Below are 1,134,413 nucleotides of genomic sequence, written 5' to 3'. Positions count from 1 at the left end.
ATGCAATGGTCAATTTGATGTACAATACTGACAACAGACATATATTCTTGCTTTTAAGTTGTGTTGTTAATTAAAATCCAACATCTTCATGCCGGCATCTTGATGTAGGAATAACCACTGGTGGAGGAAGTATTAAGTACTAATACCACTCTGTAAAAATACTCTGTTACACATAAAAGTTGTTGAAGAACATTGAAGATCTTACTTAAGTAAAAGTAAATATAATAAAAAATATATATACTTAAAGCACTAAAAGCAAAAGAACCCAATCCAGAAAAAAACACACCCAAAATAATTTAAAGTTATTCAAAATAAATCTGGAGAAGGCTTAAATGTTTATCAAAAGTAGCTGCCATTAATTTTCTGTCAGTTTCAGCTAATTGATTTATAGTTTTATGCAAAAATCTTAACTTGAAAAGTAACCAGTAACTAAAGTTTTCAGATAAATGTAAAATAAAAAGTACAATATTTCTGTGTGGAATGTAGTGTAGTAGAAATGTAGGGTGGCATAAAAGAAAAGACTTAAAGAAAGTACCTTAAACTTAAGTACAGTACTTGAGTAAATGTACTGTAACATTCCACCACTGGGAGTACAGACATTAGATGTGAGGTATGGAGACCGAACCCAGTGTCCGCAAATTACATAATGTTATTGTCTGCACAAAGAGAAATTTGAACATCATTAGACATTTAAAATATCATCAACCTGATTTTCAGTCCAACCAAAAGTTAACATCTGTCCAATGTGAACAGTCCGAATGTCTTCCTGACATCACACTCACATTCAAAGCAAGCTGCGTCTTTGCCATTTTTTCATATTTTTGGCATTTTATAAACCAAACTATTGGTTAGTTGATCAAGAAAATAATGAGCAGATTAATCAATAATAAAAACAATGATTATTTGCAGCCCTCCTGCAGTTATGTACGGTTCACATGATGAATTTTCTTCTTCTCTGTTTCCACATCAAAACTCAGGCACTCATAGGAAATGCACACAGCCCCAAAACTCAGTAAAAATATGATTTCATTCACATTATATACAAAATACAAATACAATTTATGTACTAAAATGTACACACTCAAAATTCATTAGGCCTTGCCAGTGTTTACATTCAGTAAAAACGAAATTCACACTGATAAATCATCCATTTTGGAGAAAGGAGGGAAAAATGTACTCGCTCACAGAAATGTAAACATACACAAGTGATCCATATTTACAAAAGAGCCAAACAAGCTCCGGAGAGAACGAGAAGGAAACGCAGGCTGCTCCAAAGTCGTCTCACAAACGTTTGCCAGTGTTTATCAGTGTGAGCAGAAACATACCAGTGATTTCAAGACGAGAAATAGCTTATTTGACAGGAAGTAAAAGAGGGAAAAAAGCATGTCGATGCATAAAATATACAGTCAAATGCTTAAGTACCAGTGATCACAAAAATAAGCGTTTTTACTGAATATGAGCTATTTTGGTTCGCAGTTTGTACTCTGAGTCACTGTCTTTGGGATGTATTGAAATTAAAAACCACTTCTTTTAGTGAGCAAATACTCGATTTAACAACTCGAGAAGTAACAAAAGATTATTTCAGATATTATACAATAGTCTGGACTGTAATAGAGAAAGCTATTCATTTAGTGAATACTGTTAAGCTGAGCGGAGTTATACAAACAGTAATGTCTCCCTTACAAAAATACACAAATATCTTGATCGCAAATATCCTTCTTCAAAAATAGCAATAATTTCATATCTGTTATTACACTTACAAGCTTTTACTTTTAAGACTTCTATAGTAAAGTGTGAGCAAAAATAACTTTTCTGTTCCAATAAAAACATTCAATAGGATAGAAATAAATTATTAGCAACAAAAGTGTGATTCAGGGTGTTTGTGAGTGTCTGGAGAAACGTCTTCTTGTAAGCGTGAGGTTTCTGCTGGAAGTGAACTTCTCAGGTGACTTTGTGTCGCTTTGAATCAGTTGTGGGTCGGCGGCTCTCTGCAGGCTCCAGAGGAAAAACCCTGCTGAGCTCGACAGAACGGATTAACAGGCGAACAGTTTTCCTCTAAGTCAGAAACATGAGCGACACAGACGGCAGCGAGAGGGAAAAATCTGATCTTTTCTCAGACAGGGTGAGACGTGTTTGCATCTCTGAAGTCCGTTAAGAGTCTTTTTGCCTCAGATGAACTTAGATGAGTCTCTTTTGCTGATGAGGACTTCCAGCAGCCGCAGTTTGGCTTTAACATGCTTGTATTCGTTGTACTCGACTGACAGCGGGGAGCGGTCCTCCTTCTGCACATTCCTATGGCAACAAAACAACAAACAGTGAGAAACGGAGGTCCAGCTGTGGAAAAGCAATTATGTGTATGTCTGGTCATGATGCCCTCGCTCCCTCTCTCTCTGTCTCTGTCTCTGTCTCTTGCAATCTTGTCTTTTACCTTCCGTTCTGTCTGAAGAACTGTTCCTCAAACTCTTTTAGGTTTTTGCGGAGTCTCTTCTTCTCCTCCCGGGTCTCTTGGAGTTGCTCCACGAGTTCCTGCCTGTGAGAAAAGATTAGAATAGAAATATTTAGGTATCTTACATTATACTATTTAAATGTGTCAAAGGTTTAATTATGCAGGGGTGGAAGTTGTTCTCTGATATTTCGTCACCTAAGAATTATAATATTGCACTTCAAAGTTTTGCATTGCAAATAACATAAATCATATGAATCTTTTTTTGTTTTCTCAATAAAAAGACACAGAAAAAGAATATATGAATTACTCAATTTTGACATAATGATTCTGCTCAAATAAAAATCCAGATACAAAAATGCGAAAATTACATTACATTACAGATAATAATATTCAATTAATAATCTTACTTTAAAGGAGTATTTTCAGCTAATTATGCGTAACCCTTTTGAGGCCATATGCCCATTTTTGTCCTTTTTAGAGGGGACAGGGGATCTTTAGGGGGAGATAGCAGGTAACAGTAAAAGCCTGGGAAAGCTGAGAACCTAATTTGAGATGCAGCAAAACGGGGTGTGTTGAGTTAGATTGACATAAATCTCTGATAAACATTGTGCTTCAGTCAGGTGCCTCTTCAAACTTTGAGTGTGTAAGAGCTTAGATAGAACAATAAGATGGACGTATATAAGGGCCATTCCCAGGCTCAATTATGTCTCATCAGCTGTTGCGGCACCGTTTGGCTCGATGCCATTTGTTACTCAGTTTTGGTGCTAAATTTAAGTGTTTTTGACCACTCGATTGACAAAAATGCTTCAAAATACCACTTTACGACCCCAAAACCTTGAGGAACACCATACCAAAAAATCCATGCTGTCATTTGGAATCAAAAACCTTCAACATTTGGAGATCAGTTATTGAATGGCGAGCACTTCTGTTCTGGAAATTGTTAAGAAATTGTCAATATACCGATGAAAGCCAAACGTCCTCTAAATGCTCAAGGTTTGTGGATGTAGAGTTTCATGTGGCATTGATTAACCTAGAGGTGTCAATAAGTAATTTTATAAAGTGAAGTTTGCAAAGCTACAATGGGGGTGACAAACATCTCACATTAATAGAATCGGTCTCATTATATTCACAAGAGTCTCAGATTTTGAGTCATATTGGATTTATGCAATTCCAAAACTGTTTAGGGACCTCGGTATGCAGAAAAATTCAAATACAACAGGCAAAAAAAACCATCTTTCTACTGCATGCACCTCCTAACTGCAAGGGAGTGGGCATGTCTGTAGAGGAGAGACTCGTGGGTACAAACAAATTCATTTTTTCTGTATATATTTAGGTCAGATGTCAAAGGACCCCTTTAAAAATGGCCATTCTCTCCTCACCAAAATTTTTCCTAATTTTGTAACATCTTTTTATCCCCTGAAATAGCCTGAAAGGCTAGCATGTCATGATCGGTACCACTGGATTCCTTAAATGTACCACTGCTGTCATTTTGAGTCTTGTGTCTTTTCAGTAACTTACGTGGTGGCGGAGTGCAGGTTTGACAGCCTCATGTCTGTAACGTTCTTAGAGGGTGAAAGTTCGTCCACAGGCGAAATGAAACCGTCTGCTTCCTCCTCCATGTGGTCCAGGAAGCTGATCACGCTCAGGTCGGGTCGTACAGTGACTGTGAACTGTGTCTTTGAGTCCCCGTCATCCTCTGAGCCGTCCTCTTCCTCCTGCAGAAAACCATAAAGAGGTCAAACGGTGGCAAAGGGTTGAAAAGTGAGGCGGTCGACTTCCAGGCTCAAACACCGCGGTGCATGATGGCCGTGCAGTGTTAGTCACCAATGCTTATAAATCATCATGGTACAGCAGCACAATGCACTTCATGAACCTCGTCTGTAATTCATGTCTGTGCTCATTAGTGAATAAAGACACCGAAAACCAACTTTATGTAATCTGTAAGTCCTGAAACAACTACAGCCAGCAAAATACACAAAGCATAATGATTACGTTTTTGATTAAAGTTTACCCTAAAAACACACCTAAATGGATTAATTGTGCTTTATTACAACTTGAGTCTAATTCTTATAGCTTTGACCAACTTTTCTTTTGCTTATTTTATTACTGTACTCATCAAAGTCATTATTGAAATCAGCAAACAGGACAACATACGCAGTTACATGATCCTACAGGTTGTAAAAGAGCTTGAATATTCATCTGGAATATCTCAACGAGTCGCTCCTAAATCTTTGTTTATTTATCTCTGAAGCTTCATAGATACCGGCTATAATGTTCAAGATCTGATCATTAAAACTTATTTCAAACTGGATGTTATTTAACCAGGTGTTGCTGCAGGTGTCATCCTATCGTTTAGATAGCTTTCTGGCTATTGTGACAATAAAAAAGCACAGAGGCTGCACAGTTCTAAAATAGTTAATTGCAGATGCCAGACCAATAAAACATAGCAATAAAAAAACATAAAGAAAGGTCTGCAAACAGTAGCTCCCTCCTACGGTACTCCTACTCGTTGCTGTATATTTTCCTTACAAACTCAAATATGTATACATATTTTTAAACAAATTACTATTTTTCAAAAATTAGTCAAACAATATTCCCATACACCATGAGACCGAGTACTCCTGATGGGGAATCCGTAATCTGTTTTGTTAGCGGGTATTTTGGGCAATACATTCGAGTTTTCTCTTCATATTATGTTGGACTGACCTGTAGGTTTGTTAAATTCTGTCTGATTCACTGAATGCTTGTGTATTGCACTTTTTTTTAAGCCAATGTGTGTTACTAGATCTCAGCAATGAACTTGGTGAGTACAACAATATTATCACTGTTAGAAATGATGGCCAAAGCTGTAAAAACATGTTCTGCTCAAAAATCACACAGCGGTTCAAACATCAAGTCCAGGCAGCTACTGATTCAACGTCTCTACAGGCACTGGTGGCAGGAAACAGGCAACTGCCAATCAACAGGCAGCAATCACGTTAACTGGAGGGTTGAATGGGAGGTAAATGAAGGTGGAGGTGGGGTTGGAGGGAGGTGGGGGCGGGGCCGGGCAAATGGCGACTGATTATCAAGCAGCAGCTCTTCACCTTGATATCATCGAAGAAAAGTGCGGTTTCGCCCTCGATAATAGGCTGAAGGAGGGGACCTCTGCGCTTGCTGGAGGGAGAGCCCTGTGGTGACGGTTAAGAATGAGGCGTTAACCACGCTGAGACGCTCACGGCAAGGCCACGAGGAAACGCCACCCTACCTTTATGTTTTGCACCAAAATCTAAACAGGTGTTTCACTTATTTTCTCACGCTTGTTCTTTTATTCAACTTAAAGGAATACTTCACGGAGGAGTAGCAAAAGTATTTTGAATGGTGATGTTTTAGCAAAAAATGCATGTTTGGGAAGTGAGGATACGACTGGATAAATGATAAATGATGATTATACTCCACAAGTTGTGTGAGTTTGTAAACAGATGCTTTGATATAGTTTTGCTGTTGTTAAACGCAGCTCCCTATGACTTAAATTCATCTAGAGTTTTCTCAATCTTTGGATTCCTTGTTCACCGTGGACACGTGCAAAAAACAAAGTCTTCATAAATTCAGCATAACATTAGGTGAGTAACTGATGTACAAATGGCCATTTCGGGGGTGAAGTATTCCTTTAACACCACCTGATTTCCCACAGGAAGTCCAAATTAAAATTATTTAAAATCCTAATTCAGTTCTAGCTAAACTTTACAAACAGCACTCTGTATAGGCCAAAGCTTAAGTTAATTAACCTATTTATAGCTTCAAACTGTAAAGTACTTTAAAATCCAAACATCACATCTGCTGTACCACAGGGCAATACAGAATAAAAACAAAACAATAAATCTAAAAAGGGCAAGAAAAAGAATATTTCCACCATGTGTGTACCTCTGTATATTTGGTTTAGAGAACAAATTTTGACTTTTTGTGTATTTTCATTATGAAAAAGAGGCAAACATGAGGTGTTGTTACAGGGTAAAAGCTGCATCATAACTCAATGGCAGTGGTCCCAATTTGCATGATGGGGATTAACAGTAGCACATTATATAATGGATATATACAAGAGATCATATCTTACATAATAGAAATGGTTATTAAAGAGATGAGTACACAAATAATATGGAAAAGGAAGTATATGCACTCATTTAAATTTATGTATATGTTCAGCACTGTTTCTCATCTACAATTCAGATTAAACAAGTCAAGAGAAGATGAATATTTCTACAGTTTATGACCCTTTCCTGCACTCAGCTGTTCATGATGTCACGTCCTGTGAACTCAATCCACCACCTACGAGCTGCTTTGCGACCCGAGGACTCACTGAGCTGCTAAAGCTGGACTTAGAGAGGTGGATAACACGTCTGTGGCATGACTGCCACCAGTTCCCACAGTAGGCACTAAAGCCAACATGAGCCGGGATTAAGTGTCTGCAGACGCTTCGACAATGTGGTGATCTCTGACACTCGCAGGACAAAATGGGCAGCTGTGGAGGAAAATGGAAAAAAAAGAAGGGAGGGCTGAGACTTACGATGACGGGGATGGAGGAGGCTCTGCACAGGATCTGCTTCACCAGGCGATATCTGTCATACAGCGGCTTCATGATTTGCCTCTCACTCTTGGTGACCTGAGGCAGAAAGGAGGGACACACCTTGTTAGCACAGCATTAGCTTGTTTCTGTCCTCCTCTGCCTCCCTACAGAACAACAAGCCACAGCGCTAACATAACACAAAATGACAGCTAACCCACACCGGCCCTTAACAGGCTTGTTCTTCAGAGCGTGAAGGTCGTTAACCACAAACCACGGAGGAACACAGCGTGAGGAGGTGACACAAAGGTCAGCTGCACTTCCTTATATATGACAATACTAGTGAGGGATTAGACAGCAAAATTACTGGAATTGGATTGGTGTCCAACATAAAAAAGAGTGTTTTTAACTCATTTACTGCTCCAAATTCAGCAGACTTATCCTCTAAAAGCTGTGGTGACAAATGACCTGTATTGTAAAAGCATAAACTGACACAAATAAAGATATAAAGAAACAAAAAGCACATCCATGTTTACATTTCACACACACACACACACACACACACACACACACACACACACACACTGTAAAAGCTTAACCACAAGAACACACTCTGGTTCAACACATTATTCACCCTTGACCTGCAATCTGGGTCATAATGAAGTGCTGGACAGCATGTTCTCATGATTGGGCTGACATGGCTGGCAGGAGATCTGATGTGCACTTGGCCTTTTTAGGAGGCTGTGTGTGTCTTTTTGTACGTGTTTGTTTGTTTGACAGAAGACTTACTGGTCGACCGTGTATGCTCTCATAGTAGAGCAGAGCTTTCTGCAGGGCGACTTTCTCCGCTCCGATCTGCTCCCGTGTCATATCCTGTCAGGAAGTGAAATATCAAAACATTTCAGAAGTTAGTTCCGCCTGCTTTAAAATGTATGCTGATTATCTTACACCAAACATCCATTTGCTGGATATGCTGGCTGATATTTTATTTATTTGTCATTGTGAGTGTGTAACGCAGTCGTACCTTGATGTCCTCGGGGCGGTTCACTTCCTCCCTCTTCTCCTGCAGCTTCTTCAGGATTGTCTCCAGGCTGCTCTCCACCGGAGGCTTCGGCACTTTCTCTTGCTGTGGTTTCTTCTCCAGCTGAGAGCCAAAGCTTTTGGGCAGCGTGTTGCTGCGCTGGCGGGTCAGAGGTGGCAGGTCTTCTTCAGACTTCATCAGCTTGTTTTCTGAAGAGGAGGAGGAAGAACAGGAAAAATATGTATGAGCATTGTTGACCGTAGTTTTACATCATAATAGACAGTTGTGTTAGGGATTTCTTACCTTTTAGCTCTTTACGAAGCTTTGCCAGTTCATTAACCCATCTTAGCACCTCTGGGTTTCCAGCTTTATCACTGTGGGAGGGCTGGATGAACAGAAAGAGAAATAGGACAGATGAGACCATATGAACCAGCAAATAATTCACGCTCACGTGAAGGTAATTTGACCATAATTCTTAAGCAGAGCTCTGTGTGGTCTTTTTATGAGGAACCTGGCCATAAAAAACAGTCGCAGACCTCTAATTCTGTATTTACAATTAGATTTATTAAGTCATGGGTGTCTCTTTAGACAGTCAATGTCTTCTTTTGTGGTTTGTAAAAATGTCTTTTGAGTCAGATTTTGTTATTTTCAAGGTGATAAATTTAGTGCTCGTTACAATTGTACTTACCCTGTATTTCCGCTCCTCTTCAAACCTCTCCTCAAACCTGTGGATCTTCTTTCTCAGTACGTGGATCCTCTTTGTGATCTGAGCGGACGTCAGTTCCTCTTTCTCATCATCGCAGGAGCCAAGAGACGAACTTCGCCTGCGACTGGAGAGGTAATAATACTCATAAAATACTTTTACCCTCCAGTGAAAACCAAGTTTTTATTATTCTTTATAAAGCCACATAATGTTTTTTATATGCTCCAAGACATATCATGAGCCAACGCCATGGCAGTTTCTGCCATGGAACTGCATTGAGTCTCACAAACACAGATTCAGACAGGCACTGTTTGGTACGTCAAAGAACTAAGGAACCAATCCTGTCAACAAGCAAGGGGTATCAGAGGAGAAGTAGGTGTTGCAACGAATCAGTATTTTGCAAGTTAAGTTTTATTTTCTCCTCAACTTGTCACAGCTGTGGATCAGGAACAAGGTTTCTCTAACATTCGTCACACATTATGAGTTGTTTGAAAACGTATTTGCATCTCCATAAATAAACAAGTTTACCTAACAAAAGAGTGTGCGTTTGGTGGTGAGGGAGGCACTTCAGTGTCGTCAAGGTACTGCTGGCACTGTCCATAGGCGTAGAAGCGTGGGGACAACATTGGGTCACTGTCCTCTTCCAGCAGCTGGCGGATCAGACGTCCCCCGGCGTGAGGGGACAGTCGAGCTTCCTCTCGGTCCATGCTCTCCCTCTGTAGTGGTGAGAACGCTGGGACTGGTTCTGAGAAACACAAACAACAAACAGGCTTTGTGTAAAAACGTGACACTTGTTCTGCTGTCAGAGAAGAGAGGACATTTGTCACAATGCAAAGGAAAGACAGGTTAGTCCAGAGTTCTTGGAAATGTGGTGAACACCAGCCAGTACACAAAAAGCTTGCCTTAGTACAACAACAGCAGATTCACCATATTGTCAACAAGAGGACTGTAGCTACAAAATTACATAAGAAAACACAGCTTACTCTGCAGCTGAGTTCAGCAGCATTTTCTGGACTATAAATTCAGTATCATATCTGCAAATTGAATCTGAATCCTTTCATGTCTTGTATCAAATCTATTTAAGTTGTTTTTTTAACCAGATACAATTAACTCAAAAATTGAGCTACAACTAAAATTTCGGCATATAGGTAACTTATATGTTGTTTTTAAATGACTTAATCAATGGAAGGTGTCTGTTTTTTATTTTTTTTTGCTTTTCAATTTTTTTTCATTATTAATTACAGATCACAGATTATTTTCTCAATAAATCTATTAATTGTTTGCTCTATAAAATGTCAAAAAATAGTGAAAAAATACTGAGGTGTGCACACTCATGCACAAGTAAATTAGCGTGTTAATGTGAGTGTGTGTTAAATAAAAGTTTTTGTTTTTTTTTAAATCATGTATCAAAATGTTCTGAAAAAGTCCAACAATATGTTCAGTTTCTAAGGATCAGCACATATTCTCTTCCAAGACACTAAAGTAATTTATCTCCCTGCTAAAGTCGTTTTGGATGCTCTATGTCGATGTAAAACTCTCTGGACGTGGCAAAGCTCTTCAAAACCGTCATGGGACAAAAAGCCTTCCTGTGGGGCTCGACGGTCACAGATGATGTTCCGAAAATGTGGGTGAGACACGCCCACTCTCCCTCTCTCTGTTCATTTCCTGGTTACAGTCTCCACTCTGGTAATAATTATGTCTGTTGAAAATAGCCAAGCAGATACCCCCTGACAATTTTCAGGCTATTAATAATGCCTGACTCTCTGTGGGATAATGTCAGGGCATGACCCCTGTTGAGAGGTACGGTGATGAGTTTGTGTTTAAGTTTCCACTCTGCATGGTGAGAGATAAACATGGTCTGTATCTGTCCAAGCACATGTGCATAAGAGAAAGACCAGACAGAGAAATATCAGGTTGTTGATGACAGTCGAGAGTGTTATAATAAGACAGGAAAATTCTATAGAAACTCTGCGAAAACATGAAACTCAGCAGGAACAATAAAGTAGATTTCATGGAAAAGGCGAGACCTATTACATCAGGTGTCAGGAGACTTTAGAAATATACAGAGGAGTTGTAACACATGGAGAGATGGAGGGAGATAAAAAACAAGCTCTGAGGGAAACCAACCGTCAGTGCAAACATTCAAGGTGTCAGAAAGCACACGTGTAAATATGCACGCCCAGTTTAAAACTTCACATGCATATTTTTCTTAGCTGGGCCAAACGAGAAGCAACTTAGATCAAATTACAGCTGTGGTCCCACGAGTCCTCCTGTACTTTTACATACGTGCAGTTTAACACGCAGCAACTCTCTGGCATGTTAGTGCTCGCTCACAGCGGCAGGTGAGACTCTCAATCACGTCGAATGTCCTCCTTTGAGGTCTATTATCTTGCTCAGAGTGCAGAGAAAGGAAGCTGGCCACAGAGGCTCAATGGCATTTGAAATTAATCCTTTAAATCAACCTCTTGCTGATGGTTCAGGATTAACTAGACTAATGAAACAAAAAAAAAAACATGCCAGTTTGCCATTTTGCTAAAGGTTGCTGAGAGTGTGAGACGCTCGGCCACAATGTTCAAGATCATTCAAGCATGTTGCCATGCAGCGGAAAAGGTCATTCAGACAGCCTTTTCTTTCTTTCTCTCTGACGAGTTGTTTGCGGCAAAGCCAGTCAGCACCGATGGTAACACAACACTTACCATCACAACAACTTGTGTGGAAAATTCTTTTGAAATCAAGGAAAGGGGTGTTAAAGAATGGTGAATCTTGAAAAGAACAAGAGAAGGAAAAGACAAGATGAAGGACTGAAAACAAAGAAACAGAAGGAAGAAACATGCCTCCTTCTTTTTGCAATCAATATGTGAAATCAAAATAACAACCATTCCCATAAATCTAGTTAATGAGACATATGAGCTAAAGACTCTTGATGAAATGCGCATTAATGTCTTTCTACCATCGCTGGCAAGGACAGAGCAACAGCAAATATCAGGTCAGCATGACAGGCGCTGGCACAGAGTGTACTGGGACAAAGGCCTCACACCACTGCCTAATGCCCTCACCAACCCACATGTCCATTTGTACAGTATTACACCTTCTGCACAGTGTGCACTCACAGTACTTACTACCATTATACCACGTTATTAACTACTTATTCAGCTTTTCCTGATTTGCCAGAACACAAATCCCTCTTTGGCTTTCCTACATTTACACAATTGCAGTTTGTCCAGTAGCAAGCCCAGCTCACACTCATGCTTCTAGGGACCTGATATATTCGTACACCTAAAGGAGATACTGTATTGTGTGTGAACGGCCTGTCACAGCCAATCATGTAGGCTCCCTGTGGTGTCCTCGTTGCCATGAACTCAGTTATGTATCGAGGACAGAATGTACGGGAAAGAGAATAGCCAAGAAAGAAACACACAAGGCAAGTGATCCAACAAAAAAATATTCTCATAATATCAGAAACAGCCATCTGGACTGTAAATTTCCTCGCACTGTACAGGAGTGCCCTCTGCTACCTCCTACCTCAAGCAAATTTCATTTTAATTACAAGCACATGCTGTGTACGGACTGAGACAGCTAATCCAACACCACACCTTTATAAAGACTACAGAAACAGTTTGTTGTCTCGTGCTGCAAATACTGCACGCAGCAACAACAACAACAGCCTCTCACTGTTGTTTTTCCAGGTCTCACATTTGACCACTAGAGAGCTCCATAAAACATGCAATGGTGTGTTAATGCTACACACGAGACTGCTGAACTTGAAAGATTTATTGCATGGAACATTTTGCTCTGAATGCCACATCAAACAGGAAACAGTGTTGGTGGTAGTGGTGGGTGTGAGGATCAAGGCTTGCAGCGGAAAAAACATGCCGCGACATGCCCTTTGACTGTATGTAAGTGTGAAATGAACCTGTTGGATATCATTCCAGCGTACAGTTCAACAAAATGCATGGCTTTCACTTCTCAACACGGATACCTCCACCCACCTCCGCTGTGTCGCAATGTCCTAACACAACAATCACAGTACTCAGTGCACAGCGATTGTGCATGGTTTCCTTTCTCCACAAACACCAACACTGCTGCATAAACAAACACACGAAATAACAAACTCAAAAGAGGCCTGAAAGCAATACGGAGGAGAAATAATTCAGCGCTCGTGACTGTTTCTGCAAACTCTGCATTAGAAATGATGGAAATATCCTGACATACTTCATTAGATGCATTTAAATCTGATATTGTGCAAAGCTATTGATTGCAAAATCACCATCACTAATCATTCAACAAACATTTAGCAACATCAATTTTAAACAGCCTTTTACATGGAGTCTGAACATTTAAACCAGGATCAATACCTCTCTGAATGCAAGCCAAGTTTCTATAGCCAGCTGACTGGTACACTGTTATCACCAGTCCTATTAATGATTGATTTCTGACTGGGAATTACAGCTGCAGCTCAGTCTGGAAACAATTCAGTGCCAAAAAATGCCAAGTAACTGATAGAGTCTGGTTAAAAAAAAACATCAACACTGCTCTTTAAATAAAACCACAGGAGGAGCTCTAAACTTAACTACACCTTCATATTTTCTCCTGAGAGACAAATACAAGATTCAAGGTTCCCATGTGGTCTAATTCAACAGCAGCAACAAAACAACAAACTGCGGTGCTGCTTTAAACTGCCAGCCGAGCAAACAAGCAGGGCTCTAGTGTGTGTTTTTCGTCCAGATATAGGTGGCTAGAGAACTTAAGAGGATCTTTTACAATTAAATCCAGCAGGAGAGGCAGAAGGAGCTGCATCAGGAGGAGGAGGAGGAGGAGAGGCAGCAGAAGGTGTGCAGCTGCTACCCAGACACCCATGTGCAGAGCTGGGCTGAGGGCAGCGAGTGGTCTGATTGTGTGAAAAGGTGTGTATTCCAGATATTTTGGACCTATTTAGAAATAAAGTACTGCATGTGCGAGAAAAATCAAAGCATAAAAACAACAGTTGGATGGCCTGTAGCTTTACCTCCCCAGTTGTTTTCCTCAGTAAGTGCTGTCAGGTCCAGCCGGGGCACATCCTCACAGCTCTCTCGGTCGGGGTCCGAGCCTCGCACCTCTCCGCCACCAACCCTCCTCGTCTCACAAGTGACAGGTGACTCCTGGATCTTCATCCTTGACGTCTGTACAACCATCAGAGAAAAGAAAAGAGCGCTCAACGACGATGACCAGCCTGCGAACACACTCTTTAAGTTGAGCCACTCACTCCCACAGACTAGCCCTGCCCTAGCGGAGGGGGCTGGTCCCTGCTGGGGATTGGCTGGCTCTGCGGCCAAAACATCCGCCCATCTGTCTCAGGCTGTGTGTGAGAGAGCAGGAGTGGATTGGCTCCGCCTCGTTTTTCACCCCCCTGGAATCCCTCACCCCTCCCTTCCTCTCTCCCTCTCTTATTTTCTCTCCCTACAGTAGTCCTCCTTGCTTTCTTTCTTGCCTGACATGCATATATTCCCCACCCTGGTGCTGCTCTGGACTTGTTTGTTTCACAGCAGCAAGGGCAGTGAAGAGGGAGGGGTCGATGGGGTGTTAGAAAGAAAGAGAGGGAGGGAGGAGGTGAGGACAAAAAAAGAAAACAGATTGTGAGCCAGCACACGTAGGCTGACAGGGTGATTTTTTTTTCTCTCACTATCTGTCTCTCCCTGCAGACAAACATCCAGCTTAAAGCAGAGATATTACATGCAAGCCTTCTTCTCCAGCACCTCATTACTTCTCCCACTGTTTACCCTTCACCCACCAGCTTCTCCTCTCTCTCCTCCTATCTCAAACTCCACTTTACTGATCCTCAATCAAAGCTGTGTAATCAAATTCTAGTGTAATGTAAATAATTTGGAGGAAACAACATACTCAGCGGGTCATGTATTTAGAATGTGTCCATGGATCACTTAGCACTAAGCCCATGGGGTCCTATTTCCTCTGTCTGGGCGTGGGACCAAGCTATTTTTAGGAAAAACAGATCAAGACACACTGCTACTAGACCTCATAAATGCCACAGACGGCTTACAGGAAGGGGTGCACTTGAATCTGGTTACAACAGCCCTTGTTTTGTTTTTTTGTTCATGATACTAAGTTGTTGTTGTTGTTGGCAGGTTCATAAGAGATTACGGTGCAGCTGCATAATTAGTTTCAGGTGTGTGTGTTTGTGTGTGTTTTTGGGCGGCTGAAAACAGGAAGTTATCACATCTCCTCAGCTGTTTCAGAAGAAATAACTTGAAAGTGACAGGAATCACGTAGGACACAGAGTGGCATTAGTGGCCAGGGAAAGTGCATACTGTGATCGCAGAAATTTCCCCCTGAGTAACTCTTACCGTCACTGTTTGCAATTTAAGTGCACCTCCCCCCCCGCTTTCCAAGCACCTCCATAAATAAGTACATCCTGCACCAGCTCACTTAAACACCATTCAAGATCCCGTTATCACAGATCACACATATTCCTTTAAATAACAGAGCACTAATGCTCTTTTGCATCAGCTTCTAGACTCAGTGTACACACAAACACATCACCAGTCAAACGAATAAACAAACAAACAGTCAAACTACTCTTTTCAAAATCAATAAATAACTCAACTTTTCTGTGCTGCATCGGACCAATATATGCTCGTGCTGGTGGGTGACGTGATGTAAGCTTGGCTGTTTAACACAATGGCGAACAGCTGGCAACAGACCATCTCATTTTACACTTAAACAGGGCACTGAAATATGTCTAGGTGAGAAACGGGCAAATCAGTAACAGAATTTTGGTTTAAATTTGATCAGCAATGTTTAGTTTTACTGTTTGATTTGAGTTATTTAGCCTTTTTACATACAGGAAACAGTATGGCTCTCCTAGGTGTTATGTTCTTGTTTAACTGGTAAACACTGGACTTAAATATGTTTCTGAAGAGTTTTAGGGCCAGAAATAGGCATGCAGTAACCGAATCTTGGTTTGTTGTTGATCAGCACCGGCTTGTTGGGGTTGTGTTTGTGGTGGCAGCATACAAAAAAGTGCAAGTACAGCCCTAGAGTCAGCAAAAATTGCTACATTTCATGTCAACCGGCAGATTTGAGCTGAGCATTGAAATCTGGGTGCTGTTAAGCTGGAGGTAAGTTTACCACATTCTGATGTTATGATACAAAGCTGGCTGAAAATCTGCAAAGTTATCTCTTTAAGGTATTGGTTTTGTTCAAATTGGAACCTCTTTTGGAATTAATAAAAAAACATTCATAATGAAAATGTTGCCGATTTACAAACATTTAAAGATTTATCATTACATCCTCGTTCATTAACATAACGGCAGCCTGTTCTCAGGTATCCATTATTAATCAGAACATTTTTGATCACAGGAAAACTTGTTAATTATCACCTTGTGTCTGCTTTGTTCTAAACTGATGCTTGTTAACTACTGCACTTTAAGTGCCATCTTGTTAAGTGCTACCATCATGCAATCAAAAATATGGAGTCATTAAGACTTTGAAACAGAAGAGTCTACTGGGTGAATGTTATGTTGAGTTATGGTCTCAGAGGTAAGAGATGTCCAGACCGAAAAACATCTTGTCACATGACAGATCTACAATTATATCATCTGCTTGTCAGACTCAAGGGGCCAAAGTTTATTCAGCAAGCTGCACTGTAGTTGTCAAATACTTTTATATGCAAATGATTCATTATCACATTTTGACAAAAAGACCTGCATGTTTGAAGAAACGATAACTTTATCTTTAACTAAATCAGCGACATCAGGCAGAGTAGAGTGAACAATGTAAAACCGCTTCAAGATATTCTGACGAGTAATGCAGAGGATAAACAGGAGCACAGATGTTGCAAGCTCAGTGTGATCCTGCTGTGTTCAACTATAACACACACACACACACACACACACACACACACACACACACACACACACACACACACACACACACACACACACACACACACACACACACACACACACACACACACACACACACCACTCTGTGTGGTGGAACATCAGCTACTGTGTTAGCTGAACCACACTCGAGTCCCGATTACATCATCATGAGAGGTCCAGCTGGTGCAAGGGAGGGGTGAGATAGACAGAGCTACTGGGTGTGTGCATGGGGAGGGGCGGGGGGGCATTAGACAATGATTAAGCTGTGTTTGGGGGGCTTACACACACAGTGTACAAACACAGTGGAATTTAAATTTAAGGGGGCCTTTTGCTGAGATGGCACACACCCGAGCATGTAACCTTGGATACACACACACAAATACACACACACACACACAAATTGTGGAGGATTTGGCCTGACATAAACATCCTGTCTGATTGCTTTGTTTTCTTTTTGCCCTCTTACAACATCATTTATGTGCCTGCACACTCACTTTCTGTGCAGCTCACCAAGTAAAAGTTTCATCTGCTACAAAATAAAATCTATTCTAATGTTTATGTCACCATATTATTTACATGCCAATGTTGCAGTTATGTTTTAAGACAGACAACCTAGCCTGCACATTTGAGCTGCTTAAAAATCTGCAGCTGTCACTTCCGGCTTTCAGTTTTCTATAGTTGTGGGTACAACATGTTCACTCTGTGTTTAGCCTGGCACACTGGTCAAAAACACTTTCTTGCTCCATAAACTGATTAACTTTTACTGGCTATGACGTAAATAAAATCCATTTCAACACTATTAAGTCGCTAAATACACAAACATATTTTAAGACACTAACATACTTCAATACAAAGTCACCAACACACTAAGATTAAGGGTTTGTATATTTCATAAATATAAAAGATGCGAAACAGGTGTAAAGCAGAGGTTCTTTTTATAACTCGTCATCATTCATAAATAATCATAAATCGGTCGACTAGTTTGAAAATTGATTATTTGATCAACCATTTAGGTTATATATTGTCAGAAAATTGTCACAAATGTGTCTGATGAGTCCAAGGAGATGCTTTATTTTGTGTGACCAACGTAGAGCTGCAACAGATAATTAAGTTATTGTCAACCAAATAATGTGATAATCAATTAACCAGTTTGATTAAAGAGTTGAAATTCTGCTTCTTAGATGTGAATGTTTTCTGGTTTCTTCACTTGTCTATGAGAGTAAATCAAATATCTTTCTGAAAAAAAACCAAGACATTCAAGGACATAATCTTGGATTTTGGTTAACACTGACTGACACTAATCAATGAATAGAGAAAATAATCAACACATTAATCGACAGATTAATTGACAAATTAATCGACAATGATCGAATAATCGAATGATCTAATAATGAATAATCCTAATTTCTGCCAGATCACAAAATTACTGTATACATAAGTCAAATAGTCTAACAGTGCCAAGAAATAATGTATATATCAGATGGGTATATGAAAAATCTGCAGCAGGTGAAGAGGTCACCATGCACACAGAATCAGCACATTACTAATCTAAATAACTGCAGCTCAGAGGAGGACAGGGATGGCCTGATGCTAACAATCATGTCTGTGTGATGACCCGGACTTTAATAACCAGCTGACAGGCTGTTGGACCTGCCTACTCTCAGATCGGCGCCATGCCGGTGCCAGATGGCCGCTCAGTAGCACAGTGTTGTGGTGGTGGCAGAGCTGCAGCCTCAGAATCCATCTGGCCTGCTTAAAAAAGATTCAGCATATTGGTGCAGCACTGCAGGATTCTGTTCAGTGTCGAGGTCCAGATTAAACCAGGAGACGAGCAGATGGAAAAGGTGACTTGTTTTATTCTGCTTGTACTGACAGCAACACAAAACTTCAAATCAAAAGTACGGGCCTTTCCACAATGTTCTGAACAGCTGGGTGAGGAACTACTGTTTGTTTAAGATCAGTGGGAAAATCCCTTTATGCACAAATGCTAAAATCTTTCCTTGTCAAAAATGAAATTTTATCTTTCTGTGGAACTGCAGAAGAATTTCTGTCAAAACAGTTGCGGAAGTGAAACAAAACACTGCTGAGTAACATGGAGTTATGAAGTTCAGTACCACAGAACCTATTAAGTGCTTTTCTTTTCTGTTTGCCACTGCTTCATGTTAAGTCCCGGGGTATTCTCATCTCACACAGCAACTGCACTGCATTTTTTTATTCCTCTGTTTTATTTTAATTTAGGTTATTTTATTTTACTATTTTGTTTTGTTCATGTGAAATCAAATGGTGTCTTTTTATTCTACCTTGTGATAATTTTATATCTTGTCTTAATGTCTTTTTGACTTATTTTACAGGGTATCATTTGGATTATTTTTTTTATAGAAGATATCAAAGCAATCGTTTGTCTATACTTTTTTGAAGGACAATCAACATTTTTCTTTATAAAGCAAGTGAAACATTTTGAATAAATGTTATTTAAACAAAAACTCAACTTTGCTTAAATGGCAAAGTCTAAGACTTGTGAAATTATTCAAAATCAGGAAAGTTTTTGTAAAGAAAAGTACAAGTCTGTGCAAGCATTTGATGTGTTTGGAACTTGGCAGTTTTTGAAACTTGGTGCCGCTGACACATTTCAGTCAGAAATAAAAAAGCATTGAAATTCAACACCCAGCCCTTCCCTTTCTTCAAAAGCCGTCTCCCTACAATAGGATACTCTATTTTTCTCCAGCAGATGCACAGCAGAGCAGATCCACTATGTGAAGAGTGACAGGAAGAGGGCTGAAACAAACAATGCGACCTAAGAGACAGAGAGACTCAAAGGAAAAGGAAATATCAACTTGAACCTACCTGTGTAGGAGAAGGAAGGCCATCTTTTCTTGAAATGTTATTCCTAAAAAATGCGACAGAGAAAACAAATTAGCAAAAGAAGCAATGACTGATCACACAAAGCAGTCAGAGACCTTATGAAACCCCTCACAGTTTACACATGCACATATTTTAGCTGCCTGTCTTGATCAGATAAAGTGCACATCATAAATATGACAGTATTCCACACAGATCTCTGAAGATAACACCAAGAGCTGCAGACAGTAGCTTATCAATGTAAAAACAGCATTTAGCTAAAAGGTGCAACACCTGCTTTGAAGGAAAACTGAAAATGGTGAGCAATTCACCAAATGTAATGATGTGTTTAATAGTCTTTTTACCTGACCAAAGGGATCAAGCTAAGATTTTGAAGAGCTTACCCTTTCTGAAATGTGTCCATGTGGCTCGCTCCAGGTCTCTCACCAACACACTCTTTGAACTGCAAAAAGACGAGCACATTTTAAACATTAATTATCTACAAAGCTGATTTTATGACCAGTATTTCCATCAAAATGTGTAAAACGTGTAAAACACATGTAAAATGTTTAAAACAAAAATGTTTAAGATACACTATGCAGAGTTTTCCTAAATAAGAATGCATCGACTCATTCAAAAGTAATCCTCTAATCATCATGTATGGCCCAGTAGAAGTGTGTGTTGTATTTATCTACAGAGACTCCTCAGCCCTCTGCCTTTATTTTTAATTTTCTTCATATTTAGCTGTGTTTGGGATGTACATGCACACAGCACTCACTTAAGTTCAGGACCTTCTAAAAAGGAAAGGATCAGGTGCAAGACTGTAAGCAGTACACTTCAAAGGGGAAGCTACGTAAATCGCAGACACAGTGCAGAAAAAATGCAAATATAGTAAGGTGAAACACCAACACAAGTGAATCTAGGGTTGATTTCACAGTTTTCGCTGGCAGATGTGTTTACAAACAAAAAAAAAAAATCTTGCACAGTATACCTATGACAAGCTGGCATACACATGGGAAGATCCCTTTTAGTTCTTGGTCATGTGAATTAAACAAGGAACTTTATTAACCTTTCTGGATGCTAAACCGTAAACACTGAAAACCTGGAAATACATTTTCTCTTCACGTTGCCTCAGATTTCATGGTAATTATTCCATCAAATAGATTGAACTCAAAACCATAAATTTGAGCCACATAACAGTGCTAGAGGAAAACCCAGTGGATCACCAAATCTATACGGATTAATCATCTGGGACCCATGAATGTCAGTCCGTTTTGTAGTTGTTGAGATATTTTAGTCTAGACCAAAGTTCGGCACCTCCCGTCGACATCCACAGAGCAGCTAGCATGACTACAAACATCCAGTCAAAGACACAGAGGCTAGAGACTAGTGTGGGAGTTTAAGCATTAAATGTATTAACTTTGACATAACTATAAAAACATGTAAAACAAATAACGCTGTTTATATTGTATCATGCTGTGTCGCTCTACAACGAAAGGCATCAGACATGAACGACCAAGATGCTTTCAGAGCTCCCAGTTACCCTCAGTGGCTAGCAACATAACAAGCGCACATTTACAGAGATGGCTGTTCACACCGACGGAGATGTGAGACCCTCACTAAAATCAAACCTCTGCCGTCAGCCACTTAGCACCACACTTGCCCGGCTAATCATGATTATGCATATAGAGTGGACCATTAGTGTGTCAAGGCATCGAGTGTCACCCGGACTGTTACATAAAGGACTGCAGTGAGGATTCAGTTTCTTGAGTATGTAAACTGATTTCCATCAGTTGGTCCACTGAACCTAACATTGGGACACATGATTCATGAGCCAAGAGTGAATAATGTGACCCGCTTTAATGTAGCTGTGGTGTAAGAAGAGTCTGCAGAGAATGGATTATGTTACTGAAGCTACATGGTTCACACCACATCAACCTTGTGACTTTGAGTGCTTTCACACACTCCTCGTATAGACTCTACTACACCACTGCTGGGTATGACTCACTGTATGTTTGGTTGGCAGGCGAGAGATAGCTGGCAGAGTATTTTATCATCTGATCATACTCCTAACTCTTCACCTGGGTGCTGAGATACAGTAGCAGATTGGTCAATGTTTACATACAGTTTCATTTAGGTTTTCTTAGTCAAAGAAAACAAATTAGTTAGGCCTGCAATTTCTTCATTTCCTCAATGACTCCACATTATTGCAGTTTTCCACATGAGTTTGACATCACTCTGATGAATCAGACAATCGGAACTGGTGCCCACATTAAAGCGGTTCCTGATTCCCATCCTAGTGTCAGGGCTACAATTAAGGATGATACTTGATTAATTTACTGATTAGTCAATTGATAATGGATGATTATTCTATTGTTCAGTGAAATGTCAGAGAAGTGGTGTCTTCAAATTGCTCTTTTTGTAAGACCAACAATTCGACACTGAGATATTTAATTTAAACTGATATAGTCAAATCACCACATTTGAGAAGCAAGAATCAGTGTTTTTAATTTGTATCTTTTTGTTTGAAAACTGACCTTAATAATTAATCTGTTATCAAACCTGCCACCAATTAACTATCTGCCTGATGACTGATTAATCAAACTAATCATTTGCCCTCTGGCATGTATTGATACAACATCTAAGTCCAACAACAAACGAGGAATATAAATGTTTTCTATAAATACCAAAACTTTTTTAAAGAAAAGAAGGCAAACAAAAAATGGTAAACGTTTTCTAAAAAGCCAAAACTTAGCCTAAATAATATGCAGTGTTTGATTTAAATCTTTAACTTTATGGATAATGACAAAGCAAATATGAGTACAAATTTAAGTGATCATTTAATGTTAGTTTTCAGTGCTGGACAGCATTTGACATTTGGTGCTATGGAAACATTTCAGAAGGGACCAGGAAGTCCTTGTAATTTTATATCACAATATTAACATATATGATAATACATTTTGTAAATATTTAACTAAAAAGTGTTTAAAGACAAAATAACCAGAAAGGGATGATCTGGTTTTTGCCAAATCCTTTGTCTGAAATACCTGAAAAATCAAGATGCTTCATCAAAGTGATGCACAAATCCTGGAAACTTAATAAAACCTTCTATAGGCTTCAGAGAACAAAATAAACTCTCAAAAATGACATTAAAGAAGTACAATAATTTCCCTTTATATGATACAAACACAAAGCACTCAACGCTGTGGTCTCAAGTACCCGCATGACAACTGTTGCTCTTTTGTGCATCATCTTCATCTTCGCTGGATAAAATATGCAGTTAATTGCATTAGCATAAGTGGCCCTTACATTTGCTTCTGGAGAAAGTGTTTCAAAATTAGTGTGGCATGCTGCATATTACAAGTCACGGTACAATGAGGGGAACCATTGGGCAGCTGCATTTGCTTCCTGTCATCTTCAACTCACCACTGTGTGCATTTAGTGATCTTGTTAACTAACAATTATTTGCAGTGAGTCAGAAAAAAGGATGACAGGGAGGCAGAACTGAATGCTTTAACGACCAATGTGCATCACAGGTTCATGAGAGGAGAAGATCCGATGCTGTTTGTAATGACTGAAAACTGTTGATAATATTTAGTTTCTGGTGAGAAAAATTGGCAGAGATTTCACAATGCAGTCTGTTGAAAGCAGCCTTGATATCGCTACAAAAACTGAAAGAACCTCGCTTTCTTCAGGTTATCAACCGACCTACTTTATCTACAGTTATCTACTGAACAGAGAGGAGTGGGAGAGAAGCTGCCAAGATGGAGACTCATCAAACTGAAAGAGATGAGCAGAAACGGCGTGATGACTCACTGTGTGGGCGTCCTGGTTGTCGGTGAGCTGCACCAGCGTCGGGCTGTGTTTCGACTTTCTGTGTTTGGGGGTGTGTTCGGCGTGACCACTCTGGGCTCCCTGTGAGTCTACGCTGCTGCCCGTGTCCTCCCCCACACTGGCTGAACTGCTCCCACTGCTCGACGGGATGTTTTCCTTGTTGGTGTCTTCTCGGACCGATGCAGCTCTGCTCTCAGATGGAAAAGAAAACAGTGAGGAAATGAGACATTTGCCTTCCATTTCATTCTCTCTGTTGCACACTTTGGTCTGTCTTTATCATCTTGACACTGGGTGAAATACTTCAGGAAACTAAATGCCAAAGTCATCCCAGATAACTCATTTACTTATACCTTCTTCAGCAGCTAATGTGCTGTTTAGCTTTCGCGCTAATTCTATTTACTGTGTATTTACTGTCCACAGTCTTACTGAAATTTTCTGCCGTCTTTGGAGTAATGCACTCCTCTAATCCATGTCTCTCTGATCTCTCAGGCTCCAGCTCACCTCCATCAACAAAGATTAGCTTCTTACTGAGATGACTTTAGTTGTTATGACTGTACTATGTCTCAGTGGACGAGCTTACCGCACAGGATGAAACCTTACAAATGTTTACCATAACCAAAAACACCAAATGAAAGTGGTGGCATCACAGAAAGTCCCTGAGGTCAGACTTTATAATGTCTGGCATCTTACTGTGCTTTGTGGAAATCCCAGTGGAAAAAAAAATATTCATCTTAGTCATCTCTGTTTAAAGAAGAAAAGATTTGACAATGCAACGACAAATTTCAACCTGTTTTCCATTGAAGTATCAAGAATTTCAGGTCTTTTATTGCCAGTAGGATTTAACTTCTTTTCTACATTTAGAATAAATACACTTTTAGACATAGTTAAGAAAAAAGAGATAAATGCGATAGTACTCTATGATCGTCTGGGTTCAGACCTTTGGATCCCCCCCACTCCACTGAGTTTGACTTGACATATTTGTCTGGCACTACATGAAGTAGTGGTTTCTCAGTTAACCCTTTAAAATTTAAGCAAATTTGCTAAATTTCTTCAAAAAAACATGGGAAGAAGGCAATAAACAACAAAGAAATGACCCAAAAATTAGCATAAAATTTAAATACAAAGTACCAAGAAAATAACCTGAAAACTAGAAAAAAAAACTTGCAGAAATAATGGACAGTCTCTCTCCCCCTTTCACGCTAAGTCTTTCCTATACTTTAAAGGCATTTAAAAAACTGATCTTAATAAAAAAAAAAACAAAACAAGGAAAGGACCTGAAAAAAAGTCCTTAACAATTTAATAGCTAATTTTAAATATTCATGAAAATTATGATAGTTTAATGGATATTTTTTATCTAGCTTTTAAAAGTAAATTTATGAATCTATTGATTTCTTGCAATTTGCAGGACATTTCTTACCAGGTTGCTCATTGCTTTTTTGTCCCATCTTTTTGAAAGAATTTAAACCAATTTACTCAGGGTTCAAAGGGTTAAATACTTGTGAAATGCATCTAAATGCAGTTCAAGAAAACGAATGTCAGTCCAGGTTTCAAAAGATAAAATAAAAGTTTGATTCAATGAGCACGTGTCCACAGGAGCAGTTTAGGATGCGAGGGGTCGCACCGCCTCCAAGCACTGGACACTTGTTGGGTGTGCCCTCTAAGTTTGCGGGCTGTCTGCTCCCTGATTTTTAACGTCCAGTTAAAAATGGCCGCTTATTTGGAAACTTTTTCTCATGTTACAAGGATAGGTCGTCAAAATGTGCATCTGATAACATTTAAGGCAAAAAGTAAGCCAGTCGCTCTTTTTTTCGATCAACAATGGTTTGAAACAGTTTCCAGTGGCAGCAAGCCCATTTATCTGAATGTATTTATTTATCCTGTGATGTGTAGGTTGCTTAGTCACATGCTGGTGGGTGGGCGATGGGGAGGCAATAGTTCAATAGTAGATGGGTAATTTAAAAAAAAAATTGAATTGAAATAAGAAATAAAAATCTGCACAAGAATAAAGACAAATGAAACTTTGATTTACATCAGAAAAAAGTAAAATTGTTCTCACTGTAGTTATAATAAAATAAGAATTTAAGAACACAATAACAGACATGAAGTGATAAGGTTTTTGCAGTGCATTTCAGTGTTGCTACAAAAGACAAACCACCACTCATGTCACGCTGGTATCTACCAACATCCTGACTCATTGTACCTGTTTCTTTCCTTGTGTCTCAGCCCCTCCTCCTGTTGCTCTCTCTGGTGTCGACGTCTTTGTCGGGCAGTTGGTGTCACCCTCGGAGATGGCTGATGTGGGGTTAACTCACAGTCTTTTAAACTTTGATCCCCAACAGGGTTTCCATCAAAGAGGTGCTGCTCTACTGCTGATCGAATCGTCCTGTCCAGAAAACTGAAGAAAAAGAAGAGAAATGACTGACGTCATGGACCAACAACAGTTTCTTGAAAAGTCGAATTTAAGAAGTTACCACTAAATCACTAAATCTGTGGCAACAGTAAAAAAGTACACCTACTTTACCACATCTGGTGTGCAGTGGACAGGAGAGAGGTGGTTACTGAAAGAAAAACAATACAGGAAGGTGAGAAAAGAGCTGCAGAAACAGGTGGTCACAACAGGTCACTGAGCAACACTGAAAATCCCCAAGGCTCTGGTTCTGGCCCTAGGTGATCAAGGCATCTAGTGTGCATGAGTGAGTGTTAACTTCAGCTGTGTTCAGAGCATAAGTAGGTCCTCCGGGAGCAAAGTGGCCTGCCTCTATGACTACCGATAAGTCCCACAGCAGAGTATGTGGTCCATCCTCTCCATACTAGTCTCTGGCTTCATCTGCATTTTTCTTTTTTTTTTTTCTTTTCTCTGAAAAGGAAACTACTGGAAAAAAGTGATGACTAAATGACAGGTAATTAAATTATGCTTGCAGGGGTGTATTTCTATCTGATTCAATATTTCTGGATACAGAGGTGTGGATCTTAGTCACATGACTTGGACTCAGACTCCATTTAACACCAAATGCTACTTCCACATGTATAGGGGTGACCTGAACAAATCTTCCATAAACAGTGGTGTTGACAGTAATAGCACAGCTTTCAGAGTACGGTGCACTGATAAAGGGAGAGATAACAATGGAGTGATGGTAGACTGTGAAGGTGACTTTGATAAACCTGAGTAAGAAGGCTCGAACATGAATTGACATAATCAAAGCTGTAAGCAGGGATTAGCACTCAGATGAAAAGGAGTCACGGCTCAACCGTGTGATAACCAGATGAACTTTTGACGAGCTGTACAAATTCAAATCATAATCATGGTGCTGTAAAGGTTATTCAGACAGTTTGATTGTAAAGAGGGAGACGGAGGAGTGAAAGTCAGGTCAGCTAAGTTGCTCCAGAAGCAAGCAGCCTAAACCGCTCGATTGTCTCTGGGGCCAACAGGAAAAATATTAGCCCACCACCTAATAATAGACTTGGCAGTGAAACACAACAGGTTAAAACAACAGAAAATGGTTAAATGGCTTACTAATGTTGACTTAACATTAGAGCATAAAGCCTGCAGATGTCAGAGGCATGACTTCATCAAGTGCAGTGGACACATTAAGGCCTGAAATATTGTATGACAGAGCTTTTTCAAGATCTGCCCAAAACTTCTGAGGACCGTCTTCCATGCAGGACTTTGCTCTTTATATAAAAGTGATGAGAGGGTTAATTATATAACTGGAATACATGCCAGAAGAAGATGGCTATCAGACCTCAAGAAATGTACCATGCCCTATGATGCAATTAAAGCACTGACAATGTGACAGTTTAAGGCAGTGGTTCCTGTCCTTTTTGGTTTGTGAGCCCATAAAATGAAGCACTGTCTACACGACTCCTCTTCCCTGGTTATAGCCTTTGTGTGAACGGTAACTAGCAACGGAAGAATTTTTTTTGTGATCACTAATGGGGTATATTCCAAATCTGTATTCTTCCTATGATCACTGTCTTTACAATCAGGTAGGCCTGTTTTATCCCCGTCTACCATTTTGTTGCCTTCTGAATCTTCCTGACTAGCTCTATCTTATATAAGACAGAAAACTAAGGAACAACAACGATTTTCAAAAATATTAGGTTTACTTTTATGCCATAATTGTTTCTGAAAATGCAGACAATATCATGATGTGCACCCTATGTAACTGTAATAAAAAATAAGTAAAAACATTTTTTACCCATTTGGACCAAGTGTCTACTTTCAATATGGTCTGACGAAAGTATACAAGTGAAACTTTGCAATCAATTTCACAATTGAGCCATGTATGAAGAAATGGTGGAGAATGACTACAACTGCTTAGTTGTTAGAGCTGGACAGTGATGGTATATTCAAGTGGACACTGAAGACACCAGGCGTGAATGACATCAGGTCAATCATACCTAGATAGAATCTGGATAAGAGACACAATTTAATGCAAGCTGTTAAGGTTTTTTGACTTTGTTAAAATGTCAAAAGTAGACTGATTCTTTGCATCATTTATATGTTTGGGTCATGTCTTCTACCTTAAAAATACTTAACAATAAGTAGATTTGTAGGTGAAAGTTCTCGGTAATGAACGAGTGGAAACTATGGTGAACTGGGCATATTCATGATATCCTTAAATGCAAAACACAGTAAAAATTACAAATCTACAGTCCATTTTGGTTCGTAATGTGAAAACAGCTTTTTTATATATCTGCTTGTGCTGCATTTAGGATGTTAATGAAATAGACAGCTGAGCGTGACTGCCTGTAAGTGTCAAATGTGAAACATTTAGTAATTAAATATCTCGTGGCAGCTATCATCGTCCCAAATAGTCTGCGGGTTGGCACAGTGTGGACGAAGCGTGACAGTTTGGTAAATCACCAAAGGAAGTCATATTACTGGCTGGATAAAAAAACTAAACATGCAGCAGTGTGAAACCACTCAGGTATGAGACCGTGTTGTCGCCGGGTGTCCAATAATAACAGTCTGACTCATTAACTACTGGAAAAAGAGACCATAAGGCCAGAGGGATGAGTCATTGCATCAAAAACATAATGACAATATCACCACCACAACATCAGTGAGCCATCCCCATCAATCCTTTTCTAAACACATATATTCAAAATAGTATAAAATCATACCACCAACTTCAGTCAAATGATTGATCAGGAACTGATCAGCTAGCAATTTTTACAACACAGCTATTGTGTAATTTAATTCCTCAACTTTAAACTTTATGAGAGCTATAAAATCCTACCTCTAGACTCACTCCCTGCCTTTTGATTGTCAACCATAGCATGAGTGATCTCAAAACAAACTTGCAACTGTTTATTCATGTTATATAGATGACAATGATCCAACTTTACCTCTGAAAAGGGATATAACAACAAGAGGTTGTATAAGAATAACAGTTGTTCGCACAAAATCACAGTCAGTTGTGAAAGAGCAAACATAAACTTGGATTGAGGCCAATGTACTAAAGACCAGATTTACACAACAGAAATCACATACAGTACAAAGGCAAGACAAGGTTTGTTTGTCCATCACCTTTCAACAACAAGGTAACTCAAAGTATTTTACATCAGACAGAGAGGCATTAAGAAACCATAAAAAGAAACACAAGGCCATATAAAAAGACATGGGAGCACTAGTGAAACATACAACTGTTAAACAGAAGAGGCCCGAAAATGGAGCCCTGGGGAACTCCTTATTTCATTTTTATACGCTCAGATGTGTAATTACAATACAGACAAGTGTCCTTCAAATAGGATTCAAACCAGTTTAACAGTGTGCCAGAAACTGGTACCCAGTTTTCCAGTATTTCTAGTAATATGTTGTGGCTGACTGTATTGAATGCAGCATTGAGATCTAATAATACCAAGACTAAAACTTGTCCACTGTCCTTCAGTGGATGTCATTCAAGACCCTCAAGAGCAGTCTTGGTGGAGCTGAAATGCCAAAACAATTGTTTACAGCCAAGTAGGCTTTAGGTTTTGAAAAACAGGGTTAGTATGGGTCTGTAATAGTTCATTAGTGAGCTGTTTTTAGGAATGGCTTTATAACCGCAGTTTTCAGGGCCTGTGGCAAACAGCCCAAGAGAAGAGAAGTGTTGACTATTTGCATACAATCTGATTCCACGCAGTTAAAAACTTCTTTAAACCTGTAGGGAGGACATTTGGACAGCAGGAGGCGGATTTCTGTGTTATTTTTTTACCCGCATGGTATTTCTCCTTGGCACTTTTTTCTTACCAAAGATGACCTTCACCTTAGTGGAGGAAATGGTATCAGTGCCATTTATATAATTTAATAATTATTTATAAGATCAGGACAACAGGAATAGGAACGAAAGGTCTAGAATAAAGAGGCTACTTCTGGGCCTTGTCGAAGACTACTGTATAACATAGTCTGTCCACGCAACAAGGGAGAAAAAAGAGGCATACTGGGGGTAATAGAAATGGGGCAGGAACCCTGTCTGTCCATGCATCGTATTTCCTGCATGTGCTGATGCCAGGCACATTTGCTTGCCGTTGATCTAAATAGCGGTGATTTGAGATGCAGCAGTGCTGCTTAGTGGCGTCTGTTAGCATCTTATCCAGTTAGTCTGTGATCTGGTCTGATAGAAGGGAGGTGTGAGGACCCTGATGAGAAAAACTTTTGGTGACCTGGCTGGCTATATCAGTCTTGTGAGCCCGGGCAGGAGAAATGTGTTCACGTTTTGTCATCTTCGCCATCAGCAAGGAATGTGTAACACAACATGCTTGGCTGGAATGTTGGAAGCGGACGTGGCAGTACCAGGGGATGAATTAAATGCCAGCATTAACCAGCGCTTCCATTTTGATCAGTGAAGCCCAGAAGGGGTGACGCAGGGGAGAGTAAAAGGAGGAGGTGGTGACATTGAGGCTGTGATGTTTTGTCTAGTTGGGGCTGAGGCTGCTGTGTGTTCACTGGCTGAAGGGTGTCGCAGACTGAATCAAAAATGGTCCACCAGGGCTTGAACTCCATATCTGACTCCAAACAATTAAACAGTTATATGAAATTCTGGTTTAGTCCCACTGGCTTCAAACATCGTTGTCTCCTACAGGTAAAATAATTTGACTAATTCTGGGGTGTTTATCAGCATGCAATTTTATTTAATGTCACAGACCATGGTAGCAATTGTGATTATCTTATGGTTCTGATAGTGGTGTCTCCAGTGTCCAACATTAACTTTTTAACTTGGCGACCAAGGTAGATGATCTTCTCTTCTAACTCTCAGTAAGAACCCAAACAATTTAAAAAATAACGCCAAACATTTTCCAAACTGTTTAACTATTCTTTCATGAAATAGAATATCTATCATCACAATTTTTTAGAGAGGCTTAAGTGAAATCAGGCATTTTAGAAAACAGACCCTGAAATCCTGGAGAGACTGATGGATGCAATATTTCTTTGACACTCAATACAAAATACAATTCTTGGCCATTTACAAGTCAGCAGCTCTTTTTTTGTTTTCAGTTTGATGGAACTGTTTAGTCAGGTCTGTAATTGAATGATAGGTCTGGCAGTTTAATTGTGCTATTTTTGTTTTACCGAGGGAGCTTTAAAAAGCAAGCAGTGCAAGTCTCTGTTTAACAAGAGCTCAAAGTTTGATTCATATAATTGCTCCATTCAGGACCTTCTAATCAGGAAAAATGCTCTGCAAATAATAGTGAGAACTAAATAATATGTTGCAGTAGTTTGTGTCTCTGTTGGGGTTTTAAAGTCAAGTGTTCTCTAAGGCATAAAGAGCAAGGAGGAAACAACTCCAAAGCCTCTAAATCAGTAGCTTATACCATTTAAATCCCCCGCACTGTGTACCCAGGGGCGTCCATTCAGGTAATCCAGTATTACACCACAGTCAGATATTAGCCAGGGCCTTTAGAGTCTTTGGTCAACACACACACAAAAGAAAATTATGCTGCTCTACGATCCATTTTGACTGGGCTGAGGTTAAGCCCCCATGTGGCAGCCTGAGAGTCTTTGTGTGTGAAGGAATGCAAGTACACCTCAGCAGAGAGAGAGAAGTCTGTATGGTATGTGTGTGCGTATGTGACAAAGTACAAGTAGGCCACGGAGTTAGTCATTGATGAACGTGAGAGAGCGCAGTGAATGGAAGACAGAGAGGAAGTTCCAACAGACAACAGTCTTAGTCATCCAGAGATGTCAGAGTTAGACAGATTATAGGGCTGTAACTTAAGATTTCATTATCAATCGATCTGAAAATATTTTTTTTCACTTAATTTATGGACCTTTTAGTGTTGATAGAGCCAAAGACAATATCCTCAATGAGCTTATTTTCCCCAACCAGAGGCTCACAGATATTAAGTTTACAATGATATAAAAAAGAGATGTGGCAAATTCTCACATTTGAGAAGCTGAAAAAAGCGCTAATATTTAGCCACGTTGCCTCTTTGGTCCAATCTCAAATATCCTAACATCTACTAGATTTTGTACAGACATTTATGGTAACTAGTGGGACTGACCCAAACACTCTGAAGCCATGAAGCTTCAATCAATGCCATGGTGACTGATGTCCAAATCAGTATTTGAATGATCCATCTCTCTATACCATTACCCCTAAAACCCCCAAAAACCCATAAATTAAGAAACAGTAACACAACACAATACGTGTATTACTTGTTCTTATGGTATTTAATCTGAAATCCAGAATCAGAAAATTAAAATACAATTTGTTATTTAATTATTTATTCATGAATTGGATACCAAAAAACAAATAATGTTTTGTTTTTTATACTTTGGATTTTATGCTCAGATCAAAAATTTTGGGGAAAAAACAACCAAACAGGAAACTGGCTGAACTTGATTTTGATATTTAATTTGCCTGATGTACTGTGACTCTGAAGTTGCTCCTACAAGCTAGCTGCTACCCCACAGTTCCTCGATGCCTCACCCCTGGCTTATATGAGAATACTACAGCCTAACCTGGGGAGATGAGGTTTGTGCCTGTAATCGAGCTGCTACTGCTGCTGACTAAAGGAACGTCTCCACGGCTGTTGACTGCTTTCCTCCCAGCTGAGTAGTCTCACAGCGAGGCAGAGGGAGCACGAGCTGCAGTATAGGAGACGTTCAGAGCAAAACCTAGGTCAGTGTGGCTTGTATGGAGTCTGGTGATTGGGCTGTGGGACAGAGCCAAGCATTGGAGCATGCTGGAGAACCAGAGAGAGTTTTGGGGGTTTGAGGCATCCATGCCCACCGTGACTGTCCTCCACTGTCCACACACCCCTTTGTGGAGCCTGTGTGTTAAAGTGTTTCCCCATCAATATGTGTTACATCTACCTAAACATGGCCCAAACCCTGCAAGGGACTGTATCTTATTTATCAGAGGATGGGGTGGCTGGGATGAGACTTTGTTTTATCATCTTTCATCAAAAAATGTTATTTATAATGGAGGGAGGGTGAGTGATTACTCTTTAGAGCTGTCTTTTTAATTTTTTTTTAAAATAATTTCTCTCACATTTAATATGGATGATGGGAGAGAATGTTTAGAGACATAATAAATGACACATTAAGTCACATCCAACACAAAAATCTCAATGTTCTATTGACATACCAAATTCACCCACAGAGTTCAAAATGAAAGTATTTTCAGTCAAGAGCAAAGGTTTTATATACTGTTCATTCATACATACATGCACAGGAGGCATGTGTACACATACATGTTTACTGCAAAATACACATGCATGCATACCTGTGTGCCTGTGTTTGCCAATTAATGAGTTACAGAAACCTGTGAATGAACGAAATTAAGATGGGGCTTTGTGTAATAACATGTGAGCAGTGTTGTAAAATGTCATCTCCGGTTTACTGAGGAAAGTATGCTGAGTACAGAGATTAATGGATACAAAGAGATTATACTATATATCCCTCACCATGGTAAAACAGGTTATAGTTATGTATTACATACTGTACATACTGTACGTAGTTGACTGAGGATTGGATTAGTGTACCAGTTGGGACCTTTGACCTGCTGTCATGGATAAAAAGGAATTGTGTTTTATTAATTATAACTAAGAGACAAGATGTTCCAGTCAAAGTCAATGCAAAGGTTTTTTTTGTTATATTCAGGTTTACTGCTGCTACAAAACAATCAAAACAAAGCTACAAATGTCTTATTATCTATATTTAAGATATTAAATTACATGTTGTTTCCTGCAACAGGATGAAATCAGACTGTGAAAATCTTAAAAGAAGTTTTAATGTTCAAACTTAAATGTCTAACTGATATAAAATATTAATCATAAGGTGTATTTTAATTTGTAAAGCATTTTTTTGTCTGCTCTCAGTGCATTATTCTAGTTACTTTGACAATCACTCTGTTAAGGCTTTTTTTGTGAGAAAAAATGCTTGATCACACAAACAGCTGCCCTATGGCCATATCAGCTCTAAAGTCATATCAGCAAAAAACACAAAATGTGCCAACTTCAGATGACTAACTGAGGAAGCAGCCATTAACACAGGCTGGATGAGCTGCTGAGTTTTTGAGGCTTTAGGTCAACATATACTGGGGGCTAAATGTAAAACGATTACTGTAGGGTCACTGATGATTAACAGCTGACTATCATGAACTGAGGTCAGGCTGTGCTGAATCATTATCAAATGCACGAGCAAAAGATGAGATTTACTTTATGCTGTATATGTATATGATAGTTTCATGCACTGTGTTTCACTTAAGCACTAAGAACAAGAAATTACAGTAAATTTATTGATATAAGTTGATGAGGTCTGATATTTTTAGGGCTACAAGTAACAGTAATTTTCAGACATTGATTAGTCTACCAATTATTTTAATTTATGGCAAAAAATACTGACACACTGACCCTGCTCAATGATTTTAAACATCACATCATTCAGTGTCTTCGCCCAGTAGTGTCTTTTGTATAGGTGGTGAGTCTGTAACGTGCTGTGGCTGCCTCCACCACAATAACCAAAACAGTGGTGAGCAAACTGTTGCATGTGCACGCCGCTCTGCTTTCCCGTCTAACTGATGGTTCCATTGTTTCCGATGATAATGAACTAAGGCAGGCACTTCCCCCACTCCTCTGGCCCAAAACAACATACTCTCAAACAGTTCTGCTTGCTTTCTAACACAAATAGAGAGGGCCTACCTCATGTAGAAAGGAGAAATCGGCCTATCCTCTTCTTGGGAGCTGAAAAATGAAAACAAACATAATTAATTAGCTTTCCGGATGTGGTTATGAAGTGCTAGGGCATAAAAAACATAAAGCTCCCCCTCCCTCATCACTACATGTCACTAGGACTGAAAATAGGAGCATAAGGCTGGCTTTTGTCTGCAGAATAATAGCCATGCAGTGCAACAGATCAGTGCCTTTGTGGAACTTGTCTCTGGTAATTATTATGAACCAAAAGAGAAATGGGTGCTGCTCTAGAATATAGGCTGGCTGCTGCCACTGGATGTATGCCAGCGACACATGATGAAATTATGCAACGATAAGAGGAACTCGGTGTTGGCAATGAATGTAGAGGTTGCTCAACATTTTCATATCCTGGCACTTTAGAGCTGAAAATTTCATAATCAACCTGTGTTGTTTACCTAAGCACAGCTGAATGTTGCATTATCTTTTCTAGAGTCAAAGCAGGAAGAAAAACACTGCAACCAAACCTGAACTGTTTGACCTAATATCACATAAATAAGGATTAAAGGCTCTTTATTAACTTTTTTTATTTAATTTGATATATTTATGTTTAATTCAGTATTTACCATTAAATTCATTAATGTTTTGCTATAATTACATTACATAACAACTTAACTTTATATTAAAGGGTGACTTCAGTATTTTTCAACCTGGACCCTATTTGCCCATGTTTTTGTGTCTAAGTGACTAATCTGAACCACTAAAGAGTGAGAATGCTGCAGTCAGTAGTGACCAAACAAGCTGCAACACTTGGGTCTGGTGTTTCCTGTCAATTAACATCCATTTAAAGTGCTTGTTTTTGCCGCTGACAGGCTAAGATTGTTATCATGAATGTCTTACAACATTAGGGAAATGACCTAACAGAGAAATGAAAACTTTTTCTGTACATTTCACCTGTTCTGATCTTTTTTTTTTGACCAGTTCAAAAGGTCACTTTGAAAAAAAAAAAGTCGACAAACCAGCATGCCCAGCTGCTCAATTGAGTATTTATCATATGATGTGCAAGACAGAATGACAGTGAATGACAAAGTGTAAAGATCATTTTAAGGATTTTTCTCTTTTTTTATTAAATTGCAAACTGAATATTGTTGGTGTTTGCACTGTTGGCTGAAAAAACAAGCAATGTCATCAAATTGGGCATTAGAGAGTCATAATGGGCATGTCACAGCTTTTAAAGAACAAACAAATGAAAAAATAGAGATAGGAAAAAAAATCTCATTAATTAAATGCTGAAAGATTCCTATCTTCTAAATATTGACATAAGGGCTAATAGTCATACATATTTCAAGCAACATTTGTTTTGTTTTATTGCACACTGTAATCTAAGTTTTCTATTTGTTATACAGCCCAGCAAAAGCTAAAAGGAGCAGACACATATGTTGCTGATGTTCAATAGAGCAGCGAGAATAATTTGTTTTGCTAGTTTTGTGTGTCTATTTTCTATCCCTCTAAGACATCAAACACAAAACTGAAACAATATCCGATATGAGATAACTGTGCCGACTGTGCCTAACGACAATCAGCCTGACTGTAGGCTGTAAACATGTTGAATCTCAGATGTTCTAAAACACAGGAGAAAAAAAGTGTTATTGAGTTATTCAGTAAATGTTTGTGCTCTGGTACGTGATGTGCCTTCATGTGGCTTACAGTAAATGGGGGCAGGCGTGTTGAGGGGAGGGGAAACCACTCTGGCCATTCTGGCAGCACCTCAACAAGTTCAAAACAAAGGATTTAGGTTTCAAGTCAGACAGGGATCAAAATGGGCCAAAGTTCGCTGAACTTCAAAAGTCTTCTGAAATGTTAAGGAAATATGCGTGTGTGTGTGCATGTGTTCCTCCGGTCTTCTTTTAGGGGCAGGTTGTTCACCACAAACACCTCCATATTCTTTTAGAGTCTTAAGAGTTAAATGTTTATTCACTCCACACCCATGTTCTTAACTGGTGTTACACAGTCTGGCAAGCATATTAAAATAATATGTGCCGTCACTGCCGCCGTGAATTGCTAAAGCGGAAATCCTGCTTACCCACTACCTTACTGAGGGGATAACAAAAAGCTTTGTAGGAGCACTCAGAGAAGGCCTGATCCCTCTGGGGCGAACGGAAAACTACCAACGACAAGTTGGTCATTCTGGTCATTTTTAAAAAGTGTAGACAAAGGTAGTCTTGCCTAGCGGATGCTGGTTACTTGAATAATCCTCCAGTAAATCTGGCAGGGCATCTCTCCTTCCCTACTGCAATGCAGTACCTTTTCCAAAATCCTTCTTCAGCACGCAACAACACTTGCTTAAGTCTAATTAAAGTTCTCAATGATCATAGCACTACTTTGGGGGTGTGGTTACTGCATCTTTGTCACAATGCTGCCTATTGCAGCGGAGAAAAGATGTTTGATAATCAATTTTTAAACTTGGCTCAAAAATAGGTCATGTGAAGCTATTCTTTCAGCTAGTTCTGCAGAGCAGAAAGTGAGCAATAGTCTGACTAGAACAGATTACAACAATGGCAGATACAAAATATATAAAATATAGAGAAGTTACTTTTTTTGTATTTGACTGTATTGATTGGTAAAGAGCCATGGAGCGGTCCCCTTGTGTGTTCAGCTGCTCTGTTCAGCCTCCAATACATTCAGGACCCTTTATCCATCGGCTTTTCGATGGGTCCTAGACATTCATAGCATAACTCAGAGCACAAACTGTGCACTGGTCAAGGCCTAAAGTATGTGTTGGATACGCCTAGCTAAGCTGTGCTTGGTATATGTTCATTCTATCACAGAAATTGGCATTAAAACAACACAGAGACACCGTGCTTTAGTTTTTAAACGGAGGCATAGCTGGACCTACAGACAAGTGTAACCATGTACGGATGAAATATGATTTGTTCTCACATGCATTTTTCTTTTGTGACAAATCTCTACCACAACATTACCTTTGCTGCACCTTACTGATGTAAAAGCCAAATGGCACATAGAAAAGCACCAAGTTGGATTCTTAGGAGTATCAGTGAGTGGAGTTTACAGACATGATATGGATCTGTAAATCTAATACAGCAGTGTGTGACCTAATATGTTAACTTGCCTAGGGTGGTGTTGCATTATCCACATGAAAGTGGTGGCAAAAAGAACTCCACATATTTCCTGAAAGTTGGATTGCACTGTTCTTTTGTTGTTTGTTGTTGTTGATCAATTTGTCGGAAAATACTGAAATGTGCCCATCTGAAAAGCTAGAATCAGTACATTTTTGGCATTTATGCTTGACAGGTTAGTTAAATAATTATTAAAAACTGTTGCCAATTAATTTTCTGATATCAAATAAACAGTTTTTTAAGCTTTTTTTTTTTTTTTTTTTTTTTTACAAAAAATACATAAGTGTTTTTTACTACAGACTTGAGATCACCTGCTGCCATTCTTTCCCCTCACTGTCAGAGCAGGTATGTGACTTTCTGTCTGGTCCATCACTGAACTTGAACATCAAATTATCTAGAATGTCATCTTTGAGGCAAATTTCCCACTTATCAAAGAGCCTTCAGCTCTCCCTACTGGTGGGGAGAGTCAGACATGTGAATATCTTCAAGAATAAAACAGCTAATCTGTTTAGCTTTTACTCTGTACTGCTAGATATCCCGTTACCTGGCTGACTGAGACTCTTCATAGACATAAAATCTTGGTACGATTGGGGGTCAATGTTTTGTCCATTTGGAAAATAATGTGCTAACATCAAAAGTGCAGGTAAACCAGTTTGATCCAGCCAGCAGGTTCCTTCTGTAAATATGTGTTGTCAAGCCTTCTGGCTGACGGATGACACTTCCTGACAGACGGCCAACAATGCTATTATACCCACAGGGAACCTGCACTAACACCACACTGCAACGTTCCACACTCCCACCTTTTTCCAATGGGCTTCTAAGAAAACTTATGGTTACATCACAAGATTTAGTGAACCATGGCAACTCCACACAAAAGCCAGCATGCATCCCCTATATGCAACTACGCAATGCTGAGAACAGAATAAGTTCACATGATGCTGCTATGTTGGCTGTGACCTGTGTGGTGAACGAGTCTGGTTTCAGATTTCAGGTGCAGATGAGAGAACTGTGGCACACAGAATTACTGCATTTAATAAAGAGGAAGCAAAGTGTTAACAAGTTCAATGTGATCAGATTTAAAACTCCTGCTCTGGAACAGTAAAGGGGTCAAACTGTGGGCACACGAGAGGATCTAAAAGTGGAGCTACAAATAAAAATCTCTGAGAATGCTGATTTGATTTCCAGCGGGTGCTGAATGTGACCTGACCAAGCAGTGTGCCTAGTGACAGAAGTAGTTCCTGGAAGGACCGGTGCATGTGTCATCTCTAAAACACATCATCAGACACATTACTTCTTTACCTTTACACTACTTACAATTACTTCTTTACCACCAACAAGGTGTGAACAAAATTCCTTAATATCACATTTTAAATTCGCAAATTTCAAATTTGCAAAAATCATGAATTGAAGGTGTAAATGTATAAACCCCCCAAATTTTGTCATTCTGGAAAAATTAACTTTGGTTGTGGCCTGTGCTGCACTATGCTGACAATGACTTAACTAACACATATATATGGAAACTGAGAGCAAGCTGACAAATAAGCACAGCCCAAGCTTAAAAAAAACACACACAGATGAATCCACTTTAAAAAAAAAAATCAAATATTTGCTATGGCTTTATGTGTATAACACAGCTACTTACAAATGAAACAGTTTTTAAACAAACTAATTTACATCACATAAATTTCACCCCATTCACATACATGTTTTGTCTTTAAAGCACGAGTGAGTACCAAAAGCCTGCTGGCAATAAAGATAGGAAAATCATTTTAGTCTTTTTGCACACTACAGGTGTCTATTTGTAAATATCAGAGAGCTGACGCACTTTACTGGGGTCTTCCGTCACGCTGTCAGTACATCAGTCACCCAATGCGACCTGACAAGGATTCCAGGGTGTTGGGGGGGAAACCACAAGCAGATTTATTGGTATCTTGACATGGCGAGGAAAGCTGTTGCCACCTTGGAGGTATTATATTTACCACTTCATGTAGACACAAACATCTGCTAAATTAAGAGGCCATGGTTTGTCTAGTTGATTTAGCAAATTTCTGGTCACACTGTGATACTCTTAATTATTTTGGGAATAAAGAGCAAAGGACTTAATGAGGTTGACTTTCTCATATACAGATCTTTAAAGGTATTTCATTTTTGATGAGTTATTGTAAACCGGTAACTGTCAATAAAACCAGAAAAAAGCTCTGTATATTCTAATCTTTAGTATTATTATTTCTTTAATAAAATAATAATAATAATCATAATAATAAAAAATATAGGCTTAAAATGGGTGCAGTGAGATTTGTAATGCAGTACGCAGGTATGTGTGGAAACACACCACTATGTGTGTATGTCATACTAAACTTTTATGTAATGTGTTAATGGATCTGTTGCTGACATGGTTTTAAACTCTGATTAATGATATACTAAAGGTCAGTGGTTTGTCCGCCAAGCCGTACCAGAGGCCAAAACGGCATCATCATTTCTCACCTTCAAAATCACACAAATGTGACATTTAATCCTTTGCTCAACATCATATTTTAGTTTTTCCACTGAGACAGATTCTACGTATGCTTATCTCAAAGTTGGCAATATAATGACACTCAATGTCATTATATTGCCAACTGGGGAAGCAAAATCAGTCAACTGAAAGCATACGCAGTGGATAAACTTTGGTATCGGAGTGTGTGAGAAGAGGTTTAAGTATAGTATTAAGATTTTCAGCCAAACAGTGCAGGTGTGATCACAGCCCAGGCTAAAGCCAGCCTAAACTCCCAGCCAAAGCAGCAAGAGCCCCAACAACAGACACAGCTGTAGTCTTGCTATTCCAGGACTGAGGACACTCAACACCAAGTGGTTCCAGTTTCAGTTTCTTATAATAGGCTTTTTTGCATGCCAAAGGCACATTGCCTCGGTGCTTGGGCTTTAGATCCCTGATCGCTGTCAAGATTCTTCAACCTCACCCTCGACTGATAGAACATCACTTATGCAAACAGTAGTCATAACCTATTTACCACCACTACAATCGCCCCTGTAGTATTCCACATGAACTGGACATCACAGAACGAAAATAGAAATCATTTCATAGTTTAATGTTATGTATGTAGCTGTGACCTTTTACGTTGTGTTATATGACCTTGAGTTTTATTTTACAGTGGTCATAAAGGATAACGCTTACAGATAAAACTGTGATCTTAATGAACTGCTGGAGAACTGGCTGTATTTCACAGAGTAGGTAAATTCTGTTTTTGGTGCATGAATAATACTTAAAGTGCACATAAGGCATCTATAAATATTAATCTCTGATGATACTCTGCATAGTATTTAATTTCCAGTTATGCAATCTGCAATATGCTGTCCTAAAACGTCAGTTTGTCTCAGTATGCTTATAAATGTCTCCCATTAATACAGCTCTAAGCTTAATTTTTAAAACAAAATGGATCATAAAATCACTTCTAATTCTGCAACTTGCCAAAAATATGACACAGACACAGGTGTACACTCTTTGACTGTACTCACTGACCTGCTGATAGCCTCCATGCTGCCAGAGGGGCTAACATCACGCTGACTGGGTGGCGAGGCAGTGTCTGGGGTGTCTTGGCGACCTGTCTCCATCGACTCTGGACTGGAGCTCCTCAGCTCTGAGGTCAGGGGCAAAACAATTGGTATGGAGAGGGACCTTGCATGGGGCAGCCCAGCAGAGTTGTGAGGCTGAGGGATGACTTGAGTCATGCCGTCACTCTTTCCTTTCTTTACCTATTTTACAGAGAGAAAGAGAGAGCGATGCCAACAACAGGTGAGTCTCGAGACAGGAAATATGAGCATGAGAGGTAAGTGATACATTTGTGCACTACCAAGCTCTCACACTCACACACTCACACACTCTCACACACACACACACACACACACTGCAACACTGAAGCATTCAACCTTTTCTCAGGTCACTATAAAACATTTGAGGATCTCCTGAATTGAAGCAGGGAGCAATAAAGGAACCACAAAAGAGGCGAGAGGGGAGAAAAAGGTTAGCTTGTAAAACTGTAAGGTTAGACTGATGTTTATCTTACCGTGCGGACCTTGAGTGGGTATAAACAGCGTGAACCGCTGACTGTAGTGTAGGAGAAGAACCTTAATCTAATTACAGCCACATTCTGAGCACTGTTCTGCATTTTTTCCTGACTTTCAACCAAGGAAGCCTGGGAGAAGTGTTAAAGAATGTGACACAGAGCTTTCTCTTTGTATATATGGAGAGGACTCGAATGCCTGCTAATGAACACTGGGGCCAAATAGCCTGCTCACTGTGGTAGAGTAGGAAATAGGTCTGATGCCAGAGGCCTAATATCGATAATGGTCAAAAACACCCATCGCTAAAATAGGCTCGGCTCTAGATAAACGTCAGTTGAATTAAAAGGCCTACTTTTTTTTCTTACACCAATTATCAGGAGAACATTTCCATTTAGGGTTTGTACTTAATGGGTTACTCTAAAATCCATGCATGCTGCCTCCATTTAGTCATTGGTGCAGTTAATGAGTGAATCATTATAATTAGCTCCACAAGCTTCTTTGGCTAGACCTGGTATAGATTTTGCCCCTCAGGGCTTTGAAATTGATTTAGCTAAATTTGTCATTCACAGGAAACCACAGAAAAAGCAAAAATAGAGAAAAAGGGGGAAATTAATGCTGGTAGTAGCTTTTTCAATTTCATCCTAAAATCTTGGTGGAAATATATGCTCTAATATATAATATGTATGCAATAAATGATATAATATTTAATACTATACACTAAACTGTGCAATATCTATTCTTCATATGTGCTGCTATAATGTGAATTCATTTCAGCCTATTTATAATATTTAGCTTTTTCTACTGTTTACATATTAAATTGCTTTGTATTTACTACGAATGCTTCTTGTTTTGCACTATACCCTTTGCTGCTGTAACAAGGCCAATTTCCCCAATGTGGGACTCAAAGGACTGTCTTATCTGATCTTAAAAAGGGTGTTGTGATAATGAACTTTATTGACAGTTCTGGCGAGATGGTGCGGTTATCTTGATTGGTGGGTGTCCTAATTATGGGTTTTGTCCACTGAGCTTTAGTTTTTGTATTATTATTTTTCTGCAAATTAAAAATCGATTACATCTCAAACAAATCCGATCAGTGACACATCACCACAATTATCAAATTTGTTTTTTACCGCAATTATCGTCTCCGATAAAAATTTTTTTACACTAGTTCAAAAAATTAAAAGTAGTGACACTCATTCAGGTATAATTTACATTATGTCTGTGCAAGTTAGTGTAAGTTATGGTGATAATTCGAGTCAATTATATATATGGTATAGAATTTCTCATTAGTCCAGGGGTGTAAAACATACTGCCCACTGGCCAGAATCGGTCTGCTTCCTAAAGACTTACATTTTAGTTTCGTGTGTGGATATATGCATTACTACACAGGAGTTGAAATGTACAGAGCTATCCACATGTAATGGCAGTGAGTAGCAGACTGCGGATAAAGTGAGACATATTGTTGAAATTGCACTTAATTTTCTTAAGATATTTCTGTCTGTTTATCATCTATTTTGTGTGATGAAGGTTTTTAGAATGTACTAAACACCAAAAGAAAGGAGAAAATTAGAGGAGCTATTGTTATTTATATTTTTATGCAGTGATTTTACTGGTTTGGCCCGCTTAACATCAAATTGTACTCATGAACTACAATGAACTCAATGCACTACAAAACGACACAAATAACATAGTAAGGTAGATGATATACTGACGGTATACTGAACAAACATGGTCATGGAAATCTCAAACAGACATAGCTAAAAATCAAACTGCACGTCAGTTAGTGTTAACCACTGACCCGTCATGCTGTCTCCATTCCTGCTTCTCAGTTTCTGCCTATGCATAAAAACGAGCTCAAACAGGGCAACAAGTGGGAGCTAAATAGGCCAGATGGCAAAGAAGTCTGACAGACCAAAATGAGGATATGACCTGGTTTCTAAATCATGGATTAACTAATAATTTGAAGGTTTGTGACTAAAATCTCAAAAGACTGCAAAAAAAAGCCAAATAAAATATTAAGAACATTCTCTTCTGTAATCTGCTACAATGAAAGTGCAGTTGTAGCTGGCCTTACAACATGAACCTCTGTAAACTGATCTCTATTCACTGACTAGTGACAGCTCATTTTCTTTGAAACATGATCCATACCTGTTCTTGCTTGCACAACTACTTTCCCTATAGTTTTCAAAATAGTGGTTGTTTTCATAGGCCATTTTGTTCAAAGATAGTAAAGCTGACATACTGAAAAAGTGGTCAAATATTTTTGTGAAGTTGGCTTCAGTTTTACAACAGGGGGCTTTCTTGTAATGCTTTATTTATTCAACAAAAAGGAATTAGTAATAATCTGCCAGTAATAACTGTGCACATTTTGGAGTCCAAAGCTCATATATGATCATAAACATCTCTATGTGTTCAACAAAACACAAGTACCCATTGTAAAACAAACAGTTACTACAGGTATGCTTAGGGCTTTCTAATTTGAGTGTGTGTGGGTGTGTTTGTTGGCCTGAGGCTGATAAATACTGTACAACTTGTTGACTTATTTCACCTTTGCCCTGCAGCACCACAGTTCTAAACACAGTGTAGCTCTGATAGTGTGTGAGTGGCGATCAGTCCAAAAAACAAACTTTTGACTGAATCTTTAGCAGTAGCAATTACCAAATCCAAAGACCAAATCTCTGTTACATCTGGCCTTGAGAGTGATTATTTTTTTTTATAGAGTAGGGTTTGGCAATGCAGCCATTTTTTTTTTATAGATTTATAGTGATGACAAATCATTTGATAAATAATTAAGAAGGTCAAGCCTTTTTCAGTAAATGCTATTTTTATTTTCATATGAAGCAAGGAGTCTCTTGGTGTTGACTTAAGCTATGTGAATCAATCGGATGTTAACTAGATGGTGTTTCAAAAGCTCCAAAACAACAGACCCTTAGTATTGTTCTATTTGTTTACTGCTGATTACTATATCACTGACTCACTAAGCCCCTTCCGACCCTGAGCGCAGCCCGAGATCCTCCAGCAGAGGTCTGTTAGTGATTCCTCGGTCAAGGCTAGAAATAAGAGACAAAGCCTTTAGAGTCACAGACCCACCAGTCTGGAACAACCTGTCGAGGAGGAGGCAGGCAGGCTTGCTCTGATAATTCTTTCAAATCTCTTTAAAAACACACCTTTTCAGAAATGCTTTCTCATGGATTGGTTATTCTTCTGGTTTAGTTGTTTTTCCTGTTTTAGTAATCAATTATCACTGGATCAATGCTACTTTTATTTTTTATATTGTAATTTCTCTTGTCTGTGTAAAGCACTTTATAACTTCTTTTTGAAAAGTGGTATATAAATAAAGAACTATTGTAACATTTTCTAGTCCCTACTTATGGGGGCATTATTTATAGGCACTCTTTCTATTACAGCTGCTTTATGATTGTTATAATGATCAGCATACAGTTCAATCTCCCATCAAATGTCATCTGACAATGATAAAGCCTCTGCAGGCAAGGGCTGATATTTAGGGCTGATACAGTGGAGCTAGCAAATATCCAGGCACAAAACTTCCTCTTCTGCACGCCAGTCATTTCGCTAATCTCTAAATAAATATAAACAGATATCTGCATGTTAACGTAGATGTCTGTTTATAGAGACTGCATTTCAGCCCATGTGTTCTGTACAATGCACCTCTCACAGACTGTCACACCTTTGACTCAGGTGAAGGTAGTGTGCCACCACAACACTGGATTAAGACTTAAAAAAACAAATGAAAAAGATTGGCTTATGTTCATATTTGGAATATGCTATTTACATGAGCATAGAGAAATCGGGTTATTCACATTCTGCGTATACATCCCAGTTTCTTCCAGAGTACTCCAGCTAGCATATTTGGGTTTTTTTCATAACAGAATATGGTGTTTACATACTCAGACACATACATGGGATACTCAAAAACCCCAATCATAAATGGGTTTTTAATGTCCACATAAACGCACTCAATGAAAACACACCAGAACACTTCAAATACCAAAATCTTCTACAGATTCTTCATACATATGCAGAATCTGTTGAGCGAGATTACTTATTGCTAACAAAGCTTGCCACCACAAAAGCTCTCTGAAGCTAATGTGTTGCGACTGTATCATTCTAGGGTAACTACTGGGCTTACGCTTAAATATACATTCTTTTCCCATTGCATTTAAGTACTCTGTATGCTTACTATATTAAATAAAGTGTTGTGCTTCCGGTGAGAATTTAATGTTTATCTTTAGCACAATGTTAATATCTTGACAGCAATCTATACTTTTGTAAATCCAGCTTATTATTGCACTAACTCATTTTTACAAAATATTTAGTCAAAGTATTGTTCATTGAGTCACACACATTTCTGATTTGTAATTTTTTGTCCAGTACTGTTGACACACTTGCCTCAAGTAGAAACCTCAAAGGAAATACTCTGTCATCAACCTTTATTGGAAGTGTGTTTAGCTCGCTGCAAAGCTGTGCATCTACACACACAGTGAAAGCTTTGCTAAGCTTACCTTTTTGGTTTAAAGGTTGAAGTAACTTCAGGCATTTAAATACATGCTTAAGCTTTAGTTACATACCTGCTCTGCTACTCTGCTAAAAGCAAAGATTTTTCATTTAGCACTGAGGGGAGCAAACATCCATCATCAGCAGATGTTTCTACCCGCCTGAGCTTATCTTGCTGTCAGTCAGCATTTCTTTTATCTCTGCAGTGACACCAGTCTTAATATGTTCACTGCACTTATGATATTGGATCTTTGTTTACAACTGCATATGAAACAACCACAGCAAGATAGAATCTGTTACTGTTGTCAAACTGAAGCCAGCCTCACAGAAATTATCCATTATTTTATAATATAAAACATATGACTGTGTACAGACATTAGTATTACTTTCAATGTAGCTCTCATATTGACCTTGTTAAAAAGAATAATAAAGCCACAGGTTAATTACTACATGTTCACAAACAGGAAATTTCTGAGCCTTAATTATAATCAAATTCATGACCCAATGCAGCTTTTCTGGCAGAGTTAATCTGTAATAAGACCATAACAGAGATAAAATGTCATACTATAGCCTCTGTTTGTCTCTTGTTTTAAATAAGTGTGTTATTGTTTCCTGCAGCAGATTTCCTTTATCAAATCACACCATGTGACTGGGCAGCAAGGCCACATGCAACAGAGGCTGTCTGCAAGATGACCTTAAGCTAATCAGCAGCACCGAGGCAATGCAGCAGATAAGAAAGCAGGAAGAGTGTATTGAAAAGACTGAGAAATAAAGACTGTAGTAAACCATTAGGCCAAACCCTTTAAACAGGAAAATGTAATCACTTAATGACAATAATAAACTGTCTCATTTTCTGTACCTTCTTTTTCCTCGGCCTCCCCTTTGGGGTGTTAGTAGAGGATCTGTTCAGAAGTTCTGCATTTTGCTGTGTTTTTTTTTGTCCAGCCTTGGAAAATGCATGAAGAGAAATGCAAAATAAAGAGGTTAAGATTTGAAGGACACAGAAATATTATTCATGCATGGAGTATATGAAATAATGTCCAACTTGAACACAATGTAATAATTATCGTGAATTAATATTAAAATATACAAGAGTAAAAGTAATACATTACTTATTACATATATAATAAATATTATTATATGCATGATTAATATTTTCTTAATATAGCCTGAAGCAATTACTTTATTGCATTTTGTAAGATGTTATTTTGTGAAACGTGTTTCGCTGGATATAATTTGTGAAAAGTTATATTTTGTGAAACGTTGTGTTTTGTGAAATCTTATGTTTTTTGAAATGCTGTGTTTTTTGAAATGTCAGTGTTTTGACCTAGACCAAAAATACAAATACTTCTGTACTGCATGATATTTTCTCATCAATTCTATGACAGACAATCCTCTTTCATTATAACAGCAAATGTGAGAAAATGTAAAAATAAAAAGTGCTAATTCTAAAGATTGCTGTCCTGAGATGATAAAATAAATTATCAGTAGTGGCAGCTGCATATTATTGAAAAGGTCATCATCTATTCACACAGTACTGAGTGACCTGATTACCATTGTGGGCAGTATGCACAAGTCAGCTGACACTGATAACATCTTTAAAGCTCACAGAAACCTACACAGACGTACACAGAAATAGTTTTGGTGTTGGAAAACAGCTTTTCCAAAACATGCCCATGATGTGTTAATCACGTCACACAGATCACATGATTGGTGTTAGAAAGGACTATGTGAGGGAATTTAAAGGGTTCATGCAAGTTTGACCTGGCAATGTGATGCATAAACAACAACACTGCATTTCACAGTAGACATATGCAAACCACAACTTCCACAGCAAGTACACTGAGGAGAATTGACAAATAAAAAAAACACACACACACACACATGCAGCTGTAGCTTTTTAGAGCTGCATGTGTGTGTGGGGGATCACACACCTTCACTCCAGGAACCGGTGTCGGTGTGTTTAAATTGAGGGGGCTCCATCTGTCTGCATCCGTCACATGCGCCTCCTGGGTCTAGAAAAAAGACAAAAGAAGATGGTCACATTTTTAATGTGACTGTCTTTCATACTGTACTGTAACAAAAGGAGCAACAGATAATGCTTAACAGAGAACAGGAAGTTTTGCTCTCCAGTTCTTATTGTTGTAACAGTAGCCTCATTTAAACGGTAGCTATGAAACATCAGAGTCATTTAAGAAGAACTCCTGGGTATGTGTGCTCTACTTTTGCTTTTCTTCTTTGAGCCACAACAACAGTATTCAGAATAGATGTTAACAGGTTGACAGTCTGCATCTTCAAACGCATACAAAAACATAAACACTTTCATGCACTCCTCCTGCTCATCAGCATTATGTGACCAAAGGAAAAGGCAACACCAGTGATCATATGTGCTGCGTTCAAAGGCGTTAACAGGAAGGCCAGGAGGCAAGGGACAAGGGGCCTCAGCAGGCCATGTGTGCCTGTGTATGTGTGCATGTTTGTGTGTAAGACAATCTCATTCTGACTGAGGGTTTTCCCATAGGTCAGCGGGGTCTCATGTGCCTGTGCCCTTACAGGTATTCACAACACAGCACAGACATTTGGAAATGTATCCACAAAAAATGACACTATATCTGTACTATATTGATTTTATATTATCGCTATGAGAAATCTGGACATTTGGATGTCATGAGCTTAGATTTTATGAGATGATCATTTAATTTCTTAAATATTAACATCTTCAGTATTTGTATTTTGCATAGTTAGCATAGTGTTACATGGGAACAAGACACTATGTTTGATGACGTTAAAAGGAACTTTGAAAGAAGAGATGAGAGGTCAAAGACACAAGGAGCTAAATCCCAACGGCATCAGATGGCTGTGTCACTTTTCATGCCAACAACACAGTCATCAATCAACAATCATCACGTGAGGAATGTCTTTCCAAAAGTGCCAAAGTTTTGCAGTTCTGGGCTGAAAAAAGATAATCATACAGCTATTACAGAAGTAAATATTGCTTTCATTTCACCTCTTTGACTGAACTGGAACAAACTTAAATTTAGTTTGATTTAATGTTTTACTTCCTAACTACATTTTTGAGCAACATTATGCAGTCTTTTCCTAAAAAAAAAACCAAAAAAAAACACAAGGTAAACACTCATACAGAAGCAATCCCTGTCAGTCATCACTTATGACCCACTAGAAGTGTGTGGTGGTGTATTTTTCTGCAGAGACTCTGCCCTCTGCCTGTATTGTCTTATTTTCTGTACTTGGGACTTTTATGGCTGTGTACCCCCAAAACACTCAGGTGAGGTCGGGTCTATATAAAAATGTAGCAACCAATTGCCAGACCATAAGCAGCGGGCATTACAGCCAAAAACAAACAAACAAACAAAAAATGCAAACATGGCAAGGTGAAATGCTAAATGAGAGGGAATCTGAGGTTGACCTATTCTTTCATTTTTGCTGGCAAGTGTGATTACAAACAGTAACTGTCAATACTACATAGCAAGGATATCAAATATGTCAAGGTAACTATGGTGGTTAGTTTGTCTCTGTTTGCACTAACACAGATTAAAGCTCTGCCCTTTCTGTTATGTTAACATGAGGTCCCTCTGAATGAAAATACTCAAAAGTTTGATGTTTTTACAGGGCTGTAATTTCGTAGACACTCACATCATGTGGATATTTTTATTCCAAAATTTAAGGATAAAGTGCTCCTACTTTTGATGCTTAATAAACTATTCATAACTATCAACTTTAGAACCAAAAAATCTAATATAAAATAATTGTTAAAAAATATAAATATTTAAAAAGATTTTTTTTTGGGGGGGGGTCTCCTCAACTTTCCTGACTGCACCTATGCATTTTTATACATTAGTAACTTATAAAACAAGAGAAACAGTATTGAAAATATATAATAACAAAGATCTACTGACACAACTTCATAGATTTTAAGAAATATAACATTCTTCTACTTCAAACTTAAATGACTTTAAAATAGAGAGTGTGCAGCACTGTGCTTGGTTTGTTTCTTACAGGCGCATTTTCCTCAGGCAGCTACAGATGCAGCAGCAAGACCCTGCTGGGAAAGCCAGCAGACCAGATAAACCAGCTAATCAATAAAGACATCAGCCATCAAAGCAGCAAATATAAATCACCATCCATAGACTCTAAACAGCCACCTGTGGAGGAGTTGTTCCTGAAAGCTGTGATATAAGATCAATAGTGACATCAATTTTAGATTGAAATTATATAAGCCTATATTTATAAACTATTGCTCCTCCAATGCATGGGTAGAGGGTGAGGTTGCAGGGAGGACCTCATACTGTTTAAAGTGCATGGGCATAACATGTGACTCACAGTTAGCTGTCTTACCAGCTGCACTACATTGTGCTGACCACCAAGATGGATCTATTTCATATAAACATTAGCATCTGGTGTTCTTATGAGTATGCAATACCTTGACAATAATAAGGGTTGACAGTTCTTCAACGCAGCCTTCTCCGTTTGTGGCGGTCTCAAATATATTGCTGTAGTTCTGGATGAGCTTGACCATGATCTTGTTACAGATATTTTGGTCCTTCATTGCTTCAAAACCAGGAGCCACACTGGAAAAAAGGGGGACAAAAAACAAAACAAAATTCAAGCAAACAGTTTGGATTTCATAAATTTGTTTTTAACATAGCAACAGAAGTAAAAGTAAAGTTTAGAATTTGTTAATTAATTGCTTCCTTTAATTTGCAGCATTAAAATTATTCAAGTGATTTTGATGCTGAAATGAAAAGTTAGCCATCAAATTGATTCACAAAGAAGAATTCAGCTGCCCTACTGTGCCCTTGTCTCTTCCTTGTGCTTCCCTGTTTTCCCAAACTCCTCTTTTCTTCCATGTCCCCAGTTTGTCTCTACATGTGTGTGTGTCTCGTTTTCATTCTGGACAACCTTGACCCAACACACCTTCATGCAATAATTTCATCACTTCTACTGTTCGTCAGCACACAGAGCTTTTCTATTCTGGCTGCCCTCCTAGCTCATTGCAAGATCATTGTTTAAGTCTCTGGTAGCCACGCTCAGGCCAAGCTCTTATATCTTTAAGAATAGTTTTCCTTATGTTAAATATTAATACGTGATTTTTCCTTTTTGTTCCAGGATTCCCTTTCGCCTGTCCACCTGCTTTCCTGTCTGCAATGCTTCTCTCCACACCACTTGTTCACTCACCTGTCTTCACTCATCTCTTTAACTTCTCTCCTTACAATTTCATAAACCTGTTGCACTTCCCCTGCATTTTTTTCTTAAGTACTCTCACAAACCAATCTGACACACTGAGTAAGATGTTTGTAGGCCTATCACGATAATAACTTTTGGTAGATGACATATTGTCCCAGAAATGATTGCAATGAACAATATTGTTGTCATTTTAAGCCACTGGTCATTTTATGGGACTAACATCATATTATAATAGCATAATAATGCATGTACCTCCCTTCACCAGCAATCAACTTTTAATTCTTCAGAAAATTCTGATTTAGGAAACGGAATGTTAAAAATAAATATTAAAATACCCTAAATAATTAAACGTGTGTGCGAGCTGCCTGAGCCCCACAGTGAAACTCTGACACAGAGAGTAGATGAGAGGAAATGACAAAAAAGACAGAAATTGGGGGGGGGGCTGCTGTGCATTCTGTCACCATGTTGGCTAAATAGTTGGTGACATACTTATGAAAACAAACATGCATGAAAACACAGGGGCTATGTCTCTCTCTCTCTCTCTCTCTCTCTCACACACACACACACACACACACACACACACACACACACACACACACAGATATGACCTCAATCATTAAATCATTTTTGCGGACCCCTGATGTCAAAAATACCATACAGTTATTACCGTGACAGGCCTAAATGTCTGATGTTACTGAACAGCTGTGTGAGATGTGCACTGTAGGCCTAATTATATAACTGCAGTGTACACACACACACACACACACACGTACAGCCTCTGATGAAGAGAACAGCTTGTACAGTATGAGAGTATCTATTCAGTTTCATCTTCTCTATTCCCTCTAGGAAGACCTGATCTCTTTATCACACAGGGTTTCCCAGCCTCAACACTCCAGTTTATTAGTGGGGGATACCCATTACCAGTCACTAGTGTGGAGAACAGTAGCTGTAGGCTGAAATGTACAAGTATGATTTGAAACTCAATGATAAGTACGACCATCATAAATAATTGCAATCTTCGGGAGGGCATGTGGCAACTAATTGCTTTTCAATTATTTTTTATTAGACCTACCTAATAGACTTAACTGTTAAGTTTGCAGGTATGTAACGCCTAAGTATGTCCATGAAAAAAATATTTTAATCTGTTTATATCTTGTTTATAGCGACACTGATCTGACAAGGCATGTTTATGTTTATATGTGTAGTATTTATTTGTTGTGGAAAATCCTCCAGACGGAAGTGCATCACTGTTATACCACTGTTTAACACCCTCTCGTATAGTATTGCTTAAATGAGACCTTAAAATAAAGAGTAGAAACCTGTTTGGGTTGATCTGCATACCACTTTATGCTTTGGTTCTTGCAAACCTTATATCTCACAGGTCCTCCTAAATGAATACCTCTGGCTCAATGCTACTGTCTCAAACACTGCATTAGGCTACCAAATATTATCATTAGCGTTTCAGGATTGGGGGGGTATAAAACCCAATGCCCCCATAGACGGTGCCTATGAATGTGTGTATCACTGGCACACTGGCAGAGTTTTACTCTGTCATGATTTTATATTCACTAAATGGGCTACAGCACCACCTGTTGGACAAATATGTTGTCAGCGACAGAGACCAAATTAGAGAGAATTAACAGCAGTCATGTGCCTAATATGTAATCTAACTTTTATGTTAATACTTTTAGATTTATTTTTGTTTTTGTGTACATTTGTCTGGTTTTTTTTTCTTGATTAAACTACACGAATGTTCCCCAAGTACAGGCTGCACTGCAAAGTAAAAGCTTTTCTCCCATTGGGAAATACGAGCCATGACATCTGTACTGCTTCAAATAAAACAATAATAATAAAAAATGCTTGGAATTATTGACAAAAATCAGCTGCAATGTCTATTGGTTAAACTTGGCTTGCAGTTCATCATCTTACTCAATATGTACCGTGTGTTGTAATAGTGGAATCATTCCATCCTTCCTTCTAATCTGACATGTGAAACCAATGTTTAATATCTGACTTACTAAAGAGAAATAGGGGAAAGGTGACTGAATGGACACTGAATGTCAGTAATGTTCTTCAAGGATATGAACACAACTAAAGCAGGCCTGTCAACAGGACTCCACACTTTGATGAACAAACTAAGTCCTTCATGTGCCCTTCAGTATGAATTGTTAAAATAAATGAGAGTCTGAGACATTAAGTTAACTTTAACCCAGTAAATGGAAATAGTATTTTAAGTCTAAGAATGATAAAAACATGAGTCACTTACACTTTGACAGATACACCTTCAGCATTTTGAAATTAAATGGTACTCAACCCAATAAATTACATTTCTTTCTCTGTTTACTTAAATTGTTCTCTCTTACAGCTCATTGTTTTGGTTTTTCAGACCACATCTTTTCTGCTTTTTATCACTCCCATGAACCTTATTTCCAGCAGCAAGAGGCAGCGGCTTTCAGCAAAAAACAAACAAACTAGCGTTGATTTATCGACTGGACGCTACCTGCCCAGCATGAAATGGCAGACAGACAAAGCTACTAAAGAGCTGGCGAATGTAGTGGATTATTTAGCCCAAGAGCCAATTATTTCCCCAATGAGTTTGTCTTGACCAGAGCTAAAACAAGAACAATTAACGCTGCAAGCACCGAAAATTGGGCCCTCACAGCTCCCTGGCGGCACTCCGACTGACGTGATCGTTTATTTCTGTATTTCTGTGAAAGTTAGATCGTGTATGCAGAGAGTTTGGACCCTGGAGTGAGATATTTTACATGTTGCACCACTATCAGTGGCCACTAGGTGGTGCTGGAGGAATCACAAATTCCACACCATCTTCTACATCATTTGTTTACCAAACCATGAAAATTTCATGTAAATCAAAGGATAATTGCTTTACAAGGCTTACTTCCTGTTGCTATATACATATATACATATGTGTGTGTGTGTGTGTGTGTGTGTGTGTGTGTGCACGCGCAAATAGACAGTAAATGCAAACAGACATGGTTGTAAATTCAAATTTACAACAGTCAGTGCAAATAACAAAAAAAAGAGTGGCGTTAAAATGAATTTGTGTTATGCGTTATTAACGCATAAACTTTTGAAGAAATCAAGACAATTTGTTTCAACCTTAAACTGGTACTTTTACTTAGCTACCATAATGTCATACAATTGTATTAATACTGTATGTTTTTAATTTATTTATTATTATTTATTTATACTTTTGTGATTGATGTGGTATATTAATGACTAGAATGTCCTGTGCTGCACCAGATAATTGATAATTTGTCAATCTTGTGTTTACAAATTTAAGCCAAGAGCAAAGAGATTATGCTGGAGTGATGGTGAGATTCGTTCATGGTTGTTTATGTTGACAGCTCGATTACATCGACCATACGTTTTTTTTTTTTTTGTAAAAAAAAAGGTTCAACCCGGGGCGCCTTGTGGCTCAGTTGATAGAGCGCCACCCCATATACAGAGGTTATATCCTCGCTGCAACGGCCACAGGTTTGATTCTGGCCTTGACGCTTTTCTGCATGTCGCCCCCTATCTTTCTCCCCTTTCACACTTCAACTGTCCTGTCCATTAAAGACAATAAAAGCCTAAAAAAAACCTTAAGAAAAAAAAACAAAAAAAACATTCAACTCACTGGAAGACACTGGGTCCAAACACAGTGGCGAGGTTGAGGGCAGTCATACGGTTTTCCTTGTGGTTGCACTCCACAAGCGTGAGGAAGTGGCAGAGGTAGCGGAGGAGACTGTAGTGGATGTTTGGAAGCTGCTGGAGCAGGTCTCTCATTTCTGACCAAGAGACATCATCACCACACTCTGCAAGACACAACGAGATATCAGAACAGGCCACAGGCTGCAGTTATACTTATTTCATTTCTTTCAGTCACTGGTATCTCCCACTCAGAAAAACTTTAATAAATATTCCACTTAAAATAAAACTAGACTGTCTCTAAAGTAGAAGAAAGCGAATACTTTTGAAATTGGTGCTGCATGATCAGAAAAAAAAAAAAAAAAACAGAGAAAAAGGACTGCGGCATTTGCTTTTGGTCAATAGGTAGAAAACCTACAGCTACCACAAGGTTTAGCACCATACCAGACCAATAAACGCTCCTGCTGGTAGGTGATGTAATGTGGACTGGCCTGACTGGCAATCTTGTATTAGTTAAATGGTAAGCTAAAACATGTTCCTGAAAACATTTGAGGCAATCAATTTGCAAGTCAGCAACAGAATCTTGGATTATAGTTGATCAGCTCAATTTCGCTGTATCGTCTCTGTTTTTTAGTCTCCGTGTTTACTGTGCAGGAAACAGTATGGTGCCCACCTCCTGTTCACAAACTCTCGCTATTACAGCTATACAGGGCATTAAGATGCATTTCTACTTACATTTGGGGCTACAAATAAGTAGTGCAGTAACATTGTCTTGATTTGCATACAATCAGCATTGCCTAGTTTTATCGTTTGATTGGATTTCTGTCTGAGTTTGAGACAGGGAGACGGGGGAGCAGGTAAGTCTCTTGATATGCTTGATATGCTGCCACAATTCATCAACAAATACTACCCACATTCTTATGATACATTAAAAAATCTTTAGTGAAACATAATCAAATTCTAATAGTTTTCCAGCTGGTCTCCAGCAGGCAGTGATAGCTCCATCCACTTGCTCTCTGTAATATCTAATGTTGAGTTGTGGTAACTATGTGAGTATTAGAGCAAAGAGCCTTAAAGTATGTTGATGCTATTACTCTGGATACATAATTGGGTCAGAGTTGGATAAACAGCTTCTGATCCTGAATGAATGAGTGACGCAAACGTGCGTGCTTTTACGTGAGTGTGTGCGTGTTTATGAACGTGGGAATGTGTGTGTACGTCTAATAATGGCTTACAGTGATCACAACTGCTCTTGTTGCCACTGAGTAAAGTTCAGATTGTGTGTGTGAGTGTGCACAAATTTGTTAAGTACATGGTCACTTGTGTTTTTGTGTGGAGGCTTGCAGATTTTAATCATTAGAGGTTGATCAAGTTTTTACAGGTCAGTGCATTAGACAAACTCACATTGAGGGATGGGAAAAAAAGACACATTTCATGCAATTTCACACATGTAGAGGCCACGTTAACAAAGAAGGTGCCATCAAAAGACACCAACATGAAGCCAAATATTCACAGGACCAAATCAGTGAAGAAAATTGCATGCACTGTTCATAAAGACTGAGACAAAGAGAGAGCAGAATTTATCGACTTTAAGGAGAGAAACTGAACACCGTACATATTTTTTGTTTTTGGGGTTTTTTTGCCAAAGAGATTACACTGACAATAAAGGAAGAACCAATGTCATTTATTTGATTTTTCTACAACAATATATAGATATTTAAAGTAAAAAGAAATACATAAGAAACCATGATGGCATTAAAAAACAATTTTGTTCGGCATTAACCAGAATTTACACACACACACACACACACACACACACACACACATATATAAATAAACAAACTAAGAGGTAACTTTTGGGGTTTGTATGACAAAGATGGATAAAGTTGTTGTACTGTATTGTACTATCTCAAAACAAATCAGTAAACTGAGCATATTCATGTTTTATTTTATGTTATATATGTACTTCTCAACTTGTACTACACAACAGGTGGAGAACCTTTGACTAACTAAAAATAATGTATGATGAGGCTTCTTTTAACTTTAATATAGAGATAAAATTACAAAATGGTATTTAAATAAATGCACTGTCTCATGTTAATAAATGTAATTGTATGAGTCAAGCAGTGTGTTACTGTCATGTCTTTGTATATGCATAGCTGACAGGTAGGATACACAGCTGCAAAAGTAAAGCATTCTTAATATTTGCTGCAGCCTAACAGAAATATATGGACTATATGTTGTGTCCTATACAGATATCAAAAGTTAACTGGCTAAGGGCACTGTAAGCTGTTATAACTACAATATGTGAACGAGAAAACCACTCGTGAGATATTATGTGATGACACTGAGAATCTGGACCTTGGAAAGCATGAACTGCCCATGTGAGAAAATTGTTTTGCCTTGACAGCTAAATTTTACTCAAAATAGGACAGCTTTTAATGGCTTTATTAGAAGCCGTGGGCCACTCTGCTACCAATTAGCAAGAAGAAATTGCTATTTTTATTATCAGTTATTTCTGAACTAACCAGTTCATCATTTGGGACATATAATGAAAATGAATGACAAATATTCATCACTGCTTCCCAGAGCTTAATGACATGTCTATAACCGGCCAATTTTTACCCTAAAGGGTATTCATTCAATTTAAAAAATAAACTGACAAACACAAAAATCCTCACATTCAAGACACTGTAATCATCAAATGTTTGAGATTTTTACTGGATAAATTAATAAACTGATTATATTTTTCAGTTGATCAAATAATCAAAAAAATACAATATGATACACTTCAAAAGTAAACATACTTTTAAACCCTATTGGTATTTTGGTTTACTTATTTACTTCAGGTCGCACTCTCACATAAGTCATACTATCCTTACTTCCATTGTTAACCTGATAAATGGATGACAATTTGCGCAAATATATTAGTCAATTTATGTGCATGTTTTGTTTTCTGAACTGTCAGTCATACTGCTAATCAGTCTGCAACCTTTGATGTTTTTAAATTTTTCAAATACTGGAAAAGTACACAAGAATCATTTTACTCTGTAGTTATGGACTTGCACCAAAGAGCAATTATCTAATGCAGTGTTTGGCCACAGGCCCTGAAAAATAGGCAGATATTCATGGGATCTATGCGGGAAAACCAAATACTGCTGCCAAAATGTGCACTCCCCTCCCATTAAACAGATTAAACCAGTGATAGAAGAGAGCGCGCGCGCGCGCACACACACACACACACACACACACACACTTTTCACCTGCCAAATCACTCCCTTTAACTTTTATGCCCTTCAAGATTATTAGCAAAAAACATGAGGTACATCACTCCTCTAGTAAAATAGACTCCCTCTCTTTCTCACACTCACACACACACACTTTGCAGTGCCTTCATATGATCTGCCTGGTGCAGATGACTGCAGTGCTAACAGTGCATTTCAGCGCACAAAGATAGCTTTGCCTCTCGTCCAATCAGAGTCATGACCCAAATATTCACAAAACTTGTGAGGGTATAAATATCACATGGTGGATTTGAGAAGTCATTTAGAAAAGATAGCACATGGTGGTGTAAAACTGTAAAAATGTACCTGCTTCTTGAGGACACAGAAACACACAACTGTTAAAAATAAGCACATGAGAAAGGATTGCAACAACAGAAATGGCTTTCTCTCACCTTGGTGGTACTGTATCAGTGCCTGTTGGACTGTTGAGTTCACCAGACCCACAGGCAGGTCCCTGAGGTACCGTTTGAGCAAGCTGGCCACTGTACACAAATCAGATTCAGAGAGAAGGTCCACATCCTCTCCACTCTCCAGCCGCTGTTTCAGGGTCTCCACAGCACGCACGCTACCATTCACCCTGAACAGACCTTCCTGATGCAAGGCTGGAAGGAAATCAGAGAAATACTGTAATTAACTAGTTTCAATATGAGCCAGTCTATCCATCAACTATTCAATTAGACTGCTAACGAGGGGTGAAATTTAATAACCTAGCCCCCTAAAAGTGGTCTTATTATCATATTTTCCATAAGTGCTTTAACAGTTTTACAACCAGCCTTTGGCTGGTTCCTTTTTTTTCAAATATTCATTTTAGGATTGTAATGTTGCTCTGAGCAACCTCAACAACTATCATGACTACTAACAGGCAACATCTTGTAATTTTATTCTGTTGATCTGTGCTACACACACAACATCTATTACATATCTGTCTGTCCTCGGAGAGTGATCCCTCCTCAATTGCCCTTCCGACTATTTCCCTGTTAAATTGTTTTCCAGGGGGGTAATTTTTCCTTATACCATATAAGGAGGCAGTCCAAGGACTGAGGAACATCATATGCTGTAAAGCCCTCTGAGGCAAACTGTTATTTGTAATATTGGGCTTTACAAATAAAACTGAATTGAAAATTGACCATCACTATAAAATGTGATAATGAATATTTTTTGTCTTCAGAGGATGATTTGCATCTCATGATCTGACCCCTTAATCTTTCATGTCGCACATGTTTTCTATCTCTAGCACCATCATCAGGCCAAAGTTTCAACTGGTAGCTTCATAATACAAAACTAACATTCAGATATACGACCTCTAGATAAGTTGGACATTTTATTCCTACTATGATGTAACAAACAGCGTATTTCTTCTACGCTTTTGTATTGTGGAGTGTAATAAACAATGGTGGAATGTAACTAAGTACATTTACTAAAGTACTGTACTTAAGTACAAATTTCAGGTAGGTAGACAGGTACTTAAGTCTTTTCTTTTATAACACTTTTTACTTTTACTCCACTACAATTCAGAAGGAAATATGTACTTTTTCCTTTATCAATTTGACAGCTTTAATTACTGGTTTACAAATTAAGATTTTTGCATTAAAAAAATACAAAAAGAGTATATATGATATGATGTTTTGTTATAAATTAAACTTCCCAACAGTTTATTGAAGTAAGTGAATACAAGTTAACTAACTTTTAACATTTTTGGGGTTTTTTTGAGTATTTTTTATTTTTCTGAATTGGGTACTTAAGCAACTATTTTAATAATATAAAAGTCTTATCCTTTCTTTGAAAAGTTATGAGTTTATTTAGTTTTATTTTTTCTTAAATGAGTACTTTAACAATTATTTTAATAAAGATATGTATTTTTTTCTAATTTGTTCTATATTTTTTAGTTTTTTGGGGGGGATTGTTTTTTTAATTTTGGACACTATTATTTCAATAAACATCTAAGTCATTTTCTTTATTTGGTTAGTTTTTATATGTATTCATTTATTTGATCTTTTTGAATTGGGTACTTTAACATTTCATACTTTAAGACAATTTTCCTGATTATAATCACTTTTACTTAAGCAAATTTCCAATGCAGGACTTTTATTTTTTAAGAGTTTCAGTGTGGTATTAGTGCTTCTAATTAAGTAGCCTAAAGTAACATTAACTGAACACTTTCTCCACCGCTGGTAAAAACACTGTACTTTTTTAACCTTGGACGTTAACGTGTGAACGTTTGAGGGGTTTCAAGCCCCAATTACTTTCTCAATAATAATACTGAAGTTATGCCAAATTATGCCTGCTTTTGGGTAAGTATTAAACGATGTAGCTAACGTCAGCCACAAACATCTTTTTACTTGCTAACACTAGCTTCTTGCTCGTGTGAACAATGCTAAAGAATAGCTATCTAACGAGAGATTTTGCTAACATTAACCTACTAACTAGTAGCCGTTATTACCGTAACTGGCAACGTCTTTCTTTAACGGAGAAATGGAAACGGTGGAAATAGTTGGAAATGGGAAAATGTACTAAATGAAGATAAATATCCTTACCTCTACAATGCCGCGGCTTCACGTCTGTAACTCAAATTTTATTTAAGGTTAGTCATTTTTAGCTAGCTATTGCCTTCAGCTGTGGACACCGGTGTTGCTGTAGTCTTCACGGCTACTACTAGATGTTAATAGAGAGTCGTGTTTTACTGATAGTACCTTTTTTTAAAACAAAAAAGGGTCGGTTGGTCCATATACAACGATAACACTAACTTGATATCAACTAATTTAAATGTTTTGATTTGGGTTTATTCGGTCTTTAATATAAAATGTCACTCGTTTAAAAAATTAACGGTTGAAAAATTCCTCACAGTTTGTGCGCAGTCATCTGGAACTACTTTGTGGACAAAGAAAATAGTTCCTATGAAGACAGTTGACACTGTGCTCTGTGAATTATCAAGCGCTAAATGGACATAGTTTCTAAATAGAGAGGTTTCATTTTATTATTTATTTATTCGTTAAATTATGTTTTCAGTACTCTAAGCACCTCGAAAAAATTGTATTGACTTCCACTGTATTATGGCGGAGGCAGAAACCTCAGGGATAGTTCTAAAAAGAAAGTGCAAACTCCGACCATACCAAGGGACTGTTCTTTATTTATGAGGAGGGAGGCATGTCAAATAACTGTGAAATGGTCCTCAAATTACAAGAAATTTGTGGATTAAGAAAATGATTTTTAAACACTAGGGAAAAGTGTTTCGGGAAAAAAACAAACAAAAAAAGCTAGGCAAAAGCTGTATTTAAAATGATCATAATTAAATATTTAATGTTATGTTAGGGAATTATAAATTTTAAGTACTTTCCGGGTCATTTGTTTGTTTGTTTGTTTGAATACTAATTTTCAGGTTTTCTTGTATTTTTTTCCACTAATTTCTTTCTAAATTTGGGATCATTTCTTTATTGCTCATTGCCTTCTTTTCATGTTTGAAAAAAAAAATAAAGCCAATTTGCTTCAGTTAAAAAGGGGTTAAATGGCTGTATTTGGTCTTTATTTTACAACATGACTCCACATACAGTCCGAACCCACCAGTTGGTTTGGACTTCATTTATTACAGCCAGAAACTGTAAAAACAGAAATAATCGTTGGATTTTTAAATGACAAATGACAATGGTATATCATGGGGGAAAAACCTCTTCTAAGTAAACAAACCTTCTTCTGTCACAAAAAAACTTAACCAAATCTAATCTTAAAATAGTGCTGTTTCATTCAAATCACTTTATTCTACATGTCTTGTTTAAAATTTGGCAGAAAATAAACCATTTGCACTAACCAACCAGCATGGATGAACAGTTTTTTTTTAACTCAAGGGCCAAGTTGTTTAAAAAACTTAATCTGGATCAAAATGACCCAGCTTTGCTATCCAGGATCAGCTAGTTCATCTTCTTTCGTAGTAGTTTTTCAAAGCAACATTGGATCAGATCACCCTAATCCAAATACAAGCTTTTCAAGACTACCAAATTCAGATTACCAGTGCTCTGAATGGGACTACACATCAACATGCAGACTACTGGCTCTGTAAAGAGCAGAAAGAATAGTCAGTGTGGTGTCATTTTAAGTGTTTTATTGGAAGAGACTGAAAAATCATGGGGGGTGCAACTGTTCGAAACTACTTTAATATTAAGTGAAAAATAAGCACTAGTAAGTAATTACAGTATCTCAAAGCATTTCATTTAAACTGATGTCTGTTAAGTCACTATCTGAGGTCAAACATAGGGGCCTGTAATTTAAGTGGCCGTGATGAAGGAGCTCTACTCCCTTGTACTGACATCTAGTGGTCCAACAAAAGAATTACAGGATATCATAATGTAGGTCAACACCAAGGTTAAGTTTAAACTTTTTAAGAACAAATTATATATACCTTGCATTTCGGGTGAGACACTTTGAAATGTTTGGATAGGTTTTTGCCACCATTCCAGTCATAATTGTAATCCTTCTTACTGAGCATGTAGTCTGCATGGATCAAGGTTAAAGTCATTGTCATTGGAACTGTGCTTCATTTATCAGAGTGGCTGAGGTATTACTAAGTTTTTTTTGTTGTTGTTGTTGTTTTTATATATGAGCCTCCCCGCATACAAATATATTTCCTAGAGCCACCCTGAGTGACTGCGGGAGAATGCATGTCCTTCTTTTCACCATAAGTAATGATATTTCACAGTTTCTGGCTATGATAAATACTGTTAATTTAGAGATTTGAAAAATAAATGCCTTTTAAACCCACGTTTTTGGGTTCTATGTGTATTTAATAAATACAAATACAACAATTTAAAGTTGAATGTTCCTCTCTTAAGCTGAATTTGACAGGGAAAAATACTATGGAAAAATTATGGAAAATTCATTGATAAAAATGTGTGGGGACTATGGTACTTGTAAGTATTGCGTTGTGGTTTTGTGCATGAGTAGTACATCGGGTTTCTTTTCTTTGGTATCGCACTTTATTTTTTCATTTTTTTTCTTTAAAATTGCCTTATGTTTCTCCTCCTTTATCATTCTATGAAAAACACTTTGTTTTTTGATTTACTTCTCCTTTTTCGTTGTCTGTGTTTGGGTAGGATTGGTGACTTCTCTTGTTACTGAATAAATGAGACGGTTTATTTACTTAGACGATATCACACAATTGGTGAAGTGGTTATAGTATATGAGTTGTATATATATCAGGCTACTTGTGAGATCTGAGGTTTAAAAATGTTAGATTTGCAATATATTGTATCATTTGGCCAAATCTGTGATGCCACTCGTTCTCAAAACCTCTCAAACTGGTATTATTTCTTTACCTCAAAAAATGACACCAGGGGAATTCAGAATGAGGCACTCAATTTTCCCTCTCATCATAATCAAAAAGCAGATTTGGAACTTGATAAAGCATTACAGTACTTTTTTGCCCTGTTCCTTTTCTGTTGTGTTTTTCCTCACCATGCTTGCGGAGATGCTCCACCATCCTCCGCAACACCAGAGGCACACCGTCCTCCACCAGTCCCTTCTCCTGTAGCTCAAACAGGGACACTCCAAACAGCTTGGTGTGTTTGGCTGTCTCTGTCCTTGGTCGCAGTATGGGGATCTGGACCATCTTCTTCATGTCTTCTTTAACCTGCACAGCTGTCTTGTTGTGCTGCAGGGAGAAGAGCAGAGAGCAGCAGTAAGCCACTGACACTACGGGCTCAAAGGGCAGCGCTGCAGGCGGCATCAGGTTAGACACCACAGAGGAAACACCTGTCCTGCAGGAAGGAGGCCCACTCTGCTCCGTGTACTAAAAGGTGTGTGGTGTCTATGTGGAGTCCATACATACACTATCATCCCGTCAAGCATTCAGAGGACAGAGTGTGCTTAGAGCTGGGAGGAAATGAGAGGGCTGGCCGTGCATGTGTTGCTACGACAAATATCAGGTTACCACGCAACACCTTTGGTTAAAGGCACTGTCAGAGTGACACACACACCTGCACAAACAGGTACTATGTACACACGTAAATGAATATGCCCAGGTGAGGTGCTGGCCAGATGACTTAAATTATGAATTTTAACTTGAATGGATAGTGTGCTGAGGCTGTTAAGAGCTGGACGCATTATTAGTCCAAATTCCAACATTTGGACCTGAAAGATGGCAGATAAAAAGGATTTACAGCAAAGATTTCTGAGGAACCACTGAGGGCCTTTCAGGAGTCTGTAAAGACTGTATGTGCACAGAGAGGGAGGCATGCAAGACTTGGCTCTTTGAACAGAAATGTCTTATAATCTCCTGGTGCAATGTGTGTGTGTGAGAGAGAGAGAGAGAGAGAGAGAGAGAGACTGAGTTTGTCTGTGCTCCATTGGTAGTAGAGGTACTTGGATCCTTTACTTAGGTAGAATTATAGTGTAGTATTAACAGCATACTATACTTACAAGTAAAAAGTTATCATCGTGCAAATTCTAATAATCTCTATTTACATAATATCGTGTAGATTGAAATACCTATTCTTTACTTTGGTATTTCTATTTTATGCTATTTTATACTTTTTTTACTCCACAAACCTAATTTGGCAATGGTCACTTGGCAATTTCAGATTATTAATACAAAAAATCATAAATTAACAAATAACTTCTGATGATGCTCCCCAGCAGTATATTAAGAGCCCGAAATCAGTCTTAACCTAATTAAATGCAACCTTAATGTCATGAACGCATTGATCCAACTATAATCAATAGATATCATATACCTGTATATGATTCTAAAAGGAGCTGTTCTGCGTAATGAGTACTTTTACTGTTGGTACTTTTACTATATTAGTATGCTATTACTTGTGTACTATGTTTTTGATACTGTGGTATTGCTACTTGTACTTAAGTGAAAGATCTGAGCAGCTGCTTGAGGTCCAGCTAATTTTAACACTTTATGTACTGTTGAGAAGATTAGTACTGAAGCATGTTGCTGCCATGTCAGAAAAAAATGGATCAGTATAATAGCACAGTGTAAAAAGTTTATTGTTCTACAAGATGTTTTAAACATTAGTACCACATACAAACTTATTACATTGAAACAAGAAACGTTTCTTATTGTAACAAACTATTTGTTTTGTTATAACATGAAAAATTTCACATACATCGTGATAACTTATATTCTTATGACAAGGAAAGGGTTATAAGTAGGGCTGCAAATTGTAAGCACTTTCCTTAAATCAATGATTGGTAAAATTAATGATAGATAAATCGAGTAATAGTTATTTTTTAAAACAACTTTGTATACACAAAATAATGCCAAATTTATTTTTATTCTCAATCAAAGCTCACAGCAACATACTGCATATACTTTAATAGCATTGCATAGCCTATCAATTGATAAATTTCATACGTTAAATTGAGTTCTTAATAACAATTAATCAATCTTTGATCATTTGTTATCATCCCTAGTCATAAAATGATAGCTTATTTAGTTGAAACAGGAAGCTTTTTGTGGTATAACATGATAGCCATCTAGAAAGATGTTCTAACACAATCAATAGTATTTTGTTACAGTTTAAATGACATAATGTGGAAATATCTTGTTTTAATGTGAAAACATCTTGTTAAAACAATAACATTTTCACGTTGTAACATGATACTGATCGCTTTTTATTTTTCTGCCATGGCAGCAACATATTGCCGTAGGTTAATACGAATCATACATGACATTTTCTAAACTTACTCTGTGTTGTTGTATGCAAAAACATTTGCAACTCTTAACTGTAGCCATCACATTACATATAATGGAGGAATAAGTTCAATATTTCCGTCTTAAATTTAGTGGAGTACTGAAATACTGAAGTAAAGTACAGGTATCTCAAAATTGTACAAAGGCATTTGAATATATATGTTCTTGGTTACTTTTCACAGCTGCTGTGCTCTCATTGCTGGTCTGTGCCCGTCCTCCTCAGTGGACAAACCTCATAAAGTCTGAGCGTCTATTTATTGTGTTAACCCACCAGCTGTTGAATATGTCCCATATGATAAGGCAAACAGGGCCACGTGTTGCCTCTGTCTCTGTGTACAGATGCACAGACTGTACAACACACACTCTTATTGTTTTTGTCTGACAGTAAACACTGAACACTAATTCATTTGACACATTTACAGTACAGAATATTGCACTTCTGCATGTGTTCAGTCAGTGTACCTATAAGAGCAAGAGAGTTAAGACGCACAGACCAGGCGCAGGAATCGGACACTGGGTGAGGAGGAAAAGACTTCCTGCACACGATCAGAGCAACATGGTTTTGGTCTGTATCCATAGCTACGACTACACCGTGTGACATCATTGTCGTTCCACAGTTCACTGCTTCAAATGGGTGAACTGACCCACACAGTGACATGAGAGGCCCCGGCTATGACTCTGTCAGACGTCCACAGTGACACAGTGGGTTAACCATGTATGAAAGGTAGCAGTGGGGGGTAAAAAGGAAGCACCACTGAGTTCATTCTCTCTGTGGCCAATTGTTTAGGCAGAATGGGTACGAGCATGTGCCACACTCAGATCAGCTGATTAAGAACCCAACTCACAGATGGAGCTAAGATGGCTAAGGACAGCAGATCTTTACCATGGCAGATGCTCTGGCAGTGCTAATACGACATGCATCTGACGGGCTTGTGCAGACAGTGTGTTAATGGTGAACTATCATGCTTTCTGACAGGTGCATAAAAATATGTCAGATGCACCTTCCTGATGAATGTGAAATGGTTATTAAGTACGCTTGAATTCTGATGCTTCATGCTCAGATGCTTCATGCTTCATGCAGCCTGAAAAGTAGCATCAACGAAATAAATCTAATGAATCTACCTTCTACCTTCTACTTACTGGGCTAAACTGCACCGACATTTTGTATTTTACTACTACTACTAATTATAATAATATACTGGGTGGGCCCTCGGTGTGAGAAGATGTTAGCAGACAGTAAATGATACACATTAAAAAAAGCTTTGGTTGTACTTAGAGCTAGATCATTAGTTTCAATCATTTTTAAGCAAAAATGTCACACATTTGCTGGTCCCAGCTGCATAAATGCAAGATATTGGAGCTTTTCTTCTTCATTTATGATAGTAAATGAAGAGTCTTTGGGTTTTCAACTGTCACTATATAAAAGAAGCATACTGACAATGGCACTCTGGGTATTGGGAAGAAGAAGAAGACGATTGATAACACAACTTAAATCATGATTGGGCTGGGCGATATGAAGAAAATTAAATATCCCGATATTTTTGACAAAATACCTTAATATCATTATTGCGATGCTACTGATATATGATATTGTAGGGTTGGATATTGGTGCTTTGACAAAATATCAATTATAATCATCAGTAATGCAGATATAATGACTTATTAATAACAATAATAGAACAGCTCAACAGTCCAGTAAGTTCACTTTGTTGTAATGTAGCTTTAAAACCAGGAAAGACAACACTGAAAGAATGTCATATCCAAAATCTATGACATTTATTTTCATATCAGGATAGAAAATCAGTGTATTGCACCCCTTTTAAAGTTGGGTGCACTTTATTTAATCATTATATAACTTTAGATAAAAAGCAATGGGTGAACATTTCAGGGCTGCAAACTTGCTCCAAACGATATTACTACTACTAATGCAGGTGTTCAAGAGTTAAGCCTGTCTGAGCTTTATCTGACAGTGATAGGCCTTAATGAACAGATGTCCCCTAAATCTGTCTTTACTATCATGCACACACACCCTCTCTTCTTGGTATTGAGCTATGCACAAAGACAGAAGAGGGACCAAGTCTAAGTACATCCAGGCAAAAATATTTAGGTGCAAGACAAAAAATACATCACTGCAAGGCACAGAGGAGGTCTGCACTCTGCAGGCTTCAAATATTTAGCTAATTTCTCTCTTTTTTCTTCTTTTAAAGGCAATATTTTAATATACAAGATCTTCCTCACACACAAAATCTGTCAAGTATTTTAGGTCTAACTTAACATTGGTTTTATCACTTTGCGTACACAGAGTCACCATCAACACACATGGGCCTACTATTCAAACAAACAAAATGCAAGTATTGTGACAGTGATCCAGTAAACCTGGTTGCACTTTTCACATGTAAGGCCCATTCTGACAAATTACCAATGACTTATCAAAAACAATTTATATATAATTTACTATGATGTAAGAAACCCCAAACAAGACCAAAATGAGAAAAACAGCCTCAACAATAGATATCTGAGAACAAAAAAGGCAGTTCATAAGTGATTAATACTGCAACCTGCAGTAACTGCAAGCAACCCTAGATTACCCTTAACTTACCCTAGGTTGTTATTATTCATGTAAATGACTTTGTTTTCAATGCATTCCTTTGGTGAATGAAGAATCCAGGCACGAAGAAGGTTCTTGATGAATAAAGTAATAGGGTGCCTTCTTTAACAACAGCAAAACTATATCAAAATGTCTGTTTAGGGGTGCCCTGTAGTTTATCCGGTGGAGCGGGCACCCCATGCACAAAGGCTATGTCGTTTACTTGGCCCAGCAGCCGCGGGCTCTCTGTCCCATTCAAGCTATAGTTGTCCCTTGAAAAAAGGGAAAAAGCCTGAAAAATAGTCTTAAAAAAACAAAAACCATCTGTTAAAAAACTCTCACACAACTTGTGCAGTATAATCCAAGTCTCATTTATCCAGTCGTCCACACACTTTTTCCCAAACAAACAGCTGTTTCTGATTAACTTTAAGTTGAATTTATTGGTGCGCTCTTCAGTGCCAGACTCCATTGACAAAAACATAAACGTAATTTTACCTCACTGAACACTGAAGCGGCTGATATATCACTGCCTTGACAGGTGGATTTTTTATAGTATTTTGTGACTTTGGTGTTTTAAAGAATTAGTTTGGATCAGCAAAGTCACACAATAACATGCATGCACGTGCACACACACACACACACACACACACACACACACACACACACACACACAAAGAAAACAACTGATCAAGTCTGTGTTAGATCAGCAGCTAATGTCAGCCACATAAAATTGTTTTTATCAACAGTCTGGCTTTGACGAGAGCGAACATCAGTTTCTTCTGTTTGAGAAGTACTGAGCATATGACTTGTTAAATGAGACTTGATTAGACTGCAAACGTTGGGTGAGAGCTTGTAAACTGATGTTTTAATACATGTTGCTGTTTTTAAACATGGACTCCTATAATTCTTCAAGAACTTTCTCCTTTTTGCGATTCATCGTTTACTGGAGTACTATTCACAAATTCAGTGTAACAGAGTGAGTAACTGATACACAAATACTCATTTGGGGGGTTGGGTATTCCTTTTAAAGTCCTTACAGTCAATTTCAAGGTTTTTGTTAAGTTGTGTCTTGGCAACACAAACAGCTAGAGAGCCAGTGTGAACCAAAAACAGCCAAGACTGAAGGGAAGCACTTCCTCTTGGTACCCATTTGCCTCTTTTGTTTCCCAGGACAGTCTGCTGTGATTAGCCCAATAATCCTCATCCCCTTACCCCCTCCCCCATCCTCAAAATATTTTCACACTACAACTTCCGATAGTGAGAAAGCAACCTATTGTCAAGGGACTATAAAGAAACTTTGGAAACTAAATGACTTTTGAAAGTCTGCTTCCCCCCTTAAGGAGTATTTCAAACTTTTCAAGTATCTGGTCAAGATACTTCTCTGAAACATTTTGTGCAGTTTAAATGAGTATACGAGTCTTTCTAAAGACTAATAAACTGCAAACAAGGCCATCTTACTTCGTCTTTAACTTGCCCATGTAGAGAACAGCAAGCCCAAGCATGTGCCCTCCTTCCCCCCCGCCCTCCCCCTTGTCTCTGCCTCTCTCCCTATGTGGGTGGCCATTGAAGCAACTGGTAGCACCAAAGACAACAGCTGCTCAACTCAAACTACTGACACATGCAGTTTAAAAAGTACACAAGTGGGTTAGTTCTTGTAAAGACACTTTTTCCATTAAGTGAGTTTTGTGAAAAGTGACCTCACTGAGGCACTGCTTGGAAAAAATTACAGGCAAGGGCAGGAAACATGACGCTTACTGTGCTTTTTAAACCATATTTAGTCCTTGTACTATTATACTGTTGCACAAGGATGGCAGACTTGTAAAAGTAGTGCTGGCAAGCAAGGAATCTGCTTTCTCTGTTAAGACCGCAAGTAAAAGTATTCATCTTGATCCCAGCAGTCATGTATTTAGTAAGAAAAGTGTAATTCAGGGAGGGACAGCTTGTTTTAGTGCTGGGAAGAGATATTTGTTCTTGACATTTTTTTTTTTTAAAGTCACTTGTGTCTACCAGAACATTAAACACCATCACAAAAGAGTGAGCAGACAGACACTGAACCACACCGTCCCGTTATGCATTCTTCAGCCCTTAATCACAGGTTGAATGGGAAGCGTTTGGAGCCAATTTAGGCTTTTACTCACACAGATGGTCAGAGCTCCTGCCCCCATTCTTCCACAGAAGAAACGCCTGCAGAGGCAAAGATGAAGGGAAAAACTGCTGCAATCTTCCCTCCTCCTCTCCTCACTCTGCTCCAGGACACACTCTTGGACTTTCCCCAGTGGTGGGAATCCCGTTCACCTTAAAATGTGCCATCCGAGTACTCCAAAAACACAGCACAGGAGGAGACAGAAGTGAAGAAGCGCTGTCAAAACCGGCAGACTGTCTGCCGTCCAATCCATGGACACAGATTAGTGCTTGTCTCTGTGTCTTCCTCCCTCTTCATTCCCCTCTCTCCTCTTAGGCTGAAATCTGAGCCGAGCTCTCCCATTGGCCGAGTGGTCCGGTCATGTGATTAAGAGGTTAAAACCCAAAACTTTAAATCTGTGCCTGCAGGATTCATTTGCCTGCAAACAAGGGAAGAAAAGGGGAGGGAGCCTGGAGTGCTTAGAACTGACAGGACAACCTCAAAAGGAACAAAAATCATGCTGTTGTCAAAACTTTTAAAATGTAAAACAGTTAAGTAAATAAAATTAAGTTTTATTTTATTTTGAAAAACGGAACATGGCTGCAGTGCTTACCATGGTCATCACAATGACATTTTTTTTTATGTTGTATTCCATATAATTTGCCATTTTTCTTTATGATTTTTATTGTAAATGAACACTTAAAAACAATTTGTACCTGCACAACAATAACTAAAATGTACATTTAAAGAGGAAAATTATATTGCTGCATTTGGCAAATGGAGCAATAAGTTTTACATGTAACTGAAACTATTTACTTGGTTTTTGTGTGTGTGTGTGTGTGTGTGTGTGTGTGTGAGTTGCCAAGTGTAGGAGATATCTGGTGTAGAGATGTCTGCCTTCTCTCCAATAAAATGAAACAAGATGGGACTCAGTTTGTGGTGCTTAAAGTGCCAAAAAAATAAATTTGAAAAACTCAACAGCAATGTCTCTTTCCAGAAAGTATGATTATTTCAGATAATCCACAGATCTTGTAAGCAATCTCATTTTGGAACTTTTTTCTTTCTGTCAAACTACACCTGCCAACCATATCATCAAGCAGAGGAAGATGTGCATCTCCTCAGAAGCTCATGCTCATGACAGCATTTGATGTAAACATTAAAGTTTCCTCTTTTGCTGAGCTGTAGTGGTAGTTAGCTCAGTGGTGCTCGGTGAGCTAGCAGTGGATGCAGGCTTCCTTCTGTGGGATGAGACAGTTGGTGGATGTAGTTCGGTAGGAGGAAAATAGTTCCTATATGAAACTGCTCACAACAAGGTCGGTGGTTATCTTGAGACATTGGGTCATGATTTCTGGAACTAGACATAACAGTTTTTCAAATGTATTTTTTATTTGGTGTTTTGAGCACCACAAGCTGAGTGCCATCTGGGTCTATTATATTTCGGAGAAGGCAGACATCTCTACGGTCGATATCTTCAACACTCAGAAACTCTCCCCAAAAGAAAAAAAAGAAGTACTTAGTTTCAGTTACATGTAAAACATATAGTTCCATTTGCCAAATGTGGTACTCTGGTTGCATTTTGGGGGGTAAATTTCCTCTTTTAATGTACATTCAAGTTATTGTTTTGCAGGTATAAATTGTTTTTCAAGTGTCTAATTACAGTATAAATTATATAGAATAATGACTAATGTGCAAATTACATCTTTACGGCCAGGTAAAAGGAAAAATATGTATTTTTGTTTTTTGGGTGAATTGTCTCTTTAAACATCAGAATTATAGGAACTGCATAGAAAAAGTTTGTAGTTTCACTTAAACATAAAATGTATTGCACCATGTGCCAACAGCAGCTCTCTAACATAAGAGAAAAATAGTAGATTGTCTGTTTTTATTTCCTTGAAATGTTCTGTGTTCAGAGAAGTTGCTCTGATATAATTTTTCTCACTGCCAGAGAAGATGCCTTGAAGCTTCATGTTATCAGCAGAGAACAATACTGACTGGGGACCCCTGGGTAAAAAGCTACAATAAATACAAATCAGCACTAAACACTGTCAAAATTTTTATTTCAAGACAGGCGCTTCAGTTAGTTTTACCATTTTCATATATAAACTTCTTGATGTTGTGGTCTATCCAATCACTGAAGGCAGAGACGCGGGTGAACACTGAAGGTTTCTTGTCTTTGATGCAGCCCTGCGGTCCAAAGCTGACAATACCGTGCACTTCCCAGGTCGTGTTTGTTCCAGCGGCCGCGCAGGCGAAAGGACCTCCAGAGTCACCCTGCAGGGAGGAAAGATTTATTACCGATAAGAAGATGCATAGGTGAACATTTGATTTTGACAGCTCAATATAAATCATCTGTGTGCCCTGAGATTTGTAAAGGTCGATCTTTATCACAAATGTGACTTTTCTTCAGGAAGGCAAATGTCAGCGCTGTGTTTTATTAAGTTCTTCAGTACTGTTTTGAAGTTGTTTTAAAAAAAAAAAATCTAATCTTCACATGCCACTGCTTGTGTGCTCACACATTATGGCAAACAAATAATGCCCTTTTATCCCCAGTTACCGCTGAAAACAAGACAACCATTTGCGATCACAGCTGACTGATCACAAACAAAACAGTTTACAGGGTGTTACATAACGAACGATCCAATCACGAGAGGCCAGGACAATTATACAATGTGTGAGAAAGTTTGACAAGAATTTCACCAACAAAGTACCATTTCCACCTACAAAAAATCCCAGTGAAACCAATTAAACAGTTTTTCTGCAAGTGTCCACTCACCTGGCAGGCTGACTTGAGCTCATCTGGGGACTCGTAGCCAGCACAAATCATGGAGGGTCTGAGGGTGTCCCACCAGTAAGCAGGCTTACTGCAGGTCTGGAAGTCTACAACGGGGAGGGCTGCCTGGTTTAACTTCTCAGCCACTTTGGGAAACAGGTTACCTGAGATAGAAGTAAGAGTTTAAATTTCTGAAGGAGGAGTGGATACAGAGATGCAAACATTTACACTGATATAAACTTACAACTCTCCCTTTCTTTAGTAATCAGGCCAAGGCCTCAGCAAGTACATGGGCAAATTATGAGACAATGGCCCCCATGTCACAGATGTGCAAAAGGCTCCATCATCTCTCCCACACAGGAGCAAGATACACAGACTTTGTGGTGTCCCTTTCTTGGTTGGTATTATGTGTCTCTTTGTAGTCATTACATGTCTCTTTGTTTTTGTTTTGTGTCTGTCGATGGTTGTTTTGCTTGTTTTTGTAGTCGTTTCGTCTGTCTGTGGTTGTTTTGTGTCTCTCAGTGTTTTTTTTTTATGTATCTGTGGTTATCTTTGCTTATTTTTGTGGTATTTTTTGTCTCTTTGTGGCTGTTTTGTGCCCCTGTGTTTTGTGCCTGTTCAGTAATCCATCCATGAGCAAGTATCATGTACATGTCAGATAATTTTGATAAAACTCAGATTTTAGTGGAGCCAGTGAACTTATTGTACCAGCAAACATAAGACCATCACTTCTGCTGGATGCAGAAATCAGGCCTATTGTTTTTGATTTCTTCTCTTCAAGTAACAACACTTATCATGAAAAAGCACCTTGCACATGAAAAACAGTGCAAATTTTGAGTGAAAATCAGTCAAAGTACCAAACAAAAGATATGTTATGACAACTACAGTTAACCCTATTTCCTGGATTAGTGTCATAAATGCAGTTCTTTTACAGGACACTAAAATGCATGATCACATCTACCTTTCTCATCTCCCCAGCCTGTGACAAAGCAGGGCGTCCCAGCAGGCATCACAGCTCCAGGTTTGGGCAGACAGATGGGGCTGATCTCCCTTGTCATGTTCACAGGCTTGGCCAAATGCACCAGGGCTATATCATTGGTGATGTCAGTGCGATCCTGCTCGTACACAAAGCCCTCATGGCGGATGATGGCATCCACTTTATAGCACTCCTCTGCTGAGGGAACGTCCATGGAAGAGTTCATGTGGTGCTTCCCCAAACACATGCGCCAGTAGGAGGGTCTATTCAGTGGGCTGGGAACAAGGTGGGAGATTGAAAGTGAAAATTAGAACTTGTTTGACTTTTTATTTTGGATATTGTGCAAGAAAAATGTGAAAAAAGTGTATCTGAGAGCTGCTTTGAAGCTCACAATAACTGATTTTTATTTTGTTGTGAACATATACTAGCATATTTTCACATTTTGAATTGTTCACAAATACTTGCTTTTTTTATACATCCATACAACATTAGGCTATCATTCATTTGGAGTTGTGTCTGTGGCCACCAGGCGTCCACTCTCTGTTTTTGGTCTCCACCAGCTCCAGAGGGAAAACTCTGGCTCTTTAGCTGCAATGCTCCACCATGTTAACCAGCTAGTCACGAACTGTGTCTGTTTAACATTTATTTGGTGCTGACCAGGTTTTCATGGTTCAAAGCTCTATAAGCACATGTAACTTTTACCCTAAAAATGGTTGCTTGCAGTTAAAAGAAAAAGTCAACCAAAACAGTAGAGCTTATCAATAGCTTAACTAATGCATTGCCTCAAACGCACAGCAAGTTTGTTTGTGGAATTACCACATGATGCCAAAACCATTTGTATGTTTCATGAAAGTCAGTCACTTCGACATCAAAAGCAACACCCAGACATGAACTACTTTAGACCTATTTAAATCCTAATTTATAACACGGTTACTGTACTTACACTATAATTAATCACTTTGCCAGGTAAATGATGAGCTGAAACCTGCTACAAATCTATGTTAAGTATAAGAATATTGATTATGGGTGTTTTAAAGAACTGTTAGCTTTTAAAATGGCATGTAATATATTTTCAACAGTAAACGCAAATTCAACTAATCCCTGTTAATTCTGCACAACCTTGCAAATTTATCCAATTATCACAACTTTTCCACGTTTGACCAAAAACTTTTCTACTACAAAACACACCCAGAAAATGGCTGAAACACATGGATAACAGAAAAGATAAGTCACAGTGACAGAGGCTGTTGTATTCGGGTAAGTTGCACGCGCTGAAAGAATCAAGGTGAGTTACATTAAATATTTAATGGTAATGTCAATGTATTATTTATATAAAAACTAATCTTTACTGCAAAATTAAGGGTGAAAACATTGCAACATGCATTATAATTTCATAGAAAAGCTGCCATGAAATCAGACATTTTAGACCGCAACAATCTCCTCTAAAAACTGAAAAATCCCAAAGGAAGCATCTGTAAGTGTTTCTGTAGTTGCATCTTACACCATGAAACAGTGAGCAGCAGTCAGGATCCAGTCTTCATGAATCAAAGATCCTCCACAACCGTGCATGTAAGGTATAGGAAGCATCGGTGTAGCCTGGGCAAGAAAAATACATTTGTACAAATTAAAATCTCTCCTCTGTGACTGTTGACCAGGAACACAGAGAAACGGAAATTAAAATTACCTGCATTGAGACTTGCCAGGGCCAGGAGTGGGGGGTGGCCTCCACCCCATTAACGACCCTCTGGGTGGCTGTGCTGGGTTTCACTTCTGGGTTTCCACAATCTACTGGCCAGTCTGAGGGAAAAAAAATAAGTTAAATTATCTGTAGATGAGCTATCATCTTTTATAATAAATGTAGATATTATTATTCACGTAGAGTCAATGGAAGACCCAACTAACCAATCCCAGGTCCTGCCCCTCTTAGTTACTGTTGCTATGTCCAACAGCTTGACAAAAGAAACATGGCAATGCTGGTTTCACTTAGCCAGGTGCTGCAGTGTTTTTTAGATAGTTTCTTAGCATGAGGCACTATAGCTGCAAGACGTTGACAATAAGGACAACAGTGTGCCACTGAAGGATATGTCATGATGTTAACTGTTATGAAAGAGGTAAAACAGCATGAATCTCAACAAAAAAGAGAGAAGCAGAGATACATGACAAGACTATAAGTCAACATTGCTCCTGCACTGCTGGGTAGGCGTCCCTTTTTCCCCCTCTGAAGATCTTTAAAGTACCCTCTGTATTCATTAGTGGCTACAGACCACGGTGCTGACTTTCTTTAATGTAGAAAATTACATTAGTTACTTTGTGGTGGAATGTAGCCTTACAGAGATAATGGAAACAAAGGGATGTTAGCCATGATTTTGCTGACGATAATTCATCTCATCTAAAAATTTGTAGACAACAAACCAAAAGTATCTGTCCAGATCTTACCACAGAAATAAAGAGGAAACATTTCTGGCTGAAGCTGATGATCTAACTCATTTTGCTAATATTAGCCAACTACAGATGTGGCCAAATACAATGTATCTTCAAAATCTGGTTTTCTTTTTAACATTGTCAACTAGCACATAGCATATTGAAGAAAATTTTAAAGTTAATCGAGGTTCTGCTATGTTTCATGCTCGCTCAACTGTTATTGGAGCACAAAGCAAAAAAGGCAGGACGAAGGGCTTTACAATCAGTCATCAGGTGATCCAGTTTCACATACTATTGCTACAATTGCTCCATCTGAGGGGAGCAAAACCTTTTGAAACTGGGAACCTCCACAGGAGATCTCCACACATACACACACACACGCATACATCAGAGACAGGGCCGCTATGAGCCTACACTCACCAATAGTGATGTTGTCCCATGGGTTAGGAGGTGGGGGAGGTAAAGTTGGGATTACACTGGCATCAGTGGTCCAGTAACCACGGAAACCTTTCTGTTGATCAGCTCCGTTACTAAGGAAGCGAATGACAACTGTGCTGCTGTGGATGGTCATCTTGGATGGAAGGGTGAAGCCGCAGAATTTACCTTTCAGAACAGATAAGAAATGAAGAGTTTTTTCATTGTTCAGGCATTGATATTGACAACACCAACCTGTACGGGAAAGACAGAGAAAATAAGACAAAAAAAAAAAGAACAGCCAACCTAGTGATGTCATGCTTTCTCCATTAAAGATCTCCACATAGTCGACACATCTTCCCAACACGTTTTCAGCTTGCAGCTCAAAGTGAGTGAAGGCCACATGGACACTTTTTGCTGAGGGAATGGTGATACGCCACGTGCACACAGACTGGGCTTGGTAATCACTGGGCCAGTTAGGAGAGATGATTTCACCCTGATTCCTGCTGAAGCTCCCTCCACAAGGAACTGTGCATGTGTGCATGTGTGTATGGACAGAAGGGAAGAGAGAGAAAGAAAACAGATGAGATGAGTTAGTTTTGTCTAGAATCTATTCCCTCACTGTGTTGTCAGATACACCTCTCTCCTGTCTTACCTTCTGAAGGGTCCACTGCCATCCAGGAGGCAGTGAAGCCCGTGTCCACCACCTTGTCATTGGAGGAGAAGCTGATGTGAAGCGTGTCTCCGTCACTCACCAGGTCTTTAGGGGGAACATGGCTGCAGTGTGTGCCTGAGAAAAAAAGGAACACTATCTGACTGATTTTTATAAGGAACCCCCGTCTCAAGAGAGTGTGCATGATGTTATAAGTATATTAACAACGTTATTGCTTACCATGTCCTATTTTTATATTATACAAGCATGACATATATACATTTATACAGGGTTTTATATGGTACTTTAACCCTTAACTTTAACCCAGTTTTCTTGTGCAGTGTTCAGACACCCTTAACAAGCATTTAAACTGTGGGAACTTGAGCAAATTGGTTTGATTTCTTTTGGAAACACAGAAAAAGATATCAATTATCTTGAAGTGAAATGACCCACAAATTGTAAGAAACTGGCAAAACATGACAGGTAAAATTAGCTAAAAAAGAGACTGCAAGAAAATTATAACAAAATTGAAAAAAAAAAATAATAATAAAATGTTTTTAAAAATTATAAAGAGAACTGTATGTATAGTTATTATAATTAAATATTTAGAATTATATTATAGAAATATTTGTATTTATTTTAGCATTTTCTTCAGGTAATTTCCTTGTTTTTCTGGAGTTTTTTTTTTTTTGTTTATTTTTTAAAACTTTTTTGCTAATTTTCAGGCAATTTTCATGTAACTTTATTAAATGTGTTGCTATTTTTTTTCCCCCTGTAAAGTTGTACTCCCCTCACTATGTTGTCGCGGCTAGTAATGAAACTGCAGTATCTGCAGTGTAGCATATACCAAAGTAATTACTTTAATGAATGACTCAGCAAATTCATTATTAGCTGGAGGGGAAAAAGAGGCAGATATTCACATACCTAAACTTCCTGCTCTGTCTCTGAGGCTGACTTTGTCATTTAAGCACATCTGACTCTCCTCCAGGGAGAAACTGTGGAAATGGAGGTGGACCAGTTTGCCAGGGGGCACCCGGATGTTCCACTGGCAGCGAGCTTTGTTGTTGTAGCTGCCAGGGTAACCCATGGAGGACAGGATGCCTGCTGAACCAGTCATGTCCTTTGGCCCACCACAGCCAGATGCTACACAGAAAAAAATGAAGGTGAAATCCAGCAATATATTCTGCCTTTGTTCCTTATTTGGGTCAGAGTGGACCAGCTGGATTCATACTGTGCTTGTTGTACATGTCTCTGCGGATGACATTTTGGATCCAGGGGATGTAGGCAGAGGAGCGGGTGAACACAGAGGGCTTCTTATTCATAATACATCCAATAGGGCCGAAGCTGGTTATACCATGAACTTCCCAAGGACCAGTGGGGGTGTCCTGGCACACCAGCGGACCACCTGAATCTCCCTGTCAAAGTAATCAAAAACACCATCAGCATGTTGTTAGATACCATCGGAGCATTGATGGATTACTGAATGGACCGACTGGGCAAGAGGCCCAAAGGTTTAGACACTCTCCCTGGTCGAAGGAAAGGGGGAGCGTCAAAATAACCACAAAGAAACAAAAAACAAATATAAAGAGATACAAAGTGACTACAAAGCTATGCAAAACAGCTCAAAAGACAATCACAATGACAACAAAAAAGTAGCATAAAAACCACAGTAACACAAAATGACAACTAAGACATAAAATGACAACAAAAAGACACAAAATGGCTACAAAGAGACACAAAGCAAGCAAAAAAAAAGGGCTGCAACTATAAATGTCAGGCCCCTGTGTATGCCTTCTGCATGTCTGTGCCTAGGAGCCCTCTGTCTCATAATCTGCCCATGCATCTGACTTAAGTTAGATATGTGAAAATTGACTTCTTTTACCTGACAGACGGACTTGAGCTCATCAGGCAGGGTGTAACCACAGCAGATCATGGAGGTCTTGACCTGAAACCACCAGTAATCCATCCTCTTGCAGGTGTCATGCGGCACAACAGGCAGGGCGACCTGGTTTAGCTTCTCTGCAACTTTAGCATTTAGTGAATCACCTGATAATCAAAGAAAACATTTTAGACACACTGTGGAGCATGAACAGAGGGTGTTTGCACATAAAGTCCAGCAGAGGGCGTGCAAACTATGCAACTATAAATATGTAGCATATGAGGGGTGTTTCCTGAGGTGGTGTAGTATTGTATTGCGTAAATGAATAAAATTGTGTGTAGGCATGAAACAGCACCGGTCTCGTCTCCCCAGCCGGTGGCGTAGCACTTCTTTCCCCCAGGCAGGACTTCCTCCTCAGAGGGAAGGCAGGCGTATGAGATCTCATCACTGGGTATCACCTCCCCGTCCAACCTGACCAGAGCAATGTCAAACTCCACTGTGGGCACTGTGGGATACTTGAAGCCCTCATGGCGATAGATACCAGTCACATTGAAGCAGTGCTCACTCGGCTCTGTGTAAGTCAGGTTGTGTTTGCCGAGGCACATGCGCCAGCGCTGCAGCTCATCAGCATAGCTGGAGGGGAAATCAGCAGATTAATTAATAGTAATACATCGCAGTTTACAGTAAACACACAGTAAGCAGGCCACCTTGAGATACATACACAGTCACTGCACCATATGAGCTGACTCTAGATTTACAAAAGGAAATACATTTGTACTGCAGACAGCATATTCTGACTTCTCTGTGGCACATAACCTTGTATACATCCTTGCTCGCAGCACAAAACTGTATATGAAGTGCACAGGCTCCTCTGTGCACCAGCATCTCTCACTACTGTAGACCATTAGCTGAGGCGTTGAGGCATCCCTAACAAGGCACTGCTTTTGCACTATAATAAGCCTGAGGTAAAAGCTCAGACACCAACAACTGCCTTTGGAGATTACACAAATAGGCTTCCAGGAAGTTGGAGAAAACTTAGCGGAAAAAGTGGCAATAAAAACAGGAATTACTGTACAAAGCTCTTTTTATGTTTTGCTATTTTTTTTTAATTTATTTTGTCAGCATCTCTGCATTTTTGGGGGGATAATGATAGTTTGGAGAGAGAGATGAAAAGCAGGGGGGAGAGGATGATAACCCTCTCTTTTAAATAAAGGAGTTTAGTAGTGTCAACTTGAGCATTTCCTTTTTTTTAAAAAAAAAAAAAAGAAAAAAGGTAATGTATGTGAGAATGACAAAACAGATCATTTACTTTATGAAGCAGTGGGCTGCTGTAAGTACCCAGTTCTTGTGAATTAGAGTACCACCACAGGTGTGGAAGAATGTGGGCTCTGGACGACTGGCTGGCCAGACCTGTTTGACACATACATACAAACACACACACACACACACACGCACATGTAGTGACAAGCAGAGAATAATTCATTAAAGATATTGAAGTCAGTTTTTGAAAGTGTATATCGATGCATCAGTCAATCATCAATATGACATATAAAAGGGACAGAATATAATACAAATTACTTCTTGATATGCCCTGCACTTGATTTAAGAGTCAGTTATAAACTTCAGTGCAAAATAGTGCCATAAGATATTTTCTGGGTTGCTAATATACACCAATATCAGCTACAGTGGAAGTCATGGGAAGAGAAACATGTGAGGCCCATTGGAAGATCTGTATAGCTCAGTTATGAAATCAGTTCATTTGGAATAGAAAAATGATTGATTCTTTTTCTAAAGATATATGCACATTGATATGCAAACCAAGGTTTAGTGAAGTTTTTTTTTAAAAAAAAAAGAATATGTCAATATTGGCTTGTTTAAAGAATCAGGACGAAGGACAATGACTTGACAATGTATGGACTAAAGCAGTGGTTCTCAGGGATCTGGGACCCTGGGGACCCTTCAAATAGTTTCAGGATGTCCCCAGGAAAATAGGTATGAAGTATGATGTTGCACATAATTTGTTTAACGAGAAAATATTTATATGTACTTATGTATTCAGCTGAGATCTGTTTTTTGTCTTTGACTGTTGGAACTGGTTGGCATGTTAATGTAGAAAAACAACAGATCTGTTTAATGTACTGTGCAAACAATATAAAAATAAGTTTCATTTTGTTTTTTTCACAGTGAATTGCACAATTCTTTGTTTAGTAAGATAAAAATAGAAATGGATTTTGTTAACATGAAAGATTCACAAAGATTGAGATATCTGCTCACATAAAAAACATGCAAATTAGCCAGGTATCCAGAGAAAGCCTGAGAGACAAGAAAGACGGCTCATGTTCGAGATTATCTGCAAAGGTCTGGTAATTTCTCATGAGAGCAGTTAATTTGGGATGGTGGTTTGTTTTATTTTGAATTTTGTTTTTGCCTTCGGTTGATGCCTTCGGGCTTTTGGGAAGGCTGAACTGAGTATCTGTAAAAGACTCTTAAGTCACTTTGTTTTCAATCTGTCACTTTATTATTATTAAGAGACTGTGTTTTCCTGTTTTTTGAGATTTCTGTTTCTGCCTTCTTCCCCGCTATGCTGCCTTCCCCTCGGATGTCCATCTACACAGCTGTCCTGCATCAGCCTCGTTAGTCCTTCCCTGCTCCTCATTTTTCCCCCAAACAATCAGCCTCCTTTCTGTTCTTCTATTCACCTTATTCCCCTTACCTGAGCTTCATCCTCTCATCAGACTAGTTTGTATTTAAGTCCTGGTTATCTGTTCAGTCTTTGTTGGATCTTTAATGTGGTCACGAGATCTTTAGTTTGCTATTTCCCTGCTCCAGCTCAGAGTAATTTCATTGAGTCCCTGTTGCATTCTTCTGAGTTGGGTCCACCTGCTCAACACCTTATAACAATATGTATACATTATGTTATATATTGTAGCATAATGCATTTTTTCTTGGAGTTCTTATTCGATTTTCTCATCCTTTCTCTATGTATATATAATATAAGAGCAATTGTAACATCTCCCAGTATCCCAGCAGGGATTGATACAGTATTTGGAATCTAAGTCTGAATATTGGTTTCTTGTAATCCCATTTGGGCCAAAAAAGGCACCTAAAAGATACATGGATAAGAAAAAATGAATAAATTATATGACATTATGAATCAACAAGAACTCTCCTGTATCTGAATCTGTCCTTTTGTAATCACTGATCATCTGTGCGGTGAATTCTTGTATAAGCGGTCGTCTCTCACCTGCATGGACACCTGCCAGGGCCAGGAGTGTGGCCTGGCCTCCTCTCCGTTCACAATGCGTGACACAACAACAGGATGGATGGCTGGTTTCCCACAGTCATTGGGCCAGTCTGGGAAACAGACAAAAACATTGTAATCTATCCTGTGTTTGGTTACATGTATTCATTTGTTTGTTTGTGTATCAACAAAGCCTGAATATACAATACATATCTGCAGCTTACAGATAAGCCCTTGTGTGTTGTTGGGAAGTGGCCTTCAATAACTGGTACTTACACACTTATTCATATTTTTAAAAATAATTTCGCAATCATGCCAGGTTGTCACTGTTGTACCTGTTTTTTTGGGTTTCACTAATCTCTGCTGTAATGTTTTTATTCAGTTTAAATGCAAACATAATATCATGCTCCTGCTGTTAACAATGGGTCCATGGGGAAAAAAATCCCATTTTCACGCCAGAATCCTTGAAAATATCTATATGCATAATAAATTTCTTTTTGTCGTCCAAGGAGTTGACTAAAATCTTCTCAGTCACTCTTATCTCACATTTTCTCCCCTCATCTCTCACTCAGTCTTTGTCTCTTTCACCCAGCTCACAGGGCACCTCTGGTCAGAGGCTGGGTAGAAAAAAAACCCCAGAGGCAGCAGAGTCCATCTATAAAACTCTATTTCAGCAATTGGCTTGGCAGGCGCCTGGGCCACCTGGGGCTCATCGCTGGGTGAAGAATGAGGATCGGGTGACAGCCAGCTCGGAAGGAAAGTGAAGCACTGGGCTACTTCACATGGTGTTCTCAGCGCATCATATCACCTTGTTTTACTGCACATCTGGGCGCAGCAAGGGGTAGACGTGAGAAGAGGAGGGTGTGAAGACAGGGAGGGGAGGAGAGGAAGCATGAATATAAGGTAGGCCTCTGTGCAGCTGTTTGAAACTTAATGACGGTCATCGTGACGTGATAAATACAGCTCTGCTAACCTGTGGTTGTGTGACATAGCGGGGGAGATCAGGAAACTCAAAATCTCAAATGTAAGGCTGAATCATACAAAAACAATATAATATCTCACATTGGAGCTTAGTTTTTGGCTCGACTGTTTCCAACATGGCATCTGGGTCACAAACTTTCTCATTTTACAGCTAAACAGTACACTAAAATATGTTTCTGAAAACATTTTGAAGTGTGAAATAGGCACTGCAGTAGCAGAATCTTGATTTCTATTTAATTAATGCTCCCATTCAGACTCCTCGGCTTGGATTGGTTGTTTTTATTTGATTGCTTTGAATTTCTGCATGTGTCATTAGAAGCACTACAGGGAGGAGGAGGTACATTATTTTTTTAACAGATTATCTGTATCATGAACTGCTGTCAGAATATAGTGACAGTTTTATCAAATATAATAGAAATTTATTCATATGAAAGTTTCCAACTGTAGTTTTAATGTTAAAGCTGCATTAATACATTTTAGGCCACTTGGAGGAAATATAAAAAGCTGAAAATGCAACATGTCTTTTAAGTCACTGCCATATAAAGTTATTGTATATATATGTAAGCAAACAATTTTACACATCAGTTGGTATGACCAATATTAGCTTTCATTTGTAATTGTGTGTTTGTTTATTTGACAGAACTAAGTTCAATATTCACCTTCCTTTTAGCTTGTTATCCAAGCAAAAATACCTGCAGATAAATGTTCACAAGGTCATCGCTAACTTTTTCTGTCTGCTGTTTGGTGCCGAGCAGGTAGTTTATCATGAGTTTATCAACGTTTAGAGCTCAAAACAGCTGTTGTGTTTGGAAATGAGGTTGATGACAGATGAGTTGAGGGACAGAAAATGCACCTAAAGAGGCCAGATGCTCAGAGGAGCTGAGAAAAACTGCAGTCAGGGGAGTTCATCACTACGAGCGACCCCTTTTACATTACACATCATCAAGTAATCCAATGTTGATATAAGAAATTCAGATCAGAGCAACTTTTAACATTGTAGAGTAAAGCAGATGTTAACAAATGTATCAGGCTCATACGGATACTCCACCTATGGTGATGTTATCCCAGGGGTTGGGTGGAGCAGGCGGCTCAGTGGGAGCAGGCAAACTGGGGTCTGTTGTCCAGTAGGCCCGGAAGCCTTTAGCCTCAGTAAACAGGTCTGAATGGAAACGGATCACCAGTCTGTTGCCTTTTGTCTTGATGGTAGGAGGCAGCTTAGTCCCACAAAATGGACCTAAAATGAAATAATTAATTGTCCATTATAAGTAAACTGACAGAAAGGTTATACAGTTCACGCTATGTGATTAGTAACCATGTAAATATAGTAACAGTTTGATTAATTGGGATTAAAAAGGTGTGAAATAATTAATATCTGCATTTTGCTGCTGATTTTAATGTGATGGACTATCGTGAAAAATATAAATGGTTTTGGGATCAATTCCACAAACATACTTACCGTGCTTTTGAAGCAGTGCATTAGTCAAACCATTGATGTCATACACTATTATGTTATCATAGCATTTGGACGTCAGGAAATCTTTGGCTTCTAGGTCAAAGTGGGTGAACTTCAGCGTGATTTTTTTCCCCAAAGGCACAGCGATGTTCCACATGCACTCGCTGTTAGCTCTGTAGTTCATGGGCCAGTTCTGGGACTTAATAACTCCTGTTTCCTCTTTGGAGGAAATGCCACAGCCCTGGATTTCTGAAAGAGGAAGAGGGAGTGATTGATGTGTGCTCGTAATTAGATAGTGTAGCTGACCTCAAGTATCTGCCTGTGAAAAGAGAGATTCTTGTGTAAATCTCATCATGACAAAATGTAAACAGAAGATCATGATGTAGTAAAGGCTTTTAATCATCAGCTACAATATTACTTTTGTAACTGGTGGTGAAATATATTTACATGATGTTTTGCAGAGTATAAAAAGTAATGACACACAGAAGCATTTCTGATTATTAACATGGGCCATGGTGGAAAAGTAACTGATTACATTTACTCGTGTAAAATTAGAATTAGAATGGTTTACAGGTATATGTATCAGAAATGTGGTCAATAATAGGTTTTCTTTATTTGATTTCAGAGGGAAATAGTAAACTTTGCACCGTTCTAAAATATTTTCTGTTCAATATTTTCCATACAAAATCCTCAGCTAATGAAATATAACTGATATTGTTATAGATTAGACAGAGAATCTCAGTATGTTTGCCTGGGAGCCACTTTTGCAAAATGGCAGGATGTCAGGGTCAGCTCACCAGATATAAGTAAAATTTCTAATAAAATCAGATAAAATGAATAAACACGGCAAATCCCGTCACAGCAGCCCACACAGGTCAGGATAACATAGTTTCTAAAATTTGAGAACGTTCAGACCCCAGATTTTCCCTTAGACATTTTTTTTATACATAAACAAGCTCTAATATTATATGTTTCATGCACTCTGGCACCTTATTTACTTTTAAAAAGTACCAAAAAAATCCCCAGTGTAAATTGTATCTACAATTAATGTATTAATTTTATTTATTTATTTATTTATTCCAATGTAAATTAGAAAATGGCCAACTGGCCAACCTGCACCCTATTGCAGGCCAGATTTAGGCCACGTGGGCCATAAGTTGAGTATCACTGCATCAGTGCAGGTAAAATGGGTTGAAATGGGTTTGTTTTCTGTTTTTCTGTCTGTGCACTTATACTTTTGATACACAAATGCATTTTGCATTTAATCATTATGCATTTTTATTTAAGTAAGAAGCAGGGCCTTTTGCAAAGGAGCAATTCTACACTGTTGTATTGCTATTTTATAAATCTTTTTATTTACTAGATAAAGTTCTTCTATTAAAGTTCAGAGTTGAGCAAAGATTCCTCTCTGTGTTACATGGCCATCATCGCACCATAAGAGTTTGGTAGCACAGACAGTCACACACACACTCACACACACACACATGCACACACACATAAAAGACTGCAGCACATAGCCAATAAATCCTTAATCAGTTCCATTATTATATCACAAACACACAATCAAGCGAGCAAAATACATAAATTAAAACTTTGACCCCTCTCACCCTGCCCACCACATCTTCCAGCTGATGCCCTTTAGGAGGCGCTGTAAGTCCCTGCCCACCCTATCATCCAATTTCAAACACAGCTTTTCCCCACTGCGACAAGGACTCCCAAAACCTCTTACTAACCCTGAAAGTTCCAGCAACATCAACTGTGTGGTCCTTAATAGATGATTGATAAACTGATTTTACCTTCTGCATTTGAGGTCTTAACTGATTTTCATGCTGGATCATCATAATAAAGAAAAAGATAGAGGAGATTTTATCTTGCTTTTTATGCTTCATACTGTACTCTGACCTGTGCTTTCACAGAGTTCACACTGTTTACGCAATGACTAAGCTGTTGTACATATCTGACAGACGAGTGAGAAGTTTTATGGTTCGTCTTAATGAGGTTTTGAGCTGCTTGAGCAACATGTGCCTCAGGTGTGAATGTGTTTCTGTGTATGTGTGTCTTGGATGTACCTGCAATATCCTCAGGATACACAGCTTCCCACCTGGCAGAGAATCCTCGGTCTGTGAGGCGACTGTCTGACTGGAAGCTGACAGATATCGTGTCACTGGCACTGACCACCAGCGGGGGGAGAATGTAGCCACAGTGTGTGCCTGAGCGAGGAAGAGGAAGAGGAAGGATGGAGGTAAAAGATGAAGTTCATGGATAGAAAAGGCGCAGAATAGATGTATGGTTTGTATAAGATGGATAAGAGCAGAGTGGTAAATACTGTAAGCAATACTGGCTGTAAGTAAGTGTGATGCTGAGTGTGTCGGGTGTGGTTAGTGGTTGATGGATGGGGTGGCTGAGACACTAACAAATGAAGGTGACTCTACTGTCTGAGTGTGACCTCATCAACACAATATCACGTGAAAAACACTGTTTCTAGCAGGAGCTTGTGAGCACAACAAACAGCATAAACTGGTAATGTTTCTTGCAGGACGACAAGCAAATTAACAAGCAATGTCCCAAAAAACAGCAAGAAATTATTAGAAAGTTACAAGAAAATGACCTGAAAATGAGCCAAAAAAGCAAAACCCCCCCCCCCCAAAAAAACCAACAACAATTAAAAAACAAGAAAATGACCTCAAGAAAGAGCTCAAAATGTATTATTATTATCTTTTTACTTTAACATAATTTTAAATATATAATTAGAAGAATTATAAATATACCCCCCCTTTTTAAAATCTTTTTTTGTAATACCTAAAAAAAAATCCCCTGTGCTAATTTTTATATCATTTCCATGTTACATTTTAGTAACAATTACCTTTCAAGTTTTTGCAGTTTCCAGGACATTTCTTGCCAAGTTGCTCATTTTTTTCTCATGTTTTTGAATGACATCAAACAAATTTTCTCAGGTGTCAGAGTTTTAAATGCTAGTGAATAGCCTCTGAATGCTGCCAAAAATCTAGGCGTTAAAAGGTTAATGCCATTAAAATGAATGATGCTGTTGATTTGTGCAGCTAAGTGATGCTGTAGCAGCAAACCCTGAGTGGACAGATATGAGTTACGATATGGTTAATTAAAAACAAGTTTTCATTCAGATAAGTAATACTGTGTTTTTTCTTCTTTTATAAGTTACGTAGTCTTGCTTTAAGGGATCTTTAAGGCTGGTGGGTTTTCAGTCTCAAACCAGACCTTTAGCTATTTTTCATCTTGTGTTTTGCATATAATGACACACCCTCCAAAAATAACAGTAGGGTTTGAATGCACCAAACTCATCACCTATGTGTACTTGTACCTCAGCGCTTTAGTCCTTGAGAGCTCAGCAATAGATAACGCTGTATCAGCCTCGCTGCAGCCACTGAAGTGAATAATGAGGGGAGGTAATTTATAGTTTGCTGGGCTCTTTGCTAAGAAGATCCTAATCAACAGTTTTACAGCAGGGGACAGATATTGAGCTCTACTGTAGCGCTAGAGCTGTTAGTAAGGTGCAAAAAAGTCAAAGTCCTCATATCTAACAACATGTTCTGAACAGAGGTGTATTAACTGCAGTTTGTTATGTTGCTTGTTTGCTGTGCTTGTCTTGGTTTCTGAAGTTTCAGAGGAGGGGGAGTTTATAACCTCTAATCCATAGAGGATGCTATTTAGGGATTAAAAAAAGATACAGATGTTGCTGAAAAAGTGAACATTTTCTAAGAAGATCTGAGATGCATTCAGGTGTTAAAACAGTAACAGTAAAAGTATGCAGATATGCAGAATGTGAAACTTGAAAACTGTAATTAGAGGCTCTGTATGCAGCATTCAGAGCACTTATGCAACAGCATTTTTGCTATGTAAAGATATAGCGGAGTAATAGTGTTCTGAGCTGGGAATGAACTCACTTTTCCTGCGTTTACCCTACGTTGAGCTTCAGTGTTTTTGGTAATATTTTCTTAAATATAGGAATAACAAAAACAAAAAACTGTAAATAATGTCAAAGATTAAATTATGGCTCACCTAATGTGTTGTAATTATCTGAGATGATCAATTTGTCCTCCTTGCACTGTCCAGTCTCTCCTGTGATGGCTATATCAGTGATCTGCAGTTTAACCAGGAATCCTCTGGGCACAGATATCTTCCAGGAGCTTCTCAGATGAGCAGGATATGGATTTGGGAAACCCAGTGACTGGATCACTCCTTTACGCCCCTGAAGGATTACTGGACCACCTCCTCCTGCCCATGAACAGATAACAAAAGCTGTGTTTTCTGCATGTCGGAGCTCCACTTAATACACCATTTTGTCTTTTCTTTCTGTTTTCCAAATGATGAGAACAAGCTTGCTTTGAAACAAAACTGCCCCCATGAACAGGTTCATCATGTAGTACCTTAATTGGCCACTGGAGAGAACTGGTCTGTCTGCCAATTGCTTTAGTATACTGATAAATAGATAAACCTCTGGGGGTATCCCCCCACTCCTACGCACGGAGCTACTTGCATTCATCCTTATTTGGCAGCTCGATTAGAGCTGCAGGGAAAACTGCATGAGGAGGCATAGAAGTTATGTAATGTGTATCAACAAGCTTTCATTGGCCAGGAAACAACCCTCATAGATCATCTGAGCAAATAGATAATGACATTATAGTTGAGTGTGCATCAAGAGAAAACTGATTTGATCTGTCTGATAAATAGCTCTGAAGGTGAAGGCTGTGATGGACGATTTTCTTGGAAAGCTCGTTCAGCAACATTCATATTGATGCTGTTAGCTGGTTGTGAGGCAGCCAAACATATCTGACAGAGGTGGAGCAAAAGTCATTATTTTGCAGGTCACATGTAAACAAATCATCAAATGTAATATCATTTTAATAACAGATTTATACTATTAAGATATTCAATTTGCAACTATCATTAATTATTATTATCATTAATCATTTTAAATTTTTTTTTTTAGAAAAACCAGATTTTGCTGCAGAGAGAGCGCTCTTGACTTTCACACTACTCTTCGGTACAAACAGCTGCGGACATGCGGGAAGCAGTACAGAGGAGGAGAGAGGAGAGACCTTCTGCTTAGAGGTGATAAATTTACAGCCAACAGCAACTTAATACCATGCAGTCTCTGGCTTTTGTTTGATATCAAACATCAAAACAAATGATGCACATTTATGACCTATCAATATCAATGTTAGCTTGTTTACTGTATTACATTAATGCCGCTGTCACACTGAACATCCAGCTGAGCCAATTCAAACTCAAAAACTTTGAATGGAAAACAAAACAAACCATCAAATATTTGTATGTTTGTAGCCAAATCTGATTTGACTAACATAATTGTGCACAGAGATGAGTTGTGCACAGCCCTAATTTTTTCTGACTTCAGTAATGGTTCGCTCATGCAACTTGATTAGATGCTGTCTTGAAGACTGGTTCAAACAAAGTGTACCTGGGGAATTAAATGTTATCTTGCTGTCACACTCTGCTGTCCCTCTCACCTGCTGCTGTGGGTCTTTTCCACTCACCCCACCTCCGCCTCTCTCTCTACCCAGCCACTCCTCCTCATCAGCCTCATCACTTCCACCTTCATCTCCAATCAAGCCAGTATTTAAGCAGCCTCACTCCACTCACTCTTTCCTGATAGTCTTCGCTTCCATGTCTGACCTTTAAGCACTCACTCTCGGACTGTTTTCCTGGTTTCGTCTCGGCTCGCCTTTGACCCCCTCTCTCTTCGTCTCTGCCCCAATAAACCTAAAAGCCTTCTGTCCCCGACGAAGAGCTTTGTCTGTGCACTTCCTGGTTCTCGTCTGCCTGTAGCTGAGCGGTGTTCAACTGCTTCGTCGAGAGAGATTGCCATTCTTCCAGCCATCTTCAGAGCCTCCCACCGAGCGAAACATCTCCTCTGTGTCAGTGCCTCTGGTGTTTATTGTTTTGATCGTACTCCGCTTCGCTTCCTGCCTGCCTGACACCAACTCTGCTTCCTCCTCAACCACGAGCCCTGCCTGCCCCTCCTCATAGTTCCCGCTTTTCCCACAAGTTCCCTGCTGTTAGTGTTCCTGCAGCTTACCTGATACATTCACCTGCCAGTCCGCTCCACGTTCACCGTTTCCCCACCCGCACTCTGAACTACCACCTGTGAAGGTGAGCTCACCCCAGTCCCTCTATGAACTCTGCTCCACCCCAGAACTGATAACTGTCCTGCCTTACCTGCAGCCTGATTATAATACCGTTTGCTCCATTAAACCTGCTAAAAGATTAAATAAAGGTCATTACCAACAACTCACCTGCTCTGTTGTGCTGCAACTGGGTCCTACCACACCCTGTTACACTTGCTGGGAATTAATACTGTTAACTTTAACATTTTAAATGACATACTTTTAATCTTTTGACTTGGTGGAAGTCATCAATTATCTTCAAATCAAAAGGCTCAAGTCCAAGTGAGGAAACAAGTCATTGAAGAACGAAAGTCCAAGTCAAGTTGCAAGTCTTTTTATAATTTTGTCGAGTCTTAACTCATTAAACTTGTACTTTGAGTCCAAGTCATGTATAGAGTCTATCCTGTAACATCAGATGTGTATTTCTACTGTACCAAGACAGAGAGGGGTGAGTTGGTTGAAAAGGTCAGTTGAGTAAATGTGTTTTCTCGCTCACACTTATTTATTTATTTTTTTAAAGTGAACAAGAGATTAAAAAAAGCATATACATTTGGATCGAATGCTTACCAGAAGTTGTTGGAGGTGGAGAGGTTTGTGTGGTGGCTGTTTGTGTGGAGGGTCTGGGCGTGGTGGGTTGGGGTGTGACAGGTGGAAGGCTGGACTTGGTGAAAGTCGCGCTGAACCCTTTAGAAGTCAAGGTGTTATCTGACTTGAAGCGGACCACCATTGTGTTTCTCTTGGACTCCACTGTTTTTGGCATCATGTTCCCACAGAATTTACCTTCAATGGATTATATGGGTGTTAAAAAGTGAAAAAGTGCTAAACAATCACAGAAGCCTGCGCAATAGCAAAATCAGACAATTTACAATTACCCAATGCTGCTTTAACAATAAAGTCTATGCAGACATTCAATAAGTTTAAAATAGACTCCAGAACCTGTCTATTGTACAACTCCCCAAACTTTTAATTGATCTCATCTTTTATTCATGCACCTATATAGTTGACATTGCTAATGTAGAACAAAGGCCACAGTCTGAAATTCTTTGCATTATTATTGCTCACCCATCTTTGACATAATCTGTGCTCACATGTGAACATATTGTTGTATATTTTAAAATCCCTGTTAATCTCACACATGCAAAGCACATTTATTTTTCTCAGAAGCTTGTAGTCCTGTAATCCTCACTGCATAATGGAAATGTGTAATGTCATGCTTACTGATTGAAGAAGAGCCAGCCTCGTGTCCATCGTAGACCTGAACAAAGTCTCCACAAGCCTCAGGGACCAGGTCAAAGGAGGTAAACGTCAGTTGAACCTTCTCACCTTCAGGCACTGTGATTCTCCACTGATCCAACATAGAAATAAAGCACACACCTATTATTTGTGCCTGGATAAACAGATTTCCCCAAATAATTTCCCCCTTTTAAACCTCATGGTTGCAACATGAGTTGCATTTTGACACACTCTGACTAATAACTAATTTTTATCACTGACTCTGCTCTTGTTTGGACAGGTGGCGACCTGTCAAGCTAAAGCAAAGAAAGATGAAATCATGATGACAGCCAAATGAGACCATATGACTCCCTGTCCAAACCCAGCGTGCAAACCCTGACATCAAAATTGACTCTGATTTAATTAGATGCATTCATCATCGATCAAGACCACAAATGCTGTCAAGATGATGACGCTGAGATCCATAACTAATGGATTTACTTTGAAATGCTAATCTGAAATCTTTAGGTTTGTTTAGTACCACATGCTGATCCATACTAAAACACAGGGTGTACAACGCTGCGGTAAATGTGATATGGTATGGTTCAATATTTAGGACATCCTTTTATCATTGAGTTGCCGAGGTAAATTCAATAGATTTATAAATTACATGATTTTAAACCTGAATTCACCTCATCAAGACACAATCCAAATGTTAGAAAATATCAACCCCTTTCACATGTTGTCATGTGATTAATAAAGTCATGTATAAACATTGGGGCTGTCAAAGGATCTTTTTTATTTGTGATTAATGGCACAATTTTAATAGTTAATCGCAGTTAATGGCATTATTAATCACATGTTTTCAATTCCATTATTTTGCATAACAAAACTGTTATGAAGTCCATATTGACAGGGTGAAGCCATTCTTAGCAGATCATCTCGCTGAAGAATCAAATGACAGCAAAATACTGCGGGCATGTCTATAAAGGGGAGCCTCATGGGTACCCACAGAACCAATTTCCGTTCAGATATCTTGAGGTCAGAGGTCAAGGGACTCTGGAGCGTTATTTAGTCCCCTTTCTGAAAAGCTAGTGGTACATAGTTGGCTCCTAAGGTTTTCTATTTTCACATGATACCAGTATCATCATTGTAGCTTTAAAACTCAGCCCGAGACAACCTCTTAAACACAGGAATATTGGCAGATGTTTAACACGATTTAAATTGTTATTGTAGGGACCTTAACTGCATTGTCAGTAATGCCTTAATGCTGACAGCCCTAATAAATACACATTTTAATAGCTTTGGGGGAAATATTGGTCACTTATTAAAGAGAATATGTTCCTGGTAATGTAAATTCTGCGATTAATATTTATTTCCAGTCTGTGCACACGGTGCAGTATGATGTACTTCATCATCCTCAGATAAAGGTCAGCTGCGCATCCTCAGAATTAAAAAAATAAATGGCATCATGTAGCTGTCATATTTGCTTTTATTGCATCTATTTGCTGTGGACTTGGTGTATATGTGTACCTGATATAGTGCTCCGTTTGGGTAGTTTTGCTCTGGGAAGCCAGGGGTCATCAGATCCCCCTGGTCACCTTGGACAAAGCCACCAGCTCCGGCTATTTCTGTCAGCAGGGATGGAAGGCACTTCAGCTCCACAAACACCTCAAGGATACCAGTAATATACCTCTCCACCACCACCTATCCATCCCCTTTCTCATTTCCCTTCTCCTACTCCTCTTTTCATCCAGCATCCATTTCTACAACATTTACTTTCTAGGTCAATCATACACTCATAAGACAGACATCCAACATTATGTCAGAGCCAAGGCAATTTTCTTGCTGAAATGGATTTCCACTCATCTTCTTACCTGGTGCGAGCTCTGGAGCCACGGCTTTATAATGAGCCTTGAATCCTTGGTCTGTTTTTTGGTCATTGGTGTCGAAGTACACTGTCAGGTGGTTTGTGAGCGACACCACCGGCTTTGGCTTGGTGTAGCCGCAGTATTTACCTACAAATACCACAGAAGTTATGTAGAAGGTGACAGTTCGATTTCACACAGCTTATTTCTGAATGCAATCAAAAGTAGGGTTAATCTTCTCCACAGAATATCACCGAAAGATCATGAAGCTGTTAATGTCAGTGTTGCGGCCAGACCCCCTGGTTGTCCCTGCTAGAATAAAAAGGTAGTTGCCTTGTTGGTATCCGAAAACAAACAAAATGACTACAAGATACAAAAGGATACAAAAGATACAAAATGACCAAAAAGCAACAAAATGACTGAAAAAAACAAACACAAACTGACACAAAATTACTAGAGGGAGAAAAAACTACCCTACAAGATATAACATGACTGTAAAGTGACAAAAGACAACTACAAAGAATCACAAAACAACCACAAAGACACACAATTTCCACACAAGAGACACAAAATGACCATGAGACACAAAACAACAATGTAACAATAAATGACAACAGGGCAAAAAAAAAAACCCACAAGTTACACAACATGACCACAAAGTGACAGAAAATGACAACAAAGACACACAAAAGGACCACAAACTGACCACAAAGATACACAGAGCTATTTTCCATTTTTTTCTAATGTGCTCCCCTTATTTAAGTCTCCGCTCGAGTCTGGATAACTAAGAGAGAACACAAAAAACACAGGATATGTGATGAAACTTGACATCAAAGATGTCTGTGAACCCAGTACACTGCTTTAAACTCTGCAGTCTGGGTGGAGAACCAGCCGAGTGTTATTATAAGTAGAGCAGTGTGCAGTGGACCAGCAGGACTGTGTGGCTCACTAGCTGAGTCTGCCCATGGATGGATGGGCTGATTTGGGCATGACATCAAAGCTGCCACTGCAAGCTGAAAGAGCTGCTGCGTCTATGTTCATATCTGTCTGTCTGTCTGTCTATCTGTCTGTCTGTCTGTCTGTCTGTCTGTCTCTGTCTTCTCCCCCTAAGCTTTGACTTGGTGCAGAATGTTTTACCAATGGTTCCCAGAGAGTCTCGTAGTGTGATGAAGTCTGCCGTGCAGAGCTGGGTTTCCTCCAAAGCAAACTCTTCAAACCACAGTTGGATCACCTGCAACAGAAACACACAGAGGTGTTTCACTCGTGTTTTTTTAATCTGAGAAGTCAGACTGCTGACAGGGAAGGCAAGAGAAGCTCAGTGTGAAATCTAAGGGTGTGCATGTGCAAGCTGTGGGTGTGCCTCTAAGTGTGTCTCTCTTTATGTTTATGTGTGTTTAATGAAAGCAAAAAGGAAGAGGGAGAAATAAAGAGACAAAAGCAGCCAGCAAATCAGGTGGACAGGGAGGCAGCCATGCAAACAGAGAAAGATCAAGGATTTAGTTTGCTCCTGTGGGTGTGGGGAGGAGAGCTGAGGAGAATGAAGGAGACAAGGCAGCCATCTGTCTGTGATGCTGCCACTGCATTCATCCCAGCTGTCCTGCACTGCTTGGCCTCACATAAGACAGTTTCCCCAACAGTGACAAACTCTACTGATTAGACACACAGCCACAAACACCATAAAAGACCCTGTCTGTCTGAAATAGAGACGTGAGTGAATTGTTTTGATCAGCATTGCAGTGTAAAGAAGATGAATGTGTCCAAGAGGGAAATTATTTTGGGGCATTACAGAATAATCCCCTTACAGTAAATGAAATCCATCAGTCAGCAGGTCATTGTGCATTATTTTTATCTTACGTGAAGACTTTAGGATCATTTTAAGGGGACTGTGACTCTACTGTATATAGGTCACTGATTAAGGGGGGAAACAACACTGATGCTGATCCCAGCCTATTCTCATTTCGAAGTCGTCAAATGTTTTCTCTTTGACAACGATTTAGGTGTATGATCCTGATGCCAAAAGCCACCTTTCACATCAGCATGATGCTCTCCTGGATGGCATAAACTGAGAATGTGGCTGGAAAGAATTGGTCGTAGTATTATTATACGTTGACAGCATCTGCCAGCTGGCAGCCTAATACGTGCACGGGCAGCGTCACTCCCATACGGAACCTGTTGCATTCACATAATACAAGATGGAACGACATGCGGTTGATGGTAATATAAGGAGCATGAGGGCATCAAAAGGGCGGGGGAGGGGCAGTGGATGGATCCAACATGCCATAGTCCGTTGTTTGCTTTCAGTTTGAATGTGATCTTTGTTTTCTGCACCCAACCATGTTCCTCCATTCCCCATCCCTCGCCTCCACCCTTATTGCCTAATCCTAACCATCGATGGCAGCATGTGCATTTGTTGGCATCCTGACGTTGGTTGCCATGCGCTTCTGTTGTCTAAACACAACCATGTGCAGTGTAATCCCACTATGTACTTGTGCTAATATCACAGTAATGACATCCCAGAATAGCAGACGCAGAAGGATACCTCAAACCAAATATGTAGACACGCAAGTCCACTGCAAAGTGGCAATATGTGACGACATGGGATGAGAATGTGTTGCTGATCCATGTCACCTTGTCAGGGTCCACAGTGATGTGCCAGGTGCAGCTCTTTCCATTGTCGTAGCTACTGGGGTAGTTAAAGCTGGTAAAAGTGCCCGACTCTTCAGACAGCTGCTGAGGACCACCACACCCTGAGTCCGGCCCTGGAAATTAATTAATTTTATGGCAAAGGAGGAAGCTTGTTACTTTCATAAAGTATAGCAACTAAAATCACATTATGTAGAAAAAAACAGCTTCTATCCTTTTTGATTTCCTATGAAAAAAAATGCTGATGAAACTCAAGATTTTTCTATACTCTAATTTTTGCTTATTCAGTACCACCAGCTTAGGTGAAAGATTCTACAATTTCAATTTATTTATTAATTTATTTTTATCATTTAGTACATGGAACACTAGCACTCAAATGGCAAATTTACTTAATTAGTATTTTTGCTTCAAAGCCATCATCAGTGTGTCAATAGCCGCTGGCTGTTGTTGTTGTTGTTTCTAGTTGTTGCAAAAACTCATACTGTATGTCAGTCAATTTCTGGGCAGTTAACTTTTTTCACACATGGACCCTATAATGCAATTATGTATTCTCTGTCTGTTGTTTGAACTTCACCTTTCACACAATATGCCATTGCTGCTTGTTTTATCACACTGATGATGGATTTGTAGGTGAAATGCATCCTTTTCTGTTCCTTTTGCCCACATAAAATAAGCAAATTTGTTTGTACGAGATTCATGTATCATTTTTTATCATACAACTCTAAAGCCATGCCTCTCTGTGAGGCTGTAGCCTTCTTGCAAGCTAAATGCTAATGTCAGCATACTAACATGCCCATAATGTCAATGCTACCATGCTGATGTTTAGCTGGTATGTTTACCATGTTCACCTTCTTAGTTTAGCATGTTAGCATGCTAACATTTAATTTAAATGTATAGTCTACAATGTAGCATCCTCCCTAAAACAGGATGAATAGATATATAGAAGTAATCCCTCTAAATCATCGTTTATGACCCACTAGAAGTTTATTTTTCTGCAAAGGCTCTGCCCTCTGCCTGTGCTTTCTTATCTTCTTCTTATTTTCTATGTTCAGGACATTTATGGGCGTGTAACCCCACACTGCTCAGGGCCTTTTAAAAAAGAAAGTGACAAGGTGCTAGACCACATGCAGCAGGCATATAAGAGACATGGTGCTGGAAAGACACAAAAAAAGTGAGGCAAGATGCCAAATGGTCGTGAATCTGGGGTTGGCATTAATTTTAAGTTATGCTGGCGAGCGTGTGTGGAAACAGTAACCAACAATCCTCCATATGTGACGATCCCTCTGCTGGGTTCCTCTCTTTCTGTTGTTTCTTTCTCATTCCAAGACAGCAGAGTTAAGTGCAATCAGTATCATGGGACAAACCTGTGCCCAGTGTGCTTCATGCACATAAGATGCACCAGCATTTGGTCTGCGCTGGCACACCTCCTCATTATAGCTTTGCTTTGCATCTTTTCTTTCTGTTGTCTTTGTTTTTTGCATGGCATCCCTACATAGCAGTTTCACTCATCCACTACCTAAACTACTGACCTATTTGTATGACCTATTTGCTTTATTTCTTTTAGTTAACAAGTCACTTAATTAATTGTCTTGTGTGTCTTTTGTCCAGCCTAAGAGCAGGGTTGTGACAATAGTATGCCTTTAAGTAAATGGCTGGAGGACTTTCTGAACCTAATAAGCTGAAAGACTCTGCATAATGCCTGTCATATCTGGATAGGGGAGGGAGGAAATAACGAAATAACTAACACATAATATTCACTGCTGGTCTCAACCATCCTGACTGTTATTCAAAAGTAGATTTTATTTTATTTTATTTTATGTTTTGGGGGAAATCACGTATTGATGTAGGATCATATGCATGCACATGCATGTATTAAATAAAAACACATGTATAAAATAAGTCTTATATATTTGTCTCAAATGGAAAATCAGTTAAATTCTGAACAGGGAAGCATGCTAACATTTGCTTATTAGCACTACACACAAAGCAGGCCTACATCTGAGGCATATGGGAATATCATAAGTTTAGACAAAATTTAAATTTGTACGTCTAAAACTATTATTTTCATTTATTATTATAAAAACGAAAACACTGCAGCTTAAAAAAATCCAATAACTAAAAATAACACCTTCTGGTATCAGCAGTGAAAAATTCAAATCAATTGAGATGCCTTGGTAACAGCATTGATTATACAGTATGTCATCATCCAGAGCAGCAGCACGCTCTCCCTTGTGGCTGGAGCCGCTTCTGTTTGGGAGTCTGGAGCTCAGCTGTTTTTAAAACAATGAAACAACTGGAATATATTTTGTCATTTAGGCAGAACATAACTGTCAACATAATCACATTGTTGTTCTGTTATGTAAAACAAGCCATCTTGTTTGGGGGGGGGCAATGATCCTGTTAATGCATTTTATGAAGATAAACTAGTATAGTGAATGAATAACACAGACAGAGTTACCTCGTTCCTCATTGTATATTCTGTCTACTAATATGATTTTTATTCAGGCATGCAGAAGACTTTGAGGACTTGCAACTCCAAAAGCAAATTAGTTCAGCTGATATTAATTTCACCACTTTACTTCTGTCATGCAGCACAAACAATTCTCCGGCTTTGGTTTCCAACGACAAAACAAGGCAGCAGAAATGTGTCTGCTATTTAACACTGAAGGAGCCTTTTTTTCCAGCATAACAGCAAAATGAATACTGGCTTTCTTATATGAAAAACTAGAGAGGGATGAAGGAGAAGTGGAGGAGGAGGTGATGTATTATTCTACAGAAACACTATTGACGTAGTGATGACACAGATTATTGCTATTAAATTACAGGGACAGCACAGGGGTCAGACAGAAAAAAATAATAGTAACAACATAATCTTGCATGTTGTCCATGCGTCCCTCTTCTAATCTGTATTTAAATTTTCTTGGGATCAAAAAGAGAATGGGCTGAAAAAAATATAAAACTCACTGAGAAAATGTCAAGTGCATTTATTCTTTCAAATCTTGTTATGGTTATATATTTTTTGCATCATGTTGGAACAATCCTAAATCACATATTTTATATCACAGCAAATTGCTTCTAACTTTTGTGCTTAATTCTAAGTCAGCGTGCTAACAATGATAATGCTAAAATGCTGACGTTAAACAGGTATAATGTTTTTACCATGTTCACTTTCTTACTTAAGCGTGTTAGAATGCTAACATTTGTTAATAAGCAATAAACTGAAAATGTGACTGAGATTGATAGGAATGTCATTAGTAGCTGGTATTTGGTTTCAAACCAAAGTATTGCACAACAGGTAATCTCGACCTGATGGGAGTACTAGAGGAGAAGTTTGAGCATCAGCCATAGGCTGTGCAAAATAATGACTGTAGCCACTGTGACATCTGTGTGTCTGGACACAAATACGTGAATAATTACTGAAACCTCTAACAATATTAGCAGGCCTTTCTATTTTCTTATAACCATCACAACATTGTCATAGTTATCTTAGGGATTATTGCTTCTTTCTTGATTCTTATCTGAGAAAGACTATGAGAAATTGTAGAGTATTTTTTTCGAGGGATGTGTTGGTATTTAAATAGAATACACTTCATTTTCTAAGATACACACTCACCTTCTGTATGAGTAGAAGAGTCATCTTTCCCAACAAAGAAGACAACAATAAAGCCGATGCAGACGCAGGTCATGGCCACAAAGAGACCTATCAGAGTCTTTTCCAGGGTGCTCAAACCCCTGGACCGACGACGACCCTTCTCCATGTCTATTTTGCTCACAGCAGTGGAGATGCACCAAACTGTGCCTCATCCAACAATTCACCAGCTTATTACTGACACTATCTGAACTCTGATGGCACAGATGAACCTTGAGCTCCTTCAGATGTGGTATTGAACGTGAAGAGCCATAAATCACACAGTATCATAACGACAAGTTAATGAGTATCGATGGAAGTGGCGTCCCAATCAAGAGGTCATCAAGATATGTTTCAAGGTAAATGATTGAGATGGAAGGTAAAAGGCACACCTGTCAACTGTAGACCAGAAAAGCTGGTTTTAGATGTTTGATGTGATCATACTCACACATTCTCTGAAATATGTCACAAGATGTAATTATTGACATGACAGTTCCTTCAAATATCAAGAAATAGACAGAGAAGTGTGTCCTCATATTTAAAGATGGCAATCCAGGGTGCTGAAGAAATAAGGGTGTAGGTTCAGTTGGAAAAAGACAGTTGCACAGTAAAATCACACAACGATACACTATTTTAAGGTATTTTCTATTAGGTTTTTTAAATTTTTTTTATTGCACACTGCAGTGCTGTGTCTTTTATTCTTGGTGCTCACCACAGTTGAGCAGCGTTTTCTCAGCTGAAGCAGCAAATTCATTATCTTAAAAACTGATGACTGAATGTTTTATTTATAGCTCTTTCATTACATCAACACTCAGCACGAAATGTATTGACAGTCAACAAATGTAAATCAGCAAAAGGCAGTGACCAGACATTCTGAGTCCATTATAGTTACACTGAGTTTTGTGCATGCAGTTTTTCTGTCTTTCTCTCCCTCTCACTGTTTTGTTTTTATTTTACATTTGTTGCTTTAAGATACCTGCCATTGCTTCCATGATAAAGTTTCGTCATTTCTTCCGGCAGGACTTTAACCATTAAACCTTCATGCAAATTCAAATTGCTTCACAGGTTGCTGGCAACAGGCAGGTGCACAGATAGACCCCAGGTGGTGCCTGAGCACCTCCCTTTTTTTTGCCTCTGGCAAGATAAGTGCTCTTTTTTGCAAGTTTTTTTTCTATTTCTTTTGTTAATGTTATATGTTACTTTGTTTTTTATTTTCCTCCATGGCATCAGTTCTCAGTCAAAAGTGTCTTGTAATGCCTGATAACTGCATTCGATTTCCAATTCTCTGTTTAGTTTAACAGCCCTTGTCACTCCTTGCTGGCAAACATTATAGTTAAACATTGTCATCTGGTTAAAATTAGCATGTGATGTCAGGTGATCAAAATTCAATGTCAAGGGCTAATTCAATTGCACTGTTTTGCTACAGTTTCCAGGTTGAACGACATGTTTAACGGTGTGCAACAGGTTTTGAGGTGTGTTTTCTCTCGTTTGGTGGGTGCACCAGAGGTGTTACGCATCATTCTGGTAGATCTACTCACCCAAGTCATGGTAATTCTAAGTGCTTTATTGTAACAGACTTGATTGAGTTTCTTTACCTACCTACAATTTTTATACCTGTTACATACATTATGTCTTTTCAAAATACACTTCTGTTTTCACAAGAAATGTAGAGTTTCTGCTTGTTAGATGCATACAGTCATTTTTTAATTAAACGTAAAATGTCAGTAAAATACCTCGTATTTACCTTTATTCCCTTGTCTATTAAAAGCACATGGTTAGGTTTAGGCAGCAAAAGTAATTTCTAGGTTTAGAATTAAAAAAGATATCCTGGTTTGGCTCAACATGTATATGAGAAGCAAACAGTGTGGCTGAAAGTCCGGGGTTTGTTCTATCCATCTTCCTCCCATCCCATCACCCTATAGCGACTTTCCAGCTCTTCTATTACATACTTACTAGCAGTCTTTCATACTGACACCATCTAGTAGTGTCATACGCTGCAAAAGGTGCCTTTTTGCATCAGCATCTGACAGTAAAATCACAGACCAAGAGGCTGTATTTAATGAGTTGATTGAGAAAGGGTTGTTGCACCCATTTAAAAAAATGGGAAATTATTTGAAATTGTAGTGTAGTGGTATCCCAAATGATTCTTTAACAGACCTAAAAAAGTCAATTTTTCTGTGCAGGATTAGTGTTGTAACAAAGCACCGAGGTCAGAGGTAATGAGTTTCACAAGAAGGATCTTCGTCTCAGGATTCTCCATACAAAGGCGCTTCATTGGGTTTTATCAGACTCACTTTGGATATATTAGAATCTGAAGCAGCAAATCTGTCGGTCTTTCTCCCCTAACACTTCATTTTCCTCTAAAGATAAAGACTTTCCTTCTATTTCCTCTCAGTGAAGAAAGGCAGCGATGTTCCAAAAGCTGCTCATCTCTCCATGGGGACGCCAATGATAACAGAGAAAAAAGTCGTTCTTTAGGCAGTATGATGGCTGAGACCTCTTTTCAAAGACATTGTCAATACCTCCATTATATTGATATACGCATGTATTCTTAGTGCTCTTTTCCTTTCTCTCCCTTTCTTTCTCGCTGTGTTTCACCTTTATCAGTGCTCAGTTTGTTTTGGATCTTCTCGCTCCACCAGGGGACCTATGATTTATGGGCACATCTGTCAGCCGTAATAAAGCAGTCTCTAATGAAGCCAGGGAAGGTGACCTTTGTGTACATACAGTATGTGTGTGTATGCGTGCTTTTCTTTTTAAACGTGCATCTTGTGCACATGCATGCTCTGGTAAAAAGGTTACGAGGGCATGTGCATGTGCATGTGAGCTGAATGGTAAGCAATCAATGAGGAGCTCTAAAATGCTGAATACATGTACAGTATGTTTGAGAGAGGGAGAGGAAAGACACACAGGCAAATGGATAGAAGGACAAAACAGTAAATGTTTGAGGAAACAAAAGGGGTACGTTGCAGAAAACTGGAATTGTTTGACAAAGGAACACACTCACGGAGCCAAACGCTGCACTACAAACAAATGTAGGCCACATATTCCACTGGGATCTGAGCGGCCATCAGGAGGACGAGCCTCACTTCCAGCTATCTGGCTGGTACAATACGAGGAAAAATAAGGGGAGCAGGAGAAGATCATTTCATGGGAAATATTCTGCGGAGTGAAGGCCAGCAGAGGCTTTAATCACCTCACAGTTACCGGCTTTATTATGATATCATCGTCAAAGAGAGAAAGGAGCGTCTAGGACACAGAGAAATAGAGGCTTAGCGAGAAAAGGGGTGTGGGGAGTTGAAAGGGGGAAGCAGAGTGTGAGAAAGAGAACACAGAGGATGGAAATTGATGGTGAGAAACAGCACAAAAATGTCTGAAACATTCAAAGCTGCCAACAGTCAGCTGTTAAACCTCCAGAGCAGTTCTGAAGTCTTGGTTACACAGAATTAAATGGCAAGACTGTGATCTCCAGCCACCCCTAATTACCCACTCTACAATCTCAAAATATGATCTGTAAATAGTAATTAACATTCATTCCCATGATAAAAGTGAATATAACATTGCAGCAAATCATCCTTGAGTGGGTAGATTTTATCTTGGTGATGGTCTGGATAACTGTAATGGCTTCTGTCCAAGTGTTGTAGCATCTGCAGGGTTTCTATTAGGGTTTCTATATGAGCTGAAGAAGCTAATGTGTTTGTGGAGCTAACTGGGTCACTGCAAGCAGATCTCAAATCCCAATACCAGGACAGCAACTTATCCATGGGACTTCAATTATAGCTCAGAAATGTTACTGCTGCCCTGAATTCCCCCCAGATTGTGAGGATGCTAATACTGAGTTACACACATGGTGAGTGTTTACACTGTGAAATGTTGCAGTGACATCCAAATAGACTGAGTCAGGGCAAGATAGTGTCTAAAGTCAGTACCCACTCAAGAATCCTAATGTGATTTTTCAGTGTACTCTGAAATGTTCATTAGATTATTATTAATCATCCAACTGTAGGTAAACATAGCCTCTTGTGAATTTAGGAATCAATAAAGATCTTCTGGTCAAATACTTAACCTTATACACAGGTGAATTATTATATGATAACGTACACTTTTATCTTTTAAAGGAACAGTGTGTAAGATTTAGGTGGATTTAGTGGATTCTTGTATATAGAATAGCAGATTTCAACAACTTGAAACTTCTCCTGGTTAGAATTCCTTTAGTGTTTGTTGTTCAGCAGGATTTTTATCGGTGGCCAAATTATCCTCAGAGGTCTCTTCCTCGACAAAACAAATGGACCAGGTGATCTAAGAGGTCGTTGTCACTCCCAAGTCAGTAACCTTTTGGGTAGGAGAGTGAGGCCAAAAGCCACCTCCCACATCAACATGCAACGTGCCCAACCATTGTGCCTCATCATCCCACCACACCTGCATTTATTGACATCGGGCTGCATCATCCCACCATGATGTCATCCCACCGCATGCATTTCTTGACACCACCATAGCGGCATTTTGGAGGATAAACAGCTGACGCACAAGGATACTTTAAACATCATTAGGTGACGCGGAAGGTCACTGACCAGGCGTCACCATGTGAGGAGTTTGGAGTGAGAATGTGTTTGATTGTACCAGAGGGGCTGCTAACTAGAGTGGTCAATGCAAAAAAGCAAAAAAGAAGAAAAACAGTTGTAGTATTGTGGAGTGTATGCATCTGTATTTTTTCAAAAAGCTTTTTTTCTATTTTTTTTCCTGTCTCTGCAATGCTCTTTGCTGATGGTAGGAGTCTATAGAAATGTGTGCATGCATGATTCAAATAATTCTTTGCATGTGGCATCTTTTAATTTGAAAGTTTTATAAACTTCAATTAAAGATCCTATGTCGAGGATTTACGCGCATCTAGCAATGAAGTTGCAAGTTGCAGCCAAATAAAAACATTGTTTACCAAACTTGAAGGAGAACTACGATAGCTGATACAAAAACGGGGGAAATGCCCTATCCAGAGCCAGTGTTTAATTTGTCCATTCAGGGCTACTGTAGAAACATGACAGTGCAACATGATGGACTCTGTAGACAAGGACCTGCTGCCTATGTAGATAGAAACGGCTCATTATAAGGTAACAAAAAACAAATCAACTCTTAAATTTTAAGGTGTTTATAAACTAAAGAAAACAGTAATTATGTTGTATTCCCTTTCTGCCAATATATCCCCCTAAATCCTACATACCGTACCCTTCAATGTGGCAGTGTTCGACCTTGTAAAAGCATAGAGGAAAAACAATGTGAATGCATGATTTCTCTTTTAATAAATAACAAATTCCAGTAAATATTTCATACCACCCTGAAATACATGTTTTCTGGCACCACAGTTTCCCTGCAGCCTGTGCTTGCCCAGAGCACTAGTATCATTAGTTTTAACATCTCAGCGTGAGTCTGTGGAGGCCCTTGGGCTGTAACAGGGGGCTCCTGCTGCCTCTCGCAGGCTATCAGTCTTTAATTTTATCTTCTGACACAGCCTGGTAGTTTCCTTGTTAAGTGGTAACACTTGAGAGATTATTATTTCGCTCTCAAGCTGGGTATTGGTGCTGAGCTGTCACTGCTGTCGTGTCTCAAAGATATTTAATTTAATCACCAACATTTCTAACAACACATTGTTTTGGGTTATAAGTTATGCTCTTCAATACAAAAAAATATGAATTAGCAAATACAAATGAAGAAAAGAAGTTGTGACAGATACGTTGTGCAAATGTTCATTATGGCATCCCTAATATTTGCATATAAGAGAGACAAAATGCAGAGCATTAATGGTGAGGTGGAGCTGAGGAATAATCACTTATTTTATGATCAATTAGGCCAAATGAAAGTAAGAATTATTACTTTGGCAATAAAACAGTTTGTATAAAAAATATTCTCTATGACTGTGAGGTGCAAATGTACAATACTGTAGTTTTTATGACAGTTTAATTTTATTTTATTTTTTGCCTTTAAGGTCTCGAGGATACAGCTGGTAATATTCTTTATTTTTTCAGTTGTTTATAAATCCCATGAAAATGCTGAAATTAATTGATCCTGATAACCATAGCTGAAGCCTGATGTATCTTATTCCCTGGGCAACAGACCTTCATTGTTGTCCAAAAACAATTAAGAAGGATAATTACGATGAACATGTAGTCTCTTCTGAATCAATCCCACATACACCGCCATGCTGCAGTAAATACTTACTAGTGCATTAAATGTGTATCAATACATGGCTGGGAAAGTCCCAAATGAAACATCTCTGGTGCAGCAGTATTGTACGCGGATGGACGGCGTCAGTTGATAATAGGGCAGGATGGAGCTGTTGCGACCGTATGATGTGCCGACTAAAGTTCAGGTTGAAATACTGCATATAACAATGTATTCTCAGGAGCACAAAGGTCCCTGAGGCTGAGGGGTGATGGATGGGTCAAAAAAAACCTGGACTGGTATAAATGTAAAGGCAAACCATGATGTTTATTTATTTTTTTTCTAAACCAAAACATGTGCTTTTGTTGACGTCCCGGCATTGGTTGTGTCATCCTGAAAAGTCAACAGCAGATGCAGGAGGATACCCAGAGTGTAATAATTTGTAGTCCGCAAAAAAAACGGCGATATGTGTAACTTGGATGAGAATGTAATGAGATAAAATCTTGAGATCTGCCCTCCACTGGCTTCCTGTAAAATTCAGAATAAACTATAAGATCTTGCTGATAAAATACAAGGCACTGCACAACCTTACATTTTCTGATCTCCTTGTTCTTTGTTCTACTTCTTGACCACTCTGATGAAAACATATGTTGATCATGCATTTGCTGTTTTAGCCCCTATCCTCTAGAACAGTCATTCCCTGTCCATCAGATTTGCCGAGTCCTTGGACAGTTGTAAGCATCTACTAAAAATCCAACTTCGTTGGCAAGCTTTTCTATAAAGCAACTTAATGTGTAATAGTTTTATTTGTTTGTTTCAGTTTTGTCTGTCTGTAATTGTGTTGTGTTCTATATTGTAATTTATTGGAATCTGATTAATTAATTAATTCACTCATTTATTTTAAGTATATATATTTATGTGTGTGTGTGTGTGTGTGTGTGTAAAGCGCTTTGTAACTGTGTTTTAAAAAGTGCTATATAGATTAAGCTTTACTTACTTATGTTGTTCAATCTAATTTTCTGCAAGAAAGCAAATAAGCGTACTTTAAAAAATGTATTCCTTGGTAAGAAACATCTTTGGTTTTGGTCTTTTCAGTGAAATTGTCGACAATTAAAAAATTACACAATAACACCAGCTTTATACTTAATTTTTTGACAGTTAACAGATCAGATTCAAACCCAGTGTGTATCTATAACTCACAGTGTGTGCTTTAGATGATTGAGTCCACAGTACGCTCCACTGCTGGATATCTTTTCCCATATATGAGTGCAGTTATGTGCCCAAGGTATGTGTTAATTAAAATACTCATGGAGGGTATGGCTCACACAGCCAGTGAGGTGAATATTGAAAGAAAGCTGAATGCCGTCCCCTGGTTAATGGCAAGGGTGGTACATGTCCATGTGTCTTTGAAATCTCTCTCCATGTTCCATGTCACTGGAATAAATCTCTCTCTGTGCTAACCCACCGCCTGTGGCCGAATCTAATCTGCACTTCCAAATGGGGACCAGGCATAACGGCACAATGAGTAGGGGGTTATTAAAAATTGAAACAGAAGCTAATTAAAGACAGGGTGAAAGAATCTGAATTAAGGCTGGTGACCGGGCACACTGAAATGGACAGAGTCAACGTGTAAAGGCGAAACTGACCTCGACTGGAATGGGAGGAGGAGAGTGAGACATTAATCTACCTGAGGCTGAATTTATTTAACATGACTCATATTAGTAATGTCATTTTGGCACCATCAGCTGGCTCTTTAAAATGAGGCTCGTATTAAATAAGAGGATGTAAAGAGGTCATGGAGGTCACTGCTGCTTCCAGAAACATCCTCAGTCTCTTGCTCTTACACAAATCATAGCAGGTAGGATGAGTTGGATATAAGTACAACTAGTGGGTCAAAAAAAGGCTTAAAGATTAGGTGCTTCAGTCTGACTTTACAGGCTGTGACAGAGACTACGAGTATAGAGGACATTTTTTTTCTCTGCTATCACATCCTGATGTTAACAGGAAGTGACATGCTTGTTAAGACAATAACAGCAGTCGCCTGAAATCAGCGTTTCACCAGTCAGGACAGTAAATTCACACTGAAAGGAACTTTTCACCATGAAAGAACGGCTTTCTGGAAGTATTTTAGTCGGAGCAAAGCCTTTTAAGACACACTGTTATTGCATTAAAATGTTGTATTCAAGATATTACACTAAACATAGCAGGATGGAAATCACAGAAACAGAACTCAAATTAACCTGGAAACCTTGATTAATGTAGATAAGCAGATGATCTCATGCTGAGATTCTGGTCAATTACATTTGACAGCATCTAAGACTGAAACCCACAATTATTTTCATTATTGATTAACCCTTTAAAACCTGAAATGACAAAAGTTTTCTTGTGCTGCGTTCAGACGCTTTTCAAATGCATCTAAACCTTTTAACGCTCAGCACATTGGTTTGTTTCTGTCAGAAACATGGGTAAAAAAGCAGAAACTTGGCATGAAATGTCCTAATATTTAATAAATGACCTGAAAATTAGCTCTATAAAAACAGAGAGAATCTTATCAAGAAATTATCAAGAAAACTATATTTATTTTAATTGAATATTTAAAACTAGGTTAATAAAGAATTATTATTACTGTTGTTGTTGGCTTTTTTTAATTGTATCACTTTTTTTCATGTCATTTCCTCATTTTGTTCTTTTGCTTTTCATTTTTTGTGCTAATTTTAGTTAATTTTCTTGCAGATTTTTTCAAGTCTCTTGCTAATTTTTGGCTAATGTTTTTGCTCAGGTTTGGCATATTTCTTTGAACAAAAAACAAAGAACTTGACATAAACTACTTGGCTATGGTCAGGGAAATATCATAATTTGACTTAAAATAATTGCCTTTGGTGGCACAATATCCACTGGGAAAAATAGTCACAGGCTGCTAAAAAATACCTACTTGTGTGGCCTAAAATTCCACAGGAAAAACAGTGGTTCCCAAAAAAAACACCCACATTTGGGAACTGAAATGCTGCTGGAAAAACAGCAATGGATTGCTAAAAAAAACACTCATGTTTGGGGGCCTTAAAATTCCCGGAAAAGGAAAGGGTCCCTAAAGAACACCTACATTCGGGGTCTAAAATCTGCTGGAAAAACAGTGACAGGTCCCTAAAAGACACCCACATTTGGGGGCAAACATGCTGGAAAAACAGCGATGGGTCTCTAAAGAACACCCATGCTTAGTGCCTAAGAAACACAGAAATGATTCACTACGTCTAAGCCAGTTTTGCTGTTTGTTGGTCTGATGCTGCACAGGCATCTGTATCACTTTGGTGACGTCATCTACCATCCCCTCTACCTACAGATGACAAAGTCAGCTTATATATTATGTCAATTTAGAAACGTTGATATGATGCGCGCGAAAAGTGCAAATGTCACATATATCTTATTTGCAGAAACAAAAAATCCCAACATTTTCTTCTAGCAGCTGGGCTAATTTAAACATTGCTCCAAATCTGAATATGTTTTTATATGAGCTGCTTTCTGTTTAAGTGTCCCTCAGCACTCAGGCCTCCGTTACTGTCAACACAATACACAATAAGCAATAGACAATATCTTCTGTTCAATGCAGATAAAACCAAAGCAGCCTATTTTTCAGCCTACTCTCCTCTTAGGGTGCACTTGTTCAGTGAATCTTATCTTTTATTCAGCTTACACCACAACAAGGCAATGCCTAAAACGGTACATCTTGTTCTTAGAAATATCCTCAAGATTGTGCCTGTGCTGTCCTTCACTGACCTATAAAACTGTTTCACAGAAATGCACTGGGTGTTTTCTCTGGCTGACTGAACTTGTAGATCTTCTGCACACACAAAACTAAGCAGTGCAAACTGGTCGATTCATGTAAAGCTTGTGTTGATGTAAAATATTTAATTCTAGGCCCAAATGTTAATTTCTCTATTATTTAAAAGGAAAGAGTTGAGAGCTAAATAGCCCCTGAACAAACTTCATGTCCTTGTTACAGATCAGAAACTATCTCATTACGCTTGACACTGATTTATTTAGCGCAGTCTATAACCTACTGTATCTTTACTCTCAGCTGCAGTCCGTCACTCTCTCACATCTCCTGTGGACTGCGGTGATGTTTCCTGCTGCTTTCACATCCCCCCGACATGTGCACTTGGCTTAGACACACACATACACACACAGACACTATCTCATCATGAGTTATTGATGTGATTTATTTCTCAGGTTTTTATTTCTTTTTATGACCATCCCTGTAAAGCCCTACTGTGTTAAACCTCTTTGTTGCAGTCACAAAGCTGTTGCTCCAGCACTGAGGATAAACTCTGTGTTATATTTGGTGTTCCAGTAGCCCCTATGTGCCTCCTACTCGTCTTTTCTACGGTCATATTTGTAATATCAGATACAAGAGGCTCTTCAGCCTATTGACTTTTGCAGCCACAAAGAATATTTTGGTCTTTGAAATCAAGGACGTTGTCCAACAAAAATCACAATGGCACATTTTTATAATGGAGTTGCTATTTGTTTATATATTCATTTGATGTTCTCTCTGTGTTGTAGTTTGTAGTAAGGTTGGAGGACAGATAATATGTCCACTATTTTTATTTCTTATTTTCTTATACTCATTTTGTTTGTCTTGTCATCGTCAAGCTGTTCGGTTGTGTGCTGTGTATGAAACATGTAATGAATCATTGCATTCTCATCCCAACTCATCAAATGCTGCCGCTTTGTCAGTGGACCTAAATGTCAAAATATGACATGCTAGGTACCCTCCTGCATCAGTTTTGGGCGTTCTGGGACGACATGTCAATTTTAGCTTGTTAATGTGCATTGTGTCTTTTAAAAAAAAACCTTCATAAAGTCTTTTGCTACTAACATCATGTTATGCTGTGTGACATACATCAAGTGACTGTATGTCACTACAGGGGCATGCTACACATACTAGCACACTAAGTTGCCAATACATGTCATAAAGGTGCCTTTTTGCATCTGTGTCTGATGCGGATGTCCACTGAGAAAGAGGTGGCGTTTGACAAGTTCAGTTGTTGCCCCTTGCATCAACAACTGCTGCCGCCTAGTGCATATCGTATCGCCTCAGTGCATCGGTCTCTGACACTAAGATCACTGTCCAGCCCGTTCTTATTCTGAAGTTGTTAAATACATAAATCCCGACAATGATTGCAGCATTTAAGAACTTCAACAGCAGATGCAGGAGGATACCTAGAACATAACATGTAGACGCAGATGTCCACTTACAATGTGGTGATACTTAATGACTTGGGATGAGACTGTGTTACACTGTCAAAGCAGCAGTATTTGACAAGTTGGAAATGAGAAAAAGCTGAAAACATTTTTTTTAAACATTTTTGTCAAAACAAAAAACTAAAACACAGATTAAATATTGTCAGCACAGGGATGTTATGTCTGCCTAAATGTTCTTGCCAATAGGTTGTAAATGAAGAATATGTAAAGCTCAACTTAGTTTTTTGTTGTTTTAATAGAAAACCAAAGAAGAACAGAGATTGAACAGCGCATGTATGCATACAGTCCTTTTTTACACAACATAATCACTCACTAAAAATAAATGTGCATGAAAAGAAAATACTGCAATTTTATAAATATAGCCCCCCCAAAAAACACCTCAAAAACATATACCAAATGCACCAAATGCAATGAGATGTTGGTTTAATATATTTGCACAAATATTCTGACAGTAAGTAATATGTTGACCACATGATCAGTCCCTTTTACTGTGGAGAAGGTCTGGACTTCATTTTAGGTCACATAACTGCCATTGTAACTAATATACATGCATTTCACTATTATTGCCTCTGGTATTTAAAAACTGTTAGAAGTCTTATCTCTTTTTATAGTATCTATTTCTAGAAAATAATTCTTGGGTTGTTCATTTTATATTTCTATTTCCTACCTTCTTTGATCACAAACACCACAAATAGTTTGACTCTTTATGCTACAACATTCCAGTATACTTACAGGGATCGTCTTCCCATAAATGCTCTCACTCTGCATTGCAATGACGAGCGGAGGACAAACACTTTGACCTCTTGGAAAAGGGAGGAGTTTGACATTGGCTACCTCTGTGCTGTGCTACTCGAGGACGGAGGAGGGAGGGGGACGCACGCAGCAGTTGGGCCGTCTGACATTTTGCAGCATTGACCTGAAAATGTTCTGCTGCCTCCTTTTGTTCTTCCTGCCGTGTCCCGGCGAGTCAACTGACTTGCGGAAGGAGGTCTGGACCATCAGTTTCCTCTCTTGCTCCTTGATTTTGCACTGCAGGTGGCTCTGGATGGCAAAACCAAGGGATTCTGGGTCGACAGAAGCCCCGTAGACCTCCCAAGTCATCCCCTGTTCATCCCAGACGACATCATGGATGCTCTTTCCTTTCTGCTCCTCATCCTCGTCTTCCTTTCTCTCCGGTTCTAGCTTCTGTTTGCCAGACTTTGTCTCCTTTTTCGGGGCTTTACTTCCAGCTTTAGCCTTTTGTTTGGGACTTTCAGCTTTGTTTTTAGTTAGATCTGACGTGGCATTTGTTGTTGTTGTTGTTGTTGTTGGCGGGGCAGCCTGAGACGATGCAGCATTGTTACTGTCAGCAGATCTGGACTTTGTAGCACCAGCTGTCTCTGGGGGCGTTCCTGATGTGAGAGAGGTTGCTTCAGTAGTGGCTGTTTTTGCTGCAGATTTCTGGACCCCTGTTTTATTTTGGGAGTTACCTGTGTCTCCTTGGTCCTTGTGTTCAATATTGATTTGATAAACTGGCTGGGTGTTGCAGAGAGCTGGCCCGGGGTCTTTAGGTTTAGCTCCAAGCCTTATGTCTTGCTGCTGGGTGGAAGTTTCCAAGTGGAAAACGCCAGCAGTTTGGTTTGGACACATTTCCGCTTCAACAGTGAGTCTCTCTGACCTCAGATCGGTACCAAGAGAACTCATGTTCATTTGACGTATTCCCACACCCCCGTCGACCTGGTAAACTACGGCCAGGCTCTGTGCCACCTCTCTAGGGACCGCACCCCCGCTTGGCCTGCGAGTCACAGTGAAAGGCAGCAGGCTCGGGCTTGTAGCCACGGCCTTACTGCACGTATTCGCCACCGCCTGAACCTCCATATCGTGACGCTGTTTGACTGGGGTGGACGAAGGGGTTAATGTCATCGTTGAAGCCTCCCTGTACAGCTTGCTGTGCTGCTGCCCTTCAAAGACAGCTGTGTCAGTCTGGCTGGCTTCCTCAAACACCTGCCCATCTGCCGGCGTGGTTTGTGTAGCCTGGGGCAGAATGGTGGAGTCCGTTTGTGATGACGCTGGCTGATGTTTATCTGAGGAGACTTGTGGTTTCTTTACTGGTGGCAAATCCTTTTCGAGATGTTTTGAACTTGAATTCTCATTTGTAAACTCTGCATCTTTGCTCTTTGAGGGAGCTATAATGGAGCTAAGCGGCGCCGTGGTAGTTTCTGTGTTTTGTTTAGGTTTGGGAGTCTCTTGCAGACTGACAGAGCAGCTATGTATGTGATCAGGCTCTTGAGATTTCTGTGATACAGCTGCGCCCTTGTTTTTGGGAGCTAAAATACTCCCTTTATTATCGTGTTGTGGTTCAGATGCTGTATGCCTTAATTCACAGGCATTATTTATATTTTTATTATTTGGAGAAACATGTATATTACTGTCCTCTTGTGCTTTGGCTGAGGATGTCAGCATCGCACACTTCTCCTCTGCTGCACTTGGTCCTTTTATTCTGCAGTCATTCGTCTGCATGTCGACCTTTGATGCTGAAAGAGCAGGCGACACCCCGGCCTTACCGATGTCCTTCTCATCGGCCAGTCTAAACATTTTCATATTAGCGTTAGAATCCCTTTGGTCACCTCCTGCCTCACCCACACTTTGGTCATTTAGAGACAGGTCTTGCATCTGTTGGTCTCCACCTGTGACACGCTCTGACTTTTCCTGGTTTCCATTAGCTGGTTTGTCTGACACAGTGCTGCTAACTGGTGCACCTCCCTTGGAAGCAGTTTTTTGGGTATGTGGGATGATGTTAGCGGGAGAAGCAGTCAAAGATGAGTCATCTTGTTTGTGGTCAGGAGATGTGAGGGTGGGTTTTGGACAAACCTGAGAGAGTTTGAGGTTGGGCTCTTTGGCCCAGTTGGCATTCGTCTCCTTATTGCCCAGTGTGTCCACCACAGCCAGCTGAGGCACCATCTGGACTGTCACTGTCCTTTTTGGGTTAGTTCCCATGCTGGCTTCACTGTTTCAGTCCTTAAATATTGTCGTAATCCAAAGATGGAAACAGATGCGCAATATCTGTCACTTTGCGTGATTCCCTAAAAGAGGAAAATAGAAATATAGTTTGTTTTTAATGATTGAGCTTCACTTAAATCTTGATTTAGACAAAAAATAATGATACTAGACTCACACAGTAGTCCAGGCCTAGAGAGGCATTATGTAAATTACATTCCAGTTAGTTTCTTTGAGCAATCCCATTATCATGCATTTAAATAATCAGTGTTAGAATAAAGGGAAAGCACTGGAACAACAAATGACCCGTATTTGCCTAATCTAACCACTGCTTTGAAATAGATCTAACACATGTGAATCCAATCCTAATGATCCAATTAATCATAACATTTAATTATTACAATACTCTGTGTCCAATCACAGTGGAGTGTATGCAACCATGTCAAGCTACGCTTCTTTTCTGTCTCTGCAATGCTCTTTGAAATGTTAGTCTTAAGAATTAAATAAACTTACAATTATGCAGGACTCAAATAATTCTAGACTAGCGTTGTCAAAAATATTGATTTATCAAAACATATCAATTCTGAATATTTGAAACAGATTCAATACTCATTTTCCACAGTATTGATACATCAGTACCTGCTGCGCTTTCTTGATGTTTACTACAGTCATTCTGCTGCTCTCTGCTACTAACCAAAAAAGTCATCACTGTCATGTCTTAGCCTTGTTATATTTATCTTTTAAAGGTCCAGTGTGTAGGAGTTAGTGTTGAAGTTGCAGATGACAGATTGTATAAATAATGGTTGTAGCTACCGTTATGTCACCCAGTGGTTTATGGACTGCCGTTTTGAAGCCTCAAGTTCAGCATTTCGGCCACGCCACTTTGGTTTGTTGGAGCAAGAAGTGACCATATTTGGACAAGAGGCTGGAGCTATGCAATTGGTAAAAGGTGGATCTGACTCACACTGCACTAACTCGCCGACAATCTGTCCACTCAAGCAGCTTGCCCTTACATATGCGTAACTTTGGGCCTTAATAAAATCTTTTTATGTACCAGGCAGTAAATAAAGTAAAGTTTAACATGGGGTCTGTGGGGATTGACTCTGGTTTGGAACTCAATTGGACAGTCAATGAACTACAGTTTTTGGCACTAATGCATTGGCTTAATTTTTCAGCCTCAGAGGTAGTCGCTTGATTATAATCAACTGGAGTCGCTCCCATGTGTCAAGCATGTAGGACAACTACAGCTGCCCTCTCCAGAGCCACCGTTTGCTTCGTCTGCTCTGTTCTACTGTAAAAACAACGTGGCAGACTCTCATGACAGCTCATTCTAGGTTATAAAAACATAACGATTACTTTTTTCAGGTGATTATACACAAATAGAAAACATACTTATTATTTCATACACAGTTTCTGTCAACAGATAGCTCTAAATCCTACACACTGGACCTTTAATAGAAATTTTAAATTGTATGCCCTCCATGTCAATTTCCCTTGTGGTATAGAAAAAGAGACTAAATCTCAATATATTTCAAGGTGTACTAAAGTCAGAAATTCCAGTATTGTGACGATATTTTGAACATTTTAACTTTTTAAAAACTTGAGATTCAAATTGTTTGTTCCAACTGTATAAATAACACAAAAATAAGTATAACTAGAGGCTTATCCTTAAAAAGCTTGCTGTGTCAGACTGAAATAAAGCAAAGTTTACTATATTAGAAGCAAAGTAAGCAAAGAGCAGAAAATAAGACTTTGACATATGTAGGCTGAAAGCGCTTACAGATAAGGATGTTTTTGATTAAAAATGGTCTCTGTTCCACATTCAGGGCAGTTTCATTTGGTCCAGCAGTCTCTCCTCATGTATATGTCTTGAGCTGAGGTCAGCCCCTGTATTGTTGCTCCAAAAGAGGACTGATCTCTGTGTGTTGTTACATCAGTTGAAGTATTCACTACTGTGTTCTGTTATAAATTGCACATTTTAGAGCACTTTTACATAATAAATTTAAAAAAATTAACAATTCTTTGAAATGGTATGAGTGAATTATATGAGAATTTAACCTGAACTTTTCAGCTGAAGTTACATTTCTAAAAACAACCCTGCAAAATGCAATTCAACTGTTGAGTGAAAAACAATCACACATCTTGAATTTTAACTCCCTTTTCTGCCATTTAGTGAAAGGTTTGTGTCATTACATTATTTTAATCTCCTAATCAATCTAGTACAACTTCAAAGCATTTAACCTTCACTTTCTCAATTCCTCTCATCACCAGACCTGATGAATGACTCCATCTTCGTCTGTCTCCTGAAAGTGTAAAAGCATCTGAGCCAATTCTGCGAGTAATGTGCCTGCACTCTGCAGAAGTCTGAAGTATCTGATCCTTTTGGAGTCAGACAAATAATTTGCACTGTGAGCAAGACTTTAATCATACAAAGCAGCCTATAGGCTTCATGCAAAGAGGAGGGAAGATCCAACAATTGATAATTCAGTGGTCCACAGGGAGCAAGTTGGCCATTTCCATTTTTACTGATGATAATCAATTCTGCATAATGTGCAGCTCATCTCCGTGAAACTAACATCAAACCCAGCCACGTCTTTTCAGTCATTCTCACGACAACAAGCATCCTCACAAGTCCCCCATCACAACAACAAACACAGATTTTATACTGAACAGGTCATGTTTATGTCTAGATTTACTCAAGAATAATTGATCTCTTGTTGTGCTTGGTAGCCCGAAAGAATCATCTCTAAGTGTGACTTGAATAAAACAGAATAGTAGGCTTTTGTTTAGGGTCATGGGCAGGTGTAGCAGCCCATTTGTGTGTGCTCTCTCCTACTGCATCTGCTTGTCTGTTGTCAAAGTGCAAATATTTATGGACAGCATATCCTGTCTGTAATTAGATATTCAACAATAAAAACGCCAGGGTGTGTTTTTTTTCTCCTGCAGTAGTTAAAAAAATAACAGAATGTGTGTGCAGATTGTGAATTCATGCATCCACATACACATTAAAGTGTTGCACACGACCTATTCGGGCCAATTAAGATCTATGCCATGTACTGTAGCCTACATTTGCAGCCCTGTCCCACCCCAATATCACAGAGGCCACTGATATTTGCTTATTTCATATGACCTTGCGGATAAATTCAACATCTAACACGAGGCACAGTCTAGTGAGAAGATGAGCTTACCTTGAGAGACGCTTTATGTCCCGGTCCTTTGGGGGTGCCGTTTGCGCGTCCGTGTCAGTGAGATGAGGCTAAACCCTAGAAATGAATATGGAAAATCAGCCCTGTGTCGGTGATACCAAGCCACGCCTTCCACCAGAATAGAGGTATTGATCCTCCACAGCGAAGCGCAAAATTCAAGACCTCTGACGGACTGACCGTGCGCAATGAGTCACCGCGGTACGACCGATGGATGCTCCCTCTCAGCTCTTTATTAGCGCTGCCTCACGCTTTAGAAAAAAAAGTGCACCTTTCTCAAAATGGACCTCTCGTGGTGTGTGTGTGCGTGTGTATGTCTGTGTGTGTCTGTGTGTACCATCACAGACCGAAGTGGCCCAGCGCAGGCAACGTGGTGCAGCAGAGTAAACCAGATGAATGGATGAATGGGGGGAGAGCGTGAGGGTGAGGGTGGAGGCAGTGCTGTATCAGCCGCAGGCATCCATAGGAGCGTCACTTGCACTTGAAATTGATTACTTATAGATCCCAGCAGCATAATTTCGCTGCTAATATATCGTGTCATATTCCAGTAGGATAAAATCGTTTATTTTGCTTTTTTAATGAGATTTATGAGAATACATTTCCCTGTGAGTTGAGTGCAGTGTGCGTGCGTGTGTGTGTGTGTGTGTGTGTGTGTTTAAAAGGGGAAATAAGGGAGTCTCAGGATATGTGTCTTGAGTACAGTCAGGTGCCTTTACATCACAAAATGCACTTTGAAAATGAAGACATTTTACTGCGTGGTTTAAAGAGGTTTGCGATATAAATCACTTTTATAATCAGGACATTTATAGCAGGCGAGGCTTAGTGTCATGAAGTATCCTGCTCGCTTAAAGATGCAGCTATTCACGTTTAGCTGACTTTCATGTACTGTCTGATCCAAATATTTGAAATCTTCCATTTTGCACGACAGAACAGCTGCCATAAAAAAGTGTTATGTGGATTAAAAGGTTGCAATTATGTATTAAAATTGTGTTTTAAAAAAGATAAAATTATAAGATAATCATAACTGATTTCATGCCTGTAAAATATAACTTTAAGTAAATACTTACCATCAAAACTAAGTAATTACTGGATATTGTAAAAAAGTTTCAGTGGACAGGTATCCGATGCCTGCACAGCTGAAGAAAATGTAAATTTTCTTTCTGTGTCCTTGTTCATGTTTAACCCTTTGAAACGTGTATCAAGATTACTTTTCTTGTGCTTAATTCAGATGCCTTTTATGAGTATTTAAAAGTTTAAACCCTGAGCAAATTGGTTTGATGGTGGCTGGCATGTCACCTGGAAGAGGTGCCTGTCAAGCTGCAGGTCACTATTAGAGATCAAAAAACAACAAAACCAGTTGTTATTTACAGAGACATTACTGCGTTCTTGCTGGGAGAGTGGCATAAAGTGCTGTTGCTTTTTTACTAAGATATTGCTGCTATTCCAGCAAGGATTGAGGCCCCCAAACTGTGTTTTTTTAAACATGATCTTTTCCTAACCATACCCAAGTGGTTTTATACCAAAATCTAACCCTAACCACAGAAAAGCTTCAGTATATTTGCTTTATAATAACGTGTAAATGTAACATATCTGTGTATGCAGAAACGTACTGGGCTGGAAGGAGCCTGGCCGACATTCATTTTAGGGCATGGGTCGCTGTATTACACAAGATGGTCTCTAGTTAAATTTATCTTTAAATGCGCAGTGACATGAAAAAGAACAACAGTGGTAGTTTCTTTAAATGCTGACCGACTGACAACAGGGTTTTCTTTGAATCAACCATCTTGTTAACATCATTAAGGTCATTTTTCAAACTGTTGAAAGCTTCCTCCAGAGCCACAGGGGACAAACAGTTTTTGCAGACTAAGTGTAGGTCATCATGCTGACTAAACTGAACTTTATGTATAAAATTGGTTCCCTGTCACATTCCGCCTCCCCGTCCCTCCCTTCAGCCACATTCCCGCTTCCCCAAACCCTCCTTACTGCCTTTCTCCACCTGACCACCAGATGCCCTCAGACTTTTCCCTCAGCTCCAGTCACCTGACTCCCTCAACAACCTGCTCACATGTTTCCACTTCCCTTCATTAGCCCTGCAGTATGCACCATACCCACTCATTCCCTGTCAAATTTCCAAAGTTGCTTTGTTTCTTGCCCTTTTTTGACAAGCTGTTGATATGCTGTAAGTGTTACCTGCCTGATTCATGGGTGGTTATTCTCTGTCACTGCTGAATAAATCTGCCTGTTTAGACTGGTTCCCTTTTGACCCCTGCATGCTGCATGATTCAGGTTTGTGTGCCTCAATTTTTGTGTTTAAATCGCTAAAATGTTCCAATCTGCTCAGTCATCTACATTTGGATCCCATAAGTATCATGATGTCGAACCAAAAAACAGTGGGAAACATTTTTGTATAAGATGTGTACATTCGTGTTGGTCTGGTCAGCAATATTTAGTGTTGGCAAGTAACTAGTTACATGTAATTAGTTACAGTAATTAAATTACAAAATAAATGTCGCTGTTATCAGTTACAGTTACTGAGAAACAAAATTGTAATTAAATAACAGTCACTAATCAAAATTTTGGTTATGTATGAAAATATGTTTTCCATACAAGGTTAATATAATAATAATTATATATTTTATTTATATGTTGCATAAAACACTTATTCTGTTGCTTTACATCTTTTCACTGTTCAGGAACACCTTCTTTTGGCAAGGCGAGTCAGCAAAGCCGTTGAGAGAAATTTGAGTGCAACATTTATGCACTTATGTTTGTATATTTTAAAGCTTTATTGCTCTTTTTAAAACATTTGGTAGAAAAGTACTCAAAAAGTAATCATATGCAATAAGTTACATTACTTTGAGGTACTTGAAATAGTTGTGTTACTTATTACATTTTTAACAGGGCAACTAGTAATCTGTAACTTATTACATTCCTAAAGTAACAACACTGGCACTATTTCACGTACTTGTGCCAAAGGACATGTGCTTTGGTTTTCTCTTTATAAAACTGTAGTGTTTTGGTTGTCCTGTCAAAGAGAGAGACAACAACAAAACAGTCAATTCTCTATTAAATATGCAATTATTTCTCACCTAATCTGTGGTGCTTTAAAAAAGATTTTGTGTCATGCCCGTCAGTGCTGTTATAACTAATTTAATATCAGCATTAAAGGCTACTATGTTGACTCATGCCAGACTCTTATTGTGGCCTAAGTGGTTACTCTGGGGATTCAGTTTTCAAATATAGCCTGGGTCTGGGATAGGAGCTCCTGTTGAAATGCTATAATTGTACGGGATAGACCTCCTGTCTTTAAAAGCCCAGAGGGACTGATTAGGTGAGAAGGCAGACCACAACTTAATTACAGTCGAGTGCACCATCGTGAGCTACTCAGGAGAGATTGTATGCATCGCTGATATCCCAGACTTGTGCTTCAGGATGAGTGCGAAAGTGCAGCCTGTTTGGAAAAAGGGACACAGCTGGTGAGAAGAAATGCCATCTAATGATAAGGATGTGTGGTCTGTTGCAACCATTTGAAACAGTGGAAAGATATAACTGAAAGTGTAAAACTCTAAATTGAGGGACTGTACTTGATTTATCAGAGGAGGGGGGGGGCTCGTGAGTGACCTCATTTTTTTTCTTTTATGTTGACTCTCCTCGAAGCCACAAATATTTTTTCTCGAGTCTGAAACTATACAAAGCAGTGGAAATATCAGTAATTCAAATTGTTGAATTTGAAATACTTTTGATATTTATAAGTTGAAAACTTGGTTTTTAGCTATTGTCATTCATGCAAGAGTGCAGAATGTAATGTTTTTAGCAGAATCAGGTTGGTGAAAATTGTTTATTTTTGGCAAAAATTTTAAATGAGACAAGTAGAAATTTAATTAAATTAAATTTTAAATAGAAGCTCATCATGCATGATATGTTCAAGGACTGTCAAAATGTAAAAATAAATCTGACAATTATTTATTTTTTTTTTTTTACATTTTCTGGGTTTGAGAGATATTTTTTTATTTACTCATCTCCACCACCAGAATTTGGGGTTCAGTGGGTATTTAAATATTTAAAAAAATACAAATTTTTAAAGTTGTATGTTCCTCCCCTAGGTAAAAAAAAGAGTCCCATTTCCCAGTGCTTTAAAAAACTTTGACATGCCTCCCCCATTTCGGACCACCCCCTCCATCTTAAAAATAACAAACAGTCCCTAATGTGGAATGATAGGGATTTAAGGCCAAATGATTGGTCAAATCTTAAAACGTCAACTCAATCTGCATATTGTGGATCTAGCATCATCTTGTGGTTAAATTGGGAAAGGCAAATTATTGTCTAAACCAGATTCTATGAGCTGGAACCAACTTTATCTGCAGGCAATAATTTCAACAAAGTACAGTTTCCGTTTGTCTGTAATGAGGAGTTTGAGTCATGATGAGTTTGTGCTTAAACACCTCACATGTCTAGATGTACTGTCTAGCTAATGCTTAACCCTTTAAAACCTGAGCAAATTGGTTTTATTTCTTTCGTAAATGAAATGAAAGGATTTTAGATTTTTTAGAAAATTATTATATTTGAATAATGTTATAGAAAACATACATATGTTTTTCCAAATTTTCAGCATTTTTTTCCTGACCATTTTCTCATTTGTTTTTTGTTTTTGTGTTTTTAAAACTTTTTTAAAAGGTAATTTTCTAGCCATGCATTAAGTTACTAATTGTCTTCTCCCTATATTTTTGAAAGAAATCATACCAATTTGCCCAGGTTTGAAAGGGTTAGAATACATATCTGTAGATAGATAGATAGATAGATAGATAGATAGATAGATAGATAGATATATTATTAATCCTTCATATGAAATGACATTCGGTGCAGCAGTTCATTCACAGCTAACCACACATAATATAAAATCATATCTGTTATTATGCACAGGAAAAAAAATCTTAAAAATGCACTCTAAAAAATAAATGCTAAAAAAAACATCCTTGGTCAGCAGATGGCGCTGCAGCAGCGCTCAGACGTCACTGACAAGCATGCGTGGCGTCTGCTATGTTTAAAGACATCCGGTAAACTAACAGTTGCAGTAAATTCAAACCTATTTTTTCAGATTATGCACACTATCTGGGCAGAAATTTCAAACCATCGCTCTTTAAAAAAACATGTGTAAGAATTTAAATGTAATTATCAAATGTAACTATGCATTTTATCCATAAATCTTCACATTCTTAGCTGCGTGTTATTACTTCCTTTTGTATGTTTGTGTGTCTGGCTAGAGCCTGAACGCACCAGAGCCAGACTGTTGTCAAGAGAAACGTTGCTAACCCGATCTGAACACACGGCTGGCTTCTCGCTCTCCACTGAATTTAAGTTTGGGTATATCTTCCTCTCTACGACAGTGGGGTAAATATAACCTCATCTCCATCTTCGTTTTAAACAGTAATAAGTACAGCAATGTTGCAACGCAACCCAATCGACGTAAACATATCATTAGCAAGCTAACAGTTGGCGAATGCAACCTGTTGTCTGAACCGGTTAACTGTCATCTGTGAGTTTTGAAGCTAGCGAGCTTGTTTAGTTGATCAAACTCTGTGTAACTAGCTAGCAGTTTGCTTAGACATGTATACAAAGCTTGCTAAAGCGCTGCTAAACTCGTTTTTATCTTTGTAGCTTAGCATAAATTGAATGGTCACGTTTTGTCTCAAGTTAGCATTAGCGATAATGCTAGCTTCCACAATGCTATTGTTTTAGCTGTTGGCTAGCCTTCTCTCGTTAGCTGTTCCTGTCACACTAACATGATTCCCTGCTTATTGTAGGTCATATATCTGTATTATAATGGTGGAGTACTATCAGCTGGTCCTCTCGTGTATTGAATTTGAGTTATTGTCTCGTTTTATACGCAAAATATTGTCTAAACTAACGTTACTCCTAACAGTGGTCATCGTCATCATGACACACAGACACTGGTGTTTCAGTCCTGGTCACAATGGGGCTGTGCTGGGCATCATCAGGCAGTGGACATGGGTGGAGGAAGTATTCAGTTCTGTTACTTAAAAATACTAATACCACATTGCACAAATATACTGTTGCAAGTAATTATCCTTCTTGAAAATGTTACTTGAGTAAACCTACGTAGTAACTTTACTATCCGGAAAAATATTAAATTAAAAAAACAGTGCAACAAACATATTAAGAAATTTAATAAATAAAAATATTTCATATTAACAACAGCAAGTCCTTATATCTGAGAAGCTGGAGCCATGAAATACTTTTGGAAGAAAAATATCTTAAACAATTATCAGTCAATTTTACAATCAGCTGACTTGTTGTCCAAGTTGCACGTGTATATTTCCATATGGTTTGCAAAAATCTTAATTTTAATCTTAATTTGCAAAGCAACAAGTGACTAAAAAAAACCTAAAATAATTGTAATAATTGTAGTATAAAGTACAATATTTCCTTTTGAAGTGCAGTAGAGTAGAGATAGCATGAGATTAAAATAATCAAAGTAATAGTATCTCAAATTTGTACTCAAGTACAGTACTTGAGTAAATGTACTTGGTTAAATTCAACTGCTGGCTGTGGAAAGTAAGGTGATACATTTACTTAAACACTGCACTTAAATTAAGTTTAGAGTTAGATGTACTTTACTCAAGTATTTACATTTATGCTACTTTGTTAAGTTACTTTAAAAATTATGTATTCATTCAAAATATATGATCAGCTCGTTAAATGTTGTGCCTTTTTATAGGTCAAAGTGCCTATTTTGTATAAAAATTAGATCACATTTAGAGGTTTAACAATAGGTCAGTTAATTGATTAGTGGAGTTACAGTTAACTGGTAATGAGTTATAATGGAAATCAGTTATTTCTTTGGGTAATTTTTTCAAGCAAACATTTTCTGGCTCTGTCTTTTCATATGTGATTTTATTTATTTTCCCTTTTCTTGTCTTGTATTATTGTAAATGTAATGTTTTGGGTGATTTTACTGTAGTTTGGACAAAACTTGACAACTGATGACTTCAACCAAGGCTCTTGGAAATTGTTATGGGGGTTGTATTGTTGTTTTACTGTTTTCTGGCATGTTGTATATGAAATTATTAATTGATTAGTCAAAAAAATCAATAATGGAATAATTTATTAGTTGCTACCCTATAAAATCAGCTCTATCTTGATTTGCTACAACATAAAAATGCTGTCATCATGTTAATCCATTTATAATATATAACAATGAGAAATTTTCCTTGAATACCTTAAGTATTGTATACTGAAAATGGCAGTACTGTGTCTGAATATAGTTGGTCTTATAAAGTCTTATAAAGTCAGTCTTACTTGAATTTTGAAATGCGGGCATAAAATTTGATGGCAGGACCTAGTGTTAGTGCTACTTTTAACAAGTTCTTCCTCCACCACTGTCAGTAGGTATCTTTAATGGTCACTTCGCATGAATGTATACTTGCTTTGATCACGTTATCTTACACTTTAACTACTAAATATTTTGTTGATCCAGAGTTTACAAGGACATTCCTTGCACCCTAGAATAAAAAGTTAGGGTGTGGCAGATCAGTTAACCCTGGTGCAGGACCGTCCATCACTGAAGTCAAATTTGTCTGCTTGTGTGAGTCAGACTTTTCTACCTGAATTCCTCAAGCAGCTGTCGTCGTTTCTCTGTCCATGTTGTAGAAGATGCTGGGGTACATCTGGCAGTATGTCTACACGTCCTTCCTGAGATACTGGCTGAAGTGGTTCATCAGACAGGCAACAGGGAAATGTGAGCTGCAGAGAATATGCTCTGGATACAAGCCTGGGGCAACAAGGACATTAAACGCAGGTGAATTAAACCTTCCTGATTCTGGTTTGCTTTTCCTGTTTAGTAGACATTATTTTCCACTAAATCAATTTGCCTCCTTTGTCCTGTTGCAGAATATTCTCTCCACTCGTCAAAGAACAAGGTAAGAGAATGTGAACTGATAGTATTTTAGTACATAATGGGTTATAGGGATGATTCTGATACCAAGAACTGTTCCAGGATCAGCTTCAGTATTTTAGGTTTATGAATGGCTTTCAACATGGCTATTTCTATTAATTTATGTTCAAGTTAAAATTTCTTTTATAGTTGAAAGACAAAACAATAATAGCTGTAGCACAAACTTGCTAAACAACAGCAAAATGGCTTATGACCTTTTCAGTAATCTTTTGGTCACTTGCCAGTAAAAATTGTTTCAGGTTTCAGCTCCTGAAAATTGAGGGTTTGCTTAAGTTTCATTGCAACTAAAACATCTCTTCAGTTTTTTTTTTTTATAAAGGTATCAGTGTAGGCTCTGAAAATGTGAGATTTTTTTGTTGTTTGCATTTTATTAAATGATGAATCCTGTGGCCTTATTAAAAATAACTTGAAAGGTTAAATTATGATGTAAATAATTAGTAGTTGCAGATGTACAAAAGTGATTTGCTCTCACAAAATGCCAGAAAAACAAGCACACATAGATGAAAGGAATAATATATAATTGTAGGCCTTTCACATACTACACAGACACAAAGTCAAACATAACCATAAATCTTGAAACAGGCCACAGATAACATACACTGTATATAATATGCAGTATAAATATTTTATGGGCCATAAGAGCAGGTCCCTTAGTCAAAATGTAGACTTGAGTTCTTTAAAGACAACCAGAAGCTGTTTTTCTGTTATCACTGAGACTGTTTCATAGTCTCTATTGCCATGAATACAAATCTTTGTTCCCAGACTGTTTGAGTCTGGACTGTGAGTTGGCAAGCTGTCTTTTCTGGGTAGACTTGAGGCTCTTTCAAAAATATGATATGAGAAACCATCTTTCAGCTTTCAACACAAGGAGGCCAGTATTAAGACGCCAGGATTGGGGTAATGTGATCCCTTACTGTAGATTTGGACAGGAATCTCTCTGCAGATATGAGTGTGAATAATTGATGTTTAAACTATGAGAACACTCGGAAAAATGCAGAGGAAATGCCTCTTGCTTAATTACTACTGACCTTGTTCATTATCTGTTAGGCTTTTGTATGTATGAACTCATAAAATCATATCATGCAAGTGTAATCAGCTCTTATCTTTCATCACTTGCCAGTCTTAGATGAATTGACTCTACTTGTCGTTTATAGCAAAGGAAGCATTTTCCGATCAGCAGTCCAGTCTGTGTAGAAACAGAGGTGCTTGGTCATCTTTTTCATTGTTTCAGAGGTTAACTTTGAAAGATTTGTTTTGTCACTCTGCCTGGCAGCACAGATTATAAAACAGTCACTGTGCCAATTTTCTGTGTGGTTGCTCACTGTATTATTACTTTTCTCCGGCTGCCTTTCCTGTGCTTTCCTCCTTTGTAGGTTTTAAGAGGAGCTTTGAAAACCAACAAGGATCATTTAGAGCAATGTGTGGATCAAATTATGAAAGAGAAGAATATCAAACCCCAGAAAGATCCACTGTAAGGTCATTTCTTATCTGTTGTTTTTGAGGTTGCTTCTCACCAGCAGTACTTTTAATTCCAAATCATATAAAGTGTGGTATTAGTGTGATTTTTGAATTAGTGTGTTCATTATTTGTTTAATCCTCCTACCTGTCTAGGTTCAAGGAAAGCCTACACATCTGTCTGTTACAGATTACAGGACACAACAGCCTGTATATATCTGTGGAAGACTTGAGAAAGGAAGTCTTTGACTCGGAGAACCAAAACCATGAGGCCATGCTGCTGAAGGTGTGTGTTCCTGCTTCTGCATCCCATAGTTTTTAGATGTATGGTCACTCTTCCACAGACCAAACAGTATTAGTCAAAGTATACGTGTGTCTCTTATGATACAGCTCTGAACATGGTGATCCACCACAATGTTTTTGCAACTCAGTGGCATTTTTGATCAGTCCTTGTGAATTTTGTTACCTGCAACACTGAGTGAAGTTACAGTTGATTTGATTGACATTATTTTAACAGGCAAGCCTCTGTGAGGCTCAAAATTGAGCACTGACAATTTATGTCCACTTAAAATGCTTGTTTTTGCCACTGTCTGGCTCAGATTGTTATTTTAAGTGTCTGACTACAAACACACCAGATTCCATGTAAATAAACAGTAATTTTAGTGTGTATAGAGACAGCATTTTTTTCACATCTAGCTGGGTGAATTAAGGGTATATATTACTTTTTTTTTCTGCTAACTTTAAGTGAATTGTGTTTTACGATGATCAAATGGCTGTTTATGGAGTTTAGTGGGTTTGATGATGGTGATTTCAGAGCTGTTTTTGGTTAAAAAAAAGTCTTTCTCTGTAGGGATACTTTCCATAATGTTTTAAGAGACTTAGAAAAACAATCTGAGCCCGTCAGCCAAAAACAAGCACTTTGTGAAATTAAATTGACGATTAAATTGCAGACTGTATTGCTGCAGCCCTAACGCTCAAATACTGGACCAATTTGATCTAATGATCCGGTGTGTCATATAGATGCATCATAAGTTGAGGCTTTACAAAGAGAAACCACAGTGAAGAGATTTGAGTTAAATGGCACAACAGAATGACATGATTTAGATTACAGTATTAAAAGCAGGATTTCAAAAAGTCATGCACAGAATCATTGTACCTGTAACTCAGTACAGTGGCAATACAAATCTGTAACCTTACAATTATTTGTGCTTTCAGCTGTGGGACCTGTTGATGCCAACAATCAAACTGGAGTCGAGGATAACCAAACAGTGGGGAGACATCGGATTCCAAGGAGATGACCCCAAGACTGACTTCAGAGGAATGGGCCTGCTGGGCCTAATCAACCTTGTGTGAGTCCTCAGTGAATATCAATGAGACATTTTTGAGCTAAATTATAAACAAGAAAATATCAGCACAAACCATTAAGACCATTACCAATTACTGTCCTCTCTTTGACGGTTTACTTTTTTGGTGGGAATATCCTCTTGACTTAGTTTAATTCACATTAACACAATCAACATGAACATTGTTATAAATCTTTTATAAGCTTAGGCTTCGTCCGGGCAGTCTTATCTGAGATTTCTTGTTGCAAAGCAGCTGGGTGAAAATTGGCTTAAAAAACATAAATAAAACCTAACATTTGTAAACGGGGAAACACAACACAGATACAAAAAACTGACAAAGCAAACTAAACTTATTTTACAGCTGTGTGTCAAAAGGAGCCTAAAAAATTAAGTCAGTGGGATTTCATACTTGTGTCCAAAACCAAGCAAAACTGCAGCAAAGCACAATCTTATCACTATAATGGACACTGAAATTTGACAAAGTAGAAATATGCTTTTATATGCATGTTCAAATGATCATCCGTCTTTGTTTTGATGATTTGCACACATTGTTATCATGATGTTTAGATTCACACACTTAGAAAAGTTAGTATTTGCAAACTAAACACTCAAGTGGCTACAAATAGTGAGGCTGCACAGATCTAGTTAATGATTTATCTGTGTGGAGTCATGCATGTGTGTTTACGCGTCGCTGTCTAGTCGTCTATGTTGTAACATACTGTGACGAAACAAATGACAGTTTTGGCAGAATATTAAGACAAAGAAATATCATCCTCCTCTTGAGTCTTCTCAAAGAAAAAGAGACTGTGGAGTTATAGCTGCGACTGTATCAAAACACCAAAGAGGTCATAGGCTTTAAGCCGTGAACAGCATTATTGGATTAAGCCAAAAGCAATATGAAGCCAAAAGCAATATGTGCTGACAGCTTGACAGTCAAAGCACCCTGCCCTTAGATATGAGTAACTTTGGGCCTATCTAAAATATAAACATTGGAGTTATGTAAAAGTTTACCCCCTGTTCAGTTGTCATGAATGTTAAAATTAGCTATAGAGACCAAAACCATTTTTTGTCCCAGGCTGTAAACATTTATTTCTTCTGCAAAGGTCATTTTAATATGGTGGTCTTGGGGACTGAATCACTTTTGGAGCCAGTCTGAACTGAGGTGAACTGCAGCTTTCTGGCTCGTCATTGTTACTACATTTTCAGCCCCAGAGGTTGTCACTTGAACCCAGTTGATGTTGCAGACTTGTTATCAAAGGCTTTATACAACCCTTTTTTTGGCGTCTGCAGTTGTTCTCCTTAAGCATAAATAGACAGTGAAGGTATTTTCACTTTAAGATTAACCCAGCGAGTGTAAGGGAAATATAGGACTGTTTTAAGGTAAACAAAATTTCTATTGAAATGTTTTTCTTACAGTTTCTTTAGTGAAAACTACACAGAGGAAGCTCGTCAAGTGTTGTCTCATGCAAACCATCCTAAACTTGGGTAAGAGACATTCTTACATGTACAGTATTGGGGCAAATGTTTGATTTCCCTAAAATCTTTCACCTTCTATGTGCATGGGCATTTTTGGCATGCACTTAATGCTAATTTAGTCTTCCTCATATTTCAGGTATTCATATGCCATCGTTGGGATCAACTTGACAGAGATGGCCTACAGCCTCTTGAAAAGTGGTGCTTTGAAGCCGCATTTCTACAACACCGTTATGGGCACACCTGAGCTCTGGCACTTTCATCAGCTATACTGTGAGTAAATAGATATTTTTCAACATCTCTGACTCTTCTTCAGAAAAACACCTAACTAAATCTTCTAAAAGTGAAATGTTGTTGTCTGTTTTTACAAAGAATTCTCTTAAACCTGTGTTTCTTCTCTACTAGGTTACTTGGCCTATGAATTTGATAAATTTTGGGTGGCAGAAGAACCAGAAAGCATCATGCAGTTCAATCAATACAGAGAAAAATTCCACAACATTGTTAAGCTGCATTTACAAGACCCCAATGTGGCTTTCACATTAACTGTGCGTTCTAAAAACTAACGTTATTCACCTCTCCACCAGACCCTCACCCTGACGATGTTTGAGGAAGACAAAAGTGTGAGTAATGCTTTAGATAATAAAAATCTGACTGAAGCTGGCTGGTCACAAAAAAATCTAAAATGAATCCTCATACATTTAGTTTTATGGTTCATTCGTTTGGCTCTGTTCATCTTGTTAAAGTAAGAGTTTTAAATGGAGCATAAAGCTAACACCCTATACCTCAAAAAATGACCATTCCAGTGTTTAATCAGGGCCCTTGTGGAGTGAATTATTATTACTTTTTGCACAAATGAATCTTATTTTTTTGGGGTCTCAACATGCCCAGAAACTCATGAAACTTGGTATACACGTCCGGCCTAGTCGTAATAGCGCCACCTACTGGCAACAGGAAGTAAGCCTTGAGGGACATTTATCATTACACCTTTGTACTGTACAGGGTAAATGAGACCTGCTGCAGAGGTTTAAGCACTTTCAGTGAGCAAGCAGCCAAATTGTTGTAGTTAAAAGACAGTTATTAAAAAATGGTAATTGAACTACCATATTTATAGCTGTTCTGTTTGTATTTATGTAAACAAGTTCTTAGTTGTCCCGCTCAGGAATTAGATTTTTATGTCCAGAGACCATGGCTAAATATGTGCATGTTTTGTCCCTGTTGATGGCATCTGTATTGTGTAATATAGCTGATGTGGAACTCAGAATGTTTTTTTGCCTACGATTTCCTAAATTTGTATGTCTGAAGACTGCATTTTTATTACCTGTTGTTATGCCGTGGTTTGCTTTTGAGGAAGGTTTGTAATTAACACATTTGACTTGGTGTTAATAAATACACATTTTAATGTTTTGAAATGTGTTTTATGTGGATGTACTGATAGAAGTTAATAAGCAATTACAAGTATATTTTTATTAGTAGCACCAGCATTATTTAAAGGTACACTGCTGTAAGTTGCCCAAAATATACAGAATGTCCCAAACTTGACAGTGTAAATATTCTAAATGGGTCCCTTTTTATTTCCTGTTGGATTGTTTTGTAGTGTATGTCAATGATATGATACCTGACAGGAAGTAAACATGGACCCAATCTGTTGCCACAATATGGTCCATAATTAGCAGATCTGCAGATTTTAAAGTGCAAACTCAACTTCCCAAAGAAGGGTTATCACAACCTGGTGTGGGCACCATTATGAAAAATGATAAATAAAAAGATAGAACATCTTTTTTACATCAGTTCAACAAAGTCAAATACACAGTACACTTAACCCTAATATCCCTTTTTCAACAAAGGATTTTCTTCTTTGTCACCACAGGACAAAAAGAATAAAGTGTGAATTGATGTTTCTTTATCGATGTTCCAACCCGCTTTCGGTTTAGATTTTTCAGTCCAGCTTTAAAACGGGAAACTCAATTTCTCTCCTCGATTCTCTTCTTTGTGACCATCATAGCTCTCTTGATTTGTTCGAATGAGACAAACATCACAACGTTCCACGATCCCAGACGCAGGAATGAGGGTACAAATCTACAGGAGACATACGTAGATAAATAGATAGATGGATAGATAGATACTTTATTAATCCCAAAGGAAATTCTGGCAGTCAACTGCCTTAATTCAATTCAAACAATAAAAACACAATAAAAGCATAATAAAAAAACATAATATATACAGTTCCAGTTAAAAAGTGTGGTTGTGCCAAGTGCAAAGGGGGGAATTCGACACCCATCAGAGAGATGGGGGACTGGGTGTTTGAAAGAAAAAAAAGAAATAAAATTAGGGTTCCCATGATCATGGAAAACATGAGAACGTCATGGAATTTAACAAACATATTTTCAAGGCCTGGAAAAGTCATGGGTTTTTTTTTGTGTGTAATGACATTGGTGCTTTAATTTCTTGTGGATAACATAATGTAACATGATGGCTAATTTATTTTCTATTCTGTCAACGTATTGTAACTGTTATGCATTGTGTGCCAGTGTTTACCATCATGTATTTTTCTTTATTTTCACCCCAGTCTGTCTCCTCCTTCATGTATGCCAGTTAATAACTGTTGCATTTAATTCTGATGTTTAAGAAGTGCCATGCAAATCCTTGAAAAGTCAGAAAAGTTTTGAAATTGTATTTGTGAAAATGTGTTGGAACCCTGTAAAACAGGTCCACTAATGCAGCATTGCTTAAAACATTTTTTGTCAAATGATTGCAAAGCAAGGGCTGGTTTTGTTTCAACACTGGGATATGATAGAGAGGTTTGAGAGTCCTCTGCCAGGAAATTTTGAGTGTCAAATCACTCAATATCCATTCTGGTAATTATTTATTTACCAATGTTTTGCATTTTCTGCATTCATATATAGTGTAGATGTCTTTTATTTTGTCAAAACAAAAGTCCCCTGCTACTTTATTGTTTTTACTGGGAAGGACAAATACTCATTTTACATACTGAGGAGGATGTGTCGACTTCAACAGCTCCTGAAATCTGCACCTTTGACCTCAAATACAAATATTTCCTAAACAAACAAACGTGCTGTGGTCAGAGAGGAGGCTCACCCTTTGTAGAAAGCCGTTGGCCCCTCTTTTGTCATCATGGTCCAGGCACAGTTGATAGCGCTCTTGTACTGGCCCGGTGGTGAGTTCATGTATCTAGTTTTCACCACATCTACCGGGGAGGCGATCACTGTGGTGACAAAGCCGGCACCAAATGCAGATACAAAGTGGCAAGGCAGATTATCTGTGGACAGAAAGATTGTGAACAAAGTAACTAAAGAGAATAAATAAGGGCAAACAGAAGGCCTTTTTTTGCGGGCTGAGCAATATAGAAACTCAAGTCAGCAGATTATGTAACCTTCTGAATGAGGCAATATAAATGATTGAGATAAATGTTATATTAACAACTGTATTTACAGCACTGTGAGGGGAAAATACAACACGTTCTGTACCAGCCTGTGTGCTGTTATCAGCTGTGGCAGAGTTGAAGGGGTGAGAGGGTGTGTGGATCTCTAACCCAATCAGCTGTCTCTCTGCCATGGCAGCGTGTGTGTATGTGTGTGTGTGTGTGTGTGAGTGTGTGTGAGTAACTTGTAACTCCGACATGCATGATCTTTGTCACTCACCTGACATCAGCTTGTGTCTAAGAATGGCCTCCTTGATCAAGTCATATGTAACCAGCTCTGTGCAGTTGACCAGTGCATTTCTTGTGATGTTGGGTAGTGTGCCTAAAGATGCCAGAAAAGATAAACTTTTTGATCGCTAGTCAGTTATAAATCATGTCCGGGTCATATTTTCATGGCAGATGAGGTACAAAAGAGTAACTTATTCTGCTAAAAGGCACCTTTCCAGAGTCCACGTATGCCTTCATTCTGGAAGATGTGTTTGTAGGCCTGCATTGTGCCACTGTAACGACGAGCCACACCGTCCAGGTTCATCTGGGCCTGGAATCGAACCTTGACCACATCAGTGGGTTGTGCAAAAGACACTGCCATGGCGCCCGTGGTGCAGCCAGCCAGGATACGGATCAGTACATTAGGGTCTGGTGAGGGAGAGACGGGAACAACCATTGATGGAATGGACTGTCGTGTATCTCTGAGGTACTTGTACTTTATATTATATACATATTGCATGTGTATGTGTGTAAGGGGGGGGGTGCGTATCCACTGTGAAGGATTTAGTGGCATCCAGCATTGAGGTTGCAGAATGCAAACTTCTCTTGTGTGCCAAGCGTGTAGAAGTTGAGAAGTTTGTTCTGGGCTTCTGTAGAGCAACATGGAAGGGGATCCAGTGCATATGTATTTTCTTATTGTTTAGGTGATTTAAAAACAATAAAACACAGTTATGAATAGATAGATACCCCTAAATCCTACACACTGGACCTTTAACTCTCAATGAATACATCAATCAATGTCGCTGCACTCAGATCTTCCTCACTTTACCCTGAGTCAGCAACACTCAGCTTTCTTTGCCACGGGGGCCACTTTTACAAAATTACATAATTAATGATTAATTTAGAAATATGATGTAGACTGCATCCAGGGCGATCCTCCCCTGGCACTTTTGATGAATTCTTTAATGAGCTAGAAACACTGAAATATTGAAGAAAAAAAAGTCCCAATGTGAGTCAATGTACTGGTTGGCCACCCTGCACCCCATAGCACAAGGGCTATAAGTTGAGTATCACTTCCCTAAACTCTTATTACATCTAGTATTTTCTTAATAGTACATGTTGTGTACTTTATTAACTTGGTATTGGGACTGTATGCCAATGACAACAATCTGCTACTGTTCTTCTGCCTTTATTGTACATAGAGAAGCTGTTGCACATCTGTCAGTGATGGATAAGAGATCTCTCCACTGCTCCAGAGGACGTGATATGTTGTACAGATTGTAAAGCCTTCTGAGACAAGTAAGTGATTTTGAGCTTGTTAAAATTAACTGCATTTGATATTCCTCTTTCATGTAAAAAAATCTGTAACAGTGGGACATAGAGGAAATGTCTGATTTGTGAAAACTTAATTTGTTTAGAAATATGTCATTAAAAGAAACCCTACATGCTCATAAAAGTAACCACTCACTGTCTTTGCCACCAGTGTAGAAGCTCTTGACATTGTCGTAGAGGCCGATCCTGATGGAGGCGAAGCACACTTGTCTCTGCAGCCCCGCCACCAGCCCGTTGTACAGAGACCTGGGCCCCTCTGTTCGGATCATGGTGCTGATTGTCCCAAACACCCCTCTATAGCGGATGCCTTCCACTCCCTTCTTCTCTCCCTGGATCTGGGGTCACACATTGTACTCAAGGTAAACCAGCTTTACAGAACAAATGTAGGAAACCTTTAGACTTAATGTTGCAGTGTGTTGCTACAGAAGTGCAACTGATTTGATTTTAGGGTTAATGAAGTAAACAAAGTTGCAAGTCAAGCTCAGTCAATAGTAGCCAACATCACACTGTGTTACAAAATTTCTTTAGACTAACAGACGATTATTCTAACAAAAGGACATGCTTGCAGTAAATGTGAAGATGTTTTAATATACTGGAGATAAACATATTTTTTTCTTTCTTTGTCAGTATCACCGAAGAGATACCTGTAGTCTGACTTTGGCTGTGTCCAGAGGAAATGTGACAAGATCAGCTACACAGGCTGCGGCCCCAGCACTTGCCATCTTCACACCGAGTGGAGGGGGAACGTCTGAGGGTTTAAGTCCTACCATGTTTCCTTATTCTGAGGATTACAGGTATGCACAAACACACAGAGACATAATCAGAAGCAGGAGAAAACCAGCATATAAACATTAACCTCCCACACCAATCATGCATCTTTTCAGCTGTTAAGTTGGTGAATCTTTTATGAGTTGGCAATCAAAGTGTAAATTGATGATGAAAACATACTCACATTGTTTGGCTAAAATTTAATGCTCCTTTTGATCCTCAGTAGTTTGTTGCCAGGCAGGATTTGATTGGCCAGATTATAATCCATAAAGGGTGCCACTCCACAGAAAGGAAAGATGCATCTTCAGCTCTGTATTTATATATTTGCTGGCTGAGCTTTTTACGACATCCACAGAGAGGCGTTACTGTGTACTCCGGTACGCACGGGTCAAATCAAAGTCCACCGACTGTCAAAAAGTCAATGTTCAATTTACCCCTCAGTGCAGGCACATTTCAGAAAAACAACTATTTTACTTCCCCTATTCTTTAACTCCAAAACCAGTATCTTTTCATCCAAGATTTATCGTATAGTTCCAAATGTGTCTGAAAACTATAATTAATATTTCTAAATGTTATGTTCTTTTGTTATAATGTAATGTAATCAGCAATATAGCCATTCACATTTAGTACAGTAAGTACATTTACATTCAGACCTGAATCTGTCATTTAATATTAATAGTTTACTTTTTTAGCCCAAGTGTTGGTGCGCTTAACAACAGTCATAATAAAGCACTATCAGACAACAGCCAATGACAGAGCAGGTGTGTGAACAGCAAAGAGAACGTCAGGAGCTAATAGGCTAAAAGTTTTCATAGCCCTTTCATTTTTGCAGTGGCATTAGTGTATCATACAATGTTTCTTATTTTGTTTGTTATGAAACATACTTTATTTATGATTTCCTGACAACGTACTTTTCATATTTTTGTGCAAGAGGTGCATCGACTTTTTATAAAAGCATTTGAGGGGGGTAGTAATGACGTGAACTAGCGACTGAAGTTCAGAATGGATCAGATAAGAACTTTGCGTCACGGCCTATTTGGCCTCTCAGCAGTTTGGCAGTGATGGTGCCTCTTTCATAATACTTTTCCCTAAAGCCAGTCTATGTAGCTTCGCATGCTGTATGGAAATTATGTCAAAAATCTGTTTTTGGTGGGTTTTTTTGTGTGGGTATGAAACATTATAACCTTAACGATGGTATGATTTATTGCAGGCCTGTTGTAGACTACATTCATTTAAGCAATGTTTTCCTAATAAGCTGGCAACAGGCTTCGGTTTTCGTTGCTATCGTAGCTGGACTGGCAATTTGTGCGTTTGTGCATGTCTATCCCTGTGTCTGTATCCCACTGGCTATTTGATCGCTGTTGCTCTGCACTATGCTCATATGGTGGTTAACACTGACAGTGCCTTTCCGACCCACTGTGATGTGTCCTCATGGAAGCAGAGCGCCCTGTTGCTGTTGTTAGCACTCTTCGTGCTGTTAGCACTTTTTTTGCTGTTAGCTGCTAGTCACTGGCTTATTCACCTCCAGGATTAAAGCTGTGTGCAAAATTCTAATTCATAGATATAGTCTGAAGGTCGCATACATCTACTTTAAAAAACATAAAAGTGCTAAATAATGGAAAAAATATTGATTTCTTGATTGAGATATAGATATAGTAGAGTACAAAATTGAAGAAAAGACTGAAGCTTTTTTATCACATTAATTTTCTTTATGTCATCATGTCTTTCTCCCTATTAATATATTCAGTAAGCATTATGATTTTTTTTTGTATTTGTTTGCTATGATTAAACTTTGTAAGAGACTTTTTGTTTTGGGGAGTTTATCATTTCTGGAAACCAGAGAGATGACCCCAGAAGAGATAGAGCCTATTTCATCTATCCTGTCCCAACAAACATACTGTATCCTCTGGTAGATAAATCATTTATAGCTTTGTCGTGTGTCTGACAGGGGAAGCCTCTTCTTAATGAGATAAAAGTCCTGTTTTAAGTGAGCTTACAGTCCTGTGATTGGTTAACTTGAGCCACAACCCCAGTGTGTTTAGTCTACAAAGAGAGAGGGAGACAGACAGACAGACAGAGAGGCCTTGTTATCAACTGAGGTTTAGTAAAGCTGTACTCAAGGAGCATGTTTTCCCCTTTCCCTTTGAATTGTAGCGAAGCAGAATTATAAAGTGACATGAAAGCAAAATATGCAAGTAAAGTAGTTCAAATTCATACTTAAGAGCAGAACTTAGCAAAATATCGCAAGTAAAAGTACTCATTATGCAACAGTATTCCCCTTGTGAGAAGTCTATGATTGAATTTTAGCCACTAATATGTAAAGATGTTGGCAACATTCTAAAGTTGTAGCTGGTTTGAAATATAGGTAGTGGTAGAAAGTAACTTATTACACTTACTCAAGTACTGTCATTAGTACTTGACTTAAGTATTTTCATTTTATGCTACTTTAAACTTCTAATACATTATATCTCAGAGACAAATATTGTACTTTTTACTGCACTTTTATTTGATAACTTAAGTTACTTTGCAGATTCAGACTAATAAATAAAGTCAAATATAATTTACAAATAAATAATGACGTGGTATTAGAGGTCAAGATAAGGTTCAACTTTCGTGGTTCCCTGGTGGGAATTCACAAGCTACCCAGCAGTTTATAAAGTCATGAACAAAGTTGACACACTGTTGGAATGGAAACACGGTGTTATGATCAAGATGTTGCGAAGGTGTGTGATGCCTTTTTCTTTCCATTTAGTCCCAGTTAGAGGTGATTTGTTTGCAACTAAGTCCGGATTGTGACATATGGGTGTTAGTTTGGTGGGTGAGAATGTGGTATTTTTTGTTTTTTTGACTTTCCACCAAGCTGAAAGAGTTATGGATATTGCAATGGTTTTGAAGCAGTTGTGTTTTTTGATTGTGTCACTGATAAAAAGTACGTCTGAAATTGCTATGTCTTGGCATGCAGTTTGTGTGATATCAAGCCATGGGTGGTGGTGATGGGTTGTGTTGATCCATTTGATAAGGTATTGTAACTGATTTGCTGAGTAGTAAAATTGGAAATTTGAGGCTTCTATCCCTCCCTTCGAGGTTTTTTATTTTTCTAATAAAATGGTTTTTTTTGACTTAATCGTGTTAAAGCATTTTACTGTGGGTTGGATTGGGATCATTTTGAATAAGTAGTTGATTCTTGGTAATACAATCATCTTTATTGTAGCTATGCATCTTATAATGGAAACTGGTAATGTCATCCATCAGTTTAAGTTATCATCTTTTGTTTTAAGCAATGGTGATGTTTAAGCGGAATAACAACTTAGAGGAGAATTTTATGCCTAAATATGTGATGTTGCCTGTAGTGGGTGGTTAATGGGGGATTCGTGATGTAGTATGAAAGCTATCAACATTTCTTGGTAAAATGGTGGATTTATTCCAGTTTAATGTGTAATCAAAGATTTTGGAGTACATATTGATGGTTTTGATAAGTTCTTTGATTGATCTGTCTGGGTTTTGTAGAAATAGAATTATATCGTCTGCATATAAGCTCATTTTATGTATATTTTATTACTGCAGATACCTGTGATATTGTTATTTTGTAGTATTGCTGCTGCTAATGTTTTAATAAAAAGTGCAAATAGTGAAGGTGAAAGTGGACATTCTTGTCTAATGGCTCTGTAGAGTGTGAAGCATTTTGTGAAATTAGGTTGTTAGTAATGATTGTTGCCCTTGGTTTATTTTAGAATGTTTCAATACAATGTATTAATGACTGTCCAAAACCAATTTTTTTTAACTCTTTTAATGAGAAATGTCCGGTTTACCTTGTTAAATGCTTTTTCAACATCTTGTGAGAGGATGGTAGCTTTAGAGTTGTTTTGGTGGGTTATTTTTATCAGACTGAAAAGATGGCGTGTGTTATTTGATGAGTGTCTGTCTTTGATAAGTCCTGTTTGATCTGGGTGACTTAGTGTTGAGAATACTGATTCAGTTCACATTGCAAGAGCTGTCCTGATGATTTTGATAACGGTGTTTATTAGGGACACAGGTCTGTAACTTGTGCAGTGAGTTGGATCCTTTTTTTAAGTGGTACTGAGATAAATGAAGTGTTCATATGATAAGGGATGGATTTATTCTTTTTAATCTCGTCTGCCATTCTTGTGAATAGTGGTGATAGTGTTTGCCAAAAGTGTTTATAAAATTCAGTGGGGAAATCTGTCTAGTCTGGGGGCTTTATTATTTGACATTGTTTTGAGTGCTTTTTCATATTCGGTGGATGTTAATGGGGAGTCTAGGAAGTCTTCATCACAAGGGGTTAAGATTGGAACCACCAGATTTGAAGTCGATTGGATTAATCCTGTAGCCGAAGTTTGCAAAAGTACAAGGGGTGGAAATCGCCAAAAATTAGCACAAAATAAATTAAAAAAAAAATTCAAATCCAAAATTCCAATAGCCCACTTCCTGTTGGGCTTGAGGGGTAGGTCCAAGAGACTTTTTTTTGCATGTCTGGACATGAGAGACACATCTGTCAGATTTCAGACATGTAGGTAAAGTGTCTAGAGGTTTAGCTCAGTGGGTAAATCAGATGGTCAGTGTGCCTGAGGTTGCTGGTTCAAGTCCTGCCTGTGGCTGGTGGTTTTTACTTTAATGACATAAATAAAATATCGTTTGATTTGTCTGTCTGATCTGCTGATATAAGTCATCGAGGATGTACCTTGCAAGGAACATTTAAAACAGTCAAAAAACACACAATTGTCCCCTGAATTGTCATATACAGAATACTGAATTTTTCCCTGCCAAGAACTTAGTTGATTATCAGCCTGACTCATATATCAATTGAATTTTAAACAGACGTCACTGCTGATACTGAGCTAAAGCGAACGTCAAAAACTTGCAAAGTGTCTGGAGGTTTGGCTCAGTGGGTAAATCAGGTGGTTAGTGTGCTTGAGGTTGCTGGTTCAAGTCCTACCTGTGACTGATGGTTTTTACTTTAATGACATAAATAAAATATAGGTTGATTTGTCTGTCTGATCTGCTGATATAAGTCACTGATGATATACCTTGCAAGGAACATTTAAAACAGTCAAAAAACACACAATTGTTTCCTGAATTTTCATATACAGAATACTGAATTTTTCCCTGCCAAGAACTTAGTTGATTATCAGCCTGACTCATAAATCAGTTGAGTTTTCAACAGATGTGACTGCTGATACTGAGCTAAAGGGAACGTCAAAAACTTGCAAAGTGTCTAGAGGTTTGGCTCAGTGGGTAAATCAGGAGGCTAATGTGCCAGAGGTTGCTGGTTCAAGTCTTACACAGAACAGGTGACATTTCACTTACATGACAAAATATCAGCTGATATATTTGTCTGCTCTGCTGATATAAGTCATTGATAATGTACCTTGCAATGAACATTTAAAACTGGTAAAAAACACATAACTGTCTCCTGAATTTTCATTTACAGAATACTGAATTTTCCCTAACTTTAACCCCTAACCTAAAATCATGGAATATCCGCCTGACTCATATATCAGTCGAGTTTTCGACAGACGTCACTGCCGATACTGAATTTTCACTGCCACGAACTTAGTTGATTATCAGCCTTACTCATATATCAGTCAAGTTTTCGACAGACATCACTTCCAATACTGAATTTTGCATTTCAACACCATATGACCCTTATATCAGCAGAGCAGACAGAAATATCAGCTGATTTTTTTTTAATTTATGCCATAAAATTTCATTTGGCTGTAGATTCATACAGTTTAGACACTGATTGTGATATCGCAGAGCAAATTAAGGCATGTGAAGTTGAGCGATATATAGTTTTGGCCAATAAATCAGGTGAAGTGGTCCAGAAACAGGTAAAACCAGTATTGGCAGATGCGTCTGTCAAAATCAAGGAATATCAGCCTGACTCATATATCAGTCGAGTTTTCAACAGACGTCACTGCCGTTACTGAATTTTGCATTTCTTCATCATATGACCCTTATATCAGCGGAGCAGACAGATATATCAGCTGATATTTTTTTTATTTATGCCATAAAAATATAATTTGGCTGTAGATTCATACAGTTTAGACACTGATTGTGATATCGCAGAGCAAATTAAGGCACGTGAAGTTGAGCGATATATAGTTTTGGCCAATAAATCAGGTGAAGTGGTCCAGAAACAGGTAAAACCAGTATCGGCAGATGCGTCTGTCAAAATCAAGGAATATCAGCCTGACTCATATATCAGTCGAGTTTTTGACAGACGTCACTGCTGTTACTGAATTTTGCATTTCATCATCATATGACCCTTATATCAGAAGAGCAGACAGATATATCAGCTGATATTTTATTTTATTTATGCCATAAAATATCATTTGGCTGTAGATTTATCAGTTGAGACACTAATTGTGATATTGCAGAGCAAATTAAGGCACGCAAAGTTGAGTTATATATAGTTTTGGCTGATAAATCTGGTGAAGTGGTCCCGAAACAGATAAAATCAGTTTGGCCAGATGCGTCTGTCAAAATCAAAGAATATCAGCCTGACTCATATCAGCCAAAGGTCATCTAAGGAATCTCCAAAAGAAATTTCAGTTTTGGGTAGGCATTTGAATATTTTCTTATCAGTTGTCCTCATCATCCACTACATAGTGAAGTACAGGTATAAAGTAATATGAAAATTAGTCTAGTTCAAGTGAAAATGTTCTTAGTCTTAGTACCTGAGTCACACTAGTCACTGGCATTCATTTAAATAATGTAAAATATTTGAGTCACTGTAAAGCATAATTTTAAGGTTTTGTGAATAAAAAACTAGCTCAAAAAGGAGAAATGATAATTCAATGTCTCCATCATTATATTTTACAGCTAAAAATCAGGTCTGAAATAAATGAATAATTGGTGGCATAAATAATCAAACACCAGATGGCAGCAACACTCAGTTTCTTTAGTGATAGTATAATCATATGGTGGCACTCAGTCTGATGAAGTCAATAAAGGAGGCTTGAGGCGTTGAACTGTGCAGTTTTAAATCAATCATACTGAAACTTTAATTTGATGGAGTTATTCAGAATGCATGAGGATCCAGAGTAATACTACCTGGACATTAAAAAATAAAAAAATACATAATAAAAATAACATACACTTAAAAAAATGGCAACACAACAATGTACAGAGCAAAAGGTTTAAAACATGTTAAGAAAAAAGGCCATTGTATATTAGTGGATCACATTATGTAAACATAAAGAAAGTGCAGGTTCTTCATTCAACAGCATTTTTTAGTGAAATCATCATTTCTTAGGACACATGAATTTCTTAACCATCAGGTGTTTTTTTTTTTTCTTTTAGTCATAAAAAAGTTACTTGTGTTTACCAATAAATAACCAGGAGGACAGCAGTTATTGGGAACAGTACTTTGGGGGAGTGTATGTCTAGGAAGTCATAGGTGTGTGCTTGGTTGTTGACTGAAACTATTCTCTCTTTGGAAGTGACAATATTTACATGAAAATTCACTTTATCATTGAATTTTCACAGCTTTGTTTTGCATGTTCATATTGTCATTCAATGAGAAATTGAAAACATTTCGTGATTAAGAGCAAATTGAATCATAAAGTTAGGAAGCGATAGTTTGACTGTTTATAATGTTAGGTGATCATACGTAGACTATCAATATCCCAGTTTAGAACTGTTCTGTATCTGTGGACATTTACATCTACATATCCTAAGAGTACTAGAGATTACAATATTAACACCTATGCATAATATCTTTTATAAAGTACAGCTACTACAGTACATGTACACACTGATTTCATCTGAGCAAACCTTAATATTAATGTCCTGCTCCCTCTTAGCTGGACAGGATCTGGTGATTGTTATAATAAAAGTCTTTCACATCTGGTAAAATACATCACTAAGAGCAGTTTTTGGTCACATTCAATCACCTACCATACACATAAACTGACCTTCATTGTCCTCTAAAATTCAGCGAGACATTTATACCCTGACTGATGATCCCTTTTCAAAGTCTGTGTGTGAAGTCTCAGCCAGATAGCGAGATCTCATAGTCACTTGTTGACAGAAGGGGGCGCCCGACTTTACGCACATTCTTTGCGTTTGTTATACGAGCCGCCACTTCCACTGGCTTCTCAAAATAATGCACCAGGGCCTGCTCAGTGAGCACAGATGCCAGGAACTGCTCAAACGTGATGGCCCAGTCTTTGTCAATGCTCGTGCTGTGAGGCAGCCCTCTGTCGTGGGGTCCACCCCCATGAGGCTGGTTACCTCTTTCCCCGCTGGGGCCGCTGTCGCTTCGCACCAGCACTGTGTCGTCTGCAATGTCCTCGCACTGCAGCTTCTCATCCAGCTCATGGGAGCCTGCGCTGAGCACCGAGTAAGATGACATTGAAGTGTCATCTTTGGTTTCATCATCCGAGATAAGCATGGCGGATGATGTACCTATGTCTTTGGGAGAAGAGTCCTCCAGCTTGATGTCTTGCATAGGTGGCAGCTGCTCGCTCCCCTCGTCTCCTATCCCCTCCTCACAGGGGCTCGGCTTGTTCTCCAGATCTGCAGGGACAAAGCCGCCACTCTGGCCCTGCTGCTGGAACACGCCATCGAGCACGGCCTCTCTGGAGGTTTTGGGATCTGTGGCGTCTCTTGTGCACATGCTCGGTTCTGATTTACCCTCCATGCTGTGGTCCTTTCTGCCGGTAGAGGAGAAGAGCTTTCCCACTTCTCCCATCTCCAGCAGCAGACTGGTGACTGTCGCTGTGGCGTGATAGAGCTCCTGCTCTGCAACATCCTCACTGAACATGCTGTAGAGAGTCTTGCAAAGTTCAATGAACTGGCTCTGAAGGACGAAACACAAGACATCAGTTATGCCCTGCTGTAGTTTCTTATGCATATACTGTATATCATAGTAGTATTTATCCTGAAGCAATCCACAACCTAAATGCTTTGTACAATATTTAGTAAAGAGTGAGAGGGAGACAACTCTTCTGCCTAGAGGTGGTGAGATTACAGCTCACAGAAATTAATATGCTGCTGTCTTTGGCTTTTGTTTGATATCTGCTGTTGGCAAAAATTGTTGTTGCATATTTGCGATCCATTGTTAGTGCTGTTAGCTTGTTTACCGTATTACATGACTGCTGCTGTCACACTGAACGTCCCGCTGAGCCTCATTCAGACTATAAAACTAAATTCAATTATCAATAATCACAATTTGTCCCAGAAAGCTTTAGAGCATACAACATCCCTCTGTCTTTGGACCCTTACAGTGGATAAGGAAAAACTCCCCCAAAAAACCTTTAACGGGGGAAAACAATAAATGTAATAATTAATATGGAAAACAAAATGAATTGCTGAATATTTGTATGGAGCTGCCAAATTTCTGAGTCGGTTACAGCCCTCACGGAAACAAGCACATGCGCTTTAAAGTCCAGATGAAACAGCATTTCGAGAGTATCTAGCTTCAGTATTATGACGTGTTTTCCAAGTGAAATAGTGTAAGCAGGCTGTATATGATGTTGAGGGGAATTTGATTTAATTGCTGAAAAACGGTTATGTAATGACTGTAAGGCCCTGACGGTATTACACCGATGTGATGGTATTTGTCAGGGAGACAGACGAATCCCACCCTGTGCTTCATACAACATTAGTTGCTGAAGCAGTCCAGTGTAAGATTAGTTAATAGCTAATGAAAGCACACGTCATATTTTGTTTAGGAAGAAAACATGAAAACATTGGATTTTGATATAAGAATACAAAGAAAACATTTCTTGCATTTTTTTTTTGTTTTTGCATGTTGTTAAATAGCTGCATACTGAAGCGCGTTACCCACACCAGAAAAAAACAAAAACTGATCAGTGTCAGGTAATAATGTTTAAATTTTTTTTTAACATTTTAGTAAAGATATCTCTATGTTGTCACAACATAATTTCATCTTATTAAATCATACAAATGTGTCACGTTAACTAGAAACGTTTCTTTTTGTAACGTGAAACTTTTCATGTGCCCCTTTTGGCAGATCATTGTTAAATCCCTCTTGGCATTGGTCTACTGTACGAAAACTTTGCAATATCATCCACCACACTCAATAACAACAAAATCTCACTATGTGCCAACCTCAGCACGACATAGAACTTACAGTGTAACTGAACCACAATCCTCAATCTATTCTTCTCTGCACACCATTTCCTCATTTAAACATGAGTAAACACTTAGCACTTAAACTTATAGCATGAAACATTTTGTTTTAAAAAGAAACAAGTGTGTATGATGTAGTAATGTGAAATTAACGTATGACATGAAAGAATCTGAAAAATATTTTGCTATAACATGACACTTTTCCTGTTATTTATTACCTGACACTGAAGTGATCTAACAGTGTTAAAAAGGCATTTTCATTTCATCTGGGCTTAAAATTGTCACTATTAGGTCATGATCCACATGGCTGTGTTATTGTATTTAATTGTGGCCACGTGTTTTAGTGGACCGCCTCGGGTGTGTACCACACCGTGTTTTGTTGTTGTGTGTAATTTGTTAAGTCAATTTTGAATGACATGGCAATCAATCATTGAATCTTGATGAAAAACCAAATACAGAGGGTTTAGTCTTACCTGATTCAGCTTGGGGAGGTCTTTTGTGTTTTCTAGTTTAGGTTTTGTCTCCTGGTTCCACAGTTTCAGGTAATGGCGATATTCAGGAGTGTTCAGCTTCTTTACTGTAAAATGTACACAACGTGGTATTAACATTAAGGAATATTTCAAGCACAAACTCATATTTTTTTAGTAGACTTTATGTTACAAGTGCAGAACCTGAAGATATAGTTTTTCGTGGTACAGTAAAAAAGAAATCTTAGATGTCAGTATTTTGCTGAATAATTGCAGTCTCTTGTTGCTCACATTATGAATATATTCTGTTTCTATATAGTTTGTCTATATATTTTCTTTTTCAATGACTGACTTTGCTACTTACCTTTTTCAGTCTTAAATGTAACTCTGACAAAGCCATCATCCCGTTCATTTCTGCACTTTGAGTCATGACCTGAGGATAGAGGAAATACATTAACATTTGTGTAATTAAAATATTTACATTATCCATTATTCAAGCTACTAACAAATACTACAACAATTTATCGTTTGGAAAAAATATATTTACCAACTATTTTAATAATCGATACTCAACATTTGCCGATCCCAGCTTCTTAAAAGTCAAAATTTGCTGCTTTAATTGTCACCCAGTGAGTGTAAATGTAGAGTTTTTGGGTTTTGAAGCAATTAAGATGTCATTTTGGGCTCTGGAAAATGGTGATGAGCATTTTTCAGAAATGTCCTTGTTATTTTATAGACTAAAATAATTGTGAAAATAATCCAAAGATGAATCACTGGTAAAAAATAATCATCTGTCAATGGTTGCAGCCAAAATTCTAAAAGCTTGACTGAATGTTCAGTGCCCATCTTTTAGCAGCATCCTGTGTTTTGAGGACTTGCATATTCTTACATTATATCAAACATATTTTCTTACTTACAAATTATCTACTGCAGGTTCCTAATAGAGTTTACTCAGACACCTGCTCTACTTCTGTATACCCAGGACACAGAGTAGTTCAACAGTAAATCATCAGTGTCTGCTAAAAGTTTTAATTGCCCAAACTACAGCTCTCAGATTAACAAAGGTGTTTGAGGCAGTTTCTCTCTCTAGTGTATATTCAGCACAGGAAACTTCTGAAGGCTTGTATTCACATTTATTTTGGTGCCTTTCATTACCGCCAGTGTGCACAATGCAGGCTGCACACTGTGTCTGTGGTTTCAATAATGTAACCACCCTTTCTTCTGTGAATCAAATGACATGCCCATAACTGCAAATTTCACTTGTGCAAATATCAGCATGGCAATCTCAATTTCTTTATGAATGGCAACATTATTAGTAATAACAGAACAGGAAATTACGCTGGAAATCTGTACTGTGATATTTATGTGCCTTTTTGGACAAGATATTATTCTGTGACATTTTTATGCAATTTTAATGACATACTATGACATTGAAAAACATACTATACTATGACTATTTTGGGACATTTTGGATGACATACTACAGTATGACATTTTTGTGCTATTTTTGATGACATACGATACCATGACTTTTTTGGGTTACTTTGGACAGCATGCTATAGTATGACTGTTTTAAGCTATTTTGGACCACATACTATACTATGACATTTTTGTACTATTTCAGGCGACATTCTATGGCACAACATTTTTGTACTATTTTGGATGAAATATTCTACTCTGACTGTGCGATTTGAACAACATACTACAGTCTGACTTTTTTATGCTATTTTAGACAACATACAACAGTCTGACTTTTTTTAAGCCATTTTGGACAACATACTATGATATGACTTTTTTATGCTATTTTGGACGACATACCATAGTATGACTTTTTTTGTGATATTTTGACAACATACTACAATGTGACTTTTTTACGCCATTTTGGATGACATACAATGATATAATTTTTTATTGCTATTTTGGATACAATACTATGACTTTTTTGTGCCATTTGGACGACATACTGTACTATCACTTTTTCGTGAGATTTTGGACGACATACAATAGTATTGCTTTTTTTATGCTATTTTAGATGACATATTATATGGTGACATTTTGAGGCTATTTTGGATGAAATACTATACTATCACTTTTTTGGTGAAATTTTGGATGACATACTATTTACTATAATATTTTTAGGCTATTTTGGATGACATACTTTACTATCACTTTTTTAGTGAAATTTTGGACGACATACTATACTATGAATTTTTTTTGCTATTTTGGACAACATACTATAGTATAACATTTTTATGCTATTTTAGATGACATACCATAGTATGACTTTTTTATACTACTTTGGACTACATGCTATACTTTGACTTTTTTGTGATATTTTATACGACATACTAAACTATGACTTTGATGCCATTTTGCACAACATACTATAGTATGACTTTTTTAATGATATTTTGTACGACATACTATAATATGACTTTTAGATGATACTATGGACAACATACTATACAATGACATTTTTGGGAGATTTTGGAGGATGAACTATAGTATGATGTTTTTTGGAGAATTTGGAAGACATACTATAGTATGACTTTTTATGCTTTTGGATGACATATAATACTATGACATTTTCAGGCTATTTTGGATGACATACAATGATATGACTTTTCAATGCTATTTGAATGACATACAACACTATGACTTTTGCAACATTTTGGACGTAGTATGACTTTTATATGATATTTTGTACAACATACTATAGTATGACTTTTTGATGCTACTTTGAACAACATACTTTACTATGACATTTTTGGGAGATTTTGGACAACATATGATAGTATGATGTTTTTTATGCTATTTTGGACGACATAATACTATGACTTTTTGATGGTGTTTCGGATGACATACAATACTATGACTTTATATGATATTTTGGATGAGATACTATAGTATGACTTTTTAATGCTATTTTGGATGACATACTACAACATTACTTTTCTATGCTATTTTGGATGACATAGTTTACTATTACTTATTTGTGCAATTTTGGACAACGTAGTATAGTATACATTTTTGATGCCAATACTGATCAATACTGTGCCTTTTTTTCTGAGTTTGGACAACATGATTATATTTTGACTTTTTTGTGTGATTTTGAACAACATGATTTTTTTTGTGCTATTTTGGAGGACATATTGGAATATGACTTTTTCATACTGTTTTCAACGACATACTAAAGTATGACTTTTTTATGCTATTATCAAAGACACACTATTCTATGACTTTTGGAACGACATACTATAGTAGTTTTTTATACCATTTTGGATGAAATGCTATATTCTATTACACACCATAGTATAAGTATCGGGAAATATTGGGCACCCCGTAACACTGTGGGGACAACCAGTGTTTCTGCTGATATGGTTATAGCTGGGCTTATGTGCTTATGGAAAGGATGTTATTAAAGAAGAACAAATTCGACAACAAAATAAAGTTATCTTACCGATTGACGTTTCTGGGGTGATGTCTTCAAAGAAGTACTGAGTGGCCTCAAAGGCAGAGTCAGGCTCTTCCTGTTCATGAGTGGCTTCTGAGAGAAAGGAATTCAGCTTGTGAAAACGTTCTGTCAGCCTTTAATTTTAATTATTTTTTTCATTTTTCACAAACTTTCAAAGTAAAGGGACAGTTCACCACCAAATCAAAAATACATACTTTTTCTCTTACTTGTAGTGCTATATATTCATCAGTATTGTTATATAGAAGCTAACATTAATGGCATCTTACTTGGCTGAGCTGTAAAATGACCTAGGTTAGTGATGCTATGTAAGGTAGAAGTAGATGCATGTTTGAATGTTAGAAAGAAAATACTTAATGCACGAGACTGCTCACAACAGGGTCTGTGAATTATTTAGTAGCAGGTATATAATTTCTAAAAAACACTGCTGTTGAGTTTTTAAAATGCATTTGTTTGGCTCTTGGAGCAACACAAGCTGAGTGCCATCTAGTTCCAATATATTGGAGAGAAGGCTGACATTTCTAGGGCTGGTGTCTCCAACAGTTGGCAACTCACAACAAAACAATCTGGAATGATACATAGCATGACAGGTAAAAGGGAAAAACTTAATTAATTTTGATATTGGGGTGAAATGTCCCTTTAAGACCATAAAGTTACTAATGATTACCCTTTTGGGCTCAATCACACCACATCATTAATACTAACTGGTGAAAGTATGTAACAAGCTTATCACTTTGCCCATGTGTTATTAAAAGTCAGACTTGAGTATTCATAAGGTTGAGGACTGAAAAGTTTTGTCAGTTTTGTCACATAAATCATGGAATGATAAAATGCACGTACAAAGCTAATCCTGAAGAAGTGATTTGCTCAGTGAAGTGAAACGAAGAGCTCAGCTTTTTCCATTGAGCCACCTCTTTCCTGTGCAGCCAATAATCCTGTTCCTCTGACAAAATTACTTTCTGTAGATTCCAAGAGACATCTTTCTGAGATCACTGAGCTGCATAGGTGCACACTTACCAGGTATGACATGCATCTTGTAGAGGAGCTTCAGCTTCTCGGTGAGGTCCCCGTGATACAGGACACCTAAAACACACCAACAAGCTTTAGAAAGGGCACATTTCAACTGCTTCTAAATGTATTACATCATACTGGATACAGTAGTATGTTAAATAGTAGTGTCATGGTCATTAAGCTTTTTCTGACATGACTTGAAACAAAATTTGTTGACAGATTAGCTATGTAAAACAACATTACTTCTAAAGAGTATTTACAAGCACACATCTTACTTTACATACCTAGGCCATTAATAAACTCCCGAAAATTGATGAGGGCATCTCCGTTTTGATCCAGGAGACGAAAGAAGCGTAAAGCCAGAGGGTCCGAGTGGGATCCATTGGCCCAGGGGAACAGCAGGTTGAATAGGCCTTTGAATTGCTCCACATCGATGCGGTACTGCTCCAGGTAGGGCAGACTGGGGTCATGACGCTCTGTGGGGTTGCTGCTACCACCCCAGTAACAGCTGGTCAGGTGCTCTGCCTGAGAGAGAAATAGAGGAGCAAGGACTATAAAATATATCCAAATAAATTGTATTTAGATATAAACTGTAGAAGAACAGGCACATTAACTTTTAGAAGAGTAACAGAAAAAGAAAAGTAACATTATGGATCCATCTGACTCTGTTTTGTGTGGACTGCAAACTTTTGGATTGTAAACTGGATAAAATAGTCTATGGCACAGATTCACATATTGTGTCTTTTCAAGCTGCTATATTTATAATTCTTTTATCTCAATCAGGTATTTATTTATTTTTTGTTTTCTTTTCACTATGGAATATCTTCAAAACGTTAGTTGTGGGAGGTCAATGTCTTTTTCTTGGTTAATGTTTGTGTTTATGTTTGTGCTATTGGATGATGGCGGGTAAACATACCACAGTGTTTGGTTTGTTTTTGGTCAGTGTTTCCAAATAATTCCATATTTATTCATTCATTCAATTAATTAAAAATCAAAGCTAAGTTGCATTTTTGTCATGTTTGTGAAACACACTTTGACAATATTTTATTTTCAAATAATCTGGATCATTTTAATTGCTGTGCCAACAATTAAGTGGCAAATTAATCATTACCATGTGTTTTTATAGCTTGTTTTTTTTACAGACCTGCTGCAAGGTCTTTAGCATGGCAGAAGTGTGGGAGCTGAATGTGCACAAGTCCCACAACATGAAAATATAAGCTGTAACTCACCTTGAAGAGAACATAGAGCTCCTCCAACTCATCAATACTGAAGGCAGTCTCTGTAACAATAGTCCTGACCTGAAACACAATATAAAACAATCAGAACATAAAAGTGTAAAAGACAGCATCTAATAATGACTACAAAGCAGAACTAAGACCTTTAAAGTTGGCAAATTGCCTGATTAGTGTTCTGCTGACTGCATGAAATGTTGTGCAAGAACATTGTAGTAATTACATTTTAAAAAATCTGCCTGCACTTTTACAATCATCTGCATAATTTCCGGATTTATCAGAGTAAGTTAGTGGGTCCTTACCACGTTGCGTTTAGTTGTATCTTCAATGGTTTGTATGACCCTCAGTCTCTGTTTGAAACGCATCTGTTCAATAACATCTGCACGGATTGAACCAAATTTCTGACACAAAAAAAGAGAAGGACAAACAGAGAGAAATGTAGGTCACTCCAGCTGTGATATTACACAAAATATGTTATCACAGTAGAAACAGCAAGGACTGATAGAGACAGTTGCATGATTGTGAGGAGACAGCTGGGCTTTTCAGTTAGATACATAAAAAAGGTAAATTAAATTTAAAATAAAATCATATAAAGTGAAAAGATGCTGTCTTTAATTTAAAAGCTGCAGCATTCCAGCTTCCTTGAGAAATGAGATAATGGCGAAATTTGATTTGAAAGCACTAAATAAATGGCAGATCTGTACTTTTTCATTGCATGTCTAAAGACCAAACAAAGAGGAGGACACAGCTTTACACACACACATTAAGTTCAGTACCTCGTAGGAGCTGCGGACCAGTTTAAAGATGTCGACCTCTGGATGTGGTTCCCCATTGTCCGTCAATAAGGAGTGTAGGTGGGGGATGGGAGGGAGGGTGCTGTCCTTGTTGGTCACACTGTCCAAGTATCTAAAATACACAAATGATTGACGAAATTTAGCAGGACTTCTATTGAGCTCGTAGGACAGAAATATCTAATAATGGGGAGATTAATTTCAGTGTTCACACAGTGACGTAAGAGTAATAAAAGGAGACACCAAGACACCCTAAATGTCCAGACATGAAACATTTTGTCTGTCTTACCGGCCAAGTACGGTCATGGCCTCGCCATCATCCTTGCAGCCCAGCAACTGGTGGATATTGGCGTGGAGTACAGAGAGCGCCAGCTGAAAGATGACCTTGATGCCATCGTAGAAAAAGCAGTCCACCACCACCACGGCACTCTCGAACGGCATGACAGACAGGAAGAGGGTGAGGAACCAGGACAGCGAGATAGTGGAGATGACACCGAGGTCCTGCATGCAGTCGTAAAGCTGAGGAACGTATTCACGGGCAAGCTCCTCAAACACCCCCTGATCAACGAGGGCTCCTGAAGACATTTTAAAAAAAAGAAGAAAAAAAAAGAGGATGTTAAAGGCTACGCTGCAAACATGCACTGATTATGTATTACAGTGTACAGCAGACCTGTCATAGTGTGTTACATATGGAAATAATGCCCAAAAATGTCAGAATATAGCATGTCGAAAAAATAGCCGAACACAACAAAGTATAGTATGTCGAAAAATGTCAAAACTTGACGTCATGGGCTGAAAACAACAAAGAATAGCATGTCTAGACACGTCATAGCATAGCATGTTAAAAAAGCAGCCAAAATCATCATAATAAAACATGTCGAAAACATGGCTGAAAACATCATAGTATAGTATGTCGAAAGATGTCTTTTTGGGTCGTTTTTTCTATATTATGATGTTTTTGGCTTTGTTTTCATTATTTTGACATGCTATACATAACAGGTCCTGACATGCTATTCTGTGTTGTTTTCAGCCGTTTAATTTGACATGTCATATTTTGACATTTTTCGACATATTATACTATGTTGCTGTGGGTCGTTTTTTCGACATGCTATATTATAACGTTTTGGGGGATTATTTCGACGCGCTATACTATGACAGGTCTAAACGCGCTATTCTATGTTGTTTTTGGCTGTTTTGTTGACATGCTATATTATGGATTTTTTGACCATTATTTTGACATACCCAGGAGGCAAAGGGGTTTATACAGACATGGAGTGTTGGAAAAGGTTCTGCACCAGAAATGGCATCTAGGACATGCGAGGATCTCAACCTGGGTGGACAACTTGTTCAAAAAGCTACTGGAAAGCGACAGGCAGCGATAATTGCAACTGACCGCCACGATTTCTGCACCACCCTTTAATTGAAGGTATTCCGTGTTTTAGGTCAATCCAAACTTTAGTTCAACTTATCTGAGAGTTCAAATGTTATGGTGATAATGCCATATAAATACCCTGCTATTAATTGTGCAATTCAATGTTTCAATTCTTTGTTTTATGTTGATAATGACAGAAATTTCCTGGAAACACAATGTTTATTTCACTTTAATACTTTCTTCTTGGGAATTACCTACAGATTGATATTGCCCATCAGCAGATATGACTCATCATGTCAAAATTTGACTTTTTTCGAAATACTACTATTGCATTTTTGGCCAGTTTCCTGACAGGGTAAATTATAAGATTGTCTAACTTTTTTGGCCTATATTTCCACATTGTATACAATGGCATGTGTCTGCTAACTATTTTATGTTGTTTTTAGCCATTTTTAAGAGCGGCCAAAATTTGACTTTTTTCGACATACTATACTATGGCTGTTTAGGCCATTTTTTTGACATGATAAATTATGAGGATTTATGCCTTTTTTAGCCATTATTCCTACTTAATATATGATGACGTGTCTCTACAAGCTATTATATGTTTTTTGAGCCATTTTTAGGAGCAGTCGTTTTTGGCCATTCTTTTGACATGCTAAGTTATTGTTTGTTATAGTTTTTTGGCCTTTTCTGGCCTTTATTCCCACTTTGTGCACTATGACACATCTCTACAAGTTATTCTATGTGGTTTTCAGCCATTTGAAGGAGGGGTCCTAATTTGACTCTTCGCCATACTGTAGTATTTCCTTTTGGGCCATTTTTTGGACATGCTCAATCATGAGGTTTTTGGCCTTTTTTGTTCTTTGTTCCCACTTTATATGGTATTACACGTCTCCACAAGTTATTCTAATGGTTTTCAGACAATTTTAGGAGGGGTCAAAATTTGACGTTTTCGTCATACTATACTATTGCCTTTTGGGCCATTTTTCAAACATGCTAAATTGTAATGTTTTTGCCTTTATTGGCCTTAATTCCTACTGTGTATGCTATGACGCATCACCACAAGCTATTCTAAGTGATTTTCAACCATTTTTAGGAGTTTAACTTTTTTCGCCATACTATACTATTTCCGTTTTTACCATTTTTTGGACATGCTAAATTATGTGTTTTTTTTGGTCTTTTTTTGCGTTTATTCCCATTTTGTACACTATTATGCATCTCTATAAGCTATTCTTAGTGATTTTCAGCCATTTTTAGGAGGGGTCAAAATTTGACTTTTTTCGCCATACTATACTATTGCCTTTCTTGGCCATTTTTTGGACATGCTAATTTATGAGGTTTTTGGCCTTTTTTGTTCTTTATTCCCACTTTGTACACTATTATGCATCTGTATAAGTTATTCTAAGTGATTTTCAGCCATTTTTAGGAGGGGTCAAAATTTGACTTTTTTCGCCATACTATACTATTGCCTTTCTTGGCCATTTTTTGGACATGCTAATTTATGAGGTTCTTGGTCTTTTTGTTCTTTATTCGCACTTTGTACATTATTATACAGCTACATAAGTTATTCTATGTGGTTTTCAGCCATTTTTAGGAGGGGTCAAAGTTTGACTTTTTTCGCCATACTATACTATTGCCTTTTCGGCCATTTTTTGGACATGCTAAATTATGAGATTTTTGGCCTTTTTTGTTCCTTTATTCCCACTTTGTACACTATTATGCATCTCTATAAGTTATTCTAAGTGATTTTCAGCCATTTTTAGGAGGGGTCAGAATTTGAATTTTTCGCCATACTATACTATTGCCTTTTCTGCCATTTTTTGGACATGCTAATTTATGAAGTTTTTGGCCTTTTTTGTTCTTTATTCCCACTTTCTATGCAATGATGCGTCTTCACAAGTTATTCTATGTGGTTTTCAGCCATTTTTAGGAGGGGTCAAAGTTTGACTTTTTCGCCATATACTATACTATTGCCTTTCTTGGCCATTTTTTGGACATGCTAATTTATGAGGTTTTTGGCTATTTTTGTTCTTTATTCCCACTTTGTACATTATTATACAGCTATATAAGCTATTCTTAGTGATTTTCAGCCATTTTTAGGAGGGGTCAAAATTTGACTTTTTTTCGCCATACTATACTATTGCCTTTCTTGGCCATTTTTTGGACATGCTAATTTATGAGGTTTTTGGCTATTTTTGTTCTTTAATCCCACTTTGTACATTATTATTCATCTATTTAAGTTATTCTATGTGATTTTCAGCCATTTTTAGGAGGGGACAAAATTTGACTTTTTTCGCCATACTATACTATTGCCTTTTCAGCCATTTTTTGGACATGCTAAATTATGAGATTTTTGGCCTTTTTTGTTCCTTTATTCCCACTTTGTACACTATTATGCATCTCTATAAGTTATTCTAAGTGATTTTCAGCCATTTTTAGGAGGGGTCAGAATTTGAATTTTTCGCCATACTATACTATTGCCTTTTCTGCCATTTTTTGGACATGCTAATTTATGAAGTTTTTGGCCTTTTTTGTTCTTTATTCCCACTTTCTATGCAATGATGCGTCTTCACAAGTTATTCTATGTGGTTTTCAGCCATTTTTAGGAGGGGTCAAAGTTTGACTTTTTTCGCCATACTATACTATTGCCTTTCTTGGCCATTTTTTGGAAATGCTAATTTATGAGGTTTTTGGCTATTTTTGTTCTTTAATTTATGAGGTTTTTGGCTATTTTTGTTCTTTATTCCCACTTTGTACATTATTATACAGCTATATAAGCTATTCTTAGTGATTTTCAGCCATTTTTAGGAGGGGTCAAAGTTTGACTTTTTTCGCCATACTATACTATTGCCTTTCTTGGCCATTTTTTGGACATGCTAATTTATGAGGTTTTTGGCCTTTTTTGTTCTTTATTCCCACTTTGTACACTATTATGCATCTATATAAATTATTCTAAGTGATTTTCAGCCATTTTTAGGAGGGGTCAAAGTTTGACTTTTTTCGCCATACTATACTATTGCCTTTTCTGCCATTTTTTGGACATGCTAATTTATGAAGTTTTTGGCCTTTTTTGTTCTTTATTCCCACTTTGTATGCAATGATGCGTCTTCACAAGTTATTCTATGTGGTTTTCAGCCATTTTTAGGAGGGGTCAAAATTTGACTTTTTTCGCCATACTATACTATTGCCTTTTCTGCCATTTTTTGGACATGCTAATTTATGAGGTTTTTGGCCTTTTTTGTTCTTTATTCCCACTTTGTATGCAATGATGCGTCTTCACAAGTTATTCTATGTGGTTTTCAGCCATTTTTAGGAGGGGTCAAAGTTTGACTTTTTTCGCCATACTATACTATTGCCTTTCTTGGCCATTTTTTGGACATGCTAATTTATGAGGTTTTTGGCTATTTTTGTTCTTTATTCCCACTTTGTACATTATTATACAGCTATATAAGCTATTCTTAGTGATTTTCAGCCATTTTTAGGAGGGGTCAAAGTTTGACTTTTTTCGCCATACTATACTATTGCCTTTCTTGGCCATTTTTTGGACATGCTAATTTATGAGGTTCTTGGCCTTTTTTGTTCTTTATTCGCACTTTGTACATTATTATACAGCTACATAAGTTATTCTATGTGGTTTTCAGCCATTTTTAGGAGGGGTCAAAGTTTGACTTTTTCGCCATACTATACTATTGCCTTTCTTGGCCATTTTTTGGACATGCTAATTTATGAGGTTTTTGGCCTTTTTTGTTCTTTATTCCCACTTTGTACACTATTATGCATCTCTATAAGTTATTCTAAGTGATTTTCAGCCATTTTTAGGAGGGGACAAAATTTGACTTTTTTCGCCATACTATACTATTGCCTTTCTTGGCCATTTTTTGGACATGCTAATTTATGAGGTTTTTGGCCTTTTTTGTTCTTTATTCCCACTTTGTACACTATTATGCATCTCTATAAGTTATTCTAAGTGATTTTCAGCCATTTTTAGGAGGGGTCAAAGTTTGACTTTTTTCGCCATACTATACTATTGCCTTTCTTGGCCATTTTTTGGACATGCTAATTTATGAGGTTTTTGGCCTTTTTTGTTCTTTATTCCCACTGTGTACACTATTATTCATCTATATAAGTTATTCTATGTGATTTTCAGCCATTTTTAGGAGGGGTCAAAATTTGACTTTTTTCGCCATACTATACTATTGCCTTTCTTGGCCATTTTTTGGACATGCTAATTTATGAGGTTCTAGGCCCTTTTTGTTCTTTATTCGCACTTTGTACATTATTATACAGCTATATAAGTTATTCTAAGTGATTTTCAGCCATTTTAGGAGGGTCAAATTTGACTTTTTTTCGCCATACTATACTATTGCCTTTCTTGGCCATTTTTGGACATGCTAATTTATGAGTTTTTGGCCTTTTTGTTCTTTATTCCCACTTTGTACATTATTATGCATCTCTATAAGTTATTCTAAGTGATTTTCAGCCATTTTTCGGAGGGGTCAGAATTTTACTTTTTTCGCCATACTATACTATTGCCTTTCTTGGCCATTTTTTGGACATGCTAATTTATGAGGTTTTTGGCCTTTTTTGTTCTTTATTCCCACTTTGTACATTATTATGCAGCTATATAAGTTATTCTAAGTGATTTTCAGCCATTTTAGGAGGGGACAAAATTTGACTTTTTTCACATACTATACTATTGCCTTTCTTGGCCATTTTTGGACATGCTAATTTATGAGGTTTTTGGCTATTTTTGTTCTTTATTCCCACTTTGTACATTATTATGCATCTGTATAAGTTATTCTAAGTGATTTTCAGCCATTTTAGGAGGGGTCAAAGTTTGACTTTTTCGCCATACTATACTATTGCCTTTCTTGGCCATTTTTTGGACATGCTAATTTATGAGGTTTTTGGCTATTTTTGTTCTTTATTCCCACTTTGTACATTATTATACAGCTATATAAGCTATTCTTAGTGATTTTCAGCCATTTTTAGGAGGGGTCAAAGTTTGACTTTTTTCGCCATACTATACTATTGCCTTTCTTGGCCATTTTTTGGACATGCTAATTTATGAGGTTTTTGGCTATTTTTGTTCTTTTATTCCCACTTTGTACATTATTATGCATCTGTATAAGTTATTCTAAGTGATTTTTAGCCATTTTTAGGAGGGGTCAAAATTTGACTTTTTCGCCATACTATACTATTGCCTTTCTTGGCCATTTTTTGGACATGCTAATTTATGAGATTTTTGGCCTTTTTTGTTCTTTATTCCCACTTTGTACATTATTATTCATCTATATAAGTTATTCTAAGTGATTTTCAGCCATTTTTAGGAGGGGTCAAAATTTGATTTTTTCGCCATACTATACTATTGCCTTTCTCAGCCATTTTTGGACATGCTAATTTATGAGATTTTTGGCCTTTTTTGTTCTTTTATTCCCACTTTGTACACTATTATGCATCTCTATAAGTTATTCTAAGTGATTTTCAGCCATTTTTAGGAGGGGTCAAAGTTTGACTTTTTTCGCCATACTATACTATTGCCTTTTCTGCCATTTTTTGGACATGCTAATTTATGAGATTTTTGGCCTTTTTTGTTCCTTTATTCCCACTTTGTACACTATTATGCATCTCTATAAGTTATTCTAAGTGATTTTCAGCCATTTTTAGGAGGGGTCAGAATTTGAATTTTTCGCCATACTATACTATTGCCTTTTCTGCCATTTTTTGGACATGCTAATTTATGAAGTTTTTGGCCTTTTTTGTTCTTTATTCCCACTTTGTATGCAATGATGCGTCTCTACAAGTTATTCTATGTGGTTTTCAGCCATTTTTAGGAGGGGTCAAAGTTTGACTTTTTTCGCCATACTATACTATTGCCTTTCTTGGCCATTTTTTGGACATGCTAATTTATGAGGTTTTTGGCCTTTTTTGTTCTTTATTCCCACTTTGTACATTATTATCCAGCTATATAAGCTATTCTTAGTGATTTTCAGCCATTTTTAGGAGGGGTCAAAGTTTGACTTTTTTCGCCATACTATACTATTGCCTTTCTTGGCCATTTTTTGGACATGCTAATTTATGAGGTTTTTGGCCTTTTTTGTTCTTTATTCCCACTTTGTACACTATTATGCATCTATATAAATTATTCTAAGTGATTTTCAGCCATTTTTAGGAGGGGTCAAAGTTTGACTTTTTTCGCCATACTATACTATTGCCTTTTCTGCCATTTTTGGACATGCTAATTTATGAAGTTTTTGGCCTTTTTTGTTCTTTATTCCCACTTTGTATGCAATGATACAGCTATATAAGTTATTCTATGTGGTTTTCAGCCATTTTTAGGAGGGTCAAAATTTGACTTTTTTCGCCATACTATACTATTGCCTTTTCTGCCATTTTTTGGACATGCTAATTTATGAGGTTTTTGGCCTTTTTTGTTCTTTATTCCCACTTTGTATGCAATGATGCGTCTTCACAAGTTATTCTATGTGGTTTTCAGCCATTTTTAGGAGGGGTCAAAGTTTGACTTTTTTCGCCATACTATACTATTGCCTTTCTTGGCCATTTTTTGGACATGCTAATTTATGAGGTTTTTGGCTTTTTTTGTTCTTTTTTCCCACTTTTTACATTATTATGCATCTATATAAGCTATTCTTAGTGATTTTCAGCCACTTTTTAGGAGGGGTCAAAGTTTGACTTTTTTCGCCATACTATACTATTGCCTTTCTTGGCCTTTTTTTGGACATGCTAATTTATGAGGTTTTTGGCCTTTTTTGTTCTTTATTCCCACTTTGTACATTATTATACAGCTATATAAGTTATTCTATGTGATTTTCAGCCATTTTTAGGAGGGGTCAAAATTTGATTTTTTCGCCATATACTATACTATTGCCTTTCTTGGCCATTTTTGGACATGCTAATTTATGAGGTTTTTGGCCTTTTTGTTCTTTTTTTATTCCCACTTTGTACACTATTATGCATCTCTATAAGTTATTCTAAGTGATTTTCAGCCATTTTTAGGAGGGGTCAAAGTTTGACTTTTTTTCGCCATACTATACTATTGCCTTTTCGGCCATTTTTTGGACATGCTAATTTATAAGGTTTTTGGCCTTTTTGTTCTTTTATTCCCACTTTTAATGCAATGATACAGCTATATAAGTTATTCTAAGTGATTTTCAGCCATTTTTAGGAGGGGTCACAATTTGACTTTTTCGCCATACTATACTATTGCCTTTCTTGGCCATTTTTTGGAGATGCTAATTTATGAGTTTTTGGCCTTTTTTGTTTTTTATTCCCACTTTGTACATTATTATGCATCTCTATAAGTTATTCTATGTGATTTTCAGCCATTTTTAGGAGGGGTCAAAGTTTCACTTTTTTCGCCATACTATACTATTGCCTTTCTTGGCCATTTTTGGACATGCTAATTTATGAGGTTTTGGCCTTTTTGTTCTTTATTCCCACTTTGTACACGATTATTCATCTATATAAGTTATTCTATGTGATTTTCAGCCATTTTTAGGAGGGGACAAAATTTGACTTTTTTCGCCATACTATACTATTGCCTTTCTTGGCCATTTTTTGGACATGCTAATTTATGAGGTTTTTGGCTATTTTTGTTCTTTATTCCCACTTTGTACACTATTATGCATCTGTATAAGTTATTCTAAGTGATTTTCGGCCACTTTTAGGAGGGGTCAAAATTTGACTTTTTCGCCATACTATACTATTGCCTTTCTTGGCCATTTTTTGAAGATGCTAATTTATGAGATTTTTGGCCTTTTTTGTTCTTTATTCCCACTTTGTACATTATTATACAGTTATATAAGTTATTCTAAGTGATTTTCAGCCATTTTTAGGAGGGGTCAGAATTTGACTTTTTTCGCCATACTATACTATTGCCTTTCTTGGCCATTTTTTGGACATGCTAATTTATGAGGTTCTAGGCCCTTTTTGTTCTTTATTCGCACTTTGTACATTATTATACAGCTATATAAGTTATTCTAAGTGATTTTCAGCCATTTTTAGGAGGGGTCACAATTTGACTTTTTCGCCATACTATACTATTGCCTTTCTTGGCCATTTTTTGGACATGCTAATTTATGAGATTTTTGGCCTTTTTTGTTCCTTTATTCCCACTTTGTACACTATTATGCATCTCTATAAGTTATTCTAAGTGATTTTCAGCCACTTTTAGGAGGGGTCAAAATTTGACTTTTTCGCCATACTATACTATTGCCTTTCTTGGCCATTTTTTGGAGATGCTAATTTATGAGTTTTTGGCCTTTTTTGTTTTTTATTCCCACTTTGTACATTATTATGCATCTCTATAAGTTATTCTATGTGATTTTCAGCCATTTTTAGGAGGGGTCAAAGTTTCACTTTTTTCGCCATACTATACTATTGCCTTTCTTGGCCATTTTTTGGACATGCTAATTTATGAGGTTTTTGGCTATTTTTGTTCTTTATTCCCACTTTGTACACTATTATGCATCTGTATAAGTTATTCTAAGTGATTTTCGGCCACTTTTAGGAGGGGTCAAAATTTGACTTTTTCGCCATACTATACTATTGCCTTTCTTGGCCATTTTTTGAAGATGCTAATTTATGAGGTTTTTGGCCTTTTTTGTTCTTTATTCCCACTTTGTACATTATTATACAGTTATATAAGTTATTCTAAGTGATTTTCAGCCATTTTTAGGAGGGGTCAAAATTTGACTTTTTTCGCCATACTATACTATTGCCTTTCTTGGCCATTTTTTGGACATGCTAATTTATGAGGTTTTTGGCTATTTTTGTTCTTTATTCCCACTTTGTACACTATTATGCATCTCTATAAGTTATTCTATGTGATTTTCAGCCATTTTTAGGAGGGGACAAAGTTTCACTTTTTTCGCCATACTATACTATTGCCTTTCTTGGCCTTTTTTTGGACATGCTAATTTATGAGGTTTTTGGCCTTTTTTGTTCTTTATTCCCACTTTGTACATTATTATGCATCTCTATAAGTTATTCTATGTGATTTTCAGCCATTTTTAAGAGGGGTCAAAGTTTCACTTTTTTCGCCATACTATACTATTGCCTTTCTTGGCCATTTTTTGGACATGCTAATTTATTAGGTTTTTGGCCTTTTTTGTTCTTTATTCCCACTTTGTACACGATTATTCATCTATATAAGTTATTCTATGTGATTTTCAGCCATTTTTAGGAGGGGACAAAATTTGACTTTTTTCGCCATACTATACTATTGCCTTTCTTGGCCATTTTTTGGACATGCTAATTTATGAGGTTTTTGGCTATTTTTGTTCTTTATTCCCACTTTGTACATTATTATACAGCTATATAAGTTATTCTAAGTGATTTTCAGCCATTTTTAGGAGGGGTCAAAATTTGACTTTTTCGCCATACTATACTATTGCCTTTCTTGGCCATTTTTTGGACATGCTAATTTATGAGGTTCTAGGTCTTTTTTGTTCTTTATTCCCACTTTGTACATTATTATACAGCTATATAAGTTATTCTAAGTGATTTTCAGCCATTTTTAGGAGGGGTCAAAATTTGACTTTTTTCGCCATACTATACTATTGCCTTTCTTGGCCATTTTTTGGACATGCTAATTTATGAGGTTTTTGGCTATTTTTGTTCTTTATTCCCACTTTGTACACTATTATGCATCTGTATAAGTTATTCTAAGTGATTTTCGGCCACTTTTAGGAGGGGTCAAAATTTGACTTTTTCGCCATACTATACTATTGCCTTTCTTGGCCATTTTTTGAAGATGCTAATTTATGAGGTTCTAGCCCTTTTTTGTTCTTTATTCCCACTTTGTACATTATTATACAGCTATATAAGTTATTCTAAGTGATTTTCAGCCATTTTTAGGAGGGGTCAAAATTTGACTTTTTCGCCATACTATACTATTGCCTTTCTTGGCCATTTTTTGGACATGCTAATTTATGAGGTTCTAGGTCTTTTTTGTTCTTTGTTCCCACTTTGTACATTATTATACAGTTATATAAGTTATTCTAAGTGATTTTCAGCCATTTTTAGGAGGGGTCAAAATTTGACTTTTTTCGCCATACTATACTATTGCCTTTCTTGGCCATTTTTTGGACATGCTAATTTATGAGGTTTTTGGCTATTTTTGTTCTTTATTCCCACTTTGTACACTATTATGCATCTGTATAAGTTATTCTAAGTGATTTTCGGCCACTTTTAGGAGGGGTCAAAATTTGACTTTTTCGCCATACTATACTATTGCCTTTCTTGGCCATTTTTTGAAGATGCTAATTTATGAGGTTTTTGGCCTTTTTTGTTCTTTATTCCCACTTTGTACATTATCATACAGTTATATAAGTTATTCTAAGTGATTTTCAGCCATTTTTAGGAGGGGTCAGAATTTGACTTTTTTCGCCATACTATACTATTGCCTTTCTTGGCCATTTTTTGGACATGCTAATTTATGAGGTTTTTGGCCTTTTTTGTTCTTTATTCCCACTTTGTACACTATTATTCATCTATATAAGTTATTCTATGTGATTTTCAGCCATTTTTAGGAGGGGACAAAATTTGACTTTTTTCGCCATACTATACTATTGCCTTTCTTGGCCATTTTTTGGACATGCTAATTTATGAGGTTTTGGCTATTTTTGTTCTTTATTCCACTTTGTACACTATTATGCATCTGTATAAGTTATTCTAAGTGATTTTCGGCCACTTTTAGGAGGGGTCAAAATTTGACTTTTTCGCCATACTATACTATTGCCTTTCTTGGCCATTTTTTGAAGATGCTAATTTATGAGATTTTTGGCCTTTTTTGTTCTTTATTCCCACTTTGTACATTATTATACAGTTATATAAGTTATTCTAAGTGATTTTCAGCCATTTTTAGGAGGGGTCAGAATTTGACTTTTTTCGCCATACTATACTATTGCCTTTCTTGGCCATTTTTTGGACATGCTAATTTATGAGGTTTTTGGCCTTTTTTGTTCTTTATTCCCACTTTGTACACTATTATTCATCTATATAAGTTATTCTATGTGATTTTCAGCCATTTTTAGGAGGGGACAAAATTTGACTTTTTTCGCCATACTATACTATTGCCTTTCTTGGCCATTTTTTGGACATGCTAATTTATGAGGTTTTTGGCTATTTTTGTTCTTTAATCCCACTTTGTACATTATTATTCATCTATTTAAGTTATTCTATGTGATTTTCAGCCATTTTTAGGAGGGGACAAAATTTGACTTTTTTCGCCATACTATACTATTGCCTTGTCACCCATTTTTTGAACGTGCTAATTTATGAGGTTTTTGGCTATTTTTGTTCTTTATTCCCACTTTGTACACTATTATGCATCTGTATAAGTTATTCTAAGTGATTTTTAGCCATTTTTAGGAGGGGTCAAAATTTGACTTTTTCGCCATACTATGCTATTGCCTTTCTTGGGCATTTTTTGGACATGCTAATTTATGAGGTTTTTGGCCTTTTTGTTCTTTATTCCCACTTTGTACATTATTATGCATCTATATAAGTTATTCTAAGTGATTTTCAGCCATTTTAGGAGGGGTCAAAATTTGACTTTTTCGCCATACTATGCTATTGCCTTTCTTGGCCATTTTTTGGACATGCTAATTTATGAAGTTTTTGGCCTTTTTTGTTCTTTATTCGCACTTTGTACATTATTATACAGCTATATAAGTTATTCTATGTGGTTTTCAGCCATTTTTAGGAGGGGTCAAAATTTGACTTTTTTCGCCATACTATACTATTGCCTTTCTTGGCCATTTTTTGGACATGCTAATTTATGAGGTTTTTGGCTATTTTTGTTCTTTATTTCCACTTTGTACATTATTATACAGCTATATAAGTTATTCTTAGTGATTTTCAGCCATTTTTAGGAGGGGTCAAAATTTGACTTTTTTCGCCATACTATACTATTGCCTTTCTTGGCCATTTTTTGGACATGCTAATTTATGAGGTTTTTGGCCTTTTTTGTTCTTTATTCCCACTTTGTACACTATTATTCATCTCTATAAGTTATTGTAAGTGATTTTCAGCCATTTTTAGGAGGGGACAAAATTGGACTTTTTCGCCATACTATACAATTGCCTTTCTTGGCCATTTTTTGGACATGCTAATTTATGAGGTTTTTGGCCTTTTTCTGTTCTTTATTCCCACTTCGTACAATAATATGCATCTCTATAAGTTATTTTAAGTGATTTTCAGCCATTTTTAGGAGGGGTCAAAATTTGACTTTTTTGCCATACTATACTATTGCCTTTCTGCCATTTTTTGGACATGCTCAATCATGAGGTTTTTGGGCCTTTTTAGACCTTTGTTACACGTGATGCTGCTGTTTGTGCTTGTTTTGTGTACGATGCTTGTGGCAGTCTAATTTTTCAGGCAGCGTGACTGATGACTTCATCGGAGGTTCGCCACGTCATCAGGGATTCCTTCCTTCCGTACACTGGGGTGTTCCACTGCCTGTGGCTCGTTTCTCCTGCTCCTGCACGCATTCCTGCCAACCAATCTGGTGGTGCCAGTGGCCCTGTCTTCCTCTCTTCCAGTGAGAACTTGTTCCAATCATTTGTTTTTGTGGTCTATTTATGTCCGCCGACCTTTGTCAGGGGGCGGCTGTGCTTACCCATAAGCAGCTCGCCTTAGTATTGTGCTAGCGTGACTGATGTTAACTCGTGATTGTTAACTCTGTACTTCATGTTAACTCGTGTAAGAGGGACCTGGGCTCTAGATTAGCTTTTGTTGTATTTCATATTTAACACATGTTGTCATCACACCAAACCTCAGGTAGATTTTTTGTCTAACTCACTAAGGGGTGGTTGTGCTATTTGTGTTTTGGGGACAGTCAAAGTTGCAGTGAGCTGTGGGGTCGGTTTGGTAGGCATGAGGTATTTTATTTGGTTTACTGATTTGCTGCCACCCGCCACCCTCTCCCTTTGTTCCTTTGTTTGTGTGTGTGCTGCTCTCTTGATGCTTGGCCAGTTCATCTATTTATACCTGTGTTGAACGATAAACAGCTTTCCTGCCAATTAAACACCACAGTGCTGTGTTGCTTCCCTTTGTCCAAAGTCTTAACATCTGTGGGTTGAAACAGCCATTATTGCCACGTTGTATATTATGACACGTCTCAAGGAGCTATAATAAGTGCTTTTCAGGCATTTTTAGGAGGGGTAAAATTGGACTGTTTTCGCCATACTATACGATTGCTATTTTGACCATTTTTTCTAAGTGGTTTTCAGCCACTTTTAGCAGAGATCAAGGTTTGACTTTTTTCACCTATTGCCTTTTTAGCCATTTTTTGGACATGCTAAATTATGAGGTTTGAAAACATAATATAGCATGTTGAAAAAATGACACGATAGGCTATAGTATGGCAAAAATGTCAAAAAATGACATGTCATAAAAGCAGCTAAAAACACTTCAAAACAGCATAATATAGCGTGCTGAGAAAAACCATGGCGATTAAGTGTGCCAAAATTGCCAAATGCACAATAATATAGCATATTGAAAAAATGACCAAAAAAGCAAGGCTATAGTAAGGCAAAAATGTCCAAAAATGACATGTCATAAAAACAGCTGAATACACCTCAAAACAGTATAAAATAGCGTGCTGACAAACACCATAGCAATAAAATGTGCCAAAACAACCAAAAACATCATAATATAGCATGTTGAAAAAATGATCAAAAAAGCAAGGCTATAGTATGGCAAAAATGTCCAAAAATGACATGTCATAAAAACAGCTGAAAACCGTTCAAAACAGCATAAAATAGCGTGCTGAGAAACACCATAGCAATAAAATGTGCAAAAACAACCAAAAACATCATAATAATACATGTTGAAAAAATGACCAAAAAAGCAAGGCTATAGTATGGCAAAAATGTCTAAAAATGACATGTCATAAAAACAGCTTAAAATGTTTTGAAACAGCATAAAATAGCGTGCTGACAAACACCATAGCAATAAAATCTGCAAAAACTGACTGAAAACATCACAATATAGCATGTTGAAAAAATGACCAAAAAGGCAAGGCTATAGTATGGCAAAAATGTCAAAAAATGACATTCTCCAAAAATAGCTTTAAACACCTCAAAACAGTATAAAAGAGTGTGCTGAGAAACACCATAGCAATATATTGTGCAAAAACGACCAAAAACATCATAATATAGCATGTTGAAAAAAATGACCAAAAAGCAAGGCTATAGTAAGGCAAAATGTCAAAAAATGACATGTCATAAAAATAGCTTAAACACCTAAAACAGTATAACATAGTGTGCTGAGAAACACCATAGCAATAAAATGTGCAAAACAACCAAAAACATCATAATATAGCATGTTGAAAAATGACCAAAAAAGCAAGGCTATAGTATGGCAAAAATGTCAAAAATGACATGTCACAAAAGAGCTGAAAACCCTTCAAAACAGCATAAAATAGCATGCTGAGAAACACCATAGCAATAAAATCTGCAAAAACTGACTGAAAACATCACAATATAGCATGTTGAAAAAATGACCAAAAAGGCAAGGCTATAGTATGGCAAAAATGTCAAAAAATGACATTCTCCAAAAACAGCTTTAAACACCTCAAAACAGCATAAAATAGCGTGCTGACAAACACCATAGCAATAAAACGTGCAAAAACTGACTGAAAACATCACAATATAGCATGTTGAAAAAATGACCAAAAAGGCAAGGCTATAGTATGGCAAAAATGTCAAAAAATGACATGTCATAAAAACAGCTTAAAATGTTTTAAAACAGCATAACATAGCGTGCTGAGAAACACCATAGCAATAAAATGTGCAAAAACAACCAAAAACATCATAATAATACATGTCGAAAAAATGACCAAAAAAGCAAGGCTATAGTAAGGCAAAAATGTCAAAAAATGACATTCTCAAAAAATAGCTTTAAACACCTAAAAACAGTATAAAAGAGTGTGCTGAGAAACACCATAGCAATAAAATGTGCAAAACTGACTGAAAACATCATAATATAGCATGTTGAAAAATGACCAAAAGGCAAGGCTATAGTATGGCAAAAATGTCAAAAAATGACATTCTCCAAAAATAGCTTTAAACACCTCAAAACAGCATAAAATAGCGTGCTGACAAACACCATAGCAATAAAATCTGCAAAAACAACCAAAAACATCATAATATAGCATGTTGAAAAAATGACGAAAAAAGCAAGGCTATAGTATGGCAAAAATGTCAAAAAATGACATGTCACAAAAAGAGCTGAAAACCCTTCAAAACAGCATAAAATAGCATGCTGAGAAACACCATAGTAATAAAATCTGCAAAAACAACCAAAAACATCATAATATAGCATGTTGAAAAAATGACCAAAAAAGCAAGGCTATAGTATGGCAAAAATGTCCAAAAATGACATGTCATAAAAACAGCTTAAAATGTTTTAAAACAGCATAACATAGCGTGCTGAGAAACACCATAGCGATAAAATGTGCAAAAACGACCAAAAACATCATAATATAGCATGTTGAAAAAATGACCAAGAAAGCAAGGCTATAGTATGGCAAAAATGTTCAAAAATGACATGCTCCAAAAATAGCTTTAAACACCTCAAAACAGCATAAAATAGCGTGCTGAGAAACACCATAGCAATAAAATCTGCAAAAACTGACTGAAAACATCACAATATAGCATGTTGAAAAAATGACCAAAAAGGCAAGGCTATAGTATGGCAAAAATGTCAAAAAATGACATTCTCCAAAAATAGCTTTAAACACCTCAAAACAGCATAAAATAGCGTGCTGAGAAACACCATAGCAATAAAATCTGCAAAAACAACCAAAAACATCATAATATAGCATGTTGAAAAAATGACGAAAAAAGCAAGGCTATAGTATGGCAAAAATGTCAAAAAATGACATGTCACAAAAAGAGCTGAAAACCCTTCAAAACAGCATAAAATAGCATGCTGAGAAACACCATAGTAATAAAATCTGCAAAAACAACCAAAAACATCATAATATAGCATGTTGAAAAAATGACCAAAAAAGCAAGGCTATAGTATGGCAAAAATGTCAAAAAATGACATGTCATAAAAACAGCTTAAAATGTTTTAAAACAGCATAACATAGCGTGCTGAGAAACACCATAGCGATAAAATGTGCAAAAACGACCAAAAACATCATAATATAGCATGTTGAAAAAAATGACCAAAAAAGCAAGGCTATAGTATGGCAAAAATGTCAAAAAATGACATGCTCCAAAAATAGCTTTAAACACCTCAAAGCAGCATAAAATAGCGTGCTGAGAAACACCATAGCAATAAAATCTGCAAAAACTGACTGAAAACATAACAATATAGCATGTTGAAAAAATGACCAAACAGGCAAGGCTATAGTATGGCAAAAATGTCAAAAAATGACATTCTCCAAAAATAGCTTTAAACACCTCAAAACAGTATAAAAGAGTGTGCTGAGAAACACCATAGCAATATATTGTGCAAAAACGACCAAAAACATCATAATATAGCATGTTGAAAAAAATGACCAAAAAAGCAAGGCTATAGTATGGCAAAAATGTCAAAAAATGACATGTCATAAAAACAGCTTAAAATGTTTTAAAACAGCATAACATAGCGTGCTGAGAAACACCATAGCAATAAAATGTGCAGAAACAACCAAAAACATCATAATATAGCATGTTGAAAAAATGACCAAAAAAGCAAGGCTATAGTATGGCAAAAATGTCAAAAAATGACATGTCACAAAAAGAGCTGAAAACCCTTCAAAACAGCATAAAATAGCATGCTGAGAAACACCATAGCAATAAAATCTGCAAAAACTGACTGAAAACATCACAATATAGCATGTTGAAAAAATGACCAAAAAGGCAAGGCTATAGTATGGCAAAAATGTCAAAAAATGACATTCTCCAAAAATAGCTTTAAACACCTCAAAACAGCATAACATAGCGTGCTGAGAAACACCATAGCGATAAAATGTGCAAAAACGACCAAAAACATCATAATATAGCATGTTGAAAAAAATGACCAAAAAAGCAAGGCTATAGTATGGCAAAAATGTCAAAAAATGACATGCTCCAAAAATAGCTTTAAACACCTCAAAACAGCATAAAATAGCGTGCTGAGAAACACCATAGCAATAAAATCTGCAAAAACTGACTGAAAACATCACAATATAGCATGTTGAAAAAATGACCAAAAAGGCAAGGCTATAGTATGGCAAAAATGTCAAAAAATGACATTCTCCAAAAATAGCTTTAAACACCTCAAAACAGCATAAAATAGCGTGCTGAGAAACACCATAGCAATAAAATCTGCAAAAACAACCAAAAACATCATAATATAGCATGTTGAAAAAAATGACGAAAAAAGCAAGGCTATAGTAAGGCAAAAATGTCAAAAAATGACATGTCACAAAAAGAGCTGAAAACCCTTCAAAACAGCATAAAATAGCATGCTGAGAAACACCATAGTAATAAAATCTGCAAAAACAACCAAAAACATCATAATATAGCATGTTGAAAAAATGACCAAAAAAGCAAGGCTATAGTATGGCAAAAATGTCAAAAAATGACATGTCATAAAAACAGCTTAAAATGTTTTAAAACAGCATAACATAGCGTGCTGAGAAACACCATAGCAATAAAATGTGCAAAAACGACCAAAAACATCATAATATAGCATGTTGAAAAAATGACCAAAAAAGCAAGGCTATAGTATGGCAAAAATGTCAAAAAATGACATGCTCCAAAAATAGCTTTAAACACCTCAAAGCAGCATAAAATAGCGTGCTGAGAAACACCATAGCAATAAAATCTGCAAAAACTGACTGAAAACATAACAATATAGCATGTTGAAAAAATGACCAAACATGCAAGGCTATAGTAAGGCAAAAATGTCAAAAAATGACATTCTCCAAAAATAGCTTTAAACACCTAAAAACAGCATAAAATAACGTGCTGAGAAACACCATAGCAATAAAATGTGCCAAAACGACCGAAAACATCATAATATAGCATGTTGAAAAAAATGACGAAAAAAGCAAGGCTATAGTAAGGCAAAAATGTCAAAAAATGACATGTCACAAAAAGAGCTGAAAACCCTTCAAAACAGCATAAAATAGCGTGCTGACAAACACCATAGCAATAAAATCTGCAAAAACAACCAAAAACATCATAATATAGCATGTTGAAAAAATGACCAAAAAGGCAAGGCTATAGTATGGCAAAAATGTCAAAAAATGACATTCTCCAAAAATAGCTTTAAACACCTAAAAACAGTATAAAAGAGTGTGCTGAGAAACACCATAGCAATAAAATGTGCAAAAACGACCAAAAACATCATAATATAGCATGTTGAAAAAATGACCAAAAAAGCAAGGCTATAGTATGGCAAAAATGTCAAAAAATGACATGTCATAAAAACAGCTTAAAATGTTTTAAAACAGCATAACATAGCGTGCTGAGAAACACTATAGCGATAAAATGTGCAAAAACGACCAAAAACATCATAATATAGCATGTTGAAAAAATGACCAAAAAGGCAAGGCTATAGTATGGCAAAAATGTCAAAAAATGACATTCTCCAAAAATAGCTTTAAACACCTAAAAACAGTATAAAAGAGTGTGCTGAGAAACACCATAGCAATAAAATGTGCAAAACAACCAAAAACATCATAATATAGCATGTTGAAAAAATGATCAAAAAGCAAGGCTATAGTAAGGCAAAATGTCAAAAATGACATGTCACAAAAAGAGCTGAAAACCCTTCAAAACAGCATAAAATAACACCATAGCAATAAATGTGCCAAAGCGACCGAAAACATCATAATATAGCAGAAAAATGACCAAAACAAGGCTATAGTATGGCAAAATGTCCAAAATGACATCATAAAACAGCTGAAACACCTCAAACAGCATAAAATAGCATGCTGAGAAACACCATAGCAATAAAATCTGCAAAACGACCAAAAACATCATAATATAGCATGTTGAAAAATGACCAAAAAAGCAAGGCTATAGTAAGGCAAAAATGTCCAAAAATGACATGTCATAAAAAGAGCTGAAAACCGTTCAAAACAGTATAAAAGAGTGTGCTGAGAAACACCATAGCAATAAAATGTGCCAAAACGACCGAAAACATCATAATATACCATGTTGAAAAAATGACCAAAAAGCAAAGGCTATAGTAAGGCAAAATGTCAAAAATGACATTCTCCAAAAATAGCTTTAAACACCTAAAAACAGTATAAAAGAGTGTGCTGAGAAACACCATAGCAATAAAATGTGCAAAAACAACCAAAAACATCATAATAATACATGTCGAAAAAATGACCAAAAAAGCAAGGCTATAGTAAGGCAAAAATGTCAAAAAATGACATTCTCCAAAAATAGCTTTAAACACCTAAAAACAGTATAAAAGAGTGTGCTGAGAAACACCATAGCAATAAAATGTGCAAAAACGACCAAAAACATCATAATATAGCATGTTGAAAAAATGATCAAAAAAGCAAGGCTATAGTAAGGCAAAAATGTCAAAAAATGACATTCATAAAAAAATAGCTAAACACCTAAAACAGCATAAAATAGCTGAGAAACACCATAGCAATAAAATGTGCAAAACGACCAAAACATCATAATATAGCATGCTGAAAAAATGACCAAAAAGCAAGGCTATAGTAAGGCAAAAATGTCAAAATGACATTCTAAAATAGCTTTAAACACCTAAAAACAGTATAAAAGAGTGTGCTGAGAAACACCATAGCAAAAAATGTGCAAAACGACCAAAACATCACAATATAGCATGTTGAAAAATGACCAAAAAGCAAGGCTATAGTATGGCAAAAATGTCAAAAAATGACATTCTCCAAAAATAGCTTTAAACACCTAAAAACAGTATAAAAGAGTGTGCTGAGAAACACCATAGCAATAAAATGTGCAAAAACGACCAAAAACATCATAATATAGCATGTTGAAAAAATGATCAAAAAAGCAAGGCTATAGTATGGCAAAAATGTCCAAAAATGACATGTCATAAAAACAGCTGAATACACCTCAAAACAGCATAAAATAGCATGCTGAGAAACACCATAGCAATAAAATCTGCAAAAACAACCAAAAATATCATAATATAGCATGTTGAAAAAATGACCAAAAAAGCAAGGCTATAGCAAGGCAAAAATGTCCAAAAATGACATTCTCCAAAAATAGCTTTAAACACCTAAAAACAGTATAAAAGAGTGTGCTGAGAAACACCATAGCAAAAAATGTGCAAAACAACCAAAACATCATAATATAGCATGTTGAAAAATGATCAAAAAGCAAGGCTATAGTATGGCAAAAATGTCAAAATGACATGTCAAAAACAGCTTGAAACACCTAAAAACAGTATAAAAGAGTGTGCTGAGAAACACCATAGCAATAAAATGTGCAAAAACGACCAAAAACATCATAATATAGCATGTTGAAAAAATGATCAAAAAAGCAAGGCTATAGTATGGCAAAAATGTCCAAAAATGACATGTCATAAAAACAGCTGAATACACCTCAAAACAGTATAAAATAGCGTGCTGGCAAACACCATAGCAATAAAATGTGCAAAAACAACCAAAAACATCATAATAATACATGTCGAAAAAATGACCAAAAAAGCAAGGCTATAGTAAGGCAAAAATGTCAAAAAATGACATTCTCCAAAAATAGCTTTAAACACCTAAAAACAGTATAAAAGAGTGTGCTGAGAAACACCATAGCAATAAAATGTGCAAAAACGACCGAAAACATCACAATATAGCATGTTGAAAAAATGACCAAAAAAGCAAGGCTATAGTATGGCAAAAATGTCAAAAAATGACATGTCATAAAAACAGCTTAAAATGTTTTAAAACAGCATAACATAGCGTGCTGAGAAACACCATAGCAATAAAATGTGCAGAAACAACCAAAAACATCATAATATAGCATGTTGAAAAAATGACCAAAAAAGCAAGGCTATAGTATGGCAAAAATGTCAAAAAATGACATGTCACAAAAAGAGCTGAAAACCCTTCAAAACAGCATAAAATAGCATGCTGAGAAACACCATAGCAATAAAATCTGCAAAAACAACCAAAAACATCATAATATAGCATGTTGAAAAAATGACCAAAAAAGCAAGGCTATAGTAAGGCAAAAATGTCAAAAAATGACATTCTCCAAAAATAGCTTTAAACACCTAAAAACAGTATAAAAGAGTGTGCTGAGAAACACCATAGCAATAAAATGTGCAAAAACGACCAAAAACATCATAATATAGCATGTTGAAAAAATGATCAAAAAAGCAAGGCTATAGTAAGGCAAAAATGTCAAAAAATGACATGTCACAAAAAGAGCTGAAAACCCTTCAAAACAGCATAAAATAGCGTGCTGACAAACACCATAGCAATAAAACGTGCAAAAACTGACCAAAAACATCATAATATAGCATGTTGAAAAAAATGACGAAAAAAGCAAGGCTATAGTATGGCAAAAATGTCAAAAAATGACATGCTCCAAAAATAGCTTTAAACACCTCAAAACAGCATAAAATAGCGTGCTGACAAACACCATAGCAATAAAATCTGCAAAAACAACCAAAAACATCATAATATAGCATGTTGAAAAAATTACCAAAAAGGCAAGGCTATAGTATGGCAAAAATGTCAAAAAATGACATTCTCCAAAAATAGCTTTAAACACCTCAAAACAGTATAAAAGAGTGTGCTGAGAAACACCATAGCAATATATTGTGCAAAAACGACCAAAAACATCATAATATAGCATGTTGAAAAAATGACCAAAAAAGCAAGGCTATAGTAAGGCAAAAATGTCAAAAAATGACATGTCATAAAAAGAGCTGAAAACCGTTCAAAACAGCATAAAATAGCGCGCTGAGAAACACCATAGCAATAAAATCTGCAAAAACAACCAAAAACATCAATATATAGCATGTTGAAAAAAATGATGAAAAAAGCAAGGCTATAGTAAGGCAAAAATGTCAAAAAATGACATGCTCCAAAAATAGCTTTAAACAACTCAAAACAGCATAAAATAGCGTGCTGACAAACACCATAGCAATAAAATCTGCAAAAACAACCAAAAACATCATAATATAGCATGTTGAAAAAATGACCAAAAAGGCAAGGCTATAGTATGGCAAAAATGTCAAAAAATGACATGTCATAAAAACAGCTTAAAATGTTTTAAAACAGCATAACATAGCGTGCTGAGAAACACCATAGCAATAAAATGTGCAGAAACAACCAAAAACATCATAATATAGCATGTTGAAAAAATGACCAAAAAAGCAAGGCTATAGTATGGCAAAAATGTCAAAAAATGACATGTCACAAAAAGAGCTGAAAACCCTTCAAAACAGCATAAAATAGCATGCTGAGAAACACCATAGCTATAAAATCTGCAAAAACTGACTGAAAACATCACAATATAGCATGTTGAAAAAATGACCAAAAAAGCAAGGCTATAGTATGGCAAAATGTCAAAAATGACATGTCATAAAACAGCTGAAAACCCTTCAAAACAGCATAAAATAGCATGCTGAGAAACACCATAGCAATAAAATCTGCAAAAACAACCAAAAACATCATAATATAGCATGTTGAAAAAAATGACGAAAAAAGCAAGGCTATAGTAAGGCAAAAATGTCAAAAAATGACATGCTCCAAAAATAGCTTTAAACAACTCAAAACAGCATAAAATAGCGTGCTGACAAACACCATAGCAATAAAACGTGCAAAAACTGACCAAAAACATCATAATATAGCATGTTGAAAAAAATGACCAAAAAAGCAAGGCTATAGTATGGCAAAAATGTCAAAAAATGACATGCTCCAAAAATAGCTTTAAACACCTCAAAACAGCATAAAATAGCATGCTGAGAAACACCATAGCTATAAAATCTGCAAAAACTGACTGAAAACATCACAATATAGCATGTTGAAAAAATGACCAAAAAAGCAAGGCTATAGTATGGCAAAAATGTCAAAAAATGACATGTCACAAAAAGAGCTGAAAACCCTTCAAAACAGCATAAAATAGCGTGCTGAGAAACACCATAGCAATAAAATCTGCAAAAACAACCAAAAACATCATAATACAGCATGTTGAAAAAATTACCAAAAAGGCAAGGCTATAGTATGGCAAAAATGTCAAAAAATGACATTCTCCAAAAATAGCTTTAAACACCTCAAAACAGTATAAAAGAGTGTGCTGAGAAACACCATAGCAATATATTGTGCAAAAACGACCAAAAACATCATAATATAGCATGTTGAAAAAAAATGACCAAAAAAGCAAGGCTATAGTATGGCAAAAATGTCAAAAAATGACATGTCATAAAAACAGCTTAAAATGTTTTAAAACAGCATAACATAGCGTGCTGACAAACACCATAGCAATAAAATCTGCAAAAACTGACTGAAAACATCACAATATAGCATGTTGAAAAAAAATGACCAAAAAAGTAAGGCAAAAATGTCAAAAAATGACATGTCACAAAAAGAGCTGAAAACCCTTCAAAACAGCATAAAATAGCGTGCTGAGAAACACCATAGCAATAAAATCTGCAAAAACAACCAAAAACATCATAATATAGCATGTTGAAAAAAATGACGAAAAAAGCAAGGCTATAGTAAGGCAAAAATGTCAAAAAATGACATGCTCCAAAAATAGCTTTAAACACCTCAAAACAGCATAAAATAGCGTGCTGACAAACACCATAGCAATAAAACGTGCAAAAACTGACCAAAAACATCATAATATAGCATGTTGAAAAAAATGACCAAAAAAGCAAGGCTATAGTATGGCAAAAATGTCCAAAAATAACATGTCATAAAAACAGCTTAAAATGTTTTAAAACAGCATAACATAGCGTGCTGAGAAACACCATAGCAATAAAATGTGCAAAAACAACCAAAAACATCATAATATAGCATGTTGAAAAAATGACCAAAAAAGCAAGGCTATAGTATGGCAAAAATGTCCAAAAATAACATGTCATAAAAACAGCTGAATATACCTCAAAACAGCATAAAATAGCGTGCTGACAAACACCATAGCAATAAAATCTGCAAAAACTGACTGAAAACATCACAATATAGCATGTTGAAAAAATGACCAAAAAGGCAAGGCTATAGTATGGCAAAAATGTCAAAAAATGACATTCTCCAAAAATAGCTTTAAACACCTAAAAACAGTATAAAAGAGTGTGCTGAGAAACACCATAGCAATAAAATGTGCAAAAACGACCAAAAACATCATAATAATACATGTCAAAAAAATGAGCGAAAAAGCAAGGCTATAGTATGGCAAAAATGTCAAAAAATGACATGTCATAAAAACAGCTTAAAATGTTTTAAAACAGCATAACATAGCGTGCTGAGAAACACCATAGCGATAAAATGTGCAAAAACAACCAAAAACATCATAATATAGCATGTTGAAAAAAATGACCAAAAAAAGCAAGGCTATAGTATGGCAAAAATGTTAAAAAATGACTGGTCCCAAAAATAGGTGAAAACCCTTCAAAACAGCATAAAATAGCGTGCTCAGAAACACCATAGCAATAACATCTGCAAAAACAACCAAAAACATCATAATATAGCATGTTGAAAAAATGACCAAAAAAGCAAGGCTATAGTATGGCAAAAGTGTCAAAAAATGACATGTCATAAAAAGAGCTGAAAACCCTTCAAAACAGCATAAAATAGCATGCTGAGAAACACCATAGCAATAAAATCTGCAAAAACAACCAAAAACATCATAATATAGCATGTTGAAAAAATGACCAAAAAAGCAAGGCTATAGTATGGCAAAAATGTCAAAAAATGACATTCTCCAAAAATAGCTTTAAACACCTAAAAACAGTATAAAAGAGTGTGCTGAGAAACACCATAGCAATAAAATGTGCAAAAACAACCAAAAACATCATAATATAGCATGTTGAAAAAATTACCAAAAAGGCAAGGCTATAGTATGGCAAAAATGTCAAAAAATGACATTCTCCAAAAATAGCTTTAAACACCTCAAAACAGTATAAAAGAGTGTGCTGAGAAACACCATAGCAATATATTGTGCAAAACGACCAAAAACATCATAATATAGCATGTTGAAAAAATGACCAAAAAGCAAGGCTATAGTATGGCAAAATGTCAAAAATGACATGTCATAAAAACAGCTTAAAATTTTTTAAAACAGCATAACATAGCGTGCTGAGAAACACCATAGCAATAAAACATGCAAAAACGACCAAAAACATCATAATATAGCATGTTGAAAAAATGACCAAAAAAGCAAGGCTATAGTAAGGCAAAAATGTCCAAAAATGACATGTCATAAAAACAGCTGAAAACCGTTCAAAACAGCATAAAATAGCGTGCTGAGAAACACCATAGCAATAAAATGTGCCAAAACGACCGAAAACATCATAATATAGCATGCTGAAAAAATGACCAAAAAAGCAAGGCTATAGTATGGCAAAAATGTCAAAAAATGACATTCTCCAAAATAGCTTTAAACACCTAAAAACAGTATAAAAGAGTGTGCTGAGAAACACCATAGCAATAAAATGTGCAAAAACGACCAAAAACATCATAATATAGCATGTTGAAAAAATGATCAAAAAAGCAAGGCTATAGTAAGGCAAAAATGTCAAAAAATGACATTCTCCAAAAATAGCTTTAAACACCTAAAAACAGTATAAAAACGTGTGCTGAGAAACACCATAGCAATAAAATGTGCCAAAACAACCAAAAACATCATAATATAGCATGTTGAAAAAATGACGAAAAAAGCAAGGCTATAGTATGGCAAAAATGTCCAAAAATGACATGTCATAAAAACAGCTTAAAACGTATTAAAACAGCATAACATAGCGTGCTGAGAAACACCATAGCGATAAAATGTGCAAAAACGACCAAAAACATCATAATATAGCATGTTGAAAAAATGACCAAGAAAGCAAGGCTATAGTATGGCAAAAATGTCAAAAAATGGCATGTCATAAAAACAGCTGAATATACCTCAAAACAGCATAAAATAGCGTGCTGAGAAACACCATAGCAATAAAATGTGCCAAAACGACCGAAAACATCATAATATAGCATGCTGAAAAAATGACCAAAAAAGCAAGGCTATAGTAAGGCAAAAATGTCAAAAAATGACATTCTCCAAAAATAGCTTTAAACACCTAAAAACAGTATGAAAGAGTGTGCTGAGAAACACCATGGCAATAAAATGTGCAAAAACGACCAAAAACATCATAATAATACATGTCGAAAAAATGACCAAAAAAGCAAGGCTATAGTATGGCAAAAATGTCAAAAAATGACATGTCATAAAAACAGCTTAAAATGTATTAAAACAGCATAACATAGCGTGCTGAGAAACACCATGGCAATTAAATGTGCCTAAATTGCCAAATGCACAATAATATAGCATGTTGAAAAAATGACCAAAAAAGCAAGGCTATAGTATGGCAAAAATGTCAAAAAATGACATGTCATAAAAACAGCTGAATACACCTCAAAACAGCGTAAAATAGCGTGCTGAGAAACACCATAGCAATAAAATGTGCAAAAACGACCAAAAACATCATAATATAGCATGTTGAAAAAATGACCAAAAAAGCAAGGCTATAGTATGGCAAAAATGTCAAAAAATTACATGTCATAAAAGTAGCTAAAAACACTTCAAAACAGCATAAAATAGCGTGCTGACAAACACCATAGCAAAAAAATGTGCAAAAACGACCAAAAACCTCATAATAATACATGTCGAAAAAATGACCAAAAAAGCAAGGCTATAGTATGGCAAAAATGTCCAAAAATGACATGTCATAAAAACAGCTTAAAACGTATTAAAACAGCATAGCATAGCGTGCTGAGAAACACCATAGCGATAAAATGTGCAAAAACGACCAAAAACATCATAATATAGCACGTTGAAAAAATGACCAAAAAAGCAAGGCTATAGTATGGCAAAAATGTCCAAAAATGACATGTCATAAAAGTAGCTAAAAACACTTCAAAACAGCATAAAATAGCGTGCTGACAAACACCATAGCAATAAAATGTGCCAAAACAACCAAAAGCATCACAATATAGCATGTTGAAAAAATGACCAAAAAAGCAAGGCTATAGTAAGGCAAAAATGTCAAAAAACGACATTCTCCAAAAATAGCTTGAAACACCTAAAAACAGTATAAAAGAGTGTGCTGAGAAACACCATAGCAATAAAATGTGCAAAAACAACCAAAAACATCATAATAATACATGTCGAAAAAATGACCAAAAAAGCAAGGCTATAGTAAGGCAAAAATGTCAAAAAATGACATTCTCCAAAAATAGCTTGAAACACCTCAAAACAGCATAAAATAGCGTGCTGAGAAACACCATTGCAATAAAATCTGCAAAAATTGCCAAATGCACAATAATATAGCATGTTGAAAAAATGACCAAAAAAGCAAGGCTATAGTAAGGCAAAAATGTCAAAAAATGGCATGTCATGAAAAGAGCTGAATATACCTCAAAACAGCATAAAATAGCGTGTAGGACAAAAACCATAGCAATAAAATGTGCCAAAACAACCAAAAACATCAAAATATAGCATGTTGAAAAAATGACCAAAAAAGCAAGGCTATAGTATGGCAAAAATGTCAAAAAATGGCATGTCATAAAAACAGCTGAATATACCTCAAAACAGCATAAAATAGCGTGCTGAGAAACACCATAGCAATAAATTGTGCAAAAACAACCAAAAACATCATAATATAGCATGTTGAAAAAATGACCAAAAAAGCAAGGCTATAGTAAGGCAAAAAATGTCCAAAAATGACATGTCATAAAAACAGCTGAATACACCTCAAAACAGTATAAAATAGCGTGCTGAGAAACACCATAGCAATAAAATCTGCAAAAATGGCCAGAAACACAACAATATAGCATGTAGGAAAAATAATGAAAAAAGCAAGGCTATAGTATGGCAAAAATGTCAAAAAATGACATTCTCCAAAAATAGCTTTAAACACCTAAAAACAGTATAAAAGAGTGTGCTGAGAAACACCATAGCAATAAAATGTGCAAAAACGACCAAAAACATCATAATATAGCATGTTGAAAAAATGATCAAAAAAGCAAGGCTATAGTATGGCAAAAATGTCAAAAAATGACATGTCATAAAAACAGCTTAAAATGTTTTAAAACACCCTAACATAGCGTGCTGAGAAACACTATAGCGATAAAATCTGCAAAAATGGCCCAAAACACCATACTGCGCATCTCTATAAGTTATTCTAAGTAGGTTTCAGCCATTTTTAGGAGGGGTCAGAATTTGACTTTTTTCGCCATACTACACTATTGCTATTTTTAGCCATGTTTTGGACACTTTAAATTATAAGGTTTTTGACCTTTTTTGGCAGTTATTTCCACTTTGAATGGTATGACATGTAACAACAAGTTATTCTAAGTGGTTTTCAGCCATTTTTAGGGGGGGTCCAAATTTGACGTTTTTCGCCATACTATACTATTGCCTTTATGGCCATTTTTTGGACATGCTAAATGATGTGTTTTTCTGGAATTTTTTGGCCTTAATTGCCACTTTGTATAGTACTGCGCATCTCTGAAAGTTATTCTAAGTGGGTTTCAGCCATTTTTAGGAGGGGTCCAAATTTGACTTTTTTCGCCATACTATACTATTGCCATTTTGGGCAATTTTGACATGCTAAATTTTGTGTTTTTTTTGGCATATTTTGGCCTTTATTGCCACTTTGTTTGGTATTGTACATCGCTGCAAGTTGTTCTTAGTAGGTTTCAACCATTTTTAGGAGGGGTCCGAGTTTCACTTTTTTCGCCATACTATACTATTGCCTTTTTGGCCATTTTTTGGACATGCTAAATTATGAGGTTTTTGGCCGTGTTTGACCTTTGTCAACCCCTCTCTCTCTCTCCCCCTTTCACACTAGAGCTTTCCTATCCTATAAAAATTATAATTATAAAAGTCATAGTATACTTTGTCATACATGTATATTATAGTGTGTCGTTAAAAGTAGCATAAAAAGGTCATAATATAGTATATGTTCAATGGTTTGCCCTGAAAAAGTATCTAATTGAAGTTGACTGTATAATAGCTTTTGTGAAGAGAAAAAACAAAAAAACAAAAAATATACAGTACAATTTCCTAAATCACATGAAAATTTCATATTAAAGTATGTCATCCAAAGAGGAGAGTACACTATGTTGTCCTAAAAATCTTGGCATAGTATGATTTTTTTTAAAAAGACATATTGTAGCATGTCAAAAAAATAAGTGGCTTAAATATGTTTTGTTGCCGCCCCCCTTTACACAGCTGTGAATTGCTTAACTTCCATGTCAGACTGCAGTCTGCTTCTCTAACGGAGCGTGCCGACAGACATCCACCATATGTAACACAGCGTCTATGGACAAGTCCCTCATACAACCCCCCTTTAAAAAGGTCCTAATTATCCCTTTAACTAAACAGAAAGTTGGCACAGATGCACATACTGACCTACAACCCTGGTGTTGTAGTAGTCAGGCAGCATCCTCTCACAGAGCGCCACGAGCAGCCAAAAAGCCTCCTCTTCCTTGGCGTAGAGCAGCAACACAGATGTCACAATATTCATAGCCTTTGGTGTTGAGGGAGAGAATAGTAAAAATGCAAGTTCTGTCAAGGACGGCAAGATTTCTGTCAGCTCATGTCAAAATCAAAACAAGACTATGTGTACCTGACAGTATCCAATGTTGGGGTTTCTGAAAGCGTAGGCTGTGAGGACCCTGCGGAGGGCAGCGATGCCCATCTCATTCTGAAAGGCTGGGTGCTCAGGGAGGGAGCGGTGCAGGTCCCTCTCTATCTCCTCTGTTGCCAAGTTGTATTTCCCCATCGACTTCTCCACCAAGTCTTCGTAGTATCCAGGGTGCGTGGCCATTTCATTAATTGCACCTGTGACAAACAGAAGAGATTAAAGCTCCTCTGTCAGATCTCCTCTAAGATAACTACAAGAGCTAAAAGTCTTTGTGATGGTGTCGATTATATGCAAAGTTCTCAATAAATGTTTAAATCCTATAAGATAAGACTGACTTCACTGATCTTAGGAAGGGGCAATTTAAGTGTCACAGCACCTGAAGTGCACAAAGATAAGTAACTTAAAAGAATAGGTAATAAAGTACATTATGGACCCTTCCCTAACTACTCATTTACTAACCGTGAAACTGAGAAAAATGGCTTTTAAGTGTTTTTTGATAGGGCTCCATGATATGCAAACAAAATCATATAGTGATTATATTGATGGATAATGCAATTATGTTACGAGTTGTGATTTAATGGGAATGGCAATTTTTGCATTTCATTTTCACTGAGGAAAATGATCATGATGATGTGACTGTTCGTGGGATCTGTATAAAAAGCGTGCTCCTCAGCGTCTGGAATATGATTAGTAGGCAGGAGCATCTTTGTAGCACAACATGGCTACTTTCACAATATTATTTTGTGACACATTTACCGTTTTTTTTTGTTGCAATGTGGATATTGCAGATGGATATATCCCGATTTAGATAATATTTTGATTAGTTGTGCAGCCTTTTAGGGAGACAGCTGGTGATGCACTTATTGAATATGTGTTCATATGATAGCTTAAATTTTTAAAAAGGTACTTATTGCATACTGCGTTTGTGCTACCTTGAACAGCTATATAGGCAATGCAAATGCAAAGTGCATGAACTATAATTTTAATGTTTTATCTCGCTCAGTATGAATAAAAGTGTTTAATGTCTAACTAGATTAAATTTGATTTCTTCCCTCCATAGATGTCTGTTGTAAGACGGCGCCACTCATAGTTGTCACGGCTTTATGGTGTTTTTGCCCATTCTGCACAAAACTGTGCAGCTTGTTCTGACACAGATATATCGTGCATTTTGTTATGTTCTTTTATTTTTGTGAGATGTTTATTGTAGTTTTTTCTGTTCTATATTTAAGTTCTTGAGTTATGCAGTATTCCTCTTAATGTGTATAAGTTTGTATGCACCAAAAAATCAAAATCAAATTCCTTGCAAGTGGAAACCTACTTTAAAAATTTAGATTTCTGATTAAGTTTTGAATGTAATTAGAGTGCAAATTTGCAGCAACCCTCAAGTATTACTTTGTTCTTTAATTCACTTCAGATTTGACCTGAATTAAAATTACTTGCTATGGTCATTGTCACGTTATTATTGTGTAGCTGACATCACTCTCATTCTTACATTCACAATTAGCTGTAATGCGATTACTGTGATTTTCTTTGGCTCTATAGCATTTCAGATCTCCATGAACCCAAGGCAGCACACAGTAACTACATTTACTGCGTTTTCTTTCTTTGGGTCTTAGTTGGATTTTGTATTTACTGCAACTTTGACACCTACAAAAGTAGGAGCTCTCTGCTTTTACAGTTTGGTAAACCACATTACCCATTAAGGTAAACACCAAACCTTTCAGTCATGTTGCATCATTTCATTATGTATTCCAGTTACTTATCAATGTGCACATCACACTTTTACACTCTGTCAGCAGCCTGATGGCTACAAGGAGAATTAGTTAACCCAATTAGCTCCCTCAAAAGTTGCTTTACAGTCCTTATTGTCACATTAAGGTTGTCTCGATTTGGCATATTTGTATTAAAGTATCTTCTGATTTCAATAAAAAAAAAATTACTGAAGCCATAATTTTTAAATAGTAAAATGCTGTAAAATAATTTTTAATATGGCGAAATGTTAGTAAACAAGCACTGTAACACTAATGGTACTGAAATTAAAGACTTGTTTGCTGGTTAATGTACTTTTCTTTAGTTATGTGATTAACTTGGCAATAAAACCTGGAGGATACATTTTCACATTAGTCCATGATCATGGTTTTCCTCTGCACTGTTATCTGCATTGTAAACATGCTTTCTAAGGCTCACAAAACCAGTTTTTACACCCTCTGTTCTAAAACAAGACACCAATTAGGTCATCACCTTAATGTTTAAAATAAACACGGCCAGTAATTCTGTTGTAGGAGATTAGCAGAGTGAAAATTCATTTCAAAAGTGCAGGCAAAGGTTACAAAGATGAAAACAGTACAGCTGTGACGACAGCCTCCTGAGCCATAAGTGGGTCACTGGGGAGAGAGGGAGGAGCTATTTGTAACCTGCTCTGCTCAGGTGAGGATGAGTATTAGCTGCTGCATGACTGTGCCTGTTCACAGGAAAATCTGGAGCTGGTGCATACCTGACTATGCAGCATGTTTTTAAAGAATGACAGTCACAAGATACAGTTCCCCTGAGAGATTACAGGTAATAGAAAGTTTCCACGCAGTAATGTTTGGTGGATAGGTTTAAAATGTTGTGTTCAAGCACTCATGGAAAATAATATAAACAAATGTATGCTTTTGTACGAGCTGTGTTACACAAATTCAAGTGAGATAATGTTTCCTGCTTCAAGTAAATCTCCACACCACATTTACTCCAGATATAAAAAATAACTTCTATCATATCAGCAGGACTGTCACTGAATTCTCTGTTCATGACCAGGTACACATTTTTACACCATAAAAAATACTGATTTAAGTCACAAACTCATCAGTTTCAGGGTAAGGGCAATGAGTCTTTCTTTGGGTCATTTTCTGATACAGAAAGAATAATGACCTAAATATTAGTTTTTATAGCTGCCTTGTTGACCCCATACACAAGTGGCTTGTTTGTTTAAAAACTGGGCTCAGTATTTGGGTTTGATCGGTGACCAAATTGTTTTTTAATATTTATGAGTGCTGGTTAAATTTAGCCTAGTATTGAGTTTATATTGGATTAATACTAGATTAAACCAGTGCCTGGTATCATGATTAATCCAGTAATTTTAATATATAGCCCTATTTGTTTTCTAAAGTAACTTTGTGAATATACACTAAATGCTGTATATCATAATATACTTGAAGTTCAGTATAGAAAGGTATCACTGCAAATATACTGCTGTATGTTTGGTTGCATCTTTGGGGTACTGTTTATTTCTCCCAGAAAATAAGATTTTTTTGGGATCCTCGACCTGGGGTTATTGTCCTCCCAAAGGAGTCCCTAAAACTACCTAAGTGTTTCCCACACAATCAAAGTTATTTCTGTAATACAACATTTTTTTCTCATTTTTTTTGCTTTTTCTTGTGAAATATACTAAACTGTAAATCCTTCAAAAGAAAGAATCTGAGGTCACTTTTCAGTTGAGTGGCTGACAAGTGAAAAAGCATTCATCATTTAAACAAATGTTTTGCTTATTTTCAGATTTTGCCTAAGGCACTATCGAGGCTAGAGCCAGCATTACATGTTAAAACAATTTCAGTCTTGAATAATCTGAATGGTTTTCAACACTGTGTCACAAAGAAAGTAAGGTATTAACTATAGGCTGCAACACAGAAATAAGAATTTGCTGTAGACGTAAACTTGTGTCTCACATTGGCTATTAAATTTTCATCTTGTTCTCACATTTTTAATTTGTCAACAGGGTGTCTATGGATAGATTCAACTTGCATAAAGTATGCATCATGTGATGTTATGATTAAGTGTGAGCACGTAGTATGCAGGGTGTGGTGTCATCAGGTGTATGACTGAATTATTCACAGTCCTGTGTGTGTGTGTGTTGTGTTTACAATATTTCAGGCCTCGCTGAACATTCACTCACCAGAGAAAAGCAGCCAGAGGTCTCCTCTCATACTCTCAGGAATCCCCTTGAGGACCAGCTCCTTCGTTTTCTCGGTGCGGTACATACACACTCCCTGTCCGTACTCTGCAAAGTGGTTTTTCCATGCCTGCTCCTTTAGGAACTCCTTCGCCTTGAAGAGGTAAAACAATGAGATGCAGTAGCTCAAGTACAAATACTGTGACCCATTTTCTGTCAGAATTAGACTGATTTCTTGCACAACTAACATAGCAATAATATATTGTAATATTCTTTAATTCAAGGTCATAGTACCATTGCACTGACATTAAGAGCAGTTCTGGCCTTATTTGTAAAGTCTTGCAGGAAGAATAATCCTGCCATTATGCTGCTAGCAGCAATCCTTCATGCAGCTTAATATCCGTGCAGTGTAATGAGGTGAAAATGGCAATTATGAAAAGGCAAGAAAAAAATGTACAGTTTAAATACATTAGTCAGGACTACAAAGAGCTTTACCAGAAGCAGAACAAGTTATTATTAAACAAGGTGTTACTACATGCTGTGCCATGCTTGACAAGATGAAATGCCCATAATTGTACTGGACAAAAGTGCATTTCACCCACCAGCTTGGGATTAAACTCCTCAGGTGAGCGGCGGCGGTACATAGTCATCAGGGCTTGTGTGGCTGTGGGCACGCTGCTGTCGTTCAGGTTGAATGTACGCTCGCTCTCTGAGCCCAAACTGTGCTGCGGGCTGCTAGAGAGCAGGGATCCATGCTGGGAGTAAACCTGGAGGGGACACAGAACATGTTCAAGCTTTATGCTTTTACATGTTCAGTGTCACCAGCACTGTTCAAAATTACTGAACCATAGATTTTGTCTTTACTTAAAGTAAACTATGTTTTTAAGAAACTTTTTTTTTACCTCATCGTCTGAGCTGTTCAGGCTGCCGGTAAGCTCCCTCTCTAGGTAAATCTTGGAGGTGGTCTGCTGCAGGAAGTCAGAAATTCTCTGGACCAGGAAGTCTCGGTCCTTCAGGTTAGCAAACAGGAAAGTCATACGATTCTTGGTACTGATGGAGAGCGGGCTGGGCAACACATTGGAGCTGTCAGCCTTCTCCACGATGGTCACCTGGAAAAAACAACAGAATATTTCAGAAATAAGAGTTCTTATTAAAGGACACTCTAACCAGCTTTGACTTTCATGAAAAATACAATGAAATACATAACTATTCTATTCCAAAAGAATAAAGTTCAAACATAGCCCACTTATATAAGAAGTTAAGTGTTAACTGACCTACGTAGAGATTTACCAATCACTAAACTACAACAAGCTGCAGCCTAAGTTAGTTTAAAGTTGAATACTTAAAGGACATTTACTCCAAACCCAGCGGTCTTTTTACAGAACAACTCACCTCTCTTAGCGGGATGATGAGGCTGCAGAGCGTCTCCTCCTTGCTGGTGAAGCAGATGTAGTTGGTGGATACAAACATCTGTCCTAGGATGTGCATCTTGTTAAAGGGGGTCCACAGGGTGCAGTCTGTGTGTCCATCCAGCTTTTCATCTTTGGGCAGACGGAAGAGCGCACGGTAGCGCTCACTCTTAGCTCTTGCATCCAAATCCCTGAAGGACACAAAATGCAGAGGCAGGTTAGATTACAAGGTTTTTAAAAAATATTTATTGTATGTTAACTGCTTGGTATGATATAATCTACTGATTATAAGTCAAAAATATGGCATACCAAAAAAGTGTACAATATTTTTAGAATATACTGTACAGGTATGTCAATATTTTGCATAGGACTTGCCCTGTTAAATTGACAATAATAGTCATGGACGGTTTATTTCCTGTTGTTATATAATCTGGACTCAAACAATGAAGTATTTGTGTAGAAACAGTAAAGTGTGATGCAATCATCATACAATCTGCAGTGAACCCAAATCATGCTTACAATAAATGTGTTGATGAAGCGAAAATTGGGATCTTAAGGCCATTCTTAAGGGCTTGCAGAGACCAACTAAAATTCAAAGGCATAATACTCCTTTTGTTTCCAAACACAAGTGAGTCATGCTTTAGCATTTGTAAAACCTAAACTTGTAACATTATTTCAGACTTTCATCTTATGTTCTTATGTTAAGCGTCTGGATAACCAACTGCTCTATCAACCACAACACATTAATGATCAGTCAGCTCCTAACACCTAAAGTCTAAAGCCTAAACAGCATTTATTATTGATGTGCATTAAGCGTTCCCACATTCAGTTCTTTCTCACCGCTTCAGTGCTGACACCTTCTTGGGTGACTTCTTCTTGAGTTTGGGCAGCGAGCGATCCTGCTCGAAGCCTTTGTTGTCCAGGAGCTGACGCATAGCGATGTTGGCCAGCTGCTCTGCCAGTTTAAACGTCTCGTTGATGTTGAGGAAGACGGAGAAGACGTGCTCGTTGATGCGGGTGCTCACCTTGATAGCGTCGGGCAGCAGGAGGGTGGCGCTCTTCTCCAGCTGGGTGATATCTGCCCAGCGCACCACCAGTTTGGCTAACAATTACAGAAAGACATTAAAAGGAGAGACATAAGTATATATCAGAAATATAAGACAAAGCCTCCCGGATATGGTTTAAAATTTGCAAAAGGTTTCACTTTGTGAAGATTGCGAGAATACTTAAATGATGCATAGTTTGATTTGTGGTAACTGCTTACTGCACAAAAACTCTTAATAGTTGAGAGTCTAAAATAAATACAACCTTGAAAAAAAATTTTTTTTTTCCAGATATCACCAGATCAGAGATCCCTCCAGTAATTAAATAAATCATTTGGAGGATACTTACAAAAGAAAACAAACTTTGAAATGATTCAACAGCTCATAACACAAAATATGGAGGAGACAATCAGGCAAGGAGACAGCTCAGGAAGATTAGAATAATATTTGGATTAGTCAGATGAAAACTGCCAAAGTTGAAGCCAATTATACTAAGAGATCTCAGGGACAAAACCAATGCATTGCAATAATAAAAATCATATTGGCAAGGTTGCTAAAAGATTATTTATGCCTCTGCAAAATCCCAGAGTGGTATGTAAAATGCTGTAAAGAATTATTCATATAGTGTATATTGTGCCTCTAAAGTAGCCAAATTGATGTGTCTTAAAATGATCCTGACGCTGTACAGTTATTGTCTAGCACATGTCGATCCACCCATTCTGCTTGAAGACATTGACAAAAGTGCAATATGTGTGATCTATAAAAACAGGGCAATAGTAATAAATGGTGAGACTGTGAGTCTGTATCCGACCTTCTTTTCCGAGTAAGTAGGAGTAGAAGCAGAGGTGGTTGATGCTGAGGTAGAGCCATCCCTGTCGTGGCACCTTGCCCTTCCAGTAGCTGCAGGAGTAATAGTTGACCAGCTTCTCTTCTTCTGGCATCCCAAACAGTTTACGAAACTTGGCACTGGCCTCCTTGAACTTGTCTGTGTCATCATCCTCTTTGACATCGTGGTTCTTGTTATACTCGGCAATGATGCCCTGAGGCAAGATGGAAAGAGACAGAAAGAGGTAATGAGCTGGGATTAATGTTCTAAATTTTATAGTCATCAAGCATGGACTACTAAAGTTTTGAGTACTTCACAGGCTTTTGTTTTTCCAGAAGTAAACTAGCAAAGCTTTTTTAAGTAGTAGGTGATAATTTTATGGCCTGCTCAAGACTGCTTTCTCTGTTTGTCCTCAAAAAATGTGTTGCTTTGTTGAAATTTCCTTTGTTGAATCAAATGTATTGCTGTCTTTTTTTTGTACCTTTTAATGATCTACACTCTGAATGTCTGTGACCAACAAATAAAACATTCTCTAACAACATCCATTGTTTACATCTATAACAACCAAAACTCCACTATTTCACATACGACATTTTTGAATTTGAAGCCCAAAATACAGTCAACAATTCTGATGTAACAGAGTGAACAGTTACCTGGACTTTTCCTTTGACAAAGGTAGTAATGTCATTTTCATTCTCAAAGATGGAGAGAGTCTGCAGCAGGTTATGTTCCAGCCACTCCCAGTGCTCTGTGATCTCTTTGCGGGAGGTTCCTGCAGCGGAGTGAGGAGGGAAAGTCAGAGTACTCAGCCACTGTGTTCATAGGAGGAGTGTTATGGTGTTAAGTTTCAGAAATAACTTGCAGTACAATCGTTATGAAGTACTGGGACACACGTGAATGTTTTATTCTTAAGCAGCGAGGTGGGAAATCCTCTTTAACTGGAGGATGGATAATGCCGACAAACACATCGGTGCACATCAGATAAAATGCATATCTTCCAAGTCTAAACAGCAACACTATAATGACCATTTTTGTTAATGTTATCAGTGATTAGTGGGGTCAAAACTGATTTTTTTTTGGCTGCAGGAGAAACCGACTGCAGTAATGGCTGCCACCATGGACCATTATCCCTCAGCACTGCTGCAAACAGCCCCTCAGTGAGTGCACATTCACTGAATTAGCAACGTCTGCCAGACTGCTCCACTCTCCAATCTCTGCACTGACGAATTAAGGGCTGGGAGGGGTGAAGAGGGAGAGGAGGTGGGGAGCCATTGCCATCTCAAAGCCAGGCTAGTCCTCTGTAGACCTCCATTTCAGATAGATAGGTCACACAAATAGTACTGATTTCTACACTCAGGGGAACAGTTGAATTAACTGCACAGATTCACTAAAAAAAGTCATCTCTTCCAGTGTCTAAAGAGTGTCCTATCTTCATTGGATTTGAAACTACAGATAATTGCAGCAGTTTGATCCTCAAATCATAATTTTATCAAGCATCATCCTGATTTGTGTCTATGCATTCCCAAAACGTGTGGGTTGCATCTCTGAACTCCCACATATATGCAAATAAAGCACAATGAAAACTACAGCATTTTGCTTGTCATTATTTGCTGGTTTTCTGTGTCTTTTCTGATGTTTTCTGAGTGAACTAATACCTTAAAGATTTTGGACTGATGATCAGACATGCAGTTTGAGTGTGTTAACCTGGGCTACAGGCACTGTTCTTACATTTGTAGACTAAACAATTAATTGAATGATGAAAAAAATAATCAGCAAAGTAACTGATGATGAAATTAACAGTTGCAGCCCTGGTTTATGTTGGATGTGTCAGAGTTTTTCCTAACATAAAGCTCAGATGATTTCACATTCAATGACACAATAAAAATGATTTAATAAAAGATTGCTGCCTCTACTCAGTCTGGAGTGCGGCTGCTACTTTGCATGATTCACTGCCACCGACAGTCTCTCACTGGAAATAACAAGTAAAGCTTTGCATAGAATATGCAGATTACTTTATTGTGAGACACCAGCTGATGAAGTGAAATCCAGATGAAACGCCATCAAGTGATCAGCCAAAAAACACAACATCCACTCATATTTAAGCATCGATTGCTGCACCCCATCCTGTAATCCTGCCCTTTAAAACCACCGAGGCATGATGTAATGCTTGGCATTCGACAGCTAACATGGGAAAGGCAGGATGTTGAATCAAGTGCTGTGTGCTTGCTGGGGGAGGGAGGTGCAGGGGGTTAAAACACACAGGGGTCTACACTGCCTTAACACACACCTGTATACCGCACACCTGTTAAAATGTGCAGGAAAAAGCAGCTGAAGTGATGCAAGTCAACAGACTGAATTCTCAACGTAGATTTCAGGTTAAATGAATGTGTTAACTCATAGCTAAAGAGTTACAGTGCACATACCATGAGCAATGATCCAGTAAACTAAAGAGTCAGGGGTCTGGTAAAGGATCCTATATGGGGCCATCCGAGCGCTGGAGTCCAAGACGACATCCAGGGTCCCGACAAGCAAACCTGTAAGAGCCAAAAAATACTGTTATTAAAGACTGAAAAACAAATAGTACGAAACACTTAATACATGACAAACTAACTCTACAATTAATTGATGATGCAGATTACACTATAAATGTGTCCAACTGTGAAACAAAAGCCCTTACAGTCATGTAAAAACCATAAACAATCATTTGAGATGCCAAACAAGTACACTCATACTTTTAGATTATTTTGTGATGCTGAAGTAAAGGGGAAATCTGTGAGATGTTGTGGTTTAGGATCTGAGTGTATGAAAAACATCCTGTAGCCTAAATGTCTATGCCCTACATTTAATGCATTTGTTGACTTGTTAGACCTGTTAAACCTGTTAGATCTGTGATCTGTTTTACTCTGGGACATGAAATCAAAAAGTGTTTTTGTTATCTGAAGTCAGGTGATAAATGAAGGCAGATAACTAATCAAAAGACAGAGAAGGTGATAAAAGATAAAAGCTGCCTGAACGAATGATCAACAAAATGAAATAATGAAGAGCTATGATGCATTTTTCTCTGTACTGAAAATTACTGCCAGCAGGGCAACAAAAATTGTGCACTGCATCCATAGTACATACTAATCTGAAGTGGGTTTTTAGTATGTTCACACTGGAAAAGTAACAAAATGAAGCACACTCAAACCAAACAGCCTGCATACTACATACGCTTGATTTTTGAGTTGACTGCTGATTTCACGCTGCAATGCACAAAGGGACTAGAGGAAGTGCTCACAGCTGTAAAACTGTAATAATAAATTGTGGGTGGTGGAAAATCTGCTCCAGAATGATCCTGAAAACAAAAAGTGCCAAGTCTTTGAAAATATCATTTTGCTTTTGTTAATTTTAAGTGACATTCAACATCGTAGCTTGATAAACATCTAACGTTACACATATTTTATAATTCTCTCTTAATTTAAAATGCTTAAAGGGATACTTTGATGATTTTCAACCATCTTTGTATTATAAAAGTGTAGTAGCAGTATGTGTAAATGAACCATGGTGCCTGTCACCAATAACAAAAAGAGTAGAGAAGTAGAGAAGAGTAGAGAACATATATATATATATATATATATATATATATATAAAGAGAGAGAGAGAGAGACGCTCCTCCCTCTCTTAAACACAAACCAAATTGATGAAAATGTAAAACTAAGCAATGCTGCTGATTAAATGTAAACCAAGACTCTGTTACTGTATTACATATTTCTCATCTAAAACATTTTTAGAAACAAATTGCAGTACCCAGTTTTGAGAGTTTGTAAACAGGAAGTGACACCATACTTTTCCCTGCATTGTAAAAACTGAGGCAAAAAAAAAAAGACCTAACAGTAAAACTATGCAGCGCTGATCAAATGTGAAACAAGATTCTGTCACTGTGTTGTCTACTTCTTGCCTTAAAATAATTCAAAAACATATTTTTCCCACATTGCATTACCCACCAGCGGGACTGTTCAGTGCTGCGCAATGCATTCTGGTAGTTGTAGGTTTTCAACCTCTTGAGCAAAAGCAAATGCCACAGCCCTTTTCTCTGTTTTCTCTGGTCATGTAGCACCAAATGAAATACTTCCTTAAGTATTTCAATGTACTGCTAAACATTGTACTATTAGTATACAGACGATTGGTATTTCTGGTACGAATTTGAAACACAGCAATGAATGTAAATGACACAGGTTTCAAAGTATTTTAAAAATGTCCTTTTTAAATGTTCTACGTTAAAGGAAATACATTTGACTTACTAAAAGGATTCACACAATGCTTCTTTTGGTGAAAGGCACTGTAAGAAAGAAAACTTTACAAGATACCTTTAACTCATTAACAGTTGACCCATAGACTTGATGTACTACTTGTAGATAATTTACCAGCTTTTGCTGCAGGCTTTTAATGAGATGAGAACCCTTTGACTCTTCATCAAGGACATTATTAACTCCAAAGCCATAAAAAGACTTTCAAACCCCCGAAACCCAAAAAGCTGTTCTTTATAATTGCATATAACTGATCGGAGAGCTGTTGCAACTTTTTATACAAGTTCCTAATTAGAAAGTGATCCCACAATCATTTGCAATGTAAAAAAACGGCAGTTAGCTGTAATTTGCCAATGTGATACCATTTTCCGAGCTGTTAGTTCAGATTAGGTATACATTCAACTGCCATGAGAGAGAGACTATTTTTGTTCAGCAGCTCATCGGGGCAACACACAGTATGAGTCACACAGAGAGAGGATGAGGGGGAGGAAGGGGAGAGAGAGGAGACAAGCAAGCAAAGCTGAGATGTTTTCTTATTTTCAGAGGAAATAAAATCTTAAGGAAAGACAGACAAAAAAAAAGCACATCTGTGTGGTTTAGACTCACTGACCCTCCATCATTTAAAGACCTTGGACTACACTTAAAATCCTTTGCTCTCATTGTCCATCCACCTCATGTCCGTTCTTCCGAGCCTACCTCCACATATCTGTCTTTATAAGTCCTTAAAGGGTCCTTGCACCGTTTTGTGCCATTGAACACCAAAAAGCGACAATAAAGCTTGGGCCTCAACAAATTGCTAATAGACCATTAGGTCTCTTAAATGGACATACCATTAGAAGGTGACTGATGTCATGTGTTGTATTTGTAACCACTTAACCATTTCCACAGGGCTAAGAAAAGTCAATCAGCTTTAGTGGAGTCTTACTTACACTGAAACTAATGAGATAGACCGACCTGACACCAGTCCCTTTGTGAGAAACAAACAACTGTTCTGAGTGTTAAGACAGCTTCCTTCTTGACAAATTAAATCACAAGGCTTAAACAGTCAAAACCAATGTTCAAAAGTTGCGCATGTTGATGTTAGAGACAGCTTTTAATGTGGCACCCAGTTAACTTTTCCTCTCAAAATAGTTTTAGGTGAAAGTGACACAGCAGCTTTCATGTGGTAAAAAAAATGTGAAAAGCAGCTTATTTGGGCTTAAGTTGTACAGCATGTAATGAAGACTTGAAGACATGAAGAAGCCTGTGACATGTGAGTTGAGGTTTAGCACAGGAAACTTGGGGGTAACGCACAAGAAAGTAGACCACTGTAGGTGTAAGACCACTCAACAGCCACCGTGTCCCGTGTAGGACTGATTGACTGTAAGTGAAACCCCAAACAGACAGAGAGGCAGCTGTTTGTTTGCCATTGTGAAATTAGATGTTGTTTATTTACAACTGGTAACCCCCGAACTGCTCAATCACATGCCTCTGCAGAAGTGACTGATCACACCAAGGCCCATGTGACGGCTTGTTCTAACTCACACCTCTGCGTCTACATGCTGAATGAGTGGGTGCACAACATAAAAAACAAAGACAGCACACAGCTGTAATGGTAACATGTTCTGCTTATCTTTACAGGATAGAAAAACAACTTTCCTCATGAAAAGAACAAGCTTTAAAATCATGTGATGCCTCTCTTCTCAGAAACAAGGACACAATCAGAGCTGCCTATTGTTAGAGCAAAACAAATCACCTTCTCTGAAAAATGTTTCACTCAGGAAACTAAACCAACATGGGAAAACAAGCTACTTATTCTCTTTAGTTTACGGGTGACTGCTGTTGGTGTGGGATGTTAACAATGAGCACTCAAAAGAACACAATCTCCGTCAGACTTAAAAAACAATATTGTTTCGGAAACCTGAGGCAAGTCTGAATCATCATCATCATCACATGCAAGTCTCCTTGCCCTCTCGTAGGTATTTTACAGCCTCTCCACTATTTCTCAACATTTCTGCAACAATAAAAACAAGTCAACTCCTGTGTGGCCTGCAAAGGTCGGGTTTTCTGTCTGACATGACACACTTCCAGCTAAACATACAGTGGTTACCAGCTGGATTGTGAAACATCGTGTTATACAGTGACTCAAATTATTGTGTAATTTTATGCTGTGAGTGTCAGGCTGCATATTAACTGACACGATGACCTGAGGTTATTTGCAGTCTGATGTATGCAGGTTTAGGTTATTTTTGCTTCCTCTAAAAGCAAACTGACTAATAATGACCATGGCCACATATAGACAACAAAGGACGATTGGATGCGACACGTTTCTCTTAAAGTTCTTCCGCATCTGCACTGTGCTACAAAAAAACAGTGCATGCAAACTCACTTATTAGATAAGACAGTAAGTGACTGTTGAAAGCTGGGAGCTTATCAGGTTTAACGTGTCATGCAAATTACATTTAACATGAAACTGAGCAGGTACATCCCATACTGTGGACCTACTTGCAGCTTTGTCAGATCAAATTGTTTTTTAATGCGTCTTTTAAACGTTCCCTGTGGAGTTTTCTTGTAATCAAACTTAGTTACAGTGCAGTCATATTCTTTTGTGCATGCTGGTCTAACAAATGTTTTGAATGCACTTCCTTTTTTATAAAACATTTGCAATGATGATGAGTTTGCTTTAGTGTTTGAAACCTGCATCGTTTCCGTTTATGTTTGCTAGCTAGAAATTTGGAGAGGTGATTTTTAGAAGGTCCTCTGTTTCACTTCTCAGAGTCAGATTATTTTGGGGAATTACGATGGACATCCAGGGGCGCATTCAAACAAATTCTTCTGTGAAAAAGAAGTAAGTCATCTAGTTTGACTAGCAAAATGGCACTGACCAAAGATGTAACCATTCAATGAAGGAATTGCAAATTAAAATAAATTCATAACTCATTTATTGAATAAATAAGTATATATCTCATATAAAACACTGGACATACTTTTTTACCTTAAACAATCCCTGTAAGAAAATGAGTCAGATATTTGGAACAACAAATGTCTAAGGAAACAAAGCTAGAATGGTTGAATACCTTGTAAACAAAATTCTGCCAGCAAAATATTTACTCAAATGTAGATTTTTAAGATTTTCTGTTTTTAGCCTTTTAAAAACAAATTGTCCATCTTTCTTAAATCCTGAATACATTTATTATAACAATGTATTTATTATTTTACCACTAATTTATTTGCTTTCATCAGTATTTGCAGCAGTACTGTCTGAAAAGCTCATTGCATGCAGCGCGCACCTTGTTACAAAATTAAGAGGTGCATGACCAAGTGCAGCTACAACTTGTGAAACTTTTATGCTTTATGCAAAATATGTGTTCCCTCACCCGTGACTCTACAGTAAGCTTAAACCTCACTTTACCCCAGTAAATTATTTTTCAGCTTTTCTGTATTCATTCTGCAACTGTACTGATGTTTCAAAATGTTACATAAATGATCTCTGAAAATCAGAGAGGATCTGTTTGGTGAAGTAAATAGGCTTTCATATTTGCCTATTTTCACCAAATCTGGTTGCACTCTGCTGGCTCCTACATCAGAGCTTCAGCCCGGTTACGTTGAACATGCAGATTTGAGCCTGGCTCTGTAAAATGCTCCGTCCTGGTGCAGCTGATTGGTTGCCCCTCTCCCTGGAGGAAGAGCTTGTGGGCAGTGCCAGTATCACTGGGTGCTGAGTGCCAACTGGCACACAGTACAAGTCAGCAAGCTCAGCATTTACATAACAATGACATCATCCCCTAGCACCACTTAGCACACTTTGTGTTGCCAAAGCAAGAACTCACCAGGGATGGAGAAAAGCAGGCTGCAGGTCTCATTCTGTATTAATAATATCAAAGGGGGTCAATTCACAAATATTATATTCTAAATGTGCAATAAATGTGACCACATGTCAAGTCTGACACACATTCAGACACATCCAGAGCTTGAATATGGCAGCAATCCTCTATTTGCTGTGTAAAGACACAGTGGAGTAATGTCGTCCTGAGCAGAGAATGAAGTCACGCTACCTTTGTGTGTTATAATCCGAGCTTCTTTGTTTGCCGTTGCAGTGGCCGGTCTGGCTTTGCATGCACATTAGTGCATGTGTTTGTACCTACTGGCTAGCTCATCACCACTACGCTCATACACTGGTTACCGCTGATAACAGTACTCCGATCCATGTTGCTAAATCAGGTTGTTAAGGAAGCGCCCACCCTCTGGCCCTCCCCTGACTTTAAAACCGTTAACTCTGTCAGCACTGTTGCCGTTGTTAGCGCTGTTCACGTGTCACTTGTTGAGACAATCCCAGCTCAGATTCTGAATCATAGACATGGATTGAATGTGACACACAGCTCCTTTAAGCTTTTATTAGAAAGACTGACTTTTTTAAGGCGAGTACTGTTACATCGCTTTAATACGTCTAGGTGTATTTGGCCTCCACTGCTTTACTTATACCAGATTTTTGCGTCAATATGATGAAATATCTTCATGTGTAATGTGTTTAATAAACTGGATTAACTAAAAAACAATATTCCTACCCGGATATCTTATTCATAAAGGGTTCTGTGGTTCCTACCTCGGGGTCAGGACCTCCACACAGAGTCATAAAGTCAAATTAAGCCATCACAATATAAATACAGGGGTGAAAAAATAATTAATTAATTAATTTTAATGAATCATTCTCAGTTTTGTGTGCTATGGGGTCACAGGCTAAAAAGTCTACAATCCACAGTAGTATATGACAATATATTAGCATCATTACATAAAAGTTATTTAATTACTGTTTTTCCACACATCGCCCACTTCTGAGTCAGACTGGTCCTAGCAGAGATTTTACTCTGATCACATTTACTGGTGTTAGAGCTCAATGAACTGTGACACTGACTGACACAGAGTGAGAAATTCTCAGCAGGGAACAAAAACTGAGCTTATCAACACCGATCAATCATAAAGGCTTCATTTTCACTTCAGTTTTGAATCAAAAGCATAATATGCATTGAAATATTCCTAATTTAAATTGCTATAATCATGAATGGCTGCACCTTAAACCCATGTTAACACTTGGCTTTTTTATAATTTCATTAATTGTAAATTTGTTTTGGAAATATGCAGTATCAATGAACATGATCTTGAGGCCCAAAAATACAGCATTTAAAAATGTCACTATATAAAGGTCCAGTGTGTAAAATTGAGGGGGATTTAGTGGTATTTAGCTGCGAGGATTGTACATTGCAACCAGATGAAACTTCTCCAAGATAAAAGTCCTCCGGTGTTCATACTTCAGGACGTTTTAATGGGAGCCAAATTATCCTCAGAGGTCTCTTCCTCTCCAAAATGAATGGACACGTGGGTTTTAAATGGATAAAATCACTGAATAAAGCAGTTTCACATTACAAATCACTGTTTCTATCGCTGTTTGGCATGTCAGAGAAAGGACACTAACCCAGCACCTGCTAATATGTGCTCACCTTTTTCTCTCTAATAAGATAAGATCCAGACATTCAGGAGTTTTTTATCGAGCACTGAAATTATCTACAGAGGTCACTTCCTCTCCAAAACAAATTAACCCACTGATTTCAACTGGTAAAAACACTGAATAAAGCAGTCTCACGTTAAAAAAATCTGTATTTTTCCGATACTGCTCACAGTTGTGGTGCTGATAACTACACAGCACAATGTGAAAACATGAATAAACCAAGAGCCAATGTTTCATTTTTCTATTTTAGGCTACTGGCGGTGCAACATGGCGATCTCTGTAGACAAGGACCCGCTCCCTGTGTGGATATACGCAACTCAATCTAAGGCAACGCAAAATTGCATACAGCAATAATTGTATTCAGGTGATTATACAGCAAAGAAAACATACTTAATACATTATATTCAGCCAATATATTCCCTTAAAGCCTACACACTGGACCTTTATACTGATACCAGTCTTATATAAATCATATTCTTCAATTAATTTGTGTTCAAACAAAAACATGAAAAATACACATAAACGGAGCAATGGGGAAAGAATCACAACCATTTCACTGCTTTACAGTGTCGGTTTCATTTATATTTGTAGCTGGGACAGAGAAAGTAATTTCTTATTTTATTGGTGACATCACTGTTACTTGTAGTGTTTAACAGTCAAAGTGCTCCATGCACAAAGAAGTCTGATTGATTTCTATGGTTGTTTTAAGAAAAGGTGTTAAAAATAGCACCAAAGAGTACCTACAATATGTATAATAAAACACCATCGCATGTGTTAAATTTGAGGAAGTGCCACACTTTGTTCTCAGCTACACTCAGCTGAATTCAGGTCAAGGAATGAACCAAATTTCAAAATCCAGAGCAGGACATCAGGCTGTTAAAGTGTGAACCCTGTCCCTCATCCTCCTCCTCCTCCTCCTCATCCTCATGCTCCTCATGCTCCTGCTGCTGCTTGACCCATTTTGGATAGAAAAAGCAAGAGAGAGGAGGAGGAGTGAGAGAAGGAAGAAGGGGAATGATTCAGCATGAACAAGCAAACACGCTCAAATAGATGCACTGCTGTCCGGAGTCCACTGCCGTTAGCGGGACGACCAATACTACTGTTTGCATTGTTGTAATGGATGAAATCTAATTCCTCTTTCAGGCAGGAACAGTCTCTTTTTTTTTTTTTTTTTACAAGATACTGTAAGATAATGTGGCCTAATTTCTGCAGTAATTATACAATTAGACAGTAGATGTGCTGGACTTTGTCCTTTATTGCTCCTACCTGCCTGTTTGTGCTATTGTTTCTTTATATTGTACATTTCTTAGATTTTAATGTTGTATATTTTTATGTGTTTGTATGTACTTTGCTGAGTCTGAGCAATGCCAAAAACAAATTTCCACTGAGGTGGACAATAAAGTCTCTCTATCTATCTCTATCTTGGTCACAGGTTTATCTGTCATTAAAGCAGGCTGACATGCCAGAGAATAAATCAATTCGTGAAGGAGACGCTTAACTCTCGACATCCAGGTGAAAGGCCACCTGTGACAGCTGACAGGTCATGTGACCTTCCTCACATTAGACTGTCATGTCTGTCCTTATGTCCAACATCAACACAAACACTCCACATGACATCTTATAATGTCAATCGCCCGTCCGTAACCTCTGAGTTTAAATAAAGCATTTGTTTTTGATATTGATCCATGACAATAATAGGACTCACCCGCCAGACCTCCGCCTCCATCCCCGTGGCCCTTCCGCTTCTGGAGGATGAAATATGGATTTGCTCTCTCGGTGATCCATAATGCGCCCGCCAGTAACACATCTTCGGGACTGACCCACATAGTTCTCCTGGTTTTTAAGGGAACATTGAACAAAGAGGGCTGCTGACTGCTCCGATGTGTGATTGCAGCGATTACTGAATAATTAAACACCGATGCAGGCCTGATATTCTCCTCATCGACCCTTCAAATGTCCACTGTTAGATGTCCGAGCCAAAGTAAGACGCTCGTGCAAGTGTTGCTATAATTAAACCCGCCAGGCACGGACCGGATCGGATCGGCCTGCAATGTTGAGCTCCAAATTTCGCGCACACAGACCTTCTCTTGCAGCACCAGCCTCTTGTTCGCGGCACAGGCTCTTAGATAAATGAATTTCTCGGAGGTTTCTTAGGTTGCCTGGCTCGGTTTGCTGCCGCACACACAGCGCAGTGCTGGATCAGTCTTTGTTGTCCATGCTGCAAGGCAGGTGCGATCCCGTCACTGCCGATGTTTGCGTGACAGTTTGCGGTGAAAACCTCGTTGTAGCCGATCGAAATTGACAGTAAACAGTCTGTATGCTCTCCCAGCTGCGATGTCCGTCCGTGTACTGAAGCAGAGAGACGACACTTCAACAGCAAACCCGACGGCACAGCAGCAGTCCTCTCCTCCTCCTCCTCCTCTCCGCTGTAGCGCAGCCGCTGCCGCACGCACACTGAAGCCAGCGCGTCACTGACAGGCCACCGCGCGACGTCAACGTGCAGGAGGAGGAAGCACATGATGAAATAATGAATATATTAATGAGTTTTCTTTTTGTTGTTGTTTTTTTAAATCACTATACAAAATACCATGCTAGCCTTCTTTTCGCTGACTATGGTTAAAACATGAATAAACTCAGGTTGTCTAGAGTGAATTAAGGGTGATTAAGACAGCTCTTGAATTTCCTCCCACTTTGAGCTTTCTTGCCATAATTTTTTTTAAAAAAGAGATACATTTCTGTGATACAAGGGATGTTAGCTATCCATGTAAGGAGAAAGCAGGTTATATCATATTCCAAGGAGTTGTAGCCCAAACCTTTTTTTTGTAACACATTTTATCACTGATTCAGGCTCATGTACGAATATTTATTGCACAATTTATTTGATACTTTGATATAGTTTCACATGCACATTTTGCTTTTCTAGTTGAATGTTCCAATGCAGTTCTGAGTATGTGGTTTCACAGTTATGGCTTTGCAAAAAAAAAAGACGATAAAATACACCCTGTATAGTTATACTGTCTCATCTGAGCTTATATCGGTTATCCTTAATTCAAACTACATTTTCATTCTAACAATAATCTTGACTTTTGTGCGAGGTTAGGCTGCAACATCCCTAAAAATTACCTTTTTTTGTTAATAAAGATGACTAGATTGTTTACTTTTTGATGAACAGTGATCAAAGGTCCGGCCACTCTTTCCACTGATAACGCAATTCACCTTAAGGAGCTGTGGACTACTGTAAGTCTGTAAACATGTTGGAAACTCTTCAGATGTGAAACATGCAAGTTTTCCTCTGTTTTGTTTCCAGTAAGTCCTTTGAATAACCCCAGGGCCAGATAAACCTGGCTAACCTGCTCCTCCACCCCCAGTGCACACATATTTGTTCAACAAATTTTGCCCAGTCACAGAAAACGGTCAGAGAAAGGGTCTGCCCAGAGATACTGTAGGTGCCACCAGTTGAGGATTCTGTGCCTTGCTCAGGGGCACCTTGGCAGCAGGAGCATGAACTTGAACATCTCTCCATCTACCAGTTCACACTTTGTTTTTGGTCTGTATGGGTACTCAAACCGACGACCCTCTGGTTCCCAGGCCAAGGCCCCACAGCTACTGCTGCATCTTTTTGTAGTCATTTGTGTCACTTTGATAAAAGTTTGTATTTTTTGGTCGTTGTTTTGTCTCTTTTCACAGTTCTCATCTGTCTCTTTGCAGTTCCTTTTTTTGAGTCAATTCCTCAGTGTTTCATGGTAATTTTAAGTGACATTTTGCTAGTGAAAGCCAGTGGGGGCTCCCGACACTTTGGGCCCCTGGGCCTGTGCCCTGCAGGCAGTCCAAACTCTGTTTAGTAATCCATCCGTAGTAATCTGTGTGTCTACCTACTTGTACACCAACATTTTAACTACCACTGCACTGCTGTACTTGGTTTGAAATTCTAGACCTAAAGTTTCCAAAAGTACCGCAACATAAGACCCAAACAATAAGGTAAAAATGCTGGAGCCTCTTTAGGGATTTCAGTCAGAAACTGTACTTTAATGGTAAATATTACCATACTAACATAATACATCAAATTACTGCAAAGTTATTGCCACATAGACAGACCCTGGGGCACTTTTGTCCACTTCAAACAAACAAAAAATCATTTATTCCAACAACTATAACATTATCAGAATAGAATTTTGTAAAGATGTTGAAAATGTTCTAAGAAGGCCTATACCTGTGTATGTCTTTACGTGTTGGGTTTCCTGCACTTTGTAGCCTTTCAAAAACAGGATGCAGGAAGAAGGGGAGCTGCATTTTATAGGTTGACTCATCTCAACCGAAATGTGGCTTCAGGTTGTTGTTTATAAACTTTCACCCACGGTAAACCGCACTGGGTCATCAGGCAGCGGCACACTTGCAAAGCTGTCTCCTCCACACGTGTTTGTTATTGTAGATGCGGGGACAGAAACGAGTGGTGAGCCTTTACAGTACCTGCACTCGCTCCAGTATGGTTTCCTCTCTGGGTTTGTGCATGACAAGATTGTACTGTCAGTTGGTGGGGGGTTGATGTGACTAATATCAACACTTCATACGCTTTTAATATTAAAGTGGTATCATAATGTCAACCTGTACTATTAGTCACCACAAACACTGAAGCATGAGATGAAAAACACCTTGGTCGGTCTCTCTGGCCTATCTTTCATGAAAACAACTGTTAGAAACATACAAACAAAAGCTGTGGTGTCTAAGGGAACACATTAAGATCATACAATTAAAATTTACACAGTCATTCTTATAAATCCCCCTTTTTAAAGGAAATTAAGCTGTGTTTTCCTCTGGGATCTGGGAAAAAAGTTCTATAGATTCCTTCTCTAGCCAATGAAATGCAATTTAAATTGTAACGAATAACATGTTTGTGCATAAAAAGGTCGACACCATTCCCTCCCAGCATCCCTGCTCTCTTTAAAACAGTTACCAGCAAACGTGTTTTCAGACAAGCTGTTCCACTTCTTGGTTCCTGAATCACATCCCCATTCTTTACATGCATTACTTCACCTCTTCCTTTATAATAAGGGAAGAAGAACTTGGCATGTTTAAGTTTTGGTCTTTTTTATAGACTTGGTTTGAATTACAGAGAAAACAAACAAAGGCAGCTTGTTTTAAAACCAAGACATGTTGGTTTATTTTTGTTGCCCTTTGAAAAATAAACAGGCTTAATATCAGTGTTAACCGAAACAGAGACGCAGACATGATGTAATACATATAAAGGCTAAGGTTTAACTGAGCTGGTACACTTTCTAAAGAGCAGAGTAACAACATGCACAAACAGAATGGATACCAACATCGTCAACAACATCAACGTGTTGAGGAAAACATTTTAAAACAAACATCTGTATTTACATCCAAATCAAACATTTAGAACGACCAGTTTTCAGTTTCACAGGATTTCTGGGAAACTGCATATTAAAAAAAGGATCTGGATATGAAATATTGTGATATTTGACTTTCTCCATGTCGCCCAGCCCTAGATAAATTCTTCAAATAAAAATTTCCACAGCTTATTTATAATAATATATAACACACTGCCCCATTTCTATCAACTGCATCAGACTTGAGCTGAAGGAGTTCAAATTACTGCCTGTACGCAGTTGCTTATGAACATATCTATAATCACATTTAGTTAAATCTAATGTAATTTCCCCAATCATTTCCAAACAACAGTTTAAAGTCCCCTTTTCAATCGGGACTTCTGCACTGTTACGTTTCATCCACCGTTCCGCAGAAATGACCTCTGCGGTGTTATAGGAAAGATTTTAGATTTCATCAGATATTCCCCAACCAAAAGGGATTCTTTGCAAGAATTTCCATCGTCTTCTCGTCATGCTGGGTATGACTGTGTGCTGTATGTTCTCACAAAGTCACCACGCACATACTGTACATACATTATAACGAGTACTGTAGCGCCCTCCTTTGGCCAAAAACAGAACTTCAGATTTTCACAGTAAAAAATGGAACAGTAATATTCACATCTGTCCAACAGAGGGTGACAACACCATCACTGTCCCTGACAGGACAAGAGTATGTGGAAACTCAAATGTGACACCCATGTGATTGTTGGACACATCAATCCAAAACCGAAGGCATTAACACGCTGCCACAGCGGCCTTTACTCTTCTGGGAAAACTCTCCAGAAAATTTTGGATCCTGCCTGGCAGCAGGGATTCACACAGAGTTATTTCAAGCTGCTCTGTTAGTTTATTTGATTTCACTGTCGCTCATGGTTTGGGCTTTGCACACTCCCTTGCCAACAACTTCAAAGGCAGCTCCCTTGTAGGTTGCAACACACTGGCTGTCTGTGCGAAGGTCTGGCTGAATCTGCTCCCACACCTTCTTTTTGGGGTTCAGCTCTTTGTCTGGTTCACCTGCAATCAAGAGATAAGCTTGATGCATTAGAGGACCCTCATTTGTTTTATAATCATCCATCACAAACACATGACGAGTCCAGGGCTGACATTACACATGTCTGACTCAGAGGAGCAAAACTACAAGAAGTAAAAATGTTGCCGCCAGTGTCTCGGGAAGATTTTCCACAAGAATATTTTAACTAGCTGCAGGAATTTGCTCCCGTCCAGCCACAAGAGATCAGAGAGGTTTGGTTTTAAAGCCTGGCTCGCAGTCAGCGCTCCAAATCCTCCCAAAGGTGTTAAAGAGAGTTTTTATGGACTGTGCTTTGTGCACGTTCAAACAGGAAAGGGCATTTTTCAAACTGATGGCAGAGAGTTGGAAGCACTTGACTGTGTATAATATTCCTATCTTTGTTTCTTTGCTTAAAGAAGGTTCAATAACATTCATTTTTTTTAAAGACGAAGACAATTTGCGGATTTTGTTTTAGTGGAGCCAAACAGTGACAATCATTCAAACACTTAATATTATTATTATGATTACATTCCTAGAGTTGGTTGGAAATAGTTTTATGTTAATAATGAAGCAAATTTTGAGCAAATAGTAGTTGGATATTAGGCATAGACGGTATACATAATGAAGGTAACTACCGAGACATCATCCACTGGTTTGTGGACTGCCGTTTTGAAGCTTTGAGTTTGCTATTTTGGCCGTCGACATCTTGGTTTTCCCTACAGTTATAATGAATGTTGAAATTAGCTTAAGAGACCAAAACCTTTTATTTTTATTTTTTAAATTTTATTTCTGCTGTAAAGTCAGGCATTTATAATGGGAATCTACAGGGATTTACTCGCTTTGGAGCCAGCCTCAAGTGGCCATCTGAAGAACTGCTGTTTTTAGCACTTTTCGCATTGGCTGCATTTTTCAGCCTCGAAGGCTGCAGCTTGGTTGGCGACATCCACAGTTATGCTTTTTTGTTTTAAAACACATAACTACTGCTATAGTTACACCTAGTGTCCACAATACTTCAGTGTTTTCAAACACTGCAAACGCTGCTGACCCCATTTTAGTTTCAAAAAGTTTCAGGGTTGCAGTTTAGTCTGGACGGAGGGAAATGGAGACGTTTGAAAACGACGACGCAGACACCAATGTTCACTTTTCAATGAATTCTTATCAGTCAAAGTCTGTCAAGAGAAGAAAATAATAGCTATATGTTTTTTACCTGTTTTTCATCATCTTGACCGCCTTATACACGTGTTACTTTTCATCAAAAGTTCCACCATATCCCAGAAAAAAAAATCTCTGGTCTTACTTTTCACCATCTTCATAAAACTTTCTGTAACTAGGCAACCAACTAGAGATTAGCCAATATGCCAGTCTGCTTCTTATTTACATCAGCATGTGCATGCCAGTGTACATTAACAGTTGTGTGATATGCATTTCCAGGTGTTAAAATGGATTGAGATCATTTCTGAAATGGTGCTAAAACTGTGTGTACAAAGATGGTTTTAGTTTAAAGTGCCACTTTAAAACAAAAAAGCATAAGTAAGGACATGGCCTCAGTACCTGGGAAGCCCTGAAAAGTAATTTTGTCCCCTGGTGCTGCTCCACTTGGAGGTTCAAGGATTTCAACCTTGTGTGGTGAGCTGGCACACATGATCATCGCCTGGGACAGCACTGAACTTGTTTTGGCTGGCTTTAGGTTACACAGCAGCACTGCCATGTGGTTCTGCATCTGCATGACGGACAGACGATTAAAAACATTTATGCAACCCATATGCCTTACACAACACAAAACAAACAAACAGAAAAGGAGGCAGCTAATACCAAAAGCTAAGAAAAAGAGAAATCCAACATTTCATGTCATGATGCATGATTTTTGAAAATAATACTAGCCTATGGTGGCTGTCCATTGAGTTACTGGCGCTGCAGTGCTGAGAAAGTAAAATGATGTGTGTTGTTGATATCAGCTAAAATACACAAACCAAAGTGTCCTCAGGTGTTTTTTGTGGCAATTTAATTTATTACTTACAACTACTTAAAACAACTTTTGCATCAATCCCAGTTTAGTTGCCTGACCATATAACCCTTTAAAACCTGGGCAAATTGGCTTGATATGATTTAAAGAGATGGGTAGAATGCAAAAGAAATATAATAAAAAATGACCTAAAAATGAGCACAACATTAGTAAAAACAAAACAAAACAAGCAAACAACAAATATTTAAAAAAAACAAAACAAAAAACAAACAAACAGGAGAGTAAAAAAATACCACAAAAAAACTGCAAAAAGTGATAATAATTCTGTAATAATTTCAAATATATAATTATGATAATTACAAATACAGCTCTATGGACTTTTTTTCAGTCATTTTTCTTAATCTACTCATTCCTTGCAATTTGTGGGACATTTCTTTCCAAGTTTCTAATTACCTTTTCCCCCATGTTTTTATATTAAAAAAATCATAACAATTTGCTCAGGGTTCAAAGGTTTCAATACTTGTGAAAGGCATCTGAATGCATCAAAGAAAAGTGATGTCCCATGTTTTAATTAGCCCTGCTGTATAAATGCAGTCCCATAAGTCACTGCCATCCAATGTACAGAAAGTGTATTACACAAAAAATCAAAAACAAGGGCAAACAAATGGACAAATGGCTCTTACAATAATAATAGAAGTCATTGAGGTACATCCTTTTAGTATTTACTATATGAATCTAGAATCACTCATGTTGGTCTGATGAATTTTTTTGTTTTGTTTTCATCTAATGCCAGGGATAGTATAAATGATATGAAACAGTATTCACACAACATACTGTGTGTTTAGTTTCTCTAATATTGAAGTATAACAGAAAGTCAAAGAGTACTTACATCAAACCCAAAATGCATTTCTTTAAGTATTTCTCCCTGGTTTGTTTGACTGAATACTAAAAACAAAACAGTTCACAAGCCAGTCACATTAGATTTTGATGTTAGATTTAGTGGTTCAGTCAGCGTTTTGCACAAGCCAGTTGTACTTTTACTGACCTTGCTTTGTGCAGGGGTGTGCTGTCATGTTGAAACAGGAAAAGAGCTTCCACAGACTGTTGCTGCACAGTTGGAAAAACACTACTGTCTAAAATTTAGTCTGTAGCGATAAAAAAAAATGTGTACACTGTAAAACAAAGAATCAGAATCCTGTTTTATTGCCAAGTACATTTACATTTAAATAGTATAAGACATAAGAAAAAATATAGAAGCAATTTAAAAATATAAAATGAAAAAACAGAATATAAAGAACACAAAATGTATGTGCAAAAGGTGCAACGGAGGGATTGTACAGTTGTGCAGAAGTTGGAGTTACAGTGCAAATATCTACAGTCTAAGTAGATAAATTAACCTACAGTGTGCAGCGTAAAGAAATTCAGTCCAGTGTGTGTTTATGTAATGCATAAAAACTGATTTAGTCTAACATTAATGTAATGTTTTCAGACTCTGGGGCTGGATTAGAGTGTGTGTTGTGGGGGTGGGGGAGGGGGCTGGAGTATGGTTCATGATGTCGACAGCAGAGGGGAAGAAACTGTTGTTGAGTTGTGAGGTTTTGGTCCTGATGGACTGCAGCCTCTTACCAGAGGGGAGGGTTTGGAAAAGTCCGTGTCCGGGGTTGAGAGGGGTCGGTCACAATTCTACCTGCATGCCTCAGGGCAGGTGGCAGCCAGTATCCCTCTCTGCAGTGCGGATGATTCGCTGCAGCTGGTTCTTGTCTCTCGCCGTGGCTGCAGCGTACCGCACTGTGATGGAGGAGGTGAGGATGGACTTGATGATGGCGGTGTAGAAGTGCACCATCACTGTCTTTGGCAGGTTGAATTTCTTCAGCTGCCGCAGGAAGTACATCCTGTGCTTTCTTGATGACGGAGCTAATGTTCAGCTTCCACTTGAGGTCCTGGGTGATGATGGTCCCCAGGAGGCGGAAAGACGCCCCAGTGGAAACTGGGGAATCACAGAGGGTGATGGGGGTGAGGCGATCCTTCTTAAGTCCACTACCATCTCCACTGTCTTCAGAGCATTAAGTCCTGGCTGCACCAGGTCACCAGATGGTCAACCTCCCACCTGTAGGAGGACTCATGCCCACCAGAGATGAGTCCAAAGAGGGTGGTGTCTTCTGCGAACTTGAGGAGCTTGACGAACTTTTGATTTGAGGTGCAGCTGTTTGTGTACAAAGGGGCCCAAACCAAATAAAACAGCTCCAGATCAAAAGTATGTGAACTACTAAACCAGTCAAAAGGCAGCAGTAGCCAGCTGCAGTCAGAAATCTCCTCATAAAGCCGCTCTATAAACAGCCATCACTGCAGCACCATCAGCAGTTTCAAGAAGCGAATCCAACATTTTATGTCTGTGCATCGAAAGGTTTCTTCTTTCAGATATTTATCTGAGGTTTTACATATTTTGGTAAAGTCAGACAGTGTTTAAGAGACATGACCTCAGCAGACATATGTTTCGATTTAAACAACTCTATATGACAATGTGTTCACATTCTTTTGGTTTGGGCTGTTTTTTTTTTATGTCTTAGGGAAATATTGCTGCTACTGCTAAAATGATATTTTAGACAAGAGTGTAGCTTTGAGGCAATAGTTTAGTGAAGGACATTTCCTGCTTCAACATGACAATTTCCTGGAGAGCCGCCTGCACAGAGCCGAGACCTCAGCGCTGTCTGACCCCTTTGTGATGTGGAATGGTGACTGTGAGCCAAATGTACTCTACTTTCATTTTGGGAGATTATTTTAAGTAAAATGAAGAGTCTTGGACTGTCACAAAATTAAGTAATCACTTTGGGCTCTTGAAAATGGTGATGAACATTTTTCTTTTTTTTTCTTTTTTTTTTTTTTACATTTTTTTAACTAAACAATTGATCATTTAATTGTAGAAAAAGGTCAGCAGATTAGTCGATAATAAAAATAATCTCTAGTTGCAACTTGAGTCTGTAGACATTACACTGAAAATTCATTTGCCGCTCTTTTGATAATCCATCTATTGTCCCTTTCTCTGCTTTAGTCTGTTTTATATGTTTATACATTTAAAATCTTTGGATACAAAATGAGAAATCTAAATGCTGCATGTTGGTTTTGGGGACATTGTTGTGAACATTTCTATTTATTCTCTACTATTCTAAAAACCTACAGACAAAACTATTTATCAAGAAAAGAATTAGTAGGTTTATTGTTCAGATAAAATAATCTCCAGTTGAAACCCCTTGATTATATATACACATTTTTTTAATCACATGGTATTCAATAAATGTATTTATCCCACTGCACAAGTTATTACATAGGAGTTATACTGTACCTGGTCCAGAGGTATGTGCTTAGCGAGCTCGCTGACCACCGTCCTGGGAGAAGTCTCTCCAACGTCGACCTGCTCCACATACAGGCTGTCCATCTCTGGAAGCTGCAGAGCTGTGATTATACGTCCAACGCGCAGGTCCAGGCGAGACACGTCTACCTGAGCTTCTTCTGGGCTCGGGGCCGCCTGCTTCTTCTCTGCTTTCTCCCCTCCTGGCAAAGAAAGACGAGCACTATTATAATAATCTTGCACACAAACTCAGCATGGATTTAGCCTTGAAATCATGTGTCACTGAAATGTTTCCTTGCAATTAATTTGCTCTGTGAGCAGAAAACTGATGTAATGATGCACTTTTGTGTTTTGGAGCATTTTCAGCAGAGAACGTCTGACAGTAAATATTCATCAAGTTAAGGAAAGATTGGCTGAAGAGAGACATCTGTTAAGATTTTTATTCCAATAAACTAACTGAGCGAGATATTATGAAAAAAGAAAGTGGTTTTGCCAAGTTATTGGGAAACAATATTAAAAGGTCATAGTGGAAACTATCTTGGACAGCTGTAAAATGCAGCATGCAATAAATATTGTGGGTAATGACACGCTTCCAAATTTGTGTCAACAGTTTGGGGAAGACCCTTTCCTGTTTCAACACGCCAAGACCCCGGCCCCTGGCCCCCCAGCCCCGGCACAAAGACAGGTCTACAGAGAAGAACTTAACTGAACTGTGCAGAGCTCTGACCTCAACACTGGCTGACACATTTGGGATGAAGCGGAATGCAGACTGGGAGCCAGACTTTACCGTCCAAAATGAGTGCCTGACCTCACTAATGCTCTTTTGGCTGAATGGAAGAAAATCCTGTGAAAGCCTTTGAGGAGAACCGAGGCAGCGTGTTAATGCCAGTGGTTTTGGAGGGACACGTCTCTGAAGTACACATAATGGAAAATAAAGGCTGGAAGAGGTCTGTCTTTTTCCTCGTTTTCCTACTTTTCTCCTGTTACAGCTCAGATTCACCTGCAGACAGTTTGCTGCTGGTGTGAGTACACAGCTGTAACTGCTCACATGTTGCCAGCTAATAGGGCTCAGTGTTTCTGCTGGAATCGAAGCAGAAAAACAAACCCTAAAATGGTTATGTGGAGAAAAAAAAAAGGTTAACAAAAGCCAGCCAGTTCAGGTCTTGTGTTCAAGTCCATCCATCATTCAGATAGTGTCTGTTGCCCTCTGTGGCTCGTTTCAGACCTGGGTGTCACGGAGACGATGGTTGGAAGCACACTGACACAACACCAGCTCTTAATGTTTACAAGAGCCAAGCAACAAGGCCGGATTTCAAACCAGGTGAAGTGGGCAACTGCCCCAAAAGTTCATTGCATGTCAGTAGGTTTTGGCCATTTAAATTGCACATTTGTTAAGGGATTACCAGCACTAAGGCCAGTACAGACCCTGGATAGACTCTGCATTATTTGCTAATGTTGTGGCCCTGCAAGGAAACATAGTTTCATATAGAGCTGCAACTGACAAAAAAGTGCAAGCACAAATTTTGCAGAGACTAAAGTGATGTATTCATACTGCTTATGTTGATTTGATTTGATTAGATAAGATAAGATAAGACAGACCTTTATTTATCGTGAGGAAAATTGCTGTGGACCAGTTGCTATACAAAGTTAGAGGAGTACAGATACCAAGAGCGCAATACACGGGGACTAAAATAAGAGCGGAAAATTCAAATGTAGAGCAAATATAAAATAAAAATATATACCAAATATCAAAACTAGATGACACTATGTTGCAAAACATAAAACTTGCTAACAGTAAGGTGCATTCCAGTGTATACGATGCCAAAACAGTTCATCAGTATGGATGCCAAAAATAGAAGGGCTGCTAAAAAGTATGTTAAAAACATAAAACTGTACGAAACCCAAAGAATATATTTAGCATATATCATAGAAGACAAAGAGAAGAAGCAAATCCTCACATTTGAGAAGCAAGAATCAGCAAATGATAGGAATGTGTACTTGAAAAATTTATATCAAAAGCGCTGCAGAATTTCTGCTGATTAATGAATCAACTAATTTTCCATAAAGCTGTGCCCTTTTCTCTAATTAGCAAAAACTACTGCAAACTGACACAGAGAAAGTTTGGAGCCAGGTATTGGGGGGCAACAGGCAAGGTATCTTTAAAATGGCAGCTATCATAACACAAAGGTAATTAAAAGAAAAACATTAGAATGACATTTATAAAATAAACAATAAAAACAGGATAAAATAAATTAAGACACAGGTCCCTAATATGCATATTTTTTTGCATTCGTGCATGCATAAATAAATAATGAATAATAATTAAACATGCATATTATTAAAAAAAAAAAAAACACAAACAAACATATGAAAAAAGTAACACCCCAGCCAACCCCTTCACTGATAAATAAAGTACAGTCCCCAGTGATCTTGGGAGCAAATGTCTGCAGCCATGTCTCCACATTACTGTGAGGAACCTTTAACAGGAGCAGCAGGAGGAGTGTCAGTATGAATATTCAATCACAGGGAGGTGTACTGTTGCCAAAAGTATGTGGACACTAAAATCTCACGTGTGTCATGTTGACTCACCTTTAGGCTTGTTGTAGGTGGACACTCGGCCACGGAAGCCCATCTCGTGCAGCTCCCGGCGGACCGTCCTGGGGCTCACGGTGGCCCCGGAGGCGCTCTGAAACTCGGCGGTGAGAGCCTCCACGGAGGGCAGACAGTTTTCCAGCGCTACTTTCTCCAGCACTTGCCGGTCCTCCTCTTTCAGCTTGTGCGGCCGGCCGCTGCGGGGCAGAGCCGTCGTTATTCCTCCACGTTTCCACTTGAGGATGACGGCGCTGACGGTGGAGCGGGGCAGGTTCAACAGGGCGGAGATCTCGCGGACAGACTTTTTACACAGGTGACATCCGACCACCGTCCCCCGCTGGAAGTCACTGAGCTCCTCACTGCGACCCATCCTGCCGCAGAGGGTCGCAGACTGCATCTTGCACTGATTTCTCGCTTCCTCCTGCTATTTTCTATTTCCTTCTTCTGTGGTTTTCAATGCTGCTGGGCACATTACTGCCCTCCACAGGATGAAAAACACATTACATCAATCACGATACATACAACAGGTAAGGACAGAAAGTACAGGCAAATAAAGAAAGTAAAAATAAACGATTAAAGGCATATCCGTCAAAATAATAATGCATATAAATTAAGGCATCACACAAGAAAAATCAGATTCAAAGTCACATGGCAAAAGTCACATTGTGATGTGATTAGAAGCTGCAAAGTCAGCAAGGTAGAGTATCCTACATGCAAACAGCATACACCAGACTGTTAAATAATATGAATAAGTAGCTGGGCTGGGCAATACATTCATATTATATTGACTTTGTGTTATCAGATTGGATATCCTCTTGGATTTTGGATTTCTTTTCTTGGTTTTAGTGATGTAATTTAGCTTATTCATATTTACCTACTTAGCCATTATATCTACAATACTGATGATTATTTACCAATTATCATATGTGTAAATATTTTATAAAAGCACCAACAGTCAAGCCAACAATACAGTAGCAATATCAATATCTGTGTAATACAGTTCAACATCACTACAAACTTCAGAGTTCCATTATATTTTTTGGGTGGTACAATTTTTTTAACCAAAAAAATGCAGCATATATGTTTGTCTTTGGAAAGTGTGGGAAAGTGTGGGTGTACCCATAGACTGTATATAAAGATATCTTTACATACAGTCTATGGTTTCACCCTTTAACTCAGATAAAGGGTGGGTGGCGCCACCTTGAGGTAGCGCACTGACATTATCAAAACGTATTTGTGATCTGTCTTTGGGCTTACCAAAGCACACACAAGTCTAAAGAAATGTTCAAAACTGGTCAAACTGTTTGGATAAAAAGTGTTTTTTCTTGATAATCTATATTTAGTCATGGGGTACATGGGACTACTGTTTGTCCATACTTTAAGAGAAAAACAAATATATCTTAAGAAAATGTCTGTTACTCAGAAACTCCAAGGAGCAAAATCTGGTAACTGGTATCTATGAACTCAGAACAGGTTGAACATGAAATATGCCATTAAAAAAACCCTTTAAGTTATATAAATAACATTCAGAGACTTTCTTACACCTGCATCATGGTAAAAGAAAAAGACAGAGACACAGCTGATCATACATACAATTTTTTTATATTACAAAATAGCAACGCTGTTATTTCTGCTGGGTATAGTGTACAATATATTGATCCTCGCCCCACATACACACAATAGTACAGATTAAAGTTCACAACATTACAGAATAAGTATCAGCTGACTCGTGTGCTATGTTCAATACTGTAGCCCTCTACATTTAAAAAAAAAGACTTTCTCAAGTCATTCAGTAAAGTCTCTCCTCATTCACTGGAGGGTTAGAGTGCAATATAAGAGAGTTTACACAAACAGAAGAGAACATATGACGAGAAATAAAATGCATGATAGCTTTGATTAACTACCAATAATTAAACTATGCTGGGTCAAGCTTTGTGATGTGAGAATAATTAAGTACTTACCTGAAAGGCCACAAATTATTACTAATTATGTGGAAAATAATGAGTGTTCAGGTAGTACATTTATTTAATTAATTACTTACAATTAATTGCTAGTGTTACATTGAGAGACTTTTAGTCATAGCACAGCAGATTAATTGATGAAAAAATATTTTAAAAAAGGTTGGCAACTGCTTGTACTAGTGTCTTTTTTTCTTTTTCTTTAATACAGATTTAATTAACTCGTATTTCAACTGTGAAATTAATTAGTGGATATGTGTTGTACTGTTTTGTGCATATTTAGTAAGTTGTGTATAAGAATTTTAGAAAATATGTTGTCTTATTCCATTTTTATGGAGCCCTTTTCCACATCTGGCTTATTTTTTTTCTTTCCTTTTGATCAATAACCACGGTTGCTCTCAGATAAAGAAATAAATAAACTGAAAATTCAGTTCACACATTTGTTGTCTTCTCTCTGCGTTGTGTTTTATGTAGGCCTATCTCTTCATTTTTCTTTGATTATTGTTGGTTAGTTTTTCTGCTCTGCCTTGTTGTCATTTATTTTTTTGTTGTTTTCTTAATTATGCTAGTTTTGATATTTTTATTTTTTACTTACTGTTAGTATTTTTTTGTCTATAAGTTAAGGGAATGTCTGTTTGTGTCTCTTAAACCTTTCCTAAGTTTTTCCACTATCTGGATTTTTTGCGGTTTTATATGTGTGCAAAAAAAAATCTTTGGAAACTTTTCTTTTAAGGACATTCCCCACATTAGCACCAAATACACACATACTGCAGTTCTTTCCATGAAACTTGTTGGAAATTATGAGGAACACAGCCTAAAATTACGTGTTACACAAAGTTGCAAATACAATTAGGGACGAAAATCTTGAGTTTCTTCATAAGTACACTGAATGCTGTTTCTGTACATGAAGTGCACCAAAGTCTTTTGTGTCTGATAATCCCTTTAAGTTCTATTTATTCCAACATAAAGGTTGTTACAAACAGACAAAACTGAGAAATTACATTTTAGCTTAATCACATTGAGTTCTCTGTAAAAATACGTTTAAATCCAGCTTTACTAAACTCGTTTTATTAGGCAGTAGAGCCAGAATCAAGTGATCTGGCACTAAAAACAGATGTGCTTTGCTTTGTCTTGTTGCTATTTCGACCAAACAGTCAGACGGAGATGATGTTTGTTGTTTTTGTGTGTCAGGTGGAGACAAGATGACAGGAGAAAGACCTGTAAATTTAAAGCATGTAAAGAAAGATGAGGATATCAAACAGATATTGATGTTGTTGGGTGTTTCTGTGTTATCTTGTGTATTGTGCTGTCTCATTATCCCTGTGAGCTGATGTGACGTTCAGAGGCTTAAAGGTCCAGATTAGGCTGGCAGTAAACATCTGTGTCTATAATGTGCTGGCAAGAATCACAATCATCCTCCAGCTTCATATCTACAACAAAGAACATGTATAGTAGAGGTAAACAAGGCTTTTTAACTAAACGACTATTTCCATTGCATTGTCTAATTTATAGTGTATGTAAATCTACATTCATGAAAGCTTATATAATGCTACCACACGTTTAGTAGACTCTCTGTGTGATGCAACACACATAAAACGTAGAGTCTGTAAGTATCAAGCAGCTACAGCCAAGAACAGTCTCGAAAAACACTTTAAGTAAGTCCCTCCAAAAACCAACACATTCATGAAACATTTGCCCATATATTCAATAATCCTTCAATGATTGACCCAAACAGGGGAGTGTGCACATGTGTGTGTTATATAAGAGTCCCAGGTGGCTGCAGGACATAATGGAAACAATGACTGGAAGTGAAAAACTCCCAGTTAAATTCCACTGGCTCCAATGACTCAGTCAGGGGAGTGTGTGCTTCTTCAGTGTGCAAGTTTTACAGGAATGTGACTGGAAACAGATTCGATCGAGTATTAGATCCTATACTGATCTAGTTCAACAGGACTTTACTGAAAAGGTTATAAAGGGTGAGTGACGGGATGAAAACAGAACAACAAAAGGAAAAGCAGAAGAATTAATTCAACTACATGCTGCTAAAGATAGTGAATGTGAATAACAGTCCGCAGCATCAGCACGGGAGTCTAAGAGTACGTCCACACTAAGCCCGCTACATTTAAAAAAGCACCTTCTTTTCCTTTGTTTTGGTGTTTTTCTGCAGATTCAAGTGATGATTCTCTGTAAGCGTGTCACTACCAGCAACTCATTTTAAATGTTGATACTGAAGATCCCACAGATGTTCATCAACTTCAATTTATGTTTTTAAATCTCACACTGATGGTGATCAAAGGGATTAGTATAGGACTAAACAGAGGTTCAGCCAACTGACACTGAAGGCCAGCAATCAAATAATGACCACGGGCACAATAACAATAAAGGCCCGCCCCAAATACAGGGGAAAAATAACAGGGTAAATAATGGTGATGGGGAAAAATTTCTTTTTGAGTGACTCTTTTTAGTGTCTGGTATGTACCAGGTCAGCCTGTTGTCTGAGTGCTCATGGATTTGTGACATGTTGTAACTTAGTGCTGCAGCAGCACTGACTACATGAGCGGGGACTCGAGTTGAAACATCTACCTGCCAAGACCAGTGGTGCATTCACGTGCTCCTCAGATGGTCGTTCCGACTGCAGCGTGCTAATGTGCTTCTGTAATATTTGTAACAAAAATGTGTTGTATTTTACGAAGAGCAAAGGACATTAATTAATATAAGCCTGCTTTGAATAAAGGCCCAATACCCTGTGCAGCTGAGGTGTAGCCCCGTCCACTATTTGAAAAGTTAGAGTAAGCAAAGTACGCGTCTGTGTAACTCATTCCTCAGCACATGTTGGCTATGATGCAATTTTGTTTGCTGATCAAAGACGAAGAATAACAAATATCTCTGTTTTCCTGCAGCTCCAGAAAACAACAGGCTGAATGCATGTTGTTTTCCAGAATTTGCCAGCTTGGTGTGGATGTAGTCTACACGAAACTTTTCAATTATTTCACAACTGTAAACATTTTCATGCTGTAAGCTCTTCATGCCCTAAAAATCCCATGCTTGGAGCATCAAATTCCTAAAATGAACTCTGACCATGCCTGGCAATGCATAGCTCCCTCCTTTTCCACAAAACAGTCCCTCTATAAACTGACATACGCCATCCAACTCCACGTCCTCATGTTTCGGTGTCATATAACAAACAGATCCATTGCCTGTTTAACAGGCAGGGGGATCAATGTGCATGAAAAATAACTACAGTTTCTGAAACACTACTGACAATCTTGGCACAAACACTTGTATTCATCTTGGCTGGCTTGACAAGTGTAGGAAGTTTGTCTAGAATATGAGCACACTGCCAGATTTTGGTAGTGACAACTGCTACTGCCAGCTGTGTTTAGCAGCAGCGTGAACCCAGATATGAACACATCCCTGCAGACAGACAGCAGCGAGTGATCACCGGCGCCATGTGTTGTGATAACTTGTAAATCAGCAGCAGTTTCAGTAGGGCAGTGGGTGACATCACTTCAAACTGCTTGTGACAAGCTATGATTGTCAAATATGAGGACAGAAACATCTACCATGTGTTTGTTTTTTTCCTCTGGACAACAGGAAGGTTCAGTTAAAGGTACAAATGAAGGTCTCACAAAAAAAACAACAGAAAGTCTTACAATTAGAAATTCAAAAATTACAGCATAATGTGTGCATACATATTTAGACTCATTAAATGACAAAATTAATTGAAAGACCTACGCTTCAAGTTTTCGACGGATATTAACGTGTGCCCAAGTCTGAAGTTGAAAAACTGCTGGTTGGAATTCACACCAGCTGTGAGAGACTCTGTACGTGCTATGTATCCATTATATCAGTTAAACTCCTGGAATATGTTGGCAGTGATCTCGTACCAAGAAACAATCTGCACATATTTTAACATTAATTAAAGCTGCAATCTGGCGGTGCGGAGGTCCTGCTGCTCTTGTGCTCATATTGTGTCCAGCAGCAGGTTTAGGGTGCCAGAGTGAAGAGAAACCAACTCCATCATCTCAGCAGTTACTGTATGTGTGCTTCAGTTGCTAGCTTTAAGGATGTGAAACATGTGACAAAAACTGGGCCACCACAGTGTGAGAGCTGTGATTGGCTGTCTGGTCGTCATGACAGTCGAACCAACAAAATGGTGAGGTGTGACGACTAGAAAACGAGCAAGCAACACATCCACAGATGCAGGGACGACTCGGCCAGTAAAGACAGATTTGGGTGTATTTTTGTGCTGCGATGTTGTATTGCTCATTTGTCCATCCTCTAAGAAGTCACCTCCTCCAGGAGCCAAAGATGTGGCGAATCTCTGGGGGCCCCCCTGGTCAATTTGTCCTGCTTTTGTCCTCCTTTTCCTGGTGATTTATTACTTTTTTTTCAGCTTTTAGCTCAAGATTTGGCCCGATCACGCTCCTGCTCTGTGGATAGCTCTACTTCAGACATGCCTACCTCCACGCCATTGATGATTGAAGTGTCTGAATCACTGCTGAGCGGCGGCTGGTGCTCACCTGAAGGCAAAAAGAGAGATGTAATTCATGACTCACGATGCAGTTATACCAGTATCTCTGAACAGGGACATCATTTTATAGCCCTTTAAAGAAGTTTGAATTCTTTAGGTTAATGCCTTTCATTGACACTTAAATAGATTTTCCCTCATCCCAGCCATAAATCAGGTCTGTCTCTGGGACCCTGATTGCAGCACACAGCGAGTTAGTGGCTGACTCGGGAAAGAATGATAGCTGCAATACCATTAACGACAGCGTTCATTATTCAGGCTGAAGACACAACACAATCGACCCTCCATCACTGCCAGCTCTCAGCAGCAGAAATCCTGACAGATCGGCTTGTTCATCTCATGCTAACTGCCTGTCGTTGACATCGTCTGCCTCGGCTCAATAGAGCTGTGACATACGACAAATCACATCTAATTTACATACTAATTAGTCTCGAGGTGAAAACCTGCTTGTGGGGAACTGATCTACAGCTTGTCAAGCTCACAAAAGTAAACATTACTCTTTTTGCTAGCAGCTTCTGAGTGCCTTGAAGAATAATCTCTAAAAGGCAAATTGGAAAGTACTTTATCACAATGATGTACTTTTTTAATGTTCAGTATTTAGCTGAATTAATATCAGACTCATATTTTTGCTCTAAGCAGTGCTAACATGTAAAATATGATGCAGTTCAGAGCACATTATTCACATGGTGTTAAAGCTAAAACTTAATAACAGGCTGCAACTAAAGATCATTATCTTAATGTATTGACTAACTGTAAAGTAAAAAAAATGTCATAAAGCATCCCTAACATTTCCCACATCCCAAAGAGATGTCTTCAAAACAATGTTCTGACCAGCTGAAGGGGCTCTGTGTGATATTCAAAGCATATAAGTCTGCACAACTTCTTAACAAGGAGATGGCTGAGTCAACAGCCAGTAGCTAACGGTGCTAACTCTATAAACAGCACTAAACAATGCCAACAGTGCCAACAGAGCCAACGGAGTTAACGAGGGGGGCAACTGAAGGGTGGACACCACGCTTCTGTAACAATGCCGCCCTGATATCAGCAGTAGGCAACATATGAGTGCAGTGCAAAGGAGCGGCCAGTAGCTTCATTCTCCACTCAGGACACCATTACTCCACTATATTTTCACCAGAAAACAGTATCTTGTCGCATACAGAACCTTTACAGACAGAGCCAACAACCTAAATCCAAAAATATATTTAGTTCACTGTCAGAAAAGACAAAGCAAAACCAAAAGAACTTCAGATTTGAAAAGCTGGAGCCAGTAAATGTTTGTTAAAAAAATGACTGAAAAAACAAATTGGTTATCAAATAGTTTCATCGTTCCCCACCAATGGCAGGTCAATACAAGGTCAATACAAAATAGCAAATTCAATAATCTTTCAAAACACAGTATGATGAATACTTAAATACTTATGTTCTTAACACTTATGAATAACACCATCTAACAGTATAATAACTGTAGTTGACCTCAAAAAGTCCTTAAAATAAGTCTCTCTTTAAAAAAAAAATCCAACTATTTGAGAACGAACCCACTAAAACCATCTAAACACAGTGTTCTAAATATTGCAGTGGGGACATTATGTTGGATCGAAGTAGTGTTTCCTTTAATGTGCATTTTAAACTGACATTAAGAAGAATTGCAGTAAAGAAATACATAAGCAGGGAGTGAAAAGCAAAATGTACATTTGGCTCACTATTGGTTGTCAGGAGTGAGTCTCTTATTCAGTCACTGTGTGTGTGTGTGTGTGTGTGTGTGGACTCTGTTTGTGCCTGGAAGCAGAAAGTGTACAAGTGTTGGAGCCAGTCTGACGTGCTGAGCTGCAGGACTTTGGCACCCGTTTTTCAGACGCTTCATCTTCTCTTTCAAACACTGTATAAAGGTTTAAGTATAAACCCTTCGCTGACAGTAACCAGACCTCTGAGTGGTCAAAAAAACAGCAGGAACAACAATTAAACCACTGGGAGCTGTAATTACATCAAGCTGGACTGACCAGGGGCAATTTGTAAAACTTCCAGGACAGAGTGGTATTATTATCCATAAATAGCTGAATTTCTTGTTGCATGTATCAACTGATTTGGCACAAAAATGAAACCTTTATCTTCTAGGGATAAATGTTTTTGTCCTTTTTTTGTTCTTTATGTATAAATAAAACTAATAAAAAAAACATAAAAACCACTCCTCTGTTTATTCCTTCATCCAGCCGTAGAAAAGGTGTTATGAAAACATGTGACTTTAACCTTTTAAAACTCTGGCTACATGTCAGTTCTGGGAAACTGTTTTGGCTCCAGCTGCTAAATGGAGAACACGTGAGCGTACACATGTACTCACACTATAAAGCTCTGATAGCTAGCAGATGTTTAACAGTGGTTAGTTAAAGTAACAGCCCTTAGGCGTTTGCATAAGGTGCTAAAATGTACAATGTTCTCTAACATAACAAATATTTGAGTGTATGTGGGTTAGGCTGCAGCTTTCTTGAAAGGGAGCACTATGATTACCATCCTGTCCTACTCAGGAGGATCTGAATTGGGGAACACTGACCAGGTGGCTGCTGGCCTGATTTAGGTCTCAGAATAAACAACGCAGCCCTACAAAGGGGAATAAAAACAGAACCAGCACACTGTTAAAAGCTGGTTTCCTCTGGTGGATGAGGGACAAAAAAGCTTATTTCATCTGTTTCTTTTTGCAGAGTTTTACTCTCAAAATATTTCCTAGCACAGCGGAAATCAGCCAACAGTCAAAGGTTGTAGCCTCACTGTGTTAAATAATAGAGAGAAAGAAACAGGCATACTGAAGAGCGGGTGGTGATAACTGTCTGGATTAAAATTGAATGTCCCAACTTCTCAGCTGGGAAGTTATGCGTCAAATTTTTTTTTGCTGACTGTCAGGTCATTACCTCTACATTAAATGTGTGTCTGTACTTACTGCTGGCAATGATGTGGCTGTCCCCTGCCTGAAGTTCTGTCTCTTCATCAGGATGGAGCTGCTGCAGGCCTATTGCTCTTCCGGCTGGATCCAGAACCACCGAGCTCTCATTAACTGTGATGTCACTCGCCCCGCTGATGGGGTTGGTGGGTGGACCCCCGACAGACGCTTCATAGTCTGGAGGAACTTCATCTGAACAGTCTGCGTTGAGCTGGAAGGTGCCAAACATTTTGTCTTTAGAGACAGTCTCATGCATGCTATGAGTTGTCATTTCTTTTATATATTGCACTTTAGATTTAGATTAGTCTTGTCTAGTCAATATGCATGAGGCAAATGTTACCAAAATAAATCAAAAGATCCTTACTGGGATTCCCAAAGCTTTGAGGATGTTCATTTTGCACATGGGACACGTCCGGTGGTCTTGTAGCCACGGGTCTACACAGTGCTTATGGAAAATATGCCTGACCGAGCAAGAAGGCAGCGCACAAAGTAAAACATTTGAAAACAAATGACTGCTTGAATGCAATGCACAGGGAAATGTGTAAATATTGGCAGCTATGGTGTGTGTATGCATGCCTTCACAAAATAGAGACATCTATTTTTAAGTTGCAGTATGTATGACAAAGATCCAGCACACAAAGCTCACCTGCACGGTAATATCCTCACGACATCGTTCGGCTTATAACCTTCAATGCAAACGGCACAGTTATCAAAGTCTGACTCAGTCTCCTAAAACACAGAACACACAGAAATACACAAAAAGACCAATTAATTGTTAAATACACACCAAATAAAATCCAAGTCATGTCCTCCAAGTTATGTCTGTCTTGATAACTGTTTTTGATGGACGATGTGTTGTCACAGAAATAGTTGCAATTAACAATATTATTGTCATTTGTTTTATGCCACTGATATAATGATAATATAATAGCATAATAATGCAAGTGCATCCTTTCAAAGAGCAAAAAGAAAAATACTTGAAACATTAATAAAATGAGAATTACTGCCTAGTGGTTGCGTGCCTCCGCAAACTACTCTAGTTGGACTTACAGTTCACATCATTATTATTCGCATTATTATGAAGATGACCTTTAAAATACTGGATATATAATGTCATCTCTTCCTCATAATATTAGACATTTGTGTGAAATTTTGTCAAATTTATCGTATGAATTCATGAGTTGTGGCCAAAAACATTGTTAGGTTTGATTTGTTAGGTCACAGTGACCTTGATCTTTGACAACCTAAATCTAATCAGTTTATTATTGAGTCCATGTGGGTGTTTGTGCCAAATTTGAAGGAAATTTCCTCATGGTATCTTTGGGATACTGTGTTTATGAGAATGGGATGGAGAGACAACCTGAAAACATAAAAGCCTTCAGCCACAGCTATCTGCAATGCATCATGTTGGCTAGAATGTTGGTGACATTTTTATCCAAACAAACATGCATGTAAAAAATCGTACAATTTATGTACACAACACATGATAATTTTTCCCTCACCTCGATTCGTCATTAACATAATTATCATGACAGGCCTACTCCAATTGGATTTACAAATTTTTGTAAATGTATGAATACTTTTAAACTCACTGTATTGCCAAACATGCTTTGAAGTTTATTTGAGATGTTTCTGTTTGCAGAGTGGGGAACATCATTTACCTTGTCTCCTTTCTTAATGGTGCGTACTTGCAGCTTACTGATGGCCTTTTTGGCAGCATCTCCCAAACGTCTCTGCAGATATAAAAAAAATGTATTACTGACACGGCCATTGGGTTTTTAATAGTGGAAATTACAGCCTTTGACTCAGCAGGATGCAGTATCTCACTGGTCTGTTAATGTACTGTAAATTCTGCTGATTTCTGCTGATCTACATCAGCTCAAAACAATCTTGGAATAAATGTTTTACTTTGCAAGCCTACCTTTATGTGAATGTGAGCCAACATATAATTTCACAAGATCAAGCATCATTTGCAGGTTGGAGACTCGATTTCACATTTTCACATTTGTGTGAAAATAGTAAAGGAGAGCCAATATCACCTACTGTGCACAAACACCACTACTGAACCACAGTTACAAAATACGTGAACTGGAAAATTGATTTTTTATATTAAGAGGAAAACTTCCACAACAATTTGCCAGATGCTTTGTATGACTCAAGTGGATATCTCCAATATCTCTTTCACACACCCTGTCAATAAAAGAAGTCCTTACTTTGTCAAACTGGAAAGGTTTGGGTGTGTTATTGGGCTTCCTGAGGAAATTTTGCAAGATGAGGAACCTTTTTTTCAGGTATATACCTGAGCTGGACTTCCCAGATACGCCTGAATTATTGATAAGCTATTAAAGCAACATATAAATTGTGATGTAACGAGCAGCAGAATGACAAACAACTTAATATTTTAGTGTTATATGTTGTTATAAATTCTTTTACATATATTTTTAAAATTTCATTTCATTATATATTCATTTTATGTCCTTAGTCTTGGTCTGGGTATGTTTTTCTACTTTGCTTACTACTTGCACTACTTTCTTTCATCGCTTTTGTATGATATAATGTTATTGTGTTTTCTATCTGTTCTATTTGGAAAATATCAATAAATAGAACTTAAGAAAAAAAACAACCTGTGAACCACAATGACTAGAAATCTTGAAACAGATCAAGGGAACAAACTGTACACCACTAGTTACCTGTAATACAATGTGACTTTAAACATATGAAATCATGTCATTCACAAAAGTATCGGCGACAGGTTCAGAGAGCTGACAGGAGAGAGGAATCACGACCTTACTAGGCCGCCTTGGAAATGAAATGAGAGCAGATTTATTCAATATGGCTGAACATAAATCAACATAATTCAAAGTGAAAATGCAAACAATGGTTGTCACGGCACCGGCTCCTATCATAACAAGCACAATGATGAATGGCCATTGCAGACGTCACAAGAGCGTCAGGGGCGGCCATTCATAATAAAGAGAGGGCAACAGTGAGTATTTGCAAAGTCGGCTCAGAGGGCCGAAGAGCTGAGTTGCTTGATGGTTCACTGGTTCGCCATGTCTCTGTTCGGCCAGCTGTCAGGCTAATTCTGGCCTCTCCTTACAGCTTTTCAGAGCCGACACCAGATGGAAAAATGCACGGGCCAATGTCAAGACTAAGACAACAGAACTGTCTATAACCATTTCAGGTGGAAACACATCAGGTCATGGAGTCCTACTCTGATTAAATAAAGTGCACACACTCATACCTGGTTGCGGTCTCGTGCATTAGCGTAGCGGAACCTCTGGATGTAGTAGAAGACGAGCCAGGCGAGGGAGATGATCATGAGGACGATGAAGGAGATGGAGACAAACACTACTGACGTTCTGCTCACATACTTCTGCAGGTTGCGGGTTCCTATGGTGATGTACAACGTGACCATGATTTTCTGCTCCAGCAGGGCCACAATCTCACGACCTTTAGGCTCTGGGATCATGATGGCCACAATGTCGCCTGTACCTGCACACACAAACAACACACCTAAGCCTTTACAAGATCAATCAAGTCCATAGCTGCAACACAAGACACTAAAGTCTCGTCCTCAGTATTGTATCTGGGAATTCTACTAACCTCTACTATGACACACTAACAACACATGGTGGATATTTTAGATATCTTTAAACATGTTTTTAGACAAAAAAAAAACACTCACTTTCATTAAATTATCATAAAGAGTGTATTTTTTCTCCCCTAAGAATTATATCTTGAGTGTAGAAAGCTTGGAAAAAGTACTTACCAAGATTTACGATTTTTTAGAAAATATCATTTAAAAGTTAACTAATAAGTTGTTTTGAGGTGCAAATAAGTCTGTAATATAATTTTTACGGCATGTTTACGGCTGCAACAATTAGTTGATTAATCGATTAGTCAATTGGTAAATAATTATCTGCATTGTTTGTCTTTTTTTCGTTTTACCCAAAATACCAAACATTTGCTGGTTCTAGCTTTTCATATGTGAGAGTTTGATATTTTTTCTTTTGTTAAACATGAAATTAAACTGAATATATTTGGGTTTTAGTTGGACAAAACAAACATTTAAAGACATCATCTTGGGCTGGGAAATTTTAATCATTTTCTGACAGTCAATAGGAAAAACAACTAATCAGTTAATTAAAAATAATCCTTTGATCAATGCATGATTAAAACTGTAGTTGTGTGCAGTCCTGATAATGTTAAAATTTACAATAAATGAAAACTGAAAAGACAAAAAGAAAATATCTAATTTAAGCAATCTGAAATGTGGTTATTGTTTGGAATTGGGCAAAACAGGAACAAAAAGGCAATAACTAAAAAAAAAAAAAACTTAGAAAAATGTAGCTGTAGGCTTAGGCTAAATCTCTTTACTCTAACTCTTTTTACAATATGAAATATACCTGGCATCATACTAAACCAACAATTACAATAACTATACTATACTAATGCTTAATGATATTATAGCATAGAGCCTTAGTTCCTTAAAAAATAAAGGAAAATACAAATACTGACGAGAAATCTAATATAATTTTTACACAGTACGTAGCAAGATATCCAACATCCAACCCTGGCAAATAAAGAGTTGTGCCTTAAAGCAGAGCAGGTGTTCAAACTCAGTTTGCCAGGAGCTTAGATGTGAAAGAACAACTAAAGCTTTACTGTTTGTCAAAAGCTTCCTGCAAGCAACCGTCTGTTGCTCTGCTAGTCGTACATGATGAAGGCTTTTGCATTACATAGTCATGGAGCTTCTTTTAACTTCTGCACCTGAAAGATGTCCAGGAGGTGTTTACAGAGCAGGATTTGCATGATAGAAAAAACTCCCATCGGGGGGTCCCAGTATTAAGACGGTGCTTCCCAGCTAATGCTTCTCAACAGTTCAGTTCCCTAACGTGACAGATAAGCTTTGCCTCCTGCCTCTAACAGACAACCAGCTGCAGAAATGTTAATGGCTGTGCCATATCAAGAGTTTATAAAATATTAGGAACTTTTTATACAGTTATAAAAGGTTCATTAAAGATGATTTTTTACCTAAATGTGTATCAAAACTTCCCAGAGCCAAAATACTCCCCTTTAATGTTTTGTTTCATCTTATAAAACTTTAAAACTCTTAAAATATTCAGATTCCAATGATACAAAAGAGAGAAAATAAGCAAATACTCACATCTGAAAGGCTGTGAAAAGTGAATCATTTTTGCTGGACAAGTTAGACTTAAACAGCATATAGATTATTGAAGTAATTGAGTTTTTTTGTTGATAAGTCAATTAGTTAATTAGCTAATTATTTCAGCTCTCACATGCACAAACATAAAATATTTGCCAATAAAACAGAGCCAAAGAAGGTATAAATGCCCATTATTGTTTGTCTCTATGGCTAATATTTGAGAGTTTGCAGTGAAGAAAACAGGAAATGTAGGGGGGTTGCATTTTTAACCGTATGACAAAAATTGGCCGGGATGTTGATTTCTAACTCTTCAATATCAAATATCTGTCTCTAAAAATCCAGCATTGTTCAGGCTCCATTCTGTAAAGTCCATTTGACTGTAATGAAAGAATGATACATGGGTAATAATGTTTAAAGGGGCAGTTCACCGCAAAATATATAAAAAATAAATAAAAGTCATCATTTATAAATCTTGATTGTGTTGGTGTGAGGTGCAGAGTGCTGGAGATATCAGCACTATGATATAGTTCTTACATGAAACTGCTCAAAAAATGTCTGTGGATTATCTTGAATAACTGCATCATGATTTCTAGAAAGAGACTTTGCTGTTGAGTTTTTAAAATTCTATTTTTGATGTTTTGATCACCCCAAACCCAGTGTCATCTTGTACCGATATGTTGGAAAGAAGGCAAACAATCTCAAACAGTCCCCAAAACAATCTCGACTGATAAATAGCACTGTAAGAGGAGAGTTGTTATTTTTAAATGTACTTTGTGGTGAACTGTCCTTCTAAACAACTCTGCAGTTTCTAGACACAATAAGGGAATAACAAGCCTCTGCTCTCTCAGCCGTACAGCAGCAGGTTGATGATTCCAGGAACTGCATCAACAGTCTGAGTACTGTTACATCATATTCTGCCTGTTTATGACTGCAGCTCAGTGTCACAGTGGCTGCAGTGCTCCGGTCCCTCTATCAGTTATAAACAGTGGCTTTTTTCAACCTGCCCTCACCAACAGCTCCTTCCGTGCAGCCTGCCAGATACAAATCCTCAATGCACCTTAACAGAGATCTGCAGAGTTATATTAAAATCATATTCTGGGGTAATTCTGCCACAGAGGTACTGAGACTGACAGAGAATATGCTGCTTTGTGCTTTTCAGAGGAGTTAAAGCCTTTGAATTGAACAGATACGCTTCATTTCCAGGATGTAGCTGCAATATATTTTTGCTGTCATGCTCATAAATCCCTTTATGTAACAGGTTTGTTGTCAAATCTGCACAGCTGCTGCATTTTATACGGCCAGAGTTGAGAAGTCATACTAAAATCACGTCTATTTAAACTAGTTTATGTTCACATACATGCAAGAATCAGCATATGAACAATATTAAAGTTTAAATTCCTGAAGAAATTTAACTGAATAATTTGGTTGTGATTTTTTTTTTCAGAACACAATACAGTAAATATATTAGGGCAAAAGCCACATTCTTAATAAGTACACAAATGCTTAATTTCACAGCTTATAACCAGTATGGTAGAAAAATGAGAACAAAGCACTTCATGTGTACCAAAAACAGCCAGATCCACAACCACACAGTAATCCAGCTGGCAGTATCTCCACTGTTAACACAAAGGTTTATCCTTGTATTACGGTGGCTGCTCCCTCAAAATGAGTTTCTGTATGTTAGAGCTTCTAAAGCAAACCCTGCTACAAACAATGACGGAGAAAACACAAGCTTGTGTTTGGATAGCAAACAGACGGTAATACCCTGCTGAACACCACTGTTGATTTAGACCGTCAGTCCGCTAAAGTTTCTACTTATATTTTTCTCACTGACTTGAAATTTAAATAAGGTAAGCAGAGTCTATGAAATTAATGTGTTAGAATAGGTGGATCATATTTCCCATTTTCCCCAATCATACAAGCTAACTCTCAAGATTCCCTGAGAGTGCATTTTTATAAATGCTAACTGTTTTGTAAACCTCTTTTTTCATCCTTGTAACCTTGGATCACATGCTTCTGACCTGCAGATTTATGGTTTTATTCAGCATGACCATATGGTGCACAGGGCAAATCACTGTGATGTAACAATTGCATCTGTAAACACAAGATAAACCACATTATCTCATGTCAACAGGCAAATGATATCAAGAAGACTCTGTGGACTTTAAAAAATGTCTGTGTATGGCCATCTTCAGCTTCACAGCCAGCAGAAATGAGGAAAGGCATAACAAGGCATGTAAGATTTCCCTAAGCCTTGACTCTTATCTCCTTCTTCTCTTCACTGTGACGCAGAGTGGACAAAAATAGCTGCTTCTAAAAGAGGAGGTCTGAGACTGAGGCTGAACTTGTGAAAAAGATCTGCACTGTTTTCAGAGCCACTTGTGCCCAAGATGTAGAAGCAAAAGAGGGATTAATACTGAATGGGTTAATTCAGTGGACACAGCCCTATTCAGTGCTGGGAATTTAATTTCTTTAACAGGCTTCTGGTCTGCAGCAGAGAGGATAACACTGAGGCAGAGATTACCACAGAATTAACTGGTAAACACTTTATTAACCACCATGTGCTAATCTGAACCTGACAGTTACACAAAGTAGACTACACACTGTGGCTTAATCATGCAAGTTCATCAGAAAAAGCTTCAGAGTCACTGACGGAAAAGGTTGACAGTTTTGGTTAATACGCCTTCTTGCTGCAAGTTAAGATTCGTACCTGTAGCCTTCTGTAATCATGACGCTGAAGAGCAGCAGCTCTAAAAGGTAATCAACGCAAAAATTGAAGTGTGAAAATGAAACGCACCTAAATTATTAATTGGTGCTGAGCAGTTGCCAGGAAACCAGCGGAAATTCCAGGAAGTTTGTGCTCTGAGGCAAATAAATAGTCTGAAATGTAACCCCCACAAAATGGCAAAAAGTCATTTTTACACTTGTTTTTTTTTTTATTACACTTTATTTGAAGGGATATGCATTAGCCCTGCAACTAACAATTATTTTCATTGTCGATTATATGCTGGATTAATCGATTAAACCTTGAGGTGACATTGCTTTGTCTTTTGTTTTGTGCATGAGAAAACCAAAGGCACCTTTTTACATAGTGGACAATAAAATTCTCAACAAAGTGTCTAAATCATATATGGGAATGAATGTTTTAACAACTAGTGTCATCAACCAGTCAGCTGAATTAGTGCCAGCTGTAGGGTTGCAACTAACAGTTATTGTCAATTAATCTGCCAGTTATTCTCTCAATTTATAGATTAGTGGGTTCACTTATAAAACGTCAAATATTAAATTAAATAAATTATTCTTTCATTAAAAAACATTAAACTGTGATATATGTGTGCTTTTGACATTAGCTGTCACAAGACAAATATAACTGTGTCATTAATAATTCTCTTGATGTCACCTACATTGGTACAATCTGGACGTGTCATAAAGATGTCATTTAGTGTTACTACACTGGCAAATCATTTTCTCTAAGTACAAAATGTACTCGCTAAGATTATGCCAGAACCTTCTGTTTGAGGAAGAACAGGTAATCCAAGCAGGCAACAGGTTTTTTTCCAAAGTACAAAATTCATTACTGTGCAAATACAATAAAAGAAAAACGCCTGTAACTTTTGCTAGAGTATTTAAAAACATTTGACAGCATAATATAATTCAATGACATTTCTATGACGTCCAAATTGTACCACTGTATTTGATGTCAATGGAATTTTTCATGACACAATTACGATGGTCTCAGTACAGCTAATGTCGAAACCAATCAAATATGACTTTCTAATGTAATGTTTACACATGGAGATAAATAGTTTTTTTAAGCTTGATGAATAACTTGCTATGTCATGTTAATGACAAGTATGTTGTCTTATTTAATGTCAACATGTCATACAAAGACATCTCATAAAATGTCCACTTTGCATTAAAATGTTGTAATTGACTGAATGACACTTTTTGACAACAGTCATAAACATTGAGCCCAGCTGCCGGAAGAAAACCATCAATATGTTAAATTTGTACATTTCATACATATTACGCTTATGGAGGAAATACTGGTTGTGTGTTACCTACTTGAAATGCTTACCGAGCTACAGACCAACAAACAACAAAACCAGTTGTGTTAAAGCAAGTCATAGCTTTTTAGACACCAAACATGGGTGTGTTTTAGCGACATAACACTGTGTTTCCACAGGGATAATATACCACGTAAGCCGCTGCTTTTGCCAGAGCCATCACTGCATTTAGTGCCAGGATAGTGCCAGTGAAAGTGGCTGTTTTTAGCAGAGACATCATCTTCTCAAGCCATGACTGTGTCACCAAAACGGTGTTTTTAAAGCCCAAACATGATATTTCCTAACAATAACCAAGGGTTTTTTTGTGCCTAAACTTAACCACATTTAAATCAGAAATGTTATAACATACAGAAACATAAAGTTTCAATATATCTGCTACATAATTACTTACTTTTTTCTGGTGATTAGGTTAAAACATTCATAGAGACTCCTCAATGTTAATGACAGGTGTCAAGTTATGGTTATGATAATATCCTGCCACTCTAATGCTCTAATGCACGGCTCTTTATATAAATTAAAATAACGGACTAGGTGCAGGTAGGTAATGATGTTTATACCAGTGGACAGAGCCAGGCTAGCTGTTTCCCCTTGTTTCCAGTCTTTATGCTAAGCTAAACAATAAAGTGATGTGAAAAAAAAACCTGGCAGTATATTGACTCTGATGCCACTCAGTCTTGGGATGAAAGGGTTAAATGAAGCCAGGCCTTGAAAGCTCTGGAAACTGTGGATTTTACAGCCCAGCTGTGTTGGCTCTGGATAGGAAAGTGCTCCAGTCTCTCTTTGTCAGCTTCACATTCAGTTCATACACATTAAGACTTGTTCCTTTGTCACTGCACTTTGTTACCTTCCTCTCCGCTAAAAGCTTTGTCACGACACCTCTCCTGGCTGACGTCTCTGTCTCGTAAAGTGTCTCAGTTTATATTCATGTCATGGCTTGAAGTCAGGCAAGCCATGTTGTCAGTGTCATGAGAAATTGTGTATGTGGTCACCTGGTTCATGCAAGTCCACGATTCAGTTTGTTTTTTAAAATTTGGTTCCCACTGACTCCTACGACCAGTCACTGAGTTTGAGTAAAAACTTTAGAGGTTTTGCATGATATTTAAATGATCTGCTCATCACGACAGGTGCCTGTGACACCTCCGTACGAACGGAGCTTTTGGTTAAAAACATCTTAGAATCAACGCGACCATTATGTCATCAGGTGTTAGGTGCCTTTTTATTTTGAACATCTGTTTCTGCACAGATCCTTTTGTCCAATAGCCTGCAGGCATTGTGTTGTTGTCTGACACAGGCGTTGAGGTCTGGTCAGCCACACCTTTATGAAAACTAGCATCAAGCTGAGAGCCCATTTCCAGTGGAAATACAAGTCAAGTGTTTCCACAGATAATCAGTTTGTGGTGACATCAAGAGTTAAACTTTGAAACAAAAACCTTCTTAGCAAGCTTAAAGAAAAGATTTATTCCAACTCTAGGACAGCTGTAGAGCTATTACTAAACAAGATGAAACTGTGAAGGTACAAAATCTACGAATGATAGCCTGCTCTGTTTGGAGAAACTAGACATATTAAAGAACTACAGGAGAGCAGAGACACCAGAGAAGAGCCGGCATTCAAGCTTCCTGTGTCAGCAGATGCATGTTGACGAAGAGCAAATAGCATTCAAAAACAGATGGTGACTAAGTTTGACAAAATTTGCAGTTGAAAGAAGTAAATAAATTGCAATATATGTTATCGCAGTTCTATCGTATTGTGGGGCTCCTTCTGAATCCCACCCAAAGATCTTACAGGGGCGCCACAGGCAAGCACACAATTATGGTTTCAGAGGTGGGGGTACTTTATAGAGGACTGATACTTTATTATAGATAATGTTGTATGTTGTATTTGCATTTTTACTAAAAAGAGCTCTTTGCTTTACCATCTCATCTTTGATGTTCTACAGACTTTTAAAGACAATATTAACGTTACATAAAAACATTAACCAATGTCAAAGGTCTTCAGCCCTGAATATTGTTTGCAGGTATTCATCTCAACTGGGACTTTTCCAGTAAATCAACACTGGCCACTCCACTAGCTGCTGGCTGTCAAACTCACTACTTTGAGTTAAAGTAGTAACTGTAATAACTGAAGGAGATCTTGGCTCATTTGGATTATGGTGACAGGAAAGTTTGGGGTGTAAGAATATATCAGTACACTTGTGTATTGTGATATATCTTGTGATAGTGTTTCTAAAACACATGGGTTTTCATTAATTATTTACATGCAGAGATTGCAGCAGTGGTTCATTTTGTGTTGTGTTTATCCCTGACCACTACATACCACTTCTGTAATCTATCTTCAGCCATCTGACCCTTCTGCTCCAAGGCAACAACATATCGCTAGTGTAAACACAAAGAATGAAATAGTTAGATAAATTTCATTCACACACACATTCACACACTGGTGGCTGAAGCTACCATACAAAGTGGCAAAGCGCTCAGTAACCATTCTCACACACGTACACACTGATCGAACAGCCATCGGGAGCAATTTGGGGTTCAATATCTTGCACAAGGATACATGTCGACTGGAGAAGCCCAGAATGGAACCTCCAAACTTCCGATTAATGAACGACCTGCTCCTCCTCCTCATATACCGCACTGTAACTGATAATAACAATAATAATTCTGCAACACTGTGACACCGGGATACTTTCTTAGACGGTTATTGCACTGTGAATGTCTCATACCGTTGACACCCTAACTCAGAGCACACGGGCATGTCCACTGTGCATCCTTTTACTTCAACATATTCAGCACATAAAAACAAAACCACATTTTTGTTTATGACCTACATATCTTATTTAATGGCAAACAAATGACTGTGCTTGGTGCTATCTAAACAGCCAAGTGTTTGTCCAATTATCTATGCATCAGCATGCACTGCCTCCAGCAAACAAGCAAGGAAATGTGACTCTCCTTAGAAGAACCTGATCTGAGGTCTGTGTTTTCAGGACATTTTTGCATGGATTATGTCAAAAGGTGTGTTGTTTAAACATGGTTTATTCCTCTATTAGCGGGGCTCAAATGTTTGCTTTGGCGGTGTACTGACTGTTCCTAAAGACAAAAGATGGGTTTTTGATGCTCTCCTGCTTTGTCTTGAGGAGTCAGTGACCTGTGAGTCTGCAGTCTGTGCTTGTCTGCAACATTTTAAATAGTACGTTCGATTATAATGGTTCCCTTTTTACTTTTGTTTTGTAAAATTCCTGTTTTTAAGAAAACTTGGGACTCCTTAGTTTCACACAGACTGTGCTCAACAAATGGCCGGAGTAACATGTTTTCCGTCTCTGGGCTTCTTGGCATATATTGTGACAAGCATCTCTGTTTGTTGTGAACATGTTGTTATTGTTTACTGCTAAGAAATAAATCCAGAACACTAATGAAAAAAATGTCCTTTAGGCAACTATCCCTGCACAGTTAGAGTGCAGCAGGTAAACTCCCTCGGTGACATGACAAATATTTGATATTCTTATTTAAGTGTCATTGTGCTCAACTGTCTGTGCATGCATTATCATTGTTTTAAAAAGACTGACTAATTTCTAGTTATTCTGTGCTACTCTGTGCTTCACCTTTGTTGTTTTTCTTCTTCTCCACAAGATTGTGATTCTTTTTCTTCTGATTGAGAATACATACAATTTATTTCAGTCTGTTAAAATAAATCTCTTATGTAACAGTATCATCACATAGCCTTTAATGTTTAATTCCGCATTGGAGAAGAAACTTCGGCAAGATCGAAGACAGAAAATCCAGCAGATCTATGACATGATGGCATGTGATAATCAGTGTGCATGGACATCTAGCTCACATTTCTACTTCAACATGAAACTAATTGATTAATGGACCGATTCCACAGATGCAAAAGCTGCTGTGGGACCATTAATCTTGGTCAAGTGTGCAGTATTCAGTTCCTTTACTTCAGTGAAAGTGCAGATACCACACTATATTATCATATTACTATACTATAAATAATCAGTTAAAAGTAAAAGCCCTGCATTGAAAATGTCACTTAAGTAAGATTAAGTAAGAATTATCATAAATAAAATGTATTATTATTATTATCATCAGAATGCACTTATATTTGAGAGAGAGAGAGAAAAAAAAACAGAAAGATGCTTTGCATTGCTTGTGTTTTATTGTATGCTGTTATTGTTTTTATTAAGCTGCTATTTTATTCTCAGTTTTTATTTGTGTTACAAATTATATGTTTGAAGGGCTGAGAGAGAGCCAGGGCACAATGCATTTCATTGCACTGAATGTACACCGCACTTTTTAATGTATATGACAAATTAACTTGAATTACACTTGAACTACTACTAAATGCAGTTAAGTAAAAGTATAATATTCCCCTATGAAATTTAGTAGAGTAAAGGTATAAAGTGGCATTAAAAGTAAGTACAAGTACCTCAAATTTGTACTTAAGTTGAGTATATGTACTTAGATACATTCCACCACTGTGTGCCCATGACACGGCTGAGCAGGAATCGTGATGTAAAACAGAGGCTGACAGGTGGTCTCTTACCTGGATGGGGCATTGTTATGGTGTCGTTGGCACTGCTGGAGCCCACATTGTAGATGACAACTGCAGAGGCGTTGTGGTTTGCAGCGTTCCGGATCTTTTCTCGGTATGTGCAGTTCCCCGCAGCCACCAGCGCCACCCAGGCGATGTTGTGCGGGACAGGAGGGAACCTGACGTTTGGGTCGCACGCCTGTCTGTCATGCAGGGTGGACGGCACCAGCACCAGACCTCTGGCTTCCTTCTTGGGTGACTGCTCGCCATATCGACCGCACTCGGTTTTCTCCGTCTTGACCTCCGAAGTGACGGGGTCCAGATAGGTGATGTTGACAAAAGCGGTGTACCACTCTTCCTTCTCTGCCACCGTGAAGTCCAGACACAGCAAGTGCACGAAACAGAACGACAATAACCACGTCGAGAGAGCCAGACTGCGGCAAGCTCGGATGAGAGACGGTGCCATTGTGCGGCTGGTTTGGGCTGGACGGTCCGGGTCTCCTTCTCACTACAAAGCTCGCACCACGTCCCTGTTTTTACCGGAGCTGCCAGAAAACATTAACCTCGCAAAAGAGCCAGAGGCAGACTGCAGCCCTCATTGAAGAGCTGTCCTCAGAGTTTGTGAGCTGCGTGCAGGACTCTACTACACACCACCACCTGCAGGAGAAGGCGGCGCTGTGTGTGTGTGTGCGTGTGCGTGTGTGTGTGTTGTTCACGGTCAGCTGTTTCCCGTTCTCGCTCAGGATTGGCTCACCGCTCATCTGCACGTGACTTGGGCGTGGACAAGGTGCCCGTGACGCTCGGTGGCATGTGGAGAAACTAAAACAGTCATAAATCATGTAATCCACTGCTACATATCAACCTGACAGTTTCAGCTATGAACTGTTTGGCATTATTGATGCATTTTGATACATATTATGCATTTGATATGTTGACAAAATTTTCGGAGACGCTGGATTAAAAAAAAAAATAGTGCGTCAAAAGCAAAGAAATACTTATTATTATTATCATTATTATTATTAATATTATCATTATTATTGATTTTGATTTTGAATATTATATTATTAACTGATGCATCAAATTAAAACATATTAATTAAATGATAATTAATCTAGCCAATCAATTATATCTTTGTGTTATTATGTTTTTAAATGATGAATTGGTAGTTGCATGTAAAAATCAAATTGCAAAATTAATTTTAAAAGATTTAAAGGAATTTAAACTAGGTGTTATACCATTTACTTATGTGTTTTTTCATTTTATCTGACATTTCATTTTTGATTCCATGTGTTTTGCCTTAATTCAGAAAAAAAGCCCACTGGCAAATTTTAATGCAATATCTTCTAAAATTTAAACACTTAACCAACAATCTAAGACATTCATATAATAAAGTGAAATTGTTTTCAACAGCTCTAAAATAACTATGTAATAACTATGTTATCACAGGACTTACTTGCCTCACTGTGTTGGTTTTCCAAGTAGGTCTGCTGTAAGAATAACTCTACTATAAGATGTTAAATTATTAAATAACAAAAGTGAATAGTCTAGAAAGTTCAATCTGCATGTACAATAAATGTGTTTATTAATCGATTTAATTGTAAAGTAGCCAAAAGTAACAAAAAAAGAATAGTCAGATAGAGCTTGTGATTATAAATATGACAGCACAAGAGGTGTTTTATTAAGGTTTTATTACTTACCTAAAAATTACTTAATTATACATTTTCATTCATATCATAGCATACCTCCAGCTGCTTATTCTGTAGATGATGTATACTATTTTCAATACTTGTAGCACAATATATTTTCTACTTATTATATCTTAGCGTATCCATACCACCCTTTACTATTTATTCTATTTATCCCATTTATTACCCTATTTATATTTTGTCCACTACTCTGCATTTTACTGATTTTTACACTTCTGTGTAGATGCTTCACTGCATTTTGCTGTCTCATAACTTAAACAATGTGCAATCACATTAAAGTTGACTTCTAATCTATTTTTTTTTTTTTTTTACTATTAACCAGGTCCTTTGTGGGACTCTTTTTGAGTAGCCCAAATTTGTAATCTAGACACCATCATCTAAAAATGCAGATTTCTTTATTTTATTTTTTATTCTGGGGTGACCCAGATGTGCACAAGTCTATATGAGATCATTGTTGCATTTAGTGAACACGAGATAAAAGTAGGAACAAAAGCACGGCGGTTTATTTTTTAGCACGGACAGACTTTCTGCCCGGACCAGCAAGAAGTCGGGAGTGCCTATCATTTCGGTAAGAAAATGTGTAAATTACACTCTGACATTTCAAATGACACTTTGATTTAACATGCGAGACCGCAAATGTAACTAAATGACATCCTGAATATAATACAGAAACGTTTAAAAATAGTTAATTTCATTTATTTAACATGCTATGATTCTACGTGTAAGTTTAATAACCGTCTACAACAGCTAACCAGTAACAAAAATGTTATAAACTAAGTACTCAGTCTGATCGTTTGGTATCCTCGTGCGTCTCATCCAGATTAATCGGTGTGAGATTATTGACAAATTGAAGTCAAATCAAACACTTACAGAAAAGTTATCCGCAGTTAGCTCAGCTGCTCACATATAAACTAGCTATTACTCCGCAACAGCTCTCAGATGACTAATGACCGTGTTTACAGGTAACCAGCCGGCACATCAGCCGCTAAAACAGCCCTTAAATCAGCCGTTATCTCCGTGGAAACCAGCCTGTTGATCCCAAGATGCCCAAAAAGAAAACCGGTGCCCGGAAAAAGGCAGAGAGCCGTAAAGAGCGAGAGAAACAGAGCCGAGCCAACCGGGATGTCGTCGATGTGGCCAAACACCCCTGCAACGCCAACATGGTGTGTATATATACTGCATATATACTGTGTATATATACTGCATCTGACACACGCACAGTATCACATCTAAGTACTGTCTCTTATTTTGACACTTTATTGTCCTCTAATTTTGTAGGAATGTGACAAATGTCAGAGGTAAGCCACAGTGTTGTATATCATGATGTAACATGATTCAGGTAAACTACTCCTGGTCATCTTGTTATCAATAAACGTGTTTTTCTGCTGGTAGGAAACAGAGGAACAGAGCTTTCTGCTACTTCTGTAACTCAACGCAGAAGCTGCCTGTCTGCGCTCAGTGTGGTGAGTAAGCGCTACGTTTTGTTTTTGTGTCCTGTCCTTGTATTTGTTTTTCTGTTTCATGTAAGCATCTTTCAGTATTCTGAATTCTCTGTTTTGTATTTTTTTTGCAATTAATGTAAAGCACTATATAAGTCCTCTCTATTATTATTATTATTATCATTATTATTATCAAACTGCACAAGAATGTGTCATTTTTACATGTATATGCCATAAGATGTAGTTGTAATATTACTTTGGTAACACTTTATTATGACAGTCCACCTACAGATAGTTTATAAAGAATTTGTAACATTAAACAGCTTATTAGTTGAGATTCAACAATTTAACTGAATATTAAATAATTAGGAATATTTATAGAATTGTCACACGTCGGGTATGTGGGTGTATGCATACATGTTTAGTTAATTAGAGTATAAGTTCAATTAATAAGGAAGCTGGTGAACTTAAATTCAATAGCCTCTGGAGAAGGGGTGGGATTAAATAAACTGTACTTCTTGTCACTTCTTTTCAAATATGTAAACCAATTCTTCATGTGTTTGACCATTTCTTTTGCTTTATGTTCTTTATTGTTTGTAAATATTACTTTGAATGTCTGCTTGTTTCAATTCAAGCACACTGAATGTAGATATGTTGAAAATACTATTTTGGCTACCCTGAGTGGTGGTTTCCAAAAAAGTGCATTTTTGCAGACAGCAGTGCTTTGCATTTATGTACTGCAAAAACTGTCATCAGTGATCTAAACAAGGGGCGCCCAGTAGCTCAGTTGGTAAAGCGGACGCCCCATGTAAAGAGGCTACATCCTCGCTGCAGCGGATGCGGGCTTATGTCATCCCCTCTCTCTCCCCCTTTTACACTTAAGCTTTCCTATCTACAGTAAAGGCAAAAGCCAAAAAAAAACTTTAAAATAAAAATCAGAAATCTAAACAATGCTGTGCAAATCCGAATTCTCCCCTCAGTGGCATTAAAATAGGCTGTGACACCTTAATAATCTATGAAATTCTTTATGCTTGTGTTGTTAGGCAAAACTAAGTGCATGAAGTCATCAGATTGCGTCGTCAAACATCCCGGGATCCACAGCACCGGGATGGCCATGGTGGTAAGTTAGCAACATTTCTCTTCCTTCAATGCCTTGATCCTTAAGCACCTATCAGTCCTTATGGGGACAATTGGGTGTTGAAGCAATGTAAGAGTTAGTACAATACAGTTATTTGTATATTATTTGGTTGTATTCTAAAAAAACTGTTTGATTAATATGGTTCAAGTGTGCTTTTATTTATCTCTTAAGACATTTATGTGTTTTATGCAGCAGTTTCTTTGATCTGAAACAACTTTCTTTCTTTTTCTCTATTGTCTAGGAGAAAAGTGAAAGGGACAATGAGTCAGCAAACTATTTGTCCTACAGTATCATACAGATTTGGTAGCTTGGTTGTACAGTGACATAAGATACTATGAGCAAACACTGAAAAATGGGATTGTCCAAGTTATATGTGCAAAGAGAGAACGTGCCCATTTTCACTCTGCCACCGTCACGATTGTGCTGTATTGTGCAAGTACATGAGGTGTTAAATTATTATGGCCATAATAATGACTATCAGTGATGTGGAAAGAGCACACTGACAAGGAGATAACGCCAATGATGGTGAAACAGAATAATGACATGAACATGCTTCAGTGTGCAAGTAATAAATGACTAACGCTTATTGATCAGTGAAAACAACTTACTACATTACAAAGCATGTAGCAGGGTTTATAATAGCCCGCAATGCAGTGTTGTCGTAATACTCAAACTTCTAACTTGAATACGATATCTCAATACTTATTGATATTTGATACTGTTTCAATGTCATATGATAAAAAGGGCATTTTTTTCACACAAAATAGATACAATAAGGCTATACCATGATGACAGTGACTTCTATTTCTTGGTTTGTAGCAAAGAGGAGACGAATGACTGTAAACAACATTAACAATAAAAGAGAGCAAGAAAGCGCAGCTGATACCAGTGTATTGATACTGTGGAAAATGGGTACTGAAGCTGACTCAAGTATTCATTATTGATTTCCATTTATAGATTGATATTTTTGACAACACTTTTGTTATATACACCGATCAGCATTAAACATTAAAAACACCGGTGAGTGAAGTGAATAACATTGATCATTTTGTTACAAAGCAATGTTCTGATGGGAACCTTTTGGTCCCGGTATTCACGTGGATGCCACCTGACGCGCTTCACAGACCCAAACATTGTTACAGACCAAGTACCCCCGCCATGGCAAAGGCATTCCTCAGTGGCAGTGGCCCCCCCAGCAGGACAATGCACTATGCCACACCTTGCCTCTAAATTCCCCTGACTGCAGTCTCAAGCACCAGTTGGATGTGCTGCTACCACGTCACAACCCACAGGACTCAAAGAATCTGCTGCCAACGCCCTGATACCAGACACTGCAGGACACCCTCCAGAGGTACTGCGTCCATATCTCAAAAGGTCAGAGTCAAATCGGATCAAAGGAGTCCCCAACCTGGATCGGGGTCTGACACATCGACACATCTCAAGGATGTTTGATCGGACTTGTATTGCAGGTTGCGATCTGGGTGAGGGGCTGTCATTGTGAGTGCCATTGCTATTAGGGGGATACTTGGTCGACATGAATGCAAGGACCCAAAGTGTCCCATCAGAACATTGCATTGTAACAAGATGATCAACGCTATTCACGTCACCAGTCAGTGGTTTTAACCCTTCAGCTAACGGGTGTATGTTTCTACAGCAGTTTCAGAATTACTAATTATGTCAAACTTTTCTTCTTGTCCACAAGGGGGCAGTATGTGACTTCTGTGAAGCTTGGGTGTGCCACGGCAGGAAATGTCTGAGCACTCATGCATGTGTGTGTCCTCTGACTGACGCAGACTGCATTGAGTGTGAACGCAGTGTGTGGGATCATGGTGAGACCCCCCAGCCCGTTTGTTTGAAATTCACATGGTCAAATCAGTGTCACACCAAAGACCAACTCTAGCTTTTTGAACTTCCTAAATAGGAGGGCGAATCTTCCGCTGTTCCTTTTGTCAAAACTTCTTGTGTGAGGATGATCAGTTTGAGCACCAGGCAAGCTGCCAAGTCCTCCAGGCAGAAACATACAAATGTGAGTCATTTGCTTTTCTTTTCACAATGTGATTTATTGGCTTTTTGTGATTAATTGTAACTCATCCGTTGCGGAGAATAATATCTAGAGGGTACGTGTGCACAGCAGGGAATGTGATAGCTTACATTTTGTTTTGCCTTTTCTCATGTTCCATTTTAGGTGTTTCCTGTAATAGACTGGGACAGCACTCCTGCCTGCGCTGTAAGGTGAGGGAAACATCTATCCAAACTTCCAAAAGCACAGTGGAGGGACCCTAATTGTATCCAAAGTGTATCTGCTCCTTACGTTGCACAAAGCATTTTGATCACCCATCTTAACAGCTCACATCACAAAGTGTTTCCTCAACAAAAACCAGCCACATCTGCTGACTGATGAGACAGTCAGATTAAATTTAATTTCCTTTCATTTTAGTTTGTAGGAAATCCCTGGAATGCAGGGAAAGTGTAACCAAAACATAAGAATAAAACAGAAAACTTTTTACTAAACAGCAGCGAGAGAGCACTCAAATCAGATAAAACTGGAGTCTCCAAATGAGGTTCAAGCTGCTGCCAGAAGAGAATTTTTTCCCTCATTAAAGCAGGGTGCTCTTTATTGATGTCAAACTACACGATCTTTAAACTGTTGTAACAATTTAGTTATGTCACTGGCATTAAAGGGTTACCAATATGCAAAGTGGCGTCACAGCTTTATCTACAAAATGCACGAGTGGCTCGGCATCACATGACTGTATGTGAAAAAAGTCCTACTGATAAAGCACGTTCCTTTAGAGGTAAACTCAACATGCATAACAAATTTCCACCCTGGTGGACAAGAGATATTCTATTCTGTCAAATGCTTACAAGTAACATGTAGAGAGGAATACAATTAACATAAAATACAAGAAAGTGCAGCAGTAAAAAAACAACAACAGAGTGCAACAAAGTACAACAACAAAAACGACCAACCTTTCAAAAGAAACTGGCAAACCCTGCGCCCTCAGACAAAAACACACAGACACACTGTAACCAGGTCTGGATCCGTGAATAGAATACATTTCACACCTTAGAATAAGGAGATGTAGACTATAAGAAACCATTCATTTACATAAAATCCAACATAGCAAGACATACACAGCTGATTTCATTTTTGTCTAAGTCTGTCTTTAAACAATACTCCAATACCAACATGTTGGTTTTAAAAAAAAATGATGCTGGCTGTCATCATTCCTCCGGTTCACACTGGTGGAGAGGAATCCCTTCTAAAGGGAAACTTCTGTGTATGTCAATCTCACCCCATTGTCTCGTGTTTTTGTGTCAAAGTGACTCAAGGGGACAATAATTTTTTAAACGGGTCCAATATTGAGGGAGAGGCCTGCAGCTGTAGCAGAGAAAAAGCCTGCAATGCATTCCCCAAAGGCAATGGTGCACCATTAATTTATGTCCACTAAAACTGCTTTTTTTAACAAAAGGCTCATATTGTTACTATAGGTGTCTGACGACATAATAGAAAGCACTCCTCAGAGAAACGAAAAATTCATCCTTACCTTTCGCTGACTTTGTCTTGCGTCAGGAGACGTCACGTTTTGAGAGAGGCGACTCACTGCCGGAAAAACAAAGTTGAAAGAGTTAGTCCGAAAGAGTTGTGGAGGAGAGGAAGAGTTAGTTGTGTTGAAGTACAGAAAGCCTAGCTTAGTTTTAGCTAAAAGATTTTCAAATGTTTTGATCATATTTGGGATACAGTGTTGAAATGCTTCAACACTGCAACTGGATACTTGAGACACCTGTCCCTAAATGTGTTACTCATAGAAGGAATGTTGTTTTGAAAAGACAATCACACTGTTGATGGATCAAATTGGATTCATGTGAACGTAAGCATGCTTTTTTGCACAGAATGAGGAAAGTGGATTTTGTCGTTTGTCTTTCACTTTGGACTCGTGTTAGGAGGGGATTTTCTGCAGCCATTAAGGACGGGAAGAATGACTACAGTGTGCATAATGAAACTTTTCCTTTTCCACTTACATACAACAGTAAATTAAACTGTCATTCAGGCTTCATCTGTTTTGTTGTCACTTTTGTCTTACAAATAGACATAAAATGGAAATAGGAATGCTCAGTCAAGCCAGTAGAAGCTCTTTAGTGGAGTCCAGGGAGAGGAAGGCACTGATAAGTTTCTTTAAATAGATAAGGGGGAAATGACCTGACTTGTCTAAATGAGCCTGAATGGTTGTAAGATTTCATTCTTTCATTTTAAACCAGCACTGACACTAAATGTGAAGATAATGTGTGTGCCGTTAACATTTCCACTGTGTCCTCTCAGGCCTGTTACTGTGATGACCATGCCAAGAGTAAAGTCTTCAAACAGGAGAAAGGCAAAGCTCCGCCCTGCCCCAAGTGTGGTCACGAGACTCAGGAAACCAAAGACCTCAGCATGTCTAGTGAGTCGCAAGTTGTTTTGTCTAGGAAAGGAAGTTACTGCAGCCTTCACTTCCTGCTGAGTGGTTTAAAAAATGAAACAGAAAGAGTGAGAAAACAGGGACATTTTCAAGAAGTAATCTGTTATTTCCCGTAAAATTTCAAAATAATTCCCTGATGCATTATATTTCATCAGACCTGATCTGTTGTGACTAACTATTATCGCATCACAGACATTAATCCATTAGTTATTTGGTCTATAAAACATCAGAAATAGTGAAAAACGTTGATTAGTATATTCAGATTTAAGAAGCTGGAATCAGAGAATTTTGACTATTTTTCGTGAATGTGGAGACTCATGCAAAACCTTCAGTAGTTGGTCGACAGGTGCATAGGATGAAAATTTTTATAAGCAAGAGAAGTCTAACAAACGGTTATATTACTTGCAATAATCTTTACTTAAAGTTTCATTTATTCTAAATGAAATTTATTAAAAGTAACAGCCTACCTATGGACTTTTTTCTTAAAAAAATACCTGCAATTAATTACTGGACAACTAATTGATGTTACTTTCTATTAGCATATGTTTTAATACAAAATGACATATTTTTATGAACCATCATCAATCATATTTATGAAACCAGAGTTAATGTCACATCTGTGTGTTCTGCAGCTCGCACTTTGAAATTCGGCCGACAAGCTGGTGGCGACGACGACGAATACTACGACGGAGCATCAGGGTATGACGCCTACTGGAAGAACATGGCGTCTGGAGGCGGCCAACAGGACGACTACGGAGAAGATGACGATTACGAGGAAGATGAGGACGATGAGGAGGAAGAGGATGATGAGGAGGAAGATGAAGATGATGAAGAGGAGGAAGAAGAGGGTGAAGAGGAAAAGGCTGCTGTTTCTGTGGCTGGTCTCAAACTGGACGGAGCTGTGTGAGCGGAGACAGACTGGAAAGCTCAGTCCCACAGATCCAAATGAGCCTCAGCATATGTTCGCTTGTTACGATGCAGGAATGAATACAGACATCAAGAATTAAAGAACACAGTCAGCAAAACTAAAATTGGGTATCAATACCCGTCCAGATACCCACACTGATGTACTTACTCTGAGGAATATAAATGCTTTTCTACAAAACCCACTAAAGCAGCAGCACAAGGGCTACGATAACAATATAAATGTGAAAAATATGTAAAATCTGACTCAGACATTCACACACTCTGTTAAATTGAGGTTTTGCAACCCATCCCCCGGGTGACTTGGTTTCTGCTTTGTTATTACATTCAGAAAATGATTAATGCACTAGAAGATACCGGGGCCAGAATTAGCTGTAAACCTCTTTAATTCTCTTTAATACGCACCAGTCGTTACAGGCCTCCTCCATATAACAGGAGATAACGCAGCAGTTAAGTAGCTGTCCCACCAGTAGTATGTTGTAATCATCAGGAACAATTTGTCAGCTTTGTCTCAGAGATGAATGATTTCTGTCAGTTTGGTATGACAAATGGCTATGAATGCTACAAACTGAGAAGAAGCCTGTAATACCTTTCTCCATCAACATGGAACAGGTTCCATTAAGAGCATTTCGACCAAGCAGCAACCTCCGAGGCTCAAAAATGAAGCCAATGTGGAAGTGCCAAAAAATGCAGTTCATCGATTTACCACTTAAGTCTGGCTCCAAAACAGAGGCAATCCTCATAGACCCCTCATCTCTCACTTCTGGCTCCAAAAAACCAAGATGGCAACAGCTGAAATGTCAAACTCTTGGCTTTAAAACCAGGCCCCCAGGAAGAACGCAGGACTTTGAGGCCAATTTTCCTTGTGGCAAAACATTGTTGCATCATCACGTGATGCCCTGTGGCCCAAAAATCACTGGGTATGTTTTTTTTAGCATCACAACCCCTGTGAAATTTACAGGACTTGCTGCGATCAGTGTGATGACATTTAGAAAGTGCAGAAGAGCTGCAGAATTTAATATTTTTATCCCCATTTCATGTTAGTGGATAGCTAATCTGGAAGTTGTCCAATCAGCCAGCAAAAGGTAGCCGCTCAGCTGTACATGGCCGCATTGCAGGTTTTAAATAGTAATGATAATAATAATAACTCTTGGGATCCTCATGATTAAGTTTATATTGTTCCTTTAGTGCTTCACATTCCCAAACAAATTAGCTGTTATTGAAACCACACACACCCACAAAGCCCATGTGTGTGTTTGGTAATGCAGCACTGAATACAGTCTGAAATAAAAAGTTGTAATCATGATGTCTTTACGGTGTAATAACTGTTTTTCTGCTGAGGAATTCATCTGCATCTTATTGTGGTAACTGACTGGGTTTAACCTGCTTCAGTGCAACACAAAGGTTGTCCAAACAACTTGACACATTTGCCGTGATCCTTGTAATCAGCTGCATTTGTGGAGATATGTTTGTGTTAAATATGCCATTAAATAATAAAAAATACATTATGTGTGATTATTTTCAAATGACAGTAATAGCTTTGATCGTTGTTGCCTTACATTTTAATCTCTGCAATTAGAAACAAATCCGTCATCAGCTGCTCTGACACACTGAGTAACAAAGTGACGATTCAGAGGAGGAGTGAACTTAACATGACGCGAGCGCGCAGGGCGTGTGAGTTGGCTCGACATCTGGACCGCACTCAAACTCAACTTAAGTGTCAATAACACTGGACGCGGACCAATGAGACGAAATAACTTTACAAGAACAAGTGAAATGCAAAAATGTGATCTTTGCTTGTTGCTCCGCTGGGTAGGAGAGAGATCGCTGCCGCTGCGCAGATCATAGACTTCATGACGGCGCTCCCGGTGATCCTCGTCCAGCCCTCATGTCCCGGAGACCGGAGAGCGGTGAGACGACTTTCTGTGTGTGTGTGTGTGTGTGTGTGTGTGTGAGTGAGTGACAGAAGCGCAAGCAACCTGTAGCACAACTAAACGCCATGTTTACACTTGTAACGTTAGCAGAAGTACACGTTTTCATTGAGAAGGACTGAAAAGTGGCAAAGTTCAACCGGCAGCAAACTGGCGCGTGATGATCGGAGGTGTGTCGACTTTGGTGATCCACGTGCGTCAACGGGAGATATTTCAGCTGCTGTTGGTGAACCGTGCGTCTTTATGGTTATTTGGTTGAAACCAAACCAGACACCAGTATAGTCACTGGTTTAGTTTCACTTTCATTTAGGGAAGAGAACATGATATGGTTCAATAAGCTCCTCCTTCAGTTTGGAAGAGCAAACAAGCTCAAAATGACATGAAACCCCAAATGAAATGTTTTGTTGTCAATATTTGCTTTTTACATTTGTGTAAACTAGGTCAATTTGCCCTAATTTCCAAAACGAAGATAAGAATGTGTGGTAATGGGTTGGACTGCAGTAAGACTAAAGGTGTAACACAGAACTGATTGACAATGTATACAATATGCTTTAAATTCAATTCAATTCAAAAAAACTTTATTTGTCCCCAGGGGGCAATTCAAGGCAATAACAGTTAAATAACAGTTAAAACAGGACGAGGTCAGGATGACCCCAGAGGACAAAAGGTTATTAGAAGGGTTTAACCCTTTGAAAGGGTTACCCCCCAACATTTGAACCCTAAATTGCAAATTGGTTCCATTTTTTTCTTCTTTTTTTTAGAAACATTGTGAAAAAGGCAATGAGCAGCTTGGTAAGATCTAGATTTTTTTTTTTTTTTAGCTAAGGAAAATAGTAGTGGGAAAAAATAAAACAGCTAGGGAAAACTGTATTTATAGGTTTATAGGTTAAAAAATAGGTTACAGAATTATTATGTTTTAAGCATTTTTTTCCTCAGGTCATATTCTTTTTTATCTTTATTTCTTGTTCAGGTTTCTTTTTGCTAATTTACTGCTGTTTGGGTCATTTCTTCTTTCGTTGCTCATTGCCAATGCACTTTTAAAAGAAATCAGCCATTTCATTCTGCTTTCAAAAGGTTAAGGAAAAGTAGTAATAAGCTACCACCCATACAAAAATCTAATATATGGCCATAACACTGGGACATATAACTTTATATATATGGACATATTTGACATTAATATATTTGTTTCACATATATATCTAAATTTATACATGGGGATACTAAGCATGATTTTTGTACACACACTATAAACCATTTCAAGTGGTTGTTTAAATATGTTTATGATGAAATTATTATTTTTCTGTCTATTCATGTTTTAATAGTGTATCTTACTAACATAATTGGAGAGCAGTTTTTGTGTTGTTTGTGTGTGAGTGTGTGAACCACCCTTCCTCCAATCCACATTTATGTAAAACTATTCCCTCCTTCACATAAATATTATCAACAAAATAACATCTCTCTCTCTCTCACTAACACACACACACACACACACACACACACACACACACATACTGTATCATAGAAGTAATTTAAAATGTAACTAAAGTAAAACTACAAACATATTTTCAGCTAAATCTACTGTAAAGTATCAAAAGTAGAACACCTTACAGAGTGTAATTATTCATAATCCATTATATTATCGGATATTATCACTTAAACACTGCATTTGTCAATTTAGGTACTTCACACAGGACTAGCTGGTTTAATAATTAAACTCATGTTTTATCGTCGTGCATCATGTTTTATCGACTCTTCGTGTTTTCTGTTTGAAATCTTAATCTATAAATCAAAACAAACAAAACAAAAAAAAACCCCAAACAGCGCAAAAAATACAACAGCTCTCTAAATTGCGAAAGTATAATGTAGCATTAAATGAAAATATTCAAGCAAAATACAAGCACCTCAAAATTGTACTTTAGAAGGGCCATGTGTATGATTTCGATGGATATATATTTGGTCCAATAAGTGTAATTAACAATTTTACATTGATTCAACCCATGTCTGACACAGACAGATGAGGTATGCACACTACACGGGAGGTTTCAAGTTTTACCATCACACTTAGTTGCATAATAATCACGAGTGCCCCTCAAATTAGTTTTGATGACACAATTCATGCTTGCACATCTAAACTGAGATTTAAGGTGAGAAACTTTCCTCTTTCAGCAAATGAGTGTGAAAACAGCTTTCTACTGTCAAATCTGCATATAGAACATTCTGCACAATTAGTTTGAAACATCCAAGTGAAGTGACAACAATCAAGACATAATTTTACGCAGAGGGGGGCTTTAATATTTTATTTTAAGGTATTTAGATTAAATATCAGAGTTGCTCTCCTCTCACCAACTTGTAAGCAGCCTGATGTATTTCGGACATACATTACATCTGAACGTGGTCGTTTGTGTGTCTAGATTAAGGACTAGAGACGATTGTGTCTTTGCTGTCAGGGCGCCCTCTGAAGTGACCTGTCTGCTGCCAAATCACAACTTTACTTAAAATTACAATTTAAAGCTTATTTTGATGGTCAAAGTCTTATTACATTTTTTAACTAATATGTCTTTTTCTGCATTATTTTCATCCAGTGTCTTTTTTTTATTGCTTGCTTTGCATAAAGCACTCGTAACCATAGCCAAGATGTAACATGAAGCCACAGCCATATAAATAATCTTACTTTTTACCTTAATTATTTTTCAAAATCTTTAGCAAAAGTATACGCGTTAAAGGAATACGTAGAACCAATATGTATCTATAAGTGAATGTTTTTATAACACTTGTTTGTTTTATGTTTAACATTTTCATCTGCAAACAGTGATAACAGATATCATATAAATGTAGTACAGTAAAAATTAACATTTTTCCTTCTAAAATTTTCCTAATTATAAGTATAAAGTAGCATAAAATGGAAGCAAAGTATTGGTAATAGAAAGTTCCTCCACTGTCTATGGGGTTCCATATCAGAGGGAAATATTGCCATTTTTACTTCACTACATTAATTGTTATGTGTTTATTCTAACTTCACTTGGATGTTTGAGCTTCACTGTGCATAATGATGAAGAGTTTGGCACTACAAGTGTCTTCTGAAATGAACAATATTTGGATACTCGTAGACTATGGTGTTTTTTCAGTGATTGAGAGGTACGAGTTGAAATATTTTTTTTTGGAAAATCAACACATTATTATTCTCAGCAGAGTATTTTTATGAATGAATGTGATCTTTAAAAATCATCACTACATGTTCAAACATACACATGAGGCATGTGTAATACAGTTTTTTTTCTTCACTGGTTGGAACTTTAAATATATTCAAGTGATTTTGATGATTCCTGATTATTTCAACTGTTTCCTTTTCATACATCTATCACATAGAAAGTGTGCTAAATCTGCAGATGGTGTCGTACAACACTTGACTGATTTTAAACAATAGGAAAATACTTTAACAGTTGCTGAAAACATTTTGTTTGCACAAAAGAAAAGTGATGTGTTGGTCATAACATCAGAGACAATGACTTCTCTTTGCTTTTCACAGAACTACTTTCAAAGTTGTTTTTTAAGCATTACATCAGGGTCATACAGGCAGCCTAAACATTTAAACAATGCCACTGTCCCAGATTTACCACTTTGTGTTAAACAAAGCTTTGCTCTGCTACAGCCAGTACACACTGAGCGCTGCTTTTTATTAGTGCTGTCAGTTAGCAGAAACAACAATTCTGATAACAAATTCATCATTTAAACTTCTTAAATGTTGTCTTCTCATATATATAATTGGAAAATATCTTTTGATTTTGGAGCATTGGTGAAAAAAAACAAGCAGTTTGAAAATGTCAGCTCTGGAAAGTTTCTGGTATGTATTTAACTATTTTCTTATATTCTACAAGCTAAAAAAATACTTTATTATTACAAATAATCTACATATCAATCAATAATGAAAATTGATTAGCTGCTTAGTTGCTACTGTAAAGCTTTCTGTCAATATAATATTGAACAACCGTAATCCAACATTGCTCAACAGAATGCATTCTGTATTGCGCAAGTGTTATCTAACCAAACACGAAGATACACCCTGTTCTTTTTACCACCGGCCTGGCGCACCTATCCTTTGTCTTCAGTAAGACAAAAGTAGAATTTCATTCAGATTTTTCTAAAGTGAGACAGTTAAATTCTGCCAACCACAGTGCAACTAACAGGACAGGTTATGAACAACACGTCACCTGAACAGAAACACAGTTATGACAAGGAACACTGATCTGTTCGGTACACACCTCAAACTTGTAGCCATTAATTAAACTAAAAGCTATTTAAAAACAGTGTTCAATCTGCATCACACCCTCCTGATTGCTCATCCATGCTTAGAGTTACTAACAGCCTCTGCAGTGATGACACACTGTAGTGAATCAGCATCTCAGAACAATATTTAGATGTTTTTTACTTGACGACATGCTAAGTAGAGGCGGGGCCAGCAGTGGTCAGGGATAGTACGTGCACCCCTGGAAATCTGATTGGCACCCCTGTTGTACCTCCTCTCAGATTCAGAAGGTAATGAAGTACTCGACTTGTCAGTGTCATGGATTGAGGACAGAATTGGGATACTGCGTACAGGACCAGGGGTCCTGGACCAGAGGCTAGCTTTCTCATTGCAATGATGCATCAACACAAAGTGACAGAAACCGACCAAAAAGACTCACAAAGCAACCATCAAGAAATGCAAAATGACAACAAAGAGATGCAAAATGACCACGAACTGATGCAAAGCACCACAGAGAGATGCAAGATGCCAAAGATCATTAAGAGATGCAAAATGACCACAAACAGACTGAAACTATCATAAAGAAATGCAAAATGGATCAGTGTTATTGGACACTCAAACAATGTGACAGTTTGTGTTGCGATTACTCGTTACCAAGTGCTTACACAGGTTAACACTGTTGTTTTGGCGTGCACCCATTCACACACACCTTTTTGATGTCCTCCTGCTAGTAGATGCTTGGTGTGAGGGCTGAGGAGAGGCGTTCGTACATGTCTGGCTTGGTTGCCCGCTCCTTCAGGGTCTGCACTCAGTGAAGAGCTTCTGTTTGGCCTCTTCATCCGAACTCTGCAGGTGCTTCTTGTCTGTCTTATGCAAGTGGATGGCGTTGATGTGGATCTTGTACATTGACTTCACATTGCTCTGATAAGGGTTCATGCACATGGGGAATGCTCTGCAGACACCTGCAGGGACATTTGAGAAGGTGTTAGGATGTCTGACTGACTGAACAAGAAATATGGAGATTTTAGCTTGGGATTAGTTAACGTGGGGATGCCAAAAAAAAAATAAAAAAATGTTATCTTATTTGCAGACAGTCAACATGACAAATATAGCCAATACCGATGTGCGGCCAATAAATCTGTGGTTCCCCAATTATTTTATCACATTTTATACACCACATTGGAGCTTAAATGACAGGTCTACAGACAAAGAGTTAATATGCAGATATTCTAATTATACAGTCAAAATTGTTTTAAGTCTTTTTATTAATTTTAAAATTTTAATTAATTAATAAGCCCAAAATTGAGTTTTGGGCATTTGGTTGGACATATAAAGCAATATGAAGACAATAACATTAGTTTTGGAAAATCAATTCTTACTATATTGTGGAATTTCACAGCTCAGACAGTAATGGAAAAATAACAGACAGACGTATCAACAATGAAAATACTCATTTGCAGCCCTAGTGCTAGAGATTTAGGTAATCTTACCAGTGATGTTTACGCGGTCACCAGGCTGCACTTTATCCACCAGGTCATTATGAGCGCAGACGACAGTTGTGTGAGGTGTCGGCATGTCTTCAGGAGACCTTGATCTGTTGAAAGAGAACAAAGATCAATGAATGAACAGATGTCACGACCTCAACAGCAACATGTCACCAACTACCACTCAACTTATTCTGAGATTAGGCAAACCATAAGAAATGTAACACACTAACATTTCCTTGTATTCTTTCTAGAAAGGCGCCCAGTTCCAGTTGACCTGTAACCTGTGCCGAGAGAGCCACAAAACTCAGGTCTGGCTTTGTTTCTTAGTTCTGAGGTAGGCATACAGTGTGTGATTTGTTTATCCAAACTTAAATATTGGTTATCATACTTATAAATGAGGGAATGTTTCTATAGTCATTAAGGTAGCTGTAACTACAAATTTCATTCAGATATTGTGCTCACAAGAATGCAACACATGGGGTCTAAGTGACCATGACGTTTGACCACCAAATTTTAATCAGTTCATCCGTCACTCAAAGTCGATGTTTGTGCTTAATTTAACGGAGTCCCTCAAGGTGTTCCTCAGATAACACAAAAACGCCAACGAGCGATGGAAGGTCACAGTGACCTTGACCACCAAAATCTACACAGTTATTTGGTGAGTCCAAATGAACCTCTGTGCCAAATTTGAAGAAATTCACTCAAGGCGTTCCTGAGACATCGCTCTCATGAGAATGGGACAGGCAACCTGAAAACCTAATGCCTCCAGCCAAGGCTGTCCCCTGCGCAGAGGCATAAAAACACTAACAAAAGTTAGGCAAGCAGAGTCAGATTTTCTACATTATTCATTAAGAAAACTGTTCTTAAGAACTGACTTTCATCCAAAAACCCCATCACATATAACTTGATAAAACTTACCCATACAAGCATAAATGGTTTGTTAATACTGGGAAATTATTTTGTATGTACATATCGCTTCCTTACATTGAAGGACTGGCTTTCATAAATGCACAAACGTGCCTACAATCGAACAGACAGTTCAGTATTGAGTTTGTAAGATGCAACATGTAGCTCAGTAGCAGCATGATGTGATAGTCGGTCAGTTAATGTAAGGTAGTTTTTAAACATCTGTCTACTTTGACAACCCCTTTTGCAAGGACCTAAAACATCAGAAATTATTATAATAAGTTTTTTTTTGTAATCACTATCTCATGATTCTCTTAAAGCTTCTTGGGTATATCTGCGTGTGCTGCCTGCGTGCCTGATACAGCACACGTACAAACGTGCTTGGAGAGTCTGAAACCTGCCATTGAGGTGAGAGAAGGTATCAAATAAAATACTTTTTTGGTTATGTTTATCTTTTACCACTTATTATAAAAGCATTTGTTTTACACCATATGCAGAAACAATCATGTTTTTATGCTTTCTTACTTTGTTGTCCCTTTCCACTGTCCTTTCTCATTTTAACACATGTAACAAATGGGTTCTTCTTGTTTTGTATTTAAGAAACACATCTAATGTTACTCTTTTTAATGTTTCTTCTTGTTTTCAGAGATCTGACGCTATGCTGTATGCTCCATCAGCTGATGACATTAAAGTAAGTTGTAAAAGTAACTGTTAATACTGGGTTTGATTTTAGATAGGAGACAGTTGAAAAGATCATAGGACATACACGCACCTTTTTCACTGCCTGTTCAAGGTGGGAATATTGCACCGTTAGGCTGTCCTGCCATTCTGTATCAAAGGTACGATCACGGAGTGAGGAGACAGAGTGGTCTGGCCTTTAAGCCACCACAGGAGGTAGTCACAATGATATCTGTATAAAGGGGACAGCCGGCAGAGGGGACCAGGTGTGACATTTTGACAACCTGTTATGTGTGCAACCCACCGTGGGAGATTTAAAAAGCAAGCTAGTAGCTGCTAGGGCTTTAAATCACTGGTTTCATCATGATAGGATATATAGAGATACTTTGGACATCAATGCGATATTTGCAGACAAAAAAAGTCAGCTTCCATACAATTTCAATTTGATTCAAGCCGATATTATCTGCTCATTTAACACAGTCATTAACAGAAGCTGCAAACATGCCTTTTGTTTGCTTTGGACCAAAAAAGGGTAAAAACAATATAAATAATTGTTTAAAAAAAAATAAAGTGAATATATATATATTTTTATTTATTTATTTATTTATTTATTTTTTTAATGGTTCATTCTGTTTGAAAATAAAAAATATTTACATTTTAACTCAAACCATGATCTTTTTCCTCAAACTTCAGGGCTGTCTGACTTGAGACAAACTTCTCCCAACATCCTCAAAAATGGATTAACAAGATCTTTTATCAAACAACTGTCAAGTACCATAGACAAAACAAAACTGTTTTTTGTAGGTCACATTTCCCCCACATATACAACACATTAACGCATTAACGTAAGTCTATGACATTTTTCATCCCATACATTAGCTTAGCGGCTAGCGGACTTTTACTCAACTTATAACTGCAGATATTTACATGTTTTATTTGTGCTTTAACGTCCTTACCGTCGCTTGAAGTCACTGCATCTCCCGACAAAACAGCGCGGATGAATTTCAGTCTGCATGCACGTTTTCTCCAGTCTAACGTTGTTAAAATAGAGTACCTAATGTTGCTGTCGCGAGAAGTCAGTGAAGTGGGATGTCCGGCATGCACGTGACGTTTCCGCAGTATGGCTTTTGTTTACATGTGACACGCGCTCTGTTTGTTCACCCCGAGTTTCCCCGACAGCAAAACATTTTCACACTGACGATTTATTCCCGAATAAATAGCGTTATCAGTGTCTCTCGTTCGTCTGTCATGCAGAAACATGTCGATATCTGCCTGACGCTGCGTGACGGTGACACAGAATTTAGAAATAGGCGCATCTGAAAGAGGACGACATGGATGGATGTTTTCACTTTGCATAGATGATAGGGGCTCATTGCTCATTTAATATATATATCGATGCATTTGGATGGATTGTTAGACCCCTAGTAGCTGCCAGTAACTTATTTGGGTTAGTGGCTGACTCACGGTCCAACAAGTCCACCACCACTAGGAAATAAATAAAATAACATTTTTAAAAATAAATAAATATATATATATATATATATATATATATATATATATATATATATATATATATATATATATATATATATATATATATATATATATATATATATATATATATATATATGCATAGAGCCAATATAACAAGTAGCTCCAGCTGTTCTGCTTTTCTAGCCTATATTTTGATGTATATTTAGCTCTGTTTTCTGATGATGTGCATGAAGGCCTGACACAGCTGTAATAATATGAACTCTTGTTCTTGCCCCTAGGAGAACTGTAAAATGATGTCCCTCAGATGTTACATGTTGGAGTTGATGATGGTTCTCAATGAAGAAGAAGTTATGAATGAAGCAAACTGCATATTTGACTTCAATGAAAGACTGCCTGATGAAGACAAACCTGTAAGTCCTGTGAACAAAATCCTCATTAGATTGTCTGTACTTTTTAACTCCCTGTCATTCTCACATATCCACTGATGAACCTGGTATTAACATCAGTCATCTGTGTTTATGTGTAAAACTATATGCATCTTGTTTTAGTAAAATAGGCTTTTCATTGCTGACAATTTATTTCCCACCTGTGCAACATGTGACACCAGACAAAGTGTCTGTACCATATTAGCTTTAGGCCGTGTCTACACATATACAGATATTTTTGAAGAATTTTCCTTCATGTTTTTTCATTTGTTCCTCACACAAACTGAGTGTTGGGTCATTAAAACAGATTTTTTTTAAAGAGGCCTTGTGTAACCGGTGCAGGTTACTTTGTATCCGTGTGGACGTCCAATTCTCTCTTCACGTACAAACATAGATACAAATTCAAAATGTTGCAAACATTACTGCCCTCATACTTCCATGTGTTGTTTATGTCTGTCTCCATACATACAGCCAAGAGATGGCACTAGAGGGTGGAGTCAAAAGTTTCACACAACAATAAACAAGGCAATAGTGGAGGAGGAGGTGGTAATAATGAACCCTGTAATGGAACTGTGCTTACACTGCCTCCATAATCTCTGCTGGTACCGCTCCGTTTTGTCAGTTTCTTTATTCTTTCAGAAAACGCGTACAAATGGGGATAAAATGAACACAAAGTATGGGTAGAAGGCTCCGTCTGTGCATGTATATGCATCTGACATTGAGAATAAATTAGCCCTACAGCTGAGTGTTTGGGAAACGATGACGTTGGCTCCTCAAATTTGCATATGTCAGTTGCCGCTTTGTGTAATGAGCATGCAACAGAAACAACAATAACAATGGCGGACTACTGGCTTGTTTATGTTTTGAAAAATATCTTTAAATGTGTAGACAGGGCCTTAATTTATATTTGTCCTTTTTAAATGTGTTTTATTGTGTCTTTTTTTAATTTTAGGTTGGCTGTCCCCCATGTGAAGCATACTCACTTAAAAATAGTACAGTATTCCTGGAAAGACTAAATAACCTTTTGGCGGAAATTACTACACTATATATATCCAAACAATGCAAATAACATGTAAATACTGTAAGCTAATAATGTCTATTTGTATATATTTTTAAAGAATTGTGGCTGTTTTTATTTTGTGAAAAAAATAACACTGTAACTATGTCAATTTGTGACAAACCATGCCGTCCTGTATTTGATAATATAGCAGTGTAAATGTATAGTGCAGGTCATGGAGATGACTGTTTTTATCTGTACAGAGAAAGTTCCTGTCACTGTATGTCACAATCTGCCTTCCAGCTGTGCAGCTTTGAGAGAAATATGAGGAGGAAGTATCAGGAGGAAGCATACAGTAGCAACATGTACTGCATATACAGAATGTATTATATTATCAAGCTCACTACTGAATGTAATACCAAGTATACAGTATATGCCTAATAAACTCCAATATCTTCTGAATAGTTGCTCAGTTCAGTAAATAACATCACATTTTTGTCCTTTCATTGCATTTTTTTTTTAAATATACATATGTATCAAGCGTTTGTTAAAGCTGCCTTTAAGCAGTCATGTTTACACTCAGTGTTAGTGGGCATTCATGAAAAAAACAGCCCTGCATTCAAAAAACGCACGCAGCTGTGGCTGTCTGGGTGTGTTGTATCAGATAGCAGTGAGACATGGAATGTGATTCAGAGAGGCCGATATAACTAATAGATTAGAGAGTTTAGGATAGGCTTTAATAAGCAGTCTGCTTCTGCCTATGCCTTTTCAGTCAATATTCAACACATGATTCTTGAGTTAATGATTTTGTGATTTTGTGTGAAATGTCAATACTGTGTACAATATTTGGTGTTGTCATGACTGAATAAAACTAAACTAAACTAAAACTTATCAGGCACCAAACCACACAGGATTTTACAACTCTGAACAGTAATCATGGTGGCAATAATCGGAACTTTCATCTGACAAGCATGAGGTAAGCTGTAAAAATGTAAGGTTCATGTTACAAAATAATTTACAAGAAATGAGTACGTGGATGATATTATTGGCCAACGCAGCATCGAGTCTGTAATGCAGCATTGGGTGACCGTGATTTATTTCAATCCAACTTCCAGAATACATTTTGGCATTGTCCTTTCTGCAAACCACAGTAATGTTACATTTGCACATTATTATGTAGTGGATACATTAAACCTTCACATTTTAACAATGCTGTGATTGAATTTTGGCTGAAAATACCCACTTTTGGTTGCACAATCACTGCTAAAAAGGCAGCAATGTTGCTGTAAAGAAACAATCGCTCTCAGCTGCAAAATCCCAGCAGGAAATGCAACAATATTTTTTTGGAATTGTTTGGCTCCTCAGACCAGTCAATTTGCCTTTGCATTTACATTATGATGTCACAGGGAAGCTGATCTTTGACATTTTGGATATAAAGTGTCATCACTTCATCATTATATCCTATTAGACATCAGTATGAAATTTTGACATAATACTGTATGAATTCATGAGTTACGTTTTTCTCTTTAAGTCACAGTGGCCTTGACTTTCAACTTTTGACCACCAAATTCAAATCAGTTCTTGCAGTCCAAATGGATGTTTGGCCACCAAAATATAATCAAATGTGACGGACTGACTTTCAGACTTACAGACCTACAGACAACCAGAAAACGTTATGCCTCCAGCCACAGCTACTGACAGCATGGCAGCATAAACATATATTTTAAAATAAGATTATTACCAAATATAAAACCAGGTTATATACACTATTGTGTCAATTAATGTTTATTTGTTTTGTACACATATATTTAGTTTTACTTGTTTCTTTGATTTTAATTTTATAAATCTAAAGGGAACAGTTCAAATCTAATAATGTAAAAACTTGCTTTGATTTCTCACTGCTTCTAAAATAATGACTTATTATTATGTAAATGACCAAATTAAACTGCAGATAAACTCTCTTACCGTACATCCTGCCCATCAGATCGACAGTATGCTGACTGTAATGTGATCTGATCATCTTAAAGGCAAAGATCAAATCTGAACAACTCCTGCAGCAAAATCCATCTGTGTTTTCTAGGATTGTTTTCAGTACTTACCAGCCATTCCCTTTTTTCCTGCAGCACTGCTTAATACACTTTCTCAGGAGTTTCAGTAACTCGTAGCTCTGCCAGAAGAGAGGGTGATTCATAGGTTAAGGGAGGAATGTATCAACATACTGAGTAAACAGATGGAAGTCAGCAGAATAAATGATGCTTCAGGAGTGTTTTTTTAGTTTTTTTTAAACATATTTTCTCCATGATTCTGGGTCCTGTTGAGGGAGCACACAACAAACTTTTCGGGATGTAAGTATTCAAATCTCATATGAATTTAAGGTGGAGTATTCATTTATTAAGTATGGTGTTTGAGATGTAAGATGTTTAATTCAATATATATAAAAAAAATCATTTTATCTGTACACACACTGAAAATCTTTCCATCTCTTTGGTGCTTTACTTGAATATATCTTGCAAATTGGTAATGTTTTGAGGCAACACATGGATTATATATGTTATATTATATTATAGTTATTTACTTCTTAAATTAGGCGAGTGCCTGTGAAATTGAATGCAAAAGTACGCAAAACATTACACAGTCACCACCATACAATCACAAATAGCCACATCAATTCAATATTTTATTTAATTTCAAATAGACAATTTAAATGCCCAATGTACATTATAACACAACAAATACATTTCAAACATGCATTTTAATTCAAAAGCATCAAACCCTGGAATATAAAAGTGTTTTAAAATACAAAAATAAATAATTGAATATGATATATAGTATTCAGAAATGATGGTCCAATATCCTCATCCTGTTCTAACTTCCCCTCTGTACTTTATGTGGTTTCACTGGGCTGTACCTTGAGATATTAAAAAATTATCGAAAAAACCCAAATGCAACTGTTAAGACAGTGGGATGAGCTAGATAACAGGATTCAACATATGCTTTGAAATACTGGCATATTATTACATATTAATGAAAATACATCTGCAATAGTCAAAAAGACCACAGGACAAATTTGGACGTGAACATAGATGCCATCAAATTTACAGATCAAATACTGGTAAGAACTGTAGGAAAACCTCCTGAACGGATGAACTTCTGTAGAGTATGACAGTTTCACCTCTGAACGTTGCACATTTGTCATTTAAAACTCAGTACATTCAAACATGGAATAAACAGTTTGTTTCCAAGTCATGGTAGAGAGCAGTATTTATACCACAATAATCACTGAAGCATGGAAGTTTTCTCTTGACCTTGGGAACAGTATATTCAAAGGAATACTTCACCACCTGAATGACCATTTGTATATGAATTAGTCAGGTCGTTGTGTTACCTTCAATTTCTGAAGAAAACTTTGTTTTTCTGGCATGCATTAAGGAACAAATTGTTTTATTGAACAATAGCCAGACCCCAATAAAGTTTTTTTTGTTGTTTTTGTGTGTAAAAATGCATGTGCTTGGAAAGTATGGAGCATACGACTGGATAAATGAGACCTGAACCCCTTTCAAACTGCACTAACACTCACTTACATCTGGCCTTGATACGTAATGGGAAAAGTTACAAACAGCATTCACACCTAGATCAAATGACTCAAATGGCGTGCAGGAGTCACGGGTATTTGTTGGCTCTGGCTCTGATCTGCAGTGATTAAAATACATAACCCCAATGAACGCGCTAATTTTAGTCCCTCTACCAGTGAGATGCACTGAAAAATACCACCCGTCTCAGAATTTTTAAAAAATGTGTACATGTTAATTCTATGGTCTGAGAAAGTCCAAAAATAAAAGTAAAAATGAACAACTTACTCAAATTATACTCTTCTGCTGCAAAGTTCAATGGGCATGGCAAATGAGTGTGTAGCTTATTTTTAGTGGTATTTCTTTTTCAAATTTTTATTTGTATTTTTTTTTTAGTATACAAAACCTGAAAACAGATGCTTATTTTGGTGAAAAGGGGTTTCTGGATTATACTGCAAGGTGTGTGAGAGTGTGTAAACGGATGTTTTGATATAGTTTTATTGTTGTTAAATGTGGTCCCTAATTAATCAATAAATCGATATGTTAGCAATTTTTTGTAAAGGCACGCCAGAATTCAAGTTAAAATGGCACTTATTGATACCCAATCGATTATTATGTGGGTGGAGTGTTCCTTTAACAAAAAATAGTCTCAACCAAAGGTCCAAAAACAAGCCCTTTTCTAAAGGTTTTAACTGAATCAATCAGTGAATTAAGCTAATTTCTATTTTCACCTTTAAAATACCTCATACAAAGCTGGTAAGAGGACCTTTGAATTAATACTATATTCTCTCTAATTTTCTCTCTCTCTCTCTCTCTCTCACACACACACACACACACACTTAATTCTTCAAACAAATGCACTGCTTGAAGTCTTAAAAAAGATCAACACACTGTACAGCCACACGCACAGAGACAATCTCAAACTGGTTTTCCCAGACAGTGACACGGTTCATCTCTGCTTAGGCTACGAAAAATAAACAAGGCAATAATGAAAAGTGCATCAATTTAAAAAAAAACTTGTTTAGCAAATCCAGCCTGGCAGCTGATGAATACATAATCCCTCACACACACAACACTAACAGAGTGACCAAAAACTGAACAACTATCACTAAAATATAAAATCCAGCATATTTTTATTTATTGCGGAGAATAAAACATTTTTAAATTTTAAAGATTATTTGCAAGCTTTTATAGTTACTGCTTGGGTAGCACACATCGACTGGTTTTACAGTACATGGGTTTCGTCCTCAGGAGTCAACTTTGCCGTAAGTCCCCTCCGGTGGTCGGTAGCACTTGGGAAAGGCCATCAGCTGCAACATGTTGAAGGCATATTTCCTGGACCTAATATTTTTTTGAACATTCTCAATCCGACATCCTTCTCTGGTGATCAAATAAAGAGAGTGAAGAAGAATGAGGGGAGAAAATAAAGGGGGAAAAACAAATCATGAATGAGTTTTTAAATTATGTTTGTAATGAGAGACACAAAATACAAAAACACAAGATGACTTCATAAAATGTTAATCTGTTTTTTTATTGTATTAAGTATGTGGTTGTTTAGTAAGCTGAAATACAAACAAAAAGATAATAATAATAATAAAAAAAAATAATAATGGAAAATAAATGCATGACACATTTGAATAGAAAGGTTAATAACAATCACACACTTCATGTGACATTTCATGGCTATCTCGCTGGTGTGGTATAAATGAGACATATTACTGCAGCTTTTGCAGTAACTATCTTGTTCACAATTTGTGGTTCAAATGTCAATTCCACTTTTTTACTGATTATATTTAAGTTTTATTTGTTGCTGAATGGGCCTTGAGGTGAGATTGTTTTTTTTTCCAATATTTGGTACGATTTATGGCACAGATGCTAATTCCTAACAATCTAGCTGTGTCTGATTTGCTGGAGAGTCCTTTAAAACATATTTGTAGGCAACTCGGTGTTATTTTTAAAATGTGCAACATTAAAGGATTATACCCAACACGCTGATTATTCCATGACTGTAACGGGTGACCAATAATTAATTTTAAGTTGACTGAATTTGAGAAATCAGTTTTGCAATGATTCAACCTGTCTTCTCTAATTCAGTCATCTTAGATATCTATCTATCTATCTATCTATCTATCTATCTATCTATCTAACTATCTATCTAACTATCTATCTATCTATCTATCTATCTATCTATCTATCTATCTATCTATCTATCTATCTATCTATCTATCTATCTATCTATCTAACTATCTATCTATCTATCTATCTATCTATCTGTTTACAGTGCATTACAATGATAAACTTGAAGGATATTGTCCTGCTTCTACAGTGCCTTGGAAACTCACCAACAAAATGCCATTGTAGAAAAATTAAAAAAAATAATGGTCCTTACTAATACATACAACCAATTACAATCACACTTTTCTGTTTTAATCATCATGAAACATAGTTAGCTAGCTAACACACAAGGCTGCTCGGCTGCTTCGTATTGCCTCTGGTACAATGAGGCGTTAAGTTAAGTAGGCGGGTAATGCCTTTGCTATCCTAGGAAATCCATACAGGAGTTTTAAAGTCCTGACAAGTTTTGAAACCAGGAGAGAAATAAACACTCAAACTGTGACCTCACTAAACCCACAAGAGCGGAGAGATCTGCTACACAATATCGTGAAAACTGTCTTTCCAGCAGAGATCATGTTTCGCTCTCACTCTCCCTCTTACACACGGACAAATTATGAAACTACTTTACTGTCTTCACACCTTTTCATTCTCTGTTCAGTTTTAGCCGTTTTTCCTTCCTTCCTTTTTTGTTAGTTGATTTGGACGTCCAGATTCAGACATTTGAAATGAAACTTGCGTGATTCTTCTGAGGTTGTTCGGTCTGTCAGTGAACAGATTTCTGTCAACGCAAGAACATCACAACTGTGCAAATTCAGTCAGGTAACTTTACAGGCATGTAGTTAAGATCAGATTTCTCATGGTCTCTCGATTAGAACTGAAACCTATGTCATAATTGTTTTCGTTAAACTTTCCAGCGAAACAGAATCCAGAGTTTTCAGGGGCCATGGTGCAAAATATTTAATACTTAATTTGTTTTAAGCACCCGTCAATGCCAAAGCTAAAGACTGACTTCTTCTCTAATCCTATTTTCACTAACAATATGTTTTTCCCTATAAAAAAATCTTTAGTTAGCCAACATAAACTGTAATATTTTAACATGTTCAAGTAAAACCTTTTAATGCTTCAGAGAACTGTGAGAGAAAAAGCATCACATCATTTTACATTTTAAAATGTTCTCCTTTGGGAAAATAAACCCAAAAAACTCGTGTCTGCTAATGCTTCACACATAAATCAAAGATTATGTTTCTGTTTGAAAGCATAATTTGGTGTGGAGCAAGAGCCAGATGGTTACTTTCCCAGAAACGGGAAACAGAAAGTTGACCTCCAGGATGTAGTGAAACTGATGTGCTCTTAAATAAGGAAGTGAACCTTTGTCCTTCTGTTTGAAAAACTGCTGTCCCAATACTTACAAAATCTCCATCACAGCTATGACATATGGACACTTCAGTTCATGTGTGACATGTCCTTAACAAATAATTAACATCACAAGCTTTACAGGTGTGGTTTTTGCGGTGGGGCCACGCTGGTGTTTGATGTATTACACTGCTGTGTTAAAGCATTACAACAGCTTGTAAAAGAGCACAGTGTTAAACATTGAAAAGCGGCGGCATCTGAATCTGGGATACCATTCAATTTCAATGGCCTGTGATGTTTTTGCCAATTTGGAACTTGATCAAAACAAAACAGACCTTCTGTGTGCCTCGAAGAGCTCCTTAAAGGATCAGTTCACTCAAATCATTAGGTGCTACTGTGCAGTAGCCTTTTCTTAACTGGCACTGTTTCTGGAGAGACATGCTGCTATCCACTTAATAAATGTTATTTCTTTATATATCGCCACTCTGAGTCCTTTATTTCTTCTGCTATTAGGCTGCTAAATGTTGACAGCAGTCATTTTAAATGACTGTTTTATTTTGTAACCACATAGTAGGTTTATTATTTTGTCTGTTCTTTTTCACATGGCTCGCAAGCCCATAAATTTAATGAATGTAGTCAAGTAATGTGCAGTGCATTAGAATGTTTTATTTATATTTACTATCATCATTATGTGATTTTTTTCTTCTTTGCCTGTTACTCGTGTGAGTCAGTATGAAAGGGACCACACGAGGTGCCAGTGTGCATCTTTTGCTCATGTTTTGATCTCTCTGACATACGACTGCTGATTGCTGCTTATTTCTGTCTATGAGTTTGTGTATGGTCTGTGTAGACTGTGAAACTGAATTGCGATTCTGGGATAAATTGAGCTGGCTACATCAGAATCTGAATGTAAAGCTGTAAAACAAATGTCAAAGATGCACTTTTTTCAAATATATATATATATATATATTTTAATATTGCTTATATTTTTTACTGATATTGGTGAGATTTCATCGTTGAATATTCCTTAACTCCTACATTCCTACCTTATTCTATATGAAAATATGTGTAAAGTCCTTCTTGTATGCACTGTTTGAGGATAACACATTTCCAATTTCGTTATGCTTGCATATTGACAATAAAACTTCCTGAATTCTTGATTTCACCCTCAAAAACATTTGGTGGATGAAGTGAAAGTCTCAGTGCTCATAACTTCTGAGTGAAACTGAAACTATCTGCACTGCCAGATATTCCAACAGATGAGTGAGAACATGTATTTGTTGTCTGATTAGTGTGTGAAAAAAGAAAGACCTAACCAAAGTAGAAGCAGTACAATATTTCTTTCCTCTAGTCAAGGTCAGTGAGCCAAGAATCTTCTCTCTCAGGGTCAGAGCATGAGCTGCACAGTGTTTAGCTGCACTATGCATGACTTTTACGGTCCATGTGCTGACACAAAAGCAAATTAATCAAAACAGGATTCTCAACATGTAGCTGCAGGTGTTAGAGGAAATGTTCACAGTGGCAGAGAGAAAGAGCTCAATGCTCTGCAGCTTAAAGATACAGTGAGTAACTTTTATAAAGGTAGCTTCTTTTCATTACTGCTGAAACTGTTACTACATCCACACAGATGTACATGAGACAGTTTGACAAAAAACAGTCAATCAGAGCAGAAGGGTCTCTTACACAGTTGTCAGTCGTGTCAGTCACTGCTTGTAAACTGTGGTCAGACTGTCACTATCAAGATTACTGATCAAATGTATTAAGATTCTGTTACTGCAGTTTCTATTTCTAATTTTACAGGGGAACAGTACACTAAAACGTGTTTCTAACAATATTTGAGTGAGAAACAGGCAATGCAGTAACAGAATATTGATTCATATCTGATCAGCCTTATCCTTTGACAGTTTGACCATGGTTCACGAGCAGTGATTGACATGATTGACATCTCGGCTCTGATTGGTTGTTTTTGTTGACTTGCAGTAAGGCCATTAGAGGCACTATACTGAATGTGAGCATTATGGTTTATTTTGAATAAATTCCACATTACTGTACATAATCCTGCTGCCGTGAATACCTCACCAGCGGGTCAAATGAGTATTAATCCACAGCTGAAAATTATCTCCAACAAGTGCACTATTTATTCTTCTTTGAGAAATATTTGCAAAGACTGCAGTGCCCAGCAGTTTTAGGAAATTACTGAAGTAGGAAAAAATGTGTTTGTGGCAGGGAGACACAGGAAAGTGTGACAATATCGAACAATGTTGTTGTTGTAGCTGACAAATAGAAAGCCATAGTTTAATGCCTGGCTTATCCATTTAACTTGAGCCTGGGAGTTATACAATAAGGATAATGGTCTTGACGTTTTCCTCAACTGAGATATAATAAATGTTTGATAAATCCTACATAAAGTTACCCCCATGCCCACAGAGAGGGTGTTAAATGCCACTTGTCATGCGCCATTACCCAAAAGAAGAGGGAGAAGAAGTAGTAGTAGTAGAAGATGAGAGTGGCCACTAAAGATGTACGGTAATGTTATATGAGTTTTGCAAAAAATAGTCTATCGTTAGTTGGTCTACAGACAGTACTCAAGCAGTCAGAAAAAAAGTGTCAACATTAGTCTTAGGAAAGTTTGTTTTTGTTAGATAAGATATTAAATCTGGAAAGAGAAAACGTTTAATTGCTGCTTATTTTACTTAATACCATCTGACTAAAATCAATTTTCCCCAATCCTCCACTGCTGCTGAGGGATTAACACCCCACAGTTTGCAATCGATATTACACCACAAGTGCTAATTACTCTTAAAAAAGCTGATCAAACCACACGACCAACACTCATAAAAGAATAACCAGCAAACCCAGAAAAAAAGGAGTGAGTAGAGATGGCATTGTAAGCAATTTATTGATATTTTGCAAGCAGAAAAACAAGACTTAAAATGAGCCACACGACCAGTAAGTGCGAGCTAACGAGCAGCAGGGCAATGGGGTAAAAGTGTCGTGACGCTGGTTTGTTCTCTGTCACGGCACCAGCCTCAGGGTCCTCCCACTGCCCAATGTCTCCCTGGGTCAGCCGACTGAAGGGGCGCCCATCAGAGTGAAACAGAACGAACAGAGACAGATCAAAACACCAAGGTGTTAATAAAGTCTAGATGCTGTCTAAATGGGACTTGTAGCGCAGAGTAATCACTTGAGAGGCCATTCAGGCTGGCACCAGAAGGCCCACTTAGACAAAGAGACTTAGTGCAGACTACAGGCCACAGACAAGCAGGCGGTGATGGACGGAGCAGAGGTGTGACAAAGAAGCTCATGAAAAGCTGCATGTAAAGCCACAAAATGAAATGAGTGGTTGGCAGAGGATGGAGAGAGGAGGCATGCAGTTTGAGACACATTTTATAGTGAAAGTTTTATTTGTTTTCATTATTTCTGATCTTGCTGATACGCATTCACGTCAGTCTCAAGCGGAAGAATCGTGTTTACAGGTTGTTAAAAAGGTTTTTTTTTGCGAAACATAACAGTTGATTTCCTTTTGAATTGCATTTCACTTCATTGTGCAGAGGGCATGTAAGAAACTCGTTATACTTTGTCAGATCTTTGTGAATAATCAAACTAGGAAAAGACAGACAAGCACATGCCTTAAGGTTTTTAGTTGTTCATAGACTGGAGTGATAGAAACAGCATTTATAAAAGCATATACTGTCGACCCAAATACCTGATGACTAGACTGACAATAGGAGCAGACAGACTAGAAGTTTCTGCATGCAATAAATATGTATTTGTTGTACAGTAATGTCACGTGCAGTAAAACAAAGCTGTTAAAATGCTGTTGTTTGTATCACAGTTGGGTGAACAAACGTAGCTGCAGTATACCAATCGAGTCAACTGGTTCAGCCTGTCTTATCAGCAATATAAAAGATGCCCTTATTTTCACTCAAAACAAAAAGCAAATTAGCTTCCTTCTTTTGTCACGTTTGTGCAGTTGCTTTTTTTTTTAACCTCACCTCACTGTCATTCTTTTGCAGTATAAACATCACTCACTCACCAGCTAAGGGGAAAGCAAACATTAGAAAGCGCTAGCACTGTCAACCAGACAGTGTGACACGATGGACCCGATAGACGACTCATGACAAAATCACTGACTGTGTTTTTGGCTGCTCAGATAGCTGTTGAAATGTTTTACAAATCTAAAGCATTATGCTTTAAATCAGCACCTATTAAATCCATGATAATTTCAGTAAAAGGGTCACCTACACTACATAGGTGTGGATTTCAGGGGGGACGCAGGGACATGTCCCTCTCGGTATTTAGAATGTGCATGTGTACCACCCAATAAAATATGAAATAGGAGAGGACTTTTATTTTGACAAAATTATGACATTTACACCATAACTTCATGCAGAAAAGGCCCAAATTAGTTCAGAAAAATAAGGAAATTAAATGTTTGATGCTTAAATTTTTCTGGCAGAGGACCAGCAAAAGCAAACTCCATGTTTCATTTGTGCCCTGCCAATGTAGAAATTAAACCTTCAGCTTGCACTTAACTTCCTCTGATTATCTTCTCCAACCTCATCTCAGATCAACACTAAATTAATGTTAAATTCTTCTTCTCTTCTTATAAAATCTAATCAATATAAGCATGGAGGTTTAATTAGACCCACAGGCTTAGTCGATTTAGAACAAAATAGACTTGTGTACAGTGTTTTAAAATAGTCACAGTTTTCAATGAGTGTGCTGGTGTCAGAGGAGAAAGACAACGCACAAAGTCAAAGGAGATCACTTCATTGTGCCTTGAGGACACCACTGCAAATTATTGGACTGCACTGATGCGACTTTTATCGTATTACTCTGTCTTCATCACTGATCCCTCACCGTCATGCATTTATCACTATACTCCATTGGGGAAACCCGAAGCACACTTTTTTCAGAACAAACATGAAGCTATACTGTGGTCTTAGAAGTATAACTGTAGGTGCTGTTTTCAAACACTGAGCTCCTGCTTGAATGCAACTCCTGCAGTAAGACAGTGATCTACTGTTGCACTGTTGTTTCAACTCCCTGCGTGAGCTGTTTGGAATGTGTTCAAATTCTTCAGACATCACAAAGTGATAAAAACAGTCTGTCACACACAAATTAATAGCAACATTTTTATGTAAGATTATCCCTATTATATTCTACTTAGCGTGCAAATAAGTGCCCAGGGTTATTTACATGCATGCCAGTTGTGCGTGTTTTGTTTTGGCAAATAATACAAAAATAGTTCAGTGAAAGTCATGGATGCAGAAACCATGAAAAATGTGTTAAGATCACTACTGTTGGACACAATAACTGCCTGGGGTCCTCTGTTTTGAAGGTTAGATCAATGCATGAGTGGATCTACAATATTCTACAAATTGATTGTGCACATTTCTGTATATGAGAAGATCTGATTAACTTGGCACATGTTAGTGTGTGTAGTAGTGTGTGATCTTTTTTTAAAAAGCAAACTTTCTGTAAAGATGTTTATAAATCAGTGATTTAAATGGTTTTTTTCTATCACAAGTAGTTACTCTGGTATCAATCATTTGGTTTTGGTGAATACTCATTTATTGAGTTGAATGTTTCTAGTCCGTCTAGTCCCTATTAAACCCAACACCCTGGAGATATGTCAGTGTTAAAGTCTGCCTCTAGATACATTTTAAAGTATGTAAAAAATATCTGCTATGATTAATATTTTGTTTGACGTGGCTTTCCCAAATAAAAAGTAAAAAAGGGGCCAAAAGCACATTTTCTCTTTGTCTTTTCCCTCCTCATTGAGGAATATTAGAGGAATATGAAAACGTTGCACAGACACATGTCAGTATAGACAGGATCAGACATTTTAAGGGACACAAACATAAGGAAAACACAATTTTGAGTGGAGACATGTCTATTGATACATTCAGTATACCATATACGTGTAACTTAAATAAAGGTTCAACATGGTGTTTATGCCCCACAGGCATGACAGTAGGTGGTAAAAGGATACATTTTTTTCTGGGATTTGGATTATTTTATTTCTTGGCTTTGTGTTTGAAGAAGCTGGCCTACAGTGAATTTTGTTTGTTTGTGTATAGAGTGACTGGATGTTGTACTTGTTTGTGTACTTGATGTCTTACATCACTCAGCAAATGTCCATGACATCGGTTGGATCTATATATTGTATAAACTTGTTACCTTACTTTATAAAAAACATTATTATATAACTGATTTAAGATTATCGTAACCGTATTCTATTACCTCACCTATTTTAGACCAATTTATGACCCTCGTTAGTTGTAGGGTATGTTGAGTTGTGGTCGGTTGTTTTATGCGCCTTTGGTTATGTAATGTCACGTCCTCTTATTCATCTAACACAGCTGCCACCAGCCTGTACAGGTCATTACCACAGGCATTTCAGATGTGCACTTCCCTTAAAAAAAAGTTCTTAAGTCAGAACTTATCAGATTTAGACAGATGCAGATGTAGATGTTTACCCTGCTGGCACACACAAACATTAAAGGCAGCAGTGTCCCTGCAGCACTGATGGGAACATGCATGGCTGCCTTTGAATGTGTGAGGGGAAGGTGGTGATGGTGGAGGGAATGTATGATGATGTTCATACTGGCACATCGAGCGATGATAGCATGGCAGGAGAAAGTGTGGACAAAATGTCCTTCATGTGTGCAATGGATGCCACTTTTGATGAAATCAAACATTTATTGTGGATGCAGGTTATTACTTTAAGCAGACGTTTGTAATAACATCTGTTTAAGGATTACAAAATACAACTGCTAAATCTTTAGAAATACTGGCTAAAGGGTTGGATCACTCATATTTGTAGCATTTGCCTCCTGTAGTATGTAGCCATGCAGATAGTTTTAGTTTTACAAAATAAGATTTTGAAAGATCCTCGCTGAAAACTCCACTGACAACTCAGTAGAGTGGAAGTAAATGGTATTTTATCTGTGCTCATTAAAAATGGTCTGAAAAACCCAACATCGTGTCTTTCCATAAACAATATCCTGGTTTCTCTGGTAATCCACAGATCTCATAAGGCACTTTTAGGCAGGAAGAAGTTTTTCATAGTTCTAAGAACCCCTCCCCCACCTTTTTATTGTGATCATACTGCAAGAACTAGGAACCATTGTACTTCTTAGAACACCAATTTGAAGGAATTTTTTAAGCTCCCATTTCATAGTCGGTTCTCTCCCAGCACAATAGGAGCCATGAGTGACAAAAGTGTATGATGATTGGTTAAACAAAGCTACTGCAGCTCCGGCACCAACCATGTTTAAAAACATAAACGACAGCTTGTTACAAAAAATGGATGACAAGACGAACAGATGGACCAGCAGTGATGTCAAGGCTTTGGTCGCTTTAAGTATGTCACAGCATTTTTATTGGTGGTGCATTTGCAAACAGAAATAAATCCCTTGCAGTTTTGTAATTCTTAGGGGACCTCCCAAGAAGTGTTTGGTCACAAAATACCTTTTGTCAAATTCTTTCATTGGAAATATTTATTTTGTAGAAAGTAATTGAAATTAAAAAGGCTGGGGTGGATTTCCCAGAGTAACCAGACCACAGTCTCTGGAAATATGAGTTGCGAAACTATTTTTTTTTAAATTATTTGGAGAACCCACTGCTATTGTTGCTGAAATATTTTTTTCTGAGGAAATAAAACCCAAATATCTGCACAGCTTCATAATACTAAATCAAAGAACTTTCTTTGCGTTATGTTGGATAACCGACTTTCTAAATACAGCATGTTTGGGGTTAGTTGGTAAATTAACCTGCACCCAATAGTTTTATACTTTCTTTAATCAGTGTCTTACCTTCGCATACAGTCCAGTGCACGGATGAAGAAATCCTTGCTGAGCTGGTGTTCATCACGTAGGAGGGCACACTGCTCTAATGTGACAGACATGGATGTCCGGTCTTTGGCACTTTTACAGCTGGTAAACCTGATGCCATTTAACCTTCGGCAGATCTGGAGGGAGGTGGAGAAAAAACATGCAATGTTTACATGCACCATTAATTCATCATCATCAAACCATTCATCATCAAACTGCTCCTTTTTTGTCAGTAAAAGTGACTCATCTTATAAGAGGACTTTGCCTTGTTTTACATGTATAAACCTTTATTTAATCAGGAAGGTCCCATTGAGATCGAGATCTCATTTTCAAGGGAGACCTGATTACACATAAAAAAGATAAAACAAACAATTTAAATACACAATATCAGTAAATAAAATCATATAAAAGGTGTCTGCTACGAACGGCCTGGAGTCGTATGCCTTTAACATGAAGTCAGCTGTTGAGAATGAAAAGCTTGCTGGCAAGATCAGTGAGGACGACAAGCAAGATTTATTGTCAAGGCAGTGATATCTCAGTATATGTAGTATATGTCCATTTTGTTCCAATAACATTCATTGACATATTTTAATACAACATGAAGTTTAGTTTACTTGCACACCATTTAAAAACTGCATAAAATCCAGACAAACAAAAACAAGAAAAATGTCAGGAGAGGTCAAGGCTCGTACAAACAGAATGTTTGAACGTAAAATGTGAACATAGCAGAGATCAGAGCAGAGCTGCATTAAGGGAGGTAGTGTGTGCATTTATGCACAAGAAGCAGCGTAACTTCACTGATTATTTCATATTCTAAAAGTTTAGTTCTGTTTCCACTGACAAGCTCATAACTACAGGTTTTAGATTTGCTGCTAAAATGTCCTAAAATATTTGCTGCAGTGACATTACTGCTCTTACCCCATTACTCCAAACAGAAAACCACTTGCTTCTCAAATTTGTGCACTAGGTGCAGGCTTTTCTAGGAAATGGAAGATGGCACTCTGATAGGTTGTATTTATGTTACACCCAAAACACACTTCTGATTAATTCAAGGACTAAAAACAACCATTTTGCCCCTTACATTGTGCCCAGACTATGTACCATTTAACTAACAAAAGTTGAGATGGACACGCCTTAAATGCACTTTATACCATGAGCTATAGATCGTTTAAAATGGGCCCTTAGTCTTGTTTTAATAAATTCTTCCAGTGACTTCTGTGAATCATAAGCACCATAAAAACATGTGCAACAATTCACTGACAGATGCTGAATATCTGGTAAAAGGTCAGCGTCTATACCGTATCCTCTTCCGAACTCAATCCATCATGCTCAGGCAGTTACTTTTGCTCGGCTCAAAGCTCCCATTAAAGTCCATGAAATATCAATATGTCAAAAACTTAATACTAGACTGCATCTCAGTGTTTACAGATCACAGTTACCTTGGTTAGGCAAGATGGAAAGTTTATTCACATGGTTCAGAGAAAACTGTCTTCCTTGACAAGGACAGAAAGTCACAATGGAAAAACCACTCACCGTTCCAGCAATCCATAGTATCTCCACATTCTTTCTCTTCTTTGTAACTACATTCTGGCCCAGGGTTTCAAGTAATTCCTTTATGTCAGTCTGTGTCTGAAAACACGGTAGACCTGTTTGTGGAAAACACAAAACACAGTGCCAGTGAGTGGTTCTGTTTCCTGCTTTGTTCCGGTAAAGTTTGAGGAGAGGCTGTGTTAGACAAAAAGAAACAATTCACTTCACACACATCTCATATTTTATTTTAGACGATTAATTCACTTTTTAACTGATAAAGTATCAATGTGTAAATTATATATATTGCTGTGATGTGATAAACTCATAAGATACTCATTGCACATTATAACAGCTGCTGTGTTCCCCATTTCTTTGTAACTGCATGAAAGAATTGCTTTCTGCAGCAAGGGGACCTTGAACACAATTTCCACTATTTATCAGATGTTTCCAAAGATAAAGGCTATTTGTTGATCGTAAAAGAAATGGAAAAATGTGTGTACTTACATTCTAGTGGCACCTTTTCACTTAATGATTTGTAATATGCTTCTAACATCTCAAAGTTCCTCTGGTTTATTCTTTCTTGAAGAGAGATATCTCCAAACCTGAGCAGACAACAGAGAGAATTAGGGCAATTATAGTGGCGTATCACCAAGACCCTCAAGAAAACAGAATTTTTAACTGTTAATCATCAAAAAAAATATTGCTAAGCAGTGAATGCAGCACTCTGTTAAAAAGGATTAAACATGAAAATAGTTGCAATTGGCTTTTAGAGAAAACAGTTTCAACCATTTAACATTAGTAAATGCAACATAGTTACATGTTAAACAGTTCTTGCCATTTTAGCCATTTTGTCAGTTTTGAATGCCTCCTGCGCAGATGCATTGTTTTAATTAAAATTCCTGGATGTTGATGCACTTGGAGAAAAAAGAATAAGCTGTGCACGACTCCAGTTGTTAATGTGATTTTGATTCGTGTGGGACCGCACTGGTCTTGATTAACAAACACAAAGAGTGTGTGTCCTTAACTGCAACAGAGTGAACAAAGACTGTTTGCAGTACCTCTCTGCTATAGTTTGCTGCTCATTGATGCCCACGTTAAACAGCACCGGAAATACTCGTAGAGGCTTGCCTTCCTTGATCTCTTCTGGCAAGGTCTGGAAAACCAGTCGAGGTAATGGCACTTCTACAGTGAAGTGGTCTCTGAAAGCAGGAGAGAGGAAAAAAAAACAATGGAGGGTAAAAGAGAGACATGATGAAAGAGAAATTCAATATGTTTTGCAATGGTGTAGAATTTGATAAGTTTGGGAAGATGTACAATTTGACACTAAAGACAGGCCTGAGCAAGCTGTACAAAGAGAGACTGATTGTGTGTATGCATGAGAGAGAGAGAGAGAGAGACAGAGAGAGAGAGAGAGAGAGAGAGCACAAATGTGCAAGACAGACTGCCTTACTGATTGACGTGGAGGGGGGGTGGGGTAGGAGGAGAGTAATGTCTTATTATACTTGGCATTATGTGCACAGTGACCAGCTCAAATAAACTGGCTTGACCCTCATGTGGCAAATGTCCTTCGAGTGAACTATTGCTTTTATGCAGAAGCGGTAGGGTAATTCAAACAGCCAAATGCCAAACTGCTGTGGCACGACAGCAAAGAGCAAACTGTTTAATTCACATTTGGACCAAAGTTAAACAAGATTCAAACTTCAGAGTGACTTCCTCATTACTGGCCGTACAGTACAGCTTTGCCTGGTGTGTGATCACACAGTTTTCTTGTAGGTCACTTAAGGCTTTGTTTGGCTTATACAGCTCATACCTTAACTCCCCCTAGCACCAGTATTTGCTATGATTTTTATGCACCTACTGTTGTAGGAATTTGCCCAAGAAGTGCCAGATGATATATATATATATATATATATATATATATAGTGTGTGTGTGTATATCTATATATTGTTCACATACTAACTTGTGTATTTAAGTCTATTAGAGTACTTTTGAAGTTCATCTTAACACCTCTGCAGTCTCATAGTGTGGTTAATATTTGAACAGAAACTCTTGTGAAAACACTCCTCTGTAGAAATAATGCAAGAGGTTTCTGTTGTATTGTTGTTCAAAGTCCAGACATGGAAAAGGAGGTTTCAGAGGTCGGCACAATGAAGAGATACTTGTCCAAGAGGAAATGGCTTATTGCAATTAGCTTATGTTAGAGTGAAATCCTTGTACATTAAAGCTAGTGCACAGTGAGAGATTGTGCAGAGAACTTTCTTCTCTGAGACTGTGATGTTAGTTAGTGTTGCACGCTCCTCGACACAGGTTTTTTGTAAAGAACTATGGAATTTTGTATTACAGCAATGTTATGACACCTGACACATACTGAGGATCATGTAAACCAGCAGGTTACAGTTACTACAAAGATTTCAGAAAGAGCTACTGATTGGTGCGTTACGTTAATAACTTTGACTGAGGAAAACAAAGAAATTGCACATCGAACTCCCTTCATATATTTCACAGTAAGAAAGAACCATGTAGCCTTGTAGTTGTATGCCTCTGCAAACAAATCAATTTGCTGTTTACATCCCTGTCTGTCGTCTCTCATATTGTATATATAGTGAAGATTTTGAAGGAATTTAATAGAGGATTTTGAGTGTATTTTGTGTCGAAATGTGGACACTTTACACACATCTTCTACCCGGCAGCACACAAGATCTATAATTAGCACAGTTTAAAGTTGGAAACCCAAGATAAGTGTCAGCACTTCAGTATTTGACCACATGTCTCCCATTCTGTTCCTGAGTTATGCCATTCATAGCCGGTAAATATTATGTCATATTGAAGTTAACTTTTGATATAAAATGTCACAATTAACATATGAATTCATCAGTTTTGGCAGAAAAAAAGTGACCTTCAAACACTAAAATCTAATCAATTCATTGTTGAGTCCAAGTGGACGTTTGTGCCAAATTTGAGGACTCCAGGCGTTCCTGAGATATCATATTCACAAGAATAAAAAGTATATACGTATGGACAGACAACTTGAAAATACAATCCCTTGGCCATGGCTGTCACCCGTGCAGAAGCATAAAAACTTATTGGACCAGCAGTAAAATAAAGTGTTACTCTCAAATCCTAAAATGATGCTTGTAATTTTAATGTTCGTCAAGAGACTTATAACTGAGAATTATCTACACTGGTTCTTCACAGTGGTCTAAACTGCTGGTGTGCGAGCATTACAACAGGTTTTACTCAACAGCTTTGTCTTGAAGATATGCCATTATCTGCTAAAAGAGACTAATTGAGCATGCGCAAAGAAAAGCAAACAGAGAAGGAGATGATGTCTCACCGTCGGCCACACACTAAAGGCTGGAGGTCACTGAGGTCATCTGTCTTGGCCTCTGTAATCTGGAAAACGACTCTCTGCAGGTCTGAGATTCCAACCTCCATGTCCTCCAGCATCCCGATCTCCTCACCTTAAACGGCGGGACACAACAAGATTAGTACTGATTTGCTTGACAAATGCCTTCTAAGTTAATGAAAGTGAGGGAGGATTTTAAAACGTCAGAGGGTTAAAAACCGGATGATGAATGTAATTAAAACCTGCCCACATTTTATGTTGCAGAGGCATTATATTTGTCTTTCAGCTGTTCATTTTGCTGACCAATCCATTTTACTTCCTTGAGAGCTGCACCATGAGCTTTGGCAAATCAGGATGAATGAGAACTTTGATCAGAGTGGTGCAGGTAGCTGGAATAAATGTACTCATATCTTACTAGGAACTCTCTTAACTCAGTCTCACTTTATTATCAGATAAGAATTCATTTATAGACAACCTTCACTGAGAAGCCTGTAATTAAGACAATATGCCAAAAAAAACTGCCGTGACACATTAACTTACTACATATTATGATCTGTCACATCAAGTTACCCAAGCTCATCTAAACCACACTACTCTTTTAGGTTTTTCCTTTCTAGAAAGCAAATAAAAGTGAACACCTGTGTTCAGTGGAGGTTTTGAGGTTGCCGGTTCCAATTTTACTCTTAAAAATGTACTCACTGTAGGTGCTGAGCAGACTCTCAAACTGGGCCACCAGGCCAACCAGGTGGAGCTGCCTTAGGAAGCCTTGGTCCTGCATTCCTGCATACAGCCTCATAACAAACCCGCAGGCTAAGGCTGCCAGCTGTTTAAAAAAAACAAACAAAACAAACACACACACACCCACACACCCACACACACACACACACACACACACACACACACACACACACACACACACACTTAATCTCCTGGAAGTTGTCCCTGGCCCAAACAGGTAGGCAAAAATGTGGTAAATGGTTAAGAGACTTGTACAGCACCTTTCAAGACTTCCAATTACTTTTGTTCTGTATTTGTTTTTGTATGCTGTTAAGTTTTGTCTACTCTATAATGTAAAGTGTCCTTAGGTCCTGTGAAAGGTGCTACATAACTCCAAGTTATTTATATTACTATCATCATCATTATCATCACCTTTTTTCTTTTATTTAAACACTTTGAATCTTTTGTCACATTCACCCATTCACAAACACATTCATACACGGGCAGCCAAAGCTACCATACAAGGTGCCACCTGCTACTCAGTGAAACATTCACACACACACACACACCGATGGGTCAGGAGCAACAATTCCACAAGTAGACTAGAGGAGTTGGGGATCGAACCACCATCTCTGGATTAGTTGACAACAAAAGCTGCAGATGCAACCCTACAGCTGGATTTATATAACAAAGTCTGAGTTGTAATTATCTAATGGTAAACAACGTTGTCACTTCTTTGGTGATTGTTTGTTTTAAACTTGGAAAAATATAAAGTTTATAGCACAGCATTTCCAGAGATATTCTAACTTGACAGCTTAAATCTAAATGTATGTAACCACTTCATTATGAGTAGTAAAATGTTTTTGTTGCTTGAACAAGCTTGGCATGAGTTTGGACCAAAAGGACTGACAGTTAGATAATAAACTGTTTTATAGCTCAACTGGCAAAACTAAAAAATGTCCAAGCATTTCAGACTGTTTGTGATTGCTTTTGTGAACATAGGGGGAAAAGAATCAAACATTTACCATAATAAGGGTGTTCTGCAGAGAAAAACCTCCATATCAGATGAACTAAGACAGGGAAGTTACTGAGGAATTGTTTATTTTCTGAGTGTGGCTACCTACTGCCTGACTGAAGACCACGTCTCGCCTCTGTTGGAGGAGAAAACCCTGTGGAATGCTGCAGGCTGCCTCCTGCAGGAGCACAAAGGTCATGGCTCTCTTTGCCTTCTCCACCACCTCCATCACGCACTCATTTAACCTGGTCACCAGAGGATGCAGCTGCTCCCTCCAGTCGCCTGCAGAGAAAGACGGAAAAAAGGGGGGGCGGAGGTGGAGACATACATGGAATGACAGTTATGATATGGTCAAAGATAACAATATGACTTAAGGCTTGTGTTATCAGTCAGAAACAACACAGAGTTCAGCCTTTCTTGTTTTCTTTAAAATTGAGAGAGGGTTTAGCAGAAAGGATAACACACACACACACACACACACACACACACACACACACACACACACATTTAAAGCTTTTTTTAAGAAAGCATAGGTTGTCTGCTAACTTAAGAAACACACGTACTAAAACATGGTCATAAAGTTATGAGCACACGCACATGGCCTCAGTATCTTACTTTATTTAGCCAATTTTAAACCATATTTGTATCACAACAATGTGGGTAGTATGTGTAGATGAACTTTGGTAACCTCCCTTCCATCTAAGCAGTACCTTGATCTCCTTCCTCCCTCCACATCAAAACTCCGCCAGGTGTTGGAAATTGATGCACAACACCTCATCAGGTGGAGTTTTGCTGTCTCTCAGGCTGCTGCTTGAACTACATGCTGTACTTCCACATTTTTGTATTACCAGCCACGCATGCCGCCATCCCAGTAACAACAAGTATACAACTCGATACAGACCCGCCCGTCTCTTTCTTTCAAACTCAGATTGAAATCATCACACAGTACAACTGTTGCAGTGCTGTTCGATTATATATCACGATAATGTCACTGTACTGCCTTTTTTTTTGCCTAAAACATTTTTAGAAACACATTTTAATAAAGTGTTTAGCTGTAATAGTTTGTGAACAGGGAGTGGGCACTATAGTGCTTCCATCACAATGAAGCCAAAAAAACGGAGATTAAACAGTAAAACCAAGCAGCGCTGATCAAATATAATACAAGATTCTGTTGCCTACTGCTTTCTCGAATATTTTCAAAAACACATTTAAACTTATGGTTTAACTGTTATACAAGATCATTTTTTACGGGCCATTGTTTCACACATGCAAGTTTGCATTACATCATGCATCGGTGGGAGCATTTATTGGTTCAAAGCAGCACAGTGCATTCTGATAGTTGTAGGTTTTCTACCTCTTGAGCAAAATGTCCTTTTTCTCTCTGTTTTCTCTGGTCCTGTAGCACCAATTTCAAAAGTATTTGCATTTTCCTTCTGCAAAGGCAGGCTAGACTTATTAAGAGGCCAGCTTCCCAATGAAATACTTCCTTAAGTGCTATTATTTTCTTAAGGGCACGGCCACAGAGCCACAGAGTGGAGGTCATGGCTGTATTGGTGTCTTCAAGCATGCTTGCTTTTTTGGTTTATGTATACGGTATGTGCAGCAGAAGTAAGTGTACAGGGGCTGATTGAATCAGAAATATGGATCGTAGAATGTGGCGATAATCACAGTATAAATATTAAGAATAAAACACTTTCAGACAGTCTCATCACTAGTCTCAAAGCTCTGCAACAGATGTGCCAATCAGTGAAGTATGACAACAATAACTCTTCGCTCCTCCAGGAAATTACATTGTTGTCTAGATAGTGGCACGATGTGAACACACAGCACCACAAATCTGCAGGCAAAGGCAGATGGTGTGGGGTTTCTTAACAGTTAATTAGTACGCAGATGAAAGAAATAAATCATTTGAAAAAAAGTTTGTTAAAGCCATTTTCATGTTCGCATCAATATGACGCTATTTCAGTCATAATACTACACCACACATCCTAAATGACCGCATCATGTTGTAATTGATGTGTCACATCAGCATTTGCACCATTTTACATTTCAAGAATAAAACATTACACACCATGTTTGTTTAAAAAAATGGGAAAGGAAGCAATGATGAAGATAATTAATGACCATAATCAAAGTAATCTAATGTCTCCCGCATAAACACACAAAATAAATAGATAAAATCAACCTCTCTGATGTGTGTACAGGTGTGTGTATGGTATTTTTTAACAGCCTGGTGTTGTTTGCATGTAATTTAATCAAGATAAACACAATGAACAGCCGTGTGTAATGGCACCACGCTGCTGCGGTGTGGCACTTCTCAAATCAGAGGCTGCAGATTTATCAACATATCTGTCCTGCTGCCTTCAGACAGCTGCAGGGATTTAATGAACTGAAAAACAAGGGTTTGATACAGTATTATGCAGCCGTTTCCAACAGATACTGTAAGTATGACCGCTTCATTTATAGATCAATGCAGACTGTTTTAATAATGTCCCCACTCTTACCACACTGAAGCTTACACTGGATTAAAAGCAATATTTTTAGCCTCGTGCAAGCTCGCAAACTTTTCCAATTTCCCTCAATTAACAGACGATGACAGCCTGTGAAGAAGGGGTTCACCTAGGCATAAATTGTCAGAAATCTCAGCAATTTACAGAGCTGCTCACTGACGAAAAAGGGGTACAAAAAAGGTTTATCGAAATGTATCCTGTTGTTGAATTTGAACAGTTTGACATTTTAGGCATTACCTGGTTATCGCTGCACATTTACCCCGAGTATTCAGGTTGCTTCTTTTGAAAAAGTCCCAACATAAGCTACAGAATAACTCTTCACCAAAAAGAGAAAAAATAAAAAAAAAAGTTAATTGTCAGCATGTCTAAAAGCCAATGCCATCCATAATACAGTCAACTCATTTTCCACTGCCTCATCTGAATAAGTCTTCCACCTGTGCACTGTACACACTGCACTGGGCATCAAAATAGCACATAGACTGGCAAAGCAAATTACAAAGTCAGGAAGACACCAACTGAGCACTGCTAGGTCATTCTGCCACCACAAAAATAGGGCCTGTAACATTAACTACCTTAATGCCTAATAGCCACCTCACACTGTGGTTCATTAAAAACACAATTAAATTGTTTGTTTACTTCCTTAATGTGGTGTCATTCCTGTAGAAACAAGATGTTGAATAAGAAGTCAACACATAGAAAGATTGCTCTAAAGTGACAGTATGTCAGCTCTGGCAATGCTGGAGAAGCAGTTCTCTCTTTACTTTTAGCAAACAGTTGTTAGCTGTTTGAGCTTTGCTTATCACTTGCTAACTTGCTTTCACAAACTCACAGGATAAAAGCAAAGTGAAGACCTGAACACAAGCAAACCTGAGGAAAACCCAAGTGATATTCACAAGCAATAATCTGTGTGAAATCACAAACTTCCTGCAGTTATCGTGTTCACTATTTGGGGTATTTGTACAATTTATCAGTTGTTTTATATTTCTATTGCTATGTACTAAATAAGAAATATCTATGAAATATGTCAGTCAGGTGTTTTTAGTTTGCTTAAGGATAGATAAAGGATTCCTTAAGAGAAACTGGCTATGGATCACTGTCCCAAAGTACAACAACCCCTGGTTGGAAATCCCAGACGTAAACTGTGTACTACATACAAATTGTCATAATACATTAGTGTGATATTTATTTGAGATGTATTAACTTAATTTCCTTTACGTCTTCAATTCAGAGGCAATACAGTTTATCAACTGCGCGCTCAAAGGTGAAATGGATTCAGTATGCAAACAAACTTATTTGAGTATACTTAATTTTGTCACACTGCATATTCAAAACCTATTTAGAAACAGCAGGAGTTGGGATACAGCTATAGTGTGATTTCATGGGGACTTGTACAAATTTCCTCCATCCAAAACGAGTTTCTGATAATCTCCTCTCCAGCCAACAGGGGGCAGTGTTGCTTTACCAATGTGCAAAACTAGTTTTCCCACCAAGCAGGTTAAACTTCAACATATTGAAAAGTTCTTGGGGGTAAGTGGGGATCAGTGTGGACATGCACGCACACCCACACAGATACACACAAGCACAAACACACACAAGCAGATTTGGAAATCACCAATAATGTACAGCACATCAGCCTTGCCCTTGCCTTGTCAGAAAAATCATGGCTTATCTCATTCTGCAAATACCGCCTCGGCACAGAGGAGGAAACAGAACTCCAGCTGTCATCTCTCCGCCAGCCCACCTGTCCAAACATCAAAACCCCCACAGCGCCTTGTCATCAAAAGCCTCGCCTTCACCGGTCTCCGCTATACGAGATAAAGCGTCTCTCATTATTCTGTCCATGTTTGTATTTAGACAAGCAGATGACCACTTGCTCTGAGCCTGTTCAGCGTCTTAATAAAGGTGCTCGGGGGGTAGAGCTTCCCTTTCTGAGTGAACAGCGGGCAGGTAGCCTTGTTCCTACCTGCCAGCTCACGACAAACACACACACACACACACACACACACACACACACACACACACACACACACACAGGCACAAAATGATACAAATGCACTAACACTTAAACACACACACACACACACACACACACACACACACACACACACACACACACACACAAAGCCTCTCCTTGTCGCCTGGTCAGACTAATGCTGCCGCTCTGCGTGCCAGTTGGCAGTCGTAACAGGCTGGGCACTTGTCTGGACACAAGCTTGAGGCAGGATTTCATTGGACGTAAGGGAAGACTGGGCAGCTTGCGGTCAACAGTGAATGGCTCTGCATATCAAATATTGCTTTCATCCACTTCTCTGGCAATGGTTTAAGTTTCTCTTTTCCTAATGCTTAAACAACAGGGAGCCTCGAAGTTGGACCAGAGTCTGGTCTCACTCAGGCTGTAGATATACTGAAAAGCATTCACTGTTCAGTCTTATCTCCCTCACACTGGAAATACATTTGATTTTGTTTACAAATATATTGTTTTATCCAAAAAGATCTTTTTAGGCAACAATTAGCTGCTGTATTGTGACGGGTACAGGAGTGGCAAATCGCTGGCAAGTCACAACACAATATGATCAGCATATGTTGGAAATTAGTATGATGTACAAGTTATAAGCAATTCTGAATTATATGTCATTTATGATGCATCACAGCACCAAAACAACTTCTAAATTGGGTAGGCACACTTTCAATAAACAAGATTCAATAAAAAACTATATTCACTTTATCAAGTTCTTTAACTTTTGCATTTTTGTTTTTTTCACTTTTACAGACAATTAAGATGAAACAGTTGATGTCTGAATCACAGCGTGAGTCTTTTTTCACCCAGCAGGTCTTCTACAGATATCAACAAGCTTCATTTATTAGCTTTAATTAACACACACAAAGGCATTTAATGCAAATTAGGGGACTAGTGATGCAAAAACTCTGGATTTTGGTGAGTAGACTTTGATATGGTGCTAGCTATGGTCGCTTTGCAACTTCAGACACAACCTGCCTTAGCTCTAACAGTTGGCACAAGAGTAAAACCCTGCATCTAACCGTGCTTTTTCCAGGTAGTTAAAGACCGTTGACTGAAAAATAATGGATGTAGCTACCACAACGCCACCCATTAAATTGTAGACACCAATTTTTGACCTCAATTTCGACATTTCAGTCATCGCCATCTTTGGGCGAGAGGGTCGGTGGATCTGTCTGAGAAGCTGCGGACACTAAAGGCGGACGGCCTGTCACTCAAAGCTGCCCTCGCTTAACAATGCCTAACTTTAGACTTTACTGGAATGTAAACAGGTGTGTTATATCAAAATCCCTCTTATATAATTGTCATGAAGGGGGACATTATCTTTAGAGACGAAAAATTGTTTTCTTGTACCAGGCTGTAAACACGTTTATTCCTGCTGTAAAGTCACATGTCTTAACATGGGTGTCTGTGGGGATTTACTTCATTTTGGAGCCAGCCTCAGGTGACCATTGGTTCATTCATTGGCTTCATTTTTTTGCCGATTGTAAAGTTCCTAGTCTATTAATAATAACACTGTATTGCTGCTTAACAGAATACAGGGAAAGTCATTTAGCAAGTGGAGGGATGGATGGACATCCTTTACAATAAAAAACAATCTTTATGTTCTTAGGCTACAATCAAGATAGGTGACTAATGCTTTTCAGTACTGACCAGCTAACATCAGATAACAAGACTTAATAACAGAACAGGGTTCCCAGTAATAGCCCATTATGTGCCAATGTGCAAAATTACACCCATTCATAACATAAACATGCCCATGTTCAATAGACGTTTCACTGATTGATGACTGCGCTTCACAAACATTTAATTACCGGGGTTGTGTGAGGTGATGACATCAGCGAGCTGCTGCTCAGGGGCTGGCTCCTGCTTCTTGCTGTTGTCTTCCTCCTGGAGTTTATCCACCATGGCGATTACACAGTTGAGACATTTGGCAACACTGGCCCACACCCTGTCCTAAAAGAGCCCAACACACAATCAGCAGTCAGATCAGCCCTACTGATTAGGTCTCTCTTCCTCTGTTTGTGATAATGAAATTTGGGAAACCACAAAGTGTTGCAAATATTTAAATATAAACTGTTAAAGCAGCTAAAACGGTGAAAAAATGAATTCTGTGTGTCTAAATAAAGGTGTTTCCCTTTATAGTCTAAACTGGCTTTGTGTCCAAAAGGTCAAAAGGAAATAGCTGTCTGGCTATTCTGAGATTACTCTCAAAGCATTTCAATTGTTTCCAGCATTCTCTTGCTTTTCCTGAGCTCCAACTGTTAATGGACGAAAACATGCTTTCACTTTGGGTGTATGTGTGTGCAAATATGACAATCCAAGTGTGTGTGTGTGTGTGTGTGTGTGTGTGTGTATTGTAAGTGACGGTGTGTATTTTGGTCTCTTGTGCGTCAAAAATGTGGTTTGAACATCATGTAACGGTGAGGAATATTTTGAGCGATAATTAGGCATTGGTGTGCAGAAATCATGACAAACTCCTGCTGTCGGTGAGGCAGATGCTGTCCTCACGCGCAAACAAACCATACACACTTCAATGAAAAGCAGCAGCATGACTTAAGATTCAGAGACAAGGATACCACAAAATAATCGTGCAGCCAGTTTGTCATATTGAAATGTTAAAACTCCTTTGAGAACACTCTCATTAAAAAGAGTAATATTTGGTGTGCAATCAAATTGAGCAAGTGATTAAAATTATTTGCTAAGAAAATTCTTCACCTGTAATATAGTAATAGTTTATCTCCCTGTGTGTGCTCCATCGTGAGGGCCAGCAGTAAAATGGAGGCTTGTCACACTGTACTTTAAAATAAAACTCTAAAAAGTCACAGCTTGGAAAGACTGTTAATGACTTAGAAAAGTAGTCACACTCACCCATTCCTCCTCATCATACTCTTTATGGTGCGGTATGGAGTCTTGGTGCTTCAGCTGCCCACCTTCTCCTTTAGTCGTGGTTTGTGATCCTTCCACGTTATTACACACAGGTGTGCTGTCAGTGATGGACGTGGTTGGACTGTGGCCTGGAAGTCCCTGAACCGGGCTCTGATTTTGCTCATGGTGGATGTGGCCTTGATGTTGGCCTCCCTGCACTGGGGTTTGCTTCTGGTTCTTGGAAACGTACCCAGGCCGTGCTGCATGCAGTGCCAGTAGTGCACTCTTGACCAATTCATCCTTAAGTGTGTGAACAAATTGTTCTGTCTGTTGCAAAGAGAGATTGAAAAAAGACACATATTGAAAGTTATTGTGGGAAGGCACAGCAAATTAAAATTTAAGTGCTGAAAAAGTAAAAGAGACAAAGTGGGTGAGAGGGATAGAGAGAAATTGTCACACTGGCGAGGTGAGTGGTTGGAGGAAAATACAGGTGGAAGTGAGCTTGGAAGCGAGTAGCTATTTACAGAGGAAGTGAAGAGAGACAAAGAAAATGAACACTCTCCTTCACCATATAGTAGCTGCTCTCCATTACTGCAGCACAGCCAGTGAGCAACAAAAACAGCAACAAACAACAAACAATTCAATTACTCCTCCTCCAGCCTGCTTCTCCGAGGAGCACACCTCCTTTGATCTCAAATTCACCAGCTACTGTAAGTTGATGATGATCCTGGTACCAGGGCGCCTCGCGCTCACTGTCGCTACTGCGTAAAAAATGATAAGGGCTCTCAAGAGTAATTGAGTTAGCCCTGCAATAAGCAATTTTATTACCACAGCAAAATGCAGCTGAACAAAACATGAGCCAGGCCGTCCATGAAAAGCTAGATCATTATATACATACAGTATATGTGCCACACACACATCCTTTTCCTGCACCCTGCCTTCCTGATGGGGCCTCAACAGTGAGCTTGTTGAGATTGCGAGAAGTTGAGTAGACGGCTTAGTCAGCAAAGAAGTTGATGACTGTGGAAAAGAACCTCAGGCCAGAGCAGCCTGTGCCGTACCAGAGACGTTTTGTGAGGACGTCATAAGGAAGTGATTCTGAATTTTTTTGGCTGGTGACTCCTTGAAATGAAATGTCGACTTGTGAGCTCGTTCAACAGGCTGCACAAGGACATGACCTGTCAGCAGTTTTACAAATGAGCGTTTTTCACTTCTCTGATTGTGTCATTTACCTAATCTATCTATTATGCCTCCAACTATCTATTGTAATGTAAGAAAAAAGTAAAACAGGTTGGAATAAGAAACATTTTATTCTCATATAATCATATATTGTAGCCATTTGGTGAGTTGAGCCCCTCTTGATGGGAATAACTATCAAAAGGTTTTGTGCCACTTAAGGTCTTCAGCGCAATCTCTTGAAGTTTGATAGAAATCAAAAAAAATATTTTCTCTCATGTTTAGCATTTATTCATTTGCTGTTTCTTGGTGCTCTAATCCTCTCTGCCTCTTATATTAAAAAGACCTGACTACATTTGACCGATGGTTTTTCTGCTTGTGTTTATCGAGCCAGTCAGGGGCATCAAGATGTTCTGGGATATTCAACCGAGAGGTGCCATCACATGGAGATGGAAAATATGATTCACTTTGATCAAACTGTTTAGTTCAGTTCAATTCATAGACTTGAAACTGATATGTGGGGTATACGCTGTACAATTTGAGCATGTTCCTGTCCTTTTTGAACCGCATGACTCATCTTAGAGTCAGACCGCATTTCAGCTTTGTCAGGCGTTGTCGAGGGGGCACCTAGGACTGACCGTGGCCTTATTATCTGCTACCTTGGATGTTGGATGAAGTTTTGACATTTCTGAAATTTCGTTGGCCATCGTCAGGCTGTCACAAAGTAGAGGCAGAGCCACAAGCCAATTCTCCAAGGTCAATGCCTTTTTTCTCACTCAATTAATAGTATAACTAGTTTGTTGGTGCTGATAACTTGCAAATTTGTGTGTGCGCTTAAGTGTTTCAAACTTGGACTGACTCGTTTTTGCAGAAATTGATTCTTAAGCTCTTTTTGGGACATTACTGTGAACCATGTGGCCGTTATGGTACTGCCTGCAGCACCAGATTTTAATCAGTGTATACTCAGCTTAAGCCATCACATCAGACAGTGCAGATTCTGGCTGCCCTCATTCAGTAGTAGGTTCAGATTGTTGCTGGTTCAAACTTTCATGCTCAGTCTGGTACAAAACTAGGTCTTCAAAAGAGAGTGCAAATTCAGAAGGTTAATAGCTCTGTAGCCAACTATTTGCTGCAGAGGTATCACATCATAAATGTTTCTATTGGGCCCATAAAGCTAACACACGAGAGATCAGCCAAATGGCTAACTGTCGGATGAACAACTAACTTCTGATTTAGTGCTCCACTAACTTGATTGGGGATAACATGATTTAATCGTGAGGTGCCTCTAGACTGAATGGATCAAACCCTGACACTGAAATTAGTCATTTTGTGTGGGTCGAGATGCTGAAAAAATTTATCCACTAATTAAGAGTTGTGTCTTTCACAGCGCAAGTCTATAGGAAAAAACCTTTTTTGGCCCAATGACATCATGTGATAAACTAGGAAGTTGTAAATCCACAGTTTGGCCACTGTGACAAATTGGCCTCAAAGCCTGGCGCCACCATTGGGGGCTGAGCCAATATGTTGAAATAATGTCTTTTGTCATACACTTCCAGTTGATCTCTCCCTTACTAGACTGGGATTCCCAACACTGACTTATTGCCTCCGTTAATTTGACAACTTTTCAGAAATTGGACTCATGAAAGCTTTAACTAAGAAGAAACATATTGACATTGTATCTTCACACTGTTGCTCTTATGATGCAGCAACAATCTGCCTCAGTTATTTAAAAAATGACACATTACTGGCCCAGCTGAGTCTGGTTTAGCTGTTCTGCTCTTGTTTTAAAAAATATAAAGGCTGTTATCCACATAGAGTGGGCCATTTGATGAATGTTTGAGCAGAGAAAGCAAATGATGACTACACTTAAAACACCATTGTATTTAATTCATATCCATTTTAATTGCCTTGCATGGATCCAAATGAGTGCCATTACTGTAAGTCAATGATGTGAGAGCTGAAATCTATGGATAAGACCGCTTGTGTAATTGCCTGAGAACAAGCACTTCTGCTTCAATAGTGTTTTGTGACACAGTTGTACACAGGGAAGTATCATTTTACAGATAAAATGCCCAAATGAAGTAAAAAAAAATAAAAAATCAGCCACGCTTGATTCAGTAACCAAAACACTTAACAGGAACTGGGAATTCAAAATGTAAATTCATATTCAAATTGAACTCTGCTCATCTGACCTCAGAGTTAAGTTGCAATCTATGACACCATGTATTATTCATTATCTTGCCTGAGATGAGTGAACAAAGCCACACACTGTATTTAAAACAATCTGGACCATATTTGCACTTCTTAACCACGGGTCACAGCAGTCATGTGTTTGACTAACTTATTTTTCTTATTAATGCAATCCAGGCATTTGTGTTGTGGATGAAAGGAAAGTGATTAGACTGCAACCAAGGAATCATTCAATCACTTTCCTTAATATTCACCCAGCACCGAGGCTCGAATCCACAGCATAGTACAGAAAACATTTTAATGATACACTGTACTGCAGGATCCATATAGATACTGTGTTCAAAGTGAAATATCAGAGGTGCACTCCTTTGGGCAAAGGAGGAAAGCATTGCAGCGTCATTCTCTTACCAAGGCTAAACCAAAGCAACTTTGCTCCTCCACGCGCAGAAGCTAGCTCTTCCACACCTACCTGTTTTAGAGATCTGAAATGCCAAAATCCCTTGGGAGGAATTCTGTTGCTAGTCTTTCTTCAATATATCTGCTGATATGATCTTGACTGAGCAGAAGTGCAAGTCAGAAAATGCCTCTGTGGACTCCTACTGTGAAAAAGTAAGTTACGTTTGATCTAAAAAAGAAGAAAACTGTAGGAATCTATTCACCCCGAATGGTTTCGAATGGTTTTACCCTGAAGGATGAGGCTGAGTTAAAAATAGAGCTTTTTCACTCAGTGTAACTTCACTTGAGAAGCGAAGGCAGGCTGAATGGATAGAGCTGGTCAGATTCCAACTGCACTTGGCTGTGAGGACACTTACTCACAATTGCAAATACGACCTCCATACACCATATAATCTAACATAATCATGCACAGACGATCAAACCACAGCCTTATCCAGGTAACTGTTACGGCGGAGACATATAGTTTGTCCTAGGACACAGCTGGAGGGAGGGGAGATGTGTTGCAATTGCCTTTTCACTATGATTATCATCAGAGGGAAATTATTATTATCATCATCTATAGAATCATCATCATATATAGAGGAGCAACAGCGCATCCGCTGTGCTGTGGCCAATGTTAATCACAATGTGCCCAGGAAAAGTATTCTGGAGTGAAATATCGCATTAGGCCCCGAGTCAGGTGGTCTGAACCAAGAAGGAAAAAGTCAGAGGCAGCCAGTACTTGATAAAAGAGGTTCTTACATCACCCTGATTTTCTCTGGAGGTGTCTCATCTTTCCCAGATTCTCTGAAAGTCTGACTCACTGTCTTCATTGAAGAAACTTCACACACACCGCAGTGACGCATTCTAAAATGCATCCACCTTTACTTTCATGTCTGTCAGAAGGATTGTCAAATATCTGTCTGAGTGTGATTTGGGAGGTTTTATTGGGAAGTCGATTATTTTGATTGATTCATCTGTCAGTTATTTTGCCAATTAATCATTCCATCTATAAAATTCCACATAATTATGAAGTTTTAACACATTAGAGAACCAAGGACCAGGGAATATCTGACTTTTTTGTTTGAAAAATGAACAAAATGATGAACCAGTTATACAAATTGTTACAGGGGAATTTTCCATCAACCAATTAATAGATTAATTGATTAATCAGTGCAGCTCATGTGTGCTGCACTTAAAGAAATAGTTTGATATTTTGGGAAAAAAGTATTTCTGTGCCGTCTTGCCAAGAGTTAGATGTGAAGGTTGATCAAGCTTTAGAGGTGTTGGTACATGGATTTTTTTTTCCTTTTGGACAGAGTTAACATGAAGGGGACGCCAAAGAGTCGCAAGAACCTGAAGAGGTCTTGTTTCTCTTGTTTTGTAGAAAAGGAGTAAAGTGGTGGTTAAGTTGTGGGGTGAATAAATGTTAATTGGCGTATATCTGAACCATGAACCCACACTTATTTAAGTGAGAAATCTTAATGTTTGAAATTGTTTCTATTTTTCATGGTCTCCTCCAGCTAAAATAATGAAACTAACCACTGGAGGCTAGCAGAGATTTGAAGACAAAATTCAAAATGTAAAGTTTGTTCTCAAATTCATTTTATCTTCATAGATTACACTGATGTTGTATTGACAAGAAAACTGTTGAAATATGACACCTGTTATCTTGTGTTTTTAGAGCTATGTGTTTTTGCACACATGAAAGAAATTGTTAATTATGTCATTTCTTAGAGGGAGTTTGGCGTAATATTTTCTACCAGGAGCAGGATGGGAAATAATCTCAAAAGGAATCTGGTTGCAGTCTTGCAAAGAGTGAACCTGCAACATTCCCAGTCTGCAAAATCTTATTGTGCGATTTAAAACTCACACTGTCTTTAGATGTGAGAGAGTGTCAGACTTAAATCTTTTAAAAGTCTTTTTGGAGTCTTCAAGTGGAAGTCTTCAAGTGGATGGTAGGCAAGACAGCAAATAAGCATATTTCCCAAATTGTCACACTATTCCTTTAAGTATTTTGTAGCAAGTTTGTGATTTTAGGCTATATATGTGTGCACATGAGTTTAAATTAATAAACAAGTGAGCATGAGTCTGTGTGTCTGCAAACACAATTTATTTGTGTGTGTGTGTAAAAAAAAAAGAAGCCGATTTACTTGATAGATGACCAGATGTGGAGGAGGAAATACTGATAGAAAATGTGTGATGTTCATGATTGCAGTCTTTGGGGCTTGAAGAGAGAGCGATGTCACTTGAACATCAGGTTTTGAACACAGAGAAAGATACACTTTCACATCTCCAGTGCTGTCAAGCGTGTGCGCGCGCGTGCACACGCACGTACGCACCACACGCACGTACACACCACACGCACGCATGCACACGCACACACACGCACACACACGCACGCACACGCACACACACGCACACACACACACACACACACACACACACACACACACACACACACACACACACACACACACACACACACACACACAAACACAGCTTGAGATTTTAATCAGAGAGCAGCCCTGCTTGTGCTGACCAGGCCAGGGGTTTACTTGGCCGATGTGAGCGTGTCTAATCAAGGATGAGAGGAAGTGGTGACAGAGCGAATGTACCAATTAAGCAGGCTGATTGGGCTCTATTCCACTGTGGCAAAAACAATCTCTCCCACAACAGATTGCAATCTGACAGCACCAGATGTAATTCATTAATTATACTGATAAAAACGCCTCAACTCCATAAACCTCCATGCTGCTATTCACTTTTGTTAGTTTGGCATTTTTATGATGAGTTATGGATTTTTCCTGAGGTTGTCTGTTTAGTGTGTGCATGTGTATGAAGCAACTGCTGGATTTAAAGTTTTAAAGTTATCTTGAGAATATACACATTTAGTTTTCAGTGCAACTAGCAGACTAATATTACCAGTGTCTCTCTTGTAGAATAACTCCTCTGAGATTTTAACATTTTGAGTGTCGCAGTCGATTTAGGCCCATACATCCACCTGAAGAGGCCTCCAATTGAAACTCTACCAGGAAAGCTATTGGTTAGAAGCTTAGAGGCAGAACCCCTGAGCAAATAATGAAGTTGTTTTTGGATGAGTGTTGGTTTAAATGCACTTATCACCACAGCTGAAGATTAATCTAAAAGGCTTTCCACACTGATGTATTACCTGACAATGTTTGGTGATGTGTCCAAAAATAAAAGGGTTGGTTGCAACAGCTTGAGGCCAAGAGGTAGTTTAGAGGGTGTGTGGAGGGTTTGGGGACTGTCTCACCTTGTCAGAAAGGTTCTTGAGTGCATCCCTCAGTCCAGGGGAAGAGTGCTCCTGGGCAGCCTGGAGGAGTTGGTCCGCTAAGCTTGTGATGAGGGGCTGGAGGAGGCTCATGGTGCTGAGTACCTCCTGAGCTTTGGCTGTGTGCTCTGGGGAGTAGTAGATACACTGGTAGGCAGTGCTGAAGCTGTGGTGGAGATAAAAGATGTAGATAAATAAATGTAGATTTGACAGTCGCTGCAGTTGCACAGTCATAGTCATGGATATATGAAATACATATAAAAGTGGGACAAATCTGAAAGAAAAAAGAATTGGGACGCACTTTCTTGTAATGAGATTGTAGACACATAGTACTGGACAGAAGCTCATTCTGCGTTTGTTTAGATACGTGCTGCTGATTTTTTATAGTGTCCATTTGCCACCAGCGTTTGCCAAAACTAGCAGAGTAGGGGGGGACAGTATTTGATATCAAACAAGCTACAAGCTACCCTGCAGCATTCACTGGTTGACCTGCTTTGTCTGGCCGCAAGATCAACATTGAAACAAAAAATCAAACACACACACAGAATTGATCAAGAATAGGCTTCTCTCAATCCTCACTTATGGCCCACTAGAAGTGTGTGGTGATGTCTTTCCCCGCAGAGACTGTGCTTTCTGCCTGTATTTTCTTTTCGTCTTATTTTCTGTTTTGAGGATGTTTTTGGATGTGTACCCCCAAAGCACTCAGGTGAGGTCGGCTTTACAAAAAGATAGTTACCAGGTGCCAGACTGCAAACAGACAAAATCCAAGACACATAGAACTAAAAAAGCACAAATATAGTGAGACGAAACCCCAAACCAGAGTGAATCAGTGACTGGGTTTTACTTTTGCTGGCAAGCATGCTAACACACGGTAACCGACATTCCTGCATATTATAACTTTTATTAAATGTCTACAATTGTGCCAACATGCTTTGTGATTCAACTATACATAGCATCTCTAAAAAGTTTGTTACTGTGAAATAGCATTTTAAACACAAGGCGTGTTAGATTTGGTGGCATCTGAGCTGCAGTTTGCAACCAGGTACATCTTCGCCCAGCTAGAATTCCTTCAGTAATCACTGTTCAGGAGGTTTTTAGTGGGAGCCGAATTATCCACAGAGATCGCTTCCTCTTCAAAACAAACGGACCAGGTGATGAAAACGACTAAAAACACTGAATGAAGCAAATTCATGTTACAGATCAGTATCTCTGATGCTGTTCGGCATGTCAATGCAGACTGCCTGTCAAGCACCTGATAATGTGCGCTCACCTTTTTTTCTCTGTTAACTTTAATTTTAAACAATAGCTTAATTATTTACGGAGGTCTCTTCCTGTTCAAAGCAGTGGATTGGGTAATTTTAACCAGTAAAAAAACACTGAATAAAGCAGTTTCACATGAAAGAATTCAGTGATTCTATGAAACTGCTCATCGCTGAGGGGCTGCTAACTACACTGGCCGAAGAAAAAACGCGAAATGGCCCTATATAGTTTGGTATGCCCACTCTGGGCTAAACATCACAGTGCAACATGGCAGACTCCATAAACAAGGTCAAACTCCCTGTTTAGATGGCTCACTCTGAGGTTACAAAATTGCAACAGTTTTTATTTTCAGTTGATTATACACTAAAGGAAACATACTAATCTTATCCATTTCTACCAATATATTCCCCTAAACCCTACACTGCAGATTTAAAATGATAGCGTTGCTGTCATTGAAGGCATCAAATATAGTTTATTGTCAGGTAATGATTTATTTGGATGCCTTTAGTTGTTGTGGGTAATGTGTTGCTTTGGTGCACTTGGCTGTAGCAGCTCTAAACTCCTCTGACCTGCACCTACGTTAAGCCTGAACGCTCTGCAGTGAATAACAAGCACAACCTTTCCCTAACAGCTAGCAATTGCATCTAAATGTATTTTCCCTGCATCACAGGTATAAATCAGTCACTGACTATGAAAATAAAATTAAACACACTTTGGCTCTGAAGCTTCAGGAAGCACAACTATTACTGTAACCTGAAACACTCGAAAAGCTTCACTCATCTGATAAAAAAGAGTGGCTGATCGTCACATTACAATGTCAAATGTTTGTTCTTTGTGTTGAGGTCAAGTAATGACAAACAGACAAACAGTGGGGTTCTACTGGCTGTAAACATTTTGTAATGACACACTAATTTCCTGAGCTCATTTCATTACGTGTCTACTTCTGTGGCACAGCAGCAACGCTTTCCAGGTACTCGGCCTGAACTGTCAAATTGGACCTGCAGTCCAATGTCAACCCATTTTCGCTTTATGAATAATTAATCCCTTCCTCATTTCTAGGGAGCTATTTAATCTAGACAAAAACACCTTTTGTCAGTTCCTGGATTCAGGGCAAATCACTCCAATCAAACATTCTCCTCGGGTAAAGTTCCAGTGACTTTCAATGAGTTTCCGCCGACTTCCTGCCATCAGATATAACGTGGAGCGAGGCAGTCATTTGCAACCCTCCCAGCTAGTTTAGAGTCAGCTCTGCAAGCCTCTATGTAGGCCAGACCCCAGAGCCAGATCCTAAGGCATAATTGACATAAGAGAGTGAGAGAGATAGAGAGAGAGAGAGGAAGGGAGGGGCACATACAAAGGGCTGCTATAATACAGTATTCTCCGCAGCACTCCTAATATTTTCAGCGAGGCAAAGAGTGCTTCTTTAGAAGTCACCCTGTGTGGAACAGCATTACCTGATTTATCAATAAGCGCGAAAAAACCGAAGGCCTTAAGAAATTAGGCGTAGTAGGTACTACCAACTAACTATGTCTTTGACTGGCTAACTTTAAAAACTTGGCCTTGTCATTACGGCTAATGAGCTCCCTGGAGGATTACCACCCAGAAGCTCAAGGCTAATCAAAGGAATCACTAAGTGAGAGAGAGACACGGGGCAAACAGTGTGAAATACTCAACCACAGAGAACACCAACGTGCTGTTATCCCCACTTCCATAACCATACCTTCAAATGCTAAGGTTTCAGCCACAGAGAAGAGCATAATTGAATAATGTACTGCAACAAAGTAAAGTCTGCAAAACCCTTTCATCCCCTGTGCGCTTACAGTCGTCTTATTACATTATGCAGAACTAAAGAGGAAAAAAAAATCCCGAAGGACTGCAACAATACAGATACTCCAGGAAGGAGGCAAAGGAGAAAGTTGTTGGAAGAGGACAATTGCCTCAGCCACGAAGATTCAATAACAGCCCTGTTGACTCATAAGTACAAATCCAATCCCATTAGGGAGCCTATGCAGGCAATAATGAATGTTGGAACCTGCCACCTGATGCTAGACGACAGAATTGATCCTCTCTAAGGCTGGATAAGGCAAGGAACTTTAATTGCCTCATCAGCATTGCCGTCAGTCCAAATGGGCCTACCAAGACGGCAAACCATGAAAAGGTAAAACAAGCATAAATCTGTGTGAATGCAAACTTGATGAGAGGCCAAAGGGGATGTTGCACACGAGAATCTGATTGTTTTTTTCAAGCCTTAGGTGTGTTTCCATCCCTGATTTAATTTCGGGAGTGCTGTGTGCCAAGTTTTTTTTAAAATGGGGTGCTAATAAAACAGAAGGTGGACATAAAAATGCACAATATCATCCAATACAACAGCCCTGCAAAAATATACTACCTTTGTGGATCTTATAATAGTTATCCTTTGTAATGTAATGTCTGAGGCCATACTTTGTGGTGTCATTAGATTGCAAGATATCCTCATACTTAGTGTAGTGCTTATATTGGTGAGCATAGCCTCGAGCTGACTCACAGCACACCTAAACTCATAAAAGGCCTCATTCTTCACAAATCCTTTACTTTTGTTTAAAGGAGCTCCCGGAAGAACTTGTTATTTACCAGTTGTTTGATGGTAGACCTATTTCATGTCGAAATCTGGATGCAGTTCTTTTAAGTTAAACAAATGGCAGTTGCCATTTGATCGAACCATTAGAAGCGTTTGATATCAATAGTGTTTCTTTGCCTTGTAGAACTATATTATCTTCAATGATCACAAAGAAAGTGGAAAATCCTTTGAAAATAAAATAAAAGGTTTTTTTGTACTTTGAGTACAAGTTTGCAGATCCCTATAACAGCAACAGCATAGCATGTATGAATGTTCATTGATATTCATAATGTCAATGTGAGCCATTTGTCCAACAACTATGTAAACTTAAAAGTCTGCATGGTATTCATGAATATTTATGTGAGTGCCTACAGACCTAAGAGACTCGTTAAACTTCCATACATGCTGTATAGAGCATTTCCAACATAGTGGGTTTCTTGTTTTGCCCCCTAAAGGTCCAAACTAAGGTCTAACACTTCAGTCTCGAGGGTTGGCGTATGAGTGTTTTAAACATTATGTTCAATTTTACTGTGCCACAATGTGAAATGAAGATCAGTGAAACTCTTCCATGTTAGACAATCTCTACAGTATGTGTATGCAGACTTGCAGCATTATGAGCAGCGCTTTCAGATAGTATTTCAGTTAGATGATCTCAAATTGGAGCTATAATAGATGAAAGAAGCTTATTTGTGCAGAGTGTGCAAAACTGCATTACACAGTACACATAAATTATATATTAGGACTCATTATCCTAAGAGTGACCAGCATAAATCCACACAGCGACCTGCCTGCTCGTAGTCGACAGTGCACTGCACATAATGAACCTGTGTCTTTGATACACGCAAACCTCATTTCATTTACGTGTTACTGATGTACAGACTCATCTAATTGCAATAGTCATTCTCCAATTAGGGCACTGATCCCAGAAGTAAAAAAAAAATGTTAGATTTTAATCAGTATCTCTGAACCAAAACAGCTTGCATTTATAAAGGCCCTTGCTTTCAGTTGATTAACTCCCTATGAAGGTGGCAGGTTTGTTTTCATCTGAAGTCCTTAAATTGTGTGATATACTTTGTCAAATTTCAATTAGATGTGCCACATCTACAAAGCTTCCCAGTGCAGTACACAGTGGAGACATGTGCAGTAACGGCTGACTGTAGAGCCCAATTATGTCTTGGCATATAACTCTGCTGGTTAAATTTGAAAGTTGTGTTACTGAAAAAAAGAGTTTGTTATAAAACTCAATTATAACTGTATATGTGGTTTAAATCCAGTTTCATTACAGTTTACAGATACATTGAAAAGCTCACGTAGAAAATAGTTTTGTTGCCTGTTGTGACATTATCAGTGTGTGTGAGCTGATTGAATGTAACGGTTTCTGACTCCCGATTAAATAGTGAAATTTCACAGAGAAAATGGAGAATGCAACTCATCTGGCCTTTGAGGCAATTTTGTGCTGGACTATAAGAGTAACTGTCCACATCCTATGAAAGAATATTAGCCTCCTCTTAGATGAAGCTCCTCCAGACTCCTATTACATGACATCTGCATGTCATTGTGGGGAGAGCAATGCTTTTGGAGAGAACTGCTACCAGACCCTGACACACTCACTCATAATGTATGATAATGGATTTTTCTTAATCCTGCTTCATTTCCATGTGCACCCTTGGCGTGCCAAACGCCTCCAGCCATGAAAATACTGAAGGTGAGCTGCCACTCCCTCTGCACAATGCACAGTGCACTTGACTGAACATTGCACCTGCAATTTGATTCACGAAATTATCGTCCTTGGTCTTTTTATGATTCGAAAAACAGCACTGGATCTCCAGGAAACGGCACTTATCCTTATGTTCACACATCAGCAGTGCAACACTCCATCAGGTTAAGTCAATTCTAAGAGGAGACTCTACAAACACATTACCAAAACTAGCAGTGTGTCCAGGATGAACTTCTTCCTTAGTTTTCCTAAATGATCAATGGGAATTGGTTATACCAGTAATGAGAGGGAGAAAACCGCTGGGCCCAGCGGCCTAATTAAGCCAGCATCTCCAGCGCATGGCTAATTAATAGTGGAGAGGAAATTAATGAAGAGCTTGTGGCCTGCTGCTGACAGCCAGCAGGAGTAAAATGCAGCTACGTCAGCAGAGAGCCCTGCAGCACTCCAGGTGACTGCCAAAGCCTCCTTCGTCATTTAGACAGCACGCTGTAATCACGGTTCCTACACCAAGCCGCCACCACAAAGCCACAGAAAAATATACAGTCTGCTATAAATACATGCGGAAAGATCTGATCTAAAACCTACTTCTTTTAAATGCCAAACTTCCATCTGTTGTTGAAGCCTCCACTGGGCACTGATCTCACATCAGTTCTCAGAGTAACAGCCAAAGCTTTCCTCAGTTCAGACGCAAACTAGAAACCCTGATCTGAGACCAGATAAGCCTCAAAGCTACTGCCAGCCCCATCACCCACAGAACCTGGAGCAGGCTAACTCCAGAGCAGGCAAAGAACTGACAAGCTGCTGTCCATCAGCATGGAGTCCCAGCCACTGCCAATGTCCCGGCTCTGAAACACACACACAGGAATCCTGGGAGGAAGTTATTTTGTTGGACAACATGCTGCTAGTCACATTAAATCTGAACATTAGCCCCAAGAGACGGTGCAATGTAGTTTCAACCACTCGCTGTGTCCCAGAAATGTGTCATTCGACAGTTCTGCTCGACCAGGAGGCCTGGCGAAGTGACAGTACTTCCTTCCTCTCTGCTACAGTGAACAGAATTCAAAGACACATGTAGAGAGGAGCTCCACTGCACAAACTAAGTTCAGCTGACCTTACAAAAAGGGGTCTGACAGATATTATACTTCCATACATAAGCAACAAAACACACACACACAAACACACACACGCAAACACCATCAATACAGGTGAGAAAAAAACTGACGGGTTCCATAAAACATGTCTTCAAAAAAGTGTGTTGCATCATTATGCAGATTAGCTGAATAATTCAAAAGAGGCTGTTAATGAAAGATTAGACCACCTCAGCAAATCCACAGCTATGTCTATGGGGTTCAATTAAAAAGGGATAAAAATCCAGTGACTTTTAAAACAGCCATTTAAGTGGGACTGCATGCATTAATGAAAGATAAATGCTCTTGCCCTGTGTGTTCATGTGCAAGTTTTCTAGAGGAATACTAAGTGTAGTTATTGATTAAACTCTTTCCTGGCCCATCCTGAGAGATAAACTACATTGCATACTCTGGTCATTGCCAAGTTTGGCCAATGCAGGTTTTTAATGGATCTGGAAAGAACACCCCTTCCTCTCTTCTAGTGTCCAGGGAACAAAGACAAATAGCTCTTTTATTGCCCTCCTGGTAACACCTCTGTGCTCAGGTTTTCCTTTTTTTCCCCTCCCTCAATCCTTTTCCGTCTTCTCTTTGATGAATTAATATCACATTGAATAGCCAAGTCTCACATCTTACCGATTGTTCCCTTTTTAATCAAATGTGATTACAAAAGGCTGCTTCTGAAAGGCGAGGAGCCACACTGGGAGAAGTATAATGGCAGTCTGCATGTGCACACACACATGTATCGTTGCTGCTCAGATAGGCTGACTTTCCATGCAATTAAGTTACTTTTAACTGGATCTGCGCACACAACTACAGTACTTCACATTCACACACAACTGAAAAAAAACTCTCATGATGTCTTTCGAGGCTAAATATTTGGTCAGATGTTTAGTGCATGCATAATAAAAGCAAATTAAACCATGAAATAATGACTCTTCCTCACTTAAAGGAAACACGCACCTTAATTACAATGGCTATTACGAACACTCTGTGAAATCACAGAGAAACTGAGTTTATTCCTATTTCTGACGATGACTGACAAATGACTGCATTCCAGGTCAAACATGGATAAGGCTCAGCGCAGGCCGTAGTCAGTTAGCCAGGCGGAAAATTGGAAAATTTAAGCTACAGTGAGTCATTAGCTAAGTCAAATATGAAACAAAAAGCTCTGTCTCCCTGGAGAATTCTTTCTGAAGTCTAATCTCTCGTTCAAAGAAAATGATTTCACTTCAGTGGATTTTCAAAAAATATGCTAACCTTATCATAGTTCATGCTAGCAGATAAAACTGACCATCTTCAGCAAATTCACTTGTGCACTTCAGCGTAAAGAAGTCCTTTCTTTAGTTTTTATTATCAGCACAGCCCCCAACTATTTTCCCATCAACTTATCCATTTCATACCCACACCTCAGCCCTCTCCATCTTGCCTCTCTTCCTCTCTTTCTTGAGCTGCAAACTCTGTAACTAATTGGATCTGGCATGGTCTGTAATGACTTTGCGCTCTATGGGGAGCTTTGGGAAAAATCACCCTTCATTTCTTCTGGCATCACTCAAGTGACCACATACTGAACTCCAGTGACATATACCTCCATCCTGCACCTAAAGGGCAAGGACAGCAAAAATTTACAGGATACTGCTGATCTCAGGTTTGAGGAAGTCGTGGATATGTTCCCCTGGAGTACACTGTCAGTCAGTGTACGTGCCTATACATTTATATTTGTTACTCTGTATGGATATCACAATCATAGTAGCGTGGTTTCATTTTATTCTGTCAACCTTGAGTGTTTGTGGAGCCAGCGGTTTCAGTCACTAAAGGAAATACACAAGACATATTTTCCCAAACAAGCAATCAAGTAGAAAGCTGGTACACAGCCACAGACTGAACGCAATCTAACACAGACTGAATCTCAGAGATTCTACGTGTATGAGTGAAAACAACCAACAAAAAAATCTCTAGTTTGAGCAAAGCTAATATATCACTCAGACTTCTTGGTATATTACTTATAAGAATCGATAGTCTTTCGGGTTAAGGACTCACTCTTTGTGAAATATTTAGCAGTAATAAAGACTGACTATTGCATTGCTTATTGTAGACTCATATGGCAGTAATTGAGTACGCTTCAAGGTATTCTCATACAACAGTTTGAATGACATCTTAAAAAATTGCACATACAACAGCTCATATGGTACAAATAAGTGGCATCACGATGTAAAATACTTTAACATGAAGTTACATAAGTAGGTTTAGGAAAAGAAACACAGTGACAGCGTACCTTAAAATAGTTCAAAGCTCACTTGAAAAATCCTGCTATGTTTACATGTAGACTTATTTTGCACCATTTTTGTAAATATGACTAGACTCTGATTTTGAAATGCATCATGTAAACAGCATATTCTGTTTGTACATTTGGAATTGGGCCTTATTCTGAATGTGGCATTTTTTGATTAAGACCTGTGGGGTATGCTGATATTCTTCAGGTTCAACATTTTTTGGACATGTATTCAGCACATTCAGAAAATGCATTTTTATTGTGAACAAACCAACTAACACACAGTTTGTAAGGCTGAAGCAGAGATGCATGCACAAAAAAAACCCCACATGTCTGAGTGAAATGAAAAACACCCAATTTTAAACATTATGAAAGACTTGGATATCAACAGGTTCAACAGCGCAAATATGAAGTATTTATAAGTACATATGTAATTGGGGCATTTTCTGTTAGAATGTGCACAGCTGCATGTTAAAGAATGCAGCCACTAGTAAGAATATGAGATTTATTTTCATCAGCCACTTTTTTAAAATAAGGGCAAAAAAAAAAGAATATTATTTTGGGCATGTAAAATGTAGTCATTAATTCTGGATTGTTTTTCAATTGCACTCATACTTTTTGTAAAACAAAATTACAAAACAAAATTAGTGCCTCATTAGCTCAGATGACAAATCTTATTTGTTACAAAAAAACTCTGATCATTTTGTTTTTGAATTCAAGTGCATTTTAAGAGGTCCAGCTGGCAGCTGGGAAGTTGTAGCAAAATGTGTGGCTCTTCAGTTACAAGTTAACTAACATACAACTTCAGGAAAAGAGCCAGCGCAGAGGAACTTCTGAGTCAACAAACCTTTTTCCATCATGTCTGTTGCCTCCAGTCAAATTGAGCTGTCGGAGCCAGTGGAGTTCCAGTCTAAATTCAGCATGTCCTGGCTGTAAGTGACTGTATGAGGCCTGGAAAATCAAGTCCATGGGCCAGGGACAAATTTGTCTGCCACTATCAATTATGCCCAAGTTAAATTCTGTTGTCAATAATAGCCTGTTTCCACCTCAGCGTGTGTCCTGTATTAAATCACCCATGCTCCTTCTAAACAGCATGCTGTACAGGTTGGAAAAGTGCTTTTTTCCTACCTTTTTTTCTCTGCTTCATATCTGCTGAGGAGACGCTGCAGACCTCCACACTTGAAGCCCTGGAAATGGGCTGCAGGGGCACCGACAGTGACAATGTCATAGAATGCATCTGTGAAGAAAGAAAATAGAGTCATTGGGATTAAAGAGAGATAATAAAAGAGAGATAATACATCACATTAGAAACACTGGCTGTAATGCACCTTGAGGTAAGAAAAAATAAGATAAATTATCCCAGTGAAAGTGTAAAATACATTTAAACTTGACTCAGAATTTGCTAAATATCTTCTACAGTAATACCTCCAATGTATAGTGTGATATCAATAGAAATAGATACCCCATCAGGATTGTTTGCATTTATGAATAAAGCACATAGCTTTTGCATGAAGGACTTTAGTTTGCATTACAGTGTCAGAGTTTCACAGTGGACCTCCTGCAAGGTGTTCCCTTTTGTAGCCTGCAGACATGCTTAACCCCACAGATTCATAATATTTTTACAAAAATAAGAGGCATGACATTATTCTGCACTCTGACAGTATTGTTTCTTTTACGCGTGAATATTTCATGTTGATTTATTATATTGTGCTCATATTGGCTCTATTACTAGTCACTTCTCTTCGGCCATCTCTTGGTCTTAATGTAGCGTTGGTCCCAAGTTGAACCAGAAGGACGACCAATGTCACAGCGCTTCATTCCAATTTACACACTGCCATCACAAGTAAATAAACACTTCACAGACAGCTAGGCGGGCAAAGAGGTGCTTACAACAGGCCTTGTTTTGAATGAGTAATGGATGAGGCCAACAATTAAATCTGAAAAAAGGGAGGCAGGAAGGGGGTGGACAGGGTTTTATGGAGGTGAATATTTTGGTGTGGTTTAGTGCCAGGTCAGTTAATGAACACCTCTGGGAAAGCAACACATGCACAACTACGACTGTAGGAAAACATTGCTTGAAAAAACGTTGAAAATAGAAATTAATGACACAACATAGCTCCGAGTGTTGCTACAGACGTGTGAATGACTACGGCCTCCCGTCCCCTAACAACACCACAATAGACCAATAGTGGTTTGATGCAGGGGCTTCACGACTACCCACAGCTTCTTCCATTAATTATCCCTGTGCCTGGCCACGAGGCTCCCCGTCCACCACACTTTTGGCCTCTGGAGTTTTCGGATGTCCAAGTTCCCTTAATTGGTTTTCCCGCAGTCGAAGAACACAGAAATACAACAGTGGGTTTCAGAACATCAGGCACAATGACCAATTTGTGCTTGATTTGCCTGCTTCTTCTCTCACACCGTCCTTTTTTTCAATATATCAACAGCAAAACGAGCCGTTTAAGTACTGAGAGGACACTTGCTCTGTAAAAGAGGAAATTGATTGTGGTGGTCAGGATGAGTGGTTATAATTCATACTTAACCCATTCCACAATCCTGTTTAACAATGACAAAACATCCTTTTTGACCCAAATGACTGCTGAACAATACTCTGACTGAAGCTTTGCCAAGCTGAGCTTTTTAGGCTGGAAATATTTTTGCAGTTGTCATTTTGGAGACAGAATACAGCCGTTCTCAGCAAAACAAATGAATAGTGTTTTGAGCTTGAAGTGTTTTTTCTTCTCCCCGATTTCCTTTTCTTGCTGGATGATCAATAGACAAAATGAAAATGAATGGTTCACGGCCGTTGAGTGGATTGCATAGCCAAACTCAAGGAAATGCATCACTTCAGTAAATCAAATGGAACAATAGAGCAATTGACTACAGTTGGAAACTGAGATTCAGCTCCATTATGGAGCCGTTTCCATTATTTCCTGTGCCTAACTGATTGCAACAACTTATTGCACATCTTTTTTCTTTTTAAATCAAACAAAATTTGCAATTTAGTAGCAGTTCACTATCAAACAAGGTTGTTAAAGAAAATTAAAACTAGAAGCCAGCCTAATATTTAGACTGAATGGCCATTTTATTACAGCCTTCTTGTTGGCGTTTTCTGTGCAGGGAGACTTTAAAGTCAGGCAGACACTGTGTAACGATTGTGGTTTAAACCCAGATGCAGCTCCACTGACAAAAAGGACAGTTTGTTATAGCCTTTAATACACCTCTTAGCCTAACACAGGATGAGCAGGTAAGTGAAACAACAGGAAAGTCAAAATCCCTGGCTTGGTGTCTCGGGAGACACAGGACTGATCCAAAAGCGCAGGAGGAAGGTGAGTCACTGGCATCAACAGAATGTCCAAATTGTGTGCTGTGGTACTGTGAAGGAGGAGGCAGAAACTTTGTCAGGCAGGCAGAGGCTCCAACACCAGTTAAGCACAAAGGTGGGGCAAACCACACAAGTGGGGGGGGGCAACCAGAAGGTAGGTTTGACCCGGTGAGGAGTCCAGGAACCAGTGATGACGGTGAGCAACCAAAGACAGTGTCTGAATCACTCCACAGCGCAGGTTAGCAAGGGCAGATGAACAGGCAAACTCATGTTGTAGAGCTGTCAGGGAAAAACTGCACTGAGGGACACAGGCAAACACACCCCAGGAACACAGAGGCAGAGCTCGTGATCTGGGGAGGGCTGAGGAGTTTAGTGGAAGGCAAGCGAATCAGGTGAGTTGGAGACAGGCAGTACTGGCACTGGATTGGAGAAGAACATCCTGGCAGTGTGTCTGTGAGGCTGGTGTATACAGACTGGCGATGTGTAATCAGGAAAAGGTGAACCGAGTCGCCTTGATGAGGTAGGTGTCACTGATGCTGTGGAGTGGGAAATCAGGGTGAATGGAAAATGATTGAAGATGGATGAGATGGGTCACAGGGCAGGCAAAGGTGAGCAGGTCACCAACAATGCAGAACTGTGACACACTGAGGCGCCTGGTGGTTCATTGGTTAGAGTGGGCGCCCCATGTATGACAGCTGTGTCCTCACTGCAGTGGCATGGGTTTGATTTCAGCCTCAGCTCTTTGCCCCCCCACCCCCACCCCTTCACTCTTGTGCTGTCCTATCAATTAAAGGCAAAATAGCCCTAAAAACTGACACGCTGAAGTCAAGTTCATTGGCTTCTGAAGCTGCGTTCACACGTGTAGACTAGATTACTAGATTAATGAGAGAGAGAAAAAGGGGTTAATGACAAGCAACAAACATCAAATGAACATGTCACACTTATATGCAATGCCTCTTAAAAATTATGCTACCTAGATGGCCCATATGTTCCTATTTTATTATAATGAAAAATGTAGTTTTAAAAATACCAGTGAGTGAAAATACTATGCAGCGTTGTCGGTTGCTGTTTGTAAACATGTTTGCCAGCCAGCAAAGTTGAAAGTAAAAGCCATCCCAGATTCACTCTCATTCGGAGTTTCATCTTGCTATATTTGCGTTTTTTCACGAAGGGAAAGACTACTCACTTAACTACATGGCACTCCCCCGACATCTTTTTCGAACCTTAGCCCAATGTCTCTGCAGCTGCACCAAGACCTACTTTTTTTCAGCGCTGTGTCTCTTAGATGCCTGCTGCTTATGGTCACTACGTTTTTATAAGCCCCAAACTCACCTGAGCACTGAAAACATCGGCAGCACAGAAAAAAAAGAAAATACAGACAGAGGGCAGAGTCTCTGCAGCAAAATGCACCACCCCACATTTCTAATGGCTCATAAGTCATGATTGAGAGGGATTACTTCTGTATGAGTCCGTACATTGTACAGTACAATCCTGTAGAGTATACCACACTTTGTCACAGCACTGCTTTTAAATACCTTGTACCATTAATTTAGATGTATTTAAAATCATGGTACACTAACAGTGATAGACTTAAACTTATTATAATAAACCTACTTTATATTTTATCTGAAAGTTAGCAACAACATTAAGTTTTATACCCAAAGACAAGTTTCTTTTTACCGTGATAGCTATATGCTGCCACAAAATGTTGTGGAGACAGTTGTGTTATTACAATATCTACATTACATATAATAGCATTTGCATGTTAATGTAATTTTGTTTTCTTGTTGCTACAAATATACTGATCAAGAGTTAACATGCAGTATCATTGATAAAAATGTGGGTATGTATATCTCATCATTTAAAGGAAAACTCCTTCAGTTTGAGAAGTGACAGTTGCACAGGGTACAAGACAAATTTACATTTGAATGATTTTCTGCACACTGCATGTCAAGTGACATCTCTTTTCATGAACCCAAAGACTTTTAGTGTAACTGATTTGTATGTAAATGAAACATTTATGGAATGAGGTTGGTATATTTTTTTTATAGATTTTTTTGATTTGTGTGGGACATTTTTGCTTTTTTTAAATCAAGGTTTGGTGACTTGTGGCTATAAATATGCTATTTTATATCATTGCTTTTACCCAGATTTCTTTATTAACATCATGAAGTAGATGGGAGCGGTGTGTATCCTGCAGGTACTCCAGATCCGACTGCAGTGTACATAGTGGATTTTACACACACAGACACATCAGCACCACTGCCTGGAAAGGAGTCAAGGTGTGAATTGGCCCCACAGAGGGTAATTATCAGAGTGTCTATCAATCAATTGACAAACTCCTCTAAGGTTTGTTTTATCTTGATTTTCCCCCTCTTCGGCCTTGACAGCACGAGACAGTTTCAGGGTTGTATGATGACTTGATTTTACTTATTTTATCTGTCATCCCTGATGTCTTCACTGAAAGAAGCACAGTTTATGTCAAGGTTTTGTCTGTCTTCAACTCCCCATCAATCATCGGGTGTATAGTTGAAATGGAGCCCACTCACAGGTAGTGAGGCAGCAGTTAGTCACCTTAATACACTGAGACAGTTCCAGGGCTCTGCCAGCCAGAGAGCAGCGGTGGAGACAGCCCAGTCTTTCTCTCAGGAAAAACTCAAAGGGCTTAATTAGTGTTTTGTCTATCTTTCTGAGGCCAAGTTGATTGTCACCTTTCGGGCCAGTTGATGACCTACAGCCACCCTGTCTGAGCCATCTGAGTTTCCCTGACAGATGGAGAGGTCACAAAGACAGCAGAGAGTGACATCCACAGCAGCTTATAGAAATGCATGTCCTATGAAACCACCTTTCAACAACACCTGCTTTTTATGTTTGAAATGGGGATGTCAGTTTCAGTTAATATTGCCAGTAACCAGTAACTAACCGCTTGAAATAAAAGGCAAATACAAAACATTACAATTTCAACCTCTCTTGATGGATAGTACTTTCAAATGCAGGGCTAAACCTGACTGAGTCAATGGTGCACTTATTTCCTTTTTTTAAATAAATTAAATTAACTAATTTTTTAATTACTAAATTATTTTCTGTTAACTTTCTGACAGACAGATGACTAGCCATGTTAAAATGCAGAAACAAAGTGCCTGGAGCATACCATCTGGTCTCCAATGGTTAGCTAGAGTCAGCCGCTCTACACTACGGACTTTGCAGGTTGGGTGGGAGCTCAGTCACGATAGCCATGCATGACCGCCGTGCGGAAACATGGTGGCCACCCTCCCGTCTACCTCCAAGTAGCTCCGGTGAGTAAGCAGCTTCATTTCAAACAGCAAAAGTTCTTTAGCATTTTAACTATGTGAGCACAGCTAGCTGTGGTGATGGTGTTAATGGTGCTAACAGAGTTAACAGTGATAATTAGCAATGCTAAAAGGGGTTTGTTGCCCAAAAATGAGCTGCTTAGTCTCTGGGATGACCTTGAGGGAAACTAGAGGATGGCCGCAATGTTTCAATAGCAATACTGTTGAGTTAGGATGGCATTATTGGCAGTAATTGCTGAATGAGCAGACCACTACCTAGCTCCCACTAGACCCAAGTGGTGTGCAGTGCACTTCACTGAAAAGAAGGAAAAATTAACTTTGACCAACATGCGTAACTGGTCAAAATATATTCTCTAACCGTTGACATCCCTTGTTTGAACATTTCAGGTTAAACAGCTACTAAGCTCAAATTGTTTAAAAAAAAGACTAAAATAAACCATTAAAGTATTGAAAGAAGCCTTAATCTGTATTTGATAATTACAACGTCTGACATGACAGTGGGAAACAATATCAAAAGTGACACATGTAGTGATAAACCTACAGAGAATCATTACCCGAATCTGCAGCTCCTCTCTACATTTTCATCTTTTTTTTACAGTGACTTTTAGCTCATTGTGAAGCGGTTAGGTCCACATCTTTACTGCTTTGGTTCACTCTTAACATTCTTACAGCTTCATCTTAGGCTGCAGCAGGCAGATGTTTCCAGTGAAAAAGTTCCAAAAACCCAGTGCACACTACCTGCTCAGCACCAGACAGCAGACAGTTAGCGACCAGCTGGTGAACCTAGTGGAGCATTTAGCAGCTAAAGAGCCAGATATTTCCCTCAGAAGTTGGTAGACACCAAAAACAGAACTAAAATGGAGCAAGCAGTATTTGGTGTAATAATAGATCAAACAGAAGTCTAAAGCAGAAGTGTAATACCTGTTTTTCTGGGGCATGTCACCCTCATCCTCTGGGTGTGCAAGTTTATTGGGATGAACTCCAGAGATTTCTGGGCTTTGCAGCAGCTTGGCTTGAATGAACGACCTAAAAGAACAGAGACACAATTATATGTCATATTGTCGTAAAATATAAGAGACTTGGTGGATGTTTCAAAGATAAAAACATCCCTATAAAGCTTGTGTTATTGAAAGCCCTTACCGTCTGCTACAGCTATACTGCAATCTTTCCAACATGACTGCTTTATATGGCTTTTGTCTTTATTACCTTGTTTATGTGCTTCTGAAGTGAGGCACGTGGACACAGACACAGATTAGCAAACATTAGATAACAAATTGGATTGATGTTCAAATGCTCTCTTTTATTTTCTAATGGAAAGAAAACCCTTGTGTAATCGACTGACTTGAAATATATTTAATGAACAACTGAGTGACAAAAGGGAATACATAGCACCAAATTAAAATTCATTTAAATAAGAGTTGTAAAAGTAGCTGCAGTGCAGATTCAATTACACATTGTAAGGGCATGAAGGTTTTTTTTACAACTTAATTGCCACAATACTCAGAGTAAAATGGCTGCAAAGAAAGTATGAAATGACCATTTTTATTTGTCTCCAGTGTGTGGTCCATTAATAAGTTTGCTTTCAGATTACCCGAAAAACAAAGAACAGCACAACCAAAGTTTAAATTAGTAAAGCCCAGTTTACCAAGACATTTTCCCAAAAAAGAGTGTAACATAAAATGTCAAAGTTATATAAACATTATTTAATAAATGTAAACTACAAGTTATTCATTGTTTGACATCAAACTGATAAAAATGTAACCCTCCAAACCATTTCACTTATAAATGCCAATGCAAGTTTGTTTTTTTTTAATACACAAATCTATGTATATCTCTATGGAGAAAGAATCAATTACAGATCAACAAGCAACTCAAACATGGCTCATTTTTATTAACTGCCTATTAAAATCTTCTAATGAACAGTGTAATTCTTCCAGCACAGGATTTAACGCCCTTTGCAGCCACAACTTTGCTCAAAGCGTCCAATTAAAAAAATTCCTGACAAATGATACCCTTTGTTTGTGGCATATAATTAAGCTCAGAATCACAGTCTGACGCTTCACGTTGGCTGCTCAAATCTCAAATATGTAAATAAGGTTGATGAGCCTCTTTGAGATGAGGCGAGGCTTTCAAAAACATTCAAGGAATAGAGGCAATTTAGCAGCGTTGTGATGTTTGCCAGCAGAGGTAAGTCACTTTAAGTGATGTAATTCGAAACGGGTACAGAGGACCACAAAATTCTCACATTACGAAGTTTCATAATCTAGTTTGGTATCAGAACTCTTAATTAAATCCTCTTTTAAAACAAATGACTTTGAATTTGAGTTCCCATCAAAGGAACGGAGCATGACTTACAAGAAAGAAAAAGAAATGTAAAAAGTCTGCAGTATTTTAATCTTTTTATAACATCAGAGTGGTAATCTACTAGTTTTCTTTCCTGTGTTTTTGACATTATCATGTGTGATAGTATGTAGTGGGCTGTACTGTGATCACATAGGTCATTTGACATGTACGTGTTGCCAATGGTGACTTTTGATACCTGAATTGACTGCTGATAAAGTTTAAATTTCGTTGTTGGCACTGATCCTCTACCATCTGTCTGCCCGCCCACAAAGATCGTGGCTTATCATGATATCAAGAAAGTTTTTCCTCTTAATTTATCAGCCACCTGCTGTTTCTGATTTGAGAAATGCATCATAACATACATCCCTTTGAACCAGAGGAAGTGATTATTTCCCCCCCAGCAGGGAAGATCTACCAAGACAGACTAAAAACCTTTATGCTTATATCAATAAGCAGTGGGGCAGAAAAACACACACACACACACAGACAAACACACATACGCACACGCGCACACACACACGCTTATGCACAGATATACATTCATACATATACATATATAATATACAAAGGTAAAGCAGAGTGTTCCTTGTACTGAAGCTCATCTGCTTTATTAATTGCAGCATGATGAACAAAAAGACAAAGTATCCACACTTTGCTCTTTTAGATGACATTTACCTGAACTGTACTAACTGTTACGAAGAACTAAACTAAGCAATGCACACTAATTTTCATCCTATTTATTAATTACTCTCGAGGCATCCGACCTCTACGCACCAACCAGCGCTTCAGTGCTACAGAAGGCTTATGTTTACACAGAATTTAGATGAGAAAATCTGTTACCTGCCACAGACTTTTAACATCATTCGGCAGGTCGGCCAAACATGAAAACAAATCCACTACACCGCCATTACTGTATATGAAGCTGAAACTGCTGACCCACTCAAGCTGAAATGTGTTACCTCAGAAATGGATAACACTTATGACTCAGCTGGAGCTGACAGTGATGCGACTTATTACTTTCAAGGACTGAAAATCAATCATGTCTTCTTCCTAAGGTGATAACAGATTTGCTGCTACTTATCAAAGTGAAAATGTAAACAGATGCCATTTCTAACCACTGAATAAACAATCTGTCAGCTAAATATATGGAAGACCAAAACATAAACTTTGCATGTAGAAATATGCAGGCCAGAACACTATGAGAAAAATTTTATTTTAGGCTTTAAGGTTTGGTTTTTTTTTTTAGATGTGATGTGACGCACTCACATGCCTGCTGTATTTATCAAGCAGACGCACCAAATTTAAGTCACAATTTGCATGTTGTTCATGTTTGTGTTTGCAGCTTTGCCTTGCAGCTCTATGAGGCTCTATTAACAAAGTGATCATATTCCTACTTGTTTCCACTTGGGAAGAGGTGATGGTTGTTACTAAAGTGATGCATGGCCTATTGTTAGCTGGCCTGCAGCTCGCTAGGCATCTCGCCTGACATGCCATACACCATCCCCTCCATCATCAGATTACAAAGTCAGCTCATGTACTATGTCACTTTAGAAACATTGATATGATACATTTGAAACATGCGAATGTAGCTTATTTAGGGTTTGCAGACATGCAGAAAGCCAACATTTTCCTCTGCCAAATGTCTCGAGGTGTAAAAATCAGGGGGTCGCATGAGTCAGTAGGCTTTATCCACTAGGGACCATGACTGTTGTGAATGCTGTTAATTTACAAACAAAGTAAAATCCATTTGACAGTTGTTGAGTTATTTTAGTCAACAGACTGCCATCCATAGCAGTCAGTGTTGCTCATACAAACTCTTGACCTTTGTAGTGTTTGTGCAAATGTCTTCACCCAGATGAATCTAACTGGTCTTCTCAGTGTGCATCCACACATCTCTGTGTGAGGAGGAGCCATTTCCAAAGGCTAATATTCAAGTCAATGGCTAAGCTGTCATCCCTGCTCAGTGGGCTCTCAGTGTCTGCTGCAGAGCTCTGGGGACCAGGCTAATCGAGCTAGTGACCGTTGTAGGTTAGATGAATTAGCCATATCAGATTCCCATCTGTTTGCCCAGGTGGGCTGGCTATGGGACAGAAGGACTGGTGCCAGAAATACTGACCAACATCTGGCTACTATCTCTTCTTTAAATCGTTCCTGTAGTTTCTCTGCTATTAGACATTTTTTTGTATGGCTCTGAATCCCTCGGAAGACGAGCAACCTATATCCTATGCTTTTAGAAATGTCTGCCTGGGTGCCTGGAGGGCAAGCTGAGAAGAAAAAAAATCCAAATTACAAATGACAGCAGTGGCGTCTTGTAAGTGAGGTCTGTCAGATCAATGTAGGTCTGTAGCATGTTAAGGGTTTCATCTTCATGGTCCTGTGGTGCTCACAGCACAGCAGGCATTTTTAATTAATCCACAGTTAGATATGTTGTAGACATAGAGGGGGAATGGACACATGCTGTGTGAGCAGTGGAATCACCCTGAGATAAGTGTGAATTGGACAAGTGAGACATGTTTGAGGGTACATTTTCTTTTTGCTGTGATCCAATTCATGCCTTTTGAAATTTGTCACAATTCTTAAGGGCTTTTTCATTATTACTATTTTCCATGCTGTCTGTAGTAACCTGCAAAACAGAAAATGTCTGTGCACTCCACAGCTGAACATCTTTACCTGGAGGCAATAGACTGCAAAAACTACTGTTCTAGTGCAGATATTAAAGAGAGAAAGTAAGGTATGAGCCTTAATCTACAATACGTAGCTCTGGGCCTTAAACTGAAGTCATCCCATAAGAGTGACTGACAGTTTTGTGCAGAGAAGTGCCGGCGGTATTGGTTGTTCAACAAACACCACGCTAAAGGGATTACGTCTGTGCCTTTAATTTGCCGGCTGGTAAACAATGAAAGTAGGGATGATTAATTTATGAATGGGATACAGTTATTAGAGTATCTGAAGTGTTTGCTGAGGTCAGCTCATCATTAAAAATTGATAAAATGGAATCAGTAAGCATGCTGAACCTGAAAATGGTGGCTGTGCCTCAACCTCCCAGCGGACTGTCTCTCTTCTTCCACTTGCAGTTTCTCCAACTTTCCTTTTATTTTGTTGTCAGTGCAAAATAAATAACACAGAAACCTACATCTGACCTATGAAATGTGCACTGACCTCCAAGTCTTCTTTTACTCATGAAAATTCCTCTGACTTAGGATTCACCTTAAATTATATGTGCATTCGAGTTAGCTTCTAATGTGACTGCTAATTATTTATTTAAGGACAGCAACCTTCACAGCCATGTGCAAACCTGCAAACCAAAACCATTTTGAAAACATAATTAAAAATGTAGAAACTCCATACTGGGGGAGCATTCTTTATTTGGCATCCTCCCATTAATTCTGTATTGTTTTAAAGACCAAAACATGGCAGTAGAATATGATAGAAGGTTGTGTGTACAAGCTTGAAAGACGTGCTAGTGCCAGGCAGATAATGGCAAGCAGCCAAGAAAAAGACAAAAAGGATATTTACCCCCCCTCTCAAGAATATATCAACAAAGTGAAAATGTTTTTTTGTATTTTGGAGAAAAGAGGTCAAAAGACAAAGCAAATGCCACATGCTAACAATGTTATGAAATATCTTACTCAGGAAACACAGTGAACATGGTCGGGCATCTCACTCTGCAACTTGTTGCTTTCACTACAATATCAACAATATTAGGCAGGCAGAAATTTAACCGCGCTAATATGCCGGGACATGCAGTGATTTCATACGGAGGTGAGTAAGAAGAACTATAAATAAAGCTTTTTTTTGGTGATAAGCAAAAATAAATAAATAAACCTGTTCTGTCTAGGAACCTAGAATGTTATTATTGAGCCGAAATACTTTTGTTAAATGTTCTTGTTGTTAAGTCATGTTTTATGAGTTTTTGTTTGGAGTCAATTTTAAGTAAACTTCACTGCACTTAACCAGTTACAATTATTTATGTTGCTTTCATCTTTTATGGCCAAGAGCAAAAAAGAAATGGGTGGCAGCTTCTTCTGTTAATAACTGTCTTAAAGGGGCATATGATATGTTCTTACATCAGTCCCCTTAATTGAATCAAATCGAAATTGTATTGTGGGAGACTTTGATAAGACAGCAAATATTGTATTGTCATCCAAAGAATTGATATAATATTGTATCACGATCAAACTAGTGATTTACACCACTGTGAACATTCAATTAAAGAGAAGAATGATGCTCACTTTAAGCTCTTTTTTGTGATGGACGTCACTTTAATTCTTTTATTTGTCACCATTGTTTATTTTGAGTAACGACCTTTTCATTCCTCTTCTCCCTTGTCTCTGCTCACCAACTGATCTTCACATTCAAACCACCTCCACGCTCTGTCTCTTTGTGCCTCTACTCTCTGCCTTTTTTAATGATATTACTTATCAATAATTAATCTGCAGCAGCTTGCCCACCCAACTTGTTTAGTAACGTCTGTCATCCTGTTAAGTTAATGCAGGGCTGGATTAGAGTGGTGAGTTGGGCAGAAACTCCTTCGTGCACTGCAGCATCTGCGCCACACAAGACACTTGTCAGAAACTATAATGACCAATGCCACATTATCTATTCCCCTCGCCCTCAACTTCCTCCCTCAGAGTTAAGGCAGGCAGCGCAGAGGCTTAGCTACCATCATCTCTTATCAGCTGGGCAAAGCAAAAGCAGTGGAGACAAATATCTCATTATTGGGGATGAGAGTAAATTAATCAGGAGCCATAATGTCCTTATGCCCATAGGAAACTAAAATATGCATAGGAAGAGATTATGGCGAGGGAAAGCAACAAATCCAGAGTGACTGATCAGTCTATGAGCTTTGTAATGTCTGTGTTTTTATTCTCGTTGAGATTTTCATTGAAAATAATTGAAAGAGTTTAGTTAAGGACAAAGACAGAATACATAAGAACATCTGTTGTTTTGTACAATGAAATTAGTGTGTGAGCGCTTGTGCATGTATAAGGACAATAATAACTCTATATATACAACAGTGTGTATGATCAAAGTATGCAAAGTAGAATGTGTTTTCAACCTGCATTTGAGTAATAACACTAAACAAATGAATCACCCGCTGCCATTCTGGGGCACAGTCACATGTCCAGTGTTTCCTAGTTTGGTGTCAGATGCAAATGAGAAAACAGCCTAATTACTTTCTGTTCTCACATTAGGAACTAACTGCGTGGATTAATATTATTATGTAAAACATTTGCAAAAAAATGTGCAAAAATTATTTGCATACTAAGTGGAACACAAAGTATTTGTAAATGAGATGCAAGACTTGTGTTTTTGTTTGCACGCGGCAGAGATTTACATCAGTTTTTTTTTTACGTGCACTGCAAACATTTACTTTAACAAACACGCAGAAGGGCATAGGGGTACACACATTTCAATTGCCCATGATGAAACCTGTGTTGCTATGGAAACTCTTTGACAGCAAGCAGATAAAATGAAACAACCTCTCACTAAGCTTTCTACTGACACAAAGAATTAATCTTTCAACTCAAATTTGTCCTCTCTTTTTGGACTTAGCCTAACAGGTTAGGGGCCGCTGCAGTGTTTTGATCTATGGTCGGGTTATGACAGTCAACACAGGAAGGTTGGGCCAGACTACAGTCATTTTAGACTTCACATCTTTAATTACTACCTTGGCGTCTCTGTATTTAGAGACCACATATTACAGTAAGAGACTTCTGCGTTCCATATTACTCCAAACATTTTAAGCATTTTTAAGGTGTGTTTGTGTGTTTTTGAATAAAACAACTTTGTGCTTGTGTGAATGCATGCATGCTTGTACACAAATATGAATATTGAGTTTGGCAGAAGGCACAGTCCTACCAGTAATCTTGTCCAGTTCAGCCAAAGTCTCCTGGTAGGAGCTGATGATTCCACCATATCTTGTCATCACCTCTTTTCTTAAGTTGTCCCAGTGAGGAGAAAGCTCGCCCAGCTCCCTCAGGTCCTGCACCCTGCAGATAAACACAGATCTATGACGACCTTTTGGGTTTTAAGCTGGAGTTGGTAACTTTTGCTGAAAATGTCAATATATTTATTCACACAGAACTAAATAAAGCAGATAGTCATGTTCCCCAGCCTACTCTATAGCCCTTGATGTTGGAATTAGAATCTTGATTTGATCAGCGCTACCTAGTTTGGCAGTTTGACTGCAGTCCATGAGTGGTGTTTGACATGATCGCCAGCTGCATTAGAGTATTGGGTATATTAGGTATAGTCTAAAAAATATCACTTGATGCAGAAGGAAGATGAGAAGGGACATGATTTTTTCCACAGATTACCTGTCTCATATTCTTTAAAAATATAGTAACAGTTTCAGCAAAATGACAAAAAGTTATTTTCATAAAAATTCCCAACTGTAGCTTTAATAGATATAAAAAGAATAATCAATGAACATTAACTGCTTACATTCGTTGTTTAAAACATAGACATGGGTCATATCCATGTTGGGTCATATCCTAAAATTTCAATAAATGAGCATATCATTTATTGAAATTTTTGGTGAGGGTATAAAAAACATTAACAATCCTGGTAAAACACACAAACAGGCTCGCAATTATTGAACCAGACGCACAGGTACACACACAGAGTAACGTCCCGCAGCGCCCTGTGTGGAGCCAGACAAACATATTTCTGAACCTCAGGCTAGAAGCCGGTGCCCACTTATCCACTCTGCCCTATCAAATTCCTCCCTTAGTCCCACCATATTTTTACCATTACATGTAAAATTACCCGTCCACTCTTTACTGGTGCCACTGGAGTGACCCATGCCTGTCTTCCTTAGTTGTGCCTAAAGAGTAAGGCCAAAATCATCTGTACTCCTTCTCCCGGAAAAACAGTGGCGATGTGTGAGTTTTGTGCATGTTTGTCCTGGTTTTATGTGAGTGTGGGTGGGGGATTGATTTCCTACTAGGATGTACAGCCTCTTTCATTGGGTCATTATTTGCATGTGAAAAGCAACATCAGATGGACAGATATCATTCAGAAACAAGCCTCTCAGCCTCCTTTGAAAGTAAATTGCAGTGATAATATAAAAAATAGAGACTGAAGGAGGTGCAAAATAGTATTCAGGATTACAAATACACAGTCATATGAATTGCTTTAATGATAACAAGCCCAGTTTTCCGTGATTACAGCTCATACATTTTGTATACTGTATGTCCTAAAATGAAGGGCTGCATGTATAAATGCTTGTTGGTTCGACTTATTGTTGAGACCAGGCATAATTGCTTGAATGCATAATGTAGTAGTTATTTCTTTGTTGTAGTTCAACTACTACAACAAAGCGTTAGACTATTCCTTGGTTTCCTCCAGGTAAGTAAGTTATTTTTAGATTACTTTGAAGTACTTCAATGCACAGCAGAGCGCGATAGAAATGATGCCAGAGAAAGAGATAGAGAGAGAGTGAGTCAAGGTCATCATTATCATCTTTATGATCAAATCCACAATATTTTAAGAGGATGGGTTTCAGCCAAATTACAAAACAAACAAACAAAAAACATACTGTATTTTTTCCACACATCTCTAGTGGTATCTCGACATGCCGTCAGCACTTTACAAAAGGACTGTTTGTTTCCATAAGAACTGATGATTGTGATGAAGTGTGCAAATTATCCTGACACATTGTTTCTGAAGACATATTGTGGTGGATTTCTTATGCCCTTAAAACTGAGCAAATTAGTTTGATTTCTTTTTAAAACAGGGGAAGTAAATAAATAATAAATTAATAGAATATAGGAAAAAATGTGTATTCATTTAATACTTTTTCTCAGTAACATAATTTTAAATATAAAACTACTATAATTACAAATATAGTTTTTGGGACAAATAATTTTCTTGTCACCTTACACTCATTTTTTGCCAAGTTGGTCATTGCCTTTTTTCCCGTGTTTGCTCAAGTTTCAAAGGGTCAAATAGCTTGAGAAAGGCATCTGAAGGCAGCACAAGAAAACTGGTGTCGATCCAAGTTTTAAGGGGTTAAATTTTATTTTTAAGGAACTAATAGCACTAAAGCCAGGCTAAGGCCGAGCCTAATAAAGCTTAATAAAGCAGCACTAGCAAGCAACTTCAGGTCGCTACACTTCCATTGCATAGCCCTCTTACATCACACAGTTCTTTACAAGTGCATACAATGTCCAGCCAGGCACCAGGGACTGTGGAGTGGAGAAAGCCCCAGGGGTGTAACTTCAAAATGGGTAATATGAAGCCATCATATCCCTCTTTACATACTGTATTTGGCAATTTAATGTGGGTGCTTTTTTCCTTGAAATTTACATAGATGTTACTAAATTATAGACTACACATTGCACGGGTAACTCAGAGCGTGTTTCCAAATGGTTCAAGGCGATTTTCCTGCATGATTTGTGCTATTTGTTCATCAAAAGCATCCATGGTTAGAACACCGGTTTTGTTAATCAAACGCTTATCAAACTTTGGAGTGCTAAACCTGATTTTATTCAGAAAAACTTTCCAGGTAATACAATTTCACAAAAGAAAGGGACATCTGAGAGAAAAAGAAACAAACTCACTAAGCTTCTAAAATGCTTTGTTTATGGCAAATGTTTGTTTACTTTATAAGACACTGCATGGTTCAGCTCCTCCACCTCTAGAACAATTTATTTAAAGATTAAACAAGACAAAAAGGATCCAGATTGTTACAGAAAACATTGCTCAACAAAATTTGCTTAAACAGCATTTTTTAATTCCGGCAACAACACAATGAATTCTCTCCCTACATGTTAGGAAGTGTATTCGTTTTTCCCAGTTAAAAATGACTGTAAAAATGGTTGAAAGACAGACTGTCATGTTGTCATTAAAGAATAGTTATGCCTCTGCTAAAGTTAATGCACTGCTATGTCCTAGAGGTGTATGTATTTTTTTAATGTTGTATGGTATTTTAATTTTTATATTGTTATTTGTATTTTTTAATGTCATGTCAAATTGTCTTTCTTTTGTATTTAGTATTTTCAAGCCCAAGGACAACGGATGAAAATTAGCTCTGTGCTATATCTGGTGCAATACATATATTGCACACTGTGCCTGTTATAAACATATAAAAAATTGAAAATGAATGAATGAATGAACACAAACAATGACCAATGTGATATTTAACAGAATCCAAATTATATCCTCCTTTGCAAATGGGACTGATAATTAAACCAGGTAAAAACACTGTAAGTTTTTCTTCAACACTCTGATGTCAAGATGGGCTGCTAGCTGAGCTGCAGAGGGTCATTTTAGTATCTGTAGAAACACTGAATGACGTAGTTTCGGGTTAAAAATGTGTGCCCCTCTGTCGCTCTTCGTCATGGGGAGAGTGCAAGCCAAGCTACCGCTAAGGTAAACTCAGCTTGTTTCTCTGATAACTTTAAGGTCCAGACGCCTGATGGCTTAAGTCCTTCATCAAGTTAATATATATAGTTTGAAGTAAACAAGACCTAAATAGTGACAGTGGGTCTGACTGGAAACACTAAGAAGTAGTTTACTAGGAATGGTTTAATGTCCAGCCATGGAAATACATCAAATAACCCTTTTAATCGTGATGCTGTACTTGAGCCGTCAGTGCTCTGCTCACACTCACATGCCTGACTGCCACACTGCTCACCTGAAAGCTAGGCTGCCACTTGCTGCTACTGCTGCTGTTGTTAGCATTTCAAAAGGCCCACCTTCAACCCAGCATCCACCTGTGTGCTCCCAGTCTATGTTCCCCTACAGGGGGCCGTTATTTTCTTTGCTCTCCGCTCCCTGCTGCTCTGAGCTTGATGTTTCCTTGTGGGGGGCATTGTAGGTAATAAGAAATTACAGAGCAGATTTGCAAAATAGGTTTAAGGTAATTTAGGAACAGTGTCTCTATTACATAGTTGGCTCCCAGAGAGCATTGACAGGTTGATTTATCGCTTGTAAACTGTCCTGCTGAGTATGTATCGCTATCACAAATAAAGAAAAAACAAAAAACCTTTTTATTGGATTTTAAGATCCTGCAGTCCAGTATCAGTCGGGCTATCATGAGCACCACGAAGAAATTTCATTCCCCTCCACTGTATTAGGGTAAAGGCAGAAATCACAGGGGGAGATAGTATATAAAAATCTGGCAAATTAATCTTAATTTATCTGCATGGGTTGATACCGCTAGAGGTAATATTCTTGAGAAAATATCCTTTTGTTTATTATAATTTGGGTGACTCTTCAGATACACACTGCAGCAAAGCATGCCATCAGCTCACTAAGCATACACACAACAAACATTTGCAAATGACATTCTAGCCTGGCTAAAAACAACCGTACCCGCTTTAAAACAAATAGTGGATCACATCTGAGACATTTTCCTCATTCCTCGCCTTTGTCTCGTTCTAAACAAACCTGCAGCTGGAAACAACCTCTAGGCAGAGAGGAGCTACATGCTGGGCGACTCTGCCAACACGCTCTGCAGGTGGTTGTAAGTAAGTTATGCTTATGGCATAGGAAGATAGACAGGAGGCTTCCTCACAAAGGAAGTACATTCCAGATTACCATAAGCAAAGGAGGCTTACGGTACCATGGGCAGCAGCACAGGCAGCAGCACAGGCAGCAGCACAGGCATGCATGTGATTTTAGGTTATTTGAAGGAAGCATAATATTAACTTTTGGCAGATAGTGCTTGAAACCATTCTTAATTATGAAGGGATTTAAAGAAAAACCAATGATGAATATACATGTTTATTCAAAAGCTGTTGTGCGCTTAAGTCTCAGAAATGAGATTAGCTTCTTTGTAAAAGAGAAAGACTCAAAATTCCTTTTTTAAATGAAATTAAATCTAACATCAGTTCTTAAAAAGGGTAAAACAAACTCCTACGATAACAGAAAAAAATCACTGCTCTTTTACTCATGCATGGTGCCAGCACTGAGGTAGATTTCCCAGCATGTGTGGAAGATATCGTTTCCAGCATGCTTACTTGGTTCCAAGTGACCCCTCATACCATTTATGAACAATGTTAGCCAATCAAGGGTCAATGTTCTCTATTTTTCTGTTTTATATTGTGAGTGTTAAATGGTACTATATGGTGCTGTTTAAGAGATTGCGACCATTCAGAATTATCTATAACCTCTAACTATACCTCTCATTGCTCTTGTGAATCACAGTGTCAAAGTGGACCATTGTCTCCTGAGAGGTCTGTTATTTTGTGCTGGAAAGTGGGGAGTGGAGGTCAGGATGTATGATACTGGTCTAAACAATGGATAACGGATAAAATAATAGAGAAACATATCTTCTTGCTAAATGAGTGTGATAAGGCAGAGGGGTGGTGGGTAGAGGGATACAATATCACCTTTTTAATCAGAGGGATATTGTCTGGAAAGAGTAAAGGTGTGATTGGGGGGAAAAGCATGATAAGAGCAAGTGTAGGCTGATTAACCATATGCATGTAAAAACGGGGCACAGCGTCAATCAGGTCTTTGACATCCAACAGCACACATTTAAAAAAAGTGCTCCAATGGATAGAAATTATATCGAAGAATTTTAGTTTGTGGTTTAAATGTTAAAAAATGCACTGTAAATGTATTAAATATTATTCAGCAGAACCTACCTGAAAGTTAAAAATACAAACATTTATATCAATACCCCCCGTCCCAGGCAAAGGTCTCTCCGCTGGTGGTACTGGAGTGGGTGTGACGAGGGGTCTGATTAGGATAATGTTGTTCCCCTTTCATTAATTTGTAATGACTAGCTTTTGCAGATGTGTGTGTATGGGCGGGAAGTGTTATCAATCTTTATGTACAGTCTACAGTGAATGAGTACAGCCTAAGTTAGGTGTCGTAAATGTAGGAGCTGATTTTTGCTACATCTTCTGAAGGCTAAGAAATAGTTTTTCCAACTAACTAAACTACTGCTCTTATAGGCTTTTATGTAAATTTTGTTATTCTTGGTCATGTTTCCCTCGTAAAAGGGAACTTTGATCTCAATGTGATAATACTTTTTGAACAATCATCAGATGTACTCTGCTTGTTCCACTTAAATATACACTGCAGGATGTCGGTTATTATTTATAAACCCGCTGGCCAGTGAAAGTAAAAGTACTATTGTTTGGCATTTAGTCTCACTATATTTGCATTATTTTTGGACTGTGTCTCTTGTACCGCTTTTCCACTGAAATTAGCAGGTACATATGGGTTTTTTTCAAACAGGAGTAAACCCACTAAGTTAGGCTATTGACACTTTTCCCATTGCCAGTAGAGCAGAGCTGTGGATGGCTCTGCAGCAGACAAGTATGTCTGTGTGTGTGTGTAGAGGTAGTTTTGGTGTGTCTGCGTGAGGTCACAGACAGACCAGATGACAGACGAAACAGCAGGGACAGAGGTCTGTGAAAACTTTAGTGCGGTTACTTCTCTTTATATACAGTATCTCTTACTGATTCGGTCCCTTTTTCAAACTTAGAGCAGACTTATTTGGATCGATGTTTTAGCGCTGCTCAGGAGGTGCTTAGGTGGTAGCGGTCATTGCATCTCAATGGTTAAGGAGCTAAAATTAGCTTGGTTACCCAGGTGTTGTTTTTCCATCAATGCCGATCAGAGCCAGAGGCGATAAATACTCATAACTAGTGTTGGCCCCAGATGTAAATGCTGGTTGTACACTTTCTCATCGCATTAAATAGCCCCAGGTTTTTTGTGCAGTAGAAATGAGGCTTTGGATGCCTGCTGCTTACAGTCTGGTACTTGGTTGCTATGTTTTTCTGATGCCCTGAACTCACCTGAGTAAGTTCTGTGAGGGTACACGTCTAAAAAATTCCCAAAATAGAAAGAAAATAGGCAGAGGGCGGCGTCTCTGCAGAGTAATACGGCTCCAAACACTTCTAGTGGGTCATACATGATGATGTGAGGGATTACTTCTATTTGAGTCTGTACTTTTTTTTTTTAAGGAAAATCCTGCAGAGTATATCTTTAAGTAGATTATGAGATAATATAAAAGTAGATAAAAATGGATAAAGAAAACAAATATGATAAGAAAAGATGGAAAGAAAACAGTATCCTACAAAAGATAAAAGGAGATAAGGGAGGGAGAGATATCTTTACTACCAGATTTTATATAAAGTCATACAGTTGCTGACACAATTTATTCAATTATTTAATTTGGCAGATATTAAAACAATTAGATTATAGACATAAATCAAGAAGAACAATGTGATCAAATTGTCTTGGACAGAGACTGATATAACAGAATACAATTCCCAAGGAGGAAAGACCTGTCATGTGGGCACCTTTATTTCACGGTGCGTTATAGTGCCTGTTCACTTTAATCACAGAGGGCTTTGTGTGTAGGGTCAATAAACACTGCGTGAGAGGACTGAAAAGTAAAACTCTCTTTTAAACAACACCGCAGTTTGTTCTGATCTATCCAACAAGCACAGCCATTAATACTGATCCTGAACGTAGAGAACAATTGGTGAACGGTGAGGCCAGGTGTCAAAATGTCACCTGTATGATCCTGATACACAATCACAGCAGTTATTTATTAACAGGAAAAGAAGAGGGACATGATTATTTTCCATTAATGAGGAACTAGACAGCTCTTAATGAATGGGGTTTAATCAACGCCCACACACTGACACTTTACTACACATGCATTAATTATCTTCACACGCACACACACACACACTTACATACACGAAATCACAGCATCTTCACTGGAGGAAAGAAGAAAATCCGCCACCTCTGTGTTCGCAGAGTTAGATTAAAACATGACTGTAGACATCAAAGCGAACAAACCGAAGGAAGAAACACCCAAGATTATCACAGAGTGTTGAAGCAAACTAAGCAACCCACCATCCGCCGCTGCACTCACAACTTTGCAGCACTAACCGAATCATTAAAAACACTGAGCTAGCACCAGTGTGAGGCTGGCTGACAGAGTCTGCTAAATGGAGAGGCACCGTGGAGAAAGACAACATTTAAAGAGGATTATAGAAGAGGTGCTTAAGCGACCAAGCTGGAGATACGATACACATGCCTGTTAATAAACAAACACTGTATATGGTAGTCATGGTTTGGAGCCTGCTGTGTGCTCATGAGCTGTATTATACAGATAAGACATTTAATAAATATGCTATAATTGTCTTCTAAATTTAGTTGTGATTTAAATCATCAGTTTGCAGAGCAGATCATCTTGTATTTAAACAGAAAGTAGGGTTAGAGATGCTGAGAAAGGGAACCATTGCGTGGGAATGTGAACAGATTGTCTGCTAAGACAGGTAAACTGATAACAGCGCTTGTCTAGTCATTCTGTCAATAATGGCTGTCTGATTGTTTCTGTAAGTGTGTGGTGGAGGTGCTTGTGTGTATGTTTTTTTGCATGTGAATGTGTCCTTGAACTCCTGTAGGTGCACACCGTGATTACCAATCAAATTCTCCTCCCACGACCACGTTCATCAGAGTCTCTGATTGCATCTTTTTGTGCCTATTCTTCATATTAAAGTAAGCATAAAGAAATCATCTGAAGCTGTGAGTGTGTGTATAGGTGCCTGTGTGTGTTATGTATGAGGAGAGGTTGCCAGGGACAACAGGCCAGTTGAGGAATGATCTGCCTTGACAAACACTGGTCGAGCCTGAGGGAAGGGACCACGGGATCTAATTACGGGTCCACACTTAGAGACTGGTGAAACATCACCTCCCTCTGTCCTTGTCTCAACCTGTCCCCATTCTCACACAGTATTAACTGGACTGGACTTTAATTGCAGTTATGTTCTTGGCTCCTGTGTTTGCATGTTGTTTTTATGCATGTTCATTCATTTAGTCAGAGAATTTTTAATTAATTAATAATTTTGGCATTTCATGTTTTATGTGGATCAGTTTTAACTACTGGAGGGAATAATGTCACAAAGATGAGATACCACAGTGAGCTGTTAGATGCAGGCTCATCAAAAAGTTCATCAACTTTACTGTGACCTGCCATTGTGTGGAGAACTACTTGCACTGTGCACAGCATGAAGTCAGACCATGATTGCTCACGGCGTGATGGAAAAAAGGCCAATTACTAACTGGCTTCATGAGTTTGTGTTTCTGTGCTGTTAACAGATACACCAGTTGCTTCCCTGTTGACATTTCTAACAAAACTGCTACTCAGGGAGTGTTTGCAGCCCCAAGAATAAAGGGATCTGTAGTATCAACCCACACCCACGTCACTGAATTAACCAGGACTGAAGTCTTAAGGGGACAGTTCAGATCTTTTGAAGTGGGGTTGTTTGAGGTATTTATTCATAATCAGTGTATTACCTACAGTGGATGGCTGTTGGCAGGTCTCCAGTTTGGAGAAGCTGGCTGGAGAAGTGCCACAGAAGCTAAATGAAGTACTGTAGTGGAGAGGGGCAGCAACAAAACACACAATAGCCAAAAACATTAATATCAGTATATGTGTACGCCATACTTAGAATATTTTGCATCTTTTCACCTTGTCATTAGACAGCCCTTTCCGATAGGGAACTGACGCCATCATCTATGCTCTCTTCTAAGCCACCAGGCTCCTTCGACAAAAACTGTAATTTTACATTGCATAACATGAAAGTGTTGCTGGTCTCCAACTGCCTTGATTGGTTAGTTTTAGAAGTCTTGCGATATACCTGTATTGATAACTGTGGTATTTAAAAAGTAAAATATTACATCATGCTAATAATACACATACACTTAAATTAACTTTGTTTCGTTACATTCCTGCATCGTCTCCCTGTCCATATCCCTACGCTCATATTGTGAATTTGTGTATTTCATTTACTAAAAAGAGATGAAACACACCATAAAGAAAACTGAACATGAATATGACTGATAGCATTATCACTCTAACTTTTCTGTAGATATTGCAATGACATTGTTATTGTTATTTCTTCATAATGATCGCATAGTGAAAATTACATGCCAGCACTAGTAAGTACAGTTATTCCCACATATTGCCAGTGTATGCATGAAGGTAGCAGATGACGACCGGGTGGGACTGACTGAAATACTGAGACCCTGTCGTCTTAATCTTTGCCTTACTTTGTCCTCCATTTCCAGAGTGTGGTCTCACTGTAATGGCAGTCTGTGGTCTCACTCTAATATCCAATGTTTTTTGCGCAGCAGGCAGAGTTCTTTGTATCTCCTTTGCAGCTGAATGCTACTCATGGGGTGGATAATTAATCTGTTGACATGTTCACAGCTGATCAGATCGATGGATGAGAGAAGATATTTGCAGATTTTTGTAAGTGAAAGAGAGTTTTAGGCCCAGCAGAATGAATGGTTTAGTTTGACTTTTAATGCGCCTGATGTTCTGCTGCTCCTCTCTGCCGCTACTGTGCTATAACTAACCCAACAGTTCTTTAATACCGCTCCTAATTAACAGTCCAGCTCCATTGAGACTATGGCGGGACAAATTAGACTATGGCGGCCCGCCATAGTCTTGGTTATTAATGGGAAACACTGAAGTGAATGCTTGTGTTATTGAGAGACTTTAGTGTTTAATGTGTTAGTTCAGGTTCAGCAAAGCACAACTATCCCTTTAAGGATTATAACTTTAGTTTTTGTCTGATTCAGCACTGGTGGAAGGATGTTCCAGGAGCCGTATTGCAATGAGAGGACTGGGAGGTGTGCAAGAGTGTGTGTCTCAAAGAGACATTGCTTGTCGTTTACTGGATGCACAGGCATTGGAGCTTCTTTTGAAGTGTTAAGCAGACCTGAATAATTCACTCCTCTCCAAATATAGGCCAAACTTTTAAACAATCATTTACATCAGTGAACTGGGTCGGGACAGTGGTCTAGAAACACACCTACTGTACACATAATGAGGTAACACCTGATATGAGTTTTACTTTGAACTTTCGCTTGTTCTCCATTGGCTGGTTAGTCAGAGGAAATTAGCGAGCTGATGCAATGAGAAAGCTGGCAGTGACATCCACAGGATCAACGATAGGATTTCAGAGTGTCTTACCTGCTCATGTCCTCCTGAATATACAGTGAGAGCAGCTGTTTGGGGATGCTAAAGGACAATGTGCACTCCTCCATTTGTTCCCGCACGAGCATCCACTTGCTGTCCACTGTTTGAAATCTGTACACCTTGCATATCGGGTTCTTGAACACTGAGAGAGGGAGACAAAGAGAGCGAAGAAAGGTATATTGAACTATCTGACACAGCAGAAAATACTTTCTCATCAAAGATAATTCTAACTTTTAAATTTTCACAAAGGGAAAACAGAAGATCTAAACCAACTTTGACAGCTGGCCCCCTCAAGGACGCTACAGACAAACTCTTCAAAAGTCACATGAGGTATGAAGCACAAATTAAATTCTATAATCAATAACTGTGTCTGCCATAGATAAGCTCTTTCTCATCTTCCAAGGCCTTCTCTTTCTCTCTTTCTACTTCAGTGGCAGCACAGAAGACTAGAATACTGACTGAAATATTGAGACCTTGTCCTCTTAATCTTTGCCTTATTATTTCCTCCATTTCCATTTTAATTGCTTGTTTATTGTACAACAGTCGAGCAGAGAGAGTTGACTCACTCTGAAACTTTGCCTGCTTACCCCACCACCCAGCTCTCCCATTAAAACCTATTCAGATTCAGCCCCATCTTCTTCATTTTTGCAGAGAGCGGCTAATAGCAGCAATCGAAGGCTGGAAACGAAAAACAGCTCTAATGCTCTTATCTGCATGCTGGCAGCAGAGGGCAAGAAAGCTGTGTGCCTTGAACAGTGTTTACCACTCCTTTTCGTTTCCAGAGCTGCAGTCATAAAGGAAGTCACTCAATAAGTCGGAGCTGAAGCACCCGGGGTGAAGCGTTGACAATCTCGCTCTAGGCAGTCAAACATGCATGGCACCAGTAAAACGTTTTTGCTTGGATTCGAAAGCAGCAGCCACACTTCTGCTCCTGCTGACAGCACAGAGAGCACTCCCCCTTCCAAACCCTTCATACTGCACTGTACCCTGATCTGGCCTCAGATTGTCCTTTTCCCAAAGTCATCTGTCTAAGTGCCCAAGCCATTAATCCTGGTGGTGCTACGTCATTTGTCCTCGAGTCTTTAAGTTCAGTGATGCCCTTCAATGCAGATGGGTTCAAGAATGTGCACTACAGTGAGAGTTCTTATGTTATAAGGGGATTTTAATGTAAGATGCAATGTCATCATGAAGTGTGCTGGCTGGTTTCCATGTGAATTTTGGCCATCTATTTCAAAGCAAAACAAAAAACTGTCTTGTAGAGAGTAAAAAAAAACATGCCAACAACACAAATGTGAAGTGTCTTTCATTGGTTTTCAATGTATTAACAATTTCTTATCATAACAAGCCATCGTGCTCTCAGCTATGTCTCTCCAGGTGCCGCCCTCCTTCGCCTTGCAGCTGCAGTAGTTGATTGTATGCGGCTGATGTCAATCATTTATCAGGGCCTGGAGGTTTAAAAGACTAGCAGAGATGAGCAGACGGGGCCACTGGGCCAGTCTGCAGCAGTCAGGCTGTGGGTGTTTGTTGTAGATCTGCCTACTTATATTTCAGTTGCTTGACAGAGTTAGTGTTTTAATCCCTGTATGCTTTAATAGTTAATTTGTGGATTTTACTGTGTAACTAGTGCCACTGCCTTCTTTTGGTAAGGAAGTTGTTTTCAGTTGGTGTCCTTAAGCCTTTTGTAATCATCTTATTTTCTCATTGTTTATTGCTCAGTGCTTATATTTCAGTTTCCCTTGATTCTTTTTTATTGATACTCCTCTCATCCCCTGGGCTTCTCTGGGAAAGTCGCATTCTAGTATCAGCTAAGATTTTTGCATGCTGGCAGTGTATTTTTCTCTTTGCTTTCTTTCACTGAATCCATCTAAAATAAAAGCAATGACTGTACAAACAAAAACTGTCCGTGTAACCAAAGCTTGATATACAGTAGCCTATCTCTCTGTGCAATAGACCTCCATTACTGTCCAAAAAAACACATCAGTGGGTGACATATTTCTCAATTAAAAGTTCAGAGTGTAGGATTTAGTGGCATCTAGCTGTGTATTGCTGTGTGTGTTGCAAAACTGAAACGTCTCCTGTGTGCCTAGCTTGTCGGAGAACTATTCTGGTCAATGCAAAAATGTGACTGAAAAGGTAAACTGCTCTAACTACAGCCAGTGTTGGATTGTCTATTCTAGATTACTGCAAAAACAACATGGCGTACTCTGTAGTCGAGGTCCAGCTCCGTGTATGTAGATATAAACAGCTCATTTTAAGGTAATGAAAACACAACAAATATAAGTTTCAGGTGATTACAAGCTAATGAAAACACAGATATGAATATCATTTTCTATTTCTGCTAATAGATAACCACTAAATCTGACATACTTTTATGATACACGCAGGCACTGCAGTTAATTGAGTCAATCTTACACAAAAAACGTTTTGATGCCTTAAAGATTCGCTAGCAGAGTAAATCCACAGCTGGAAATAGTCCCAAGATAACATTATTTACTCCTGATTCAGTGACTTTTGCTTAAAACTACAGCATCCAGCTATTTTAGAAAAGCCTTTTTTAAAAACATGAAACTCTATTTTTAATATTCACATCTTCAGTAGGAATGACTGGGCTTGTGGCCACAGATGTGGTTGAAGAAATGGAAAAGTACCGAAAGACTAATAATTTGTTTATTTGTTCATTTTGGTGGGTTCATTCACTGTATGAAAAATATAGTATGCCAAAGTTTTCTTTCAAAGGTGAACTTTGCAAAATTAGAGTAGAAAAACTAATAGCTATATACAGTAACCATGACGAGCCCCTTAGAAACAAGGCACCATCTGTTATGACATGGCTGATATTGAGAGACAGTGAGCCAAATTTCTTGAACATCCAAAGACACTTTTGACCTTCTGTGCAAAACGTGTTTCTTTCATGTTTGTTAACTACAAATACATGTTCCCCATCAAAACAAGAATATTTTGAAGAGATTTGGTAAAAGGGCTAATTTTATCTCAACTTGTTTTTGTCTGTTACATCGTAATATGCAAGAATAATGTGTGAATACACGGTAAACCCAGGTACAAGCAGACATTTAGAACTCTACTGAAGGATAATAACTGTAAGCCAAACAGACTGTAGAGAGGCTTATTATTATTTTTCTGTGCTGCTAAAGTTGATGTTGAAATTAATGATGATTAAGGTTAAGCCTGGCCCTGGAATCACCCCAGAAAGGATTCATAATTGCAACTAAATGAAATAGGATTTTCAGACAATGTTGGCATGGGGATTAGAGGAAGTGAAATGGATGACAAAAAATAAATGGGGAGAAAGGGACACATGGAGGGAAGAGGGTGAAGGCACAACCCTTAATCGAAAGAACGACAGTTGCTGACTTCCACCTCCATCAGAGAAGCAGATTAACCCCTGAACTCCCCCCTGCCACCACACTAATCTGACCACCAATCAGGCGCCTCTGTTTCCCTTCCCAACACCTCTTAAGAAAATGACTTCCCGAGCCGTGCTGTGCGTGGGCTCCACTCTCTCCCTGCTCTCTGCATGCTCATTTTGAAAGGTAATAAAAGTGGAAGACTAAATTGCATTACTCAATCTGGCGGGGTCTGCAGGGAGGGTATTGTTTTGACGGGCTGCAGATGTGCACCTGCAAACATGGCTGCAGTTCACAAGCTAATCACAGTAGAAACAGTAAGCGACAATGACAACATGAAAACAGGCGTGGTGCTGCTGGGGAGCTCAGGGAGGTGGTGGGAATCTGGATAAAAGAGAAAATGGATGTGCGGAACAAATGAATGCATAAGATGAAAAAAGGAAACTAGTTTCCCAAGTGTCCTCTGAGCAAGGGCTATGAAGTTTCAGCACAGCAGGAACTGTGACCTCTTCAAGTCTATTCTGCAGTCTCGTTCTGTGGATGATAATCGGGGTTCAGACTTCACCAGTGAACAAGGAAATACAGCAGGTGCTGCTGGATGGAGCAGTGAGTGACAACAACCCTGTCCACATGTTAGAGTACTGTCTGCAGTGGAAGCGCTCCCTAGATTTAAGGTCTAGGTACATCTTGGTAGGTGGTACTTTTGGTTCCAAACATATTATATTGATGCGGTTTGAGTGTACTAATGGAAGTATCTGTTTTGAGACACAGCACAAGACTTCTATTTAATAAAAGCAGGAAGATGATAAATTCTTTAACCAAACAGGATACCGCAGAGATCTTGTTAATGAAAAAGGTTAGCTCATGGTTAATTTCATATCAGTATTAAGGGACTTCAGAGTAACTAGCACAATGCTGCATTCCAATATCATTTAGGTGAATTATTTCAAACCTTCCTTTAAGGCCATTATTGGATGAGTTTCTGCAATTTTTCCTCCTCTGAAGAAGACTTTTTTTTTAAAATCCCAAATTAGAAAAAAAATATATATATATACTGGTAGGACAAAACATAAACTAGATTTCTTTTTTTTGCGTCTTAATTCAGCAATGTATGGTGAAATTACCAGTGTTCAGTGTATGAATCATACCTGGCCCTGTGAGAGGGTTATTTTCTCTGTCGATGCAGGCATGGGACGCAGACTCGCAAACCAAGGGATACTGGAGAGAAAAAGAACAGAAGGAGAAAAACACAATGAGAATACTAATATAATGATATGCTTTGATCATGACTATTATTTATGATGTACAATGGAGATGACCACACCCATATGCAAGTGTAGCCTGTGACCAATAATTAATCTCGCAGCTTAGTGACAGTTTAGGCATGAAAATCCATGGTTAGCTTTGTCACTCAGAAGCAATTTAACATTAGTGTCAAGCCTGCAGTCAGCAATGTTAATTTGGTTCGATCAAAGCTGGCTGGACAACAACCAAATTCAGTGGCTGACAGATTTTTTTAAATTGAAATGAAACATAAAACTCTAACTGTGCACACATTGTAGCTGTAAAAACAACTACTAATATAATGCATGAATGATTTAATGTGTGAAGTAATATATTTGTTTGTTTACTGCAATATTGCCATTTCGTTTCTTCTTCTGTATGCACGTCACAAACACTACATTTAAAGACTAGACCCATATGGAACCACACAGAGCAAACAGCTGCTGCTGCACTGCTGTCTTTTAGTTCACATTTTCAAGCACATTGCACATCTGCCTCCACTGCAATCAGTGATGTCCCAGCAGGTGACAGCTGAAGGAAAACACACTGCTGGGACTTCACTGACTGGATTGTGGGTTGGGGATTTATTACCTCCACTGCCATTTCAGTCTTTATCAACTCAACAAATTGTACTTTCATCCTCCGATAGTTCATTTCAAATGTGCATTGACATAATGTACAGAATACAACACATTCATCAAAGCAACACTCACAGCACAGTGTGCTGCTCGTACAGAAAAACCCCAGGTTACCAAAACAAATGGGATAATAACAAAACAATAGTTTCCTGTGCTCTGCATGTGCCCTGGATTTACCTCACTTTACCTAATACAGACGGGGTCACACAGCTTTAATCTTGCAATTACAATGCGTTACTTGGCAACAGACCCATTATCGTTAATGTGGTACTTTCAGTGAACCTACCAGGGAGGGGAAACTGTATGATATATAACAAATCTGTCCTTATACTACTGTATATATACTTTAATGGTGTAAGACTTTCCAAACTCAAGCCGTGTTTACAATATTTTCATGAATTAATGAACCACTATTTACCGTTTGCAAAACCCCACCCCCTTAGTTACCGTTACCATTTCACCCCCTTAGCTACCGTTTGATGCTTTCTCCCAGATGGCACTTATGAAGTTTACAATGTTGACAGATTTACTACCTTTGAAACAATGGGTTGTTGATTTCAGACAGAGGTAAATAAAAGCAGCATGTCATTTCTGGCTCCCAACTATTGATTTGAGTTGAAATAATAAGTGTTGCTGGCACATTTTATCAGCTAATTTTAGTTGCAAGAGTTTGAATAGTTTGAGTGATACCTTCATTTGGTGAAACTTTTGCAGTGGAGAGGGGAAAAATTTAAAAAAAAAAAAAAAAAAGGCAATTTTTAGAGTGTAAGTTGTTTCTCACAGTGCAAAATTATATATATATATATATTTAAATTTAACCTTTATTTAACCAGATAAGAAGCCCAGTGCAGTGTGATCAAGATCTCTTTTACAAGGGTGACCCGGCCAAGAGGTCAGCAGCACATGGTATGATGAACAAACAGGAAAAGGGTGGGGGGAATACTAGTTGAAATAGCAGGCCAATGACAGGCTCATACCCACGGTCTACAGCCGGTACCTGAAGGAACACTTCACACACAAAATGACCATTTGCAGAATAGTTACACCATGTTTTGTTGAAGCAAAACTATATCTAAACATTCTTTCACAAACTCTCACACAACTTGTGCATTTATCCAGTGCTATGCTCAGTACTTCTCAAACATGTATTTTAGCTAAAAACATAAAACTGAACTAAGAGACTCCAGTAAAAAACTTTTTTTTCCCAAAAAACATCTTTTGGAAGTACAGACCATTTGACTGGGTAAATGAGACTTGGATTATACTGCATGAGCTGTGTGAGTTTGTTAGTGTATGTTTTGATAAAGTTTTGTTGTTGTTTAACCCACATCCAAATCAATCAATACGTTTGCTGTTTTTCTCGGAGGCATGTGAGAAAAGCAAAGATTTGTTCTTTCTTCTCCATTCAAGGTAACATGGCATAACTAATTGCCACACAAATTGTCAATTTGCAGGTGAATTTTTCTTTAACCTGTAACTCCACAAACAATTGTAGTTAGTAAATTATGTTTTCCTGGGCTGTGAAAGTGGGGCTTGGTTACAGCTGTAGGTGGTAAGCTAGTAAACAAGACATCCAAACAATTTAAGCTTATGTTATTTATGTCCATCATTTCCACTTGTGACCCAGTGTGTTTTGTGAAGGCTAAAAAAGTAACAATTTTTGTGGCTTTACTATCTTATTGTGATGTCTGTTTTTAATGCTGCATAATTTGGTGCTATTAATTCTAAAACTGTCAAGTTAATTTAATAAATAGTGTACCCTGTACCCATGTGCACACTCTGCTTTTCATAAAGCTGAAATATGTCCATGTGTCTCTGCTAGGCCTTTGATGCTGAAAACCGTCAATGCCTCCTGATGCATTAAGTCTGGGGCTTCTCATCAAAGCAATACTGACAACTAACAATTTTTTTTTTGCTTGCTGTATGTCAGCTCTGCCCTGTCTGATGAACCACTTAACACAGCCAGACAGCCAAACCTGTCCCCAGAAAAAGGACTTTAATGACTGCTAGGAACAATCCATCACGTCCTCTAGCTTAGAAACTGATCCTGACTAAAATAGACACCAAGCCCAACACCCGTGCCCACACACACAGACTCCAAAATAAAATGATCCGCTGAGCAAAACAGACAGAAACAATCTGGAATTTTCAGTAAGCATGCGAGTAAGGTGTCTGATAATGAAAAGTATTAACACAGAGCCAGGGGCCACAGCTGTGAAAGGAGTCCCATTGTGATTGTGGGCAGCAGACAGCATGTGTTCAATGGCTCTTTGATGACTAAAATATGTAAAGAGATCAGATCAAAGGTGACTGGAGTCTCTTTCTTGTTTCGGCTGACTGTTTTTGAGGGGTCAGGGATATTCATGAGCAGCAGCCACTCAAGCAATGATGGAGAATGATCAAACAAGTGCCTCCAACACCCCTGACAGACACACACACATACACACACAGTACATTTAGGCAGCAAGGCACACACACTGCTAAGGTAAATTGAACAAGAACTTCCCCACAAGTGAGTCTTGAGTCTCAAGTGAGCCCTCCCTAATGTTTGTCATATCCCTTCCCTCTTTCCTCCCCTCATCTTCTACAACAGATACAACACACAAGGGGAAATGCGCTGTGACAACACACACCCACACCCACCCACCCACGCACACACAGGGCAACACATTCATCAAGGCGACATGGGCAGATTGTCAGTGACACTCTGGAGCCTAGCAGGGAACCTCCCTGCACCAGCAACAGGGGTGGGCAGAACCGAAAGTCAGTCAGCCATGTAGAAGCCCTTGGTCAATTATACAAGACAGTGATTCATACACACACACTCACACACACATATATACACAAATAAACACACACATATCCAGAGCAGCAAATCAAAGGCAGGCAGGGACTGCAAGTCTCTGTGCCGCCTTGCAGAGCTGTGCTGTGGTGAAAGAAAGTCTGAATGTTTCCCTTTACAGATCAGAAACATCATTAAAGCTCCCTCTTTGCTTTTTAATACCCGACTCTGGCTCTACAGCACACACTCGACAAATGTTTAACAAATATGGATCCATTAGGAAAGCACAGAGAATTAATTAATTAATCAGAGTACATACAACTTCATTTCTGGTGTGGTGGCATCCCATTCGGAAGACACAATCTCCGGTTTACTGTCAAACTCTGAAGGAGAATAGTCTTTCTTCCTCTTTCTCTCCCCTGATTCTGAGAGTCACTTCAGAGCCGAGTTAAGCGGTATGTATTGTATGAGATTAGAGTGGAGACGGGGGTTGCGGCGGCAAGAAAGCCACGTTCGAGAAGCATCTGCCACTTGGTCAGATGACTGCAGGACTCACTACACAATCCCACACAAACAGGGTCAAGTGTATGAATGTTGGGATGCCAATTTGTGTCTCTTTAATCTTTTCTATATATGACAGAGAGACAACGCAAATGTACACACAGACATTGCACACACGCACTCTCTAAATCCCCATTAGGGTTTACTGAAGTTTATTTAATCTCATTGGAGGACTTGAGCAGTGCCAGTCTAATCCTAGCATTAGCGCTAGGCATCTGGAGCATGGAGACTCCCACTTTGTGTCTTCATCCTGCTATTTTACCTTGTGTGACGGTATGTCGGTGGTGATGTGGTCTATGTCAACCTCCTCCATCTCCCCCATCTTAATACGGTTCACCACCACTGTTCCTGCTGTGCACACACCATCAGATGACCTGGAGGGAGACAGGAAGAGAGTTACAAAGCGTTAGCCACTTCATTTAATCTGTTAAATAAAAAGTCTGTTCTGCTAAATTATATTTTCCTCTAGCTACTACCCCTCCACGGGCCTGAAAAATATTCATCTCCAAGTTGGGCCCCCGTACTCTCCAAACCTAATGAGCTTATTTCCGAGCCTCGAACAGGTTGTGAAGTTATAAAACTGGAATCATAGATGCTTGCAATGCGGCGATTTCTTTTCCTGACAGATTTTGCTGAAGAGCATGCATGCAGAATAAAGCAGAGCCTGCCTCAGCGGGATGTTGATGGGGGTGAAGGAAGGAACATTTCATAGAAATGTTCAAATAGCCGTCTAATAAGCCAGGCTATGTGTCCTGACAGACACAAAATGGATACTAGAGTTTTCATATCAGGGAGCCTGACCAATTATGTTCCCAATCATGGAGCCATGATTAAGGAGCTGATAGAAAATCTATAGTATTGGCAGCAAGACAGATGCTCTCAAATGAAGAAAAATGGTCCCTGGGCATCGTGCAAGCAAGTCTGATCACCTAAGCAGACCCATCCCTAATGTGCTCAGTTCCACTCCAGCTGGAGAAAATATTGGATGTTGTGTGCCAGCCAGTGGTCTGGGGAGACAAGGGGGGAAGGATGACACACCCCTGACTGAGGGGGAGAGAACACAAGGAGGATGATGGAAGCAGAAAGGATGCTTTCAAGGCCGATCCATCTTGGTCACACACGAGGGAGAAAAATCTAATTGTGCACGAGGGAAAAGATGAAACACTGACGAGAGGTAGGGAGGAATGCAAGGGAACACAGAGGAGAAGGGCTGGGATTCCAACGAGGGAGATGGAGGGACAAGCTCTCAGCAGTGGGGCACTGGGAGCTTCAGTTAGCGCTTAATGTCTTGCAGCAGTCCCCGAGCAGAGAAAATAACATTGCTTGGTTTATAAATCTAATCATTGTCCCTTGCCAGACACCTGTCTCAGTGTTTACTCCTCTGCTCATCTTTCTGTTTCCCTCCATTCCTCATCATCTCTCTCTCCCGCCGTCTCTCCGTGCAACAAAGGACTGTAGCACGGTGAAAGAAAGTCACCCTGACTTTGAACAAACAGCATGTACTGACAGAGGCCCACACATAATCGAGGAAATGGAGATTAACATGCAACGCATTCGGTGATAGCCGTCCCTACCCAAACCTTTGGGGTTACAGTGGCCCTCCACTCTTTAGATTGCTCTGCCTCAATCCACTAATGAAACTCTCCATTTAAACAGACAGAGGAGGCTTTGTTAGAAGAAGATAATTGATTTATGCCTTTGAGAAATGGATTGTGATTCTTTGATTTGCGGCCAAACATAAACTCAGCACCTGTTCAAATACGATATTTATACATTATTGTCTGCGAGGAAAAGAACTCTTCAGCAGCTCATTTTAGAGATTTGATTTAGCTCCATCACCACATTGCTGGTTTACTGCACAAATTCTGCTAAAAATCCAGCATGGAAAAGGGCAGAGATGTTAACTTCCTGACAGAATGTCTGGTCTGCAGTGACACAAACTTTTCTTCTTTTGCATCCTTTTAGCATGCACATCAACTGACCCCGAATTAACTTTGAAGGTTCTGAGCAGAGCTGTGGATGAAAAAGAAGCCCGTCTACCATCACCATCACCCTCCCACATCCCTTCCTCCTCCACCCATCTCTTTCCGTCTGTTAGAGTTGGCAAGGAAACAAATCTGCAGACAGTACTTTGCCTGCGAGCCCATCTTCTTTATTTAAAAAAAAATCTAATTGGCCCAGGATCTCTTTTATGACAACACTTAATCAGATGGCTTTGTTAAAGTGACAAAAATAATGTACTTAAAATGGCTGCTAAAATTTTGGCACAGTTCAAAAAATAATTAGTTATCAGGGAAGTGCCTTACATTTAACACTTATTTTCTTTTGAAAGCCTCTCTTGCAATTTACAAACACATTTACCAATGTAGGAGCATGCAGTGTGATTCGTTTTAAATAGCTGATCTGTACTCTGCCAGTCTGATAGGCTTCTAATGTATGAGGCATAAGCGTTCAATGCCTATACACGGTTCTATACAGCAACTGTTCAAATGAGAGTCTATAAGTCGTCTGTATGAAATAAAAGTCTCCTACTGTATGTCAAATCATACATTCACTCCTTGTCAGGAAAAACAACATTCTTTGTTTATGGACAATTTCATAGAAGATATTATATTACATTATATTATCCACTAAGGATCCCAAAATAAAATTAAATGGTTCAGCTGGAACATTTCCTGCTAAAGTTCAATAAGTTATGAAGCTATGTCTAACCAATTTTATCCTTGAGATAAAAATATACAAGCTAGAAAACTTAATTTGCCCAAATAAACATCCACTGCACTGTCTCCTCAAAGCACAACGGGCAAATTATGAAGTGAAGTGACAGGCAGCGCCTTGTGAGAGTTTGTCTCTGAATTTAACTGTCTTTATTAACTGTCTGTCACACTGCAGTTTGTGGTCCAAAGACATCTGAAACTCTCACAATGAGGACAAATTTATTCTATTAAATGAGAAACAGATACCCACCAAGGTAAGACCCTTTAGAAAAATGTCTAACTTTGGCTTAAAATTCAAAATAGAAGCCAGTATGGTGAATTTTGGATTTGTAAGACAAACTAGTCAGAAATAAAACCACCATGCTTAGCAACCAAGGAAGAGAATTATTTCCCAGTTTGAGTAAACAGCCTTGCAGATGTGTTGCCATGTAGCAGAAACCTGAGCACCTTTGCATGCTTTCCATTATATCACAATTACTATTATTAACATATCTCCAATGACTATAAATACTATTATGACTACTGTTTGGCTATTAATAGGCAGACAGGATTGAAGGTTATTATTTGTGATTTTCTTGCTTGCTGAATTGAGCAGTGAAAATGTCTGGTGTTTAAACCCTGCATGGCAATATGGTTGCGTGTACAAAATTCAGAGATGTGACAGGGAATATATAGGAGCTGTTTTGTCTTCATCTGTAAATACAACCTGATTTTTGTTTTTCTGAAGAGAGTGGAATGGGTAAAGCTCTGTACATGATTACGATGATGAATATGTGCAGACCTTGAGAACAGTCAAATGGACAAAGACAGACAACTAGCACTGTCAAAGCGGCCGAGCAAGTGCTTTCTTTCTGCAGTCTTGTGAACTTGAAGAAGGGAGGATTCACAGAGAGATGCCAAAGGAAGGACAATTATACTACATTTTCAATGGTCTGAGTGAACAGCCAGTGGGTTGGGAAAGTTCATCAAAAAACTTCAAAGCAGGACTACTTCTGTGGCCGTCTTCTGTGGCTGTCCTCTGTGGCGATTTCCCCTGTGGGAAGCCTCACAGAGTAAAACACCTGACAGCCACAGAAACTAACCAAAACACCACTGGCTTTTCCCCTCACATGGGCTTTTTCTTCAACTGTAGGAAATTAAAAATACACAACAGGACCTGGAAACACTGTGTTACTTTTTGCTCTGGATTTTGCCCACAGAGGATTTGGTTTAGGAGTCCTTCAGGACACCTTAAAACTGTACGTTGCCTGTAGAATCGGAGTGGTCAGAGAAAATTAATAGGATTTGTCACAGGCAACAAGAATGCTCCAGCCTTGAAGTGCAGCGGTGGAAGTGTAGATGGGATTCTTGACCTATATAAAGCTGGATGGGTGGGCTAAATATAGCACTGGCTAGTTTTCACTGAGGACAGATGTTAGGACACAGGACTGCAATAATGGGGAATGCCAGCTTTAGAAAGTGATACTGAGGGTCCTGATTTTCTTTGGGGATGAATGGCATTATGCTGTGACTCAGCAGTAGTTGCACATTTTGCAACTGGAGGACTGACTCAATCAATGAAACTACACTGGAAGCATTGTTCATAGAGCTGACCAGAATCACCAGGGGACCCTAAACTGAGCACACACTCTCTGGCTTGTCTAGACCAATTGAAGTATACTCCCCAAGAAAAAACTGCCCTGGTTTCCTCCTGATGAAAGAGTCTTCCACAAAAATATACATATATTCAGTCTGAATATAAAATCAGTGCAAAACAAGCTGTGTATCTTGTATTAAGGTTTCATAGAAAAAAAATCTGGTGCTTAAATTAAGTAAATCTTAGCAGCAAAGGCATCCTCAGGATTTTTTTTTTTTTATGTTTTTATGTTTAGGTTGAGCACGCATCACATTTTCAATCAAACAGATGCTGTTTTATCGAGAACACACCAGTGTGTTCAATCAGTGTGTTGCAACATGCAAATTTATACAATGTGAGAAATCGGTGTGTCTGCTGCAATACATCTGTAATAAGCAGAGTGTGAGCTATGCTGGGGCAAGATGCATACTTGCACAAGATTTGTGAGTTTTAACGCATCCTATTTGTTCCAGTCCCATCACACACACTTCTGTATTCTTGCGTGACGAGAAGTGTCTTCACACTACATTTACTTTTATGTTACTGCTTAACCAGTGTCAGAAACAGTCTGGGATAAGCTGTTTTCACAGAAGAAGCAAGGTGGAAAAAACTATCAAGAAAGGATGCTATTTCTTTAACCAATCACATCAAGCCAGGCAGGGGCTCAGGTGGTTGATGACTACTGTGTGCGCTGTTTATATGTTTCATAGAATTTCAAGACAGTCACAGACCGGGGAGACGATGAGAAAGCTATTGATGTCGGAAGAGAACACCGAAAACTCAATGAGAAAATCCCTTTTGCTACATTAATATACAGGCTGCTGTGGCAAAGAGAAGCTAATACTTCTGGATAGTAAATTTGGAGAAAAATGTATGAATATTCCACCATAAACATGAAAAAATAGCGTATGTTTCCATTCCTTTTAAACATTTTAAAGCTATAATGAACCCTGGTCCTGATAACATTTGTAGTCGTATGCTGCTCCGCTGTGCTGCCCTAATTTTAATACATCAATCTGTCAGCATGTCAGCAAAGGATCCTTTATCTTTGGGAACATGAATCTATAATAGCTCCCACAGCTACCTGAGTGACTACAGGCCTGTAGGCTTGACCTCACTCATGATGAAGTCACTTGAAAACTTGACTAAAAAGGAACTTCTGGATAGGACGGTGCGTCATCTCCACCTGTAAAGATTTGCATATCAAACCACCAAGGGGATTCAGGATGCAGCTATCACTCTGCTCAACCTCATTTACAAGCACATGGAGCAGTAACAACCATGCCAGACTGTTCGTAGACTTCTCATCAGCTTTTGCAACCCAAATGCCAGAAAAAATGTTGGCACTGTATGTACTGTATGTTTCAAAAACACTGTGGCTAACGCTGTGTGGGTAGTTAGAAAAGTTAGTAAGTAATCAATTTTGTTTTGCTAAAGGTCTTTTTATGGGTATGTTAAGTCCTAAAAATACAATAAATCCCAGATGCAATTAAAATATACAATACCGCCCCCACCCATGTCCCTGCTTCAACAGAGCACCATCCCCACTCTACTGATCAGCAATCAAACAAAATTAACCACACACAATTTAAAAGTACATATAAACAAATTCAATGTGACAAAAATCAAAGGTCAAACAAAACAAAATAAAATAAAAAGTGCAAAAAAAATCATTACAAACAATACAATTAGAAAAGTAAGCTATACATAATATGGTGTCAGTATTACAAGACTGCGATATAAATAGTGTCTGTTGGACATAAATAGTGTCTGTCTGGTGCACACCGTCCTGTACCATTAGATGAAGACAATAAAAGCATATGATTATGGTTAAGAGGCACAAAACCTAGCAGGAAATGCAGCGATGTCTAGGTAAAAAACAACTGATTTTTGTGGCACTAGTTCTGTCAATGGGATGTTACAAAACACTCATGTTTAGAGACTGAAAAGCCAATGGAAAACAGCCAAACTTACTAAAACCCACTGGTTTTGTTTTGTTGGTAACAAACAGCAGTGGTTTGCAACGTGGCAGGTTTCCCCTCCACCTTCCGACAAAAAAGTCAGCTTATATGTTACGTCACTTTAGAAATACGGATATGACACATTTAAATGTAATGTATTTGTGTTTGGAGAAACTTACAATGCCAACATTTTTTCTGGCAACTGAGCTGGCTTTTAACACAGCTTCACCTGCTGGTGCAGAGGCTGACTGAGCATTTTGGATTAGACACTAATATTGTTGGCTGGATCGTGGATTTTCTCACCAACTGATCTCAGGGAGTGAGAATGAATGGACATTTCTCTGGACTAACTTCAACATTTATTGGCTCTCCCGGCGGCTGTGTCCTCTCTCCTCTCCTATACATCCTGTACGGTAACAACTGCCACAGTGAGTTTGAAAACCACTACATTTTGACGTTTGCAGTTGATATGGTCATAGTGAGCCTGCTGAAGGAGGATATGTTACACAGTCCTGTCACAAATAATTTTTCTGACAGTGTCAAGGAGCCTTTTTGGAATTAAATGTTACCAAGGATATGTGTATTGATTTTAAACATTATCACTCCAATGTCAGCACTACACTGAATGGCCAAGAAATAGAAACTGTTGAATTGTACAAGTAATTGGGAATTATGATCAATCATAAGCTGAGCTTTGATTCAAACTTTAAAATGCTGAGTATAAAAAGCCAGCAGCGCCTTTTTTGTTAGAGGAAGCTGGTTAAGTTTGATGTTTGCAGGCCCCTGGTAACTTTATTATAAACACCTCAATAAAGGAAACGTTTATTTTTTCCTTTATCTGTTATGGTTCTTTCAAGGCAAGACAGAAAAATGCACATGGTAAACACAATGTGGGCAAGGTGTGTAGCAGTCTTACAGTTAATCAAAGGAAGAATTTGAATGTTTCGTATAACACAGTTGTTAAAGGAAGCAGGATCTATCCAGTGTGTCAGCACAGAGTTTCAAACCTTGCCTTCTGGTTCCCGCTTTAAATAGCAAGATACAGATACAAACTCTTTCATAAATGCTGCCACTTCACTGCTCAACTCCAACAGATAAAGGTAATAATAGCTTGACCACCCAACTATGCTTTTAATATGGTAAATGGACAACATTTATGCAGCACTTTTCTAGTCTTGGTGACTCTTCAAAGTGCTTTACAACAAAGCACCATTCATCCATTCACGAACACATTCACACAGTGGTGGCTGAGGCTCATCACACTAACATTCAGTTGCACTCAAAGGAGTTCAGTATCTTACCCGAGGACACCTCAACATGTAGACTGCATGGACCAGGGATCAAACCAACAACCATTTGATTAGCAGAGGACCGCTCTACCGCTCTACCTTTTTACTTCTTATCACGTGTTGTGTTTAATTGCTTTGTTTGTGTTTTTACTGTTTTCACTGCTGCAACCAGTTGCCCCTCTGGGGACAAGTAACGTTCTACTTGGCTTGACTTGATTACATTGCAGCTGTGAGCAGAAGGTACTGCATGTTAAATCTTAAAATCTTAATGTTCAAACGGGAATAAAACATATCAACAAGATGCTGTTTATTGTAGCTCATTATTGTCATCGGCCATGAGGAAAAGGAGAGCTAAAAAGAAATTGTCTCAACTGAATCCAACACCACAGAACACGTCTGGGGTCAGGATGTGGTTTAGGTAAGAATATGGCTAACCATGATACCACCAGTCATCGTGTTTACACGTGACAATATGAACTGTCTGACAAAGCTTGAAAGGTGAAGCTCTTTCAAAATACTGATATATTACTGCATTATCGTAAATTTCAGTAGAGTTTACACAGTTTTATTGTAACACTTCATGTTCCCTATTTGGATCCTATCTGTGAAATCTTCTTAAAACAAATCAGTACACTTGGATTCTTGTATATGAGCTCTAAATTTGATGAAACATTTGAAAATATTCATGTCATTTTATCCACATTCGTCCTTGTTATATAGTAACATGGGTTCTTTAGAGACAAATTAACAGCGTATATATTACATATTTCTTTTATATCACCCAAGTTATCAGTGTAATATTATAGGAACTCCCTGTCAGTTGTCTATCCCAGGTTCAGAAGGAATAAATGAAAATCTGATTTCGTGTCTGGTCACCCACATAACCTGTCCCTTAAAGGATTATTCAGACACAGAAACAACAAAGCAGACATACTGGCATGTTAACCCACCAACATCCGACAGTTTTATATTTTAAACAAGGCTCCACGGGACATTCAGTGTGACAGCAGCACCCACGTCATATAGTAAACATGCTAGCGGTGGTAACAACAGATCACAAATGCGCAACAACATTTTTGCCAACAGTAAATATCAAACAAAAGACTGTATCGCATTAACTTGCTTTGAGCTGTAAATTCACCACTTCTGCACCTTACAGTATGCTCTCTCTCTCCCTCTGTGCAGCTCTTGCACCAGCTGGATGCCTTCTCACGAGACTGAAGGAGCGAGGTGCGGCTTGTCATTAGTTTGCTGCACGTAAGTCTGGACATATATATATGTGTGTGTGTAAATTTGCAGGCATATTCATGCATGAGAGAGTTGCTGTGTATGTTTTTTTTTTAATGAAAATGAGTTATGACCTTAAATACACGGTAAATAAATTATTTATTTAGTGAATTGTTGTTGTGTGTTGTAAGATAATTTGCTATGCTCATAATGCACTGTACATAGTGCCACCATTTTCCATTCAATTTTCAATTAAAAAATGATTTGGTTGTTGAAAAATGTGATTAAGAATTTAAAATGGCTTTTATAATATATGCAATATTTTTTCAGTGTGTTTTACCTTTGAAATAAATTGTGCTCAGTTTTGACATTTGTGGGTGTTTTTTTTTACTGAGAGACAAGTTGAGAATTCTAAGTTCTGTTTAAGCATAAGGGAAATCTGTCGTTAGAGATATTCCTTGTAATATGTGGGAGATGGATAGTAAAAGGGTCAGTATTGCAAAATCTACCTAGACAGGGTTTAGCAGGAATGCAAAGCGTGTCCTCCATTTCCATGCTTTAGAGAGATATTCAGAAAATGAAAAAAACATCATCGAAAAGGTGTTCCCTTTCAAATCAAAATCCGAAACCAGTGTTACTGCACTTGTCAAAATATTTACACACAAACTGGGATTGACACAGCCAGCTCGATGGTATGTGTCGGTGAGAAAAATTGAGAAGACACACTGCTGTGGTTTTATTGGCTGTTACCGCCACGAAGAGCCCTTTAAATTAATGTACATGACAGTTGTTATGTGCCAAATGATTTAAGTTCAATTTAAGGCCAGATATGCTGTATGAATTGGATAAGGGAGATAATTACAGTGTTTAATTCCTCACCTCACCCAACCAACACACACACACACACACACACACACACACACACACACACACACACACACACACACACACACACACACACACATTATCTTTTGTCTGCTTCCAATAACCTCAGCTACATATAATGGTTCTTATTATTACTGTAGCACAATCCATTGTAAAGCTGTTTTGGTTTTTGGAGATCAAAAGGTGCAAACTTGTTCTCAACTCTTTGCATGCGGTTGTGTGCATACGTCTCTGACGTTGAAGACTGCTGGCATTCATTCAGTGTGAAGTCATTGAAAAGCTAAGTGCAGATCAATGACAATTGAATGAGTGTGGGCAGAGTCGACGTTTGAGAGAGAGAGAGAGAGAGCAGGTGGTGCAGTGACACAGAGCGCTCTGTATGCTCCAACAATGATGGACCCAGACCTTCATCATCACTTACTCATTGAATATTACATTGTCGACACTTAAGCGGTAGAGGGTCAATCTAAGCTAGCAAACTGCGTTGCAAAACACAAAAAAAACATAAAAACCATTTTCACACATTCATGCCATTCCTAAAAACTGAAGAGAAAATCAGCCTGTTTCAAGAGTAATGACTCAATAACAGAGAGAGAGAGCGGGTAGATGCTCCCATAGAAAGCCACCAAAGCAGAATAATTATTTTTCAACAAACTGCAATAGAGCAGACAAAACAGAGTCTCCTTTCATCTCTGTCAAACTGATGGTTTTGTTCTGTAATTGCTGGTGAATAAGAAGCCAACCAACAGTATCTAGACCGCCACTGATTCAGACAAGCATGCACTTACTGGAGAATGGGAAAAAAGTGTTAGTGACTGTATCAATTATGTGCACTTTTTTCCTTTCTAGGTTTAAGGTAAAAACCCTTGGCTTTATAAGAAAATGTTATGAAAATTAACAACATTTTGGGAAGTACTTATTTGCTTTCTTGGTGAGACTTAGATGGGGAGTTTGACACCACTCTCATGGTGATTACACAAAGAATGGAAATTGGGGGAACAGCTAACCTAGCTCTGTCCAAAGGCAACAAAATTCGCTTATCAGCACCTTTAAGCACCTCCGGCTGCTGGCATCGATAGAGCTCCATAAAAACATGAGACACACAGATGTGGCATGTAATTGTTAGGTGACTGTTACCTGGAAAGCAGCAACAGGGTTGTGTCAGGATGATCTATGTCATGGTCCCGCAAACAATAAGGAATTCCTCAGGGGAGGAAGCACTAACAAGCCTTTGTCAGTGTTCCCATACAGCTTTCATCGGGAGACTGAAGGGAAAACTGCATGCAAACAACTCTATGTGTATGTATTTGTGTGTTAGAGAGGAAGCAGATGGAAGGTGAGAGCTACTGTTACTGGCAGTGTTGTTGCTGCAGTGTGGTGCCTCACACTCTTAAAAAAAGGATTGTTGGCTGTATAAAGGCTGATGATGATTGTTCTAAAACAATTCATTCATTTGTTCATGTTTCAAAACCGCTTCATTGATTCAGGGTCGCAGGGAGGTTGGAGCCTATCCCAGCTGACATTGTGCGAGACCCGGGGTACACCCTGGAAAGGTCACTAGACTGTCACAGGGCAAGCTCATGTGGACAGTAAACCATTCACACTCACATTCACATCTACACCAATTAAAAGTGACTAAATAATACCTGCATGTTTTTGGACTTTAGGAGAAAGCTGGATATTCCACAGAAACCCTAACCTGACACAGAGAAAACATGCAAACTCCACATAAAAGGGTCCCATAGAAGGGCCCCTGCCAGCAGGCGGGTTTAAACACAGAACCCCCCTGCTTCAGTAAAACCCTTATCCAAAATTTCAGAACATCCAATCAGTCCAAATTTTTACCAAGCATCCTAAAATGAAAAAGAAATAATAATACTTCATCTATGGAAAAATAAATTTAAAAAATAAGGCCCACTTGCTCATTTATTGTTTTTGTTTTTATTTTACTTTCCACCATATAATAGGATTTTTATCATCAATCTTAAAGATATGGTTTGCCATTTTGTTAACCAGCTTTGTATCAAAATGTGGGTAGTACATGTGATGAACTATGTGAAACTGAACTGTGGAAGGACTTAACTTACTCTAGGGCTGTTGCTCAAACTGCAGATTGTACTGCAATACTACACAAATGGTAATGAAGCAGATCGAGAGAGAGACTTGCCCGTCTCTTTCTCAAACTCAGATCAAACTTAGATGAAACGGTCAAACTAAGCAGTGCTGATAAAAAAAACCCCAAGATTATGTGACTGAATTGCCTATTTCTGACCTAAAATGTTTTTAGAGACAAATTTTAAATTCATTTTAACACAAGATCATTTGTTACAAGCCGAATTGTTTTTGGCAAGAAACTTGCATTATGTCACCCACCAGGAGGAATATTTATTGGTCTAGTGTTGCACAGTGCATTCTGATAGTTGTGGATTTTTTTACCTCTTGAGCAGAAGCAAATGCCAAAGTCATTTTCCACTGTTTTTTCTGGTCATGTAGCACCAATTTCAAAAGTATTTGCATCTTTCTACTGCATAGACAACCCAGTTTTATCAAAAGTCCACCTTTCTAGCAGTGAAATACTTCTTTAATAATTTACGCACTAAAAAACTATTTCCAAGGTTACAAATGAGTTTTCATGCTTAACTTTCAAGCAAACAGGGATGAGAATTCGAAAAACGCCATGGATGAAATCATTAACGCCAAGAAACTCCATTTGCTGCAGACTGTGTGACACAACTGAAAGCACTGGAGGAAGCTGATGAGTGAACCTTGACTTCTATTGTTCTTTCATTTCCCAGTTCAAGAATGAACTTTCATTCTTAATAATATTTTTCCTTTGTCTTTTTCTGGTGGCAAGCAAACAGAAAAATTATATAGTGTGTCCTGAGTGAGAGTATTATTTTTTTCCAGGTTTTAGTAAAGAGAAAAAGCACAGCTGATGCTCCCCTTGTTCTCCCTCATCTCTATCTCTGCAGAGTTACGGTCCTTGTTTGCCCATGGCCGTTTAATTCAGCGTTGACTTTTTTTCAGTTTCCTCGCCTTTCTTGTGCAAACTGCAGCATAAATGAACAACTAAATTGTTATCAGTATATGTCCATTTTTTTTGGTACATTAGGCACGTATGTTAATTCATGCTCTCACAGGTTTCATGGAGTTGCTTAGCGACAACACTAATTGCGGTCTACCTCTTCCTCTGTGTATCGTTATGTGATGGGTGCTCCTTTAAGACCTTCAAGAATAATTAAGTCTGTATGTTGATAGAAATTAGTCCACGTGTTTCAGTTTTTCTATGCAATAGTCTTTTTGTGTGTTCTCTACTTAAATGACTTATTTACATATGAATACTCTAATGTGATCTTTCCACAGAAACAATGCATAGAAAGAAAAGAAAGAGACTGCAGGACTGAAATTCAATGAAGAATCTCTGTCTTCAAAAGTAATATATAAAATGGAAGTCTTCAGTAAATGTGTCAAGGACATGTTGATACCTGCTAATTTCCAAACAATTAATCAGCTCCTTATTAGAATATGTCTGTTTGTGTGTGTGCAACTGCATGATGTTTTTGTTTGTGCAATTCACACAAAACACCGATCGACAGGTATGGATTACCACTGAAATCTGAAATAAACATCAATAGCTGGGTGTACAGTAAGAGTGTAACAGTCCACAAATGAATCATGGCTCAGTTCATAGGATGTGTTTCTTTTCATTTATTTTGACCGGACATTGATGCAAATGTCAAAAACAGACAAACTCCTCCTACTGGGGACTAAGGGAGCTGTTTGCCCACTGACAACTAAACTTTTTTCATCATAAAAAGAAGAACAAACAAACACTTCTGTATATCATTGTACTGAAACTGAACAAAAACATTCCCAAAAGGCAACAGGACACAACAGGCAATAAAACTTAAAAGCATCTCTTATGCTATTAAACTGAAAATACTAAAACAATTACAAATAAAAGATAAACCTTGTGCATTAGGAGGAGTGTTTTGATTAGTTTCATCTTGGCTCTAATTAAACATTTAAAGCACAAAAACATTTATCATCATGCTGGTCAGCACATCTGGGTGATACTGTTGAATGAGCATTAGCATGTCCAAACTGTCTCCATTTACAGACTCTACAACGGCAAAGCAACACTGACACAATGTCCACGTCCTACACATAACTTTGCTGTTGTAGATGACCCGCAGGCCAGTCTTCCAGTCGCAGCTTATGTTGCTAACAAAGTACGGCTTTAAGTTTCTAAATGGTCTCTCACTTGTGAACTTTATTTCACATTATGTGCATGAATCTAAGTACAAAGCCACACGTATTCTGCGTACATCTGTGTGTACAGGACCTTGGCAGTTCGGTACATACAAAACCAACACAGTCCTTGTCACTAGCTGGCAGAAAACTCTGGCTCTGGCTATGTAATTACATTTATTAAAACAGACTATCCTGTATGGTGGCCACTTTAGGACATTGCACACTCAGCTTGCCAGGCTCAGCCAAATTCTCATCGTTTTAAGCAGTACGTTGTCCCATATATGTAGTTCTGCTCAACCATGGAAGCTGATATGAGCTGAATGCCAACATAGTGAAGCTGCTGAACAACCTGTTGGTGGTACTAGATAAAACTGCAGGAAATCACCAACATGATCAGGATTTAAATTACCAAATGTTGACATTTTTCACTCTCACTTTGACTGGGCCTGTGTGTCATGCCTAAACTGTCATTTAAAGTCATTTAAATGGGGTATTTTTTCTCTTTTATATCAAATTGCTAAATGGTCACAGGCATTTCTCAGTTTCAAGCTCATGAAACTCGTGCGTTAGTGCTTTAAAGTGCTTTAAAAGCCAATTTTACAGTCACACAAACATGACAGATTGTAAACTGAAACAAAATATATGCTGTGTGCAGATTGACTTCATAACAACCAGGTGAGTCTGAGGCTGAGTCTCCCTGAGGGAGTCAAAGTCACTTTAAAAAACACAAAAGGAAAGGTCAACCATAATTCTGCCATGAAAACTAGCCTTTCAAAATCAGGTTATGGCAGGCAGCACAGAGCTCCTTTCTCCCTCTCAGTGAATGACAGAGATTTAAGAACTGTGTTGATTCAGGTCATTGGTATAGACAAGGCAAGTAGTTAGCATTCTGCTCTGTCTCATGGTTTTAAAAAGACAGAGATGGGGCTTTGCAAAGTTATGTCTTCCTGCATAATATAACTTCAGACTTATGTGGAGCAGTTTAGGAATGTGGACTTCATGCAAAAAGTGGAGTCTATGTACACTGCAATAATAATCGATCCTCTGTGCTTCCTCCTTTCCTGGACACAAAAAGTGTGCCAAGAGGCCAAAAACTTTAGGCAGGAAATATTTTTTTCATTACTATTGAGTAGTTTTTTGCTGTCCATGTTTCCCTCTTTCTTGAAAGTAACAGCCTAGATACATAAATAAGACATAATGCCACGGTGCAGTGTACTATTACTGGTCTAAGGCATCAAGATAAATATCGGACCTCGACCTATAATGAAGAATAAATGTTTCAGTTTGGACTTTGCACAGACAAAGTCAACCTTCATTACAAAAACATGAAGGCTATTTAATGGAGGATTTGGCCACACATCTCTCCCGAGCCCCCGAGGTGTGTGTGTTTTCTCTGTGTGTAAGCAGGGGTGTCTACAAATGCCAATGTCTGAAATGAAAAATTCTGCACACACACAAACTTCTTTTGCTCATGTACACAATGACCAAAAGTGGCCATTTATGTAAATACCGGTGAACAAAATAATAGGAATGCACCCAGGCAGCATATCCTGCAGTGCAACCTAACTCATAGTTTGCTCCAAACAGTGTTAACATTATGAGTCAACATGAGCTTCTTGTTATGCTAATGGAGGATACATGTCACAGTGGATATGCAGCATGCATGATTGGACAAACACAAGTCCAATATGTGAGTTATTCTTGTTTGTTTTGATGCTCGAAACAGCGATGAGCTCACGACTCCTGAGATTCCCCAAGGTTAGTGGAATGAGACACCAAAACAAATACAGCAACGAAATGAGAATCAGCGTTCATTCAGAAAATATTAAATGAAATTGAGGTCCTTTCAAGTACTTTTTCAAGCACTATTTTTTGTTTCATTTTCAAGGACTTCACTCAAAGCAAATAAATCATTTAAAAAAAATCACTATTTTATTAACCAAATGAATGATGCAATTTATGTTTCTCTTTTCAGTGAAAGGTTACTTATCACACTCTTTTTAGACATTGCTATAAAATCCTCAACAAAACATTTGAACACCATCAGAGCTATGGTGCTTATTCTACTATAATGCACCACTTTCTTTTCTTTGAGAAGGTCCAGATCCGATCCAGAGAAAGTTTCAGAGTGAGTGTCAACATAACTGTAGAAGCTGAACTAAATACAAATGAACTCCGATTCCGCGAGCAGCACTGCACACAGCACAAAAGGAAAGGGAGAGACCCCACTACGCTAGCTGGAACCAAAGTTTCACTTTCAGTTTTCGGGGGAACTATTACATTGGTGCACAGCTGAAGAGAGATAAAAACAAATCAGTGTGAGAAGACATGTTAAGTTTAGCCATGGCACCATAGGCCTACTGCTTTTGCCATGCTTTCAAGGGTGTAGCAAAGTCAAAATAAACTATGGTGTCAGGCAGGACATCATCAAGGCCAGGACAAAAGTAGAGGGAGAGCGTGCCACAGGACTTTGATGCATCAGAATTTTATAAAGGAAAAAAGGCGAGCAATTTCTGATTCCAAGCAGTTTAGTTATATGTGACTTGATGAAGAAAGCTTTGGTCAAAATATAACACAGTATTATGTGATTAATTTGAATTTCAAGGACTTTTTAGGTAAATTGTTTTTTTTTTTTTTTAAGAGGGCTAAAAAGAAGCTCTGCAATCCATATGACAACAGGTGACTAATTAGTACAGTATTACTGAAATAGTATGCAGTCACAGCTATGTGTGTATAGAGTATTTTACAACAGCTTCAAATGTAGCTCAGCTAATGATAAGTCAAGGACTGGAACTCTCTGTTTGATAATTAAAACCTAACTTATTTTATTATAACCCCAAAAGATCCTTGCAATAGCATAGTACACCCACACAGGTAATGTTTCTTATTTTGCCAGATCAGACCTCCTGTCAGGACTCTCTGGAACTCTGCAACCTGACTTTGACTTCCATTACTCCCTCTTTTTCCTGTTGGGTTTATCACACTGTTGATGTGGAAAATATTACACTTTGACCTGTAAGTAAAAATCATGCAATAACCAGCATAGCTCTATTTACCTCAAACTTGGCCAGAAGTGTAATCATCCAGAATAACTGACAACACATGCGGGTGCAGAGCCTTTAAAATGTAACTATAGAACAACCTGAGAGTGGTTCCCATTGCGGTTGCTTAAAATAAGGCAACCTGGGCCACAAAGCTGGCTTTTAAAGCTCACGACTACAGGTATATCATACATGCACATTTGAAGAAGAACACAATAAAAACACTCGTGCACATATATACACGCCCTTTTGGTAAACATGGCTGCTACCTAATGTTCATATTTGCTACCTCATGTTTCTTTTAACTTTTCATATCATTGGTAGGCTGCAATATCAAATCCATCCCCAAAATGAGGGAAAACATAAAAAATGAAAGGATGTGCATATCTAAACTTCACAGAGAAGAGATAAATCGAAAGCTTTCAGATGAATGTATCATGCAACATCTCTAGAGGAGAGCTTGTGTGTATGTACAAGCATGCTGTGCACACAGTAGTATGTCAGAGTGATAGTATTCTGATTTTCTGATTTTTTACTGATGAAATGTGTGCAACTTTGATTTCATATTAAAATAAACCGAGAGTGTTCTGTTCACCCCCTAATTACTTTAGGTTCAGAAGGATATATAGCAGCAGCAGCACATTACTGTGCAACACTGCCTGCAAGTAATGCAAACATCTGAATATTTAAAGCTATTTTATGCCTACAAATGGACACTGGATTGCATTATTGAGGACGAGATTAAACAGCAAGACAGACAGGATATTATGCATGACCTCACCTTCTCTAGTGCACATATTGGAGTAGGAGCAAAAGGAAAGATTGCATTGCTTTCTGTAACATTGTCCCAGCAGGGTGCTTGAACGATGGCACACAACAATTTAATCTCAGAGCAAAAATAGAGGATGGCATAAAAAACAAACAGAAACCTGTGAGACATGATTTTATACACCTTCTCTCCTTCCCCTCCCTCTATTTTGTGCTCATTATCATCCTCTTATCACTTAGACAAGGACTTGGCATGAGCTATGCCCCTAGCATGCCTAAGCACCACGTCGGGCCAGATTTATTAAATCTCTCTCCCCCATCTTTGGCTCCAAACAGATCTCATTTTCCCAACCTGTCGACCTGTGTGTGTTATGTTGCAAAGAGATGAGCTATAGGAAGAACCTGATGAATGATTGACCCATACTAATAGATCTTACCTTGCTTAATATGGACGTTAGGTTAACAGCTCTATACTCTGCTTGGGGTTTATTGGAATTGTAATTAGTCATGGCAGGTAATTAAGGCAGCCTGTCAATGGAATATCCCCCACATTTTCTTCTCAGAGTTGCATTTTGATTCAGTGGTGCAGCATTGGCCGAGTTAGTTATTTTCATATTCTGCCCATGAGCCCTGATGCCTGGGGGATCTCACAGATTATGCAGAGGAACTGCGCGGAAAAGAAGCATTTTTAGTATTGAAGGAGGAAAAATGAGGAGGCCATATGTGCATTTATTTCATCTCATCTGAGCCCCCCCAGCCCCCCCCCCCTTTTTTTTTTACATGCATATGTGGCGTGTTTGGTTGTATGTGTTAATATTTCCATATATAGTGCATGGAAAGCAGCTCAGTGTGTGTGCATGCGTGTTTGTAATGTGTATGTGTGTGCACGGTTATCCTTGTGTGTCTGCATGTATGCGTGCAAGGTGATGTAAGTGTAAACCTCATTCCACCTGCATTAAATGCATTTTATTCGATGATCCCTCACACACAAACACACACAGACACACAAACTTGCCTTCAACAGTTGCCTCAATGTGCAAACTACAGATAAAAAATTCCCCACCAGCTATGCACAAGAATGCCGTGGCCTTAAGTGTCCTTTAGTCTACCCTAAGTGCTTTAGTACATATGTTCCACTCTTCTAAATGGTTAAAACAAAGACACCATTAATAAAGACATTTACATGTTTCATAATAATCCTCCTTATTTCGTTTGATTTTTTCATGACTAAATATTCCTTGGTTTTAAATTGAGCAGCTAATGACTACACAGTGAAAAATGGCGACATATGTGTAAGTGTATGTGACTGTCACAAGGGAGGGAAAAAGAATCACTCCACAGAGTAGTGTAATTAGCGAGGCTGTTTTGGCACCCACGCAGACATATACACACAAAAGTTGCTATTTAATTACTGTCTGACATTTTTTTTTGTCAAGCCGTTTACAATATGGAGATCATTAACTTAGAATTTCCTTAGAGGACTCCATTACCAAATGCACAAAACTCTCTTTTTGTAATGTAGGAGTAGTGATGTAATGATAAACCAATGTGGAGTGGTACGCCGATTCAATGATCAATGATCAAATGGCATCAATGAAAAGTGAAAACATGAATATGTTGTCATCTTTAAGATACACCTGTATTTTAAAATTCCCATCCAAGCACACCACCTTCCTAAACTTTCAAACTGTGCTGGCAGCCTAACACAAGGCAGACAATGGCAAGAGTCAAGTAAAATATGATGAGGATAGTTACTAATATTGATCACAGATCACTGAATTGAGTAAAATTGAAATTGTATCATGGCAGACTGTGTGATATCTGCAGATCCTTGTCCAAAAAAATGATACAATATTATTTTGTAATGAAACTTGTGATTTACATCCCTACTAAGGAGGACTGTAACCAAAACCACTAAATGTCCAACCCCAACCTTTAACCTAACCTCAACAAGGACGACCAGGTGTCCTGCTCTATGTGGAACTGCACAGCACTTTTGTCCAATCATTTCTTCCATATATATAGACCATGTCCAGCATTTATATTGGGTCAGGTTTTCAAAAGTCAAATTGCTGCAGGACAGAGGCATTTCAAAACTCTGGCTTTCATCCAATGGCTGCAACGAAAGCAGGAAAGGCTGTCATCACGGGGCTGTGTTGATGTCAATCAAACTGCACACACAAGGGTCAAGTGCAGGTTAACTCACTGTCATACACCCAACAGAGAAAATTGTGGGTCACCATGAAGTCACAAGCAATGCAGATATAGGTGAAATATGATAAAAACTACCATAAAGAAAATGAAATGCAGCTACAAAAAGAAGACTAGGAAACTGCTTACAAATGGGTGAAGCTATTCTAAGAGTTTTTTTGCAAATGTTTTCTTGTAATTACAATTAGTAATTAGATGTTTTTTGTAGATCACTTGCAGGGGAGGGGGGAGAGATGTTTAAGTGCAGACTAGAAATGTATGTTTTTATTTCTTAAGTTAAACTGACATAATATTAAAAAAACCCATAAGACTACCTCTCAGTCTTGATTTGCATGTTCCTCATTGTCCCACACAACAAACATACTCTATGTCCTACATTTGTTTTGTTGGGATCAAGCGGCAACCTGAAAATGAAGCCAACAAATGTACACACGTTTACAGTCTGGTACAAAAAATTGTTTTGATCTCAATAACTAATTTTTCTCATTCATGACAACTATAATGGACTGAATTATTATATAACTCACCCCTTTACATTTTATTAAGGCTTAAAGTTATGCATCATCAAGGGCGGGCCGCTCTGAGTGACAGGGTGTCTGCCAATTGTGTCCCGTTTCTCACTTAAATCTACCTGTTGCTCCTCCACAGTGCCAACCTCTCACCCAAATATGATCTTCAAAACAGCAGTCCACAAACTTGTGACATTATGGTGACTACTTCTGTTATTTTAACAGTCTGTGGTTGGGATCTGATCACCCTAACCTGAACCAAAAACCAAGTTGTACCATGTGGATTCTTTGTCCACAAATAGGAGGGGTGTCCCCATAATGTGGCTGTGTGAAAAGAATAATGTCCCCACAACATGACTAATACAAATACACACAAACTCATACACCCACACACACATAGCATTTTTCTTCAGTATAACTGTATCAGATAGTTGATCTTTAGGCTTTTAGGTCAGGCTCAGATAAAATCAGTCACAGGGGATACAGTGTAAGGGAGAGTTGGCTTTCTCTGGATAAGTGTGAGAATTGGGACAGGGCGATAGTGAGGGCTCTGGGTGGTAAAATGGTTTTATCATTGATAGCGGGCTAAACTGTTTCTAGTGGGACAGCAAAGAGAGGCTCTATCCAATGGGAATGGATGAATAAGCCATGAACCAGACAGCAGAGGCACTGGTCTGAGATAATGTAGCCTCACCATGGTAAATCTCTGATGCACACACGTGCACGCACGCACACTAACACAAGCATACAAATTCATATCAAAATCAAATCTCAAACTGTGCTGTAGAACTGGGTCATAGAGTGCCTCTCCTACTGAGTGTATAAAGTTTTTAGAGATAACAAGAGGAGCAAAAGGGAGCTACAGCGTGAGAGACTGAAAGGGCAAGAGAATGAACGTGATGCTTTCAGCAGGGCTGAAATAGCAACATGAAAACTGGAGAGTGTGTCACTAATTTGGCAAATACATGCTGATACTGTATATTCTTTATGTGTACCTGTGTAGACTTCAATATAAAATATAAGCACAATTCCACATTATGCATTGTCCCATTTGGACAACACTATTTTCTTCTGTGGTGGGGTAAAGGAGGCTTGCCTCCCTATTTGGAGATAATAATCTTTCCTCCCATGTGTATACATAACATGCATTATTGAGAGACCTCTGCAGTGCTGACATCCTTCCAGCTCCTGTAGCACAGTGGTTGTATTGCTCGTCCTGGGTCCACATTTAAACCATGCTAGATTTAGAAATGTGCGTGCCAGCAAAGCAAGCCAAACTCCATACAGGAGATAGGAGCAGGTACAAACCTTCTCGAGTTATTCAGTAAAAAATAAAAATGTCTACAGAGCTTGCAGGATAAAAACTTGCAAATGTATGCAAATGCATTTCTCGCTTGAGTTTGACATAAAATGCAACAAAATCATGAACAAATGACAATTCATGAATAAACCAAAGATAAACAGCACACAATTCAAATCACTTGATACATTGCTATCAATGATAAAAACCCTAGAACCATTAGTCAGCTCGACACTACAGTAAGTACTACAGATTATGTACCATTTGCATTTATGTTCACAACCAACAGACAATTAAAAACCCAGTTATGATTAGTTATTGCACTGTAAATAAACATTTCTGACTTAGTACAGCTATGTGATGCATCACTCAGCCAAGATATGGGAGCATTTCTGAGGTACAGTACCTCCTTCATTCCGTGTGAGTAATGGCCACAAGGGAATCAGGCAAGAAGTCCAAGTCCATATAACACAACCAGAAAGAAATTTACTACAAGCTCTGTGCAGGTACCAGCCAAAGGCAGCATGCTGCATTATGTGATGCCGTATTTGGTGTAGAGGAGGGTTTATTGTGATTACAGATTTAAAAAAAAAACCAGTGAATTGCATTATCAAAACCATACTTGCATCATCCACTATTTGGATTTTATCTGCTCATATTTTAAAACTGTGTTGTATATTCTTAACATGTACATTTTTAACTATATTGTCTCTATTTTTATCTTAATGTTGTTTGTCTTTAACCATTGTACATGCTGTATCTTCATATTGTATTTTTTTGTTATTATTTTAGGATGCCTATTAAGATCAGGCAAGGGACTACGGATTAAAAATAGCTCCCAAGCCAACTAGGTTGCATTTAAATTTGTTTAATTGTGAATTGATGTACATTGTCCCTCTTTAAATAAATAAATTACAAATTACAATACAGGAGTTAGGTTGAAGGTGCATTAATCATTTTTTTCAAATTAATTCTAATTCAGATGATTATGTTTTTTGTTTATTTATTTATTTTTAACCAAATTTTATTCAATTATGTTATTAGCATTCTATATTAAATTATGATTATGTTTTATGTAAATAGGGTTGGGTACTGTTCAAATTTAAACCAATACAGATACCTGGAATTTGGTACCAGTACCCAACAGTAAAACATTTTTTGGAACTTACTCTCTGTTATAACAAAAAATTTGAATTGTGCTGCAAAACAATAAGTCTGAACATCTAGCTGCTGGACAAATGTTAAGGGAAAGTCTGTGGGATTACAAACTGGAGCAAAGCGTGCTGCTTTTTAGCTCCGTCCAGAGACAGAGATACAACCTCTTTTTTTTATTGTACTTTCTTGTCTCGTTGCAACTGGAATGTAATGTACTCTTCAGTATGGAAAGTTGGCACAGAAAGATTTGAGGTGGATTTGTTCTTTGTGGTACCAATTTAGGTATGTGAAAAGGGGTTACTAGTGTCAGTTCCTCTCAGCTTTTTTGAGCTTTTTAGCATCTTTCTCATTGTTTTGGTTTTGTAACTTTCCTGTTAATGTTTATTATCATCGCTTTCACCAAACTTAAATCAAAAACTTGTTTGTAGTTGAACTGTGCAGCTGTCTTTAGCTTAAAGGTTCTCACCTCCCTGTCCAGCATCAGACAGCAGACAGACGCAGTTAGAGACTGGCTGGTACACAAAGTGGATGGTGGACAGATGTTGACTGATGGAGCCCAAAACCAAGCAACAAGGAGAGTAAGCACTGAACATAAACACAACTCCAACTAAATGCTGAATGTTGCACCGTCTGTATATGTAAATCAGCTGATGGCACCCTTAAGTGGCCAAAACAGTCAATACTGCTAATTACTGTCCAGTGTACAGATACTACAAAACAATACATGAGCATGCACAGAGGCAGACACATTATAATACACTGAGCATGATGTTGCAATCATGTTTCAACCACAATATAACAAGCATGCTGTAGTGAGGCAATTTTCATCTATAGTCACATCCACAGTAATGCATTTTAATTTTAAATGGCATTTGTCGACTGTGCAGTTGGTTGCTTAGATTTAGAATATACTAAGGAGATGGTGAACAGTAAGACCAGAGATTTCTTTGCTTGAACCAACAACAAGGCATAATAGTCAAGGCAGATAGAGAGCTATTGCAAAGCAAATATGGAGACCTATTAGAGCAGTATTGGGGGCATTATAAAGCCATGGCAATGGGAAAGGAGTGCTTACACAAGAACGATAAAATCACAAATATGTAGACAGACTATAACGTTTGTTATAGTTGTGACTGATAGGACCTTGTCGGAAAGTGATTGTGGGTGTCTGCATTATTGTTTTTTTCAGAACATCTCTATTACCAAACCTCCAGACAGAGTTTTCAGACTGAAACGGGGTCAGCAGAACTTTCAAAGGTCTTAACTGTTGGGTTCAAAAAAGATCTGGATGCTAGGCAACAGTTATGTGTTTGAATAGGAAAATTTGTTGGTGTGGATGTAGCCCCATTTTCAGCAGCAAAACCAAAGGTAGGAGAACAACGAGGACGCTCTACTGTAATTCAGGTATATAATCAAAACACAAATGCACACACGGAGCCATGCAGCCGTAAACATAGACACACCTGTACACTGTTACACATTTTCATATAACATGGCATCTATTTGAAGCCGGACTTCAGATAACACGTGACTTTGCTGTCAAATTATTTTATTTAGATGACTTCAGTGTGGAGTATTTATCATATGTTGAGACTTTTAACTTCAAGCATGCAGCTTCCAACTTTCATTTTGGTCAAAATTCGTTTCCATCTTTACTAACAAATTCAAAGAGTCTACAGCCTTTAAATAAGACATTAAACATCTCGTTTTTGTGATTTTACAGGTGGACTTCAGAATAATCATCAGGAAAACTTGACCTGACTTTGCGTGCTGACCAAAAAAATCATCAATAATTCCCTTTAAATCTGTTTTCTGCTCTTTGATTAATAAAAGGTCCGGACTTCAAAGAAACAACTCAAATCTCTAGGTAGCCTACTTTGCTGTTGTTTTTGTCCATGTTGTATATAAGTGTGTCTGTGCTGCTTCTATTTGTTTACTGGTGAGTTGTTTTCAGTCATGTGGGAGCTACAGCAAGGTAAGATATTCCCATCATCGCTTCAATGTCATATGGTAACTACAAAAGAGACTGATCTTCACTTGGGGCTACATCCATGCGTCCACCACTACCACTCATTCAACGTGACCCTGTCAGGAACCTTCACATAAAAGTGACTCAAATCAAACCAATTGCGCCTTACAGGAAACAAAAACAATCCATGACTAACATCCCGACCAGCCGCACATGAAAGCAAGCGTGAGTCCTGAGAGACGAGCTCGAAGAATTCGTGGGAATATGAAATGAGCTCTGAGGTGGACAGCCCTGTAGCAGTCTGGACTTTACTGAAGGGGCCAGAGTAAAAGCAAAAAAAGTCACACACACTCTGGTGCTGGTCAAATAGCAATTTCCTTTCTACATATGCTCAGCACCAATGTAAATCTAGAGCTTAGAGGAGAAGTTGGTCAAAGTCATATTGGTTTTGAGATTCGGTGAAGGGAGTCAATCATTGCCTCGTGGCGATAACGTAGTATGGCTTTGCTTCTGCTAAGCAAAAGTAAACTCAAATTAAGCGACTTTCTGCCACAACTAACTGGGTGGGGATTAGAGCACTGTATTAAAATGAAGCATCTGTTCCTTAACAGGCAGAGTGAATTGCATTCCTGTCCATGTCAGAGCTGCAGCATCCGAGCTGCCTGCCTGGCCAGCAGAACTAATTTGAACTGTGAATCATAGGCTCGTCCACAGGTCAAAGAGCCCAGAATGAATCATACGTGCTCATGGAAAGCTGCTCATCTCTGAAATGTTTTCTCACAGGATGAACCAACAAGCAAACAGCATATCGAATCAGCGACAGTTTCCTCTGTGTGTCTGTATGTGTTATGCATGCATTGCCAACTGTGGAGTGTAACACATTTGAGCTCTAACACCCGCAGCAGCAGCTGTTCAGGCCATAATAACTGAGTGTGTCTGCTTGTGTACAGAAGATTTTAAAAATTGTACCAGTCATTATTTAGCACAGTACAGGTTTTAAACGATCATGCTTGAATAATCCTTTGGTGCTTAGCAGCATCAGATCATTGTACTACAAAGTAATGCAATATGCTTTTATTATGTACTTGTTTTACTAAAAATGACTTTGTTTACACAGTGAGTGGTTTCCTAATTTTATGTAATGATTTTTAATAACCCCTTTAGCAGGCACCCTCGAGCTTTTTGGATTATGACCCCTCAAAATGAAGGAATGCCTTCTGCAACCACTTGTTACTTGTTGCCTGAAAATGTTTTTCCCTTGTTTTAGTTGAATAATACAAGGGCCTGAAGAGGTAAAATGAACCATGTATAAACAAGATAAAAAAAAAATTAAATATTAAAAATTAAAAATTAAAAATTAAAAATTAAAAATTAAAAATTAAAGCAAAAACTGAAAAGAATCAATATGATTTGTGGGGCAGAATTTTTCATGATTTTCCTACCATTATTTACCTTTCTGATTCTCTTGAGAATCCTTTGGGGAGTCCCGACCTACACTTTGGGAATCACTGAGAGAGTGCAGCTGAACATGTAGCCTTTAGTGTAAGTAAGGAGAAAGAGCTACAGTAACAGTAAACCTCTAAATGCTGAAGCAATCTTTTGACATTTCTTTTCCTTCCTGTTATTAAAAAGCATTGTGGCAGCATTGTAAGTATCATGGGAGGACTTTATGTTATCCTCAGGAATAAATTCTTCACTTCCAAAAAAAAAAAAAACCAAAACCCAAAATGAGCCAGAAACACAACAGTGAGGGGTTGGGGGGCTGTAATTTCTATTCTCACTGTAGCTCATACAGTCAAATGTGCAAGATGTAATTATACCTAATGACATGGGATCACCTACAGGAAATGAAAAGCATACAAGAGAGAAGGAAAAGATAGAAAAAGGACAGAGGATTGCCAATGGGGAATATTTTCAGACACAACTATGAGAGTAAAGAAAAAAGGATATTCAGTTTGATAATATAAACAGAACAGTTTATCCCTGCACTCTGTGTATGACAACATACTAGATGACAATGTATGTCAAATGCAGTGCTGTTGAGTAACACATTATTAGGAAATACTGAATGTATCAGCTTAGCAGCAGGTCAGTGAACAGCAGCAGTAATTCTATTATAATGCAGTATACAGTCTCTTTGACGTACAGTCTACGTTCTGTTTTTAGGGGAAATTATTTAAGTATACTTAAGGTTATACTAGAGTATGCAGTAATTGTCAGTACTGTTTGGAAACAAAATCGCCAGCGAAAGCAGGAGCCAACACCAGCTTTGTCCACTTGGTGTTTCACCTCGCTATATTTTGTGGGGTCTTTTTCAGCACGGTGACTACAATTTCTGTAGCTTCCTCTTGTCCCTGTTAATGCAAGATATTAACATGCATCTTGGGTGATCTGATCACAAGTAGACAGCACTAAATACAAGTGTAAATGACCACCAAGATGCATTGTGATCTGATCAATCAAACCACTTGCAAAGGTGGTCTGGGACACATATGACCACATATCTTTTGAAGTTTAAATGCAAATGCATCCTGATGCTTCCCAGAAAAGGATAATGCAGGATGTTGTTGTTATTGTTTTGATGACAGGGTGCTAATGCTCTACAACTTGCCGATTTCACGATGAATTGGATGAAGTGTTGTGTGACTGTCCACCCTTAAAACCTACGTTCTTTTAGCAACACACTGTCAATGCGACTAATGAGCATTCTACTAAGCCACTAGTGAGAATGTGGACATAATAACTGTGTACGGGGCCATTTGACCTTCTAGTGTAAGTGAAGTGGTCAGTAAAAAAATCTGAACACTATTAATAAGCTGAAGACACATTATATACACAGGTGTGAATGGCCATGTGACTTGGATGTACGCTTGTGTTCGAATCACAGAAATGCATGTTAATTCCAGGTGTAATGGGTGGTTGATGCCTTGTCATGTATTTGTAACATAATCTGTGTGTGCCCAGGAGCATCCCGAACACAGCAAAATAAAAATAAAATTCAAAAGTACAGGCAGAGGGCAGAGTCTCTGCCACGCACTTCCAGTGGGACATAAGTGACAATTGAGATGGATTACTTCTGTATGAGTCTACACATTATTTTTCAGAAAAATCCTGCATAGTGTGTCTTTAAAGAGTGACCAGAGGCAAAGCAGTCTTTCACTACCCTCAATCACCTATGACCACACCAGACATTAATGATGGGTGAGGACAAAAGTGTGACATGTTGCACATCCAACAGTGATGTCACAGGATCCTGGCGTACAGATGCACGTCACTGCAGCAAGTTGAAATGTTAAAGCTCAGTTAAAACAAGATTTTTAGTGGGTATTAAGTTAGTCTTTGGTTGACGGTGTGGGGTATAATCAATGCAGTGGTAGTCACTGGTTAGCAAAATCTGTGGCACAAATTACTTCACGTTTCTGCCTATTAGCACCAAAAGCTCAATTTGCAGTCAAATACACACAAAGAACAAAGCCAATTCACACACAACAGGCCAGAGCCGTTTCCTCTTCCAAGGCGGCACAAATTATTGAAACAATTATCAAAAACCTAATTTCAACCTATGCACATTTTTTTGCACATTTTTTTGACAGTCAATCTTCTCAGCAACAACTTCTGTGTGAAAACTCACCAGCAACATACCATTTCATGCTTGTCAAGCCTTGGTAGCCATTTATCTATAGACCTGAATCCTACTTCTTACCAATCATGTCAAGCACTTCATAAGAAGGACACACCATCCGTCATGTTCAGAAGCACAACTTATCTGATGCATGTGACATGTCAAGTTGTCCTCCAAAACGGCAAACAGTCAATCTTTTATGTGGCAAAAATACTGATGATAGTTCCATCTTTACAGAGGGTCAGTGCTCATAGATACAAATCAGCTTTCTAAAAATAAAGCTCCAGTTCTCCTTTTTAACGTTTTGCCTGTTGGTTGCTTGATTTTTTTCATACACAGGTTGAATGACCAAAAGCCGAGGGCACATTGAAGCTCTTAAACTTCATAACGTATGCCCACATGCAAACTGAACATTTTAAATCTTTTTTTCCTGATTTATTGTTCTATAATCCATGACCAAACATATTAAAATGTCCTTGAAAAATAAAATGTTTTGGCTCACCTTTTGAACAAGACACATGCATTCTTTTTTATTCCAATCATTTTACTACATAGCAAAATTGCATTTATCCCCAACCCCATTTGCCATGGCAAAAAAACAAAAAACAAAAAAAGGCACAAAAAGCAGATCAGAGTGTTGTATTCCCACAAGCTAACACAACACCTCGGATACAAACAACCCTGGCAGCTACTGCAACATTCCTGAAGCTGCTGTTGCAACATCTGTGGGCAGGTTTCTTTTCCCAACTCATCTCAGTTTGATGTTTAAGTTGGTCTGTCAGTTCTTGTGTGAACAAGCATAATCTTTTGACTCAAAAGTCTGATTTTTATTTAGCCTGGAGGAACACAGAGAGCGATGAACAGAGTATGACAGAAACACGCACGTACCTGAGACTCAAGGTCAGTCGTTCATCTTTCGCCCTCAGCAGATCGCCAACTGAAAATGTGGCACTGCCCAGGAAGCTGCTCTGTAGAACCAGACAGAGAAGAAGAAAAAAAGGCTGTTAACAAGAGGCGAAGTATTTCAGCAGCAGTTAAAACAGCAAAAAAAGACTACTGAATAACTCTTTTCTTATTTTGATCCTATCATAGAAGTGTCAGACACAGATAAGTACAGAAAATAGTGTGTCAGAGCGCTGTGATCTCAAAAATCAAAAAAGTGAGATATTTTTGACATTAGGCATGGGGACATACGATCTACTCTCCTTCTCTGTCTCCCTTTCACCCCCTTTCTCACTGCTCTGACAACATGTGTTTGCTGCGGGCATGATATGAACAAGGGGTGTCAGCACACGAGAACTGGGTCACGGAGAGAGAGGTAGGGGACGAGCCCATCAATAACGAAGAGAGATGATCTACATTCGTAGAACACACACACACACACACACACACACACACACACACACACACACACACACACACACACACACACACACACACACACCCTCACAAGCATGCACATCCCCACACACATGCAGAAAAGTCCTGCACCTGCATGTAAAACCACTAACATGCTAGCTAGAGCTGCAGGGGACCCTGCAAAGGTCACAGGCTGCTCTGAACAAAGCTAAAACAAAGCGAAGGTAATTAACAACAGGTACAAAGGTGACTTCATCATACTGGGGAAAAAAATATCTTAATTAAGGTGTTCACAGCCTGCTCACACTCTTCTCTGAGATACTGGGATGCTGCAGTACCATTTACAGCCCTTTCATTCACTGAATGTATGCTTTTTTATTTATAAGCTTTTACAACAGTGTCAGTGATGGCTCTACAAACACTGACTCAACAACAGAAAACAAGACAATTTGTGTCTTGCCCCTGTCTGTGGCTTTAGATAGCTGTCAAAGGCTGTACATTGCCTCTGAAGATGAAAACAGGATTGTGTCTGTTGTTGAAATGAATGCAAATGAGTTTTTTAGGTGTTGTAAGCAAACACCAGAAAGCTTCTGCACACATTCGACAGATTTTTACTCTACACCTTATAGAGAGCAGAGAGAGCAAACAAAATTAGCCTGTGGAAATGGGATGCACTGATCCCATATGTCAGATAAGTATCAGCCCCATTACTACAGTTGCAAGTAGTTTATTTTTTATATTGATTCATCTGCATTTTCCCAAATAATTAATGCAAACCTTTGTCTATAACATGTCTGAAAATAAAGAATGGGGCCATTATAACCTACTAGAGCTCAACATGGTGTCTTCAAATTACAAAGAAGAAGCTGTAAATCTCCTTATTTAAGAAGCTCAAGTCTGAGCAAGTTTGGCACTTTTGCATAAAGTCCTCCATATACTAGAAGACTTTGAAATGACTTTTAAAAGACTAAAGTCTGACACCCTCTCTCATTTAAACACAATGTAAAATCTTTGCAATGTGTGACTAAAAAATTAAAAAGACTGGGCAACTTGCAGGGTCACTATTAGCAAACAAACAAACAAATATACTAAAATAAGTGCTTGGTAGTGAAAAAGATTCACACACCGAATATAACACACACTCTAATTCACTTTGCAGCTCCACCAGTTTCTCCTCCTTTTCCACAGTCAAAGAGAACCGAGACCTGTTGATGCTTTAAGGCCTCCCTGGCGTCCCCTCTGCGTTTTGCATTTACCCAATTTGCTGCTTCTTGTTTGGTGCTGGAGATAGCACACCTATTGGTTGCTGAAAATGCTTACATCATTAAACTTCACTATTTGCATGAGCCAAGACTAAAAACTTACATTGAGAACAAGGCAAGAAGAAGACTGACTAAAAACACCTTGGACTGAGTCTAATAACTACCTTACATCAAACTATTGAGATATTGGGAGTGTGCCTCAACTCTAGAAAAACTCATGATTTTATTTCAACATTAGAAATTTGTCTACAACATTGAAATAGTCTGACAAGTCATTTGGTATACGGCTGGCATCAGTTGCCAATATTTGGTGATCGATTTGCCATTTCAGCTCTGCCCATGACATGACTAATCCAAATGGAATAATTTCTTTGTCAGTATTGTTATACAATTCAGTGGCTGTCACATTCATTCAGTCACAGAAGGCCACCAACTCAGTTTCTAGCATCACAGCAGTCCCTGACCTAATGGCACCTTACATAAAAATGACTCTAATGAGGTATTCAAAGAGCGCTTCTATTTGATGTGGATGAGTTTCATCATCAGATACAGTGAGTGGAGGTATCAGAAGAAAAGAAGTTGGATATGTGCATTTCTACAGGGAAATACTGTAAAAAAGTATCACTTTAAAGGACATGTAACAGTGCCATAGAGCCTGGGTCAAATGGTGGCAAAAAAAGCATGGCTGATGAAAGTCAACTCATGTCATATGACTGTTGCATCACTTACCATAAAGTCATCACAGAAGTGACTCACTGAATTTTATATTTATGAGATTAGACATTGTTCCTGGGTGAAATATGCATGGCTGTTTTGAATAAGTTATAAGTTACATTGTCTTTTCTTCTATTGTTTGGCTACAAATTTTTACCTCTGATCTTGGTTCCTCCCTCTTCCTACCAATGCACTGCTTGTTCTCTCCTTTTTTTAGTCTCTCTGCAGTCTCCTGTATCAGATAAAAAAGGGCATCCTGTCTATTGACCTTTTCTTTCAATCATTTCCTCCCTGAGCATTTTCCTGCTACACCGTACAAATCCCCCATATGCTTTAAGCAAAACACTGCCCCAAACACATTCTCCTGCCCCGGCCCACTCACAAGTAGGCAAACACAGACTCACACGCATGCGTAAACACACAGAAAGAGGAAGAGACCAAAACACAAGGTCAGTCAACAGTGCTATGAAAGAAACCCTTCAACAATACATAATATTGAAACACAGTGTAAGGTTTAAAAAGCAGCTCAAATTTACCAAGAGAAGACACACAGCCCCAAGCCTCATATTCGGTTACAGTTTTATGCAGCATATTGCCATGTCCTTATTGAATTAAACAGAGATAGGATCCCCAGTAGGCACCGCTTGATATGCACAACGTCATATTCTTCAGCAATGACGTATCATAGCCAATCCTGGTTTGCCCTGATAACCCAGAGCACAGAAGGCCATTACACACCGTAGAGGAACATTATATCCCTGTGTAGCCATTACTCGCAAGCCAGTACAGAGCGTCTGGTAAATGGTCTTAGAAATCCATTCCTTAGCATCTTTTTATGGCCCCTCACGATGAAGGCTTTAAAAGTAATGAAGCTCCTGAGACCATCCTCTTACGCAAGATCAAAGTGGCTGTACCACAGAAAATGAGAGAAAGATGGGGGCAAGAGGAGGAGTAGAGTGAGAAGAGAAGACAAATGATGCTCTTCCAGGATCATGGAGGATTGATTATGATGGTCTTGCTCTGTTCCCTTCTCACATGCTCTGGCTCTCTCTTTTTTCTATCCGTCTTTTTTCGCCTGCTCTTGCTCATTCCCTTGACTGGTTCTATTGGCCATGCCGGTTGCGAACTACAAGAGAAACTTTTGATCTATGATCTCCCGCACTTGCTTTCAAAGAGAAGGAGATGTTGAGACATTTTGCATGAGCTCAGAGATAAATACAACCTAACCGACACAAAATTGCCCTTGATAACACATGCGCACACTTAAAAGATCAATCATAGAGCAAAAATGAAAGACACTTCTTGTGCAGGGGCATGTAAAGCTGACATGTTGCATGTCTACAGGCTGCCTGCAGACCTGTGAAGGCCACAGTGTCTGTCCATCACTTGGCAGAGGTAAACGGTCCAACTCAAGCTGTAGATCTATTGATTTTCCTCACGCCCTAGGTGACAGAGTGACACATACACATACAGACACACACTTACTCTCTCTCAATCATTCCCCCTCTCCTTAGCTGTCTCTCTCTCTCACACACACACAGAGACTGCAAAGAATACCTGGAGGAGAGGATATTCATTCACATGCTACGCCAACAAATGACATTTTATATAAATGGCAACGGTGACAGTTTTGGCACCAGCTGAATAAAACACATCTGGCAAACGTTTATGAATATGAACAGAATTATACCACGGAGGTCAGTAGTGTCTACATGAATACACTGCTCTTCCTTCACTACAAATACAGCTTTACAAATTGGCCTAATTAAGTCATTAGAGATGTCATGACATGCCATTTATACTTGCATGCAAATGTGTGCACTGGGGCACAAATTATGACCACACTAACTTAAAATTGACACGGAGTGGGATCACACACACTCATAAAGCACATACAGTATACAGCAACACACACGCACACACACACACACACACACACACACACACACACACACACACACACACACACACACACACACACACACACACAAGGAAGTCCACTTACAGTTCTGTTGCACACAATCCAAGCTGCAGAAAGACAGTAAGATAGGAGCTACAGAAATGAGGAGAGGTCGACAGAAAGACAGAGAGACTGAAATAAAGAACCGTTAGAGAAGAAATGGATGTTATGTCTTCTTTCTTCCTCTTAATGAGCTCCACTACGGTTCTTCCTACATTTCCTCCTCCAGTCGTCAGTCAGAGTAACTCCATGTGTTGTATTCACTCTTTAAAGAGCAGCAGGCACCCTGGCTGATACATACATTGTAAGCATGCAAACACATGAAATACACACTCACATGTAGAAACACACACACACACACACTGTAGCCTCCGCTGGTACTGAGAAACTGGCTAGAGTGAGCTACTGGCGTTACCGCTGTTGCTGCTGTGGCTGGCTTGACAGTAAGCGAGACCAGCTAGAGAGAGAGAGCGAAAGACGAGGAGGAGGAGAGAGCCACAAGAGGGGAGGGAGTCGACAAATACAAGCAGTCGAGGTGGAGAGGGGGAAGACGGAGGAGGAGGGTAAAACAACACAAAAAGAGGAAGAGACAGAAGGGAAGGAAGAGAGACAATTAATGGGTAGAGATGCAAGATAACAACACAGAAATGGGAGAGAGATATAAAATAATATAGCAAAGGGGAGACAGAGTGAGAGGGACAGACAAAGAGAGACAGAGAGAGACAGAGGGGTGGGGAGGGGGGACGGAGACAGAGTTATGTGTCACACCTCGGTTGCAGCCTGTGACTCATATGGCCAACAGGAAAAGAAAACACTTGTTATGGCTCCTTGAATTAACATTAATTCCATCCACAAGGTGCAAGGTATATGTGTAGGAGTGTGTGTTTGCGTACAACACAGATAACACTTCAAAACGCACATTGACATACTTGAGGATCACACAAGAGGTTTGTAGAAACACCCTCTACACATTTAAAGCTGCCACTGAGAGAAGAAAAAAAATCAATCCATCCATTTCGAGACATCGAGACAATGATGAGCTAACCCACACAGCAACACCAGTGACACCAAGCTCAGGTTTTAACTACCTGGGCTCGAACCTCGGATTAAGCAGGGTTTAATTTACCCATGCTGACACGGGGGGGTGAGTAATTCTGGCAGAACAAAGGACGCGCTTCACCACCGGCCCTTATCACCCCGAGCAGGTACACAAGCAAACACAAAGAGACACGCTTGCAAACACTTAAGCACACGTGCAACAGCACACCCACCCAGTCTCCTAACATTTGTAAACACACACAAACTGTAATGTAGAAAAACACTGAGCACTGGAGGTCATGGTGTTGAGTTGTCAACCCTCTTAATATGGTAGGTGGGGTGTGGAATTAGGGAGTGTGGGTGGGTGACCTATGTGACAACTGGAAGATGGTGCATAAACTCCTGCAGGTTACCCAAAATGCTTCTTAGTTTAATAAACTGCTTACAGCAAAACAGTTTTTATGCGCATCCCTGCTTCTGCCAAATCCATTTGTACCTTTTTAGTTGGTTACTGCTTGTTCTTTTTTGTCAGTGATCACTGATGTTTTTTGTGGCCTTTTTAGTGTGCACTCCCACTCTTAAAATCTGCGTACAATAGGAATTTGTTTGAATCTTACAGAACCAGAAATGAATGCTGAATAACAACACAGAAAATCCTTGATCAAAGCTTGTTCAAAATATGAATCAAGCACACTGAAAACAGGCATTTTTAATGCCCTACTTTGAAGTTCAAAATGTTTGACATATTTTATAGCATTCAAACTGCCAGTTCTTAAAAAGCACACTTAGACTGGCAGGGATTGGTCTTACATTCAACATGGGAAGCACAAGCTACCTACAGCAGGGAAATGTGTGAGGCTCCTGGCTTTAAAAGGAAAGCCTAAGCATTTCTTAATTCCCACTTTTTAGCTCTTTTAACCAGTACTCTTAGCTGGTGCAACACTATCAAAACTGCACAAGCACACACTCATTTTTCATGGACCTTATGGAGGCAGTGTAGGCAGTGGATGTGTTAGTCCATGTAAAGATCATAAAACAAATGCCACTGGCAGCTGGTTTTCGCACAGACAGCAACAAGAGATCTCAGGCAACCAGTCACCCCCAAACCCAGACAAGCTCAGACAAAAGCAGGCGGCTGTGTTTTCCCCGGGTGAGCTGATGTTCTCATTCTTAGCTGTCTCCCCTCGACATTGTCCTCCAATTCTTCCCTGACTTATTCGTTTCATGGTTCTCTACCTTGACCTCATTCCCCTGCTCTTGATCTGTTAGAGAAAAAAGAGAAAAGTCTGCAGACAGACAGAGATGCAGTCAGACCTGAGCTCACCCCCGTTTTGCCCTTCCCCATCTATTTCTTTAATTCATTTCCACCAACTTACATGAGACGTACATTCACACTGCACTAATATGGTCTCTCACACAGAAGTTTCCTGTATTGTCTTGAATACAAGAGGGAGTATTTTTCTGGAAATTTTGTTTGAAAAAATGGATATGGTATTATTTAAGTGTTGCAGTATGATTTGTTTGTAGGCTTATGTAGCTAGGCTTGCAATTTTCCTTAAATCTGTTTATAATGTGTCTTTAAGGTTTTTAGTAAGCTCTGCCGTTTTAATAACATTATCTCCCAGTCAGGGTTGTCTTTTATTCAGGCCAATACGACAGGTTTTGATGTTATCGATGTAACTGTCTGCTGGATATTATCATAAACAGCGTGAGAATAATGAATGTAGCCAATGTTATGTCAAACACTGATTTGTGGACTCCTATGTTTCAGCCTTGAACTTTGCATTTTGATAATCGCCGTTTTGTTTTTTTGGAGCCACTTTGACCAAGCCCCCAGGAACAGCACCAGGCTTTAAGACAATTTGACACTGTGGCCTATCGTGGAATTACAGCTTGTTTCACGATAAGGATTCAACCCATTTGGCCCAAAGACATTTTGTAAGCGTAGAAGAGCCACATGATTGAAGATGTACACATGTTTATTTCTGCTATAAAGTTGGGCACTTTAACATGGAGGTATATGTGAACTGACTCGCATCTAGAGCCAGCCTCAGGTGGCCATTTGAGGAATTGCCATTTTTGGCACTTCCTGTGGCTTAATTCTTCCACCCCAGAGGTTATTGCCTGGATATAATCAGTTGAAAAGAGATTTTTAATAGTTTTACTCTGATCTGTGTGGGGAAATCATCGGCTCCCAGTGCTGTGTAGTTCTTGTTATGTTACACACATTGGTCCTCAGGCGGTGAACATGCACTCCAAATAATGTGAAGCAGACTTATCTGAGTGTAATAATACTGATTTGAACTTAGATACAAAATACTTTGATGTGTTCTTCTAGTGTTTCCCTGCCATTACATGCCTGATTAATCGTTTGTACTATTTTTGTCTGCTTTATGAATAACTTTTGAAATGTATCAAGGACACCAAACACCTACTGAAAGACAAAATGTATGGCTTGTTGTGCAAACATGAAAGTGAAACAAGAGATTAATGCCTTCTGGGTCTGGATATGATCAAAATAAAAGCTGAACTTTTATCTTTTTTTTAACTCTAGAAAGATTATTCAGTGTAAAATCATGGAAGTGGGCTCTTAATTGGCATAGCTTTCCATGACTTAACTTCTGTGCTCACATAATTCAGTGATAATTCTTATCTCACTTTGGAGTCAGACAAGTGTAAATTACCACGAGAACACGTGGAGGGCTTAAGAAAAATCCATATCTAAACTAAATTATGAAATGGACTGTGAGGAACAACAAGAGATACATTACTGTGCATTATGATGAAGAACTGAATCAATATTTTAATATCTGAGTGATGTTAAAATCTGAGCTACAATGGTGCAGTTTTGTCAATACTTAATGCACTTGGTCGTTTAATTAGCCAGCTGTTTGAGGAATACAGCTCGCTGTGCTGAAATATGGGCTCGAATGACAAACAAACTCAATCATTATCCCAGCCTATTATGCCGTCTTTCAAAGTGTTGCACTGAATATCAAGTCTCCATATTTTCAGGGGTGCTGGAGATTTTCCATTGAATGCATTTACCAGTCTCTCTAGTGTGCTATTTTTACCATTGTATATCTGCAGTATGCCAGGGCAGGATATTTTCTGGGACTGTGAATGTTGCTTTTTAATCAGATAATGCCACAATGCATGTGCACAGACAATTCAACAAAACCACACATTATCCAAACACTGTGAAATGAAGAAGGTAAAATAAGTATAGATTCAGCTTTCTGTCAGTGCTGCTGTGGCTGTCATTGGTAACTGAATATGACAATACATGTTCCTGTACTGTGATAACACTTTTTCTACACTAAAACTATAGGAACCAAAGAGATATGTCTGCACTCAAGTCAGACTTCATAAGCACTCAACGGAGACTGGACTGAGAAGTAAATACTCACTGAAAGCTGACTGCTGAGAGACAGGGAAAACTCCTTTTAGGACTTCTTTTCCTGCAGTTACTGTGCGTACAAAGAGATCTATAGAGCCATGTAAAGTTGCAGAGCGGCGGACAAGATAATATCCCTCTTTCTCACTAAACAGTTTATGGTTCCTGAGTATCTGTAATTCACAATCCCAAAAGGAGGACTAGAGGCGAGGAAAAAAGTGTTGCTACCTGCTCCCACATACATTCTTCAGCTTGTCAATGCTTGCCCCGAAACAAAAAGCCCTTTCTACCACTCTATTAGTTTTCTCCTTTCCTCTTTCCCTGCTCCTGCTGATTTAATCACGTTTGGGCTGCGTCCTTTTGGTGCCTGGCCAACTATCAGATAACCAAGGTTTTCTGACAGAAGTACTACACAGAGTACCAAGAATGAGAAGAATGCAACTGAGTAACATTAAATGGAAAATCAGATTCCCATGTCCGTGTTTATCTATCTCACAGAAAAAGCTGCATGTTGGAGAAAAAAAGAAACTTGTGGCAAATGCAGCCTGCCCTGCAGCCTGCCCTTGGTACACTGGAAGCACACTGCCGAAGCCTTCCCCCACACTCTCGGCTTTGGTCCATAAACTTTAACGGCTAACCCCACTGCAGACTCGGTGATAAAAATCAAGGCTCCTCCACTCGCAGTCTGTAAACATGACTTGGTAGCAGGTCTAAAGCCTGTACAGCCTCAATCAAATCCCCTCTATTGACATGATTACTATATCTAAATTGCAGCACAGCAAACTAGAAGCTGTTTTGATAGTTGCATTTTAATAGACAATTTTGTCTCTGGCTGCAGCACATGAGACCAATCCATATGATCATACAATATGCAAGTGTTTGATATCAGCTACTTATTGTGAGCTGCTATCAGCTAGGCCTGAAGGAAGCTGTGGTTAGCAGCTTCCCTCTTTCTGACTCTGTGGTCCGACGTAAGGCCCACAAATGCAGCAAACGGAAAGAAGTTGCACACAGCATGGAGAAAGGATGCACCATATCATTTTATCACCCACAAAACATGCTACTTTGCTCAACATCCTGTTTGTCACATCTTCTTTGTTATCTTGGCTGTGGTATTAGTATGAAGCCTCTGGTGTCTATCATCAGGACATTTCTCAGGCAACCATAGCAGAATAAAGCCTGTAATTTTGTCACAACAGACAACATAGGGGTTCTGTGTAGTGTTTCCCCTTACACACCCACGGATAAATAACAGGGAATGCGCAGGTTGCAATTCCCTACCCTTATGTAACAGCAAAAAGCTGCTAGCTCACCCCCAGGCCTGTAAGGCTACAGGCTATGCTGGGTCTCTCTCTCTGAACCTTGCTTTCTTCCCCTCTCTCTCTCTCTCTCTCTCTCTCTCTCACACACACACACACACACACACACACAAACACAAACATGCACAGTAATAGTACTATAATATGCTAGCTCATGCCTGAAGTGGTTGATAGCTCTCTTCTTCAGAGCGCAGGGCTATAGGGGCTGTGAAAGTAAACAGCTCGGATCAAACCAACTCTCAGCTCCCTTTGAAGAGTGGGAGACAATTACGGAGATCAATGGTGCAGCCCAGAGGTGGTTAACAGCCTAGACAGGCAGACAGACAGGGATTGATGCCCCGTAATATCTAGAGAGTCTGCTCCTCAATGACTTCTCTGTACAGCTAAATCCAAGGTGCACTGCATCCTCGCTGAACATACATGCCGAAACACACAGCGTTTTGCCCTGAGGATACATGCACTGTTCTTGAGAGCATTAATCCCTCAGTGTGCGAGATTCAAACGCTGTAGTGTGGATTTTGCTGTGATACATATCAAGTTTGAACAGATGGGGGTCAAAGCTCTGTGTGGGTGGACAGCTTTTTTTTCCCTGCAGTATTTCTCCAATAGACGTGTTTTAATCGCTATCTTCACTTTACTGCACAGCATAAACTTTTATTAGAAAATAATGAGAATACTATGTGTTCTTCTGTGTGACTGTGTGCATGTTTTTCCTGTGTATTATGCGGAAGCCACATGCTTCTTTGAGCTATCTTTGACAACATTTGCGCCAAGATAAAGATGACAAAAATAGGCTTAACCACACTACCCAGCATCAATCGTGTGTGTGTGTGTGTGTCACTCATGGTGTGAAAGGTGAGCCTCAAACTGTAGTTTAAAAGCTTTGGCAGCTGACTCGTGCTTACTGTGTAGGAGTTACTGAACAAGCTCTCCTGCCCCACCTGCTCCCCTGGGATAACGTAAAGCAAAGGCTGCTTAGAAGCTGCGATTTTAGACGTCTCACGCCACCTTGACTTCATAAACATCAAGATGCAGGAAGCAGTTGGAGAAGTGCAACAGCCGCTAGCTATTTTTGTTTCTCAGCACACCACAGCCATATTAGTTGCCTAAATGACATATTTGCCAGCTGATGTGGAACAACATCAACAAAAGAGCCTTTTGAACTAAATATACTGCTAATGTGAAAGTAGAATTTGTCCTTGGTGGCTATGATAGCAGATGAATAGATTCAGTGTTTTGTTGGGAGGATACACTCATGAATAGCGTATAAGATTCTTAAAAAAAAAAAAGGGAGATAAGATCAAAACAAATATATTTGTATTTCCTGGGGAGTAAAAAAAATGCCTCTTTGAGATGTTTAAAGGCTTCCCACCCTCTTTGGGTGTGCAGAGGGGGAAACAATGTTGGCTGATTCTTGATTATCATATAATTCCATCTGCACAAACAGAAAGGAACAACAAAGCAGGGACAAAAACCCTCCTGCCCCACACTCGTTCACTTCAGTCCTCTTGGGTGAGGGGAGGAGAAGAAAAGCAATGTGTCGTTATCTCCATCAACAAAGTCAGACGATAGACTGCTGTACAAGCGGTGATACACTTGAATGTTTGCACACAGCGATGCTCGGATAGATACTGTCATAAAAAGCTGTATTACATCTTTTTTTCAGCTGACCAACTGCAGGGTTTTAATTGCACCTCAGCATGACTATATAGTTTGTTGGCACCCGCACACACAAACATGAATGCTGTTTGCCTACAGGCTTACACGTGCATGTGCAGACACACAAGAACACACACTGTGGAAGACCCTGGCCTGGATGGCAAGCTCATCAGTGGTTCAGTTAGCCATGGAAAATAGCTGCCTTTACACACACACACATGCACACACACACACACGCACACACATACACACGCAGCGAACAAGCATCAGCACTTTCCACCAGTGCCTCTCAAAGGAAACCATTACACTGCAGAAACCCGCGGGAAGCCAGGCAGAAAGGAGATTTTCTCAAGCACTTTTTTCTCTTCCTCTCTCCTCTCTCAAAAAAGAAAAACTAACTTACACTAAGCTACTTTTGCCAGAGAAAAAAAAAAGATTACAGTCCGCCGAGCGTCTAATTCACCTGTGACCCAGTAATTCATTTGGCTGATACTCTGCTATTCCAGGTGACACTAACAATCACCGATATGATGGGTAGAGAGGCGAGAGAGGGTTAGGAGAGGTATGGGCTGGGCTGATTGGTGGAGGAGATATTTGATTAAATCCTCAAATGAATAATGCATTATGAAATTGATCCAGACAAATCCCACCTTGAGGAGATTGGAGTAGGATTATACAGGGAAGGGTTTGGGAGAGGTTATGACAAAGAGGAGGTTTCCTGGGAAGGTGCACTTCAGCATCAAGTGGTTACCTGGTGCTTGATAAGGCAATTTGCAATTCTCAATTTGTATGCATGTCAGCTGCAGGAGGATAAGACATACTGAGAGTTACAAGCACAGATTATTTGAGATTTAGCCCCAATAGTACATTGCACATGTTCATATCCTTTTCTATCCGATGGCCTTGAGAAAAAACAAGAGCAAGCAATTTCTGTTTCCTCCTCATTTTTTCATTCTTTGAATGTTTTTACAATTAACTGCATCCTGATGTAGTGCTGACTTTAAGGTGATGTCAGTTTTATCCCACTGAAAGTAAATACCAAGTTTAAAGACACAAGAATATCATCCCGAAAGGAATAGTTCAATGTTTTGAGGGAATACACTTTTTTTCAAGAGTTACATGGCAAGAATAATATTACTCATGTCTGTATGGTAAATTTCAAGCTGAAGCCAGCAGCCTGTTAGCTTATTTTAATATAAGAAAAACACAACGTGTTGTTTTTACTCTTTTTATTTTTGTGCTACTAAACAAATGAGATATAAAATGTTGATTTGTGAGCTAGTGGTGCATTCAGAAACCTTTGGGTGGAGCAAGGCTGGTCATTTCCTCCAGTCTTTATGCTAAGATAAGCAGCTGCTGGTTTCAGCTTCATATTAAACAAACAATCATTAGTGGAATCGATCTTCACATCTAACTCTCTGCTAGATAGTGATTAAATATATATATCCAAAACTGTCAAATTATCTTAATTTTGTTATCATTTGTTGTATATATCTCCGTATTTTCCGCGTGCTTGTATATTACTTTTTAACAAATAAGCTCTATAACAAACAAATGATGCATTACAACCTGTGCCAATGCTATGAAATGGTATACTTTTCTGGCCTCTGAAGTTAACACAGTCGCCTCTCCCTCGCATTCCCCCACCTTGTTGGAAAGTGTTGATTTTTGTGTAGATGGATAAAAGCAGATTTAAAACAATACAACACAGTAGAAGTTTAATTGTTGCTCTTTATTTCGCCAAAGTTGATATTCTCCCTATTTGTCAATGTGAAAAATGCTATTTTGGTGTCACAATATTCAAAAGATATGTGGCCCCTGAAAAATGGGTGCAATATTTACTTTGGTGACTATGGGGGAAAATGGGGGGAAATTACGCTAATGTGTGCCTTCTTTTGACTAAACCGTCTCTGAATATATGTATATTGACAGAACCTTTTTTATTGTGCATTTACATACAGTATGTGCACAAGCATACATTAATATTTGTTTGTTTTTTTTCTCCTCTCTGTTTTCCAAACAAATGTATATGTGATTGTAACAAGTAACACAGAGTATGTACAATAATAACACATGGATGCTTAATACCCATGCTCCAGTTTTCTAAATTACTTGTGTTTTTCTCACAATTACAAAATGCACCTCTCTGAATACTAATGAAAATACACTTAATTCATTAGCACTGAAACCAATGTCTCCAGACAGGCCTTCACGTAATACTCATGTAAAAATAGACCGTTTACTGGTGTACTTCACTTGTGCTAACTTGTGGCTTTGCCCTGGAAAGAAAGGGCGTCTCCTCATGGCAACAGCACCAGACATCTGCTCAGCAGTTTTTATAAGTAATTAGCTTCTCTGCTTAGATTTAGTTGGTTGCTTTTAATGAGCGTGCACTATTCCAACAACTATTTTAACGAATGACTGCTTACACCCTCACAACAAAACCTAGAGTGCACTTAATTTCCAACAATTGTAAATATTCATTGGCGCAATGAGTCACTTTATTGAAGTGCATGTCAACACAGTGGGGGGAGCAATGTGGGAAAACAAAGTAATTATCTTGTGCCTTCCTAAATACAGTAAACAGGAGTTTGAAGTATTGTCAGCCAATGAAAATGATATCATTACTGTGAGAAAGCACTTCAGAAGCTCAGGCTTTGGAAGGAGCCTGAAATGTTTTCCAACACATCGCTCCAGCGGGACATGTTATTCTGCTAGCAGTCTGTCCATGGGGCTTTTCAGATGCCATGCGAGACATACGTATGTAGCGTAAACCTGACATGGCAGAGTGAGTGCTCAGTTGTCAATAAAAATGCTTCAGAGTGTTTAAACTTTCTTTTCTCTGGGGTCAGGGACCATTTATTCCCCCTCAATTGTCATCCGTCTGGCTCCAACACTTTTACAAGTGTGCTAAAGTTAACAGGATTTTCTTTTTTAATAAGAAACGGCAGACAGAGCAGTGCTTTCAAAGCTTTGAGGGCAATCTTTCCCTATCTGCACAGTACTTTATGTTGAAGAAGCACTTTAATTCATTACTATGTCAAATGTATCTGTCTCATGAAAGGCAAATCCTATTCAGGTCCTGGAGGCTTGCCATAAAGTATATATTCTGAATCCATAATATTAAAATCTGCCATGGTGTCTCTAATGATGAGCTTGATTTGCAGGCAGTGTTCACAAACAAGACAGACTCTACCCCTCCAATAATGGCTTATCATCCATACATTTTCCATGCAACTGGCCTCTTCTAACCCATGAACAGTATTTTTCAAGGTTCTTTAATTAGGCAAGATTACTTCGAGAGGCTATGTTTCATTACTGGCACGACAGAGATATGGCAGTCGTGCCAATAATGATGGAAAAGCTCAACCTTGAGTATAATACTGAGATTATACAACAATTACCGGCATACTTTGGGGAAATTTGGGAGAAATTTGCTCAAATAGTTTTTGCAAGTATATCTCCATTTCCATGGAAATACATGACGTCAGCCTAGAAACTGGGAGACAATCAGTCAAATCAGTAGACTCCTGTGTAATGAAACCTAGTTTACTACTCGAGCAAGTAGTCCAACCCTTTGCAACAATCGAGAAGTAGAGACAATTCCCAATCCATGCTGAGTCAGCCAGCCAACTTGAGCTAACGTTAATGCTTTGTAGAGATCATGGGATATCCAAAATTGAATAAATAACACACACACACACACACACACACACACACACACACACACACACACACAAAAACTTAAAATTGCCTTTCAAGCTCTATGTGGTTGTAGTTAAAGTATCCACTAAGAAAAAAAAATATATATATATGTAGGCTAGTTTTAAGATAGTGCTGTCTCACTGACTCACTAGCACAGCTAATATTATCTAAACATTTTCAAAAACAACTCCACAGAGCTGTTCAGTCCAAAAGTCAAAATTGATCAAAAAAGACCGATGTAATCATTTCTGATATTCACAACTTGTTTTAATTGCACAGCATGCTCTTCTTCAATCCATATCTGTTGGTGTTTAAATGTTAAAAAACACCATTTCATTTTGGTCACACAACTGTTGGCTCACCGGTTTGCTGCACAGAGTGGTAAATAGAATAAAACCTGCACTTATATAGCATGTTTCTTCCACTCAAAGCACTTTAACACTATATATGCCATTCACCCATTCAGACATACATTCACACGCTGGTGGCAGAGGCTACTGTACAATGTGCCACCTGCTGCTCAGCTTAAATGCACTCACACACCAATAGAACAGCCATCGTAAGCAATTTGGAGTTTCAACATGCGAATTGGAGTAGCTGGTGATTAAACTACAGAGCCAGTGTTTGGTTTGTCTGATCTAGGCTACTGTAGAAACAACATGGAAGAGGACCAGCTCTGTATATAGATCAGGTAACAAAAACACAATGATTCAGATGATTTCAGGTGATTACAAACTAATGAAAACGTACATATTATATTCCATACATGCCAATACATCGGCCTAAATTCTGCACACTGGACCTTCAAAGCAAAATTCTCATTCAGAACTTACTTCTTCCAAAGTGCAAGCTTCCCCAATTATCACACAAGGTTGCTCTCTCCTTTCTTGCCTATTGCTTTATCCTCTCACTTTTGCATGTAATGGGGCATGAAATGCTGAGGCCATTGGCGATTGTAATAGGAGCAGTGTTAAAAACAAAATTAGAGTCTTTGTAATCAAGTGAAGAATTAGCAAGGCTGTCAAAACACAGACATATCCTAGACTTGAACATTTAGAAAAAGAAATCAAGGAGAATTTATGAAGAACAATTTCCAAAAATACTGTGTGATGCCTTATGAGTATAGGACAGATATAAGGAAGGCACTTCCTGGCTGTGAAGAGGCAACTAGAGGTTCACATAAGAGTAATTGTGCAATCTATCAAGTGCACTCTTTGTTGCCTGTCTGTGTGGAATGTGAAATTAAAGGCACATAAATGAGCATAATTTATGGCCAGTTGGAATGTGAGCAGCAAAAGTGGAACTTCTGTGGACAGTATATCATATCATGATCACTGGGATTGCAGCACTTTTCCCTGATGAAGCTGAGGGTGTTCCCACACATAATACTGTAGCTGTACACTGAAAGCCTCTCACACACGCCCACAAGCAATGCCCATAAGCCACCCCTCAAGTTCCCACTGTTATGATTTGTCTCCATCCGTGTGGCTCACTTGCCATTGTGATGATTGACAAACGTCAGACCTGTCACCATCCATGGAGCTCACTCATCAGTGCTGTGATTGGCAGGAGTCACACCTCTTCTAACTTTTCAAAAATGATTGCATAATGTCAGACAGTGTTGGTAGAATCTGTTAGCATGTACAATTAACATCTTTCACCTGGATCTAAATTTGACTCACTTATTTCTAAGATGTAGCTATTTCTCAGAATAGCCTCTCCATGTCTCAGCCTGGCATGCCATATATTGTTTTCCCCATCGTGTTAGCCTAGGGGAAGTTGTCGATTTAATCCCTGAACCTAGCATGCTGAATCTGCAGGAAAGGTTAAAGAGCAGTGAATCTCCCCTCCCCCGTTTTCACCACTTAGGTGCTCTTGGGTAAAACCCTTCACTGCACTGATGGAGCTTCTTATTGTCCAACACATCAGACAATCAGACTCATGCAGCAGGCAGCTGTGGCCATGGAGGTCAAACAGGTCATCCATACTCGCAGGGTTGATGGTTTGATCCCTTTCGGCAAGACAGTGAATCCTAAGTTAATTGTGATGGTTAGGACTGGTGAATGAAAGGCAATATTTAAAAGCATTTTGACTGTTAAAGTAGTAAAGCACAATGTAAGTGTGGTCCTTCAACCAGTTGCTGTAGTAGTACTGGGCTGGTTATAGGTGTGAGGTGTGTAACAGTGTTGTAGTAAGCAAGGAGTTTCTCAAAGCTCTACTTTCACTAGGGGTGGGTACTATCAAGAACCTCACAATTCAATTCAATTTCGATTCTTTTCGTCATGATTCGATTCGATATTGATCCAGTTGCTTCGATATCGATTTAGTTATGTGTTGATGTCAGAAATACCCAGATAATTCATCAAAATACCTTCTGATATGTGTTCAATAAAGCGTGCATTATCTGTATTGATTTAGAACAAACTGTCACTAAAACTTACTTCACCATTATATTATTCTTTATTTAATAAAAATTAAAACTAAACTAAATTTTAATTACAGAAAAGTGCACATTTTTGCCTGAGTCGAACTTAACAAAAGTAATAAACATTTATGCAGGATTTGTCACCCTGCATTTGTTTGTGAGCCACAGCTTTAGCGTTAGCAACAGGCTGCAAAACATCTGCATGGTGTCAGCTCAAATGGTTATGTTGGTTCTTCTTATTGTTGCAGTGTTTTAACACAGACTCACGAGGCTCACACACGACTTAACTACTATTGACTTCATGTATCCAGACGTCAGCTTTTAATGTTGTCGGTGCCGATTTTAACACACTGCTACCTCGCACCATTGTCGCCATTTTAATTAATAAACAACAGACGTTGTTTGGGGGTCAGGTGGGGCCTCTGAACAACGTCAATCTCACACTGCCCCCACAGGAGCGGGGCCTCATTACAACGGAAATAATCAATATCAGGATTTTATGAATGGATACTGAACTGGCAAAAAACTTATTGCAATGCATTGATGAATCGATTTTTTTTACCCAGCCCTAACTTTCACTGTACACCCCAAATATATATATATATATATATATATATATATATATATATATATATATATATATACCTGGTCAGAAGCCTTAAGAGATTTGCTTGACTAACAAGAAGTGAAGAAAATGTTGCATAACCTGCGGCACACATACATCCACAACAAGAGAGACGAACGGGGTGCACAGTATCAATTCATGCCTCAAATAGCTCACTTTCAACAGTTAGGATGATCATATTCAGGTGAATGATGATAATGATGATAATGATGATGATGAAGATGATGATGATGTAATAGAGGATGGAGACTGCACACAGACAAAGACAGAATTCAAGACGCAGGCAGAGTAAGGCAAAAGCCAGAGAGGTACCTTCAGTGGAGAGAAACAAGGGAGTAAATTTGTCCTATCATTTTGTATCGTACTGAAAATTTCAAATACAACAATATAACACATCCAACTCACAGTGCAAGGTTACTATTTTCATCGGATGGCGGATTTTAAAAACACATACAAGAAGGCCTCTAGGTGTTAATCATTATTGTTATGAAAATCAACACTGCATAGATATAAGTGTGTGCGGAAATCTTTTTTACGAGTGTGGACTTACTAATGTTTCTAGCACCTTGCCAAGACTAAGGTGGGTGGAGCGGGGGAAGGAGGGGGGTTATCCCGCATTATCTACAAAGATTAATAGAATATTGCTGTGAGATTACAAAGACATTATCTTAGAGGAGGCTCAGAGTTTATAGGGAAGAAAACAAGAACTAATTTATTATGGCAGGACACACTTATGAATTGATTGTCTTTGGGACATCTTAATATACCATGTTGACAGAACACTAATTGGACAAGAAAGTATGCATCCATTAGCATGGCATGCATCCATTACAAGAGTAGACCTAACACTAAAAAAAGAGGGAAATGGTTTTATGTTGCTCATAAACAAAGTAAAAGTACCATTAAACTATCTGACATTTTCTGCCTGGCAAGACTCCCAGTGAGCAAGAGAAAGAGAGGTCACTAGTTTTACTAATTTTAGCATTGCTGACTTGAACAGCAGTACTTTTCAGCACTTGTGACATTGGCTGACATTGCCACGGTGACGGTGAGGGAAGCAAAGTGGCCATCAGACAAGAGACAGTCCTTATCTGAGGACTGTTACTCTCGTAGGTTATCACTGCTCAGCTGTCCACCCAATCACTACCAAGACCTTTCTTGGATATCTCTGAGATTGGTTCTTGTAAAAGTGTGTTCCTGTGTTTCTGTGTGTGTGTCTGTGTGTGTGTGTGTGTGTGTGTGTGTGTGTGCGCGCGCGTGCGCGTTCATGCATGCGTGTGTGTGTTCCCTCTAGCGCTCTCTCACTGTCTGCTGTGTTTCCCTGTCTGCTTCCATTTCTCCCCCTCTCTCTTTCTGGCAGTAAACTCGTGCACTTACAGAAAATTCCCACCACACTGACACTCATCCAGCTAAAAGCAAGTGGCTATGCCAAAAATATGTCAAGTCTCAGCCTTTTACACATCATGATTATTGACAGGGCAGGATTAACTGAGGCTGGGATTCTCCATACTTCAGCAGTTCATAATTGGAGCGACAATTCACCATGGAACAGTGGCTGCTCAAACTGCCTCCTGAGATGTAGCTTATATCTGCCAGTCAAATAGTTCTTGAATCAGGTAGGCGCCAGCAGAATAAGAGAATCTGAATCGATCGCAACAATGCAACATTATATACGGTATGGAGTGACTTAGTGCAAACACAATGTAAATCTGTTTATATCTTTAAAAAAGAACTTTTAATTTTGGCATTTCAACTGATGTGGGATTTTAAATTCAAAACAGTCAATGGAAAAAATTCAATTCAAAGCAAATCCATCTAACTGACAGAGATTATAGTAAATCATTAATTTGCACAGACAACATCTTTTCAAGCAAAAACACCCACACACTTGTAAGACCACAGTGGTGATGCAGAAATTTTGCCAAAGTATTATCTGCCAGAGTACACATCCGTGTTTTAGTGCCAGTAAATATATTACTTAAGTAAATAAAGACTGAGCTAGCCAAGTAGCTTCTTGTAAAGTATACCAAATCCAGAAGTGTGAGACTGAGCAATGTCTATATTTAAGAAAGAAATTTAGCTGCAGCAGCCAATGTTTGCTATTATCATTTAGTAACAAGTTTTAGCTGGTAAAGCATTTCTTGTTTGTCAGATTCTCCTGTACAAGTAAGAAAAGCTACTTTGTGTTGCTAATTTCTGAGTATTGATAAACTTTCAACTAGTTTCACACCCCAATAAAATGGAGGCTTCCCCAGAAAAAAATAAATTCTTCTTTGCTACTTTAAAACTGTAGCCTGCACAGCAAGTTGTGTTGTGCAGCCACTGGTAACTGTTGTTTTAGAGCAGCAAAAATTGATTGATTTCCTGTAAATGGTGGCCATGGGCAAAATGTCAAACTAGATAATAAAAGAAAATGCTTTGGCGGTCATTCTCATTATTTTTCATGTTTTAAAAAATGGTTTAACCAGAGCCATGAAATACAACATGACAGTAATGGCTTCACATCTTTACAGGGTTAGTAATACAGCTGCAGGGTTTCAAACACATTCACTTATGGTGGCCCGCCATGATTAAAATATCTCCTGCTACATGATTATTTTACATTTTTGCAGCTGGACCATTCATCAGCTGTGCTATTGGAACATACAAACCGTTCGGTACCAGACTGCAACACACTCTCGGAGCACAGAGCGTGCTTTAGGCACAAATTGAGCAGCAGAATGCCAGGCACACTGAGAGTGAAACTCAGCCGGTCACTGTGCTGTGTCTCAAAGTTCACTTCTGCAGCAGCTGTTCCTCTAATCAACCGATCTGATCAGCTCTGACCGGATTGATAGATCAAGATCAAGAGTTGACACTGCATGATTAAAAAAAAAGGAAAGGGGGTTTAAAGGAACTAAAAAAAAAAACATCCACTCTTAGACACTGCTGGAAAAACAGTGATAGGTTGCTAAAAACTTCTATTTTGGGGGTAAATAGATACTGGAAAAACAGCAATGACTCGCTATATCACAACCAGTTTTGTTGTTAGTCTAGAAAAGCAGCCTGCAGCTTGGCAGGCGTGTTGCCACAGCGAGACACCATCCACCATCCCTTCAACCTCTCAATGACCAAGTCAACTCATATATCACTGTACTTTAGAAACGTTGATATAACCAAAGGTTATATCAACATGGTGCACATTAATCATTCCTCTGACTTCAACATTTTAATACCGTGGTATTATATGAAAAGATACATTGTAGAATAATACAAAACTTTGTGTAAGGCTTAAGACATGGCAATTCTACATAGTGTGCTTGTATCTTTATTTGATTTTACACCTTTGCCAAGGATAATTTTAGAATGCATTAACTCATAATTTGCAATGCAGTTGTCAACATAAATGCATATTTTCACATATATTTCATATTTAATATATTTTTAAAATAGATCATAAACTCTGTGTGACTCTCTGATCAAATAAATGCAGTAAATGTAAAAGAAAAATACAATAAAAAGCAATATTTTTATTATTACATCGAGAACGCATTGTAGTCATGCTTAATATGTGCTGAAAGTCAACTGAGAATGGTCTTTCTAATTTTAACAAACACAATGAAAAGTGTTTTCTGTGTGTTCTATGTTTTCCACCACGGAAATATTTCAGAAATCATATTTGAACTGGTACAAAAAAGTTCAAGAAAGAAATTCAACAATATCTCATCATACCCATGCTTTGGAGCTCCTCTCATGCAACCTCTATCCAATTTTCTCAGTGCGTTTGTGTGTGTTTGAGAGAAAGAGTGTGTATGTGTGAGTGGCAAAAGGGCCAGCAGTTTGAGATGAAACTTTGATCAGCTCTTTCTCTTTTGCCCTCTGAATCAAAGACCTCTTGCTCTATCCCTTTAGTGCAGATGGTGTGTGTGTGTGTGTGTGTGCTTGTCTGTGTGCTTGTGTGTTTATCAGACTGCTTGTGTCGGCCAGAGGAGGAAATGGCCATTATAGTAATACGGTAAAATCCCCTCTGCTTGTGTTTTATTTGATTGAATACATTTTATGGCGGCTTTATGGTAATGACCGGACATGCGCCATTTTCCTGTTTCACTCAGATGAGGTCTTTTGTTTGTCACACTACGGTGCGCATCACAAAAAACAATCAAAATTCCTCACCATGGCCCGTAATAGGAATGCAAACTGAAAACTACATTACGCGTTCATTCCAGATTGCAGAGAGCAAGGGTGGGATAAATGAGGCTGTGATTAGAGAGAAGAGCTCTTCCAGAGGCAGCTGTCCTACCCCTTTATACCACAAGAACACTCAGTAATAGGTTTGTTCTGACAAGAAACCACAGGTCTGTCATTAGCAAGGTGTTTTCGAGGCCTCTTCACAAAGGTAAGTGAGCACAAACCTGATGAACCAAACACACACAAATAATCTTATTTGCCTCTTTCATGAGCTTTTAACCCAAGACTTTCCATGTATGTTACCTCTCTCAGATGAGGTTTACTCCAATTGCTGATTAACTTTGAACACAATGAATGGCTACTGAGATTTCATCCAGGAGCCATAATGCTTCGTCTGACCACATCTTCCACTTCAGTCTCCAGTGCAGGTAAAAGCTGTTTTACACTTGAAAACTTACTGGGAAAAAAATTCAGTGTGTTTTTTCTCTAGTCTGTACTCAAAATGTAATTATAATTTTGTGCTTTCTACCATGACAGACAGAGATGGTTTTCTCTCATTGCTCATTTAAATCAATTTTTGAGACAAGATGCAGCAAATTAGTTAGACTTTGAATCATCTTTGTTTAAGTCATTATGCTCAGAGATTTGGCTGAGGTTATGATAAAATTGACAGAACTCCCTGAAGTATACCTCTTTTCAGCCAGAGTGAATATTTCTTGATTCAGTGATCAGAATGCGAGCTGAAAGGGAATTTATTGCCCCTGGGAGCTATTCAAAGTGCAGTCGCAGGTAAGACATCAGTGACAAAGTAAGGCTAGCCTGTCATCCTTTGACAACTAGGGCTTGAGGGGGGTATCACTTACACCTGAGAGATATCTAACCCCGTCGTACTCCTTCTCACACCTCCACTCCCTCACTTATCGTTCTCTCAGCCCTGCGCATGTCCTCAAATATTCATGACCATGCAGCCAGTGTCATCTTAGAATATCTAAATGGGAAGCCCAAGGCAGAAGGAAATCATCCTACTATGAAATTCTCTGGTCCTCGACGAATGTTAAAGCAGTCATCTATAAACCTCGCTGCATCAGATCCCTCCCCCTCACCAGTACAATTTCCTCCCCTCTTAGCCCCACTCAAAAACTGTTGCGGTGAGTAGACATCACACAAAATGGCAAATTCGCATTTTTTTTAAATGTTATTTTTATGATAATTATTCTGTTTTTGCCATATGTGCTATCTGCTTTCCATTGCAGTAAATCAGCTCGTAGCACAACATGTGCTACCGGAGCTGAGTGATATGTAAGACTTTTGACAGCTGATTTGTAAAACGCATATACACACACGCCAACACAGCAAATTGCCCCCATGCTTACTCTCTCTCTCTCTATCTTATAAAAAAAGGAACATTAAATGACTGAGCCTTGGCTGAGTGATTCCCGATCTGCCACTTAAGCGGCTGGGGGCTGGCGCATTGTGCCAGCTCATGTTCAGGGTCATGCCTGTGTCACTTAAAGACTCTCTAATGAGACCCAGACAAGCACACAGTGCCCAGCCGAGCGGAGCCGAAAATCTGAAAGCCAACCACAGCACGAGAGCGCGGGTGTCTGAGAAAAAATAAGGAAGAGTGGATTTTGTGCAATTTTTTAAAAATTGCTACAAAAAGTCTCCATCCAACTCATTTTTTTTTTCTGAAATGGTCACAGAAAAAGTTGTGGTGTGGCTCATCGTTCAAAACTGTGGAGACAAGTGAAGAGTCTGAAAGGCTCAACAGGACCTGTCCTGTAAGGCTTTGGTTCAGCTTTAAGCTCTTGAAGCCAAGCTTGAGTGAAATGCTGTGCTGTGTATCAGTGATATTCTTGACAGACTGACAGGAGCTACTGAGAAATATCACTCACAGAGACAGAGTGAGGGACAGCATGAAAGACAGAGAGACATTGAAAATCCCAAATTCTAAAGCAGTTAATGAAATATTTTATTCAGTATAGCACCCTTGGATTGCACCTAGCTAGGAAAACAGCCTCTTATTTTAATAAAACTGTACTTACAAACTTGAATTTAAATGGTAAATATTTTACTAGGCATCATTAAAATATTTTTGTATCCAGGCATTAATTTGCCAGCCAAGTTGTGTTTGGTAAAACCTCTTGTGGTAACACACTGCTCAACACAAGAAACACCCCTAAGAAAGAGGTGGGGAATGAATGGAGAGTTTATACAGTGTTGAGCTCACATGGGTGTTGTTCAACATGAATATTCAATACACACCTTAGAATAAACCATTGTGTTCTCATTTCAAGCAGATTCCTTCTGGGATTTTCTTTCAAGGCTGAATTCAAAGAGGTAAATGACTACACAAAGTAAATGATGTGCTACTCCATGATGGAATTCAAATAAATATAATTACAAGTAAGAAAAAGATTTGGGCTACACTTTCCATTTTATGTTGTTCTCTTTTTAAACACAACATTTTAAACTACAAATGTATGTGTTTTATCAATCAAATTTAATAATCTGTGAATCATTGAAACACTTGGTCCTTAAAGTTATTGTAACTGGGTGCGAGCACAGCAGCAAACTACAGAAACATGCTCAGAATCAATTTTGCACACTTGGCAAACAAGAGTATCCTGGCACCGCACGGCACAGCCTGGAAAAGAAGCTGCAGCAAGATGAATACATTACTAGTTGGATGAATATATTACCAGCAGGTGGAGTTTGTATTAGCCTCAAATCAGCTCCTCTCTTTCTTTATATCACCAAGAGAAAGAGACATCCAGACCCACTTCTTTGAGGAGAACACTGTCTGCAGGAGGTGCAGAATCACATGGCTCAAATATACATTGTCCCAAATACTAAAATACGGCACAGCTAATATGGATGCAAGAGCAGATGATGTCCCTGTTTCAGGTGGAATTACATCTCAGGAGTCAGAAATTGCATGCTTAGTTATTCTAGCAGACAGAACCTGTGCAGGTGAACAACAACATAAGCTAACAACATAACCTACAGAACAATAAGATGTCTTTACATTTATTATGGTCTACTGTTTATATGTTTTTGTAATTAAAAGCTACTATTGAGTGAGTCGCATCGGCATGTTCAGAACGAAAATCAACAGTCTGGCTGTTTATGTGACTGCAAGGACTGACAGCTCCCTCACAATAATCCCACTGACACAAATGAAAATATTATTTCAAATATGGTGTTTGGAGTTGCTTCAAGAAAAACTGTTTGAAGGAGCTCAGGACGCATCTTGAAGATGCTTCCTGTATTCCAAATGATTCCCCTTTATAAACAAGGAATATGTGCACAGTCTATGTGGCACAGTCTATACCGGTCTGGTGTTTATGAAAACACAGAAGCCTGGCTTCTTATTTTAGTAACGCTCAGCATGATATCTGACGATTTAAGCAATGAATGAAGATTCAGAGTGTTTGACCTGTGCATAACAACCACCTCGTCACTGGGCTTGCGAAAAGACACCGTCTCAGCAGGTAGAAAAACAACACAGTTTCAGGCCATAACAAACAACTAATTGCACACACACACACACACACACACACACACACACACACACACACACACACACACACACACACACACACACACACACACACACTTTAATGCAATGAGATTAGTTTCAAGCTCCAAACAACTTAGCAGTCACACTGTAAGTGCATAAAGACAGACTTATGCCAAACACAAATGGCCTTTGCTTCTGCCACTGCTGGCTTTGGCTTTAGGACCTTTATTCACTGTGGGTCTGATAACTATTCATACTGGCAGCGTTACAAATTTATGAGAGTTCCAGCACTTGTTCAATAAAAGGTTTGAATGAATTCGTGGCAACTTTTTCATCAGAAAACAGTTTGAGATCCTCCTGGGGATGCTAGCACTAAATCTAAGGAGGCAGAGAACCAACTACTGGGTTCTTTTTGACCCAAAGCAGCACCTGGCAGTCTGTCTGAGGTAAGCTGTTTTGTGGCCGAACCTATTTGAAGCTACTTCATTGACTGAATCACTGTGACATAGCATTAACAACAACCATCTCTTTTGAGTGGACACCTGGCAACTGATTTCAGTTGTGAAGATAGATGAAATCTGCAAAGTTGTTTATCTCTGTTGTCATGTTCAGCTATAACTGTTACATTTGAAGATATATAGTTGAACACGGTGATCTGACCTTTCTGACGTTTCTGCTGTTAAATCTACCAGCACGGAAGCTAAGCAACGTACTGCTTTGGACAAAATAATTATCTGTTCAATGTACACTATATTTGGAATATATTCTTTACTTTACCTCACACAGTAACTGGTCAAGGCCACAGTAGACTGGCAACTCCAGTGTTCTGCAAAGTGAAATTACTGTTATTGTCAGTGGAGTCTGGCTTTGAGATAACAGCTTCAGTTAGCCGTTGGAAAGGGCTATCTGATGACAATTTAAAGCAGGTAAATATTACTATTTAAAAGATACTCATTTTCTTTAGAGGGGCCTATTGTTAGGTGCCTACAAACAGTGTTTACTCTGCCCTCTTTCATTTTATGTAGGTGACGCTGGGGTTTTCTGCTCTGATTTAAGTTCCTTCTACTACGGAAAATTCATGTTGTTGCTCTGCACATTGTGATTGGTCAATGATCCTATTTGAATGCAAAGACTCAGAAAAATGAACCTATGTTCCATGAAAAAAAAAACGTTGATTTTTTTCTGCATGATATTTTCATTCTGTTTGAATGTACTTGCAAAAAATACAAGCTCAAAAGAATTCATTGACATACGAATTAGTCGCAAGAAAAAACGCCCCCGGTGTGCAAAGGCCTTTAATGTGATACACTTGCAAATACTAACTGCTGTAATGACGGAGTCCCAACTCATCATAAAGCTCATGAATGTTTCATAGTCAGTTATGCCAAATTAAGATCTTGGCACCCAGGGTTGAGTGGGGTGCTTGATTGGGATCATGCATACACCCACACTGGAGAGCCTGTTATAAAGTCTGTATAAAATGTCTAATTCAGAGGGCCCGGCCCCTTTAGGATTCTAAGTCTGGCTCTCTTTCCCATTCCCACTGATGTGCCGACTGGTTTTCCCACGGGATTGACGCCAAAGGCCCGGCTGCCATGCTCAGATGCTGATCGCAGGCTGCACACCCCTTTCCTTCAAAACTCAAGGCTAAGGTCTTGGGTCTGAGACTGCCTCAAATGAATGATTATTGAGACAGCACTATAATTCACTGCCTGCTATAAATCAGCACACAACTTGCCGCACCTCAGAATCTGTAGGACAAATATAAACATAATGAGATTCTGCTGCAGATTTCTCACAGCTTTTCATGTTCATCCTCTGTAAAGTTTAAAGCTACATGCTGCAGAGCCAACACACGAGGAGTGACAGCTGTTTTTGAACGCAATCTCATTATCACCTCTTTCTCACACACACATAAACTAAATTTTCAACATGCAAGCATGCAACAAACACACAGAAACACTGTGACTGTTTACTCACTGATTCCTGGGCCTTGTCCTTTGCATCATACACAGTTAGCTTGACTAGTGTCTCCGGGCTAGCAGGACACTCTGAAGGGAAGGTCACCCCCGTCAGAAACAGCGGGTCTTTGTTCGCCTGTCAGAGAGGGGGACAACACAGAAACAGGGTGAGACATTATATGTGTTTGTGTGTGTGTGCATGTGTGATGGTGTGTAAGCTTCTATGCACATTTGTGCTGCAACACACGGGTTCAGGAAAAAAAAAAAGGCAGGAAGCCGAAGGGATAAAAGGAGGGAGGGAGACTTGGGTGGGTAAATGAGCCAACAGCTGGGCTCAGTCTGTCCTCCTCCTCCTTCTCCTCCCGGCGTTTCCCCTCGCCTCCCCCGCTGCCTCTCCTGGGCACAAAATAGGAGAAGATAGAGCTCCCCTGGTGGGTCTACCTGGAGCTGTGGCATAACTACAGCCTCCCAACGGAGACTGCAGGCCAGGAGCTACTAATGTTGACAGGTAAGCTGGCACAGCAGCAGCGTGGCAAAGGGATGAAGCCTGTGTCCACAGCAGCCAGTGTTGGGTCTTCTTCAAACATCCTGCATGGCATCAACTAATATCCACTCACAACCTTCCTGTAATCACAATAGCCAGTTGTCACCTTTAACTTCCATGCTTTTTGAACTGCAGGGCTTGTTTTGCCATGGCCTGCAGAGACCTTGCTTTTATTACACTGTAAAAATGTCTTAACGAGGCTGTAACTGGTATTTGCTTTAGATTTCAAACTCTATCTAAGACCACCACAGTGCCAGCAGAGTGAGGACCTGTATGTCACTTGTTTCACCTGTTGGGAGGAAACTGTCTGCAAACAAGAGAAAGCAGCAAATAATAAGGCAGGATTCTCAGCCGGTATCTAGATAATGACCAGTTTAAAGAAAATTCTGAAAAAAAACCCAAAAACTTTTCTGAGAAAAGGTACATTTCCATTCACATCTTTTTGTGTACATTTTCAATTTGTGCATTAAACAAACCTGATTGGAAAAGCCAAAAAAAACCCAACAAATATTACAAAGAGAAGGTTTTTATGTTTGGAGATGGAAAAGTTGATGTATAAATAAAAGGTATATGTGAGTAACTCTAATGAAAACCAATTGAGAGAATAAATGGTTTTGTACAGTAATAATGTACCATCATTGCATAGACCGCTGCACTCCACTCTGTTGTGTGTGGATGGCTTTTAACAAGCTTATGGATACACACAGGCCTGTTAGCAGAACTCCAAGAGCACATTGCTGTAATATTAGTTGTTGAAAGCTCTTCATTCCCATTGCCCTGTGTTCCCTGCAGTATTATACATCCACTGTTTTCCTTCGTTTTAAGTTTGACTGACACTCTTCTAATGATGTTATTCAAGGCTATTCAAAGGAGTCTGGGACATGCTATACAGAGCTATGGGGTATGCAAATGCATATTGTACCTGGGGCTGCAATGTCGGAGGGTTACAGCAGATGGTGGTAGGAATAATGGGACGGTCTCCACTCAGATGGTCTTTGAGTGCACTATTTTTACTCTGTTGTGGAGCTAGCCTCAAGTGGCCAGTCAATAAAACTGTTGGAGTTTTTGGATCTTCCGCACTGGCTTCATTTTTCATGGCAGTTGCTGCTGGGCTCAGCCAGACAGAAGCTTTTGGGTAAACTTGAATGGATGGCGGCCAATTGTTTTTATATGGCATGCATTTGTTTTTGGTCTTTTATCAAGAATCTTTCCAATACTTCTATTATTGTAATTCTCACACGTCTTTCTAAATATTATCCGACTCGAGGCCGACTGTGGACGTCACAGTGAAGCGAATCGATGGGCCCCTTAATGTCATCTTGCTGAGCCTTCATCATCTGCAGTGGCACTTGAATAGAATTTGCACCATCTGCTGCTCATCTTGATATATAGATTCCCAGTACTGGCATAAAAGCACGGGTGGAAAAGCGCAGAAATTAAAGTTTGTACTACGTATGGATGAAAAGCAACTAGCGTTAAGAAAATATGCCTTCCTTCAACAATGTTCATGAGAAGAGTAAGAAACTGGTTTGAAGAAAATTTAAATGGTCAAGTTTATTTGCAAAACAGCAGAGTGAGTTTTAGTGTTTGAGATTCAGCTGGCAGGCTGCATAACTTAGCTCAATTATGGCCTTGAAACAGTTCTAGCTGAAAAACATTTTCAGGTCATCTTGGTCACATTCACTCTTTTCTTTGAATGTTCGTAGAAAATGAAATTTTAGAATTTGCAATCACTTTTAATATGAGTGGTCTGTGTTGAAGCTGGAGCTTTCCTCAGAGGACTCAAGGATTGTTTAGCCATTTAGTGTTGTCTACTTGAAGCAATTCAAAGCACTTTGTGTTTACACTGGGGGCTTCCTCTTCCTCTGCTCCGCTCTGATGGGCGTCTCTACAACACAACCCTCTGGGACCATGTGGGGACAGGCTGGGGGTGGTAATAAGACTGACACAGACAGACTGGCATGTATGAATGTAAAGGCACACCCAGAGTAAAAAAAACATCAGAAGAGAATATAAGGGTGGTCTGCAGGGTTCAAATAAATTATAAATATCATGGTTAACGTTTTTCCAATATTGATTTACTGTATGACCGGTGTGAGAAAATTCACAAGTGAAATATTATAACTAGTGTTCTGAGTGAAAACTGTTTTACTGCATTTTTGTTAGATAAAACAAAACTTGCATCAACTAACTTTCTTAGTTGCTTGTTAGTTCTTCGATCAATTTTCTCTGAATCACTTATTTGGAAAATAAACTAATGAGATGTATTTTTGATACATCGATAAAATGTCCATAAATGATTACACATGAAACATGAAAGGGAACATAATAATTTGCGCCTGATCACCTGATCCCCAAAACACAAATGCATTTTACCATTAGATAGATGTTTGATCCCAGTTGGATCTAAGGTCAAAATGTTCAAAAATAGATAGCACACCCTCTTGTTACTTAAAAGCAGATCCACTCTTTCTCCCTCATTGTGAAATACTGAATCCGGTCTTCAATCCACGCATCATGGCTGTTTGTGACATGTTTTGCCTTACACTGTCGCCAGCACCAGCTCTATGTTGCACGGTGAGAGAGCAGCAGGCATCGAAATGGCTAGCGTTAGCGTGAGAAGAAACATCTGAAATATTCAGCCATACATGGTTGAGCCTCAGTCAGACTCTGATGACGAGTCTGTTATGAACCAAATTGGTGACCAGCAGACATATCATGAGGTAAGTGTTGTTCGCATCTTTATTTGATTATGTTGTTTGGGAGCTTGTTAACTCGAAGGTTAACTGGCAATAGTGGACATGATAGTGGCTGTGAAACATACAACAATATGCATTACAGTAGGGTTTTTGATAGATAGTGGAAGAAAGGTCAAACATGTTTGTTGTCAAAAATGTCACTACACTAATGCAAACTTTGCTCTCTGCACCAACAAATCCATTCTGCACTTGAGGTTTCAGGTTTCTTTGCCGTTATTGTGTCAGAGTCTGTTCTCCCGTCGTTATGTGATTCCCGTACCTGGCACTGATGTCCAACATGCTGTCATATTAGTGGAGTACCAAATGAATCTCAGATTTTAGGGAAGTGAACACACATCGTCCTCTTTAGTACAGGACTATAAAAACACCTGTAGTGATAAACTTTGCACAGATACAAGTCAGTATAGTCAAGGTTAGACATTTCAAAGGACATAAACAGAAGAAAATCATGTTTCTGAATGGAGTGGAGGGGGACTTTTAGTTAATTCATGGTTTAGACTCAGTGCGCAGGTGTTTGACTTGCCTGCACAATGGTTGATTATTGCATCAAAAAGCCTCAGCATTGCATCAGTTTGTTAGACAAAGCAAATGCTAAATGAACGGTAAGTCAGCATAACTGCAGCACAGGTAAGACTGACACCAACAAGCCTCGAGTCCTTGGCTACAACAATGGGTGTCAGGAGGATTGGGAGCCAAGGCATGAAGCGCCCTAAAAACAGCAGTGTACTTAACACACACACAGACACAAAAGCAGAATTATGTGTTCAACTGTGCGCTTGCTCGCACACGCACACGCACTCGCGCACACACACACACACACACACACACACACACACACAGAGGGAACACACAGACACACCTCCTCACCGCAGCACTAACCCCACTGATCCTTCAGAAATCTTCCATGCGCTGACAGAGGGGAAATAAAACAAGTCTATCGCTTCTTGTTTCAGCCCCTCTAGACATGGTAATACCAGTCTTGATGCCCGGTGCCATTTTGCCGCCCAGCCACGAAGCTTTGTGGTTTGTGTACACGAACATCCTAAACACACAGCCTAATTCAGCACAGCGCCTACAGACACAGTGGAACCAGTGCGCTGCTCAGTGCAAAGCTGGATATAAATCACTACTGTACACTAACAAAAAGACAGACAGAGCCATTATGTCCAAGAATGTGCAGGTACACACGCACGCACACACATATACACATAAGCCTTTACACCTCCCTCACTGGCACTTTGAATAGGCCTCATTCAGACTTACCAGCATGGTTGGCAGCCTCAGCTGCGGCTGAATCTTCTTAGTGCTAGTGATGGGCTGAGATGAGCTGAAGTGGTAAGCCTGTCTCCATTTACACACAGAAGTAAGCCAGTCTGTCATACAAGTGGTCAACATATGCTCTGGGAGACAGCTGCCCCTCTCTTGTCTTTTTGTACATTTGGGTTGCAAACCTCGGTGGAACGGCCAATTTAGGCCATTACAGGGTGTGTGTGTTTGTGTGTGATTGGGTTGGGGGGAAGTCAAGTATTCTGGCTTGAGTCCGGCTACACTGGAGCTTTTTCTTCCTTCCTTGAACACTCATAATTACACACACACACACACACACACACACACACACACACACACACACACACATACACACAGTGTGACTAGACTTTTTGGACTTGCTCCAGGCAAGGGGGTTCTTCGCTTGACTAGCATGACATCAAAGGCTGTTTTATCCCTTGGCTTTGCATGACGTCAAATCCCCTCGAGTAGCACCACCCCTGGACTTGTGTTTGCCTGTGTTTTAGGCACGGGATTTTCCTACGAGATACTAGATAGCATTCTTGTGTCTCCAGCTTCAAATACAATTTGTCGTAGACATTTCCTATTGCGCTTTAAAGAGATTTAGAGGGCTTTAGATTTTCTACTTAAGTTGTCACTGGTCCTTTCAGTTTAACCAACAGTAGATTAAGATACAGTTCCCACACTGAGACACAGACTTGCACTGTGGAGATAAAAAGGGTCTGCCTTTTGTTGAAAAATGGCACTGTCTCTGTCTGTGTATTAATACTGTTAAGTGTAAACTATTTGCTAATCTTAAAGGTGAGCTACTAAGGAAAATAGTAAACAAAAATTAAAAAAAAAATTAATGTACTTTATTGTTTTGTACCAACAACCGTATATAAAGATGGACAACGTGTCTCCACTTCTTCCTAATGCACAGAAATGAAGTTGAAATATCTCGGATAGGGCCAGTGTCGTCTTGCTCTAAGTGATGTCATTTGGATCCAGAATCTGCGCAGCAATGATCTCTGTGTTATCTCATTCCTGCCCATACACCCAACTGATCAGTCATGAGCAGTGCTATCGATCCTGAGCACACCGAATGGTGCACACAGTTGTCAATTATGATGTTAAACTAGCATCAAATAACAAATTAAAAGCAAACTAATCAGAAAAATCAACACTCGAACACAAATCAGTATGATAAGAACTACCTATAACTAAACTAAACTACTTTTGAGAAAAATTAATTTGGCTTTGAGTTTTTAGCTTGCCCACGTCCCATCTGCTAACATAGAGGGGGCGGGGTTTATGACCTGTAACTGCTGCCAGTCATCAGGGGACAATAGAAATGTATAGTCTACATTTTGAACTAGGGCTGGGCGAGAAGAAAATCAAATAACACAATGTTTTTTATCAAATACCTCAATATTGTGACAATAATGTAGGACTGACTATAAGTGCTTTCACAAAATATTGAAACAATTATATTTTTGATAAATAATTATCAGTGATGTGGATATAATGACGCAAGTAAAGGCAAATAATAGATGAACTTCAATGTTCAGGTACGTTCATAAAAATACATAATCTATATTGTAATGCAGCCTTTTCCTTTACAAAAAAACATTTTACAGTATCACAAAATTTAAGGCAATACCAGCCCCATTTCGAACTAACGGAAAATTAAACACCAATCAGTGTAATCAGCTTTGGCACCAAATAGTCCAATAAGAGCTTCAAACCTGTACAGTTTCAAAAAAAGTAGTCCTATTTCCGTTTTCCATACATTTTACACTTCTTTTGTGACAGAGCTGAATTAATAATAATTTGACTGGGGGGTTAGTTCTAATGAACTGAAATGCCTTATGTTTTTTTTGTTTTTTTGGGGGGGTGGAGGAGGGGGGGGCAAATCATTAGAATACAGTCTAACTTACCCTCAGTGGAGACTACCCAAACAGTACAAAATGTAGCCCAAATTATCACAAGCCACTGGCACCACCCAGCTCTATATAAATCTGTTTAAACTTATAAATTTTTTTACATTATCTTCTCTTTCAGATACATGCAAATAAAAAAACTGCCAATTTTACATTTAAAAGCTACAAAACCAAGAAAGGTTTTCCACACCTTTTCCCTGACAGAGAATAGCTAGCTAATTTCTATGATGTGCATTGTCGACACCATATATCACATAACAAAAAATAGTAATAGTATTTAGATTGACCTTTAAGTATACTTTATATAGTCACTTTTCTAGTCTGAGCACTCCACATACTTATAATGCATGGTAACACATTGTTTTGTGTTTTGGTACACTACCAGTTAGCGATGTAAAAGATATTTAGTGTGTTCTAAAAATTGACTTAACAATAAATGAGAGGTACTTTATTTAAACTAAAGAGTAATAAAGTCCAGATGCAACATGATTAAATACCAATACCTGTCCTTTTTATTTGACCCCCATCTAGTGATTCATGGGTAAGACTAAAGGGGACTATGTAGCAGCTGGCATGTTCAATCATTTATCTTCTAAATTAAACCCTAATATCAGATACCGTAAATTCCTGATTATATACCTATCACACTAACGCTGAAGCTTTCATGCAACCAAGACCCCAGTCAGTGTCCAGCAAAGCCTGCGGCAGCTGTTGAGAGCAGGCATCCCGGGAATGTGACAAACAAGAGAAACACAAGTGGCAGTTGGGCTGTCTTCAGATTCATCATGCACACACACAGCAGGGCTCCCCAGCACATACTTGTACACGCATGCAAACACACAAACACACACAGGTCAACCTTTAGCCATACAGGTTAATGAACATCTGCTGCTGTGCATGTTGGATGTCAGTGTATGAGTGGGGAACCCCGCTGGTCACCACTGTCCTAACAAGTGACCTCTGTTCCTCTAAACAACACACTTATACTTCATTCAATGTGAAGTTCAAAGTCACATTGAATTTTCCAATGTTTGGAAATGTTTGTTGCTTCTGGAAAGTAAAGTTACAGTAATTCTACTGATCCCAGTGATCAGATTTCTGTTTGAAGTGCTAAATATACTCGTCTATGTTGAAGCAGATATCTTCATTATATTACACTATCCAGAGTAATAAAAGGAATATATGGCAGAGATAACTCCTCAGACTATCTTTAACACCTCTTATGAGGCTGCAAACCTCTCTTTTAAAACAGACTTGTAAAATCACACAGAATGCGCACATACCCGTTTTTTGTGAAGACGAAAGCAGTCCATATCCTCAGATCCCACTCCAAATCCTGAACATTACAGCTATGAAATCAAAACTCCAGCGGCACTCGGAGTGTCTGCAGAGCTGGCTGAGCCAGCATACAGTATCCTACCACATCCTGTGTTTCTACACACACATGCTCAAACACACACGCACTGCTGTTCCCTTGACATGGCTGAGGGAAAAAGCAGTTGAAATGCAGTCTTTGTAAGAGATGGTTATACTCATTTAGCTTTACTGGATTAGCGGGAAAATAATATGCGTCAGGAAACTTTGCCCTCGTCTGAGGAGAGAGAAAAAATGAGTGTGCGCATGTGTGTGTATATATATGTGTGTGTAAGTGGGTGTTCCATAGTGGGACAGGGGGCAGCTGTTGCCGCCCAAAGAAACACTTGTGTGACTGTTGCCTTGGAAACAGCACTGTCACATTGGAGGTAATAAAAGAAGCATTTAAAGAGGTTAAAGACCACAAAACACTCTCACTGCACTGAACACCTACACAATTACACCCACAAACACTGTACATATTAAGAGATGACAGTGACTGAGAGCCACACACAAACTCTTTCAGATGTCAAGACTGTCGCAGGAAATAGACAGCTATTGCCCAATGTTTGTTCCAGTTCGATGAGTCAGACGGGGGGGAAAAAAAAGGTTGAGGAAAAGGAGGGCAGACAGAGATGGAGAGAACATCAACCAAGACCCAGTGACCCAGAGACACGGCAAAACAACAAACATCAAAGGTCATAGAAAGGATGGTGCATATGTGTGTCTGCACAGGTGTGTGTGTGTGTGTGTGTGTGTGTGTGTGTGTGTGTGTGTGTGTATGTGCGGCCTTACCTCCACTATCTCTGTGCAGGCATGAGAGACGAGGTGCTGCTTGTGGGGATCTATGACAGCCACCTGGACCAAAGCATTGGGCTTCCTGTCTCTGCCTGAGGCCACCAGATCATTACAGGCTACAGGGAGGGAGAGAGGTAGGGAGAGACAGTGGAGGAAGAAGAGGAGAAGAGGAAAAGGGGAGGATGAGAATTAAGATGAGAGGATATAATCCTACATGGAAACATGCATAAGTGACACAAATCACATGACACTTGGTTGCAAATTGAGAATGTGACAATAAATGAGAGAGAAATGTGATAAATAAACATAAGCAGAAAAAAAAGACAAACAGCTACGGTAGAGGATTTATAAATATCTCCTGTCAGATTAGATGTCACATGTCAAGGTGCTAAAGAGCTGCATCACCACAAAGGAACAAAGGAGTTAAAACAGCACTTCTCTGAAGCCTCTCTTCAAAACCAATAAAACTTTGAGGAAATAAATAAAATATATAAACACTGAGATATTAAATTGTTGCCTCTGTAGTTGATTAAAATGGCAGTAGAGTTTTCCTCTGGCAGTGACATATCAGTTTTATTAGGGCTTTCATTTTCCATTTTCAACAACAACAGCAGCTCGTCACTCAGCCCCGCCAGCTTTCAAGGACAGGAAAGACTTTGCATCCCACAATTCCTTCATAGGAAACCAACGTTTCCTGGTTACGAATAGAAACTCGCCCTAACAAGGTAACACTGGTGAATCCCATCACTGCTAAACTGAATTAGAAGTGTAGTTGATTTTGATTGAGTCAAAAAGCAACAGTTTGATTTTCCTGAACCTTGCACAAGAAAAAAAAAAATCTAAAAATCTAATGTGGTTTAGTTTTTAAGACGTGACTCTTCTATTCTCATCTGCTTCAAATCAAAGTCCTATAAAAACATCAGACCTGATACCCAGTGAACTGCACCATATGTCTCAGAATTTATGCATTAATGAACATTTGTATACACTTGAGTACTGTAATGACAAATTTGTGTTCAGTAACCTCCTTGGATATTGTCCAAGAGCTGCATTTTATCTACCCACACAATTCTGGCACGTAAACAACAACTGATCTGCTTGCAATGCCTGGTCAGTTTTGCACATTACTCTGCAAAAAAAAGAAAGTCTAGATAATATCATTCAATGGGTGAAATTCCATTTAAAAAACAGCAAGATAGGATGAGGAATGATAAGACTATTGATCTGCAGCGGGGAAATTCAGCTGTTGCAGCAGCAAACAGCCGCAAAGACAAAAATAAGTAAACCTAAAGAGAGAAGTAAACAATGGCATAAAAAACAAGATAAAATTAAATGAGATACAACTAGTATAAGAGTAGAAGCACAAATATGAACTATAGAAGAGCAAATAAAGTGGCACCTTCTAAATAATGGACTGTGAGTCTGGTATTGTGTAAATAGCATAAACCAGAGTAATATACCGTGATTAAAGTTGTAATTTGTAGCATTTAATAAAATATTTTTTTGTCATATCGGCTGAAACTGTCTTTACATCCTCAAAGTATTACATGAGACAGATATCTGTGAAAAAATCATGTTCCTTTCCCTCCTTGTATTACTTCTAACGGCACTGACCTGAATGTACTGTGCTGGATAACCAAGCCGAGGTATCTGTCAACGCTGGCAGCCCTGATCAAATATTAATCAAGATTCTGTGACTGTTTTGCCTTTTTCTCACCTAAACTATTTTTTTAGATACATATATTAGTTTACTGTGTACTGTAAAGTAAGAAAGTTTGCGACCTGACCGTTGGGCGGTGCTTAGTTTTGACTCCACTGTTTTCATCATGGCAGTTGGGTCACAAACTTCCTCATTTTACAGCTAAAAAGTAAAATAAAACAGTCATGGTCCAAAAGTGGGTTGTAGGTCCATTCTGAGTGGACGGCAAGTGACCTGCGACCATGTCAAGTTTGCAGAAAACATTTTATGTTGAAACACAATGAATTTCCAGCACATAGCTTTTATTTTCACGTGCAGTTTCGTGTAGTAGAGTTAGAGTTTTTTTTTTTCAAGAACAGTTACTATTTGCCGTGTTCTTGGTTTTATTTGGCCTATTAGCATGCTGTGCCTTTGTACTAGTCTTGAAACAATAATAAGAACTTTTTAGGCTGCAGTTTCCACTGGGAATTTGAAAATCCAACAATAATTTCTGTTTTTCCAATTTCTGTTTGTGATAAATGGTGTCCTTTCATCGATCTTTATTTTGGTTGACTTTGGTTTGGAAAGCAAGTTTTGTTCAAAAGTTAACAAAATAAAAAAAGTTTTTAGAGAAAAATCACCAACATCTTTTTAAAGACAAAAGTTTTAAAAAATTATCCAAAACTCCAAAAAAAAAAAAAATGTAACTGAAAAAAACAGAACATATTAGGAGGCATTTTTTTCCTACAGAGGTCCAGGCTAAAACTCAAATGTCATCAATTCCTAGAAAGGCTCCTGGTTTTAACTAATTGTACTTTATTCTTGCAATGTTTTATTTCATTGTGTTCTAAGCCCACATTTTTTATATTTTGTCAAATAAAATTGAATATGTGGTAATTTCTCATGCACAGACTTTGAACTAATAACTAAGGAGAAATCTGGACCCAGTAGCGGGACCAGCTAGAAACTACTACTAAACAAAAATATCCTTCTGAAAAAAAATATAGAAAAGAAATTTGAAATGCAGAAAGTGAATTATAGGCTGATCTGTGTGTTGTCAATCAAATCGTATTTAGCTGTTCTATACAAATAAAAGACTATTAGTAATTTTTTCCCAAACAAAGTTTAAGAATTCAAACAGGCTTCTGAAGGACATTCAAGGTGACAGCGATGTTCACGTGACATACAAGCCCAAGTTAGCCCTTCGCGCTAATGCCTGCTCAGTACGCTAACAAGGGATCGGACATGTGCAATAATAATTTTTGCCACTACACTATATATAAAACAAAAGCGAGAGACAGTATTGTACTGAGTTGCTGTGAGCTGTGAATTCAATTTTAGACATAGGCCAAAAGATAACTTGATCTCTGAGCCTGACTAGGCAAAACCTCTCTTCCTCCAGTCACCCTGACTCTGGCTCTGCAGCGGTATCAGAGAGCAACGGAAAAGCGAAGAGGGTTCCATCAGCGGCTCCATCTCAGAACCAAATCGCCCCCGGAGGTACACTTCAAGACTGCTCTACTTGATGAATCTCGGTCAACTAAGGATTCTTTGACTGATGATTCTAATCTTTTGAGGGGGCAACCATGAAAAAAACATTTTGGTTCTTATTTGATCAGCACTGCCTAGTTGAACTGTTTGACCACACTTCACGGGCAGTGAACGATAAGACTGACAACTGCATTAGACACACCTCTGCTCTGATTGGTTGTTAAAACAGAATATTACATGTTGAATGCCATAGTAAAAGTACAGTACAATAAAGTGAAGTATGTATATAAAATAATAATCTGAAAAGGCAGAAGCTTGCTTTGTTGTGTGCAGTTCCATCTTCTTGGTCTTGATTTTAATGTTTAAACAACTGAACAGCAACTGGAGATGAAAAGGGGTCTGGTGGGAGCCATTTTAAAAGGAATGAAGAGCAAGAATAAAGTTGCAGAGAGGAATGAAAGGTTCAGTGGCAGGGCATCAAAAAAATGTAGACCTTTCTTTCACATGTTTAGAGGTGGTGTATCCGACTCTCTCTTATGTGTTAGGTAAAGAGATAAGAAAAACTACGCAGTGAAGTGTTTGTTTCCCAGTGTGCACATGGAGAAACTAATCATTTCAAATTTTGCAAGATGTACAAAGACACATACAGTATACAGCATGCAGCTGCCTTTGTATACACACACATTCCCAAACCCGGTGATATTTAGCTATTCTAAATCGAAAAAGACGGAACCAGAAGGTTTTTAGCAGTGCTTGAATGCTGATTGTACTGTCAAGGTGACTGTCCTTGGATTTTTTTAACAGCAGCATCACAAATAAAGCAGGGATTTAATGAGCATTTGTCACACAGTCTTCTGCAAGAAAGCAGAGGAAAAAAGGTGATGATTTCAGCATACAATATTCAAACCTTTTTAAAATCTTTGATTTTATTATTCCTTTTCAACCTATCTAATGCGAAACTGAATACATTTCATCAAATATAGAGGAGAAACATCGTCGAAGGTTGGCTGAGTGTTAGGTATTCAGAAAGCTTCAATTAAAGAGAGTTTAGTCATTCATAAAACATACTGATAACTGTATGAGATTTTGTTGTTTCTAAAAGAACGACTATTGTAAAAGAGAATCTTAAAATAAACTTCATTCAATTTAATGCATTCATTATAATAAAATATTTAGTATCTTGATATTTTTTGGAGTTTTGACTTTTGATCATCTACTCCATATGATTCATAATATTGTCTTTCAACAGCAGTCTAAATTACAATCTCCAGTAATAATTAACAAAGTAGCCATAGCAATAATAAGTAAACCTTACATGACATTAACACTGACTTAAATGGACTAAACGCCATACTAATTGGATGACAATTACCACAGAGATTTCTTTGCTGCTTTTATATCATAAAGTAATGCATGTTGAAGTGTCTTGATATGACACAAAACCTAAATTTTTGGAGAAAAGGTCAGTCAGTTATATCAGGAAAAACTTCATCTCACTATAAGTGACCATTCACTGAGTTACTGTTGCTACATCTGTTGGTGAGCCACAAAATGACAATTTGTATAACAATTAGTTGTGCAGCAAAACAGCAAACATATGGATTTTTTGAGTGATTGGGGACCATGTTTAATAACAGAAAATCAAAAATAGGCATGTTTTCCGTGGTTAATTTTGCTTTCGATAGGCAAACGCCCATTAACTGGTAACTGAACTGTTAATATATATATAAAAAAAGACATAAGAGAGACCTTTCCTAGCCCCCCCAAGGTCGCCCCGGTGAGTAAGCAGCTCCAGCTGCAAAACCTGTTTAGCATTGTTGACTATTTTAGCATCACTAGCTGTGCTGACAATGCTAATGGTGCTAGCCAGCATTGATAACAATAAAAATAACAACAACAACAGTGCTAAAGGGGTTTTCAATATTTAGCTGCTTGCTCAACAGGTCGACCTGGAGGGAGACTGTAGGGTGTGCACAGTGTTTCCATAGCAACACTGTTGGGTCAGGACAGCGTTACTAGCGGTAACTACTGAATGAGCAGCTCTGCTATCAGAGTCCGCTGGTAGAGCTGAACAATAAACTGAACAACAGCAAAATAAACTGATAGACCAATGCGTCAAAAATATGTGCAGCGGTAAACCGTTTAGATCCCTAATCAAAACATCTGTTAACTAAATCTCAAACAACTTGTGCAATGTAATCCAAGTCTTAAATATTAATTCGCTGCTCAGTACTTCCAAAACACATGCATGAACATGTGCTCCTCATCTGTCCTTACCCAAGCACTCATAACAGAGTGGATCAGGAATTAAACGAGTTAGCATTGTAGCCCTCCCGCTTCCCTCCTTTTGAAGTCAAGGTTTTTTTTGAACGGGTTTTTAGTTTGTCTTAGTTAGTCTGTCACAAGACTTTCACATTTTGTTCTACAACATAAAATACATCAGTAAATACACCACACAGGAGTTTGAAACTTTTATGTTTCTTAAAAAACGCAGTTGCTAAAAGTGACTAAAAGAGACTACATGACATCATCATGCTGAAGATGGTTTTACAGCCTCGTTGTGTTAAGAGATGTCAAGTCATGCAACCGTAGTGCAATTTGTTATTTATTTTTTTTAAAATTTTTACATCTGGCAATTACATTTAGGCTTCAAAAATCCTAAAAACAGTGTTCATTTGTGAAGATTATCTTGCTGAACAAAACATTGAGTATCATAAACGTTTGTTTGCTGCATGGGTTTTTTGACGAGGGAACCAGGGCAATGCCAGCTTTTGCACTGGCATCAGAAAAACATCATTGCTGGAGCACTCCATGATCTGCTTTCAAATCTTGCCTGAAGAAAAATCTTATATATAATTGTATATAATCCGTATATAATCCTCTCTTTTCCCTAAACCTGTGCAGTAGCTCGTTTCCAGTATATTATCAAAAAAAAAAAACAGGAACATATCACAAAAAATAAAAAATTCTGTGAGGTATGCTGTATCTTTTTCCAGTAGGTGCATAAAGATCATACAGATAAAGTGTCTTTACATCATCACATAAGATCCTGAATGATGATCGATGAAGTAAACAAATACTTTGGTTTTAAAACTGGACAAACATCGAACACACACTAACAAGTCAAGAGGTCATTAGTGGATATGAAACTGACCTTGTAGTGACTGAATAACTATTGGTGAGAATCTAAACAAGAATCTGAAAATACTAAGATTGCACTGAAAAAAAATCCATCTATTCCATTCAAACCATCTGACATCAGTTCTGAAAAAGGCTTTTGACTGCATTATATTAAACTAAATTGCTAACTCCTCCAATTCTCTGGGATATGTCTTGTCATGAAACTCTCTTGAGGGTTTCAAAATGCATCTCATTTTGCAATATTAAATTGAGAAGCTCTTTGTTAAAGCCATTAACAACTCCATCTCTACTTCCTTGAGCTGACACACTTAGTCGCAGTTTCGTCTGTGAATTGGTAGAAGAGTCCGGGAGTAGAGAGCACCATCACAGCGGGGGGCATTGAGCGAATCTTGAAGGGAGTAACTTTAAATGGACTTCAGTGCATGCAGCTATTACAAGGGACATCTAGAAACATGCATTACTGATGCTGTTCTGCTACTAATATAAAAATAGAGGAATGATGTGGGAATAAACCCATTTGTTAAACAGACTGTAGTTTAGATATATAAAGATTTACACATTTTACGGATTTATTGCCTTTAGAAACAGTTTTTACAGCAAGAATAAAAAGTACACCATACATTTCTCATACTGTAAAGACCATGATCTATTAGATTTGACAAAGAGAGTTTCTGTAACAAGATTAAAACCCCCTGGATAATTTCAATATTGGCCGTCTAATCTGTATGAACACCAAGGCTATAATGCAGCATGACTGCACCTTGTAAGACTAAGAACTAGAGTCCTCAGAACTGGGATTAAGAAGTATTGATATACAGCTCATGTTTTCCCACAAAACCCATGGAGGTAATCAAAGAGAATAAATGAAACACGGATAAAGTTGACGTGATCTGGGGTGTCAATTTCAGTAAGTGTGTGGTTGCATGTTCAGCATGTTTAGATTAGCTGCAATGAACCCACTGATGACTGTTTTTGTAGATTTGCAATTCCCATTTCCTGTCAGTGCCTGTGTGCATGTCCAAGGGTGGTCATACAGTGTACAAACACTGAGTTGTAGGGTGCAACTGCTTTTTTCAGTGTTTTTGCCAGTTTAAATGCTCGGATCCATTTGTTTTTGAAGAGGAAGAGACCTCTGCAGATAATTCAGCTCCCAGTAAAAACCTCCTGAACAATGAACAATACAGGAATTCTAACTGGGAGAAGTTTCAGCTGGTTACAATCTGCAATCTTCAACACGAGATGCCACTAAATCCCCTACACACTGTTCCTTTAAGCTGGGCAGACACTGTATGTTTCTTTTAATCACTCACACAGTACACCCCCTACGACTACTATGTACACAGTGTACAGATCAATCGCCCGGTCAAAGTAAGGGTGCTTACACAAAGTTTTATTCAAACGTGATAGCTGCCTCCACAAAAGATAAAGGCAACTTCACTTTGAACAAAAAGAAAGAAGAAAAAAAGGCAAATGTGGACCACATGTGGCTGGACAGATGCACACAATACAGTCTGTTTTAGCAGCAACGTTCAGTTATATTTTCCTCGCAGCATAATAAAGGCAATGGTTAACCACAACATGTAAAATGCCTTTCCAATAATATCAAATGATCTCAGTACAGCTTGTAATGAACATTCTGAAATAAGGCGAGGAAAAGATGACCTTGGAATAGCTCATACTGCAAGCTGACCATAATTTCTCAAATGCTAGATGTCCAAATTGATGTTAAAATCAGGCTCCATCCGTGCAGTGTGTGCCAAGCTTGAAAGACTGACTTGAGGATAAAAGATGGCAGCAAAAATGCTTACGATTGGTGATGGTACGGATGACAGTAACATTTAGAGCCTCTGATTCTCTTAGCAGTTGTTATTGGGAAAAGGCTACAAGACAGAAGAGTAGAATATCTTGCAGTGCAGCAGAGCTTGTGCATGTACTATCTCTTAGGGGCTCTTCTGATTCCTCATTCCCTTTCTCTCTTTAAGATCCTGGTGCCGGGTCCTTTGGCCTCACATTAAAGGAGGTCTCACATTTGCTTATGCAGGATGGAGGCTGAAGCAGAGGAGTTTTGTGTGCAGGCACGAACCAGAACTAAGCCTTGAGAAAGACCTTCATAGGCACAAATATTCATAACAAGCATCTGTGTGCCTGTGATAGAGGGCCCATTGTGTTAACACTGTAGGTGCAAAGGTTGTGTAATTGTGTATGCACCCATAGACATACTGAACATATTGTCTTCACACATACAATTGAAGCATATGTTATATGCATTGCCACACTCTATGGGAACTGTATCAGCAAATGCAAGGTTACAGGATGTCAGGAACCTACTGTCTTACTGTGAGCAGATCTATAGCTCTCTCAGATTCACAAAGTCTGATGTTGCAAGTAATGCACAACTTGGAAAGGGCAGTATAAATGCCTATCCATATCTATTTTGGGGCATATTTCAGTAACATGGACAGAGAATGGAAGTCTAATTATCATTAGTTAAATTGTTCTTCACAGAAAATCAAGAAATGCATTAAATTACATGCTAATTTCTAGTGCATAATTAAGTCATGTTCCAAACAGGACAAAAAGGCAAATTTGGCACAGAAAATGCATTGCTGTTTAAAAGTACTATGGTGCAACCATGCAGCCTGACTTTAGTCTTCGGTAAGGATCCATTCATTACTGTAAAAAAACACACCTACAAATACTGACAACATTCGTACAGGCTGATGGGAACTTATCTGAAGCAGCTGGGCAAAATGTTTTTAACACACTGTTTAAAGTCACAGAGGAACAAACAAGCTTACTTCCTGACACTGATGTTCACTGACAGCATATTATGGCTCATCAATTGATATTTGCTTTGGTTTTATTTTACTTAAATGCAAAGAAGCTTGCCTCTGATTATTCTTACAAGTGATGGTGATTAGTCTAGCTACGTAAAACAAGCATCACACATTACGCATTCCAAAATCAGGTGCGACGAGGATTAGCTGCAAGCTTGTGCGGCAGTGTAGGAGTGTCCTTTAAATGGCTCATTTGTGGGGTAGCTGAAGGTTGAGATCAGCTTTTGAAAGCCAATCTCCCCATCTCAGTGACTCAGTAACTTTTCCCAGTAAGTTTCTGTTGGCTTAAAAGATCTGCAGAGTTTAAAAAAAAAATCAATGTTGTAGTATCTTTTCTGCCACAAAAGACACCCTTGTGCACACAAACAAACAAGGTGTTTTCCTTTGTAGAATAGTACAAACAAGCTGTTAATGCATACGTTATTTCTTTACTCATTGTAATACTAACTGTTAGCAGGGGAGTCTGTTACTTGTTTCGGTGGACGGTAGCCATCTTTCTGGTCTGATCACTGGTTAACTGATTCACTGCAGGGTGATGTCAGGTAGCGTTTCTCCAGAAGTTGAATCTGTTTCAACGTTTCACCTCAGGCCACTGCAGGTTTTTTTCTCTGCCTCAACACTGCAGCCTAGACGCAGTCAAATGAATGGGAGGAGTGGCTTTTTCCGCTGCAATGCTGGCTTTGATGCATATTTAACATGATCACAAACACACACAAAAAACCAAATGTAAATACTCAAAACATGCTAAAGTAATAAGTGATTATTATCTAACAAGGTAAGATTGCTTTAGCTTAAATGATCAATTTTAAGGCAATACAAACAAACTTTGCTTCTCATTTCTGTTTTTTAACCTAATTCCAAGGTAAAAAAAAAAAAAAAAGCATGCCTTGACTGCCTATGACACACAAATATAATCACTGGAGGCCACAAAGATTTCCAAAGAGCTCAATCGATGACACGATCGATGATCTGATGAAACAGACTGAAGGGAAAAACCTTTCAGTCTGTTTCATCAGATCATCACCTCTTCATCCAATTTGTTGCTCCCCCTCACTCTCTAAATTCTCCATTCTCTGTTTTTTGGACACGATCATAACCTTTTTCCCCTTTTTACACACAAGAGGGGATACTGCAGATAAGTCACTGATGGTCGCCATCAGTCACCTCTGGGGACGTATATTTGACTGGCCTGAGGGATCTTCTCTACCCTGCTGCACAGTTAACCACAGCCAGACTGGTGATTGAAATGGGACTGGGTGCCCAACCATGCATCACAGGACTGGCTCTCTTACAGGGATATGACACTTCAACTGACCCTCTAAGGTCAGAGCTATTATGATGCTGGGTGGGGGTGGCAGGAAAGGGAAATAAAAAGGGCGACAGAGGGAATGGACGAGGGAGTCCCTTAGAGAGACATTTTCAGTTTGAGGAAGGAAGCCTGAGCGAGAGGGAAGATAATGGGGGAGTGACATGGACGGAGGAAAGATGAGTTTGGTCTATTAAAGTGAGAGATTCAAATAATGGATTGAGTGTAAGACAGAGTGCCTTAAAGAACATTATATTTGTAGATTTTTGGTAATTTACTTGTGAATCACCTGCCTTGGCATAGGTGAGAATTAATTCAACAATGACGTGACTTGCAATTTCAGTCAAGCGAATCAACTACCAAAGTATACTGAGACTGATTCCTAAATTACCATAACAATCAAGCAATTGGAGTAATAATGTTTGCCGATCCTTGGAGGCTTCAATTACTATGCTGTATTTATTTTGTGTGATTGGAGTATGCTGAGCTCTTTCAAGATGAATTTGCTGGAAATGAGTTTTAATGCAGTGGGCCTCTGAGACCTCACAATGAATCTAAATTCCATTTAATCGTGAGGGGAGCCCTGGGAGTTACCACAGGAGACAGGAATATATGCTCATCTCCAAAAGACGCTTATTCATCATGATAATTATTTCAACGCTTCAATTAATTTGACAACATTATTCGCATGTGCCACCATTTGCACACCTGTTTGCCGGTGGGTCTTGGGAAAGCTGAGGGAAAATAGGAGCTGTCGTGTTGTGATAAATAGTCCTTCACCTGCTGCACAGCATCGCTGATCACTCATGTAAATTTATAAGATATTGACAAGCATATGATGTACTTTAATATAATGCCTGTAATTTGTCGTTTCATTTGGGAATGGAGCCTCAAGAAGGAAAGGAGCCGTGTATAATTCAAAGTGCATTTGTCAAGCTGACATTCACAGCAAGTTTGCATCTGTTACTTCTGATATTTATGCAAAAGATAAAGGGAAAAGCTTTTTTTGTTTGAATACTGACAATATATTTTTAAACCTTCTGTCTTGTAACACTCCAGCTCAAATACTGCTGAAGAGTGTTAAAAAATTCACTTTGAAATAAAAAAAAAAAATCTTTTCAAAGCTCCGCTGTGCCACTACTGTAAAGAACCAAGACCATTACTTGAAAAAGAACAAAAGACTTCTGCATAAGTCTTTGTAGGAATAAAGAGTCCACTTTGGCTTTAACTGTGGTTAATCACTGCACAGAATTGACCTGATATTCAGCATTTCATGTCCATCAGTTACACAGACACTTTGATAAAAGAACGGAAAACTTGAAAGAAAGGACAAGTGTGCAAAATATTTAAAATTACAATACAATATGCATTAGTGTATTAATGTGCATAAGTGTATATTCATTGTCAACACACTTGTATGAGACACTATTGAGGTTAATTTGATTCATACATTGTTCCCCCTCCCCAGCTCTCACATTATTAATGTTCCATACTGGAGTACACTTCCATCATCAACCTGGTATTTTGTTCCGGCTATTAAGTGAAAATGTAAAAAATGTAAAAAAGAACTCCAACTACTTGATCCTAAGCCTGTAAAATTGAGTCAACCTTCGCATTAAGCCTGCTATTGTTTATATTTTGGAGATAATGTCTAGAACAACCCTTTCTTTCCGCCTGCTACTCACTAGGGTTGGGTAATGTTTACATTTGAACTGACACTGGTACCTGTAATTCAGTAATAGTACACAACAGTTCCTTTTTCCTTTTTGACCTTATTTTCTCTGTAATAATAAAAATATAATTTCTGAACAAACTGCAGGGCTGAAGTAGCAATTCTGCTTATCTGCTTTTTTTCTAATGACACATACAGGTAATCTTTTGTCTCTGTCTGTCTGCTTGTGTGTGTGTGTGTGTGTGTTTGTGTATATGGGTGTCTGCTCGTCTAACAGTGACGCTAGGCCATTACTAAAATAATACAGAAAACACAATACGACCAGATTCCAATAATCAATACAATAGACCAGGGTGGCCCTAGAGCTTCATGGCCAGCTCTCCAGCTTCTGAGCGCTGTCTGAGGGTACAGCTCCAAGCTTTGGAGCACGTCATGGTACTTTCACCTCCTGTCTAAACCTAATGTTTTCACCCAGATGTGCTTTCAGGTGAACTGGACTCTGTGGTCAAGTGCACTTGGATCTGTGCCCGGGTTCTTCATGTGAAAGTCTCTTTAACATCATTCACTTTTCCAGTACATCTGAATGTTATTTAGAGTTCAAATTTTGAGGGAGACGGAGAGGATTTTGCCTCTCCAAAATCAGACCTTTGTTTCCCTGAAAGCAGTCTAAGAGCAGGTTCTGAAAGTGAAATGGTGCTTGGTCATAACAAGACAAATAATTAACTGTTAGTTTCATTTCTTCCAATCAAAAGTCTGATGTCAGAAATATAAATGAAATAACTTTCCCACAAACTGTCTCCACTAAGGCACAAGAGTCAGCATTTTAAATTGGTTGGTATTCAAAGTGGCAGAATGTGCACATTTAAATTTCACCGGTGAGTTTGTTTGTTTATATCTTACATTTGGGGAAGAGGAGATTTTTAACATCAGATTTTTATGACACAGTGTCAAAACACACACCAACACACACAAATCCCTTCATTATTTTTGGTTTGAAAAATGAGCCCTAAGCTACAATAGTGAAATCCAGCAAGTGATGAGCCTGACCACAGTATTCTATTATATCTGTGCAGAAGTGAGGAGAAATGTTTTCCCAGCCTGTGTTACTAGTCTCAGCATGCAAAATTAACTTTTTTATCCATCAACCAAATGGCTAGTGAATATTCAAACTCTACAAGGCACATAATAGATTACCATTGTTTTTTTGACTGATGAGTGAAGCAAATCTAGTCACTTGCATATCTTAACAGCATATGGTTCGTGGATGGTGCATATTTTTTACACTATGCTAGGAGACTTTCTATAAATTGCTATTAACTAACAGCTGCAAACTAATGTGTAATATTACTTCCATCTGGTCAGAGATGCAGGACTCTGAAATGGAGAAGAGTTCGCTTAAGTAGGAGTTTTGTACCCTTGGCAGCCATGGACAATCTGCCTTGATGTCAATTTTCACACTCAAGATCAGTTCTTTATTCTTATCATATGCACAACAATTACAATTACATAAAACAGCTGTTGGCAATGAAGATCTTAGGCCCACAACTGAATATACATATCTATGTATCTATCTATCTATCGATACATCAGTTGATATAAATTTGGTCCACTGTTGCTGTGTGTGTATCTTTTTCTGTGTCATGTCTTTGAAAACAAACATTCCTCTGACGCAACAAATATAAATCAATTAATAACTGGTCATACTGTGGAACTTTAATCAATCACTTTAAATTCATCTGGCTAATTTAAGGTATGTCACTGGCTGCAGCAAAGACCAGAATAAGTGCACGTGTTTATGAATTTGTTTTTTATTTTTTTATTGTTTTTTGTCATGCTATCTTAACTTTCTTGCCTCCTCTCTCCTTGACCTGGAAATCATTCTCCTACCACTTTTAAGGAGGATCATCCAGTCCATTTAATGCACCTTGAGGAGACAAGAAGCAAGGAGAGAGGAGCATTCTGGGGCGGCTCAGAGTGAGGAAACACAGGCGTATCCTAAGTTGGAGCCTTTTATCAAGTGGCGGGATATATTAATGCTGCACCTCTATATGTAGTGCAGTAACTGACCCGAGGTTCAGACATACATTCAGAATTGATTGTCCATGGATGAGGTTCTTTTCATAGTACAGCCTCCGTCAGTAATGGGTAGGCTGGGAGGTGAGCTTACCGTCCTTCTATCACCGACACTGGGTGAAAGTGAAACTAAAGATACTGCTGGGTCTGGAGTGAATGTCTGTTGAATATCCAACTTAAAACTAACTTCACTTTGATGAGGCGGCTGCAGCAGGCTTGACAGCAGTGTTTTCGACTGGACTAGAATTTGGAATAAGACATTGGAGCATGCACAGTCGGTGTAGTTGCTATGCCTACAGTCCTTGTGTTCCCAAAAAATAGGCTCTTGCATACATTAACACTGGACCCTTGCAGACATGGGTGGATGACTACATTTATGTCACATGGAACAAAAGCAAACCCTTATGGACATGCGGGCGCAGATACTATGAAATGGCCTTTACTGTAGCCTAAGACTGATGCTATGGAACCAAAGATTTCTCATATGGCAGCTTCGGCTCCATCCACGCGGCTCTTTCTCACATCCTGCTGGGAGGAGGGAGGAGGGAAGCAAGGACACGCTTCAGCATAATGAAAAACACCCTTTGCCTCCTTAAATGTCACATAAGGAGGCAAGACACACACTTTCAAACCCTACACCCTCAATTTTTTTACAGCATTTCTATTAAATACTTTAAATCTAGAGCCCAGGTTGAAATGACGCTTTATTAAGTTTGCTATTTTCACAGGCTGAGTGATGCTCCCTGTGACGAGTAACTGGATCTTTATGCTTAAAAATCACTGGGATTCCCCTTTTATCATTGGCAACAAGAGCAGCCTTTTTCTCCTAAATGACATGTTTGTCTTCAATGATGCAATTAAATGTTAATTAGCTCCAAAGTTACTTGTGAAAGTTAGGCACCACTCCTATACACACACACAAACACAAGGACATATGCACACAGTTAATAATCAATAGTTACTCCTTAGGCTCATTTCCCTGTTGGTACAGAGTTTTAAAAGGCACTACAAAAAGAAAACACTGTACATTTCACCTTTCTTCATATTACTGCACTGGCTTCCAGTACACGCTGCAGTTTAAGTTCTTTTGCTAAATTACTGGACAGCCGTCCTACACAATGTGCGATCAACATGCTCAAAAGCTACAGATCATCTGCACTTCTTGAGTCATCTGATATACTGAGGGTCGATTGAAAGTGAAGCTGCCCTTGGTTTTTGTTCTTTTAGTTGCTCAAGTAACCTTCCTGAAGACTTAAGATTTTTCTCTTTCAAAAGCAGCCTCAAAATATATATAAAAATATTATTATTTTTCTGTTGTCTTTAAATAATTACTACTGTCTCTTAGAGTCTGTATAGTTTGTGTGGGCTGCCAGATTCAGGTTTGTATTCTTTCCTGTCTGCTTGTGAATGATCCTTTATGTTTTCTTTTCTCTCTAATTTTCATTACACTACACTGAGTTACCTCTTCTATAAGTAATGTGTTTCAGTGGTTAAACTTACCGTATTTCATGAAATTAAATATATGTTCCCTGTGTTAATCCTGGTTTACTGTATTAAATGATCATTTATCTTGTGTCATATGCCAAACATAGGTTAAAAAATCAGTATTAGATTGCAAAAGTATGAACTTTTCCACATCCCCTAGTTGGTACTCCTGCTGCACAAAACTGTAGAGCTTTTTCTGAAACAGCTACAGTACACATTTGTTATGTTGTAGAACTTTTTAACAGTATCGTTGCATTTTTTTTGTAAATTTTTCTATTCTATTTTTAAGTACCTGAGTGTCACAGCACATTGCCTTATTTTTATTTCCTCTAGTGAAAACCTACATGGCAATAAAACCTTTTTTTTCAGATTTTTACATCAAAATCCCCGACTTTTCTCTTTCTGTAAAACCGTTTCAAATGTTTGCTGACACATCCTGCACTCAGGAGTGTTCAGAAAAGTTCATCTAATTGTTTGTGAGTTGTAGCAAGCTAACGAGTAATATGGGGAGAGATAGGAGGAGATATGCGTTTGGATATCAGTGGGAAAAACCTTCATTTTCAAACAATGTGACTAAGGTCTAATTCATCTCCATCTTGTCGTCATCCTCCTGATTTCACGATGAGGAGGTTGTATGTTGAGCTGACAGCCTGCTCAGCAGCAGACTCCCCTGTTGCTCTGTATCACACTAAACACTTCACCCACCCACTTTTTAGCGGACCAATGAAATGCACAGGATTTAATTCAAATCCCTCTCGTAACTGCAGAATGCTCAAAAGTTCAGTTTCAGTTTCACAAGGACTCTAAATTTAGCTCACATCGCTCTAGCCTGACTATTGCTACCGCAGGGCAGCTGGCAAGCTAGCACCTGCTGAGCACACATAGAGGCTCGGGGATTGTGATTGACTGTAGGATGAATGCTTAGTTTCAATTCTTAATAATCACTTTAGCACCATTTCATTTCTCATTCAAAAAAGAATCCATTACACATGTCAAGTATTTATACATGGCCCCCCCCCCCCCGCAGAGCTTAAAAGTAATTCAACTTTTCAACATTTCTTTTATCGAGATCAATAAATGATAGAAATAAAATATGCACATATCTTACAAAAAAAAAAAAAAATCTAGAAATTAAACACTGTCATTGAGGGTTTGACAGATGTACTGTACATTGAGCACACATCAGCACACATTCAACCAGGGCAATTAAAAAGGGACATGGCATTTCTCCGTGCCAGCTGTCAGCTGTAGTTTCTGGCATGACAGATAATTTACATTCAAATTGTTTTTCTATTCAAGTGCAAAACCTCAACCTACAATATAATTTCAGTAGAAATGTGAATAAATTGAACATTTAGAAACCAAAGGAATCATTACAAAGGCTTTAGTGGGGGTTTTTTAAGAATATATTTGTGCGTCTGTATCGACTATGTGTGCACATACACGCCCAGCTGTGTGCACGTTTTCACAATTATGACCCTCCCATTGAGCTCCACACACTCTATATAAATGAACTCTGATTACATGTCTTTATGGCTCACTGTAATTTTGCCCTCTATGTAATGATGTAATGGCAATGGGGCTATCAGGGGTATTCATGAGGTATCAAAGTGGAGTTGCAGTTTAAACACATTGAAAACAGTTTTCATGGACGCACACTAAGCACTGTCCAGGCTTGGAGGTCATCAAGTGACACCAGGGTGGATACATTGGCGGATTCGTTATCTTTCCTGAGATGAAGTAGAAATTGTAGCCACATTCCTGGAATATCTGTATTCAGTCGTTCTTTGTTTATTGTGAACGCAACAGTGGGGAGGCTTTGTTGCATTTGCCTCAAAAGACACAAACAATGGAGCCGAGACAGATACCGTCTTTGAAGCTGTCAGTCTCTTCTGTCAGAGACCATAGGAATAATATTTCTGTTTGGATTTTCACTTTAGGAAACTTGACCTGAGCCACAATGAATTGTCTAGAAATAGAATTCCAGCATCTCAGTCGCATGAAAAATGAATGAGGCCATCTCCACGAAAAGTTCAAAAGGACCCTCTCGACATTTTGTCTAATGTTTTTTCTATGCCTCTTTCTGAGTTGTCCCTTCTAACCACACTCGGGGTGTGTGTTTGTGTCAGAATGAGAAAAGATTAAGGATGTCTGTAGATATGCCACTAATTCTGACTGACTTCTGCATTAGTGTTACTGTCAGCATGTGATTGTGTGTTGGTGTGTGTTTACAGCAGTCACATTTGAATTTATTTTGGCCAAGAGGGCTGATAGGCCATAAAACCTTGCTGTGTTGAGAGATGTTTGACATTTGACAAGTGTGCAACCATGCAAGCTAGTCCATGTGTCCTTTATCTAATATGCTTACAAGGATGTCAGGAAAGTGTGGAAATATTCTCCGAATAACCCTTGTTTGACAGAGTAAACACGGGGACTTACCAAGGCTGAACTCCACCTGAGGCAGCTTGGGTGTTAGAATAACACCTGAGAGACAGAGAGAGAAAGAAAGATAGTTGGAGTTGAGCCAAAAGTAGAAAGAGTGGGAGATAAAAGTTAACATTAGAACAATGGAAAAAACAGACATTAAAACACATTGAAAATGAATCAGAACATTGACTATTAAAGATAGACTTCAATGAGGTTTAAAGGGTCTCTATGCAAAATTCAGAGCGTATGACTTGTCAGGATACAGTTCTTAATATGGAAGTTGCTGAGCCTATGACTAGCAGCTAACAGTGACTAACTCAGTACAGTTCAATTCAAGAAGGCTTTGTTGGCATGACCATAATCAAACAGTATTGCCAAAGCACATTTTAACGGCTATTTTTTAACATGGAACAGTACAGAGAAAGAACAACTATCTCAACAACGTTATCTAGCTGAACATACCGACAGATATCAGCAACAATATTTGAATAAAATAAAATAAATAATGATAATAATACAAACAGGCCTATTAAAAAAAATGAATAATAAAACTCCATAAAACAATATATAGCTACATAAACAGTGCTAAACAATGGAAACTGTGCTAAGAGATCTAACGTTGTTGAGCAGGGGGGAACCAGAGGGGCGGGATTGTGCTTCGGCAACGATGCCATCGCAATATCAGCGGTAACTGCTGTATGAGGCAGTGCAGAGAGGACAGTTAGCTAGCCAGTGGGATACACAAATGCACTGACATGCACATGTGGCAGGACCATCTTACCACAACAAAGCACAGAGTAGACACACAGAGGTAGCATGACTCAGGATGCCAGTACTTCACTCTATCTTTACATAGCAAATAGTGGTTTGCTGCTATTTTAATGCTCTGAATGTCATATAAAGCTCTTAAACAATGTGGATCTCCCAATAATGATAACTTTAACTTTTTTTTACCCTAACAATTACTTTCATGATTAATCAGTTAATATAATGGTCTACAGAATGTCAGGAAAGTGGAAAATGTCTCAGAGTCAAAGCTGTCATTTTCAAATAATTTGTTTTTTACAGCATGGCCAGTCCGAAATGTTCAAAGACATTAAACAAAAATAACAGAAATTCCTCACATTTAGTAGGCAGTTAACTATAAATGTTTAGCATGTCTTAAAAAGGCAACCACCATGGTTGAAACATGAACCCAACATGGATGTGCCAAAAACTACAGTTTTTCTAACGGCCACTTAAGGCTGGATACAGAACAAAGTCAGTCCCATAAACCCCCATGTTAAAATGCTCACCTTTATTATTATTACAGCAGAAATAAACATATTTACAGCCTGGTACAAAACAAGTTTTGGGCCTCGACTGCTAATGTTAACATCCACAACAACTGTACAGGGGTTGAATTCTTTTTATAACTCACCTGTTTAAATGTCATGAAGGCTTACAGTTAGGCATAATTAAGGGCGTGACCAATTTGAGAGACAGGTGGGTGCTGTCCGCTGACAGTCTCTATCAGAGTGAAAATGTTGGTTGGGAAACCTAACCATGGTGTGACCACAAATACAAAGTATCTGCGTAGTTGTAGCTGTTGCTGTTGCTGTTGCTGTGTGTCTTCAATTCATAGAAGTTATTTATATGACTTTGGTCTCCTTAAAAAATCCTGCTCATGATTTGGGAATATTAAGACTTAAAAAGGACCTTCAAATATGTCAGATGTTTAGGTTTTTTTTTGGTAAGCACATTTTGTTGTAATAGTTTTAAGCCTGTTTCTTGCTAGCAAAAATTAGCATTGTAAAAGTTAATGAATTCTGTAAATGTACTGTGCAAACCATGCTAGCAGCTAGCCTTTGGGTTAATTCCACCCTCTCACCCAAATACAGTCACTTCTGGCTCTAAAAAAAAGAAAGAAGAAATTGCTACAGCAGAAATTACAAACTCAAGGCTTCAAAACAAAACTGCAGTCTACAAACCAATGGGTGACAACATGTTGGCTTTGTCCACTATTTTATACAGTCTATGGTTTACCTTCATGGATGAAAATTTTCATTACAATTGACTTTTTACCCCATTTTTCAGCACTTAAGAAGTGTCCCTCTATTTCAAATGAAAAGGGATAACCACATAATCCACACGCAGAATATTAAGCAGACAAAGGGGTGGAAATCGGATGCATTTTTAAGCAGTGTGGCACCACTGTGGAGACAAAAACTATGCACAACAACAAATCCTTAGAGATGGTTTTCTAAGACGCCAGAAGCATGACAGGATCCAAAAATGCCACAATGATAAGTCTAACTGTTCAATTTAGATTATGCAAAAACACTGCATTCTTTGAGAGTGTCAGGACAAGAGAATCTAGGTATCCATTGTCCTTGAGGGTTTATGCCACAATGATGAGTAGAGGACTGACTACTTGTATCATCTGGCGCCAACGCTGTCTCTCATTCATCACTCTCCCAGTCCGACACGCGACCATTCAAACACCAAACAGATGAAACACCTGCACGATGGTGCAACACATAGAGGGGCCCTAAACCACTTAATGCTGCTATCCTCTTCCTGGGGTGCTTGGACACAATTGGCCTCTCTAAGGCTCATCAACCCCACTAATGGGCCATGGATACTCGATGCTTACTGATGTATGGGAGCCACACCACTTTAGGTAATAGTCGTTTTATATAATGAGGATCCTTCGCTAAAAATGATTTACTTGTGTATTATAATTACTTCAGTCATCGTACTTTTTTGGCAGCTTTTATGTCAAGTTGGGTCAGTTTATTTCTAAAGCCTTTCATCACACTTCAAGGTCTTTGCGGAGGACAAGTCTACTTTGATCCAACTAAACAACAATCACACAACAAAATGATGCAATCTTCAAGTAAGAAATCGTGCGAGACAAGACTGCATGTTGGAAAGACACAAAGCTGACTATCCAGCAAAAACACAACAAACCACTGACCCTCTGTAAAGAGAGGGAACACCTGCCAGCAAAACATTATCAGAGCAAATATTTAAGAAACCTGAGGTGGGGCAAATTATCTGTATAATTAGCAGTTGTTCAGCATTCTTTTTTCCTGTGATCTTCCAACGATAAATTGAGTAATGTCACAGTATCAAGAACGTTGGTTTTCTTTAACCGTCAGGGAAAGTTCCAAGACAACGTCAGAGATTTCCATCTTGCGGGAATAAATGTGGAGCTTCATGATCACAGCAATGTTATGAATGTTTAGTGTGGAATATTATAAATTAAACATACCGTGGCAAACTCAATAATCTTTCTCCAGATTTACCTACAGCACCTTTAAATTCAAATGTAGAAGTTCAAGACTGTACTTTAATGAAAAAAGACTTTATTTTTTATTTGTTTTAAATATTTGCACCTCTAAAGGTAATTATCGCTCAACAATATAAAGCACATAATGAAGCTTTACTTGAGGAGTTCCTACATGTTATACAATAATGTTGAAAGGGAATGACTAAAAATGTTACTTTAATTATGCTGAAAATTACATATTTAAATTTTTTATCATCACTCTGAAAAACAGGATTTTACTGTTTCAGTTTCAAAAGAATTTATCACAAGTCGTTTGTAAATTAGTTAGACTTGATAAGTTTGGTCAAGTCAGTTTTATTTATAGAGCCCATTATCACAAAACATGGTTTGCCTCATACGACATCCCTCTGCCCTTAGACCCTCACATCACCCGAGGAAAAACTCAAAAACTCCCCAAAAAGAACCCTTGTAACGGGAAAAAAAAGAGGAAGAAACCTCAGGAGGAGCGGTGGAGGATAATGAGGGATCCCTCTTCCAGGACGGACAGACGAGCAATAGATGTCGTAAATAGCAAATGATGGGGGGGGGCCCAGCAATAATAGAAACAGATGCATGTCATATTACAATCATGGTAGGTGTGAAATTAGTAATTGCTTTTTATGATGATGTTAAGAGAGATGATGACAGTCTCATGCATATGTTGAAAGGGAGTTGTCCAAAGGCAAGATCACAGCATCGGCGCAACCAGGACCAGACCACAATCAGGGCGAGCAGGGGGCACAGTATCTGGTCTTGTTTAAATGGAGAGACTGAGTGTTAAAATCAAACCACGTCATCAGTAGTTTCCGTTCTTTTTCAGTATCCAAATAATGTTTCAAATTCTGACTACAATAGTTAATGTCATCATTAAACTAAAAAAAAACAACTAAAACTATGCTTTCTGTTCAGAGACTATATTTTTATTGTCTGCAGGAGGATTTAAAGATGCATTTAATTTTTGTCTTTGCCATTTCAGAGCACTATTGCAAGAATTGTATTTGTCATCATCTAGGTTTATGCCAATGTCAGGCTGTATTCTAGTTGGCCTTTCTAACTGTTTGTAGTTTCCCTTGTTTTCTTGTTTTCATGGCTCACCTTTGCTAGCATACATTTTAGATTTTCTTTGCATTAATTAAATTTTGTGTTGTTTTTTTGTGTGTGTATATGTTTTATTTATTTTTGAGTCACATATTTGGATGCTGTATTTTTGTTATATGTTGTCTGATTGTAACTTATTATCCTGCCTGTCTATCCTGACCAGGACACTCTTAAAAGAGATTTTTAATCTCAAGAGGTTTTTCTGGTAAAATAATAAAAAAAAAAACCTAATTGTCAGCATTTTTTTTTTCTTCTTTTACATATACTTGTCGGAATATTTTATTTAAATTTATACAAAAACTAACAAAAATGTGGGCATTGCTAATTAAAAGCACACTAAACTGTGGGAATCATTAGCATTAGCATTACTTGGTGCCCTCTTGAGACATATTTGCTTACTGAGACTGAGAAAATACCTAGCAATTAAAAAAAAACCAACCCAAACCCACCCACCCACACACACCCACACACACACACCTTCAAGCAGCGTGCATTGCATATCAAAATTCAGCGACTTTGTTGCCAAAATTTTAAATAAAATTTTAATTTGGCAGTGTTTATTTTTCTCAAGAGTCATTGAATTTAACCTGGCAGCTGCTTTCAGGATAGGCTTCATCTGAATAAACAGGCTTACGCAAACTTAACGCAATAGCTGTCATGCATACAAGCGCAGCAACAGTTAAATTAATCAAGTGCACATATAGTTGAAATACATAAGCTAGTTGACAGACACACATACATGCACACACACAGGGTTACACAAATAGGCCAATTACTCATGTAATTATACTTTCTGGTACTATCTGGTTTTTACATGACTCTCATCATAATCATACATTCCTCAGGGGTCATGTCTCTTCATGTTGTCACCACTAAGGCTTCCTTGTGAGCGCTGATGAAACTTTAATAAGCCTGGATGACATGTTGTGTAGTGGCAACAGAGAGCCCTTTAGCTAGGTGGGCTGAGACAGTGCCAGCTGTTGGGTCTTGTCTCTGGTGCCATCATAAGGGACTGTCACTTGAACATTCCAGTTACTTTGGAGGACTCCATCTGTGCTAGACACAAACTTATCCAATGTGGTAAAAAGCGGTGGAAAATATCTGTCGTTGCAGAATTAATTGAATACAGATAAGGAGTAAAGTTGAGTCTGGGTCTGATATGGGTTGGGGGTTACTGATCATGAGACATGCATGCATGGCAAAAAAAGCAACGAGATATAATTGATAGTGAAGCAGGGGGAGGACTGGAGTTAAAAAGATGTCTGAATTTCAGAGGACAGCCTGTGAGCGTGTCAAGTATTTATAGAACGATCACGCCAGCGACTTTGATGATAAGACAGGCAACACAGGTTATGCTGCATCTTTGAGGACGAATACATGACGTTTAATAGTGCGGCTCTGGAAAGTGTTGTTCACTGCGACTCGATATCTACAGTTATTAGAATCACGGACAAATTATGCGTACACAACCTGAGGACAGAACACCTGTTATGTACACTGTGACACCGCTCTTGTCTTTGAGCACTGAACACACTGCATGTCATTAACCTCTTGGTGAGAATCAGACTGACCAAAAACAAAACAAAAAAAAAATACACACAGTCTAATTACAATAATTAGCCATTACACGGGGAAAGGTCAGCCACCTGTACTGTCCATCTCAATCACATCTCCTTTACGCTGCAGCTCACAGGTGAGCCAGTGACAATGTGTGGATAAGTATGTGGAGAAAAGTGGAACAGGTGTGGTATTTAAAATCGATATCCGCTGGCATTATGAATATGGTAATAAGCTCAGCAAGGCGGCAGGCAGGCAGGCGGCACATGCAGATGTAACTCCCAGAGGGGCCCAAAGCAAATGAGGTGTGCCCGCCCGCTATACTGCAGTTTCATCTGGCTCTAGAAATAACAGCACAGCCCCACTGTACCTCCAATCTATCACCCCCCCGTCTGTGGGTGGTATCAGTGGGGAAAAAGCCACGGTGAAGGGAGAGGAGAGGGTAATTTATTAGGATGTGAGCAGACTAGGTGATTCCTCTGGAATGACAAAGTTAATTAATGTACAGGGACTTAAGTTGTCCGTCTTGCAGATGATCATTTAACCCTCTTCCCTCCTCATTGCCCTGCTTCCTCACCCACTGCACAGTGACATAACCACTTGCCAGCTAGTAGGGAATGTGGAGGACTGCGCGCACAGATTTCACATGGGATTGCTCCGTTATTCCTGACTCCACAAAAATAATTGTGAAGAAGCTCCAAAATACTGCCCGCCGCTGCTCCGGTCCCCGTCATGTGCTTCCAGCTCAACTAAGAAAGTCAAGCAATTTCCAAAAAGAGCTCAGATAAACCCCCTCGCAGTGGGTAAAGCACACATTCTTAATCACTCCTGCTTATCCTCTTCATGAATAGATATTACATGTAAGAGCCTGTGCCTAAGAACAAATCCTGTTTATATTTTGAATATCATTTACTGTGGATTTTGAGATGATATTAATAATTCACTTAGGTGGCTGGCTCACCATGGGATTTCACATTTTGGGGATAATAACTGGCCGTCTCTCAATAAACACCACAACACCTACACCAACTCTACATCACACGCATACTAATTGCACTCTTTCTGTCTTCCAACTTCTTTTGTCCCATCTTAACCTCCGTTCTTCTCTTTTCTGTAGTTTAAATTGCCTGAACAACACCTGCACATCCTTTCTGATGATTCAGTCATCAGCCGGGCTAACGTACCGCTAACACGATTGATGTTTGCACAAACAGGCATCCTATTAGGACAAGTGGTGCTGAATGGGAGAGTGAGTTATCGTCACATTACTGCCCTGGGAGATTGAGAGGGGACAGATGGTTTTGTTGCCAGCGTTTAATGAAGTGTTGTGAATCAGTTGGGTGTGCTGGAGAGGTCTTGACTGTCGCGTCGATGGGAGATGGAGTGTGGAGGGTTAACGAGGGCACAAAGTGAGACGCTTTGCTCCACAACAGTCTTGTGATGTCAAGCATTGCACAATAAAAAAATCCATAAATTACGTTGCAGCTTTCATTGAACTTTCACATGCTCATACACAACTTATGTTATGAATGGTTAATAGATAAAATAACATAATTTCACCCTTATGGTGGGGAGTTTGTAAAATGCCAACTCAGTCCCACCTTAATAAGTACTGAGCAGCATCCACTGTTCTCTCCTGTCAAGAAGGAGGAGATAAACTATTTCACCTTGCGACTGATAATGTGGGGTTGTCAACTTGTCTTTTGTGCCAAACATGGTAATTATGTGCTCTGCTCTTCCCTTTTGTCTTCCAGGATGCTTGGGGAAAATAAAACAGAGGTACAGTGAGGTGTGTGTCATCACTGTCGCACTCCCACACCTATCAGATGTCATCGCCACACTGTGACTGTGTCATTTTATAGTGGCACATATCTAAGGTTCGCAATCAGGTCATAACTGTTATGAGCACATGTGTGAGTGTGCATGCATGCTTACATCTGTGCACGTGAGTATTTATGTGCGGATGTACTGATATGTACACGTTCAGTTATTCCCTCGTGTGTGTGTGTGTGTGTGTGTGTATATGTGTGTGTGTGTGTTTGTGAGTGTGTAAGCATGTGTGTAATTGTGCATTTAAGCTGGTTCAGCGTGTATCTGTGTGGTTCGAGGCAAAGGAGACAAGGCATCATGAATTGCGCTTTCATTCGTCTTTGTACGCCTCCATTTACTTATCCCCATGGGGAAGATGATGGTGTTGAGCTTGCATGCCAATGCAAATGCTTAGCGGCACTGCATGCAGTGTCTGTCCTTTTTGGTGAGCAGAGGTATTAAACTTGGAGAGCAGGCTTTGTGGCATCACTGATATGGCTAATCTCTTTAGCATTCTCCTGTTGTGATGGGCACTGAGACATCTAGTTTGCCTCTGCCAGCGCTCATTAGTGACAACATATTCAGGCTGCGTGGAACATGACTGCAGTAAAAAGCAAAGCACACACACAGGCAGAAACATGCTTGCAAACACAGGCACTCAAACTGATGTGGCGATTTGTAGACATGTAAGCAGTGTTTTTTCAAACCTCTAACTAAAGCCACTAAATCAAATTCAGCGTTACCCAAAATTAGGTAAGGCAGTCTTCAACATAAGTGACTGCATTCTGAGACAATTTGTAATTCTAATTCAAGCACACTGCAAGTATTTAACGCTTCATTCGAAACCTGTATAAAGGCAGCCACTAAGTTTTGAAATAAATTCCCTGAAATAATTTGTGAAATTGACCATTAAGTTATAAACATGACGTGGCTCCAAATAATCATTAGCACTCACAAATCATTTGGCTGGTGAGACAGAGTGTGCTCATTTTGCTTTTAAATAATTAATTCATTTTCAAGACTCACCTGAAAACACTTTATGCTAATGGCATGTATAATTAATGTTCTTTTGTGATAACTGCAACAATCTGTCCCTGAAGCACAAGTTATCCAACACAGTGACGCTCCACTGAATTCACGCATTCAATAATTATTGATCATTGTATGTTCAAAACTGAATTGTTTCCCTCCCTCACTCTCTCTCCACCCTTTGCTCTCTCTCCTCTCTCTTTCACCAACACACACACGCGCACGCGCGCACAAACACACACACACACACACACACACACACACACACACATATACACACACACTCTCTCTCTCTCTCTCTCTGTATGTACATTTTAGAGAGAGAGAACCACTGCAAACACAAACACAGGGAAATATGCAAAAACTAGACACCACTGGGACATGCAGTTATAGACACAGAAGAATACAGGGGACAGACTAAATCTTATAGCAGATAAGGTGTTTCAGAGTTTAACTGTATAAGAAAGGACACAGGAAGAGAGCTAGAGGAGACAGATTAAGAGACAGACGGACAGACAACAGTGCAGTCAGCTCACCGGCAGCGGTCAGTCCTTCAGGGTTGGCACTGAGCTCTTTCATGTCAACCATGCAGTGTCCCAGTTGTTGGGTGCCGTCCTCCATCTGTCCAGCTTGCCCCTCAGTTCTCCCTCTTCCACCTCCTCTCCCACCTCCTCCACGAAACACCACAGTCCAGTCCAGTTCCCCGGCTCACACGCAGCCTGCCAAGCGGAAAAGCTGTCACAAAGATTGCAATCCGCTAGCCTCGCTTTCTTGCTGCCTCACAGCGTGCTCTCTGGCAGCATTAAAGATGCCTTTTGGAAACTAATACGGAAGAGAGGGACCGGCGAGGGACCTGGAGCAGCGGCGGGAGGGAGGGAGGGAGGGAGGGGGAGAGCAGAAGAGAGGGGAAGGGAGGAGTGATGAGGGAGTGAGACTCAGAATGAAAGAGAAAGGAGCACAGAATTGATGTTATGTGCGATACACAGCTCTATCCATCAATCTTTGGGCTGTCAGTAGGGCACCTAGTCCAGACTGCACAGCGCAACACAGCCAAACAGACACAACTCTGCCCGTCTCCCTCCTTCTCTTCTCACTGCGCAGCCAATGCTGCATCCAGACATGGCAGCAGGGGTCCCTCTGATTTCTGACATCCGTCTCCCTCCCCCTCTCAAGCCTCCTCTTGCCACTCCACTACCCCTTTCTTTCCTTTTCTAGCAGAAAAACAATTAACAAGCATCAGACTGCTGGGCTCCACACAGTGAAGTCAGCATCATGCAGCATGTGATTTTGGAAGTTACATATGGTAGAGAGGGAGAGGAGGGGGATAGGTGGAGAAGAGAGAAAGAATTCACAGTACAGTGTAATGTAATTGGTGAGTATTACTCAATGTGGCATCTTCACTATAGGGTTAAATCAACAGGTTAAACAGAGAAAGAGCTGGAGATAATAAATGTTTATGGTGCTATTTGGACAAAACATCTGGGATGTCCACAAATAGAAAATGAGGCGACAAAAGATTTTGCATTAATCAGCAATTATTAGTAATGAAGAGCAGAATAATGCAACTCTCCTCCTCTCTCTCTCTCTCTGTCTTTATCTGTTGCCTTCGCCGCCTCTCCACCCACTCATACTGTGAAGGTTATTGTTAGTTATTTGGCCACCAAGGCCATGATGCTACAGTAAGACCGTATCTAAAATCAATGTTAATTTATACCCTGCTGAATGGAGAGGGTGTTGTGGTCTGAGCTAAAGCTCAATAAAGACACAGAGAGGGCAGCAGCCTCAAAGTCCTAAAGGAGGTAAACACCTACAAAATGCATTATGGAACATGCAGCATCACCCTGAACTTGAAACACCAAAATATCAGACAGTGAACATAGAAACAAAAAGGTGATTCATATTGTGGCTTTTAATATGTAAAGTAGGGTTTAAAAGCAAGTACTATTTGTATACTTCTTGCATATGTCTATCTTTCCATGAGTTTTCTGTGAATGTGAGCTACAAAAAAAACAACAAAACCCCTGCACAAATGTTGAATCTACCAACGAACATGAGTCATGTGAGAGAACAAAAAATACAATTTTTATTTCTGAAAATACAGAGTATTTTCTGCATTGTAAAAAAAATCATTAAATGTTTGTACCACCTCATGTATTTTAGTTTGATGATACCTTTCAAGCCCCCTCTGGTCTCTAGGTAAGCATAAAAATTGACACAGACCTGAAACCAGCATGAGATAGGCAACTATTAAGTAAAAAAGAATTAACAACGTGATGTAAAGTGAATCAAAGGTCCAAAAACCAATGTGTGACGTCACAGTAGTTACGTCAGTTATTCATATAGTCTATGGTTTGTACAAGATAATTACCTTATGCACACAAGTTATTACCTGTTATACTTTTTATTTTATTATCTTTTATTAGGTATTATCTTATTATATTGTACACACAAGAAAATTGTACCTTTTGGGACCTAAGGGGCTCAGTGAAAATCTGGAAATAATTTGCATATGCCAAAAAGCGAACTTTGGCTTGCAGTCTGACAAGGCCAAAGTATCTCTTTGTTTGTAATACAAGTGGTGGAACATAAATATATTATTTTATAGACTGACAGAAGCTTCAAACAATATAATCAGCCTTTAAAATAAAAAAATAGTACTGGTCAAGTCCTAGATGCAAGTCACATGGGCAAAAGAGTCGCGCTGAGCTGATGTGCTTTCTTGAGGTGGCTGGTCTGGATTGGGGTTGGTGCCAAAAACCTAAATGAAGATAAATTGGTCCCTGCAGGAGCAATAAGACAGAAGATGAATCCACTTTGCACGAGGAGGTTTCTTCTTCACTTTCCACTACTCTCTCCATCCTTATCCCTTCATCCCTCTAGTGCTACATTCTCCTTGTTTTCCTCCCCCTCTACTCCTTAAAACCATCAAGATGAATGTTGTCTCCTTCTGTGTTAATGAAAATGTGGTGGCACACACGTACACAAAAATGCAATCACGTACGCGTGTTCGTGCACACAACCACAGCTGAGAGGCAAACAGGTCTGTGGAGTGATCCATTAACATTCTAATACGTTTCTTTTAAAGGCGACATGTGTTGTCTTATTAAAGCCTGACTGATAGAGGGGGCTGAAGAAAATCAATAGACAACGCACTATAGATGGAGAATAGTACAACTACACTGAGAAGAAAAAAACATGCCCTTTTTAGCTATTCGGCCCCAAAGCTTGCAGAATAGATCCTCACATTTACCCATTTCAATAGCACTTGAGGCCCATTAGAATTTGTGATACACTCCTTCACAGTATTAACTATAGAGAGCCAATAGCTTGATTCACGGTAGAGTCTGGAGTGCATGTTGCCTCCGCCAAGGTTATACAACTAAAGTGCTGTAAAAGCCGCACTGAAAGGCATCCCATGGTGTAAATACAAACTGTGGCCAAACATTAAGAGGAGAAAATTTGGTCTGGGCACTCTGAGGCCTCACTTAGACCAATGTCTAAAAGCCCTTCACATGAAGTTATACATATTGATTTATATGTGGGGATGGACTTGAGTTTGGTTCACTGTATTTATTTATTCATTTATTTTTTATACTTTCACTTGACATGTCTCTGGAAAAAGACATACCCCCTCAAAGCAAAACACCCAAACTACAGGTCTTTTGCAATCTTCAATGCAGCAGTTAGGTATCCATGGGCAAGTAACAACATGTTAGTGAGAAGGTCACCAATTATTTGGCGAAATTAACAGCTAAATACTGTCACCCAAATAAAACAGTAGAAAACAATCGACTGAGAGAAATGATTCGAACTGCATCAGATGACACCTCTTATAATGTACCCTGAAGAAAACACTGTCAAAAATACACACTACATATGAAGGCAAGAGATCACAGAGGATGAATATGCTTGAGCAAGCAAGGACGCTGCTCACACAAGGGACCTTTGGACTTCTGTGAGTAATGGCAACTATGTGGACGTCAAAGCCCACTTCACTGATAAAGAATGGAATCTGCAATCATTTTCTGCTGGTGCGTTTGAGAAACAGGCCTTTTATGCTGACTGTTAGTTTTGATGGCCATAATGCTTTTATTGGAAATCTGTAGTTCACAGGAAAGAATCTGTTTTCACAGATATTATTTGAATTTGTATATATTTTCTTGTTTTGATTCTACAGTACTGTGCACAAATCTTATTGTGCCTTCACACCAAATGCGAAAAAACAAATTGCATATTGTCTCACTTGCTTATATTTGGTCGCTTGTTTATTTTTGGCGTATTTTTGAACTGGCGGAACTTCGGCCTCAGCAGCTGTGGTTGTGCTTAAATTAGCTAGAAGAGGCAGCTAACAGCTAACGTGGTTTGCAGTGAAATACAACAGAAAGCCGGGTGTAAACATGCAGACTCCATACTCTGAAGCAGAGTGAATCAACAAGGACACTCTTCATTATTTATCAGACTGTCACAGTACATTACACACCCTCTGTTGATTACCTTCCACAATAAAAGACCAACTTATATTACTCATAGACTTATGGTAAGAAGCAACTCCACAAGACTTGCTTACACAATATTTTTGGAGCTTTACATTGTAACTTTATAGCTTTGCTCACTGATCTCCAAGCCCTTCAGGTCCTTATTTGCTCTGTCTCTATACAGTCCTGACGCTGAGTGAAGCTCCGTGTCTCGGTCAGACTGTTGCAACACAACCTCACCCAAAATTCTAGCTCAAATTGGAAAATTTCAACTTGCACGAATACGCCAAATAGGCCCACGCGGCCTAGGCCTAGTGTTATAATTATTTAGGCTATTTATTTACTTGTATTATTATCTGCACAGTAATACACCACATAGCCTCTCCGAGTAAGCATGGGTGTTAGTGATGCTAAGGTCGACCTGCAGGTCTCCCCCCAGGAGGACCATGGGTTGGCCGGTTCGGGTGAGCTTGTTAGAAAATATCGCAGGTTTTGGGCAGGCGGGTCATAGAGTGATAAAGCAGTATTCTGAGTAATTTACTAATAATTTAAAAAAAAAAAAATGTGTCACCACATTCTCTCCTCTCTTCTCCATCTCTGTCACACAGCCCACAGCTTCATCATCAGCTGCTGCGCTCTGTTATTCTGCATCCGAGCAAGAATCTGTTGAAGTCCGGCATTTTGGGATCAATTTCTCCAGTCATAATGTCAAGTAAAAATATTTCTCTCTGCAAATATGAAGGTATTACAGCATGTTTCAATAGCAAGGAAGCGTCTCTCTGTCCACACTGAATAGGTTATATTAAATATACACTATCATCATGTAAACAAACCTCTGTAGGATATCAGCTGTGCACAAAAGATCATACTAAAGATGCTGATGACTTGCTGTCTTCCTATGTGTGTACTATTTAGGAAACACACGTTCATTGTGATATTTGTGTGTGTGTGTGTGTGTGTGTGTGTGTGTGTGTGTGTGTGTGTGTGTGTGCGTGCGTGTAATCCTGTGTTTCTGTCCATACATTATCTGTAGTTCTGTCGAACCAACAATCAATGCCTGTCAGGATCCACATGAATCCTCTTCACATTAAAAATGAACTGACACCCACCCACTCCCCCACCGTCACCAGTTCCTTTTCACTCCTTCTCCTTTCAGAGAATGTGGAGAGATGAGGTTATTGATTTCTCATCATGTGTTGTCATGTCAGGTTACAACATACCCTTTTACTGCACTCCCAGTGTTTTGTATAAGAGATTCACGACCTTACTTGGGAAAAGAACTTTTTTTTTAATTATTATTATTTGAAGGAAGCAAAATACACAGGTTTTGACATCCAGAAATCCAGCATCCTTCACACCAACCCTCTGACCAAACAGAAAACTACTATTTGACTATGCAAAAAAACTCAATCAATCACACTTTTAGGCAAAGTATGCATTATCACATGGGCATGAAATAAGGTTAGTTATGTTTTTTTTTTCATGTTTGTCTTTTAGCAGTACTCAAAGACCAATATGTACAGTACATTTAATGAGCTGGTATCATTTCTTCTGTCCATACTGACCGTTAACTTCAGAATAAATAAAGGGAGACAATCTACCAGTCCTTGTTCTGCACAAAAATGCCCAGCGCTGAAACTAGCTTTTAGCAGTCTGTATTAGCCAAATGAAGTGAGCATCAGCCAGAGTTAGTCTTTTGAGTACAAAATTCCCTCTTTGTGTTTCCTCAGACAGTGTTTCCTTGCTGAGCTGCAGCGGAAAGAGCACAAAGAGAGGCTTTTGTACTGAAATAACTTAAACTTTGGAAGATACCCATTTGATTTGACTAACACACACTGCTCCTAGCTGATGATTATCTTCAGCAAATCCTAAAAGTGGATCTTGTTGCCCAACTTTTATATTGTGATTACATTATGAGAAGATGCATAGTTTCTTGACCAATATCAAAAACGGGAATGCATATATTAACGAGTAGCTTTTTCACTGTATTGTACATGCAGATATTTGAATATTGTTTATATATATATGTTTTTTGTATGCATCTATTTTTCTTCTCTCCAGTAGAGCATAAGCTTCAGTGTGCGTAACTCATATGCTTTATATACGTACAGATTTATTTGCTAAGCCTATTCCAACCTTTTCCACCTTAGCCAGACATAAAAACTCAGTTGCAATATTAAGGTGTGTGTGTGTGTGTGTGTGTGTGTGTGTGTGTGTGTGTGTGTGTGTGCGTCAGTGTGTTTGCTACCAAGGTTTTTATAAGCACATAAAGGGGTTCATGGAAATGCATTTTTTGCTCTTTTTTGCCCTTTTTACTGGTACTGCATATATGCCAATTGTAGACGTTTAATTTAGGTAACAATAAAGTGGGAGGATTTATTAAATAGCCTTACAAACATTATTTAATAATTACTTTTGTGGTCTGTGTTTGGACTCTGTGCTATCACTGTAAAACTTGTTCACTCACTTAACCCGGGCTGGGCTAATTGCTAATTGCCAGTTGTGGTTTGACTACAAATATGCTGCCCTAAATGAGCCTCTGGAGCAGTGCTGTAGGAAGGCTGTGTGCTGGTACTTTTTCTTTACTTACAATTGTCTCTCTGACAAAGAAGAAAGAGAAGGACTCCAGCTATGCTAGCAGTGGCTCTGACATAGTGGAAACGAAATGGCTTTGGGCACTCAATCTCCCCGGGAGGACCAGCAATGTTAAAAGTACAGGATAGATATGGATTAGCCGTTTCTACTATGTTTCTGAATTACTTGGCTGCCAGAGACACACACACACCGCTGTGCCAACATCCATGTATCAGTCTTACTGAAGCTGCAGAAGTATTTTCATTACCCAAGACTGATTCTCTGGATATTTCTTTATCATCAGGATTGTTCCTCTATAAGTAACATTATGTCCATCAGGCAAGGTCAATACTAATTTAACCCCCCACTGTTACATAACTCTCTGTATAGCCATGTGTTCTGTCTGCTTGGATTGCCTTTAATCCATCCTCTTTTAGCCTTATGAGACAAACTAGAATTACCACAGCACATCTGTATGCTTCTGTGCACCAGTCAAATTGCACTTACACTTAACATCCATGCAAGAGATATCATGTTCAAAACAGTAAACATAATGCCTTCAGCCAATGCTGTCACCATGGGGAGACATAAAAAAATAGAAATCCCAGAACACAAGAAGCCAACAAACAATGTGATGTGTTTCATTATTCTGTAATAAAGCATGTAGTTCAATAAAGCTCTAAATGTGGGCACACCCTCTTTAAGACAATACTATAAGTTACGAGCTAAGATATCAACTTACAGTATATTGAGGGCTTCCCCCTAGAAGTTGGAAAGTTGAATCATCACCCCTAAACTGATGGAGGCTGCGGCCTGGTGAAAGACAGGCTTTGCCCATTCAACCTCCGAGGTAAGGTTTGTTCTGTCTTCTGCTTAGAAGTAGTTAATTTACAGCTTACAGCAACTTAATATGATATAGGCTCTGGATTTTCTTTGATATCTGATGGCAAAAAATGCAGCACATTTTCAGTCAATCATGAGCGTAGTTAACTTGTTTACTATATTACGTGAATGTTACTGTCACACTAACCTGCTGAACCATGTTCAAACCTTCAAACTTGATATAGAAAAAAAGGAACAAATGTTGCAGCATTCATATAGAACCGCCGAATCTGATTCAACTGACTGAATTTTGAGTTTGGTACAGTCCTGCGTATATTCAATATTAACTCTGAATATAATGGCTTTAGAGCCAAAACGCTTACAGGCCAAGCCAGACCTAAATTAATCACAAACCACATGTGAAATGCACAATATTGCTTTTTTCATAACTTTTTTTTTCTCCTTTACAGGTCTGTCTAAGAGGATGATATCACCGAGGACAGTTGGCAAGCTGTTGGCGTTAACGTTGACAGCATTGCCGTTTATTCTGCCAGCTTCAGACACAGAAATTAGAATGAATGAAAGCGTTTAGCTTTGTCAGTAATTAAGTTAAATGATTTACTTATTGTTGATGCAGCTGAGCCAATCACTTGGAAGGTTGAGAAACATCAGCACGGCTTTACACATTCACACTTAGTTACGTTTTTCAGCTTCAAGTGTCATCTGGACATCTTCAGTAAGCATATAATTTAACAACATACAGTCCTAAGAATGTAAATTCCAGAGTACTTAAACCGAGACTGAGTAGGATCCAATATTTTATGAGATTTTTTTAATGGAACCTACACTGTAAATTTAAGTACCAACTGTACTGTACTTGCTATAACTATAACAAAGCTTTTAATCAGAAAACAAGTCTTCAGCCTTGCTATGTCCCCTGAGGCAGCAATCCTCTCCACTAAATCCTATCCTGATAAAGGCACAAGGCTCAAAATATCACATGAAAATGTACAGAAGTGCACATAAAATTGAGCTGTGCATGTAATTCTCAGCTCTAAATGCACAGCTGAACAATTCAGAGCTGAAAACTCTCAGGTAACGACTGTGAAACTCACGCAACTGATACTTTTCACATGCTTTCACAACACATGCCCAGTTTCTCATGGAATTACAAAAATAATTTACTACCCATAACACCACTGCAGAAAAGAGAGGACACTGCAGCATATGGACAGACAACAGAAAGCAGGACAGCAAAACAGCAGCACCGCTAAATACTGAGGTCATGGCAGCTGCTTTTTGGATTTTGATATTAGTGTTGTTGCACCTCCACCCGGCACCTGGAATGAATCATTTCTCCCATTTTGTACACCAAATTAAACCAGGCAGCAAGGAAGTCCTAATTTGTTAAAAAAAAAAAAAAGCTGGCTGCATTGGATTTCTGCTCTCAACCCCCCTGACTATGACTGTAAATAGTTTCACTGCACAGTACTGTAAAGGGAAATCAGCTAAAATTACATTTTTTTTCACAATAAAAATGTCCTCATCTTTAAACTCTGATGAATTAAATGAATATTTTCTTTCAGAGGTTTGATGACATTTAAGTTATTTTACTGCACAATTTTTAAAAAAAATATGAAGTCAGTTTAGGCAAATTTACATTACAACATTCACAATTTCCTCACATCTGAAGTGTCGCGAAAAATCCTTGATAGTTTTTCTAACATTTTCAATGAAGTCCTCTTCAGAAAAACCCTGACTGTGACTATGTCAAAAATGAAGTAATTTTACAATCTCATTCCAAACTGAACTGAGAAGTTGGCAATCTGGCTGCGGCCATGGTGGAGGTGCAGAGAAAGAAGGACAAATACACCATTAGTGCAGTAAAAACAAATAGTGTGTGCAATTTCAAAAGTTGCATGCAAGAGTGCATGTGCACAGAAAAATAATTTTCAGCCCTGAGATGCTATGCCTTACATTAACACACAACTTAACTATCTGGCTACATGCACACAAAAGTACACTGTGAACTTTTGCACATTTCTCACCACCAGTGTCAAGACTCTATGGAATATTCCTAAACTAAACATAGTATCTCTACATGGCATCTAAAGTATACATGTCACAGTGGGGTCTTACTGACAAAGAACTTTTCACATTTCAAGTTTATTGTGCACTGTGTAATAAATTATAGTTCTAAATGAAGTCTCCCCTGATTGAAATGTTGTCAAACCTCCCCCTGGACCAACCACAGTATAAATCTTATGTTACACAACATATACACTGTCACCTGGTAATGTGCACAATATTAAGTCAGCCACAAGCCATAAATCTCACGCCTGCTCCCTGAAATCTCCTGCCTCCTCTCATACCACACACCACTGGCTCACGGGTCACCTGGTTTGAAGAAGCTACAGTATGTTGAAATACACAAAACTCAGTCTTAGGTTTCTGTCATTGCTCAATAGCCATGTAGGGCTAAAAAGTCAAAAGATTAAGAGGGTTAATCCATCAGAAAAACATTCACAGACACAGACAAATTCCTACATAGATAACAGATTTTTTAAAAAGCTGCAGTCTTGTCATGTAGTGTCAAAGGAACAAGCAACATTGCTAAACACAAGAGCTTTGTGAGAAGGGAGCAGCAGAGGGATGAGTTTTATTTTGGAAAGGTCAGGCCACCTGCAGGACAGGCAGGCAGGCAAGGATAAGGGGGGAAGTGAGAATATTGTTGGAAGAAACATGGGTTGATTCCAGTTCATGGCTGTCATTCTACATCTGAGGCACAGTGGTGATGCTGCAATGTGAGAGGCTCATCCCAGGCCAGCAGGACCTCTTCCAAACATCAAACAAACAAAAATACACATAAAAAATAGTAACGTCAATGCAGTCTATTTTCACTGCATTCCCTTATACTTTTGTTTTTTAAAGGATTTGTGTTTAAATGCATGGCACCACTTCACGTGAGATCTGCCAGCTCCATAGCTTGTGCCAGCCTAGTGCTAAGGGTAGGGCACATAGACAGCTGAGAGGAGTAGCCCCCTGATCCTGCACTCTGTCAGCTGTGTATGCCTGCTGTCAGAGAACGACAGCAGGCATACACAGCCCCATGTGCTACTATTGTTTCTCTGGCCAATTCTTAGGGTAGGGCATGCCTTTCACTGCATCTAGCGCGCAGAAGCATTACACAATGTAATCCAGATTAGTTAGGCCACTGACAGGTGATAACAGACTGGCAGCATGCAGGTTTGATACTTAATTCTTTGTGCTGCAGTCCCTTACACTATGCAAATAAACTATATTGTGACTGCTAATGGTACTGATGGCAGACTGGCCGCTGATGCTGGGGAATGTTGTGGATCCTCTGGATGGCATTGGTTAAGGAGCACAAAAAGCATTCAGGTTAAGGCAGGTGTCGGACAAATAAAAAATAGAAAACATCACTTGTGGATGTGTTAATAAATTGCACATAAGGGAGCTACAGTGTGCTGAATTTTTGTCATGTTTTTTGTTGTTGTTTTTTAAAATTGGTAACAGAGCACCTACATCATGGAAAACACACCCAAAAGTACTGCTCTTTGATCAAGACTATTTTAACTTTTACGTAAAAGTTAAAATAAATTAAAAGTTTGTTTGCTGTCACTTTCAAATACAGTGTATATCGAAACGAAATGCCGTTTCCACTGCGCATGTTGCTAACAAAAATACTAAGCAGAGCATAGTACACACCAAAGAGCAGACTACAACAGTGATATTATCTCTGAATGTGGTATTTTTGGCAGTTAACACTATAAGCAGTGATTGTGAATGTACATAGAAATAAACATAATTAATGCCAGGGTTTCCAAAACATTCATTTATATGTGGTGGCCCTCCACAATAACAATATCTGCCACCACATATTGATTTTCCATTTTTTGGAGCTAGACCGTTTACTAGGATTGCTGTTGGAACATATATACTGTTTCGGTTATGTATTGCACCACACTCTCAGAGTGTAAAGCGTACTCTGGGCACAGATGGAGCAGTAGAACACCAGGCACAGTGAAAATAAAGCTTAACTCTTCATAGCACTTGGTTTAAAAGTTTGCTTTTACTTGCCCAAACCCAAGCAGTAACTGCTCCTCTCATCAATCCATCTAATCTGATCATCTTTGATTGGATATAGGAATATGGAGCATGATAAATAATGCATTTAAACAAAGAGTAAAGCTAAGTATACAGTGTGAAAATACAGATATAAATATAAGTGTAAGCACGTTGGACAACTGAATTATAAATACCACAGGACCATCTGTAATATAAATAGTGATTAACTTGACCTCAGCAGTAAATATACATACAGTTAAATCAATAGGAGAGGTGATGATGGCGCGGTAAGTGCAGGGTAGTCACGAAATGGTTACTGCAAGAGCAGAGAGGAGTAGTCCAGGTGAGAGGCATGTGTGCGTTTGTGTGTGTGTGTGTGTGTGTGTACGTGTGTTCTGGATGACAGCTTATCTGACAGCTTAGGGAAAGAAGATGCTGCTCACATAATCAGTGTGTCTATAAAATATTTATTAAGCAATCACTTGGTCCCTATGTTTTTTTTGTTACTCTGTACACTCACCTAGCCAATTTTGCTAAACAAGATTTATTCATACACTGTGATATGGCATAATTAACCTTAAGGGCCCTTTGCTAAGGCTGGCCTGATATGCGCTTGCGCTGTGCTTTTCATTCAATTTGCGCTCCTGATCTGCGTGTAATTAGCATCTGATTTACCAAGGCTGCAGCTTCTAATTATGCTATCAGTGGCTATATGACAGCCTTGTGGGATTTGTCTTAAATTAACAAGATCAGAAAAAGAAATCAAACTAGGCGCAGTTATGCAGAAACAGATATACCCATTAAATTAAATAACACAATTTCAAAACATTCGCTACGGTAAGGCTGTGATTAAACTGTAATTGAGAAAATCATTTAAGGGTGTCTATTACTTACAAAGTTGAAATCATTATTTATAGAATGGTTTGTAAAAACTAATTTAGTAAGTAATTAAACATATAAAGGAATGAAAAAAAAGAATGACAAAAATATGTTAAAAAAGTTTCTTTTAAAATTCAAAATGTAGAAAATGTAGCAGTTATTCAGCTGATGACAAAATGCAACTTGGTTTTACCATACTGAGTTATTGCATCATTTGCAATGAAATGTTTTTGTTTGAACTAATTTAGAAAGGTACGTGTTTTGTGTGTTATATGGTTATTCATGGATAAAGTAATATAAATAATGAAAAATGTCAAGGTAAAGTGGTGAGTCATTTTTCATAAAGTCAGCGCAGTTCATAAAGTGCTTGCTGGTTCCACTTTATCATTGGGGGAAATTTCTGAATAAGTACGTATGATGGCTGGCTTAGTAATTCTTTCTGACAGCTTTATTTCTCACTGTTTACATCACTACTGAGAGAGAAATTAGGATACTAAGGGATAAAAACGTATCCAGGTTGCTTATGCTTTTCTGCCATGCTGGTAGGTGCATCAAGAGTGACTAAAAAGTTAGTCAATGGGACAAAAAATGAAGATAAATGATGTACTGATGACCTACATGCTGAAATTAAGTGATAATATGATACTGGTAATGCAGAGGATACATATAATTGTCCCCCTTTTTCTTTCCTTACTTTTAATCAGGTGGAGAAGCAACATCCAGCAAAGTGCTGAGTGCTGCAGTGTCCAGGCAGTCAAAAACTAAGGTTCATCCTCAACAGCTGAGCAGCTGAGTGATCCGCTGTACGCTGGGTAATTACAATCACGTAAACGAGGAAGCAGTTTACTAAATATTCCATGTAAACATCAACAAAGCCAGGGTAAGTCTCAAATTCAAAATACTAGCTTGCACAGAGGATAGACCAGAAATATATCATCCAGAGCAGGCTCTAGCCACCACGCCCCCTGTTGGGGGGAAACAACACAGCATCCAGTGAATAAGATAACTGCGTACACACAGGAAGTTGAAACAAGTCTCCAAATTTCCACTTGAAAAGAGTTGCTGTGCAGAAGGATGCATCAACAATCAATTGAAAAATGCAGATCGCTTGCCGTAGAAATGATAGAAGATAGCAGCTTAGGCTTTGGCTCCAAGCTATAGAGCAAAATGACATCGCGTCATTGCCAACAATTTAGTTCCTTTTTGGAGGGAAAGAATCGCACTATCACAAAAAGAGAGAAACAAGAAAATGCTGAAAACCTGTAGTGTCGGGGGTAAACCAAGGCTTTCATACAAAGTTTTGAGGCACATTATATACATGAATACTAACTTTCAGTGTGGTAAATACCAACATAAGCAGAAGTGGCTGTAGAGCGAAGTCACTGCTGTTGCTGTGGGAGGCACAACGATGCAGCTGTTTTGTTGAGGTAGAGATGTGTACACAGCTAAATCATTCCAAAAACCAAAAACCATGGATTTACCAGAACCATCCAGAAACATGGATAAAAGCAGGAGCCAAAATTGTAAGGAGATGAAAAAAAGGACTAAATTACAGTGCACAACTTTAAAGGAGCTGAGGGAACTATATTTCCCTGGAGCTGCATGTTTCATGATTCTAAAAGACAAATCACGAAATGACAGTGATGGTTACTACTGACGGATAGCTAATGATAGCTTTAGTAGGAAGCTCCTACAGTACACGCATACAGTAAACCTGTGTTGGGTCATTCATCCACTTTGACAGTCACCAACCCTAATTTGTTAAGGCATGGTGAATGCTCAGTTCCATGCAAGGTCGCAAAACAATGGCTATGAAACAAGTTTAAGAAGAAATAAACGCACGCAGAGTGAAAATATTCAACATCCAAAATCATAATCCGAACACACGTTAAACTGCATTGACATCAACAGGATCATCTGCTTTCTACTCCCGCCCAAAATGGAGTGTGGCCATGACATTTTATAGAGTACCTGTATGTGCCAGTCTCATGTGTCATTGTTGAGCCCTCTAATGGCTGCATGTTGTTCAAGTCTTAGCCAACGACAAGTGGTCATCTCCTGCCTAATAATAGGACCCCACCCCCAGCATGCATGGCTTTCTATAATTTCCAGCAGGAAGGAGAGATGAGAAGATTAGAAGAGGTCTGGGCTGCTGTGACTCTGCAGGAGACCTGCATGTTGCTCAAATATCCAGGCAAACACTCAGCCATTACTCTGCACACTTTGGTGTCAGAGAAACTTCATAACTTTTTATGAACATATAAATGACTGCTTTTTACCAAGGTGTCCCAATGCCTAGCATAGGCACTTAAAAGGCCAGCCAGATTCAAAGTAAAGTTTTCCGTCCATGTGGTGCAGCTTTCTAATTGAAAAAAAGCTCCTCCAAAGGCAGCTTTTTATGAGTCTGCAGAGGATGAAATCTAAAAGGGAATTTTCTTTACATAAGACTCTAAAGGCTGAGCACAAAATGAGTTTGGTTGACTCCCTATGATTTGCATATTACTAGGAATTGCTTTTAATGGCCATTAAACCCTTCATGCCATTTACCACAGGGAGAGACACATATTAGTTAATCACCATCTCTTTATATCACCCCCAACACCAAAGCACAAAGGTGTGCTAGTCTTGGTTATTACGCACTTACACTGTTGTGTGTCCTCTGTGTTGGCTCAGCTCTCTCCTCATGGGACAAAATGTTCAACACAACATACATCTTCACATATTTTTCACTCCAGCCATGTGGCTTCACATTACTCTTAATCAAGTTTGAGGGCAAAGCAGAGCTTCTGGTCCTGAAGCTTCGTAAATGAGGCATTCAGGGTATAAGTCCATAGTGGGAGTGCCATACCTTTCCCTGAATTTAACCCAGGAACCAACACAGGGGAGGAAACTGCATTAATTCTCTAGACCACAAAATGTAATAAATCATAAACATCTATGCTGCTGAAGTAGAGGTTCTTGGGCAAATTTTGGTGGTGGACAAAGATGTACGTAGGTACTGGGAATGAGGCAATTAGTTTGTTTGTTTGTTGTGACATTAAATGAGACTAAAATGAACCCGATAAAGCTTAAGAACAATGAGACTGTAAATAAATGCTCTGTAGGCTAAAAAAAAATTGTATTAACGTTTCTTCATGAAAAAATGTTTTTTAAAATGCATCTGTAGTATACAAACATGACCACTTCCAACATGATTAAGTTGAATTATTTGTTTTGTACCCTGTCCTTCAATATGACATTGGTTGCATCTTACATCTTGATAGCAGAAATCTATTTTTAAACCCCAAATAATTTCAACCGGTAACAAATAAATTATGAACATGACCTGATATGACATTCCCACTGCGTATACGCTGAGTTCTAATTTAATGTTTGTGTCTCTGATGCTGCTGTGTGCAGTGCTGTCTCGGGGTGCAGAAGTCTCATCCTTTAAATCTTCTGCTGAGTAGGGAGCGTAGTAATTATGACTAGACTATTTTACCACTGTCAATTAAGATAGAGCATAAAAGTGTTTTCATAACGATGCGTCACATTCAGAAAGAATGACAAACAGTGACTCCTGTGATCCTGATAAAAGACAGGGACAGAACTAGGAAAGGCTACCTCTTTTCTCAGTGTACTCTTCAAAATTTCTGATATGTGATATTCCAGCCAAAATAAATATTTTCAGTATCATGCACTCATCCCCCGCAGTCTTAAAAGTAGGGCTGGACAAAAAGGTCTTGTTGTTCTTAATATATTTTGCAAAAACAAAATGAAAAAAGGCCAGCATGTGAAAAACTGTTGCTGTGTTTTGAAAACGATCCATCTATTAAATACTTTTGTCCGAGGCAGAAACTGAGAGCCGCTGCAGAGCACATGAGATGGGATCAAGCTCTTCAGATTTTGAGAAGACATAGGTGGATGTGTTCTTCAAGTCATTTTAGATTTCTATCTATGGTTCAGTTAGAGTCACTCTCATAACAGCTATTCTTAAAATCGTCTGCATTATATTACATGTACTGCTAGGAACAGCAATTAAGAATTGAGGCTACAAAGGCATTTATTATGGCAAAACCTACTAGACCTTTCCCCTTTAGAGGAGCTACATCAAACAATTACCTGACGAAGAACATTGCATTAAAAAATGTCTTTTTTATAAAGTCTGTGCCTTACGGACTCAACAAGTCAAACACATAAATCCTACTAAAGACATTAATATGGCATCATGCACTGATAAACAGTCTTCAGCACTTACATAAAAAATGTGATGTCTCTTCTTTTCTTTTCTTTTCTTTTCTATGTCTTTTTTAAATGTGTTTGTTTTATTGGATAAAAAAGAAAGCATTTTTACAAAAACACTTGGCTGAGGGTTGGTTTACGTCAATATTTATATTTAACTGTAACTGACAGAAGAAGCATGCAAAAATATCACACGACAATTATTTAAGCCTACTTGTGTCAACTAAAAGATATCTAAAGTTATGCAAGAAATTATGAAAATATCAAACAAGCAACATGCAGTTATCCATCTGTCCTTTGAAAAAATGCCTTGTTTAATTTCTTAAATGCTTGGCAAAAGTGTATGAATTGTACTAATGTAGTGGAATTGCAAATAATATGTCAACATTTTTTTATTGTACAATTTTTCATATCATTTTGTGTATTATATTCATGCTGGAAAACAATACAACCCAGTGATGAGCAGGATACTCTGCCTGATTCAGTACAAAATTGTATGCACAGGTTCAATCTTAATTCATACACACCGTAGACACAACTGAGTGCATCTGTGGAATTCATTTACAATTTGGAGATTCATCTTACTTTTTAAATGATTTTACAAAACAAATATGTTTACTTGTGGTTGTAACCAATACTAAGCTAACATTTAGAAAAACTAGGCCATGGAAGACAGTTGTTATGTTCTGGGTTTGGCCTCCATGTGGTGGTTTATTGTTTTATAGTTCTGGAAATTCAGAAACACATCTTATTAATTCCTTGTCCATCTTTAATTGCAGTACAAGCAGTAGCATAAAGCCATGGGCAATGCTTGCAAATGTCAGCGCAGTCCAGGCTCAAAGTTCAACACATCTGAACTTTTGGCAAAGTGCAGCATGCACAGTGTACTGCATACATAAGTGCTGGGCTGTTGCCAGAAGGAAGAAAATTAAAATGGACAAAATAATGAAGGAAGCAAATGAAAAAGATGGTTGCACCCCAATCAAGTAAATCGTGCGTTGGGGTCATACCAACGGAAATCTAACACTATTCTGTATTGGTGGGCCTACATAACTCCACACTGTTAAATTCCAGGGCTGCAAGTGAGTCCAAATTAGTGTCCTGTCCTGATTCATTTTAGAGTGCTTAATTGATTGCATGTATTAATGTAAAAGTTGTCTTGTCTTTGTTCTTGTAGGGCATGTTGGGTTTATTTTAGCACCTGTCGTCTAGGTAATAAACTTTGCGTACATTTTTTTCTTTTGACAATATAATGATGGCTTTTCAGACTCAGAAAATACTCTGATACTGGTGTTCTATATCTATTGATAAATAAAAAAAAATAAATTCTCACTGAGATGAAAAGATGGGACATCTGTCTGGAAAGACTGTCTCTTTGTTTTGCTTTGTTTTGTTTTGGTTTTTTTTTGTTTTCTTCACTTCATCTAAGTTTGCCTTGAAATGTGTAAAGGATTATTGCCCTCTGCAGACAAATCCTGGTTTGATTGAGGCCATTTTTTTACCGTGCACCAATTTATTCAGAAGTTGGAAAGCTGCAGTGATCGACTGTTCAATTTGATAAATGAGGCTAGAATGATTCAATATTTAATTACAGCAAAGATGAGGGCTGGTGACATCATGTGTTACTGCAATGAATAAGAAACTGGCTATTCAAAACAGGGCAAAATGTGAAAATACAAAACAAGGGCCCTCCATTTTAATTTTTTTTTAATACTCCATGTAAACGTACCGTATATGTGTGACTTTATAATAAAATAATTAAACCTTTTCACATAATACAAAAGAGTAGCAGAACAAAACAAAAGTTTGAGATATTGTGTAATTTAAAAAACAACAACAATAGAACCAAAAGGTTTTTGAATAAAATATGTTGCAAATGTTTCAGGTCCCATCATCCCAAGATGCTGCTGCTGGCCTCACTGAAATGTCTGGAAAACTGCACACTCCGCACTATTATTAAAATAGATAAAAAGTGGATGCATCAATAATAGGGGTAGGAATCTTTGGGAACACGATCCAATGACAATTGTGATTCTTTGTTATCCAACTCCATTCAAAACTGATTCTCATTCAAATGAGTAGAAAAAAGGGCACACTTTTCAGTCTCCAGTAAAAACATACAGGTTTCCTTATTACAATGAAACACAATATTACAACATAACTGGGAGTTAACAAATGGTCCACAGCCTTTGTATTTTAAAAAGTTAACTGCATTAATGAATGAATTAAATAATCTGAAAGCACCTCACATTTCCTGCATGTACGAGAATAGCAAAATGATGGCGGAGGTGCAGTGCTACGCAATGTTGCTATTAACGTCTCTGGCAGAGGACAATAGCCTCTCTGCTGCACTGTTAGCTCAAGAGAAAGCCAAACCGCTGAACGGGCTGGGTGCAGGGTTTCTGAGGTGAAACAGACCAATCACAGAGTTATTTTCTTCTGCAGAGGTGGTTTAAGTTGCAGTGTGTGTTGGTTAGCTGGTCTTTGTTTGTTAATTTCACTGCTGATTGCTGCTTGCTTCATTTTTGTTAGACTGTGGGTGATATAGAGTACATAGAGTAATCGCAATATATTTCACGTTTTTCTTGCAAATGTAACTATTAAGACATTAAATCAAAACAAGCTTGCAACCGCTGCCTTTTGTGAAGATGAATTGTATGATAACTCTAGCGTGTGCGCATTGTAGACTGTCCCAGCACTGTACTGTCCTCGCAGTTGAGTTCTGCCTTCTTCATCATGTTATTATTTTGAAAATCCAATTTTGACATTAGTTAATCAATGCTGAATCCTCAACATCTGCATCGTAATGCATCTACCATCAAAATTTGCCGTAACTTTAATTAATACTGACACCACTGCCCCCAAAGATCAAAGAAACATTTGGTCAAAGTAAAAAAAAAAAGAAGTATTTCTTGTCCTGCAAAATCTTGGGTCAAGTGTTCTAATTTGTCCATCCTAAAATAGTTGTATTGAAATTATTAATTATTCTGAATTATTTCCCTCAGAAACTCAGTGCACTAATTCTGTGTACACTGATGTTAATACCTTCTTCTTACCTAGTAAATTAATTGAATTACCCGGTGTGTCTACCAACACAAAAGTACACTCTGCCATACTCTCCCTGGTACCACTGTCTTCTGTTTTCTGAAGTGAGCAACATTTGGCCCATTGTTAGACCACAGTGCTGAGATGCACAGGGAACCTCTCTTCCCTATCATTCCTTACTCTACATTGCCAGCTCCAGCTCTGAACCTTTGGCTCTCCCTGATAAAATATTTAAGATCTGCCATGATTAAAGTGCATCCTCCTCACCTTGGCAGCAAAATCCATTAACCCCAGGAGAATCAATTCCATTGATTTCAATGATAGAGGCTGGAAATGTTGGAGGGATGAGCATGAGGTGAAGGTAGAGGGTGTGGGGAGGTGAAACATGAGGTACGGTGGTGAGTAGGTGGGAGGGGGAAAACTTTTTACTCATTGCTCACACAGTCAAGCTCCTGTATGAAAAATGCATGGGACATCAGTCAGGAACACAATTATTTGCATGGCTCAGAGGATTGAAGCAATGCGTGCAAGCCTCCTTGACACAAGCACTCAGGATGCTCCAACAGTACAATACAGCTCAACACAGCATAGCTTAGTGCAGAAGGAAGACAGCAAGGCAGCAAAGGACACACACACACACACACACACACACACACACACACACACACACACACACACACACACAACAACAACAAACTCAGATAAAGGGCATGTGTGAGTGTGTGCTGAATTATCTAGGTCACTGTCATCTTCACCATCATTGCAATCATCACATTAATGTAGAACACAGACCACATCCCTCTCACTCTCACACACACACACACACACACACACACACACACACACACACACACACACACACACACACACACACACACACACACACACACACACACACACACACTGCAGCAGAAAACTGTGACCGCAAGCATCCTCTCGCTCTCTGGCTCACCTGCAGAGCTGATCATTTCCGTTGCAGCCAATAATTTTTCTTTTAATGTACTTGATAACATGCAGGAAAGAATGTCAGTCTGTGCTGAGTGGAGATAATTACACTGATGGAGTCAGTGAGTATTTTGAACAATGACAGTTCTGTGTACTGTGAACACTATTAGAGATAAAACGGTCCGGGTGTGCTGGTAAATTGCCGTGGCCCTGTTGAGAGGCAGGGGGTCAAAACTTTGAATTGTATTTTAATCCAGAGCTGTCAAACCAAATAATGAAAGCCACGTCCATACGGGCTTTCACTGCTCCTTTTTAATTAGCCCAGAGGAAGCAGAGGGCAGATCATCAAGTTGAATTCAGTTTTACAGACACCTGACTCAAACACTGTTACAAGACTTAATCATTCCACTGCGTGAATGTACCAAATGTATTATCTCACTCGAATGGAATAATAATGGGAAGTCCCAAAATGACTATTGTGGTAGTACTGCACACGACCAAGTACCAACAACCGAATAAACTTTCAGAAAGCAGGGCCACATGCAGACAAGGAATCCAATGAGGTCTTGTAACAGATGGTATACAGTATAAATAATTCAAAATAACATGTCACCATGCTTTCTTTTCATCTGCCAACAATGACCTTCAACTGGAGAATAAGTGTGTGTTGTTAATGTGAACCCCTGTCTGTGCAGGCACCCCATCCTGCCCGTAGAAGTTGTCATTGCAGAGATAACGACCCTCACTGGCTTCCCAACACCATTCAGCCAGACATTTGAACAACGATTTTACTTTACTTGTATATAATCTGCTTCTGCTTAAGAAATCAAAATAATAAAGTCACCACCTCGCAGTTGTATGCCTCAGCCAACCAGTCAAGTTGCAGTTTACATCCACGTCTGTCCAGACTCATATGTAGCCTTGATAGTTGACAATTCTTCAATTATGGATGTTGCAGCAAGGACGCTACAAATTCTCAAACGTGGATGCTTCACACACATCTTCCAACAGAAAGCACAGAAGATCTGTAAAATCATCATACTTTTCAAGATAGATGCCCAAGATTAGTCTCACCTACAGACTACAGTGTTAAAATAACCAAATGTCTCCTCCTCTGTTCCCGAGTTATGGCAGTGAATAATGGCCAGAGATGTGTTTTTGCAGGACATTATGATCTCACACAGAAGATGACCCTTCTCCTCTTAAAAATAAAATGTCATTATTTCATCATTTTACCCTGTGAGACATTTGTGTGAAATGCCATAATTAGCTCATGATTTCTTGAGTTATGGCTAAAAACATGTTCTGTGTGTTCTGTGAAGTCATAGTGACCTTGACCTTACACCATCAAAATCTAACCAGTTCATTTTGGTGTCCAAGTGGATGTTTGTGAAAAATTTGAAGAAAGTCCCTAAAGGTGGTCTTGAGATACTGCGTTCACAAGAATGGGACAGACAACCCTTAAAACACAAAGCCTCTGGTCATGGCATGAAAGCATAAAAAGAAAACACTCCATAGTCACAAAACATGTTTACATATGACATCTGACATGATAGATACCAAATATAAAAATTGCTATCCATCTCAGTCAAATTATTCCTCTTCATTTTGATCTCAAATCAGTGCCAAAATTATTTTTGACCACTCTAAAAATGTTTTTCAAAAAAAGGACTGAAATAGATAGAATTGTCCTGAGACATGTAACCATGTCACCAAAATGTTGACATGAATGCAGATGTTATAAATATGTGTGTATGTTTTTGGGGATCAAAATTTCTGCAGCACAAAGGTGACAAAGCAAGCTGTCTGCGTGTTGGCTTCTACTAATCTAAAATCCCACTTTACCAAATTTTTAAGTTCCAACCTAACTTGACCCTAACCTTGATTTTCAAAATCCAACCAAAAGATTTGGTACAGGAGATATGTCAAGTGTTAGGAGGGTTTCAAATATAATTTACAGTACATGATTTATTGTCTTGCTTTTCTGTTGAGACCTTGGACAGTGTTAAGTAGCTTACTTTATGTCCTGACCTTATGGCACTTTGAATAACAAAGGGGCACTGAGAAGTTTGTTAAACAAGCACCTAAAAATCCTAAAAAACAGAAAATCATCCAGCAAATTCAGTTCATGTCTATGTATGATTCTCTCAAGGCCACTTCAAGTCTTAAAATCACTCTACAACTATGTTAATCTCATTCTGGTTTATATCGCCTGTGGATGGCTTGTCTGCAGCTGTGAATAAAATTTTTAATCATTCAGTCATTTATTGAACACAGGCGTTTTCTGTAATACAATCAAGTTATAAAACAGGCACATCTGTACTATTAAAATCTACTAAAGGCTAATAAGCAGTCATTGTGAGGCATCTGCAACAGCAGTGTATAGCAATGCGATTTTTGTTTTTTATTACAATTATTTTTCCTCTTAAGCAAAGTTATCTTGGGGGTTTACTGGTACTTCTAATTATTCGTAAAATATCAGATCAAAGATTAGGGGTGTGTGAAAACTCCTGATTATGGCATCAACATTATTAACTGAGATCAATTTCACCTAATTCCTCAAACCAAGAGGAAAACACACACTGATATAGTCAGAAAGTGTAATCTTCTTAAAAGGTGACAAGTGTTGATTTCTTCACTCCATTTTTTTGCAGACATATACAGTATGTATAAATGTATTATTATATATCAATATGTTAAAATAACTACACTGAATCAATTTACTGTTTTAATTTCTTGTACAGTATAATAGTCACAAATTCTTTTAAGAAGGCTATACAGAGAAAAATGTTACAAACACAGTGTAGTCCCTCAGTGGTTCTATTTTTGTACTCCAAGGTTGTACTGCAGGTGTATTTTGTACAATGTTCACCAATTGTATTACTACATTATGATTAAGTAGGCTACATTTTTGCCGTAAGTGACAACACTGCATTTGTCACATTTACAATATAAACGTAAAGAGACAGATGTGAAAATTTCAAAACACTGAAAATTAACACTATGCTGTATGCAGGAAGGAAAGTATAATACACACACACACACACACACACACACACACACACACACACACACACATACACACAAGTGAATGCATGCTCAGCATGGATGCATTTTCAAAGACATATTCACAAATTATAATCACATTAACCCAATAACTGAGAAGCTAATGAACTCCTGTGACTAAGTTATTTTGACTATCAATAAATTCAATGATTCATTGATTCTAATAACAAGACTATAAAATTGAAAAAAAGGAACAGCACCTTGCACGTTTAAACCACTTATCAGTTAATATCAAATGTTTTTACTAAATAAATGACCGAAAAGATTAATTAAAAACTCTCACTGATTAATTTTGTGGGGATAATTATACTACTACTGTTACTTCTAGTCTCAGCATTTGTCATGCACATGGTTTTTAAAGAGTCCTGTTTGATGAATGCATTTGACTTGGTTTTTTGATTTTCATAAAGCTGAAAATGTCAAAGTTTATTTCTTTTGTAGCAGCAGCATTATTATCATATCACACCTCAGCTTACAATGACTATACATCTCATCTGAACATATTTAGGCTCAAAAACATACATGTGCACACACATGTATAAGCACACAGGTCAACCTGATGTAGCCTCTGAAGCACTGAACAGAAAAGGCTTCTCAGTCAACCAGAACATCAAAAAGTAACTCATTATATAGAGCACGCAGAGAGCTGCAGTCTGGCAGCAGAATATGTTTTTACCTGCAACACTCGAAGGAACAGTTTACAGTGATTATTACAGTTATTGTTATTATTATGAACATCACTTTATCATTATAGTAAATTTTATTGGTAGTAGTTTATTTATGTATTGATGTTCAGCTTGATTTTGATAATGATGTTGACATCGTTGCTGTTCTTGCTCTATACTGTTCCCTGTTTAAACCACCTGTTAAAATGTGGTTTGGCAATACTACTACTCAATTATGGTCATACTAATAAAGCCTCCTCAAATCGAATTGAAAATATAAACTTTTTAATATTTCTTTCTTTATGTCTTGATTTTAATATAGACCGATGCATATTATTTCCTACTTTGTCTCTCCTGTCCCACCTTCTTCACCTGACACCTGCATACATCGCTACACAGAAGTACAGAGGGAGACAGAGTCGGTCACCATTTCAGAACAAAAGTCTTTTTCCATGACTGAGCCACAGTGGGGCAGTTAGCTACAGCAGGGTTTATTTTCCAAGCTGCAAACCCTTTTGTCAATTTGTTGACTGGCTTTTCTAATGAAGGCTGGCCAAAGGCTTTTTAGCAAACCACAGAATCGGGTCCTGCTTCCATGAAGAAGCTTAGCTGTGGCTTACCAGACCTCTATTACAACCATATCAGGAGAGCGCTTATAAGGTGAGGAACCCTGCTCTATAAATCGTTTAGTATTATATTATTAAATTCTATCCTTACACATCTTGAAGGTGTATGCTTACTCTAAAAAATAAACCTTAAGAGTCATATATATGAACATATATTTCTAAGTGTATCCAGGTTAATACATTAGTAACTGTTCATCTTCATAGGGAGCATCTACTTTCTTAGTAAATAAGGGGTCTGTTGATTACATTTTGCTACTTCTTGAGAAGCAATTGTAATTTCAATGTGATGAATATGCTACAGTTAAAGTCAGATGTTAATTTACCTTTTAACTTTAAGGTAAGGAAAACAAAAATGCATTGTGAGTCACACCACAGGAAAATGTGTTATTTACATCGCAGCAAAATGTGATTTTTTTTTTTAAATCAGTAAGTATATAAACCTATGTTTCAAAATCATGAAAAAATGACCAGTATTCCCTGCTTTGAGACACTGAGGCAGTCTGCTGAAGGAGCTAAAATCATGTTACAGTCAATACTAATGTTAGAGCTGGTAGCATTATACTGCATACATTTATTAGTGTCGCTCTGTTCACCCCCTTTGTGTGAGCAGCAAGTTCACTATGTTCTACAAACTCTTTTAACTCTTTCAGTCTAAAAAATCATGAATAAACAAGCCTGTTAAATGCCACAAAACAGTTTGACAGTCTAACTCCATCATGCAGCACTACACAGTTCTCAGTCTTTTCATGTGTTAGAATAAATTACTGATTTTGCTCTTTTACTCTGACTTAAACATCTATGGCAAAATTCATTGAAGTTTTTGAGATACCTTGTGAGAAAGTTTGAATGTGCCTGGACAAAAGATCAGGGATCACAAACACTATTAAGAATCCCCAGTAATTCATACTAATTTTAATGACTATTTGGCAAGTAAAATGTCATGATATCTTGCTATAAACCAAGGTGCTGGAAAGACAAAACTACAGCTCAGCTGCTGGCAAGACCAAAAGGTTAACCCTTCTTTTGCAACTTTGAAAGATAAAACACACAAGAACTCTTTCTTCAGATCATGGCGTTGTCATTATTAAGAGAAATAAGTGTTATTTAAGTTGTGGAGAAAGACACCCATGAATTTTGCTCATACCTTAATGTGAATAGAGAAAACTGATGAATTCCTTAAAAGAACAAATCTCTTTATACAAGTAGTTTTTGATTGAGGCCCAAAGGCTCACATATTGTGAACTTTATTTTCCTTCTGAAATTACAAAAATCATCCACAGCGAGTAAACAATGGTAGCAATTTAGCAATGGTAAAACTGATAGCTCATCAGAACATGATGAGAACATGATGAACTGTGATCTAAGAAACTGTCATTTGTCTGATACAGTACTGGCACACTTTATATAAGAGAGTGTGGTGGTATTTACAGATCGAGGATATCAAAGTCAATTAGTATCTGTCAGATCATGACAAGCTCCAGTCAAGCATATAGAGTGCCAATTAAGCTGCCTACACTTCCCAATTAAGGTTATAAGTCGTTACGCAACTTTGTTCCACACAAGCTATTTTTATATACATAGAAGTCACGAGTATATCATATAAACAATTAAGTGTACACATGCTCCTACATTCATCAATATTGCCAATAAAGATGCAAGATGAGATTCTCTTATTTTCAAATGAATGTAGAGTTGTGTTTGGTGGTGTTTGTGTGCTCACTTCTTCGAGTAATCAAGACCTGACTCGAGACTGTGTGAGGAATTTTGGTCACGTCTGGGAATTGGCACTTTTACTCATTTCGCTTGCACAGCAAAGAGACAGAAATTTATGGTGGAATGGATGGGTACATAATTGTAATTATGATGTAATCAATCATCCTTGTTTGCATCTCCTGAAACTCAACATTCTTCTTGTTTACTGTGCTCGGATCCAACAACCACTTTTAGATGGCCCCATCAAGTCCATTTTAAGTGAAATATGTCTCAACATTCAAAATCAGATTTTCTCTTGTTACTTAAAAACTGTGATACTCTGCTTCTTTACTGGTTGCTTCCAAACAGCAGGTGAGCACATCTGAGATGCAAGCATGTGATAAACTGCTCTGATGAAGCTGAAATACTGGTGTAATGGATCTAAGGAAGATTTTCAAGCATTTTCTTCAAGTTGCCCTGTGTGACAATGATTTGCTGGCTATATTACTGTAGTTTATATATATATATATATATATATATATATATATATATATATATATATATGGAAATAAAAGATTATTTATTTAAATACAGCATAACCTTCCTTTCAGTGCAACACTTTCACTTAGAAATTAGTACTGTACCTTTTGTGCTTTCTTCATTAATCGGTCACAAAAGTGCTGCCTGGATTATATTCAGAGATGCTTTTTTCAGGTAATGAATCACTACATTCATGGACAGCGAAGGCTTTGCCAAAATGTAGTTGGTTGGGATGGTCGGCGCACAAGTGCAGGACAAAACTCTCTAAAAGGTTAAGAGGAATTTGTTCGATTCAGCAACAAGGCCAAAACGATTACAGAGAGAATTGTTAATACTTCATTTTTGTAAAAAAAAAAAAAAAAAAAAAAAATTTTAAAAAATCATCAAAAATAAAAAACATTTAAGAACAACTTCGATGAAGGGGGATTTTTTTTTCATTGATGAGCTATACAATTTTTAAGCATGGGCTATATGTTGGATTGATTTTATTAAAGGGCTTGATTTGCACACACACACAGTTGTATTATCTAAGAATACAGAAGTATCGGCTCGGGCTTCAATATTACATGACCCGGATCAAAATCGGGCCAAATAAAAACGTTAACGGGGCATCCCTGAAGGAAGTAATGAAAGAATAATGCTTTCATCACTATAACTGAATACTGTATTGAAAGATTGTTTACTTTGGCGTGCAACACCTGAAATATGTAGTCAGTGTACATTTTGCTGATAAGTTCAGTATCAACATTTTTGCAGACTGCCAGGTATGTTACTTAGCAACATCTCCTCATTATGTTAGTAGAAAATGTCATTTGCTCCACATTACCTTTCCCTCATGATATATTAGCTGTTTCAAATTAGTTGTACATATGCGATTTCTAGGGAACAAGGCTGTCCAGTAAGGTAAAGGGTCTCCGTCCACACAGAGACTGTCCATCAGTGATTTACCCTGTAATAATTAAGTATAATTAATAATTAATAAGAAAGTTTTCCATTACTTAATAAATAAATAAATAAAAAATATGCAAAACAATTCAACAAGCATCATAAATGAAGCAGGTTCCTTAAGTCATACTTTGTACTGCCACTCTGTATTTTAAATCAGGGCTACAGCTCAGCAGTGTACTTAAAAAAAAAACACTCACAGAAATCCATCACCAATAAGGCCTTTACCCCTTAATTGTCTGCTAAGCAACAACAATGAGGAATCAAAGCCTTTGAAGATAAAGAGAAGCCATTAAGCTTACACTGCTGCACCAATCATTATCAGCCAAATCCCAGCGACAAGGCTCATCACAGGGGTAAAATAAAGAGTAGATAAGGCGGGGAGCTAATGATGATTTTTCTCCCAGCATCCAGAATGAAAAGCAACAAATGGGAGATAAAAAGCCCAAAGAGGTGTCACAGAAAGACTTGAGGGAGCTGACAGAGGCTAATCACCGGGGTTAAAACCTCTCTGAAAAGACAAGACTGAGACAGCCCAATCCCTTTTATGACTTGCTCACAATGCTGGTATGTGGATTATATTTTTCTCATGGTCAAAACTGTGAGGAGAAATATCTGGTATCTTCTGCTTCATTCCAAAAAATCCAACTGGATGAATTTTTGAGATAATATTAAGAGGTGATGCAAATGAAAAAAAAAATCATGCTTCCCGCAATTATTTCTCCTTTTCGTAACATCTACATAGACAGCTGTAGCCTCTGCTCTCAGGCAGTTGAAATAGGGGCAGTTTCTCACAGGGCTTGTCTCATTTCAATCTAATGACATAGCTCTTATAACTTTGATTTAATTAGCCACATTGATTCATGAAGCTGTCAGACTCAACTACAACAGACGTATCGCTGCAATATACAACATAGTTTTCATTTATCAGGCCTATTTAGAGCCTTTTCTTAATGAGTTTTCCCTTCGTGTTGTCTCTATTTGTGTTAAATTTAATCTGCTGCCTCAAAGTGAATTCAATATAAAGCTGTGGGACTCCCTAAACAGGCCCAACATGCACAAGACATAATTACGCTCTAACAAAGGATCTATCATCAAAGATTTACAATGAAATCCGGCAAGTCAAGAGACTGAGTTCAAGCAACTCACTAATATTTGCCAATAAGCTTTCATGACGCTCAGCTGAAGTTACTGATCTCCTGCAACATGTAATAAAATGTCTATGTTCATGCGCTGAAAGAAAAGCCCTTCTCACAAACACTTTGAGGTTTAACCATGTCCAGTTCAAAAACGTAACACATAAATGTAACACTATTGAAACCACAGATACTGAGCATGCAAGCATATGCATTCAGCACTGTATGGGTTTGTTTATAAATCTGTTCTCATGTTATATAAGAATCAGTTTACTTATTGGAGAATAAGGGTGACTGCAAAGTTATTTCCTCAAATTCTCAGTCTTGTTATAGCTGTGGAGAGAGGATCTGGCCCCGCTGTGTTGAGCCTTATTCTGCTGGAGCTTTGATCAGGAGGTTCACACAGGCGACAGACTATACCACCTAACAGGGGAAGTACTGCAGTGCTTGCACAGCGGGTGGGGGTTGATGCAGGGACTGTCTGTGGCAAGAAACCTCTGCAACTTGCGAAAAATAGCACCACGTTATATGTTTGCCTCGTGAATTTTGGTGAAACCCAACTTTTTTTCGACAGTCCGACTACTATTATCATTTCATACGAGGTAAAAGAGTTGCATATAGAGTACAATCAAGGCATATAATGAAATTACTTAAAGGAGCTATGATCAATATTTTTATATGAACAACAACAACATAACATGACTACTTGTGTGTGAAAGGGATAGCTTGCACTGACAAACCCTAAGATAATTATCACTGAAATCTGCTGTTTCCCTCAGCTCTTTGAAGATCTGGTGCTTGTTTTAGCTCATTGTTTCGACTATCCACCTCCAAACTTTACAGTATTTAGGTCACTCGCTGAAATACACAGTAGTGGAGCATTTAGGTGCTAACGAGCAATATAAAATGGGTGGGAATCATGGTACACGGTCCAGCCAAATACAAGGTTTTAACCTAGTCTTGTTAATTCACTGCACTGCAAAACTGAAACCTACCAAAATGACACAGATTCCAATAAATACAGTTGCCCGTTCTGCCCAGTGCTTGAAAAAGTTAAAAGAAAAAAAAAAAAATTCACGTCATTTTCCAGACATTGCTTTACAAGTGATGTTGCGTCTGCTCTTCTTTCAAAGACTTGGCTCTGCTCTGCCTGTGTCTGTCTCTATTGACAGTCCCAGGAATGTCAGTAAATCGCGCTATGCAACGACAGACACAGGAAGGCTTTTTTACTTCATAGATGAGATGATGGTGACAATAAAAAACACACAAGTGGGAACATGAAAAAAAACTTTCATTGCATCTGGGAGAAAATGCGACGAGGTTGAGAATGATTACCAGTGTTATAAGAACAACCACTTAAAGGAATAGCTTTGTGTTAAAGTGTGTGTGTGTGTGTGTGTGTGTAGTATCTGTGCAAGGACTGTGTGGTCAAGTGAGAGAAAGAGAGAGGGAGAGAGAAGAAGAGAGTTGGTGGCTACACTGACAGCAAACAGTTGATGATCGGAGCAGAGAAGAAAACCTTCAGTCTATGCCGTTCACACCAAAAATAACATTTAAAAAAAACGCAAAATGTTTTTATAAAACTAGTTTAAAAGAATCAACGCCAAAACTATAACAACAACATTAGCGAACCATATTGCTTTGGTAACTTTTAGAGCAATTTCATGAACGATAGAAACACTGCAAGCAAGTTGACACTGTGAGATACTCATTATTGAAATGACGTTTTCATGAAGATGCTCTGCAGAACGACACCTAAGATGTGTATTGTGTGCAATGCACAGCAGTCAAAGTCATCAATGTCCATTTTCTTAAGATGATAACAGAACTTGTGCTTGGCACTACTACCCAACCCTACTCAGACGACTCAAAATGTTACTACTGCTTTGTATCAGATCTGCAAGTGGAAAATTTTCTGTTAACAAGTTTGCCACAACAACTTCAGAAGGGAAAATATGTCAATGTTGAGTTTGCAGCTTTTGGCCAGAAAAAAAAATTAAAAAACTATTGTAGGTTTAATGCAATAAACCTGGATTTCGTTTCATTATGTTAAATTTGATGTCTTAAAACTTTAGAATACCTTACCACAACCAGTGAACAAAGAACATTGCCCCATCTAGTATATCCTGTGCACAATGAGATCAACACGCACAGTAGTTAAGTTAATATGTATCTTGATGTCGAGGCTCAATAACTTCGACATCACTGGGTCAAGTCCTTGAATAAATAAAACATCCAAATCATGCTGACTACTAATGTACCTCGACAACAACGTGGAGGAACAAAAATCGAGCGGACACCCGCTCTCTCACTCGCTGCTCTTAACACCAAATCTAATTGATTCTCAATGATATCCTTTAACAGTGTTAAACAAACACTAAAGCCAACATCGGTGTCACAGTGGACCGCATTTATTGAATAATAATGGCTTGTGCTGTTGCTTCGGTGTTGTTAACCTTCATGGCTTCAGATAATGGGAGCAGTGGGTTGTGGGACAGTGGGAAAGCTGTCGCCTATTGCTCTTGCTGCTTCACTGCTTGCTGTACCTCAAACTGCACCAGCTACCTCCATAATTGATGAAGCACTTGGGATTTGGGGGGGACCCTGCTCTCAAAGATATTTCTAAGTTCCAAGTTCTGATTTTCAATTCTATTTTTGCTTTGGACATCTCCTCCTACATGAAAGTCAATATCCAGATGATCAATGCCAGTTTGTTTGTCTTTTACTGGCATTAAACAGAACAACTGTTTGAACAAGGCTGTTTAAAGATTGACTTCACTCTGTGCTGACAGGAGTAACGATTAAGTGAGTTGAAATCCTTTAACACAAAAACACAAATTTTAACATGAGCAAAATCAGTCACATAACATTTACACAAGAGGCCTGTTGACATTTCTCTCCTGTTGAAAAGGTAAAAAGCAGCTTTCATGTGAAATCTCTCCGGGTGAGGTTCTTCCTTGATGTTTCAGCATACCGAACCAGCTGTAATTGACTCTGCTTCAGACTCCATATCTGGAGGCAGTGATAGCGTGTGCGTTTGCAAATGCATGTAGATGATATCTGCATGACTATTGAGTCCATACAATAGATGCTGTGAGCAGTGGCGGGTTTTGAAGCCGTCCTATTATCATTACTTGCCAACCTGGCGGAAGAGAGGAGTAGATGAAAGCAGATGGGGGAGGGAATAGCTGCCTGAAGGCATCAAATCATTTTAAAGAAACCTCAGGTCCAAGTGGAGAACAAGTAACTCCATAACAGTCATAACAACTAGAACACATGCATGACAAGCTTTAGTGTTTCACAACACTTAAAACACTGAGCTTTAGGGGGCTGTTAATGTTAACTCACAGCAGTGGGATGTACTGTAACCACACAGCTTACAACACAGGGTTCTCTAAGAAACCAATTTATTGTTGTAACAACCACTGGCACTACAACACATATGCACCCTGTAAGTTGAAGCAAATCTTTCGCTGTTTTCAATCATTTCCCCCAGACTGCCCCGTTTGAAGCAACATTTACAATTCAACTGTCTATCTAACTGTCTGGGGGGATTTCTGTTCACAGGAAATTAAGATCAAGAACTTCTAAAGAGTTTAAAGCAAAAATAACCAAGCAGATAATTTATCCATCCATCTATTTATCCATCCATCTGATGTAATCACAGCTAATTTCACACTCAAACTGTCACAAAGTCTCAATTTATTACACTGGCACGTGGAAAAGATAAGGCTGATGATAGTCTAGATTTCTGTCAAAACAATCACATGAAAAGACCAAAACCAACAACAAATTGATCCTATTAATAAGGACTGCTTATGTGGGCGAAGCCTGATACACTCTTATTCCTCTGTGCAAAAGACCATCATTGATGTCCAATAATTACTAAAAGCACATCAGTAAACCACACTGTTGCACACGGAGAGATTCTTTAAGTGAGTATATTTAAATGATGTTAGAAAAAGTTGAATCATTGTGTTAGTCCAACTAAAACTAGATTTTTAAAATACATGTTAACTCGACTGAAATTGTACTAAGTCAAATTTCAAGAAGTCGGACTCACATACCTAGATGATACGGTTGGTGGCCGAGTTACTTTTTCATTTATAGGCCTCAGTCGGACCTGAACTGGCCTAGGAAATATATGTGTGCTCCACAGTCCCTTCGACCCAGAAGTCATACAGCCGAAGTTTGTAGTAAAAAGACAGAAAAAAACAAAAGAAGAAGAGGGGAAAAGAAACAAAACAAGGTGAAGGTACCAAGTAAATCGTAGAGTATGTACGAAATTTACAGCATCGAAAAGTTATCCATGTCACCATTCGACATGCAACCTGTTTGCCATTTGCTAACTTGTTTGGTATGTGACATAATAGATCAACTGGAAGAAGGTCACATAGCACCTGCTAACAGGGGGCATATCACCACCTACCAGCGAAGTCAGACATACATCCGTCAATTAATTGATTCTCTCCCAGTGCTTTTATACTGACACAAGGAGAGTAGTCAATTAAATGGCCTAACTGAGCTATAGCTGTAGCTCAACTTAGCTATGCATGTAAATGTACGTGTGTGATGACAAGGGGCAGTGTAGTTTGAGTCAGTCCCTCATATATGTCCTTCTGCTTCAAATCAATTTGCAATTTTTGCCATACAGTACTGTGCAAAAGTCTAAACTTTGATATTTTAACAAGGTTATAATGATCATACGTTTCTATTTCTGTAGTCTCTTTACTAAAGTTCAACCAGAACATATAAGAAATATGTATTCAGTATCAAAAATGCAAATATTTCAGCATAAAACAGCTTCAGTGTGACCTCTCTGTCTCAACCCCCACTCCCCCATCCCATCTTGACTAGAACTGCAAAATACTACAATAAATGAAAAACATTCATTTATTGTAACTGGAGAACATATTCCCAATCCTTTTACCTTAACACTAATTTTGATCTGATCACCTACAATGCAGTGACTGATCCAAGCCCGTATGTCCATGTACTCAACAGCATATCATTTTTCACGCAAATAAAATAAAATAAAAAACAGCACTTGTGGTCAAAGCCCTAGCTGTAAAACAAATATAAAGTTTTGGAATCATCTTTTAAGTCTTTTTCAAGAGCCCTGTAAGATGAGCGGTGGAGAGCGGATACAAGGATGAAGTAATCTTCACTCGGTGCATGTTTTATTTGTAGTTCACACTAGAAGGACAAGCAGTTCAGCCTGGTTTTGGTGAGGTTGTGAAAAAACAAACTGTATGTAAAAGTGAAAATAAATAAATAATCCTTTAAGCAAGCCTCCATAAAGTCTGCACTTATTCTGAGCCTTTTTTCAATTCCAGCAAAGATCTGAGGATCCTCTACTCTTTCCTTTTAAACTTTCCTTAAGCCAAAGGTAGTTCATAATTAATTCAGGCAATCATATAACATTTCTACATAAAACAATAAAAACAATTTCTACTCATTATTATCACTGTCCAGACATATTAACAATATAAGTTGTTTAGGGTACTTTAACGGGACTATTCCCTAAAACAATAAAGAAACACTCTAAACTCTACTGTACATGGTGCAGTCCAAGTTTTCCCTTTTATGAAGCTCATTGGAAGCTCTGATTTCCTGTTTGGACCCAGAGAGGTTAAAAAGAAGAGAAGTCACAGTGTCATATCACATCATACCAATGATGTACAATACATGCAGAGTGAAATCTGGTCTGTGCTTGCCAAAAGGCTCATTAGCTGGCGCATCATAGAACAAAGGGATGATTTACTGTGTACAAAAATTAAAGATATGTGTGCATCACAATTCGGCAATTATCAAAAAAGTCTGTAATAACAGACCAAAACCTTTTTTCCATGTAAATGTTCTGGACGCCATCCAACTGAGTGTACCCAAAAGTTCTGTAGGGCCGAGCAAACCCAAAGAGCATCTGAGCAGACATCATCATTTTATTTCTTGCACCGTCTGCTGTAAACCTTCAATACTGCAGGCCAAGTTAAACCGTGCATGTGTCATACCCCAAATACTCCTATGGAGACAAAGAGCGTGTCCTAGCCTTCACTGAATAGCCTTGATGGGAGCTCAATCAACAAATGTTTGATTAATGAAGTTGAAAGGAACTGCAGAAACTAGAATGTGTTATCATATGTCATATAAAGCTTTTTATTAACTTTTTATTTGGCTTGTACTTATTTAGTTATATTTTATTATTGTTGCAAAAGCGTTATATTGCCTTCTCTCAAGTTTTACTATTATACACAATTGTTTCATTGTTCCCTTTGTGTAACTGTTCATAGATGGCTTTAACAGTTCTTTATTCCCCTGCTGTTTTTCCTATTGCATTTGGCTGTTAACTTCTTACTGGCTATAAAACACTTTGAAGAGTATTTTTCGAATTTGCGATAAAATCAAAATGTATTTTTATTAGATGCAAGCAGCATGCCATGCATCACCATCAGTCGACATCAACATCTGGACAGAATGCAACTACAGGCTGGCTGCACCACAGTGAATGAAGGTTTTTTTCACCGTCACATCTCCATCTTATCAGTGGGCTATGCTAGATTAGCCTGAGCATGAGCATGACATTTTTGAGCTGACACACGCAGGTCACACAACTTTCTTGGCCCAAAACTCATTATCCAGATTCTTTGAAAACTCAAAAGTGTATCCAGCACTACACACATAACTGATGTTTTAAGTTTGGATAAGTGCCTGTGGCAAGATGTTTTTACTCATCTTAACAAAAGTATACACACAAAACATGAGCACTAGACGACACAACCGTCTGTTTGGACTTCTCTTTTATCATCTTACACTACTACACCAAAGCATGCATGTTACACAATCTCCCAAGATGTGGTGACTGCTAATTACTGCAGAGACAGAGCAGATCATACCTTGTGCATTAGTGAGTTTTCTAACAATGGCCACATGAGTAACACACAGAGTTACAAAGATGTATTTTTCTGATCCTAATTTTAAAAGAGACCTAGCCTTCTTCGTTTCACATACTTGCTCTGTCATATATTACTTGTCTACTCATGATTTGCCAAGGCTGAATGGGCAGGCAGTGGAGCAGGTGGAGGCCTTCAAGTACCTAGGTACGGAGATTGACAGCCTTCTGTCTTTCTCCCAACACACTGACTCAGTCTACAAGAGGGCACAACAACGCCTTTTCCTGCTGAGGAAACTCAGAGGATTTGATGTCAGAAAGGAGATTTCAACAGCTGTGTACAAATCACGCATTGAATCTGTACTCACTTTCAACATCTTACCCTGGTTCAAGTTCATTTCTGTTAAGAATAAATCAAAATTTTTCCCAAACATTAACCAAGCCAAGTCAATAACTGGTAAAACCCAAACTCCATTATCAGTAGTTCATACCCAAGCAGCTGAGAGGAAAGCCAATCAAATTACAAAAGATCACATGTACCCTCTGCGTAAGTCTTTCCAGCTGCTACCATCATGTTGCCGCTATAAAGTCCCACTGGCCGAGAAAAACACTTAGAAAAAGTCCTTCATTCCAGCTGCCATGAACATCTTAAATAAAAGGTAAGGATCCATACATCTACATAAGCCCTATGCCACTTTGCACACAGTGGTAAATTGTTATATTTATTCTGTCTACATTATTGTATTGGGTATTTATTCTTTCTAGAAACAAATGCTCTATCTTTATGGTCTGAATTTGTTTTGCACCGTACCACGTCTCAGACGATTTTCTGTCATGACAAACAACAGAGTTTTCTTAATCTGATTACCATCAGCAATCTGATTACCACCAGCAATTTGCAGAATATGTGACTGATTGTGAAAAACATTGATAGTTGGAGCCCTGAGGTTCCATATTGCTTTGCCAGAGTACTTTTACAAGCATACAGGCATTAAAGGGAAACCTCTTTATTTTCAACTGGGAGCCTTTTTTTTCCCATGTTTTTTGTCCAAGTGACGAATGGAAACAACCATTTTTGAAATTGGTCCTGTATTGAGAGAGAGTGTTGCAATCTACCAGGCTGTAATGTCTTTGGGAAATTGTGCATGGTCAATTTATGTCCATTTAAAGTGCTTGTTTTTGTCACTGACAGGCTCAGATTGTTATTCTAAGTGTCTGACGCGTTATGGGAGAGACCTTATAGAGAATTGAAATGTGTCTCCTTACCTTTTGCTGATCCCATCTATTGGTTGTTGTGACCAGGTCTCATTCTGAAATCTCGTAAGCGGTGACCTCCTGTAGGAAAACAATGTATTAACAGTAATTTAACAGTATGTGACAATTTCATGACATTTCTTTTCTAGACACACTAATGGAGCGTACTGGACATATGTTTGATTGCAAGTTGTATTTGTTAGCCGCGTTTAAAAAGTTCCATGTACAGTATTACCCATCTGAATTTCAATTGAGGAAGCAAATGTGTTAAGTGAGAAGGGATTGAGCTCCAATTGAAAGCTTTAAGGCATTGGCTTAGGCTTCATTAAGAATGGCTGGCTCTTCAAAAACGACCGTTAAAATCAGCATGTAATTATCAGGCAAGTGAGACGAATTCTTAATCTGAGAAGCTGCAGGGCTTCCAGCGCCTATGGTCAAAACTGCACAGTAGTCTAGATGTTCAGTATGGCGCTCTGAAATATGATCGAAAAGTCCGCTTGAGAGGGTGCACACACATTTAGTGGTGCTCTGTTAGATGTAAGCCATGGAAAAAGTGTCCACGTAATTTTTTTTTAATACTTCATAATGAGAGAATGGCAGACAAGAGATGGTTATTGCCAGGTACTGGCAAACTTTGACATAAAACAATCTAAAAATAATAAACCATTAAATTATTTATTTTAAGTTGTTGGCAACTCTGGTGCTGATGGTGTCTCTCAGCACAGCACCTTATCGAAGACACCATAAATAAAACATTCATCAAGGTTACTCTTCAGTTACATTGGCAGTACATTAATTTTGTCATCATAGTGAAACTAACCACCAATATATACTTTGTAGAGATATACATGAATAAACAAGATACAAATTTTCAATGCACACTGGCAAATTAAAATTAAGATGGCTGGCTGTCTACCAGGTCGACAAGCACAGTCAAGTGAAGGATGTGTTTGTCAAAGCAGAGATCTACAGTCAGTCCATGTTCACTCAGATGTCAAATATTCTATGTTTAAAGCTCAAACTGGCATCCTCTCTCCACCTCCCAATCCTCATGCTTAATGCATTATTCATAAAACTTCCATAGATGACTGCATGGGAAAGAGGTCCTCAGCTTTTCCTGTTTTGCAGGGCTGCCAACAGCAGCAGAGTTTTCATTCTTGTATTGCATAATGCCAGTTGTTTGGATTTATATTCAAATGGAGTCGAGGCACAAGGTCAGTAGAAATATCACGAAACAGCCTAACCATAATCTGCATACATCAGGCTTAAAAATGTGGCAATCATCAATGCTCATTATGGCATCTGTTTTCACACAGGAGCTGGTGCTGTCAGTGCAGCGTGCCACAGCCTTGATTCAGGGTGATACTTTTCACTGACAACAAGGAGCATTGAATTGTAACAGACAAATCCTGGTTGAAGGCAAAAGAAAACAAGCCACCATTACTGTGGTGGCATCTCACTTTAAACCTGCACAATGACACCACTTAACTTTTAAACCACTCTTGCCAAGAAACATATCCAGGACATCTTGAAAAACCCTTACATGCTGTAAATAGGACTAAAAACAATTAAAAATAATGTTTTTAATCTAAAACATACTACTTTGTCAAAAAAAATCCAGATTTAATATACAGCTTAACATATTTTTACTCGAATACCACCAAACTAGCATTTACAGGACTTTGCCATTTTCATCTAATGGTCCATTTACGCTCAACGTTAGATACTAACAAGGACACAGACAAAGCCTTTTGTCTATACTGTGCACTAATGTCATCAGCACTTATGCACGAAACTTAGAGAAATAGAACAAACAGAATCGTGGGGACAGCGGAGCTTAGTTCAAGCGAGAAACGACCATAACATAGGACAAAATATTTAAAAAGGCAGAAAGGAACAAATCTGTAACATAGTGAAAAAAATTCTCCTTCAACATGTCGTGTCTTTAATGGCCTCACAGACAATCGTCATCTGCAACTCTGCTGACGTTAAAAGGTTTAGAACCTCCTCCAGCGTCACCATATTTGTCATTGTCAGAAACTTTTAACTCTGCCATCTAGTGAATGGATGTGTGCCAAAATAAAGGAATGTATGGAAGCACGCTGACTGGGAAAGTCTCTCTTTTTGTAGGTTGAGGTAGTAAAATGAGCCTTCAGGCAACCTCCACAACATGCGGCTAAATTATATATATATTCCAGTCAATTGAGTTCTTCTTTTTTTTATTTGTGTGTTTTAGTTTTTTATTAAATTATGTATTTCATATGATTACAATGCATAACATTATGGATTGTGAGTTTGTTGATTTATTGTGATGTCAGCAGAGTTTATTTACATCAAAACTGTAATAATCAATTTAAAATTAGTATTTCACAACAGAGAAAACTTCATATTTGCACTCGCTTATTTCATCTGTCAGAGAGAGTAATTGCTGCTCTTAATTAACCTAAAGGGAAAATCGTTGCAGTTAATTTTAGCCACCGCAGTAACAGCAGCATCACTGGGAAAAAAAAGATACAGTCATCAGTAGGGCTACTCGCTTAAAGTTTGAGATTAGAACATCAGTTGGAGACCCATCAGTCAACTGAGATCCCCTCAAGTTGAGCAGTTTGGTGTTTTTTGTTTTTGTTTTTGTCAGTGTGCAGACTACTTCTAGGGACATTCTGGTCCCCAGACTAAGCTGCAAGTGAGCGCTCTTCGCTTTCATGCTGATCTTCGCTACAGGCAGTTGTAGACACGGAGGAAGCTGCTCAGAAAGAGAGGCTTTGCTCGTTCAGGCTCCAAGATAATGTAATCTTGTGTGGAAGAGGTGAATTTACAGGTCACAGCGGTTTAATACCATACAGTCTCTGACTTTTGTTTGATATCTATTGTCAGCAAAAAAATGTTGCACATTTCTGATCCGTTGTAATCAGAGTTGGCTTGTTTACTATATTACGTGAATGTAGCCAAACCATCCAACTGACCAAACTCTCAATCTCTATATAAATAAATTTTTTTTTAAAAATGTAGAATATTTGTATTAATAAGCCAAATTTGGTTCCACTGAAGTAATTCTGAGTCGGGTACAGCCCTAGTCATCATAAGAAAACAAAACCACATTATAGAGACTCCAAAGAAAACATTCATCTTTCCTGTGGTATAATTTGAAAGGCTGCATTATGATGTGTGACCCAAATTCAGTTACATGTAGGAGAGCTTGCACTATGTCTCTAAAATTACCAAATCAAATGCCACATGCACCATGTACAAAGAGTGTTGACAGTATGTCACTGTGGGAATGTCACAGTTGTCATATAAAAACCGTTATAACTTGAGTTTGGTTTTTTTCCACTTATACAAGGTGCTAAACTCTAAGGCTGTTTTTCTTGGCTCCTGAGACTTTGACATTTTAGACATGCATTTTCGTACCTAACGTCAACACTATGGAAATAAGATGCAAATCACGCTATTTCCTCCTAATAATATGTAGGTGCAGGGAAGGCCAGAGATTGCATGGCCTTGGAGCAAAACAATCTTAAACATTTCAAAACTCTTTAAGATTAATGCAATGCATCTTAAAATTCTATGCAAGTGTGTGGCCATTCAAAATGACTGCTGTCACGCCCGTAAAGGGCAAACATTGGCAGGGAATGACAAGTATGAGAGGGTTATTATTTGTGTGTTTTGGACTATAATCTCTAGTCCAATCAGAACATAATTATTAAAATGATCAATATAATGCCTCCCTTTCCTGAGCTCCTAAATGGTTTTCCAGCATGTCTTTACCTCAAAGTCACCCCCACAACTCTCCAAACTTGTCTCACATCCAGGTTTACACATCTGCTTCTGCACCTCAGCCGGAGCTTTTCTGGCCTCCCAGCACCTCTCAACTGATTCTGAATTCACCATAATCAACCATGTTTGGAGACTACTGACGTGGCATAGAAAGATTAAGATAAAAGGGAGAATGGTGAGATGGGGGAGATGTGTCAGTGTCTACTTTCTCTCTCCCTCATTTACTAAACCGCTCTCTCAGTCTAGGTGGTTGTGGATTAAATTGAGATGTTATCAGGGCTCAGGGCAAGTCAATATTGCACTTGCACGTGTGTGAGGCTGATAGGGGCCATAAATGGATAGCCAGAGGTCCTGAAAGAAACCCAGCCCGAGCAGAGCAAAGAGAATATTCTTCTGGATGAAGGGCAATCAGGATGTAGCTGGCATTTTCAGGCAAAGAACAGCACAATGCAGATCTGATCATCTCAAAGAGAGACGGCCAGTGGTTGTTGTGGACAAAGAGAAGAGGTTTGATAAGAACCCGCCTTTCATCAAAAATGCACAAGGCCACTTTTGATTTGAACAAGACCAGAGCTGACTTTCACAACCTCATTCTCTGAATAAATGTCATGTGTTCAAGATTTCTGCAAGTCTCATCTTGAACACAAACAATAAAAATAGTAGAATGAATATCGTCGGGGTTTGTTGTCTTGTTAGAAAACTTAAAAGATAGAATCCAGCAAACTGCAGGAGCCATTAGTTTCCCACTTACCTGTTTTAATTATTTAAAAGCCTTGTTAAATATTGTAAATAAGCAGTTGCAGGAGTACAAAAATGCGTGGTCACACACACTATACATCCGTCTGTTAATGGGCTGTAACAGACAGCCGGGGGGCTCCTGATATATCCTCCCTTGCCTTTGAAGAAGATTGATTCCAATGCAGGGCAGACATCTTTATTCCCTTTACACAGATGGCTGTTGCTTCCAGTGAAAAGCAGTTAAGAATGGAGATATGTTCTGGCATCTTTGTGCCCCAACAAGGTGTCTTTTCTGTTGCTTGAAACTCAAAATCATGACTCAAAAAAGGTGAATGTTTTCTAAAGCTGTAAATGAGTTTAATGAAGACAATGCATTTACAGTATTTATAATTGAAATTAAAAAACTTCAATATAAACTCCAACACTTCTCAGCATTGATTTTATTTCACAGTGGACACATTGCTCTGAGTAATTTTGCTCAAGGATTTAGTGCCTATACACTGTAGCTCAAATAAATGTTATTTAATCAATAGGGAAGTATAGTGCCATAATAAAAAATCTTGAGGTTCTCACATATATAGGGCCCTAAATCATTTTTCTATTTGCTATGTTCATCAGCGTTTTCTGCCAATAGAAATACAGCATTTTTAAGCATGGGTTTCAAGTTTGAAAGAATGTGTTCAAGAATTGAGCCACTTTTCTGGGAACTTGTCTGCAGATTTACTTGTGCTCTCCACATCAAGCAATATGTTCAATTAGTCCCTTCTAAAATGTGCATACGTGTATGATATGTGGTAAACATTAAACTGATTTTAAAGTTGATTTTGGACCACAGGACAGACTAAGGGCCCTGACGCACCAAGTCGTCAGTCACTATTGAGCCACCAGTGAGCATGTGTCACCCTCGTTTTTACTGTTTATTCTGCACACTTGGCGCTAGTCCCCTGATTAAGTATGTTGCAATGGTGTCTGAGCTGGTCGATCTGGTCAGTGAATAAAATCCCTCTGCCTAACAGTTGAGCTCAGTGCACTAGAAAAGAAACAGAAGTGAAGAAAACAAACAAATGGCTAAAGTCAAAAGGGCTTGAGATAAAAATTAACTTGTTATATAAGGCAAGATGTTTTTTAGCCACTGAGCTCTTTAGCAGAAGCAGTTCATAGTTGTTTGATGATTGTTCGCTGGTGCAAGGTAAATATCCTTTTTTCTCTCAACATCAGGGTGTGTATTTAATGTCCTAACTGGTTAACAAGTGTCTTGAATCCGCTCTGTGGGTCTCTCGAGTTCCCATTTTGAATAATAAATATAGACTACTGCTACCTGCTAGTATGGATTGCTAATTCCACTTATGCAGGTGCAGAAAGCACATGTCAGTTGACCATTGGCTTTAGTCTTTGTGGTGTGTTCAAGTGCAATTTCTTGGCTGAGGCAATGCAAAAGTCGGCTTCAGCGCCACCAGTTGATGTTGGTTTATTGTGTCTGAGCCTAAAGTATAATGAAGAAAGTGTGTGTGTGTGTGTGTGTATGTGTGTGTGAGAGAGAGAGAGAGAGAGAGAGAGAAAGTGTCAGTGAGAGAAAGACTGTCTTCAGTAGCCAGTACCTTTCCTGCAGGACAGACAATGATCGATAGCCAACTTTAACTGTTTAAAAAATGTGATTTCAACCCAACTATCAGCCATTTAGCTCTCAGTCTCAACCTGCAAATGCAGCCCTGCTTAGAGCGATTTGTTGCCAAAGACTTGGGAAATCAGGGTCTTAGGGAAGCACCACAGTATGCTGCTACCAAAGCTTGCCCTAACTGTGACCTTCCCTGCAGATTTGTTCAATACAACCAGTGTGATATTGCCCCATCATGCCCTTCTTTGCTCCACATTAAAACCTGTATACTCTCTATAGGTGGGAGAATCCTTAGTGACTTGAGCTATTAGAATTATTGAAACACAGCACCCTGGGACACAGTTGCCAAAAGCATTTGCATTATTTCTCATCATGCCACAGCAGGAAGACAACATACATTCTTACTGTGAATCACTGCTGCCACAAAGTGAACAGATTCCCTCTGAGGAACGTTGCCTGCTGGCAGCAATCTCGCTTGTTATTATCCCTCTCCAACCTGAAGATAGACAGGACCAGCTGCAACCAAGTTACCTGACCATGCATCATTTTCACAGCTTTTCTTTTTCCTCTGTCAGGAATTGTGCAGTACAGTAGCAAATGCAAAGCACCTCCATATAAAGATAGGCAAGGCATTATCCTCGTATAGTCTGTGAAACTCTGCAGCCTGCCACCCTCTCTACTCTTCTCCTTCAAGTTTGAAAATGATACATTTTGCCTACTGGTTTCTAAATAAGCTGAAATTTGTTTGCTCAAATGATAATAAGGTTCTGAATGTTGTATTCAGATTACAATCGTTTGTAGATCAAGCACCACTAAAGCACGTGACTGAAAATGACATGATTTTTTACATGACAGTGTAGCTGGAGAGTTAGAAGGGAATTAGATACTATACATTTAGTTTTGGCACAGTTATACTCGCCCACATATACATTTTAAGGTCTGTGGCTGTAATTTCGAAAAAATATCATAGATTTCTTTAGAGTTTAATTGTAATTTCACAAATAAGACAGGTTTGTATTCTGTGTTTGTTGCTTAACCATGTTTCTGCTGTATTTAATACAATGTGAGAGAGAAAGAAAAAATGTGCCAGCAGTCAAAACAGTAGATTCAGCAGTTTATTCCCTCCTTACATTTGCATCACAATGGAAGACAATACTATTATTTATTGGAGGTACCACAAGCAAGTTGCCTAGTCACACCACAGTGATGTCAAACCTCTTCCAGGAAACTCCTCAAATATTTATGTTCATCCTAAGAGATGTTTCAGCAATTCTTGCTCCTCTTTTAAAGTTAACAATGTACATGCAATTAGACAAATCCCAAGTGGGCCACATTAATAATGCCAGATTTTGAATTATAAAACTGCAAGTGCTTTTCCAAAATAAATTTCTTGTGTAATACACATCAACAAAATAAGAAAAAGACATTAATCTTTAAAGTAGACTTGAAAAGTAAATATTGGAAAAGATTTTTATCACTCATAGGCCTCTTTACAGTCCCACAGCAATACCTGAAAGACAGAGAAGAGGCCCTAAGACTTGAAAGTTCGTTCTCCAGACTAGCATGATACATCTGGTGAGGTAAAGTCAAAGATCAGAGTTTGCTCCTCCTCTGATTACCCCCGTCGAGATTCCCTAGATTTGAGCCATTATTCAGTCCCTCCTGGATTTTGCAGGCTATTTTGTGGGGATGTTGTGGCCTAAAATCAGTGATTTTACAGCTTCTCTAAAAAATGCTGATGCATGTTGCTTCGTATTGAAGTGGGCTTTTTTGTCATTTAAAGACGATGATTGGTCAAATTTGGTTGTGGTCAACACTGTAAGGTTTAGAGGAATTCACAGGGATTGGTTGAATTTGCATTAACTGTTGCAATAGCAACATCCCAACATCCTGGAGGGGCTGATTATTGTGGAAACATTGCTGATATAATAATATAATAATAATATAAATGACCACTTGTAGGCCACTCTAATATTATATCTGACACTGCTACATCTTAATAGCCACTTTCTGTGGGGGAACTCCCACAGGTTTTTTTTACCCTAACAGTCACACTCTAGGGCAGATGATTGGTTGGGCCTATCACTTGTGCTATTCTGATGTAAATTTCAGTCAGCACTGAGAGAGTGTAGCCTTGTATCAAGTTTACTGAGAACAGTAATAAAAACAAGAAAATTAAAAAAAAAAAAAAATAGATTTTTCAGTAGGTAAGATAAAGACTTGCTTTAGAGAAAATACTAACAGATTGGTTATACTAAGGCTACGGGCTGTTTGGAGCAGAGGAGAGAGTTCAATTAGCGTTAAAAGGCCAACAGAGGGTAGAGGGGATATTTTACTTTTATTTTACCACTAAAAGTTGGAAATAAATTTAAAAAAAAAACAAAAAAAAAAACACTAGGTATATACAGAATTCACCCACTCTTATAATGGAGAATTACATTACTGACATTATGTTAATTATTTTTATTTATGTTTTTTTCTAATCAATAATATGTCATTATTTTTGGAATGCCTTAATGGTTATGGAAAGAATCAAGGCCAATGAGCCACCTACAGCTGAATTATATTCAAAGTTCAAGAAAATACACTGTTACAGATGTGTTTGTTTTTAGTTCATGTACAGTATTATAAATGAGTCATTCTCAATATATCGAAAAAAGAGACTTTGAATCTCAATGGAACTATTCCTGGGTAAATACAAGCTTAAATAAAAAAAAAAAATCATAATGTTTCCAAAGTCAATGAGCAATCTTGTCAAAAATGATGATTTCAATACTGACCAAAATAATTGTAATTATAATTATAATTTTTGCCACAATCGACCAGCCCTGATCGATGGCATATCACCTCAAATGAGAGCAAACAACAGATTCAGAAAGAAAAATAAAGATCAGGAAAGAACAGCCAGCTGGTTGATGGCACACAGAAAGAGGTCGGATTTGCAAGACACAGTAACATGAAAATGAGGAGTATCAAAAGTGTGGGAAAGCTTAAACGGCAGAGTGAAAATTTATGAGCCTGCAAATTTATGAATGAAGGAGAGCAAAGAGATAGTAGAATTCACCGTGAAGGGAAGACGTAGGCGAGGAAAAACAACCCTTTTAAAAGGTTCACATAATTCAGCCTTTAACAGTAGGCTGAAAGGTGTAAATGAAGAGCAACGTGGCAGGTGTACACTTGAGGGTCAAGTATTCCAAATCCACACTGTTAATGTGTGAACAGCTGGCAGAGATCACAACATGCTGACACACACACAAACACACGCACGCAGGCAGGCACACACACACACACACACACACACACACACACACACACACACACACACACACACACACACACACAGGGGTGATTTATGAGGGTCTAAAGAACAATTGAAAATGAGGCACTGAACCATGTACAACATGTCTATGGGGATGAGTCTGTGGGTGCTCCGGAAGGCACAGTGTGGCTACCATAACTCTGAGTGATGGAGAGTATGGCTAGAGGGACAGTGTGTGTGTGTGTGTGTGTGTGTGTGTGTGTGTGTACTGTTTGTCTATGAAGTGTTTGGCAAGCTGTAAATGTGCAGTATGGGTTTCACGCATCACTATTTGTGCAAGAGTGTGTTTCTCTGGGTGAATGTAAAATGCTTTAAGCCGTTATTTGTATGACTTTATACTTTTTAACTTTGGTGACTCTTACAACATCAAAAAACAGTCACAGTGCCACAACTCTGGATGGTCGTTAGTCATGTTTCACTTTCACTTTTTCTCATGCGGTCACTAACTCTCCTGTTTTGCAGGTCCAGCTCCCCCGTCCTGCCTTGATATTGCCTCTGTTACGCCATCCACCTCACCTAAACTTACCCAACCAATAATTGCTAAAATTCATTGCCAACTATTTTTTATTATTGATTTTTAACAATTTTACTGATTAGTTGCTGGGGCTAGAAACAGCAGATAAAGTGGATTTGTTTGGTCATGACTTTAGGCTCTCAAAAACTCATGTTTTAGAAGAATCAGTCCTTGGCAGTTACTGTCCTGCTGCCCCAGCAACCAAGTAGTAAGGTTGGCTTACTTAAAGCACTAGTCCAGTATTAAACCACAGAAGCAGCTACAGTACTGAAGAGCATCCCTGGAGTTGTTTCTTTTAGTGTAAGACATTTCACAGGTGTTTGCAAACATGCACATTCTCCATCAACTCATTATGTCTCCATGCAGCAACAGACAGTCACCTCTTTACCTTAAACTCAACCAAAGTTGCAACTGTGATGTAAAATATTTTTGAGATATTATCGGCATGTGACAATATACAGAACAACAATACAGCCAGTGACATGAGGTAATGGAAAATTTAAATAAACTGATATAAAAATCCTCACAGTATGGACGAGACATCCCACTGTCCTTCCCTTTCAAAGCAGCATACTGTAACCAATGTGTGATGTGGGAAAGAGTACTGAGTTGATCCACCACAAAAGCTTTTCCCCGGAGGACACCAAAATCCTTTTGCCAGAGTTGCAGAATCATCACAAAATGAATACACGGCACCTGAGATTAAATTAGCTTGGGAGAGAACACCTACATTTACAGATTTACTACGCTTCTGTGAGATCCACTGTCCCATGTTAAGAAATGTTCAGTGATATTAGGAGAAGAGCTTAACACAACTGGAATAGTGGACCACTGGGACAATTTGGCAGCCAGTCCCTCACATCTATAAAATATGTGGCTTGCGTCCACAGTTTTTGCTCTGCACACTGCAGCGCATACTGATGGCTCAGTGTTGGCTGGCAATCACTCACACCATTGCCACATGTGTATGAGGCTGCGATGAAAAATACATAGTTATTTTTCCTGCTTGTAGTATTTATATAAAATCAAACAGACTAAAACAGCATTCACAAAGGGTGTAAAAACCACAGAAAATCCCAGTAGTTCGTTAACAAATTGCTCTCTGCTGCTCCACTTTATTTGTACTGTAGGCCTACTTCTCTTACCTCATTTGTGCATTTAGGTCCAGGGCAATTCACCAAAAATCCTGCAGGCAAAAATAAGGCCTATAGGTTCTACTGATACCAACACAGTACTTTATTGAACACCCATCATGTGAAAGGAGAGGTGTGTAATATAGCCATATTTTCAAACACTTTGGTGGCATTTCAGTAAGCTGACTGCCAACTCCTTCCTCTACACTGTGGTCAACTTCACACAAAAATTGTATGAGTTGCGGCTGCTGCTGTAGTGGGCCAATCACACGCTGGACTAAGTGTAGGCAGTGGCTGTGATCGAAACCAAACAATCATTTTTTTTCTACATCAGGGTAAAAAAGGGCTTCAATTGCAGGTTGTTCTTTAGAAGCAAAAAAAAAAACAAAAAAACAAAACAACAACCATCCCAAGGCATAACCCCTACCTGGAGCCCAACAAGCCGCTATGGGCTATCACAAAAACAGAGACCAATGTTCTATTATAAGTAACATTCAGTCAAAAGTTTCATATTGAAAATGCCTCAGGTGGAAAACTTTAGTCGACAAAAAACTGTAATTGATAACTAATTGTATTACAAGGAGCAAACATCATGCAAAAAGGAAAGAAGTTAAAATGCTCTCAAAGTCCAAGTTTTAGGTCAGTATGAGCAACAATTCTAATTGAGGCCATTAGAAAGCATTATAAATACATTTTAGAAGCAATGCCTGCATTTTAATGTAATCCAGAGGTCAAAAACAGCTAAATGTTTTTTTTTTCTTTTGGAGACAGCTGTCAGGCTGTTATGACTGTTTTGGAAAAACAACTGCTGTTGTTTTTTAAAGGCAAGGAAAAATGTTGTGCCAATACAAACATTTTATTTTCTGCTATAAGTGTACCAGCGATAACGTTTTTCTGTAGACCATCCCGGAAAGTAACCCCGCCCTGGTTCCCACGTCATAAAGTCTACAGAATTTTTCCATTGGATTTTGGATCATTGAAGAAAATAAGCTTGTTAATGATACTAACATGTTGTGTTCAGCTAGATAATCTTCACAAGTTAAAAACCACATTCAGGGTTTTTGAAGCCTAAATGCAGTTACCAGAAGTAAAAAGCGATTGCTACGGTTAAACAAACTAAACTACCATTGCGTCGCCACTGCCATGAGGCTGTAAAGTCATGTTCTCTGCAGTTCACCATGATAATGTTCTGTAGTCTTATTTAGCCACCAGTTAGCAACCAACTTTTTTAAGATACATAAAATCTTTACAGTTAATGTGTTTTTTTTTTTTTTTTTACTTAAGCTTGTCTTAACCACAGACGTTATTTAAAGCTTCTAAAAACCATTTTCAAGTACCCAGTGACTTTGAGACGAGGGAACCGGAGGTGCTGACATGGATTTCCGGGTTTTAGGACTCATTACTGGGGTTCTCTATAGCTACACTTTCTATAAACATATTTCAATCAAAGTGAAATTATGTGATCTCCACCAAACGATGAGCTGCATATTCTGATGTTTCACTAAATTATATTTTTAACAAAGCTGATTTCTTCTTTACTGCTGTCTAATACAATTTATGTTTTTACATTCATGAATACTTTAATGTTGAAAATTTTCAAGTCATCCTTCTTGCACTGACATCTATGTCTGCATTTTTTCTTCTTCTTTCCATTTGAAGAAGGGGAACACCACTTCAGGGATACACAATGCACTTAAAAGGCCCCAGCACGCGTTGTACTGTCTGTTTGTTTATTTTCCTGTGTGTGTGTTTTTATTGTTAGTAACACGCAAATCCTGTTTTCTTCCTCCTTTTTTCATGAACAAATGAAAATTTCAAGACCAAATATCTCAAGGATTTGGATGATCAATAGGTTGTGAATGTAACCCCGGCTTGATGAAGAGGGGTCAGCACACTGTATGAACCTGTGGGACTAGAAGCACTTTGCAGACCCAGTTTCTGCACTTGTGCCTGTCGGATCAGTAAGAGCTCTGTATGTTATGGGAGGCCTTGCCCTCCCCTGTGGACATATTTATGTCAAGTACACAGCATTCCCCTTATTTCTGTTGTGTAGTTTACCAAAACCTCTTAAGAGCCATGAACGGGGCCAGCTACTGTTGTTCTCCTTACCTCCTTTTAGGGAACTGCTGTTATATTTATAACCTATCACTTCCTTTCAATCCTTACATAAACTATAACATATTATGCTATGAAGCATAAAATAATTCTCCTACTGGATTTTATTACCTGTGACCCTCAAGAGGTCCAGGAAACTGGATCTAGAATACAAACTATAAGGGTTTTGATGAAGTGGAATGCTTTTGTATTCCTGGCCTTGGGTAAACATTTAAAGAACAATTTTAGAGACAAATGTCCCTGTGTTTCTTTTTGAATGTTTTTTTTTTCTGATTGAAACTACTCTTAACCCACTCACGTGAATTTCCAAACTCTTAACCAGGGCAGAAAGGAAGGCAGAGAATTTATCTGTCCTGACCTTCTCCTTGTATGGCCTGTAAGCAAGCGTCCTGCTTTGGTTAAAGCAAATCAAATACACAAAAGAGTGTCTACAGCTGCAACTGTCACCTTCCTCATGTTATTTTTTGGTTTTCTTCTTCCATTCTTTTTCTTTGATTGGCATTTAATGGCTGACTAGGACACTTGTGGGTGTATATGCTGCCCTGTCAGATCAGAAAGAATTGCAGCACCGGTACCTACTGTACCAGAGAAAATCGAGCACTTTTAGGATTTTGGTATCTACTTGGTACTTAAGTATCACCTCTTGTGACACCTCTTAGCTATAAATGGAGCCATAACACTCTGTAAAGAGAAAGATGTTACAGACTTTTGGTGTAATCATAAACACACTGGATTGTGTAATGGATTGCATGTAAACGCTTTACAAATTAGCATGTGGAAGTTATAACTACACTTGTCAAGTCCCATGAAATATATGGTTTTAACTGCATTTATGCCAGGCTAAGGCTTGCTTATCAGCATGCAACATACAAAAGAGAATGAATTTTCTAATAACACTGCCTATTCTTTCCTCTGCTGCCTCTGCTTAAATATGACTGTGATGAAACGTATTAGGTTGGAGATTCCACAGACTGTAATGAATGTAAATTGAGTCCACACCAGTGGAAATGGGGTGTACAGAGAGTAAGACTCATTTCAGTGTGGGACACGTGGGATTACATGAGCAACAGTCATCAAATTTCACAATCCACTTATTCATTATTGCTTTTCAAAGGACAGGTGGGCTGTGAATCCAAGACAGTGTTAGAGTGCACTCAGAAAAATAAGACTGGGGCACAAAGGTGCTTGTGATGCCTGCAGGTCGGGCTTCCCTAATGGAGCATGAATCTGCTGAGGCATGAGTGAGTTACTAGGAGCTGGTGTGATCGCAGCACCGTGGAGACCATTCAGGGCTTGTGTGGCCATGGGGAGCCTCGATGGAGGATAATCACATTTGAGATTCTGCGGCATTTCATGTGTCACGGTAGTGATAGAAGAGCCAAGTGACAATGAATCATTTTTGCCCGGGCAACCTGATCTCAGCAGACCTCAAAGATGAGGGTCTGTCACCTAGTCTAACACCTGGATGAACGTACAAAATGAGACCAGAACATACTAGATATAAACGAATGAGCTGAAATGCGAATAAAGGTGTGTGTGTGTGTGTGTGTGTGTGTGTGTGTAGGGGGGGTAGTTTATGTGTGTCTGGTCCTGTTTCACCCTTCACCCCCCTGAACCTCCCCCCATTATGCCTGCTGTGCATCCAAGCCAAAAATGAGGAAGGACTCTCTGAAGGGAGCAATGGTCAGCAGTGTTGGGTTGCCACCGTGCAGTGGACAATGACAAGTCTATAATTAGGTGCGAGAAACTGCACCATCCATCTGCCCATTAATCGCTTGTCACTTAACCAGTTCAAAGTAAGACGATGTGAAGGTAAATCTGATTGCACTCGACAGTAAACAGTGCAACTATTCCAATTAAATTACCACTTTTTTCAATTCCTAAATTAATCATTTATAAAATGTCAAATAATACTGAACATACCTATTTGTGTCTTGAATTGACTGTTTTGTCTTACAAGAGTCTGAAACCCAATGATATTAAATCTAAAATGACTTAAAAGCAGTCAGTCCTGATATTTAAAATTCTAGTACCAGAATCTGGAAGCAGTATTTTTTCTTGATAAACGACTTATACAATTAATCAATTTCCAAACTGCTGTTGATTGATTCCTTATTGATTGACTATTAAAATAAGCCACCATTTCTTTCAACCATGTACATGCTGGTGATTAAAAACACTCAACATTAACAATTAGAACTGCAATGATTAGCTAATCACTCATAGACAATTAAATTAATCACCAAATAATTTGATAAACAATTTATCAGTTTGATTTTTTTTCAATAACAAGTAGTAAATTCTAGCTTCTTAAATGTGAATATTTTTGGTTTCTGTACTCCTCTGTGACAGTTAACTGAATATCTGTTGGTTGTGAACAAAACGTGACATTCGACTTCATCTTAGGCTGACCAATATTTTTCACCCTTATATGACATGTTACAGACCAATGGAAATGATTTTGTTGGTGCAGCATTATTAAAAATAAAACATAATATACACAATCCTAGCTACTGCAAAGAGGCTGCTTGAGACAAAGCACCTGTCAGACAGTTTCATTATCAAAACTATAGGTACAAAAGCATAGAGTGTTTCATCTTGGTCAATGCACTGGCCTGGCGAATTGGCTGGGAGGTACACCAGTTGAGCTGCAGAATGAACACTGTGGAAGCACGGACATTTGGCATTATTTTTATATTTTTTTGACCTGGCGGGGGCTTCTGTTGGCCTAGTGGCCTCTACAATTGCAGGGTACTGAATAGTGATTTTTTTTTAATCTTTTGGTTGCAGACCTTTGAATAGCAGGTCAGGTGGGAGCCACTTAAGTTCACAGTTCAACGAGTGGGAACAGACACTGAGAGCAAACTGAGTCTTTCAAAAGAACAGAGATCTATAATGTGTAAGCTAATTAGAGGTTCCCTAACATGCTGACAGTCCTATTTAGAGCATTTCTGGTTTTGATGGACAAGTTTCAAATCCATAAAACAAGAAAAAATAACATCTCTGGGCTGCCTTGTCTGCCCCCGTTTCTCACCTTACAGCTTTCCTCTACCTTAGAATCACAAGAAGCTCCATAACCAGCTAAATAAAGCCCCTTCCAGCATGTCACGGGTTTACTTCCCAGTACACCTCCAAATGGGCGTTCACATCTCTCTGCCCACCTCAACTGGCTTCTGTCGATGCACAGCAGAGGCAGTTTGACTCTGAGTTTTAGATCTAAGTTCAGGATCAATGAGCTGCTTCACAGGGAGTGAGTTTCACCACCCTGGGGACACCGATGTGATCCTTACACATACCGCTACATTTCACCAGCAGTCAATCACTCCTGTTCAAACAGTCAGTGGCACACATGACCAATCTATGACCCTTTCTGGAGGCAATGCTGGCCAGTACTGATTTCACAAAGTCTGAACTGTTAAACTTCATGAACAACATCATCCACAGATTCCCACAGGGTAATACAGCAGATGTGCACCAGCTTCTCTGAGATAAAGAGCACCCTCGCTGAAAACAATATTACTCTTTTCATTTAATTAGTGATGCAACTATTTATGCCAACGCCTAGAAACTAAACTGGTAACTAAACTGTTTAATGAGATGCTAAGGATGTCTAATTCAGCGTAGCAATGACTTAGTGATCACAATGTATGTTTGCATTATGATTATCATTTAAAACAGAACAACACAAGGTCAGAAAAATATGTCGTTTTTTTTCTGACTTGAGAGAAAAAGAGACAAGGAGCTTACAGCTCATCCAGGCCCAATCAGATGGGGATGCATGCAGAGCTTTCCACGTGTGTGAAACAATGCACCAAGGAAACCTTATTGTCATAGTGCTCTTGTATGCTGTTTTCAGTTCCATTCAATTCAATTTCATTTATAAAGCCAATTATCACAAATCACAACTTTCCTTGAAGGGCTTTACAGAATACAACCACTCTCTGTCCTTGGACCCTCACAGAGGATATAAAAAATGATTAGTGGATTATATTTAGACTAAACTGGAGCAAACCAGTTTAGTCTAAATATTGCCTGTTTTGGAACACGGGCAAAAACCTGAATACTTTATACATGTAAGGGACTATGTAACACTACTATACTGCAAATTATAAACTAAACTAATCATTGACACAATTTTAATATATGGCTGTGTACTGCCATATCTCTAACATGGCCGCTTAGGATACAGTTTTGCAGTAAAGGGTACTACATTGCACAAGGGATTCTTCCAACCAGATGCTGACTTACTGGCAAACATTGTGCTTCAAAAAGGCAGCATTGTACTCTCAGCATGCAGGTCACATTCATCACTACATCACCTGCTGTGAAACTTGTTTCTATTATATGCCCAACTGATGCTTTGTGGCAGTGCAAGCCTGCTATTGAGCTGTAATTTTCAACAGATGTCAGATAGGCTGACTTTAATTATGTAATACGGTGTTAATAAATTGTATTTCCCTTAAGAATGAACATGCAATTTATTTGTTATGTATGACGATAGCTCTTCCATCCGTGTGTGTGTGTGTGTCTGTGTGTGTGCATGCGCAGTGTTGGGTGTAACGTGTTACTAAGTAACACCATTACTAAGTAACGCAGTTACTAATGCTGTTACTTTGGGCAGTAAGGAGTAATGTAATTTGTTACTTTTTTCATATTCAGTAACAGCATTACAGTTGCTTAAATAAAAATAAGTTTGTTACTGATTACTTTGTGAAAAGAGCAAACAACTAGGCCCATTTCACACAGCACACATCAGCTGCCATATAAACGGTGCCGAACATTCATTCATTCAGTGTCCGTAACTGCTTGCACCAAACGTGTTGTTATTGTCTTTTGGCGCCCATGTTAGAGTTAGTCTACTTCAGAAGTCCTTAAGTTGTGAGCTCATGTGTAACTGAAATAGATTAAGAAAACTACAAAGAACACAGCCATATTACCTGTTATACTCTTGATCTTGCTCTTGTAAATCCTCTTATCACTCTAACAAAGATTGGTGGCAGAAAAAAAAAAGTTGAAACAGAAAAGAAAAAAAGGCGTAATAGATGATTTTGGAAGTAAAACTGTGTTTTTACCAGAGGGGAAACAATGAGTTTGCTTTCAATCAGGGAAAAAAAACGGCACATAGTCCTGGACTTCCTGTTCTTATGCCTCTCCATTCCTCTTGGTCAAACACACACAGAAGAACTAGTCTGTTTCTGGAGGGCAAGAAATCCTATTACTTTTGAAACCACCTCGGTGGCACCAAATGATAGTCCAGCTGGGTACTTGATTGCTCTGACAACTGGCACTGATACAGAGGCAGCTTGTCATTCTCCTGTACGTGCTGTCAAAACTTTTCCTTTGTGGCTGCAAACCATATTTCTGCACCACTTCACGCAGATTCTATTAGGCATTTATGGTTTGTTCCATAGTACTTATATTCAGAATTCGCAGTCAACAGAGCAGGAATTAGGAGATATCGAGCACTAGCATTTGTAATTTAGAAACAAAACAAGCCTGACTTTAAACTTTATGGAGAATACATGTTGCAACTCAAATTAAATAGAAATAAAGTTTCTCAGGCCCCCTTCAACAATGCTAGTTAAATATGTATAAAAAGAGAAGAAAAAATGAAAATCTAAGGCATTAAACAGAATATAGGGATACATAAGCATAAATAAAATATGAAATTAAGTAATATATGTAAACTTGCGGTAGACAGTAATTGCATATGAATAAAAGGAATCAAAACAGGAATTTGGTTAAAATATATATGCTAAATAAGAAGCATAAACACACAAATGTGAACAGCTAGCACCTGGGTCTTCAACAGGGGATCTGTGACTCCTGGGGGTGTCCTCAAAGTTACTGCTAGGGGGGGCGCCAAATTGTACTGAAAATACACATTGACATGACACAACCTTGATGATAGGCCGTTACCCATAAATTCTTCTGCAGTCATGTGAGCTAGCATGTGCTAAATCCCTTTGCAATGCTTATCTGTAATGGCGAGATAAACTTGTAACTTTTACACACTATTGAAACATACTGGCCAATTAGCTGCATCATTTTTATAAGTGTACGGACGTTCTTGTAAACCACAGTGGGTTTATTATATAATTTTTTGAGCAAGAGATTCTGACATACGGTCTGCCTCAGAACCCGCCGGCAAAAGTGCAGAGGGTGATGCAAACGCACCTTGTTACAACTGCTACTGACTTAGCAGCTACACGCAAAAACAAAAGCAACCCAAAAAATATTTAGAATATTTAGACTCTGAAGTACACATCAGTTTTATACAATATATGTAGTTGGGGGCCCCTGCTCCAAAGACCTTTGGCTTAGTATATAATAAGTGAGAATATAATGTAAAGTGACAGTGATGTGCAATGGAATATGTTGTGTGACAAAATGTTACTGTAATATAATTAATGAATATAAGAGGTCTGACAAAAAAAAATGGAAATAATTAATCTTTGAAATTTTAACCGCAAAGTGAAGCACATTTGTCTTAATTCAATTTCTCTAATGGATACAATATCCAAGATAACAAAAGTAGGATAATTACTTTTGAATAGAGGCAAAGGTTATCTGTAATTACTTTTACTGATAGATGCAAACACAAGCTGCTCTTTTTAAATTATGGACAGGACAAATCACAAAAGCACCACACAGGAATAATAGTCTAAACTGCACAAATCCATCCCTCTATGTCCTTTGCGACTTTTTCTCATTACGAATGTCCCCTACCACTGATGTCCATTTCTCTTCTTCCACTTTTCGATCACCGTATCCTTCCTTTTCACCTTGTTTTTACGCTTTGTTCTACCCTTGCTTTCCTGTCAGAGCAACACTGTGCAGGTCCAGCTCAGCCAGACTCAGCCTGAAGGCCAGGGGACTGTGCGGCCCCCTTGACAAAGTGCATCTGCCCACTTCCTAATGACTCCTCCGCCACAGGGAGACTCAAGGGAAGAAAAGATGAGAGGGGAAGAGGAAGTGGAGAGGAAGCACCTGTAAGTCTGTAACACTGGACAGTGGATTTGGGAAAGAATATGCAGTTATTTCTGTCCAAGACAGTATGTATGGTCTGGGCAAGTATTGAAAAACCAAATGCTACACACCCTTTAAGGGGTTCTATATATTGCATCTGAACTAACTGTTAGATACTGTAACTTTTTCTGCCCTTTTCAGGCACTCTTGTTGTGGATTTCTTTTCCAATTTCTGTCTTAGAAACCCTTCCTCTCTGTATCTCTCTCACACATGCTCAAAGCATCAAGGACAGTCAAGTATGTAACTGAATAACACTACTCAATAGCAGATGCCCATTAGTGCTTTTACCCACACAGTTTACAACTCCATGTCCATCTAAATGTGGAGCAGAGATGTCGAACCTACAGCCTTTCATGAAAGGAGGCAGTTGGGAAGCTTCCTGCTGCATCTCATTCATCCCATACTATACCATAACATTGATTGGGAATCAAGATTGCCCCTAAGAAAGCCTCTCCTGCTCAATAGTATGTGTACTTCCATCTGAGTCTCTCCAACATTTTGTCAATACTTCTCCAGTTCCTGCACTTTGTGAGAAGCTCTCTCTGCAGGCAATCTCCATGAGGATCAATTAGGCGTCAGGACACAGAATGGCAACTGTCACATGCAGTGAATCCTGACAGGTCTGTTTAAGAGGCTGTGTGGGTGGTGGTCTTATCGTGATGGAGTCCAGTAACAAGCTAGGTCCATTAATTTCCCCTTGGCTGGTTTTAATTATTTAGGAGCCTTGTACTGAATACTGTAAATGCATTCACATACATACATACACACACACACACACACACACACACACACACACACACACACACACACACACACACACACACACACAGCCTGCAAATCCACAGCAGCTGGAAAATTATTTTCCCAATTAAACTGTTGTTTGCTGAGTAAACACATCCAAGTGCACCAAAGCCAGAATTCCTTGTCTGCGTCGTTTGATATGCAAACTGGCCACCAATCTCCAATTTGCTACCACTGTAATTGTAAACATTAGCTGAGAGCAGTTTACATATGGTAACACTCCTGACCCATCCAGCTGCTGTAAGACTCATCAGGCTCATGTTGAATCCATCTCTCTGCTTGGTGTCTGTAAGGGAGCCTGGAATTCATCTCAACGACTTTGCACCTTTGTCTCTCACTTGGTCAACGTTTGGATAATTTTACCATGACTGAAGTGTTCCTTGTGTGACATCTTTTGTAACAAGCTCACCTTTTTTATGCAAGTCCTTGTAGCAACTTAATTGAACAAATGGTACTCTAGAATACCCACATAACACACAGACTACCACAAGTACGTAGTACAGAGGCTCAGTAAGTTCCCTGTTCATCTAAGAGACAGGTATCTGCAGGTATCAGGCTCCTGATCACGGTGAGGTGTCCTGCCCCTCACTCGCTTTGCCTAGTTCCTGTCGACAAACTTTGATTTTCTATTTAAATGTATTCACTTCAGTGCAGCTGATGAGTTGCACTGACAGACATGGATCAAAGAGCGCCACAGCAGAAACAGGACGACTTCATTCACCACTGAGGATTAATCAGTGCAGAGTTAGAGTGGTCCAGCTTTTGTGTATTGCAAAGTGACTGTATAGGCAGTGTATTTAACCTTTTGATACCTGAGCAAATTGACTTGAGTGAGGCAATGCAACACAAGAAGAAATGGCCCAAAAAATAGCATGGTATTAGTAAAAAAAAATAAAATAACAAAAACACTACATGTTACTTATCAAATTACTTAATTAAATAAAAAAAAAACAACAACAACAAAAAACAAACAAACAAAAAACAACAAAAGACTGTTTAAAAATTATAATAATTCTCTAACATGATTTTAAATATTTCCTTAGCTTTTTTCTTTTAGCTTAGCTTTTTAAAATAATTTTCTGTATCTGCTAATTTGTTGAAGTTTTTGGAACACTTATTACCAAGTTGCTCATTGCCTTTTTTTCCATGTATTGAAAGAAATTGCGCCAATTCAAAGGTTTAAATGCCTACAAAAGGTGTCTAAAAGCAGCACAAGTAAAGTGGTGTCAATCCACGTCAAGAGTTACAGGAACACTCCTTCAGCTTTCAACCTTATTTCCAGATATTAACTGAAAAGCTGGCACATCCAAAACACATCCCAATGTTTTTTTTTAGCATTTCTGTTCTCAGGTTGACTGTACTTCTGCCACCCATTGCATATTCTAACATCAAGAGACAATTCAGCTGAAATAAGTTTCATTTCCATCTCACCACCCAAAGGGAACCAGTAACAACTCTGGCTGTTGGTGTTGAGAAATGTGTTTTAATCAACCAAAATGACTTTCCAGACTGTCACTGGATAATTCAAAGTACTGGAGAAGCACTGGAGAAGTCAAAGTAAGCTTACATGAGCCACCATAGAAGAAAATGCAATGAAATGAGGCAGCAGCTGAGGCTACTGCTGCTTTCAGCATGCAGCAGCGGTTGCCAGCTGGGAGACCAGAGGACTGAGCCACGGAAAGTTAACACTGGTAGCAGTCGTGTACAACAGCTTCTGAAGTCAAAGTGACTTGTTATTTTGTGTTTGATTCACAGCACTGCACACCTGTACTGAGAAGCTGCAGGTATGAAACGGTCCTCAAAGATAATTTGGATAAAATAATCAGCACCTGGGGCAATTGACTACTTAGTAGTTCTGTAGTGCATGTCACCAAAAACATGCAGTTACCAAAATTGTAGTGCTGTTTGATGTAAATAAAAATAGTAAACAATAGTAGCCAAATAGTTGGCCGGGAGGCAAGCAAGGACCTATGAAACTTAAAAATTAAGTTCACTTTTAAGTGCCAAAAACTGCAGTTCCTCTAATGGCCACCTGAGGCTGCATCCAAAAGGAAGTCAATCCCCAAAGACTATAATGCCCAACTTTACAGCAGAAATAAACACGCTTACACCAAAATGATTTTTGTCTTACTAGTAGGGTTAGGTATTGTTTTGTTTGTTGTTATTGTTTTTGTTTTTTTTTTCTGATACGTGTACCAAATCTGTACTTTTAAAACTGTAGCGGTGCCTTAACAGTGTCTGACCAATAGTGTTGTCACGATACCAAAATTATGACTTCTATACGATACCTGCCCAAAGTATCTTAATACCGATACTAAAATGATACCACAGCAAAAGCGTAAAACACCAGGAAAAGTAATGAAATAATATATAGGATGAGAGTCCTGAAAGGACAGAAACAAAGGGCTTTAAAAGGGGATGGCAGAGGATGGGTATTTACAGTACATTTGAGCCGTTTTTTGGTTTTTTTTTTGGTCCAAATATGGCCACTTCTGGCTCAAAAAGTATAAGATGGCGAACGATGCCAGAAATGCCAAACACTGGGCTTCAAAACGGGAGTCACGGTAAAATAGAAAATACTGCAAACACTCTCTGTTCTGCAAAAACATCACAAATCACCAGATGTGAAGCAACATCTTTCAAAAAAAGACAATGAATTATTTACTAACTTCAAGTATATCAATCAGACTGGTACCCCTGTGGATCTGATAGTTTGTTTTATTGTTTTAGCTGAATCATTTTTCAAAAGTACCTGTCCACTACACTCTGAAAGAGCAAACCCCATTGTCTGTAGTTGACAGAGATAATGTATCGATACTTTTTTTTGCTCAAAAGAAAGAGATGAGTGTGAGCTTCATTCAGGAAGCCTTAGGGACCCCTTCAACGCAGAGAGGAGGCCTCAGTCATCTTAATGGGGCTCAGGTCTGTGAAAAGTATGAATAATGGCACAAAAGATGAGGAACTATAGAGAGGTCAGGGCACACCATATATCATATGTCATCTAATTAACCTTAGCTGTCTGATTGTAGTTGTACAAGCTTTTCAATCATGGGTCTGCACTAGGTTTGACTTCACACAGTGTACAGGACACAACCTATTCCCAAAGAAAGGTTGATCAGGCAAAACATAGAAAAATGTTATATACTTAGTCATGTGGATTTTGCAGAGTGCAAACTTTACATGCATATAACATGATATATAATACTTGAGCTGTTCATGGCTCTCTTTCCCTGTGGGTGTCACACTGCAGCAACAGCACTGAGATTATGCTTTGTTCACACACAGCAGCTGGATCAGGGTCTTCCACCACACACTGTGGGAGTGAGTTATTGTTCTCCTGGGAAATAAAGCCTAATTGATAATTACAAAGAAAGCAGACAGGGCTAGGAATCGGGCCCACACATTCTTTCACCAGTACAGAAAATGTGCACAGCATGCTAAATACTATACCAATATTCATGCATATTGCAAACGAAATGTCTGGTGGTGTATCCGCCGAAATTACACTTGAAGCCATGGCAGATGGAAAACAATATTGGCAACATTTGCAAAACTATTATTGTGAGAGCACTTGAAGATATGAATGCTGCACTGTAATAAGGAGTTATTGTACTGTGTACTAAGAATAATGGGCTTTTCACAGAGAGGGTGATAGAGTTTCCAGGTTCACTGATTTTTTCCCTCATGAGGTAGCTAGCTAGTTTCTTGTGGCGCACTTGACGGCTCCATCATTTCATTGATTGTTTGCAAGCGACCAGATGCTTCACTTAAATGTGGCTGGTAGACTGGGGTGGTGGCAATCAAAGACATTCAACTAACAGAATATTAACATGAATTTTACCAAGCATGCACACACTACTGAGGTGCCCTGTTTCTATAACATCATGTAACTTTAACACTACACTTCCAAATTCAACTTTAACAAAAGGAGTGCTCACTGTCAAACCAGCTGCTTCATAGAAAATACTGAATAATGATTGATTTAATTTGCACATCACACAACTGTAATTAAATATCCAGCTAAGAAGTATTCTTTTGAATCACCTGCACAGCAGATGGCACTAATTAAGTCACACTGTTAAAATAACTCTCTTGGACAAAAGGTGCCAATTATGGATTTTTTCCTTATCACACAATGAATGCAAGAACAAAATCAGTTTCCAACATGGGCCATAAAGGTGTGATAACAGTATGAAAGAATATTCTAAGAGTCAAGTTGGGTTTTTTTCTTTGACTGGTGTTATTGGGAATACTTTTGAATAAAAACAGTTGTGGATAAAGACACTCATTTGTCTTTAAAGATAACACAAATTTACTTTAAAAAGAAGTGCACTCAGTATATCTCCACCACACGTCTGCATTCCAGCTGCACACAGCACCCAAGCAGTGCTCAGCAATTCTAGATAAATAATGTTATTTCCAGCAGATGCATCGTATCAGGTTTCAGAAGATACAATATAATTAAAAGGATAAATGTAGTTAATAACTAAAATGCAGGCACAAATCTTTGATTATATTGTCCATAACTGGCCTTTAAATGGTGTGGACTTTGCCTGTAAGCTAAAGCACAGCATAGTAGAATATAACAACAAGAAGCAAAATCTGCACGGTTTTGTCTCCTAAATTTGCTATTGGATTTAACTTGCCTTGGCCATTTAGCCACCATTGGTAATTATTCACTTTTGGTAGAGACACAAATATCAAGGAAAAACTGACAAAATCAACAACATCGGGCAGGAAAAACTCTGTTTCTAGAATGTTTCCGGTTTGATATGACACCATGCAGCCGACAGAACAAAACCAAACTGCAGTCGTTTGCCCCAAACACCAGCTACTATTCATAAGTATACAGCCCCACTTCAAAAATCCCTAACTATCCCTTTAAGAGGAGTAAGGACTCAGCAGTCAATGACGATATGAAACAGTCATAAAAGAGGTTTTCGACAATAATCAATCACTGCAACCATGAGAGGTCCTTGAGCATACAGTCATAAATGTGCACACAAGTTATTAGGCTGACAAGTCCAGTTGTTGGCAAAATTACTAGCAGACAGTGCACGCACTCACACAAGCACACACACAACCAAATGCATTATCCCCTCCAGGCTTACGTCTAAGGGATTAAAAAATACAAAATACAGAAAGACAGAGAGGTAGGACTGGACAGAGATGGAGAAATTACTGTGCAAGTCTGCATGCTTTATTTGTATCTATTAAAATCATTTTTTGTGATCCTAAATTTCAGCTCATATATCCTTCGATGTAAAAGCCCAGAAACCGGATAAGGTCGTGTTTAGCAGTGTTAGCAGAGTACAAACTTTCTGACTAGCGAGGAAACATAATGTAAGTAAAAGGTGGAAGGTCCACACTAAACAAGTATTCACCAATACCAACAGCAGACCCATGGACAGAAACAAATTTACACCTACAAAGGCCCTATCGTATAGGCTTATCAGGTGTGTATTGTAAACGCGCTGGTAAACAAGTTCCTTCTTCTGAATCCAGCAGACCCAGGGCAACATCCTGTTGACCTCTTTCTTCCAATACTCAGCAGCTCTGAAAGAAGTAAATATGTGAATGTCTTCAGCTGGTCAACAATATTCACTATAGCAACAGACTCTTTTGTCGGGGCAGGTCAAGTGTGCAGTTGGCTTGTGTGTATGTTTTTGTGGGGTCAGAGGTTTGTGAGAAATGTTAGTATTTACAGTACATGGACCAACAAACCAAAACATGAGCGGAAATTGAATAAAAGCATTAAGTTGCAAAGACCCGATTCTCACTAGGTTCAGCAACATTTCCCAATTATTCAATTTCATATTTAATTAGAAAAATGTATCAATTAGTAGTGCTTTACAGGTCAAAGTCCTCAATTTAATTTGGGGGTTTTGTGGTAAAATATATTCCCCATAAGTGGAAAAAATAAAAAGTGCTTAATGTCAAAAAAGGTTCCCATGAACAGTCTGCTAGCAGCAACATAAACACGTCTCTCCATTCAGTCTGAGCAGTCCCATTAAATAAATGCTTAACCTGTAAAACAGTACAATATTGCAGGTGGTCTAACTGCTCCACTTTCTCCTGACTACTTTGTACTCAAAGAGTGCACTGGGACTGCAGTATGCACAATTCACCGACAGATGGTCAATACAGTTAGAAGCAGTGAAAGACTGGTCCCACCTAGGCTTTCCTTGAGAGCCCCTCACAGGGAGTCTGCAGTCATCAGACTAATTATACTATTTGTATTTCTTAGGAATATTTTTGAAGCATTACCTTTTCATTAAGTGCACCTCGAATACTTAATAGGGTTACTTATGGTTTTATAAATGCAGTAGTTTCAGGATAATAATACTTTATGGAGAGAGCTAAGTGGCAGAGTTGAAGAAATGAGAGGAGAGTGACGTGGTGGGTATGAATATAAGAAGGTGAGCGATGGTATTAATGTTCGCTTATCGACTGCATAACAGAGAAGTGAATTAGGAATGATCTGATTATGGATGGTTGGAGGTAGCTCATATTTAATCTTTTTTTCCTTGTGCAACAAAAGCACATGGTTAGGTGTAGAAAAAACATTGTGGTATGGCTCAACATTTATATGGTTCTGCCAGGTGAAAGTACAGGGCTTGTTGGATCCATCCACCTCCCCTCCCACTATATATGGACTTTCCAGCTCCTTCCAGGTGCACATCATTGTGCTGCAAAAGGTATGAACTGACGCCACCTGGCAGCATATCATACCACCACAAAAGCTTTCTTTTTGCATCAGTGCCTGATGCAGAAATCACTGGCCAAGCAGTGGTAACTGACAAGTTCGGAATGACAATGAGCTGGGATGACTGGTATTTTAAGTTGTTTTTTTTTGTTTTGTTTTTTACACTCAGTTGCTATTTTATTAGGTACACTTACCTAAAACTAATGCAGACTAATACAACAGCCCTGCAGTAACTCCTGCCCTCATATGTTCATATTTTGCTGGAACTGCTTTAGAAAGATGTTGATTCAACTGTATAGTAGTTTTGGAGGCCACAGATTGTGGTGCTGTTGAATTGTATTGCTGACAGGTGTTAATACTGTTTTTTAACACATTTATATCAATTAGGGTTGGTCAAATAACAGACACCACTCCAGGTATAATACAATATAATTCAACTATTTTTATTAGCTATTTGTATGCTGCAAATGTAAAAACCCATTGCCCAAATTAACTCTAGGTTGAAGATAAATACAGAAAAGTTTGTTCACCTGAACCATACCAAAAACCAAGTCTCAAAAAATGAAATTACCTAAGTATACGGGTACTTGAAAACTGTGCTTACAAAAAATACATCATCTGTAAGTTGTTTTTTTATAGATCAAGACTGACAGAAAGAGAACATAAAAGAAAAAGACAGACAAAAACTGGCAAAGCATTGTACAAAAAACTTCAGTTGTCTTTTCAACTGAAATATCTAAAAATAACAAGAATAGAGCACCTCGATTCTCTCTCAAAGATAAAAATTGGTGACGAAAACCAATGTAACAAAATAAATATGATTTGTACTTGAAGAAATTTACATTTTAATGCTGAAATTGGAGGAAATGATCCTAACATGGCTCATCTTGGTCTTTCCTTTCAAGTCTGGGTGGTCAGTATAGTTTTGGTTGAACCCTGAAGAAGAACTCTCCAACTTTCTCCTTTGAAGGCGACAGCTCTGTGTGTTTCAAACCTTCACCCTCTTTGCTCTCTGACTGTCTGTCTGTGACACTGACAGGAGGATTTCTCATGAAAGAAAATGGCTCCATCTCTAAGGGCCTTCGCAGCCCTTGAAGAGTCATTTCCACTGAGTTAGACATGTCAGTGCTGTAGACCACCTAGTGAGTTGAAAAGGAGGGTAAAAGCCCATTGGGTGCTGTGCATCAAGGTGAGGACAGGGATAGGGATGTTGTGAGGCAACTGCAACAAACTATCACAGATTCCTCCGGAAACAGGACTCGAGCGTGTGTGCCTGCGGCTGCTGTGAGAAACAGAAAGTCAACATCAGGACAACAAAAGGCCCATGAAGTCTCCACTGTGGCCAGGAGGCGAGTAGGGAGGAGGCCTGGAGCAGTCCCAACGGACAAAATTAATTAATCCTTGCTTGTAAAGTCAAACACTGAAGCCGCTATGGAAAAACATGCTTCAAACACCTGCTTGTGATGGCAGGTGGGCAAGTCTGTGTAGAAATCCACAGTCTGTGTCCCAGACATCACAGAGAGAAAAAGACAGAGTTGCAAAGAGTGACATAAAAAACTAGAGTTACCGCCTCACATTTGTATGCCTCTGCCAACCAGTCAGGTTGCAGCTGACATTAGGGATGCCCCCTGAAAGTTGGAAATTCGAATCATCAATCGCAGACTCCTTAGTCAACTGAGATTGCTTCAAGTTTGAGCAGTCATTTTTTGTGCTGTGCAGTGTACTTCTGAGGATGTTTTGGTGCTCTTGATTTTCATGCTACTCTTTCGTGTTGGTTGCAGTGGATGCAATGCAGCAGCACAGCGGAAGAGAGACTCTGCACTGTAAGGCCCAAAGATAACATTATCTTCTCTTTTCTGCTGAGAAGTGGTGCATTTAGAGCTCACAGCAACTTATACGACACAATTTTTGGCTTTTGTTCGATATCTAGTGTCGGTTGATGCACATTGCTGATCCATCGTAGGCACCATCAACTTGTTTACTATATTACGTGAATGCTGTTCAAACTTTAAACTTTTTATGGGAAAAAAACACAATTGTCAAATATTTGTATTTGAGGGCCAAATCAGATTCAACTGGCACAATTCTGAGTCGAGTACAGACCTATATATGAGTCTGTCCAGACTCATATATAATCATGACAGCTGGCAATGATTCAAACATGGATGTTGCTGCCAGGAAGCAACAAATTTATTTGAAAAAAATGGATGCTTCACACAAATCTTCAACTCCACAGCAAAGATCTCTACAATTAGCAGTTTTAGGGTGGACACCTGAGGTTAGTGTCACCAATTCAGTATCTGACCAAATGTCTCCCCCCTCTGTTCCTGAGTTAGGGCACTGAATAATGGCAAAGTATTTTTACACAATATTATGATATCACAGTGTAGTTGACCTTTTGGATAAAAAATCATCACTTCATCATTTTATCTTACTAGACATGGCAAAAACGTGTTTTGTGAGTCACAGTGGCCTTGACCTTTGACTACCAAAAACTAGCCAGTTCATATTTGAGTCCAAGTGGACATTTGTTTGTCCAAATTTTGAAGAAATTCCCTCAAAGCATTCCTGATATATCATGCTCATGAAATAACAAACAGATGGAAGGACAAACCAAAAACACAGTGCCTCCAGCCACAGCTATCACGGGGGTCAGCAAGCTTTCCTTCTGTAAAAATTAATGTGTGACTGTCATTTTTTCTGTCATTCTATGGCTCCTCTCTAAATTTAGATGTTTCTGTGGATCTGTGAACGCAGCACCAGCAGAGCGCTGCAGGAGTTCTTTTTTCCACAGCAGTTTTAGTCGTGAAGTGGATAACTGATCTGTCGATCGGGTCAGAGCTGATCAGATCACATCAATGGATGTGCCTATCCTGCCTCCACGTCCAAAAACCCACATTCTAAGGTTCATTTGTATGAGTCGTTTTTACAGGTGCAGATAATGTAGGGCTGGGCAATGAATCGCTTTTGTCAATTAAGTTGAATTTGACGTCGATTTTTTTAAATGCAAATCTCGATATTCTCCCTTTGGGCTTCCACACTCACAGTGGGCTGCCCCCTCCTCCTGCGCTTCCCTCCCAGAGATACACACACACAACAACATGACAGCAAGCGTGAATGGTGATGAAGAGTACGTTCCCAAAAAAGGCACAGTCTCTTCAGTCGTTTGGAACTGGTTCCGTTTTTCGGTGTCAGATCACACAGTCCACTGCAAGGTTTGTTTAAAAGCTGTTACAACTAAAGGAAGCAGCACAACCAACCTATTTCAACATCTCAGACAGAAGCATGCAGCAGAGTGGGAGAAATGTGTCTCGCTCCATGATGCACAAGACCGCGTCAGCCCACAAACATCGGGAACAAAACAGTCAACATTAGTGGAATCATTATCCCATTGTGTCCCGTATGACAGGAAAGCGACATGGTGCAAGGTTGTTACTGATGCAGTTGCACTGCATATCACTAGAAGTATGATATAAATGAATTCATGTACATATGTTTTGTGAAATTACAGCAGCCTTCAGCAAATGTTTACTCATCCTTCCAAATTACTTAAACCCCAGACTACTCAAACCTGCTGTGGATGGATTCTTTCTTTTTTCAGGCTCAACCAGACAGGGACCTTCAGACATTTCAACTGAGGCCAAACAGACCCAATCAAAAATGTGGTCAACCTGAACACACCCAAATAGAGACCGAACATCAACACTGGCAGCTGTGTGATGCAATACCAATTAAAGGGCAGCCACGGTCAAAAGAGCAGCAATAAATGTCATTGTTCCCGCACTTTACAGTTCTCATACTCTTATGTCAAACAACACATTTTTCTTCTGCCATGATTATAACGCACCATGTGGTCAGTTCTGACAGCGAGCCAGCTTGGACCAACTGGTGTAGCAGACACATTGACAAATAGACCCCAAAACCCACAGCAATACAAAGGGACCCTACCCAACCCAGTTAGGGTGAATGTGTTTTGGAACAAGCCCCACACAAGTCCTGGTCTCAATTATTTGGACCAAGTTCTAAAAAGGAACTTCCAACCAGACTAAACCATGATGTTGCACATTAAACAGGACATTATTAGGTTATCGTGTAATTGATGCAGATTTACTCAAAAGAAAGACACATTCCTGAACATCTCTTCCCATTTAAAGAATAACTTAACTGATATTGAGAGTCCTCATATAAAACTAGGCTATCTCTGCTGTAGAAACATGCAAATACTTTTGAAATTGGTGCTACATGACCACAAAAACTGAGAAAAATGATGCTTTTGTCCAATAGGTACAAAACTTACAACTACCAGATTGCATCGTGCCTCACCAGACACTCCCACTAGTGGATGACATAATGTGGACAGGTCAAAGTTAATCAATGGCAGCTGGCGATCGCGTATTGCAGTTAAAACATGTTTCTGAAAACACTTGAGGTGGAAAATATGCAACTCAGTAACAGAATCTTGGTTTATGTTTGATCAGCACTGCTTAGCTTGATTGTTTGATCTGTTTTTTCCGGCCTCCATTTTAACTGTGCAGGAAGCAGTACGGCGCCCACTTCCTTTTCACAATCTCTCACTATTACAGCTAAACAGGACATTTAAATATGTTTCTAGGATCATTTTAGGAGATGAATAAGCAGTACAATAATATTATCTTGATTTATATTCAGTCAGCACTGACTCATTTTACCATTTAATCGTTTTCGATTTTCGATCAGATATCTCTTTTGATCAGCTGTATACTCTTTATCCACGCTGTTGGTGGCATGGGTGGCAGGCAACGCCAAAGTGTGGAAGCACAGCCTGTAGCTCCAGTAACAGCCCGAGAGCCAGTGAAATCCCTCCAAATTAGATAATTTACATGTATTGCCATGGGGAGGGGGGTATATCTAGGCACTGGTTAGATCGTGAAAGTTTACTATAGATCATCTGCACACACAACCAACATTGTTTTCATTCAGAGCTGGTTGAAATATTGCTTTAATTCTATTACTTTCATCAAAACAGACAACCAAACTGAAGAGCTAGGTCTTAACCCCAACTGGAAACCGACAGCCTTTCCAGCTATCCTGGTGTTCTCTGCACTGAAAGTCAGTTGCATTGCCACGTCTTTTCACAAACCCAATGCACATAACATATAGGACAGCAACTGACGTTATGGAGCTTAAGGCACTAATGCTAAAATTCTGTTGTTGTTTTTTTTCCCCAGCAAGCTTAACGTCAGCCGAAACTGATGTTGTGTGGGTGGCAACTGCAATGTACTCACTGATGGCCTGTAGTTCTCTTTCACACATCAAGGGCCCACATCAAGACTAACATCCCTTGCGAGACGATCATGGACAACAGAAACTTAAGCACATGGCTCCCAGCACAAGCAGAAAGCTGAGTGGATTTCTGTTGAAATTTGTTTTTGTAAATAAACTGTTTTTTTTTCGGCTCACAATTTTATTCTGCCCCTAGTTTTTCTAGCAGCCTAACCTCTTAAAACCTTGCATAAAACACACAAAAAAGATCTTCTCATCATTCTGGTTATGAACTGTTGGATTTGCTTAGTAATTTTTAGGTTATAAAAGCAAAGCTCTCACATGCCTTTAAAAACCCTCGATACAGAGCCCCATTAAGACTTGTTGATGTGCACTTTCAGTACATGGAAGCAAGGCTGCAGCTGCATAAAAAACACTAAATGTGCAAGTTCATGATGTTAGATGCCCATTAAACTACATGAAGCCAGTGTGAAACGTTCTCTACAGTATGAGTCATTGTGCTCAGTGTGTTTTCCGATGTCTGTAAAAATCTCCACAAATCATAAGCGACAGGTGGTGGCAGATACTTGATGGAATAATTTGATAGTACACTAACTTTACACATGTGGCTCTGTCCCGGCACAGACATGCGATGGGTAACACTTCCATACTGAGGCTATGAATGATGAGCCCTCATAGTTGCAGTGTTCCTCTGCAGAGGCCTATATCTAGCCCCTGAGGCACCAGCATTACAGAGATAATACAAAAGATGTAGAACCAAGAAGCAAAGCAGTGGTATCAACAGGGAATAATACAAGTTGGGGACATTTATATTATAAACACCTCAGAACATTAACTATGAACAGATAAGAGTGGAGTGCTGCGCACGCACGCACACGCACACACACACACAAAATACGCAAATATTCACAATAAAAAGAATACAAAGCAACTGACTAACTGAAATAAGAATAGGAACAGGGTCCAAAACTGCAGGTATTTGGTGACACCTCTTTATTGCAGGACGACAAGCACGAAACCCATCAAAGCCCACACCTGTCTTTGCATGTCAAGTTTATGGCTCATACCCAGCACAACACAGCAAAATGGCAGAACTAGGCAACACAGCTAAAAATAATATCCTGATCCATAAGCCTTGATGAAGAGAACTTTACTGAAGGATTTTTCTAACCAAAAAAGATATATCATTTATTTTTTAAGAAGTCTTGATGTCTTTAAATTTGCACACATCAGTGAAAACATTGCATCATTGCCACTGAGCATTTCACACTTAAATAATTAAGTAAAAAAATAATTAAAACATGATTCAGAATCTAAACAGTCGAATGCTTTAAACCAGATCTTTACATAACTTTTTTCTCACAGCCAATGTAGTTGCTACATAACTGTGTAGTACGCCGTGATCTGATCCACCTCCTCAATGCATGTCTGGTTATTGTTGCTACAAAAAAAGCTATTTGTTACTCTTTTCACAACGCTCGACCCAGACAGCCCATTTGAGAAATTTAGAATGGACCTGACTAAAAACAAAGTACAATGTCAAATTAATATTTACAAAAAATAGCTTTTGTCATTTTAAGTAGTTGTTATCACCCTTTTGTATGTTTAGCTCTTTATTTTCCTGATAACTTGTAATATAGGTATTTATAACTATTTATTTTATAACTATGTATAACTATTTTTTTTGATGATATAAAAGGGGGTATGACTTCATGACTGACAGCTGTCTGTGTGCGTCAGTCAGTGTGATCACAATCAATGGCGCAGCTCACAATTGGGTCGGATGAGTTCAAATATTAATTCTAAAATAAATGCATACGTATGTTAAATTATATTTAAATTTCTGCTCCATGTTTAGTAAACCTGCATCGAAAAATTCGACATTACTCATCCATAATACAAAACACACACCAGAGCAAATCACAAGGACTCTGTTAATTTTCAGTGGGAAGTGAATGACTGCCTTAGTGGGAAGAAGAGATGTTTGGAAGAGTTTTAATATTCTGTGAATGAGCGCTATGCTCATGAGCCAATGACCAATCCGATTAGAGAAAACAAAAGCCTGCTCCGTATTTAAATCTCGAGGTCACTTCCATGGCGAAATGGAGAAACTAAATGCAGCAATTTCAGGTTTACTGAACCATTTGATCCGTCTCTCCCAATACAACAATGACAAAAAAAGTTATGCTTGGAGAAAATCAGTGGAGATTATTGATGTCCCTCAAATTAGTCAACCCCCGGAGTCGCAAACTTGATCAGCTGAGGATGAACCATTTGTGTTTTGGACAGACATTGCAGCCATTTGGAGCCTCTGTCAGAGATTTAAAGTTTTAGTTCTGTAACTGTCATCTAAAACGATCAAGACAATAAATCTTGCAAATTTGGATACTGATGCCCCCTACAGAAACATGCATGGTCATGTATGTGAACACACATTGCCAGCAATCCACAAAATGCATGGAAATGACTTTGAAAGTAATGATGACTGAGCTGAATGAGACAAAGCAGTGTGACATCACAAGCATAGCCACACTGCTTGACTGCACTTTGATATCTAATTCTAACTAAGCTTCAGTATCAACTCCACAGTTAATAATTTCTCAAGGTTTAAAAGCAAGTCGGTTCATACAAGGTCACATAATAACGTAGTATAATTTCTCTACATGCCCATTATTGGAAAAATGCTTTGAGAAAGCAAATTCCACCAGTAAAAGGCACCCTTTTGTTTCAGTCTCCTACTGCATTTAATATAGCTAAATACGATAATAAGTTGACATTTTAATTTCAGACTATCACTCTCATCTTGAAGTCTAGTTTCTGTGCAAAGTCACATCATAACAAAGAAGAAAAATGCTGCCATTACTATGCCTTACATTTAAAATTCCATTAAAAGGCACTATTGTATTCACCAATCTACAAAACAAAGCCAAAGCCAATATTCTACAATGAACCACATATCGTACTTACACTGTCATACGGCAGAAACACCTCGATAAAGTTGATTAAAGCATCATTTAAATTTATTCTACTGGGAAAAGAAGAAAATCAGTCTTAGGCCACAACATTTATCAGCCATGTTGTTACCTAGATGAAAATATTTACCCTCTATACAGTGGATATTTTAGGACATCTCAGACTCAACATTTGGGGCTCATTTTTATGAGTAAAATGTCTGATATATCACAACATGATGCATCATCATTAGCTTAATGCTGGTATTCACACCTTTTACCACAGTTATACTGTTTAAGATTATTTCAATTGTTTTTTTGGAAAAGACATTTTCCCATACAGTTAGGGTCCGAAATTAACAATGCAGGTAGATTTTCTGTTTGGCGAGTAAATCTCAGAGGGCTGTGCGTCACACTGGCGGGTATATGTTTGTACCGAAATAGTTACGTAATCAAAACAAAAAACAAAAACGGCTGCTGAGAGTCTCTGGCGTTTTCTTGCATTTACGGTCGTGCTACTTGTTTCCACTGATGCCTGTCTGTGTCTGACACGAGTTTGACACACAGCAACAGGGACCTCATTTTGCATTCAGGTGCACCTCGTAAACTCTGAAATCTGCATTGCTTTGTACAGTAAAGCATGTGGGCAGCAACTATGGTGCATTCAAACGCACCTTGTAAACTTAAAAATCTATACTCGAATTGCCATAAAGGTCGTTTAAAATGAGAGAGCATTTTAATTATTAGATGCTAAAATTGTAACAATATTCTATTAATGTCTGCATAGGCAGATTTTAAAAATTCTACTTAAAAATCAAATCAAGTTGTCATCAAGTAGAGCTGTAATAATTTTCAAACTGTTTTACTACAGTGTTTTTAAATAATGAATCAACATCAACATTTTATCACCTCTGAATAGACAGAGCTTTGAAATGCAGCACTCAAGTTTAGCCAGACTTAAAGGAAAAGCCATTTCGTATTTAACTTCTTTTTTTTGTATAAAAAAAATTAACTGGTTAGTTACCAGTTGATGAGTGTTGGCATTTCAAGAGTAAAATTAACCGAAACTGTCAGCTCTCATTGCACCTCTCACTAATCAAAAATGAGGGGTATCCCTTTGATATTTTCACTCCTGATGTTTCACGTATTTTTCCCCATGTTTTGATATAAAGATTCTTTCTTTGTTCTTTTCTTTCAACGTATCAGCTCATTTTGCCAGTTTTTTCTTTTTGCATGTTTTCTCCTTTTGTATGTTTTCTATCGTTATTGTGTCTTCTTTTTCAGCATATTTTCATTGTCACATCTGTGTTCCCCCTGCTGCCTGTGTTTTGATATTTTCAGGAAGTCTGGATTTGTAGACACCTTTCTTTTTGTTTGTGTTTATGTGCTTGTGTGTGTTTTGATAATTGCACAGTTTATGGATTTGGAACGCATTTGCTGGAATATTTGTTTGTTCTTGAAGCATGGTTGTCCTTGGGGGCCATTATAAGATGCTGACATGCTGCTGGCTGTCACCTCGATTAAAGGCATTAGTTCATCATGTTTGCACACAGGCTAGGTTGGTTTAGTGGAGCAGAGCATTTCCCAGTGAATAAATGCTTTAATTAAAATGCAGCTGATCACACTGTTTACAGTATCTGCATCTGACAGCACTTAGAAAACCAGGTCCATCAATCAATTGGGCTTTCAACTGTAGCATTATTGTTGCTGTATATAAGGCACATTTAGTGGTGTATTTTCTTAATATCTAAATTTTGCTTCATCATCCTGCCTAATTTTCACTTAGTAGGGAAGTATAGTGCCTACAGGCTTAATTAGTTAATGCCTCAAATGAAAAGAGCCCTACAGCATTCAAGAGGAATTGCTACCCACTTGTTACAATTTCTTTTAAGTCTGATTTTTGTTTTAAAAAATTATGATACCAGTACCAATACCAGTACTTATACCAGTACTATATCTTTGTATATTTAATGTCACAGGATAATTCATAGGTTTACTGCATAGGTGTGAAAATGTTCATTTAAAAATGTGGCCAACTAGATGTCTGAGTAAACAGCTCAGATCAAGAAGACGTTAATTTTTTCACATAAGCTGGGTACATGTACATGTACATGTTGGGAGGTTTGTTTCATTTTTGTGTATTTTTATAAAGTATTTGCTTGAAGCTTATTCAGTTCTCAATAAGTCATTAATCTCAGATTTTTTTGCACACCTAACAAAATGTTATTTTTAATGTTTTTGGAGAGCATCTTCAAGAACAGTCTCCTCTGCTAAATTCTACAACCATTTATTGTTAGAAAAGTCAGAAAAAGAGATTTACATTTACATTTAAAATAGAATTCTTCCTATGATATAATATAATGATCATCTAGATCCCAGTGCAGAATTTTAGTCAAGCTAATAGCGTGGCTCCAGCGATAGCAATGACTACCGGTTGATCAGTTGGTTAGTTAGTCCACCACTTGAGGTTGATAATTTTGTTTTCAAGTGAAATATCTCGACACTTATGGGATGAACTGGCATGAAATTTAGAAATAATATTCATAGTGCTCAGAGGATGAATCCTGTCTTAAATTAGGATCTCTTGTTATTACTACATTTGAGATAGTATGCAGTATAATGTTATGTTTGATGCCTTGCACATCAAAATTCTAAAACATTTTTAAAAATTGGGAAATGTAATTGTCATTATGGTCAATGTTTACTGTTTAAAGAAGATGTGTTTATCACTTCCGTTTGAAAGGAGCAGATGAAGGGCATGCTCCCCACAAGCCTAATGCATCTCATTTAGCAGAATGGCATTTTTATTGTAGCCAGCAATGTCATTGAGAAAGGAGAAACCCTGAAGCAACAGAATCAACAACTTCCATGGGTGGACCAGTGATGTGTGATATCATAAGGCTGTGGCCCAAGAGTTCACAGTCTTTAACGTTTTACCTCGGTTTCCAACAAAAACCAGCTCGCAACTCTGAAACTCACACACAAGAAAAACTTTTTTTTTTCCCTGGGCTTGTCACCATCTGAAAAAGACGCTACCTTTCTTATACAGAACAGCTTCTCCAAATAGTTGTATCAATCTCTGTCATACGAGCTCTGCAAATAGATCCCCTTTTTTATCAAAAAGGTAAAACTGGGTGAATTTCTCAGATGATGAAAACAGGTCCAAGGGTGTGATGCAGGTGTCAGATGACTGATTTACTTATCGGAGGTGATGATGAAAAATAGAAGAGGCCTTTAACTTTATAGGAAATGAGATTTAGGCCACAGTATAGTTGGCGGTTTTTCTCTTCTGCTCTTTGTCTCTGAAAGCCAAAAGAGGAGAGAAGCCCCTCATATCACTGCTGATCAAAGCATAGCTCAAAAGAGCTTTTCCGCACTGAATTGGATTTATTAGTGACAAAAGCTAAAGGTGTTTTATACAAATTTTATTTTTTTGTTTCATGGACTGAATGATTAATCTATGAATTATAGGATGCAAAAGATAAATGACTGGAAAATGTATGGTTTGTTTCAGCCCCATGAAAACATAAATACGCTAAAAATCTAATGGCTACTATTTCCAGATGCATTTTAAGTGCCATGTGTAGGATTTACAATCCTACAGCTCTTACATTACTTACTGTCCTTATGATACATCTATTTGACATTTACTACCCAGTGGCTGAGTTGTAATTAAGAGCCAAGTTTATTGGAAATGTCTTATGATGGTCCTATGACCACATGATGTGCCAGCTGAACATTTATGCTAATTAAAATAAGGTTGCAGATACAATAAAAATGTATTTCAAATGCTGCTCCTGCTGAGTGTTGTGATTTAATTTTCAGCTATAGGGGAATTCAGTGCCAGTTGTCAATACTGTGACAGGAAAGCAAATAATAAATCCAAAGATATTAAATAGCTCAAAGGAACTTAGTGTAATATATTATACTTTTAGAAATGCACAGTAGTATTGGAACCAAAATGACAAAGTACTTAAAATGCACTTATTCATTATTAATGCTACACAGAGCATTCCTATAGACGGGGCTATAGATAAGGCTGTGTGATACTGTTACCAGGACCCTTAAAGTGATAACAATAGCAATAGAGTACTTAATTTATCCATAATGTGAATGTAGTGGTGTGTAGAATAGTCTTTTCAGACATTTTGGTGGCATCTAGGCACTCTGACCTGCCAACTCCACCAAATATACAGTATTCAACTTTACCACAAAGAAAAAAAGAAGAAAAAAAAAGTCTTTTTTTTTAATCCCTTTAAGGCTAACTATAAATGGTAATAGTAATAATACTTTTTGTGTAATACCGTATATCGTGATATGGTAAAACCATGGTATTTTCTGAGATGATTATCATACCGTGAAAATCTCAAACCACTGCAACCCTGCAGCCCAACCTATCAACCAGTATTTTAAGTTGCAATTCAAAAATGTGCATCACCGTAGCATGACTAGAACAAAATGGATTTGTTAGAATGCACAACAAAGTTATTCTAGTAGTAAACTTCAAGCAGACACAGCATTTCTGATTCTGACAATGCATTTCCTGTGCCGGATTTGCAAACAAAGCTTAGGAGAGGGGCTGAAATTCCCCGTTCAACCTCAAATTTCATGTGGTAGCTGGAAAAGCTGAGTGTATGCTAATCAAACCATCTTCATTTGAAGAGCATCCTGACTCTTGCAAAGCTTTAATCCATGACGGCTTGCTCTGAACATTATCTAATAATTGGCACATTCCCCTGGTGAGAATGGGCCTGCAATCTCTTCCCCCACCATGACAGTGTAATGGATTGCTATGCATATTCCACGTGGCTTTGAACTTATCTTCAACCCCCCCCCCAAACTAAATTCTTAGTTGCCTCCCACCTCTCTCTGTATGGAAATGTGGTACATCACATTATTTCACCCCCACTGCTTAATGCTTCAGGGTATGTACAGTAATGTTAAAGATTAATTTCATGGTATACTATTTACATGATGTTTACCCTGAAATATCACGGTAAAAGGGGTATCATTAAAGTATAAATTTCAGCATAAGTCTCGCTAAGTATGTGTTTCATTTTAATAGGAAAAAAAAATCAGTTGTGTTTCACTCATTATGTTGCACATTTGTGCTCATAAGCCCTGGGGGCTAATTTTCAAACATTTTCAGTGACCTAGCACACACTCAGGATACACACACATTAGCTTGCAGGTGGGGTGAGAAAATACATGCGCTCTTGATCTCCTAATCTCACATACTAGGCTGCAATACTTGCCAGCAGACCAGCAGATGGGCAATTCTGCACAGTTTTTTTTTTTTTTTCAGGTCAGTGGGGAAACAGTAGACACAGCAGGTTACACAGAGCAGTGTTTGGGGGCAGTAAGAGGTAAACATCAGCCTTTTTCCCTGCTTAGTAAACTAACAGCTTCAAGCATCAACACTGCCTCAATAGTCTATGTTTGAGACCTGCTGATTGCAGGCACCACCAGAGGCTCTTTTCAATGGATATTTTTTCTACTTAATTATTTTTGCTTTTAGCCTTCAGAGGTTTTTAAGCGTCACAGAGTGTAAATAAAATCCTAGAGTTGAAAATCCACCCTAAAAAATACAATTTTATTATTGTAAAATTAGAAATAACCTCTTGCAGTTGTACTTTAAGCGAAAGCCAACCCGTTGAGTAGTGCATACCCATATAATATATGTAGTGAAGACTTTGAATGATTTTAATAAAAGGCACTAAGCGTATTTTTTAGTGAAACGTTAATGCTTCACACACATCTTCAACCCTGCAGCACAGAAGATCTATACAATCAGCACAGTTTCAAAATAGGCACCCAAGATTAGTGTCATCAATTTAGGATCCAACCAAATGCCTCCCCTTCTGTCCCTGAGTTATGGTGTTGAATAATGGCCAGAAAAGTGTTTTTGCAGAATATCTGTGTCAAAGTGAAGTTAGGGCTGTCTAAATAATCATGAAAAACAGAAGCAGGTATAATATCTAGAGATGCATGGTTATGGTGAGGATCCATGAACAAATAAAACACAGTCGCTCTCAGATAAATGTACTTATAAAATGTCAGCAAAAACCAGAAACGGACGTGTTACAGCTACATTTCAGTTTTTTTTCTGCTTGTTTCTTTCATGATAACTGTATGCAAAACTGTGCTATTGACAACGCAACCACAAGGGACGCGAAGCAACAGCCACAGCAGCTCTGTTTATCTTTTTAATATTTTATTTATGGGAGCGCTGCATATTCACACTATGCTACAAATGCCAGAAATGCGCTGGCTATTCTGCTCTGAGCACTGCATGTTTGTTGAAAAATATTCAACTCTGGGTAAAATGCAGCTGCCACTCATTACTGTGACTATTTACCCAGCTGTCCAATCACACTGGAAAAGGAGTGGAGCAAATACGTCAAAGACCAACCATTGCATCGCTGAACAATAATAACAATGGAGTAAAAATTAATGATGAACCCACGCAGACTGGTGGGTCCGTCCTCTCTTCCTGCCCGCTGCAGCCTCCCTTCATCCAGATCAAGTAATGTACAGCGTGGTGACATTTTTACTTCCGTTGATATTCTGTATCATAGCCACCACACGCAAACAAAGCATCTCAGCTTAAAAAACACTGCACCGCTTATTGCGCCTCATTCGCCCTTCTCTGTTCTGCACTTAACAATGAACAAGTATTTAAATTTGTTTTAAAATGGGGTTATCGTTGTCATTAAAAAGAAAACAGCTCATCTAATAAAAGTCCAACAATCAAGGCTTATTTATGAAGCACGGAAATCAAGATAAATTAAGTTACTTGCAAAAACAACAAAAAATGGCAGTAATACCACATATTGCGCTGTTAAACCACCTTTAATCACCACAGGGGAAATTCCTTAATCCCGACAGCCCTTAGTGAGGTTGACCTTCGACCTTTTGGATGTAAAATGTTACCATTTCACAATATTAACCTTTAAGATTTGTGAAACTTTTTCATAATTAACATAGGAATTCTTGAGTTATGTTCAAAAATATGTTTTAACCTTGACTTTTGACCATCAAAATTTAAACAGATGCAAGATTTGAGGAAATTCTCTCAAGGCATTTCTGAGATAAGCATTACAGGAACGAGACGGACGGACAGACAATTTAAAAATAAAATGTCTCTGGCCACACCTGTTGCCCATAATTCAATACTTATATTAACCTAGATAATGCAGCTGTACAATGCACACTTTAAGTCCTTTGAAGATGTTAATGTCAATCCAGTGTAAACGCTTGACAGTGTAAAAGCTCTGCAATGCAATACAAGACAACATGTCTGCATCTAAACAGTTCCTGAGGGGTTTTTCTATTTTATTTAAATAAAAAATAAGAAAGTAAGCAAACTAAAAGTATTTGTATATGGCACTTATCACAATTCCATTTATTACAGCATTTTAGGAAAACTAGTTGACTAAAAATGAATACCTAAAATTTCACATCCACTTAAAGTGGTGTTGCAGCTTAAGTTGAACATTAAAAAAATAGTTTCTATTTATTGGAGTCGCAACATTACAATAAAATCTGAATATCTGCTGCTCAGCTTACGACCCCTGTGTGACAGTGGATGTGAACAAAGGATCAGGCGGGGCACTTTCTCAAAATAACCGTCCCCGATCAATTAAAAATGCATTAATTGGGCACAGTACTGCTCCTTCAGATCAGACTGGGACATCTCTAAAATCATGATTTCTCCTGGAAATCATGCACATACAATTACTTCAACTTAAAATAAGTTAATCATCATAACCATCCAACAGTTCAAATGCTCTCCAAGATATGAGACGCTATGATGGCAAAACACCCCCCTCACCTTACTTGGCTCCTTGGTTTAACTCTCACTAAATTAAGTTCCCAACCAGCCAGATCTGCCACATCTTAATAAGTGATTTGAGGATATAATCGATCCAAATGTCACCAGTATCACGTTGTTTCACTGATTCAGGATTGGCCAGCTAATCCCCCTGTGTGTGCTCCTCTTGTGATAAAAAGAAGTCCAAATCAACCTGAGGGAGTCAAGGAGCCCAAAGACATCAGTTAGCCCAAGATAAGGCTTCTCCTCCCCGTGCCCACTTATAGCATTCTCACCTCCCTGGGCACATACCCTCACCTCGCCTCTAAATCAAACAGTGAGGCCTTTTATTAATAGCCTGTCAGCAGAGTTAACATTTATTTCATGTGTATTCATCTGAACAGGTTTTACAAATGGCCCAGTGCTTGTGAACCTGCTCTTGAAAAATTAGCCTTGTTTTTTACCCCTCTCCTCATGAATTTCAATGACTAAGTGAATGTACGGCTATGTGTCTACCTAGATGCTGCTTTCTGCCTTAGGGTAAAAAATGAAAAACTGCTATATTTAGAGCGCTCAAAAATATCACAGCATGTGTAGTTTGTTAAAAATGAGAGGAAATATCATGGGGTGTTGAGGCTGTTGTGATGGTAGTTAACTGCTGAGAAGGAAATGCTTCCTGAACTGCAGGTACAATTGCAGATAATCAAACAACCTAAACCTTTATCTATAATATATATGATAAATAATGCTAAAAATAACCGCAATGTATCTCAAATGGTATCTGCAGACATTAACCACTGCCGTTTGTTTCCTGATGACAGACCACCAGAGACAATAGGGTTTGAAAACTGAGGTGTAAAGAGAAGGGAAGTCACACAGGAGCACTGGTGCCACTACAGAAGATGCTATCAAGAGTTATCTAGTGGAAATCTCCCTAAACATAAGTGAAACAGACAGAGCCTCTCTACAGAATTTATGGTGGCCCATTATTTCATTTTGTGAATACCAAGTGTTCTCCCAGCATTGGCACTTCCAGAGAGAAACCTGGTGTGTGCTGACACAAATTGATTACGGGAGCGAGGAGACAATCTATTTCTTCCTTTAAACTGATAGCAGAGAACGACAGGACGAGGAAGGTGGGATGTACAGGGAGAGAGAGAGAGAGAGAGAGAGGGTGAGAGAAATAATGGGATGGGGTAAAAGGAGTGGGAGAGAGACGATGTGCAAAGTTTTGCAACAACTTCCCATTTTCAAAGACAAACATGCCAATGAAAGCATTTTGCATTGCAGATCCATTCAGTGATAGTGCTGTACCTGACAGAATTTCAATCATAAATACATTTCAACACCTTTCTGTTTATGGAACTGCTGGTTCCAAAAAACAGAGCCGACACACTGAGTTTATCAACTATAGGGTAAAAGCCTTTTGGTAATTTATTTATTCTTATTCTAACTATTAATACCTCTATAGGGTGAGTCTCTGTTCATAAATGTAAATATGAATCAATGTTTAATAGCAAATTATGAGTGTATGAATATTTGTTGTTGTGTGACGCATACACCTCTACCCAGCCCACACTGGAAGAATGCTACATATAGGCTTGATTGAAATAAATTAAAAAATAAATAAATAAATACAACTCATAAAACACTAAAAAAAAATATAGCGTACAATAGAATACTGAAGAAATCATTTTTAAAAAACACTGATCTGTCTTTTAACAAGATTTGTATCATAACAATGTGGGTAGTGATTGTGAAACAACTATGGTAAACTGCTCTCCATCCTTGACACAAAGAGTATAAAAGCAGAACGAGAAAGAGAGACGCCCCTCTTCCCTTCTGTAAAAAGCAGACGAAACTAAAATCAAACTGCACCGTTCGAGAGTTTGTTAACAGGACCTGCGCGCAATACTGTTTGCTGTATTGTGAACACCAAGACTGAAAAACCAAGATGAATCAATAAACTAAGCAGTGCTAATAAAATATGTACCAAGATTCTGTTACTGCGTTACCCATTTCTTGCCTACAATGTGTTCAGAAACACATTTTAGCTTACTGTTGAACTGTAATTCGAGATCATCCTTTACCAGCTGGCTGCTATATTGTTTATTGAGAAGAAACTCACGTTACATCAACCACCAACTGGATAATTTATTTATCCGGTGCAGCGCAATGCATTCTGGTAGTTGTAATTTTTCCAGCTATTGAGCAAAGGTGAACGTCACAGCAGTTTTCTGTGGCCAGGTTGCACAAATTTCAAAGGTATAGACAGCTGAGTGATAACGATGACAACAGCATCTTTCCAGCAGTGACGTACTTATTTAAATGCATCAAAATCAATGGGCATTCAAATGTTTGATAAAGAACATGCCAGGGTTTTGCTGAGCCATTTCATGAAAATTTACTCACTTAAATCATTCTTAGTAAAAACAATACAAAAAAAAGGAAATGAGACTTATTTTTCACTTTTCTAAATCACAAAGCTTGCAAGCACAATCAGTTTCCTTCTAAAATAATGCAGTGTTTGAATCTGCCAACTTCAACAGCCAACTAGGCAACTTAAGATCTCTTTCCTCCGTATAAGCAAGATGTAACACAGTATTCAGGATCTTGGGCCCTATCTTACACCCGGGGCAAAGCATCACTGCTAGATTCAGACTGACACAGTTTTTCACGGCCAGTGGCTGCGTTGCAACCATGGCACCCATTTACAAGTAGGTCTTAAAATGAGGTGCAGTCAGGCACATTTTTTCAGCATCTTTTGCTATTTTGAAGCATCGCAAGGCGATTGCACCATTGACCAACAAAAACTCTGTCTAAAGTCACTAGCAATGTGTTTTCCTGCTATGTAAAGGGTGCATTATACAGATTTATGCAGGTATACAATGTCTTCAAACCCTGGTTGTAACACACAGAAGGACATGTGGATGGCATTCAAAGGGAGTGGGAGATGCCACTCTGACTAGTTTATTTCATGTTATGCCCATAACACATCTATGTTTACACAAGGGACTAAATACAACTCCTTTAACCCTTATACCTTTCTTTGTGCCCAGTGATGCACCATTTAACTGGTAAAAGTGGAGTTGGACACTCCCTAAGTGCACTCACCATGCACTTTAGATCATGTGCTAAAGCAGTGGTTCCCAACTGGTGAGTCACAGCCCAAAAGTGGTTTGTGGGTCCATTCTGAATAGACTGTAAGTAAACGAGTCAAGATTGTAAAAAAAAAACACACTTTTTTTTATTTTGAAGTACAGTGGATTTCTGGCACAGTGCTTTTATTTTAAACTGCTGTTTCTGTTTATTTTTGCAATATTTTTTATTTCTTTGTATTTCATGCCAACATGTGGTTTACATTTTGTGAAATAAATCTGAATAAGTGATATTTTATAATGTGTGGACCTTGAACTAATAACTATGGAGAAATCTGGACCCTGTAACTGGACCACTTGGGAACCACTGAGCTATACAACATTTACATAGGCACCAATATGTTATTTAGTTTTGGTAAGGTATTTCTAAATCCTTTTCTTCATACTTGAAATAAAACTCTAATATGGAGTTTACTTATTTATCTCCGAGATAAACGACATATCAGCCTACTAAAATAAAGAGTAAAACTCTTAAGCACATGGAGAGCCATGTGACTTTCTCCGTATTGTTTATTCTATCCTCCACTGCTGGATCATTTTACATTTTTGTTGTACTGATACTTAAATTCAGCCCATGTCTCACTGAATTGCCTGTGAGGAGACACATTTATGAAGCCCATAAAAGATCATTTAGTCTGAAATGCAAGGTTCTTTAACACTTTATCTACATTCCAATAGCATAATTCAACAGAAGAGAGACACATTTACTATGTACATACATGTAACGACCTTGGTTTTTCTACATTTACCCAAACTTTATGATGTAGCCGTTTCTCTGGCTGACCCTGAAGTCTCAGAGCTACAAAAACTTTTGGTGGGAATATACACTGAATGTTTATGCAGGGATCAAAGCACTGCCAGTTCAAAACAGCATCCAGCGAGATACCTTTGACATAATCGTCAGATACAATTATTTAATTAATGTCAAAAGAGATTTAAAATCTCTTCACTGCATCACTTTCCTGGTTTCAGAGCCAATGGTCTTTTGGAAAGCACTAATCTCCACTCCCCATTTTTTATGTGTTTTACAGCACAGGTAAAGCTGCAGAGCCAATACATTTGTCCTTCAGTACATGACACCTTAGCCTTACTAATGAGCCATTTAACAGCACTGTGAAGGGAACAGCAGTTAAACGAAAGGCCCCTTGTGGATTTGGTAAGAGCATGTCAAGACTGGAAGAGACAGTAATACTTCACATTGACAGGAGAAAGAACGAATAATGAGTGGTTTTGCGGCTGTTTCAACGTAAGGCCAATCTCTCAACATTTTCCGGTGCCTCCATTTCTCTGGAGGAGTATCAGTGCTTGCACATCATGCCACAAACTCCACCAGGACTCCTACTATACTTCATATTCTTTCAAGTTTCCATTCTATGGTAAGAACAAACAGTATTTATTAATCTGAATGGCTGAAAACCAACAGTTATCCGACCCAACCAACACATCACATTGCCTCTAAAGATTTTTTTTGCAACTATAATGGACATTATTTGACACTCAATATTTAAATATACCCTACAGCACATTTCTGCCTCCTACCTAAGCTATTTTTTACCATTCCTCCAAGAAACACCTGGAGGTTTCTGAACCAGAGAACTTGTTCTTGTGGTTTTCTGCATTAAAGCTTATGAGTATTCATGAGCAGGAGTAGGCAGTGCTCTCCAATGGGACTTAAGTCTGTGATCAACAGAAACTGTCAGTCAGTCATCGTTGCTGTGACCTAAGAGCTCAGGAGACAATGTTAGGTTTCCATTACAACACAAGACTTGCATTCGAAACTCCAGTGACTCATCTCGTAAGAGCTAAACCATATGGAGAACAAACAGAATGAGCTACCATTAGAATGCCACAGATGGCTGTCACAGATGTTAAAAGTTAGTTTCCATTTAATCTCTGTCAAATTCATGCAGCAACTTTAGTTTTCAAGTTTGACGGGGGGTAAAAAGAATAGTCTAATTCTATCATAAATATTCCCCACTGCCTCCCACACGATCAGTAACAGAGTGTGCTCCATTTACAGCTTCAACTGAGTGCATGAAAAGTTAGAAAAACACTTCCGTTTCTGCTTCAAAAGACTGTATATACGGCATTGATAATTTGTAGTGAATTTAACAATTAGTAGGGCCCTACAAATTGCAAAATTTTATAATGGCATCAGTGTGAGCATGCTGATGATGGCTTTCTAGCTGAAATGTGTTTGTTTTTTTGTCTGTTTTCAATAAGTTCATTTATCTGTGGAGTGCAAGTATGAGGTAGAGAGACAGTGTTAGGTTGAGTGGTAGTTTTGAAGATTTGTAAGAAGTATCAGAAATTTGGACTTTCATGAAGACGAGCTTGACTAATTTTGACAAAAAGAAATTACCAGATGGATAGATAAAATAAGGCTATTAATACTTTGCAATAATCAAATTAATATTGAATGACTTTGGAGACCTACTATTTGTAAAATTAAATAAAAGACATTCTTTGACTTGATATATTTTATGACACCCTGACAAACAAGCAGAATTCGCTCTGTGTACTGCTGGTGCATTATTCAGTCAAAAAAGTCAAATTGATGTATGACAAAAACAGGGAAACTGCAGAAGCAAAGAGGAGAAAAAGCTGAAAACAGCAGCCTCAAAAATGAACACTGAGTTGTACACATCTAACTTCAAAGACCACATATAATGAGTTTCATCAATTTGCAATTACTTTGTTTGAAGTTTTGTCCCTAGCAATATATTTGTGGATGTACAGCAAAACTGAGAGTTCAGCAGCTTTGAGGTAAAAAAAAAAAAGCCAGACCATGTTATGATATAATGGATGTGATGTTACCAGGAGAAGAATAAACTCAGAATACAGAACACCTTCACTAACACACGAGAGGCATGAGAAAGGTGCAAACCGCCAATGTTTGGGGGTATTTTAGAATCCTTATGATAGTCTCACTATGCTAGTCGATATGTTTTTTAGCTTTTCACGGTTTTAAATAGCTCTTGCTTTTTGTGTATTTGTTTAGGATAAAAACTTATACATGGTCCTGTGAAAAAGTTATTCATAAATTTGGAAACGCATTTCTGTTCGATTCCAATTTTGTGGCATATTTTGTGTTATCTGTTTTACACTGTAAATCACTGTTGCGGACTATCTTGGCCATGTTACTTGAAAAACAGATATTTAATCCAAGTAGGTTTTTCCTGGTTAAATAAAAAAAAATTTTCTTCTTTACCTATTTGCAGAGATTTGACTATTTCATAAAAAAAACAGAAGTATAGATCTACCTGTGTTAGTCTTCTCATAGTTGTTCCCACAGTATTCACTCTGACCCATACTACTCAGTTAAATATTCCAAATCCCCCTTTTTTCAATATCCTCAATTCAGACACTATGTTAAGGTGTGTTCACACCATCTCCACCAGTTCATCTTTTTTAAGATCTCTTGCTCCTTTCAGATTCCAAGTAGCTAGTATCAAAATTTGTTAACTGTTTAAAAACTTTGCTTTATTCAGATATCAGCAGAGTTCTGGGAAGTGTTAATTTCCTGGCCAATGTTGTTCTGTTAACTCAAAAGTAAAGATTAATCTAGTACACGGTCTTGTCTAAACTGCATTATGCAAAACCAATCAAAACCATTCATCAGTGAGTCCCAAATGTGATAAGTGCTGCTCTGCTGAATGATCACTAGCACATTATTTCTGGCTGTGCCCTACATGATACAACTTTTGGACCGCAGTTTTTCATTGCCTCTCAAAATCCTATTCCAGAGACATTCAGCCCTACCACAACCTGGCCATCTGTGGTTGCTCTGCAGATACTTTTGAGCTGCCACATGAAATGGTGATTGCTCTGCACTTCTGAATGGTGGTTGCTATAAAACATGTTCTTCTCATCTTAAAATATACCACCCTAGCTTGTTTTGTGCATTGGCTCAAGGACATGTTGTCTATTATACAAATGGAAAAGACTCCACTGCACAAATCCAATACACTGAATTGATTTTAGAGACTTTGGGGACCTTCCTTGGCACAGGTCGCATCACCCCCCAACCATAGGGACTCCTGACCTGCCTGGCTACATGACTTGATTCATGTTACTTTACCTTGCTCTCAATATGTTACTATTGTGACAACATTTTTGAAAGACTATTTATGTAATTTTGCAAACTGGCTGGCAGCCTTTGCTTCTTTTCTTTTTGGTCTTTCTTTGTACTGCATTTTTTTATGTGCTTTCACTACATTTTGTCACTGAAAAATCAAAAACTAAAAATAAAGTTAGTGACACTGTCAGATACTGTCACTGCTGCTAATCTGTCCTCTGTGCCACCATTACTCTGCATGTATATATAGTGCTATGTATGATATATTACACAGTACATATATATGCAGTTTGTCCATAGTAAACCTCACAATTTAAGTGATAATATCTATAGAATATTACATTCGGATATTATTAATATAACTTGAATCTGGCCACTGATAATCACAAATCTAATTTCCAGTAATTAGACCTGAACATGATGGAGAACTCTGTAACACTGCACATGTAATTTCTGACTGAATCAACCTCCAGTTTAACTGCCTGGAAAACCTACAATCATGGCCTATTCATTAGCTTCATCCATTGTTTTATATGCATGGACTACTTGTCCCCTTTACCCACTACAGTTACATTTAATGCGGAAAAAAGTAAGGACCACTGTCAGTCAACTGTGAATAATGCATTAGGCATCATGGCACCCCTAACTGCTAGTAATTTATGTAGTACTCCCTTTTGAGAATCAGACGTTGGAAGCTGCAGAAGGAAAGACAGCCTAAAAAAGAAATTAAGGAAGAAGGAGGCCTGGCAGCGGTGAAACTGACAGCCCGGCATGCAAATGTGCACATCTATCTTACTGGGGAACACTGAGTGTACTTTATCTCATCTAGAAGGAGCATTCCATCTCAGCAAGACAGCCGTTTGGACGACCTGGACTTAAAAAGCAGGGGCTCTAAATTGGATAGCAATTGTGCAACTGTACAGATGCTCACCTCAGATGGCCCATGCTGCACACGTATGTCTGTGGTGACCTCAGCCTGAGCAGCATGCTATGCTAGCTCCAGTTAACGGACATGAACCCATTTACTTTAACATTTTAAAGAATATGTAACGTTGTGTATGTGTGGGTGGATGTGTGGAACCTGTGTTGCGGTCCGACAATAATTCAAATAATAACTATGGCTCTTTTCTTCTCAAGTGCTTTTGGATGTTGGGTGAAAAGCAGGTTGGCATTTGGAACAAACTTGGCTGAAATGACGAAACAAATTACACTCATCTGTTTATGGTGGACAGGCTTTTGAAAGAACAGCAGATTGCTTCAAATATGCTTGAAATGCACAGCCTTGGCTTGTGTACCATGGTTTGTTATTAGCCAAGAGACTATTCTTAAGCTTACCTTTTATCTGTTAAATACACACAAGGATTACACACCTACGTATGCACAGATGGATGCGTGCATGTGTACAGATATACACGCTTACAGTATGCAAACTCAAAACACATTTACACAAGAGTATGATTAAATTTCAACTTCAATAAACTTGCATCTCATTGTTTTTCTGGTTTTTGGACTGAGACAATGAATCTCTGTTTTGGTTCTGTGTGATAACATTTGTGATAGCAAACCAAGGTCAGTTTTGTCAAGATTAATAAGGTTTTCCCACACTTAAGAACATTAAATAGACAAAGTAATGAATTGATCAATCAACACAATTCATTTAAGTCCCAATGACACAAGCAAGGGCATTATGTGGCTTTTGTGAAGCTTTTGATGTCATACAGTGAAGAAAAACTAAATTCATTGTCTCCACTGGATGCACAAGTAATCTTTTTAGTAACTGATACCTCTATTAAATTGCTATCTCATCCACAGTAGTCAACTGCTCAATGATTAAATTTGAAACACCTCTCAAAAGTGTCTCCACATTGCTTTCATTAGTATGTGTTTGCATACATTTTTATGCATCTTCCCAAATGATTACTATGATCTGGAGAAATAAAAGCTTTAATTACTCTAAAGTAATTCAACAGTAATTCTCAGCACTGCCTCTTACCTGTACATTTGCATGAAGCCTTAGTCACTTCTGTCAGCATCCCTGTCCATCCTCCGTATTTGTCTGTACACATGAGGAAGAAAAGACAGACGTGAAGAGACAGCAGCAACACAGTGTCACCAATAACGGCTCTGGGAAAGCTTCTGTGCAGCCTCCCCTCTTTTTTTTTTTTTTTTTTTTTTTACTGGAGCTTCATCAAGAGATTCAGCATGAGGCAGCGGTGAGGACGATGTATTAAATGGTTTGAGCTGTGGGTAGCAGCGTCCAGGGCTGGTCTAGCAGGCTGCAAAATGCCTGGGAAGGTCCCAGAGGGCAGTGTGGGGTCCAGACAGCACAAACAAAGCAGCAATGCTGCAGCAAAAAAAAAAAGTGACGTATCACTGAATAAGGAAGCAAGACTGTGGCTATAGTTTAGGCCGTCACTTCAGCTTAACTGAAAATGAGAAGAAATACACCAGAATCTGGATGTCTTACCACCACCAAGCCATTTCCTAAGGGAAAACCCTAGCTTTACATTTAATAGGGAAAAACTTTAGTCTGACTTTCCTGTAAACAAACTTGACATGAGCATATACTTACTTTCCTCCATAAACTATGAATACTTTGCCAGAATGATGCCTTAGATGCATAGTGAGAATGTACTGTACTCACTTCACATTGATTTTTCTGTCTTTCAAACAGATTTTTAAATCAACGGCCGTTTGTGAAATGCTAATGTGAAAATGCACCCACTTACAGATGTTTGGCACGCAGTATAAAACTAGATTCAGTGAACTACTGTCAACACAATTTTGTTTCGTTATAATGATGGCACTTTACTGCTGTGCTAATTTGTACTTTTTATGTTACACTTTATGACATGTGCTCTTCATATATAATTTTTTTATGCTAAATGCTGTGGCTGACTCCCATTTGATGATTTTTGATGACAGAACATCATCTTTAATTGGCCTGTTATATAACAGCAAGACTTAAAGGGATACTTCACCAGCAAAACAACCATTTGTACATCTGTTCGTCATGCCATATTTCCTTGAATTACCGGGAAATAAATTGGTGTTCTTGCATTGCAATTTGAAACTGAAATGAACGTGGAATGTATGCTCTCTTCAAAACCAGTAGTAAAAGTGAAGTTTTAATGAAAATGCATGTGTTGTTCTCAGCAAATGTTTTTCACCGTTTTTCACTGTTTGCCATTTTCTTCAATTTAAAGTAACACAAGGTAACACAGCATGACTAATCAACTTATAAATTGTCATTTTGTGGGTGAAGCATCCCTTTAATCTACTGTTTTTGTTTTTTAATGTTGTTAAATACAACCCTAATTATTTCTATGCACATTCTTTCTTTTATTAGGATTACCATGCTTAGGAAGGGTTAAACATAGATTTTCCGCTACTAACTACTACTGGCTGGGAGCAAAACATGTAAATAGCCAAAACAAACTATTTCTACAACCATCACCAGTTATTAATTTCCAACAATAAAAGACTAATGGATAACTTTGTAGGAAAATAAAAATTGAAGGTATGCAGACTTTCTGATGCTACATGAAAGTTTCAGAACCTTTTGTTACTCTGCAGCTGTCAAGTCTTGTCAACCCACTCTTAATCTAGATTCAACAGTCAGTCTTAGACAAAGAGACCAATGTCACATTTTCTTGTTTTGTTGGGATATGCTCAGAATATATGATATCTATTCCACCAACCTACTTATATATATCATGTCAGATGTAGACAGGACTTCATCCTATTTCAAGTGGTGTTTCAAAACCATCCACATTGCCATTTTTATTGTTAAGTTACTAAACCCATGTTTTCATAATGACCACAAATAATCTTTGATTACACAGATCATTGGGATTTCAAACTGCATTTAACAGATTTTCACTAAAAACCACAAAGAGTTATAGCCACAATTAAAAATGGAGAGGAAATATCCACCTGGAGCCCTTGTTTGCTAAATATGAACAGCAAGAATCCTCAAAACTGCCTCTACCTGGAAAACACTTCATCAAATCCCAGGTTAAAAAAAAGCACAGAAAAGGCTCTACTTCCAACAGAAACCTAGGAAGGCTAAATTACAGAACAAGATCCTGGTTAACTTCTACAGAGGAGCAATAAAAAGCATACTGTATGGAAAAATCACAAACTGGCATGGTTTGTGCACAGCCCAGGACAGGAAGGCTTACAGCGAGTGATTAAAACTGCTCCGAACATCAGTGGTTTCACATCTACAGAGCATCAGTGACCTCGGTGCAGTGAGGTGTCTGCACAGAGCCCAGAGGATACTGAAAGACAGCAACCACCCCAGCCACAGCCTGTTCACTTTGGTGCCATCTAGAAAAGGATACAGAAGTATCCACTGCCGAACCACCAGACTACGGACCAGCTTCTTTCCCCGGGCTGTGAGACTCCTCAACTCCTCCTTTGACGCCAAAAGATGTAGCAGGATTGAGGGACTAATTTCAATTTCATTTTTTTCTTAAACTATGTTAAAGAAAAAATGACAAATAAATATACCTTTTACCTTCTCCCTTCTACTTTCCCTTTACACTACATAAGAGACAATGGGTACAGCAAAATACGTTAATGTGCTCTTAATAAGCAGTGATTCCTTGTGGAAAAAGTGCAGATAGCAGTGCATTCAGACTTTCTGTCTTTCTGTCTTTTGTGCTATTGCAACAAGGTTTTAAAAACACTAAGTATGAAAAGCACAGCAGTTTCATTTCTTGTTTAATTAAATATTTCAAAGACAAATAAGATAACAGCAAATTAATTTATAAACACAATTAAGAAAAAAAGCTTTGCTGAGACATCACTTAAATGAGGAATGAACTGCATTCTAATGCCAATTGATGCCTTTTATTCTACCACTGAAATACAGTGAGTAAGGTGAGTACTCTGCAGATAAGCGGCCATAAAGAAAATGCCTTATACTGTTTCATATCAGTCACATCTCTGCTTCTCTATAACTCCTCTCTGTGCTATACTGCTAAACGTAAACGCCATGACATCAGCTGTTTGTGAAGAACTGCATGATGATTCATTAAAAACCACAGACTGTTACATTATTAGCGGAGCATGCGAGCAAAAGTGTCATGTTACCTACTCTGCATTAGTGCAGAAGCAGCTGTGCTTCAGGCCCATGTCAACAAAGAAAACTGAACACCTAAGCATCATTTACCAAATGGAAAGCTTTAGAGGGAAACAGAGCCTTCATCCTGCCTCTCTTCCCTCTGCTCCTATAAATCAGTGTCATTGTCACTGACAACTGGACAGACTCCAATTTTAAAAGGCATTTCACCACACCAGGCCAGGGACACATAAAATGTATCCCTAAACATATTCCTGTCTTGATGTTTCACTGCTATTCATATTGGCCAAGTGTTAAACTGCTTTTGTTGTGAGAGCCTATAACTTCAGAATGGACCCAACTCTGTATGACGTGATTTATTTGTGCACTATAAACTAATGTAGTCCTTTCTTTCAACCCTCTCTCTCTCTTAACCTGAAAGGATACTGGACAGAAGTCTGGATGAAATGTTCATGTAAATGGAGCTGCATGCATGTTTATGTACACACAGATGCACTCATAAACATGAAAGCATTCAATGAGCAAGTGCTAAATTAGGTATCATTAGGGATGCATGATGCGCACGCGCGCACACACACACACACACACACACACACACACACACACACACACACACACACACACACACACACACACACACACAGCCTGCATATTGTTGAGATGAGAAGAACTGATTTGGAAATTCAGGGCTGATGACAACAAACAATCATTTTCTGCTGGCTAACTCCAATACAATAGCATTACTCTAGAAATTACAAAAATACAAAGGAAACAAAAAAAGGGTGTTTATATTTACCAGTTCATTTTTTCAATAGGAATATCATTTTTTGTAAAACAAACACATTTTTTGCCAATATTCTTGTGTCTTTAACTAAAGAAAATAGAACTGCACCTTATAGAAATTCTAGCATAAGCATATGCATTATAGCGTAAACAATTAATCAAATTGTCAAAAATTTAATTGGCAGCTATGTCAATAATCGACTGACTTAAGTCATTTTAGCTGCTTATCTCTGACATATGACAGCAAATAATTATATAAAGTAAATAATCTGTTTGGGTATTGGGCTGTTAGTGAGACAAAACAACAGCGCAACCTCGAATTGTAATCATTAAATGCCTGGTTGTTTATAAAACCTTAAAATTTCTTTACTATTTCATTTCTACAAAGCTATAACCGCCAACCATATCACTGCACAGAAGGAAGCGTGCATCTACTGCAAGCTCACCTAGCACCACTGAGCTTGCCAATGTCACAGCTTGGACAAGTAGGACCCCTTAAATGTTTAAATCACATGGTTGTCCATGAGTAAAGGCACGCTTTCTTCTACGCAGTGATACGGTTCTGTAGAAAAAAAAAGTTCAACATTAAATTGCTCATAACAAGGTTTGTTCATGATTTCTTGGAAGGGACATGGCTGTTGAGTTTTTCAAATATCTTTGGCAATTTGAGCACCACAAGTCTAGCGCCATCAGGTTCTATTTTATTAATGAGAAGGCAGACATCTCAATGGCTGATATCTCCAACACTCAGCAACTCACACTTAAACAATCTCGACTGATAAATGTACACTGCAGATAAGAGGAGAAATATTTGATTTGGGGGTTAAATAGTCGCTTTAACATTGTCCTTTAATCGGTATTCATCAGTACATTTCAAAAGGTGTTTTGTTTCAAGGGTGAATGTGAAATTGTTCACTGTCAACTTCTGTTTGGCTCTTCATATAATATTGATCCATTTCCTAATTTACGCAACATATCTCCAAGGATAAGAGCAATGCAGTAACAAAAGGGCTCCTCCTCCACTTTGAGCTAACTACATTTAAAATGGAAAATTTTCACTTGTTCTGATTTTGCACCTTTAGCACAAGGAAATCATGCTCCTCTGAGCAGATGTTTTTGCAGCTGCATCACAAAATAGCTGGAGCGCCACTTGATAACACCACCTGCATTAATCATTTTGCTAATTTGCGGGTGTGAGCAAAGATTTAAATCAGTGGTTTCGGAATGTGGCCATCCCAGTGTGTCTAATGGAAAATCCCATTTTGATGCTCTAAACTAGTAACTGATGATACTAAGGAAGCACCAATCTTGCATTTCCTCGAGATCAGGACCCCAAATAACAATTATTTTCATTATGAATGAATCTGCCTATTAATATCTTGAATAACCAAAGGACAGGTCCATCTGAGTTTTTTGGGTGGGGGGGGGTTTGTGCTTGTCAAATGGAAACTTCCACTGAGCCATTATACAAACGGGGTGACAGCTTTCAGTGCTGGCAGCAAACATACACGGTATGATAAACGTGACTGGAGCACAGGGGCACAGAAACTAAACAAGGTAGCCTACTTCAGTGGACTTCACGTTAGTAAGGCTAAATCAGTTTTTATGTGTTACATTAATTTCACACTGTAGGTTAACTTAATTATTTGGACTTAAAATATCTGCACTGTGACTCTACTTCTAAAAAACTGTACAATCCCTCCATTGCACCTTTTGTACAGAAATTTTACTTTATGTTTATATTTTTAAATTGCTTCTATGTTTTTTATTTTATGCCCTATTCTATTTAAATTCACTATTTTTATTTTTCCTTTATGTTAATTGTTTTGCACTGAAACACCAAGTCACATTCATTTTGTTTCTAGACAGTGTGCACAGATAGAGAGAGAGAGCACGAGCATAAATGAGCACTAGAGAGGAGAGCAGAGACAGGCTCTATTATTATGTGAATGTGAACAAACTATAGTAATATGCAAAAAGCGTTACCAAGTAGTGGCTGCATCACAAAGCTTTCATTGTTTTTCAGTTCATGTCTATTTAAAGTTAAAGGACATCCAGTGTCAAAAATAAATACCAGAGTTAATGTTCAATAACTGCATGAAGCTCTAAAGGCCAGTGAGTAATCATGTTAAATAATCATAAAATAATTGTGATTTCAATATCAACTGAAATAATCGTGATTATTATTTTTTCCATAATCACGCAGCCCTAGTAGCAACAACATCATGCAGAAACCTACATTGTGTCGCTAGCAAAAAAGTTTGTCAAAAGGTTTGGGAAAATAGCATTTTGACTTTAAGACATAATAAATACTGCATACTATTTTTGGATTTAAATGCATCAGGAGCACTATTAAAAAGGTACAGACCAATATAAAAACTTAAAAAAAAATAAATAAAAAAATAACCATCAGTCTTAATCCCAAATATATATGGTTAAAGAGATACTTTGCTGATTTGCGTTACCACTGTGTGAACAGTGTGTAGTGATCAACAGTGTTAAGGTGTCCCTGTACCACCACCCCCCATACTATGATGACCTGGCTGAAATCAGCAGAGTGTCACTTTAACAAAGTGAGAGAATTGTAAATCCCATTACTATTCAAACTTGTGCTTTTTCTACTGGGACTTGTAAAAATGTCCTCTGTGAAAAAAGCCATCAGATACTAGAACTCTTTAAAAAAAAAAAAAACACTGACATTTTTGAGAGGCAGCATTTGGATACATTTATCATGATTTATCGTGTCAACGTGGGGCATATCCAATCCAACTTTACATAGAGTTTAAGTGGCTGCCGGTTTTAAAGTACAACAACATCTGTATTCAATTAAATGACAAGTTCTCATCATTTAAACTATTCAGCCCCTAACGTATTTAGTGACAATGCACTCTCTGCACTCTGAAACTCTGGACACACGATTTATAAAGTGCACAGCAGGAGGTCAAAAGCATTTCTTAACGAAGGCCTCTTATATATGCCATCGTGATGAGTGAAACTACTCGCAAAATGGAAGTCCACTGTGGATCAGCTGTGTTTTCTTTCAGTTTTTTAACACACAAGCAAAGTCAAATAAGTGCAGTACAAATGAAGCAATTCCATATAGATTAAATACAATGTGCACAAAATTGTTCCTCTGTTGTACCTTTTTCAAGGCTAGAAAAATCAATAGAGCTACAGCTTTGTGTATGTCCATAGACTGCAATCTAGAGTTGTATAAACGTCTGTGGAAATACTGATTTTTATTTTAACCTGGGCTTTTCTTCTTGCACATTTGTGGCAACACATTCTGCAGGTTATGGCCTTACCAATGAATCGTTTATAAGTTTTCCAAACACTCAAACAAACCAGGGAAACATGTTCTTCTTTATGTAAGCAATTTAGGATTATGAGTTTCAGAGAAACTCTAGTCCGTCTAAAGTACTCTGAAGCTTTAAAATAATACTTTTGGGGTTTATATGTATTTTCAGGACAACATAAAGGCCCTGACAAACCAAGCTGCTGAGCATCAGTCGCACTAGTTGCTTCAGTGTGTTCTGTATCATTGGCCCTTACTGGCACCGGTCAGCTTTTTTTCCCACCAATTCAGCATGTTGAGTAGGCGCTGGCGAAGCCTGTCGGTGAATGAAAGCACTCTGATTGGCTGTTTAGCTCAGAGCTTAAGGGATTAAGTCAAGAGGGAGTGAGGTCGAAACAAACTTGTTATTTAAGGTTAGATGGTTTCTCTTTAGCCACTGAGCTCTCGTCGGCTTGTATCGCCACTCCTATAGGGATGTAACGGTTTCCGGTTATCACAATAATCACAGTAAAATTCCCTGATGGTTAGTAATATCATTCAAATTTTCATTATTATGATAATCGGGGTGATTATCGTGGTTTGAAATCACGGTAAAAACTGGCAGTAGTTTCCAAAATTAATACCCGCCATGCACCAACTGCAAGTAAATCTCAGAAAGTTATCCGCTGCACTGGCGGGTAAATGTTTTTGCCAAAATAGGCATGAACTGAACTCCGCCAAAAGTCTCTGCTGCGTTTTCAGGGGTGCACGGTTCAGCTGCTCTGTGCAGCTGTTCCTGTGCCCTCTCTGTGTCACACTCATACACACCTGTGTGATGTTGCGGAGCCTGACTGTCTCAAGCACTACTCATTCTGTGTCACTGTTTCCTGTATGAGACATCAGATGATCCAGGAGACTATCACCCGTTGTCGGTCTGCTGGTAGCTAACGCTGCGGGCAAAGTTCTGAAGGTTATGAGATATTAAGACAGAGGCCCTGCAGTTTGAACCAAGACGGTAAACTCTTTTTGCCTCTCACTTTGACAGCGACAGTGCAGTAGCTCAACTTCTTCTGTTCTTATCTTTCACAATAAAAGCCCTTGACGGATTCTCTGCATCACAGCTCATCAGAGGGAACTCATTTACACACAGAGGCTGTGGTGATGAGCTGTTCAATATATTCAAAACTTTTTCCTCTTCTGCCTCTTCTCTAAGTTTGCATTCATTATTGTCTCAATTAAATTTACTGACACAAATGTGAATATAAAACAAAAAAGACAATTAATTATTTTGTCTGGTAAAAAATGTGCTTGGCAGGTAGATTTTTTTTCTATCAGCCAAATTGGCCGGTGAAGTAAAAAGTAAATTTCTAACACTGACTGTCAGACTGTGATGACTTAACCAAAGTTAGCAAAAACAATCTCCTACAGATGCAGCACCATCGAACATGCAGGCCATCCTTCCCCCTTGTATCAGTAGTTTTTTAACATTTTCCAGGACATTTCAACATTATCACAATGATATCGATCATCGCAATGATTTGGGCTCAACAGGCTCTTACACCTCATCTAAGTCCTTTTCAATGGCAAACGCAGCCTAGACTCAAAGTGAACTGCTGAATGTCGGTAGACTTTTGACAAGGCCTATTACACAGATGGGTAACAGTTTTCACTGAGAAAACATAAAGCGGCCAAACTGAGCTGTGTCGTCAGTTTAGTGTCCCTCACCAGGAAGCCTCTGTTAAAAACACTCCAGGCTACTCATATCTGATGAGGTGTCCGCGTTTTCAACATGAATTGCCAGGTCGCCAAGTGCTGTTACCTTATCACAGCACCAATAATCTATAAGGCATAATTATAAGTGGTAGGATGTTGCAGAGTAATGCAGCTTCCAACTCATTTTAGAGAGCATTTTAAGAGCAAGAGCAAGTAGCATTTCAAGCCTGGTATTAACATACTAACATCTTATTCACAGTAATCAATATTTTCAGTAATCTGCATAAATTATCAATATGAACAGGGTTGGGTACTGTTCAAATTTTAACTGAAACTGGTTTCGGTACCAAAAGTTTTCTTTTCTTTGGTGTTTCACTTTCTGCAATAAAAATAAATTACTTTATGAAAAACTGCAGGGGTGGGTAGACAGAATACAATTTGCCCGCTCTGCTCTTTTCTAATCATGCATAGTGCTGATCATATGTCTGTATGCTTGTGTGTGTGTATCTAGCTCGCCTAGCAGTGACACTGGGCTATCACTATAATAACATAGAAAAGAAAATAGACCAGACCAGCCAAGCTATTGCAGCAGATCGACGCTGCAGGGAAAGTTTTTCCTTACTGGGAGGCGATGGAGTCACAGAGCTCCGTAGCCGGCGTTCCATCTTCAGGGTGCTTCCGCCTCCTGTCTTAAATTGAACCTGCTGGCTACACGGAGCTCAGTTGCCATCCTCGGGACTCTGTGGCTGGCCTCCAGGCTTTAGGGTGCTATGTGGCACTTTTGCCTCATCTAAACACAGCATTCCTGACAATATTTGGCAGTGATTGATTTAACATGAATCAGTACTCAGTAGCACAAACGTAATTTGGTCAGTACCTTTAAAGCCTCTGGGAACCCATATCACCCAAACCCTTCTTAATAGGTAATTTAGGATTCTTACTTCTATAATAAATAGCATTTAAAATTAGCAGACATGAGCCTCAATCCAAATTTGAAATATTATTATTTTAGTGTTTTTCACAGTTTCCTGAAGCTGGGTTTATTTGTGCACAGTTATTCCCTATCCATATTAAATAATATGACTAATGCTAATCAAAAATTCAAAGTCAGGTGTCACTTGATACTTATTTATCATTCCAAATTAAAATTCCTCAAGACTCCCTTTGTTACTGTAGATATAAGATGCGGCAATGTCATTCTGCTTGTGTATGTAGCCTGGCTTTTACCAACATTACACAGATCTACACCAGTGAGTATGTGGCAAATGGGAAAGCAATAAAATAATAAATTAATAATATGGTACTAGCGTTGGCTAACCCTACAGTGCCATGATTTATCATTGCATTCAGAGTTTTAATAACAAATGGGCTCATCTCAGCTCATGTCATATGTGCTTTGTTATGCAACCAGTATATTAAAGTAATATCGATAACAATGCATTTTGTAAACTAACCATTCAGTGACAGAGTGAAATGTGTTAGTTTGAGAATCCGCTGATTCTGGAAGTTTAGAGGATGTTTTTTAGGAAACACTCACTCAGTGCTGCAGCACATTCTGGCACAAACTGGACTGCCGGTAAATTCAGAGTGCTGCTGGAATGTCCCGTTCTGTCATCCAGAGCACCACACTCTGTCTCTGAACTTAACCGTTCAGTGTTTTGGTACCCAACCCCAACACACAATGCATTTTCCACAGTGACTGTACAACAATGATCTATCTTATGTTACGCATGGGAACAATAATTCACGTCAAGATTGAAACTGGAGTATTTTTTTCAACACTACAAGTTTCTTGGGTGGTTATAGTCAATAAGCCTTACAGACATGGCTTTTCAATAACTTATATATAAAATATATTCCCTGACTTAGATTTCTCCTGACAATAATGTGACACAAGCCCCACTGACACTCTGTCAGACTTGCGAGCTCCGAGCTGCTGTGTAAGACAACCAGCCCCACAGATGAACAGCTGACACACCACAAAACAAAAAGTGAAGACAGAGGCAGAAACATATCCAGATACATCCAAGAGCAGACTCAAGAAGCCAATCTATATTTGAGTCAAGGGACTCCTACAGTGAGCGCACTGGAGGCAGAAAAAACCATGCCATCTCCAGGCAGCTGTGTAATCAAAGATTGATGCTTTTGCATGAACAACTGAGGTCCCCTCCTCCCCAGCAATTAATACTGCACTAACATTAACTTCTCATCTAAGAAGGGGAACCTCTGAGTTATCTTTAAGACATAGATAATCTACACTGCTGACTATTAGCAAAATCCTATTCATAAATCCCTGAACTGTTGATCATCATTTAGTCTTATTGTGCATTGGAAAGACTGACGTTAGCCTAAGTATAATAGTGCATTATCAGGAAGGATAAATTTAGTATTGTCTTCAGGCAAATTCTTTTAAGCTATTAAAAATTAATAGAACCTCGTTATGCAGTGTAAAGTTAGTATCTGTAGCAATAGAGTTGTGCAGTTATATTCTTGGCAATATAATAATCATCAGCTTAGTTAATGGACCTGAGCAAATGTGCAATAAATGCAGTGAAACTGTAGAGTGGAAAATGACGCAAATCATAAGCTGAATTACGATTCCCCATTGAATCCTGCTTTCTAAATACAATTACCACTCTTTCCAATACAGTAATGGTTTTACTGCTCCAAATCTCTGCTGATGACATTGCAGTCGCATACAAAAACTCAATCCTCAAGCCCTCGCTAAATCTGATTAGTGCCAGCTTTGGTGGAAGTGAGAGAGCAAAAGAGCGGGTTTTGAAATCACTCACTTTTTTCTCCCCTGGCGCCTTGCCAGGAAGTGGGATCCATGGTATAATGTCAAAGACAGAGCACAGAGGCAGGCAGGTGAGGCCAAAGTATTGCTGAGTGATAGGGACTCACCTGGGTGAGCTGCTTTGATCTAGAAATATACAGATAACAGAACTGGAAAACATGCTGCTTTGTTCATTTACAGTACATTCCTCATCTACGATGGCAAGGATAGACAAATGAGTATTGAATATTTAAGCAGATGTAAGAAAAAAAACATCAGGTGAACACTTTAGTTTACAAGTTTCACATAGAAGCATACACAAAAATCACAAAGATATCTTGCTCTGAACTCAATTTTGTTAAACAGGTGTTTTTTCATAACGCCTATCCAACTCGATCAATTCTACAATGGTGCTTTGGGAAAGTAAGTGTCAAGAGGACATTGCTGTGCGTCTGACTTAAGAGGTGGACAAGGAGGAGAAATTGATTTTGTCTGGACAGAACAAAAAAAGATAGTGTATCTGGACTGAGTGAGCACTGGTGCTGTGTTGTGAGTTGTTTTAGATTCAGTCCAGCATTGGCTCTGCCTTAATGTGATTAGATGTTTGAAACAAGGAGGAAAAAGGAAAAGCTCGAGAGGCAGTGAGAGAAAGAAAAGTGGACAGATACATGGCATGCAGGCCAGATGAGAGGTTGACTGGGTGGGTTGAGGGTGAAGAGAATGACAGACACGTTGCCAGGATTGGAAGATGAGGGAGTGCGACAGATGCAGTAAACAGAACTAAAGATGACTCAATACGGGGCTGCCAGGAAGAACTGTAATGAGATGCATTTGATATGAAGTACATCCAAGATTCAGGATGTTCATTCAGACAGACAGGTAAGAAGAGTGGAGTTCAACCAGCAGTCAGACAGAAATATTGGCAGAATAAAAAGTGAACTCAACAAAATATATACTGGCCAACTGTATAACATGCGCCAAATAAGTCCTGCACAAAGAACCTGCCAACAAAATTTAGTCTCCCTCCAGACATGTTTTAAAGTATGTAAAATTATTCTGCTATGATTAATGTTTTATTTAACAGCAAATCTACACTTTGTGTAGAAAATGGACTCAAAGGATCTGTTGCCAAAGCCCTACAGAGTCTCCCCCAGAGGTCCTGCCTCGAAAGGTCAGTGCCTAGTGCCATTCAAGGAGGCCTCACCCTGGATAAAAGAGTTTAACTGCGCATTACTGTACGTTACAGTATAGATGCACAGATCGGCTCTGACGTCATCCGAATTGCATTGATGAATGAGTGTTTTCTTTAATGAGTTTCTTTACTGATTAAAGAGGCGGCTTTCAGTAACTTTAAACATTTCAAAGTGCCCAGTAAATGTCACTGCAGCAAAAATCATGGGAGAAATTCCAAAGGCATGTTCAAGGTCACTTAAAAATACATATCTCCAATACATATCTTAATTGTGCACTCAGTACAAATAACTTAACTCACATTTCATTAATCACCATTTAAATAAAAAATATGTATTTATTGCTATGTGATAAAAATAATAGAGTTTAATATAATATTATCACATTTTTAAAACTCTGAAGTATTGATACTAGTTTCTGCTGTACTTGAGTTGCAACTGTAACCAGTAGGGGGACACATGACGCTGCCACTATGCCATCAATTACCAGCTCTGCCAGCCCAATGATGCCTTCTAGGGCAAACGCGTCTCTTGAGACATGTTCATTTTTAACACTTGTGATGTGTTCCCCATTAATATGACACACATCTGCATAATTTACTGAAGTCTATAGTGCTGACTTTTCACTCATGCTAATGATGTTAATTAACCAGGCATGTTGTTAGCAGGATTTTGTTGACAAGAGCACATTGCAATTTCTTGAACAAATCATCACTTATGTGAAGCATCAACTACACAGTTCCTTAAATTGGTTTGGAAATTATGCTTACGATGTTATTGTTCATTCACGCTGCAGTTGTCCCTAAACATGTGTACCTTACTGGCTCCACAACACAGCACCCCAGGCCACCTTACAGACTGCTGCCATCAGTCCAGGCAGAGGTCCAAGAAGATAGGCGAAGCCCACCAAAGCTCACAAGCTCCCCTGCTGCCTGGGAACAGCCTCTCAGCTCGCCTTATAATTATTCTGCTAGCCCTGTTACGGAGCCGGAGACTCACTCCCTGATTCATTACTCACACACTGCCAAAGATACTGCATTGAGGCTCCCCAGGCTACACCACTACACAGCTACGACTGTGCAGGTAAAGGCACACGTGTAAACAAACAGCAGGCTCAAGTTGTAATTTAACTTCTAACATTGCCTTATTATGACACATAGAGAGTGACTAGGATGCTTTTCTCAGATTTCTCAGAACAGCTTAAAGCTTTTAAGTAAATGAAGGACAAAATATTCCATGTGTTGTGCAGCACCTAAATTTGCTTAAAAGATCTATACAAAGGCTGAAATTGCTTCCTTTTGTATTGTTTCTTGCAAATAGGGCCATTACCACCCACTGATCAGGAGAGAAACTTCACTATGTATGAGTTTGGATGTGAGGTTTCTGCTTTCCATTTCGATCAGTTACAATGCTGTTGAGAAAGATGTTTCAAAGGGAACAAAAGAGAGCTCAGAGAGTGATAAATAACAGCTTAAATAATGCACTATAATCCCATATCTACACTTTCACTGCTATTTTGTTGCTAGGGTAACCGTGCCCTGTTTACGTCCTGTCTGCTACTGCACTAACAAACAGGAAATAAAAAAGGACCCATTTACAATGTTTATATTGTCAAGTTTGAAAAGGTCTATATGGATACTTGAAAACATCCTTCTTGACGGGAGATGCTCTTTAGGTTCCCATGGTCAACCATGACATGAAAAGAAGCCTGGCACAGCTGTAGATGATGACATTGCCAGTAATCTAGTTCTCACATATCAGACATGCAAACCAGCCACTTATACAGGCACTGAAAAGGAGCACTTTAGAAAGAAAATGAGTCAAAACCTGTCAGCTGCCATATGTTACCCATTACCCCATCAGCCACGTCTGACGGCAACATGAACATTTCAAAAATTCCATTGAACAAACTATGAAGCCACCTGATGGCGACATTTTACAATCTGCTGTATGTCATAGTAGTAATTACAATCATATGCCAATGTGAGCTTTAATAATGTTATTTACAAAGAGATTTAAAAGGTTACATCCAGCCAGTGCAATGAAAGACAGTTATGTAGGGTGGAGTATATCTCATGATGAGGAGTACTACATTTATGGGATTAAATGTGACTGTGAAGCCAGTCAGCCCATATGTTGCATTTGAGTGAACTAAAGGCTGGTACTTTACGTATAACTCTATGATAGTGAGCTAGCTGAGGGAGTTATATGTCCATCTTGTTTCATATCTTGAAAAAAGAAGACATACATCAGCAATACCAAAGTTAAGATGGGATGGACCTTATACAGATAAAACTACAATCTGTGCATACATACAAACTCATGCACACCTGGGGCCTGATGTATAAATACACAAAAAAACCACGAACACACCTTTTTCTGCACATAAACTGGCATTTATAAAAGAGTAATGTGAGGTGAGAGTGTGTGCATCTTATGCGTTCTTCAGAGCAGGTGTACATACAGTTTTTAGTGGAGATTAAATATACGTTAATATGTGGAAAACAATGTTTTAAGGTTCTTTGCCAACTTCACTGATTGTTTAATTTAATTTTATTTTTTGCAGTCTCCACTGTATTCTGTAAAATGTCAATCAACGAGTTATAGAGTTAATCTGAAATTATTTATGACTGATCAATTTCAGCATTATTTTTATTCATTAATTTATTCATTCATCTCCCTGTTTATAATCGTTCATTTTATCATGTGGAGCATTTTGTAAAGTCAGTTTCCACATGAGCACTATGAATGAATCACTGATTGTCCTTCTGGCATTTAATAAAAATGATGATTGAGATTTCACCACGAAAATTATTTGCAGAAATGTAATGAATCAGTGCTACGGACAGCCGAATTTCCACAGCCATGCTCTGGCACCGTTGTAGAACCTCACTGATGCAACACAGTCCGTGAAATAGCACTTCCTTTACTGTACTTCTAATTGACAAGGTCTATGGTGGAGGGGCACACATGTCAATATAAAACTGAATGTTTAAGGGCATCTCTATGTCCATTTATGGTGGGCGTGGAAATTAGGCTCATGTCAATGCACCCAGCGCCACAGTGATTGAAATTTATAAAACAGAATCAGATATACGCACGGCCTTATAAATCTGACAAAAAGAATGTGCATGCACATTTCTGCCTCTGTGCGTGGGTACACACAGTTTTAGTCATGAATCTGCACAGAATTTTATGCATCTGACCCCTGCACAGGTTCACCTTCAGATTCCCAAAAGAATGTTTTTTTTTTCAGGATCTATTAGAAAATGACTATTGTTGATTTGGTAAACTACTTTAATCATGATTGTGCTCACCCTGTCTATCTATCTATATCTATATCTATATCTATATCTATATATATCTATATCTATATATATATATATATATATATATCACCGTTTTTGTGGTCCCGAGAAGACACCCTGTAAAGCATCTTTTCCATGGACAAAGAATGGCATTAGATACAGCACGTTAGGCAAACACATGTGAATTTGCTCACTGTACATGTACAATGTATTGGACAAACCCACATATGGACACCTGAGTTAATAAAAAAAAAAAAAACACCTAAATGACAACCGTGTGGATTTCAAGGGCCTTTGTGCTACATTGCATCCTTGCAATAACCCAGGAAAACAGTGCATGGGCTTTGAAGTTCATGGTAAAGAAATTGTAAATGTAATTTGGGCTGCCACAGCACTGCAGAGCCTCAGACAGGAGGATGTCAAGAGAAGTGACTGCACTGAGAGGGGTGTGGGCAATGGAAAAGCATAGAGGCAAAAGAGAGAAATATTGTTCTTCAAACAACAGCTCCATCTAGTGGTCAGCTGAGTAAAAATAAAGACAGGAAATAACTGATTTGGGTTCTTCTGCAAGGTGACCCATGATTAAAATTGCTATTCTGGCCTTTAGACTCTTGGCAAGATTTCGTTTTGAGGGTATGTCTTGCAAGACAATGAGATATATAAAGCTCTACAGTGGAAACTGTAACAAAAACTAGGAATAATGAAGCCAAGGGTGAAAATAAAATCTTATTTAAAGCTGATTCAATACAACTTCATTGAAAACTACAGCAGTAAGGTATTTCCGTTTACACATATACACTGCTATAACTACAAAATTTACTATGAACACAACTTTTACGAATAAAAAGGCTTGGCAGTCTAATAGCATAATAAAATCAATTTCTTTTTCAGTTTACTGGAAACATTTGGCTGCACTAACAATTGTTATGCATAATTTACAATTAAAAAAAGTAAAGTCTGAAATGTATGTTCTCTCATTACTCAGCATATCACAAGACAATTAAAATCACAATAATATTGTATCATATGTTAAGTATCATAATAATATCGTATTGCGGGGCCTCTGATACACATTGCTAGAGTTTTTCCCCTATCAACTGCTCAGATGTTTTTGAGATATATATGTATGTCCAACATAATTTGCTTTTTCTGAGCCTTTCGACTACATCCTCTTCCTAAAAAGGTTCTTAGTGACGGATGTGCTGCTTACAAAGCCAAAAACGATCCCACAACATATATAGGATTATACCTTTTGTTGAGTTGGGATGGACCTTCTTCACAGCATACATTTTGACCTGTCAAGCCAGAAAAGCACAGGTGAAACAGATGAATATTATTAATTGTTCAGCTCCATTAAGTGTCCCAGCAAGCTATTCCAGTGAGCCAGCTTGCATAAATGGAATGCAGCCATCATTAGCTTTATTAAATAAATCGGTCATTTCTCACCAGGACCTGTCAAATGTCTGATGTGAAAACGCCTGTTGTACTGCTAATACTGCTAATTGAATCGTCGGAATACCCCACATAATATGCTCTGTTTGCATAAAATTCTAAATAAATTAGTCATTTTAAAATTATAAAGTTAATTTTTGAGTTCATATGATTTTGTTGAACTAATGTTGGCTAATCCCGAAGTCAACAACCCGTTGTTAGCCATTTAGCTGAACCCGTTTTTCATTACTATTAGCTAGAAAAAGTTATCCTTAGCCCTCAATTTTAATAACCGAACCTCTAAGTGGAAACAAGACTGGTATGACAGAGGTTCAGTTTGTGTTTTACACGTGAGACTTATAATAGAAACGCTGACTTGCTTTGGTCTGAGTCAGTGCGTTAAGGTAAAATGCATCTCAAAGCTAATTTTGCTCAATAATGACATAAGCTAATGCTAACGCCTCGACAAAATGTGTTAACAACAACTCTTACCACGGTTTGACATTTCCAGATTCTTTTATGAAAGTGGAGCACAAATAAATCCCCTTGGTGTATCACGTAAACAAACTTTGTAAACCAGTTTAATCCCGCTCATGGTTACAGCTTAATTTTAGACGCTCGTTAGACGAAGATGGCAACCGGAAGTGACATAATACTCCTTGTTTATCTTCATGATATAGAAATCTTTGTCTACACTAGATCTACACTACTATGATTATACGTTTTTAACGTATGTAAAGTGTTTTTAAGCACGATGAAAAGCGCTCTATAAATAAAATGTAGGCTATTATTATTATTAATATTAATATTATTATTATTATTATTATTATTATTATTACTGTTAAATTGTTCTTGTTTCTTAATATATATAATTAATGTGTACTGTATATTTATTGATCAAATCAAATTTTTATTGGGCTACATCAATTTTTGACTTGATTAATCTTAAAAGCACCTTGGGTTGCCTTTGGGTATGGAAGGTGCTATATAAATAAATTTGCCTTGCCTTAATGTCAGTTGCATTGTTCGGCCTGGGCCCTCAGCCCCAAATGTTTTATTAATACCCCAGATCTAATAATAGGCTACATATATATATTTCTCAAAAATAAGAGGAATAGGTCTAATAATTCAAAATTAAACAGCCCTAGAAATAATGATCATCAATTCCGTTCATACTTATACTTATGAATAAATGTACTAAGTTACATTGATCCATTACTCTCTTAAATGCATACGTTTAACTATTTTTCCAACTCTAGTGAATATATTTTTAATGATAGCATTTGTTAAGTTCTTTGTACTCAGTATTTCTGACCAACAACCGCTTTTTTTTTTCATCACAGTTCATAAATAAATCTGGAAAAGATAAACAGTTTTTAGGATAAAAGAGTGCATTTTTAAAAATGCATAAAAATAGTGTTTGTTAATCAAAAGGACCCCGTACTGAGGTGCAGGCTACTCCCCCAATATCCTCAAATCCTTGAAACGCCCCTGCTTGGTGTTGTCATTATTTGATTTGTCTTGTGTAAATACATCATGGATCACTTACATGCTGCCATCTTTGTTTGCTATAAAAAGTCAAAAACATATCTTAGGAATTAAGTTAGAATTATTTATTCTGCAGCTGTCCAAATACTGTAGTTCCTGCTGGATGTAAGTCTCAAGTAAAAAAAACAAACTTAAGATATGTTCAGTTAAGTAATAAGCAAACTGCAGACATAGATACAGGTTGTTTGATATGTTAAGTACTCTGGTTAAGATCAAATTGCTCAGAATGTCTCAACAATTGTCTTGAAGAATTATTCATTATTCAATTGTCAATTCTAACTTTGAAATTGAGAGATTTAGGAATTAAAGACATGCAAATCTGCATACATGTGGAATGCTATCAATTTTCCAATCCAAATGTGACCGACAAGAAAGAAAACCGAAACAAAAGAGCACTCACCATGCACAGGACATAATCTTACTTTGGATTTTTTTTAACTTACTTTTTCATTTCTTCCCCTTCTATTTTCCATTTCGAGTACCTAATTTTGAATACATAACGGAAATAATTTTTGAATAAAGACAGCACATGCATAAGAGGTTGGATTTTATTTAGTCCACTTTTAAAATTTACATTTTCTGTCGAGATTCATTAAAAAAGATAAAGCATCATCAGCTTTGCAGTCTGTATCACAAAGAGACTGCAATAAGGAAAGAGTGAAGTAGGATGAAGATGACTTAGTAGGCACATTTTTCAAATGATACATGTTAATCTTATTGATGGCAAAAAATATGTACAGCAATGATTTTATCTCGTGGTAGCACATGCTTGGGACTTCTGAATGAGAGTTCACAGGTTAGTAAAGCACAGATTTATGCAGACATAAAGACCTTTTCACTGTCTATGAAAGATGTATCAAGTTGACTACACGAGGCAGTCAATTTCCCAAAACTGTATGCCAGTTCAATTTGAAATAAATTAAACCTAAGACGAGAGAGAAATGAGGAATATCAATGAACTTGTGAAACTAATTGACCGCCGCTTGTCAAACTAAGCATTTTAACAGACTTAAGCAAATGTTCCTCCATATGAATCAAGAATACTGAGCTAAAAGTGGACACAACATCCACCTGATGAAATAACGTGAGAAATAAATTAGAAATGGATAGTTGTATTATTAGTACCTGATTTTCTCTCTCTCTAGCCTAAGTTTGATACCTTTGCATAACTTATAGAAAAACCTGTCACGTTCTTTTAAAAACTCACAGTAATTCATTCATTAATCACAAGTCCTGATACCACCGAAAAGAGGCACAGGATTCTACCCTGCAGAATCCACATACCTTCGAGTCAAACACGCTGGATATTCCATACAAATAAAGGACACTTTTCCTGTTTATATACATAACACTTTTGTACAGTCTTTGCACTTCCATTATAACAGATTGAAGCATCTCCACATACAAAGTAAATGGAAATCAAATCATGTTCAGTGGATTAAACCTTGAGTGAATCCAAAGTTTGAATTGAGCACTTGGTTACATGTAAAATGAACGAGTTCAACTGCCTTTGCATTGAAAGAAAAAAGTAATAAAACGATGAAATTCTGTTGTACTGGGTTATCTTGGGGATCAGGTTTGAAGTTTGCCTTAGATACAGATGAAGGTCAGTTTCAGGTATCCAAACTACAGAGTTCCCACACATTTTGATGGACGAAATTTCAGAACTTTTTCATCATTATTGTGTTTCCTTTTCAAGGAAATATGATAAAATTTTGGAAAAGCATGCACTTCACTGTGTGTGGTGACGGTGTGGTTATGGTGCTTTTCTACACACAGGCACGCAGGAGAGTCTTGGCCTCCAATAACAAAAGCTGTAACACTACATCACATATACTTAACCTGTCTTAAAGGTGACGGTTTAGCCAGTATTGGAGAATGAGAACTGTGCCAGTTTTTTATTTGTATTGAGCAGCTAATAATTTGTTCGAAGCGACTACACAATATTAATGCTGAAACGTTACATCCTGCAGCCTTAAGTCAACACAAATTAGAGTTATGTTATGTCAACAGCTAACTTATAGAAAATAAATTTGCCATTATGTTATATTATATGGAAGAATATCCTTGGAGGATAACTGTAACAATTTATGTCCTTGCACACAACACAATTCCATGACTTTTCCAAATCTTTCAATGACTTTTTTCTTATTCTGTGACTTTTCCAGACCTGGAAGACAAGATTGTGAAATTCTATAACTTTTCCAATTTTTCCATGACTGTGGGATCCCTGAAACTACCGTAGTAAAGAAATTGAGAAACTGACCTGTGCCCAGTGCCCATGGAAACTACCCTCCACTCAAATGGGAGAAACTGAAAAATCAACACTGTTAACCAGCTGTGCTAAGTAGTAGAGTGTTGCACTGATAAAGCACTGTGATCATGTTATCAAGTGATTTCACTTACACTCCAAAACAACATCAAACAGCATTATAATTTAAGGAAATGTTAACTGTGGATCAAGCCACCGGCCGTTGAAAAGTGAACAGAACAAAAAACTCAATATAGGAGGCAGTGAATGTTCAAAGTTCGTGAGTCTGCTTTTGTCAAACCCCAAAGACAAGTCCAGTCATTCCACCTGCTTTCATACTGCATACAGCTTATTCCTGGCTCACACCCCTTCCTACAACTGAACACACAGTGCTGTCCTAGGCCTGACAGCAGTGTAAACTAAACACAGTTGAGTGGCTATGAAGCTCCGCCGGCCCCTACACATAAAGGATCTTGCTGAGGTGGAACATGACAGCTGGACCATCCCAAAGCAGAAACCAGAGCCTACACTCGTGTAAAAGGCCCAACGGTTCAGGGGGTTTGGAGGGTGGGTTGGCGGTTGGGACGACAGGGTCACTTGGGTCCTTTGGAAGGGGTGTCCGTCTCTGTGGATTGGCGGCCATCGTTCCAGGCTTCCCGGGTGCTCTTGAGGGCCTGTGTTCGTTGCTGGTCCACAACCACGTAGTCAACACGTTCATCTGACACTGCCATGCCAGTTCCATTGCTTTTCATCTGGAGAAGGAAAACATACAAAGGTCGGTCTTCAGGCCTTTGCACACCAAGTCTTTCTTTTTTAATGTTTTTTTTTTTTTATTTGTCTTCTGATAAATATCATTACGCAGACTTGCACACTGAGTCTGGTGCATTTTATTGTTCTATTCATTGCGAAAATTGTAGAATGTAAAGACAAATTTGCTTTCTTGCTTCTCTCCACCCAAAACTATCACCAATCTCCAACGGCATATCTGGCACCACGGTTCCCTGAGTTATGGAATTTTATTCTTTATCTTACTCTTTATTTTTCAGAGAGGGAGCACACAAATGGATTATGTTCATGTTAAATATAGCTTAATAATTTAAAAAAATCAGCACAGATTAATGTTACTGTGTGGCTATTAAATTGCACTCTGTTGTAAGCAACATCATTGTTATGCATTTCTGGATGGGCTTATATTCTCCGTTCACTCATCACTCTGTCGTAGAAAATTTCAAGATGGTAACTGCTTCTATATATTGACTTCTTTTTCTCTTGCTGCCCCCGTCCCCTCTTCCCCGTTCCACTCTCATGTTTCTGTTGTATGTGTCTCACAGCTTATGCAACATTCTCTTCACTGTATTTTGGTCAAACACCTCTTTAAAGGCTTTAAATGGATGTGATAAAAAATGTTAATGACAAACGCAAGTTTTAGTGTGAAACCACATGAGGTTGCAATTATTTTCAACCATGCAACAATATCAGATGAAAACTTTGGACTTGATATCCAAAGGCCTTTGAGCCCAGTTCAGAGCAAAGCTTTGCATCGAAACTAAACCGTTGTAAAACATTGCATGAAAAGGTCAAGCAGTGTGAAGCAGTCCGCCTCATCTTGACTGAAGCTGGCTGATAGTGTCGCCTATAACTCAGTTTTCAAGTCGCCAAGAGCTAGTTTTACAAAGTAAGGCACATCACCTGTTTCAAAAGCCAATCAGCTGGTCGGGTCACCTGTAAACCAACAGTCAACTGATCAAAATGGCAAAGTATTGGAAGGAGGAAAGAGAGGAACACCTCATCAATTTGTCTGAGCAACAGCTGTGTCTGTATGACACTAGCCTTTAAATTTTCTCATATATGAAGAAAATTACAAAAGTGAGCAAAAACATTAATCAGCACTGATCATTTTAATTTTGTGATGTATATATTTTTGTTTGTTTTTGCAGTTTCATCACTACGAGAAATGCAACTGTAGTAGGTTGTCTCACTATCACTATCCTCATTTATATTTTAAGAGGCTACATATTAAATCCAGCTTTAAAAAAGCATACACCATCTGGTCTAGTCTGGTGTAAATTGGCTGGTTTAAGAACGTTGCATACCTGCGTATTGCAAGTAATGACAAATTTCAACTGATCTCATCCTGAATCTATGGTCCAACTTGGGATTTTAGTTTGTTTAAACTGACTTGTGAAGACATGGAGCAGGATGTGGGTTTGGTAAATTCCTACCTTCCTAGGTGGGGTAGACTTGCCGGGGTCAAGATCCAAATCCAGGTACTCCACCTGTTTGTCTCCCTTCGGCTTCACCATAGGGCTGCTCCCACCATCCGCGGTCATGGGGGCACCGAGCTTCATGTTCTATACAAGTCAGAAAATGATGCATTTATTGAAAGAAGAGGAACAATGACTGAGGCAGTGTCAGTGGGAAAAAAAGCTGAAATTTAAATACAATCTAGCATTGTCACAATAACCAACAGTTGTTTGCTCAGATGAAGAGATTTGCCTGATCTGATTCCCAAAAAGTTGGTACTTTTGAGAAGATTTCAACCCAAACTTCAGAGGTTGCACATATGGGTACAAATGGTTTGTTGTTTGAAACATTTAAATGATTTAAAAAAGAGAAGTGAAATAAGACAAGTAAGCCAAAGTTATTGTGGTGAGTAGTCAATAAAATCCAAATCCATATAAACTAGCTGTCAGAACTGGAGCAAGTAGTAAATTATAGTACTATTCTGACAAAGTGGATCATCATTTTATTATAAGAATAGATTTGTTTAATCAGTGAACATCTTTTCATCTTAGCTGGTCCCATCTAACAGACAACAGACTGCCAGAGCTGTTCGCTGAAGATTTGAAGCATCATTTCGCTGATGCAGCCAACAAAAATTGGCACCAAACCAACATGGCAAATCTCCAGTTGCTTCAAAGCTGTCCAATGAAAAACAAAATACTTTACATAGCAATTCAGATTTACATACTTTAACTTGAATTCTGAAAAGGTTTCTGTACTTGCTCTAGTTGCAGAGTTTATGTTATGGTTTAGTTTATCCATCAAATTCAAGATAAGGAGACAAAATTCTGGTATTGTGACAACACTAAGGTACATGTTGAACCTATAGGTAGTGTTAATTTCTAACTACAAGTGGGATGGAGTTATTGAAACTAGGATGGTGACAAAACTAAGACATACTAATTGTAAAGAAAGTGATGGTATATAACATCTAAAAATCACTGCAGACTGTCGGGGAGTGATAAAAGCACAGCAAAGTATGCACTATGTACGTTTTGAATCTCTGATCTAATGATAACACCTGAAAGTGGTAACCTCTGGTGTTCTGACAGGGCAGGCCATGCATGTCTAACCTGACAACCCTGCTCACCTCCTCTATGGTGTCAAGTTCCTCCACCTCCCTCTTTACAGGGGTGATGGGGACTGTGCAGTAGAAGGACTCCTCTCTACACAGAGGGAGAAGGAAGCAGTGACAAAGGGAGAAAAAAAAGGAGAAATGGCAGATGGTCAAGAACAAAATGCAGGAAAAAGAAAACGGATGAAGCCAGAGCCTGGTGAAGCCAAAGAAATGAGGAACTAGGGATAAAGAAATGAGTAATGAAAGAACAGGAAGTCAGCAGACAATATCAAAGCAAATGTTGGAAAAAAGATAAACTGTTATAGCAAGGAAAATAGGAAAATGGTACATCTAATACCCAAACTGTAAGAGAAAGAATCCCCAATGACAGAAATTTTATCCAGTCAGTGTATGGTTGAGGTACCCAACATTATTCTGGGTATATCCGCCAAGTGCCCGTTTCCGCAGGCATTACTGAGTGACTCAAAGTCACCACTGATTCCACTTCAAGTAATGCCCAAATAACAAAAAAGGGTTTTTGAACTACAGTAAGGGTACTGATTTAACAAAACAAGCCTTTTAAAAAAAAAAAGAAAAAAAAAAAGAACACAGTACCTGAAAAGCAAAAGAACAAAAATTGAGAATAAAGAAAGCAGAGCAGCAGATCAAGAGGAAACTGCAAAGAAAAGAGTTGAAGTGGTGAGGAGTCCGTCTGCAGCAACCAGTTATTTGTCCACACTAATGCCTGCCTTTGGGAGAAGAGAGTGAACTGGAAATGTGATTTCTAATACTGTCTGTACAACAATTACAGCTTATCATTCTAGGTTTTGTGGTGTTCGACTCCTGAAACTTTGTCTGCCGTACACAAACTCTCTATTGTATTTATGGTGCATCTGTAGTGAAAACCTACTTTGTAAATGTGATGTATAAATGATGTAAAAAAAAAAATAGTTTCAACAAACCATGAAAAAACACATATAACAATAAAAATCAAACTTAGCACATTTTTTTCTGTAGCTTTGATTATCTGTGATTAAAGAGTAGAGAAAAATAATCATGCAACTTCTTATATCAGAGGATAGTTGTGTGTTACATACTGGTTCATCTGTGGACATATTAGAGACCATGGCTACATAATTCTCATCACAGTCCTCGGAGTCAGTGCTGGAGGCCGTACTATGCACTGAAGGGGGTCTTGTTGGCATTGGAAACCTAGAGAGACTGGGCAGCATTCACAATGTTTACACACCGACTTCCAGACAGATACACTCTCTGGTGAGCACAAAATATAATGCAGACATCACAGCTAAAAACCACTGCAGCCAGAAGAGTCCCTGCAGCACAAAGCACAGAAATAGACCTCATCCCAGATAAGACAACAGACTGCATTCAGTATAATGTAGCTCTGAGGAATATCCCAGATCAGTTTGTATGAGCAGTGCTACTATGGTCACAAAGTCACTACAGTAATGCATGAAATGTTAGTGCCTACTTCTTTAGTTAATTGTAACCACTACAAAAAGGGAATGTTCACACCAAAAAAACAATTATATTTTGTGTAGTAACATTACAAGCAGTTGGGGCAATGCACACCATTTCCATCACAACAACAGCTGCATTAGTCACCTGGCGATGAAGTGCAGCAGTTTATTTTACTCCACTCCTCCTTAAGGAGTGAAACCAAAAAAATAATAAATCAATACAGACTGATCGGAAAGCAAATTTTTTGTGTGAACACACCCTTTGTTGTTAGCAAAATGTAGAACTACAAAAAATGCTGCAAATCATTTTAGATACTTACTCCCGAGCAAACGACCGTGTGACAGGCGAGCGGACAGGCGTGCAGGGCTCTTCCCATTCTGGCAGTGGTTTTATCTCCAGTGGAGCGGGTCTTCCTGAAGCAAGGCACACACACCAGTCAGTCACTGCCTAACACACACACTTCAGCTACATGAGGCTACATATATGTAAAGCTGACAATGGTCAAGGGCAGAAAGGTTGTATATAATGTGGAGTAAATCATCCTACATGTTCATAATTTTAAATTGTAACAGTTTTAAAATGACTACTAATGTAGGTCAAGACTGGACCAAATGACTGTGTGATGAATGTAGATGTGAATAAGCTTTTATTTTGAAAGAAAAAAAAAATCTTGGTTTGAGTGATTACAAACAGCTGAAAAATAGATAATAAAAATAGCCAGAAATACTCAAATCTGGGTGAAATTTTAATAGTTTTAAAAGAGGGTAGTTATATGCAGTTCAGGTGTTACCTTTTTTTCATGTTTTAATAATGCCATTTGCAGTACAACTCTTTTTAGTTTTCTTCGGTTGTTGCTTTACAAATTATATATTTTTTCTATTATTACGTAAACATATATACATATAGTTTTACTTCTTTAAATGTAAATTCTGCATTTATTCAGGTGATAACTATAAGCATAAATGTAAATAAATTCAAACTCAAACAAAAAATAAAAAAATAATAAATGATATTGAGCAGAATGTTCCACCTATTTATCCCTTTGATTTGTATCACCCAGAGCATGTCCTCATCACAAGAGACTCTTGCAGCAACAACTTTTGCATGTGTGAGGACATTAAATGTGTGAAACATAGTTTGAACCAATTTCCTTATTTAAAAAGCTGAAAATCAAAACACAGTGACAATGGACCTTATGTAGAATGCAAAACTGTGTGCAGTGTAGCAGCTAACATGCTATCAGCACCTGATGTCACAGTTGGACTAAAGCACTGTGAACTAAAGAAGGTAGCCACTGCCAGTACACGCTCTATGTACACAAGCAGGAGAGATCCTCTACTGGAGTCTCTCTTTCATTAGATGATATCAAAGTTCAATTTCCTCCTGAAGAGCTATCTGCTGCTCCAGAGCCATGTGTTTTGTTGCAATAATTCTGCTGTGGCTGCTACATCTGAATGTGTTTTGGAAGCACAGTATGTTAAACAAAAAACACAAAAAGAAATGTTTGAGAAGAGAAATGTTAGTAAGTTATTTGTTTGACTGCATGTTCAGGAAATAGTCACATTAAAGTGAGGGAATATTTAGGTAAGGTGGTAACAGTTAATTCTGTGCAATCCACCATGCATGAAGTGCACACTCATACCCTCCTGCTGGGATTTAAAATAATAAGACTGGATTAATGCAACAGCTTTGACACCCATTTTATATTCTTAAACCTATTTGGGGAGCTCTGGATGGATGCGCTCATCAAAGACAGCAAATATTAAAGGAACAGTGTAATTTGTTCTGGTTTGCACACACAGTTTATGTCTTAAAGAACCAAGAGGCCTGAGACACGAGGAATCTCACAACATGCAAAGAGTCGAGATGAGAATAGGTTTGGACAGGTCAAAGAATAGAAGGTTTTCAGATACACAGTAGCAGTTCAATGTGGAGTACCTACCCTTGCGTCGTCCCCTTGGGAATTCACCTACGGTTTGAGAGTCGGTTCGCTCTAAACCGACACCTTTTGCTCTTATTATTTTAGGACTCTGACCTGATTGGTGAAAGAAGACTTTGCTTATTAAAAAAATTTTTTTTGGTGATCACAACAATTTAGCCCTATTATAACAACTGTCCTGCCATGCAAAGCGAAAGACGAGACTTTTGTGAACAACAAAACTACACCCTCAAGTACACCTGATCACCTTTTTGCACAGCACAGTTATCAAGAGGATGATTGTCATGACAACAGCAGACCATACTGCCCAACATGCACTTCACTCCATGCACCATGGCTTCCCACACAAAGACTGACATCACAGCTGTGCATGCACGACGAGCTGTGTATAAGCACTGAGAGTACGCTGAGAAATCATGTCATGTTGACAGGAGCACATACAAATCTGCAGCAGAGTCACACACTGTAGCTTCTTTTACATTAACAGGCCGATCACAACATTTTTCTGCAGTGCTGACGAGAGAAAAACCTAAATGTGTCACAATCTCAAAGTTTGATCATTATTTTCAGTGAAATCACATATCATGGTGTTAATTAAGTAAAAGTCGTTTGCCGGCCTTGACCGCAGATGCCAAAGCCTTCAAAACATATGGCTGAGAGCTGAGACAACCAAAGCAGAGACAGAAGCGTCGAGAAGATGAAAAGAGCGAGTGGTGAGTTGAATTAGTCCACGGTACAGAGGAATTTTGCATGGCTCATGGTGAATAAAGAAATGAATAATATCTGAGGTAAAATACACACGCACGCGCGCACACGCACACACACACACACACACACACACACACACACACACACACACACACACACACACACACACACACACACACACACTGCATTAAACCTTTAAAACCTGAGCAAATTAGCCTGATTTAAATACAGTATTTAAATGAAGGGTTACATACAGAGTGAGGATAAACATCTCATGTCAGTGCTTCTCAATCTTGATGTTACTCACTATTGTTTACTTTTCTTCAGTTTCAGTCTGAATGTCATACTTTATAGCTGCCAGTAGCCTCAATTTGCTCAAAAACATCTAGCTAAAAGATTTGTGTCCACGCACAGCCAAGTTGCTTAAATCCAAGATCCAGACACATTTTGCATCAGGAGCAGTAGGTTTTAGATTTACATCTAAGCTGTCATAAAAAACTATATTTGTATGAAACCTTTCAAATCATCCTTTACATAAAAATGAAAATGCAACAACAAGAAGCCATCAGAAGAGAAAGACAAATCAGGAGGGTTTGGACTTTGCAGTTCTTTTGACACTGCTCAAAAAACCTGTTACTTAGCTCTCCTACTAAAACATATATATATAGTAAAGACAGTCATAAAAATGATGTAATGAACAGTGTTTGAAGTAAATTTGGTGTCAACAAAGAAAAAGAAAAAAATCTGGGTTGCTGGGCAATATGAATGAGAGAGGAAAAGTTACAGATGGCAAAAAAACTAAAAAATGACAGGGCTAAAACTACAAAGGGGAATCATACTTTTCACTGCCATACCCTTCTGGCTATTATGGATTATCAACTATATCCCTAAATATGTATTGCAATGATGTCCCCCCAGACTTGATCAAAAATTACAAATTTCTCAAGGCTGGATGTTTAAAACACAAGGGGATTGGAAAAACACAGCTGAGCTGAAAAGCTGCTGAAATTTGTTTGGCTACTGGCAGCTACAATTTTTTCTCGCCTAAATTGAGGTTATATATTCTGTAATAAATTTTATCCAATGCACTATGTAACACAAATTATTTAACATACAGAATTTAAGAGTTATGAGTACTCCCCGTGCCAAAACATAAGTTTTTCAGACAGTGTAGAATCACTGTTTGTCAATGTACATCCAAATTTAATGAGCACTGGAGATTTCCAGTTATGGTTTTATTGTATGAAATATGAGTAAAAAGTGAAACTATTTGGCCTTCAGTATGGCAGCAGGATGATTTGGAGTAATAAAAATCTTTTTATAACTTTTAGTCATAGTAGTCCATGACTGCGGATGATGCATGCCAAATCTGGAGATGACTGACTTAAAGGTCACAGGAAAAAAGACCACAAGTGGTGCATGGGAGGATTCCCTACTGGGATCTGTTAAAGTCCATAACATGTCCTATTTTCTTCAGTGACATTAAAAGCCCCGGTTTTTGGTTTGCCTACGTGATGACTCCCCGTCTCGCTGACATCCTTCAATTCTCTTTCTCTCTTTCCCCATTACTGAACCTTTCAATCTGCCCAGATTGTAATTCCCCTTGCTATTAGGTCTTTCATCAAAGAGCTCCATTCAGCTGAGGGGAACAAAGGGGATGGAGGTGACCACTCCGGGCTTCGGTCACTCCATGGCACAGGGACCAGCCCCCTCCAAAACGGTCTACAGGCCTCTCGAGCTTGGGACAAAAGTGCTTTTGACAAGGAGCTTACAGTGTTGGATGTAAGAGGATGTAGCAGGCACTAAACTAATTTAACAAGAGGTGAAATAAGTTGGTCAAGGACAGGCGCAGCAGAAGACAATGGTATTTAATACACGAGACAAACCAAAGGAGACAAACTGAACACATTTTTCCACAACTATAATGACAACTGAAGTCTGATGAGGAAAGACACTGCTCTGAGAGTTGAAATGATGAAATGTTGTGCAGATGGCTTAATGACCATGAGCCAGTGCTGTGAGAATAGCAGCTGAGTGTGAGATGAAGCACGGTCAGTCATCACATTAGTGAATACTGAGCATACAGAAGCAAGTTAGGTGTGCAACAATGCACCTCAGCACACATCAACCCCACAGCAAGAACTTGACAAACCTACAGAATACTAAAGAACCACAGTCACAGCCACACATGCATGCACACCCACTGCGCTCTCACCTTTGCGGTCAGGTTTGAGATTTCGGTCCACAGGCGGGGGCTGACAGTCACTGAGCATTGGTCTGCGAGGAGGGGTCTTAGGACTGGAGCGGAAGCCCATGTGGGCAGGTGGGGGGACCTGCTTTCCAAGGGAGGAAAACTCCATGGTGCTTGGGGTCATGGGCACATAGTTCGGTTCGTGCATTGGCTCCGATAAACTGCCTGAGTGATGGTGTGACGGGGAGTTGGCACTCATAGGTACATAGTTCTGGTCTACCTCCTCTGTGGACTGGCTGCCCACTGGCATCATTCCTTTGTTTTTCTGAGGGTAACAAGATAGACATACATGTTAACAAATAAAGGACAGACAAAGGACAGACAAAGGCCACAGAGGGGCAGTAATAATGTTCAACATTATATCTACGAAATAGTTGGTGGCTAAAACTCCATAATGGGAGTCAACAGATTACTGGCCTAGCAGATTATTGAGGCCGATATTTGGTATTTTAGCCCTAAAAAACCAATTACGGTCGACCCCTACTCAATAAGCAGTCAAAACTCTGAGCAATCATCTGCTCATTTCTCCTCATGCACCATTAGGGCTATAAAAGGCTGATTTAGGTAACCAGAACATAACTACATAATTCAAGTGATTATACCCTAAAGACAACACAGTTATAAATATTATATTCGGTTTTGGCCAATACATCCCCCTAAATCCTACAAACTGGTCTTTTAAGTAGACAGCCTCTACTTGAAAGCACCCTATTGTTCTACAAAATTTTGGGTTTATATAATAAACTTGGAACAACACTTACAAAATAGCTGTTGAAGCTTTCGTTGAAGTCAAATGAGCAGCTTTTCTCCGAGGGGAATGATCTAGGAATGTCATAGCAGTCCTGGGATCCAAAATCTGCAAAAAATTAAATAAATAAAAATAAATTAATTTTGTAAATAAATTTTGTGTCCACTGCAAATTCATGCAATTGCATATTTAACACTCAATGATTTTATCAATAAATGGAGGGCAGTGAACCTAATATTTTCCCATATCAAAGCTATATGCTGAATATAATGCCCATTTATGCTTTGGCATGATCCTTACAACACACAAAGTACAGGCCTTATTAAAAGACTCTGTGTTTACATGAATCTTTCATTCATTCATTGTCTGTAACCGCTTGTCCTTGTAAGGGTCGCGGGGGGGGCTGGAGCCTATCCCAGCTGTCATTGGGCAAAAGGCGGGGTACACCCTGGACAGGTCACCAGACTATCACAGGGCTGTTTTCATGAATCTGCACAGAATATTTTATTTAGTTGGAGAAAGATTAGCAGCTAAACAGTATGTAATGGCTTTACTGTGAAGCACATTGTTATTGTTTTTTACATTCTCATTAGGCGTTGACACAATCACTAATGCATTTCACTTACGGCCACAAGAACCACAGCAGTTCTAGGAAAAGCTTGTAAGGCAAATGAGAGTGTCAGCTGAGTAAGACTAAGTGGGGTAAGGACATGATGGGAGAATAATTACAGTGAAAAACATAGTTTCTTTAAAAAACTGTAACTGCCTCCAGACAACAATTATAGTTTTCAAATGAGTCAGATGAAATCATGTGTGTCATGCAGCACAATGAGCTTGGTTTATAGTATCTTTAAATCGCTCTTTACAGTGTATTTTTTTGGGATCCACTAACACGTCTGGACACCTTTGCCTGCTTATCTGTCATAAAGATGCAGAGCAGAAATTATTCCCTCAGTCCAGTTTCGTGTTATATAATCATATAATATTCACAACAGCCGCAGCTCCATTCAGTGTAACTCACACAGCACATCATCTCACGGACCTGGGATATGCACTGTTTGTGCTCTGACAGTCTGACAGCTTTTACAAGTGTTACACATTTAAGACTGGCTCCTGAGTTTCACCAAAGACTTGAGACTCTCTTGGGTTTTTGTAAACAACTATCTTGCCACTAAATCTTCTGTAATGACATCTGTCACCACAAGAGGGAGGAGTAAATGGAAGAATAAATAATGTTGTGTCCATGTTTACTCTGTAAGTTTCTCTCCTCTTGTCAGAAATTTACTCTATTTTAAGCCTTTCCACAGAGGATGTTGATTTAACATTGGTGCTATAAATGTCCCATTTTATTTTTAGATCAAAGGTATTTTCAAATTTTATGCAACTGCTATTATAAAAAAAAGCATCTCTTGTCTACACAGAAGATTTTCTCTGTGTCTGATTTGTCAGATTTGAGTAGAATTTTCTCTTGTTGAGACATACGGTGGAAGTGATGACAGCATACATAAATTGTTGTTACATAGACTTGTAAACTCCTACTTTCATAGATAACGCATACATCAAATGTATTTGTCCAGTGTTGTCAGATTAAGAGGACAGCACCAACACTCCCAAGGGTAGTAACATAACACACAAGGCTTTGCTAATAACTAGCCAAACATAATAGCTGTTTCAGTGATGCAATAGCCAGCATGTTTGTCCACAAGTAAGGATTATTAGTATAATAACACATATATTAGATTAGATTTGCAGCACAAACCATTGTTGAATTCCTTAATCATCACACTCTTAAGTCAAGACCATGAATTGAATGGATTGTGAGTGGAAAAGTAAAGCTAAAAATAAGGATTGCAGCCAAAAGAAAACATGCCACGAGCACCGGTAATGTCTCTCATCATCCATCAAAAGAAAGTGAAAAGGGTACCAAACGGCTGCATAAAAGCTGGTCAGAAGCCGTATAAGTTTGATGAAAAATATCACTGCGCTTAAAGGTCAAAATTGTATGGAGAAAAAGTGTCTTGGTGAATGTTTTTCCTATTAAACACTATATTTAGCTTTCATTTCTTTCCACACCATAGAGCATAGTTTATCATTTCAAAGCAGTTTTCCAGTGCATAGGAAATCGCTATTCCAACTAGAGGTGTGCCATATCATATCCTTCACAATAATACTGGTATTTCATATGATATGAAAAATTCATATCTTGAAATTGGCAATATTTTAACTTGTTGACATAGTGGGCACTAAATAACACACACTACAGCAGGAAGAGTAGAGGGGAATTGACAGAGCTTGCAGGTCCAGGTGGACCATAACAACTCAATCTTTAAGGATTTTTCAAAAGGGGAATAAAACTGTCTGTTGATTTGTTCAAATACGAGTTACATATTTAACAGAGCTTTTTTTCATTTGGTAGCTGTTTAGATCTTGTTTCTTTTTTTTTTGCTGTTCTATTTTTATTCTGACAGAATCTTAATCTCGCTCTGAGTTACTGTTGTTGTTTGCAAACTAAAGAAATTAGATCATTTTTGTTCGTTTTTTACAGAATATTTGAAGGCAAACTGTCAAGTTTATTCTGACATATAAAACTATAACACTTATTTTGATGAAACGATATATTCCGGAAATTAATCAGATTTTGTCATATCATCTAGAATATCGTGATTGCAAAAGAACCCTGAAATGTCTTGATAATATTTTAGGACCATATCACTTACCCCTAAGTCCAACAACAACAAAAACCAAAAAAAACAAAAGAAAAAACTCATGACACAAACCTTTGCGGAGGCGTGAACAGTCCACAGTGCCAATAGTGTTACTGCGTAAAGCCTTATTCCCAGCACTAGTAGGCACACAGTAGTTTCCGTCTGTCTCTGACGCTGAGCGAGGCACACAATAGGTGTCCGTAGGTGAGCGCTCAGCAGGGGGTGGTGGGGGTCCTGAGGTGGAACTGAGCGAAGGCTTGGGTGGTCTGGGAGGGGGTACTACATCTCCCCCACCCTCTGAGCCTCCTACCCCCGTCGACGCTGACAAAGTGCGGGGCACCTGGTAGGTACAGTTTGCGCCAGGCGTAGGTGGGATATCATAACTGATGGAAAGGTTGCGCATCTGTGACTCCATTGAAGGCTTCCGTGACGGCGTGTTGAAGACATAAAGCTCAGAGCCTTCCACGCTGTCCGGATGGGCCGACGGGGAGGAGGCTGACTTTGGGAGCAGCACAGTGTCCTGGGAGTAGCTGCGAGGGAGGTGGTAAAGGCCACCGTCGGTTGAGAGCGAGGCACCGCGTGATGGAGGTGAGTCGTAGATGGAAGAGGCGGAGGCAGGGGCCGGGTGCTGTGGGAAGAAGCCGTTGTGCGAGGTGTGTTTCGCTGAGGAGGTGGAGGATGTGGGCGTTCGGTGAGAGGGGAGGTTGTCATTTAGGTCTGTCTCTGAAGAGGTAGACTTGGAACACTCAGCATGGGCTCTGAGAGGACAAAACAAAAACACCAGAGAATCAAATATCCACAAATAATTTAGTTAAGCCAAGAAATCCACTCAGTTAGCTTAGTAAGCCTTCACAGCACTGTCTGCAAGCCATAGTTAGTAGGAATGTCCCGACCCAATCATCGAACATTTGGGGGCCAATCAGGCATTTTTTGACTGATCAGGATTGGAAATATTTAGCTTAAAGAGCATCCCATCGTTTGTTTTATGTCAGCACATAGATGTTTTTACTTTCAAACAAAGCAGCCTTCGTCCCCTCTGGTCCCTTATGCCGTCTGTCTCTCCTCGCTGCTGAATTTATGAGCAGGGGCCGAGCCTCGCCCACCACGAAACGCCACACATCAGAAACAAAAACACAGTATTAGACTGTTTATATATGTTATTTACCAAAGTCATGAGCACTCATTTTATTTCAGCTCAGTCGGAGAGTCTTGTGCTTTACTTTCAGCTGTAATGCATGTTTTGTCTCTGCTCTAAGAGAGCACAGGAGACAGATGCCCACCTTACTACAGCCACAATCAACAGACATCTTATTTCTAGTCTTTGGCGCTTCTAACCAGATTAGCATCTGTTTTTCGAGTCAAGTAAAGTGGATGTTGAGTAAACGCTAAACATGCAGGCAATGACAAGATTATTGTAGTGTTAGAAGACGTACAACTCAGTCTGTTTTGATCCTCAAGGTCGGCTAGTTGCAAATGATACAAACACTTCAAATTCTGCAATTATCGACAGAAGCCATTTGAATCTGCAGAATGGTGTATGAAGTGTTTGTTGATGGGTCTTGTTTTTTTAATATATGTGTAGCACTTCAAACAAGCAGGCAGTTCCAGCTGGATGGCTGGCCACTCACAGACTAGCCTGGGGAGGAAGAGTCTTGCTCTCACACTCCTCCAGGAGCAAATACTCCTGGTCCCCCTCCAATGGAGAGTGAAGCTGCACTGAGCTACACACCAAACAGCAGAGACAAGGACGAGAGTGGCAGTACAGATGAAAAGTACAGAAAGAATAAATGGGTTGGGAAAAAGCACAGAGAAGCTTAGGTCACAGTGTGGCACTCCAACTAAGTGAATTACGGAGACTCACACGTATAAAATAAGACACAGACTCACCTGTTGGGCTCAGGCTTCTTGCTCTCACAGTTGACCAGCCACAGGTAATCCTGGGGCTCCTCTGTACTGGACTGAGAGTCCAGGTGTCGCACACTGACTGGCTGGTATGGAGGGGGCACGCTGGACAGCACTGCTGCTGGACCGACAATATTACCCAGAGCTGCATGGGGAGGGGTGTCCACCACCAGGCCTCCGATCGCTGACTGGTGAGCAGCTTTTGCAGCTTCTGGAGGAGAGAAAAGAGAGGGCTTGGGTTAATTCCTCTCAAGACTATTTATGTTTATGTGTTATCACCATTAGTATATTAAACCATGTGTGCGTCAATGCACCAAAATGTCAAATATGATACAAGGTTTCCCAAAGATGACTGGGGATGGGCTCCGAAACCTGGTATTAAATGGGCCCCAGGGCGGAATTATTAAAGACCAAAGTATTGATAAGCTCAGACATTAACCGTTCTGCTGTCAGTATTAAAGAGATTAAGAAAATATGCTTCTTATTTATGATGATTATAGAGAAGATGGGCCACTGCCACTGAATTAATGATGACCTTTACTAACAGCAGAACATAAAGTTCTGAGCTCATGTGATCAGGATGGTCTTACCAGGCTACACAGGAAACTCAATATCTGTGGTTTCATGGACCATGAAGACATTTAAGTTCATCTTGGGGTTTGGGAAACACTAATCAATATTTTCCACGATTTTCTGTCATTTTACAGACCAAATAACTAATCGATTAACTGAGAAAATAATCATCAGATTAATCGACAATTAAAATAATCATTAGCTGTAGCCCTATCTCCAACACTTCACCACTCACACTGAACAATCTAGACTGGTGAATAGCACTACATGTAACAGGAAAAATATATATTTTGGATTTTGGAGTAAGCTGTCCCTTAAGCCTTTAGGGGGAAAAAAAAAAAAAATACAGGTGCTGTTTTGCACAACAAAGGTCATATAATGAATGATTTGCATTATTGTTATATTGGTTGGACTTTAATCTAGTGACGAAATTGATGACAAAAGATGACATGCCATCGAGATCTGTCAGATTCGACTCAGCAGATGTCAGTGAATGACTGATCAGGCTTACATATTGTTCAATGGTCTTTGTGGCAATTATTTGAGACGGCTTGAGGCACACATTAGAATATCACCAGCCAGATATTCTGTTAGTATAAAGCACCAGGTTGATGTTAAGTTTGAAGGATGCATCAGTTGCTTTATTCACTTCAGCTGGACTCATCTGGATGGATTTCATTATATCCAGTGGTCACACTGAACTCATTTTACTTGACCTATTTCTTTTTACATCTTAAACTGGGTTTACTACATTTGTACTGGCCCTGTTGTAATAATGTATGACTGTAGCCACATTACAGTAATTTTATTAACTCAAGACTACCACAGAAGGAGGTCCACCCTGCAGCTTCTGTGGAACTGTGGACAGTGCAGGCGATGTTGGTGACTGATGATATTAGGCAGAAAGTAAACAGTACACTGTGTTTGCCAATGTGAACTCTGGCTGAGTAAACTTGGACCCAAGCTGTTTCCTAGCAACCCAATTTCAATGTAACAGTCTATAGTCCCCAGACTCACAGACTATATCAACGTTACATCTCTATAATGTCCGGACCAGAGCGGCTGAAGTGTGTAGGCTTACTCTGGTGAAACAACAACTCCAGGACAGATTTCAGATAACTCTTTAGAACAGACCAGTGCCTTAAACCAACCCCAAATCTAAGCTGTTAGCCTGCGGCCAAAACACAGCGTGCTCCGTTTTAACGGACCTAACGAGCCACAAGGATCTGCATCCTCACTTCCTACTTGGGTGGATTTCCTGGCGGAAATAAAACCTTTTCAAATACAGTGCACTGTCCAGCTGGAGGGGAAAGAAATTACAGACACACACGCACACACACACACACACACAACCAATTTTACAGCGTCAATTATGAATGGAAAACAGCATGCACTGCCATCAATTACTGAAGGTTGGGAAGACTTTTAGTTTATTTCTAAAGTAAATATTGAAACACAGAACTTGACTTTTTGGTGATATTCATGCAAGAGACTTTTGATAAATTATTATTATTATCATAATTTATTAAAATTTTTCTTTTTAAAGATTGATTTAGGACATTTTGATAGCAATTAAGGCCTAATATTTGAATTAATGGATTCAATGCCTTTTAAGATTTTTTTACGGATCCACAGATCGCCATGTTGCACAGCCATGTTTCTACAGTAGCACAGAAGAGACAAACCAAACACAGACTCCAGGGTTAGTCATTTTTGTTTTCATGTCAGCCACCACAGTAAGAAGACCAACTGCAATGAGCAGCGCTGGAGAAACAAATTTTTAATCCACCTTATTTGTGATGTGAAATTGCTTTGTTCAGTGTTTCTAGCGGTTTAAATGGCCGCTGTGTTTGTTTTGGAGAGGAAGAGACCTCTATGGATAATTCAACTTCCGGTGAAAACCTCTTGAACGTCTGGATCTTAACTTATCTGGAAAAAAGGCAACCTCACATTAGCATGTGTTGGACTTGCCGCCTGCAGTGAAATGCCAAACTGCGATGGAAATATGTGGATTTGTGACATGAAACTGCTTTATGCTATTTTTAACTTTTTATCGCCTGATCCATTTGATTTAAAGAGACCTCTGCAGATGATTCTGCTCCCTGAACAATGAACGTTAAAGGATTTCTACCCAGGAGAAGTTTTGGCTGGTTACAAACTGCAATTCACTGCTAGACACCACCAAATCCCCCTAAATCTGACACACTCCACCTTTAAATAAAACAAGCATCGATGGCTCATGTCAAGTTGATGCAGACCTCAGTCTTGCTTTAAATTTACACACTCACTCACTCACACACACACACACACACACACCATAAGACCACCACGAATTTGTATTTTCAGCCATCTTTTCACATCCAACACATACAGACATGCAACCCACTTAAATTGCTCGTAAACAGTCTGAATAAGGTGCTTGCCTTCAGAATCCCTCACACTCCTTCTCATACAGTCTTTCCTCAAAGGTCTCTGCTCTGTCACACGAATATCAGAGTCCTTTTCAAACCCTTCTGCTCAAGCTGATTGTTGCACCGTGCTGAGAGCCACCATGGCTGATGGTGCTATATATCTATGTATTCATTCTGCCTCTTTCTGCTTTTCTTTTTCACAGCTCTCCTCCCACTCTCTTCTTTAACTGACATGGTTTTCTTTCACACAAGGTCTTTCTCCTCTTTTAAAAATCAATTTCTTTCTTCACAGTGCATCATTTGCTCCTCTCTCCTCCTCTGCTATCTGCTTCTCCTTCCCCCCGTTTGTTTGTTGAAGCTGTAAGTGCTGAATCATACAAGACACAGGAAAATCCCCTCCACTCAAACTCCTCTGCCTCCTAGATCGTCTCTTAGAGCCTTCGTTCCCAGGCACTCCTAATGTTTCCTCCTCTAATATCTGGCCAGCCATGAAGCACTCTAGCGTGGTCACACACACGACAGAAAACTGGGAGTCTCACATGCAGAGAAGAAAAAGTGAGTGCAAAAAGGGAGAGCCAAGGACATTCTTTTGTAATGTGAATTGTGAAGAAGGCTATCTGCAATTATATTTGTATTTAGACCTAGTTTCTCGCTGAATGGGCCTACTTGTTTGTTTGTACATTGGGGTTTTGGCAGCCAGTTCCAATAATTGTGTTGAAGAGGTGCCATGAATGTTGTTATCACGGTTGCCCTACAACACAAGCTATGTATCAGAGGTGAAGGCATAGTCACAACACTGCGGAGAGGACGACCTTGGGGCAGCATAATCAGTGACTCATATGCCATGTTTGAAAAGTGCATTCTTCTCCTTCTAGACTCCCAGAGACGTGATACGTTAGACAGTGAATTACTTCTCATCACACTAAAGTTCTTACATATTTAGCTGAGGAGGGGGCAGGGACTATTGAAGACTGAGATGCAAATAGCGAAGCTCGCAAGTACGCTCAGAGACAGAGAGGAAAACAAGAGTATGCAGACCAGAGGGAATGATAAGAGGGAAAGAACGAAAGAGGGGCAGTGAGACCAACAGGCACACAATGCTTTGATTATCCAGTATTGGGAACAAGGGTAACGTGAGACTCGACACAACACATGGATCAACACATGCATCATTAGAGCTCGGCTGAGAACTATGCTGAATAGAGGCCTTCTGGCACATTCAGCTGCTTCACCTAACTCAGCCTCAGAAAGAGGCAGATATTTGAGAGGCACAACAGCGGCATCAAAAGCAAGGTCAATCAAATTTACAGCAATTAGCCTGTGACTTAATATTATGGGAAGTACACCCTGACTTTTACACTGAGCTGTTTCTCTATTCATGTACATTTATTACAGGAGGTGTTTAACATAGGGGTCAACAGATTATTGGCCTGGCCAATTACTGTATTGGGGCCAATATTTAGCATTTTGCCAATTATCTGTATCTGAGTTTTGTTTTAATAATTCCCAAGATAATTAGCTAATTAAGTGCAAAGAAAGTGTCAGCATGGAAAGAACTTTCACTTTGTAAAATCCCAAGGAACAAATTTTTATTTATTCATTTTTAATTTAAATTTTCACTTGACTTTATAAAAAAGTTGATGGGAACTTTCTGTATATGAAGCTGAATGTCTCAGTTTTCATTTAACATTTACTACTAATAATCAGTAATGGCCCTGAAAAAACAGTATCGGTCGCCCGCTTGTTTAATGTGACTGTTGTGAATTTTGACAAGAATTTAAAATGTAATTTTAGTTGCTTACTGCAATTTGTAGTACCACCAGTTATTTCACATGTCTGCTGCGTTTCTTTCCCCCGGATGTTTATATATGTACTGCATCCTTAATTTTGAGAGCACGCCAAACCAATGCAGGAGACGCGTGGCAGCCATCATGCGTGTTTACGCGTAGTTAACAAGTCTATCTTCAGTCTAACTCCCACAGAGATAAAACAGGCAGATATTTGAGAGGCAAACACAATCCATTAAAATGTACAGCAATAAGCTTGTGACCGAATACTGTATTGTTCGATAGCGGCAACATACTTGCTTTCTACTGGTGATGAAGTCAAACATTAATTTTACACCCAGCTTTTCCTCTATTTATGAAGATACATTATAGAAGGTGTTTAGGTGATAATCCGTTAGTTTTGGTCATTTACTGAATATTACAGTTGGTTTAAAGTCACATTTGAGTTTTTTTTTTTGCCATTGTTTCATTTTAGTCAGATTTGTACTTCGGAGCTCAGTTTTAATTTTAGTCTAATTAAGTCAACATTTTAGTTATTTTCTCACGCAGTTTCATGATATTGTATTTTGCTGAATGATATTTCTCCTCGCTGTAAAAATTCTTATAATAAGTCAAACACTGAACTATGCATTTAGTCATTTCAACTGAGAGTATGTTACTGACTTACTGCACTTCTTTCATACTGCGTAAAAACGAATGCCTAAATGCATTTATATTACTACTACTTCTTATTACTGATATTACTGAAGTGCTAATTTCAGCATCCTGTTTTATTTAGTTGAACTCCTATTCGTGTTGTTACTGCAGATTAACATTATGTGGGAAACAATACATTAATTTAATTTGACATGACATCTTTTATCTTTCATATTTCATACGAAATGAAAGACAGTGATTGTGCTGTCAATATTTTTTTCTTTTATGGTGCCTAAGTCATCAAATAAAAGGACGAATATGTATCTTCAAAATTTTTGTTGACAAAATGAACACTGCTGTTGGTGCATGAAAAAAACATATAAAACGTATTAAAACAAACAATCATCGCTATGGAGACATCAGTGTGGTCATAAATATATTTTTTGAATAGTCTGTGAATTGACTTTGAATTTCTACATACCACTCAGTGCTGATGACTGTCATAGTACATGTTAAATGTAAAATATTTCAACTTGATACAGTATGTGGAGGCGATAGCAGTTGACAGATTTCTTTGAAGATTTCATTTTGAATGGACGTGTCCTCCTTCTGTACAAGGGTGCATACCGTAATGTCCCTGTTGTGGTTGTGAACTACCGTCCTTTGTTACCAGCTGATGTTACTGATACTTTATCATCTTCGTAATACAATTAAAAATAAATCTACTCTGACAAGACTGATTTTAGAAATGCATTCACAGGCTTCAGCCTCAGAGACAAAAATATCAGAAAACAAGTTTTCAAGGATGTTCATCAATACTTCACAACTTCTACCTCTACTACTGACCTTCATTCAGATTTGTTCTATAAAGAAATATCCTTTAAACACATAAAGCAATCCAAGGCAGATTTCCTGAGATATCTAACCAAAATGGCACAAAATGTAAAATACACAGTATGCGAGTGTCATGAAATAAAACCTCAACTGTGTCCCGACGGGTTGAATTAATATTTATGGGCAGCAGCAGTGATGTGTGGCTAACATTTCTGACGCCAGTCCTTACCGTCATCAGTGGGGTTAAAACCACAGATGTCGCAGATACAGCGAACCCACTTATTCATCTCTTCTTCGGTGTCAGCCACCAGGTAAAAGACACGGTCAATGGTCTTGATGTCAAATATGAAGCTGTGCTCCAAGTCCTTCTTGTTGAACGTCAGCCCAGCGTCCACCTGAAGCAGCAACAAACAGGTCTTAGTTTAATGTGACATCAGCCAAGAAAAAGTAGATGACTAACTTTATAGAGACAGTTAAAGAAAAGCTACATGAAGGTCTGACAAGGATTTAGCATCTAGGGACAATGGCAAATATTTCAATATACAGGCCAAAACTTCCTTCTTTGTACACCAGTCACTGTTTATTTATCTCTATAAACAGCTATTTGAATATGAACATGTGCATTTTTTTAAAAAGCTCATGAAAAGCTTAATCATTGTCAAGAGACAAATGGACTTTGTGAACTTTTTTTTATAACATGGGAAGTTGTGCACACGAAGTCGTGAACTTGAACAACTCACACGGTCATGAATACAACATCAGGGAGCCTTCATACGGTTGTTTCTCATGAACTCGGACAACATAACCACATTTGACTGTAACAAGAGACTGCAGACAGAAACCAGAACCCTTCTGATACCAAAATCTACAAAATATGCAGATATCTGTAGAGATTATTATGTAGGTCATTATTTCAAGCAAAAGTGCAAAACATTTCCTCGTTCCAGCTTCTATTGTTAGAATTTACTCTCTCTCTTTGCATTATATGATAGTTAACTAAATATCGTTGCATACTAGACTGTTGGTGTGGAAAAAAATAAGCTATCTGGGGCAGCCAGTAGCTCAGTTGGTGGAGCGGGTGACCCATACAGAGGCTACTTCCTCGCCTCAGCGGCAGCGGGCTGGATTCCAACCTCATCCTCTCTCTCTCCCTTTCACGCTTAAGCTGTCCTATCTAATAAACACAAAAAGCCCGCCCAAAAAATCTTTAATAAAGAAAGCTATCAGAAAAGTTTGCCATGGTCCCAAAAACTTCAGTTTTTTCACAACTTTCTGACATTTTATTGACCAAACAGTTAGAATGAAAATAGTAATTACTTATATCCTCATTGTGTGCCACCTGAAAAACCTCCAGGCATGTTAGACATAGGTTTGTGCTCTTTTTACATGGATGATTACAATCAAGTTACACATGGAAGCCAATTTTCCTACAAAATAAATAAAAGTCAATGTTGAGGATTTTCAAAATATTTTTAAAGGTTTGGCTTTTATTTGTTTTTGAGGATGAGAGCTGCCTAAATGTCAACTATTAATGCAAATTTCTCAAACACCATTTTTACATTAGGGGCATCAACTGTGATGATGTGACGTGTGACTGATAGAAATGATGGACCTCACCTGCTCACACAAGTTGAGATCAATCACGCGGATGGGCTTCTTGGCATGGTCATTCTTGTAGTACTCCAACACGTCTGGGTCGCCTGTCAGACGGCCACTGCGAAGAACAAACCACCGCTTCTTCCATGCCTGCAAAGAAACGAGGCCAAAGGTTATATGTGTGTTCTCACAATGACTGCTCCATTCCCGACTGACCACGGGCTGGCCAAATGCTTTATTTTCCCAGTTTAGCCAGTGTGTCCTAGCAAAGCCTGTGCCTCTGTGTGGACCCTGCACCAGCTGCACGGCCCTCAATGAAGAATACTCAGGGCCAGAGGGAAGAGGCCCGCAACCAGAAATATGTGTCTGGGATAACCAGAACAAAAGCCACATAGTTTAGTCTAGCATCCTGATTAGGGTGAATAACCAAATCTATAAAGAGAAACAGGCAATTAGGTCTTTTCTTTCAAATTGGATTTGTTGTCTGTGAAAAAAGTCACCACAAAGCAGACAAAAGAGTCTAAATTCAGTCATAGCAGACAGAAAAAAAAAGACGTAAGCAGCTGAGATTTATGACTTCACAGTGTGTACATAAATAAAGGACAGTTGGGTAAAAAAAAAAAAATGTATCCTTGAGTACATTAAGGAGTTTGACAATGACAAACCACCTCTATTCCTTCTTATCTGGGATAATTTAGTATCTTAAAAATACATTGTTGAATTATATTACAAAAAATCCCCTTGTACCACTGTAATTCAAAATACAGAGCTATTTTACTCATGAGCTGTTAAAAAAAAGACAGCTTCAGAACTTGTTTACATATCATACATAGCAGTCATATCACAGATTGTTGTTTAAAAGATAAAGGTCAGTGAGAGTGAGCAGCCTCTTTAAGCTTTACAAAAATAAATATGAAGCCAAACGCAGATTAATTTCGATTGCTGACACTGCTCTGTTTTTGATTACGTGTTCCAGGTCATGGTGTTTGTAGTTTTATTTAGAGAAAACATCCAGCAGTGATTCATTTAAATGCAGACTCAAGAAGGTCATGAACTCTCGATTTCGCTGAGTCATGGCAGTTAGGCTGTGTGTTCTGTCTGCTCAAAATAAGCCTCTCCACAAAATACGAGCCAGACTTGTCTAAGCAATCGCTGGATTTTATCATGAAATAAGAGTCATCCCAAAAAAGATTAGCATTCTTTTGCTGCTTAAGACAGGGCATGTTTGTGTGGACACAAGTTTCACAAACCGAATGGTGCAGTATAAAAGAAAAGAAAAGATGGACAAAAAGTCGGATGGTTAATTGAATGCCAGAAATGTTCCTAGTGTTGTTTGATATGCAAGTTTGAAATGATAGACAAAACCCAGAACTCCAACAACCACCACTGAGATCAGACGGATCAGGAAGCATACCAGCAGAGTGTGAGGAATGCAAACTAAAGCTTAGTTGTTGTTGTTGTTGTGGGGCAAGATTTTAACCGTATTAACAATGCTCTGGGTGTGTTTTTTTTCATCCTTTAGCTGTTTTTCCATCTACAGGGTGTCTTTTGTTAGTGGGCCAAGCCCCTGACTGACACAGCATGATGAGCATCAGACCTTTCCCTCCACAAACAGGATGAAGACACAAGCAGACCTGAAAAGCCCCTCCATTTTTAACTGCAGGCACACAGGCACTGAGGGATCACACATTAAATAACACGCACTGTTACATATAAAGAGAAAACATCACTCACATCCCACACTGACATACTGCACTCACACGTGCAGCACATGTTTCACGCACTAGTTCAACTGCATTATATAATCACCAACACACCCACATAGTCCAAATGGGGATTAAAGCTATTAAGCCTACATCCTTTGAGGCATGCCCACTTCAATACCAAAATTTGACCGTAAAATCTGAAGTGAATGTGCAGAAACACTGATGTGTCTGTGTTGTGTTGGCCGAACAAAGACGGTGGGTGTGGAGAGGGAACCTCTCTCTCTGGCACATGACAAAGCAATCTTGGGTCAAGTTACCCTGTGGGGAACAGAAGGACCCAGAGCTTATGTTACAGCGAGGCCAGGCCCGCCCAGGGTGAGACTGTTGACAACTGGGTACGCTGTGCAAGCTGAAGACAGAGGTAAGAGAGACCTGTTTAACAAAACAGCTTCATAGTCATTGGAGTAGAAGTTCCTTTAAAAATTCATGGGAAAATAGTAGTTAGTAGTTATCTACAGTTCAGATATTAAAACAAACAAACAAACAAAAACATGTTTAGGTGTTGTATCAAAAACTCAAACTGAACAGTGGGATGGTCGGGAGGACTGGGTTGGGTGGTAGGGTGGGGTAAAGGACGGGTTACCCTCACATTTATACTCATCTGTATAGTGCATCTGTCCTATGTTCAGAAACACATTCACTGTCATTGTAAACTGCATACAAATATGCTTTGTGCTGTTTGCAAATATGTGCAAACAGAGTGGCTAACTTTCATGCTATTTTAGGTGCATCAACTAAAAACCTATGTTTCAAAAAAGTTCAACTTATGTTCTCATGTCTCAGTACCCCTGTTCAAGTCAATATCATCAACCCCGGCAATATAGAACTCATAAACACATATATCAAACAGAAGGCTGTGATATGCAGTTTCTGTTTGAAGAACAGCACTTACAGCTGGAGATCATAATAAAATGTGTCTCTATAAAGGGGCTGCAAAAGAAAGAATATTGTATAAAAAGCACTCTCAATATAGTGCATTACAAAAATTCAATCAAGTATATAAATCCCATAAATTATCCATAAAGGAAGCCGTTATCATTGAGAGTACTCCAAAGAAAAGATAAATATAGCCGAAAACCAAGAAGATGAAAGATAAATACAGAAAATTAACTTCCCCACATATAACAAATGGTAAAAAGATGTATTGGGCCAAAATTAGTGCAGCAAAATGTATTCACCTCAAAATATTTGCAAATAATTTACACAATGGAAAAAAAGGATCAAATTGCAAAATCTTCAGGTGATAGGTTGCAACCCTGTTCAAAGAGCAGAAGAGAATCTAAATGTTTCTGCACTGCCACATTAGTGCGATTACAGCCATTGCCAGTTCTCGGATGACATGCTGTGTGGTAGCTTGAGCATCTCTCCTCCATCTGTGGTCTTTCACGCAGCTCTCCTCATGAACAATTATGCACACTTGCAGCGTTTTAAACCATTAGATTTGCACCACCTATTCAGCACCAGACGTGTATAAAAATAAACATGTATATAAGTGATAACACTACCAAACTCAACAGCAAAACCAAGTTCTTTAGTTCCCCAAAGACTGGGCCAAATCAGCTACATAAATATAGAGACACTCCAACCTGACACAAGTGGTGTGTTTCATTCACATGCATATGGACACTTATTATGTTTCTATGCACAAAAGACATCGGGAAAGTGGGAGAAATCGGCTTAAGGAGGAAGTCAGAGAACACATTTACATGCAGTGCAATAACCCAGTTACTGTAAAATCCACATTTACGTGCAGCTGGTCAGTAATTAGATTTCTCCTCTACCTCCCACCATATTTTTGAACCAATGCAGGCAGATTTAAAGTGTATTAGTGATATGTATTGCAGCCTAAAGTGCTCTCTTTCTTTTTTTGTGAGAGCATTTGGGCAGAGAGCGCTGCAGGAGCGCAGACACTTGTAGTGAGACACAGTTTTTTCTAAATTATTTTAGTAGTTCTGATTTACTTATATTGGATTCAATACTGCACCGCTACAAGACATTATATATACTTTTCATCCTCTGATTTGCTTTTACTATGAGAAATTTGTCATGCATGTACGCTCTGAAGACTTGCTGGAAGCAGGTTGCTTTGAAAGAAATCTGAATTTGTTAACCCTTTAATGCCTGGATGGACATCAGTTTTCTTGTGCTGCATTCAGATGTCTTTCACTAGCATTTGAACCTCTGAAACCTGAGCGTATTTTTTTTTTTTTTTTTTAAAAAACACTAGAAAAAGCAACCTGGCAAAAACAGTCAAAGGTGATGAGGAATTTTTTTAATTCATTATATATTTGATTTGTTTTAACACCTTTTTGGGTCATTTTCTTGTCTTACTTTTTCATTGACTTTCAGCCAATTTTCTATTGCCTGTCACCCTCTTCTCAGGTTTTCAAGCCAATTTGCTCAGGTTTCAAAGGGTTATGTGAACTTGCAAAAACATATGCAAACAGAATAATTTAACATTTGACATAATCAAATAGGAAGTCTACACATCTCTTTAATTGTGTGTAAACACACTGGCTATCAACATGGCAGAACCCAAAACACAGCAGAGTACTTTGAACCCAGAGCCACAAACACACACTGGAACAGTCTGACCACATGACCTCTGCCAAATACTGCGTCCAGCATTACATACCTCCTGTCAAGCCTCATGAGGAACATGATGAGACATCTAGTCCAGCTCTTTCTTTTGTATGTTCCATTGCGTTAAATTAATGGCTAAATCCAAATTGGTCCGAGCCAGACTGCAGTACTTATACATCCATTCTTCCTAAATACACCAACTGATTCTGAACCAGCTCACTCAACAGCCACAGAGCCCACTTCAGCATGCAGGAGTCCAGTGCTCACTGGCCCCAGGGTTGGGAATGGGACGGCATGGGACGATACTGGACTGGGATGGTGGGGGCTCCCTGAGCGTGGCAGCTGTCCCCGCCAACCCCTCTGTCCCCCTTCCCCCTTTCTCTGAGCGTCCTGGTGTCTTCTGATAGGGTGAGACACAGGAAGACACCCTCTATTCGCCCACCCAGGTCCTACAGCCTATGGGGGCCAGACAGAGAGGGCATTGAGGGTCTGACTAAGAGGATGACAAGGGAAGGAATGGTGGGAGGGTGGAGGGGAGATGCCAACTGAGTGGAGTCACGCTGCCGTCAGAGGCCTTCTGGCCCAACATCACTGAAGCATGACAACGGCAAAGGTGGGGGAGAGAAGTAGGTGAAATGCATAAAGGGCAGAAGGAAATGCACACACAAAAAAAGAGTGTAAAGTGGGTTCAGAGAGAAAATAACAGAGAGAGAAGATAAGCTGCATCATACACAAGAGGGGGCACGGTATTATGAACCACAGAAAAATCTAATGCAATTCACTCCAAAAGCCTTTGAGGACAGTGGTTTAGTTAAACATGTTATCGCTCTAAAGATCCTGGTACTTTGGTCCCAAATTCTACTTATGCTTACTTAAAAGAGGTCTGTAGCCCACTAATAAAGAACCACTGCTACTGTGCAGTCTGAGGATATCTCACTTTGTAAAGTTCAGTTTCTGTCTGATGGTTGTACAAAAAGTAGAAAAAAGTACACACTTCCAGACAACAAAAAGGCGAGTTGCTGGACGAGAGAAAATACAAGAGAGGAAAAAACAAAGCCTGCACACTTGATTATACTCCCATGAATATTTAATACAATTACCACCAAGGTCACATTTTGAGCTACATGGTCTTCATCAAACAAGTTAACAATGCAGACACACACCTTCAAATCAGGGTTCCTGCAGCTTAAGGCAGGGTAGATATAAGACGTTTTTAATGCCACTCAGAATTGGGTTTAAGGCCTATTTTCTGATAGCCAAACTTGAAGGGGGCTTTTTTGTTTTGTCCAAATGTTTATTGTTACATAAAATATGGTTTTTGAAAAAAAAAAGTTATATTATCTACATCAAACCTTTTAGAGAGGAACACAGGGAGGACAACGTACATATTATATCATAATCAAAGTATCTATTTGGTTTACCAGAGGTGGTATATTTGGCATTTCTGTCTGGTTTTCTGGGCAATTTTGTGTTTCTCAATCTGCATGTGAGATTCCACTATTTGGATTCCTATCATGTCAATTTTAAGAAAAGGAATGAATTTAGTTATTTCACAAAAAAATGGATGTTATCAATTATTTTGAGATTTTACAATGCAATGTGAGCAAAAAGCATAAAATCTTAATTCCCATTCCTGAGCATTTTAAGACTTTTGAAAGATTAATTTAAGTAAATTTAATACCATAAAATGCCTTATTTATATATGTAACTCCTTTTTAAGGATCCATGGGAACCTTGCTTCAAATACGTACTACTCCAGATCACCTGACAGGTCACATGGTACTTGCTCCAATTCATAAATACACAAAGACAACCTAACAACAAAATGTGGATTACACCTGTGAAAAGAAAAGAAAAAAAAGAAAAAAGAAAAAAAAATTAAATTGCAAAAATGTGTATATAGACATATGCAGATGTATATAAATATATGCATATATACACATAGCCCCAGTGTAGGAAATCACTAGAGAAATTATGTGAATAGCACGAGCTTCAGATAAAAACCTAGTGTACAGCACCTAGAGTCAATCAGAACAACCTGCATATTGTGTGAAAAAAACATAGGCTTATCAAATAAAATGACATTTAAAGTCAATCGGAACAAACTGAATATCGTGAAAAAACATCAAAAAACATCCCTTTGTCACATTAAACGGATGCATGCACATGGGAGCATAATCTAGTGTGCAGGCTTTGTTTTTTCTTTTTTGCTGAAGGTTGGCCATAATGACACCTTAGGTCATTCAAGCTCTCACAATAGAAAAAGAAAATATAATTTTTTCATAATGACCCAGAAGGCCCTGACAATGTCAAGAGGATAGGGTATTTAAACAGTGATGCTAAACAGTCTCAGAAAAAGGAGTACTCCTGGCACTGCAAATCAGCTGTCCCAATACATATTTAAATACAGTAGGAGTACAGGAAATAAGCACCATCAAAATGTCTCTTAAAGAAATACTTGACAGGGTTTCACACACATTAGTTAATTTATGTCAGCCTGCCACTATTCACACATCTGCAGCCTCTAAAATACTTCCAGAGCTCTCAGTTAAACTGAGGATTTTTTGTTTGTCTCTTATTCTTGTTGCTTTCAGTCAGTGTATATTCTGTTAAAGTACTCCATTACTCTGAGTCTGCCTTTTACATAGGCGTCGCTCATTCTCTCTTTAAATATTAAACCTGGATTTCAGCTCATGTCATTTTTGTACTCCACAGAAGGAGGACAACCCTATTGATGATATTCTGACTGATATTCAGGGTTAGGGAATGGGAATGTCAAGGATTGCGATTGGATTTCATGCGTTGTTCCTCGTCAAATAGGCTTTGTAAAGTTTGATACCTGTCGTGAACATAAAGTGTATAAACTTATTAAAATTCACTAAAAACATTCCTGATTAAAAACTAAATAAATTTACTGACACATATTGATTTTATATTTTTGGAGCTGAACTGATCAATCGGAGTACTACACCATTTGGTTATTCAGCCACCATACTCTCAGGGTGCAGAGCACTCTCTGTACACAGATGGAGCAGGACAATACTAGGCACAGTAAAACATAACGGTTCATTGCACTGGGTCTAAAAGTTTACTTTAATTCTCCTCTGCAGCAGCTGCTCCTCTTATCCATTGAGCTCATCAGCTCTGACCAGATTGACAGATCCAATTTTCCATCCCTCAAGAATTAAAACTCCTCAAACTACTACTGAGGATAAAAATGAACTTTGATAAGAATGATAAGACTGATAAGAAGCTGATATCACTCATATCTCTACAACCAGCAGCCGGCCAGAAAGTGGTCTTGCAAATGACCCCATGAGAAAATATTTAATTGTTGTGGTATTGATCTCTTGTCTTACTCTCTGCAAGAAACAGAGGAATATGTGAGTGATAATAAGTGTTGAACTATTCATTTTAAACACTGACTGGCATCAACAGAGACATTATCCCTAGAGTGTCTGTCTATTCCTAGAGAAATCTCATCCATCATCATCATAGCTTTTCCTTGTGTAACATTTCAGTATCTATTTGCTGTTGTCAGTTAAAATTGAATGAAATGAGCCTCAGCATTCCTATATCAGACTTTGGAAAAGTCCTACTTGATACCATGCCATGCCAAAATCCATCCTATAGAAGCAAAGAAATGAACAAGACAATATGGCACCACTGCATGATGATTAAAGACCGGGCAAGAGATCTAAAGGCAGTGGGGCATGAACAAAAAGACAGAGGAAATGAGCTCTGTGTTTTAGCCTGCAGCTGCTAAAAGTAAGAGTGTGGCCAAATCAGTTTCCTATTACAAGAGTTTGATCTAATCTATTGGGCTAAATTTGTGAAACTAGTTGTGGACCATCCTGCCAACAACACTCAAGCTCCACCAACTCCGGTTTTACTGCACTTAAAAGGCTAATTGTGCTTCATGGTTTAGATAGATTAATGCAGCCTAAAAAGCCTTTGAGTGCACTAATTGCTAATGCGAATGTACTGTCATCATCACAGGCTGTTAAACTACATACTTAAACTCATCCTGCATATCCCTAATGGTACTGAGACAGGCTTGTGGGATACTAAAATTTGCAGCAGTTGGGATATCACACAAGGTTGTCTCGTCAAGACATGGACAAGTGTGCTGTTTCTTTAACACTGCTGCTGGACAATATGTGAAAAGTGACACCAGAGTCATTTGTTTTCAAACTTCACGCAGTGTTAACGCAGGCACAACATATGCCCACTTTGTAAATTGCAATGGACCAAAGACAACTGTAGGGCACTTAAAGGACACTAAACAGATTGCTAACACTTTATCTTCAGCATAAGACGCTCATACTTACTCTCACCATGACACAGCAGTGGTTTAATATTTCAAATTTACTGCAAAAGCAAGTTTACACTCAACCAACCTGTGACTTCACAGATGGACATTTCTCAAGTGGACACAATCAAGACAACTGCACAGACAACATGCAAATGTACTTCCGATATACTTTGATGTTTTTGGCAACGAGAGGTTGTAAACACTCCACCCATGAAACGCAAGTAAGCGGCAGCTTGTAGAGTCTCATGCACTTTTAGTCCTTGGAAGCAAACGGACAACCAGATAAACATGGCAAAGTGACGTGCACAGCAAATACATCACAAGCACATCATAAATCCTAATTAACAGGCTCTTAGTGTTCCATGCTTCTTTTGAAAGGCCAGTGATCTAAGTCTCAGGATGCAGTTAAGATACTTGGTCCATGCACCAATACAAAATGAAAACAGCATAACTTTAACTCCTATTTATGATGATACAAAGCTAAAACTTTGACCTTCTATTGTAGGAGCATCTGTACGTGTCCGTCCTGTTGTGCCGCCAGAATTGCATTAGTTAGTCACATTTAGGGGGTCACAGTTAAAGAAAGAAGACCAGAAACACGAGCAAAAAAATACTCATCTGCGTAAATACCCAGCCTCTTTTAAACACAATCATAACTGAAGAAGTGGCACGTCAGAGGAGCACTCTTTGATAGCATGATTTGTTTTTGATGTGAGAATTGGATATGTATTAAAAATTACTGTTGTTGCCTCCAGTCATGAAAATATTAGGTATGATTATTATGCATTCCCTAGTGGAATCAGCAGCACAATGCACTCAAAATCATACACAAAATTACAAAAAGAGCCCCTGGCACATTTTTTCTCTTTTTTCTATTGTTCATCCAATACGTGTTAGCATTAGCTTAGCTCACAGACTCTTGGTGCACAGTTAGCACTTAGCAGCATGCTAAGATGTCCGGGCCATCTGTCCTATCTGAGTGGGCTGTGGGTAAATGACCTGCACCCCAGCTGCACTGACTCATCCTGACTGGGACAGCTTCTCTGTTTGTTCCTCAGAAAAACACAGCGAAAGGGAAAGAGCGAGGGAGACTGGGCGCAGGGTGCAGACGAGGGAGAGAAGGTCAGGATTTTGGTGATAACAAAACAAATTAGTATTGTTTAATCTGCCAGAAATCACCACCAGGCTACATTTTATGACCACACTGAAAACAGACCACCTTTAACAGTCAGTTGATATGGAAAAAAAATTGCTTCACTCACACTGTCTCTCTCTCCCTCTCTCTCTCTCTCTCTCTCTCTCTCTCTCTCTCAAGCAGGAAATTAAACATACGACCCTTACCAGTGTGTCAGTATTTATCTGTGTATTCTTCAGGGCATTCTCATTAGAAGGAATAAGGATGCTTAAAGCAAGGTGAGAAAAATGTAAATGAAGCATCAGGTGCTGTGATCTTCCTCAGCGTTCCAGCAGAATAATATACATGAAATTCACTACTTACTGCTATATCAGAGGACGTACTAATCTTATTTGATTTACAGCAATCGTGTCAGTCCACAGCATTTAAATGGCTTCAGCTATAAACATTTAAGCAAGTGTACCTGAACAAATGGTTCTTCAAGAGTCAATATGCATAAAATACTTAGAAATGTTTCATCATAAGGGATGAGTCAATGAAAGGTTACACTATCAAACTATCAAAGCCTGGTAACAAATTCAACTCACATTTCTCTGTGTTGGTTGGTAGTCATACGTCATGTTTGGACATAAAGAGGGGTTAAGGGGGACAAAAGATAAGGAATGAATTTCCGAGAGTGCATGTGACATTTTCAAAATTTGAGCAAATACCTGAATATTAAGTAACTGCATTTGCTGACGCAGAAAAGCAACAAAAATACTAAATATTTCCATGACTCTGCAATCTGACACAAATGCAGTAAACAAATACGCAATCTTGTAGACCGCAGTGCTTCCCCAAGCCTCACTATCGGGACTTAAGGACTAATGCTGAACAAAGGCTGTTCTAAGAGAGGAGTGTCAAGAGCGTCAGAGGTTTTGGTGCTCACGGCCTTGGTGACGAGGTCTGCAGAAGGAGAGGGAGAGGAGGGACAAAAGCTCCTCTATGCTTAGTGCCGCAACTTGTATAAATCAGTCTTTGTTAGCCAGACATGACTGGGATTCTTGCTAAACAGCTATTTTTACATCCTTGAGCACCAGAGAGGGCAGTTAACGTACAAGTAAGAGGGCATGGCCTTTGGCTAAGTGAGGCAGTTTGGCCGACGTCATCAGCCCCTCCGCCTGCTGGAGGGAGAAGGGACTTCCGTGAAAGATGTGCATGCCTGAGGTCCAGCATCCTGGACAGTGGTTAATAGTCAGCCAACTCTACCACCAGCTTCTGACCTCAAAGTAAACAGTCTTGATAGCTGAACCCAGTGCATTGCTTGACCTGACATAAAAATCCATAGCAAGTGGGGTAGTGAAATATTGTATTCAAAAAAGGGATGTCCCAATCAAGTTTTTTTGCCCTCGATCCCGATCCAAATCATCTGATATTCAGTATCTGACAGTATCGATTCCCGATCCGGTACTTGCATTCAACCTGGATAATACAGCTGCACATACTTCAAATACTTTAAAGTTACTGAAATCAATCCAGTGTATTCGCATAATAGTTTAATAGCTCTGCAATACAATACAAGAAAACAATGTCTGCATCCAAACAGTTCCATAGAGGTTTTTTTTTAAATTTTGTTTTTACTAAATAACAAAGTAAACAAACTAAAAGCATTTTATACGGCTCTTATCACAATTCCACTTAGTGCAGCTTTTGTTTCTTTTATAAAATAACCAAGTAAACAAAATGAAATGTCTTTAGAAATGGCTCTCAAATCCACTTAGTGCAGCTTTTGTTTTTTCAGCAAAACAAAAAGTAAACAAAATAAAATGTGTCTTTACAAATAGCTCTCAGATCCACATAGTGTAGCATTTGTAGAGGACACTGTAAATGAGTATTATAATCACAATTACACTTTAAAGTGGTGTTATAGCCGAACTTTAACACTCCCAGTCACAACAAATAAAAACAAAGAAACAGAGGTAAACAAAGGATCGGGCGGGGTGCATGCTCAAAATAACCAATCCTGATCAATGTGTTGATCAGGCCCAATACCTATCCTTCCGATCAGGACATCCCTAATTCAAAACAAAGAAAGTAGAAGGTAGATTTATTAGTCATTTTTTAAACAGTTTAAAAAATGACTAATAAATCTACCTTCTACATTAAAGACCTATCACCACCTTCACAAACATGCTGATCCTTCCATATTCACATAAACCAAAAACTAATTCTAGCTGTTTTTATGTTGATCCAAGACTGGACTCTAAAGTAAGTGCACACACTGGTACTTCACTAGAAGAAAAATAACCATAATCAGCATTCACCATTAGTGTTTCTTTTTTTTGTTTTTTTTTTGCCAGGGCAAGCAAGCAACTGAGATATTGCTCAGAGATTCCTCAAAGTCAGTTTCTATCGGCCTCTATACAAATTATTTTATTCATTATCAAATACAAAAAAAGAAAAACAGTCAGTTGTTATGTTTATTTACATAAATATTTCAGAACCAGGAAACCGGTACAAAGGCACAAAATAACCAACAGCTCCAACAGTTGTAGCGTGAAGTGTCAGCTAAGACAGGCTATAGATTTCACTGGGGACTTTAATTGCCCTATACTAAAAGTATGCAGGATTGTCGGACTGCACTGTTTATGGAAAAGCCAAAGTGAAAGAAAAAGCCAACCCTGACCTCACCTGAGCACTCGGGGGATACACTATACATACATACATACACACACACACACACACACACACACACACACATACATATACATATACATATACATATATATATATATATATATATATATATATATATATATATATATATATATATATTTCAGTCCATTTCAGGCAATGTTTTCCTTTTTTTCTTTTTTTCTTTAAAAGGGAAGAGAGTGTGTAACTGGATCCACAATCAAATGGGAATTTATATTACTGGCTCTAAGCAAGTTTTGGTGAACTAATTATCACTTTGTCCTGATACCACAGCACTGTTGCTATGGTATTATTCCTCCTGTATGTAGGAAAAACATTGGATAGAAAGCCACAATCACACCTGGGATTCGCACGTGAAAGTTTCCCAGCATTCCTGCATGCTAACCCTTCTAGCCTTAACACTAACAGCCATCGCTACCAAGACTGAGACAGCACACCACACAGCTCAACAAAATGACTAATCAATATATCCACAAATGTTAACAGATTATGCACGACAGGATTTTTCTTTAAAGCTTGAGCAAAAAACAGTGAGCCTACCTTAGCTGTATATCCATATGAGCTATTTTCATTCTGTGTCCTGTAGTATTTCTCTTACTGTAAGTGAGTAAGCAAGTGCTGCATGTTGTTTGTGTTGGTGTTTGCGCCTTTTGGGTTTATCATGTGCTGCAGTGTGTGTGAGGGTCTGTAGTTTGTGACCCCTCCCTCCCCTGACTTCCTGTTCTATGTAATCAGGTTGGCCCAGACCCTTCTAACTGCCACTGCTAAATCAGAGGGGGTGGGACTGGGGGAGGCTAGAGGCTGCGCCTCAAGTTTACAAAAAATATAATAGAATAACTGCTTTCACCCTAACATGTTATTCAATTTGGTTGCATCTGGCTCTTATTTTTTATTATTTTGACCACAATTAAATCTAATTATTATTAAACTGCAAAACCACAGTTTAATGATGAATTGACAAAGCCTGACACAGCTTTTAGACTGAAGGGCACGGAGCAACATGGGCGAACACAAAGGTTTTTAACAATTCCACTTTAACAAAATTACACACTATAGCCATTTTCACGCTGCCTGTTCAGTTACGTCACCTCCCTGTCTGTCTCGAAGGTACAGTCACAGACTGTGGGGACAGAGTGGTCTCGCCTATAGTCCATGGGAGGTAGTTACAGTGCCAAACCAGTGTCTGTTTTAAACAGGACATGTGCCAGGACGGGACCACGGGCAGGACGGATGTGACATTTTGATGGCGTGTTATATGTGTGACCAAGACTGGGAGATTTCAAACATGGCTGTTGGCTGTTAGCTGTTAGCAGTTAACGTCTTACTCAAAGAAGACGAAAAGCGACCGAAAATTGGGAAAACAATGAGATTCTTGAGCTCCTTACCCTACAAACAGATGATGAGATCAGCCACCATACAACAGAGACGGCAAATGATTGTTATTGCCTTGTTATGCAATTGTTATTGTTTGTAAAGCACTCAGGATGCACAATATTGGGTTGGTTAGGGTATTTTTTGCTAATATGCTGATATAATTTGGTTGATATATTCACTTTTTTTTGAAAATTATTTAACTTTCTACCCAGAATCTTCTGATTGAATATACACTCATCACTCTTTTACTTCTGTGATGCCAGGATGCTGTCTAAAATCACAAATTGAAGTGGCATGATGCCGACGTTGTTTGGTTCTGTGTAAAAATGCGAAAGCAGTACAAAGAAAGGACTCTGTAGCAGCCCTTTAGTGCGATCTCTGTTTAAAAAGGCCCACTGAAACACTTAGAAGAGAACATGAAGCTCAAGCGTGTACAGCATATGAAAGCCTTTATCCTTAGACCTCGGATTATTGTAGCATGGTAAACATCGACAGAAATCTGGACTGTCCAACTGCTTTTCTCTCCCTAAATGACACTGATTTGGAGTACTCCTTCACTGCAATAACTGACATCCTGTTTCAAGAGGAAACACATCACATTAAGGAAGTAAAGACAGTGTTTCATGGGGGTTTTAAAACCGTTCTCATCTCACCACTACACACTACACACAACTACATGTCCTCACGGTTCCAGCAATACAGCCACACTTGAGAGCTGTGATATACTCCTTTCTTCATTTCCATTGCTAATCGAAGGTCTGCACAGAGCTCATAATTACAGACAAATCACTCTCTGTGTTTCTCATTTTAGTGTTGCATCTAAAGACTCCATCCTCTTCCCTGGATGTGAGCCTTCCTCTGCTTCCTGTAGAGACTTTATGATTCTGTTTCCCATCTGCACTCTCAATAAAAAAAGGTCAGAGAAGCCACAGCATGGACAGCTTCCTCTACATGCCTGCTTCACAAAGGCTTTCCTTTGGCAGCCCACTGACCCCAGACACTTGTGCTAATGCTGCAAAGATAGCTAGTTGGGGACTGGAGGTCCTTTAAGTCGGGAGATAAGAAGGGCTTACAGAGTGCATATAAATGTAAAAAAGCTCTTACCCAGATTTCCATCCAATATCAAGACACTGATTTGCAAGCCAGTCTTCTCCTTTGTATTCTACCTTTTGGTTTGTTGGTGGCTAACATTTCAGGACAATGATGTGCTTTTCATCATCCTGCTCTGTAATTAAGTGCACACTCCTCAGCACAAAGACAAGTGACGTTGCTGGGCAGCCCTAAGGAAAATAAGTCATGCATGAGAGCTTTGCAGACGCACCTTTCTGCATAAACAGAAGTACTTTTAACTACCTTTTAACCCTGACGACGGCAGTCTTAAACGGATAGTACCTTTTTTTTTTTTTTTTTTTTTTTTAAATTGGGCTGTATGAGGTATTACTCCATAGACAGTATATTACATATAGTGGATGGTGGACAGCATGCCTCCAGTTTGGAGAAGCAGGCCGGGGTTCAGCACAGAAGCTAAGCAATGTACTGCTGTGGATGGGGGTCAGCAAAGACAAATATTTTAGCCACCTAAAAAAAGTCCCACCAAAAACAAATCAATGTCAATTTAAGTTATACTGAGGGTGTTTTCACTCCTTTACCTTTCTGTCAGACAGTGATTTCCAGCAGAAAAGCTGTTATATTGCACTCCTCAATGCCAGACTCCATTGAGAAAAACAGTGATTTGAAATTGCTGAACACTGGAGCTGCAGGTCTACTGCTTCAATCAGGTATTTTGTTAGTGTTATTATTTGTCTTTAGCATTCAAGAGGATTGGGAGGACTTTTGATTCACCAAAGTCATACAATGACTCAAACTGATGAAAGCAGCAGTAGATCAGCAGCTCCCATGTCAGGTGTGCTGAAATTACTGTTTTTGTAAATGGAGCCTGGTGGCTATGATCAGAGCATGGCTATACGTTATGTTGCTGACCCTCTTCCACAGCAGTACTTTGCTTAGCTTCTGTGACAAACTCCAGCTTGCTTCTCATGCTAAATGACATCTACTGTGTGTAAAAGGAATCAGCAGAATTTTCTATTTAAATTTTCACTCGACTTCACTCAAAGTAGCTGGGATTGTTACATTCCTAGTCTCAGTTTTTTTTAAAGATTTGAACGATTTAAACATTTTGTCTTGGAGTTTGTTATATTCCAAATGCTAAATATTGACAGAAAGATTTTCATTTTTATTGTAAATGCATATTGGTCAGTTATCGGTCTCTACTAAAAATCTGTATCGGTATCGGCCCTGAAAAAACAATATCAGTCGACCCATGGTGTGTAATACACTGACCGTGAATAAGTACCCAATACAACCTCACTTCATAAAAATGTAACTATCTCATTAAACTCTCAAAAACAGAGGTGTAGCCAGACAATTATTTTGTAAAACTAATGAGGCAAATCAATCATGGTGAATGAAATTGAATTTAAATTTCATTCTCCAGTAATGCTTTACCACACCCGGAGCAACAGACAACTATTATACAAGTAGTCTTAATGGTTATAATGAACGCAAGAGAACTACTGACAAATACTGATTGCTTAAATAAACCATTTAGGAGGAAATATAAAGTCTATTTTCCTTGCTCCATAATAGGATTTAGACCAAAGGCAGCAGAGGAAATAAACAAAGAGAAATAGAGTGAGAACAAGCTAAAGATAGGACCACCCAGGCAAATGGACTAAAGCAACATCAACACTAGCTTAGGTGTGACTGTGTGTGTCCTATTGAACCCTCATATGTCCATCTCAGAAACACCCACGACAAAAAATTGTAACTCCCAACTGGTTCCGGACTTATCAATTATCATCCGTGTCCACCGCACAGCACTGCTCCCATGTGAGAGTCAACCTCTTCATTTCTCTCCTCTCCAAGAGAAAACAAGAACAAATCTTTGTTAAACTGAAACATCACATCCTTGCTTTGTGTGCAAGCGCCCCATCTTCCCACACAGGTCAGAGACACAACAGTGAGAATCTAAAGTCTCAATTCTTCCACAAGAACCAAAGCTCAAGATCCAGAATTCCTCAGAAACTAGACATCCATTTTTAATGGACTGCATATGGCTAACCTTGCATTAATACATCAAGTCTTATTTATGTTCTAGTTTGTGTTTTGCATACAGAATAGATTATCACAAGTAGACTAAATGATGATTAACAACAAATACATATGTAACTTAAAATTTAAAAAGAACTGGAAGAAATAATATTTTCTAATGGTGCTTTCTCATTCTGTGGCTGCACATTGTGCCCTTGTACAAATGGGAAATTTCAGTCCTGAAAAATGTAAATTAAATCGGATTCCAGTCTAATGCATGTATTTCGTAGTGTTTCACAAGATAGGAATTTCTATCTTTAGTACAACTTGACAAACATTGATATTCAATACCAATTTTTGATACCACAGGGAAAACCTGACACTGAGAGTACAATGTTACTTCATTAAAAGGTAAGTATAACAACATGACAGCAACAACTTTCATTTTCGTGGTTAGTAAAAGAGAACAGCAGAATGACTGCAGTAAACATTAACAAGAAGTTAACTAACAAGTACTTATAGTCACATGCTGCAATGGATTGTGAGAATTTCCAAGACATATGGACGTATGAAAGAATGGTAAATCACTTATTATAAAACTGGACGGAGAGTTAATAGGGTTTGGTACAGACAATAGTACAGCAAAGTCAGCCAGCATCATGCTCTTTACAGGCTACAATTCCAAACAAGAAAACATTTGTTTTCTGCAGCTGGGAATATGCTATAGAAGTAACATTTGTGCATTCTGACTTTCCTAGAAATAAACTGGAAAACTGACATCTGCTGTGTAATGTAAAGACAGTGTGCATGTTATTTTGTGTGGATAAAAATAGCCCAGTACAGTTAGCATTATCTGATACAACCAGTTCAAAGTCAGAAAGTGAATGCAACTTTTTTTAGGCAGCTGAGTCTACACAAAGAGCTCCTCCTGAGAGGGTAGGACACATCAGCATGCTCGCATCCTATATGCATGCTCATCAACAGTGTATTGATCCATAAGGAGTTCTATGATCAAAACAAGCCACTTTTCTCCCTTCATCATCTGCACAATCCCTTGCTATCTCTACCCTCAATTTACCATCCCACAGTCGCTCCTCTTTCATCTGCAGCTGTGAAATTCTCACCCAGCCAGGCGCCATCTGACCCCAGCCCTAACAATCTACGGTAACTGTCCAAAGAACACAGACCTTGGTAGTCATACTGCTATCTTTGCAAACAGCGCTCACAAAGACCGACATTCTCATCAAAGACCGTCTGAAACTTAAACAGGTGTTCTTAATTTATGGGCTTTCACAGGTGACCTAATAAAACATCGATGTGATTTTTTAAAACTTTTTCACATCAAAAACTAAATATCCTTGCAGAGATGAAAAGCCACATCCAACCTGTCATTACGTCTACTACACAGAGGCACATTCTGGAATTATTTAACCTGGTTTAAATGGTTACAAAAATTCAGCTGTTTCTACAAAACTCTGACAGAAAACAGAGATGCTTACCAAAGTTTTCAGTAGATATGATATTCTCTGAGGCTTTGTTGCATAGTATTCTCATCAACCAGTTCTATGGTCCTTTATACCTATGTCTTACAGCCCAGGACAACGGTGCTGCTGTTACACCAATGTCTTGGATAAGCAAATGTGTAATTGTTGTTGTAGCTGTACTAACTCCTTCTGGTAGGGCGGAGACAGGAACTCTCAGTCAAGTAATCATTCCATATCATTCATAGAGTATCCACTGACAGAGGGAGGGAAGGACCAAGCGAGCGAGTGAGTCAGAGGGAGAAGGTGGGGAAGATTACAAAGTGTATATTGTGTGTTTGGTTGTGTGCAGGTGCATAACATATGTATGCATTACATGTTTAAGATTTATGAATATGCAATAGGGGTGTGCCATGTCATATCATTAAAAATAATAACAGTATCATTTTTAAAGGGTTTGAAAAATTCATATTGTGATATTGGCAATATTTCAGAAGAGGAGAAATGACAGAGCATGCAGGTCTAGGTGGGCCTTAACTACTCAATCTTTACGGACTTCAAGGAGAACAAAATTGCCTTTTGATTTATTTTATATATACACAAACTAGTTACAGATTCAAGGGTACTTTTCTTCAATGACAGATATTTTTGTTTTGTTTTTACTTAATATTTGAGGCAAAACTGTTAAGTTTATGGCGATATATAAAACTATTAGAAAAGGATAGATATACACACATTGTATAGGTGCAAGGCTTTCAAAAAACGTGCATTAAAAAGGTAACGCCTGCACACTTACTCCATGCCACACAAGTTTATTAAAGATTTTTTGAGCATGTTCTCCAAGAAGAGGAGGAGATTTAAGAGAGTTTTCTCCCTTAACCCTGATTTAAAACAATTCTGAATGTAGGTGATGTTGACTTATCACCTTGATGGATTTTAATATTAAAGTTTTTGATAAAAAGATGTATTGTGATGAAAAAAAAAAGTGATATAATGTTTTTATTGACTGAGATAGGCTTGATGATCTGTAATATGGCCTTGACATCACTTTTATGTCTATGTATTCCTTCAGTTTTTTCTGTGTAATCTATTTAATTGTTGATTGTCAATTGTTTAACTACCGTGAATGGTTCAGATGGTTAACCACACCTGCAACCACAGAGCTCGTCAGCTTATTGGTGTGCATTACGTATAAATATAGGTGTGGTTTCAGCCCTTCAAACATTTGACCTGACAAAGATCCAAGCAGGATCAAAACAGTGTTTTTAGTAAACTTGTGTGGCATAAAGTTAGTGTGCAGGCGTTACCTTTTTTCCTTCCGATATATAAAACTATAACATTTTTTTTTGTTGCAACTGCATATTCTAGAACTCAACAAAATATTATTCAGTATTTTGTCATATCATCAGGAATATATTTTGTCTTATGTCTTTAGCTCTTTATTGCAAAAAATACTCTGAAATATTGTGATAATATTTTAGAGCCATATCACCCACCCCTAATATGCATTAGGTGTATATGTGGAATGTGTACGTGTGTGTGTGTGTGTGTGTGTGTGCGCGCGCGTGTGTGTGCATGTGTGTGCATGTATATGTGTATATATGGATGTGTGTGTATGCTTGTATCTATGTATCTAAGTGTTTGTGTGTATGTGTAATGTAACTGTATGTATGTACATAGTAAGTCAGAGATGAAGTTCATGAATTAATTGAAAGGCTAGGAAATAATAATTATAGAATTCCTCCAACTCCTTTTTGAACATTAACATCGAATTTTCTTGGAGTTCACTGGAATCTATTAGTCAAATTTATGAACAGGTTATCACACATTTCTGTTATTGCCATTTTATTTAAATTTTATCTTTTTTTCTGCAGATGAGAGCACAAGGAAGTCTGATAGGTAGCTCTGTGCTGTGTCTAACTACAGCGAGTCTTGTTTATTTTCTTAAAAAAAAAAAAACCCAAAACAACATTTTTTTCCATTTAAATTTTCTACTAACAATGTTTGACATCTGCCACCTTCAATAGCAATAGCCCAGCTACCCCCTTGCCTCACTACACAGCTCTCAGACTCCAGATTCAGACTTAATGCTCACACTCACCAGAGTAAAGCATTAACTCACAGGGAGCAGGTTTAAACATTAACACAACTTCACATCATGTATGACTGAGGGAGCACAGAAGCTTCAGTTGTTACGTATAATGTAGGAAACTGTTCAGCACTCGCAGCCTTTTCATCAAAACTAAGCCAACTGCCTCGGACTGTGTTTTCCAGGAAACAGGGGGCTTTATGAAACACAGAAAAGGAGAGAAAAAACACACACAAGGCAAAATAACATCCCTTAGTGGAAGTTTCCACTTTGTTAGCGCTTTTTATCTTCCTGGTCATCTGTTCCCAACACACACTCTGAGCAAAAAGATTTCCTGTTTTGCCTCCTTTTGTCACTGCGGTTATGTTTGGAGGTCGGTCGGGAGCTAACTTTAGAACCTCTTCAATATCAACATTTACCGAATCCTGCAACAGTTAATGTCTTTTCAGGTGTCCAGAAAACTGGGGATTAGATTCAGAACCCCAAACAAGATATGAATGTGAACAGTCCATCTTGGATGCTCAGAACTTAATAAAGGGAATCCAACGCATGTTCAGCAGAAATACTGTTACCATCTATGCACAGAGTGGACAAAGCAGAAAGGAAATCACATTTGCACCGTGAAAACTCAATAACAGAAGTTGATGATTTGCTCACATTGTTTTTGCAAAATGCTTGACCTGTGCTAGAGGAAGTAGTAATCCCTATTTGACATTATTTGTGAGCAAGAGACTGATCCTCTTTGGTCTGAAATGATACGAAGCAATGTACTGCATGTATAAAATTTCAAAATATTCAAAATATATATACACGCACACATCAGCACTACTCTACCTCCATCTACCTTAAAAAATGTTTAAACATGTTTCTGTTTGCAGCTTTCACTTGCACAATCACCTATTTTACAGCAACAAGTTCTGGAATCAAAACTGCACACAACTGCATCCACTGAAAGAAATGATGAAGCCAGAGATACCACTGCTGTCTGCACAGTGATGTGCCATGATTATGTTTTTGGATACATGGCCCAAAGCCCAAGAAACTGTATCTTGTGTACTACCTGCTTGTCATGGTAATTTTGGGCCAAAGAGCAAATACTGGTGAACAAAATTTTAGGAATCAATGTCTACTTTTGTAGTATACATGCTTTTAAAAAATTTTAATAAGTGCAACAGCTAATTATGTAGCACACATGTGAGTATACAAGAGCTGAAGGCAAGCTGGTAAAGGACTTTGGATGTCTTTACAAGATAAATATCTCCACACTGTCGGGTGCAGGAATGTTACACTAACCAATACAATATATTGACACAACAATCCGGCACCCAGCCTGTCGCTAACCATAAAAACAAAGTGACAACTGATTGCAGAACAAAGAGTTGCAGAGAAGACACATAATTATGCTTACAGAATGAACTTTGCTCTTTCAGGTTGCTTACCAAGATCTCTCATTGAAATGCAACTGTGCAAACTAAATTAAAATTCTCCTCACATGAGAGCTGTCACTGCACCCGCTGGAAGTGGCTGCACTCATGATGGACATTTCTTTGCCATGGCATGGCTTTTGTTTGTCTTTATGGGATTTAGTATAGAAATACCACCATATTTCAACACTATGGTCATACATACCCCCCACTGTCACCCTTCAGCTTAAGGCTGTTATTTTACATATGCAGTTATTTCTCTATGATTCATGAAAGAATTAACCATGCTTCAATACTGAATCAAAGTGCAGCTATCGATTCTCTTCACACTCTGATGTCCCAAAAACAGCACCATTAAGGTGGAATTCAGGTTATGCAACAGTCATCAAATTTCCATCTACTTCCATATTTTTGTTGCGCTATCTTCCCAAACAAACATCTCCATACTGATGATGAAGCATTATCGATTGATAGTCAAGTTCGTTTCTAACCGTCTACTGAGAGTAACAAGCTAACAATATTTGAAAAAGAAAACAACAGGATTCAAATAATCAAAAGATAACACTAAATGACAAGCTTGCCGATTATTAAAATGCAATTCCTGGCCCTTTACCTGGTTCTGAAGAGTCCAAGCTTTGCACGGATGAAAACGAGAAGCATTGCGGGAGAAGCAAGGTAAGCAAGCTGCTGACCAGCCGCTGTTGTTGAGTGAGTCTGCTGGCCACCTTCCTGCCTACCCTACTGACTTCCCTCCCCTCCTCTTTACTCCGTAAAGTCTGCAACACCCTGCTCCAATAACCCCTGACCCACAGGAAGTAGACACAATGGACTGAAAATAACACACCACCTCCCCTGGCAACAACTGCCCACCCCAACCCCCATTATGCACCGCCTCTACGCTACAGTACACCTACAACACGCTGGCCCAAGACAGGTGGGTAGAACCAAAAATACCAGCCACTATTCAATGAGCTGTGCCCACATGCTAAACAGTGCACCATCCCACTGCAAGTTCCTGGCATGGCTTTTGAGTCACTCCTGCACATGCACAAGTGAGATCTACCTATATTACTATAAATATGGACCTTCTGAGAAATGCATTGAATGTTTCAGTAAGAGCCTGCAGTGGAACAGCCTTGCAGCTCTCAGTGAAGCACAGTTTCACACTACAGCAGGGTTGTGGGTTGAGCGGCAGACTCGTGACAGTCCCACTGCTTCCTGTAGGGGGACCAGTGCATGGTGAGATGGATGACTTCTCCATAGTTAGGCCTAAAAAGCATCTGTGGGTGAGTGTGTGGGCGTATGTGTGTTTATATGTACGTTTTTTTTTTTCGTTAAATGAGGCCATGTTGTAATTAATTTGGATTAAATAAATTATTATACACCAATTACACAGAAAGTCTTGTTTATACACTTACAGGCTTTTTGATTGATAAGTCAATCAGGCTTTTAAAAAGCTGGACAGCAGGTGCATTGTTAATACTATGTTAGTCCACTCTGTGTGTGTCTAGCCCAATCCTTATCCATGCACTGAGCACCAGCAGTCTAATCCAATCAGTCCAATGAAAATTATTCCAAATCACATTTAGTGGCTAGTAAGAGGTTGCCTTGGACATGATCTAATTAGCCCCCCTCTTGCTTGAGTCCATCCACTAGGAAATGGATTGAGATGCCATACACAGAGATAAGGAAATGGACTCTAATATGCACTTCTGTGTTGCCAGTGGTGTTGCATTCAAAACAGTGGCACCTTGTTACTCATACCGTTTTTGCACCAAAATTAGTAAGTGTATGCTGAGACCAGGATTCCTGTCGCTTAAGGCAAGGTAGATTTAAGACTTTTTAAGACATTTTTAACACTATTCGGAATTAAGTTTAAGACCAATTTCCTAATAACCAAAACTGAAGAAGGATCGTTTTATTTTGCCCAGATGATTATTGTAACATAAGGCATGCCTTTTTTTTCCAGTGGTTAGATTAAGTTAGTTTATTTACATCCTTTCATCCACATCCAATCCTTTTAAAAGTGAAAAACATGGACAATAATGAACATATTATATTATCATCAGAGTATCTATTTGGTTTACAAACAGAGGTGGGAAATATCTGGCATTTCTGGATTGTTTTTTCTCGATTTTGTGTTTCTTAACCTGCATGTGCAATTTCATTAGTTGGATTTCTTCTTTTGCAATGCAATGTCAGAAAAAAAAAGATTCATAAAATTCTACTTCCCGTGTCTGAGCATTTTTACTTTGAATACTTAACTACTACTTAAACTCTTTAAAGATTAATCTAAGTGAATTTAGCACCAATTATGGCCTCATTTTTAGATTAAAGAATTCAATGCATTTTAAGACATTTTAAGGCTATGTGGGAACTTGATTGGCTCTTTAATGCAGGTAAAACCTGTTACTTTGAATACTTAACTACTACTTAAACTCTTTAAAGATTAATCTAAGTGAATTTAGCACCAATTATGGCCTCATTTTTAGATTAAAGAATTCAATGCATTTTAAGACATTTTAAGGCTATGTGGGAACTTGATTGGCTCTTTAATGCAGGTAAAACCTGTTAAAAAATGGACAATAGAATGCTTTCCTATTGCCAGTAGACCAGACAAGAATGTCTTTCTGTTTTTTCTGTGTATCATGTTTGACATCACAAACCAGCTGGAAAAACAGTTAGTAAACAGTAAATAATGCGTGGAGGCCAAAGAAAATGTTAGGGTGATTACCTTTTAAAAATGCTTATTTAGTGTCTCTCGGTATTGTTAAAAGTTTGAATGATGTTTGAACCCTGCTTGAACAAAGATGGGCGGTATTTTGTGGCAACTCATCATTGCATCGCACCAACAAAGGAGCTAGCACTAGAGCTTCCACCCAAGTGTTGTATTTCCATCACTGCTGACTGAAGACAATAAGAGCTAGAGTTGATAATTACCCGTGACAACTGCAGTCATTTTTCCAGGAAGTAAATGCCGATTATGACCTTTACCATCAATTACAAACTCCAGATGTTAGCAGGTGTTGGTGTTTTTTTGTGCAGTGGTAAAGGAGATTTATTCACACTCTCTCTCTCTCAACTTAGTGTCGACTAAATTTTGCTGCGTTGACCTGGATGTACGGTATTTTGTGGCGGCCCGTCATTGCCTCACATCGGCAAAGGGACTAAATTTAGCACGTCCACCCAGGTGTCATTCTTTCATCACAGCCTAAGGAAGCTGATCGGAGCTGAAGGCGATGAATTCCTGCGACTACAATAGAGCCATTTTTCCCAGAAGTAAATGCAGATTGTATCCTCACTCGGAAAAAAAAGGCATTTTAGTAGGTGTCTGTGGGTTTTTTTTTGTCCTGTGAGGAAAACAGCCAAACAAGAGATGAAACAAGATTCAAGGACAATTTAGATTCTGTTCTTCCAACCAATGAAAATGCAAAATTATAAAATAAATAGGAAACTCAAACAACTAGAAAGTAGTGAATGCTGTTATGAAATAAGGTGCTGCTGCATATATTATTTCGTGGTGTCTCTCATCGATCAGAGATACAACATGCTTATTCTCAGTACTTGCAATAGGCACGTTTGGTGTCCTGTTCTACGAGCTGAGCTGCTGAGCATGTCTAGGCACGTAAGTTAAAGACACACCTCCTTTTTTAGCCAGTCCCCTGAAACCGGCACACACCTCCACTCTCTGTTGTCACATTCAGATGATACTGCTTCACTTTCAGTTGAAAGAGAATGTGTGTGGTGTGAACACATACCTCAGAGGTTGTGTGCTGCATGTGTGTTCATGCGATTCCCGTGCAGTGATTCACATTTGGGGAAGAATGTGAGGAATCCCCCATACACACTCGTTTTAAGCCACCAATACAGGCGGGGAAGGCAGCAATGCAAAATATTTTTCCAACTAAGCTATTACGCAAACGGCCCCAAAACAATGTCAGCATTTTTAAAACATTTCCCTCACTCTTTAGCTTTGCGTTGGCTTCTGTGGGTGTGTGCTCGCATGCCTGGAGATTGGTCCTAACAGCTTGCACTCATTCACACTCAACTCACCTGCACTCACCATCTCTTGTGCACACAGAGGTTTAATATTCCAACCTTTTTGATGTCTGAACCCCTGTGTTATTCAACCATATCCGTAATGCCCACTGAAGACATTTACGCATTTGTGCATTTTAAGTTTAATGACTGCATAATGCATGACTGCTGCCTGCAGAGGCCGAAAGGCAGGTTTTGAAACCAGTTTTAACACCATATCCATAATCCATTACCTCCTCTATCGACTCAAAAATGAACTGTCCTGACTTCTTTGACCAAAAACTGTTCCCAATCCAAAAAGCTTTGATTGAGCATTGATGCTTCCAGCACCTTTGCTGAGATTCAGCCAGGTAAAGCCATTTCTGTCTGTCCTGCATCATCAGAACAGAGTCTATCTGCAGAATCAAATGGTAGCAAAACTAAGAAGTTATGAAATTTGTGCACTAAACACTTAAACAAAGCTGGTTTCCATTAGAAATAAACAGCATTAAGACAACATCCACATGGTTAAGAACAGTCTTGTAAAACGAAAATGATCTCCATATACACAAACATTCTAGCACTCTCCATTCATACTAACATGCCCGAAAACATATATCACACGACCGTTCTTTCATGATGTAATTCATACGCAATGTAAACAGGAAGCGGACTGTCCACTCTATGGTTGGATGCTTGGTTTCAGAAAATGTTACGAAAATGACCAGGGATTTTCCTTTTCTTGGATGGATGATGAGATGGTGAGATGGTGAGATGGTGAGAGATGAGAGATGATGCGAACTGTTTCTAAAAGTATCGTAAGTAGATGGCTGTCAAGGTGGTGAAAAACAAACTGGGTGTCACTACAAAGCAAATAAGACAACAACCTATACCACTCCAAGTTAAAACTATATAAATGTTACACTGATGACATTTTGTTATTTTGGGAGGAGAGGCAAGGTGAATTGATGGACTTTGTGCCACATCTCAACAAAATCTTATGTTTCTTAAAATTCACATGTGAATACAACTCTGATAAAAATATTTTTTGGATTAAATCATTTATCAAGAAGAAACTGGGACCATTCATCTACTCAAAAGATATGAAACGCAACTCAATACTGCATGCAGTAAGTCACCATCCTAGACAGTGAAGGATAATATTCCAGTTGGCCATTTATTGCTGCTCAGATGTTGATCTCTTTTTTTCTTAAAAAAGCAAATATATACAAGCACAGACATATTAGAGCGGTACCAGCCATGAGCATTATCCATCGCCAAAGGAAGTCACAACATTGGAACAGCAGTACCCACAAAAGAAAGATAAAATCACAAAAGGCATGTAGACCTAGCTCTTATGTTTTGGCTTGACATGCTGTGAATGGTAAGAGCCAATTTGAAAGTAAATGTTGGTGTCTGTGTCATCGTTTCCAAAAATCTCAGTTTCTCAGGACTGAAATGCAATCCTACAGTTTTCAGAATAAAATGGTGTCAGCAGTGTTTTCAAGGGTCTTTGTTTTAGGCACCTCAAAGTGCCGTAGTAGTGTGGATGCAAGACGTAGACTCACAATCTTAAAAAAAGGAATAATTAGAGTGAACTTTCATCTGCTGAACAAAGTATTGTAAGGATATTTGTTTCCAAACGATCCAGTTTATTCTTAGCAAGTTCTGTACATGAGGTATTTTAATTCTGACTGGACTTTTAATCTGATTATTAGAGGAACAAAATACCCTGTATAAACCCTGCTTATGATAAGGATAGCGAATTCACAGCAATACAAAACAAATCATGTTCAAATAGGGCGCCTACTCTTCATGACAGGAACTAAAATGTCGTCCAGATCAGCAAAAAACAAATCCTAGCCAGGCAACATTTGCTCTATTACTTAAGTATCTTTCTCTCTTTCTTGTAATTCATAGTTATTGCTCCTCCAGCATGGTGAAAATGCACTCACATCAGCTTGTGGTGGCAAGGGTAAAATCCAGGTCACCAATCAATACCTATTACCCTACAGAGTAGGAAACAACATTAAGCTCAGGACACAGATAAATACAGGTTGTGCATCTATTATGTGCATTGTGTTTAAACCCTTAGGTCCAGTTTTTGTTCATTTTGTAAACACATCAATAAAAGTAGAAAGTGAACATATCTCTTTCTCTTTCAGCTTTTTAAAAAATGTTTTTTTATTCCAATCATGTCTCACATCGCGGCACAAAAGTGACAAAATATCCGATTTCTTGGTCAAATGACACCAGCTGTTTGTGAAAGAACAAGTATCCAACTGTCTTTATGTTTATCTGCTCCTCCAATAAAGAAACATAAACAGAAATGCAGTGTTTCTCCCTGACTGACACACTCACACCGCAATTACTGTGGCTCATTTATATAACCAATGGGAATCTTTGCTGAAAATAAATCCCAGACTCAATGTACTTAATTACCCTTGTTCATACAGTGCCCTATTCAATCTGCATACTCTGAGGACAGTTTGTGAGTGCAGATGGCAGCCCACTCTCAGCCATGAGAACTAAAGCTGTGCTAGAGATAAAGGCTGGCTCATCTGACTTCAGGATATGTAACTCCCCAAAACACACGTTTATCACATTCCCACAGTATCTCCTTGTTATTTGGTCCTTCAGTTTGAATACTGTTTTTTTTCCAGATAAGCAAGGAGGTCAAAATGTTGCATGTTTTGCTCCTCCACAACCTTGACACTTCTGTCCGCTGCATTCTTTCTTTTGATTACCTGCTCTCTCTCCTCTGCCGTTTTCATCCTATCTGCCTTTGCTTCTCCTGCCCTCGCCAATCTAAGCTCTTGCTCTTGAGTCACATGCACTTGTCAAAGCAGCATCGTTAGAATTCAACACATTCCTTTGGCATGGCAGATTTGGTTCACATGATCACGCTGTTCCTTGACCGCTGACGAGAGGGGCTTAGACAATTCTCCTTTCAGCCCCTATTGGCCTGGGCACAGCCTAACATTGCAGTTCATCCAAATGTGTACATAACAGTTCAGAAAAAAACTGTCACAGCAAAACACAAATTGTTGAATATATAACACAAACCAAATCATATGCTAAGAATTGTTAAGTTTTAAAACTGGCCAAAACAAAGTCTTATTCAAGAGGTCTCGGAGACTTAAAATACGTCTATTTTTTCAATTTCAGCACACCTAATGAACAGCTAGTGCAACTTGTACTACTTAATAAGTTATTATATGCAACACAGATGTTGAAAAAGCTATAATTCATGAGGCAAAATTGTCCTTTAAATCCCAGCCAAATTGCAAAATGTGACTTAAACACCTGGAACTAAACCTGCTGATTATAAAAAGCTTATGTTGGAAATTCCCTTTGCAACTTTGCAGAACTGTACTTGGACACCACATCACAGATGAATGTTATTTATGGACCATAACATTTTCCCCAATTGGGTAATTTGCAAATTTCCTCTTGCATTTACCAATACACATATTTGTCTGTGTTCTCAACCAAAAAACATAAGTGAGTTTTGTATATTATATTCCCAAGTTGTAATTTAAAGACAAGTAATACAAAGTACCAACCTTGAGTTCGGCTTGGATTTTAAAAAGTTAGCTGGTTATCCAAATGCCATGGGCATGAGCTGAGCCATAGATAGTCACAGTATTCCACAGGTTTCTAAAACACACCAGCAATGAGTGTAAAAAGAAGAGCAGAGTGCCAGGGAAAGTTCAGACAAATGCCAAGAAAGTAGGTGGACAAGGGGAGGAGGTCCTCCTCACTCTCAGCTTCCAATCAGGCTGGAAACGAATACTCTCTGAGAGCAGGGGTCTGCTGCATCTCTGTGTCTCTCTCATTACGTGTGTGTGTGTGTCTGTGTGTGTGTACATGTGTGCAAGTTTAACCACGTCCTCTGGCTTGAGGCCAGGCCAAAGATATCGGGCAGCACCATAGTAGCTCTAATGCAATCAGGGACAGTGGCCACAACAGGACCAATGGTGAATAGCAAAGAGCCATCCATCTTTCTTTGTCCATTTCTGTCTCTTCTGAGGATTCCTACTGATTCCTGATTTGAAAAACAAATTACAGGACAAATTAATCTCAATTAGATACAGACGGCATCTTTTTTTATTGAGGGCCTGTCTGAGTCACAGTAACTTGGGAAATTACACAAGTCAGTACCAATATTTCGCATCTGGTCTCCAGGCTGACACCCCAACACCCCCTCTGTCTCACTCAGCCTGTCCTCAAGCCGGAACTAACATGCACACATATTGGTGCACAAACTACAGCGCAGAGCAAGTGAAGAGGGGCAAAAACTACCATGACAGCAGCGGGCTATATTAAGGGGCTGCAGACACAGCGGCTGGGGTCAGATCACACAGCACCACATAACTAGAGTGCCAGCTGCATGTGTGTGTGTGCGAATGTGTGTTTGGGGGGGATGACAGGTGAACCTTTAGAGTTAAATGTGAGCAGATACAGTCGCACATATTTCTATCTTCAAAAGCTGCCCTCTGACCTGATCACTCAGATCATCCAACATTGTCAAGGACAGAACTGGTTCCCTGGGAAAGTCTCTTTTAAAAACTTATTGATAAGTTTAGTCATTTGGTTCTCTGCATCTTGAATCTGCCATTTCATTCTTTGGTGCACAACTCATAGTTTTAACACAGTGGAAAATTTCTTGTTGACATCTCAGATATTTGTTTAAAATAAACACATCCAAAAAGTAGCCTACCTCACAAAGATAACAAGATGTCTGGCAGCAACTTAGACTAACATAAAAATCATATCAGCCAGTATTTTATCCCAATCCACAATCTGTAGCTATGAGGCAAGTTTAAACTGATAACAGCAATGACTCGTGACAGCAATGACTCGTGACTTGTGAGGTCACGAGTCATTGCTGATTTAAAACTCTTAACAATCTGATAAGGCAACTAATTTTAGAGCTGAAGCAAGAACTCAAATTATCGAGTAGTCAATCAACAGCATCACGAAGTGTTTTGATAATCAAATGATTTCCCTTTGAGAAAACACCAAAAAATTGAAAGGCTACAGCCTCTGCTTTGGTTCAAGATGTAAATATTACCTAGTTTTCTTACTGATGATACTGAATGTCCTTTGGCTGACAGGTGAAGATGTCATCTCGGACTCTGGGAAATCCAGCAGATGATAAACATAAACAATTTCTTTTTCATTGTCTTTGTTTCTCATACAGGTTGCCATCTAATTGACATTTGAATATTTGCTTGGATATAAAGTAATAAAAAGGATAGCTTTACTATTTACTATTTGCTGCATTTTTTTGACTGCTTGAAAATACAATACAGCCCTTTTATTCAGGGGCATTACGTGACCAGGTACTGTCACCGGGTACTATTGCTTTCCCCGTGTGCATTTGTTTTCTGTCTCTATCACTTGCAGTCATAAGCTCAGAGGAGATTCGTTAATGTTTTTGACTGAGAAAATGATTTTTTTCCCGTAATTTCAATGTGCAAGCGGCACTAGTCTCAGGTAGCCTGACAGAAGCAGATGGGTTACCACAAGGCAAAGTGTCATTGGAGCAAGTTAAAAAAAAATAGAATTATCATACTTTTAAATTGTTTTTTTCATGTTGTCATAAAAAGACCTAGAGTGAATACTGTGAGTGGACTGCATGATTTCTATAGAAGTGATTTTTTTAGACAGGATTTTAAACAGAATTGATCTGTCCAAAGCTTTTATATCAAAATAAGTGGTTTCCACTATATCTAACAGAGATAACAATTAATGAATTAATACAAAATAAAATCATCAGATCAGTGAAAGAAATAATTTGTTGCGTTTCAGGTCTCCTTTTTATACTCAGATATCCAGATTACTTAATAACTATTTCATGAGACAACCCACAGTAGCAACACATAATTGATTATTTTTCATATCTAAGCCAATCATGTTCTCTAAGTCTTCCTGTGAGAAAAGATGTTTAAAAGCAGCACACTGACCTTCTGGCAAAAACTATGTAATTTATTAGCAAGCAATGTATCTGATGCCTCTTTAAAAAACTAGTCCAGAGAGAGGCTGCATTAAAGTACAAACAGGTCATTCTCCAAACAAGGCAATTAGAGCCAATTTCATCAAGCAGGTGTGTTAAGTCATCCGTGACCATGTGTGTATCCCTGGAGACTAAGCTAAAGAGGTGATAGTGGTCTCTACGTGCAGTGAGTTTAGAGGGCCTCCTGTTGGTGAGGAGCAGGCTTTCAGAGAGAGCCAACTGGTGACCCATCTCAGTTCTCATGAGTTCTTGTTGAAGCCCATCAAGCAACACATGTGCACCTCAGCTCCTGCTTGACAGGTGCGCTACAGTGATAATAAAGCTTAGTGTTAAAGTTTCAGTTTTAAAGCAAGCATGCATCATGAAAAGGCTTTCAAAGTACACAATTCCTCAGTGAGTCACTGATCACAAGCGAGTCATCTTTTGTGTCTCAGGGTATGTAAGACCTTGAGAAACACAACATGGTATATAGCCTGGATGCCACCAACAGCACCGACCTTTTTCTCCTTGTTTATAAAGAGCAAAAGGGGCAGCAAAATGTAAAGATGGGGTAAAGGGGGAAAATGATTTTACAAGAGAAAAGTAGAACATACAAACATAAAAAATTACAATATCAAGGCAGAGAGGATGAATAGAGAAAAAGAGGGAGTGCATGAGACCTCCTCTTCTCTCTTCACCCGCCATCTGGTAGCCATCAGCGCCTCACACAGGAAGGGGCGGCCATGCCTTGCTGGGGCGCCAGGGAGCGGCTCCTCTTCCCTCCCGTTGCTGCAGAAACAACAATCAGCCAGTGCATTGCATTGCAGTGGAGTGCAGTGCAGTCCAGCCCATCCTAGCCTAAGCTGAACAACCAGCAGCAGCAGCAGCAGCCCAGGACCAGGCGCTCACACCCCAGCAAGACCAGCAAAGAGGAGCACAGAGCAAGAGCAACCTCACATTCCTGCTGGCTGTGCCTGCCAAGAAGCACTGGGAACGGAAAGAAAGAGGGAGAGAACAGAGAGCTGCTCTCACTGGAGGCTGCCTAATGGTGTTGCTTTGAGAAGCACTCCAGTCTTTCTCATCTCGTTTGCTCTCCTTTCACTGTCCTCAACAATGATGACAAAATTATTGATTGCCATTGTGCTGTATCCCTGCTTGCATGTCACTGCATACACATCTATAGTCCTACAACATAAGTCTAAAAAGTTTCTCCTGCTTTACAAGAATTTAGGGAATGCACACAATCATAAATTTGGCCCAACTTCTGTTAGTCCTTTGTTTCTCTCAAAACAGCAATCTGATGGGAACAGAGACCCTTGAAAACTTTTTGTCTAGTTAATGTAGTAGACCATCTTTGGCCATCTGTGTTCTCCTACCAGCCCTGTTTTATGTCCAGAACAAACTACAAATCCACTCTGGAAATAGAAAGCAGCCTTATGACACACACTATTTTTACTGCCTGGTGTCATTCGCTGAACAGTTGGAACAAGAGAAACAATGTAGTGCAAGTATGTGAACTTTTAATTCGAGGAATTCATCTTTGAAATGAATCTATATCGCACCATTCTGATCAATCACAAATGAAAAAAAAAAAAACACATGATGATGTGTACAATTAGCCATGCCAAATAGTTGAGAGGTTTCAGTCATCTGCATTTAATAATAGCTGCACTTGAAACTGTTCGACTTGGCACAGCGACAAATAGCACAAAAGGATCATTTTACAACTCAACAAGAGCATATTCCAGCAGAAAACACGGTTTCTGCTGGAAGTTTCAAACAGGAAAACCGAGTCTGCATGAGAACCAGTACTCTGCAGTCACACCACGAGCTGCTGGTGGACTTGGCACACAGGACAGTAAACAGCTGCACCAGGCAAAAAGAGACACATCTGTTTACAAAATGCTCCGTGTCAGCCTTGACCTACTAATTGAATCCAACAGTCTCAGGGCTACACCAACACAAGTTTGAAGAAAGATAGGATCATGTAAGTAAAATGTTTTTTTAAGAAATTGTGCATGATCTCTACATAGCGCCACTCATGAGGCAAACAACGTATAGATAATGAAGCACTTCTTTAACTTGATGCACCAGTATGCATAAATATGTTTACACTATAACACAATTAGTTTGTTGGACATTTATACGCTGTGACCATTTTTTATTGATTCTTGATTGTCCTGAATCAGCAACTTTCAGCTGAAAATAAATTCATAAGCAGCACACTCTGAAAAAAGCTATTGACAGAGAAGCTAACAATGAAGGAGCTAAAAAAATCAACTTTATTTGGAACCTGTAAATCGGTGTGTGCTGGAGTAAACAATGGTTTAACGTGCTTTGAAAAGCTGTTCAATCGCTCAAGAATCTGCATGGAAAGTTATGCATCGAAGTATCAAGTTTACATGACAAACAAGTGAATATCTCCTGGGAAATGAGCAGTATAGGTTAATGAAAGTTAGGACAAAGCTGGACCGGACTCAAGTTTACTCTACTTTTATGTTGTCCAAGCTATCTGTATTGTTCTGATGCAGACAACAAGATCCTGCCAGATGCTACTTACAATTGCTGCAAGACAGCACCAAACAAGAGACACAAAATTCAATTATTTATAAAGCTGCGCACTTAGTTGATGCTGTTTTATATCTCTTTATCATTGTAAAACTAAGCACACATGCATAAGCTCCATTTTAACCCGAACAGATAGACAGTTATGGATGTAGAAATTCCTTGAATTACTTGTGTATCCTAAAGGAAAGAAATTACAACAATGTAAATATAAAGAATGAGACAATGCATTACTTTCACTTATTCAAAATTAAGCTTGTGAATGCACGGTTGATTGAAATGAAATAGATTGCTGTGTTGATTTTAAAAACAATAACGGAATAAGGGAAATTGGGAAGAAAATAAACTTTTTTTTACCCAAGCGGCAATCTCCAGGACTAAAAAGGGAAGTCAATGCAGAAGTGCCAAAAACTGCAGTTTCTCTAATGGCTACTTGAGGCTGGTTCCGAAAACACGTCAATGCCCAACTTTACCCCAGTGATAAAAATGTTTACAACCTGGTACAAAAAACGTTTTGGTCTCTATAGCTAATTTCAACATTCATTACAACTGCACGGGCTGGATTTTTATAATCTCACCCATTTACATTTTATTAGAGCTTAAAGTTGCTCATATTTAAGGTAGGGCTGCTTGAGTGACCAACTGTCTGCAAGTAGCTGTTTCAGTCTGTGAGTCAGCTCCTCCCTCTTTGCCCAAATATGGTCACTTTTGGCTCCAAACAAACCAAGACAGCAAGGTGCACAGTAGCTCACCTGGTAGAGCGGGCATCCCATGTACAAAGGCTGTGTCTTTGCGGCCACAGGTTGGAGTCAAATCTGCTTTTGCAACCTACAGCCCTTTGTAGCATACCATCTCCTCTCTCTCCCACTATAATCCTACAGCTGTCCTATCTAAGAAAAATAAATAAACAAAAAACCAAGACAGCAACAGCCCAAATGCCGAACTCCAGGCAGAACAGGACTCCACAAGCCAATGGTGATGTCACAGTGTCTATGTCCATTATTTCCTACAGTCTATTGTTTTATGATCAGACAACATCTCTAACCTTACAGTTATCTTTGTATCTCTCCTCTTACCATTTCACACCTGGTCTAAAGCAAGTGTGAGGTGCATGCATTCTTAACACACATTCTTCTTTTATAAATACCACTTAGTGTGGGAAATGGCATGCGCATGGTATTTGTGCATATGTATACGTCTGTCCCTAGGGCTAGATTTGTGGGACTCCAAAATACTTCTGCTAAAAATGGAAAGGAAATTTTTTTGAAAACTTGGCAACCTTTCATTATCTAATGACTCAAAGATAACATAATGTCAGCTGTCAGTGAGCCACTGTCTAAGGGCTTTTCTGTATGCCATGTCAAAGTTTGTGTCAGGAAATCTGCAGTGTTTTCTATCTAACCACCAACTACTGCTTTTATGTACTTATTTCTTTAACATGGAAGGAATAACCATAAACTGCTGCTGATAGCACCACGGAAAGACAATAAGATTTCCAAAATACGTACAGTTGGTCAATCTATTTTTACTGAAAGACCCCTTTGGATAACTGGAGTGATATTTTCCAGAGCCTCAATACTTTGATACTCAAAGTATTGAGGCTACTACTACTACTACTACTCAATACTCTGTCCAATAAAGATGATTAAGAGACAAAAAAATAAAGTAAAGAGGTGAGTCTTCTGTTCATAACACATTTCAAACAAAATCTCATTTATGTGAGGCAGCAAAACCCTGCTGGCATATTTACCATGTGTCACAAAAATACTATGCAGTGCCAACTTTCAGAGGGCTTTGCTCTCACTGGCTGTTTTGCTTTTGTGGCTGTGTTTTCCTTTGTGATGCAACGACATGATTTCAGGCTTACTACACTCTATAAATATCCAGAAGAAAACAGAGACATGTTCTATTGTGTTTTGAAACAAAGGCCTAAACACCAGTTTGGTTCATAAAATATGTCAACAACTGAAAGAAAACATCCTCAGTGCATCTGCTCTCTGCTGTTAAAATGAAAACTTTGAGAATTTACTGATCTGATTCTCAATAGCACCGTTTGTGAGTCCTTACAGCCCAAATTTGCTGGTAACTACAATGCAACTGATAGGCCTATGTATAACACAGTGATGATAGTCTGGGTCTGGGACAAAAGTGGGCCGGTAAGGATAACTATTGTAGTAGCACAGACATTAATATTTAATGGTTATTTGTTTGAAATGGACATTAAATAATTAATGGCACATGCAATCCATTTTCAAGCTGTGGCAGATCACACAACAGTAGTCTGCTCGCTCCAAATGGAGAGCTGAGTCGTTATGGCAGCCAGGACACGGTCCAGTAATTTTTCTTTGTTAGCCTAAGAGGCTAATGCTGCACAAGAACCCCTCTGTTGCATCCTGTTCACTTTGCTTGTTTGTTTGTTTCTTCAAGCATGTGGGGAGGGGGGGGGTTTAACAGAAAGTGAGTGTTTGTTCTCTGTTCCACTTGCTAAGCAGATTTAATGAATCCTCTACTTAATCAAAGAGCTATGGCTTTGTTTTCGTTTGACCGCCCTGTCACATTGGTCGCATACATATTTCTCTTTACTTTGTGACAACTGTTTCCAGTCAGCCACAGACAGAAGTAATGATCACAATGGTGTGTACTGTAAATGCATGTTTCCTCAGCTGAGAGGACTTAAGACCAGCATGGAGTATGTCCTCAGGCTCTCTTTACAGCCATCAGAGGAGGACCTTCAGGGTTCAATATTTTCCTTCTTCCGGTCTACCCAGCAGCCTCCTGCTTAGGCTCTGAGGCCCTATTAAGGGCTGGATGAAGCGTACAACAAAACCCTTATCTGTGTCCAGTGGGTACACGGCAGTGGTCTACAGGGATTATACTGGTCCATATAGCTATGAGCAGTGGGAGGGAAAACACTGAAGAGATGCCCAGCTATATTAACATTTTGAAATCTGAAAACCTGAGAAAAAGTGGTTTTATTTCTTCCAAATATATGAGGAAAAGGCAACGAACAACTTAAAATGTGTGACATGTGTGGGACATCTCTTGCCAGCATGGTCATGGTATTTTTTCCCCATGTTATCGAAAGAAATCAAACCTATTTGCTCAGATTTCAAAGGGTCAAATAGCTTGTGAAAGGTGTCTGAACGCAGCAAAAGAAAACTCATGTTGAGGTTTCTATGGGTTAAGGATATGAGATATAGTCAAGAACCATTATCACCGTAATTTTACATTTACCACAATGCTGATAAACTGAAGATACTTTTTAAAAGCTCAGGTTCCTTGACAACTTCAAAAAGCGCTCCATGATCAACTGAAAGATTATGTTTTACATACACTAAACTATTCAAATGAAAACATTAGTCCTCATTGTGTTGCATCGGTCTTTGTAATGAACTAAGATGGAGAGTAAATGCAGGACAGAATGGAAACATGTCACTATGATAAATGGGTATTTCAGCATTTAGGCGACAGCGCTTGAGAGCAGCTGGGGAACACTTGTAAACATACCGACATTTGAAAAATTAGGTTGGTGGGTCATCCTTGAAAATCAGTACATTTCTGTGGTTCATAATCCTTTTACACGGTTCCCACACATTTTCATGGACAAAATTTCAAAACTTTTTCATGACTTTTCAAGGACCCATTACAATATTTTTCCCACTTGCCTGGCAATTTTCAGTCATGACAGATTCAGAAAATGAAACTTTTGTCATGGTAATGTAAATGTTGTCACACATCGAAGCATGTTAGAGCTAACTTAATGTTGTTAGCTACATGAAATAAATCCACAGTTATGTTACATTATGTGGAAGGTTATCCACAGAGGATAATTGTAACAATGTCATTACAGACAACAACATTAAGTGACTCTTCCAAAATGCTCAATATGTTTTTCTTATTCCATGACATTTCCAGGCCTGAAACAGGTGATTGTGAAATGCCATGACTTTTCCAGGTTTTCAATGACTGTGGAAAACCTGCTTTTAAAACTGCAGCTTATTACTGGCACCATGACATAAAACAATTTGCTCAGTTTCTCATTACAACAAAATAATAACATATTTTTTTTTGCCACTGGTGGACATGCAACCAATCAGCTGAACTGTCATCGAAACGACATATAATCTTGTTTTTATATAACAATATTATGTGGCAATGTGTTGTCACATGTACACCATCTCTAAACAGAGCTGTGCTGAAAACGACTTTGCAACTTCATCTCTACATCTCCTCAGGTCTCTGCTAACATACTGCAGATGTGGTGAAGATACCTGTCTTCAAGCTGTTCTTTTGAAGACGGTTTTATAAGTGAACCCTGACAGAAATTCACAGATTGAAAGGTAAGAGAAATGAAAGAGGAAAAGGAGAAGCAGATGGAAAATGCAGTGTCAATGAAATGGAAAACCGCAGAGGATACAGTTATGACAAACTCTGGCTGAGAAATGTCCTACAAAAGCAATTGTGGTTAGATACCTTCTTACTGCCATTGAATGAGACATTAATGGACAGGAAGCTGTGAATCTTTCTCTGAGAATTCAGACTGCAATAATACATTAATACATTTCTAAGACTGTATTTTAAAACCTGCATACATTCTGTTTATAAAATGACTGAGTTGTTTAAGAGACTGCCACTCAGACTGTATGGAACGTGGAAAAACTGTGAAACTATGAACCTTTTCAACAAAACTTTGCGTGATTGGTCAACATCAGGTTAAAATGAATGAGAATATTGCCTCCTCACACTTGCTTCACTTGTTATAAATAGAGCAGCAACATTCTCCAGCTTGTCAAGCCCATGGTGGTTGGGGCTGCTCAGACACACTCGGGTCTGCTGAACTGCTTACACCTTTGAGCTCACTCAATCAGCAGCAGAGCTCCAGGGGCAAACTTTGCCCTGAGTGGTTAATCAGGTAAGCAAGGGCCCCCGGCTTCTTGTCTGCTGCTGCTCAGTCTGGACATGGGGCTTATAAAAGAGAGCTGAAGGTGGAGTCAAGTTCACATACTTTTATAATGTGTTCTTTTCTATTCCTATTGTTCAGTTTTTTCAATTCAGTCATAAGACAAAACAGACAACCTTTAACCCCCTTGCATTTCAAAGTGGTATTATTGTTGGTGCCACGGAGTATGTTAACATGCATAAAATTGTCTGATTTTTGCACTTATTCCAAAAAAGACAATATTCCTACTAAACTGTTTACATGACAGAGGAAAAGAAATATTTTACAAACACTTCCATTTACATGCAGCCGTGCATACTGTGATTCACGTGCCCCAATATGTTGTTGTTATCATGTCAAAATATGGAAAAGTAAAACAGCTGGAGTCGCTTGCTTTCTGTACATCAAAATAGGATTTTTTTCAGTTTCCTACCAGTGGCAAATTTGTTGGGCCATGCGAGTTAAGCCTCCCTCTTTTCATTACTTCACCGTCTTGAAAAGGTCAGCACGCATATGTTGATAGTCTTTCATAAAGTTTAAAAGCAAGAGTGTTTCTCTTTCCGACTGAAAATGTGGGATTGTCTTTTGCATGCTTTGCAAACTGCTGCTGAGTTGGTTTGTGTAAAATGTGTCCGAATCAACACACAGCGTCGACCATTAACAGACAGGAGGCTGTGTGTCACAAACTGCGATGAAAACCTGAGAGACCACACGAATATGCCGATTTGGCTGTATACATGCCCAAATAATGCTCCTAAAACCCAAATAATACTGACATATCCCTTACGTCTCAATCGGAAAATGCAAATTTCAGAAACTGCCTTATTCTGAATATTTTAACAGAATATGCTGTTTACATGACCCACATTAACTTCAGAATATTGTCATACTCGGAATAATACAGGCATATTGGTGTGCATGTAACCATGGCCACTGTAGCAAAGACAACTGGATCGCTTTCTGTTTATTTAAGCAGCAGGGTTCTGTTTCTTTTGCTGGGAAGGGTTTCCAAAGTTACCTGCTGGAAGTAACTCCAAAGAACTTACATTGATACTCTTTGGTAACCGGGGATAGGGACTTCTAGCTAATGGGAAGCAAAAGTGCTATCTTCTTTTCAACACAAAACAGGGAAATCGAGCATTCATTTTCCCAGAAGGCTGTTTCCAGTGGCAAACAGAACTATAGGGAACCAGTCCAAACACTGATGGCGTCATTATTCTAGTCATTACATTGTGCAATCAACATTTCCTTCATAATGATAAGTTACAGCAAAAAAAAAAAAAAAAAAAAATCCCTCCCTATTTCAACCTCAAAGGTCTAGAGCCAGTGTTTGGTTTGTCCATATTGGGTTATTGTGGAACAACATGATGAACTCCCTTGAAGAGGACCCGCGCGGTACGTCAACATAAACGGCTCATTCTAGGTGACTAAAACACAACAGTTCTTATTTTCAGCTCATTATAAACAAATGAAAACATAATTGTGAATACTATCAATTCCCCTAAATCCTACACACTGGAATTTTCAACCTCTAAATGTTCACTTTAACAACACAGAGTGCCTCACTTGTTCAGAGTGGATGCTGTGATCTGGAGAAGGTTTTATGGTAACTACATTATCTCGATTATCTGTTTAAATAAGATAGGACAACTGTTGGACAATTTACATGGAAGCCTAGGTTCCCAATGGTTGAAAATGTAATCAGGCTAGCTGGATTATTCTGCTGATCAATCCAGTTTTCTATCAACTGATTTATCAGTGTCTCTGTGATGAAACAACCGCATAAAAAGTAAACTGTCTTTATGTAGTTGAGGCACTTGTCTGGCACCAATGATCAACACAGGGTATCTGGTAATGTGAATGTTTTTTTTGATATATCCTGCAGTCAATGATAATAATTTTAAACCAGTCTAATATATGTGGTAATCTAACTGTAATGTCATCACTATCTGATCAGACCCTCATAGGCGGAGGGAGACAATTCAAGTAGCACAAACATCTGAAATCATGAAGCGAGTGTGTCCTATGGTTTTAATTTAAAACTGAGTTGCAGAAAAGCTAGCAGCAATGTGGCACAGACTGATGTTGCTTGTCTTCCAAGCAGCAAGACGTGACAGTGAAATGATTTTAGTTATGCGTCTGACACATTTGAAATTCACTCAAATGATGACAGAGGAAGAAAAAGAGTCTCTAACAAACAGAACTTCACCATCATTACCTTCTCCCTGAGAGAGACAAAGCTAAAGAGTTGTATTCATTTCGTTTTAGGGTCACTGGGTTTTGTTCTGATCTAGAATGTATGTGATTCCCAGTGAATGCAGTTAACTAAGTTTGGGATAGGGAAATATAGTGGTCTTCAGTCTATGCACCAGTAACATGAAGATAGCATTATCTGAAAAAACCACAACATTTTTACTATGGTCAATATTCAGATTGGTTATCACAAGCCGTCCCAACTTTGCCAACAGACACTACCATATGATTGGCATCAAAGACATCACACACTTACATTCAAATGCCAAAACAATTCCTTGATTCAGCCTTAAAATTATCCCACTAATCCTTGCTACCCTGAATCCACAATGCTTCATTACTGCCTGCATTATTTTTTTCTTTTTATTTTAGGCATTAACTCAAACAGCTGGTGGGGAGTTGCTCAATAGGTTACAGTTAATCAATTTGTCATTGACCAAAAAATGATAGATAGAAAACATTTTTGTGAAATCTGAATATATATTTTGCTACTCAACATGGTTACAGAGGTAAAACAAATAAATATCTCAAATATCTAGCAAACTTTGAGTCAATATTTATATGTAAGCAGGAAGGTAAATCGTGATAGAGAAAGACATGGTCGTCATCAAAAAAAGACTAGAGTACATCCCAACCAATACACGATTTTTGACTGATACCGACATTAACATTGAAGACTTTTCAAAAATCTTTGAATTGCATATCAGCCGATTAACATTTTCTGTCTTTCTTTCCTTCTTTTTGGCCGATCTACTGGGCAGGACAAATTTACAGTTCACCCTGTTTCAGAACATACCTTTGGAATTTCTGCACTTAAATTTCTTGTCACTGGTAAGCTGACATATATAGCCATGCCAACATGTCTGAAATTAAGTAATATAAGCCAATACATTGGACATTAATGCTGGACACTAACGTCAAAAATCTCTAACAGAAACCTAAGATTGGCACAAGTTTTGGAATGTCTAAAACCTGACGGCTCAGGTATCTGCCATAAATCAAGCGTAAAACTGCAGTTAGAAATGTGACTTTTGTTGGGTCTAAAATGCTATTTTTGTTTTCACTCTTATGTAGACTACTGAATTGGGCCTCCGTGGCCAACTCTTTCTTAATATGTGCATCACCACCTGTTATGATAAACCTGATAACAATCTAGTCACAAAAGGTAATTGCAAAATGGGGAGGGGGAGGATACAATCATTGGCTTGTAGTGGCTAACCATCAATTCACTTTGCAAAATTCCTCAACAATAAAAGTCACTAAAACAAAAGAGCATAGTTGTTTGCAAATATAAAAACAAACAACAATGTAGATTGCTGATCTGCCGTAAAACACTCAAAATTTTCTCCATAAAACCAGCATCAGAGCGGTTCCCATGCTCCTCATAACACACTGTGAAATGGCCTCTAGACTATTCTATGCTACTGTGTCCAGAAGAACGTTATAAAACTGGAGCAGCAAGCTGCTAATCCCCTTGAGAACAATTAAGTCCGCCACCAGCCTGCTATTTACTATGTTGAGAAAGAACGATTCTGTGTCATTAGCTAACATTTGGTTTCAGAGATTATATCAAGCGATTGCAGAAGTGAGAACATCCTGATGTGGGAACATTAAGTTCTCATCACAGCATACTAAACAGTGGGGTGACCTCTAACATAAAAAAGGGGGTCATTCTTCCTTCAAATGGTAAATAGGATGTCATTACTGGTCAGTGTTATGAAGCTTTGAGTGATAACCCCTCATAAGGGCAAGCAGTAATGCAATAAAACTGCTCACAATAAGTGAACTTAGATTTTGACTTCTTCTACAATAAATCTGACTTCATTCTGTTATGAATGTGAAAAATCCTTGTGAAAACCCTGTCTTTGTGGTTAGATTTTAGTTTTATTGCTTTCATAAAAAACACTCCATCGGACCTGTGGTTCCTGTGAAAACATCCCTCCTCTCAAGTTGCGGACCCTGTAATTCAAATATCAATAACAGAGATATCCGCTGATCCACAAAGAAAGCATATAGACTTGACAGCTAACGTGCTACTGAGGTTATTTGCTTTTGCATCTGCGCTGCTGTTGGTTGTGAAATTTTCTTCCAAGTGCAACAAATAAGCAGAGAGAATCGCAAACAAAACAGGGATAGCTCACTGCCAGAGCGATAAACTAATGACAGAGAAAGAGACATGTATTGTCCTAGGTAATTATGTATTACTTTACAGACTGTAACACTGAATTATGTGTTTGAGCAGCCTGAGTGTATAAGTGTATGAGTGATCATGCATTTTTTTGCACCAACGGGGTCATCTTTTGATGTATTCCGCCGTTGTTTTGTAAATCATTTAACCCTTGGCGTGACCATCTACCACCTTTGACACAGAGAGCACTGACTGAGACAGCACAAGCACTGCTTCAATAATAATCAATATATTTTGTGATCGGTCCAAGACAGTCTCAGAGGTAATGCTTAGAGATTGGATTGCTGCCCAGTGGCATAAGCTAGCCATTATGGAGGCTGTCTCAAAGGAAAAGCCTCAGGTTTGACCCAAAACAACAACGATGTGCCTTGCTGAAGTACCCTTGAGTAAAAGAATACCAATGTGACTTTTACTTATAGTAAAGTCGATCTCATTGTTATGAACTACGAGGCAAACCTAACTCTGAAAAGTCAAAAATCTTGCAGAAAATGGTAAATCGTACTTGTTGAAATGCAGACAAGACGAGGCCTACACAATGTGTCACTGCGCCCAACCGTGCACACAAAAAGTGTCCAGGGAAGTACTGACCCATTTTGTGCAATGGGCTTTTTTTATTACAATGTAACAAATAGGATATAAAGTGCACTTACGTAACGTCTCAACTTTTTTTCAGGAGGAGACTTTCTCAGCCACCCTGAGCACACCACATCTCCCCCACTCATATCTGCTCCTTTCTTGCTCTCCCTGGGAGTTGGAGCGGAGATTGCTGTGGCTTCGTTTGTTTTTGGGAGTGTCTTCTTGTTACCTGAAAAAAAGAAACGTTGACACAAAACTCAAACGGCGACACAAAAAGTTGAAATGTTTGTGTTTTTGAAAGCAATAAATACCGTCACTCCTTCTTCGAAAGTCGACTCACCGACCAGGCGGTTCTCTGAAATGCACAGACCAGATTTTCCACGAGTTGTAGTCAAATAAACGGGTATATCCTGAGCTTGGAGTTAATATAAACCTCCGCGGTACCGCCTTTTGTACAAATATCAACGGTGACTTGTGTATTATGTTCAAACTGAAAAGCTGTGGGGGCAAAAAAATAGGCGCAGGCAACTGAAAGTCGCTAAGTTTTGTTGTTATATGTAACGCCTCATGCTAATTCCCGTCAAAGTGGAGCGATTCCCAGTTGGCGAGATCAGATATAAATGTCCCACAGTGTACCGGTGCATAGTTGTCGTTTCTGCGCAAATTAAAACAATCTTCACCGTGAACACAGTGGTTCCGCCGAGTTTCCTTACCAGTTTACTCCCATGGTTCCTTAATTGTGATTGACAGGGTGGCTCCGTCTTTCCCTAAACTCACCCTCCTCTGAAACATGGCGGTGTCAAGCTAACAAGGCTAACGGCTAAGCAACGGATATTCGCACATTTCTTCAAATTAAATATCCGGCTTTTCTAGAACGTTACTATCAACGGTTATTGCACATATTTTGATGGATAAAACGGACATTTTAATTTAAGTTACGTGTAAATGTGCTCATTTATCCCTTTTTGCAGCCATAACTATCCACTGTCATTCGTTTAACTCTCAAGAATGCTCCCTTAAGCTGATGAGAGATTTATTTTGAAAGTCCGTATCGGATGTTACATTGTAGCTGTGCTCGCTTAGTTACTGGTCTCGAGGACGAAATGGGGAGGCGGCGGCGTGCAGGGAAAACTGTAGAGCTCCAACCATGGGACATGTAGTTCAAAAATCGTTTGTGTTCCGTCCTAAAAAACAACACATGACTCCCGGGTGGTTTAGTAGATGAAACATGATGTGATATAGCCGTATGCACCCCTGGGTGACCACAAAAGTGGCTTCGGGCAGTTGCAGAAAAGACAAAGAAAGACGCAACCTCCGCGTGAACAAAAAGGGCCAAAGAAATCATTGCACGTGTAAACTACACTATCCACAATGCGTGCTAATTCCCAAAAGAAAACTAGCTGTAAAAATCGTGCAATGTTGGGGGAACCGTAGAAAGGATAGTGCACTCATTTACATTGTCTTAAGTGTATTATTTCGGCATTCTAGTGGTGCACTCTCTAACTTTACATATTAGTTTTATACATTGCATTGTAGCATAAGGCACATGGTTTTATAGTTTTACATACAGCACATAATACATGTTCTATTATATATTTTTACACACTCAGCACAGTATATATTTTCATAATTTAATTCTAATTTAATTGTCCTTATTTATATTTTTACATATTTTTTGCTTGTTCTTATTTCTACTTTCTAGAATTATCTATGCTTGGCATCTGAGCGACTGTAATAAAGCACAATTTCCCCCCAGGGATCAGGAAAGTATTTCTGATTCTGACTATTCTGTGTGGTGCCATTAGAAATTAGTTTTGATCAAAAGGGAATTCTACATAAAGACATCCAGTATGTTTTAAATATCAAATATTTAGTGTATTTTAAACCATGAAAACTGCTAATTATATCTGAGAATCTTGTCTGCATATGATTGTTTCTTTGGGACTGTTTATTATTTATGAGAGGGCGGGGTTAGAGGTTAAGCACTGGGGAGGGACTAAATGTTTTTATTTTGGCTTAGTAAAAAGGTATACAACTTTAAATGGCTGTATTTTGTATTATTTAACTGTAGATTTTTAAAGAAAACATGCATGTTTAAAACAAAAAAAACACCAAGATTATACTATTAATCATAGCCAGAAAATGTGAAAACAGAAATCCAAGGCTTTTTTTTTAAACTTGATTTTGTCTTCAAAATGTTAACTTTTCATTACCTGTTATTACATAACATTAACAAACACTGACTGGTAAGTTTTTAAAATCTTATTTATAGTGAAGGGAGAGTGATTTTTTTTACTGCAAGTCACCCACAGAGGCTCAAGGAAAAATATTTGTTGCTTCTGGAAGGGTCAAAACAAAACAAAACAAACAAATTAAAAAGTCACACCCCAGCCAGCCCCGCCTGTGATAAGTCATTTTTGAAAATAGCTGGATCAGTGTTGTTTTATAGGCTACTTTGCAAAACCACATTGGTGAGAAAAACATTATATATGTATGGTTAATATTGATCTGGTTTACCATATCTGATCAATATGGGCTCATCACAGCATCCACAACTAGTCTAATCCACAAGCAAAGACAAGATCCCTGTGGACTCAGAATGGTATCTGAGGAATCTTATTGGAATGCTATTGTAATGGTAAACACTTTCCCCCAAAGGATGTTCCCTGTTAGTCTATGATTAATGACTTTGCCATTGTACAGGCACATTACCTCTTTCGACAGCCTCGGTATTGATGAAGAAATGGGGAGCAATTAAAGGCTGCAGACACATTACACCGATTCCAGTTAATGAATTCTTTTTCATGATACCGTATATTTAGGAGCACAGCCCAACATGAAGTAGCGTGTGTCATGTTCTTGATGCATGAAACTAGTGTGGTATTGGTCTAAGAAGCTGTGCATTTGTGTCTGTGAAGCCGGCTTTAATTCTGTCTCTTGCTGCTGTGCATAAATCTTTAGTTTATGGGCTTTACAGCATAAATGTGCTCAACTAAAGACATCTGAGTCGCAGCACTCATTTATAACCACACTCTGCAAACAGGCCTGGCCTTATTTACTGCCAGTGCATGCCAACTGATTATGTGCACGTATGCAATGTATGAAGCTATAAACATTTTTCAATATTACATTGATTTCAAAGACAAGATGTAATATCATACCATTCCCAAGAGTTAACATTTCAACAAAAGTGAGGAGAAAATTGCAATGGTTTGGTCGATTAATAATTGAGAATCATTGATTTTTTTCCTCTCCAAATGCCCTTTGGAAGCTTTAGTGCTTCTGCAGTGTTTTTACCATATCAATTGCTAATTAGTACTAAATGGCACCCTTGCAAACAGTTTGCTATTGCTACATTACAAATGTCATTTGTGCTATACCCATGAGAAAAGTAAGTGATTGGATGTGATTTTCCAGTTCCCTTTTTTCAGTCAATGTTTTGTCTAAACTCACTTCCATTTGTGCAAAAATACTTTTGCAATCAAAGCAGAAAACATGATACACGTGCTTGTTTTGATGAATTATGCAACAGTGTACAGTTCTGTATTTAAATATATATATATAAAGTTGCTTACATACTAAAAATCTGCATATTTTTATTGTGGAATTCTTGAGGTTTGAAATAACATACTGAATTTAGCCATTTTCATTTCGAAGCATTTAGGTGATAAAAATATGTTTACAAACCCATCTTGCCACACTTAAATTTAGCTCCCACAAGAAAACTGACACTGGTGGGGTCTTGTATATACTGCAAGAAAGAATATGTTAGGCAGAGTGGATGATCTATCCAAAAATGTCAACTAAGTCAAGATGTATAACCATGCAGTAGAGATGGCTCCTGCGCAATATATTCTCTGCAGTGGAAATGGAACAGGTACGGTCACACGGACATTGAGGTATGCTTGAGAATAACAACATAACTACAGTGTTAAGCTCATTTCTTCAGCAATTAAAGGTTTCCAGAAACCATCTGCTGCTTTGCTTTCACTCAAATAATTATTTATTAATTGCCTTTTTAAAAAAAAAAAAAAAAAGTACTGTCATGTGTTAACCACATTTATAGCTGAGTCCCTAACAACTGCCCACCAGTTTGCCAACACACCAACTTCAATAACCTGCCATGTTAAGTCAGACAATACAACAAATACCGGTTTGTTTTTACTGTAGGGAAAAAGTGACGCCATTATGGATAATAACACAGTACATCTGAGGTGTATCCAGACATATTCCTCTTCAAAAATCTGCATTAAATATCAAAAGGCACATAAAATCAGCATGAACACAAAAGTCTCCCTGAATGATCAAATCAGAGGAATACATTAAAATACGTTGTCTATCAGTTATTGTTTATCAAATTTGTTTAGAGAAGCTGTTTGCAATTTAGTTCTCTATAGATCACACTACTTATCAGTGGGAGTAGAGTGTTAAATATTCATATTAAAATGCCTTTATCTTGGAGATTCCCCAAATATAGTATTCAATATACCACATATAGTTCGTATTCTATGATTATTCAGAGTGATGTTTTAAATCATATGTACATTTATTGCATGGGATATGAAACCTGTAAAACACAGCAAAGCACACATAAAAAAGAATTCAAATATCATGAAAATAAAACTTCACAGCTCGTGAAGAAAAGCTGCATGCAAATCAGAAAAGTAAACAAAGGTTGTGAACCGTACGTTCACAACTGTGAAGAATCAAAAAAGTCTGTTTATCTTACAGCGGTCTTCTGTACTGTGCACTGCACATGCATGTATTTGCATATGTTTTGTGTGTGTGTGTGTGTGTGTGTGTATGAGGTAATATTATTAACACCGACAAGCCAGACAATATGAGCACGCTCTAGACTCAACCATTTTCACAAATTTATCAGTGTATTAAAAAATGTATTATTATTCTTTTTTTATTTCATTTAAGGGAGAGAATACATCTTCACCAATAAGTATTACCTACCTCAAGTTTTGAAATTTGCAGGATTAAGGAAAGATTATAATATTGAGATCACAACAAAAAGAATCTAAATAAATCAAACACTATTAAATAATGACTGAAACAGTGGTATAAAAGCTATTTTAGTCAACAAAATCAAATCTATGATCAGAATCTGCGTAAATGCTCTGTGTGTGTATGCGTGTGTTTAATATCAGTTCAGTGCTCTTTTCATGAGGTTATATGCACATCTATGGTACGCCAGTTTAGGACTCTCTCAGTGCCAGTTCATCTTTGTTTCCTGCAGCATCTTTTCCTCAGAAGACCAGTCTACTAATGGTATTGAAGCCCCCTCCACCTCCACCTCCACCAGATGGGCCACAGCTCCCTGGTGGGTTATTGTCATCTGAACCGTTGGGCCTGAATGAACAGGAGGATGAAGGGGCCTGGAGAGCCTGGGTCCGAGCATTGAGCTCCTGCTCCTATTGACAGCACGGAGAAATGAGAAATGTTTCAGAATAACTTAAAAAAAGAAGAAAAAAAAAGCGCAAACAGGATGAAATATATACAGGGTTCTTACAACTTCAGGCAAGTGGCATTTAAGACTTGAAAGACATTTTTTACACGCCACTCAGAATGAAATTTAACCAAAACCAAAATTGAAGGCAAAAAAAACATGAACCAACATGAATTCCTTAAGGTTAGGGAGAATTTTGCCCAAATACATATTGCTGCATAAAACATGACTTTTTGTGACATTAATTCAAGAGGTCTTTGTTTTTTCTAAAACATTAGCTATTATTTAGAGATTTTACAAAGCAATGGCAGAAAAAAAATTCATAAAAAGTACTATTTTGCCTATCTTAGCAATTTTAAGACTTTTGAATGATTAATTTAATACATTTTAATACCAATTAAGGGCTTATTTTTAGATTGATGAATTTAATGCCTTTTAAGCTGTGGGAACCCTGATATACTTGCATGTGCTATACCACAGAGTTAATTTAGCACTGGTGTATTTCAGTGTGACTGACGGTGATTCAGTGCTGTCACTTAACATTATTACAGCACCCTCTAGAGGGGATTTGCTTGAGTCACTTGTACAAGTGCGCTGGAAAGTCAGCTCAACGCACCACAGTTCAATGACTCGTGAAATTACACCTCACGTCTTACAACAGGACAGTTCAGATTTGGCTTCAAGTTCAGTCAAAGAAAAAATTCTATACTACGCAGGCTCTTAGTCATCTGTGAAAATATGCTCTGTTTTCCTTCAACTTCTTTCCACCTGAGAGAATCCTTTACAGCCCTCGACTTTCATAACAACCTCACGCTTAGAGGGTTAGTGGTAATGATGTTATGCCTCAAATGCATGTAAAGCATGAAAAATAAGCAGTGTTTATCCAACAATATTTATCCCAAAATATCCAACAAACCTCTTAGCAGCAGATTAAATACTTGCCTTAATGCTAATCACTTCACACTCGCATTTATTGGCACAATTTATAGGGACTGACATAATGCCTGTGTGTTTTTTTTTGGTCGGCTCCACATACCTGTAAATACAGCTTGTTGTCCTTGATAATAGCATCCAGTAGTTCTTTCTGCAGGGGAGGCTCAGTGCTCAGTCTCATTCCTTTTGTTGTTGGCCCCCCGTTTATGTTCTGCCCTGGTAGGTCCTGTTTCCTGTACATGAGCACATAGGCTGTGTCCTTGGGGAAGCGGTTTGTAATGTTTTGCACTGATTGGAAGGATGTGAATGTCACTCTGCTATCATTGAACAGCAGCCAGTCCCTTGCCTCCTGGCCACTATTAGGTAGTGTTTCCCCTTGTTCTGGTGGAATTGCGACAGCGGAGCAGGTGGAGAGGCTACACTCGGACTGGCCGTTCCCTAAATCCTCCTCGAGGGCAAATTGGTTGGCTGCATGCTGTGTTCCATCTGCTCCATTAATGTTACGACCATACGAGTAGTAGTGGCCACTCTCGGATGATATGCCAGAGTGCATTACCACTGAGCTGAGGACGTAGGGCACAGACTGGATTGACATCCCTCCTCCTCCTCCGTGCCTCTGTTCTGCTCCGTCTATCCTCTCCTTCTCCTCCTCCTCCTCGTCTTTTTGAGATGGTTTAAGCTTCTTGGCCAGATTCTCGCTGCTCTCAGGAGAATCCACTTGCAGAGGAGAAGAGGTAGAAGAGGAACACTGTGCAGGTGTTGAAGCGACATGTACAGGAAGTCTCATGAGTGGTGGGATGGTGACATTGTCCAAAATCTTCCTCCGCACGTGGCATTTGGCATCATATGAGAATCGCAGCAGGGTGAGGATCAAGTATTCTGGCGCTGACACCACTTTCATGGTCCTCTCTGCCCGCTGGAGGGAGCTACACTTCTCACAGAAATAGGCATTCTCTTCGTCCAGGATCTCTGGAGCCAGGAAATAGTTCACCAGGTCAGGCACAGAGAGAGGAGGCTCATTTGTCACGGGCACAAAAGGGATATTGCTGGCTGGGACTTTGGCCGAGCCCGGCTCAGGAGTTTCACTGCCACCATTGACGGATCCCTGACAGAGAACCTTGGGTTCCTCTGAGGGCCCCTCAGGTCGAGGGCTGTCCTGAGAGGTGGCAGAAGGGCAGAAGGCCAAAGAGAGGTCTGTGAAAGGCTCCTCCTTCTCAGAGATGCAGTTACAGTGCAGACAGCGAATACCTGTAATCAGCTTCCCACCAAACATCTTTTCTGTCAAAGTCCTCCCATCATGCTCAGGTTTGATTTCTGCTGGAGTCAAAGATGTTTCTTCACCTTCCTCTGGAGAGGGCTGAGCTGCGGGGTCTTTGCTGCTTGTGTCACCAGGAGGGGCAACCTTTGGCTTAACTGACTCCAGGACCCAAAGTGTTTTCTCCTCTTCATGTAACCTTGAGATCAGGAGACAGGGGCAATCACGATGAGAGGAGAAAACAGCTGTGCATTGATTTTAGTCTATTCTCTCTGAACAACAAGCCTTCAGCAACATCATTTACAGGGTTCCTAGAGCCTAAGACAAGTCACATTTTGCACTTATTAAAATGTTTTAATGACACTTAGAATAACATTTAATGCCAATTTTACAATAACCAAAATTTATGAAAAAAAACAAGAACCCACATCAATTACTTAAGAGTTAGGACAATTTTGTTTAAATGTTTACTGTAACATAAAACTATTGGAAAGTTGTAAGATCTGCTTAAAATGCTGGAAAAAAATTAAAACCTTCTGAAGTAGAACACATGGAAGACATATATTATTATAAAAGTATCCATTCAGTTTGCTTTGAAAAAAAAAAGTTATAATTTGTCATTTGATTGGACGTGTTAAATGTGTTGGTTCAAATGTTGGGTTCTCTATCCTCATCTGCGTGATGGTAATGCAAGAGGCATTCTGTTAATTATTCAAAAGTTATCACCAATTATTTTGAAATTTTACTTTGCAATGTCAGAAAAAAACAATAAAATCCTATTTTTAACATTTTTAAGACGTTTGACAAATTAATTTAAGGCATTTAATACCAATTAAGGCATTATTTTTAGATTAATTAATTCAATGCTTTTCAAGACTTTTTAAGGATCCACGGGAACCCTGACTTAGAGCTAAAGAAACTGTAGTTTACATCAGGAAGCCACAAACATGCACATTCAACATTCACCATCATTTTTTATGTGTTTATAAATATAATCAATAATTCATCATAATTTTGCCTGTTTTCATTCATTTGCCAGAGGGGAACAATAAAGAGAAAGCAATTTTATATTTCTTAAACCAAACACTATCTTGAATCAGTCCCGCTGCTTGGATCTGCTCGGAGTGTGACCGTACCTGTCCAGAAGAAATCTGAGGTACTCAGAACAGTCCTGCTGAGAGCCAACGTTGAACCAGGGAGGCCGAGATGCTTCTAAGAAGTTCCTGGGAGCATATGCTGCCCTCTGCAGGAAACAGACAGCAACACAGAGTCATCGCGTCATCAACTGATGTCACTAGTAATATATTCTGTTGTATCTATCAAATAGGACAACACTAACCTGAGTGTGTGCAAGGAAAGCAAAGAGCAGCTGGAGCCTTTTCATGAGTGTGTTGGAACCATTTAGAGGTAATGATAAAACATGTCGCCTGAAACTGAAGCAAAACAAAAGGTTAACTACACTCAGACTGCCCATAAATACGCATTATATTTTAATATAAAAATATAAAATTGCGAAAAGCATGAATGTGTTTGTGTATGCACAACTCACTCTGTGGCCATGAAGAGGGTCTGGATGATGCTGTTCATGAAGCAGGTGTTCCCCAAGTTGACCAGGCCAGTCTTGCCGGTCTCAGACTTCCCAAACTGCCTCAGAGGACCCGAGGCAAATGAGTTGGACTGGGACGTCCAGGCACTTTGATTCAACACCAGCTTGATCTTCTCTTCTCCAGGTTTTGGGAGATCCTGGGAAGGAGAATTGAAATCATTACATACAGAGCATACTCTTGATTGTCTATGTAATGTAAAAAGACCAAGTTTACCTTGATGGCCTCTAGTATGTGGTCATAGAGGTCAGGGAAACCGGAGTACTGGTACATCATGCAGTGGATGAGCTCAGTGAACTGCAGCAAGAAAGCTTTGCTGTTGGGGAGACCATCTGTCCTCAAAGACTGGACTAGATGCACCACGTGTGGAACAACCTGGGACAAAGATATGAGGAGCATGTTGAGGACACCGTGGTGCTGGAAGGTGCTGCTATTATTAATCATACAAATACACAGCACGGTCAACCAGAGGGTAGCTGCACATAAGGAGCCCCACAGAGGGTTCGGTCTCATTTGCTGAGTATTTTTGAGACTATTCATGTTTTTAGATACTAATGAAATTGGCCAACTCAAGGGCCATTGCTCGGCATTTAAGTGCTTCACACATCATTAGTGGGAGAGCAGTGCCGAGCCTGGGGTTCTGGGAAGAGAAGTCTATGCAGCTTTGAAGTAATTTAAGCCAGAAAAGAAGAAAACGAGAAAACCAATAAAGTGGCCATATGAGAAGGAAATGGGCTGTGAGGAGGCAGGAGATCCCATACCAAATGGAAGGCCTCAGGAGAGTGCTGGAAACTCAGCAGCATGTGGGAGAGCACAGCTAGCGCCCCCTGCCGCACGATGGGGTACCACAGACGACTGAATACCTATGGGAAAAAAAAAACCAAAACTTAAGGTCAAGAATATAAACTGGGGGAAACGTTTCAGAATTCAATTGAGTCTTCTAGCCAACCCCGGAGTAAAATGTCTCCAGGAAATTTTGCTACAATATGTCGGAATTATTATTTAAGTTTAAGCCTTTGAAACCTGGATCAACATCAGTTTTTCTGTGCTGCATTCAAACATCTTTAACAAGCTGTTTCACCCTTTGAAACCTGAGCAAACTGATTTCTTTCTAAAACATGGGGGAAAAGGCAGTGAGAATCTTGGCAAGAAATCTCCCACAGATTGCAAGACACTAGTAAAAGGTGACAAGAATTTCTTCTGAAAGGGGGGTAAGGGGGTAAAATATTTCAATTTTCAGCTCTTTTTGGGGTAATTTCTTGTTTTGTTTTGTGTGCTTATTTTCAGGTAATGTTCTTGTAACTTTTTTTTTTTTGCTCAGTTTTGTGCCATGTATTATTAAATTGCTTATTGCCTTCTCCTCATGTTTTTGCAAGAAATCAAACATCTGCTCAGGATTTTGAGGATGTATACATGTTCTGTCTAGCTTCTTCCTGTTGACAATAAGAAATCAAAATTAGGAGTTCCCACTACAAACCAGTTCAATTTTAAGCAGAGTGACGTCTATGAGGATCGTGAACTTCTGAACTGCAGCCAGTCCTTTCAGCAGAGCAATGACCCAGGTATCGACGTGTTGGGCCAGAGGCCAAGAAAGCCAGTCAATCATCCTGGACAAAGAGAAGTACGTGGAGTGTAAATAATGAGCGTAAATGTTGTAACATTATGGAAACATTTATCTTGGATGATTAGATGTGACAGGTAACCTGCAGAGTGCTTTAGTCATGCTTGCATCTTTGACATTGTGGTCTGTGGTGAGACTCTTGATAAGCACTGTGATCATCTGGACGGGGATGTGCTGCACCAGGCTGGCCAGAGCGATGGATGGGTCAAAGGAGGGGTCTGCAAAGAATAAATAAGAGTAGAAATTGTACATAACTGCACAATCCTAGTTTTTCTTTTTTCATCATAGGACAGTAAGTCATAAGACAGTAAGTTTAAAAAAAGTAAAGGAGCTCATTGTGAGAGAAACACCACCACAAATTAAGGTCTTAAATTTTGAGCTAATGAAAAATCAACACAAATTAACAACTTAGCATATAAAATAAAAATAATAATAATAAATAAATGATAAAAGAATACAATTTGTGCAAATGTCCTCTTCTATTTTCTTTTTTGGTACTGCACTCTAGATGGCTTTAGCGTTTTTATTTTCTCTTACTCTGATGCTCTCCGCATACACCCCCCTCCGTCATATCCATCAATGCTTTAGTATGTTCGAAGTGAGATGATTACTCACTGATAAACACATTAAGGTGAACTGCATTGTCAGGGGTAGAGGTTGTGCTGCTTCTACAGACAAACTGTTATCATCAGGACTTTGGACCATTTTTTATTTTTTTTATTTTTTTAAGTGAAGGAGTGTGGATCTGTGGATTTGTTGGTGGGACAGGATTTTGACAGCAGCACTTGAGAAGCACAGCTCACATGAAAAATGTCACTGAAACAGAAGCAGAGTGACCTTTTAACACAAAGCGGCTCTGCTTGTATCTCTTACTGAGATATGCGGTCAGTGTGACTATTGAAACTGCTGCCTGCTACTCCACAGTTTAGTCACTTGTAAAATACTGCACAGCGGGCACAGGACATACCTAAAAATTCACCATCAACAAAAGAACTGCAGTTTGAAACATTCTGAATTACATCTTCACGATGCTTTTCAATATTTGGTCTTCTATTTGCACTCCTTGAATCAGTGGATTTGAAGGTAATTTCTCTGATGACAAGTGTGTTTAATGAAGCGAATACTTCCAAAATGAAAATAGTCAGTGTGCCAATAACACTGATTGTTAGATGAACATCCAACCTATACAAACGAGAGGACTAAGCCGAGGGATCAAAGTGAGCTATTGGCAGGGTCCTGAAAAACAAAAATGAAACAAGGTAACTGTTCCAGGGTGCTCCATCATGTGCTAACAACCTCGGTGTTAATGCCAAGTTTATGGAGGGAGAGGTATAAGTCATGGCTCATGCTGCCAAATGCAAACACTGTTTTTTTACTACTGTTAGGCAGACATTTATAAATCTACGAGTATAAGTGTCCATAGTGTTCAAGTGTTCATGTTTCTAAGAAATACTATGCAGGAAAAATTCTCTGCAGAAAAATACACCAACGCACACTTCTAGTGGGCCATAAGTGATGATTGAGAGGGATTGCTTTTGGACGAATACATTGTGTTTTTAGGAAAATCCTCCATAGTATATCTTTAAGATACTTGAGGACACTTGTACCGGGTTCCCACACATTGTAGTGAACATTTCAAAACTTTTTTATGACTTTTCAACAACCCATAGTAATAATACTAATAAAAACATTCTTGCCCGCCGTTTTTCAAATGTATCAGCTTCAAACTCTATTTAAACATAATTTCAACCAGCTGGCATACATGTGGAGAAAATGAAGAAAGATATGTTATTGTAAACAAAACGTTGTCACACAATGACACATAATAGACCAATGTTAAGTTAATAGCTACATTGAAAAAATGTGCCTTTATGTTACATAACAGGTCAAAGTTATCAATGGAGGATTATTGTAACTAATTTGTTGTTATTGTTTTCCAGGTTTTTCATGACCATAGGAAACCTGCTTGTACCTTATTTCAGGTGTCCCATAACTTCTTCTGTAAAAAGATAAAGGTTTTACCTCAAGCTTGAGAAAGGTACTTACATATTTCTCTAAACTGCTATCCCATGCATTTTAGCTATTTTTGAGGGAAGAAATAAAGGACTCGGTCTCACCTGTTGAAGAGATAATGGCAAACACTTCCTGCAGTGACGGTAACAGTGTGGCGGGATCAGCCTTCCAGATGTTTTGCAGCAGCGTGCTAACCTTGGTCACCTGACCTACATACTCTCTCAGCTCTCGTTCTTGGCTGGCAAAGCAGTGGAAGTAACTGATGGTCCTCACCAGCTGCTGGCAGAACAAAACGCCTGACTTCTCCCTCGGGATGCACTGCACAAAGTCTGACAGCAGAGTGCTCAGGTGCGCACAAAGAGCCGGCTCAGGACGTTCACACACCATCCTTAAAACCTCCACCTGAATCACACCGAAGATCTCGAGCACCGAGGGGCAGCTGATGAGCAGCCGCAGGCAGCAGTGAATGTAGTCTATTATGGCTGGGTCTTTGCGGTCCAGCTGACCATAACCCTGCTGGAGAAGACTGAGGACAAAGTCTTTGCTGAAGAAACGCTCAAACTCTGGGCGGTGATAACGCGCGTAGGCCTCCAACACCTGGAAGCCGATCTGCTTCTGAAAGGCATCTTCACCAAGCAAGATGAGGCGGGTGGTGAGAGTAAACAACGCCTGACACTGCTCCTCTGTCACCTCTTTCTCTGCTGCTTCCACAACCTTCTTCACAATGGCCCTCTTCACTGGAACGGAGTGATCGGAGCTCACGAGGCCCTCCAAAATCTTGTCCATGATGACAGTCTGTGGACGGCAAAGAGGAAGTAATTAGCTGACGCTTGTTGAAAAAGTAACACAACTTCTACACTCATACTTAACGGTAAAATTGCAGTCACATTTTGCATTTTTTGTTTTATCTAATTTACATATCAAAACAGTCTGGTCAAAACCTTGATATGCCTTTTTCACAGAGGATACTCTAACAGCAGGAAAAGCACAGATGTAAATAATAAAAAATGATGGCTGAATTCCATCTATCGCCTTTGGTTTCAGGGTCCTGGTATTGTACACACTGGCTCACTGTCACACTGTCATCATGGCTTGCCTACTATGACAAGTCAAAATGTTTGTTGTCACACATTGTCCTCATTCGTTGAGTGCACAGACTGCTGGCATTCAAAGGCAGACAATGTGTGTATACAATGTGCGTTCATGTGCTGTAACTGGAATGTTGAGCTCGTAGACATTACTATAATATACCTATTGAGGGTAAGAAGTTACTTTACACCATTTTAAAGTTGATCCTTTATAGTATCATATAATTACAGTTTATTGTGTACAGCTAAGTAGTGTAGAAAACAGGAAAAATATTTTTAATTAAATAGAGAACACAACAGGTTTAAGCTACTGAATTTAGAAAGTGATTGTTTTAATTTAGATTATAGGTTTTCGGAACAAATTTAAATTTATAAGTGGAAAAACTGTTAAGTAAAATACATTGTTTATTACACAGTTATCATATCTCCATAGACTGAGTCCCACATATGAAGACTAGTTTTAAGAAAACACAGTGTGTATTCTGTAAATAGCCTAACTTGAAAAAAATAAAAATAAAAATTAACGTATAAATTGTTTTATTTTGTCTAAAACTTTTTAAATGTAAACCGTGCAGATGTAATAGATAAGATGATTCTGGTGCATCTGTCACTCAATTTATGTCTAAATTTTGGCAATCAATTTCTTTGTGGAGATTTTTAATGTGTAAATATGATATGTTTAAGTACTCTTCATTTAAAAAAAGAAATCTTCTTAGTCCAACATGCCAATTTATCTATTAGCTATCAATCGTAACAATGAAATCATTATTATTCATATTATGGAATTTCCCCCATTTACTGGCATATTTTATAAACATACACACACACACACACACACACACACACACACATATATATAGATAGATAGATAAATAGATAGATAGATCTAAACATCTCTTATCCTATTTAGCACTCAATCACTTTTTCACTTTTTCCCTCTTGCTTCTGACTCTGTAGAGCTGCTGTAACGAGTGAATTTCCCAGGTGTTGGATAAATTGTCTTTTTTTTATGCTATCTTTTCAATACAAAAAAAACACAAACAGCTTCAAAAACACACATTGGTTTACAAGACAAATCATCCGAGTTATTCATGATATATGATGCACAGAGCACATGTCATACTAAGAGAGATACTATCAGAAACACAGCTCCACAATGTAAATTGGCCAGTTTAAATTATTGCCATCTATCATTCATTTTAAAACAATAGCTCTAAGTCTTTCTCCAATATTTTTAGAGGGTGTCAAAGTGGTAAAAAACTATGGCCTTATTTAGATATTTTATCGCTATCAGCTCATATATCAGTTTATGCCCTCCTAAAATAGTGGTTGTAGCTGGTGTATTATCATTTAAATTGAGCGATATGTATTTCTCCGGGCGGAAAATGTAATAATATTGAACAGCCTTCCTTAATGTGGTATTAAACATTATTTAACACAGCTTTACAGGCAGGTTTTTTCCTCTTATCCCGGAGCGCAGAGAACCAGCCGCTATCTGTGCTCGCTGTGTGGATACAAGCGGCTAGCTTGCTAACGCTAGCTGTAACGTTGACGGTTAACGGTTGTTTCTACACGCCCGCCAGATAAAAAAATGACTTTAATAATCATTATTACTAAACTGATAGAGTCAATTCTCCCGCAACATACCGACAGGTGTTTCTAACCTCCATCAACAACAAAAATACGAACAAAGCAGCCAAACAGGCCTGACGTTAACTGTTAGCTCAGTGACTGTTAGGCGCCTCTGACTTAGCATAAATACCGACATCTAGGAGGGCGATACAAAGGCCTTACGATATGTACTTACCCAAATAAAGCATGTCAACTATGTCCGACTAGAATATACTCAATTTTCGGTAGATGCTAACCCTCTTTCGGCAGATAAAACCGTATTATTTTGGTTCATTTGATCGCTGAGAATCAGCTGATTAACCCTCCACAGACGTCATTCCTATGGACAGACAAGTTGGTAGGACCCTTGTGTAAAACTATTTCATTGCCTGTTTCGCAGTTGTTGAATTTTGAGCGATAAAAACAGTAGTTTTCCATTAGCTATGTTTTTAAAGTTTCTACATCACAATATAAAAATGTAAGCAAATTCTCATTAAGATATTTGAGCACTTTTGAGCCGTTTCTGTGCGGTTAATGTGCTGCATTCAATTGCTCCTCGTACATCTCCACTTCAGGGGTCTCGGGTGAAGCTGGCTTTTTGTCGAAAATAAATTCGCTATAAAATGATCTCTGCTGTAACTTATTTATTTTGGTGTCCCTTTAGCAAGAGTGTCACTCTCTTTTTTCCCCCGTAACATAGCTAACTCGGATGCATTTCCTTTTTAAATGTAAAAAACGAATATTCCAGACTGAAATTAATAAATTATTTGTAAAATATATTTATGGTACAATTGAAGCCTATAGTGAAAAATACATATAATCAAGCATAACGTTCAAACAGTCTAAAATTGATAAAATAAATATATTACTATGCTGTTATATACATGTTTGTATACCACATTATATAAATATTGAGAGAGACTGGGTGCACATTATGCAGTGTTGATTCTATTTACAGAAAGCCTTTACTTCAATTAACCAAAAAGGGTAGTTTTAGAAATCTTAGTTTATCTCAGCTTTTATGAAAGCCATGCTGGATATCCCTCCACTGTAATATCACAAATTTGGCATTTACATGGTTGATGTATTTCAAAAAATTAAAGCAGTTTAAAAAAAATGTTATTACTATTAAGCTCTGAAATTAAAATTTCCAAAATAAAAAATTATTTATTGGGGTCAAAACTGCTGTAATCATAGGGTTACAAAAGGTCACTGCCCGTGGGTATGAGTCAATATACTGGGGCACGTTTCTTTGTTTGTACAAGAAACATACTATACATTTAAAATGTTAACAAAAAGCAATTACAAATATAGTCAAAACAAAACGTGCTTAGATGTTAAATTTATCAATGACCATACTTTTACCGTACATTTTACCTAAATGAATCATGCTGTGAAGTACAACAGGACACTGTTTTTGTGGCACCTAAGATTTTGATTGGAAAAAACATCATTTTATTGACATTTCTATATTTTTATGACTTTTTTAATGGTTTGGCCAAGCTTTTATTGACACTTTTGGAAGACTTTCATTGATACTTTAACTTATACTTTTACTGTTGATCTGAATTGCTTTCAGTCATGTTTGGTTGTGTGCTGCTATAATGTCCTTTGTGCCTGTTTATTGTATTTTCAAATTGTTTTGTATCGCCAACTCCAGATCAAATTTCGGGACTCTTGAGGGACAACAAAAGCTCTGAACTGAACTGAACATTTAGAACCAACTGAGGTAAAACGACATTTTTCTATCAGCCACTAAAGGCAGCATCGCCAAGTCTCGCGGTATTTCCCACACACCGGGTTGGCGCTGTGTGAACGCGGGTGCCCGAGAAAGATCTAGCTAGCGGGAACGTGCTGCCTGTGACCAACCGGTGTGTCTTTCATTACAAACAACAGGATAGTTCCCATTTACCGCGAGAAACTTCGGAAAATCTTCAACCGCTCTTGTACGGGATCACTTAAGACACCGGATAACGGACGAATATATCTGAATCGAGGCTGAAATTCGGTAAAAATGTCCGAAATCTTAAACTGCGTGGAACAGCGGGAAGAGCAGACTGAACTTGAAGAAGCCGGAGGAGCGGAGGTAAGATGGGCATTAACATGGGCATTGTCTCCCCTCAGCGCCGCTCACATCATCCACAGACCCTCCGACCGAGCCTTAAACGCTGAACCAACCGTTACTTAACGTAACACACTTGTTCTTGTGTTTTGTTTGTGCCCAACTTTCACTTTGTCAACGGGCTGTTTGAGCTAATAGTTAGCCAAGTTAGCTACGGTGGCGCTATCATTAGCTCGCGACAATAACAGCTCGGTCCCATTCACCCGGGACTGAAGCTACAGCACAGAGCAGCAACAAGGCCAGCCGGTTTCATAATCGCCCACACCACTAGCTTAGCCCCGCTAGCAACACATCGATCAAAACATTAAAAGTCCCAGCGTGCTTTTTGTTTACTCCCAGGCCAGATTCACCCAGCGAGATGCTTGTGTTTGTGATCCGAAAACCTCGTGGAAGTGTCCATCAGCAACCCCGCTCAGCTGTCCCATCTGCGTCTTTGTTTTCAGTGGGACAGTGTAGCATGCAGTGCAGCAATGGCTCCTGTTACATAGGGATGCTGCACGTCTGCTACTTGCTTTCTGCTGCACTTTTGAGTTTTGATTACCCACAGATAATATAGAGGTTTTCTTGTGTGTAGCTCCACAGAAATAACATCACGTGAAACAAACTTTATTGATGCCATGCAGCAACACTTAAGTTTCACTGCAGCAGAAGTACAGGAGCAGACGCATAACAGTAGACAGTGCTATAGCAGCAATATAACTAAGTCATAATACTTTGTTACAGTGCTTCGCTATTTCTGGGGAGTATCTGTGCTTTACTTGAGTTTTTATATTTAAGTCAACTTTTACTTTCCTAAATAAAGTGTATACTAAAACTCCAGGCTTTTTAGTTAATACAAAACGAGGAAGGAAGGAAGAGGCGGATGTTAAGAAATGGGAGGGAAGGAAATTTTTTGACTAAATCCTTCAAGATGAATAACACCTTGTTTTTCTTTAAATGCAATGTACACTCCATTTTTGAGGTGGTTTATGTTACAAAGAAGACAAACTCTATGATCCCCCAAATTCTGTCTGCTTGCTTTTTAATTACCCAAGTTTACTTGAATTTTTTCTTTTTTAAGATTATTTTTTGTGGGACATGGCCTTTCCCCTTTATTGACAGGACAGTTTTAGATAGACAGGAAAGGTGGGAGAGAGAAGGGGGAGTGACACGCAGCAAAGGGCCACAGGTCAGACTCTAACTGCTGCAGAGGCCTCGGCTATATGGGGCGCACACTCTACCAGGTGAGCTAGAGCTAACCCCAGAATGTATTCTTTTGATACATAAGTACATTTAATATCATAAAATTACTTTTGACACTTAAGTATAGTAAATATCAGATACTTTATGACTTTTACTTAAGTAATATTCTAACAGGTGACTTTAATTTCTAGCAAAGTCATTTTCTGAAAAGACATCTGTACTTTGGCTTTCAGGTACTTCATCCACTGCTGTAGTATACACAAAATGAACCATGAAGAGAAACAATCAAGGCTGCTTAACACCACATGCTAACATAAATAGTAAATGCAACATGTACTGAGACAAAATTTAGTGACAAGTAAGGAACAAAGAATATATTTAATACAAGAACTGTACCCGAGGGAATCAAATTGGCTGGTGTCAGATGTCTTGTCTCTGCAAATAGCAGTGTTAGCAGCATCAAATGCAGTCAAAAGAGTGTGAAGTATGTGTGCAAGAATGCAAAAGCAGCAGTGCAGAAGGTTGAGCACTGTGATTGACTTGCAGTCCTGTTGTTTCGGCCCACTAAGGACGGGGGAAGGACACAGGACTAGTGGTAATGTTCCTTCACACATCACGGGGTGAAGGAGCTGCTCTGAATGGTTAAGGTTTCATGCAGGGGAGGTTGGGTGATGTCCATGATAGTCTGGAGTTTTTAAATCATTCATCTCTCCCACTTCCTCTGTGGGGTCCAGAGAGCTAGTTTGTGTCTGTTCCTGTCTAAAAAAAAAAAGTGAGGATGGCCACTAAACAAGACTTTTTCTGTTTACTTTTTTTCTGCTTAGGAGAAGTCTGATTCTTCAGATGCCGGAAAGGAGTCATCTTCAGATGCAGGGCCCGATGGACAAGATGCATCTTCCTCTTCTTCATCCAAAACTAAAGAGTCTGCTCCAGGTTATGAGGAGAAAGTGGTACGCACACTTTCACTGTAGCTTTCACTACATGGCTCATTAATCTATTCGTGTATAAATAGGTTAAAATGACCGTCTTCCTGTGTGTAGCAAACAGACCGGACCAACAGATTTGAGTACCTGCTGAAGCAAACAGAGTTGTTTGCTCATTTCATCCAACCAGCTGCACAGAAGACCCCCACCTCCCCCCTGAAGATGAAGCCTGGACGCCCTCGCATCAAGAAAGATGAAAAACAGAATCTGCTGTCTGCCGGAGAGTGAGTGCATCTCTATGTGTCATAATTTAATTTTAGGAATTTTACTCCCGTTGTGATAATAAACTGTTGTCTTTTCTGTGCATTAACAGCAACCGACATCGACGCACAGAGCAAGAGGAGGACGAAGAGCTTCTGAACGAGAGCACCAAGACGACTAATGTCTGCACTCGCTTTGACGACTCTCCCTCCTGTAAGTTTTTCCGTCAGCTTGAGAGGAAAGTAAATGTAAGTGATGAGCAGCAGTGATGATAACGAGTCTTCTTGTCCCTCATTCAGACATCAAAACAGGAAAAATGAGAGACTATCAGGTCCGTGGTCTGAACTGGCTCATCTCTTTGTATGAGAATGGCATCAACGGCATCCTCGCTGATGAAATGGTCAGTACTTTATCACAGTTAAAACTGTTAACTGTCCCTTAAAAGAGGAGTGACAAATATCTTTTATAGTGTTGTTGCTGGATTTTAACGTACTGCTACTTCTCACATTCACTCTGCTGCTTCTCAGGGTTTGGGGAAGACTTTGCAGACCATTTCCCTGCTGGGTTATATGAAGCATTACAGAAACATCCCCGGTCCCCACATGGTGCTGGTGCCCAAATCCACCCTCTATAACTGGATGAATGAGTTCAAGAGATGGGTGCCCTCACTCCGCGCAGTCTGCCTGATCGGAGACAGAGATGAGAGGGTAGGCTGCGTCACGATATTCTGATTTACTGAGAAGCTTTGTTTACCTGGAAATACCATAATTTTATATTTTACCGAGCAATGCGTCTATTTTTCAGAAATAACTCTGAAAATAAAAAGAATTGCTTTATTGCTGGTTGTCTAAATCTACACTTTGAACACGCTAAATGTCTTTGCTTTAATTTCAGACTGCCCTGATCAGAGACGTGCTGCTGCCAGGAGAATGGGATGTGTGTGTCACATCCTACGAGATGCTCATCATTGAAAAGGCGGTTTTCAAGAAGTTCAACTGGAGATATCTGGTCATTGACGAAGCCCACAGAATCAAGAACGAGAAATCAAAGGTCAGACAGCCACCGAAGCAAAATATTGTTCTGACATGTTTGCATATGTCAGAGCCGCTTAGCGTTTTACACATTTTCCTAATGAAGTTATTTATTTCCCATAGCTATCAGAGATTGTGCGAGAATTTAAGACCACCAATCGTTTGCTGCTGACTGGGACACCCCTGCAAAACAACCTGCACGAGCTGTGGGCTCTGCTGAACTTCCTGCTGCCTGATGTCTTTAACTCAGCAGAGGTAAGAATCACCTACAGATGCACAAGATCAACAGGGACTTTCATGCCATAGTTGTACCAACAGTTATTTAGAAGAAAATTCCTTTATATTTTAGTACTAACTTTATTTTTCTCAAAGGACTTTGACTCCTGGTTTGACACAAACAACTGCCTGGGTGATACTAAGTTGGTCGAACGTCTTCACACTGTAAGTATTTAATGCTCCTCATGCAAATTTCCAGCTATTCTCTGTAAATTTTCAGGCGTGTTTCTCTCGTTTGGGCCTAAAACGCTGTTTTGACTTACTTTTTTTTTTTACATAGGTTCTGCGTCCTTTCTTGCTTCGTCGTATAAAAGCGGACGTAGAGAAGACTCTGCTTCCGAAAAAAGAGATCAAGATGTATGTGGGTCTCAGTAAGATGCAGCGCGAGTGGTAAGCAACCTTAGTTAAGCTTTAATTAGCTTGTTTGTTCTACACAGCTTGAAATAAACTGGACATTAATTTGTTGCGCACGAGTATGTAATATTTCCTCATGTCAAAACCCATCAGGTACACAAAGATCCTGATGAAGGACATCGACATTCTGAACTCAGCGGGTAAGATGGACAAGATGCGCCTGCTGAACGTCCTCATGCAGCTGAGGAAATGCTGCAACCATCCGTACCTGTTCGACGGTGCCGAACCTGGTCCCCCGTACACGACCGACCTCCACCTGGTGGTGAACAGCGGCAAGATGGTTGTGCTGGACAAGCTGCTACCCAAGATGAAGGAGCAGGGTATGTAGATGGCCACACTGTAATTTCAGGGGAATGAATTGTTATCATGGTTGTATCTGTCCAATATTTAGATTCTGTCGAGCTGAACAACACCTGTGTTAATTATTCTTAAGTGGTGGAAGAAGTACTCAGATTCTTTACTTAAATAAAAGTATCAAGACAACAATCATAAAATACTTAAATTCATATACATGCCATATATATCATCAATCAGAGGGGACGTTAACAGAAAAACCAGTATAAATAATTTTTATTTAAAAAGTATAAATATAGTTTAATGTATCAAATTAATAAAAATAAAGGGTCATGAGATAAATGATGGAAAAGAAAAAGAAAAAAAAAAACTAATGTCGTGCTTGACTGTCTTCCAAATGCTGTCCTTTTTTTTTTTTTTTGGTGAAATATTATTAGAAAAATGGTGTGAGGTTTTGAGAGAAAATGTCTCTTTTTGTGGAAAAGCTACAACTTGTATTTCTGGAGATTTTTTAAGGGGTCACAGTACAGAAAAAGCTGATAAAGTCTTTGATAGTTATTTGTATTTTTCAAGCTCATTATGGTTGTTTAACTACAGCTGACAAATAAATGTAGTGGAGTCAGGGTTCCTTAAAAAGTCTTTAATCTAAAAATAAGGCTGTAATTGGTATTAGAATGACTTAAGTTTATCTTTCAAAATTCTTAAAGATGTTCAAACATGAATTGTTTCTTTTTTTGTTGGTTTTTTTTAACGTTTTCTGCGTTGTCAAATCTCAAAATAATTGGCAACATTGCAACAGAAAACCGGCTAAAAATGGCAGATATTTCCTACTTTTGTTGGTGAACAAAATAGATACATTTATGATACTGTAATATAATTACTGTCTTCCATATGTTCCACTTTAAAAAGTGTTTAATAATTTGATGTAGATAGTCTCAATTTTACACTGGTTTATGTTACAATAAACATTTGAGCAAAATGAAACTGCCTTTAATTTTTGTTTTTAGAAACTTGGTCTTAAACTTCAGTGAGGAGCATTAAACACTCTTAAAAAGCCTGAAATATTACGGTCCTAAAGCTGCAGGAACCCTGAGTGGAGTAAAAGTATAAAGTGCCATAAAACTGTGCTTAAGTACTTTATGCGAGGAAATGTACACACTTTCCACAACTGTAATTCACCAAATTGGAATCAAAAAGCAGCTTGGATCAGACCAAATGGACAGAAACAATCACATCTGTAGTATGTACTGTACATTCATAATAGAGTATTTTAAAATACTGCTTATTTTCTACATACCTCTGACTGATTCTTCTGTTTGTCCTCTCCAGGTTCTCGTGTGCTCATCTTCAGTCAGATGACCAGGATGCTGGACATCTTGGAGGACTACTGCATGTGGAGGAACTATGGCTACTGCCGCCTGGACGGCCAGACGCCGCACGAGGAGAGACAGGTGCGCTGCTTCTGTTGATTGATCATCTGTTTTTCTTCAGAAAGCATGAGATACATTTAATAACATAAATGTAATTCTTACCTGTCTTTGTGTGTTTTCAGATCTCTATTAACGCATACAACGAGCCCAACAGCTCCAAGTTCATCTTCATGCTGAGCACCAGAGCGGGAGGGCTGGGTATCAACCTGGCTACAGCGGATGTGGTCATCCTCTACGACTCAGACTGGAACCCTCAAGTCGACCTTCAGGCCATGGTTAGTACTCTGTACTGCGCCTTTTTTTCCCCATCTTAAGGAGTTTCTGAAACTGATTTTCTTTCCCTAAAAATGACAGTCGGGGCTGTAGAGCTTTGGTTACAGTTGCCGGAAAGTAAACCGGTTTAATCTTGTTATTTCAGGACCGAGCTCACAGGATTGGTCAGCAGAAGCAGGTGCGCGTCTTTCGTTTCATCACTGAAAACACAGTGGAGGAGAGGATCGTGGAGAGGGCTGAGATGAAGCTGCGCCTGGACTCCATCGTCATCCAGCAAGGTAACTCCTCTTTCTTCTCTTCTTGAGGTATTTGTACATAAAGGAACTCTGAGAAATTTAAAATTGTTACTTTACAGAAGACACCACTAAGAGATGTGATAAAGCCACAAAGTTGTCTCGTGTTTGTTTCACAGGAAGACTCGTGGATCCGAGTGCAAACAAGCTGGGCAAGGATGAGATGTTGTCCATCATCCGCCACGGGGCCACACACGTGTTTGCCTCCAAAGAGAGCGAGATCACAGATGACGACATCGATGCAATCCTGGAGAGAGGCGAAAGGAAGGTGAGTCTCGATGCATTACAGAAAAATCTGTGCTCTTTTTTTTTTAATCTAGTTTTTAAAATTGACACTCTGATCGTGTTGTTTGCCAGACCATGGAGCTGAAGGAGAAGATGTCTTCACTGGGTGAGAGCACTCTGAGAAACTTCACCATGGACACAGAAAACAGCAGCGTGTACACATTTGAAGGAGAAGACTATAGAGAGAAGAAAAAGGTAAAAAAATAGAAAAAGAAAAAAAAGACTAACATCAGTGTTCAGACTTATACTCCAACAACATAAATCGTTGAGTCTTTACCTTGATACCCGTCTTGCTTCTTCATTCAGGTAATCACCAACTGGATCGAGCCCCCGAAGAGAGAAAGGAAAGCCAATTACGCTGTGGATGCCTACTTCAGAGAGGCTCTGCGTGTCAGTGAGCCTAAAGCACCCAAGGTAGGGGCGGACACACACACACACACACACACACACACCTTAGACTGACCTGTACATTGGCTCCACGCAGCTGATGTTAGCTGGTGTTTGCATTTATGTGCATTACATCTCAAATGCTCGTTGGCGGTGGGGTTTCTAGGCCACTGTGTAGAGTTTCTGCGAGGGCAGTAAAGTTTGATTGATTCAACAAACGCATTTAAATTATAACTAAATACCGACAGTATTAAACAAAATTACAAAATTCAGCTCTATTTTAAGTTAGAAATTATAACACATTAGGCTCTATTCTAACTCACAAGGTTCACAGACAAAGTTTTTTGTTAGCCATATTTTCCCTACAAATACTGCATGCTAACATTATTAGCACAGAAAATCAAAATTTGGCTCCATTATAACTCACAAGGTGCAAAGACAAACGATTGTCTTACATTAGACCTTTTTTTTTTTTTACCAACATATTGCTGCTGTCGGGTGCAAACCTATTGCCAAATTGCTATTTTTCAGGAATTAGAAAAAACACTGTTTTTAAAAGGATCCAGTGGAGATATGAGGTTTTTGTAAAACCCACTGACGGACATAGAGGGGGACCAGTAGAATTAATTTATGAAAAAAAACGAGGTTTGCACCCGACAACAATATTCAACATGCTAACAATATCAGAAGCCTTTGACATTTCCGATTGCGTAGATGATTGTACTTTTCTCTACTTATATTAAGCCAGGATAAATCTTACACTAACATTGAAATGCTCTTTTGTGGGAGCTTTAGTGTCTTCTCAGTTTATTTTTTACTTATCATCAAATGAAAGTAAATAAAAGATCCATTTTCACTGCTGGAAATTATTTTCAGCCTACAAAAATAACCTGGGGGCCTGCGTCGTCACAACCTGTGGTTACATTTCTGGGTGCACATCAGGCTGAGGTTTAGTGTGAGCGTCTCTGCAGACGTATAAACCCGCTGTAGGATACACTGTCAGGTGTTAATGCAACAGAATGTGTAATTACAATGTTTTAATTATGGCCGATGGCATGTTTTCCTGGTTGAGCCATAAAATGTGTTTGTTTGACTTTATTTCCCAGGCTCCTCGTCCTCCAAAGCAGCCAAATGTCCAGGACTTCCAGTTCTTCCCTCCACGTCTTTTCGAGCTTCTAGAAAAAGAAATTCTGTTCTACAGGAAGACCATCGGCTACAAGGTACAAAGACGTTTTTTAAGATGAGAAATAGACTATTTGTACACATTTGACTGGAGTTAGAATGTTTGTTTGTTTTGTTTTTTTTTTTAGAAATGTCTTAAAGTTCGTCTGTGTCTCTTTAGGTTCCCCGTAATCCAGACATGCCAAATTCGGCTCAGCTCCAGAAAGAAGAGCAGGCTAAGATTGATGAGGCCGAAGCTCTCACTGAGGAGGAGCTGGAGGAGAAGGAGAACCTGCTGCAACAGGTGTTCACTATTCTCCAGCTAAAAGCCAATAAATTCATGGCTAATAAGCTGCAAATCCAGGTTCAATGTTTTGTGCAAATTTTGACCAATTGCACCTTCATTGCAGGGATTTACTATCTGGAACAAACGTGACTTCAACCAGTTCATCAAAGCCAACGAGAAGTGGGGCAGAGACGATATTGAGAACATCGCCAGAGAGGTGGAGGGAAAAACTCCAGAGGAAGTCATGGAGTACTCCGGTAATGACTCCATGTTTCATCCTCTGTTTCACAAGCAAACTTTGAATTTCTTTGAATGTTGAGTGAATTCCTGCTTGTTTGTTCGTCCAGCTGTATTCTGGGAGCGCTGTAACGAGCTGCAGGATATCGAGAAGATCATGGCGCAGATAGAGCGAGGAGAGGCCAGGATCCAGAGGAGGATTAGCATCAAGAAAGCACTGGATTCAAAGGTAGCTGACTGTCAGCCAGAGGGAAGGAGTATCTACCTCCTTCACTTTAGTAGAAGTACTAATACCACACTGTGAAAGTACTTTGTCACTTAAGTAAAATTCCACCATTGAAAAATGTTACTTAAGTAAAAGTATAATCAGGAAAATTGACTGAAGACTTAAGAAAAGAAAAACAGCTCCCAAAATTCAAAACTGTTCATCAAAAAGTGATGACTAATTTTTATGAAAATAGTTGCCAAAATGTCCAATTCAACAAATAAAAAGAATACAGCAAAACCTCAAATCTATTCAAAAATAAATGAAAACGACTGAAATGTTTTTTTAAATATTCTCCAAAGTACCCAATACTGAAAAATCTAAGAAAAAGAAGCACCTCAAAAAATCAAAACTATTCAAAAACAGAAAAAAAGATTTGAATGTTTATTTAAATAGTTGCCAAAATACATATTTCAGAAAAATAATTTAAAAAAAAAAAAACACCCCCAAAAAAATATTTGAAAGAAGAACAACTACAGCTACAGATTAATTTTCTGTCAACCAGCTAATGGAATAATCTGATCACTTCAGCTGCACTTCTATAAACTGTTTGGATGTTTATTTAACAAAACGTATTTTATACACTCTCCTGTTTTTCATGCAAACATCTTAAAATCTAAGTAACTAGTAACCAAAGCTTTCAGATAAATGTAATGAGGTAAAAAGTACAATATTCCCCTCTGAAATGTAGTGGAGTAAATGTACATTGTGGAATGAAAAAATACTCAAAGTACAAGTACCTGAAATTTGTACTAAAGTACAGTACAATTGTAAATGTACTTGTTACATTCCACCACTACTGTCAACCACACTGGCTGTTCATTTCTTGTTAAAACTACCTAATTAGCTTTATCTCATTAAGCCTCTTGTTAAACACTTAAACTCTTAAATCTTGCTCTGATCCCTTAATTGTGTCTTCATCACGTTATCTGCTCTCCCTGATCGATGATTTCATTAACGGCCCCTCGGTGCGCTTCTCGTCTCCCTGCCCAGATTGGTCGCTACAAGGCTCCCTTCCATCAGCTCCGCATCTCCTACGGCACCAACAAAGGCAAGAACTACACGGAGGAGGAGGACCGCTTCCTGATCTGTATGCTACACAAGCTGGGCTTCGACAAGGAGAGCGTGTACGATGAGCTGCGTCAGTGCATCCGCAACTCACCTCAGTTCCGCTTCGACTGGTTCCTTAAATCCAGGACTGCCATGGTAAATGTCGGCTTCTCTGCGTTTTATCTCCTGTTTGTTTTGGGGGGTTTTTTGCATAATGTTTTAAAATTGTTGCCTCTAAATTACAATGGCGATGTGTGTTTAGGAGCTGCAGAGGCGATGTAACACCCTGATCACGCTGATAGAGAGGGAGAACATGGAGCTGGAGGAGAGGGAGAAAGCTGAGAAGAAGAAACGCGGCCCAAAGTCTGGCTCAGTAAGTTACAAATCTGTTTCGTATTACAGGAAGCAAGACGCTTTTTTTTATCAATGCTAACGGTCGTTTGAGGTCAGAGATATTTTTTGGGATCACAATGTTTGTTTACGATGACTTTCAGGTTTAAAAACTTGTGTCATGTACATACAACGAAACACCGCCTCAATTATTTAGTTTTAATCATCTAACAAAAGGCTCGACTAAATAAATCAGTATTTATAATGTTTTTAAACATTACCTTGCTATCAGCAGCCGTTTCTGATGGAAATTGCAGCCGTTGTCCCAAATCCACCAGCAGGGTTCCCACGGTCATGGAAAACCTGGGAAAGTCATAGAATTTCACAATTACATTTTCCAGGCCTGAAAAAGTCATGGAATAGGTAAAACTCATAGAAAGTTTTGGAAAAATCATAGAAATGTGTTAAACTACATTATTATAATGTAAAGGTGAATTAATTTTTTGTTTCTGTAACGTAGCTCTGATATACGTCAAGGTGTGACAACATTTTGGTTATGTTGTTAATATTTATTTGTTTATCATGTATGTTTCTTCATTTTCTCCCCACATACTGAATTTCCCTTCACGTACGCCTACCAGGCATATTAAATACTTTTTTTCAGCACTTTTGGCTTTAAGGGAGGAGCATACAACTTTAAAAAAAAATTTGAAATTTTTTATAGAAAACTTGTTTTGTTGTTTTTGGTTTTTTTTTTAATGAAAACTGGTTTGGAAAGCATGTTGTCTTTAAAAAAGTTTTGGAATTTTGTGATTTTTTTTTTTATAGAAAACTTAATTTGGGACAATTTTTTTCTTACATTTTTGAGAAGCGAGTTTTCTTTAAAAACCTTAAACCATTCAAACCATTTATCACAGTCAGAAACTGTTAAAATCAATTATCGATTTTCAAATTTTTGACAGTCCTTGAACACATCATGTGGGATGCTTGATTTGAAGATTTGAAATTTTATCCCTGACAATGTGTGGGAACCTTGCACCAGACTCCATTTACAAAATCTTTTTTTTCACATTGCACAGCACTGGAGTTGCTGGTCACCCACTGCCTTCATTAGTTAGTGTGTAATGCAAAGCGGTGAAAATATTCTAAATGCAGCGTAAACTTAAACTGATGAACTGATTGATTTTTTTCAGGTGGCTAAAATACCATTTACTGTGGTCTCTGTCGTCAGCGTTGCATCGTTTAGCCTCTGTGGCGGTAGATTTAGTTTATCAAAGACGCTATCAAAGCAGCACAGTATATAAAATCATAAAATAAACACAGCAGAAATGTCAAAGGTCAGACGATCGTGTTTAACTTTATATCTTCAAACGTTACAATTATGCCTGAAAGTGACATAAGCAAAAAACATTTTTTTTCCAATTTCACATTTTTCTGCAGTTTAAATAAACTGACAGTTGTCTACTTGGAAATTATTGTTTTTGTAAACGCAACTACAGAGTTTCAGAGCAGTAACTTTTTTATACCTTAAATCAGCGTTTCCCAAACTTCTCGAGAGCTCCAGTTGTCCTGCGTGTTTTGGATCTTTCTCTGCTGTGACACAGCTGAAATAAATGATCAGCCCGTCAACAAGCAGCGGCAGGAGTTCAGAATGAGCCGATCATTTGAATCAGCTGTGTTTGAACAGGGAGAGATCCTAAACATGCTGGACGAGCGAGGAGAAACTGAACAATGTTTTTCCTCAGGTGTTGTATCCCTTGTGTTTGTCTGAACTCTGTGACTTTGTCAACATGAAATAAATCAAAGATTATAAATCTAACTTTTGATACTTTGATATTTCAATACTGGAAAGTAAAAAGTGTTGTTTTTTTACTCAGCCCTGTCTTTGTCTGTTTTTGTGTCTTTTGTCTTGTAAAATCCTCTCTAATAATTTTCTCCTCTCACCTAGGCCCAGAAACGGAAGTCAGATGCAACCCCAGATGGTCGTGGACGCAGGAAAAAGCTCAAGTTGTGAAGCCGTTCACAAATTAACTCCATTGCGTACAGCGTCAGGATTCGAGGGCGGCAGCCAGCTCCGGTGTCGTTAGTCCTAGTGTCTGTGTTTGTTTTGCAGGCTATGATAATGTACTGTGTAAAATCCCCCTGATGGACTGACTTTGTTGTGTTAGGTTTTAGGAAGTGCTCCTTTACAGGCCTGCCTTGTCACTGACCTAAACACTGCAGCTGTGCTGATTTAGTTTTTTGTTTGCTAGTCCTTTTTTTACTAGTACTTACTTGAGATAAATGTATTTATGCCTGTTGGTTGTACCACATTCCATTGCTCGAAACCGTATGTACCCTTTTTATTTTTAAGAAAACATTTGTTCTTTTATCTTCCTATGTGAAGATAAAAAATGTCTTTTTGAACGTCACAAATAAACTTACTGTTTTTTTAAAAATTGTGTGCACTCTCGTAAATAAGACACTGATTCAAAAAAAAAAAGGACATTTGTATTTAGCAGTTGAGGTGTACATACATCCAAACTCTTGAATATGACAAAATTAATAAGCCATGAAAGTCTATTGGCGCACTAAAATATAATATAACCTGTAAAAGAAAAACTTTTATGCTGTACTTGTTTTTTCAGGACTTGATCAACAAACCAGAGAGACGTATAGTTCATCATTTTTTTCAAGTTTCACCAGGGTGTAGTAATACCTTTTTTCATCTTCCTACATTGATATGTACACAGATAGTTTTGCATCTGATTTCTGCCACATTGACCTGAAAAAAATGTAAAAAAAAAAAAAAAAAATCTGCATTCGCAAAGGCCTAAAATGACATTTACAATCCCTTTCAATGACACCATATTGGTATTGTTACTCAGCAGTGGGCAGGAGTTCTGCAGGCTTTTAAAGCACAACAGTGATCAATACTAAAAGTCATTTATCACATCATTCATTAAGGTCTGTTTCAACTAACATTCAGTCCATTGGGCTCTACTCTCCACAAAATAAAGAACAACAAAAAATAGTCATAAAAAATTGGTAAACTGGTTATTTTTAAAGGAGGAAAAGTATTTTCTTTCATTAAATTTAAACAAGGTTGCCCCTTACTCTTGATATAATTGCATTTACTGAACTGGGGTTTTCATGCATTCATTTGCAAACTCAGAATAAAGCGAGATACTTTACAACTTGGCAACCAGTGAAGCATTGTGAGGGGCTTCTTCGTACATCCATGATTCAAAATGGGCTGCAGAAACCCACAGTACATTATAGCAAGAACTAACCATCATCGGAGATCAGTAAGCCTCCGAAAACTCTGGTGCATTCTCTGCATATAGGCCCCAGGCACTGTCATATTGTGCTGTCCGCAGGGTGCACTGGGCTCTATTCAGTGCTACAAGAGTTGGGCTTTAAAGGCACAATGGTGGAGGAGACTATCATAGTCTTTTTAATAAGGGGCAGGTGTTTGAGGTGGATCCGTATCTAGACCTCAGAGTTGTCTGAGCTGCTCCACATGCCCGCTGGGCTGTGGCTGTAGCCGCTGTAGGCTGAGGAAGAGGAGGTGGCGTAAGGAGGGAACTGGGTCTTCTTTTCCCTCTTCTTGCGCCGCAGCAGAAGAATGACGATGGTGGCGATGAGGCAGATGAGAAGGATCAGACCTGCGAGGCCCACTAACATGGGCAGGGTGGAGGTGTCAGCCAGTTCTCTGCCTGAACTTTCCAGCAGGGGGCGCTCCAGGAGGGCGTCACGGTTAGGGGACCAGGGCTGGCGCTGGCTGACCACCATGCGGTCTGCTCGGTCCAGAGCGATGTGTTGGATGTTGGTGCCCCGGTTGTTTTCGACGCCGATGTCCTGGGCCACACCAGGGATGGAGAAAGCGGGGGCGGCGCGGCGGTGGCGGTGCAAGGCCACGTTGGAGGTCTCAGGCTGCTCTACAGACGACATGCTGTGATGCAAGTACTCCACACTGCGCTTACCGATGTTGCGGTTGGCATTTTCTCGGGAGCGGACTGTGTAAATAGTGTGGATGAACCATTCTCGACCGGCAGCCACCTGAAGAAGAAACACATTTAAGTTTTCCTAACCGTATTTACATAACCATAACTACGTTTTTCACTCAGATAAAACCAAATGGATGCTGTTCACCAAGGCTAATCGTACAGCATCTTTTATAGAAGCCCTATTATGCTCATTTACGGGATCATATTTGTATTTTGCGGTCTACTAGAATAGTTTTACATGTTTTAATGTTCAAAAAACACATCATGTGTCTCCCAGGGAGCCAAGTCTGCTCTAATCGGTCAGCTGACTCTCTCTATGCACATTTTATTCTATTTGTTACATTGTGACGTCACCAAGTTACAGAAGTAAACACTGAAACTCAAACCAGCTGTTTCAGGCTGCTTAGGAACAGCGTCTTCAGGGGGAGAGAAAGTGCTCCCTTTGGCTTAGGCTTTGGGTCTTATAGGCCCCCTTTAATATTCATTTTGCACATGGCACTTTCATATAGACGGCAGCACAGTACAATACCTTGGTATTTTACTAATACATTGATAATAATTAGCTTTTTATACAGAAATAAGAATTGTTTCATTTTTTACACAGAAAAAGAATAGCTGAATCTTTTTCTTTAGATCTGGGGATGGGGATGTCATATGTGTAAAAGCTGCTGCCGCTATTTACCGCTATTTGTCTGAAAATGAAGGTCAACCTCAACTAATGTCCTGAGTCTTGAAAAAGGTTTGAATGAATCTATGATGTTTTTATGTTAAAAGAACAATCTGTATTTAAAGACCTGGAAAAGTGGAGATGAGGAGAGTGTGAAGCCGTCGGATCCTGGCTGTCTGATCAAAGGAAGACCCCCAGGTGTGTCTTGAGCCAGTGTAGCCTTAAAAGACACATCGCCAAATGCTGTAGCTTGAGTCTCTGGCTGGGCCTTGTCCTGCAGGAAAAACACAGAAATTCAAGAATTAAACTCCACTTCTTTTGAAAACCACAACCAGTGGTGGACAAAGACACAACTCTGTTTCTTGAGTCAAAGTCTAGATAATCCTGGTCAAATAGTACTCTAATACAAGTGAAAGTTAAATTTTTACATGAGTTAAAGTACTAAAGTACTTGCTTTTAAAATACCCATGTATTCAAAGTATTGTTCCTTTTTTTTTAATCTCAACGCATGGTGTATATTGTCACAATATATTTACAGAACCTGATGACTAAAACAACCCACTAGTCTAGGTTAAATCAACTTTTTTGTTCATCATTTTGTTTAATTTAATCTAAAGAAATATAAAACTTCAGATTAAAATAAACATTAACTGCAACAAGACTCACAGCAGAAACTCAACAACAATCAGCTTTAATCTGGACCGAAACATGTAAGCTGCTTTATCGACAGGACAAACATTAACTCAACTTCTATTATGCAGCATTGCCAGAATTGTGAAAAAGTTTGATCTTTCCTTGCCAACTATTTCTACTGATGAGCTGCCTAATCTGAAAAGTGCATGCATAAGGTAGAGGTACAAACCACATACAGAAGTGCATGATAACAGTTTTTGGACTTTTGCATCTTAGAAAAACAAACAAAAAAAATCACCCGCTGACTTCAATGCACACGTATCGAGTAAAGTGCGCCTTCATAGAAATGCATCAGAGTCAAATTACAATATCTGTATTTCAAAGTAATGAGATAAAAAACTATACTGTGCTTATACCTAAGTATAGTAAAACTGTACTTTGGTATAATACTGAGGTAAATTTACTTAGTTATTGACCACAACACCATAAAGTATGTGGATTCATTGCATCTTACCAGGATTTTGAATCTGTAAAGCAGAGAGGGAGCGTCGGCCAGGCAGCCGTACTCCTTGTTGGTGGGGTTGTACTTGGGAACGTAGCCGTCTGCTCCGGTGCAGAGGAAGACTTTCTCAATGCTGCAGGAGAAGGAGTCGCCCAGGTTCTGGACTGGATCCACCATCACACGGCCGTAGATTGTAGAGCCTGAAGTGAAGAACAGGGGAAATGGTAAGTATGATGGGGTCCTCAGAGGGTTAATGGTCCTCTGCTGTAATGTTTACTAATATCCACTAGGGGGCAGTGATGTAGTACCTTCTGAAAAAGCAGCATCAGACCCCTCTCCAAAGCCCATGGAGCCATCGGATAACCACAACTCCTTTTTGGACAGCAGGAACATCTGAGTGTTGAGGCTAAACTCGGCTGCAACTGGGTCACTCACCTGGAGCACAGAACAACAGTTACAGAACAAAAAAAACCATTCTGGTTGTGAATGAAAGTGATACTGCAAAAAGAACCCATCTTTATAAGAAAGTGTGTAAATGCTGCACACTTTTCCTGACAAATTAAATTCCCCTGAAAACAATTAGAAGTTATTAAAGTCTAAATCAGTGGTTCTCAACCAGAGGTGCTTCAGGGAGTTCCAGGTAATTCTCAGAAAAATGGAGAACAGTTTATTTTCACTACTTAATTCACTATAAAAGTGAGCCCAACGTGAGTAAAGAAACCTTATATTTTCCTGTTTTTTCCTAAATGCTTCCTCATGTCCTCTCTCCTTCTGTTATCCAGAAATCGTCCCCCCTTCACCATCATGGAGGATGTTACAAACTTCTAAATCAGTGTTTCTCAACTTTTTTCATGTCATGAATCCCTTAATTGATACACATAAGGTCATGGACCTCCTTGATTAGATCCAGTCCATCTGAAAACATGTACACACAAAGACACGGACATACAGCCAGAGGCACAGAGGCAAGCAGGGACAGAGGGACAGGGACAGAGAGACAGGGACAGAGGGACAGGGACAGAGGGACAGGGACAGAGGGACAGGGACAGAGAGACAGGGACAGAGGGACAGGGACAGAGGGACAGGGACAGAGAGACAGGGACAGAGAGACAGAGCTCTCCGTGTGATAAGAAAGGGGCAGAGACAGAGAATCACCACTGACCAGCGCGGAGGAATGCGCTCCGAGTATAAATGGCCAGGCGACTGCTGACGAGCGGCTGCGTGACAATTAACATATCGGGGTGCTTCCTCGTCTAATGTGAACCCAGCAGAACTTACTAACCTTACTAACACTGGGCTCACTTGCACAGTTGATTAAATCCTGAAAATAAACTATTCCCCAATTTTCTGGAGACCCCCTGGAACCTCCTTAAGGACCCCTGGTTGAGAACCACTGCCTTCAAAATGCACCTTGAGAAGAAAGGAGGCTTCTGGAGGAGCTTAAACCGAAGACGCACGAGTAGGCGGAGATGTGAGTCAGTGAAGCAAGGAGACGTGTTTTGAAATCATATCAGAAGCACTCAGAGTCATAAGAGTGGCTATACTGATTATAAGTTTCACTTTTTACATGGTAATATCCTCAGCTATAGTTGACAACTATAGAATTTTGGCCTCATATCTAACAGCCAAAATCTTTTCAGATAGAGCTCTCTGAAGAGAAATCTTACCAATTACATAATGTACGTTATTTTAGGGATCCTCCACACAAAAAAACAGTTCAGAACCACTGGTCTAAATGATTGTTAAGGCCATGTATTTGCACTGTCATCTTGAGAAAAACATGTGTTGTTGCTTTGGACCTGACTGTTGTTAATCCAGAACTAAATAATAATAAATTAGGTGAGTTTGTCAGGATATGAAGGCTAACCTGCTGGAAACGAATGTCCATATCAAACGTAAGTGGCTCTCTCGGGTGGCAGACAGGAGGGATGCTGAACTCCCCGTTGGGTGATGCTATGCAGGCGACCAACTTCACAGTGTAGGTCCCGGAGTAGTCTCGCACCTAAAGGTCACACCGAAACAATTCTCAGGCTGTATATGACGTTTATGAACAGTTCAGCACAGCTGGCAAGTTTTGACTTCATATTGACTCACAGCAAAGTCTGAGACAAAGCTCCACTGCTGCATGGGCTGGTTGTAAGTCGGCTCAGTCCTGACCAGGGCGAGAGTGAACGTCAGCCCAGGGTGGTCGGCACAGATCACCATGGATGACACGCTGGTTCCTGAAAACAAACATGCATCGTCATAAATCTTTAAAGCTGTATTTTGTCCAAACTACAACTAGCCACAGTGTCTACTTTTATATTTATAGAGTGACCTTTTACATTGTTTGTGTCACTCGCTTCCTGACTGTGAACGCTGAGGGGTCATTTTGACATTTGCTGAAATGACCTCTGCCACTTTCGCACAGGAAGCACCCCTAATGTGGAACTCCACAAATAGATGAAGAGAGGATGTCGGCCACAGGGGTAATCCAATAGGAGGTCGCTGTATAGAGTGACAACAGTAGATGGTTTTAGGGTGTGTGTGTGTGTGTGTGTGCGCCACCTCCTTACCTGGATGAGACATAACAAACTGTCCCCTGAAGCGAGCTTCTGTCTTAAAGTTGACCACCAGACGTCCCTCCTCATTTATACGCATGCTGGTTGGGTACATGGCTCCTGTGAGAGCAGAGAACAAAGTTACAGAGTGCTTCACAAATGGACTGTAAGAACCGGCAGGGAGCAGCAGCGCTCTGAGAACATACCCTGTAGCTCTGCCTCGGGTGGGCTGCCGATACCGTCCTGCCACAGAATAGCCGTATCGTACACAAAGGTGAGTTTGAGCTCTGACTGCAGGTCGAAGTGCTGCCAACCTCCCACAGCCACTGGAGAATGGAAGACGTAGGATACAAACAGAGGGACGCGCAGCGTGACGTAGGACTGGACCAGGTTCAGCACCTGAATTAGAGACAAATCAGAAATTTTTAAAGATTAAGAAAAGTGTCTCTGCAAGAGTTTAAAAGCCTGTTCACGGCAGAAAAAGGTAAAGTGAAATTTATCCGCACATTCATATGTGAAATATGTGCTTGGTGACAGTGACTACACGCAGGGATATTTGGAAAACTATTGTAGGTGACAAACTAACCGGCCGGGAGCATGCTGCTGCCAGTCACAAAAACTCAAAAAGCTTGTTGCATTTCTGTTTGGATTTTACATCATGAAAAATGTTTTAACAAGAGGAAAAAACATGGATGTATAAAAACAACTGGACTCAGCCTGAAGGCGTGCCCCCAATCATCACTATGAAAGTTGCGCAGCGGCACCTGAAGTTAAAAAAGCTTGATTTCTGCAGTATGAAATTACTCGGTTCTTCTGTATTGTGGAATAGAGCATGCGCAGTAGAGCCTTACGGCAGCTGTAGAGAGACATACATTGAAAATCTGACCTAAAAGCATTTCTGGCAACATAAACAATTTGTAAGTTTTTTTTAAACTGACAAATTAAGGTACTGAACTGGTGAGCAAAGGACTTTGAGAACCCTCTGTGCTTTTTACTTGCTAACTGTCAGTTACTGCTAGTTAGCAAGCTGGTCAGCTCAGTCAGTAAGAAAGAAAGAAAGACCAACTTTAAAGTAACCACAATTGAATAAAAAGTAAAATTCAGCTGAACTGACAATAATGTTGGATTCAGGACAATTCTGAGAGGCACAATAGAGGTAACTGAACAGAAAACTGACAGTCAGATTTACAAATGTTTATTGTTTTATAAAGCATGACTTGTTTATCCTGAAGTGGCAATAAGGGATAAACAGACTTGGGAAATAAATACCTGCCATGTGTTTTCATGGTTTTGTGGTGAATTTGTGTTACTCACTGTCAAATCACATCTTTATTTTGAGCATGGTTGTATAATTTTGTGCCATCAAAGTAAGCACAGTGTGCCACAGTAATATTCATCAATGCAAAGCGCAGTGCGCCAAATATAGTTATATATATTATACTTCCTTTTTCTATTATTCTCAGTTACAGAGCTAAATGCAACGCCAAAACAAAAAACAATTTATGGAATCCAACTTCCCATGTCTTAGCATTTTAAGACCTTCAAATTATTCATCTAAGTCATTTTGATACCAATTATCTTTTGACTGATGAATTCAGTGCCTTTTAAGACTTTTGGAGGATCAGTGGGAACTCTGAAAAAACTAGCATGGATTATCTTCTACCCTGGAAGTGAATCCACTCATCGATAAATGCTGGCGTAAATGGGCCATAAGACTGTTTGATACTTGTGTCCTTTCTGTGTGTCCTACCTGTCCATCGGTGCCTATGGAGCCTCCGCAGTCATTCAGCAGCTCTGACATGTCGTAGTAGCTGGTGAACTCCCAGAGGCAGGCCTCCAAGTTGAGGTTCCTGTAGAAGCGCAGAGAATTGGCTGAGCGCATGACCGGGTTGTACTGGTAGGGTGAAGTCTCGCCGATGATTTCAGGATTCTTTGTTGCATCGGTGATGAAGCCGTGGCCGGTTTGGATTTCGTTGAAGTCCAGCAAATTGGAGCAGCGATGGTTGCCCACACGCGTGCCATCTGGGCTCAGGGTAAGCTCAAAGTTGGACAGAGGTCTTGTGGAGATCACTGGTAGCATGCCTGTTGAGAGAAAAGCGTGATAAATCCTGGGTCTTTGTATAGATGACTAAATATGAAAGTCTCAATGGTTGCAACACATGTCTACAGCTTACCATCCATGTGAGGCATGTTGACAGTGAGTTTAATGAGGTTGGGGAAGTCTGGGTCATCTGGACCGGTATAGCGAATCTTAGCAGAGAAAGGTTCAGCCCCAACAGTGCCTTGGATACGAGGCTGACACATACCTGCAAACAGAAGTCAGTTCATGACCTTCATCCCAAGCATTAGTTTGCAGTTGTCCCCTATGTCCCACACTCACCTTCCTCCTTGCTGATCACAGCAATGGGGCTGGACAGCTCCAAACCAGCATCTCCATTAGCATTGAAGGCTCTTGCTGCACACTGAACCCTCGAGCCGCTCTGGAAGTAGATTGAGTCCAAAGTGATGGACTTGGTGTTGGTGAAGAAAGTGTTGGTGTCCACCTCCCTCATGGGGCTGGTCACTCCATCGGAGCCGGTGGGGGCGCTGACAAGCCAGCGATACTGAGTGAGAGTGTCGTTGATGTTCTCAGCAGAGCAGATGGAACCGGTTTTGTCAAAGTCGTGGTACTTAGGGTTGCAAGCCTGCAGTATGTGATATAACAGATGGCAACAAAAAAAATTATTTTACCATAAAGTCCCATTGAGATTAAAATCTCTTTTAAAGGAGTGACCTGGACAAAGCAGCAGCCATGCAAAATCGCTACATATGAAAATACAACCTGATATGCAGAAATTCTCAATAAAACAGAAGAACAAATATTTAAAGACCATGACAGACCAAGCTGACGGTTGGCTGTCGGTCTATGTTGGGCCATCAGTAAGTGTCAGTTGCCTTGGCCACTTTAAATTCATCAATGGATATAAACATTTCTAATTTTACATCTTTTGCACATTGTTGCATGCCCAAGGTGCATAGCAGCAAAATGCAGGTTTCCCCAGATCTGTCAAACCCAGGGTACATTAACAAGCAGCCACCTGGAGGAATGTAGCTGGTAACTGCTGGACAAAAAACAAAACTGATGTGTTTGTTGCTCTCAAAAGCAGCAGAGGCATTAAACTCACCGTTACACACACAACAGGGTATCCATTGGGTGGGTTGGGCTTGTCTTTGGTTTTGACTGTGTCGTCATACATGAGCAGGGAAACCACCTGGGGCACGGCAGGGAAGGTAACATCTGCCACACTGTCCATCTCCTCAATGTACACTATGGCTTTGTTCATCTGGCAAGAGAAGGAAAAGCATCTTTAGCTGGTTGTCAACTTCAGAAACTTCATTACCTCTGCCAAATAATAACAATAATAATCCTTTTCACCATCTCTCCAACAGATTTATTCTATCTTCCTCAAATTTTGGTGCCTAACATATTTGAATTTGTCACGTGAGTGGTAAACATCTGATGTAGAGTACATGGTCAAATGTCGCAGTTCTGTTTATAGGTTTGTCTACTGTTTGGCTCTATAGGGACATTCCCCTCAGCATCTCATTCCAGAGGGAAAAGCTTTTTATAAGACTCTGTGGTTCAGGCGTGCTGACAGCAATGCCAGCTGCTGCCTGGCTATTTTAACACAGGCTGACATGACAGGGGCGCACGTGTGTAGATGTGCAGCACTGTATGTGCGCACATACAGGACTTGCTACTGGTTTATATTTTTGTGTGTGTGTATGTGCCGTGCAGCCTTTGTGTTACCTGTATTTCGGCCACCATGTTGTCATCAGGCTTCATGTGCACAGTGAAGGCCTCTCTCATCTCCCTCTCGCCATCATACAGGATCTCAATCTCCACAAAGTGCTCCTTCTCACCCTCTTTGAACTCAACATCTTATGCACAGTAAGACAGTAAATTCAGCATTAATCCAAAACGTACAGAAACTCATGAAAAGGCACTTTGTACTAAACCAGGTTCTTACCCTCAGACAGCGGGTTGTAGTCTTCTCCAGAGGTTGCAGAGCCGTCTTTAGTGTGCACTCTCACCACTGAGACCTTTGAGGTGTCTCCGATGCGCAGGATGGGAATCTTTACTATAGCCACGCCGCCTTTGTTCTGAGGTTCACGTACACTGTACTTAATCTCAGAGAATCGGATGATGGGCTCTAGAATAGGAGGAACATTAGAAATACAGATTAGCCAAAAAAAAAAACATAAAATACATGAAAAACAGAAAAATATATAAACACCATAACAGAACGGTTGTTACCTGAGGCCAGCTGTTTGCAACACTGTCTTTTTAGGTGCAGTAAAATACTAAACTTGGTCAAAAACAGTTTTTATACAATTTCTATGATGTATAGATGTAAAAATTAATTTGCACTCATTTGCAGCAACATCTATCCTTCATATTTGTTGCCTTTAAAATATTTTTATGTTGGTTAAGTACGTACTGTCTTTCTCGTCTGTGACTGTGATCACCGCCTCCTTTTGCTCCCCGATAGAAGCTCCATATGGAGACTTGCTCTTGGGAGTCCCGAGGACGAGGCGGAACTCCTCGTCTTCTTCGTGAATGGAGTCGTCCATGAGGCTGACCACACACGGCTTCTCCGTTTCACCTGGAGAAAAATAATCAACACCCTCAGATAAGTGCTGCTGGATGAAGAGAAACAGAGAGATTAAGAGAAAGAGGGGAGGTCTCACCTGGTAGGAAAGTGATGATTGATGCATCAGTATTGGGCCTCTCACTGTAGTCCATCATGACCTGAGCAGAGCCTTGGCGAGTGTAACAGCGCACCGTGGACTTGACGCTAATGTCTCCACTGCGGTACACGATGGCCGTTACCTCCCCATCGGACTCATCCGCCTTGTAGCTTCCTTCCTTAAACTGAACCTTCGGCACTGCAAAGACAGTAAGACTTGTTACAAAAGAGACACACTGCATTTGTGCTAAGGGCTGCAGTTTGCACCAAATATTACAATTTGTAGTTTGTGGCACCCTTTAAGCATTTTCATGCACTATATACTACACTATATAGTATATCATGTAGTATATGTCAATGTTAGGAGATATATAACGCATTTCAGTGTTTAAAAAAGTATTTGTCAACAGAATATACTGTCAAGGTACAGTTGGCTTGGACATACTATACTCTGTCAGGTTCTATATGTGTGCTTGACACTCACCGTCAGTGAACGTATCATTGATGGTGATGGTGGTCTTGCTCGGTTCTCCCAGCACAGCATTCATGGGCATCCGTAACACAAGGTCAAAGGTCTCAGGCCCCTCCAACTCCGGCTGACCCAGATCATCTAGGATGGTCACTCTGAACGTCTGCATCGTCACCCCAGGAGCAAAGTCTAAGTTGCGACTGATGCCGACGTAGTCCAGTCCGGCTGCCACACAGAGAGGAAACCATGAACTAACAGAATGCAAAATCATGACTTAATGTTGTGTTGAACTGCTGATGTTACCTTCTGCAGAGACAGGCTCGCTCTTTCTGGAGCGCACGGTAACGGTAGCCGTCTTGGACAGGTCCGTTCCCGTCCTCCAGACCTTCACCTCAACGTAGCCTGAACTCTCATCCACCACATACTCAGGTTCCCCAAAATACAGCGAGGGCTCTGTGGGGTTTGGGAATGATAAGAATTGATGAATTTATAAAGACATGGTTTAGTTTTAGAATCCTGAAAGGTCATCACTTTTTAAATTAAATAATCAAAATAAGCCAAAGTACTTGCACATGAAATGCACTTATCATCATAGCATTTTGTCACAATATTATATTCTCATTAGCTCTGCTGTTTTTAGGAGCAAGAGTTTCTTGCTGGACAGACACAGCAACATAAGCTTTTAAACGAGCTGTGTTCAGGGACAAATTGGCAGGAATAGCTGAGCAAGCTCTCTAATTTTTGACTCAGCACAGGAAGAGAGCTGTCATCCCTCTTATCCTGTTCTCCTTCAACCTTCCTCCCCCTCACTTATCTAAATCCAGACAGCTCTGTCTGAAGTCAACGCCAAAGGGCCGAGGATACACCTGAAGAATTAGCCGTGTGCTTGTATGTGCACGAGTGAAGGGATGATCCCAGTTTCTGATGATAGAGCAGCTAATATGAAGTATGGTGAGGGTTTGGCAGAGACAGAGAGGCAACCGTCCCCTCTGCAAAGACAAAGGGCAAGAATTCAGACCCCTGGAACAAATTGTCAATTCATCTCTCTTCACTTCTGCATAAAGAGGGTTTTCATCCCACTCTGTCCGGCCAATGTTTTTAGAGATCGACTGATAGTGGCGCAGACTCAGGACTTAAGCTACAGCAAAAAACAAAGAATGAATAAAGACACAGAAATTCGCACGGTAAATTATAGTGCCAATTTCAAATAAGACACCCTTTATAAAGAGATTGTAGATAGTATGTAGTTAAAGTAACTAATGGCTTTATTCATGCTTGGAAAATTAACTACAAAAACTGTTTTCTTCTCTGGATTTTAATTGTGTTCAACCTGTTTTTTTTTAATTTACTTTTATTTTATCAGATTTCTTGGGTTTAAGTTGTGTTTAAACTTGTGTTTAAATCCTCCATTCTTCATCTGTGCACTTTTATGTCTCTAGGCTTGTATGTGTATACATATAAGTCTGTCTTTATGAAGCACTTTGATACTAAACTTGTTTACTTTTTAAAGTGTTATATAAATATAATATGAATGTTGTTAATCTATTAATGAATGTTCAGGGTTTCTGATTTCTAATGAACCCTTAAATCTGTAGTTACAGATGCAAAAATGATATTTTAAAAGGATGTTTGTGATAATCCACCTTGATGGATTTAGGAGCTAAAAGAAAAAGCAAGCGTAATTTTTTAACGATTTTTAACGACTTGGCAAATCCGAAGTTGTCCACATTAATGACTTTTAAATCATTTAACAATAACAACAATACTAATTCAACAATACTTGTGAATTATTTAACACTGTTGACAGGTTAACAAAGCCCCCCCCCCCAGTGGAAAGCTCTTTGAATAACATGTGTGTATGATAAGGTGCCATAATAAATAAACTTGTCCTGTTCATACTACCTTACTTCACCTGGTAGGATGACGAGATGCTGGCTAATAAGATATTGCTGGGTAATCGATGCAGCTGATCTATTTAACAGACACTATGAATCTCCTTTACTTGTTTTTTTAATGATTTTTTTGCATATATCATTACTTATTATAAATGTCCCTTTTGGCAAAAGTGGCCATTGTTCAGCAAATGTTACATACCCTTCAGGCCGTGTTTAGGTTCATCAAACATTTAAAAAAATAAAATGAATGTGTAAAAATTAATGAGTTTGAAAAATGGTCATGTGACTTTAGACTGATCAAATATATTTCATTTTGTCTATTTAAATGTTCTTCTAAAGTATTTTTTATAGGCTAAAACACTCCAGTTGCTCTCAATTATTGATGCTTGAACAGAATTGGCAGGTCCTGGGCTTATTTAGAATTTGATGGATGTTGAAACAGACAACTGATGCCGAGTGAAGGATGTCTGGCACACTGTCAATGCCTCTGAGCCTTCAAGACAGCTTTCTAGTAGCAGGGAGGATGAGAAGGGGGGTTACATGAGGGAACTGAGTGCCAACATGGCAACCTTAAAGATCAGTGGGAGGAAGAGCCAGACAAATACAGTAACAATGGAGGTCTGATGCTGGCGAGAGTCCAAACCACAAGTTTACCCAGACAGGCAGATGGTTTTACACACAAACACACGTACTCTGAAGCAGATTTATGATGGGGTCTTACTTTAGGACCCACCAAGAAGTAGAGCCTCAATAGAGGTTTACACTGAGGAGTCATCTCTTGTCTCTTTGCATGTCTGGGAATGCACGCTAATTATTTTTACATAAAGTTCAATTGTACTCCTCTTGGGAGGGATGCTTTCTCTGCATGTCTGTCACTACAACAAGCATTCCCGGGAAATTACCTCGGTGAAAGGCTGGAGATATGGATTAAAAATGTGAAGAAGACAAAATGACTCTATTACCAAAAAAAGGCAAGAAGAAATGGTAAGAAATGTGAACTGCCCAGTTCACAAAGACTACGTCTCCTCGGTGGCAAAACTGTACTGCAGAATGTGAAGAAATTTGTATTTAGAATATTAAAAGCTGGCTTAATAACCTGCGTCCGGATGATACTAAGGTGTTGGAAGGAGCCTCTAACTCCTACACTGAATATGTCGACAGTTCAAATGATGGAAACTATTGGATGCTAGAAGATGTTGGGAGGACTTAAAATGGGAAAATGACATGATTAAGGAACAATGGGACAGTTTCATCGGATATATGTCTGGAGAGAACAATTTGGCCATGTAAAGACACTGATGATGTGGTACAATCACTACTGAGTGACACGTTGCACTAATACCTGCCACATTACTGCTAAAAAGCTGCCTTTTTTGTATCAGTGTCCATCAGTTAGTTTACCTGCTTGTTTGGTTGGGTTTTTTATTTGATTTTTGTTATTTGCTCATTCTTTTTCTGATTTTCTTGTTTAAAAATGTAATAAAAAAGTTAAATTATAAAGAAAAACAGGCCATAAGAGTCTCAGGGATTTTAAGGGCTACAATTTGTCAAATTTGTTTGGACATTTTCATTGTCAAATCAAATCAAATCATTTGATTTATTGCTTTTAAAAAACTGCATTCCTTCTCAAGTTCGTTTGGCAACAAAGCCATGAATACCATCAAACAAGGGGAAAGAGTAAAAACATGCCCGTCATTTGGATTCCTCGAACAATAGTCCCTCTCTCTCCACCACCTGCCTTTTGGTCCCTGCAGACAAAGGGATGCCCTCTGTTTCCCCTGAGCTCCGCTGAATGCCAATGAGGGCTGGGGGTCGCTCGAGGAGCACAGCAAGGTTCGGGGCCCTTTTATCTGTCAGACAGGCTGTAGTGTAGCATAACATCCAGCGAGGCTGCCATTCTCCCCCTCAACACCTGTCTATTGTTATCTTGCTCCTCACATTCAGACAGACAGAATATGGAGGATAAGTGAATCAGAGTGTGTAAACAAAGCAGTCAGACAGGGGCACAGGAAGAGTAATGGGCCCGAAAATACTGTAAAGCCATTAGGGCAAGTACAGTATCAAGGGCTTTTGTTATGGCGACCGTGGTCATTATGCGATTAATGATGTGCAGACACCAAAATGCCAAAAGACATCATCAAAGGAGCAATGAGCAACAGGATCACCCACAGCTGCCACCACAGAGTCAGTAGTACTGTAACCACAACACATGATGCTATTGTTTCTCCACCTTAAGACAAGCAACTTGTCTGGCGCTCCTTGTTTAGTGTCAGGCAGCTTTTGGTTTCTATCTCTGTGTGTGCTTTTGTTGATTTGCATGCATCAAATTTCAATAAATCTTTTCCCTTTTGCAACAAGCAAATATCTTTCTGCTGTCGTCACAGATTAAGCTATGAGACAGAATTATACGGAGCCTGATGCATCAACATTTACACTCAAAGTCACAAAAATCTGTAAGTAAAAATACCACTTTTGCAAATATCAATGCTCTGAGGTAGCAATTAACTTGATCATTAATCAGCTCATTTCTTACTTTCCTGGCAATGTAATGTGCCATATCTGTTATATGATCATATTGTAATTCACACTGCATTTATTTAATACTTTGAATGTAAATAAGGTGCTAAAGCACCTAAAAAGCTTCAAAATAGAGATAAAAGATAATAGTAATGCCAGAAGTCTGGGCTTAGTCCCACAAGTCTTCAAATCTTAGAAACTGGGGTTCCTGTGGATCCTTAAAAAGTCCAAATAGCATTGAATTCATTGATCTAAAACAAGGCCCTAATTTGCATTTTAAAATGACTTAAATTAATCTTTGTTCTTAGAAAGTGCTCAGTAGTAGGAATTAGGATTTTATGAATCCTTTTTTGGGCATTGTTTTGTAAAATCTCAAAATAATTGGTATTATCTACTTTTTTGTTAAATAATTTACCAAATTCCTCTCCTTAAACTCACCATGATGGGGAGCACAATCTCACACACAAAGTGAAAAACACAAAATCATCAAGAAAACCGGCCAACAGCTGCTAGATATTTCCCACTTTGGTTAGTAAACCAAATAGATTATTATAATACAATATGTTCATTGTCAATGTGTTCCACTCTAAAAAGGTTTTTTCAGCACTTCACATAGATAAACCAACTTTTTCACTGGAAAAAAGTGTAATGTTTTATGTTACAATAAATGTTTGGGCAAAGTTGTCCTTCAGTTTTAATTATTGTAAAATTGGTCTTAAATCTTAAAATCTTAAATTTTGAATTAGATACTGTACATTTTGTATATATTCTCTATCTCTTCCTTTTGTAAATACAATTACATGTCTATGTCTGTCTTTTTTTCTATTTTTCTTATCCCTAACTTATTTCCCTCCCCTGTACTGTGAGCATTGCCAACCCGGAAAGATTCCTTGTTCCTTATTTGTTGAACTTGGCCAATAAACGTGATTCTGATTCTGATTCTGATTCTGAAATCTAAAAAAAGTCTTAAATCTAACTTACTTTTAGCTAAATGAACCCTGGAAACAGCTGAAGCTGCTGTGACTGGATTTGCTTTTTGGCAAAGAGGAGTCAGGAAAGCAAATGTTGTGGCTAATGTTGACAGCAAAGGTTGAAAACAGGCAATTCATTCATTATATATACTGAATTCAATGTTTCTTCATTAACTGGCCCCTGGCCTCCTGCCATTTTACAAAAGCCGCCCCAAAGCAAAGAAAATTGAGAATCCTTAATCTTCAGCGAACTGACCATTCACACTCATGAGTTTTGCTGGGCTGTTGAAAGAGTTGCTACAACAGAACAAGTCCTGATCAATAAACAATATTGGCTTCATGACATACCTTAGATCACTAACAGCGACCTTACTCACCATCATCACTGTCTGCCAGGATGGTGATCTTAGCAGTCGGGAAGTTGGCGCCCACCTGGCCGCCCATGGGCATGCTGAGGGTGACGTTGAAGCTCTCCTCCTCCTCATACAGGGAGTCATCGATGATGATGATGCGACAGATTTTCTCTCGCTCGTCCTTATCGAAGCGCAGCACGCTGGTGTGGTCCTCAGGTCGGGTGATGTAGTCAGAGTAGGACAGCACAGTGCTGGGTATGGTGCCAGTGGCAGTGGCTGAGGAGTTATGGGAACATGGAGAGGACATTTGACTTCACTCATCACTGAGGGGATTCTGGCTGCAGCAAGTCATGCGTGAACAGGAAAAAAGTAATGCACTACATACACACAGGAGTTGTTACTTTTATGTAATAATTAAAAATAGTAAGTAAAAACTATAAAAATAATAATAAATGTAATGAAATACAACTGCACATCTTTGTCAGAATGTCACAACAAAAGAGTGAAGCATGGACTTACCTACATTTTAATTACCATTAATTGAGTTTCATTATATGCAAGAAATCTTGGAACTTTTGATTTATCACAGCTTTTTTTGTGTGATTTGTTTTTCTTTTGAAGACAATAATTACAAACAGGTTTTATCTCACCTTGCTGAGTGGAACAAACAACCATCAGTTCCTGGCTGGCATCGCCTGAGCGCCGCACCGGCACCAGCAGCTCGCCAACATCCTCCTCTATCTTGTACTCCGCTTGAGGAATGTAGACAGTCGACTCTGATTTGGAAGAGAAAAACAGATGATGAGTAATTATTTTTAAGTCAATAATGTTTCAATCAAAAGAGGTTGTGTGTATGGTGGCAAGGCCTCACTCAAATAGATTCCTACCATCTCCAGGATCCACAATCTCGACCGTTGCGACGTCGGGGAACTCCAGCACAGCCATGACCGGGTCTGACAGCTGTATCTCAAAGGTCTCGGAGGTCTCAAACTCCTGGTCTGTGAAGATCTTCACCTTCCAGGTTGCCGTGGTCTGGCCGGGGTTGAACTGCACCTGCTTCTGGGCTTTGCCACGGAAGTCTTTGTCTTTCTCAGCTGTTCCATCTTTGGTGGCGATACCTGAGGGAGAGGGATGTACACAGTGGTGCGGTGGTAGTCGATGAGGTGAGTGTACCATTGGGTAGATGGGTCGGTAACAGAGGAGGAAGTGGGCATATTGTCCCGTATATATTTCAATGATTTTTTGGCTGATTGAGTTGGTATACTGTAAAAATCCACAAAAAGACGAAGGAATACCGCGTATACCTGTTTATACCCTCCTAGATGTACACATTTTGAGCTCTGAGTGTAAAAAGATTTATTTAAGTGGCTGTGATAGCTGTGAGCTTCTCCTGTGTTTAAGTATTCAAATCCCAGGATTCAAAAAATGCCAGTATTTGTACATTTCCTATAAAAAGTAACGCACCAACATTTGTATATATCCCACATATTTTCAAAGGCTGCGATCACGTGATGCACTGACTGACTGCCTGAAAGACCTTCCCCTGGAGATATGCCTTTAGGAGCGTGTGAATTTAAGTGAACTTTGAGTCATTGTAAGGAATGTCCTCGCCATGTTTCTGTCCCCAAACCTAACCATAGTGATTTTTATTGCCTACACATAACTAATGTCACTATACCTTAATCACGTAACGTAATGTACATTAAGGACATAACGTCATTCTTGGGATGCTTATTTGCATATCATACAAGCTGTTGTGCGTGTATCTTCGTGGGGTATGATATGACATTAGCTATGGGAATACGTTCATTATGCATGTCATGATTTACATCTTATAGGTATGGGGATTGGCGCACAGATACTTTCTGGTGTAAAAAAAAAACGAGAAGTTAGGTACATGCATTTTTCCCTATAATGAATCTCTTTGGTTAATACTTGGAGAAAAACTGCATCTGTAACATTATCTTTAAGTATGTTTGTCTCTTTACAACCCTCTAGCCTCTTCAAAGACAGAGGAGCACGCGTCAACATATGTTGCCATAAATCTGTTGCATGCAAGTGTCTGATGCAACCAAACAGACCAGCATGTTGACATTTCCTCGTGACCTTTACCAGGAAAGGTTTTATTTGCTCTCAATCAGACCTCTTTCAGGCAAGAGAGGAAATGGAGCACCAGTCAAACAAAAGCACAAAAGATTTGCACCTTTAGGGACACAACATTGTTATTGATACGAGGGTCTATGCTGATGCTTTATAGCAGGGCTGGCCCTTTAAATGGTACATAAATAATATAATACAGTTAAAGGGGCAATAATTCTTTGTTAAATTGTCAGTTTAATAAGGGCATCATCCTTTACATCAGTTTATTATGAAAGGTCACATAAATGCTACAGGAAGTCTGATTCTGACTCTGAACAGGAAACAAAAGTAAAAATAAGAAAAAATGTTGTTTTCCAAAAATAAAAATAAAAATCCAGAAAAATATTAATTTGACATTGCTGACTTCAGCTAAAGTTGCTCAATATAGCACATAAATATATGGTATATAAGTCCAGTTATTATTCATTAGGTTGTACAGTAAAAAGACTGGCAACACTTACTGACGAAGGAGGTTTCTCCCAGGTAGCCTCTGCGTTTGAGCGTCACCTCCAGGAATTTGGAGTCCTCATCCACTAAATAGTATTCCTTCTCCAGAGAGATCCAGGCCCAGTTGAGCCGGAACGGCTGAGGCTTTAGTTTGTTTCCACCTGAAGACAGAGAAAAAAAGATTATTGCACTTGTACTTTAGTTAAAAGATCTCTTACAAAGCAGAGTACAAAAAAGACACAATCTGTTTTGTTCATGTTCAGAGCCGCTGAGGGATATAAACTGCGATCTGCTCTGGGCTCAAGGATGAAAAGGAATCAAAGGGGCATTTTAATTTTGGAGGGGAAACATGATAACTTAATACCAGAGCTTCCCTAAACCTCACTTCACTGGGACTTAGGAATATACGCCTTACATCTCGTTTCCTCTGATTCTCGTCCACCTTAGGCCTCAACAGGGCACATACTGACACAGATATAAATTTACGGTGTGCTTATGGAAAAATTCTGTCATAGTATGATTTCTTTAATGAGCTGGCCTGCTGTAAATCTGACTCACCCCATCATGTCCACGCTCTGTTGCTCTTCCTCATGAACAAGGTGACGCTTAAGTGGGAGCAATGAGGCTTGTTTTTTACCCATTAGTGACCACAAAGACACGCTGAACACTTATCCTGAGTCTTAAACTAATGTCACCTTGTCTCACCACAGCTTCTTGTATAACAAACTCTGCACAATACTCAGCATCAGTCGTGGATAGTTTAACACTTTGTGAACCTTGACTTAGTAAAACAGACATCCGAACAAAACACTCAAATCTCAGAGTCACCTGCCACTGATCCGCAACTTTAGACCCAATCCTGCCTTTAATCCATACTATCTCATGACTCATGTAATCCCTCAAACTGTCAGCTCAGTTTTGGTCATTGACGTGAAACTGGCTGCTTCAGAGATATTTAAGATTATAGGGTTCTGCTACATAATCTGGATGTTTTTTTAATGACAACGCCGAAAGGCCCTGTAAAGTCTTATCCTTCAGTGAGAAGAGCCCGCTGACCTGTGACTTTTGATGTGAAATGGGTCAAGCTCAGTGGGTCCTTTGGATCAGGGAGGTTAGAGTGGGCTGTCTCTCTTTAGTCTTGCACGGCTGGTCACACTAGCAGTGGCCACCTTCTGACCTAACTCTGCTAAAAACGCTTTGAGGAGTGAGGGAACCAAGAAGAAACGTTCAGCAGTTTGGTGGGACAGTATCCTATGTATTGACAACTAGTATTTGGTCTCAGAAACTATAAAACACAAACAGAACTGAACATTGTTCCAGCTTGAAAAAAACATAGACAGAAAACAATGGCAAGGAGCGTCTGCCTGTCCACGCAATCAAGCAGCATTGAGATCAGGTTTGGATCAGTGAGGAAGAAAGAGGCTGCAGTTTTTATGCTATGTGACTGAGGACAATGAAAAAACAGGGGGGCTGAGAGTGGGTATTCAGGATGGGAAGGGGGCCACTTCCTCAAACCCACATGTCAACACTGATGCCAAACCAGGCTAAGACACAACAGGGGCTGACCACACTCACAGGAGCACGTTCAGATGAAACTGATAGCGACAAGTGGAACTTCAGGGACAATGACAGTACTCAATCACATCACTACTGGTGTGAATGGGATAGTTTGCTGATTTCGACCAGTTATATCATAGCCCCGTGGACCCCGAAATGTTGATGAGTACCCCAGAGTTTTATGTTATAAATATATAGTATGGGTCTCCAACATTGAGAAACTGCTGCATGCTAACTTGCATATGTTTTTTGTCAATTTGCATACATTAATTGCACATATATACAGTACTTTAGCAAGTGCTTGCCCTATTTGGACATTATCTGGGTGGTTTGAGGGTTTATTGAGGATGCTGACTCTATGTCTGATATTTTTTAAACAATAAGTCTGCATATTTTACCTGCTGTTGGTCTGATTTTGATTAATTTCTATTCAAATTAGACATTTTGGAGGACACCGTTATGACTGGATTAGACATATAACTTCATCTTTCTATGTTATATTTTTAAAATAACTTCAAATCAGTTACGAATTGTACAATGTTTATAAACACAATGATAAATCATTGCAGGAGGTTTAAATTTGAATTTAGAAACCATCAAACTGAATTAATGGACAAAATGTCGATACATACCATGGTCAGGCAGTATAATAAAGTAATGTTTAACAGGTGGGATACACAAGTCCTGAAACAGTTTAAAAAGAAATACGCAACTTATGCAAATTGCCCCACATATGCCAGTTAGCATCCAGCAATTTCTCAAATTGTAAAAGGAGGTCATGCTAATCACATATAAACCAAAAGTCGCTTACTCTAATTCCTATTTCTCGCCTTAAACATCTTCTGAAACATATTTTTATTGCACCTTTTGGCTGTAATATGAGTGTATGGACAAGAAGCAGGCGCCATGCTGTTTCTTGTATGGTAGTAATGCAGGCTAAAAAATACTGAACTCAAACGGAAAAACTAATAAATCCTGCTAAAATATAAACCCAGATTCTGTTACTGTGATGCCTATTTCTCACCTCAAATGTTTTCAGAAGCAAGTTTTAGCTTACCGTTTAACTGGAATTTGTGGTCGTTTGTTAACTGCCGGCTACCATTGTTGCCTGAGACTGGCATTACCTCACCCACCGGCGGGAGCATTGCATTCTGGTAGTTGTAGTTTTTCTGCCTCTTGAGCAACAGCAAATGCCACAGCCTGTTTCCTCTGTTTTCCCTGGTTATGTAGCAGTAATTTAAGAATAATTTTCATATTTTAGACAGGCTACTTTTCTGAAAAGACCATGTTCTCAGCAGTGAAATGCTTTTTAAATAATTTAAATCAGGCTAAGATATTCAAATACCACAACTGGTTTTCACACACATCACTGCAGTTTGGTGAGAGTTTTAGCTGTGTCATCTTGGTGTCAGCAACCGTGTCTGCTTTAAGAGCAGGATTAAGGACCTTCTGGACTATGGATGCACAATTATGGTCTCTGACAGTGCTAATTGACTGTTTTAAATTTGTTGCCTGTTGCGTGTGTGTGAATTTTTATGCAGTTTGTTTTTACTTTTGCTGTTGTGTTTCAAGTCTACTTGTTCTTTTATGTGAAATTCATCATGCTGCTGTTTTGGCCAGGACTCCTTTGGAAAAGAGACTCTGAATCTCAATGGGACTATTCCTGGTTAAATGAAGGTTAAATTAAAAAAAAGCACTATCTCTTATTCTATCTGCTTTCCACACACAGATGGATACATGACTGCAAGCACAAAGCCTGCGCCTGGTTACAGGCAGGCAACACGGAGCAGCAGAGCCCAGTGGGTACAGCTACCCTCGACCGTGCTCAGGTTTCCAACAGTCATGGCTAAAAATACAGGAAACATGTATCATGTCTGTTTTTGCTCGCCCCAGATTCTTTAGGTGTTTATACAGTGCATGCATGGAATGATGAATTTAGAAAACAGACAGTCTGACTTTGCTGTATTCTGTGCAGAAACTAGGCCTCTACACAGTAACTGTATTTCTATATAACCTTAAAATTTTTGCTCAATCTGTGCTGCTTCACATGTCATGAACCTGTTGAACCAAGACTGAATCAAATCCTCATCTCAACTAGAAGGCTCCTTTTTGCCACCTGATGTTTAGTTGCCTTAAAAAACGGAAAGTCTTCAAACTTCAATTGTCAGATTGTTTCTGTGCAGGAGAAAGTGTGTCCTGGCAGACAGCCCCATTTGGAGCTGATATGAGGAGAAGCTTAGTCAGTGGCTATCATCAAGGATTATCAAATGAACACAGAGAGACAAAAAGCCTGCTTCTGTCTTGGCACCGTGCATTCAGGCCGCTTTAAGTTTCTGCATCGCTACAAGGAGTAAAACAATGGAGTTTTTATGAATGAATCAGGAACACAACTCTTGCACTGGTACTTCAAAGGCTGGTGGACTTTTGTGCCTAATAGCAGATAACTTCAGTGCACACACAAACAAGGGATTTCAGTTTTATTACTGGTAAAAGCAACATATTACTATTATTTAGAACTCATTTGTCACAGTATTGATGTATAGGTTTTGTACTCCCATACCTAGATTTTGAAATTTTTTTAGAATATTGTCAGGCTTAAAAATAGCGATGGCCGGCTGGGAAAAGAAGTACTACCTGATATTTGCATGTAAACTGGAGGCCCAGGTAACTTGACATATTTGAAATGATGTAATGAAATTTCACAAATGGCCATCAGATCATTCCTGACGTTTTAAGTGCCTGTAATTTATTTATAACAGAAAATCAATTTTGTCATTGGTACAATCAAACATCATATTTCTTTTTTTTTTTTTTTTGAAAAACAGTGATTGGCAAGAAGCTAAATATATATAAATCCATTTAAAAAAGAAAAAGCAGAGCCCATTTAAAGCAAGTTTCTAGATTACAGCATTCTGGAGATATCCTGAAAATAGTAAACAGAGTACTTTGATAATTTGTTGTTAAGGTTTAACAACAAATTATGAGGTGTCTGACTGGTGCATAGACTTGTGTACTGACCAATACCCAATCCAGTATTTTAGGCAGTATTGGAGGCATTTCTGACACTGGTATTGGTTTTGAACAACTCTACTTGTGGCATCAATCAATCAACAATATCAACAATAATCCAATCTCAAATTAAGTTACCTTTATTTGTGAAAGGCAAACAACCTCCAAAGTGTATTGAATGCCTTCACCACATTTTAGCCGACAGGCTTGAGGAGACCAGTAAATAAGTAACATCTGTCATTTTTCTTGACCTGACTGAGTGGGTTTATTACACTGTGAGGTCCACAGGTGCTGCTTCTTTGCTGTACAAGCGGTGCAGGTGGTTGCTTTTGTCCATAATTAGTCAGTGTTGTTAAAGATGCCTGTTTCACATGTTTCTATTTCCTCACCCAGGAATTTTTCAGTATCTTATTTACTGTTTACTCAAACAAAGTCACATGAAGAAAAAAGCAATTAAAGCAGTTTTCTGTCTTAGTTCAAGATCATAAAAGATCTCGCTCTGTTTCTCTCTTCCTTCCCGCCAGACTGCCAGATTATGTGGAGCAGAGTGACAGCTGTACTCCACAAACCTCCTCCACCCCCCTCCCTCTGTGTCCCCCTTCCTCCCTGTGTCGTCTTTGTTCGCTGAGGGGACGGACAACTGAGAGGGACAGCAGGCCACAGTCTGGGTGGGCCAGATCTACCACCATGGCATGCCTCCCTGCCTGTCTCCACATTGTTCACACCAGTGTAAGAGAGGGGAATCTCCCTTTCTCTGGCTCTTTTGTGCAGACACTGAGGCTGGAGCTGGCAAGAGTCTCGAGAAAATCAAGAAATAATCAAGAGGCCAGACTTCCCAGCAGGGTTATCCTTTGGACTGAAGCACACAGACAGAGTGCTTCTGACAGACATGAAAATGGTTTAAATTGGCTCAAAATAGACAAGTTAAAAGCCTGTGATATAATATCTGCAAACATAAAAGTCAAAACAGATTTTTAGGCATGATTGATGGTCTAATTTATTACAATTTTTATGACACACACTTATATTAGACTGGCCATCAAATCCAATACATACAGTAGCTGCCTGGCTCAGCTCGCATTTCCATTAGCTTTTCAAACTGACAATCATCCTAATTTCTGCAGGGATGTCAAGTTTTATAGGCTGCACGTGTTGCTAAATGTCCCTGTTAGCAGCTATTTAATAAATTAGCTTCAGTGTGATTGATGCTAATCACTGACAAGGGCAGGGGATGAATATTAAAGAAGTATGTTAGTGTTTTTCTGTTTTAGTGCCTGAGTGAGAGCGACTGGATCCTCTCCAAACCTTCGTTAAAAGCTGCTTGATTTATTTTGGCGCAGTAAGTCACATAGTGGCCCGCTACAAAATGGCATATTTGGGTATGTTTGGTGCAGTATTTAACTAAAAACGTAAAAAGTCAGCATTATAAAATGACTGTGCAAAAGAGACTCAGCGAAAGAGTGATCTTACTAAAATTTTAAGTATCCAATATCTATGAAACAAAGTCCAAACATGCACAAGGCATTACAGCCTGAGATTTGCCTGAGTGTCCTTCAACCAAACATTCTTCATCAGCTCGCATTCACACAGCGGTGCTTCCTGCACCATACATAGATGCAGCGGGATAGTGGGTCAGGCTGGAGATATCACAGGAGAGGAAGGTCAATATGAGGCTTTGACGTTCATCAGCATGATGCAAGGAAGAGCAACCTTCTAAGAATATCCTCATCAGATGACAAGCATCGCCATTATTACATTTCCTCATTAATCACCCTGTTGATATAAATACTGTGGAGGTTCCAGTCAGCTATGCTCGGTATTTAAATACCACTGTTTTTTTAGTATGGTCCATTAAATCATGGAGATGTTCACCGATGATAGAAACAAAAGTGCGGTTCTCTATTTCGATTCTTTAACATCTTAATAAGGTAAGAAGAGATCGTGAAAGCCATCACTTCCTCTCTGCGTTCCAAGAATCCGTGTCAGGAATGCTGCATGATTCAGTGTATTAATAACTCTATCATTCCTTACGGACAGTAGCAGCATGTGCTGTAAATCGACACATCGCAGTGGCTCGATTGCTGCTTCAGTTGCGGACAGTGAAGTTATCTCTGCAGGATGTCACAAATCATAATTTGACAGGGAATGAGAGCTGCATCTTTGACGCTTGCTAGCCATATACTTGACATGGTGACACAGATGCTTGTAACGTTTTGGCGAAATCTAATAACTTTAAAGATGTTGCAAAATCTTTATATTTTGTAATTTTTTATGCGTATAAAGATTAATAAGGATGCAAGAAAAGAAGAAATAATCAAAGACTTTTCACAAATATTGTCCAATTATGTACAATGGCACCACACGCAGATGCCAGGTCATGTAGCCTGCTCTGAATTTAAAGGTATATGTAGACACAAAATAGCAGTGTTTTGAGCTACATTTCAGCATGTCAACATCCGCTGTGCTTTGCCTAAATGATGTGTCTCAATAGTGCCCCATGCATTTCAGCTTTTGGTTTAGCGTGTTAGTATGATTATATCTGCTGATTTAAACATAACACACAATACAGCTGACGGTGATCGCGTCTTTAGGCCTCAATCAGACAGAGCCAGTTTCAGCAGCATGGGGCGGTTTTTGTAATTGTTGTCAGTGAGTATGAAGTGTTGCTTTCATGGCTTGTGTTTTTGCGCTCTATATGTTCTCGCAGGAGAGCCCTGAACGCCTCAAGATGAAAAAGTTCAACTTTGCATGGAAAAGTGCCCGATGTCATTGGTGTTTTTTCCCCATTGTCCAATTGGATGAATTGAGAGGCAGGACTCCTGTGGTAGCAATGACAACAAGTGGTAGGCTATAGGTTATGCTTTACAGCCTTGTTGTGGTGGCAGCATTAACACATGCAATCAAAGTATAGTTTGGCTTTAGCCTAATGTTAGCTTTTTACTTTTGGCGATTGCATTTACACTTCAAAAATCATAAAGGTGGTGTCCAATTCTGGAGACAATAGAAAAAGCTTATTGGCTTTTTCTTAGGGAAACTAGGGCCTACAAAACATTATCCCTGCAGCACTCAATAGGTCCATTAAAGAGATGACAAAAGATATTACAGTTCATCCTAAGGAAGTGATAAATGTAGAAAATTCAACTACAATTAGGCTAATACGTGTCGAGCCATTTCAGTCAAAACCACAAATGTCAGCCTCAAGGTGGCGCAAAATAAAAAGTCATGGTATCACCAAAATCAGTAGTATACCTCTTCCAGTCACCATGGATGTCCGAATCTCATTTAAAAGTGGTGGACTGACAGAAAATCCGACAGAAGGACATTACCATCCCTGAGGCCATGCCGCTAGCATGGAAAGAAAAGGACAAGGAAAGGAGTGCGAGTAACTCAATGACAGCTCGGCCAGGGGCAGCAACAGCTTTGCCATATGAGAGCAGATAAGAATAACCGCTGTAGCCATACATCATAACTCCCCAGCCCTGCAGCCATCCAACCACCGTAAATCAAAGCTGAAGAGAAAGGACAAAACGAGAAAGAAAGACTGAGAATGAAGTGATACCACAGTTCATAGAAAGGGAACCTGAGAGGAAAGAAAAGGGATGGAAATTGAGAAGAGGTCAAAAGATGAACACATCATAGTAAAAGAATAGTAACGCCGTGAGGGGGTCTAAAAGGACAGGAAGGAGGGACAGTGACAACAGAGTGGGCTTGTGGTGGAGAGGGACTAAGAGGCCTTGGCTTCGAGTCACAGGGGGCCCCGACAGTGGCACCATTAGCCAGTAAATCTCCCGGTGACTGTTGACACGGGTGACATATAAGATCCCAAAACACAGTTAGGAAGTAGGGGTGTAACATGGCCATGTCAGTCTACAAGCAGTCCTACTGTACAACAGAGTGCACCCACTGTACTGAAGAAAATTCACCAAAATATAGACACATTTTCTAGCTCTTTTTCATTCGTTTTTACTTCCTCAGTATCATTGCACCCTCTGGGGAAGTGCCCCTCCAGACACGGCACCTCCCCTGTGGAAGTCTGCAGGTTATCGGGCGAATCTGAGATTGGGTTGGATTTCTGCGGTGCTGGGAATGGGGTGACGGAGAGCTTTGAAAGGGGATCCCCCTTGAGCCTTTCCTCTCACGTACACACCTGTCGGCTCGGGATACCACCACACTTCCAGGCCTTGCTCTGTCTGCGGCCCTGGAGTCTGGAGTCTCCAAGGAAGTGCATTCCTCTCCCGGCTCTGAATGATCACATAACACTCAAGCAACTGGGGTCTATGCTCCCTCTCCAGAGCTGGATATTGTTGCTATTGGAAAAAGCACAGAAGCCGAGTTATCTAAATGTGGAGGCTCTGTTCTCCTTTTCCTCTCATCTGTTAATCAGAGCAGTTTGATTAGTACCGCTATGAAATCTGAGGATATCTTGCATCCAAGATTGGCAAGTAGAGACAGCGTTTCTGAAGGCCGGTACACCACAGAGTCAAAAGATCTGACATAAATATATTACCCCCCCGGTCCTTTGACTAAGAATTGAACAGAATCTGCAGATGTCTCAACATGTCTGACAGTAAATAAGGTTTTCTTCTCTTAGCCTGTGGCTCACTGGGCCATGCCTGATGGACAAGGATATATGCGAGCCGTGTATCCACTTGTAAAAACAAGTATTTATTGCCTCACTGTCCCACACTTTGAATAGCTGTAGGGAGTTTCTGACCTGGTCACTTGCATGTAGGTTATTGCTTTTTCAATAGAAATTGCCGGCAGACACAAAGAGTGGCCCAAGTTGAACTACAGTTTGTGTTTGAGGTCGCTGCCACAGGACAAGACAGTGGAATTTGTTTTTCAAACTGTTTTGTAAGAATTCACAAGCTAAATAGTTTTGTAAAGTTATGTAGCTCTCTTACTTAAGGGGAGACTTCATCCCCAAATGAAAAATATATGTTTTTTCTCTAACCTCTATGCTATTTAGCAATCTAGATTTTTTGGTGTGAGTTGCTGGGTGTTGGATATACCGGCTGTAGAGATTCTTCTCTCCAGTATAATTGAACGATGTGACAAAATTGAACAGAGATGTCTGTTTCCAGAAATCATGACTCGGTTACTCAAGATAATTCACAGACTTTGTTATGAGCTGTTTCATGTAGGAACTATTTTCTTCCTACCGAACTACACCTGCAACTGTATAACTGCACAGAAAGAAGTGCACATCTACTGCTAGTTCACCTAGCACCACTGAGCTAACTAACTTTACAGCTCAGCCAAGGAAGGTGCCATTATTGTTTAGATCTTGCACTGACACAAGCTTGAGCCTCTATATACAAAATATAATACCTATATTTTTGATTTTGGAGTGAGCTGTCACTTTAAAATCACAGCTGTCAAACACAAAAAGATAATGCTTTATAGGATGACGCAAGAAAAAAAAATCTCTCTACAGCCCTCAGACTGAGGCTGTTTGAGTTCTGCAATAACGGCCTTTGTGGGTCAGATCATCATATGTATGAGCTTCTTAAGAAATTATAAAAAGTTGCTAAAATGATGGATATTACTAAGACGGTTGCATTATCAGTGCTCAGAATCATTTTTTTTCTCTACTAATGCTAAACTTTTGCAAGTTATGATGCAGTAAATATATTTAATCATGTATTCAAAAGGGATTCAATAGTTTTTTCTAAACTACATAGACTCATGTATATTCCAATGCACAATGGTATTTGATTGACTTAATTCAGTTATTTATTCACTTAATTAGTCATACAAAACCCACATATCTGTGAGCAAATGCCGCCTTCCACATTGAAGCTTTGTCAGCTTTACTCGTTGTTTTCCCTGCTTCTGTCCTGCGAATGATCGATGAAAAGAGGTGATAAGTCAAAAAGCCTTCTTGATGTGTCCTGACTTGAGAAAAACTACACTACCGTTTTCCTCAGAGTCTGGAATTTAACTGCTGACCAGCAGGTCTCTTGGTGTGTAACCCAATTTCCACTCCTGACCTCCTGAGGACACACTTAAACTGTGTGTGGCGGCACACACTAGTTCAGACACAGCACATTCAAGCCTCTGATTAAGATCTTTATGGGTAAATTCTGTATTTTTCAACTTGGACCCTATTTTGCTGTGTTTAAGTGACTGACAGAATCAACAGTTTTTATACAGGTCCACTATTGAGCAACATCACTGCAGGTGGCATCTGCAATGTAACCATTCAGTATGTTCTCAGTCAGTTTATGTCCACTAAAAGTGTTTGTATAGCCACTGACAGGCTCGTGTTGTTATTCCAGTTGTCCAAAACCTTATGGAAAGGTTCACTACAGAGATAGTTATTTATGAAAAAAGTAGGATCCTTTTTGTTTAACCAGAAACAGCCCCTTAATTACTATTATAATCCCACCAAACTCAATTTAAATAGAGAGTAATTTTATCATAGTAAAACACACTTTATTCAAAGCTGACAGAAACAAATTAGAACTAAAAAAATCAAATCTTGGTTTCTTTTTCACTGTTCCAACAGATTTGGTCTGATTAAAATAAACCTTTTATTCACCCAGTTATATGTGAAAATATGCCTCCTCTTAAACATGCTAATAGAACTGTTTATTTAAGAAGTCTGGTATTTGTATTGGTATTGGCAATTTCTGTAATGTTTCTGGTTAAAGAAAAAGGATCTTACTCTTTAATAATATGGTCAACCTCTCTGGGGATTGTTGTCAGCCAAGCATAATAATAATAAACTGAACCTGTTAATGGCAAAAACAAGCACATATGTGGACATACATGATGGTGCATAATTGCCCTGAGTGGTTACACTGCACCCGGCTGCAGTGCTCTTACTCATTACTAGACCAATTTCAAAAAACGTTGCCATTAATCATTACGACATAAAAACAGGTAAAAATAGCGTCCAGAAAATACAGAATTTACCCTACAATATATCTGCAGATAACATGTAAATATTTGCAGATACATACATGTAACATGCAACATTTGAGTCTTATAAGGTATGCCAAATTGCTGTACTACTCCTTGAGGATGTTAATGATTTAGACTGTGTGTGTATGTGTGTGTATTCTTGACTTGTAAGACGCAACAGTGCATGTAACGGCAGGTACTTCTTAAAGATTGCTAAGACCCTTAAGCAGCTGTCCATTTCCCTCTTTGTAAGGGTCCAAAAAGGAGGTCACACTAACGCTAGTACTTAGCTTAATAGTTTTTAAGATACTACGTCAAAGGAAGGATTAAGCAATTCAGGGTGAAACATTACTATCTATATGGGAGATTTATGGTTTTGTCTGTTTGGATCCAGGACGAGCTAACTTTTTTGTGTCTCTTTCCCATTTAAATTTTTGAGTTTGTTTCCAAAAAGATCCTAATGACAGAGAAATTGCAAAAGAATTAGCCTCTATTTGGACTAATTCCAAACTTTTGAATTATGAATCACTTTTTCTGGCACTGGAAAAAACATTTCTATTTAGCCTTGAAAAATAGGTCACTCACTTCATTCACATTTTCAAACTGGGCTGACAGGGACCAGTTTAAGGGATAATCTTAGGTGCAAATCTCTCGTAGCCAGGAGGTTTGCTTCCCACACAAACATCTCACCTTCTTAGATTTATAAGTAGATAGGTTGACCATTAGCGTGCTCTCCACATGCATGTCCTTACATGTCCAGGATAAAGCCACCTCCCTGAGGAGTCACCCCCTCAACACTTCACATTAGTGATTCACCGCTTGGCTTAAATTGCTTTTATCTGTTATTTGATCTTTTTCCGGGGTGAGCCAGTCTATTTGTTTGTGTGAGTGGCTGTGTGGCGGTGAGTGTGCAGGTGAGCACATGTTAACCATTTTACCTACTATATGGAATAGAATAATATATGTGTATGGTATTAATTACATTAACGTTGTGGTGTGACTGCACTGTCTGTGGCCTTTACATGTGAACCGTGGTCATGCAGACACACAGTTTTGTTTTATGTCTCAGTCTGCACCGAAGCACCTGGTTCAGCTGAGCTGGCTGGGAGCTTAAACAATGTATGAAGGCAAACAGAAGGACTGTTGGGCTAATTGAAGCCTTTGCGTCTGCTTCCTGTGATTAAAGCTCTACTTAAAGACAGAAAAGCGAACCCACATTAACAATAATACTGGTGAACAGGATAGAATGAAGAATATTTCAATCAGTGTCAGAGCTACTCACCCTCATTAAATGTGAATTATCACCTACTTCACTTACAGTCTAGGGAAAAAGTTAATTACTGGGAGCCAGTGGAGGCTAATGAGAGGCTTCACTTTGCTGACAAGAAAATGGTAATTTGACAAAACGACACATCCTCCTGGTCTTCCCTCCTCAATAGCGCTGATGGTATTATCACCAACATGGCCCTCACTCAAGCATAATTATAGACTAAACTTTCCCTGCTGCATTGATTGAATTTCCAAACCTTGTTTTTTATTTTGTAGCCGACACTAAAATGGCAATGGCCACCTGTTGCATTTTTATTGCTTTGCTTTTGCTATATTTGTAACGCTGTTCATGTAAATCTGTATAAAAGTTAGTGGTGAGCCACAGACTGCAGTATACCGTCATGTCTTCACCATGCATGTCTGGTTCATTTAAGAGAATTCTTATGGATAAACAGATATTCACAAGGAGAGGAACACTAGACTGTCATGTTATACCTGCAGACATTAATAATATTCTCAGACTGAGGCTCGTATGATGGGGAACTATGAGCAAACGTAATTTTAGGAAACGTGACAACTAAAGTGTACGAATGGAATGCCTCGAGTTAGATGGAAAAGAAAGAAACATCTAATTCAAAATGTAAACGACACTTATGGATGTTGCTGGCTTGCAAAGTGGAAAATAGAGACAACAAAATCAAATCTTTTCATTTTGAATCCAACTGATTGCACTGAATTGTTTTACAGAAATTCTGACTATTCCTACAATGAAAACATGCATTCAAAATGTTTCTTTTTTACATGTTTTTGACACTATTCGCACACACAACAATAGTGTAGTTGGGAAACCGATTCCAAGAAGAATGTACAAACTGAATAGCTCATCACACATACCTTTACACATTTAACAGGTCACTTAAAGCATAGGATGAAAGGGGGACATTTGAAGTGCCCTTGGGTGAAGGATCCTATTGTTCTTTAACAATAAAGTTTAGAGCATAAGGTGGTCCCACCTCTTTCACTTTTACCAACCCACAGTCAGTGTTTGGCTGAAGTCCCCTTTGACCCGTCTCTTTTAAACCTGTTACCCTTTTCAGTGGGGCGAAAAGGCTTGGCTACTCTATACTGGGTGTCAGTCATGGCCAACTGCTCTAAGTCTTTGTGATGCAAACACTCGGCAGATTGACAGAGAGCAGGAAGTTTCAATTTTAAGAAGCTATTAAAAGACAGAAAAATCTAAGGACAGCCTTTGGCCAAATGATTCCTCTGTAACGGGCCCCAGTTTGGAGTTAATGCACAGAGATATGAAATATTAAAGGGTTCCTACCGCTGTCTTCAACTGTAAAGTAGAAGATATCACTGGTGGCGTTGCTCCCATCTAGCAGCACGTAACAGATCTTCATGTCATCGATATCAGCTGTTGGTGTGAGAAATACAGAGAGATAGAGTGTTAGCTGAAAATGGTAAGATAACTGTTACCACTAACCCACTTTTACAAGGTTTTAGTTACAGCCCGAAGGCTGCAATTAAAGTGATATGGGCCCCAGGGGATATGTGTTTTGAAGTGTTTAGGATTGTTTCAAGCAAAGCTCAGAGGTTTCATCAGTTGGAAATATCTATTACAGAAATATAATCAACAGTTATTATTATGATGATTATTATTATCAGCTGCAGCTGTTCGAACCAATTATAGAGACTTAATTTTGTTAATCAATAATCAGCAATGTTCCATTAAATATTACTCCATATTAGTGTTATATGACAATTAACCTTAACATAATGAAATTATTATTTTGGCAACATGCTGCAAACAAAACAATGACATTTTCCTAATAAAGTTGATAGGGCTAATATGTGAGAAAAGAGTTGCCTGTTTGCAACATGGATGTATAACATGGATGTACCTGGATGATTGGTGCTGCTACAGCACTGTGTAGCCCATAGAGCAAGACTAGAGACTTCTGGTTTAGCATTCTGCCAACTTGAATGGGGATAAAATTATTTAATCTTGTGGCTCTTCTAGACTTTTCAAATATTATCGGACTGAACTAATCAAATCTGGATAATGGAACAAGTCATTTTGCAGGGGTCATAACAAGACATAAGAAGTCTCCACTAAGTGAATTGAAAAAACACATGGTTATTTAATTCATTGTCATTAAAAAATATTCATTATTGAAGAGAGATTAAATGGTGTGAGATTGTCTTACCTTGTGTGAAGGTCTTGATGCTGTCGTTGCCCAGCCCGGTGTTCATGATGAAGCCGTGAAGGGGAGCCTCAGACACAATGTATTTCAGGACCCTCTGGGCACTGTCCCGGTCCTCTGATCGAAGAGCCTTACTGGTGATCACGAAACCCAGCTGGTTTGTTGGGAGGACCTTCAGTGAGGCCGCAGCTTTGTTAACCACAATCTGGGGCACACCGTTGTCCACAGTGTTGATGTGAATGTGCATCATCTGGGGCTTGCGTGTCTCATACACAGTGTTAGGAAAGATGTAAAAGTCTGTATGTGTGCCATCTGTGATTGTAAACGAGAAGCTGTCTTCGTTGGTCTCAGTGCCATCGTGCTTATAGCTGATAAGATTCTCGTTAAGGTCCTGCTTGGTGAATGTTGAAATTGGTTTGGTGTTGTTGTAAAGCAGCTGTCCGTGCACTGGCACTTGGGTGACTATGAATCGCAACATGTTGTCTGGGGTGTCCCGATCCTCCGCTGTCAACTCAAACGGCGTGATGAGCTTGTTTTCTCCCTCTTCCACAACGAGTTTGTTTATTGTCAAGACAGGTTTCTTATTATCGACACTAGTGATGGACACTCTGAAGGTGCGGAAGACAGGATTGTAACCGTCTGTCACCTCAAACTCAAAGCTGTCCATTTTCATTTCATCGTCGGAGGTGTGGATGTAGTAAATCTTGTTGCCAGCAAGCTGCAGTTGGGTGAAAGTGGAAATGGGAACACCTGGGTGGTCGGTGCTCTCCAAGTGGCCTCTGCTAGGTGCTCTTGTGATGCTAAAGCTGAGGAATTCATCAGGACTGTTAATGTCGGTGGTGCTGAGGAGGTCAGTGGTCAGAGTTACCTTCCCTCCTTCTTTTAGAGTCACACCTTTGTTGATAACATCTGGAAAGACCATGTCAATGCTTCCAATGTTGATGTAAAAGTAACGGTCAATAAGAGGATTGATGCCGTCTGTGACGTCAAACTTCAGCAGATCTCGGATACCCTCCTGCCCTGTGTGTACATACTGGATGAGCTGTTTGTCAACTTCATCCTGTGTGAAGTTCATCCCGACAGTAATGTTACCTAAAACATCACCAAACTTGCTGATGCGCTGAAGGTAACCTTGGCCTGGACCGTAACGCACAACATATATTAACTCTTTGTCTTCAGAGTCGAGATCTGTGGCCTTCAAAACCCTGTTGCTGATTGCTTTTGTCTCTCCAATCTCAACATCGAGGCCATCATTTATAGCCATCCTTGGCGTTTCATCATCAACAGGAATAACCATGATAAGAACAGTTTTTTCTACGGCATGTTTTCCGTCAGAGAGTTTGATAACAAAGCTGTCGTTTTTGGTCTCGGAGTCATCATGCTCATAGACAATGTTGGACCCCTCTTTAATCTGTTCCAAGTTGAATTTTTCCACAGGGATGGAGCCAGTGCTGAGCTGCTGAACTACTGTACCATGTTTGGGATTTTTGATGATCTCAAAGTGCAGCTCATCGCTAGGAATGTCAGCATCAGCCGCGTTCAGAATTGGCGTATCAATGACCAGACTCATGCCCTCCATTACCACAAACTCACGGATGAAAATCTCAGGCTTCTCGTCATTGGCTGGAATGATGACGATGGGGAAGAAGTGGCGTTCAGAGAAGTTAATACCATCTGAGCAACGGAAGGTGAAACGATCTTCCACAGGTTCAACCCCTTTGTGGATACTTTGGACATAGTAGATGTGACCGAGGGCGATGTCTTTAATGCTAAAGGCAGTGATGGCCATCCCTGCCCTTGATTTCTCAGAGCCTGCAGCTGGGGAGATGTTCTCCACATAACCAGATGTTGGTTGGACGATGATGGTGCACAAGATATCATCATTATCAGTGTCAATATCCTCGGCTTGGATGTGGTCCAGAGTGATGACATTTTTCTCCCCTTCCAGTACAACAAACTGCTCTCCAACGCTGACAATAGGTGGAATGCTGTCAACAGGAAGGATGGTGACGTGAACTGTCACACCTTGGACCTTGTTGCCACCAACAACCCACTGCTCTGACAAATCAGACAGTGTAAGGTTAAAGGAGTCGTATTCTTTGACCGGTCCGATTTCACCGGATGTGTGAGCATACACCACTGCCCCATTAATGATATCTTCCTGGGTGAATCTTTCAGCGGGAGCACCATTAACCAGGATTTCACCCAGCTTGGGAGGCTCTTCAACAATAAACGTAAGCCGGAGGTCATCTGTGTCTTCATCGCGGCCTTGAATTACATTACTTGTAATCTCGCTGGCTCCATTCTCCAGTACATCGATAGCTGCTCCAAGAAGACCTTCTGGGAGCATAATGGTCGGGATCTCATCATCAACTGGCTCAATTGTGATCTTAATGGTGATTGGTACCTCATGAAAACCATCACTGACATCAAGCTTGATGGTGTCACTGACAGATTCTTCTCCACCGTGGATGTAAGTTAGGCGACCACTTCCAATGTCTTCAAGTACGAATGTTTCGCCGTTTGACATGTCAATCCCCAAATACTGAAAATGCCCGTAACGAGGAATCTGAGTCAGGGTGAAGATGATGTTTTCATCATCTGTATCTGTGTCTGTGGCATGCAGCTCTTTCTTTGTGATGACATATGCACTTCTTTCCAAAACAGTGAACCCTGTGTTGGTGATGAGTGGAGGCTTGTTGTCCACTGGCTGTAAGAAAATAGTAAATAGTCCATCCATTGTGTTACCAGAAGTGTCTTCTACTATGAAAGTGAACTGAGCCACTTTTGGAGTGATGCCCAGCTCCTGGTCTGGAGGCCTATAAGCTACTTTGTGGTGATTAACCTGGGCTTGTGTGAACTCTGTAATTACTGTGTCAGGGTTGTCAGTCAGTACTATAGCACCTAAGGGTGCTGGATTGTTCTCATCAGTATCAGTTGGGGGCTTAATGATGGTGTACTTAAGATCCCTATCATCTGAATCTAGGTCACTATAACACAAGTATTTCTTCTTGAAGTGTGTCAGCTCGTACTCCTGGACAGTCATGTGAAGGGTGGTGCCTGGAAAAAGTTCTGGGGCAAGGTCATCGACTGGATGGATTTTGATGGTGAACATGTGTTCACCTGATTGATTAGGAGGGTCGTTATCATCTTGGACCCGGAACACAAACTGATCAATCACAGTGGTGGTGCTGTGGGGTCCAATGTGACGGTAGAACAGCTTTCCATCCAGAATATCCTGCTGAAACCATTCAGTTACCACCTGCTCAAACATCTCATCTGTCTCGCTGAACTTCCAGAGAGACGGGTCAGAAGGAGCCTCCACTTGCCTCAGCAGGAGCTCCCCTACAGTTGAGTAGGGCGCCTCCAAGATGAACTTAATGGTGGAGTCTTCCGAGTCGATATCTGTGGCGCTCAGGATGAAGGGAGAGATCTGCATGACTTCATTCTTGAATAGCACCAAGCCGGTGTTAGCGTTAATAATAGGTGGCTCATCATCAGTGGGAGCAATAGTGATGGGGAACAAAAACTCCACTTCATTGCTGCCATCAGTCATTCTAAAAATAATGTTGTCGCTGTAGGTATCGCTGCCATCATGCTGGTACACCACAATCCCTGCGTCTAGATCGGCAGGTGTAAAGAACTTCCTGCGAGCGCCGAGCATGGTCAGTTCTCCGTGCTTTAAGCCGTCGACAACAGTTATTCTCACATCTTCCAGGTTATCCTCATCACTAATCTCTAAATTCTGGGAGCTGGAGAGAGCTCGCGACTGCCCTTCAAACAATAGCTGCCCTGTATTTTTGGTCGCAACAGGAGCCAAGGTATTCATAGGCTTCACCACAATCATAAAAGCAAATGGATCGGACACGGCTCCATCAGTGTCTACAATTTCAAACTCTAGCTGGAATATCCTCTCTACTTCTGAGTCCTCTGAGGGCGGCTTATAAGCTATTTTAAGATCTTTGATGTCTCTCTGGTAGAAAGAGGTGATGGGCAGGTTTTGATCATCTGTGCTGATGATGTAGCCCTGCTGAGGGCTCAGCGGTGTAGTAATGTTGAAAATCAAGTCATCTGGGTCAGATTCAACATCTTCAGCAGCCAGCATGTCACTTGTAATAGCTGTCATCACAAACTGATCAACCTCCATCATCATCATGGCTACAAAGCTGGGTTTAGGAGTGGTATTCTCCGCGCCCTCTCTGATTCTAACCATCATTTGAAAATGCTCTTGCATTATTGTGTTGCCTTCATTATCCTGCAGCTCTACCATCATTGGAATATAGTCCCTGTTTGGGGAGTTGGTTTTAGCTGTGTGCTTGTAGCGAATGCCCTGCTGCACAAACTCATCACAGTCAACGAACTGGCCATTTGAGGGGCTATTCAAAAGAGTGCCATACCTGGGAAGACCTCCCGCGCCGACCAGAGTGGTGATCTTACACTGTGTGACACCGTCCTCAAAGGAGAACTCCAGAGCCTTTTTGTCAATGGGGTTGCTGTCACCGCTGAGCTTTTCAACATTAAGGGGCATATTCCTGGTGAGGATCTCAAGCTGCTGGAAAACCACCTCCACTTCCAGCATGAAAGGGATGATAACAGTGTCCGTCTGGGAGTCATAACGAAGCTGCAGCTTCACACGATCCTTGCTGGGGCTCCGAGATCCAAAATGAGTGTATTTTACTTCATCTGGTCCAAACGAACAGGGGAACTTTTTAGGGGTCAGCATCCCAGGTTTCTGGGCAAGTGGGTCATTGTCCAAAACTGTGATGTGACAGCGGTCACCAGGCTGCACTTCTGTTACCAGGTCATTCACAGGGTCCAGAAACACAGACCTCCCAAAAGGCACCCTGATCCCATTGTTGGCGATGATGATGTTGTCTTCATTAGGTCCAGATCTGTGGTGATAAAGATGAGCTGGGTCAAACGGCTCTGCTGAGGTGAAACAGAAGCTAAGAGCAAATGTCACAACCAGACATCTTAAAAGTTCCCACTTTTGACAAAGTGGGGAACTTTGCAGACAACCAGCCATATCCACTGCTAGTTGCCTTGCAATTTAATTGACAAGTCAGCAGTAGCAGGCAGATTCCTGTCCCAAGTGGGGAAAGAGCATTAAAAAAAAAAGAAAACTCTCTGTGATGTGGGAGCCTCTGAGTGTCCTCTGTGTCTCTCTGTTTCTGTGTTGCCACACAGAGACACAAGTGTGGTGAATGCTGCAGGGCTGTGCAGGTAATAATGAAACAGTAGACAGTGACAGGCGCAGGCTCCTCCTTCTGTCAGCAGCAGGGAGGGAGCCTCCTGCCCCCATGGCTAATTTAAGAAAGACCATTGGACAAGACTGTGAAAGTGCCCCCCCCCAACCAACACCCACTCCTCTCCCCCTCTGTCACTGGGAAAGGTGGGGATTAAAATTTAGTGCAAAAGCCAAACTAATGCAGCGGAATCTGTGTCACCACATTCCCTTTCCTTGTATGTTTAGTTAATTTAGGTTGTTACAAAATAAAAAAAAAAGTTTAGTTATTACAGATTTAGGAAATAGCTTTGCTTTTGTGGCGTTTCTTCATTCTCCACTCCAATTTATATCTAAATAAAGGTAATAAATATGTCAACCTTGATCTTTTTAACATTTACTTTTAGAAATGACTGTGCATATAAGAATTTCAGTGTCCATAGTAACGTATTTTGGATTAGTTTTGCGATGCATTGTTAAGTACTTTGCACTCAAGTTGAATAAATAAAGCGACAAAGAATTATGGATAATAAACATTTCGCTGAGTATGAAGTTGATTCTGGTCAAGTATTCCTATGAGTGGTTTAAAAGTCACTTTGAAGTCAGCTTTATGCTCTGATGTATCATCGCTGACCTGTGTGATTTCACACTCTGCTTCAGTGTGAACTATGTGAATGAGGCATTCTCTAATTGCAGTACCATCAAAGGCTCTCGGTCAAGTTCAAATCTGACATCCCAGCACTATTCCTGTTTAAAGGGAAGTCATCCTGCAGTGCACCCTCTCTCACAACTGTCTGTTAAAAGGTAACATGCACAATGTTATTCAATTATTCTGAATTTATATTGTAAAAAAAATCAATTTTACCCAGACTCATCACACAATGCACATGACTTATGTGAAATCATCCAAAAAGGTTTTGTGTTTTGCTCTTGAGGCAAAGTGCCTCTGAGGTCGTGACAGCAGGTCACCTCGGCACCGGAGTGGCCATCAGTGCCACACAGAGGGACAATAACATGAAATCGGCTGTCAGCACAGGTGCATGGAAACTGGTCTCACGCACAGAGAGAAAAAACAACACAGATCAAAATACTGCTCAAAAACTCAGATTTGAGTTCTGTATCTACAAATCTTAGATGTTAATCCTGTACAAAATCCACACTGGTCAATGGCAGGAAAGACTTATTTCATAAGATTTAAATAATGCACTACATAATCTTGGAAATCCCTTTGTTTTCTATATCTTAATTTTTTGATGCATGTAGATATCTTTGTTTTCCAAGAAAATGTATGAAATCTGAAGCATGGTCCTGGTGGCAAATTAGTTTTTAATATTTAGGTGATATTCATCAAGAAAACACATTAAATGTGCTTTTTTCCTGCAGTGATATTGACTAAGCACAGCATAGAGAAATCAAGCAGTTCCCTGGATGCAGTGAGAATGTGAGAATGTGTACTCGGTATGGCGCACAAGGTCATGTTAAGATAAAAATACCGAGTAGCCTTTTATGGGTCATCTTTTGAGTCAAGCCTGACACTTGATGAAGTGATCCTTGTGCATTACACAAACACTTTCACACAGTTCTTTCAAAATGCAATAGTTTAAATTTTTTAAACTTTTGTTTTCACAAATGTTAGTATGTCATATATATATATCACTGTACAGGGGGATAAATCTTAAATCCAGTTACACTTTTAATAGATGAGAGAGATAGTAATTTAATCACATTTCACACCCACGAAAAGTGCTTATGATCAATTAATCTCTCAAAAACACAAAAATGCAAGATTAAGAATCTCCTGAGAGAAAATATTTGCAAGGACAACTTTAAGCAAGTAGTAGATGTAGAAATCTAATTTGATACTGTAACTATAACAATTTAAATTATTATTCTGTAAAAGTTCTGCTGTTTATTGGACATGATAATGCTTTGGGACAACACCGAGAAGCACTCAGCAACTGTCCCCTTAACGTGGGCCAAATAGCAGACATGCCATATGCATCCAGGCATTCTGTATCACACTTTTCATTGCATCCTCTAAATAAATCTTGCCCTCCTCACTTGACCGGCCAAGAATAAAAACGGGAGCACACACACACACCATTGGGTGTAACTATAGAAACAAACACACCAAGCTTTTTATACTCTGTTACTCCTGGATTTCACTCACATTCTTCGCACAGTGCAGAAGTGCACTGCAAAGATATCAAGACCCGTGAACTGAAACATCAAATATGTATCATGAAAATGCAAATATTGACTCTGAGCTACATGAGAAATTAAACTACCTCTCCAGCTTTAGGTGATCACTTCATACGGAAAGGAATACAGCTACTAAATGCATCTCTTCATTAAGCCATTAGCTTGACTTTGTCAAGTTTGGATATCAAAGACATGACATGCCTTTAATGAGGGTCTAAGGTAAACAGAGCGAGGAGTTGGGTCGAGGCCAGGTCCTGCTTCCCTGGATCAACTCTTCATCCAGGGGGCAGCCCATGATGACAGCAGGCAGTAATGAGCTTATGATAAATGGAAAACAAAGCCCAAGTGGATCTTTTGGCTGTATCTCTGACAACCGCACAGACAAAAGACAGGATTTGCTTTCTTTTCTCCTGGTGCAGTTGTTGCGTCTGTCAAGATTCAGATCTTCATAACTTGCATTAGGCTTTGTAGAAAGATATTTTCTGTAAATAAAGTACATAACTTTCATACTTCCATGTTTCAGCACATCAATTATGTGGCTGTATCTCTATTTAGCTCTGGAGATAAATCTGTCCACCACTTGACCAAAATATCTCAACAACTATTGGATGGATTGGCATGACATTTGGTACAGACATTCATGTACTCCTCAGGATGATTTTTTATAAGTTCAGGGATTCAGGGCTGCTTTGAGTGACAGCCTGTCTCCTGATAGTGTCCTCGGCTTCTCAGTCAGATCCACTCCTCGCACCTCCACAGCACCAGCCTCTTGGCCTAATATGGCCACATCTGGAAAAATCAAGATGGCAACAGCCAAAATGCCAAACTCAAGGCTTCAAAACACCAGTCCTCAAACCACTGGGTGACGCCATGGTAGCTACGTCCAAAATTTTTACAATGTTGCACACCTATAAGGTTTCGTAACTGCATCTTGCAAGGTTGTGACTTTGTCACATTGACAAAAATCTGTCCACAGACAAACAGACAGACAGTAGAGACAATACCAACCGTAGCAACGCTGTCCCGGCCAGGAAACATGCCACAACCGATCACACTGACAGAGGCTTTGATGGATGTTTTCCTGTTTTCAAAGGCATCAGTTTTAATCCTCATGCTTCACATTCTGAGCGTGTCCATAACGCTTATCACTCGAGAGCATCTCAACCATTCATACAGCTGATGAAAAGCTCAGTCCAGCTGTGCAGGACATTTGATGTGTGTCACTGATAGAGTGTGTTTGTGCCTCCAGACAATACAGAAGGTCAGCTGCAGGTAGAGGTCTGCAGCATCAGAACTACTGAACATGCACAACTGCTACTTCCACATGCAGCTCAATAAGTGTGCATAAATACGATATATTCCAGCTTTCTAATAGGAGAATAACTGCTCAATAGAAACGAACAAACACACAGATATGTCAAGGATATTTGCATGAGTTCAGATCTTCCTCACTATCTTGATACATCATCAAGTAAAAAACAAAATCTCATCTTCCTGCATCGAGCATTTCACATTTTATCATTTTCGTGTGCTGCGATAAAGCAGAGGACAAGAAAAACCAGATTACAAACCAGCTTACAATTGATCATCATGCCACGAACTTGACTTTGCAAATGCCTTCAAATTTACTCAGTCCACTTCTGATGCAGTTCATCATTGTACTTCACGTTTTTAAGAGGAGATTAATGTTATATTCCTGGACGGTAGTGGAATGTAGCTAACAACATTTATTCAAGTACTGTTATTAAGTACAAATTTGAGGTACTCTTGTTTTAAACACATGCCACCTTCTACTTCTTCTACACTTTAGAGGTAAATATTGTACTTTTACTTCACTACAATTATTTGATAACTTTAGTTGTCTTTTACTTTACTTTATAAAGATTTTGATTACCATTTAAGTCAGTTTTCATGCAAAAACATTTTATTGTTCCAACTAATCAAATGAGAATTTGCTTTTTTCCTTTGAATACTTTGATTTATTAGGCCCTAAACTGATAACATTTTTTTACATTGAGCACTTTTACACTTAAATGTTTTCCCAATTACACTTTCATAAGTAACATCTTTAATGTTGGACTTTTACTAGTAACAGAGTATTTTTGAAGTGTGGTTTTAGTATTTTCACTTAAGGAAATACATCCTCCACCACTGCTCCCAGGAAAAGTAGCTCTGAAAGCAACAAGCAAAACGATGCAATGCACTTTTTATTTAGATGGATACTCTTATTGAAATGATTCAAAATTTTACATTTTACTCAAAACTACTGTTCACTGGGCTAGATGTTAACGCAGGCTACCTTCAGATGCTGTCTGAAAAAAATACACAGAATGAGATGATATATAGAGGAGATACAGAGATATTGGTGATTGATGTGATGTTTGTGTGTGTGCATCGATCGTATGTGTCACTCAGTATGTTTGTTGTTGCTTCTCTCTGTATGTTTTCTTTCGCTGACCTCTCTTGCAACAGAGATCTCAAGTAGCTCAGGAAAGTACCTCCGACAGATTCTTTGAAAACATGCTATGACGTCAGAGACGCGGCTCACCCCTGATAAACTTCTTGTCTCCTTAGAATAGCAGAAGAAGATCGCCCTTACATTCTCTTCACTACGCACTAGCATCCCAATCATCTTGCCTGTTGTAAATATACACAGCGTATAAATAGAGGATACTGAGACCTGAGACATTTGGATCCAGTTCCGGGGAGGAACAGGTTTGTGTTCTGCTGCACTGGATGATTTGGTGCAGGGTGTCCATGACTGCGGTCAGGTTTGAGGGGAGCGCGCACAAATTTTAGATCCGCTCCTGCCGTCACTGCTGCACCGCAGGCTCAGTGCAACATTTCATCTGCTCAATGTTGGATTAAAGCATCCTGCGGGCAGATTGATATAGGCCGGAGCTATCATTTGTATTTAAAGAAGAGCGGAAGCCCTTAGAAACAGGCTGGATATAGCAGCTGGATCAGACCCAAACACCGGGCAACACAACGCTGTAGAAGGAAATTATAAAAATATTATATGGCTCATGAAGTTAAAGAGATCCATATATATAGGCATGTCTTTCAGTGATGAGCTGAAAACTAACACAGCAGTTAATTGTGCTTTATTGTGTGTTAAATAGCTGAAACTGTTTTATCTTAACCACACTGAATAAAATCAACCAAATAGCATCATGAAAATATGAATTGTCCTCCATTCAAGTCTCTATTTAGCACCAATAATGACCTTATCTCTACTACTGGGCAACACTGGTTCCAAAATCAGAAATTTGGCGACTGACCCAGGAATGTGTGCAGCACAGTGTCGGGGGATTCCTGTCTTTTAACGCTGTCACTTTGAACTAAATGTGTTTGCACCTGGAGCTCATGTTTGGACTTACAGTAAAACGAGTCGGGCGATCTAAAGAAACGGTGAAAGTCAGCAGGGAAGCAGCAGAGGTACAGTATGACGGACACATGATAAATGACCTTATAACTATTTTCCTCAGGTCAAAGGAGCACCTGTGTTAACCTGTGAGTTATGTCCATGTTTCAGTAGGTACCAGAATGTACTGTCTCAGAAACTTGCGACAAACATTTGTGGATGTACATTGTCTAGGGTTACATGTGTTTTTTTAAGGTTTGTTTGGTATGTTAGCAAAAAGCTTTTTATGAAATATCTAATAAAACAGCAACACGAACAAAAAAAAACAAACATCATTTATGTCTTGGCCTGTCTACTTTTGTTTTGTTCAGCTTCTTTCACTCCTTAAATCCATCACTTTTGTGTCACTTATTAATGTGGTTGGTAAATTTTGACAATTGCTGTAATTCTGAGGCCAAAACCACTTAACATCATGCAATTAAATTCCTTCTAATATTAATAATGTCAAAAACATATTGTACAAAGGTAAAATACTTGTTTTAATACATTCAATGGACATCACATTATAGCAATTTTCCACCATTATAACTACTTCTACTGAATGGAAACGGCATGACTAAAGCAAAATGCAGCATCTACAATATAACATTGCATCCTAAACTGATACAAAGGCACTGACTCAAATCTGACAATCCTATAATGTCATGTGCGTTTTTATATTATTCTTAATATATTTCACACGTTTGTACCAAAATTTGACAAAGAAACATAAAAAAGTCTATATTTTAAGGATATCTTCTGTTGGGGAATATGCAGTGAATCGACAAAGCCAATGCTAATATTTACACTTTGACTGCATTATAACACTATTTATCTATTTACATTATTTAATAACCTAAGATGACTTATAACTTAAAAAGCTTTCGTACCGTATTGTAAAACTGTACCAGTAACACTTTACTGTAAGTCCCCCTATTTAAGCAGTTTACCCATATTCAGTTAGTTTATAACTCACTGCATTATAATTTAGTTGTATGACATTATAAGGACAATTTTAAGTGCTTATTAATGTACAGTATTTGCAAGCAATTGTTACTTCTCCTATAAATATTATTTTATATTATTACAACTGTGCTTTATTACTTAAAATCCGCAGGAAGAGTTTTATTTGTTGACATTAAATACATTAGTAAATGCATATATTTGCTTATGACTTCATTATAGCATGTTACAAACTATTTTAATTGTTTTATTTAACATGTTTTTTTTCATTTTGGGGGGCAATTTTATGCCTCATTGTTATGTTGACAAAGACATGAAAGGGGAGAGAGAGTGGAGGTCCTGAAGCAAACCCGGACTCAGAATGTGCTTTACCCAGCGAGTTATGAGGAAACTAAATGCTAAAGTAAATAGGGAGGACTTGAAATAAGGTGTTACCATAGTACCAAAAATAATAACATTTAGTCTACAAATCAGTATGTAAAATACACAAATTCAGTTATCAGTAAAACATTTCTAAAGCTGAGCTCAGCTGACGTTTAACTTTAAAAAAAGCTGCTGTGTTACAAGAAATTTGTTTCAAACCGCGAGGTGACTACATTTAGCACGCAGTATGAACAGACGTGTCCTTTTCCACTGCGGTCGCTTCTTCAAACTGAAAGAGAGAAAAAAAAAGCACAGAACAATGAGAACAATGTATCCTGTCCCACACTCGCACGTCCTGCAATCACCTGCTTTTTCCTCCTGTAACTTCTGCTTTGGCCAAGTTTATGTGACCTTTGCCATGACTTTTGACCTCTATGGAGAAACATCTGTTTGAGGGAAAGGATAGCCGACGTAATCCTGCCCCACATCTATTGATGTGATTTATGTTTTACCGTTAAGCGGCTGCAAAAAAACAAAGTAGTCACTGAATGCTATGTGACATCAGAACAGTGAGGGTAAATCTTTGGATTTATTCAAATGTTTAAATAAATACAGTACTGTGCAAAAGTCTTAGGCCACCCTAAACTTTGTTATTTTGGCAGGGTTACAATGATCAAATATATTTATTTTCTCAATAGTCCCCTTAACGAAAATACAACAAGAGCATGCATGAAATATGTATACAGTATTAAAACTGCAAATATTTCAGAATAAAACAACTTTAATGGGCTAAAGTTTGAAGTATTTAGTGTGACCTCTCTCAACTTAGCATGTCTTGAACTCTCTTGGGTAGACAATATGAGATTAAGAATACCAATTTTCTGGTATACCAGAAGATTTTTTTAAAAATAAAACTTAGTCTGCCCAAAAGAGTTCAAGAGGTGCTACATGCAGGGAGGTCACACTTAACATTGATTCCAGTCTAAAGAAGCCATTTTGTTCTGACATTTTTGGTCTTTTAATGCATTGTGCATGTTCTCTGTATTCTTTTTTTTATTTCACAAAGAGACTGAGAAATAAAAACATATATATCCTCAGTGTAACTTTGCTAGAAGAACAGATTTATGCTGGTCAAAGACTTCTGCACATTGCTGTACATAAATACAAATTTCTATCACTTTTTACCCTTTACAGCCTTCAGCTAAAAACCACTGCCAATATTTTCCACAGGTGTAAAGGCCAACTGTTTATTGCACTTTGACAATCATTCAAACAGCACAGCAGTTAATCTGAACTGCATCCAGTATAAAGGAGTTTAGTTTTGGACCTGTGAATACTGGGGCTCAGGTTGCAGGTAAGACTTCACATTGATCTTAGTCTATGCAGCTATGCTGAGCCACAGGGAAAGATAGGGATCTGTGGAGACCAGTTAGCCACTATAGTGAAACCTGGCTGCTGAGAGATTCGACATTCCAGGGGGGATTTAGTTGTGTGGACGAAAATGCTCAACTGAATCCTAAGTAAGGATGTTCACCCTTTTCGGTCACCCGCAAGCAGAAAACTGGTACTCGGGTTAAACAATGACACTTTGTGTGAACAATTTTTGAGGTTAAGTTAGTTTGTTTGTGTGTCTTCTACCTAATTTCACATCTCATACAAGACGTTTCTAATAGCCCTTTGTGAAAGGAAAGAAATAAAGGTTAGAAATAGACTGTCAAACAATTAATTCTTGAAATCCCAATTAATTGCAGTTTCAGTAGTTAATCGTAATGAATCACATTTCAGTCAAATGTTTTCAATTCCATTATTTTGCATTTCAAAACAGCTATGAAGTCCATATTGACAAGGTAAAACAAGTCAAACCAGATTGTCATAATTAGGAATCAAATGACAGCAAAAAACTGCATGGGACTAGTATTTAGTGGGCATGTCTGTTAAGGGCAGACTCATGGGTACCCACAGAACCCATTTTCATTTACATATCTTGAGATCAGAGGACCCCTGTGAAATAGCTATGCTGTTTTTCCATTGCCAAAATATAGCCTTTATAGTGTTATTGATACCACTTGGAACCTCAGGTCTTCTAGTTTTATATGATACCAGTATCATCACTCTAGCTTTAAAACTCAGCCCAGTACAGCCTCTTAAAGACAGGAATGTTGGCCGGCGATAAATGCTAAAACAAACAAAAAAACAAACAAACCGCTAAAAGCTCTAGTTAAAAATCAAAAGTTACTTCTTTAAATCTCCACAGCTGAAATTATATCGTGTGTCATTGAAGTGAACTTGTGCGTAATTTGTGAAGTGATGAATGTGTTTATTGCGGCTGTTACCGTGAAAAGGGGCGTGCACAAAAACAGAAGTCAGAACAACTGGAGCGATAAAATGCACCGGACCAGATGGATTGATCACTCCAAGGTTAAGTGTCCTGAACTAAAATGAGGGATGTTGTATGTGGCAAAACACAATGCAAATTTATGGCTAAGCTGTAAATAATCTGCACAAAGAATTTCATGGAAATAAGTAAAAATAATGTATAAATCATTATGTTCAAGTAATGCAGCTACAAGTGAACAAATTGTGTCTGAGCTTAAGATGCTGCTCACAATACTGTTAAATGAGTTTTAACATTTTTAGCAGCTTTCATTGAGCATTGTCTGAGATTCCACCTGTGTTGTCTTTAAACTGAATGATGAGAGACAGAGACGTAATAAAGCCACAGTGTTAGTCTGACAGTTTGACACTGCCTGAGGAATGTGGAGTCGATGCCGGAGGCAATACCAGCAGGTGAATGAATGTCCGTCTGTCAGCAGGCCTCCTGATCACAGCAGCTCTACCAACTGCACAAAGCCTGGCCAGGAATGTCTGAACCAGTCTGGAGAGGACAACAGGAGAGGAAACTGTCCCTACAACCGTAGACCTCATAGGGTTTGGAGTCACAGGTCATTAAAAGAGTCAGCTGCTCTGGGATCTGGGCATGTGGCCACAGAAGTGGTGCTCTCTTTCTGCTGTGTTCATTGTTTGAGAGCAAATTTAAGCTGATAATCGATCAGTTGATAAATAAATGGCTTTTTATATTGGTTGTTCAGCGGCGTCCCCAGACTTTTATCCATGGGGCGGTCACATGGGGATACTATAAATCTTGGGGTGGCACAACAAAACCAAAAGTCATAACAGAATTTTCAACACATTTCCGAAGTCGATAAATAGCGCTGCTCTCTCAGTGCTTTCAGCGTACGAGTATGACGCCAAAAGCTACCTTCTGCGTCCACATGCAACGTGCACGGACACAACAGATGGTTACGCCGTCGGACAGAACTGGTGGTATTAACACTGCTGGTAACCAGGTGGGGACGTGGATAGGTTCCACAAACAACTGACTTTTGAGCGGGAGTTCGGAGCTCGTGCGTGTGTTTTTTTTTCTTTTTTTTCCCTAAATCTAACTGTCCATGACTTTGGTGCCTAATCCCAACCATCGTGACAGTCCGCGCTGTTGTGTAAACATAAGAACCGTGCTGCGTCATCCTAACACATTTAATGACTTCACTGTAACAACATCTGGATCATAAACAGCTGATGCAGAAGGTTATCTAAAACGTTAAACGTTGACGCAAAAGGTCCTGATGGCACCATGTGACGAGTTCGGAGTGAGAATGTGTTGCAATTTCAGTAGTTTGGTTATGCTATTGAATGAAGGCTAGTTGAAAACTATGCCCATATGTGAGTTGAATCACATACTGATTCACTTTAATATCTTATTTTGCAATAATATTACTGATTATTTGATGTGAATAAACTAATATCAGCACGGTTAACACTAAGTTCCACAAAAAACGTTTTTAACGTGTTATGGATCTATTTATGTTTTGCATTCACTGTTCAAACAGGCTGTTTATCATTTTCCTTTAAAAGTAAAATATATGGCTTTAATTTTAAGGAGTACACTGATTGTAACAGATGAAACATTAACCAGAAACCCTCTAAAACTTAGGGGAGACTTGTGGGTACCCACAGACCCCATTTTCATTGAGATATCTTGAGGTGAGAGATCAAAAGACCTCTTTAAAGTCATGGTTTCCCTCACCAAAATTTAGCCAAAATTTGGAGTGTTATGTAGTCCCCCTTCACAACAAGCTATGCTGACATGTTTTTGCATTACTCATAGATTTGATCTTGGACTCTGCCTGGGTACATGCAGGATTTTGTTGTCTGCTCTTATGTTTTTATTCTTCCAATGTCTGTAAAGCACTTTGCTTATGTTTTTTTTTTTTTTTTAAATGTGCTACAGAAAAAAGTTGACTTGATTTGTTTACCATCAGATTTATAACAGATATCAAAATCTGTGATCAGTGAATTTTTTAATGACTTGATGGTTGCAGATTTTTCTTAACATTGTCATTTTGAGAATTCTGGTATTTAGTCAAAAATACTGCTGTCCCACCCACTAGTTTGGTTATTTATTAATTATGACTAATATATAATTTCCAAACTAGAGATGCTTATCATTACTTTGGCATCAACTGGACAGCTGTTTTCACCTTACAGAAGTTGCATGTTGCAAAAAACAAACAAAGCCTTAGTCACCGGGCAGAGCAGAGGCAACATGGTCAATACATCACAAAATGTCAAGAGTGCAATTGTTCACAAGTAACCCAGCGTGACTCCACATCGTGTGACTGGAGTGCTGCCTCTAATTTAGTATTCTCTACAAATTGTTTTCACTTTGTAAACCACACCTCCCTCCTTTTCTTCTTTGAGCAGCATAGTGTAAAGAAGTGAAACATGCGCTACGAAATAAAGCCCTATAAATGTTTAGCGGGCCACCTGTCAAAGTATGGACTGGAGTACAAAGGAAGAATCTAGAAAATGTAACACTCTAGTTGTAAAATGTCTAGTGTAAATAGGGAAAGTCAAGGCCTAGCATAGTTTGACATCTCTTAAAATAAATGGATGTGGGTCAGGGAAAGTAGAAGTAATATTTTAAGTGACAACTCACTTTTACCTTGCTTCTAAACTCCTAATTTGTGCATTTCCTGCAGCAGGGTAAAAATCAACTTGAATTCAGCATCTTAAAATTGCATGCTTCAATATAAAGTAATAAAAATCGGGTTAACAATGAAGCAAAAAAAATTTAAAAATCACTACTTCAAGATGACATTTAGGGCAACCAGTAAGAAATTTTTCATGTCTTCCTCTATGTTTGCCATCAATATTTTTTTTTGTCATGTGCAGCGCCCTTTGTTGAAATGTATCCTGGTTTGCGCCACACATCACAGCAGCTGCTGCACATCCAATTCTGCAGGGACTTGCTCAATGACGGGCAAAGAATGTGGGCCAGTTTGACTCTGACATTGAGGCCACATTATTCTTTTGCAGTCACTGTGTACCCTTTAATTAGGATTGTCTGACCTATGACCTTTGAAAAGGACTTTAACCCAGAAGCCTCTGCAGGTCAAGGAAGCGAGGCAGGAAGAGGACACACCCTTCGGTGATCTTTTGATGAAGGGGCATGAGACAGGAAGCTAACCAGTGAAGGCTAACATACAGTAAGCACACAGACACAAAAGAAGGTGGTCATTGTAATGACATCACGCTGCATCTGGTTTCAGTTTGAAGACGATCAGATTGACCTCATTTGTCATTGTCTGAGACTATTTTTTACAAAAGCACACCATGACCTCATAAGGAGCTCAATTTCAAAACAAACTCAGCTAAACTGTTTGGAAAACAACAGCTCGCCTACTTGGTCGTTTTTTTGGGGTGCACAGTTTCTAGAGTGTAAAAGGGAAAGGCATCTCCAGAAGTCAAAGGCTAAACACCTCTGACAGATTTATTCTCTTTACATGTTGTCAAATAGCAGTCACTTGCATGCCTGGAATGACTAGTAAATATTTTGTACTTATACGCTGGAGCTTTAAAAAGTGAACTGAACCCACTGTTCTTGACCCTTGTCACAGGTCACACTGCCAACAGCTCTGTTTCTGCCAAAGATTTTCAGAGATTCAGCTCTAAGTACAGCCTAACTTCCTTTAAATCCCCTAAAAACTTGGTTCAAAATCAGATTTTCACATGATAATACCAGCAAAAAGAGTTCAAAATCACAATGATATCAGTAGAAACTTTGAAAAACAAAATGGTGTCAGTAAAAATGTATCTTTAACTTTGTTTATTATGTATTTTGTCTCTTTTTTTGGCAAACAAATTACACTCAATATAAGCGTGTGTGATGCTGAAGGGAGAGTCGGTGACCATAACTATACAAAACTGTATGAAAAGAGCAATAACACATGGTCACATGGACTCAATACCTGTCTACTGCGACACCCCTATTACATATATGAAGCATCTGTCTCTGCTGCATTAAATATCTATGACTAAACAAGCAACAATCAAAGCAAAATTCAGAAAAAATAATAATTTCACAGTGTTTGTCCCCTGCCAGTCTCTGTGCTAAGCTAAGGTAACTGGCGGCCAGCTTCAGCTTCATATTTCACGCACAAATAGGTAACTGAGAGTAATATTCATCCTATCTCTCAGCAAGAAAGTATTTCAGCATTAAGTATTACTTCAATGCATAATAAATCTACACATACACAAACTGTAAATGACCAAGAACAAGGTAACTTACACATGTGTCATGCACACATACACACATGCAACATGTAAAATAATTGCAAAACTTATTAAAAAACTTAAAACTTAACTTATTATTATATTATTTTTATTAATATGTTACATGCATGAGAATGTCACTATTAATCATGTTGTCAATTTAACAAAATTGTAGTAATAATATGTTAAAAGCCAAACCAGGGACAGGGGTCGCCAATAAGCCTCTGCTAGAAATGCTACATGCAATAAATCTGTAAACTCTTAAATAAATAAATCTTTCAGTAGAAGCTAGCCCACAGAAATGCTTTTCCCCCTGTAACTGTGAGTTGTAAGACTGGAATGGCTGATTTGTGCACACTTTGTAGTCTGGTCGAGCCCTGTATATTATCTCTAAAAGCTTTGTAGGTTGACAATGATAAACCAAAACAAAGCAAATGCATGTTATTATGAATGACTGCTGTTGTGTGTTTGCCAAGATGATGGTGTTTCTGAGTATCACTGTATATCCCAAAACACTGACAAGAACGAGCCAAACGTCTACATGGTGGCGCTTTTATTTGTGAAACTAGTGATTTTCTGAATATCGAACATTCCTTTTGAATATAACATATCAGGTCTTTTTTCAACCAGATTATTGTTTAAGAAAACTTATCCACCGTTCTGTTTCCAGTCCCTTTCTCCCCTCATGCTGAATGACACTGACTTATCGTTGAGTAATTTTAATCCTGCCGTGACACTATGCTATCCAGGTGCTATCACCACTGACATAAAGTAACAAGTGCTATCAGAGAGCCCCTCTGCGCTTCAGTCTGCAAGTACATGTCTCCATGTCATCACTATTCAGCGTGCTTTACCTTGCAGGTAAAAAAAAAAAAAGAAGATATTTTGACATTAAGCACTTTGCATTTGTGGTTTTGTGATGACACACTCAGTCATCAGCCTCAAAATTGTATGTACAGCATACAACCTAGACGTAGCCCTTTAATAGCTATCTTCACAACAAAGTTTTCAATTTCTTGACCAAAACTTGTTGTTTTGTGGTAGGAAGTCAGGGGAGGAAGGGGCAGAACCAGCCTCCACCAGCTGTTCTCTTTATTCTGAGTTTTCCGACAGTCCCTCCCTCCTGTAAAGCTGCCCAGGTGTAATGGCCGACCTGCCAGTCTGAACCACATCAAACCTCATAAGCAGGAAGCTTCTCCTTCACTGTTATTACCCAGATAAAGATCCTGCGTTCATCACATGCACCATTGTCATCTTGCACACCATAAATCTGTGTTTACACCTGCAACATCAGCAGAGGAAATTATGACTTTTGCTATTACGGGGAGAAGCAGACAAATAGCTTAAAAATAAAATGAGTCATCTCATAGTTTAAATCTTCAATCTTTTTTTTTTTAATCCTGAGCACTGAAAGGACATACAATAAATGGACTCATTTATAATCCTACAGCCACACCCAAAGGCACATGACTAGCAAAATAAAAAAATAATCATCAGTTCCAGGTTCTTCACCCACCGCAACTCCATGACCTGTCTCTGAACCAGCACGTGTATAACTTTCCATACAGAGCCTCTGCAAATAAAACAAGCTGCTTCCAGCTAACTACTAACCTTATTTGTCTCACACAGTAAAGTCTCACTCTGTCACTCTCTTTTATTTGCCTCCTCCTGGCTGCGAAGCACTCATCCCAGGCGGTGCAGACAGTTTCCTCCAACATTGGCCATTAAACATGAAAGCTGAGCTCTGACTGGAAAATAACAAGTCCCAGGTCTAATTATGCAGGTTTAGTTTATGACCTGTCGGCTCATATCCATTATCCACAACTGCAGAACAGTTTCAACTTCTGTTTCCAGCTTGCTCATCACTTCCCAGACCAGGTGGGCGAATGAGTGAAGAGTTCACTTTTTTCTTTTCTCCTCTCTTTTTCAAATTTACACTTTTACAACACATGCTCATTGTGTTATTTTGAAGGGCAGACTTTTACTGAGAGCTGCAAAATTGCTCACATTTTCTCACAGTCGGCCAAGGACGTGTTGTATATGAGAGGCATTTTCTTTTATGCTGAGTTTAAAAATTACCTCTAGAATACAGACAAATCAACCACAATCTGAAATTCATCTACAAAAACATATTTTCATCTTTTTGGACATGAAAGATGTCCGTTAAGTTTTCTCAATGAACCTTAAACTAAATGTACATTTTTTTCACACGACAATTACCTCTGATGAGGTTTTAAAGCCACATTTGTATAAATTTGACAGTCGTTCGCATGGAAAAGTTTTTCATCTTTAACTCTGAGAATACAATGAGCGATGGAACAAACAAATAAAACCGTATCAATAGCATGTTTGGCAGCTTTGACTATAATGTTACAAGCTGTCAGGTACTGGTAGTTCACTCTATATACCGGTATGTTATAATTAACTGAATCCAAAAGCTCTCAGCAGCTTTGGGCCAGCTTAAAACATCATGGTAATTGTTTAAATATTTTCTGCAAGTGGAAGAGTCTTCGTCAAAGGAAAGGTGACTTCTGTTTTTTCTCACAACTTTTGTTAGTGTGACACCATCAAAAAGAAAACCAGCTATAAAAGAAAAGTAACGAGTAGCTTGCACTGGCGATTCTAGATTGTGGGAGGCCCCAGCTGACGAAGCAGAACGAGCCCATAAGTCAATATTAGTGGCTATATGGAGCTCCTTTTGCCAATTTTTTGGTTTAACTCTCCTGATGGTGCACCTCTGGTGAGTTGAGGCAAGCCTGTCTCATATAAATGATGTTTTTATGTCATAGGAGTCCTTTTTCCCCCATTAGGTTGGGTTGAAAAAGTGTAATGCTGCCTCAATTATGTTCACTATTGCTTGTTTTTTTTGAGTGACTGAAGTTCTACATTTTTGTACTGCACAGTAGTCAAAGGAAGGTGATAGGGGAAGTGGTGGGTGTACAAACTGAGGTCACTTCCTTCTGAGTGTTGAGGTTTAGACAGCTTGCGTTAACGATCTAGGACTTTTTTTCATATACACAATAGATTTACTGTAATTCTTTCAATTTTAGTCACAATTTAAAAAAAATCATGATAGTGAGCTCTTTTTCTTTTCCAAGACAATCTATCCAACCTACAGGAGCTTATACTTACTAACGTAACTTATAAAGACACGGCTTACACAGTATCTTTCCTACACAGGCGTGCCTTGGGATGGTCACATTAAAAAGCCACTCTAAAATGTGCAGTTTGATCACACAACACAATGACACAGATGTTTTGAGAGAGTGTGCCATTGGCATGTTGACTGTAGGAACGTCCACCAGAGCTGTTGCTATGTCAACTGAATGTCCATTTCTCTACCATAAACGGTCTCTAACGTTGTTCCTGTGAATTCGGCAATACGACCAATATCTGTGGCATTGTATTGTGTGATTAAACTGCACATGTTAGAGTGTTTTTTTATTGTGACCGTCCCACCTGTGCAGCACTGATGCTGTTTAATCAGCATCTTAATATGCCACACCAGTCAGGAGGACAGCTTATCTTAGAAAAGGAAGTGCTCTTTGACATGGACTTTGACAAATCTGGAACCAAAATTTCAGAGAAATATATCTATTGAGTGCATAGAAAGTGTTGAAGCTTTAAATTAAACCTGTAAAATGGGAGCCAAAACAACAGTGTTGCATTCACTTCTAGTTCAGTGTAAAATGAAGTAGATAGTAGGCCTTTTTTCACAAAGGGGCATGTTGACATTAACACTGTAGTCACAGAGCAGGTGCAAATAATCAAATGAATGAGTTTCAGGGTCGTGGTATTGTGCATGGTGGCTCACTGTCACGGCTTACAGGCACACCTAAATAGAACAGAGTCATCGTTAATGTCATTTGTAACACCTGTGCTTGTCCTACTATGACAAGCCAAAATATCTGCTGTGGAAAAGGTGTATTTTTGACACTTATTCCTGTGACTTGTATGTCAGCTGAAGATCGATAATATATATTTATATCTCATTAGATGTTACCCTTTTAGTTATCTAGAGGGCCCACTCTTAATGTGTATTTTGCGGACTGAGTGCCTTCACTGAAGATGTTTGGGATTTCTGAAGCTGGTGCTTTTGTGAGAGCGGAGATGATCCGTGACGGCTAACACGGAGCATCTGAGCGGTTAGCCCCTCTGATCTGAGCTTATCATCAGCCGTTAAGAGCGGTGTGAATTCCTCAGGCCTAGGGCTTCGGCCCCAAGTGTTTCTGAGCAGATAGGAAGAGAGAGGGAGTGCAGGTGCAGATGTGAGCCTTACATCCTGCAGTACATGATGATTAAACGGCGAGAGGGCCCACGTTGGTACTTGTGTAAGAGGAATCTCATCAGTGTAAGACAGAGCAGGAGGAAAGGTTTACAGACTGACTTTGGTGGAAAACAAAGTAAATGCCTGCTTTTTCATAATTATTCAAATATGTTGAGCTAAAGATCAATGTGAAGATTCATTTTCTACCCTGGAAATAGTCATTTAAATTCAAAAACTCTGAAATCAAGATACACTTATGACCTATGATCATCAGTGGATTGAGTTTGCTCAGTTGTCAACACGTGTCATCACCTAAAAGTGGATCTTTGGTCATGTCATAATGATGATGGAGCCTGTAAGATGCAATTAATAGCTAGGGGAAAAAAAGCTAATAAGGAGACCTTGTGATCATTATTTTGCTGACAGTCCTTTAGTTACTTAAGTCACAAAACTCTATTGAAAATAATCTATCAAAAGTAAAGTAATAGCAGTTGAATGATGTACTGTATGTTGTGACCCTTTCAACCGGCAGAGAGGCTCCGTTCTGGGTGCAGCTTCTAGTGTATATTTATAAACTGCTGGATGTCAGACTGTCAACGTGATTTACAATTTTGGGGACAAGCACACTTTATAATTTTAGATTTAATGGTTGAGACTTCTCTATTTTTAATATCTTAATTCAGGATGGAAAGCTGTAACACAGCACTCCCAGCGGTCATATGTGAGGCCTGTGGACCTGCAGTTCAGGGTGGGGGTTTTCCCTTTAATAACACCTGAGCTGGCTGAGCAGCGAAGCAGCTGCAGCAGAGTGTCTGTGGTCTTACCAAGTTCCTGAAGAGAACCGCACAGGGACAGACAGTGTCTCACACCGGACAATCAAGAGGAACATCCCAGAACGTGGTGCTTCTCTTCAAATCTGCTTAAAATTAGAAAGAAGACAACAGAGGCTGGTACTGTACCACTAGGAAGAGATCATTTTAAGGCCAATATAGAAAAAAAAACCCAATAACGAATAACTCCAATATGTGTGTCAGCAACATATGGAGAGGTCCAGTTTTTTCTTCTTTAGATGTTGCTCAGAGAAGTGAATTTACATGCAAACCAAAGAGAGTATACACAGTATACAAGGAAATGAACAGGGTGAATGACAGCATAGTTGTAAGTTCTCGTTTTTGTCACCAAAATAACGGAAAATGTGTTGAAATGAATCATGTTGCAGTTAGTTGGAAACAAGATATGAGCACAGAAAAGAAGCTGTCACTGTCGCTGTTATGCCAACGTGCACATCTACATTAAATACAACAAACTATCCAGTCATAGCCGCTTCTTTCAGTCCTAAGTGACTGAAGACATTCTGTATTATCAGTAGCTGAATGTACGGACAAGTATGACAATGACAACCTTTTAACACCAACCTCTCTTCTGACCGACGTCAGCATTGTTGCTGTTGTTCTCATTCGACTCCTTCAGCGATTCCACTGAGGTCTTGTTGGAGACAACGCTTTCGTCATCAGTTTTCTCCTCCACACTCGGTTCCACAGGTGCAGCAGGAGGACTCGGCTCAACGACGGCCTCTTTGGGTTTGTCCTCAGGGCTGACAGGGGACGACGCCGGAGCTGCAGACTCAGCACTGGGATCAACAGCAGATTTATCTGTCTCAGCTGTAAGGGACAACAAAAGCACATTACTTTTTAGGTGTTTTTTCAGAATAGTAATTCAGTTTTTCTTACTCTTAATCTAGTCATGTGACACATAGAAGTGAAAACAATATGGATGAATAAAAACAACATACTGGTTGAGTCATTATGGAATATACTGGAAAACAACATTTATGTCATGCCATTTTAATAGGAAGTTAGACTGTTGCAATACATTTATTGCAAAACATTGTTAAGACATTTGCACTTCTATGACACTGCAGATTTGATATTTAGTTCACTGCATTCTGTTCAGTGGTGGAAAAAGTAATCAGATCTTTTACTAAAGTCGAAATACGCAGTAATACCACAGTGTATAAATACTCTGTTATATACAATGAAAACTAAACTAAAAATTAAAACTAGGTTTAAAAAACCATTTAAATAGTGAAATAAAATGTAAAACTAGATTTTAGAATAAAGATGAAAGGCTTAGTGATATGATTTTGTGTACTCACAAAACTAAATTAAATAAAATTTTAAAAAATACAGGAAATGTTTTAGTTTAGTCAACACAACTGTAAAACAATTGCCTAAACCAAGTGTTGTTTTTGTATTGTAATACATAGTCTGAGCTTTTAAAGTCTTGCCTCTGACAATTATCTCCTGTATAATTAGTTTAAAAAAAACTAACTAACTAATATTGTAAATAATAAAAACAAAAACAAAACAAGATGTTTTTAAACGATAAAAAGTTAATGAGCAATGAGTAAACAGAAAATAAAAACAAATTAAAAAATGCATAATTATAATAACTCTGTCCTGCTTTTAAACTCTTACTTTAATACAAGTACAAGTATTGGCATCAAAATATGCTTCCATACAGTTCCAAAAGCGAAAGTACTTGCATGCAAAATGGCCCATTTCAGAATATTATATGTTATACTACTGGATGTTGCAGCTGATAGAGGTGAAGCAAATTTTTATGACTATAAACTGATGGGTAGTTTAATCTATAATGACACATCATAATTTGTTAGTTGTAATTATATTCTATATTGGCAATTTAAATCTACAAAGTAACTTAGGTTATCAAATAAACTTAGTGGCTTTAAAATTACTGTACCTCAAAACTGCACTTGAGTATTGTACATGAGTAAATGTACTCAGTTACATTCCACTGCTGGTTCTGATTTTAGCACCCACATAATAACAGTATTTCAACTCAACAGCCTGAAGTGGTTTTGCCCTCTCTGACAGTCTGGGGGGGATTTCTCTCGGGCAAAGGCATTTCAGGAGGCCACCATGTTGGTAATGAGGCGGCTGATTACTGACCAGTTCCTAATGAGCCACAGCCATGCAGCTGTTGGAGGCTGTGGGAAAGTAGGGCGGCCCCATCATTATCTGACCCCGGGTTAGGTGGAGGGAAAGCAGAGGATGAAGGGGAGAGGAAGGTGACCGCTGCTCTGGACATAATTCTGCCATGAGTAAGATGAATCCTCAGGCATCATTCCAACCTTCAGAGACTCTTTGTGTCCGTCTGGTTTATGGTGGGTGACAAGACGCTTTATCACAGGTGGACCCCTGACCTGAGTGTCAGCTTTACTTTCGCCCTTAGTATACTCAGACTTGGCATTTGATCTGTAGTTGGTACTTCTTGTGAAAGAAATTCTGAGTTAAAATGCAATTTTTAAACAAATAGTTTGATATAGTCTCATGTTTGTGCCAAGTGGTACCCTCTGGAGCTGAAATATCAAGCCAATGTTTAAGTGCAAAAAACTACAGATCCATTAATGGCCACTTAAGGCTGACTCCAAGAGGGAGTTGATCTCCATAAATGCCAATGTTAAAATTTCCAAATTTACAGCATAAAAATAAAAATGTTTACAGCCTGGTACAAAAAATGTTTTTTAAACTCTTTAGCCAATTTCAATACTGTACAGGGGGCGATTTTTTACTCACCAGTTAATATTTCATAAAGGCTTAAAGCTATGCATATTTAAGGGCAGTCTTCTTTGAGTGTCAGGCTGTCTGAGAAGTGTCGCTGAAGTCTACGATTCAGATCCACCCCTCACTCCTCCATGGCTCCAACCTCTTGTCCAAATATGGTCAAGTCTGCCTTCAAAACACCAAGCTGGCTAAGGCCAAAATGCAAACTTGAGGCCAAATATTGATAAACCAATGTGCGACGTCACTACAGACGTAGCTACAGGCATTATTTATACAGTCCGTGGTGGATGTGTTGTGTACTGAGATAAAGCCAGGGGGCAGTTGACTTACTACATTGGCGCTGATGCAGAGATACCTAATGCTGACTACTGTATTTTCAAAATTAAAAGCCAGAACTCCACTAATAATGGAGACATGCAAGCCACTGCATTGTCAAGATCACAGTCAGGCAAATATTTCATTTCAAAATTAATTTCTTAAGTTAAGAAAATCACAGGATTTTGTCAACAGAAGGCCTTTGTTTGATGACCTCCAGTAACAGTTTCTAGGTCTCCCTCATTTTCTCCTCCCTTGTAGGTTCCATGTTGGAGCCTGTATGATTATATTGCTTTTTGGTGAGGATGTGTCGGATCTCACCCTTATTTCTTTCTCTTATGTATATCTCTTATCGCTTGTTTTTTTTTTCCCTCTCGGATCTTCATTTCTGATGCTTGAACGATGTATCTTTGAGATGGTTCTTAGACACTTGTTGACAAAGGTCTGGACTTTGTTGGTGGACTCAATCATAGAGCAGCTCTGATTTAAAATTGGCACTGAATTTCCGGCATCTGGTGTTTTGGCATATCACTTGAATTCCAAGCGGACCTCAGTGTAACAAAAGCTGTTCTAGCCTTCCCAATTCTGGCTTGAATGTCTGCTTCTGTCTATCACATTACCATGACTATTACCACAATTATTGTTTCTTCCATCTCTGGTGTTGGTTTTTAAGCATTACTTTGATTGACTATTTATTCATACATTTTAGTCCGTTTTACTGTTTTACTAGATGGTATATAGCTTATTTTTTAAATTTTTTGATTTACTATTATTTGTTCTACTATCCCTATATCAGCTATTAAGAGTATTTTATTTATTTTACCTTTTTTAATATTATATTATCTATTTATTATCTTCTAGCTATAGGTTTTATCCTGCCTTTGGTGTTTCCTCACTTACTGTAGCGTTTCCTCAATTACTGTTTTTAATGAGAACTCTTATTTTATTGTTTTAATTAATTACAAAGTCTTGCTTTCTAACCATGTGCCTGTGCACTTGTGCGTGTGTGTGCGGGTGTGTGTGAAGGGGGGGGCAACTAGCACCTCTGAAGCTTACTAACTAACGCATGAGGAACAACAGTTGGGCACACTGACTATCCATGGTCTTATAGAAAAGATAAGATTTGTTGTTTCCATTAGGAATATTTAGTCTTGGGTATTTCAGAGAAAACAGGCAAAATAACAGCACACAGACTCTTCACTATCATGCACAACATATCTGTACACAAACCCTACAACTACAGTTAACAATCAGTAACACACACAGATCCATACATACCAGAACATACACACACACCCTGTGTCTCAGTTTGACTGATAGCGGAAAGCAGGAAAATTTACACCTGTTCAACTTACAGTTTGGTAACCTGTGCCCTCTGCCCAAAGGCATCAGCTCATGCACTTTGTGAGGGATGTGGTTTGGGGTCACAGGTGATTTTAAGGCCCTGATGACTCACTTTTCTCGCAAATATCTCCTGGAGAGAAGATGGGGGCGGCATGCCAATCAATCTTCTCCAGCCCTTCTGATCAGGTTATGATTTGTGATTTAGGTTTGATGAACAGGTTTCCAAAGTATGTTGTGATGCCTTAACGCAGAACAGATACAGTGGCTGCCTTGTAGAACAATAACTTAATGCTTTTATCCACTCCATGAACCCTGAGTGCTCGCAGAAAATGCAGATACTGACTGATTCTTGGACAAACATACTCTGGATAAGTAGATTGTAACTAAGAATCAAGTTGAATCTGGGTAACTGTATTCTGTTACTTGCTTAACTCTCCGTTGATTCTAAGTGGTGTTGGTGATTTCATTACTAATGATGCCAATGCTATGGGTCTTTAATCAACATTTTCCTGTCTTGTTGTCATTGTAAACTCAAGAAATAGTAACACCATGAAATGCTCTGTAAAATCTCAAAAATGTTTTGATTGCCTTGAAATTTGGTACAGATGTCTCTGGTGCCCACAGAATCTATTCTCATAACTTTGGTGATTCCAGTTCTCATCTAACGCCATCATTGGGTCAAAATTTCTATTTGCCCAATTTTTGTATTTGGTGTATAAATTAATGACATTCCCATCAGAAAACACCTTAATGGATATCCCGTACATTTTGCAGTTTGTCAGTGTGACAGTTTTCTTAGGATCTTTGTGTTGTTTATGTGCCAGCATCTTGGCCATATATATATTGAAAATGTATTCTGATCTCAAGATAAACCGTTTGCCTGAGAAAGAATCAAAGGAAGAATCATTTGTACTAAACCAACCGAAAGTGGCACGTCAGACTGCCAGTGAAGAACTTTCCCCTGCGCTCAATGCTTGGAAAAGTTGACTAATTATTGATGTGTTTTGCGTCATTTGTCACTTGTGACACTGTTATGTTTCAGTTCAAATGAAGACCCAAATGTAAATCAGTAGGCATGTGGGTTGTTAAAACAAAAGGAAAGCTTTAATGTAACATGTAAAACCCCCCAAAACAGGCAGGTATAACTCAAAAGAGTACAAAAGAAAGAAGAAACAAAATAAACTGAAAACAAACTAGGATTTGAAGATAAACACAGGGATAATCCAACCGGGAACACAGGAGACCAACAGCAGGCAAGGAAAACAGAGCAGGGAATTACACGATGGACTGACAAGGAAAACACAAAGGTATGTATACACTGAGAACTAATCAGAAGAACAAGACACAGCTGGGGTAGGTGGGCACATAAGGCTGAAAACGAGGGTATGAACGAGGGACAGGTGACAGCAAGACTTAGGGACACTTGGAACTAATCAGGGTGGGACAGACAATCACAAAGGTGGGAAAAAACACACACAAAGACAGAAGTAAAATGAAATGACACACGAGGAGCTTGACTATCAAAGTGTATCAGGATATGAACTACAAAAAAACCCCTAGGATCAGGACAGACACATTATACAGAGTGCAGCTTGCAAAGTTTCCAGGTGCCACTTGTGCAATTTTCCATCAATCTTTACCAGTTGCTTGGTGTTGCTTTAATTTTGTTTGTCATCGTGCAATGATGTGACGATGGTTTCCTGTAACACTTATCACAGTTACCTTATTTGCATTGTGTGGTTTAAAGATAGTTCTTATCACTAAAGGACACAATTCACAAAAATTCAAATGGCCTTCATCTCAGATCCAAAAACAACTTACAACAATATGATATTTATAAATTTTAAAAAAGCTGCTCATTAGCCTACAGTCACATTAATTATTTACAGGGCCTGTGAGAAGAGGGTGATGGCGTGAGTGTTTCTAAGAGACCTGTGGTTATTTTCAGTCTTATCTCACACACATAGAGTCGTATCTCTATTACGTGCTGTTTCTTGTTACTTCCTTTCTCTTTTTATATTTATTATTATTATTATCATCATTATCATATTTTAAATGTATTTGTTTATTCAAGATTTTTTTTCAACTATTTTATTGTCTTATCACTGTATTCATTATTAGAATATATGTAGAATCATATATTACTCTCCTTGTTATTATTTATGTAACGTATTTTACTCTAATTTTTATTCTAAATTAATTTATACCCTTCTTCTCTTTGGTCTTCATCAGTTCTGGACATGAATGCACTTAAACACATGCACACAAGTGCCGTTAATAACCACCCACAGTGCAGTAAAAGTTTACATATCTACTATAACAACAAGAATATTATTCTACATGATTATCTTTTGCTTGTTTTGTTTTTTCTCATTTTAGCTTGTTTTGTTCCCTTTTCCATCTTGCCATATGCATGTAATGTCTGTCGCTACCTTGATTTTTTTTTGCTTTGTTTTTGTACTGCAACTTGCACTCATGAATTAAAAAAATATTATGTGGGTAGAATTTTCCAGGCTTTTGGCTGATATCTTTAGAGTTTACTTCGCTACTTGAAACACTTGAGACAAAACAAGTGAGTCTGAGTGCACTGGACACACAGTCATCATCATCAGCTGAATCAAGTTCTTCATTTTGCCTTAAGGTTGTGTCACAACAGCAGTAACAAACCTGGGTGCATGATAAGAAATGTGGCCGCCTTCCTGCTCTGATTGCTCTCAACTTTACTTTTTTTCTTTCTCTTGAGAGGAAGAGAGCCATTTGAAATGTAGCTGCCTTTCAAAGCGGCCATCAGCACTGTCCATGTAAACAAAGTGTGGCCCAAGGCAGAGATGCAGGCCCAGACACGAGATGTACGTTTTACGTTTCTAATCCAGCCTGGGAAGACGTCTTTGAGTAAGACAAAAGTAGTTCAATCATTGTCCGACAAACGAAAATGTCAAAACAATAAAACAAGAACAGTTGCAGAACAACACAAATGATAAAGGAAGTAATCTGCTGGAATTCAGAAATATTTTGGTTTGGTTATCTAATATCTGATAATTTTTTTTTTAACTTTTTTTTTTTTTAAATGCAGCAGATAAAGATAAAGGCTTTGATATATTTTGATCAGAATTATACAGAACTCTAATTCTGTAAGACAAAATGACCAAATTCTTCACAACCCCTGCAGCAAACTCAAGAGCTCATCTGCAGCAAACTGAACAAGCTCGTAAACTGTTAACTTGACTTCCATTTCCATCAAGTGGTAAAGATGAGTACTGCAGGCCGCATTTTCAGCCCGTCTCTCCTCTCAAAGTAAGGAAGTGGTGTACATCGGTTGTGCACACACCTTCCGTCAAAGGCATTTCAAAATTTTCCATTAAGTCCCTCACTGATCTGAAATCATTTGCACAATTTGTTTTTCATACTCAGAGTGAGTGAGTCAGACCGCTGGGCAGAATTTCAGGTTCCCTTCCTATAAAATTCACACGAACTGTTGCCAAAATTACTTCATAAACATTTTGTTGTTTGATGGCATTGCCTGACAACCTATTTTGTTTCATATTTGTATTAGGCTGAGAAATCAATGCCTGTAATGGAGCAAAACACATTTCTTAACACAGGTTTAAATATTTGATTAGCCTCTAGGACATTCACATTATCAAACAATATGCCGTGTTAATTTGGGTGCAGAGTGCTCACAGACTCTACTTCCTTTTACTCAGTTTAACTGATCTTATAAAAGAGGAAGGAAAATAACACATTAGCCCACAAAACACTTACGTCCTGTTCTGTTTGTTTGAGCTTGGTTAATACAAAAACACAATTAATAAAATACTGGTCAGTCAGAGGAGGTTTGTTCTTACCTTTCTGCTCTTCCTGCACTTCAGGTTTTGCCTCTGGTTCTTGCGGCTCTTTTGTTGTAGTTTCTGTACTTTCAAAGGTTTGCAGACCTGAAATAGCATCGGGATTTTTAATTCTTCTGCAACAACAGACCAGCACAATCTGTTTGCATTCATAAGATGATGATTTTCATTAATAAGACAAGATAAATCTTTATTCGTCCCACAGTTGGGATATTTGCAACATTACAGCTGCAAAGGGACAGGGCAAACAGGAAGCATCAGTAAAAACACACAAGGCAATATAATAATACCTAAATATCAGTAAAAAAGAAAAAAAACACACAGACAGAAGGAATATAATTATAAGAAAGCATTAGAAAAAACACAGCAATGTAATCAGTAAGCAGTAAAATATAATAAAATATATAATAAAAAAGACAGGCTGGGTGGCTGATTCACATTATTGAACGATGGAAGAATAGATATTGCACCTGAGTGATAATTGTAAACTGTTAAAAAAAATAAAGCAAGATGTAATAAATAGAAATGCAATATTCTCTCATTGATATATAATGTGGGTTTGTTGGACTGACCGTTCTGAGGTGTAGAATCAATGGGTAACTCTGGCTCGATAGTGCTGAGAGGGATGTTGGCATCATCTGGTCTGGAGTTGAAGTCTACGGAGTAACGCTGTAGGACAATGGGAATCAGAACACATATATATTAATGCCACACACTGGGGACTGCCTTGTTGTTCCAGTGGCCCATTGTGTTGAAGCCCCATCAGCCAAAAAAAAGTCCTATTGGACCGAAAACCTATTTCTTTGATAGCCTGTTATACCGAAAACAAATGGTCACTGCTCGCACCGAAAATACACATTCTCTGCAGTCAGACAATCCATTTGCCAAAGAAAATGTTTGCATATGATATATTACATTAGTCAATAAGTTGTAGTGAATTTTTGGTAATGTTTAGACACAAAAACCACTTGGTTGTTGTAAGGAAAAGGTCATGTTTTGGTTTAAAACACCCACATTAGGTGGCATAAACGCTGCTGTGAGGAGTCAATAAAAACATCTGGGATCAATGGCTTAACGCCACTGGGAAACTCAAACTAACTGCAGGAAGTGTGTATTTTCAGAGGAATCCCTGCAAGAAATTTTTGGTTCTAACAACGTTCGTAGAATGTTACAATGCAATATTCCTGCCTGTAATGTTTTCAGTGGCAAGATGTGTTTTAGTTTCCAGAGGGCACTTTCTAAAGGCAGTGTAATGTTCTCTAAAACATCCTAAAAATGTTTTTAGGATTTATTTATTTTAGAGTAGGCCAACATGCACAAATTATACAAATGTTTTGTGCTACTATTCTTGATGTGTTTTTTTTTAACAATGTTAGAAATTTATACAACCATATTCTAAAAACTTTTCTGTAGTAAGATTTCTTTTTGTTCCAAGAATGGTTTTCTAGAATAGGATGTTCTTTGAAGACATTATACAAAAATTTTGTGCTAACATTTCAGTAAAGTACATTTGCATTATTAGAGCATACTCAGTTGGCTTTACCACTTCTCTTTCTTTCCTTCACTATTAAATAGCTTTAACTCACATATTCAATGCAACATTTGACAAGTGTAAGGGACACACAATATTTAGTTTACATAACAAGTGTGTCATTTTAAGTAGTTAAGAATGTTGTTTTATAAACACATAAAGCTGTTGCACAGAAACTTGCAGGTGATGTTCAAATTGTATGGACAATACATTGTGCCATACAGACTATGTGAAAAACAAACTTTGCTTCATCTTGTTAGCCATATGATATCCTGAACAGACCCACATTAAAAGTATAGTATGTCAAAAATATCCTAAACTTCAGACTATGTCTTAATTATTCAGAATTAAAAGTAAAAAAGTAAAAATAAAATAATAGAAAAATATCTGACATCTAACAAAATAACATTAGAGGATATGAATATCCCTGTGATGAAGCATTGATGGACTTAAATTGCCCTTTGTCAAATATTAAAATCTGAATAATTTATTGAATGTTTTTTTGTAAACTACAGCTATGGATTAGTACATTAGATTAGAAGTTGGTTCTACACTTATTGCACACTCTTGTTTTGTATCAATATGATCAAATACAATTCAGTTAGGGTTCATACAATACTAGTCCAAACACTCATACAAACATGCAATATTTAACGGTAGGGTAAACTCTCTTTTTTTTTTTTTACCATGTTGGCAATATGACCGCACAGATTAGCATTTCCCAGGCTAAATTCCCGAAAGCTATCTCACATTATTTATGTAAAATAAGGAAGACGGGCCAATGAAAGCAATAACTGTTACTGAATCTGCATGATTTCTCAATGTTTAAATGTAGTGCGTGGCATCATTATCCTGTCTTACCTTTTTGTAGCGCAAGCTGCGTGTGGTGTAGTCCACATGGAGAAAAAAATGAGCCTACCTCACAGCTAACAGTTTAACTTGTCATAGTGGGCACAGGTGGCACTAATGACACTAACAATGGCTCGGTCATAGCACTACAAGGATACAAGGATCCTGAAATCAAAGCAGCTACACAGAACTAAGCTGTCATTAATTAATTTAATTATGTACACCTGAGTTTTTTCTTTTGCTTAGGTCACAAAACATTTTCAGAATGTTTTCAGTGAATGTTTTCCTGTCCTAAAGAGGATAGTTGTAGACTACCCAGCTAGCAATTTGTAAAATTCTCTGACATTCCCTATAAACATAAAAACAGGAAAACAATGAAAATTGACTATTTTTTAAAATGTAAAAGTAGTCTAATTTTTAGACTACTTTTACATTTTAAAAAATAGTCTGTAATCTCAGTCCTCAACATGTTGCATGAATGTTGCATTTAAAATGTTTTTCCTTTGTTCTCATGAAACATTGGATTTATAAAAGAACATTCTACAATCTGTCACCTCTCAACACCATAAAACGTTAAAACATTACGTCTTAGTCAGCATCTAACCCTATAGGAACATTATTTGAAATGATAAACATCCTTAAAACGTTATTTGAAAATTACATTAAAATATTTCCTTTAAAATATTATTGCAACTTGTAGGTAACTTTAGACAACCTTTTTTTTTTTTTTTTTTTTAAACTTTAGCCAATGTTGTAGAGACGTTCCCTGCTAGCTTGAATGGGACATTGGGGTGAATTTCTTCGACATGGGGTTTCTGTCGAAGAAATGGGCTTTGTTCCAAACATTGGGACATTTTGCTTCCAACTTTTGGGCTTTTGTAACAATGGCATGGCACCACAAAATTAAGGGTATCGTCGTACATTTTCGGATAAACGTTTGGGAAACACGATTGTTAGCAATTTCATGAAACTTAGCATTAATACGGTAAACAGAGGGAAACAGTTAGCTTGGCTCTGTCCAAACATGAAAAACTACTAACGCCTCTAAAACTAGTAAACGTGTTTTTTTTATTGTAAAACCCTGTTTTTACAGGGTTGTGTTCCTGTAAAAATACAAGTTTTATTTCAGTTTTTGAGTGGATTAAACAAACAAAGCAGGATCTGTTAATACGCTTTAGGCTGGCTGTTTCCCACTGTTTCCACTCTTTATGCTAAGCTATGCTAACAGGCTGCCGGCTGTACCTTCGTATTTAAAAAAGAAAGAGATGAGTGTGATATCAACCGTCTCTTCAAACTCTCAGAAAGAAAGCAAATAAGCATATTTCCAAAAATGTGGAACCATTACTTTTTTGGTAATGGAAGCAAACTACTTACCCTTCCTCTCCTCCGTGAGACGTAACAGGCAACTCCAAATCCAACAGCTACGAGGATGATCACAACCAGGATGATGATGCCTGAGGGAGGTATCACAGTTTAAATTAGTATTTATGAAGATGAAGGTGTCTGCTGACATTGTGGGAAAATAAAGACATATTTCTACTGTTTATGAAAAAACTAACAGTATTGTTGATATTATGTAGTGGAGCACTTTAAAATGTAACTCACCAGTGAAGTCGCTTGCAACCCTCGGCGTAGCGTTGGCTGTAAAAAAATACAAAAAAAGGTTTACGTTTTAAAAGAGAAAAAGCTGACAAACAATGTCATTAAATATAAATGTCAAAATAAACCTGCCAATGAGTAGTCAAGTGTCACTGTCCATTCATGCAGCCTGTGTCAGCAGCAGGTCAAAATGCGTTGCTTAGGCAGTGTCCCCAGAGTCTTTAACACTGGAGGCACTGTTTAGTGTCTGTATGAGACACAATGGGCTTTCCACCAACTCCAATATAAACCAATCCCTGTGTCATTATCAGAGGGTGCTGTGGACTTAGTTTAAAAAGTGTGAAAGGGATAGGTAGGGGGGAAAACGGATGGACCCAACACCTGACTCTGACCAAGGAGACAGGTGTACCAAAGCAACAAATAACAACCACGGTTGTGACATTTTAGCCACTCAAAGATCAGTCTTTCGTCACAACACCAGCAATCTTTTTTTTTACCATAACCAAGTAATTTTGTTGCTTAATCCCCTCTTACAGCTGACCCCTTCTGCGTCAAGATATAAAGCAACAAACTGCCGGGTAGTGCCAGGGCTTCTGCCCAAACATCAAACATGACGGGTTTGGATAAGTTCACGTTGGCCATGATACAATCAGAAAGGAAAGCTGCTTCAATTAAAGCTGTAATAATTTATTTTTTGGATGCTTAGGGGCAGCAAAACAAGCTAAAAACACAAAAGCAACATATCATCCAGCCAGCCTTCTCTCACATTCCTTGGTTTAATGACGTCACACAATTGGCGGTGGTGAATGATAATGACCCCGTAGTATAAAGAGTGAGAAAGTCCAAGTAGGGAGGGGATCGGGGTGGAAAATGTGTCAAACAGGACTTTCACCCAGGAAACTGCTGTTCTTGCCCCGTGAGAAACTAAGAGTGTTGACTTCTTTCAATTATTACGTACCTAAGTACTTACTGTAATATTATGTGACTTGACTTGGGTGACATCACACCGTACTTACTTTCCATATATAACAAACATAGACCAAAACACGATCTTATTAACCTAACCAAGTTGCTTTTGTGCCTAAACCAAACCATAGCGCCACCTTTAACCAGCTCCCAAGAACAGCACCAGGCTTTGAGGCCAATTGACATAGTGGCCAAACCGTGGATTACAACTTCTGGTTCTGTCAGGTGATGCCCCATTGGGCCAAAATTGACTTTTTCTTACATTGTAAGAGTGATGTCTAAATTGGTGGATTGTTTTTGAATCTCACAACCCCTGCAGGATTTGATCCATTTGGACCAATAACATTTCAAGTCTAGAAGAGCCACTTAATTAAATCATTTAATCAACATTCAAGTTATCAGAGGGCTTAACAGGAAGTTAGCCACTTGACCAATGATAATGTCTCCAGTATGTCTGCTCTGGGGGCCCAACACTGTGAAAGATCCAGGTAATTTTATACCCGCAAAGTCAAACGTTTTAGATTCACGTGCCTAGAGGCAACTTTCATAGAAATTAATGGCCCACCTTCAACAGTGTATCCAATTCTCTTTATACATTCACTCTTTATAAATACACACTTCATACATCTAAATGTACACAGAGTACGTCTGTACATTATCACTATATTTTGTATTGTAAAATTGACAAATTCTCAGACTAATCAAGGAACACCAAAGGTATAATGTGGTTTATTAGTCAACATTCTCAACTCACGTTTGTTGGTGTGCTGTGATGGTTTGGTGGTAGAGATTGTGCTTTTAGAAGTTTCCAGGGGTTTAGGTGTGGTCCTTGGGGCCATTGTGCTCTGGCTTGCATTGCTAAGACCTTCATTACCTGAATCAGAGAAGCGTGTTATTCCACAAGCAAATTATGATATACACAAAAACAAAGAAAAGGTTAAAAGATTCGTTTTGGGGGCATCCAAAACTTAGGGGTAAATGCAAATGACAATAAATAGTTTAGATTGCAGCTCTCACTGTTCTGTTTTGTTGTTGAGGGTGGGATGGTGCTGTTGCCCTCAGTGATGTTCATAGTACTGCCGACAGTGACGGCAGGCATGTTGATGGTTCTGCTGATACCGGTGGTGGTGTACAGAGGTGTTACAATGGTGGGGTTACTGCTATTCTGGCCTAGTTCAGCTGAAGTTGTGGTAATTCCTTTTTCTGTTGTATTAGCTGTGACAGAAGCCACAACCAACCCTGCAGGAAAGAAAACAGCCTTTTCAAAACTATACACACACAAAAATGAACAAAGTGTGAGAAATTAGCAACAAGTTCATATTCAGCAAACTTTACTTTGCATTGTGCTTGATCTGTATTTTTATGTTTGTTTTTTTAGCATTTGTTGGTTTTTATTTTGTTGTGTCTTTGCATAAATAATAATAAATTGATCACAAAAATTTGAAGTAACTTCTTTGCTTCTTTGTGTCAATTAACCCTGCACTGCGCCGTCAGACAAGACAAACATGCCTTGCAATAGCTCTGTTAACTGTACGCCTTAATGGGAACCAGCTATAAAAGAACTGTATGTTAAGGTGTGGCCCTGCTTGTCCTCTAACTCATACACTCTGACTTCAAATTTTTATCCATTAAGGATATTTGATCTAATAAAGCGTTTGAATATTCATTGAATTTTTACAACAAGTAATTACCTAAAGCAAGACAAAGCCAGAACATTTAAGTCACAGGGTTCCCAAAAAACAGTTTAATATTAAACCAATGACCAATATAGTAATAATACACATATTTAATAAGCCTTACCCAGGAAAAAGAAGGAAAGACCAATCAATGGCATTTTAAGTTTCTCTGGTGGCAGCAGCAGGTGGAAAAAGCTACAAAGTCTTGATATAAAGTTTGTATTATCGAGGCTCTGAGCCTGAAGGTGATGTGCTCATATGCTGCTTTTCTTCCTCTATGACTCTGAGCGTTGCACGCCTCTTAAAGAACCAAAAAAAGAGGATCAACGCTTCTGACCACAGCAGGATGCATTAAAAACACAGTGTTGCTCAAACAGTGTAAGTGAGAGGAAACATACTGCTGCTATGTTGCTTCAGACTCTCCTCTAACTGCAGAACAATATGAGCACGCCAATTTCTTTCCACTGAATCTTAAGTTCATTTTTCACACCTGTGAGAGCAGATATTGTTTCTACTATTTACCTCTTATTGTTTGAAGGATTCATGTGTAAATGTATGTTCTCATTTATTTCCTCTAAGCCACTTGTTTCCAACCTGGGGGTCCTGACCAATACTAGGGGTTGCCAAAACTTCACAGCAGATTGCAAGATTGCAAATTTTTTCAAGGGATGTTTCACTAACAAATACCATGCTTGATGTGAGGTATGAACATACCTTTATTTGGATAAATGAAGGACCGGGGTGATGGGGAGAAAGTCGAGTTTGGTGGTTTGATGGAGGTCAAGGGGAAGGATGAGAAAGGGGTTGTTTGCCGGGGGTTGTGAGAACTATGACAAACAGAGAAGAAGAGGCTTAGACACACCTACAAAGGTCATATTAGGTCACATAAGGTGATTGAACTGATCACCACTGAACACAGGTGGTTAAATTAACTAGGTGCAGGTGATTTGAAAGAAAAACACATGGGGTTTGTCCCATTATCCTTCTTCTCCTCCATCCTTGATCACTTGACCTGGAAACCGATCAGGACTGAAGGACGTAAGGACATCCGAATTGCTCAAATGCTCCTCCAAGAGCCCCCATGAGGCTCTTGGAGGAGAGGGAAGCAAGGATACACGAGAGCAGACTTCATGGAAGTTTTTTACTGACCGGCACACCCCCATGAACGGATATCAGTTAATGATTGGAGGTCCGTAGCACTGCAGCTACAGCTGATCAGACTGATCTGACACATCGCAACACCTCGCATCACTCCCAAGTTATATACGTTAATGTTTCCTTATTCACCAACTCACCATATTTTCATGATCTGTTATTTCCCTCTTTTATTATAACAACGATCGTCATTTCCATTCAGTCACACGTGAGGCTGATCACTCCTGAGTGTCAGGTTTGATGAGTTAGCCAACAGAATTTTGATTTTCCCTGAAACATTTAGTCCAATAAATAATTTTCAGTGTTAAAAAGACATCATGATCATATTCTGGATTATAAAATAATGAGTTTACAATCAGAATATCAATAGAGCAAGATGCAAACACTGAATATATATATACACACACACACACACACACACACATATATATATATATATATATCTCATAACTTCCATTCATTTCTGTGGAGAAAACTAAATAAAATTGACACTTTTTCAGTGTTAGATTAGAGTTCAAGATCTAAAGGAAACATTTTACAGGATAAGGGCAACCTCAAGACATTCGACATTTACAGAGCTTCACTCGTTCTGCAGTAGAAAATAAAACAACAAAGAGTTAATAGAAAGACAAGCAAACATCAGGGGGAAAAAGACACTGAATTTGTCAAAAGTAAGCCTATTTGTGAGCATGTAGGATTGTTAAAACAAAATTGAAATGTAAAAAAAAAAAAAAAGCTCTTAAAAATATCAGGAAAACCCATCTTTGATGCAATATTGACAGGGAGTAATCTGCTCAAACTCAAAATGATGTTTTTACTCAGACTTCCTGTAGTTATTGCATTCACTATTAGGGTTTATTGTACAGCGTATCAGCTGTTTTGTACAGTTATTGTAAAGTACTGAGTGTAATATGAAATAATAATAAAAAATGTTACTAGTTAATTTACACAATGATAGAAAATGGGTCACTTAAGGAAAAAGGTTGAGAACCACTGCAATATATTGTAAAGCCATAACGGCCAACTGCCTTTCTTCTTTTTGAGAAACTGACAGTGTTGCAAAGCAGGTGACTTGGTGCAACTTTTCCATTGTTGTCAATACCGTTTTCTGCTCACTAGATGTCGCTGTGACTAAAGGGAAAGACGCCAGATAGGATTAGATAGTTGCCTTTTTCTCTGACGGACGGTAACTTTAACTTAATACTTAAATCGATTTCCTGTCTGACTGATGAGGTACAAAAGGTTCACAAAATATAGGTTCAGGTACTTGAGTTTATCTTTTTAAATTAAAGATAAATAATAATATTGTTGGGGCAAAAGAGGACATTATGATATGTTTTGAAGAGTGGTGTCTGAGGAAGATATGATGATAGTGAGACTGAAATCAGAGATACAACAATCAGTCAATGGAATCAATGGAAACATAATTGGCAACTACTGTGATTACAAATTACTGATGACACATGATAATTGAAAAATTATTCTCACCTTTTAGTCATTAATCAAGCAAAAATGTCAAATTTTCACTGCTTGCAGCTTATAAAACTTGTGGATTGGATGCTTTCCTTTGTCTCATAAGAATACTTTTGGGTTTGGGATTGTTGGTCGAATACAAACTAGACATTTAAGTACGTATTCTTGGTCTCTGGGGAATGATAACAAGTATTTGTAACTTTATTCTGTTATTTTATAGACCAAATTGTTAACTGAGAAAATAATTAGCAGACACAACAAGTGTTACTTGCTGTAATACTGCTGCTTTTTGAATGTTTTTAAATGTGTCGTTGTGCAAGTGTGTCAGCATTACTTGTCTTGTGTGGGTGGAGTTGTTGTACGAGTGTATGTGTGTTCAGCCTTGTAGGTTCATTTATTACTGTTTATTTCCCCATGCCAGTGGTAATCAGCAGCAGGATTAGTGTTAACTGCCACCCAGTCACTGGCAGGCTCCACGTGGGCCACCACAGGCCCCTCCTGCCTGACCAGGTCTGTGCGGGACCAGCTCGCAGTGACGAGGAACTGGGGAGTCCACTAATCCCGAAGAAAGACCCCCGTCTGGCTTCCTCCTCCCTGGGCCACCTATCACCACATCACAGAGCCCAGGCACTAGCAGCGGGCCCGGGATGAGCTAATCACAGAGAGGAGTAAGAGGAGGAGGATCACGGAGAGGAGAGGAGAGGAGAGGAGAGGAGAGGAGAGGAGAGGAGAGGAGAGGAGAGGAGAGGAGAGTGTGTTTCTCTGTGTATGTCTGTGAGAGAGACACAGAGAGGGGAGAGAGCTGGACCACCCACCCGGAGGATTCAGAGGCACAGGATTCACAGCCCATTCTGTGGACCTGCCACACCGCCCCGGCTCTGGGCAAGGCCCTCCCCAATTGTTCCGCCTGCTAACATGAGGAGGGGGGTTAGACAAGGGGGGATGGGGGGTGGACGAGCAGTAAACAGTGGGCTGAGCTTCTCTCCTTCAGCGCACAAAGGGGCTGAATTGTGTCGGGACTGGAGCACTTTTTAGAGTGGCCCTGCCATGGGGCCTGAATGAAACATCTGTGGAGGCTGAGCCCGAGGGAGAAAATGCTATTTTGCTGTTCAACCACACTGACAACCTGTTTTCTCTTTCTTTACCCCCCACCCCCATCCCACACACCACCACCACCACCACCACCTCCCCTCACTGTTATTTCTCCCTTGGCCTTGTAAAACTATTCATACTGTATACTCACATTTGCCAAGTAAGTAACAGAGAAGCAACAGTAAATGAGCGAGAGAGAAAAATGACTCAAAAGTTTGAATGAGGATACATCGAACTGAAAACTGGATTTTAATGTATTTTTTCCACATCCTTGTGAACCTGAACTTTTTCAGTTCAGCTGAATTCAACAAATTTGGGAATTAAATCATGTCAAAACAATAATAAAAGCCTGCACAGTCTGTTGATTTTAGTGTGCTGGTGGCCCAGATTTCAGTTTGCATTTTAAAGCCTGTAGACTTGTTTGCTTCGGTGTAGACCTATCCAACGAACTCCATCTATGTACAATACTGACATAGCTTATAATAAAAATGTTAAGTCCCTATTTAACTCAAAAATGTTTAAATGGAGTAACAGTTTTATGGTGTTTTGCATAGAAGAACTAATAAACATGCAGTTATAAACTGACACGTGACACAAAATACAATTTAATGTCTTTCCAGAATGTGATCTTAAATACCTGAAGACAAATTTCCAATGTTGTACAAACTTGTGTCAAATGGTAATAGTTCCTGGGATCATCTCTATTCAGTTTGTTAACATTGTTCTCACCAAATCTATTTTCTTAGATTTGAGAAGTATTGTCTGACAGTGAGAAACAAGCATTTAGACGGGCTGTAAACAAATCAGCAATTAAGTCAGGTTATCTAAACCACTTTATTTTGAGGTTAAATCAAAAGTGCACTCATATTTTAATTCCTTGTGTGTGTGCAAACAAGTATGGGAGGTCAAGGTTGAACCAAAAGGTCGGCCTGTAAAAAGGATGGCTACTTACAATGGATAGTTTGGACAAAAACTATGCAGTTTGACTGTTTTCGTTTTCAAATAAATTTGGCTAACCTGAGGATTTGTTTGTCCCAACAATGCCACATTTTCAGAGCTCAGAATCCAAAAAATCATCCCTGTTAACAAATATACATGGGTGTTCAATCTTAATTGCAAAACACCACGCACGTAGGAGATTGGAGTGCTGGAGGGAGCTGTGTCAGCAAACAACAGTGGCACGAGCAAATCAGGAGAAAAGCTCTTTTTACACAGAAATCTTACTGGGCTGCAACACAGACTCTTCATTATGATGACTTTGCTCTTTTATTCAGAAGCAAACAACGGCTGCATCACACCGCCTCAGTGAGTGATCTTTAGATAGCATACCGCCATTCCTTAAGCAAAACAGGCATGAAGGACGTGACGTGTAACACAACAGCGATGGCCTCTTGTGTGACATATAACATGCATGTCGGGCAGCGCTTTCTAAACAATACATTGGCATAAGATGACATTAACAACCATTTACCGTCCCTGTTATATGGCAGGTGATCTTGTCCTCTGCTTGAAGGGTAAGGAGCTACTGGATTTCAATGTCTCCCCATTTTGCAGACATTTTGCTGCTCGCTGAGTGGGTCCCACACACTACACCCTGTCAAAACGTCTCACCGGTCCCTTGTCCTGTCCTAACAGCTGTCCCTTTTACACAGACGAGATCAGAGATCATACATTTTTATACAGAATGGTGAGGCGGAGTAACAGCGCAACAACCCTGCCTTGAACAGAAAGTGTACAAGTGGCTAGCAATAAGAGGCAGGGTATAGTGTCCGCACCATGCACCTGTATGAATATGATTCAATCATCAGTGCAGCTTCAGTGCTCTGCCTTGAGCTTTTAAGACCTGGATCAACATCAGTTTTCTGAAGCTAAACCTTTGAAAACTAAGCAAATTGGTTTGATTTCTTTCGAAGACATGGGGGAAGAGGCAGTAAGCAACTTGGCAAGAAAGGCCCCACACCTTGCAAGAAATTAGTAAAAGGGGCCAAGAAAAAGACCTGAAAATTAGTTTTTATAAAGGGGAAATCAAAAACAAGAAAAAACTTTCCTGAAAACATTATTCATAATTATTAGATTTATGTATTTTAAATCATGTTAAAGAAAAAAAAACGTTTTTCTTTCAAATTTTTTTTTTTTTTACAACTTTTTGGGGTCATTTTCTCCCTTTTTTTTTTTGCTTTCTGCTTATTTTCAGGTAATTTTCTTGTAACTTTTTTACTAGTTTTGTGCTAATTTTTGGGCCATGTGCTGTTAAGTTGCTCATTTCCTTCTCCCTTTTTTTTTGCAAGAAATAAAACCAATTAGATCAAGTTTCAAAGGGTTAACCAGTACTTACATCATCATCCAAAACTGAAAATAACCTGTCATACACTGGAACTGTCCTTTAATTCATCAATGTGTGAGCTGCGGACAGCTGCCTTCCTAAAATCAGATTAATACAGTGAATACGGTGGTGTATGGAGGCTATCGTGGGTGTTGAATCCATCCGCCCATCCATCAACATCACCTCCCCTCTTCCAGAGAGAACCCCCACACAGTCCTGCTCCACCACATGCAGCTCAAAGAGAGGGACCACTGAGACATTTCAGTTTAATTGAAGGGGAAACAATGATCCCTACTTACTTCCTGGTCACCCATTTTCTTTAATCAATTTCCTCCCTTTGGTCCTATATCATCTGTAATTGCTTTCCCTTTCCCGCCCCTCGTGGGTTCCTCCTGGAGCAAAGGTCCACATACACACACACACACACAAACACACACACCTTATTGCTAACCCCCTACCGTAAGAAGGCAATACCTTCGGCATCAATACTCGTTGCCCCCCTTTGGCTTCCTCCAGCCTGAACAATGGAGAAGGCCCACTGGCTCCAGAACCCCACCAAGCAACCCCTGACCCTGCCCACCTACTCAACTAAACCCCTACACACACACACACACACACACACACACACACACACAGAGGTTCATGTGGTATGTACTCTTATATTCAAGTCGTAGACATTGTCACACACAGCTCACACGAGTCAGCAGTGGATGGGGGGATGGAGGAGAGGAGGAGGGGAGGCGAGTGGTGGGGGAGTAGGGCCACTTTAAATACCAGCTCAGCTTGTAATCACTGGAGTTTGAACTCAGAAGACTTCTTATGCTAAGAGGTCAAGAAGCCAGAACACTCATTCGCTCCTTTCTTTCTTCCCTGCTGCCCTCTGTCACTCACTCCTCTCAATGGGGTCTCTCTGATCTATGAGCTAGTTACGTACAGTGAAACCAACGCTGATATCCCGCGGAAATATTCAAACAAAGCAATCAGTAAATTTACAGAAAATACAGAAAAAGTTGTATTACTGTGTACATGTTAACATGTTAGTACGACTGAAATCTTACTAAATTGAATTTCTCAAAGTCAGAAGAACACATGCAGATAATGTGATTGGAAACTGAGCTACTCTAACATGTACACACCTCAGTCGGACTTTAACTGACCGAGGTGCTCCTGGTCACCACACAGGCCTCCCTCTGTGGTTAGGGTCAGGCATTAAAAAAAAAAAAAAAAGCACTGAGGAGGGACTTGTGTTTTTAATTTTGGCTTTGGTGAGGGGCATTCAACTTTAAATGGTAGTATTTTATATTCATTTTAAATAAAAAAGTCACACCCCACCCACCAATTCCCCTCCTCTGATAAATAGTCCCCCAACTCTGATAGTACAGTCCCATAACACTGGCATGGTGATGTACTCAATATTCATTCATGTTTACACCATATTTGAGTATTTGCTCCTTTTTACCTTCCACAATAGCAGATCTAGGTAGCAGTAGACCAGGAATTCTGCCATTCAGTGGAATAAAATGACAGTTTTTCTCAATGGAGTCTGGTGTTTTTGATACACCGGCTTCAAATCCCTGCCATTGAGGGATGTCTTATGGAAAGGTAAAGCAGTAAAAATATTCTAAATATAGCGTAAACTTAAACTGATATTGATTATTTAGTTAGGCCTTTTCTTAGGTGTCTTAAAACTAATCAATTAAGGCAGTTTTCTACCGAAGTGACTGTGAATAAACATTGTGACTGTGATTCAGTCTATATCAACTAGCTGAAAGGGGGCAAATCACCACCATCTGTGGTGGAGTCAGACATACTTTAGTCAATAAATCGATTCTCCTCCAGTGTTGTATACTAGGAAAAGGACAGGAGTCCTATTAAATGGCCTAATCAAGCTATGGCTGTAGCTAAACTTAACTGTGCATATAAACATACTAAGTGTGTTGTCTTCCAGTCGTCTTCAACATAAGGAAGGCGAATACATCGTGGCACTAGCTCAACTTCATGCACAGAGTTACGCAAAGTGAATCTTCTGCCAAACAGACAATTTTCTGCAACAACTGAGCTTTATTTGCAAATACTTTCAGAGGGAATCCATGAAATTTAATCTACCTGCCAAAGGGACTGTGACGACAATGCCCGTAAATGTGTTACAGTCTAGTGTTGAACCCGCTGCTTACCTCAGGACATTTTGTGTACATCTGGTATAGGCTGCATGAAAATGCCCATCCAAATTATACACCTTTGTTGGACTTCACTTTTCCCCAAATATGACCACCCAGAGAACACAGCACATACCACCCACACACTATTGAGTGGATTTATCACTCAGCTGATGCCAGTGTGCTTGATGAATGAAAGCGGCTTACAGTATTGGCATCGTTACCTTGTTTGATGGGGAAGCAAAACATGAGAAACTCCTATATAAATAGGTATTAGCCATGAGGAAAGGTGTTGCCTGCAGGCAACAATTGCAGAGTAAATGCCAAGGAAAGTGCAATATTGTAAAACATAAAGAGGTGAGGAGGAAATGTTTATGTGTGGTAAAGACAGGTCTAAAATTGGCTTCATGTTCGTCAGCAGAGCAGAGGGATATTGATGGGAGGTAAGCTGTGGTGTCAGCCAGAGGGGAAAGAGAAAGAGAAGCCAGAGAGGGCTACAACTAATGATTATTTTTAATACCACATAATCTTTTGATTATTTCTTTGATTAACATGGTAATTATTTAGTATTAAAACTGTCAGAAAATACAAAAGATAGTGGAAAATGCCCATTACAATTACCCCAAAACAAGCGGCAAGTCTTCTAAGGTAACTTATCACCGAAAAAAAGGTTCTTATTGTATGTTTTTGCAAATACAAGGTACCGGGGAGATTATTTGTTTTGTTCTGTTTTTAAAAAAACTTTTAAATAAAGAAAAAAATTAAAATTTCAAATATGTTACATTTGTACATTACTTTGTAGTGGACACATTGAAACTTGTGTGATTAGGTTTAGGCATAAAATTACTTGGTTAAAAGTAAGGAAAGACCATGTTTTGGCTTAAAACATCCACGTTTGGTTGCACAAGTGCTGCTGTAAAAGCAGGGACAGGGCTGCATACATTCTCTTTTCAAAATAAACTTAAAATTTAGGTTTAAAAAGCTGTATTCGTTATTTAAGGTAAGGCAACAAAAGTTTGTGGTTGGGTTTAGAAAAGAAAATCATGGTATAGCTTAAAATAAGTACACTTGTTACTAACGTAATGTAATGTCACGCAAAAAACCTCACTAGCGTAGTATGCAACATATACTAGCACACTACGCAGGCCCCAAAGAAAGCTGCTCCCCATTGCAGCAAATGTTTCCAGGTGGCCACTCGCAGTATTGAAGCAAAAAAATCCCCTGTGGTCCAGAGTGCATTTTCCACATGACCCACCATTATCAAAGAGACGTCTGTAAGACTGATCACAGGACACATCAAACTGCATTTACGAAACTTTCCCAGAGCCGAGAAAAGCAGTCTAAAAATCGGTGACGTCATTACAATGTAAAGTCTATAAGCCATCGGAAACTCGCAGGCGGGGCCAGCAGGAGAAACACTAATGCTAATACACTAATAGTCAGTGAGCCGCATACTGCAGAAGCAGACCTGGAAGCTAAAGTATTCAGCGTATGCGCCGGGCGAGCAACTCTATAGAAATGAAAAGGCGCCATCTTTGGTCCTCTGTCTTGGTAGTATTTAAGTTGTTAAATAAATAACTTGATTGACACTTCTGGTTTCACACTGTGCAAATGTTAAAATCTTATATTTGTGTTTTTCCCCTGCTATCTTCTGACATTTAATAAACTAAAGAATTGATCAATTAATTGCAAAAATAGGAAGATTTTTCCTATTTTTTAGTTGCAGCCCAAAGTCAGTGATGAGATAGATGTTTTTAGGACACGTGGCGACAGAAACTGAAGTTTCTTTCTGTCAGTATACATTTACCAACCAGCTGAATTTAAATTGAGACACACTGGCAGGACTCCAGCGCTTCCAGCATCCCTTCATCTGTACTGTGCCACCTAGGCAGCAGATAAAACCAACTGGTATCTATCTAACACACACACACAGTCACAGACACACACACTTGACAGACCACTGATGTGGGCCTTCTTGTGTGGGATTAAAGAAAGAAGACAGCAGGAAGGAAAGGACAAGACGGATTTTGGCCCCAGAATTTCTGGAGTATTTTCAAAAGTCTAATGTGCAAATGATAACGGCTCATCCAAACATTGTGTGTGGTCAGGTGTTGACACACACGCAAGCATGTTCACACACACAGATGTGCCCACACACATACTGTACACACACACACACATCGACTCAGTGATTGGAGCCTTTGGTCTTCATCAGGTCAATCAGTGGAACCGTGAGACCTGGAGGCTGAATGTCCTTCTGCTTCCAGACTTCAATGTGGCCTGTTCCAGTAACTCCTGAGCAAATACAGACCATCAGCGAGCAAGTGTGTGTCTGTGTGTGTGTGTGTGTGTGTGTGTGGTTGTCAGAGAGTTAAAGAGAGGGGAAGAGGGAGAGTAGTAGTAGTGGGAGCTGGGAACGAGCTCTGTGTGGGGTACAAAATGAAAATGAGAGGGTATGACCTCATTGTCATTTACTGCAACACACATTACACATTATCCATCCAGGTCATTAGAGCAGCCATCAGCTCTGAGGCACCCAAGGGTCGGCTCGGACATCACGTACAGGAGGCGTCGAGCGTGTGATCAGTAGTTGGGGAATACGCTGTGGTTGGAGTTTGTTCGTTAAAAGACGTTTGTTGTTGCTATCACATTGGGGGCCCACCTGCGGCCGTCTGCGAGCATGTGAGTATCATGTGTATCTGCTTGCTTCGTACACACAAAGCAAAGCCCACCACAGGCAGAGCCCACCACAGAAGGTGCACAGATGTGCCGCTGGCTACGAGCAGAGGTAGGTCTCGCATTCAGAAGTGATAGCTCTCATATGGCATATGGCAGTAATAGTGAAATCTGACATCATTTCCACTCTGAAATATACGGCCAGAGAAGGAAGACAGATTGTAAAGCGGTTTAGTGGAGAAGGAATATTCATGATCATTCTTTAAAAGACTGGGTTATGTATGGACACTGATAAGGAAAGCGTGTAATCATGGAGTTCCACTTCACTGGTGGTTTGTGTGACAGCTGGTGATTGATTTTGTTTGCGTTGGGGATTTCTGAAAAATATATGTTTAGCCTGAATTCAGAACCACATCAGTACGAAGACCACCAGCTCCTTCCTCAACATGAAGGTTAACACATTTCTGTCCTCCACACGCACACATCGAGAGCTTCATGACTGCACATTAAAGGAGTGGTTCATCCAGATAACAAAAAAATGAACATGTGTTCTCACCCCTTCTGGTATCTATATACAATATGTAGTCTTTTAAAATTTGGGGGAATAGGATTGTGTTTGTGGTGATCACAGACTGAAAAAATTACCATTAAATTAGACCAAAACTCTACAGCTATGCTTGCCTCTCTGTGAGGCTGAATGTTGACCAACCAGGTGACCTCTGGGGCAGATTAAAATGACACCAATGCAGAAGTGCCAAAAACTACAGTTCCTCCAATGGCCACTTGAGGCTGGCTCCAGAAGTGAATCCTAATAGATCCCCATGTTAAAATACCCATTACAGCAGTTATAAACATGTTTACAGCCTGGTAAAAAAAAAAATAAATAAATAAATAAATAAATAAAAATGTTTCAGTCTCTGTAGCTAATTTCAACATTCATGAAAACTGTGCAAGGGTGAATTTATTTTTTATAAATCACCTGTTTACATTTTATTAAGGCTCAAAAGTATGCATAATTAAAATTCAATTGTGTTTCTTTTCGGGATCTGTATTCCTTTTGATCTGGATAACACACACAGAATACGTTTTAACAGATTTGTTTGGAACTATTTATCTTGGTAGAAAGTAAAGTAATGAAAATTGTTGTTTTTTTCACATTGTGAACTCCATAAATGGATTAGGAGTGGAAGTATAAATCTCAAAGCTCAATATGTAAAAGCCTTGCAAATAAAACAGAAAGTGCCCGTGTGGCAAGATCAAGGTAAGTGAGAAAATATGTTTTTCTTTTCTTATTATCATTCACCTCTGAGTGAATTAAAAGCAAATGGCTTTCTTTCGCGGAAAACAGTCTCCCTGCCAAGAGCCAAAGTCGGGATTGACCCCTTTTCTCAAGAAAACCACAAACGTAGCAGATTAAAGCTATACCACACCAAGCCTGCCAATACCAACTAGCCTCATCTGCCATTTAAAGCCTCCTAATCCATCATTAGCAGAAAGTTAGGCCTGCTGCTGCCACAAGCTGTTCTCTGCACTGGAGTGCAACTATGAAAGCTGCTCTGACTTTCTGCCACCAGGTTTGATACCAACATTGAAACATGCACGCTCGCACGCACACACACAAACACACACCAAACTGAAATTGTCTCACTTCCTGACAACAGCATGCCCCTCTCTCCACCTCGTAAAACTTGTTTATCTCATTTTAAGTTCCTTCAATAAAAATCATTTTTATAGAAAGTCTCCATGCTTGTTTATTCCCAACAACTTCCTTTTGATCCGGTCCCGCAACAAGTGTCACGCTGAGGGCACGGTCAGTCTTACTGTAAATCAGACCCCGTTTTCCAAGTACCGTGACACACGGCACAACCAGTAATGACCATGGGGAGGGTCGCGGTGGAAATGGGGGTGAAGTGGGAGCAGAGCAGGGGTGTCCAGCAATGCGTCACCGATCCCCCGAGCGCTTTCATCTCCTCTGATAAGTGCCATACCTAATCAGGTTAAAGCAGCGCATGCCACGGAAGGAGAGGAAATTCCGGCCAAAACGGTAACGTATCTGTTCCGCTCTCATGCGTCGCATTCCTCCAGCTAATTAGGAGTAAATATCTGACCCCGGAGAGAAAACGTCCACATTACCCCAACCAGTCAGCCGGTGTGGTCCATCTGCACTCTCTCTTTCACTCGCCTCTACCCCCTCCTTTCCTCTCCCCTCTCACCCTAATTTGGCTCACAGATGACAAAAAACATAGGGGAGTTCTCAGTAGGTTTCTTTATTTCTTCTACGGCTCCCCTCCTTTTTCTTCTTCAGAGTTAGGCCCCATCATTACTGACAGGCTATCAGTTGTTCTCATACCAGATTATCTACTGCCAGTGACCTCCAGGTCATGGCACCGTGCTCTCTGCCACTTTCTCTCTTTGCTTTAGCTTTGTCTTGCCACAGATACACTTCAATGAGTTTTCAGGCTTTGCTGACTCCAAATCAAAGATACTATTGATTGTAGCTCCAATTTGAGTTTTGCTAGTTTGGGCTAAAGGAGAAGCTTAACAGCGCAGTGTGTTATTTCTATGATTGCCTACGAGTTAAGTGATGAAATAAAGTGTATTTTAAGTGATATTTATTCCTGATTTACAAAAATGTAACATGGATTTTTTTTAGAAAGTGATGAATGTGATTGGCAGTTGCAGGGGGTTTTGAGGAGAAACAACGTTTGTTTTTTTTCCATATAAATCAGACTAAAAAAAAAGGTTATCTATCTACCTCAAAATGATGGTAATATTTTTTGGACATGGCTCACAAGTAAATAAAACTGTCAAAACATTATCATATTCCTCCATGATGACAATGCCCACATCCACATGAGATTACTGAACTGATTGATGAGTATGAAAATTATGTAAATCATTTGCAACAACCTTCACAATCAGACAGTTGATTGAACGAGTTTGTTTTGATTGATTGATTGATTATTATTTATTTCGAACATGTAAAAAGGAAATAAAAGAAAATATTATACAAAAACAGACTGACAAAAAATAAAGTAATAGTTACAAACAATGAAAAGCATAAAGCAACAGAAATGGCCAAATACAAAATGACTTGCTTCAAATATTCAAAAAGGAGTGAGAAGAAGTAAAAATGTATTCAATCCCACCCCTTCCCCATAAGTCATTTAATTTTAATTAACTAGCTTCCTTATTCATTCAAACCTACACTATAAGTAATTAAATATATACATACGCCCAGACACTCGAAATTAAATTTCGACAATTTTTCATCATTTACAGAAAAAAAAGATAAAGCGGACAAAAATATTTTCGTACAACTGTCATATCAAGTCTTGAAGCTCTACCAGTAATATGTGATAATTGGCTTTTCACAAGATGACGGTAAGAGTAACTGTCAGTGTGTCTGAGGTGGGATCATAATGATTTATTTATTTACAGGGCCACTAAATCTTTGTTGTATGTGAGCAAAATTACGTCTTTTTCTTCTGTCATTCACGTGAATGTGACAGCTTTGGCTGCTCCGGATGATCTCAGCTAAACTGATAATCAGACTCAGAAATGCCACTTAATTTGATTATCAATTCATTGATTTGAATCAATTAACAAATTCTACATGTGGTCTGGGCCATACTTGAAGGAGGGGTGTAAATCGGGCTGACTGGAGAGGGCGATGCAATAATCATTCAAATATGGGGATAATGATGCACATTTTTCTTTCCCAGAAGACGTTTTTACTGTTGCAAACAGTTGTAAACATGTAAAACACCAAAAAAAGTTGTGCAAGAAATGAAAAAGAGAGAAATTGACAGCTTCCTTACTTTCTTAAGAGATCTCTAAACCTGATCGATAGTGAATGAACGAAAAATATCTTTTTGAACAACTATTTCTAGTGTCTGCTATGTACCAGGAAAGTCTGTCAAATGTGCGAGTGACTATGAATGTGTAATGTCTTAAAACATAATGCAGCAACGACATTGAATGAACAAGCAAGAACCGATTAAATTGGACTCGAGTCTAGACCTACACCAGCCAAGACTAATGGTGCATTCACGTGCTCTTCAGATGGTTGTTCCTTGGACTACAGAGTATTTGTGACTTTTTGTAGAAAAGTGTGTAAAAAACATGGACGCCACAAAGACGATGTGCTGTATTTTGTCACCCAGAGCTTTTAAACAGCACAACGTTAATGAAGAGCAAGGAAATGGATCATATGAGCCACAAAATATGATCAAGAACTAATTTTTTGACTATTTTCTTATCCATGACAAATGGTAATACACTCAAGAAAATTTTAGTGAGACAGGCAGCTCTCGCTGTCAAACATGCATGTATTATAACGGAGCATCATGGAGAAACTCACAGCATATTTTGCAAAAAATAGCAAAACTCTGAAGGCTGGATATATTTACATGTATGAACTTAAAGTAACAGTTAATTTTGGGAAAGAATTGTCAGCCCATCACTACTGTTCAACCTTCTGAAGCAGTTCAGTCGAGGCATACCTGCAACTTAAGTCTGTGATAACTAGATAACTTATAAAATAAAATGCAGACTCAGCAGAAATGGTGCCAAACTCCCGCTATGTCCTCGATCTCATAAATCTTCCCTAAATCTGTTAACGTTATAAAACAGACATAGGTTTGATTGGTTAATATTCTTTCTTTGGGGCAGACACTGGTAGTGTTTGTATTTCAAATTATTTTTACAAATTTGAAGTGGGTAGTATTTGATAACTATTCACTTCTTCCTACTCCTTTTCATATGTAGGATATGTACGATGTGCTTTTTTGTGTAATTTTCTTACTTACATTTTACTTAGTCTCCCATTTTATTTGGCATGTTTGAAATAAAGATCTAAAATAAACTAACTAAAATAGCAAAATTTTGATAAAAAACATCCCAATTCTGAAGTTTTTTCCCCCATCACACTAAATCATGCCTTTGGCGTGCACTAATCATGCCAGGATTTATCCACCTTCGTGTGAATATCTCACGTAAATTTGGACTTGTTGTGGATTGGGCTTGACAGCTCTCTCTGATGCAGTTCTGGTGGCTTTCAGTGGCCAAACACTTTATTGTGACACTTGTTATTGTTTTTTTAATTTGTAGCCCATCTGTATATTTATAATTACATTCTCCTGGGTCAACACAACATATAATCTTACTGTCTTGTTTGTTAGAAAGCTTCATGTCTAAGAAACAGCAGCAATCTGCAGGTACAGCTTCTCATTGAGTCATCTCAGCTGACTCTTGTGTGTGGCATGTAACAAAGTGTGCCAAACACCACCCTTATTTGTTGACTTAGCCTTTCATGCTTTAAATATAAAGGGGAAACAAGCAAGAATGAAATCCAATGAAGCCTGAAGTCCATTTGTATCTGACAAACATCACTTTTTTCCCTGTCAGAATTTTTGTGCTTTGTTGATTTCATCAATCTGCAGGGAAAACATGTTGCAATATGTGTTCAGTCCTGGCGTCCACGTTCAAAGGAACAATAACTTATCCAAAAATGATTTTCTTGTCATTGTCAGCTTCATGTCATAATCAATTTCTGCAAGATTTTCCACGCCACACTCCGACAGTTAAATCAAAACAGTCCTTGGATAATTTGGCTGCTTCCATTCACAGTCCATGTATTTATAACTGTGCAAACAGACTCACTTTATGTCTCATCAGCTGACGTACGCAGCATGCCACACACATAGCAGCAGGAAGCGGCCCAGTGTAATACACTTGAAGCTGTTTACATTACATTACGGAGAGAGGAAGGTGCGCGAGAGGCACATCATCATCCTGACCCATGATCCTGACCTGTGTGCAAGTGGATGTCAAGCCGCAGTCCACATGTTCCAAACTGGACTGCGGTCAAGAGCAACATTAGCGGGGGTTTGGCAGGAAACTTCAACATTGTGATTGAGCTACAGTGGGCAGGCGAGCAGAGACAGTATGTGCTCTCACCACCTCCTTTACGCAACGCTGCACTGCATGTCATGAAGCATAAAGTTAAGCTCTGTAGCAGCGAACAAGATGTAAAAGTCATCTGGAGCATAAGACTTGTGTAGGAGTGACAAATGTTTCCAAAGCTGGTGACAGATCTTTATGAGTACAGAAGCTGTCATGATCCTCGATTGCAGAGACGGTGTAAAACACCAAAAAAGGCTGCATCAACTTCAGTGTGTTAAACACGGCATAAGTCAACAAAGAGGGGAGGACTGAGCGGTGATGATATTGTTGGGTTATTTAGCTGCAACAGCATTATGAACACTAGAGTGTAGTAACCCACATAAAGTGCTCCAGCAGACCACATTTGTGTGCAACAGCTAGCATTTACACCCGGGTGGCTCGCAATGTTTTTTTTTTTTTACTGTTTTTTGTAACTCATATTTACTCTGTGGAAGGTAATTAGCGAGCTGATCAGAAACCATATTTATTCCCCTGTGGTCAACCACAGCACTCTTTCCACTTTGAAGTGTTTGCTGAGCAAAAACAACAACATCTAAATGCTTCCAGATATTAAGACTATTCTCAGCTTGTTGTGACTTTTCCTTTTTTTTCTTTTCTTTTCTTTTTTTTTATTTTAAATCTACTGGCTCTTTTAAATGGGTGGAAAATTATGGCTGACTGAAATAAAGTAATTCATATGTACACATGTGCTATATATGGACTACAATATGGAAAGATACCACCTTTGTGGTGTTCCGCTCCATTCATTTTCTATACTCCTCTTAATTACAACAATTATGGCCATAGCTGCTCATTATGTGAAACATTACTCAATGTTGAAACACTTTAAATATTATGATTTAGTTGGAAAGACATTTTGTGCGTCCCCACCTAATAAATAATTACTTAAGTTTGGGAACACTTCAGAACAGCCCTCTTTTAAAGAAAGGTTTCACTCTGCAATTACAGATTTTTGGGGAAACGAGTTATGAACACAATACTGACATATCATCTTTAATTTTATATGACAAACATTTCAGCAACAGATGTGTATTTACACACCCAGCAGTTATGGAGCAACATTTTCATGTACATATGTTCATGCAACATGCTTCTGACTACCTGGTAAATTAAAGTCCAAAACTCACTCTGCTTTTATCTGTTTGTTAGCTCTGCCTCTACCGACTCCTGAGGAGAATATCTGGCTCTTTAGCTGCTAAATGGTCCACTATGTTCACCAGCTCGTCGCTAACTGTGTCTGTCTGCTGTTTGGTGCTGAGCAGGTAGCGTATGGTTAGTTTTATTGCTGAAAACAGCTGCCTGCTATGGCTGAAAGTGACGCTATGAGAGCAGTGAGAGGGAGCCAAGACAGTAAACTTTTGGGCCAAACCAGACTGGTCTCACTCCCAGTGACACTTTGTCATGCCCCTGTGGAATCGGATACTGATGAACAAGGTACACTTTAGTATTTGTAAGACACACACTGGACTTTCTACTCCAATTTAAACCGATTCACATCATTATTAGACACTCAGGGCAACTGCTGTAGTAGAAAGAGTGAGAAAGTCGGCATAGGGGGAGGTGGACAGGTCAAACAAACTCACTTTCACCAGGGAAAACGCCCTCTTTTTTCCTTTTTTATATCAGGTTCAGATTAGGATCAGATTTCCTTTATTTGTCATTTGTCATTATAATTTTCATTATGCACTTCCATACATAAAGAAAAAACGGAATTACATTGCCTCTAAAAGACTAAAACAGTCCATGTCAGTGCAAGTCAATGATAAATAGCAGAATAAAAAGCAGATTAAAGTCATAGTTCAAAAGCAGTCATAATTTAAGAAAGCTATAAGCATCCACAATAAAAATCTATAATATGGCAACACTGTAGAGATACTAAGGGCCCTTTCAACTGTCCATAATGTGCATATAGTGTTTTGTTTGTTTATCTTTATATAATTTGTTCCTACTCTGCATTTAGTTATTAACTGAAAAAAAAACACATCTCAAACTCTATTTACTGCTTTACAGCTGTCGTGAAACTTTCAATCACACAACATGATTTGTATCAGCATATTCCTCAGTGGTCATGGACTTGTAGATGTTCAGAGTTTTTTTTTCTGAGCACTTTCTGAGGACTTCTTGTCCACCTCATCTGAAAGTTGAGTTTATTCTTGACTTTGGAAGAAGTTGACAAAACAATCTAACCTCAAGATAGATTTTGTAGGCGTTTTGAAGCTTTAGGGTTAAGGATTTAGGTTTAAGATTGTGTTTAGAAGGTCAGGGATTAACCTTGAACCTCAATACTAGTTATTGTTTAACCATTTTAGTCATTTTAGTGTTATAGAAAGTAGATTGACATATTCTTTTATATCTGGGTGTAAAAAAAGTTTCTTCATCCACTGCATTGATTAAGCACAAAACTTAAAACATACTAATGTCAAACTACAAGCAAAAGTATACTGACTTATGGTGAAAATCATATAATCCACAAGTGCAGTTCAACACACACAAGCATGTGTGTGCGCGGGTCAGTGGTCTGCACTTTGAGCCTTCTTGTAGTCAGGCAGCATGATGAAGTGTGTTGGGACCAGAAGAGAAAGGAAAGTGCTTCCTGGGCAGTGATGTGTGACAGGAGATATCAGAGAACTGGTGGAGGGTCAACCGTCACTGACAGCCACCACACCTCCTGACATCCACCCGAGACCCTGGGAGTTGTGCTCAGCAGATATGGGTCAGCGGAGGCTTGAGATGTGCGGGTTCATCACCTCAGTGTGTGTGTGTGATTGTCATTTAGTTTTTGTGTGTGAAGTCTTTATGTGTCTATTTACTTGGACTCACACTATCTGATTCCTTGAGAAGCAGCGCCGGCTACCCAGGTGGTCCTGAGCTGCGAGGAGAAGAGTCAGTGTGTTCAGGTAACCTAAACCTTCACACTCCTTGCCTGCAGCTGCCTGATCTCCTCCCTCAGGAACCAGGGCTTCTTTTACATGCTCTGCGCTTTGTTCCCCACCCTGCAGAACATTAGCACCACAATGACCTCCACAGAGAAATTCGAGTCCATAAAAATCTAATGGAGTCAGATGAAGGAGGCAGGCTGTGAGGAGCGAAGAAAGGATGCCAGATTTTGTCAGGTTTATATTCCGCTAAATTCTTGAAAAATGGGTCTTCACAGCACTTTGCTGGACCTTGCAGGGGGGGGGGGTCGTTTTTAAAGTAGCGACTGCGGTTTTCGATGAAGGCTTGAACATTTTTCAAAAGTATTCCCCTATCAGTGGTGAGGCAAAGGAAGAGAGGAGGCGACAGCCATGGCATGTAATAATGGCCTGTCATTTTTCATCAACATTCCCGACAATGCATGACCCAGACTGGAGCCAGAACACACACTTAGGGAGCTGACACACTGCACAGAAATACATCACTTGGGTCAGAGGGTCGACCAGCGTCATGATTACTGGGACCAGGAGACCCTATGTTCGTGTGTGTGTGTGTGTGTGTGTGTGTGTGTGTGTGTGTGTGTGTGTGTGTGTGTGTGTGTGTGTGTGTGTAGAGTCGGGGTTTAGTCCTCGACATCATGGTTGGAGGCTTAGGACAGGGGCTTCCACTGTCGGAAAAAGAAAGCAGAGGGAGGATGTTTGGCTTCTCCCATTCATCTACATGTCTGCATGTTCGTCTTGTACTTTTATTTGTACCATCAGGATGCATTTCTTGAGAGAAAGTCAAGCACACAAGCCCTTGAGCTGAGGGCCCTCTGGAAGAGGATGGCTGCGCCACACAGACCCCCACACCCCGAACCCACTCTTAGCCCCCTTCTCAAATTAGATCCCAGGTCTAATCAGAGACAGCTTGGCGTTGTGGGTGGAAACTAGCCACAAACCTCATCTTCAAACGACTGTTGGTTGCTGTGAGAGGCCCCCCTGTTCTGTTGACTGGGCAGGATGGAGCACTGTACGAGGCGCTCTCAATTCTCTTGACCACACAATGGAAAATGGGAGAGACCACACAACAATGAGTGATTTCCAACACAGCGGCTGACCTAAACCAAGTTTTGAAGTGAAAACCTACTGGAATAATACTCCTGAAAGAACATCATTCAGTGCAATACAGTGTAACATCTTTCTTTCTCCTCGATGGCAGGTCAAGGTGGCATACAAAGAAAGTAAGTCAGGTTCAGCAGAGAAAGCAACAACAGAGACACTGAATGTGCCAATAACCACGAAATACAGCTGTGGCTGATGGGAATCTCATTAGTTTTTCAGGTATTCATCAGAAACCAAAATATCAATATTCAAAATACAGTTAACCATTAAAAAATAAAGTTAACCATTAAGTGGTGATGTCAACACAAACACAGGGTGGGATGACATGGCATGTGGTTTTGTTGGGACAACAGGAGCACATGGCAACCAACAAAAGCACATGCTGGCACGGATGGTTAGGATTAGGGGAAGGAGGCATATGGCAAGGTGTTGGGAAAAACCTTACATTCAGACAGGAAGTGAACACCGGACTCCGGCATGAAAGCCCGTTGTTTGTGGGACCCATCCATTGTCTTTTTCGGCCGCCCTAAAAGCACCCTCAAACTCCATATATTATGTCATTACCTGCAGCGTTTCGACCTGACGCCGTCTTGCCACATTTCATGCTGACGTCAGGTTCCGTCTGGCCGAGTGATGCCACTCATGTGCATATCATGTGGCTGTGGCAGGTGTCATCTGCCAGCGTATAGTAACACTGGTCTGTTCAGCCATGTCCTCAGCTGATACTGTCCAAATGCATTTCATGTGCAAGCAAAAGGGGCCTTTTGGCACTGTGCACTTATGTCAAAAACGTTGGCAAAGCAGGGCCCCTTTTGATTACAGATTGATAACTTTTTTTTTCTTAGAAATTAAGCGGTTTGATAATAGTTATTGGGTGTTGGGCTATAGGAAGCAAAACTAACCAAAACTGACTAATTCAGAATTTGACCTGAAAATGGTGCTTGATCAAAAGTTTTTACAATTCATCCTGTGGGGAACATGAGTTTCTGTACCAAATTTCATGATAATCCATCCAAAGGCTGTTGAGACATTTCACTTTCAAGCCACAAATGTCAACTTCACTGCGGTGCTACAGAAAAAGGCAGAGGATAACCAAAGTCTTTATGACTCATCATCTGGGCACAAAAAATGTCTGTACCAAATTTCATGGCTCAGTCCATCCATTAGTTGGTGTTTAGTTGGTTTTAGGTGGTATTTCAGTCTGGACCAAAGTGGTGGCGTGATCGACCAGCTGACAGACTGACATTGACATCCCTGGAGCCACACCACCAGCGTGGCTAAAACTCATTTGGTTGTGACATTATTTTAGCTGCAAAAACAAATGGAGCCATTAGGAAACAAAACAAGCACGCTGCATCCTGACATGCTCATTAAAAACTACATGTATAGTAGCAGCTATGTGACCTTGGGAGACGCAGCAGTTGTCAAGGTCAGCACTAAATTAGACAGCAATCAGCCAACGATGAGCCCTCCTAACCCAGTGGGATAAAAAAGAAAGCAGTAGTGGATTTCTGGCAACCTCTCCTTTGGCAAGCCCTCGTGATTATCACTTTGTGTGGAAGCATTCATTTTGCTCTCAATTGTAAGACAGGAAAAAAAGTCAGTTCCCCTTATTACACTGGTAATGATAGATTGCTCTGGCTGAGAGCACATGTCCAGCCAGGCGGCCTGCTGCGTTGCTACCTACACCACTGATGCCAGAGCAAATGGGTCCTTATTTAAATCTTGTCAAGGGTAAAATTGGGGCCGTAGCTAGTCATTACAAAGTGGCACATAAAGTCTAATTTGGGTCACGCTGTGGTGGCCTAAAAGCAGTGTGAGTACAGTTTTTACTGCTCTCTATGTGTCTTTGTAAAAATGAAACAAATGTGCTTATTTCCACCAGTGACAAATGGAAATTTGTAATGGCAAGCACTCACTCCCTTAGGATGTTTTTCTATTCTCCAACCAATAAACATTAAGAATCGGAGAACTCCCACCAGCCAGACGACTCCTGGTGGATTTTCATATCAACAAATGAATCCTATGAAGAAAAGCTTAATGTAGACATGACACTGAAAGTACATTACCCCCGTGAAGTAGCATCTGCTATGGAAAGAAAGACCATTCAGAGGATGTATGTTATGTTACCATCCAAATTTTTTTTTCATTAATAATAACCCCATCTATAGCCAATCTCGCTTTCTCCATAGTGAAGTTATTAATGTTGAGTGCTCATTACAGCTGTTCAAACACTGGATGGCGGCCAAATGACCCACGCTGTAGAAAAACACGGCGATCTACTCTGGTAGTGTGCGCCTAAGTAATCTGAAAGGGAGCATAATAACGTTTGTCATAACTCATAGGACACCGAGGACCTGCCGAGAGAGGCCTTCAAACCCAAACACTGTGTGTATGAATGTTTGTGTGTATGACACAAACCAAAACAGGCAGCTGTTCACACCAGGCCAGCAGAGAGAGGAGCGGATCCAGTGACTGAGGCCCACCTCAAAGTGCTCGTTTCATCTGTTGAGGAGGTCCAGAGATCAGAGGGACAGAGAGGGGTAGGCACGGAGGGGAAAGTCTCTTATGGGGCCGATGTCAGGGGCCAAAAATAGCGGAGTACGCCTCTCTCTCGGGCTCTCTTCCTCCGTGACTCATCCAGAGTGTGGTAATTAGCAAGAGACGGTTCGCCACCATCGTGGCTGGAACCACACAGTGCATGGTGGTGACAAGGCCCAAAACAAACGCTCCTTAAAGAGGGACAGGGTGGCAGGGGAGGGGAAGGGGAGGGTGAGAAGGGGAGAGTCGTGAGGATATGTCACACTTGGAACCGATTGGTATTACCAAATCCTTCCAAGGACCAGGAGGAAGCGAAAAGGAGGGGGGAGGAAACCAGCACGACAAGAGGTGAGACGGAGAGAAAGTGGAGACGAACAAGAGCTGTCTCTTTGCGAGGACTATCATCCCTTCCACATTTTTTTACACTGGATTTTCCACTTATAATTGAAGAGAGTTGAAAAGTGGAACTCCCTACTGTCCTCCCTACCTTCGCTGCATTTTCTCTCGCACTAATGGAGGTCTGTTCAGCAGCGAACTGTACCACAAGAAATTCCCAGTTGACTATAATGGGCTCAACAGGCCCTTGGACATTAAATTACACTGCCTAAACATCAATTAATTCACCTCCATTTTCTCCGCAAACAAAATGGTCCATTCACATATCATCGCAGACCCCGCTGAGCAAATAAATGCCTTCATCATCTCCGTACGTTGTGGCTCAATGTTTTCTTAGCATTTTGAGTCATATTGATTTATGTCTCGACCTGGTAGCGTGAATGTGTGTGTGATAGAAAAATAGAGCAATACAGCAAGAAGGAAGAGGGAAAAAGACAGGCAGAGATAGACGAGGTATGTGTGTCTACGTGTACATTTGTGTTTACGGCAGACCTATGAGATGCTACTGGAAGTAAGCCATTAAATCTTACATAGCTCGCCACATAAAAACCACATAATATGTTTTGTGGGAGGGATTGTTGGGGATCAAAGACAGAACAGCAGATATGAGTTTCTGTTCCTGGCTAGTCGAGGAGGGGGGTTGTCATACCAGACATGGTGAGCACATACATTTCCTTGGGCCCTGGGCGTGTGCTGAGGTTCTGCTGGGTGGACTCATTACTCACTGTGAGCCCTGAGCCTGGGGTTGACGGAGAAGCCTGTGTCACACCCACTACGCACTGACCGTTGTGTAATCCCTCCTGGGGTTGTGGAATGAGCTTGTAATGATGACTGGTTTGATACGGCTTCACCCTCACACACACACGCAGAGAAGCGCTCAGGAGGCATCCATGCAAACACAGACTAAAGCCTGCTGTGATGTAAGTGATACTTCCCTGCGAGAGCTTCTGTCCACAGCAGGAAGCACTTGGTCAAGGTTCAAGTTTGTAAAGTGTTTAACATTTTTTAGCAAAATCAGTTAAATCCACTGAAAGGGATTGATCAGTGGATTTGCACGTGATCCGAGTTAATCTTTTGTGGCAAGTTCAACTTTGGTGAAAAACAGAAAAGTTTCGGACAGCCTGTTTATATCTGGTATTAACACGTGTTACGGTAATCTGAACACAAGTTGACAGCCAAAACACAATGCCATTCACACGTGTGTCCATCTAACACATTCTCATCCCAAGTCGTCACAAACTGCTGCTTTGCAGTGGACTTCTGTGTCAACATATTTGGCTCCAGGTATCCTTCTGCATCTGCTATTGAAAATTAGGGATGCTGTAACTGTGATGTCAACAACAGCGTATGGTGGGATTACGCTGCGTGTGGTTATGTTTAGACAACAAAAGAAGATGGCAACCTCCACCGGGATGTCAACAAAAGCACATGCTGCCAAAGGCGGTTAGGATTAGGCAAAAGAAGCACATGGTAAGGTGTAGGAAAAAAATGTCACATTCAACCAGGACGCGAACTTCATGAAAGTGGTCCTCCTTGTATTACGTCATTACTGGCAGCATTTCAACATGACGTTGTGCAGTAGCGTATAATGCGGACACAACAGTCTCCGTTGCTACGCTGCTTGTCCGGGTATCATGCTGCTGTGGCAGGTGCCGGTTCTGTCAGGCCACGTTCTCAGCAGATGCTGTCTAGCTGTGTATCATGGGGATGTGAAAGGTGGCTTTTGGCGTCAGGATCTTACACAAAAATCACTGTAAAAGGAGTAGTATTTGACAACTTTGGAATGAGAACAGGCTGGTCTGTAATGCGGCTCCATTTAAACACTTGTTATCAGATTGCATTACTGCCTACGCCACTAATGCTAGAGGGTCAAAGGGCCCCATGCATTATCACATCCAGACTCCCGCTAGCTGCTCCCTGGTCACGTTAGCAGCTGTGTTGGTACAGCTGGAGATATCGCTGGAGAAATCAACACATCTCTTTCCATATGGCAAAACCATGGATGGTCGTGCAACATTTTGTACACCTCGTCATAAATGGACAAGTTATAGAGCGTTAGTGCTGACACTAAAAGTACTACCACATCCTGCATTAATGACACAGCCTTTGTCAGGAACAACCCCTCCACCGGTACCTCACAACACAGGACCCAGGTACACTAAATTAACGCCACCACAGCATATCAACCAAGACATACATTCACCTGCAAGCCAACTGCACAATAAAAAATGTAATCAACACAAGGTTTACAACCCATTACCCAGGTACACTAAATTAACATCAATACAGCACAGATTCACCTGCATCTCCACAGGATTTACAGTACAGGAAAACTCAAAGCTAACAGCACAATAACCAAGGGATAGTAGTTGTTTGTCGCTATCATACGTTGCCTATCTTTCTGGCCCACTGAATGTCAGCATTGCTGTAAAAGAACTTAGTATCTGTATGAGATTGACAGTAAAATTGCTTTTACTTGTTAGTCTGTCATTGTTTTCACTTGGTCAGCTCATTAATAAAAAGACTGTTGTTGTTTTTTGGGGTTTCAGTTTATTGTGTTTTTCCCCTCCTGTGTTCCTGTGCTGCCTTTCCCTCGTTTACCCAGCTACACACCTGTCCTGCATTAGTCTCATTAGTCCTCTCTTGCTGCAGAGTTGTCCCAGCTCCCTGCCTGTTTTTCTAATTACCTACCTCCCCTCACCTGAGCTTCTCTTGGACAACTTGGATGAAAAGACTTTTTCACCACTTTTCTGACTGGATTTGACAAAAGCTTGATTTGCAAAGAAGCTCTGCTGTTGATGAAGAAGATGCTCCCCGGTACAAATAAATGTTTGTTGATGTTTTGTCATTGATTGGCTAATAGAGGAGCAGATATGAGTGATTGCAAAGCTGGGGATCAATGTTTCAAACAGATAACAAGATGCTGCCAGCTGGTATTCTGCAGCCCAGAGGCCTGGCCTGGTCGCCAGTGCATCGTGAAAACCTAACAGGGATTGTTGTTGAGAAAGGAAAACATCACATTCCAATGGTAATCATGCATGAATTGTATTTTTTATACTGTTAATGTCAAATGTAACAATGTATTTGTGTAGTGGAGGATAGTGCTAATTTCAGGATTGGCTGAAGGAGTTTGACTGCCAAAGCGAGTAATCTCTGCTCACTACAAGTGTTTAGGATGGCAGAGAGTCTGGACTGAACCAGAGAGAGAAACAGTGTGTTAAGTTCATGTCATCGGGATGGGTTTACCTGGCTATCTCGTTTGTATTTAAGTTTTGGTTTTCAGTTTTTGTTGGATCCTTGAGTTGACTGTGTAATATTTGCTTGCTGTTTTCTTGGAGTATAGAGTGATCTTTTTGAGTTCCTGTTGCCTGCCGTCCCCTGCATTTGGGTCCACCTGCTTCGCATCTCATGACAGTGTGGTCAACTGGGTGTTAGACATGGGCGGGTTACGAGACTATGGACCCCTGGGCCATAGACATGCAAAAGGCCCCACCATCTCTCCTACATAGAGCAAGACACTATGACTTTTGGAAGTATTGCGTGTCATTGTAGTTGTTATGAGTCGTTTGTGTTTTGAATCTCCTTGTGGACATTTTGTGGCTTTTTTTTCTTAATGTGACCATAGTATCACCCACACACAAACACACATTACAAGCTCTTTCAACTATACAGCAATCATTTTGAGCCAACCTGTTTTAAAACGAGGAGTGGTATAGCTCTCTGACCTGTTCACACTCAACATAATTAGGCTCACTGCTGCGATTCTGTCTCTTTATCAAGAATGTTCACAAATCCCTGTGAATGACATCATCTTGTTCTGGGGAGTTGTAGCCAAACAGACAGAGAGAGAAGCAGTACCGAGCGTAGCATCCAGATCCAAGACCTCAGCAGTCACTCACTTGAGCCAGCAGACCTGGACACCAGCAGAGAAAAATATGCCAAATACCTCCCCCCGCCAACCACCACCCCACCCCAACCTTGTCCCCCCACCCCTATTATTTCTGCCCCTCTCCCTGTTCTTGAAAGCTTGGTTACATCATCCTCAGTGTCCACATTTCAATAATGCCTCTGAAATCTCCCACTGGCTACAAGACTCAGGGGGGGCTGTGATGGAGAAGAGAAATAGCAGAATGCGTGATAAAGAATAACAACAAGGAATCACTGAGCTGAAAGACAGGAGTTTAAAACATTTGGAACATGCCAATCGGATGTAGCTTTCTGTCTATCCTCCTCTTCCCTCGTAATCCCTCCAAGTAGATGTGTAGTGGTAAGCGTTTGTATTGACTCAGGCCGGTCAGCCGAGCTCTCTTTTCAAACCCCCCCTCCCCTCCGTTCAGCCGGTGGGGGGGCTGTGAGCTCCATGCAGACCCAGCCATAGCAGACATTTTTGTGGTGAAATCATTAAACCCACGTGCAGCTCTCTCTCTGTGGTCACTGGGGGTCGTGCTCCTCTGCCTTTAGCTGAATAAATCATAAAGTTTGCCGGGGGACCACACAAGAAGCCAGCGCAGTGCAGCCAGCCCATCCAGTCTATGCAGCCAGCGCAAAACACATGCACACGCACAGCCCCAGACCTTGTTATTTTTCAGAAAAACACCAGCAGCGAGACAGAGACAGAGGAAGCGAGACAGAGAGAGAGAGAGAGAGAGAAAGAGAGAGAAAGAGAGAGGCGAGGAGGCAAAACTGCAAAGGCACAAAAAACAAGAGAGAACATTGGACAGGATATAAAGTCAAGGAGATGATAAAACTAAGAAATTAACAGGTCCTCTAAAACAGAAAAGAAGAAGTGCAGGAATAAACAGACAAACAGAGTACAGTGAGGGAATTAAACTGAAGCTAAAAAAAAACACTGGAGAATCTGAAAAAGATGTCAACAACATTTGCTAGTAACATCAGCTCGCATGGAACTGAACAAACACAACATTTTTGTGACCGGGCTCAGGAGCATCATAAAGGAGAGAGATCCTCTCTCCCTCTCTGTCTCTGTCTGGATGACCTCGCCAGACTGATCCTTCAGACAAGACCTGACTACTAGAAGAGGAAGCACTGTCCTGTCTGAGGATCACATACTGTCTGGGGAACACTTAAACAGGGCCGGCTGAGAATGTGTGTACGTGTGTGTGTGTCTGTGTGTGTGTGGGTGTTTGTCTGTATTTGCGAGCTGCACCAATTAATACCATAAATTACTTGAACAGATAACTACTAAAACTGTCACTATGATTTTATAGAGGGAAAAGCTTCTGTTTGTGGACACTTTACAGCCACATTTCCATTTGTACCAGAAGATCAGCGCTCAACGTCTTTGCTACACTTGTGGAAGTATTCAGACCTTTTATTTAAAGCTGTGCTTATCAATGTTTTTATATTAACAATGGATCAAATGACTGCATCAAATGTGAACGGGGTAACTTCTACTCATGATCCTACAGTTCCCCTCAGCTCTACAGAGCTTGCCACCGTCTTTTAGTTTGTTTCAGTTGCACAGCTGTCAACTTTACTGTATGGTTCCTTCTACCTTCTTGCTTCCTGTTTTAAGCAAAAAAAAAAAACAAAAATCAGATAAACCTACTGTATGCTATTGTCAACGCATCAAACAGCAGACAGATAAAGTTAACACCTAGCTGGTGAGTATAGTGGAGTATTTCGTGGGTAAAGTGCCAGATATTTCCGTCAGGAGTTTGTAGAGACCAACAACAGACCTAAAAGAGTGAATGACTTAAATTATCAGGTGGCTAGTAACCAACCCAATCGGCAGAATAAATGTTGGATTAGTACGTTTTTGCTAACCACTGATATGTTACATTTGTGCGTTTTATATGTTAAAACGTTTGATGGTGTTTTGCCTTGGCATTACGTGGCATTGTTGACACAACCACTGCTGGAAATGTGGCAATGTTACTCTAAAAATACTCTGTTTTTGTCTCCACAACCACCGCAGGAAATGTGCCGACTTCAACTAAAAAAATCACCAAGTTATTGTCACAACAACTAAGACTGGAAATGTGCCTTAGTCACCTAAAAAATACCCAGTTGTTGTTGCCATAAACAATTGTCATGATGTGTCGTTAAAAAACACAGCTTGTCTCAAACGGTGGTCTGCAGCTTGGCAGAGGTTTCACTTAGCCTTAACGCTATAACTATCCCCAGCAGGTAATCCAAACTCTGTTACTATTAACAAAAAGAACTGTGATACATATGACACCTACAAATGTAGTCAGTGGTTTGCAGAAATGTACAATGCCAAAATTTTCTTCTGGCAACTCAGCTGCTAGAAACGTGATTCCGCCCCAAGTGGCCAAAACCAGGTCTTGCAGCTTGCAAGTCGAAGTAAAATGTAGTGCTAAAATGTAAAAATACTTATTCCATGTTAAAGTCAAGTTAAAGTTAAAGAACACAAGTATTACCAGCAAAAGACTCATTAAGCAGCAAAGGCCTTGATATTAATATATATTGTATTACTTTTTCCTTTATTCATGATGTATCAACATGTATGCAGCATTATAATGTTGTGGCTGTGACAAGTAACTGTTAAATAATAAAGTGGGGGAGTAAAACGTGAAATATAAAGTAGTGTTAAATTAAAGTATGAGGGTACAATATATTTGTACCTGAGTACAGTATTTCAGTCATTGTACTCCACCAACACTTCTTTTCAAGATGTAATGACTAGTCATTACATATGGGAACCATGCATTTACTCCAATGCATCATCAATACACCCACTCCAACATTAAGTCAAACAAACTCTCCCAACAACCTGAGGATGTACGATAATATCAGCATGTAACTGGTAACGGCCAGTATCGGCTTTAAAATGAACAGAATCAGCAAATATGGTTTATATTATTTTACACAGTCAATGAATATTACATAAAAGCATTGTATTTCATGTCTCTATCTACTTATCTGCTGCTGGTAGGCCATCACAATATGAGTATGCATAATATGATGTTAACTCCACTATAGAAGAGACTTAATGATCGCTAAAATTAGGTGGAGAAAAAAATATTGGTATTGGTTACTGGCCGTATTAGTTGTATATCAGCATATCGGTTACTGGCAAAAAACCCAATGCCGTGTATTTCTACAACAATGCTTTTTTTGAATAATATGTACTGACTTTCTCCAACTTAAATTCAAAACATTAACAAATCTAAACCACCAGGCCACAGCCACCAAATGCTGTTCTTTAACACCCCGCTGTACTGCTTTGTTGTCCGCTCTTTCTTCACCTCCATCAAGCCTCTGTCACCTGACTAAAAGGTGGGGGTCGTCACGCGTGTCACAGTGAGAAATGTAAGTGGCAGAGCAGCCCGGAGAAAGAGGAGAGGGTGAGGGTGGAGGTTGAAACTCTACCCTCACCGTTAACGGAGGCCTTAGCACCTCTCGACCCCGGGCCACACATTTCTGAGTGAACTTTGGCCCTGTGACCACACCAGTGGTGCTGGGTACCTCCTTGAGTCATACACACACACACACACACACACACACACACACAGACACACACACACACACACACACAGACACACACACAGACACACACCCTCTGGCTGGCAGGCAGGCAGGCAGCCATTACCTGGAGATTGTATCAGTGTCAGTTAGTGGGGGATTCTTGCTCCCTGGGGTAAAGCACAGAGGGCAGGCGCCTGATCTCTCTGTGAAATGTTAATGTGGAACAAAACAGGCTGAACTTTGAGTGTAGCAATATGCGGAGCCCTTCTCATCGGTCAAGAAACACTATCCCCTTTAGCATCAATTGGCATGTGACCAAACCAAAACAAATCAGACAGCTTTGAGTGCTTTGTAAAGGCTTTGTAAGCACACATTGATGGTTCCACAGTTGGATCACTGAGGCATACTTTACAGTATATCTTCAGCCTTCATTAGACTGAGAAAAAAATCTCCCGTTCAAGCTACAGTAAGAGTTTTCATTAGCACTGGTATTTTCAATTTTGAAGACAGCAAATTGGCCAAGGAATGCAGCTTGTTCCTTATCAAAGTCTGGAAGCCGGGGATCTGGAAATGCCTTGCTTTGTTGAGCGTTTAGTTTATCTGTCCCGTAATTGCACATTGTAAAACTGTCTTTCTGGGCTTCTTGCTATCCCCAGTGGCCAATGTAACCATCTGGCCCTTGCAAAGATCTGAGCAGGAAGTTATGTGAGACGTAAGAAGACAGGAACTCTGATAATGGATGTTTAGCCTCAAATAAAGTTGGCTGATTCTTCGGTGATCCCATCATTGTCTGAAGTACCTGTCACCATGTGTTTGACAACCTTCCCCAAAGTCGTCAGTCTTAACAGTTTGAAACATGAGCAAATTGGCTTAATTTCTTTCAGAAACATTGGAAAAAGGTAAAGAGCAACTTTAGAAGAGATGACCCAAAAACTAGCTAAAAGTAATAATGAGGTATTTTAAACATAGAATAAGAAAATGACCTATACATATATACACATATATATACATATATATACATATATATATACATATATATACACACATATATATATATATTTTAAAGCCTATAATTTAAGTGATAATTGTTATTCATATTTTTTGGGGACATTTTTTCCTAGTTTTTAAAAATTATTTCCCAAATCTAACAATGTCTTGCAATTTGCAGATCATTATTTTCTTCTTTTCAATGTTTTCATGGTTAACATCACTTTTTCTGCATTGAGATTCTCAACAGGACTTTAACAAGTGTTTTTTGTTAGTCTTTTTTTTTTTTGCACAATGCACTCTGCAATGGTGTACAGGTGGAAAGCAAGCGTGTTACTCGACCTAGTATAAATGGTTCATTGAATCAGAAATTCTGGCATCTCTTTACCTAAGTGCAGGTGGATAGAGCACACAGCCAAGTCTTTGTGAAAACTAACATTGCAATTTCACTATGGGGAACACCTGCTGTATTCCTGCACAAATATGTCTCTATTATGAGTTTATGTGTCAACTGCATGACAAGGTAAAACATTTTTTTCTTCATTATTTTACCTTTATATTGCTGATATTCCGTCATTTCGGGGCTTGTAAGGTTATTGAGACACATGTTCTTTGTCTATCTTCATCATGCTTTAACAATAAATCACTCTGTTAACACATATGAGCAGGTGGCTGGCAGCCTCTCACCAACCCAGTCACACGCTTCGACTGTACAGGGCGAGCGTGCATGTGATTACACCCAGCATCCTTACCCAGAGGCTTTCAGAAACCTGGAGACGGACACAGTGATATTAAGACAAGGAGGTCCGAGGAGAGTCACCCCTCTCAGGGCACCCCCTCTGCACAAATCCCTCTTTATGCTCCTGTTTATTATGGTCCCAAGTAATCCATGCCTTGTGCACTACACCAGAGCTGCCATATGTCAACATCTTGCTGGTGGTTTGCAGGGTTCCAAACAACAGATAGGGTGCACTGAACCTACCAAGTAAACTTTATAAAACACATTCAGCAGAACTATAATTATTTACAAAACCAGAGCATGGGAATATTTTTAGTAGGGGAGGGTTTTTTTTTTTTTTTTTTGGACATAACAGAAGTTTGTTGCCCACAGCCTTTGTGATAAAAACTTTATTAAGAAGTATATTTTCCAAGGCCCCTGACAAAGCTCATTTGGAATCACTTACTAGAGTGAGAATGCTGTATTGTATATGAGCTTTTCCCAGAGAGGCTAACACACAGGTTTGTGTGTGTCAACATTTCATCTTCAGTATTCAGTGCCTTACTGGTCTAATGGAGGGTTCTGCAAAAATTAGTCCACCTTTCCGTGGAGCAGGCGTGGCAAAGACGGGTGGGGAGAGGGGTTGTTGGTGAGGAGCGAGGGGGGTTATTTTTGTGAGCACCCCTACAATGCTCCACCTGTGCCTCAGCCATACCCCAGAGGACCACCCACTTAGGGAGAGAGAGGGCAGTCGAGAATCCCTATAACCTCTTTGGGTGGGCAATAAGGCCGTGCGCTGAAGTAGAGTGTTTGAGACAACTGAAAGACTCAGGAGGAACGACTCTCAGTGAATACTATCACACCACCAGCGAAGAATAGCAAGTGCTGGTGTGAATTAAAGAGGTGCTACATCAGGGCAGCCTCTGTGTGTGTGTGTGTGTGTGTGTGTGTGTGTGTGTGTGTGTGTGTGAGTGATAATAGTAGTAGTAGTAGTAGTACATGCATATCTGTATGTGTGTGGTGTGAAGTTGTTTAAGAAGAGAGAAAAACTGAAGATTTTAGTTATCATTACAGGAATTATATGGTAGATTTCCAAACCTTAATTTCATCATAAAACTCAGGCAAATCCGAAAATCACCATCCTAATCACGATGCTATAAATATTTAACTTTCACAAATTCTCTGACACCTCCAGACACTCCTCTCATCCCTCTAATCGCCACTTTCATGGTGAATTTCATGCAGATAACCATAACCAGACAACTGCAGATAAACATTAATAACTGTCAGTTGTGATAGCAGCATGAAACAGCGAACAGCCGATGAGTAGCAGGCCTCCACAGAAGACACACAGAGATCTCAAAGGTCAAAGACACACTTCACCATTACTGACATAACGCTGAGCAGGTTTGGTGCAGAGGGAATCCTTTTGGTAATATGAAACACCAGGGACAAAGATACAAAGTCCAGGACATTAGTGTGCTACCACCAACAAAGGCTGATATACTGTAGTTTGTAAAGATTGTAAATCACTATAAAAATTTCATTAAAAAATTATAGAGCCCTTGGGCATTTTCAGACCAGAGGAACTTTTTAATAGTTCTAAGAACCACCCTTTTTTTATTGTCCACACCGCAAGAACAAGAAATGATGCCCCACTATAAGCGACCAATTCGCCTAAATTCACGTCCGCCCTGCCCCACTTGTCACTGGTGTCCATCCACAATCCCTCACCACATTCTCTACCACAGAAAGTTTGACTTAAGTTATTTCCTGAATTTATGCAGAGCTGTTCAGAAAGTCACTGGAGGTGCAGCTTAAGGGTGTTGTTTTGATGTGAGATAAGTTTGAATTTTTTAAATTGACGCTTCCTCTGGTCACGCCGCCAGCTCGGTTCGCGTCTCCGGTATTCCAGCATGCTTTGCACGGGAAATCAGTCGCTTCCCAATACACAATAAATGGGAGCAGACTTTTGGTCAGGTGCAGTCTCATATATTGGGGCATGCACCCTTAGAACGCTGTTTTGAGGGACTTTTTTAACTCATATTTTAGGGTAATATTCTCCCTGCACAAGAGGAACCATGAGTGAAGCAAGTGCACGTTTATTGATCAGCTGTGATGATGTTTTTTTTTATTAAAATATCTGTAAAGACCAGTTTCTACTGATCTTAAACACTCAAATGGGTCGTGAATAGTAACTCTTTTCTAATGATCCCTTTTATGCAGGTTTTCTGTCCAACTAAATATGCATTTGAAGAGGTTTTGTCTGTATCTGGGCATTTTGTCCATCCACAGAGCCCGCTTTGTCCATCAGTGCTGCCAGGGTGATTTTAGTTTGCCCTCTCCCTAAGTAGACTAGATAGGGCACAAAACATTCAAGAGGGTCTGGACCTGATATAGGAGACATTAACCTCCTTATCTGTGAGTGTAAAGCTAGAGGTCAGTGTTTATTATGGCCTTGTTTGACCTTGGGGATTTAAGGCGTTGTCAAGCTTTAACCAAAGTGCTTGTCAGATGGTCAAAAAGCATCTGAAACAACCTCCTCCTTCATGTTTTCAACATCAAATTTCGATGGGTTTGCGTCTGACAATTTTTGTAACTTTCTGTGGTTGTCTATGTGACAATTTGACCTTTTTTAAAACGCCTTTTGGCAGGTAGGATTAAACTTTTAGACTACTATTACTATTGTCACTTTTAGCATTAACAAGTCATCCTTCGTGGCTGTTAGCTGACGTGGAAAGAGGACACATCATGAAAAAGTAGTGTGGTTTGAGCAATCTCCAGTCTTTAGGGTTCATTCTGTGAAGCCTTTGAGGGACTGAGCTAAAAAAGAGTTTAACATAATAAAGGGAATGTTATAAAAATAAAATATAAAAAAATAAACATTGGTCACTGACTAAAAACACATGCTGCATCAATCAATGCTTGGGAACCAAAGATCTGGCATGAATAATATACAGTAAAGTGTAAATTTCAACATCTTTTCATTGTTGGTCATTCTGGCTGAGAGTAAGTGTAAATTATACATAATGGCGAGGTGTAAGGATGAGCGTCTGGCTCTGTTTGCTTGTATCTATCTTTGCTTATATGTATGTGAGTGATTGATGGCTGAGAAAAGAGGTGAAGGCCTCCTCCCCGGTGGTCTGGCTGGGCTCTTAGCCACTGTGCAATGATCGCTGCTGCTGCTATCCCTGACCCACATCACCACATCATTGACACTAAACCGACCGCCAATCTTCCGCTGGCCCGTTGCCCTTGGCACTGTCTGCGCTGGAGCTGTTTGGATTATCACCCCAGTCTATAATGAAGACTGAACAATAATGAAGAGGAACACTGTATCCACAAACTACAAGATAAAGTTTGTTTGTCTATCATTAATGTCAGGCCGACTGATATTTCCCTCATTTAAAAAAAAAAGTGGTTTGCACTGATGCACAGGCCAACCCTGCGGTGCACGTGTTAAGTGGCAAACACAGGGAGGATAAAACAGCTCAGGAACACTATCCCATGTTCAAATAAACAGAGGTGTGTGGGGTCTGAAGGACAAACACACATTCATTAGGTGTCTCAGTGCCTCCAGGCCCGTAGTGTTTGCGCAGTGATGCGCATGCACACACACGCACACACGCGCGCGCACACAAACACACACAAACACACACACACACACACACACACACACACACACACACACACAGAGTTGCCCTTACTCTCTCCTTTTTTTTTTATCTCATTCTCTCTTTTTCTCAGACACTCACATTCACACAGAGTCCAACCCCCAATTAGACAATCAAACAGCTCCACTGACCCTTAGCTTCTCTGGGATTTGGAGTTTACACCCCGACATGGGCCGCCCATTCCTGTTTACCCAAGAAACCTGACTGATGGATTGTATTGTTTGGCCTTTTGCAGCTATAATTGGCTCTGTTGTATAGGTTAAAGCTTGGGATATATTCTGCAGACCCCAAACATGCCACGCATGGCCTCAGGGTCAATAACACTCATATCAGTCCAGGGCCCCCTAAATGGTAAAAGGGTCAGGAGTGAACGTCACTGGCTCGCAAACGACATCAGTCGGTGGTGATGACTTCACCATCCCACCAGTCCTCAGTCTCCTTGCTCCCGAACCAGAGACACGAGCTTGGCCAAGCATGCCTTCTAAACCCTCCCAGCACCCAGTAAATATTTAGCCAGGACTACACACTGTGACACACAGCCAGTCCAAACAACTCGCTAAACAATTATCATTGGCATAATCTGTGTACTGCACAGCCTCCTTTATGTATCTATGTGTCAATATAGTATTTGGCTTTAAAACGCTATGTGATATTTTGTTGACTTGAAACGTCAAATTGTACTGACTGTGCACTAACTATCATTCTGACACCACAGGAAAAAAACAAAAACAATCCAAGCTGTGAAGTCAATGCTTTAAATAATGTCCAGGGGCTGCGGTGTGCTCTCACGAGCAACACTGTCCCACCAAAACAAAATATTACAATTTTGCATTAAACAAATTGAAGGCGCACATGACAAGTCAGTCTTAAATGTTGATAACAAGACCAGAAACATGGCAAAGGTGACTGCAGTTCCATTTTGGAAAGTTGCCGGGTGAGTGGCATTGCAACAGCGATTATATTTTGTATAATTTTGCAATTAATACATCACAGCTGCAGAACAAAAAGTCTCAATGTCTATATGACTCAGCCACCAGCTAATTTTTTACATCACTACCTTCTCAAAAAAACATTCAGCAACTTGCTTATAAATTTAAAGTTTGAAAGGAGTTCGTTGAGACTGTATGTTATGATGGAAAATAATTTTATCGTGTATCTACAAGAGTCATAAATGACTGTGCCACTGGTTGCTAAGCATTCAACAAAGACAGGTACAAACACATGACACCTCTGTGTTTGGCCACTGGTGAAGTTGTCACACTTGGGTATGCAAACATTTGCTAAAATATGGCTTCCTCCCCTTTGCTGCTCGCTAATGAGGCTGCAGGCACAGTGATTTAAGGATGTCCAGCATTTTGCGGTCGATCCTGGAGACCACGCCATTTCCAATAAATGAGGAGATTTTTTTTCTCCACTTTTTTAATGTGTTCAAGTTTGTGTTACACTCTCAAGTTACATTTCCGTCTACACTGGAGGTCCACAGTGGTGATGAATCAAGACAGAGCTCACAGTAACTGAGCTGTATTCTAACAATGATAGAAGTTTGCATATTGCGACTGTGGCTACCCATAATGCCAAACACTATTTTGATTACCAGATAATGTTGTTACTGTTTATTAGTTAGCTAGACAGAGATAAAGCACAACGTTTGAAGCGACTCAGTGGAAAATATTGGGGTTTGAAACAGACAGTAAACATTGTAAGGGGGGAAAAATCAAACACAAACTGCATGTCTGATGCAAAAGAAAGAAAAAAAGGTTGTTTGATACATGTGCATTGAAAATCGAAAGTCAGTTAAGAAAGGTAGAGTTTTAGTTTTCTAGTTTCAGTTTAAGATTTAAATATCCACTTTTGGTGGAAATTCAGTAATGGTTCGGTTAACGAACATCAATTTTTCATGGTAGAAAAACAACTGCATTTCAGGGCTCTATCCAGGCTGCTAAAAAACGCCCATGTTTGTCAGCTAAAAAGCCCCTGGAAACACAGAAATGGCCATGTTTGTTTGCTTAAACCCTGCTGGAAACACAGAAAACAGTTGCTGAAAAACAACCACATTTGGTAGCTAAAAAAATGCTGGAATCTCACTACAAACAATTGGTTTGTTGCTCTCAAATTAGTCTGTAGCTTGGCCCACATCTCACCTGTGTATCATGCCATTCACCATCCCCTCCACCTTCATATAACAAAGTCAACTTTTAGACTATGTCGACTGTGGTTTGCAGAAACGTACAAAGCAAACATTTCTTCTGGTGACTGGACTGGGTTATCTGATCAGTGGACCGCACTGACTGAAATGCATGTCAAATTTTTGTAAGCCCATATAGACCCATACAAGGTGTGCATGCTGATGAATATAAAATATATTATTCTTGACTTTTGTGCACCGAGGACTGCCACTAACCTTTATTGACCTCTTAGAAACCAGTATTGATATCCATAGAATTAATTTCTCACTACATAAAGCTATAGGGTAGCCCTGCGGAGAGCCTAAGGAGATACTAACGAGAAACTAAAAAAGTGTTAATGAATGAGGTTGATGGATAAGGAATTTCCAAAAAATTACCATGTATTTCCCCCCCCCCCCCCCTTTTTTCTTTTAAAGCAAACCTTTCAAAGTACTCACTTTCTGGTAATAATCCACAAATTAATCAAACATCCATAGATATACAGCACTGTTGTAATTTCTGTTTAGTAATTAATTAGCACGAAAGTGCTGTAATGTGTACCAAATGTTCATGCAGCTCAGTTAGAACAGGACAACGGAAATCAACATCTCCTCTCTGGAACAACTGCTACATTTTATTCACTGAATAACTAAACAGCAAACCAAACAACACTTGAACAGTACAGTGTAAAACATGAAGCAAGTTCAACAATGTTTGAGCATCACTGATGGGATCCAACCGCAACAGCACTGTCCAGTTGACCACACAAATATTTGGAGTACGCAGTGATACTTGGCAGTCTCCTTCTCCCTGAAACAGCATGCAAGCCACAGGTTGTGAAAGATTGGTAGGGAAAAAATCCACTTTCCCAAGGAAGAACAAGTGTTGAAATGCATCCGAATGTTGCACTGTGGTGTACAAATGATTTATGAACAACCCATCCTTTAATTTTCTCACTGGTTTATCTCACCAGCGTTGTCGAGTTCGGTCAATTCTCCCTTGGATATCAGAATTCACAGAGCTCTTTTGGTGGGCTGAGTGCACCACAAGAACATAAAGGCTCAGTTCATTTAGCATCTTAATAAAAAACATGCCATATGGCTTCTATGTCTTGGCCTGTAAAATCATAACAGCCTTACTAATCAAAGACATTGTGTAAAAGGAATACTGGTTCCACTTGTGGTTTGATGTTGGCAAGACATCCCATTTCCTTCTTTATATTCCTCTGCCAAAGACTGAATAAAGTCAGTATTTTACAGCAAATTAACACAAACTGGACAACTATGAGTATCGACGTCAAACACCTGCTCATGCAGGCCACCATTCAACAATGTTGCTGTTCACGATTATGTACAGTAAGTACCAGATGGATTTTAAAACAGACCCCTTAATTAAAGGGCTGGATCATGGAAAGTAAAGTTATACACAGGTTTGTATGATACCTAACAAGTCCGTGCCCCATGAATGATGTCATCACATTACATACTTATCTGAAATTACATATTTAACATACAGTTAGGTTAGGTGTAGCAAAAGACACATGGTTAGGTGTTAGTGTTGAGCTAGTTTTGGGCAAGTAAGTTCTGTGGGTTAGACCTGAGAAAAGAAATATGTAGACAATGTATATCAAAATTACTCAAGGTTCCCACACATTTTCAATGACAAAATCTCAAAACTTTCCCATGACTTTTTGAGGGCTCATTATGGAAAATATAAGAAAAGTTTATTTCCTACTCGCCCGGCCTTTTTCAAACTCTATTCAAACATAATTTCAGTTAGAAGTGTACATTGCAGGAGAGAAGGAAAGTGGGGAGAAAATGAAGAAATGTATGTGAAGATAAAACATTGCACATTGCTGCATATTAGATCTACTTTATGTCGACAGCTTCAGAAAATAAATTTGCTGTTATGTTACATAACATGGACAGTTAGCCATGGGAGATTACTGTAACAATTTCATTTTACACAACGAAATCCACTACTTTTTCAAAACTTTCAATGATTTTTACTGTTTTCCATAACCTTGTCAGGCCTGGAAAATGTTGTGAAATTCCATGACTTTTCCAGGTTTTCCATGACCGTTGGAACACTGATAACTCAAAATGAACTCACTCCTGAAAACTGAAATGTCGGAAAAGTCATGTGTTTGTTTGACAAATTCATCACTTCAATCTGCCTCTTTATGTAGGCTTTTCTTCTTTACTCCCATCAGCCCATTAGTCACGTTATCAAAGCCTCAAGACTATGTGGGTTATATTACTGGCTCATGATTGCGTGTTATAGACAAATTGTGGTACATTACTTTTTGTAGGTAAACGTACAAACAATGCATGAGAACACCCTGCCTCAATTTAATGAAAGTGAATGGAATTTAATTTGTGGTGTTCACAAAATTAAAACACAAGTCAACAGACATGCTAGCAGCTTAGTGAGTGAGTGAGTATGTCAGCCACATGGTGCTTCAAGCATGCAAATATGCTCACAATGTAATGCTAACATGGTGGTGGAGAGCATGTGTGATGTTTACAATGTTAACCATGTTAGAAGCACAAAGCACAAAGTTTAGCTTCAGCTCATGGGAATGTCATTAGTTTTATTTGGGCATACACCAAAATACTGGAGCAGCAGATCTAATGATGGCACTACAGGAAAGTCAGAGGATCACTAACGTTATCAGTGTTTGTCCTTAGGGAGACAAGTCTTACCAAATTCCAAATCTTCTAGCAATCCATCCAGTAGTTTTTGAGATACTTAAGTCAGGCTCAATGATGCAGTATGATCTGATTTTAAAATTCTGCTGCAGTTTCAGGCCATGTACATGCACAGAATTCAAACTTCTGCTTATAGACTTGTTAAACAGGAGACGCCACTTTTCAGACAAAAAATGCCTCTCTGACAAGGAGAGGATGGATAAGCAGCAGAAGGAAACATTTTATCAGAGACTTTGTACATCTCAAGTCATGTAAGTATACTTAAAGTCCTTGGTGGTCCAATACTGCTATCAGCATCTGGAATGTAGCACAGTGGGGACTGCACCCAGCAAGCTCTGTTCTGTATCTTTGCAATTAGCTGAAGATAAACTTGGTGTTTTACACTGTCTTGATTTATTCTTTGTTTCCTAAATTATTTACAAAATTATCTTTCCCACAAGAAAGTACAAACATGTAGCCTGTGTTTATGGTCACTGACTTTCGTTAATTTGTTGTCTGCTTTAAACGGCTATGACGGGAGTACGAAGATAATGATGCAGTGTTTACGTTTTTGAGTGTTTAGTGGTAATAAGCCTGCAACTGTTTGCCTGTTTTTGTGCTCTTGTGCGGACAGGCTTACGCACATTTATGGAAGACATCTGCGGGTTTCGGACCATGTCAGAGACAGCTCGTCTGTCCTAGTGTCAGTGTGATGGAGGGTTTGAGGAATGGGAGGGGGACATACAGTGGCAGACAGGGCAGTGACCCCATCCGTCTGAGATGAACCCTGCTGGGAGAGGGCCAAGGCCGGGGACACAACTGCTCAATCACACAGTGCATTTACAGGCACTTTGGTGACAGGGTTACTGTCATATTTTTGCAATATCTTGAATTATTTGTGTAAATAAGAAGAAAAATCTGGGTTTCTTGGCCATGAATATACTTATTTGTGTTTCTTAACCTTTTAAAACCTGAGAAAATTGGCTTGATTTCTTTCAAAAACATGGAAATAAGGCAATGAGCACCAAAAATTAGCGATAAAAAAAATAGTTTAAAAAAAGAAAATAAACACATACATATAGCACAAAGAAAAAATAAAAAAGCAAAAAAGAAATTACCAGGAAAAAAGTGTTTAAAAAAGTAGAATCATTTTGTAACATAAGTTTCAAAACAGTTTTGTACGTCTACTCATTTCTTGCAATTTGTAGAACATTTCTTAATAAAATGCTCATTGTCTGTTTTCTTCCATGTTTTTGAAACAAATCGCACCAAGTTGCTTGTGTTTAAATTCTTGTGAAATTTGCCTCAAAGCAGCACAAGAAAAGTGATGTCGCTTTGCATGATAAATATTTCAATGTAGCAAAGACAAGAAATATTTTTACTGGTAGCTGTGCATACTTGTATCCTAAAAATTTATCCGAAGTCTAACTAAAAGTGAAACTGACACTAAGACAGCTGGTCCAAATGCTTGTACAATAAATTAAAGTCACATAATGTCACATAACTTATCAATAACACTTTGCTCAAAAACATGCCAGAAGAAACCTGATTTCTGCATGTAGCAACTCCAGATTTTACAATAACCTGGTTGTTATGGTACACATAGAATCAATTCTGTGATTTCCAAATTTAACCATATTTTTTCACAGTAACCTGTTCTCTCATGTGCATGAAAAAACATAGTGACTGACTCAAAGCTGCCTTCACTGGGGCCAACATGAAGACCACCTTCTGACACAGTGCTCGCTCTGCTGCTAATGAGAACCTTAAGGCCATGAGGAGGTAAAACACATCTGACTAACACACAGCCGTGCATGACCAATCTGGAGACTTTGTAGCTATTTAAGTGTTAGGTGATACATAAAGAGTAATAGCAGGGGCAAGGTGGAAATGCACCTGGACATAAATAATGAAACATGTTGATGTCACACTGAGTTTAGAGCAAGTGAGGCTAACAAAAGCAGTAGCAAATCTGGCACGTTACAGTTTTCAAGCTGTTGAATCAAAGCTACCACCAAATACCTTCCATGGCTTGCATGAACCAAAAACACAAAGGAGACCACAGTTTGAATTACATTAAGGGAGGCAATATGAAAATGTATACTGTAATAACTGGGCAGTGTTTTCTAGCAGACGTACCATGGACTAACTGAAAGGGATTAGAACAAAAACATCCTGACAGGGGAGGCTGGCACATTATAAAAATGAGTCATGCTTGGTAACCAGATCCCAGACAAAGGGGAAGTTTTCACTTTGGCTTTTTGATATAAAAGAACAAGGGCCAGACAAGGAAATATTACTCTGAAATGAGACCTCAAAACAATTCCCTGGGACAATAAAACACAGTGGGTTCCCAAACAGTGACCTTTGTATGGCGGGATGAAAGGAAAAAAACATCTCAAGAATGATTCCACACCACACCTAACTGCCTTTCGGAGCGCCTGTTCCATTCACCTCTTTTCCTTCTGTTGTAAAACGATCCCAACGCAAAGAAGCTGTGTAAACCGTGATTTCACAAAATGACCACAAGCCCTGGGAATACCATATAATGTCCACTTTTGAGGGAACTCATACAGCACTGCACTATCATACCAATCATCCCTCCAAGCTGAGGACCACCTTGAGAGCTACTTTCCCAAATAGTAAGATACTTTCCATTTGCTTAATCTAAATAAGGGTGGAATTGATTCATCTGGCCAGTGTGTCTGCTAACCTTTTTGTTTAGTGATAAAAGTTCAATATACAGTACGTGTCGGTAAAGCAACACTGCAGGCAAGTTTCCTCAGACGAAATGTCCAAGTTTAGAGTGAGAATTGATGCCTTCCATATCCACCAAGCAAGGAAGAATTTGGGGTATAAACTAACTGGCATGGATCTTAATAAAGGCAGAATTGTTCGGAAAAGGAGCAACACTGCTTGGTTTTAAGATGGTGACAAAATAATACGTGAAAAAAAATGGCATTAGAATATCATGCTGTCGAATGAGGACAACAAGGGTAGAGTACACACTTCTTTACACTAAATCTTTCCAGGCACCTTTCGCGGCGGTATGATACACACCGGGCCCATCAATTTCAGAGGTAGCGGGCAACAACCCAGCTTGTCATATACTGCCCCGTTGTCAGCGAACGTCTGTGTCAGATACAGATGCTCATAGTATAATACCAACACGTTCTTATCCAAAGTCATCACTTATTGCCACTTTGTCAGTGGACTTTCGCATCTAATGTTATGCTCTACGTATCCCTCTGCATCTGCTGTTGATGTTACAGGATGCTGCAACCAACGCCAGGAACAAAAGACACAATGCATATAATGTAAATTAACACACTGTTCAGGAATGCCAACAACAGATGCAGGAGAATACCTGGCTTATCATAATCAGACATGAAGGTCCACTGACAAGTTGGGATGACAATGTGTTGCCTGCTCATGACATTGGTGAGCCCTTATTTATCAAACGTTCTAGACAGTGCATAAAGTGTAAAAACCACAGTCTTGCAGGCTCGCGCACACACGCACATGCGCGCGCGCGCACGCACACACACACACACACACACACACACACACACACACACACACACACACACACACACACACACACACACTCTGCTTGACTTATTTGGATGCCATAAGATGAGAGGAGCACTCAATAGCTCGGGCCTACCTGATGGAGAGCCTGAGAGGCCAAGCAGGAACAGATGGGCTGAGGACGGCGGGGTACTGGGAATGAGGGAGCAAAGGGAGGGAAAGACGGGAGAGAGCATCGACAGTCAGGGACCACCATCATTGCTGCCCACACCAGACTATACTTACCACCACTCGCCCACCCGCCCGCCCACCCCATCCCACCAAATTCATTTGCAGCTCAGTGATTCTAGGCTGTAATGAATCTATAATTTGCACACATATTTTCAATTTCTCAATTTTATTTATAAAGCCCATTATCACAAATCACAATTTGCCTCAGAGGATTTTACAGCATACGACAACCCTCTGTCCTCAGAACCCCCCCACCACAACCACCACCACCAAAAAAATTCCAACAACAACCTGGAAATAAGTACAGTGCCTAACATGGTACTACTTTGGGATCTTTACAAACAAGTGGCCACAAAGAGGCATCAATCTGCAAATTAACCTCCGTCTAGCCTTTTGGGGGATTGTGCTATTTTCTATTAAAGGGTTCAGAGAGGACCAAAGAAACAGGGAGGAAGTAGAAATAGTCCCTTTCAAAGTAGGCTAGAGGCAACTGGCCAAGTACTAACAGGACTGGTCACCTCAGTGCCTGTCTTCCTTTTGCTTTCAAATTAGGAAAGACATGATCAAAGTGAAGAGAGAGATTTGAGACTCTTGAGAGGTAGAATGACCACTTCTAAGCTCCCTGTGTTGTAATCTAAAGAGCCACTGTGACGACAAATCTGGAAAGGCATCTATCTGGCTGATCAGTTTCCTGTTCAAAGCAATGCAAGCCAATGCTGCTGTATTTATCTCCCTGGAGCTATGTCATTGTATTTGTGTGTATTTGTATGCATCAGGCATTGAGTATCGCGTAAACAGTGACGGGACACTTCGTCTTCTCGACTTGTGCAACCTGGTATGTGTCTCGTGCCACTGCGCCAGGGAGCTCTGGGTGGCTTCAGTTATTCATGCCATGTGTATACTTTAGCCAAACAAGGCCTAAGGACACTCTGGGGTGGTACAGAGGAAGGAGGGGCGAGGAAGCTAAAGGCGAGGTAGTGTGGTCCGATGGTTGAAGCCAGTGATTTAGAGGCTGTTGATACCGGGCAGACAGCCCAGGCTCAGTCACTGACTCACTGAAGATGACGCTGCATAAGTCACTACACTTAAAATGTCCTCATGTGTTTAGAAAAGTTCAAGTGGATATCAGGCGCGCTCACACAGCTGGAAATCGCTACTGGATCTGATTTTCTTGTTTCTCTCTCACTTTTCCCTGAAGCTTTCATAAACAGATGGCCGAGGCTCATTAAGCTGTTGTCGGGACTATTAATGACATTGTGAACACTTTCCGAGTTCTGTATGCCTTAGGGCTTGCAATTGCCGAAGCTGGGCCATTAAAGAAGGTGTGAGAGTAACACAATGCTGCTGTGTGCTGCAAGGTGAGGGATGGAAGCCATGAAAGAAAAGTACGCACATGGCTGAATTGCTGTTAGCAGTGGGCTGAAGTTAATAATTTCATGTTGGTGGTGGGGCTGAGAAAAATGGTATGATGCGGTGTGATTTCAGCAGTGTGAATGTGGAGTGTTAAAGGAAGCTGGATCTTTTCACTCTGCAATGGTAATGCTTATATGCACCGTATGGTAGAGGTGAGCACACTACAGTCATACCGTCAGATAAGTACCTGCCACTATCTTCCTTCAGATAATACCTTTGTCATACGTTTCTATGCAAGTTTACAAAAGGTTCATAATGCAAAACTCTTAACAAGAGTCAACAGTCAGGCTTGCAGCTCTGTGAGGCTCATATATGCTTTATGCACGGATAATAGCAAGATGATGGGCTGAGGCTGGATCATAATGAGGAAAAGTTTGGATATCTGTGCAGTTTCTCAAATCAATATTCTCCCAAACTGTAGGGGGCAGCCAATCAAAAACCCAGGTCTACAGTATGGTTCTCTTCTCTGCATAACTAGAAAATGTTGGATGCGCAGGAACAGGTAAAAAGTCCTTGCATGAATACCCTGCAAAGAGCCCTATCTTGTGGAGAGACGTCTCTTGTGCTGCTGTGCGCTTACTTGCAACCATCCAATGTATTATCATAGAGCAGCTCCTATTATATCCTCCGACTGGCACGCACAACAGTTCATATGTTATCATACCAGTTAGCGCCCCACAAATGACATTACGTCTTTGACGTACATGTAACAGTAGTATTTTTGATTACCTTCTCTTTACTAACAGTGCTGTGAAATTCACTCAGCTAATCTTTAAAAAAAAGAAACGAACATAATGCAGCTGTGCTCAGCTAACCTGAGCCTCAGGTTACTACTTTCAGTTGTATTAGGACGGCTAATTAACAGCTTTATGCTTCAACACTATCAACAATCAATAACCACAGTGCTGAGGCAATAAACGTCATCACAACACTCAAAATGGTGCGAGCAATGTAGCACTGCACGCGCAATTAGCAATGTTAGTATCATGTAGTTCGCTAGCTTACCGAGATTTTCCCGAGTTCCCGGTTGCTTTTCCTCAGTTTGCCCTCTGTGTTGGTTCGTTAACTTGTTCATACATTCACTTTTATCAACTCTATTAACTTTAATTCCGTCCGTTAACTCTCTTCTCTCCTGTCGCCATCATACCTGCTCGTTTCCTCTCTTTTCCTCACATACACACGCTCAAGATCACGCAGTGACGTCGTAACCTGTCAATCAAGTTCAGCTAGGGGCGGGACTATCGTTCCTGATTGGCTGATCTTTCACCATGTTTGTAAAGGGACATTACACTGTTTTTGTGACCCTAACCCATCCACCACTTGACACCTTTCAAAATACTGGACTATGTATGAATATGGGTGCATTCTTTTTTTATAGAGAAATGTGACAAATTGGAATTTGTGACCTGAGGATCCCTTAAAAGCCAACAAATCAATCAATCAAGTGATCGCAATTTATTTGGAGGGCAACATGAATGTGTGCAACAAATTTCATTGCAATCCATTCAATAGCTGGTAAGGGGTTTCACTCAAAGCCGCAAATGTGAGCCTCGGGATGGTGCTGGAAGAAAGGTCTGGAGAACACCAAAGCCATTTAGAGTTTTCCTCCAAGGACCATGAATGTCTGTACAAAATTTCATGGCAATCCATAAAAATGTTTATGTGTTTAGATGTTTAGACAACTTTAGGTGGACTTATGAACTGTGAGGTGTGAGGTAGTGGTTTCACCTGCTTGGAATGGAAAAATTTAAAAAGCACAAACAGAGCTCTGTCAGCAGTCCTGGTGTATGTGCTCATGATTGTGATGCTGAGTTATGAAGCAACCGATGCAGAAACAGAATGGACAGAGAGAACAGAGTAAACTTTCAACATCTCCTCAGTCTGGGAAACGGTGGAGACGGCAATGAGAGCTTGCAGAGCTCCAGACTCATGTTGTTGATCCTTATGTGGTCACACACAAACCTAACCATCATCCTCTGGGATATCCTCTCAGAGGGTCAGATGCTGAGTGCATGAGAATTTCCCCACTGACCTTGCAAAAATAAAAGGATAAAGCAGGTGGTCTCTTTTCAGGGAATTATCATGTTAATGTTTTATTTATATCAATAGTGAGTTGCAAGCATGTGCCCAAATGAGCCAAATTAACGCAAATTGAGCTAGCCCGTTAGATCCTGGATGAGCATCAGTTTTGTTGTGCTGCGTTCAGATGCCTTCCACAACCATCTGCATCGACTGAACCTGAGAAAATTGGTTTGATTTCTTTTGAAAACATGGGAGAAGGCAATGAGCAATTTGACAAGAAATGTCTGAAAAACTGAAAGAAAAAAAAAGTGACAAGAAAATAACTTGAAAATTAGCTGTGAGGAGATTATTAGGTATTATCCAAAAAGGGAAAACGTCCAGGAAACTGTGTTCATAATTAAGAAGAATTATGTATTTATCATTTTAATTTATGTTTTTGCACTCTCTTGAGGTCACTTTGTTGTCGTTTTTTTTTGTTTTCTTTTGTTGGTTTATTTTAGGTAATTTTCTTTACTATTTCTTTAATCATTTTTAGGCCTTTTATTGTTAGGTCGCTTATTGCCTTTTCGTCATTTTTTTGAAAGAAATCAAGCCAGTTTGCTCAGATTTCAAAGGGTTGATCTCCACACCTGAAATGTGACGCAATAAATCCAATAAAACCATGTTACTTTTGAGTAATGTGGAAAGCAACTATCGCAAGTGGCAAGACTTTATAAGGCTTATTTCTTCATGTGTATGTGTGTGTCTACACTGAGCCCCACTAGGACTCTGTCAGCTTAGATCTGTGGTCTGTCGAACTGTGATTCTCTCTAATGGTCTATCTCTCCCACCAGATGTACTCTTCTCTGCTCCACAGCTGCATCCCACATGTTTTCACGCTGTTCCACAATGCAGTTATATTCTTTCCCTCTGCATGCAGCTCCAGTGTTGGTGGTGATAGTGGCAGTGGTGGTGGCGGATTCCTTCTCTGCATATGGTCTTGTTCCTTCCCTCCTTTACATCCAGAATACTGCAGTAGCACTTTGGCTATACTTGGTCCTGAAATGTCTCCAGTTGGGTAACGTAAAGAATGTAGAGGGTGGGGGGTCAGATCTGGCAGGGTCTGCTACGGCTTCATAGCACACACAGTCATTTCCATAATTGCCCACAATCAAACCAACCCCTCCTGGATTCCTCCCGCTCCAGATTCCTGTAGATAAGCTGAGCTGGGGCTCTGGTGAGTGCCGGAGACCCCCAAGTAAGAACAGGTGCCGCTAATGTAACTGATTTCAGATTCTCTGTGTACTCAAAAAAAGGGGGGCTGTTGTTTCTCCAGTAATTGCCACGGTTGGACATTCCCTTTCGGATCGCTATCGTGTGACTTTTCTGAAGAAGGGAATGAAAGAGGATTTGTCCCACATTTGGTTTGGTATTATCACGAGCCAAATTAAGATGCCTTGCAGTATGTGCAACTGTAGGGCAACAAATTGCTGCGCATCGGGTCACAGCGATTTATTCACATTGTAGCCGATTTTCCACCGCCTAACACATGTGATTCTTCATTCTGTGGCTACCAGAATAAACTTTTTAGACCGTATTTAAAAACAAAGTCAAACACCCATGACACAGTTTGTGATGTAACATAATATTCTCCATTTTCAAAAAGCCAGAGTCTTCCAGAAAATCTCCATGCTTTTCCTATAAGCTCAGTTATTCCAGAACAGAACAAAATGTAAGGATCGGTTTTCAAATACTTGAAAGACTTGGCTCATGTACATGGCCGTGTAGTAACTCCACCATATGGATTGCAGAGGAAGATGTATTCAGATTCCTTTTGCAGAAGTATCAGTGTAAAAATACTCCATTACAAATGAAAGTCCTGCAAAAGTGTAAGTTAAAGTATAAAAAATTTGCCTAACGCATCAAAAGGAATCAATACACAAAACAATACTGCAAGAGTTATGTTATTATACATTTGGCTATATGACTGAATTACCACTATCGATGCCTGTGCAGGTGAGAAAATAATGATTTTTTAAGTACTTATACACAGTGGTGTAATGTAACAAAGTAATACTTTGTTACAATACTTAAATATTTGTTGGGAGTATCTGTACTTAACTTAAATTTTTATGTTTCTGTTAACTTTTACTTTTACTCCATATTATATTTCCCCTGAGCACTTCAGTTACTACAAAATAGGGAAGCAAGGGAGAAAGAAGGAGGGGACTGATGGACGAATGAAAGAATGGGAGGGTAGGAAAAACATGAGTTTGATCTTTAAATCCTTTAGGTTATAAAAAAATAAAAAAATAAATGTTTTTTTATCCAAGTGTTATGTAGCCTCCATTTCTACGGTTGTGTAAATATGATGAAGAAATAACGTTAAAAATTCTCAAAATTCTGATGGCTCGCATGTACTTTTACTTATACTTTCAATACTTAATTACATTTACCAGAATAAAATTACTTTAATACTCAAGTGCAGTAAATATCAGATACTTTAAGACTTTTACTAAAGTTATACTCAAATAGGTGACTTTAATTCTACCAAAGTCATTTTCTCTCAAGAAAACTATACTTTTACTCAAGTATGTCTTTCAGGTATGTCATCCAACACATTTAATAATTGATATTTAATGACCATATGTTTTGCATGTTAAACCTGAATCGACAGAGTAACTACAGCTGCCAAAAAATGGGGAAACAAGTACAACAATTTACTTTGAAATGCAGTGGAGTAGAATTATAAAGTAGCATTAAATATCGGTATATTACCACTTTATGATTAGAACTGCGCCTAAGTGCAGTTTTTGAGTAACTTAGCTTAGTTACATTGCACCACTGAAAGTGAAAGACATTTTCAGCTGACACAAGAAAATAAATACAGAAAATGAGGTATTCATGACTAATAACCATGGTGTTAAATTGTCTACCAGTCAAAGAATAAGTGATTATACTTGGTTGACATCATTGATTTAAGGCTGCAGTAGACTTGGGTAATAATATTCTTAACTTTTTCAGCCGGTGGAGCCCAGTAGAGAGTCTCCCTCTGCCTCCTCTCTCCGTCCTCCGCTCTTCCAGGTGACTGTTTACCTCGACGTGGACGCGACTGTGGCCACATGCGCGCACCCGCGAAGTCATACGTCACCGCGCTCGCTCCTCTTCTCGCGCGCTGGTTAAAAAGAAGGAGGAAAGAGCACGGGAAAACATGTGAGCGGTCTGAGGACTTTAGTGGGAGACAACTTTTATGTCTTCTATGGTTTTTTTTGACCCCGTGCATGCACAAACCGCTGTGCTGTGCTTTAAAGGAATTACATCTGAAGGACCGTCACGGCTCTCTTGCAGTTCACGGCGTTTTGGGGGTTTTGACTTTTTGTGTTCATCAGGATAAATTGTGTTATTGTTTTGCTTTTATTTTATTTTTTTTATTTCTGAGTTGTAGGCTACTAGTATATAAGCAAAAGCAGCATTAATTTATTTTCAAACACACTTCTCTTTAGTAGTGAGTAAAATTCAGGACACCTGTTCTGACAGCATATTTTTTGTTTTTCTTGTAATTGGCTTCAGTTGCTTGGAAAAATATAGTCCAAAATAAAGAAATAGATAGTCCATCCTATCATATTGCAGGTTAGCCTCACTCTTTTTAGAAAAAGGGTCAGATCTTGTGTTTTCTTATTATTGTGTTTTTTATATTTTTTGTTAATTTTATGATTTTTTAAACTATGAAGCATTTGCAATTTGTGCTCGTCTTGGCCATCGCGGTCAGCGTGTGGGAATGTGGAGACGCAAAATTCGGCGAGAGGGGAGAAATTAGCCCCAGGAGGAGAAGATGTTACGACGGAAGCTTGCCCAAGCGGCTGAAGAAAAGGGAGCGAAAAGTGTTGCTTGACGGCAGCAGCAGCGGAGAAGTTTGCCACAGGTTGTATCCTCGTGTGTCCTGCTGTCCCACCAGGAGAGCCGCCTATCAGCTCCTGCACCGCAGGGATGCCAGGGTAGGTTAATAATGCCCATGCATGCTTTTTCTTTAAATTAAATCGCCCCAGGAGGTGCATTTACAGCCCTTGTGCGTTGTCATTCTGCCTCTTCGAGCCGACAGCTGAATTTGAGGATGAAATTGCCATGGATTATGCTTTGCATGAGTTATCCTATGAAAAAGTGTCATTTTAACGTAACATAGTCCGACCCTAGTCAATTGGCAGGATACCATTGCTTTATAAATATTAACATTTAGACTAATTTATAGGTTCGCCGTGCAAAATCACGTGATATGCCTGTACTGTTATTTTATCATCGTTTATATTTTTAGTCTTTTACAATATCGATATATAGCCACTTTTCTGCTCGTATAGTGTCTGATTGTGTATTTTGGTAACTGTTAATCTGTTTATTTTTGCCTACCTGGTCTGAAATTGAATCAATTTGCAGTTTTCGATGATACATTTTTGCTTTACTCGGTTTCGTGCACCTCAACTCAGCTGTCGACTGCGCGTTGTCTTTTTATAGCAACTTATTTAGCTCGTATAGTTTCTGTATATGTTTTCTGTAACCCTTTCCCTGTTTCTTTTTCGCTTATCTGTTCTGAAATGTAATTATTTTCCAGCTTTCGAGGATTCAATTTGTTTGTTTTACTAAGTCTCGCGCAACTCAATTCAACTGTCGAATGTGCTTTGGCGTTACCATGGTAATCACTCGCCGATTTACGTTACTCCTCGGCTACAACTGTCAGGAGAAACGGGTAGTAGCTGAACCGTAACTGTTGAACCGTGTACCCGGAAAGGTAAGAGCCGGGTTGTACCTTTTAATCCCACCGTCGACTCTTTTTACTGCAGCTGGAAGCTGTTTACATGTTTGACAGGCATTAGTTCGCGGCGGTTTTTCGGTATGTTAACGTGGCTACAGCAAGCTGCCTAGCTAACGTTTTAACCGTTAAGGGAAAAGTTCCATGAAATGTTCGGGGCTCGCGCTACTTCGTAACACTCGTGAGCATTACGGCTTCGACCTAAGCGATAAAATTAGTGTTCAAATGTTTAAGCAACTGTTTTAAACGCTCAGTTTTAGTAGGGGGAAAGGCAGAAAAAAAGCGACTGTATGTGCCAAACTTGTAGCGGATTCCGTTGGATCCTCACCGGGCCATTCTCATGTAAACCACTCCTCGAATCATTCAGTGGCTGGGTGGTATTTTACTTTGTATTGCGACAAAAAGCCATATTGCATCATTTAATTTGCTCAAGTCATGCAAATAAGAGGGGGGTGAAACTGAATGGGACGAACTCGACTTCTCCTCCTCCCCACTACACTTGCCCACACACGGAGCCCTTTCTGATTATGGCAAAAGAATAACAACAACACCATTGTGTTTGTTGGTTTCACTAATGGGAGAAGCTGGAGAACATCACTCTCTCCCAGTCATCAGCCCTGTCCAAGTGTTAATGCCTTTGAGAGGGTGTGTGTCCTTCACTATATCCCCCTGCCAACCAACTTACACCTATTCCCTGAGGACAAGTGTTTTGTTAAAGCTTAGCATTGCCTCCATCAGTGCTCTCCCCCTCTCCCTCAGTCTCTCTGACCATATCAGGTTTGCAGAGTTTCACTGATTTATTGCAATGGAGAGACAAGTGATTTTTTTTACGAAGTGTGGCATTGTACAGTATTGTGCAAAAGTGTTAGGCCACCATAGATTTGTTGTTGTAGCAAATTTGTAATAGGGATGTATATTTATTTATTTCTCAGTCACTCTATTAAGATGCAAAGAATACAGAGAGCATTTGCAATGCTTTCACACACAAAAAAGTTAGAACAAAATGGCCTCTTCAGACTGAAGTCAATATTTAGTGTGAAACATGGAATCGTACAACCATAACAAAAGACAAACAATATATAAGCTATAATATTGACCTTTGGACATGTCTTGAAGGCCCAAGAGAGTTCAAGACATGCTGCAAAGAGAGGTCACACTGAATACTTGCAACTTTAGCGTGTTGAAATTGTTTTATTTTGAAATATTTGTGTTTTTGATACTGTATATGCATTCCCTGTATGTTCTGGTTGTCTTTTAGTAAAGAGACTACTGATAAATAAATATATATGATCATTTTAAACCTTTCTAAAATAATACAGATTGAGATGGCCTGAGACTTTTGCACAGTACTGTTTATTAATATGTTTGTTCCGGCAATTTCATTGGCAAAAGCCATTATGCAGATGCTATCCTAGAAAGAGGTAATCCTGTTAACAGCTGTTCTCCCACATGAAGCTATGCATTGCAGCTTGGTGAGACGCCAGCTTTGGAAAATGTAATGTAAACATCTGAAATAAGCCTGGGAATACCTTAATGACGATTTTATTTTCTTCCGCTGTTATTGCTCCATGTTTGTTTGATTGTTGCTCTGTTTTCGACCTGCTTTAGCGTGTCCTCAGCAAAAGTGCAACAGTTGAGCCCCTTTGCCATTTTCTCCCTGCTTTTGAGGAACATACTCACCGAGATTCAGCAAAAGACAACAAACAAAGGTCCACTTGTTCTGGTTTGGATGATGGCAACATTGGAGCCCATCCCAGCAACATATGGACACAGGGCATGGCTGAGAGCACACAAATGCTACTCTCCGTGGACCTTGTGCCAGCCCATGGCACACAGAATCAATGGGCAATTTAGAGCAGGAGGGCAGGCATGCCCACAACACTGCATGGCATGAGTTTTTAGGGCACGCAGACAGAGGAACACACCACACATACGGAGTCATAGCCAGCCTGGAGCTCCCTTTTTGAAAAAAACGTCAACAATGAGATACAATATAGAATAAAAGTGGGATTCAGATCTGAGTTTAACCCTTTAAAACCTTGAGCGGTATAAATCTCTTTGAACAAATTGTGCAAATTTGTGGGATTTTATTTTCAAAAACATGGGAAAAAGACAATGTGCAACTTGGTAATAAATGTTCCATTAAATTTAAGAAATTAGTAGATTTTGGAAAATTATTTTTAAAAAGAAGATACAATTGTTAAGGGGAAAAAGAAAAAAATATAGGGAAAAACTATACTTATAATGGTCATAGTTACATGTTTAAAATTATGTTACAATATTATTATAATCTTTCAAGCACTTGTCAAGGCCATTTCAATGCTTTTGTTGTTTTGTACTTTTTACTAATTTTGTGCTAAATTTTGGGTTATTGATTTTGTTTTCTTTTTTTTAATTGCCATCCTCCAAAGTTTTCGAAAGAAATCAAACCAAACTGCTTAGGTTTTAAAGGGTTAACTATGGAACCTCAACTAGGCTAGAGTATTTATTCCCTCTTCAATTCGTCCATTATACTGCCTTGTGTGATGAGAGATTTTCTGTATATGTTAGTGTATTTTTCAGGTAGGCTGTCAAGGTTTTGCCAGATGTTCTGCCACCTGTTGGGTAAACACGGCTCTGAATAACTTCTAAACACAAAATCTTTGCCCAGGTTGCAGTTTGTTCTGCAGTCAGAGCAAAGTGTAAGGCATCCATATGTTGGCCTTGGGTCCGCTAGTCTAATTGACTTCGACAGACTGCTAATTTGTTGATACCAGAGTGGGAATGATGTGCCTGTCTATCTCTAAATTGGTGTTTACACATGGACCTCACACAGAGCAAAGCACTACCAGCCTGTCTGTCTGCCTGCCTGCCTGGCTGCCCAAGCAGCGCTGCTCTTGACCTAAAACAGATTACATTGTGTTTTATTACAGCTAATTTGTTATGTAAATAATCCTGCTAATTTCTTTTGGATTAACTCTTTGTGTACTTTTGCGTAATGACCCCAAGTCAGGCTTTGAGGCTCTTATTTGGCCTCATATATTTCAAGCCCCGGGATCTGTCAGACATGGGAATTGCAATTTGACTTTAACTGTTTATGAACTTTGGTAAGTAGGCAGTGAATGAGATGATTTCTTTGTTTATTTCTCCAAACAGACAGGGTGTTCCAACCTCAGTGTTTAACAATTTGGCATCAAAGGATATAGAATTGGATATGACAGAAAGTGTTGTTCGGATAAGACAGAAATGTGAAAACATCAGTGCACTTCAGCTATAAAAAATCTTATTGTTTATAATTCAGTTTGTGTACATGCGATTTTAAAAACTATAAAGACATGTTTCAGTGAGGAAATGAGGAAAGAGGCTATACCACCACAACCAGTGAAAATTTGGAGTGTTTCTGCAGTGTGAATGGTGTGAACGTTCATGCAGATAGTTGCAGAGATGCTGCAGACTTTCACACTATGCAAGTGACTGTCTGTCACCCTCCTCATTTTTCATTCTACAGATGATGCTAGGAAAAAAGAAAGCTGCAGTGTGAACAAACTGTTCAGCACAATACCATCCCTAACAATAATTTACTGCATGGCAAATCTGCAGATCATGTAGAATATAAACAGACTACATTATGACCCTTGATGTTTAACATATGATGTGCCATCTGTGTGTTGCCTGACACCTAGTCGCCAGCAAGAGGGAATGTCACTTTGCATGCATTATATGGGAGAAAAATGTTAACATATAGTTGTTAACTTGATGTGTTGTTACTTTAGAGTATTTGTGTTAAGTAGAGATCAGTGACTATCTGTGTGGCAACTGGAGTGAGATTTGATAGTTTAAGGCTGTTAAATGGTAAGGGCTGGACAGTGCTTAGGCATTTCTGTGTTTTATTGTAGGAATGATCTAAACATAGCGTGTTTGTTCCATTTACAAATTTACATAATTTTCTTGGAACAGATGGTTGTAGGGAAAACAATTTCATCCTTGAAAACAAAAAAGAGTGCCTGAAAAAGTCCTTGAAAGTCCTTGAATTTGACTCAAACCTGTCTGTACAAATCTTGGAAGATTTGAAAATGCACTCAACAATCTTAACTGAAGACATAAAAGTTAATAACCCACTATTTTAATCAGGCATTGTTCCTTGTTGCGTGTGGTCTCCAGATTTTCTCCACCAACAACACCGAATGTGGACGTCTTCTGGAGGAGATCAAGTGTGCTCGCTGCTCCCCCAATGCCCAGGTGTTGTTCCACTCCTTGGACATGGATAAGATGCCACACAGGGAGCCAGACCTGCCGCGGCTCTGCCAGGACTTCTGCCGCGAGTTCTACTACACCTGCAGGGGGCACATACCAGGTAATTACACAGATAATAATGACCATGAATGTGACATGAATTATAGCCCCCTGTGTGATTACCTGGTGACACGCAAGCAAAAATATACACGAGTAGAGTAAGTGGGCATATGCTCATCTTAGTCTTGCATACATTTGAAATGAAACTGACACCTCCGATTGTGATGAATTAAAATTCACAGCAGGCCTCATTTCTCATTGAGACTCAGCCTGCACATGTAGAACTGGCAGATTTTTGGACTTATGCAAGAAGTGGTGCGTCAGTAGTCTGGTCTGTGAATATTTATTTATCCAGCTCTTACCTCATCTGACCTCACCTCTATTTGTTGCTGAGCTTGTCTCACCCATTTGCTAGCTCGCCGCCTTGCTCCGTGCTTTACTGTTGCACTTCAATGCATCAGTAAAATGACCTGCCACACACTGCCTATAAGACAAAACACCAGTTTGCTGATTAGTCTGCAGTCTGATGTAGCACATTTGGCCTAGCAAATAGCAGAGCAATATTTGTGCTGTATTCAGTCTAGCTGTATTTATGGCACCAGGTGCCGAAAGTTTTGTTCTCCTGTCTCTGTTAGGTTTGTTCGGATCATGGAAGTTTATTTTAATCAGCATAAATTTGCAAACATTTGACTTTTTTTGAAGACCTTGAGTGTTGTAACAATACACAGATTTGAGGCATTTCCTGACATGTGAATGGAAAATATTAGAGTTGCAAAGGTGGGTGTGAAAACATGCACAAACAAAAGACAGCTCAGCCCGACCAGTGTACCAGAAAACTGGACTGGAGCAAAATGAACTTTTTTATGACCTGTTCCTGGATACTGCTCACCAGACTCAACTCTTGGGAAGATTCTGTATTCGGGATGCATAAGTACCCAAGCTGTGGTCTAGACATGACTGCCTGGCACTTTGCCTTCCTCAGACATAAACTGTCACTTAAGAACCTGTGTCTCATGCTCTGCCACCTGTATGTTTTCATTTGAGTAGAAAGTCCACCTGAAACTAAACATAGTCAAAGTGTTGCTTTACTTACCACTGTCATCTCTGACTACAAGCTCCACTATCAGAAGACCTATTCCATAGAACAGATAGAGAAACTTATTGATGCAACAGTTTTCCTGGTGGATGTGGTCTTGTTAAATGATAGTAACCCCTCTGTCCTCTGAAAGCATTTGGTCGTCAGAAGAATTTCCTTTGAAGGGATGCAGATCACAGGTACCTGTGCCTACAGAGTGCATACCAAACATGATCAAACACTTTTTGACTGTCTTTTCTCCTCCAGCCAAGTCTTCTTCCAATCTCTGTCGCCACAAACTGATTAGATCTGCTGAGATTTGCAAACAGAGAACAGTTTCAAACACACTTGTCTGCAACCCACCCACATGGTATGCTGCAGCTCACGTCAAATATCAAACACATACATTCCATCCGAGTCCATCCGAGTCTACTTCTAATGGCCTGCTCGTGTATCTTGTACAGCACTTGAGCTACAATTGAGGCTGGCGAGTGGGACTACATAGAGTATAAAAAGAGAAGAAGAGGACTTGTCTGGAGTTACATTACTTGCTCGTGAGCTGACAGACATATGGGCTCAGAGAGTCAAACCAAAGAGGAACCAAGAGAGGAATCCAGAAAAGAATCCCCCCTCCCTGTGTTCACCGTCGTGCTCCTCCCCACTCACCCCCCTTCAGCCCTCCACAGATCAGCATATGTGGTGACGAATGACACATTTATTTTTCTACAAAGGTTGTGTGTATGTAAAACTGCTGAAGTGCATCAAGATGTCAAGTACTTTGGGTGGGCCACCCAGGTTGCCTTGGAAGATAACCAGATGGAAGTATAACTTTAGCGCTGGGGAGCCGGGAATATGGACAGAGTTCTGTCTCTCTCTCTCTTTCTCCCCCTCTCTCCCTCGTTCTCTCCTGTCTTTTTTTTCTTTTGCATGTTCTTCCTCTACTCTTTTACTTGGTTAATGCTCTTTTTCTGTGCATACTACATACATAAATACAATATAATTAAAAACCCATTTAACACAAATAGATTAATTATATTGAATCCTATTGCATAGAGAAATATCTCTCACATAGTGATCCTTTGCACAAACCGTAATATTTTTAAATAGTTAATAGTTCTAAATTGTGGCTCTGAATCTTAAGTGTGGAAGTAACAATGAATATAAAACATGAACAGACAATATCATTTGTCCTTAACTTTTGCTAATTCAATATCGAAGGCTAAAGGTATTAAAATGAAACAGTAGCCTTTACTGCATCCATAACTGTCATCCTGCTCCCATGAAACTTCCTACCGGCCCTTGATTAGGCCATGTACTTAGCCCCCATTTCTCCATAAAGACATTTACTGCCTTGACTCTCACTTCTGCTGGGAGGCCTCCTACCTTTCCCATACTCCTCTTCTCTTATATCTTCTTCCCCTCTTCACTCACCCCCCCACTCTGCACCCGAGGTCTCCAACCAGCATGGTTAAGATAACTGCAGACACAAGTGAGTGGGTGGTATAGCCAGAGCTCTGTCTGTGTGTGTGTGTTTCTGTGTGTGTTTGATCTTCATGTTGTGTTTAGATGTTTGAGGGGATATCCTATCACCTCCAGTATTTGGTGCGGTCAGCGCTTGCGGTCGGTGTGTGGCAGGAGACGGGGGATGAAAGGAGGGACAGGGAGAGTCCTGTTTGTGTTTTTATCACTGGTGTATTTGCTCTCCTCTGTCCTCTGAGGGATTGACTAAAGGAAACATTATTGGCAAGATTGTTTTTAGGTCACTAAGGGCCTCTGAGACCGGCTGCACACTTTACTTTTTGTCGGCAATAGTGAGGTGACTACACAGGTTGCAGGCGTAGCTGTGTGTAAGTGCTTGTTAATGCAGATCACTTTTTACTCTGGCAATGAAACATTTTAGGTAAACCAGCAGGCCAAAGGGAATGATGCGATGGCAGTTTTACCTTGAATTCACATGTTCAACTATCAGAATACAATCAATAAATAAAGTCAAGTCAATTTTATTAAAAAAGCCAAATATCACTAATCCCAAATTGGCCTCAAGGGGCTTCACAATCTGTGCAGCAGATACCCCCAGTTCAGATAAGGAAAAACTCCCTCCCAAAAAAACATTTAGTGTTGAATGAAAGTTGCCGAAATACAACTCCGTAAACATTTGGGAATACCACGTCTTTGTTTGGCAAGCAAGCAAAAAATATCTCTCACCCTGAAAACATTTTTTGTTTATTCGGAATTTCATGCCATATTTAACAGGTTGACTATTTCATTTTGCATGCTGTGCCCATGTGTTGCACAGTAATACAAAACAGTCAGTCTTGTTTAAAGGAAAGTGGTCGGGTTTATCCATTAAAGAACATTTAGGGATGCCTAAGAATTGTAGGAATAGTGAAATCTATTTTCTTCCAATCAATTGAAAAAACAGTTTTTCACAGGGAAAACTATCATCGCTGTTACTACAGTTGAGTAACTACAGTTGAGTAACTACACCTAAGTGACCTTTTGACATACTAATTTTGACATGCTTGTGTGTACAGCGAGAATTTGCTAATTTAATGTCCTACCAATAGCCTTATAAAGTAAACTGTTATGAGACGATATGACAACACATTTTGCTACCATCATTTCACATTTTCTCGTCTCTTTAAGTTAATGTGGGAGTTTTTCAGTCTTTCAGTTTCAGTGTTTTCAATTTGGTTCTATTTTCTGATGCGTGATGTAGTTTTGTTTTTGTTGATAGTTTGGGTTTGTGTCAGGGTCTGTTCAGGCTGTGTAAGAGAGTCCCTACACCGGCTGGATGAGGGGAATATGACTTAATTCCTTGAAAGTTGGGTGCTTTGTCACTCAGATTAGAGACTTCAGATGGAAATCACTGAATACCTGCTGCCTTCAGATGGCTGTCGAGAGAGGTATACAACAGAAAGCCTTCAATCAACACATGAGTTGTTACACTTGAGAGATGCTTTGTAGGAATTAAACATGATGATAAACTGGGTTATTGCTATGCATTTAAATGTGTCTTCTGGTTAAAAATGAAAATGAAGTAAACAAGCAAAGCATAACTATGTTGCTGGATAAACTCTGAATCCATTAGAACTAGTACAAAAATATAGTTTAATAAATTTCATTAATGACTGCATAAACTTAAATTGAAAATGCAGTCTTTTTGCTGTCTCAAGGAAGTGTAGTTCACAGCAGAGCCCTGTCTAATCTGTGATCCATTTGGTTTGGCCCACTTTCTCTTCACTTGTTCATTTCAGGCCAGTCTAAGTTTGGCTCATCAAGCATAACTCCAACTACCCCCCAACACACAAGAACATGCCATCCTTTCTCTCTTCCTCTGTCTCTCTCTGCTATTCTTTTGTCCTCCCTTGCACATACTCATGCATGCATTGTTCAGCCATGTACACTACAGACGTCACGTGCACACACAGCTAGTATACCATTAAGATAATGTTAGAAGAATATTCATTGGATTTTCTTGGTTAAGGTGTCTACATGAACCCAGGTCATTTAACCATGCAGTATCTACATTAAGTGTAAGACTCTCTATCTATGTCTGTATCTATTGTGTTTGCTAGAGCTGTTCCAGGCCGATGTGGACGAGTTCTGCCAATACTATGGGAGGAGAGATGGCAGTATGTGCTTTCCAGATTTTCAACGAAAGCAACCACAAGGGCAAGATTCCAACTACTTGGGAGATGAGAAAATAGAAGATATCAGCAGGTTTGTAGCCCAACATTTATTCCGTTTGAGGATTTAGTTACACTACGGAAGATGTATATATTATTATCTTGAATGAGCTTTGGGTAGTTCTCAAACATGTTGGGCCAAGTGAACTTTACAGGCTTCATTAGTGCTTCTGAGTTCGTATTAATGACATTCAGTCGTGATTTTTATGTTTTTATAGAAAGAGGTGTAGCCGCAGTCACATGTTCTGAGTTCACTAGTCCATTTTGACATGGTCCATACTCTCAGACAGAAATGCGATGCCATCTCTTCTCTAATCCTAAAGTTTGTCCAGACTGCATTTGCTCAGCTTTGCTCACATAATGAAAATGCTTATCGTGCGTCATTCTGGTTGCCTCCCTCACTGCAAAGGTCTGTACATCACAGAGGGCTTTGCCCTTTTGTCCATGGGGGGATGCCTTTCATCTCTGTTTTCCCTGAGGCAAGAAGGCCAAGCAGCATGTGCACCTGAATAACAGCAAGTAACACTGAGTCAAATAGCCTCCAAAATTTAGACAGACAGGAGCTCATTTGGCGCTTCTGCACCTTGTCGTCTGAGAGGTCTACTCAGGTAAATGAGCAGGACTTTGTTATGTTAGAGTCTGGGAGAAAGAGCCAAAATTAAGTCACACTTATGGACTAACATCATGGCCTTTGTTTTTAGAAGATAAAGGGGTAATTCACAGTTTTTCAACCAGATTTGTATGAAAACAATGTAGGTAGTATGTGTAGATGAACTGTGGTAAACTTTCCTCCATCTCAGCAGTGCCCAGATATCCTTCCTTTCCCCCTTGCAAAACTTGAGTTTTGCTGGCTCTTGAGGCTGTTGTTCAAACTACAGGCTGTACTTCCACATTTTTGTATTGCCCACCAACCCCACTGCTGCCACCACATACTCAAAGAGTATACAGTTGGTCAAGAGATACATCCACCCCTCTCTCTGTCTCTCAAACTTGGACCAAAATCTGATCGAACAGTAAAACTAGGCAGTGATGATCGAATATAAATCAAGATTAATTACTGCACTGCCTTTGTTTCGCCTAAAATGTTTTTAGAAACGTATTTTAATGCCCCGTTTTGCCATAATGGCGAGAGTTTATCAACAGGAAGTGGGCGCCACACTACTTCCAACACAGAGCTCAAAAAAACGGAGATCAAACTTTTAAACTAAGCAGCGCTGTTCAAATATAAACTAAGATTCTGTTACTGAGATGCATATTTTTCACCTCAAATGTTTTTAGAAACATGTTTTAACTTACCTTTTAACTGTAATACAAGATCCTGCTCATCCCCATTGTTTCACATGGACCAGTACACATTACGTCAAGCATATAGCATTCTGTTGTAGGTTTTCTACCTCTTAAGCAAAAGCACCCCTTTTCTCATGTAGCACCAGTCTCAAAAGTATTCATGTCTTTCTACTGCGTAGACTGCCTAGTTTCATGTGATGGCCTTCTTTATTTTGGTGAAACACTTCTTTAAGCCATGGAGTTCAAGTGCTCAGTTTTTGTTATTTCATGGCTGTTGGTAAGTTGCTCGTCCAAGCACATAGAAAACAGGAAACAAGAGAGAATCCACCATTATACATTATCAGCAGGTGTGTTAGGTGGTTATGGACTGGTATTAGTTGTAGTGAGTCACACCAGTTTCTCTTATCCCCTTTAAAGTCTGTGCTCTCACCACCAACGTGGTCAGGCTTGCAGGTGGGAAAGCTGCAAGGGTTCTTGGCTCTGTCTGTGCGCCCTGGCCCTACTCAGTGGATGGTGGACATGAGAGACTTAGTTTGAACTCCTTGTACTATCTTTGCTAGACCCATTTAAAAGACAGCGATGACACACAGCTGATGCCCTTGTAAGCTGGTGTTTTTGTATAAAGTGCTCCAGCGATGACATTTTCCTGTCGGCCAACCTGGAAGCTAATGTCGCCCTGGTCAAAAAGCCTAAGGAATTTTTCCATTGGATTTTTGATCATTGCAGAAAATAAGGTCTTTGGCAAACAAACTTTATAATATTTACTTATTTATATTTAATATTTATTCAAGTTTTGTTCAGCAAGATAATCTTCACAAATGAACTCCATTTTTGAAGCCTAAATGCAATCGCAAGAAGTAAAAAGGTATTGTTAAGCTATAATGAACTACACTATTGCGTTGTCACGACTACATGGCTGTAAAGCTGTGTTCGTGCGGTTTGGCTTGATAAAGGTGTAGTGTCATTTTGCCTCTTGTTAGCAACCATCTTTTTTACGACACATAAAAGCTTCAAACTTTGCAAGTGGGGTATTTACTGACCAATTTTATGCCATAAAACAAAAAAGAAAGTCTCTTGAGCTAGTGTTAACCACGGACCTTATTAAAGGCCTCTAATCAAAATCCCATGCAAACAACCCATTGATTCCAGGGACCTGGAGGTGCTAAAATGCGATTTCTGGGGTTAGGGACCCATTACTGGGGTTCTCTATTAAAATGGAAAGACAAAGGAAGAGGATTGGTAGGAACAGGTGGTGATAAGGCAGTTCAGTGATATTGTGAGAAAAAGTTTTAGTTGTCTTACAATAGACACAATAATAAACTGGATTTTTGCCATGTTTTTAAATGTGTCTGCTGGTTATGAAATTTCCTACCTTGGCAAATGGCAAGTCAGCACATAGGCAAACCAGCAAAGGTGAGAAAAACCTCACTGAGTCTTAGCAAAATACAACACCCCACATCAAAACCAAAACATTAGAGTGAAAGAGCACACCTGCTAGTGTTGTCATTGTCATACAAATTATTTTAGCTTAAACTGTTTTTGTGTATTATTGCTGATAATATGATGCTTCCTTCTTAACACAACCACTTCAGATTCTATTGTGCTCTTTTGGCCTTATAACTGGATTATTCCCTGCCACCATTGGTCTTTGACCTTTTGTCTTCTTTGTTACCCAGGAAACACAAACACAACTGCTACTGTGCCCAGGAGGTGTTGAGTGGTCTAAGACAGCCGGTGGCCGTGGTGCACTGTGGGGATGGATCCCAGCGGCTCTTTGTCCTGGAGAGGGAGGGAATTGTCAGGATACTCAACCATGACCTCGAGCTAATCAAGGAGCCCTTCCTGGACATCCACAAGCTGGTGCAGAACGGCCTGAAGGTAGGAATGAGCCTGTCTTCACAGTGTCAACAGTTCTGGAGGAATTCCAGAGGTAATATGACAATATGGATGTAATTTGAGCAGGAAATAGGAAAGGAACTGATGAATTCTGAAATATTGTTTGCTACGTTGCTAGCGCAAAGAAGTAATGTGCTAGAGCCTTAACACAATTCTTTACAACTGTTTGCACCTATGTAAACGTGTGAGGAACATCTCCAGCCAAGACAAATCCCTTGAAAGTGGTGCCTGCTCACTATTAGTATTCAATTATATAATTACACCAAACAAGCAGTCATTCATCAAATGTAATCGTGGCTAATCATCACGCTATTATCTGCTAATTAACTGTACATACAGCACACATTGTGCTCACTACTAATTTTCTGCTAATTCTCACAGGATGGGTTAATGGCTTTCTTAATCTCTCCCATATTGTCCCTGTAAGGGTTATAATATCCCACATGGTTACCCAATACTTAACATAATGACGAACTCAGTACAATACACGATGACTAGAAAGACAGTTAAACATCTCAGGTTAAAATTGTAACCTTGACTACACTGTTTATTCACTTCAACACATTTTCAACTTTTTGCTTTCTCTTCCTGTCTGCTTGACCCCATACCATAATGAAAGTCCGAATTCTGTTTGGCTTTGCAACCTCTCTGAGAAAAAATAAACATGTGCAAGGCTGTAAAAAAGAAATAAAGGCGCACATGAACTATCTTTTCATGTTTATATCTTCTGAGCCTGATGAAGATTTTTGTGTTTTGGTGTGGTGCTAGTTTTTGAAATGTTGCCTTCGTGGCATCATGGCATTGTAAATATTACACAACTTAGACCTACTTTTGCTCTGTGAATTCACTCTCAATTACAGAGACAGTATAATCTTTAGGGTAATGTCTTGATATTTATTTTCAATCCATAATCCTTGCTGCATCTCAGATTTTGAATTTGAGAATTGTTCGGAAATTGTTGAGATGGCACGAGATGGGTTGGCTGGGATTTTTGTGGGGCACACTCCCAGACAGGAAGTTTATCTATCACGCATGCCTCCTGCTCCTCCACTGACAAGACCATTTGCTTACAAGGAGTCAAACGGAGCACAGCAATTGAATATGTAACTGCCCCCTGCGGGATGCTCTCACCGCTCTGCTGTGCTCTCTTATCATCCTTCAGTCCAAACTGGTTGTGGATAAAGTGATCATTATGACAATTAGACGTGGCTCGATCCCCCGCAGGCCCCAGGAGTCCTATTCTGTGATGTTGGCTGCCGGAACGGGCTCCCAGCCACACGGGGTGAACAGAACCAGGGGAGGGCTAAGGTGTTTACTGGCAGCATCAACAGGATGGAGCTGCCTTTATACAGAGAGAGGAACCTAGGCCCCCAGGAGACAGGGTAGATAACGGGTTTATCATCAGCTCTGTGCACATGCTTTGATTGTAATGTTCTGTGTTTCCTTCTACTCCTCTATCCCCCTCCTTCCATGGATCCCCCCGGTGCCAATTAAGATGAACTGCACAGAAACAATGCTGTGCTGTGGTGGTGTGGGCTCCTAGCTACGCTGTGGGTGTTCTCCTGAAATTCAATCTCTATACCCCCCCCCATCACCCACCCACCACACACACACATTCACACACACATTACCCATGTCATCATCTCCACAACTAGCTCACATTCACACACCTCTAACGTGATGGTGAATTGCGGACGATTTTCCTGATTGGACAGAGCTATGCTTCAGGATGTGCTTTATAATTGGTGCATGTTTCTGATTTTGACCGTTTTTACTAAAGTCCTGATCGAAACCGGATATTTTTAGTTTAATATAAATACAGGTAATCCAGAATTAAATGTCCAGTGTAAAGGATTTAGGGGGATATATTAGTGGAAATTTAATGTAATATAATAAGTATGTTTTATTTTGTGAATAATCACCTGAAAATAAGAACAGTTGTGCTTCCATTACCTTAGAATTGGCCGTATACATCTACATAGGGAGTGGGTCCCGCTACAGAGATCACCATGCTGCATTGCCATGTTTCTACAGCCTTATATCCATGACTCTTCTATTAACAAACTTTAAAAAACCTTTAACACATTTATGGAGAGGCATCAGTAAAATGGTGTGGGGGAAGGGGGTGGTGACTGATTCAGTTTCTTTAAATAAAATCCTGCGGTTAGTTAGAAGTTAGAAAAGAATGATGCACCTGCATCTTTAACTGCCTTGTGATCATTTTTCATTGAGTCTTTCCAAAGGTCATAAAATATGTTTAAACCAGTCTTTTACCATTTTCACTCCATTTTTCTACAATACAATACTAAATAAAGTTATTTAAAACCATTTTCAGGGAAGTTTGCTACAAGTTTTTAGATTTTCTTGTCTGCCTCTGTGTAAATAGTCTATTAAGGTAATAGGACTTAATTAAAGTCTTGAGTATGTGATGACACAATAGCACCATGTTCATTCTATACATGCCACGTAAGCACAGGCGTGGCTCAGTTGGTGTACGACTCCATCTTCCTAGTTGAACATGTTTAATTGGTTAGCAGTGATTAGTGCGCATGAGAGTTACATAAAGCTTTGCAGAGAAGCTTTTGCGGCGCAGTAGTTAAAGCTCTTTGATATCCATGTATATATGTAAATCTTTCCGTAATTCTGTAGTGTCTAGTGGTATTTTTAGACTTTAATGCTAAGCTTTAGCCTCTGTTCAAACAAAGACAGCATCTCACACTGTACAACTTGAGAAAAGACACTAGAAAGTAGCACGTGTGATAGTGACACGGAGTTTTATAAATGTAGACATCTGTGAGCAGCAACCCAAAGCTGACAGTCCCCTGACATGTATTAGCCTGTGTAGCAGGGGCGAGGGGGCCGGCTATAAAATATTTCACTGTTGAAACAAATAAGTCACAGCATGTTATTCTTTCTGTCCCTGCTTTGCTGACAGCTGCTCCGCATTCTCTGCGGCCATCAGAGGCTCCGGGCTGCTCTCATACGGACTAAAATAAGTGGCATCATCTTCACTATAACTCATACTGATCTCACAATTATCCTCAAACAGCTGGATGCCTGCTAGTGACAGATTAAGTGTTAACAAATATAGCATTTAGGCAAAAAATCGTCTCTTCTGCGAACTTTATGGCGCAGAGGATGGATTATTTTATTCTTTGTTGGTGGGAGGATTAATGTGTCATGGGATTACTGTTAACTTCATGGGATTTATATAGCAACAGGTGGAGGAGTTGAGGTGGAGATTTGATTCTCATTCCACAAGAAAAAAAGCAGAGAATACAACACAGGAGGTGTGTGTATTGTCTGTGTTTGTGAGGGAGGTGCGAGTGTAGATGCTTCAGGTAGTCTTTGAGTGAAGGGCGTAGACATTGTTTTGCTCCAATCAACTCTTGTGGAATGTCTTTCGGTGGAGGAATGCCCACGAGCCAGCAAGGAAGGATCAAAAGGTTCAGGGAACAATGCATGAGCCAACATGTGTGTCAATAGGACTCAAAGACAGCTGCCCCTGCAGAATTGGAAATGGTAGCATAATGTGTGTCACTCAGACAAGACCGGCATTCCATGTAATGCACTGTGAGATGTGAGATAACAACCGCTCCTCATCCCTGCACCTCACTTTCCCAGCTTTCTGTGGAGTGACGCCAACACTTTGACATTGCCAAAGCCGGAGCCCCAGAGAGCAGAATTGGAGGGAAAAGAGGAATGCAGAGGCAGGTGTTTGTGAAAAATGAAGAGATAATACCTCATGAGAGATTCAATCAGAACCCCCTGCCTGGCTGTGGAAGAATGATGGCAGTCATAAAAAGGAAAAATGGAGGGAATGTGTTTTAAGTCGACACAGCAGAGTCATTTGTATAGTTTGAGATTTGTATATGGTAGGCATTATGATTGGCAACATTAAAATCTGTTATTAAGAAATTATAAAGGTAAGTTACTAATATGAATTAGGCTTGAGCGGTATCATGGCATTACGGTATATCAGAGTTTTTAGACATCTTAAAGGTAAGATCTTCAATACCATCAAAAATACAGAGGCTCCTTCTTCTGTCAAACGTATACGGAGATGCTGTACTGAAGTGGTGAATTGTAGTGCACTGCACGTACCACCAGAGATCAGTCTTTACCGGTGGAACAGTCAGCTGAGTTAAAAAAGATGGCGACTGCATGTGGTGGGGATAATGTTACAGGATAAAGCTGGGCACCAACAGCAGAGAACGACGGAAAGAGAAAACAGCAACATTTTCACCCCTGACTCTTGAATTAAGGGTTTATTGTGGCCAAAACAGAGTTAGTAATTGTTAAAACAATGGAAAGACTAATCAAGACAGTTTTGGTCCGTTGAGTTTGAATGAAGTGTGTTTATGATGAGTTTACAAGGTCTTATTTGGGAGAGAAAAAGAAGAACTTGAACTCAGAAGGTGTATGGTTGTATTTTTCTGTCGAAGAAGGAAAAATAGGTTAAAGAATGTTTCCTTTCAAGAAACTTTGTAAGTTCAGTTGACTAAAAAAGCTATGAGAACCTGTAAAAGGTATTGAACTTGCTGCTCCACAAACTGTCATAAACTTAATACCCCAGTGAAATATTAGATAGATATTAAGGACTGAAAAAATACACACTGCCTAATGCTAATATGAATTTTAAGTGTTTACAGTAAAACAGAGAATCTATTTTGCTTTTTACCCAAAAATTGTCCTTCATCCATATTCATATACCCTAGGTGAAAAATACACAGCGTAACAGTCTGCACTTGGTACTGTAGAAGTTGATTAAATCTGCCATGAAATAAGGCAGAGCAAAACTCCTAAATCTAACTATAGCTTTTAAACCCACAATGTAGGAGCCAGCCCCCCTGAAAATCCACTTTGCAGCTGTCAATATGTGAAACCTGCAGTTTGTACATTCTCTAAATGAGCTTGTTTGCACAGTATATTAGTTTTTGAGCTGTGCCAAGAATATCTTACCCACTGCAGCTCTGGCAGCAGTTTCGCCATGATCAATGCTCAGGATCTACAGGTTGACACTTTGTCTTCCTTTAATCAAGCTATCTCCTTAGATTGGCTCCACATTAGAAGGTTCTCTAATTTAGTGTTTGTTTCTTGTGGCTCTGGTGCCAGCTCTGCTGTTCAGCCTGCTGCTGAAGGAGCTACTCATTAGCAAGGAAGCTAATATTTCAGCCCGTTTAACCACTGTGTATCTTGGTGGTCCCCCTTTGGCTCCGGATGTAGGCCTCTTTGGAATTGTGGTCTTTGACCCAATCCCTATAGTGAGTTTATTTTGGGGATGTGGGTCACTGCATCCCCAAATCTAACATATGGATCCAGCATTTCAAGATGAAGTTGGGAATTTCACTTCCCAAGATGAAACCTTTTGACATTCTTTGGTGGAGTGCAGTCACCTCTGCTCCGACTAACATCCAGCTGCACATAACTCCTTTTTTATTTGACTTCAATGATCTGACATTTAGTAGTACTCGTAAATTTGCTGCGGAGGAACTCTGCCTTTTGGGGTGGAGATTTATTTGTCAACTTTCACAACATTTCACTTCATATTCTGATTGATAGAACTCCTGTGGCTTATCATGCGGGTCTCTGTTGTTGCTCATCGGTACTTCAAGTACATTCCTTTGCAAAGAGTCATCTCTTTGCATTCGCATGTGGCCCGTGTCACTGCTGCGTTTGACTGGGCCGAGTCTAACGCAGTCCAAACAGAACTATGAGATCCAGTACACCGATTTATTACGTGTGTTCCTTGGCTTGTGACATAGACTACACCTATCCTTAGCTTGCCACTTGTGTTCAAACCAAGATAGATATTTCTCCAGAATTCCTTCTTTTGACTATTTTGAGAGGGAATGTCGTATGGATGAGACAGCTGCATTAACTGTAGACATGATACTTGTTTGTTTGCTATGAGTTGAGATAATTTGTCTGTATTATGCTCACGCTTGCTTTTTTTGAAAATTTCTCAGTGAAAAAAAACAGAATCAAGCTGTTTTAGAGGGATACACTCACACAGGGACCACTTTGTAAACATTCTTCACACCTAAGCCTAGCATTCTGTTCATTCTTTTGTCAAGAAGAAATAGTGAGGGAGAGTACAACATAAAAAAATGGGCCGACCTGGCTTGTCTTGCCTAGGGAATGAAATGCTGTAGCTGATTATTACAGCTAACTATGATGGGAGGACCACCAGGGAAGTGACAACTGATGTAGCTGCCTCCGGGGTGAGACAAAGGTTTACATATTACACAAGCAATTTAGATGTTTTCTAAACATGTTGCCAAGACAGTGGGAGTTGGCAGCTCTCTGTCCCCCCTCCACCCCCACCCCTCCAATCCTTGAATTTTGCATGGATTTTGTATAAACCAGGAAGAAGTGAGGGGATGGGGAGCAAAAAGCACGGACTGAAGCACTCTGCACTTTTGTGCTCTCTATGAACTGTGAGTGAGCTAATAAATTCTTTCAGCCACTCAGCGTAGCATTCACGGATATCCCCCAAAGATTACACACACAAATCACTGCACAATGGAGGCCACCGGGAGGGCCTGGGCGTCACAGGGGCCCCCCGACCCTGTGGACAAGCGCACATAACCAGGCTGCGGTGAAGCCTGGGCGAAGGCGGGGGGTTGTAGAGGAGGTGCAGCTCTACCCAGAGTCAAATGCTTTATAATGGTTAGTAATGGTATATTCAAGGAGGCTGGTGAAGGTGTGAAGTGAAACAGGCGAGGGTAGAAAAAGAGAGAATGGGAGAATAGCAGGGGTGTGAAAGGGAATGTGATGGATAAATAAAAAAGGGGGATTAGAGAGGTTGAGGAATTAAAGGAGGTGGGGGGTGATGGGTGTGTAGGGCTCACATGTAGTGGTCTTGGTGATGATGAAGATGACCGAGGGGGGTGATTCCAAACCCCACACAGCCCGAGCAGAAGCCAAGCAGGGACATAATTAACTCCCGGATCTTTTGTGTTTCTCATCTGACTGCAGGGTGGAGATGAAAGGGGCCTGCTAAGCCTGGCATTCCACCCCAATTACAAGAAGAATGGCAAGCTCTACGTCTCCTACACCACCAACCAAGAGCGCTGGGCCATCGGACCACACGACCACATTCTCCGTGTGGTTGAATACACCGTTTCGAGGTAATGGGAGAAGTGTGTGCCAAATCTACCTCAAATATGGGTCGTTTACTGCCTGAAAGAAGACCAAAACCTCAGCTGCCTCACAGTGTATAGAACAATAAGCTCACATATTAACTATTGAGGATTAATGTAGCCTGGACATTCATTTCTCCATGCATAGCCAACTTATTTAACCTTTGAAAAGTAAAGGGGGTTTACAGTGTGGTCAGTCATAATTTGTAGCAATGCATGACGATTGGTGAAAATTCCCACAATCTGCTGTTCAGTACATGCTCTCACTTTACAGCTGATTGCTTAAAAATTTAATCGCTGCAATTTGTAAAAATTGTAAGCCTTTCAAATGTAATAAGAGAACAAGAATAAGATGAAAGTGAAACCTTTTGTATGTTGTGAAAATGTCACAAATCCCTGAAGGAATTGATTATTCTATTAGCTATTCACATGCAGCAACACTGATTTGACACATTTTTGCCAAGAGACCATGGCAACCACAGTAAATATAAAAGCTTCAAGAGCACACAGCATAATTTGGGCGTTCATTTGCCTGTAGCTGTGTTGATACCTCACACTCCCTTCAGAATGACCTGTAATTAAGAAAACAATCTTTTCTCACGAATGTGTTTAAGTGTTACATTTTAATTTGCATAATCATAGTTGTATGTTTAACGTAATGATCTAATCTTAATTATATGCTTGGCATGCAGCCTCGGTGGCTGCAGCATATAGTCTTTAATTTGAGGGTCCAATAGAGAAATGACAGGTAAAGTATTTCATGGTAGTTTAAGAGAGTAATTTCTTTTTCTTTGGCAAGCTGCTTTTTTAAAAATTGCAGGACTACCCAAAATAACACATCATGAAATATTTGTTGCTGATACTGTGAAGCCAAATCCTCACTTTGCACCAGAAATTGTGCAACATTTTGAAGCCTGTGTTACATCTCCACCCACTGTCTTTGCCTTAATGAGACAATGCATTAGACAAAAATGTCTCCAGACAACAAACTATTTAAACTGATTCAATGTTGTTTGTGATGTCATGTCAGCATTTCTTATCTGTGCCTCAGAATCATTTTACCTAACAACACAATATTTAGGTTAATTATTAAATAAAATTAACTGGAGGCAATCAGAGTGTGTCATTATTAATAAAATAAAGTCCTGCAAAGCATGTTTAAAACATTACATTGCTTTTCTTCAGTGGCTTTCCCTGATCAAGAGCCGCCTCTTACCAAGACCCTTGTACAATTTTGAATATTTAAGAGAATTAACAGAATGTCTGGAGGCTCTGAGGTAAAGAAATGTTCTACACACCCCCGATATATATTAGTTAATGTTGTTAAGCAACTGTCATTTTTGCACCCTTTGACAGAAACCCAGTTAAATTGACGTGTTATGATTTTTCTTTAGGAAAAATCCGAACCAGGTGGACACCCGGACTGTCCGGGTGCTGATGGAAGTGGCAGAGCTGCACAGGAAACACCTAGGCGGTCAACTTCTCTTCAGTCCTGATGGTCTGTTGCACATCGTCCTGGGAGATGGCATGATCACTCTTGATGATATGGAGGAGATGGATGGACTCAGGTGAGCTCAGAGGTCTACAAATTGTAGTACGAATGATGATTGAGTGCCACTGTGTGCCCCAAGATTGAATCCTTTCCTAGCTCCCACCATCGTGAAGGTGTATTTTGTTTGTGTGTTTGAATGCAGTGATTTCACAGGGTCCGTCCTGAGGGTAGATGTTGACACGGACTGCTGTACATCGCCTTATTCCATACCACGGAACAACCCGTACTTCAACAGCACCAACCAGCCCCCTGAAATCTTTGCTCATGGATTACATGACCCAGGCAGGTGAGTGAAACATTTGACAAACTTCATCAGCGTCACACTGGAGAGCTTAACAGTGATTCCTGGCACCCTTCAAAGATCACCCTTCAAAATTGGGCCACTACAACTGATTCAGACTTTTTTGTTCTGTCAGAAAATGAATAGCAGTTATCCTAATATCCTGAGTTATTACTGCTGTTTTAGGAAAGAGTTTCATAAATTTAGACTGTTCTTATGCCAGCTTGCTGCCTTGTAGTTGGTGTCAAGACTTTACTTCTGTTTGTCTTGTATTCACTCTGCGCTCTGTACTGTAGGTGTGCAGTGGATCGACTTCAGTCTGACAATGGGAGTCTGCTCATCCTCTGTACGGATGCCAGTGGCAAAAACACATCAGCAGGAAGAATACTGGAGATTTCTAAGGGGAAAGATTATGGTGAGTTACATTTTCCACGAGATTTTCCAAAAATGTTGATAATATTTTTACCCCTTTTTCTTAGTTTGGAAGGAGTTTGTTATTTTGCAATGTTAATATAGCTCATGACAAAAATAACTGAGTGCAACCTTTGTCTGCGATTTGTTTGATAACGTTACGTCTTGAGAAAGAAATGAAAGTCCATTAACCTCTTGGATAACCTTTCACATTCATTCTGCTGAAAATGACATCTGTTTTTACGAATGTCTTTCATTTTGTAAGAACATGGTGCTTTGGCAGCAAGTTCAGAAAACACCCCGGGTTGAGCGCAGAGACAGTGAAGGTTGAATGTAGAAATGATGAGATCTAGAAAGATTCCCCCCTTGTGGAGTGAGGATTTGCCAAGGGAATGTGAGATTGTGTCCACACGTAAGATTTAAAGCTGTCAACAACAATAACCGTCTGGATGATGGTTTAGCATTGTTGAAAACACAGCTGAGAAGGCCTAGTTCTTCTCACATTGAGAAAATAATCAATAACAGCAGTGCCTTCACAATCCTTAGCCGTCTTCTTTTCACAAAAAACAAATGACTGCTGTTTGATCTGAATTACACTGAGCTAGTTATCTTTGCCACAATGTTTTGGCAACCCAAATTGATCCTTCAACCTTGATCTCTCCAACTCAAAGTGCTGGTTATTGCCACAGACTACCTCTCCCTCAGCTTGATGCTTGATTTAAACAGTAACCCAAACTGCAAAGTGATTGCAGTTGGAAATCGAGCACACCAAGTCTTGGATCATGCATTCTTTAAAGGCAGCAAACCTCCATTCATATTTCCCTTTGCCAAGACAACTGTAATCCAGAGAACTTGCCATATTGCCTCACCATCACACTCATGAATAAAAGATGAATACATTCTCTTCCAGTTTTGATAAAGACGTATCAAAGTCTTAGTTGGCTGCCAAAGAAGAAGTCAAATATATTGCTGTTCAATTTAAATCAAGATTCACTTTTTGCTGTTTTTTTTCTTATCGAAGTGAGTTTCCCTAATAGAAACCACACAACCATTATGTCTTATAGACTACTGACTTATAATAATTCTTCAGTAGATTTTAACCACTGAAGGATGCAGATTGATAAATATAGTGATTACTTATATCTCAAAGAGACGGATTATATTGCCTCAATGCTGACACTATGTCTACTGGTGTTGCATGTACGCAACAGTGCCTAAGCTTTTTCCTCCTTTCCCCTCCCCAGAAAATGAGCCTTCTGTCTATGACCTGCAGTCCAGTGGAGGAGCACCACCTGTGGGGGGCTTCATTTATAGGGGCTGCCAGTCGAGAAGGCTTTATGGCAGCTATGTGTTTGGAGATAAAAATGGGTAAGAATGAAAACGGATGACTGTTGAAACAGCACTCATGATTATCTGATAAATTAAGTTTCTTTGTGTTGTGAAATCTAGATTTACTCCCTGCACACTTGTTTATTTTAAAAAACATTGTAGTGGCTTTATCTTATTACTGTTCATGTACAAGGGATTTATGAGTTATCGGACAAACATCTTAAGTCCTATTGAGATCAACATGACTCTTTCTTCTCCTCTCACACTGAAAATCTGTCCCTTGCATCGGCACATGCCAAAGTAAACACAAAGTTCCATCCACGTGGGGGGAAAACAAGTTTTATGTTACTGTCACCACTATGGCATGGCCCATTCAGTGTAAATGGAGATTAGACATCCTGCTCTGTGCTGTTCACACTTTTCTTTGGTTTGTAATTTATCCTACTTTGCTGATGTCAAACACTGACACTTGAGTAAACAAAGGAAGTAAATAGCAGGGGGGAAGTACACTATCAGGAGTTGGCACTGTGTTTAAAACAATGTGTGGTCGCCTAATTCTGTGCCTCATTACAATTTGAGGGCATACTGTTATGGCTAAGTGAAGGCTCCGGCATGATGTTTGTTTTGAAACTAAAAGCAGAGGTCTTAAATAACACCATGTGAGACATGTTGTGGAAAAGGAAGATGGGTCAGTGAACCATGTCACAAGAAGTAAAAGTTGTCCCTGTTTCCAGATCTCAGTGTAATTTGCCTAATACTGCTGCAAGTGGACTGCATTATATTTCACTTGAACAGTAATGTATAAATATAAGAAATGTACATGTCCTGTAAAGTTCATCATGAGTAGTATAATCTAACAGTCTGCTTGAGATATGTAACTGAAAAAGCAATGACTGTAACAGTTCATTCACTCTTTGTGTTTTGTTTATCTCAGTAACCTGCGGATCCTCCAGAAGTCTACGTTGTCAACATCAGCAAGTGGAGAACAGTGGCAGGAGAAAGCTCTGTGTCTGGGCTCAGCTGGCTTCTGCGGCTCCATGCTTGTTGGACACATCTTGGGTTTTGGAGAAGATGAACTAGGTCAGTAGGGTGATGATAAGAAATAGAGATATTTCGATACCATTATTTCTTTAACAACATCAATTCTGATGCCTGAACTTATGTGTCAGCCAATACCGAGCACTAATCAGATACCATAGCAGCAAAAACAATTGACAGCTGTATACTTCTAATTCTGAAAGGATGTGAAATCATTGCTATCATTGTTATATGACATGGCTTAGTTTAAACCCTAAATTGATGGGACTGTCCAATGTAAAAAAAAATACCAAATTTCGAACTTTTGGCGACTTTTTTACACCACTTAAAAAGTGAAAAACGATCCTTATGAGGGTGTGAAACTACTTAAAAATATATTAATAAAAGATAACATGTTATGGTATCGGTGCAAGGACTTACTTGGCAGTAAGCGACCCACGATTTTAAGCAGTTTTTAAGCATTTCTGATGCTATTTTGATTGTAACAACTCTAATAAGAAACTAACATGCAAATTATATATCTCTTCTCAGATTTTCAATCAAGCTCTCCTGCTTTTCTCTCCTCCTCTGCGCTGTCCTTCTTTCCTATATCCACATGAGTGACAGCTATGTGTTAACTTATTTTCTGACATTACTGGGAGTTTTACAACATGACCCTGTGACGGGTTGTTTGGTTCAAATTATGTATATCAAAACTATGGAAAAATCATGGTTTACAGTCAGTATAGTTGTAGTCGTATATTTATAAGTTTTACATATGTTAACATTATAGAGAGGAATTTTCCTGTAAGTCATTTGAAAGATATTTTGCACTATCACAGCATGATGCATAAAAACACGATTAAAAATCTGGGGAAATTGCAACACTTAAGTGAAACTAATGCCCGTCTAACTCTACCGCCATGCTTGTTCCAACAGGATATTAAATCGTGCATACTTCCCTTTGGATTAATTGTCATTTCCATAAGATAGCAAAGATTCATTTACAAGCTTCGTATTGGGCCACCTACAAGTCGATGTTTTGCATGGGTAGAGAGATGTGTTAATATTAACCCGGGGGCACCGCCACATTAAGATAAGGTAGGGTGAGCTGAGGTGAGCGGACTAATATGATACAGAACATTTTTACCAGCTGGATCCCCACCACACACTCCCAGAATTATTAACTGTCAGCTCTGGTGTTTCTGATTAAAATGAACACATGATGTGGATCACTCACACAGCCATCAGAAATGTTTGATCACAGTCCTTGCCAGGTCTTGGAGTTATTATTTGACGAGGTATTTTAAGATTCCTGCATTTGATCATGATTTGCTAGTGGTGCAAGAATCATGGAGGAGTGGGATCGGGTCCCAAAGTATGGGCCCCACAGACACATGTTTACAATTTGTCCCCTTATGGAATTTTCTTGCGGGCTTGTTCCTCATTAAATTATCCGCATGGTTCCCAGTCATGAGTATCCAATTGTCCCATTAAACTCTTTCTTAAAGTCCTTTGGCAAGTGCAGCGATGCAGAAGCTGTAGCTACACTCATCTACCTCATTTCCTTATGTCCTCTACTTTCATCCTCCTATGTCTTGCCTCGTCCTGTCATTTTATTACAGGTATTGCATAGTTGTCAGAAAAGTTCATTATTGGGACATATATGTTGTACAATGAAAATATGCAATGCAAATAATGCTGATGGCCCATTTCCATGTGACTCTTCCTCTTTTGCAGGTGAAGTCTACATACTGGCTAGCAGTAAAAGCATGGCGCAGTCACACAGCGGGAAACTCTACAAACTAGTAGACCCGAAAAGGTACAATCATGACATACATTTACTTTTACTCCTCGGGGGTGGGAGGTGGTTTCTAATTTGGAAAGGGGTTTTGAGTGAATCATATTCTTTCAACCGTCATATGTGTGTAAACTATGTATTATAATGAGACGTCAGAAAACTAGCACACCATCCTGAATTCCATGCATTTTTTTTTTATGGTGAGACTAATATAATCATGATCAGTATATCATACAAAGCACTCATGCTGCCGACTCTAATGAACCCATGGATCTGTAGTCTATCACATTTCACTGCAGTGATGTTTTCTCTTGTTAATTTTCAACCTTACATTGTCACTACCTATTAATGTCTCCTTCACACATTGTCTTATATTAGACAGAATTGTTTACGTTCTGTTTCCACCTTCAGTTTTACTTGTCCGTCCATTTGACAGATTTGTAAGGGTGAGGGACATAAGATTTATCTTAGCCGATCAATAAAGGCCAAAGTGTCTGCTGTAATATAATGTCATTGTAAGTCCACACTGATGCATAGCTATGCCTTTATACCTTTTTTGCAGGGTTTTAATAGTGGAGCAGAGTGAGGTAAAGCAAACCACGTTGTCTGAGAGATTAAGACGACATGTTGATGAAGAACAGCTTCAACAACAGCGTCAATCTTGTCTATAACACTTGCCGTTGTTGTTATTACTCCCTACAGAGACAAAGCACATTTAAGTCGCGCCCCCACCAGGGGGGAAACAATCCATTGCTCTCCATTGACTTTATATTGAGTGAAGGTGCGTCCGTGTCTTCTCCATCTGCTAGCTAACGAAAGCTAACAGAAAAATACCTATAAACTGTAGTGTGATGGGATATACATAAAACAATGTAAAGAACCCAGAATTAAGTTTTAATAAGCTGCTGAAAACTGAGCATTTCAGAGGACAAAAGTGGATACAGAAGTCAGGGATCAGCCGAGAGAGTGGGGGAAACTGTGGGATCCTGACACTTAGTGTACCCGAAGCAGCAAGTATTTTGCTAAGCTGAAGCTTGTTATTACTCTCCCTCTCTGGGAGACAAAAGGGAGTAAAATTACATTATTACATTTGACTTGCTGATATCTAATGTTTTTAGCTAGCTACAGGAATTTTTATTGGCGTTTCGGTCCATGTTTGCATAGTGTGGCACCAAGACATTCCCTTCCCCCAACTTTGGGGATATGATGCATTGCGCTATATCGCAATTGGTTTCGAATCACCACTTAAAAATTTTTGAAGTTTTTTATTGTGACAAATAAACCACCATTTCATGTCACAACGCAAGACAAAATCAGTCAACTTGAACTTGGTAGAGTGGGCAGATTTAAAGGTCTGGATCCAGGCAATTTTGCATACACTTAAAATATGCCGCAACCACAACTTTGGTGCTCTTCAACAAGTTGTCGCATGACCACCTGCCTGGGCCAAAACAAATGCCAAGCAGTAAATGGAGAATAAGCACAGAATTTCAAAATGTTAGTGTAAAGTATTGCTAACAGCAACACTGACTTAGCTGGCCATGTTCACTTTTGTAACTACTGCCTTCTGGTTATTTTCAGAGCATTTGACAGCAGGATTTATTCTGCTGAGAGTGAAGAAAACACAAAGGCACCTGTTGTCAAGCACAGAGAACTCTACATATTTTATTTCAGCGCATGTAGAAAAACACACATACATGCTCATGCATAGAGCACATTTTATTCGTCATTTTGTGGACAGAGTTCGGCAACAATCCAGCACACACACACACACAGACACACCATTTTAACTTTGAGCAGTTGCAATCCAGTCTATTTCCGTGCAGTCGAAAGCTTAATTAGTTGATGTTAAACAACTGGAATGTGTGGGGAACATACGCGAGTGCAACTTCATAATTCAAACGTGTGTGCGCGTGTCACTTAGTCATAATCCTTACCATATGTATTAGACATCATTCTGATAGTGATGGATCTATAAACTATTTGTGCAAAGCCAAGTACGTGTGAGAAACATTTTGTCACTGAAGATGAGAAAATATGCAGACAGGGTATGAATTCATCCCACATGATATAGTAGGCATGTATGAGTGTTTGTGTCTGATATATTATCCTGGCAGTAAGGAAATCACCACAAACATAAGCAGACTTTGTAATTCAAACCAAACGCATATTACGTTTCCAGCTGAACCCCCCATGTTTTTGTCTATCTTCTTATCAACACTTGTGCAGGAAGTTGAGAGAGTGAAATCCTGTAGGGGTAGGCCCATCTGCTCAGGTCAGTGAGTAGGTTGTGTCCAACTTTGAACGTACTGAATGCACAAGAAAAAGCCGAAAACGAATATTATTTCTTTAGGCTAGGTCTGATTTGATTAAGAAAGGCAGATAGAATAAGGGAAGCAGACTCAGAGAGAGAGAATTTGCATGACTCGAAATCACAATAGAAACATATCCGCAGCTGATTATTCCTGGGTGACGACAGTGCCACCCAGGCATTAGCACAATTAATTACACCACAGATGTTTCAAAGGGGCCCTGGTGGCTTGCTCTGTATTTATGTTTTCTGGCTTGGCCGCTGGACGCATTTCTCCCAAAGAACAATTCTTTCCACCATCAAGTGGACTTGTTTAGTCTGTGTGGACCCTGTGGTGTTGGAGTCTTGACTCCTAATACACTCTGGCTGCATTGTTATGATCTTGTTACAGGGAGGATGAAAAGGGTGGGGGGTCATGGGGGGAGTAAATGGGGTAGCTAACATGTCTGACCTTAGCGCGTTATCAAGTCTGGTGGTCCTCCCCGTTTTTCTTTTCCATACTGCCAGGACATCTGGACCCTAAAGCCCCCTCTCATAAAGAGGTTTGTTTTAGAGTATGGTGGTTTTTGTGGTCCGGTATAGCATCTAGCACTGTGTTTTGATCAACTGTGTGTTTGGGAACATAGAGGGGGAAAGAGGAACTGGTAGGGAGGGCGGCAAAGGCTTACAGGGAAACATCAGCCATAAAATCCCTCAGTAGTGTTTGTGTAAACATGTCCTGGCCAGATGACTTCATTTCTAGGTATTTGTTTGTCAGTTGGAGTACCACTCCAATAATAAATAGGCCACCATGCATTTAGAAACATGCTGAATGTGTGTGGTGTGAGAGAAAGACAGAGACAGGGAGCAAGACAGGACTTGTTTGTGGTATAGCAGTTGGAGAGAAATATTTCCGATCATATGGGGCCTATATGGTGACTGTCAGATGAAGTTAAAAACTCTGAATCAGTGGTAAGTTGACATTTTAGTTTAGCTTCTCCTCACCAAATATCCTCTCCAAAGATTGTCACAATCAAGAAGAAGAATCACAATCTTGGAGGTCTACATTTTGTTCATTTTGATGGCACATATAATATAGAGGTAATAGAGGTAATTGTTGGTGATTTTGGATCTCACTTCCTACAGATCCGCAATGCCTGTAGTCGTCTCTCTTTTGTTTGTTCAGCCATAGCAACTGATTACTCGCAACGTTAGCAGAGACCTGAAAAAACAGTACCCCAATTGAAACATGTTAGTTGAGAAATGAGTCTATTGCATTAGCTCCACCTACCCTCTCTGGCGGACCAGCCATTCCCACTGGACAAAAAAACGTCTAACACCTGCTGACATCTGGCTTTTTAATGCAATGGAAATACGTACAATCTGCATTAACACCCAGCTCAAATGACTCTGCAATAGTCAAGAGTTTTTATCACCTCTGGCTCCAATTGTCATTGATGGAAACACCCAGGTGAACGCGCTTTCATCTTGCCTTAAACGGCAAGATGAAATTAGCGTCAGCCACCTCCAAATCAGTGCTAAAACACTGATCCAAATTAGTCTGCACCGAGTTTGAAAGAGAGACTGAATTAATAAGAGATATAAAGAGATGTGACCACCGTAAAGTTTTCACAGACCTGTTTGCCGGCCTGTCAGTGACACTGAATGGACACACCAAAACAACCCACACACACACACACACAAACACACACACACACACAGGTACAAGCTCTGCTTTCTGGGCTTACTCATGTTTGAAAAACCCACATGCACTTGTGATTTTTCCCAACAATGTCATCTTAGATGCTCAGTTCATAATACTGTAAATGCTTTCAACAGTGGGCCTTTGGCTCAGTCACCATTGTGCTACCACAGTTGGCATTAGATAGTTACTTAACAGACATTTATTGAAAGGGAAACTTTTAAGATGATTCCTTTAAAGGAGGTCCATGTGAAATTCAGTGCATATGAGTTGTCTGGATATGATTTTCAACATGGCAAGGTTGCTGAGCTGGTGGCTTCTAGCTTATGAGCTGGTGGCTTCTAGCTTATGCAGTATGAGGACAGTGAAGAGCCGCAGCAGCGATAAGTTAGCCAGTGGCACACATACATGCATTAACATACACGCACTATTCGACTGGTTTACTACAGCAAACAACTCTAAGAAGCCACCACCGTGACTGTATTCTCTGCCCAGGAAGCCGTTACTCCACTATATCTTTACATAGTAAGTGCTGGTTTGCTGCTATAATAATGTTGTAAGTGTTGCATACAGAACCAACAATGGAAATTCTCGCACATATATTTTGTCGAAGACAAGGCAAGTGGCTTCTTCTTCTGCTTTTCAGCAATCTTACTTTCTATATTTACCTTAAACACACAATATTTAAGTGAAGCAGTTGACTCAAACGGAGTGAAACTTCAGTTTGACTGTAGTTTGCTGCAGATTACACTGTAGGCAGGCATTCACGGGCAACTTTGGCTACATTTCAGTCCCAATGAGTCTGCATTTGATAACATAATTATTTATACAGTGAGAGCATTATATTTGTGCCAGGAACAAATAATGCTAGAAAGACCCATTTCTTTCTGAGAAGAGAAACATACGAACAAACAAAGATATTATGATACAGCACAAAACAGGGATTTGTTTCAGCCCCTCTCTGTATATACAATACGTCATGGGAGTCATATAGCAAAGTTAGATGTTTATTATATCATAATTCAAAAGGCACATGTTGCACTCCATCCGTGCAGTTGGACAGAGCCTGCCTTACATTTAGTCCTCTGCAATAGTTTATTTGTAGCATATAGAGCCAGACCTCCTGCTGATTTCTGCTGTAAAATGCAATTTGCCTTTCTGTTTGTTTCAGCCCCTCTCCACAGAGAAGAAGGGAAAGCAGTATTATGAAAGACTTTTCACACGTTCAGGTTTTGTCAGCTGCAGGCTGGGCTGATTGAATTACAGTGAGCAGAGACCTTAAAAAGACACAGTGAACTTCGAATAGGGTCCTGGGACCTCCTTTATGAACTGCATTAGACATGGAAGTCACAAATCACTGGATGTGCAGGCGAAGGAGACAGCGGGTGCTCGTTTGTGGATATATTTATCTGTATGTGTGCCTCTCTGTGTTTTGTGTGTACAGATATAAACTGTGTGGGTGGTGCGTACACGCGAACATGCACATCTGTGAGCCTGTGTGAGCGTGCGGTACGCTAGCTCCCAGCACGCTGCAGAAAAAAAAGCCTTTTCTTTATTTTCCTATCCCTCCTAAATCTTCCTACATCTCTGCTGTGGTCCTCCCCTCAACAAAGCTGCTTGCCAGTCGCACTGAATAGCCCTGGCTCCTACAATACACAGTAAATTTCTTGCACAATTAAAACAAGGAATGAAGCTACAAAAGAAGCCCCCAAACAATGGAGTCAGATGACAAAACAGCAAGAGAGACCACACTGGGCCGTTTGATTAAGCCATTGTTAGGGTGCACAATGTACACCACTCCACAGCCCTTTTCTCACATATACCTCACGTCAATCAAATGGACCCTGAGAGCCAACAAGCTAAACACACACACACACACACACACACACACACACACACACACACACACACTGACAAACATAATAATCAAACAGATCAGGAACAAATCTGAAGCAGGGCATCCACACTGCTGAGAGCGCAGACCTAAATGCTCTGAAGCCTTATCTTTTAAGCTGTGCAGTCATTCTCACTCTATTTTCATTTTAATTATGACATGATCTGCATTTTATACACTGTTTTATTTTTATCGTGGTCATCATCATCTCTCTCTCTCTCTCTCTCTCTCTCTCTCTCTCTCTCTCTCTCTCTCTCTCTCTGTATGTAACTACCTTATGTGGGAGCACTGTCGCCCTTCTCCCACTCCCTCGCTCACACATACACCACCCCTCCCAAAGTTGATAAATTCCCACAGTGGCTGTTGACCCAGCTGCCTTTGTCAAGTGGCGCTACCAGCAGGTGCTGTTTTCACAGCCACCCTGGCAGTCGTACAGACTGTTTAGTAGCGCTGCTGACCCCTGCCTGCTATTAACAGTGTTAGCTACAGACCCCCCAATCCTCCAGGGACTCTTACTCTTTCTCTCTCTCCCTCTCTTTCTGTTTGTTTCCCTCTTTCGTTCTTTTTTTTTTTGTAACTACATGCAGCCTGCAACAACAAAAGCCAGCATGGATGGAGTCTGGAGTTGGGTGCTGATGGGAGCATGGGAATCAACCCCCCTCCGCCCTCCATCCTCCAAATTTAAAGCAACTTTAACTCACACAGTCACAGTATTGTCACTGCACACTGCTATCAGTCAGTGTGTCTGTCAGAACATTTGCAACACATTTTTCAAACTAAGTAAACACTCGGACAGTCAAAGAAATACGATTATCACCACAAAACAACTTAGTTGCAGTCATTTATCCACTAGGGATGCACAATAATATGGGCACATGATCCGTATCAACTAATATTGGCCTTAAAATAAAATATCAGAATCAGCTGACATGCTGCTTTCTGGCGATATCACAAACTGATATTTTTTTATTGACAAAGTGAACAAAACATCAACCCCTAGTTGAAGTATTTTTCTCATTTTGCATAATGAATAAACATTACATACATTGAAAATCATTTTATTTCATGTCACCATCTGCCAGTGGGCCATCATAATAAGAGAACGCTTAACATGATGTTAATTCCACTACAGAAGAGACTTGAGCACTAACATTAGGTGGGGAAAAAAGTGGATATATCGATTTAGGTTTTGGTAATCAGCCTAATGAGTTGTTATATATCGGATTTCGGCAAAACATCCAATATAGTGCATACCTACAATCCACCATCTGACTGATTTTATATTTAAAGATGAAATGTGTGTCTGTCCACACAGTCAGCCCTGTACAATAGGTAAAATAAGCATTATAATTACACAAGCAGTCAGAGCAGGTGAGATTCAACAAAACAGATCAATATTTTCCCACAGCATAATTCTGAGAGCATCTAAGAGTAAATGCACAGTAAGCTCAACTGGATGAATATTATGCGTTAAATTTAAGTCGGATTTTAGATTGAATAAACAAAATATTCACTCTTGGTTTTCAGCCCTGAACTCCATCAAGTTTTATTTCTATTGCTGACTGACCATTTGCTCTTCAGGCATGATTGATGAGGCCTGTTCCACCAAAAACACACACTGACCTCACTACTGACGCTTCAGCTCTCATACCAGGAGCAGTCTACAAGAGTCCAGTTGCCAAGCCTGTGTAAAAGTGTGTGTGTGTCCGTTCATGTCCAGCAAATTGTGTTGCCTTGTTAGCTTTTCTACCTCGGTACAACAGAACTGTTTACGCATCTTTAGTCCTCCCGCTCTGTCTTTTTTGCAAACACACTCAGACGAATGTGTGTGTGTGTGTGTGTTGACAGCAGGCGCTAACAGACGCTTCACATTTGAACTCGATTACGCACTTGCTGTATTATTTCCAGATTTGTAGAGCGTGATATGAAATAATTCTGTTTCAACCCATTTGCTGATATGCGTGTCTGGATGTTTGTCTTAATATGGAATGATCACAATATGTCTCTTTGGTGTTCAGACTTGACGCATATGGTGTGGAGATGTTTGTGTGTGTCTGCATTTTTCAAATTATGTTTATATCTGCGAGAGCCCTGTGTTAACCCTTTGTGTTGTTTAGTTATGCAATGAGGAAGAATTAAAGAAAAACAAAACAATAAAAGCGCCACGCTTATAATAAAGAGAAAAGCCACCAATACGTCAATGACAAATCATTCGAAAATAGACATATAGGTAGATTTTTAACTAGCCACAGAGGTTCAAAACATAGGTCTTAAAGTACACCACTTTAAAAGTGCCACTTCGGTTTCATATTAACAAAAGCTGATGGTCCTGCCTATCATCTGGGATTATACACACAATATGTGATGGCAGATGTGTTGATCCCACTTGTTGGTTCAAAAATAGCTTTACAGTAAACAAATGGCTACAGCTATCATGATACTTCAAAGTGAAGTGTTAGATGTTTAAATATAACACGTTATATACAAGAATTGCAGTATAATATTACTGTGGAACTCAGCCAAGAAGAGTTGGATGAGTGTTTTGTTTTTGTTCGTGCTCTTTGTTTGTCAGTCAGCAGACTATTTTAAGTCAGGAATTGATTTTGCATGAAACTTTGTGATCTACAAAATATGAACTGATGTGTGCTGGCAGGTATAACTTCTTACTGAAAAGCTCTTCTTGACATACCAAGTTACCTCTAAAAGCAGAAGTAAACCATCCATTTTACTAGACCAATCAAACAACCTGTGGACACTGGGAAAGTCATTTCTATTTTGAACATAAGAATCCTGCCAGTTTCTCCACTTGGTCCAGCAGCTGAGCACAAAACAAATACAGAGCTGATTAGCTGTGTAGCGTAACAGGCCAAAAGTCTGAAAGTGGGTAGAATTTAAGGAACAAATTATCCAAACGTGAGTTACAGTGTATTTACACACCTTTAAACTGTCTTTGCTTGCCTTAGATAAATCAATAAAACCCTGTTTACATCTATAATTATTTCCAGCACAGTCATTGTTATTGGATGTATGTAGGTCTGTACCCGACTCAGAATTAGATGTGTCCATTCAATACAAATATTTGAGAATTTCTTTTAGTCCATATATAGTTTTAAAGTTCGAACGGGTCCAGCAGGACGTTCAGTGTGACAGCGGCATTCATAATACATGCAACATTTTTCACGGACACTAGGTATCAAGCAAAAGCTAGAGACTGTTTTATCAGGTTGCAAAATATTTTAAAATGTTAATGTTTTGTATTCACTCTCTATTTGACACCTCAAATGATAACCAACAGTATTTTGGGTCCCAGTTACTGGAGATGGAATTTACTGATTTAACTACTTTTAGGATTCGATTATAATATGGCAGCTGTGTCATGTGCTTTTGCAACCCGAAATAGCTCAGCTGGGAGAATGTTTGAAGATCTAAAGGTCCCTGGTTCGATGCTGGGTTTCGACAGAAAGTGCTCAACCTTGTTTCATTGCCTCAGCACTTTGACTTTAACAATAAAGTTGAATCTAATTTAAAGTAAACGATTATATTCTGTTGAAATTGTCACACTATGCTCAAAAGACGTTGTGCCTAAATGGAGGCAGTTATGTCACAGTTGTGCCGTATCTTAATTGTATCAGGGTGTGATTTTATTTAAAGACATTACACAATAATAGTAAATTCATGCCAAACTCTTTTGTCTTTTGTTAGCATGCCATGTGATGCTTGCGACCGCCACATATTGACTTTCCCTCCCTCTAACAACTGTTGCAGGCCTCATGCCCCGAAGGAGTGCCAGCGTCAGGTGGAGCCTCCAGAGCTGCTGATGACAGCTTGTTCCAGACACTGTAAGAACGGACACTGCACTCCGACTGGCAAGTGCTGCTGCAGCCCCGGCTGGGAGGGACCCTTCTGCCGAGTTGGTGAGTGCCTCTTAGTAGATTTGCCTCTGCTGCCTTTGGAGTAGTATCATCTGGACAAACATCCAGGTGTTGCTCCTCTCCAGATGTGTACACACTGCCACATTTTTTCTTAACAGCGTGTCCTAATTGGATGTGAGCGTCACACTGCATCCGTTAAAATACAACTCCGTCACGTCATGTAAACAAACCACTTATCTACTAGCTATGCACTCAGAGACATAACCACTGAAAAGATGTTTGAGTATTTACTTCCTCATTGTTCATATTCACAACAATACTATCACAGGTAATTTATAGATATTGTTGGAGCTTCCACACTCCATCAAACTGTCATCTCCCCTTTGTAAAACAAGCTAGCTTGCTAGCATATCGCAATATTTACAGAATCACTCAGCTCCGTTGCCATCTCCCTCCAGTCAGATGCCCATTTACTGTTGCAATGCCCACATTCCCATCAGGCCTAGTGCTGGACTGAAAAGCTTTTAATTTTCAGTTAAATTAGCTACAAGCTACTTTACTTTAGCTACTTTCTGTCTGTGTGTATAATGTGTCTGTTCAGAATGTGGTTATTTCTGCCAGTTATGCATTTAGTTTTGTTAGTTTATAGTTTACTCCATTAGTGAGTTGGCTGTTAAACTTCATGACTGCAGCTAAAATGCCATTATTACATTACATTGGTAAGTAAAGGGTTGGCTTGATATAGGTGAAAAGAGATTGTACCCTTTTCTTGAAAAACACGTCATCTTCCTCACTGGAGGGAACGCCATAATGTCCTATAATTTTAATTTTTTAATTTTTTTAATTCAGTCGTCTTCATTTCAAGCACTGTGAAGCAACTGTTGTGAAGCAATTGCTGGGCTGTCAAAGCGAGCCACACTGCGCTGCATCACTCACAGTCAGTTCAGTCAGTCCACTAGGAAATAATGTAATCAAACAGATTCAGTTGCTGAAACTCAAGTTGCATCCAGTTAGGACACGGTGTTATACATACTCAGCAACCTATTTGATCTTTAGTGAATGAATGAAACAGAACAACTTCCTTCTCATCTTTTCTAACTTTTTCTTCTCCTCTCTCTCTGTAGCTAAGTGTGAACCAGCCTGCCGCAATGGAGGAGTGTGTATGGAGCCCAACAAGTGCCTCTGTAAGAGCGGCTACTCCGGGGCCCAGTGTGAGAAGAGTGAGCGGGGCATGCCCAACGACCAGGAAAAAGATGGCATACTGGATCACATCATCGACATGACCTCGTACCTCCTAGACCTGACCAGCTATATTGTATAGGGGTGTGCAGAGGGGGGCTGCTCCCCGCTGTCATCCTCAAGTTGACACAAATCTACCTACCACCACCAGCAGACTCTAACAAGGTGTCCATAAAACGGCCTCTTAATCTCCCTCATACCCACACAGGCATGTACACTCACTCATAAAAATACACACAGGATCCCCGACCAACTGATTTTCATCCTCATCACCAAACTCTTCCTCTTCTGCCTATAAGCTACTTGCTCTTGAGCACCAGGCCTGGCATCCAAGCCGTGTTCACACTTCTGAGGGACCTGCAGACAGCAGAGGAGATGATTGATAAGCATGGCCAAGTTATGGAAGTTCAGACATTTCCTCTCTCGTTCAGAAAACACTCGCACACGGCTGAATCCACACGAACAGGAACTCCAACAGGAACATTTTAACCCAAGACTTTGGATCTTTTTAGGGGCTAACTGTTGCCTTACTTAAACCCCCCAAATAAATGGAGTTTGAGGCATTTCAGTGGACAGTTGTTTGTTGAGGGGTAAGGAGTGGCGTGGCTCAAGAACCAGTTTGTGCTCGTGGTCCATTCAAAACCCAGCTAAATAAATACACACAGACTTTGAAGGAACACTCTGCACCTCTAAGGCCATGAGAGCGGGTCACATAGAGCCCGCAGTGCTTTGTGCTACACTATCCTAAAGGGAGACGAACCATGTCGTCTCACTTACTATGTTGTATTTAGTTTGTGGGCACATTGTCATGACAGTATACTGTGTGTATACTTTGTTTCGCAACACTCACTTGCTATCAATGTACAGAATGGATCTGCAACAGGGGACTGTTACCTACACAGAAATAGGAGTGAGAACGTTTCGTCAAAGCCAGTTTCATACAATCTGAACGGAGTTATTGGCTCCCATGCACTGTATTCATTTTTTGTTTCATTCACTTTATTATTCAAAATGAATTTAAACATTTTATTGAAAAGCGCAATGAGAGTAGTTTAACATTCACACACACACACACACACACACACACACACACACACACACACACACACACACACACATACACACATGCACCACACTATCACAGGAATGGTCTCCTTTCATTGCATCACACACTGAACCTGAATTCAAAACTACAAAGGGAAGAGATAGCGCAGTGATGTATATTTCCAATAGAGCTTACCTAAGTACTACTTAGCATTGCAAAAAAAACTATAGCATTACTATTGTTATCATAGAGGAGGGTTTATTTTTTTAAGCGTAATAATATATGGGAGAAAATGGTGTTTATAGAAAGCAGTTTTACACTAAGCTTGTCAGTTCATGTCATTTCACGTTCTTGTACTTATACATATGCAGCTTTTTTCCTCTGTTACGAAAGAGAGACATATGAGGACAATAATTTTTATACTTTTCTTTTATATTTTTCTCCCAATGATAAAAGCAATGCATGTTTGTGCCTGCAGAGAGTAATTCAGAGCAGTTGGCCGAGTCCATCTAACTCTTATCCGTGACATGTGGTTTCATTACCACTGTCAGAAATGTGTCTCTGTTGTGAGATGATCAAACATCTCGTAGGGCCACCAAGTCACTGTGGAAGCTGTTCACATTCAGAGGCAGATCTTATCTGTAGAGAGCAGATTGAAGATGAAACTAAGATTCTGTGTAATGGAGATAATGTCGACTGAACTCTAATGAACATCTGGCTCCTACACGTAGTCAGAACAAAGACTGGGATCGTCTGGAGCCGCACTGTGTCTTCTCAGATGCCAGACAGAAGTTCGTACAGATGCAGCTCACACACATGCATGCCCATGTCCTCTTAAACTTTCTTATTAAGAGCTCCACATTTGATCTTTTGTTGTTTTAATTCCATAAAAGGAGTCTTAACTGAACCATCAATCGCTGTGTTTAACAGTTTTGAAGGCAAACGGTTGCAGTTTTGCTCTCTCCTCCAGCTTTTATTTTGAAAAACAAGTCTAAGTATCATGGTCAATTAAAGTTCAGTGTCCGTAAAAGATGTATTTGTTCTTCATCTCCCGCCTCGCTTGTGTTGCTGAAATAAATCAACTCTGCCTGGTCAAAATGGAATTCATGCTGTAAAATGGAAAATTATAATTTTTTTTAGCACTTAATGTGAAAGTTGCATTGTAGCTGCTGAGACGGCGTGGTGTGAATAGAATAACCATTTTCATTATTTAAGTAGTTACACAAATAAAATAATTATTTAAGTTCTTCTATGTCGTTTTTACCATTGTACTGTATGTTTTTTTATTCCTGTATTGTAAATAAAACTAGGGATAACTTTGTTTCTCTACAGAAATATCAATATGTCTATTAAAATTTATAGCATGTCTGAAATATTTGTCTCTTTGGTTTTTGGTATTTCATAATATACGACAAAAGGTTTCTATTTCCTTATCATTTCCAAGGAAGTTCTCTGTTTAATTTAGTACCACTTAATTATTGGAAAAGTAGAATATCTAATTTGAAAAAGCTTAATTTAATCCTGAGTAAATATTTAGTCAGTACTCATGTATCATTGCAAATATTAACATCATTATATGTTGAATTTCTAACCAAACATTTGCACCACAAGGCCCGATAGCTGTTGAGGAGCTTTTTATCGGATGACATGACCTTCATTTGCAGATGGAGTTGGCCAGTTGTCATGGACATGTAGATGTTAAAATTTTCACTTTTCCGAGTACTATAGCATCCAGCTGCAAAACCACTAATAGTGAACCTCGTGGCGAAACTGTTCAGTCAACTGCAGTTTTAAGTTAAAGGATGAACTTTTAGTCTCAACTTTTAAGTCATATTTATGACATCCTTAAGTAAGAAATAGTTCACCATTTTAATAAAAGCACATTTTTGCTTCCTGATAAGATTGTTGCACATATCTCATATATCTTACCGTTAAAAGTGAGGCTACAGCCAGGAAGCCATTGGCTAAGTTTAGCATTAAGAAAAAACGGGGAAAAGTTGCTCTGTCCAAAGATAAAAAAAAAAAGAAAAACATTTAAAAATGTACCTACCAAGACCTCTGAAGTTTGCTAATTACGTGTATTAACTTATTTGTCAGCAGCTACAATGTTGCAACCCCTGGTATTATTTTCACCTTGTGAGTCTGTGGTCTGTGTGTGTGTGTGTGTGTGTGTGTGTGTGTGTGTGTGTGTGCGCGCGCGTCTCATCTAATTCTTGGTGAGAAAGCAATTTCCTAAAAAAATTCCTTTTTTTTCCCTCTCCATTGTTCAACCTGTCTCTCTCTCTGTCTCTATGCTCTCACTCTATGATAACTATGTAAAAATGGCTAAAAGAAAAATTGAACTTTAAGTCTCAAGTATTTGCAAATCAGCGAAAAATGACTGACCTGTGAAATAAAGCATTACCTTAGATTTTAGTCTAGACATAATCTGTCATTATGGGATGGTAATTTAATGTTTAAGAACCCTGTTCTTGGTTGTGGCCCCATACTGCGAGTTGTCTCATTTCTGGTAAGTCAGCTGCAATATTCCACTGATGGTTTGTGCTTCAGCCAGGTAAAAAGAGTAAAGAGAAGGATGTTTAAGTTAAACTAGGGCCAACGTGGCGTCAGGCCCAGGGTTTTCCTCTTGCTCCCGCTTGAATGGAAAAGCTGCCTGCAGAGTTGACAGTGAGGAGAGAGCTGAGATGGCTGCTATGTCGTCATGCAGCGTCATGGCATCGCTCAAAAGTTCAGCCTGAGAATGTCCTCATTTGAAGTGGAAATTCTCCACTCTTGTTATTCGGAAGTACGCAAAACACGTCCATGCATGGAGGCACACACGCAAGAGCCACTGCTGATGGCAATATTAATTTCCTTCTCAAAATACCAATGAGGCTTTGTGTTGTATAATGATAGTGAGTGGAGACCACCCACCTCACTCCGGTCTCACTCACACATACACACGAGCGCACACACACTGCCATATTTAGAGTAATGCAATACTAAGTTGTCTATGCACTGTTCAGATCCAATCAAAATTGCATAAAGTGGAACTGTCCAATAGTGCTGCGAGGTCCAGCGTATATTTGAGTTTATACACTATCTGTGGCATGAATCATTACTTTTCATTTGGAATAGTTTTCTTTTTCCTTCCCAAAGGGCCCTTGTCTGGCTATCTTTTCCAAACAGTGTAACCCAGTACTTTGAATAAACATGAGGAGCCTGTATACCAAATATTTGCAAGACTGAGATGGCTGGAAGTGCATGCTATAATATTGTATACATGAGTGAAAGAGTCAGCACAAGCAATACTTATAGGGTAACAGGAGGAGACAGGAAGATCGGGGCAGGAAAAAACAATAGCCTGATGATTAAAAAGACGTCATTCTTTTTCAGCTCATCCAGGCGAAAGTGAGCAATTCATTAGCCTCTATTTACTTGTGTTTCTATTCTGTAGTAATTTATTACACCCTCTGGGTGATACAATAGATATGTAATAGCTGCTTTGTTTAGGGACTACGTCTGCCTTCTACTCAGAAATCAAGCACAGAAATTATTAATGGATGCAAAGAATTAAGCAACATTGTATCAGGGCCATTGCAGGTGAAAAAAAAAGGAGATGGGGGTAATATTCCTCAGCAGTTATATTAAGTATTTAGAATGTCTAAGATTAAATTGGTACATTAACAAAAAGTCTCAAATTTACAAGAAAAAAAATTCTGACACTTACGTTGTAAATTTGCAAGAAAAAACTAATTCACAAGAAAAAGGTTATAGAATCTCTATGGTTTAAGTACGAGAATAAAACTCAGAAATTTAAGAACAAGAACTGGAAAATTCTCATGGATTATTAAGTCATATTTCCACACTGAATTCAGAGATGAAACTATATTTTTTTGAGAAAAACTAGTGATGTTTTTTAAAAAAAATAATTTCTGTATAGGACCCACATTGCTTCACTTTACAAGGTTGGATAAATCAATCAAATTAAACCTAATCAAATTATGCTCTTAAATTAGGTTTAGCAGTAAGGAGAAGTCTGCCTTCAGGGCTTTCTGCCAGAAACTAATAGCATGCAGAGCAACACAAACCACAGGGAGGAAGCAGTTGTGGATGAATTGGCCAAAGCACAGGACTTTCACCCAGGAGTCTAGGGATTGTGTCCTGTGTGAGTCAATGTTGGCCTATTATTTTTAGTTTTTAGGATGTTTTGATCTGAATTCACACAGTATGCCGTTAGTGTGAACATCATATATCGACATTACAGGACAACCAGTAAGGACATCCAGTTGCTGGTTTGGTAACATCCTAGGCGTCATCACAGTTTTCATTTTGTAACAATTTTTGAACTATAACATCTTGATTAGGTGTTCAAATAATGGTCATTTATTATCCCTGTTTACAGGTGGCGTCTGTGGTGTGATGAGGTTGATCCAAACTTTCACAGTGGTGTCATTGTCACAGTCCGTGCCCTGATGTCTTAAGACTTTCGATAAGACTGATGTAGTGTCTTAGATTTATTTAAATTGGCTTTATTAGTAAGTCCATCTTTGTTTTCACCCAGATTATTATTGAAGATTGTGTTTCTTGGTTTCCCCTCCCTCATTTACTCATCTACACACCTGCCCTGCATCAGCCTCGTTAGTTAGTCCTTCCCTGCTCCCGAGTTTTTCCCAGCCAATCAGCTCCCTACCTGTTCTTCATCATATTCCCCTCACCTGGGCTTTTTCACCCTTTTCTCCACCTGCACTTCATCCCCTCATCAGACCAGTTTGTATTTAAGTCCTGGTTTTCAGTTCAGTCTTTGTTTGATTCTTGTTTTGGTTGTGGGATGTTAAGTTGCTGTTTCTTTGGATTAAAGAGCGATCTTCCTGAGTTCCCATTGTCCCCTGCATTTGTATCCACCTGCTCTGCATTACCTGGCAGTTAGTCCTTGACCAAAAAAAAATCTTTTTCTTTTTCTTAGAAATCTGTGAGGTTAATCTCAGTGAAATTCTCAGAGTTTTTTACTGGCAAATTTATGACTTCCAACTGGACGTCCGTCTTGGGTGTTCATAGCAATGTTGAAATATCACATTAACATGAGCGAGCCTATTTTGTTCAATATTTTATTCTGCTAAAGTTTGTGTACACAGTGTGCATTCAGCAGCTTTCAACATCTTTAAAAAACTGAAAATAAAAAGTCTAAGAATGATAAGTCAACATTAACTCACACAGAATGCAAACATACAGTACTCACTCCTGGATCCGGCTTTTTTGCATTTATTCACATTAATGTATCATTTTGTCTTTTTATTTTACTTTACTTTGCTCATGCAAACAGACAATTAAAATCATACAAGTTATTTGCAACATTACTTTATGTAGTTTTTCTATATTGTAATTTTGTTTTGTTGGTTTATTCTGCACACATTAAATCTATTGCATCATTCAAGGAGTGGGATTGCTTCTCAGCTTTTCCTGAGTTTCTAAGGTTTCTTACATTATTTACACCATTAAATGTTATTCTCATCTCATCGAGTGTCGTGAAGGACAGACGGTGTTGTAGGCTGTACAGAAGGTATTGAGATATTGAGAAGGTGAACAATTCTGGTTTATTACAATTAGAATCTCTTTTTTTATGGTTTTGGCAATTGCACTGTTAAGTGTTATGATGCAGTTTTCCTTACGTGACTGGTCCTTTGATCTGAAGCCTTTTACATGATTTTGAAATCATTGTGTCACCAATCTTTTGAGAGTTTTACACTTTTTAAATATTTTTTTATTTCTAAAGATTTTTGGGGGGCTTTTATTGCCTTTATTTGATAGGACAGGTATAGCGTGAAAGGGGGAGAGAGAGAGAGGGGATGACATGCACAGCAAAGGGCCGAGGCTGGACTCAAACCCGCATCCTCCGCAATGAGGCTACAGCCTAAACACATGGGGCGCCTTCGCTACCAATTGAGCCACCAGGTGTGTTACACATTGACTGTACCTTGCTAAGTGCTGAGTCTGTGTTTGGCCGTCAGTGTTAGCACCTTGTTTTTAATGGCAGTCCCTGCAGGTGTAGCTCTATATGTTCAACAGCATTCTCTATAAATAAGCATTAAGTGATTATTTCGGTGCCCCTGTGACTACAAGTACATACTTCATTGGCGGTGCAGGTACAGAACAGTGACTTATGTAGTGGAAAGCCCATATATAATTCTACCCAGCCGTACATGGAAACTTGAAAAGTCTGGAGTCGGTGTGAAATATGTGTTTTAATGACCTAATTGTTAATAGCATTTTCAAAGTTGTATAACTATAGTATGATATAAATCAATTTTGCACGAAAAGGTAGCCCCTTTAATAAAAATGGTAAAACTAAATAATTTTAAACACAGACCACCATGTTTTAAGGTATTTTAACTACCTTAACAAAGAGGTCTTTTTATCCCAATATTTTCCTGATGTTTGGCACTGCTCCTTTATCACACCCACATTATGATCCATAACTGTTGACTCAAACGACTAGATTTTTCTGATACCACCCATGTCCACCCGTGACACTTTTCTGGAAATGTCTCCCAAAATTCACTATGATTGTGACATCCCTTCAAGTCTTGTTTGACTCTCTGCACCATGAATAAGTGTTTCCACTGTGATCTAACAGTACATTCACCACCAACATACCACAAAAGCACTGCTAAATGTACAGCCATGTTGTACATTTGGCTTGATGTCACGCATTAACACATGAAGTCATGATGTCTTGTCTCCGCGCTGGGGAGCAAAGCTGATTAATGTTGTGCATTAACATCTGTGTTTGTCCACGTTGGCACTGGTCTCCTGTGATTCTGAATATAAATCGTGGCCCCTGCAGGCTCCCACATATTGATTCATGTGAGAATATTGGATCTGGACTGTGTAAACATGTTTCAGTGAGTCTGTACCTGCATGTGTACATGTGTGTGTATGTCAATCCCCCCGGTTGTATATCTGGGTTTGTCACACCCCTAATTGCATGGTGTATTCTGTGACCTCATGTGTTTACTCTTGGCTGACTCAGAGGGTACTACTGCTGAAACGCACGACCGAGGCAGCTCAGATCTCATATTCCCTGGCCCCGATCACTTACTAATGAAGACACACTTTCCGACCAGTCTGCTGCTGCTGCCTTTTCCTTCTGCCTCACTTAACTCTCGGCTTATCACATAACAAAACAAACCTCAGTCTGCGACCACCTTGGAGGAAGTTTGGGTGGTTTTATGCAAGGCTGTTGCTTTTTGTCATGTGTTTTTTTTTTTTACTCTTCACACCTCCACTAACTCATATTTCACTCTTCTCAAATGCATCAGTTATTTACACCAATATCCCCTCCTGATTACTTCCTCTTTTCTTCTATATATCAGCTTTGTCCTAATGATCCTCTCCGTTCATCTCTACATCCACCCTTCATTCCATCACTCCCCCTCTCCCCTTCCTTCTCCTCCCTCACTCTCTCTCTCTGTCTGCTCCTGGATTCAGAGCTTGTTTACTCTCCCGGACCACAGCACTGACTCGCATCCATGAAATGATGCAATTAAGGTTCCCACTGGGGCTCAATCTGTCATGTTAACACATGCTAAACCCCCACAGAGGGCTGAGAGCAGCACTGAGTGCTGGAAGACAGGTAAGACTGACGGGGGCGAAGGGTGGTGGGTTTAAAAATGAGAAAAGTGTAATGTCTTGTACAGCAGGAAATGCAAAATGTAACCGTGATAACAACATTGACAGGAGAGGATTCATAGAGAAAACATCAGTTGTAGATGTGTAGCTGTAGATCTAGCTTTTTGTCAGGAGAGTCAACTTGAAGGAAAGGTTCAAAGAGTTCATTAAAACATTCATTTACAGTAATGTGCACAACTGAAAAAGTTGAAGACATATAGCCACGAGAGCAGTCTTTGTTAAGGAAGTCATGATTGGACAAGCCTTCCTCATTTTTTGGATTTGATTGATGAGTTTGCTCACTGAGCATGACATGTTTTTGTTGTGCTGTTCTTCATTGTCAAAATCTGTTTGTCTTGTACAACAGCAGAGACACTCAACTTGCTTTGCATGGGGGCCACTTTTACAAAATGACTTGAGGCCAGGGGCCAGATATTCAGTAAACCTAAATAACTGACACATTAACTATTTGCTAAGAATTTCTTCACACACAGCAAAATTCAATTACTTTTCCAGGCCTTGAATATGTAATTGTGACAATCCATGACTTTTTCCAGGTTTTCCAAGACCATGTGAACCCTGCCTTAACAATATGCTGGCTGCCTAAATTAGCTCTTAGTCATCAAAACTTTGAGCACCCTGAGCGAACATTTTTCTTTCAAAATGCTCCAAAAAAGTACAGTTTAGCTGTTGAGTTTCTAAAACCTTGCCCCAGACTCACTGGAGGGTTGAGTTGCAGAAGGTGTGGATTGAAAGTGGTCCCTCTGATGTTAAATAGGTCATTACCGCCCTGGTTTATTGTGACTACCTCAATGAGATTTCTTCAAGTTACAGTTGCTCCTCACAGTTTGACACATACTGAGCTAGTAGCTCACAATAATGAGAAACTTTCACAAAATATTGACGTAATATCTCAAAATAATGACAAACAATACTGAGTCATTATTTCTTTGATACTTACTCATTATTTCGACAAAGTTTGTCATTATAATGACGTACAGGATCTTTTTTCCCCATCACTCTGGTGGAAAGGGGCTTCCATACTTTTCTGAATAAGGAAAAAAATGCAACATTTTGTCACAAAATTCACGAGGAAATGTGCTACTGCAAGTTTACGTCCAGTAGCTTAAATGTCCTCTCATTGCATGTGTGACTTTGCATATATCACATACTTCTATGTGTGTGTCTGATCTATAAGAACGTGTGTGTGGCTGTCAAAGACAACACATCGCTCTTTGTCTGCTTCCCCTCTCTGTGATCCTCAGCCGGGCTAGGTAAACAACTGATGGCGGCTGGAATGGACCACCTAGGTATAAGTTTCCATGTGGGGGTATCCCCTCAAAGCAAAGCAAGGAAATTTTCCGAAACACATTAAAAAGAGTTATGCAAATGGTTTACGGCAGCGCTCGTGTGGCTGTATTGTTATATTAATCTGTATACACTGTGGCTCATCTTGGCAGGGCCCTTTGTTTGCCTTCACTCTTAATCTGCGGGGCTCATCTCGAGCTTACATCACTCCAAGTCAACAGAGGGACATCCGCCGCAGCCTTACTGCTAACACTCGGGCTGACACTGGGGTCAAATAGTGTTTGTATGTGTTTGTGTGTGTGTGGTTCTGTCAGTGTGCGTCAACCAAAGAGACCAAGCAAAGCCAAAAAAGGTGCACAAAATGTGCACTGACATTCACAGGCACCTGACTACTGCAGCAGTGCAAACATATTCTGCAGATCTTATTTACAAGATAAATGAACCAGAACAAATTTTAAACCAATATGCATTTTCTGATGACCGTGTCTTTGCACATATTTGCTCTTCAAACACTGACTTCCCTCCAGAACTTTCCCGCCTTACGAGAAAGAGGAAAAAGGAACACCCAATGCAAAGAAAGTAAAGCACAGTTGGTTTTTCTGTGCTTGCAAAGATGTGGTTTCCTCTGACTAATGTGGGGCTGTAGCTTGCATCAGCTCTCTGTCCGTGTGTCTGTGTGTCCAGGGCCAGTGAACTCTGCCAGATGCCTGCCGCCTTGTTATCTGTACAGGCACGGCCCGTTCTGCTGAGCTGTGCGGGCCAAACAGTTTATCACACACCACTAGCAAAGAGGTTGGGGTCTTGCACAACTGATAGCACACACCCACCCACACACACACACACACACACACACACAATGCAGAGAGAATCTAGCATGAACACACATGCACGTAATCATACACTGAATAATACATCTTGTTTCAAGAGTGCTTTTTATGGTAAGTCCAAGACATTTTACATCAGTCATAAAAGATCTTAAGATTAAGTACACTAAAATGCACATTTAAATACACACAACATTACAATACACACAATATTCACACATTAAAAGCAGTTTTGAAAAGGTGGGCTTTGTTTTGAACTAGGAAATATTGGTGCAGGCCTGGATGTGTTTTTGGAGATTTTTTTGTAAAAACAAAAAAACTCTTCATGTCTCTCCCATGAATTTTGGTTTAGACATTCATATTGTTTTTGGGTTGATTCTAATTTTGTTGTTGTTATTTCATTTTTTAATTACATGTGATGCACAATTAGAAGATGATGCTGATAATATAAACATAAAGTGACTTGTCACACAAATGAAACTCACCATCTAAATGTTGCCTCCGAGTGTCTGTCTGTGGTATCCTGTGTTGCAACGAAGGGCACATCACGCATGACAAAGGTGGAAAGTCATCATGTGATGTAAACGGCACAAAACATCATTTTATTTTGAGCTAAATAACAATTAAAAGTTAAATATTCTACATGATTAGGGCCACGGGCAGACCTTCACTGGTGAAGTAGAAAAACCTTGTTCTCTTGTTGATGTTCATTTTGATAAATGATAAAAAAAAACTTGATGAGTCACAGCTGATCTTACATAAATGTATGCGTTTAATGACAACACAAATTGGATCTGAGATGCTCTTGGTACATTTCGCACATGGACAAATTCATACCAAAAACTTAAAGCAACAGAGCAATGATTCATTGTTACAACGTGTAATCCACACGTCATACAGCTGTGTCTAATATTATTAGACACCCTGGAGTCAATGAAAGACTCTAAAGTCCTCAGCAGTATCTAAACCAAGAGTATGTGTGAATCATACATCTCTATACAATTATTCATGATTAAACTTACAAACTTAAATATGTAATAATTTTCTACAACAACAATTTAACAAAGAAGCCTCTGCAAAAGGGCATTTTGGACATCTAGGGGCAGGTGCTTTGAGCAGTGTCCCCCTCTGCACGTGCCTGGGTCACTGTTGTCTCAGTCTCATGATGACATGGGTTGTATACAAATTATATTGCATTACTTTTCCCAGGAATTAGTCTAAACAGAGCCTCTGCTTCTAGTCTTTATGTTAAGATCAGCTAATCCCCTCATAGCCCAGTCGCCAGAGGAAAATGTTGGGATTTACATTTTTTGCAAACCACAAATACGTGGTGACATAATGTCAGCTGATCTGTCATTTGGAGGCAGAGGGGATGGTGGAAACACCTCAGCGAGATACCTGCTCAGCTGTGCAGACTGCCGTTAGAGACCAACAAACAACAAAAGTGGCTGAGATTTGATGAGTCATTGCTGTGAATCCTGCAGCTTTTTAGCCACCAAACCTGGGTGTTTTATAGAGACTTGTGTCTGTTTTCCAGCAGCTTTTTAGGCACAAAAAGTGATTGTTTTTATAGTACTGCTTTTCCTGCCAGGATTATGCCCCCCGATCCAAGTATTTTAAGCCAAAACATGATCTTTTCTAACCATAACCAAGTGCTTTTTGTGCCTTAACAACATCTTTTTTGGCGATAGGTTGCCTGGCTTTCGCTCCATATTTACTGTACAAACTGCCAAGGAACAAACTCTGCAAGAAAGCAAATAATTGCATTCCCCAACACATTGGACTATTCCTTTAAGCATAATTAAGAAAAGCTTTTTAATGAGTCAACACTGAAAATAAATGGAAAACCCTCTCTCAACTTGTCAAATGAATCAACATTTACAGTAAAACACAAAAAGGCAAAGCAAGGCTTGGTAAAGAAAAAACACCTTATTGTTTATGGCTCCTCTGTCACAACAAATTGCACCAGCGCATGGCCGCTCAGTCAAACCCACACACAATTACACAAATGCACCCCCATAACTCCAAGTCCTGCGTCAGAGCGCACTCTACAAAATGAATCATAAATAAATCTAGTTAGTGTTATTCCAGAAATGCAGGATTACAGAGTAAACATGCCCTTCTCCTCAGAGAAATATTGAACTGAATAGGAAATATTGCTCATTCCTTCTCAGAAAATATTGCCCATTCATTCTCATCAGTGCCACATAAGGTAAAAACACATGTGGTGTATCATTTTCTTTGGCGATGCTCTGGTGTTCTTGTGTGGTGCTGCCTTGACATTGCCAAAGAAGCCCTAATCCTTGTTTTGGTACAGAGACTTCCTGTGTTGGTGGTGGTGTACTGTGTGCATCCTAATCTCTCCAAAGCTCTGTGTCTAATGGCTGCACTGCCTCTCTGTACACTGTGTGCTTCCAGTTTAGCTATAACCTAACAAGCATGGCAAAGTGGTGACAGGAAGGCGTTGTTATACAAACAGATTAAGAGGGAAGGAAGTTTTATGAAAGAACAAATTGTGGGCATATTCACATACCTGCAGAGATTGTGACTTTATACATAAAAAAAGTTAGTATGAGCATAAATATATGAAATATATGTCTCTTTTACTCACATGACAAACATTACACATGTAAACAAACTTGTCACACCATCAAAAACATTCATTAACAAGATTTTGTTGTAAATCTGCGTCATATAAGACCTGTCAATCAAGGTCTTACAAATACCAGACTGCAGTCTTGTGTTTTGAACTGTGATGGTGGGGCAACACATGTACTCTCATTCTTGATTTATTATGTCTATTCAGAATTTATTCATCCATCAATCATTTAGCCTTGAAATTCTCAGAAAATAATAAATGATGCCCATCCCCAAACCCAAATATATTAAAGTTACAATGATGTAATACATACATTTGTAGATTTTTGAAATCAGTAAATGTTGCACTCGTTAGTGGGATGAATTAGGTGTCTTGGTATTAATAAAGAGGTAAAGTTACGCTAGTATTGTGCTTTAACCCTTTGATACTTTTCTTGTGCTGCTTTTAGACACCTTTCACAAGTATTTTGAACTTTGAACTCCAAGCAAGTTTGTAAAATGCAATGAGCAACATGGTAGGAAATGATCCACAAACTGCAAGAAAACGATAGATTTAGAAACTTACTTTGAATGAAAAAAAAAAGAAATATGCTCAGGAAAATTATAATGATCATAATTACATATTTACTATTATGTTTTTAAATAAATATAACTTTTAAGAACTTTCTTCCAGGTCATTTCCTTGTTTTTTTAAAACTTCTTTTTTCACTATTTAAAAATAATAATTTTAAGAAAATTTTCTTGCACTTTTCAGTACCTACCTCCCACTGTTGGAGACCAACACTCACATTTTTTTAAAATGTGTTTTCATCAACTTTTTAGCCCCAGATGTGTGTGTTTTTTAGGGACCTGAAACTGTCTTTCCTGCATCTTTTTTGTCCCCAGACATCAGCAACATGATCTTTCCCAAACCATAACCAAGTGTCACAGCCTCTGCCTCTTCTCCCCCTCCGAGCCTGGAGCCCCACCTCCTCTCTCTTTGCCTCTGATTACAGGAGTGGGATCGGGTGTGCAGGTGTTGGGCAGCAGCTGCAATCCATCTTAAGTCCTCTTTGCTTCAAATACTGGGCCTCTACTCCGGCACGTCGCTAGATCGTAGCCTCTGTGTCACACATTCCCCCAGTCTGTTTCTGCCTGTGTTTCACTCCTGCTCCACCTGGAGACTGCTGCAGCTCTCCTCTGCTCTCTGGATCCTCTCAGCTTGGTTTCCCTCTGCCAACTCCCCAACTTTGCCCAGCTCAGCTCCCCTGCTCCATTTCCTGCTCTGGGCTCTGGCCACCCAAACTCTATTAACATCAGTCTGTCAATAAATTAACCTTGATTTACTTTTATTTCTATTTTTCTAACCAGAAAAAAATCTCTTAAGATTTAAATTTTTAATTTTCAACAGTGTCCTGGCCAAGACAGGCAGTCACAGACAACATAGACCAAAAACACAAAATCATGATATACAGCTCCAAAAACTAGTGCAAGGACTAAAAAGTATGATAATGTATGCGATAAGTGAACCATAAAAACAAAACAAAAAAACCCTGACGTTGGCATTTAGAAGATGACATACAACATTTCGTAAAAGTGCTTTGAAACAGCCCAGAGGAACCAAAGAGTGCAGCTTTAAGTCCTTCTGCAGAAGATTCCACATATATTGAGCTGCATACCTAGAGGGTCTTTTGCCATACTTAGTACAAACCTTTGATTCAGACAATGAGACAAAGATCTGTGAACTGAGAATATGGCCATTTTCAGTGTTTTTGCACAATATAAATACGCTGGAAGTAGGCCAAGAACAGCTCTATAGAGAAGAGAAAGTGAATAAAAGAGTACAAAACACAAGCGCAAAAAATACAGTGATGAGTGAGGGGCTTGCTATTAGTAATGAATCTCAATGCACTGTGGAGTCCAGAGGATGCAGACTCTGGGAGGGTGCAAAAAGAGCATTTTAAAATCGTAAAATTAGGATCAGACTGAGACAAGAGGTAGGGTGCATTCATAAACCCCTCCCAGAGGACAAATTTTGCTGCTCACGATAATCTTTTCTTTGTCTCATCAGAGAAAAAAGTAGTTATTATTCTGAGATTACTAAATTCTGATCTGTTTACCTCCCCTTAGGAGCAATGAGGAGCAAAAGAGGAAATCAGCAGGAGTTCTGCCGCTTTGCTCATAGACTTCTCAAAAGTGAGACACGTTTGAGAATGATTAAAATACACAGACTTGAGACTATGATTTAATATTTGATCACTGAGACAAAATTCAGAAATTGTGCAGGCTAATTTATAAATGAAGTTTTATTTGGGGTATTACTGTTATCTCAAGAGCTGATTATTTTAGACAAATAAAAATCAGTGCAGGGACAGAGAAATTAGAGCATTTTAAAATCTTAAATTAGGATCAGACTGAGATTTGAGAAAGGCTATTTCTCAGGAGCTAAATTTAAGGAGGAAGAGGAAATGGTTAGAAATGTTATCTTATCTTATTTTGAATTTCATTTTTGGGCTGCCTCTGTGTCTGTGCTGGTCTGCACTTGGGTTCTCAAGACAAGCTCCTTAACAGATTCTTGTGCCAAAACATAAAGTTTCAACATATCTGCTACTTAATAATGTGCAAATGTAACGTATTTGTGCAGAAACACACAATGTAGACGACAGAGTTGACTCAGCTGAAGACACAAAAATTCTGGAAATGCCTGTTTTTAGTCAGCCACAGTGGATATGTTTATGCACTGCACACAAAAAGAGAAGCAGAATCTGAGTGATAGGCTTACAAAATGCTGTGCCTGCACCCAGGTGATCAGCATCACAGTGATGGATGAAGTGAGACTTCCTTCCAGTTTCTCTCCCCAAATCTGTTACATTGTCCTCGTGCCACGGCTGTCCCTGCTGTCCTCATCAGGCCCTTGCAGGTGTCCCGTCTGCTGACCTCTTCCCTGACCTTTACTCTTTAACCCCTCACACCTGGGCGACTCCTTTGCATACCCTCTCCAAACTCTGACCCCAGGCTGTCCATCATCCTCGGGGTCACCTGGTAAAAGCATTAACCAAAAAACTATGGTAGCTCTGTGGTGATGAAGCTCTTAACACAGCCGCTCATAAATCAGAGAAACAACCACAAAATAATGACAAAGTTTCATTCTATCACCCGTTGCAGTTTTGTAACAGGAGGCATAAATATTATGATATTCACACATGTTGTTATTTATATCTACAATGCATCAAATGCCATAAACTTGATTGTTTATCTGTTGATTACCATTTTACTGTTGGGGTGTTAAAGAGCATGTAGGAGTGTTGACTAATTTCAGTTTCTTGTTTCTTGTCAGTTTGGTAGGAAATAGAGAAAAATGGGTACACATGCATAGGCCATATATGCTTTACATATACACTCATACATACATTCATACTGTAAACTTGCATTGAGTATCAGAACCAGATGTACTTTTACACTTTTTCATTGAAACTATGCATATGAATACATGAATACAGAGTATTGTGTTTAACATGCATACCATCAGAGAGATACTGTATATTTTCTTGTTATGGGTCGAATACCAAGTAAAAGTACTAATACCATACTGTGAAAATACTGTCTTAAAAGTAGTACAATCAGGAAAATGTACTTAATTAAAAGCAACACATCCAAAACACAACAAACTATTTGAAAAATAGAGAAAAAAACTTAAATGTTTAGCAATATATTTGCAGTAAGTATTACATTCAGAAAAAAAAATTAAAAATCACCCAAAAAACTCAAAACTTAAAAAAAAAGAAACGAAAAAAGAAAATTACCTTAATGTTTATCAAAATTCTTGCCAATTAATTTTTGTCATTTTTATCAACTAATAGCTATAAATTATATATACCTATGACTGTAAATATAAATAAATAAAATAACCATAAATATAAATTGTTGGGTAATTTATAACTAAACAATATATTTTAAAACTCAATGCAATAATCTTAATCTGTAGAGTTACTAAAGTATTGAGATGAATATAGTGCAGTAAAAGGTACAATATTTCCACTGAACTGCAACTCTTGTAGCTTGAAGAGCAACTTTAGAACAATTATTTGACTGACGGCTTCATCAGGGCCATCCTGTTCTTCAAGCTGCAAGTATTGCTGTAGCTTTTTGACCTCTTTAAGACTCTCTTCAGTCTCCATGCACCTTGGAAGTTGGTGAAGTTGTGCCAGAAACCTCCACTCTGCTTCTACAATATTTCCCTCTGAAATGTAGAGGAGTAAAAGTATGAGGTGGGGTAAAAAAAAAAAAACAACAAAAAATACTTGTGCCTGAAATTAAAGTACAGTACTTGAGTAAATATACTTAGTTTGAATTGTCAGAAAATACACCCGCATGTCACTATTACATATGAAAAGGAACATTTTAATACGAGCAGAAGGGCTGTCTGTACGGCCTGTGTGACTGACCACCAACATAGTTCCCTGAATCTTATTTTCACATCGGGGGGACTCACTCCAACCTCATCATTTATGACGGATATGTTATATCTTTTGAGCAGGTGGGGGTGGGGAGGAGGCTTTACATAAATGACATCTGATATCTTTGTGGGGAATCCCTTTTCAAGTCGAGGAATCAAAGACCACCAATGTGTTACACCTCTAATGTGGTCAGAGGAGGAGGAGGAGGAGGAGGAGGAGGATCTGCAGATTTGGCGCAGACCCACATTTGAAATCCTGATCCGCTCCCACCAAGTCCATGCTGGCAGACGGAGGCGAGCGCAGCACAACTCTCTGATCAACTCCTGCACTTGCCACACACTGCGCTCGCACCGACAACATTTATCATTCTGTTTTACTGTTGACGGCCACTTTCTCTTTTTTTTTTCTCCATTGCCCTCACTCCTTTCCTCTTTGGCAGGCAGGATTAAGTTTAATTGTATCGTTTATGACAGATACGGAGTGAGGTTTGGCACTGATTCAAGGCAGACCATGCACAGTCATTTTTATGGTTTCTTTCCACCTCACTTGCTGATGTGTGGTGGTGACACATCTGACAAAAACCATCCAAGATGGAGAGTTGGCTGCAGGGCTATGAAGAGAGAGAGACTGAAAAAATGAACTGAGACAAAGCTTTTACACACACCAATTTTCAATTTTCAATCGCCCTTAACCCCGTCTTTCCTGCCATCCAGCACCTCATACAGTCACATACTTCAACAAGTTAGTTGAAGCTAAAAACTGTTTGTGGTTTGAGCACTTTAAGCGCTCCGGGCTCCTCTGCGGTGGTGGCACCCTGGGGCCACCACAGTAAACTCATAATTATCTGAATGGCATTTGAGGAACCTGCCAAGATGTGTGTCATTTGTTGTTTTGGGGTCGGACAAATTGAGGTGTCGATTAAGAACAGAAAAGTCTGGTTTGCTGTAAAGTGACTAAACAAGTAGAATAATGCTGGCCTTGGTGCAGATAGGTCTAATCAGTTTGATCTGGGCCCCTGGTGACATCAGAACTTGTTTAACAGCTGATGTTCATTCATCCGACAGATGTAGTGTTACGGCAAGTGTGTGTGTGATATTGCATAGTGAGTGGACCACCGGGCGTCCAGACATGGGCTCCGCCTTTGAGCTTAAAACAACTGATTGCACTCTGATCAGTGCTGGTAATAGTTAAGGCTTCAAAGGCTCTACCTCTGAGACTGCCAGCAGTTATTTCCGACCCCTGAGATCGCAGCTCCAGCCTTTAAAAAACACTTAGTCCTCATCTCTTTCTGTCTTTCAGATTTAATTGGCAATTATTTATTGTTTATTGCACGTCTCAACTTTCACTGTAAGTTTTAGTATAAGCAAACAAGATAAAAGAGATAAAAAATAATTATCTTAAAACATATTCAGAGTATGATGTTAAGATATTGCCTTTACAAATAAACAAACCAACAAAAATCAGTAACGTTAATAAGGAAACTATAATATCATCATGTATTCGGAATCAAACGGTTCTCATCAGCAGGTGAAGTTTCATTTTCACAAACTTACAGATTTTCAGAATTACTTTTTTGCCCAGTGCTTTTATGACTTCTTGTCCATGACAAGCGGCAACCTCCGAGGCTGAAAAAATTAAGCAAATGTGGAAGTGCCATAACTGCAGTTCCTTTAATAGCCATTTGAGGCTGGCTCCAAGACTGAGTCATTCCCCATAGATGTCCAAGGCTACAGCAGAAATAACCATGTTTATAGTCTGTGACAATAAAGTCTTTGAGTGCTCGAATCACTGAATACAGCCCAAAACAAGCAAGTCGACACTTAGTGGGTCAACTGATGCAATTTTTTCAGTTCTGTGCATTCCTGCACCTTCATTCTTCCTCTGTGCTCCTCTTTTAGTTTTTCTCCCTGCCTCTTTGTCTGCGCCTCTCTCTGTATTTGTACACAGGTGAGCTGCCATACCTGCACCCTGTAATTACACCGTGTGACTCCCCCCTCCACTCTTCAAACAAACACTCACACACTTAAATGTCCGGGGGACACTTCTAGAATTGCCTTTTAAACACACATCACAAAACGAGTGTCTCATTTGAGGGAGAGAAGGTTTCGGAGGATAGATGCAGCTAATATGAATTTAAAAAGTTACAACAGAAACTCTGGAGGAAGAAAATGATTGAAATAAGCCGCAGGATCTTTGCGGTGATGCTGCATTTTATTATGCTCTCTGTGGCTCATCATCAGGACAGGTAAGACAGAGTTAATGAAACTTTCGTGACAACAAGAATGTGTGTGATTTAGTAAACTACTTTAAAAAATGAAGGGGTGTGGGTCTGTGGGGGGGCTGTTACAGTGTGAGCATGTGAAATGAACCTACTTGGCCTGTGTCTAATCATTTAATAGCCTCTTACAGCAGTGTGGGTGTGAGGAGATTTAACAGCAGCTGTGAATGAAGCTTTTTCAGTGGTTCTGTAGTTTATTGCACTTTTGTTTATGACAGCAGATTTTAATGAGGGAAAAATTATTACTGCTCAGAATTTAAGAACATTTCTGGTGAATTCTTGGGAATGAGGAAGGTGTTTCATAAGCTGTTACGGTAAACAGCTGCAATAAATGGTGTAAAAAGATCTGGTGAACTATAAAATGCATGAGATATTTATCTGAATATGGGACTGTAACTTGGTCATATTTCATCATTGACATATGCTGCATTCATGTGCTCATCAGATGGTCTCATTTCCCAAGTTGGGAAGTTGTTCTTCCAACTTTGGTGTGTTCATGAGCTTTAAGTTGGTATGTGGAAACAACACGGGGGCTACAACAAGTTTTATTTTATTGCCCAGAGCAACATGTTAATAACAGTTTGGAGCTTTATATTGCCAAGAGAATGATTTAGTTGTAGACAGATATTACAAATTACATGTGTGCAAAAAATTTACATGAAACATGTGAATTCATAGCGAGGGAAATCATGTCTTTTTCTTTGGTGCAAATCAACCGAGACAGATGTATATGGTGGAAAAAAATGAATCCATAGTTTCAAATGAAAAAGTACACCCATAATTCTGTATCTGACTGAATGAAAGAGTATTTGTGCCTGTTTGTCTTTCTTTTCTCCCTCTCTTTTGTCTTTCTTTTCTCTCCTACTTGCTTGTACTATTTTCCTAAAATACCATCTTTTCCCTCTCAAGAACTTCAATTAGGATCTAAAATGCTGAATGAGCTTTGTTATCAAGGAATACACCATAAAATGTCAGTAATGATATTTATATTGTCTTGATATTGAATAAATTAGTGAAAAATACATCCATAGTCACACAACAGTAATTTTCACCATAAGGTACATGTCATGGACACAAATTTCAAGGTAGTAAATAATAAAGGTACTAACACTCTAAAAGGTAGGGATTCAAACAAGGGAGGAGGTAGAAAAAAATGTGTAGTCAAGAATGAATTAACCCTTCCTTCATGTGGTGGTAATAATCAGAAAAATGAGTGTCTGACTGGGAAAATTCACGTAAAGACATTCGTAAGTTGGAACAACACCTCGGAAAGTCAGAGGATATATCGGTACAGGAGCTGCAGAGTTGACGTTATTTGTGCAGAAACGTGGCAGACGAAAGTAAATGTTCGGTTGACAGTGTAACAGATTGTTCTATATTGGAAGTCCCTCTAAGTTGCTTTAGGGCATTTCAAAGTTTTGGGGAACTTTTGCTGTCGGGGGGCTCCTGTGTGGGAGGTTTGGTTGAGAAAATAAGAGGGCAGCGGTTAATGTTTGGATCTTTTACACTGTCTTCTGTCCAGTTTACTGTTTTATAACTTATTCAGTTAGATGAACCCAGGACACTTGTCTAAAATGATAATAAAGATTGAATTAATAATAGCACCTGTAGGATATAGACATTTTCTCCATAAAGCATGCCTCTTGTTACACATCACTGTCACTAAGGATGTATTATAAGACACAAAATGGTAGTGAATAATTTTAAAGTCTCAATTTTCACTGGTCATTAGAGTAAACCAGCCATTTAAAGGAGGTGGTAAATGAGTAAATGAGGGAGTGACTTGGGGCGTATATATATAGAGTAATTACTGCATTGTACGTCCTTTGTTAGTAGCATGAGAGACGATGCAAGTAATTTGACGGTCTATACTTTTGGGAATATAGTTTCCTTTTTTTTACTGTACTAATTCATTTTTGGAAACACATTGGTCAAACTATTGTTTAAGGTGTTTTTTTTTTCTAATTTGTATTCCCTATCTTTGAATTTGTTGTCAAATACTCTTTATTAGTAGTTTCACAGTTGTTTGCAATAAAAATGAAGGTTGATGTCTTCAGCCTTTATTCAAAGTATGTATATTTAGCTCGTTGCTTACCTATATGCACAGTGAGGGCAGACAGTCTACCTCTTCGTTGTCCTAAAGTGTTTCACCTTCTTTCAGGGCATCGGTCTGTGTGGGTTCTGTGCTGAAACTGAAGCCCTGAGGGCTTGACGCTGCTCACTGATCTGATAACCTTTTGTCCCAGCCTCCGCAGGTCAGCAGAAGATGCGCTGGAGCACACTGGGGGTCAAGCACGGCCAGGGCTCTGCAGCTATGGTCAGAGTACTTCCTGTTGTTTGGGATGGAGGAATGTTAACGGCATTTGTCAGCGTAAGCCATTCTGCGATTCAGTGACAGCACAAGTACTATGACACATTACCCACAGTTCACAGGTTAACAGTCCAGCATCTCAGCACAACAACAATTACTAGGAAATAAATGTGTGGAAGTTTTGATTCTTGCATTCCTGGTTTTCTTCTTTGCATTTTCCCTCACGTTATCCCTGTTTTTTCTTATACTGGCTGAAATTACAATCATCAGTGGTGGGCAATTACATTCCTAAATTTAAAATACTGCACTTCAGTACAGGTTTAAACTTAACTTGTGATTTTACATTTTATGTTTCTTTACTCTTTTAACATATTTACACTCCAAGTGAATTCTAGCATTGCTCTGCTGAATGTATAAAAATGCAGCTGTTTGCTGATTGGACAAAAAAGTACTTTTTTACATTTATATAGTATACCTTTACTGTAATGTTGGATCTTATCATATACAATTGTACATAAGTTAGTGATGTTAGCATGAGTTGGTTTATATTTTCTGTCCTCCTCCACAGCTGTGTGCAAGAAGTCGTGTACTAATGGAAAATGTGTGGGACCAGACAAGTGCTTATGCTCCACGGGGTATAAAGGACCTCAGTGTGATGAAGGTAGACTATAATGCACAAAATCATTGTCAGTCTTATGTTTCTAATTTCTTAACCCATTCTCCTGCTTCATTTACTGCAAGGATTTCTATCTGCTGCTCCAATAATGTTTCATATTGACTCCAGATGTGAACGAGTGCGGTTTCCTGGAGAGACCGTGTTCCCAGCGCTGCATGAATACACACGGTAGCTATCGCTGTTACTGTGAACCTGGATACACACTCAGTGCAGATGGATACACCTGCACCAGTGAGTAATTTCCTGTTTAAACAAAATTCCTGTATCTGAAAACCCAAATGAAGAAAATCTGTAAACTCTCAGATGACATTCCTGACGTTGGATCAATTTTACACAGAAATACATCTGTCATCTTTATAATAGGAGGTTAAAGTATCTCCTATCTAACCTAACAGGAGGGCAAAGTATCGGGGGACTTCAGTTTACACACATTTTTGGGCTAACCTAAATGTTTATGACAAAAGTTCACAGTTTATGTTATAGAAAGTCATATCATAACACAGTTCAGTGGCGATAGGTGATTTAACTCTTTGAAACCTGAGCAAATTGGCTTGATTTCTTTCAAAGCATGGGAAGAAAGCAATGGGCAATGAAAGAAGAAATGACCCCAAAATTTGCAAGGTATTAGTAAAAGAAAATTACCTGAAAATTAGTAATAAATAAATGAATAAGGGAGGAAGAAGAAAAAAAAGAAATGATCTGGACAAAAGTGCTTAAAAATTCGTTTTTGTAACATAACTTTAAATATGTAATTATGATACATGTTCCTACAGTTTTTTCCCTAGACATAAAAAAAGGTTTTTTCAATCTTCTAATTTTGTGCGATTTGTGAAACATTCATTACCAAGTTGCTCATTGCCTTTCCCCCATGTTTTTAAAAGAAACTGCAGTAATATGCTCAGGGTTCAAAAGTTCAAATATGTTTGAAAGCAGCGCAAGAAAAGTGATGTTTCAAAGGATTAAAGGGCACCAAATCTAAATTTGTGATTTATTACTGAATCTTGTTCTTAAGAACTGTTGGCTGCTGTTTATGGTTTCATAACTAGTCCTGTTTTTTGCAAAGACTGTACTTGTGTGCTTTGTCTGTGTATGACAGCGTGTGTGTGTGTGTGTTCTCTCAGCGGTGATCCAGTGGCCCATTTCTCTGACCGATCCTCAGCCAGTGTTTCCCTGTCTGTTTTCCAGGAGAGGCCGCATGTTTCTCCCTGCGCTGCCAGTTTGGTTGCCAGATGGAGAGAGGGGGAGCGGTGCGCTGTCTGTGTCCCCCCGGCCTCCACCTGGCCGCTGACAACAAGACCTGTGAAGGTAATGCTCCCTCAGAAACACCCTTCAGCTTATCACGCGGTGAATTACTGCAGAAACACACCTTTTTTTTTGCTGCTTTTTATGGTTCTTGTGAGCCTGATCTCTGTTCACTTCATTATTCAGTCTGACATCATGTTGGTGTTTGGGAGGGGTTGTTATTTAGCCTTAACTAATCATTGGTGTATCTGTAGACATCATTTTCAGCTTGTAGTGATGAACCCACAGAGAATTATCACCCCTCAGCTCCAGGGGCATTTCGACTTCTTGTTTTGGTTCTGAAGCCTGCAACTTTGGTGTTTTGGTTTCACTCTCAGCTATTTTAAGTGATAAGCTCTAAAAATCCAACACCTCCTGACCAAGACGAAATGGCAGGACAGACAAAGTTAATAACTGGCTTATGAATATAGCAGTGGCGTGTCAAGACTTTTTTTATTGGAGCAGCCCAAATGGAGCACTGACTTATGCCGGGGTGGCATGAATTACGAGTGTGGCTGCGGGCACATGCGTGGGCAGAGCTTTAATTTTACCATTTTTGTCACTACTGCCAATAGCTACATTAATTACTAACATTGTGGGGCGACCTCTAGCTCACTGGGTAGAGCATGTGCCCAAAGTGCCTCAGGCTTCTGCAGCGGCCCGGGTTAGAGTCCAGCTTGTGGCCCTTTGCTGCGTGTCGTGCCCACTTCTCTGTCCCAACTTTCCTGTCTCTCTCATGCTGTCCTATAAATAAAGGGAAAATGCCCCAAAAAATAATCTTAAAAAAAAAATACTAACATTGCAGTGTCTTACAATTCTGTTTATAGTTTAGTTTAAAAGATAAATAGATCTACCAATTAAACAAGTACATCAAGTACAAGTACAAGTAACATTGTCAGTCACTCAGTCATTTTCTATAACCGCTTGTCCTCGCTGTTTCCAAAAATTCCCATGTCCATGTGGACTAGTCTTGAATTACATTCACCAGGGGGCCACAAACATGACTTGGAATAAATGATAAAGTAGCTGTATGCAGTATGACTAATAACATAATTAAGCAAGTGTGTGCTAACAAGTTCACCATATGTTCAAAGGTGATTAAAAAGTCAATGCCAAGTTTGGAGTGGTTACAAGTGGCCAAAAATACAATTTAATGTAGCATAAACAAAGCATGAACTTAATCTCCCCTGTGGTTCCATGATGGTTGATCTCAAACATATGAAAGCAGTGGTTCTCAAACTTTTTAGGGTACCTAGAGCATCATAGTCTGACTTTTAGGGCCACAAACCAAGTGTTGGTATTTGACGGGAATAAATATATTGACTGTGGAGACTCCACTAAAGCTGTTTAAGTGCTCACTATTGCTTGGGTACTTTTTGAAGGAAGGAATGATGATGCAAAATGTAAATTCATTAAAGTATTAAAGCAGCATATTTATTCTCATATTGTCTTTGCTCTTCTGTTGATTCATTTATTTTTTAATTTGTGTGTTGTTGTTGCCACCGTTGTATCTGCCAGATCGTTTCTATTTGGCTTTGTTTACAGAGCAGGTGATGCACACAGCTTCCCATGCACATTATGTTAACTACCTGCAGCCAAGATAGCAGTGCCACATCTCCACTGGGTCTGTTCAACCAATAGTAAAAAGCCTTTAATTACCTGATGTAAAGGAAAACATACCCTGGACTCTGTCCTCAGTGTCCAACCGCTTTGTGACTGCAGTCCCCCTTGATAACTCGGCAGCAGACACCTCCTGTCCTGTAATGAAGCAACCCTTCAACAGCCTCTCTCACGGCTGTTAAGGGATTTTCACACTGTGGGAGAGACTTTGGGTGGGAACGATTCAACATCAGAGACAGAGAGAAACCACAGATTTTACCTCACTGATGCACAACTGTGTTTAACCCTTGAAAACCTTTGCAAATTGGTTTGACTTCTTTCAAAACCATGCTTAGAAAGCAATGAGAAACTTAAAAATACATGGCCCAAAAATTAACAGGAAATTAGTACAAAAAAGTAATAATAAAATTACATGAAAAAAAGGACAAAAAAGAAAAGTGAAAACCAAAACAAACAAGAAAATGACCCCCCAAAAAATCCTAAAACACAGGGGGAACAAATTGTATACATTTTTTCTGTAACATAATTTTAAATGTATGTCTGTGTTCAAATGTATTTTAAATGTATAGCTCAAATAATTATACAGGTAGTTTTCTGGACATTTATTAGATTTTTCCCTTTTATTTGTAAACTAATTTCAGGCCTTTTTATTGTCACTATTGACTAATTTCTTGCCAAGTTGCTCATTGGCTTTTTTCTCACATTTTCAAAAGAGGTTTCTCAGGTTTCAAGGGTTATATATGTTACTTTGTAAAAGGCATCTCAACACAGACCAAGTGTGTGGGGCAAGTATACAAGGTACATGAAGAAATCAAACAAAAACTACACAAGGTTTTTCTTTTACTAAGTAAGGGCAGTTAGGAATAAACTATTTATTTAACCATTTTATTAGGTACATCATCTATCTGTCCTATTTGTGTCATATTTATTGTCTGAAATCCGTTGCCATTTTGGAAGAACTTGCTCAAAAAATAAGTGAGAAAAAATACAATTCTGGTAAAATAAAAGTTTTAATAAAAAAATCTTTACAAGAGGTAGATATAGCTGTATGTTTATTGTTCCAACTGACTGAACCACTGAATGTGTGTCAATTTTAGTTAATATATTCCAAAAAACACCATAACAGACTTAATTCTGCACACCTGATATGAAACATTTATGTTTTGGGTCATTGCTTGTTTCTCAAACCACAGTTTATCTTTGAAATCTTCAGTACAAAGAGGTGGTTGCAAGGTCAAGGTACTCATTTGTGCCTCTCTTTCAAAGGTAATTATTGTTTTGAGCAAAGACCAGAAACATTTTAGCGGTGTCGTGTGAACGAGAAGGCCAACAATGTGGAGTGTTGTGCAATGAAATCTGCCAAATGTGTTGCTGCTGGTGTTTGACACATGTTTGTGTTGCAGATGTTGATGAGTGTCGGTGGGTTGCTGATGTGTGTCCGCCAAGACAGACCTGCAAGAACACTTTCGGCAGCTTTGTCTGCGTGTGCCAAGATGGCTTTGTGATGGGGACACTCCAGGGCTCAGTGCAATGTCGAGGTGTGTTGTTTTTTTGTATTTAACAAAGTGAATTGTTTAAAGGTCCAGTGTGTAGGATTTCTAGTGATATACTGGAAGAAAGATGATGTCACTTAATAGGGTTTTTTTTCTTTAGAGTACTGAAAATTGTTATGGAGAGAATTGTTGTGTTTTTGCTACCTTCGAATGAGCTGTTTATATAGCGACGGTCCCGCACTGCCATGTTTCTACAGAAGCCCAAAATGGACAAACAAAACATTAGCCTCCATAGTTAGCAGCCACTCTGCGATGAGCAGCCTCAAAAAACCCACTGATTTGTGTCGTGAAACTAATTTATTCTGTGATTTTACTGGTTTTCATTAACAGCCCGTTTGATTTGGAGAGAAAAAGATCTGATTTGCAGTTTTGATCGCTAGATGCCACCAAATCCCTCTAAATCTTACAAGCTGCTTCTTTAACCCTTTAAAACCTGGTTATACATCAGTTTCCTGAGCTGCATTCAGACACCTTTCATAAGCTCTTCAGCCCCTTGAAATCAGAGCATATTCCTATATGTTTTTTTTTGTTTGTTTGGTTTTTTTTTAATTTTTCTTTACACACTGCACTCTTTTGCACACTGCATTCAACCCATGTTTTTGAGAAATCAGACCAATTTGCTTAGGTTTCATAGGGTTAATAAGGCTTTGGAGCACTTATTTCCAGAAGTCCCCCATTGTTGTCAAGCAGATGGTCATATGTTTCCCATGAAATCTTTTTGTTTTTGTTTTTTTTTTTACATTTTGACATAATTTCAGAGCAGGAGTAAACATTTGGAGAAAGTAAAGGGGGGATCGTGCATCAGAAGCCCCTCACCAGAATCGAACCAGGGACGTTAAAACGTCTTAGACCACTAGGCCACATTGTATGAGATTTTTCAAAGCCACACTCAGATCTGTTCCATGTCCAATCCTGTAAATGACTGAATGGATCACAGCACAGCTCCACATGTTCTCCTCAACTGTGTTAATTGGCAGAGAGAGGGATCAAGTGAAGATGTGCTTTGGCAGCAGAGGATCCAGAGACCATGTTTATTTGATGAGCACTCATAGCTCACCCACTCAGCTGTGGGCTCACCCACGAGCTGTTTTTGTTTTCATCCATGTGATGAGCATTGCAAAATTATCTCTCAAGCAGGTTTGAAACAGACACCCTTTGCTCTCTCCATACAGATCTCATATGACTTAGCTATGAAGCAGCATCACTCTCATGAAAAAGAACAGATTAAATACAGTACTGTGCAAAAGTCTCAGGCCACCATAGATCTGCTGTTTTAGCAAAGTTGTGATGAGGAAATACATATATATATATATATATATATATATATATATATATATATATATATATATAGCTGCACAGTACTGTGTTTGGCAAGTATTTGTCATTTATAAACATCTCTCTCTCTCTTTCTCTCTCTCTTATTCGCAGATAAGGATGAATGTTTAACCGGGTCTCACCGGTGCAGCCGCCATGCTCAGTGTGTCAACACAGATGGTTCCTACACCTGTCAGTGTTTGGAGGACTACTTCGGCAACGGACGCACCTGCTGGCCCAGGAGAGCCCCACAGTCCAAGGCTGTCATGTACTTCAACTACAAACTCTCCAAAAGGACCAAACCCAGAAAACCTTCATCCAAGAGCCGCTTCTTATAAGCGAGAGGGGAAGGTTAACTTAAGAGGTGTTCAGGTTAAAACAACAGTTAACAGGCGTGTTTTCAGTACTCCCAGAACAAAGTATTTTCTTAAGTAATGTTAACAATTTTCATCCCAACTGGAAACCCTTTTCCGTTCAAGCTGTTATTTCTCTTCCCAGTTAGAGAGGCAAAAACCTAAGATAACCCCCTCATCACCATTAGTTGCCTGTTTGATGTCTGCTGAAGGAACCCTTCATTTAACAAATGCACCGCAACAGGACCACACTCTGTATTTTACTTGTGTGCGCTTTAGCCCAAATGGACTGTGATGACAGGAGGGTTTTCCTTGCGCTGGCATCACCGGTGTCACAGAAACAGCAGCCCCTGTAAGTGCCTGTGGGACCTACTTTGTCCAACAAAATGCAGCATGAAATTTCAGAAGCTGAATTGGTAATTTATTAAATATTCCATTAAGTGTAAGTTCTCGTCATGAAAAAAAAGCATTTTTGTGAGACTTCATCAGAATTTGTTGATAAAAGGCTGACCTCTGGTGGATAGATAAGGGAAGATACTAAATCTGCTGCCTTCACATCAGACTAAAAGAATGTGGGTGAAACAACTGCTGTGCTGTGAAATGATATTTACTGTTATTGTACCTCTACCATATGATGTGTCTGTAAAAGGTTATTATGATGCTATTTTTCCACAATTTTAATTAAAAATCTATCAAAAACAATGACAAATTTAACATAAAGTTAAAAACCTCACTAAAATGCAGACTGATGTTTTCATACCTCGCTGTTTATCTTCTTCTGTTATGCCACAGGGAATGTTTTCAGACCTACTAAGTCACACGCAGGGCAGACTACCACACAGCAAGAGAGCATAGACAGGTCAGACCAACCAAATACCAAGAGTCTTTGTCTGTCAGCAGCTGTCTGGAAACCTCTTCCTGCATTCAGAGGGCGCAAGAATGGAAATTGAAGTTCGTTTTTGATGTTTTTCCTCAGGTCAATTTCATGTTTCCGTACGAAACGATTAAGATCGTGACCCTGGGAGGGAGGCAATAGTCAGAGATAATAACTGTAATGATAGGAGATGGTGGTAGGGGGCACTACGTGTCGTGTCAGGGCCTCAGTTGTCGTCCTGCAGGCTTTGGAGCGTTGAGAGAGTCGAGTTTGCAGTGAGAACAAGCAGCTGCTGCCTGCTGAAGGGCCCTGCCACTGACCCTATTCATCCCAACAGCAGGTGTCACATCAAGTCCCCGCCTCACCCTCACACACACACATTCACACATGTGCACCACACACACATACACACACGTGTGAAATCACAGGGACTTGTGCACGTTTACACACACACACACACACACACACACACACAGATGAGTGTGTGTGTGTGTGTGTGTGTGTGAGGGGGGACCTGGAACTACTTACAGAGAACAAAGAGGGAAATCAGGAAAAAATGCAGCCTCTTCGAATAAATCTCACCACAATGCTGAGAAAAATCCCCAACCTCACCCCCAGAAACGCAAGAAAAACCTTGTTTCTCTCTTTCAAAGCAGTCAAAAGTGTCTTACAAAAGCAGAAATAGAAAACATTTTAGATAAAAGGATCCAGGCCTCTTTCTGAAAGGGACCTCACACCAAGTTGTGTGTAATTCCTACCAGAAACTGGTTTATTTACCAAAAAATAATAAGATTTAATGCCAAAGCACTTAGGCCGCAAATAAAGGACAACAAGTGGTGGGTACACTGAAAGGGGGCGAGAGAGAAAAAGGACGACGCCGGGGTGGAAATTTTCCCTTTTCTTGTGCTTGTTATTTTCTGGTTCTCTGTTTACACGACACACAAGATTTCGCATGGAGGAGTAGCTACGGGAACAGTGGCGCTAGAGCCGTGCAGATTGGCCTCCACAAAATAAAAGAAAACAATAAACATGTCAGAGGAATTTGGACATCTGCAGTGACACAAGCTCTCACACCGAGGCCATGGCAATTTCACGAATCAAAGCGCTGCTGCCTCGGCTTTCCTTATATAAAGCAAAATCAACATTTATCCTGAGAAAGTGAGCAATGATGCTGACAAGTGCATAGAGCCAATGACAATACAATAGCGGAGATGCTAGAAACAACCGTGCCACCCACGTTGCTGAAAGACCGTGCTTTCAAACACCACCACTGAACTGTAAAACCACTAAAACCCCTGTCCTGCCCATACTGTCCTTTTCACTTTAGCTTGAAATAAGCCAGTCTTTTCTCCCCGTGCTCCATCAGAGGAGGCTTTTCCACGGCTAATTCTTGTATTATGTTCCTATTGGAGCCACATCTCCTGTGACACAGAGTCACTATAAGGAGGAACACAGTGCAGTGTTTCCATGAATGAATTAAAATTATAAATGCTGACCAATCCCACTCAGGGGGAATGAGCCAAAGCTTGAATCCTTGGCGTAAAATTATAAATCTTGTTAGGGAACCATTTTCTCTTGCTTGCCTTTGCCTACAAAATCTGCGTTAGAGTAGAGGGAGTGTGACAGCTCACTGCCTGCAGCAATCCTCCAAGATTTCTTTTATACACTATTGAATTTGACTAAAATGAGCTGAACTAAATAAAGCTGAGCTTACTGGTTCTGTTGCCAAATCGTTCCCCGTGTTCATGAATCTGTGCCAAAAAGAAATGAAGTAGGTTCATTTGTTTCAGTGTAGAAATGAAAATAGAATCACATCAGAGCAGCTTAACTAACCCACTATACCCAATTTTGCCACGGGGATAATTAAAGCTTCCTGTTATCTTAAAGGCAGCACTGTCCTCTCAGTCACTTTTAAATCACATTATGCGGAGTAAATACATGTGAGTCACTCTCTTCTGTGTGACCCCGGGAGGGAAAAAAGAGCCCATGTGCGCCCGCGCTTTCTTGTAATTCTCATTCATACTAATACACTCCCGATGAATGTTCTGCCATGCGGTGGGTAGTGAAGGAAAACCTGATGTGGAAATCACCGAAAGACCTCAAACATCTTAAAAAGTTAACTCCCAGACACCCTTGTTCGAGCCACACACACACACTTTCTTTCAAATGGACTGAGCTCTCCTGTATCAGTGACCTTAATTCATGTTTCAAATCCACATGATGACTTTGAACTTTGTTTGAACAGTTATAAAAGAAAAAAAAATCGCTCTCTTTTCCTCTCCTTTCTTCTGTCTGCTCCTATTCTCTCCACAAGGTATAACAACTGGAACAGCCACATCATAACATGAAAGTGGAGCCTTGACCTGACCGGATTTCACTGTGCCTAAATCATTCTTAATATGAGAGCCGGGCAGCCTTGTTCGGGGGATTATCCTTGATAGAACAGGAAAGATTTCCAGCTAATCTATATAGGAATGCCCACTCTGAAGAAGGTGAAGGGAAGTGGCTGGGACCAAAGGTTTCTCTTGGAAGCCAACGCACTTCATTATTCTTTTGTGCGGCAATTATGGCCCAACCACTGAGAAAAGCAATATATTTCTTTTTTTTTTTCACAACATGTGTGTCCTATAGGGCACAGAGAGTTCTGTTAGTGTGGAAATAAGTAAATGTGATCAGTCTATTTGTCAGCAATATTTATTCATTGTTTGTTATTTATTTATTTAACAAAAATGCAAAAATATATATATGATAAATAAATAAACCAGGTTCCAGCTTATTAAATGTGAGACTTTGTTGCTGTAAACAGAATATTTTTGGCAATTTTTGGCCCAAAAGATGATTTTAAAAATGTCCAGAAAACTGTAAACTGTAATATTTTCAGTTATAGGGGGGGTTGTTTGTTTTTTTTTGTTGATGTTTATTTTTTTCTCATATTTTTTTTTTTTTTTTACTACTTGTTAAGTTGATCATTGCCCTCCCATGTTTTTAAAAGAAATCAAGCCAATTTGCTTAGCTTTCAAAGGGTTATTAATAAACAAACATATATCTTATAACAATTAGGGCAATTATCCCTTGGCTCAGAGCACAAAACCTGATGCACGCTGTTTCACACATCCTTCAAGCTGGAAACCATAGCAAAACAGTGCACACCATTTTGAGATTGAACGTGCCCCTGATCTGTTTTCCTCTTGTTTGTCCCCCCTGTTTCCAGCCACACCCTCGTTGTTAGCCAATCGCAGTGTTTCCCTCCTTTCACCGGGTCCACCTACCCCGGCTGTGTCTTTTGTGTCTGTTTACCTGTGTGTTCCTCTTTGTTTGCTCCCAGAGGTCTTCCCTGTGTTCCTCCTGTTTTCCTGGTTGGTTTCAGGTAAGTTTTGATCTACATTTCCATGAGAAACGGGTCTAAGGAAGTGACTCTACTCCTCACCATTTTTATAACCACAGGAAACATTTGTTTAATAGATTTATGCTCTCAAACATTAATACATGAAATTCACCTAAAACATCCATGCAAGGCTTACCCAAAGTAAACTAGCTGCAGTTCTTGTTCCCTTTTCAGTAAATGTTCATGCATGGATTTATTTGAAGGATAAAACTCTTGAGTTTTTTGTTGTTTTTTTTTTGTTTTGTTTTTTTTACAAACAGTCCAAATTTGCTTCAAACTCAGTCCATAGTGCCTTTGTCATTGAGTTATATCAAGGTATATAACTTAAACACACTAAAACAAATGTTTTTTCATGTTCACTTAAATATTTTCTTGATGCTGCAGATAAACTGGGAGGTATTAGCTGAAAAAAAAAAACAGTGAAGTAGATAATATCATAAAAAACTTTTTTAACATGTTTTCTAAGGTTAAAAAAAAGCTAAAAAGAAGTACTGAATATGTGAATATTAGGGAAAATTAAATCAACACAGACATAACTGCCAATTTAGGAGCAAATTGTATATATAAACACTTTTGCAAAACCTCAGTAGATAAGGAAGGTACGTTTTTTCCCATTTTTGTTTCCCCTTGAAACAACCTATCATCATTTCAAAACGTTTTACAGTCGGTACAAATAAAGGGTTACAATCTTAAATGACAATGAATACTGCAGACGTTTTACACATTGTAATCATCAAAAGTCATTTAACAGGACCCGCGGATTGACTGTTGGATCAAGTATTTATCTCTCCCAATAAAACATGATATTCATTTTGTAAATCACACGGTCCCATTTAGAGCAAAGCAGACCATAAAGCAGGGTATGCTTTAGGGCGTGGCTCCGTTGTGATTGACAAGTCGCTACCATGGTGGTAACCGTAGGATTTCTGTCAAATCCACCCCTCACTCCTACACATTTCCACCCTCTTGTCCAAATATGGTCACATCTAGCTCCAAAAAACCAAGATGGCGACAGCTAAAATTCTGAGCTCAGTGCCTCTAACAGCAGTAGGGTTTTTTTTCTACACCTTAATGTGCCTCCTTCCCCTAAACCAACCATCCGTGCCAACATATACGCTTCTGGACATCTCTGCATGAGTTTCCATGTGCTGTTGTTGCCTAAAAATAAGCATGTGCAGCATCATCCTGCCATGTGCATTTGTTGATGTCACAGTAGCAGCACCCTGGGACATCTATATCAGATGCAGAAGGATACCTAACTCATAATATGTAGATACCGAAGTCCACTGTCAAAGCGGCAACATGTGACGAGTTGGAATAAGAACGTGTTGGGCTACTGTATCTGCTGAAAGTGTAAATAACAAATGTTGCTAACCTGCTTACCATAACAACTTAATGGGGTGATAATATTTCAGTTTTTATAGCTCATTCTGCTGCCACCATGTGGCCAAAAATCTATTATTGCAGCTTTAAATCAGTAAAGGGAAAGGACAAACGTGGTAACTGGTAATTATGTTCACAATGAAGGGTGGTCAGTAAATTAACTCAAATGTGACAACTTTTGAGTTATAGGCAGGGGTTGGAGGGCAGTATATATTTGAGAGAGAGCATGTGAGCATTTATGTAGGTGTGTGGGGAAAGTTCTGGCAAGAAGAGGGATGGGCACAGTTTTAATTAGTGCTGAACTGGAAGCTGGAACAGTGGAATCGTTGTGGAAAAGGCCACAACAGCTGCAGAGGCTGTTTGCCGGCTATTTAACATAGCTCTCACTCCCACTGTGCAACCTGCCAGCTATCCCTGTTTCCCTCTCTGTCTCCTCCACTCCTGTGCTAGTTCAGGTGTCTGGGGCAGCTAAGGAAGCACTGGGTGGCACCCACCCAGACTCGCCGAGCTGGCAGCGGCCACTCTGTTGAGGAATGTATGAGAGGGTTTCTGGCAAGCTCGCCGCTTGGCAGGTTGTCCCGCTGGGGAATCACTCAGTGAGAGCAGACTGCAGCCAATTCCCTGTCAGTGGCCGGTGAGCTCACAAGGGCAGTAGTCGGGGAACATAGACATAGACACAGAGACGGACTGTAGTCATGCTGTGTAATACCTTCCCATTCACTCTGCCGAGCGGCCACCCCACCCTGCCTGTAGGGAAACACTCTAAATTTTCAGAGTGGAGCTGAGAAATAAAAACAGTGTATTCCGTGAAAAAACTTCAATGAGTGGAAACCTTTTTATTATTGTAGTGGTATAATTACATGTCCATGTGCTCGATCTGATGTCTGAACTCCTCTGACAGTGGAGAACAGGAAGTACAAGATGTATATGTGTTTACAATATTGAGACTCAAACACATTTCATGTTCTGTTGTCTCATCGATGTAAAGGAACAGTGTGTTGCTCAAGAAGCTTCCCCCATTTCCCGCTCTATTTCTAAGCCCACACGAGCCAGGCCAAACCGAGCCTCAGTTTCCACTTAAGCTAAACTTGAGGAGGAACCGACAACCCCAAAACCTCACCTCAACCTGACCGCACTGCAACCGCTGCTGGCAGCCTGTCCCGTCGCTGAGATGTTATGAACCATTGGTTGAGATATTGTTTTACTTTAGGCTTTACTCTGTCTATTTTGGCACCATGGAAATCAACACTGGCCTCCTCCATGTTCGCTCCGTGAATTACTGGCAAAGCGTTTCAGTTTAAAAAGGTTCTCGAAAAAATTTGGTCTATTTTGACGGAAAAGTTTAAATAATTTGACATGGAATGTTTCATGAAGCCGGACCGAGAGTCTGATTTTCCATCCAAATGTACCACTGTTTAGCTGTGAGTCAGGTGCTGCCAAGAGACTTTCAAAGGCTCCTTTCACACAGCGTCTTTGGGGGATGATAACAGTCTGCAGTGCAACACTGACATCTTATGGAAAACTATAAGATGTGCAAACAAAACACAGTAGTCAGAGATGACAAAAATGTACTGATTGAGATATCAGTACTGTGGATTGGAATGTGAATAGGCTGCAAATGTGCTTGATTGAATTCTAAAACATAGGAAAAATGCAATTAGCAACTTATGAATAAATTACCCCAAAAAAAGTGGTTACCAATGCTTCTGCAAAAACCAGCCTAAATTCAGAAACACACAAAGGTAAAGGCAAGCGGGTATGTAACATTAGCAGCAGGCTATAAATGAAAAAAAAAAGAGGTTTTATAAATAACACATTATTTTTGCTGTAGAACAGACTGCCAGTCTAACAAAAATGTGTTGTTGCTGGCTGAAATCAACAGAATTTTGAGGGAAAACACTCCAACTGTTGGAATTACAAACATTACTAAAACCAAAATGTGCACTCAACTGAAATTTCATTAGGCAATATCATAGTAAGGATAAACAACATGGGGATATTTTATCATCTGAAAGGCACAGAGTTAAAGATATTTTAAAAAAAAAAAAGATTTGGAGGAGATAGAGGAATTTAATTTTAGTAAGAAGACCATTTTAAATATTCTAAAGATTTTTTTGTTCTTTCATAGTGTCTGCTACAGAAGCACAATTTGAAATCAGCATATAATTCTTGTCAATTTGCTTTAGTTTTTGGTGCAAACAATAAACATACAATAAATACTGCTACATGTGCTACTACTACTGCTGCTACTAATGATAAGTTAATAACAACAACAATAACAATAATAATAATAATAATAACATTAATAAGGCAATGCAATGCAACACTCAAAAACCTAAATGTAGAACAGAAAAATTTACAATAGAAATATGGTAAATATACTTTAAACAATAACATACCATGACAAATATGAACAGTGTAGCTGAAAACAAAAGTTGTCTCATTTTGCGTGTTATAATTATTTTACATTTCATGTAATAAATACAATAAATAAATAAAATCCATGAATAATTGCATTAATAACTGAGGACATTTTTATCTCTTAAGATTATGTCACAAAGTTAATGAAAATCATAAAAAACATAAGATTTCCTGCATCATGGTGAATTTTTATACACTAATTTGGACAATTTCTGCATAACTTTTTAATTAATTGTCTTTAATTTTGTCAAAATAAAGGTCTACTTCTGCTTTCTTGCATTAATTAGGAACAACAAATGCACATATTCTAAATATTGACGGAGACATGTCCCCTTCTGTCCCTCCTGAAGTCTACTCCTATGCACTGACCACATTGTACCACTAGATGGCACTCAGTATGTACTTAAAGATGAACTGCTCTTGTGTACCAGTGAGAAGGTCTGTCTGTACACATAATATTTGCTTCATGCATACTAAATGGTTAAACAGCCATGCAAATTAAAGCTTTATTATTATACTTTTTATTCTCTATTTATTTTTTATTATGACACTGCCATTTATGACAAGATGATAAGTTTCTTCTACACAAAAAGACATTCCCTTTAATTTTCTAGAATATCATAAAATAACAATAATAATGGGGCTCTAGATAGGTGGTGTCGGACATAATGGATTTAAACGTGGCTTTTTTTCTTAATTTTTTCATAATTGTATATTTAAAGTTTAAAGTTACCATTTCCTTTTTTTTTTTAAACTTGCCCTCTTTTTTGGGGGTGAGGGGATGTTTTTTTGTTTGTTTGTTTTTTTGTGTGTGTGTGTTGCTAATTTTCAGGTAATTTTCTTGTATTTGGTCATTTCTTCCCAAACTGTTCATCGCCTTCTTCCCATTTTTTTGAAAGTAATCAAGCCTATTTGCCCAGTTTTCAAAGGATTAACTTGATGAGCTTACTTTTGGTACGCCTTTTTAGCATTTGGGGTCCTGCACACCTGACAAAAGAAGGAAAAATCGAATCGTCAGAACTCATAAAGTTCGGGTCAAAGGAGGGTGGACCAGCTAACTGGGCTGAGCACGAGTGTCCGGAAGGACTGTTGTAAATGGTCACGATCGATGGGCCTCCACCTCAAGGGCCAGGTCTTTAAACTGAGGGTGTCGGGGGGGGGGTTGGGAGAGGAGACGGGTGGTGCACTTATCTGGAGAGCAACACATGACACCACGCTCACATGAGTGAAGCATTGGTCATTTTAGGAATAAGGTGAATGGGAGTTTAGCTGGAGGATTATCTAATAAGGGCGGGCAGTTAACTGAGCTTTTTCTGTAAATGTCTGATCCTGTTCAAGTCCCTATAAAACATATTAACCCCCTCATGTCCCTGGTACACACACACACACACACACACACACACATCTGTTCTGGTCACATGACAGCTGTAACCACAGAGATCAATTAAAGATTGGTGACATCATTGCAGTGTCTGGGTACTGTTTCTGTCCCCGAGTGCATGCGAGGAGGGAATTCCCAGGTTGGCTTTACTTCATTTGCAGCTCTGTGACCTGCTGTTGTTATGGGTTTGCTCAGAAAATGGTTTGAAACCATATTAAATTGTAAGTGATTTGCAGACACATCTATAAGCCATGGAGAGAAAGAATAATAATAAATCGAGGCCACATTTTATTATATCATGCACATAAGATTGTGTGGCCTCGAGATATATTTCATGTGGATGGATAGTGGTTAAAGACGTTATATAGTTTGCATTGCATTTGGTGACATTCTATGTGAAATAATCATATTCATGCATTAACCTTGGATCTTTACCTTTTTTTACTTGCCCCACTTGCTTTTTTTTTTTTTTAAAACAAAAACATAACACATTCAAAGTCTAGTCAAACATAATTCCAGGAAGCAGAAAAAATAGGGAAATATATGTAATGGTAAACAAAACATAACACATCAATGCATTTTGGAGCTACGTTATGTCATCAGCTACGGAAAATAAATTTGCCTTTATGTTACATTACATGAAAGGTTATCCCTGGAAGATAACTATATCAATTTCATTTCACATAACAGAATTCCATGACTTTTTAAAACTTTCAATGATTTTTACCAACTCAATAACTTTTCCTGACTTGGAAAATGTGAAATTGCATGCCTTTTCTAGGTTTTCTATGAATGTGAGGACCCTGAATAATGTGTAGCTTATACAGAAAATAAAAACATGTTTGAACATTTTGTCAAACTACAATGTGCTTCACATGTCCATGGCCATGGTGTCTTCCTTTAAATCTTGCCAAACCGCAATGGCATTGGTTAATCTTGAGTCTGCCTAGATATGCTACTGATGGATTCAAAATCTTATTTTAGAAAATGTAATGGTGTGTGAACAGATTTGTTTGCTTTTACCTGCATGTGCTCACAGTCTTTCTCCCACTAAACACAGATGGTTGCATACAAAAAAGACAGCATTTTAAGGAGATTTCATAGGTTTCATATATAAAACAGACTCCTGTACATTTTACTAAAGCAACAATAAATATGTTTATTTTTAATGAGCACAACAAAATTTAGTAATAATTGCTTAGGCTGACCATTATTACCCCCCCCCCCCCACTAGCTTTCACCTTTTTCATTTTCATTTTAATTTATTTCAAGACTTGGAAAGCACATTGAAGGTGAACCCTCATTTTCAATAATACTAACATACATACAACATTCAATTTAAAACAAGTAGCAATACAGAGGAAGTTTTTCACAATATAAAAAACAAATAACTTTTTTTGCGTTCCTTTTGGAGACACAAATTTCTGTACAATATTTCATGGCAATCCATCTAACAGTTGTTGAGATACTTCAGTCTGGACCAAACTGGTAGACAGGCTGCAATCCCAAGAGCAATGCGGCTGTCTTAAGTTACGATCTACTGGAAAGAATCAAAGGACACGTCATCTAGGGTGTGCAGGTAACCTTAAACATGTAACACGATATAAAATATCAAAACCTCTTTCCAGAAACAACAATTCATCAGTCCAACATAGACAATTAAATAATGTGTCCCACATTTGATAAATATCTGGAAAATTGGCAAATAATATTAGTTTAACTGAAACAGAATCTCACTATCCATTCACAGCTCTTCTCTTTGCTCCATGACATTTGACCTCCGATGTCCTTGTGGTTTATTCACCAGCGTAATCATTTTCACTGCAAACAATCAGTCATCAGCTTTGTTTGAGGAGCGGTCTATTTTTGCCCTGCAGATCTGTCTTTGGAGGCCAAACCAGGAAGAGGTGATGTCATGATGGCTATCGCTTACAATGTTTCGGCCAGCTGCAGATGCACAGACCCCCTTCTCTCCTGAGGTATGACCTCAGCCTGGGTGTACGGAGGGAACATCTGCTTGATGATCTGGTTAGCAGGATGCAGGTTTGATCTGACGCAAGACATTACACCGTAGAGAGGTTTTTGTATGATGTCGGGAAAATATTTATGATCAGTCCTCATCTACTGTTACTGTGACTGGTGTCTTTAAATAGGTCACATCAAGAAGAGTAGTTAAATGCTTTGGTGTCTCCTTGTATAATATAGTGTACTAATTTATGTACCTTGATTGATGAGGAAATGTTGGAAACTATTTACATAAGAAAGGTTACATTATTGTACAAGACGACTTGAAAATACCTTTGGCAAGAAGATGTAGGTGTCCAGTCCACTGTAAAACCTGTTATCCAATTTTATATATATATATATATGTATATATATATATATATATATATATATATATATATATATATATATATATATATATATATATATATATATACGTATATATATATATCCCACCTCGTTTTTTGCGTGGAATACACATAAAATATGACGTGGTAGTGGAAGTTCTCCAGGCCTCTAGGGGGAGCACTAAGCAGAACAGCTGGATTTTTGACCTGAGCGAGAGAGACACTTGTGTTGGTTTTTGAAACAGGAAAAAAGATTAAATAAAGAGATGTCATAAAGAATACATATCCGGTTTCCTTATGGTGCATGCCCCACTACATATGACTACACATGACCAGATATTTGCTTTCCTCCACTGTGTATTCTAAGCGACTGATCATTCCTGTGAGAGCTGCTAATTGGTGCATCAAGAGAAAAAAGCTTTTTTTCAAGGTATAAAATACCCGAATCTACAGGCTCATGAGGCATGTGCACTAGAGACTTACAGCAGCCAAGAGTGCCCGAGCGGGTAACTTCCACTGGCAGAGCAACTGACCTCTAGCACGTTCCTTCTAATGGAAATATTTTGGGCCGTTGTACCACATTTGCCCTCGTCAGCCACAATATATGAAGGCTAAACTGACATAAGGTCTTGTAAAAAATGTGACAACTTGCTTAGCAGGTATCAGCAAGTCTTTGCTCAGCAGCTGAGGTCAGAAAGATCTTCAAAGGTATAACATGACAAGCACAAATTCATTAATCAAAGGTACACACCCAGGCCTGAAAGCTAATACTTTGCAGGTTTAAAGCAGTGAATGTACCTCTGAGCAATTTAGAGTCCTAACATTTGCTTGACTTATATTTCTTTGCAAAATGAAAGGAAGTTCATACAGGTAACACCATCAAGTGCAATGTGTCTTATTAGGATAAAAAGACATTTCCTTTGTGAAGCAAAACTTGTGAGATTGCACCTGTATAGTGAGGGACAGCTGGCCAACATACAGGTGCACCGCCATGTGTTCACAAGTGGCGGCAGTTGGTTGAAGTTCATCATGTCACCACCCTCTTGTAGAAAACGTGCCACGACTGCTTTGACTGACAGCTGTGCTATCTAGAGTTAACTGTCCCATCTAACAAGTGACTGTGACAGCTGCTGTCAGACGCTTCCCCTCCCCAAGACTCCAACACTTCTAACCCGGGGCAGACCACCCTCCACACTGAGCCCGGGGGATCTCTCTGCTGGGGGTGAACTGGGTATGTATGTGAGGGTGGGGGTTTGCAGACAAAGTCTTCCGTGGATGGCTCATCTTACGCAGTGGGTTTAGATAGGATATTAAGCATTGTCTAGTGAGAGTCTCAATGATCAAACCTAGAAAAGAGAGCAGAGAGAACAATCAATTGTGTGTCTTTTTGTTAGAGACTGTGAAAAGGTGTCAGATAAGGTCTGCCCATCATGCATGGGACTTATCAGTGATCCTCACTGCATGTAAGCGGTCATATTGTGACCAGAAAATAACCTGGTAGGACTTTGATGGATGTTTTGCCGATTTTTAACCAGCTTTGTCTCAGGACTATGTGTGTAGTATGTGTAGATGGACTGTGGTAAACCTCCCTCAATTAACCAGTGCCTAGTTATCCTTTCAGAGTTGCATATTTTTCACCTTTAAATGTTTTCAGAAACATGTTGTAGCTTAATGTTTAACTGTAATACGAGATTGCTAGCTGCCATTGTTTCACACGAATCGGTCCACATTATGTCACCTACTAGTGGGAGCGTCTTATAGGGCGCAATGCATTCTGGTACTTGTATTTTCTACCTCTTTCTCAGTTTTCTATGGTCATATAGCACCAGTTTCAAAAGTATTTTTATCTTTCTACTACAGAGACAGCCTAGTTTTATGTGAGGACTCTCCTTATATTGGGGAAGCGCTTCTTTAAGGTAGTGCCCCCCTCTGATTGGTGCATCGTCTGTCTCTGTGCGATGAAGGTAGAAGAGGTAAACCGAGAGCCCCTGGAGACAGCATTCAAATATTACCACCCCAGACATTATTTCTAGAAGGACTTGCAAAAAGCCGCGCCAAATGAGCCACCCTTTTGAAATGCGAGCTGGCCTGATGCACTGCTGCCATGCCATGCATTGCTGCAAAAAATCTGATGGGCCTGCCAAGAGCCCCCCTCGGATGGCAAAATGAATTGCATGTGTGAAGGGGTGTCATCTAAACACTTGTGTCAGTCATCGTTAAGCATTTCAACCCCTGTGCTAATTCATGGAAGTCTATGGAGTTAATGTTGTAATCAATCCTAACCCGTGAGTCCGCTCTTCCTCCGTCTGGTTAGAGACAGGCAGCGCTCCAAAGTTTCTAAATGGCTCCCGCTCTTCATGAACCCTGACCTAATAGAGCCTACTACTAAGTGCTTTAAATGTTAATGTCCTCTCTACAAGTTTTATGGGCAACATGTCAGCCTCGTAGTTTTTGTGCTGTTTTGGGTCGAGGGAGCAGGGAGGTATTTGACTATTTCAAGAGCCGAAGCTTTTCTTTTCTTTCTCTTCTTTCCTTTTTCTCACTTCAAACATGATTGTGATTTCTGCATTGAGCACTAGAACAGGATTTACTGCCAAAAAAATAAGGGGGCAGGTTGAGAAATGAAATTTGAGCATGAAATTATATCACAGAACTTTGGGAAAAGTATGTGCAACAACTAAATCAAACTACAGGTGTGAAAATAAGCTTAAGTCCTCTACGGTTGCCACATTTTCTTCACAATTTAATGACTGACAATCACCAGTTTAGTCAAATTGTGCTGCAGTTTCAGTCGTCACTGTCATGTAGTGAATATTTAGGATCTTTTTGCAGGTTTTAACCCCCCCAAAATTACCTAATGTGGCGGTGTGAAGGTCCAGCTTAGTCAATGGTAGCACTTGGGTTGCTGCAGCAGGACCATACTGCCCTTTGAGAGTTAGGTTCATTTAAAGACACGCTTATCTCTGCCACATTCAAAACCGCTAACATCTGGCTTTTTAATACGGTGGGAATGCATAAAATTGGCATTCACACCTGCGTCATGTGACCCTGCAGTAGACATGGGTATTTATCGCTTCTGGCTCCGATCGGCATTGATGGGAACTAATTACCCACTTATTATTCTCCTGAGCAGCGCTGAAACATTGATCCAAGTCTGCACCAAGTTTGAAAGAAAGACCGAACAAGAGATATATAAACAGAAGTAACCTAGCCACTGTAAAATTTCCATAGACCTCTGTCCCTGCTGTTGTCTATTGTTTACCTGCCTGTCTGTCACATCAAGTGGACACACCAAACTGCCCGCACACACACACAGAAAGGCAGACTCATCTGCTGCTGCGCCCTGTACACAGGTCTGCTACTGGCAATGGGAAAGCAGTCTGTAGCCTATTTTTTAGCTGGTTTACCTGTGTTTGAAAAACCTACATGCACACACTAATTTAGATGAAAAGGGGGTATAAGTCATTGGTGCTACAACCTGGAGAGGTGGCAATGATGCGACCCCTATGTTGGCCTTTTCTCTTCTCCATCAGTGGTTGGTGTGCTGCTGTTTGAGGACGGCTCAGCAATAGGGACAGTCGTCTCATTGCCTCCACATTCAGCTCTTACCACTACAGTGCAGGGCAGGTCTAAGGATAGGAAATAACAAGACCTTCTCTTTAATAATAACAATAATAAAGTTTATTTATACAGCACTTATCAAAACCAACGTTACAAAGTGCTGCACACTCTATGTCTGTTCAGATGTATGAAACACATTGTTTTCCTGATTTCCTGATAGCAATATCCAGTCATCAGTGTAAATAATAAGTGATATATTAAGCCATTGCTATGTCATCTGTCATTGCCATTATTGCAGAAAGGGTGAAGATCTCTCTGTAAGATTGTTTGAATAGCATATTCCCCCTCATACAACAATAATAAGTACATAAGTAAAGTACATAAGCAATGGTAATTGATTTTTGGTTTTAGTGCTCACTGCATTAGTGGATTTGTGTGATGTGAAATATAATTTACTTCACGTTAGCCACTTTTAAAATGCAAATATTTGCATTGTGGCTGCTTTATGCAATATAAAGACAGAAAGGCTGACACTTTTGAGCCAAGTAATTAAATTTCCCAACCAATCTTTTGAGAGTCTTTAAGATTTTATTGGTGCCTCTTGCAGTAATTCCCAAACTATGTAAAAAAGCTATATCTGGTGGATTCTTTATAGACTGGTTCCAGCAGTTATAGGCCAACAAGTACATAAAGTAAGTGTTAATTATTTCCCAACAACATTTTACTCCTGATTGTGGGGAGATGGCTTTAAAACTGTATCTAGACCTAGATTTAGATAAAATGTACAGACAATATAATTCAATGGATAAATCATTAAATAAACTGTTTAAATAAATAAATAAAAAGTGAAAAGTGTTGTTGTCCTGGCATTTCAGCCTTGGGGTTGGACACAAATGAAGTAGGGGTTGGGGGTCCACTCAATTTCCATCAATTTGGTGATTTTCTTTCTTTTTTTTTGCAACAATTTGTGCCTTTTTTTGCATCACCTTAAGGTAGAAAAATCTTTAATTTTGTCAAAATAAAATTCATCTATGTTCATGTTTCTATTGGAGGGGACAAATGCACGTTCTAAATATTGAGGGGTTGTGCCCCCTGCATACCCCCTGAAATCTACACCTATGCTGGCAAGGACTGGGTATTGCAGTTTTTTCTATACATTAGTATAAGTAGCACCCTAGACTTCAATGTAAAAATACTGCATTAGGCCTGCCAGATTAACTTATAATTGTAAGTATTTTTACAGTTGTATTTTTTCTTTTACTTGATGTTGTAGCTGGTGGAAATGGAGATAATTTCAATATTCTTTGTATATAAATGGGTAGCTTAAGATATAGCAAAGCATTTTGGCCAGTATTTTATGAATACAAAATAATCTGCTAAATAACGATGATAATTGTAGCTGTACTGTCAGAAAAATGTAGTGGTGTTTAATGCAGTAAAGTATAGCATAAAGTGGAGGTATCCCAAGGATACCTCCAAAAAATAATCTTCACACACACGCACATCCATAAAGAAAACTTGAAATATGGGAAAATAGAAAAAAAGTCAAATTATAAAAATTAAATATACAGAAAAAAAACACACCCCAAAACTTAAAGTTATTTAAAAATAACTAAATAATAATACAAAAGTCTTTTATTTACTGTTTATCAAAATGGCTGGCAATTAATTTTCTGTGAGTTGGCTGTTTTATTAATCAACTACTTGTTGCCACTGTATATGTATAAACTGTTTGGTAATTTGATTTATAAAAAAACACAATATTTTATAAACTTTTCTCGTGTTGTTTTTAATGCAAAATCTTTATATATGACATATCTTAAACTGTCAGAAAAATGTAGTAAAGTAAAAAGTAGATTTCCCTTTGAAATGTTGTAGAGTAAAAGTATAAAAAGAAAATACTCAAGTAAAGTAAAAGTACCTCAAATTTATACTTAAGTGCAGTGGGCCTACTTTGGTAAATGTAGGCTATATTTCAAAACTGCTTTATCACTTAGCCTATAGAAAATGTCGGGCTATAATCCAGTGTTAGGATCAGACTGGGTGCTGTACTGTATTCCACTGTAATATCAGTAAAATATCTTTATGGGAATAATGCCAGTTAATTGCACTGTTATAATGAGATTAAATGTCATAAAGCCTGATAGAGTCTGTATAAACTCAGTAGCCTCTTCCTTATCAGCATCAGGCCTGTAAATGTCTGTAAATGTGCACTGGTCTTCTGTGTGTGTTGTGGGTGAGGGAATCCTTCCTCTTGAAAAGTTTAGGGAGCTTTCTTTCTATTCCTACTAATACTCATCATCATCATCCCCATCTCCACCCCTCCTCGCTCTGTTTTCCCAGATTTATTCACGTGCAGCTCGCTCCCGCCTCACTCAGACATTCTGTCGCCAGCGCCGTGACGTCACCTACGCCAGGAGCCTCCTCCGCTCTGAACGTTTCCCTCCGCCTGTCTTCAAGATAATCTAGTCCCTCCTCTCCACCGCGGCCCTGAACTTGAGCAATGAAACTGGCAGAGAAACAGAAAACTCTTTGTAAGTGTTTTGTATCACATTACTGGAGGTTTCAACTGTCTGTCCATTATTTGAGCCGGTGTTTTATATCATAAAGCATGCCTGGGTTAATTAAAATTGTAACATTTTTTGTAATATTCACTAAAATGCGTATTAATATGTTTTTTTTTTTTTTTAGAAGACACTGTCAAGCGTTACAACTTTCAGTGTTTTTAGTTAAAAAAATTTCCCTATGAAATAATTTTTGTGAGTGCTTCACTGAGCAAATCTGCTTCATTTCGTTCAAAAACATGGGATAAAGGCAATAATAAACTTAACAAGAAATGACCCAAAAGTAAGTAACAAATGGGAAAAAAATACTTGAAAATTAGCACAAAAAGGGAAAGTAATATATAAAAACAGAAAAGTAAAATAACCTGGGAAAGAAATAATAAAAATAAAAAATATAGATTACATAGGGCTATTCTGTAACATATTTTGAATATATAATTCTCATACTCCCTTTTTTGTAATTTTCTATTATTTCTCACGGTCTCTCTTTCCACCCTTGTATTTAAACATTCATTTTCATGCCACCTTTTACCAATTTCTTGCAGCTTGTTCATTGCCTTTTCCCATATTTTTGAAGAGAATGAAACCTTTATGCACAGGATTTAAGACGTGTGAAGGGCGTCTGAATGCAGCAAAAGACAAAATGATGTCCAACCAGGTTTCAAAGGATTAACCTTTGTTTTGATCAGATAAATATAATCTGATCACAAGTTATTCTATTTTTTTTATAAATATGACACATTGTTTCTGATGCATGTTTACGCATGGACTGATTTAGCTCACTTCTGAGGAAATGACACTTAATGTCCTCTGCTGCTGCTGGCCTAGCTGAAGGCTATTTTCATGCATTATCATGCAATATTAATGAGATGGTTTGAAGAACTGTTGGAAGTTTCACTCTTGACATTGCAAAATTATCCCTCTACATATCCACCAGTGGAAAAGCACGCACCAGGGCTGGTCTGGTTGGATGTGTGTATGTGCATTATTATCTTGAGGCGAGAAGTTGAGATGATGGCATGTGTAAGCTTGCTCTTGTGCTTACCCCACTCTTGGACACTTTTGCTCTCCTGACAACATAAATAGTGCTTATCATATCACAATCAAGCAAGGGGGGAACTGAAAAGCAGTCTTAACATGGTGCAGTTCAAGAGTTCACCACTGATAAACAGAGTTGCCTGTCTATCAGATGAAACTGCTGTGGGAGATTACTGGCTGACTTTTGAGAAGAAGAGCTGATTCACTTAGAAAAAAACTGATAGAAAAAAGAATGAATCAGTGTGCAGGGATAGTCACAGCCAGGAGTTACAGAGCAGCTTGTGCTTGGAACTGATAGTCCATTTTCATCCTTTAACACTTGAACTGACATCAGTTTTCTTGTTCTGCATTTAGATCCCTTTCACGAGCATTTAAACCTCTGAAGCCTGAGAAAATTGGTTTGATTTCTTTCAAAGACATGGGGAAAACATAACGACAAACTTGGAAAGAAATGTCCCGCAAACTGTCAAAAATAAGTAAAAATTAAAAAGAAAATGACCTGACTGTTAGCGTAGATGAAATGTTAGATATCATCAAAAATGTGAGAAAAATGCCCTGAAAACTATATTTTCTTTTAGTTATATATTTATAATTATTTTACAGAATATATATATATATATATATATATATATACACACACACACATACATATATAATTTGTTAGTATTTGTTTTAGGTCATTTTCTTTACTTTTTTGTTTTATTTTTGCTTATATTTAGGTAATTTTCAACTTTTTACTAATTTCTTACTAATTTTGCGCCATTTCTTGTGAATTTGATCATTTGCCTCACATGTTTTTAAAAGCAATGAAGCCAATTTGCTCACATTTCAAAGGCTTAAGTCCTCATTTAAGGACATTTTGGTAGGCAGTGTGGGAGGAGTGAAAAATCAAAACCCCAAAAAGTCCTTACAGTAAACTCCCCCACTGTGCAATTATTGGGAATGCATGCAGAAAAAAGTAAAAACAAACAGCTCTCCCACATTTTGCAGGGATGTTCTTGGAGCCTCTATCTGCTTCCTTTCTCTCTATACTGCATCAAACATGCAACATTTCAACACCTTTGCAGCAACAAATTCAGACGTTTTAAAAGTAACTCCTCTGAAGTGAAAATCTCTTCGTATTTAAGCGAGAAATCGGCATTGTTTCACAGTTACATAATCCATTTCCACACAGTGAATGAAGATGTTAGATGTGTGAAAAGTAGGTCTTGTTATTGTCGGGGCTGCATCCCCGCGGCGTGATACTGGCGCTCAGCGGAGGGTGAGGCGGCTCCGCGACTCACTGACGCCAGGCCGAGCAGACCCAAGACAGGCAGGGAGAGCACCCAGGAGGAGACCCACTGAGGGAGAGAGAGAGCTGCAGAGAAAGAAAAAGGTACTGTAAACTTTTTGTTTCTCTTTTTCAACGTGCTAAATGAAAAGTTTCTTTATCTGTAGTTTCCACTGTTATCGCGTGCATGGCTCTATTTGTGAGGAAGTAGATCCCAGCGGTTATCAACTCAGTAGTGTGTCAGTTGGCAGCTTCAAACTTTTTTTTTCCTTTCTTCCTTTTACTCACAGTTTCAGATTGGTGCTGCAAATTTAGCCACATTTTCATGTAGATGTAAGCTAACTGTTAGTGAAAAACATACTTGTTTCGATTAAAAACACCAGTAATCCTGTAATAATGTAGAATAGCTTGCTGTGTATTACACAAAAAGTAAGTTAAGAGGGAATTTTGCTTCATAAATGCTGCTTTTGGACACTACAAACACTACAAGTTGTGATTAAATCACTCCCAAAATGGTTTCAGTAGAAGCACAAGTAAATGTAAAGGCATGCTGCTGTAGTCAGTCATCATTTACTACTGACTCAAGATGAAACTGCAATTATGAAACACAGTTATGGGGCTCTGTGGGATATGAAGCTACAATATATGTCATACACAAGAAATTGCATGCATGAAATGTGAAGAATTTGTGAGAAGTCTTCAGAATGCCCAAACCCAAAGATATCCAGTTTGCAATGATATGAAACAGAGTTAAGCAGCAAATCTAGGCCTGGGTGATGTGAAAATTAAACATCACAGTATTTTTCACCAAAAACTTACAGTATAGCGACAACATTTTAGGAATGACTAGTGGTCCTTTCACAACATATTTACACAATGAGATTTCTGATTTCTGATTGTATATGATGTTTGTAAAAACATCTTCTTTTTTAAGTTAAAAACTGCAGTAATTTTGTAATAGTATGGGAGACTTTGCTGTATGTTACAGAAAATTTAAGTCCCGTGGGAATATTGCTAATTAAGTGCTGCTTTTGGACATGAAAACAACATGAATTGATGTTAAATCGCTCTGAAGATGGTATCAATAGAAGAACTACTAAATGTTTAGGCTTTCAGCCATCATTCAGTACTGAATCAAGATGAAACTGCAGTTACTGAACACACGGTTTGAATGGGGCTTTTGGTTTATCAAGCTACAGGATGTGTCATACACTGGAAACTGCATGCTTTAAATGTCATTGAATGTCATAAAATTATGAAAAATGCCAATCACAATTTCCTAAAACCTAAGGAAACCTAAAGATATTCAGTACAATTATATGAAGTAGAGATAAGCAACAAATCCAATGCTGGTTGATATGAAGGAAATCACGTCACAATACCTTTGACCAAATACTTAACTGTCAATATTGTGACTGTGAGCCTGACCATTGTCGCTTTTACAAAATATGTACACAATGAGATTTCTGATAAATAATCTTGAGTAATGTGGATATAATGAATAAGTGGCTAAAGGCAAATAATAGAACAGGTTAGTAATGAAAATCACATCACTTTACTGCAATGCAGCCCTTAAAGCCAGGAAAACACAACAGGTAATACCTAGTCAAAGTGAATATACTGTAAAATTAAATAATAACTTCATATGTTTTCAGCATATGCAGGATGATGATACATAAACCAAGACACTTGGGAGAAATGAATTTATAGACTAGCTAAGTTTGTTGTTATAGCACAAAAATAAAACTCTTGTAAAGGAGCATCCTCCACTATCAGGGCAAGATGCCAAATAAAACAAACTAAAATCCCATCCATGACCCATTGATGGATTACCTAGAAGCCTTGTAGGGTGGTTAATTTTTTTTATTTCAGGATATCTTCCTCCGGCAAGCTTGCTAAAAATGTTTGTTAATTTTACCTAGCAAGTATTGTTAATGATTGCTAGCTAGTTAGCTAATAACAGCAAGCTGTTATGTATAACAAAACCTTTAATATAGAACTTAACATAAAAACATAAATTACTATTTTCTGGTGACAAAAAAGGTTTACTCTAAACCAGTTCTTGTAGAGTAAAACTCAAGAATGGAGCAATTTAGAATAAATGTCACAATTTACCAAAGTATAGCTGTTTAATACATGTATGTGTTGAGTATGAATGAGTATGAGTAGATTTAGTGCCATATATTGGTTAGGAGGGGAATTAAGGGGTGGGGTCTTTATACTCCCAGGGGCACCTTGCCTTATATTGCCCAGCCCTAAGCAAATCCACACATTTTCAGAGGCAAAAAACTTTTATTTAAACTTTTTCCTTGACAAATGGCTTAAATGATTAAAAATATCACTTAGAGTGGTATGGTGGTGAGATAATGGTAAAGGGCTTTTAGGTTTATTATCCTACAGGATGTGGACTGATTTGCGGTCATTTTGCTTCCTAAGCTTGTTGACTGTTTATACCTTGATGTCACAAAACCAATGTGTAGTGAAGGAGGAAGTGAAGTTCGCACATCACCCTTTTTCATCTTGCCATTGTTAAAAATAAGTTTTCATCATTTGACTGTGTTTTGGCTGATGCAGACTTGCAACTGGTGCACTAGTGTTCAGCACAGGACATGTGTGTGGCTTTTAGTCATGCCAGTGTGTTTATGAATATGTGCAAGTGTGTATGTGAGAAAGAGGGAGGGAGGGAGGGAGGGAGAGAGAGAGAGAGAGAGAGACCTACAGCAGCTAAGGCTAGATCTCCTGACATTATTGAAGATGACATATCAGATTACCCAAAGGACAGGAATTTGTCCTTGTCCGTGATTTACTTCCAGTTGTTTTATCGGTCCTGCATTCTCAGGGTATGCAGCTTGAAATTTGGTTTGAAAATTAAACAAATGGTGTTTTTATAGGATTGAAATAACAGTGTTAGTTTCACAGCAGCAGGGTGAAGCCTATTTCATAAATCGCAATGCAGATATCTATCTATCTATCTATCTATCTATCATAGCAAAGTAAAAAAAAAAAACTACTCAACAACAAGGTGTAAATATAGGTTAGCAGCATTCCTGTATCCAATGAGTCAGTCACAACAGTAGTGAACAAAAGTCAAAACCCTCCCGTGTGTCTGTACGGTCCAGAACAACATAGCCTGCCATGTGTCGGGGTGAGGTGTCCACCCTAACACAACACTAACCCAACACTGAGTGCCAGGCATGGTTGAGATAGCTGCTTGAAACCCCATGTGTTTGCTAGTTATGTCTGCAGTCGTGTGTGGGACTGGTGGTGTGTCTGGGACATAAAGAATCTGATCCCAGTTCAGCCGTTTAAAGTCAGGACAATACTGACCTCAATTTGGGTGTCAGTAGGTTTTCTAGTGTTTTCTGTGTCATGCTGGAAGAAGTGTGACCAGCTGGATTTCTTTTACTTGCACGCCAGTGTGATCTTTACTAGGTCAGAGCTGTGTAATAGTGCTGCTGGTGTTTGTGAAGAAAAGTGACCCCAGCGAGTTTAAGGAGCTTCCCAGGTCAATGCCATGTCTAGTCACTAAGGGCAGCACCTCATGTGTGACTGTGGTTATTTCAAGCTTTGCTCTTCAACTGTTTTAGAAGACATGAGTGGTTGTGGTAAATATCAGCATTTTCTGGCTACGAGGGCTGGCTATTGAGTCTCAATACATCTGTGGAGCCGATTGAAATAGTAGTTTAGAGCGTGACAGACGGGGTGCTACATCAGTGAATATTAGGTTATTGCAGTTATATTACTATTGGGGGTGTAATGGTAAGTTTTAACAACGATATGATGCATGTCATAATACATGGTTGGCGTAACAATACAGGAATGATATCAGCTCATTTAGAGTGATACGATATGATATTCAATGATTAGAAATGGATATAGTAACTGCCATAAAAAGGAAAAGAAAATGGATACTCGATGGTAGAGGTCGGGATTCGGCAGGTTTTTGTTTTGTTTTTGCAAGGAATTCAGAGATAAATCAGCATATTAAGTTAACACAACAGTTAAACGGTGCTATTGTATTTGATCTAATATCTGCATGTTTTGCAAACAGCAAGCGTTTTATCAAGAATGTCTTCGTTTTTACAAAAGCCAAAATGTCTTCAAACTTTGGGCCACAAACATGGACTAAAAATATCTTGCTCTCTGTTGACCTGGTGCATAACCTGCTGAAAATAGTAAAATTATATTGGCTGTTTTAATATGTTTACCTGATTGCGGGGACAGTGTGATGATGTTGTAAAAAAAAATAAAAAGCAGGGTGGCAAACGACTAATTTTTAACCCCATTATAACAATCCATAGACAGAAGGAAACTGACAGGGATGTGGGCTGAATTTAAAACTAAACATTTTAATAAGGCTATAACTAAAAATTCATTCATTCTTCATCAGATCTTTGGGCGTGCCATTTGTCTCTTTGGGTGGCACAGGCATGCCCCCTGTAGTTACGCACATTATTCGCACAAGTGCTCCTAAATACATTTTAATATTCGGACACATCTATTTTTAGTCACAAATGAAGTGAAACACTTGAACTTGTCAAGCCCCAACATAACAGCGTTTGACTTGCCAAATAAAAGGTGTAAAATCTTACAATTGAAACAATCAATTTCTCTGGTCCAAAGGCTGATATCACTGTAAATATTAGCCAATAATTTACAAAAAAAATGCAGTACAGAAATCCCAAACATATAATGCCATTACAAGTTTGTCCACTAGGGAGCGGGTTTATTTTAACTCTAGCACATCCCACTTAGTAAAAACTAATTCTTTAATAACAAAATGGGCTTTAAACTGGCAGCAAAGGTCAGGTTAGATGAATTATTTAGTGTGCATGTTTGCTGAGGAGATCCTGGATAAAATCTAAATTTAGATCATCTCACTTCGACATAGTACTTGTACAGCAGCTGCTTTTGTTAAGACCTTTTAACATTCGAGAAGTTTGATTTTGTAAATGGATAAAATAGCTTTGTTTACCTGGAATACAACTAACAATTATTTTCATTGGCGATCACTTTGCTGATAATTTGTTGGATTGAATGATTTTTAAATTGAGAAAGTATCAGAAAATATAGAGAAATGTGCTCATCACAGTGCCTTAAAAATTGTACATTTTGTCTGACAGTCCCCCAAGATTTTAAATTTGCAAAAAATTAAGTCAGAGATATAGCTCACAGATCTGGATGCAAGTGATATTGAAGTTTGCGACAGCTGCTACTGTGGGGCTGCTTCCATACATCTTTGCTCCACTGCAATGATTCATATTTGTGAAAAAGCATTGCATCCCTGTAGTGTTACGCTTTACTCCGTAATGACCCTTGAAGGCACTTTATCGAGAAGTGTCCTTGAAGAGACCAGATATACGAGTGTTTCCATCTCTCTCTCTCCAAAACAATCACTCTGTCTTAAGTCTCCGGCTTTGCCGTCACTCTCACTTTCTTCCTCTCTTTCTCTTTCTGCATCATTCCCCTCCTCCTCCTCCTCTCTCTCTCTTTATCTACCACCCTCTCTCTTCCTGCACTCCTCTGTTTATAGCCAGTGACTCCATTGAGCGGGGGCTAATGGAGGCCCCATCCAGGACCCTGCTGATAAATAATGTAGCTTCTTTATAATGCTCCGTCCCATGGGAGGGTCCAGAGAGCATCATTACTGCCTCCTCATCCTACACAGCCCAGGCCTAAATTGATTAACAGACACTGGAGCGGTGCAAAATGATCCATGGGGCAAGTGTAGTGGCTAACAGCTCGCACCAGGTGGGTCAAAGCCTCCGCCTGTCAGTGTCGCATGATCCCATTCTGTGCTCCCATTAGCCTCAGTCTCTGTCCAGTGGGCTAACTGATGGCCATAACAAGCTACCGCTAACACAATAGCGAGAGAGCATTGCCTGGACTCGGCTGTAGGGAATGTCAGAGTGGTTTTTATGGGGCTGTTGTGTAAATGATGGTGTGTGTTTCTGCTTTTATGGGGAGGAGAGTGGCGGCCAAGGCCACTGCAGGCATCTGTGTGACTCTCCATTGACTGTGTGAGAGACGGGTGTGTTGAGGCTCAAAGGCTGATGACCACATACGGATATTTTATTCAAAGAGTATATTTTAATGGGTCAATATACGGAAAATGTATCTACAGTGAATAAGCAGTTAACCATTTTAGTAATCACCCCCCCCAACTTCTCTTTGCTTTGTATTTTTGTAATTTTGTGTTTTGTGCTGTTTATCAGATAAAACAAACAATACGCCACATTGGCTCTGGGTGTCACCTTGGGCAATCGATAATTTAGAAAAAAATATTTAATAAGCTGATGATGAAAAATAATCCACAGTTGCAGAATTGCAAATCTCAGAAGGTTATCCACCACACTGGCAGTTAAATCTTTGGGCCAAAATAGTCACGTATTAAACTGTACTGCGAGTCCCTGACGCATATCCCACACACACACACACACACACACACACACACACACACACACACACACACCTGTGTGTTGAGGTGACAATATGAAGGCCTTTTATTTTACATTAAGATTAGATTCAAGCTTATTTAATGTAATTTAGAATTGGTTTTGACTGGCTGGCTTCAAAACTGTCTGCATGTAAACACCAAGTCTATTTAAAGTGAATTTTTCAGAGTCTTTTGGAAAGTTTGTGTACAAAAAGCCTGTTTATGTCATGTGAATGTCCTAGTCTATACATAGGTATAGGAACAGGGAGGCACAATGGCGCCTTTATATTTTGACTGTCTCATAGACAACTCTAAACATGCATTGTCCAAAGAACCAGCACAAAGCCATATCAGACCCTTTAAATAAGTATGCGGTCAGGCCAGCAGTTAGATATTTCTAACTGTCAGCGTTGAAAATATCCAAGAGATATGGTCTCCAGCTGCAGCTGAATGGCAGCAGGGGATTGTGAATCCTTCTACAGATGTTACAATACAGAACTTAGTGAAATCTTCCATCTGAAATGGATTAAAGGTCGTCTTTCTGCAGCTCGTCCTGAACTTGTGCTGATAGTGCTGGCTGTTACTGAGAGGCCATCAAAGCAGCTTTGTGGCTGGAAGTGGATCAAAAAGACTCCCTGAATGTCTGGCTGGTGATACAAAGATGATATTGCAGTCGTTACCTTTTGAATGTTATGCTGTATTGTTGTGCTTTAAGTAAAGATGTGCTGAGTCAGTTTTTCATTTGACTCAGATAAGGTCAAGATGTAGCACAATACATCAGCTTTTAGTGATTTCCAAACTTCACTCCATTGTCATTTTAAGTTGTTAGAAGTGAATGTATTGTTTAGTTTGAGACAACATGACAGAAAAATTGAGATATCAAATCCCCATACCGTATATTTTTTAGCACCAACTGAACTGTGGCTGTCATATATCAAAAGCAGGCATTAAATGTTTGATTAGATGTGTAATTCTGTTTTAAAAATTAATAATAGATTAGTCAGAAAACAGAAAATCTATATTTCTTTGATAATCTATAAAGTCCCTATAAAAAAACAAAAAGTCAAAAATTTGAAGGATTCAACTCTTTGAATGGACGTCAAACTATTCAAATATTTTAAATTGGCAATTGGAAGTTGTGATGGATATTTTTCATTCTTCTGAGATGTTTTATAGACAATTTGTAAAATAATCCCTAATCCTAATCACTCATTATTTGATAAGATATATCCTCACTTAAAATTGAATGTTCCCAGTTATTTTGTTCAGGCAAATTTCTTGTACAGCTGCCTATGGTTTGACATTTAACATTTGTAGAAAAACATGTTTGTATTCAGAAGAAGGTATAAAATAGTTGATAATGGTACTGAAGTTAGGTATTGTATCAGTCTGAATAACTAAATAATTTAAAAGATATCCAGCCCTGATAGCAAGAATAATTTGAGGTTTTTGTAGTTCTAGGCAACATTACTGCAATTTAGCCACCTCAATGACCAAACAGGCGGGAACAGAGGCCACACCCATGACATTTCTGACCCATCCTCCTCCGCTCTGAACGGCTCCACTGCAAAGGAAACTGGTGAGAGAGAGATAGAAAGGATGATAAAAGTCAGGGGTGGCCAGATTTTTCTCTCCCACTCTGCACCTGTGAAAAAACCTGCAGCTCTCAGCAAGAGGAAGTGATGTCGCTGCTGAGCGAGCGATGACAGATATGAAGACATAACTACACAGCCTGCTTCCTGTCTCTGTATTGATGGAGAGTTTTTCTCTCAAGATGCCAGTAGCAGTGGTGGAATGCAACTATAGTACATTTTCTCAAGTACTGTACTTAAGTACAGATTTTAGGTAGTTGTAGAGTATTTTCTTTTCATGCCACTTTATACTTTTACTCCACTACATTTCAGAGGGAAATATTTTACCTTTTACTTCACTACATTTATTTATAATTTTGAGAGTTTGGAGGATGTTTTTTTTTTTTTTTTTAAATTTTATACATTTTAATGGGTTTTTTTGGGGTGTTTTTTTTGTTTTTTAAATAATTTTCTGCATCAGGTACTTGTACTTTTGATACTTCTAGTACATTTTTCCTGATAATACTTATGTGACATTTACAAAGCAGGACTTTAACTTGAAACAAAATATTTACATAAGGTGGTATTAGTACTTATACTCAAGTAGAGGATCTGAATAATTCACCTCCGCTGGCCAGTAGTTTGTGATATAATAGTGAGGTGTTGAGGCACAAGTGATATCAGTTTTGAGAAGTATTTCTCTTTGATTTCTCTCACAAAAACACATTCTTACAGGCGGTTAAGCTAAGTATAGGTACAACTTGCTGCTTTCCTGTCAGTGTGGTTAGCAGTAGTATGAGTCCAGGACCCCCACAACACCCTACACGCAAACACACACATGTTGTAAACAGCACCTGTTCTCATCAAACTCCCCTCCCCATTTGTCAGTATGATGTAGTCTACACATGCAGTAGCTGACAAAGATAGAAATTGCTATTCATCCTATAATCTGAAGGGCCAAGAATAACTACAGAGCAGTCTTAATGATGTATTTGTTCCTGCTCGTAGGAAATCCAATATACTGCAGGCTTTACTGTCAGAGAGTGATGCATCCTCACCCATGAGTCAGTGCGGATAAAAGGTGGTGGATTTCTAACAAGCCGTTTATTTGATTCCAGGATTGCATCTGAACATTTGTGCAAAGCCAAACCTCAACCATAACTATGTTTTTATCTTCCCTAATTGCATTTAGAAAAAACTTAAAAGAAAGTGGAACTGGGAGAGCTCAATGCGCTCTTGTTTGCCCTTTTAAAAGCTAGAATGCGTGTACGTCCTGGCTACTGAATTGCTCCTGTGGGACCTTAGTGAATGGGCACATTTATCCTGGGGTCCACATGCACTTCCTTTTTATTGTCCTGCACATTGCCAGATTCCTGCCCCAAACTAGTGTTTGTTGGTTGGTGGTGTTGAAACTTTATAGAGCATTTGCCTCAGCAAGCGGCTCATTGAAAGTCTCCTTCCTCTGAATTCTGAAAGACCTTTTCAAATTTCACACATATGCAGAGTTGTCAGGAAAACACTTTTTTTGCTCTTGCTGCCACTGAGATTTGTTTGTGCCAGAGAGTAATGGAGAGGATTTTCAAAATTGTTGACTTGCTGTCATATTATATACATATACATTTGCCCATCCTTACCATGTGATAGGAGAAAGGAGAGTTGAGCGACAAGTAGGATTGCAGCGGTATGAGATTTTCACGTTATGATAACCATCCTTGAAATGTTGCGGCATTTCAGAATTATTATAATTATTATTAGTAGTATTAGTATTAGTATTATTATTATTATCAGTCAGAAGGCCCCTAATGAATGAAAACGGAACAGTTAGTTTTGGAGGTGCCTGGTAGCTCAATGGAAAGATAACTATAATTAAGACTTAACTAAAGTAATTTAATACAGCACTCTACAGTTTGGTGAGTGCCAATCACAAATATATTTTTGTGTTAAAAAAAACAAAAACAAGTGCTGTCAAAAATTTATTGTAAATTTCTTCACTGTGTCATCCCTAACCTGCAAGCTAAATTCCTGTAGGTTGTGTAGACTGCATACTGTAAGTGAATTAATTTACTGTAAATGACATTAGTCAGTGGTGGTAATGTGACAAGCCATACAGACAGGAAGTTATCTGGAGAATGCCTGCTTGGGGCGGACGTTAACAGGAGGGTGTCCGTTTGACTCCTCTGCCAGTTTCCCAGCAGCCATGACTGACATGGCCAAAACAGCTATAATGGTGACATCATCGCCTCATCAAGGGCTTTTGTAGCAAACTCCTGATGAGACGTCAGTGCTGCCAGTGGAGCAAAAGGGGAGAGCTTGATGTGTACCACAGTTGCTACAACTTTGTGAGAGAAAGGATACAGCGAGCAGGACTGATCTGCAAAAAAGTGTTTAAAAGGAAGACGTTTTTAACATAGATGCTGACCTACCTCCCATTTTCTTTTAGTGACTGCCAGGAGGACCAGATCTTACATCTCAGAAGCTGAGGATTATCTAAAACTCCAAAAAGGCCAACACGTTTCACCCTTTCTCCTCTGAGACTGGACTGCCTCCCACTACTGCTCACACTTCTTTTGGACAGAAAGGAGAAGGGAGGAGGGCGGCTTGTCCAACATGAACGTCACCTCGCTCTTCTCCTTCACCAGCCCAGCGGTCAAACGGCTGCTGGGTTGGAAGCAGGGAGACGAGGAAGAGAAATGGGCGGAAAAGGCAGTGGATGCACTGGTTAAGAAACTGAAAAAGAAGAAGGGGGCCATGGAGGAGCTGGAGAGGGCTCTTAGCTGCCCAGGTCAACCCAGTAACTGTGTGACAATCCCCCGCTCCCTGGATGGACGGCTGCAGGTGTCCCATAGAAAGGGCCTGCCGCATGTCATTTATTGTCGGGTGTGGCGTTGGCCCGACCTGCAGTCCCACCATGAGCTGAAGGCCTTGGAGTGCTGCGAGTACCCCTTCGGCTCCAAACAGAAGGATGTGTGTATCAACCCCTACCACTACAAGCGAGTGGACAGTCCAGGTGAGTACTGGGATGCACTGATCCTTTCAGGCCAATATTGACCGTAACAAAGGGATATTTTGGTTATTTGAAACCAGTTTTGTATCAAAACAATGTTGGTACATTAAATGTGATTTCAAAATCCCCGTTTTGATGTTTTTCCTAATAGAAGGAAAACCATGCCAAAAAAAAAGAAGACTAGACTGTTTTAATTTAATTCCAGGAACTGTTCTGAGAAGTTTCTGAGTATGTAAGGTATTAGTCCCACCCTGAAGTTCCTGTCTTTTCCCTTCCAGTTATTACTTCTGCAGATGTTTACTTATTATACTCTCTTTTTCCTCTTATCTGATTTCTGAGAAGTTTATTTATCTGTTCAAAACTACAAGAATAACCACCACACACTTTTTTATAAGACTGATGTGCACATTATTGGGAGAAGATGATATATCTAGGTCTCAGAGATTTTGTTTGAACCCACATTACTTCACACAAGGCATCAAATTAAGATGATCAAATTAAAATTAAATAAAAATGTAATCCAATCGATTTCATAACGGAACAGAATAAAAAACATTGCTATTTGCGATCAAATAGCGATCATTCAAGTAAAATCATATTTTTAAAAATTGAGTAAAATCAGGGTAAGCTTTCTGGTAAAACCACATTTAACTAAGTTAAAAGAGATTTTAAAAAGTTACCAGAGCCTCGGAGCCTTCACTGTAAAGGTTGTGTAAAAAACAAGACAAATTAAACATTACATGGCCTCTTACTAAACAGAAAATGAAGGTCAGCTGACAAGATAGAAACAGCTGTGTGCAGGGTGTAAGTGTGTAAAGGGCCAAGAGTTTGTGTCCGTGCGTGCGTGCGTGCGTGTGTGTGTGTGTGTGTGTGTGTGTGTGTGTGTGTGTGTGCGTGCGTGTGTGTGTGCGTGCGTGTGTGTGTGTTCGTGTTCGTGTTCGTTCGTGTGTGTGAAGCAGGAAATTCCATCTGGGAGAGAATGAGGGCTTTGTTTTGGGCATGCTCTGTGCTGCTGGCCTTTATTTAACATTTATGCACACATGTACACACACACAGGCACACAATCTCGCGCTTGCGCGCGTGTTACAAAGACTCGGATACTCACATACACACACACGCACATGACTGCACGCACAGTTTCTCTGAGGATGGCTGGAACAGGAAGCCAGTCACCCACACACAATGGGAGGAAAGAGTTGTTGCCTGCCTTGCACACTTTTTGTTTTAGCAGCGGGTGGAAGACGGAGGGCTAAGGTGATTAAACCCCGCAGCACCTGTCTGTCCACACCACGCTCTCCCCTTCTCCCCTAACACCACCCGCCTACACATACATCCTGTCAATCTCCCGTCACTATTCAACCAAACACCTGCTCCACATATAACCTTTGAAATAAACTGCTACTTTGATGCATTGGCCTGCTGCAGCACACAGGGGCTACCTGCAGGAACACGGACAGCAGCGTGGGCCTCGTCTAAAATTTAAGCACTAGCTTTATTTATCTGTGCAGGTATTTATAGACACAAGTGGACCCTATCTCTGTGGTTTGTATGTACTGCACCTGAATAGCCTTCACATCAGCCAGGATATTTACCCCAAGTGATGAATTCCTCAAGAATGGATCGCCTAAAAATGTCTTTTTAGAGCAGAAACCTGAGACTGGGCCAAATTCTGCTGGCTAAGACCAACAGGCTGGAAGCTGACATTTAAAAAAATGCAGGGACATCTGCGCTCAGAACGTAAAAACATGGAGAGTGCCAGAACAATATTTCTTTATTATGTTGGAATCAAATCACTCAGTTCTTGTTGAATTTGTATGGATAGGTTTTCACATGTGTGACTGTGCATGATGTCTACAATGCTGAAACAATTAAACAACCATCAATAATGAGACCAAATTAATCCCAGTGGTCAGTTATCACCCAGCTCTCATAAATGACGGAAAAATAAGATTCTTTTACACAGGGATCGTGCTATAGGGCTACTACATGGTCCCTTTTTTATGCCAGAGTTAGGGAACCAATAACATTGGCATTATGCCCCTTCAGTGTGGGATTTTAGATAGCATGCCAACATCATGGACCCAAAAGAGGTGTTATGGGCGCGACATGCTCCAAAACAGCGTCAAGCATGACATATAACATACACTTTGTCAGCGTTCTCTAAACAATAACAATAGTGTAACATGCCAGTAACAATTATTTACTGTCTCTGTTACACGACAGCTGATCTCATCCTCGACGCTGAGGGTAAGAAGCTCCCAAATCGCTCTGTTTTCCCAGTTTGAAGACATTTACGGCCACAGTCGCTTTAAGTTAGCTGCCAACTGCCTTAAATCTCCTGTGTTGGCTCCAACGCGTAGCATGCCGTCACAATAGTTGGTCAAGCCAATGGTAGCCTGTTTTTCCATAGGATTTTAGATTACTGCAGAAAATAAGCTCTCTGGTGAACACGATATTTACATGTTTTATTTAGAAAGATAATCTTCACAAAATAATGCTACCTTTGTGATTTTTGAAGCATAAATGCAATCACCAGAAGACAAAAAACAAATGTTGGGCTATAAAGGAATTACACACTTAACATTGCCACTACAATAAGGATGTAAATCCATATCTGCCATTATGACGTTCTGTAGTCTCATTTAGCCACTTGTTAGCAACTGTATTTTTTAAAACATGTAAAGGCTTTCAGATTTATGAGTGGGATATTTTCTGACGTATTTGAAGTCATAGAACAAAACATGAAAATATCTTAAGGTCGTGGTAACCACAGATCTTATTTCAGCCCTTTAACCAAAACTTAATCTAAAAACCCATTGACTTTGAGTTGAGGGAACAGGGAGTGCTTAAATGCTAAGTCATATCATGGTTTTAGGACCCACTCCTACACTTCTCTGCCTTTTTTTTTACAGCATTGCCTACAATGACCTCATACCCCAAAGATGTTAAAAGGGAGAGTGACCATGTTGTAAACAATATGGCAGTTGACAAATTTATATCATCTCAAATCTCAAAAGATTGTCACTTATCTATCCAAACAGAAAAAAAGATGGCTATGAGTTTGTTGAAGTCATGATAATACTACTTCCTGGATGCAAATTTTTGTTGCCTTGTATAGTAATGGAGTGACTCTCCCCACTCTGACTTACTCTTCCGCTGTTTGGCTTACTCTGATATTCTCCCGCTAACCCTAAAATCAGTCTCACATAGTTTACCTAAACCTTACCAATCCAACCGAAAAAGGCAACAAATACTAGCCTGACAGAGGAAGAGCAGAGCAGGTCCTTCCTTCACTATCATAGGAAACACAAATAGGCTTCCTGAACAAACCATGTTCAGAAAGGTTAATAAGAGCTTTAACTCTTTAAAATCTGAGCAAATTGGCTTGATTCCTTCCAAAAACATTGGGAGAAGACAGTGAGCAAAAAGAAGAAAGAAGAAAAGACCCCAAAATTAGCAAGAAATTAGTACAAAAAAATACAAGAAAATTATCTGATAATTATTAAAGAAAAAGAAAGAAAAACTGAAAAAAATACACCTTATGATAATTATAAATATAGTTTTCCCTGGCTTTTTTAAATTTTTCTCTAGACATTTTTCCTTAGCTTTTTTCTGTCACTTTTTAAAAATAATTTTCTAAATCCAAGAATTTCTTGCGATGTAAAATGTTTTTGACAGAAATTGCACCAGTTTGGTCAGGTTTTCAAAAGGATAAATAACAGTTTAAGAACTGCGGATGCATCGAGGCACTTCTTATCAAGGTCAGGGTAAACTTAATTATCCCCGAGGGGCAATTTGTTGCACAGCCAGCAGTAAAATAAATACAAACAACAATGCACAATAACACACAACTCAAATACGTCCAAACAAAGACTCACATTATTCTGTTGAGGTGTACAGTAGTAGCAGGGACAAATTAATTTTTAAGTCCGTTTGTCCTACACCTGGGCAGAGCGTATCTGTTACCAGGTGGGGCAGCTTGTACTCGCTGAACAGGGAGTGACTGCAGTCAACATGGACTATTTTAACCATTTTATGTCTTTCTGCCTCTTCAGTTTTGCCCCCTGTGTTGGTACCGAGGAACAGCGAGTTCAACGCCAAGCATACAATGTTGCCTCGCTTCCGCAACCCTCTGCAACAGAATGAGCCGCACATGCCGCAGAATGCCACCTTCCCAGAATCCTTTGCTCAGGCCAACACAATGCCCCCCAATTTCCCCCATTCGCCGGGAAACAGCTACCCAAACTCGCCAGGAAGCGGCAGCAGCAGCGCCACCTTCCCTCATTCACCATCCAGCTCTGACCCCGGCAGTCCATTCCAGATGCCAGGTGAGATACAACAGTGGACTTTTCTGGCACTTTTCTTCCTTTTCCTGAACAACAGCTCATTTTTCTGCTCTTTGTTTTTGCCTCCCTCCTGATGCAGAGACTCCCCCTCCTGCCTACATGCCCCCAGAGGAGCAGATGACTCAGGATTGCCCACAGCCAATGGATACCAACCTCCTGGCTCCACCCTTGCCTCTAGAGACTAACAACCGGCCAGGTAACCATGGCAGTTACCTCTCACACGCACACACGCACAATAATCCGTCCTTGTGTTCACGGTGATATCATCCACATAAAGCTGTTCGCACCTGCACGCCTCGATCTGCAGGTGCAAAGATTTCTGAGAAGTCCGGTTGTTTTTGAGGTTTTGTCCTCTTGTGGTCAACCTCCAAATACGAAAAAAGAAAGACAAATTTCAGCCAAGTTGGTGTGCCATATCCTGTCAGATAAAACCTGAGGAGTGTGTGGAAAGGATCTGCTAGTTTACAGTGAGGCTCTGTCTGTGGGTGCGAGCCCATGGGAAGCTCAAAGCCTCAGCAAATTAAGCCAGGCCTCAGAGCACTTTTATGAGGTCTATAAAAGTTGGGGCTTATGTCATCTCTGCTGGTGGTAATGACTTGAAACTCGTTAACGATAAGATTCACTAATTACCTCTAACTTTCGGATCTGAAAAGTGGTGCAATAATTGCTGCTATCTTGACTTTGTGGTTTTAACTTTATTGTGCTAGAGACATGTCTGAACGTATTCGTGATTACGTAAAAGACCGAGCAACGGTCCAGAGCCATCTGATTTTAATTCCATGTTTTCTGTAGTGCTGGTCTTAGTTTCTGTCAGTAATGATAAGATATAGAAATGTAACTAAAAGTCAGATGAAGTAAAGTCAAAGAGAAAGGTTACTTGGATAAATAGTTCCTAAATGAATCTGCTCGAAACAAAATCTGCATAATTTTGAGTAACCAGGTGAAGAATTGCAAAAAGAGACATTACTGTTGTATTTTCAAATATATTTTTGGGGGGCTTTGAGAACCACAAGCCACATACAATCAAGGTAAAGTATACTGGAGAGAAAGAAGACATCTCTATGGCTGAAAACACTAAAACAGTCCAGACTGATAAATAGTACTACAGGTAAGAGGGGTCAAAGTGTCGTTTTCCCCTCTCAGAATGTTTTTTAAAAGACACAAAGTAAGATATTCAGTATTTCCAATGAAAAAGGCACAAAAATCAAGTGATTTTGCCTTTTCTGATTTCATATTTTAGCTGATCTTTTGGCTTGTTTACAATGTGTCTAACTGTCTTACTTGTTTCTGTTTTTGCCCTGTCACACTAGGTTGCGGCAATGACGCCACGTTTCAGATCTCAGCAATTACATACTAGTGCAGTCACGATATTGGAATTCTTAACTTGGATACAGTACTTAAAACAACCAGCACTTGACCAAAGTTGAAATAAATCAAAACTTTTTTTCTTAAATGGTGAACCCATTGGAACCTGAAGTGACAGCACTTTTCTTCACTTTTCTCACATCACAAGTATTTAAAGCTTTGAAGCCTGAGAAAACTGGTGCAATTTCATGGGAAAAGGCAATGAGCAACTTGGTTACAAGTGTTCTACTATTTGCAAGAAATTGGTATATTTAAAAAAAAGTTAGGGATATGTCTTAGGAAAAAATATGTATAAATTATCATCATAATTGCATATGTAAAATTATGTCACAGAATTATTATGTTTACTTTTTCCAAGTCTGTTTTTATAAACTTTCTTTTTCATTGTTTTGTAAAATACTTTTTGCTTAATTGTCCTTTTGTCACATGTAGACCACTGCTACTGTGCGTTTCACTATTTTATGCTAATTCTGGGGTCATTTCTTCTTTGTTGGTTCGTTGCTCAGGTTTCAAAGGGTTAAAATTGAATACCATTTTTTTTTTCTGCACAAACACACAATGCAAGTTGTTGCTGATAGATTATTCTCACCTCATACTGGAGGAATACCTAATACCTTTCCACATCTGACCAACAAAATATTTGTACTTTTTTATGATCATTTGCTCAAGGCCCAAAAAAATTCTGCCCACACACACGGTGACAGCAGCAGCGGGAAGAGCTGTTGAAATGTTCGGTAGAAGTGGGAGTTTTTTCGTTCTTTTCCACAAGCTGCATCCTGTACAGGGGAATGGGCTTCCATTGTAGGCGAGCTCTGGGAAGGGGACAGACAAAACACACCTGCTAGCCAGTGCCACGCTACAGAGGAAGTTTGGGAGAAGTATGTGCTTAGACAAACATGATTTATTCGTCTCTCTCAGAGTGGGTGAGGCCAGCTGGCAGCGGCCCAGAGCGCATGGCCAGGCACCTTCTATTGGCTGTTTTTCTGCTCAATAAAGGCTGGCACACAGACCTCAGACGGTCGGCATACTTCAGGATGCGTCTGCATTGATTTTAGTCAGCCTAAATGCACACAAATGTAGCCACTGGGTCCTATATATTTGTTCAGATCATTGTTAAGGGCTATGGGGGACAGTTTGGAAGAAATGATTGTGTGGATGATTAAGATTTACAGCTGAGCTGCTGCTGGCATCAGTGGCTCCTGGCAGCTTGTCTGCATAGGACTCCGCTCAGAGGAGTCTTAAATGTGCATCAAATGTGTCTGCGTCTGTCTGTGCGTGTACTCAGCTCACTCCTGTGACCTGTTAATGTGTTTCCTGCGCAGATGTGCAGCCCGTGGCCTATGAGGAACCCAAGCACTGGTGCTCTATTGTTTACTACGAGCTCAACAATCGTGTCGGAGAGGCGTTCCAGGCGTCCTCCACCAGCGTGCTCGTCGATGGCTTCACAGATCCCTCCAACAATCGCAACCGATTCTGCCTCGGCCTGCTCTCCAACGTCAACCGCAACTCCACCATCGAGAACACCCGGCGGCACATCGGCAAAGGTGCAGTAAGGAAAGCCTGTCAATGACTGCGATGCACCGACTGTCAGCAGACAAGACCAAATCAATTCATGTTGTCAATACATGTTAGAGCAATAACAACAAATTGAGTAAACATTTTAGTGTATTGATTTTAAGATGACCACACTGATGTTTTGGGGCCTTTGTTTTTTGCTGATCAAAATGACACAGCAGCTCTGCTTCTCCTGGTGACCGACACTTTATTCTCTGCCGTCTCCTCTCAGGTGTCCATCTGTATTACGTTGGTGGGGAGGTGTACGCAGAGTGTCTGAGTGATAGCAGTATCTTCGTCCAGAGTCGTAACTGTAACTACCACCACGGCTTCCATCCCACAACTGTGTGTAAGATTCCCAGCGGCTGCAGCCTGAAGATCTTCAACAACCAGGAGTTTGCTGAGCTGCTGGCCCAGTCCGTCAACCACGGCTTCGAGGCCGTTTATGAGCTCACCAAGATGTGCACCATCCGCATGAGCTTTGTTAAGGTAAACTGATCCGAAAAAAGGACAATAATACAGTAGTGTGGTATTACTTTTGGAATGTGAAATGTTGATATCCATTTCATATATTCAGTGTAAACTGTTTTACAATTTAGTCACTGTTTCCACTCTGTAAAACCATTTCCATTGTTTTTTTGTTTCTTTTTAAAGAAATCTAGGATTTTTTTAGATATTCATTTAATCAAAAAATGGATTTGAAAAAGCAGCAGCACAAAAATCTGAGTTGTAAATAACATCTGGAATGCAGGCCTTTTGTACTGAAAGTGTTATTTTGTGGTGTGCAGTTTAAGAAGTAGTTAATTTGGATTTTCTCCTCACTTTCTCTACATTCTATTACTTCTACACTTACACTGTGCCATTGTGAGTTAAACCTCTTCTCTTCAAAGTGCAATGAACTGTGTATTTAGACAGAAAGAACTTTTGGAAGCTTGGGGACATAAAATCAGGGTAAAAATTGTTTAAAGAGAAGCTTTCAGTTTTCTCAAATATTTAATTGTCAGTGAAAATAAAAAGCAAAACAAAAATGAATCCATTAGATTTCTGAATAACCTTTCTTTCTTTCAAAAACATGGGAAGAAGGCAATGACCGACTTAACAAGAAACGACCCCAAGTTTTTAATATTTTTTTAAAAAGAAAAGTAGCAATAAAGGAAAAGTAAAAAAATAAAAACAAAAAAGGAAATGACCTGGAAGAAGTGTTTTTAAAAAATCACATATCACACATACATCCTGTAACATAATATCTTATATATAACGATAATAATCATAAATATAGTTTTATGGACACTTTCCCCCATTTAAAAAAAAATTACTTATAGAATTTTCTTCTCTCTTTATCTCTCCAACTCTATTTAATAACTATTTTTTAATGTTTTCTTTTTACGTTTTACCAATTTCCAATTACCAGTTTTTACAAAGGGTTAACTTGGATTCAGGCAGAACTCCCCATCAACACTAGCCAGTCCAGATACAATTTAAATTAGTTTAAAATTAGGAACAAGTACAAAATGAACCTGTAACATCTTGTGGCATGATTCATAAGTATGTGTTTCGTGCGTTTCAGGGCTGGGGAGCAGAGTACCACCGCCAGGACGTGACCAGCACACCCTGCTGGATTGAGATTCACCTGCACGGTCCCCTGCAGTGGTTGGATAAGGTGCTAACCCAGATGGGCTCCCCCCACAATCCTATATCCTCCGTCTCCTAGGCTTCACTGTCCTCAGCCCTGTGGCTGTCCATACCCCAGCATTTTGGTCTAAGTAGCAGGAACAGGGTCACACATCGGCTTGTGGTTCAGCCAAACTGCCTTTTCCGATATCTGATAGACGTTTTGTCTGAAACACAAGCCGATCTGGGACCAGTAGGATTGGGCGGGTTGTTAAATGGGTCGGTTTGTTCTCTACTTGAAGGATGTCTGAATTGGGCACATTTACAGTCTGGGAGAGGAGTAAGCAAAGCGAGCGTGATGCAACTGGAAGATACTTGATCTTTGTGACCAACTGTAATAATTAGACCATCACACTCATCATGACGCAAGTATCCTCCCTGATCTTGCTCCAACAGCGTCTCTTTTTCATTGTTCTATTATTCTGACTCATTACTAGTTTTCATCTAAATATTCCCGTTGAAATCAAAATATACATGCGTTGTTACAATAATTATGGGACATTCCAGGTCACTAAAATTGCAGTCGGTTGCCGTCTGCTGCCTGACTGCAATGAGGTTGGCATGAAATGTACTTACGACATGTAAAAAAGTGAGCAGGGACTTGGAGGGTGACCAGTGCGACTGAAATTTTTCAATCATCTCCAGAATCAAGTATCCCTTTTCCTCAAAGTATTCTTTTTTAGATTAATAAATTAAAGCAGGACATAGTTGTTATAAAATAAAAGTCCATATCACAGATCATGAAAAATAATAAGAGGGCAAAATTAGGGGGAGTTGAGAGTTTAGAGTGGGGTTTAGATTGGGGCATGGCACTAAAAGGGCATTTCAGACTATTCAGAAAAAAATGTTTAAATGTTGCTCATCTTGTGTTACACTCGTGTTTCAAATGAATTTTAAGAAAAAAAATAGTGTTTAGATATATTCACTATTAGAATATGTGCTGTGCAGTCTGGTTTTGCAAAGCATAGTTTGGTTAGTGTAGTATTACACATATAAGACTGGTAGCTGAACACAAGACGCAGAGGCAAATACCAAGTGCGGTTTAGTTGCTGTGAACTCTGCAGCAAAATCAAATGTGTCAAATACAGAGTCACATTGAGGACAAATATTTCAGTGCTTCATTCTCTTATTACAGCGACTGAGCAAAACTTGTTAAATGACTGTTATGGGAAAATGTTGAGCATTCAAATTTTAATTGTTGACTTGTGTCCCAATATGATTTTTTTTAAAATAAAATGCAGATTTTGCCATTTAATTCTTTTTTTGCTTTGAGCAATCCTCTTTGCTATTAAACTGTATTACTCTTGACATTCTTTTTGTATTTTTTGAACATGTTTTCCGTTTTGTCTGCACTTTCACACATTGCCTCTTTGTTTTGTTTTTGTTTTTTTCTCCTTTGTGTTTTTGCTCAGTAAAACTCCCAGAAAAGCAGTTTTATTCCATGAATATCAAGCCTCTACTGGAAGATTCAATAAATTTGTTTCATTACTTCCAGTGTATCTGTCTCTTTTATGAACACTGTGTCAGGGCTTGTGCTTGTGTGTGTTTATGTGCTTCTCTGTTTAATTACAGGCCACCCATGCTAAGAAAATATGCATCATGGTATTGTCAGGCACTTTCAAAAACATCAACCACTCTGAGTGTGTGTGTGTGTGTATGGACATAGACCTTCAATTAGGAAAGCACAACAATTACAAGTGCATCTGAAAGTCAATTGCACTAATGTTAAGCGTAACTACATTTTCCCGTAAATTGCCGGAAAATGCATGAAATGATGTGTTCTCCTGTGTTTTATGAGGCACATTGTGACACTACTGGAACAGTTACAACAATCTTCCAGGAAGCTCCCCTGGAAATCACCGACATAGCTGTGCGTGCGTGTGTGTGTGTGTGTGTGTGTGTGTGTGTGTGTGTGTGCATGCAGGAGTTCCATTTGACTGTACATGACGTGGGTGGTATGGTTGCACAGTGGTTAGTGCTGCTGCCTCCCAAGAGTTTGCATGTTTCTCCCAAATTCCACAGACAGGCACGTCAGGTGGACGACAGACTTTGAATGCCTATGACTTAGAAATGTTGGTGAGTGTTCGTCTGTGATGTGTTTCAGCCCTGTGATTTGCAAATTCATCATTCGTCTCCTTTTCTTTTACTCCGAGTGAAAACCAAATGTTATCAGGGCTTGGAGACACAGTAACAGAGGTCTCTGTGTCAGTTAATATGTCAGGAAACATTCAGATTTGTAAAACATTGTAATAGAAGGCGATTTTGTACTTTTTTAAAAATCATTATTACTTTTGATTTATTTTCAGTATTACACTATAAATTCTTACTCAATTTTTTATTGTTTTAATAAAGCAAGGGTCACTGTTGTCTCACTATTTTAATGTCAGCAATGTACTTTGTGAGACCAAGAGCCCATCAAATAAAAAGAATTACACCCGTCCGAGTAGCTTTGACCAGGACAGACCTTTTCTTGAAAATTGTAATAAATGATTATTATATAATAATAAATATAATAAATTATTACTGCTCAGGTTTTTACATTCAAGAAGTATAAATGTAGTTCAAAAGTTAAATAATTGTCCAACCTGTTCTTTAAAAAAGAGGAAAAAAATCCCTTAACCAATAACCAAGGCTTGACTTCCAGCGCCAGACCCCCAAAATGCAACTTGTGTACAATGTGTAAAATAAGTTAAAATTCTCGGTAATCACATAAATCTGTTTTACATTTATCCCATAAGTGTAAAGATCTAAGATAAGATTTTTCTAATTAAAACTACAGAACTACAGCTTTTCATCTATAGATAGATAGATAGATAGATAGATAGATAGATAGAGAGAGAGAGAGAGATGGATGGACAGAGAGATATAAGTGCTCAACAAATTTTAATACTTAATGATTAAACCTTTAACATGAGTATGTCAATCTTTCTTTACATTTCAGTGTTTTAGCCCTTGAGATGATGAAAAAAAAACACATGCTTGTGATCGAGACTTCATAAAGCAAGACAAATGCAATCTGTATATTTTATTATCAGCACTGTTAAAACAAATTGTTGAAAATACTGTCCACAGGGACACAAAGTCCATTTTCATTCAAGTACAGTGCAAAGTTATCAGTTAACACTGCATTGGCTGTATTACTTACAAACAAGTTATGATAAACCACCTGAGCGTCAAAACAAATCGCTACATACAATACAATGCAATGTTTGATGATTTCAAGGGAGAAAAAACAATGTTATGAGTGTAGATCACTGGTATAAAAATTCTCAGTCTGACGGGAAAATTAACCTCTGCTGCTACCTGCTGGCTAAAGTCATCTACTGTCATCATTGGATTTCAGTTTTACTCAACAATTTACTTAAATTATTTCAAAATGTGTCACATATTTGAATTCCGCTTTGGACACATATTGTATATGTATTTATTAATAAAGTTTATAAAATGTTCTAAATCTTTAATGAATCGACGGAACCGCTTATCCGGGGGAGGCGCCCTACGTCACCGGAAGCAGGAAGAGTATGAATGAAAACCGTTGATACTTGATTTAACCTGAAGCAACTGTTACATGTCCACGAAGCAGGTACGAGGTCAGCTTGGTTTCCAATGTCAAAATGTTTGTGTAAAGTGTTTTATTAGCTAGTTATGTGTGTGGCAACTGTATTTTCACTGTCAGGAAGGGCAAACGTCGCGTTAACGTAACGTTAGCCTAACGTCTGATGGAAGATAACCGCTAAAACAACAAGTTTTGTCGCTGCGTGGAGCAAAACAACAACAACAACAACAACAACAACACAACATCAAATAAGTGAAAATAAAGTACAAAGTGTCTAACAATAAGGTTAGAAAACACGCCATTTTAATCGGGAAAACTGTAGCTAATGTTAATAACTCCAAAAATCCCGACGCCGAAGTTAGCCTCCGATTCAGCAGGTAATGGGAGAGTTAATGGAAACGTAATTTGCAAAGTTTGATGACCGACTCTCGGCTTTTTGCCCCTCTGACTGTCGTGAAATGATGTTAGACGTTTTAAATAAAGCATCTACGTTGTCTGAAACACGCGTTCAACTTTGTGAAACCTTTATTGTATTTGTGAAAATGCAAAACAGGGACACTGTACTGTGACAAAATGCTGTGAAATCTGCCTTTTTGCATGATCACAGATAGAATGAAGGTTTCACAGATCTGGAATTGTGTTTTAGATAATCTTCAACATCTCTGGGATAATCTAGTTGAGATTTGAACGGTCTTAAGTATAGTGATTTTGTAGAGAGGCCTGGTTCAACATGGTCTCCATGTGAAAATTGTAGTGAAATCAACTTTTTTTTTTTTTTGCTTTAGCCTATTTGACTTTTGTAAATATAGTAGTTTTTGATCTGGACCAGATTCCATGTGGTCTACATGTGAAAAATTCAAGGAGATTTTACTATGTTTCACAAATAGAATAAAGTTTTCACTAATTCTGAAAGTGGGCTATGTAGAGGATCACCAATTAATAATTGCTTTTCCCTCTTATTTCTCCTAGATACCCCACATTTGTTACCATAAAATGCGATGGTTCAGCTTCTCCATCCTCCGCCACATCTCCTCCCTCCCCTCCTCAGTAACCAGGACATGCTGCTTCCACCAAAGGGTCTTCACGGGTCCCCACACCTGTTCCCAGCTCACCCTCTCAGGCCACAGCTGCCATCACAGGAGGGGAGTAAGCACAGCCCTCAGGCAGCACATCCAGGACCTGAGTGGGCCTGAGCAGAGACTGTTGGACAAACTGTATGAAGGGCTGATCGGAGGACAACGGGCATCTCTGGCTGAGTCCATCACTTTGGTGGAGACCCAGCATCCCAGGAAGAAAGAGCTGGCCCAGGTGCTGCTGCAGAGGGTGCTGGCCTATAGGAGGGAGCAGGAGAGTCGTAATGAGGGGAAGCCGGTGGCCTTCAGAGTAGGTGTGTGGTCTTAGCTAGAGTGGCTAGAAGTTTTTTTTTATATAGCTGGGCATGTAGACAACATCAAGGGAACTGTGCTATACTAAACACTTCCTTGCCACTTAATTATGTACATCTGTACTATTGAAAGCAGTCCAATACAACAAACATGCCACAAATTCTACATTTAGGCAAGTTTTTATGGACAAGTTTTATATGGCACCATTCAGAAATAAGGCAATTCAGAGTGCTTTTCAGGGTCACAGACAAACATTAAATATAATACTTTAAGCAAACATTAAAATTGCATTCAAAGGTTAATGAATTGATACATTTGGGGAAAAGACAAAAAACACTGAAGGACAATCAAACAAGCAAAAGCATGTGAGTACATTTTTAGAAGATTACACTGTTTAGTTTTTGTTGGCACTGTCAGAGAGGTGTTCATTCAGCTATATGTTCATTATTAAGGATGTAGATTTGGTGGTATTGTATAGGACTGCATTATATTGAAGTGTTGCTAATAGTCTTCCCTCCGCGTGTTTGTATACTGGGTCAGTAAAACACTGAACACACCTTGGTATAATGCTATAATGCAGTTAAGCACTGCTACTAAAAATTACAACTGCAGTAAGAAATTAAATTAATACCTCTTGAACAGTGTCAAATCAAACTAGTTTAAGGCTGAGTTGTTGTACTGGATTGACCTGGATTTTACAGGTGTGCCTAATAAAGTGGTGACTGAGCGTACGTTTATGGATCATGCCTGCTTCAAGTTACCAGCAAGTACAGTAAACCGTCAGAATCAGAAATATTTTATTGATCCCAGGGGGAAAATTGTGATTTGTACAGTTGCTCTGATGCCAAGCGCAGAGAATTATAGAAGTAGACATAAGAGTATTAAGATTAGAATAAAGTAAAAATATGATGAAATAAAGATATAATTAAAAAATATAAATAAAATATGTGCATTATGATTTAATTTCACACCAGCATGTACATAAAGATTTAAAGATGTAAAATTTCTATAATATGCTGAATGTGTAAAGTGTGTAAAAGTATGTAATTGCAAAAAATACAAATATGTGCCTTGTGCTACATTACATTGTACAAACTGGTATGTAAGGGTTTAGAAACATAAAAAAACACACACTATAAATAGCCCTAGGCTCACTGTGTATCAGTTCATTTTTTGTGATTTGCTAAAACACAACTTTATTGAGGAATGTGCACCTGTGAGCACAGTATAAGCTAAAATGGTGAACTTCTTTTGAAAAAGTTTTGACACAAGGGCATTGCAATGCAGGCTGGGAGGAGTTGCTGGCTTAAACAAGTTTATCCTCACTGTAAATCTCCATTTCAAAGTTTTCTTATTAACATACTTTGTTCCCCATATTCCTCAAGAAAGAAATCACGTTGATTATTCCCGAAACTGTAGATTTGTTGTATGCCGTAAGTTAAAGTATTTCAACTTCTGGAGCAAATTCAAGATGCATTTGCAATTGGGAACAAAATATTGTGCCTTAGTTTCTAAACTAATTTAGAATTTACCCCAAATCTAAAGGTGAAGTGATTTACACTGCTGAATGTTAAGGAGGTTTCTACAAAATGTGCAACAGAATTTTAAACCGATTAATTGGTAGTTCCATACACCTTTGCAGGTATATGTTTTATGTGCAGTACCAGTCTAATAGAGTAGATATCTACATGTAGATCCAGAAAAATCTTTTCTTTTAGTTAGTATTCATCATTGATGCTTCCAGGACCTTTTCTTAGATTGAGCCATGTGGAGCGGTGGTCATCCTGCATGATGTACAGTAGCAGTGAAAGTTGCGACACATTTTCTCAAGTAAATGGGAAAGTGTGTCCAAACCTTGATTTGAATTGTACACAGGCTTTCACCCTCTGACAGTGCTGTAGCTGTTAAAGTCAGTCTCCTTTTCTGTGTTTTAAAAATGCCATGCAGTCAGAGAGAGCAGTGCATCTGCATCCTGTTATGCCAATGATAGATAAGTGTTTTTTTTTTCTTTCAAAGAGCAGCTACATCGGCTTAGTCACCAGTGTTAATTTCACACCTGTGGGGGTGAGATTTACATGGCTTATCTTGTATTTAAGTCTGTTTTTAAAGTTACATGAAGTCACAGAAATCAGTTCTTGGTGTCATTTGTGGCTGATTCGATCCCTTTGTTGATTTCTCAGGTCTGTCGGGTCCTCCAGGAGCAGGGAAGTCTTCCTTCATTGAAGTGGTGGGGAAGATGTTGACAGGACGTGGACATAAAGTTTCAGTTCTCGCTGTTGACCCGTCATCATGCACTACAGGAGGTAAACACAGATCATTATCAGACACTGCTGATGAATAGTTGTTATTGGGTGCTTTACAGTGCCAGGGTTCAGTATTAACCATGGCCACAAAACATTACTCTGTGGCCACTAAATACCCCCTGTAGGTGGCCCCCTGTGCCCCCCCAAGTTTTATCAGGTGTCTCTTGAGAATGAGACTGCATGTCTCAATGAGATAACCAGTCTAATACCTCATTCCCACTGCAATAAGCCACATGTTTTCATTTAAATAGCAGTTGCTGAATGGTTACAGTAATCGAATTAATAACAGGGAGTCATTTTTTTTTTACCAGAACGAAGAATCTGTCATTTTCAAAAAATCATTTCTCCACTAGTTTTCACTTTCTTGCAACCACATTTCTATGATGGTGTAGTATAGTTCTATCACATCTAGAAGTTATTTCATCCTGCATGAAAACAGTTGCTATAGAAATTGCTTAATATAGGCACAGAGCCAAAAAAAACCCCACTTTTTATGATACTTAAACTATAGATTTCCACAGGAAGGATTATTCCAATGTCTTTGAAACTTGTTCATGGGGCAGAAGTACTAATCATTGTATATATATATAAATAATTCAAAGATGTAATATTACTCCTTTATCATTAATTATTTTTTTGAATTATGAATATAATATATTTTTATTTATAAATTGGAGTTATTGCTGTGCTGAAATGGTAGAAACATTGCTGAAGAGATAAAAAGCCTGCCTACTTTGTGTCATTCCTAAATACATTTTACAATTCGTGCACATCTATTTTAAGTAGGAAATGCGAGTGAAACACTTGCACTGTTGAGCCACATGTTTGACGCGCTAAATTCAAGGCGCAAATTCTTAGTATCGATATAGTTGATTTATGCCTTGAAAAAAGATTTTAGATCGATACAAGTTACATTAGAGGGGCGACTTGTCATTTATATATCAATGTAATATGATCGCAGGAATATTAATTGATGCATGTATTGTTACACCACTATGTGGAAGGCTGTTGAGTTCCTTTTTTAGTGACGATTTTACCTAAGTTTACATTTGGGAGACCAATAATGTTTTGGCTCCCAAATTTAGGGGTTTTGTGGTATGTGGGGCCTGTGCTTAAAAATATTGTTGTCTGTCCCTGAATGAAAAATAGATTTAGGTGAGAAATTGTAATGTGATACTGATAGTAAAAAAAGAAAAGAGTTAAATTCATGCTACACACTGACTCATCCCTCTTGTTGCAGGGTCTCTGATGGGTGATAAGACTCGTATGACTGAACTCTCCAGGGACATGAATGCTTTCATCAGACCATCTCCGGCCTCAGGAACACTTGGTGGAGTCACCAGAACAACTAATGAGGCCATTGTTCTCTGTGAGGGCGCGGGATATGACATTGTCCTTGTAGAGACCGTAGGTAAGACACTGTGATTCCACCTGTATCTCAAAGTGATTTTTCTCTCAGGCTATAAGATGTCTTTTTACCTACATGAGAGATTTCTTTTCTATCCTAGTTTAACCCTAGTGTTACTGGGTTATGTGATTTTTAGGTTATAATCTACACCTTTTTAAATACAAAAATCTAATATTTTCTTCCATTAAATTTCTTCTCCCTTATCCCTCCATAATATTAAACCATGTGTCATTTCAGTTCATTGTCTTAGCAGAGTATCACATTTTCCTGATGTTCATCACTAGGGCTGCGTATTGATACCAAATGTTTTGATGGCGGTGTGAGAATAACATTATCCTGTTTTTGTCTTTGGCAAAAATGTCTCAAACCCCACATTTTCATCAATGTTCAGTTTACTTCCAAGACCTATGTGAAATTAAATATAGTATAAAATTAGCTAAAAAATGTATTATAACAGTGTTTTGAGGTTTGGGACTCATCCCTGTTTATCAGAATCCTCCTTTACATCTTAGAGGCTAGAATGTATTCAGAGCGATTAATGAAATTTTGTGGAAGCACATGAATATTCAGAAGCATTTTTGAACTTCTGAAGAAGGCATGGTAGATCCTTTTTTGGGGGGGGGGTGCATTTTTGCCTTCATTAAACAGGACAAAAGATCGGTAGTGTGAAAGGGGGAGAGAGAGAGGAGATGACATGCAGCAAAGGGCCATGAGCTGGAATTGAACCCGCGGCTGCTGCAGCAAGGACATTGCCCTCATTTATGGGGCGCCTGCTTTATCCACTGAACCACCAACGCCCCATGACAGATCTTTTTTGATACATTGAACCTGTTCATTCACTATACTCTAAAATTAAATGAACTTGCGATGTAACTGAAAGAACATTCAAATTGGTGGCTCTTCATTATGGATTAGCTTGAAGATTTTTAGTAAATCATTGATTTACGTTTGTATGATTTGCTTTGATTTGTCTGAGCCAACATCGTATTCAGTGACACACAGATCTGTCTTTTTTTTTCCAGGCGTGGGCCAGTCAGAGTTTGCAGTGGCTGACATGGTTGACATGTTTGTGCTGCTGATTCCACCAGCAGGGGGCGATGAACTCCAGGTCAGTGGAAAAAATGAGCAGCAACAAGCCTACCAAAGTCAGATGATGTTTCAGCTGTGAGGAGCTGGAAGAAAGAGAATATAAGATGTGCCAGGTTGAAGAATGCTTAAATCTAATCTGGCAGGTTATACAGTTCTTATCGTGGTATTTAAACAGTTTACTAAACTTTCTTCTTTACTGATTTACTGCTTTTTTTCTGAATACATACTCTAGATAAGTTTTGTTTACTTTTGCCCACACAATATTTGAGTTTAAAGTTTTTATGGAGAAGAGCCACCGTCATTATTCTAACACCACAGAAATCTGTGACAGGTTAAAGGGATGACATAATTTTAACATTTTGGATTACCTTTCTACATAAATACTCACAAAATATTTACAGATGTACATTATTAAGGAGGAATGTAGTTTTGTTTCCACCTTTGTAGGTAAAGATGAGCATGCTGACAAAAACTGTAAGCTAATGTATTTATTAATTAGCTAGATTTATGGCTTAATCAGCCAAACTCATTAGCATTATTGTTATGGTGATTATTTTTGGACAGCTCAAGTGGCATTTATATCAATTATGGTAATTATATCTTAAATGAAACACATTGTTAAAGAAACATGAAAGTTATTCAAACTAACACATGCAGTAAACATATGTTATTCAGCTAAAACAAGAAAAGCAGTGTTTCAACAGTATCAGAATAACACCTCTGCCTCGAACTACCTCGAGTCACCAGCTGTGTACAAAGACCTGAACTGAAACTACTTCTCAACAGGTGAATGGCACTTTTTAGAATAACCGTCACAAGTAATCTCCCACTCTTCTCCTTGTTTTGAATCAGAAGCTGACAGCAGTGAAGGATGGATCGAAAGCAACAATATCAGAATAACAAATAAGTGAACTGGCAGCCACCCACTGCTCCATCCATCCATCACTCTGTGCACAGATCCCTCAGCAGATTAGGTGTCTAGACATCAGATTTATTTACAGGGTTTTGAGAAGTTAATGACCTTCCTTGTTTAATGCCAAAATCTCTGTCCAGGGTATCAAGAGGGGCATCATTGAGAGGGCCGACTTGGTGGTGGTGACGAAGTCGGATGGAGACCTGGTGGTGCCAGCCAGGAGGATACAGACTGAATACACCAGCGCACTCAAGCTGCTCAGGAGACAGTCCAAGTCCTGGAACCCTAAGGTGTGTGTGCGTCTCTTAAGGGAGTGTGTGTAGGTAGTGTAGTGAGGGAGGGAGCCAACAACAGAATGATTAGGCGTTTAAAAAAAACAAAAAAGCATAATTGACAAACGTTTAGCATTTGACCCACTGGGCTGCTGCTGCAGAAGTATTACTGCTCTGTGGACCCAACAAGCCATCCCACTGAGAGGTCAGCCGACCCAGGAAGAGGAAGGAGGATGATGAGGATGGTGATTGTGATGATGATGATGATGATGATGATGATGATGTCATGACATCATGGTTTCAGTACTGCAGTGTCTCACCTCTCCCCGCATGTCCCAGCTCACCCGCCTGCCTAGCCTTGTCCCTTTGTTTTCCCAGCCCAATGCAGCATCTGCCCACTGGGCAAGCTGCCAGGAAACACCCCCACCTCCCACTCCCCTCTCCTCACCCCCATCCCCTTCTCCTGCTGCTCTGAATACTCGGCTGCTGTGTCATGCATTTCACTGATTAGAAGCCTGCGCGCTCAACATAAAAGCTGATAGTCTGCTCTTCGTAGTCTCCTCTCCGTATTTATCTTTACTTTTGCTGTCTTGCCCTCTTTGTGTCTGTCTGCTTGGCTGAAAGTAGCACTATCTATGATTTAGTCTCTCGCCGTCTCTCCTCTTTGTCGGTCTGCCTCGTATTGTCCACCTAACCCTGCATGAATACGTAAAGCGTGAATGGCATGCCATGAATGCAACTATGATTTCTATGTTCTTGATACTGTGGGAAAAAAATCTTGGGACCTAATGATAAACCACAATTAGGGCTGCAACTAACAGTTCTTTTCGCAATCGATAAATTGTTTCTTCTGTGAAATGTCGTAAAATGTAAAACTACACAACAATAGCAAAGTTTGAAGAGTCCAGGAATCCATCTTCAGATGCCTTGTTGCCTGAAAAAAAAGGTCAAAATCCAAAGACTATTCATCCGAATACAATTTAAAACACAGAAAAGCAGAATATCCTCATGTTAAAGAAGACTTAAAATATTGTCTATCAAAATAGTTCATTCAGCTCTACTTACAATTTAAATTCTTGACAAATTGAAAATGTCAATTGCTTAATGGAAACTTAATCTTTTTCCTGTTTGATAATATTACAGAAATCTCTTTGCTCACTCATTTATTCTTCAACAATTTTTACTTGCCTTTAAATACTTACTCAGATCCTTTTATTTATTGCAGTTTTTGTAACTTCAAAGCACTTAGTAACCCTATTTTGAAAAAGCGCTGTATAAATAAACTTTTACTAACTTACTCTACTTACTCCTAATCTTAGTTTGAGTTGGGAGGCTACAAATTTTGAACGGAGACTCTACGTGAAGTTAGAAAGATATTTGAGAGGCGCTTATTTATGGTGATTGTAAGATCAGGTGTTTTTCTGAGCTTGATTCGTCTCTTGCACGTTCTTCAGTGCTAAAAAAGTGCAATGCTGAATAGCTGGAGTAGCCCTTTATAGGGTCAATTGACCCTAGTTACGAAAAAATATTTTCTCAGTTACCCCTCTTACAGTTTTTGTAAAAGGTAAATTAACCAGGAGAAGGTAGTTCCAGTGAAAGCTATACACAGTGGATCCAGAGAAATGGGAACATTTGTTTTTGGGAAGTAATTTTTAAATCAGAATTTAATTGCTGTAAGCAAAACAAACACAAGTATATTCAACTCCATTGTACAGGCGTTTCTGGACAGAAGTGGTATCTTAAAACATGGAAAAATACAACCTAACCTATCAGCATGACTTGACATCTATAGAGGTATTTTGTTGGGTTTTTTTTTAGCCATTTAAAGAACTTAATGAGCAAATGTGCAGTACGTTTAGTCTCACAAAGTTTGATTTCCTGTTTTTGCATCAGAGTCAAATCAAGTCCTTGTAAAATGATTAACTTAATGATGCAATTAGAGGATTCATAATTGGCTGTTGATCACAGGCCTCCAGAATTTATCAGGCTGTCACATTCAACTTTGTCGATTACCAGTTGATGTCAAATTATCTCCAAATGATACATGTAATTTGATTACACTTTAGCCTTCTGGAGATTGTTTAGTATCTGTGGGGTTTGTTTGACATCAGCACTGAGGTCTGCTCTTGTCCCTCCTCCTATAAACTCCCTATTCTCTTTTTTTATTCACACAGATGTTTAATAAAGTGATAAAAAACAGAAGGTTAACTTTTGTAAAAGCAGTTTTATGGGCGCTTGAACTCCTGTGAATACGAATGTTACCCTGAATTTCATCATGTGCTCTTGAATCTGCAGCAAGCTCTGAAGAGAGACATGCAGTCACTTGAACTAAACACATATGTGACATTTATCCCCAGATTGCTGCTTTTGTGAACAAGGTGTTTTAAGGAGACAAATCCTCGCACAGTTAGTAAAGTGACAGACATGACAGCTTCCTACATACAGGAGGTGCTTCACAAAAATATCTTAAACCCATAAAATGGATAAAGCAGAAACTCTGCTGCAATTTACTATATTCAAAATGCTCATTTGTGTTATTAAAAACAAAAATAATGCATCTTTAAATTATGAGTTTGTAAAAAGAAACCAACACTTTCCTGATTTGCTATATAGAAGGAACAGTCTTTCTTTCAGTAGGAAATTTTATGTTTTTATTTTTATTTTTTTGTTTTACATGCAGTGTATTACTGAAACTAAGATGTCTTTTTAATCGTTCACATGCTCATAAACAATACACATGGTTGGTTACGCTGGGTTGGGCTGTCTAGGGCTGTTTTGAGCTGGTTCAAATCTTACTTTGTAGGAAGGAATGTTTTTGTATCCATTGGAGATTACTCATCAGATAAATATGATTTGCCTTTCGATGTTACTCACTTCTTTTCTCCTTGTATATGCTGCCCCTAGGAAATATCATCAGGGAACATAATCTTAATTTTCATAGCTATGCATATGATGCGCAGAAATACATTTCATTAGACCCTGACGAGGATCACGCCCTTTGCTCCCCAACCACGGGAATAGCTGCTGTGAAAAAACATGGATGTAATAACTTTTTAAAACTCAATGATAGCAAAACTGAAATACTCCTAGTTGGCCCCAAAGCTAAAAGAGATCTCTTGTCTAGCAAACTTGCATATCAGGGTCCTAAATCAGAAGTAACATGCCTCGTACTGTTCTTGAGTCAGATTTAGGTTTCGCACAAAACATATAAAAGGTGACCATAACAGCTGTCTTTCATTTACGAAATATTGCAAAGGTACGGCGGTTCCCATACCACCAAGATGCTGAAAAACGTATCCATGCTATTATTTCAAACTGATTAGACTATTGTAATGCATGTCCTCCCAAAACAGTGAATAGAGAAAACAAAAGTAGACTTTTGACCAAAACAAGGAAAATTGAGCACATTACCCTGGTTTTAGCTTCACTCCACTGGCTCCCAGTATCTTTTAGAAAAGATTTCAACCATATTTTAAGTTTCTTTTTAAAAAAAATGCTGTATACTTTCTGTTTTTATGAGAATTCCCATCAGCACCAACATATGCATTGGCTTTTCTTCCTGTGGTGCACACACGCTGCAAAATTATACTCAGTTAAACACACAATAGCCACATAAAGACAACTAACAAAACAGCTTATTTCACTGCATTAACAATCAAGTTATGAACAGACACAAAATGATCGTCCTTTTAACAAGCATTACGCTAGACGCAATGTTAAATCAATCACTGTTTCTTAAGACTGAATTTAAACTTTGATTTTTCTTCTTCATACAAATAAATAGTAATTATTAATAACATAAATACTTTTAGAACCATGAAATAGTGAAGTGAAAATGTTGTTTTTCTTGCATTCTTCTACAAAAAAATATTATTTATTGATTATGTATATGTTAAACAACAGCAAAACTTTTAAAATGTGTTTACAAACTCACAAAACTAATGCAGCGTAGTCCAAGTTTCATTTATTCAGTCGTATGCTCAGTACTTCCAAAACACATACTTTTTCACTAAAACATTACCATTTAAAACTGAACGGAAAGTAAAACTTACTGTATCTATTCCCTCTTCAAAGCCAGACTCCAATACTAAGGTTCTAGGGAAAATATATGTGTTTGGAAAGAAGTATTGAGCAATCAATAAATCAATATGTTCACCATTTTCGGTGTAGGCATGCGAGAAAAACAACATTTTCTTCACAAATTCAAGGTAACACAGCATGACTAATGGATTTACAAATGATCATTTTGTGGATGAAGTATTCTTTTAATATGAAGAAAATGTACACTGTGCATTTCATAGAGTATTCCAGAGTTTTGCTGCTCTCACAGAAAAGGCTGATTGTCCACTTTTGCAGCGTCTGAGTGGGACAGTACAGTCGCCTCTGGCAGCTGCCTTTTGTTTTCCTGGAGGTAATTTCCATGAGTTTGACAAAGTGGCTTAATGGAGGCTCAGATTATTAAATATAAAACAAAAGTCCATGCACCACTTCAAACTTTTCATACAGGATAAAGTATGGAGGGCAGTTTGCTGTGTGTGCGGTGACACTTTCAGATCGGTCTGGTTGTTGGTAAAGGGACCCTTGAAATTCATACATACATTTCACAACCCCCCACCCCTCGAATCCCTCTTCAGGTGGTGCGTGCCTCCTCACACACCAGTGAGGGCATCCCAGAGGTCTGGGCCAAAATGGAGTCATATCGGGACGCCATGTTAGCCAGCGGTGAACTGCAGGGCCGGCGGAGGGCCCAGCAGAAGGTTTGGATGTGGAGTTTGATCCAGGAGAACGTCCTCTGCCATTTCCAGAATCACCCCAGTGTCAGAGAGACTCTCCCTCACCTTGAGGAGAGGGTCACCACAGGAGCCATCTCCCCAGGCCTGGCCGCTGACCTGCTCCTCAAAGCCTTCTCATCATCATCATCATCATCATTGTAATCAGTGGGACTGCACTTTTTGAGAAGGACGGCTGATCAGGCCACTTAATGCCTAGAAAAGCCAGGACAGAGTGAGAATATGTGACCTTGACTCTGTGGTTTGAGCAAAAAGAAGCAGTCTTGCTCTTTTAAGACTTAATTTGAAATTTAAAATACCTGAAGAAAGAAGTCACTCCTCCACTGAAACTTTCTGCATGCTTTAATCCAAGACAGGAGTGGGAAAAGAGTGCTGACAGCTAACACTTCTCACCGTCAGCATCAAGACACTTCCACATTTGGACAGTGGACGGCAAAATGAAACATTTAAGCTGCCGTGAGATGTTGTGGCAACAGTCTGGTTTTCTAAATCAGATACTGGAGTTGTCTTCTTGGACAAAAACACTACAGAGGTCTGCAAAGGCCATGCTGTTACACTTGAAGTTTGCACAATACCCATCACTTTTACCAACGGTTATTAAATGGTGAAACAGTGACTTGTTCTTGCCATAAATATTGATGTGACAAGTACTGTAGTGGGAGTACAATCTGCAGTAAGCTTTTTTTTTTTGCCCACCCTGATCATACAATGGTCAATAATACACGCTATTTAAAACCCAGAAAGGAAAGTTTTAATGAAAGAATCAAGCTCAGAGAAATGGGATTTGTTATGGTCAGGTGTTTCTTTTGTAGAACTGCCACGGACACAAATGTCCCTTTGAAACCACTGGACTTAAAAGATGTTTTTATTCACTATTTGTGTTCCTGAGTTGAATATTGTATTAAAAGAATGATGTGAATCTTACTTGGATAAGTGAATAATATTAAATCTGTCAGTACAGTTTGGCTAAGCTTTTCTCTCTCCTTCTGTTTGCTCATGATATGAAAAAGGGGGGAGTGATTAATGTTACCTCTACGAATATTAGTCCTGAGATTTGTCGAAGATGTAATGAAATATTTTTCCCTGCACTCTGGAGCCAGAAATGTCAGTGCTACATATCCCCAGAATGAGTCGGCTGCTTCTAATTCAGGCAAAACACACTTTAATATTTTCAGAATTACTTTCATAATGCACTGCACTCCTGGACGCCACCAGAGAATTAAAGACAAAGAGAAGTCACACACTCATAACTCCAGTGCAGCTGCTTTATTAATTTAAACAGACATGCTGCTTTATTCAGGGTGAAGCAGTAGACTCCAGTGTCAGTGCCATATGTTTGTATTATATATATGTAAAGGTTATTTCCCATTCAAGACATCAGTTGTGATAATATCCTGTTTAAAATATCAATGAAAACGTAGGCTGCAGCTAATTCTTGTTTTTACTGTTAATCTGGCAATTATTATTGCTTTTTTCATTCATCTATTAATAACTTAGTCCAGGATTACCCAACCTGCTTTGCCCGACAGCCACCTCTGAAAAATGACAGGAGGCCAGGTGCCCGGTCATAAACAAATAATATTTATATGTGTATATAATAAATAGGGCAGTCATCATCAACACGTGAATCGTGATGCGATTAAGGTTTATAATTAACAAGTTAATTTTTTTAAACCGTGTTAATCGCCGGCCAACATTCCTGTCTATAAGAGGCTGTATGGGGTTTGATGATACTGTATCCCATAAAACTAAAAGACCTGAGAAATCCAGCAGTACCAACCACGCGATGCTAACTTCTCAGGAAGGTGGCTGAATAACTCTCTAAATTTAGGATACATTTTGGCGATGGAAAAATGGCGTGGTCATTTCACAGGGGTCCCCTGACCTCAAGATATCTAATTTAAAAGGGGTTCTGCAGGTACCCATGAGTCTCCCTTTAACAGACATGCCCACTTGATGTCAGTCCCTTGCAGTTTTTCTCCAGTAAGAATTGCTTTATCTTGTCAATATGGTCTTCAAAAAATGTGATTTTTGCAATCAAGAAAATTAACACTTTGACAGTTTTCATCCCTTTGAGGTTTGCTGTCCTCAATCATTTTGATAAGAGGCAAATCCAGAAGCAGCAGCCCTGCACAGGTAAGATGTACGCAGGAGCGTTTCTAGGATTTGAGGATATTTGGGGGCCTAGCTGAGACCTCCATTGGGGGGTCTGAGGGATCCTCCCCTTTCACGTTTTTTGTTCTGTTTTGTCATGTGTTTGTTTTTTTAAATAAACAACCTATATTTTTATGTTTTTATGCACACTGGCAACTTCAAAGTACAAAAAGGCCAGATAGTATCACTGACTTGTGACAGAAAAATGTGAGAAAAAAACCCTCACAATTCCTCGAGCCCAAGGTGACGAAAAATGCTTGATTTTTATTCCAGCAAAACAGTCTAATAATCAAAAGTAGTTATACTATAATCATATAAAACTGGAAAAGCAGGAAATCCTTGCATATAAGAAGCCAAAAGATACAATTTTTGATGGCATTTTTGTATGGCAAATGACATGATAAACCAATTATTAAAATTATGATAGAGCTTTTTCAGGAGTTAGAACTTCATAATCAAGTTTGAAAGAAACATATCCGACGTGTTGATGCAGTCTTTTGGTGTTGAACTTCATAAACAAAAATAGTAATAATAATAAAAACACTACATTTAGTAATTTTAAATAATAAAATACTGTACAGTGAATGAAAGATTAATTGTAAAATACATCTAATAAGTAAGTCAAAATTTGTATAATTCAGGATATGTAAAATGATTGAATTTGGTTAAAAGATGGTTTGATGTAGTGTTCAGGGGTTTTTATTTGCAGACACAGTTGGCCAAATTGTGCTCACTTCTACATACGGTCTCAACATGTCAGAAATATAAACTTTTTGGTTGGTTACTCATACGGAGCTTTCTCCATCTAACAGCTGAATAGCTCAGTACTTGGAAAATTTGACATTTTTAGGGCTGAGGAGGGAGATATTTTTCCAAAAAGTGTTGGCACAATAAAATCCAGCCAAGCAATCAAGATGCCACCCTGAACTTTTTGAACTTTAAATACAAAGCTGCAAATTTAACTTAGAGCAAATCAAAAAGATCCATCAGACCTTCAACCTTGTTTTAAAAGTATCTAGAAGCCAACAGATGCATAATAAAAATTGGGGTAATTTGTTCTCATTTTTTAGTTGTAGTTTAAGTCTGGCTGCTGTATTTTGAACCAACTGAAGATGGTTTGGCACTTTCTTAAATTAAATGCAGATCATAAAGACTTTAGAGAGAGGAATGACTGCATTTTGCATTAACATCACATAGTGTTGATGATAATGAGTCTTTACCCCCCTGTGGGTGTGGGTTTCTACTTTCTTCAGCCACTAGAGGTCTCCCAAATTCCACTCAGCTGTGGATTCATTATCCTAATGACTGGGCCCTGAGTGCCAACCACCCTCCTCTCCATAATGCCCCCACCTCCTGCCCTCCATCCATTCTTCATTGAGGTTGCCTAGGGTTCCAGGTCACTCAGAGGTGAGGACATCAGCAGCTGCCACTCTCTTGGAGCACAGGCTGTACTGTAGTCCTCGCCCTCAGTGCCAAACCCTCCTCAGCTATTCTCAATCCTCACTGAAAAGCAGAAAGGAGCGACGCTTAGTACAGTACAGAACAGGAGAGTTGAGTGTGTGACTGCCTGGCTTTCAACCTCAACCCTCTCTTTGAACGTAGCCTATATTTCAAGATGAAAAAAAAGATGAATTCAGTACTAATCCATGCTTGTCCTTGCTGGTCTGCTTTGGAAATACTGAGCCTGAGCCCCCCAACCGCTGGCCGCGCTCCCAGGTCGCTGCTCGTTTGCTCCCGCCTGCGTACAAGAGGAAGAATGCCCCTTGAATGCAGATGGATTCATTAGGTCTGAGTAACACCCTTCTCCTCCATCATGCTGACACAAACACATACACACTGTAACTGCTCTGGCTTTGCAAAAGGGAACAGTGAGTTCTGCAGCTCTGGACGCACTCCACACACACACATGCATATACATACACGCACACAGTTGTCTCCAGTGTAAACAACACCATGCGGTTTCACTAAGGAAGATTAACTCAAATGCTGCCGGATCGTGTTCGGCCATTTTAGCCTAAACACAAGACCCATCCACATGTGTTTAGCATTTCGCTGGATCTCTTGAATGTAAGCAGAGGACAGAGACTGGCTCTTTGATGAGGTTTTTTCATGTTTAATGGAGGGGCTTACATTGACAGCCTTTCTTTGTGTCAGCAGTCTGAAGTCAGAATGCTTTCCTGGCTCAGGACAAAACAAAAACGGTACCCTCATACTGTTGTAATTGCAGTCCAAAAACTCAGCTTTTCCCCCCACGACAAAAACCTCAGAGTCTGGAATGAGTAACGAACAATCACACTGCTACAAATGTCAGTAAACAAAGCAAGCATATTGTAGCACCGAAATGTTTTTCTTCTTGTTGGTTGTGTCAGAGTTATAGTTTGGTTGTTTTCGGGTCAGATCAGAGCGTGAGGGAAGCCTGACACTGAGGGAAATGTCAGACTGGCCCTCCTACCAGGCTGATTTGGGAGCTGTGTGTGCAGTGTGACAAGCGGTCATGGGCTGCTGCTCCACAAAGCCTCACCCGGTCCCTGCTATGTTTGCTCTGCTCCTCACACACACAAGCACATACCACCACACTCACCCACCCTCCCCTCGTTTTTGAACACCCGTCTTGCTCACCTCCTACACATCTTGTACATACATACAAGCCATCCATCCCCTGTCACACACACACATGCACCCACACACGCTGCCTGTCTTGTTGCCCACCCGGCCGCTCAGACTCGGCTGGCTGCTCTGCTGTCTCTCTGTAGTGACAGATGAGTGTGTGAGAAGCATTTCCTCCAGGCTCAGGGCTCACTTTCAAGACGGCTGCAAAACGATACAAGGAGCCACACGCTAATGGGGTTGGAGAGCTGCAGCGAAGCCCTGAGTGTGTGTGTGTGTGCTTGTAGATGTAACACCCCACTCATTATGCTGCTCTGATGGGTCACTGTGCAGCCTTTTTATAAGAAGACCCTTATGGCGACATGTCTTATTATATCAACTGCTGAGATGGATGTTAATACCAGGCTGCGCTGTGCATGCTGCGTGCTCTCTAGCCTGTAGAGTGATGAGACGTGGTTGGTATTCGAAGTGCGTCTCATTGCATGGGCTAATTCTATTTAACCTGGTGAAGTCTGCTAGATGGTACGGTCAGAATGCCCCAGGGAGACCAGTATGTACCTCTGCTTTATTACCCACCTGAGGAGGCTCGCTCTCCCACACATGCACACTCCACTGTTTGCTATGTGTAATTTACTGTGCAGCCTGTGGGCCAGGCCTTCATCTGCAGGAAGGCGCGAATAGAGCCTTGGCGCCAGTAATTGGACTTTAGAACTGATTGGGGAACTTGATTGACCCCCGGTAATGGATTTGAGTGAATAATTATTTGTAGTTATGGTTGGAAGATGATATCAGGGAGAGAGAGACCAATCCCACCAGTGTGACTCACCCCTGCCGCCAGAGCAGAACGCTGCCAGCACTCAATTAATGAAATCCAGCTGCTCAGACTCCCCACGTGTAGTGGCTGATCAAAAAAACACACAGGGGTCTGGTCAGAAAAAGGGTTATCTTCATCCAACCTTTCCCTTTCGCACAACTGGCAGCCCGTGGCCCATCACAATAGTGATTATAAAATCTTCTCCACTCCAGGTACAAGACATTAAGGTTGATAATGTCTCCATTATTTTTTAACTGCCTGTGGCAGTGCTCGGCGCAGCCCATGGCAGCCATGTTAATGAGACCTCTCAAGATGGCAGGCAGCGCCTCCTCAGGACACAAAATGCAATCACTCTTAATCCAGCACTTTAATTGCTGGCCAAGCCTGCCTAAGTGAATTCAGCTGTTCCATCTCTGCAGGCGAGTGGCTGCACCTCGAGAACGATCCAACATCATACTCGCAAAGATAAACTGAGCTTCAAAACAAATGGGAAGTGATGTGCGCTGGTCTGTCTTGTTAAAGCTGAGGCTTATTTTTCTGGTTTGAGGGTGTCGGACAGACACACAGAGCTCAGAAGGCACAAGTCAGATTTTCTCTTCTCTTCCCTCACTGCCCCAACGCATAATTTTTAGCTCTCTTCAGAGGCTCGAGGAGGTAATATGCAGGGAGAACAGCAGCCACCTTCCTTACCTCTCTTTTATCTTCCTCTCTTTGCTCCTTGATTGACCCACTTGCTCCCACATCATTATCCTCACACCTCTCCTCACTACAGTACATTTCTCTTTCCTCTCTTCTTCTCACTCTCCTGCCTTCATCTTTCCACCAGTCCTCCTGTCATATGTCCTTGTCTCCCCCTTCCTCCTCTTCCCCCCTCTCCCTCCGTGTGACCCCTCATTGCCCTCTTGCCAGTCTCTATTATTTCTGGCTGCCCAGTGGCCTGGTCAGGCTGGTGCTCCGGGGCTCCAGGCAGCCAGTGTTATGACAGGTAACACTGGGCCGCACACTCTCTCTGGTAACATGCGGAGGTCAGCCTGTCATACCTGTCCACAGCTCCACTGTGCACACACACACGCACATGTGCGCACACACACAAATGCCATGAATCACTGTGTATGGATAACTGCCAGACAGCCCTGGCCATAACCTTAGATTCAGCAAAAGTGAGCGATGAGGCGCAGTGGAGTAGAAATACACCTTTCCCCATTCGGCTCCTTTGTGCTTGCAAAACAATGTCTTTTTTTTCTCCAAAGGTCTTTACATGAAGTGTTGCTTTTACAGCCTTGGCATCCAGTAAGAACGCTGTGTAGTTGTTCCTGTTCAGTACAGAGTAGGAAGATTTAACTGGATAGTGGCTGTTAACTACCGCTAGACTCCACTCTCTGCTGGCATGGCCTGCTCCCCGTGTTAATGACCACTCACAGTTGCTGCCCTGAGGGGGCTGCAGGACAGAGTCAGCCAACATCAGACCCTCACAGCACCTCCAAGACCATCTGCTCAAACAACGGAAAATATGTTCTGTGTGTTATTTGTCTTTTGCGTCCATTGTTTTTGGCTCATAAGAAGCGGCGCCAAGTTACAATTTGTTTCATTCATAACAATTTTTAATCGGATGGGACTGCTTCTGTGGAGGGTCCAAGCGTGTTCCCTGAATGCATTTCCTGCTCATGATGTCTCATTTCTGTCCAGCTGCCCTCTATCAACTCGTGAATAGCCAAGTTTTGTAAGGTTCAGGGCCAGTAATGAGAACAGTCATCCTCTACCTGACCCAACAAGCTCTATCCACCCCGGACAAGATGGTAGCGCCCTGGTAGTCGATCAGCGGTTGTTGTTACCGTGGCATGTTCCTGGCTCCCCGTCTGATCCAGGGCAGCGCCCCACACTACCAGGCCTGTGAGGGCCAAGGGGCCGGCATGGGTCTGTCACGCCAGGTTGACATTTCGGGGAGCTTTGCCAGGACACCACAGCACATTTCGTCCTCCTGGACAAGTGGTGTGGGAGCAAACGTGTCAACTCGGGCAGATGGGCAGGCGTCAGTGCCAACCGCACTGGACCGTACCGGACCGCTGGCCTGGCAACTGTCGGCCAGCCAGCCAGACGTAGCGCTTCCTGGCACATAGTTGAGGGGCAGGTGTCTCCCTCTAGCAGCGAGCTCTGGGAACATGTCTATCTGCTCACAGTTTGTGTGACTGTGTGTGTGAGACAGTGATAGAAAGATCAAACCATATAAGTTATTGCAACTCAAAATAAGTAAGCAGAAGAAATAAATTTAACTGACTTTGATAGCAGAGATTCAGGTCTGCCAATACTAAAATACAATCATTAAAACAAACCCAAACTGAAACCAGACCTCTTTATCTGTAAGTCCAAGCAACTCTTAAGTTTGATTTTATGGAAGTTAAGGGCTGCAAATGCTACGATTAAATCCATTAAAAATAAAAATATAAAAAAAGCCTAAAATATAACAAAAGTTAGATATATCCAGACTGTTGTGTCTTCTTTTTTAATGCTGTAGACTGAAACATATCGCTGCACACCTGAATTGTGATGGATGAGTCGGAGGGCAACACAACTTTTACAATTTCATCATACTTAAATAAATCACCATAGACATTTTCAAATTTGGCAACATAAACACTCTTAAAGGCTCCCTTTGTGTTTCCTGTTGGAATGTTTTGCAGTGTTTGTGAATGACGTCAGTTGACAGGAAGTAAACACGGACCCAAGCTGCTGCCTTACAGTGCAAATCCATTGAAATTTTCTATAGCAAAATGCATATAACAAACTTTTTTCCTTCACTTAATGTTGATACATATATTTACAATGTTCGAGCCTTCATCAGCTATATGAACATGTGACCATTTTTTATGCTGTATTTACAATAAGAGCGACACAGCAACAGGCGTCATTTTCAATGATATAGGATATGTGTAACACGCTATAAACAAAAACTAAGCTGGCCTCAGCTTTTTTCAGCGCTCCGATCCCTTGGTGAAGATCCAGCCAATCATATGTTTTTGTTCTAGCTGTGGTGCTGCATTATTAGGCTCAGTCCACTGACGATATGCAAGCTTTCTGTGTGTTGTGGTGTACACAGCGATACAATGTGGCAGTGAAATGTTAAAATGGGTCTCAGACATTAGGCTGGTTTCAATTAACCCCCAAATTGCACAAATTGAAATTGCAAATATAAACTACGTCTTAAGGAAACATGTTGATTTTGAAAAAACTCCTAAATATTGCATGAGGTGGTATTGCAGGCGTTTCAAAAAAGCCATACTTTGCAAATCTGCAATGAAAAGACCTTTTTAAGTCATGTGATGCTACAGTTATGCACTTGTTGGGAGGAACCGGCTCCTTAGGGCATGATGCAGCAGGTGCTACAAGATGTGTTATTGCATCACATAACTCTTCAAAGTTGAGCGGATCATCTGGAAGTTTTGAATTCACAATTCCTCTGTCAAATCAAGGACTACTACCTCCCTCTCTATAAGGGCCTTGCCTTTCCATTATGGCTCGCATAACACGCCTATGTCGCGTTCGATTGGAAATAATGACGGCTAATGCGGTGGCTGCAATACAAGTAGCCCACTAGAATAATGTAATTGATTGTTTTTTTCAGTCCACTAAATTTTGCTGCAATAAAATTGAAGTGAGTTGCGTGGACTGAAAACGTATTTTATTAGATAAAAAGGTGCTGACAAAGTCCTCCATTAGGAACCTAATTTGCAGTTGAAAAAAGGTGATTAATCACAAAATATTTATTCACAATACTCACCATTTCTCAACACGTTTGAAATCGCAATGATATTGTATCTCAATCACCTCTGGTGATTCCCACGCCAATAACTACGTTAACAGGTGCTTCAGCAACACTCAGCAGCGATTCTGCAATGATGAAATTGGTAATGCTGTTGCGTTTGGGACTTGTAGTGTGAACAAAGCATTATAGATCCTGGGAATATTAATCATTTAAAGGAACACAAAAATTTTGTTTTTTATGCGTCTGTACAATACAACTCTGTCCAAAGGTAGAAGTACATTATAAATTATAAATCAAAATCTTACAATTTCAAGATACATAAATAGAGCATTACAACAACATCCATACCATCCCAGACAACAATAGTTATACCAGTGAGTGAGATTTTTTCAACTTTCATTCAAACAGCTCTGGAAAAACAAGCACAGATTTGGCTGAATGTGGTTTTGTGATTTAACCTAGACAGACTTTACAAAAGGGGACATTCAGGATGTGACCCTGAAAAAAGCCATTTCCATCTCATTTTTTAAAGAAACAAGCTCAAAGAAACAAGTTCAAATTTCAAAGTCAAGTTTTAGGCTGCACATTGCAATTTGAAAAGGAAAAATGTAGTTCACATTTGATTTTGTTATAATTGTTACCGTGTTGTGCTTTGGAGTGAACAGAAATTTGTCAGTGGAATTTTTTTTTCAGTTCAGGGGGAAACTAGAAAAAAAAAACAAGAAAGAAAAGGCTTCAGGCTAAAGCTTTTGTCAGATTAAGCATGCTTAGGGATGATTTGTGAGTGTATGTACTTAAACTGTATGTTTGGATGTGTACGTACATCTGGTACCATTTCATTTTCTGTGTTAGCGTACACCTGTGCTGCTGCAGGAGCGAGCCTGTGTTCTACTGCACATCTCAGCCAGGCCTGCTTGGAGGGAGACCCATTAATCTTAGCTAAATCAAATAAATCAAGTGCACTTTAGAAAAGAGCTGTCAGTGTAATTGTTGTGATAGCCATTCCCCGGCTTCTCCAGGGGGAGCTCTATTGAAAATTGTGCCAGGGAATGCACACTTACCACCGTCCAAAAAATGCAAGGGAGCTCTGAGAAAAGATATAGCCGAGGCTGCCCTCCGAATGAAGACATCTGAAGCCGCTCAGTAACACAATGAGCGCTTCTGAGGGTGATGAGATTGAAGTTTGCAGCCACGTTTGTGCCGCCGAGTCCATCATAGTGGGATACTTGGACAAGGCCGTTTCAGTGCAGTGGGCCTGTCTTTGTGTTTGATCTTCCCTAATGTTAAATGTGGCCAAAACAGCACCTAATGCGCTGCTCTGCAGTTGGCGGTGCTGTTAAATGGTTTTGCCACCGCGGTGATAAAACATCAAACCTAATCTTCAGCTCCATCCTGTGCATCTGCGCAGAAAGAGCACAATTTGGTATTTACATTTAAAAGAATGCTAAACCCTTTCAAGGAAAACCATATTGGTGGGTTGTGGGAATGAGACAGAGGAGATAATGGGGATGGAAAGAGCAGCATGTGAAAAGGCTGCCCTGCCCTCAGCGTCCCTCTCAACCAATGAGGGTTAAATGACTATCTGGGCACCTTGGCAACCATTTCTGTGCTTCTTCTTCATCTTCCTTTAATTCAGCTGTGAACAGGCTGCATTCATCAGTCAAACATGCCTTTGCTTTTCTCTCAAAAATAACCAACCCGCTGTTAGAGTCTTGAAACATATTTGTCCTCACTTGAACAATTATTTTGTTTCAGGCTTTAGATTTGTATTTCCACCAGTCCTTTTATCGTGTACTTTATTACAAATACCCTCTCAATCTAAATATTTTTCCTATATGTTTCTCAAGGTTCCAGCAGATGGTGCCAAACAGTGCATGTGTTTGTGTACAAAAGTGGGTGTTTGTCTGCGTGTGTGTTGATCTCTTTAAGTGTGCGTCTTTGTTAGAGAGCATTCTTGAGAAATGAAGAGAGCCCCTGTCACTCACCTTCACATCAGGCATCACAATAACCAGTAGAGAGGAGCAGGACAAAAGGGTTTTTAGATAAAAGACTATTCTGTATTTATTCAAGGTTTCAGCAGAATACATTATAATCACAAGCACAACACTCATTTTTTTGCAGATGGAGGGGTCAGAGTAGTAGTCGACCCATTTTGTTCCTATTTATAATGAAGTTAAAAATATTTAAACTTCAATTGTTGTAGTGGAGAAAATAATACGCACAAAACCTTTTTTCATTGGGGGCACAAAATACAACTGTTCAACAATTTCTCACCACACTCACGAGTAACAAAGTAAAAGTAACAAAAAAAGGTAAGAAAAAAAGATGAATAGACATGGATGGATGCGATCTCTGTTAATTTGTTTGACCCACTCTCGTCTCAAATGAGAATGGATGGAGGGATTCCCGATGTCTTGATTGGAAGATGGATGAGTGTGCAGCAATGGCTTTAATTGATTGAAGACAGGAATTCAGTTAGGGATAATTGAATCATGGAAATCATTAAAAGCTCAAGTGCAGGAGATAATTAGGAGTGCTAGCCAGGTTGTAATCAACCCTCAGTACAAATCATCTTTAGGATACGGACTAAAAGGAGCTTGTTATCCTGCAAGATTTAAGGTTTCGTGACATTTGATGTAAAACATCAAACCGTTCTTTTCACATAAAGGCACACTTTGAAGCTGCTTCTTTTTGGATCATATTTATTAATAAATGACTGCTCTGTTTTAATATTTCCGTTTACTTTTTTTTACTAATTGGTCTCCAGGCCAGATTTTCCGGCTAAGGATTCCCAGGGTCAGCTGAGGGTCAGCGTTCTCCTTCATTACTCCATCCAGGGAAATGAGGAGCCTGATTAGTTTGGGCTTGACCTTGGGCTATTCTGTTAAGCTCGCTATAACTAAATCTCTGCACTATAGATCTCAGCAAACTCGGATCATTGAAATTGTTGCATCTCGCAGAAAAAAGCGATGAAAGAAACAAGAGCATATAGATGTTTAAAAATTAACATCTGGTGTGTCATGTTTCATTTGGAGACATTTTACTGCTGAGAATCGGTGGGCGATATCTTTAGGTTCAGTGTCACAAAAGATGTGAATAAAGTGCAGCACTAACTGTTACCCATAGAAACCAAGTAACCTATGGCTGGTGACTGTCATAGAATGCCATGGTAACTGCAGTGCTTAACAACAGAAGAGTTGGCTGGTTTGTGTCCTATCTATTTCAAAGACATGATCGTACTTAAGTAGAGCTGCTCTCCCTCTGCCCATTTATCCCCCACTCCCACCTTCTTCTATAATGTGTTTGTCATCCAGTTGGAGTGGCCAAGCAGTAGCTTTATATTTGAGGCAGCACCCAGCAGGGGGGTATGATCTGTACTCCCCGCTGATTCAGGCTGCCCTAAGTCTGGATACACTAGGCCCAGGGACTTGTGGGTAATCCCCCCCCTCTCTTCCCCCCCCAAACACCCCCCGCAGTGCTTCCTGAATCAGATTGCTGCTGACCCCTGCCGAGTGATGTCTCAACCCAGAGAACGGGGAACGAGCGCAGCAGGGGTTTGGGCAGCCAGTGATGCTATGCCCGTGGGCTGGGCACCAAACATGCATGTAAATACATGTTCCACTATGCGTGTCAAAGAGTGGCGAGTGAGTGACGCACCACACAAGTCTGCAGATCATCTCTCTGCTGCTCCCTCAGGTGCACCTCAGGTGTGGATTTCCTTTTTGCACAGACTTGAACCTGACATCTTTGTTTTTGCACTTTGCATAAAACTGCATGATTTTACAGCAGCCTGCATGGACTTGCACAACTTCCACACCCTATTAAGGACTGAATAAACATGGAATATTTCATATTCACCAAGTCATTTGAGTGCCTAATTTTTTTTTCCAAAGATGAATAGATTTACAAATCAACCAGCAGCCTCAGCGGAGCCTTATTCTGCGCAGTTTTTGCCCTGGCTTCAACCCATGCCAAATCGATTCCAGAGGTCATTTTCTTCCTTCATTTTCTCTTCCCCGTGTGCCAATGGTCCTGCTCTGCAGCCCGCACTGAAGGTTGTCTATGGCAGGACTTTGTGTGTTTATTTTCTCTGTCGGAGCAAAAAAAAAAGGAGATCTGTCTCCACTTAGCAAAGCCTCGGCTCCTTCACAGGGCAAAAACCTCGATGGTGGATGAGGGGCGGGAAGAGGGGGAGTCTTAGGAAGTATTGATGCTGAGTGAAGCATGCATGTTGTTAACTGTAAAAGAAGGAAAGGGCAGGAAGAGATGAAGAGGTAAACAGGAGAGGAGGAGGAGAGTGCTGAGTGAGGGACTGAAGGAAAGATTCTCTGTGATAAAAAAAGATGTATATGGAGCTGTAAAGGGGGGAAAAGTGTGAGGTAGATGTAGTGAGAAAAATATAGAGAAAGAGAGAGAGAGAGGCCAGGCAGCTGGGAGCTCCCACAGACACGCACTTCTGTCTAAGCAGCTTTCCTCTCAGGGCAGGGTCACGGCGGGTCACGGCGGGATTACACTTTTGGCAAACAAGAGGGAGCTCCTCTCTCACAAAGCCGTGCACGACTCCCCCATGACTCTCAGCAGCTGTAATAAAGCCAAGGCAGCCTGAACCTTCAAACAAAAAGCTAACACGCTATCGATCGACAGCGGCCAACTTTCGCGAGGTGGTGTCGAAAGGTCGACATTGTGCAGACAGCTCAGGCCGGGGTGAAGGGCTATTATTGGGATGAGGGAAAACTCCAGCGTTTAGTCTTATCACGGAAATTCCTCACTTAGTTGACAATTTCGCCAAACTGTCAGTGCAGGAATGGAGTTATTGTTATTCGGCAAATGAAGAAAAACAGCCCCCGTGTACAGTGAGATATTCCAATCACAAAATCCAAATGAGGTTTTCTATCCTTTCAATCAATAGCCATCCCCTGCAGTGCCTGCATGTCTCTTCACTTCCTAATCAACACTTCCACTCATAGGGAGGTCAGCTGAGCAGGCGCACAGTGCCCCGAGCGCTGCTTTGAACTTAATTAAGCAGCTTTAAACACAGCTGAAAAGATTCATTATTACACAGGCAAGATGAGCAGCTAGATGAGAACGTGGCCCTTCAACAGAAGAGATTCGGCTTCGGATGGCTGTTGAACCCACATAGGTCAACACTGAGGTGATGCGGGTCCCGCAAGGACTGCCAGATCCTTAAGATTTGATAAAGGTTTCTTTAAATCTCTTTATTTTAGTTAAAACCTCACTCCAGCTTTGTGGACGAGAGGGCACACACACACAGATGTAAACAGTGATATTATCCATTAAAGCGATGCAAAACCTGCATCGAAAAAGAGAGAAAGAGAGGTAAAGATGGAGGTGTTCGTGTGCCTGGAAGGCTGCAGCCTGCCACCGGGGTGCTGTGAGGCAGGGCCTGTTAAAGGAGAGCTCCAGACCAAGGTGTTCTATAGCTCGGGGGCTAACGGTGATAAATGAGTCCCTTAATGTCGGCAAACACTTTATCTCTGCTTCATCTGTTTTCATTAGGCAGGGCCAACCTTTGGCTGGGCGAGAACGTGCTGTAACTTTCATTACTACAACACAGAAAGGAGAGGGAGAGAGACCTCCCATCGGTCTAATAAAAACACCAGCTAGACACCATGACAGATCCTATTCCTTATTATTATGATGGCACGCCAGCGTTATAAATGAGAGAATGCTATGTCCCTCAAAGATGATCAGTGCCGTCCCTTAACTCATGTCTCCGTCTCCTCACTGAATGACATCTGCTCCCTCTGCTCTTACTGCTCTGAAACATGTTTTGGATTTCCCCAACTTTATATTTATTTCTTTACTTTTCATTCTTTCTAGGAGGAATATTGAATGAGGACAAATAATTTTGCTCTCCCTGGTGATACTGGTGGCAGAATTTGAGTTTATACAATCTTTGGACTTTTTGTAAGTTGATTTGAATGTGAGCTAATCATGAAGATGCTTGTTTGGCCTGGGCAATATTCAACACTATTGTTTACTGACTTTCAGTGGAATTGTATCGTGATATGATGTTTTTAGTTTTGCTAACATTTGCCATAATCCTCCCTTTCAAACCTGAAAATTGTACATTTGGATTGATTCCTCTCAAAAACACGGGAGGAAGGCAATGTAAAACAAATTAACCCCAAAATAAGTAAAAAAAAAAAAAAAGTACAATAAAATTTGTAAAAACAAAACAAAACAAAAAACAAAACAAAAAAACAATGAATAAATAAATAATACTAACAATAAATGCCCTGGAAAAGTCCTTTAAAATTATAATTCTATAACACGATTTGAAATAGGTCATTTTAATAATTAACTATGAATATAATTTCCCCTAGCTTTCGTCTTTATTCCCTAATAACTTCCCCCCTAACTTTCAAAAAGATATTTTCTAACTCTTCTAATTTCTTGCAATTTCTGGAACATTTCTTACCAAGCTGCTTATTGCGTTTTTCCCCATGTTTTTGAAAGAAATCACACCATTTTGCTCAGGGTTTAAAGGTTTAAATACTCGCAAAAGATGTCTGAAAGCAGCACAAGAAAAGGGATGTCCATCCAGGTCTCAAAGGATTAATATAGTCAATTTCAGTCAATAACTGTCAACCATATCTAAACCCTAATCCTAGTGAAGGTTTTGTACTATGGAGTGATGCAGGAATGAGTCAGACAAAACCTGGAAATGAGTTAGCATTTTGTACTTCAGTTCCCTCATCCCCAAGTGAATATTTTTTTCTTTTTTTCTTTTTTTTTAAAGCTCTGTTGTTAACACGAGTATGAGAAACGTTTTGTTCTACGTCACAAAATACATCAGTTAAAAACCCCACCCATGAGTTTTATTTACACTTAAAAAATCATGTAAGTGGTGTTCGTTTCTCAAGATTATCTTGCTGGACAAAACGTGAAAGTAGCATAAACATTTGTTAGCCACAAAGCAAATTTTCTGCAATATTCCCAGACACTATAGCTTCTAAACTTCAATTGTTGTTGTTGTTATCTTCTATATTCATCTATGTAGATCCCCTTTCAACATACAAATAGACTTTGCAGTTGATAAATAGAAATAAATCAAATTTTTAAGACCCCCTCTTTCTAACTGTGATAAATGATCTGTTATATGTAGCACAAATATTAGAAACTCCAAGTAAACGGTTGCTTTGTGTTTATGAGCATTTCACTGAAGAAACAGCCACCCAGGGAGATGAAGAAAACAGTTTTGTTGTGTGTTTAGCAAAGTGCAAGAGTGACACCGTTTGAGGTGGTGGATAAATGTTCATCAAAAGAATGAAAAAGACAAACAGCCGGCGTAATATTTGATGTAAGCTTTACTTTCAAATCCTGTTACATTTAGACCTGGCAAGTTGAACATAAAATAATGCCAAACAAAGAAAACAAATACAAAACCAAAAAAGTACAAATGATCTATTTACCAGTTATCGTCACAACCCTGTACAGCCTTAACAATGGAGTAATAAAAAAAAGCTTTGTACAGCACATACCAAGCTTTACTGAGTGCCAAAAGATAGCTGAGCCTTTTTCTAATCATAAAATACAGCCAAACTTAAAGCTAACTGATTGTAGACAGTGCAGTGTGATGCTAACTAAACGCAACCGAGGGAGTTAGTTTTAAACACAATTAAGTGCTGAGGACAATGTCATGCATACTCTGAAGTGCTGAAAAGGTAGTCGAGCTTAAAAAAAAGGTCACTGTGCTGCTTACAATTGGGCAAAAATAAACAGAATAAGTGCTTAAGAATATTGGTTTTAAAAGGATAGAGCCCTGTTGCCTTTTTAAACATTACACTCAAACTGAGGGAGGGGGGTGGCATAAAGAAGAAGTGCAGCCATTCATGATTATGCTGTAATAAAAGGCAGACATTTTAAAAAGGTGTCAGGAGTGGACACATTCTTTTTATCTTTTTTCTTCCTTTTGGACCCTGACAATTAGTTTGACTCATTCTCAGAAGTCTCAGGTGGTTTCCTTCCACCAAGTGGCACTAGAGTATAAAAGATAACGTAGATAGTACAAGGAGAGAGTGTGTGTGTGTGTGTGTGTGTGTGTGTGTGTGTGTGTGTGTGTGTGTGTGTGTGTGTGTGTGTGTGTGTGTGTGTGTGTGTGTGTGTGTGTGTGTGTGTATTGGAGGGATGCTCCTTTCACTCCAGAGACAGCATGCCAGACATTGATAGAGCAAAAAGGAACAAACAAACAGCAGTGTAAAGGGGGACAATCGAGGCATCGCTCCAGAGCAGGATGTGACGGATTCAATCCTAACATCACATCCTGCGGCGAATTACATTTTGGTCTCGACAATTCATTTTCCAAATTTTTCTGACATGATTTAAGTAGAAACATTTTTTTTTTAAAAAGCAACAATGATTCATTATAAGAAAATGCATGAGTAAAATAAACAAAAGGAGAACATAAGGAAAATATAAAACAATCCCTTTACAATAAGGGATTTTGGCTTGAAGACCACTTACTTAACACAAGCGCCATTATTAATGGGTAAAGCTTTTTTTTTCTTCAAAATAAAATGCTATGCCGCCCTATCTCGCAATCATACTTTTTTTGAGCATTTTACGGATAAATACATATTCTCTTAATCAAAAAGTGCAGCACTGTGCAAAACTGGCTATCACAATTTAGCCTGGGACCCTTAGTTCCCAGGGAGAGCTTGACCTCTACTGTCTAATTCATGCAATTTGTATTCATTGATGTTCTCTGATTTCACAGAGGCAGACCCTATTTGCACTGCTAGAAATGCCTACATGTGAAACTAAGGGGTGCTGATTGAGTCATTTCCAGCAACTACTGTCCACTTTACATTATCGTAACTTGGTGGAGCTAAGTTTGCACTTAAAAAAAAAGGAAAATAAAGGTTTAAGTGCTTTTGGCTTGAAGTATAACTACATTAAGTGCAATTAAAACTCAAAGGGGAAGGAGGGGGACAAAAAGCAGTACCATGTCTGCCGGCCTAACAGAAGCCAGTGCCATTGAACACAATGCTGTACAAGTGAATGGCTTTGCTTCATCATTGCACCTTCAGGAGCTTTTTCCTCACGATGGGATCTCTATGAATGTTAGTAGAAAATGTTTTATTATGATGTAAAAGGCTCAGTAAAAAAGTAATAATAATAAAAACAAATTGAAGAAAATCAAAAACAAAACAAAAAAAGACACAGAAGGCCACCAAACACACTAACTTTCCCGTCTTATCCAGCACAGAAGACGTCCCTGTTCACACTTCTGTATCGCTTCTTTTTCATGTACATAAACAAAAAATACATTCATTCAAGTCATTTTGGAACAGTTTTTTTCTTTTTTTTTTGTACACAAAAAATTACAAAAAGCTCCAAAAAGCACCATTGAATCGGCCTGTGGTGACGCTGGCTGTGGGTAGCTCGCTAACCCAGCGCTGGTCACCTCCACAAAACAGTTATCTCATATATCTCTTCTAAGTATAGGTGCATCATACATAGTTCTGCATGTGAAGCTGCGCTGATATCTACCTGGTCTCAGGAACTACGAATTCATGTTTCCACTTTGTTGCGAGTCTCATTTTTACACTGCTTCTTCACCTGTGAGTGCAAATTCATTTTATATTCAAATAACTAGTAATAAATGTCTCGATAGGTCCGATTTTCCTTATTTACATTATCACAGCTTATCTTCTGTTTTGAGAGCTTACAAAAAAATTAGCTAGTAATCCATTTAAATATATTCTGAGACAGGGGTGATATCAGGCAGCAGCTATGCATAATATGGTTTCACCATTATACAAAAAAAACAACAGAAATCAAAAAGATGGGAGGGGGAAGGGCTACAAAACTATGTACAAGACTGATAAATAAGTAAGTGCGTGGTTTGAGGCGTTGCTTTGGAAACGTGCCTTTTACAATGAAAAGCATTCCGTTTCATTGGTTCTGTCCACGTTGCACCGCTAACACTTCAGGATATCTCGAATTTAGCTTCCTAATGACGTCAAAGCTAGTTGAAACACAGGCATGCTATTTCGATGCATAATAGCAAGAGACAAAAATGCACTAAAATATAGCACTTGCAAGTTTTGTTTCATCTTTTTATCTCGTCAAACGACTAAAGAAAAATATCTATAAAATTGAGATACGTTAGTTTCCTCAGATAATGCAACTGGGTCCAAGTCATTCAGACATTTAAAAACAGAAAAAAAGGTAATAGAGAGTAGTAGCTGAAGTAGTAATAATTCAATTGATAGAACTGATAAGAAAAGCAGCTTTTTGATATAAATGCATTTTTAGCATGTACAGCCTTTTTCTCTTATAAATGTTTTTTTTTCTTCTTTTCTTCAATATGTTTGTCTGGTCCAGCTTATTCTGCTGGTCTGATTGGAAAAGACGTTGCTCCCACTGCAGTGGTCAAGTGTCATTCACACCACCGTCCGAGGAGTGAGGGAAAGAGCGAGGAGGAGGAGGAGGAGGAGGAGAGGAAGTGGACGAGGTCAAACAGTCTTGGCCCTCTCCATCAGTCCCAGGTAGGCCAGGAAGGAGTGTTTGTGGGAGGAAGGCGAGGGGGGAGAGCGGGAGGGGGACGCTGAGTTGGAGGAGAAGAGGAGAGGAGATGTGGCGGGCCGCCATCTGGAGTGGAGGTGCGAGTGGAATGTGAAGCGGCTGTTGTGGGTGAACAAGGTGGTGAGGGGGATCAGGTGTGCACGGTCGCAGTTCCTGTACTGCTCGAACACGTGGCGGGAGGAGGGGAAGAAGAGGGAGGGGCTGCCGCTGCTCGGGCCGCTGGGGTTTCTGGTGGCATTGTTCCCGTTAGTGCTGACCGAGTAGTGCAGAGGGCCGGAGGCGTCCAGCTGGTGGGACTTGCCCAGTGTGAGTGACAGGGCGACGGACTGGAGTGCCTGGGACGCCGTTAGACTCATGAGAGGGCTGTTACTCCCACTCCCTCCACTGCTCCCTCCCCCTCGGCTGAACAGGAAGTTCTCCTGACTCTTCCGCAGCGAAGAACCTCCTGGTGATGTTCCCTGGAGTGGCAGCTCCTCCTCTCCTGCCTCCTCATCTTCCTCTACTTCTTCTCCTCCTCCTACGCCTCCGTCCAATCCCCCCGCTCCTCCACTCTGGTGTTTCTTGAGGTGGCGGCTGAAGACAAAGGGGTGTGTGGTGGTGAAAGGGCACTCTTGGCAGCCGAAAGTCTGGCGCGGCGCGTGCTTCAGCTTCTTGTGCAGGTTGAGGTTGTCCTTGCGCTTGCAGCTATAAGAGCAGCGGTCGCAGTGGAAGGGCCGCTCGCCCGTGTGCACACGCACATGCTCGATCAGCTTATTGGCCGTCTTGGACAAGTAGCCACACTGCTCACACTTGTAATGGTTGCCCAGGCGGTGCCCGCGCATGTGGGCCTCCAATGAGGCCTGGTCGGGCCACAGTCCCTGGCAGATGCGGCAGCGGTACTCCATCTTACAGTGCGTCTTAAGGTGGCACTCCATGGCCGCTGGACGATTGGTGGAGTAGATGCAGAAAGGGCACCTGGGTAATGCAACAAAAGGGGAGCAGGGAGGGAGGACACAGCACACAAAAGCAAAGGACAGTTGAAGGGGCATGTTCGTTAAAACCGCAAAACATATCTTAAAATTCAATAACACAAAATGATGAAGAGGAGAAGGACAGGTAAAGGAAAAGTGTGTATGTACAGTTCTGTGTGCTCATGGTGGTATGTGTGGCAGTTTTAATGGTGGGAGAATTGAGGTGATCAGGTATATGTGTGTGTGGAGGAGGAGGAGGGTGACAGGCTGGAGAAAGGATTGGAGCAGTAGGACATGAAGGGAAATGAAGGAATGGAGTGGCACTTACATTTAAATAGCACCTTTCATCTGCTCTGGGCCCCAAAGCGCTTCACAAACCCTGCAGAACAGAATCACCTCAGAAAAACCTCGAAATGGTCAAGGCCCTCTCTCCCTTTCTACACACTCCTACATATATAGAAACACTTCACATTGCTCAAGTGTATACACGTGTACACACTGGTCTAGGGAAAAAAAAATCTTGATCTGGACATTGGAGATCAGGAAACATAGGCAAGAGGAGTTTATTTAAAACCTGTTTGCCCTTAAGGTCTGTTAACTCTCTGTACACCTGCTTTGCTAAATCCCGTCTGCTTTTAAAAGTAAATATAAATGTGGTTTACATAAATTAAGAGACTGTAAACCTTGAACAGCTGAAAATGTAACCCACATGTGTAGTTATAAACAGTACAGCAAAGAAGTTGAGTGAGTAGCTTTAAATATAAAAAAATATCAAAAGAGCCCATTTCTTACATCTTTTTTTTCTCCCTTAAATAAAAAAAGAACCGAAAATATCCTCAACCTGCGTCTTTCCCTTTTGAATAGCTAGCTTCAAGAAATCAATCTGGCTTCAAAAACATTAACACCAGACAGAAAAAACATGTAAAACCATTACAAAAACTCCTTCACATGTGTTCACACACTATAGCTAGCAGCAAATCCTCAAGTTAGTGACTGAAGATGCTGTGTGGAGATCTTTGAGCTATGGAGGGGGCTTCTTGTGTGTTTGTGTTCTGTTAGCCACAGGATCTGTATAAAGTATAAGTCATTGTGACTGTGTTGGCAGCCTTCTAGTTTACATTTATTGAAATGCTACCATTTAGCAATGTTTAGGACATCCTAACTCCACTGATGGCTGCACAGAAAAGAAAGATATAGAACACAGATCTCTGTTTATGACAAGATGAGGCGATAATCATAATGATACTCAATGATTCTGCACATGCACAGACTGGAGTCATGAGAACAACTCAAAAACAAAAAAATGGCTCATGTTACTTGAAATGAATCTTTACGAAATGTGTCATTGACTGTATTTTTCCCCTAAATATTCAGGCAAATGTTGTCATGTGTTGGAGCTTTTTGTACTGTCAGCTGTCACGCTAGATTGGCCTGAACTCAAACACTAACATCATCAGTGTGTGGTGTGGATGTCGAGATCAACAGATGGGCTTTATGTTAGCTTGACAGGCCTGGAATGGGACATAAAACGTGTCACAGTACAACAAAGGCTCCTGTGGGACTGGAGTATGGAGATGGAGAGGGAAGCGTGTGAGGAGACTAGAGTTACATAAACAGTCAATATTAGGAAAGCAAGGCTGCCTTGTTAAAATTAGATATCCAATATGCATGTGCACGAGTACTTGTAGGGCTGCACAATTGTGGCCAAAAGATGATCACAGTTATTTATCATGATTATTCTTTGATTTTAGGGACATCATATTTTATTGCACTTCTGCATTAAAAAAAGAGAGCACTGCTTTCACTTCCGTGTTGTTACATTCCTGCTAATTAAAAAATTATTGAATAAAAATAAGACTTAAAAAAGGGTTCTTCACCTGAACTTAGTACATCTCCTACATGCAAAATAGAAATAAAATTGTATCCAACATATTAGCTAAATAAAAGCAAAACTGCTGTTATAAAATGCAACCAAATGAAAACAGTTTTTTTTTTCCAACATAAGGGGAAGAGTCAAAAATCAATACAGTGTAATATTGCCAAATCTTGTGTGGCAATTTTGTATTGATACTCGGATGCCATGTATCCGTTTTTTTATTTAATAAATTGTTAATAATGCAAATGCAAATTAAGCTTCTGGTAGCCTACTAGAATAATAAAATGAATCATTTTTTGGTCTTTTACACACATTTTTCTGCAATAAAAATTATTTCAGTGAGAAACTTTATCTTATTAGATAAAACAGATGGTGACAAGGTTCTTCTTTGGGGACCTAATATACAGTTGAAAAAAAGCTGATAAATTGCAAATATATCGCAAAATATGTTATCGCGATACACAGCATATCATAAAACATTTATTACTGCAATAATATCCTATCTTCACCAAAGTATGGTGATAATATGGCATCGTGGGGCCTCTAGTGAGTACCGCTCCTATTAGACACATCTTTGGTCAAATGGAGTGACGGAAATGGTTATTTCAGTCTGTTTTTGAGAGCTGGATGGATACATATACACATCTACATTTTAGTTTTATTTGTTGTTTTTTTTTTTTTACAGGGACCATGGTATGGTGACGTACTGTACAGTTATGGCAGTCTGAGTTGACGCTGGCTGAAGACGCAGATTCAGTGAGGTAACATTAACAATATTCTTCCTGAACTTCATATTGTGTTGGGTTTTTTTTCAGGAAATTTAAAGTCAGTTGTGCTGCTTTGTGTCGCAGACATGTTTTCGGTTCTCTTTGCATATTATTTTTTTTCTCTCCTAAATTTGAAATACTTACTAACTTTAATATCACAGTCCATCATGTTTCTTTAATTGTGGGAAGCCAAATTCATGAATGTGATTAATATGTGATTAATTATGCAGCCCTCAGTACTTGTTAATATGTTTGTATATGTAGGAGTTGGGGTGCAAACTATAGTGTGTCGTGGGTTTGGGAATTGTATTTTAAAGCTTTTTATTTCCACATGCTGTGAATAAGAAAGCATGCATTAGTATCAGTATATATACATTTGGACTGATAGTCTATGATGCTAGAGATGTAAGTGCTTTGACATTTGTGATTCTTCTCAATGATTATCATCTAGGGGTGTGCCAGCAGATTTCATATTAGTGTCTGTACTGGGGGGAAAAATAGAGAAGCTTTCTGGAATGCAGGTTTCATCAGACATTTTTCTTTGGCATGGCTGTTAGCTGTGGGCAGTGGAACAACAGACCCTGAGGGGAAGCCCATTTCCATCTCCTTTCCACTCTCCCTTCTGTTCATAGCAGCCACTGCAGACCCACAGACCACTGTCTAATAAGTTATACTTGCCAAGAGAGGCTGTCGAGCAAAACTACAGCTTGTATCATTTCATTTGCTGGCTGCAGATAATGAACATTAAAGTGAGGTTAACTGATTAAGGACACATGGCTGGAATCATCTTCAAATAGAACCAAAAATCTGTGTTTCTGTCTTCAGCTGTTTGGCGTTTACAATTGGCTCGTATTCAAATGAGCGACGACAATGTCTGCCAGCTTTATGTGTATGACATCATGCATCCTTTGTATCCTTTCTGTCATTTTATGCATCATTATATGCATGAAAAACAAGTTAAATGGCACATGTAAAATAATAGCTGAAACCATATGCTGGAACTTGCACACCCCTAGCATTGTCCTATGCCTGTGTGTTTACTGTATGTGTGTTTTTGTGTGTCGTGAATTGAAAGGGTGAGGGGGTGAGGGAGGGGAAGGACGGGCGGAGTTAGGAACCTCTGTCTGTACTTGCTTTCCTTACTTGAGCCCTCCGGAGGGGACGGTGTGGCACTTCTTGTGCTCCAGCAGCTGCTCGGGCGTCTTGAGGAACTTGTGGCAGACATCACACTCAAACATTCGCGTGATGAGGTGGATCTGGAGGTGCCGCTCGTACATGCTACGCGTCTTGCACACAAAATTGCAGAAGACACACTCGAAGCCTGCAGGGAAGGGAGGAGAGGGTGAGTTGAGACTGAATCTGTTTTTACGGATTTTAATGAAGATCATTTTTTTGAAGAGTCTGGTTGTGCTGACTCAGCATGACTGATATCTGACCCTAGAAACAAAGTGCCTCATTCATGAAATGTTAGTAAATCTCTGAATAGATTTGCACATAAAACACCTTGGAACTAAAAACCCAAACCACATTCATGAACATTGCGGGAAACCCGGATTTGACTGTAGGCATGTGTGTATGTTCATGAATGCCAATCAACTGTAAACTGACAGCGCTCCTGCTAGTCAGCAATTAGCATACATCCCGCCCATGAATAGCCATATAAGGAAGTGAAAATTACTAAAGATGGGTGCATCCTGTCGACCTGCGAACATGCTGCAATCAAAGAGCGAGAAAGAAACTTTTCTGAGATTGAAGTCATTTTGGGTGAAGTGGAGCTGAGAAAGATATTTAATTTCCTTCTGTTATTAACCTAGTGTTTTGACAGTAAATCACCTTTTTCTTAGTATTTATTTAAATTAAAGATCATCGACATACAGTATATTATAGATAGAATATATATTGATTATCTCCTGTTTCAGCACCGGGCAGCAGCTCTCTTTCCTTCCTACAGTCTGACAGCCATCATTGATCTTTTTTTCACTGAATCTAATAATTGCCAACTAATTTAGCTTAACGTGTTATATTTCCTCGCTTTTGTCATCTTTAACTTGTGTGTTTCAAAGTGAACATAACAGAGCACAACACTGATTAAAATTGTAATTTCTCATAATGACAAGCAATATTTATGTGCATTCCTTATTTACACAAGCACTATGAGTGGTCAGAGGCAGGTGTCGATTTTGTTCATACCAATGGAAAAATCAGAGCTACCAACATTAATGAATGCCAGAATATGCGTACATTTTTTTCAGCAAACACTTTACACACAAATTCGTTCTGTTCACGTTTCATGAATGAGACCCAAAGAGAGTTCAGAAAGTAGGTTCGAGATTGCCCATCAGAACATGTGAGTGGAGTGCGAGCAAGTGGGGATCGCAAACCGAAAGATTTAGCAATGAGTGCAGAGCAGATATTTGGAAAAGTTAAAGCATCGCCTTATCTACAGCTCCATTCTGCTTCAATTTTACTCTGGTACCGCTCACACCATGAGTTCAAAGCATGCCCAACCCAGAATGCCTCTGTGTATAACGAACACACTATCTTCTGTCAAAAGTCGGCTGCTGTGAGCTCGGCAATGAAGTTTACAGAGTACTTTTAAAAGGAAACTGAGCAGTCATACAGGTGTACTATTCCTGTAACTCTAATGCAGCTCTCTTCTTTTCTTTTTTTTTTTTTTTTTAGGAAACGAGTGGTGAGCAATTCGAGTGAAGCGGGGTGAAATCTGAATTGAGCACGGAGCGATATTGAGCTGAGCGGCCTGGAGCGGCTTTGAGCAGGGGAGCAGAGGAACGAACAGCTCAGTGAGCGAAGAGCAGAAAATTCTCACCGCTCCACTCGGCTCACATGCTCTGATGCCCACTGAGTATATATAATAAAGTGATGCAGCTGGGCTAAGATACCTTAAGTCCCTAACAGGGGTTTAGCTCCAAAAAGAATAGACCCCACAAAAATTTTGTCAAACCCCTCCTGCCCAGTAAATACCAACATCTTTCAAATTCCACACCCCAAATTTGTGACAAAAACTTTCCGTTGTAAATTTCTACATCCAGATAACCCTGATGACATCATCTTTTTCTCTTTTAATCAGACTTTAGAAAGCTTTTACAGAGTTACAAAGGACATGAAATGTAATAGTTTAGTAGTACTCCTTATAACTAATAAACAGATATTTATGTTTTAAATTGGGTGCATTAAGTTACTTAATGGAAGAGGTAAAATAATTGAAAACAGGCCACATAACTACACAACTGAAAGAATTTAAATGAACTCATTTACAATGTTCTGGATTAACAGGTGTATTTTCGAAACAACAAAAGTACTAATGAAAGTCTTCTTGAGGTCTCTTATGACAGCGTCTTATTTTAAAAACCTATTTTTTTCAAGCTTTTAGGTTTAAATTAGTTGGTTAATGGCTGAAACTTTTATTTTTGAACCTGTGTTTTTTTATTACAACTTTTCAAAAATACCTTATTATCTTACATGTTTTTATCTTTTGTATTTTTGTCATGGTCGATCTTTTTCTGTTATTTTTTGCTTTTTTTTTTAAACACAGGCGTTTACGCCTGTCGTATGAAAAGTAATATAAAAAAAAGTATATAAAACATTCGACTTGTCTTCTTGAAGCCCGTATTTGGTCTGTCACTGGGTGTGAGCAGCTTTAGTTTCAGTTCGGCTCATACAAAGAGGGTTATTATAACTGAGACAAGCTTGATGGCTTTATTGGCTCTGAAAAGTTATTTTTCCAATCCACTTTAATATGAAGGATGGGAGCCCAACATGAAAACCCTTTTTTTTTTGCCAAAGTTAAATCTGTTTTGGTTATTTCAAATTAATTCTGTTTATCACTTTTTTTTTTCAGAGAACCTCTAGTTTCAGGTGGTTTTGTATCAAAATCTGAGCTTTTGCCTGCTGAACTTGTCATAAATCTGATATGTCTTATTGTTTTGTTTAACATACCCTGTTTTAGAGAAATACCTCAAATTAGCAGCCAAGTTTTCAGAGGCTTTAAATAATGATTAAGTGTATTTCATTGCAATAATCTCTACAATTCCTTGCCTTTGTCAGACTTGTCCTCAGTTCCTGATCCCGAGTGGCTTCCAGAGCTGGACTGGCTGCCTGCGGAGGAGGGCGGGGCGAGCAAGCCCCTGAGTTCTTCGTTACCGTGGGTGAGGTCTCCGCTCTCCGAGCTGTTGAGTGAGTCGCTGAGGGCCGAGAGGGACGAGGAGGTGCTCTTGGTCTCGCTGAGGGGACTCCTTGAGTTCAGACCTGGACACAAGAGGACAGATGGCAGAAAGTAAGAAATCTTATCATTTTGATCGAAAGAATTGTTGACGTAAAACTGCACCAGCTTGAACTAAAGTAAACCCCCAGCAAAGACATTACCTTAAACCCTGCAGAGATTGTGCTGCAAGATCCATTTCAAAATTCCATCGTTATATACATGCATACACACATTGAGACACACACACACACACACACACACACACACACACACACACACACACACACACACACACACACAAACAGAATAGAAACAGGCAGCCTCGGCGGCCCTGTGCTCTGACTGAGGCCCTGCTGCCAGTCAAATCAAGATGCAGTGTGCTTTTATTGATCCCCGTCTCTAAGTCTGCAATTCACTGGGAAGAGAGAGGGAATTAGAAGGGGAGGGGGGCGAGAGGGAGGGAGGGGTGAGGCGCGCGGGTCATGGCCGAAGGAGCTAAGATGGCGGGAGCATCTCGGGGCACAGCTCAACAAAGGGCATTCACTCAGGAGGGAGTGAAAGCAGGGAGGGAAGGCTGCACAGAGCCTGAAATGGTTGACCTATCTTTTTAATACAGGCACACACACACACACACACACACACACACACACACACACTCACACACACACACACACACACACACATACGAGTTGACAACATACGCATGCGGTGCACATACAAGGAATTATACTGTAACAGAAGTAATGATTAATTGCCTTCAATCAAATCTAAATAAACCAGGGTCATTCACGGCGCAGTGTTAGCAGCAGTCTGAATACAGTATTGAACCAGCTTGAGGGAGCTTTTATCTCCTCTGCTGCAGTATTTAACATACACTTGCCTTCTCTTACAATATCCAAAAGGCTAATGCCACAGAATATAAGCAAAAAGAAAAAAAAGAAAAGAAAAAGCCGCTGCTCTGAGCCAGTGGGCCTCGACCTTGAAACACACCTTAACTGAAAAACATTCCATTTTCTCTTTCACCAACAGCTTCGTCTGTGATTGCCCGGCAACATTCAAGATATAGGAAAGGAAATAAAGAGGCAAAGCCTGCCCATCAGCCAAAGTGTCAAAGGTAGATATCAAGTAGTACCGTCACATAATTTACCTCCCTCCCTCCTACAGAGAAGGGCACCCAAACAACCCTTTTCCCCTGTTGAGTTTAGACGTCACAGGGGGTCAGCTTGAACTATGACACCTGCTGAGCTAAGCCATCTCCTGCCTGGGCGCGCCCGCACAGTTGACCAGATAACTAGCATTTTACCGTCCATCAGGATTCACTGTAAGTGCTGCCTTATCCTCTCAAGTATAGATACTTAAACAAGCAAGGCTGGACCTCGACAAATTACTCAAATCTCCACATATAGGTGGTAGAGTGTACGAGGTGACTATAAGCCACACTCCTGTACAGTTGTGTGTTTGTTGGTGGTGTCCATCTTGTGTGAGACTGAGATAAATGCCAAGCCAGGCTGAGAGACTTAAAAGATGGCCACAGTGGCATCGTAAACCCAGCTCGTCTCCAAAGGACCCAAGGCCTATTGATTTTTTCCCCTCAGGCACGATAAGGGCCAACCTTCTCAGATAAACAAGGCCACTGTGGCCTCTGAAAGACCCCTCAGCTGTCGAGGCCGGACAATCCCACCCACCCACACATACACACAGACAGCAGACACACATACACACACACACAGTGAAGAACAGTAGAAGAGCAAAACGTCAGCAATAAACTGGACAAAGCTGTTTTAGACAAAAACACTCATATCGACCACCAGGGGCTCACACCAGCGGCTTTAAAAGTCCAAAGAAGGTCGACTGGAGGAGGATTGTTTGTGAAACCCAATTCTACTGCTTGTCTTTCCCTGTGTCCTCTGAACTGACAAAGAACTATGTGTTTATAAAGTGTAAATTACTGCTACATTAGGATGTTTTGACTTGGAACTTGTCTTGATTTACTTGCATATAGTAAAAAGCCGTGAAGATACAGTACAGTCTATCAAGCATTTAGACAGTGATTCATATTTGTTGCATTGGATCTGTGCTCAAACACTTTAGATCTGAAATGAAAATAGAGCTGAAACTATTGGTTAATTCATCTGCACAAATTTGGCTAAATGATTTTTATCGGTTAATTGTTTTAATGGCAAATGCCACACAAATTACAGGTATCTTCGCAAATATGGCGGCACAATTTATCGTTTTTCTAGAGTCATCCCGATGTCAACTTGTGCGATAAATGCTTCGTGAAAGACTGTAATATTACACTCAGTGAAGAAAACTGCACTTTAAAATGTAACTGATTCTTTTTTTGGTGCATTTTGTGTTCACTTAAATTTGTTTGATAAAAGAATGTTGGATATAATTTCCTTTAATTCTTTAATGCAACAAGCAGTTTGCTTTTATTTTAGCAGTAAAGTGATCGCAGAATAAAGGCAGAATGCAGTGTACTTGCATATCTATTTATTCATTGCAAAAAATATAATTATCACAATGTTCAAAAACGTGCATATGACTTATTTTCCTATCTAAATGTGCAGACTTATTCTCAAATGTTGGTTTTTGCTGGTTTTCTTCATCTTATGACAGTCAGCTTAATATCCTACATTTTGGACTATTGGTTGAACAAGAAATTAAATTTACATGTATCAGTTTTCACTATTATTAACCAAACAATAATTAAAAAAAAAAAATAATCAAGAGATACATCTATAATCAACACTGATTTTGATCTTTGATTTGAGAATCTTTTCACATTTTATACACATGCAGAATAAGTGAATAGTGTAGAATTTGCAATCTCTATAAACAAAAGTATGTGGAACCTGCAGGTAGCAGGACAAGTTTTTGGTATTGAAGGTGCTTCGGTTTTCATTTAAAGTCTGGGAAGTATTGACCAATCACATTTGAGCATCAGGTAAACAGTGCATATGGAGAGGCAGCACACAGTGGTCAATTGTAGAACCAACTGATTATGGTCTGATGACAGTAAAGCTTTTTGTTAGCTTTTTTAAACATTATATTTTATCCTCATTTATAAGCAGATGTGTGTTTATAGATTAGCCAAAATGACCAGCACAGTCTTGGACTGGATATCTGCTGGCTACACCGGTCCTCGCCCATCGCCCATTGCCCCAGACACATAATCCTTGTCAGACAATAGCAGATGGGTTCTGACATTGTGGAAATCTTACCTTATCGCTGTCAGAATTTGAAGGGACCATGTATAAAAATTCATAGCTACAATTCTCAAAACCCTTTAAACCTATAAGTCAGTTCTTTACCATCAGTGGCTGTTTAAATTTAAACTCCATGTGTTAGAGTTCAGAGCCAAAACAATACTAAATGTGTCACTGTCCAAGTACTGCACTGTATTTCTATTCTGAGTTGTGAACAAGAGCCACAATGTGTAAGCTACCACCCACTCTAACATGTGAGAGTAATTTTGAAAATAGTTCCATAAATCATTTTTCTAGGGGTTGAATCATGCACTTTGCTTCAAACCAGTACATGTTTGAGAAGCCTGCATAAACAGCAGACACAAGAACATTATTCTGGAGCCGAAACCATTTGGACGATTTATCTTTTAGTCGACTGAAAGAAAAGTCACAATTAGCGACTCTTTTGATAATCCATTCAGGTTTTTTGGGGGGGCAAAAAAGCTAAACACATTCTAGGAGGATTTGCTAGTTATGTTTTGCAAAGTAATAAATTGCATATGTTTATTTTTCCGACTGTTGGTCAGAAAATATGTGCAATTAAAAGACGTCACCATGAGCTTTATGAGTGTTTTCCCTGTCTGACGTTTTATAGACTAAACAATTCATCAAATTTACTAATAAAAAACATAGTTATAACTTATATGTTTTTCATCAACATGTATAAGAGAGGCTAATTTATTAATTTTGTCACTCAGAACCAGCAGACCGCCATGAATCACCAGGGAATCTGTACCTGCATGTCCAGTACTAATGTGATTCTTCATGTCGTTCTCCTCCATGCAGACATAGTCACAGACGCTGCAGCAGAGTGAGAACATCCACTGCTCCTTGTCCACATGGAGCGACATGTGGCTGACAAACTGGGCATTCAGCTCCGTCTGGAAATCACACACATGGCAGCTGGACAGAGAACAGAGAGGAGAGGGAAGGAAGATGGCGAGAATAACAGGGGGGGAGACCGTCAGCTTCAGTGTTATATTATGTCTGCATAAATTGGTAAGTGGTACAGCACGGATACATTTCTTTTAATTTGATAAAGATTATTGAATATTTCCACACTGCAGACTTGGTGTTATTCAACTTTTTTTTCAGCTTGTCATCAGCCACATAGAAGAATTAAAGCAATAGTACGACATTTTGGGAAATACATTCCTTCATTTTCTCGCTGCTCCCAGGAAACAGTTAGCTTATAGGGGTGTCTGTGTTTATATATATATATATATATATATATATATATATATATATATATATATACATATATATATATAAAACCATTTAGTAAAATACTCTCAGTTTGGTACACATTACAAACTGAATGATTCATTTAACAAATCCTAAAACATTTGGAAAATTAAATATACAGCTTAAGATTGTGTAAAATATAATATTCTCAGTGCCACTGCACCCAACAACGTTTTGTTGCTGTTTTTGTTTTATTTGCTGCTAACGACTAAAATACATGGGACACGAGCATGGTGCAACATGTCAGCCGCAGGTGACTGTGATCATAATAATAACCTGAAGCTGCTACTGCTACTGCTAATTTTACGCAGCTGGTCTATTTTGTCCCCTCTGGGCACAACAGCTCTGCGGCCCCCTAACCGATAAAAACTACATAAAACTGTGTAAAAGCATGAGTGCAATCTGTGAAAAAATGATTCAAAACACTTTCTTCACTTTCTTTGTACCAGAAGCAGCAGCGCAACCTTGTGTATGCTTTTACATTTCAAATTAAAATCAATCAAATCAATGCATCTTTTTGTCAAAACAACCAGTTGATTAATTCAGTACCAGTTAATAAAGCCTAGACACCTCCAAACCCTCAATATCCAACTGCATTAGATACAGATAAGTGCAAATTTGCACAGGACCAGGCTAGGTGTTCCCTCCTGTCTTTATGCTAATCTTAGCCATTCATCTCCTGCTTGTAATAATAATGTGTACAGTGTACAGGGATAATGGTGTAAGATGTGAGTTATCAATGTAGATATAATGTAGATATAGAAATAGAAGTCTGTTTGTTTTTGGGAAGGGGGGTTTGTTGATGAGGCCAGCAGCAGCTGGAAAGAAACTGTTTTTTCTGGTATGAGGTGAGTGTTTAAAAGAGTTTGTGACCTCGGATATTGGCTCGACTCATCCTAAAAGGAGTTGTGTTTTGGTGCATTATCACTACCTGTAGTAGTAGGGGCAGTTCTTGCGCTCAGCAGAGTCGGCTGTAACAGCGCTGACGATCTGCTCAGCGTCTGTGTTGACCAGCTTGACAGAGTGGATGGTCAGGTGCTGATTGAGGTTAGCCCTGCACTTGGCTGCGTAAGGACACAGGTGACACTTGTACTTCCTCTCTTCTGCAAAAATAAACACAAACACAAAGACCCTGGGTTACTGTAAACATTACCTCAGATGATATTTCATTAAGTTGCACTCAGCCTCTGAGCCTTTAAAGCAAGCTTAAACCTAATTACTTAATGCCTAACCCTGCGTCACCTTCGCCTGACCCCAACTGTAACTCTGATCCTGGGAAGAGGAAGAAAAAAACAGCTTGTGATGCCTGAAAAAATCAACGTTGCAGGGAAGCTTCTGGATGTTTCTGTAGATGCCGCAAGACGGTGAAAATATGAGGCACGTACTGACATAATTTTACCTTATTTGCCAGCACTAGAAAATAAAATGCATGAAATCAAATGCAAAATAACAATCTCCTTTTATCCTGAAACAAATCAACATAATAACATGTCTTCTCACTCTAGCTCCCCCTCGAACACACACACACACTCTCTCACACACACCATTTGCCCCAAGGACATGAAGCCAGGCAACCTTTATGTCGCCGGGGAAACCAAAAAGACCATCACACTGACATATGCCCCTGCTTCTGCTCTCTGTGGTGTGGCCAAGCTGTTCACAGCCAACGCTCTCAGATGGTGTGTGTGTGTGTGTGTGTGCCGTGTAGTGTGTGCACGCAAAATGTGAGAGCATGTCCAATTGTGCGGGGGCATTTTGTACACGAGTCTCCATTTGTGAGCTCCCAGTGATTTAGTCTGCAATCCCAACTAGGTTGCACTAATTTGTAATCCAGCGTTAATTTGCTTTATTTAAAATTGTACGAGCAGGATATTTATTAATTTATTTTTCCTAATAAGGACAGAGAGATGGATTGCAGGAGACAGTGATGGGATAGAATGGATCAATTGGTAGCAAAGAAGTTTGAAAACACAGTGTAATCAAGACACAGGGGAGTGTACAGCTTTATCCTGAGGAAGTCTCCCGTGTCCGAGTGTGAGAGAGAAAGTGAATGAGGGAACCAATTGTGGCTGCATCAGAATTACTGGTTTGTGTGTGTGTGTGTGTGTGTGTGTGTGTGTACACTCTGTTAGGCATCCCTCTAGCTGGGTAATTAGACGGGCAGTTTTCCCAGTGAGACTAATCATGGTAGTAATCTCTTTAAAGGAAGGGTAATCTAGTCTAGTCAACCTTATTTACTTACTGTCGGCAGCACCAACACAAGCAGACATGCACAAAAACAGCAGCCCACATCGATATATTAAACAAAGGGATGCAAATGTGCAGCGATGCTGTGTTTATTTACCTGTGTGCAGAGACAGATGTCTAGAAAGGGTCTGTTGTCTACCGAACACCTTGCCACAGACAGGACAGGGGAAGAGTTGTTCATTTAGTCTCCACTGAGCGATCCCGTTTCCCGGCTCCCCATCATCCTTCTCTGAGTCTGGAACACACAAATACAGAAAACCATCCTCATCACTCACTGCTGACACAATCAGCCACAAAAGCATCTGCAGGTACACCAAAGGCTGTTAAGTCAGGCGGCTATAAATCACACAATATAACTTAAGTTTAATACGTATTGATGTTGAAAATGTAACTACTTAACCACAACACACTGCTGTGGTATGTGTTTATGTACTGACTGTGGTGTTCTTTGAATTACAGGGTAACGTTGATAATATCCATCTTTTTTCAAGAACTTATGGGGCTTTTATTCAATAGTAGACAGCTGAGAAGTGAATTGAAAAAAGAGATAAATTAATGCAACAAAGGCAAGAAACTAACTGGGGAAAAGTTGCGATCACAGCACAGAATGTGGTATTGTGTTTTAACCACTAGGACGCCCTATTTACATCCATCTTTAATGAGATTTAATACCAGTAAAACAGCTGGAATGATACAGTACAGGACATTGCCCTTTTTTTCCAAATTATATTATCTTAAAAGAATACGTTGCAGGGTTTCCCCATGATAACCACTGCAAGAAATCTTTTTTTTTTAATGCCACAAATAACGGCAAATATTTGTTTATTCTGAAGTCAATGATTTGCATTTGTGGGGGGAGTCTTAACTGAATGTTGCTGTCATTTACGGTGACGCTAATATCTTTTCTCTTTATGCTTCACCGAGGGCAGGGCCGGAGTCGCAGTGAGGCGGAGCGCATGTGAGGAGAGACGGGGGAAGTGAGTATTACTCGAGTTAACAGCACATCATTAGGTTATGTGTAATAAAAGCAAGTGCCATTGTCTTAACATAACAACAGTTATTATTAAGCCGAATTTGATGCTTTTGTGAAATGTATTTATTAAAAGGATACTGTCTTACTGCCCATCTTCTGCCACCACAAAGCAGTCAACCTATGGTGAAACAATGCTTTGACAATTTGGGGAAACATGCTTATTTGCTTTCTCACTGAGGTCCAGTATCCACTAAATATGAAGCATCTACCAATTAGTGACCGCCAGATAGTGACAACATCTGGTCAAGAAATACTCTGACACATAATGTCAGATTTTGGAGAGAGCCAGGCTAGCTGTTTCCTCTTGCCCCTTACCTATGCTATAATATGTGGCAAATAACTTTATTCCCAAAAATGTCCCTTAAGCCCCCCTCACTCCCACCAAAAAGAGAAAGAAAATGAATTCAATAGTCAAATAAGATATTTTCTATCCAGCTTTAATAATCTCATATAGTATTCTCCTTCTGTGAAGGAGCCCATGTGCTCCCCCACCACACATCAGTCCTGAGCCCTCCTATGGAGGCTGCGTGGCTTTCCATGCTAATCAGCCAGCGTTACTACACAGTCCTCCTCCTCTGGCCTCCACTCCGCTGCACAGACAGGCAGGAGGGGCTGGAAGGAAACTGGCGACGGGACAAACGACACAGATGAGAACTGAAGACATGACGCTAAATATAGATAGCATCAGACAATACACTTACACAACACTTTACAAGAAGAGGGTCCATTTATGGTTAATAAGTGGTTCTTCATTTAGGTTTCTGTGTCAGTATAACATCGTGGCAACTTACTCCTCTCTGTTAAAGAATCGCCAAAAACTAGAAGGTAAAAGGGTCTGATATATCAGTAAAAGTTCCCCTCAGTTTCAGTGAAAACAGAACAACTGACACACTGTGAGATAATTTGCTTACCCACAAGACTGAAACCTGTCTGCTACCATTTGACAGATGCTCCTTGTTTCGCCTGCGGGTCGGATACAGTGCAAATGCATTCTTAACATTAACAGCAAGCGCCAGTCCTTTGCTCTAAAGCCTGCAGCATACACGTTTCACTGTAGCTCTCCTTACTGTATGTCACCCCCCTCCCCTCCACCCTGAAATCAAAGAGAGAAAAGAACCAGAGCAACTGTTTTCAGTTGCTTTGATAGAATATGAAGAATTTAAGTTACTGCTTTGAATTAAATCTTAGTAAGTCACAATGACCAAAACATGTAGTACTTTTCTCCTTGTGCTATACAACTTACGCAGATAGAGGCAGGATTTGTAGTTACTGTCTGCATTGTTCAGGGAACGCGCTACAGACACTGACCTTGGCCAAAACTTTTCATATTTGCAAGGCATTAGAGAAAAAAAAAAATTCTTTAAGTTATTCTGAGTTTTATTTTTAGTGGTCATAAAGCATGGAAAAACTCTGCTACTCAGTTTACCCCCTCTCACTAAAAGTTTTGATTTGTTGCAGATGGAAATCAGTGCAGTTCTGACTTGACAAAGAAAAAAAAGAACCTTTAAGTCACATAATGTACAGTTTGTATTTGACAGCGAGTTGTGGTAGCTTTTGGAAGTCGCATTTACCATTAAAATGGCTTCTTTTTTAAGTTGCCCTTCAAGACACATTGATGAGGTGTTTGCGGTGGTAACGACACCACAATGAGGAAAAGCAGAACGTTTTTTTGGACTGTGGGGGTATGTTTTATGTTAACCAAATGTTAAAAAAACAGCTGTATTAGCTTGGAAGGTGGTGTGAGAGGATGTTTTTACTGTTTTTACTGCACTGACTCACAAACCCTGGAGCATTTTTTCCATTATCTGTGTCACATATTTAATCCCCTCTTTGCCCCTTTAGATGCAAACTAATGAATGGATGTTGTGTGCCTGTTTGTTTTTACTTGCTCGCACTATTCTTCAAACATCTTTTTTTGGAACCGTTAATGCAAATACAGCACATTTGGTTTGATTCAGGCAAAAAAGCAATCTAAAGTAAAGTATCTGTTATATATACGCAGACAGCTGGAAGGCAAAGAGGGACAAAATAAACACAGGGTGCATGTGCACTGCTAAAGAAATGTTCTGTTTGTCACCATATGATCTTGTATGGTTTCCATTTTAGTTATATTCTTATTTTACTTTTACATGCCTGTTATGTAATATCAATTCATTTATTTTACTTTCTCTTTTCATCTGTGCCATTGCTTTCCTCGTCCCAAATTTCCTTGCTGAGTAACGATGCAGGTTTATCTTATTATAAAATTGGTAATATATGTCCCACAAAAATGGTGTTCTACTATTAATCAAACATAATATAATTTTACTACTTTTTTCACATTATCTTATCTGGTATCATCAAAAGAAATACTTAATACATTCTACTGAATGTTTTTATAATCTTTGGAGATAAATGTCAAGTTCAGACTGTATTTAAATAAAGCAATGATTACATATTGTCTCCAGTGTTTTTTGGGGGAAATGTAGCTTCAATGGGATAATAGCAATGGACTGCAGATTATAAGATATTAAATGAGCAGAGCCTATCGTAGATTGGTTTTAACTAGAGCTGAAATTATTAGTCCATTACTCAAGAAAATGAATGGCCAAACATTATGAGAATAAATAATTTGAGTTTATTTTTAAGAAAAAAATGCCAAACATAATGTCTGGAGTTGAAACAGCTTCTACAGTGTAAGAATTAGCTGCTTCACTCAGTTTTATATAACTGTCAGCTAAATATCTTTATCTCCTCTCTCCTGCAGGTTTGTGACTCACCACTGTAATGAAGGTGCAGGAGGGCACATGTGCGATGATAAATACATGTAAGTGGACCAGAGAAAATCAACATTTGGCTGAAAACTATGTAAATAATCAGCAAACACAGGTGAGCGTGTACCCACACAGGGTAAAATCACACAGGTGGTGAAGGTGTCACAACACGAGACACGTCAAGAAACTCACTGCGACCTCGACCAACCTGCAGGTTGTGGACTTCCTGACCTCCTGCATTAGCAACAATCTGCCTCTCACCGCATGCCGCTATCCAGCTATAACCGGCTGATCACACTGCTTTTCTCAAAACTTATTCTTCGTGTATGTCTTATTCTGAGAATCCTGGACCTTCTTATGGGGCCTTGTAGCTGAAGCTTAGCACATAAAGGCATTAACTTGTCCTGACTCACAAGTGAGACTAGGGGACGGCCTGGTCACACAAGGTGATGAGAAGCCGGACGGCAAGGGCTCGAGGCCACGACCCGGCAAACACACTGACGATTAAGCCAGTTAGGGTGTGGCGTGAGCCTTGGAGTGGTTAATGGATTAATTAGCGCTATTAGAGCTGGAAAGAGAGAGAGAGAGGGACGCAAACACGAAATGAGAATCGCGCTAATCTCCCAACTGACGGGAGAAGACAGTGAAGTACCACTCACTTATTCTTTATGTGAAGAAATACTTCACCCCCCTAAATTACCGAGGTCAAGGTCAAGGTCAAACTTATTTACATAGCACATTGAAAAACAACCAAGGTTGAGCAAAGTGCTGTACAAAAATACTGGACAAAATAAATAGTCCATAAAAATACACAAAATGTCATTTGCATATCAGCTACTTACCCTATTTTGCATTGAATTGGTGAAGACATTTTTTTCGCATGCCTCCACAGTGAAAGAGGAATCCAAAAACAGAGAAAAATCTTGATGAATTGGAGTAAAAGAGGGCCGCGTTTAACAACAAACAAAAACTCTCACAAACACATGCCGTATAATCCCAGTGTCATTTATCCAGTCGTATGCTCAGTACTTCTCAAACAGGCCGCCCTTTCCAACAAGAAACTGAAAGTGAAAACTTATCTATACCTCACAGAACATGGGAGCTGGTCTACCACTGCCACCATCTGAAGTTTGTTTTATTGTTTGACACTGCTTAACCTGAACTAACTCTTTAAAACATCAAATTAAAACATTAACAGAACAAAAACAAAAAAAAAACAGATCAAGGCAGCGACATTACTATCATCTTCAGAGGGGTGAAATTACTGATTTTGTCAGTGGAGTCTGGCATTAAAAAAAACACTGATGGAGGTTCACTTTCCATTCAGACCCGTCCGAAACCGCTGTCTGTTTGGGAAGAACTGAGCAAAAGACTGGAGAAATGAGACTTAAGTTGTTCTGCAGGAGTTGTGTGGGAGTTTGTTAACAGATGTTTTGATTAGTTTTGCTGTTATAAGATGCAGACCCCTATGACTTCAATTCTTCACACTGGAGGCGTGCGAGGCACAACAAATTTCAAGACAATCATGTCACTCATCACTTACAAATGATTTCAGGGTCTAAATTAATAATACCACAATAAACTTAGCTAAACCTATGACTCTCTTAATGTTGCTTCGAAAAAGTGTGACAGCTTAAAGGTGGTGTGAGCTAACAGGAAAAGACAGTAAAGTTCACCAGCCACTGAACAAAAAAAATGTTTTGAAGGTTTGCCCTCCTAAAGCTGCAACTGAAACACTCACTAATATTTAGAGTGGGGAGATGATAAAACAGACAACAAAATGAAGACAGACTAAAGAAAAAGAGCAGGCGTACAGAGACACATGAGAGGGAGAGAAAATCGTAAAACTGTACAACAGTAAAAGAACGAGCAGCAGAGGCTGGATCTGAAGCTTAAACACACAAGGGAAAGGGGAGGTGGTCTGGGCGAATTAACTTTCAGGACACTCTTGACACCCAGAAGCCAATCAGATTTTCATTAACTGGCAGAGGGACAGGCAAAGCTGGCACAAGCTAATTAACCTCCGAATCTCTCACTGCCAAAGGAACATGGAGGCAAGTTCTGGGATGCCAGGGAAGAGGGGAGGAGAGGGAGACGGGGGATGCCCTGGGCAGAGGCCTTCGGGTTGGGAAATGCGTGAGAGTGCAGAGAGGCCAGACAGAGCTCTAAAAATGAAACAGGGAGAGGGGGTTTTACCAGAGAGGAGGGTGAGATCATGTAAAGTTGGAGGTGGTTAATTGAGATGTGTCCTTGTGGCGGTATACTGAAATTTAAAGGTGTCTTCATGTGTAGTTCAATGTTGAGTAACTCACCAAGCTGCAAAGCTTTTGTGTGAGATTGTGTGCCTGCAGGGAGCATCTCTAAATGCATGCATATGTATAAAAAAGTCATCATTTAGTATGTCATGAAAAATATACCAAAAAAAGTAATTGTATAATATGTCGTAAAAAATACCTAGGAAAAAAAATGAAAATAATATGTCATCAAAAATACAAAAAAATCATCATGGTATGGTATGCTGTCAAAAATATCCCAAAAAATTCATAGTGCAGTATGCCATCAAAAATACATATGTGATAGTATGCTATCACATATGTATTAAAAAACACATAAAAGATAGCAAAACATGTCATCAGAAATATCAGACAAAAATAACAGTATGTAAAAAAGAGAGTCATAGTATAGTATTTTTTCAAAAATCAAAAGTCAAATATATTATGCCATCAAAATATCATTAAAAAGTAATAGTATAGTATCTTATAAAAAATATCCTGCAAAAGTCATAGTATAGCATGACATCAACAATTGCATAAAAATTTCATCGTATAGAATGTCATCCAAAATAGCATAAAAAAGTCACAGTGGAGTATGTTGTCTAAAATAGCACAAAAAATTAAACCAAAATAGTAAAAAAGTATCCTACTATAGTGTGTCACCCAAAATAGCAAAAAAATTTCATGGTATAGTATGTCATCCAAAATAGCGTTAAAAAGTCATAGTATGTTGTTCAAAAGAGCATAAAGAAGTCATAGTATAGTATGCCATAAAAGATAACATTAAAAAGCCCCACTATAGTTTATCATTCAAAAGGGCATAAAAAAGTGATAGTATAGTATTTCGTCTGGATTATCATAGAAATATAATATGTCATCCAAAACAGCATGAAAATGTCAAAGTATAGTATGTCTTTCAAATTAGTATAAAAAAAATCATAATATAATATGCATAGCATAAAAATCTAAACAATAAATAGTAAAAATTCCAATAAAAAGTGCATGTTTGTGCCACATTTGAAAAAAATCCCTTTCTTGAGACATTGTGGTCACAAAAATAAGACAGATGAGGTCACAGTGACCTTGACCTTTGACCTATGGCCACCAAAATCTAATCAGTTCATCCTTGTGTCCAAGTAAATGTGTAAATGTAAATGTGCTAAATTTGAAGAAATTTCGTCAAAGCAGTTTTTATGTATTACAGATGGACATACAACCAGAAAACAGTATGCCTCGGGCCTTGGTTATCACTGGTGCGGATGCATAAAAGCACAATATGAGCTAACGTCCATCCTTCTACTGCCTACAACTGCTAGTGATATGTCTGTTTATCTACTACTACCGTAGTCATGTTCCAGTGTGTGTGTGTGTGTGTGTGTGTGTGTGTGTGTGTGTGTGTGTGTGTGTGTGTGTGTGTGTGTGTGTGTGTGTGTGTGTGTGTGTGTGTGTCTTACCGTGGAATGGTGCCCTGTTAGAGGAGCTGGCTTCTGCGGGGGAAGAGCTCTTGGAGCGCGAGTTAAAGGGTGATTGTCTGAAGCACTCGTCCAGGAACGGACTGAAACATGATGCATAATACTAACAGTTTACACAGCTACTAAGTAAAACACATATTCAAACTATATTTAAAAATGTAAGTTACTGCCTATCATAATTTATTATTGACTCACCTGTTTATTCCCACCATGTTACTGTCTTTGTGGTTGTTGGCTTTGCTGACTTTTTCTGAAAGAAAAAAGACCCAAAACATATCAGCCCAGTCACTCCAGTTCCTTTTATATACTTGATATTTTAGAATTTCTATTTATTCATTTACTATCGATTCACCACATAGACCATCTGTAAACAGATAAAGGAGTTAAAATCTACCTCACATATACAAACATTTGATCATGTGACTGACCCTCCCTTGTTAGGATACACAGTGAAAACTGAGCCATCTCCATGACGATTAGACAATGTTTATCCTCTGATGAAGAACATGGTTGTTGTCTACAGAAAAAGTGGATCTGGAGTTAAGAAAGTAGTTTTTATGTTTTATTTTAACTGTAGAGAGCAGATATGTAGATGAGCATTTAGATGCTACTGTAAATTACTCTATTGAATTAATGGTTACAACAAATGTCCTAAAGCCTCCCTGCACCTTGTCCATTATAGAACAGAGAACAAACACTATATGAGCCTGATTCCTTGAAGTGTAACTTGGTTGATAAAGCACAGGTTGGCCATGCCAGCAGGGGTGCACTGGCCATCTGGAGTAGTGGGAGTCTCTCTGGTGGCCCTGCCGACCTGTGGGCTGAGAGTTAGCCCAACAACACCAATATGAGAGGATTTTTGAAAAGTAACAAAGTGCATGGATTGTCAGATCAGACAACACAGATGGCACATGTGTGTTTGTGTATGGTAGCACTCTTGTATGTAAACAGAGAAAATGAAACTTTACAAACATTTCTCAATAATATGAAGTTCAGTACAAATCCATTGACTGTAGCCTAAAAAAAACAAGAGGGGACCAAAAAAATATAGTGTGAAACTAGAATTACTACCACACCATCATTCAAAATAGCACAAAACTGCATAGTAACTAGTATAAAACTAGTATAGTATGACGTGCAAAATATCATAAAAATGTCATGGTATACTTTGTCATTCAAAATAGCATTAAAAATGTCATAGTCGTTCAAATTAGCATAAAATTGTCATTCAATACTATGTTGTCCAAAATAGCATAAAAATGTAATACTACAGTATGTGGTGGACTACCCGGCCCCTTCTTAGAGTCCCCGGGCAGTGTCCTGGAAAGGGTGCCAACTGGGGACTCCATTGCTCTCCTAGGGGACTTCAGTGCTCACGTGGGAAACAAAGGAGTGACATGGAGGGGCGTAATTGGAGGAATGGCCTTCCCGATCTGAACCCGAGTGGTGTTTTGTTATTGGACTTCTGTGCTAGTCATGGATTGTCCATAACAAACACCATGTTCGAGCATAGGGATGTTCATAAGTGTACTTGGTACCAGAGCTCCTCAATGATCGATTTTGCGGTCGTATCATCTGATCTGCGGCCGCATGTCTTGGACACTCAGGTGAAGAGAGGTGCGGAGCTGTCAACTGATCACCACCAAGTGGTGAGCTGGATCAGGTGGCAGTGGCAGACTGGCGTGGTGGTTCCCATTTTTAAAAAAAAGAGGAATAAAGGCCAAAAAAGGCATACAAAGTGGGAATAAAGGCGAAAAAAGACGATAAAAACACATAATTTAGCATGTCCAAAAAATGGCCAAAAAGGCAATAGTATAGTATGGCAAAAAAAGTCAGATTGTGACCCCTCCTAAAAATGGCTGAAAACCACTTAGAATAACTTGCCGAGACGCATAATGGCATACAAAGTGGGAATAAAAGCCAAAGAAGGCCAAATACCTCATAATTTAGCATGTTCAAAAAATGTCCAAAAAGGCAATAGTATAGTATGGCGAAAAAAGTAAGATTTTGACCCCTCCTAAAAATGGCTAAAGACCTCTTAGAACGCCTTGTAGAAATGCGCAATAGTATACAAAGTGGGAATTAAGGCCAAAAAAGATGATAAAAACACTTAATTTAGCATGTCAAAAATTTGTCCGAAAGGCAATAGTATAGTATGACAAAAAAAGTCAAATTTTGACCCCCCCTAAAAATGACTTAAAACCACTTAGAATAACTTGTAAAGATGCGCAATAGAATACAAAGTGGGAATAAAGGCCAAAAAAGACGATAAAAACACTTAATTTAGCATGTCCAAAATTTGTCCGAAAAGGCAATAGTATAGTGTGGCGAAAAAAGTCAAAATTTGGCCGCTCCTAAAAATAGCTGAAAAAAACTTGGAATAGCTTGTAGTGATGCGATTTGGTATACAAAGTGTAAATAAAGGCCAAAAAAGGCCAAAAACTTCATAATTTAGGATGTCAAAAAAATGGCGAAAAGAGGCAATAGTATAGTATGGTGAAAAAAATCAGATTTTGACCCCCCCCAAAATAGCTGAAAACAACTTAGAATGACTTGGCGAGACGCGTAATGGCATACAAAGTGGGAATAAAGGCCAAAAAAGGCTCAAAACCTCATAATTAAGCATGTTCAAAAAATGGCCAAAAAGGCAATAGTATAGTATGACGAAAAAGGTCAGATTTTGACCCCTCCTAAAAATGGCTGAAAAACACTTAGAATAACCTGTAGAAATGCGCAATAGTATACAAAGTGGGAATAAGGGCCAAAAAAGATGATAAAAACACATAATATAGCATGTCAAAAATTTTGCCAAAAAGGCAATAGTATAGCATGGCGAAAAAAGTCAAATTTTGACTCCTCCTAAAAATGGCTGAAAACCACTGAGAATGACTTGTAGAGGTGGATATCGTATACAGAGTGGGAAAAAAAGGCAAAAAAAGACGATAAAAACACATAATTTAGCATGTCAAAAAACTGGCCAAAAAGGCAATAGTATAGTATGGCGAGAAAAGTCAGATTTTGACCCCTCCTAAAAATGGCTGAAAATCTCTAAGAATACCTTGTAGAAACGTGCAATAGTATACAAAGTGGGAATAAAGGCCAAAGAAGACGATAAAAACACATAATTTAGCATGTCCAAAATTCGTCCGAAAAGGCAATAGTATAGTATGGCGAAAAAAGTCAAAATTTGATCGCTCCGAAAAATGGCTGAAAACAACTTAGAATAGCTCGTAGCGATGCGATTTGGTATACAAAGTGGAAATCAATGCCAAAAAAGGCCAAAAACTTCATAATTTAGGATGTCAAAAAAATGGCAAAAAGAGGCAATAGTATAGTATGGCGAAAAAAGTCAAAAATTGACCGCTCCTAAAAATGGCTGAAAACAACTTAGAATAGCTCGTAGCGATGCGATTTGGTATACAAAGTGGAAATCAATGCCAAAAAAGGCCAAAAACTTCATAATTTAGGATGTCAAAAAAATGGCAAAAAGAGGCAATAGTATAGTATGGCGAAAAAAGTCAAAATTTGACCGCTCCTAAAAATGGCTGAAAACTACTTAGAATAGCTTTAGGAGAGGAGTTATAGTATACAAAGTGGAAATAAAGGCCAAAAAAGGCCAAAAACTTCATAATTTAGGATGTCAAAAAAATGGCAAAAAGAGGCAATAGTATAGTATGGCAAAAAAAGTCAAAATTTGACCGCTTCTAAAAATGGCTGAAAACTACTTAGAATAACTTGTAGAGACAAGTTATGGTATATAATGTGGAAATAAAGGGCAAAAAAGGCCAAAAACTTCATTATTTAGGATGTCAAAAAAATGGCAAAAAGAGGCAATAGTATAGTATGGCAAAAAAAGTCAAAAATTGACCGCTCCTAAAAATGGCTGAAAACTACTTAGAATAGTTTTAGGAGAGGAGTTATAGTATACAAAGTGGAAATAAATGCCAAAAAAGGCCAAAAACTTCATAATTTAGGATGTCAAAAAAATGGCAAAAAGAGGCAATAGTATAGTATGGCCAAAAAAGTCAAAATTTGACAGCTCCTAAAAATGGCTGAAAACTACTTAGAATAGCTTTAGGAGAGGAGTTATAGTATACAAAGTGGAAATAAAGGCCAAAAAAGGCCAAAAACTTCATAATTTAGGATGTCAAAAAAATGGCAAAAAGAGGCAATAGTATAGTATGGCAAAAAAAGTCAAAATTTGACCGCTTCTAAAAATGGCTGAAAACTACTTAGAATAACTTGTAGAGACAAGTTATGGTATATAATGTGGAAATAAAGGGCAAAAAAGGCCAAAAACTTCATTATTTAGGATGTCAAAAAAATGGCAAAAAGAGGCAATAGTATAGTATGGCAAAAAAAGTCAAAAATTGACCGCTCCTAAAATGGCTGAAAACAACTTAGAATAGCTTTAGGAGAGGAGTTATGGTATACAAAGTGGAAATAAAGGCCAAAAAGGCCAAAAACTTCATAATTTAGGATGTCAAAAAAAAATGGTGAAAAGAGGCAATACTATAGTATGGCGAAAAAAGTCAAAATTTGGCCGCTCCTAAAAATGGCTGAAAACAACTTAGAATAGCTCGTAGCGATGCGATTTGGTATACAAAGTGGAAATCAATGCCAAAAAAGGCCAAAAACTTCATAATTTAGGATGTCAAAAAAATGGCGAAAAGAGGCAATAGTATAGTATGGTGAAAAAAATCAGATTTTGACCCCCCCCAAAATAGCTGAAAACAACTTAGAATGACTTGGCGAGACGCGTAATGGCATACAAAGTGGGAATAAAGGCCAAAAAAGGCTCAAAACCTCATAATTAAGCATGTTCAAAAAATGGCCAAAAAGGCAATAGTATAGTATGACGAAAAAGGTCAGATTTTGACCCCTCCTAAAAATGGCTGAAAAACACTTAGAATAACCTGTAGAAATGCGCAATAGTATACAAAGTGGGAATAAGGGCCAAAAAAGATGATAAAAACACATAATATAGCATGTCAAAAATTTTGCCAAAAAGGCAATAGTATAGCATGGCGAAAAAAGTCAAATTTTGACTCCTCCTAAAAATGGCTGAAAACCACTGAGAATGACTTGTAGAGGTGGATATCGTATACAGAGTGGGAAAAAAAGGCAAAAAAAGACGATAAAAACACATAATTTAGCATGTCAAAAAACTGGCCAAAAAGGCAATAGTATAGTATGGCGAAAAAAGTCAGATTTTGACCCCTCCTAAAAATGGCTGAAAATCTCTTAGAATACCTTGTAGAAACGTGCAATAGTATACAAAGTGGGAATAAAGGCCAAAGAAGACGATAAAAACACATAATTTAGCATGTCCAAAATTCGTCCGAAAAGGCAATAGTATAGTATGGCGAAAAAAGTCAAAATTTGATCGCTCCGAAAAATGGCTGAAAACAACTTAGAATAGCTCGTAGCGATGCGATTTGGTATACAAAGTGGAAATCAATGCCAAAAAAGGCCAAAAACTTCATAATTTAGGATGTCAAAAAAATGGCAAAAAGAGGCAATAGTATAGTATGGCGAAAAAAGTCAAAAATTGACCACTCCTAAAAATGGCTGAAAACAACTTAGAATAGCTCGTAGCGATGCGATTTGGTATACAAAGTGGAAATCAATGCCAAAAAAGGCCAAAAACTTCATAATTTAGGATGTCAAAAAAATGGCAAAAAGAGGCAATAGTATAGTATGGCGAAAAAAGTGAAAATTTGACCGCTCCTAAAAATGGCTGAAAACTACTTAGAATAGCTTTAGGAGAGGAGTTATAGTATACAAAGTGGAAATAAATGCCAAAAAAGGCCAAAAACTTCATAATTTAGGATGTCAAAAAAATGGCAAAAAGAGGCAATAGTATAGTATGGCAAAAAAAGTCAAAATTTGACCGCTTCTAAAAATGGCTGAAAACTACTTAGAATAACTTGTAGAGACAAGTTATGGTATATAATGTGGAAATAAAGGTCAAAAAAGGCCAAAAACTTCATAATTTAGGATGTCAAAAAAATGGCAAAAAGAGGCAATAGTATAGTATGGCGAAAAAAGTCAAAATTTGGCCGCTCCTAAAAATAGCTGAAAACAACTTAGAATAGCTCGTAGCGATGCGATTTGGTATACAAAGTGGAAATCAATGCCAAAAAAAGCCAAAAACTTCATAATTTAGGATGTCAAAAAATGGCAAAAAGAGGCAATAGTATAGTATGGCGAAAAAAGTCAAAAATTGACCGCTCCTAAAAAAGGCTGAAAACAACTTAGAATAGCTTGTAGAGACGCGTTATAGTATACAAAGTGGAGATAAAGGCCAAAAAAGGCCAAAAACTTCATAATTTAGGATGTCAAAAAAATAGCAAAAAGAGGCAATAGTATAGTATGGCGAAAAAAGTCAAAATTTGACCGCTCCTAAAAATGGCTGAAAACAACTTAGAATAGCTTGTAGAGATGCGTTATGGTATACAAAGTGGAAATAAAGGCCAAAAAAAGGCCAAAAACTTCATAATTTAGGATGTCAAAAAAATGGCAAAAAGAGGCAATAGTATAGTATGGCGAAAAAAGTCAAAATTTGACCGCTCCTAAAAATGGCTGAAAACTACTTAGAATAGCTTTAGGAGAGGAGTTATAGTATACAAAGTGGAAATAAATGCCAAAAAAGGCCAAAAACTTCATAATTTAGGATGTCAAAAAAATGGCAAAAAGAGGCAATAGTATAGTATGGCGAAAAAAGTCAAAAATTGACCACTCCTAAAAATGGCTGAAAACAACTTAGAATAGCTCGTAGCGATGCGATTTGGTATACAAAGTGGAAATCAATGCCAAAAAAGGCCAAAAACTTCATAATTTAGGATGTCAAAAAAATGGCAAAAAGAGGCAATAGTATAGTATGGCGAAAAAAGTCAAAATTTGACCGCTCCTAAAAATGGCTGAAAACTACTTAGAATAGCTTTAGGAGAGGAGTTATAGTATACAAAGTGGAAATAAATGCCAAAAAAGGCCAAAAACTTCATAATTTAGGATGTCAAAAAAATGGCAAAAAGAGGCAATAGTATAGTATGGCAAAAAAAGTCAAAATTTGACCGCTTCTAAAAATGGCTGAAAACTACTTAGAATAACTTGTAGAGACAAGTTATGGTATATAATGTGGAAATAAAGGTCAAAAAAGGCCAAAAACTTCATAATTTAGGATGTCAAAAAAATGGCAAAAAGAGGCAATAGTATAGTATGGCGAAAAAAGTCAAAATTTGGCCGCTCCTAAAAATAGCTGAAAACAACTTAGAATAGCTCGTAGCGATGCGATTTGGTATACAAAGTGGAAATCAATGCCAAAAAAAGCCAAAAACTTCATAATTTAGGATGTCAAAAAATGGCAAAAAGAGGCAATAGTATAGTATGGCGAAAAAAGTCAAAAATTGACCGCTCCTAAAAAAGGCTGAAAACAACTTAGAATAGCTTGTAGAGACGCGTTATAGTATACAAAGTGGAGATAAAGGCCAAAAAAGGCCAAAAACTTCATAATTTAGGATGTCAAAAAAATAGCAAAAAGAGGCAATAGTATAGTATGGCGAAAAAAGTCAAAATTTGACCGCTCCTAAAAATGGCTGAAAACAACTTAGAATAGCTTGTAGAGATGCGTTATGGTATACAAAGTGGAAATAAAGGCCAAAAAAGGCCAAAAACTTCATAATTTAGGATGTCAAAAAAATGGCAAAAAGAGGCAATAGTATAGTATGGCAAAAAAATCAAAATTTGACCGCTTCTAAAAATGGCTGAAAACAACTTAGAATAGCTCGTAGCGATGCAATTTGGTATACAAAGTGGAAATCAATGCCAAAAAAGGCCAAAAACTTCATAATTTAGGATGTCAAAAAAATGGCAAAAAGAGGCAATAGTATAGTATGGCAAAAAAAGTCAAAATTTGACCGCTTCTAAAAATGGCTGAAAACTACTTAGAATAACTTGTAGAGACAAGTTATGGTATATAATGTGGAAATAAAGGGCAAAAAAGGCCAAAAACTTCATTATTTAGGATGTCAAAAAAATGGCAAAAAGAGGCAATAGTATAGTATGGCAAAAAAAATCAAAAATTGACCGCTCCTAAAAATGGCTGAAAAGAACTTAGAATAGTTTGTGGAGACACGTTATAGTATACAAAGTGGAAATAAAGGCCAAAAAAGGCCAAAAACTTCATAATTTAGGATGTCAAAAAAATGGCAAAAAGAGGCAATAGTATAGTATGGCAAAAAAGTCAAAATTTGACCGCTTCTAAAAATGGCTGAAAACTACTTAAAATAACTTGTAGAGACAAGTTATGGTATATAATGTGGAAATAAAGGCCAAAAAAGGCCAAAAACTTCATAATTTAGGATGTTTAAAAAAATGGCAAAAAGAGGCAATAGTATAGTATGGCGAAAAAAGTCAAAATTTGACCGCTCCTAAAAATGGCTGAAAACTACTTAGAATAGCTTTAGGAGAGGAGTTATAGTATACAAAGTGGAAATAAATGCCAAAAAAGGCCAAAAACTTCATAATTTAGGATGTCAAAAAAATGGCAAAAAGAGGCAATAGTATAGTATGGCGAAAAAAGTCAAAATTTGACCGCTCCTAAAAATGGCTGAAAACTACTTAGAATAGCTTTAGGAGAGGAGTTATAGTATACAAAGTGGAGATAAAGGCCAAAAAAGGCCAAAAACTTCATAATTTAGGATGTCAAAAAAATAGCAAAAAGAGGCAATAGTATAGTATGGCGAAAAAAGTCAAAATTTGACCGCTCCTAAAAATGGCTGAAAACAACTTAGAATAGCTTGTAGAGACGCGTTATGGTATACAAAGTGGAAATAAAGGCCAAAAAAGGCCCAAAACTTCATAATTTAGGATGTCAAAAAAATAGCAAAAAGAGGTAATAGTATAGTATGGCGAAAAAAGTCAAAATTTGACCGCTCCTAAAAATGGCTGAAAACTACTTAGAATAGCTTGTAGAGACGCGTTATGGTATACAAAGTGGAAATAAATGCCAAAAAAGGCCAAAAACTTCATAATTTAGGATGTCAAAAAAATGGCAAGAAGAGGCAATAGTATAGTATGGTGAAAAAAGTCAAAAATTGACCGCTCCTAAAAATGGCTGAAAACAACTTAGAATAGCTTGTAGAGACAAGTTATGGTATATAATGTGGAAATAAAGGTCAAAAAAGGCCAAAAACTTCATAATTTAGGATGTCAAAAAAATGGCAAAAAGAGGCAATAGTATAGTATGGCGAAAAAAGGCAAAAATTGACTGCTCCTAAAAATGGCTGAAAACTACTTAGAATAGCTTGTAGAGACGCGTTATGGTATACAAAGTGGAAATAAAGGCCAAAAAAGGCCAAAAACTTCATAATTTAGGATGTCAAAAAAATAGCAAAAGGAGGCAATAGTATAGTATGGCAAAAAAAATCAAAAATTGACCGCTCCTAAAAATGGCTGAAAAGAACTTAGAATAGTTTGTGGAGACACGTTATAGTATACAAAGTGGAAATAAAGGCCAAAAAAGGCCAAAAACTTCATAATTTAGGATGTCAAAAAAATGGCAAAAAGAGGCAATAGTATAGTATGGCAAAAAAGTCAAAATTTGACCGCTTCTAAAAATGGCTGAAAACTACTTAGAATAACTTGTAGAGACAAGTTATGGTATATAATGTGGAAATAAAGGCCAAAAAAGGCCAAAAACTTCATAATTTAGGATGTTTAAAAAAATGGCAAAAAGAGGCAATAGTATAGTATGGCGAAAAAAGTCAAAATTTGACCGCTCCTAAAAATGGCTGAAAAGTACTTAGAATAGCTTTAGGAGAGGAGTTATAGTATACAAAGTGGAAATCAATGCCAAAAAAGGCCAAAAACTTCATAATTTAGGATGTCAAAAAAATGGCAAAAAGAGGCAATAGTATAGTATGGCGAAAAAAGTCAAAATTTGACCGCTCCTAAAAATGGCTGAAAACTACTTAGAATAGCTTTAGGAGAGGAGTTATAGTATACAAAGTGGAAATAAAGGCCAAAAAAGGCCAAAAACTTCATAATTTAGGATGTCAAAAAAATGGCAAAAAGAGGCAATAGTATAGTATGGCGAAAAAAGTCAAAATTTGACCGCTCCTAAAAATGGCTGAAAACTACTTAGAATAGCTTTAGGAGAGGAGTTATAGTATACAAAGTGGAAATAAAGGCCAAAAAAGGCCAAAAACTTCATAATTTAGGATGTCAAAAAAATGGCAAAAAGAGGCAATAGTATAGTATGGCGAAAAAAGTCAAAATTTGGCCGCTCCTAAAAATAGCTGAAAACAACTTAGAATAGCTAAATGGCGATGCGATTTGATATACAAAGTGGAAATCAATGCCAAAAAAGGCCAAAAACTTCATAATTTAAGATGTCAAAAAAATGGCAAAAAGAGGCAATAGTATAGTATGGCGAAAAAAGTCAAAATTTGACCGCTTCTAAAAATGGCTGAAAACTACTTAGAATAGCTTGTAGAGACAAGTTATGGTATATAAAAGTGAAATAAAGGTCAAAAAAGGCTAAAAACTTCATAATTTAGGATGTCAAAAAAATAGCAAAAAGAGGCAATAGTATAGTATGGCGAAAAAAGTCAAAATTTGACCGCTCCTGAAAATGGCTGAAAACAACTTAGAATAGCTTGTAGAGACGCGTTATGGTATACAAAGTGGAAATAAAGGCCAAAAAAGGCCAAAAACTTCATAATTTAGGATGTCAAAAAAATGGCAAAAAGAGGCAATAGTATAGTATGGCAAAAAAAGTCAAAATTTGACCGCTCCTAAAAATGGCTGAAAACTACTTAGAATAGCTTTAGGAGAGGAGTTATAGTATACAAAGTGGAAATAAATGACAAAAAAGGCCAAAAACTTCATAATTTAGGATGTCAAAAAAATGGCAAAAAGAGGCAATAGTATAGTATGGAAAAAAGTCAAAATTTGACCGCTCCTAAAAATGGCTGAAAACTACTTAGAATAGCTTTAGGAGAGGAGTTATAGTATACAAAGTGGAAATAAATGACAAAAAAGGCCAAAACTTCATAATTTAGGATGTCAAAAAAATGGCAAAAGAGGCAATAGTATAGTATGGCAAAAAAGTCAAAATTTGACCGCTTCTAAAATGGCTGAAAACTACTTAGAATAGCTTGTAGAGACAAGTTATGGTATATAATGTGGAAATAAAGGCCAAAAAGGCCAAAAACTTCATAATTTAGGATGTCAAAAAATGGCAAAAGAGGCAATAGTATAGTATGGCGAAAAAAAGTCAAAATTGACCGCTCCTAAAATGGCTGAAAACAACTTAGAATAGCTTTAGGAGACACGTTATAGTATACAAAGTGGAAATAAAGGCCAAAAAAGGCCAAAACTTCATAATTTAGGATGTCAAAAAATGGCAAAAGAGGCAATAGTATAGTATGGCAAAAAAGTCAAAATTTGACCGCTCCTAAAAATGGCTGAAAACTACTTAGAATAGCTTTAGGAGAGGAGTTATAGTATACAAAGTGGAAATAAAGGCCAAAAAGGCCAAAAACTTCATAATTTAGGATGTCAAAAAAATGGCAAAAGAGGCAATAGTATAGTATGGCAAAAAAGTCAAAATTTGACCGCTCTAAAAATGGCTGAAAACTACTTAGAATAGCTTTAGGAGAGGAGTTATAGTATACAAAGTGGAAATAAATGCCAAAAAAGGCCAAAAACTTCATAATTTAGGATGTCAAAAATGGCAAAAAAGAGGCAATAGTATAGTATAAAAAAAAAGTCAAAATTTGACCGCTCCTAAAATGGCTGAAAACTACTTAGAATAGCTTTAGGAGAGGTTATAGTATACAAAGTGGAAATAAATGCCAAAAAAGGCCAAAAACTTCATAATTTAGGATGTCAAAAAATGGCAAAAAGAGGCAATAGTATAGTATGGCGAAAAAAGTCAAAATTGACGCTCCTAAAAATGGCTGAAAACTACTTAGAATAGCTTTAGGAGAGGAGTTATAGTATACAAAGTGAAATAAAGGCCAAAAAGGCCAAAAACTTCATAATTTAGGATGTCAAAAAATGGCAAAAGAGGCAATAGTATAGTATGGCGAAAAAAGTCAAAATTGACCGCTCCTAAAAATGGCTGAAAACTACTTAGAATAGCTTTAGGAGAGGTTATAGTATACAAAGTGGAAATAAAGGCCAAAAAAGGCCAAAAACTTCATAATTTAGGATGTCAAAAAATGGCAAAAGAGGCAATAGTATAGTATGGCGAAAAAAGTCAAAATTTGACCGCTCCTAAAATGGCTGAAAACTACTTAGAATAGCTTTAGGAGAGGAGTTATAGTATACAAAGTGGAAATAAATGCCAAAAAAGGCCAAAAACTTCATAATTTAGGATGTCAAAAAATGGCAAAAAGAGGCAATAGTATAGTATGGCGAAAAAAGTCAAAATTGACCGCTCCTAAAAATGGCTGAAAACTACTTAGAATAGCTTTAGGAGAGGAGTTATAGTATACAAAGTGGAAATAAAGGCCAAAAAAGGCCAAAAACTTCATAATTTAGGATGTCAAAAAAATGGCAAAAAGAGGCAATAGTATAGTATGGCGAAAAAAGTCAAAATTTGACCGCTCCTAAAAATGGCTGAAAACTACTTAGAATAGCTTTAGGAGAGGAGTTATAGTATACAAAGTGGAAATAAATGCCAAAAAAGGCCAAAAACTTCATAATTTAGGATGTCAAAAAAATGGCAAAAAGAGGCAATAGTATAGTATGGCGAAAAAGTCAAAATTTGACCGCTCCTAAAAATGGCTGAAAACTACTTAGAATAGCTTTAGAGAGGAGTTATAGTATACAAAGTGGAAATAAAGGCCAAAAAGGCCAAAAACTTCATAATTTAGGATGTCAAAAAATGGCAAAAAGAGGCAATAGTATAGTATGGCGAAAAAAAGTCAAAATTTGACCGCTCCTAAAAATGGCTGAAAACTACTTAGAATAGCTTTAGGAGAGGAGTTATAGTATACAAAGTGGAAATAAAGGCCAAAAAGGCCAAAACTTCATAATTTAGGATGTCAAAAAATGGCAAAAAGAGGCAATAGTATAGTATGGCGAAAAAAGTCAAAATTTGACCGCTCCTAAAAATGGCTGAAAACTACTTAGAATAGTTTTAGGAGAGGAGTTATAGTATACAAAGTGGAAATAAATGCCAAAAAAGGCCAAAAACTTCATAATTTAGGATGTCAAAAAAATGGCAAAAAGAGGCAATAGTATAGTATGGCGAAAAAAGTCAAAATTTGACCGCTCCTAAAAATGGCTGAAAACTACTTAGAATAGCTTTAGGAGAGGAGTTATAGTATACAAAGTGGAAATAAAGGCCAAAAAAGCCAAAAACTTCATAATTTAGGATGTCAAAAAATGGCAAAAAGAGGCAATAGTATAGTATGGCGAAAAAAGTCAAAAATTGACCGCTCCTAAAAATGGCTGAAAACAACTTAGAATAGCTTTAGGAGAGGAGTTATGGTATACAAAGTGGAAATAATGCCAAAAAAGGCCAAAAACTTCATAATTTAGGATGTCAAAAAATGGCAAAAAAGAGGCAATAGTATAGTATAAAAAAGTCAAAATTTGACCGCTCTAAAATGGCTGAAAACTACTTAGAATAGCTTGTAGAGGTTATGGTATACAAAGTGGAAATAAAGGCCAAAAACTTCATAATTTAGGATGTCAAAAAAATGGCAAAAAGAGGCAATAGTATAGTATGGGAAAAAAGTCAAAATTTGACCGCTCCTAAAATGGCTGAAAACTACTTAGAATAGCTTTAGGAGAGTTATAGTATACAAAGTGGAAATAAAGGCCAAAAAGGCCAAAAACTTCATAATTTAGGATGTCAAAAAATGGCAAAAGAGGCAATAGTATAGTATGGCGAAAAAGTCAAAATTTGACCGCTTCTAAAATGGCTGAAAACTACTTAGAATAGCTTTAGGAGAGGAGTTATGGTATACAAAGTGGAAAAAAAGGCCAAAAAAAGGCCAAAAACTTCATAATTTAGGATGTCAAAAAAATGGCAAAAAGAGGCAATAGTATAGTATGGCGAAAAAAGTCAAAATTTGACCGCTCCTAAAAATGGCTGAAAACTACTTAGAATAGCTTTAGGAGAGGAGTTATAGTATACAAAGTGGAAATAAATGCCAAAAAAGGCCAAAACTTCATAATTTAGGATGTCAAAAAAAATGGCAAAAGAGGCAATAGTATAGTATGGCGAAAAAAAGTCAAAATTTGACCGCTCCTAAAATGGCTGAAAACTACTTAGAATAGCTTTAGGAGAGGAGTTATAGTATACAAAGTGGAAATAAAGGCCAAAAAAGGCCAAAAACTTCATAATTTAGGATGTCAAAAAATGGCAAAAGAGGCAATAGTATAGTATGGCGAAAAAAAAAAGTCAAAATTTGACCGCTCTAAAAATAGCTGAAAACAACTTAGAATAGCTTTAGGCGATGCGATTTGATATACAAAGTGGAAATCAATGCCAAAAAGGCCAAAAAACTTCATAATTTAGGATGTCAAAAAATGGCAAAAGAGGCAATAGTATAGTATGGCGAAAAAGTCAAAATTTGACCGCTCCTAAAATGGCTGAAAACTACTTAGAATAGTTTAGGAGAGGAGTTATAGTATACAAAGTGGAAATAAATGCCAAAAAAGGCCAAAACTTCATAATTTAGGATGTCAAAAAATGGCAAAAAGAGGCAATAGTATAGTATGGCGAAAAAAGTCAAAATTTGACCGCTCCTAAAAATGGCTGAAAACTACTTAGAATAGCTTTAGGAGAGGAGTTATAGTATACAAAGTGGAAATAAAGGCCAAAAAAGGCCAAAACTTCATAATTTAGGATGTCAAAAATGGCAAAAGAGGCAATAGTATAGTATGGCGAAAAAAGTCAAAATTTGACCGCTCCTAAAAATGGCTGAAAACAACTTAGAATAGCTCAGGAGAGCGAGTTATAGTATATAAAGTGGAAATCAATGCCAAAAAAGGCCAAAAACTTCATAATTTAGGATGTCAAAAAAATGGCAAAAAGAGGCAATAGTATAGTATGGCGAAAAAAGTCAAAAATTGACCGCTCCTAAAAAAGGCTGAAAACAACTTAGAATAGCTTTAGGAGAGAGTTATAGTATACAAAGTGGAAATAAATGCCAAAAAGGCCAAAAACTTCATAATTTAGGATGTCAAAAAATGGCAAAAAGAGGCAATAGTATAGTATGGCGAAAAAAAGTCAAAATTTGACCGCTCCTAAAATGGCTGAAAACTACTTAGAATAGCTTTAGGAGAGGAGTTATGGTATATAAAGTGGAAATAAAGGCCAAAAAAGGCCAAAAACTTCATAATTTAGGATGTTTAAAAAAATGGCAAAAAGAGGCAATAGTATAGTATGGCGAAAAAAGTCAAAATTTGACCGCTCCTAAAAATGGCTGAAAACTACTTAGAATAGCTTTAGGAGAGGAGTTATAGTATACAAAGTGGAAATAAATGCCAAAAAGGCCAAAAACTTCATAATTTAGGATGTCAAAAAATGGCAAAAGAGGCAATAGTATAGTATGGTGAAAAAAGTCAAAATTTGACCGCTCCTAAAAATGGCTGAAAACTACTTAGAATAGCTTTAGGAGAGGAGTTATAGTATACAAAGTGGAAATAAATGCCAAAAAAGGCCAAAAACTTCATAATTTAGGATGTCAAAAAAATGGCAAAAAGAGGCAATAGTATAGTATGGCGAAAAAAGTCAAAATTTGACCGCTCCTAAAAATGGCTGAAAACTACTTAGAATAGCTTTAGGAGAGGAGTTATAGTATACAAAGTGGAAATAAAGGCCAAAAAAGGCCAAAAACTTCATAATTTAGGATGTCAAAAAAATGGCAAAAGAGGCAATAGTATAGTATGGCGAAAAAGTCAAAATTTGGCCGCTCCTAAAAATAGCTGAAAACAACTTAGAATAGCTCGTAGCGATGCGATTTGATATACAAAGTGGAAATCAATGCCAAAAAAGGCCAAAAACTTCATAATTTAGGATGTCAAAAAAATGGCAAAAAGAGGCAATAGTATAGTATGGCGAAAAAAGTCAAAATTTGACCGCTCCTAAAATGGCTGAAAACAACTTAGAATAGCTTTAGAGAGGAGTTATGGTATACAAAGTGGAAATAAAGGCCAAAAAAGGCCAAAAACTTCATAATTTAGGATGTCAAAAAAATGGCAAAAAGAGGCAATAGTATAGTATGGCGAAAAAAGTCAAAATTTGACCGCTCCTAAAAATGGCTGAAAACTACTTAGAATAGCTTTAGGAGAGGAGTTATAGTATACAAAGTGGAAATAAATGCCAAAAAAGGCCAAAAACTTCATAATTTAGGATGTCAAAAAAATGGCAAAAAGAGGCAATAGTATAGTATGGCGAAAAAAGTCAAAATTTGACCGCTCCTAAAAATGGCTGAAAACTACTTAGAATAGCTTTAGGAGAGGAGTTATAGTATACAAAGTGGAAATAAATGCCAAAAAGGCCAAAACTTCATAATTTAGGATGTCAAAAAATGGCAAAAGAGGAAATAGTATAGTATGGCGAAAAAAGTCAAAATTTGACCGCTCCTAAAAATGGCTGAAAACTACTTAGAATAGCTTTAGGAGAGGAGTTATAGTATACAAAGTGGAAATAAATGCCAAAAAAGGCCAAAAACTTCATAATTTAGGATGTCAAAAAAATGGCAAAAAGAGGCAATAGTATAGTATGGCGAAAAAAGTCAAAATTTGACCGCTCCTAAAAATGGCTGAAAACTACTTAGAATAGCTTTAGGAGAGGAGTTATAGTATACAAAGTGGAAATAAAGGCCAAAAAAGGCCAAAAACTTCATAATTTAGGATGTCAAAAAAATGGCAAAAAGAGGCAATAGTATAGTATGGCGAAAAAAAGTCAAAATTTGACCGCTCCTAAAATGGCTGAAAACAACTTAGAATAGCTTTTGGAGAGGAGTTATAGTATACAAAGTGGAAATAAATGCCAAAAAGGCCAAAAACTTCATAATTTAGGATGTCAAAAATGGCAAAAGAGGCAATAGTATAGTATGGCGAAAAAGTCAAAATTTGACCGCTCCTAAAAATGGCTGAAAACTACTTAGAATAGCTTTAGGAGAGGAGTTATAGTATACAAAGTGGAAATAAATGCCAAAAAGGCCAAAAACTTCATAATTTAGGATGTCAAAAATGGCAAAAGAGGCAATAGTATAGTATGGCGAAAAAAGTCAAAATTTGACCGCTGCTATAAATGGCTGAAAACTACTTAGAATAGTTTTAGGAGAGGAGTTATAGTATACAAAGTGGAAATAAATGCCAAAAAAGGCCAAAACTTCATAATTTAGGATGTCAAAAATGGCAAAAGAGGCAATAGTATAGTATGGCGAAAAAGTCAAAATTTGACCGCTCCTAAAAATGGCTGAAAACTACTTAGAATAGTTTTAGGAGAGGAGTTATAGTATACAAAGTGGAAATAAAGGCCAAAAAAGGCCAAAAACTTCATAATTTAGGATGTCAAAAAATGGCAAAAGAGGCAATAGTATAGTATGAAAAAAGTCAAAATTTGGCTTCCTAAAAATAGCTGAAAACAACTTAGAATAGTTTAGGAGATGCGATTTGATATACAAAGTGGAAATCAATGCCAAAAAGGCCAAAAACTTCATAATTTAGGATGTCAAAAATAGCAAAAAGAGGCAATAGTATAGTATGAAAAAGTCAAAATTTGACCGCTCCTAAAATGGCTGAAAACAACTTAGAATAGCTTGTAGAGACGCGTTATGGTATACAAAGTGGAAATAAAGGCCAAAAAAGGCCAAAAACTTCATAATTTAGGATGTCAAAAAAATGGCAAAAAGAGGCAATAGTATAGTATGGCGAAAAAAGTCAAAATTTGACCGCTCCTAAAAATGGCTGAAAACTACTTAGAATAGTTTTAGGAGAGGAGTTATAGTATACAAAGTGGAAATAAAGGCCAAAAGGCCAAAAACTTCATAATTTAGGATGTCAAAAAATGGCAAAAAGAGGCAATAGTATAGTATGGAAAAAAAGTCAAAATTTGACCGCTCCTAAAAATGGCTGAAAACTACTTAGAATAGCTTTAGGAGAGGAGTTATAGTATACAAAGTGGAAATAAAGGCCAAAAAAGGCCAAAACTTCATAATTTAGGATGTCAAAAAATGGCAAAAAGAGGCAATAGTATAGTATGGCGAAAAAAGTCAAAATTTGACCGCTCCTAAAATGGCTGAAAACTACTTAGAATAGTTTTAGGAGAGGAGTTATAGTATACAAAGTGGAAATAAATGCCAAAAAAGGCCAAAACTTCATAATTTAGGATGTCAAAAAATGGCAAAAAGAGGCAATAGTATAGTATGGCGAAAAGTCAAAATTTGACCGCTTCCTAAAATGGCTGAAAACTACTTAGAATAGCTTTAGGAGAGGAGTTATAGTATACAAAGTGGAAATAAAGGCCAAAAAAGGCCAAAAACTTCATAATTTAGGATGTCAAAAAAATGGCAAAAAGAGGCAATAGTATAGTATGGCGAAAAAAGTCAAAATTTGGCCGCTCCTAAAAATAGCTGAAAACAACTTAGAATAGCTCGTAGCGATGCGATTTGATATACAAAGTGGAAATCAATGCCAAAAAAGGCCAAAAACTTCATAATTTAGGATGTCAAAAAAATGGCAAAAAGAGGCAATAGTATAGTATGGCGAAAAAAGTCAAAATTTGACCGCTCCTAAAAATGGCTGAAAACTACTTAGAATAGTTTTAGGAGAGGAGTTATAGTATACAAAGTGGAAATAAATGCCAAAAAGGCCAAAACTTCATAATTTAGGATGTCAAAAATGGCAAAAGAGGCAATAGTATAGTATGAAAAAAAGTCAAAATTTGACCGCTCCTAAAATGGCTGAAAACTACTTAGAATAGCTTTAGGAGAGGAGTTATAGTATACAAAGTGGAAATAAAGGCCAAAAAAGGCCAAAAACTTCATAATTTAGGATGTCAAAAAATGGCAAAAGAGGCAATAGTATAGTATGGCGAAAAAAGTCAAAATTTGGCCGCTCCTAAAAATAGCTGAAAACAACTTAGAATAGCTCGTAGCGATGCGATTTGATATACAAAGTGGAAATCAATGCCAAAAAAGGCTAAAAACTTCATAATTTAGGATGTCAAAAAAATAGCAAAAAGAGGCAATAGTATAGTATGGCGAAAAAAGTCAAAATTTGACCGCTCCTGAAAATGGCTGAAAACAACTTAGAATAGCTTGTAGAGACGCGTTATGGTATACAAAGTGGAAATAAAGGCCAAAAAAGGCCAAAAACTTCATAATTTAGGATGTCAAAAAAATGGCAAAAAGAGGCAATAGTATAGTATGGCGAAAAAAGTCAAAATTTGACCGCTCCTAAAAATGGCTGAAAACTACTTAGAATAGCTTTAGGAGAGGAGTTATAGTATACAAAGTGGAAATAAATGCCAAAAAAGGCCAAAAACTTCATAATTTAGGATGTCAAAAAAATGGCAAAAAGAGGCAATAGTATAGTATGGCGAAAAAAGTCAAAATTTGACCGCTCCTAAAATGGCTGAAAACTACTTAGAATAGCTTTAGGAGAGGAGTTATAGTATACAAAGTGGAAATAAAGGCCAAAAAGGCCAAAACTTCATAATTTAGGATGTCAAAAAATGGCAAAAGAGGCAATAGTATAGTATGGCGAAAAAAGTCAAAATTTGACCGCTCCTAAAATGGCTGAAAACTACTTAGAATAGTTTTAGGAGAGGAGTTATAGTATACAAAGTGGAAATAAAGGCCAAAAAGGCCAAAAACTTCATAATTTAGGATGTCAAAAATGGCAAAAAGAGGCAATAGTATAGTATGGCGAAAAAAGTCAAAATTTGACCGCTCCTAAAATGGCTGAAAACTACTTAGAATAGCTTTAGGAGAGGAGTTATAGTATACAAAGTGGAAATAAAGGCCAAAAAGGCCAAAAACTTCATAATTTAGGATGTCAAAAAATGGCAAAAGAGGCAATAGTATAGTGTCAGCTCCTCAAAATTGTATCTTTGTGCCTGTGCTTCTTTTTTTCAGGTCCTCCCTGCCTGACTGGCTACTCCAAGCTCATTGCCAGATTCACCTCACCTGCCACCAGTATACATAAGCCGAGGAAGTTCTGAAATGGCTCTCTCTCCCCCTCTTGGACGGCTGGTGTTGGTTAGGCACCCAACATGGTTGTGCTTGGTTTGTTTGTGTTAGTTTAGTCATTTGTTCCCTGATGGTTTAAGTTGGCACTGACTGAATTCATGCTCTTAGCATCAACACCTCACAACTGACTACTGACCTAAACTTAAGTTTGCTTTTCTTGTATTATCTTTAATAAATTTGTCTATTTGAATGACTACTGTGTGGTTCTCTCTTTTTTCGAAAAAAAAAAAGAAAAACATCATAACATAGCATGTCAAAGAAATGGTGGGAAACACCACACCATAGTATGTCGAAAAATGTCAAATTTTGTTATGTCATAAAAATGGCTGAAAATGACACATTATAGCTTGTAGAGACAAGTCCTTGTATACAAAGTGGAAATCAAAGCCAAAAAAGGAGCAAAAAGTCATATTTTAGCATGTTGAAAAATGGCGAAAAAAGTCAAATTTGGACCCCTCCTACAAATGGCTGAAAACCACTTAGCATAACTTGTAGCGATGCGTTATGGTATACAAAGTGGAAATAAATGCCAAAAAAGGCCAAAAACTTCATAATTTAGGATGTCAAAAAAATGGCAAAAAGAGGCAATAGTATAGTATGGCGAAAAAAGTCAAAATTTGACCGCTCCTAAAAATGGCTGAAAACTACTTAGAATAGTTTTAGGAGAGGAGTTATAGTATACAAAGTGGAAATAAATGCCAAAAAAGGCCAAAAACTTCATAATTTAGGATGTCAAAAAAATGGCAAAAAGAGGCAATAGTATAGTATGGCGAAAAAAGTCAAAATTTGACCGCTCCTAAAAATGGCTGAAAACTACTTAGAATAGCTTTAGGAGAGGAGTTATAGTATACAAAGTGGAAATAAAGGCCAAAAAAGGCCAAAAACTTCATAATTTAGGATGTCAAAAAAATGGCAAAAAGAGGCAATAGTATAGTATGGCGAAAAAAGTCAAAATTTGGCCGCTCCTAAAAATAGCTGAAAACAACTTAGAATAGCTCGTAGCGATGCGATTTGATATACAAAGTGGAAATCAATGCCAAAAAAGGCTAAAAACTTCATAATTTAGGATGTCAAAAAAATAGCAAAAAGAGGCAATAGTATAGTATGGCGAAAAAAGTCAAAATTTGACCGCTCCTGAAAATGGCTGAAAACAACTTAGAATAGCTTGTAGAGACGCGTTATGGTATACAAAGTGGAAATAAAGGCCAAAAAAGGCCAAAAACTTCATAATTTAGGATGTCAAAAAAATGGCAAAAAGAGGCAATAGTATAGTATGGCGAAAAAAGTCAAAATTTGACCGCTCCTAAAAATGGCTGAAAACTACTTAGAATAGCTTTAGGAGAGGAGTTATAGTATACAAAGTGGAAATAAATGCCAAAAAAGGCCAAAAACTTCATAATTTAGGATGTCAAAAAAATGGCAAAAAGAGGCAATAGTATAGTATGGCGAAAAAAGTCAAAATTTGACCGCTCCTAAAAATGGCTGAAAACTACTTAGAATAGCTTTAGGAGAGGAGTTATAGTATACAAAGTGGAAATAAAGGCCAAAAAAGGCCAAAAACTTCATAATTTAGGATGTCAAAAAAATGGCAAAAAGAGGCAATAGTATAGTATGGCGAAAAAAGTCAAAATTTGACCGCTCCTAAAAATGGCTGAAAACTACTTAGAATAGTTTTAGGAGAGGAGTTATAGTATACAAAGTGGAAATAAAGGCCAAAAAAGGCCAAAAACTTCATAATTTAGGATGTCAAAAAAATGGCAAAAAGAGGCAATAGTATAGTATGGCGAAAAAAGTCAAATCATGACCCCTCCCAAAAGTGGCTGAAAAACACCTAGAACAACAGTACAAGTTGATGCCTGTGTGCCAATTGTCAGCTCCTCTTTGTCCCGCCTGTGCTTCTTTTTTTCAGGTCCTCCCTGCCTGACTGGCTACTCCAAGCTCATTGCCAGATTCACCTCACCTGCCACCAGTATACATAAGCCGAGGAAGTTCTGAAATGGCTCTCTCTCCCCCTCTTGGACGGCTGGTGTTGGTTAGGCACCCAACATGGTTGTGCTTGGTTTGTTTGTGTTAGTTTAGTCATTTGTTCCCTGATGGTTTAAGTTGGCACTGACTGAATTCATGCTCTTAGCATCAACACCTCACAACTGACTACTGACCTAAACTTAAGTTTGCTTTTCTTGTATTATCTTTAATAAATTTGTCTATTTGAATGACTACTGTGTGGTTCTCTCTTTTTTCGAAAAAAAAAAAAAGAAAAACATCATAACATAGCATGTCAAAGAAATGGTGGGAAACACCACACCATAGTATGTCGAAAAATGTCAAATTTTGTTATGTCATAAAAATGGCTGAAAATGACACATTATAGCTTGTAGAGACAAGTCCTTGTATACAAAGTGGAAATCAAAGCCAAAAAAGGAGCAAAAAGTCATATTTTAGCATGTTGAAAAATGGCGAAAAAAGTCAAATTTGGACCCCTCCTACAAATGGCTGAAAACCACTTAGCATAACTTGTAGCGATGCGTTATGGTATACAAAGTGGAAATAAATGCCAAAAAAGGCCAAAAACTTCATAATTTAGGATGTCAAAAAATGCTGGAAAGAGGCAATAGTATAGTATGGCGAAAAAAGTTCAAATTTGATCGCTACTAAAAATGGCTGAAAACAACTTAGAATAGCTTATAGAGACTAGTTATGGTATACAAAGTGGAAATAAAGGCCAAAAAAGGCCAAAAACTTCATAATTTAGGATGTCAAAAAAAATGGCAAAAAGAGGCAATAGTATAGTATGGCAAAAAAAGTCAAAAATTGACCGCTCCTAAAAATGGCTGAAAACAACTTAGAATAGCTTGTAGAGACGCATTATAGTATACAAAGTGGAAATAAAGGCCAAAAAAGGCCAAAAACTTCATAATTTAGGATGTCAAAAAAATGGCAAAAAGAGGCAATAGTATAGCATGGCGAAAAAAGTCAAAAATTGACCGCTCCTAAAAATGGCTGTAAACAACTTAGAATAGCTTGTAGAGATGCGTTATAGTATACAAAGTGGAAATAAAGGCCAAAAAAGGCCAAAAACTTCATAATTTAGGATGTCAAAAAAATGGCGAAAAGAGGCAATAGTATAGTATGGCGAAAAAAGTCAAAAATTGACCGCTCCTAAAAATGGCTGAAAACAACTTACAATAGCTTTAGGAGAGGAGTTATAGTATACAAAGTGGAAATAAATGCCAAAAAAGGCCAAAAACTTCATAATTTAGGATGTCAAAAAAATGGCAAAAAGAGGCAATAGTATAGTATGGCGAAAAAAGTCAAAATTTGACCGCTCCTAAAAATGGCTGAAAACAACGTAAAATAGCTTAAGGAGAGGAGTTATAGTATATAAAGTGGAAATCAATGCCAAAAAAGGCCAAAAACTTCATAATTTAGGATGTCAAAAAAATGGCAAAAAGAGGCAATAGTATAGTATGGCGAAAAAAGTCAAAATTTGACTGCTCCTAAAAATTGCTGAAAACTACTTAGAATAGCTTGTAGAGACGCATTATAGTATACAAAGTGGAAATAAAGGCCAAAAAAGGCCAAAAACTTCATAATTTAGGATGTCAAAAAAAGGCAATAGTATAGTATGGCGAAAAAAGTCAAAAATTGACCACTCCTAAAAATGGCTGAAAACAACTTAGAATAACTTTAGGAGAGGAGTTATAGTATACAAAGTGGAAATGAAGGCCAAAAAAGGCCAAAAACTTCATAATTTAGGACGTCAAAAAAATGGCGAAAAGAGGCAATAGTATAGTATGGCAAAAAAAGTCAAAAATTGACCGCTCCTAAAAATGGCTGAAAACAACTTAGAATAGCTTTAGGAGAGGAGTTATAGTATACAAAGTGGAAATAAAGGCCAAAAAAGGCCAAAAACTTCATAATTTAGGATGTCAAAAAAATGGCGAAAAGAGGCAATAGTATAGTATGGCGAAAAAAGTCAAAAATTGACCACTCCTAAAAATAGCTGAAAACTACTTAGAACAGCTTATAGAGACGCATTACAGTATACAAAGTGGAAATAAAGGCCAAAAAAGGCCAAAAACTTCATAATTTAGGATGTCAAAAAAATGGCAAAAAGAGGCAATAGTATAGTATGGCAAAAAAAGTCAAAAATTGACCGCTCCTAAAAAAGGCTGAAAACAACTTAGAATAGCTTTAGGAGAGGAGTTATCGTATACAAAGTGGAAATAAATGCCAAAAAAGGCCAAAAACTTCATAATTCAGGATGTCAAAAAAATGGCGAAAAGAGGCAATAGTATAGTATGGCGAAAAAAGTCAAAAATTGACCACTCCTAAAAATGGCTGAAAACTACTTAGAACAGCTTATAGAGACGCATTACAGTATACAAAGTGGAAATAAAGGCCAAAAAAGGCCAAAAACTTCATAATTTAGGATGTCAAAAAAATGGCAAAAAGAGGCAATAGTATAGTATGGCGAAAAAAGTCAAAATTTGACCGCTCCTAAAAATAGCTGAAAACAACTTAGAATAGCATTAGGAGAGGAGTTATAGTATACAAAGTGGAAATAAAGGCCAAAAAAGGCCAAAAACTTCATAATTTAGGACGTCAAAAAAATGGCAAAAAGAGGCAATAGTATAGTATGGCAAAAAAGTCAAAATTTGACCGCTTCTAAAAATGGCTGAAAACTACTTAGAATAACTTGTAGAGACAAGTTATGGTATATAATGTGGAAATAAAGGCCAAAAAAGGCCAAAAACTTCATAATTTAGGATGTCAAAAAAAATGGCAAAAAGAGGCAATAGTATAGTATGGCGAAAAAAGTCAAAAATTGACCGCTCCTAAAAATGGCTGAAAACAACTTAGAATAGCTTGTAGAGACGCATTATAGTATACAAAGTGGAAATAAAGGCCAAAAAGGCCAAAAACTTCATAATTTAGGATGTCAAAAAATGGCAAAAGAGGCAATAGTATAGCATGGCGAAAAAGTCAAAATTGACCGCTCCTAAAATGGCTGAAAACAACTTAGAATAGCTTGTAGAGATGCGTTATAGTATACAAAGTGGAAATAAAGGCCAAAAAAGGCCAAAAACTTCATAATTTAGGATGTCAAAAAAATGGCGAAAAGAGGCAATAGTATAGTATGGCGAAAAAAGTCAAAAATTGACCGCTCCTAAAAATGGCTGAAAACAACTTACAATAGCTTTAGGAGAGGAGTTATAGTATACAAAGTGGAAATAAATGCCAAAAAAGGCCAAAAACTTCATAATTTAGGATGTCAAAAAAATGGCAAAAAGAGGCAATAGTATAGTATGGCGAAAAAAGTCAAAATTTGACCGCTCCTAAAAATGGCTGAAAACAACGTAAAATAGCTTAAGGAGAGGAGTTATAGTATATAAAGTGGAAATCAATGCCAAAAAAGGCCAAAAACTTCATAATTTAGGATGTCAAAAAATGGCAAAAGAGGCAATAGTATAGTATGGCGAAAAAGTCAAAATTTGACTGCTCCTAAAAATTGCTGAAAACTACTTAGAATAGCTTGTAGAGACGCATTATAGTATACAAAGTGGAAATAAAGGCCAAAAAAGGCCAAAAACTTCATAATTTAGGATGTCAAAAAAAGGCAATAGTATAGTATGGCGAAAAAAGTCAAAAATTGACCACTCCTAAAAATGGCTGAAAACAACTTAGAATAACTTTAGGAGAGGAGTTATAGTATACAAAGTGGAAATGAAGGCCAAAAAAGGCCAAAAACTTCATAATTTAGGACGTCAAAAAAATGGCGAAAAGAGGCAATAGTATAGTATGGCAAAAAAAGTCAAAAATTGACCGCTCCTAAAAATGGCTGAAAACAACTTAGAATAGCTTTAGGAGAGGAGTTATAGTATACAAAGTGGAAATAAAGGCCAAAAAAGGCCAAAAACTTCATAATTCAGGATGTCAAAAAATGGCGAAAGAGGCAATAGTATAGTATGGCGAAAAAAGTCAAAATTGACCACTCCTAAAATAGCTGAAAACTACTTAGAACAGCTTATAGAGACGCATTACAGTATACAAAGTGGAAATAAAGGCCAAAAAGGCCAAAAACTTCATAATTTAGGATGTCAAAAAAATGGCAAAAAGAGGCAATAGTATAGTATGGCAAAAAAAGTCAAAAATTGACCGCTCCTAAAAATAGCTGAAAACAACTTAGAATAGCTTTAGGAGAGGAGTTATCGTATACAAAGTGGAAATAAAGGCCAAAAAAGGCCAAAAACTTCATAATTTAGGACGTCAAAAAAATGGCAAAAAGAGGCAATAGTATAGTATGGCGAAAAAAGTCAAAATTGACCGCTCGTAAAAATGGCTGAAAACAACTTAGAATAGCTTGTAGAGACACATTATAGTATACAAAGTGGAAATAAAGGCCAAAAAAGGCCAAAAACTTCATAATTCAGGATGTCAAAAAAATGGCGAAAGGAGGCAATAGTATAGTATGGCGAAAAAAGTCAAAAATTGACCACTCCTAAAAATAGCTGAAAACAACTTAGAATAGCATTAGGAGAGGAGTTATAGTATACAAAGTGGAAATAAAGGCCAAAAAAAGGCCAAAAACTTCATAATTTAGGATGTCAAAAAAATGGCAAAAAGAGGCAATAGTATAGTATGGCGAAAAAAGTCAAAATTTGACCGCTCCTAAAAATGGCTGAAAACTACTTAGAATAGCTTGTAGAGACGCATTGTAGTATACAAAGTGGAAATAAAGGCCAAAAAAGGCCAAAAACTTCATAATTCAGGATGTCAAAAAAATGGTGAAAAGAGGCAATAGTATAGTATGGCGAAAAAAGTCAAAATTTGACCGCTCCTAAAAGTGGCTGAAAACAACTGAGAATAGCTTGTAGGGACGCATTATGGTATACAAAGTGGAAATAAATGCCAAAAAAGGCCAAAAACTTCATAATTTAGGATGTCAAAAAAATGGCAAAAAGAGGCAATAGTATAGTATGGCGAAAAAAGTCAAAAATTGACCGCCCCTAAAAATGGCTGAAAACTACTTAGAATAGCTTATAGAGACGCGTTATAGTATACAAAGTGGAAATAAATGCCAAAAAAGGCCAAAAACTTCATAATTTAGGATGTCAAAAAAATGGCAAAAAGAGGCAATAGTATAGTATGGCGAAAAAAGTCAAAAATTGACCGCTCCTAAAAATGGCTGAAAACTACTTAGAACAGCTTATAGAGACGCATTACAGTATACAAAGTGGAAATAAAGGCCAAAAAAGGCCAAAAACTTCATAATTTAGGATGTCAAAAAAATGGCAAAAAGAGGCAATAGTATAGTATGGCGAAAAAAGTCAAAATTTGACCGCTCCTAAAAATAGCTGAAAACAACTTAGAATAGCATTAGGAGAGGAGTTATAGTATACAAAGTGGAAATAAATGACAAAAAAGGCCAAAAACTTCATAATTTAGGATGTCAAAAAAATGGCAAAAAGAGGCAATAGTATAGTATGGCGAAAAAAGTCAAAATTTGACCGCTCCTAAAAATGGCTGAAAACTACTTAGAATAGCTTTAGGAGAGGAGTTATAGTATACAAAGTGGAAATAAAGGCCAAAAAAGGCCAAAAACTTCATAATTTAGGATGTCAAAAAAATGGCAAAAAGAGGCAATAGTATAGTATGGCGAAAAAAGTCAAAATTTGACCGCTTCTAGAAATGGCTGAAAACAACTTAGAATGGCTTTAGGAGAGGAGTTATAGTATACAAAGTGGAAATAAAGGCCAAAAAAGGCCAAAAACTTCATAATTTAGGATGTCAAAAAAATGGCAAAAAGAGGCAATAGTATAGTATGGCGAAAAAAGTCAAAATTTGACCGCTCCTAAAAATGGCTGAAAACAACTTAGAATAGCTTTAGGAGAGGAGTTATAGTATACAAAGTGGAAATAAATGCCAAAAAAGGCCAAAAACTTCATAATTCAGGATGTCAAAAAAATGGCGAAAAGAGGCAATAGTATAGTATGGCGAAAAAAGTCAAAAATTGACCGCTCCTAAAAATAGCTGAAAACAACTTAGAATAGCATTAGGAGAGGAGTTATAGTATACAAAGTGGAAATAAAGGCCAAAAAAAGGCCGAAAACTTCATAATTTAGGATGTCAAAAAAATGGCAAAAAGAGGCAATAGTATAGTATGGCGAAAAAAGTCAAAATTTGACCGCTCCTAAAAATGGCTGAAAACTACTTAAAATAGCTTGTAGAGACGCATTGTAGTATACAAAGTGGAAATAAAGGCCAAAAAAGGCCAAAAACTTCATAATTCAGGATGTCAAAAAAATGGTGAAAAGAGGCAATAGTATTGTATGGCGAAAAAAGTCAAAAATTGACCCCTCCTAAAAATGGCTGAAAACTACTTAGAATGGCCTATAGAGACGCATTATAGTATACAAAGTGGAAATAAAGGCCAAAAAAGGCCAAAAACTTCATAATTTAGGATGTCAAAAAAATGGCAAAAAGAGGCAATAGTATAGTATGGCGAAAAAAGTCAAAATTTGACCGCTCCTAAAAATAGCTGAAAACAACTTAGAATAGCATTAGGAGAGGAGTTATAGTATACAAAGTGGAAATAAAGGCCAAAAAAGGCCAAAAACTTCATAATTTAGGATGTCAAAAAAATGGCAAAAAGAGGCAATAGTATAGTATGGCGAAAAAAGTGAAAATTTGACCGCTCCTAAAAATGGCTGAAAACTACTTAGAATAGCTTTAGGAGAGGAGTTATAGTATACAAAGTGGAAATAAAGGCCAAAAAAGGCCAAAAACTTCATAATTCAGGATGTCAAAAAAATGGCAAAAAGAGGCAATAGTATAGTATGGCGAAAAAAGTCAAAATTTGACCGCTCCTAAAAATGGCTGAAAACTACTTAGAATAGCTTGTAGAGACGCATTGTAGTATACAAAGTGGAAATAAAGGCCAAAAAAGGCCAAAAACTTCATAATTCAGGATGTCAAAAAAATGGTGAAAAGAGGCAATAGTATTGTATGGCGAAAAAAAGTCAAAAATTGACCCTCCTAAAATGGCTGAAAATTACTTAGAATGGCTTATAGAGACGCATTATAGTATACAAAGTGGAAATAAAGGCCAAAAAAGGCCAAAAACTTCATAATTTAGGATGTCAAAAAAATGGCAAAAAGAGGCAATAGTATAGTATGGCGAAAAAAGTCAAAATTTGACCGCTCCTAAAAGTGGCTGAAAACAACTTAGAATAGCTTGTAGAGACGCATTATAGTATACAAAGTGGAAATAAAGGCCAAAAAAGGCCAAAAACTTCATAATTTAGGATGCCAAAAAAATGGCAAAAAGAGGCAATAGTATAGTATGGCGAAAAAAGTCAAAAATTGACCGCTCCTAAAAATGGCTGAAAACAACTTAGAATAGCTTTAGGAGAGGAGTTATGGTATACAAAGTGGAAATAAAGGCCAAAAAAGGCCAAAAACTTCATAATTTAGGATGTTAAAAAAATGGCGAAAAGAGGCAATAGTATAGTATGGCGAAAAAAGTCAAAAATTGACCGCTCCTAAAAATGGCTGAAAACAACTGAGAATAGCTTGTAGGGACGCATTATGGTATACAAAGTGGAAATAAATGCCAAAAAAGGCCAAAAACTTCATAATTTAGGATGTCAAAAAATGGCAAAAGAGGCAATAGTATAGTATGGCGAAAAAAGTAAAAAATTGACCGCCCCTAAAAATGGCTGAAAACTACTTAGAATAGCTTATAGAGACGCGTTATAGTATACAAAGTGGAAATAAAGGCCAAAAAAGGCCAAAAACTTCATAATTTAGGATGTCAAAAATGGCAAAAGAGGCAATAGTATAGTATGGCGAAAAAGTGAAAATTTGACCGCTCCTAAAAATGGCTGAAAACAACTTAGAATAGCTTTAGGAGAGGAGTTATAGTATACAAAGTGGAAATAAAGGCCAAAAAAGGCCAAAAACTTCATAATTCAGGATGTCAAAAAAATGGCAAAAAGAGGCAATAGTATAGTATGGCGAAAAAAGTCAAAATTTGACCGCTCCTAAAAATGGCTGAAACCTACTTAGAATAGCTTGTAGAGACGCATTGTAGTATACAAAGTGGAAATAAAGGCCAAAAAAGGCCAAAAACTTCATAATTCAGGATGTCAAAAAAATGGTGAAAAGAGGCAATAGTATTGTATGGCGAAAAAAGTCAAAAATTGACCCCTCCTAAAAATGGCTGAAAATTACTTAGAATGGCTTATAGAGACGCATTATAGTATACAAAGTGGAAATAAAGGCCAAAAAAGGCCAAAAACTTCATAATTTAGGATGTCAAAAAAATGGCAAAAAGAGGCAATAGTATAGTATGGCGAAAAAAGTCAAAATTTGACCGCTCCTAAAAGTGGCTGAAAACAACTTAGAATAGCTTGTAGAGACGCATTATAGTATACAAAGTGGAAATAAAGGCCAAAAAAGGCCAAAAACTTCATAATTTAGGATGCCAAAAAAATGGCAAAAAGAGGCAATAGTATAGTATGGCGAAAAAAGTCAAAAATTGACCGCTCCTAAAAATGGCTGAAAACAACTTAGAATAGCTTTAGGAGAGGAGTTATGGTATACAAAGTGGAAATAAAGGCCAAAAAAGGCCAAAAACTTCATAATTTAGGATGTTAAAAAAATGGCGAAAAGAGGCAATAGTATAGTATGGCGAAAAAAGTCAAAAATTGACCGCTCCTAAAAATGGCTGAAAACAACTGAGAATAGCTTGTAGGGACGCATTATGGTATACAAAGTGGAAATAAATGCCAAAAAAGGCCAAAAACTTCATAATTTAGGATGTCAAAAAAATGGCAAAAAGAGGCAATAGTATAGTATGGCGAAAAAAGTCAAAAATTGACCGCCCCTAAAAATGGCTGAAAACTACTTAGAATAGCTTATAGAGACGCGTTATAGTATACAAAGTGGAAATAAATGCCAAAAAAGGCCAAAAACTTCATAATTTAGGATGTCAAAAAAATGGCAAAAAGAGGCAATAGTATAGTATGGCGAAAAAAGTCAAAAATTGACCGCTCCTAAAAATGGCTGAAAACAACTGAGAATAGCTTGTAGGGACGCATTATGGTATACAAAGTGGAAATAAAGGCCAAAAAAGGCCAAAAACTTCATAATTTAGGATGTCAAAAAAATGGCAAAAAGAGGCAATAGTATAGTATGGCGAAAAAAGTCAAAAATTGACCGCTCCTAAAAATGGCTGAAAACAACTGAGAATAGCTTGTAGGGACGCATTATGGTATACAAAGTGGAAATAAAGGCCAAAAAAGGCCAAAAACTTCATAATTTAGGATGTCAAAAAAATGGCAAAAAGAGGCAATAGTATAGTATGGCGAAAAAAGTCAAAAATTGACCGCTCCTAAAAATGGCTGAAAACAACTTAGAATAGCTTGTAGAGACGCGTTATAGTATACAAAGTGGAAATAAAGGCCAAAAAAGGCCAAAAACTTCATAATTCAGGATGTCAAAAAAATGGCAAAAAGAGGCAATAGTATAGTATGGCGAAAAAAGTCAAAAATTGACCGCTCCTAAAAATGGCTGGAAACAACTTAGAATAGCTTGTAGAGATGCGTTATGGTATACAAAGTGGAAATAAAGGCCAAAAAAGGCCAAAAACTTCATAATTTAGGATGTCAAAAAAATGGCGAAAAGAGACAATAGTATAGTATGGCAAAAAAAAAGTGAAAAATTGACCGCTCCTAAAAATTGCTGAAAACAACTTAGAATAGCATGTAGAGACGCGTTATGGCATACAAAGTGAGGTGAAGGCCAAAGAAGGACATAAAAACACATAATTTAGCATATCAAAAAATTGGAAAAAACTGCAATAGTATAGTATGGGGAAAAAGTCAAATTTGGACCCCTCCTAAAAATGGCTGAAAACCTCTTAGAATAACTTGTAGGGATGTGTTATAGCATACAAAGTGGGGATAAAGGCCAAAAAAGACCAAAAAAACAAAGAGTTTAGAATGTCCAAAAAATGGCCAAAAAGGCAATAGTATAGTATGTTGAAAAGTGTAACAGTTTGAAATGTCATAGAAATGGCTGAAAACTACATATTATAGCTTGTAAAGAGGTGTCATAGTATACAAAGTGGAAATAAAAGCCAAAAAGGGCCAAAAATTTAATATTTTAGTATGTCGAAAAAATGGCAAAAAATGCCTTATGTCGAATAATGTCAGTTTTTGACATGTCATAAAAATGGCTGAAAACAACACATAATAGCTTGTAAAGACGTGTCATAGCAAACAAAGTGGAAATAAAAGAAAAAAGGGCAAAAAAGTCATATTTTAGCATGTCTAAAAAACGGCCAAAAATGCTTTAGTATAGTATGTTGAAATATGTCAAATTTTGACATGTCATGAAAATGGTTAAAAATGACATGTTATACCTTGTAAAGACTCGTCATAGTATACAAAGTGGAAATAAAAGCAAAAAAAGGTAGACAACATCATATTTTTGCATGTCCAAAAAATGGCCAAAAATGCCATAGTATAGTATGTCGAAAAATTATCAAATTTTGACATATCATAAATATGGCTGAAAATCACATAAAATAGTATGTAGACACATCATAGTAAAGAATGTTGAAAAAACTGCCAAAAACTTAAGAATATAGCATGTCGAGAAATCGTCTCTATCTATTGCCTCTATATTATCATGTGTTTTGCCGTTTTTTTTAATTTTGTTTTTATTATACTATAGTATGTCATCCAAAATATCATTAAAATGTTATAGTATAGTATGTCGTCCAAAATCACAAAAATAGTCATAGTATAGTATGTCGTCCAAAATAGCATAAAAATGTCATACTATAGTATTCTGTTCAAAATCCCACACAGGTCATAGTACAGTTTGTCCCCAAAAAATCACAAAAAAAAAATCCTAGTACAATATGTTGTCCAAAATAGCATAAAAATGTCACACTGTAGTATGTCGTCTAAAATAAACGAATAATGAATAATGTTCAAAAAATCATGGTATAACATGTGGTCCGAAATAGCATTAAAGTCATACATAGTATAGCATGTCGTTTAAAATATCATAAAAATGTCATTGTATAGTTTGTCATTCAAAATTGCACAAAAAAGTCATACTATAGTATGTTGTGCAAAATCACAAAGAAATGTCATGCTATAGTATGTCATCCAAAATACCATAAAAAAAAATCATAGAATAGTATGTCGTCAAAAATAAAAAGGGGTGGGCACTAGCTCAGTGAGTAGAACGTCCGCCCACTTAGGCTTCGTCCTTAGCAGCAGTCCGAGTTATAAAAAACAAACAAACATAAAAATGCCATAGTATAGTATGTTGTCCAAAAAGTGACACATACATTTCATAGTATAGTGTGTCATCCAAAATAGACAGAGGCTAAGAACCCACAAATCTTGGCCATCTTTAGCGCCATAACGGAGACACTGAAACCACCACACCACCAGCACCCCCCCCAATGGGGATTTTTTCTGCAGGCATATTTTACCCTTTCTTTTGGCTGATGAACCACCACACTACCTGCACCATTCAAATGGTGGTTCCTTTCCCGGATGCATTTAACCTTTTTGTTTGGCTGTTGGACTTCAAAATTTGTCCAGGTTTCAGCAACATACTAAAGCTGTGTCCCAATTCAGGGTCTGCATCCTTCGGAGGATGCAGCCTACGCGGTCTACGGAGGCGACTCCTTCGGAGGCACCTCCGGAGGCCGCATTAACGGTTGTTAATTGGGACAGTCTAGCCTTCGGAGGATTTCCTGGTTGCGTCACCACATGTTCCCGCCCTTACCCCCACGACAGTGGAGAGGGGGAGAGGGAGAGAAAAAGAGAGAGAGGCCGAGAGAGGGGGAGAGAGAGAGAGAGAGGCCGAGAGAGAGAGAGAGAGAGAGAGAGAGAGAGAGAGAGAGGGGACACTAAAGCAAAGAAATTATTTTATTTTTAAAATCAGCGGGCGGAGCTCTCCGCTGCTGCGGGCAGCACAGCGGGGCTGCTAGGTGGCTACGTGTTAGCATTACTAACGTCACGTATTATGAATGAAATTATGAGATTTTAATGTCCCTCTAAGTTTAACATATCTGGCGTTTGATTTTCAAATGAGTAAAAACCCACATTAAGTTAAATCAACGTTCCGATCTCCGCTCTGTGCCGCCATTATTTTTGAAGATCGCGGGCGCGCAAGGAATCTTGGGAAATGGAAGGCCGCGAAGGATAGTAGCGATGTGTCCTCCAAACAGAGGGAAAAGAAGGCCGCATTTGTGGGCTGCGAAAGGAGGAGCCTTCGAATTGTGACCAAATGGGACAGCCTTCGCGCAGCGCTGTGACGTAATTGGCCTTCGAATGCAGCCTCCGAAGGATGCAGACCCTGAATTGGGACACAGCTTAAGTCTTGAACCCAAAATCCATAATGAGACACTCAATCCACCAACACCCTTCACAATGGGTGTCTTTCCCGGGCAAATTTAACCTTTTCCTTTGGCTGATTGGTGCAGGTTCTGGCAAGAGACTGGGACTCAAACCCACAATTCTCAGCCATCTTTGGCACCATAGTGAGACACCCAGTCCACCACTCCACCAGCACCCTTCACATGGGGTTCCTTTCCTGGGCGCATATTACCTTTTCATTTGGCTATTGGACTTTAAAATTCATTCAGGTTCTGGCAACAGACTGGGACTCACAACCCACAATTCTCAGCCATCTCTGGCACCATAGTGACTCAATCCACCAGCGCCCTTCACATGAGGCTCCTTTCACCCTTTTCGTTTGGATTCAAGATTTGTTCAGGTGCTGGCAACAGAAAGGGATTCAAACTCACAACTCTTGGCCATTATTGGTATCTTTTGAACAACCAAATCCGCATCCTTCACATGTGGATTTTTATTCTGGACACATCTAACCTTTTCATTTGGCTGTTGGACTTTAAAACTCACTTGGGTGCTAGCAAGAGACTGGGACTCAAATCCATAATTCTTTGCCATCCTTGGCACTGCATTGTGACACTCAAACCACCACCACACTATCAGCACCCTTCACATGAAGACTTTTTTGTGGGTGCATTTAACCTTTTCATTTGGCTGTTGGACTTATAAAATTCACCTGCCCTGGATAAAATTAAACCAACAACCTTATGACCTCCGAGCAAGCCGCTTAACAGGTTAAACTAATGAGCTGGACATACTGAATACTCCTAACTAAAGATGTTCTCTTGCACCTGAATACAACACATTAAAAAAATGTCCCTGAACAACTAATTCACCAAAAAATGTTTAAAAAATCATAGTATAGTACTTTGATAAAAAGACACTCATTCTGTAACTCCTGGCCTGAGATACTGCATCAGACCGCTATTCCATGTTTCCACCGAGCATTAAAAGACCTTAGACTGCTGGACTGTGCTGCTGTGCTACACAACAAGTCCCTAAAAAAGACTGACTCTGTAAACCATTAACTGTTGTCACACAAATTATTCTTTTATTTCTGCCTGTGTTCATGAGAAGCATAATTTATTTACAGCACAGTACAACATTAAGCTACTTCTGAAGTTTCTCATAAAAAAAGTTAAAAATGCTGAGTTTTCAGGCGGGAGTTTGGACTTGAATGTGAAACTTCAGATATTACACAGATCTGTTTATCACAATGAGCTACATTATTGCTACAAATACTCTGACATAAGTCTCATCCAGAGAAACATGCATATTTAGCTGTAACCTGGTTTAGACTTCATTCACATTCAAACAATAAAATACACATCAAACATAAGCATTTAATCATATTTTCAGCAGCAGTTACTAAATGTACAAAGGGATAGGGAACGAGTTTTATTGCCACGTTAGTTGCACATACAAGGAATTTGTTACGACATGATGAACACAGTGCAAAAGTCAAAACACGTTATAAAATATAAACAACTTGGCATCAAGTGGTATCGAAACATTTCCAGTCAAACGACACCAGCATTTGATCCTTTTTGTGCCGGGGGTCTGATCCCAGACCGTCACGTGTCTCTGCCAGACCAGCTGACTTTCTGATACAGCCATCTTCAACGCCGCTATCCTCCTGGCGAACATTTTTTACTTCAATGTCTGCCCGGTAAGCACAAGCTACTGCAGCCTTGCCATTAAACAGTCCCTACAAAATCACACCGTCAAAAAAATGACACATCTCTGTTGTTAAACTCCTCAATAGAACGCCTTGTGTTGCTAATAGTTAGCACTGTCACTGTGAGTACGGCCACGTAGACTCATAACCTTCATGCCATAGGCTGTTTGAGTGCTGAAAGAGTAAGACTTAAATAAGACAACAAAAAAGAAAAAAACCCAGTAAGCCCAAAATGGAAAAAAAACAATGTTTTAGCTTAATTAACTGAATACAAGATCGTTTGTTACCACATGCCACCATATTTTTTATTTTTTTATCAGGTGGGCAATTTGCATTAAGTAACCCACCAGCGGCAGCATGTGTTGGTCTGGTGCAGCGAAGTGCAACCTGGTAGTTGTAGGTTTTCCACCACTTGAGCAAATGCAAACTCCAAAGCTCTTTTTCTCTGGAATTGGTGCTCTGTCACCAGAGAAAACAAAGCATTTGTGTCTTTCTACTACATAGACAGCTTAATTGTATGGAAAGACCATTTTTCCAGCAGTGAAATACTTCTTTAATAAGCATAACATTATCTCATCAAATGGAATAATAGATCCTGATATTACTGGAAGCGCTCTTCATTTACAGTGACTCCAACATAAAATGCTGCAAATAAGCATTACCATAAAAGTGTCAACGATTGCTTGTGTTTCCTAAAAAGCCTTGATGCCTTGACAATGTTTACACCTTAGACCACACATGTTCATGATCACACATGAAGTCAGTAGCTCAGTTAGTAGAGCGGTTTCCCCACGTACAGAGGCTACGTCGTCGCCGCAATGGCCATGGGTTTGATTTCAACCTCGGCCCTTTGCTGCATGTTGTCCCCTCTCTCTCCCCCTTTCACTTTCACGCTTAGGCTTTCCTATCTAATAAAAGGCATAAAGCCCCCCCAAAAAATATTTTAAAAAAATGGTTTTCATTTTCAGCTATCCTTTAAAGGGTGGTAGTAACCGATTATTATAATAATTCTGTAAAATGACACCGCCGTATTTTCTGAGACTGTTATCATTCCATGAAAACCTCCAACAATTTTAAAGGTAAGAGTATATTCCATTGCATGTGCCTGTAGTTATACATGTGCACCTCTAAATACCAGAAATCCCGTGTGCTGCTTCCGAGTGAGTCACTGAAGGTTCGACACGGTTGCAGCTCATGATCTGAATACTTGTAACACAGCAGCAATTTCAAGTTGTTCAAAGAGCAGTTGAGTCTTAAATACAAATGATTTTAAGAGGTTCCTAAGTGGTAAGTAAAGTGAGATTTGTAAAATCAGCTCTAATGCCACTACTTGGCCAGCTGCTGTGGGCACACAGTCTATGGGTTTTCAGCATTCAGCCGTAAAGAGTGCTATACAAAATGCCTGAGAATGGAGCCATATGTGTGAGTTTCAAGGCGATGCACTGAAGTGAATTTCAAAGCTGCAACCATCTCAGTGTTCAGAGCGACCTTGCTACTGATGTGTCTCTGAGGTCCTACTGCTCTGGGTAATTCATATTGATTGCTCATTGTGTGACAGCAGCCCACTCTGTTCCAGTCCCCCTCACATTCAAACCCGGTTCTAAGGGGGCGGTTGTCGCTGTTGCCAGGCTAGCGATGCCCTGGCCTCCCTGGGTGGGCATACAGTGTACCCCCGCTGCCCTCTCTACCCTCCTTATCCTCTGCCCCCCGCTACAACCCCCCACCCCTAGACACCCCACTCCGTCACACTGCTCGCCAAGGACAGAGGTCTCTTTCCACGTTGCCATGGAGATGCCGCACGGGAGAAATGTAAAGGGAGGAGGGAGGGAGCGAGGGAGGGGATGTGCAGGGGGCGAGCGTGTGCAGCCAAGTGTGCTTGAGCCGGCATGTCTGAAAACGAGTCAAGGGAGAGAGAGAGAGAGAGAATGAGAGAAAGGAGGAGAGGGAGGAGGGAAGAGGGGGCATTTGTGCAGACACCACTCCCCATGGGGCCTTGTGTGAGTGTGTAAAGGTGTGCATGCAAGACTGTGTGGGAAAGAAAGACTGCCAATGTGTGAATTTGTGAATATGTGTGAGAACAAGAAAATGAGAAAGATTTTACCCAAGCTTGTTTCTCTATATGGCATTTCAGTGAAGCAATCAGAGGCTGGATAGAGCCGGGGTCACAGCCCGGGACTACAAGCCTGACCCCACACTCACACACACACATGCACACAAGCACCTACACCTTTTCCCTAAGGGGGCAATGGTTCCACCCCCAAACCTCTGTCTTAATCTAGCAATACAAACAGCTGTCCACTGCTTCAATGTCACTTTCATGGCCGCACAGGTAAAAGCAGAATGTCATATAACCCCAACTTTACAAGGGAGCCACCAGAGGATGGAAATGGAACCATGTAGGTTTTATGGTCGAGTATCAAAAAAGTGACCAAGGTTTACACCACAGTGCTCCAGGGAAAAACAAGACATGTTGCTGTGCATGTGAGTGTGGATCTACAGCTACTCAGAGAGCAGTGTGTACGTGTTTTGGAGGAACATACCTGACAGTTTGAACAGTAGTTCCGAGGCCATTTTGACTGATATGTCCTGGGAGAAGAGGTCTTTCTGGGGGCGGGCCAACGTCTCAGGGAGGTTACTCATTGGCTCAGTCTTCTCACTCGCCCCTAAAGTGCTGAAGGCCAGCAGGTGAGAGGCAGGTGGGGTGAGCTCTGCAGGGGGTGGGTCCACCTCCATGGGCTCTGCCTTTACTTTCACCTTCTGGTACTGGTCTTTGTTGTTCTCTGCAGAAGATGATTGAACAGGAGAAGAGTTACTGGTAAGACTGAAGAGATTTAACCGTCTAAGGGTAAACATTTTTTTGTTTTGTTTACAGAGTACAGGATTACTGGAACTGGTTTAGGGAATATATACTAATCAGAAAAAATAAAAACCTGTGTGATGTGATGCAATGCAATGCCCTTTCATTTGTTTTCAATACTTGTGTACTTTTACTTAAGTAGGATATTAAATGTAAGAGTTGTACTTGTAATGCAGTACTTCACCACTGACTATGTAACTTTACGTGCACAAAATATTGACTTTTCCCTTTTTTAGACAATATTCCAACTAAACCGTTAACAAGGTTAAGGAAAATTAATATTCCACTAATAATCTCCTTTACATGCAGCCGTGGATACACTGATTAACATACCTTAACAAGTCATTGAACACCTCAAAAAATAGAGAAGTGGAACATCTGGAGCCACTTGTCATTTTTTAAAGTTTTCCAAACACAATCTCCCTCTTTCATTCCTTAAGCCATCTTCTTGAAAAGGTCAGCATTTCAATATTTGCGCATATCCAAAAACTTGTTGATATCCAAGACTTTCATTATGTTTGTATATAGGTGTGTCTCTTGTTTAGACAAGAAATGTTGGCTTTTTTTTTGGACATGCATCTCTACTTCACAGCCTTGCAAACTGTTAGTAAGTTGGTTTGTGTACAACACAACAAATGAACAGAACAGCCATGTGTCACAAACTGCAGTAAAATCCTCAAATGGGGAGCACATTTGAATGCCCTGTATACATGAGAAAAACTAAGGTTCCTAAAACCTGAATAACACAAGGATATCCCATGTCTTAACTGGAAAAGGCTATAATCAGAATAAGGCCTAATTCGGAATATCCAAATGGATTATGCTGTTTGCGTGACCCGTATCAAATTCGAATATTGATATTTTGGAAATAACAGTGAAATATTAATGTGCATGTGAACAGAGTCCCTGTAATATCAGTGCTTTTAACTGTGAGAAGTACCTGAGTACTTCTTCCACCATTAGTTATTGTATTATATATTAAAAAATATATTTTATGCATACATGTCTTCCACATAATCCTTACTGCAGAGTAGTTTGAACAAAGGTGATTACACTGCATCTGCATATCAATAAAAACTTAAATTTACTTGTCAGGTGTTTTTATTCTGTACAAGTCAATTTAAATAAAGCAGCCAAAGTTTCACACATCACACATTGCCCTTGAGTGGCTCTGCACTCAGAAAGTGGTTGAAGCTACTGCCTTGAAGCTTTTGGCAGTTGAGGAAAATAAAATAAATAATAAATAATAAAATATAATAATAATAAAATAAATAACATACCCATTAGCCTGGTTGAATTAAAAAACAGAACAACACTTTTTGACTTTCATCTAAAAGTACAAGCAAAAAATTCATCCAGCATACATGGTTAGAGATCTTTCATAGATGGAATCAAAACTAAAAAAGGAAATCCAAATATCAGCCAAACTGTTGCAGCTAAAGCCGAGCTGAGCCGGTTAGCATCTAGCTGTGTAATTATTAGGGCAAGAGGGCACCCGGAGGTCACACAATCGCTTGGGGAGGGCTCCTGCAGCTCATGTAGGTTCACTGAAGCAAACAGGAAAGACACCAAAACACTTTAAATGTTAACTAAGAAGCTCTGAATCTATATTTAGAATAATCAGAGGTGTTTGGATAGCGGAGTCTCTGATTGACAGCGGTTTTTCAACACATGAAAAATGGCCTAAAGGGTGAAAACAGCTGTTGACTCACTTCTCATACAAGTTCAATAGGTGAGGCGAAGTGAGCGGTCTAAAAATAGTCGAGATGGCATCTGTTAGGAATGTCCCGAGCCGATCTGCAGAATCAAACACCGACTCGCCTCACTCTACGGATATTAAACAAAAGACTATAGGCCGCCATAAAAAAATATTGGAGACTATTAAAAGGAAACTGTGTGCAGGCCATATTTTCTTAAAGCAGAGCTATTCCACGGTAAGAAATTGGTTCTCTAATGGCCTCTGTGGCTAAATTTACTGAATTAAAAGTAGGCCTACTTTAGGCTGCAGTAAGTTTACGCGATGCAGCTGTATGATTTGGAGTAAATAAAATAATCATCTGTTAGCATCTGTACATCCAAGATATCTGATCTTTGGCTGTGGGGGTGGCAGTGTCTCAGCGTGGTGACAAGCAGGAGCAAGACAAAGCAGTGGGGTTGATACAGTGCTGCTGACATGGCGACTCAGCACGATTATGGGATATATGAATTTGGCAGGGCATCGGGAGCAGTGGGAGGGGCAAGAGCGGGGGTTAGAAGAGCTGGAGAAAGAGTCGGGAGGGAGGGAGATACAAGGCAGTAACCCTGCAGTAACCCTGCCACCCCCTCCCCTCACATTCTCCACTCCTCTGCTGAACGAGGCCAGTGTGAGACACCAAGACTGGACCTGTAGTGCATGGTGTAAAACATGCAAGAGTATCTCCTCAATCAGTATGCATGCTACTGTGTTTATGTGGGCGAATCACAGTGTAAACTCCCCCTTGCAGCCTCCCTAAAGTCCAGGTGTAGCCAGCATGTGGGGGACACTGACAACCATCAGCCCCGCTAATCCTTTAATCAGGTGGCCAGAGTTGGCCAAGAGTAACCTAGGAGAGGCTGATGGAGGGGCAGAGCAGAGGAGGAGAGAGACAGGAGGGCGGAGGGGTGGGGGTTGGGGCACAGCTCTGCAAGGGTCAACAAAGGGACACGCGAGCTTCCATCATTGGATCACCACCCTAACGACAGAGGCTGAGTGGACTGCTGCGCTGCAAAAACACACTCAGTTCCACACAAAAACACATCCCCGCACTAAAGGATAGTAAATGTGCTTGAGCTCCCAGCGCTGGGACAAACATGCTTACGACCCAAAGAGACATCCACGTGGCACGGAGGGAAAATATTTGATTCGTAAACACGCTGACACCACGATGAAAGCATCACGTCACAGCAGGTCAGATCAGAAGTCTACCTGTCACACAATGAAAATGTGGCCTTACTCCCACACTGATAATAGCTATGGCTTTTTGGTCGGGGTCATGACCTAATGTTCTGAAGCCATAAAAAGCAGCCCTCAGTCTGCCTGAATCCAGCCTGTGTGTGTCTGTGAGTGAGAGTGTGTGTGTGTGTGTGTGTGTGTGAGTGAGCGTGTGTGTGTGTGTCTATGAGCGTATGTCTCATCCCCTCTGGAGCAGAAGCCTCTTCTGTGATACACCAGCTGCCATTAGCCCACAGAATCAGGTCTAGAGGAATGTGTGTGTGTGTGTGTGTGTGTGTGTGTGTGTGTGTGTGTGTGTGCGTGTGTGTGTGTGTGCGTGTGTGTGTGTGTGTACAAAGTGCCTGTGCCCTTTCTAAATAAATATCATATCTTTTCTCTAGTGTCAGTGTTGCTCCAATTCCTCTTAATATTACCTCAAAATATGCCAGTAAAAAAACAAATATTTTCAAGCACTATGGGAAATTATTGGTGTTAGACTGCATGCTACTAAGATAAATGTGCACATTTAACAAATCTGTATGACTGTTGTACAACCACTGGAAATGAAAACTGGTATTTGGAGGTTTGGATTCGGATATTTTTTTCTACAGTGATGGTGTAGATGGGAACGATTTTTGTGGCAATATTTCAGAAATATTAGAAACAAGGAAAACAGACTTTTAAAGTATTATTTTATTACAACATATCTCATTTTTCAAGTTCGCAATTTGGCCTAGTCCTGTACAGTTTTCCTCAGAGGCTGCCTGTCCTCCTGTCTGGACATTAGAAGGGGACAAAACAGTTCAATATAACTATCTGTACTGTTATTTAATTTACCAATGTTACTTCAAGGACAAAGGGTATGCAAAAGAAGTAGAATTAGAAAGATTAATTTGTCAGATCTGGGGTATATTCGTCTATTAAATCCATTTTTTTTTCATTCTGCTTTAAAATGCAGAATGAAAAGAAAAGATTTTTTTTGCCTTTTTGCCTTTAATTGATAGGACAGCGCAAGTGTGAAAGGGGGAGAAAGAGAGGGTGACATGCAGCAAAGGGGTGAGGCCGGAATCAAACCCACAGCCACTGAGGCGAGGACACACATGGGACGCCCGCTCTAAATACTGAACCAACAGGCATCCCTATTAAATCCAATTTTAAAAAAAAGTTTTAGTCCTAGAATTCTATTTTCTATCTTTGTTTTTTTCAAAGGTACATTCCTGTTTCCAAAAAAGTTGGGGCACTGTGTAAAACAAACAAAAACAAATGAACAAAAACAGAACGTAATAATTTGCAAATCCTTTTTCTGACATACACTGGGCAAATTTTTTTTCCATTACACGTTTTGCCAGTGCAGCTATTTACATAGAATTCATGCCAGGCATTGGTATTTTGTAGATTTAAATCTATAAAATTAAAGAATAAAAATCTCCCAAACAAAAAGTCTAAATCTTGAAGACCACTCATTTTGTTTTCAAAACTTCAGCGATTAGTGTCCTCACTTGCCAAACACTTAGTGAAAAAAGAAGCGATGATGTCACAACTTTTTTGCAACATGTTGCAGTCATCAAGTTCAGAATGGGATGAATATTTACAAAAAACAATAAGGTTTAGCAGTCTCAACATCATATACAGTATGTGTCAAAAAGGATTCAAAGATCAGATGACATGATCAGATCAAATATTTTCACAGCATCCCAATTTCGGGGGAAATCCGGGTTGTATTAGCAGTGACTTGCTTGAACTTTTTGTTAATTTAAGAGCAGGTGCAACAGTTAACCACACCTTTACCCATATTTGGTTTTTTTGGCTGTTTGTTAGGTAAACAAACCGTGAACGTTCAGTCTGAGTTGGGTTTTTACCTTCAATGTTTAAGATTCATGTCTCTGCTTAAACAAGTGCACATGGACAGCGACTGCTTAAGAAACTAAAGCAAAACGAAAACTAAACTAAAACTTGTCCAAATGTGACTCTTTCAGTAAAAGGCTGCAAACGAAAGCTTCTTTCAGCTCCATTTGGTTTGAAATGGCAACCATACTGCACAGTTTCACAATGTGTGTCAATGTGATTTGTATGCCAAGTTACTTAAATGCACTATACATACCTTGTTCCCTCTGACGCAGCACTACTCAAGTTTTGAGTCAGAACGAAAGTGACTGGGGTTTGTGCGATGTTCTGTTTTTAGTGATCAACTTTGACCTCAGGTGTCTACTTGAATCTGCGTGGACGGCGTGACAGCCTGTTTCACTGAGAATATACAGTAGGAAGGTGCAGACCCAGGACAAATTTGTCACTACACTTGGACAAAAAAAGTCACACACAGTTAGCGACTTAATGCATGCAAAGTCAATTTATTGCAGCACTTTGATGCATTGATGGCACAGGAACAAAAAGTTGGATGGACAGGCAGCGAGGGAGACAGACAGAGGAAGAAGCAAAGAGGAAAGAAGAGAAAAAAAAAGTCAAACAGTGCCAGAAAAAGAACACCCGAGGGTAAGAGAGGAAACAAGAAAGTGGGATGAGAGAGAAGAGCTGGGGGAGGACAGGAGGATGAGGAATGGCTAGAGCCTAAATGACAACCTCTCCACCTCTTCCCCCTCCCGTTATCCCAGTCTACCCTTCTCCCTGCTCTGTTATTCCATATCTCTCTATCCCTGCCCCCATCCTTCTCTCTCTCTCAATCTCTCTATTCTCCTGCTCTCTAGCCGACCTGCTCAGACAGGGGTGAAGAGTTCATGCGCTTCAAAGGCTGCAGTGTGGAGACTGCATGTCATGTGGGAGCCACAGCAGCCTTGCCTGCAGACTTCACAGACAGCTGCTGCTACAATTGATCCTCGACCAGCTAGCTCTCAGTAGTTCAGCTTTCCAGCGGTCGCAAACTGCAGCTACATCTGACTCTAGAGCAGCGAGCTTGATAAACAGCCCATAAGGAACCAAATTTGGCCCTTATAAAGTGGTCCTAAACAAAAAAACATTTGGCACAAGCCAGGGCTGATCTAAGGCTGTAAAACTATATCATATAAGGTCAAGACAAAGTGATTACCTCTGTAATTCTGTCAATTATTTCTGCATATGAAACTACCTACCCAGGAAACAAACGCATACAGCGAGGGGCAAAAGGAATCATCTGCGCATTTCTGTAAATAGAAAATAGGCTGTGATAAGAAGCTGGTGAGACAGAAAGAAGGATGTGGAGGTAGGGAGGGTGGGAGTAGGAGAGGTCAGTGAGCGGCCACACTGAGGGGGCATGATGAGGACACTGTCAGAGCAGAGTAGAGCTTAACATAAAGTAATACTCTACAGTAATGCCGGTGTTGTTGTGAATTAGAATGGTGAACTGCTTACACAGTCTGCTGTGATAATCCATGTTGAATAAATAGTGAATGCTTTTATGAGAGCGTAAAGATAAATAACGAGCATTACATTCACTCTCTAACTAAAAAGGGAGGGACTGTGTATATTTTTTATACATATGAATATATTTTTAACATAAAAAATATTTTCAGTGCTCCCTTTGCTTTGTTTTTGGCTCATTCCTTAAATGCTTGGATGTGTTTTCTACTAACATCTGCAGAAATTAAAATTATTTAAACTGTTTCTGTAGTTTAACTTTGGGTCGAACAGTTTTCTTCATGGCTGAACAGTTTGTCAACAACCAGAGCAAACAGTGCAATTAGGGGGCGGCAATATGGCCAGAATCTTCTATCATAGTATGTATAATTTCACTCTCCTCTGCTGTGTCTGCCATAATCACGTTACCAGGCAAGGCAGCTGGATCTGCAGATCACAAGCTCATGTGATAATACAGCCCCAATTTGCCTATAGATGTGTAATTAAAACTAGATATTAGTGTCCATGATGGAGCCTATTAACTCTAATTAAATTTCTCACCTGGCGCAAATGCATACAGAAAGTTTGTAGCTTCTGGGTTTACTTCCGGTGTATGTAGCCCACTGATTATACACAGCAGTGTTTCTCCTGCTGGCCCCTTGTGCGAGTTACTGCTCAGCTCAGATTTTTAAATTGCCTTTCTCAGTTCAAGGAAAGTTTTACAAATATGAAACCCCCATTGACTAAAAAATCACAATAGAAAGAGTCAAAACTGACCTTGTTTGCTATTTGAAGTTAGTATATGACAAGGTTGTGATGTGCTGGTGAAAGTTGGTTGTTTGAATATTTGACATCGAACAGCTGTAAAAAGGTGAATGCTTGTTTTAAGTTCACCATCATTGAGTTGATAATTTAGTCATTTTATAATCAACTGCAATCGATGTGTGTGGTTCAAATATGCAAGACTAAGTAATGAATGCAAACACATTCTACACAAGCAGACACAAAGAAAAAAATGTACATTTAATGCAACGAGTCTGTCTGTCTCTGTCATCCTCAACTGCTTTTAGACTTCACGAAAGCCTTCCACTTCGTCTGACTAAATCCTTACAGCTACCTGAAGGCAGCAGGAGATGTACAGTGTGTGTTTTATCTGTAACAAGTGCTGCATCAAAGAGCAGAGACATTATGCACCATGATCTGCAGAGGTTACCTCGAGGAAATCATGCACAACAAACCTGGGTGCTGCAGAGCAATCTGCACACATCAGGCTGGTCTGTTACACTATAGATGGTATTCTGCCACTTTATCTGTTGCATTTCAAAGCAGAATGAAGAGGTGGAGCAAAATTAAAACAGGAATGTTTTAGTTAAATTTACCAGTGGTAAGTCAAAAGCTGACTTTTAAGCAGAACAAAACTCACACAAAAGACTATTGATGGAGAGTCGTGCAACTGTCAGATTGACAGTGACGATTTCCGCACTGTAGGCCGACAGCATGTGGTATGTCAGTCAGTTGTGGCTCCTACAGTAGAGGCAATCATGTGTAATCTTTTGAGGGGAGGCCAGGTGGAGCTGGCATCCTTTGATTACAAATGGCGTTAATTATCACTCAATCAATCAGCTTTGGCCACTGCTGCAAGAACTGCCAATGCTTCTGGAAATCAACACCCACTTTCCAGCTTTTTGCTGCGTTCAGCTAATTGCTCTGACACACTGACAAAATCAAAACAATAGCGTTTTTTTTTTCTTATAAAAACTATCACTAGAGCTGCTGGACCAAACCAGAGATTACCAACAGTTAATATTAAACCCAAATTTGAATGATATCCAGATAAGCTCAGATGGAAGTCCATGTTGCTTTGTTCCTGCCGGACGTTTAAGTGGGTTGTTGTTTTCTATAAAAATCAACAAAAATAGCCTCATAAGGGAAAAAATTGTTGCTGTCAGTTCGCAGTTGTTCCACTCCTTACTGGTCAAAATTGCTTAATGCAACTTTTATTAGGAAGGTAACGAGCGCTGTAGAGGGGAGAGGGCCTGTAAAATGTCCTCAGAGATGGAAGGCCTGTTCCTAAGGAATGAGGAATGAGTTAAGCGAGTACAAAGTGTGATTTCACACCTATAGTGAGGGTGGCTGGATGGTGAGTGGGTGGCACGGCTGTTACCCACACGATGCCAGTCTGCCAGGGCACCACCTAGGGCCCCGCACCCCCCCACTTCCCCCTCCCTCCCTGTGACGCCATGTTCCCCTTGCCCTGCAACACCAGTGCCCATCTGCTAGGACACGTTAGCCTCTGGCGCCAGGGACTATTTAGCCTGGCGTAATTAGCCCCCAGACACCAGCAGCCTGGTTTTAAACAGATGTGGGGGAGGTAGCGCTCGCAAGGCGACTCAACACGACCAACCAATGTTTGATAAGGAAGAGAGGAGAGAGGGGGGAAGGAGAGAGGGAAGAGAAGAAGAAGTGACCTAGTTAAAGGGATGATGCAACTCATGTTACAACACAATGGGCAGTAATGATGACAACCCCACTTGCTCGGACTGTCCAATGCCATGGTTGAGGAAGGATGAGGAGCGGAAATCTAATTAGGCTGTGTCCATTTGCTGTACGACAAGCAAGGATGAGGAAATAAGCAGAAAAGTGGTGTTTTGAATAAAGAAAACGCTCAGCCTAAACTCCCCAATGTGATTTCCCTATTTAAGTATCCTTGCTGGGTTATTGTGCTCTGGGGCTGACCTTTAACAGAGGACAGAGAGGGGTTACAGCGCAGATGCCCTTGAACCTCATGACCGTAATCACACGTGACTGTAACGGCACTGACCTTTCCCTGGCTCTCTCCTTTCCTCCTCGCCATCTTTTTCTCCTTCCCTTCCCCCCAGGGTCATTTGAGGGTCCAGACTCTTGTCAAGGCTGTCACTCTAGACAGCCCTCTCCATCTACCGCCCCCGCTGTTGCCATGGCAATGGACGGCACTGCGCTCCGAGGACTGTGTGAGGGGGCAGAGGGAGCCAGCGGACGGATGAACGCTGCAGCATCTCTCCCTAACCTAGGTCAACCTTGCAGAGCTAGTGTAAGTGATGGGTGGGGATAAACGCTGGCCATGCTGCTTGAGGACCAAATAAACTGGCAGGATAACATCAGCGCATAGATCGGAAATGGCAAAACTGATGGGAGAGGAAAAGGGATAACAGTGATGAGACAAAGAACATAGGTGGAGGCAGTACAGTGGAGGAATTATATACTGCCCACATCATCCTCTCGGCTTCTCTGCCTGATTTAACAAAAAGGCCAATATCTTAAATTTGGCTTTCCTGTTGTTTTTAAAGTAGTAATCATGTCATCTTTGTCTTCCTCAAATGTGCACGCAAAAGCACATGCGCACACACACAGGGAAACGTGACCTGGGGGCAGGCAGTGGAGCAGCACACGTGTAGTACCACAGAGCTCCCAGCCAGCATGAGTCACTCCGAACACCAGTCAACCCAGAGAGAACAATGGCAACCGGTGTGTGAGGTATCTGTCAAGCACGCACACACTGGCACAGGATGAAGAGCTGCGGATGGAGTAACGCCCCACTGCGCCACCATCAGACTACCATTTGCTTTGTGCTTTTTAACACCGGGATGCATATTTGCACAAGTGTGTAACATTGTAAATTTTATGGCCTCACAATTCAGCATACTAGTCACTCCAATGTTCAAACCAGTCTGCATTTCCATCCACAGGGAACGTAGTTCATGAGGCCTGATAGGTATTAGATTTACTACATTTCGAAACATATTTAAGAAAAATGCATCCAGTATAGAGATTTATTACTAAATCAGGAAAAACATTTTTGTATAACATGGGAAGCCAGCTCTGTTGGTACATACTGATGCCCACTTAAGCAAATTTCATTCTTGACTGCCTGAGAGATACACTCCAGCAGCCCACAGCAGACCAACACCTGTCCATAATACACTTGAACTGGACCTGGCATTCACTAGTGATTTTGGACATAGGCTAAAATAAGAAGCAGCTTATACTTTATTTAGTAGCAACATAAAGCATATGGGGATTGAAAAACAATACTTAGAATAACAACACAAGTGCAGAACCAGATGCAATATGATTGAAAACAAAGAACCAGGTGTGCGTCCCTGCCTGAGGACTCGTCACCAACATTCTCTCTGAGCTCGAACCAGAAGCTGTGAAGCTAAATCATGCTGCATCGGATGAAGTCAGAGCAGTCAGTGCGAGTTGAGACAGTGTGTGTGTCAAATATCTTACTGTTTAACTGTCTGTCATGGAACAAGGGTTGAGTTTCAAGTTCAGTACAACAAGAAGATACTGCAGATCAGTGACTCTCAACTTGCGGCCCGTGGGCCAAATCTAGCCAATACTAGGGTGCAGAGTGGCCAGCGCAACATTTTCCAATACACAATGAAAATATAGAGACTCAAATAAGGAATTTTTTGAACTTTGGATGTAAATAAGGTGCCACAAAGCGTAAGAGCCAGTAAACATGCCACATTTTTTGCACCTTCAAATTTATTGTTTTCTATGTAGACTCGCGGCAGGTGTGCTCAAAAGCCAGACCAACACTGTTGTGGCGTGCAAGCTTTCCCAAGCGCCTATTTTAAAGGATGCGATGGCTCCATTCCAAGATAATCAGAGTTCAACTTTTGGACACAGCAGCACACACCACAGGTCATGTGAAAAGAGCAACCAATCACAGCCGGCAGGCACTGTATCTGTCCCTTCTTAAATATCCATACCCTGAGCTTTACATCTGTCCCACGGACAACAACATTTTAGGCCCAATACACAAATAAGAAACAATGCTTGAATGAAGATCTGCTCTGCACTCAGAATTGCTGATAAGAGGCCTATGGTACACTGCTGGTTATGGTCGCTTAGCAACCTTAGACGCAGCCTGCCTCTGCACTCTTTTAAGTTGGCCCTCAGTAGACACAAGCGTAGCACCAAGCGCCCGACCTCGCATTTTTCAGGCGGTTAAAGACGTGGCCCTAAAGATGCATGCAGAGCTAATTATTCAATATATTTACTATTAAAGTTTGTTTAATAATTGGTCTCTGATCTCCTGTCATTTTGGAAAAGTGGCCTCGGGTGAAGCAAGGTGAGTATCCCTGCTGTACATCTACAACATTTGATGGCATTGTTTTGAGCAGGAATCTGTTGTACAAAAAGCAGAACTGATCCTTAACGTACTGCTTCTTATTGATAAAAACTTGGAATAGACCATAGATGCATAGAGGGGTATTGTAGAAAACAAATCTACGGCCACCATCAAGAGCAGAGGCCTCAGAGAAACAAAGACTATTTCACCGCATATGCTTTTTCCCCACAGGTACACTTTGCTCACCTCTGAGAAGCCCCCAATTTCAGCTTGGTTAGGTGTGCCCTGCTAGAAAACAACAGAACCCTTTTATGGCAGTCTGAGCTGTAACCTTTGACCTACAGCTAACGTCCCGAGCTGCTATTGGCTGATCTCAAACTCAGACAACTGACCACCACAACAAATATCAATAACACAGAGCATGGCCTGTTCTTCCTGGAAATAGATCTGTAAAGAGATGACTGGGTTTTTTTTTTACGTATATAAGTAGATTTGCATAAACAGTTTTGCACAAACTAAACAAAGGCTGTACATGCATCTATCAAAGACCACACACGTGATGCTCTGTTTCGATTTAGAGGACACAAATAATAGAGTGGGCTGTTGCACAGGTCAGATTAAGAACCATCATTTGCATTTCCCCCTTATCGCAAACATGCACAGATCCACAGAAACAGTACGTACCTGAAAGCTTAATCAGCAGCTCAGAGGCCACCTTAACATTGATATCCTGGCTCAGCAAGCTGTTCTTAGCCATGGGGCTTCCCTCCCTTGGTTTCAGTGACCCTGGGCGCTCTGTGGCTACTGCAGCCGCCACTGGCCCGTCCTGGCAGAAAGTGGCAGGGAAGCTTGGCTGGACCTGACTCTGGGACTGGGAGGATGGTCTCGGGCTTAGTGCTTCCTCCACTTTCGGCTCTTCCTTCAGGTGGAATGGAGACTTGAGTGTCTCCCTCTGGTTGGCCGCTGCAGTCAGAGAGAAATGAAATCAAGGGGATGAGAAGAAAGTAAGGAGAATTTAAGGGGAAGAAAAAAAAAGGGTCCAAATACTGGCTGTGACCAAACAAGTGAGGTTTGCTGGTAAATGTAAAGATGTAAGTTTAACTCGGACATAATAACAGGCCATGTGTAGGCATTATTTCTATTACATTACTACTGGGTGTTTGGCAAAAGGTAGAGGTGAGACCAAGTCACAGGTAAGTCTCCAGCCTTTGCAGTCAAGTCCAGTGTCAAGATTGACAAGTCCTAACTCAAGTCCTCAGTCCTAAGCTTTGAATTTTGAGTCCTAAACGAGTCATAATGTGTTCTTTATTAGACGTAATGCCACTATAACAGGATGACCACATTTTACATTTACTAAAATCATGAATGCTTTTTAAAATTTGTACGTATCTCTTAAAACAAGTTTGTTGGAAGTTATTTTGTCTCTCTCTGTAATTTGTGACCCGCATGCTTAAATGCAATTACAGTTTTTTTTACATGAGTGAAATTATGTTTGGTATCTGTTTTTCCAACTGGCACTCGGTAACATAACATAAGTTCTTCGTGATTTTCTCCTACAATGTGATTGGATGATGCCTGATTGGTTTAAAGAAAGTGGATTTGGACAATTAAATGTGGACTTGCTGGGAATGAATAGCATTAATGTTATTTGGTTTAGTAAATGATGGATAGTGAATTGATTTTTTGCACACTTTCTCAATTACTTGCATTTCAATCTTTGGGCTTTTTCCAGTCAAAAAGGTTCAAGTCCAAGTGATTCATAAATCACTGGTGGTGTTTTTTTTTTTTTTATTTTGTCAAGTTGAGTTAATTTCGGTCTCGAGTCTGACTCATGTCCAAGTCATATGACTCAAGTCCCCACCAAGAGCTCTCTAAACTTGCATGCACCCAAGGGTTACATACTGCATTTTGTATATCCTTCAGCTTGTGCTGGGCATCAAACTGATGTAATGTTTTTAAATGGAAAGTGCTGCTAGTTTTATATGATGCAATGTTTTGGTTTTTTTTGTTTTTTTTATCTGTACCTGTCTGAATTATAAGATTTTATGCCAGAATTCTTTTGTTGATTTAACTGCCCAGGGACTGCTGCGACCATCTATTCTCTCTGTTAAATAAACCAAATAAAAAAACATCTTAAATTTATTGTGGCGCTAACACAAACTGTAAAAACAAACAATAATATCTGAAGTTTAGTGTAATATGCCACAAGGACATTACATCAATGTTTTCACACAACATAAAGTACAATACATGAATATGCAAATTAAATGGAACAAAGTGGTCCACAGTGGATTGTCACAGTCCTGTCTCTGCAACAGACACCACAGTTGGTGTGCTGCGGGCCAACACAGAGGGTGCAACCTCGTGACTGTCCTTCTCTCTTGGTCTTCAGGGCATCCACAACAAATTCCCAATTCATTTCCCTCCTCTTTTCTCCTTCACACTGCCCCCTCCCCATCCCATTAATGTCTGTACACTTTTATTCTCAGCTCTATTCTACTTCAAGTCCGCTTCCCTCGTCCCGTCTGAATCCTCTTCAGACGTGAGGACATAAAATAACTCCTGTACTTCTGTAGAGTGTGATAGCAATCGGCTGAAGTCTTATCTGTCATCTCTGCAATGTGTAGCCTAGGTTAGGGAGTGAACTGTCACATGGATCCCACTGCTCTAAAGTCATCTTCAAGAGAAACTGGGCCACATCTAATCCGCCTTAGATGAATAATTAATAATTAGACATGGAGCAACTTCCGATAGCCGCCAAGAAAAGAACAGCAGGGCAAGCGCCTCTCTTTGTGTCTCTCAGCACGTTCCAAATAAAACTGTGCACTAAAACGAAGGTTTACACAGGCTATAGCTTACAACATTGTTGACATTTAAAATGGCTATAAAACAGCAAGAGACGCTGTAGAGATATGTTTTAAAATACATTCTATTCGCCTGCACAAAGTCACTTGATATCTTCTTTTTATTCAGTGCAACTATGGGAACCATGGCGAAGGTTAAAGGATACTATTGTCCACTATTGTAACCTGATTTACAGCGGGTGCACCATGCCATTTTTCAGAGCCAATTACAGCACTAAGTACTTCATTAAGTGGCTGTTGGCAGTACAGATCTGAATACATGAAACTTGAAACAGCTACACGAATGTGCTGCACAATATATATCTTTACAATATGGCACACTATGGAAAGAATGTAAAATTGTTTGGGTTTTTTTCTTTCTGGTTTTATGAGTTCATCATTTTTGCTGTAATTTTCTGACTTATTATCCAATAATTAGATAATAAACACCTGCTGTAAAAGGAAGTGGGGGAGCACTTTATTTGAGAAAGCATGAAGCTTGTAGGAAGTGTGTGTAGAACCTCATGTTCTCTGCTCTGTTGCCATGTTGTTGTCTGCCAAAAGTAAAAACAAATAAGCCACTATGGATGAATTAGTATCTGCAGCTGAGATGTTGCGATTTAGAGAGTTTCACACATGAGTCTTGAAGGACAGCTTCGTTGCTATAGCAAGGTTTGAATGGCAAAGGTTGCTCTCTGTATTTTTCTTTGTTAATTGTAAACGTGTGTGCACCTCAAGAGTTATTTTTTCATTGCAGCAGAATACAATTTGTAATATGTCATTTTAATTGTAATGGTTATGCATTTTGAAATAAGCAGATTTGTTTGCTGATGCTCCAGCAGACACCACAGTTAAGGAGATGCTAATTCTCCTCTGTAATAATGTATATATTTATATTCATGATAAAGTTTTGGAATTCAACAAATGTCATTTTTTTTCATGAGGTTTTCAAATAAAGCTTCAAATGTATGGTCATATTTTATGGAGATATATTTACTTTTTACCCTAAAAAGTAAAAAAAAAAAAATTCTCAATTTGAATAAAGTCATTCATAGGATCAAATGAGTTACTCTTTTTCTATTAGCTCAACTTTCTTTAATGAATAAATGTAATTTATGGTGCTGTTAGACTGCTGCTTGATCCCTCTGTTAATACATGTGCATGCTTCCAGCAAATACAAGAGCAAGCCGTTTTTTGAGCACAGTGAAAATATTTTTTTTTAAAAGGCTAAAGACAAACAAATATGGTTTTGAGGCAGCGTAATCTGTTAGATAAAAACATGTTGTGAATTTTGGAAATTATTGCATCTCTTTTTTTAAAATAAATTTTGGTTTTGGACTTTATGTCACTCTGAAGCTATTTGAAATGTTTGGATGACACGAGTAGTGAAACAATCCTACACAGCTATCACTGAAATCTAATTCCACAAATAGCATTATACTGACGATATACAGGGCTATATCTCTATATGTTGAACATTCTTTCTTGGATAGTTTTGCATATTTTTGCACTAACTATCACTTCTAAGTACTGCACAGCTCTGTCATATAAATTCAGGTATACTGTACATATTTTTTTTTTTTACCATTGTTAAAGTTTTGTTTATTTTTCTCTCACTTATTGCTGTAGCTTTGATAGCCAATTCTCTTCTTTTTTATTGTTATTTGTTTTCATCTGATCTTGTCTTGTTAAGGACTCTGTGCTGCATATTTGTATGAAATATGCTATATACATAAAGCTATTGTTAATATTTTATGGTATTTTTTCTTCTTTTATTTATTTATTCTATCCTATATTTATGTCCTTTTTGAAAATTTCACTTTCGTTACTATGTTTATGTTATGCACCAATACACTAAAGCAAATTCCTTGTATGTGAAAACCTACTTGGCAATAAACTGGATTCTGATTCTGATATGTGAAGCATAATCTTCATCTGCTGATTAAACAGAATAAAAGGACATATAAAAAAAAAATATGTGCAGCATTCAAATGTTGATTTAGAAATCGAAAGTCAACATTATGAATGAAACTTCAAACTAATGGTCCAGCCCTAAAATTTAATTTAAACTTAAATTAAGTTAAACTTGTTCAAACGGAGTGTGAGTGCAGTTGAGTAGGGCACCAACAAACACATCTCTTATGAACACCATTCCCAACCCTTGACACAGCAACAGTTTTCAACAATGTCTCTCTCTCTCTCTCTCTCTCTCTCACACACACACACACACACACACACACACACACACACACACACACACACACACACACACACACACACAAACACACACACAGGGCATGGATATAAGAGAGGCTATCACTCTTGGGCAGACTGCTGTCCAGTCTCCTCTGGCCCCAGCAGAGATCTGCTCTGCTCCTCACCCTACCGTCTCACCTAACATCTCTAACCGCCACAGGCCTGCCGCCCCCTGCCCGCATCATCAATCTGTGCCGGCTCCGGCCCCTCTGATTAATGATGATCCATGCCGGAGGGATAGAGGGCTCAGGGACGGGGGATTCGGGGCAGGAAAAGGGGACAGGTGCTGGTGTTTTGACCACCCATGTGGTGCCACGATGCCACAGTGCCACACCATGGCGGGCCGGGGCTGCAGTTCAAGAGGGGGGAGAAGGAAGAGGTTGAGCAGTGGAGGGGGGACGTGGGGGTGGCGGGGTGGGCAGTGACCTTCAAGTTCAGGGGCAGTGGCGCAGGGTCGCACGCGGCACCAGCTGGAAATGTCACACCGTCAGATGTCAGCGGGCAGGCTAAGTATAACCTGGTCAGCACCTGGAAGGACGTCCTCTAATTAGAAGCGTGTTGGGCCATGTCGGATCAGACAGGGACAGCACACTTGGTCATCGCCTTACAAACACACATAAAAATACACTATCCCATTTAACCACGCATACACACACTTATCCAAATCCTCAGAGAAATCCTTACTTTGTGTTGTCGCGAACCACAGTGCCATGTCATGCTGCACTCAAACCATATGGAGCTGCTGGGATACACATGAGCTACTGACAAATACAGACGCAACACAAAGTTAAGATTCTCAAATTCTTCTCCTCTGTGGCCTCACGAGAACAAAAACAACCGCAGGACGTGCACTCACACACAAAGTCACACCACTCCGGTGACCTTTTGGATTGTCGCTATAAATAGAGTGTATTTCCACTCAGAATCTATGTTACAGAGTCCAATGAATTATTTAGTAGCCTAATCCGATGGGCAAGTTTTTTTTTTTTTTTTTTATTCCTCTACGCTGATGGCTCAATAACAAAAAGTCGTCGCACGCTACCAACAAGAACAAATCAGCCTGCAACTCTAAGCTTACACTTTGGCCTTTAGTCTGTCAGAATTTCACAATCACAATAGCATCATGAGCATCCAGTCTCTCTTGTGAAGTGAACACAGATCTGAGGAGGAGACGGGCATCTCTGGGTGACTGGGCATCTCTTCTGTGAGCTTCCTGCCTGTGTGAGTACGTACCCAGACCAATGTCAGCTCCCTGTGCATGATACTGTACAGCTGGTTCTAGCTCAGGATTGACGATGCTATCAGTTTGTCTCCATGTTATCACACCCTTCTGACACCTGCCACCAATGCCACTTTCATCCCCGTTCTCTTCCCTGTTTTCTCTCCCCTTCACCACACTTCTCTCTCGCGCCTCATCCGTCTCGCTGCCAGGCGCTTGTCCACTCCGCCTCACCTCTCGCTCCGTGGCCAGGGCTGCCGTCAAATAACTTCATTAGCTTTCCACCTCTGTCACGCCGGCCTGCTCCCCCTCTGACAATTGGCTGCTGTTTTCTCCCGAAGAAAAAAAAAAAAAGCACAGGGCTACGTGGGGCAGGTTGAGAACCCAACAATAGCTGACAGTGTGCTAGACACCGGACAGTGATACTGATGGCTGCAGTGGGGATGTATGGACCAGAGGTCACACACAAAAGGCCTGCCTGTGTCTGCTCATGCAGAGCTGGAAAGCAAGGGACATGCAGATTAAATCTTGATGTTCACAGAGTGACAAAACTAAAGACATTTCAAATTTTCAAACAGTCTGTGTCCACATAGAGATGGTGCAACAAATCCCAAGTATTTCTATACTGCACATCTAGACTACTATGTTCAATACATGCCCCTATGGTGTTTACAAATAACAAAAATAATGCTTGTAACTTTCTTTTAGGCTATATCGTGATACACAATATATATCTTGATATTTTGACAGCTCCTCTGAACTACTGTAGACTACTAAAATACAGAATTATTAAATGAACTAAAGTTACAATGGAGGCATTTAAATAAAGGATGTTCTGCCAAAGGATTGTTATACTTGACTAAATCAAATCAGAGGATTTGGAGCTTTTGTTTTCAAGCAACAGGCTCATTTTGGGCTGGAAATGTTGAAGTTTTTGCTATAAACTTGAAGCTTTCAGTAAACAGTAGTTGTTAGCACTTAGCAGAAAGCTCAACTGTTTCGACTGTGTCTTTAGACTTGAGGATTTATTCACTGTGAGCTGGAAACAAACTGAAAGCTCTCAAGTTCATATATTAAAAATATTTGCAAGTCACAGTGGTACTCCATCGTTGCAACTGAATTGTCACAGTCGTTACACGCCCAATATTTCTACACTGCACATCTGCACCACCATGTTCAATACATGTCCCTACAGTGTTTACAGATCCAATAACACAACACTCATGCTTGTAACCAGGAAAATGTCATTATAATACGGTGGAGAAAAAAAATCTGTTCCTTCAAAAAAAAATCCTGAAAAATACTCAAGATTTTTAAAGTACAATGATGAAATTCTGTCTGTGCAAGACTCACTGTAGCACATGCAACATACTCTCCCAGGAAAATTTTAAGTAAGACAACTGCAGAAGCATCATGACAGATGCAACACCTCCCACAACCCCCTGCATGCCAATTATTCACACCCAGCCAGGGTCAAGCTCGTTGTGCCTGTGTCACCGCAGCAGGAGGGGGGGGTGCGGTGTTTGGAGGGTGTGCAGTGCCCACTGTCATTATTAACTCGGGGTCCACTGGGCACAGGGTAGGGGCTGTGCATTTCAAAGTGCCTCTGTGGCTTTCATCTCTGAATCAAAATGTGGATCACACTGGATGGCTAACGGTTGTGTCAGCGTGCAAGGATAAAAATCAAAGGGTATCAGTATAACACTCAATGGAAAGCAGGGCAGCCCAAAAAATGATATGCTTATTATGTCAGAGGTCAGGAAGAGTTCGCTGGCTTTTTATGCCTGGGGAACCCGATGCAACTCCCTCTTTGCCTCTTTCTCCCTCTTCTTCACTTGCTGTCACTTTATCTGTCTCTTTTTTTTTTTATCTTTCCCTCTCCAGCTTTTTATACTCCCCCCCCCTTTCACCCTCTTCCAGGCCTCGTGGGATTGAGGCACTGAGACAGCAGTGTAAAAGCAGGAGGGATGAGCTGCTCGTGTACACATTCAATCTGGGTTGGCAGGGAGGTCAAAAGAAATAGAGTCTAGAGGTCCCAGGAGGAACTTCCTCACCTCTCCCTCCCTGGCTGCTCCGTGGCATGGGTAAGTCTTACAAAGATCTGAGCTCGGTTCTTCTCAGTTTCATAACCCTCTATCTTTAACTCCGCCCCTCAACAAAGGGAGAACTTTGTGATCAAAGAAGCAGTATTCATTAAAACCCATCATCATGCATTCAAGTTCAACATCCTCTCGTCCTGCCTTTTTATATCCTTCCTCATTCTCCTTGAATGATGCCCTGACTAAGATGTCCGCCACTTGACACTGGACTGACATTGCGAGGAGCCATCTTGGCTCCTCTGGGACTTGCCTGGGCTTGATTGTGCAGTCTGAGAGTGAAGTGCAACTGGCACCCAGGGGGCATCCATGTGGAGCCCGGGCGTGCGAGATCGAGGGGGAGTTAACTAAGCCGGCCCAGTCCCTGTGCATCCTGGCGGGGTCACAGGATGGCGCTGAGGGCGCTAATCATTTCAAATTATGAATTCCTTTTTAATTATGAATTATGCATAAATTTTTAATTAATCTAATGTTCCCAGGGTTTTTTCCTCCCATCCGCGCTCAAGATCTCAATCTAATTACACAGCATTAAGTGGAAGAGTGGCAGCCGTAGCCTCGACCCCGACGCTGAACCTCGGTCAACCTTTTTCCATCAATCTTGCCATCGTCTCCGAGCTCATCCTTTGATATTTTGCAACATGGTGAAATGCATCTAAACACGATGTGGACCTAGTTTACCTCAGAGCAGCATGTTTGTCAAGTTTGTAAAATAATGCTGTGTCATTATCTTATAAAGCTTCGGAAAAGTGCATGTCACATTGCAACTTTACTAGAGGCAGTAAATAATGAATTACATGTTAACCTTTTAGAGTTTAACTCTTTCAGATTGCAAAACTCATTAATTGTAGTCATTGGTTTTGAGGGGCAGACAACCAGGTACACAGCATCACCTGAAGGACAGAGGAAGACTAGTATCTCAGTGTAAACAATCCTTCATGCAGGGCTCCAAACCGACTTCTTGCACTCATTTTCAGTTGATCTCGTTAACAATTTTAGAGTAGGGCTTAGCAATATATCAAAATTATATCAAAATGTTGATATGAGACTAGATAACGTCTAAGATTTTGGATTTCGTAATATCGTAACTGTTGTCCTCTCCTGGTTTTAAAGGCTGCTTTACAGTAAAGTGGTGTAATTTTATGAACTCCTCAGACTGTTCTGGCTTTCTATTACGTGCCTTTACCTACAGTACTTAGTCATTAACATCCACATTACTCAGGATTATTTATCAAAAATCTGATTGTGTAAATATTTTGAAAAAGAAAAAAAAACACAGTAGTCAACCATGCAGTATCATCGCCATATCAATTTCTAGGTATTTCGTCAAAAATATTGTGATCAGTGATTTGCTCCATATTGCTGGGCCCTACTTTAGAATAAGATTTTGTGTCATTTTGTCAGTCATAATAACACCAACACACATGCAAAAAGAACTGTTATCAGGAGAAAAATGCCTAGAGGTTACAGATCCCCGACTCGCCTCACAAATGATAAGATGTGGGTGAGAAAAATTAATCCCTCAACAACTTTTGTCGAGGTGCCCTTGAGGGGATCATTTAGTTCCCAACTGCTTCAGTGGAGCTAATCAGGGGCCGACAGCAGAGCACTGAATGGGCAGCCGTCGAGTGTCATTTTAAATGAGTGCAAAAGAAACAAAACATACATATCCTATATACATTTGTTTTCTGGATGGGTAAATAATGTCATATCGTTTGGGCATTGTAATGGCATTTTTAAGCAGATAATAAGTAGTTCAAAAACAGACCATTTATCTACAAGATTAGATACGAACCAACTGCACATGCTCTGATTTAGGTCATGACTTTAGTGCTGCTCAATGGTACTCCAGTTGATTTTTATGTGCACGTTCTGCTCTGCCGCTACCAATCAGTATGTTACACACAATGATACACTGTTTCTGCATGAGGTGCACTTTAACTGATGAATATCCCCCAAAAAACATCCCCACTGACCATTTAGCAAAGAATACTGCAGAGGCACGAAGCTACTGAAGTCTTACTTTCATAACGTAAGAAAAATCTCGATATCAGGACATTCTCAGTCTACTTAGCCCTCCGTGGTATGCATGGAATCTGTTATCACGCTAAGAATGTCTCCTCTCTTTTGCTTTTTCTGTGACACCTTCATCGTACACAGAAGTGACACAAAGATAAACTAGCAAAATGTGTCGGGCTTAACAGTATAGATAGATGGAGCCTTAATAATTGAGAAGTGTCATCTTTAAAACCTTTGTATCTGTGACTGTCTAATAGGAATAGATATTACTTAAAAAATAATATTGCAATATTTTTAGGCTATATTCCAATATGTCGACATTTTGAAATCTGCTTTAACTACAGTAGAGTTCTAAAATACAAAATTGTAAAATGAACTACAGTTACAGTACACTTAATTAAAGTAGCTACTGTCATAACAACGTTGAATAAGTTCAATAAAATACTGCTGTAATATTGTTAAATAAACTTCGGCTTTGATAGAGTTATATAAAGTCTTGATATACCACTGGAGCTTTTATTTTGAAGCACCTGACTCGTCTTGTGCCAAAAGTGTTGACGTGTTTTGCTGTAAATTTAAAATTTTCTGGTCAACAGTAGATGTTTGCACTTAGCCGAAAGTTTAACTGTTGCCGCTGCACCTTTAAACGTGAGGATTTATTCACTGTAAGCTGGAAACAAACTGACAGCTCTCCAGTTCATATATTAATAACATTTGCAAGTCGCAGTGGTGCCCCATGGTTGCAAAATGCGACTAAATGGTTGTGGTCTGGAGCCCTACAAATACAAATGCGCGTCTCGTCTGTTCACACTATCGTTAAACTCATTGAGTTAAACTGTTACCGCGGCGCCATTGAATGTGAGGATTTATTCACTGTGAGCTGGAAACAAACGAATAGTTCCCCAGTTCATATATTAATAATATTTGTAAGTTGCAGTGGTGCCCCATGTTACCAAAATGTGACTAAATGGTTGCAGTCTGAAGCTCTGCATATAAAAAGACATAAGCTTTGTCTGCTCACACTATAGCTCAGGCAAAAGTGATGGGCAGAGGAGTGTGTGATATTTCATGTTTGTGTATTTGTGTGTGTGTGTGTGTGTGAGAGAGAGAGAAAGCGAGAGGGAGAGAGTGAGAGAACCTAAAGGTTGAAGCAAATCTCACGCCATTGGCTTAATAAAAGGCTGTGACAATTTTTCCTTGATGTTTGCAATAACAGTTTTTTTATGTATCACAGGTGGAATCAACTACGATATATATATATATCGCCCATCCCTACTGTCTACTATGGTTTTCAACAGAATAAGGCAGCATTTTTTAGTGATATATACACTATTTTGTCTTCTTCGAATCAATGCCCTAAGAGCAAGTTTTGAGTTCTTTGGGTGTTGCCCCAACCAGTTTGAAAAGGCGTGTGGTACATGTGAAAAGGCTAAAAGTCCATGGCCTACTTTTCTACCACACTCATGGGAGAGACACAGATACCAAGGCTGTGAATAACCCTGTGTACAAGTGAAGGAATCCTTCATATCCTTAATATGCACAAAAACTGTAAAATTCTGAGACTCAAGCTCAAACATATGTGAGAGTCACACAGGTAAGGCACATATTTTGTAAATAGTTTCTATTCACTTCACTGTATAAAGCATAATCAGGATTTTACATTTGAATCCTATGTCAATGCACATAAAACATCTAAACACATTAATGTATCTGCAGCTGTCAAAAGCTTAAACTGTCTATTCACGAAAGGTCTGAACTAACTCTCAGACATTTTAGGCTCCCGTTGTTATAAAATCCATTAAAAACAGCTCACAGAGACATACTGCGGCCTTGACCTGAAACGATAAACATAAAACTGTTTACGCTTCTTACGAGTGTTATTTCTGGTGACAGTGAAGAATCAAAACAAAACTTAAGGCAAAGGGGAGACAACATCTAGCAGGAGATCAGAATGGATGTCTTCATGTTTAAGTCTGGAAGAAGCGCGACACTTTTGATAAAAGTGCGACTGCAATAACTGGAGTTAGGAAGTCAAGTTGAGAAAACGGTACAATAAACAAAACAATTATGGATCACAAGAGTCAAGCTAGTGTGCCTGTGCATACTGTTTTTCCTTGTATTTCTCAAAACCATAATACTTGGTGCAATCTGTTTCTCATTTAGACAGTAGTGACGTTTAACTGCAGCACAGTACGTACTGTACATTGGTGGCTTCATAGTTTTTAAAGGCAACAAAAAATGATCTCATTAGATGCCACCATAAATTCATGTTACACTTTTAATCTCTATAGTCTCTTACAGACTACTGCCATTATACACAGGCTCTGAAGTTTCACTACTATGTGACTGAATTAGAGTTGAACGAGCAATAAACCAGCTACCATTTCGATGATTAAGTAGGCGTTTAAGTATTTCTCAAGTAAAAAAGGCAAAAATTTGCTGGCTCCAGCTTTCCAGAAGTGAATATTTTCTGGTTTTCTTGGACTTCTATAATACCAAACTGAATATCGTTGACTATTTTACTTTTGGTCAAACAAAACAAGGCATTTTAAAATGCCATTATGGGCTCTTCAAACTTAAAGATTATGCAAACGGGGCGCTCAGTAGCTCAACTGCTAGAGCGGGCACCCCATGTACAAAGGCTATGTCATTGCTGTAGCGGTGCATGTTTGATTCCAACCTGTGGCCCTTTGCTGCATGTCATGCCCTCTCTCTCCCCCCTTTCACTCTACTGCCATCTCATCAAATAAAGGCTAAGAGGCAAAACATTTTAAAAAAAATCTTTTACCGGATAGCTTCATAAGCAGGTCAGTGGCTGTCTTGGTAGTGATGTCAGGGCTAAAGAGGGAGGCTGTCGTTGGACCGCTAGGACTGGATCTGACCCCGACTCCTACCCCTACTCCAGGTAGGTCCAGGGAGTTGGCACTGCTGCTGGGACGGTCCCTGCACATGCTAAAGGGGGATAGCACAGACAGATCTCGCTCCTGTGGCTCCTCCTTGATGTGGACGTGATTGGAGGAAGCCTCGACCGTAGGGGACGTCTGCTGCTGGGTGTCTGAGTGCAGCGGGGACAACTCCGTCCCTCTCAGGTCTGCGGAGCCGCTGTCACCCATCAGGGAGCCCTCGCCCTCCGTGTCGGTGGTGAGCTCCTCTTTCACCTTGACGTCTGTGCGGGGGAAGTGCTGGTGGCAGCGCATGTGTAGCTTCAGGCTGAAGTGACGGGAGGAGGTGAAGGGGCAAAGTTCGCACTGAAACGTCTCACCCCGGTCCTGGTGCTGATGTACCTGGAAAAGGAGGACAGGTTTGTGTCAAATTGCTTGTCCTCTCTGGCACTACAGGACATCAAGAGGAAAGACAGCACTCTATGCTTCATTTCAGTTGAATGTATCTACAACAAACATGCAGAAGTGTTTAATTATGCCATGTAGAGGATATATTACACCTTTAACTAAAGCATGAGTATCCTTTAATGTTAACAATTATATTCAGGGAGCCATAATAGCCACTAATTAGAGATGATGTGGGTGGGGGTGACAAGGGGTGCGGGGTCAGAAGATGAAGAAAATCCATAACATCTCACCTTCATGTGGGATTTGAGATTGTCTTTGCGAGCACATCGGAAAGGACACAAGGGACACTGGTGGCTTTTCAAGCCTGTGTGGATGACCATGTGTCTCTTCCAGTAGCTCTTGCGCTTGATGACCAGTCCACACACAGGACACTGGAACGGTTTGCCACCGTCCTCAGGAGAGCCTTGAGGGCACCAGAGAACATTGTTACAAGGAGACTCATTAGTCTTTTAGTACATGCAGATACAGTATGTACTGTGATGCTGAAATGTACCTTTGTTACTGTTAAGAAATAAAAACCTTTCCAAATGCAGACTACAGTATTCACGGATCCGGAAGAGACAACTACTCCACACCTAATGGTGAAAACTATCAAGGGAAATGCCAGCTGGAAGCAATGGAACAATGGAAGTAAAAACTCAAGCATGTTTTAGTATCTCGATTATTGTTGTTGGCTTCATATCCGGCATCCATTACTGTTTAATTGGTCTTATTAGAAAGAGGCATGATTGCATTACAAATTCTACAAGGGCCTGTCAGGATGGCTTCATAAGTATTCCAGTGCCGTTCCTTGAAAAACATCTGGTAATCAGTGTTTGGTGAAATTACTGTGCTCAGCCATTCATTGACCTGAGGTGTAAAACCTCGAGACTGCCTATTTGCAACAATAAACCGCCATCTGCGGCCCAACCTCTCCAAGCACAGCAGAGATCACAATGCAAAAATGACTTCTGCTTATTCTGAGTTGAGCTGAGTGAAGCGGAAATAAAACAGGAGAGAGGGAATGTGCGTGAGTTTAGTACCTTCGTCTTAGCACTTAACATGTTTGATTCCTGTGTAATCACAACCGTGTTTCAGATAAAGGGAGAAAGCTTTCCTTCTATATATTCAAAGTGCAGAACATGCCTGTGCAATAGAGTTTTATAGTAGAACTGGCAAGGGACGACAATAAAACAAGACATGACGGTCAATAATCAAGGTCACATTTTTCAGTCTAGCGACCAAACAACTACCTGCATTTTTACAGCGCTGCTCGACCTTGACGGCTCGCGGGTTAGAGCAGACCCCCTTTTTAGCATGCAGATCACAGAATATTACATCGACTGCCTCATCTGTCTGAAGTCAATTTGATCCAGCCATTTTAGATTTGGCGGGGTTGCGACACAATCCCTCAAAAGTGCCCATCCATCTCCCTGAAAACATTCTGTTCTCCCTAAAGGCTACTTAGCAAGAGTGTGCACTATGAAGCTTTCTCTCTCCCTGTGCACAAGTGACATCTTTGTGTGCACCCTTGTTTGGTTATATGTCTACATCCCAGTACACAGTCACAGAATATACTGCATGGCCATTTGTGAGTAGAGAGAAGGAGAGAGAGAGGGAGGAGAGACAGAGTGTGTGTGCACGCATCTGTATCCAGTCAGTGGAAAGTATGATGTGTTTGGCCTTAAGTCTGCTGCGCTGATCAGTGCAGAGGGCTCTGGCTAGTGGGGGTTGAAGCCAGGAGGAGGCTGCCGAGATGGATATGGACTCCAGGGCTCCCCACTGTGCCGAGCACACACTGACGGCCCCCTTTTGGCAGCATGCACATCCGAGCACAAACGAGCTGGTCTGGGAAGGCAGTGAGGTCTCAGTCGGAACCCCCCGTTGAGCCCACAGACCATTTCCCAGACTAGAAGGCCAGCCAGGGCTGTTTTCTCTCGGCTATGCTCTCTGCTCGGCTGACAGTTAAGCCGAGGCTACACTACTTGCTACTTCAGCGCCAGTGAGGTGAGAACAAAACCATTACAAAACTAGAGAAAACATGTCATGGAAGTTCAGAATTGTGCTTTTTTTGGTGACAAGTAAACCTGCTACTCTCCCACACAACGACAGCAAAGACATATAATCATCGTGGAGTCAAGCTGCCATTGCAATATTAGTTTTAATTTATCAGTACTTTTGATTTGCATGTCATGACACAAGTGGTATTAGTTCTTTGGTAAATGCTGAACAAAAATAAGTATAATGAGAGTGAGATAGTTCTCTTGAACTTCAGGTAAATTTGTAAGACTATTTTTCAAAAGAAAACGGCAGAGTGAAACAAAATGAAAACTTTTCATAAAGCGCATGAAGTGCAGCAGAAATGATCTTGAACCTTCATAGTCTTCTATACAGACATGAGGTAATTTTATTTCATTGTCGCAACCTTGTTTCAGCTTAAGTAGCCTGTTCCTGTGTTTAATACAAGGCAACAATTGAGTGTTTTAGTGCTTTGCAACAAAAGGAAAAATATCTAAAAATGTACCTTACCTCAGCTGAGATCTGCTCTTATCATCTGTATTGGTACGATGTGTACAGTGATTCCTATGCACATATAGAGAGCCCCAGTAATGAGTCCTAAAACCTGAAAATCCGGGTTTTAGGACTCATTACTGGGGCTACTAGGACTCATTACTACTTCACAAACTTTGAAGCTTTTATGTGTCTTACAAATGATGATTGCTAACAAGTGGCTGAATGAGAATGTCATCACACCGAACTGCAAAAAACAGCTTTACAGCCCTGTAATGCTGGCGATGTGTAATGTGTTGCTGAACAAAACTTGAAAGTATCAGAAACGTTTGTTTACCACAGAGTTATTCTCTACATTCATCTAAAATCTAATGGAAAAATCCCAAAGGCCTTTTGACAAAAGAACCAGGATGATGTTAGCTTCTGGATTGGCCTACAGAAATATGTCATTCCTGGGGCACTCTATTATGACTTTAAATTACCTGCTTGGCTGTTGGGTTTGCCTCTACCCTTTGGCGTAGAGGGCAACAGCAGGTCTAGGCTCTGGGTGGGAGTAGAGGGCGTGGGGGCCTTCTGGTTTTTGTCCAGCAGGGGCTTCACATCCTCTTGGAGGACCCCAGCGGTCGGCAAGGAGGAACCATCCTTCTTCTCTGCCAGCAGGTTTCCCGCTGCCCTGGCTGCCACCTCTTTGAGCAAGGCAGCGGAGGAGGTCATTGACACGAGCGAGAGAAAGGAACTAGCTGAGGATTGGTGGTCAGTAGGAGCATTGGCCGTTGACGAGGCTTGGCTCCGCTCGCTGACTTTCTTGGAAAGTGCAGCGAGGGTGGAGCTAGCTGACTGTGGGCTGAACGGAGAGTTGAAGGCATCAAAGCGCACGACATCTTCTCCCCGACCACCCCCTCCGAGGGCGGGCACTGCAGATGAGGCAGAGGTGGAGGAGGAGGAAGAGGTCGTTGAGGATGAGGCCACAGCGTTCTTGTCTTGGAGCACGGCATTCGCTGCTGCTTTTAACTTCTGGATTGCAGAGTCCGGCGACAGGCTGGAGCCGCAGGGCGTGGAGCAGCTGGCCGGCGGCCACTTATCCGCAACACCTGCCCATACAAAGCCACTGCCGTTGCTAGGGGTGACAGAGTTAAAGGGGTCAAGGGGCTCTTGCTTAATGTTGGCGACTGAGGGTGCCAAGGAGGCTGGTGAGGCTGAGCCGCTGTTGTTGTTATTGGCCAATTTTCGGGCAAGAGCACTTAACTGCTGGGCATGGTGGGAAGACGGGGAGAGGGTCAACGGTGGGGCTAGACCTATTGGAGGAGACTCCCCCCCAGCACCTCCCCTGGATGAACGACCCAGAAGCTCCCCAGTGTCAAGTTTCAGCGACCCAGCCTCTAGGAGGCGCCGTAGGTTGCTGCTAAGGGGTTTTCCCAGGGCACGAGATGCCGCCTCCCCATACAGTGACGATACCACAGAGGAGAGTGTGTCCTGGGTCGAGAATGCACCTCCATCCAGTCCAAGAAGTTCCAAAGAGGCACGATGGACGGGTGTGGGGCAACCCATTGAGCTCTCACCTCCACAGGTATCGTGGTCCCCAGACCCAGAGCTGACTCCAGGCCGTTCGTCAGGAGAGGAGCCCCGGGCCAGGAGGAGCTCATCCTGGGTGTCTCCATAGGATGAAGACTCTGAGCGTGTGTCAGAAGCATTCCCAAACCAGCCTTCCTCCTCCACAGGACCGTCATCTGGCCCTCCATCCTCGTTGCTGTCCACATCTGGAAGAGGAGAGAGAGCATAAATACAGATATCACCACATGCTCTAGTTTCAGCTAAACACTTGAGTATCCTCAGTATGAATTGTGAACATCAAACACAAGAGTTTAAGTTGGGGTACTGTAAAAATATTTATATTAAAGATTTACATTTAACACATTAAACATGCTAGAAAACACTTGCTGAAATCGTGGAAAGACTGGGAACTATATGGTTCTGACTTGCGTTAGACCGTTTAATGCAGATAAGTATGGTATGAAAACCAATACCAATGACGTGAGTATTATTTTGCATTCCTACTTTTAACATTGAAATTTACTATTTATTTTTTGATTTCATCTTTGCATGTCGAATGTTGCAAAGCAGTAAGAGATCAGTCCTTTGTGCAAGGCTAATTGAGACCATTCATAAACACATCTACCTGTCCAAACCCAAGTCCAAAGGCCATTTGAAGCTGTAAAAAAATACACTTCATCACACAGCAAGGAGACCACAAAAATGACTTCCATCACAAACTGAACCTCTTTCTTATACAATGGCAGATTTCCACCAGTCACATCCAAGATGTTTGAGTAATTTAGATTTTTCTGTCCTTTTTTTAACCATATTTTTCCCACCCTTGGTCTGGAAGAGTCTAGTAAAGGGGTTACCATGACAACGGGTCCTTCTGGGAGGCTAGACAGCAAAGATTAGGGTAATGGAGGTTACAGAACTAGATTAATATTCATGAGCCTGCAGATACCACCGGGGAGCCAATAAGGATAGGGTTAAGGTCACCAAGGGTCATTAATATACACTTCATGTATCAATATTCATAAGCAAAACATTACAGCTTGCCAGACAAGGGCGAACAAAGAAAAGTGAATATTCCTGATACATATTAACAAACCTCCATAAGAATATGTCAAAAGACCCAAGCCTGGGCAAAACAAAATGTCAAAACTGACTTTTTTTTCCTCCTCTTTGGGTGAGTGTACACAACCTCACAAAACATCTGATAAAAAGCTGGCTGAGATTTTTCTCAGAAAACTGGGCACTCATGCAGTTGCAAAAACATGTGGCAAAGAAAGAATTATTTAAAATCTCTCACACACCAACATACATGCAGTACATCCACACACACACACACACCAAAGCCGCCTTCACCCTCGCGACCCTGACAGAGGCCTGGTGGGTCTGCTCTCTGTTTACAGGCAACGGCAAAATGGTTGCCAGGCAACCCAGCCCAGCGACCTGTTGGGATCATTAGAGTTGGCTGACATCTGGCCAGCGTTGCTCGCCATGGTCCACAAAGGTGATCACAATCACAACCCACTATGACCGCTACTCTCCTGCTGCAACAGATATTAAACAGCGCTTCCACACTTCCACAAAACATCTTCTCATCTCCGTCTCACACACACACATCTTACATTTTAAGTAACACATAACTAAAAGCTGACAGGAGATGCCAGTTGCCAAAAACCAAAACAACGGATTATATTTAAACTTTTGCCTTGGTGATCTCCAACCCATCTATGAACCGATGTCTAATAAGCCGCTTTGAAGCTGCCTGTTCAGGGTGGGAATATCAGGATGTTATGCCCCCTTGCCATTCTGTAGATGACACACGATAGAGGGATGAGGGGACAGAGTGACCTCGCCTCACGGGCAGCACAGGTGTGTGTTTGACAACATGAGCAACCCACTGCGGCAGATATTAAAGAGTAGCTGTTTGCAGTTAGTGGTTAACTCAAAGAAGAAGAACAGGGGCCAAAAATTGTCCAAAGAGGTCTGGGAGCTCCTTACCCTCCGAGCAGTGGATGAGATCGGCTGCCAAATGACAAAGAAGGTGAATGATTGTTACTGCTTGGGCTGCCCCTTGAAAGTCAGAGATGCGAATCATCAGTTGGAAGCGCCTTAGTCCCTCAGTCAACTGAGATTGCTGATTGAGTCCAACAGTTCTTGTGTTTTGTTTTGTTTTGCTAGTCAGCATGCTGTGCAGCGTACTTCTGGGCCGTGCTGGTCCCCAGATTTTGCTGCGGAGTGAGTGTTCTTGACTTTTACGCCACCCTTCAAAGCTGCAGACATGCAGGTAGCACTTAGAGAGACAGAAGAGAGAGAGGAGACCTTCTGCTTGAAAGTGATGAATTTGCAGTTTACAGCAACTTATTACAATCCAGTCACTGGATCTCACTTTTGCTGATATCTAGTGTCGGCAAAAAATGTTGTTGCACATTTATGGCCAGTCGTTAGCGCCATTTGCTTGTTTACTATCCGACATGAAGGCCTCTGTCACACTGAATGTCCCACTAAGCCTGTTACTAACTTTCAAACTTTGGGTAAATAAACAACAACAAAAAATCTGAAAATATTCATATTGAACAGCCAAATCTGATTCGACTGGCATAATTCCGACTCAGGTACAGTCCTAGATATTGCCATTTTATGCTATTGTTGTCGCTTAGAAAGCACTGCCAACGCACATGTTTCATGTCACACTAGAGGCTGGCGCTGTGGTGTTAGATGTCATGCCCGTCATGCCTCTTCTGACGCTGGAACGCAGTCTATAATCATATAATGGAGCCGAATGATAGCGTTGCCGTTTGGTTCTGTGTAAAAATGTACTGTACTGTACTGAACTTTGTAGCATCCCAGTATCGCACTCTCTGTGTATGGTAAGTCTATAGCCGTTTTTACACAAACATTGGAATATGTAAGAGACTGATGAGCATACCCAGTGTGTATGACCCCTCTTGTTTCATACAATTGTTATTAAGGTGAATGAAAACGCTATAATGTGACAATAGTGAGTCCAATTTTCCCATGCTCCTTGAAGCCATTTTGCCACCTGAGTAGGGTTAACAGGAATGAAAGAGAGGGAGAGGGAGAAAGAGCCAATGAGTCATGCAGGGCAGGGCTTGACCCATTTCCATGTGACATGCGAAAAGCAGCAAGAGCCACTAATGGCTGTAATGTGGTTAGAGGGAAATCGCTAGATTGCTGACCCAAGGTCTCAGCTTTGAGGCTGAACTCTCTTGCTTCCTTGGTTCACTCCAAAACCTCAGGGTTATGTACAGCTGAACGCAACACTACACCACTAGCCAGAGTGCTACAGTGCACTGATGCACTCCACTACTATGGCTTTGTGTGTCACAGGCGAGCCACCCCCGTGGGCGTAATGACATTTCCCAAGGTCACGGTCTCCAGCCCAAGCTCTAAGGGGGGTTCGTCTGAGCTCTGCTCCCACAACTGCTGCTGCATGCCCAACACACACGGGGACAAACATACGCACGTGCATACATATGTTTAGACTACACAGCCAAGAATGTGATTTAATGCTGAAGTCCTCCCCTCACTGCATTTCTGACACACATTCAACTGCTGTGCCTCCAGTATGGTGGCTGGCTCTGCGACAGTAACTGTAACCCCCCCCTCAAGTGATGGAAGCATGGAGATACGGGCCGAGGCGGAAAGCGTCTGCCACTGAAAGGGAACCATTTAGCGGTGTAATGGCGGGGATGACTTGCATGTTGAGACAAACAGCTGCAGGGTGCTCAGCAGTCTGGATCTGTTATCACTCACACACGGGTGATTCAGTGGTGCAGCAGTGGAGGATTTTCTCTCTGGGCCACAGAGATGTATAGCGCCACCACATTATAGACAAAGACAGAGCCGTAACAAGTCAAAGTGCAAGTCCAGGCCACATCGAGAGAAGGCCGTGAGGCTTCGAGATCGGCTAAAACAAACTGCCATGAGCTTGAACAGAGATGTACACTGAGCAGCTAAAAATATTTTGATGTAGCACCTCTGTGACTTACAGTGTTTGGAAACCTGTGTGTTGTGTTAACCTGTCACCAAAAAAAAGAGACAGCGAGCTCACAGCTTGCAACTACAGCTAAAAACAGTCGGACATTTCAGGTAGTGTGCTTGTTCATTGTTTCACCACGCAGTGCTGTCAACAATCTCCATTTGTGAACTTGGCAGGATTATTTTGGCCGTGGCTTTTCTAGGTCAGAGAGGGGTGCATGTATGTGTGTGTGTGTGTGTGTGTGTGTGTGTGTGTGTGTGTGTGTGCATGCACGTACATAGGAGTTTAGAGCGGGAGTCAGCCAGATTTCCTTGTCAAACAGAATGATCGCTGGTAAAGGGAAGAGTGCGAGTTAGAGAAGGGAGAAAAGAGCAAGAGACTGGAGTAAAGGTAGGTCAGGAGGTCACCCACCACATGACTTGTGTGAGGCTGCTGACTAACATATTCCCTCTCTGTCTCTCTCTCTAACACACACACACACACACACTCACACACACACACACAAAGCTACTCTGTGACTTAGCCAGGCATGAAAATTGGCCTCACTGACCCCAGCCCTGAACAGGGTAGGGGGGGAGAGGAGACGGGAAGGCGAAGGAAGGAAGGGACAGATAGAGGGATGGTTAGGGGAGGGGTTGATTTGGCTTGGCAGGAAAGAAGAGGAGGCCATTAGCCGATTAAGGCTGGACAGGGGTGCATCAATACTGTGCCGATGTCAAAATGAGAGTCATACCCATGAGCTAATATAGCAATGAGAGTAAGAGAGTCAAAGAGAGAGGGAGCGCGAGCTAGAGGGAGGTAGTGCAGGTCAAGGAATCACTAAAAATCGCAAAGATTGCTGACCGCAAAGCCATTAAAAGTGAGATAACATAAAAAAGACTGCCACAACATACCAGGACTAAAGCCATCACATCTACATCGGCAAAATGATTAGTCTTATATCTTTGCTGCTGCGACTGGGAGGGGGAGACGGTGTTGGTATGTGTGTGTCTCTGGGTGTGGGTTAAGGAGGCAGAGCAAGGGGTGAGGATATAGGAAGGAGAGCAGTGAGCATGGATGCAGTGAGGAAGGAGCCACGGTGGTAATTAAGTGTCCGGCTGGGCCCTGGCGGGGGTTGCCACGGCCGCGGGCTATGCTAATGAGCACGCCCGCCGGTCAGGGCTGCCTTATTAGCGCCTGCTGGACAATATGGTGGGAGAGACGCTCTACTGGCGGGCTCACGTCTCTGCAAATGACTAACAGTCCTCCTGAGGAGGAAGGTAATTCCATTAATTGGGACACACTGGATCAGGATCGTTTCCCTTCCCTTTTCCATAATCTCTCGCTCGCTTGATCTCTCTCACACCCACGTTTTTTTCCCTTCTATAGATCTCTCCCATCATCCCTTTCCCTCTTTCTCCTGACTCCATAACTTGGAATATAAAAAATAAATATATAAATGAAGCACAGATGCTCTAAATAAATCCAGCTGGATGTGTGGGAGCTAGCAGACATACTTTCCCCCCTTCACACAAAATGATACGCCATCAATCTGTTAAATGCTGTCTTTTGCAGGAGCAACATGATAATTGCTCCAAACTTTATCCATCATGCTATTTCCATTAGGAACATGAAAACCAACAAGGGTGAGCGAGACGTGAGATCACTAAAGCAAAATATCATACAAGGGAGCATTTACTTTTGATGAACTAGGTGATGGTGTGATAGCCTTTGCCTTGTATTGGGAAGTAACACCACTCCTTTTTACATTAACCGATTTAAAGTTAAGTGCCCATTAGACAAATTGTAGTCTTAAAGGCAGCTCTTCCATATACACACATATGGTATATACTATGTAGTCAATTATATTCTTGTCAAGGCCTTTACTTTCAGCGACTTGAATACCCGACAATTTTTCTTCCATGCAAGAGTAAGCTAAACCATTAAACAACCCTCTAGCAATTAATTATGTTGACACGATGTCCTGATCCAGGAAAAAAAATCCTCCTGTGTATTGATCGAGGTTCATGGAAGACATAAAAACATCATGAAAACTAAGAAACAACTCCTCCATTTTTACTCCAGCTATCTCCATCATCCTGCACAACTGGCAGTGTGTGACAAAGACGCAAAGAGCTCATCTTTTAGCTGGAATCTGAGGTGAGGCGATACTCTCGGTGAGGATCAGGGTTCAGGCAGCAGGGCTATATATAATGGCGGTTGAGTCGTATTGAAATGTAGTGCAAATTACCATCTGTGTATTTTCGGCCTTGGCCTCCGTGGTTTGTGGGTACTTTGGGCGGCATGCCAGAGGTGAAACAGGAAGGAGAAGTGTTCTTGGAAGAGAATGAGACGACTGAGAGCCCCAGACCTCTGAAATTCCTCATTGCCGATGAAGTGCACTTTACCCCCTGGTTTATTTTTCCCTTCCATTTTTAGCATCTCATGTCAAAAAAAAAAAAACTTGCTCATAACCTCAGATGTGTCATCAAAGCTATAGACCTAAACTGCTGGAGGGAGAGAAGCGGTATGTCTATTTCAGCATAAACTGACATATCACAAAGATTGTGATTAGAGGAGATAACAGCTTGGTCTGGGATTTCATTTTATTGTCATGCCCTGAAACAGTTCCACCTGGGCTGGAAGTTAAGTGTGCAACTCACGTTTCTGAGTACACTTCGTATAGACCCTGTGTTTATGTTTTTACATTATGTAATGGTTGTATCATTAATTATTTACTGAGTTTCTAATGTCCCTGACACACCAAGCCAAGTGTCAGACAATGTCGGGCTGTAGGTGAACGTGTCTCGCCCTAGTTTTTGTGGTGTGTCCCGCACGTCTGGTTAGACACTTAATGGTGGCTTTTCGGACAATTCAGTGTTCTGCATCGGTGAGAGAAATCCCTCTGATCGGCATATCTTAATAATCACTTTTCAATGAGGATGAAACTTGCACGGCCACTCGAAGTTTTACTGTTGATAGAGACAACGATAGTTGCCAAGCAACCAAGATGCAGCTGCCGCACGAAACTTTCCACTTCAAACTTAACCACGGCAAAATCTATATTAGTATTATTATTATCATTAGTTTCATTATTATCATTAGTGCCACCTTTGTGGCCACAACTGACAGAAAAGATCGGATTTTCTTTTTCGTTTGTGCAATATTGCTGCTGAACCTCGTCTCACGGTTGAGCAGCAATATTTTCAGACCTGATGAATTTATTATTTTTATTTATCAGGACAAAGCCTGACATTTTGTTTAATTTGTTCCTGTGCTTACAGTGTGTCCCCTCGCTAAATTCTGATTTTTCTGAAGGTCTGTGCAGGCAGCATCAGCAGAACTATTGTTCTGTTGATCCGGTCAGATTGGATCAGATCGTTGAAAGACACAAACAGCCGCTACAGAGAGAGTGAATGCAAACTTTTAGACCCAGCGCTATTGACAGTTAAGTTTCCCTTTAACTGCGCCTCATATTCTACTGCTCCATCTGTACCCAAAGTACACTTTTGCGCTGCCAGACTGTGGTGCATAACTAAATTGTATATATATTCCTGTAGACAACCCTGGTAATGAGGCCTAAAACTTAAAATTTTTTAATTGATTTCTGTTTGATGCCTGGAACAAGGTCTGTGGTAAACAAAGGCTGAATAGAGTTTCGCTTTTGTTCTACGACATAGAAAGAGTCAGTAAATCAGTAAAGCTTAAAAAAAAAGGCGTTTGCTTGTCAGTGGTAAATTAGACTACGTCATCACATTGAGATGCGCCGTACAAGAATTTACAGCTTTGTAGTGGTAGCAATACAAGTACACTGTAGTTCATTTATGACCTAACAATAGCTTCTCACTTCAAACAAAATTACATCTAGGCTTCAAATATCCTAAAAGTGGTGTTCATTTGTGAAGATTATCCTGCTGAACAAAACATGTAACATGTTTGTTTACCACAGATTTCATTTTCTCATCGGCCTACAGAAAAACGTCATCCCTGGGGCACTAATGAACAGCCCAGCTTCAAAAATATAAAATCAAATCTTGGTGGCAGATGTTTTGATCGTGATGGGCTGACAAACTGTATGGGAGACCGTGGACTACTGCAGCCTGCTGCTATGGAGAGTTATTTCTGCTCACACAAGTGCAGAAAGCACATGCAACTTGCTCATTTGCTGTAGTCTGTGTGTTCAAATGCAATTTTTTGGCTGAGACACAGGCAATTTAAGGCAACACAAGCAAGCCTTCTTCACAGCTAGTTCTTTGATGTGGGTTGAGTGTCTCATCCATAATGTGACATCTGAATATTACTGCATTTTTTAAAAAGTATAAAAGTTGGGGTTAACAAAACCGTTTTCCAAACCTCAAAAACTGAGTTCAGATACATCCGCTGCCAGGTATCACAGTGCATGAATTTAGTTCAACTGCAATGAGCTGTGCAGTTAACTTGGCTCCTGCAGTTATGGCCAATTTAAAATGTATCCCATATCCCTGAATACTGAGAGCCAATTTCCATTTGATGTGCAACAACATCCTGATGCAAATGTGTGAATATGGTGTTAGACCATTACAGAAAAGCCTACATGAGTAACCAATCAACCATAAATAGACATATACAGTGAAGTGCAATTTTAGAACTTTTTCATCTCACCTAAGAACACCCTCTGTAGTTGTGAACACAGAGAGCATTTCACTAAATGATTAGGATTATCATTCAAGCAATAATCTACAGCCCAGGCTTGAGGCAAACTGCAGTATCCAGCTAATGACACTAATTGGTGAGTGGAAACGGGGCCAATGTTCGCTGTCACAGTCCCAAAAACAGCATCAAAATGTTTGAAACATCTATTACACATGAGACTGTCAAATCCCATCTCTGTCTACCAATCCCCACGTCAACTGAGCCGACAAAGGGCAGACACAATCTAACCACTGTGCCATACAATCAGAGACAATCAGTCATGTTTGTGTATTTAATATTTTTCTTCCTCAAACGTCTACAAAGAAATGCAATTGATAAAGCAGAATGTAAAAAAGTCAGCCAGAGTTGTGCATTCATGTGCCATCGGACAGACTAGGATAAAGTGTTTTAAGGCAAGCGCTGGATGTGACAGATCCACTTCTCCACTTTCTCACCCTGTGAACAACACCGACTTCACTGAGATCTCTCAAACAGCCTATAGATAAATGCTGTAATGTCAGTTTATTATGTACAATGCAGCAAATTTGTTATTGCTTTTTTAAATAGGGAAAACTGCAACACCTAAGGAAAACAACTAAATATGCTGAAAAAACTAAAGACCTTAAGAATGAACAATGATCTGTCTAATTTACTGCAGTCAGTGGTGTGTGAATGATAGCCAAAAAAAGCCTGAAGTCATACAGACACCTAGCAGGATTTGTCAGCCTGACCAAAACCAAAACAACTTAAACATTCTGGTTTTCTGTGGACTGGTTTGTTAAAAACTCCATTTTTTTTGTTCAATGTTTTATTTTTTTTTGTGCACTTCGTTCACCACATTTTGTGTATCTTCCATTTCACCTTTAGCAGCAGTGGCGAGTTGAAAACTATGTCGATATCAAAGTTAAGGAATTACATACAAATATACTTTGTTTTCTTATTTTACAGTTAATGTTTATTAGTCACGTGGTTTATGGAGCTGCAGGTGTCTGTGCTGTGAGGAGTTTAAAACAGGACAGACAGCAGCAGCTATTTTCAGCAATTTTCGGCCAATATTAACGCAGAATCTGCATTGATTACTACGTTCACTACATTCACAGTCAATATACATAATATAATTTTTATGGGGAGTGGTGGAAAGACAGCGTTAATCCATTTTTCTGTGTGTAATTTTGGAGGGAAAGAGGTTTGTTTTCATAACGTAAAATACATTTAAAGTATGCACACATTTATATTTCTTTCGTGCTTCTATGGTTGTAACCAGCGGTGTAAAGCAACTTAAAACTGTAATTAAAAGCTAAATGGTTCTCACAGGAACGCCACGCTACAAACATGTTATGATATTATTGTATATGATGCATTACTGTAGATTGAACCATTATATAAAGGAGATAAAATGAGCACAACCATAAACACAGCGATAAAATACAACATACATATTACTGCAACAGGAAATCTATTCAAAAACATCAAATATAAAACAATGATAGGGAATACTTTACCAATACTTTAACAAATGATTTTAAGTAGGCTATGTTTTGCTGATAAGTACATACTATCATAATATTATCATGGCTAATGAATACAAGAGCATCACTGTATGAAGTGTATATAGGCCTACTGTCATATTAACCTTATGTTCATTATTCCATTCATATTCCAGCACCCTTTGCACTGTGAACCACTGCACTGCAGTATTACTCTTTACACTTTTATTGTGTCAGTTGTTCACTTACTTTTTTTTCCAGTTAAATTGTCCTTTTTTTTTTTTTACTTGTATGTCTCTTACTGTGTATGTGCACTGAAAAAAGGGTCAAATTTCAAGTGTGTGTACACTCACACTTACTCAGCCATTGATGCTGATACTGCAAGAAGATTTTTAGTGCACACATTTTATTGGCTGTGGGGTATTTTCATGGTGTTTTTGTACATGTACTTGAGTAAAGGATCTGAATACTTCTTCCCCCACAGCACACATCCTAATGTTATCCTAAGTTAATGCATTTACTTTAACATAATATAATATATATAGATACTCACATATATATCATATACATAATATGTGAGTATCAATGAATGCCAGTAACTGCTCATTGAAAAACCAAGAAAGAAATTTTAACAATAGTGTAAAAGCATACAAGACAACCAGTTGCATTCAACAAACTGTTTTATTATAATATGTCAGCGGAGAGGGTGGAAACATTTTCTTGAATGGGCAGTCCTCAAAGAAAATCACCGTCATACAGAGAGAGAGAGAGATGGCAGAAAGCAGGCCAGGAAAGGCACACACGTGTTTAAAATCACTATTGCATTATTATACTAGATGCTTTTACAGCAAGGTCCATTTAACAGGTAAACTATGCTATCAGGAAAGATTACAGCTGAAACCTGGTTAGGGATGAGGTTTTTATACTTCAGCCCTGCAGCCCAGCACTGAGGTCCAGTCTGTTCCTGCACCCAGGGTCCTCATCTGCTGATGGTGGTATGCAAGTCTGCTGTCTCCACTGCTGACAAACAGACACACACACAATCATACTGTTGAAATATAAACTATTCAACTCTCCTGCAGACCCATCGGTGTTTAAGGTAACGTTACCTATGTAATCTAGTAAAGTAAGCTACCAGTCAATGTAACGTAAATTACATGTAACTTCTACTAATACGATTGGGTTTTAATTTAACATAATTGCAACATTATGTAAACAGACATCTAGCTAGCCAAGTTATGTTAGCATTGTACCTTTAGCATTGGCTGTAATTCAGATCTAACTACAGTAGCAATTATCTCAAGATAAACAAACAAAAAAAAATCCTAAAACGGGCTTCATAAAAGAATCATGTAAGGACTACTTATGCATTAAAATGTCCAAAAATTGAGTGATTTCATTAACTTACCGATGAGCGAGCATCAAGATCATTGAAAATGAATTGGTCTCAGCGCTGGAAAGATCCGTGTTTGGAGCTAATGGCAGCTTCATGACCCACGTGACTTCTGCATTTCACAATTACAACGGGTGTCTATGGGAGTGTCGTGACTCTGTGTTTGTAAGGCTCTGGTGTACACTGACATCAGTGACCTCCCCTTCATAATGACAAGCCATTGGCCTCCACGCCATAGCCAACTGTTGTCAAGACTGTCAATGGCTGGGGTGCCTGGTGGCTCAGTGGATAGAGCGGCCCCCCATGTACAGAGGCCATGTCCTCACCGCAGCGACTGCGGGTTCAAATCCGGCCTCGGCCCTTTACTGCATGTCTCCCCTTTCATGCTCACACTGTACTGTCAATTAAAGGCAATAGAAGCCCCCCAAAAAATCAAAAAAATCAATAGCTGCTATTGATCAATCAAAAAACTATCTATGCAAAATATAACTATTGAGGGATGCTATTTTTTTGGCTAATCCAGCTAATTAAATACCTGACAAAAGTGCAAAATTGAGTGATGCAAAAATCATAATTCAATATTACCGTGAGTAGTTCTGCTCAGTTGTTTACAACAGCTGCCACAACAAACACTATTTGCTGCTGGTTCTGGTTGTAGAAGTCCTGTGTGTTTGTAGTAAGTGAACACTCTGCTTAAAATCTGCCAGATTAAACATCCTAATATCAGTGACAAACATATGATATGCTTGATAAATACCCTAAGCACACTGATGTATTCATAACATCAGACACTCTAAATAGCTCTCCGAGCTACTGGATCCCTGACTAACTCTGAGGTGGCATTGATTCTGACTGGGTACATAAAACACAACATAAAGGAGAGTGGGACTGTGCCACAGCCGAGAGGCAAGGATTAACTGGCTAATTACAAGGTGAGAAATACTAAACCCGGCATACTGGTAATTCCTAAGGCATTGGTTTGAACAGTGAACTGGCCCAGGGTCAGCATCTTACTGGATGGTTTTACTGTCAAACCTTATGCCAAAAGGTTTATTTTATTATGAATGACTTATTCACTGCTTGCAGTGTTTTTGGTTACGATGAGTCATGCTTTTTTATTGAATCTGCTTTACAAGCACTGGTAAATAATCTAAGCAGCCATTAGAAAAGAGGATTTCATGTCCGACAAGGCTGTCCTTTTATCTTTGAAAGCAATCCTATATACACTTCTCTATTGAATGAATAAGAAAAAGATCATTTGACTGACGAAAACAGCATACTCTACATAGTACTACTATTTTATAAAATCGGAGAAAATAATTTCAAAACTATTAAACATGTAAGGTCAAATCTAATATACAGCGAATGTCACAGGGTTAAGTCTCCCACTCACTGGACATCATTTATCGGTACGTTGGTAAGTGAAGTGAACATTTCCTGGCATAATTTTACTAAATTTCAATTGCCTGTGTATTAAGAAAATGTTTGGCCGCAAAACGTCTCCATTCTAGGAATGCTAGGAAGAAACCCTGAAACAGATGAGAGTGCTGGGGTCTTTAACAGCATGATGTCTGTGAGGCATATTACTCAAAAGCATAAATCTAATCCCAGCATTTAAAACTGCTGAGCAGCCATTGCTCAAAAAAGGTCATATGGCCACATGGGTTTGAAAAGTGCCAAATTTCTTTATTTTCATCTTGCATTGTACCATTTTGTCTACTCTAATCTTCATAGCTCGGGTCTACTGTACATTCTTCTTTTAGTGAAGTGTTTTTAGGCTGCTGTGCTTTTTTATAAATTGCTCTATTGTTTCACTGCTTGCAGGCTAAAGACACAGCACAATGTTGCTTTAATTTCAGTATAGTACAAACGCACAGTCTATCCAAAATTTGAATCATAATATAACACATTTATTGTGGATAAAAGCCAGATGCCAAGTCTGTCTGTAACCAGCCAAAACACAAGCCTTTCATTTTTTAAAAAGTAGTAGTCCTGCTCAGAGGAAGGCTACGTAAATGGCATGTTCCCTCAGACGAATTGAGAAAAACTGACCGAAGAGCATCATTTTCACGAAGTAATTACTGAAAAGTAAAAGTTTGTGTTTACATTTTTTTGACCTATTGATTTACACCATAGATTTAGGAACTTGTATAACTGCTGCTGCTGCTGCACATAAAGATTGTTCTTCATCTATCGGTATACAGCACAGAAGTGAGCCGTGGAAAAAAGAAAAAGTTCCCCTATGTAGAGGATCTGTTCAGTTTTTATACATTTTTGCTTGAAAAAAATCATTCACAGATTGCTTGATAAATGGGACTCTGTGCCAGTATAGTGTCTAAACACTAGACACAAACCAATCTCTTGATTCTGTGAAAAAGATCTGTTCATATTCATCAAGACTCAAGCCGTTCCCTCTCATAGGAATAGGCATATGTGGGTGGCATCCTTCTTTGTGAAACTGAATACAGGCAAACACATGCAGCACACTTTAAAACACCACATATGGTAGAAAAAGAAAAAAAAAACTTGAGTATTTTTACATGCACAGGCTGGTTTGCTTACCTAAAAAGTACTTGGTACATTTTCATTGACATAACCGGATCAATTTGCTGTGCTGCAGTGTTTGTCTTACAGGGTATCGAGTATACAGTGTTTCCTACTGTACAGACTGGCATAGTAACAAATCCAGACGACAGCAAGATGATAACCACTTCATCACAGCTACTACGGAGAAATATTTTTTCACATTGCCTCCTCTCAAACAGAGTAATTAGCATATGCACGTGACTGTTCAACTAATATAACTCCCTCGCGTATCTGCTTTCTATCCGGCGAAATTGTCATGACCACAGCTCAGATTACCATTTCATGTGGTTTTAAAAACGACTAATTACAAGCCACTTGACATACTAGTCAGATCCCATCAATTTGTCTTCCGGTTGACAAAGTAACCTCATTCAACCAAGACGTGGATGTCGCGCTAGCATTCTCAAGTAGACAGGGTACATTCTTTGGAACAAGTGCAAAAAGAACAGGCCATCACCCTGCTGCGTAGTTTTCTGGCATACTGAAGCTCCTCACAGAGGTGATTGTGTGTCTGTGGAAGAGAAGTGAGAGAGAGTGGGAGGGTGGAAGGTGGGAGTGTGTACAGCGTTCATGTATTGTTTGTAAATCACCCTACTGGCAAAAGGGACACTCGGCTCTATAGCAGCCAGTCCACCCAGGGATACAAAGCAAGGTCCGGTGGGAGGTGGGGGTAGAGTGAGAGGTAATTCTATATGTGCATGCATGTATGTGAGGGGACGGTGTGTTAGAGCGATGGAGGCAGTGTCTATTAGAGACACTCAGAACGGACAGCGAGGGAGAATGAGCAGAGAAGCGAGGAAGACGAAAGGGGGGTTGGGGGTCTTGAGAATTGAGGGGGAGATGGGGGGAGATGCCTTTTTTTATGGTGGTATTGCTTTGACGGCTGTTTGGCAGAGGCGCCCAAGGCAGTGCCTGCTTGGATTTTAGCCTGTCACTTAGGACAGGGACACTAATCAGGATTGGTCCCGGTCCCTACCCCGGGAAAGGGGGGAGCACTTTCAGGCCATTATTAAAAAAAAAAGGAAAAAGAGGGAGCAAGAGAGGGAGAAGAATTGCTGTGGCACAGCAGGAAATGCTAACCGCTAACCTCATTTACATGCAGGTCCAGGGAGAATGGGGGGAGAGCTTATTCCGTTTCCAATCTCCATGTTAAATGCTGGCCAGGGCAGCTGATGGGAATGAGAGGCATTGTTCGCCCCATGCTGCGCTTCCCCTCTCCGTTACACCAATACCTGCCTCGCTTTCTTCAAGGTATAAAAAGAGACATTGCCTCAGTAATTTTAACCCCCCATCTGTATGAACTTGACATGTGATGCATGCGGCTGTTTACTGTGTGCAGACTGCAACCAACCCTCATAGGTCTATCTGTTCTGTCATAACCAGGTTGTGACCCGAGGCTGCCGCATTCAAAGCCATCCTTCACCCACTGAGTCTGTTCTGTGGCATAATGATTGCTATGACAACCATCACTTAAAGCCATGGGTAGGTGGAGGAGAGATGTCAGCTTCTCGTCTACTCTTCTGATGATCTCATTTCTGGCTGGCAGGTACAACAAGGTCAAACCACTGAAACTGGAAAAGTGGCTGCTTGCTACATGCAAATGACAGAACCGAGTTTCCAAACAATTACACTGCCCTGTCCAAATCGACATGGGGCTAAGCTCTGAGAGACACAAGGTGGGGGGATAAAAAAAAAAAAAAAAAAAATCAGGGGAGTCAGAGAGAATGAGATGTAGCAGGAGGGATGGCTGTCTTTGGCCAGCTATGAGCACAAAGTCTGGCTGTGCGTGCCAAATGAGGTTTTTAAACGGTTTTTCTGGGAGGATTTGTGCTAATCTAGAAAACCTTCTGGAGGAAGTGCAAATACATCTGCCGCTGACCACTCCCCTGTAGAGTACGAGGGATTAATGACATGGCAATCTGAACCAACATGGCCCCCATTCAAAACACTCGTGGGGAGTGGGAACATACGGGTAATCATGAGCTCAGCCATCAGATCCTGTTCTTTTTAGAATAGCCTGTTACCTAAAACCATTCATTCATTATCCTGCTCTGCTAATTTGTCCAGCTTCATTTGTTTCCCCATATGGTTATGGTTCTTACAGGTACCATAAGCTACAGGGCTCCTCACTCAGAATGAAATATCCAGTGATTAGCTAATCTCATTAGCATCACAAGGACAAAATCAAGTGACCAGACGCCCTTGGTAAACAATGAATGGATGAGACCCGAGTCGCATCGTTCTTTATTGCACTAAGAGTTGTGACGACTACATTGTGCAAATGGGGAAGCCTCCTCCACAGCACTGAATTAGTCAAGATGCTCACCTGCGTTTTTAACATCATAAATAACCTCACACCGCACTGACAATGGCTTTCTCCGAGATGACATCACATCAATGATTTTAACTTCTCTGGATTTTTGTCCCGGAGCCAAACACTTCCACTCTCCTTTTAAAGGTGATATATTGTTTCCCTAGAGAGCTGTCACCGCCTTATGGTCCTACTATCCTGTGTCTGTAACAGCCCCCCTCCCCTTCTTCTCTTTACTTTTAATCTCCCTATAAAACTGATCCTACGTCCCAAAAAGCTGCAGACACACAGCTGTTAGCCCGGCTAGTTAAAGACATTAGCCTGTGCCTTGCTCTTGACTGCCTAAATGTGCAATGTGGAAACACTTCCACACCGAGAGGAGAGAGGGGTTAGCCCGGCTAGAGCACTAAAGGCTAACTAGAGCCAGGCTGTGCTTGAGAGAGAAACTCTGTGTGCATGTGTGTGTAAGAGGCCTCCTGCCCTACTCTACCCACACAGGAAGTGAGGTCACCTCATAGCACTGCGCTGTGCAAGTGCATTCAGCGAGGGCGACAAAGATCAACGCGTTGGCCAAAAGCCATTTAAAGCCCCCTGGCAAGATGTACATACTGTGATGACCTACGCTGGATTACTACGTTTAATAAAGCAGCTTCATGGACAGTTAACTTATAATATGCAAATAGAGCTGTAGGTTTGCAGGGAGTAGGATGGTCAAAAAGCAATAACCAAAGCAGAATCCATCGCCAAAACAACTCAAATCAGTTGCCACCATATGCCAAAAACTTCTAAATTTTGCACATTAGTTAAAGATGCACCACATGCTCCAAAAATGTCTTCACAGGCGCGGGTCTTTCTTCTAGGACAATTGAGGAAGTTCTTTATCTCTGTAAAATGTAATTTTAGTGTCTTTCTAGGAGTGAAACGTGAGACAGAGTCCAACAATAAATCACATCCCTGTTTAGAGCGGGCGTCTGGCACGACTGGCCGGCTTCAGCTCCCCAGACCACTACCTCCTCCACCGCCGCCTCCTCCTCCTCCTCCTCCTCTCTTCTCATGCTCTCCATCCCTCATGCCTGTTAAAGGCTTGTCCTGCAGGGCCTGGATGCACTTGTGTGGTACAACAACAGAGAAACCGCCCAAAGCTCTTAACAGCTCTTCCTCTCCACTTCCTCCCTCCCTCCATCTCCACTGCTACCACCACCAGCTCCTCTCTCCCTCTCCACTCTGCTCTGTCTTTCCCAGCTGCACCGGCGAGCTGTTCCGTATGAACTGCTGCCAGCTGAAAGCCTGCTACTCCTGTGAGATTGCTATTACTCAGTGCAAGCAGGGCTCTGCGTAGCCAAAGGGCTGCTCTCCGAGCTGTAGATCTCCATGTTGTGACTTGTCAACACGGGAAAAATCGTTACCAAGGCTGAGGCACTTCCATTGCACACAGAGGGGGTTCTGATTGAGACCAGGCAGACAGGCAGGTACTGTACTAGAGGTATTAGGACCAACACTGTTACCTGATTTTGCGCTGCGGAGGATTCTCGGATTAGAGAGGGCACATTGAAATCATTAGACAACAAATATCCGAAGGGGAAAAAATACATTTCCACAGTGACTTTCAACATCAGTTACTGATACTGAATTAAGTAACCACTGAAGATGAATCAGATGCTGTCATACTTCATTTAACAGCTTAAAAAGTGACCACGACTGTTTTTTCTATGTCACAATTTGGGCTAAACTGCGGTTTAGAGCAGTGGTTCCCAACTGGTTGGTCGTGGTCCAAAAGTGGGTCGCAGGTCCATTCTGAACAAACCACAAGTGACTTAAGAGGACATCAAGTTTGCAAAAACACAACACACAATTTGTTGTTTGTTACAGACCTACAGACTACAGACATTTATCATGCCAACCTGCTTTTTCCAGTGCAGTTTTGTTGCCCTGTTCCTGGTATTATTTGGCCTATTAACATGATGTACCTTTGCAGCATCACTGGTCTTGAAGCAATAATATGTATGTTTTTGGTTGCAGTGCAACTTATTTTATTTTAATATTTATTTATTTTATTTCATTATGTATTATATTTATTATATTATAACATTTAGTTATAGGTAACTGCACTTTATTCTTGCAATATGTTTTATTTCACTGTGCTCTAAGCCCACGTGTGGTTTACATTTTGTGAAATAAAATTAGCTATGTGATTATTTATCTTAGGTGTACACCTTGAACTAATAACTAAGGAGATATCTGGACCCCCTGACTGGATCCGTTTGGAACCAGTGGTTTAGAGTATCACAGTTTACCTTTTAGAAAATGCAAGCACACAACTAATAAATCACAAGCTGGAAAGAGGTAGCAAGGTAAATGCAAGGCTGTGTGAATGTTTGTGGTACTTGCACTGAGAATACATGAGCATAAATACATTATTTGTTTCACTAACCCCAACTGCATCAGTTTAAACCTGCATGCCTACTTGAAAAAAGTCCAAAATGAACAAATTTGTTTTTTAAATTGAGAAAAAGTTAATAAAGACCATGTGAACTACAAAGAGTATCTGACCAAGCATTCAGTAGCAAGTTTTGTTTGACAGCCTTTAAAAACTGGTGCTACGACCCCATTTCAGTTGGTATTCAAAAGTACTCAGATCCAATACGCAGCCCTGGTAAATGAAACCTTTTTTGTTGCTTGTTTCGTTAAATGTGCGAGAGAACTTTGGGTAAACTACTTCAGACTTCTGGGACACAACTATACTCTTACATGCCCATATAGACACTCTACCTCCTCTTCTGTCGAAAACACATTTGTGTTGCTAAATTATTAAACACTCAGGTCTCCTTCCAGTGGCCTCAAACAGTTTGTAATCAACAGGAATTTGGGGTTTATGAGACAAGATAAGAGCAACAATTTAAGAGTGTAAGTCAAGTCCCTTTTATTTATAAAGCTAAATATCACAAATCACTGACTTGGTTTTGTCTGATTCACTGCATGTTCCCCAGGGCTGCTATAATTTAGCAGGAATCCAAAATGCTCCTGAACAGGTGATCTAAATCACACAGAAGGGTCCTCCAGCTCTGGCTGCTCATTTACTTTTTCCATACTGTATCTTAGCTTAGCCAACAGACAACAAGTTTAACACCATCAAAACTTCTCTGCCAAGACACAGGCCGCGCTCGTGTCTAATTTATGGTCGGGCACTCCACACCTCTCATGAGTGTTGCTCAACAGAAATTACGTATTTTCGACAGAGAAAAAAAAAGGTTTTCTTCCAAGTCTTGCACCTGGAGAATTTTTGTGGCATATTTCGTTGTGCAATGCGATTTGCTATTGTTGCTGTTGAAATAATAGTTTTAAACAGGCTTTCCACACATTTTCATGGGCAAAATTTCAAAATGTTACCATGACTTTTCAAGGACTCATATATGTTTTTGCTTGCCTTATATGCCCGTAATTGTAATTTCAGCAAAACAAAACACATTTGCTATTATTTACATTACATTACACACAACAAAATTTCATGACTTTTAATGATTTCCACTAATTCCATGACTTTACCAGACCTGGAAAATTTCCAGGACTTTTTCAAATGACAGCGGGAACCCCGTTTAAATCATTAATCAGTTTACAGGGCATTGTGTGCAAAACAATTTAATATTAATGTTACCAATCCTTCAAAAACTACATGCAGTTTTGAATATTACAACTTTTTGTCCTGACATATACAAGAATTGTATTCATAATAATGAGAGTTATTAAAGGCTAGAAACTTGTATGACATCTCTAGAAGGGGGGGCTTTAAATATAAAGTAGATATATGACAATTATAAGAAACAAACACTGCCCTACGTCAACACTGAATTTCCTGTGCTAGTTTAAGGGTGAGTAAAGCGGCCTTGTGGCTAGAAGGTCTCTGATTTGAATTCCTGGATGTGTGATGAAAATCTGGAAAGAATGAAAAATGTGTGTAGAGTCTTCTTTGACAAATATACGACCAATGTGATAATAACCAAAGTACCAGACCATACGTTTACACTTTAGTTTACTAATGGTAGTGCTGTACTAAGCTGGTCCCAAATGATATTGTATGCTCATCACCATATAAGGATCTGCACTGATATTTCATGCATTAGCCTAGCTCTACAGTGACACTACAAGGTGCTATGTGAAATAGATGGGCACTCAAGTTCAAATGAATTATTCAGCAGCAATGAGAAAGAGGTAATTCTAAGAAAATTCCTATTTCATGTTATTCTTCGATAAAATTATGACACACAGGGAGCTTTGATTCTTAAGGAACATTTATTTTTAAGTTGTATTAACCCTGAAACCTATCAGTGACATGGTGATAAACCACCCTGCTGCTTTTGTGCCTTGTCAGTTGTCTAAAGTAGCAAATACGGTTTACGTTTGTGTATCAGATCCACATCCTGAGGCTCAGCCAGGCCCATTAAACCCTTACCCAACTACCTGTTTATTCACATCAGTGTTTTCATTCACTATCAAGGAAAACACAGAAGACAGAGTCCAGTCTGGCCACAGAAAGCAGATTTTTATGCTCTCTGTGACAGTGTATGATGAGCGAGGCATCTGACACCTTTCCCCTGCCCTTTAATTCATTTCTAAGTTAAGGCCTGTGTATCATTATTCGCTTGAGCTCCACTCGTCCAACACCGCCAGAGCACCCGAGCCCCATCAACTCGAAGGGGGGGGGGGCATAGCGGTGGTGGTGAGGTACGGGATTCTTGGCAGAAATTCCCCACAAATTTTATGCCAAGAGCGAAATGGAAACCTCCTCTAATTTTCCCTTCCCCTTAATCCAATGTTTTCAAGCCCCAGCCCCACCAAGGTCATTATAATCATAGCAAGTGGAAGGGAGCCAGTGACCCGCCATTACGGTAAGGTAGAGAGCCACCCAGTCAGTCAGCTATTGGCTGACGAAGAGGAGCCAATATCTGTCTAGAAATGTTAAAAATCTCTCCATCTCAAATGTAGATTACCAGGGGATAAGTAAGCAGAATACAAATGTTCCTCCCAATACACTTAAGGTTGTGCTCTTTCTGATATGAACTCTCTCAGTCTATATTTTTAACACACTCACCCACTTACTTTTAGAGACTTTGAGCACAAGAGTGACAACTGGTTGAGACACGAATGGAGCTTGTCTGATCTACGGCTATGTACATTTTGAAACATTATATGCCAGACAATACTGAATATTTAGGCCAGTTCTGGATGACCCGATGTCATTTTTGAAATCACAAACCAACCTACACAAAACATTAAACCTTACGAGCATTTTCACTAATGCTAACTTTAAAGAGTGAGTATTAAGGCAGTAAAATTACACAAACAATAACACACTGCAAGGTCATAAAGAATGGCAGTTTTCATTGTGGCACCAAAGGTCATGTTTACTTGTCAGAGTGAAGGCGCCATACTGTACTGTGACCTCCATAGCCAGCTTATGTACCCACAGACGCGCGCACACACAAACACAAACACACAAGGGTTGCCTGTTCACTTTCACGTGTGCGTGCCTTGCGCACACACTTAAAGAATAGTCTCTTCTCACAAGCTGTGCCACAGACAATAGGACAGTGCACACCAGGCTACACAGCCCATATATCTGGGTCTTTGCTAAGATAAAGCACCTCCAGCATTAAAGCCAGTGTATTAGCTTGCCCTTTTTCACCACAGATGAAGAGATTTTGAAGCTCGATATTGTGCTTGTTGGCTGGCACACCACCAGGGTGTTGTTGGCTGAATAATGAAAACACACAGACTGACAGCGAATGGCATGAGGTGACACTTCCATTCTAGAGTGGGAAGATCCAAAACAAAGCGCAAAAAGCTTCTGACAAATTCATACTTTCCTGTGACAGTTTGTTGACTGAGGAGGGAAACAACTCCTAAATCAGAAAAGGCTTTCATTTAAACCCAGGAACATAGGCACAGCAGTGCTCCAGTACAGTGCCTACACAGGAGTACATGATTTCAGATGTGTGGGTGAGGGGTATTTTCGCTCCAGACCAATTAGGTGGCAGCTTAATTGAAAGGTTGACACGGGCTAACTTTGGTCTTGTTGGCCAAAAGACGGGAAATATTGGATGTTTGACAGCTCCAGACTGCATAATGATGACGCTGTGTGAAATACAGCTTTCAACTGTGGTATAATTTGAGTCAATATAAAAATTTCATACAATTTAAATGATGGATCTCACCATTTTTTAATATAACAAGCCAATTTAACCTATTAATTACTGTACATTTGGTACTAAAAAAAAAAGGGTGTCCTTAAATATTCTAATCATTACAAAGCAGGGGTTTTTGTTTATATTTGTAATTTGTTTCTGTTTTTGTTTATAAAACATTCCTATTAATGAAAATTAACCTCAAGAGAACAGTTGCATGTTGCAATCACTCATAAGGTGCTAAAACATGATTTTATGTTTCCTGCAAAAAACAGAAAATGTTTTTATTCACATCACAAAAATATTCAAACATTATGAGTATACATGTGTCCCTGTTAACAAGGTGACATGTAATAAAATCCTACGCAATGACTCACACCAACTGACCAAGAGACTTTTTATTTGGAAGAAAAATGTAAGCTACAACTTATCAAAGCATCGGCGGGCCATACTGTACTCCATACTGTATTCTCCGTCTAATCATAAACAAGTGTGTGAATGACCAAAGAGAAATTCAAGAAATAGTGCCCAATTTCAGGTACTGAAATAAGAGACTACCGCATGTATTACATGATTACACTACATGCTAAATACGCTTCACAAGACACTGATTTTTGTAAACGATGAAATTAACATATTCAGTGACAAGCTTTTTCTACACAAAGCCTCTGTATGCAGAGTGGCTGTAAAAAAGCTACAGTGGGTTATATCCGGTTATATATAAATGATATATAAATATCACGACCCCGTTCTGTGCACTTTAGCCATATAGCTTACATACTGCTAATGCAGCGTGAGTGAGGGCTCTCTGTCCAAATATCTCCCTGTCACTCAGTCACATACACACAGGGATAAACTCACAGTCACTCACTACTGTCACCCAGCCTCAGCCTCTATGCCTCCCAGCCAACCGCTGCTATTTCCCAAGTTCAAGCCTAGGTCAAACACCTGAGCAGTACCACAGAACAATGCAACAAAAAAAAAAAAAGTGTAAAGCTACACCAGTAGTGTACATTTGATTGTGTAAGACACATTAAAACTGTAAAAAAGGTGCAGGGACCCATTGATTCTTCAAACCCTTTAAAATAAAATTCAAAAAAAGAGACAACTTAAAGTGCCTTTTCTTTTTGTGGTGATGAACAGCTGGCATGGCTTGACATTTAAGAAATGAAGAAGACAGAGTCATAAGATAAATGCATGAAGCCGTCGTTGATTTAAAGATGAATCACGGTTATTCATTACATTTGCATAGCCAATGTGACTAAATGAGCTGTTTGCTTACGCATTTATTAAGCAGGAAAAAAAAATGTCCCTCTCGGATAATTCCTTTAATAATAATGGTTGTCATTGCCCACTACCATCCATAAGCAATCCTCTAGTGGCCGGAGAGTGTTATCGCAGCTTTTCATTATCTCGACTGATAAAAGGCACAATATCCAAGATACGGAGGGTCAAATGTACAAAAGTAAACCAACCTCCTGCTAAAATCAACTACACGGAGATCACAATGTGTTTCTGCAGCATCGCTGTGTTATTTCGAGCAACGTGGTGAAGCACAAGTGTCGTTTCTCTTTTCTAACCGCGTTATTGATCGTAGTCTGTCTGCAATGAATGGCTGCAAAGGGAAGGGGGGAAAAACCCTGAACTTCAGGTGACCGACCATGGCTCTGACATAGCCTGCATGCAGACTGGGAGGGGTAGAAAAAAAATACATCAGCTTGGAGGAGGAAAAAAAAACCTCTCCACACTTTTTAAAGTCGACGACAAACAAGCGCGAACAAATTCGGGTTCCGCGGTTTGGAGCAGCCAAACTATGAGGCGAAAGTTACACGTTTATCGCCGAGGAAATTAAGTTTACCGAGCGTTGCTAGATAGCGCTATTGCTAACTAGGAGGGTACGGGGGAGCCAGACTCTGGCTTGTCTGATCCGACTGACCCTTCATTTTATTGCGGCCAGACTCCCAGATCCTCCCCTTTCTACCCGAAAAGCGACCTAGCAAGCGGCGAGCACATTACCCGAAAACCCTCTGCCGTTATTCCTCCGCACACACAACCGACACATATGCCAACTGACCGCAACCTTTAGCGGAACCGGACCTTTTATCGATTATACTCTTTAATAAAGCCACGTATCATTTATCCACTCACTGCTTAAGCTAACGTTGCCCATCGCCAACAACATGGCTGCCTCGCTCGGACCTAAAAAGGGAGAAATAACCTACGCCGAGTCTTTTGTCTGTTTCACCTCTTTAACCCTAAACTACTGCGCAAAACACACGGAGAGCCGTTAAAATTGAACAAATGGAGACTTACGTGAAGGCAGGCGCTTGGGTTGCTCCTGCTTCCTCCTTGGCATTTTCCCCCGTTTTTAATCACATTCTCGTCCTTGTTTAGGGATAAGAAGAAAAAAGGTTTTTCCCATTGAGACTGGAGGCGCCAGTGATGGCAGGGACTTGGTCGTGCACCTGGCTTTGCTCGGTTTAAAGTGTATTGTTGGGGAATGGGAACACAGGCGGAGGAGGTGCCGCTGTTGTTGTTGCCGTGTCTTGACTATGGCTGCTCTCGGTGCAAGTGTGTCTCCGAGCCCCTAACTAACACTAATGCAGGGATCAAAGGGCAGCAACAGCAGAGCAGACACACACACACACACACACACGCTCACACACAGACACACGCGCGCGCACACACACATCCACGCACACTCACACTCCACTCACACACGTTCACACGCTCTCTCACACACACTCACGCACACACTCGGACACGCTCTCGCGCGCACGCACACATTCGAAGAGCTCGCCCCCGAGAGCAGCGTACGGACAAGGTGCCCCCGAGCTTTCAGGGTGTATTGCTGAAAAGAAAATGTATTTGAGAAAAAAAAAAAAAGAAAGGAGAGAATAAATCAGCAGAGAGACCATATTGATCGAGTCGAATTACATTAACGGAATCTATTTAATTTTCCTCAGAAAAATAACATAATAGTGAGTGACGATAATAATTTATGCGAATGATGCATACATGAATTTAAACGCTATGAAATAAAAGCAGAGGCATGTTAAACACGAATTTAGCTTGCCTTAGCAAAACAGACAATGGGCCACAATTACTTAGTCTTTATTTAAATTATAGATACGTATCTTAATTGCAGCATGATAAAATTAAATGCTAAAAAATTAGGCTAATTTTGACTAGATAACTTAGTTATCACAGAGATTTTTGCAAACTTTGACCTACCTGTCCACTTAGCATGTCTGTTTGGGTAGACAACATGAGATTTACTATACTAACGTACTGGTATATTTATGCCAGGTTGCAAACAAGACATTACAAAGCTCAGTATTGATTCTTTGAGTTATCTTTTGTTATGGTTGTACAATTCCATGTTTGGTCTTTATCCTTTTCTTTGTTAAGCATTTCATACACAATTTGTGACAATTTAACTCAATGGAAACTGGCTTCTAATGTACATATTACCTACATGTTGGGATTGTACTTAAGTAAAGAGTCTACTGAAAAATAAATATGTATGTTCATTATAACCTTGCTAAAATAACAAAGTTTAGGGTAGCCTAAGACTTTTGCACAGCACTGCACATTAAGTCTACGTTGCTATGTAATAATCACACTGAAATACTTTTGCTTTTTTTAACATTAGTATTAATGGCATTAGTACATCCAGGTTATTTATAGACTCAAAGAGGAAGACATCTCAAGCCATAACACCCACTCTTTCCCCTGAAAAGTTTGTACTCTGCTGCCATTTATCCATGATTTATATACTAAAAAATAAAAGTTGCATTAAAAGAAAACAAGTGCAACTTGAAGTGTACATTTATTAATAAAAAAAAAAACATCATCATCAGAGCATCCCTATATTTTTATATGGTTTATTTCACCTCTTCCTACCTCCCTTTCTCACACACAGGAAACGTGTGTATGAAGCATACATGTCAGGCTGCTAATTTAAAAACTGCCTGCTGAGTTTTACCTAGAATTGTCTATTAAAAGAACAGTAATAAAAAAAAAAAGGTACATCATGTGGGAACCAGTACAAATCAGGTGGGGATAATAATAACAGGTGTCAGTGTCAGAAAGACGTCCAACAATTATCCAACCCAATGTAGTCATCTCCTCATCAAAGTTGAGAGACCAAAACTGGCCAGAGCTGAATCCTCCTCCCTCTCAGCTGGGTGTTGGGGCTTTTTCACAGCGCAGGCTGTCCCCCACTCCCTGCTGTTGGACTCCTCCAGGCTGCGTTCTGTTGGCCTGCCGCGTTCTTTCACACCTCGGCCGTGTGTGAGGAGAGCTGTGTCTTCATCCCTCCATCCTTCCATCCTCCAGTCCTCCTCCTGCCATGCCTTCCACCCACCCCCAGCGGAGGCGCAGGAGGCTCGTTACCGTGGCAATTAGTGAAAAGCCCAAATTAGCCCTCTTGGCTGTCCACAGGTGACAAAGACACTTTGCATTTCTGCTAATTAGGAAACAGAACAACATGATTAAATGGGGCCTATCAGGAGGAGAGTGGACAAACATGTTCCACAAATAGAAAAGAGTTATATATTATTGCATCTCCTGCATGAAATGATTAAGACATCCCATTAGGTTTTTCATTTGTGGCGAGGATAATGCGGGGCTGTGATACTGAATATTATAATGGTTTTACATTACAGTTTTAATGGACTTGTGTGAGTGTGTGTGTGTGTGTGTAGACAGCTGTGTTCCTCACCTTCAGCTGCAGATGAACGGTCCACTGACAGGTGCTCTGACCAAAGAGTCGATGAGCTGCTACAAGGAAAAGGTTAAATTCTTTTTGGTTTTTGTATCTCTTGCACATTTTCTGTGTTTTTGTGAACAGCACAAAATATGCATATGGCAAGACCTCTAGATGATTTCTCTAAGTACCTCGGGGAAAAAGTACTATAGCTCTCTTGGTAAAACAGTCAACTTGGACAAACAGTTATAAATTAAACACTGTCCAGCATATATGTGTTTGTGCGATTTTTTTAGAAACAAGTTGTAAAAGATGAAAAAGTTGACTTTAAGAGCACACACAGACATTTTCTGGTTCAGATCAGTTACCATATCTATATAACACAGTGCAGTGCAAACAGTATTTTTATTATTCCACTAAATCGTTGTAATGCAGCAGCTCTGCCTTGTGATGAAATTACAGCTGAATGTCGTTATTCTGCTGGTTCCTAGATTTCTGAAAGTGATGTTTATGCTCACAAATTAGGTATTAACAATCTGAGGAAAGCTGAAGTTCTCCTGCTGTGTGAGTGTTAAATCTTGCTCTGTGTATCCAAGCTTTTCTTATGACACCATATTAGTGATAATTTATGACACACAAACTCCATGTAATATCAAACTTCATTTACCAGCCTGACTCATTCAAGACATAAATCTGTGTAGAAATCCCAGACTGCATCTGCATTTAGTGGCATCATTTTCACTAAACAATTTAATTAACAGATAATAAGATATACTTGACTACTAGTTAGTGCCGGACTTAAGCACAGTTGGCGCTCCAAACAAGAACAAATAAAAACAACAGCTCATAAGAAAGAAACTCTTAGGAGTGCCAAATAGCTCAACAGGTAGAGCAGGCTCCCCGCGTACAGAGGCTGCATCCTTGCTGCAGCCGCTGCAGGTTCAACTCCGACCTGTGGCCCTTTGCTGCATGTCATCCCCTCTCTCTCCCCCTTTCACACTTAAGCTGTCCTATATATTTTCAAAGGCAAAAGACAAAACAAAATCTTACAAAAACAAAGAAATCAACTCTAAAAAACAACTTGGGTGACAAACAATAATAATAACTTTGTGCTTTTGTTGCACAAATAAATAAACGTAAATACAAGGTGTTTTAACCACGTTGTGAATGTATTTTTGACAAAGACTGTATGCATCTTACAAGCACACAGTGTACATTTATGGTGAAAACAGACGTGTATTTTGAAAAAAAAAAACACAGTGCATGTAACAGGCATGAATTGACACGCGGCCCTGGAACATCAACAACAGACGCAGGAGGATATCTAGCGCATCATGCATAGAAATCAAAGTCCACTGACCAAGAGCCAATATTTGATGAGTCGGGATGAGAATGTGTTGAAATTTCTACTTCTTTCTTTCTTTTTTTGGTACAGCATCATGAATGGCTTCTACCTTTTTTTCCTCTTACTCTAATGCTCTCCACATACACTCCACCATACCCATCATTTTTCCCTTCTGTCTGATTTTTCCTTTTTTTTATAAAATTATCCCCACCCCCGAGGCGACCGCCCATATTGCCTATTGAAAAATTTGCCACTGCTACTACAGTGTTTGTCTTGATGGCTTTTTTTGTCCCCAGTTGAGTTTGGTCACTGTGGGGAGGTCACAGCCTGTTCTCTGACCCCGACAATGCCAGGCAGCTGAGGTAATGCTGGCAACAGGACAGTCTGCTGATAGTAGCCATGGCAACACTGACATGACCTCACTCAGGGTTGAACCTAAAGGTCATTCCTCATTGCTCCAGGAATGAGTGCTCCAGCTAAATTACCAGTTGCAGATCTCAAGTTTCCCAGCTGGATTTCTGTACACATACACTAATGCAAAAAGACTTTCACTGAATAATGCCACAATAAGTGCTGTGCATCAGCTTTTCTAACAACGTGAAGACGTAGAATACACTCAAGGTCAATTAGAATTGTTTTGTTTCACTCTCCAATAACTGGTGCAGGTTCCCTGCTTTGAAAACGGCTCATATTGTCAGTCGGCATTATTACTACTTATTAAAATGGTTCCCTATAGTGGTACAACAGTTAGTGGGGGCTAAATGAGTTTCAGGTGCTTCAGTGGAGGATGGAGCAGACTGGAGAGAAATGAGCTAACTTGCTTATGTGCCTTGGGGGCAAACTGAACATCCTCCAGATTCCTCTCCTTTTCTCTGTCTTTTTCTTCCTCTCCTCTCAGGCCCTGTCCTGTGCGGGCAAGGCTGGTCGGGCTAACGTTAGGCTCGGCCAGTCAGATGTTGCCCTGGGGTAAACAGAAACATCTGTCCCCTGCCCAGCCGTGACTGTCGCTGAGTGATAAATCCTGGGGTGGCTTGTGCCAACGCTGTCCGGCGTGCCACCTGTCCCCCTCCTACACAATATCCCCAACCCAACCCCTGCACATACACACTCACTTCACCCTATTTGCACTCGTCCGCCTTCATCCTGACAGTGTGACAGAAGCAGGTGGTTCACTCCCTTTTTGCCCTCTGGCCTTCTATGCTCTCGTCCCCGGTTGGCACATTTATGCAGGGAGCGAGAAGGGTTGTCGCCTCTAGCAAATACCAGCGGAGAGACCTCTACCAGGTTATTCAGCAACGGCCCTAAGAAACTCAAAAGCCTGTAGCGGTCGTTTTCTTTAATCAGGCATAATGTCTGCAGATCAGATAAACTAAGTTTCACAAAGGTCAACAAAAAAACCTCAGTGAAAAAAAAAACACACCAGAAAGTGCTGGAGTTTTCAGAGAATGTGACTTAAATGGCAATGATTTTTACATATTCAAGGATTTTTATTCTACAACTTGTCTGACCTTCTTGTAAGTTCAACTGTCAGACAAAAGCACGGACATATACTGACATATACTTTATCTCTGCCTGTCATGTCTTTCTCTCCTGCTACCACTTCCTCTCTCTGCTCAACTACTTTTACTAAAGTGACAGAGGCAGGTGGCCAACTTCCTGCCCTTTGACCTTCAGCAGTTTCCCTGCAGTAAGAAGACACACACAAACACACACAGAGCGAAATAGGAGGAGGAGCCTAGGCTGGCCTGGGTGAACTGGGGCAGAGGTCTTGCAAAAGGCCCTGGAGGGAAGCGAAGGTCCTTCAACTCAGGGACAAGAGTTATTTTAGCAGTGCCAAACCTGACAGGCTGAATGATAATCCCCAACACAGTGCATATGCACATCACAGGGAGAGCACAGTTTCAAACGCAGCCCTGTCGAACTAAAAACTGACTAAAAACTGCAGAGAGTCAGTGAGCTGATTAGTGGCACACTCCTTACGAACACAGTTCTAAAAACTGTGCTCTTTTATCATTTCAAAAGGTTTGCACACTAAATTGCAGCACATTTTTCACAGAAAAAGTCACCAAGAACTTTACAGTAACAGTGTCTGCCACCTGCCTCTAAATCACTTTTTCATTCCAGAGGCTGGGTGAGCAAAATTATTATAATATATAATCTAATAATTACAAAAAGTGTTATGAACAGCTATTCATTTGTCCACCCTTCTGCCCTTGGCTGCTTGACTATCTTTTTTTCTTTACAATATGTCTGAACTATTCTTGCAAAAGGCCAGTGATAAATTCTTTATACCATTTAAAATAATATCAAATGAAAGAGCACTTCAGCACTAAAACGTGTGTTCTTTTGAGCAGTACTTTGTGCACGTCTGTGTGCATGATTTGCATGTTTGTTTTATGCCTCTATGTGTGTGTAAGAGGACCCCCGCTGATTAATGTCACTTCATATTGTAATGGAGCGTGCTGAACGTGTTCTGATATCTGTAATGTGTTACCAGTCTCAGCTTGATTTTTATTGCCATGGTCTAATAGGATATTGCCACTATCACAATTTGGATTAACTTCCATATCACTGCTGTTAAACCGAGTAAGGTTTGTATGTGTGCGCACACAAATGATGGAGAAGTGGGGATGTCTATCAGGGTGGGCTGCTCTGGTCGATTAATTTCACATTCAGCACCTCCTTCATAATGTGTCTCTCCTGTTTGTCACCACAATAGTTTTCATTATGAACACTTACACTGCTGTTGTTTCCCCTCTCATTGATGTTGTGCTGGTGGAAACATTTTTGACCTGGTGTAAAATAAGGCACTCCTGTCTAAATTTGCTACAGGGGACACTGTACTGGCAAGCGCTTTTTTTGACCAGTCTTTTATGATTGGCTCTGATGCACACACACACACACGCGCGCGCGCACACAGGTATAACGATCCCCGGTAAAGAGGTCTGGCACGCTTTTGTACGAACATTTTTTCGTCAGCGGGGAGCAGGGAACTCTATGCAGAGGAGGCTGCCCTTGCTCTGTGAGTCCTTTGTCTCCCTACATCCCCAAGCTCCACCTCTCTCTCCACCAGCCCTCCAATGGGAGAGCCTTCAGGTGTTGACCTTATCGGGTGGAGGTCAAAGCCAGGTCAGGGATCTGTTGCTAGGCTACCATCAGATAAGTGGCGAGGGTAGGCAGCAGTGGGTAGCTCTGTCATTCAGGGCTTGTCATGTAATCTTGTTCATTTGCAGACAATTGTCTGGACGTCAGAAAGGCTATCTGGCCCATACTGTTGTAATGAAACACATTAAAATATTAAAACCAGCCATGCTGAGCATTGGCAGCTCCACTTGGCACATGCCTTTTTTTTACAGTCATGCCAACTGTCATGCAGTAACATGAACCCCTTAAATACGCTTGTGTGGTTGGCTGTGTTGAAATTGCTGAAGAGGACTGGGTGCTATTCCTTTGGGGTTTTTTTTTCTTTTTTTCCCCTGTATCATTTGATAGTTTGTAATATTAAACAAATTAAATTAATGATAAAAATTAATAAAACCTCATGTACACAACCAGTGATTAAAAACTTATGTCTTGAAAATTGGTCAAAATAGCTTAATGACGTGTTATAAGGATTCATATAGCAGTAATATCAGCTGTTATGAGCATGTTTTCCAACTTAAAATATTTTTATTTACCCAAGTGCACAACTATTATAGGTTGGTTAAAATGTGTAATTACATATACGTGTGCTTTTGCATTTATGAGTGTATATATCTATATGTATATGTGAATATGCATGAATATGTACATGCATGTGTATGTGTATATATTTTTGCAGATTTTACTTTTATTTAAGATGGGTCTTCCCCTAGGTTTTCAATTTGTTTTGCATTTATTTTAATCGTGTTTTGTATCTGGGGAACACATATGTACCATTTTGTCTTCTGTGTTCTTTAAAATTAAACTTATTAAAAAGTAAATAACAAAAAAAGAACTCATATCCATCTGTGTACATACAGTATGTATTTTTCCTGCACATACTGTAGATAAATAAATGGATGAATTCATTCATGACTCGTGACTCAGTTAGGGGTACAGGTGGGAAGGCATCTTGTTGTTTGCTAACCTCCAACCTTTAAATAGAGTACAAAGAGTGCTACAGCAGCCTGTTTGAAGAGGGAGGGAGGAGGGAGGGAGGGAAGGAAGGAGAGAGGGAGAAAGAAAGAAAAAAAGGGAGATAGTTGTTGCATCTTCACACAAACATGGTCTGTTCTCCCACTCTGCCATTCCACCACCTGGACCGAGCTATGTGGGAGACTGCGCCACACAGTGATGAACGACACCGAAAAGGACAATCTCTGTTCACGCTGCGGGTCATGTGGAGTAAGACGGGTTGACACAGCATCTGTGTCATATCACAGGTTCCTCTTTTGTGACACCTGCATTTTGTCAATGTCACCCACTCAGCCGTTCAGGTTAACCGCCAGGGTCTGAGAGGAAGTGGCCTTTGGAGGCCGTGCGAGGAGCAAGACCTCAGACAGTGAGACATAAAGAGACCTAGATAAGGCACGTGGCAATTTATCCATGCCAGTCCTTGTACTGTAGCTCCAACATGGGATCTCGTCTGTTAGATTGGCGCATTGTGAAAAGAGGTTCTCAGTGTCTGGGCGCTTGCCAGCTGACATTCCACGGAGACAAATTGAGAGAGAGGCTCCGGCAGATTTATCGGGCCATTGGCTCGCCTCAGGAATTCTCTTGTAACATGGCACTCCTGTGAAAGGGATAAAGAAATTAGTGTAAAACAGACCCCCCCTCCCCACCCCCTCTCCCACTGCACCCGTTCAGATATCTAGTACTACTTGTAACCCCCCCCCTCCCTCACGCACACTTCCTTTTTTTTATATAAACGTGGATGAATACAAGATGGATGGGTCTGAGCTTGAGTCCTCTTATTTCTATGAATATTCAAGAGGGTGGGCAAGCGAACGTTGCTGTATTCTGGCTGTTGAGTCACAGGTCCTCAGTGGCAGGAAGCACTGCTGGTCAAATGACAGAGAGAGAGAGAAGGAGAGAGAGACATGGAGGAGAGAGGGAGATATGCGTGTGTGTGGGATTTGAAAGGAACTGCTCCTGGCTGTCTTGGATATTTATTCCTTTCTAAAGCAATGAGGTGTTTGGAGAAAGAGGCCAGTTATGTTCCTAATGCTACAGCGAGAACGGGGAGCATTCTTCTGCACTTGCCCTAACAGACTTCAGATCTGTGAACATAACAACGCTTTGACCTGTTGTTGATCAAAATTTGATTGATTTTTTCCAAACGGTCTGCAGATCATGAAAATACACAACCTTCTTATTAAATATTCATACAACCATACATTATATACACCATAAAATAATAAGGATTAATTATTAATTACTGGTACAAGCATCCCGGCTGGAAATTCACTTCCTGGTTTTGCATACAATAGAGCCCTGATGCCATCTCCCGTATCATCTGTCAGCATCTAGAGGTTATCTGCCAAGTTGATGAACAGAGAGATTGGCTATGAAACACAAGGTGTGACAGTATGGCAATATGTTATAGTATGCAGGCAGAGCTCATCAGGAAAGAGAGGACGAGCGGCTTTGTTCCAAATGTCACGATGCATATTTATGGGCGCACTGGAGTGGCTCCTTGTATAAGCACCATTCACCATCTATCAAGCAAAACCACTACAGTGTCTCTCTTTGACAACTTGGTAGGATAGTGTTGTGTGACAAAGTGATCAAACTGGGCGATCTGCTCATGGCTCCAGCCAAATTTTCTTGTGAAACTGACTGTCATTTTGACAGTCGAGACAATAAAGCATGCTGAGGTTAACAAAGTGTAATTATTAGTTACTGCGCACACGATTATTTTCATGACAGGATGCTTCTAGGCAAACTTATCCACACAGGCTTGTCATACTGTTGAAAATTATTTTAAGGATTGTGTAATGCTCTTTTTTGCCTAATGTGACAAAAAATGGATGTGGAGCCTTAAAAATGCATTCCCTCCTTGCCTCAGATTGAGATATTAAAGGGAAGCGAGGGAGGATAAGGTGACATGAGAGGGTGTCAGACAGAAAGGACAGACAGACAGATACGAGCAGAGCCCTCAGCATAAGCTCCGCTGAGCTCTCTTTCCACTAAGGAAGATCTCAGGAGAGTTGTATGCTGGCTGGCTGGCTGCGCCTGGGCCATATAGCACAGGATGGGCAGTCTGACTGTCTGTCTGCGGTGCCGCTCCTTGGGGAAAGAACATGGCTCCAGGGCTGTAGCTGATTTGAGATGGTCCCAGGACTAACCCCTGGGGGACACCAACCAGGCACAATTGGTTCTCTGAACCTCTCTTTTTAGGCTTTTGAAAGCAGTGGAGCTTGGTGGCTGTGGAGAGGCGGAACAAGAGGAAGGCTTTCATTTTGACTGTGAGCAGCTCAGTGGATTTCCTCCAAATTACAGGGAGTGATTACATCCCACCTCGTCTGCCTCCCGCCACCCCCCTCTCTCAGCATGGGGGCCCCCGGGCAGCCAACCACTGTCAACTGTCAGTGCTCACAGCTGAGTCATTAAGTGGAAGTTGAGCGATGTGTCATTGGCACAGAAATAATAAGGAGCAAAACCCAAAGCATGGGGACAGTCGTTGCACCCCGTGGGTAATTCACCACTGCTTATAAATTTGGATTCTTTATTGCACAGTTACAGGCTATGGCGAGGGAGCTCTTACAGGGTATGTGCGGATGTGCAGGTGCGACCACCTGTTATAGTGTGTTCTGCTTTACAGTTACATGAACACAAAGCAGGCATGAAGGGAGTCACAAGCGCTTTGAATAAGTCAGCCATTTAAAACAACCCTCGGTGCCACAAAGGCAGCAGATCCAAGCATCAAGCCCTGCAGCTGAGGTTTCCTGGCCCCTTTTTGATGGAAGAAAGGTTTCCCATCACTTCCAAGCTATTACCTCCATACAGTTAGGGATTACATAGAAGCAGGAGCAGGGACACTCTGTCTACCAATCTGTTTTTTTATTTGAAAACTCCCCCAAGCTTTTCCATTATCTTCTCCATATCAAGCTTGACCTGAAGAGAAAACCTGGCTTCAGAAGGGTCAATGCAGTCTAGACTTTCTCCTCATCCTGCACAGCTGACCCCCACCTCCACCCACATCCTGCATATTGCCTTAGGCTACAAGAGGGATGCGCCTCCCCCTCCTCCTTATTCCCTCTCACCTCAAGCCCCTGCCTCCTTTGGTCCAGTTCCCCATTTCCCACCTACAATAGCATCTCCCGTCACCATAATCTTTCTATTTCACTGGCCCGCCCCTTGGGCTTAAGAGGTCTAGAGATGGAGATGGGATTTGTCTCTCAATTGACAGCACTGCTGTTGTGCTTTCTGGCTGTCCACTCGTACACTAGAACGAACGGTCAAATATATATATATATTTTTAAAGAGAAGTCATGCGCTGTATGTCCAGACATCGATATGTTGGATGTTAAAGATATTTGACTTCATAGAGATGATGAAAAGAAGAGCCGAAAGCAGAAAATGAGTTACAGCTATCTAATGATACTAATAATAATATCTATTACTTGTGATAAAATATGATATGAAGGACTATTACTCACTGTAATGATGCTGCCAATAAACCTCATGTTATACCATCACTACTGCCGCTTCTTTTGCAGTACTACTATGTGTACTGCAACTGCTGCTGCTACTAATAAAATATGGTTTTAGTAACATATTAAATATGGAATTTACTGTAACCAACAGCGATTAAACATGAATAAATGGATTTTAGGTAAATGATGAAAGGACTTGCATTTGTATAGCACCTTTCTTGTCTTCCAACCAAAACGCTGTAACACCAAATGTCACATTCACCCATTCACACACACATCACACACTGCTGGTCAAGGCTACCGTATAAGCTGCCACCTGCTATTCAGTTAAATTCATAAGCATTCACATGCCAATGGTACAAGCGCCGTGACTCACTTTCTTGTCCAAGGATACTTCCACATGTAGACAGGAGGAGTGGGGGATCGAACCGCAGACTCTCGGATTAGCTGATGACCCGCTCTACCCCGAGCCACAGCTGCCACTTGGAGCAACAAGCTGTCAACACAACACTGACATATTATCACCTTTTAAGTAAGGTGATAGTGTGTAACTTATTAAAAAACAGCTGCTTCTATACACATCCAGCGGTTACAAAGCAAAAACATCTTCATCCATTTGGAGTCATGAATTTTCACCACCTGATAAATTTAAGTCCACACTGTAAAATCTGACAAGTTGATACGGCTTTAAAAAACTCTAGGAAACCGATTGCTTTGAAAAATATAACTAAATATAACTATTAGTCTTAATTTATGTTTACCTTATATCTAATTGTTAAGTTTATTTAAAATCTATGTTTACTCCATTTTGTAAAGTTGTTGCAACTTAAAAAAGGCCGAGTTTAATTAAATCAATCTTTCTAAGTTTTATCAACTTCAGCAAACCAAGTTTACTGTGCTATATATTGGTATTCTGCTGGTCATATTTGTGTATTCTTAAATATGTTTTTGTTTTTTTTCACAGAACTTGCAGATCTCCTAACTTCATCATTCTCTTTTTTGATGGTCAAGTTAAGTCCGACTGTCTTTGTTTACAGAAGTTGCTAACTCTTTTCAATACAATACGACAATTTCAGTTGTCATTTTCATTCATGTCTGGAGTGCCTTACTCAGCCTGCTGCCCCTGCGACCCGGCCCCCGGATAAGCAGCTTTACAACATTAAGTTAATACAGCTAAATATAACAATTAGATATAAAGTAAACATACATTTAGATTAATAGTTATATTTACTTTACTTTGTCAAGGCAATCGTTTTCCAAGATTATTTTAAGTTACCTCAACCAAATTTTACAGTGCAGTATATGCTCTATTTTAGCTCTGAATTTCTCTTCACCAAGTCCTGACGGGTATATCTGGCACTTATGTTGTTAAATACTCCATTAGTTTACCGGCTACTCACTAACTGTGTCTGTTTGCCCTTTGGTGCTGAGCAAGCGGTATACAGTAGGTTTTTAGAGCATTTTTTCTCTGAAAACAGCTGCCTACTGCAGCTGGAAACAATGTTTACAAGAGCGGTTAGACTGAACCAACACAGTCCAAAACAAACAGTGAGCTGAAAGATGCTGAAATGCTCCGTAAAGCTGAGAGAAACTTTAGAGTCAGATAATTGTTGTGGTAATGGTAATGGACCTGCACTTGTATAGTGCCTTTCTAGTCTTCCACCCACTCAAAGCGCCTTTACACAACATGTCACATTCACCCATTCACACACTGGTGGTCAAGGCTACCATACATGACTGGTACTCAGTAACCCTTCACACACACTTACACACCAGTGGATCAGCCACTGGGACTCATTTGGGCACAGCAATACTTCAACATGCGGACTGATCCACCAATCTTCCAATTAATGGACAGATACTAGTTTTATATACTGCGTTGTAGCATGAGGCATGTAGTTTTATATCTTTACAGACTTTTCACATTCAGCACTTTATACATATTTGTCATTTTATGTATGCACATACTTGCACCAATTGTTTCTGTTATTATTGTATTTCTATGTTATATTTTTACATACTTTGTGCTAGTACTTATTTCTACTTTCTAAAATTCTCTACACTTGGCATCGGGGCAACTGCAACGAACCACAATTTCCCCCTGGGGATCAATAAAATATTTCTGATTCATATAAAATTATAATACATTAAGACAAAAAATACCAAGAGCAATTAGACACGAAACAGGAAAATCTGCTACATTAAAGCACATGCAAAGGTGTGATCTCTAAGTACGTCTGAGTGTAAATAACATTTTAATAGTGAGGTTGTAAACTGGTCTTCAGAAGAAATGAATTTGGTATACATGCAAATTAGCTTAATTGCCAAAATGAGCCTGCACGGTTCACTGTTAAATCATATATCTTAAATACTGACCATCAGCCATCAGATGGGTCAGAGCTAGAAGCAAAAACAATGCTAACGCTCGTGTATTTAACTGCTATTACAGGGCATGTAAAAAAGGCTTGGCATTTAAAAGGTGTACTCCTACACACTTCAGTTGTAAATAATGTATAGGCTGCAGGATGTGTGTGCATCACTGACATGTAATCCGTGGTAAAATGGGATGTGATGTTGACGACGATTTTAGACCACAGTGTCAATGTTTACAATTAACCCCCATTTCAGCTGAATGATTATCTTGCCTTGGTGAATTTTCTGCAGGTTACAGGCAAAACACACTTATCTCAGGGCCCCTGGATACTGCGATTTGTCTGGGATTGCTCAGTTCAAGCATATTTTCTCATTGCCTGCCCAGTTACTAGACTGCATATTAAAACATCCGAATCAAATGCCAGTAAGGATGTAGCCTTGGTCGTAAGTTAAAGTTTTATTTTAACCACAAATTTTATGACCTGGAAAAAAATTACCACATTATTATTACATTATTGGTTTTATTATTAAGCAATCAAATTATGGGTAGTTACATTTGGTGCATTCAGAGACAGAGCTGCATAATGAGTGCGCCACATTTCAAACAGCAAAAAGCCACTTTCTATTACGACTAAGGCCATCTATTATGATAACAAAGGACGAGTAAATGTAAGTGCACAGAGGTCATTTTTGAAGGCAACAGAGATAAACTGGGATTTTTTTCTTTCCTAAAATTTCCTTCAAAGCGAGAAACAACGAAGGGAACAGGGGACAAGGGAGAAAAAAATCTTCATTGAATATTCATTAACCGGTGCCTAGGTGTATACATGGCTCTTAACCACTCTTGTTTATGACTTAAGGACTTGTAGTACTGACCTTAGTTTAACACAGCAGCAGATACCAAATTAACCTCTAGCCTCCACAGGGCTAGCCATGCCCTGCTAACAAGCAACCTGTCTAGACACACAAGAAGTACTTTATGATTCCACCTCTCACAATCCTCTCTCTCTCTCTGCCTCTCTCTCTCTTTCTCTCAACCTCTCTGTCTCTGTTAACACGTACTGGCACATCCTCCCTCCCTCTATCCTCTTCTATCTTTCACCTCACCATTTCATCCCTATTTTGCCCCTGCACCATTTTTCATGTACCTCCCAAGCTGTGCAGTGTGTGGGTCATGCACCCAGCAACCACAGTTTTATCAGATGGTGGACTTTCTCTTATCCTTCACAACACAGCCTGGCCATAGCAGAGTAAAATAATGAAAAGATCTAAAAATCAACAGGTTGCTTGAATTCAGTTACACTCACACAAAAAAGAACCTGAGCGATGATATGATGCATTAATAACTGTACTATATACATATCAAAGCAAACAGCAGATGTCCCTCTCAGTTAATTTTAAGACCAGTGATAGGAATTCCAAAAAAGACTTTAAAAAACATAAAGTCTCTGCTGCAATAAGGTCACCTGACTACTTTTGGGTATTATATACACAGTATGGTTCATATTAAAGGGTCAAGATTAAGAAAACAATTGTACAAAAGGCCTAATAGGCTTCTGTCAACTAAAGCTGAGGAAACTAAAATATAATGTTCTTTGCATGGCAAGACAAATCTCTCAAAAAAGCAAATATTGTTGCATTTTCAATAGTTTTACTGCGTTTAATATTGATATCCACAATCTCTTCTGTCCCTTTTTTTTCTCTAAGAACAAAATACTAAAATTATCAGCAAATAGTGAAATATACTTGTTATATATATATCCCCCAACCCAAGGGTGATACATTGATTGTTTTATTCAGTTCACTATTGTATATGACAAAGAAAAGCATCAAATCCTCACATTTAAGACAAATCAATTTGACTTGTTGTTGCAGCTCTACTGTACTTACAGTTTGCACTCAGATCCAGACATTGTTCTCTTTTCCATCCTGGCAGATCAGACCTTAACCCAGCATCCGTACATCTGGTGACCAGCTTCATGTCCACTGTCCAGCAGCAGCCAGAGACTGTGAAAGTTTGCATGGGTCCATGGAGGCTGTGCTATAAAAGCTAAACATAGTGCAGGAGACAAGACATACATTTCAAGGTCAGATTATGTGGCGTACAGGTCTGTGAAATTCAGTGCATTCCAGGGATCACTTTGAAAATGTATAATTTCTTCATAATAAAGGTTTACATGGTCATATTTAGATGTTAGGATTCATTTTTCTATTGAAAAGAATGACATAAAACAAACCACAAATCCGTATTTGTAAAAGAAATGAAAGAAATGAAGAATTTGAACTTTGAACTTAAAATGAATCAAGATGTGTTAATGATCAAAATGGCAATTTTTTTTCATATTGCTTCTGTTTTATGGCCTTTTTAAATTAAAATTCTATGTTGGTTTTATCTTTGTTTTTATAATGAGTTTCCTTGACAACTTCTTTTAAAGGTATTGAATTTGTAGTTTTGTGTTTTACCATGAACAGTCTGCAACAAAAATGATCTTGCTGTGACAATATGAAAATATGAAATATTAAACACACATTTACAAATAACCAAATACTAAGAGGAAAAGTCACTTAGATTTTCCTGGGAGCTGGGATTATACTGCTGTTATATGCATCACCTCAGCATAAGACTATGCTGACTATACTAATAATATTTTAGAATACTTCAAATATCTATATAGAATCAAATATTGAACCTACTATGATCTTATCTTCATGTATCTATAATGTAAAGAATTATGCAGCTGTGGTTATCAGAATAATTCTCTAAAAATACAGAGATGTAAACAACTTTAGAGACCACCTGTAAACTTTACAATTTAAAATGCTTGTAATTCAAATGTAAAACTGTTGAAATTACATTTTTAAACTTTAATTTCTGCAATTCCAACACCAGTCACCTTATGTGTAAACCCCCTCAAATTAAAGTAATAGTTAAAAATCTACACATTATAAAAAATATAATCATTTTTCTTTCAATTTCAAATAGCTGTTATGGGCATATAAGTTAACTTTTTTGTCAATGTCCTAAAATGTATGCCAAAACATTTTTTTACAGTAACCATCAAGGAAAGTTTTAAGAAACATTCAAAAGTAACACTCAAATGTTTTAAGATTTATTGTAAAATCCATTTGTAGGCTACATATTTATCTGTAAATTATAACATATGAGTTTGTAAAATGTTATACAGTTACTTTTTTTTTTTTTAATCTACCTTACACTAAAAAAACCCTTATTTTATCACTGACATGTAATTTTAACAGAAGTTTGAGTTCTCCCACTGTGTCACCGCGCTCTTCAGAGGTTTGTCCTCACTCAGTCGCCGTACACTGCTCGCCTTTGATTGGTCAATCCCCGGCCCATGCCAAATACGATCGTTAGGAGAACGTCTGTCGGGTAAGTGAAATGCGATCAAACATGCAGCTAATAATAACAATTATAAGATGCAAATAACTCTTTGAGCTCTCGCTTCGATTCCAATAAACGTTAACAATGTAATTACAAGGATAATGCCCCTCTCGCATAGTTATACGCAAAAATAATCGATGTAGAGTTTACGGTTAGCGTGTTAGCTTCAATGATTAGCAAGCAACTAAAGCTACTTTCCCCACACTGCCTTTTAGCCATTATCAGTCATTATCGATAGTGTTTGTTCACATCAGAAACACTGATAACTTCCCACAGGTAATACATACAGTAAAAAAAGACTATGGGTTTGAACGAGTTAGCGAGTTAGAGTACGAGTTAGCTGGTGTAACGCTAGCAAGCTAACGTAGCTACTAGAAATACACTGCGACCATAACATCTGACATTACTGTTTGTCTTCTGCTCTTTAAAATTACAGTCAAGATGAGTCTGAGAAAACAAACCCCGAGTGACTTCCTCAAGCAGATAATTGGGAGACCTGTGGTGGTCAAACTGAACTCTGGAGTCGATTACAGAGGTAATGTAACACACCTGACCCGTTCAGCATATCCACTTGTTGAAGTTGTCTTCAGCTCAACCACTTCTTCTCTGAAAAATGTGTCTGATCTGTCTGCAGGTGTCCTGGCCTGCCTGGATGGTTACATGAACATTGCCATAGAGCAGACTGAGGAGTACGTCAACGGCCAGCTCAAGAACAAGTATGGAGATGCTTTTTTAAGAGGAAACAATGGTAAGACTCTGCAATTTATATTCATATCTATGACATATACATACATTTTTGCTCTTCAAGACTTGGGGCGGTGCATATCAAATATATGTGGAAAAGTTCTTCTTGTACAAGCCGAGATTAGGGAGGTTATAGCAGTGGAGTTCAGAGAGAAAGAGGAAATTTTGTAGATTTGTCGGCCACAAGCATAACATTTTAACTTTTCATTGCAGAAAAATCACATTTTTTAAAAAACTAATAATGTCAGTGATGTTTCTTATATTTTCAAGTGTCCCAGTGCCCATATCACTGAATTTTGGACAGTGCAGTGATGTAGGCAGAGGTATCTCAGAAAGTATGTCACTGTAGATTAAAAATGAAATGCTTCTGATACTATTTTATATTCTGTATTAAATAAGATGCCATTAGTTGATGCAAAAACATCTACTCTTCCTGGGGACCACACAAAACATAATAATAAAAAAAAAAAAAAGACACAGTCGAACAGTTAACAAAATAGTTTAAGAAACAAAGGGTGACAAATAAAAACAGATTTAGTGATAATGCAAAGCTTTGCTGTTCAATAAACAAAAAAGTCATATGGCTCAAAAAAACATGATGGGTAAATAAACACAGAAATCAGAAACATACTAACATTGTAATCAGATGTTTTTTGTTTTGTCTTTTCAATTTTAATTTTAAAATGTTTCTTTTACTTTACCTTATTCATAAATTAAAAAGAAAAAAAGTCAAAATAATCTCTTTAAATCAGGCTATCATGTGTAAGCTAGCTTTAGGAGCCTTCTTGCTTATCTTATTTTTTTTTCTTTTTTAAATGAGTATATGATATAAACATATATACAATTATTTTGTCTGCTCTCAGTCTTTGATGAAGAAAGTATTGTCTTAATTTTTTTGTAAGTTCTGTATTCTCTGTAACATTCAGAACCTAAAGAATCTGTTGTTTTATCTGCACCCTGCTGTCTAGAATTTTCCTTACACCAGCCTTGTACTGTATTTACGGTGTCAGTTCCCTCTGGGATATGAGTCATGCTGGACAGTGGAGTTCTCAGTGTGATAAAAGGGCCAACAGCTAAAGATAGGGCTATTTTAGTCAAAACAAAACAGGCTGATAAATGCAGATTCAAGTAAAAGTAACAGTTAGTGTACCTGACGGCTATTATATACTGTCTGCAACCCGACACCTCCATTCAGAATGACCAGGTCACAAAAAAATGTGCAAGTTATCTCTAGCTTGAGAAATGTGACTGTTTTTTACACAATGAGATCTGCGTCAGTGGGTCTGTGTTTCCCACAGAGAATTTATTTGTGGTTGACCATGGGAAGTTAAGGGAGGGATGACGGCACACAGCACGGAGCATCAAGAATCAGCTGTAAAGTTGTATTACTTGTATTCTCAACCCATCTATAAAATTCCACTATGCCGCAGACATGTTTCCCTGAGGTCAGCTGTGTTTGTTTGGGTCATCAGCCTCTTAGAGCACCCTTTATTTCAGCAAAGCTGAGAAATTCTCATGTGATCATGGGCACATCGGATGACCATACGATGAGAAATTGTGTCAATAAAATTTAGTAAAAATTATAATGCTTTTCCCTTCTTTTCCCATCTCTCTCCACAGTCCTCTACATCAGCACCCAGAAGAGGAAAGTGTAATGAAGACCACTATTTTTTTTTTTTTTTTCATTTTAATTTTCCAGTGTTTGATGTGTCAGTGGACAACTGTCCCATGTTTTTAGTTCTGTAAAGCCTGACATCCTGATACATGTTTGTTTGTTTTTGTAAAAGTGGACTAAGTAAATAAATCCTGAGTTTTGATTTATGTCTGATTTAGTGAATATTATTTACACACGTTGGTGTCAAAAATACAGTTTCTTATTCTGTTCTCAGTTGTTCTTCATAAAAACGTAAATGTAGGGTTTGAAGTGACTGTATCATTTCAACAGGCAGGCCTCATTTTCAAAGAAGTAGTTCATATTGTTATATCTTGTGATTTAATTCTTGAATATATCAGGCCTCTCTACTGCCTGTGGGACTGTAGCAGTGGAATAAAAAATGGGTGTTTTTTTGGCTAAATCATTCACTCAAAGTTTATCCCCGGAGCAAGCAAGGAGCAAGCAAATCTGCCACTGATTTACCACGAGGCTTCAAAAGGATTAGAACATAATTTTGTAATTTGTCACTAGTAATGTGCTAATTTTGTAATTGATCTTGATACGACTTGCCTGCAGAAACCCATTACTGAATGGCCTGTGTACAAATGTTCTCATCGTCCTGCATTTACTTTATATTACAAGTAATATGATGAACAGCTGTTTTGTATAACTCAAAATAAAACTGCTCAAGTATGTTTTTATCTTAAGCGTCCTTATTTTCAAACTGAACATGAGTGATGTTATTGACAGTTTTCCTACAGCTTTATATGTTCAGTAATGTACCTGCACCTGACCTTTTCCAGTATCCAGGAGAGTAAATTGTGCATGTGATTATAGAGAACCCATACAGGCAAAAGTAACTTGTTGCTTCCTCTAATGCAGCATTATGGAACAATACAATATGTACCTGTGAAAGAAAATGATTCTCTTACTGGCCATTTAAACATCCATTACTGAACAACACAAAAAGAATGTGACTGCAGGACCAATCCATAAATGGTGCCACCTGCAGGCTGCATTAACATGTAAACAGATCTGTCAGATCAACTCCCACTGCCCTCTGCTGCAGACCTCCATGTTTTAGTGCTTTCAAACATCTCAGAACACACAGCTTACCTTTTGTCATCTGTGACTGCACATAGATGTTCTTTGTTCAGACGTCAGGGTTTGGATTGGCTCTGCCGTCTCCATTGCCCTGTGAAAATGAATGCAGAAGCATATGCAAGGAATTGGAAGTTTATTCCATTTCAGTGTGGCCTGTGGTAATTTAGCAAATGAGTTCAAAAGTGGCATCACCTCATTACGCTAAGATAAGAATGCTATAAATATATGATTCATTAGGCTCTTAATGAGAATGCTGAGTGAGGAGGCAGTGAGGGGAATTCTTTTCCTTCCAAGGGTGGATTTTTGAGAGCCTTGTTTTCCAACCTGTACATGCGCACTCTGGCCCCTGGAAGGAGACAAAAGGCTGCCAAGGTCAGGCCCGACTTGAGAATGAAGGACGCGTTATTGATCAAACTCTGCCGAGCTGCAGCTGTAGAGAGGGAATGTTGGGGGGGTTGAGCTGCAACACACACACACACACACACACACACACACACACACACACACACACACACACACACGTGCGCGTGCGCGCATACAGGCAGACATAGGCACTGAGTGATGTGTACACAGAAACGCATTGTACACAGTGCAACACACAAAGAATCATTATGGCACCTAGTGAGGGTTAGTACAGGCAAATATTTACCCACTGGAATCATAACTGAGCCGCTGGCTGTGTGGCCTCGCAGGGAACCCAATTAATACCATTCACGCAAATGACCTAGTGGCAAACGTCATGCTATTGAACCACAAAAACACTGTGAACTGATGCAGTCACTCTTTCATTTGCATGTCCGTGTCAACATCTGAGTATTGATTTTAGCCTTGCAGCCCCCTTTTTCAAGCCTACATTGACATAATGTGCACAATGAATGAAAAAAATAGCCCTTTTTTTAAAATTCCATTTAGTTTTTTCAAGATTTCTTTTCTTCTTGTCTGGCGTAGTTTGTTTAGGGCACTGGTCCACTCACCCAATAAAAGCAGACTAGCTCAGGGGCTGCCTGGCGGAGGATGCTGCAGTGGCTCAGGGTTGACGTATGGAGGTGAGTGATGGAGGGGAGAGGACAAAGGAGGATAGAATAGGTGACAGCCTTGTTATGTAGGAGAAAAAGCAAAAGGGGGAGACGCAAGTCTTACAGCACCACCAGCTGCCGGAGCTACAACACTACAGTGGAGACACAGAGGGGAGTACGGATGGAGGAGGGAGGGAGGGAAAGTGGAGTATGACTTTGACCCTGACTGATCACTGCAGCATGACTGTCTAGCCTTTTCACAAGGGATCAAAGGATGACAAGGACAACCTGAAAATCAGTGATTTTTTTTCCCCATGTTTGGCTGTGCCATGTTCTCATTTGGACAAGGACAAATCTCTGTTTTCTTCTATGCAAATCTATTCAGAGTGGATCTTTTCATATAAATGATTTCGTCAGGGTTGGCGGAGAGTTTGCTACACATCAGGAACATTCAAGTAATTTTTCTTTTCCTGACGCTTTTTTTTTTCTTCTACTGTTGCACATATTCAGCAGTATCAAGGTGAATCACCACACGGTAACAAATGTATTGTGTATGTGTGTGCGTACGTGTAGATGAAATAATGAGGCGAATGTAAAGAGATAATATCAAAAACACCTTGAATGCAACACCACAAATAACAGCCTCATAACTCACCGTTTGGCTCAATCAACACCCTCTGTTAAAAAAAGCCCAATAAGTCAAACAAAGATTTTGTTGCATTAAATTACACTATCATTGCATCCACTGCCTGTATGTGTAGATGTTCGTAACAATCTGTTTTTGCAAGTGTTAAAAGGCCCCCCTCCTCACAGGGTACTGGGATCTGTGCTGTCCTGCGTGAACTTGACCAGCGTTAACCTCTGCCTGACAGCCTGTCATGTGTTTAGGATGTAAATGATGGCGGTGACCTCCCAGACTGTGTCTCTGCTCTCACAATCCACTGGCTGGGTCAGAGGTCCTGTTAGGTTACTGCAGAATAAACAAACACCTTAGAAACAGCGCAACAATGGCTGACTGATGTTGAAAACAGCTGTTACTGATTATTAAACTGAACGCTCTTTGTTTGTCCATTAATCAGATATGGTTATTTCCCTCAGAATATATCAGGATGAAGTGTGCATTACTGGGGGTTTGATCCAGACGGCTGCCTGCTCCACTTGCTTGTCTTTCAGTAACCTAAATCCAAGTTCAAGTTTGACGGTTGTTTTGATCCTAATTGAGTGTGAGGGCCTGTGCTAGCCTCTGCCGCTCTGCAACCCCTAGGCTCTTTATTTAGCCTCGAGGACAGTCAACCTTGGCCAGAGATGTGACCCTTGACCTTCTTATCTGGAGGAAGCTATTCCCAGCATGGACAGGGGCTTCCGTGATTTATCTTGGCTCCAAATGGCAGCATGATGCAGATGGTAAGGTTAGAGGAGTGTAACTAGGTACCTTTCAGGAGGCCAGATAGCAGTACTGTTGCACACGCGGAGCATTTTTATGTGTTACGGTCTCTATGAGCATCAACAGAGTCGCAGACAACAGCCAGGACAAAGTCGTGCATGGTGCAGTTACGTGGTCCACGTGAGTCCTTGAACCTTGACCCCCAAAAGGCTCTCCAGCTGTCACACAACAGAAGGGTCTATTTTGGAAACACACTTGCTTGAAATCTCTTACTAGATTATGACCATATTGTATTATTGACCATGACCTGACCTACTTACAACACAATAAGCTGAGTGGATGTGAATACAAAGCACATCGTCACTATTCTGCTCAACAGGTTAAAAGTTGTTTTGTTGATTCTTTGTTCTGTTACTGGTGTGTCTTAATGAACTTTTTCATACCTATTACAACACAAATAGGTGAGGCTTAAGGGTTGGGGTAAAGTGTGGCATCCATCATCATCTTCTGTATCCTGAAAAAGCAAAAAAAAAAAACAAAATTAATTTTGTGAAAGAGGCCATTTTTCACAGCTATAGATTTAACTGGGAATCAAGTCAGACATCCAGTGTAACATTGTTTCTTTTTCTCTAACCTGGACCCTAATTTCCCACCTTTTTGTGTCTGTGTGTGGTGCACACATGTTGTGAGTGGTCACATTACAAATTGTTTTGCAGCAGCCGGCTGCAATGCTCTCACTCAATACTGGACCAATTTCAAAAATTGCTGTTCCCATCAGTTACTGTCAGTTACTGGTCCTGGTTAAAAAAATACAGCAAGTTACCCTTAAAATCACAAAAATGAGAACTTGACACTGGACTTTTCGTTTGAAGATGTCTTTTCTTGTCTTGTTGAAGATCATGCGATGTCAGTAAAAGCTCCAGAAATACTACTAAATGGATCTTGGATGATGCTGTTTTGTCAAACATGGACGAAGAGTCCTCTAAATGCAAAATGCAAAATGCAAAAAAAAAAAAAAGAAAAGATTTTTGAATATCTGCAGATGTAGATGTGTGACACAACAACTGAGCAAACTCCTCCCACACATAAAATTATGCGATAAGCTCCTAAAATGCTACTAAATTGACCTTGGGGTGACATAGGTTTATCAAATTTGAGTTTTAGGTTTCAACCTGTAAAATCTATGAACAATAACAAGCAAATAGCAATGCCAGGCAGGCCTTGAATAACCGAACAACTTGAATTTTTTTTTTTTCTGGCCTAAAATACAGCTTTGAAAGCAAAATGTGCAAATGCTGTGTGATTTGGATATTCTGGAAGACTTGACTTGACAAGTTTTAAAACCTGAATTGTGCCTTTTGTTGGGAATATTGCATGTCCTAATGCCATAAAGTTAATTTAAAAAAATATTCTTAACCTGAAAAACAAATGTACATGTGTCAATGTAATCACTTCAAAAAAGCTCTCATAGTAAAAATTCTGCTTCAACGCTCTGTTTTATTCCACGTTATTCACAAAGTACTTGGTAGCATAGAATTTAAGGTTTGGAAGGTTACCGAATGGCCGTCTTGGGACCTTATCTCATGAAATGGTATATTTAAAAATGAGGTCATCAGCGCTTGTGAGCAATAATTAGTGAATATGAAGTAAACAGCCCGTGTCAAAGAGCCATTTTCAATTGCCTTTTTGCTTCATAAAGGCTATTGCTTGTTCTGTTTGTCAGCCAAGTCTCACTACTATGCACATGAGATTTGCATGAAATACAAACTAACCCCGCACTCGGGCAATTAGCCTCCATTACGCCGGCGTTCCAATTGCCAATTTGTCTGCCATGCAAGGTAATCCGCAGTGTTGCTGGCAAGCACCCAAAATGGTAATAATGGTATTGCAAGAGTCTTTTGTTGTTGTTTCCTCTCAGACTAACGGCCACAGGCGGCTGGTGTGTCACTGGATGAAATGTTGAGGAAGTGGAAATGTTTGCACGGCAGTCAGGAGTCACGACATGACCCTTTGCCCTCGAATGTTACAGTCCAAAGCTTTTAAGCTGCAGTTGTTTAGAATATGGTTTTACTCTGTCTTACTGAGTTATTCAGGCTTGGTTTTATGTTTTCTTCTGTTGTTGTGTTTTTGGTCTGACTCTGTTTTGAGTCAGACCAAAACAAAAAATCTGCTATCACCAGTGTTTTTATATTAATAGTAGATTAACTAAGATATCCAGAATAAATGTTGGCAGTGTACATTTATGCAGATTAGAAGTCAAATTTGTACATTTCATACGTAGCCGATATGTTGAAATTTGATATTTTTTGTTGTGACAACTCTGGGGTGTGTGGTGAGGTGAAGCACAAAAACCACTTGTTTAGGTTTAGGAAAAAATCACATTTGGCTTAAAATACCAGATTTCATCTCCACAAACACAGCTGGAAATGTCCCCACATCTCGTAAAAAAATACCTGGCTTGGTTGTCACAGACTGATATGATACGTATGAACTGTGCCAATGTAACATATTGCAGAAATAAACAATGCCAACATCTTATTTGGGCAGCTGGATCAAATGACTATGTGTATTTGAAAGAGCAATAGTTTTATTTCACCAAGTTCCACCTTATCGTTTTAGTTTTAAGGCCTGCAACTTAGCTGTCTTTTCTGTCTCACCTCTCTCGGCAGCTCTGTTCTAGCCACAGCTGTTTACATAGTTTGAAAAACCCACTGTATGTTCGCTGCCCAGCTCAAAGCAGTCGACAGACAAAGTCAAACCCGACCCTGAACATAATCTAGCATTAAGCAGCAAAACAGGCACAACTTTGTCTTGCAAAGCTGCGCTCACAATGTTCTTGTGCAATGAGGAATTATTACCGCCATTTTGGGGGGTTTGCACTTGAAGCTGTTCATAATTCGAAGAAAAAAAAGTTGTATTTGCTGTAACACTAACTACATCCACACAGTAGTACATGAGGCAGATAATCAAAATCACGTTCCTCCTCCTCCTAATGGTGGTCAAGATCAAGATTCTGTTACTGCACTGCCTATTTCTCTCCTTAAATGTTTCCAGAAACATAATTTAGTGTACTGTTTAGCTGTGAAATGAGAGAGTTTGTGACGCGACCGTCATGTTGAAAAATGAAGCGAAAACCTAGCCTCTCCCATCAGTCGAAGCAAACTACTACAAGCGCTACCAGGTGGAGGAGGAACATGATGTTTTTTTTCACTGACAGTCTGTTTCATGAAATACTGTCTGGATAAAGTGACAGTTTAAGCAAAAATGAGAACACTTTATTTTCAATAAAGTTACGAACTGAAGCTTTAATGTTGGGTTAAATTGTTAAAAGCAGTTAAAATCTGCTACCTTTACTACAACTTCTTTGATCGTCCAACCGCTCGTGTCTGTTGCCCTGTCAGCCTTTGTTGTGGTGTAGTGCAGCGTAACTGCAATCTCAAGACCTATCTTTTTAGTTCGGCTTTTATCTGAATTATACCTATTTTTTATTGACTATTTATTTATACATTTATACAGTCTGTTTTACTGTATTATTAGATGGTATATTAACTTATAATATTTTTTATATATTATGTATATATATTTATTTATTTTTATCTATAGGTTTTATCCTTCCTCTGGTGTTTCCTCACTTCCTCAGTTCCCGGTTTTAATGAATACTCTTATTTCAGTGCTTTTTATCAAAAAGTCTTGCTTTTTTTATTCACGTGATTGTGTACTCTGTGTGTGTGTGTGTGTGTGTGTGTACTTCTGGTTTTGTTGTATAAAGCACTTTGTGTCACAGTTTTGCTTATAAGAAAAGTGCTATACAAATTGCGTCTGAGTGATTGATTGATTGTGATACCACAGTGTGACCTGATGTAAACGATTGCATTGAGGAGTAAAATGTTATTTTAACTGATAGAATCGTCACGACTAAAAAAATACAAGCCAAGTTGTTTAATTATAAACATAAACAGGAATTTCCCTTCAATGGTACTTTTCTGACAGCTTATAATATAAGCCTATTATTGTTAGAATGGGAGACTGTACGTGCCTTGGTATGTGTGTTTGTTTCACTTTGTGTGTCCACAGTTATGGAGAGAAGCTCAGTGGTTTGACTCGCTGCACTCAGAGTGCCTGTGATATTGCTCAAGGGTAAAGCCAGACAGAAGAGTTATGACTTCAGCTCATCTCTGGCCATCAGGGAGGTCATAAGGAGGCTACAGTCACACACACACATTTACCTAACACTCAGGAACACACACTAAGCAACCTAATCTATCATGAACACACACATGCACAGACGCACACACTTAGACACTGGACTAGGGCCAGTATCAGAGTCAGGGCACTGTCATAAACACAATTACAGCCTTTCAGTCTTGGGCCCAGGCTCAGGCTCTCTCCCCTCTGTTTGTGTGTGTGTGCGTGGGTGTGTGTGTGTGCGTGTGTGTGTGTGTGTGTGTGTGTGTGTGTGTGTTAAAGAGAGGGACGGATAGAGAGAGACTATGTGAACATTTGCGTCACAACATATTATGAGGCAGACGAGGGAGAGCACCTTTCACATCAAGATATGATTTCCCGTAGAGCGCAGCTCAGGAACAAGAGGCCATTAAATTCAATGTGACACTCCCCAGGTTAGCCACTGATGCTTTTTACGTGGGCGTGTCACTTTGAGAGTTTTTAACGACCGTCATGGAAAGTGGAGAGAGGATGCTCTCCAGCTTTCTCTCCCTTACACACACACATCCCTGGGCAGAAGCTGGCCATACTATTTGAGGAGCAGCTTTTATTAGGGAAGATAAAGGTAAAACCTGAGGGAGACTTTTATGAAGTGCCAAAAGTGAAGGCTTTTAACTGTGCATACAAACTGCAGCTTGAAACATATATTTTTTCATGTATTGTGACCATCGATTTAAGCTTTTATAACCTTAACTTAAATGTCGAAGGTGATGTTTTGGGGTATTTGCATGTTATCTGGGCCGCCACCAGTCCCTTGGCTGCTGCACTGTGTTGCTTTAAGATGTGTTGTCTACATTTCCAAGACATATCTAAGCCCCTTGTGCCCTCTTGTGGCAGATCTCGGTGGTGATCTCACTCCCAGCCAGCCACTCAGCCCTCTTGTTCCTTATTTTAATTGACCTGGATTTGTTCCTTTGCTTTGCTGTAATGAAAAAACGAGAGGTGCCCCGAGACTGAAAATCCTGTCAGCTTCGCCCCGCAGCAATTCCCACACCCCAAAACTGGGTCCCCTTTACAAGATCTACTGTTTGAAGCTGAGCAGAAATAAAAAATTTAAAAGACCTGGGTGCTTCAATGCCTTTGCAATGAATAATTAAGAAATATGCATTTCCAGATAATGGAGAAGGGAATTTTAATACAATTGGATGTAAATTCATTGAAGAAACACTTTGGCATATATTTGTGTGGGGCTTGTACATGAGTTTGTCTTGTATCCTTATTTCTCTGTGTAAAGAGATGGTAAAATATTCATCTCCGCATTTCACACTGAGCTTGCCTTTATGTTAAACATAGAGGATTACTTTTTAAAAAACAGAAACCTGTACAAATGGGACATGTGCTCATTCAGGTCCTGCACTAAGAGAATACGAACAGGGATACTTTCACCGCCCGTCTGATACATATACATATTAATGCTGTCTGTGTCTGCTCTTCAACGCGCTGCTGAGAGACTAGTATTATCAATACAAGGCAATCAATAATCTACATCATGAACAAGGTCATTCAATCAAAACATGCTGGATTAAACATTAAAAATGATTCCGTTAGTTTCAAAAATAGAAGGAGAATCAAACTTTGTAATTAATAAATTATACAATGATTTGATAGATACAGCAGCCTTCTATGAATATATGAAATACTATATAAATATACAAAATACTGCATATATATGTGATTAAACACAATCTTCCCTGCAGTAAAAAGATAATAGAGCTTCCCTCTTTTAATGACTAAAATCCTGTAGCCTGATTAAAATAAAGTCAGTTTCTCTCAAGTTGTAAAAAATTACAGATCTAAAATGTATAAATCAGAACAAATGAGTCAGTCATACCTGTCAGCACCTCCATCTGACAGTGTTATATCACATAAAAAGCATATTTGAGAATGAATTGTCCCTCGCTGCTCCTTTGGCTTTTTTTTTTTTTTTCTGTTGTCATTACAGAGACGATCTTACAACTCCCTGTGCAGTTATAATCATAGACCACGGGCCTCTTTGATTTTACACATGATGACTCATCAGAGGTTTAACTCTTCACATTAAAGCCTGGTGACAAATTTACGGCCTCCATACTGGAAGATGAGTTGAAAACGTTGTGCTGCGCTACAACAGAAAACCTCTCTGTCTTCATCACTCATCCCCTGCGATGGCATGGATTGAATCATCTTTGCTCGGGGGCTGGTAGCAGAGAGCCTGGCAAAGCTTGGGCTGAGGTGTGCGTACGTGTGTGCGTGAGTGGTATTTGTTGTGTGTGTGTGTGTGTGTGAGTTTCGTCCTAATTAAGCATCAGCAGCTTCTTGGACCAGGGGGAGGCAAGACTTCACAGCCATTAAATCAGGACAATGCTTTTTGTGTCACTGGTGCTGGCGTAAGATGCCCTGCTTCCCCTCCTTCTCCCTGCATCTCTTCTCTCTCCTTACCCTCCCACCTCCTCCTCCTCACCCTCCGTCAGTCTCACAGCTGCCATGCAGCCTAGGGCTCCAAAAATAAATGATGGCTTCCCAAGTGCATGGTCAAGGCCAGGCAAGTTGGCAGGGCTGGGGATCCTTAGAGAGCTGTAGCAGCGACTTCTCTCTGGCATGCCCTCTACTGGTGGATTATTCCAACTACAACTACACTTCAGCAGCCACATAAACACAAAAATAATAGAAATGTTGTTGAATATAATGAAACACAGAAAACTACTGCTTTGTTGTTGAATCAGTTTCAGCATTAGCATGATTTCACTCTCTCCATGACCCCAGACTGCATATGAGAAGGATTTCTTTTAGTAACTTATTAAATTTGGATGATTGTGTTTGCATGCATGTATTTATGTGTGTATGCAGGTTGTAAGTATGTCATTAATATTTAACATGTTTATCTATATTACTTTACGATACTTTATGTCAATTTTCTTCTTTCCTTGTGAAGCACTTTGTAATGTTTGTTTTTTCTGTATTAACAAACCTAAAAATAATTCCAATACAGCTTTGCAACTTTGGATACCCATCATTTCTTTAACCCTCCTTTTTGGAGACAGATATCTAATCTCTTGGATCTTAACCTCTTGTATACACACTATATGCCAGATCCCAGCAGATATTAAACATCTTTGTCTGATCTCTATCTGGTGTTTGGCACCTGTGCGACATCAATTTGTATTTTGATGAAAGCAAACCAGACAAGTAAAGAATGTTCCCGTCTCCTCTCTTCATCCAAAGTCTCTTTGGGTGACGGAGAAGTGGGAGTGAGGGCACTGACGAGAAGTCAAAGTGGGTCAGTGGAGAGTGTTCCTAATACAGGCATGACCTCAGGCTCAGTCACTCTACAGAAAAAGTAAGGTCAGCAAAGAACCAGCCTGTGTGTGAGAGATGGACTTAGAGAGAGAATATTTAACTTGTCTAAGCATCCATAATATAAGTAACTTAAAGATCAATTGTGTAGGATTTTGGAGGATACATTGACAGAAATGGACTATAATATAATAAGTATGTTTTGTTTGGTTCATAATCACCTGAAACTAAGATTCATTGTGCTTTTGTTTCCTTAGACTCAGCCATTTTTAACTACAAACTGAACTGGTCCTCTCCAACAAAGTCCACCATGTTGTTTCTACAGTAACCTAGCACGGAAAAAAATCACACGCTGGCTCGCGATTGGTCCATTCGCATTTTCAAATCGTCCACTGTGGTTCTCCTACACGCTTGGCACTAATTCCTATACAGTACACCTTTCAGACAAGAGCTGACAAAATTATTTAATAAACTGAATTGTCAATTGACAGCAAATTAATTAATCAGTAACTATTTTCATGATCAATTTATAATTTCAGTCATTTTTAAGTAGAAAATCAAACATTTGCAGCTTCTTAAATGTGTAGATCTGCGGCTTCTCTCTGTTTTATATAAGTGTAAATTGAATACATTTAGGTTTGGAGCTGCTGGTTGGACAAAATAAGACATTTGAAGATGTAACCTGATAGAAATGAGTGTTGGTTAATCAACAATGAAAATGATCATTAGTTGCAGCCACACTTCATATCGCTGTTGGATTTTCACACTTAAGGGTTCAGTATGTAGGACTTAGTGGCATCTATCAACAAGGTTGCAGAACTGAAACTTTTCCAGTGTGCCAAGCGTTTAGGAGAACTACACAGTGGCTGACATAACATGGAAATGTGAAAACCTGTTAATGTGAAAATGCAAACGGTCCTATCCAGAGCCAGTGTTAGGTTTGTTGGTTGTGGGCTACTGTAGAACGGCATGGCATACTCTCGAGTTGAGTCTCAGCAAAAAGCCTCTGAGCTCAAGCTTATTGCAAGTGTGCTGTCTGGCAATGCTTTATATTGTACAGGTGATCTGTACAGGTGTTCTGTCCACACATGGAGAGATTATTCATGCACCTTAAGGCACCATCGAATGCAGAGACATTATAATACTCAGCCCTAAACAAGTGACATGCACGCAAATGTGAAAATGAAATATAAACAGACTGTGCACTTGAACACACATACACACACACACACACACACACACACACACACACACACACACACACACACACACAGACGCAGGGTCATCTGCCCTCCATCCAAACTCAGCAGCACAGCGTAGCAGCTCAGTGCTGTAGAGTGGATGAAGTGGCTTCAAGGCAAGTCCTTTGGTCTGGTATTAATTTTACATACTCAGAGGAGGCCATATATATCTTTTATCCATTTAATTAGTTCTGCTGTTACTAAGTTGGTCAGATCTGTTTTACCCGTATAAGCTGGTCCAGTCAGTCATGGAATTCATCAAATATATGCATTGCATCTCTGAGGACTATCCGGGCTTTAATACATATTCAATGTCTGAGTTATTGTTGTCAGAGGCAGATACACTGAACTGCAGTTCAGAGAATTGGGAGCAATTTAACTTACATTTCTGTACAGCCCCTTATTGACTTTGACATGAAACATTATAAATAATGGCTCAGTCTCCTTAAATACAAATAAATGTTCATAGACACAGACCAGTGTTCAGGGCCTAAGGCGTTTTAGCTTGAATACTTTCCGCAAAACAATTCAGGACATGTGTTGCTTGTGAAATGCAATCAAAACATCTCAATAGATGATTTATTCATTTAAACAAAATTTATACAAGTTTTATAGATGTTTTCCTTTTTCTGTTTTTGTGTAATGCCTCTATAAATGGGAGAGCGGTGCACCAGTGGGTGGACTGGGTGTCCACTAGGGGTCAGGCTGACACAAAACATTCAGCCCCCGCTGAGTGAGCCGAAATAACTTCACACATGCTGAGATGGTTGAACAATGCGAATTAATGTAAGGCCATGTCCTCAAAGAAAAACATCCCCATTTCTGATTAGAAAAAGTGTTCATTTTGATCAAAAATACTTTACTTATTTTCAATATGTTTTATTTATTTTGCAAACCATTAGCATGATATATGGAATTATGTACTAATAAATGTTACATAAAGAGAAACTCTTTAATGACCTAAGAGACAAAAGAAATGTTTGATTAAAACAGATACGTTTATGCAACATGAATATATTAAAGTAACATGTTTATATAATTTGTGGCATTTAAAAGCAGGCTGTTAATACTGTTTACACTATGTTAACCTACATCACAAACACATCAGATTTTAAATACAGTCTGTGTATTTACCTCGAGTGCTGAGCCACGGGCAATGCTATTAGAAATTACTTCAAGCTACATTTTATATTATGTTGCCATTGTTATATACTGTATATTTTCTTTATAACAAGCTTCAAGGCTATAATGATTATATGCATATGCGATCATTAATCACAAATGCAGACCAAGGGATAAAACATTATCAGTACAAATATATTCCAAAATGTCAGTGTTACTGATAAATGTTTACAAAGGTATTTGTTTGAAAGGTGAAACTTGCAGGTGAACGTGAAAGAAGCTAAAACCGAAAGCAGCAATCTTAACAATAACAGTAACACATTAAGTTTATATTATTTGCTTAATTCCTAACATTAAATTCATAGTGGACACACTGTCATTCAATATGTAAGTAACATATTTTAATATCTGCAATGAAAAATATATGTTTTTGTAAAAATAAATTTAATCTAAAATACGACAACACTGAATCGACAATCGACAATGCCGTTACTGGAACATCCATGCATCATATTTCGACTAAGCTTCCCCTCCTGACTTAAACTGTCTTGTGAACTTTTCCTTCAATTTGCAGTTTTCTAATGGCACTCTTTGTTTTGTTTTTTAATTCTGCAGGTAAAGAAAAATTGCCTGAGTTGAATGTGAAGTTTGTGGCTTGTTTGAATCTCAATAAAACGCCCTAAAATTACAAACAACAGGAAAAAAAATCCTTTAAATTTGTAACTGGAGAGAAAAAGTTAGCAAACTTTGCAGGAACAAGTTTAGATTGAGGAGTACAGTAATGCTACTCTAACATTTTTAAATTACTGTCTCTAGCACTCAGTATTTATAATGTTATCCTGGACATTATTTTAATTAATTCATCTCTTTTTATCATGCATTTGGTATACTCATAGAAAACTGATGGATATTTAGAATTAGCCTGTATTTACAGGACTTATTTTTATAGGTTTAACAATCATACTCATCAAGCATAATCAAGACCACATGGGAACAAAAATATAAACTATATGAAGAAAAAAACTCATATGTTCATTAGAGGCAGCAGCATTTAAGGTTTGATCTATTTGGCGAGTGACAGCAGTATATTTTTATTTTTAATTGTTTTTTATTTTTATAAAGTTCCTATCAAAAAACTGCACAAATTGCCACCATGATCCACTAATTTCTTTACACTCTCACATAGCAAACACCAATACGTGTTTCACTGTATGTGTGTTGAAATATGTGTTGGGTATCGCAGGGTGCTAACACACAACACGGTGGGAGCAGCTCCAACATGGTGGAGTCTTTAACAAGCTGTCAGGGGCCATAACATTGTTCTCCTGCAACAGTTAACACAGCACATCGGTGCAGCACCAGGTAGTGACACTCTCAGTGCACTACAGAGCACCTCTGTGGTCCACAAACACACACACACACACACACACACACACACACACACACACACACACACACACACACACACACACACACACACACACACACACAAATAAGAGACTCCTGCTCGCATTCTCACTTCTGGCCCCATACACACCCAGCAGCTAATAGGCGGCAGTGTTCTTGCTTAATGGAAGTGCAGAGAGAGTTCTGCTGTTGAGGTAGATAGGGCCCTCTGGGCAAAAACACATTAACCTATTTGGAGGGCGTGAATTCTAGATGGTGTTATTAGCAGAGAGTCTGAACACCTTGAGCTGAGCTGCTCTAATACTCAGTGTGAGTTTGTGTTTGTATGTCAGAGAGAGAAAGGAGGCGAGAGGAGGAGAGAAAATTCTTGTTTTAGTCGAGTGTCTTAGACCAAAGTGAAGGTCTTAGCTCGATCCATCTCCGCTGTGTGAATCAGCAGGTTGGTGGAAAAGCTGGACTTCCTTCACTGAGAGTTTTATTAGCCATTTGGCTGCTGCACAACAAATCAATGCAGCGCACTGAAAAGAAAAAAAGTGGCCGAAACAACCAGTCATTTGATTTTGACAGAAAAATGGGCAGAGTTCGGGGTCCGCTTGACGACAGGTCATGTTGTCTTGCCCTTAAAAAAGCAATAAAATCACTTCACTGTCACTGCCACTGCTACATACTCAATTTTGCAGTAAATGCTTTGAAAAAAGGGAGCAATTACGCTTATGCCATCCACCAATTCTATCCAATTAGCCAATTAAGGCTAATTACAGTTTTAGCTTTGGCACAAGGGTTTTCATAATTAACCATTTATCAAATCTCCACCCTCTTTCTGTGCAGAAGACACCCAGGCTGCAGAGCAGAGGAGGCTGCCTCCTGCTCCGCCACACTCCCAAGTCCACCTTTCCCCAGGGGAGTGAAGCCGGAACTGGGCTCCAGTTTGCATCATATTTCCCTGATTACCTTCTTGGAGAGGTAAATACATTTTTATTTGACCTCTTTTAACCAGAATGTTAATTAAACATTACTGTATAATTATTTTCTGCACACTAGCAGCCTGGCCATAGATATACAGCATAAATCTGACAATACATGGCCACCTGCACAGTATGAATTCACTGAGGTGGCCACAGGGCGTCTAACCTGAACTGTTCCTCTCCGCCACACACACCACTCTAACCCCTATTGTACTACTGCATTATCTACTTTTAGTTAGATTCTCCGGTTTCACAGTGTAAGTGAATTTCGTCGAGTTGTGCATTATTAAAGGGCAGAAATTATTTATCTAATATTCATTATTTATATTTATACAAGGAGCTTGTCCGCAGGGAGCAGGTCTCATTTTCAGCCTCATATTTTGTAAACAGGCAGTCACAGAAGCGACAGTTCCTCTGATTTAAAGAGACAGGCCTGCTTATGGAGAATGATGCCTACCTTGAATTCAAATGGAAAGGTGATCAATTTTTAATATTTTTTTTTTCAAGCAGCATTTGCATCGACTCATTCTCAGATTCTGCCGCCGCTCCTCCTTTCAGATGGACAATGAGGGCAGACAGGTGAGTTTGAAGTGGGAAAAGGAAAAAAGGGGAAAGCCATGTGTGCCTCAGCCGCCTGAAAACTGGACAACATCAGCTCAGGCAGAAAAAGGATTTATTCAGCCTTCGCTTTGGAAAATTGCAAGAAAGAGAGCAACGTTTGCTCCGTGCTGAACCTTTTGAAACTTGCTAAAATTATCGATAAATGATTAATTACACATTAATTAAACCTGATGACAAACAGAATAAATTATTCAGCCATGGCTTCTTTACTTTTGTTTAAAAATGTCTCACTTTCACAAAGAGTCCACCAAATACCCAAAAACCAACAGTCTCTGCCACAAACTCAAATTCTGCCAAAGTTAAGTTCTCAACTTGCTGGAGGCCTGCACATTAAAAAAGCAGCGTTCAATTGGTCGGTATTGTAACATTCAGTATGCATCTTTCCATGTTAACAGCACAGAGTAGACAGACAGAAGGGTAGCGAGGCTAGACAACCAAGTGTGTGTTTGTTAGCCAGAGTGTGTGTGCCCGCACCTCCACATCCGTCGCGTCTGAGTAGCTTTAAGTACGAACAAAATCGCTTTTCAAAGGGAATAATGTAGAACAACATCATGTCAACTTTAGGATATATTTATATATTTCCTTGGGCCGGCATTAATTTTAAAGCAGCATTTTAAAGTTGAGGAAAAGGGAATGCTGCGCTCAAACCGAGACGAAACAAGAGACACGGGGAGCAGTTATGCAAATGAATGAAATAAATGTCAAAATGGCAGTGAAGAATTGATGAGGACAGAGAGCGCTTGTCTTGGTTGCGAGGGAAGTGGATGACTGAGAGGACAAGTGACGTTCATTTTCAAAGGAAAGTTTCATGCCGATATCATGGCAGCCATTGTGACTTGCAGATAAATTTTAATGCCCCACTCTGACGATTCTGTGTCACTCTCCCTCTTCCTTTTTCTTTCTTTTTTTTTTTTTTTGGGCGAGTACCCATTGCTTTCTCCTCTCCCTATCTTGCTGCGATGACATCCGAACAGACACATGTGCATGTGGTGCGCCAGGACCCAGAAAGCCTGTGCACATAGAAAAGAAAGATGGGGAAAAAAGTCGACATAAAAGATTCATCACAAATGTCTCTAATCCACTACTGCATTGTCAAGAAGATGTTATAAAGCACACATTGTAAATGGATTCTTCCCTCACTGACTAAAGTCATTTCTGCAGAGGGATGGGGGAGTGGAGCCGGGGCGACAGGGGGCATCCTTGTGTGGCACCAGACAAGTACATAGTGTGAGCAGATGAGCAGCACTCTCTGGGACTGCATTACTACCTGTCCCCAGTGCTGCGCTGCCTGTGAGCCCGACTCTAATGTACAAGCCGGCCACATTCCCCTTGTCAAGGCCTTGACGTGCACGTCAAAAATTACCCAACCTAAAGTGACAGCCCCCTTTCTTCCCGTCTCTCCCCTCTCCGCAGCCCGGCCCGCTCTCCAACCTGCTAGAGGAGTGCTTTGAAAGCCAAGACTGCCAATGCCACTCTACAGCGGCAGGCACTTTATTTATTCCTCACTGCAGGCAACGGGAGGTAAAACAATATGGATGGCACTGTGGAAGCTCATAATATTAGCTTTGGCTGTGGGCAATCGGCCATAAATATCACCCTTCCTCGTGGAGCATATGATTGGAGCCACTTGAAGTATCAAGATTTTGAGCAAAGGTCTGAAGGAAAAAATGGGGGAGCGGGGTGTCGCTACCTTTCTTTCATCTCTTATCAAATCACCCTTCAGCTGCTCCATCCTCGCAGCGCAAAGTGACATAAGTCTCTCATGCTTTTAGTGGCACTTTGAAAAATAAGACCTCAGTGAAGCAAAAATAATCACTCTTTTCAACACTTCACTTCATCTGGCGAAGCTCTTCACTCCTCCATTTCAGAGCCCCTTCAATCACATATGATGATATTAAGTATTACTTATTTATTTTCCGTTAGAGAGGTGCAGAGGTTGAGAAAGGGAGGAAGCGACAGGGAGGTGGAAAGGGAGACCCGTCCCGTACCGCAACAAACGCACACACATAGATATCTATACACACACATGCACACGCGCACACAATCTGATACATTTTGTAGGACTTTGATCTTTACCACTGTTTGACATTTACATTGGTAATCACGTAACATTTTATGATCCGCTGTTCTTTTTAACTTCATCTTGGTAATTTGTGTGTGCAAGTGTGTGTGTGTGTGTGTGAGTGTGTGTGTGTGTGAGAGAGAGAGAGAGAGAGAGAGAGAGAGAGACAAAGGGAAGGGGGGGGTGTTTTGGTGCCTTATGACATGTTTCTCTTCAGGACAGATTACTTTTTGATTTATATGGTTTATATGATAAAAAAAGTGACTGCTGAGAGATGTACTGACAAGTGTTTTCACACACACACACACACACACACACACACACACACACACACACACACACACACACACACACACACACACACACACACACACACACACACACTGCATCCTGATGAATTTCCATTTCCCTGAAGAAATGTTCATTAAGATAAGAAAACAGACCGGACCGAGGACAGATATGGACACCTCAACCTGATCCAGAGCAAAAATGTCCTCCAATGCTCTACATGTCCCCACACTGATAGTATCTTTGTTTGCATATCTCTATTACACACAAAGAAATAGAGGGAAACAAACTGTCTGTTTTTAAAAAAAACCCAAAACAACACAGAATAAAAATATAACTTACACACATGGCACAAGGGAAAACAGGGAAACAACTAAAAGTTGGTTAAAAGATCAAAACAAGTATGAGTGTTTCTACAATAAAATACACCCGTGTTCACAACTTACAAGAACTACATTACTATTACAACAATTCTGAAAAGAAAGCAGCGCAGTATTTTCTAAAATTTCTTCCAGGGAACCACAAAGTTTAACTAATTTAAGGTGCTGCATCACCTCCCTCCACTGCAGAGTGTGTACTGGGGATAATAGTGGGCTTCTCCACTTAAATGCAGTAAACTCACATGCTAGTGAAGTTACAAAGTTTGTAACTGTATATCCATAGGTGTAGATTTCAGGGGGACGCAGGATACAGGCCCCATCAATATTTAGAGCATGTGCATTTGTCCTCCCCAATAAAAACATTAATGTAACAGAAAAGACATTTATGCTATTAATTGATGTGTATATATACACACACACACACATATACATTTATATAGAGAGTTTATTTTTTACTTCATTCTTCACTGAATTTGTCTTTGCATGTATAGTTTTTTGTTTTGTTATTATTATTTTCTTTATTATTATTATTATTATTATTTTGTAAAAATTTAGACAAGTGTGTTATGTGTGTGTTGTTTATGACAAAATCAAATAATATCAACTGCTATGCAACAAATATATATATATATATATATATATATATATATATACAGAACTACATCATTTGGTGCAAATAGATAAAATGTTGACAGTTTTAAATAGGTACAACTCCAAAAATGAATTGCTAGCATGAAGTGGAGAGTTCACAGCAGGTTAGCTGAACATGCCAAAAATGTAAAATTACCTATGTAGTTGCAAATTACAGAAACACATACAATTCCTGAAATAACAGATTTGGTGTGTAGGATTTAGGGACATCTATAGGCAGAAATGTAATCTAATATTCCCCACTATGTTTTCATCTTTTTATAATCACCTGAAAGTAAGAGTTGATGTGCTTCTGTTACCTTAGAGTAAGCCGTTTGTATCTACATACAGAGCGGGTCCATGTGCACACAGTCCACCATGTTGTTTCTACAGTAGCCCAGAATGGACAAATCAAACACTGGCTCTTTCTCGTGTCACGCTGGTCACCGTAGTTATTCAATACAATCTGAATAATCAGAACTATCTTTCAAAAGTTTATTTTATGGAAAGTTTCAAAAAGTACATGGACCATATATTCATAAGCAGTAGTAATTTGAATTTAAAGTAGAAGCAAACCAAAGAATGAGCAACAGCCCCTTTCTCTCCTCCTGTTCTTTTGCATCCACATCAGCGCACAAACAACACTCACTGATCTGAGCCGGGTCACTTAGGACCTCTGCCTCATCACTTTAACTAAGTTACACAATCCTCTGCTCCGCTGTCTTTTCATCCCCACTTTCCCTCCTCTCATCTCACCCTCCTGCACTCGCATCTGTGTGCATCTGCCTCCCCAACTGCTACGCAATTAAAGAGAGATGAGCAGTGCTGTTAGTTTATAAAAAAAGGAGTGAAAAAACATAATGTAGTTTGTGTGTCACCACCAATTTACTGCATGCTAAAATTTTAAAAGAGTGGATGAATAATTCGAGAGGAGTGCAAAGGGGAAGAAGGGTGGCGGCGGTAAGAGAAGTAGATGGAACGTAGGAAAGACGACATCAGGAGAAGGGGGAGAATGTGAAGAAAATGACATTGTTATTCATCCGACTCTTTGTCACAAGTTGAGAGTGAAAGATGCAAAACTTCAAGCGCACAGTCTCCCGTGGGTGAGATACTGCAGTTCAAACAAAGTAAACAACTGTTTTACTCTGATGCACACTTTAGTCTTGCTGGAGGCTAAGTTGCCTTCCTGCTGCAGCTGGTATTGTGGCACACTTTGCCGGCAGGGGAGAGCGCGAAAATTGCTGCAAAGATCTCAGAGTATTCTCACCAAGTGTGGCACGCAGGAGACTCTGCCTTGTTGTTATTTACATAAAACGAGCAGGTTGGCTTTCATGTGCGGGGAGCTGCTCAAGTAGAAAAGGATCATGAACGCAGCGTGACAAAGTGGAGATACTCTGTGCTCACAGAGGGAATTTTTACTGTCAGAGATGAAGATGAACATTTGGAAAGAACAGACGCATTTGGCGAAACTTTTCCCATTTTTTTCCCCTCAAAACTTTAAGGCAGTTACATAAGGTTTTTTTTTTTGGCAGTTACATAAGTGACCACTGGAGCTGAATATCGTCTTATCATATTTTTTAAGGGGATACTGGTGTGGAATTCCCAAACTTCTTTTTTTTTTTACCAAAGGAAATCGATATTCTTAAATGTTAAATAAAAACAAAGAGCCATAGAGTTGAACAACTGCAGGAAAATATCTAATTGTCATGTTTCTGACCAATAGTGCAATTATTGTTTTGATGAACTACAGGCCTGTAAACGGGGTCTACATTTTGTTCAACCTAAATTTGTTGGCAAAAATAGTGAAATCATTGTTTGCAGTTTCAGAACTGATTTGATTTGTTTTTACTTTATTGTCAGAAATAATTCTGAAATTTGTCTTGCGTCCTTGGATGTCAACTGATTCACATAAACACAAAAATACAAACAACACTTAACTGAACAACAATATCATACAATAAATGCTAAAAATTACCACAGAAAGGATAAAAAGTGGATGCAGGGCAACGTCTTACTCATCACCTTGCATGCATCGTTTTAAAGGAACAGTGTGTAAGATTTCGGGGGATTTAGTGGCATGTAGTGTTGAGAATTACAGACTGCAACCAGCTGAAACTTCCTCCAGTTAGAAGTCCTTCAGTGTTCATTTTTCAGGCAGTTTTCACCAGAAGCCAAATGATCCTTAGAGATCTCTTCTTCTCCAAAGTGAATAAATGTGGTGATTTAAACTGGTGATAATATTTATTAAAGCAGTTGCATGTTACAAATCAGCGTTTCTCCTACACTGTTAGGCAAGTTGCAGACGGGTTGCTAGCCCAGCACCTGCTAATGTGTGTTCACCTTTCTTCTCTGATAACTTAACATCTAGACATTCAGGAGATTTTTAGTGGGAACATATTATCTGCAGATGTCTCTTCCTTTCCAAAACAAATGGACCAAGTAGAGTAACCTGATAAAATTACTGTTACCCTACTGTAGAAACATGACTCCACAGACTCCCTGGATGAGGACCTGCTCACTATGTAGTTATAAATGGCTCACTCTAAGATAAGAAAAACAAAAAAAAACACAATTATTGCTATTTTAGGTGACATTACACTAAAAAAACATACATATTATATTATTTTCAATTTCTGCAAGTACATCCCCCTGCACACTGAACCTTTAAACACAAGCGGCCATAGAGCTGAACAACTGAAAGAAAATATGTAATTTTGACCAACAGTGCAATTACTTTTTTTAGGAATTTAATTACAGGCCTGTATATGTGGTCTAGATTGTATTAAACCTAAACTGGATAGCAACAATAGCCATTATAGCCAGTGAAATCAGTGGTTGCAGTTTGGGAATAGCACTCTTAAATAGCATTTCCAATATAATAATGATTAATTCTTGTTCTGAAATTTGACTAAATGCTGTAAAGGAGGCAAAATTTGACAGGAATATGGGGCACCTGGTGGCTCAGTGGATAGAGCAGGTGCCCCATGTTTAGAGGCTGTGTCCTTGCTGCAATGGCCACGGGTTCAATTCCAGCCTCGGCCCTTTACTCTCTCTCTCTCTCTCTCTCCCCCCCTTTCACACTTGTGCTGTCCTATCAATGAAAGGTAAAAACGCTCTAAGTAAAAAATAAATTTGATGGGAGTGTCCTGACGTTCAGTGCCAATTTTTAGTACCAGACGTGATATCATACACAAGTTTCAGTTGTCAGAAAAGTACACATTTTTGATAATCAGTCCTAGCGGCCGAGGAAAAATAAATAAATCTTTCAAAGCCTTTTATGACTGATACAACCAAAATCTCAACAGGGGTACAATATGCATCTTAAACTGTTTCAGAAGGAGAAAAGCAAACCAGTATTGTCAAAAACACACAAATATTTAAAAAAAAAAAAAAAAAACAGATAAAAATGGATGCAAAAAAAGAAAAGATGAAATACCCTGGGTGAGCTACAGCTGTTTAGTGAAATGATGAGGCTTTAATGTTTTACCTGGTCCAGGAAACAAATCCCCACAAGAACATGAATCAAAGCTGCTGTTACAGCGAGAAGATTACACAGAAAACATGAGAGTTTGTGCAGCATGCAGGTTGTTTATCTGAATCATATCATCTCATCTAAAGTCTGGAGGCATAACCACCATTTATCCCTCTCTCAAATGTGGGATTTGAGCTTTACGTAGAAAATAAAACAAAATAGAAGAATGCCCTCAGCCTTTCTATAGCAGTAATTTAACTTCTAACAAAAAGACACAGTGTGATCCATGTAGAACTGCAACATAAACAAGGATTAAAGCTAGTTTATTTTGTAGATGTACAGTAGCAGCTGGATGAGGGATTCAACAGATGGACAGAACAGAAAAAAAGGAAAAAAGAGAGAAATATCCATCCAAATATCTGTAACTGCTTTTCTTATTCAGGGAGTTTGGAGCTGAAGCCTATCCCAGCTGACACTGGATGAAGGCGGGGTAACCTGGACAGGTCATCAAAATATCACAGAGCTGACACATACAGAAAGACAACCATTTGCGCTCACATTCACACCTACGGGAAATTTACAGTCAACAATTAACCTGCATGTCTTTGGACGATGGAAGGAATCGGGAGAACACAGGGAGAACATGCAAACTCTAAACAGAAAGTCTCAAGCCCACCAGATATACAGAGGCATGATGGTGACCAATCAGCACATCCCCACATGTCAGATTTAGGCTTGATTTACCAATGTTACTAAGTATAAATACATATGAACTATATTCAGTGGTGGAAGAAGTAATCAGCATCTTTCCAATGCAGAAAAATCTTGAAAAACAAAAACCCACACCAGACAACTCCAAATTATAATAACTCAAAATTATTAGAAAAAAAACAAACAAACAAGCCCAACTCAAAATCATAAAAAAACCCCACAAAATCATTAAAAAAGACAAAAAACATCCAAAGCCTCAAAATTATTTTTTAATAAAAAACCCAGACCACAACTCCTTTGGGTATAATCAGTGAACCTTGAAGCTAAGAATGCTACTAATACACATATGCTACATATAGATACATGTTATTTCAGAGTGCTTTTGTTTTAATAAAAACAGATCACTTCTGTTATTTGTAAACAGGTGTGTTGTATGTGTGAATATGTCATTTTCAGTGGTATAATTTTTCAAATTCATTGAAGAGAGATGCTGAATGCAATATGCTTACAATATCTGTATTCAAACTATGTATACAACACATACATTTATATATATATACACACACACACACACACACACACATACACACAGACACACACACAGACCCTGCTGAATTTCTCTAGACATGTAATAACAACATGTGCACAACACCTTAATTAAAATAAAACTGCTCACAAACAGACAAATGTTACCACACACAACAAACCAGCGCATTGCTTTCTGTTCAAGTGTACATACTAAATAAGATATGGGGGAAAATGAACCCATTTCCCCTCTTGTTACTTTTAAATGCAAATTGGGTCCTTCATTAAAATGTGTGGCTAAACTTCATTAGCAGCAGATATTGATTTTCAGGCTGCGACGATCTGATAGGCCCTATAGGCAAGTGAAGGTACAAAGGTTTGTCTAAATGCTAACTGGTAGTATGTGGCTCGGGGGCTAGTTGGAGTTCTGGCTCTGAGAGCTATAGAACATCTGGAGAGGTAACATTTACATAAGCTTCTCTTTGTACATGGGAACCTTCATTAACATCACGCTGCTTTGAACTCAGGATGAGATGGTAATACAGACGAAACAGAAGTTAAGGAGGGAGGCGCTGTGTTGGATTGTTGCAGCCATGTGCTGTTTTTCTCTAAAGGTGTTTCCTGTTTTTTCCATAATATTTCAGGAAAAGTGCAGGAGCTTCTGGGTAATCCCGCCAGAACAAGAACACACGAATAAAGTCTAAATATCTAAAATTTACAGTATCAAGATTTTTAACAATACATTGATGAGGCCTGCCCAAAATCCAACTGTAATGTTACACTTTGCTCACAGCACACTTTGGGGAGCACATAAATGATGATCCACTGATTGGTGGCTCATTCGCTCACTTTTCACAAGGTTTGGAAAGATTTCAAAGAACTAAAATATTGATGGAATATTGTTGCAGGTAAATAATATTGCATGTCAGTCTTTACTTTTAGAAAGTATCATTTTAAAACATATCAAATAAACCAATCAATTGAACCCTTTGAAACCTGAAGTAAATTGGCTTGATTTCTTTAAAAAACATGGGAAGAGGGCAATGAGTAACGTAACCAGATATGGCCAAAAAATTAGTATGAAATTCAAAAGTTACAAGAAAACTACCTGAGTTAAAAACAAAACTAAAAAGAATGTCAAAGCACAAACAAACAAGAAAATTTCCTGGGAAAAGAGCTTAAAAATCATAATAATTCTGTAACATAATAACATAATTAATTATATTATGACTGGGTGAGTGCAATATGTGTTTTGTGCAATGTACGCACAATATTGCGTTTGGTGTAACTGGGATTATTAACGTAATGGTGTGATTATTGTTTAAATCATAACTGTGGAGGCATTATCTGTGCAGCACTGAGTCCAAGACAAAATTTCCTAGGGACATAAAGTATATTGTATCGCATTGTATATTTTTTAATATATTTTTTCCCTAGTTTTTTTTTCTTTGGAAATTTTTTTCTTCTTTTTTAAAAATAATTGTCTAAATCTACTGATTTCTTGCAACTCCTCAAACATTTCTTACCTAATTGCTCATTGACTTTTTTCCAAATGTTTTTAAAGCAATCACACCAATTTTTAAGCGTCAAAAGGTTTCAATTCTCGTGAAAGGTGTCTGAAGGCAGCACAAGAAAAGTGATGTAGCTCCAGGTTGCAAAGGGTTAACGTCAAGTGAAGTCCACATGTTTTGTCACCACATTAGGAAGCATTTCAGAGCTCAAGTTATGTGACTTTAAATTTAGAGTTGAATGAATATCCTACTGAGCACTCACTAAACTCATCAAGTTTCTTAAAACACATCCTTAACTTATTAGCTACACTTTTCACAATGCACATCAATGTATTGGTAACTCCAAAGCCGTGGTATTCTTTTGGTTTGTAAAAAGTTAAATTATGAACACCTAAGTTATTGGCAATACTCATAATGAAGATTTGCTTCAATACAGCCAGAAATAATAAATCTACGTTCACTGCAAGTGGCTGCCAGCATCAGAGGCACAAGAACAAATGATGAAACTTTGCCACTGTTACAACAATAGATTTGACTTGAAAGCAAAGTTGAAGAACTTGTCACAACATGACGGCGGTGCCCCGCTGTCATCCCTGCCAGACATATTTCACCAACGCTGCACACACAGAGCCTCCAACATCATCAAGGACCCCTCCCACAGCCAATTTTCCCCCATGTAGTTTGGGAAAAGATACGGGAGCATCTGCAACAAGACCACTGAGTTGCTAAACAGTTTTTTTCCGCAGATATCACCTTTAAAGGGGTAATGTGTTAGACACAGTTTAAACAGTTACTTATTGGAACATCTAGCCGACAGAGAGAGAGAACAAAAAAAAACCCATTTATCTGGAGATGAATTTCTGGCCGTGTGATGAATGTACATGTTCTTATCTAAACTCGTCACAAGCTGCCACTTTGTCAGTGACCTTTTGCATCTGCTTATGACATTTTAGGTATCCTTCTGAGTCAGCTGTGTATGCACCGGGATGCCACTACTGTGATGTCAACAAATGCACATGGTGGAATGACGCAGCACATTGCTACGTGCTCGTGTTTACACAACAGCACATGGCAACCAACCCAGTGGTTATTATTAGGTAACAAAGTCACAAAAAAACCCTTCACATCCACATGGGAAGCAAACACTGGACTCTCACATGAAAGTCAGTTGTTTGTTGAACCCATCCGCCACCCCACCTACCTACACTATAAGTGCATTTACGTTCCTTGTATTAAGCCGTACTTCTGCATTTCATTCACACACAGCCGGTTCTGTCCAGCCGTGTTCTCAAGTGCCACTGTCCGTGTGCGTTTCAGGTGGACACAGAAGGTAGAAAGCACTGACAGAGCGGACGTATTTAACAAGTTTGGTATGAGAACGGAGCTTTATTTTGGTCTCAACCAACAACTCTTAAGCTGCTAAATGCTCAACTATATTCACCATATATTTAACAACTTTGTCTGTCTGTTGGCGGTATGCAAATAGAGTACAGTAGTTAATCAAAGTTTTACACTCAAAACAGCTGCCTCTCTGTAAAATCTTAAGACCTGTGAAACCAAAACAATTAACTGAAAAACTCTAAAAGCCCTGAGAAGAACTTTCAAGAATTTTCAAGGTAACAGGTTTCCTACATTTTTAAAAGAAAAATCAACTTGTCTCATTGTTAAAGAAAAATGGTCAGGATATTTTCAAGTTGAACATTATTTTTTACTGCTGTAAAATGATATGAGCAACCTAGCACGTTGGGAGGTTCACAGGATCACAAATTCACCTTCCTGCTCTCACACAGCTGGATAGTCTTGCTATCCTCCTCTGCTGCTTGACCGTCTCTTTAATATTTCCACCACCTCTCTCTCTCTCTCTCTGATACCCAGGTCTCCACCATAGACTCTCTGTTAATTCAATCTCATTATTTCCCCAAACATGGTCATACTGTGTGGCTCCCCCTCAATCACTGGCCGGCCTAAACCCCTGATCTCTGGCAAATAGGGGCCCAGTCGTGTGCCACTCCTCTCACCGTACGGAGCACACAAAAGGCCATGACCCAAATTGCGGGGGATTTAGGCCCTAATCTGTCTTTGCTCTGCAGAAAAATGGATGGCTTGGATAGAGACCAGAGGAAAGGAACGAGGAGGAGGAGGCGAGGAAGGGGGTTTTATAGGATGGTAGGTATAGAAGCATTAGGAGAGTACCCCCAGTTGGAAAACATCTGCTCTTTATCATCTGGGGCGCTCATCTGGTCCAAGGCTGCGTTTTTTGTGCATGTGTGTGTGTGTGTGTGTGTGTGTGTGTGTGTTTCCTAGGAGTTTGTGGTCGGTGGGCAGAGACTAACATGGCCTGCTTTACATTTTTAAAAAGCAACACACGAGGCGTCTCCTACAATCACCTAGGGTGTAAATTATTGAAATTATCCCCAGCGTCAGTGGTCTAAGACAAGCACAACATGATACACAGAGACATGATGTGGCTCTGCCTGCCAGGCCCCCTAACGTACTTGTAAACAACTGTAATTCTCTGCAAAGCAAGCACAAGTACAGTATGTCTGTGTGTAATTTATTTATCATTTATTTATCCGTCTCCCAACAGGCAGTTGGAGGTGAGAGATGCTGTATGTTTACCCCTCTGTGAAACATACACACTCAGGCCACACACACAATACTCTAAAACACAACTGTCAGAATTATGACTGCTTTTCATTACAGCTTACACCAAGTCTTTCTTTTAAACATTGCATGGATCAGATGAAAAGGAAAATGGGAATAGAGGTGACAGAAGCCTACAAATTAGAGAAGTAGGGTGGTTCTTGCAGGACAATGCTGTTTTATTGCAACTTGGGTCTTATTCTCATAGTTTTGTCCATAATTTATCAGTCACAATTTATAAGTCTGAAATGCCTGATTTTGCAGCAGCCTATCTAAAAAGTTGCAATGAAAATTGTAATATTTTTTGGCATTTTTTTTTATCAGAAGAGATTGTGTTTTTTTTAAGTTACAATTACATAGGATACATTTTCAGAGCCAATACTGACATAAAATAAAACAAATATTCAAAAATGTCTTAGTTGGTCTTAGGTTTTCTTTGTTTTAAAAGCCAGAGTCAGTCAGGAAGAAACAGCAAGGTCAACGGGGGTGAAACAGGCTGCCCTGATTGTAAACACAGTGATCAACAGGAAAAATGGGTCACATTACAGATGAGAGAGCAAGAGCAACGTGCACTTCAAAGCAAGAGTCTGAGATCCCGACACCTGACAGTTTCAGCGTCAGGTGAGAGAGAGACACTGTGCAGAGCTCCATAGTTTGTAAACTTAATAAGCTCCAACAGTTACACAGTGCAATACTCTGTGTCCAGTGTTCTAAATTGGTCCGTCAAATTTGGTTGTGCATCTGAAATGATAAGTGTCCTCACTATGAATGATGTTAAAATACGCCTGCTCTGTGCTGCAGGAATGGGCTCCATTCAGGTGAGCTTCGGGGGGCTCACATGTATTAGTGCTGCTCCGAAATCTCAACCGTAAACCCATTAACAACTGTTTGGTAAAATTAGCCTGATGCTTCTGACAATCATTCCTGTCACTCACACATGGCCAGAATGAGTAGCAGTAGTTTCATGATAAACACACAGAGACGTAGAGGGGCTTAGCATATGATACGCTGTGCGCAGATGTACAATTAAATTAGTCAAAGCTGCAGTGATTTGACAAAGTTGCAAAGTCGGGCAGAATTCATGGATATTGCCTGATCGTATCGCCACTGATTTCCTAGATCGATTTGATTTGGATTTACAAGGTCCAGATGTGATTCAATTTCCAATTCGATTCAGCATATTTCAGCAGATTTGCTTAAATGTAAAATGACCTTAAATTACCTAATGCTTTAAATTGTACAAGGAATTATTAAAAAAAAAGAAAAAAAGAATAAATACAGAGCAGGATTAGACTGGAATATTTAATAACAAAATGTTGTTTCTACAGCAGCAACTGTAGTAATATATTAAAATATTAAAACAGCAATGTCACTATATAAACTCAATAACTCACTAGAAACTAATCTAAATTGTCAATTCAATTTCTGATATTCCCAATACCACAACACTAAGTGAAGTTTTAGACAGAACCAAGAACACAGACATCAGTTACTCTCCTGTCCTCTGTGCTCCTGCCTCTGCTGCTGAGGAGAGTTACTGTTACCGCTGATATATTTTAAGATACATGGTACACTTAGCTTAGTTGGACATAAACAGTTGTTGCTTTCGCTTGTAGCAACATTTTATTAGCAGCTGAGATGGCGTGGTGTGCTTGTGTAAAAGAGCTTGTTGGCAGCGGTGGAAGAGAGAGTGCAGAGCAGATTGAAATAGTGCTTTCTACATGTTTACATGTACATGCTTGCAAGCGTACTGATTCAAGTATTTTTTACTTGTGAAGGTTTTATTTTACTTAAAGTAACAAGCAAAGTTGTGTCAGCTCGAGTAATCTCCACTGTCTCCACCACAGCCTGTCAGCGCTGTTGTCGTGTCACTTAAAGCTTCACACGTCCATGGGAATCTATTATTTTAACCCAGCCCTATGCTTTGCTGACATTGTTAGTTCATTTTGAAAAATACTGTATACAACTAATGATGGAATGCATGCAGGTGGAAATGTCAACTACAGGAGCAGGAGGATACCTGGCACGTCATACTGCAGACAGTCTGGCGATATTTGATGAATAGTGATGAGAATGTGTTTTTAAGGAGATGTTTTCCTTTTTGCCATCAACTACCAGGATATTCTCCAGCCAACAGGCTCACTGTGACTCTCAGGCGAGAACAGTGACAAAAATACAAAGCTGTTGACAAGAACTTGATTAGCATTACTGCAGATGTAAATGGAAGATAGTGTCCATATGAGTGTTTTCTCTGTAAAGACTAAACTACTGTCCTGCCCGAGCAGGAGAGTCATGCTTAACCAGCCCCGGGGAGCGGGATTATGAAGAACAACCATCTGATTTCTTCCTCCTCCTCCGACCCCCTGCCTTTCCCCAAAACCTCCCATCTCATCACCGCCCCTCACTCACCCCAGCCTCCTCTCGCTCGTATGATTAAGGGTCAAGCGTGCCACCTCGTCTCCAGGCCATCATTAAAGGGGCGACAGAAAAGAGAAAGAGAGAGAGGGAGAAAGACACCCTGGCACACGGGGCTAATGAAAGCCATGAATCACAGTGTGGTCTTTAAAGAACATATTAGTGGCATCATTAACTCTGCACAAAGGCCAGAGCTGGGGTGAACAGACAGGTCGCTCCACCAGCAAAGCCTGCTGCCCCACCCCCTGCCACCCGCCCCTACCGCTCTGCCTTTCATATCCCCTAGAGCCGCCTCTCATTAGGGAGGCACCCATACTGCCACATACGGTACAGCTCTCAGTCTTTGCCTATTTCCCCAGACAGATTTGAGAGATCTGAGGTGCAACATGAAATAAACGATAGACCTGCGCTGTATGGCTCAGTATGTTTAATTATTAGAAAAACCCTAAACAAAGGATGTGTCAATACATGAGTCAGTAGCAAAATGTGCCTTCAGAGTATCCTGGAACAAACTCTAAAAACAAAAGCTTCTACTTCTGTACGAGCAAACAGCACACATATTTTTGATGGACACGCTCCTCTTAACCTGCCACTTCCTGTTTGAACAAAAACAACTCTCCCTCCAGACGCCCTGCAGCGGAGGCCTGTGGGTACTCCTCACGGGCAGTGACCTTTTCACACAGCCTCGGGACAAAGTGGGTCTCCCAGCTCACCCTGGAGCAACACCCACCACCACCACCACCACCATTTTCCCTCCACGTGCCCCCCCTTCCTTGCCCCTTTCAGATATCTAGGACCTGATGGTGTTGCTGGTAGAGGCTGGAGCGCCTCAGTACCCTCCATCAGAGGTGTGTCTGGAGCCCCCATACTCAGGGAGTCGGCCCAGGCCTCATTAGGAGTTCCATGATGAAATGAGCTGAAAGGCCCCAGCCTCAGCCAGCACCATCCAGCAATCACAGCAGCCTGAACTGGCAAGGCTCATCTCACGGCCCCATAGGCGTTAAATCATGGATAACCTTCTCGTTTCTCTCGCTATCTAACTATCCGCACCCCCTAACTCGCTCTCTGTCTCGCTCAGACTATGTACGGTTTCGCCTCTTCTCCCTGTTACTCCGACAATGCCCCCTACCACCCCCACAACCTCCCCACCATCTCTTCCCCTCTGTCTATTACTGCTACTCACAGACCACACTGCACTGTACTGCTTCACTCACTGGAGGCATCAAAGTTTAACACCAACAACTTACAGCTGTCACTCACATCTCATCTCTCACTTTCTAGATTTCCATGTTTCTCTCCAGGATTGTTTCGCAAAGCTTTTCATCATGCGTTGTAATCGTATTTTTCTTTTTTTGTACTCTTTGCTCCACTTCCGTCCTTCTTTGACCTCTCGCTTTGACTCACTGTGACTCTTTAGATTCAACTTTTTCTGTCTACTTCATCAACTCTATATATTCATCAACAATAAAAAAGTGCATCTATCTATCTATCTATCTATCTATCTATCTATCTATCTATCTATCTATCTATCTATCCTATAAGATCCTTTTCCAGCTTTGAAATTAAAATCATAATTCCCTCAGCTGCACTGTACTGGTGACATGCAGGTGTAAGTGCCTGAAGGTATGCAGGTACGGAGCACAGTCCGCTCTGCATGCACCGCTGAAAGAATCAAAGCAACGGCTCTCTGGGAACCCGAGTGTTTGAGGGCCTATCAGAGTAAAGGGGAATAATTTTAGAGGACTAAAGAGGACAGTGAAGACACCAGTGACAGAGAAATTAGTGCCTCATTCTCTGTCTGGAGAGCTGTTAGTGAAAAAAAAAAAAACTCTAAACATTTTCCTGTGAGCTGCGATTCAGTTGTGAGCAGTGAAGCATCACTTGCAATCCGAAAAGTATCTCCAGAGGAGTGGAATGCCAGGAGCAGGTGATGACGAGCATTATACAGCCTTTCTTGAATATATGTTTGAATAATTGAAACCCACTTAGTCCCCTTTGAATGGTTGAGTGTTGTGGATCAACTACACCTATGGAGCGACGGGGTCAGTCTGGCTAGCAGGGACAGGCATTTATGCTAAGGCTTCTAATATATTCATGAAATGTGAGCGTATGAATTTTTCTGAAGTCCTCACGTAAGTCACAACACACACAGAGCCATGGATAATTAAGGATTGTCGCATTGCTTTATTTCTGCAGGCAAAACATCTCTCCCCCCGCCCTTAGCTCCACCCCTTGTATTAAAAGCATAATTCTATGATAAAGCTAGTTTAGGGAAACCTAATGTTATATTAAAGCTGCGTTAATCAATGCAAGGGGAGCCTTCTTACCATACATTATTATGCGCTACAGAATGCTTTAATGTGCAAAAAAGACCTTTTTTGTTGGCCAAGAGTAGACATTATATTACTACAGGTTAATAAAACTTTGGGTTTCTTAATTTTTCATAGTGGTTAGTGCATATGTAAATATTTAATGAGGTCTTTATGCTCCAGATATTCCAACAAAAAGGTTAATAAGCTCTAAGATGGAGGATAGGGTATATAATCGCTGGCCTGTCCTACAGAGAGAGAAGGAATGGTGAAGCAATAATAAAGGACTCCAAAGAGGGATGTGAGTGGGAGGAGGAACGACACTTTAACTGCATTATAAAGTAATATACTGTGTGTGTGTGTGTGTATATATATACTCATTTGGACGTCAGTATGTCAGTATTTGCTTACTCGCTGCCGCTGCTCCTACATGTGAACATGACTTTTACTTTTTCCTTTTAGTATTTTTCTTTTACTGGGCTATTTTCAATGTGTAAAATCTAGTTTACTGTTGATCTGTCTGCAGTGTGCTCCATCGCCCTGCGCCCTCTTGCCCCGTCACCGTCCTCTCTCTAATCAATAGAACTACTGCTACAAAAGTGCAACTTCCACACCGGGGAGTAGTTGGTGAGAGTCTGCCTGCACACACACACACACACGCACGCACGCACCCACACATAAAGACAGTGCATACCGTTAGCATCATATGGCTAACAGTTATTAACTGGTTTGACAACAGAGTCGAACTGTTTCATTGATGGTGGTAGAGTGTGGAGACCTTTAAATGGCTCATTGTTGGGTGTTACCTCTGGGTAAAATGGCTTTGACGACGGTCTTTCAGTGTTGCCTTTAACCTTAATCTTGAACAGCAGCAACAAAGAGTTTTCTCTGGATTTAACCTCAGGTTTATAGTTTAATAGGCTAACTGAAGCCGTGTTGTTGAGTGAGAAAATTTTAAATGGCACTCGTTTTCTGCTGTCGGTTGACAACAGAAAATATTCAAATTACACTCATGATGAAACAAGAAAATCCTAACATTTGAGAAATTGAAACTTAATTGATCATAAATGGTATATAACTGCTAGCTTCTTTTTATAGAACTCCATTAAGAGACACACTTGTTATTAACCACACATGCAACTAAATTACTTTAATCAGTAATAGATAGCAGTATAATAAAATTAATATGAAAAAGACTGAATCGGTCATTGATTGCTCTCCTTGAAAATTTTAATTTCTACTTTACTAACATACAAGCACTAAAATAAAATAAAATCTACATATTGACATCAGCCTGGAACTGGGAAACCCAAATGTCACTTCCATTTAACTCATCTTACTCCATTATGGTGCGTTGAAAGCCCTGTCCCATCTGAAGCATATAGCTCTTTCCTTAATTAACACACACACTGTGGTGTGTTGCAATATCAAATTAATATTTCAGTGCCTGCTTCGTTTTATGGCCGCTACCATTTGAATAGGCCTTAATAGAGTGACAAGACATTCCCAGCGACCACTGTCCCATGAAAAATGCACAAGCCACTTAAAACCAATGGCCAGTCACAAGAAGACACTTGGCCCCTCAAGACAAACCATGACTTCTTTCCTGATGAGGGGAAAGCAGGCATATTTTCAGCGCCTGCTGTGGAAACTAATGCCTTCCCCTGCACACACATCTGTTACGAAGATTGGATGAAATGGTTTGATAGTGAAACATTAGCTTCTTTTAAATCTCACGCCTGGTGAGCATTCTTCAAATGTAACGCAGAGTTAATAATTAAAGTGCCCCATTCGCCATAATATTAATTGTCAGAGCCATCTGATAGTCTTCCTGCCAAAAAAAAAGAAAAGAAAGAAAAAGCCTTTGACTCAGAGGTTGCTTTAACATCTTTCAACTGAATGTTTGGCTGCAGATGACCTCATTATGAATGGAAATTCACTATGGAACAGACAAGGCTGAGAATGAGTGTTTTTCTGAAATCATGTTAAAGGCTTAAAACAATCAATGGATCTCAGAGGAGGCAGGGTTAAAAGGTCAAAAGACTTAATCTGAGGTAGCTGAAGGTCAGTTTATTCACCTACCACTGCATGATAAGAGCTGTTAAATGCTGTTGACCTCACTGAGTTGAATCTGTCTCAAAGTGCTTCTTTATAATATTTAAAGCTCCCAAGACAATCATGCAATCAGCATGAACTGTGCACCTTCACCTCTCTTTGACCTTTTCAGTATACAGCATACTGCAGGACACACAGGCTGATATTACGACAAAGTATTCGGCGGTGTGAGCATCTGAAGAGAGCATCACTTTTTACTGTCCCTCTTCTTCTCTCTTTCTCTCCAGCATTACCCCAGTGCGATTACGAGAAGTCAGTAAACACAACAGTGTTTACAGCAACATAACATTATTGAGGCGTGCAGCGAATCCAGCTCTTCTAACTGTGCAAACTGCTGAAATATTCAAACGAATTAGAGTCAAATAACATCTGGGGAGGTCTGTCGAGAAAAAAACAGACGCAGGGAGAGTGAGGTTATTGACTGTGCTGATCTGATCAGGTAACAACCTGTCAGTGTACACGTCTTCCCTTTGTGCATTGTTTTAACAAAATACATGGAAGTTGTTAATTTGTCTTTAACAGTAAGTTAAAGAAGTCTCAAGGCAAGAGCAGGCAACACAACAACTACTACTATTACTACTTATAATAATAATAATAATAATATTCACACTACAGGAGCTGATAGACTATTATGATATTAATTTAATAACATAAAACCAAATTGAATACAAACTGGTCTGTTTCTGGTCTGTTTATGTAACTCCTCATAACTTCCATATGAAATAAAAAGATTTTAAAAGATTTACACTATTGTTTGTTTTGAAGATGACATTTATTGTTTGTTTTGAAGATGACATTTAATCTTGGACTTGTGAAAAAGACACTCTAAAAGGGGTTGCCAGTTGTTTTTAAAGTGAAGAAACCAATGTCACTTTTGGTGGCAAATAGAATATAAATATGTGTAAAAAAAATAACCTTCAAGGACGGTCGTGACTGAGCCAAAACGGATCTGTTGCTCAGATATTTTCTTGAATCTGAATTCATTCAATGAAACATCTGCACGGGTGTCTCTCTCTGTGAGGACCCAGTGTCAGACATTTCCTGCACCATTTACTTTAACTTTCTGATAGAGCACGTCAGGGGAAAACTTTAGGAAAAGACAACAAGTCACCATCTCTGCTGCAGCCAAACTTCATCAGCAGTCAGGAGACGCAGTACTTGCCATGATACATCACTCTTATGTACTATTCTATTAAACACAGGATCAAGCTCAGAAAGAAAGCGTAATGGATTTGTTTTGCCAAAGCTTAAAAGTATACAAATGCTCACCCAGCCAGACAATGAACACTAGTTGTTGGACAAGAGATCTTGCTAATAACAAGTGAGGAGAAGTTTCGAGCTCCATGCTCGTCGTGTCACCTCGGTGGTAATTAAGACTGCGTATTCTTTAAAGAATTACAAAACCAGTACCTTTAAAGCAACACCTATACCAACAGAGTACTTCCTTCGATACCCATAATGTGAATGGAATAGCGCGAATATTGTAAAAATTAATAGTCTGGGCTTTTATTTCCTTCACAGAGAGAGAGAGAAAGAGCGAGAGAGAGCGAGAGAGAGAGAGCGAGAGCGAGCGAGCGAGAGAGAGTGCATGAAGACACTTGTTTTACAACTTTTGAGGATTGCGGCACCCAGTATCATGACAGCCCATCTCTTTTTATCGTCTTAAAACAATCCAGCTGGCTTGGATTTTGATGTCTGGTGACCAAAGAAATTGAAGCTGCTGTTGTGGCTGCTGCTGAGTGTACGCTCAGTGGGAAAAGAGTCTCACACAGTGACTAGGCTGTTAGCTACTGTTAGTAGTTTTTTATCAACTGGTTTAACGAGTCAAGCTGTTTGGGTGTGAGTTTGCTGGGACTGTTTAATGGTATTGTGTTAGATGTTAGCTGCTGCTGCAGCTGTGTAGCCCGTGCTTACTGGGCAGAAGTTGAACTGACTGTTAGCCGAAAGGACAGCGGCTCTGGGGATAGCTGTAACAGAAAGTCTGCTGATCCAGCAGGGAGATGGGACAGTCCAGGATCAGACCCCTGATGCAAAGAGGATCAAATGCAGATATCATTTGACTGGAGACATTTCAATAGTACTTGATACTGAGAGTATCTTAAAGGTATCCCACCCCTCGTAGTAATTAAAATAAAATATATGTTTATTGGGTTTCCAGTAGCTCACCTGATAGAGTCAGGTAGCCCTTGCCACAGTGGCCACAGGTTCGATTCTAACCTACAGCCCTTTTCTGTATGTTATCTCCTCTCTCTCCCCCTTTCACACTGCACCTGTCCTATGTAATAAGGGCATAAAAAGAAAAACACAAACATTTATATATATGTTCATGGGAGCACAGTCTAGTGTGCAGACTGTTTTTCCATCTTTTACCACAACATGAACTAGAATTTTGTAAAAATCTGTTTGTAAAGTCAGTTCCAAGATAAATACAGAATATATCTTACAACACCGATAACCAAGACAAATAACAAACAAATAACGATGTTAAAAAAATTAAAATAAAAACAAAACTGTAGAAGGTGCCCAGTAGCTCACCTGGTAGAGTTAGCACCCAATGTACAAATACTGTCGTTGCTGCTGTGGCTGTAGCTGCGATTCCAACCTGCGGTCGCTGCTGAATGTCATCTAGTTTCTCTCTCATTTTTACACCAAATCTGTCCAAATCTGTATTAAATAAAGGCAAAAGACTAAAAAAGAATAAAAAAATAAACAAAAACAAAACTGTAGTACTGTATCAGAATTTGACTGCTAAAATTGTTGGTTACAGTTTATAAACAGTGTTTCAACATTGCCCAGATGAGTATATCATATTCCAGTATGCAGAATTTTATAGTATTATCACAATTTATCCACAGAATTGTGGAGCAGATCCCTGATATAAAGGGGATTTTAAGTATGAAATGTTTCTCTGAGAATAACTGATGATGATTGAGGGATTTTGGGAGGAACAGAGGAAGAGATGAAAGGAATTTGGAATGACAGGACGAGACAGGAGAGGAACAGGACCCCACGCGATGGGGGGCTTGAGAGGCCGTCTGCAGCGCTTCCTGATTGACACACAATCGCAGCGCTACTGCCAGCGCCCCTCCCAGAGATCGGAGAAACAGAGCACAATACGCTCTGACTGTGAGCAGACAAATACACCTGTTCAGACGCACAAAATGACAGGTAGAAATACACAGAAAGACATAAACACACATGGGCACACAGAGAGGAAGAAAAGTATCCTATGGCTTTCATGTGGGAGATATTTCTGATTAAACTATGTGTCTATATATCGTCAGCATTAAAGAGGAGCTAAAGTTCAGGGATAGCTTTACCACATGAAGGAATAAATAACCGTCTGGAGGAGAAGATTAAAGTAGATGCTGGTTTAAAATTAGCCAGCTGGCCCACAGCTAGAAATCACTAGTACATCTTTGCCACTAGTGATAGAGTGTGTGTGTCACAGGGTTGACCAGGGGAAGGATTGAGCAACCTGTCACCCATAATTCACACATAAACTGTACAGTGAGCTCAGTGCATGAGCTGTACACACTCTCACAGTCTCTATATCACAGTTCCTCTCACACAAACACTTCCAAAAACTTGCTGTTTTTTTGCGCACACATGCAGATATTTTGGGCCCAGACAAATATAACTGTCTTTTTTTTTTGTTTGACATCTTTGACATATACGTGACATGCACACAAACTCACTGGTGTATTGAGAGCTGAAGTGTTGACACCATGGGCTTGGTGCTTTTCCAATAGCGTCTGTACTGTCGCAATGCAATATCTTATTGAAATTTTAATCGACTAGTGTTTCTGAAAAACGTTAACATGTTCTTGGGGTTACGATCCACATTCTAAGATGAATAAATACAGTATATAATCAAGCTGTTATCTAATTTTTTGCTATAGAGTTTAAACGCTTTGTGATTTAAAAAATGTTAAAAGGATGAGGCTGGTGATATTCTTTGTTTCATAATGTCAAACAAATCCCATGGAAAGACCAAATCCAACAATAAATTGATTTTTACTTTTCAAAAATCATAAAAGTGGTGTTTATTTTTGAAGATTATCTCACTGGACAAAATGCACATATCATAAACATTTGTTTGTCTTGCAGTAATCCAAAATTGGATGGAAAAATCACATTACCTTTCTGTCAAGGGAACTAGGGCGATGTTAATTGCTAGGTTGGCCCTCAAAAATACATTATCCCTGCAGCACTCATTGATGATATCACCCTACTCTCTCTTGTACAGTCATATTATCTTTAATGTTTCAGCCAATCTCTGCTGTGTTAAATTGTGTATGCCATCTTGCTGTTGCTACACTCATGTATGGACTGGGGAGATTGACATTTCCATTAAACCAACCACCTGGGTGGGTCTGTCAACATGGTGACATTTAACCTGTGACTTTAACCTGGGCTTGTGGGAGATGGTGTTTGTGAAATATAAATACAGTATGTATACAACTGCCCAACATTAGTCAAGAATACACAAAAAAAAAACTGTGTTATTGGATATAATCCATTTTAGTACATATTCTACAAAAAGCACCATTTATGTCCACTGGCATGAGGTTTTATATAGCATACGGCATCAACAGTTGTAGCTTTAATTGCACTTTGCACTTATTGATGCTCTGGCCTATTTATTTGTATCTATTTGAATTTAACTTTATGGAATTTACCTTTATGATTCAATCTTTTGCTTTGTACACCCAGTGTTTCTCCCTGAGGATCACTGCAGTCTTATATGACGTTATCTTATTTCACAGGCTGAATCTTAGGGTGAATATTAGGGCAGAAACTGGGTATATTCATGAATAAAAGGGGGTGGGGAGATGGCGTTGATAGGAATTCACTTTCTCCTTCTTCTTTTCACACGTGAAATAAAAATATGTTGATTACTAAATATGTCTGATGGGCATTCTGGTCTTGTTTTCTTACACCTTACTCTCCCATTTTATTTTGCATGTTCGAAATAAAGAATTAACTAAAACTAAAAAACGTGACATTGAATAAATATAATATTATATTGTTTAGGGGGCTTATTTAGGGCTGGATTCCCATCAGTTTGATTTCAAACGAGGTTTTCTTATTGGACTAACTGAAAGCTTTGGTTTCATTTTGTCCCTATGTGCCAACATGGACACATTTATTCAAACATAAACACAATGAACAAACAAGCACAACAGCACAAGTCAACAGGTTGCATCCTTTGCATTCAGAAGACAAAAGGATTTGGACAACAGGCCTCAAAATGGCACCAGGAAGTCACTGTCACACCCCTTCCCTTGTTTTACCTCTGTCAGGGGAAAAAGCCTAATGTAATGATTTTTTCAATCCAGACCTGATAATGAGCATAACCTCTCTCTTTTCATTCACATCAGGTCAGCTCTGTCTCGACACACTCACGCACGCTGGCACCCATTAAGGTTCCCAAAGGTCCCAGACGACTCCTTTGTCTCTAATGGAGGAGTCCACAAACAATCTGTGAGCGCGGGAGTTCACGAAACACTGATGGAAATGCAAGAAAGCGGCGAGAGTGAGAAGAGAGAGAGAGAGCGAGGGAGACAGAAAGACAACAACTGACATCTCAGGGAATTTCACAGGGATGGCTAATCCAATGTGATCAGCGGAAGATTTTAATATTTAAATAGCTAGCAACGCACCAGAAGTTTCTAATTAAATTATAACTCATGCTTGAAAAGCAAAAGTGCATGTGTTGTGGGAGCTTAAATAATTCAGCCCGCCCTATATCTCGTCTTTCTGCTAACCCGGAGACAAATGGCACTTGCTAGGGCTTTTAGACAGGGGGCTGGCACTGTCAGAAACATGAACAACATCAGCTTGTAAAGGGCCTCACCCATCAGGGCCCAAATCCAAACTGACTGGCCTCACTACTGAACAACGTTTCTAACCTCGGAATTAATTTGGTTAATTAATTCATAATTAATTACCTTAAAGGCCACACAACATTGGCACATTGTAAAAAGATGACAGGAAAAAAGCCTCTTCCTAATGAACTGGGGATGTTAATGAGGCACCAGACAACTATGTTCTGGCTCCGCTCACTATATCATCCTACCTGCTTGCTCTTATTACAAGTTTCCAGCGAAAAAAGTATCAGAAAAGAGTTTATTAATTAATACACTCTTGAAGGATATATGAGACGCTCACAATATCCACGAGAAGCGTAAAATATTTAGGGTGCTAACATTCATATTAATGGCAAAATTACACATACATCTCAGAAATTAAATTAGAATTCGACCCAACATTGATGGCAGAGTCATGTCAAGCATATAAATGTACTTATGGCTCGAGGTTAGAATATCTCTGTTCATTCATTATTTTTTTTTTTTCATCCACCCAGGTATCTTCGCTTTTGGCTACTCTGCCCTTGCGGCGTAATTCCAGAAAAGAATTACATTTTTGATGGGAACTAATTAGGCAGGCCTTTACCTGAAATTCTTCCACACTGTTGCGTGTTACTGAGTTGGGATGACGGTGGTATAACTTATTGAGGGGCGCCAACTGTTCCAACTTCTGCTCAGGAACAGAGGGAGAGTTGAGAGTGCGCAGAGGTCTGTTTCACAGAGCGTGTACTTTGCACGACAGAAGAGAAGAGACTCTTATAAACAAACTCCAAAGAGACAGAAAGTCAATCACTCCACAAAGGCCTTTCAGTCTTTTGACAAATACTAAAAACCCCGGTGTCATCTTGCTCTGCCCTGCGAGGGAAAGTCAGCGTTCACGACGCATATGAGACAGCCATTGAATTACAATACAGATACTGGAGCACATTTCTGAGAGAATAAAAATCCCTGCTGTGATTACTGCATTTGATGGCGAGTACACCTCACACATTTTGCTGAGTACTCTTTTTTCCTTTTTTTTTTTTTTGCTTTACCTGTTCCTTTTTTCCCTCTTTATTACCATGTCAGTGCACATACACACAGACACAACTGGCAGAGGGTGGTAAAGTGGTAAAGTGAGTGTGGGTGAGGTAGGCAGTATCATGATCTGAGATGATGAAATAAAACAGTCTGGCTGCTCCCGTCTCTTCTCTTGCTGGCAGTTGTAGAAAAAGCCGCAGAGGATTTCAGGTAGGAGGCGAGACGCAGACATGAGAGATGTGTCAGCTCCGATACAGTTCAACACAAAGGAGACCAAACACCACAAACTACCAACACAAATTTGTGTCTTGTCCTCAACAACAAGAACAGAAATGGAGGGTTGACTCCAGACTTGGCTGAAGGAAGGAGGGGTGGCACGGGGATTCGGGGGGGAGCTAAACTTGGGGATGTTTATTCTACAACTTGGCGAGTACTTTGAGAACACGGAACAAAGACGTGTGGTTCTGTTCTTTTGTGCTCGCAGTTCACACAGCCTTTGGCCTCAGTCTTCTCAAGTCCCCAGTCATGACTGATGTGAGCCAGTCAAGACGAATAACTCAGATAGCAACGACAAGAAAGCAGCCGAGTCCACCGCAGGGGTCTCGCTCTGTCTCCGACACACACACACACACACACACACACAGTTTATATATGTATGCACGACTCTGTGAGCAGCCCCGCTTTTTTTTTTATGATTGCCGCTAAGTTTGTAATTGTTCTGATCATAAAGAAATACCTTTCAAGAAGCTTCTGTTTCAGACTCGCAGCCTGATTAAAGAATGCATGATACTTCAGTGACAAGACTGTATTATTAATTCATTGCAAACAGTGGAATTTGGGTGTGTTACTTTGAAAAATGTTCAAAACTGGCGGCCTGTAATAAAAGCACTGAGAGAAATTCCAACTCATTAACATTTAATCACAAAATTCTCTTTCATATGAAATACCCAATATAGGCTGTCAGAATCAATCAGGTGTCCAGAAAAAGGGAGATGACATGCCAAAAGGATGGGGAATATGTCAATTGTGGCACTCACTGTTTCTTCTGGCTGTCATAGTGCCAGTGCTGCCTTTAAGCCGACACTGTTAGGAAATGTGGCTTCGCAGCGCTGCTTTAAAACACTCGGGGAGATGTGGAAGAAAAAACCAGGCTTCTGTTGCAGAACCTTTGGCTGACAGGAGCCAGCACTGGAGGTTGTGTCATCTCTTGGTGTGGAAGAGGTGTTCAAAGCCAAGGCTTCTGGGTAATGGGGTTCTCTGGGGCAACAGGAGATCTAGAGGAACTCTTCACTCATAATTTTATAATTGGCCTGCTGTCCCGGGGATCCATGCCAGCACTCTTGCCTACACCTTCAACTTAACTCTTTGAAAGCCTGAGGTTTGGCCCTCGTGTAAAGACTGGTTGTAGGGATGCAGAACAAGGATCAGTGATGGGGAGGATCCAGATTTCCCATGATGCTTTTGGAGCAGCGTAGAGGCAGAGAGCTGCTAAGGCACAAAGCGAAGTTCAGAGAACAAAGTTTAAAGTTTAGGACTTTGTTTTTTGGGTGCTTTTTTTAATCACAGCATCGAAATGTAAATGAAAAGAACATCAAGGGGAGGATGAAAAAGCTAAGCACAGTGAGAAAACAATGATGAAATGTATTTTTAGCTTTTCACGATGTTGATTAGTTACTGAAGTCCATGTCAAGCCAAACATTAGGCTCATCCAATGCAGGGTTTCATACCACTGTTGTTGGTCAAGTATCAAAAATATAGCAAGACATTTTCAAGTCACTGTTTCTTTGTATCATACATACAAGGATGTTGGTTTAATTTCAACATTGAAGGGGTTACATATCAAACCGAGGGTGTGGAGGTCCTCCACCAGAAAAAAATTGAGCACTTATTTTCTTGCATTCTGGTGAATTTTATGCACCAATTTTTGCCTTTTCGGCATCAAAATGGTGTAAATGTCTTTAATTTTGTCAAAGTACAATTTATATGCTACTTTCATGCTTTTATTAGGGGAGATAAATGCACATGTTCTAAATATTAAGTGGACATGTCCACTGTGTCCCTACAAAATCTACACCTATACAACTACAAAAAGAAAGAAAACACTTTTGTTACACCAATATCATACAAACATACAAACTTTGTTCTATCATATCCACAGTATTGCCATGTTGAAAGTGAAATACAGTATGGGCTCACCATCATTAAACACTTGAGAAATTTGTTCAGAGGATCATCTTTTCACAGCGACTTTTCAAAATCCACTGACCTCCTCTGGCTTCCCACAGAATATGGAAATGTTCATTTGCATGTGAATAATTTAAATATTTGTAATTTATATGTCAAATTGTCAGATGTGCAATTACAGTACTGAAAAAATGCAGCATTATTGCAATACTCCTGTGATATTTGCAAAATATCACAGGAGTTTAAAAAAGTTGGTTTAAGATTTGTCCACAGAATGAACATTATTTAGGACACTTGTTTGACGAGAGAAATTGACCATCAAGAGGAATATTATAAAGTATGCCTCTACTGTATTTTGTATCTTATGCTTTCATATATTTTAGCATAAGGCATTTATTTAATACATGCACTTTTTCTGCAGATATAAATGACATAGCTTCACTTGTATTTTCTGATTTAATCTTCTGCAAAAGCAGAACTGTATTGTGGGTTTAGTTCTCAGCCAGAAACTGTTATACAAATTAATTAAACTGAGACCCACTAGCTTCAACATTAGAAGTAAGCTCAGCAGCATTTGTGCTTTTGTCATTACTTTTTTCACTTTTCCAAAGCATCGTGGAAATGTTGCAGCATGTTGGCCCAGATAACATCCAAAGAGACAGTATAAACCTTTTGTATGTGTGCTGTATTTGGACAAATAAATGACACGCTATACAGCATTTGACTGTAAATTACACCTGTGCACACAGCAAATTAGAGGAGTGATAGAATTCACGAGACTCTTAGGGACTCAATGAAAAAAAGGGTCACATCTAAACTACTTTATATCTTAATGGGGTTGTGAAACATAAAACTGATTGAGGTTTGTGGGAATCAGGGTGGCCATATAGTGGCTTCCTACTCTCTACTCTTTTTTATGAAAACAGAATTTTAATTTTTGAGTCAGTTACAGGCGACAGTCTTAAAAGGGACAGGCCAGTTTGCAGGTTTTGCTTCAACATTAGGGAAACGCATGTGAACTGAGGGGTTTGAAGGTCCTCTGCCACAAAATATTAAGCATCAAACCTGCATTCTCTGGATTATTTTGCACAAATTTGTGCATTTTTGCATCAATTAATGGTGGAAGTGTCTTTAATTTTGTCAAAATGATACTTCATGTTTTTATTGGGGTGGAACATCTGAAATCTTAGTGATACCTTTCAGCAATTTGGATGACTGATGGGGAAATATTTGCTGCCTTCTGTATCCTTCCCCACGGTGTTGCCACCTCCTGTGATTTTATGTTTTGACTTCATGTCATTCTGACAGACACGTCACTGCCTCTGGAGGGCACGGTAAGTACTATGTCTGTGACACTATCAAAATGGAAAAGAGTGTTTCAAACTGAAGGGTCTAGAGGGACAAAGGAGCGAAATTTCCTTCCTGCTTTGTGTGTGGTGCCGATTTATGTCTTCCTGTCCAACTGCAGCGATGTTTTAGCTGACAATGCAATTCTGTATCAATCCGGATTATTTCCCATGTTGAGTGTTTCAGAGCTTCTATCCAAAGACTCAGGGCAGGTTTAAAGACTGCAGGGAACACTTAAATATTGAAATGACAAAGTTGGGAAGTTGTTGAATCCCTTGCCACTTTAGCTCAGGCCTGTGCACATATAACTGATTTAAGTTTATGTTGAGCTAATAATCGAGTTTCCTCATGTTCGTGTCCTCATGAGTCATTTAAAACAGGCCTTGGGAGCTGGAAAGCATTTATGTCTTCTGTGGACTTGATTAATTATCTAAACCTGCTTATCCTTTACAGGGTCACTCCCCGGTGCCGTTAATATTGATTTTAATGTTTAATTTTTAAATCACTGTTTATTCTGTCATACCCTTTAATTTGTGTTTTTTTTTTTTTTTTTTTACACAGAAATGTTTACTAGGTGTTTGAGATTCCTCTTAATAAACGGTGTGTTACAAGTCAAATGTATTGTGACTATCATTGTTATAATTTATTAAAACTGTTTAAGTCTAATCTTTTCTACTTGTGAAACAGTTTTGTTTTTGCTGGCCGTCCTCATTGCCATGAAATACAACCTACTGAAGAAAAATAAAGTGTGTAGTTGAGTTATAAATTGCCAATGTGCTGTTGGGTTGGCTACCTCACAGCCAGCTTCTGACCTGGAAACAGCAGTTTGTAGATGATGAGAACCAGAAGGACTCAGCCACGCAGTAACAATGAGCTGAGAACAGCTTAATGATAAATGCTGCAATAATAATTCTTGGCCCTTTAGCATCGCACAGTCGACCTTTTGTTCGAAACATTGGTGTGTTTTTGACAGCTCTTTCAAATTCGACAAACATATCAGTTCAGTTGTCAAAACAAGTTTCTTTAGATTAAGAGTCTTAAACAAAGGTTAAGCCCTATCCCCTCCCTCAAAAGATCTCAAGATAGCTATTCATGCATTTATTACTTCTTGACTAGATTACTGTTACTCTTTATATGTGGGAGTAAAACCGTTGACATCTGCAGTTAGTTCAAAGTGTAGCCGCTCACCTCCTAACTGGAAAAAGAAAACAGGATCAGGGCTTTTGGTCTGTTTTAGGATTGACTTTACTTGATTTTATTGAAAGTCAGGTTAGGACAATTTGTTCAGGATTCAAAGGGTTAACTTTCCCTCAACTCCTGTGTGCTTTTAGGCCTTGGTTTTTCCTCCTGGACCAATCCTGATACAATGAAATCAAACAGCTAAAAAGATAAAATCTTGCTAAGGACAAATTTTGTTTTTTTTAATTCCAGCAGTGGCTTACTTAGTGAAAGTAAAATACATGGACTCAAACCTCATGTCGAATAATAATAATAAATAATAATCCACCCTGTTGAAGTGCCATTGAGCAAGGCAATGAAATAACTGCAACGCTGGGTCTACTGCTATGTAGCTGACTGTACACTCTGAACTCCCTTTGGAAGAATAAACAATTTCCCCACAGGGATCAATAAAGCATCATCATTATTATTATTTAATTAGAGCTTGGACAGATTGCAAACATGACTGTAACACGGACTGTACTCCTGGAGCCCAACCTCAATACCAACCTACTTGACCTGAGTGTGAGCTTCAGCAGCAGGATCATGCAGTGCGGAGAGGCTATAGGTTAGTAGACCCTAGAGCTATGTGAGGGTGCTATTACAACCGTATGGGCTGTTGATCTCTAATGGCTGTGTGCTGGGCCGTAATGGCGCTTGGAGAGAGTGGAAAGGAGAAAATAAGAAGAGGTAATCTCAGAAAATGCTGACCTCTGAGCCACAAAAAGTAGGTGGGAAGTGTTAACAGCTGCTTGGCACTACTCCAAGGTTTTCTTAGTAACCTTTGGCCTTTTCTCTCTGCAGACTCAAGAGAGCAGACCTCCTCTTATCCACCCCCTGTAGTTACTACAGCCTTTTCACTGCCCTTATTTCAGGGTCAAATGAAACCAAAAGATAAATCTTTTTCAGACACGTTTTTCTCTTTTTTATTTTACTCTGACCAGAGGCTTAATTTTTGGTCTGCTAATTTTGTTTTGTTTGTGTCTCAGTGTAACACCGCCAGGAGACAGAGCCAAAACTTGACTAGAAAGTTAAGTTAAATTTAAAACAGTCTCAAGCTAAAGGAAATAGTCGTATTTAAAGTAAACAGCTGCTTTGATGCAGTCCTTTTAAACAATGTGATGAATAAGTCTGACATCTGGAGATAAAAAATATGCCACAAATAATCAAATTCTTTCTTTCTTTCTTTCCTCTTTAAACTTCAATGACTGGAAAAAATAATTTATGTCCTATATGTAAAATATTCCCCTTTAAAGTAACAGTCTTGCAATCAGGTAAATAAATATTAGCAGTAAAATGTATTTAAGTATGAAATGTTACTATTCTCTTAACATATAAACATATAACATAAGCAATATTTTAGTGTTACTTGTGGTCCAAGCAACTATTGTTGTGTAATTAAATTACTAAAAATGGACCAGATTTGTATAGTCATACTTATACACTTGCAATCACACTTAGAACTGTATAAATATGTATAATGTGCCTCTGTCTATGTGTAAAGTGTTTGTTATTTTTGTACACGTGTCTTTTCAAAAAGAGATTCTGATCTCAACGAGAGATCAAAGATAAAAAGAAATATGTTTTGCCTGTAAAAGCCAAATATTCAGCTACGTCTGTCAAATGTGATGCAGTTAAAAGAAAGTAACATCACTTCTGAAATAAAGTGAAGTATAAAGTGTCACAAAACGGAAATGTTTAAATACCAAAAGTTACAATCAAATCACTTTATTAAATATACTTTACTGTCTTAATATACGTCATTGTCTAGTCCAGAAATTGCAGAAATTTTGTTGAAGTCAGGGATGTGCACAAGTACGTACTAAAGTTGCCAACAGCCAATTTGTAGTCTGGCTGAGCTGCTCATCTGAAGGAAAAAATAAGTTTAATTTGTGCTTATAAAAGATAAATATAAGTGTCCCACAATTATTTAAGGGAAATCAATTTGTTAAAAAAATAAATAAATAAATAAAAAATAAAAGGCACCGATAGGGTCTCAACACATGCTTCTAAACAATATGCATATTTTCACGTTTGCTTGTTGCCATTTTTTCAGATTAGAACAGCCCCACAGAATATCTGTGCATGTCCCTGGATGAAGTAAATGGAGATCAAATAAACATATATTTAAAACAAAGGTAAAATTAATGTAAAAATTATGTCACACGTAAATGGGATTGACTAAAAGATGCTTCAAAGAGAAAAAGAGTTACAAAGCATTCACATAAAGGCCTTTTTACCAGGAAAGATGAGGAGTGTCATCAGGCTGTTTTGGCTGAAGAGGACAAACGACAGTTGTCGGCTCAAAAGTTGGTGTTACCTTGTCACCAATATGTCGTGACCCACTCCCTCCCCTCCGCGCCTCCATCACACCCCTCCAGCCATTAACGCAGTCCAGGCCCGGCCAGGGGAATACGCCTGCATTAGTACAGACAAGTCTGCTGGTGTGATATTGATGGTTGTCACTGCCATCAGTTGTTTGGGCCATGACAGGTCGGTCATACAGTAACATTTCAGAGCAGTGGAATCACATGATACTCTACTACAGCTCTAGTATATTATATTAAGCCTTACATAGCATCTGATTGATGCTGTATATTAATACAGCGTTTTCTTTAAGAGCAGCAAAGCAGGCAGAGACAAAATGAAGATATCCACATACACAATAAAACCAATCAAGACCACACAAGCGCACACGCACGCACACACACACACACACACACTCTCTCTCTCTCACACAGATCTCCTGATTAGGACTGACTCAGTGCTTGCACACCTCATCAACCCTCAGCGACAACTCCCGGGAGAAAACAGGCCTCATTATGCCAGAAAAAAAACAATGACACTCAGTGGTAGCCGTGACTCTTTTGCTAATGGACGAGCCGAGCGGGGAAGAAGGAAGCAGATCTGGATCTCTGGGTAAAGGCTCGTATCGGGAGTGCACGAACATGAAACCTGATGTGATAGCGTGCCTCGTGGGCAAGTATTATTCCAACTGTATATCATTAGCAGGGTGCGTTTTCTAATTAGCAATAGGGCAGAATAATGAATACAGCTCCATTAATCAAAAGGTAATATATGTAAAAGTACTGTTTTATGGCCGTAGGGAAGAGCGTGAAAGGTGGGAGAGAAAACACAAAAATGAGATGGAATGTGAAAACAGCTATCATTGCCTTGCTGAAAAGAACATTGCTTTTCATATTCATTTACACACATCCTTTTATGCAATTTATGGTGCTTGCTCTTTGGATCCCAAATACGGCGGATTGGAAGAAGAGAGAGTCAAATGAGACGGTAAAATTTGAGTCAGCACAAGCCCTTCTCCTCTATTTAAATATGACTATATGGCACCAATCAGTGCATCACATTATAAATCTGGAGGTACAGTGTGACATATTCATTGGGAGATGCTGCGTGTCTACACCTGTTCAGAAGTCGCCAAACTGTCAGAGGAAAGGAAAAGAGATTTTGACGGAGCTAGAAGGTGAAGCTGTCAGCACATGTCAAGAAAAATATGAACAGTAGTGAGGACCTGATTATATTATCTACATTATATTCGACTGTTCACTGCTCACTACCTTACCAGTCATACACAGGGGACATAGGGGGCAAAGTTTTAATGTGAAAACCATCCTTATCTGTGTTATGGCTCAGCTGTATGCCTTAAAAGATGGTGCTAATTGTCAACAAAACCCATGCTTTTTCCCCTTTTTCTTAACCATACATTTCAGTTGTTATTAGAGAAGCCTTTACGGACAGAAAATTAAAATGAATTTACATCCACAATACAAAAGAGTAAAATATTCCAATTAAAATTGAAGTAATCCATGCAAGTAAATAAGTATTGCCAATAAAAAAACAAGAGATTACTCTAAAGATTAGCCAATTTGGAAGTATTAAATTGTTGATTAACATAAATTTAAGATTTATAATTGCAAAGAGGGACAAGGAGGGATTCTGAGGTCAAGGTTGCAATCTGAATCCTGTCTTTATCTCACTTGTGTTATAGGCCGGTTGATCTCAAACTGTGGGGCGGGCTGCCCTGGGGTTACATACAGCAATAGCCAGTGGGGCGCGAATGACCGGGGGAAATTTATGGAGTGAAACAATCTGACAGAATATGATTTATGTAGGGAACATAAACAAACAAGTGTTTCCTGATGCCATAATGCTGACCTATATATTTCGCTAAAAGTCAACACACAGCCTTTTTGGTTAGAAGCTTTCCCAGTTATTGTTAATGACTAATAAAACATGTGGTGTGTATGAAGGGAGGCATGACAGAGAACCACCGGGCACAGCTAACAAAGCCTTACTTTGTCTTATAGAGCTGTCTGACCTCCACATAGTATCTGTGAGACTAGAGACCTGAGTCCTTGGTTTTCCTTTGAGGATGTTGATCTATAAAAAATAGTCTTAAACATACAGTTTCTTTTTCTTTCTTTTGTTTTTTTTTTTTTTTTTTTTTTAGAGTCCGTCATATCCTAAAAGAGCTGGGCACTGTAGTTTTCTTACTCAAACAAGAGTAAATGGTGCTTTTGCCTAGGACTATTTTAAGCAGTGGATTAATACATGAGGTGTGCAAGTGAGAATTATCAGCAACACAGCCCTATTTCCTGGAAATTATGTTTATACTCAAGTAATCTGAAACACTAAATACCTTTTCATAGGGAAAATTAATGCTGAGCAAATTACATTTTCTATTAACATAATTAGGAAATGCTGATAATTAACGTACCTGGCAAGTTGCACAAACGTTCATACTACACTTATAAGCAAAATGTTCACTGACAACCTATTTCTTTGTTCTCTACTGAAATAAGCATCCACTTTTACTAACTACAGCATTATTTTTTAATTACCTTTTTAATTAACATTTAACTGATATCACAGTACTCCCCTAACTTTAACCAAAGTCCTTTTGTCGTGCAAACCTAACCACAGACAAGTGTCCGAACCCAGGGGTCTGGTGTCACAGACCGGCACCTTGTATTGTTTGCCATCAACCCCAACCACCTCCATGTGAATCCAGTACAATATATAGATGTAGTGTTTCATTAACCCTTTGAAACCCGGATTGACATCACATTCCTTGTGCTCCTTTCAGATGCCTTTTACAAGTATTTAAGCCTTATCTTATTTAGTTTTATTTCTTTGAAAACATGGGGAAAAGGCAATAAGCAAGAAATTTTCCACAAACCGCTAGACATTAGTAGATATAGAGAAATATATATAATAAAATATATGTAATAAAAGCTAGGGAAAATGATTAGAACTATAAATATACTTAGAATTACCAGAATAACATATTCTAAATTACGTACAGAAAAGATTAAAATGTTTAAGTTCTTTTTTCAGGTCATTTATTTGTTTGTTTTACTTTTTTCTTCTTTGTTTCCTTTTCTTTTGTTGATTTTCAGGTAATTTTCTGTGTTTTGTTCTTGGTTTTGTTTGTTTTTGACTTAACAGTTTCTCTTTATTTTTTGGGTAATTTCTTCTGAAGCTTCTCATTGCCTTCTTCACATATTTTTGCTCAGGTTTCAAAGGGTTAACTCATACAAACTTGTCTTTGAACATAATTAAGGCAGCAATTGTTACCACAACATAATTATGAACGCAATTAAGTAATGTATAAACAGAATTTCTAGGAGTCAGGGTTGAGCAATAGGATAGTAAGATACTCAACAATGGAGGTCCATGGCAGAGAGGATTAATATGGTAAGTTTTGTATACAGAGACAATATTTGATGCTATGGATCAATTCATTGTCTGTTTTGGTCTTTTAATAGGATTTGTTGACAGTAATATAAATAAAGATTATCACCAGAATTTCCCTAGTATTTTAAAAATGTCCTTTTTTTTCTCCATTTAAAATAATAATAATAATAATAATAATAATAATAATAATAATAATAATAATAATAATAATAATAATAATAATAATAAAAAATCCAAAGCTGAATCAATCCACAAAGATGTAAGGATCATACTTTCACTGTTTTGGTGCTGGAGAGATCATTCAAGAGAAAAAGACCGAAGAGTAATAAATGTTGAAGACAGCATAATTACTCTAGTCTTATTAATCTTATTACATTGGTATTATTTATCTATTGGTCCCTTGGGAGAGTGCAGAGGGGAATCAGTGCAGATGTAGGTGAGGTGTAATTTTAGGAATAGAGGAGAGAGATAAAACTGAAACACAAAAGAGGGAGGAAAAGATAGAGAGAAAAACAGAGAGCTAAAAGATGATCTTGGTGCCTCTTCAAGAAATGTTTGAGAAAGCATTTAAGTGATCTGATATTTCTGCTGCCACAACACTCCCGGCTACTTTGCGCTGAATCTCCAACTCGAGCCTTTTTTCATACATTTGCACCTCGCAATCCAAAGTGAGCAAAGCCATCTCCTTTTGACAGCAACCCAGGCTTTTAAATGCATCCTAAGATATAAATAAACTTTGCTGAGCGGAAGCTGCAAATGCATTTATCCACCTCTACAAAAAAAAGTATAAAGATGAATCTTGAAGTCTTTCTGAGAGGAGAAAATAGAAATGTCATTAAATTCCTCTGAAATATAGATCACTTTTCACAGGGAGAGACACTTGGTTGGCATGCTGGAAGTCAAGATTATTCATCTCAGCGGAAATTATTTGATAAAGTTCTTCGCGTGATTTTAGATTTAGATGCTGAACCTATTACTACTGAGATTTACGTAAATGTGAGATAAATATAAAAGCTTGATATCTCAACCAATTTCCAATACAAACAAATGAAAGTAAAACACTGATAAACACTTAATTCAAATATTAAAAATTATTGCATGTAATGTATATTATGTTTTTGTCTTGTTGCTATTTCAGTTGGCAAAAATAGGCCTTAAAAGTGATAAAAATCTTGTTAATAAGGCCTGTCATTTTAGCCACATCCTTGCTGAAATGCTGCAAATTTCCAAAATCCACCAGGAATAAAAATATGAGAGAGAAATTATTATTAGAATTATTATTAGAACTGTAAAATGCTGTAAAATAATCAAACTTTGTCCATGTTTGTAGGCTTCAATGAGCAGAGAAGGAGTTCAAATTTTTCGAAAGGAAAAAAAAAAAGGAAGAGTTTGTTCCTGACATGCATAAGATTCTCTGTGATTTGACATGTTGTCTCAACCATGATTTGTTGCCACTCCCCAGAGAGCGGAGTTAAAAGACTCGGAGTGACTTGAGGAAGACATACACTTTAATCACGTTAGCGAAGTTTCATGAAAATTTCAGCTCAAGATGCCAACATCTGCTTTCCATTATTAATCACTGTTGTCACCACAAAGAAGATCCCGGCAACATGATACACTTGACTTCTGAAGTTACTTACTTTTGACTATAACACAGGTATTACTGTCACACACACACAGGCACAGAAACTGTACATGCACACACTTTCTTGCACACGCACAATTAAATGAAAGAAATGTGAGAAATGGTTGAAAACAGGCCGTATTAAAGGTGTAAATTGGAATGAGAGAGACTGACGTGTTAGTGAGACAGACAGAATAAAAGAGGATGAGATCAGCTGGCTTTTTCGCATTCTTCTCTTCACTTAAACATGCTCCTCCCTGCACTTAAAAGGCCTTCCGTGTCTATTTTCCTATTCCATCTTACCTCCTAACGAGGGTAATGATATCAGCAATATCAAAGTAGCACTTTTGTCATGTTGCATTAGAGTCCCTCCCCCTCTACCTGCTTACACACCTCTGATCAACGATTGTTTGCAGAGATACCGAGTGAAAGACAACTATTTATGTATAAAAGGGAGCGCAGCCTGTCGTCTACTTGGCAGTTGATCATTCTTAAGCAGCTCACCACCTCCTAACCACCTGCATCTCTTTTCATTCTTCCTCTTCTTCTTTTTTTTCACTTTGCTCGGGCTGTCTTTCACTCCTCTCTTCATGTGGACTGGGTTATCCGATCAGACTGTGAAACAAGCTAGCGAAGGGACGCCTGACAGCGCCAATTAGAGAGGACAGAACAGCGAGCCCTTTCTACATGCATTACTCCAAATAAGACTTTTGTGTACAAAGAATTGCAGTGAAAAAAGCGTGGACAGGCATCAGCGGCTAGTTTGCAAACAAATGAGCCTCAGCGCCTGTTGTGATGCCAAAACATGACAGATTTGCTTTGCACTCTACAGAAAGAAATTTATTCTGAGGATAATTCAAATATTCTGAAGATAATTCAAATTTAAACAGAAGTACGCAAAGTAAGTGTAAGATGTAGGTACACAGACATCAATTATATTTAGTTATAGTTATATATGTGTATATACATGAAAAATAACATACAGAATAGTGCATATATTTATTTTCTCTGTCATGCAGCGAAAACTTCAGCTGTATTTCCCAGCATTTATTTACTTGATTTAAAGTACTATTCAAGAGCTGCTGCACTGAAACAAACAGGATTTTTATTATTATTATTATTATTATTTTTTACAATATGTCAAAAAATAAAACAACTGCCTGAATAATCCTTACACAGAGTTTTCACGAGGAAAGGTCTGGCTAAAGGTTTCACTCAACTCAAAGTACCTGAAAAAATGTTCGGGGAAAAAAACTGCAGTATGTAAAAGTTGCAGGAGTTTTTAGAGTCTCTGGGTGAAGTTTTACACCAGCTCTCTGCAGTTATATCTTAACCTGGAGGTGAAGGATCATCAGTGCACAGATGGATGCTCATCTCACCACCAAGTGCCATGTCACAAAACCACCAGATGGCGCTTTAGCCCTTTAGATCTCTCTTACTTCCTCATGCAAAAGACACACACAGAAACACACACACATAGAGCCTGTATGAATGAATAGATTAGGCCTCATGTAAACAGGCTGCATCTAGTACAACATTAGATTTATATGAGAACCCTGGCACAATGTTACTGGACCTCCCATTCACTTATTCATAAGGATATCTGGAGTTGCTAATGAATGCATATTGCAATTATTAGTATTCTGTCAAATATTTAGCACTATAGTTTATTTATTGGGTTTGGTGCAGACATCATTGCATAGTTATGTTTGGTGTAAAATTATGTACACTGTGTTTTAATGTGCAATGACATTAACAAATTATATTCTTAGTCGAAATCAAAATTTAAACACACTCCATGTTCATAAATATTATAATATCAGCTTTTTTGGTGCTGATCTAATTAATAAAAATCTAAAAATGTTTATGGAATTTTATTCCTTTGTATTATTTGTGTTGGGGTGTGCAAAAAAAATTCCAAACAAATATATAAGAGAGAGCACACGCACATATAAACACACAGAACACTTCACCTGCAGCTTTTCATGACAGCACATTAGACTACAGCGGACTGAGATGCAGTGCAGCAAGAGCACAAAGTACGCCGAGGCAGTCGGGTTCAAGGAAACAATATAAGATCGATATGCACGCGCCTCTCTGCTTCTCCGAGGTGTGCGGGGCCTGAATGCCCAGCGGTGCTGCTCCTCTAACACAGGCTTCATTACCACACTGCAACACGGGGTCTCTTATCAGATACAATAAGAGAGAGAATGAAGTGAGACAACACGCAGAAACACTGGGGAAGGCCACTGAGAAGCAAGGCTGATCCTTCTAAACACAGAGAGCGATGTTTTATCTTAATCAAAATTATGTCAGAGCAGCTGGGCTCACACGGAGACAGAAAAAAACAGAAAACTGCCACACACATGCAGAAAAACACATTATTATGATGCCTTAATTTGAAAAAGATCACTCAAAAAGTGGATAAAAAAATTCTTGTCTGATTACAGTTTGTACTCCAGCATTGCAACACTGACTGGCTGACTGAAGGACTGATGGTCTGTGGGAAAGACCTGCCTCAGCCCTTCACGCTCCCCTGCTCATCGCTCAGCCACCCAGGGAGCCGTGTCCTTCATGGGACCTCCACCTCGCACTGCCCTGATAGCGCCTCTCTACCCTTTCTGCCTCTCCACCTTTCTGCCTCTCCATGCTTCCACCTCTGCATTTTCGCAGGGAAAGGGACCGGCCGTGCTAATTGGTGATCAGGGGATGGGTATCGCGCCGGGGGGTGGCCTCTTGATGATGGGGGGCCAAAGGGTTGGGGTAAATGTGAGGGGAGCTGCTGAAAGGTTGAAGCTGAATGTGAATGATAAGAAAAAGAGGAGGTTTTAGAGCCACAATGCACTCACACATGATTTCACATGGGTGCACACACCTTCAGATGGCTACAGACCTTAAATGTGTAATTCAAATGTTAAGTTGATGTTTTACAGGCCTGATCCTGACGTTGATTGATGCACACTGGCTAATTGCTGCAGTCTTTCAGAATAACCAGTTAAAAAATATATGTCTGACCACCCCTCCTGCACCTCCTTGGGCATTTAGCTTGCCTTTGCCTGTACTGCAGGTAGAATAAACATTTGAATAGTGTAGGACAGCAGAGAAATGAAAACCCTCCTGTGTCCACGCTTCAAATGAACAAACAGCTGTGTTGCTGCTGGAGCTGAACAGAGGCATCGAGCCGTGTGGCCGCCCCCCCTGCCCTTTCCCTGTTGCCTTGGCTGGCTGTAAACAGACTGAAAGGCAGGGAGGTCGAGGCACGCTGCCTGGGAGCTCAGGCTCCACCGAGGCACGCTAATTACAACAATAATGGAGCCTGATCGCAGGTCCTCACAGGCCACGTCTCCCAGTAAACTACCTCTATGTATACTCGCTACCAATGTTGCTTTTTCCTGTTGTTTGAGATTAGCACGTAGCTGTTCTCTGTACCCCACTAGGGGGATGCCTGGGCTGTTTAGAGCATGTTAAAAAGGCCCCCAGCTCCGGCTCAGGCAGCAGGCTCTGGCCTAGCATAGTTAGGCCTAATGAGCAGGCGTTAGCGTAAACACGCGTTAATGCTGTGGGGAAACAGGCAGGGTCGGGTCAGAGAAGTGATGTTACCGGTAGGGTGGCTAGCACACCAGAGCTGGGATCCTGATTAGTGCTCATAAATTATGCAGCAGGCGAGGCTGGATAGAGAACAGGATTGGCTGCAGCGCGGTGAAGATGCATAACGATGACAGGGAACCTGTGTGAGGTCGCAGTGAGTCTGACTCTGCTGCTAAAGCTTATGATTCAACCAGAAACTGTAAAAGAAGTGCCTGCTTACTTTGTGTCATCTCTGAGCTTGTGCTCCTGTTTTTGTTTTGATGGTATTAACCTCACGTGCGAGCCTGTTTGCGTACATGACATATACCACTGCAGAGCTGATCATTAACCCATCTGTGGCAGGGATGTGGAGCGTAATGCAGAGGACACGGCTGCAGGCTACAGCCAGTAGGGCTTCACACTTGCCGATGTGTCAGTTTGAGAGGCAGTAAGGGACAGAGTTCAGAGGTCAAATCCATTACGGAGGATTGAGAGGGAGTTTCTGTTTGAGGGTGACATGTCATATGTTGCTATGGGAACGTGGGGTATGAACTCTGCCCTCTGTGAACTTCAGCAGGGACCAGAGGAGAGAGTGAGACTCGAGGGCTGCCACACAAGTCCATTAAACCACTGAATCAATCGGGATACGAGGAGGAGTGACAGTCTTGTTTAAATGGAGGCTTGAAAGGCTCATTATTTAAATACTGGACAAAAACTAGTAGTTAAAAAAAAACAAAAAAACAACTCTTATTTCCATTGTGTTGAAGTTTTAAACATTCGCACAGTTTAGAGCTGACACTTCAACAATCTCTTGGAGAGAAATATTGGTTATTCAACTGTTTGGCACAATCACAAACTCAAATGGCAAATGTCTCTGTATTTTTCACATTGTTTCTAATCTGTATAAATACAGGAGGTAATAGGTATAAAACTCTTTCACCCCAGTGTCAGTGAATCTCCTAAACTCAGGACAAAAGCAGGGTCTTAAATGAGGGCTAGTGTTACATGTATTTGAATGTACTTTAAGTCTGTTTTTGCACAATGTATTTAGTTTTATGTGACAGCCTTTATGTCATGACAAATTTCCCTAAGGACACATTTAAGTCATTGTGAATCTTGAACATAAAAAACGGTAACAAATAAAGTTGAACACAATTATTATTATTATTATACATTGCCCCTAAATCATAAATTTGATGCCATTCTTTTAGCCTGTGATTTGTTATGGAACGAGTCACTCGAGCAGCGGCACCAAATCTGGTCCCTTTGCACAAGCACTCTCTGTGGTCCCCTGCTCTTCCTCATGTCTCTCTCACGCACCTTTTGATTTTTTTTTTTTTAAATACAAAGTCAGTTAGCTTTCTTTCCCGTACTTTTTACTCTTTATTTTGTTTTTCAGAACCCTGATTTCACTTTTTTGGGGGAAAGACATGACAGGTTACGTTAGTGCTGCATTAGCAGAAAGAGTCATTCACTCTACTTTTGATACATTTAGAGACAAATCCGAGTGCAGGGATGGACTAAACCATTTTGCGCCTTTAAGGAGTGAGAGGAACCTCAGAAAGCTTCCACTATTTTTTATACAAATTTCAGTCTTTCAACCAATTTCTTTAGCCCATTTCAATTAAATTATGGAGATTAAAAAATAATAATAAACAAACTTTTGATTCCAGGCTTTTCAAAGTCACTGGGGCCCTGGATAAGTTTCCCTCCCACTCTGACACCCCTGCATCTGCGTAATTCATACCTGAGCAGTATATGTTTACTATAAAAGCACTACTTGCGGCCATGTGATGGTCTGCGCTCATACTCTCCTTTGTGTTACTGACACAGGTATGTTTTAAGTCTGACATAGTTGTTAAGCTGTGATTCAGTCAGCGGATACAGCAGGGGTTCAGAACCAGGGGTTAAGCTTGACAAATTCAGATGCAAATCACAAAGAGCTGAAAAACATGAACATACAGAAGTGTCTTTGGTGTCACTCAAAGGTTTTTTGGGGGCTACAAACAAGTGAGAAGCCCTGCAGCTCTCTATTCCTGTAATGAAGTGCAATAACTATGACTAGGGTGAAAGGGGATAAATTAACAATGACTACGAAGATTTGAAAGAAAAAGAAATGCTGTTGTGTAGTAGGTTCTGTGCTAAATGCTCAAGACTGAAGTTAGAACAACCCCTGGTTGTCATTATTTACGGAAAATATTACCAGCAAACTCACAAACCAATGTCTTGCGCTAAATTTCCTCACATGAAAGAGAAAAGTATTTTCACATGGCGTTTTCTAAAGAGAAAAAGTAGCCAGCAACAACAGAGCTTTTAATCAAGAATGAAGACTCTGACATGTTCATCCTTTCCAACAGGCAGCTCAAGACCAGTATGTCTCATCACGTTCCGAGACCATGGCGATCGTTTTGAACATAATATGAAGCGTTTTTTTGGTTTTTTTTAATTAACAAAAAAAAGAGCAACTTTTGAGCAAACACACCCAATCAAATCCAAACTGAGGGCACAGAAAATAAAATATTTTAACTCAAATTTATCTATTGCATAAAATCATGAAATCTGTAAAAACATAACAAATCGTCTACTGCAGGTTACCCTAACTCTTGTCTATTATCAACAGTTAGAGCCGTAAACATGCTAACCAAACATTGACCCACATTTCCTTCATGAAAGACCTGCAGATTAGCACTCACACAAGTATTAGATCACATCACACGCAAGGCCGAACATATCAACAGGGATTTGATAAAACAAGATGTTCTCAAATGAACCTTCACTGAAATCTGGGAAAAGAGTAAGGTGAGACCAAACAAACACCCCAGGACTTGGATACCTGATCAATTAGTCCCCAGGAATCCACAAAGGTAGCAGCTAACCCACTGTGCTTCTGTTTATTGTGGAGGTTTGAAGGAACCAACAAGTGTAGAATAAAAAAACAACTAGTAAGAACTCACATTAATATTTCAAAAACCACAAAATTGGAAAACCAAACCAGGAATTAGCAGTCAAAAACACAAGCCAAACTAGAGCTGGAAAACACAAGGTTGGTCCATTACATTTTTGGCTGCAACAACCAATATCACACACACAGTCACATGCACAGATGTGCACATGCAGACACACATGCTCTCACATACACCATTCCCTCTCCACACACAATGATGGCTCAGAGTCAAGTCCAGACGAGGGCATGCATCTGAAACCAAGAGTGAATCCATATTACATGTGTAGTGTGCTGTCTGTCTGGGTCCGGGTCATCAATTATGAATAGAAATATACAGCCTCCACAGCCCAGGCCCTGGTGTCTCACCACTTGTAAAGGATTTCTTAAAAGGGGGACAGACACACAGGTTTGTCATTCAGATGCATGCCCAGGACTTAAGAGACAGATACAGAGAAGGTTTCCTTTTCTCTTACACTTCCCGCCGGGGGAACTTTACTCTGCTTTCATTTAGGCCATTCCCTGTTGCGCTGAACTTAAGTGAGGCATCAGAAAGTTGTACTGTAAAATACTAACAGCAACAGTGTTGAGAGTGAACTCAGACATACATAATGATGTTCAGTGGTGGAGGAAATACTCAGATCTTTTGCTGAAGTAATAGTGCTAATATCACATTGTGAAAATATTCTACTAAAAGTTTAAGTACTGCATTTGAAATTTTACTTGAAGGAATACTTTACCTGAAAAAAATATCATTTGTTTATCAATCGCTCACCCTGTGTTACTTTGAATTTGTAGAGAAAATTTCATTGTCCCTCATGCCTCCACGGTGAGCGAAGAATCCAAAAATGGCAAAAATTCATGATTGAAGTCATAAGGGTCGACATTTAACAACATCAAAACAACTGTTTACAAAGTATAATCAAAGTCCAGTTATCCAGTCATGTGCCCAGTACGTGTATTTTCACTAAAACCTCACTATTTGAAACACTGCAATGCACAAGCAGAGTTCATCGCTTTTTTCAGTTTTTTCAATAGTGAAGTTTGGGGGGGTTTTTTTATGGCCCTTATTTGACAAGAAAACCGGAGAGATGACAGAAAAAGGGGATGAGAGAGTGGGGATGACATGCAGCAAAGGGCCACCGGTCGAATTTGAACCCAGCACCGCTGCGATGAGGACACATAGCTTTTAAATATGGGCCGCGTTCTCTGCCAACTGAGCTTTTTTTTGAGTAGGCCTACGTTTCCTATAGCTGCCAACAGCTTGCTAAGATTCACAATTAGAGGAAGGTTGAAAATAAGGCAATGTGCCTGTGGCCCCAGGCCCCCAAATCACTACATCTGCCCCTGGTAATAATAATGAGAGCTCATGGGGAGCGGTTGGATGAGACACAGAGCGATGTGTCCTTGTGTTTCTAGATAATTCCATCCAAAGTCTGACTAAACCTGAAACTAAAACAAAGTAGTCTGTAGACGTCTAAAGAAGTCACTTCATACCGCTGAATATGTGTCTGTTTGTTCCATCACACACTTTGGTGCTTTGAGGAGAAGCTCCACTCTGTTTGTCTGTCTCTCTCACTGCGCTGCCGTCGGACCATCAGCTGTCAGTGATAACAAAACGCTGTGGAAGCACATACAACTCGTTTGTCAAATACTCAGCTGTATTCTAAAGTCAAAGTTGTTCACTTCATTACATGATTGTCCAACACTTCTGCTGTCATAGTGTTTAGATGTAAGATTTGCCTCTATGTCGTGAGAGCGTGAGACAGAGCCCAACAGGGTGCGAGACTCACACCAGATGTGTGGGGGTTGGCAACCCCAGTGTGGAAAGGATTAACAGAAATATAACCAATATAATAAGAAAAAATAACCAAAATAACCGACATGGGCAAGATTATGTGAATTAGAAGTTCTGAATGTCAGTTTTGATTATTTTTTGATTAATTGCCCAGCCCTAGTTTTGTGTACATAAAGTGAAATGGCCCTAAGCAAAAGCTACCTCAATTGGTTTGTTTTTTCAATCACCTTAAAGACAGCCCACCTAAAAAAGGTAATACCAGTTTAAGTTATTACTATATTTAGAATATTTCCCAGCTTTACCCTGACGGGGAACTGAAGCAATCATCTCAAAGCCACTGACTACATTTACAAAAACAGTAATTTTACTTTGTAGAAAACACAAATATACACTCTAACTGATATAGATTTTTTTTAGGTGGCTAAAATAAATTTTGCTGCTGCCCCCATCCACAGCGGTACATTATTTGCCCATTATGTTGGTAGACTTTGTTCATCAAAGATGCTAAAAAAGCAACACAGTACATCTTTGCAATTGGAGTCAATTGCCTGTTGCCATTATCAGGACATCACAGTGATTTGGTCTATTTTATTTTCTGTCACAGTGGCAGAAAAAACATGACCATCCTCTATGTACAGCATCTAATGTCAATCCAACATGAATTACAAAAAACTGTTATGTGTGATACTGTTACTTTGTAGCTGTTCAGAGGAAAAACAACAGCAACAACAAAACAACACAATGGTACATCATATCTACTGTCTACATAATGTTTCTCCCGTGGAGAAGTCATTAATCATAACTAAACACCCCAAATCTTCTAAGAATTAAACAAAACACCCCACCTTTGTGTGTGTTTATGTGTAAATCTAACATACCCTGCTACAATGCAGCAAGCATGGAATTACAGAGCACATGTAGCTGGCAAAACAAATTTGCAATTCTCCTTGTCTATTCCCAAACCCCCAGTGTACCGTTCATGCCCTCTAGAGACAGAACAAACAGCGGTTAAGATGTTTAAAAGGCTTTGCTTTCTTAGATACCTGTGCAGCTGAATACCAATAGACTGCTCTTACATTAAGGGGGTGTGGTGACAAGGTACTACATTCAGAGCTAGTGGGGAAATGCTAACTCCTCTGGTTTCCTCAAGGGCAAAAACGTGCTTAATGCCTTTGCATGATGTTGTGTGAAGGCGTGTCTTGTGCATGTGTGGCTCATTCTGTCAGCCTGTTTAGTCTCCGAGCACATAAACACCGAGGCCCCACAAGTGTGCTATAGTGTGTGCTGTATTCTTTTCAACTGTGGGAACACATCCCGCTGATTTCTAAAAGGTCACTGTCATTATTGTTGCTTAGCAACCTTGTATGAGGAGCCATAGGTATACACTGTACAGTAATTGTGGATGCTGAGGTGCAGAAGATCATGGGAAAATAAGATGTGTATGATAAACGAGGTAGATGACATTGATCTATTATGTTAAACACATGCTGCTGAGTGTATTTTGTTCTACGGATGTTTCCATCTGCCTGTTTTTTTCCTCTCTTCTAAACAGGGTTCAGAATTCATGCTTTAAAAAAACAATAAAAGAAACCTCCTATGAAAAAGAGACAAATAAAATCTAAAAAAAAGTTTTCACTTGGCTGCAGTGGAAAAGACAAAAAGAGTGAAAGACATTTTTCAAATAAATGATGATGTTGCAGAACCTGCTTCTGCTTCATTGAGGAATGTGTTTTTAGGCACTGGTTGGTAGACGTAACATCAGTGTATTGTTGCAGACCGCTGTTTTATGTCTGTTACAGCAAAAAGACTCTGAACTGAGAAGATAAAAATGCTATCAAAAAAAAATGCATAATATCTGTGGACAGAGGAAACATATTATGGAAGTAAATCCATGAAAGTAACAACTGTCATGAGGCAGAAAGCAGCGATAAAATATCCTTAGTTGCATAACAGTTATTAGAGCTATTTAAAGTTATAGTTGAGATTTTTATCATATAAAACTTTGCACCTTTAGCCATTCAGTGTATTTGCATTCTATAATTATCTCTCAAAATAATTTTTGTTTTAACAACAATGTAAGTATTTCACTCCTGTGCAGAATTCAAGTCATGTAACCACAGAAGCTATATGACCATTATGTAGGGATGCAAAAAGTAATTGTGTGAAAGCAGCATGAGTTTCCTGCAGGAGAGCATAATCTGAGTCCCATCAGAGCTGCATTTAACGTCTACATTTTTATTAACTGCAGCCACTTTCCTTCCCTAACCATAACCCCAATGTTATAGTTCCTTCCAACCTTAAAGGAAAGAGTCTGAGCTCAGATTGTCTGCTAAGAGCTCTCAACATAGCGGTGGCTGAGTCCATGGCTAATAGCTAACGGTTCTAAAAGCGCGAACAATGCTGACAGAGCTAATGGTGTTAACTTGGGGTGGAACCAGAGGTTGGCTGTTACACTTCCACGACAGCTCCTTTCTAGTACTGTGGGCCGGGACGGCGTTCTCGGCGGTAACTGCTGTATGAGCACAGTGCAAAACAGCGCTGATTAGCTTACCAGATCACAATGTGGAGGCTTGACCGGACCAGCTACCGCAACAAATAACAGAAAAGCTTGCATTATAACACACACAGAGTGAGCCTGACTTCTCTCTCTGCTCAGGATGCCAATACTCCACTTTATCTTTACACAGCAAACAGTGGTTTGTTGTTATATTAAACCTTTGAAAACTGGACAAATTGACAAACATGGGGAAAAGGCAATGTGCAACTTGGAAAGAAATGAGTAAAATAAATACAATTAGTAAAAAAGTGCATAAAATTACCTGAAACCACCCGAAAAACAAACAAAAAAAATGATAAAGGAAAAAAAAAGAAAAGAAAAAATAAATGACCTAAAACTCAAAGCTTAAAATTATAAGAAATCTATAAAAAAAAATATTTTAAATATATGATTATAATCAAATAAATATTATTTCTAAAAAAAATTCCCTAGCTCTTAAAAAAAAATCTAAATGTACTAATTTACTTAATATGCAGAACATCTCTTGTCAAGTTGCTCATTGCCTTTTCCCCTTGTTTTTCAAAGAAATCACACCAATTTGCTCAGGGTTCAAAGGTTTAAGTCCTTGTGAAAGGCATCTGAAGGCAGCACAAGAAAAGTGATATTGCTCCAGGTTTCACCGGGTTTATGCTCTTAACAAATCACATCTTTAACAAAACAGTAGCTGCTATGCGTAGATATTGTAGAAAGTATTTTTTTATCTGACTTAATCCTGGGTTTTACAGGATCCTACAACATAGTTATTCTTGTCTGACGATATGGATGAGACATGATGCAAAATCAAAAAGCATATAATTCCCATAATGTGGACAATATTTGATCAGAAGCTCAAACACTGTTAACGGTGTTTTTCATTGATAAAAAAAATGGGACTACATTAATCGAGGCGTTGAGGATCTCACCAACTGTGGCAACCCCAAATCTGTTCAGGGATCATGCTGAACCTCTCACTTTCTGGTTTCTTGTCATCTATCACCTATTTGAGATATTCATCTAAACTTCAAGGAAACATAAACAATAATCCAAGTAGATTGGATGTAAATTCTAGGTTTCATCCTCTGCACTGTACTAACAGAATTGAATTTTCTTTGTTGATGATGTAGAATTTTCACTTTACGTTTTTGCATCTTGTACAATGATTTCCACCCGAGCCAAGATGGAAGTTGGGTTGAGTTATTATACAATGATAAAGCCGGTGTAAGGTATGTACAGAGCCCCGTATAGAGGCAGAGTGATCTCTGAGTCATGTCCCATTTGTGGAGGTTGATGGATTTCCCCCTTGCTCTGCTCCCTCAGCTCAGTGGGGAGAAGGCAGGGCTGATAAGGTGATTTATCTGCACCTTTCCACCTCCTGTAATGGATGGCACATCCACCTTTCCCTGAAACTTCATCATCTCACAGCTGCACTCCCTCTCTCACAAAAAAGTGTGAGCGGGAAATGAAACAGACATGTTACGAGAGAAAAAAAAAATGAAAACAGACTAACCATATAGTGACTTCTTTTCCACACTTTCTCATTAAGGTTAGGAGAGTGTGGGAACATGACACTTAGCACTCTGAAGCCACTAAATCACTCTCAGACATCAAGCAGAACCAAAATATTGGATGGGTCTCGGCTTCAGTTCATTGCTACCGGTGTTTTGATTGATTCTTTAATTCCTTCATCTAGCCTCGGTCCTTTGGGCTCCTGCTCTGTGTTTTCATTGCATAGCTACAAGGGCTGGTGAGTTTTTACAACACCTAAACCACAAAACGGTTCTTTGTTAGTGTCTTTCAAAACAACACACATTACTTTTGCAAAAATGAATTTTGCCTAATCATTTACATTAAATCAATACATCTTCTAAATATTAGATCATGGGTAGCTTGCTCATTAGCTATCCCATGTATAACTGTATGGTATACCAGCTGCACTGCACAGAACCGGAGGGATTTGGCGCTGGTGTTGAAAACAGCTCAGAGGATTTTGAGAGCTGTGCTCCCAGATGTGGACACCATATATGCTAGCCGCCTTAAAAAGACAGCTAGCAGCATAAGCAGAGACTCAACTCACCCAGACCACAGTCTGTTTGTCCCTTTACCATCAGCGAAGAGATACAGAAGTATAAAAACCCGCACTACAGAGGAACAGCTTCTTCCCCAGAGCCATAGCCATCATCACCCCCTCCACCATAACACATGCACACACACACTGACCCATAGCTGCTATACACTGATCTAAGCACATGCACTTTATACCTTGCGATGACTTAAGCCACAATGCACTTTAAAATAACTGCTGCCATTTATTTAATGATATGTAAGACAGAGTTCTTATTATCATTTCTGCTTAGAGTTATTTGACACTGTTTTATCTCATCATTTGTGATTTTTACCTCGTTTTTCATCTTGTCTTAATGCTTAAATTCAGCTTTCATATAATGTTTTATTTTGTTTGTGTACGGCTGTCAGCCTGAGAGTAACCAAACATAATTTTGTTGTACAAGAACAAAGTGTCTTATGTCTTAAGTTGCCTGTGTTTGCAGGTGATACACTGGAGAGAGATTTTTCCATGTCAGACTGTTTTACATGAGCACTTTTAGGAGATTTGAAGATGTAAAATTATGCAAAAAGAAAAATTTGGAAGAAAGTTTTTATTTAGTAGAAACGAAGTGGCAGGGCACTGGGGAGCTTCATCCCAGAGCTTCATAAAAAACAACTCCAGTGCTTTTTTAAATGACGCGCTCCGCATGAGTATGTTTCAACGACAACAATACTTTGACACTAACATCAGCTAGATAGCTAACATAACATCATGTTAACAAGAGGGCTGAAAACACAGTTAGCAACAAGCTTAAAAAGCAAGCAGGGATAAAATAACAGCAGTAGCTGAAGAAGCAACAGTGATGTCACCAGTCCCTTTTTGAAAAGTTCAGATTTTCAACTCGAAGCGCTCGGATTAGCCGTACAAAAAAAACACTCTGAAAAGCTCGGTGCAGCGCTTTCTTTAGGGAGTCGCAATTGAAAAATGACACCGGCACTGAGAAAAAAAGTGCTATGTGGACACAGGCCCTTATTGAGCCTTTGCCTTTAGCATCAGTCTGAAGGTAGCATGGTATCTCTGCAGGAATAACAACCAAGGATTCCCTGCTGATATTCAAACTAAAGAACCCATTTGGAAGGTTTGGAAAACTTTTCCGACTCCACAACAGTCCAGTAGACTTTTTTTAAATTATTAAAACATTATTAAAACAATTATTAAACTATTGTTATTGTTTTGACTTGGCCTGTTGAATAATTCTACTGTTTGTTTTATGCATGTGTGCTTTTAAAGGGTGCCAAGTAACCACCATTACTGTTACTTGCTTAATATTGTTTTAAAAACAAAAAAAATGTACTTCTGAAAGCTCACACGCAATGGCTCTTGAGTAACATGACTCAATAATTTTGATTTAGACAAGATGTTTTTCATGTAATGTTTTAAAAATTTTGCCCTCAGCCTGTCCACACATAATCTAATACCAAAAAATACCATCCAATGGCACTGCTGGAGCCAGTGATGGTATCATTCTGAGGTACTTCTGTATCTAAATCTGAATTTGTATTCTCCTCTGTAAACAGCTCCCCAGTTTTCCTTAAACATAATTATAATTTTTACACCACAGAGAGGCCATCAATTAACCTTGGTGGTCAGCAATAGAAACACAGCAGCGTGCCGTTGGTTTGTGCTTCAGCGCCTCGGGCCGCTGGCTGACTCACCTATGTTTTAACAGTAGCGAGGAAAAAGGGCGGAGGCATGAGGAGGAGGAGGGAGACAATCAATAGCAGATCAAAGTGTTTTAGCTTACCTTGGGCTGCAGAGAGAGAGAGGCGTTGTAATCAGCAAAGACACTGTTTACTCGCCGAGCCTTCCCAAGGCAGAGGGGAGGACTCCAGGCGGTGGGTAGGCCTGCTGTGGTACTTTCAACAACCAATCTGAAATTAAAAAGGGGAAATGGAGGTGAATGATTTAAAACAATGAGCTTGTTTATTTCATAGCTTTCACGGAGCAGTACAGAATTTTCAACATTTAACAGATTTATTTCACATCTTTACTTGATTCTAATATAGACTTTAACATATGTAGGTGTTGATTCAAACTCCTGTATTTTCAGTCCTAGAAAACTCCTGAAATTGACCTGTCAATTGAGTCTGCAGCAGTCACCTTCAAAGTCTGGCCCGGGGCCCAATTGTGGCCTGCAGACTGACTTTAAATGGCCCTCTGTTTGTTTTTCAAAATATATTATATGAATAAAACAATGTTGGTTAATCAAGTAAAACACTTTTCATTTTTTTCCATTCACCTCACGACTGCAGGACAATCATACAGTTTGCAGACGTGTCAAGTGGAAACTATGCAGGTGGAACTAATGTGTTATAAAAGGATGGTAAACAAGCAAACCAATGGTTGCCTAACACCAGATATTTTCTGCTAGGTAGCAGACATGGCCACAGCAAAGAAACATATAGTCAAGAGTGTGGGTCGCTGCTATCAGGAACAGTGAAAAGTTGAACTACTAATACTTTTTCACTAAAAGATAAAATAGATGTAGTTGTCTCATTTGTATGTGATTAAAAAACATATGATGCCAGAAGCAGCTTCCCCCAGGTATTTTCCTGTTATCTTATCGGGCCCCCATTCAAAAAAGTTTGGACACAGCCATGCTAGCAGCTCTGTGATGCTTTATGTACGCACAGCAGTGCTTAGAGCTTAATACTAACATGACAACATGCTCACAGTGACAATGTGGTTTAACACGTACACTTTCTTAGTGTGGTGGCATGCTAAAATTGGCTATATAAAAATTAAATACAAAGACGAAAAATGTTTTGATCTTACCGTGTGCTACAATTAGAGTCACAGGATCACCAAGGTGATAACAATTAATCCTGAGGGACATAATTTGTGCACCAAATTTTATGGCAAATTCATTTATTTAACAAAAACCCACAACAGCTACATTATTGAGGAGCCAAACAAAAGACACTGTTCCTTTGTGGCCTTCACTTTCCATCAGTCCATTTGGGGCAATCACCTCTTTAAGGGTGCATTTAAAAAGTCCTCTCTAACTTACAAATTTGATTAATATCATGTAGCCACTTCATATTTCAAGAAAATTGTGTTCAGGCAATCGTCATTCATTGGTAAATACATTACAAGAGCTACACGAATAGATAAGTCAGAATGTGAATAAAGCAGAAATAAACCCTAAAGTCTGTTCTCGATATAAGCCTGGAAGTTTTGTTTACATGTAAATAATATATCAATATACAAACAGAAGTTATAGCTGCAAGATTTTGATTTTTTTTTTACTTTATAAATTCACTGAGACCATCTCAGTGCAGCACTCTTGAATTATTTTTGGTCTCTGTGAGACAAGAGGAGGTCTGAAGGAGCAGTAGGTCCACTGTTACTTTCAGGCACTCAGAGGGTCACCACTCAGAGAGTAGTGTCCTTCTGAGGACCTGGCCCAGTCCCGATGTCCACCCTTGAGCCTTAAGCACTCAGTGAACCTTTACAGACATTAATTAACATCACTTTTGCATTACTGAAAATGTCTGAGTGCAGGACGACAGAGGACAGAATTGTTTTATGAGGATTAGGAATGCAGTTTGTAAAATTATGTTTTACTGGGGGCAAAGACATTTTTGAGGGTGGTTAACTACATATTTCCCTCAAATTATTATATTAATAAAAGTGTCTGTTACTAATTTTTGAAAATGGCAATGATGAGAGCAGAAGAAAAAACGTAGGAAAGCAAAAGTCAGGCTCTGGGAGGTCTCATCTTAGTGATCTAAATACGTTGAATAGACGTTTGGCTGAGTGACATTGACCCATGACACTAACCTCCCTCCACTGCCACATCCTCCAAGCTGTAAAAAGCATGTCTGAAACAAGGGGGGTGGTGGCAGAGAGGGAGTGAAATAGAAGGGAGGAGGAGGAGGACGGGTGTTATGCTGAGTGTCCATGGAGAAAAAGACCAAAGTGCAAAGATTTGTGAATGAATTTAGGGATTGGTTCCTGTTTTTTGTGAGTTTCATCACAAGAGGAGTGAAACTGTTGAATCACCTGTTTTTCTGCATCTAATATTGTTACTCTATTTCTACTGTCGTTTTTTTTTTTTTTAACTTGCATCCTCTTTTGGTCACTAAGGTTGCACCTGCTCCTTCCTCTCTCTCTCCGAGCTGAAGTGACCACACACCACACGTGTCACAGGCCTACCAGACAGGGGAAACCTGCAGTGATTTAGCAAACAAGCGCTCAATCAATGGTGCAGTGAAGCGCGTAACACATGCCAGTCAAAACCTATTACGTTCAAACAGCCCTCTTCAACTTCCACTCCACTGGTCCGACCCTTGGGCTGCTAGCCGAAAAGACTGGCCAGAGGACAGCCACAGTGTTATGAAGTCATACACTTGTGGAAAAAATGTTGCTTGTGTGCCAGTGATCAGGGCTCATTAATTTGAATTCTTTCTTTAAGAAATCTGGTAATGTATCCAGCAAAATCTGATTATTAAAAAAATGTGTGACAACGGGTACAAAGTTCAATGATACAAGAACCTTCATGAATATGGGATTGAAAATGATACCATCTGCAGCTCAGACACTGTAGTTTAGTTTTCGTATTTACTTAGTACTACTGTAAACTGTATTGACGAGCAGCTTCTTGAGGCAAGAAACAACTTTTGAATGCCTGTGAACATATTCATTTTTAAAGATCTTTTTACTAAACTGCTCTGCATCTTCTGCATATTTTTGGGTGAAATATTCTGGGAGGCAAATACCACATTTTGCTTGAATATAAGATTGCAAGCATAATGAATAACATGAGAAAGTACTCGCCAAAGTACTGTTTGCACCATCCATGGATTTTTAAGTTACTTGTTATTACAGTCAGATTGGCCAGTTTCTAACCTTTTTCTTTACGGGACCCCTTTTCCATCATTAAGTAAACTGATGACCCCTGACTTAATGAACATTTTATGGATATTTCACATTATATTCAATACATTACAATAACAGTGTAGAATAACTGATACTGTACAATTAACCCAAATAATGAACACAACTACTGCTGCAAGTTTGTGCAAAATGAGCGATCTGGATACATTTTGAACAAATTATTTCCTGTAAATGTTACCTCAGGAATGGTTTCCTTTTTTTTTTGGTTAAGGATTTCTTTTATTTTAAAAAAACAAATCCAGTGTTTTCTTCCTCCTGACACTTGGCCATTGTTCCATTAGCTCTTTGGTTGTTTAAACTGTGCACTTTTCTAATGCAGGCAGGGCTGTTTAGCAGAGGGTGAAGCCTCTGTGACTGGCTTGGGTTCAGGTCTTCACTGTGCACTTATCCTGTGACATCTGAAGTTGATACCTTAAAAAACATCAATTAAAAAAAAATGAATAATTTTATTTTGTTTTCTTCACAGAAATGAATAAAATGCCAAGATATAGGCCCAATGTATTTTTATGTATTTATTTTTTTTATAAGTTTTCTTCCACCGCTTAAAATCAAGAAGGCCTCGCCACTGTTTATGAAGCTTTGGGGAACCCTTGAGGGGCTTGGGACCCCCAGGTTGAGAACCACTGAGATAGGCCATATGTTATATGTAAATTAGGTGCTTTTTGAAACAATGTTTTGCCTCTACTGAAGTCATCTTTACCGCACTTCCTCAGGACAGGCCCTGGCTAAGCAGCATTATCTTGTTATTGCTTCTCTTTTAAGGGTCAGAAACCCAAAAGGCTTGGAAACACTGGTATAGTGCATTAGTTTTTAAGGCTGTTTTAATTTTCTCAGATTATGATTTTCATTGACTCGAGACAGACTGCATGGTGTGGACTAAAACAACATAAACAGTACAATAAGAAAACAATGGCACGCTTTAATTTTCAAAACTATGGCAACACTTGCAGTCTGGAAAATGACTTTATTATTAGACCAACATGTTTCAGTTTGTGGTCTTCATCGTAGACATGTTGCATAAATTTGATCATTACAAAGAACATTTAAATAAGAAAATAAAATAAAATATTTTTAAAACCATCTCAGGCTGTTCTCATGCACTGTCTGCATGTATACCGACATTAATAATGTAATGCATCAGAAGTGACATATAGGCCACGTAATCACAAGCCAGTAATTCATACATAAGCCACATAATCTGCAAAAGGCTGCAATTACACAACAAATGTGCTGATGAAAGCAAAGAAGTATTTAGTATAAACAGTGTCACGTCTGAGTAAGGAGACAGGTTTGGGGTACTGGATGGGACAGACAAATACAGGACTTACCCCCAGGAGACTGGTGTTCATGGTCTGTATAAAACAAAGTTAACTTCAGAATATTAAGGCATGCTGACACTATATTTATTTCCTAAACCTAACCTATGTATTTGTCTGTTGTGTAGTGTAAGGTGTCATTTAGATTTTCAAACACTGGTGCTAAAACGCTACTTTTAAACAGTACTGGTGCATAAAAAGTGACTGAATCAATACTTTAAAATGAAATTTTTACTGCATGCTTAAGAGAATAAAGTATACTTAAATATATAAATATGGATAGATTCAGAGTATTATTAAGGAATTTACCTTATAAATGAAACCAAAACCAACTGCAATAATTAATCATTAAATAACAGTTACAGGACTACAGCAAAATAATTTTCATTTGGGATCTGTAATTGAATCCCTAATTCAGGACAGACTTAACAGCCAAGACTTTTCTCTAGTATCTGTTTAGGAGTGGCTTAGACTGTCACTACAAAGCTGGTCCACCTTAACAGCCAACCTCAAGGGAGCTTTGGAGTTTAACTTAGCTTGTTAACTTCGGTGCTAACACCCTTCACTTTAACCAGCAGGTGACAAGCATAACACGCAAGCTTGGCTCAGGTCTTAAGGAGCAGTTGTTGCATTGCAAACTGTTCACACACTGTACTGCTGAGTTTAACTTCGCACTCTCTGCTCGCTGCAGCCTCACTGTCCCCGGCACACACACGCTCGCTTGCTCTATCTTTAACACTCGCACTTGATCTCTGTTTCGCTACTCACAAATCTAGCACCACAATAAGGCTCCGAAATCTAAGTTATGATTTAGTTTGCTTGGCATCGGCCGTAGAGTAACCAGTACCAACATGCCATTGAGTTTCAGTACTCAACCCTAGTGTTTGGTATGTAACGTGAAGACGCCCAACAATGACAGTTTTCTAAACCTAACCTACATTACTTAACTTTGTGAAATGTAAGCTGTGTAATTTAATATTAAGTACTTAACGTGACGGCAGCCAACCATGATTCTCTTTCTAAACCTGAACTAACCAATAGGATTGTTAATTTGTTAGATATAATAAGACCCATTGCGTGTGCATCTTTGTAAGACAAAATTTGAGCCACTGTATGTAGATACATAGATCACCGACTGACTCCTCACATTTATCTTAGGACCTGTTGGGGAGTCCAGAGCCTCATGTTTGGAACCCCTGCTCTATACAGAAGAGGAGTGGACATGTTATCATGATCTCAATATGAAATGTATTTTTATGCGTATATCACAGTGAATACCAGCTGACTGAGTTTCCTCAGTTGAAAAAAGATAGCCTAATGCTAATAGCACCAGAAAATGTGTCGTGATGGACTCTGTCCTCTGGTCTCTCTCCCTGTTCCTGTCACTGTTGCTTTTTGGCCGTCAGTGCGAATCCTGGCACCACCCTGTCATTTATCCACATGCACGTACACGTGCACTTGTGCAAAAACACACCCATATACACACAGACACAAAAACACAAGAGGAATTTGCAACACACCCCCCAAACACACACACAGACACACAAGTTTACACAGACACAGGCACACACACACAAGAGGCAGACTGCGAGCAAGCCGGGTTTTTGTGTAGCACCACATGCGAATGAGGCTAAAAGAAGTGAAATGAACCCTTTGAGTCAAAGAGGAGCTCGGGGCGTGCTGCAGGCAGAGAGCTCAGTCAGAGAGGGAGCTTGGCAGGCAAATGTGCCTTCTGTTGACAGCTTCCACTGAACATCTAATGGCAAGAGATGGGGGCCCACAACCGCTTTCTTCCACGCCATTGGTTTCCCATTTCACCACATTTAGTAAGGCGCCTCTCAGCGCATTTGTAAATATGTCAAGTCACCATTCATATTTTACAGTTATTAGCATTGTCTCTCGATTTTTGTTTTGTTTGAGCGATGGTGTTTTTCTTCTTTTTCTTTCCAAGGAAAGTTCTTTGTTTCAGCTCTTTTTCTGTTTCAGAGTTGGAGAACAGGACTCGGCACTGATGCCTTGGAGACTGGGTAGTTTTTTTGGAGAAGGGGTTTATGTATTCTTTATGATGTGATATACAGCCTGGGAGAGGGAACATTGGATAAGAACATACCAATGCCAGGCTACGTTCTCAGCATGATATGAGGATGAAAATGATATGAGAATATCTGAGCATTTGCTCTCTTTCTGTCAATACCTGAGGCTGCTATCATGACTCATTGGGCTATCAAGATTTTCAAGGTGCTCTTGCACAATTTGCTTTTTTTGGAAAAACAACAACAACAACAACAACAAAAAAACCCATAAACAGCTAAAACAGAAATGGGTCATAAAGAGCTGTGTGATGGAATACTATCTGTATGAAAATAGCACAAAATATAATACAGAAGATTAATTATGTGTACAAGATAATTTCATCGTCACATTTCATCAACAGTTACAAAACAGAACAAATTTAAATACTTCAAATCTGTACTAATCAATATTTTATACATTTTAAAGTGCAAGCGTTGCAATAGTTCTGACACTTTAAAGGTGCTTTTTCTTTCCTTGTTGTCCTTTTTACGTTGTTTTCATCTATACCATGTAATCTGTATCCAGTCAATAAACGTCAAATTAGAGAAAACCAAGACTGATGAGGTTAAATTACCAATGTTTGGTACTAGTGTTTCCATCAGATCTCACTCCCAAATATCAACACTTGGTCAGTGGCCCTCGGCATCAGATACCAGTGCACTGAGGCACCATTTAGCTGTGGTATACGATGCATAGGTTAGCAGCAATATTTTTAAACTTCAAGTAACAGAGTATAAAGAGAAAAAGGGACTGCATAGTGAGCGAGGGAGGAAAGGAGAATGGGTCAAACAAACTCTGAACTTTCACCCAGTGGTCTGCTGTTTGTGTCCTGTATAATACCAAAAGTTAATCAAGTTATTTTCATAACATCATGTGCTAGATTGTGTAGCATGCTACAGTAGTAACATATGTCAGGTGACATAACATTATGTTAATGACAAACATGTTTTTTTTTAAACCTAACCACATGCTTTTGTGGGAGGTAAATCTAAAAATGAATTTTTGTTAACCTCTGTCCTCAGTTTGTTTTGAAAAGAGACTGTATGCATTTATCAAGTGGTAAGTTTACTTTAAAGAGACACAATGCATGTGACTGAGCATCCAAAAATCCACAGTGCCATCTGACAAGTTGGGAGTGAGAATGTGTTGTTCCAAACCTTTTTGCCTTTAAATTGAAAAAATGTCTAGTTGTCACAAGTTTCTCATGCCAATCTCATTAATAATCTAGTGATTTTTTGCATTTGCCTTACAACAAAGTTGAAAACCACAGCTCTACACAGAAGAGGACACACTAAGAAGATCCCAATAGTTGACTGTGTTTCTTCAGTTAAAAAGAGCTGGCCTGCTGCTAATAGCTCTATGTAAAAACTCTACATACTAAACAGAAATTTAACAACAGCTTTAACCGGCAAATCTTTTTCTAATTGTAACATTGTTGTATAAAAGAAGTTTTGCTTGTGCCATGTGGATGGATAGAACAATAAGATAAGTTTATAAGCGTCTGTAAATATTCAGCTATCTTTGTTTCAGCATCGTTTAAGTCACCTTTTGCTGCTGTTCACGGTGACGATGTCTAAAAACGTACAATTCTCAGCTTTAAATGACTTCATAAAAACCTTGGCGTTGGTGTTCAAACAGGGCTTTTGCATTAGTCACAAGTCACTTTCACTGTGTGTGTACAGTAAAGAATGACATCATTACCTGGAGGTGCCTTACACTCGGCTCTTGTCCTCTGTCTCACAACCTTTAGAAGAAAGGCCACATCTCAGCCTATATTCCAATTAATATTTCCCCCTCTATACTGTGCATACATACATCACCTTGATGTCTGCTTTGAATGCACTGAAGGAAATGAAGCAAGAAATTCTTAATGCTTGGAAATGATAAACATGTTGTTCCTTGGCTATCTAATTTGCTGTGATGGCATTAATCAGTGTTGCACGGCGGGCGACGGCAAAGCGGAAAGGACAAAATGAACCAGGACATTAGTCAATGAGAAAAATGATACATTAGCTGCTCACTCATAAAGTCATTGAGTGGGTAAATTAGACAAAGGACTTATTGTTCACATGACTTAGACTTCCAGTGTAAGTATGAAACTGCAGCAAAGACACAAGAGTTTGACACAAATGGCCTCGTTTGCTAGTGGCACACTGCATAAAATGAGCGCTCCTTCTCTTACTTTGTTTTCTTATTAAACTTTGTGAAAGATTTTAGATAATTTAACAAGCAAAGCACTTAATTGATACAATTGTTTTTTAAAATAATTGAAATCACTCTGAATATTCTGTAGTAACATCAACTTATAATCCAATTACACAATATTAGAAGTTAAGGTTAATTAGTGGGTTTATTACAAATTTCCATAAAGATAAACCTACAATTTATCATAGTAGCCTATAGTGTCGCCACCCTTTGGTGAATTTTTAGATTCATGAAGATCATTTTTTTGCATAATGACAGTTCATCACACTGCTGTTAAATAGGATCAGGTACCAAGAGTAACATATTCTGACAGAAAAGGATAAAAAATACTCACCACTCAGAATCGTAGGTAGAAGAATCCCTCTCTCCAGTTTGTGTTACTGTGAAGAGACATTTAAAATGTCAAGACAGGGACTCTGTATTTACGTAGCTTAAGAAAACATTAGCATAAGCACAGGTCACATTACAGACGTAATATTTTACAGATTCAAAATAAGTAATGTTAGGTTCAACGTTGATTCAGACAATGAAAAAAAACGAATGGAAAATGGGATAAAATGGACAATTTACAGTAGATACCCAACATATGCAAATATTTCATGACACAGCCACTGTATATTTTATATTATTTTATGTAGCAGCTTAATCTACTTTGAAAAAACAAAACAAATTGTACAGATGGCATTTATAATAGTTCAATTGATCTTACAAGCAAACTATTAGACCAAATCTGCCTTGAAACTGTAATCATTTTGTAGCCAGGGGTCACATCTCAGTTTAAACTCACATTTAGCAAAACCTGTTATAACTTATTCTACTACCAACAGTATACGACTTTTAGATATTTTTCACATGTACTGTGAAGTATTCAGATTTGCTATACCGGTATGTTACCATGAAATTCTGTGGTAAGAGTTGTGGTCATTTTGTGCTTGAGGGCATTTTTTTCATATTTATCTTTTCTTACTGCATGACTGGGCTGAGATGAACAGCATTCTGTTTTTTATATATGCAAATATGGGAGAAAAATCACAATAAACTGAATGTTGAAATCTTGAATTGTAATTCCTTTTCAGCAACTGTGTTTTATATGCTGTTTCATTCTGGGATTTGACCTGTGACTGCATCTTCTCTTACTACTTTAAATAATTATGCTGTTTTTCTGACTGCTATACAGAAATTTGACCTCTTTAGAACTCTTTGCTTCATATTGCATCCTTTTTAAATCCCATAAGCCGAAGTGATGATTGTTACAAACTTGTTCAAGCTGACAAATTCAGCTTACCGGTGTAGTCTCTCTAATTTGGATTTACCTATTGGTCCTTCATCAAAATCTGATAACGATAATAATAATAATCTGATAATAATTTTTAGTATTACAACGCAATCACATTACTGAAACCGTTTCAAATATGATTACTAAAGCTTATTTTTCTGATTATATATCAACTGTTACTGCCAAACTGAGTTTCAAGTGGAAAGTTGCAGAAAGTCAGAGAGAAAACAGCCGTTTAAAGACAGAAGAGGAAGACAAGCAGACATGCAGGAAGAAGTCATGGGGTAAACAGAGAAAGAGATACTGTACAGATTGGTGGATGGACAGAACTGTTGGAGGAGGAGTAAGGAGGTTGAGTTGGGGGACGGAGCCAGACCTCTAACAAGTGATTATACTGAAACCCCCCCTCCTCTCCCTCTTTCTCTCCCCCTCAGGGCATGGGGACAAGAGAGCAGCAGGCTGGCAGTGTCTGCATGTGTGTGTGCATGTATGTGTGTGTGTGTGTGTGTGTGTGTGTGTTTACGTGTGTGTGCGTGTGTGTGTGTGTGTGTGTGTGTGTGTGTGTGTGCACCCTGCCTGTTTCAGCATATTGTGCCCTCAAACACAAAAAGATGATTAGTGGGATTTTCTGTGGGCTGAACAGCATGCCTTTAAGACTGAGACAGCTGGTAAAGGATGTTCAAGATGAAATGGTCCTGGGGTCTCCTCGCAGCCATTCCACTTGAAGAAAAGACAAAAAATAAAAACTGTTTCTGGCCAACTAACAGTGGCTCTATTCAGTCGCCGTGTTACATATTCCAATGAAGTCAGCTCACCCAGGTAGCTGAGCATTATCTCCGTGATGGACAGGCTGACATAAATGTAAACATCTTTCCATTTCCCTCACTTTCTCCAACAAAAACACACGCTATTACACACACACACACACACACACACACACACACACACAGACACACACACTCACTCACGGAGGTGTCCCTTTGGCCCGGAGGTTAAACAAACATATTGACTTTAATCAAACTAAACACTTAAAGTCGGGCTTATATTAAAACAAGAGGCGAACCTCCACATTCCCTCAAAGCTCATATAAATCCAACCAACAATATCTATTTATTCCTTTATGCAATATGCCTTTAATAAACATAGTGTCAGAGGGAAACCAAATCATCCGCGGCTGAGAGCATGTAAGAAAATCAATTAAAATGAAGTCACCGAGCTGGCTGCCCAATTGTCTGTGGCAGTTATTTGATATAATATGGTTAATACTACTGGCTGGGTAAATTAACACAATTTTGCTATAGTAGGCTGTGCGCGCGCATGTGTATGTGTGTGTGTTTGTGTGAGGTTGTGGGGGGGGGGGGTGTCTGAGGGAGGCTACTGGGGATCCCAAGGGACCTCAGGGAGTCAGAGTAATACAACACTTGAAGTAAACAATAGCAGTGGCTGACCACAGAGACCTCAGATGCTCACTGAATCCACCAGGATGTAATTAAAGCTCGGACAAATTTTCAGTTGCTCCACACGTGGGTTAAATTGCAAGAGCGACAATTATAGCGGTGACATACAGAAATAAGAGTGTCTGAACAAGCTTGGAGCTGAATTTACAGCCCACTCTCAATGAAGAAACGGCCACATTGGTCGTCGCTGCAAGCAGCTAATAACAACCCATACTTCTATTTTTGTAAGGCTGCGCTTTATAGTGGCTGTATTATTAACATGGGAGCGGAGGAGGAAGTGCGGTGACGTAGTATAAAAAAGCAAGAAAGTCTTGTAATGTTTTAATATGAAAAAAGTCTCTATACAGTGGGTGTTGGACTGGTCACACTAGCACAGAATTTTCACTCAAAAGAGACCAGTGTTTGTCCCCTGAGTCAACGTTGACTTCTTCAAATAAATATCTAACCTAGTTTTCTGGTATGTGTAGCATTCAATGATAGTGATTTATGTGACATGACATGTGTGACATTATGTTAGCAACAAAAGTACTTTATTCATAGCCAAACCATGATGATGTTTCTAAATCTAACCAACTAGTCTTAACCTAAACACAGAGTGTTATAGCCAAACAGTGACCATTTTGTAATATTAAGGACATGTTTAAAACTGCAAGCATTAGGATGGTAGTATGTGTTGCTCTAAGGACGGTCGTATATGTATGTTGGAAGTTATTAAAAATCAACCTATACTGTGAAAGTGAACTTTGCAATTTAATAGTTCGCTATTTTAGGAAACACACTTAACACACACTTAAGTTTCATACCTGCCCATTAAATATACAGCTACAGCCAGCAGCAGGTTAGCTTTTCATAGCACAAAGCCTGGGAACAGGGAGAAACAGCTATCCCGGTTCAGGCCAGCGATTACAAAGTCCACCCAACAGCACCTATAAATAATGATGCACCCTCCAGAGAGGCAAACCAGGCAAGTGTTTGGGTTAAAGTTTCATTTTACTCAGCATTAGATACACACAGCCTATGCACAGGGACGGAGCCTCTGTCCGTATTCTGCATTCATATCATCTGTATTTATTCAGGTTTTCTGAAAGCCTACAATTATAGATGAAAGAGAGCAACAACACTGGAATAACGGGGGCAGTGTAGCCAAAAGTCAAGTGAGATACGACTACAGGATATTGCGATCATCATTTTAAAATGGTGGCACATTTGGAGGGAAGGTTAGAACATTTTAAACATCGATATGACGTTACTTCACCCAGGAATGGGACAAACAGTTACTACAGAGTAGTTGGGAGGAGACTGGACAGGAGTTAAATTTAAATTTGCAGAAGTGAAGTAAAATTGGAGGTCAATGTGAGAATGCTGCTCTCTAGTGGATGTATCTATGACAATGTTAAAGGGCACGTTGAAGCAATGTGAAAATCTATTTTTGTGCGTTAAGGGAATATAAATGAGTGCTTAATGGGACCCCCTTTGAGCTACCATATGACAGCTGGAGACTGTAAGTTAGGGCAGCCAGCTAGGCTAAGTTACTAACCTGTAACTGTCTTCAAACAACATTACATGTAACCATCTGCGCAACTGCCAGGGCCTCCATGGGCTTTTTTTTTGTTTGTTTTTGGTCCCAATGAGTCTAGGATCTTCACTGCCAATAAAGCCAAAAAATGAACACATTATATCTTCTTTGTTTGACCTGCACAAAAAAAGTGTAAAACTAAAATTCACTATTTAAGAACTTAAGTATTCCATGGCTCATGGTGGAAACTGTTGTTTTTACACTGCAGTTTATGTACGAAATCTAAACTGGATAAGATTACTATTACTAATAACATTTAAGCAGCAATTTAATTACATAGCTGGTAAAAGTCACATTGATCTTAACTTTTTTATATACTGCTGAGCGGCTGAGTGGATGTAGTTCGTGTAAAATGTGTAAATCTGAACCTGCAAAGTAAGCAGTGACAAACAGCTGTCAGATAAATGTAGTGGAGTAAAACAATATTTCCCTCTGAAATTAGACAGAGTAGAAGCGTATAGTATAAAATGCAATTTGTCACTTTACCACAAGTGAACAACTACTAAACTATTATCAATTATTGTAATGCTATGAGCTATATAACTTTTGAATATAATGATTACTGAGTAATGTTAGGTAAAGTCTTAACTAATGCAACATATGAATAAATGTGAGCTACATGGGTACGTTTTACAGAAAAATATGTTTTTAGAGGTTGACTTTTCTCTAACTAACTGCTTTGAACTCTCTATGACCTCAAAAACAAGAAAATATATTATTTTATCTGATTTGATTAATATACAAACAATACCATGCCACTGATTATGCTTGGTACAAATACATATGTAGACCACAAATACAGGTCTGGTGTTAAATTTGTTGAAAATAATCAAAATCTGATTCGTAATTGGTTAAAAAAACCCCAAAAAAAACAGTTACGCTGCTGAAGCTGTTCAGGTCTAATATGTGCATAGTGTTTCATTCTCTAGTTTTGTTTCTGCCTCCCTGTCGCTCTCTTTTCACTTTCCTCTTCCATTTCATATTTCATATTTACCCGTAATAACTCTCCATCTTGTTCTCGCTCCCTCTCTCTCAGTCCTGAACCACATGGCTGGCCATTGTTGGTGGTGCATTGTACTGTGATGCATGGACTTCACTGGATCGTTTGTATGGTGTCGCAGAGCGATTGATTCTGGTGGAGGTGGAGGGGTGTGGAGGGAGGCGGGTAGAAGGGCGGCGGCCAGGCCCCCCACGGCCTGCTGGGAGAGGGAGTTGGAACCAGGCGCTGAGCTGGAGGGCAGTACTGAGGGTCACAACACATTGTTCTCCCCTCTCAACCCGTCTGGAACCTGTCACACACTTGTAATGGATGGAGAAAGAAACACTGTGAAGAAAAGAAAAGGGGGAGGAAGTAAAAAAAAAAAAAAAAAAAGATCAGTTGAGGTACTTTTGGATTTTTTGTCTGTGACTGTGACAAATGAGAGATCAATCAGGCCTTGAGACATTAGAAACAAGACGATATCAGCACATCTGTTCTGAAGAAATATATTTATTTTTTCTTCAACCTTTTTCCCCTTTTTTGCTGGATTTTTTATTAATTCTTTGTGCTAGTAGTGAGATGACTTTTTTAGCTTTTCTACGTCAAAATTGAAATATTATTTTATTCCATTACAACAAATCCTGCATACTTTACATAATATCTTAACTGTCCCAAGCCATACATTTGTGCAAACTTTACTCAAGCTGCAGGTTTTCATTTGTTTGGTCAGTATACAATTACATTTACACTTAAAACCTTCTTTAAATAGACAATTTCACTGCAAACATCATACTAATTTTATTTTGCAAAGTACACCAATGCAGCTGACACTCGGAGCCGTTTGATAACGATGACGATGATGACAATGTGAGATGGAGATCTTTTCCATGACATCGATATATTTCTGGTTTGATTAGCTGCAAATACAAGATTTCTGGCATGCCACTCTCAAAGCTTTCTGAAACATACAAACAAGGAAGAGATTCCAATACATTTCCTGGTTTAAAAAAATAAAAATCATAAACATACTTACAAGAATGTTGATATTAGCAGTGTAAATCACCCAACAACTAAATGATATTTATATCACATGGTCTGCCACGAACCATTTGATTTAGGGGCCTGCTATCAATATGACACAACCTCATATGATAATTTAACACAGTTACTAAAGAAACAAAAGACACCCTTTCTTTTTTCCTTTTGGCATTAAAAGATAAAAATATCACATAAATAATGTTAATATTTGTAACCAGTTAAATGCAGTAAAGCTTACTTTATACTAACTCCACAAACACTTAGAAAACAGCACGTTACAAGTTAACTTGCTGGGCTTTCTGTCAAACGCCCCCTCTGAGAGAAATCTCATTTTAACCCAAACCATGACCCTTTTCCTAAAACTTCAGGCTAACTGGCTTAAAGCCCTGAAGGCAATACTTCCAACAGCCATAAAACATGGATTAACAACAAGACCATTTACCCAAAGTACAAAATTCGGCTCAAGAGCTATTAAGTTGCAAAAACAAAACAGTTGTTTTTTTTTGCTAGTCAGGTAGTGTTAGCTTAAGCAGTTTTACATCGCATAAATTAGCCTAGCGGCTAGCGGGATTTAGCTTGACATTTTACATGTATTATTTATACTTTTTTTCTTACTCACCGCTGGTTTAAGTCATTGTTTCTCAGAGCAGGGCAGTGCGGTTTAATGTCCGCCTGAATGCTCGTTTTATCAGCCTCACTTTGTTGAAACAGAGCAGCTAATGTTGCTGCCAAAAGCTAACAGTCAGAGGACCGACAGGCAGGTACATCCGCGTTAATCCCATGACGTCACTGTTTACAAATGACGCGTGCTGTGTCCGTTGACCCTCGTTTTCTCCGAAATCCAAAATATTTCCGCACCTCGATTTATTCCCGAGTAAATAGCATATTCCTCAACATCTTTTTCTTGGCTGCTTGCCATCACCTGCCTGCAGTTTATTTAAGGGTGTTACAAATTTTCATAATAAAAGCATATCCTAAAGATGGTGATATGGATTAAGGTTTAGTATCAATAAAACTGCATCATTGATCAGTAAATTGATATATGGATCCAGTTCAATGGATCGTTACACCCCCAGTTGATATTGGACAAAATTTTGGATTATGTTGAATGACAACATGTTGTCAAGACAATGCTCCTCTATTGCAATGGGATGTCAAAATTTTCAAGTTCGCACTCGGAAATTTCCATTGGAACGTCTTCTGAAGTCAGATTTTTAACTTTCAGTGGATTTCAAACAGTTGTACACACCGTACTGTGTATTTTTGCAACAATGATATTCTTGATGATATGACAAAATATTGAAAAATGCAAAGGAAATGTTATCATTACTTACAAGAACATACAATTGTAACAAAATAAGAGTAATAACTTTATGTCAGCATAAACGTAACAGTTTGCCTTCAGATATTCAGTATAGAAAGAAAACAAGAATCATCTGTTATTTTGTTAGTTAGCAAAGAACAACAGTAAGACAAATTTGCTCTCAGCCATGGGTGTTGTTGACATTGAAAATGGTCATTATTATGTGAACAAGTTAGAATATTGTCATTATTATGATATGACTTTTATCATATTAAAAATTATACTGGCATTATCATGAATGATATGATATGGCACACCCCTACCTTGTAGACATAACTATTGCATAAAAAATTAAATAAATATTAGAAATAGTAGAGCGTTGCAGAGCACAGACCTTCACCAAGGCCAAATGTCTTATCTTGGGATGATAACAAAAGGGAAAAAGAATTTGTGTATAAACTCTGTGTTTCAGATGTGCTCCAAATTTTAATGGGTTCTTGCTTAGCCCATGCTACACCTTTCCACCATGTTTCATGAAAATGAAACCTCATATGAAATGACAGTAGTTTTTCTGTAATCCTGCTGACAAACGCACAACCTGAATCAAAACCATAAGCATCTTGGCAGAAGTAAGAAAGGCACCTTGACATAAACGTCATGAACATACACTGAAAAACAAAACGCAGCCTAGAAGGAAATCAGCAAAGAGAAATGGAAAGAATCGGCTAAGCGAGAGTGTTGTAGTACGACAACAGCAGTACAGTCCTTTTCCTGTGGATCAAAAGGTGATGAAGGCTGAACAACCACTGACAGATCTGAAGGTCCTGAGAGTATCCCCGACACAACACGTCTCATCAGCAGCCCCAAAATGAAGACATGGAACAGGACACTGGATGACAGAGGCTCCCTTGGTATGTGTATGTGTGTTAGTGTATGACTGTGTGCGTCTGTGTGTGTGTGTCTGCGTGTCGGGTATCTTTGGCACTCTGGACCTTGCAGCTGTGGCACATCGCCGAGCCAGTGTTCCACGTCAACATCAAGGAGCCATGGGTGTGTTCAACATGCAAATGATAGCACATCAGTGAGGCCGGTTTCTGCCTGCGCTCTCCTGTGAGCCGCCGAACAAAAACAAAATCCCTACAGCACAGCCATTTCATAGAATGACAATATCTGTCAGATTATGTGACATGACTCACTGAGATATATCACATGGCTCAGTTTGTAAATATTAAGTCCAGGCTCTCACCTCCCTTCCTCTCACACAGCATTTCTTTCACGCTGCAGTGTTCACTTGGTTTTTGGAGGTCCATTTGAAAGGGGGCATACAACACAAAGGCAATGAGGCTTAATTAAGACACTTTAGCAAGCGATCACAGTGGGCAGATGGCTTTCTGTAGTGGATCCAAGCCCAACCACAGGACACTGTGAAGTTGAAAAGAAGTGCCAAAGGGGGCACTGCAAGTGGGCTTCCCTCCTCACCAGCCAAACGGGTGGAGGGTCGGGGGAAGGATGGAAAAGGAAGATGTGTAGGTGAGAAGGGCGATGTGTGAAAAGGAGACCACCCTGTTCTCTTTTGTTGAAGGAAAAAAATACTTAAGGGGAGGTGTGTTAAGGATTAATGAAATATATATATATATATTTTTTTAAAGGAGTCAAGGACATGAGGAAGGA

The 1,134,413-nt window shown here is 39.1% G+C and overlaps 23 protein-coding genes and 3 long non-coding RNA genes across 62 annotated transcripts; 10 read left to right on the top strand and 16 right to left on the bottom strand.

The window, feature by feature from the left end:
- Positions 1-1,009: 1,009 nt before the first annotated feature.
- Positions 1,010-70,926, bottom strand: fam13a (family with sequence similarity 13 member A). 4 transcript variants are annotated; one of them, XM_042485050.2, is made up of 26 exons: positions 70,644-70,926; positions 63,671-63,866; positions 58,621-58,830; positions 54,934-55,111; positions 50,530-50,677; positions 48,023-48,103; positions 46,948-47,034; positions 41,032-41,264; positions 34,390-34,431; positions 25,776-25,817; positions 25,460-25,654; positions 23,242-23,446; positions 19,830-19,888; positions 19,432-19,474; positions 13,716-13,869; positions 11,407-11,472; positions 9,239-9,455; positions 8,696-8,837; positions 8,311-8,392; positions 8,011-8,216; positions 7,776-7,859; positions 6,990-7,085; positions 5,533-5,616; positions 3,965-4,161; positions 2,429-2,530; positions 1,010-2,292 (listed from the first exon to the last, which is right to left on the bottom strand). In XM_042485050.2, exons 1-26 carry the CDS (start codon positions 70,668-70,670, stop codon positions 2,169-2,171), a joined length of 3,300 nt encoding a protein of 1,099 aa, XP_042340984.2. In that variant the 5' UTR covers positions 70,671-70,926; the 3' UTR covers positions 1,010-2,168. The 4 variants fall into 4 exon arrangements, with proteins under 4 accessions (XP_042340984.2, XP_087932052.1, XP_087932051.1 ...); XM_088075926.1 differs by lacking the exon at positions 5,533-5,616 and having other exon boundaries at positions 70,644-70,924; XM_088075925.1 differs by lacking the exon at positions 11,407-11,472 and having other exon boundaries at positions 70,644-70,923.
- On the top strand, positions 41,051-47,016 carry LOC148189995 (uncharacterized). Its single transcript, XR_015776273.1, has 3 exons — positions 41,051-41,154; positions 41,276-41,338; positions 46,707-47,016. It is a non-coding gene; the product is annotated as an uncharacterized LOC148189995 (long non-coding RNA).
- Positions 70,927-72,667: 1,741 nt separating the features above from the next.
- On the bottom strand, positions 72,668-101,099 carry LOC121941627 (ovochymase-2). Its single transcript, XM_042484455.2, has 25 exons — positions 100,912-101,099; positions 97,284-97,414; positions 95,793-95,886; positions 94,665-94,805; positions 94,321-94,418; positions 92,794-92,920; positions 92,143-92,355; positions 89,450-89,665; positions 87,484-87,624; positions 85,418-85,663; positions 85,010-85,195; positions 82,984-83,093; positions 81,049-81,149; positions 80,095-80,372; positions 79,743-79,906; positions 79,092-79,275; positions 78,785-79,003; positions 77,864-77,998; positions 77,515-77,736; positions 77,215-77,397; positions 76,058-76,170; positions 75,875-75,969; positions 74,359-74,648; positions 73,401-73,561; positions 72,668-72,898 (listed from the first exon to the last, which is right to left on the bottom strand). The coding sequence occupies exons 1-25, from the start codon at positions 101,054-101,056 to the stop codon at positions 72,701-72,703; spliced, it is 4,191 nt and encodes a 1,396-aa protein (XP_042340389.2). The 5' UTR covers positions 101,057-101,099; the 3' UTR covers positions 72,668-72,700.
- A 10,256-nt stretch (positions 101,100-111,355) lies between these two features.
- gprin3b (GPRIN family member 3b) lies at positions 111,356-118,954 on the bottom strand. Its single transcript, XM_042485973.2, has 2 exons — positions 118,503-118,954; positions 111,356-115,400 (listed from the first exon to the last, which is right to left on the bottom strand). The coding sequence occupies exon 2, from the start codon at positions 115,312-115,314 to the stop codon at positions 113,185-113,187; it is 2,130 nt and encodes a 709-aa protein (XP_042341907.2). The 5' UTR covers positions 115,315-115,400; positions 118,503-118,954; the 3' UTR covers positions 111,356-113,184.
- Positions 118,955-120,667: 1,713 nt separating this feature from the next.
- Positions 120,668-132,169, top strand: elmod2 (ELMO/CED-12 domain containing 2). Of its 2 annotated transcripts, none has more exons than XM_088075923.1 (9): positions 120,668-120,803; positions 126,186-126,333; positions 126,426-126,454; positions 127,863-127,960; positions 128,101-128,230; positions 129,160-129,293; positions 130,704-130,772; positions 130,900-131,033; positions 131,166-132,169. In XM_088075923.1, the coding sequence occupies exons 1-9, from the start codon at positions 120,795-120,797 to the stop codon at positions 131,321-131,323; spliced, it is 909 nt and encodes a 302-aa protein (XP_087932049.1). In that variant the 5' UTR covers positions 120,668-120,794; the 3' UTR covers positions 131,324-132,169. The 2 variants fall into 2 exon arrangements, with proteins under 2 accessions (XP_087932049.1, XP_042341211.1); XM_042485277.2 differs by lacking the exon at positions 120,668-120,803 and adding an exon at positions 123,769-123,905.
- A 40-nt stretch (positions 132,170-132,209) lies between these two features.
- Positions 132,210-136,846, bottom strand: ucp1 (uncoupling protein 1). Its single transcript, XM_042485276.2, has 7 exons — positions 136,691-136,846; positions 136,383-136,519; positions 135,875-136,073; positions 134,638-134,835; positions 134,420-134,521; positions 133,857-134,037; positions 132,210-132,836 (listed from the first exon to the last, which is right to left on the bottom strand). The coding sequence occupies exons 2-7, from the start codon at positions 136,506-136,508 to the stop codon at positions 132,722-132,724; spliced, it is 921 nt and encodes a 306-aa protein (XP_042341210.1). The 5' UTR covers positions 136,509-136,519; positions 136,691-136,846; the 3' UTR covers positions 132,210-132,721.
- Positions 136,847-143,501: 6,655 nt separating this feature from the next.
- tbc1d9 (TBC1 domain family, member 9 (with GRAM domain)) lies at positions 143,502-204,217 on the bottom strand. Its single transcript, XM_042484931.2, has 21 exons — positions 203,455-204,217; positions 194,405-194,515; positions 192,635-192,753; positions 191,967-192,195; positions 190,953-191,214; positions 190,096-190,303; positions 189,606-189,812; positions 189,306-189,470; positions 188,707-188,857; positions 184,758-184,972; positions 184,541-184,658; positions 153,888-154,173; positions 153,584-153,713; positions 153,110-153,208; positions 152,805-152,873; positions 151,860-152,100; positions 151,582-151,647; positions 150,553-150,639; positions 147,457-147,525; positions 147,099-147,202; positions 143,502-145,330 (listed from the first exon to the last, which is right to left on the bottom strand). The coding sequence occupies exons 1-21, from the start codon at positions 203,573-203,575 to the stop codon at positions 144,521-144,523; spliced, it is 3,867 nt and encodes a 1,288-aa protein (XP_042340865.1). The 5' UTR covers positions 203,576-204,217; the 3' UTR covers positions 143,502-144,520.
- Positions 204,218-205,746: 1,529 nt separating this feature from the next.
- Positions 205,747-216,510, bottom strand: LOC121942045 (aminoacyl tRNA synthase complex-interacting multifunctional protein 1-like). The gene is made up of 4 exons (XM_042485123.2): positions 216,041-216,510; positions 213,446-213,654; positions 209,694-209,862; positions 205,747-208,147 (listed from the first exon to the last, which is right to left on the bottom strand). Exons 1-4 carry the CDS (start codon positions 216,438-216,440, stop codon positions 207,981-207,983), a joined length of 945 nt encoding a protein of 314 aa, XP_042341057.2. The 5' UTR covers positions 216,441-216,510; the 3' UTR covers positions 205,747-207,980.
- A 1,116-nt stretch (positions 216,511-217,626) lies between these two features.
- On the bottom strand, positions 217,627-240,188 carry rnf150a (ring finger protein 150a). The gene is made up of 7 exons (XM_042485122.2): positions 239,251-240,188; positions 228,706-228,956; positions 227,123-227,194; positions 226,108-226,190; positions 225,826-225,922; positions 225,462-225,672; positions 217,627-222,524 (listed from the first exon to the last, which is right to left on the bottom strand). The coding sequence occupies exons 1-7, from the start codon at positions 239,702-239,704 to the stop codon at positions 222,406-222,408; spliced, it is 1,287 nt and encodes a 428-aa protein (XP_042341056.1). The 5' UTR covers positions 239,705-240,188; the 3' UTR covers positions 217,627-222,405.
- A 1,190-nt stretch (positions 240,189-241,378) lies between these two features.
- noazfp (nucleolar atypical zinc finger) lies at positions 241,379-250,405 on the top strand. Its single transcript, XM_042485899.2, has 10 exons — positions 241,379-241,512; positions 241,907-242,107; positions 242,223-242,242; positions 242,337-242,407; positions 243,427-243,503; positions 245,224-245,350; positions 245,443-245,547; positions 245,707-245,753; positions 247,843-247,960; positions 248,611-250,405. Exons 2-10 carry the CDS (start codon positions 241,988-241,990, stop codon positions 248,883-248,885), a joined length of 960 nt encoding a protein of 319 aa, XP_042341833.1. The 5' UTR covers positions 241,379-241,512; positions 241,907-241,987; the 3' UTR covers positions 248,886-250,405.
- Positions 250,406-250,554: 149 nt separating this feature from the next.
- On the top strand, positions 250,555-261,525 carry il15 (interleukin 15). Its single transcript, XM_042484475.2, has 6 exons — positions 250,555-250,812; positions 256,815-256,897; positions 257,790-257,877; positions 258,116-258,160; positions 259,920-260,051; positions 261,019-261,525. Exons 1-6 carry the CDS (start codon positions 250,756-250,758, stop codon positions 261,133-261,135), a joined length of 522 nt encoding a protein of 173 aa, XP_042340409.2. The 5' UTR covers positions 250,555-250,755; the 3' UTR covers positions 261,136-261,525.
- On the bottom strand, positions 250,824-259,467 carry LOC121941649 (DNA replication licensing factor MCM4-like). Its single transcript, XM_088075922.1, has 3 exons — positions 259,104-259,467; positions 256,567-256,670; positions 250,824-256,038 (listed from the first exon to the last, which is right to left on the bottom strand). Exons 1-3 carry the CDS (start codon positions 259,160-259,162, stop codon positions 255,872-255,874), a joined length of 330 nt encoding a protein of 109 aa, XP_087932048.1. The 5' UTR covers positions 259,163-259,467; the 3' UTR covers positions 250,824-255,871.
- A 2,202-nt stretch (positions 261,526-263,727) lies between the features above and the next one.
- On the bottom strand, positions 263,728-434,663 carry inpp4b (inositol polyphosphate-4-phosphatase type II B). Of its 8 annotated transcripts, none has more exons than XM_088075915.1 (22): positions 434,341-434,492; positions 425,011-425,055; positions 406,886-407,004; positions 398,245-398,361; positions 370,000-370,079; positions 340,851-340,962; positions 336,472-336,541; positions 331,953-332,100; positions 320,852-320,982; positions 313,568-313,672; positions 307,139-307,247; positions 297,024-297,207; positions 289,949-290,272; positions 288,892-289,033; positions 282,660-282,832; positions 281,518-281,641; positions 280,807-280,933; positions 278,530-278,670; positions 277,976-278,073; positions 277,475-277,587; positions 275,924-276,078; positions 263,728-266,012 (listed from the first exon to the last, which is right to left on the bottom strand). In XM_088075915.1, exons 1-22 carry the CDS (start codon positions 434,423-434,425, stop codon positions 265,880-265,882), a joined length of 2,835 nt encoding a protein of 944 aa, XP_087932041.1. In that variant the 5' UTR covers positions 434,426-434,492; the 3' UTR covers positions 263,728-265,879. The 8 variants fall into 8 exon arrangements, with proteins under 8 accessions (XP_087932041.1, XP_042340411.1, XP_087932043.1 ...); XM_042484477.2 differs by lacking the exon at positions 263,728-266,012 and adding an exon at positions 266,143-271,171 and having other exon boundaries at positions 434,341-434,663; XM_088075917.1 differs by lacking the exons at positions 263,728-266,012; positions 406,886-407,004; positions 425,011-425,055; positions 434,341-434,492 and adding exons at positions 266,143-271,171; positions 406,021-406,212.
- A 1,618-nt stretch (positions 434,664-436,281) lies between these two features.
- Positions 436,282-542,881, bottom strand: LOC148189994 (uncharacterized). 3 transcript variants are annotated; one of them, XR_015776270.1, is made up of 5 exons: positions 542,731-542,881; positions 542,057-542,102; positions 524,668-524,730; positions 471,680-471,748; positions 436,282-436,584 (listed from the first exon to the last, which is right to left on the bottom strand). It is a non-coding gene; the product is annotated as an uncharacterized LOC148189994 (long non-coding RNA). The 3 variants fall into 3 exon arrangements; XR_015776272.1 differs by lacking the exon at positions 436,282-436,584 and adding an exon at positions 468,818-469,137; XR_015776271.1 differs by lacking the exons at positions 436,282-436,584; positions 471,680-471,748 and adding an exon at positions 497,828-498,262.
- A 1,435-nt stretch (positions 542,882-544,316) lies between these two features.
- gab1 (GRB2-associated binding protein 1) lies at positions 544,317-614,251 on the bottom strand. Of its 13 annotated transcripts, XM_088075905.1 has the most exons (15): positions 614,153-614,251; positions 613,751-613,794; positions 613,514-613,668; positions 568,971-569,099; positions 567,583-567,748; positions 561,098-561,323; positions 560,839-560,931; positions 559,283-559,968; positions 556,519-556,613; positions 555,722-556,022; positions 552,802-552,894; positions 551,179-551,272; positions 550,475-550,598; positions 548,260-548,388; positions 544,317-546,789 (listed from the first exon to the last, which is right to left on the bottom strand). In XM_088075905.1, exons 3-15 carry the CDS (start codon positions 613,583-613,585, stop codon positions 546,631-546,633), a joined length of 2,367 nt encoding a protein of 788 aa, XP_087932031.1. In that variant the 5' UTR covers positions 613,586-613,668; positions 613,751-613,794; positions 614,153-614,251; the 3' UTR covers positions 544,317-546,630. The 13 variants fall into 13 exon arrangements, 12 of the variants coding, with proteins under 12 accessions (XP_087932031.1, XP_087932033.1, XP_087932032.1 ...); XM_088075907.1 differs by lacking the exon at positions 550,475-550,598 and adding an exon at positions 549,411-549,486 and having other exon boundaries at positions 613,751-614,221; XM_088075906.1 differs by having other exon boundaries at positions 613,780-614,220.
- Positions 614,252-617,015: 2,764 nt separating this feature from the next.
- usp38 (ubiquitin specific peptidase 38) lies at positions 617,016-629,435 on the bottom strand. Its single transcript, XM_042485705.2, has 11 exons — positions 629,216-629,435; positions 626,425-627,115; positions 624,390-624,525; positions 624,164-624,293; positions 623,448-623,549; positions 622,903-623,061; positions 622,632-622,825; positions 622,422-622,515; positions 622,219-622,325; positions 619,931-621,281; positions 617,016-618,859 (listed from the first exon to the last, which is right to left on the bottom strand). Exons 2-11 carry the CDS (start codon positions 627,104-627,106, stop codon positions 618,695-618,697), a joined length of 3,120 nt encoding a protein of 1,039 aa, XP_042341639.2. The 5' UTR covers positions 627,107-627,115; positions 629,216-629,435; the 3' UTR covers positions 617,016-618,694.
- Positions 629,436-630,829: 1,394 nt separating this feature from the next.
- On the top strand, positions 630,830-643,957 carry smarca5 (SNF2 related chromatin remodeling ATPase 5). The gene is made up of 24 exons (XM_042485548.2): positions 630,830-631,105; positions 633,148-633,273; positions 633,364-633,530; positions 633,620-633,720; positions 633,807-633,907; positions 634,035-634,214; positions 634,402-634,557; positions 634,662-634,793; positions 634,911-634,979; positions 635,095-635,204; positions 635,322-635,548; positions 636,852-636,973; positions 637,075-637,227; positions 637,371-637,503; positions 637,638-637,786; positions 637,876-637,998; positions 638,110-638,217; positions 639,297-639,410; positions 639,533-639,655; positions 639,762-639,894; positions 639,985-640,103; positions 641,133-641,345; positions 641,452-641,562; positions 643,468-643,957. The coding sequence occupies exons 1-24, from the start codon at positions 631,034-631,036 to the stop codon at positions 643,531-643,533; spliced, it is 3,108 nt and encodes a 1,035-aa protein (XP_042341482.1). The 5' UTR covers positions 630,830-631,033; the 3' UTR covers positions 643,534-643,957.
- Positions 643,958-643,991: 34 nt separating this feature from the next.
- frem3 (Fras1 related extracellular matrix 3) lies at positions 643,992-683,514 on the bottom strand. The gene is made up of 24 exons (XM_042485329.2): positions 678,326-683,514; positions 677,443-677,532; positions 663,386-663,532; positions 661,673-661,903; positions 661,436-661,561; positions 660,810-661,061; positions 655,353-655,502; positions 655,065-655,274; positions 654,582-654,779; positions 654,332-654,496; positions 653,861-654,043; positions 653,641-653,771; positions 653,015-653,173; positions 652,231-652,534; positions 652,025-652,156; positions 651,601-651,932; positions 650,057-650,249; positions 649,866-649,970; positions 649,405-649,532; positions 649,178-649,312; positions 647,619-647,745; positions 647,323-647,510; positions 646,303-646,449; positions 643,992-645,560 (listed from the first exon to the last, which is right to left on the bottom strand). Exons 1-24 carry the CDS (start codon positions 683,346-683,348, stop codon positions 644,991-644,993), a joined length of 9,426 nt encoding a protein of 3,141 aa, XP_042341263.2. The 5' UTR covers positions 683,349-683,514; the 3' UTR covers positions 643,992-644,990.
- A 6,113-nt stretch (positions 683,515-689,627) lies between these two features.
- On the bottom strand, positions 689,628-764,903 carry LOC121942032 (uncharacterized). 5 transcript variants are annotated; one of them, XM_088075903.1, is made up of 12 exons: positions 764,733-764,903; positions 762,220-762,275; positions 717,783-717,895; positions 716,410-716,631; positions 716,147-716,266; positions 714,433-714,468; positions 714,202-714,281; positions 711,020-711,116; positions 710,448-710,534; positions 702,772-703,017; positions 702,181-702,275; positions 689,628-690,766 (listed from the first exon to the last, which is right to left on the bottom strand). In XM_088075903.1, the coding sequence occupies exons 4-11, from the start codon at positions 716,489-716,491 to the stop codon at positions 702,220-702,222; spliced, it is 804 nt and encodes a 267-aa protein (XP_087932029.1). In that variant the 5' UTR covers positions 716,492-716,631; positions 717,783-717,895; positions 762,220-762,275; positions 764,733-764,903; the 3' UTR covers positions 689,628-690,766; positions 702,181-702,219. The 5 variants fall into 5 exon arrangements, with proteins under 5 accessions (XP_087932029.1, XP_042341037.1, XP_042341039.1 ...); XM_042485103.2 differs by lacking the exons at positions 717,783-717,895; positions 762,220-762,275; positions 764,733-764,903 and adding an exon at positions 717,193-717,356; XM_042485105.2 differs by lacking the exons at positions 717,783-717,895; positions 762,220-762,275; positions 764,733-764,903 and adding an exon at positions 717,193-717,355 and having other exon boundaries at positions 702,181-702,272.
- Positions 764,904-768,928: 4,025 nt separating this feature from the next.
- On the top strand, positions 768,929-809,698 carry hhip (hedgehog interacting protein). Of its 2 annotated transcripts, none has more exons than XM_042485444.2 (13): positions 768,929-769,723; positions 774,670-774,862; positions 779,455-779,599; positions 782,529-782,730; positions 789,730-789,881; positions 791,288-791,461; positions 791,588-791,731; positions 792,022-792,140; positions 793,381-793,504; positions 794,400-794,545; positions 796,223-796,304; positions 805,935-806,083; positions 807,166-809,698. In XM_042485444.2, the coding sequence occupies exons 1-13, from the start codon at positions 769,454-769,456 to the stop codon at positions 807,360-807,362; spliced, it is 2,097 nt and encodes a 698-aa protein (XP_042341378.1). In that variant the 5' UTR covers positions 768,929-769,453; the 3' UTR covers positions 807,363-809,698. The 2 variants fall into 2 exon arrangements, with proteins under 2 accessions (XP_042341378.1, XP_087932026.1); XM_088075900.1 differs by lacking the exon at positions 768,929-769,723 and adding an exon at positions 770,424-770,508.
- Positions 809,699-827,306: 17,608 nt separating this feature from the next.
- Positions 827,307-837,281, top strand: LOC148189993 (nephronectin). The gene is made up of 7 exons (XM_088075275.1): positions 827,307-827,383; positions 829,663-829,787; positions 830,296-830,388; positions 830,512-830,634; positions 831,589-831,708; positions 834,708-834,842; positions 836,286-837,281. The coding sequence occupies exons 1-7, from the start codon at positions 827,307-827,309 to the stop codon at positions 836,507-836,509; spliced, it is 897 nt and encodes a 298-aa protein (XP_087931401.1). The 3' UTR covers positions 836,510-837,281.
- Positions 837,282-840,643: 3,362 nt separating this feature from the next.
- smad1 (SMAD family member 1) lies at positions 840,644-878,187 on the top strand. Of its 2 annotated transcripts, XM_088075899.1 has the most exons (9): positions 840,644-840,765; positions 847,846-848,011; positions 854,224-854,414; positions 867,200-867,766; positions 871,819-872,091; positions 872,189-872,305; positions 874,797-875,018; positions 875,261-875,517; positions 876,596-878,187. In XM_088075899.1, the coding sequence occupies exons 4-9, from the start codon at positions 867,367-867,369 to the stop codon at positions 876,737-876,739; spliced, it is 1,413 nt and encodes a 470-aa protein (XP_087932025.1). In that variant the 5' UTR covers positions 840,644-840,765; positions 847,846-848,011; positions 854,224-854,414; positions 867,200-867,366; the 3' UTR covers positions 876,740-878,187. The 2 variants fall into 2 exon arrangements, with proteins under 2 accessions (XP_087932025.1, XP_042341388.1); XM_042485454.2 differs by lacking the exons at positions 840,644-840,765; positions 847,846-848,011; positions 854,224-854,414 and adding an exon at positions 856,427-856,857.
- A 1,987-nt stretch (positions 878,188-880,174) lies between these two features.
- On the top strand, positions 880,175-916,979 carry mmaa (metabolism of cobalamin associated A). 5 transcript variants are annotated; one of them, XR_015776268.1, is made up of 9 exons: positions 880,175-880,282; positions 881,225-881,642; positions 883,821-883,943; positions 885,184-885,354; positions 886,374-886,459; positions 887,494-887,643; positions 912,104-912,267; positions 915,816-915,891; positions 916,723-916,979. XR_015776268.1 is itself a non-coding variant. In XM_088075897.1 (7 exons), exons 1-7 carry the CDS (start codon positions 880,268-880,270, stop codon positions 892,796-892,798), a joined length of 990 nt encoding a protein of 329 aa, XP_087932023.1. In that variant the 5' UTR covers positions 880,175-880,267; the 3' UTR covers positions 892,799-893,380. The 5 variants fall into 5 exon arrangements, 4 of the variants coding, with proteins under 4 accessions (XP_087932023.1, XP_087932024.1, XP_042341405.1 ...); XM_088075897.1 differs by lacking the exons at positions 912,104-912,267; positions 915,816-915,891; positions 916,723-916,979 and adding an exon at positions 892,772-893,380; XM_088075898.1 differs by lacking the exons at positions 912,104-912,267; positions 915,816-915,891; positions 916,723-916,979 and adding an exon at positions 892,768-893,380.
- znf827 (zinc finger protein 827) lies at positions 909,064-1,028,193 on the bottom strand. The gene is made up of 14 exons (XM_088075896.1): positions 1,027,737-1,028,193; positions 1,001,755-1,003,029; positions 999,013-999,185; positions 998,221-998,716; positions 985,687-985,965; positions 973,290-973,529; positions 934,589-934,643; positions 934,376-934,476; positions 926,960-927,097; positions 925,547-925,718; positions 924,107-924,273; positions 919,954-920,163; positions 917,041-917,218; positions 909,064-913,258 (listed from the first exon to the last, which is right to left on the bottom strand). The coding sequence occupies exons 1-14, from the start codon at positions 1,027,777-1,027,779 to the stop codon at positions 912,235-912,237; spliced, it is 4,551 nt and encodes a 1,516-aa protein (XP_087932022.1). The 5' UTR covers positions 1,027,780-1,028,193; the 3' UTR covers positions 909,064-912,234.
- Positions 1,028,194-1,029,296: 1,103 nt separating this feature from the next.
- Positions 1,029,297-1,132,193, bottom strand: LOC148189992 (uncharacterized). The gene is made up of 9 exons (XR_015776267.1): positions 1,132,059-1,132,193; positions 1,130,417-1,130,746; positions 1,125,448-1,125,493; positions 1,116,365-1,116,491; positions 1,051,220-1,051,290; positions 1,048,389-1,048,467; positions 1,043,362-1,043,521; positions 1,030,150-1,030,208; positions 1,029,297-1,029,891 (listed from the first exon to the last, which is right to left on the bottom strand). It is a non-coding gene; the product is annotated as an uncharacterized LOC148189992 (long non-coding RNA).
- lsm6 (LSM6 homolog, U6 small nuclear RNA and mRNA degradation associated) lies at positions 1,044,731-1,047,967 on the top strand. Of its 2 annotated transcripts, none has more exons than XM_042485491.2 (4): positions 1,044,731-1,044,862; positions 1,045,311-1,045,409; positions 1,045,509-1,045,622; positions 1,047,239-1,047,967. In XM_042485491.2, exons 2-4 carry the CDS (start codon positions 1,045,316-1,045,318, stop codon positions 1,047,271-1,047,273), a joined length of 243 nt encoding a protein of 80 aa, XP_042341425.1. In that variant the 5' UTR covers positions 1,044,731-1,044,862; positions 1,045,311-1,045,315; the 3' UTR covers positions 1,047,274-1,047,967. The 2 variants fall into 2 exon arrangements, with proteins under 2 accessions (XP_042341425.1, XP_042341424.1); XM_042485490.2 differs by lacking the exon at positions 1,044,731-1,044,862 and adding an exon at positions 1,044,892-1,045,150.
- Positions 1,132,194-1,134,413: the final 2,220 nt, after the last annotated feature.

This window comes from Plectropomus leopardus, chromosome 3 (genome assembly GCF_026936395.1).
Source record: "Plectropomus leopardus strain MGB_pleo_1.0 chromosome 3, ASM2693639v1, whole genome shotgun sequence".
NCBI classification, from domain to species: domain Eukaryota; kingdom Metazoa; phylum Chordata; class Actinopteri; order Perciformes; family Serranidae; genus Plectropomus; species Plectropomus leopardus.
This window is presented reverse-complemented; position numbering and strand designations above follow the sequence as displayed.

Bases quoted from the DNA above. Each gene is read 5' to 3' on its own strand.
- fam13a (XM_042485050.2), bottom strand. From the start codon at position 70,670: ATGGGGGCAGGAGCTCTGACCATCTGT. The intron at 58,831-63,670 runs GTGAGGAAAAAC...ATTTCCTTCCAG, and splicing joins GGAGCATCTCCGCAAGCATG to CCTTGCATCAGGAAGGTCTG. The intron at 8,393-8,695 runs GTAAGTACAATT...CTGTTCATCCAG, and splicing joins AAGAGGAGCGGAAATACAGG to CCCTCCCACAGTGATAAAGC.
- LOC121941627 (XM_042484455.2), bottom strand. From the start codon at position 101,056: ATGGAGAAGGGTCGTCGTCGGTCCAGGGGTTTGAGCACCCTGGAAAAG. The intron at 83,094-85,009 runs GTGGAGTATCCG...TCTGTTTCCCAG, and splicing joins CTGGGATAACATCACCATAG to ACTGGCCCAATGACTGTGGG. The intron at 81,150-82,983 runs GTGAGAGACGAC...TGTGTCAAACAG, and splicing joins CCTGGCAGGTGTCCATGCAG to GTCTGGCCAGCCAGTCGTCC.
- gprin3b (XM_042485973.2), bottom strand. From the start codon at position 115,314: ATGGGAACTAACCCAAAAAGGACAGTGACAGTCCAGATGGTGCCTCAG.
- elmod2 (XM_088075923.1), top strand. The intron at 129,294-130,703 runs GTGAGTCCTCAG...TTTTTCTTACAG, and splicing joins CTGGGCCTAATCAACCTTGT to TTTCTTTAGTGAAAACTACA. The intron at 131,034-131,165 runs GTGAGTAAATAG...CTTCTCTACTAG, and splicing joins GCACTTTCATCAGCTATACT to GTTACTTGGCCTATGAATTT.
- ucp1 (XM_042485276.2), bottom strand. From the start codon at position 136,508: ATGGTAGGACTTAAACCCTCAGACGTTCCCCCTCCACTCGGTGTGAAG. The intron at 134,836-135,874 runs GTGAGTGGTTAC...CTCCCTCACCAG, and splicing joins CTACACTGGTGGCAAAGACA to ACCCTAATGTACTGATCCGT. The intron at 134,522-134,637 runs GTGCCTTTTAGC...TGGCATCTTTAG, and splicing joins CATACGTGGACTCTGGAAAG to GCACACTACCCAACATCACA.
- tbc1d9 (XM_042484931.2), bottom strand. From the start codon at position 203,575: ATGTGGGTCAGTCCCGAAGATGTGTTACTGGCGGGCGCATTATGGATC. The intron at 184,659-184,757 runs GTACACATAGTC...TCAACACCAAAG, and splicing joins CCAACATTGGATACTGTCAG to GCTATGAATATTGTGACATC. The intron at 153,714-153,887 runs GTAAGACAGACA...TGTGTATTTTAG, and splicing joins GCCATGACCGTACTTGGCCG to ATACTTGGACAGTGTGACCA.
- LOC121942045 (XM_042485123.2), bottom strand. From the start codon at position 216,440: ATGCAGTCTGCGACCCTCTGCGGCAGGATGGGTCGCAGTGAGGAGCTC. The intron at 213,655-216,040 runs GTGAGTCAACAT...TTTCTTTGCCAG, and splicing joins CACCTACAACAAGCCTAAAG to GAGGGGAGAAAGCAGAGAAG. The intron at 209,863-213,445 runs GTACAGTATAAC...TCCGTCATGCAG, and splicing joins AGCACATACCTCTGGACCAG to ATGCAGAACCACATGGCAGT.
- rnf150a (XM_042485122.2), bottom strand. From the start codon at position 239,704: ATGGCACCGTCTCTCATCCGAGCTTGCCGCAGTCTGGCTCTCTCGACG. The intron at 228,957-239,250 runs GTAAGAGACCAC...TTGTGTGTGCAG, and splicing joins CATAACAATGCCCCATCCAG to GTACAGGCGACATTGTGGCC. The intron at 225,923-226,107 runs GTGAGCTTTGTG...TTGCTCGGTCAG, and splicing joins GTGAGGATATTACCGTGCAG to GCATATTTTCCATAAGCACT.
- noazfp (XM_042485899.2), top strand. From the start codon at position 241,988: ATGCCCAAAAAGAAAACCGGTGCCCGGAAAAAGGCAGAGAGCCGTAAA. The intron at 242,408-243,426 runs GTGAGTAAGCGC...TTGTGTTGTTAG, and splicing joins GCCTGTCTGCGCTCAGTGTG to GCAAAACTAAGTGCATGAAG. The intron at 245,754-247,842 runs GTGAGGGAAACA...GTGTCCTCTCAG, and splicing joins ACTCCTGCCTGCGCTGTAAG to GCCTGTTACTGTGATGACCA.
- il15 (XM_042484475.2), top strand. From the start codon at position 250,756: ATGACGGCGCTCCCGGTGATCCTCGTCCAGCCCTCATGTCCCGGAGAC. The intron at 250,813-256,814 runs GTGAGACGACTT...TATTCTTTCTAG, and splicing joins GTCCCGGAGACCGGAGAGCG to AAAGGCGCCCAGTTCCAGTT. The intron at 257,878-258,115 runs GTGAGAGAAGGT...TCTTGTTTTCAG, and splicing joins GTCTGAAACCTGCCATTGAG to AGATCTGACGCTATGCTGTA.
- LOC121941649 (XM_088075922.1), bottom strand. From the start codon at position 259,162: ATGCAGACTGAAATTCATCCGCGCTGTTTTGTCGGGAGATGCAGTGAC. The intron at 256,671-259,103 runs GTAAGGACGTTA...CTCTTTCAACAG, and splicing joins TGCAGTGACTTCAAGCGACG to ATCAAGGTCTCCTGAAGACA. The intron at 256,039-256,566 runs GTAAGATTACCT...ATGTCCCTGCAG, and splicing joins TGACCGCGTAAACATCACTG to GTGTCTGCAGAGCATTCCCC.
- inpp4b (XM_042484477.2), bottom strand. From the start codon at position 434,425: ATGGAGGACGGCACCCAACAACTGGGACACTGCATGGTTGACATGAAA. The intron at 276,079-277,474 runs GTGAGTGGTTTT...ACCTCCCTCCAG, and splicing joins TACTATGGATTGCTGGAACG to ATCTGCCGAAGGTTAAATGG. The intron at 271,172-275,923 runs GTAAGACACTGA...GCGCCCCTTCAG, and splicing joins GCACTGGACTGTATGCGAAG to TCGGCTGACCCAGGGAGACA.
- gab1 (XM_088075905.1), bottom strand. From the start codon at position 613,585: ATGAGTGGGGGAGATGTGGTGTGCTCAGGGTGGCTGAGAAAGTCTCCT. The intron at 560,932-561,097 runs GTGAGTCTGTGT...TTTGGTGTGTAG, and splicing joins AAGAAGCCTGAGCCCAACAG to CTCAGTGCAGCTTCACTCTC. The intron at 556,023-556,518 runs GTAAGTGTTGTT...TGTTACCCTCAG, and splicing joins AAAGCTTCAACAGCTATTTT to AAAAACAAAGGAATGATGCC.
- usp38 (XM_042485705.2), bottom strand. From the start codon at position 627,106: ATGGACAAGATTTTGGAGGGCCTCGTGAGCTCCGATCACTCCGTTCCA. The intron at 624,294-624,389 runs GTTACCTGTCAC...CTCTTTGTCCAG, and splicing joins ATGACTAAAGCACTCTGCAG to GATGATTGACTGGCTTTCTT. The intron at 618,860-619,930 runs GTATGTGGAGCC...TGCTGTCAATAG, and splicing joins ACAACAAGCTGTATTTACAG to GAGCAGGAGCTCAATGCTCG.
- smarca5 (XM_042485548.2), top strand. From the start codon at position 631,034: ATGTCCGAAATCTTAAACTGCGTGGAACAGCGGGAAGAGCAGACTGAA. The intron at 634,215-634,401 runs GTAGGCTGCGTC...CTTTAATTTCAG, and splicing joins TCGGAGACAGAGATGAGAGG to ACTGCCCTGATCAGAGACGT. The intron at 636,974-637,074 runs GTGCGCTGCTTC...GTGTGTTTTCAG, and splicing joins CGCCGCACGAGGAGAGACAG to ATCTCTATTAACGCATACAA.
- frem3 (XM_042485329.2), bottom strand. From the start codon at position 683,348: ATGGCTGGTTGTCTGCAAAGTTCCCCACTTTGTCAAAAGTGGGAACTT. The intron at 649,313-649,404 runs GTGAGTCAATAT...TGTGACCTTTAG, and splicing joins GCTTTGTCTCAGACTTTGCT to GTGCGAGACTACTCCGGGAC. The intron at 645,561-646,302 runs GTCTTTAAATAC...TTTCTTCTTCAG, and splicing joins CCTCATCTCCACTTTTCCAG to GTGGCTGCCGGTCGAGAATG.
- LOC121942032 (XM_042485103.2), bottom strand. From the start codon at position 717,226: ATGCCATTGATTGGTCTTTCCTTCTTTTTCCTGG. The intron at 716,267-716,409 runs GTGAGAGCTGCA...TCTCTGATTCAG, and splicing joins CTCAACAACAAAACAGAACA to GTAATGAAGGTCTTAGCAAT. The intron at 703,018-710,447 runs GTAAGAACAAAC...TGTCCCTTACAG, and splicing joins AGTGCAGGAAGAGCAGAAAG to CTGAGACAGATAAATCTGCT.
- hhip (XM_042485444.2), top strand. From the start codon at position 769,454: ATGAAGCATTTGCAATTTGTGCTCGTCTTGGCCATCGCGGTCAGCGTG. The intron at 791,462-791,587 runs GTGAGCTCAGAG...GTTTGAATGCAG, and splicing joins GAGGAGATGGATGGACTCAG to TGATTTCACAGGGTCCGTCC. The intron at 806,084-807,165 runs GTGAGTGCCTCT...CTCTCTCTGTAG, and splicing joins GGGACCCTTCTGCCGAGTTG to CTAAGTGTGAACCAGCCTGC.
- LOC148189993 (XM_088075275.1), top strand. From the start codon at position 827,307: ATGATTGAAATAAGCCGCAGGATCTTTGCGGTGATGCTGCATTTTATT. The intron at 830,635-831,588 runs GTGAGTAATTTC...TCTGTTTTCCAG, and splicing joins AGATGGATACACCTGCACCA to GAGAGGCCGCATGTTTCTCC. The intron at 834,843-836,285 runs GTGTGTTGTTTT...TCTTATTCGCAG, and splicing joins GGGCTCAGTGCAATGTCGAG to ATAAGGATGAATGTTTAACC.
- smad1 (XM_088075899.1), top strand. From the start codon at position 867,367: ATGAACGTCACCTCGCTCTTCTCCTTCACCAGCCCAGCGGTCAAACGG. The intron at 872,092-872,188 runs GTGAGATACAAC...CTCCTGATGCAG, and splicing joins CAGTCCATTCCAGATGCCAG to AGACTCCCCCTCCTGCCTAC. The intron at 872,306-874,796 runs GTAACCATGGCA...TTTCCTGCGCAG, and splicing joins AGAGACTAACAACCGGCCAG to ATGTGCAGCCCGTGGCCTAT.
- mmaa (XM_042485471.2), top strand. The intron at 881,643-883,820 runs GTGTGTGGTCTT...TTGATTTCTCAG, and splicing joins GCCGGTGGCCTTCAGAGTAG to GTCTGTCGGGTCCTCCAGGA. The intron at 885,355-886,373 runs GTAAGACACTGT...TTTTTTTTCCAG, and splicing joins TGTCCTTGTAGAGACCGTAG to GCGTGGGCCAGTCAGAGTTT.
- znf827 (XM_088075896.1), bottom strand. From the start codon at position 1,027,779: ATGCCAAGGAGGAAGCAGGAGCAACCCAAGCGCCTGCCTTCAC. The intron at 934,644-973,289 runs GTATGTTCCTCC...TTTTTCTTTCAG, and splicing joins ACTACTGTTCAAACTGTCAG to AAAAAGTCAGCAAAGCCAAC. The intron at 925,719-926,959 runs GTAAATAAACAC...TTATTTTTGCAG, and splicing joins ACATCTGTCTCTGCACACAG to AAGAGAGGAAGTACAAGTGT.
- lsm6 (XM_042485491.2), top strand. From the start codon at position 1,045,316: ATGAGTCTGAGAAAACAAACCCCGAGTGACTTCCTCAAGCAGATAATT. The intron at 1,045,410-1,045,508 runs GTAATGTAACAC...ATCTGTCTGCAG, and splicing joins CTCTGGAGTCGATTACAGAG to GTGTCCTGGCCTGCCTGGAT. The intron at 1,045,623-1,047,238 runs GTAAGACTCTGC...CTCTCTCCACAG, and splicing joins TTTTTTAAGAGGAAACAATG to TCCTCTACATCAGCACCCAG.